The 1,153,433-nt window shown below is 40.6% G+C and overlaps 5 protein-coding genes and 3 pseudogenes across 8 annotated transcripts; 1 reads left to right on the forward strand and 7 right to left on the reverse strand.

Moving 5' to 3' along the window:
* Window positions 1–19,109: 19,109 nt before the first annotated feature.
* On the reverse strand, window positions 19,110–831,272 carry NELL1 (neural EGFL like 1). Of its 2 annotated transcripts, XM_041729680.1 has the most exons (20): window positions 831,156–831,272; window positions 822,717–822,845; window positions 751,048–751,198; window positions 706,729–706,899; window positions 674,099–674,195; window positions 653,002–653,074; window positions 652,313–652,395; window positions 645,051–645,185; window positions 644,008–644,110; window positions 634,439–634,512; window positions 628,204–628,303; window positions 612,451–612,579; window positions 445,617–445,742; window positions 342,987–343,109; window positions 221,897–221,992; window positions 60,593–60,733; window positions 38,069–38,262; window positions 24,006–24,182; window positions 21,333–21,557; window positions 19,110–19,598 (listed from the first exon to the last, which is right to left on the reverse strand). In XM_041729680.1, the coding sequence occupies exons 1-20, from the start codon at window positions 831,208–831,210 to the stop codon at window positions 19,548–19,550; spliced, it is 2,433 nt and encodes an 810-aa protein (XP_041585614.1). In that variant the 5' UTR covers window positions 831,211–831,272; the 3' UTR covers window positions 19,110–19,547. The 2 variants fall into 2 exon arrangements, with proteins under 2 accessions (XP_041585614.1, XP_041585615.1); XM_041729681.1 differs by lacking the exon at window positions 60,593–60,733.
* LOC121476263 (isocitrate dehydrogenase [NAD] subunit gamma, mitochondrial-like) lies at window positions 298,936–300,099 on the reverse strand. Its single transcript, XM_041730022.1, has one exon. The coding sequence runs from the start codon at window positions 300,097–300,099 to the stop codon at window positions 298,936–298,938; it is 1,164 nt and encodes a 387-aa protein (XP_041585956.1).
* Window positions 666,950–667,378, reverse strand: LOC121475982 (annotated as a pseudogene).
* LOC121475981 lies at window positions 776,917–777,803 on the forward strand (annotated as a pseudogene).
* Window positions 831,273–844,559: 13,287 nt separating the features above from the next.
* On the reverse strand, window positions 844,560–899,869 carry SLC6A5 (solute carrier family 6 member 5). The gene is made up of 16 exons (XM_041730322.1): window positions 899,837–899,869; window positions 899,284–899,730; window positions 896,211–896,349; window positions 893,462–893,593; window positions 892,950–893,123; window positions 883,944–884,085; window positions 880,446–880,578; window positions 873,195–873,329; window positions 870,684–870,787; window positions 867,777–867,901; window positions 862,721–862,833; window positions 861,837–861,968; window positions 860,784–860,883; window positions 854,268–854,368; window positions 849,951–850,118; window positions 844,560–847,698 (listed from the first exon to the last, which is right to left on the reverse strand). The coding sequence occupies exons 1-16, from the start codon at window positions 899,846–899,848 to the stop codon at window positions 847,543–847,545; spliced, it is 2,313 nt and encodes a 770-aa protein (XP_041586256.1). The 5' UTR covers window positions 899,849–899,869; the 3' UTR covers window positions 844,560–847,542.
* A 53,744-nt stretch (window positions 899,870–953,613) lies between these two features.
* On the reverse strand, window positions 953,614–1,077,390 carry PRMT3 (protein arginine methyltransferase 3). The gene is made up of 16 exons (XM_041730385.1): window positions 1,077,230–1,077,390; window positions 1,076,899–1,077,064; window positions 1,075,229–1,075,311; window positions 1,073,796–1,073,845; window positions 1,072,899–1,073,001; window positions 1,065,119–1,065,278; window positions 1,063,637–1,063,781; window positions 1,059,405–1,059,470; window positions 1,050,818–1,050,939; window positions 1,035,173–1,035,272; window positions 1,012,129–1,012,207; window positions 999,163–999,350; window positions 997,104–997,190; window positions 970,057–970,107; window positions 969,773–969,860; window positions 953,614–955,881 (listed from the first exon to the last, which is right to left on the reverse strand). The coding sequence occupies exons 1-16, from the start codon at window positions 1,077,255–1,077,257 to the stop codon at window positions 955,772–955,774; spliced, it is 1,626 nt and encodes a 541-aa protein (XP_041586319.1). The 5' UTR covers window positions 1,077,258–1,077,390; the 3' UTR covers window positions 953,614–955,771.
* Window positions 1,077,391–1,080,280: 2,890 nt separating this feature from the next.
* Window positions 1,080,281–1,097,156, reverse strand: HTATIP2 (HIV-1 Tat interactive protein 2). Of its 3 annotated transcripts, none has more exons than XM_041730679.1 (6): window positions 1,097,103–1,097,156; window positions 1,096,436–1,096,631; window positions 1,092,543–1,092,650; window positions 1,083,995–1,084,132; window positions 1,081,730–1,081,791; window positions 1,080,281–1,081,035 (listed from the first exon to the last, which is right to left on the reverse strand). In XM_041730679.1, exons 2-6 carry the CDS (start codon window positions 1,096,628–1,096,630, stop codon window positions 1,080,810–1,080,812), a joined length of 729 nt encoding a protein of 242 aa, XP_041586613.1. In that variant the 5' UTR covers window position 1,096,631; window positions 1,097,103–1,097,156; the 3' UTR covers window positions 1,080,281–1,080,809. The 3 variants fall into 3 exon arrangements, with proteins under 3 accessions (XP_041586613.1, XP_041586610.1, XP_041586612.1); XM_041730676.1 differs by lacking the exon at window positions 1,097,103–1,097,156 and adding an exon at window positions 1,096,876–1,097,096; XM_041730678.1 differs by lacking the exons at window positions 1,092,543–1,092,650; window positions 1,097,103–1,097,156 and adding an exon at window positions 1,096,876–1,097,096.
* Window positions 1,097,157–1,151,810: 54,654 nt separating this feature from the next.
* LOC121476732 lies at window positions 1,151,811–1,151,904 on the reverse strand (annotated as a pseudogene).
* Window positions 1,151,905–1,153,433: the final 1,529 nt, after the last annotated feature.

Below are 1,153,433 nucleotides of genomic sequence, written 5' to 3' on the forward strand. Positions count from 1 at the left end.
CCAAAGGGAGAATTTTTAATATTTCACCATATAATATGATGTTTACAGTATTTCATTTGTAGATGTGCTTTGGCAGATCAATAAAATTTTCCTTTATTCTTAGTTTTGTGCTTTCTTTTAATATGAACGGATCTTGGATATTATCAAGCATTTTTTCTGCCTCTATTGAGATTTTGAGATATGTGTCTTCTCCTTTAATCTGTAAATAAGATGAATTATGCCAATTTATTTGCTATAGTTAAGTCAGTTTTCATTCTTGAGCTATTAATCTTGGTTGAGATATATGGTGTTCACCAGCCTGGAAGCTTCTGAGCCCTGTATTATTGGGATTTTAATAGTCTTCCTTATATAGGCATGATCAATTATTAACTCTATTTCCAGCCCCCTCTGGAGGATGGGGAATGGGGCTGAAAATTGGAGGCTTCTAATCATGGCTTGGTCTTTCTGGGGATCATCCCCCATCCAGGAAACCTTCAGGAGCCCATCCAGAGAGGATTCTCCTAGTGCTCTTATCATTTGGAAATTTACAGGAGTTTTAGGAGTCTTGTGTTATTGTTGGTTTACAACCTTAGGAGTTCCCTGGATAAAATCTGAAACCGGTCCTGTATAAGGAGAGACCAAAGAAAGATACAGACCACTCCAGATTGGTAGGTGGCAGGCTTAATAAGCAAGGAAATATAACATAATATAACATAATATAAATATAATATAGGCAGCTTGTCTTGGGCAGTCCCAAGATGAGTAGATGTCTGCAACTGCCCATAAGAATTTTTAAAGTTTCGGTAGAGGACTTAATGTGGTTCAATCATGTGTACTGTCCAAATGGCCTCAAGAACACCTTAATTTCTCAAGACTATATCCTTGAAACAGCTTTTGGTGTGAGGATGGTGTACGGAGAATACATTTGTAGGGAAGCAGAGGCAATGAAGAGCCTCCCTCCAATTGCCTGGGTCCAGCTCAATTTACTTAGTCAATTGCAAGGATTTCAGGAGGTCTGTGACAGGAACTGGGGGCAGAGACCAATACATATTTTCTATTATCTCACAATGATTTTGTCCTTTTTTTTTTGTAATATCCTTGTTGGGTTTTATTGTTAATATTATGCTAGTCTCACACATTTTCCATTTTTTAATAGTTTACATATAATTAAAATTATTCCTTCCTTGAATGCTTGGGAGGATTTCTTAATGAAACCAAGTAGGTTTAGAATTAATTTTTGAGAAGTATTTGAGCATGAATTTACATTTTTAAAAGGATATAAAGTATGTAGGTTATCTACTTCCTTTGTCAGCTTTCATAAATAATATTTGTTAGTTCCTAAGTGTTGTAACATCCTCTCTCGCTTTTTTGTTTAGACTGCAGCATCTCTTATGATGTCACTTTTTTTTTCTGATGATAATTATATATATGTGCTTTTTTTTTTTTTTTCTTTTCTCCTCTGTTCCACCTTGGTAGATCTCATCAGAGGTTTGGCAGTCTTACCAGCCTTTTAAAGAATTATTGGCTGTGTTGATGCTTTTTATTAAATGTTTTCCTTATTTTTGTTTATTTTCAGTTTTTTAATATTATAATTTCCCTCCTTTTAATTTTCACAATCATACTTTGATATTTTCTTTCTAACATCATGAGATGGGTTCTTAGCTTCCTAAATTTAATTTTCCTTCTTTAGAATGTATATAAATGTAGTTAAAACGTCCCCTGTAGGGGATCCCTGGGTGGCGCAGTGGTTTGGCGCCTGCCTTTGGCCCAGGGCGTGATCCTGGAGACCCGGGATCGAATCCCACATCAGGCTCCTGGTGCATGGAGCCTGCTTCTCCCTCTGCCTGTGTCTCTGCCTCTCTCTCTCTCTCTGTGTGACTACCATAAATAAAAAATAAAAAAAACATCCCCTCTACTTAACTATTTTATGTTATGAATCTTAACATGCAGTATTCTATTAAGTTTAAAATAATTCTAATATGAATTATGATATGAATTCTGATAAATATGATGTTCCTGCTATTAAGAAATAGTTCTTAATTTACAAACACACAGTGATGTTTTTTAAATGGATTTTTAGCCTAATTACATGGTGTTCAGATAATATATCACATGTAAATCCAATCTTTAAAATTTGTTGAGACTTAAATTATGAACCAACAACATAAGGTCAGTTTTTGTAAATATTTTGTATATGCTTGAAAGGAATTGTGTTTTAATGTTTTAGAGTACAATGCTTCTATATAATTCTTTTAGATCAATTTGTTTCTATCCCAAGCCTTTTATATTTGCTGCATCTGCTTTGAAGTCTCTTTCACTGTACATTTGCATGGCTAACTACTTCATTCCACTCAGATCTATGCTTACAGATCATCTCCTTAGAGCGATCTTTCCTCACTATCTTGTGTTTTTTTTTTTTTTAAAGCACTTATATCTACCTGGCATTATATGTTTATTTTCTTATTATCAATCTCCCTAACTGTAATATAAACACCTTGAGGCACGGACTTCTCCCCTCTTATTTACTGTGATGTCTCCAACGCTTGCAAAGTATCACACACCAAATGCTCAGTAAGTATGTTTTGAATGATTAAGCAAATGAATTAAAGATAATGCCCACAAAAGAACTCAGTATGTGTATCTTTCTCTGTGTGTCTCTGTCTACATATCTATATATCTATATATCTATATATGCTTTACCTCACTGTTTTCCTTCAATATATTTGGCAGTTCCCACATCGGCAACAGGTAGGTTTAAAGCACAGGTAAGTATGGGGCAGGAAATAGAGAATAAGATCTCTGTCATAGAACATATCTAAAGCATGTACTCAATAAATATTTGCTGTATGAATGAAATAAAATTTATAATAAAGAAGAATGAAATAAGAGAGGAAAAGAAAGGAAGAGAGAGTAAGTTGTAAATTAAAGGAACACACTGACAGACAATACATTACTCTTGATGTTCTTTTGTTTTGATTTTTGTTTTGGTGGAAGCACCTGGCTTCTTTTGCCCTTTTACCTGCTACCTCTCAAGAGAAAAGGAATTATTAATATGATTAGTCATTTAAGGAAAAAAAACCTGAATGCTGCAAAGCTCAGTCCTTTCCTTCCTTCTTGCATTTTGGCATTGGTGTCCTTGCAGACAGTGTACATCCTACCCTGCTTCTCCATGAATTAAATTTCACAAGGGAAGCTCTACATGTGTAGGAGATTTGCTGTTGTCCAATGCCACATGGGCAAGTCTATTTAATTCTGGGAATTAATTTTATGAAGCCACTACTACTATACACCCAGGTTAGATTCTCCAAACAATTCTATCTGAAATGATCTAACATTTTACAATCTTTTGTCTATTTTCTATTGCTCATTTGCCTCTAAACTCAGGCAGAAAATAGTTTTTTAGTAAGTATTTGGACTGTCTATTGTGTATTTTTGCTGTTATGTATTATCACTAGTAAGGTATAGTTTTCAAGCAAGACTTTCACAATGACTGAAACTATGGATTTCTATAAAAACAAAGCCAGCCAATTTTGGGGACCTAGGTGGCTCAGTAGGTTAAGCATCTGACTCTTGATTTTGGCTCAGGTCATGATCTCAGGGTCCTAAGATCAAACCCCACATTAGGCTCTGATGCTCAGTGTGGAATCTGCTTGAGACTCTCTCCCTCCCCTTCCCTCTTCTCCTTCTGCTTGCTTGCTCTCTCTCTCTCTCTCAAATAAATAAATCTTAAAAAATATGCAGCCAATTTGCTATGTAAGCTTTTCCCCATTCCATTATTCAACTATGTCAAACATCCTCAAGCTGTCTATGCAGGCAAAATGAAATGTAGAGATGTAGCAATTACTCATCTAGCAAGTTTAGACATAAAGGGAAAAAGACAACACACTAAGATTGTAACAGGGATTTATTGGAGCAAATTATTCTTTGAGTTCTAAGTTATCCTTAGAAATAGTCTCTAAGTATTTTATCCTTTTTTTTTTTCTTTCCTACATGATGTATCCTTCATAGAGACTTCTGACCATGGATTGGAAAAGACTCTAGTGAACTCAGAGCCATTCAAGACATGCTCGTCTATGGTAGTTTGGATGAACACAACTAGAAATGAAAGGCCTTGAAGATAAAATGAGGAAGGATAGCATCAAGTGGTGGTCCAGGGCAATGCCACACTAATAAGGAAGTTTGGTAGGAGGGCTATTCAGCTTTGGGCTTTTTTTTTTTTTTTTTTTTTTTTTTTTTTTTAACACACTTCGGGCTTTTTGAATCAGTAATTTTAGCAAGAACACCAGAGACAATCAAAAGTGTAAAGGTAGCTAAATAACAAATTTGGGGGAGAAAGAGAGAGAGAATCTAAGTCGTAGACACCCTGCAGTCTCTTAAGTACTGTAGAGAATGTTCAAGAAGGTAGCTAGCTCCATGCCCAATGTGTCAACATACTGTCAATCCTGCAATAGCAGGTGCCTGCTCTCACTCAGGCACCATATTTTTCTTTTCACATATATGCACATATGAAATGTTGCATGAGTTGCCCTTTTGTGCAATATAGCAAAATATAAATCAGGTCTGGCATGAATAGTGATGCGTTTTGGGATCCTGCTTTGGACATTGTGGGGGAAGAAGTTAATGATACAAGATATCAAACTGTGGCATTGAAAGTAAGACCTAACTTCCTTAGGTCATAAATTGCAATAAACATACCATTTTCTTATCTCTTTCTAACTTAGAGCCAGAGATTACAGGCTGTAGTCCAAGGGAAAGACGACCCTGTTTCTTTCCAGAGCATATGTATCCGTATTGTGTGTCACCAACCCCATCTTTGATGAATAAATGCTAGATTTTTACTATTTGTGGGCAGGCAATATCCATGGTTCCTAGAGAAAATTGATTGGGAAGATAGGCACCTGGAGCAAACTGGCCCATTGGCTCTTTGGGAAACCAAACATTTGCTGATTTGTTCTCACATTCCTCTGCAGTCCTTCCCCTGTTGCATTACACTTCCCAAACCTCCTTCATCGGTAGGCTGGATGAAAGGGAGGCATCGGAAGACTACAAGGTAGGAGGAGGTGAGAAGCCTGATTTCTCTCTTGTCTCCGCCTTGAGCAACGTCCTCTGTAACTCTAACTCTTTGTAGTTCCTGTTCCAACACGGCAGTCCCCATCTGTGCCAGTTGGCTCTGGTTCTGTTTCCTACACTCTACTAACATTACGTCCTCTTGTTATCCTTCCAAAAGCTTCCAGATGCTGCTCATCTCCGACTTGCCTTCCTCTGTTTAGCCTCAGAGCTCTTCCAACACATGTGTAATGAATCCCCTGTATTAAATTCCCTCTGCTTGAGATATCTAAAGTGGTTCCTGTTTTGTTTTGCTTTGTTTTTCTGTCTCTGGACCCTGACTGAAACATTCAGCCATCAGAGAAAGAAAGGACAAAGTGAGGTGGGGTAACATGGTGGAAAAATAGGTGAACAAAAGAAACAAAATTTAAAGTTTACTTTCTAGTGTAGGAGGAGGAAAAGCATGACAAGCCCAGTTGGTCAGTTAAAATTTAACTCCTCTAATGGATTTATCCTAAATCTACCCCTTAGGAACTCTGCAACCTTAAAGGCAAATTATTTAATCCCACTCTGCTTCAGTTTCCTCCTTAGAAAAATGGTGTTAAAGATAGTAGTGCTGCCATAGGTTTATTGTGAAAATTAAGGAAATTACCAGGAATGCAAGTTCATAGCAAGGTATTCATAAATGCTAGTTAGAATAAGCCCTTTTACCTTTTTAGTGTCTTGGTGACACTTAGAAGTTCCTTGGTTATTTTTGGTTTATTTAAACTACAAATATATGTTAAAATTATCTCAAGTAAAAATAGTATCTTCTTAAGTATCTATTAGTATCTTCTTAATACATGAATAGAAAATTAAAGAATAAATAAACAAATGTATGCCTGAAAGTGACACATTAAAGAGAGAATAAGTACAGACATTCCCTGTCTTCAGAGAGAATCTTAGGAGTGCAATTGATTTTTTTTTTTTTTTTTTTTTGGAGTGCAATTGATTCTTGAAGTTCACATTCTTTTCCTCAGAATGAAGACGGGAGAGGAGATGATCTGCACCCTGGTTACTCACACTTTCCTTGATTATTTAACTTTTCACTCCACTTTTCTCTTGCTCTTTCATTTAGTCAAAAACACACTTCTTTTTTTTTTTCTTTTTTCTTTTTTTAAGAGGGACAGTCGGGGAGAGGGGCAGAGGGAGTAAGAGAATCTTAAGCAGGCTCTGTGCTCAGTGCAGAGCCTGACGTGGGGCTCTGTCTCACAACCTTGAGATCGTGACCTGAGCCAAAACTGAGAGTCTGATGCTCAGCCAATTTTGCCCCTGGGGCAGCCCCCCTCCACTTTTTTTTTTTTAATAGGAGGGAAGGGTGAGGTGAAAACACACTTGCTAACCTCACAGACAATACTCCACTAGAGCTTTTACAGCCTCAGAATCTCAAAGTAGCAAGGACATAAGGACAGAAGCCAAGGTAAGAACAATGTGTTGTAGAGGACTATAACCAGAAAGGTTCTCGGTCCGTCTATTTTTCCTGGGATCACCTGTTTTCTGCTTCCATAATGTTGCTTTTTCTCCACGTGTGCTTGACTTATTCTTTATTTTTCTTGGCTCCTTTATTTCAAAAAACCAGAAACAAAATTCTAGAGTACTTAACACTTCCATGCCAGGTGCTAATGGTCCAGGAAGTTGTCAAGGACAACTTAAGACAACACCAGGACCTTACCTGAGAAGTGAACACTGAAGTATTTTCCCCACTTTTAACTTTAAATTGGATTATCAAATCATTTTCCTTGCTCGTTGTCTGTTTCATATGTTCACTTACAAACCCTCCAAAACTTGGCTCCGATACTCTCTTCAAATGTCCTTCTTAGCATTTTCCCCTATATTCCATTTCATGATTATGTCCCAGCAGAATGGAACCACATATGGATGCCACCAAATCACTCTCCCATGTATTGTCTTATGTTTTTCTCATTTTCTGGAACATTTTTGTATTACAGTATTCCTTTGGATATTTTCATCTCAACTCAGTCCTTTTGAAGACTTCTCTGACAATGTTTTACCCCAAAAGGATGAGTCAGGTGTTCCTCCTTTCGACACCCTCAGCATCTTACGGTGACCTCAATCACAGCCCTCAGCACATTGTTTTTAAAGTCATAGTCTGTAACCCCTTACAAATTTTAAGCTTCTTCAGAAATAAGGGCCAGTATTCTTTCATTCTCTTCCTTCTCTGATGGACACACAGTTGGCACATAACAAATACTTTTGGCTAAAAAGTAGGTGAAGATATTCATTAGAAAAAATGTTTGGGGATCCCTGGGTGGCTCAGCAGTTTGGCACCTGTCTTTGGCCCAGGGCATGATCCTGGAGTCCTGGGATCGAGTCCCACGTTGGGCTCCCGGCATGGAGCCTGCTTCTCCCTCTGCCTGTGTCTCTGCCTCTGTGTGTGTGTGTGTGTGTGTGTGTGTGTTTCTTTCATGAATAAACAAATAAAATCTTAAAAAAATGTTAGCTCTAGAGTTTCAATCTATAATTTTTCCCCTGTAATGAAAATAATTTAAGTACTTTTGTTGTCTTTTCCTTAAATTATCTAAATAATTGTATCAGGAGACAACAATTGCAGCATCTCATGCCTGCTTTTTTAATAATACTTGAGTTACTTACTTCCCCTAAAGATAGTATGACACCTACACCTTATCTGATTCTATCCCTGGGAAGGAGTAGTCATTTGCTGACTCTGCCTTATGACAATAAGTTTTAAAATCTGGGAAAGGAAATGACTTGCCTCTTTCAGCAGGTGGGGCTCATTGGCACCTTTTAGCAAGGCTTCATTCAGAACTCCTGGGTTTTTTTTCTTTTGTTTTAGTGAAAGAGTGTACACAAACAAGCAGGGAGAGGGGCAGAGGAATAGAGAAAGAGGAGAAAGAGGAAGAGGAAGAAGAAGAGGAAGAAAGAGAAAGAGAGAGAGAAAGAGAAAGAGAGAAAGAGAAAGAGAGAGAAAGAAAGAAAGAGAAAGAGAAAGAGAAAGAGAAAGAGAGAGAGAGAGAAAGAGAGAGAAAGAGAAAGAGAAAGAGAAAGAGAAAGAGAAAGAGAAAGAGAAAGAGAAAGAGAAAGAGAAAGAGAAGAAAGAGAAAGAGAAAGAGAGAATCTTAAGCATGCTCCAGCTCAGCAGGGCTCAATCTCATGACCCTGAGGTCATGACCTGAGAGGAAATCAAGAGCCAGAGGCTAACCTACTGAGCCACCCAGGCACCCCCTGGGTTTGGTTTTGAACGATCTCCATGGAATATAGTCAAGTCGTGAGCACTCCGTGAACACTGATCCGGCTTGCCTGGACAAATGCTGTAGAGACCACCCGACAGCCCTCATGAACATGAACATATATGTGGCAGAAACCGGGAGATTGGTTGAAGCTACCCAAACAGGGAAAATTTGAATCAACTCCAAGTTTTTGTCCTCTGTTATTTGAAAAGTGCCACCAGGCATGTTATTTCTTCAGAAATTCCTTCCATTGCTTAACCGTGCAGAGGCATAGGGTACTGCGCACGTACTTTTAAAGTAAAATGTTTCTCTCCTTGTGGATTTTCCTGGGGAAACAATGCCCAGCCTTTCCAGCTGCATGTTTATCAGATCAAATGACTTCACATTACCTGAATGCTCTTCACCATTAGCTTTTGGTCCTTCGGCCAGTAGGTAATCATTTCCAATCATTACCTACTTGCTTGTAATCGCCTATCTACAACACACCCCTTTATCATCCTTCCCCTTCTCCATTCAGCCTGACAGCAGACTTCAAGTGCGGAGCAGCTGTAAGATTTACCTCGGCTTGTTAGCAGTTTGTCATCCTTTTAGGATTTTTTTTCTCCCTCAAAGCACCTTCAGATGTTTAAGTTACTCATTCGTATCCATGGAAGGGGAAAAAAAGCAAACTGGATCAGTGGTGTATTTTCTCAATGTCTCATCAATATGGCTAAGATGTTTTCAACTCTCAAGCATCTCAATTACTGGCCAGCAATTTATGCAGTTGCCTAAGACAATGACGTAAGGGAGGGCAGGGCCTCAGAGGGCATCAATAGGAGAAAAAGGATCCAAGGAGAGTCTCCAAATAGTATATATTGTGCACTGAACTACTTGAAAGTTGATGGACTTCATAAAACCCCTCAAGATATGTGGTATTAATCTCCTTTTTTGATAAACAGGGATGCTGTTTTTGAGACCCGTGAGTAACTTGTTCACACTTGACGGGACCAAGGAGTGGAAAAACTGGGATTCAAATCCAGGTCTCTCTGGCTCTAGGACATGTGCTTTCTCACCTTATCTTGTGTCTTCCATGGACAGTTCGTTTTCATTCTTCTGTTTGCCATGTTGTTCCCCACTCTCTGTTGCACAGGTGGCTTCATTCAAATGACTCACTACGGCATCAAAATCATGTGACCTCATCCCCATGCTCCAAACCAGGCAACAACCTGGTCAAGTGTCAGCAAACAGTCAAGGCTCGACTGGTCTTTCTTTCTGCATTTTCTGTTGTTGATTCCCCACCCTCCTGCACACCTACTGACTCCTGCTTCCCTCCCCCCGATTATACCACCAGATCTTCAGGAATGCTGTATTTGTCTAGTTGCAACTGTGCTGTGACACTATCCAGCTTCTTAGAGCTCCTTGAAGAATAACTTGGCTACTCTTCGTGTTAAACATTAGCAAAATGAATTCCCAGCTTTAGGAACTATTTTATCCAGCAATGCTTCTTTCAACAGTGTAATGCTATGTATCATACCCTTTTGTCTGAAAGCGACCTCTTTTTTTCCTCTGAATGCCTGTATGTTGCTGTTTTCATTCCTGTTTTCCCAAATAACACTGTGCAAGATAGGAGTTAAAAAAAATAACATTCGATACCTAGCGTAAGTTTAAGTTCATAAATGATTGAAGGGAAAAGTGAAAAACAGAGGTAGTTGTTTTTTGTTTGTTTTAACAATGAAGAGGGTTCTTTGAATCAAAACATATGCATGTGCTCAGGGGGACATTCTCAAGACACCGGAATTTCCATTGTTTTTAGATTTGGGGCTCTGAAGCTTGGTCCAAATACCCTGATTTATTAGCATTTAAGCCGCTTCATGCTGTTTCCTACTTATGCTATTGTGCATTGCATGGGCAGTTCTTAAAGGCCAGTTGAGCCTTTCTCTTGGTCTGAGTTCCTCAGTTTTACTCTTCAATTTTGAATTTTCACAATATATCATTTTTTTCACACTCCAACAGTGGGCAATTTTACTAGTTTTGCCCGTTGTAGAGTGAGAGTGATTTCTCATCTTTTTTTTCTTAGATTGCTATGTAAAGTGACTAGAAAGATAAATCTCCCCACTGAAAGGCAGTGTGATTGAACCATCTAGATCCAGACTAGAAGGGCAGATGATGAACAGGCGTCTGCCACGGACTGGACAGCTGGATGCATTTCACAGCTCACAATGCAACCCTACTCATGAGAACAAATGAAGAGTCACGGGTCTGCAGGAAAGCAGCAGCAGGATGGTTGCAGACAGCTGAATGTAATTACCCACCTCACTCAGAAAGTGGAAGTGAAAATTAACAGCTGATGAATCATGGAGCTGGGGGGGCTCTTCCAGAATATACTATTTCACTCAATGCAGCATAACAAGGGCCTGCTGAGATTTACAGTCAAACGGCCAATTAGAACCAGAGTGGATCTCAGGTCCTGTGCAACGCAGTCCAGATCACTCGGCCTGACATGAAAGACCCTTCTAATACCCTCAATGCCCACTCTCTTCCAGCCTACTTCATTTTCTTGTCCCTGTTCTGGGAAAAAGCCTTCCTGTTCCTAACCCTTCAAGACAATTTCAAGTCTTCCTCTCTAAGTATTTCCCAGCTACTCCATATAGCGTTAGCTTCAGAAGCCCAGAACCTCCACTCACAGCTGTGTGTTATAAGACATGTTCATGTAAAACGTGGATCACTATCCCCAGCTTTTGGGAGTAGTTTAAGTATGAGATAAGACAACGTTGTTTAACGCTTAGTATCATCCTTGTCAGATTGTAAATTAATCCATTAATTGCACATTAATTCTGTATTACTCTTCTCTCAGCTCCAAAAATAGAGCCTGATAGGTTGTCCATTAAACATTTGATGAGTAATTAAAATGGATTTGTTAGTGTACTTCCTGAGCACAAAATGTCCACATTTTTTTTTTCAAAATGCCCAGACTGGATTCGTTCAAACGACCTCTGAATGAAATGGAGGGAAGAATGTGTGATACACTGTAGTAGGTTAACAAACACCACTGCACAATCAAGAGCTGTTATCTTGCTGGGCAAAGGGAGATATCTGTAACAAATCCTCAGGCTTAAAGACCATTACTCTACAGCTTTATCTGGAACACTGTCAAGTGAGAGAGAGAGACCTGAAATTGACTTTCACAGAATTCATGAAGCTTTTATGGTCTGCTTGAAATTCCAGATAAATATCTGATGGACTATTTTTTGTTGTATGGTTCAAAGACTCTCCACCTCCAACCAAAGTCCTTTTTAAAAAGAGAAATGAGCATGCAGCTGAACTTTGTATTTCTGAATTTTTGCAATGTTGGTTATGGGACTGTGAATGGACACCATATGCTATCCAAGCACTGTTGACCAGAGTCAAGTATCAATGAAGTCATTCCCTTCATTTTTATAATTGTGTCCTTAATTCTATCATTTTTTTTTTGCCCTGAAACCTCAATTTTCTCTAGAAAATAATTTCTGGAATGTGTAAGTTCCAGCCTATTGGTCTTTTGTACACTGTAGATGAAAGGGTATCTTGTGTAAATAGGAGTGAGACTTAGACAGACATGGATTTACTCTATTGCATAAGAAAGGGGAAAACACACTCTTCAATAAATATAAGGGCTAACTCAAGATTTTTTTTTTTTTTGGATTTTTTGAACAAAGTGGAATAACTGAATGGTGGCTCCCAAAAAGTTATGTCTATACCCTAAGCCCCAGAACATGTGAATGTTATCTTCTTTGGGAAAAGGGTTTTGCAAATGCAATTAAGGGTCTTTTAAAAAATTTTCATTTATTTATTTATTCATGACAGACACAGGGAGAGAGGCAGAGACACAGGCAGAGGGAAAAGCAGGCTCCCTGCAGAGAGCCCAATGTGGGACTCGATCCCCGTACCCCAGGATCCCTCCCCTAGCCAAAGGCAGACATGCTTAACCACTGAGCCACCCAGGTGTCTCTAATTAAGGGTCTTGAGCTAAGATCTCCTGTCTTATTGTAAATTGGATCCTAAATCCATTGAAAAAAAAATCTCTATTAGAGATACATGGAATAGAGATAGAGAAGAGGAGGCAGCAATGTGACCATGGTAGCAGAGGATGGAGCATTGCAGCCACTTGTGGTCTTTTCCGAAAGACTAAATGGAAAAGACAGAGAAGGAGTCTCCTCTAGAGTCTCTGCTGCCACTTTCAGACTTTTGGCCTTCAAAACTGTGAGAAAATAAATTCTCATTTCTTTAAGATACTAGGTTTGTGATAATTTGTTACAGCAGCCACAGGAGACTAATACCCAAGGCTAGTTTTAACTCTGATACTCTCGCAATATGCGGTCCCTTTTCACTCACTTCAGTTACAAAGACTTTTAAGTCTGCTTTATTTATATTTACTGTGTGCATATTTCTGATCTGCTGAATATCAGAGAGAAATGACAAACATTTCTTTCTCAGATACACTGTCCAAATGCCCTGCCATTGCTAATGAGAAGGCATTCTGGGTTTCCCTTTATCTCTGCAGATGACACTCCAAGATGCTGCCAGCAGTTCATATGCTCTCTGTTGTCTCTGCCTACCTGGGCTTCTCTGCTCTGCTCTGTTTTGTCTGGTTGTGAATCAGTGAAGTTGGAACAGAAAGAATAGGGTCCAGGTGTCTTGTTCTTCCACCAAGCTTCCACAACACTTAATCATCATCAGTACACTTGTGTGAATGAATCCATATTTGTTGCCTGGGAAATGAACAGTTTTGATAAAAAAAATAATACATTTTTATTTTAAACCTTTCAAATGAGTACTCTATACAAACACATCATTTGTTTCAGAAATGGAAATATTGAAGATTACTGATGATGCCTTCTGAAAGGTAGGATGCTCAAGTTCCACCGATTTAGAAAGTGTTCTAGTTCCGGTAGAATTGAACTAATGAATAGAAATGTCAATACACGTACTTTGCAGAAGCAGCTACAGAACATACTGAGGAATTCCAGGGTTTAGATACCAGTAGATGCCACATGATTTAAGTGAATGATAAATGGGAGGTTGAGGTGAGGGTAAAGAGAAAAGCAACTGTTTCACTGGCCTATAAATTTTCAAGCAGTAGTTAACTCAAGGGTTTCCTGTGGCTCTAAACCAGAGGTCTGTGACAAATTGATTCCATGAGCCACATCAACCCCCTACACGTTTTGCATGGCCTGAATTCATGCTTTTAAACTTGGATTCGGAGTTTAAGATTCAGGGCACCTGGGTGGCTCAGTCGGTTGGGCATCTGCCTTCGGCTCAGGGGCATGATCCCAGGGTCCTGGGATTGAGTCCCGAGTCAGGCTCCCCACTGAGCTCTCCCTCTCCCTCTGCCCTTCCCCTCCTATTTGTGCTTGCTCTCTCTTTTGCATGCTCTCTCAAAAAATAAAATCTTTAAAAAAAGAATTCAAGACTCATAACATCACATATTAAAATCCAAATTTATGGCTTCTCTTGAAAAATTGAAAAGCTTGGAAATACTGAGTCCATATCATCAACTGGCAACAATTGGCTCACAATCTACTGAGACCTATGAGATGCACAATTTATGTTACTGCAGTTTTTGTGACTCCCTCCAACTGACCCTGGGTACTTTACATTGTACCTAGTAATAGTTGGTGTTTAAAAATCTGTTTAAAATCTGTCACTCTAATTTCTAGTTTAGTGATTCATTCCTTTAATGTCATTTTCAAACTTTACATGTGAAATTATCTAAAAAAAAAAAAATTCTTTTCTGGTCTACAATAGAAGTGTGAAAGCTCTGTTCACAAACATGATCGAAGGCAATCCTTCACCATTCATAAACATCCCAGAATGTAGTACCCCAGATTTTTGTTCTATTTTCTTTAAAATGTCACTTCTCAAGTTGTGTAGTGTTTGATGCTTTTGATCAAAAGAATAGATTTTTATTTTGCATTTAAAACACGCATTCCCATTTCCCACCCTTAAATTCATTTGGTTCTTTATTAATTAAAACAGTAGCACTAGAATACTACAGAAGTGTGTAAATCTTATGAGACTGGCATAGCAACACCAATAACCAGATAAATTTGTATTTCTATATGTTTATATCTATTTGGGTTCTCAGTTCCTAAGATATTGATTTGCCTTTTCAATATTTTTAAAAAATTTTAATAACTTAATGTTGAAAAATTGTTGCAAATTACAGACACATTATTTTTCTGGTAACTTAAATCATTTCTTCCCCAAAGCTTGGCATTACATGGTGGAGGCCATCTTGGAGAGTTGACTACTACATTCTAGTGTTGTGGTTATAGTGGTAGTGTTGGTTGTTATGTTCTCAGATTATCAGAGTCTCTTCTTCCTCAGTGTTCCATTACCCCTGTTTGAAGCTACAACACAATGACATTACAGTTCTGAACCACAGAACTGATTTTGATTCCAATATGCAAGAACCAAGAAATCAAGAGAATAGAGCAGAAGCATCAAACTGGCTTAAAGATCTATTTATTTATAAGTGTTCCTTGAATTTATTTCTGAACACGTCATGCATGCCCTTTTTATTGCTTTGTGATAATGCAATCTAGATCGTAAACTTATAAGGGAAAAGATAATGTTGTCATGTCTTTAGGTATAAAACAGGAGTTTCATGTTTCTTGAATGGTAATTAAATATAGGTGGATAGCTGAAAAAAAACTTACTGTATAAATATGTGAGTGGATAAAAAGGTGAATAAACAAATAATTCTTTGATAATTTCCCAAGGATCTCTAAATGAAAATGTGACTCTAGCCTTCCTGTGAATGTGGCCTGTAACATCCGACTACAGCCTTCCTGCCCAACGTCGTATCATTTTCTTCTTCACTTCCTGGCCTCTGGTTCTACTTACAACCTTCAACACACCAAGCCTCTTTCCACCTTGCAGTCCTTTGCATTTATTTCTGGAATTATTCCCCCAACACTTTGCATGTATGGCTCCTTCTTATTCTCCAGATCTCAGCTGGCCTATCACTCCCTTAGAAAGTTCTTCCTAGATCACCTCACTAAAGTGGGCTTCTACAGTTCCTCTCCTTTCTTCTTCCTGGTTCTGATGTAGTCTGTGGTCACGTTGCTCACTTATAGATTTTCTGGTTTACTGTCAGTCTTTTCTACATGAGTCCACAAATACTATGAAGATAGAGACCAATTTTATCTATTAACTTCTGTATTTGCAGACTGCCACAGTCACTGAATTAATGAAAAAATAAATGCGTGAATAATGATATCAGAAACCAGACTACATGCAAGATTGACTTTCAGTGCCAGATTTCATTATATTCTGAGGGGTGCATGTATGTGTTCTTAACCTCAAGAATATGAATCACTGTATTTTTAAATTTTGCTATAGAGCATGAGATTGGGTGATTGGGTATATGGTTTGTTGCTATTGTGGATTTAGATATGCTGAAGCTTTTAATCTGAGTATTTCTCAGTTCCTAGTATCAGAATTTCATAAAGCACTATCATAATCAGGAGGGAAATGGAACACAGAGACAATGACAGATACTGAAGCTCATCCAGGATTGTGTCTCAATGTCATCCATTTAGAAAGAGTAAGAAAAGCTCACTTGAAATTGATGTATGGGAAAACATTTGGAATCATTAGCTGGATGATGGGAAATGTGGGAAAACCAGTCTGTACTGGGTGTTTGTTCTAGGTCTGTGACTAATTATGAACTCTAGGCAAGTCACTGCTTCCTCTCTGAGTGTTGGTTTCATTTGTGGAAGTAAATATGAGGGGTTAGGTCAATGACTTTCAAGCTGTGTTCTGTTGAAGTTGTGAGCTATGGTGTAGCACATGTGAAGGAGTTCTCAATGTCTGCTCCAATCAGAGAAACTGCTTTTACAAAATTGTTATATTGGAGCACTGAATATATTTTGATTTTTCCTAAAAGTCTTACTGCTTAAGAACATTTGGATGCCATTAGGGTGGACTGTTTCCACTATCCAGTGATAACTCTTTGATATCTAAAAGATTATTAATTCAATTTTTAAAATTGAAGACACACTCTAGGCAATACACTCTTTTGTGTGCTAGAAGATGAAGATTGTGCATAGCCTCATCTATAATCTATTGTAACCGCATACAATGTCTACTAAAAGTCCACGACAGTGACATAAGCACAGAACTAAAGAGCTCAGAAGAGGGGAAGTTCTGGGGATATGTATGTATGTATATGTATAGATGTGTATGTATATACAAATATATATATACACATACAACATATGAATATATATTAACATATATGCATTATAGGTTACACATGATAATTATATATTGATCTTCTACTTACACATAAAACATTACATATAATACATATGCACATATATATTTCATATGCAACCTAGAAGGAAAGAATGAGGTAAAGTTTGTGTTTAACAGATGTGTCTAGTTCATACATAGAACTTTCATCTCCACTCATATTCTACTTTTCTGAATCACAATGTTCTTATACTACAGGTAGTTGGAAGGTAACTACATAATTGCTTATGAATTCCTCATTGTTTCCTAGCAGACTGTGTGTTAGCTTCCTTACACCTGTGATGGTACAGGCAATGGTTATGGTCTTTAAGGACTGCTTTGTTTCATTCAATGGACATCCATTTTACACTGCAAATCATGGCATGAGACTTAAGTAAATTCCATCAAAAGATTAGCACATTTAAAAAAAAGTATAACAAGTGTTTCAATTTCTAGATCAGGAAGTTATTTCTGACCGTTATTTCAGTTGAATCTCCTAATGGATTTGAAGATTCTCAACACCTCCTAAAGGCTCACATAATGGTGATCTTTAAAGACAACGTTGTTCATCTTTATTTCCCCAGTAGAGCTTAGCAGAGTATCTTATGTATAAAGCACTCCATTTTTAAATAAGAAAATGTTATCAATTACCATATAAAATAGAAGAAAATGCCTTATCTATCGGAGCTGGCAGTAGTGTAAATAGTGCTGCTAAATATCAATAACATTTTATCGTCAAGTTAGCACAGATTATATTTACCTATCAGATCTAAAATGAAAAGAAGAAGATACTGATTTTTATGATTGTAGTTGTAAAAAACCAGGATTTCAGGATGAGCCATCACTGCTAATGGCCTTGCAATAAAGAATGAACATATACAAATTCAAAGAAAATGATTAAAGTTTGAAAATCCAGTTGGAAAAAATGGAAACATTCTAAAATACACACCAGTGTTCAGTTGTCTTCTATATAAGAAATTGGTGAACTTTTTCTGTAGAGGGCAAGATGGTGATATTTTTGGTTTTGTGAGCCACATGGTTTCTGCTGGAACTATTCAGTTCTACCACTTTGTCTCTTTGGTATTAGAGGACATATTAATGAATGGACACCACTGTGTTCCAGTAAAATAGACAATGGGCCAGATTTGGCCCAGGGATCAGAGTTTGCCAACACTGACCAACATGGCTACGAATGATTCTTGTAAATGTCTCTTTCTTTCCAATGAAAATTTAAAGATATTTTTAATGCTGGGTCATAAAGATTTTTTTTTTCAAAAGAATAATTTTCAAATTCTCCATCCCAAGATCACATTTAAGGAGTTGAATAAAGTAGAGATATATTCTAATTTACCACACTTAGCAGTAGCCATCAAATCTAGTATTTAAACTACTAATGACATAATTCAGCACATGAAGTTAATTTCATGTGGTAAAGTTTGTCTTCACAACAATATCTGATAATATTGAATATAATCTCTGGCAAATACCAATGAGTAACGGCAATCTGAGCTTATAATTTTTAATTAATTTGGGGGATTTAAAATATTATTTTTAGCACAACTGACTTAACATCTTTTTCAGTGCTGGGAAAGTGAACAGAATTTCATGAACCAACTCAATTCAGAATAATAAATTCAAGAGCCTTAGGTAGGGGATCCCTGGGTGGCACAGCGGTTTGGTGCCTGCCTTTGGCCCAGGGCCCGATCCTGAGGGCCTGGGATCGGGTCCTGCATCGGGCTCCCGGTGCATGGAGCCTGCTTCTCCCTCTGCCTGTGTCTCTGCCTCTCTCTCTGTGACTATCATAAATAAATAAAAAAAAAAATTAAAAAAAGAGCCTTAGGTATTACAAACTACTAAGATGTGACTTACCTGAAACTACAACCTAAGTTTGAATTCTCAGCTCAGATAAAATGTCATTTACACATTTTGTTTTGTATCACTCAATAACTGCTAACTTTTGAAAATATGGTAGTGTCTCAAATGAAAACTTTCGCTATTCTAAAGTCATTAATGAGCATAGAAATAACTTTTCCTAGGAGGGCATCCTTTAACCATCTGAGCGGTTGTGTGGTCTAGAGGAAAACGCACTGGGGAGGCATCAGGAGACCTGGTTACCAGTCCCAGCACTCCATAAAATCAACTAGATCTGAACAAATCGGTTGCCTAGAACACATTAATTTACTCTTCTGTGATGTAGGAAGACTACCATTCACCTGTGCTAGGAGGTTAACTTGTGTTAGTCGGTATGCAAGTCCCTTGGAAGTTATCAATTACCATATAAAACAAATGCAAAGATTCTTTCTCTTTCAATGCCTGGAAAGGTGGTAAGCATTGCTGCTTCTAAATTGTGACTTAAGCTTTTGTGTGCAAGAGGGAGGAGAAAGCTATTCTAAAAATAATTATATAGTAATCTTTGTGGTCTTTCCTCTCTTCAATATATCATAATTTCTTTTACCTTAAGCTGAATGAGTGAGGTTCTAAGTGTGCTCAACAGTTTGAAATGCAAGTATGATGCAGCGAGACTCAACATACATATATTCATCAAAACATTTCACAAGGATCTGAATACTAAGTATACAGTGGATGGGACAAAATCACAACAGGCAACTTTATTTGTAGAATTTGATCCAAAACTCAAGAAAAAGAATAAATTAAAAGAGCGGATTCGCTATCATGTTAGTACACAAAATAAAACAAAAAATACATCAACGTTTACCATGAGATCATTTAGATGTATTCGCAAATGATTTGATAAGGGAAACGTGATTTACAACACGGGAAACTTCTTTTAACAACCATAGACTTAAATGCAGTGCACTGTAGGTCACCTAGACTAGGTTAGCAAGAATGAACAAAGTGATAGGTCCAAGAGGTAACCCCCAAACGCCTTCCTCAGACGGGACTTTGGTAATTGTGGTAAAAACAAAAACAAAAGAAACACCAACTCCTGTTCTTCACCATGCTGGATAGTCATTTCGTCCATTTTTCTCCCGCCACGATGAGTCTCTTTCAAGTACTTCAGTTATTATGAAGACACTCCAAATCCACAGAACAGCAGATACTTCCATTCTGTGCATCAAGACAGAAGTGTTAGCCAAATGAGACAGAGGATATAAATCAATCAGCAGTGTGCATCTTCATATTCAATATGACCATACCTATGTTTTGACTCCACGAATGTTACTGAAAAATGAAGAAAAATGCTAGAGGAGGAGTGGAAAGGAAGGGAGGACATATGAAATCCTTTTGAGTCCCTCCTGCTAGCTCCTGCTGGCAGCGCAATTTTATATATCTGAGCTCAAGCCAGGTTTGGGACTCCTCTATAGTTCCAGGTTGTTTATACAACTTATTCACTGGGATTATTCTAAATAAAATTGTTTCCAAAAATAAGTCCCTCAAATATAATTTGCCATTAACAAAGCTAATCAGAAGTACCACAAGGACCTGAAGGCAATTCCGAAATGGGTTTCAGAAAGGTTTGCATATTAGGAATCCAGTCTGTCATGGGAACTATGAAAGGAACAGTGCATATTTAGATATATAAATGGTTGGAAATTCATTAAAAATCAAGGAATGCATTAATGTAAATATACCTTTGTAATCCCCCTAAACGAATCTCAGACCTGACCTCAAAGAAATACTACTAAATAACACAGTCTCCACATCCCCCAGTCATTTAGTTTGCTGGGGCTGAAGGTATGCACAGGACCATGGCTCTTTTGCTATGTAAAGTTTGATATTAGCCTTTTTCTATTGGAGCTGAATCTTAAGATGGTACTTTCCAGAAAACAGAAAAGAATCCACCTTTATAACAGCCATAAAAACAGCCATTGGTAACCTTCCCCTGATGTCTGAAACTGAACCAGGATTTGATAGGACCAAATAGACTAATATTTTAAATGTGCTTAATCATGGGCATCTCGCACAGGTGTTTTGGCAGAGATTGGACACTGCCTACCCCCTGCTTCAAGCCGGCTGCAGTCACAGCTCTTCGCAAGCGTTGCAGGCAGGAAGGGGTCAGTTTTTAATTTCAAAGACATGTGAGGATCCCTCATGGGAACTCCTCCAAAAAGACAGAAAAATAATCACAATTAATTAAATCCTGCAGCAAGAACTTCAGGTTTCCGCATTAGGCACTGTGATAATTAAACAAACCAAACAACGTCATGGAACACTTTTTTTTCTAACACTGACAGTTTCATGAAAGAGCTTATAAAATTTTCCAGGATGAAAAGAGATCCCTTTTCTTTCTTTCTTTCTTTCTTTCTTTCTTTCTTTCTTTCTTTCTTTCTTTCTTTCTTTCTTCTTTCTTTCTTTTTTTCTCTCTCTCTCTTTCCTTCCTTCCTTCCTTCCTTCCTTCCTTCCTTCCTTCCTTCCTTCCTTCCTTCCTTCCTTCCTCCCTCCCTCCCTCCTTCTTTCTTTCTTTCTTTCTTTCTTTCTTTCTTTCTTTCTTTCTTTCTTTCTTTCTTTCTTTTTTTCTTTCCTTCTTTCTTTCTTTCTTTTTACTATGCAGGACAAAATAGCTTAAATTGGCCATAATTGGTCCTGGTGTCAATTGTTAAAATTCTGTAGTTCAAAGGCAAGAGAAGGGACGATTTTGTTCCATGTTCATTTGGAATTTGCCTCTAAACCCGGAGCAGCTATGATCCATTCAGACATATTAACCTCCTGCGAGAAGTAAAAGGCCTGCCTGTGTTTTCACCCTGCCCCTCAGAACCTGTGCATGCGGAAACATCAGGAATGGGCCTCCTGCAGGTACTGACAACTGTTCAAGGCCTGCTTGTTCTCAGGACATCCAATTACCTTGCATTTGCAGGTTGTGCAGGGAGATCCAGCCATTGTCCACACTGAGCCGCTAAGCCTTGAAATGCCATAGCTGTCCAGGCAGGTTTTTCTGATGTCGTAGGCGATGTTATCAGCTAGGCAGGGGTCACTCACGCAGCGGGGACAACACTCCCCTTCCAAGATGGCTGTGTACTCACAGCTCAAATTGGGGCAAGTGAGGGGCCAGCAGTCTACCTCTCCTTCCTGTAGAGAGAAAGCCAAAAATGGCTCATCCTTGTTCTTATGCACAATTTTGTTCCCAAAGTCCCGAGGGGGACACGGTAATTCTCATCACTGTCCTTACTGAACGTTTTTACTTCCACCTTTATGGGGAGAATATGCTTCCTCCTTGGAGAGCTACTGCAGCTATCACCTCCTCCAGGGTGCTTTTGCTGACTGTCTACTGCAGCCCAAAAAAGGGGCAAGTCTTGTCTCTACGTGCCAATGGCAGCCCATAATTATTTTTATCTTCATACTTATGATCCGTATCATCATTATCAGTACAATTCCAGATTAAGTTTTGAGGCTTTAGGCTTTGGGCTTGTTTCTTTATCTCCCTGGTGCTTAGCATGGTTTGGGTCAAAAAATGCTAATAGAATGAGCAAATAAGTGAAGAGGTGATAAGGTGCCGGTTAGTGTTTAAAGAGGGATTAATTTCTCTTAAGACCAAAGGGGAACGTGAGGCACTGTAATATTTCAACCACATCATAAACTGAGCTCCTAGGATCAGACTTAAAATTGAGATTGGGCGATATCAAGAGAACTATTTTAGAATGATTTTGAGTACGACATGTAGCTAGTGACATCACTAACATGTAGCAAGGTGTCACAGTTCAGATGGAGCCTCTGTGGGTTTCAGAATCTGGCAATTGTGGCACCACTGAGCTGCCTATAACTATTTCTCTATGCAGCCTCTTTTGTTATCGTAACAATTCTTTATAATTTATGCAAACTCACGTCTAATTACTTGGTCAGCTTCACAAAACAATGGCCTTTGGTGACAGACTATGTCTGTCATGCTCACTACTTCATCATCCAGAGTCTAGCGCATGCAAACCCTTGATAAATAGTTGCTAAATATGACCCACATTATACTCAAGTAATGATTAAGCTTTGTGTTCACCATCTTCAGTTTCCTCAGGAAATATTAATCTTAGGGGTTGGGGATGGAAGTGGAAACACTTATTCTATGAAAATTTCATGTCTGAAATTAATCCCGATTCTTCTAGGTGCTAATGACTGGCTTCTTGAAAAAGAAATGCAATTTTCCAGACTTATGTGGAAACAAATTTTATAGTTGTATTGGCTTTATTTGCCCTTGGATGGAGCTTGAAATAAAATGGCTTTGATTTGAATATATCTGGGTTATACTCTTAAGTATCAGGAATGATTCAAAAGAATGTATTCTATTAAGATGATCTGCACATTCACCGGGAGACTTTAGAAAATCCGATAGAAATTTACAGTTCAATTTTTCTAAAGGCTTGTCTTCATACAGTATCCATAGACTAAATTAGTAATTTCAGCAAATGTTAAACTATCAAAAGCAGCTAACTGGTTCTATTACAAGTTGACTTGGCTGTGACTTGATTCCAATAGTTACAACTTCCTCACAGATGAACCATCGTATTCACTATGATTATGTTTCCCAACAGTCTTTGCATCCTTTGTTTGTGGTCTAATCTGAAACAAAAAGAACCAGGTCCAGAAATTAAGTTTTTTCCTCTGGACATTCTCAAATCTGATTATACCATTAGATTAGTATTTCTATATTAAGATCCAGAGTTACCTTCCATTTTTTTCAATATGAAGGTTTGGCATTCAAAACAGATTTTTCAATCTCGGAGATGTTACCAATAGTGACTATTGTGCCCTAAGTACCTCCTATGCACTAAATAGTATATTTGTGCTTCATATATATTGTCTCATCTTCACAGCAGAACTACAAAATAGGTATTCCACTGTGTGCAATGAAGGAAAGAATGATCGGTGCAATTTGAGGACCTGCTCAAATGAATAACACGGAGCTAAGACTGAATAACACAGAAGTAAGACTGAGTTCTTGGTGTCTCTCATTCAATCCCTGATATTTCTGTCATGTTCTGTTATTTTTCATATTGAAGCTTTCAATAGGTTCCAAGAGATCAAAGATTTGGCTCTAATAGAACTACAAGTCTCAGTCAAGGCCTTGAAGGCTATCGTGCAGGGATTTTTCTTGATCTGGATTTGCCAACAAGGAGCAGTTGTAAACTAACCTAAGGTGGGCCAGATCTGACCCATAAACATTCTTTTTGTCTTGTAAATTGCTTTTTGCTTCATGTTTAAAAAAATTTTAATTCCAGTAGAGTTAACATACACTACTATATTAGATTCAGGTGTACAATATTCAACTATTCCCTACATCACCTAGAGCTCATCACAAGTGCACTCCTGAATCCCCACTGTCTACATCACCCCTCCCGTCCCCTCTTTGTATACTGTTTAAAATAGTAGAATCTGAAGGTCTTTAAGCAGAGCATTTGCCCCTTAGTAGCCACAGGACTCAAGCTCCCCGAATAGGATTGCAAATAGCAGGAAACTAAACCCCATAGGCAACAGTTTGCAACCCTTCCAGAGAAAAGGGACAACATCCCATCAGGGAAGCTGACATACCAGACACCGGCACTGCTGGCAGCTATGAGTCCAATTGTCTCCGCTTCGATAGAGCTTGTGTCCATTTTGATCTAAACATTGACTTGTGACCCTGGTGTCACACTCTGGGCAACAGAAAAGGTCAACGCTTGGGTTCTGGCAATCACAAGCTGTCCGTCGGCAGAGTATCTTTCCATCCTGTTTGGAAATGAGGTTAAGGAGGTTACATCATTAGGGAAATGAGGCAGCGGCACTACGAAAAGCAAACCTTATAAACACTTTACAGAGCACATAGGAAAGATTTCTTAGGTCAAAGTACTCCCCTGGCCACCTTTCATTTTGTTCAAAACAGATGCACCTGCGTGCACGCACACACACCCCCTGTCTTTCCCTGACCTTGCCTGCAGAGCAGCCCAAGTGAAAATGGAGAAAGAAATATCTCCAAGTTTAAAAATGTCAGCATGTTCTTTGAAATTCTTCCTAAATGTTTCCAAGAAATCACATTTCTAAGCAAAAATGACAATTCAACTAAGCAGTTAAAAATGCATACACACTCAAGAACCTGTTTGAGGGGAAAAACATGCTACTTGTATTTTTATTTTTCCCAGTTCACAATGATATGATGAGATGCATTCAGATGCATTCATTGAATTTTACCTCTGTCTCAACTCTGGGAGAAAGTCTGACTATACCCTTTTTACAGAAGAATGAACTGAGGCCCAGAGATGCTCACTGATTTACCCAGCATGGATCAGCGATCTCTAAGGAGCACGTCGGGACTTCTGGTTTCAAAGCAATTCTTTTTCTGCAAGACAGGCTCTAAGGTGCTTATTACAAGGGGCTCTGATCACGTGCCACTTTCCACCTTGAGGCAGTTGCCCAAATAATAGGCACCGAACAATTTCTGGAGTAATGGCCCTGAACACTCATACTCATAAAGACGTGAACTTCAACAGCTCTCAAACAGTAAGACTGCACATTTGCAGCACGTCCCCATTATACAGCTGTTGCTCACGGTAATTTATCACCTTAGACAATAAAGATGCTGAAAATGTAAGGTAAGACCTGGGGCCACCATCTACGGTAATAACTGCTGTGCTGAATACTTACAAAACCAAAGACTCTCGGAGCCAGTGGTACCTAAAGGGCACATGAGCAAGCCTTCAGGACCTACCCTTGAACCTTCTCTAGAGCGACCATATTCAAGTCTTCAAGCCCATGCTTGAAGCTGTTGAGTCTCAAGGAAACCACCATGATGGAAGGCATTCGAAGTATGTATCTCTGTTCACGTCTGAATGTTAAAAACTGGACTTCTTGTTGCCTCTACCCATTAGTCTTTGTTCACGCTCTTGCTAGTCGCACAACTCCCAATCCCTTGTGTCACAGTTTCAACTCTTCTTGTTCTTGGAAGACAGGATTTATGCCTCCACTGAATCATCTCATCTCTAGATCAAACATCTCTAGTTCTTTTTTTTTTAACCAGTCCCACCAGTTTTGAGTCCTTTCACTGTTATCGTTGCCTTATATTCGACAGTTTTAAGTATTTCCAATAGTACTAATTTAATAATAATAGTAATAATCTACCATCATTTAACACTTATTTGGGGCCATACTTTGTATTAAGCCTTTTATATGAATTAGCACATTTAATCTTGATAATTCTATGGAGTATGATTCATACTCCGTTCCTCAAATGAGGGATCTGAGTAAAAGAACTAAATATAATCCTTTAGTAAAAATCTGACCAACATAGTGAATTAGGACTCATGGTAAAAATCTGACCAACATAGTGAATCAGGACTCACAGTCATCTTGTTTTAAGCACTGTACTTTAATGCAGCCTGATTTCAATATTTACTTCCCCACTTACTATGGTTCTGTCATGGTGTTGATTTATATTGAGCTTAATGAAGACTAAAACCTCATTAAGCCCTAGCCCCATCCTCTGCACTTAGTTATTTGGGGCTGGCAACTGTAAAACCTGATGTTTATCCTTACTGTACTTCACCTTGTTAGATCCATTTCATCTCTCTTGCCTGTCACAATATTTTCTAAATGTTGTTTCTGTCACCCACCACAGTTTGTCCTCCCTCACAGCTTAGCGACATCTGCAAACTTGATGGACATGCCCGCAGGGTCTTCATCTACTTCATTGATTACAATGTTGAATAGGACAGGGCTTGCTGAGACAAGTTTACTGTCAGCTAAAGCGGAAATCTTTAAATGCTTTACATTTTTATAGAGAATGGAAAGGAGACATGCTGGCTACATACATAATAACATAACAGGTTGAAAAATGCTTTTCTCTATTGCTGTAAGAAATGACAATAAATCATAATTTTCCAAATATCAAGGGAGGAAAGACTATAAAACACATACACACTCAAGTTAAGTGAGCTGAGTCAGAGATTAGGCTGGACGAAGAACTCTCCAGATTCTAGGAATCTTCCAACAATAGGCCTTTATTTTAACTCGCTAACATATTTTGCTTGTGTAATCATTGCCCAGAATGACTCCTTAGTGATTTATTTTAGTCAAGAGGTTCAAGAAAGGTAATGGTAGCTATAACATAGAACTATTTGGTCAGCTCAACTACTAAGGTCACAATATCACTCCCCCAAAGTATAGAAGGACTGGGCCTCAGTAACCCACACAGCTATGTCCACAAACCATATCAAACAGAGACAGATTCTTTCAGCAGAGGCTACTGTACTGCAGGCAATGAGGCCCAAACAGAATGTCAGGTTTCTCTCCGCAAGTGGGGATTAAAAGAATGAATAAGAATAAGTGGATAGCCTCCAGGGTTAGTATAAAATAAAGCAATTTCATATCTCATCAATTATGTGAAAATGCCAAATAGGGCCTCTTAGTTTCTAACATATTTTAGAACAATGGCTATATTCATTTTGCCCTTTGAATTACAGAGTAACTGTCAAGAAAATCATTTTTAATAATGAAAATGTCACAGGTGGCTCCATTAATTCAGTGAGAATGCCATTACAAAACCTCAACTCACAGAACACAATCACACTAGAATCCAAACTTGGCAAGAAAATGGAGCTCAAGGATGGTGAGCAATCCTTCTCATGGTCGATCTCTGGGCTCATTCCCAAAGCTTGACCTCTATCCCAGCTGAGGTGGCCAGAACAAGCCCAACTTAAAAGCCAAATATATATTTTCCCACCCTTCCGCCATAGAAGCTAAATGCTTTTATGCAGCTTATTAGTGCAAGTTCAGCTATAAACAATTAATAACCATTATAATATTTAAATTGCTCCTGAATTTTAAGAAGGACATAAACCTTCCCAGCAAATAAAAAATGAATTATTATGCCACGCAAAGTTACAGATTTTATACTATAAATTATACAGTTCATTACTGAATAGTTGACACATTAATTTATTTACTCCAGATTGCATAATATCATTTATTTTTCTGCCACAGTCTTGAAACTTTATTTATTTATTTATTTATTTATTTATTTATTTATTTATTTGTCTTGAAGCTTTTAAATCAAGAAGGTGGACTTAGCTAAGATTATTTTTGTAAATTGCATAATAATATAAGCTGGGGTTTGGCAAACTGATGCCTACAGGCCAAATTCAGCCAGTTGGCGATTTCTGTAAATAAAGTTATATTAGAACACAGCCACCCTCATTGTCTGTGGCTGTTTTCACAGTCTAATGGCAGAGTTCAGTAATGAGACAGAGACCTTACAGTGTGCAAAGCCTGTCTGGCCCTTTACAGAAAATATATTTTGCTCTCTGGTATGAAGGGTAGAGTTAGGAGTGGTACTCTGGACACACCCATCTGTTCTATCTTCTCACATACAAATTTATTGCGGCGTGCTATGCAATCTTCTTTACAAAATATTAACTCTGCCTTCGGGTTACATCCCACAACTAGTCCATTAGCCCTATTAGCACCTCTCTCATAAAAACTTTAAGAGTCATTGAATCCAACTGTCTCATTTTAATGAAGAGGAAATCAGGTCCAAAGAGGGGAAAGGACTTTTCTATACAGCAAATTAATGACAAGATAGGAACCAGACTTTACTCTGGACTTTCTATAAAACACTGAGTCTCCAATACGCTGTCTCCTTGTATCCTGAGGAGGCTGAAGGGTAGGCTAAAAGGACTTCACACAAACTGAAATCGGAATTCAGGGGCAACAGTTCTCTAAGAGTGGTCCTCTGGCCAGCAGCATTATAATCTCCTGGGAAATAGTTAGAAACTCAAATTGCTCTTACCGAACCTATTGAACCAGAAAGTCTAGGGGTAGAGTCGGTGATCCAAGTTTCACAAGCCCTCCAAGAAGATTCTGGTGCAAGGGAAAGTTTGAGAATCTCTGATGGAGAAACAAAGTAACCCAGTCCATCAGGGAATTAGCATGGCATATAACCCTCCAGAGTAAAGTCTGGTTCCTATCTTGTCATTAATTTGTTGTATAGAAAAGTCCTTTCTCCTCTCTGGACCTGATTTCCTCTTCATTAAAATGAGACAGTTTCAACCCAATGAAAGGCAGGGTTTGGAACTGCAAAGTTTGGAAGTATGAAGTCAGGGAATAGAAAAGAAGACCCTATTCCTTGAAAGGACCCCTAGGGTTTTGAGGGCAAACTAAACTTGTCGTTTTGTTCATCTTTTAAAGAGAAGGAAACACAATGTTGTTGGTTAGGTTTAGGGAGCAAAGCATTTTTATGAGTAAATACAGAAATTTCACCTCTACCCTGACCCCAGGCACAAGCTGACATATCCCTGTTCTTTTCACTCTGTGAGTGAGTGCCACATGGAGAACACCAGGGTTATTTTATTGTTAGCTCCAGGCAGATAGAGCTTTCTTCTTGCTTGAAGGAACTACTTAGGCTTCCCTACCAAGGCCAACTTCCTTAGCTTGTGGGCAAAGGCTTATATGAGGCCAGGACAACTGGCCAGCATTTCAGACAATTTCTTTACTTTATCCTCCTTTATCCTCTTCTATGTTGCCAGAGCAATTTTGCTCTGACTTTTTGATGATTCAGGGGAGGGGTGGGGGGGTAGGGGAGAAGGCAATTGGTTATTTACAGTATCCATTTCCCTATCCACCTCTATCATTCCCAGAAAAACTCAAGACCTGGTATTGCTTCAGTCCTCAGTACCGCATTTAGTTTCAGGATGAATGCTATTCACTTTCCGATTAAGAAAATGAACAAACAAAACAAAACAATCCTGCAGGAAGCACAGAAATGAAATCTGGCCTTCATAGTTTGTTCTTTCACTGCCACTGGATTTTCCAGTTACTAATAGTAGTCACCGTAGGTAATGGTGTAGGGGCAAATACCGTGTGCATTTATCCAGTGTGGCTCTTTCTCTTGTCAGTGGCACCTGAAATCTTTAGCCCAAGAAAATGGGGCAGGTAAGTCTTAAACATGCCACTCTGGAGCTTCTTTTCTGCCCATAGAATGAGAGTACACATTGCCTCAGAGGTCGAGCGTCTGACATCATTCATCAGGACGTATCACTTAATTTCTGTGTTATCTTTCATGTGACCTTACCTCTCTATCCCTCTGTCAGATTCTCATCTTTTACTCTTCCAAAACTTTCCTTCACCGTAAGTGGAACCTCTCCATTTAGTTCTGGTCTCCCCAGTCGTTCTATCGTACTGTTGATCATCCCTTGATTGGGCCACACCAATCCTAAACAAAAAGTCATGATACTCTACAGCCCACAAATTAAGTCTAAATTCCACTGTCTGGCTGTGTCCCTAGCCTTTTTTTTTTTCTCCCATAGCCTTTATCTCCAGGCTTATCATCAGCAATCACCTTCACATATTCTTCTTTTTTTTTTTCTGATATTCTAAACCCAACATTTATTTTACATTTTCCTTAACAGAATATATGTAATGTTTCTGTATCTCTGTTCTTGCTCTTCCTTCTGTTTGGGGTTCACTTTCCTCACATCTCCATTTGGCTAAATTTCTCTACCTTGAAGTCCTCATTCAAAGATCACCTCTTTTGTGACATCTTTTCTTAATCCTTTCTGTATCTTCCTAGAATAGGGTATACTTCCCCTATGTTCCTATAACAAATTGTTCATGACTCTACCAGGGCATGACAGGAGATTGTGTATCCATTTGCCTATGCAGCTCCATAACCAACAATCTAAATATGCTCACACTAAAATGCTGCAGTTTCCTAGAAGCTAATAAACCTGAGATCTATTTTCTCATGTTGCACAGCTAGAAAAAAGATATCTTCCTAAAGCCCTTGACAAATTTATGAATGGAAGAGCCACAGATGGGTATCTGTGAAAAGAAACTGGGTTGTAACTAAGATTTAGGAGTTTAGTCCAGAGAGAGAACCATTTTTCACTTTGGGTATCTGTAGTCTGGGTAATGCTAAAAGGACATGGGTTCCAAGCAATTCAGCAATCTTTCTGTGCCTAATCAACTAAGTGGCCTAAAGGTGCATAAAATCACGGTCACTGTCAAGGAAGCATATGGCATCCAAACAAAAGCCCAAATCCATTTTTGCTGGCCTGGTTGTATTGTTGAACTCCATTAAATTGTGGACATGTTTCAAGACCTCTTTTTCAATTGGCACAAAACACTAGCAGCTAACCTGGTGTATTCACTCTCAAGGGGGGTGGGTAGTGGTCTTTAAAATAACTTTGACTCTTTTTTTGGGTCAGTGATAACTCACGGAGCGACAGCTATCCACAAGGTTCTGAACTGAGTACCTTGATATCTTTATCTTAGTTCACTCTCACAGCAAATGTGTCTGTAGGTGTTAACCCAGTTTTACTGATAAAAACATGTTTCAGAAATGTAAAATATCTTGCAGAGTTCACAGAACCACACCCAGCAAAGAAGTAGGGCTGGGAATCCGTTTTCTTAAATGGAGACCTGGACATTTTGTCATGGATAGCTCAGATTCACTTTTACTGCCACCATCTACTTGTGTGAAACTTGAGTTTCTCTTTCTTCTGTAAAGGGATAATTATAATTATTTCATGAAGTTGTTGTCAAAGGATGAGGGGATGCTTATAGTGCCAGACATGTAAGAAATGTTGGCTCATTTCTACCTCCACCCTTATGACTGGAGGAAGATCTTGGGGCAGAGGAAGGCATTGCCCCGAAGTATCTATACAGAATTACCCAATGACATTGTTCCCCCTACCCTCTCTTCCACACCAGAACTGTTCATTTCCATGTGTCCTTTATAAATCAAATTAAGGCTTTTCTAAATCCCATCAGAACTTCAGATAATATGTGGCTAAGTTACAGGAGCAACTATGGTGGGCTATACAATGTACAGCACTCAATAGTACCTATTTAAATGCACTTTTTCATAGACCTCTTAATTATTTATCAGAGGTGTTTGATCTGCTTCTTGTCATGGTAAGGCTGGCCTGAAATTAAAAATAGAACCAAAAACTAGGGAAAGACTTTGACAAGAATTTCACTTTAACTCTATCATTTTTTCCTATTTTTTATCAACCCTTTCTGTCGAATATTTTTTCTATATAAAGTTAAAATTTCCATGCTGTATATCAAAAAGACAACACAATGAGATGATGGGATAAAAAGCAATAAATAATCAGCATAGATGTTTAATATTTTTTCTTTTTAAAAAGATTTTATTTATTTATCCATGAGAGAGACACAGAGAGAGGCAGAGACATAAGCAGAGGGAGACGCAAGCTCCCTGTGGGGAGCCTGATGCAGGACTCAAACCTAGGACTCCAGGATCAAGCCCTGAGCCGAAGGCAGATGCTCAGTCCCTGAGCCACCCAGGTGCCCCAATGTTTAAGTTTTCATGTAAAATTTTTGTTTCAAGAAAACTTTAAGAAAAATTCCTACGGTTAGGTATATAAAATTAACGAACTCAAAAGACTAATGATGGTGTACTCAGCCCTATAGTGATAGACATCTTGAAGCTTACATTTTTAAGTAACTGTTAGAACGGTTGAAAATCTTGTGGAAAAATGAAATTTGGGGCAGCCCCAGTGGCCCAGTGGTTTAGTGCCGCCTTTGGCCCAGGATGTGATCCTGGAGACCCGGGATCGAGTCCCATGTCGGGCTCGTTGCATGGAGCCTGCTTCTCCCTCTGCCTGTGTCTCTGCCTCTCTCTCTCTCTCTCTCTCCCTGTCTGTCTGTCATGAATAAATAAATCTTTAAAAAATAATGAAATTTGTTGTATAATCCAGGTTACTTTTAAATCATTTCAATATTTAGACCTTCAAATATGAAATTGACCCAAATTATCGGTCTTTGCATTCTAGAGAATTTGAAAGAATAATTTTTATATGATGACATACTAATCTTATCTCAGTGTATAATATGCAAAGAAATGTATACATAATACTTACTGCCGAGCAAATGTAGAAATACTAGCTGCTGGCAAGAAAGAAAAGAGAAAATCCTGGAAAGGATTTGAAAGATCTATATGAATAATGATATTAAACGACAAACTAAAACATTTTGGAAAGAGTGAAACAGAAATACTCAGGGCATAAATGTCACTAGCAGGTATTTTCACACTTCTAGAATTTTAGAGCCAGAAAGAACTTCTGAATCATCTAGCCAATCTTCTCATTGTACAGCCGAGGGAAAAGGCTCTGATGCCAAGTCATCTGCTCAAGGTCACATAGCCACTTACTAACAATGCCAGGAATAGAATCCAGGTCTTCTTGTTCTTGGTAGAATGCCTGGAAATTGAAAATTCCAAGGAGTTCAAGAGAAGGGAACAAAAACCCAGGAATAAGAGTTTAAGGTGAGAAAGGTTGATTTCTGGCTTTGTCAACTTTTAAATTCAATTTTCTTCTAAGTCTAAATGAGGGAGATGATACTCCATCTTCCAAGTATAATAGAGGAGTCATATAGAAGAATATTTATTTTGAAACTATTTAAAGAGGCTTACGGTCCTCAGTTAATATAAGCCCTGGGTCAAAATATGAAGATAAAAGGATTTTAATTTAGTGGCATAAAAAAAAAAAAAAACCAACAAAAACACCCTAGGGATAAATGCACCAATTTCACCTTCAGCCTGCCAGTCAGTACACATTTGTAGTCTCCACTGAAGAATAATCGTGAAGTATCACAAAGCAGCTATTAATCTCTTTATGATATGACAACCCTGGCTGTGTATGAGACTGAGTGGTTTCTGACTTCTTGCTGGTATAGATTTTTCTCTTCATAGCCGTAAACTTTTTGATTTTTTTTCTTTTAACAGATATTCCATCAATTAGAGCATACAATGTAAGAAGAATTCGTGAGTTCTTAAGCTCACAGGCTTTCCCACACCATAGTCTGCAAATGATTGTTCCACTGTCTTTTGGCATCTTGAACTTTGAAGGAGAGTTTGAAGCCAACCTGAAATTTCCCATGATACGCTGACCTTCTCGTGCCCTAATCCTGATGGCTTTAAACCTATTGGGTTTGTTATAGTATGTGAATCCTTTTGGTGTACAGATCACAGTCATTCTTCTATCTATAAAATTGTTTTGTTCCGTTTGTTGTGTTCTCTTTAGGAACACCCACTGCGTGTTACATTGCTACTGCCAGATTCCATATCCATCATGTACTTACGTTTCTTCTACACCTTTCCCCATCAAAATTGATGGGTTTTCCCTTCTCCATGGCAGCAGTACAGGTTTGATTCGACGAAGCTTCTGAGGTAGTCTTCATATTGCATAGCTTTTCCCTTCAACTCATTCTCCAAGAGTCACTTTCCTTCTCTTTTCCTTGTTTAATGATCTTGCCTCTTTGCCTATCTTGTTTGAGCTCTTGCTTTACTTTGAAGGGCTAGAAAAGTTTTATCTAAATGTTTCTTCAGTTGTGTGATCTAATTTTGTTCAAGTGCGGATTCTTAACCTTCACTCTCCACCCCCATTTTTTTAGTATCTATGCCTAAATCCCATATTAGTTTTTTTTTCCATCATTGAATGAAAGTGGCTCTATCTGAACCTGCCTGAGAATTTCGTGATGCCTTCACCCTTTTTTCCTGATAACCTAAGCATTGTTTTTTATTTATTTTCTATTGAAGTTCAATTTGCTAACATAGATAGTTGACATACAATGTTATATTGGTTTCACATATACAATATATTGATTTGCATATATTACTCAATATACACAATACCACAATACCACTATCCAATACTACAGTAGTCTAGTCACCATGCAATATTATTGACTGTATTCCCTATGCTGCACTTTTCATCTCCATCTTATTTATTTTATAACTGGAAGTTTACACCTCTGAATCTCCTATATCTATTTCACCCACGTACCCAACTCCCTCTCCTTCAGCAACCATTAGTTTGTTCTTTGTATTTATGAGTATGTTTCTTCTTTTTTTCTTCTTTTTGTTTTTTTAGATTCCACAAGTTAACTCAATGGTGTTTATCTTTCTCTGACTTAGGGTAATACTCTCTAGGAGAATTCATGTTGTTGTAAATGGCAAGATTCCATTACCTTTAATGGCTATATGTCATTATTCCATATGTGCATATGTATATCACATATTCTTCACCCATTCATCTATTGGTGGACACTTGCCTATTGTAAATGATGTGGCAATAAACACAGGAATGTGTGTATCTTTCTGAATTAGTGTTTTTACTTTCTTTGGGTTAATACCCAGTAGTAGAATTATAAGATTATATGGTATTTCTATTTTTTAATTTTTGAAGACCCTCCACACTGTTTTCCATAGTGGTTGTACGAATGTACACTCCCACCAATAGTACATAATGGTTCCCTTTCCTTCACATCCTTGTCAACACTTGTCATTTCTTAGCTTTTTGATACTGCCCATTCTGACTAGCATGAGGTGATATCTCATTGTGGTTTTGATTTGCATTTCCCTAGTGATTAATGACTGAGCATCATTTTATGTGCCTGTTGGCCATTTGTATGTCTTATTTGGAAAAATGTCTTTTCAGGTCTCTGGCCATTTGGAGATATATATATATATATATATATATATATATATATATATATATATATTTGGTGTTTAGTCTCAATTACTTATATATTTTGGATATTAGCCCTTTATCAGATATATTATTTGCAAATATCTTTTCCCATTATGTAGGCTGCCTTTTCATTTTATTACTGGTTTCCTTTGCTGTGCCAAAGCCTGCTATTTTGTTAGAAATAACCATAATCCCAGTGGTTTGTTTTTACTTTTGTTTCCCTTAGCCTGAGGAGACATGTCTGGGAAGATGTTACTAAGGCTGATGGCAAAGAAATTATTACCTATGTTTTCTATTAGGAATTTTATGTCTTCAGGCTTCCTATTTAGTTCTTTAATCCATTTTGAGTTCATTTTTATGTATAAGATAGTTAGATATAAGAAAGTGATCCAATTTTATTCTTTTGCATGTAGCTGCCCAGTGTTTTCAATACCATAAATCAAAGAGACTCTCTTTTCACTATTATATATATTTGCCTCTTTTGTTGTAGATTAATTGAACACTTAAGTATGGATTTATTTCTGGATTCTCTGTTCTATTCCACTGACCTATGTCTATTCTTGTGCCAGTACCATACTGTTTTGATCAATATAACTTTATGGTATATCTGAAATCTGGGATTTTGATTACTCCAGCCTTGTTCTTTCTCAAGATTGCCTTGTGGTTCTGTACATTTTTTTGTGGTTTCATATACATTTTAGGATTATTTATTCTAATTTTATGAAAAATACTATTAGTACTTTGATAGGGATTGTGTTGAATCTGTAGACTGTTTGACTCTCCTTCTTTTAACAGTAAGCTTTTACCCTTTGCTGGCTTGTGTAATTCTGCTATTATATGATTTGGTTTTATTTGAATTTGAAACAAGAGTATGGTTAAAGACCCAGGATTTATGTCCCAACCTTGATTTTACTTCTTAGCCTCTAAGTTGATGTCATTATAGTCCATTTGAATGCTTAAGTGCTGAAGCTGTTTCTTGTGAAATTGGAACAAAACACTTTCAGATGCAAATAATGAAAGAAAGAAGCAGGGTCACATAAAAGTTCATTTTTTGGGAATTGCCTACAGAATTTGATTTAGGGTTTTTAATTTAGATCCTAAATCCAGGCCCTCCTCTCCCTCCACAAGATCTGTAAGCGATGCTATTAATGAGCAATGAATGCAATTAAAAAAGAAACCAACAAAAGATTTATGTACAGAAATCTTCCTGTAGTTTATTCATTAAGGGGTGGGGTAGTAATGGAGGTGAGTTATGTGAACAGTATAGGATTACAAGAATTGTTCATCTTTTGTGGCAATTTCAGTCTAATTCTAATGATTTTGGAGAGATTTTAGGAGTCAAAGCAGAATAAATCAACTTACACCATTTGGACTATTAGCACAATTAATTAAAGAAACTATGGGAAGTTTTAGTGATTGGTAAGTTCCTTCCCATGGGCTTAAATAAAACAAAAACTGAAAAATAAATTTTGGTTTCATACACTAGTGAGGACTCAACTAAAATCTCTTGTTTATTCCAGGGACTGGAGACCTATAAAGCCTAAAAAGGATTTGGGGTCAGGTTGTGATTATCCATCCTCTTAAGTTTGAGAAAAAAATAATATTTTCTGGAAATGAACTAATAAAGGAATTCATTCTTGTTTATCTGGCTGAATGGAGACTTAGTTGTCTCTACAAATCTCTCTCAATTATTTTAAACCAGAATAACCTTTTCCTTCTCTAAAAACTTTGCCCTTTGAGTCAGTGCCCCACATGCTCATTAATACAGTACTAAGTTTAGAGTTTGAGTTCAGTCAAGTTGGATTGACTGTTTAATTAGTTTAAAATATATCAACAGATATCCATCCGTAGAGTGTTACAGGACATGTGGCCAGATAAGAAAACTGGTGATGAAATTTGGGGTAAGCCAGTAGATTTCAAGTTCCAGTTTGGATATTTATATCATGTGATATTTTGGGCACATTACTTGCCCTAAAACTTAAAACTTTATCTTTCGAAGTTGTGTTATAAGCTTTAAGTGTGATGTGCTGTTTTTAAATCAGGATGCTTGGAACATAGGAGGTATTCAGTAAATGGGGTCACTGGACCTATATTTGGATGTGTGGAACTAGATGCACGCATAGGGTAAAAAATGCACTTCATGGGGTAATGATCTCAACACTTGGTTTAGCTTTCCTAAATAGGTGCCCCTGGTCTTTTGGCAGTGTGGCAGACTTGAAGGCAGATGAGCGAATTGAATGACTTTCCAACTCTGTTCCTGAATTTATCAGGATACCAGCTCCTTAAAGAGGCTGCTAAACAAGTCACTTCTCATGGCTCCCATGCCCATAAAGCACAAGATTAAAAAGTCCCATCCCAACAGACATAAAAATACAATGCAAGAGCTACAGTAAAGAAATATCAAAGGAAAATGAATAGGCAAGATCAGCAAAAGAAGAAATAAAGCACAAGGGAATCAAACATTTTAATAGGCCCATTTTGCAAAGCATAAAGCAAAACTGGGTGATGACAAAATTTTATTTTTATAAACATTAAACTCACTTTTCCAAACAACTTGATGTAAGGAATAGCCAGCCTAGCAATGAGAACGAAAATGAAGACATCATTTACCAGAAGGCCTCATACTATCATTACCATTTGTTCAGAATAGAGGTCTCCCTGTCTCTGACTACCGGAAGAAGGAAAGTCTGTGAGCCTTGCTTTTCTGGGTGATGTCACCACAAAAATGAGCGAGTTCATGTAGGTGATCATTTCAGGCAAAGAGTAGTTTTAGTCAGCAAGTTTGTATAAGTGTGGGATGAGGGCTCATTAAAGCTCTCACTCAACCAGCCTGAAAGACACTGCAGGCTCTTGGTGGGAGGACTAACACTGGCTTCTCTGCCCCACTCCCCCCTGTGCTCTGCGGCCTCCTCTCAACTCTACACCTCACTTCTCACTAACAGCATGATCAATTCAAAATAAGTTTGCCTGCCATTCAGCATCATCATTAGCTGTCCCAGGGATTGGAACAGGGGAAGTCTTTACAGAGACTGCAGGAGGCCCAAAAGTCAACACCTGGTAGAAAAAGGAGAAGAGAGTGAAGGAAGGAAAAGAAGAGTCACAATTCCTGCTGCCCTCTACTAGCCTCACCTTGCAGGAGCACACAGAACACCTGTCTTCTTTCAGGGTCCACACCTGTCCATTGCGCTTTAGTCCTCCCTCATGGGGGCAGTCACCAGAGCAGGAGGGCCCCGAGGGACAGAGGCAGTCAAAGCCCCCTGCCAGGTTGATGCAAGCAGAATCATTCCAGCAGGTATGCGTTCTTAAGGCACATTCATCAATGTCTGCAATAAAGAAGGCGCAGAGCTTTAGAATCTAGCCAAGATTGTTAATAGAAAATAGTGATCACTTACAAAAGCATTGATTTACATTGCTGAGCATTTAGCTTGTGCCAGGTACCGTGCCAAGATGTTCACACGCATTACCTCATTTGCTCTGCAAAGCAAAGATGTATAGGAGCATCTTTTCTTATCTCTATTTTGCACATAATGGAGCCGAGGGTTACAGAAGTGAAATACATACTGTCATATAGCTAATTACTATAGGGACTCCAATTACTAAATTATCCAGTAGCAGCTCTAAACTAGTTTTAGGATATTCTCAAGAACTATACCATCCAGAGGCTATAAATAGTGCTAATTCATTAACAGTGTGGATTCCCCCTATGGAGAGCTGGCTCTTTTAGTAAAGGTGTGAACAGATTAGCCACTGAGTAGGAACAAGTGGGCGATTAGGACAACCCTGAACCAATTAGACTGCCTCAAGATCCTTAGGCCAAGGGTGAAAGAAGAGGAAATAATTCTTGGTGGGTGCCTTGCCTAATCAAATCCTCTCCATACTAATGGCCAAAAGCATTTTTGTTCTCACAAAAACAAAACAGAACAAAACAAAACCCATCTTTGGGCTATTGCAGGCATGGCATGCATGCTGATGGAAGACACATATATTTTGCTGGTTTTGAATGATAGCTAAATATGGAAGGAAAGCATAAATCCAGTCAGCCTACCCTGATGTTCAAAGCTAGAGTGACCTTAACAACATCTCAAACTCATAGCTGTCCAGTCCTGGTTGGAGCCTTTTCTAAGCGGGCCATCTATTACCTCAAAAGGCAGTCAATAACTCTTTAAGAAATGTCTTCCTTAAATGGAAATGAAATATTTTTCTGGTAACTTCTACTTATTGGTGCTAGCTCTGAGAGCACTCCAGAAAAGTCTACTTGATTTTTCTTACTTATGACAATCTTTACTCTATTTAAAGATATTGGTCATTTGTGTGAGTCTTGTGCTCCACTGATTAATCTACCACCACGTCCTTCAACTATCCTTCAGATGATAACATGATGCCAGTAAATTTTTACCAAGTCTTCTACACACAAGGTTTTTTTGCACACTAGGTATTACAAATGTTGACGATGACATGTAAGACACTGTCTCCTTCTGAAGGTGAGTAATAAGAAGGAACACAGAAGTATATGTAGATAACTACTCGTAGGCCTCTGATTGGAGGGTTTTTTTAAAAAATAATATTTCTTTATTTGAGCGAGAGAGAAAGAGGGGGAGGGGCAGAGACAAAGAGGGGAGAGAATCCCAAGCAGACTCTATGCGAGCATGGAAGCTGTCACAGGGCTCCATCCCATGACCCCAAGATGATGACCCAACCTGAAACCAAGAGTCAGACACTCAACCAACTGCACCACCCAGGAGCCCCATGATTGGGAGGTTTAACTCCTATAGTAAGTTAGAATAAGAACAGTATAAATTAACTTACTCTACATCTAAATTTCATGTTAAATATGTACAATGTTGTAGGTGTTTGGTTAAGGGTTACAGGCTTATATTAAAGAAAAAAATGTAAGTGGCATTTTCTTTTAAAATACTCAAAGCAATAAAGTGTTTAAAGGCATAATATCAATTTTATTGCTAGTATCTTACATATTGTTTCAAAGTTTTTCAAAGCTTCCCCATGAGTTATGCCATGTAACTGCAAGATGGAAATAGTTATTCTCATTTACAAAAGATGAAAGTGAGGCACAGAGATGAATAAATGGTCATACTTCTACTACCATGTTAGAGCAAGGGATGTACCCTGGGCCTAACACATACACTAGAGTATTTTTTCTGTGCCAACTCAAGGTCTCTAAAATCAGAATACAAGAATGTTGTGTGGTTTTTATCTACTTTCGACTATTTACCCTCTAGATAACGCAATTCATTTTCAAGGATAAGATCTTATATGGATCCTCTTTAGTTGAAATTTTGTGAATGATATAATTACTCAAAATTTGCTAGAATTTTGAAATTATTGTAACTTAAAAATAATGAGAAATAAATGACCTATCTTCCCTTACTAACTGCATGCACTGTTTCTGGATTCACAACAGAGGTACAAAGTAGAAAATGTTCATGCAATATTTCTGGAAGCTAACTTATTCCAAGATTTATTTTTTGTGTTTGTCCCATCAAATGTAGTCTCAGTCAAGATATTTAATGATTTCTCTTTTGAAAACTGTGGAAATGAACCCCAATTATAATACCTAGATTCCAAATTAACTATAATCTGACTTCAGTTATGTCTTCACTGTTCCTCACGGGGCCCCTGCTATTCTCAACACATTTGATCATATGGTGCTCCTACCTAGAAACCTTTCTCATCTCCCCCGTCTTTTTCCTCTAACTCTTCCCAGTTAAAGGTAGCACTGAATGTGGGAATCAGGTGATCCCTGTTTAAAACCATGCTCTTCCAATTAATTGAGTGCTTACTACGTAAAAGGCATTTTACACATCTCTGTACGTCTTTGGTCACATTATTTAGCCTGACACTTATTTATCTCCTTTTTAAAATCATAACCAACTAATTCATTGTTATTTATTTATTTATTTATTTATTTATTTATTTATTTAAGAACATGTGCATGCACATGAAAAGGGGGCAATGAGGGAGGCAGGGGGAATGGCGGAGATGGAGGAGGAGGGGAGACGGAGGTGAAGGGGAGGGGGAGGCAGAGGGGGAGGGAGAGGAAGAATCTTAAGCAGCCTCCACACGCTCAGCATGGAGCCCGGCATGGGGCTCAATCTCATGCCCCTGAAAACATGACCTGAGCCAAAATCAAGAGTCAGGTACTTAACTGACTGAGCCACCCAGGGACTCTAAGAGTGACCTTGGTCTTTTCAAATAAAACTGTACATAAGATTCAAATATTTGTTTCTTGACTTAAAGAATGTTTATAGCAAACATTCATCCCCTTGAACGCCCACTGCAGTGACAATGTTGGTGGTACATCCTATATTGGAAAAATACTGAAATGATATATTTGCATTATTCCTCGGTTTTTGCTTAAAATGACAAAATATTCTCATTCCTTGGTTTTTGCTTAAAATGACAAAATATTTGGTCTTACACTTCTCTCATCATATTTGCAATCTAGTTTGGATATCTAGGAGATACAGATAGAATGTAAATTGATAAACTGATGACTCATCACACATGTAATCATAAGAAATAAAATTCAGATTTCCCTGAACTCTATATTAGGCTAGCTCTTCATACTTGTTCCCAACTATTGCACTAGCCTCCTATTCAGTCTCCCTGACTCCAACCATTTCTCACTCTAATCCTCTGATTTTTGATTGTGGACTCAACAGAAATAATTGAGGAACCTTAAAAATTACTGCCCAGGCTCACCACCACTAAAGACTGATTTAATTAGTGTAAAGTAGGATCCAGACATCTGGGCTCTGTTCAGCCAGATGAGAATTATTGCTCTAAATACCTTTCACAGGGGAGTGGCATTCTAAAAAGCAAATTTGTCCATGTCACTCTTCTGCTTACCACCTGTCAGTGGTTCTATGACATCTATAATAGAAGATCTAAATTCCTAACCTATCATATAAGCCCTGATCTAACATTTCAATTGTTAGCTTTTATCTCCTCCCTTTTTTGTTCAAAAGCAATGGCTTATCCACAAACAGTCCATGTTGTTTCCTCTGTGTGTGCCGTGCATATGCCTTTTCTAGAGTATTCCATACCTACTCTACTTTTTCTTAGCCTGTATGAAAGGGGTTGCATACAAATTAATTAATTGATAAGGTAAGCATTTAACTTCCTCTGTTGTCTTCATTCCTGTGCAGTCTTCAAAATCAAGTATCATCATTTTTCATTCTGCAAAACAGTCACTATCGACTCAGTACTTTATCCACAATGCTACCCAGGCATTTATTTCTTAGGAGTTACATATTTAATATATGCATCTCCATAGATAGATAGCGACCTCATTGAGAGTGAGGACTAAATCTTTTTTTCTTTTTCTCTTCTCAGTGCCAACAGAATGCACTGTGGTTGTAACAATGTGTTGATTTAACTTACTTAAATCCAGGAAGTTTATAAACCATTATTATTATAAAGTCTATTTTACTAAAATTTGGTCTTGTGGGTATTCAGTAAGCATAAGACATAACTGCAACCTTCCCCTTCCGAGAACACATTGTATCATTGAGTTTTCATCTGGAAAAGCCCATAAGACTGGTTCAAAGTACAAGAAATACAGCAAAATAGTAACTACACTAAAATAGGAAGGCGACCTTCCTTCCTCCCTCTCTACTCTAGCTTCCTGTGAAATGCTTGAGAACAAGGACAGAGAAGGCCCATTAACAAAGCACTTCAGAAAGAAGAGTTCTTTCAAGATTCCAACCAGTAGCGACAAAAGAATCTTTAACGTATGGTCTTCTCTAAAATCATCTCTAAATTGGCAGTTTATGGCCAACTATAATCTGCTTTTTTAACGTTTGACTATTTTTTCATTTACAAAGTTGCAAGCATTTTGGCAGTGTTTTCCCCTCATGAATTAAGACACCTGAGCATAAAGATGAACATACCTAGTGTGTGCAATTAAAACAGGGGACTAAACCTGGATTTGCTATTGCTGCTCCCAAATGAAAGGATTTCACAGTTGAACATAGAACCATATTGCCTACAGAGTTCCATGTAATTGCTTTACTTATGACACAGAAATCTAATTCTGCTTCCATGCAATTTAACAGATTTATGGAAAGCCAGATGTTAGCAATTATGGAAACCGACATCATTCATATTCTTGGTAATACAGACCTGTTTGCTCTGCACAAAGCCAACTTAATCTATTATACATAACCCAAGGCATCCAGAGGGAAGAGGCACCCTATTTACATATTGCAACTGTTGTTCTCTGCTGAGCAAACACAAAGACATTCACCCAAGATACTCACCCAAATCATCTGACAGGCCTCCATTGACAAAGAGGCAATGAAACAAAAATCAGGCAAAATATCCCACACTCAAATCTATAATCATTAAAGTGTACTTGCTTTTTCTTATTGTAAGTAATGGCTTTCTGTGATTTCCTTGTGTTTCTCCTTGTGAATTCATTATTTAAATGCTCCATGCTCAGATGAGAATTTCCGCAATAAAATTCTATGGCTAAGCTTACATTACGACTAATTTTCCTGCATTGACATTCTCACAATTTCTGAAAGCTGTTATTATTGTACTCAATTTTGCTTTAAAAAAAAAGTCTGGTTGGGCCTAGTCAATCTGCTTTGTTCTTTAATTTGAGGTTCTTAGGTTATTTGGGCATGTAAGAAAACACAATCCAGAAATGTTTATATCAGCAGCAATCAAACCAATCCCAACCTAGCCTCAAACAATTTTCCTATCCTTCGAGAAAAAATGGCTCTGAGGAAATTTTAATAGCATAACAGCTGTAATGGTGGTACCTGCCTCAGGAGCTAAAAGTTCTGCAGGTTGATTTCAGAGATCAAGGGAAACATTTTTGTCAGGGGTTTGGTAGCAGTTAGGTCAAAGGAGGGAATTTTTTCATTACCCCATATTCCACTTTCTTGAATAACTTTCATAACACATCTAGTCTTACTTCCAAACTCAAAACAGGTGATGTGTCAGAAAACAAAATTTAACCTGGGGTTTGAATATCCAGCTGTGTGTGTTCTGACTTGGAAATCATTACCAGACATTAGTTGTTTGGAAATGAGAACAGAGCTTGGGGGTTTATTAATGATAGACAAGATAGGGTGCAGATGCCTCTCCCACAGCTAAAGCAATATTGCTTTTTACAGTGACACGGAGAAACTTAACAGGGAAAAATAGGCACACTGCACATGAGCAAAATAAGTGAAAGAAATACGAAATCTGAGGTCTGAAGTGGCTGGCAAAATACAAGGCGAATGAAACTGTAACCTGCACAGAAAGTTTCAGGTCCAGAACAAGAGAGGTGATAGCCATGTTCTAGGGCATGCTAGTCATCCTGTACTTGGATACCATGTTCCCTTTAGAACACAGACTATTAGAGTTGGGGTTGACACACACAGGACCCATCAGAAAGAGATCCATCATCCGGGACTTAAACTCATCTCACTTTAATGAAACATGAGGTGTTCAGCCTGAAAAGGTAAAGACTAAAAGAAAAGTGAGTGGTGGCTTAGTCTATTTGAGATGCTATGATGTATCTCTTAGGAAGAAGTTCCAACGTCCTTCCAGGGTCAGCTCTTCTTTATTCCAGCCTCCACTCAGTCTTGAGTCAGAAGAAGCCCTTTCCTATAATGTTTCTCTTACTGCTCAGTGTGTAATTTTTATTACTCTTCAGTGGGTCTTCCCTTTTTCTTTTGATTGCGTAGACTCTCTCTTTAAGCAAAGGAAAGAGAAAAAGAAAACAGCTTGTTGGGGCTCACCCCTTCCTTATCTATTTCCCGGAGCCAGGTCTTATTTCTCCAGTATCTATCACTAACAGACACCTCCATTTACGCTTCTTTCTCCTCTCCTAAATGTTTGCAAACTTCCACAGAACTCTCTCTTCGAAGTCTAAATCCTGAAGTTTCTCATGACCCTTAGTTTATAAAACCATCCTCCTTTAATCAATATTTGTTACAATATTTGTCGTTTCAGTCTAAGCGTTCTCTTCTTGACCCTGGTGGGATATGATACTGCCCTATTCATCCTTTTACCTCTTCATTCACCCAATTGCTAATCACCAATCATCAATTTACTAAGTACACATATGTTTATTGAGCATCTACTCTGTCCTAGACATAGTGCAAGAGACTGGGGATAAAATAGGCAAAGAGTAGAGTCATGGTCCTACAAGTAAGGACTTTGTAGACTTCTTCAATTTTTGAAGTCATTAACATTTTCTAAGGTTCCACCTCTGGTCCTTGGCTCTCTTTCTCCTCAGTGGAAGCAGTAGAACATACCAACTAAAAGCCTAAGCTTTGGAATCCAGCAGCTGTGGGTGTCAGTTAATGTGACCGGTTCTTCCAGTTTCCCTGGGACTGAGGGATTCCCTGAGATAGGGGACTTTCAATACTACCACCAGGAAAGTTCTAGGCAAATGGGGACAAATGAGTCACCTGCGCCCCAGTCCCATCCCTACACCTATTGTTTGTATGACTTCGGCAAATTTACTTCACTTCGTCGAACCTCGGTCTGAAATTGAAAAATGTGGGGAAAAAAAAAATACTTCCTGGGATAACCTGATAATTTCAGTAAGCATGGAATACAATGCTTATCATGGAGTGATTTCTCAAAAATTATTAGCTGTTATTGTTGTTCTTACTGTTTCTATATTTTTTTCTCTCATAGTATTCATGTCATCTCATGGGTTCCCCTGTCCCATTTTTTCAGGATATACTCAAATCCACACCACCAGTGCTGAGCTCTTTTTAAGCTGACATCTTCATCTGTTTACCACAGATTTCCACTTGAAATCTAAATTCTCACACAAATTCTCATGGACTTGAACAGTACATTGGCCAAACAAATCCAGAAATGCTAACACGCTAAGCTCTCTCTCTAAGCCCTAATCAGTAAATCCAGTGTTAAGGCTAAGTGAATAATATTAAAAGAGGGCAGCCCCGGTTGCCCAGTGGTTTAGCACTGCCCTCAGCCCAGGGTGTGATCCTGGAGACCCCGGATCGAGTCCCACATCGGGCTCCCTGCAGGGAGCCTGCTTCTCCCTCTGCCTCTCTCTCTCTCTCTCTCTCTCATGAATAAATAAATAAAATCTTTAAAAAATAATATTAAAAGAATATAGTTTCTTGACACTCTATGGACTTGCCCTGGACACAGATCAACTTGATAGGCTGTACAAATTTAGGTGTTCTGCAGATGGAGAAAACAATTCATCTAAGTAAGAAAATAAGAGGAGAATAAAAGCAGAATGACTTTCTGGTTTACTTTCTGCCATGAATAACTCATGTTTCTTTAACTAGTGTCTAAATATGTTTAAAATCAATATAATTTGGTGTCTCCTGGGTGGCCTAGTAAATTAAGTGTCTGCCCAGGTCCTAGAATCTAGACACAGTAGAGCTTCTCTGCTCAGCAGGAAGTCTGGTTCTCCTTTGGCCTCTGCCTCTCCCTGATTGTGGATGCGCGTGGTGCTCTCTTTCAAATAAATAAATAATAAAAAAAAAAAAATTAAAAAAAAAAATAAATAAGTAAAAATCAATATAATTCTGACCAGTGGAGAAAATAAAAAATCTATATTGAAAAACTTACTATCCAAAGGGAATTTTACTGCACAGAGAAGCTACAGTATTGATGCCAACAACCCTAGATTTATGTTTTTATATATCTGCTTATAGGTGAGATGGTGGGTTATGTTAGAGCTGCATCTGCATCCCTGAGTAGAACTGTTATGTTTTTACAAGTTGCTAAATGTTTAACACTGGGCCACATACCTGCTGTTGTTATATTCATTTTATTGTATAATAAAGCTTCACCCTCAACTGAAAAGAATTACCCTCTTGCACTTTAATTTTTTAATCTCCTTATGTTACCTCACAGGCAGAGCTGCGAACGTACATTTCTATCTTCCTTATTCATTCACTCAGAAGGAATATTCTGGTCTTATTTATCTTTGTGTCTCCCACAGCAACTTTATAGCGTCTTTTTCCTGCTATGAGTTGCATGCACATGTGTTAATTTTGAATCTGGTGGAGTTGGCTCCTTGTCCTTTAGGGACTTCTGCTTTCTCTTTGGTAAAGTATAGGAATTGTATAAGATTTTTTCTAAAGTCTTGTCCATTTCCAGTTGGTATGAATACTTTTTACCTTTGTAGGATGAGTTTGTAATTCCAGTGTTAAAATATAAATGATACTAGATGGAGAACAGGACAGAGGAGAGTGGAAGAACCCAGCTTCAGAATGACAAAGATATTTTTTTGAATTAAACAGTTTTTTTTCCAGACAGCCAATATTTATTGAAACATCTCTTGTCTCTCTCAATGAGTGTTTACAAGCAGGTACCACAGAGAGAAAATAATGAAGAGAGAGATATAGTTTTTCTATCTGCATTGAAGCCTTGGAAAATGAAAATGTAGTCCCTGGTGGCAAATATGCATTGGGGAATCCAGGTGGGATGAAAACCAAAACTAACTATCTTGGCAAATCATTCTTTTAAGCAAGTTGTCAGATGAGAAATAATTTCTTCTCTCTTCTAAGCCAACAGATGGTCTTAGGCACAGAGAGGTTACAAAGTAATTTCATTTACTTCTAGAAATATCCTCCAACTTACATAGAAACCAAAAGTAAAAAAAAAAAATGTCAGTGTACAAATCTAAAACCAGATCTCGATCTAAAAAATGAGAGGGTCAGATTATATATACAGCCCTTAAGAATTCAGAGACCTTCCATGCCTATTATTTATTGTCTCCTTCAACCACTCTGTATTTGGGTCCCTAACTTCAAGAAAGTTGTCAAAGTTCTTCCCCAAACATTTTCCCAGTGGAAAATAGAGTTAGGGCATTGATGAAGGATAATAATTTGGACAATTGTGCCTTATCTATTGAGAGAACTAAACAAGCTATAAATAAATCTTAATGTCATCTTACGGTGTCTTTTCTTAGATGTTCTCTTCTCTTGGATCTTCTTCCTCTCTTCATATTTCTTCTCCTAATCAACTAAATTAGTAAAAATAGATCTGGGGTTGTCTTCTATTTTGAGGGGATATGCTCTGGAAAGATCTAGAAGGTATTTGTGGAGTCAAGGGAAAATGAAGCAAGGAATAGAAGACTTCAGTCCACTGCTCTAGGCTTTTAGGAGACAAGTTCTGTTTATTTTGAATTTTTTTTCTTTCTGTGTCTTTTTACCCCAAGGGAGGTAAAACTATAAAGACTTTAACTAGGTTGGTTTCTAAGGAAAAGCAAAGGAGGCCACTGACAAAGATTCTTTCTTGGAGCAAACTGGTCAGGCTCCTCTGAGCCCTCCGCTTGATGAGTCCTCAACCTTGGCATAAACACTGCAGAGTCTCAGCACAAATGATTTTGTCTACCCTATCCCACCACGTCAAAACATTTGAACAAACACTAGAAGAGCTTCTACATGCAAGACCACATCCCTAAGATCATGGCTCAAGCCCTGCATGGGAAGTTCCTGCATGGGAAGGCTCAAGGCTTCCAAAAAAAACTTACTGTTTCAGCCAATGCCCACATATATAGGGTTGGCTATATGTAGCTAACCCTATATAGCAATTTCCACAAATAAATATTCAACATTGAGACACTAATATTATGAAATAAGATTCACAACTTTTACCTCCTTACCTTAGAACATAAGACCCTTTGTAATCTGGTTTGCACTTCTATTTACAGGGCTCCCTTCTTGTTGCTCCCTACCCATAACACACTCCTACGATATGAAGTACTTTATCTGCCCTGGAAATTTCAGCAACCCTTGGACACATTTAGATCTCTTTCAAGACTGCTCCAATCCAACTGCTGTTCCTGCTTGGAATCCTACCTTAATATCTATTTTTCCTGGAAAAGAATCCCTCCGAATCCTGTAGACCCAATGAAAAAAAAAAATAATTTCTGTGAAAGATTCCTATGTACATTGCCATCCCCACATGCCCTAAGAAGAAGTTAGTAAATTTTTTCCTTAGAGTCTTATTTTTATTTACTGTATATCTAACCACAACTCAATCTCCCCCAATTCTAGCTCCCTCCTCTTTCTCCATTTCAGACTGGAAGGATATTCCTACCAGGAATGTGTGCCTAAGACTTAGTACATGGACCAGCACAGATCAGACCCTCTCAACAAATGCTCACCGAACAAGTGAGTGATGATTTTTATGTTGACGGTGCTTTGTTTGGCTTGAGTACAATCATTTAAAATTCTCTGCTCATAAACCCAGAGGTAAACATTTCACAGCAGCATGAGTAACCTCAAACTAAAACAAACAATTCAAGATTTATTTCAAAGAAGTTGTAGATGCTGATCTCAGAATTGCTTCATAGACATGATCTTTGGCTCTAAGACTTTCAAGACAGAAATATCTATAATGAAACACTTGTTTCCACTGAGTTTTAAGAGGCAGAAAGCTGGGGCACCTGGGTGGCTCAGTGGTTGTGCATCTGCCTTTGACTCTGCAGTTCCGGGATCTAGTCCCACATCGGGCTCCCTGCATGGAGCCTGCTTCTCCCTCTGCCTGTGTCTCTGCCTTTCTCTCTGTGTCTCTCATGAATGAATGACTGAATGAATGAATGAATAAATCTTTTTAAAAAAAGAGGCAGGAAGCTGACACCTGTAAGTAATTCAATAACATAAAGTGCTCAGACACCGAGAAAGGCAGGTGAACATTCCTAGAGATGACACTGCAGATCCTCAGGTGAAAAGCATCAAAAAGCTAAATCAAGCTGGTAATTGGAAACACCAAAGCTGGATCCTGGTATTTCAATGGTGGTTTTTACATTGTTGGGGTCAGATCTGAGACCCCAGTGAAATCTGTGGGTCCACTTCCTCCAAAAGATGCATATAACCACATATACATGAAGCTGTTTTCAGTTTAACGGCATTCCAGAGCCTCTGAAGGCTTCCAGTGAAACCTCCAAGGCAGCAATTCTCAAACATGAGTGGGCATCAGAATCACCTAAATGAGACTCATTAAAACACAGATCACCAGCCCAATCTCCAGATTTGCTGACTCAGTAGGTCTGGGGGGTGGGGAGGGTAGAGTGTTTTCATTTCCAGTGACTTCCCAGGTGATGCTGATGGTGCTGATCAAGCTTCTAGAACCACTGCCCTAAGCTACACAGAATTGAGTTCACAGACAGTAACGTTAGGAAACTCTGTTTTAGGAATACCAGGCTCATTTTGTTGTCACCCAGTTGGTACTGTCAACTGTTCAGGAAGTAAAACAGCAACAATAATGACAACACAACAAACCAAGCCATTTCAAACTTAAGAAAAGATTCTGCATGTTGCAAGCTTCAAGATCCTATGCAGGAGGAAATCAAAGAGCCTCTATTGTTACTTGATCTTTCAAAAAAAAAAAAAAAAAAAAAAGGCCAAGTTCGCAATGACAGAGAGGACTTAAAGGAAACCACAACTGCACTGCAAAGCACAGTTAGGGAGACCCAGCAGCCTTCTTCCTAACGGCGATTCCTCCTCTATCAGCCCAGGTGAGGCTCTACCCCCACCCAGGCTGTCCTCGCAGCTCCCATCCCTGCTTGTTTCTTCTTCCCAGAACTCCCACGGGGCCTACTCATGCACTGCAGAATTGTCCTCCAAGTCCTCTTTACATCCCCACAGTCTAAGGAAGACCTTACTCACGGTAAGCAGTCTACCTACTGCTTTTGAGCTGTTACGGCCCCAGACATCACATTACCAAGTCTTCATTTACCACACTATAAAAGAAAGCAATCTTATCTTCTACGTTATTTTAAAAAAACCTCAAGAAGTTAGGCAAGCAATATGAAAAGCAGACAAAATATCCATTCCAAAGAGAAATACACTTATCAAAAAATATAAAGACTGGACCATTTAGCTTAAGGACAAACCAGCAATACCCCAATAAGCCTGTAGGAGATCACTCAGAGGACAGTAGAGTTGAATGATTTACATGTTTAATGACCACAGCAAAAAAAGAAAGACACAAAGTCACATTCTTTACAAAACTCAGTATCAGTATAAAAATTACAGGTACTTCAAGGCCAAGTAATGTAGTCAATAACCTTTTGTTGTAGAACTTGAAAAAAAAAAAAGCCCTCTTTTGAGCAGTTCATTATTCACTGATCCTGAATAAATGACATTTTCTAGAAATTCCTAGAGTAGGCTATTTTCATCCTTGAGTTTTCAGTTAGTATATTCTACAGAGTGCCAAATCCACAAGATGCCTGGGAGAAAAAAAAAAAGGGTTTATTTATTTATTTATTTTTTTTAAAGGTTTTAAAGTCTAATAAATTCAGGACACTAACAATGTAACACAAAGGCTCTGACAAGTCCTGCAATTAACACACCAGGTTAATTATACATAATTCAGAATTTCCCAATTATATTTGCTAATAAAACACTTCTTTGAAAAATATCCCATCATTAATGTCTAGATCTAGACTTTGCTAAATGTTCTGCTTGAACTCTTGCCCCAGTTGGGTTTTAACCACTGATGCCAACTGTTGGGGGTGCGGGGATGCTTCAATTAGTCAAAAATTCCTTTATTTGTCTCCTTATGCCAGGTAAAATCCAGAGCCCCATAAAAAATATAGGGCCTACTATATTTTCATAGTTCTTAGTTCAATGCAGCACTCAGGCCTCAGCTGCTGAACAGAGTGTGAGCCAGCTTGTTCCTCTGTGCCACTACAGTTCTTCGGGGAGACCTGCCATTTTGACTCACAAGCCTTTGATCCCCCTGACTACAGCTGGACATCACACAGCAAAATTATAAGTGCCCATAGCCTTGGGGCCAGCTCTCAGCAAAGGAGCATGCTGATGCAATCAGGTTACGGTCTCAGATGGCCACCATACTCCCTATCTTTTATTGAGATATATGGTGATCCCTGGAATACACTAACATGGAGTAAAATCTCAGTGCCTTCTGCACACACATATAAAATAGACTAAATTTAAAAATCAGGGACTTGGCATATCTGTGAGCATACAATGAAGTGGAAGATGGTGTGATTATCTGAATAATCATGACTCAATCTAAGCCTTTCATAAGTTATCTTCAATTCACAATTGGCTGAGGCAATCGAGAGAGTAGAAAGAACATGGGCCATTTCTCACGTGTGGCCGTGCTACTTGATGCATTTCCCCTCATCTGCTACCCATGTCACCAAGGGTTTTGAAGGGTCAAATGGCACACAGTTGGCATTTGATAAATAAAAAATGGCTTTTACATTACCATTTGTGGAGCAAGGCTTTTAGTAGGCCATAAGGAATATTTTGTTGCTTGATATTTCAAAAATATTAATACATGGACACAGTTCTTAGAAAAGATGTTAACACTTTCTGGAAAAGGACATCTACCAGTAAATAGCTGTGTGACCTTGAACACCTCTATGTGCCTCAGTTTGTCTATTATGCAGAGATTATAACCATATTTACCTGTTGGAGTTGTTTTGAGGATGAAATGAGTTAGTAAACATAAAGCTCTTAGAAAATTGCCTAGAACATGAAGTAATCAAGTAATCTTAGCTACTAATAATATAATCAACTTCTTCCCGTCCTTCAAGTATAATCATCCCCATGTGGTTGGGATTGAGAAGACTGTTCTCTGATTCCCTCTGATCACTCTCTTCCCTAATTACCTATTTTATAGCATTGAACATATTATTTTGTGGTTAATTATAACCTGTTTCCGAATGCTATTGGTTGTTTTATGTATGTTGATTTTTTAAAAATATTTTATTTATTTATTCATGAGAGAAACACAGAGACAGAAACCCAGGCAGAGGGAGAAGCAGGATCCATGCAGGGAGCCCGATGTGGGACTCGATTTCGGGACTCTGGCATCATGACCTGAACCAAAGGCAGATGCTCAACTGCTGAGCCACCCAGGTGCCCCTTGTATGTTGATTTTTATCTCCAACTTGGTGTTTTAAAGTCCTTATTGGATGCAAGAAAATAGTCCCTAAGACATGGATCCTCTGCATCAACCGCTTTTAGTGCTAAGACCACCACAGGCTAATTTTTATGGATAGAAAACTTATATGCTTATAGAGGGTGTTTTTGTTTGTTTAAGCAGCTAAGTTTCCTCCTTCTTTCCCCTTCTGCCTATATGATCTTCACGTGGACTAGAATTGAGGTCCCTGGATTCCTCATCCACTAATCACTGCTTTAAAGCACAAGGCCATAGTTGTTCTATCTGCTCTATGGCTGATTGCAGCTGCCATTAGGAAGGTATTTGAACATTGTCACTGAAAAGATACTAAACAGGGCCAAGGTGGCTTACAAGATAGACCCTATAGTTAGTTTGAGATCCTCTTAGAGAAATTCCCTGAAGTGACTCGTTTTAGTTTTAAACTAAAGTGGAGCCAGTACCTAGGCCTATTGTGTCAGCCTGGATAGGCTGAGGTGACCAGTGAACCTCGGGTTTATACCTGAGTTTGGGCAATGAACTCTATTCTGACATCATTTGGTAAAGTATTTATCACCAAAACTGAGGAGGTGCTTTTGCCTCCCCTGAGAAGTCCCCAGAATATAGTCAATTTCTTATGTGCTGATCAGCTCCAGTCCTAGGTATGTACGTATGCATGCATGGTTGGTCGGTGGGTTGGACTTGAAAGGTGAGCAGGAAGTTTCCTGAGGGTCTGAAGGGACTCATTTTGCACCTTATTTAACATCTGCAACTGTGTGTTAAAGTCCACTGTAACGCCATTCTCAGAGCCCCGGAATATCACATCTATTAGACGTTGGCAAATGTTCGTAAGCTCTCCCTTCTGGGTCCTGACTGTGCCAGTTCTTTTTCGTGCACACTCCTACCCAGGTGCTAAGACTGGTCTGCCCATCTGAGACATCTTAGTGACATGTGTCAGTTGCATGCCATGCAACTGAGGTCCTCTGAGTCCCCAAACCACACTCCAATATACTTCATACCGTTTCTAGTTAGAAGCATAAAGCAATTTAAAGAGCTCTATGGCCAGGTGGCATCTGCCTTTGGGAAGCCTCTTCAATAATGGAGAATCTATTTCTTGGCTGCAAACCAAAACTGAAGTTTCTGAAGTTCTCCGGCAATAAATACCAGTTTTGAAGTCAGTGAGATCTCACTAAATATTATCAAGAAAGGGTGAGAGCTGTTTAGCTGAAAATACTTTCTGTATGGGGGTGGGGAGCAGGCTCTTTTTTGTTTGCAAAGAGAAAATCCGCCGAGCGTCCCAAGATTGGTGTGTGCCTCTGCCTTACACACCAAGACACAGCCCATGAGTCCACTGGATAGAATAATTCCCCAGGGCTCTCGATGCAGACAGAACATAACAACTGTCCATCTGGATCTCACTCATTCTCACTCTCTTTTTGTCCTGTCTCCTTGACTCCTGCTTAGAACACCTCCTTCAAACACAGGCTCATAGCTGGCTTCTTCCTTTCCAGAAACACTGCAGTGTTCACATACTAAAAGCAGGAGCTTTGGGATCAAACAGACCTGCATCGTGGTCTCTGTGTGTCATTTCTCAGCTGTGGAATTTGGAACACGTTATCTTCATCCTGGGACCTTATTTTCCTCGTCCTTAACATGGGGATAATAAGAGGCCTTCTTCCCTCCCACGGCGGTTGTGAGAAATGAATTAGGGGAAGCCTGAAACTCGCCGGCACAGAGTCTGGCCCACAGTGCGGCCGTTCAGTTCATGATAATGGCCAACAGCCACCGAGCACTTGATACGCAAGTGCTGAAAGCTTTTCTCCCCATGTTAGCTTATTTAATCTTTGCAATTATTCCACAGCAATTTATGAGGATGGCACTTCGGTACATTGCTTAGAGCAGTGTCTGGCACCAAGTAAGCTCTCAATAAATGTTAGCTCTTATTAGTATTACTGTTGCTGTCTTCATTTGACAGGTAAGGGATTTGAGGTGAAATGAGGTTAAACGTTGACTATTATTATCTACTATTTGCCAGGATATTTGCATATTAGAACACTCATATTACAAAAAATCCCACCAGCAGGTATTCCTTGAATCATTGTATGCTTAGGGAACTAAGGCCTAGAGAGATTAAATATCTGGCCAAATGCCACCCATCCAGAAAGGGGCTGAGTGGGGATCCAATTCCAGGCCCATATGCACTTGAAACCTGCCTCCCCCTGTGTCACACTGTCACCCACCAAGCCTTTGTAACTTTTTCCCCTCTGGGAGCATCACCAGGTCCCAGTTCTCTTTATCTCCACTCCTAGGAGAACCAGGCGCTGGGCAGTGACAGCACCATTCTTAAAGCGTTTCAAACAGTCTTGACCTATCAACCAATTAAAAGTGAAATCTTCCTAAAAGACTCCCATAGAACCTTTCCTGGCTGTTGCATGTTGCTTTGCAAGTTGATGACAGTTGCAGCAGCTGTCTGGACAAGTAAATCCTTGTTGGGTTGTTTCCAGGGATCAGAGAGCAGACTCCAGGGCCTGGGGACCTGCCTCCCACAACCAAGTCCTGTGGAGGCAGCAGTAATAGAGGCCGAGGAGCCATGCTCCAGAAGAATAGCCGTGTGTCATCCGTCAGTGTACCTTTGTCAACAAAATGAGTTTTACTGGGATCTGAAAATTCTGTTCAATAAACAACAATGACAAGCATTTGATACGATTTAATTCAGCACAAATCTATAAAGGATATCAAAATACCTCAACTGTATTGTAGGCTCTAAAGGACTGATGAAGAAGACAAGCCTGATTTGGCAAGTTCCACAGGAAAGTGGCAAATAAAAGGCTATGGGGTGCATAAAAAGGAGGTTGTTGTTATTATTATTATTAATTACATTATTATTGTTAGAGAAAAATCTATGACAGTTTTCTTTCTATGTTAATTCAGTATTCTTTCTAATTATTTGGAGACATTAAGAAACAACAACAACAAAAAAAAAAACAAATGACCTCTGGTTAAGTCCCATAAGAGGTCAACTGAGTCAGAATCTCCAGGGGGTGCTGGCCCATCATATATCATAAGTATTTTGAAAAAGCTACTCAGGTAAATCTACTGTGAAACCCATTTGAGATTCACTGGTTTAGGAAGCAGGACTTCATCAAGATGTTGACAACTGGAGTGTGGACAGGGGATGGTCAGGGAAAAAGCATACAAGTAAAGGACTACAGAGAGTCCAGGGTTTGCGAAGAATGGGGGAAGGATCTGAGCAGGCTTGTCGATCCATGTGCAGTAGCAGAAGGAACAGAGTAAAATAAAATTTTCTTTTTTTTCTTTTTACATTTTTAAAATTTAAATTCAATTTTCCAACATACAGTATAATACCCAGTGCTCATCCCATCAAGTGCCCTCCTCATTCCCATCACCCAGTTACCCCATCCCCCTCCTCCCCTTCTGCAACCCTTTGTTTCTCAGAGTTAGGAGTCTCTCATGGTTTGTCTCCCTCTCTCTCGGAGACAGATGGAGATCAAGGGAGTTTGAATTTCCTTTTTCAAAAAATGTAAACTCCTGCTCTTAACATATGCCATTGTTTATTAATTATACATTAATCCTCATTTCTAGGTGACCCAGATACCTATGTCTAGATAAAAAAGTGATTGCTCAAAACTTCTTGTTATAATTGAGAATAACCGACTCAAACTACTGCATCTGAACACATAGTGCCCTGTACCCTATGGTAACAGCTCTAGGTAATCACTGTCATCCCTGTCTGCAAATACCAGTTGGCAAATTTTTGTGTGCACAGCTCTTCTGGAATTATAAAAATACACAAGCATATGAGAAAGAGGCAGACAGACAATCTGTTAAACTTCTCAGTAATGCTGCTTCTGTCTGCCTCTACTGTACCTAATACTAGTCATTTCTTCAGTAATACGATCTTCTTTAGGAGAAAGAGGCAAATTTTAAACATTTTTCTCATGAATTAGTAAATCTTGCACGCGTGCCATTTTTTAGGACATCAGTAACATTCGATGCTTACGGCAATGGATGAAGTCAATAGAGCGGGTGTTATTATCCTCATCTAACAAAAACTGGCATGGAGTGACACGCAACTTCATCAAGATGTTGACAACTGGGATTGTGGACGGAGTTGGTCCTCAACCACCATATTTTGGGGATGCCACTCCCACTATTATTTTGGGGAAAAGCATAGCTGAGTACATTTTTCTAAACCATCTTTTAAATGGTTTTAAAGATTGTTTTAGATGCTATTTCTTTATATGTAAGTGTTAGTAGATGATGTTATTTAGGGATCACTCTGATGTGATAATTTTCAGTACCGTTGAAGGTGCATTTTTATGATTCAGAATACTTCAGGTCACAAATCCTTCAAGAACAGAAATCTCATCTGTTTCATAACCATATTCCCAGAAAACTTACAGTGCTGGTGTGATAGCTGTTCTCAATAATTTTTTTCTGAAATAAAGATGCACATGATTTTGTGATATTTAACATCTTATAATGATCATCCACACAAGTAGTTATGTCAAACCAAACAGAAAATAAACCGGAGCTGATATGGTTTTGATTATCTAGTCCTTCAAACATTTGACATATATGCACTAAATGCCCCACTTGTGCCCATGTTGCTCTAGGGGCTCGAGGTACAGTGGCAAAACATAAACAAGTCTCTGTCCTCAATTTGTATCCTTGTAGGTGGAGACAATTACACACGCAGATACATTTAGTGAAATGAGAATTTAAAAATGCTACAAAAGTCATAAAAGATGGTGGTATAATGAGGTCACCAGACAAGGACTACTTCAGATAAAACGGTCAGAGAGTGACAATTTGAGCTGAGAATTATAAAGAAAGAAGATAGTCACGTAACAAGACAGGCATTGGGTGTTCCGGATGGAATAGCAAAGGCAAAAGCTCTGAAATGGGGTGTGTTCATTATCATGTTCAAGGCATGAAAAGATTAAAAAGGCTAACATTTATAGGCATGAAGTCCCAGAGGTAGGTAGAGGCAATATTACTTAAAGCCTTGAAGGCCACATGAATAAGTTAGAATTTTAATTTACATTCAGTGAGAAGGTATTAGAAGGTTGTAATAAGAAAGTGACACAACTTGACGTATGTATCTGTTACACCATGAAATATTCTGAACTGAGAGTGTTCTCAACTACCAAAGAAAAACTGAATAATGGCCAGATTTCTATCCTTATTAAGACCCACTCACAAATATATTACCAAAAGTGGAAATGGAAGGGTATTCAGATTCATAATTACCCTATTAAAATGCCACTAAAAAAAAAAAACACTGTATTGTCCTGCCAAAGTGTCCAATTTGCTTATAGTTTCCCTGTGCAGACCAGGGATCAGTTCATGAAGAAAGTACTTCCTCAGGAAGGGCAGGAGATTTGATCTCCCCAGGCACACCACTCAGCATGGCAGAGAAAAATCGGCAGGTGAAATGACCATGACGTCTGTCATCTGAATAGGGACATTTATGGGAATGACAGGGTGCTATGGATCATTACATCAGAACAACAGCGTAAACTGGAACTGCACCTGGTACCTAAGATTTAGAGTCACCCTTGATTTAGGCTTTAGTCACCACTTGTATCAACCCAATTATGTGTCTGGGAACAAGGTGTCGCCCTTTCTGACACTAAATTTCCTTATCAAGCATATGAAGTGGTTGCATTTTTCTCAATGACTGAACACGAACTACCAAAGGGTCTTCCTGGAGAGACAGAAGAATAGAGTCCACTGCACACTCACAGTCTAGTTGGAGAGCAAGTACTGTACAGTGGTACAAGCTTCTATGGTATAAACCAGAGAGACACACATCAGGATAAAACTAGAATTAGCAGAGGACAGGGGTGATAGCTCCTATGAAAACATAAAAAAAAAAAAAAAAAAAAAGCGCCTCATGGGGGCCTGGTGGCATAGGAGCTGAAATTAGGAAAAAGAACAGAAACTCCCATGTGAGTCAACATGATCAAGGACAAGAAAGGGTCATCTTCGATTCAGAGTTCTGTGCCACTGCAGCCAGAGGGGACAGCACGGGCAAGGGCATCTAAGTGTGCAAGACCATGGTAGGTCCAGGCAGTTATCAAATTGGTTTAACCAGGTGATCTCTAAGGTCCTTTATGCAATCGATAGGGAGTCCCCCATTTAGTGAGGTCAAATACAGTGTTTAAAAGTGAAAAAAAATTTTAAAAAAAAAAGTGAGATTTTGGGACACCTGGGTGGCTCAGTGGTTGAGCCTCTGCCTTTGACCTAGGGCCTGATCCTGGAGTCCCAGGATCGAGTCCCTCCTTGCATGGAGCCTGCTTCTCCCTCTGCCTGTGTCTCTGCCTGTCTCTCAATTTCTCTCTCTCTCTCTCTCTCTCTCAAATAAATAAACAACAAAACAAAAAGAATAAAAGAAACATAGGTAGAGCCTGGGGCAGAGTGGTGAAATATGCAGGAACACTGAAGATAATGATAACTAACATTTACTGAACATTTAACAAGTGTCAATTCAATTGATTCTCACGAGGCTCAGATGACCTAAATAGTAACATTTCCATTTTACAGATGAGATAACTGAGCTATGGACTGGATAAGATCTCGCCACAGGGAACCTACTTAGAAATGACAGGGCTGGACTTTGCCTGCAGGGAGTTTGGCTCCAGGATCCATGTTTTTAACAACTATACTGCACGCCTCTCAACAGCAGTGTCAGACTGTGGTGGGCGATTCATGCTGTGTGCCCGTTGTTCCCTAATTCATCTTTATTCTAAAACAACCTCAGAGGAGCAGTTGGAAAAACACTAGGTGGATCTCAGTAGCGACCTTCAAAAAAAAAAAAAAAAAAAAAAAAAAAGATGTGCAATGAGCAGAGACAATGAATTTTCAAAATCACATTCTCATTTTCTAATTCAGCAGTGTGAATGCGAGGTCAGAAGGCTTGCCCTCTAAGTCTGTCTGAATCCTCATGAAGAATTTAGTTGAGTTCACAGGACATGATGTGGATGAACTGGCCAAGGTTCTCATGGAAACAGTTACGGGTTTGATCAGTTCTTTGGATTTTATGAAAGTTGTAGGGTCTTGACAATAAAAAATAACTCCATCTGCTAACTTCCTCTGTTTGGCATGAACAGAAGCTCAAGTAGAACAGTGATTAAAGGAGACCTTGGAAGGATGATGGTCGTAATAACAATAAGGTTAATGCAGTTGTATTATGTTTGTGCAACAATGTAAGGCTTGTGGTCTTTAAATGTGGGCATCCCTTTTAATCCTAGCAACACCTATATATTATTATTCCATTTTCACTCTTTTACAGACAAAGACCCCAGAAAGGTGCAGTGCCTTTTTGGGTCCAGGAGCTGGAGCTGGGATGTAGACTAAACATTCTCAGTCCATCAGTATTTCTTCTTCCCCCATTTCCCCCACTTCTGTTTCTTAAACATTTCAACAAGCCACCATGGTTTTACTTTTTAAAAAAAAACAAAAAACAAACAAAAAAAAAACAAAAAACAAAAACAAAAAAAACTAAAAGCCATAGCACACAGACCCAGGCTTTGATACTCTGACTGCTCCAGTTTCTGTCTAAAAATCATAAAACCCCATGCTGCATAATCCCTGGCCTAATCCTCGAATTGTTGAGGGAGGAAATTTGAAAACTGATGAGTTTGAAGAGTGAGGGGTCATATTTTAACATTGGGAGCTGAACAGAGTGCCAAAGCAGGGTGTCCCTCCTGCAAAGGTCCAGAGGGATGGAGGGCATGGCTAAAAGCTGCTTACCAATACAGGACTCCCCGGACAGTGAATAGGTCCCATCGTCATGGAAACCGCTTCTGCACTCACAGTGGTACCACCCTGGCAGGTTAACGCAGCGGGAATGGTTGTGGCACTCAATGATTCCCTCTGTGCATTCATCAATATCTGCCTCAGAGAAAAACACAAGCCCACCAGGACATTAATTTCTTTTGACACTAACCTTTCAGTAAACACCTAAAACATGCTCGTGTCAACATATCGGTCAAAAGTGGTTAGTCACCTGAAATGAAAGTTACAGGAAGAACCAATTCCCATTTTTTTTTCCAGAATCCATACATATTGAAAGCTATAGATGTGTTCTCATCTACTGAATAAAAAATAAAAGATGAAGGCATCCTAACTACAAACGTTGTGTTGGCTTTTCATAACCAAGAAGCAAATTGAGGATGTTTGGCACCCTTTTGGTATTGAGCATATATAGCTTTTCTCAGATTCACTGTTTCCAAAATAGTCATTCCAGATAATATTTGCTGTTCTCTGAAAATATCTATGAATGAACAGGCTCAGGAAATTATGGGTTAAATAGCGTTGAACTGAGTTTTTTTACACTAGATTATTAAAGAGACTCATCAATCATATCCATATACCCTGCAAAGCTTAGAGAGGAGAATAATATGCACCATTTCCCAAATTTATTTGGTTGAGAACTAGATGAGTCTTGTGAGATTGTTTTGGGGAGCATAGTTGGGGAACCACTGTTCTAATTCTTTTAAAGCTTGAGGACTTGATTTATGATAGTCAATCAGAGATCCTCATTCTTCAGTCATTCCTGATGAAAGGACATATTCTGGGCTTGGTTTGCTCTAGCATCTGACTTTTTAACATAAGCAAATGCCTAGATCATGCACAGATTCTCTAGCCCAAAGGCTTGGCCCTGAACTGAGGGAGTTGACACCACTGCAGAAAGACAGGCTGTCAACTGTGATGCCAGAGTCAACTCATTCTTACAGGATCTCTCCATGTAATTATTTCTTGGAATACAGCCATTGTTTGCTAGCAATCTTTTACTAGTTTGCTGGGAAATATCTGAACTATGGCAGTCTTCTATAGATAGAAATCTAATTAAAATTGGGATATAAAACATAATGAATAAAACACATTTTGGAGTCTTTTTCAGCAGTGCCCTGCTGTAGGCACTGGCTCAGGGGCAATCAGCTACCAGTTGTTCTATTACCTTGACATGTCCTAAGGTGTGCACAGGGCTGTGAATGTAGTTTGCAACCTGTCAGTCTCATCTCATGGCATTCGAGCTAAGTAAAGAGAGAAAAGGTATAGTTCTGTATACTGGGCAAATTCAGTTATTTTTTTTTTTGGAGGAGGGAGGGGGCAACTGTCACCTTCTTCCTTTATGAATTATTATCATTCAGTCCATATAATTCTTTGACATATACAGTCTCTTAGGGTTTTTTTAATTTTTAAATTTTAATTCCAGTATACTTAATATACAACATTATATTAGTTTCAGATGCACAACTGATTCAACAACTCTATACGTGACTCAGTGCTCAGCAGGATAAAATTACTATTTAATCCCTATCACCTATTTAACGTATCACCCCCCGCCCCATCCTCTCTAAAAACCATCAGTTTATTCTCTATAGTTAAGAATCTTTTTCTTGGTGTGTCTTATTTTTTTGCTTGCTCATTTGTTATGTTTCTTAAATTCCACATATGAGTGAAATCATATGGTATTTGTCTTTGACTTATTTTGCTTAGCATTATATTCTCTAAGACAATCCACATCACTGCAAATGGCAAGATTTCATTATTTTATGGCTGAGTAATATTCCATTGTGTATGTGATCTATCTATCTATCTATCTATCTATCTATCTATCTATCATCTATCTATCCACATCACATCTTCTTTGTCCACTCGTCCATCAATGTATGCTTGGGCTATTTCCAACATTTGACTACGGTAAATAATGCTGCAATAAACATAGGGGTGTATGTATTCCACCAAATTTGTACTTTTGTGTTTTGGGGGTAAATATCCTGTAGAGTGGTCTTATATGTGATCTATTCTGGAGAATATTCCATGTGTACTTTAAAAGAATGTGCATTCTCTTGTTTCAGGATGGAATGTTCTGAATATATCTGTTAAGCTGCTCTGACCCAGCGTGCCATTCAAAGCTACTGCTTCCTTGTTGGTTTTCTGTTTGGATGATCTGTCCATGAGTGTAGTGGGGTGTTAAAGTCCATTACTATTATTGTGTTCCCGCTGATTACTTCCTTTATGTTTGTTATTAGCTGCTTTATGTATTTGGGTGCCTCCATGTTGGATGTTTAAATATTTACAATTAATTATCTTCTTTTTGGACTGTCCCTTTTATTATTATATAATATTCTTTGTCACTTGTTACAGTCTTTGTTTTAGAGTCTCTTTTGTCAAAGTATTGCTACCCCTGTTTTCTTTTGCCATCCATTTGTATAATAAATGTATCTCCATCCCCTCACTTTCAATCTGCAGGTGTCTTTCTTTAGTTTGTTTGTCTGAGAAACTCTTTATCGTTCTTTCTGATCCAATAGATCGCCTTCCTGGACAGAGTATTTTTGGCTGCAGATTTTTCCCTCTCAGCACTTTGAATATCTCTCTTCTGGCCTACAAAGTTTCTGCCGAAAAATCAGCTGAAAGCCTTATGGGATTTCCCTGATATGTAACTGTTTTCTCTTACTGCTTTTAAATTTTGTTCTTCATCATCACTCTTTGCCATTTTAATTACCATGTGTCTTGCTGGGGCCCTCCTTCAGGCTGATTTGTTTGGGCGGGTATCCCTGTGCATCCTGGATATCTGTTTCCTTCCCCAGATTTGGGAAGTTTTCAGCTATTATTTCTTCAAGTAAATTTTCTGCCCTCTTTCTCTCTCTTCTTCCTCTAGGATCCCTAACATGCAAATGCCATTTCACTTGATGGAGTCACTGAGTTTCCTTAAGGTTGTTCTCAGTTTGCATATTTTTTCCCCTCTCATTTGCTCAGCTTGAATATATTACTGTCTTACAGATCATTAATTCATTCTTTTGATTCCTCTAGCCTGCTATTTATTCCATCAAGTGTACTTTTAAATTTAATTTATTGTGTTCTTCATCTCTGGTTGGTTCTTTTTTTTATCTGTTAAATGTCTCAATGATGTCTTCCACTCTTTTCTCAAGTCCAGTGAGTATCCTTATGCTCATTACTTTAAATTCATTACTAGATATATTACTTATCTGTTTCACTTAGGTCTCTTGCTGTGGTTTGGACTGATTATTTTATTTGGGATATATTCCTCTGTCTTCTCATTTTGTCTAATTCTCTGTATCTGTTTCTATGTTAGGAAAGTCAGCTACATCTCTTTTCTTGAAAGTAATAGACTTATGAAGAAGAGGTCCTATAGTGCCCTGCAGTGCAGTGTACCTTGTTCCTCAGGACCGGGTGTTTCATGGGTGTCTCCTATGTGTATTGTGTATGCCTTGCTGTAGAACTGGTCTCTTTTTCCTTCAGTCATCTGCAGAGGCTCTCTTTTGCTGTTGTGGGCAGTGTTTTGTCCCTGCTGGGTGGGGCACGTTTTAACAAAGTGTGCATTGGTTGGCTTGTGAAATGCAACCTCACATCACTGCCTCCAGAACTGAAGCCCTGCAGAAGATGCTGGTCAGGAGGTGGGATACTGGTGAGGACTGCTGTGGTCTTCTGGGTGCTTCAGTGCTGGGACTTAAAAAAAGCTTTAGTGGAAAGGGTGGATCCACCTAAGTGTGGGGGCAGGTCTTGGTGTAAGCATGTAGGGTAGTCAATGTTGGTGCCATCATGGTTTAGCATTTTATGCTTTTAGCATACGCCCCCCCCCCAAGAGAGGGAAAGAGTATGTACCCTCCTTGGTTCCTGGAGGGGTCTCCCTGTGATCCCTGCCTCCTTGGAACAGGCTCTGAGATGAGTAAATCACTCTTCCTCCAGTTTGCTCCTCTTGCTACTTCTATGCTATAGCTCTGCTGCCTGTTTGTTGTCCTGTCTCTTTAAGTGTGCAGACTCAGTTTCCTAAAGCCCTCTGGGCTATCCCAGAGTGGAGCCTGCTGATTTTTACAATTCCAGGCTTTAAGTCCCACTTGTTATAAGAACTCAGAAAATTCAGCCCCCCTCCCTGCCAAAGCCCAATGTCTTCCCCATATGGGTTCCCTGGTGTGGGTGGTCTGTTTCTTATCCTTCTCAAAGACCCAGGCTTTCTCTGGATCACAGACAGCTAAGGTCCATTTTGCTCTCAAACAGTATCTCCATGCCTTCTACCTTTTTCCATGTGGCCTATTCTCTACCTTTGGTTGTTATGTTTGGTCTGCCAGTCTTCAGGTCATTTTTTTTTTTTATTTTTGCTGATGTGGGTGTTATTTCATTGTATTCACAGAACAAGGTGAGCTTAGAGTCCTCTTACTCAGCTATCTTCCCAGACTCCAGTCCCATTCCTTAGGTTTCTAAATACAGTAAGCCCACAGGACCCAGTGGCACCTTTAGCAATTGCAGTCAGATTGTCTGTGCATGTATTATAAATCCCCAGAAAATGAATTTTAAACAGCTGTATTATAATTTCTGAAATTTTACAGATGTGTGATTTTGTGAGACAGACCTTAGATCACTTAAAATTTCAAAAATTGAAATAGGTGACTTGAGGCTATGTCTCACAGACAGAAGGAGCTAGCCCTAGCTTATGGAGTCAGTTTAGGATTTTTTTTTTTTTTTTTTTGGATTTTTTAAAATACAGGTCAATAGGAGAAACAAGTATAATGAGAAGACTGGTTTTCAAAATAGTTTCTCCATATGAGGCTGAAAGACAACTCTCTGCAATGGAGCAGCAACAAATTCTACCTAAGACATTGATTTCCAAAGGTCTTGGAAAGTGGCCATGACCCCCACACATCTTGCCACATCTGGACTACCAACAGTATTCAGGTAACAAGCATCCAACTGCAGTCAGTATTTTGAGAAATCAGAACTAGACAAGAAAAATCTTCTCAGATAAACCAAAATAATCACATGTCCTGTGTTTACACCTGCTGCCCATTTCCTTCTCAAAACCATACGAGTTTGGAGGATAAATTATCTGAATATCTTTCAAATAATTCCTCCAGCCCTCAATTCAGTGCTTACTTTCTAAGAGGAGTAGGAGTGGTGAATCATGTGCAAATGTTTTTAAAACTCACATATATATTTCTTAAGATTTTATTTATTTATTCACAAGAGATGCAGAGAGAGAGAGAGAGAGAGGCAAAGACACAGGCAGAGGGAGAAGCAGGCTCCATGCAGGGAGCCCAACGTGCAATGGTCCTGGGTCCCCAGGATCACGCCCTGGGCCAAAGGTGGTGCTAAAATGCTGAGCCACCGAGGCTGCCCTCACATATATTTTTATTCCTGAAATGATAGTAAGAGAGACCATTAAAGGCTTCTATGATTCAGCAGGACAGAAGTTATCTTTGTAGCATGGGAAACCGTGAGAGCAAAGACAACCAGAGAGTTACTGGTCTACAACTGCTCTCAGAGACACCAGGGAATCCCTGGCTTGCAACAAAAATGAGAAAAGTCGTGGAGATGTCCCTTGCCTGGGAGATGCACTGCCCATAGCAGATTCGGGCAATTCACTGGTAATAACCATGACTCCTCACATACCAGCACTTGGTAACAAGGCTGCACATTTTGGTTCTGTAAGGTCTACAACTGAAGCCAAAATTTTCATTTTATATGCAACCAGACTACACTTGAGAGGTGCTCATATTTTCATTTTGTTCATAAAACCAGCCATTTCTTCTATATAGTCACAGTAGTATTAAAAGCAACTGCCACAAACCCAAATACAGAAAACACTTAGGCTTTTCAGTGGCACTTTGGGGGAACATTAAAAATTATAAATGGGTCATAGCTGCCTTTGTCCTCAGAGATTTGTCTCTCCCAGACAGCACTTGCCACAGGCAAACAAACATGACAGATGCCTTGGGAACAGGGTCTCTGTGAGTTCACTATGGAATCCAATGCTCCCTCAATGAATTCTGATGAATTACAGTAAGCCTGTGTCGGGGAAGGTCATTGAGAGGACATAACTGCTGGTTGACCAGAGAGCTGGATCCAGGCAATCAGAGGCTCCTCAGTCTCTTCCCTGTCCTTGGAATATCATTCTTCCCACTGTTCCCACAGGGAGAGCTGTTTTCAAGGACGCAGCCTTGAGAAAGCAATGTGCTGTTGAGACCATCTGGATAGTGTATATGATTGAACCCAGTGAAGGTCTCTACGTAAACTTTTAGGATTCTGGCAGATGGGTGTGGAGACCTACTCATCTTGCAGCTGCTCAAGAAAAGGCTTGTTTGTTAAATTCCTTTGTGTATTAAACTTGCCACCTATTAATCTGCACTGGTTTGCCTTCTTCTTCTGCCTCTCCCTGCCCTGCATGTACAGGGGCCACTTTGTAAACCAAAAGCCCGACTGCATCACACAATGTGTTACCCATTCCAAAGGAAACAAACAAAAAACATATATCATTTTTACTTCCTATAACAAGTCCTAGAATTTCTTTAAATCTCAGTTTAACCCAGCACAGATCTGAAAATGTGTCAGAGAAACAACAGATGATGGGGGATTAAGGAGAGGGCAACCTACAGCATTTTTTTTTCCTGTATCAGTGTCAAGTGTCTACTACTAATAGCTCACATTATAGCCTGGGTCACACAGGTAACAAGTGGCAAAAGCAGGTTCAGAACAAGCTAAAACCTGTATCTTTCAGTACTCTATCATATCATCTTGTCGGCAAATGAAGAAAGGAAGATTCACACAAATATATAGCATTTATTCAATTGTCTAATATTTGCTGAGCTGAAAATATGATGTGCTATAAAGACTATTTGTGTTCTGGCAGATGCAGAAGTAAAGATATAATTTCTGAAACCCAAGTACTCATGATCAAGAGGAGGATGTGTACAGAAGCATCCTTTAAATCCCAGCCAGTACCACCTTCTGCAACTCCCCTAGATGCACAGGTCCTTCCCCTCTCCTAGTGGCTCAACATATATGTACACATCTATTTCAGCACATGTCTTGCTCTATCACAGTAATTCCCCTTTTATGTCGTTCGCTCAAATGCAAATTTCCCCAAGAACAGAGACATCTATTCTTAGATTTATATTTCTAGTGATAGTAAGTGAATATGAAGCAATATGAAGGTATCCAGTACAAGTCTGTGAAAATGAAAGAACACAAAAATAAATGACAATGGACTGAATGAAAGGAACAACGAAAAAGTGCTGTAATAGAGATTCAAAATACGAGATATCCTGCTGTTTGCAAATCACAAAGATACAATATCGCTTCACAAAACTAAATAGAACGGGATTAGTTTAATCTTTATATGCTATTTACCTTGAAAAGACAACATGTAGCTTCTATTTAATATTTTGTTTCCATGTCTAATCTTCAGAGATTTTAAAGGAAGAACAGGCAACAAAAAAGACACATAGCTCTCCACCTACCTTCAATGGACAATCTTAACTGTACCTTACGATATTTTTTATCACAATGAAAACCAAAGGGTTTTTCTCAGGTATGTCCTATGGAACACATTAGACCTATTTTGAAAGTGCAATGAATTTACTATCAAAAGGCATTTGCAACAAATCCTTGGATTCTTGCAAAATGCTTGTCTCTTGAGTTAGATGAATCTCTCCCTTCATCTGATCTCTTCTGTCTCAGATACGGTATTTGAAAATTTATAAAATCAACAAAGTTTATCTCAAGGCTCATTTTCAAGGTGATACTATTGTATATCATATTAATGAGTTATAGTTCACGGTGAAGTAGAGACTCCAGATGCAGTTGGATTTTATGTTTTTGTTTAGTTTTGTTTAGAGAGACAGAAGACAGACAGAATACATGAGTGGGAAGGGCCAGGAGTGAGAGAGAGAATCTTAAGTAGGCTCCACACCTAGTGCAGAGCCTGGCATGGGTTTTGAACTCAGGACCCAGAGATCATGACCTAACCTACAATCAAGGGTCAGATGCTTAACTAACTGAGCCACTCAGGTGCCCTAGGTTTTATCTTTTCTAAGGATTTGTAGAGTGAGGAATTTGAGTCTTGAGAAAAACTTTGATACTTTTTCACTGGACAAAAGCTTCTTGAGCATACATATATCAAATGCTGTATCATACTCTGTGATACAGAGATGAAAAGAAAGTGTGAAAAAAAAAAGAAAGAAAAAGAAAAGAAAGTGCCTGTGCTCCAGGTACTTGCAGTCTATCAGGGCAAACTGGAATATAAAAACGTAACCATGATTAACAGAATATGGACTTTGGAGACAAACATAACTTCAAATGCCTGTTTACTAACACACATTGTAGAGATTTTTTCCAAATCTTTGTTTTCTGATCTGTAGATGTTGGGAAAATAAAAATCATACTTTATTATAGGATTAATGAACAAAAGACTCATGAGTAAAATCTGTTATATTTCTCCTGTTGTACAGAATACTAACTTTTAACTCTATATATTTCTAAAAAACAGAAAACAGTGGATGGAATTAAAGTGTATTCTGCTAAGCAAAATCTGTCAGTCAGAGAAAGACAAATACCAAATGACTTCACTCATGTGTGGAATTTAAGAAATAAAACAGATGAACATATGAGAAGATAAAAAATCAAGAGAAAGGGAAGCAAACCATAAGAGACTCCTAATGATAGAGAACAAACAGGGTTGATGGAGGGAGCTGGGTGGGGGACAGCCTAAATGGATAATGGATATTAAGGAGAGCACTTGTTAGGAAGAGCACTGGGTGTTATGTGTAAGTGATGAATCACTAAATTCTATTCCTGAAAACAACATTATACTATATATTACGTAACTAGAATTTAAATAAAAATAGGGGAAAAAAAACAGAAAACAATATTAATCAAGAAACTGGTTAGGACACAGAGGTGATCTTTGAATCTTTAAAATGATTCATGTGGATTTTGAGATAATTGTCACATTGTGAAACACTCAGGAATAGAATCTATGAGTCTATAATATACATCACATAAAAAAATGGGTTCTTTCTCTCTAAAAAGTCACATGAATTTAAGTGCAATCAGTAACATCAAGTACCAAAAACATAATAAACACACACCTGATTATTATTAATTTTTTCCTGAATTCCAAGATTGCATTGAACATAAATAACATAAGGCATGCATCAGAATATTTAAGTGAAAATAAAAAGATAAATTAGTGTAACCAAGAGACTTTGTGATAGAAACAAGCTAGCTCTTTCAAGTCCCCTTCTCCTTGGGCTGCCAAGGGTGTCCTGAGCACACCTTCTTTGCAGATAAGTGAACTCATGTGACCGAGTTCTAGCTTTAGAGCTAGAAATAATGTAATTTCAAATATAGCCTACAAAAATGTCTCATATGAACCTCCATGCCATTTCTATGTGCCCATTAGGAGCTACCATACAGGGAAATCTTAGAAGCCACATGTTTAAAATGGTAGAGCCTGCCTGACTATGTAGAGTGGAGCCCTTTCTGAAACTGAGATGGACTGTTCATATGAGCAAAAATACATTTCTGTTTTATTGAGGAACCACAGTTTGAGGCTACTTTATTGCTACAGACAAAATTTCCTAATTGTTTTTGATAAACCCCTTTCCATACTAAGGTGAAAGACTGCAGAAGTCAGAATCACGAAGACATAATCTCTAAAAATAAAAACCAGCAAACAAAAACACCTCAGCACCAATCACAGATCATAGACAGACAAAGAGAAGTTGGAGTCAGACAAAGTTTTGTAGTCAGATACACTTGAGTTTGAATCTTGGCTCTGTTCATTCCTAGTCATGGGACTCTGAGCAAATTATTTGTCTTTTTTCAACTTTAGTTTCCCTGGTTTTTAAATGAAGATGGTTTTACCTAGTTCATAATGTTGCTTAAAGGACTGGATGATATCAATGTAAAGAGCTAGGCAGCTGTTTATTAGGCCTGCAATAATTAACATTCTCTAATTTCTAATTTCCATGTGGTCATAGAGGGGCTGTATGTCCATGCCAAGACAGTTCAGGCCTCAATTCTTGTAGGTAAAATGAAAGGACTGTGTCCTAGCCTACTTCAGAGCTCTTCCAGGTTTAACACCCCAGAAGACAGGAGACCTGGGCTTTGGATTTAGGCCTTCACCTGCTACTAACCAACTAACTGGTTGCTATAAGTTTTAAGCAACCTCAGTTTCTTCATTAGCCAAATTAAAAACTGCATGTTTTCCGTATGTATAAAGAAAGCTCCAATAAGGTATGAATCAATCCTGTAAGCCAGTTAACTGCTACACAAAATATATGGTGATATCATTCTTCCTGCTGCTTCTTTGTACATGCTGATTGCCATCTAGCTTCAGTCCATTAAACTTAAAGGTATAACTATTAATAATGGTGTCACTGACATTGGTGATATGGCTCTCTGCCCTCTGTAAATCTTCTTTACTGACTCACCACAAGAGAATCAACCTCTTCTGGTTGAATCCTTCAAATTTTATCTGTGAAGTTTTCTTTTCTGGCTAAACAAGTCATTCCCAAATCCCTCCTTAATGAGCCAATCTACTTGCAACTCTTCTCTCTAGTCCAGAGGCTCTCCGGTCCACATCTCTAAAGTGACCTCTAACACAAGTTCGTACACACATTCACTATTGCCAACACATTAGCTAAACTTAGAGGTCTCTCTTCAAACTCACCCTGCCCAGTGTTTCACAACATGTGTCTTTCTATATTGCAAACTCATTTTCCTCCCCCAGCACAATACCATCCTAGCTCTCATTCCTCATAATCAACGAATAAAAGATCAAAGTTCTTACGGCTTATAAAGTGACATGATCTGCCCGCTATTATCTCTTTGAATTTATCAAACACTGTTCCTTTTGCTTACCCAGAACAGCTACATTGACTTCCTAGCAGTTCCTCAGACACATCTGGCCCACTCTTGCCTTTGCACATGTTCATTGACACTGTTCCTTCTGTGCCTACACTGATCTCTCAGATAGCTCCACTACTTAATTTCTCAACCTCCAAGTCTTTGCTCAAATAGCCATCTTCTCAGCAAGCCCCTATCTGCTCCTGTATCTAAAATGACAACCATACTTGCTCTCACCCCAGCTCAAATATTCCTCATTATCTTCCTGTTTTTTTCCTCCTTTGCACTTACTGTCAACTAACTATTTTGTATTTTACATGGATATCTTATTTGTTTTCTGTGTGTAAGTCTCATTGGGTAACATGAAGACAGAACTGGACCTGGAAACTCAGTGGGCACAAGATGAATACCCGCTAGATGTGAGAAAGACAAGAGAAAAGGAAAGAGGATGCACCAGAAATTCTTTCTTTGACCTGTTTTAAAAATCTGTTTTGCACCCACTGTCTACATCTGTTGCCAAATCCATGTACCAATTTCTTACGTTCTTAGACCTGAATGAGTGCAATGTGTCCTGGAGGGTCTTTCAGTCACTGTCCTCTCCAATTCAGAGAAATATTAGGCTAATGCTCCCCAAACTAATGACTCAGCAAAACTTAATTAACATATCACTAGCTATTTTGGCATTTAATAGCTCCTTGAGCTTAGGTAAGTCACATTCCAACTCCATACATTAATTCTTTAATTTTTATGATAAGCAAAGATTAAATAGGTCAGTGTTTTTCAAGCAGAACTGTAGAGAACACAAGTTTTCCATGAAGGTTCTCTTAAGCAGACCAGCTGAATCTCTAGATAGCCCTACCTTGAGTGATCACGGAGGAGCTATACATTTCTGTAGCATACATATATTAAAGTTTCATTACTTGTGAACACTAATGGTTTAAAAGAAAAAAAAAATTGAACAAGATCATATTAACTTCTGGTCTGAAATTTCTATGATTTTGTGATTTTATTATATTCCTTTCCTCTAGTAATTATAAATGATCATTACTGTAAAAGCCTCCCACCAGAAATTCAAAGCATAAATAATCTGACCTCACCTTACCTACCAATTTGCATTTATTTCTCAGAGTTTTTTAGCACTAAACTTTTGCACACTACAGGCTGGTTGCCTCAGAATCAACTTACTCTATACACAATTTCATCTCATGTTTCCCACCCTGCAAGTGATTTTTTAAAAAGTTAAAATCCAAGCACAAACATTAGACAAAGAAGTCCACTTCCTTTTCTCTGAACTCCTAAGTGTTTAAAGATTCTACCTTCCTGTTTAACTCTTATATTTATTCTACTTTAGAATATTCTGTTTCTTGCTATAGTTTCCCTCCCTACCAAATAAAATGGTTAAACTTCTACCTGTTAATACTTTTCAGTCTCAAGCACTCTGACAAATGCTTTATATTCACTACTTTATTTGATCCTCTGAATAGTTCTGACATAATTTGAACCTTAATTTAATAGAAAATGGAGGCTTAGATGTTTAAATAATATTCTCATAGTAAAGTATCTGGCAAGTAGCTGAGTGGGAATTTAAACCAATGACTATTCTACACAAAAATACATACTATTAGCCATTATCCCATATAGCCTCTGCATCATTTAAAGGAAGAAGCAGCTTCTCTCTCTCTCCTCTCTCTCTCTCTCTCTCTTTCTGGCTTCTCAACAACAGAAATTTATCTCTCACAGTTCTGGGCTGGAATTCCTGAGATCAAGGTGCCAGTATGTTTGAGTTCTCATAAGAACCCTCTTCTGGGTTGCAGGCTGTTAGCTTCTCATGGTATCCTCACCAAATGCTTCTCTTTTATCATCACCATGGCTAAGTACCATTAAAGGCCTACAGCTGACTTAACTCATTGTTAACAAAAGATGTGCCAGTGAAAAAATTGAGTGGAGATTTCACCAATGATATTACAGAGGAGGCAATATTTGGATTCTGAATCTAACCAATTGAACTGCCTTCTATAATGAAAGTAAAAACCTTTAGAGGAAAATTATACCTCTCCTAAGAAGGAAAATAATACCCAATAACCAATAAAAATATTATACACTAAAGAAATAAGAAAATGTGATCCATGCCAAGGAGAAAAAGCAGGTAATAGAAACCAACTCCAATATCACCCAGATGTCAGATTTAGTATACAGAACTTTAAAAAAATTATTAGTGTGTCCAAGGACTGAAAAAAAAAAAAAACAGTGTTGAAGACTGAACAGACTTTTATTTTAACAAAGATGGGGTTCTGTAAGGTGTCATATCCAAGTATTCAGCAGAGTATGGATCATAAAATAAGAGTGATAAAATTACCCAAATCTGGGGAAAGACTACCAGAAGGGCAAGAGAAATAGTATCTGGTGCTCACACGAGGAGAGAAGAGTGAATACTTCGATAAGCTAGTCTAGAAATTCTAATTCATTGGAAAATGCTAGATAGAGTACACTAAAGGGTCTCACTTTAGCAGTGCAGAATAATTAGCCCTATATTAAACACTGATCTGGTCCCAACAAAAATCTTTAAAAATCCAAAAGGATCTAATTGTGTATAAATATCTTAACTGTGTCCAAGAAAAAAAAGCATAGGAATATTTATAGGAATACCAAAATATCCATCATTCAACAAAGTCAAATCAACATTGACTAGAATCCAATAAAAAATTACTGGCATGAATGGAAACAAGAAAATCTAACTCAAAATGAAGAAGAAAATACATCATTTGTAACATAAAATTGACCCAGATGTTAGAATCAAAAGACAGCATGTGTATTTATATGTTTAAAAAACCAGAGACCTAAAAAAATAAAATAAAAATAAATAAAAAACCCAGAGGCCTGAAGAATGTGTGTATATGTACACATATGTTCTATAAGTAGGATATTATATAATATATATATGCTATATATATATTACATATTTGCATATATATAATATACACACAGAGAACTTCAAATCAAGCTATTAGAGATACAATGAATGAGATGAGAAAGTTGATGGGGCTTGTGGCACTTGAGATATTATAGAAGAAATGATTAGTGAACTTCAGGACAGAAACAGAAACTATCCAGTATGAATACAAATGAAAAAAAAAAAAGGAAAAGGAAATCAATGAGCTATGGGGGAAAATAAGTGGCTTAATATATGTGTTATTAGAATCCTTGAATAAGGAGCAGGAAGACAGGAAAAAGAGCTGAGGAACTATTTGCCAAAAATACCCTAAATATGTTGAAAACTATAAGCACACAGACTTAAGAAGCTTAATGACCCCAAGTGCAAGAAATATGAAGAAAAAAGCATGAAGGCACATCATAATAAAACTTCCCCTAAACAGTGATAAAGTAAAAAAAATAAAAATAAAAATAAAAATCTTAAAAGCAAGAGAGAAAGAAAGACATGCTAGGAACAAAGATAAGAATGTCAGCAGATTTCTTTGGTAAAATAATGCCAGGGCAAAAAGCTGAACATTAAGGTAATAAAAGAAAACACAGACACACACACACACACACACACACACACACACACACACAAAAAAAAAAAAACCCTGTCAACTGAGGATTCTATACCTGGCAAAAAAAAAAAAAAAAGTTTCAAAAACAAGGTAAAATAAACCTTTCAGATGGATAAAAGCTGAAAGAAATCATCATCTGCCTTTCTGCAGTACATGAAATGTTAAAGGGAATTCTTTAAGCAGAAGAAAAGTGGTAAGAGACAAAAATACAAATGTACATGAAAGAGTGAAAAATACTGGAAGTACTGAAAATTATTTTCTCCTTAATTATTTTTACTTAAAATTTTATTTTTACTTAAGAATTTTAATTTTAAGTTGTTTTCTTATTATTTAAACCTCTTTAAGGGAATTTTGGCTGTTTATGCAAAAACAATATATTCTAGAGTTTAAAACTCAAAATAAAATGTATGACAACAATATCAAGAAGGCCAACTGGGAAAAAATGGAAGTATACTACCATAAGTTTCTTATATTATACATGAGGTAGTATAATATCACTTGGGTAGACATTTATAGTAAGTTAAAGATATATACTATAAACACAAAAGCCACCAGTAAAATAACAAAAGATTTATAAGTAATAAGGAAACAATGGAGACAAAATGGAATCCTAAAAATTACAGCAAAAAAAAAAATTTTAAAAAGTAGAAAGGGAACAAAGAACAGATGGGACAAATAGAGAACAAATAGCAAGATGACAGACTTTAACTGTATTAATAATCACGCTAAGTGTAAATGGCTATACACCCAAAATTCTATATGCAGTAAAATGATTACTTTACAAAATATAAAGATATTTTAAGATAAACTAAAACAGTGAATCACAGAAAGCTGACTGGTACTACAAGAAATACTGAAAGACACCCTTAAGGCTGAAGGAGAAAGAAACTAGGTGGTATCTCAGATCCTGTGGAATAATGAAGCACATTACCAACGATAAATTGATATAAAAGTATAAAAAAAGATATGAATTTTCCTTTTTTTCCTTCTCTAAAAATACAAATGACTTTATTTTATTAAGATTTTATGTATTTATTCATGAGAGACACAGAGAGGAAGGCAGGCTCCCCATGGGGAGCCCAATGCAGAACTCAATCTCAGGACCCCAGGATCACTACCTGAACCAAAGGCAGATGCTCAACCACTGAGCCACCCAGGTGCTCCTACAAATTACTTTATTTTTTTTTAAGATTTTATTTTTTTATTTATTCATGAGAGAGACAGAGACATAGGCAGAGGTAGAAGCAGGCTCCATGCAGGAAGCCTGATGTGGGACTTGATCCTAGGACTCTGGGATACGCCCTGAGCCAAAGGCACATGCTCAACCACTGAGCCACCCAGGCATCCCTACAAATGACTTTAAATAAAGCATTATAACACTATCATAGAATCTATAATGTATATAGATATAACAAATGACAATAGCAAAAGCAACAGGTGAGTGATAAATAAAACTATCCTGAAGTATTACAACATTAAGTATTTTGTGAAAAATGGAACTATATTAATCTACTACATTAGTAACTCAAAGGAGATGAATAATTTAAAGATGCTTACAAGATTCCTAGGACAATCACTAAAAATAATAAAAGAAAAAACCTAATAAAATAAAATCACTTGATTAACCCCCTAAAAATCATAAATAAGAGGAACAGAAAAATAAAAAGGGAATGAGACAAATAGAAAAGAAACTGCAAACTGGTAAACACAAATCCAATCATATCAATATTTGTATTAAATGTATGTAGGCTTCCAGAGAAGATGGCAGAGTAGGAGAATCCCAAACTCACCTCATTCCAAGAACATAAGTAGATAACACTGATATCAGTGTGAATAACCAAGTAAACAACTTGAAGACTGAGAACAGTCTCTCCACAGCTAAAAGTAGAGTAGAAGCCACCTCAAAGAGGGTAGGAAGGATGCAGACACGTTCAGGAGCTAAGCAGAACCACAGAACCATCCATGAAAGGGAGGGACATGGAGAGTATGGAGAGGGGAAAGGAATACACCCTCACACCAGGCACCTCAGGCTTGGGGAAGATGAATCCCTATGACATTTGACTTTGAAAACCAGAGGGGCCAAATTTCACAGGTTCTTACAATCAGCAGGGCTTGACACATGGAACTTGAAAACTTAGCTGTCTTGGCTTTAGACGGCAGGGAGGGTAAGGGAAAAGGAATAGTTGTGCTTAAAGACACAGCCCAACAAAAAGTCCCACTGAGACATGGTATAAAAGCAGAAGTTTGAAAAATGCCTAGATTTATTTACTAATCTCAGACCCTGTATTAGAGGAGCTGGGATCTTTGGGAGACTTCTCCAAAAGAAAAAAAAACAAAAAGTGAAGATAGGTGCCATGACCCTCCTTCACCCCCTAGCCTCGGTATATGGACACTTGTGGGAACCATGGCAGCACCAACACTCTCCACCTAGTTTGTTAATAGTATGCTTTGCCCCCATGCTCTCCTGCAGATCTGCACCATCCAATCAGGCTGGCCTCAGCAGGAATTTTCCAGGACAGCTAAGATCCCCTCCCACACTGGACAAATATGGAACTTGCTGGCACTATGCAGCCCACCTTCACCAGCCCTGGGGTGAAGTTTTCTTTTTTCTCTCTTGGTTTTAAGATTTTATTTATTTGAGAGAAAGAGATAACATGCAAGAGGGAGCATAAGCAGGGAGGGGGGAGCAGAGGGAGAAGCAGACTCTCCACTGAGCAGGGAGCCTGATGCAGGTCTCAATCCTGACCATGGGATCATTACCTGAGCCAAAGGCAGATGCCTAGCCACCTGAGCTACCCAGGTGCCCCAGGAATTTTCTAAAGTGGTTCCAGGTCCCCTCCCACAATAGAACTGTGCAAACCTGGCTAACATCATGTGCCCTGCCCCTACATTCTCCTGGGGACTTGTCCCCTTCTGTACGCCCATGGCTAGAGCACATCTAAAACAGTGCCTCAAGCATGATGGTGTGTGAGCATCCCTGACAGGGTCCAGCACCACTCCCAAGTGCATTCTCCCCAAAGGAGGGGAAAATAAACATATACACTAGTCCAACTGCAGCCCCAGGAAAATGAGGGGCACACCAAAGAAAGCTTTTAAGGGGAAAACACAGAGAATCTGCCCTTGCAGTTCAGTGCAACTGCATCTCTGGTAAATACCTGATCTGAATCAACTCAAGCTCAAGGCAGCCACAGACGGCTCACTAAGAACATTGGGATCAAGCACTACTCACAAAAGGCAAAGAAAGACATTGCAGATGACTGGACTGGAGGCAAAAGTGGCCCAGTCACAGCAGGAACATGCATGCAACACTCCAGGAGATACTCTTGAAGTGCCAGATTCTGTTGAACATGGAAGACTGCATTGTGGGGGACTATAGAACAGCTTCTTCATAAGGCCATTACCTTCAAGACAAGAGGCATAGCTGACTTTTCTAAGGCACAGAAATAGACACAAAGAGATAGAGGAATATGTCCCAAATGAAAGAAGAGTACAAAACCACAGCAAGATACCTAAGTAAAATAGAGATGCGTAATATGCCTGACAGAGAATTTTATGTACTGGTCATAAAGATACTCACTGGACTTGAGAAAAGAGTGGAAGACTTGAGTGAGACCCTCAAAAAAGAGATAGAAAACATAAAAAAGAACCAATCAGAGATGAGGAACGCAAAAACTGAAATTAAAAATAGAGGGATACCTGCATGGCTCAGCAGTTGAGGATCTGCCTTTGGCTCAGGGCGTGATCCCAGAGTCCTGGGATTGAGTCCTGCATCGAGCCTGGTTCTTCTTTAGCCTATGTCTCTGCCTCTCTCCCTGTATCTCTCGTGAATAAATAAATAAAATCTTTAAAAAAAGTAAGATCATTTTCTTACACTATACATAAAAATAAACTCAAAATGGATTAAAGATCTAATTATGGGACCTGAAACCATAAAAACTATAGAGGAGAGCACAGGAGGAATTGCTCTGACACTGCCTGTACCCACATTTTTCTAGATAGGTCTCTTGAAGCAAGGGAAACAAAAGCAAAAATAAACTATTGGAGGGCACCTGGGTGGTGCTGGTAAAAGTTCTGAAACTTTTAGTTTCAGCTCAGGCTATCATCTTAGGGTTTTGAGATCAAGCCCTGTATCAGGCTCTGTACTCAGCATGGAATCTGCTTGAGATTCTTTCCACCTCTCCATTTGCCCCTTCCCCCTACTTGTGTTCTCTCTAAACATAAATAGCTCTTTTTTTAAAAAAAATAAATAACTCTTTTTTAAAACCCCACAAAACTGGGTAGCCCGGGTGGCTCAGTGGTTTAGTGCCACCTTTAGCCCAGGGCCTGATCCTGGAGACTTGGGATTGAGTCCCATGTCAGGCTCCCTGCATGGAGCCTGCTTCTCTTTCTGCCTGTGTCTCTGCCTCTCTCTCTCACTCTCTCTCTCTCTGTGTCTCTTGTGAATAAATAAATAAAATCTTTTTTTAAAAAAGAAAAAAACCCACAGAACAGTGGGACAACATAAAAATAAAAAGTTTCTACATGGTAAAGGAAACAACAAAAATACAACCTACTGAATGTTAGAAGGTATTTGCAAATGACATATCTGATAAAGGGTTATAAATAAAATTTATTTTTGGCATATCCGAAAATAAAAAGAACTGCTGTAATTGAACACTAAAAAACTCAATGATTCTATTATAAAATGGGCAGAAGACGTGAATAGACATTTCTCCAAAGAAGACATCCAGATAGCAAACAGATTTATGAAAAGATGGTCAACATCACTCATAATCAGCAAAATTCAAATCAAAACCACAATGAAATATCACTTTACGCCTGTCAGAATGGCTAAAATCAACAATAAAAGAAATAAGTGGTGAGGATATGGAGAAAAAGGAAGCCTCTTGCACTGTTGGTGGGAAGGCAAACTGGTACAGCCACTGTGAAAAACAGTTTGAAAGTTCCTCAAAAATTAAAAATAGGATTACCATATAATCCAGTAATCACACTACTAGGCATTTACCAAAAGAATATGAAAACACTAATTCAAAGAGATATATGCACTCCTATGTTTATTGTAGCATTATTATTTTTAAGTAGGTTTCCTGATGCGGGGCCTTAACTCATCACCCTGAGATCAAGACCTGAGCTGAGATCAAGAGTTGGATGCTTCACCTGCTGAGCCACCCATGTGCCCCAGAGCATTATTTATAATAGCTGGATTATGCAAACAGCCTAAGTGTCCATTAACGTATGAATGGATAAAGAAGATGTGAAGTGTGTGTGTGTGTGTGTGTGTGTGTGTGTGTGTGTAGTGGAATATTTCTTAGCCATAAAAAAGAATGAAATCTTGCCATTTGCAACATGGATGGAACTATAGAGTTTAATGCTAAGCCAAATAAGTCAGACAAAGACAAACACAATTTCACTCATATATGGAATTTAAGAAACAGCAGAAAATAAAAAAAGACAACCAAGAAATAGACTTTTAACTATAGAGAATAAATTGATGGTTACCAGAGAGAAGCTGGGTGGGTAAGGGGATGGGCAAAACAGGTGAAGGGGATTAAAAGTACACTTATTTTGATGAGCACTGAGTAATATATAGAATGACTGAAACAGTATATCATACACCTAAACCAACATAACACTTAAATACACTGGAATTTTTTTTTAAAGGTATATATAATAAACACTTAGCTAAAGCAAAGTTTATCGAAGTAAGAAAGAAGACCCAATTATATACTTTCTTCAAGAAATACAGTATAAATACAAAAAAACAAACACTTAAAATGCAAGTATAGAAAAAGATATACCATGCAGACATCAATGATGGAAAGTTGGAATAGCTATATATAGTTTTTCAACTTTATTGAGTTATAACTGACAAAATTATAATATATTTGAAGTATGTAACATGATGATCTGAATATATATAAACTGAGTAAAAGAATGGATTAGCTGTATTTACATTACAAAATGTCTTCAAGATAAGGAAAATTAGCAAAGATAACAAAGACATTTCACAAGAGTCAATTCATTAGATAGATATGCCAATATTAAAAGTTCTTAACAGCAAAACTCCAAAATACATAAAACAAGACTAAAAATCTAAAGGGAAAAATACATAAATCCAGAGATTTTAACATCCCTATTTCAGTAATTGATAGAATAACCAAACAGGAAAAAAAAAATCAGTAAGAATATAGATCTACAGAACCCTCACTGATATTCAACATTATACCCAATGACTGCAGCATACATATTTTTTGCAAATACACATGGAATGTTGACCAAGACATAACATAAATGTTGTTTGATAAAACAATCTCAAAAATTTCAAAAGACTGAAATCCTACAGTGTCCTCTGACCACTGACATTACATTAGAAATCAAATAACAATGAAATATCCAGAAAAGGTGAAACTATGTAGAATTTACACCACTTCCAGAAGCCCATAGATTAAAAAAGACATTCCAAGGAAAACACGAAATACTGTGAATTGAATTTTAAAAATACAGCAGGTTAAAATTGGTAGGAATCAGCCAAATAATGTCTAGAAACAAATGTGTGTCTGCAATGATTATATTAGAAAAAAAGAAAAGTTTAAAACCAATGATCTAACTTTCCACTGTAGAAAACAAGCACAAGACAGCAAATCAGTTTTACACGGTATCTGGTTCTGCCCACAGGCCTAGAGTAGGTGGGGAAGGGTAGTGACAACAAGAACATCTTAAAGACTATTAAACTAGGAAGGGTAGTTTTTAACATAACCTCAGGCAGAAAAGCCAAATGCAAATTTTTGATGCTAAGAACTAGAGAAAACACAAAAATATGGTTCTACAGATCCCAACCAAAGGAAGAGTCATGGGCAAGGATTGGAGAGATAATCGTGAAATAGGGACCCAGGAGAATGGAAAGCAGGTCAACATGGGGTGCGAGGCACAGGTACAGGAAAGAGGTGCAGAAATGAGAACTTGAAGAGTCAGTCGTGCTGAAAGGCCTTTGGACTTTGGACCATTAGCCTGCAAGTTATCCTTGAACCCTGCGTAAGACCCCTTCCCCAGAAACAAATACACTGTCTCACAAAATGGACAAGTCCAGCAGCTCTAGGATATATGGAATCTAGATATAACCAAGCAACACAATCAGGACTTAGATCCCCCTTTCCTCTCACAACAAGCACTGTCAAAAATCTAGGATTTGAGCTTCCTTGGTCTCAAGCTGGTCCCTTACTAAGTCTTGAAGTAATTACTGCGCCCATGTCCCCATCACCAGCCCCTTCCTGGAGCAAGATGTATAATCGGCTCCAATTGAGGTATTTTGAACCAAGAACTGAGTTTGATTGAGTATGTTACATTTGCATCACACTGAATGGATATACTGGCTCCCACAATCGTGCTCTTCAGGACGATCTTAAAGCTTCCTTCTGGAATGTTCCTCAGAATAAAAGCACACCTTCAATTCTCTATTCTCCTCTTGGTATCAGGTCAGAGTTCTTGGTATCTGTGCCCATTGTTATTAAGAAGGTAAGTAAAGCCTTCAATGTCATTCTCTGAACTAAGTATAAAAGAAACCTCTTTGAGGACTCTCGGGGGGGCAGATTACATTTCACACCCTTGAGGGTCATATGACGCATTCTGGGAATTCTCTGGTTATCATTTCATTCCATCATTACCACTTATTGAAACTTTGTTGAATAACTAGTATGGTGTTAACTACTCTTAAATGTTTTAAAACTCTTCTATCAACCTTACCTCCAGCAAGCATTTGTGGCTGACTCATGGTCAGCCATCCTCCCAACCCCTGTGCCAATCAGTCATCCATTTCTATCGATTTGGTACCTGTGTTTCCTCTGTAGACTCTTCAGAGTTGTATTTCTCAGATCTTTTGCTGACCTGCTTTTGGCTAGGTGAGGCTGATTAGAGGTACTGGTGACTTGGGCGGGAGGGTTGGAGGGTGGGGAGGAAGGGAAGAAGGAGGTAGGGAGGAAGGGAGGAAGAGAGGAGCAGAACATTTCTCCCTTATATGCTCTACCTTGGTGGCATTTATGACAACACCTATACCACTTCATCCTGAGCAGCACTTCTGGTTCTCTGGGATGCTCATTTCTATGTTACTCCTATTCCCCTCAATTGGTCATTAGGCTCTTCTAAAACTTTTGCAAAAAATTCACTCTATTAAATTATCTCCACAGAACTATCTATATCTAATTGTGACTGATAGACCACCCTCCATTCCTTTTCCATGCTGGAACTTGGACTTGTTAAAAACCAAACCAAACCAAGCCAAACAACAAAAAACCCACAAAATTTTGACTTGTTTAAAGAGTAGCAATTCCTTAACCTCAGAAGAAAGTAGGCCAATATCCCAGTCCTAGGGTTTGAATCACTCTTGATCTAAATAAAGGGTCCCAAGAGTGATCCTTGGACCAGCAGCATGAACATCAGCAGGGAACACAGTGGAAATGAAGACACAATGAGGCTCAACCCAGGATTAATGAACCCAATGTTCTGGCGGTAGAGTCCAGTCATTTCTATTTTAACAAGCTGGCCAGAATCATCCTAAGGTCCATACTTTGAGAATGATAGGTCTACAATAATAATGTTATCCTTCTCCCTTTCCCAGTGACCTAGAGAGATCTGGGCATGTGATCAGATTCTGGCCAGTGAGAAGTCAAGTCAGCTGGGGATGGAAATGAAAATGAGGTTGCCTTTCATGGTAAAATAACAGCATTTCTGATAAACTCATTTTATTTAGCAAGCTGGATGGAAGACTTGAGAAGTGGAGGTATAGCCACCTCTGTACCATGGAGAAAATCCAATAAAATAATGGATATACCAAACTAGCCTTCTGGTAATATCAAACTGCTGAGCCAACCATGGGCCTACATATTGCCAGACTGCTTATCATGAGATGTAAATAACAATTTTCTTATTAAGTCACAATTATCTGAGTTGTCTGTGATTTGCAGTTAAAAACAATTCTAACCAACAGAAAATTCTATTTTGCAGATCAGAAAATCTCCAAATTGGGATCCCTGAGTGGCTCAGCAGTTGAGCGCCTGCCTTTGGCCCAGGGCATGATCCTGGAGACCCGGGATCGAGTCCCATGTCCGGCTCCCTGCGTGGAGCCTGCTTCTCCCTCTGCCTGTGTCTCTGCCTCTCTCTCTCATTCTCCGCCCCCCCACCCCCGTCTATCATGAATAAATGAATAAAATCTTTTTTAAAAAAATCTCCAAGTGGAGAGAATAATTTCCATAAGGCAATACAGATCTAGTACATATTATGGTAAGATTCAAACTTTTTTTTTTTTTCGGATTCCAAAACTCCAATAGGCTACTCTACCTTTTAATAGGCCCCACTGTCATGAAACTTCATGCCTGATGTGATCAAGGAACTAAAATAGCTGTTTTACTTTTTGCTTTCCTGCCATTATATCTAATTTTGAGTATCTTTATGGACTTAAGAATCCTTGGTTAAGACAGAAGTGAAGTCACCTTGAACAATTCTGTTTTCCTGCCTTTAAGCAGGAGGAATACAGGTTGGTTTTTAATTTATTCTTGCAAGATGTTAAACCTATCTCTTTAAGGACAGGTCCATGCTTTTTGAGTATTCCGATAGCCTACACTATTTATAATGGAGGTATTTATGCAGACATGATAAATAAGATAATTTACCTCCAAAATAAACAGAGGTTTCAGCCCTCAATGAAAAGTGAAGAACTTAAATCAGTCCTTTAGAAAGCTTCACTGTCTTTCTCTCACCATCTGATTACAGCCAGAGAAAATTCTTTTAATGTTGTGTAATGGCAGACAAACAACCATCATAAAGAAAAAGTTATTTGGGGGGGGGGGAAGCCTTTGTCAGATCAAATTCAGTTTTATAATTTGTGTTTCTGAAAGGGAGACAAGAAATTCAGAAGAGAACATTCAAACCCACACTTAGACTGAAGGGCCTGGGGCCAAAAGTACTTACGCTGCTTTGGCTGGTCATAGTTCCACAGCATCCTGGATACATTTGGTTTGAAAATATCCTTGCAGGACTGATCCTACTATCAAAGGACCCAGAGCCACTACTAGCCCCCACTGAGTCAACTTGATTGATAATCTATGACTTGGAAGCTCAAAGCCAGAACCAAGTAACTACAAGTGGAATTAAAGAAAATGAATCATTTCTCTTTGAATAAACAATCACTCAATCTGAGAAACTGTTTAGGTATCCAGAGAAGACAGGCTACTGAGAAAGTAGATTACACGGGATGAGGATTACTCAGAAATGAATTAGAGGCCAGTGGAATTGCCTATGCTTGTCATATATCCCTTTCCAGTGCCTACAGAAAAACAACAGTTCTTTTTAATTCTGTGGGTTAGTCGTTGTAATATTGGTGATAATGAAGAATTTCTAAATTCCATGTACTTAGAAATTATTGAGTCAGAGAGGAACTAAGGAATGGGATTTTTATATGCTACCATACATATTCAAGGTCATACACTCCAAAAATCAGAAGATTCAAGCAGACAATCTAAGTAAATGATGTAGCCCAGGCATTGGTAAACTGCTGAGAGCACATGCCTTCCGCCCACCGCGGGGAGTGCTTATTGCTTAACTCTAGGAAATGTCACCATATTATTCCATGTTGGAATCCCAGCAAAAGTGCTCCTTTATCATTCATCCCTGGTTAAGTCTGGATGTAAGGTTGGTTTTCTTGTTTTTTTTTTAAAGCACCAGTTGGACCAACAGTGGACAGAATAAATGAAACATGTTTTCATCAAACATGAGTTTTCAGTTTGCAAACTCTGAATCCAATGACCATCCTTTTACATTTAGGAAAACTGAGTACCGATGAGAGGCAGGTATCTAAGTTCTCTTAGCTGATTAGACAAATCCCTAACAGCATGAATCAGTTCAATGGTTGTTTAAAGAGTAGCAATGCCAAAGTGCTAGACATAATTATGTGTGTGCGTGGACACACACTCACACACACACACACACACACACACACACACTTATCACCTGACACATGTCGAGAGACTTTGCTATATTCTGAATATTAAAAAAAAAAAAAAAAAAAAAGGAGAAGGCAATCCCGGTGGCCCAGTGGTTTGCCTTCAGCCCGGGGTGTGATCCCGGAGACCTGGGATCAAGTCCTGCATTGGGCTCCCTGCATGGGACCTGCTTCTCCCTCTGCCTGTGTCTCTGCCTCTCTCTCTCTCTCTCTCTCTCTCTCTGTGACTATCATGAATAAATAAAAATAAAATCCTTTTTTAAAAAAAAGGGAGAAAATGAACATGTCTTCAATTTCTAGTCAATGCTCAGGCACCATGTTTTAGTCTCCATGGAAACCCTGAGAAGCACAATTTACTCTCCCTTCTCCCCATTTTACAGATAAAAAAACCAGGAATGTAGTCACTTATCCAAGGCCACACAATACTACACGAGAGAGCTAGGGTGCAAGCGCAAGTCTATTTAATGCCAAATACTTTGGGCCTCCTACTAATGCAATGTGGCCTCTTTTCCTACCTTCTTCTATGAATTCATAATAACCACACATGGTCTCTTCTCTTGAGGGCTTCACAGTGTGTTGGCGGAGACATATATAGAAAAAAAAAAACTTCTCTGAGGGAAACTCAGTGTCAACTACATTGAGAAACTATTGCATTTGTGGGGACACATCCAGAGCCAGGTCTTCAGGAAGCTACTTACCCTGCTCAGCAGAGCTTCACTTTCTCACCTTCCCAATCTGCAGTGAACCAAGTAGAGGGGCCAGCCTATGCCCTGCTATCTCTAGAAAATGTCCGGGCTTCAAACTCAGACCATGAAGTATCTAAGAGAGTCTTTTTTGATATGCAATGCTGTACCTTGTAGATTTGGCAATAAAGAGCCCTTAGGGCTCGTGCAGCACAGAACCACATTCAATACACTGTCACATGCAGTATCTTGTTTGATCCACACACTACGACAGCCACAGTGAGGTGGGCACTTTAGAATCCAGACTGTCCCTTCAAACATGAGGAAACAGAGGCTCAGAGAGTGCTCACAGTGGAGAAGCCCTGAATCCTAGCTCTATGTTCTTTGTAGCCTAATAGGCTAACTATACAGACATTTGGGGAGAGAAAGAAAGAAGTTAGTGGCAGGAAACAAGAGGAAGTTTTCCCCAGAAGGAAAAAATTAACAGCTGCGGGGGAACTGGACTCCTACTGGTGATATTTCTATAGGCTCCCTCCTTATCATCTAAGCTTTCACTATTCTTGGATCTTATCTCTTTTAGCAATCTTCACTAAGCTACTTCCACTGGCCCTACCCTTTTCCATGTCCTGTGGCTAAAGACTATTTTAGAAGGAAGTAGAAACATGGCAGGCACAGAAGTCCACAGATTGTTTATATCGAGGTCCATGTGAAGGTCAGTCCTATAAAAATGATGTAAATATCTAAGGTATTATTTAAAAAGAATCTGAAAAGAAAAATTATTAAATGATTTCAATTTCCATTAAGATTGCCCAGGAAGAGTCAAGTCATCCTTCAGAGCATTTTATCATTTTTGTGACTTTACCTTCAATCCTGTCAACCTTCAAGCTACAGGAAACCCTTTTTCTAAGGATTCAATCACCCACTGCAGTCACCACAATCTTTAGTACAACCTTCATCACTTAACTCCTTGTTTCTTAATAATGATATTGACAAAGTAAGATATAAATTGGAAACCAATTCTCAACAAAATGAACACTGTTTTCCAATTCCTAAGGCAGGGCTTTCCTGTCACTAACAAAACTGTACAACTCTCTACACCAGATCTACTCCTATGGCCTTAAACAGACGACTTGAACAGCCAGTCATGGGACAAAAAACAGCCCACACACATTGTATAGTTTTGCCTGGCACACAGAGTTATATTTAACAACTGAACCAGTGCCGATATTAAGAACCTGTGATTTTCACATCAATCCCCATATAAGCATTTTTAAATACCAAACACATACAAACATTAAAATTAAAAATCATAAGGCAAAATATTTTAAATAACGATTTAAATTAGCAATGTTAATTACACTGTTACTAATCAATTTCAAAAAATGTTTGCCCTAATGTATTATTTTTAGTATTTGCAAAATGATGGAAAATATTTAGTTGATTCTGAAAACCTCTGTTTCAATCTTTTTCGTAAAGATTTTACTTACTTATTTTTTAGAGAAAGAAGGAGAAAGAGTTGTGAGTAGGGGGATAGGCAGAGGGAGAAGGAGAGAATCTGAAGCAGACTCTACTGACTGTGAGCTGGACACAGGGCTCAATCTCACAACCCTGAGCCAACACCAAGAGCCACCTCAGGTGCTCCTTTCTTTTAATCTTGTTCTATTTTATATACTAACTTTCTATTTTATATACTATCCTTTACTAAAGGATGTTGCCAGGTCAGTTGCTTGCAATTAAATCACAATTAAAAATTGGTATAGTTTTTATTTTACATAATAAAAAACTAATGTAACTAGAAACTCTAATATTTCAATACCAAGGGGTTCACCAAGGGGTTCATGCCAATCCTTGGGTACAGGCCTGATGCTGCAGGGCAGAGGGGAAATCCCCCATCACACTTCTTTCATACTTACTATAATCAGGGCAACTCAGACACTAAGACACATGTTCTAGAGTCAATTGGAACCAAGCCTGAACTCTGTTTCTGTCTTATTATGGTTGAAAAACCAGGTATTACCTGCTTCAGTCCATGGGTCTGACAGAAGGAAAATGATGACTTTATCACTGGGATATTTCAATAAGATGATATGTGTAGATTCATTGCTGAATTTAGAGCCCGTGTTCAATATCAGCTTTTATTTTTTTAAGTCTTATTATTTCCATTGTATTTTCATTTGTTTAATAACACAATTATCTCTAACAGACTCACTCAGTCTTGGGCATCTCTTTGTAAAAGTTCAACACTTTTTACTTCCTCTTTATCTGTTTACGATATGTATATATTTTTTTTAGAAATTAAAAAAGATGACTTTCTGTCAGTGGAATAATAAGAAATCAAGTGGTCATAATATAGCAAACCTTTTTTTTTTTTCAGCTATCTAGCCAGCACCCCCTCTCCAACACACACACACACACACACACACACTCACCAAGAAATGACTCTGCAAAAGCAAAAGATCACCTTACTACTATTTTGGGGAAAATGATAATGCTCTTACTAGTTAATAAATTTGAATAGTTTGCATAGTAAAGCTTCTCTCCTCCTTACTCAAGCATTACTTCACAGACATTAATTTTTCCTGTGGTGTTGACTACAATTCATTGAGTAAAATGAGAGGAAGGAAAGAGAATTACAAGTCAGAACCTAATTGAACAGCAGGGATTGACTGATTGGCATTGGCAAGTACCTCTGTTGTGGCAGCATCAGCAGGGCTGCCTGGGGTCCCAGACCTCAGCTGCCTATGGCTTAATGCTTGAGAATAAATCTGGTATCCAATCATCTTGAATGCCACTTGTCATTAACCCCACTTTCTTACTCCAAAATGACCAACTACTAGGTGGACTACAAATGGTTTATATCTGTTGCAGGGATTTTTTAAATTTCATGACACATGAGCTTATATTCTCAGGTTGGGTTTGAATACACAGAAATGTTCTTGCTGTATGGTTTGGAGTCATCCTCATCTTCCTCATCTTTAAAACAGACATAATAATTCTTGCCTTATAGACCTTCTGTGACTATTAAGGGAGACCTGTACTACTATCTATAGTCAGTGAATAAAAATGTTTCTTTCACCTCTTTGCTACCAGGGCACAAAGATGAATACAACTTTTTCCTGTCTTGTAGGAGTTCACATTCTCTGAAGGCTACAAGTACATATATAATTAAACTAGTAGACAATATTGTAATATAGTTACAAATCAAATGCAGTAAGTACCAAACCAAAGCTCCAATGTCATCCTACCAGTAAAATACTGGGATAACATACTCCCTGATAACATGATTTCAAATATAATGTTATTTCTGAGTGGCAATTGGTGCTCATTCTCTGACTAGACTTTATTTTTTAAAACATTTTATTAATTTATTTAGATAGAGAGCACGAGCAGGAGGAGAGGCAGAGTGAGAAAGAGCATCTCAACCAGACCCCATGCTAAGCACAGAGCCTGATGCAGGGATCAAACTCATCACTCTGAAACCATGATCTGAGCCAAAATCAGGAGCTGGAGGCTTAACCAACTGAGCCACCCAGGCATCCCTGACTTGTCTTTATTTTCAAAGAAATGTGGAATAAAATACTTATCTTTTTAGGAGGTGGAAAGAGAAGGCAAGGCCAGCAGTACATAAGAATTGGCTCTGCTTTGGGAATGAAAATAGATCCCATGTACCCACTATTGTCTTAGCTCCATCTTCTGGGATCATCAACTATCATCAATGAGCAACAACTCACTAGGACATTACTAGGACTCACTAGGACTAGGAAATGTCACTAGGACATTTCTGACAGCTGCCATGTTCCAGTCAAGACAAGGAACTAGAAGCATTTTCAATGTAACATTGAGTCCTGAGAACAACTGCCACCAGATGGCACCAAATAGCAGCCAGGTTTGAATAAATTTAAATCCTAGAGCTGGCTCACCTGGGCAGGCTAGTATTTTAAGGACACTTTCTCTAATGCATGGGTTTTATTGTATTTGGATCTTAACAGAAGCTTTGAACTGTATTAGAATTCCCTATAAGGCTTGGACCCTCCTTACCCTTCTTTTCAACCCATTCCATTCTCCACTTAGCCCAGTGCACTGTGGATACCCAACTCTCCTCCAGTCCATCATCTGGAGAATGGAGATTTGGCTCTAGTGGTCTCATCTTCCTAGAACACTTTAATAAAACACAACCATTTCCTTCTGTTATTTAGGTCTCCGCTCAAATGCCACCACCTCAAAGAATCCTTCCTTGGCAATCATTTATAAAGTAGCTTTCTCTCTTCAGTCTCTCCTATTCTATGACCATGCTTTCTTTACTTCATAGCATTTGTCAGCATCTTGTGATCTGGTATATACATTTGAGTATTGTCTCTCTTTATGCACTAGAATATAAGCTCACAAAAGCATGGACTCCTCTTCCATGTTCGCCACCATGACCCACAGCCTTCTAGATGGTTGTTGGTAACGATGGCAAGCTCAATGGATGGCTGCTTTGGGTCATTGCCTGGGGCCTGCTGGCTCTTGCTGAGTAAGCCAGGTAGTAACTCCAGAGGGAAAGTACAAATAAGAGATCTATAGGAACTATGGTGGGATGGAGGACTTAAGCAAGAGATTATTCCAGTAAACACATTTGCTTGAGTATACTGGGGATAACATCTTAATAATGATAGTGATAACAGCAGCAAGAGCTAGCACACACGAAGTGCTTACTCTGCCAAACACTTTACAGGTATTAGCTTACTTAATGATCTGATGATATAAATATGATTATTACCCCTATTTTAGAGACGAGGAGTTATGGGACTTGCTCAAGATTATCCAGCTAAGAAATGAAGGACGTGAGATATAAACCATGAGAGTCTGTTTCCATTCTCTTAACTAAAACTACTGTTTCAAATCAAATCATGGAAGTGGCAAACATACATAAAAGTCGCTCTTAAAAAGAATAGCTAAGGAGGTCTTAGCTAGGAAAGATGGGTACAGCCGACGAGACACAGAGATGCAGGGCAGGTCACAAAATAGAGAGGGAGATCACATGCAGGGTGGTTAAAAGAACAATAAGTGATGAAGAAAGAGGGGCTGGAGGGAATAAATAACTCTTGAGAGGGTTCAAAAGCATGGATGGGGAAAAAGTACACACACACCCAGGTAGATCTTTTCGTACCCCAGGAATTCATACCACACTTTAAACCTGTTCTGCCAGCATAGATCATGGCATTTTGGCAGATTTGGGAAAGAACAAATGAACTGCAATTTGTCTCCTGAAATTGTATTAAGGGTTAGCCCCCAACGAGTGTTTATATGTTAGCAGAACCAGAGAACTAGGACAGGGGCAAGATTGACATCAAGAAAAAAGATTACACTGAGCTTTCCTACATGCATCTACATAATTCAAGTAAAGGGCAGAAATGGGAATTTTTTCAGGTGTGCTTAAGAAAATGTTTTACAAATTCCATAGAGAGCATCGAACTTGTATTTGGATTCTGTGCTCCACTGCAGCATGGTTATTTATGGTGTTTATTGAATACAACCATTATTCTCTGCCCCTCTGCACATTTATAAACAGTTCCTAAAAGGCATCCATTATGGCTTATGATCCATAATTGGAAACAGGATGTGACCAGTTGTGCATTCACCGACCTTACAGAATCACGTAAAGTCATCTTGGCCCATTCCTCGAGGGCTGGAGAGGTCTTGTCACTTAACACAAGTGCCTCAGATGTTAATTAGGCCTCAGTCCCTGAACTTTTCAATGACACTTTCAGTTCATGGGTTATCTCTGAGTACATGCATTCACTGCCATTTCTAACAGATCAAACCCAAGTATTAATAATATGCACTGTAGTAGTAATCCACAGAAGTTTTGGAATTAATTTTAATCACCAGGAAGGCAATGAGAAAACTAATACTCTTTTTTTTCTACTCCCTTTTATATCTATATGAATATATAGATATAGATATATAGATATGTAGATGCCTGTCACTTTTATGAAGTGCTAAAGTGATCAAAATTATAAAATACAATAAAAGCACCAATATCCCAGTGCTCAGTTAAAAAACTTACTAATACAGTTGAAGACCCCTCCATAAAGCTACCTGATTACATCTTCTAGAATTAACCAACATTCTGATTGCAGTTTTATCATCCCCGTGTACTTCTTTATGTATGAACCCCTAAACATACAGTGTTCTAAATGAAGCAAATGGTATCAGGTTGACACATATTTTTATAAATTCCCTTTATCACTCAACATTATTTTGACATTTACTGATGTTGAGAGGAACAAGCCTAATTTGTTCACTTTCATGCTTTCTTTGATGGAAATTTAGTCCCCAGATTTTGCAATCATAATCAATGAAGTTATGGAGATTCTTCTTTTGGGTTCTTGTGTACATGTCCCAGAGTTTCTCAAATATATTGCTGTTAGTGGGATTGCTGGGTCGGAAAATATGTGCACAGACACCTTTACCAAACTACTAAACAATTCTCCAGAATACTAAAAAATTATAAATATATGCTCCAGCAAAAGTGTGTACTTTTTCCATTGCTTCTTGCCAACACCTTGGTATTGTCAGAAGTTTTGTTATCACAGTGGGTGTATCACAGTATTTCCCTGTGGTTTTATTTAGATTTCCTTGATTACCAGTGAAACTGAACATCTTTCCATATGTTTATGGATTTTTCTTGTTTCTGTATATTTACAATTTTGTCCATCTTGTTTTCTTTTTATATAGATTTGAAAAAGTTATTTATATATTCTACATATTACCTTTGTTGGTTTATATATTTTGCGAATATCTTGTCTCTAATTATGTAATTTATAGTTTCACATTTCTTTTAAAGATTTATTTATTTGAGAGAGAGAGAGAGACTACATGTACACATGGTGGGGAGTGGCAGAGGGAGAGGGAGGGAGACAATCCAAAGCAGACTCCCCACTGAGCACAGAGCCCAAAGCAGGACTCAACCTAAGGATCATGACCTGAGCTGAAATCAACAGTGAGACCCTTAACCAGCCACCCAGGTGCCCCTATTTTCACTTTTCTGAGAGGATGGTTTCTTTGATGAACAGAAGGTAATTATGTTAAAGTAAAATGACTTTCAATCTCATTTTTTAAAAGATTTTATTTATTTATTCATGAGAGACGCAGAGAGAGGCAGAGACACAAGCAGAGGGAGAGCCAGGCTCCCTGTGGGGACCCGATTTGGGACTTGATCCCAGGACCCCAGGATCACAACCTGAGCCAAAGGCAGACACTCAACCACTGAGCCACCTATGTGCCCCTCAATCTTTTCCTTTGTTGTGATTTTTAAATAGGTTGTTTCTATTGATTCACCATTAAATGTGACACTTGCTATAGGTTTTTAGATTCTGTATCTCATTTGCTAAGATTTTTTTTTCTTTAACAAGTGAATGAATTTTATTGAAAGCTTTTTCTCCTTAGGTGATTCTACATATTTCTTTCCTTGTATCATGTAATATAATTAATTATGTTGATATATTTAAGTACTGTTAAATTATCCTTGAAATTCTAGGATAAAGACAATCTGTTCATGAGATTTGAAAAAATAATTTCAGGTTGTTTTACATACATTTGTTCTGAAGAGAATTTTAAAACATAAGTGATATGAAACTGTGGTTTTCCTTTATTAAATTGGTAAATAGTTTGTAATAACTTTATGCTATCCATAGTAGGTGAAATTGGGAAGTATTTCCCTTTTGTTATTCTCTGGAATATCTTGTAAAGATCAGCATTATATGCTTCCTGGATATTTAACTGGACTTGATGTATCTTATCTATTCTTGGGTTTTGAGTATCTATGCACATGGTTAGGTGAACATACATTGTTAACTAATAGAAAATTTTAGTTGTTATATATTTACTCATTTTTAAAAATGTCCTGAGACGCCTGGGTGGCTCAGCAGTTGAAAGTGCCTGCCTTCAGCTCAGGGCACGATCCTGGAGACTCGGGATCAAGTCCCACGTTGGGCCCCCTGCATGGAGCCTGCTCCTCCCTCTGCTTGTGTCTCTGCCTCTCTCTCTCTGTTCTCTCGTGAATAAATAAATAAAATCTTTAGAAAAAATGTCCTGAGTCATTTGGCAAATTATATTTTTCCATTAATATGTGTATTTCATGAAAGTTTTCAAATTATAAAATTATTATTTTTAAAGAAATATTTATTGTATCTAAATTTAAGTCTCAGTTTTTATTTATAATCATGATTATTTTTTCCCTGCCTCTATTGTCCTTAATTAGTGCCACTAGGATTTGGTTTATAAAATAAATCCTTTAAAAAATAACTTTATATTAGCTTTGATGATGTAGATATTTTCATTTTATTTATTTTTGCTATCATCTTTATTGCTCCCCCCACGCCTTTGATTAACTCTGCTTTGTTTTGTGGTTCTTTTTGTTGACTTCATAAGTTGTATGCCTTTATCATTAATTTTAGCCTTTCTCTCACAAAAGAGTGGAGGTACCTTAAAAAGCCACATCAGCTGTATTCAACGAATTTAATTACCTATTACAATTCCTGAAATATCTTTTGGGATCCAAAACTTTATTATCTGAAGCCCTTGTACATGTGATCTGTTATTGTTTTTCTGACTCCCATTCACATTAGTTAGAGAGTTTTAATGGCAGATTGTGTTCAATGGTGCTATATCTGTGGGGACCTGGTGGGACCAGAGTTGGTGGTGAGTTCCTCCAGAAAGAACGAGCTTCTGTTTCTGCCAGATGTCCCCAGAGGATGTCTTTTTTTTTTTTTTTAAGATTTTATTTATTTATTCATGAGAGAGATATATAGAGAGAAGCAGAGACACAGACAGAGGGAGAAGCAGGCTCCATGCAGGGAGCCCAACATGGGACTTGATCCCGGTTCTCCAGAGGATGTCTTAATAAAACAAAACAAAAAAATACCCCCAAACCCCCAAAACCCTTAGCCTAATCTTTAAAATTTGGTTTCTCCAAGATTACGTGTAACATAAATCCAAACTTGTTTATTTTCTGGAATATGCTTTTTATATGAAGGGAAGATAGTCAATAAAGAAGAAAAAAAATTGGGAAAATGAAGATGCATTTTGTTCAGGATGGCACTTAACTTGATGGAAAGAACTCAACAGCTTTGAGTCAATTCTGACTTTGCTTCTTCCAAAATGTGACCTTGAACAAGTTTCTTACACTAATTAAAATGTGAGTGTCACTGTGTCTAAAAGTATGGGGAACATATTATATTGACAGAGTGAAGATTAAACATATAGCGTATGAACCCACCTAACAAAGTGTCTGGAAAGTAATGTGTTCTCCATATATGATAGCCCTCTCTGTTCTTCCATTTCTTCCTTGGGTAAGACAGAATGATAGTACAGCCACTAAAAGGGCCCCAGGTCTATGGTCTCTCTGGCCATGATTCTAAAAATCGTGGCATTTATTCAACAAATACTTATTAACTATTTCCTACACACTAAGCACTGACAAACAGGGTTACAAAGTAGAAAACATTTGAATGAGTCTAATACCTTTCTCTAGGGTTAGAATTTAATAGACTCAGATCGGTAGATGTTTTGAGATAGTAATGCTTACTATCCTATATGCTTTGAATATATTATCTTCCTTAATTTCTCCATCAATTGCCTTATCTGCCTGATTTTCCATATGATGAAATGAACATCTCAAATCATACAGTGAGAAAACATCAAAGCTGGCTTAAAGCTCAAGACATTTTATTCTAGATCCTACTTCAAAAGTCTTAAAAGGTAGCTTCTACTAAGAGTATAAAGTCATTATATGGTATTATTCTCTTAAGGGCCTTAGAACCTATTAGGCCAGAAAGTCACAAACACATCATCCCAACCATGCTTGAGCACCATGATTGGTGCAGAGGTTGACCTATGAGTTGTGGGTCAGGTAGGGGCGATACCAAGCTGAACATCAGCTGAACTCTGCAGTTCTGGATCACCATTATCAGGCTACTTCAAGTTTTCTGAGAACATCAGAATAAACTCATAAATTAGAAAATGACAGTCAAATTGACAAATATTTATTTCTCAAGTTTTAATTTAAATTCCAGGTAGTTAACACACAGTGTAATATTAGTTTTGGGTGAATTAAATAGCTTATATCATTACTTATATCCAATGTCTTATACTTATATCCAACACACGTCTCAGACCCTCATCTTGTCCTGAGGGGCTTGGTGGTCACGAGCTCATTCTTATGTTTACAGGGGGCTGGGGGGACTGAGTTTAGTCTGTGAGTCTGAGAATCACACTCGGATGGCCACCTGCAGGGAGCCTTCTGCCACCAGCCCCTCCTTAGACTGCTTAGGTAGAGGCAGAGCAGGGCCGCCCACTGCCTTGTCTCTGAGTCCAGCTGTGGCTCTGGTGGTTCCTGGTGCTAACAGAACAAAATCCCACCCCTGTACCTGCCTCGTCCTCTCCCCGGTGCCACAGGGCGTCCTCTTAGCTCCTCCTGAGCCCTGCTTGGGTCTGGCTTCATCTCAGACCCCTGCTTAGAACAGGGGATGTGGCCAGCATGCTCCTTCCCTCTACCTGTTAGTACATTTTCTTGAAAGAATAAAATTCCCTTTTTCCTTAAAAAAAAATTACTTATATCCAACTTATATCCAACACCCAGTGCTCATCAAAAACGAGTGCCCTCCTTCATGCCCATCATCTATTTAACCCATCTCCCTTCCACCTCTCCTCCAGCAACCTCCAGTTTATTCTCTATAGCTAAGAATCTGTTTTCTGGTTTGCCTCTTTTTCCCCCTTATGTTCATCTGTTTCTTATATTCTACATATAAGTGAAATCATATGGTATTTGTCATTCTCTGACTGACTTGATTCACTTAGCATAATACATTCTGGCTCCATCCAAGTCCTTGCAAATGCTAAGATTTCATTCTTTATCATGGGGTAACATTCCTTTGTGTGTGTGTGTGTGTGTGTGTGTGTGTGTGTGTGTGTGTGTACCACATCTTTACCTGTTCATTAGTTGATGGACATTTGGGCCTTTTCCGTAACTAGGCTATTGTTGATAATGCCTGATGTTGGCCTGCTTTTGTTGCTTTTGATGGGAGTTCTCTGTGCCTTCTGGCTTTAGAAGTCTGTTTCCTTCCCCAGACTAGCAAAGTTTTCATCTATAATTTCCTCAAATAAACCTCCTGCACTGCACCCTTCTCTCACTTCTTTTGCTTCTGGGACGCCTATGATGGGATTGTTATTATGTTTCATGGAGTCGTTAGGCTCCCTAAGTCTAGTGTCATGATCCAAGATTTTTCTTGCCTTCTTTTTTTCAGCTTCATTATTTTCCAAAATTCTATCTTCTATATCACATATTCATTCCTCTGCTTCCTTCCTTGTGGTCATTATATCCAGTCGGCTTTGCATCTCATTTATCACTTTTTCAATCACTTTTTCATTTCAGCCTGATTGGTTTTAGTTTTTTTCATCTCTGCAGTAAGAGTATCCCTGATGTCTTCTAGGCTTCTCTCAGGCCCAGTGAGTATCCTTATGATAGTTGCTTTAAGTTCTGGATCAGGCATATTACTTACATCTGTTTCAATTAGATCCCTGGCCATGATCTTTTCTTGTTCTTTCTTTTGAGATGAATCCCTCCATCTGGGCATTTTGTCTAGGTCTCTGCCTTCTTGTGTGTGTTAGGAAAGCCTGTTAGGTTTCCTGCTTCCAAGAGTAATGTCTTTATGAAGAAGAGGTCATATAATGCCCAGGGCCTGGCACTTTAGGAAGTATCTCTGGTGTTTGCTGTATGCCCTCGGCTGTTGTTAGGGCTGTTCTATTCCTCAGGCCAGTACTCTGTAGAGCTTCTCTGTGCCTGCAGTGGGGAGTGTTTGGACGTTGACCAGAGCACATCTAGTGCTTGTTAAAAGAGATGTGATGCTATTTCCCCTAAAGCTTCAGCAGAACTCTACGGTCAGTAGAGTCAGAGCATGCTGGGTCTTGTGCTGGTCTGGGGTAAGGACCCACTGCACTGGTTCTCAGGCACACTTGCCCAAGAAAAGCAGTACCAGCAGAGCGCAGGGTGCTGGGGCTTGGTAGGGCAGTTTAGGCAGCCAGTGTCGGCAGTGTGCTGTTTACTGTAGTTTATGGTGAGGAGCAGAAGAGGGAAATGGCACCAGACAGCAACTTATCCCTGGAGAGGAGAGTTTTTGCTTACTTTTGTCAGGGAAGACTTCCTGGAACAGTAAGTAATTTCCCCTTTGTGTGTCCAGGGTGTTTTTCAGATTACTGTTTTCACACTGTCTGTGTCTGGGTTGCTTGCCAGTCTGTAGCAGCATAGTACATTTTGGGCTCTATCCCAGGCAGGCCAGCTGAGGTTTAAAACTCTAAACTTTAGGGACCTTGTATGAAGGGGACCTGTGCTGATCTTCTGGGGTAGGGTCTTGCAATGCCAGGATTGAGCATTTGACCCAGGAGCACAGTCAAAACCACAGCACAGGAGCACGGGGATTAAAGCAAAGCACACTGAAGAGCCAATATCCAGGTAAGCCACACTCAGCAGGTGTCTCTGCACCTATGCTGAGGGACAGGTGAAGGAAATGTCACCCCCTGGCTCTTTAGTTCCCAGAGAGGCAATGTTCCTCTTTCATATGTGCTCCAAGAAGAGGGAACCCTCTCCCAGTTTGTCTTCAGCTATCCTCAGATTGTGCCACCTGCCCCGGCGGTTACCTGCCTGTCTTCTCTACAGGAGCACTGCAGCACCCTCAGGGCTCCATATAAGCCATGCCATGGACCTCTAAAACTCCAATCTTTGAGCCCTGTTGTTGCAGAAATGCCTGAAAACCAGCCCTTCTCATTTTCCCAGTCAATGGCTTTGGGGAAGTGTTTTCCTTGTGCAATCCCCCATATACTCTTCTCTCTCTCTCTCTCTCTTTCTCTCTCTCTGTCTCACCTTTCTCCACCATCAGGGCTTCTTCCACAGAACCTGTGATCCATTTCTCCCCCAAACCATGTCTCCACACCTCCTACCTTCCATGATGAGGCCTCTTCTCTCCCTCTAATTGTACAGATTGTTGTCACTCCTCAGATTAATTTCCCAGGTTATCAGAATTATTTGATATTTATTTGTCTAGCTATGTTAGAGGGACAAAGTAAGCCTAGGGTCCTCTTACTACTCTGTCATCTTAGCTCCTTGACAATTCTTTAAAGTATAAGAATCCAACCCACATTGAGTGCTTATCTTTCTAAAAAGTCATTAAGATAGTACACCTCATTTGCAAAAATGTATTTTTCACATGTACATCAGCATGAGTTTTTAAACCAGTGTTCAGCCTGTCTTATCATATTAAGATATTTGTATTGTGAGACTGGTGTGCTGGTGGCCCTGCGTTGACCAGGTGGTTTTGGAATTTTGGTGTATGCACCTAAGTGAAAATTTAGGATTCCATCCTCTAGTCAATCATTCATTTACTGAAAGGCTACTAGGACAAAGAACAAGGTACAGAACCCAGAGAGAGAAAAGCCCTGGTCGCCACTCTTATGATTTCATAGTCTGGTGGAGGAGAAATAGACAATTACATCAGTATTCTAGAAATTAAAGTAGAGGGGGCGATTCAAGTTATTTTAAAAGGGCATCTACTGGTGGGTAGGGGTGGAGAATTAGAGAGATTGCACAGGTGAGAAATCTAAGCTGAGCCTTCAAGGCAAATAGAACTTTACCTGATGGAGATAAAAGAGCACGAGAGACCCAGGAAATACCATGTGAAAAAGATTCTGGATGCAGGAAAAAAAAGCAGAGTGTTCAGGAAGCACTGTAGTATGCAGGGCTTAAGGAAGAGGGAGAGAGAGAGAGAGTTGATAAGACAGGATGGGATTCCTCTACAAAAGACCACAATTGAAGTTCCCCTGGAGTTTAGTTACCATTAATCCTACACACAATGGAAAATCATTCAAAGGCTTTGCATCAGGAGCATGACAATCACATTTCTATGGTGAAAAAAATCACTTTGGAGACATGGGTTAGCAAAGATTGGAGGAGGACTGGTTGGAAATGGGAAAATCATTTTGGAGGCCTTACAACAGAGGTAGACCTCATATAAGGTGACATCCCAAGGCCAGTATGACAAGGGAGTTTTAGCTCATTCATCAAGACACTTATTGATAATTTTAGGAAACCATTTAGTATAGAAAATTTTAACTCTGAATATCACCATATTGAAATAATAAAAAAAAAGGAAGAAAGAATCAAAGGAAGAGATACCAAGGGTGGTAGCCAAAGAGACTGCAGAAAGGAGGGATTTAAGAGTGGAATCAATAGGACCTGGTGGCAGGCAGGGGAGAGACAAGAATGAGAAACCGAACGTGACTTTGGAATCTCTGCTTCAAGCTAGAGAGTAGATAAGTTTAAAATAACTAAACATTCATTCAGATTAAAATTACAGTAGTTTATACCCTTTCTGGAAGCCAGAGGAAATGCAGAATAATAATCAAATGCATACGACTAGGATAAAGATAGGATGAGAGAGAATCAGCGATTTTGAAAACCAACTTTCCCATAGCCTAGTATAAGTACATTGTGATAAGCACCAAGTTAATTAAGACGAGCATTACAAAGGCACCCTGCAAGTTTATTCAATTATGCACAAACATTGGAGTCAAATGGTAGAAACTGTGTAAATACAGGAAGGTAAATAGGTCTGTGATCAAAAGATACGAAGTTCCAACTCCTGCCCCACTGTTTACTCACTTACTCACGGAGTTTCTGCCTCTGCGTCCAAGAACCTGAAATAATCCCTATATGGTGCTGAGGTGAAGATCAACTATGATAATGGATGTGAATGCACATATCAACTACAAAGCCCTTGACGAATGTGAGTTATTATTATGATGGTATTATCACAATAAAGTTAAATGCACTTAGGAAAAACCACCCTCACTTCCAATTTCCCAGTCAAAATATCTACTGGACACTTAGGTGTCAGTCAGCTGCGTTAAACCCTGGAGGACAAACAAGGTCCCAGCTGTCACACAGCTCTCATGGAGCCAGCATTCTCACAGTGAGAAAGAAAAAAGCCACAGGTTATTTACTAATTCAGTGTGGCTTTGGCAAGAGAAAAATCTCTGCTGAATATTCAGCTCAGTAGTTCCTGGATCTAGCATTAGGCAAGGGACACAATACAGGTCTCTTGGTAATGTCATAGTGTTCATTAGAATACCAATGCTGGAATTAAGGGAAAATATGGAGGTGAAGTGGGTTCCAGGATTAATTACTCGATGTCAAAAAACAAAACAAAACAAAACCAAAAGACCCAAGAGGCACATCCATGAAAGAGAATCCAAAATTAAGAACTGGATTGGGCAGGTGAAGTACCTGCATACGGAAAGTCTAAAGAATTGAAGCAATCTGAATTAGGTATTATTTGCAGAGTCTGCTTTTTAAATGACTGTATTTACACTCAGTTATTCAAGCTGAAAAGTAATATAAATTAATCTATTACTTGAGACCCCTTCAGAAAGGAACTGGGTGGAAAAAGGGATTGACCCCAGCCTTGTAATAAGCACACTATGGGGACCTTTCTTCTAACTCTCCAGACATATATAGAGTTGTCCTCTGGGCTGCAAATGTCAAACTCATGTCAAGGCATCCTCCTGTGCTATCTAGAGTAGTGCTGTCCAACTAAAATACAATATAAGCTAGACGTGAAATTTCTAATTTCTAGAAATCGCATTTAAAAAGTTAAAAGAAGGAGTTTATTACAATTTAACATGTTTCATCCAATATACCTAAAATACTATTATCTTAACACAAAATCAATATGAAACATTTATTCATGAGTCACTAGAAAGATCATAAGCCAACAGTTACCCATTAACAATGACAATCATCTTAACGTGATGCAATACAGTGAGATGTAGTCGAATAAGCATAATAAAGTAGTGCTAAAGGAAAAATATTTTACACTGCATCAGTTTTAAAACTTTAAACAAATGAATTAAAATTAAAAATCAACTTGCTCAGTTGCACCAGCCATATTTTGAATGGTAGGGTAGTGGCTACCATTTTGGACAGCACAGATCTAGAGTTGAGCAGGAATATTCAAACTTCAAGGAACCTTAAAGATCATCAGATTTGGTCTCTCCATTTTACATATGCTTATGATGAAGGAAGGAGAATGCATCAAATATGTTCTATCACTGTTCCTTAAAATAATCCTAAGGAGGATTCTCACAAATGAGGAAATTGAGGCTCATACAGATATGAGGACTTGCCCAAGACACACAGCGAAAGTATGATAGAACAAGACACACCCAGAATTCCTGATTATTTCTTTTACTGAAAAACACTCCCTTATTTGATTATAACACTGGTCTTAAATCCCACATCCGGACTGATTATGTGGTTGATAGAGGGATTTTAATATATTCTGAGAAGATGGCAGAAATCTGAGCCTCTCTTCATACTCATTCCCCTTTCTTCAGTTTCCAGTTTATCATTCAAGATATGCCATGTGTGTTCTTTCTTTGGGAACAAAGAACAGAAAAGGAAGTACTCTATGAACATAAATAGCAGCCAGATTTCCAACGACCTGCTAGAGGAGGAAAACCAAGCACATTTGCTATCTCAGTTTTGTTACTTCCTTGCATAGTCACACTGTGGGTATGTAGCCAGAAAGGATAACTGTGATGCATCTGCTTGCCAAAAGGATCCTCAACCTTCAGTGTCTGAGAGGCAGGAAGACAGTGAAGAACAAGGTACTAAGAGGCAATAGACACATTCTTGGCAGAACTTCCTTCAAAACAAAATCAAAAAGATTCTGATGAATCAGGCTGCAGAAACACCAAGAGTGCTTACCTTCCCCAGGGCCCTGTGGTAAATGTTGATGATAATAGAATTGCTTGAGCCTGGTGGAGAAAGCCCCAACAATCAGGGTGAGATAAAATGCAGTAATCAGTTTTTAAAGCAAAAACTTCTTGCTTCTTGCAGTATTTTTTTCAAAGATTTATTTATTTATTTGAGAGAGAGAGAGAGTGCTCAGACTTCCCACTGAACATGGAGCCTGATGCAGGGCCCAATCCCAGGACCCCAAGATCATGATGTGAACCAAAATCAGGAGTTGGCTGCTCAAACAAATGAGCCACCCAGACACTCCTCTGCAGTATTTTACAATGAAAATATTATGGGTTTTAAGGACAGAAGATCTTACTAGAATCTTGCCACTTCCTTGTCATGTGGCTGCTCTATTCTTCAGTTTTCTCATCTAATCAAGTGCCAGACAATTCAAAGAAGTCCCTCAATCAAGACTAGTTGCTTATCTACAGTAGCATCCTCCTATAGTATACTGATAATTCTTATTCGCCTCTCCATTCTTTGTGAATTTTTATCGTACCACCTCCTACTTCCATAATTGATAATATTATCAATAATAAATCAATATGGCAGCACCTGTAGGAAATCGGTGAATGTAAATCAGAGGCCACCAGGATCTGCCTTCCATGGATTCAGCGAGTTCTGTTCCTGGGAGAGTGGCAGAGAACACATATAAGAAGAGAGGATTTCAAAGCTATGGTCACTGTTGCCCAAAGACAGAAGGGCAAGAGTGTTAATGAGCTTTGTGCAGGGCTGATGTTTGAAAAGATTAAATTTTTGGGCAACAGTGACCATAGCTTTGAAATCCTCTCTTCTTATTTGTGTAGAAAAGTACAAAATATTATCAAAGGGAGAGGTGCAGTAAGAGGAGCTATAACACATAAATACATTAGTTCCCACACACCATTTGTAAATGTTTTACTCTACTTACTCCATTTACCCCATCACAAACAGATCATTACTCAGGTGAATGCTTAACTAAGGCCATAGAGCAGAGATCCTGACCTACTTCAAAACATCATTGGCTGAAAAGTAATAAGCTGTAACACTTTTTTGTTATTCATGACAGATGTATAGTAATTATAGCAGATGGGATAAATCAATTTAAATCCTAATAATGCACATATTATTGCCCACAGTCGATTACACATTCTTTTGTCCAGTTCACTGTTAACGACTCAAATAACAGGGTTTCCTGCTATTTTGTCTCACAGCATAATCAGATGAGATATGCAGATGAAATTAAATAGCTGTCACAATGTTCTCCATATTAATAAATACAAAGAAAAAGCAATGTAACTTGCTACGGTGTAACTTGTTACTGTGAGGTTCTACAGACAGTATCTAAGGAGTGTGAGCCAACCTTTACCTAATACTTGGTCATACAAGAGACAATCACTGCAGCTGTATGCCTTTACAAAATCACACATCTTCACTGGCTTTCTAGTTGACTAAGAATGACTATGATGGGAAGAGGTGCCTGAGTGGCTCAGTCAGTTAAGCATCCAATTCTTGGGCTCAGCTCAGGCCTTGATCTCAGGGTTGTGAGTTCAAGCCCTGCATCTGACTCCATGCCTGGGTCCACTTAAAAAAAAAAAGAATGAAAATGATAGGGAAATAGAACAAGTATTTATTAAATTGCTAAGCCTATAGAGACAAGAAATTTCTAACCATGGAAAAGTTTTGAGATAATCATCATCAGTAAAACACCCGCCCGCACACACACCACACATACACACATTTGAAGACCTAAACATTATGCATATTTGCAACATCATATTTAGTTTCAGGGACTTTAAAATATTATTCCATGACAATATTCATAGGTGGTAAATAGTATAAAACATATCCTTTACCAAGATCAGGACAATTAGTAACAAAAATTAACCATCTATAATACGTAAAATATTTTAACATTCTGTACAATAGAATTTGACACAGGAGAGATAAACAATACTGAATTAAAAGTCAGAAAATACGAGTTTGAGTCCTGTATTATACTTAAGAATTGTAAATATGGTATTGGATCTCAGTCTCTCTCCTCTAATGGAGAAAATAAATGCTTTCTTTGCAGAGTATGAGATATCTGAAAACATCTTGTAAGCAAACTACAAAAAGTTTATGAACATAATACTGCATCTAAACCTTCCAATAATACTGTATGAAGATTAGTATTTTATCACTGTTAATAAGTATAAATTATAACAGAGGTGACCCAGACAAATCCTATACTAGGACTAGAGCAGTGGTTCTGGGTACTAGAAATAAAAAGAAGGTATAAATAATTGCTACCCAAATATACATACATTTCAATGACAAGGCAAATTGTTGGAAATTGCAGTTCTGATTGATTACAAATATTATAGGGAAATAAAATACTAAAACCATAAAGGGAAAATCATAAAGGAGGTATCCCTAAATACAAGCTATTATCTTGCATGAAGAGCAAACATGTTAGAGGGACATAATAATTAGATACCATACACTGCTTTAGCACTTGGTGAGAAATGAGAAATAATCTAAGGCTATTTATAAAACTTATCATTTCTAGAAGTATTTTTGGATCAGATGGTATACTCTAAAGTAGCATAAGTAGGAATTCTGATGAGAGGTGAAAACCCAAATTCTATACGGTTTTGAAACTACTATGTTTTAACTAAGTAGTCATAGTTTCTCAGGCTAATCATCTGGGAAGTAGATGCCACAAAAAGGATTACTGATTAACTTTTTTCAGATCAAAGTAATATATTATCATTACATAAAATTTGGAATGAAATATTCTAGAAAGATAAAGACCTGAACACATCCTTTTGCCCTCCTCTCTCAACTCCAACCAAACCAACTATGTCTTTTTCTCCTGAAGAATGCAAGGCTGGTTATGGCAACTAGTCAGGTCCTTCTAGATGTTAGCAAGCTATGCTAGGATCTAGAGTCCCAGCTTAAATTGTCGACATATGATTTCCCAACATGGGTTTGAAATGTAATTAGGCTGGTGCTGGATAGCTCTGGGACAATGATGAAAACACAATGATTTCTGTGGTATTCAAAGATCCTTGGACCTATAGGAAGAAGGACTTTATTATACTTATGCCAATAATCTAACCCTGAAGCACCTGCTAACTCCCTGTCCTTGAGAATCATGAGAAGCTAAGTTGGAGGCTTGAATACTCTCATTTCAAGACCAAGAGAAATAGAGTTGACCAACACAAAGAATCTTCTTGTCAGTGCTTCCATAGTTAACTTACAACTTGCCATAACTCACATCTGTGGCAATGGGAGTAGAGCTAGCCAACCCAATAATGGGACTTGGATTCTCTATGAAGAAACTAAGAAGAAACTTTCAAAGTAAAGTAAGTGGGACATGCCTGCTACAGATAACCTATAGTTTTTCAAAATTATAATAAAGAAAACAATGTATTATTGTTATATGAAGAGCAAATGGATCAATGAAGCAAAAAGACCAATGAATATGGAAACTCTGGAAACACATTAATATGTATGAATGTTATTAATAATGAAGCAGCATCAGAGTATAAGTGCACTAGTCAAGTACATGGGACAACTGGCTTTTCTTATAGAGCAACAACAATAAATAGATCTCTACGTCCAGACCAAACATAAACTCTAAATATTAAAGACCTCAATAACAAATGTAAAATTGTTTAATACTCAGGGAAAAAAGCAAGATAATGCCCTCATGAACCATGTATGAAAGGGATTCTGAAATATGATGTCAACACAAATCTTAATTAAAAGAAAATAATAAGGGACGCCTGGGTAGCTCAGTGGTTGAGTGTCTGCTTTGGCTCAGAGCATGATCCTGGAGTCCTGGGATTGAATCCCACATCGGGTCCTTGCATGGAGCCTGCTTCTCCCTCTGCCTGTGTCTCTGCCTCTTTCTCCATGTCTCTCATGAATAAATAAATAAAATCTTAAAAAAATAACAATAAAACAAGATATTTCACAGACTATGAAATTTGCAAGGATAACATAAAACTAATAATTAGTATCTACTGTGCAATTAAAAATCCTATAAACCTACATAAAAATATTAGTGACACAATAGAAATATGGACAGAAAATATGTACTTGAATTAAACAGAATGGCCAATATTAATGAAAAGATATGGATGAACACTAGAAAAATGGAAAATAATATCTACTTAGAATAGAATATTATATATCAATTAAAATATTTCATTAGAAATACATGTATCTATATGTATATATTTTAAGAATAGTGAATGAAAACTGTAGGTAGAAAAAGCCCTAGAAGATAGTAGGGAAGTAGGAGGACCCTACGTTTGTTTTGTATCACAGACACAACTAGGTAACTATCAAATCATCCTAAATATCACAGAAATCAACCTGAAAACTGACAGAATACCCCAATTAAAGGGAGAGAAGAGGACACATCACAAAGGTAGAAAGTCCTGAGACATGTTTTTAAGGAGAAATGGATCATGGGAGCTTTGAAGGGGAGGGAGCTATGGTCATGGAGAAGGGCAAGAGAGAGAGGAGCACACAGGGAAAACATAAGAACAATCCCCAAAGACACTGGGTCAGAAAATGAGAGGGGCTAAACTTCATGAGTTTTGGTGACCAGTGAGGCAAAAAGCCTGGAGTTTTATAGGTCAGAAGGCCTGGATGGGATAAAGCTCAGAGGGCACTGTACTGCTCTGGAGAGAAGGCAAATGAACAACACAGGGGCAGACAGCATGGAAATAGTGATTTGAGGAATGCCTGGTGCACACAAGGACATTATCCGCTCTTCTTGGAGCATGTCCTTGAGAGGCAGCCTTCACAGAAACATTCCTCCTAGAACAAAGGAGATGGTTGGCACTATTTCCCTCCCCTGTCCCTCAACATAAGCACAAGGCTACCTGCTAGAAGCAGTACACCTAACCTGGACGCCTAACTTGCTTATACCAAGATGCACTCCTTGCAGTCAGGCTGGCAAGTCCTTCTCAGTCAAGCTTGTCCTCAGTCCCAGTGAGGCTATCCCCTATCCCAGAAAACCAATACAAACCCATTCCCACATAACACTTCTGAATCAGAGAGTTCTGTAGAGCCTCAGTTCTGATGGAATTGGTATCAGGTCTCATTTCACAGGCAGACCAGAGTACAACTAGTTACAACTGACTACATTCAGGCCAGGGACCAAACAATGCCAAGAGCAGACAAGGAGAGCCTCTATAGACAACTGGGCTAAAGAGCAGAGCAGCCAAACCACAAGAGGAGAGTGTATGCAGCACACACTGGAGATAGTTCCTGAAGCACTAGGCCCTGGACACTACATGACCTCTTTTTCACAAAGCCATTACTCTCAGGATCAGGAGACCTAAGTGGCTTTCCTAACACAGAGAAGAAGGTGGAGACTTAGACAAAATACCAAGACAGAGGAATTTATCCCAAATGAAAGAACAAGTTAAGGCCATGGCCAGAGAGCTAAGTGAAACAGACATAAATAACAGGCCTGATGAAGAATTTAAAACAACAATCATAAGAATACTCATTGGGCTTGAGAAGACATCAGTGAGACCCTGACCACAGAGATAAAAGAGTTAAAAAAGAATCAATCAGAGATGAGGAATATAATACATGAGATTAGAAACAGGCTTGATGCAATGAACAGCAGGCTGGAAGAAGCAGCAGCAGTTTAGTGACCTAGAAAACAAAATAATGGAAAATAATGAAGCAGAGTAAGAGAAAGAAGAATTTTGCAACATGAGAATAAATGTAGGGAAGTCAGTGACTCCATCAAACATAATAACCTTTGTACTATAGGAGTCCCAAAAGAATAGATAAAAAAGGAGCAGAAAATTTATTTCAAGAAATAATAGCAGAAAAGATCCCCAATCTGGGGAAGGAAACAGACATCCAGATCCAAGAGGCACAGAGAATTCCCATCAAAAGCAACAAAAGCAGGCCAACGTCAAGACATATCCCAATGAAATAAGCAAAATATAAAGAAAAAAAAATCCTAAAAGCAGCAAGATAAAAGTTTTTAACTTACAAGGGAAGACAAGTAAAGTTAGCAGCAGATTTATCCACAGAAACTTTGCAGGCCAGAAGACAGTGGCAGGATATATTCAATGTATGAATGGGAAAAATCTGCAGCCAAGAATACTCTATCCAGCAATGCTATCATTCAGAACAGAAGGAGAGATAAAGATTTTCCCAAACAAAAACTATAGGAGTTCTTGACCACTAAACCAGCCCTCCAAAAAATATTAAAGGAGACTCTGAGTGGGGAAGAAGGACCAAAAGTGGCAAAGACAAGAAAGAATCAGAGAAACTCTCCATTAACAACAGTAAAACAATAAAATGGCAGCATATATATATATATATATATATATATATATATATATATATAAATAATTGCATTAAAAATAAATGGATTAAATGCTCCAATCAAAAAACATTGGGTATCATAATGGATAAGAAACAAAACAAAACAAACGCTATAACACAAAAACAAACAAAAACATGATCCATCTATATGCTGCCTACAAGAGACTCATTTGAGACTAAAAGATACCTGCAGATTTAAAGTGAGGGGATGCATAAGCCTTTATCACACATATGAATGTCAATAAAGAGCTGGAATAGCAATACTTAGATAAGCTAGGCTTTAAAACAAAGACTATAACAAGAGACAAAGGTATTATATAATTATAAAAGGGACCATTCAACAAGATGAAAGAACAATTGCAAATATTTATGCACCCAACCTGGGAGGACAGATATATGTAAAACAATTAATAAACACATAAAGGAACTAGTTGATAACAATACAATAATGTAATAAAGGAACTAGCTGATAATGATACAATACTTTAATAACCCACTTACATCAATGGACAGGTAATCTAAGCAGAAAATCAACAAGGAAGCAATGGCTTTGAATGACACACTGGACCACACAGACTTACCAGCCATATTCAGAACACCCCATCCTAAAGCAGAATACACATTCTTTTCAAGTGCACATGGAACATTTTCCAGAATAGACCACACATTAAGTCACAAAATAGGCCTCAACAAATAGAAAAAAGACTGAAATCACACCATGCACCTGTTTTGACCACAAGCTATGAAACTTGAAGACAACCACAAGAATAAAATTGGAAAGACCACAAATGTTCTCAGGAAAATAACAACAACAACAAAAAAACACATGGAGGTTAAACAACATGCTACTAAACGATAAATGGGTCAAGTAGGAAATTAAATAAAAAATACATGGAAACAAATGAAAGTGAAAACACAATAGTCCAAAACCTTTGGAATGCAGCAAAAGTGGTCCTAGGAGGGACTTTTTTAGCAATAGCCTACCTCAAGAAGCAAGAAAAATCTCAAACAACGAATCTTACATCAAAAGACCTAGAAAAACAAAGGAAGCCTAGAGACAGCAGAAGGAAGGAAATAATAAAGATCAGAAAAATATAAATGATATAGAAACTAAAAAACAATAGAGCAGATCAAAGAAACCAGGAACCAGTTCTCTGAAAAAAAAATAACAAAATTGATAAATCTCTAGCCAGACTTATCAAAAAGAAAATAGAAAGGACTGAAATGAATAAAACTACAAATGAGAGGAGAAATAACAACACCACAGAGATGCAAAGAATTCTAAGTTTTTCATATTATGAAAAACTATATGCCAACAAATTGAACAACTTGGAATAAAGAGATAAATTCCTAAAAACATGTAAACTACCAAAACTGGAACAGGAAGAAATAGAAAACTTGAGTCAACTTATAACCAGCAAAGAAACTGAATTTGTAACAAAAATAATGCCAACAAACAGAAGTCCAGGGCCAGATGGCTCACAGGGGACTTTACCAAACGTTTAGAGAAGAGTTAATATCTATTCTTCTCCAATTGTTCCAAAAAATAGAAAAGGAAGAAAAGCTTCCAAATTCATTCCATAAAGCCAGCGTTACTCTAATACCAAAACCAGATAAAGACACCTCTAAAAAAGAGAACCACAGGCCAATATTCTTGATGAACATAGATGCAGAAACTCTCAATAAAATACAAACAAAATGAATCCAACAATATATTAAAAAAAATAATTCACCATCATCAAGTGGGTTTTATTCCTGGGCTGCAAGGGTGGTTCAATACCTGCAAATCAATCAACGTGTTACATCACATTAATAAAAGAAAGAGTAAGAACCATACAATCCTCTCAATAGATTCGGAAAAAGCATTTGACAAAGGATAACTTCCATCTTTGATTAAAAAAAAAAAAAAAAAAAACCTCAAGAAAGTAGAGAAAGAGGGAACTTACCCATCATACTAAAGGCCATATAGAAGAAACCCATAAAGAAATGCATAACTAAGATTCAATGGGAAAAAAAAAAAACTGTGTTAAATAACAGTGATGAGAAATGGAAAGACATTCCATGCCCATGGATTGGAAGAACAAATACTGTTAAAATGTCTATACCATCCAAAGCAATCTACACATTTAATGTAATCCCTATCAAACTACCACCAGCATTTCTTTCAGAGGTAGAACAATCCTAAAATTTGTATGGAACCACAAAAGACTCAAATGGCCAAAGCAACTTGAAAAAGAAGAGTAAAGCTGGAGGTATCACAATTCTGGATTTCAATTTCTATCACAAAGTTGTAGCAATCAAGATGATATGGTATTGGCACAAAAGCAGACACAATGGAGAAGAGAAAACCCAAAAATGGACCCACAACTGTATGGTCAGTTAATCTTTGACAAAGCAGGAAGGAATATCCAATGGAAAAAAAAAAAAAAAAGATGGTCTCTTTCAACAAATGGTGCTGGGATAACCAGGCAACAATGTGTAAAAGCATGAAACTGGACCACTTTTTTTACACAATAAACAAAAATAAATTCAAAATGGATAAAAGAACTAAGCATGTGATCTGAAACTATCAAAATCCTAGAGGAGAACACAGGCAATGATCTGTTTGGCATCAGCTGTTTTCTAGATATGCCTCCTTAGGCAAGGGACACTAAAGCAAAAGTGAACTATTGGGATTTCACCAAGATAAAAAGCTTCTGCACAGCAAAGGGAATAATCAACAAGAATAAAAGGCAACCTCTGGAATGGAAGAAGGTATCTGCAAATGATATATGTGATCAAGGGTCAGCATGCAATATATATAAAGAACTTATCACACTCAATACCCAATATACATATTCAAAAACATACAATCCAATTCAAAACAGGCAGAAGACATGACATGATAGACTTTTTTTCCGAAGAAGGCATCCAGAGAGCCAAGAGACACATGAAAAGATGCTCAATATCACTCATCAGGGAAATACAAATCAAAACTACAATGAGATATCACCTCACACCCACCAGAAAGGCTCAAATAACAACACAACAAACAATAGGCATTGACAAGGATGTAGAGGAAGCAAATTGGTGCAGCCACTCTGGAGAACAGTATGGGGATTCCTCAAGAAGTTAAAAATAGCACTACCCTAAAATTCAGGATACAGTACTAGGTATTTACCCGAAGGATACAAGAGCACTAATTCAAAGGGATACATGCATCCCTATATTTACAGCAGCATTATCTATAATAGCCCCAATAGCCCAAGTGTCCATTGACTGGTGAATGGATACAGAATGGATATATATATATATATACAATGGAATTTTACTCAGCCATAAGAAAAGGATGAAATCTTGTCATTTGCAAAGACTTGGGTGGAGCCAGAAAGTATTATGCTAAGTGAAGTCAGTCAAAGAAAGACAAATACCAGATGATTTCACTCATATGTGGAATTTAAGAAAGAAAACAAATGAGCAAAGAGAGAAAGGGGTGGTGGGCAAACCGAGAAACAGAGAACTGCTGGTTCCTGGAGGGGAGGTGTTGGGGGGATGGATGAAATAGGTGATGGAGAAGTGCACTTATCATGGGGTGCCTGGGTGGCTCAGTCAAGTGAGCATCACACTCTTGATTTTGATTCAGGTCATGGGATCAAGCCCTACATTGGTTTCCATGCTGGGCCTGAAGCCTGCTTGAAATTCTCTCCCTCTCCCTCTGCCTCTGCCCCTCCCCCACTGCTCATGGGTGCTTGCTCTCTCTCTAAAAGATAAAAAGAAAAACAAAAGAAGTGCACTTGTCATGATGAGTGCCAGGTGATATATGGAATCATGGAATTACTATTGTACCTCTGAGACTAATATTATACTGTATGTTAACTAACTGGAATTTAAAGAAAAACTTGAAAAAGGAAAAAAATTGTAGTTAAGTATATTAGACTTCTTGTAGATTAAATACAAAAAAATATATTCTTTTATGATAATATACATACATATGTATATTAAAGTAATAAAAATGTAAGGAAGAAGAATATCACTTTTAGATGGTAAATTATTTCAAGGGAGAAAAGTATAGAGGGAATGAGATTAAGAAGGAATACAGGAATACCTGGGGTGCTCAGTCGGTGTATGTAGATATTTATACATACGTATTTACAAACATAGGTATATAAACAACAAACTTACAGCAATATAATCTTAAAGTGTATATTTATAACCGTGTATATTAGGTGGTTATGTAGGAAGGAGGTCCAGCTACAGGAAGAAGTGAAAAAAAAAGGAGGAAAAAAAAAGAGAGAAATAAGAAAAAAAGTACTCCAAAAAAAGTTGCCCAGCATAAGCCAGCATCATAAATACCTTCTTAAAAAAAGTATATAGCTCATATCTATATGGAAAAAAATGATCATGGTTTTCAGAGTGCGGGGAGCTGAATTTTATTTTTCTCCTTAGGTGCTTATGTTTGAGTTTGTTGTATCAGCAACTGTTTTCTTCATTGTTGCTGTTTTAGGAAAAAAAGGTAGGAGGACCATTCACGTCATGGAAAAAAAAAAAAAAACGTGGAAAGCTTGGACATTTATACAACAAAAAAAGCAGCAGGGGGGAAATCACCCTTAAAATCGACTACTCCAGCCAACTATTAACATTTGCATGCATTCCTTTATAATGAGGGGAGCCACATATACCACTTCATACTTTTGTTTTGTTACATAACATTATATCAAAAGATATGATAATCATACAGGATTTCATTATTTGGGAATCCTAGTTTACATCACTATACCTAATGCTAAAAAAATAAAAACTAAAAACCACCACCACCACCTAGTTACTTTTCTTTATTCTCTTTTGATTAATGACTAGCAGCACAAGGCACATTTTCCATATAAATACTAGATTAGATTTTATCCTGTTTCCCTAGGGAATCATCTTGCAAACAGAATCCTGACTCCAAAGGTGTGAAGATATTTTAAAATCTTGATACTTATTGCAGAACTGCCTTACTAGACATTTTACCTAGTAGCTAAACCAGTTGGTTAATGATTGCCCAAAGCAACACCTCTACTTCTGACAGTACTTAAATCTTTGTACTTGAGAGATTCAGACCTACATTTAAGTGGATGACCACAAATAACCCTGGGTAACCATTCGTTGGGTTAGGTTGTTGAAGGTGCACATGGTAGGGAGCATATATTGGCATGTGTCTCAAACAAGAAATTTTTGCTTTCTGTTTTTGGGAATATGGGGTAATGGCACAGAAAACATTGGCTTGCCCTGGAAGCAGCCCTGCTGACCACACTCTCACTAAAGTGATTTGGCCTCTAACTAATTAAACAAGTGGAGTTCTTTTACACTAACAAAACTTTGATCTTATTTTCAAAGGCACGTGAATCTGGCTGTCACCTGGGCCACCAATACAGAGCAGCTGTCCTACAGGTACTCAGAATTGCTGAACATAGTCCTGGAAAGGCAGTGGCCGGCCTTCTCTTAGTCTCTATACAGACTATAGAAGCCAAATAGGAATCCTAATTAAGCCAACCACCATTCATCAAATGGGATCTAGAAATCCAGGAGTATACTGAGGCAAATTTTCTGATGTTTAAAAGTCATATGACAATTTTGCTTTGTTCTGTTTTCATTGAAACTCTAATCCTTTGAAAATACCATGTTCCTGAGGTTAAAAAGTCAGCACACACTCTTGCAGTGGAAAACTGCAACTTAGCAATATTTTTCACAGAAGGGGTATTAGATTCTTAAGTAACTGTTCTTCTAACTAGTAACTGACCCAATGGACAAGCTGGGCCACATTTTAAGGAAATCATGAGGACAAGGAGGAGTGGAAAGAACACTTTCTCTGCTTCCTCTCACTGCCATAATTTTGATGATTATTTTAGGACAGAATGCTCCAAATCTGTCTTAGCTGCATGCAGACTTCTTTCACCTTTTTTAAATATTGTACTAATTACTTTGAACATTCAATATTCAGATATTTATCTGTTAAATGTTCATTCATCCCTTAAGATTCACCAGATATTAACCATCCATATTATTATGGTCTATAGACTTTTGTGGCCCTAGTAGAAATTCAGATATCTCCCTGGCATGCAAAATTAGATAATGTCATACTTTCAACTTGCTGCTCTTGCCTCCAGAACACGAGAAGTTTACAATTTTTTGTTGGAAATGGCATGAAAGTCAAGAAGTATATAAAACTCCGTAAAAGATGGGTACCCCAAAGCCTTCCTTCCTTGTACAGATTTAAAAGCAGGTTTTTTTGTATCATCTATATGAGAGATGAGTTAAAATGTTAGAGTGTAAAAAACAAAAGTTAAAGAGCACCTTGAACCTTCTGGTGTCCCTTTTCTGTGGAGAGTCTGTGTTAAGAGGCTAAGAAAATATCCCAATGTACTCTAAATATACTACACTTTTGTATTTTCAGGATGGTTCTGGAACTTTTAAGAGTCCCCAGTTGTTGAGATAAGGACTATAACACACACTAGCTATGTGCCCACTAATTTCCTCATTCTGTTTTTGCATTCAGCTAGAATAAGTATGCACAAACCTGATTGCACCTTACAAAAAAAATAGCAGCACCCATGCACCCATACCCAGAGATGTGGATTTCAATAGTCTAGTTTGAGTCTCTGGCTTCAGAGTTTATTTTCAAGCTCCCCCAGGAAATTCTAATGTACAACCATGGTTGAGATGCATTGAGCTCGAACACTGGAAAGTAAGCAACCTGTCCTCACGGAGTTCATAATTTGGTCAAAGCAGAAGTTACCCAGTTGCCATCTGTCCCCCTACTACCATCATCACAATAATCTGTGTAGAGAAAGCTAGCATTTGCCATGTTAGCTTATGTCATGTGCATCAACCCTAAGGGTAGCATAGTATCTGCATTTTTCAAAAGAGATGAGGAAAAGCTCTTTAGCAGACACTTTCCACACATTGACTGTGAGTCAGGCATTGTTTTGGGCATCAAGGGCTTAGCCCGGATTAAGAGGCAAGATCACAGTCTGTGGATAGATGTCATGAGATTATCTAACGTCCATGAAGCGGAACATTCTAAAAAATATCCAGCCACCAGCCATCCAGTTCCTGCCTCTGACAAGTACAAAGAGAAGGGAGTTTTCTCCTTGACTCCAGCCTCAATATCTACTATTGTGAGCAAGAGGAATCTATTTCATCTGCTTGTGCTCTTAGGAGATATCCAGCAGGTCTTGGGAGAATAATAAGGATGTGTTTCCACTTTAATGCAACCCTTCCATTACTCTTTCGGTTACTAACATCAATCATGCTCGGAGACCATTATTAAGTCATGCTGCAATCTTCACCTGCCCAGATTAAAGAACCCATCTCCTCTAACCTTTTCCTCAGAGCAATGACCTTATGGACCTTTCATCATTTTCACTGTTCTTTTCTGAGCACTCTCCCATAGTCATTAAGTCCTGTATGAATAGAAATGATGAATAATGCACATATGCCCTTTATGAAGGGGTCTTTGTAGCTGGCCTTATAGCCTCTTGAATCAAGACAGACTTCACCTGTAAGGCATTCACATTAGAGGAACACGATTTAATATTTTGTACAGTTTGGTTCTGATTTAAACACCATTTATTGAGCACTTACTATGTGCTAGGTAGTAACTTAGGGGTCTTTCACATGTCATCTCACTGAATATTTACAATGGCCTTTAGAGGAAGGCATTGTAAATTCCACTTTTATTGAGGAATAAACTAAGGCTAGAAGAAGTAAAGGGACAGGTAGATATGTCCAAGATCACTGAGCAAGAGCCAGAAAAGCAGCTATGAAGAAGAAGTAAAAGACAGTGAGCCACAACAATAAAAAAAAAAAATCCATTTAAGGGATATTTCCCCTAACTATTTGTACCACTCTACTCATCTTAGGAGAGAAATATTAAGGAAAATACTAAAACAAAACCATCTGAGGGGAACTGAATGCTGTAGTGTTATAATTGGCTGACTGCTTAGTTCCCTCCTCTCCAGTGGTGTCGGTAAGGCACGTGTATAATACTAATGAACAATTTGTGGAGGTGAAGAACAGACCCCTTCCCACTACACACACAGGGGAGCTTTAATCAGCCATCCACTGCAGAGCAGTCCAGTTAAATTCCCAGGAGCCAGAGAGGTTTGAAGGCTACTTTAACTCAGAGAAGGAGTAACCACCCAGGATATTTTGCTGGAGAAGTGTGACAATTTAGCATGTCTGTGGCTGACATCATCAAGCCAAACAGTCAAACAGCTTGACTTACAAACAAGTCCGCCAGGTTGTGTGACAAGTTCTTCCCTGACAGTGAAACTGTCCTACTTCTCTACTCTATTTCACTAGGTCCTGCTGCTACAACCTCCTACTTGTCTGATTCGCCTTTTTTTTTTAATGGGAACAGAAAGGTCATTTGTAGGAACAGCAGCCTTGAGGCCTTCTTGGTAACAGAATGGTTAAAATAAAACTAGCACTGGGCTTAAGGCAGCTTAAAAGTTTGCTGACCTCAAAGCTAATAGTAAAGCCTTCAGGAAAACTTGTATTTCAGAAAGGGAAGGATTTTTGCCATTGCACCAGAATCAACTATTAGTCATTTGTTGTCTTCCAACGTCTCCCATTATGTCCCTAATCAAATTTGGGAGGCAGAAAAAAATGTACTGTATTTTACACAAGAGGTTTCCAGACCAGTTCAATTGTTCAAAAATGAGTTCTGCTCACTTCTGCACCAGGGTGAAGGAAACAACAAGAAGACAGCCAAGAGAGGGAGACTGGCAGAGAGTCATAGAGAACACAGCACACAAGGAAAAGTTGAAGGACCTAGAACCATTTTCCCTGGAGAAAAAAAGACTTAGGAATGCAGGGATAGGTGATAATATTAAAATAGAAGGAGAGTTAGAATTTGATCATCTTTTTATCAGTCAATCCCTATGATATCAATATGTTATCATAAAAGAAGATGTTGAAAAGGCTTCAGTCTGATTAACAATCCTTAGAGAAGTGATACTCCCTTTGTTTTATCCTTCTGCTTTCCGGTGTGTCTTCCTGATGGCCCACAAAAAGGCACAGATTGAACAGCCCCAAATCACACAGTAAGTTACCCTTTATTAATTTCTCTTTTCATCTTTCTGGTAACAAGGAGTAGGGCTCAATTTCTAACACTTCCTAATAATTCTCGTTAACATAGAAAAAGGCTCATAGCCATAGGAATTGATAGAGCATAGCTAGAATAATATTGTTTCACATCTATAGTACGTATGTATTTTTCCCTGATGACCTTCTGTTAAAGGCAAGTGAAAATGGGTTTACATTTCTGGTAGTGATAAAAAAAAAAGTATCCTTGTTATATAAATCAAAGTATAAAATTAATTTGAAAAAATATTAGTAATTAATTGTACAAGAACAACTCACATTCTGTCACAGATGTAGCAACATTATCAAGGTCTTATTTAGATATACTGAGATTCAAAAATGCTTGAGTAGTTGGTAAGACAGCTTCTCTTGGGAGTGACAACCTTTAAGCAGTGAGTGGCTTGGTGGCTGGTAGGATACTCTATGTAGTAATTCCCATATTGGATGGAGGCCAGAACTCACCGACTTCTGATGTATCTTCAACCTTGAGCTGTTATAATTCTTTGCTATACTTTCTTGAACCTCTATGACTCAGATTTTGCCATGCTAGCGAATGAACTCAACATTTCTTAATAGATCACAACAACGACAATAAAACATTTGTTTCTTACACATATTACATGAAAGCTGCAAGTCAGTTCACGCTTTTTCAGGTCTACTGCAAATCTGCTCCACATCTTCCCATTCTAAACATCAGGACAAGAGAGCAGCCCCTTTGTACAACATGCTATGCTTCTTCTAGTAGCTAGGAGCTTCTGCTTGGGTGCAGCCTACACCCTATTCACTCACATACTAATGGCCAAAGCAAGTCACAAGGCCAGTCTTGCCAATGGTGTCTACAGGAGGCACTGAAAGTCATGTGACAAAAGGATGCACATGTATATTCCTCAGAGCGGAAAGGAAACAGATAGCTGTGAACATCAGTATAATTTACCAAAGAACCATTCAGGTTGGGGATATGCAAAAAATAATTAAAGTTTTCCCAGCAGGGAGCAACTTCAGACATCAATATTTCCAATTAAAATGACACTGAGATATGTCTCTGTCATGTCTTCACATAATTAAAAAATATTGATAAAATAAATAGAAGAGCTTCAAAGGAAGTTGGTTATGACAAATGTTAACATGAGGCAAAGGAAAACCTTAGGGCATTGAGATAGATTTTGCTTTTAGCTTTTTTTCCCCTTTTGTTTTTCTCATATGTAGGCTATAAGGCATTTGGTCATATCAGAAAGAACACGGAGACCCACTACAGGGATATACGTGACACTGAAAGAATTCCTTTCCTTTTTTTTTTTTTAAAAGAATTCCTTTCCATTCTGGGTCTCTAAGATGCCTTCCAGCTCAGATATGTATTGAACTGAGATAACAGATGTGAAGAAAAACTGCCAAGTAGCGAATTAATGTTAGCAGCAGCTAAAGTTAATACACTCGGTGTATTAATTAATGGTTACTGTATGTGGTAAAATCTCTGCAATTATTCTACAGAAGATGACAGCCATAGGCTGAGATGACCACTCTTGGCAGAAGATACAGGAAATGCAAAAACCTCAAGGAAGCAACAGAATTACTATAGTCAATGAAGAAAGTTGACGTGATTTAAGCAATTTAAGCCATGGAGATAGTGATAGGAGATGAGAAAGAACCAAGAGGTAAACAGAGGCTAGATTGTGCAGATCTCACAGGCTTAGGTTGAGATTACATTTTAATGTGAGAGGAATGATAAGCCACAAGGCAGTTTTGTAAAGGAGAAATATCCTACAAATAGTACATGGTACATAGTGTTATTTAATACTTACGAATTTAAGAAATATTTGCCTTCCTTATTCCCTCATAGTAAAATAAGACATCCTTTTAGAATACCTGGACACTATGAATCATGAGGTTCTTGGAACAGAGATTTGTGAAGCTTTTAAGGAATATTTTCTTAATATTTAGTAGAAAGAGCAGTTTCTAAACCTAGTTTGACTCAAACTACAGGGTATCCCATGCAAACCTTGTATCTCCCCCCATACACATGCACAAACATCTGTCGGCCAAATAATTAACTCATTACATGCAAATTATCATGCTCACAAAAAACAGATCCTGCTCTGGGTTTACTGTGCCCAATAACATTTGACAAAGGGAATGCCAGGTTAGCTATGAGGCTAGAGCTCTCTCTAATCTGAGGGAATATTCAAAATATTCCTTCCATCCCTAAAACAACAACAGATAGCTGATAATCTAAGACTATATGTGTAAAATTGAGGTCACATCACAGAAATTCCTATTAAAATATGATAAGTAAATGAACAATCTAAAAGACCAGAGATATTTTAGTGTGGACAAATCAATAGATTAGGTAGTTGATCACTTAGAAGGTCCTGAATATTCATCCAAAACAGAACAAATGACTTTGATCTGGGAAAATGAATGGAAAAGAGTCTGAAGAGGTTAGGGTTTAAGAAATGCAGGCCTAGAGGCCCAGAGGCATGGGCCCGGGATGGGGAAACTGATGGAAACATGAGATTTCTCTCATTCCTTCCACCTGGAATGTTGGCCCCATCCAAACACTATCTTTTTTTTTTTTTTTTTTTTTAATGAGTCCTGTTCAAATGCTGCCACAGTCATAAAGATTCCCTGATTCCCAATAGGAAGAATTCTCATCTGAACTTCTATATCCATACATGTACCTCTCTATGGCACTGAGCACTTCCCACTTTGGATTTTAATCACAATCTGCCCTGTATGTTTTGCCTCCCCTAGTATTATAAGAACTATTTGAGGCTAAGACTAAATTTGATTAATGTTTGTGTCTCTATTCTCTGTATCTGGGAGCTTTGCACAGCATTTTGTCCATTGTAGACATCTACTGGCTGGTAATAACATGGATGATTTAAATGGAAGGGAGGGAGGGAGGGTAGAGGGAGGAAGAAGGACGAAATAAGGAATTGTTAGAAACATTTCCTATTTGACTATTTTTTCTTGGATGCTTCTCTCCCCTCAGCAGCTATCAACACCGCAGATTTTTCAGATTGTTCAAAAATATCAAAGCTTTGTCATTTTTTTCCCTAGGAAGTGATCCCTAATTTTTAATAACAACCCACCTGACTTGACTCAAATATCACACTGATCCTTCTCATTCTTTCAGTATTATGTGATAACAAGACAAGTAAACAAGTAGAAGAGGTTTTATTTTCCAAAAAGCATCTCAGAATATGCTCTCAATAGTTAGCTGCAAACTTGGCAGTGAAAAAGGCCAACGCATGATTTATGACCCAATAACAACTGAAAGAGTAATGTGCTTAGTGGCATGAGTTAAAGTAATTTTGTAATGCTCCAAATCTTTAAAGTTCAACAATGTAGGTTAAGGGAAAGCAAGTTGTACCTGATAAGCAGACAGTGTCTCAGGTATCTGGAAATACAATCAAACTAATGGTGAACTGAGCTGGAGGAAGAAGAGGGTTTGCTAATCAGGGAAAGGAGTGAGCTGAATGTTTCAGGAGACTGGAAGTGTTGCTGATCAGTGAGCCATAGCTGGGCAGAGAAGTTTTGGACACAAAACAAAATGAAACAAAACAAACCAGAGAGTGAGCCTTGTGTCTTGCTTCTGGGATCTTAGCTCAAAGGCCATCAGGAAGAAAATATCAGTCTTATTCCCTACTGACTCTAGTGCTGAAGTTACTCCTGAAATTGAACTCAATTGAATGCCATAGTCTCTGGGACCAGGCTAAAATAAGTGATTTAAACCTTGTTTCTTTTCTCTTTGTTGACCAGAGTCAAAATGGACTTTTCATATGAAATAAAAAAAATACATTTTTGATATTTCAATTACAGCTTTAAATACTCAATTAGGAGCCAAAAATCTTGGTTTTTCACATATGCATATGTATCAACATGTCTATAAGTGTGTATTCAGTGAAGTAATGAAGAGCATGAGCCTGGGAATCCAAGAGAATTGGTTTAGTATCTTAGGTTTGCCTCTTAATAGCCATCGACCTGGAACAAAGTCCTAAGCTCTCCAAGCCTCATTTTCTCTCTCTTTTTCTTTATAATGAGAATAATGATGATACCTTCTTCATTGAATTGTTGTGATTATTAAATGTTACAAGAAATGTAAAGTGCTTATCATGGCAAGCAAACAATAAATGGCAGCTATCATATTGACAGATTCACTTAATCTTTGAAATTATTTTCAGCTCTTTAAAGTCTACCATTTAAGGGAAATATCATGTTTCTGCCATTTATTTGCCAACATTTCTAGCTCACCAGCTAGGAAAGCAACGTGGATCTTTGGATCAGAAAGACTTGAGAATAAATCATAAAGAAATACAGACCTAAATAGTTTTATTAAAGTGCATTCTAGAGGTCACAATTGAAAAAGTGGTAAGCCTGATAATTTTATCCTAAGGCTCAATTTTATTCATCTTCCCCAGGCTACCCTTCCTAAAACTTCTGAATTCATTTCCAAACCTGTAATTTTTTTCAAATATAGAGAAAAAGACCATTGAAAAGAGAGAGATACACAATGTGATTGATGTATAGAGCTATTTTTAGGGACCTGCAAAGAATGACAAATGACAGCAAATGCAAAGCAGTAAATCTGGGAAGAATTTCTCTGAAAGCTTTTGTAGTTTTAAACAGATGTACTCTGTTTTAGAAGGTTTGGTTCTAATCTTTTCTAAATATAAAGATGAGGACTACTGACAATATTTAGAAGTGACCATTATGTACATCTGCTTTAGTGTGCCAGGTGCTGACAAAATTAGAATGAGGAAGGCATGAAGAGTTCACAGTCTACAGGGGAGAAACACTTACATGAATGTCAGGGCAGTGTGGTAAGTCCTGGTCATGAAGATGCACAGACTGCCAGGTTAGGACAGGCACTGCCATTGACCTAGAGTTAGCAGGGAAATGTACTAGAAGGGGTGACAGTGGGGCTAAATCTGCAAGGAGCAGGGCAATAAGAAGTACATATCAGGCAATTTAAAATGGTGAAGACAAAAATACGAAACGAGGTATATGGGAGACCCATATGTGTGATTAAAATACATCATTAAAGGCAAGAGAAGACAAAAGAGAACACTGGAGAAGTGGCCAAACCAAAAAACCTAAGATTTCACACTAAGGACGGTGGATTTTACCCTTTTGAGCTTAGGCAAAGGGAACCATTGAGGCTTTAATCTGGAGAGTGATATGATCATATTTGAATTTTAGATGCATTTTTTTTTTAGACACAGTAGGTGAGGTTCCTTTATATAAGCTTTGGTCATGCTGTGCACATTTTTTCACCTCAATTCTCCATCTGTAAAATGGGAGTGAAAAGAGTTCTTATCTAGTAACATAGTGGTGAGAGTTAAATGAGTTCATGTAGAAAACTACACATGCAAGTATCTGGCATAGAGTAATCCCTCAGTAAGTGTTAGTTGTTTGCCTTTTATAGATGAGAGCTGAACACCATTAGTCAAATTCTACTCTTTGTTAAGCTCTTCAGATGAATTTAAAGAAGGGCTGACACATGTCATCAGTGATAATGCTTGCATTCGAAAATACCCATTGCCTGTCCCAATCTTATTTAAAAAGGGGAGAAATCTGGGCATCTTCAAATGTAAAAAACAACTGTCTAATTTCTTTTTAAATGGTGCAGTGGAACTTCTACTTTCACAATGCCTTTGAATTCAAGATGCTGAAACCCAACACCCTCCAGTGCCATAGTGCACCTTATGTATATACCCCATTATCATCAGTGTTCGATTTGTACCAAAAAAAGTCCCAGACCCTGAGCAGCTTGAAATCAGGTTCGATATCTCTGCATCCCTAAGCCTATAAAAATATGTGGCATAGACAGTCCTCAACTCTCGTTAGTTTAATGAGTAAAGATAATTCACATTTTAATTAAAATGCAAGTGAAGGGGAATGGGAAATGAAGCCCATTTTTCTAGGTTCTGCCCCAAACTACAAAGAGCTCTGGCAAAGGTTACAGTGAGCAGAATGGAGTTAGCAGGAATCTCACTAATTCCTTTTGAAATTATAGAATTTTCGAGCTGGATGAAAATGCAAGGGCCATTTTCCAATCGAGGCTGCAAGGCTTTCTGTTTGAGTGAGGGGAGGGTACAAGGCACTTTTGCAAAACCTTTCTGTGCAAGTGGAGTTTATTCAATACATTTTCACAAAATCTACTAAAAAAAACAAAATGTAGGGATCCCTGGGTGGCGCAGCGGTTCGGCGCGTGCCTTTGGCCCAGGGCGCGATCCTGGAGATCGGGATCGAATCCCACGTCGGGCTCCCGGTGCATGGAGCCTGCTTCTCCCTCTGCCTGTGTCTCTGTCTCTCTCTCTCTGTGACTATCATAAATAAATAATAATAATAAAAAAAATTTAAAAAATGTACTGTAATTACACAGAATCTGGTCTTCTGGTTGTAGAGGAGCAAATTTTACCAGTCCAAGATACATCTCTGGCATATTACTAATTCTGAGCTGGTTATTTTTAAGAAACTGCAGAGGCAAGAGGAGCTCAAAAACTGAGAAGTGACCCTTTTGTAAGAGATATTTCTACATATAAGGGAAATCTCCATTTGTGAGGGTGTCTCCCTCAGTGTCAGGAAGAGGGGAATGACTTTTCATCTCTAGAAACTGTTATCAACAGAGAAGACAAGTACTTAAATCTTAAAGTTGTTACTTTATCCTGGTTTAAGGTGCTTTTCATGGTAACCTCCCTTAACTGACTTTCCACCCCTAATGTCTTTAGCTGGAGATGGTATGTAAGGTGATGACTTGGGTCATTTCAGTGAGTCACTCAATTTTCTTGGGTCTCTCCCAAATGTATGCAGAGGTACACAGGTGATTAAATTTTTTTTCTTCTTGTTATTCTATGTCATGTGAATTTGATCCTTAGACCAACTAGGAAAACCCTGAAGGCATTAAAAAGAAAAGGATTGGTCCAAAGTAGAGTTACCTGCCCCCGGGATAGCAAACCAATACTAACTGCAGTTTCCACCTTACCAGGAGTAGAATTTTAAACCAATCAATTGGGAATCTTCTGGGCAGCACCAATGAGGTGATCTGTCAAGGGGCCATCTGCATCCCCACCTCCCCTATGAAGACGATGAGGTAATCTGCATATTAAGACTTCCTGCCTTTCCCTTAAGGGAAGGTAATCTTGTCTAAAACAATCTTTTTTTTTTCTTTTGCTACTAACTCCTGGCCTGCCCTATTTCCCATAAAAATCTTCCATTTTGTAAAACTCCTTGGAGCATCTACTTGCTAGATGGGATGCTTCCCCATTCATTAATCACTTAGTAAATCCACTTAGATCTCAGATTTACTTAGTTTACATTTGTTTTTTAACTAAAGGTGCACAAAAATATTTTCCTCCCCAACATACTTGTTCTATGCTAAGTAGAATAAGCTAGATACAAAATGACAAATACTACATGGTCTCACTTATATGAGGAACCTAAAAATTTCAAACTTGTAGAATTCAGAGAAGTTGGTTGCCAAGAGTCGGGGAGTGAGGGAAATGGAGAAAACATTGGTCAAAGTATACAAACTTTCAGTTTATAAGATAAATAGTTCCAGAGATCTATTAAAAGCAAAAAAAGTTAGTTCTGGATGTGTTTTGATAGGAAGTAAGGAGACCCCTAAAAATTCCACATAGTTTTATCTATAATTTGATTGACCTGTACTCCTATTTCTATTAGGATAGAGATCTTTGACAGTCCTCTTAAGTTCTGAAAATGTCTGTTTTTCTTGCTCATGAATGAATAGAATCTAGCTTAAAAGCCCAGAATTCCCAACAGAAAAATATCTTGCATCTGAAAGCAGAGAAGTGCTATTTCAGATCCAACCTGTCTGTTCACTGTCTTTCCAGGCAGATTCCTCAGGAGAAATTGGGTGGATCTGTAAGTTCAGCATGCCTATTTTGTTCTCCAGACATGCTTTCAGATAAAAATAAAATCACTTCCATTAACAGAACCAGTCTCTGGGTGGGCATCTAATTTTTCTACCTTTCCTGCAGGGCATCATAGTTCCTGGGTCTTCTCTATATTACCCTCACCCCCAGGTATACCTTTCTGGTCTAGAAAGGGGGCTCTTAAATGTTAATCTTGGTCCTTTTACGTAGTGCTATAGAATCTATCCAACCCACTTCACCTTTTTCTCAGGTAGTTTTTTGTTATTGAATTGACAAATATAAACTCACCACTCTTAGAAGCATATCGAGATTGGGTATAGACAATTCATACTTTACCTGAAGTGCAACTACCTAAAAATCTTGTTATTGGCAAATTATTGACCCCGAGGAATACTATGAACAAAGAGCATCACTACATAAGTTTAGGGAAAGAAATCACAAGAAATAAAATGGATATTGATATAACTAATAGTGATTTGTAGTTAAGAATCAAGGATAACAGTAATTGAAAGCCATCACCAACTTAAAAACCCTTGTAATATTCTGTTAAAGCATCATTCTGAAATCAACATGTCAATAGATGCTTGACCATTCTACCCTAAGAGTACTCTGGCTAACCTGACTTACGAGCCAGTTTTGCAGAAGTTGATAGACTGCTGGTAAGACTAGCTAAGACCTGGAAAGAATTCTTGCAGTTGCACTTAAGGAACCAAGAATAAAGGAAAGTGAAAACCTAAGTTGAGACCTTCTCCTATTTGTCATACTGGCACCACCATCTGTTGTACATACAGCTATGTACAAGTATGTTACTGGGGGTGCCTGTGCACAAACAGTGGTATCTTTCCTCTTACCTCAGCTCTCAAAGTCCAATCACCTAAATCCACCCTCAAAACCCCATCTCTTTCTAAAACCCTATAGATAGGAAGCTCCCCTATTCTTGGGGAGACAGATTTGAGAAATTTCCTATCATCTCCTTGTTTGGTGCCATGCAATGAAATCCTTTCTTCTCTGTTGCAAAACCAGTGGCAGTGTCTGGCTTCCTGTTAGCAGTAGGCAATGAACCCTTATCTGGTAATGGTTCCCTCAAATTCTGAGAACTGTGTCTGTGTGACTTGAGAAGTGTTTCAACATGGCCAGGTGGTAGCCAGATATCTCAGCGGAATGATGAACTATCTCTTGAACAAACTTGAGAAATGTCAAGTTTTACCATATAGTAATCATTAGTAATCATTAATAATAATAATAAATCTTTTCACTTGTTAATTGCCATGCCATTGAGAACAATTCCATTGTTGGTTTCTTCTTAGTTTATTAGGGAGCTTCCCAGTAAGACTTAAAAGAGAGAGAGCAAGAAGGAGCAAGAGCAAGTATGCACACATCTCTGTCCTGGAATTATTTTCCAATTGTGTTTACTGGAGGTTTAAAGGTTATATATGAACTTAGGAAAAAATGAAGTGGACGAGAGAAAACTCTTGTTATCAGCTTTACTCAGAACAAATCTGATTTCATTAGATAGAAAATCAAGTTCCAGATTCTTCTCATTCATCAGCTGCAGTGCTTCTCCGTATGATCATATCCAATGTACCCTGTTCCTAAAAAGCATTTTGTAATGCTTTCTTTACTACCCTGAAATGAAATTTCAAAATAATTTAAACGACCAATACATTCTGCAAAAAAGAAGTCAACATAAACACTAGATTTAAGATACAAAAAGAAAGTAATTCATAATACATAATATGCAAAAGGCTGGAAATGGCTACCCTAGAAAATGTAATTAAGCAGTTAGATGCCTACTACTGCCAAGTTCATATTTAAGTGAAACAAGACAACATTCAATTGATTTAGTTTTAACTTTTCTTCCAGTTGATATTTTTTAGAAGATATAAATATGTATATTCATATATGTGTCATAATGACTAGGAATGCTTGGATAGGATTATCGAAGATAGAGGATTTACTTCGTGCCAGGTACTGCTCTAAGCACATTATATTATTGACTCAAATAATTCTCACATCAGAGAGAGAGAGGGAGAGAGAGAGAGAGAGAGAGAGATTTTTACTGTCTCCAAGTTACAGCTAAAGGAGACAAGACTGGTTAAGTACTCAGCCAAAGTCACACATAGCTAGTACGTATAGCACCTGGGATTCAAAGCCAGGCAGGCTGGGTCCAGAAATCTTGATTTTAAGCCTTCTGTTAGTCTTTTGGTAAGGAACTTTTGGTGAAGCTACTAAAAAACAAACAAACAAACAAACAAACAAAACAAAAAAAAAACCCAAAACACTCATCCCTCAATTAGCCCAGGTGTTGCATCTCTGGAAAACGCAGTGTATATTTAAACTGTATAATAAATACTACCTGCCATGTGCAAAATTGGTTTGGATTTTAGGCTCAGATACTTTACAAACTGCTTTTTCATCTACAGGAATGTCTGGGGAAATATTCACACTGTAGGGGATGAGTTTTGGCACCCCAAGATATACCTCTTTGGCGCACTGCTTATTCTAAACTGGCTATTTTTGAGAAACTGCAGATACAAATAAACTCTCAGAATTGAGAAGTTGCCTATTTGAAGAGACATTTACATTACATATAAGGGAAATCACCATTTGTAAGGATGTTTCCCTCACTACCAGAGAGGATGACTATAAATCTCTAGAAACTGTTATCAGTAGAGAAGGCATGGACTTAAATCTGCATAACAACTTTACCCTTGTTTATTGTGCTTTTTCCTGGTAACTAGTCATAAGTGACTCCCCACCCACATCATCTTCTGTCTTTAGCTGGAGATGATATTTAAGGTGATAACTTCAGATGCATTGGTGAGTTACTCAGTTTTCCTGGGTCTCACCTATGTATGAAATAGTTATACATGTTATTAAGTTTTTGTTTGATTTTCTCCTGTTAATCTGTCTCATGTCAATTTGATTCTTAGAGCAGTTAGAAGAACTTTGAAAATTTTTTCCTCCTCATGTAGAATATTGGGATAAGTCTTCAATGTCTAAAGCCATCTTCCACATTGCAGGACATCTGACATCCCTGGATCTTACCGACTAAATAACAATAGTATTTATCCCTATGAAAACCAAAATTATCACCACAGATTTCTAAAACTGCTCCCCACAGCAGGTTCTTCTGTTGATTATTAATATCCACACTCGTTGCCTCCTGGAGCCTCGGAGGACAACTTATTCTCTTCCCCAAATTCAATCAGAGTAGCTCTGTTTTTACCCATTTTATGCACTGGAGTTCTAGGCAAGATTTGGCCTGGATAAATAAAACCTTTTTGCTACTTACAAAAATAAGAGTTTTAAAATACTGCTCCAGACCAGGACTCATTGCTCATGTCTTTTCAGTGGGAATAAAATAAACACTTGTCTTTACCAACTGTTCCAGTCTTCTCCAGATGAACACAATGCTAATGCTTCAGCCAACTGTCACAACAAAGTTGGGGTGACAAGCTGCAGGCACAGCTAGAGAACTCAGCCCCTGAGGCTGCCTGCTGTGTTTCTCTCTTGACTGATATCCGCTGAACCTGTGTGTGGCTCCACACTTGTGAATCCATGAGGACTTCAGCTAGTTGGGTGCCACACCTGGTCCAATGGATCTCAGTAGTCCTATGTGATGATGGGAGTCTGCTATACCACTAGGGTTTCATCTGGAGGGCACAGCATTGGGCTGGAAGCAAAAATAAACTTGTTATTGCTAAGAGTCCTAGACCAGGGATCAAGAGACAGTCCTTGGCCACTAATTAGTTTTGTGGCCTTGAGCAAATTATTCCACCTCTCTGGGTTTTAATCTTTTCATGTGTAAAATAAAACTGGATTTCAAGGTTCCCAGAGCCCTTTTCATCTCTGACCCTCTCCACTTCTCTGATCTTCGTACCCAGCTGTGGGTAGAAAGGTAGTGTGTACAGCTCCAAGGCAAGGTCAGTTGTACAGTTAGCAGAACATGTGCAAGAAATACTTTTCTCGGGCTAAGGGTTGCATTTTATATGTGCAAGTAAACTACTAGGATTACTTTGACCTCTTTAACGCATCAGCAGGAGATGGTAGTTCATGGGAACAGAGAGAATGGTATGAACAATAGCGGTGATAACAATGCTTCAAGGAAGATATGTTTTAGAATGAGCTTTTTCCAGGATTTTATTGCCTACTTGTCCAATGCATCTTCCTTCCTCTTTTCCTTTTAATACCAGAAAATAACTTGTCTTTGAGGCTGTCCAAAGAATTAAAGAAATAAAGTGAATGAATGAGGCTCAAGGAAGAAGAAGAAGAAAAAAAACTGAAGCAGGAGAGAATTTTGTAAGGTGATGATTGAAATGTCAAGTGTTGCTTCTCAGAAAGAAAATTAAAATGCTGTAATAAATTCTGGACAGATGTCAAATGCTATTTTCAGGAGATAGACAGGAGAACTTCATAGCAAATTAGAGGCTGAATTTCAGGGAATCATTAGCATGTTGCATATTAGAAACAGGTCAAGGCTTGGAGTAGGAAGCTTCAAATTGAGTGCCATCTTAATCACTTTGTAATTGGATGACTTTGAGCAAATTACATATATGTTTGGGGGTCTCAGTTTCCTCATCGACAAAGCATTAATATTGGTCATATTTTTATTTAAGTAAAGATTTTATCCATTTACCTGAGAGGGAGAGAGAGAGAAAGCACACAAGCAGGGGGAGGGGTAGAGGGAGAGAGAAGCAGACTCCCCACTGAGCTGAGAGCCCTGACACAGGGCTTGATCCCAGCACCCTAGGATCATGACCTGAGCCAAAGGTAGACACTTAACTAACTGAGCCACCCAGGCACTCTGATCATATTTTCTATTGTTCCGTGCTGATATTTTGTATCAGTAGAACACTTCTCAAAATTTACTTCTTTGTAAAAGTTTGAAATTTTGAAATAAATAGAAGCAGAGCTACTCTAGGGCCCTTGCTACATTCTGCCCACTAACTCCCAAGGTGGCTTCTAGATCATGTCTTCAAGAACCTTAGGAGTGTTTGAAAACCATCAGATTATATCACCCTAAGGTCTCTTCTATTCTAAATCATTATTTTATACATTTAACAAACATTTACTGTGAGCCTCACCCATGCCACACAGTGGTAGGCACTGAGTGTACGACATAATCATGACATCATACCTGTCCTTCCAGAATTTTGCCCAATACTTACCAAATTGGCTTCCAATTATTACTTGCTTTTTCATGCAGGGTGGCTTCAGGGAAAGCCTGAAGCAGTGAATGAAAGTATCCTTAGGTAATTATAGTTCTCCGTATAAATTATTAAATTGGTATATGCAGCTAGCTTCACAGGATCTCATCACTAAGAGCAGGCACTAACAAATACTGAATTTCAGATTCTGCAAGTCTGCGAAGAAGAAAGAGCTCAGACTGGTGAATTCACTAAAGTAAACGCCCCTTTGCAAGGTCCCACCGCAGCTAGAGTCAACATCCAGGTTCAATAATCCTCTATTATAATTGGCTTATTAGTTCCCACATTTTGTAGTGAATATTTTCAGAGACAGCAAAGCCCCTGACTAATTTGCAGACAGCTAAGATGCATCCTGTGAAGTCTAATGATCAAGGTGTACAGCAAAGTTACGGAATGTCTTTTGGTATCGGAAAAGAATGACTACAAGTTCATGAGACTGGTACTCTCCTGAGCCTCCAAAATTGGCTCTGAACTGTTATTCTGAGATTTATGTTTTGAGCCATGGAAATATCCCTAGAATAAACTAGGACCAAAGCAGATTGTGCTAATGGATAATAGTCATCAAATGTGGCAATTTAAGCATATAGCAAAAATTCTTTGATACTTTCTAGCAAGAGGTGGGAGATTTTATCTACTCTTGATACTAGGAAGGCTATGATTAATAGAAGTAGAACAGAAGTGGAGTATGAACAGAAGTGAATTTATATGGTGTCCAAATCTAGGTCGCTAAAGCTACTCAGCTTCTACTCTGTTTACTAAAATCTTGAATTTGGATCCCTGCACACCACAGAAGAAACCCAACTACCTGGAGGCACCATGCTGTGAGGAAGTCCGAGTCACATGAAGATGCCATGTGTAACTGTGCTGCTCAACAGTCTCAGCTGAGCTCAGCTTTTAAATCATCCCAGCCCAGGTTCCAGACATTTGAGAAATGAAACCTTCAAATCGTTCCAAACTCAGCCATTCAAGTCACATCCAGTCTTTAGAGTTTTTCCAGCTGAAGTTCCAGGCATCATGAAATAGGGACAAGGCACTCTTGCTCTCATCTGACTTTTTTAATCAAGGAGTCAGGAGAAGAATTAAAATGTCTCTGTTTTATAGTGCTAAGTGGTGGGGTGACTGTTATGCAGCAATAGGATGATTAAAATAACAGATGAAGCTCTCAGTGACAGGTATAGTTCTTATCCCTTCGCTTAAGAATGCAGAAAAGAAATCATTCTTAAGTAGAGTCTACCAAACTAAAGAGATGGAACACAACTGATGTGGAAATAAGGAACCTTTGCAAAATTCCCCAAGACTCAGATATTCAGACTCTGAGGACCAGAAAGTGTAACTTTAGGTTTAAAAAAGTCCTAAACTATAAAAGGAGAAAGTCCCACATTGGTCCATACTGCTCGTAACCCTCATTAATGAAGTAGGCTGATAGGAATAGGGCTCTAGTTCAATATAGCTGAAAATTAATCTGCCAAAAATCAATTTATTAAAAAATCAAGCTACCAAATGACCAGTTCTCCAAAACCCATAAATACCTTATACTAGGTTTTAGATAGCTCACTGCTCTCATTGTGCTACAAAGAGGAAGTAGAACCAACAATCACCCAAATGACAGAACAGGTTTTCCCCTCCCTTTTGGCACTTTGTTAATCCACTTTCACTTCTGGACAGAGATTCAGTACCATACTTTGGAAGGGCAGGCAGGAAAGAGATTTCTAGAACTGGACCCTATAGTGCAATTAAGGTCATTCTGGACAGGTTCTAGAGAATTTCTAAGCATATTTACTGTTGGTGAATATGTCAAAGAACCCATTTGAATTTATGATGAATTCCAGGCACACTTTTTTTCTGCAGTAGTTCCTTGCCTCATTCAGTCCAGCTTAAATGGTATTCAAATTGCTATTCCATTCAGGGACAGGCACTTTGTCGCAACAAGAGTTTTTACCTTCAGCAATTTCAGAGACTATTTCTATGGGGATAGAAAGGAGAAGCAACACTTAACTCTCAAAACTGTGTCAAGTTTGGGTCTCAAGAATATGCATACTAGCCTATATTAGCAGATACAGACAGCTTCTTGGGGAAAAAAATGAGGTAAGCAAATAAGGCCCCCTTAACTCTGAGAAGTCCCCACTGTTGACTGAGAATCCAGCTTCTGGTAGTATGTACATGATGGACAAGGGATCAAGAAGAAATCTATATATGAAAAAAGGAAAACCAAGCCTGGAGGAAGATGGAGTGACAGATTCCACAGAAGGTCCTCCTCGTGTCCAAATGTCTTGCTCCAAACCATATGACTCTCCCTTGATGGTGAATCAAATCTATTTCTTTGACCATCATATGGTTCTCATATCCCAATAAAGTAACCTTCTCAAGACCAGAGAGAATGCCAGGTGTTAAAGGGGGAAAAAAAAACCCTATTCATTTTAACCATTCTTCCTTAAATTCATAAAACCACTAGCCCAGGTAAAATAGGGCATTGCACTTAATAGCTGGGCTAAGCCAAGGAGCAAGCATTGCTTACTGGAAGCCACCATGATGTAGTAAGCAGATTCTTTTACATAAAATAATTCTAAAAATCCAAATGGAGTCTAGCAATGCTTGCTGCCTTCCTACTCATATTTATTTGACTCAGTATGATTTTCTTTTATTTAATTCTGATTGTATGAACCTATACATTGAAGAGTTCCGTGGCCTTATTTAATAAAATTCTTCCATTTGAACCAAGATGTCCATCCTATTATTGCTCTTTTAAACTCAGCAGGCTAACCCACACACAAGACTGTGAGTGACAGAAAAAAGCAAGCCACCAATAGCATCCAGCAACCTAGAAAAAATATCCCACATTTTTCTCAGTTTATTCCCAGCTCATGCTTTTGCCAGATCTGGCTCTGTTTCTGTGGTTTCCTACCTTTTCCCTAGCTTTCACCTTTGGGAATATCTCACTCTATGGGGCTCCCCCTTTATTTTCTCGGTCTTTCCCTGACCCACACTAGCTGGTTAAATCCCAAATTAGCATTGTGATTACAGAAGCTGTTGGTCTTCAAATCTTCCATTGCTTTGTGGTTTTTAATTTTTTTTTCACCACTTCTAAGTTTTGTTGTTATCTTAGGCAAGATGCTTAAACTCTCCATGCCTCTGCCTTCTCAGTTTCAAAATAATACTGACCTCTGAAGAATGTTGTATGAATTAAGACTTTAGAGTTAAAAGTCCAAAGATGGAACCCAGCTCATAGAGGTCACCTAATAAACTTTAATCTGCTGGGGTGCCTGGATGGCTCAATTGGTTGAGTGTCCTACTCTTGATCTCAGGGTTGTGAGTTCAAGCCAGGCTGGATGTGGAGTCTACTTAAAAAACAAAACATGTCAATCTGCTGCTAATTCCAACGCATCAATGAGAGCGGATTGAAACCTTCTTTCACTGTCCTGAAGCGTTCTAAGAAATTTTGGTTCCTTGAGAGATTAATAGCTTTTATGAAGAGAGAGGTCTAGCATTAAACATGTTGGGAAATACTACATTAAATAGTTAAACTGACTTAAGTTCAGGATTACCTAGACCTTTTATTAAAAAAATAGGTTGTCCTTGATCCTCAATGTAGATATTTAAGAATTTAAAAAAGAAATTGAATTGTCACAAGGGGTTGGAGTGGGGGGCGGGTGACTGTATACTGGATACTGATAACCTCTAGGGCTGTTTCATATTCACATTTCCTATGTTAACTTTAGTTTCTGAGAACTTGCCTGGTGCCAGGAATTGTGCAGTATTTACTCAAATAAATTTTTTCATTTATTTTTCATATCAAAATAAAATGTGAAAATAAGAATTATTCTCACTTTACAGATGAGGAAACTGAGGCTTAAGGAAGACAGATACCATGTGCTAATAAGTGATTAAGGCTGTATTCAAACCCAAGACATCTGCCTCTAACCCCGTCTTCACTCACTGAAACACTTGACTTCCCATGTCCCTGAGTGCTTCTCTTAATAATTTAGAGTGTTTGTTCTCTGAAATAATTAGTGAGCTATGAGTTGTTTCTGTGTTTCAGAAGTGATTGTTATCAATTATGGAATTATTAACAACACTTCCCATCTGCCTCTAGTTTCCAGCTAAGAATGTTAATTAAAACACAAATCCATCCAAGAATTTTGGGAATTTATGACTGAAGATGTTTACCAATGATTCTGGTAAAAATGCCCAGCATGTGTTCACTCAATAATACAGATATTGATTTCACATTTCACTACATGTCAATAATTCTTCCTTCAGAAAATTCTATTACCTCAATGACAATGTGAGGGAGCTGTGGGTGTTTTCCTCTCGGAGTAATTCATCTAGCTCACCTGTATATGCCTCAGGACTAATATATATATTTTCATATTTTTATACGCATCCTACTGACATATAAACCACAGAAGAGAGGTTATACCACCTCAAAGGCTCTCACCAAGTTGTTGGAGCAGAAAAATAGAATCAGCCTCATGATTCAGGCTTTTAGCATCTAGAAGTATGCCTCTACATCAGTGAGGGTTAAGACACTGGAGAAAATATCCAAATTCATGCCCAATCATGTAAAAAAGACTTCTGCTTAAGGGTAGATTCACCCAAGCTGCTCTATCATACCTAATTCCTTCTGGACAAAGCTCTGTAGCTATCTCCAATCAACAATCCTTCTGGAAATTGAGTTTAAAGTCCAGCTAACCATTTTCAAGAACTGAAGCAGAATCTGGCATGCTTACCATCCTTAGTCACTGGACAGTGCCTGAGTCCTTAGAAGGTATGTAATTAGAATTAACAAGCCTCTTGTGATTCACATCCGTCTATCATTCTGTGCATTTTCCCATTATTTTCTTTCACCTGTTTCTGGTCTTTACAAATACGTTACCTTATGCTCCTTGGAAACTCTGTTCCAAGGTCAACAGGTTCCCATCTCACCATATCCTTAGCTTTTCACAACCCCTCTACCTCCTGGTGTGGATCCATTAAATTTTATATTCATTCATCTACAGGGTGAGAATGATCTGGCATTCAGCATTAATTGTGCATCAGGCAATGTTCTAAGCATGGGGCTATAACGTGCTTCTCTAGGAAAATCCCTCTAATCCATGACTCCAATGCTAATAAAGCCCAGAGTCATTCTCCTAGTGTGCTTTGCTGCTCCTAGATCTTTGTTTCATTGGTCCTCATGCAAACCTCCTTCATCCACTGAAGTTCATGTCATTCCACTTGCCTATCTCTGCTCTACCTCACATTTCTATCATCTAGAGATTCTCTGGCGACTCTATTTCATCTACTAAGTACTTCATACATACTTCACAATCTTTTATCTCTGCTCCTGATTTGTACCATCAGAAAACTGGTTTAATTATTTCATTTTTTCCCATAGAATTTTGGATGGCTCACCTAAACATATAAGTTCAAAGTCCTCAACCTTCTTGTTGCCAACAGATCCCGTTTAGCTTCATTTATTGTCAACACCCTCAAAATGTTCAAATCCTACTTTTTCTTTGACTCTCCTTACTGAGTCATAACTTTCAATTAATCTGACCTTCTCTCCTCTCTTACACCAAGTCATGCAACTTCATTTGCAGAAACTAACATAATTCTGTGAACTGGTGGCACTCCAAAGGAGAGATCTTAAAGACCCTTGGTACCATTCAGCCATTTCTTTTTCTTATTGTCTCAGCTCAGCATGCTTCGATTTCCCCAGTGAGTATTATATGTTTTAAGTCTCTCCTTATTAAGGTCGACCACTCTTCTCTGCAGAAGGGTGGGGACTGCGCTGTGATGATGAAAAGAACTGGGAATGAATCCTAGCTCAACCATCTTCTAGTATGTGCTACTTCTTACTTTCTCCATGGCTTGGTTTGCTTATCTTTAGTAGTAGTTCCTACTATGAATATTAAAACATGTAACACATGACATGACATGACACAAAATTAGCCCTCCATATAGGTTATTGATCATGGGAGGTGGTAATGATGATATTGGAAAAGGATTTGCCCTTCATTTAATGAGGGTTAAAAAGGCTTTTCATTCCCTTCCCCACATCCAGAAATATCCTTTTATTTCTTCCATTTAGGTAGAGATACCTCTCTACCTAAATCAATCTTTAAGGTCACTGTTGTAATCTAGTCTTCTTAAGTCTATGCCAAAACACTACTTAACTATCTAGTTTTTCCTACTCATTTCTATATTCTCTCTTTCAAATGTTTTATTTTTATTTTCAACATATGAATTACTCTATATTCAGGGGTTTTTTGTTTCTATTTTTTCATCAACAGTGTATTGTAAGAGCATTTTGCACAATAATTTTAAAGTCACTGAAAATAGGATATTCAATGGTTGTTTAATACTCTACAAAAAACGCTATAATTTATATAACTATGCCTCCTTTGTTGCGCATAAAGATTGTTTCCATGTTTCATTATTATAAATGATGCTATGATTATTATCCTTGTATATAAGTCTTTATCTAAGTCTCTGATTCTACCCACAGCATGGAATTCTATAAGCAGGCTTTCAGGGTCGAAAATTGTATTTTTAAGGCTCTTTACACACATTATCAAATTGCTTTTCAGAAAGATTATACCAATTTATACACCCACCAGCTGTGTATGAAAAAGATGGTCTCAACATACCCACACTGTCATTAAGAATATTTCCTGCTAAATTTTCAACATCTCCCTTTCCACTAGTTCTTACAACAGAGGCTAAAAATATAGTTAAGTGTTTTACTTCCTAAAAATAATAATTTCCTACACAGTATCTCTCATTGGGTACCATCTTCTTCCCTTTGCAGCCAGGTTTCCCAGGGAGTGATTAGTTTTCAGCCTTGGTCTCTCTATTACTTCATCTTCCTACTGTCATCTTAATTGAACCCTCATTTCTCTTTGTCACAAGTGTTACCACTGACCTCTTAACTACCTAGTCCAGCAGAATCTTCTGTCATTTATTACACAATAAATTTAAGCATCTAACACGATTAACTTTTTTTTCACTTTCCTTTGCTTCTGAGACTCAAATTTCTTCTGTTTTTGCTCATTTCTCCCTAACGATTCTTTCCCTCTTGTGGGTAATCTATTCCTCTTGATTATTTAATCAACACTAACAGCTTTGGCAATAACCTGTAGCTCATAAGTCCTTAAACATTACATTTAGTCCAACTTCTCTCACAAACTATACCAAGAACATTATATTCGAATATCTATTGTTTTTCTTTAAGTTGATATCCCTGAGAACTTAAGGTCTGAAACTCTGAAATTAAATTCAGCTTTCCTCTCCAAACTTACTACTTCCATATTGATTGACTGTTTTCATGAAGAGAACTCACGCCCATGCCTATGTTTGGGAAAGTAATCTGGAAGAAATGAATTTACCTCACTATTCTTAACCAATAATCAATAAATGGAATTTTACAGAATAATCTTCAATCCTATCATTCAATCTTGTCTACAACAACATTTATCTCCATTACACTCTGGGCTCTTCATATTTTAATTTTTTTCTTTGTGATGGAGCACAAGCACCTGATTCATGTATCTCTTACTTTTCCATTTTTCCCCCTTGATGTTCTACCCATACAACATACAACACATCAATCTACCTAGCTAAGAACTACTCACTTTTCAGAATCAGGACCACAGAAAATTCCTTAATCAAACTTTCCACATGCTTGACTAGAACTGGCCCATTCTTCCTTTGTTCTTGAAATCCAACACTTACATATCTCTTCTTATTCAGTCTTAGAACACTTCCTTAAATTTATTTATTTACACATTTTTTCCCTTTGCTACACTACCATCCCCTAAGGGAAGCACCATTTGCTTGTCTTTGAAACCTTACTGAGGGGATTTTTCAAACGGTTACAGAATTTACCATGGCCTTATGAAGTCAAATATATTAGGTTAAAAGAAATTGTATTTTAAAAAGAATCATCTTTTCAAAGAAAAACTTTGTCTGGTTTCAGAGTCTTACAGAAAACAGGGGTGTATCTTCCTCTGTAGTGCATACATATTTCTGTTAAAATTGCTACCGTGCTGATTTTGTATCCTTGACTGCAGTCTTTAAACATTTCTTCCACAAACTCTGGCTTATTTTATGCTTTGGTTTACACAGTTCTCTTGCTACTTGAGGACACATCTAGGTTCTTAATTATCTTTTTGTTTCTATAAAGTGTAGTTTAAAAGATTTCCAGTGAATATTTGTCATAAAGATTATTGTCAAAAATGACAACATATTTCTTCAATATGAAGAAAATATTATCAAAATCTACTGAGAGAATAATTTTGCTCTAGTCCAAAAAGAAATGCACTCCTGTTAAACAACAACTAAAAAATTTTTTATACCAAGTAACTCACACTACAGAGAGCAGACAGGGCAGGGATTCCTAAGAGAAAAAAGAGAAAGTCATGTGATTTCCCTTAGCATTCTGCAAGTATTCAGGCCATAGTACAGAGAGAAAGAATATAAACCAAACAGAAGGTTAGGCATTGTAGATGATAAATCAGCAAAACTGAAGACACAGCAATAAAGTCTACCACAATGAAGTAAAGAAAGAGCAAAAAAATTAACAGACTCCAAGTGATCTCTAGGACAATATCAAGCAGTCTAACAGATAAAGGTAAAAAGAGGTGAAAGGAATTCAGAAAATAACTTACTAGAAGAAACAATGGTTTAATTATAGACATATTTTTTTCCAAAGTTGATGAAAACCATAACATTACATATCTAAAAACTCAACAAATCCCAACAGAAGGACATTAAAAACACTTAACAGCAAAACCCACCAAAGCACATGTTAATCAAATGGACAAAAGCAAAGGATTAAAAAAATCTTCAAAAGCAACCAGATTAACATACACACAATTATATGAGAGAGAAAAATGATAAGAATGATCATACATTTTTCTTCAAAAAACATTCAAACCTGAAAGAGAAGATAATTTTTTTAAGTATTGAAAGGAAAAACTGTCAACCTATAATTCTACATTCAGTGAAATGTCTTTCAATAATGAAGATATAAAAAGGCATTTTCAGGTAAACAAAAGCTAGGGGAATTCATCACCAACCAACTTACAGAACAATGAATGTTTAAGGAGATTCTTCACACAGAAGGAATCTGAATCTAAAAGATAAAAGATTAAAAAGCTCTGGTAGTGGTAAACATATGAATCAATATGAAAGAGTTTTTTCTCATTTTTAACTTTGAAAATATAAGTTGCCTTTAAAAACTTAATATTTGTATATTTTGGAGTTTACAACATATGTAGAAATAAAATGTATGATAAAAATAGCACAGAGGAAAGAAAGGAGAAAATAGAGGTTTATTATTATATAAATTGTAAAAGAACCTGTGATAACTTCTTACACTAAATGTGAAGCAAGTTAATACTGTTTGATGGTAGACTGTGATAAGTTAAAGATATGTACTATAAGTCCTGAAGCACCATTTAAAAAATAAGGAGTTACAGCTAACAAAATAATATTGAGGATAACATGGAATCATAAAAAGAAACCTAAAGAAGGTGGGCAAAGTAGGAGGAAGGTTATGAAGAATCAATGCTATAAATAAAATACAGATAGCAGTATGGATTAAATAACAATTATAGATTATACCCAGCCATAAAAATTACTGCATTAAATGCAAGTAGCCTAAGTAGTCCAATTAAAGGCAGAGAATGTGAGACTGGATAAAAAAGCAAGACCTGATTACATGCTCAAAGTCAGCCATTGAAATGTAAAGACACAGATATAGCCAGATCTACCATGCATATAGTAATTAAAAGAAAGCTAGAATAACTATCTATAGTCTCTCCAATAATGATGCAACAAGTAGACAAATTAGTAATGACACAGAAGACTTAACACTATCAACTAACCTGTCCTACTTGACATCTATAAAATCCTCCACCCCAAATTCCTTTGAAGCCCCTATGGAACATTTAGTAAGTTAGACTATATTCTGGACTATTAAATAATTCTCAATAAATTAAAAAATAATTAAGTCACATAATTAATGTTCTAGAACAAAACCAGAATCAAAATGGAAGTAAATAATAGAAATGTATTTGGATTATTCCCAAATATTTGGATATTCAACACCCACACATACCCACAACCACCCATTCATGGATCAAAAAGAAAGTCACTGGTTAAACTACAAGAGTTTGAAATAAATGAAAATTAGGGATGCTTGGGTGGCTCAGTTGGTTGAGCAACTGCCTCTTGATTTTGGCTCAGCTCTTTATCTTAGAGTTTTGAGTTTGAGCCTCATACTGGGCTCTGCACTCAGTGTGGAGTCTGCTTGTCCTTCCCGCTCTGCTCCTCTCCCCACTCATGCTTGCTCACTCTTGCTCTCTCTTAAGTAAATAAATAAAATATTTAAAAAATAAATGAAAATTAAATGATGGAAATGTATGGAATTCCGATAAAGCAATGATTCAAGGTAAATTTAATGCACTGAATAGCCATTTATGAAAAGAAAGATGTCAAATCAATGATTTAAGTTTCCATCCTAAGAAGCTTTAAAAAAGATTATACTCAGATTAACAGAAGGAAGGAAATAATAAAGAGTAGCAACCAGTAATGGAAGAAATTGATAACCAACAGAGAAAAATCAATAATTTCAAAATCTGATTCTTTGAAAAGGTCAATAAAATCAATAAACAGAGGTATCAAGAGATAAGAAAGGACAAATTACAACTACAAAGTTTAGAGAGGTCAAATCAATAATCAGGTGATATTATAAACAGCCACAAATCAAACAACTTGGATAAAATGAAAAGACACCAACTACCAAGGTCATTCAAGAAAAAAAAAATAGATAACTTTCACTTCTGGCCAAAATAGGGTAATAGGGTCTAGGTTTACCCACTTGCTAGAACCAAAATATCCAGGCAAAAATACATGAAATAACTATTTTCTAGACATTAGAGATCATATACTAAGTGACAATAAATGTCTTCTGCATTGAGATTTTTCATCTTTCAAATAAAGGAACTTCTTATTTCAGATATATTGTGAAGAACATATTATGAGGGTTTATATGTGCAAATCTCTAGTGTGACAGAAACATCAATAAATATTTCTTAACTTCCTCACTTCTGTTTTTTCCTGCCTGGCAATAATTAACTTCCACATGCCAAAATAATTTTAAGAATATTATGTGTATTACTATGAAAACTTCCCTCAGAATATTTCATGTACAAAACTAGTTTGTAATGAAATTAAGTACCACATTTAGACAATGTTATCCTTCTCTTACACAAACACACATACATGTATGTGTGTAAGCATGTACACATACACACACAAACTACACAAAACAAATAATTAAGAAACTTCTTAAAAGAATTTATGTCTTAGGGGATAAAAAGCCATCTCCCTAAAGTATTTGTTGGCTCCAAACAATTAGCACCTGTCAGGCTGAGTTAAAATACATGTCATTCTCTTTTAGCCCACCAAATATCACTTAACATGAATTCCTGATCCTATTTTCCCAGAATCATTTACATCTCTTTGTGGGGACTGGACATACATGGAGTTACTAGGTTGATAGTCAGAATGTAGGCTCTGAAGAAGAGCCTCCTTCTAATGTGGCCCACAGTTATTTTATAATAATATATTTCGATAACTGTCTTTAGGAAAAACATAGGCTTTAGAATCAGTATCCTCAAACTAAATCCCACTTCTAACACTTTCTAGTTTTTAATTCCTGAAACAGTCTCAGCCTTAATTTTATAATCAGTAAAATGACATTATCAACCTTGCTAATGTTGTTTAAAGAATTAAAGCAGAAGATACAAATAAAGTGTTTAGTATATGCATGGCAAAAAAATATTCCTTCTTTCATTTCCTACCATTTATTTCTAAAATCATGTATGTAGTTATTTAATAAAATATATGCATTTCAGTAATCAATCTCTTCTAAATAGAGAATAAGGGAAGATCATTGTAACAAGAATGATAGAAAAGGACTGTTCAAAATATTTTATTAGCAAGGGGAAAATCCAACAGGAAGATGTAACAATTATAAATATTCATGCATCCAATATGGAAATACTCAGATAAAAAAACTAATCCATACTAATACAATAACACTAGAGAATTTTAACACCCTACTTGCACGGATGGAAAAATTATCCAAATAAAAAACCAACAAGGAAACAGTGGCTCTGAATGACACACTGCACCAGATGAGTTTATAGAGATATTTAGAACATTCCATTCTAAAAAGCAAAATACACATTCTTTTCAAGTTTACATGGACCATCCTTCAGAATAGATCACTTATTAGGCATCAAGACTAGTCTCAACAAATTAAAAAAGATCAGAGTCATACCATGCATCTTCTTTGACCACAATGCTATGAAACTAGCACTCAAACACAAGAAAAAATCTGAATAAAATATAAATACATTTGAGGTTAAATAATAGGCTACTAAATAATGAATGACTCAACCAAAAAAAAAGAAGTAATCAAAAAGTACATGGAAACAAATGAAGAGGAAAACACAATGATCCAAAGCTTTTGCAATGCAGCAAAAGGAGTTCTAAGAGGAAAGTTTATATCAATACAGGCCTACCTTGAGAAGCAAGAAAAACCTCAGACAAGTTAACCTTGTGCATAAAGGCTAGAAAAAGAACAAAGAAAACACCAAACCAGCAGGAGGAAGGAAATAACAAAGATCACAGCAGAAATAAATGATAGAAAACAAAACAAAACAAAAAGAAATGGATACATTTCTGGAAACATATAACCTACCAAAACTGAAGTCCAGGATCAGATGGCTTCATGGATGAATTCTACCAAATATTTATTTAATATTTTCAAAGATTTTATTTATTTATTTATTTGTTTAGAGATCATGTCAGTGTGGGGAGGGGTGGAGTGACAGGGAGAGAGAATCTCAAGTAGACTGCCAACTGATCATGGAGCCCAATGCAGGGCTCAGTCTCACCACGTGAAGATCATAATCTGATCCAAAATCAAAAGTCAGATGCTTAGCCAAGTGAGCCACTGAGGAGGCCCTCTACCAAATAGTAAAGGAAAAGTTAATACCTATTCTTCCCAAGCTATTCTAAAAAATATAAAGGAAAAACTCCCAAATTCATTCTATGAGGCCAGGATCACCCTGATACCCAAACAAGATAAACACACACACACACACACACACACACACACACACACACATCAAGCCACTATTTCTGATGAAATCCTCAACAAAATACTAGCAAACCAAATCCAACTATATATACATTTAAAAAAAAATCATTCATCACAATCAAGTGGATTCATTTCCAGTAGGCAAAGGTAGTTCAATATTCGTAAATCAATCAACACGATGTGTCTTATAAGAGAAGGGATAAACCCATATAGTCAGTTCAATAGATACAGAAAAAGCAGAAAAAGCATTTGACAAAATACAACATCCATTCATGATAAAAAAAAAAACCTTCAACAAAATAGGTTTAGAGGGAACATACCTCACCACAAACCAAATATGAAAAACCGTTAACATCATACTCAATGGGGAAAAACAGAGAGCTTTTCCTCTAAGGTCAGGAACAAAGCAAGGATGTCCACTCTCACCACTTTTAGTCAAAATAGTACTGGAAGTCCTAGCTGCAGCAATTAGATAACAAAAATAAATGAAATACATCAAGGTTGGTAAGGAGAAATAAAACTTTAACTATTTGCAGATGACATGACACTATATACAAAAAAACCCGTAAGACTCCACCAAAAAACTACTAGAACTGATAAATGAATTCAGGGAAGTCCCAGGATGTAAAAATCAATGTGCAGAAATCTGTTGCATTTCTATACAGCAATAATAAAGCAGTAGAAAGAGAAATTAAGAAAACCATCTCATTTACAATTACATCAAAGCCAGTAAGATACCTATGCATAAACCTAACCAAAGAGGTGAAGGAACTGCACTCTAAAAACTACAAAACACTAATAAAAGAAACTGAAAATGTAAACCACATCTTCTTTATCCATTCATCTTTCGATGGACACCAAGGCTCCTTCCACAGTTTGGCTATTGTGGACATTGAGTGAAGTAAGTCAATTGGAGAAGGACAAACATTATATGTTCTCATTCATCTGGGGAATATAAATAATAGTGAAAGGGAATATAAGGGAAGGGAGAAGAAAATGTGGGAAATATCAGAAAGGGAGACAGAACATAAAGACTCCTAACTCTGGGAAATGAACTAGGGGTGGTGGAAGGGGAGGAGGGCGGGGGGTGGGGGTAAATGGGTGATGGGCACTGAGGGCGGCACTTGACGGGATGAGCACTGGGTGTTATTCTGTATGTTGGCAAAATGAACACCAATAAAAAATAAATTTATTAAAAAAAGAAGCATATGGGCTGTAAATAGTAAATTAAAGGGCCCTTAACACATGAAAAAAAAAAAGAAACTGAAAATGACACAAAGAAATGGAAGGACATTCTGGGCTCATGGATTAGAAAAATCAATATTGTTAAAATGTCTATACTACTGAAAGTAATCTACAGATTTAATGCAATCCCTATCAAAATGCCACCAGCATTTTTTTACAGAACTAGACAAAAAATCTTAAAATTTATATGAAACCACAAAAAAACCAAGATAAAGTAATTTTGAAAAAAAAAAGCATAGCTGGAAGTATCACAATTCTAGACTTCAAGTTATACTACAAAGCTGTAATATGCACACCAGTATGGTATCAGCACAAAAATAGACACTAGAACAAAGCAGTACTGTACTGATACAAAAGTAAAGCAGGTCAATGAAATAGAATAGAAAACCCAGGAGTAAACTTATCAATTAGTCAATTGATTTTCAAATAAAATGATCAATTAGTCTTCAACAAGGCAGGAAATAATATCCAGTGGGAAAAAGAATCTCTTCAAAAAATAGTGTTGGGAAAATTGGTCATCTACATGCAAAAGAACGAAACTGGACCACTCCTTAACACCATAAACAAAAATAATCTCAAAATCAATTAAACACCTAAATATGAGACATAAAACCATAAAAATCCTAGAGAAGAACACAGGCAGTAATTTCTCTGATATTAGCCATACCAACATTTTTCTACATATGCCTCCTTAGGCAAGAGAAACAAAAGTAAAAATAAACTGTTGGGATGATGTCAAAATAAAAAGCTTCTGCACAGTGAAGGAACCAAACAATAAAAGAAAAAGGCAACATATGGGAGAAGGTATTTGCAAATGGTATCTCTTATAAGAGGTTAGTATCCAAAGCATATAAAGAACTCATAAAATTCAACACCCAAAAAACAAAGAATCCAAGGAAAAAATGGGCAGAAGACAGGACCAGACATTTCTCCAAAGACAACATCCAGATGGCCAACAGATATACGAAAAGACACTCACCATCACATCACTCATTAGGAAAATACAAATCAAAACTACAATGAGATGCCACCTCACAACTATCAGAATAGCTAAACTTAACAACACAAGAAACAGCTAGTGTTGGAGAGGATGTGGAGAAAAAGGAACGCTCATTGTTGGTAGGAATGCAAATGGGTGTGTATGCTGTGGAAAACCGCATGGGGTTTCCTCAAAACATTAAAAATAGCACTATTCTATCACCCAGTAATCATACTAATGGGTATATACCTCAAAAAAATCGGGGACACTAATTCAAAGGGATATATGCATCCATATGTTTATTGCAGGATTATTTACAATAGCTAAATTATGGAAGCAGCCTAAGTGTCCATCAATAGATAAATTAATTTAAAAAGTGGTATATACACATATATACATACACACACATATAGATACATACAGATACACACACACACACACACACACAAACACAATGGAATATTATTCAGCCAAAAAAGAACAAAATCTTGCAATTTGTAAGGACATGGGTGGAGCTAGAGAGTATAATGCTTAGTGAAACAAGTGGGTCAGAGAAAGACAAATACCATATGTTTTCAGTCATATGTGGAATTCAAGAAACAGAACAAATAAGCAATGGAAAAAGACAGGGACAAACAAGAAAGACTCTTAAGTATAGAGAAAAGATGGTTACCAGAGGAGATGGGGTGGGGGGAGATGGGTGAAATCAGTGAAGGCGATTAAGGAATGCACTTGTGATGAGCACTGGGTGATGCATGGAATAGCTGAATCACTATACTGTACAACTGAAATTAATGCAGCACTATATGTTAACGATATTGGAATTAAAAATATTTTATTAGCATTAAGAAATGTAAAAGGGACATTGCTGCTATAAACATTGGGGTGCAGGTGTCTCGGCCTTCCACTGCATCTGTGTCCTCAGGGTAAATCCCCAGCAGGGCAATTGCTGGGTCGTAGGGCAGATCTATTTTCAACTCTTTGAGGAACCTCCACACAGTTCTCCAGAGTGGCTGCACCAGTTCACATTCCCACCAACAGTGCAGAGGGTTCCCCTTTCTCCACACCCTCTCCAACATTTGTGGTTTCCTGTATTGTTAATTTTCACCATTCTCACTGGTGTGAGGTGGGATCTCATTGTGGTTTGGATTTGTATTTCCCTGATGGCCAGTGATGCGGAGCATTTTCTCATGTGCTTATTGGCCACGTGTATGTTTTCTTTGGAGAAATTTCTGTTCATGTCATTTGCCCATTTCATGATTGGATTGTTTCTTTGTTGTTGAGGTTTTTTCGTTTTGTTTTGTCTTGTTTTGTTTTTTGCTTGCTGTTGAGTTTAATAAGTTCTTTGTAGATCTTGGATACGGGCACTGGGTGTTATACTATATGTTGACAAATCGAACTCCAATAAAAAATATACAAAAAAAATAAATGTAAAAGGGGCCCACATTGTGTACAGTCACTCTTCCTTTTCTGGGGTCCAAATTTTGCTTTCTTCCAGTGAGTTAATATATAGCCTTTCTTCCAAAATCATCATGTAATCTTAAAATGAATATGATAATGTTTCAGGATAGAATCTATGTCTCCAGTGGCTTGGTGCAGTAATAACTTTTTCAATTTTTCAATTATACTTTCAAAGTTTTTAGGATATCTAAGATATGACTCCACCATTTCTAATTTTCATCCAGATTGTAACTAGTATCATCAGGTGACATATCAATTATACCAGATTATTCCTCAATAGCAAAATGATATTTATAGCTGTAGAAAGAAATATGAATGTTCAAATTGTGATGCATTTTCAAAATACACTCTAGCAGACTAGATCTGGAAGTATTTTTCTTTTAAATTAGCAATGTTTTGTTGTTCTTTGTTTTCTTCTTTAAGGATATGCAAAAAATTCATTGGATGTCCCCCACATTTATCCCTCAGGGTGGTTAGAATGAAATAAATTATAATGAAAAAGGAAGGACACAGATGGCTCACTTCTTTTTGAGCTATGCTATCAGATCAAAAGAGTCTCTATATTTTTGGATGGGTATTCTATTTTTCAAAAATTAAATGAACAATAATAGATTTCTATTTTTTCTGACCTCCCAGTAGCTACAGATGCATCATAACTATCAATTTTCATTAGTGTCAACAGGTCACCAACAAAGCAAATTGGAAATGTGTTTGAAAGCTTTTTTAAAAAATGAAATAATTCTGAAAAAGAAGAAAAAATATGGAGGGTTCACTCTACCTTATCCCAAGGCTTATTATTAAGCTACAGTGATACATTCATGTGGTGCTGGTTTCAAGACAGACAAATAGATCAATGAAAAAGAACAGAGTCAAGAAACAGGCTCACTTAAATGTGGCCAAATCACTTTTGACAAGGGTGCAAAGGCAATTCAATGGAGAAAGTTTAGCATTTTCAACAAATGATGGTGAAAGAATTAATATACACATGCAAAAGAAAAAGTCTGACCCATACCTTTCCTCATTTACCAAAAGTTAACTCAAAATGTATCATATGCTTAGATATAAAACCTGAAAATTAAAATTTCTACAGAAAACATTGAAGAATATCTTTGTGACAATGGGTTAATCAAACATTACTTGGATGAAACACCAAAATCACAATCTATGAAATAATAAATTGGAGTTAACTAAAAATATAAACTTTTAAAAAATATTTTATTTATTTATTCATGAAAGACATAAAAAAGAGAGGGGCAGAGACATAGGCAGAGGGAGAAGTAGGCTCCATGCAAGGAGCTTGATGTGGGACTCGATCCGGGGACTCCAGGATCATACCCTGAGCTGAAGGCAAACATTCAACCATTGAGCCACCCGGGCATCCCATGAACTTAATCTCAAAGAAACTGAGAAGACAATCCATACACCGTAGAAAGTATTTATAAGGTATGTATCAGATAAAGGAATTTATCCACATGTGTAAGGACCTCTCAAAACTCAAATTTTAAAAAAAGCTCTATTTAAAAAAATGAATAGAAGAGTTCGACAGAAACCACAATATAACATATATGAATAACAAAAAAGATACAAAAAAAGTGAAATTCATCAGACAAAAATAGTACATATTGTATGATTGTATTGATAGAAAACTCTAAAATGTAGTAAGGGAAAGAAGATGCATAATTATTGGTTGGAGGAGAGGCAGAGAAAAATGGAATTGAAAGTTACAGACAGATGAGGAAGCTTTAGGGTTGATATACTTTTACCACCCTGATTGTGGTAATGGTTGTACAGGTGCATAAAACTATATAAGAACCCACCCTATAGTACATTTGAAATAGCTGTTTTTTTTTCTATGCCAATTAAATCTCAATAAAGTGTTAAAAAATAATACATACACATGTATGTGTGTATATTTGGTGAACTTTGTAAATATATTTAGTCCATAGTATGCAACACTTAAAGTAGTAATTACAAATAAATTATAATAACATGATTTTAAGAAGGATTAGCATGTTAAAGCAGAAAATAGACACACTGGGTAACATAAAATGTGAATAAAATGCAAAGAAAAGATAAGGAAACATAATGAACCATAGTATGAAAATTTCTAAGATCAATAAAATGGATTTATCATAAATATGTTTTCAATCTAATTTTAATTGTAATATTAGCAAAGACTTGAGTCTTTGGATAATGAGATTATCCAATGTTGGTAGGGTGTTGAAGTAGGCATTCTTTTATCCAACTGGTGGGAGTATTAATAAATATTACTAAGAACAATTTGGCTATGTGTAATAAGATCCTTCAATTTGTGCATACCAGGGAATAATTCCAGAAATTTTATCCAAGAATCAGGTCAAAAAATGTGCAAAGATGAAGAACATAAATGGCAATTCTTCTTAGGATAGTAAGCCATCAAATATTTCTTTGCTGTTCCCTGTAGATCTATTGTCTGAAAATATATTCATTATATTCTGTTAAAGGGGAAAAGTTTAAAATTCTTTATAGCATGATCTCATTTTTAATTTTGAAATGTGCCAAAACAAATGTGCCATCACTTTACATGTGTCAGGAGATTGCTGAGATAAGTGTGTATGTGTACATATGGAGAGAAAATGTAATTGGATGTATGAAATGTTAGGTTATCTCTGGTTAGAAAGACAAAGACTGATTATTATTTTTCCTTTTATGATTTAATATGATCCAGGTGTTTTACAATAAAACTGCAGAACATTTTATAATCAGGAAAAAAAAAACCCTTATTTCCATTTTAAGTGACATAAACAATCCCCCCCTCCATTTCAACTATAAAGAAAAAAAGACAAAAGATCCTTCAATTTCATGCCTATCATGTTTTGCTTCTCACCAGGAGGTCTTTATGTGAACAACTGCACTCATTCAATAGCACAAACACTGAAAATTATTCATAAAGCACTAGCCATCCTAGTAGTTTATAATTAATGCACAAAAAGGAAGGGTAGAACAAAAACAACAAGAAAGCAAAAAGCAAAAGACAACAAATGATTCTTAGAAGGAATAGTAAAGCTAATTGTGGCCAATTTCTACTTCAGGGTCTTAAATTATTTGTGTTTTCATCCATATTCACTGTTTACATGCTGGTACCACCTCTCACGTAAGTAAACTCTCCAGTGCAGTGCTGAGATGTCATTGTCAGGTGGTGCTTCAGCTCCAAAGCTGCTTTAGAGCCTGGCTTCTTTCAATCTTGTGCTAAGCACAGACTTGTACAAAATAACTCTAAGGACAAAAGATGCTTCTGTTGAACCTATCAGAGTTCCATGTACATACTATGTGCTCAATTAATATATGTGAAATAACTCAACATACTTAATATTTGAAAGACTATATCTAAATGCCTCAAGGACTGAGAGTGCTTGATATAGGTGGGCTACCTTGAATAATAGAATTTATTAATTAAAATTCATTTAATCTGGTTTCCTTCCTATGGATTGATCATTACTATCTTCAAGTATTTGCTGAATGCCCCTTCTCTAAGGAGTTTATGGTGCTAAGTGTTAGAGAATAGTGATAAAAATGAACAGGAACAATGCAATTATTAAGCTTATTCTCTATTGTTGGGTACAACAAACCAGGAACTACTTAGGGTTAATAAAGAACTGACTCACAGGATTCCCGAAGTAGGACTGTGAATCATAACCCTAGGCAATTGGAATAGGCTTCTTAAAATAGATTCATCTAAATTGACACCTGAAGAATGAATAGGCATTACCCAAATACAGAGGATGACTGGGTGAATGCTGAAGTCATTAAAAAAATCATTCTATTTTTTATTTTAGAAAATGAAATTAAAGTATTTTTTGATGCCTTAGGATCAGAGCAAAGAAATTCCTGATGAACTTCTATTATAAGGACCTGTAGACAGATATTCCTATTCATATTTTGTTAGTTATTTTAATTAAATCATTTCTCTTCATTTAAAAAAAAATCTATTTAGGGAATGATAAAAGCAACAGAAAAATTTCCATATATAGCATGAATTTAGAATCTTGTTAATCAAGTTTTCACTGTGTATTCGATAAAGAAACAAAGTCAAATTAATTTACTGCAGGACTACTTATTTAGCCAAAGCATTAAAAAACATCTTGTTGAAGATGTACCACATACTGGTGCCAAATTTATTAAATTAAATAAGGAAAGAGAACTGACATTTATAAAGAAACACAAGTGCCAAATAATTAACATACCTAATTTCAATTTTCATAGTTGCTGTGATAAGCAGGTATCCCTATTTCCATTTTATTTATTTTTTATCTTATTTAAATTTAATTAACATATAGTATCTCATTAGTTTCAGATGTAGAGTTCAGTTTTTCATCAATTGCATAAAATACCAGTACTCATCACATCACTCAGTTATCTCATCCCCATTTTAAAGCTGAAAAACCATGGTGTGGGTGTTAGAATTTAAATACAGATCTCTCTCAAGGAGGGGCTTGGGAATTGGTAGAGTAGGAGGGCCCTGAGCTCCCCTTATCTCATATTTTCAACTAGTTACCATCCACATCCAAGTCAACAAACCAGAGAGAGAGTGTGATCAGAACACTGGTAGAACAAAATTCACAACTAAATATTGAGAAGAAATTGCATTTGAAAAGTTGGGAATGTCAGAAAGGCTGAGGGAAGCTGACTGATGGAGGGAGGGAGCTGCATGGGTGGAGAAGACAGAAATGGGCCCTAACACTAGGGAGCAAACATGATGAAGACTAAGCCCCATAGTGTATGGCTTTAAAAACCAGAGGGCTGATTTCTATGAGTTTATAAAACCACTAGGACCTGGAGCCTAGAGCTTTAAAAATCAGCTGACTCAGCCCCAGGCAAGCTGAAAAGGGTGAGTGATAGCTGGGTCTTTGTCCATAAAGAGACAACAGAATAAGAGCAGTTACATAGCACCAGGGCAAAGAAAAGACAGATCTGTTGATACTGATTTTGGAGTGTGTTGGCAGACTTTTCCAAATATGAGGGAGATGGAAGGCACCATTTACCTCTCTCAACCCCTACCCAGCATAAACACAGAGCTACCTGCAGGAGGTGGGGTTGCAAATACACTTGCTATCTAAACCACTAACAGTGCCCCATGCCCACAAGTTCTCCTGAAAACTTGCCCACTCCAAGGCTGTTAGCCTCAGCCTTGGGTTGAGGGAAAATTTTTCTAAACCCATATATGTTCCATAGAAGCTGCTGAGCACACACAGTATACACCTGCCATGCTGTGCCGAGTCATGCATCCCTAGCTACTACTGTGCTCCATGCATAGCTGCCAGATGCATAGCCATTGCTGCATACTGCAGGTAGCTGCCATGCTGGGCTCAGCTGCCACACCAACCCCAGCCACTGTCCTGTAGTGAATCCAGCTGTGCCCAGCCTTGAGTCCCTGGCTGCCTTGGCATGCAGGCCACAACCACTGCAATGTCTTGGGGGGATCTGGCATAGGACAAATGGCATAGGACAAATGTTACTAATACTGTTGCCCTACTCTCACATTCCCCAGAGGGCATGCCCCTTCAGAGGTGGCCTGCCTGGGTCCCACTAATAGCGCAGAGAACAAGCACAACCCACAACAGGCAGAGAGTCGGTGTAAATGCACTGAAAGGAATAGTGACTCAGACACAACAGCAAGGTGTAACCAACACACATACGGTACTCTCCTGAAGTGCCAGTTTCTGGTGAACAAGGGACACTATGCTGCAGGAAACTCCAGGAAATCTTCTTTATAAAGTCACTACTTTTAAGAGCAGAAGACACAGAAGTCTATCTTAACACAGAGAGGCAGACAAAATGAGATAACAGAATTTTATCCTAAATGAAAGAATAGGGCAAGGCCACAGCCAGAGATCTAAGCAAAACAAATATAAGTAACATGCCTTATAAAGAATCTAAAGCAATGATCATGAGGGTACTCACTGCATTTGAGAAAAGAGTGGAACACATGAGCGAGATGCTTAACAGACCTAAGAATAACATAGCAGAGATAAAGGACACAATAAATGAAATGAGAAACATGCTTGATGGCATGAATAGCAGGTTGGAAGAAGCACAGGACTGAACTAGTGACCTAGAAGACAGAGTAATGTAAAGTAAGATATAAATGAAAAAAAAAAAAGATAGAGAAAAGAATAATGCAGAATGAGAATAGACTCAGTAACTCTATCAAATGTATTAACATTTGTATTATAGGAGTCCCAGAAGAAGAGAGAGAAAAGGGGGCAGAGGTTTACTTGAAGAAATAATAGCTGAAAACTTCTCTAACCTGGGGAAACAGACATCCAGATTCAGGAGGCGCAGAGAATGCCCAAACATCATTAAAAGTAGACACACACCAAGACATAGTGTAATTAAAGTGGCAAAATATAATGATTAAGAAAAAAGTTTTAAAGCAGCAAGACAAAAGGAGTTAGTAACATACAAAAGAAAACCCATAAGGTTAGCTGGAGATTTTTCAGCAGAAACTTGGCAAAACAGAAGGGGGTGACATGATGTATTCAAAGGGCTGAATGGGAAAAAATCTGAAGCCAAGAATACTCTACCCAGCAAGGCTGTCATTCAGAATAGAAAGAGAGATACAGAGTTTCCCAGGAAGAAAATAATAAAAATTAGAGCAGAAATAAATGTATAGAAATGTATAGAAACACAAAACGAAACACACACACACACAAACCAGATCAATGAAGTCAGATTCTTTTAAAAAATTGAATTGATAAACCTCTAGCTAGACTTAAGAAAAAAAGAGAAGAGAGAAATAAAATCACAAATGACAGAAGAGAATAAGAACCAACACCTTAGAAAAACAAAAAATCACAAGAGAATTTCATGAAAAACTACATGCCGAGGGTTAGATCAACTAAAGAAATGGATAAATTTCTAGAAACATATGAACTACCTAAACTGAAACAGGAAGAAATAGAAAATTGGGACAGACTGATAACCAAAAAAGAAACTGAATCAGTAATCAAAAAACTCCCAATAAATGAAAGTCCAGGATCATATGGCTTTATAGATAAATTCTAACCAAACATTTAAAGACTGAAATGGAAGGAACATTTCCAAATTCCATGTATAAGGCCAGCAATGCCTTCATACTAAAAACAGATAGAGACACCACTAAAAAAAAGACAACACAGGCCAATATCCCTGATGAATATAGGTGCAAAAATTCTTAACAAACTACTAGCAAACTGAATCCAACAATACATTAAAAAGAATACATTTATTCTTGGGATGAGAGGGTGATTCATATTTGTAAATCAATCAATGTGAAACATCACATTGACAACGAGAAAGGAGTTGACAAAATACATCTACTCATGATAAAAAGAAAGCCTCAACAAAGTAGGTTTAGCGGGAACATATCTCAACATACTAAAGATTTTCTATGAAAATCTCACAGCCAAAATCATACCCAGTGGTGGAAAACAGCTTTTTCCCTAAGGTCAGGAAGAAGACAAGGATATCCACTTGTCTACCCTCACCACATTTATTCAACATAGTACTGGAAGTTCTAGTCACAGCAATTAGACAACAAAAGAAATAAAAGGTATCTGAACTGGTAAGGAAAAAGTAAAAGGTTCACTATTTGCATATGACATGATATTATATATCTAGAAAACTTGGAAGATTCCACCAAAAAAACCCTACTAGAATTGATAAATGAATTAATTCAGGTTGAAGCATATAAAATCAATGTACAGAAATCTGTTGTGTTTCCATACACTAATAATGAAGTAGCAGAAATAGAAATGAAGAAAACGACCCTATTTACAATTGTGTCAAAAATAATAAAATATCTAGGAATAAACTTCATCAAGGGGGTAAAAAGACTGGTCCTCTGAAAATTATAAAACACTGATGAAAGAAATGGAATATGACACCAAAGAAATGGAAAGATATTCCATTCTCAAGGATAGAAGAACAAATATTGTTAAAATGTCCCTATTACTCGGAGCAATCTACGTTAAACGCAATCCCTATCAATATACCACCGGCATTTTTCACAGAACTGGAACAAGCAAGCTTAAAATTTGTATGGAACCACAAAAGATTCCCAATAACCAAAGCAATCTTGAAAAAGAAAAGCTAAGCTGGAGGCATCACAATTCCTGACTTTAATTTATATTACAAACCTGTGGTGATCAAAACAGTATGGTACTGGCACAAAAAGAGACATACATAGCAATGGAACAGAAAAGAAAATCCATAAATTAACCCTCAATTATATTGTCAATCTTAAACAAAGTAGGAAATAATATCAATGGGAAAAAGATAGAACTTTCAATAATGGTGTTAGGAAACCTGGAAAGCTATCTGCAAAGTTTGAAACTGGAGCACTTTCTAACACCAAACACAAAAGTAAACTCAAAATTGATTAAAGACCTAAATGTGTGACCTGAAGCAATAAAAATCCTAACAGAAAGCACAGGAAATAACTTCTTTGACACTGGCTATAAAGACTTCTTTCTTGATATATCTAGAGGCAGGGGAAACAAAAGCAAAAATAACTTACTTGGATTATATCAAAATAAAAATCTGCTGTACAGTGAAGGAATTAATTGACAAAACTAAAAGGCAACCTGCCAAATATGAGAAAATCTTTACAGATGACATATTTGATAAAAGGTTAGTATCCAAAATAGATAAAAAATGTATAAAGGGGTGCCTGAGTGGCTCAGTCATTTAAGTGTTTGACTCTTGGTTTTGACACAGGTCATGGTCTCATGGGTCCTGAGATTAAGCCCCTCATCATGCTTTACACTCAGTGGAGCATCTGCTTGAAGATTCTCTCCCCTAGTCCCTTTCTCCACACATGTGCATGTGCTGCCTCTCTCCCACAAATAAATAAATGTTTTTTTTTAAGAGAACTTATAAAACTCAGTACCAAAACATAAAGAATCTAATTAAAAATAGGCAGAACACACCAACAGACATTTCTCCAAAGACAGCATACAGATGGCCAACAGACACATGAAAAGATGTTCATCATCACTTACCCTCACAGAGATGCAAATCAAAACTGTGAGGAGCTATCACCTCACCTCTCTCAAATGGCTAAAATCAACAACACAAGAAACAGGTGCTAGCAAGGATTTGGAGAAAAAGCAACCCTCAAGCACTGCTGGTAGAAATGCAAACTGGTGAAGCTGCTATGGAAAACGGTATGGTGGCTGCTCAAAAAGTTAAATATAGAACTATCTTATGATCCAGCAGTTGTACTACTGGGTATTTACTAAAAAAAAACATACAAGAATAATAATTCAAAGGGACATATGCACCCCTATGTTTATGGCAGCATTATTTACAACAGCCAAGCTATGGAAGAAGCCCAAGTGTCCAATGATTGATCAATGGATACAAAAGAAGACATGCATGTGTGTACAGACATGTGCGCGCGCACACACACACACACACACATATATATATAATTAAGCCATAAAAGGAATGAAATCTTGGCATTTACAACACGGATGGAGCTAGAGAGTCTAATGCTTAGTGAAATAAGTCAGAAAAACACAAATACTGTATGATCTCACTCATATGTCGAATTGAAGAAATAAAACAAATGAGCAAAGGGAAAAAAAGAGAGAAATAAAAAAAACAGACTATTACAGAGAACAATCTGATGGTTACCAGAAGGGCGAGAGGCATTGGGGGGTGGAATGGGTTAAATAGGTCATGGCAATTTAGGACTGCACCTGTCATAATGAGGGCAGGGTGATTTCTGGAAATGCTGAATCGCTATATTGTACACCCAAAACTAATAAACACTGTAGGTTAACAGGAATTTAAATGTAAAAAGAAAAAATATCAGATCTGTCTCATGCTCAAAGCTACATCATCACACAGCCTTTAATGATTGTGAATATAAGCACAGAATAGTATGAAAATACAGAGAATTATAAAGCATGATTCTAACTCCAGAGGACTGTGTGTTACAGCTGTGAGGATAAAACACACCACAGTTAATCTAGAACATGATAAAGTATGCCGGGGGACAAATGAGTGGTAAATAGACACACGTGGCCCAGAATGAGAGAAGCTATGGTGTTTCACTGTTGTCCTAGAAAACAGCATAAATAGGAATTTCAAACTATGCAATTTTCTGAAAGGCATAACAGGGAGGACATGTGAGACAAAAAAAACAAAGGGAACCAAACTTTTGACTTGGGAAAGCAAAAGTGGTTTAGAAATCATCCTAATAAGCAAGATGTGGGAGGCAAGATGAGGGAGATTTAAGAATTTATCTTAAGAAGGAGTTCCAAACATTTGCAAAGACACAGCAGGCTCTGTAGAACCGGAAGTTTAGATAATACCTATCATTCCTTCTTTTCACAAATTTCACAGATATTTAACAATGCACTCAGGTAACTGGTTACGGGAGGTTAAAATCCTGTAACCTAATTCTGGTTGATAAACAAGAAATGTAAGCTGCAGACTTTTCTGAGGAAGGGAAGCAGTCATGTGACTTCAATGCTCTGTAGAAACTACACTCATTACAATGGGTGTGTTCATGTCTTTGTTTTTCCCAAATTCCAGGGCTTTTTTTTTTTTTTTTTCTCTTTTTTCCCTCCTCACTCTCCCTGACTGTGCAGCGCTGGATGCTGCTTGTCACTGCCTTCTTGACACACAAATTTTCAGCTTCCATGATGCTTTAACAGTGAATTCATATACATTTTCATGTCTACTGTGTTCTAGGCCCTAATAACATTCTTTCCAACCTCTACAGAGAGAAATTTTTCTTTATTCTTATCATGATTCTGCTTAAAAAAAAAAAAAAAGGCTCCTTAAAGGCAAACAATAGGTCTCATTTTTTTTCCTCAAGAAAGCTCAGTTTTGTGCCCTAAATAGTGTATTAGTCACCAAATTGTGAGGCAGCTTAGCAACGTGATTTAACAGATTGACAAAATGAGTAGTGTGTATTGCTAGAAACGGTCGTAAGTGAGCGGTCTTAGGAAATTCCAGGAAGAGGATAAAACACTAGTAAAATCTAGTAAAATGCTTACTTCCTTGAAGTAATGGGTGAAATGGGTGAAATATGAATGGGTGAAATGGAAAACTGAATGGATGAAAACCATAGGGAAGTCATGCCCAACACCTAAAACATTGAAGCCCAAACATGGTTGATGCCAGAAGGTTCTTCTTTCTTGGTTAAATCCAACAAGGTCAAATATTAGCAAGAAATAATCCCTTAAGGTAGGAACCCAGGTTCATCAATTCATTTATGATGCTTTATCTTAGTTAACACTGATCAAGCGACCACAATAACAATTTGGCCCTTATTGCTCCCCCTCTTCATCAGCTCTGCCTGCCTCTCCTGGTGCCACTTGACTCTTACCTGTACACATGGTACCAATCAGTGATCAGAAATAAACCTGCTTCTCCACAATTAGAGGATAGATATTAAATACTTTCATTCAGATCCTCTGTACATTTTTTAATTACAAAATTTTTTTGGTATTGAGTTGTGTAAGGTCTTTAATATATTTTTCATATTAACCACTTCTCAAATACAACAATTGCAAATAAATATATTTTCTATTCAGAGGTTGTCTTTGTTTTATTGATGGTTTTCTTTGCTGTGGAAAATCCTTTTATTTTGATGTAGTCCTAACAGTTTATTTTTTGCTTCTGTTCCTCTCGTCTTACGAGACACAGCTAGAAAAATGTTGCTACAGCCAATGCCAGAGTAATTAAGGTCTGTACTCTCTTCTAGGATATTTAGAGTTTCAATGTCTCACATGTAGGTCTTTAGTAGGTTTTATTTTTGTGTATGGTGTCAGAAAGTGGTCCATCTTCATTTTATGGAGGTCGCTGTCCAGTGTTCCCAGCTCCATTCTTTGAAGAGACTATCTTTTCTCCATTGTATATTCTTGGCTCCTTTGTCATAGATTCGTTGGCTGTATAGTTGTGGGTTTAACTCTGGATTTTATGCACTGTTTCATTAATCTATAGGTCTGTTTTTGTGCCAGTTCCATATTTTTTTGATTATCACAGCTTTGCAGCACATCTTGAAATCTGAGATTGTGATGCCTCCAGCTCTCCTTTGCTCTTTCAAGATTGTTTTGGCTATTTGGGGTCTTCTGTGGTTCCACATAAATTTTAGTACTAACTGTTCTGGTCCTATGAAAATCCCTATTTTGATAGGGATTGCACTGAATCTGTAGATTGCCTTGGGCAATATGGACATTTTAACAATATTAATTCTTCCAATCCATATGCACAGTATCTTTCCATTTGTTTGTGTCCTTTTTAACTTCTTTCATCAGTTTTTATTGTTTTTGGAACATAGGTCTTTTACTTCTTTAAGTTTATTCCTAGGTATCTTATTCTTTTTGTGCAATTGTAAATGGTGTGTGTGGCCTTTTTTTAAAAAAAAAAAAATTCTGCTACTTTTAGTGTGTAGAGATGTTACCAATTTCAGGGTACTAATTTTGTATCCTGCCACTTTACTGAATTTGTTTACTACTTCTAATAGTTGTTCAGTGGAGTCTTTAGGATTTTCTAAGTATAGATTCATGTCTTCTGTGAACACTGATGGTTTAATTTCTTTACCAATATTAATTAATGCCCCTTCTTTATCTTTTCTGATTGTTGTGGCTAGGACTTTCACTAATATGTCGAATAAAAGTGGCAAGAGTAGACATTATTGTTCTTGACCTTAGAGGGAAAGTTGTTTTTCACCATTGATGGTGGTCTTAGCTATGGGTTTTTCACATATGGCCTTTATTTTATGTTGAGGTATGGTTTTTCTAACCCTGCTCTTGGGCCTTGCCTCTTCTTCTATTTACGGCCTGAATTAAAGTATGTCTTATTCTTTTCCCAATATTTTATAATATCCAGAGTTGGACTCTACCTTCAGAAATAACCCAAAGGTTCCTTTAGTGCCCTCCTACCTATATAAATATCCATTGACTTTCTTCCTCCATGACATGGAGGCATCTTAGGTCTAATTGTTTTCCAATAGACATCTCTATAGCTTAGATTCCTGCTTGTGAATTATTCCCATGCCTTCCAACACCCACCTTCATCATTTGAGCCATACTGACACCTCCTTTCATTGCTTCAAGTTTAGTCTGTGTCCCACCTAAACCCAAAACTGGGCCGATACGACTGCCTCTGGATTTCAGTCTCTCCTAGGGTGGCCTCCCATGAACCAACCTCACAAGTGTATGATATGATTAATTGAAAATGCTTATTTGACTTTCTTTGGATCCAGTCATCATCATGGGTGTTACCAACATAAAAATTAGCAGAAAAAGTAAAAAGAATTAATTCATATCCACCTTGTATGTAACCTTATTGAGGCACAGAAAGGGGTTTGTGCTATTTAATTTTAAAGGGATGCATTGATGCATTATAAAAGATATATTCCTCATTATGTTTAATTATGTGGGAGGCAGGTAAAAGAGATAAGAAAAAGAAATTATGTTTTTAACCAAATAATGATTGCATATTGCTGAAATTGTCTCTTATTTTTAATATAAAGCATTTAGTGAATCCAGTGAATTATGAGAAGTTATACATTTTGAGTTCAAATAAAAATCATTTTTTAATTTGCTTCTAATAATGGCAAGATTGTTTTATGCACAAACAATAATAAGGATACAGTCTCTTCTCCTTCCAGAGGCTTTCATTTAATTGTTTTCCTTTCTTTTCTTTGTACATAAATACACATATCAAGGATAGGACAAAATTAGCCAATCACACAGCAAAAGCAATTAAGTACATTTTTAAAGTTGTGACTGTTGGTCACAAGTACAAATTTCTCAAATAAAACAAAACACATATTTTTTTTAGTACTTTTACTTGAATCTCTTAAGAAAGGGAATATTGAAGATTTTTCCTAAGATGTGAAGGAAGAGTGTGATTGGGGAATGCTCAAAGAAGTATTTGAAACAAGCTTTGGGAAAGAGTTTTGGAGCCTAATCCTAAAACAGTGAATGATGTCAGCAATTAGATCCTCTTTAATGAGTTATGACAGACTAATGGGGAATACAGAACCTTACAGAAAATACAGGGCTACAGGACATGGAAAATAAAAAAGGGATTTTATAACAAGAGCTAAGCCTTATCAATTAAAAAAAAAGGTAACAGAACAAAATTAGTTACCTTTTTCTTTCTTCATCTTCTTTTTTTGCCTTCCCATATTTCCACATTTTTACTATGTGGAAAAAGGTATTGTATAGAAGGTGACTTATTCTCATAGTGACAGTGAGTTTTTCTGTTTTCTGGTAATCTTACCAATCATTCTGTAAAATATTTCATTATCCTAGCATGCTCATTACTGTATTACATGTTGTGAAGGATAAAAACATTTCCTGCCTGTGAGAAACACCATCTAGTTTGGCTAATAAAAGATATGTCCAAAATACACAAACATCTAGTTTGGGTGATAAAAGCTATATCCGAGATGACCAAAAAATACACAAACAACACTCATGGGTTGGGCAGGTGCTCCTACAAGATTTACTAAAGTCTTTTCAGCACCATCTGGTGGGAAAATGAGAGAAGCTGATGGGCCTCTAGGTTTCCTCTCAAATCGGGAAGTCACTTATCTGGTCTAGATGGTCAAAGCAATGACACAATGTTCACCTTAATTTGAGGCTAATCTAATACTAGAAGCGAAAGGGCATTTGTGGGGTGAGGCATAGAAAACATGACAAAGTCAAAGGAGCAGATAATCTAAGCAAGGCTACATACCTATGGTAGAATGACTGAAATATCAGAGCAAGACCAAAATTAATTCCTGGCAGTCTGAGGAATGAAGTAGAAAAGTTGGCAAGAGCCACAGAAAGTTGTGGAAGGCTGACAACTTTCACCAGATATCTGCCCTGGCTCTAATATTTAGGGGATGGTGCTTTCCTCCTGAACCTAAACAATTTCACATAAATTCATTCAGTGATCACGATAGAGACCAAACTAATATCCCTACTAAGTCTTATACTGTCATGAATACAGAGCAAATAAACAAAGTAAGTCCCAAATATTCCCCACTCTCAGGTAACAGTGAACTATTGCTTCTTACCAATTATGGCTTATCTCTGCTCAACTTCTTTTTTTAAAAGATTTTATTTATTTATTCATGACACACACACAGAGAGAGAGAGAGAGAGAGAGAGAGAGAGAGGCAGAGACACAGGCAGAGGGAGAAGCAGGCCCCATGCAGGGAGCCTGAGGTGGGACTTGATCCGGGGTCTCCAGAATCACACCCTGGGCTGAAGGTGGCGCTAAACCACTGGGCCACCAGGGCTGCCCTCTGCTCAATTTCTACAAATTTCATGGATAAAAATTATTAAGGTACCCCAATCATGCACTTACCCCTTCCTCATTTAAGTACTCAATCCAGAGTAGACACCTTCTTCCTTGGAACCTTCCCAAATCATCTCACACAAACCCAAATCACATAAAAACCAGACCATGAAAGTTTCTTGAAATAACTACCGTTTCCAGTAATATCCAAGATCTCTTGCTGCAGCAAGTAATAAATCCAACTTTACTTGACTATGGGTGTATCCTGGTGTCCTTTGGGTAGTGGGCAGTGACAACTGTCAGGATTTGAGCTGAGTAATGCAAGGTTTAAAGCTGAGAGTCAGGAAGCTAATGGGTCTAAGAAGCAACAATCATAAGTATTTTCACTCCAGGTTCCTCAAAGAAATGTAACTATTAAGAACTCTTATCATCAGTGTATGAACCTCATCTTGTTTTACATTTTTCTTAGCTATCTTTAGGGACAACATGAAAGAATTTACCTTCACAGTAGTTGAAATCTACCGAAGAGGGCAATGAAAAAATCAAAGAATCATTCAGTAGGCGGGGAAAATGTTTGCTATCATGTTCTATAAGACATACACAAAAAAGTAAGAAGGCTGGATGGTCCTTACACTCAAATTTATAGTACACTTAAGCCAAAACTAAAATAGTTTCCATTTTATTTTTGAGAGTTTACTGTATGCTAGACACCATTCTAAGCACTTTACACAGGATCTTACTGCTCCATAAAATAGCCCTAACAAAGATGATGCAAGAATTTTCCCAATTTCATAGATGAGAACATTGAGGAGCAGAGCAGTACAGAAAAACAGCCCAGAGTCACACATCCAACGAATAAAGGTAAGTTCAAGGCAAAAATCCAAGCAGTTCAGATTCAAGCCCACATTCAAAAATGCTTAGCTTTACTCCTGTTGAAAGGAAACTGACAGTACAGGACATAACACGGTTATGCATGAAAGTCTGTAGAAGTAGATTGAACTGAAAGACAAAGGGAGAAGAAGGGAGAAGAAGGGAGAAGGGGCAGCACAATGATGATGGCCACTCAGAACCCAGGATGCCCCATTGGTGCTAACATAGAAGGAAGTATCTCTCAACTATGGCAACATTTCAGCAGATCACAGCTGGGATAAATGGATAATTTTCTGATAATAGACCCCTTACTACTCCAACCTTACTATGGTAAATCTGTATTAAATCTTTAAATCCTAACTCCTGCCTTGGAGACATAGTACAGGTATAAGAACTGTTTTTAAGAATCTTGTATTCAGGGGATCCCTGGGTGGCTCAGTGGTTTAGTGCCCGCCTTCAGCCCAGGGCGTGATCCTGGAGACCCAGGATGGAGTCCCACGTTGGGCTCCCAGCATGGAGCCTGCTTCTCTCTCTACCTGTGTCTCTGCCCCTCTCTTTCTGTGTGTCTCTCATGAATAAATAAATAAAATCTTTTTTTCTTTTAAAGAATCTTGTATTCAGGGGTGCCTCCATGGCTCAGTTGGTTAAATGTCTGCCTCCAGCTCAGGTCATGATCCAAAAGTTCTGAGATCCAGCCATGCTTTGGGATCTCTGCTCAGTGGGGATCCTGCTTCTCCCTCTCATCCCTGCTTTTTCTATCTTGGTGTCGGTGTCTCTCTCTCTCTCTCTCTCATAAATCAATCAATCAATCAATCAATCAATCAATCAATCTTAAAAAAAGAATCTTGTATTCATATCTTTAACAAAGATTTATTGAATTCCTACTACATACTAGACATCAAGCAAGATACTTGAGACACATCAGTAACAAAACACATCAGATCTGTTGTAGTGGAATGTAGTCTCAGCAGGATCTATCCTGTGAATGATAATTACAATAAATAATTATGCAATAGTTACAGAGTTTGGGAAAGTAAACGGATTTTGGAAAAAGAAAATAGAGAATAGGTCGTGGGCAATGGGAGTGCAAAGAGTGATGCAGGGGATACCCTGCAGTATTAAATAGTCAGGATGGACCTCTCTGAGAATGTAAGACAGAAGCATAAATTTGAAGGAAGTAGAGGAATTCAGCCAAGGAGATATTGGCAGGAAGAAAGCAGGTATATCAAACATCCCCCTGAATCAATAGCACCATTAAATTAATATGTAGTTTGCTCCCTAAGTTGAAAGAATTCGAGTGGATGTGTATTATATTTAGAAGTCACTCAAAGATTTTTAAAATATGCATATAGCTTGTCCCTAATCATTTGCTTCTTGTTTCAAAATTCATGGAAGACCTACTATACTCCGTAGTATAGCATATAGTGTATCTAAAGGATAAAGAAATGAGTAAGACTTGTTGCTCGTTCTGATTGAGGAGGAATAACTCTGAGATCCCTAGTGTGACAACTGAGGAAACAGAAACATCAAAATGCTGCAGGGGCCTGAGAAATGGTGAGACAAGCACACTCCTGAAGTTAGGCAAGATTCCTGTGGGCTTGTGCTGCAGGTTGAGGTGTTTTCTAATATGCCTCTTCTAACTTTCTGAAATTCAGGAAGCCTAAGTGGTGATCCTGTTTCATCCCATGGTTCATGTTCTATGATCTAAAAAAAAAAAAAAAAAAAAAAAAGCACTGCACTCTCTCTCAGAAGACTCTGGTTCTTTTACAGGGGATTGATTGAATGCATATCTGAGTGGTGAGTGGTGACAAAGCATTGCATCAAAAAAGGTTCCCCTAAGGCCAGTTTTAATGTTCAAATAGCCTTAAGAATTAAGTAAAATAACAGATTAAAGATTAGTTGTAGATTTTAGACTAAATGACTAAAAAGTCCTGTCTTCCAATGTGCACAAAGTTAAAAAAAAGAAAAAAAGAAAAGATGCTCACAAGAATTAAAAACGTTCTCATTCAGAAAATATTCCAAAATATATATATGATATATAGATAAATCATGTAGGAAGCATCTTTAGCCAAAATAAGTACAACTTTAAAATGCACCCAAAATGTCAAAATATAGGGGAAAAACCAAAGGGACACAAGAATGATCAAAAAGGTTGGCTTTCAAGTAAACTTTTCACTGGAAAGATAGGTAAAGTATGGCAATAGATTATTTTAGCAGGAAGTGAATCTAGGCAGGAGTTATGTTTAGTTGTGATACTAATAGCTTAATATCTTTTGTTTTCCAAGCACTTGCTTCACGGATTCATGTTCTCTCCCAGTAAGGACTAAGGGAGCCTGATACCTGTGAAAATGGATGAAAGTGAGCACGTCCCAAGCCCTGCACACAGGTTTTGCCTCTTTTATCTCATTTTCACAACTCACTAAGATAGACAGATATTACTCTTATCATTTCACAGATCAACAAATCAAGGGATTAAGGCAGATAAGCACCAGGATCCTCTCTTGCCTCTAAAGAGATGGTGCCCTGAGGTTTTTAGGGTTCTCAGCAAAGATGCTCTCTGAAATCTTGTGAAACCACATCCCAAAACGACCAAGTAGCTCGATTTATCTTGCAGACAGATAAGAGACCATCCTGCTCATTGCCTTTTCTAACCAGTAAACACACAAAGGTTTTGTCATTAATCCAGTCGACAAGGGAAAACGCATCATAATATATTTTCCTCTTCAAAAGTGACTTCCAAATTATGCGGCATTTGAATTTCAAAGCCGATGCAGCTCAGAATGTACAGGTCTGGAATAGCACGCTTTTTTGGAATAGCGAGGCATACTTTTGCTTGTGTTGCATTGAAGTTGTGTTTACAGCCAAGGCAGGATTGAAGCCTCTTTGCCTGACATGGTTTCCATGCTCATAATGGATTAGCTTCCACATTCATATGCTGGTTTTTAAAAAAGTCAAAACTTTCCCCTTTATCAGTTGAAGAGCTAAAAAAGGAAACTTAGATTCAAGCTCTTTTGGAAAATCAGCTTAGACATTTGAATCATCTTACATTCCTCCCAACTTGTCAGTGTTAGGTTAATATTTAAGCCCATGAGCTTTATATAATTGTCTTAAAGATGTTTTAAAACATTTTTGACTTTTCAGTTTAATATTAAGTGTTTTAAAATCACTATTTCAGTGAACAAAGCAATCAAAGTATTAAACCAATTTCTTTCTTCTTGCATGAGCAAATTAAAAATACTTCCTGTGAATGTAAAAGTGGAACTCACGTTAGCTTTAAAATGTCTGTGTCATTAGGAGTTATTGAACCAGAGAATCAAAGGAACTGGTCTGGGATCCGAGGCCTCAAGTGTCGGCTGTGAATCAGACACAGCAATCCGGAGACTTATCATTGGAAGTGACCATGAGGCTATTACTCCCCACACAAATTCTAGCAGCAATGGTAACAGGTCTAAACACCAGATAGGAGTGTTTATAGATCTTTGATAGGTCATCACAGGCAACAAAATTCATTTCATGGTGATGCCTTTTCACAGGTTCTAGAGCTCCTAGATGATGAGGCACCTGCTTTAACTGGTGCTGGGCCACACTTTATCATTTGTGGATTAGATGCATTTTTCTTTTCTTCCTTCCTTCAGCATTTCCCACAGAGGGCACCACATCTCTCCTAAATAGTGATAGGTCAGCTATGAAGGGTGGTCCTTATGATTTCTGTAAGAAAGCACAGGCTTTCTAAGTAAAAATCCTATAAAAAATAGACGTCTTGTTGACGCTTTCAAGTAAAGCAGGATAGTGATTGCTTTCCCATCCGAAACATTCTATCATAGAAAACCCAATGGGAAGGTTGGAGGGAAGTAAAAGAAATAAACAGTCTTGGAATGTTTATCAATCAGTAAGTGAATCCAAATCCTTCACCCAGATTTAAAATAATGAGTTCATCAGGAACTCCTCAAATGAATTCATAACTTCAGAGACTTAAATGGGCTGATAATGACAGAAAAGTATTTATACTAATGATTATTCTTCATAAAAGACCATAACCCAGGCTTTACTGGAGACTCCAGGAAAATGGAGGAGAAAAGACATTAGCTCTGCATGTTCTTCTAACCACAGATTATAATGCTAAGGCCTCTATTAGCTCTCCTTTCCTTTTCCGTCAAGTAAGTTCTTTTCAAGTAAGTCTGTTCACTGAAAATCTACATTATTTTTTTGGAAGGCAACAGTTTCTATCTTTGAATATAAGTACATGTATACCAGGCTTTTTTCTACCTAGCTTTAGCACTAGCTACTTACTTGAGAGCACAAACCAGGTCAGATTCACTAGTGTAACCTCCGCTCACCCATATTTGGCTTCTTCTGATTCTTCTTCACAGCTCTTTACCAGACCTTACTTGAACAGTTCTTCCATTATGGCATAAAATCAATTTACTGTAACAAACCCCCTACTGTCATAATACTTATAATAGTTCATTTTTTCCCTAATGAAACCCTGGGATTAGACATCTGGAATATATCTAAACGTAGCCACTACCTGAAGTTAAGTCCAGACAGTTTTTGCTGAACCCATCAGAGTCCTGGCCAACCTGCAGACCCGGGTGAGTCAGAAAAATAAATGTTTTTATTGTAAGCCCTTAGGTTTTGGAATTGTTTATCACATAGAATTACTGCAACAGTAATTGACAAATATACTCACAGAAGTTAAAGTTTTATGAAGATGGGATTTGCATCTAGGTCTTCAAATCCAAGTCCAGGGCACCATTTACACAATCTTGGCATCCAGGGATATGGGAAGCCTAATCACAAGAGCATGGGAGAACTAAATTTCTTTAGAAGTTATTATCTAGGGATGCCTGGGTGACTCAGCAGTTGAACATCTGCCTTTGGCTCAGGTTGTGATCCTGGGTCCAGGCATCGAGTCCCAAATTGGGCTCCCGGTGAGGAGTCTGCTTCTCTCTCTGCCTATGTTTCAGCCTCTCTCTCTCTATCTCTCTCATGAATAAATAAATAAATCTTTAAAAAAAAAGTTATTATATAATTGCTCTAGTAGACTGAAGTAATTGCAATCAACAAAGTTCATATCACGGTCAACACTTGGCAACTGTTGTGAGAAGTACATCACAGTTGCACCGGGAAGTCTACTCCCAATAGAAGGCAGCAGAGTACTGTGCTTAGTGACAGACACCACCCCAGGGATCCGATTGCTGAATCAGCCTGCGGAAGACAGTACAAACAGACTTTGTTAAAAGTGTGCATAATTGTATAGTGAACATTAAGACTTTGCAGGTGTAAACTATGCATGTGCCTATCCAGAGATACGCAATTTGTGCTAGCACTCTCTCTTCAAGAATATTTCAAACATCTACTTTCCATGAACGGCTCTAAAAGTATCTTCTTTTCTCATATTAATCTGTGATTTATGATGCTCATAAAATTGTAATAATGATTATGCATTCATTCATTTTTTTCAGCCAGAATTTCATTTATTCAACCATTATATATTGTATGCCAGGGATTTTACTAGATTCCGGGATGAATGATGAATGAGATGGAATTGAGCCTACGTAGATCATATGGCAACTGCACACCATTAGAGTGGTTCTGTGAATGCAGAGCTCAGGGAGGAGAGCAGCCAACAGTCCCACAGAGGCATTTAACATTACAATGAAAGAAGTCCCATGGAAAACTTAATTTCAATGAAGAGCAGAATTCTTGACAAAGGAGAAATGGAATTATTGAAAAAAGAAGGAAAAAGGAGAAAGTGACCAAAAGGTTTTCTCCCCTCCAATCTCACTGTATTTCTAGTCCTACATAATACATAGTGTTTAAAAGCATCAACTCTTTCCTGTTTCTGACTCTCAGCCCCCAAAGGCAAGCATATTCTTCTCTTTTAGCTATGTGTTCCAGGGGATCCCTGGGTGGTGCAGCAGTTTGGCGCCTGCCTTTGGCCAAGGGTGCGATCCTGGAGACCCGGGATCGAATCCCACATCGGGCTCCTGGTGCATGGAGCCTGCTTCTCCCTCTGCCTGTGTCTCTGCCTCTCTCTCTCTCTCTCTCTGTGACTATCATAAAAAAAAAAAAAATCTTTAGCTATGTGTTCTGGTGTTCACTTCCACAGTTATGGATAGCTTGTGTCTCATGCTCATTTCTCACTTTTTCTAATTCTTAACATTGTCACTTAATGTCCTATTTAGAAGATGAAGACACCTTTTTGTTTTCTTTGTTTACTTGCATGCCCTCACATAGTTTATCACAAATTTTATCTGCCAAAATTTAGTGCTTATAACTATATACACATTGTTTATGGCTGGCACAAGCTAATTTTATAATTATATATCCCTTCCTATAAAATTTCTCTACTGCGTGGTTACTCACTTTGCCAAATTCCATGGTTTCCATCCCATTTTTTTTTAGATTTATTTATTTATGATAGACATACAGAGAGAGGCAGAGACACAGGAGGAGGGAGAAGCAGGCTCCATGCCAGGAGCCCGACCTGGGACTCGATCCTGGGACTCCGGGATCATGCCCTGGGCCAAAGGCAGGCGCCAAACTGCTGAGCCACCCAGGGATCCCCTCCATCCCATTTTAGAGGAGCACATCTCTAGTAGCTTTGCAAGAAAGAAGGCATGAGCCACTTTTGAGAATTGGCTTTAATATGGAGCCCTGTCTTTTATCTTTACAATTAATATTCTCTCTTGTAAGGACGTCCTGATTACTTAGTTCATCCTGATAATCCAGGATAATCTCCCCATCTCAAAGTCCTTAATTTAGCAACATCTGCAAAATCCCTTGTGCTATAGAAAATAACATTCACAGGTTTGAGGAATTAGGACATGGACATTTGGGGGGGGGAACATTAGTCTACAACACTTCTCATTACTGACTTGATATTTAGCTGGGTATACAGTTGCGGACTCCAACTTCCCTCAAGATTCTGAACACCTTCTTGTATTGTCTTCTACTATCTGATACTAATGGTGGGAAGTCAATGCCATTCTGATTCTATATCCTTCACACATGACCTGCTTTCTCTTCTTTTCTAGAAGCATTTAGAATCTTCTCTTTTTAATTTAAAAATTTTACAATGGTATGATTTTTAAAAATTGTACCTAGATATTTGACGAGTTCTTCGTGTATGGGAATTCATGTCCTTGCTTTGTGGGTAATTTTATTCATTAAATCTTCATTGATGTTCTTCTCTTTTCTGCCTTCTCTTTCTGTAACTTCCATTATCCAGAATTAACCTTCTGAATATGTCCTCTAATTTTCTTATTTTTGCCCCCCTTTTTTCCTTTCCTGTTTTTTTCCTTTTGGCTTTTATTTTCTCTTCTTGAGATATCTTCAAATTGATCTTCCAATTAGTCTAATGAACTTTTGTATTTCTATCATTTTTATAATTTCTAGAACTTCTTTCTTATTCTTTGAATGTTTCATTTTATACCATGGTATTGTTTCACAAGTGCAATTTTTTTCCGTCTTTCTACAAATATCATAGATTTTCCTTGGGCATTTTTTTCTGTTCACACACATTCTCTGTGGATTTATTTTATCCATTTTGATGGTTTTATTTCTGCCTTTCATTTTTTTTAGGCTTTTCTGGCTACTTTGTTATAAGATATTCAAATTCTAGTATACCTCAGGGTCTTTTATTTTGAAGTAGTCATTGTTTTCAGAGAGCAATCATTGTCATTCCCTTGTGAAGTAAATGTCAACACCGCCAAGTAGGGGGAAGGAATTAGGGATGCTGCAGTTTTAGAGATTTCCCTACACTTACTTTCTTTGATTTTCCTTATACATCCTCACCCTGCCTTTTGCTGTACCTTGGGCTTCCATGTCTGTAGGTTTTCTGGTACAATTTCCCACATAAGCAAATCTTTAGGCTTCAAAGATGAAGCCTCTGTTTGCAAAAGGGTAGGAAAGGGACCTGGAAGTCTAATTGCTCCTTAAACAGGTTTTCATCCAATCCTCCTCTGTTTATCCCCACACTTGACCTTCATCTTCAGCATAGCATATGGTGCCAATTCCTAAGTGTTTCCAAATTTCTTTGTAAGTAACTATGCAAATATTTAAGTTTCATTTTTTCTGTGATCTATCAGTTTATTTGTTCATATACTCTATCCTCCATTCTTAGCCACTCCAATCCTCTCTCCTTTTTCTTATCCCTTTACTGTCATTTATATAATTCTGTTTCTTTCCCAGGGGTATGAAAAGATATGCAGATACAAATGCTAATGTTTAATCAACAATGTTTAACTTGAATCCTCTTGCATTGAGTTTAACCTTAAATGAGTAGGTCAATATTGCAGGCATACCTTCGTTTTACAGAAAATAATGAGACTCAAAGAGCTCTGAGATGTGATCTGTATATGATGAAAGCTAAATTTCTCATAGACTGAATGAATTAATCTCTTTATCGACTTCCAAAGCTATACGTTTGCTATCCCCTATGTGCACTCCTACTCACATATTTTCCTTTCCATTCATCAAGTTGACAACCTAGGTATTTTTCCCCAAAGGACTGAATAAGATTATATTCCATAGTAATATTATAAATATGTGTATCAAACCAAAAGCTTTGATGAAAACTTCTCTTCCTTGGGACCGGCAATACAGAATAGTTGGAGAAGAGTGGCAGCTTCCTCAGAGAATTGCAGTGTATACCTTTGATGACAATACTGCAAAAATTTATGAGAAAAGTTGAATTCATGACTTATTGGGACTCTATTTCTATGACCCATCAAAAGCTCTTCGATCTGCAATTTAGCAGTTTCTCTCTACTAATACTCAGGTTAACATTTAATTGTCTCAGTATTATACAAAAAAAGTGATGGTTTCTATGACAACTGATGGAGAAACTTACTGGCAGGATTTTTTTCAGTTTTGTGTGGCAATTTTAGAACTCTTAAAATGGCCTCAACAGTATTATAAAAACTCATTTTGGGCTTTGCTTTCAGAGACCCCTTTCTATGACTACCTCTTACCTTTTTCAAGATATGCTGCCTCTGTTTTATGTGTTAGTACAACCAGCCCTTAAGTACAAGTGGACTTGGGCAAAAGCATTAAGTATAGTGAAGTGTAGCCAACGGAACATTATATTGACCAGTACCCCCAATCTTCTTTTTCCTTTATCCAGACTTCCCAGAACAGGCAAATGTGAGAAGGGATTACTAAGAGAAAAGTGTGGAGGAATACCCCCCTCTCTGCTCTTGGGAAATATATCAGTTATCTCAGGGTAGGCATGCTGTAGTAATAAACAATCCTAGTATCTCTGTTTTTTACAGAGATTAGTTCCCATTCATTTTACACATTTGTGGAGGTTGGCTGCAGCTCTGCTCTAATCCTCTTCACTCTGGAATTCAGACAGAACCAACAACCTATATTTTGGATTATGCCATCCTCATGGCACAGATAGATTAGCCATGCAATGGATTTTAAAGCTTTCTATCAGAGGTGACACAAATGGCTCTCAGTTATATTCCATTGACCAAAACAAGTCATATGGCTAACATGTCATAAGAGTAGGGAGTTTAATTCTCTGATAAGGAGAAATCTAATAAAGAATGGTTTAGAAAAGCCTATAAGGAAAGCTCTCTCCTCACCCCCTCCAAAAAAAGAGAAGGAAGAAATTTTGAACTAAAAAAATAATTTACTACAGAGAATAAGATACCTTTTTTTTTTCTTTGCAGCCCTGGGCCCTCACTGATTTTCTGGCTTAAAAGATCTCTTATTTGATGCAAAGACACTGCCTTTCCTCTAATAAGACAAAGAGACTTGAGTCTCTGATTTCAACTTATAGACCTAAGTAACAAATAGTCTCCAAGCTGCTTAATTATATAATTAGTATCCCTGCCCTCTACTAAATTCCTTGAAAGAAAATGATGGGTTTCTTACTCATCCTTGTATCCATGATCTCAAAATCAGTACTTGCTGTAAATAAGTATTCATTGGACTGAAATGAATGGCATTACCAGAGAAGACATAAGTTATAGCACATCTTTGTTCATCTGTTCATTCACTCACTTACTTATTCATTCATTCTTATAAACCTCATTTATCTAAAAGCCACTGAAAATCTACTATACATAAATAAAACACACAGCATTTGCCTTTATGGAGCAAATAGACTAGGGGAATCAAATTCTTTTATTTTCTTTAAATGTCTCAAAGAGATTTTACAGTTCTTGTGAACAGATGTACTGCTTACATTTATCATTGAAGGATACCCTTAAGTGAGGGATAGCAGGAAATAGAGACTAAAAACCCAACAGAAAAGATAAATGAAACTAAGAACTTGTTCTTTGAAAAAAACAAAATTGAAAAAAAAAAACTTTAGCTAGACTCACCAAGAAAAAGAGGGTTCAAATAAAATCAGACATGAAAGAGAAGTTACAAATGATATCACAGAAATACAAGTGATCATAAGAGAATACTAGGAATAATTAAATGCCAACACGTTGGACCACCTAGAAGAAATGAATACATTTCTGGAAACATACTATCTTCTAAGACTGAATCATGAAAAAATACAAAATTTTGGATCAATTACTAGTTAGGAGATTTAATCAGTAATTAAAAACCTCCCAACAAGCAAAAGACCATGACCAGATGGCCTCAGTGGTGAATACTACTAAACAATCAAAGAATATTTAATACCTTATCCTTCTCAAACTCTTCCAAAAATTGAAAAGGATGAAATACTTCCAAAGTCATCTCATTAAACATTTACTTTATTTCAGAGAGAGAATGGGTGAGCAAGCGGCGGGGGGAGGGGGGGAGAGGGAGAAGAGAGAGAGAATCTCAAGCAAACTCCCCACTGAGCATAGAGCCCAACAGATATGGGGCTGGATCTCACAACCTGGAGGTCATAACCTGAGCAAAAATCAAGAATTGGACACTTAGCTGACTGAGCCACTCAGGAGGCTCCAAATTCATTTTAAAAGGCCAGCATTACCCTGATACCAAGCCAGAAAAGGACAACCCAAAAATAAGAAAATTACAGGTCAACAGCCCTGATGAATACAGATACAAAAATCCTCAACAAAATATTAGCAAACCAAACTCAACAATATGTTAAAAGGATCACACACTATGATCAAGTGGGATTTATTACAGGGATGCAAGAGTGGTTCAACATCTGCAAATGAGTCAGTGTGGCAGACATTTACAAATCAAGAATAAAAGTCACAGGATCATCTAAACAGATCCAGAATAGCATTTGACAAAATTCAACATCCATTTATGATAAAAGCTCTTGGGGCACCTAGATGGCTCAGGGTTTGAGCGTCTGCCTTTGGCTCGGGTCGTGATCCCAGAGTCCTGGGATCAAGTCCCACATCAGGCTCCCTGCTCCTCTCTCTGCCTATGTCTCTGCATCTCTCTGTGTCTCTCATGAATAAATAAAATCTTTTAAAAAATCTCTCAACAAAGTAGGTATAGAGGTAATGTATTTCAGCATGAAAAAGGCCATATGTGACACACCCATAGGTAACATCAAATTCAATGGTAAAATGTTGAAAGCTCTTCATTGAAGATCAGGAACAAGACAAGGATGCCAACCTTTGCCACTTTTATTCAACACATCTATTGGAAGTCCAAGCGAGAGCAATTAGGCAAGGAAAAGAAATAAAAGGCAAATTGGAAAGGAAGAAGCAAAACAGTCACTATTCACAGATGACATGATATAGAAAACCCTAAAGATTCTACCAGCAAACTGTTAGAATTAATAAATGACTTTGATACAATTGCAAGGTATAAAATCAATATATAAAAATCTGTGCATTTCTATTTACTAACAATAAACTGTTAAAAAGAGATATTATCTAGTAATAAATTTAACCAAGGTGGAAGACCTGTACAGTGAAAGTTATAAGATACTGATGACAGAAACTGAAGAAGATAAAATTAAATGGAAATTTATCTCATGCTCATTAACTAGGAGAATACCATTAAAATGTCTATACTACCAAAAGCCACTTACAGATTTGATGTAATCCTTATAAAAATTCCCATGGTATTTTTCACACATATACAACAAACAATCCTAAAGTTGGTAGGGAAACACAAAACACTTAATAATGTAATTCTGAGAAAGAACAATGAAGCTGAAGGCATCATGTCCTTAATTACAAAGTGATCATAACCAAAACTGAATGGTACTGGCATAAAAACAGACACATAAATTAATATAAAAGAATAGGGAGCCCAGAAATAAACCCACATATATATGGTTACTTAAGAATATACAATGGGGAAAGGAAAATCTTTTCAATGAATGCTGTTGGAAAAACTGGACAGCCACATGCAAAAGAGTAAAACTGGACCACTGTCTTACATCACACACAAAAATTAACTCAAAATGAATTAGGGACTCAAATATAAGACTCAAAGACCTATAATTCCTGGAAGAAAACACAGGCAGGAAGCTCGCTGATAATCATTCTTGGTGATGATTTTTTAGATCTGACTCTAATAGCAAAGGCAACAAAAGCAAAAAATAAAAAAGTGGAACTACATCAACCTAAAAAACTTCTGTATAGCAAAGGAAACCATCAACAGAATGAAAAGCAACCTCCCAAATCAGAGAAAGTATTTGCACATTCTATTTTTGAAAAGAAGTTAATATTCCCAATACATAAATCATAAAGCTCAATAGCAAAACAAAAAAGATAATAGAACCCCCAAAAATCAATTAAAAATGAGCAGAGGATATGAATAGACTTTTTAAAAGATGACATAGATGACCAACAGGCACATGAAAAGATGCTCACCATCACTCATCATCAGGGAAATGGAAACCAAAACCACAATGAGATATCATCTCACACCTGTCAGAATGGCTAAAATGAAAAACATAAGAAACAACAAGTATTGGTGAGGATGTGAGAAAAATTGGAGCATTGTTGTTAGGGATGCAAACTGTGTAGCCACTGTGGAAACAGTATGAAGCTTCCTCAAAATAGTTAAATAGAACTTCTCTATGATTCAGTAATCATACACCTGGGTTTTTACTAAAAGCAAACAAACAAACAAAAAACAAAAACACAAATTTAAAGGGATAAATGCAACCCTACATTTATTGCAGCACTATTTGCAATAGCCCAATTATGGAAGCAGCTCAAGTGTCCATTGATAGATGAATGGATAAGATGTGGTATATAACTAAAATGGAATATTACTCAGCCATAAAATGAATGAAACCTTGCCATTTGCAGCAACACAGATAGAGCTAGAAAGTATAATGCTCGCACAATAAGTCAGAGAAAGACAAATACCATGTGATCTCACTCATACGTGGAATTTAAGAAACAAAACAAATGAACAAAGGGAAAAAGAGACAAACCAAGAAACTGTTGGTTACTAGAGGGGAGGTGGGTGGGGAGATGAGTAAAGTAAGTGAAAGGAGGTAAGAGTACATTTACTATGATGAGCAGTAAAAAATGTATAGAATTGTTGAATCACGCTATTATACACCTGGAATTAATATAACACTGTAAATTAACTATACTGGAATTTAAAAAAAAAATTTGGCCTGATGATGGTAAGAAATCAGATATGACAGGTAGCATCAGGTCAGATGATGAGGGTGAGGAGAAGGGAGTTACCCTTCACAACCATCTAATCCTGGAGATAACCAATCACTCTTCCCCAAACTATCAACTCTCTTTTGTTCCTCTTTAAATGCTGAATATATGACCCTCCTGTGACATAGCCACTCACTCATAACTCTAATAGGTACATCACAGGCAATTTGCTAGCAAAAAACCCTGCGGATTCATATTTGGGAGATGAGCAAATTATCATATTTTGGTTTGGGAAGCTCCTTAAACAAGAATTCTGAGTTTTTATTTGCCTTATTGTTTTTTTTTTTAAATTTATTTATTCTTTGAGAGAGAGAGAGAGAGAGAGAGCAAGAGGGAGAGCACCTGTGCAAGCAGAGGGAGGGGCAAAAGTGAGAGGGGTGGATAGGGAGAAAGGGAGACAGCGATAGAGGGAGAAAAGAGAGTATCTCAAGCTGACTCTATGCTCAGGGTGGAGTCCAATACCAGGCTCTCTCTGACAACTCCGAGATCATGACTTAAGCCAAAATCAAGAGTCAGATGCCCAACTGACTGAGCCACTCAGGTCCCTCCAGAATTTTTAAAAATCAAGAAGGTCTCTGATATAAAAATCACCAAATATATGAGATATATACGAAACTTCAAGTCATGAATGGGAACGTCTCGAAGTAATTTGTGAGTAAATGTCACAAAACAGGTTCTAAATGCAGCGACTTATTAATGTGCATCTGGCCTTCCACATTGTTAAAATAAATACTGAAATAATTATTGTAAAGGGAAGGAGCAGGAGGAGGGGGAAAGGAAGAAGGAGAAAAAGGAGGGAAAATGCAGGGAGGGGAGAGGAACAGGAGACAAACAACAGCAACAAGAACAAGCAGCAGCAGAAACAGCAACTACTCCCACTGCTCTGAGTTCTCTACACATATTAACTTATTCCACAGTAAGAGGCAGTGTCAGACCGTTTAGGTGCATGAACTCAGGAGCCATGCTGTCTGGGTTTCTGTCCCCACTCTGTCACTTACCAGCTTGGACAGATTATATAATTTCTTCCTGCATTATTTTCCACATTCATGAAAACAGATAAGCTAATAATTTTTGTGAAGATTATTAGATGGGCTCAGGAAATCACCCTCATGGGGTATGGGGCAGGTTTAAATTACTAAAATGCACTTTAGACAATTTTTGTCCCGATTCAACTAAATATTAAAGGAAAACAAAGCACCTAGCATTTACTCCACATGTGTTCCAGCCAGCGAAGATCAGTGAGGCTGCCCACAAGTGGCCTGCAGTGCCATGCTGGTAGGATCATTTGTCACCAGCCCCCTGGTTTACATGTAGGATTCTGAAGATCCAATTCCCGTTGTATAGTTTTTGCATCTGAGCAGTTGTGGGAGATCTTGTTTCCAAAAATCACCATGCTAACGTCTTCCAGTCTGAGTGAAGGGGGAAGTGAGAGGATAGAAGATCCATTTATCTTTCTGTCACCTGAATTTTCTTCAAAGAATTCTGGGCTTGCTGTATGACATTTGGAAAAGATATCTGTAATCAAAGGTCAATTTTATCATTTTTTCCCCTTCATTTTCCTTTGCAAATTACCAACTAAGGCACAGCGGGAGTATAGGCACAGAGGCTAAATGACTTTTGAAGGGAAAATGAATGTCCACACAGGCCAACATTTATGAAGACAGCCACCTCACTAATTACTAGGGAGGTAGCCCCACTCCAAGGTTAGAAGCACTAAACTGTCTCCATCTAAGGTAATATTCCCTTTTAGCCTATCGCCCTGCTATGAGTAACCAATTTTTTAAGCTTTCTGAACTTCTTCCCAAGCCTGAACAAGGTGGATCAACTACAGTCAAGGAGTGGGCAGAAAAACAAAACAAAACAAACAACAACAACAACAAAAACATACAATAATCTTTGTTCTCAATGGAGAATCAGCATTTGGAAACATCTCACCTAGAATTTTGTTTTCTCTCTGAAGAAAGATATTTGCTTCCTGGAGTGCTGCAGCAGCAGGAGGGCTCCAAGAGACCAAAACATGACATAGCTCAGTCTTTGTAAGAAACATAATTTCTTTGGAGGCACGTGGCATCATTAGATTGTGTACCAAGAAGCTTCCCTACATCCCCTGCCACCTCCTCCGGGGGACTGTGGAAACCCAGGGAATAGAATCTAAATAGTGACAAGTGAAATGCCATTTGGCATGGGTCTCCGAGTCCCAAACATGTGGCTTCTATGTCCGTTTTCAAGTATGTGCCAGGGAATGGAAAAACTCCAACCCTTGCCCTTTTGCTTAACTTTTTTATTAAGACAAATGAAAGGCAAACGTTAGGCAAGAACACTCTTGTGCAAAGTAAGGGATTAAAGACTCCAGCCGGGGTGCTAGGCTCATTTGTTGCTACAAGGAAGGACATCATAGTGATGCAGTTATTACCTGAGACCATTCCTGTAAAAATAAAAGGAGATCAGGAGAAAAGGACAGGAATGAGAAACCAAACACACGCAAGCAACAGAGATCAATAAACCTAGCATTTTTAATCTGCACGCACACAGATTTGATAAGACGAGAAACTTACCAACTTCAAAAAAAAAAAAAAATCACGATGGCCTGGTGTTATCAAACTCATCCTGAGAAATTAAATCCTTTTTAAGTCTGAGAAAGTGCCACTTACTCCACCTTGCTCAAGTCACTGGTTTCTCTCCAGGGCAACTCCCTTCGAGGCAGCCACAGGCGGTGCACCTCTGAGCAAAGCCGGCAGCAAAGGCACATTTAGCCATCTTCTCTGATGGCTCTGCTCTTCCTTTCCATCAAGGTGCAGAGAGCAAGGACGAGGGAAGGTGGAGGCAATGATGCTGCATGTGTGCTTTCAGGGATGAGTTTCTCAGATGAGTTCAGTTTCTTTAGTCAAAGCTCGAACTCACTCTAGTTTCAGATAGTTAGAACAGCCCTAAAGAAGTGAAGGGCATTTACCTGCCATGGTTAACTGGCTAATTCAGGAAGTAAGGAAGTACTTGGGGGATTATCTTGGTCCTCTGGTTTTCTTCATTTTCTGCTGATATCTTTCTTCGGGAGCACTTTAAAAAATATTTTAAAGTCTCACCCTTAGCTTCAAGAAGGGGAAGTGGGAGATGGAAACTGTCCTAGTAAATGTGGTTGTTGGTCAGAAGCTCAGGGTGGAGGAGAGAGTCCTGTATTGAGACAGGTTGAAACTGTCCCAGAATTATCTGTAGAGTCCCTTTAACCAAAGAAACCCATATTAAGAGATTTGATGAAAAGGCCCATTTTATAATAGCCTTATTCTCACTCTGTAAAATGTCCTTTAAAGTGCAAAGAGTGCAGTGAAAGGAAAGCAAAGCAATAAAAAGGAAAGATTAACATATTCATGAAAGATCAGGAGATTTCTTATTAAAACAGAAAGAGCTTAGAAGAAGAGGAGGGTTTATTGGGCATAATAGAAACCAAATTGTACCTGGTTTGTCCTTTGCTATATCAGTGATTCTTAGGCTGTGATCCATGGATGCCTGTGGGATGGACTTCAGCGGCTCACTAAAGTCCTTACTCATTCTCAAACTTGTTCGGGGTACATATAAAAATATTTCTGGGGAGATTATTCACAGGTCCCATCAACTTCCCAAAGAGGGATATGTGTGTGAGAGAAAGAGACAGAGAAAATCAAAAAGGGTAAAAAATCCAAATACCCTGCATACTCTGTTCCCACCAGTTCTTTCTTCCTTGACCCAACCTCTCCCCTACTTCTCTTTCATAAACATATTCAAATTAGCTCGATTTCCAGACACCCCTAGCCAGACCCAGTGGCATAGATCTCTCATGCATCTTTCACCTGCTGCAAGCTCATTAAACATATAATTAGTCTCTGTGGACACTAATCATGGTCGCTCAAGTTCATGAATTTCTTTCCCCCTAATCTCTAATTCCGGGTAGATCTGTGTTGTAAGGCTTCAGAAAGACCAGTCTGTCATTAAATGGAGGGCCGTAAAGATTTTTACTACCGTCGTGTGCAGCAAAAGCCTTGATCATGCTATTATTGCCTCTCTAGCAGGAATATAAAGCAAAATGCTGTTTACATGCCCCCACTGAGGCTCCTTGCTTCCTGACAGATGATGAAGTATGTCCTGCATTTTACGTCTGGAAGGATGGATTCAAATTTTGACAGGTCATAGGAGGAAATAAATGTTGCTATCTTGCCGCAGCCTCAAAAAATATTTTTCCACATCAGAGCTTTGCCATCCCACAAAGATGACACACAACTAATGTTTGAGGACGAAAGGTGACAAGGCCGTTGAGATGCCTGGGAACAGGTATGCACACAAATATAGTCCAAAATATGGAGAGACCCTAAGCCAGATGCTGGAAGACCTGGCTTCCTATTTATTTTAGTTTCCTTATTAATCCAATGGGAGGCTGAGGGGACATAAAGTAAGATGGGGAAATAGAGAAGGGTTAAAGATTTATTCAAGCTCATCTTTCCAAAGTCAAACTTTTGCTTCAAATGTACACTGGGATCAGTGCTGAAAGCTCGTTTACTGTATCTCACTCCCACCCCCACCCTCCCCCAGCAATCCCTGTTATTTATTCATAATATAATTTCAAGACCACTGTAATAGGTGGTTCAGCCAGAGTTGACATCCTGGGTTACAGTTTATCTTACATCACATCTCTGAGAATTCTGGACGACTCAGAAGTCCTCAAGAGCTGTCACGTAGGGATACTGATCCTTACAGCTGTGACAGCAAGCCGCTGCAAGGGACCGAGGTACCCTCTGAATTGGCAATTGGAGTTTTATTAGATTTAATAAAGTTTCTCAGGCATTTTGTTACTATATACTTTTTTTTTTTCTTTTTTAATTAGCCAAAGTATGGGATTACTTAGAATGCTACATTCCTTACACATGGGGAGGTAAGAGAGTGTATCATGATCAGAGACCAGGATCACTGTCTGGGATGTCTGCAGAACTAGAGATTACAGGTTTTTTTGGTGACCTCTTTAATTTTGCACCTCAACTTAGCTTCAGTGCTGCTATGGACCACAAATCATCTTTTTAATTAAGATTTTTATTTACTTATCTGTTCGTTAGAGAGAAAAAGAGAGAGAGAGAGAACATGTGAGTGGGGAGAGGGGCAGAGGGAAGGGGAGAGAAGAGAGTCTCAAGCAGATTCCACTCTGAGTACAGAGCCCAATGTAGGGCTTGATCTCATTACCCTGAGACCATGACCTGAGCCCAAACCAAGAGTCAGATGCTTAACTGGCTGAGTCACTGGCCCATTTGTGTGGCTGGTGCTCCCACAAATCATTTTTTAATGCACGTCTCCACTAAAGCATTTTTATTGTTCCTCCATCCCAACTAGGGTTGATTATTAGTTCTTGTCAGACACATATTGACAAGGAGGACAGCACAGTAAGCAAACACTCCTCAAGATTATGGTTTTGTTCAACAAAGGAATTCCTGAGAACTGTAAAGGAAGCAAAGCCCACAAACAGGTTTAGAAAACCTCCATGAAACCAGTGTCCTCTGCTCGTTCACTTATGGATGATGTCTCCCTCTCTCTCCCTCTATCCATGGCAGGATACTAACACTTTCCTCTTCTCGAAAGCCTACTCTATGGCAGATATTATTCTAGGCACTTTCCCTGAATCGCATTTAATTCTTTCAAGTTGTAAATTAGATATTCTATTCACTTCCAGATGAAGAAAATGAGAAGCAGAAAGTTCTATACCTCCCTTGAGGTTATGATACGAATTCCTGAGGGAATCAACGTTTTACTTTGGGTAATCTGACCCCCAAACTGGTACTGTCTCTATCACATCTGGTATATTAAGAGAAGCAAAATGGCCAGGCTATATTCTTTTCAGAAAATATCACCATATATGCCATCTGCTGGGGAGGTGGGAATGAAATTCTGGGTTTATATTAAGCTAATTCTCTCCACAACTAAATTGCTGTTTATTGGCCACCAGCGCATAGTGTCTCTAATTCCGCCGTCATTCAGCACACACCGTATGCTTCAGTGCAGTGGGGGAGCTTGCCAAGCACGCTATACCACAGGGACTTCATGGTAGACAAACTTGTATCAAATATTCTCTCCACTGAGATAAGGAAGACACAAATCATTTTCGTGATCAAACAGCATGAAGCTTTTAAATAGGTAGAGATTACATATTACATCTTATTGCTGAAAATCTCAATAAAGATACCATAAACAGAAATCTACACATATAACAAATCACACTTAACTGTGACGGGTATCTGATTTATGCTAGGTCATAAATTATTGAATCATGTGAATACAGTGCTGGAATGGAGCCCAGACCAGGAAATGTTAAAAAAGAAAAAATAGAGAAAGAAATCTCCTTTCTTTTCCCTACCCCACTCCATCTCTCAATTTTAAAGTAAAACCTGAAGGAACCTGAAATTTACTCAGGATGTATTCCCTCCGTTGGCAACGTACTTTCCCAAATACCTAAAGACTTCTCCATTTACTGTAGAATGGAAATGAAATGAATTACGCAAGTAGTGAATACTCAATGCACCATAGACATTAATCATCATGTTCTCTCCAACAGGTTTGTTTTCTTGTAACATGATGGAACAATGAAAAGGGGGAGTCAGTTGACATTTCCACTGTATCACAAGGAAAAACAGAGATCCACATAAAAAAGGGGGGAAAACATTGTAATGCATAAAGTAGTTAAGAACAGTGATAAAGCAAGCTCATTTTGTTTTTTTAAACATTCATCTGAAATATGTAACTTATAACAGTTACTTTTAATATAAATGGAATCTTAACAGAACAATCTTATGTCCTAGATTTTTAAATGTAAAACCCATTTGAATGGTGTCTTTTCCTGATGTCATTCATTCTTTCTTGGATTCTTTCTCTAGTTATGTGCTTGTTGTCATGTGTGTGTATGAGGGAGTGACATACATCATATTCTTCCAAATGTCGAGTTATGACCTGTAAGAAGGGGACAGATTATATTTAGGCCAGTGTCTGCTCACTTAAGATAAAAGTCTGACCAGTTGTATTGCAAACGAATGTCATGTCAAAGTAATGACCTTCTAATCTGCAGATTGGAAATCAATTCTCACATTAAAACATGTGGTTAGATTTTTTTTTTTAATTTTTTTTTTAATTTTTATCTATCCATGATAGTCACAGAGAGATAGAGAGAGAGGCAGAGACACAGGCAGAGGGAGAAGCAGGCTCCATGCACCGGCAGCCCGACGTGGGATCCGATCCCGGGTCTCCAGGATCGCGCCCTGGGCCAAAGGCAGGCGCCAAACCGCTGCGCCACCCAGGGATCCCAGATTTTTTTTTTTTAATAGGTTTGCTGCCTTTTTTTAATGATCTAGCATCTGTATCTCTATAAGTAGGACTAGTGGAAAAATTGCAGCAAAAGGAGTCAAAGCCCTGGAATGTTGGTATCCTTCCTTTTTCAGCCTAAAAGAGTGCCCTGACCAAAGAAAATGGAGAATCGAGACATAGGTAGTCCTCAGCAAAGGCTCTGGAATGTTCTCTATAGCTGTGCTGAGTCCAGGGTCAAGTTCCAAGTATGAAGAGAAGCAGGAGGTATGATAATGTGGATACCAGGCCAGTTTCATTTGGCACAATGATTCCAATTGGTTGCTGGTGTCCTCCTTGAGTATTATGTAAGAGGGATTCTAAGGTAGTCCCAGTAAAGAGAACTTCAGTGAACTCATGCTGCCTGTCATGAACACAGTAATCCTACACATGCCAAGTACTTGCCATCCCTATATTTGCAACTAAAAACTCTGTATCACAAGGAAAGGAAGGGGAATTACAGTAAAAGCATAAAGGAGACATTCTAAGGTTTCTAAGGGAAGAATGAGTAGTCACACTCAACTGGAAGAATCAAATACTATGGAGGAGAGGGCATTTCAAATGGATTACAGAAAGTTAAAGAGAAGGAAAAGTCTTTTGGGTAGAGGAACAGAAACAAAACACAGAAGTAACAATGTCCGAGACTATTTGGAGAAATAATGAAAAGTTTTGTTTAGAAGGAAGGCAAGGTAACATAAGAGGGATGAGGGAGGGGGTAGGAGAGTTAATTTGGGGAGATCGTGGATAAGGCACTGACATTGTAAAAAAGTGTTATTATCAGTCTTAACAGGTAGTAGGGATCCACAGAAGAACTCCAAAGGGTAGAATAATATAATTACAGTTGGGCTTCGGAATGATGAATCTGGCAGACAATTCACAGAATAAATTTGATGAAGATCTTTATAGAAAATAGACCGGCCCACTACACCACTGTAAACTATGGGTATTAATATGAATGCTAAACAAAAGATAGAATATTTTAAGACACAATTCAGAGAACTTACTGGATGCTATGATGTAAAATAAGTACTTTTTATAAAGATTTAGCATTTGGGCCTGATAAAAAGCACAAAAATAAGGACATAACTTTAGTGAGATGGCTTATTGTCTAATTCTCGTGTCAGACATAGTTTTTATATGACCTTGAACAAGATGTTTGTTTTCTCTAAACCTCATTCCCTCATCTGTACAAAGAGAATGCTCCTTATCACATAAAGGTGTTTTGATATTGAGAAATTAATTAAGGTAAAGCACTATGTAGTGCCATAACTGGAAGAGTAATCACTAAATAATCTGCTTCTTGTGGTAATAGAAAATTCAGGGAAAGGAATGCCTCCTCGCTTAGGAAGAATTTGGTTGCCAGGGACAAAACTCCACTTAAATAAATTCAAGAGAAAGCACGATTAAATAAAAACATAGAGAACTTTCAGAACCCAATGATATCAAGTATTGCTGACCTTCCTAGGAACTAGGCAATCAATAAATTTACTCTTCCTTTTCTCCGTCTTCTCTTTTCTCCTGCTGCTGATTGCCTGCCACTTACAAAGCTCTTACTTCTGCGTCTCTGAATTTTGTTTTCCTAGCATCCATTCTGTTTCTTTCTTTTTTTTTTAAAGATTTTTATTTATTTATTCATGTGAGACACATAGAACGAGAGGCAGAGACACAGGCAGAGGGAAAAGCAGGCTCCATGCAGGGAGCCCAACGCCGGACTCGATTCCGAGACTCCAGGATCATGCCCTGAGCCGAAGGCAGGTGCTGAACTGTTGAGCCACCCAGGGATCCCCCATCAATTCTGTTTCTATCTGCATATGTGTGACCTTAAAATTCACATGGCCAGTGCACTTACTGACTCATTCTCTACATCCTGTTTTGAAATCCCCAGAAGACAAAATCCAGTTGGTTCAACACGTGTTCAGTGTCCATCTTGGCTTGGTAATCATCTTCCTGGGTCTCAGGATTTAATTTGGTTACGGGTCCACCAATCCTAGTTGTGGCAAGGGGCAGGCTTACTAAAAATGGGAGTGAGTGGAAGAATAAGTGGGAACTTTGAGCAGAAAGAAATAATTCAGGACGAGGAAAGATGGTATGTCCATTTTTGACCAGGTCAAGGGTCTTTCAACACATTAAGAAACCAATTTCAGAGCAGCATGTGGACCTAGAGTCTGGAAAGGATTAGGTCCAGGAATATAGATCGGTGAGTCAGCTGCTTAGGAGGTGATAATTGATGCTGCAGAAGAGCTCATGAAAATCCTAGGCAACGAAATAGTACCTGAAGAGAATAGTTTGTTCCGGCCAACTTTCTTATGGCCCAGAATCTGAGTTCTTACATTATCTTCACTGGAAACATTTCCACTGACCTCGATTACCTCAGGCCACACATCTTTGTGTTTTGTGAGTACAGAACACAATGACAGGTCTGAAATAACAAATATAGCACGTGCACACACACACACACACACACACACACACACACAACACACACACATGAGAATCCTGTTTCTTTTTATAACAGTAAAAACAAAACTACAAAACATACTATCAAAAACCAAGATATTCCTATATTCTTTGCAAAATTAGATGGGGCCATGCATTTTGGTCATTCTTGGGATGCTAAACAAGTCAAGTGATCATAAAAATTCCTGATGGCAATGCCAAAAATAAGCCAAGCAGCAAGGCGGTTTGTCTGACCAAAGAGGAGCTTGGTGGACCCAGAGGGTCTAGGGGTAGAACCACATAGCCATAAGAAGCCATACTAAAAGTACCCTACAGATCATGAGACTCAAGGTCTTCACAGATTTTTTATTGCAAGACCTTTCTTCAAATGCAAGGTCTCTTGCCATGCCCTAACCTAAGAGATGAAAGGTATGACACCTCTGGCTGAACAGGGAATGGAGGGCCTAGAATAAGCTATTTGGCTCCCATCCCACCGCAAGTGCGTAGTAAGGCAAATGTGCTAAAACCCTGAAGTTTCACCAAGAAATGGATTTTAAGGACAATGACAGCGACTGATCCCCTCCAGGCCACTAAGAAAAGTCTTCCAGACTAAAACTCAGGAGATAGAGGTACAGATCCAAGCAGTAGTGCTGAGCTTCAGGAAGTGAACATTGGATTTAAAAAAAAAAAGTTTTAATTCCAGTACTAAGCCTTATCAGCTTCATGATGAATGTCTAATCCTCATCATTATCTATTTTACATGAAATAGAGATTTGTGATGACTCAGTAGTAAGAAGCGTCATTCTACAGTGCCTGGCATCACAGCAGTCTACTTGCTTCTTGAATCGTCATAACACCTTTGGTCTCAAATTTGCCTATAAAATTAGAAATCAGGACTATGTGAACCCCAATCCGAATTTCTAGGGGTTTATAAAGCAGAATTGGACAAGATAAGTCAGAAAATCCTATCTTACTATAATTGTTCCAGTAGGGGCCACATGCTCAAAAATTCTCAATAAAGCCTTTGAACTGAACTATTCTGTCCCCTTACTTCTATATGAAAGCAACTAATCGAAGAACAGCAATGGCTAAGTCAGTCTCATGTCCATTCTGAGCATGTGCCCTACTGTGGCTCAAGTAGAAGAAAATAGGAGTATAAATTAACATACATGGAAGGAAAACGTGTTAAGACGTTGTTTACAATCTCTTCCTTGGATTTCCCCCTTCACTCCTTCTAAGAGAAGCCAGGCTCTTTCTAGAGTCCAGGCCTGAGAAAATAACTTGCAGGTCACCTGCCCTTTGTGAGAATTGAGGTTTAGCAATGAGATTAAACAAATGCACCACAGGGGGAGAAGCCCAGAGCTTTTGATTGCACAGGTGGGAGTAGGAAGGAGAGGCCTTTTCTACAATACTGACACATGGATGGAAGATGATGTGTTCCACAGGTGATGGAAGCCTACGTTCACGCTCACTCTCAGCACCCTACAAAAAGAACCAAGCTAGAATTGATGGAGATAGCCTGAATGATGTGCCTGGGGAGACAGGGTTCTAACCACTGGGCTCCCAGCTTTGAAAAGATTCCTATGTTTTGTGCCCAAATAGACACTGGTTGTTTTGGCATGTCCGATGTCGACTCCCTGTCCTGATAACATTCTTGACTTTCCATTGTGGACTTCTCCCTCCCTCAGTCAATGACTCATGCAGAATGATGGATCTGCAGCACCTTACCTGAACGTCACAATGAAGGCCAATTAAGGACACATTTGTTAGAAGAGCTAAAGAACTCTTTTATATCCGCTAGGATGACCAGAAAGTGAGGATGGGTGCCTGGGGAGCCAGGCAGCATACATTTCACCATGCTGATAGTGACATTGGCCCAGAGGAAAACAGATGCGAGAAAGAAAGACTCTTAACATTGTTTGAGCACCTTTATCTATCAACAGCCCAGCACTGCCCAGTGTAGACAGTATGACATGCTCAAATGCTTTTTGGGGTCTATGAGAACCCAACATCTTCATAGAACTCTGGAAATGAATCTTCTTCAATAAATTCCCACCAGTCTATGAAATGAGGGCTCAGGCTAGGTTATGATATAAGATAATAAAAATAGAGTATGTGGCTTTTCCTATATTCCTATGGAGGACAATCTAACACCCCCTTCAGCAGCAAAGAATGTCCTCCACAGGAGGTCAGCTGCCTCTTACTTGATTCCATCAGTGGCTTCCCTATAGGTGTTGATAACTGAGCCAGTGATCAATTCTTCTGGCATCAGCCAATATCAATAGGGCTAGCTGGTGCTTAGCTGCTCTCACCCCTGCATGATTATCCAATTACAAGACAGTCGCACTGGTCAGCTCTATCTCAGGGTGACTGCAGAGGTGAATGGGGAGGGTTTAGCAACTTCAATAGACTTTACATGCTGCAGATGAAGGACCTTTCTTCAGGTGCCTTCTTAGGTTAAAGAACTGGAGTTCAACTACTCCTCACATCACGGGAGATAAAGCTTATTTATTCTTTAGTAGAGTGGCAGAGACCAAAAAACCAAGGGCATCTTGTAGATTAAAGGTGCATTAATAGTAAAAAAAAAAAAGAATGGATATTTCCATCAAGCATTACAGTACTCTGTAGCTCACCAGTTAACCTTCTTAATTCTGCTTTTCTCCTTAAATGGCCATACTTGGCAACCTGGTAATGAAGTGTGGCCACAGTACAGGAAAATCTAGGTACCCAGGCCGTATCTGACACAGCATAAATTTGTGACACTGTCTCAGATTTCACCATTAGAACACTGGCATTTCATTCCACATCTGTAATCTCTATCAAATGCAAATGTTGCGGGTGGATCTCCAATACTATCCTACGGATGATAGTATAAGGTTCCTTTCTTCCCCAAATAGGAGAAGAATGAGGAAAACAGGGTGCTGAAAATATGGATAGAGATCAAAAAACAAACTCTTCTAAAATGTAGTTGTCCAACTCACCTGCGTCGGATTTTCAGTATGGTTGACATCAAGGGAGAAACCAAACATGACAGTGGCTACTGCTTGACAACTGGAAGGACTAAAAGCCACGGTGAATTACAGAAGCCTACATCTGTATAAATATTTAAAGCTGAGATCAGATTTGCATTTCTTTTCTAACATTTAAGTGGTAAACTCCTTCCCTGTTTAAAAATTAAATCAAAGAGGGATGGAAACTGTATTTAAGAATATGCTATTTGGGGCTGTCTGGGTGGCTCAGTAGGTTGAGCGGCCGACTCTTGATTTCAGCTCGGGTCATGATCTCAGGGTCCTGGGATTGGGAGTCCTCCTCAGGCTCTGCTCAATGCAGATTCTGTTTGTACCTCTCCCTCCCACTCTGTTCCTCCCTCACCTCTCAGGCACATGCTCATACTCGCTAAAATAAATAAAACCTTTTAAAACATGCTATTTTGAAGGCGCATTTCTACAACTACATTGCTATATTTATCCCTTACTACAAAGTCGTGAGGTAGAGGCTGTTATTCTATTTTATACTTTAAATTCAGAGGAATCATATGAGTTTGCAAATATCACAGTTACACCCAGGTGGAGACAGGATGCACGTCCAGGACGCCTGCTGTGAAACTCACTCTCCTTCCCCTTCAGCCTGTGTTAAGGTCAAGGGTGCTCTGTGTCCTATGAATGGGTTAAATCAAATGCTAGGGAGCCTGTCTTGCTTTCTCTGACCAAACAGGCTACACTCCCTTCCCTTAAGTGTAAGTGGCACACATTGCCACCTGCCAGCTCTGGTCTAACAGGTCCTTGTTGGTATAGTTCTGACTTTATGAACTTCACCTGCCTCCAGAAGGAACTCAGAATAATTTCTTAGGTTAATCTTCACTTTCTGGTGAGTGTCCCCACAGGGGAACATTATGTAACTTACCTAAATTGCTGATGTGAGTAAGGATGCAGGACAAATACCTAATGTATAAGTGTGACAGGCTTTCATAGTCCTCACCTGGGCTCTAGCTTGGCAGGTAAGTATTTGCTTAATTTGTCAAGAACTTGGGAAAAAAAAGTATCTGTTTTATATTTTTCAAAGTAATAAAGCTTTCCCAATTGCCCTTTTCAATTATCTGGGTTTTTTTTTTTTTTTTTCCCTAGTGACCCTGGGCAGCTTTATGGTTCGCAAGTGACTTACGCTGGTTAAAACATTTATTTTTCTTCTCAAGGAGCTCTGGCTGAAGATTCTATATCGTTCATCCAATAAAAATCTTTTACGTTTTCACTGGAAAGACACTCTGTATGTTCTATTAAGATTGCTTTATAGCAAGTGGTATTTCAGCTTCAACAGCCAATGTTACAGAAAGGATTGTATAATTTGAAGTAGAAAGAAAGGAACAGAGACTAAATGTGGTGCTTTTCTTTGCCATATTCTTTCTATAGCTCTGTGACATTCAAAGACACACTGTGAAATTTGTCATTGCTGCCATCACCGGTGTCTGAAATGTGTTATTTTCTGTTTGACTGACACAGGCCCTTTCAAAGTCGCTTTCTCCCTCTTCCTCTTCCCCCACCCCCTTCCCTCCCTCTCATCTCTCTTCTTAACATTCTCTGTCTTCCTATGATTTCTACGGCTAGTGCTTTAACCCACAGTGATGTGGACAGGGACCATGAACCACAAAACGGTGGACAGATGGAGAGAGAAGAGCTGAAATCGGCACAATCATTGGGGAAGATAGATGCTAACGGGTGACATATTAATGAAACCAAAAATCTCATGTTTTCCTGTATCCGTGGCCTACATGAGTCCTAAGTACATGCTCGCTGAACTTTCTAGTGGGAGCTGATTTGGGCCAAGCACCAATGAAAGTTGCTCTCAATTCAAGAAATGGAGACACACGCAGAGGGCATCGCCTGTTTATCAACTTTAAGAGATAACAGGAAATTGGCTGCAAACATATCAGTGGCAGACTTAGGAACCCAAATGAACTTGGCAGCCCAGAGTTATGTATCAAGTGCAAAAGGGGAAGTCATATGGGGAAAAAGTTTAAGATTAGTCACTCAGCGGCTGGGAAGCTGTTTGTTACATGGAAGGGACCAACAGCTGAATTATAAGGAGGCAGATTTCACCTGAAAATAGGAATGACCATAAAAATTTGATGAAAGGTGCAGCTTCGGTGGGAGTGAGCTCCTTTCACAGACAACAAACAACGACCACCACCACCACACACTAGAAGGAATTCATAAGGAAACAAGCTCTGGGTGGAGAGTGGGAGATGCGGTAGGTGTCGAAGAAGAGAGGATCTGATGTTAATCTCTCATCTTGATGTTCTAGAAAGGATTCTGTGACCCAAACTAGAGTTTTATTAACGTTGACATTCTTCAAGAAGCGTGAAGATTAGGAGAAAACAGAAACGCAGAACCAGAAACTATTTTAAAGTAGCATCTAATCACGGAGTAGCCACTAGGAATGTGTACAGAAATAATCTTTCATATGTGCACAGATATTCCATCCGTGATTTTTTTTTAAATTCTATTTATTCATGAGACACACAGAGGGAGAGGGAGAGAGAGAGAGAGAGAGAGAGGCAGAGACACAGGCAGAGGGAGAAGCAGGCTCCATGCAGGGAGCCCGACGTGGGACTCTATCCTGGGTCTCCAGGATCACACCCTGGGCCGAAGGCAGGCGCTAAACTGCTGAGCCACCCAGGCTGCCCCCATCTGTGAAATTCTAAACTAGGTGGCAAGGCTCTGTTGAAGCAGCTATGAGAAAGAAACTGACTTGTCCAGGGTAAGGAGACCTGTCATGTTCTTTCTTTACCACCAGCACCTCTATGACCTTCCTTACCAGCATCCTCGCTCTCTTCCCTCAGCAGCATTTCCTCCCATCAGCAGCAGAGCTTTCACACACAACAGACGTTAGCACAGTAACTGGCAGCAAAACGCAGGCCCTGGAGCTCGTTTGCCTCATCTTGAATCCTGGATCTGTCACATTCCACCATCACCTGGGGTTAAATTACTTATTATCTCTCTGCCGCATTCCCTCCTGCCTCATCTATAAAATAGGGAAATCTCTTGTCTGCAGTTTGATGCTCACATTAGCAAATACATGGGAAAACCCTTAAACATGCATCTGGTGGACAGTTAGTGCTCAATAAATGTAATAAATGTTAGCTATGATTTTCACTTATCCTTCAAAAATTCATTTAGCCATTGTTATCCTAACGTCACGGGTGAGGAAACTAAAACACAAAGTAGTTGCAAGACTTGCCCAGTGACATGCAAATGGTAAGGGTTGAAATAAGAATCCAAAGTTGTAAAATAAATAAATAAATAAATAAATAAATAAATAAATAAATAAATAAATAAATAATTTTAAAAAAAATTAAAAAAAAAAAAAAGAATCCAAAGTCGTGTCTAGCCTTTGGATTTGTCTGGTTAAAACATTTAACCAGACAAATGCTCTTCTTACCCGCTTACTTGAGGTTCTACTATAAAGCAGTAACTGAATACCATCAAAATGAGACTGTCAACAACACACCCAGCTTGACAAAATGCCTAGTTACTGATAATGAAACCAAACACACAACTGTTTCTTAGCGACCCTCCAATCATGAAGTATTTGTCCACTTGGAATCATGCAGCTGACCTGAAATGGATACACTTCATATTCCATTGCCATCCCTAATGCTTCACCTTCCTTGGGCCTTTCCTGCTAATTTCAGGAGAAGCCTCTGCAAATATAGCGGGTTACACCTGCCGAGGTCATCCAAGTTTGTTTTTTCTTCAAAAGAGACATGACTGTTATTCCTACTGACATACAAATCATTATTATAATGACCATTCTGAGTAGCATTTTTTTTTTAATTTTTTTTTATTTATTTATGATAGTCACAGAGAGAGAGAGAGGCAGAGACACAGGCAGAGGGAGAAGCAGGCTCCATGCACCGGGAGCCCGACGTGGGATTCGATCCCGGGTCTCCAGGATCGCGCCCTGGGCCAAAGGCAGGCGCCAAACCGCTGCGCCACCCAGGGATCCCCTGAGTAGCATTTCTAACCACTACTGAATATCTGGATTGTTCTGAAAGTTCCAATTAGTGCTATGAAAATCATTGACTGTGTGTTCTCCACTTAAAGTGTAAGGAAGCAGAAGAAAAGAGAAATGGAAAAATGAGCATATAAGCTAAGAATGGATAAGGAATAAACTTTTAATCAAGCAAATATTAATAAGAGTATAATCAAAAGTAGATTTTAAACACCATACGAAGCAACTTAGAATCCAGTTCAGGGGCCATTTCTTGAGCATCTACTCTGTATCAGACACTGTAAGGGTCATTGGTAAAACGAATTTATTCTCTGTTGTAATGAAGCCTTGTGCTCCTTCCACCTGCCTTCCTTACATTGGACCTCTCTGAAGCTATACAATGATCCCTGCCTTTGCCTGAGGCCAGTCTCCTGTGATCCTCCTGCTGATTCTAATTTTCTCCAACATCATTTGGTGGCACCTCTTAGATCTTCTGTTTCACCAAGGTAAGTATGTCTAGTCCCATAGCTCCAGATACTTCCCATAAAGGTGAACTCATGCACATTTATAAGTCATCCAACATGAGAGCAGAGCTAGGGCGTAAATCACCCAAGGCTTTTAAATTGCTAGAAAATATGACAGATGTCATAGTTTTAATGAACATTTAAAGAAACAGAGATGCTCAGGGGACACAGTTTGGAGCCATGTTCAGAGACTGGTGACTGGAACTACAGTATAAAGTTATAAAGCCCACCTATGGGTATTTCAATGGAAGACACAGCGAGTAAGCCAAGTCTATTTTCATTATCATTATTATAAATCACCTCTGTAAAAAAGTAGGTTATGATGTCATTAATATAAAAACAAGATATAGTCTAATATCTACAATACGGGCTAACTTGATAACTACACAAAGATTTTTAAAGTTTTTTAAAAATTTTTTTTTTTTTAATTCATGAGAGACACAGAGAGAGATAGAGGCAGAGACACAGGCAGAGGGAGAAGCAGCCTTCTTGCAAGGAACCCAATGCAGGACTCGATCCCAGGACCCCGGGATTACACCCTGAGCCGAAGGTAGATGCTCAACCACTGAGCCACCCAGGTGCCCCATTTTTAAAGTTTATAAAGAATTTTATAATTCTTATATAAATATAACATTAACACTTAATATTTATAATTTTATTTTTATTTTAAGCTTCTTTATTGGTAACCTCTACATCCAAGATGGGGCTCGAACTTACAAACCCAAGATCAAGAGCTGCATGCTCTTCTGAGTGAGATAGGCAGATGCCCCTAATATGTATGAATTTAGATAATTTAAATTTATAATTTAGAGCACATATGGCTGTAAAAATACTACTTATATAAGATTCAGTGTAAATGGACATTTAATTATATAATTTATATGTTTTACAGGTCTTAACATGATAAAATATGCATATTTTTTAAATTAAATTTTTTTACAGTGCATACAATTATGCAAGGTGAAAGGAAATAGAGTTTCATGAGTATTTCCTCCGTTGGTATAAAGATGATAAATAATTTTAATTTTGTCCTTTTTTATTTTTCCACATTTTCCCATATTTCCAATGAAAATGGATCACTTTTTTAACTCACGAGAATCAGTGGGTTCTTTTAAGATATATGAAAAATGAAGGCATTCATGCCTAATGCTAGGAGCCATCTCTTCATTTGTTTTACACTGATATATTAATGCTTAAAAGAATTATAATTTATGCACTTAACACAAAAATATGAGCCCAATATTTCCTGTGGCCTTTATAACACTCACATATATGTGCATGTATATGTGTATAGACACATATTTCTTACACACATATATTATATAATTATGTGAGGTTCCTGTGCATGTGTGTGTATATATATAAACACATATACATATATAATTATGTGAGGTCATGTGTGTATATACATATATACACACACATGTGCACATGTATTTTTTCATGCCCTATGGCTGTGGAATAGAAAATAATTAGAAGTAATATAACAAAACTCACTTCAAACATTATAATTAACGAAAGAAACTCATGCCACAGTATTGCACGATGAAGAACAAAACAAGCGTGTCCCATTTCTGCCGCTCTTTAACATCATTCTAATCTTAAAATCAACAAGGGAAAGCTAGAAACCACAACAGAAAAGTGGGCAAATTAAATTATTAATTCTATTAAATTAATAGAAAAGTGGGCAAATAGGTAATTTAAAGAAGAGGTAATCTGAAGGCTAAAGAAGCGTAGGAAGAGATACTCAAACTCAGTAGTACTTTGTAAAACAAAAACTAAAAGAAAAAAAAGATCAATCATTTTCATACATCAGATCGGCAAACAGAAACCTGGATGATGCTATGCATACACTGGCAGATTCCTGCACTGCCAAGAGAAGTGTGGTCTGATGCAGCTGTTCTGGAAACAGTACTTCATCATATAAAGTTTACACATGCATTTTAACCCATCAGTCCCTTTTTTGATCTCTTTCCAGGGAGATTTTCACACAGGTCCAAGAGGGGGCAGTTAAGAGGCCACTGATAGTACCAGTGGTTGCAGTGGAGAGGGTATATGGCCATCTGGGTTTTATTTTGGAAGGAAAGATAAGAGAACATGATGGAAACACAAGACAGGGACTATACAAAAGATCATTGCCAGTCAAAGTGACCTTCAAGCAAACAGGGCAATCAATCTAAATTTTTCCATTTAAACGAAAGTGCTGAGTTTTCAAAAAAGGAATCATGGTAAAATATATAACATCATACAACTTCAAGACATCGCAAATGAAAATGCAAAGAACAGAAATGCACATTAAAGGAACACATATGAGTAAAGAGACTGATCTGGTACATTAGATGGTTGTCTGTGTGGTGGAACGAGGAGTGAGAAGAGGGAGCAGTGAGAGAAGAAATTAAATAGATACACAAGAGAGAGAACTTGGAATAATAGCATGATGGTGTGCAGCAGCCGAGACGATGGACTCATCCTCCTGCATCTGGGCTTAACACAAGTATGATCCCACCTACCTTTCACTCTAGATTGCTCAGCTTTCTCCAGATGTTTCTGTAATTTTACATTGCAAAATTTTGTTTGTGCCATCCTGTCCGGCATGCCACTTCTCTACTTTCTTTTTTTTTTAAATTTTTTTTAAAATTTATTTATGATAGTCACAGAGAGAGAGAGAGAGAGAGAGAGGCAGAGACACAGGTGGAGGGAGAAGCAGGCTCCATGCACCGGGAGCCTGATGTGGGATTCGATCCCGGGTCTCCAGGATCGCGCCCTGGGCCAAAGGCAGGCGCCAAACCGCTGCGCCACCCAGGGATCCCCACTTCTCTACTTTCAGTTGCATATGTCCGAATCATTTTTTAGGGTTCTATCAAACACTTGTCATTCATGCCAATTTCCTTGATCTTTTCTCCACTCTGCCTAAACAGAAGGAGTACTCCTAAAGTCCCCCAGAGCTCTTCAAGGCTCTTATACGGAGTTTATCCTTTTAAAATCAGGCATTAATAATTATTTATGTGCTTCTCTTATCTCCCAGGGTAGCTCATGATCTGGATTTATTTTAAGCCATTTTTGTACATAGAAAGTAGTTGGTAACCTTTTATGAACACACGCCTGTTCTGCAATTCACAAGTGGCCCTAATTGTCTGGTTTTTTGTTTGTCTGTAGTCCTTTCTTTAGAAGTCCTTTGGGTTACTGGGATAAAATTAGTTTCTGCTCTTTTATCTAGCATTCTGAAGCCAATTTTTATTTACTAAAGGAATCACAGCTTATTTTTTAATGCTTTATATAAGAATGAGTTAGGTAATTCTATAAAAGTGATTTTTGGTTACTGTATTAAAAGTTGCTTTAGAAAACACTTGCATTACACACTTGATTCCTACAAGTTTAGTTTTTCTCTGTAGGAAAAATGTAACACTTCAGGTGATGAGCAAGGTCATGGGATATGGCTTACTGAGTTACTGATGCTTTGATGACAAGTATCACAACAAAAATTCATTTACACAATGAAGGAGCCTTCATCACCAGGTATGTGCAAGTGAAAACTGCCCCTGCCAAAACATGCAACTACATGTCCCTAGAATTGAAGAAGTTACTGAAAAGACATTTAAAGTCTGTATAAATTGACCTAGTCTCTCTAGATGAGATGTTATCTCAGCTAGTGGGTTTTTTTCCCTCCTAATCAATAAATTCTCATACTTGGTTGATTTTGAGAATTGATGTTTCTTTTTTTACTATTTTTTCAGACTCCTTCATCTTTGAGCCTTCGATTCTGGTGTTATTTTCAGAGAGGCCAATGTAATTTCTACTGGTGTCAAAAAGTAGACTTATGCTCTTATTATTTCATGCTTTTCAAGGTTCTACATTGTAACATGACTTGTGATATTTCCCATAAAGTGTTAAATAATGGAGGAATTACTATTACTAGAACAATAGAAGAGATTCCACTGTATCATGGAAACATGGTTCACAATCTCTGATGCCATTTTAGTGGGGGAAATGAGGTGTAGAAACTAAATGAGTCATTTCAGTCAATGGTAGAAGGATTTCTTTGGTCTCTTTCCCCAGGGACCAAAACAGGGTTTTCTTTGGCAAAATGTAGATTCGAAAGTTAGAAAGGTCTTGTAATCAGCTTGCTAAAGTCTTTCATAATCTGCTTGATCTGTCCCAGAATAGATACTTGACTTTCCTAAATGTGATTAGGTTTCAAGTCAAACTATCTCACTTTTATTACAAACATAGAATTCTTCTCAACTGGAGATATTCTCCAGGATTGACGAATTTTGAGTCATTCAGAAGAGATGGAAGACATGAAGAGGCTAGCGCAGTCATCATAGACCCCTCTTCTCAGTGTTCATCTGGATTTCCCCTCTTACCTTGTTCACTTTCCAGTAGAGCTGCCCACATTTTATCCTCTCACTTCTCTATTGCTTAGTGGTTTGCAGCACACTTTTTATGAGGAGTTCTCCCAGTCTGAGTGCTTCCAAATAAAACTATGAAGCTTATCTTAATTCTCTCCAATCCACTTAATTCCCCTCATATTTAACTCCACTAAGTCTGTTCATCATCAGCTCTACACAAACCCATATAATTTTGTCCTAGTTGGTGGCCTATATGACAGAAACTACTAATTCTTATTCCTTCTAGGTAGAGAAACTTGTAGCTGGAGGATAGAGACTTTCAATGTATTTCTTTAAATTTCTAGAATATCTGAATATTAAATATTGTCTCCTGAAAACAAATATTTAAATTTTAAAACATGGTAATTCTTAGGCATTTACTCTGGGTGACAGTAGTCAGGGATGGCATTATCAAACTATATAATTCCTGCTACATGTTAATGAGTTGATGTGTTTTTCTTCCCAAGACACATAATCACTTAACACAGATACAAAACACTCCTCCCTTATAAAGAAAATTGCAGAGTGAATTCTGCTCACATACTTTATATGCAATAACAGCTCTGTCAATAAGAGCCGCAGAAGAAAACTGTTTCTCTATCCAAGACAAGCACCTAAAACTCTAAAGAATAGACAAATACATATACACGAGTTCTGCATATATTATTTATGCTTATATTCTCTGAGAGATGATGTAGCACAGTTGAAAAAAAAAAGAAAGACCACATACAGATCTTAGAAGCAGGCAGCCCTTGGATTGAATACCAGTTTCCCTGTGCTTATTAGCACTTAGCCTTAGATGATTTTCTTATATTTTCTAGGCTTCAGTTTTCATGATTGTACATTAAGGATGAAAATAATGTCTAATCTTGTAGAGGGAGTGTGAGAATTAAAGGAATTCATTAACTAAGGTACAAAGTCCTCAATCAGTAGTTGACATCTTGCCCACAAATAGAGGACTTCCATTCTAATGGCCCCGGTTGAGTTCTATTCTATTGACTGTACCATTAAAATTCAACAGGCTTTCCCAACATCCAGACCTAGAAGACTCCCTACTGTGGGTGGTACTACTAGGATAGGGCATAAAAGTATCTGTCAGTCTTCCCAAACTTCCACTATATCAGTATAATCTACTGCTACATAGTCCCCTCTCAACAGTGCCTCCTGAATCCCCCCCCCCGTTCTTCCCATCATTTCTCAGTAGTAACCTCATTAATCCACTGCAGTGTATTTCTGAGATTCTAATCCATGTATCTTATGAAAATGTAAGTATATTTGAGGTTAGAGCAACTCTTGTTTTTAACGTCAACCTTCTGGTGCCTAAATGTTTTGTGATTAGATAACAAGTACATCAAAAAGTGTACTTTATTCTTAAAAATCAATTTATTTCTAGAGTCACAAAGCTCTGCTCTTGCCTAAATAATTTTCTCACTAGCCCCACAATTTCTCTTAGCTTTACTATTTTTTACTCAGCATTGTTTGCAATTTAACTCCTATTTTTTCACTGAACAAAGTGTATTCAATTGTAATTATCCTCCCCAAATATAATTCTGCTCTTCTGTGCCCAAAGCTATCAAAGCTTTTGACCCATAGGTCTTTCTGTATTATTTCTCAGTTCTCCCTGGTATTTGGAACTTCCACTAAGGACCATCTGTAGATTTAATTAATTGTTGAATCTTTCTTCTTCCAGATCATTAATGAAGTTGTTAAATAAGTCTGAGCCCAGTGCTCGTCTCTGTGGTATCTTGATGGTCCTTCAACCCCAATTATGTACTACATTTCCCTTTACCATTTCCTCTTATTTACATCCCCTTGGTCATTTCCCAAGCCATTGAAAGGCTCACTTCCAAATCACTTGAAATTGAATTTCAAATGAAATTTCATGTGAAATAGCTCTTGATTTTTTAAAACCTGACTTAACTATCCTTAGAGGAACAGCAATTTATAGTCCCGATTTCCCAAAACATCCTGCCAATTTAAAGGAATAATTCAAACATTTAACATTTAAATAATACCCTATCAGTCTTTGAAATTAAATTTATAGTCTACTTCCAAAGGGAAAATATCTATTCTTTCAGGAAGCCTCTTCTGATTTTTTTTTTTTTTTTTTTTTGGTGTGGGGAGAGCAGCTGTTATGGGATACTTATAAATTGTATTTCTTCTCCCAATCTTGTTTCTTCTAAAAGAGAAATATATTTTATAGCATTTTCTATCACAGTCCCTTATAATACTATTATTGTATATACATTTTCATATTGGCCAGGGGCCCTTATGACTTTTCATCTACAGGTAAGACACAATTTTAGAACTGGGGGGCTACCTTCCAATTAAAGACACTAGATTCAATATTCACATTTACCTCTACTGTCTCCATCAAACACTAATAAAATAATATTAGAGAAATTATGAAGGTCATAAACCCTCAAAGACAAAGCACATTGGAAGAGAGACAAAGGAGACATAATTTTGGAAGCTGGAAAGGGATGAATAAGTGTTAATTCACTCAGAAGACATGGGAAAAATGACTCATAGCTTGCAGTGGCAGAAACAAAGAAGCAACTTGACTTGCATCACCAAACACAGAAATTGGAAGCATCAGCTATCTCTGGAAGTTCTGGCAAACTGTGAGGCAAAGGGGAAAATTAATTGGAAATTACATAGGCAGTTCGATTCCTCAGAGCCACTCCCTAACTCTATCTAGACTGCTGTCCTCCTCCTGCCCCATCAAAAACTAGAGTTTTCTTTCGAGTGGAGGGTACCACAAAAGCTGGAAGACAGCTGAGAGCAACGATAAAATGAGGCCAATGGCAGGCTGCCCCAATATGGGCCACTCTGACATAAAAAGTATATTATGTTAAAAAGCAATCAAAACCCAGAAGATTCAAGAAAAGCTCTTTCTGGGATCCCTGGGTGGCGCAGCGGTTTAGCGCTGCCTTTGGCCTAGGGTGCGATCCTGGAGACCCGGGATCAAGTCCCACGTCAGGCTCCCTGCATGGACCCTGCTTCTCCCTCTGCCTATGTCTCTGCCTCTCTCTCTGTGTCTCTCTCTGTGACTATCATAAATTAATAAAATTTAAAAAAAAAAAAAGAAAAAGAAAAACTCTTTCCCTGCTCCTCCTCAACTGCCTAAAATGAGTTTAGATAGAGGACCAGCTCCTGGAAGAGCACCATCCCCATAGGTAACTGCATTATGATATGAAGTAGGTATGGTAGACAGGCAAGAGCCCAGCAAGGCCTGTTTGATCACAGTTCTCTTTGTTTTTAAGTGGCCCAGCAAACATTTGTTTATCAAACATTTATACTTTTTCATATTCTCATGAATTGGATTCCTTTCCTCTCAAGTCCCAAACTTCTACTCCCTACCTTTCCTTAGTTCAGAATGACCTATATACTTCATGTTGCCTTCCTTGATGCCTTTGGAATCCCATGTCTGTTGGATTGCCTGTTTTTGTGATATTAAATTTGATTTTCTCCTATTAGTCGGTCTCATATTGATCTGACTCTTAGTCCAGCTAAAAGGACCTTGAAGGGTACTCTCTCCTGACACTAAGAAAAAGGGGATTGATTAAGTGAAAATTTACGGAATGATTTTTGAAAACCCTTTGCCTTGCCCTCCCCATCTGGCTCTCAGAATGCTAGCAAGGAAGTACAATTTCTCCAGAAATTTAATTCCTTCCATTATATTGGAGGAAGTTTTTCTAGAAGATTGCAATGGCTAAAAAAGAATGAGTCTAAAATCATTTACATCAATACTCTGCATAGGTAAACTGAGGTTTCCACCAATGTTTTAATGTCTCACTCACAAAAGTGAGCATATAGCTAAGGGTACTGGATGTGTGAAAAAGAACTAGCAGGGAGAAAGGAAATCACCTTAGAGAAAACACAGTATTTTCTTTAAAAACTTTAAAAATTGTTGCTGTCTGCTGAAAAATATCAAAGAAGATTACTATCTACAAGAATTGAAAACAATATAAAAAGATGATTCAGGAAACAGTAATAAAACAGTATAGCAGAAATGAATAATAACTTTGGAAGATAAAGTTGATGAAATGATGCAATCTTTCTGCCTCCCCAACAAAGAAAAGTGAAATAAAAGGAGAAAAAGATGAAAAAGGAAGCAAAAGTAATCAATTAGTCCAATCTAAGGGTCTAAGCCCCAAATAATAGGAGTTCCAGAAATAAAGAACAAAGACAATTCACAGGAGTAAAATATGAAAGATTTTTTTAATCCCAAAAACAAAACCAGAAATTTTCAAATCGAAAGGATCTTCAAAGCCCTCGGTGCACTGGTTTCATAATAGGACCTCACAAAAATTTTTAACACCAAGAATAAAGAGTCCAGAATTTTTCAGAAAAAGAAAAATCAGAAGTCATTTAAATAGTCAATGGCACTGCACTTCTCAAAAGCCTCAATGAAAAAATAAGACAACAGAATTACTCCTATGATGTTCTAAAGAAAACTTTTTAATCTAGAATTCTAAACCCATTCAAACTATCAACTAAGTACAAAGGTAGAGAAGAAACATCTTCTGACATGCGATATTTGAAACATTAGAACAATTTATCTTCCACACACTCTTTCTCAAGAATCCAATGCAATATCTATCCTATATAAATTAGATTGTAATGCAAAAAAGAGAAAGAGACAAGATTCAGGGGAGACTCAACAAGAAAGAGATGATGTTGAAAGTAGATCCAAAGAAAACAGCTCTGATAGAAACCAAGAGTGGGATCCCTGGGTGGCGCAGCGGTTTGGCGCCTGCCTTTGGTCCAGGGCGCGATCCCGGAGACCCGGGATCAAATCTCACGTCAGGCTCCCGATACATGGAGCCTGCTTCTCCCTCTGCCTGTGTCTCTGACTCTCTCTCTCTCTCTCTCTCTCTCTCTCTGTGACTATCATAAAAAAAATAATAAAAATAAGTAAAAAAAAAAAAAAAAAAAAACCAAAAGAGCTAATAGTACAGAACGGAGGAGGTCAGAAGGCTTTGGAAAAACTTCCTCCGACTTAAAGTTATAAAATATAAAATAAATTTAAATGTATTGGGAAGATAATATTATTCAAAGAAAATTTGGGATTGAATCAACGCTGAGTGAATGAAAAAATGGGTGAAAAAACAGTAACAAAATGAGATAATAATTAAATCCAGATAAAGAAAGCATTTGTGTAGTACAAAAGAACTAGTGTTGACTAACTATGAAGCTCCCATATAAATGTCATTTATAGAGACATAATAAGGTAAACACTGAACACTGACCTAATCATAATTGAAGAAGAGGAAAATGGGAAGTGCCTCTGTGTGTCTATCTGTGCATGTACTGCAGGCAGGAAAATGAGAAATAAATGAATCTTTTGTCTTCCATGGTGGTCAACAGGTAATGTCTAAATCTGAGAAATCAAGAAATAGTAACATAAATGTATGATTATTAGAGATATGGGGAAGAAAATGAAGTACTGGAGAGGAGGAATGGAGTAGAAGAACCAGAGCAGAGTTTCTGTTTTTTCATAAGCAGCCATGTAGATACATTCAACTTTTAAAACTATGTGCATCGGAAAATACCAGACAGTGCAATAAAACAGCAAAAGATTTGACTAGGTACTTCATAAATCAGCAAAATCAAATGCACAATAAGCACAAAACACATGTTCAACTCTATTAGTCATCAGAAAAGTGCAAATTAAAACCATAACACAGTCCCACAATAGCGGGATGGCTGAAATAAAAAAGTACATAAGTCCTCATGCAGTTATGGTGGAATTAGAATTCCTACTTATTGCTACTGGTAATATAAATAGTACAACCACCTTGGGAAACAGTTTGGTAGTATCCATTAAAACTGAACCTAAGTATATCCAGCAATTCTGTTCCTAGATATATACATATATGGAAATATTTGGATATGGTCACCAAAAGACATGTGGAAAAATATGTATTGTAGCAAAATAACCAAAATTATAAAGAGCTCAAATATCCAAGAATAGAATGGATGCATACATTTTGGCATATCCATAAAACAGAATACTATTCTGGAAGAATTAAAAAACTATAGCTATGAACAACAGTATGGGTAAATCTTACAAATCAAACATCCAACTAAAGAAGTCAAACAAGAGAGACCATATAGTTTGATTCCCTTCATGTGATATTCAAAAAATAGGCAGAACTAGTCTATGGTATTAGAAGTCAAGACAATGGCTCCTCTTGGTGGGGCCTTGGAAGAGGACAGGAGACAAGGTTTCTGGGATACAAATAATCTTCTAGTTTTTAATCTTGGTTCTAGTTTCAGCTTATTAAAACTGAGTTATATAATTATGTTTTGTGTGTTTTTTATACCTACATAGTATATTTAAACAAAAGCTTATTAACTTTCTGTGTGTTTTCCAGACTTTCTGCCTTTCCCTCTTCCTGAACTTCTAGGATTATTTTAGGGCTTTGAGATAACCCTTAAACAAGAGGGAATAGAATGTGACATTTACCAAAGGTTTTACTAGATGATAATTCTGCTAAATATTACAGAAACCAGGGGCACCTGGGCAGCTCAGTTGTTTGTGTCCAAATCTTGGCTTCAGCTCAGATCATGAGCTTAAAGTCATCAGACTGAGCCATGTATTGGGTCCCACACTCAGTGGAGAGTCTGCTTGAGGTTCCCTCTCTCTCCTTCTCCCTCTGCCCCTCTCCCATGCTCACCCTCCCTCCCTCTCTCTCTCTCTCACATAAATAAAATCTTAAAAAAAAAAAAAAAACAACACTGCAGCAACTGAACAGAGGAAGAGAGGAGAGTGAGTTAAATAACGAAATCATTTTTTTAGAAATTCCTTCAACAATGCAGAGAACTTGGAACTTATTAGAACAACAGAAACTACCTATCGTGCTGTAGAAAGCTAATTCCAATCTCAAACCTAGCAGTTGTGGCTTCCTTTTTTCTTAAATGAGGATAATAGTAGTATCTATCTTATAATCTATTTAAGTAATTATAATAGTGGGTGGCACATAATCATTTCAAGTATATTTAGCCACAGGTATGTTTATAGACTGAGGAATAGGGAGAATGTTTCTCTCAGATGCCCAGTTCTTGTATGTTAATAACTATCAAAACATTAGATAGTTCATGTCATGAAAACCTATTTACTTGACATTAAAATAAGTTTTCTCCTTGGTGAAAAAAATGAGAGTTGTTATAAAAAGATCCACAGGCATAAATGAAACAAGACTTCATATCTCATAGAATCCTTATCTACAAGCATCTGTTCAGAGGTCTTGTTTCCTTCTGATTTTTAAAATTTCACTTCCCTGGGGATGTTATACCAACTTTACCACGTGAAAGGTATTTTATTTTAGAATAATATTTAATTATCAATCTCTGTTGGAGTGGCATTACTGAGAGACTCACATTGCTTTTATTTCACTTCAAGTTTAAAGATTGGAGGGGGGACTGAAAGCCCCCTATTGGAATACCAGCTCAATGTTTATACTCTCTGAACTTGAAAAACTCATTCGAACCTACCTGAACATGTTTCTTTGTAAGAGGGAAATGATGCTTATTTCACAATAGTTTCCTGAGATGCTCTAGAAAGGAAATGGCTTTGACAGATTCAGTGACTATGAAGAGTTGTTAAGTAGTAGCTACAACTGAGGACATTGCTCTCAAATACAGAGGTTCCCAGGAGAGTCTGTACACCACCGATTCTTTACCACCTACTAATTTATTATATCTGCTTTTTAAAAGCAGACTTTCTCTAGTCCCTAGAACGTTGAGACATTCTTGCATCTCAGGAAGTTATAGAACTTGGTCAATGGCATATGAAGAGTGGCTGAGGTTGTCCAGCTTGAAAGGTTACACTGTGCATCATTGTCCTGGTGTAAGAATGCTCTACGGGTGAAGCAGTATTACAGTAACCTCCTTCTGGCACTTTTAAGATTAAACTTCCATGTTAATGAATTGGGACAAGAGAAATGAACACTCCTATGAGGGAGAGACCAAGGGTGGCATGAAAGGATAATGAAGGAAATTTATAAGGCATGGAATTTTAAACCACCAGAGAAGTCAAGTCCCAGATGTCCTCCTCATTACCTTTACAAACTTGAGCAATTTCCTTAATCTCTTAGCTCTGTTCCCTCATCTGTAAAACCAAGATGCAAATACATTCTTTACGCACTTGTTATGAGATGAATATAGAGATGACATAGGTCCTAGAAGCATGCATCAAGGATTGTAAAGACCTGTCCTATGCGAAATAGTTAGAGTATGCCTATCCCATTCTAAAGAACAGAGTATCAACTAAGGTGCTACAGGGAAAGTTAGTCTCTCAAACCATCCACGTGGTACAGATGGTATACACAGGAATCACAGTGGCACACTCAGAATTCAGAGTTCAACTAAGAAAAACAACACACAAGAGATGCACTCTGGCAAACTGTCAAAGCCTTTTTAATCAGCTTTGTCTTTTGAAAGGACTGCAAAGGACAGTGTTTAAAAGCCTGGGCTTTGAGGCAAAAAGAACTGCTCAAATCACAGCTCTGACACTCGTTAGGCCCTATAATCTCGGGCATATTACTCGGCAGTTCTTAGTCTCAATTTACTCAATAAATGAGGATAATCACTCATTTATTCACTAAGTATCTTTTGAGTGCATGCTTAGCATCAGGGTCTCTTCTGAGAGCTGTAGCCACACAGCAAACATTGACAAAAGTCTCTACTATCAGGGTAGGCAGCATTCCAGTGGTGGGGAAGACACAATAAACAAGACAGATAAGTGATATATTCAATGTCTTAAGTGGTGACAAATATTGGGGGGGGGGGAAGAGAATGGAGATATTATCATTTGGGGCAAACTTGGGGCTGCAATGTTAGTTTAAGTTTTTGTTTATTTAAGTGATTTCTACCCCCAAAGTGGGGCTCAAATTCATGACCCCAATATCAAGAGTTGCACACTCTTCTGATTGAGCCAGCCAGGCGGGGCTGCAAGTTTAACAGACTGGTAGGCAAGGCCACATTGACAAATGTTATTTGAGCAGAAACCTGAAGCAGGTAAAGAAATGAGTCGTGTATATAAAGAACATTCCAGAAAGAGAGAACACCCAATGCAAAGGTCCTGAGGTATGCTTATAGGCTTGAAAAATGGCAAGTAGGAACAGTGTAGTTATCTGATGAAATTAGATTAGCAGTATGGGGTAAGAAGATGGTGATAAGCCACTGGCTTCTGGGTTATGAGGTTTAGATAACATAATATATGCCAAACACTTAGCACGAGATCTAGCCTAAGCATTAAATAGTAAGTATGTAGTTTAAACACTCCTACACCATTCTGACTCCAATCTTCCGAGACTGGAGAAATACTACAAGAGACACTGAGAAAAATTACGTAGAGAATAAATGTAAATGCCTTCAAAATGCTAATGCATGGAGTTTACGGGGAATGCACAAGTGACTATGGCATTTCCACATATCTGAAGACCAAGCATCTGGAAAAATGAAAGCTTGCCATTGGTAGCTTGACATCACTTTTACTCAAAGAGAGTGCCATGATAATTTGCTGACAGTAAATCAGAAAGTGCTTAAAAGTGCAGTTTGTGGAATGGGGAAGTGGCAGATAGAGAGAGTCAGTGAGACTACTGAAAGGAAGCTGGGGCTTATGCCAAGGGCACTGAAGAACATTTAAGATTTTTCAGCACAGAATTAACTTCATTGTATTTGTATTTTATAGGGTTGATATTGGCTGCAATGCACAAAGAATATTTTTTTGAAAGGGAGGAACTGGTCTTGGCATCTATAGATTTGCTTCTAGTCATTCCAGGCAAAAATCATTCCAGTAATTTAGATTAGGTGGTAGAATGGAGAAAAAAAAATAGATTGCAGTGATTCAATGGGAAAGTGAGGGTGAGGGAGAAATTAAGGATAACTCTGCTACATACAACCTAAAAATATCAGCGATGAAGGTGTGTGATTGTCAGCAATAATTTTCTCATTCTTCCCAATATACACCATGATGACAGAGTTGTGTCTTTGGAGGTGATCACAAAAACTAAGAGATCTTTATTATCTATTGATACAAAAAATGTTTTGGCCAACTGTGGTGTGCAGGCACTGTTCTGGGTACCAATGGTACAGTTTCAGTAAGAAAAAAGGCTTCTCCCCCTCATGCAGTTTAAATCCTGGGTAAGCAGATCATATTAAAAAAAAAAGACATTATCATGTCAGAGAGTGAAAAAGGCTCTGAAAACAGTCAAACAGTGACCAGGAGGAGGACATGTATTATCTTTTCAAGGTTTTATTTACTTATTTGAGAGAGAGAGAGAAGAGTAAGGAGAAGGGAAGGGGCAGAGGGACAAGTACACTCCCTGCTGAGCCAAGAGACTGATGCAGGGCTGGATCCCAGGACTCTGGGATCATGACCTGAGCCCAAGTCAGATGCTTAACCAACTGAGCCACCCAAGCGTCCTAGAACATGAATTATTTTAGTTAGGGATGAAGGTCTCTCTGAGGAGATAACTCTTGAACAAATACTTACATGACACAAGGGAGCTGAAAATTCTAAGCAAAGAATAAGGGAACATGAATAGTGTGTTCTCAGAAAATCAAGGAGACCATTGTGACTGGAAAAGATGGCATACAGTGAGGGGAGCACACTGAATGAAGGTGGCGGCAGATAGTAACAAGGAGGGGGACTCGAGTTTGCAGTCTCACAGGCTATTGTAATGACTTTGCATGAAAATAGGGAGCCATGGAGGACTTGGGACACAAGATTAACTAGGTCTAAATTATTGAATAATGTTCCCTTGATTACTTTGTTAAGAGGAGACTATCATTGCACCCCAGTGGAAATTAAGTCAGGTTTTTACATTCATCTAGATTAGAAATGATGATGTCATGTCCCAGAGAAATAGTAGTAGAGATGTGTAATTTGGATTCTAGAAAAATTTTGGAGGCCCAGCAAAGATTAAGATATGCAATGAAAAAGAAAAGTCAAGGACAATGTCAAGATCTTGATCCAGGGCACGTGAAAGGATAGATCCTGCCATCAACTGGAAGACCAAGGAGGAAGACCACAGGAGGTGGGCATAATGTGAGAGGAAGAAGGATCAGAGGTATTTTAGGATATTGGAGACTCTCAATAACCACTCTATTATTTTAAATTAATATCCTATATCTGTGATCGACATCTAAGTCTGTGTGTTGCCAGCAGAGCGAACATTCCAAACAAAAGCTCAGGGATTGGTAAAAATGAATGAATGAATGGTGCATTTCAGTGGCCAGAAGTAGTTTAGGGCCGGTAGGAATGTAAGATGTATGGGGAGGAGGAGGAGGAGATAAAGCTAGAGAGGCAGGCAGAGACCAGCCATGGAGGTCTTGATCCGTCATGCCATGGAATTTGCCTTTGTCTCATAAGCCCTGAGAAGGTGCTGAAAGGTTTCCTTAGCAAGGCATTCCTTAACCACATAAAATCACAATAAGAAAACCCTTCAGTACCTCCTCAGTGCTTCTGAGATAAAATGTCCCCCCTCTCACGGACTCAATCTACTTTAGGTAAAAGTGTGGCCACCCACAGATAACTTTAAGGCCTCTGTTAAACTGGAGAATGCTCTAAAATCACATTAGCCCACCAAGCCAGAAACTGCTTATCTCTTCAACCATTACCAGAACGAACGCATACATTTTGATGTTTGATTTATCATATTTTGGACCCGAGTGAACATTTTCAGGCAACTACCTTTTCTAATCAGTGGATTCTATTAGGAGAGAGCGATGCAAATCACAAGAGTTATATTCCCTCTCAGTCAGTCTATTGGCTTCAATTAGTCTTTTTCCACATGATCTATATAGCGCAGTATGTGTTCTGGGATGCAAAGAATTCTTAGATACTGGTTACTAGGCAAAGTTTGTAATTTCTTGGTTCCAGTTGGTCATATTTTCACAGACACTTGGCCTTCCTTTCTGGTTAGCAACGGTGCTTCAAGTTCCAGTGGTGTTTGTATTCCCCAGGGCATAGGATTAAAAATAAGCATGTGAACCAAACTCCTGACTTTTCACAGTTCAACGGGGTGAGCATTCCTGGTGGGGAGCAAGAACTTTTTTTTTCAAGATTTTATTTATTCATTCATGAGAGAGAGAGAGAGAGAGAGAGAGAGAGGCAGAGACACAGGCAGAGGGAGAAGCAGGCTCCCTGCAGGGAGCCCGATGTGGGACTCGATCCTGGGACCCCAGGATCACGCCCTGGGCCAAAGACGGTGCTAAACTGCTGAGCCACCCAGGTGTCCCCAAGAACTTCTTATCATACTTATCAAGTAGTCAGGAATTATTTTCTGCTTTACTAACTAGACAAGGTAGTACCTAATAGGGCTTTCATTTATTTGATGGGAAAGGCCAATTACCAAGATTGGCTCCTTTCACTTTGCTTGCTAGAGAGGCATGCTGACAAAGCTACTGAAAATACACAAAATTTTTGTCCTAATGGTGTTTCTTTCCTCCATCCTCAACATGATATGCTTTGACTTAGGTGTCGTTTAAATGAGACTTCAAATGGAGTTATTACGACTCATGGTTTACGGAATGAAAAGACTGGACCATGTGAAATTTAAGGTCCTTCCCTGTACTCATTTATTCAGTTATCAAGTACTTAATGAACTCCACTGTAGTAAGATATTTAAATTGGACTTTTCCCATGTCAGAGATCTGGCAGGTGATAATGTAGTAAGGATTCCTGCATCCCAAAGCTGAGCACTTGGCTATTTTATGACACTTTCAAAAATCAGTTGCTTAGATTAACTATTAACCACTTTCCAGCTTTGCAATCAGAGGTCTAGAAATTCAGCAAGGCATGGTCACCAGGCCAAAAGTAAGGATTTTGTTAGAGAAAACTGTTTGGTATGTTGACTGTTCTAGGTGACTTTTTTTTTGGGTGGGGGAGATAGAGAGAGAGAAGACTTTCCTCTGAAAACTCATCTAAGGGTGACAGACTTGAAGTACACCCAGAAATGTCCTCCAGATTGTGAAGGACAGAGCAACTGGTATTTGATTGATATCTCAGAAATCTACAGGTTAAGGCCTGGATCTGCAACTGCCTCAGCCACTCGGCAGAGCAAATACAAACAAAAAACCACATTAAGAGAGGGCTGCAGTGGGGCTGATGGAAGGAAAGAGTATCTGCTTTGCAGGGATCCTGCAGAAGAGCACCAGAGCTTCCACCTAACCCCATGTGAATCTTACAGGGCAAAGGAGCCACAAGAGAGGAGGGGCCCTTCACAAGCTTAGAGCTACAGAAGGATGAAAGGATTGTCCACGTCAATGGAACTTCATTTGGAAGTTCCCTAGCGAGTGAGGGCCTTCCCCAAAGTAGCTCATGAAATAAGGACCAGCAACTGCACATCTCCCATCCAGAAGGCCTCGATGCTGAAAGTCCACCGTACTGGTTACATGAGGCCTTATCCTCTTGCCTATAAAAATCTCACCCTGTAAGATTCAGGACACCTATGAATTGTATAATAAGGTATTGAAAGGAAAAAAAAAATACTGTCCACACCTTCTCACTGCAGACTTCTCAGAGGGGCAGGCTGATTGCGGACAGTAAAAAGCTTTTACTTCACATGAATACAATATTGACTTAATTGCTCAGCTGAGACGCTTTTTGGTCCTGAAAGCTCCCAAATAACACAAGGACCTGATAACCCATAGTGAGATCAACATCTTCCTGGCATATTTTTCTGTGTATAGTGTATGTGTGTCTGTGCATAAAAATTGCACTCATATTGAACATGCCATTTTTACTTCGTAATGTCTAGTGCAAAATGAGTGTTTACCAGATATTGGGAAATTTCAATACTATTCTCCAATGGGGCAGTACTCTTCTAATTCCCGTTTTTTTTTTTTTTAATCAAGAAACTGAGGCACAAAAGATTGAGGTAACTTTCCAAGATGATAGAGCAAGAATTTATATTCTTAACTGTACACTCTATCTACCATCTCACTCAATAGTCATCTTCCATAGGTTTTACAGCTTCCATATAATCATTACCTATAATTTATTTCACTAATTCTCTATTGTTATAAATCTAGTTGCTTCCATTGTACTATTATTTAAAATGCCATCCTTTCAACATTTTAAGTGTATCCTTAAGCCCCATTCATGCATCTATCTCTGATTATTCTCTCAGGGAAGTTTGATGAATGAGTTTGGACCACATTAAGGTTTTTCTAAAACGATTACTCCCATGTTATACAGAAAAGTTGATGTTGCCCCCATCATAAAGCTAGTCAAGTGTGGAATTTGGGAAGAGCCTCCTGGTTTCATGGCGCCAAACTTAGAACCAGTATGTTTTTCTATGTGAATTCGGGGAATCAAGAAAGGGGTAAGGAAATATTCGTAGAAAGAATAGTGGGTAGCCCTTTTGGTGAGGTCTCACATCTGTCTACGTACAAAGCAACGTATGCTATCAATCATAGAGTGAGAACTTGGTGTTAAGTCTTCAATTTCAACTCCAACAAATGGGAAGGAAAACATCATTCCCAAGAATCATATCTAGGTTATACATGCCATTATTTCAGGTGAATTAACTCACTCTTTCCCCAGAACAAAAATCTGGTGCATAGATTAATATTAACTTGGTACGAAATTGTATAAAATGTTTACGGGACCAGAGAGAAGATGAATTGGCCAAGGTGATATGAATAGAAATACTACATTTGAATTGTACAGTTCGAGGCCCTAAGAGCCGGCCAAAAGACTAGAGACCTTGATAGTAGCAGATGATCATAAGGCATGGCTCCACCATTTACCTGCTGAGTGCCCTTGGGGAATTAGCCTATGTTTTCTGAGTCTCAATTTTATCACCTGGTAAATTGAGAATAGAATTAATGATAGGTATCATTTCGAGATACCTACTGGATGCCAGGCAGTCTAACAAGTGATTTAATGAGATGATTTTGTTTAATCTCACCATAATATCATGAAATAAATAATACCGACAGCCCATTTTTTAATGGCTATCAAGCTTAGAAACATTATATATATCTGATCCCATAGCATAGGTTCTGAAACCCCACCTTAAAATGAGCTAGTGTGGCTTCAGAGATTGTGCTCTTAACCCCTATTTTGTTTACTCTCTTCCTGCCTTAGGCACAATAAAGATGCTAAAAGGAATGTGTAAAAACAATGCACATGATGAAGTAGGAGATTACAGCTCATTTGTCATAGGAGAACATAATTTATTTGGTCTTCTTGAGAATCTGTTTTGTTTCGCTGCCCCTGGACATAGGTAATGCAATCAAGAGGTAACAGATGATTGGAAGGTGTATGAACTTTGGATTCATCCATACATGGATTAGAATCCCCACGTCACTAGTGACGGGCTGAAGCACATGATACATGTTCTCATAGATGTTCAAAAGGGTGAAGCTAGCTGCCTCACAAGAAGTAAGCAATGTAAACTTCTGGGGAGTTATAACAGATGGATAGTAGGCTAATGAAAGCTTCACAAAAGCTAAATAATTCATGAGGCACACACGGTATCAGAACTCAGGCCTCTGTCCCTCAGTCCAGTCCTCTTCACTACTTCCGGCTGCATCCCTAACTTACTATCCAAGTCCCTGCATGTTGGACCTTTGGCCCAATGTCTCCATCATAGCTGAAAGAAGAAGAAAAGTTGAGTGGGTGGAATTAAAGACAGGAAGGTGGTACCGTGTAAGTACTCCAGATGAATAATCTTAGCGTTGGTGGGTCTGGGCTTGTCTTTTCCTCCACTGCAATCCCTCTCCTCTGCTATTCTCTATTTCTGGAAATATCCAGAGTGGGGAATAGCTCCTCAAACAAATTCACACTTGTCTGACTTTAATGAAATTTTAATAGAGCATCTATATGCATTCTTTTTTGGTCAACATACAGAAACCTCAAATCCTCATATTTCCCTTTTAAATGATGCCACAAAAGCCCTGCCTACTCCAGCACCTATTGGCTGCACAAGGGCAGTCACAGAAGCTTCCATTTACTGAGCCCACACCACGGGCCAGACCACCAGAGAAAGCTCCTGCTGAGAAAAGGTAAAATACATGTCCTAGCTTCCAGGATTTTGAAAAGGCACATTTGCACTCATCCTCTTCCCACATGCCCTCCCCACAGCGCTGTGATAGCTGGAGAGAAAAAAGAAGTATTCTGTTCTCCATTTACAGAATGGAACTAATAGCCACCTTCTTAAAAGCTCTTAAAATTTTTCCCTGAAATAAGGGTGGGCAAAGAAAATGCTTATAGATGAATGCCAGTATAGTGCTCTCAAAGTTAGCGCAATATTTAAAATGTGGAAGATCACAGAAGTCTTTGTTTCTAACCATTCTTTTTACCTGGTGGATGGATAACATACTCAGGCCAAACTTCCCCTGTTTATATATCTGCAAGTCCCTGAAGTACAGGGAAAAGAACAGAATAAATTATCCAGCAAAGTCATTTCCCTTTAAGGAAAAATTAAAAGGTTCCCCTTTAACTGAGAAAAATGAAGTTTTTTGTGATGCTTTATGCTCTCTGTAGTAACGGGTTTCTAAACGTTTAAAATAAACACAAATAATACTGTCTTAGAAAATCCAGATAACCAAAATAAGAAAACAATAGCTACTGGAAATTATTTTGCAAATGGATAACACTGCCAAACTTTTTTGCTTTATTGATTTCCCTGAATATTCTTGATTAGGTTCTTAATATGATTTGTAAACACTTGCAGATTGTATAAGTTCAATGGTTATGTGAGTTAACTGAATATTTACAACAAAAGGAACCCATTTCTGAAGTTATGTGAGAAAAAGTCAAGGTCTGTGATTTTTATAATATCAGTGTATCTTTTCCCACTTTTTTTTTTTTTTACATTAGATTATGGCCCAGCCTATCGTTTGTCAAGTACTGCCCAACCCCGCCTGATTCACAAGACCTTGGTTATGAGTGCCTGCATTTATACAATTCGGAATTCATGGAATATGCAAATAGGGAAATGCAGGAAAATTAGCTGTCTTGTCATGTATCACCACAAAGAACATCTAAATTTATATCCCACCCAAAACTCCTACCCAAAGTGACTGCCTGATAGTGTCAGAGAGAAATCATTTTAGAGAAAATGCCATTTAAAATGTGTATCTAACTTTTATACTATGAGACATCATCTTATTATATATATCGAAAACTTTCTTCTAAAAAAAAAGGAAAGAATAGGGGCACCTGTGTGGCTCAGTGGGTTAAATGTCTGACTTGATTTCAGCTCAGGTCATGATTCTCAGGGTCCTGAGATGAAGCTGCATGCTGCGCTCTGGGCGTGGAGTCTGCTTAAGATTCCCTCCCTCTGCCTTCCCCCTGCTTGTGCTCTCCCCCTCTCAAAATAAATTACATGAAAGAAAGAAAGAATAGAGAGAGAAAGAAAGAATAAAGGGTTTTCTTTTCCTTCAGGAGAACACAATGATTAGGGTCACATGCTCCTTGGTCAGTGTTGAAGCATTCACATGTTCACACTGGCACAGGGAGAAAGTGGACAGAGAACTGGCCCAGCCCCCATAGCAGCCTGGTTCCTAGGTGCCTCACATAGCACATGATGGGTGGGTATCAGCCAGTCTCTGGCTTTTGGATGTCAAGAATGTCCCTAACTTTCAGCAAAAAATGCTTGGAATTTTTATATTATCAACTAACACTGATATATTTACCTAAGATATACGTGTTTCTGTGCATATATACACATGGATACATATATATGTGTATATACACACACACCATTTTTGTAAAATACCTTTTAAAATGCTACATTTAAACTCAGTGCTGTCAATAGGAGTTAATTCTGCCTCCCTGAGAGTATTTGGCAATGTCAAGAGATATTTCTGCTTGTCATGACTGGGGATGGCACAGCTAATGGTATTTAGTGCGTATAGAGTCCAGTGATGTCACTAAACATCCTACAATGGATGAGACAGTCCTCCCAAACAAAGAATTATCTTGGTCCTCAAGGTCAGTACTGTCAAGGTTAAGAAACCATCAACCAGACATAGTTTGACACCTTGTATATAATCTCTACTTGTTCTTGCTTGCAAATTTGCTTAATGCCAAGTAGAAATCTTAATCTTACTCAGTTCTCAAAAGATGGTGTTCTGATTTATGCTGGGTAACCTATTTAGTATATTATATTATATCAATATAGTATATTGATTTCACATTTAAAAAGTCTCTGGGAGGACTTTGTGTTGTGTTCCATTTTGTTTTGTTTGGGCTACATTCTGCTAGTGTGCCATGATGTCCTGTTAGCTTCCATAGGTTAGTAAGAAAGCTTTCTCTCGCAGCCCTTTCTATCCTAAAAGTAGCAAAATTACTCTTCTGATTCTTTACTCATCTCTTTCATCACACACATCACAATGTTTACGGTGAGGCCAAGTCAAAGGTAAGGGCACAGAGAAAGGCCAATATAATGCACTGTCCAGAAGCCAAGAGAGGTTAAATCTTGCTTATTCTGCGTGAGATTATGAAAAGTTTACATTTATTAAAAATCTCCTCAATCTAAAATAAAGGCAGAGTTGTTAATCTTTGTGTTACCCAAAACAGGTGAGTGTTTTTACCTTCATTAAATTCTAGATAGGTATTTGCTTCAGAGTATAAATGTGCTTATACTCCGAAAGGCTGAATATCACAATGGATAAAACCAATAACCGGGGGGTGGGGGGGTGGGTCATGGAAACATTTTAAGATTAAACATAAGCGAATTCTGTATAGCTCAAATGAGAACATCTAATTAGCCCTGAAATCGAAAGAAACCAAATAAAAGATTTAGTCTAATCATCCCGTGAGATATTCATAATGCCTTTACATTTTCCCCTTGTACCAAGTCTAAAGGCATCCAACATCACTATTCAATGGAAAAGAGAATTATTGAATGGTTATTACTAATGATCAACATGACAAAATATTTTTTTTTTATTTATGATAGTCACACACAGAAAGAGAGAGAGAGGGAGAGGCAGAGACATAGGCAGAGGGAGAAGCAGGCTCCATGCACCAGGACCCCGATGTGGGATTTGATCTCGGGTCTCCAGGATCGCGCCCTGGGCCAAAGATAGGCGCTAAACCATTGAGCCACCCAGGGATCCCATGACAAAATAATTTAAATAAGATACGGCATACATAGCTTTTCAGTATTTGCCCTACAATTTAATTCATCTACATCCCTTGCACACAACTGACTGGAAAATGTGTACTTTACTCACAAAAAAAATCTTTCAGAATTTGAATACTGGCCAGTATCAAATAGAACAGCTTTGCTACTGATGGGAGATAGTATCACATGTGGAGAAACCTTGTTTTGTTTTGTTTTTTTAACCTTAAAATAACTGTGCACATATTCAAGAAAATGCATTTCTCAGTCTCAAATTCAACAGTTATATTTATGACATTTACATAGGAACCCATGTCCTATCAATCCTTGTTTTATTTTTCCTTCTGGTCTTGATTTTCTCCTTTATCTCTATTCTTCATGCTCCACATTATGGACCAGAGTGTAAGCACTGATTCAACCAACCACTTATTGAGTAGAGAAAAGGCCAGAGGTCAAACTAAGCCATCAGAAACCACAATTAATTTTTCCTGAGCTGCCAAAGACTCAGACCCTGGTGTAAGATCAATGTTCTCCCCTAATTCTTTAAAAGGTAAAAAGAGTCAGAACTTTACAAATGTTCTGATTAAGCATCTCCATAACAATATACCAACAACTGGTTTATCACAGACAACCTGAGGTGCTTGGTGAAAGTACAGATTTGTGGACCCTCCTCCCCAGACCTCCTGATTCACCAGGAATGGAGCAGAAGCCCAGGAATCTGGGTATTATACAGGAAGGCCGTGTATTATCCTTGAGTAATGTACGCAAGGGTTTACAACGCAGGCTTTGTGTGATGCAACTTATATTTTCAGTTCTGATACTGGCTCTGCAGCATTGCAGAAGTTCCTCAACCTGGCTAAAAGCATTAGTTTGCCATCTATAAAATGGGAGTGATGAGGTCAATCTCTCATTTGTTGTTAATATTAAAGCATTCATGTACAAGGCCTAAGACAGAATTAGTACATGGTCAATCGTATACCATAGTAGTAGCCACCATTTTCAACATCATCATCACCTTTCTGTCCCCATTAATCTTTGTATACTTATTTTTGGGAAACACAGCAGTTCTAGAGGAAATAAGGTGAAACCTTTAGCTATTTTTTTTTTCATTTTAGAAGACCTCATCAAAATCAAATGTACTGCAATAAAGGCATGTGTGTTAAGTTACCATTAAGTTTCTTTGCTTTTGAAAAAAAAAAAGTTTCTTTGCTTTTTGGCAAGAATATTTCAGCTGCATGTGGTAACATTCTCATGCTGCTCTGAAGCAGAACCCGGCTCCTTATCCTAAAGGATAAGCCTTTAATAATTAGATATTATTTAATAGTGTGACGATTTGTTGATAGTATCACAAAATAGGGCAACAAAGGCACACACACTGTTGATTTCCTTTTTGAATAATTTATGTAGATTTTGACAGGTTTCTTAAAGGATCAGGCTGCCTTGTAAATGTACAGGCAGCACAACGTAACATGTTGGACAATTTGGGGTATAACAGGCTCATTAAAACAATGAAACCTTTAAACATGAGAGAACAAGGAGCTTTGCTTAGATCTCTGGCATTACATGAAGACATCTTCCCCCTCATCAAATAATAGGAGTCATGATGACAACATTGCATTTCCATCTTTCTATGCTATTCTGTGATAAGTGTCGAGTGTGACACGCCCTTCTGAGAAAAATACAGTACAATGGTTTTACCCTAATAAAAATTCATGGACAAATGCACTGAAATATTCAAGTTTATATGGCACAGACCTCTTGCTTGCATTGATTACACACACTGGCACACTAACACCAAACGTCAAATTTCACTTAGACAAAGGTGGGAGGACTTCTTCCGTTAATAACAGAGCTGGATTTCACCAAACAGCACCAAGTGTAAACACGACATTTACTGCAAATGGAAAGGGGTCATAATGGAATCTTACCAATGCTAACCGGCTTATATTATCAGGCCCGTGAATGATAATGTTTGTAATAAACCAATATTACAATAAAATTCCAAGCACAGCCATAAACCTGCTGCTGGAGTTATTTAACATGCTTTTACACAAGGAGCATGTGGTCCTAACTTAGATTCCTTTGATGCAGCAGGTTGTTAAGGCTCCAGCGGTTGCATGTGATGTTACCCAATAGGTGATAAGTGGGGCAGGTCAGTTCCTCAGGCTTTGTCTCCAGCAGTGAAAACGCACACTGCATGCTACGGCGGAGAAAAGAGTGGACCTGGCTAAATTAGACACGCTGGAGGGAGGGCAAGTGAAGTCGCATTTTCAAAGGGAAGATGCCTATTATGCAGTAATCAAAAGGTGCCCAGTTTGGGAGAGGGACATCCACCATCAACACATGGCATATCAAGTCAACCCACAGGACTACACCCAGAGAAAGAGACCCATTCTCTCTGAAAGTCGGTCTCCACCCCATACCCCCCCCCAAAAAAAAATAACAAAGCAGGCAAGGTTACCTTTCTCACAGTGGCTTCCTGTGAATCCAGAGGGACAGACGCACTTGTTAGGAGACACACAGCTTCCACCATACCTGCAGCCCTCTTGACAGAATGCTGTCACCAAAAAGAAAAAAAAAAATATTTCTCTCAGATGTCAATAAGGAAACTCGTGAACAGTGTGAACACAACCAATTCTTTCTTTGTTGCACCGGATAATACATACCCGCGGTAAAAGTTTAAAAGTTTCAGCATACCAAAAGAAATAAATGTAGTGACACCTATTTCACTGGTTTACATTTGAATTAACAGATATAAAGTACTGAGCACAGGGCTGGCTAAGTAGTGGTTAGTATGAGCAGCTAGTGCTCTTGCTGATACACTATTGATATATTTTAAGTCAAATAGGATAAATTGAGTAACTAGAAAGGATAAGGTAGGCTGTAAAGGCAAAGGCATTTTAAACACTATTTTGTAACTACTCTTAAAACATCTTTTTTAGGGATCCCTGGGTGGCGCAGCGGTTTGGCGCCTGCCTTTGGCCCAGGGCGCGATCCTGGAGACCCGGGATCGAATCCCACGTCGGGCTCCCAGTGCATGGAGCCTGCTTCTCCCTCTGCCTGTGTCTCTGCCTCTCTCTATCTCTCTGTGACTATCATAAATAAATAAAAAAATTTAAAAAAACATCTTTTTTATAATAAAAACATTTTTAGGGGCACCTGGGTTGCTCAGTGGTTGAGCATCTGCCTTCAGCTCAGGGCATGATCCCGTGGTCCTGGGATCGAGTCTCACATAGGGCTCCCTGCGTGGAGCCTTTTTCTCCCTCTGCCTGTGTCTCTGCCTCTGTCTCTCATGAATAAATAAATAAAATCTTAAAAAAAAAACAAAAACATTTTTACATTACAAGATTTTGGGCAGTCAATATATAATTATTTTATTTATTTATTTATTTATTTATTTATTTAGAAAGCACGAGCAGGAGGAGGGGCACAGGGACTGGCAGAGAGAATCTCAAGCAGACTCTACACTGAGCATGAGCTGGACAAAGGGCTTGATCCCATGATCCTGAGACCATGACCTGGGCCCAAACCAAGAGCTGGACGCTTAACTGACTGAGCGACCCAGGCCTTCCAGGTAGTTGATATAATTTTTGATAAGGCATATTTAACTAAGCACTTACTTCTGAATATTTAAGATGTTTCCAACAATTCTTTAATAAAACAAATCCTTGTCCTTATAAGCTAAAATGCTTAACATACCTCTAACTATTCCTTTAGGGGAAATGCTGCAATGTGAAAATGGAGTCTCAAAGGGTATGGACTTTGATAAGACCTTTGATAAGCTTCAAAAAATTATCCCTACCCCAGCTCAGTGCTATCTTGCTAGCTTCTGAGACAAGGTTAATTTCCCATATTACCTATTAGCACAGTGTAGCTCTGGGAACCTCTCCTTTGCAGTCTTAACTACCATTGTTTATTTATCTATACTTGATTACCATCTTCCATTTTATCCATTGGACTGTAAGACCCAACAGGACAAGTAACTGTGATTGTTCTTGTTCCCCATTGTAGCATAGTTTCAGAATCTAAGCACACAGTAGATGCTTCCAAATAGTTGAACAAATACGCCTGTATTTTGCAGATTATTCTCATTGGAAAACTCTTGTTCTAACAATTCTTCAACATTTCCATGTGGAATAAATTATCAAGCCTTGCAGGATAACCAATAATTTAGTCTACCAAAACTGCAAAATTTCCCATTAATGAAGATGATTGCAACTTGTTACCGTAGAGTGTGTTTTTTTCATGTGAGAGCTAGCTGAGCAAATGTTTGAAATTGCAGGTAGAAAAATGTCACACCGGAAAGATGCCATGGTTCTATCTTGCCATTGTCACATAAGTAATATATGTTTAACTTTAAAAAGCTACGGAACATCTTTGGATAGACGAACACTAGTTCAGGTACACAGAACTTCTCACGATATTTGTCATTTTCCACATCATTTAATATCCCCTGGATAATTAAACATTCTGTAGCTTAGTAATTAATTGTGAGCTCCTTTGCATCTGCCAGAGAACAGGTATTATATACCTTGCTATTCAAATACCATTTCCCGTTTTCCAGCGTCTTACTACCCCGAGACTATGCAAAAAACATTTAGACAACATCTGTCTTGCTATGTTCATCACAAGCCAATATGTATATAAGTACAGGCATACAGATGTATACAAAAGCTTTTGCCCCCAAAATCACACATCTGTGCTCTGATAAGTGCCATTGCCAGTAAGGTATCTAACATATAGCTCTGCATCAAAGCTGGTAACAAAAAAATAATGTTTTGCAAGCTGAAAATGACAGAAGGAATGCTGGTCAGGAAACGTTTCAAGTAACCCCAAAACAAGACAGGGGTTTGGAAGCAAGAAGCTCAGCTTGGGTTTCTTTAGTGAAACAAATAGCACTTGATCCAGAACTGTGTGCACATAAGCACACACACGTATACACACAAAGCAGCAGACTCATAATATGTGTGTTCCTGATTTACTCAACTCTGAAAAAGAAATGATAGAGATTATATGAAGAAAGCATGAGATGTTTGTGATATTCTAAGAATGCAGATGTCATAATAAATATGGTGCTACAAGGATGAGATGAGTTAATATCCAAAAGGGCCTATAAATAGTGTGTGGCACATAGTATTAAAGAAGTATCTTTTTTTAAATTTTTATTTATTTATGATAGTCACAGAGAGAGAAAGAGAGAGAGGCAGAGACATAGGCAGAGGGAGAAGCAGGCTCCATGCACCTGGAGCCCGACGTGGGATTTGATCCCAGGTCTCCAGGATCGCGCCCTGGGCCAAAGGCAGGCACTAAACCACTGTGCCACCCAGGGTTCCTGGTATCTTGTTTTTTTAAACAAGTATCTTATTAAATAAAATTGTTGACAGCAATAATGTTATAGCTGTGAAGCATGGGCCAAGAACAAATTGTCTAAGACCCAAACATTATAAACAAGGTGTTTAGCTTCATCAGGATAGGTGAAAGGCATCCCTTGTTATTTATGCTTTCATTTCTAAAAATAGTAGAAATGGCCCTTATCATATTATTAGGTAGGTGTTACTGTTTCTTTTACCCAAAAGGTGATACTGGGGCTTAAAAATGAAGTACCCCCTCTATGGCCATACAGGTAGCAAAGCAGTAGAGCCAAGATTCAAGCAAAGACTTCTTTGGCTACAAAGTCTTGCCTTTTCTTTTTCTTTTTCTTTTTTCTTTCTTTCTTTCTTTCTTTCTTTCTTTCTTTCTTTCTTTCTTTCTTTCTTTCTTTCTTTCTTTCTTAAGATTTTATTTATTTATTCATGAGAGACACTCAGAGAGAGGCAGAGACACAGACAGAGGGAGATGCAGGGAGCCTGGTGTGGGACTCGATCCTGGATCTCCAGGATCATGCCCTGGACTGAAGGCGGCACTAAACCACTGAGCCACCCAGGCTGCCCTTGCCTTTTCTTTATAGGTTATAGTGCAGGTTAATCTGCAATCTGGTATTCCCATGGGCAGCTTTCTTCTTTTCTTGAGGGTAGCTCCATAAGGGCTATGGAAATATAAGTTGAAAGAAAAAATATATGTCCAAATTGCACATGAGGCATGAAAGGAGGGGGGCAGGGAGCTGCTCAAGTTCATGTACGTCTTATCTAATCTCTATTTTTGACTGAGTCGAGGTACAATTGACCAAATCCAGGCACGTGTGATTTTTAGATGGAATTTATCGGGAAGAAAAAAGAAATTCATTACCTACTTGAACCTCAGACTATGACAGAGTAATTTAAAAAACAAAACACAAAAGCAAATAAAGAAGGAGCATGCCATCCAAAATTGAAACTACGTGAAATCAAGATCAATGAAAGTTTTGTTTGAATACCTTATAAGACACCAAAATCCACTAGTATCCTACATGAAAGGTTGTAAGTAGATTATTTATATCTGGTTCTTCTTGATCAACCATCAACCTAGCAGTTCAAAGAAAACAATTCTGATACTCCAAGGACCTACAGTTTTGTGCAGCATTACTTAGTTGACGGCATAACCGAAACAAGAAGCCAAGTCACCATCGCACTTTTTCCAGTTTATGAGAAGATAGGATGAGAGAACTGCATGGCTCAAATCCTTGTTCTATATTCTTACCTGTGTCATTTAGAGCAAATTAGTTCACTCCTATGATCCTCAGTTTTCTCAAGAACAGAGCAATGATGATGATAACACCCATGCCATGCAGGTTAAATTAGATTACCAAGGTAAACCACCCAGCACAGGGCACTGCAGGTGTAATGTGCTCAAGAACTGGATTTGACTATTATTTATCACCAGGATCCGATTTTACCAAATAAAAGTACTATTATGCACCAGTTTTTGTGCTAGATTCTGGAGATGTGGCAATGAATGAGACAGAAAAGATCCCTATGCAATGGAGCTTATTCTTTAATGAGGGCTCAATGTCACTCCTCCCTTGACTTGATAAGCTTAGTAATATCATGTGGTTTGCAAGGGAACTTGGAATCATAGCTCCTTTGTAGACTCGGAAAAACTCAGGCATCATGGGCATGTTGCTCTTTTGTCAACCACTTTCCTAATTCCTAAGCATGGCTTGAATAGCTTGCAAATATACAATGAAATTATAAACCTGAATCTGTCATCACAGTGTCATTTGTTATTAATGCACCACCCCGGGGGAGATGTTGCACTGGATCAACTCTGAAACGGTATTATTCTGTTTTTGAAAAGACTCTCTGCAACATGCAAGAAAATAAACTCACAAAACTCAAAATTGAAGGAGCATTTATCCACAGAAAGAGTACTTGTTTTGTATTAAAAAATTCTCAGCTTGTGAAACAAAACTTGGGCATTAAGGGTAACAGAATGAGAATGTGGGTTTGCAGATGCCAGTTTGTAGACTCCCAGTATCATCATCATGTGTTCAATGTGACAAACACAGTTTTACACTAATAAAAAAGGGACAACCATTCAAAGTTCTAAACACGTTGCAGGATCCTATTAAAGTTTTATGGGCACATATTTAGTTTCTAGGGATACCCAGTATCCTGCCAAAATATAAGAAAACATACGAGTGTCAGTACCATTTGATAAAAGAAAACCCTTCTCTTCTCTCCTGGTTTCCTTGAGGAAGCATTTTTCTTATGTTTATTTCTTATCTCTCTTTGCTAATTTTGCTCATTCTACCCGTAGAGGTAGAAGCATTAAGTTCTATTGGTAAATTTGGGAAGACCCTGTACCAGGATGATGATTCTCAGGTAGGAGGAGCAGGAGACTAGGCTAGGGAGCACCATATATTTAAAAGTACATAATTGTGGCATTTCTAGCTTTCTTTTGGATAATTACTTACTAGATGTGAATTACATTATTTAAAAACAACCACCAAGATATCTAAATCAATGATAGCTGACCCTCTTGGACTAATGATTACAGGGTGTCATGAATCAGATTATAATTGATTACGTGTACCTAAAATCCAAAAGGGGGAGGAAATATTTAAAACCTATCCATGTTCAGCAAAACTCCATGGCCACCCTGCATCTCTCTTAGAAGTAAGCTGCCTTCAGTTGGAATCAACTGTCCTTACCTCCTGGAGGGCACCTTCCTCCCTGGGATGTGGCTGGTGAGTCGACCTTATTCTGTGTTCATTCATAGCAAACTAGCTTGTCTAGTTTAAGAGTTAAACTCAGTTCTTCATCTTAGTTCTGTCAATAACGAAGAGGATATCACCTCCATGTTTGATTTTCGGCTTTTTCCTCACTTCTTTCAGAACATGGTATGTATCAAAGACCTCCTCAAACATTTTTGGTTGTCATAAGATGGCAGGTGAGGTCAGTTTGTTTAGGGCATTTGGTGGGTAGAAGACAGGGATGTTGCTAAACACCTTATAATGCATAGGTTGACCCTGCATAACAAAGAACTATCTGGCCCCAAATGTCAATAGTGTTGAGACTGAGAAGCTCTGTTCCAACTTTACACAATTTAAGTCTATTAGGTCTCTCCTGGAACAAAATTCTGTTATCTTAACTATTTTTTCCATTATTCCCCTCCCAATCTCTCCTCTCAAAAAACAGTTTAAAAATACAGAGGAAAAGTAAGAGTAAAATCATTCAGGTAGCTAGTCTGATATATAAAACCAAACATCTCAATGTCTCTAACTCTCGATTTTCCTATCATTCTCGTCTCAAGCACACAGTATATTGCATACGTTAATATTTAATCATTGGCCCCAAATCACCTTCACCCCTCTTACCATCTGTGTGGGTATCCACAATCCCAACAGTCTTTCGCACTCCCCTTTTCAACAGTAATAACATTAACAATAGAAATGGTGAATTCCATTGTTGGAAGACCTATTATGTACCTTATAGACAATATTCCATCTCATCTTACCAATAGCAGCACTGTGCATTAGTCATGCTATCCTCATTGTCAGATGAGAAAGCTGGCTTAGAGAAGCTGAGGGTCACAGTGCTATGACGTGGTACCCTGGGTTTTGAGTCCCATGTCAACCACCTCCCTAAGTTATCTCTCTTAGAGCTTGCCCACCTACCATGCACAGATAACATGCTGGGTGCTGAGAAGTCTACAACTAAGTGAGAGACAGTCTCTATCCGCAGGAAGTTCACAACAGGGTGACAGGGAGGGAGTGGCACATATAAATCAAGCATAATGAAACATGATAAATGCTACTATAGCAGTATGAATAAAGTGCTGAGGGAACATGGAAGAGGACATAATAAATTATGCCTGGTGGACTTGGGGCAGAGCTGGCATTTGAGTTGGGTCTGGAAGAATGAATGGGATTTTTGCCAAATACAGAAGCACAGGAAAGAAGACAGTTCAGGTCAAGGTTTGTCCTGTGGAAAATTACTGAACGGAAGATGAAAATGAGCCAGTGTTTATAACTCACGTCAAGGTTAGAGACTGAACGTTAGAAGAGAATGCAGTAAGCCAAGCAGGCAAGCAGGAGCATTTTAGAATCTGCGACTCATCTTCTCCGTCTTCCCATCTCCCATCCGCTTCCGAGATCTGTGAGGGATCTTCAGGCACAGTAATATCTGCATAAAGACTTTTCTTTTGTTCTGTCCAGCATTCTAGTTATTTGCTTTAAGATAACGCTGTGCTAATCATTTTTTACTACACTAAATAGTAAGAAATAAGTTTTATATTGGAAATCTTCACGTACACACAACCACTAATAGATGATTGACTCGGTCTGTATAATGCAATTCTATATTTTCTACTGTATTGCCTTGCATTTCATTGCCGTGTATTGTACTCCATTCTCTATCATTTATAAAATACAACTATGATCCGATGACTTGCTTCCCCAGCCCACGAAGCCTGCAATTTAAACTGTCTGTGCCCTTATTTCACACATCCTCAGTAATCATTGTATTCTTCTAGTCCATAGCATCGCGTGACGGTGTGTGGGGGCACAGTCACTTTTAGATTAGTCTTGAGATTTTAGTCTTAGCTCTAGAAACTCTGGTAGAAGAAAATGTCCATAAATGCCACTACTTTCTGTGAATATAGTCACAACAGAGGCCCTGCAGTCTGGAAAGTCAAAATATTCACTAGATGGACCTTTATAGAAAATCTGTTACAGAGGATAAACTAGATGGGAATGGCACAGGTTGAGTGAAGAGACAGTGCATCCTTTTACATTTTTTTTTTTTTTGCGGGGGGGTGGGGAAGGGCATGCCATAGATATGCATATCTAACTGGACTGTAAGATTAAGGGGCCAGGGTTATATTTTTCACAATTCTGCTTTCCTCTATATCATCTGGAACTCTGGTGATGCTAAACCTCTACTTTTTTGGCAAATTAATCACATAGAGATTTTTGCAAATTAATTATATAAGGAAAATCATGTTTGAACAGACAGTTTTGTATCATGAACTGTATCATGAGATTTGAGATAAAAATTTGACAAAGTCAGATCAATTCAGTTTTAAAAATGTATCAAACATTTACTGTGTATTCAGACACTAGATACTCTTAAGTTATGATCCCTGTTCTCTAGAACCTCAGAGTCTATTACACTGGTTCTCCCTGAGGGCAATCCTCCCCTCCCCAGGGGATATTTGGCAATATCTGGAGACCTTTTCAGTTGTCACAAATGGAGAAGGGTGACTAGGGGGTGTACCAGTGGGCAGAGACCAGAGATGCTGCTGCTGAACATCCTGCATGCACGAGACAGCCTCAGAGAAAGAAATTATCCAGCTCAAAATGTCAACGGTGCCAAAGTCTAGAAAAGGTAGAGAACCCTTTATTTAGTCATTCAACAAATACCTACTGAACATCCTCTCTCTACCAAAGACTATTCTGAGAACCAGTGATTACAAAGGACAGATAACAATATTTCAATTTATGGGTCTATAATCTAGTGGGAGAAGATACAGAACAACGAAATAGATGTGTAAGTGACACAGTAAATTAGATGATAAGCAGTATAGCAAAAAATAGAAGAGAGAAAGGGAGGGCTGTGCCAGTGGGGACGGTTGCAATTAAATGGGATAGCGGAAGCCCTCACCAAGCAGGTGACATACAAGTAAAGACCCAAGTGGAAGAAGAAAGAGTGAGCCATCAGCAGAAAAGTGTTCCAAGCAGAGGTTACAGCAAGTGCAAAAGCCCTAAGGTATAGAGTGTACAGATCGCGTTGTGTTTTGCAGATCCTAGCAATAATGCCTACACGAACTCAAACGAGGCAGAGAGAAGGAAAGGATAGCTTCTTCCTAGAAGGTCAAAAAAGAGGTCCACACAAACAGCTGATGCCTGAGCTGGATCAGAAAAATAGTGAATAACCAGGCAGGTTGGGGCCAAGGACGGTCAAGTCAGGGGTGGGGAGGAACAGCACATGTGAAGGAACAGCACAGCTCCAGAAGCATAGAGCCCTAGTGATGGAGCCAAAGAAGGACTGAGCTTGTTGGAAGACATGCCATGAGGAAGGAGAAGCAGTGACTGGAGCTGGTATTCTACTAACCCAAGCTTTGGGTTGTTTCACTGAAGAACCACTTCTACTCTTCTTTCCTCATCAGGTACCCACACTCTTAGAAAGGATTTAGGACTGCCAATATTGTCTTCTTCTCCTGCAATTCCAATTTCATTTGTAAGAAGACGGGTGGCTTTTCCTGAGGAAGTCACAGTTGAAATGTTGAATATGAACAGGTTTCATGAGTTTAAAGTCTCTGAAATATAGAACTGGAGGAAACATAAAAGGAAGAGCAATTCAACAGAACATCTCTAAAAACCTGGGAATGAAGAATATTTGGTCCTGATTTTGTGCACATCGGGGTCAATCATTGACACATTCCCCGAACAACATGGGTGCCTGGGTAATTCTTCTGCAGAGCCTACAGCTTGGTGAGTGGTTAAGACTCTGGAAATGGATCTAGATTCCAGTCACAGTTCCAGCCCTTACTCGCTGATTGATTCCCACCCCTCAACTTTGGTGAGATGCAACTGACATAAAACATCGTATAAGTTTAAGGTGAAAAATGTGTTGACTTACTACATTTATACATTACAAAAGGATTACCACCATGATCTTATTTTGAAAATTGCTTAATCTCCTTAATTAAGCATCAAATTCCTTATCTGTATAGTTAAGGCAATGAGTGAACCTATGGCATACTGTTACTCCCGGATTCAGGAGTGCATGTAAAGTACTTGTCATGAGGCCCACGAACAGTAAATGCTCTTTAATGGTTAGTTCCTCTCAAAACTGTCAGTCTCTTTCTCTCTAGGTTAATTACCATAGTGAAGCAATTTCTTCCCAAATGTGAAAACTCTTTCTTTTACTGGCATAAAACCTGATGCCAGGGTTTGAGAGTTTGTTGAGGACTAGAATCGACAGCAAGAAAAAATAATGAGGGATTAAGACAAAAACCTAAGAAGAGGATCAGAGTAAGAGTTGGTGTTCGAATTCCAAAAAGCAAAATTCAGGAATTGAGTTAAGGACTCCCTATGATGTAAAGACTAAGGCAACAGTCAAATTACATCTTTGCCACAAAAACTCTTTCAAAGCAATTTGAAATTTGGTGTTCAGCATTTACAGGAGCGCTAAGAAACAGGAGCATGCAAGTGCTATCTGTGAAAAGCAGCTGAGGAGAAAGCCCGGGTGAGGGGGGTCAGAAGGTTTCCCACTGCACTGCCATACTGGAGCTAAGACAGATATTACCCCAGGAGGTCACAGTCTGGAGATTTTTAAGAACTAAATTCCAGCAAGCTCTCCCAGGGAGAAGCATTCTGTGATTTTATATATCCACATGGAATGAGATGTTAAATCTTGAGTGAGATATGAATCCAGGCTGCAGTGACAGTAGCTGGGTCATTTGGGTGGACCAGAGTTCCTGAGAGGGCTTTTCCATTTCCCACCTCCATCTTGAAATTGGAGCAATTTCTCAGATTTGTAAAGCATTTTGTGCTTTTGTTGAAAAAGTGCTCCACAAGAATCCTAAAGGGCAGTTTGTAATGGTAACTTCATTCTGTAATGAATGGGGACAAGGAGAGAAGTTAGATGACTTGCCCAAGAAAAGGCTAATTATGAGGCAGAGACTGGAGAATTCCAGGCTCTGGCATTCTGACACAACATCAGGTGCCTAAGAAATGATGCCAACTTCTCCCAGTGGGAGAAACTTGTTTGGGTTTTTTTAAGGAGCAGTGGGGGGTGGGGTGAGGTGAGGAGAGAGGGTGGAAACAAGGGCGGAGGGAAAGATGAAAGGAGAAAAAGAAGAGAGGAAGAACAACAATTATCTTAGTGATCAAACATTACAGCGAACACTGCTCTTCCCATCTCCATTCTTTCAAATACCAAACACACACACACACACACACACACACACACACACACACACACACCCCTAGACTGTCAGATGACATGCTCTGGGAACATGGGCTGTCTGGGTGCAAATCTTGGGTCTTTTTCTAGCTGGGTAACCTAGAGCTTATCAAAAAAAATCTGTAAACATCATTTTCCTCATGACAAAATGGAAAATTAAAACAGCACCTTCTTCATATGATTGTTGCGAGGCATAAAAGTTATTGTAGGTCCAGCACTTAGAGCCAGCCAGGTGCTCAACGGATATTAATAATTATTGGCGTTATCATCATTGGTTATATACATATATACACAGGTGGGAACCCCATCTAGGGAAAAAGACACTGTCATGGGAAACTAAAGGTAAATGAAACCCTAACCCACAGGGTTATCGGGCTGTGGTTTGTATTTTGTGGAAGGGGTACTATTTTTCAGTTCCACGCTTCCAGGTCCCAAGCAAGAAATTCAAAATTAGAATTATTAATTATCATCTGGGAGAAGGCAAAGCATTCCAAAGAGCTCTACCTACCAGGGGATTCGAAAACATACATTTGACCTTTCTTTGGCTGCCTTCAAAGTCGAAACCCAGGGTCCTCTTAGGTGAGCCTGTCTGATTAATGGCTAGTCTCATGCTGCACATACCCGCCGGGCCTCAGCCTTCGCTAGGGCCCGGTTATCTGTCTTTCTAGATGTTTAGCTATATCTCACCTACAACATGAGCTGCCCTCATTCCTGAGCTAATGTTAGTTTTGAAATATCTAGGCTCAAGTCCTTCAAAATGTCTTTCGAATTTATAGCAGCTCAGTGAAGGTAAAAGAGCACAGGCCGTGGAGTCGGGGAAACCTGGATTCAATCACTAGCTGTGTGACCTTCAGCAACTGACTCACCTTCTCTGAGCCTCCATTTGCCCACCTGTGAGATGAAGACAAGACCACCTCTTCTTCAAGTTGGGGTGAAGGTGACAGGGTAAATACGACAGCAAGTGGCACAGAGCATTGCCTCCTTCTACAGAATGCTCCCTTGCCACTTGTCCCCAGCAGCCTTATCCCCCAAACATACTGGGCTCACTTGTGCATCCATCCGGTGCACCCATGTGATACTGAACATGCAGGGATTAGGCAAGCTGCCACTCCTGTTTCCCCAGGGAGCTATAGAGGAGTTTTCATCATGTCCATCTTGGCCCAGCTCAGACTCTCAACTGGAAGGGAATCCTTTAACGGAGAGAACTTTAAAATCTCTCTCCCCTATCCACAGTGTGCAGGAATGCTGAATCTGCTCAGTTACTACAGTCTCAGCAGATAAACAACAGTTTGAGAGTCCCCAGGTTGGAGTGACGGAACAAGGGCATCTCACAGCCCCTGCCGGTGTGCGTGGCGCAAACTTCACAGGAGAGCAGCAAAGTTTCCCATCGAAATCCGAAATACTGGGACCGTTTCCCAGTCTGTAACATCTGGGCCTCAACTGTTCTTCCTTAAGAATGAGTAAGAAGGAAGAAACTCAAGTAAAAAAAGCCTGTAAGGGACCAGAACACCATTACACAGGTCCCAACATGGATCAAATCTACTATCAAGGCCACAATGATCAGGAATCATGCCTCATTTTTCGTTGGTTTATTTGTTTGTTCGTTTGTTTTGTTTGTTTTGTTGTTGTTGTTTTTTTTTTTTTTTTTTTGGTGGGAAGGATTGTGAGATGATTAATATTAGAACCCACTGCAGGCCTTAGTAATTTCATTTTTATAATGCTACACTTAAAGTTTATTTTAATAGAGCACAGGTTTAGCAGTTCTCAATGTTATCATTTCTTTTATCAAGTTCTCAGTTAAAATTATAAAAAATTATTCATCTGGTCATTCAAAAATGATCAGTTGAGATTCAACAATGCACCAAATACTCTATTAGGCAGTTCACACAGAACAATGGTCAGAGCAGATAATGCTCCTCATCTCAAGAAGCTTATCTTTTAGGGGAGAGAAAGAAAACATTACATGAAAGTACAAAAAGTCAGATGACAGTAAGTGCTATGGTGATAACCAAAGTAAGAAAGATAAGCAGTACTAGGGAAGGGGTTACTATTTACACTTAGGGTAGTCATGAGGCCTAATGAACTGACATTTAGACAGACACATAGAGGGAGAGAGAGAGCACAGGCCAGACAGATATTGGGGATGATCAGTATTTTGGGCAAAGGGAACAGCTTAGTGCTAAGGTCCTGACATAGGATCGTACTTAGCATGTCCAGGAATCGCAAGGAGGCCAAGCGAGTCAGCAGCTGAATCCCAGATCATGACAGAAAGCTCAAGGAACGTCAGATCTAGAGTCGTTAGGATATTTAAGGACTCTTGTTTTTTTTCACTCTGAATGAAATGAAGAGCCACTGGAACATTTTATGCTCAAGAGTGTCGTATGTCATTTAGGCTTTAACCTGATCTAACTGCTGTGTTGAGGAAAACACACCACGGGGTTGGACAAGGGGTGGCAACAGCAGACAGGCTGGTTAGAAAGCTATTACAACCCAGATGTGAAATGGATGGTCCCCTCGACCAGTGTGCGAGAAGTGCAGGTGCCAAGGTGTGAGAGAAGTCAACGACCCCTCCGATAATCTGTGACCCAAGTTGATTCTGCAGAGCAAAGGCAAGATATTTGCCCAGAAGAGACCAAACTGCATGTCTTCACCCCTTCTTAAAGCATGTCTTCACCCCTTCTTAAAGAATTTCACCCAGAATTAGGGAAGGTTTCTCTCTGGCAAGAACATGAACTATATTTATATGTATTTTCTCTGCCTAGAATTCTTTTCCCCATTAATAAATTGTTAACTCCTAGTTGGCCTCCAAATCTCACCCAAAATGTCTCCTGAACCGGGGATCATTTTATAATAGAAGTCTGTCTCCCACCCCATCTAGGCTAGATGCCTGTATTAGTTTCCTAGAGCTGCCATACCAAATTACCACTGACCTGGTGAGTTCCAACAAGCACAAAAAATTATCTTTCCCAGTGTGAAATCAAGATGTTGGCAGGATTAGTTTCTTCTGAAGACTCTGAGGGAGAATATGTTCCATGCACCTCCTGAGCTCCTGTTGGCTGCCAAAAATTCTGGGTGACAGCTTCCTAAGTCCCATATTTTCCTTCATCTTTGTAAGCCTTTCCTCATGGGGAAGGGAATCACATCTCTCTCATATAATGACACCAATCACTGGATTTAGAGCCCATGCTAAATCCAGCATAGTATCACCTCGAGATCCTTCACTAGATCTGCAAAGATCCTATTTCCAAAGTCACACTCACACATACTACAGGTGAGGACTTAGAATATCTTTTGGGCCACTATTATACTCACTGTAGGTCTTCTCCTTGATTCCTCCCGAGGACCGTTGGCACATTTCATCATAGCACTGACCATACTGTCGTCTAACTGCCTTCTTGCTAATCTGTTTGTCCTAATAGATTTGAGTGTCTCAAGCAAATAGACCATGTCTTTCATCTCTTTGTCTCTAGTTCTAAGCGTTATTCCTGGTACATAATACATACTCAATTGCTCCTTCTTGAATAAATTACAAGTCTTAGAGTAGACATCTGAAACCAGCAAAAGATTTAGCTGAGTATCGCCAGGAAATTTAAACTTGCTATTATCACTGAAGACACTCAGGTGTTTGCATCTAATGTTGGGCTTTTATAAATGCTTTGGCTTCTGTTTTCTACTTCAACAGAATGGAATACAGGGAAAATGGGATTATACACCTACACATTGAGCAATGGAGAAAAGAATTCTTTTTTTTTCTTTTTTTACAAAAATGTATTTATTTATCTGAGAGAGAGAGAAAGAGCACATATAAGTCAGGGAGGGGCAAATGGAGAGAGAGAGAGAGTGAGAGAGAGGTAGGCTCGTGCTGAGAGGTCTATGAGGGCTCCATCCCAGGACTCTGGAATCATATCCTGGGCCGAAGGCAGACACCTAACCAACTGAGCCATCCAAGTGCCCTGAGAAGAATTCTTAACCATAAGAATAGAGGCATTTATTTAATATTAGTTGTTTTCAAACTTTTAAATAACATCTACCTCAATTGTTAAATCATTTCCTTCTTTTTTTAAAAAATATTTTATCTATTTATTTGAGAGAAAGAGAGAGAGAAAAATCACAAACAGGGGAGAGGGGAGAGTAGCAGAGGGAAAGGGAGAGCAGATTCCCTGCTGAGCAGGGAGTCCGATATGGGGCTCCATCCCAGGATCCTGAGATCATGACCTGAGCGAAAAACAGAGGCTAAACTGACTGAGCCACCCACGTGCCCCATCCTTCTTCTTTCATTAGCCACTCATCATGCTATCACTTGCCCCTTGCTATTTTCCAAGAGTGGAATCAGGAATGTTCAACATCTAGAATGAAATCTTACCCCAGAGTCATACTCAAGAAATTACTGGAGTGGGAAAATAGTTTCAAAGCAGTAAGCATGAGAGAAAAGGTAGACAGGTGATGTTAATGAGATTATTAACCCAAAGTGTGTTTTGATTATGTCTCAACTTAGGAAAAAGGAATTAATGATCACTAGATAGAAAAGCTGTGAAATTGAGAAGTAGGAGACAGGAAAAAAAAAGGGAAAGAGATAGAAGCAGAGACTGGCTACACAACAGAAGCCATGCCAAAGATGAGAAGCAGAGTGCTGGGGGCTGAAGACATTTCTCAAGATGAAGATGAGAAGAACACACAGAGAGAAGATAGAGAGGATCCAGTCTCAGAATAGGAGTCCCCTAAGCTCATGAGAGCAATGTCTTGAGATATTTGAGATATTTGAGCAATGTCTTGAGAAATAACTGCAGATATGTCTCATTATCCATGAGACTTATGAAATCCTATGGCTACAAAGAGGCAGCAAGTAAAAGGATGGTCTTATTCCAAAGCCACATCAAAAATGTTAATGATTATCTTCTAGCAGATTGTAAAACCTAATGAAAGGTCAAATCAATTCCCACTCACTGTATGGCTTTCATAGAGTATTACTGTGATCAGTAATACCAGATGGAGTGATACTGAGGACACACTGACCATGTAGGGGCTCAGACTGATGCTCACTACGATAGAGCATCAAGCTTAACTGTGATACAATAATTTACTTAGACCTACCCTATAGCATTACAAGCAGGAAACACAAAAAGGTACCTCTGCCAAAGACAATCATCTAACACAAACAATCCCAAACTCAAAGGATCAGAATCAGTCTATAGCTTTAGATCACGGTTAAATGAAAGGGGAAATATTTTCCTAAGTAAATACAATAGATTAAGTTCTGTTTTTCTCCCCCAAAAGAATTTCAGAGTAAGACAAAGCAGTGTAGATAAAAACAACAATAACCAGAACACTATGCAATGTCAAAACCATTTTCTAGGGTCCCCAGCAACCTCTTTTCCTAATGTAGTGCATTCACTGAGCAGTTTTTCATGCTGATAAAACTGAGGTTGATGTTGCTAATACTTGCCAAACAGACTTAGGTAGGTGCTGGTGAGTTACATTTCCCCGCAACTCTACAGACAACAGATAGGTTAACTATTCTCAGATGTGATGATGCTGCCAACTTCCATAAAAAAAAAAACAAAAACAAAAACAAAAACAAACACATTAATGAGGGGTGAATTTCACCAGCTGGAGTCCTCTATGGCATCACACATAGACCTTCTGCTTTCAAAGCAAAAAGAATGTGTTCCTCCTGCTGTGTTCTTTCAACACTCACTAATAAGAGTTGTGGGTCTAAACGAGTGTCACCCTCCATCATTACACACACACACACACACACACACACACACACAAAATCACCATGTCCTTGTGTTCTCTCCTCCCCATTTCATTGCTACTTGTTCAGACACATATCATTTCCAAGTACCTCACTCCTCTCCCTGAGGACTTATGAAGACTCATTATCATCCATAGAAGTCTTCCTTGGAAGACTTATGATGAAGCCATCATAATCTGACTCCATCCTGACTTTCCTCAAGTTTTCTTTCCAGTATTTCTCAATATATTTTACCTAATTCACCATAAACAAAATTCTCCCCTGGAATACTTCAGCATTTCATAATATTTTTTTTCTTTTTTTAATATATTTTTTTAAATTTTTATTTATTTATGATAGTCACACAGAGAGAGAGAGAGGCAGAGACATAGGCAGAGGGAGAAGCAGGCTCCATGCACCAGGAGCCCAACGTAGGATTCGATCCCGGGTCTCCAGGATCGCGCCCTAGGCCAAAGGCAGGCACCAAACCGCTAGCGCCACCCAGGGATCCCCTACTTCAGCATTTCACATGATTCTCCACCCTGCAATGCCCTACCCTCCTCACTTAACAATTCATCCTTCAAGACCCAGTTCAAATGGCATCCTTCATATAGGGACTTTCTCAGCATAGATACTTCTTCTATCTTGCTACCCTGAATCTTTGCTATAATCATAGCTCTTCGTAAAAGTACTGCATATTTACCAAACCAGATGGTGCCTTCATCATTTAACACTATTTATATATTTTAATCCCACCCATAAAGCTCTAAGGTAGGTGTATTATCTTGACTTTATAAATAAGGAAACAGAGGCTTAAAGAGGACAAATACCTTTCAAATTTATGTGGCCCATGAGTGGTGAAGCACTGCTTTGAAATGACTCACATTGTTTTGAAATGACTACTTTACATGTAATTTATTACTACCCATGCTTACAAAGAAACAAGAGCCCTGAAAATCCTCATTTCTGTATTTCTCCCTGTGCCCAGAACAGGGCCTGCTATACAGTTGATAAGTGGACAGCATGTATTTAATGACTGGAAGGATGATAAGTACAAAGAACGTTCTTTAATCTGTATTACCTTGTTTTTGTATTTCCTTTTATGTCCAAAGTCTTTATCATACTGAAGAAACAGAACTTAAGTTTGGGAAATAGCTTGATCATGTTTCTCCCTCCTAAAGTTACCTTAATGATTCCATCCAAGGAAAAGTAACTTATTATAAACAGAAAAGCAACTCCCAAAGATATTTCTATGCAACGTGCACAGCAATACTTCACTCTGCCTCTGAGCTTCCAGCCATTTCTGGTCATTTCCATACTCCATGCTCAGCCACATCCCTGTTGTCTCTACCTGTTTAGGTTATAATCCTTGTCCTCCACTCTCTCACTCTTAAGAGTTTAACCTTTTTTTGAACCAATTATCTCAAGTATAACCTGGATACTCCTGCTAGACACGTCTTATTCCATAGGCTCCAAATACCACCACTGGTAATGTAAAGCACTTGGTAAGAAGGTAATAACTCTGTATATAATAATATGTATATAAGAATAACTCTGGCTCCCAGAACTCTGCCTGGAAAAACCTGTGCTTAGCTCAATCTAGATGTCCTTTTTTAAAAAATTAATTAAAAGATTTATTTATTTATTTATTTATTTATTTATTTATTTATTTGAGAGAGAGAGAGAGCGAGCGCGAGAGCGAGCACATCAAGCAGACTTCTCGCTGAGGGTGGAGGACGACTGGGGACTCAATCTCACAAGCCTGAAATCATGACCTGAGTCAAAATTAAGAGTTAGGTGATTGACTAACTGAGCCACCCAGGCACATCAGGTTTATTTGAGTGAGTGAGAGAGAGAGAGTGAAAGAGAGAGAGAGAGAGTGCATGCACGCATATTCCTGTAGAGAAGGGGCTGAGGGAGAAAGAAAGTCAAGCCAACTTCATGCAGACTCTGTACTAAACCTGACACAGGGCTGGATCTCATCACCTTGAGGTCATGACCTGAGTCAAAAGCAGGAATCAAGCGCTCAACCAAGTGAGCCACGTAGGTGCCCCTCAACTCAAAACTCCTGAGAAGAGAAATTAAATGGATGGAAAAAAAACATGGATGGAAATTTCTTGTTAGCAGTAATGACTCAGTGCTTAAGCATGTCCAGAATTCTGTTAAAAGTTGAAACTGAGTACCTTCAGGGAAATAGCACCTCTGGTGAATATCTTATGATTCTATTCCTTAAACAAGCCAAGTTCTTTCCCCACTTCACAGTCTTTTCATTTGTTGTTCCCTTTGCCCAGAATATTATTCTTCAAGTTGTTCAGGTGGTTTATAGCCTTAATTCATTCTGACCTCAAATCAAATGCCACCTCTTCAGAAATCTCTTCCACAAATGGAATCTATAATGGGACCACTGCCACTCTATGCCTTCACCCTGCTTTATGTTTCTTCGTAGCACTTATCTCCCCAAACCATCATAGTGTCTATGGCAGTAGTGGCAGCAGCACTGGTGCCATTTAAAGACACTTAATCTTGACCAAATCATGTACTAAACCCTTTGCATGAATTGGGTATATAATCTCCACAACTAGCTTAATTTAATGGTTGGTTATTTCTATTACGTACAATGTTGCAGACAAGGAAACAAGAGAGAAGCAATTTACATCCAAATCAGCCAATGAGTAAATGGCTTGTGAGTGAGATATGGAAGGATAAATAGGAGTTTTTAAGGTGAATAAGATGGTGCAAGGCATTTTAATGCATGCAGTGAATTTTTTTAACCTATTCATCATCCATTCTCCATTTAAAGTAGCATCATTTGTTATTTTAATTTCTAAAATCCCTCTTATCCCTGCTTTTAGTTCTTGTGGCTTAGGATGAGTTCACAGCATGTTCTAAGAATGGACAGATATAATTAAGCCAATTCAAAAAGAATATTTTCTTTATGCTACTGTGGGCCTGGGGATGGTAGGAAGTACTCTCATTTCAATGGAATTGCTTAACCAATGTCTAAAATCACCGATGGTCATCTTCCCTTTCACCTGAGAGCTGCCTGAGGGAAAAAAAAATCTAACAGAAAAATTCTGACTGAAGGAATGGGGAGAAAGAGAGTGATTTTCCTCATATTAATTAGGAAACCTTAAGTCCAGCAATGCCTTTTCTATCCCTGCATCGTTAGTTTAATGAGCCAATAAATTCCCTGCATGCTTGAGCCAGTTCGAGTTGGGTTAGTATTACCTCTAATTGATACATTTCTTACAAATACAGCAAAAAACAGGCTTCTATGTACTGGGAACTTCAACTAATTCAGTACTGTTGGAAATTCAAGTCCTAAGAAAAAAGTGACAGGAGATGAGACTGGAGGCCGAAGCCGACCGTGAGCTTAAGTGGATAAAAACTGATGTGATATCAAGGCACCTGTGACTGCTATTGCTGGTTGTTGAGACCTTCCTGATAAGGTTTAAAGTGTCACGAACAGTTCAGAGCACACCCAACAGCCACGCTGAAGAAACTGCTCTGAAACATGAAGAATTCACTGGGAGAAGACATCTTTTTGAGGAAGGTAATTTAGAGCAGTCCCCAAACCCACACTGCCCCAGATGTCACGTAGCATTGCTACTGCACACTACAGTAGACAGGAAATGGTTCAGTCGTGTGAAATATGATGGCTTTGAATAAAACTAGGACCCGTGGCCAGAAGGTATAGGTTAGTGTCCTTGGAATCTCTTCTTGATCATATAACCAACTGTGTGGCCTTAAAAAAGTCACTTAGAACTTTTGAAATGAAGGGAATGACCGCCACCCTACCCCCGCACCTCCCATCAACTTAACAGAGTTTCAGAGAGGTCCAAGTAAAATATGAATGTGCAAAGGCTTTGGAAACTGTAAAGTTCTATGCAAGTCTGTTACTGTTAATGTTGTCAGGAGATCAGGGATTGACATTCATTTTTGACATTCATTTTTCTCTGTGATTCTGATCAAGTCATTGAGCTCTTCGGATCTCATTTTAGTTCTTTTTAAGAAGAATTTGAAACTCAATGGTATTGAGATGTTCCTTCCAACCATGACATAATTTCAGTAATTCTCCAAGTCTGTAGTTCCCCCTTCGTGGAAAGAAGCAAATTGCCCAAATTAACAAAGTGGCAAATTGCGATTTTCCAGAAGGCAAAAAGCCAAGCTACTTCTGAAGTCAGAGCCCAATCTCAGGTAAGTACCACGGCCAGCAGCACCTGTAGCTACAATACTAAGAAGCGAAATTCCCAGTGTTAATTCTGCACAACAGATGAGTTAAATTTGCATCGACTATTTGGTTTAATAAAGCAGTTAGTTCATTGTGCATTATTTGAGAAATACTTCCATAAAAATTGTTAAAATTAAACTTCTGGCACTTAAATTAAATTACAAAGAAAATTCACTTACAGTTGACACATCATTCCCTGGAGAAGCAGAGTAACTGAGGTGTTCATAATACAACAACTATCATTACATAGCATTTTCACAGCCAAAAATTGCTTTGAAATTCACTGAAACACTGTGAGGAGGCAATCAGGCATTACCCCCATTGTAAAGGTAGGAAAACTGATGCTCCTGATACAACCTCACATCAAAACACATAGTAAGTGGACTAGGTGGAAATTTTAATGTTGGATTTTTTGACTTTCAAGTCTCTATTAGGCTATATTCCCTCATGGCAGCCACTGTACCAGGGTTACCATTAGATACCATGGTTTTTCATTTTATGTTATGCATACAGAAGAGACTTTAGTTTTTAAATAGGGGGTAAAAACAAAAACAAAAACAAAAACTGACAAACAAAAAGCTGTTACAACAGGTCTAAATCAGCCAAGTGCCATTCTGCAGAGCTCACATGAGTTTTCTGTCCGGGTTTGTACAACCAAATACACATCATGCAATACTATTGTTTCTACACCAAATTTCAGGCCCAATGCCCACATGTGTGATTGATGGAACTCAATTAATACTGCTCTCTGCTGCCTGATTTCTTAGTGACACCAAGTTATCTCAGCTTGTTACAACTGCCCTGAAATCTCTTCACCAGCTCCTGCTACAATTGGGTATTGATTGAAAAATTCTATTACTGTACTTAGTTACACGGCTTTCAATAAACAGGTCACAGACAGCACTGTGGCTGGTTCAAGGAGAGCTGAAAGACCAGAGGGCAGTGGGATACCTAGAAAATTAGCAAGAAGCTATAGATGCACGGATCTCCTTATTGGCACGTGACCTGGTTATTTAGTAAATACTGACTTGCCTCTAGTCCCCAGATGAGGCACACCTGCTGGCTACAAAATTGAAAATATTTAACAGCAGCTAGATTGTACTTTAAATTAAAATGAGAATAAGGACTTGGCATGGGATGGTTTGGAGGTGCTAACACTCCCAGTTGAATTAACATTGAGCATGCTCTTTAACCTAGGCACTGGGGATGCTGAGCCACATAAGACAGGATTCTCATTATCCAAAGTTGGCAAATTATAACCCACAAGCCAAATCTGGCCTGCTATCTATTTTGGGGAATAACATGTTATGGGAACACAGTCAAGGTCACTTATGTATTGTCTTTAGCTGTTCTGCTGCAACATCAGAGCTGAATTGCTATGGCGGAGACCACATGCCCACAAAGCTAAAGTATTTACGACCTGGCTTTTTACACAGAAACCTTGCTGACCCCTGAGCACTGAAGTCTATCTCAGTGGGAGAAACAGGTACTATTGGATGATTTGAATACAATATCCTAAATTCCTGACAGAGCATAAGATGATAATTAACCCTTAAGGAAGAGCACCTAGGCCCTCCATAGGCTGCCAGGAGGTTCCTAACAGCATGAGCAGTTTCTGAAAGAATGAACAGAGTTCGTTCACTAAGAAAGAGAGAGCCAAGGTACAAGCAGAAGCACCGTGCGATGAAAACTGCAAAACTGTAGAACAAGATCATGCCTATGCGTGGAAATGCAATCTACATAGGAGCCACTGAACTATGAGTCTCAAAAGGAAGGCAGGAACCTGGTCAAAGAGAGTCTTATATGGTATCCTGGGGGTCTGGGATTTATCTATAAGAAATACTAGGCTATGTAAAGGATTATATAAGAGGATAGTCAAATTACTATTTTGGATTGATCTCTTTTGGAGCAAAAAGGCAATAACATGGATGGGTCTAGAGAGTATAATGCTAAGCAAAATAAGTCTGTCAGAGAAGGACAAATACCATAGGATTTCACTCATATGTGGAATTTAAGAAGCAAAACAAATGAACAAAAGGAGAGAAACTAAAATAGATTATCTTTACTATGTAGGACTGGTGGTCACCAGAGGGGATATGGTTGGGGGGAATGGATGAAGCAGGTGATGGGGATTAAAGAGCAAACCTGGGAATCCCTGGGTGGTTCAGCGGTTTAGCGCCCGCCTTTGGCCCAGGGTGTGATCCTAGAGTCCCAGGATTGAATCCCACGTTGGGCTCCCTGCATGGAGCCTGCTTCTCCCTCTGCCTGTGTCTCTGCCTCTCTCTCTCTCTCTCTCTGTGTCTCTCATGAATAGATAAAATCTTAAAAATAAATAAAGAGCACACCTACCATGATGAGCACTGGGTAATGTAGAACATTGTTGAATCTCTATATTGTATACTCAACACTAATACAACACTGTATATTAACTATACTGAAATTAAAAAAAAATAACGAAACAAAAGAGCATGAATTGAAAGAGAAAATTGCAAGCCACTTTGGAGGTAATTTAATGATCCAAATGACAGATATTTGGGGTCTAGGCTCTGCTCTCAGTGAAGTTTCCATTCAATAATATTAAAAGAGAGAGAGACTCGAGAAGAGAAAATGGGTATTTTCCTTAAAAAGGATCCTAACCAAAAACATAGCCAGTGTCTCTGGTGGACTTTAAGCACCGAATCTAAGCCTGAGCACAGAAGATCACTCGGGGGATGCCTAGGTGGCTGAGCAGTTGTACATCTGCCTTTGGCTCAGAGAGTGATCCCCGTCCAGAGATCGAATCCCGCATCAGGCTCCCTGTAAGGAGCCTGCTTCTCCCTCTGCCTGTGTCTCGCCTCTCTCTGTGTGTCTCTCATGAATAAAATATTTTTTAAAAAAAGGAAAAAGAAAATCACTCAGATGTCTGTTTGGTGGATGCTGAATATAATAAAGAGGAGAAAGATAACTAAAAATGTGCTCTGTGCCAGACACTGTGCCATATATACTCTTATTTGACTTCATAGTTGTAAATAAATAAATAACAAATGAAATTATACCCATTTATTTTAATTTTTAAAATTATACCCATTTTAAAATGAAGGAAACAGTCTCCCTTGAGATCATATAAATAAAGTCCCTAGTAGGGACCCTGAGACATGATTAGTGCTCAACAGAATTTTGGTGCCTCCTTTATAAGAACACCTTGAGACATTATCATTACTGAACACAACCAGAAGTGAAGGCTTTCTCATTTCTTAGATGATTTTATATACCTTCTTTCACCTGAGCCTTTTGTAGGTATTCAGGATCCAGTGGAGACAAGTCAGAACAAGCTTTGGCATCACAGTGGGTACGATCCATGATATTGCTGGACATAACACCCTTATTGTAGTGGGAGTATAGTTTGGAAGCAAAAGTCAGAGATTTTGAGTAAATTCCATATTCTGATCATATATACACAAACTCACATGCCCCCCTAACTCTGGAGATATTTGGAAACAATGAACAAAATAAGATCTCAATTGGTTTATTCTTTAAAAAAAAAAAAAAAGATATTCTTAAATATACAAAGTCTTTATTTGAGGTGGTAAACTTGTGAAGTTGGTTGTTCTCTGCTTCAAACCCACATGGATTATTATACTGTCAGGTGTTAATCAAACAAGAAAACCATTAGACTGAGGTGACATCAATCAATGTCCAAGCAGACTATGTAAGCATGTGAAAACCTGAGCCAGAGTCAATTCCTGTAAACATTTTAGGATTAAGAAATTCGAACTTAACCAATCACAAACATCCAAGTAGGCTTTTTCAAATAAGGCAAGCCCTTAAGCTATAGCCAATCTAATAATTTCCTTGTTTTGCTTCCATGTGTGCTCTACCAAAGCCTCCCCGCCTTAGTTCCTGCCAGCAGAGTCTTACTCCGTTCAAACTGATATCTGCTCAAATAAACTCTCATTAATCTTAATGCACCTCAGTTTCTCTCTTAAGACAAGGGAGTAGGTTCCAAGAGCGAGTTGGTTTGGCATTTAGCATAGTGTGATACACAAATAAGCACTTAATAAATGCCTTTTGATGGGGATAACCGCATGGTCTGGGGAATAGTTTCAGCTCCTGGCCATGTGTACTTAGCTAGAGAAATGATCTTTCCTTATCCTCCAGTATCAGTTCTCTCCCAATTAATACCATTCATCACACCTACTCCAGACTCCCACAGTCATAAGCTCTAATTACTTTGTCTGAATTACCGACGTGGGGTCTTGTTTAAAAATGCCTGAGCTTCCCTTTAGGGTAAGATTTCCCTTTGCCTGTCACAAAAACACTTGTGAGAATTCAAAAACAGGTACAGAATACACTAAATACGAATTTGGGCTTTTTTGGTGATGCTAGGAAGCCACACAGATGAACAAGGTTCCCCATAGCCAAGAGTTTATTTTGCAGTTCTAGAAGCTTATGATGTGACTATCCCTTTCCTGATCTCTGTCACAATACAGAGGTGTAATATGCAACATTCTAGCTACTTGATTCCTAGTGTTTTACAAATTGGACTGGTCTTGCTTAAAATCATGAGCTTTTCCAAGAAAAGGACATATCTCTTCTCTATCACTCAGCTCCCAATCCAGGGATAAATACATACATTGTAAAATCAAAATAGGAATCAAAGTTATATTAGCTTAAGTTTATGGAAAAAATAGCATGGGATGATTTGGAATGGTTCTAACAAGGAGTTGGTACAACTGCATGAAAGCAGAAAAAGCACGAGAGTGAGAAATGAGGTAGAGAACTAAGTATGTTGGTTTTCCAGCACTGCAATAAAGAAGTAGGAAAAACTGGGATGGCTTAAACAACAAAATTCTACTGTTTCACAGTTCTGGAGTCTACAAATTCAAGATCAGGGTGTTGGCAGTTCAGGGACCATGAAGAAGAATCTGTTTCATTCCCTTTTTTCCTAGCTTATGATGGTTTCTTGGCACCTTTGGCATTTGTGGGCTTGTAAAAGTGTCAAACTCTGCCTTCATCTTCATATGGTATTTTCTGTGTGTCTATTCAAGCTTCCCATTTTTATAGGGACACAATCATATCAGATAAGGGGGCCCACTCTACTCCTTTATCATTTTATTTTAAATAATTATATCTGCAATGAAATCATGGTCTGAGATACTGGGGTTAGGACTTCATCATGAATTTTGGGGGATGCAATTCAACCCATAGCAATAGTTGTGATATTATGGTATAACAAAACATATATATTTGGCCTTCATCTACAATTCCTGGCACATAATTCCTAACCCTTTGTAATTTCCTATATAGCTATAGGAGCATCTTTTTTTTTTTTTTCTGATTTTTCCCAGCTCCAGAGCATAAACATGAAATTGGTGTCATTTGTTATTCCTAACAAAATTCCCTTCAACCACACCTGAGTTTATGTTAATGAGGTGACTTTAAAAAGCCCGAAGGATGGTAACCTCACGATCAGCTGGATGGAACTTTCAGTCCTGCCCTACTCCACCCCACCCCACGTCTAGGGAGGTGAGAGGAGCTGAAGATTGAATTCAATCACCATTGGCCAATGACTTAATCAACCATGCCTACAAGAAGCCTCCATAAAAGCCCAAAAAGGACAGGGTTTGAAGAGCTTCCAGGTTGGTGAACATGTTAAAGTCCAGGAAGAGTAGAGCTCAGAGAAGGCATGGAAGCTTTTCACCTTTTCCTACATATTTTGCCCTGTCCAGCTCTTCCATCTGACTCTTCTTGAGTTGTACTCTTTTATCATGAACCAATTATCTAGTAAGTAAACCATTTTTTCTGAGTTCTGTGAGTCACTCTAGCAAATTAACCCAACCTGAGGATGGGATCATGGGAACCTCTGATTTAATCACAGGGAACAACCTAGACTTGTAATTGGCTTCTGAATTTGTGGTCAAGAGGGCAGTCTTTTGGGACTGACTGAACCCTTAACCTGGGGAATCTGGCACTATCTGCAGATGGATACTGTCAGACGTCCAGCTGGTGTTGTAGAACTGCTTGGTATGGGGACACCCCACACACATACATTTGGTAACCAGAAATGTCAGGAGTATAGTGAGAGTCATGGAGAAACATGAGAGTCTTCATTTATAGTAGGTAAAGCCAAAGAACATTGTGCACAATAATCTGATCGTATCTTCCCAAGAAAATACCAAAGGTTTCTTGGTGATGTGGGATAGGTCGGAAAAGCCATAAAGAATCTCTGCATCTTAGAATAGTCTATGTGATAGGGAGAAAATAAAACAATTCATGGTTAATCTTATAATTCCTGTCTTCCTTTTAGTCAAAGTTTGCTCTAAGGAACAGTGTTTAGTAATTCTAGTTGATGTTACCCTGTCCCTGTGGAGTTAACGGGGAAGAGCTTCCTTGGGTCTAGGTAGGTTAGACTTGGACATGGGAGCTGCCATAGGTGCTCTCAGAGCCAAAAATAGAGGCGGTCCCAAAGCTGGCACTTGACCCCTGAATAGGTCAGAGAATCACTAAATTATGGCTGGTGTCTGGAATTTAAAGGCTGTGAGAATGATAGGAGTCATTGCCCAGCTATTTAAGCCAGGGGGCATGGCAAGCAAGGCACAGAGAACAGATGGGCCTAGAGTGCCAGGGGAGGAATATAAACCAGGACCGATAAACATGTATTTAAAAACACAGCAAAACATAATTATCAGCACTGGCACCAATATGATGAAAACTAATGTACTGATATGGAGAATTAGAAATGAGTGAGTATATTCATTTCCTAGGGCTGACATAAATTACCACAAACCTGGTGGCTTAAGACAACAGACATATATTCTCTCACAGTCCTGTAGGCCAGAAGTTTGAAATCAGGGTGTTGGCAGGGCCATACTCTCTCCAAAGGCTCTAGGGACAAATTCTTCCTTGCCTGCTCCAGCTTCTGGTGGTGGACAGCAAACCTCAGCATTGTGGGGCTTGTAGATGCGTAACTCAAATCCCTGTCCCTGTCTTCACATTACCAAATTGCTTTGTATCCCTGTCTTTCCAGTTTTCCTCTTCAATTGTATTGGATTTGGGTCACCCTAATAATCTCATCTTACCTGGATTACATCTGCAAAGACTCAATTTCCAAATAAGGTAGCATTCACAGGTACTGGGGGTTCAGAGCTTCAACAATATTTGGGGATGGGGCACAATTCAATCCATAACAAATTTAAATCCATCTAAAAATGGATTTATTCCTGATTACTTGCTCGATCTCAGGAATGTCTTTCAATCTCTTCAGACTGGAAATTCCACCATAAAATGAGGTTAGTAGCTCTTTAATATTTTAGAGCTGGACCTCTTCCCCTTCTCCATAAAATGCATAAAGCTAAATACATATAAAAGTTTTTCAGGGAGTTCAAAGGCCTCCTAAAGCCCATCCCTGGACCCCTGAGACTAACCTCTGTCCCAAATGATCAAGATCTCTTCAAACTTTGCCAGTTTACAGCCTTATTATTTATTTTGATACTTTATTAACATTTCATTCAAGTTTTATGAGCTTTACCAAGTCCTATTGCAGGAATAGCTCTCTTTAGACGTTGAAAAAAGAAAGGAAATGCTTCCTTCCTCCCTGCAAGACTATCAATGCCAGCCATATCAAGGGATAAATGATGCTGTATATTTTCTGAGAAGTTGGAGTATCTTTGTTCCTATAAGCTTGGGGTAAAGTTTCATGAAACAGAAGAGCAGTCAATGTGTCCATACCCTCAGAAGCTGTGAGGCAAATAACCTCAGAAGCTTTGATAGATCTGGACCTTGTACCTACTCCTGGACCACATAATCTCACACATTTTAGGCTTTGCTCACAACCCCTTGTCCAACCAGCAAAGTCTGAAAACCTCTGACACAATGTATGCACCTATTTAAAGTGTGCTTGATGGGGGATGTTTTAGGTTTTTGCCAATGTCCTTCAACTGCAATGGCTATTTCTAAAGCAGGAAGATTACATTTATTTTACTTCCTTCACACGTGATCTAACAAAGTGCTCTATTCAGCATTTAGTAAATGCTACTGGGTATAGAACAATGCCCAAAGCACATTATCTGTTGAAATTGTATGACATGCATTTTTTAAAAATACTGCATTGTCTGCCTATCACATCTCTCTTACAAGACTGTTAACAACTGGAGGTTAGGAGTCATGTTTAGTTTTTGTATATACCTCAATTCAGAAACCACCTGGCACAGAGTAGCTACACCGGGACAAGGGTGAGGCAAGAAAAATATGTGAGGCATAGAACTAAGGAGGCACTCACTCTTAGAATCACGCAAGTGCCCTGCATAATAAATATATAATTTGTTTAATTATGTCTGAAGAGGAAACCAGGAAAGGTAGAGGTATATCAGCATTAGAAAGAAAGCAGGATGAAAAGACTGAAAAATGGGAGGGGAAAAAGTAGGATAGCATAAGGCAGAAAAGGAAGAAACCGTGGTTAAATGTAAGTACTTAAGAAGATCTAGTGATCTTCTACATTTCTCAGTCTCCATTTCAGTTGGCCGGGATCATGCAACTAGTGCTAGCCAATGAGTTGTGAGCAGAAGTGACATGTGTCATAATAGAGTTGGGGTATCTTGTCTACCCCACCTTTCTGCTATCACAATGATCTTGGAAGCCCTGTGGGACATATGACTTAACAATAAGATAGATGAAGGTGACTCAATGCGCATCAGACTTTATGAGAATAAGAAACTTTTGGGTATCCCTGGGTGGCTCAGCGGTTTGGAGCCTGCCTTCGTCCCGGGGCATGATCCCGGAGTCCCAGGATCGAATCCCACATCAGGCTTCCTGCATGGAGCCCACTTCTCCCTCTTCCTGTGCCTCTGCCCCTCTCTGTTTCTCATGAATAAATAAATAAAATCTTAAAAAAATAAACTTTTTTAACGTAAGCTACTGAGATGGTGTGGTTTACTATTGGAATAGAATAGTCTTTCTATCCTGATTAATACAATGACACATCAAATGTAATGAACAGAGTTTATGGATTTTTCACATTATCTTTGATCATAGGAGAAAAAAAGGATCTAGAGAACAAGCTTTACTGTATTATGATATCAATTATATAGATTGACTAGTACTCCCTGGCTCCATCCATTTCAGGTCCTGTTTTAGGAAATATTGTGCTCGATGCCCCCAAGCCAAGTACCCTGAAAGCCGACATTTCATTGAGAAGATCCTAACTACCTGCCTCGTCTCAGCTTGCATGAAGACTTCTCTACTTTCAAACAACTAACAGGAGAGTCCTTTCTCACAATATTGTCTAACAATCACACGTTGTTTAACTGAGAATACTTGCTGAGTTTTCACATACAAAACTGGTCTCGTATTTCGACCTACTTAACTATTTAAGATTCACTCTATCAGAATCTCAATAAGATCTTCAAAAGGAATAACTTTTATTTCCTGTGATTTTTTTTTGTAATTTAACTTGTTCTTGCTATAATCCTAATCCTTGAATATAAATGTAATAACCTCAGTAATTTGAAGTTTTAAAGGACCACTTGAATACAGGAAAGGAAAGCAGGCAATACAATTTTTTAAAAGCTTAAATAGGAAGTATTTTATTTTCATACCTGTTTAATATATGTATCCATCATGTGTACAAGTAAGAGACTCAGTAAGTGTAGTGTGAAAACCAACAGAGTAGAATCTAGTTGACCTAAATTGTAGTGTTATCTCTGCCTGTTATAAATATTGTAATCTTGAACCAATCACTTAAACGTTTGTTTGTTTTTAAAGAATTTTGGAAGAACCAAGCATGACTGAAAAGCAAGGTGGCAAGATCCTAAATTCTGAATTACGTAGTCCTGAGGATGGGACTTTGCTTCCCATTTATGGATTCTCACTTAGACCTAAGTCACTGGCCTCTACAAACTGCAAGTGGCTCAGGTGTACAACGGGGGTAAGTTTACTCCATATAGTAAGATTCAATAAGATAATATATGTAAGAGGGTTTGACACGGAGCCTGGTTGTTGGTTAATACCAAAAAAAAAAAATGTGTTTCTCTAAGTGCTACACAGGTATGGAATGTTACTACTACTCATATATACATACAAAGGTTCTAGTTAATATTCAAGGGCAAGTTTATGCCATATTAGAGGAAGTTTGTAAGAAACCTAGCATCACAATTACAATTTTGATAATAAAGATCATTGCTAGGGCAGCCCAGGTGGCACAGCGGTTTAGCGCTGCTGCAGCCTAGGGCGTGATCCTGGAGACCCAGGATCGAGTCCCATGTTGGGCTCCCTGCATGGAGCCTGCTTCTCCCTCTGCCTGTGTCTCTGCCTCTCTCTCTCTCTCTCACTCTGTATCTTCATGAGTAAATAAAATTAAAAAAAAAAAAAGATCATTGCTAAAGAATGTTGAAATGTTTGTAATATATTAGATAATGTGCATTAGCTACTGTTACAAAAATGGCAGTTGATTTTGCATGGATTTACCGGTAAAGAAGACTTGGGATACACTGTAGTAAGACAGTGAGTCTTACTCACTTGAGAGTGAGTGAGCAAGTATGCACAAGCTGGGGGGAGGGGTAGAGGGAGAAGCAGACTCCTCACCAAGCAGGGAGCCCAATGTAGAATCTTCAAACAGAACTGAAGCAAGCTTTGCTCAAGAGTGGAAGACTTTTGAGTCTACCACTTCTGCCTTTGGACTTAATTAGGATTAGACATAGAAACTGATCTGATTAAAACAATAATATGTCTGAGTTCACATAACTAATACCTATGAATCTTAGTTTTCTCCTATGCAAAATGTGGAAATTAGTAGTATCTAATTTGCTGACATTGGGGACCATCGAAAAGAAAAAAAAGCTAAAGCACTTAGTAGAGGGTGGACTCCACACAATAAACAATGGCCAGGAATCCTAGAAGTTATCACTATAGCAGTGTGCGGGTTAAGACTGTACTCGCTGGAACCAGGCTTAGTGGGTGCTCAATTTTAACATATTGCTTGTCTTTGTATCTGTGTCTTTACCTAAAAATCGGGGATAATAATATGCACTCCATAGTGTTCACATAAGAATTAAATGAACTACCACAAGTAAAATGTTGAGAACAGTATCTGACCTACAGTCAATAAGCAATGTGGGGACTATGATATCATTAGGGCAGGTTAAAATTCACTTCAAAGAAAACAAGGTTATATGCTATTTCTCAAAAGGGAAAAATAAAAGCTTTCACTTCTCCCTCCCATTGGGGAATGAAGAAAAGGTAGATGGAAATAAGGAGGAAATGGAAGGAGGAGGTAAGAGCTCATCTGGAAAACTCCTGTGGATGGCTCCTTCTGCAAGTTGGGCTATAGACGCGGTAAAGCTGGTACTCATGTTGGCAGCTGGAATGACTAGGTCAACAAACTACTCAAAAGCTGCCACCACTGCCCAGCAATTCTTGGTAACTATAAGAAAAATGCTTTGTCATCTACAAAGCAGAATACAAATATTATCTTTGGTATTATTGCCAGCCAACACCGTGCCTGTAGGATATTTTTCATTTGTTTTTCGGACAGATATTTATTTACTGCTTTCCCACTGTGTGCCAGCCACTATCCTAGGGCTTTGAGAATGCAGCAGCGAACAAAATACTACAATCTTGCAGTCATGCAACTTATAGTCTAGGGAGGAGATGGACATGATAAAAAGATACACAAAGAAATACAAAACTGCAAATCCATAAACCTCTATGAAGGAAAGGAGATGGGCTTGTACAGTGTTTAAGAGCATCAGCTGTTGATCCTGGGTTCAAATCTTGCCCCCAACACACACACACTTATAAATGGTATAACTTTGGGTTGATAACCTCTACACTTGAGAAAGTCTTCTATAAGTGGAGATAATGAATTACTTCATAGGGTGGTAATTAGGAAAATCCAATGAAATTACACATGTAAGTAAAGGAATTATTGCCTAGCATACAGCAAGTGCTCAGAATATTAGTTATTATTTCAATTGCAGGAGTTCTATGAAAATGTTTTGTTCACTTTGTTAAACAAATACATCCAGATGGCAGATAATAACACACACACACCACACACAAGACACACACACACACAAAATCTTAAGATCATCAATCAATTGCTCTTCTAATTTGTTAAGTGCATTTGTCATCATATACAAAACATAATGCCTTGACCAAATTTTCACTTTCTAAACTGGATGTTTTGTAGAAATGGATTCAAGTTTTTAGGGAAGAAAAGGAACCAGTATGCCATCAGCTTTATTTGACTGTCTTCAGGCAGGCAGCTTCCCAGCTGTCCTGACAGTGGGGATCTAACCATTTCTGAAAGATCTCCTGGGAAGGGGAAATTTTAATCTCCATTGGCAGATAACAAATAAATGGTATTGAAAATTTCACACCCAGATGAAGGGTGATGCTTAATCCAAAGTGATTTATGGCTTGAGTCACATGGTTATTATCGACAATTCCTTGATTAGATCTTTGGCATTTTCCCCAGTCATAGTTTTTTTTTTTTTTTTTTCTTAGCTTAAGTAAAACACAATCAGAAAAAGTCAGACACTAAGACAGTTAAGGGGAAAGCGAAGGGGGAAAAAAGAGCAGGAAGAAGAGAGAGAGAGAAATGAAGGAAAGATTTGATAACTGAATTCATTTGGATTCTTTTTCTCCTTTTCTAGTTCTTGGTGTAACTATATTTAGACGTATCTATAAAAATGTTTGAATTGAAACCTTAGGATAGGCTTATAGTATAATGAATAAAATTCAGAACATTTTTAAGTGTTTCTGGCATTTTAAGTACCATTAAAAAATTTGCCTTTTGTATTTGGTTATTAATATTATGAGGGTTTTTTTTTTAAAGACTATTCATTTGAGAGTGAGTGAGCAAGTATGCACAAGCTGGGGGGAGGGGTAGAGGGAGAAGCAGACTCCTCACCAAGCAGGGAGCCCAATGTAGAATTTGATCTTAGACTCTAGGATAATGACCTGAGCTGAAGGCAGATGTTTAACCTACTGAGCCACCTAGGTGCCCCAATATTATGAGTTGTAAAACATAATAAATGTTGTCTTGTTTTCTAATGAATTTGATTCCAATTTAGGGTCCTTTCCAAACAGCTTAGTATGTCTACAGAGAATATCATGCCTCTGATTCTATTAAATAAAAACAGATTTTTTCAAACCCATGAAACAGTGGAGAGTCAAAATGAACATGTTTGCTAATTCTTCTGTAGGAGCTAAGTATTTTACTTGTTCTTTTCTCTTCCTCAGTCTGTGCCCTCAGTATCTGCTCTCAGTTTCCTTCTGTCCAGCTACCTCTGCAGATACAGCCCAGCATAATGATGAACAAACCAGCTGCTGTCACAGAATCTACACAATTTACTAACCACTACACTCACCAGAACATCATATGAAAACTAATTAAATGGTTAAATCCTTTCTCAGAGGAGACACATAGATGGCCAAATGAAAACATAAAGTACTGCTAAGCATGACTGCATGTATTCCATTCATGTTTTTGAACTCTACGTGAATACAATGCAAAAGGAGACAAGTGCATTAGAGATAGGTGGAAATGGAGGGTGGGGGAGTCACAAACTCTTTAAGAGAAGAGTGACCATTAATATTCCCTGGGTAGAGATACAACACCCAGCAGACTATATTATGCATTTCATATTTTGCCTAATCAGGGGTCAGCAGACTATAGCCTGCCACCTATTTTTGTAAGACCCATGTGACATAAAGATGGTTTTTCATTTTTATTTTATTTTTTGGATGGTATTTCATTTTAAAATGTAAAATATAAAATGACTTGGCTATTTGGGAAGAACAATTACTAAGTGTATTTATTGGCCTGCAAATCCTGAAATACTTGTTCTCTGTCCCTTTGCAGAAAAAGCTTGCAAACCACTGGCCTGCACTATTTATTACCCATGACACCTTGCATTTCTCCTTTGTAGCATTCACTATACACTCACTTATAAATTGTCTATCTATCCCTCTAGACAACACATTCCCTGAGGGTAGGAACAAGGACAAGTTCTGTGATTTTTACACAGCTCTGTCCCCAGCACCAAACACAGCATCAAACACAAAGAAAACATTCAATAAAAATTTGATTACAAAGTTAATAAAAGCATGAACTCTGATGCACATGTAAGACTTTCCCTGGCTCTACTGATTACATGTCCTAACAGCAAAGCAGAAATCAAAGAGAAGAAGGAACCTGCCTAAAATCATACAGCAAAAGAGTGGGGATAAAGGATTTGCAATTCAGAGATTCATGCCCTTACTGCAGTGCCTTTTCACTGTAAGATTCCTTTGAGCAAAGGAGGAAAGAGCCAATTTTGTCTAATATGGTTTACACATGTATCTATGGAGAACAGACAAAGCAGGTTGAGCACTTACTGAGATAGGCAAACTCATGCAAACACTGCCAGCTATCCTTTTACTTCCCACTCTCCACCTACTTCCTTATCCAATGCCTCCACGCCCAGTGAATCTCTGTCCAAAGGCCAAGAACTGAATTATATGGCAACTCATGGAAACAGGAAGTAGAAAGAGATGGATAAAAGGGAGTCACCTAGTGATGCTGAATGTATGCATATATAACACATGGAAGCAAGCTCAAAAGCACTTAATTCATACTATTCTGTTTATTATAAAGAAAGCAAAGGTCAAACCCACACTCTCTCATCCTTGGCCAATCACATCACTCAAACTGCATCTCTATCTTTTTATAATTCTGAATTTCATTACTTGATCACAACAGTAATAGTGGCCACAGTGGTGATAAGTCAGGAACTGGTTTACCTATATTGTTTGATTTCACCTTAAACATAATCTAGACAGAATGGAATTAAAGTTCACAAAGGTGGTATAAGTGTTAGAGCCAGAATTCAAACATAAGTCTTTTCTGATTGCAAGCCTGGGCATTGTAACCAGGACTTTAAATTAGAGCTATCCACTTTGGCTGCTGCTTTGTTCCATAGTGCTTATCCTAGTCTTCAAGTCCTCATTTCCATTTTTATTGATTTTACGCATTTTATCTTTTAAAAAGAAGCTTACGGGTATGATCTGTCTTAATCTCATATTACCCAAGAATGACCTTAAATCTATGACAGAGGATAAGCATGAACTCTAAAATAATTGATAACATTTAACTACTTTCCAGTGTTATTTAATTTTTATACAACACTTTTCCTACAAATGACATGAATGAAATTGTAATAAAAGACATACAAAACCATCTTATAACAATACCCAAAGTTAGCTCAGTAGAACTAGAATTAAAGTAGAACTAGAATTAAATAGAAATAAAATGAAGCCCCTCAAAAAAAAAAAAAAACACACATGAAAGAAACTCTAGGCAAATGTTTAATCTCTGGTTATAAGAAATTACAAAAAACCCCCAATAGATTCAGTTATGTGAAGATTAAAATATGAAGATCCTAAAACAGCACAAAATAATTTAAAGGTAAATGGCATAAAAGGAAAATGACAGATAATCTCACAAAGGTTAAGTTTTTTGGATTTTTAAAGTGCTTACTTAAATAAATAAGAAAAATACTAAGTTAAACAATAATGGACAGGATGACTTATTGTGATGAAAGTTGAGATGACATCAGGTCATCCCTTCTACCATAAATAATTGCACCTGCATAAAACATACAAAACACCTATTTCCAGATTTCACATAATGAAAAGCATAGGAGATGATGCCTCATAGAAGGAAAACAAATAAGGCAATTCCTAGTATTTTCTCAATTTTCTGCCTAGAGTTACCTTAAAGACAATGGGGTAGGACAAGAAAACTCAAACAGAGCACAGAACCCTTCCTGGGATTATGGGGTAAAGATCAGAGTTTAAGTAGAGGGGACTGGAATTTGAGGGCAGAGTGCCCCAGAGGAAGAAACTGAATAGAGGAAGTTTTGGAAATCTGCACTGGAGACGCTTGAATCCTTTAATACTCCAAGTAGACAGCCAAAGAAGAACTTATTGTAACCTGAAGAATTTATTGCAGTTTAATAGAGTTGTAAGACATTCAATTTCTGACCAGTAAAATTTGAGAGACCTTGTTGAATACTCAGAGTATTAAGTAGAGTCCCCCAAAAGACCAACCTTAGAAATAGGGTTAATTGACTCCTAGGGTAGAGGCCACAAAAAAAGTTTGCTGATCTCTTTATTGCACATAAGGAAGTATCAGCCTCCTTTTTATTGCCTACCATCAAAATTTCCATTTGTCTTGCAAGTACCCTAAAGTTTGAAAATTTCCACAGTTTTTTCTAAATGAAATTGTTCCATTAGGGAGTGCTTTGGTGTTCCTCTTCCTGTGACCTGTTGAGGTGATTTTTAAGATTAGTTTGAGTGAATCTAGTATAGCCTCTACCCTTCAGGGAAAATTGGCTTCACTAAAAGTGCTTAAATACATAAAAAAGCAAACAACAACAAAAACAACAACAAAATAAAAAATAAAAAATAAAAAGCTCAATAGATTCCAAATAGGGACAAAGAAATACGTAGAAAGAAAATACAAAGAAATTCATACCAGTCAGATCACAGAAAAAAGTTTGAAAGAAGACCACAAAGAAAAGATTTGGACAGCAAAGGAAAATGGTTCATCATGTATAAGGGGGAAAAAAAAATCTCTATAAGATTAACAGCTAACATCTCCTCAGAAACAACGGAGATCAGAGGACATTGAAAGGACATACTTAAAGTGCTAAAAGAATAAAACTGTCAAATAATCTTTTATCCAATAAAAATATTTCCTAAATAGACATTTTTCCAAAGAAGATATATAAAAAACCAACAGGTACATTAAAAGGTGATCCACATCACTAGCTATTAGGGAAACGCAAATTAAAATCACAATGAGATATTGTCTCATACCTGTTAGAATGACCATCACCAAAAGAGAGAACAAATGTTGACACAAATGTGAAGAAAAAGGAATCCTCATGAACTCTTGGTGAGGTTGCAAATTGGTACAGCCACTATAGAAAACAGTATGCAGATTCCTCAAAACACTAAAAATAGAACTACTATATGATCCAGGAATTCCACTTCCATTACCATACCCAAAGGAAATAAAAATAGTAATACTAACTTGAAAAGATATCTGCAAACTCATGTTCATAGCAGCACTATTTATAATAACCAAAACATCGAAACAACTTAAGGGTTCATCAACAGATGAGTGGATAAAGTAGTTGTGAGATACACACATATACATATACACAGTGTAATTTTATTGAGCCATAAAAATGAGGAAACCCTAGTATTTGCAACAACATGGATAGATCTTGAAAGCACCGTACCAAGTGAAATACGTTAGAGAAAGACAAATATGATATGGACTCATTTTTATGTGTAATCTAAAGAACTCCACCAAACTCATAGAAAGGGAGATTAGATTTGAGGTTACAAGAGGTAGGGGTTGAGGGAAGGGGGCCATGAGGGCAGGCGATCAAAATGTGCAAAGTTCCAGTTAGAAAATGAGTACTAGGAATGTATGTAATGTATAACATGAACACTGTCATTCACATTGCTGTGTGATATTTAGGAAAGTAAGAAAACATCTTATAGCAATGAAGAAAAATAAATATATTCCCAGATTTAACCAAACAAACAGACTGCATTTGTTGCTAGCCAACTCATTGTCAGGAACTATTAAAGTGGATTCTTCAGTTTAAAAGCAAGTGACCCCAAATGAAATTCTTATCCACATAAAAAAATAACAGTGGAATTCTTATTCACATAAAATATTGTATACTTATGTAATTATAGTATGTATGCATATTCTCTTTTTTTTTTTTCACTTAAGACCCAACCGTATAAAACAGTGTGTATGGAGTTGTATAATCAGGCCTATACAGTATGTAACTATAATGTATTTGACAATAACCACACAAAGTGAGTGGGAGCAAAGTTATATTAGTGAAGAGTAATTACATTTGATGGTAATTCTCTCAGGAATAGAGAGAAAGAAAATATGGCAAATGCTATAGCAAACCTTTATATAATTGCTCCTTCTATATAAAATTGTTTTCTTCTCTCAGTTATTTTAAAAGATAAAAAATTATATAAAGAAATAATTATAACAGTGCTTTGTTGGGTTGACATATATGTAATACGGCACAAAAGGAGGGTTGACATATATGTAATAATGGCACAAAAAGGAGGAAGGAATAGAACTATGTGTAAGTAACATTTCTACATTTCACTGCAATTAAATGTATATGACATAGAATCTCTAAAGATGCATATGTCTTAGATCAACCACTAGAAAGTAACTCAAAACATCTACTAAGTCATTAAAATGCTACACTAGAAATTTTTCACTTAATTCAAAAGAAAGCATTAACATGAAACAGAGTTTTAAAAAAGGACACAGACTTACAGAAAATGAAAAGTAAAATGGCAGACCTGAATCCAACTACAAAAATGTTAAGCATGAGTAGATTCAACTTCCTGTCAAATGACAAAAGTTTTGTTTTGTTTTTTTAAAAAGCACGAAACAAAAAAACAAGCCAGATGACAAAGGAATTGCGTATAATTGTATACCCAGCAAAAAATACCCTTCAAAACAGCTTCACACCAAAAACCAAACAACCCTCCCCAAAACCAAATAACATGATTAAAAAATGGGCAGAATGTCTGAAGATATATTTTTCCACAAAAGACATACAGATAGTCAACAGGTATTTGAAAAGATGCAAATCACAACCATAATGAGATATCACCTCACACCTGTCATAATGACTAGTATCAAAAAGACATGAAACAAGTGCTGGTGAGGATGTGAAGAAAAGGGAATCTTCATGCACTGTTGGGAATGTAAATTGGTGTAGCCACTGTGGAAAATGGTATGGAATTTGCTCAAAAAATTAAACACAGAAATACTACAGTATCCAAGAATTCTACTTCTAGGTATTTACCTAAAGAAAATGAAAACAGTATTTTGAAAAGATATATACACATGCTCTCATGTTTACTACAGCATTATTTACAATAACCTCAATATGGAAGTAATCTGTATCCATCAATAGATAAATGGATAAAGAAAATGTGATATATATATACATACATACATTTGGGACACCATGGATAGACCTGGAGGGTATTATGTTAAGTGAAATAAGTCAAAAAAGACAATACTTTATTATTATTGTCATATAATTTCACTTGTATTTGGAATCTAAAAAACAAAGCAAACCAAAAATAGCAGAAACAGACTCAGAAAAATATTCTTCAAACATGTAAGTAAAATAATGAATTTTTCAGGTTGGCAAAAACTGAGACTTCACCAGCAGAGCTGCACTCTATTAAAAGACATTCTTTGTGAAGAAGAAAAATACAAAATGGAAAATTGATTCTAAAAAAAATAAATAAAAATTTTCAGGGCTGGTAAACGTGGGCGAATATAGAAAATATTTTAATTTTTAGTTTTTCAAGTAAATTGATAATTTAAAACAAATAACAACACTGTATTTCAGAGTTTATAACATGTATAGGTGTAAAATGTTTAATAATATGTTGAGGGGGGAACTGAAGTATATACTCTTTAGAAGATTTTTTAAAAGATTTTATTTATTTATTCATGAGAAACACAGAGAGAGGCAGAGACATAGGCAGAGGGAGAAGCAGGCTGTGGGGAGCCGGATGTGGGACTCCATCCCAGGCTCCAGGATTATGACCTGAGCCAAAGGCAGACGCTCAACCGCTGAGCCACCCAGGCATTCCCATGCTTTAGAAGATATTAAGTATGAACTAGAAGAGTAGTACTGAAGTTTATCTATGGTAAGTTAAAGATGCGCAAGATGCCCACTGCAAATGACAGTGCAACCAATAATATATACAGATATACATATATATATATATATATATATATATATATATATATCTGTATATAAAGCATTATATCCATCTGAAAAGGCAGCAGGAAAGGAGTAGAAGAGTGAACAGAACAAATAGAAAACAAATAGCAAGACTGTAGATTTCAACCTGGAAAGAGACTTAACATGAGTGTTAATTCCAGCTTCACTCCTCATAGCCAAAAAGCCCCCACTGGAAACAGCCCAAATGTCCATCAGTGGAGGACTAGAAAAACAAATTCTGGTATATCCATGGAATAAATACAATTAAATGCTCATGTAATAAAATGGGATAACTATCGATACACGGAACCACATGGATAAACCTCAAAAACATTATTCTGAGCTAATGGGCTTGTTACAGAAGAGTTATATGCTCTATGGGTCCATTTATATAAAGTTCCAGGGCAGAAAAGACTTGTGAAAGCAACCACTGTTGTCCGGGTGCAGTCAGTGACTGAAAAGGGGCACAGGGAAATTTGTGGTAGGTCAGGCACATTTTAGGGCTTGACAGTGATGGGATTAAACAAGTGCTGGCATTTTTCATAGGTTGAAAAATACATTTAGGACCCTTATACTTAACTGTATGCAAATGCTACCTCAACTTAAAAATGTTTTTAAAACACACACAAAAGTTTAACAAAAGAAAACATGCAAAAGATCAATAGATGAATGGGAAAACATATCAATTTCATGAGTCATCAAAAGGATTGCTTTAAATAATGGGCCATTAATTTCTTAATCCTCTAATTGGTGACAAATTCAGGAGAAAATATCCCATGCTGAAAAACGTGGTAATACAGGCATACTCATGCAACACTGGTGAGAAATTAAATTGGTTTAGCTGTTGTGGAAAGCCCTGATCAAATTATTCCACTTCCAAGTATCTATTCAGAGGAAATACATCAGAGATGCAGACAAAGATTAACATAAATAGGTATCGTCAGAAGCATTATTTATAACTGAGTAACACTGGAAACAACCTAAATGCTTAATAAATTCTAAGAGGAAAAAGTCAGAAAACAGAATTATACATTTATTATGACAAAACATGATATACAGAAAGAAACCAGGAGTCAGACTAGAAAAGAAATAACAGTATTATATTCTCTGAATGATAAAATTACAGCTAGATTTGTATTTTTTTGTATTTTTCAAGTTTTCTCAAAGATTTTTATTTCCCTTAGAAGGAAAAGAAACTATTTAAGATGACACTTAGAGAGGCTGATAAAATCAGAGTCAACAAAAAATAGGATCCAAGGATGCTACAAAAAAAGGTAAAGAAGGGAACATGATTTGCAAATTCTGGACAGACAAGGAAAAAAAGGGAAATATGATACATTATTCTCCTTTAACCTAAAGAGAAAGAAAATGCATTTCTCAGTGAAGATTAAGTGTTTCCAAGACCTAGTTCTCTAACATTTGTCTTCTTATTGTAACCTCTGGCTTTCACCCATTTCCCCCCCTCCCACTTGCCTACTGTGTTGTCCCTTTTATTACTTGTGTTGGAACCTCAAGGTACCTACTAAATGTCAATGTTAACTGTTCATCTGTTTTAAGGAAGTTGCCACGCAGGCCTCTCTGGGAAGCAAGTATTTCTATGAGCACCACATGACCTGAAGAACAGGTGGAAAAAATAGAAGTAAATGTAAGATCCCTTGCAGGAAGTCAATAGTATTACTCTTGAAAATGGAGACTGAAGCTTCTTTGACATTTTCATTAATTTTTGAAACACTTAACATGATTCTCCATGCAGGGCCCAAAGAGATATAAGAGAAAATAAAGTAGAATCAAATGCTCTTTTGTCTGAATCCCAACTCTGCCATTGACTGGCTAAGCTAATTGGACATAGCTCTTCAGTTGTGAAGCCTGGGATCCTCACCTATAAAACAGGGGTAATAATGACTATTTCATAGGGTTGTGGTAAAGGTCAAGGAACAAAGTGTTAGCAGTTTCTGGCACCATGACTGGCCACAGAGGCAGGTAATTAATGTTAATTTCCTAAATAAAATTTGAATATTTCCTTTTAGGAACTTACAACCTAGCAGAAGACGTGAATATTGACATAAGAAAAGACCATTCAAGGCAAAAAGTGGTGTAAGAGCAAGTTCTTTCAGAATCGAGGAGAAGAGCGATTATTTTCATTTTGGAGTTAAGGGGTGGACAGTAAACACCTAATAGGATTCCACATATTATTTACTGAGCCCTGACTCTATGAGGCAATATTTTAGTTCTAAGATACAGTGGGGAACCTATAGGTTACTAGACAGTGTCAGATAATAAACATTTATACAAATAAGAAAATTTCAGGTGGTAAAAAAGTGTGTTGTAAAATGAAAGAGTAATATAGCAGAGAGATGGGAAGGCAGCCCAATGAGCTGGTCAGTAAAGGCTACTTAGAGGCGACATTTGAACTGAGATGCAAACAGGAGAGTCTCCATGGAGCCATGCCAGAGGTAAAAGAGGCGCCACCGGAAGTAAAGTACCCTGGCTAGAGTAGAAAACCCACAAAACTAAATGTCTCGGTGTATTTAAAGGTGTTTCCAAGGCCCCTAAGAATGAGAGTGAAAATAAAATGGCATCCATGATGATGAGAAACAGAAGAGACAACCAAAAAAGGAATATTCCACAAGGTTTGGCTAATGGACAACTTCCTTCTCACCTGACCTTGCTCGTTGATTCATAAGGACGTTCTGTGAGAAAACACTTCAGAGAGAGCGAGCGAGCAGCCAGGGAGCTTTGAACACATGGTTCTACTGCATCGGGTCATCTGGGCACTGTGGTTTTCACAGCCCTCAGCCTCGGGTTGCAAATCCATTAAGTTGGCACAATAGTTTCTCTATCAAGCCAAACAACCTGTTAGTAAAAGAGCCATTCGCAAGGTGCCACTGCTTGACTGTGTTGTTATATCCTGTCAAAATATGGGTGATTATTTTTTTCTCTCTCTCCAGTTAAGCTCCGTGCATTAGAGAATTTTAAAGAGCTCCTTGATGACTGAGTGAAGCAGTTTTATTTCAGGTTGAATTGGCCTATCATTTCTTCATGTAACAATGGCTTGTGCTTCTATCCTAAGGGGGCACTTTCGATTCACTTCAAGGACAGCAGAGGGTCTAATGCATCACAGAGGAAGAGCAGGAAATTGGGAAAGATTGCCTGCCTAGCCGAAGAGGGAGGAACAACCATCCCAGAGGCCAATGGGGTATTTGCTCAGCAGTCCAAGGAATAGATATATATGTTTTTTAATCTTCCAAAGCCAGTGGAAGGGAGACATGGCTTGAACTTGAGAAACTCTCCTCAGCAGCCTGGTTTTATGGAACCAGGCACAGCTCGGGGGTAATGAAATCAATTATGAAATGAATTTATTAGATCATGGTCAACATTTCTACAAAAATAAATAGAATAAAATAGAATGGAATAGAATACAATAGATTAAGGGTATATCACATAGGTAATAGCATTTTTATGAAAACTTTTTCTGCTATGTCTTTGTGTGTATGCTTGCATACCGTCACAACGTAAAATGTGTTTCTTATTATTGGTAATAGTAAAAAAAAAATATTCAAAGCCACTGTTGCAGGGGACATCTCATCCTGAAGCAGACCAATGGATATATGGTCTCCAAGCCTAGGACATACACGTACTTCACTCACAAAGTCAGAGCATTTGAGCTAGAAGGTACCAAGGATACCATCTAAACATGGTATTTTACAGATGGGGAAACTGAAGAAATAAAATTATTTTCCAGGATGATAAGTGGTTAAAGACATGAAACAAGTTCTATTTAACTGACAGTCTGGTGATCTTTAAAGTCATAGCTTAATCTTGGAAAGGAATTGTTTGGAATCAGAGATCCATACATTTTCCTCTCACTGCAAAGGACAGGAGTTTTCCTAGACTCTAGGAACACAGAATCCATCATTCCATGGGATTCCCCGTGTCCATACATGCCCCAGAAAGTGACTACAGTCTGACTCATTTGGGATGCATCTGCTCCTTTCAATCTTTCATGTCTTCCACCACAGACTACCTCAAAGATGAGATCTCAGGGTTAGATGTTTAGAAACAATAGGTTTAAGAGTTAAGAGCTCAGGTGTCACTGTCACACAGACCTGGGTTCAAATCCTTCGGGACAATAAGCCCCATGAAGATGGTGTCATATCCTCCCTGAATATGATCTTTGCTGGGTCCTCAGCGCTTTACACCACGTGTGGGACAGTGCAGTGCCTCATGCAGATTTGAGGGAAGAAACAAGGGAAAGGAGCCCGGAGTCTGCCACTTAGTAGCCATGTGACCTGGATAAGCGACTCCACTACACGGACCCTTGTCATTCTCATCTCTAAAATGGAAATCCAGGGTTAGAAAGTCAACGGAGAGAAGAGAGATCCAGAACTGAGCACAGTGCCCAGACTACAGCAAACAGTACTTGGCAGCAGTTATAACTAGCTTTCTTTTATTTCTCCATCAGTGCTTGGTGACTTTTAACTCAGTAGAACCCCACCTCCTTTTCAAGATAACAAATACATAAGAGATTAAAAGCAAAACTCTATCGTGCTGCTAGCTGGCCTCCTTCTTGTACCCAGCAGTGGCCCCTGAATCACCTCTGAGGAATCCCAGGGTTGATCTGAATTCTGCATGAAGATTACTCCCCTGAGCCATGACCTTTCCCTCTTCTGGCAGGATTACTGCTGAGGCTGTTATGGAGAGCTGAGGCCAGGCAGGACACGAAGCCCTGCCCATGAGCACCTGTCAGGGCCACATAATTACACATCTCCCTGGAGACAGCATCCCGTTGCTCACGTACAGCACCGACGATGCATTCTCAGAGCCAGGAAGCTTTGGAGTAAGAAGAGCAAGTCCTGTAAAGGAAGACAACAGTCGAAGGAGGAGCTCCAAAACCAACCCCAGAAACCGCAGGAATTAATGGCAGAGTCATGCACAAGTCTACTAAATTTCTGGAATTTATTGATGGCCCCACATCTAACAGCTTCCTCCAGGCGCACATTTGCATATGGAAATGTGCAATGCTTTTTATCCATTCTCGGTTCTTTCTTAATGTTAAATTAACTGGGCCAATAAACCACAGGAAGTATTACTTGAAATCTGACTTCAATCACTATTAACATAAAATATTTAAGTGTGCATGGAAAGTGTATTTCAGGGGGCTTGCCCTGGAGACTGCAAGTAGCAAGGAAAGTCACAATTTCCTGTCAGGTAAGGGGAGGTGTTTCATGCTGCTCTTCAGCTGCCAATGGGACCAAATGGAAGCGAATATGAGAGCCTTCCACTCTGCTAGGAAGAGTCAGGGACACCAAGGGAGCCATTACGAGTCCTGGCTTTGCTGGGATAAAACCCTGCAGCTTGGGCCACTCTCTTCTGTGCCCCTTTGTCTCTCTGATGGGAACCATACCATCTACTTTCCAGGGACACCGTGAGGACAGGATAAGGTATGAGAAAGTACGCAGGGTTCCTTGCCAGCACAGCATCATATTCACACAAATATTTTCAGTATTTATTCTGTACTTCATCACCATCTCAGGGAAGCTGCTAGTGCCTCTCAGACTATCAGGGTGATGTAGGTGCATAATGCTAGGTTGTAAATGTTTTAGTGAAGGATCAGGGCTTCCGACTCTTGCCACGCTCTCTCGAGCTGTTTGCCGAAGCAGTTCAGCATTAGATTTCCAGAGGGTAAATGAAAATAATTATCATAATTGTTATAAATAATGCCAATGACATCGGCTCATATTCAAGTATATTTACCTTAAACAGGACCTTGAGCCAACGCTGTGAATAAAAACATAACTGCTGTCAGCTGCAGGAGAGGGAAGGGCACGTCATCCTGCCCCAGTTTGGCAATAGGGCTCTGGCAGGAGGAGAGCTATTAGCAGTGAGTTAGGAGACGTGGAGCCAGGGATTTACTAGACAGCATCTTTTCAGGGGCTTTTGAGGTATATCCCAAGCCCCGACAGCCTCTCCCTCCCATTAGAATTCATACTCTAGGGTCCTATTCTCTCTGCTTCCTGGTGAATTTTATCAACCAGCTTAAATAAGAACTATTCTAGGGACATCTGGATGGCTCAGTGGTTGAGCGCCTGCCTTAGGCCCGGGGCATCCCACGACCCCAGGATCGAGTCCCACGTCAGGCTCCCTGCATGGAGCCTGCTTCTCCCTCTGCCTGTGTCTCTGCCTCCCTCTCTCTCTGTCTCTCATGAATAAAGAAATAAAATCTTGGGGAAAATAAAAAAAAGAACTAAAGTGCCATGGAGGCAAGGACTGGGTCTCACACACCTGAAGGTCCTTAGCACAGTGTCTGGCACATGCCAATCAGCCAAGTACTTATTCCATGACCAATATATGCCAACCACATATTAGCCACTGGGTATACTAACTAACTAACTAACTAACTAACTAACTAACTAAATAAATAAATAAATAAATAAATAAATAGACAACCCCAGCTCTCACGAGGTTTGCAATCTACAGCGGTTCATAAAGTTAACAAATTAAAGCTCCTAGTGCTTTCATGAGACAAACCTTCTGAATTATTATGCCAAATATGACTAGTAAATATTTGCTGAAACCTCACTATTCGTAGAGAACCAAAATTCAAAGCTGAATGAGGCTCTGTGTTAAAGAAGCTAATTTCATTAATCATAGTACCACACATTCAAATAATGATGAAAAAAACAACACAATATTCTAAGCTCATTTTAAGTATTCTCCTTTAATCTAAAGAACAGCCTGATAAAGTAATCCCAATTCTACTTGACAGACGAACCAATGGAGGCACAAAGAAGTCAGCCATTTGCCATGGTCTGTTAGGCTGCTCGTAAGAGCTGGAGCCAGGATTCGAAGGCCAGAGCCTAGAGTCTGAATCTATGGCAGGTACGCTTGCCTCTGGTGTTTCCCTTCTAACAGAAACAGAGTACAGTAGGAGCAAAAAGGAAGAACAACTCTTACCGGGAAAATGAATCCATCCATCATGCCTGTGTCCATTTAATGAACCTTTATGGAGTACCTATTATGTGCTGGGTGTTTGGAACGCAAAGATGCATTGGATGCATGCGGCTGTGGAGCTTACACACTGGTGAGGGAGAAGGATACACAAATGAGCTGGTGATATGAAAAGACAACTATCATGGAGATAACTTCCTTCCTGGGAGAGAGATCATGCCAGTCGGGACTTCAAGGATGGATAAGACATTTATGATGTGATAATGGCCTTGTTTCAAATAAATTACAAAGGTAGTTGCTTCAAGAAAGATGGATAGGCCCCTGGAAATTATTTTCTAGGAAGAGAGGAGCTATTCTGTGCCCTTCAAACACATAACTTCTGAGGAGAGCTGACTGTGGTAGTCATCCTAAAGGATTGCCTCCCTGACCCCAATGAGCAGATGGTGCCTACTGGATTTAAGAACATGGATTTCACACTGCCCTATCTCTGTGTGCCAATGTCAGGTTTGACTTGATTTATGTTTCCCCTAATTTTGTAAGGAATTCTCTCTATGGTACAAGAGAAAAAAACACGCTGTGCTATAGAATCCAGTCAAGGTCAGGGAAACAAATGAATATCCTTATAGGCTGTAGAGAGGAACAAGAACTTTCAAGTTTTAAATTGTTCACAATTGACATACACCCCATGAATCCTCCAGGATTATTAGATATCTTCTGGAAATAACAGCTTTGATGTGAAATCATATGGAGCCTCTACCTCCTACCTTATAAGGAATGTATATTTTTAGAATTCAGGCAACATACATGGTTTCTGTTTGGAGATATGAGGGATTTTTACTTTATTTAACTTACACGGTTACAGAATAACTAATATTAGAAGTCTAAGAGGAAGCTTATAATCAAATAATCTAGTCTGTTGGCTTTCTAGCCTATTAAGTGGATGTCCAGAGATCAGATCCTCTTGTTTGAGTCGCTCGATCCAGAAACATGAAGTCAAATTACACTTGCGTTCAGAAAATAAAGGCTTTAACTTTGTGTTTTTGCTCTTATTTCTTCTGCCTGAAATTCATTCCCTCCCCCATTCCCCTCACTTCCCGTGGCCAAACTTACCTATGTTCCAAGTAAATGCCTGATTACCTGAGGGAAATACGAAATACCCTCTGTGACAGCCGGCAGTGTGCCTGCCACCTAACAGGCATAGCCTGGGTGCCACAGAGAGACAAAATAGCTAAAGGGAAATCCCTACAACTCTTTGATGGCAGTGTTAATTAAACCACTCTGACAAGAAGAAGCATTTTGGCATGTATATCAAAGGCCACAGGCTTGTGTCTAAAATTTGAGTCAATAATCCCATCTTGATGAATATATCCTAAGGGAAAAATATCTAAGACAATGAGACGAGGATGAAGCTTTATGTATCAAGATGACCATGACAGCATTATTTATAATTGGAAGAAAGAGTAAACCCTAATAATAGTTCTTCAGTAAAAGAATGGTTAAGTATATTTTAACTCATATAATCAATGGGGTATTACATAGTGATTTATAATTATGCTCTCAAAGAGACCTCGTAGTAGCATTTAGTGGCAAGAACATGAATACTAGTTTCAACCTTAGCTTTACTCCTTGTTAGCTGTGTGGTATCGGGCAAGTTTCCATAAACATTATAGAAGTATAAATATTATGATTGTTATCATCAATGCCATTATTTATGCTAATCTAGGAAAATTAAATGCTTATACTACATGGGCTATATTGACAAGAATAAAGCACTGTATAGCTAAGTAATGATATTGCTATTATGATCATGATCAGAACTAAGAACTAAAGAAACTAAAGAAACCATTCTATCAACATATAATTTATGTGTCCCCACCCTAGTTTTTGTGCTCATGAAATGTTTTCATTACTGCCTGAGGGCCCCTGACTTTCTGGTTCTCCCCCAGTTCTACCTGCAGAAGGAAGCCATATCCATAGCCACAGGCTCTGAGCAGAAGTGGCCACCCGCACATTGATGTCCAGTAAGTGCCAGCTGCCAGTACTTTTCCTGAAAATAATCCAGCAGGAATGCTACTTGCCGGCAGCCTAAGACTTTCTCCCAGTTCACATCTAATCCATCTTTTATGGGATAATACTCCATTTAGTAAATTAGGAGATAATTTAGTCCACAGGATTAAAGAAGGGAGCTCTGGGTACTGTAGAGGTGCAAGAAGAGTGGGGGCACCTGACCATGGTGAGTCTAGATGAAATCAACTTGAGATTTCTCATCAAGACAGAGAAGGAGATCATGTGCTCTCTCCCCCCATGGCTGGATATCCTCAGGTGTGACAGTAAACACAAAATAAAGATTGGAAGGAAATATATCAACACGTAAATAGTGGTCATCTTTAAACATGGCACTATGCTATGAGTGATTTTTTTCTCTTTCCTTTTATTCTTTAGTATTTTCAAAACTTGTGTAACTGGACATACACAAATCTTCATATTAGGGAAAAGTAAACTTTAGGTGTGTAAAAACACAAGTCTCTTTCAAGTGTTTTGAAAATTCAGATGGCATAATGTCAAGTAAAAGCCAAAACCTGACATCTTTTTCACATTAGAAATTTTCCAAAAGAAGTTCCCTATGTATCAGATTTAAAAATTTGAGATTTAGTAGTAGGAACTGAGAGGATTAGGCCTGTGAATGACACAAAGGGAAGAGAAAGCTAGCATATCGGGGATCCTACTAAATGCCAACATATTTTTGATGAACTCAGGTTCAGAAAATGCCCCATATGTGTACTGAGAAACATCAGATCCTTTAGAATGTGAAGCAAACTTAATGCATCTATGTGGTAAGAGGATGATAGTTAAAAAGTCATTGTACTTGTAACTCAATATTGCCTTTTAAGTCTGTCTATAAACGAAAAAAGTTTTTAGAAACTATCTAAAGCAATTCTTTTAAACTGGCTCAAACTTTTGAAACTGGCTCAGAAGTTTGAAAGTGCTACCGTATATTTAGAAGGGAAAAATTATTCCATCATTAAAAACACTGGGGACAAACGTTGTTTATTATATCCCGTTTTGAGAGTGACTTATTCTGTTGGAGAAAAATTAAAAGGTTCTGAAAATTCTCCAAAAATGTACCAACCATTTAGATAGGATGTCCTAAGACCTTTAAAAATCTCCATGATTTATAAATATGTTTTTAACAACATACTTGAGCTCACCTAATGCAGTGACATCTGAATAATTTTAGTGCCCACCATCAGACCTTTAATAAATATAATTCAACATTTAAGTAGAGTCACAAAGAGAGACAGCCTGCCTGGTCTATTATATCCAATCCTTCACCAAGTTCTGTTTGTTCTTGGACCCAAACACTTCTTGAGTTTATGTACTGCTCTCTGTCATCATCACCTCCATAGCAGTCTGAATTCCCATCGCGTCTTGCCTAGATCACTGAGCCAAGCAAGATCATGCAGCAAAGAACATGGACTCTGGTTCCAACCTGGTTCTCTATTGACTAGTTGTGTGACTACTTATTATAATAATATGTTTTAAGTATATTGTATGTTATATAATAATAATTATATAGTCACACAACTAGTATGACAACTCATATTTTTTAAAAAAGTATAAAATGTTTCTCTTATCCATCCCTGGCTGCTATACCTATCCATATTTGCATTGCACACAAGTGTGTATAGTTGAGGCAATTTCAGGTACTAGCTGAGAGCTCTCTGGCTCCATCAACTGCACCCTCCTCCTGAGCCATCCATCCGTCAGCCAGGAATCTTTCCAAACACAAATATAAAATGTCACCTCCCTTTCTTAACCACTTTAAGGATTAAGGCTAAATTTTACATTTATAAGGTTCCTATCCCCTTCCCTATTTTCATCTAACATCATATCCCGTGCTTTCTGTGCTCCAGTCATGCTGCGCCTTCTTTCAGCTCCTCAAACACTAGCTTCCTGAGAGCAGGGACCACATCTCAGTTTGCTCATCATTTTATTCCAACACCCTGTGGAGTACCTAGAAAATGCTCCTATTGATAGTAACAGCTAACATTTATTGAGCCCTTACTGTGCCTCAGATATCAACCTAAAGTGCTTTATTTCTATTATCGCACCCAATGATATGGCATCAATTCTATTGCTATCCACATTTCACAGATGGGAAATGAAGGCTGACAAAGCCAAAAAAAACTTACTCCAGGTTGCAGGGTCAGTAACAGGGCATATCTGAACCTGGGAAAGAGGACTCTGGTGAGTATATGGTCTCAGACACTATGAGAAATGTTTAAAAAAATGTTTATTGAAGGATTCATAATTGTTTCCACAGTGCTGAATGGTTTGATTCTCAAATGCAAAAGATCCAAATTAGTACATTAGCAAAATAAGAATGTTCTCCCATCAGTGGCCTTTGGAAATGCTTGACAATAGCCAAAGTCAAAAAGGTTAAAACAAGACTCTTAATGTAGAAGGTTGAGGTTATCTTCCCGATAGGAGATTCAACTAATCACATATACTCTGGGTTTTCCTATCTCTTTCATTGAATTTGACTGGTTCTTCGAAGAAGGTATCACAACTCATTCACTTCTGTTAATCATGAATGACAGCTGACATCAGGCCTGTTCTATTAGAAGTACTCAGGGACATGTAGTCAGATTGTCAGACTCCATTTCCAGTTGGAGAAGATTTTAAGAATCTGAACATTAAAAAGGAAACGGAATAAACTCGGAAGGTCTTGGGAACTGGCTGACAAATATTCTAACTGGAAAGAAAATCAAATGGATGTAAAAACATGAACGGTTTCTGGTTCATTCACCTTAGAGAAGAGGAGGCTGGGGAGAACTCCTAATATGAGAGGCTGTGTATGAAAAGGAAGGGTATCCTCTGATCTTTGCTTCCCCAGAGAGGTTAGAGGTGAAGCTTACTTCAATGCAATGGTATTTGGGTTTTAAAAAACTGTAGTGCCGGCATTCAAATTGGCAAAGAAGAAGTCAAACTCTCCCTCTTCGCCGATGACATGATACTCTACATAGAAAACCCAAAAGCCTCCACCCCCAGATTGCTAGAACTCATACAGCAATTTGGTAGCGTGGAAGGATACAAAATCAATGCCCAGAAATCAATGGCATTTCTATACACTAACAATGAGACTGAAGAAAGAGAAATTAAGGAGTCAATCCCATTTACAATTGCACCCAAAAGCATAAGATACCTAGGAATAAACCTAACCAAAGAGGTAAAAGATCTATACCCTAAAAACTATAGAACACTTCTGAAAGAAATTGAGGAAGACACAAAGAGATGGAAAAATATTCCATGCTCATGGATTGGCAGAATTAATATTGTAAAAATGTCAATGTTACCCAGGGCAATTTATATGTTTAATGCAATCCCTATCAAAATACCATGGACTTTCTTCAGAGAGTTAGAACAAATTATTTTAAGATTTGTGTGGAATCAGAAAAGACCCCGAATAGCCAGGGGAATTTTAAAAAAGAAAACCTTAGCTGGGGGCATCACAATGCCAGATTTCAGGTTGTATTACAAAGCTGTGGTCATCAAGACAGTGTGGTACTGGCACAAAAACAGACACATAGATCAATGGAACAGAATAGAGAACCCAGAAGTGGACCCTGAAATGTATGGTCATCTAATATTCGATAAAGGAGGAAAGACTATCCATTGGAAGAAAGACAGTCTCTTCAATAAATGGTGCTGGGAAAATTGGACATCCACATGCAGAAGAATGAAACTGGACCACTCTCTTTCACCATACACAAAGATAAACTCAAAATGGATGAGAGATCTAAATGTGAGACAAGATTCCATCAAAATCCTAGAGGAGAACACAGGCAACACCCTTTTTGAACTCGGCCACAGTAACTTCTTGCAAGATACATCCACGAAGGCAAAAGAAACAAAAACAAAAATGAACTATTGGGACTTCATCAAGATAAGAAGCTTTTGCACAGCAAAGGATACAGTCAACAAAACTAAAAGACAACCTACAGAATGGGAGAAGATATTTGCAAATGACATATCAGATAAAGGGCTAGTTTCCAAAATCTATAAAGAACTTATTAAACTCAACACCAAAGAAACAAACAATCCAATCATGAAATGGGCAAAAGACATGAAGAGAAATCTCACAGAGGAAGACATGGACATGGCCAACAAGCACATGAGAAAATGCTCTGCATCACTTGCCATCAGGGAAATACAAATCAAAACCACAATGAGATACCACCTCACACCAGTGAGAATGGGGAAAATTAACAAGGCAGGAAACAACAAATGTTGGAGAGGATGCGGAGAAAAGGGAACCCTCTTACACTGCTGGTGGGAATGTGAACTGGTGCAGCCACTCTGGAAAACTGTGTGGAGGTTCCTCAAAGAGTTAAAAATAGACCTGCCCTACGACCCAGCAATTGCACTGTTGGGGATTTACCCCAAAGATTCAGATGCAATGAAACGTCGGGACACCTGCACCCCGATGTTTCTAGCAGCAATGGCCACAATAGCCAAACTGTGGAAGGAGCCTCGGTGTCCATCGAAAGATGAATGGATAAAGAAGATGTGGTTTATGTATACAATGGAATATTCCTCAGCCATTAGAAACGACAAATACCCATCATTTGCTTCAACGTGGATGGAACTGGAGGGTATTATGCTGAGTGAAATAAGTCAATCGGAGAAGGACAAACAGTGTATGTTCTCATTCATTTGGGGAATATGAATAATAGTGAAAGGGAATATAAAGGAAGGGAAAAGAAATGTTGGGAAATATCAGTAAGGGAGACAGAACATAAAGACTCCTAACTCGGGGAGGCGAACTAGGGGTGGTGGAAGGGGAGGAGGGCGGGTGTTGGAGGGGAATGGGTGACGGGCACTGAGGTGGACACTTGACGGGATGAGCACTGGGTGTTTTTCTGTATGTTGGTAAATTGAACACCAATAAAAGTTAATTAAAAAAAAAAAAACTGTAGTGCCAAGGATGCCTGGGTGGCTCAGTTGGTTAAGCATCCAACTCTTGGTTTCAGCTCAGGTCACGATCTCAGAGTCATGAAATCATGCCCCACATCAGGCTTTCCACTCAGAGTGGAGTCTGCTTGAGATTCTCTCTTTCCTTCTATCCCTCTCCCCACTCACTCTCATGCTCTCTCCAAAATAAAAATAATTTTAAAAAAACTGCAGTGCCTGACCTCGTATTTTGATAAATTATAAAATATTTCTCTTACCCACCCTTGCCTTTCATTGCTATCCATACCTGCACTGCACGCAAACACGCATATAGTTGAGATCATTTTGTGTACGGGGTTAAGAGCATGAACTTGTATGTTGCTCAGACATCACCTACATTCTCACTTTTGCCACTCTGAGGACAGTTTACTTCAATCCTCTGAGCTTCTGAATCCTAATATGTGAAAAGGGAATACTTGTACCTTCTTCCTAGAATTGAGAAGGAAATGGGAAAACGTAAAGTACTGAGCCCACTGTCTGGCCTACAATCAGGGTTTGGGTAATGGTAGCTGCTACTTTATCATCATCTGTGCTATTATTCCATTATGTTTTCTGGGGGAGTTAGTTTTTTTTTTTTTTTTTGAGGGGATAGATATTACCAACAAGCTGTACAAAACAGTCATTCCGAAAACAGAGATAGAAAAAGCTATCATATAAAACATCCTTTCTAAAAGAACTGTCCCACATTGGAATAGTCACTGCCAAATACAAGCTAAGAACATGGACATTCCAGTCAGACTGCCTAGGTTCATGTCCAAGCTCAAACTCTCACGAGCTGTGTGGACAGAACAAGTTATTTGACCTTCCTGTGTCTTGTTCATCTATAAAATAGGGTAGTAATGGTACTTATCCTCTTGGTTTGTGATGATTCAATGAGACAATATGAAAACTGTCTAGTACACAGAAGGTGCTCAGCAAATCCTGTGGCGTATGTGTGTGTGTGTGTTTTGGGGGGAGGGTATCAGAAGAGGTATTCAACCTCTTTTTTACGCAAAATCTTGGGACTATACATCATACAGGATACGTTCAGAATGCTTTGAGGGTAGCTCCAATTTTTGTACTGAAAATTAATCTAGGCATTTATAGTCCTGATCCACTTTAGAGGTTCTTAAAAAAGATCCCAGCTACACAGGGACATGTTAATATTTGTGTAAAAGAAGATTTTTAAAAAGCATTTGATTTCACAGCAATTTTTTTAACCAAAAGAAAGTAATTCCTAAAATGAATTTTCCCTCAAGGCCCCAAATAAACATATGCAAGCCTGAAGGACAGTATGCATAAAAGAATGTACATCTTTTCTCATGCATGGAAAATCCACATTTGTACAAAGGTAATTAAAAACTGCCTATCAATACAGGGCAACTAAATAAACTTCTAAAGAAATATATTCCCCATGGATTTATGTGCCTTTTTGCTCCAATATAATTTTATAACCTTTAGTTTACAAAAATTGACTAAAAAAACATTTAGTACATTGCTTTGCAATGCAACATTTAATTTTATAGCATGGATAATGCATTTCTTTTTACAAATGTATCAGTTCCCTGATAGCATCAATAAGCTGCTTCAGAGTCATTAAACACTATGTGAGAGATGAGTAAAGCTACAGATCTTGTTACTGAAAACACACAGATTGATTTTCAGCTCATAAAGCTACTACATGGGTTACTTGCCCAGTGTCTGAAGCCCATATACTGAAGTTGAAGAGGAAAGCTGAGTCAATTCGAGTGACAGATTGTATACAAATTAAACCTTTCAACGGCTTCTCAGCCCCATTAGATAGAGATGAAACTGCCTAGCATGTGCCCAGTGCTCTGCAGGTTCTAGCCCTGTTACCTCATCAGCTTCTTTCCTCCTCTCTGACATGCAAAGTCCTTCCTGCCTCTGAATCTGCACATAGACTATAACGCCCATTCTCTGCCTGGCCACCACCCTTCCAACCACCATCCTGTTAAATTCCTATAAAATGACATTAATCTATCAGAAGATCAAAAGGGACATCAGCTAATAACCACTCCTAGTTCAACCTATGATTAATTTCCCCATGATAGCCTTTGTTGACCTAAGAACTAGGTCAAATTGACAAGTCACACATTTTCCTGATAACCTTCATTACTTCACAGCAAGTATCACAACTGTCATTAATTATTTGATCTATGTCTTCCCAATAGATTATAAAAACCAGGAGGACAAGAACTAAACTTGTTTTTGTTTTGTTTCAGATCCACTGCCTATGATAATGCCTGACATATAGTAGCCTCTCAAGGAATATTTGCTAAGTTTGTATTATTCCTGACATAACACTAAATGTCAAAGTATTATTATAATTATCAACCCATCTGGACACACTCAGTGAGAGTCAATCCAAATATTAGTTATTATGATGAGTATAAAAGAAAGGGCACACATTTAAGGGCTGGGTAGATCTGGCTTCAAATACCACCCCTCTAACTTGCTTGTTTTATATACCTTAAACAAGTATATTATTCCTCTGAACCTCATTTTCGTCATCTATTTAGATTTTTTTAAGACTTTATTTTTAAGTATTCTTTATATCCCACATGGGGCTTGAACTCATGACCACAAGGACCAAGAGTTGCGTACTCTACTGACTGAGCCAACCCAGTGCCTCTAAATTAGGTTCAATACCAGTTTTTCTCTCATAGTTCTTGTAAACTTTTTTAATGCATATAAGGCACTTATTATAGCCCTTTATATGTTATAAACATTAAGTAGAACTGTCTTTATATTAAGGGTAAGAAATTATGGCTTCTACCTCTAACCTGTCTGAAATAACTATGTCATTAAGATCATAAACAACACGAGAATAATGATTGGAATGAGGAGAAAGTTGGTCTATAAAGACTAAACAATAACATCTTTTTCCTAAAAATTTATCCAACTGGGTAGGTAGGGCTAATGATGAATTCTTCTTGGTGAAATATTTGTTTTCAAATCAGTTCTTCCCACTGAGGTACAACTTAAATAATGAAAAATAGGAAGGTCAGACATTTTAAAAGTCATTGTATAAGGAATGACAGAAAGTGTCAGTCATTTAGAAGTGTTTATATTTAGGGGTGCCTGGGTGGCTCAGTGGTTGAGCATCTGTGTTTGGCTCAGGTCATGATCCTGGGGTCCTGGGATCGAGTCTCGCATCAGGCTCCCCCCAGGCAGCCTGCATCTCCCTCTGCCTGTGTCTCTGCCTCTCTCTGTGTCTCTCATGAATAAATAAAATCTTTTTAAAAATGTTTATGGGATCCCTGGGTGGCACAGTGGTTTGGCGCCTGCCTTTGGCCCAGGGCACGATCCTGCGGACCCGGGATCGAGTCCCACGTAGGGCTCCTGGTGCATGGAGCCTGCTTCTCCCTCTGCCTGTGTCTCTGCCTCTCTCTCTCTCTCTCTCTCTCTCTCTCTCTCTGTGACTATCATAAATTAAAAAATAAAATAAGTGTTTATATTTATATTAAGAGCATTATTTAGGCCTTAAAAGGCAGTACAGGATGATAGAACGCGCTTTGGAGTTTGACCTAGAATCAAAGAGGGCCATACCCTTTGCTTATTGGGTCACCTTGAAAACATGACCCCAAGTCCTGGGTTCAGATGATTCTTCACCAAAATAAGGATAATACACTTAGCTCCACAAAACGGAGGTAAAGTTTAAATAAAAGAGTATGCTAGGTGTCTAACATGGTGTGTGGTCAATGTTCTAGAAAATGGTAGTTACTCAGGCTTACCCAAAAGTAAAACTCTACCTAGAAACTTTTGCTTTCTTCAAGGCATTTTAAAGTCTTCTTGCTCCCAAACTCTCTTCTTTTCAATGAAATTCCTATAATGTGATATCAACCCCATGGGATGATCAAAAGGAACATGTTTGACATACAGTGCATAAGCAGTTCAAGAAGGAAATTAAACCATTTACTGTGTGCATAATTAGAAATAATGTCAGCAGCTTATGATACTATCACAAGATAATGTCATAAGAAAATCATTTCCCACTGCTAAATACACTTCAAAGTAAAGTTGAAGGACTGATAGTGAGGTGGGGCAGAGAGAGAGAAAATGAAAATAGAATTGTAGAGAGATGAAAGAAAAAAGAAGATCTTGACATTTCCTTCAAAAATAACTTTCTTCCAGGGTGCCTAGGTGGCTTAGTCGGTTAAGCATTCAACTCTTAATTTTGCCTCAGGTCATGATCTCAGAGTTGTGAGATGGAGCTCTGAGTGGGGCTTTGTGCTGGGCTCGGAGCATGCTCAAGATTCTCCTTTTCCCTCTCCACCCTTCTTGCTCCCTCTCAAAAAAACAAAACAAAAACAAAAAACCTTTCTTGCTAGAAGACACAGTAATCTTGGAAATGGCTCTATGATAAGAGAATAAAACATTTATTGATTATTCCTTATACTCCATGCTGCTGTCTCCATAGTTCCATACGTATGCACTCTTTAGATATATTTTTCAAAGGCTAACAAGGAAATGCAGTGTTTTACAGGCTACAGTCCTCCTGATGACCTCCTATCAGCCTTCTCCAAGGGAGGATTTAGGGAGGCTTAACTTGCCCTCATTCTCAGGAGTTTGCTTTCTTTGGTGCATTAACTCAGAAAAAATAGATTTTTTTGAATTTGGTTGGTTTCCTTTAATGCAAGTGCTATTCATCAACATTGTTATCTTCAATAACTCCCTACACCATGATACGCTATAGCTTCCTTCACCTGTGCTATCTCCTTAAGCTTTACAACCATTTCATGAGATGTTTACCGGTTTATTCCTTGTTTTTTTTTATGCATGAAGATACTAAGACTTGAGTAGCTGAGTCACTTTCTCAAAGTCTCTCTCAGTGGAAAGTGAAAAAGGCAAGGTTCCAACTTGGATCTGTCAGATTCTGTATGACCCACGCTATTTCGTACATATGCTTGATAGTGCTTTGTGTTTGGTTTCACATAAACTTTTTGTTTAGCTTGCTTCTATCTATGACAAAAAAGCCCTGAATGCTTCTGAGGTAAAATGAACATAGATGACCATACTCACTTACTAATTAAAAAAATAATAATATACACCAAATACAATGTGCCCTTCAGAGCAACTTAATTGTCTGCCTCAGCTAGGCTGTTGAACCATGGTTTAATCTGCTTATTGAAGCAGAGGTTCTGATGGACCTCTGTTCTCAAAGACTATAAAAGGCCTTTGACTTTTCATTTGGAATGAAAGCTAGGGAGATGTGGGGATCCCTGGGTGGCTCAGTGGTTTGGCACCTGCCTTTGGCCCAGGGCGCGATCCTAGAGTCCCGGGATCGAGTCCCATGTCGGGCTCCCAATATGGAGCCTGCTTCTCCATCCTCCTGTGTCTCTGCCTCTCTCTCTCTCTTTCTATGTATATCATAAATAAATAAATAAATAAATAAATAAATCTTAAAAAAAAGAAAAGCTAGGGAGATGTGTCCCTATGCTTTATCATAGCGCAGATGATAGAACCAGTGGCTCTATGCTGGGATGGGTTTTGGGGGATGTGCTTAGATCTGTTATTTTTGCTTTTGGATGTTCAGCATAGACAGACTAAAAAGAAATCAAGCCTGGTTGAGTTCAAACCAATTATACCTTTATTGTGAGTCACTGCTCTTTGGTGAGCTATAATCTGAATTGAGTTTTGTCTTATGAAAACACACATGCATGTGTGCATATATGTATGTATTTAGGGCTAGCTGCACATCCTGGGTTAAATAACTGAAATATTCTCATCCACAGCAGATAGGTATAGTCCTATTAAAGTTACACGGATACTAGCATTTTTTAAATTATAATTACCAGAAGAGCCATCAATGTTGACAGCCATGACACCTGCCAGGAGAGAATAGGATATCTGGATGCAGGGTCTCCAAGCCCTATTCCAGCAGAGCAATAACAGAGTCAGAGTGCCTATTTTTTTAGTGCAAATATTTTTTAAAAAAATATTTAAATAAAAAAATTAAAAAATTAAAAAATATAAATAAATAAAAATATTTAAATAAATTATATAATAGGAAATCATACAAAAAGGTACACTATTAATTCAACACCCTAATTCTTCACAGAACCAATCTGTAGCAAAAGAAACTAATTCCCACTCGTGGCATGGGACAAGATTAAAGAACTCAATCAGCTTTTATGCCTGCTGACCTTGGCTCCTAGTGTCCCTAAATGTTATCAGGTCTCAGGGTCATGGTGCCAAAGTTAGGAGACACCATTGCTAATAAAAAATTTCTACACTCAGGTAGAAATAAAACTATTCCCTTCTTTCATCTCAAGCATAGTCACCTTGCACTCATTATTTCAGATAGTCTCCTATAATCTCCTTATCTCTAGATTTGGCATGAAGCCAATTGCAAAGGACAACCTATGAAAGATGAAGGAACAAATGCCCTCATTTATTAAATTAAGTCTATGATAGTTTTCATGTGGCAAAGGGTCACTGAAAGGAGAGAATCCAGGCTGTTAATTTCAAGGGGAAGATTGCTCTCAGAACATCCCACTAGAAAGAAGATAAAAACACTGACATGCTGCAATTAGTCTATGTGGAGAAACACCATGTTTCCTGAACTTTCCATCATCATAAGAATTTGGAAAGAATCAAAAAGGAGGTGCCTGTGAACTCATTGGCAAGTTATGAACTAGTTTATGCTTTGATTTTCAGCTCTACTTCCTCACATGATTTATTGGGTGCACCTTTATTCCACCAGATGTTTCACTAAATTGATCCACACGTACAGATGAAATGACCCATCGTGTCAGAAGATTGGCCAACTGTTCCAATGAATTGATTAATCGTTCCAGTAGAGTGGCAATTTAGCTTGACTAAAACACTTGGCTTTCGCATATGCAGAATTCTGAGTGTGCTATCCAAATGAAAAACACTAGGCTCCAACAGACAAAAGGTCCAAGGGCATAAGCAGGCATTCCAGAGAAGAGGAAACAATTGGCCGATAAACATAAGCTCAACCTCATCAGCAATGAAAAACAATAAAAAAACTTAATACTAATTTTCACTAGCCACGTTGGCAGACAGACTGATGAAAAAATAATTCATATCCTTTGACTTAGTAATTCCACTGTGAGTATGGTCTCTTCAGGGAACAACCCTGAACATGGAAAACACAATGTGCACTAAGAAGTTTATTGCATTAGTTAGATTATGACAATTTAAAAGCTGAAATGTCCAAAAGTGTGTAAAAGGCTAAGAAGACTATTGTAAATGCTCAAAATAGAATAATATGCAGCTATTTTCTTAAAATGTTTATGAAATATTTATAATAAATGTAATATACACACAAAATCTACATTCTCTACACCAAGCAGTATATATGGTTTGGTAGCTTCTGCTCACCACATGGCTTTGTAACATTCATTGGCCCTGCGATTTATCATGTTTTTTCATATCTTTTGGAAGCGTCCTTTTGATAAACACATTGCTGCATTTTACGTGCTAGAATGGCAATTATGATTAATTTGGATGCATTTATGCTTGTCACCCATCAGGCATGGAATGATTCTCTAAGTACCCCTAGAATCTATGTGCTTCTCAAGTCTTTTACAGTGTAACAATCCTTTAAATAGCAGATTTTTACTGCTAAATTAAATTTAAAATTCAATTACCATAAATAAGGAATAACACATCTGCATCTGCACATTTTTCTCACTGAGCTCAGAGTTTCACAACATGATTTCTTATTTTCTTGATGGCTGTTGTCATTTTCCAGGAAAGACTGACCATACATTTAGGCAGAGAGTAAAATGTTAATTCCAAATACAATTAAGCCTTAAAGGTTATTTCTTAGAACCAACCACCACAGCCCTGGAATTTCAGTGTCCTAACAAGTCTTGGTGGTCAAACTGGCTTTCAGCAAACATATAAAATCTGAACTGTTTTTATGTAACACTGAAGACCCTCTCCATTGTGCAATGCACCCACTGTACGTTCTTCTTCCCCGAGTGCTTCCTCACATAAGTGAAACTGCTTAAAAGACCCAGATACCCAATGTCTTATTGTCCTTTCTTACACCATGTTCTTCACTGTGAAATGCCTCCTCATATCTTACACAACATGCCTTAAGGAAAAAATTACACCATATATTTATTGGGGCTTCCTATCTGTCAGGAAGCTTTTAAGTCACTTGGGATACAACTTTTTTATTTATATGTATATTTTTATTGGAGTTTGATTTGCCAACATATAGTGTAAGACCCAGTGCTCATCCCATTAGGTGTTCCCATCAGTGCCCGTCACCCAGTCACCCCATCCCTCCGCCCACCTCCCCTTCCACTACCCCTTGTTCGTTTCCCAGAGTTAGGAGTCTCTCATGTTTTATGACCCCCTCTGATATTTCCCACTTATTGTCTCTCCTTTCCCTATAATCCCTTTTACATCTTTACACAAACTTAAACAAAGATACCTGCCCTCACTGGCGAATTGCTCCTACAGCAGGGAAGACAGACAATGAAGAATAACTGAGTAGATGATATAGACTATCAGAAGGGGATAAACGCTAATTAAAAAAAAAGAAAGAAAAAGCAGAACAGGGTATAGGAGATCAGGAGTACAAAAGATACAATGTAAGTTGTAAAGAAAATGTAGGTTCTAAATTAGCATAGAAATATGGGCTACAAATGTCTTTTATAGAAAGGAGGTACATTTTTTTCAGGCAAGAGAAGTTAGTTTGTCCACAATCACACAGCTAGTTTGTTCAGTCCTAAGGACTAGATCTCGGCTCTGTTAGAGGCTATTCCAATGCTCTTCCATTCCTATTTCTGTGCTACGTGGAGGTAAAGGGAACGGACTTGAGAATCAAAAGGACAAGGATTCAAGCCCTGGCTCTGTCTCTTGGACAAGTTACTTAAGTCTTTTGCCTAAAACTTTCCTATCTAGAAAATGAAGATAATTATAGTACCTACAATCACAAACATGTACAAAGATTAAAGGAAATGATACACAGAGGCATGTAAAAAAGTGCCTGAAATATTATAAGCACATGTTGAATAGTATTGTAGGTTGTTTTTAAATGTCATTAGAATGCCAAATACCTGTACTGTAAGAATGAACAGTAGGTTCTAGATTCAACATTAACATTAAATAAGCATCTATTAAATGCAAAAGTTTCTGTTGCTTAGACATCTGCCATACACATGATGAGTAGACTGGGACTTTTCATGCCAGTGGCTATGTTATTTTTTTTTATATAGAAAGCTGATACCTAGAAGGTTTTACTGGGAAAAAAAATATCAATACTGTTTAGTGACCTAAACCAGTCAGAGATCAAACAAAGCTGGAGGTCATGGTGGCAGATGAAATTCTCCTTCTTCAAACTCTGAATTGACCTGGACATTAGTTCATCTTTGAGAAAAATTGACTTTTCACAATGCCCTCTAATTTTCTCGAAGAATAAATGCTTCAATTTCCTCCATAATATAGAAAATCATAGCAAGCCAGAGAACAGTATCCATTTTACTGGAAGAACATCTTTCTGAAATTTACCCAGACCTTCAAGAAGAGCAATTTGAAATATATCTTAAAATATATTTTCTACCCACAAATATACACCTGTGTTTTTTCAGCTACTCATCTGGCAGCATAATGGTTTCTTCTAGACCTGAAGCACCTTGAGGGAAGGACCCATGTCTTATCTAGTTCTTCTTTTTCCATAGTTCCCAGCACGGTGTTCCACTCAGCAGGAATGCAACTGATGTCTAGCCAACACATGAATCAATACAGATCTGACGTCCTAGCTTATCCTCAATTGCTGAGAAACGTGTTGATATGCCACAAAACAGGAGATCATCCCAGATCATCCGTACATTTCTGTAAAAAGGCAGAAGCTAGGATAACAACGTCACAGATACTGGCAGATCCTGATGAACCCACCCCCCATGCAGAGTCTTTCCACTACAATTTTGCTCTGAGGTAATGATATCAAATGTAGTATCAAGAGTTTGACAAGTATTTGCATGTTGGGGCTCATCTTCCTGGAATGCTTCCCCTTGGAACCCAACCACCATGTGGTAAGAAAGCCCATCTAGCCTAACGATAGTTGAGATGTCACAACAGGGAGAACAGAGACACTCCAGTCAATTAGCACTGATTGCCAGCCATGGGAATGAGGTTATCTTGGATGTTCCGGACTCTGAGGAGCTCCAAATCTGAACATAGCCTCATGCATGATCCCAGCCAACACCACAGGGAACAGAACCACTCACTGAGCCCAGACGACTCTCAAACTCAGTAACCCATTTGTGGTCTTTCCTGTTTTTAACTTTAATCCAATTAGTCACTGATATAAGTTCAAATTTATAAAATTGGGATTAATAAGATTCCTTTTTTGACTTAACATCATCAGACTCAGCCTTCTGAAGCAATTTGTCTCAAAAGTAGTGTCACCCCGCTACCTAATGCACTGTAATTTGGGACTGCACAAGAGACCAAACAGTATATGAATTCCCATGCTAAGCTCAGTCCTTTGCCTCCTCTCTCCATCCAGACACTCCATTTCCCCAGATTTAGAGGTGGAAATTAGCGACCAGCCTTTTTGCCACTGTGTGAAGAGGCCTTGGTAGTCTGTGGAGGTGGTGCTAGAACCCCAGCTGCCTTTGTCTCTGAGCTCAAAAGATTTGGGGCCATGGCCACTTCCTTTCTACCCTAAGCTGGTGGAGCCCTGGTGAGACAGTATATATTTCCACTGAGAACTGCTTTCTAGTCTATGTGAAGCCAGACCTGCCTTCAACACACACACTTGTCTGGATCCCAAAACACTTTGGAACCAGACTTAGATCTTTCTGCCTAGGAGCCATCACCCATGAGCCAGGAGGAGTCAGTCAGCCTCAGGACAATAGGGCACTACACAACACTAGGACAGCTACTCGCCAGATCCACCCAGCTCTGGGCATACCCCTGAAGTCAGAGACCTATGGTGGTGGGGACTTTCAGAATGATGCTGCCCGCCCTCCCTCTCCTTCCCCACCCAGATACATGCTACTTTTGAACCATGAGCCACGACCATATGGCCTTAGGGAAGCTGAGGGGTCAGCCTGGGATCTTGTCTCTCCATTTAATCCCTAATAAGACAATAATGTTTTTAGAGGCCTTCAAAAAAAACCAAGCAAACAAACAAAAAAACAACAACTGATCATTGTTTAAAAACAGAACACTTCTGGGGATCCCTGGGTGGCGCAGCGGTTTAGACCCCTGCCTTTGGCCCAGGGCGCGATCCTGGAGACCCGGGATCGAATCCCACGTCGGGCTCCCAGTGCATGGAGCCTGCTTCTCCCTCTGCCTGTGTCTCTGCCTCTCTCTCTCTCACTATGTGCCTATCATAAATAAAACAAACAAACAAACAAAACAGAACACTTCTGTTTGGTTCAATGTATAATAAGAGATAGCTGAAACATATAAAAAAGATCACATGCTTAAGATTTGGACAAACATGGGTCTTAGATCCCCTCTGCCACCTTCCAGTTCTGAGATCTTTTAGCCTATTGCAGACTCTATTAGTATTCCAGTTTCTTTGTCTCTGGTGTAGAAAGACACCTTCCTCAGAGAACTGTGAAATTAAATAAAATAACACCATAGCTAGCAAACACCTCCCAAATTTAGCTGCCTTGTAAGCATTACTAAGGTAATATAAATAATATGGGTTTCATTTCTTTGTGGTGCTGATGCAAATCTCATCTGGTAGTCCAGCCCAAGCTGTCTGTTACATCACAACTTCTTACTTTCTCTTTAGTCTCTACCAGATTCACACACCATGTTTTAGAAATGGAAAAGCCTCCGATTGGACCAGCCTCCTGACTGCCCTCCTGGCCTCCATTCTTGTCGCCTCCACCATCGTCCTTCATCCACTCTGCAGTCAAAATGACCTATCCAAAGTCCTAAGCCATTTCCCATCCCTCTCCAGCTTTAAATCTATCTATGGTCTAACACTAAAACCTGAATCAACCCCAAGACCTTCATCTGGCCCAGAGTCCTATATGGATCTGTCACTGTATTACTTTCCCACAGCACGGCCTTCCCGTCCCCTCTGCTATGTCCTCTCCAGCTAGGCCAGCCATCTTCAAACATCCCAAGCTCATCCTGACTCAGGATTCTGCCTTCCTCATTCCTTCTACTTGTACAAGAAGTTTATATGTCTCCCTCGCACTATTCGTAGGCCAACTCAGATGCCAAGTCAGAGGAACTTCTATCAGTTAAAGTAACGCCTACCCGCAGTCTTTCTACCCCTAATTGCTTCTGGTCACAACATCTACATTATATTTTGTTTTCCTTTTCTTCCCACCTCTGAGAACATAATATTCATTGCTTCTGTGTTTGCATGTTCTTGGAAAACAAAAGTCACATGACAGCTAGGCTTCTGTCTTGTTCATTACTTGAGTCCCTTTGCCTACAGCAAAGGTTCACAAATTACAGCCCAGAGGCTTGTTTCTTTATGGCATGTGAGCAAAAAAATGGCTTTAATATTTTTTCATGATTGAAAAAAATCAAAAGAAAAACACGTACTACATGACATGTGAAAATTATGTCAAATTTAAATTACAGTCAGTGTCCATAAATAACATCTTAGAACACAGCCATGTTTATTAGCATCCCACTGCTTTAAAATGGTAGAACTCAAGAGGTGCCACAGAGAGCAGATGGCCCACCAAAGCTGAAAATATTCACTATTTGACCCTATGCACACATGCACACATGCACACATACACACACACACACACACACACACACAGTTGACCATAGTCTAGAGTAGTGTATAACCAATCTATATGGGTCCAAGGAATTTCTTTAACAGGAAAACATATCCAGCAGGGAAATTTCCCAGGACCCAGGCAACATCTGACTGAGAATACCTGTCCCCTTGAAAAGCCAGTTAAAGACAAGTTTCTGACAAGGTCCTTGGAAGTCTTCCAGATTGTTTCCTCTTCTCCAAATGCACTGCATTTCTGTGAGGAGCAGAATGGAATGTCTGCATTCTCATCAAGTGTTCTAATTGATCCACACACAGTGAAAAGCTAAATGAACAGGAATGGAGATGTTTGGAAAAATTAAACACAGATTTCTTAATAAAGCTGAAAATAGCTTAATAAAGCTGAAAATAGGCTCCTGGCATCCCAAGGCGTGTTTATTTCTGTTTAAATAGATGACTTCCCATAGACTGTTATCAGCTCAGTGGGGATCCTAGGAGAGAAGTACTTTCCTCCTCCTGTGCATTTTAAGCTCTTTTCAGATGAAATTCAGCCAGAGACTATAAAAAGCATCTGTCAATCTGGATGAAAACAATAACCATGGTCAAGTAGTGCTAATACTCTGAGCTGCCCATTTCTTGAGTGCTCTAACAGACACCAGATAGGTTCATAGGAGAGGATGGAGTGATTGACAATCCTTTTTGCAGAAAGATGGCTTCTTGGAAGATGAAGATGAAAGTATCAGGTGGATGAGTGACAGGGTCATTCTCATTAGGAAAGCAGCTGTCACTGCAGTATGCTTAGTGACTTGAATCCAGCAGCAGGGTGAATGTTTTGGCCATGGGTAAGTGTGGGTGGCACATGTCTTGCTACCAACACAGATGAGTGGTTCCTAGAACGATGACAGACCCCAGGCAGAGGCTGGGACAACCAGGGGAATAGGGAATGCACTGGCTGAAGGAAGGCTGACAGGGAAGGGTGAACAGGTAAGATTTCAAGTGGATGCCAAGACCCTTTTCAGAGGGAGTAAGAGATCAAGATTGTATCAGAGCAGGGGGTTCACTCTGGACCTCAGCACCACAGAAGGAAAGACGATCTGTCTCTAGAGATCTACTTCACTATCAAGGAGGCATCTGAGGGGGGATGAAACAAGAAATGTGCCAGAAAGAACAAAATGATGAAACATGCTCACAAACACAAACAAGAAGAGAAAGGCTCTCAAGAGGCAGTAACTGGGCTGTGAAGTAGCTTAATAATAAACCTTCCTAGTCACAAGAATTAGAGCCAGCTGCCGTGAGGGGTCTAATCAGGTTAACTAATCGATGTAAAGAGTTGATCCTTCCAGAAAAAAATCACTTCAGAGAAAAATCAGATGTTCACCTAAATGTTGAAAACCCTATCTTATGGGTAATCAGGGCAAGTTTTTGTAGGTAAAATGAATTCAAAAATTATATACAAAATGAGAAATGATGAAGACAAAGTAAAAGCTTTAAATATCAGATAATAGGCAGGTGATGGCTAATGAGGACAGCACTGAAGCTGTCTCTCTGTGCTTACCCTTATGTGTCATTCTCCTCCTTCCTCCTTCCTCCTCCCTTCCCCACACTCCCCTCACCCACACCTGGAGTCACAACTTACTCTGGGGAGCTTTCTGAGGTCTCCTCTTGCGTGTTCTCACAGCATTCTGCCTATGCCACTTTTGCCACACTCAACACACTTCATTATAATCGCCTGATGATTACTGATTTTTCAGCCCTAAAGGAGAGGACACGGATTCTCAAAGCCGCGTCCTTAGAGGCTCGCATAGTGCCCGGCCAAAAGCAAGAACTCCGTGGTGGACAAACAACATTGCGGAACAAGCGAATAAGAGAAAGAACAAATGAATGAAGTCACTAAGTAAACAAGTATCTTGCTGCTGGCGAGAAGAAAATTGGGATCAAAATAACCTAATTCCATCACAGCGTGAATACTTTGAATTGGATTAATCACAGAGACTTTTCTTACCCTGGAGAAAATGAGTTCTTTATAAGTCAGGCTTTCCAAACATCTCTTTCTGATGCTCGGCAGAGAGTTGATTTTTGGCATCATACCTTTTCAAAGAAATCACATCTTTTATCAAGCTGAAAGATCAAAACTATATGAAGTATCTTAGGTGTGATCTAGCCACAGCCTTAAATAGTTAAATATAATTTCATTTGAAATTCCTTTGCATTTCTTTCCAAGTACTACTTGCATACCCAGAAATCTCTACTTCTTCCTTTGCTATTATACATTTCTGTACAATAACTTCAAAATCTTATTTCCCACAGAACATTCCCTTTAAGAGATAGGGTAAATGCCTGAATAGGAAGCAACCCCAAATATAAGGAGAGTGATTCCTTTTTTTATTGATAATAAGATCTAAAAAAGAAAGAAAGAAAAATCTTATAGGCAAAGTTAAACAACTTTGAGGACCATATTGAATAGACACCTATGTATAATGTTTGATTGATGGATTCAGTTATTATGCATAGTTGTGTTAAATACATTACTTAATAGGCTACATTAAATAGAGCAATTCAGAAATATTACCCTTTCTTCTACCATGATATAAAGTAATTTCATTTAACCTCTTCCCATGCATCTTGACTTCAAGGTCTTCCCCAATACAGAGTCATTTTTCAAGTTCTCTAAAAGTTTCCAAACCTATCATCATCCCATCTGTCTAAGTTGTTTGAGATAAAGCACTTTTTTAAATCTATGTTTGATCTTTCTGTGGAAATTTTGAGTGAGGTCACAAGAATCCAATTGTATAATGTTAGGACTACTTGCTTTCCCATTTGTCTAACAGGTAAATGTGATCTCTACATGGTGATCAAAAACTGAACTGTGTTATTAAATGTTTTTTAAAAGGCATATATATAATAACACTCAATACTTGCAATTATGAGAACACACTACCAGGAATACTGACTTTTGTTGAGGGATTTTTTTTTTTTGCCCCTGTTTAAACTTTATTCTCCAGATAAATTTTATAAAAATCTTCCACTGGCATAGCTCACGCCATGTTTTTTTTTTTTTTTTTCCTCCTCTAAATAGCTTATTGTTCAAAACAAAAGAACTGAGAGAGTACCTGGTAATATGATAACATTTATAAGGACTTGAATTTAAGGCAATTCTTTATTCTGAGGTATAGAAAACAGGGAAAATACCTTGTACATGGACCTATAGGATATCCTCTTTTGTCGCAAATTCATTCATTTACATGTATTTTGCAAGAAGTAGATTTGGCACAAAGTGTAGCAAACCAGATGTGTAGGCTGATAAGAGCTCAGTCTAGAGTCTTCCTCTGTAGATATTGCTTTTACGTTCATGTTACATTGGTTTTAAGCATTTGCAACACTGGTAACAAGACATTCGAATTTTATTAATTGCTTTTGTAAAGAGCCATTTTTTCCCATTTTAAATATATCTACTTCCATTTTTGTTTGTTTCTTGGAGCTATCACAAATGCAATATATGTAACTTCCCATCTCAATGTAAGCAAATTCATTTTTTTTAAGATCTTATTTACTTATTCATTAGAGACAGAGAGGCAGAGACAGGCAAAGACAGAAGCAGGCTCCTTCCTCTCAGGAAGCCCAATGCGGGACTCGATCCTGGGACCTCAGGATCATGCCCTGAGCCAAAGGTGGATGCTCAACCTCCTGAGCCACCCAGGTGTCCCGCAAATTAATTTTAATACAAAGAACACTTTAGCACTTGAGTTCCCATGTTGTTCAAATTGTAAGGGAAACTCCAAGGACCAAGTGCCTCCCTCCAAAAAATGTCTAGCTCTATAAATCAGCTTCCCGCAGAAAAATTTTCCATATTCCCAACTGAGCCTATGGTAATACTATTTTTTCCAACCTCTGTAATGATCTGTAACTGGATAAATTTCTTTGAAACTCTCCTATTTGCAAAATATAACATTCTCTTTTTGTTTCCACTTCATATCATTACTTTAGATATTCTCTTGTTTCCACAGCACATCATTTCTCTTCTAAGTTTTTGTCTCTGTCATTACTACAGAGAAGTTGAGTATTTATCAATTTTTGAAAAGCACCTCTCTTCAAAATTTGAGACTTGCTTCAGGCACCAGATAGTTTCATTTACCTGGATGTTCTGTCTTTCTTATCCTGGGCTAATATGCAAAACGAGTGAGCTCTCTAAAAATTTCTTTAAGTCTGTGAATCTATGGGATTAGTTTCACAAGGAAAACATTGATCTATTGCTGAAACCTAATCCACTTCCAGAAAGAGTATGAAAAATTCACACCGTCCACATCCTCATGATGACTTAAACACTTGGCTTCTAGATCCACACCGTTAGGGTTGGAACTGAAGCTTCACCTTCTGTTGGTTTTGTGACCTCAAATTTCTTAACCTCCCTGTACCTCAGTTTTCTCATCTATAAAATGAGGATTACAATAATCATCATCTAACTGGGTTGACATGAAAATTAAACTCAATACAAAGCATGTAGAATAATGCATGGCATTACTACAAAAATTGTAATAGCTATAATCATTACCTTCAATCCAACTTGGTATATGTTTAATTATATGCAAGGCAGTATCCAAGATCCAGAACACTGGCTAAAATATGTTCCCTACCCTCAAGAAGCATACAATTTATTAAGGCCCAAGTCAAATAGATGAACAATTAATTAATACAAGACAAAATGTGAAATGAAAGAGTTCAAAAGTACATTAAAAGGTTTGTGTGAGTTCAGAAAGAATAAAGGGAGTGTAATTGGATGGAGGTAATGAGAAATGTTTCCATAAAAGAGTTACTAATTGAACTTTGCCTTGAATAATAGGTAGACTTGTAATAGGCAGAGACTAAATTGGAAATGTCCTTAGATGAGGGAAATAGCATCACGTGGGAGGAAAAAGGAATATTTAGGTGAGTGAAGAATACACATTGGCTAGAACATATGGACTAATTAGGAAAATCCAGACCCCTAGGAATCAAAAGACAGTATGGGCTAAAATTTCGGAGCGCTTTGAATACATTCCAAATTGAGGGAACACGTGAAGGAGTTTGAACACACTAGAGGCAATCTAAACATTGCATTACGAAGATTTATCTGGGGATGGCTGGGTGGCTCAGCAGTTGGACATCTGCCTTTGGCTCAGGGCATGATCCCCTGGGTCCTGGGATGGAGTCTGCTTCTCCCTCTGCCTATATCTCTGCTTCTCTCTCTGTGTCTCTCATGAATAAATAAAGTCTTAAAAAAAAACAGATTTATCTGATGTCAATGTGGAAATGGAGGAATGAAGGGAAAGAATGTAAAGGTGAAGAATCCAGTTTTTCCTTTTCTGCTTCTTTGTAGTTTGAGCAGCTTATGGTAAAACAAAATACAAAAAAAATTGGAATTAATAAAGCAAAATAATTAAAATCAGTAATGTAGTAGTAGAAGAAGAGAACCTTTCATAGACAAAAAAAAATTCTCATGGCTTTATTTTGGTGCTTCCTAGCAGCCAACATAATGAGGGAATCTCTCATTGGATCATATACCCCATGTTACCTGGTAGAAGGGCACATATTCATGGTAAATTCAGATTTCCTAATCCTTAGTTCTGAGAGCAGTCTTCTCTGTTGACCTTATAAGCAGATTCATTGTTTTCTCCCAAATTCAGAACTGTCCCCTGACAAGATTTTGCATACCAGACCTTGAGGAAAGCTGAAGTAAGAATATTAAAGCATCCGTCTATAAAAGCAAGTCTATGTAGTTGGTGGTGGGGACAGTTAATTATGGAGTGATACAGTCTAGTTGTCCAACTTTATATTGACCTTTATTGATATCAGAATTTGAGATTAGACAACAAATAGTCCTCAACCAAGCATGAGAAGAAGTATCATCTGGTCACTCTACAGACTCATGACAAATAATTACTTGTTTTAAGCCACTAAGTTTTGAAGTGATTTCTTACCCAGCTATAGACAACCAAAGTAACCCCACTGAATTTTTATAACAATCTTATGAAGGTGAGTATTACCCTTATTTGGCAGAGAAGCAAACTGGAGATCACAGAGAATAAGCAACTTGTCCAGCGTCACAGAGCTCCTATGTGGAGGAACAGAAATGACTGTCAGCTATGCACCCCGAACGATCTGTAAGGCCATTAACTAAAATAGAGCCATAATGAGGAGGAGTTAATCTAAAGAAAAATCAGACAATTTATACTATTCTTTATGACATCAGGACTTTAAATGAAGCAGAGAAAAGTGATAAAGACTGAGAAAAAAATTATCCAATAAATGTACAGAAAATCTTCTCCAGAAACAGGCAACCTGCCTACCACCTGTTTTACTGCCTTGAGAGCATTAGTGTTCTTTCGAGGGGAGCAGTCTTGTAAAGAAAGGTTCATGGAATGAAGTCAAACAGGGGTATTTTTGCAATAGAGTAGTTTTTCCAGTTCTCTACTCCTGCCTGCGAATTTAGGCCATTCTATTTTTTTTTTGTTGTTTTTTCATCATCTTTTTACCTTTCTTCCTATCTTTCTTCCATTAATATTGAGAATGAGCATAGTCTTCCTGCCCCAGGTTCTGAGGTTATAGTGATAAACAACTCCATCATTTCTGTAGCCAAGGAACACACTGTATAGTGAGGCTGATGGGAAGGAAAGCACGTGATAATAACCAGGGAGATGCACGCTAGGTAGGAATATACAGGGACCTCTGGGAGAACTGGGAGAGCTATTCCTCATAATCTCAACAGGGAATGGGAAGAGAGTTAGCCAAGGAAGCTTCCCAAACATGAAAATGATTAAGTTTAACATTTTAAGATGAAAAGATCATCTCCTGAAGGGGAGACTAACCAAGACCATACACAAAGACCTGATCTAGAAGGGACATATGGCTCTTTACCAATGAATTGTCTGCACTCTTTGGAGCGCCACATTCTGTTGTTACTAGGGTGAAGAGAAGGGATGGAAATCATAAACCTGGAGAAGAATAGAGATCTCAGAATGTGGGAGGTCTCTCTTGCTATGCTCAGTTGACCTTCTTTCTTTCTTTTTTTTTTAAGATATTATTTATTTATTCATGAGAGACCCAGAGAGAGAGGTAGAGACACAGGCAGAGGGAGGAGACGCAGGCTCCATGCAAGGAGCCCTATGTGGGACTCTGTCCCAGGACCCTAGGGTCACAACCAGAGCTGATGACAGACACTCAGCCACTGAGCCACCTAGGCATCCCGTCAGTTGATCTTCTCTTAAGGCCAAAGGGAAGCTGCTGAATGTGAGATTTTAAGTAGGGAAATGACATGTTCCTATTTCCCTTCAGGACAGATCTTATTGAGGGCATTTCAGAAAATAGATTTAAGGGAGCTAAACTATAGGCAGGACACAAGTTAGAAATAACAGAAATTGGTAAATTACTAATGATGCAAAAGGGTGATGAGAAAGGAGCGGTCAGAGACTAAGAAGATAGGTAACTGGATTCAAGAAATAAAAAAGGAGAGAAACAAGGAGACTTGTTGGATAAGCAGGTGTGATTTGTTCCCCTTGCTGAATGTGAGTTATAAACTCATGACGTTAATTAAGCAACTTATCCAGTAAGTCTATTGACAGTAATTAACTAATATAATTTGCTCGGCTCTCTTCAGAATTCTCTTTTAGAATGGTATATAACGGATAATAATGAGAAATTTCTAAACACAGCAAGCATTTATCATGTGACAGATATAGTACTATCAGTTCTGTGTGTTCTCACAGCCTTCCCAATGACCCTATGAGGTAGGTACAGTGATTATCTCACTTTCTATTTAAGAACTATGAGGCAGTGCTATGCTGGTCATTCATTTTTGGGGTGATTCAGTAACTATATATTGTTTTGTCTGTACCAGGCACTATGTTAGAGGCTACACAGGACAGGGAAGTAGATTCTATGGCATTTGCCCTAGAAAGGCTCATCACTAAGGAGGAAAAATCTAACACTGATAAATGGAATATTCCAGGATAGTGTAATACATGCCATCACAGCAGTCTGGATGAAGAACTATGGGAAGACCACCTTCGACACAGAGGGAAACTGCAACTCAAATGTTCCTATTGGCATAAACTCTCATTGTCAAGAGTTACAGTGTGCATGAATTCAGTTGTGCCATGAACAAATTCCCCTAGTCATGAGAGAAAGAGGTACAGAGTGGGTGATGTGTGTTAAGGTAGTATGGGGTTGTGTGGTGATGGAAGTGGGAGGACTTCAAACCAAAATCCATCCCTTGCTCCACTCGTGAAACCATGTGTGTGGTGCAGGTCTAGATCTGCCCAGAGCAAGGCCCCATGCAAGCCACGGGCAGCCCTGGCCAACGACATGTCTAATGTCCACTACAAGAATACCACAATATTTTATAACTTATCCCTGCTAGTCTTGCTCTTAAAGAAATACTTCTAGATGGGTAGATATAGTCACTTCCTCCTCAAACTAAATCCCCTCAAACTAGCTTTTGGTTTTCCAAATCCTAACCCTGATTTCATACATAATGAGCAAAATACAATAAGGTAGCATGAGAAGGCATCAGCCTTTAGAAACCATGAGGAATTTTTCAAGTCTAAAAGTCCACAGTCTCTGACTTGTGGTTCACAAATCACAACAGGATGCAAAGATTAAAGCTGAGACATAAAAGTTACCCAAATAGTTTTAAGGATTCAGTGTTTCTCCATCTCACTTTTATCTGCAGGCCATTCTTACAAATAAAACCACTGAACGTTTGAACAATCATTGTTTTTATTCTCCACTTGAGTAATGTGTGGGCCCTAATAAAATTATCATTTTTGTTTGTATATTTCCCAACCATGACCTTAAAAATACTGTAAATAAAATATATTGTAATAAAACAACAGTAAACACTTAAATTAGTTCAGTGCTTCTCGTTTTCTTATGCACACCCTTTCCTTAAAAAGGAGATTAAGAGAAAGCAAACCATTACGGACTGTGAAGCAGTCAACATGGAGCTTCCAGACCATGGTTACCTCTGCAGAGTGGAGAACTATGGGCCCTATATCTGTTAACTGGGGATTTGAACTCTGGACTCTTGAGCCCAACTGGAAGGAATTTCAGAATGCCCTTTCCAGGAGAGCTGCGGTGCTCAGGGATGTCCTAGTGTGAAAAATTATACCAGTGAAAATTCTTTCAGAATATACACACAAGCATGGGAAACGATGAGATATGTAGGAGGGAGTAGAAGTATTTGGTACTAGCTCAGCTTTATGGTACCTTATTTATTATTAAGGCAACAATGTATATTTTGTAGGCAAATTTTATTGCACTAATTAACTCATTAACAACCTCTAGAGAGAAGCCAGACTTCTCTGCAGGCTGATTTGCTGAATTTTAATGACCCAGATAAAGAGAAAATCAGCGTTCCAGGTTCTGAGAAAAGCCCCAGGACTCTACAAACAGCTCTGATTTATTCAGTGTATCATATCACAGGGACATGTGAGCTGTGGATTACAATAGAGAATAATTCCTCAGTACACACACAATACAATAGATTTGACTAATTTAAACAAGTGACGCTTATGGCATTTTAGCTTAATAGACATTTTAACTTAATAGAAAAAAATCAGATTTACGTCTCCCGTCTCTTCAGAGTTGGAGCAGAAGATAGTTTATTCCAGAATCCACATTAGCTGAGCTGGCTGGAGTTTCTGAGAAGGGTAAGGTAAAGAGTGGGAGGGACTTGGGGGAATAGCTCAGCCTATTTAATTGACAGTATTGATGTGGTCGATTATATTATGAATGAAGTCCAATGTGGTACTCTGGCCTCCAATGTCTGGAGTATGGACATTTTTGTTCTCCATAGATGCCAAGACTGCAGCGCGAATGGAGGTGGCATAGGAGTGGAGCTGGAGGTAGTCCAGCATAATACAGCTTGCTAGCAGCATGGCCGTAGGGTTGGCTATATTCTTATTGGCTAAATTTCTGGCCGATTGCCTTGAAGCTGTTTCAAACACTGCGTGTGTATGGCCATAGTTCGCACCAGGCACAAGGCCTGCTCCCCCAACCAATCCTGTGCAGATACTGTTGACAACGTTGCCATAAAGATTGGGCATCACCATTACATCAAACTGCTGAGGCCGGGATACCAGCTGCGTGGTGGTGTTATCCACAATCATGCCCTCAAAGGTGAGCTGAGGATAGTGGGAGGCCACTTCCCTGCAACACTGCAGGAAGAGCCCATCTCCCAGTTTCATGATGTTAGCCTTGTGCACAACCGTCACTTTCTTGCGCTCCATCTCCTGGGCCAGCTGGAAGGCATATTGGGCAATGCGGAAAGACTTGGCCTTGGTAATAATCTTTAGGCTCTCAATCACTCCTGTCACACTCTCGTGCTCCAGGTTGCTGTATTCACCCTCTGTGTTTTCCCGAACAACTAAGATGTCTACATCCTTGTGCCGGGTCTCCACGCCTGGCAGACTTTTAAAATGGATGACATTGGCATAGAGATCTAGGGTGGTGCGAAACATGTTGTTGCGGCATTTGTGAGATGGTGGCAGGTTGTGGTTGGTTTCAAGGTTGCCCTTCAAAGCCACACGGTTTCGACGGACTGCCATGATGGCATTGTGAATGTCCTCTTCACAAGAAGTGCAGTTAACGACCACCTCCTCAAAGTCTACAGGCACACACGCATGTCTGAACACAGTCTTGACATGCAGCATGAGTTCAGGCCCAATGCCATCCCCAGGAATCATAGTCACAGTGTGTCGCCCACCATACTTGGCTGATGGAGGAATACTGTACTTAAAAGAGAAGCTCCTTGGGGAGGTCTCATGGCCAAATAAAATCTCCCAAGAATGGCAGAGGTTACAAGGCCGCAACATGGACTTCACGCAGCAACTTGCAGCTGTCAGTATCTTCAACGCCATGATCATTAAGTAGAGAGTAATTTATGGAAAAGTATACATTCTTCCTCTTGTTTTTACCTGGCTTCTTTTGGTAGAATTCTAGATCCATAATCTTGCATAGGTCACAACTGCCTCTCCTTCCTTCTATTCTTTTTTGACATTCTACTGCAGTGAGAGAGACAGTGCTAGCCGAGAAGAGATGTGATGTATCATACTAGAAAATGTATTTATTCAATGTGCGTAAGCTCTGCGTGATATACTTTTCAAAAATTGGCCTTATATCTTTGAGCAGTTTTAGGTTCATGAAAATTGAATGCCTGGTACAGAAATTTCACAGACAGCACCTATATCCCAAAATCCTCCCCAAAATACTGCACCAGAGTGGTATATTTGTTACAACTGATGAACCCCCATTGACACATTTTCACCCAAAGCCCATAGTTTTTTTTTTTTTTTAGGTCTTTATTTATTTATTCATGAGACACACACAGAGAGAGGCAGAGACACAGGCAGAGGGAGAGGCAGGCTCCATGCAGGGAGCCCGGTGTGGGACTCAATCCTGGGACTCCAGGATCACACCCTGGGCTGCAGGCAGGTGCTAAACCACTGAGCCATTCAGGGATCCCCAAAGTCCACAGTTTAAATCAGAGTTCAGTTCTGGTGTAGTACTTTCTGAGTTTGGACAAATATATAATGGGATATACACACCACTAGAGTATCATACAATGTAGTTTCACAGCCCTAAAATCTGCTCTGCTTTGCCTACATATCACTCCCTCTACCCTAGTCCCTGGGAACCACTGACCTTTTCAGTTTTTCCATAGCTCTGCATTTCCCAGGATGTCATAAAATTGAAATCACACTGTAGGTAGTAGCCTCTTCAGATTGGCTTCACTGATTTAGTAACATGCATTTACATGACTTAGTAACATGTCTTTTTCGATATCTCATTTCTTTTTAGCACAGAATAATATTCCATTGTCTGGATGTTCCACGGTTTATATATTCACCTACCGAAGGACATCTTGGTTGTTTCCAGGTTTTGGTAATTATAAATAAAGCTGCTATAAACATACACGTACAGGTTTTGTGTGGATGGAAGTTTGCTTATTCAAGTAAGTAACAAGGAGCGTAACTTCTGCATCCTATGGCAAAAGTATGATTAGTTTTGCCAGAAATTGTTTCACTGCCCTCTAAAGTGATTGTACCATTTTGCATTCCCACCAGCGGTTAATGAAAATTCCCAGGGTTAAAAAAAAAAAAGAAAAGAAAAGAAAAGAAAATTCCCAGGGTTCTACAACCATAGAATCTGTCAGTGTTTCAGATTTGAGTGATACCCATAGGCGTTTATTGGTATCTCTTCTTAATTTGCATTTCCCTGAGGTCATATAATGTTGAGTGTCTTCTCATATGCTTATTTTCCATCTTCTTTGATCTGACAAGTTTTTAGTCCATTTTTAATTGGGTGGTTTGTTTTCCTATTGTTGAGTTTTAATAGTTCTTTCTATATTTTGGATGATAGTCTTTTATCAGATATGCCTTTTGCAAATGATTTCCCCAATCTGTGGTTTGTCTTCTCATTCTCTTGACATCGTATTTTTTTAGAGCAGAAGTCTTCAATGAAGTTTATATCTCATTAATTATTTCTTTCATGGATCCTGCCTTTGGTGTTCTATCTAAAAAGTCATTGCCATACTCAAGGTCATCTAGATTTTCTCCATTATATTCTAGGAGTTTTATAGTTTTGTATATTACCTATAAGGCTATGATCCATTTTGATTTAATTTTAGTGATGGATTTAAAGTCTGTGTCTAGATTAATTTTTTTGCATGTGCATATCCAGTTGTTCCAGCACCCTCTGTTAAAAACTATCTTTGCTCTATTATTTTGCTTTTTGCTCCTTTGCCAAAGTTGACTATTTGTATGGGTCCATTTCTGGGCTCCCTATTTATTCTCTTCCATTGCTTTATTCATCTGTTCTGTCAATAACACCATCTTGATTACTGTAGCTTTTTTAGTAAGTCTTAAAGTTGAAGACTGTCAGTTTTCCAGTTTTTCTCTTCTTAAACACTGTGTTGGCTCTCTGGGTTGCCTCTTCATATACACTTTGGAATCAGTTTGTTGATATCCACAAAATAACTTTGAGATTTTGATTGATTTTGGATTGAATCTATACATCAAGCTAGGAAGACAAGATACCTTGATAACATTAAGCATCCTATGCATGAATAGAAAGCATCTCCATTTATTTAGGTCTTCCTTTGATTTTATTCATCAGAGTTTTATAGTTTTCTTCATATAGATGTTGCACATATTTTTATTTATACCTAAGTATTTCATTTTAGGGAATGCTAGCATAAATGATAGTGAAGTTTTAAATTCCACTTATTCATTACTTGTATATAGGAAAACAGCTGACTCTTCTGTATTAACTTTATATCCTGCAATCTTGTTACAATCACTTATTAGATCCAGTAGTTTCTGCTGATTCTTTTGTATTTTCTACATAGATAATCTTGTTATCTGCAAACAACAGTTTTATTTCTTCTCTTTTAATTTGTAAACCTTTAATTTCCTTTCCTGTTTTACTGTATTGGCTGGGAATTCCAGTATAATATTGAAAAGGAGTGATAAGAAGAGACATCCTTGCCTTGTACTTGATCTTTGTGGAAAAGCTTTGTCTTTATCAAAGTATAATGTTAGCTGTGGGTTGCATATAGATAATCTTAGTCAAGTTAATGAAGTTGTCCTCTATTCCTAGTTTACTTAGAGCTTTTATCATGAAAGTGTGTTGAATTTTTTTCAAATGCTTTCCTGCATCTACTGACATGATCATGTGATATGTGATTTTTCTTTTTTTTAGTCTATTCAAGTGATGGATTATATTAATTGATTTTTGATCATTGAACCAGCACTGCATACCTAGGATAAATCTCAATTATGGTGTATAATTCTTTTATACACTGTTGGAGTCAATTTGCTAATATTTCTGAAGATTTTTGCATATATGTTTATGAGAGATTGGTCTGGCACTTTCTGTTCTTATAAGTTCTTTGTATGATTTTATTAGTAGGATAGTGTTGATCTTCTAGAATAAGTTAGAGGTGTTTTCTCTGCATCCTCTGGAATATACTGTAGAAAATTGGTACTTTATTACTTACTTTATTTCCTAAATTGGTATAATATATTTCAAATGTGAACCCATTTGGGCCTGGAATATACTGTAGAAAATTGGTACTTTATTACTTACTTTATTTCCTAAATTGGTATAATATATTTCAAATGTGAACCCATTTGGGCCTGGTGATTTGTTTTGGAAGATTATTGATTCAATTTTAAAACAGTTGACTTTTAAAAGTCTTTTAAAACCGTCTACCTCAGGAAACTAGAAAGAGATGACCAAGTCTAAAGTAAGCAGAAAAAAATATTAAGATTGGAGTAACAATCTATGAAATTGAAAAATAGAAGAAATCAGTAAAACTCAAAATAGGCTCTTTGCAAAGATCAATAAAATTGATAAGCTTTTAGAGAGGCTAAGAAAAAAGAGAAAGGATACAAATTACTAATATCAGAAATGAAAAAGGGACATTACTACAGATCCTATGGACATTAAAAAGGATAATAAAGGAATTTTATGTTTATGCCCACAAATTTGATAACCTAGATGAAATCAGACAATTCTTTGAAATACATAATTTGTCACAATTCACATAATAACAAGAAGACTATCTGAATAAATTGTTTAAAGGTGTGAATGAAGAAGGAAGCAAGCCCTGAGGATGGGATTATAAAATGGATAGTGGTTGAGATTTTAATAGCCAGGCTGATCCACAAATGTAATGGACAAGTGAAAAAGTTTTTAACCTCAGTGGAATAAAAGATATATGTTGTACAGGTAAAAGAATAATAAGAGTGCCATGGCTTCACATATTCAAGGGGCAAGAGTTCAGTGAAGTCTAAGTGTAATGCTAAGGGAGTATTCAGGTTTAAGTCAGAGAGAGAGATAATATGACTTACATTTAAAAAAAAATCCTTTGGAGGATTAACAGTAAGGTGGCTTGCCTGGTGGCAGGAAAGCCAACTGACAGCCTATCACTGTTGTTGTTCTCAAAAAATGATCTGCATCCCAGCAGCAACAGGTTTATGACAAACTGGTTAGAAATGAAACTTTTTCAGACTATCCTTAGACTTATTAAATCAGGAAGTCTGGAGTTGAAACCCAACAATCTATGTTTTAATGATTCTTACACATACTTAAGTTTGAGAATCACTGGGCTATGAAATGGTCTCAGGAAGAAATGATGACCAGTTAAAGGCAGTGAGCAAGGAGAGAAATACTTTCAGAGATATTGGAGATAAAAACTGGACTAGTGACCTGGGAGACACTGAATATTATCCTTAATGTCTTTAACAGACTGGGTGAATGATATCATTTATAAAAATGTGCAACACTAGAAAAAGAGTAGTTGAGTGAGGGGAATAGGATAGAATGTGACTCAGTTTCAGATATGACATGCTTGGGGAGCCTGTAGCACCATCCACATAAAGATGCCCAGTGAGTGGTTTAATAAAGGAGTCTGCGGCTCCAGAGAAAAGATTTTGGGTGATGACAGAAACTCAGAAGTTAGCAACATATGGGAGAGAGTATATGATATAGCCTTGAACAGAGGTTTTCAATCTTTTTTCTGCTAGGAGAGATGATGAATGGCATTCATTTGAGACACACTCCCAGGAGTATATTCAGATTTTAATAAAAACCAAACACATACACATATGAACAAAAGTAGTTGACCAAATAAAGCAAAGTACTCTCAAGCTATTTTCATAGGTCATATTTTCAAAAGGATTTTAATAGTAAATGATTAGTAAATTATCTATTTGGTAATGTCAAAACGTCATTTTTTGAAAAAAAAATACAACGAATCTAACATAAAAACGATGTAAAACTATATTTTAAAAATCTAATTCAGATCTCTACAAGTAATAAAAGTACATACTAATAAAGGAAAATAACATTTTATAATAAAAAGTAGCACACAATATTTATATTTATTCATGATGTTAATATAAGTGATATTGCACATCATTTAGCTAATCACATTGCCTTTTATTTGGAATTTGTAACTAGAACATATTCTCATTTCTATGCTATGCAGCGAGAGATGCATATGAATGTCTTCTTTAGCTCCCTCCATTATTAAAAATGTATCCACTAGTAAAATCAAGGAAACAAACTGTAAATAACAAACTATAAATCCCCAGTTTACAAATATCCTCTCAAAATTGCTATAACTATCAATGACATATCAGTAACCATAGGTCATATTTTCAGCAAATATAAAATAGGCTATGAATTATAAGCAATTCACTTCCAGCTAATGCAAATTCCACCTTTCCCTACACAAGCAAGTGCACACTATTGAAACGCAAATGAGTTAGTGTGACATCCTTATAATGGTAACTCTGAGGAGAGTCCATTTTAAAAAGTAAATCACTTATATATGCTTGTTACTTAATGCTTTATGAATAAGGGAGTGATTTTGACACATGTCATGATTGATTCTGACACTGTGATGTGTCACACAACTGAGGTCAAGAAGTACTAGGCTAGCAAGATGATTGTAGAGAGAGCACAGAAAAATGATGTGGACAAAATTAGAGACCATTAATATTTAAACTGTTAGAGAGGACGGAGAAGTGATCTGGGATGAAAGAAGAGAATAGTAATAAAAGAATGTCACAGAAGCCAAGGGAAGTGAAATATGCAAGGAATGAGTGATCAACAGTGTCAATATCTTGTTGACAGAGTAAGTAAAACTAGAAGTGGCAATGATGGAGTCATTGACAACCACCATTAGGCTGCACAGATTACTGATTGAGAGCATAAGCTCCAGAGCCAAACTGCCGATCATATAAGACCTTTTAGTTTTTGCAATATTCATGACCCCTTTTGGAACTTATATTCTAGTGAGAGTAGACAACAAAAAATACATGGCAGATAGATAAGCGAGCAACACATAAATGTATCTTTAAATGTCAGAGGAAATGCTATGAAACAAATATAAAACCTGTTGCCTTCAAGGAACTTACATTCTAGGCAGAGTTAAACAAAATATATTGAGTATTGAGATGGGTGTGGGGAGTTCACATTATTCATGAGGTATTTTGGTTTTGTCTGAAACAGTGAAGTTTATAGTCTAGTCATGAAGACAACACCACCCTTTCTTAGAAGATAGGTGAAGACTTGAGATTACAAGTAAATTAGAAACATCTTTTACCTTCCCTTCTAACTAAACTTTACAGCCACATGAACACATCTATTAAATATTTTTCTGTTACCTAGGGCCTTGATTATGCCACTCTATATTCCTTCTCCCTAGATAGGGGGTTTGCAGTCTTCCTAGAACTATTTACAAGTGTCATTACTATGCTTTCCTTCAACTGCTATGCATTTCAGAGGCTATCCTTTTAATCAGGATATGGTAAAAAAATCTCTTTGGGCTAATGCTGATTGGATGCATAAGTCAATGAAGTCCTCTCTGTTACATCTATCTCAATTTTTAGTTCAAACCAGACACAGACCACCTAACTGTTGACACCAGCTCAGGCAACCATACACTATTGGTTTTCTCAAAAAATCCCACTTTCATTTAGCCCTAAATCATAGGTCCTCTAAAGCACATTCTATACTTGTTAAAACCATGTGACCCAATTTTTTTCAATAGGGTTATCATAATAACTACAGAATCTTGGTATTAGAGGAGGCTTTCTGGTGCTGGCTAGATTAGCCAACTGGTTTATCTATGGTCAATATTACAAAGTAGATGTAATTATGCAAATCAAAAATGTTCTCAAATGGATTCCCTCCATTTCCTGCCTGCAAATGCCCTCCCTAAATTCAAGATGGAAAATGGCCTCCACTGGGTACCATATCCAAGACTGTGTCTTAAGTAATACTTCATCTCAATCTGAAAAATGCAATGAGTTAGGGGTTATTCTCATCGTGCTATAAATAAGGAAAGTGATATGCCAGAAGGATTAATAATTCCTGTTAAATCAGAGGGAGATTCAAACTCACCCTTCTTCCACCTAAGCTACTTCATGCTGCTTTTCTCTGTGCTTTTTGTCCCCATGTGTCCCCTTCTCCTTCTGTTGCTCCTTCCCATCCCTGAGAAAGGAAGGAAGAGTCTCATACTAAAAACTCAATCACTGGGGCAGCCCAGGTGGCTCAGTGGTTTAGCACTGCCTTCAGCCAGGGGCCTGATCCTAAAGACCCGGATCGAGTCTCATGTCGGGCTCCCTATGTGGAGCCTGCTTCTCCCTCTGCCTGTGTCTCTGCCTCTCCCTCTGTGTGTCTCTCATGAATAAATAAATAAATGTGGAGCCTGCTTCTCCCTCTGCCTGTATCTCTGCCTCTCCCTCTGTGTGTCTCTCATGAATAAATAAATAAATAAATAAATAAATAAATAAAATCTTTAAAAAAATAAAAATAAAAACTCAATCACCAAGATAGACTTTCAGGTATCTAACAGATAAATTAAAAATTATATAAAATTAAAAATACCCACAAATTTACAAGATTATTGGTTAAATGCACACACATTGGCTCCTTCTTGAAATCCAATGAAGTTGTATTTAAGTTTTTGAGTTTTTAATATTGTATACCTGTAAGAGCAACAAGAATGATAGAGAGAAATTTAGGAAGCTGGAAAGCAAACGCGAAGTGATGATTGACTTTTTAGATTTGAAATAGTTGAATCCCACTCAGTGAGAAAAGCCAAGAAACAATTTATCTTTCATCAGAGAACCCAAAACGCTCAGAAACTGGCAAGAGCAACAGGTCAAGGTGAGTTGAAAGTCTCCTTAAGAAGTAGGTAGATACCCAGATCGTCTTCCCTCTCCTTCTTTACATGACTGCCACTCTACCAATTTAGGGAGAACATAGGACATTTATGCTCTACACTGAGGAACACCATTCACAACCGAGTGCAAGTGCAAGCTCCATAGTGAACTCAGGGGAAAGAAGTTAAAATGTATAGAGTGAACAGAATGTTGAAATCTGTGCTTAGCCTCCCTGGGCAGGAGCTTTGAAGATTATTTTCTAAGAAAACCAACTAAAAATAAAATAAAGATAATGACAATCAAGTGTTTACCAAAAGAACGGCCCAGATCACCTTATATTGAATTCCACTGTCAACCACTACATCCCTACTTGCACAAAACTTTCAATTAGTGTCTTTTTCCCCCACTCATAAGTAGGAGTGAAATGCCAGGCTCAAACCATGTGGGGGAAGCTTCTAGTATAAAAGACAGAAGCCAAAGCAAATCAATAAACAGAAACAATGAGGAAGATACAAGGACTCAATTAAGAGAACACTTCAAATAAACCATCATTAATGTCTTCAGAAAAAGAACAGTACTGCATTCATGAAACAAAAACAATACGCTATGAAAAAAAGCATAGAAAAAGTGGTCTTAAAAAAAAAAAAGAAAAAGGAGTCTTGAAGTACAAAAAAAGACAACAGAAATGAAAAGCTCAGAAAAAGGGTGGAATACAAAGCAGCAGAAATCCTCAGACATCAGATGAAAATGATAAATACATGGAAATCGGAAGGAAAATAAGACAACTGTATACCTAAGGAGTCCAGCAGCAAAACAACAGGTGAGCAAGAAAGAAGAGACCAAAGAAGTAGGGGTGAGAGTATAGACAAGTCAGAAAAGACAACACAAGGAGACTTGAAAGCTTTGAATACCTAGATTGAAAAGGTCCACTGAGTGCCCAGCAGAATGAAGGAAAACTGTACATACCTATCATCAAAAAATTTAAAGCAAGATTTCAAAACAAAGGATAAAAAATAAGAAAGGAATTAGATTTCTCAAATTCCATAATGGAACCTAGAACACAATGGAGAAATTTCCCCAAAATCCTGAGGCCAAAAAAAAAAAAAAATACAACTTAAAATGCAATGCCTTTTCAAAGTATCAGGCAAGGATGGAGGTAAAATTATTTACTAGACATATACCTTTTGCTTATTATATGCCAGGCAGTTTTCCAACCAAATTTTAAAGTATCAACTCATTTAGCAACAGAAAGTTTTCAGAGAAGCAAGGTCTCAAAAGGTTTTCTCCCATGTACCCTTTCTCATGTAATTAATGGAAAATGTGTTCCATCAAATCAGAGCAGTAAACCAAGAAAGAGTGCACATGATTTGGAGGAACAGGGGTTACCACTCCATGGAGATGCAAAGGGGATCTCCAGAATCATGGTGAAGGGAGATTCCCAGGACATGAGCTATGGGGCAAGCCTAGATATCAACCAATCTTTGGGAGAAATTTATCTAAGAACATGAAAGTGTTAATGTCTTTAGGAATATTTATGAAACTGGTCAAGAGTTTGGGGATAAATTATGATAAATCTACAATAAATTAAGCAATAAAAATCTATGACCTCAATGATTGTTAATGACAGGGGAACAAAGATCTGTGCAACAAAGGAAACCAAGTACATTTGTTAATAATTCATCAGTAGCATGCACATACTCATCGTTACACAAACACAGTAATACTAATCTAATGAAAAGATGTGTTATAAGGTATATGAAAGACAGCCAAATCCCCATCCTATATGTGAGAAGTCCATAAAAACTGTCAAAATTCGAATTATGAAGAAGTAGCAAAGAAACATGCTACCTAGAGACGGATGAAAACACCAAAGGAATCTGTTAAAAGCACTGAAAGTGGTTGCCTCTAGGGACAGGAAGTTGGGAAGTCTTTCAAGGGGATTAATCATCTTTGAAAAGCCTTCTAGAACCATTTGGCTCTTTAAACCAAACGTATGTATACATTTCACAGAAATACAAATTGAGTTCTTAATGTCCATTAGATTTTTTTTTTCATTGAGGCAGCGAAGTATGAGGGTTAAAAATTAGCAGACTACTTGGGTTGTAATCATGGCTCTTTGATTTATATCTATTTGACCTTGGGAAAATTGCTTTTCAAAAAATCTCTCTGCCTCAGTTTCCTCTTTCATAAGTAAGGGTCATAATACTTTCTTCAAAGAGTTTTGTGAGGATTAAATACAGGCAATTTGAACAGTGCCTTGCTCAAAGCATGTTTATAATCATTTTTTTATCTGTGCAAATACAGTATTTGAGGGCATTCTATCAGTCTAAATAATAAAAGAAATAAAACCAAAACAGTATATCATTTTGTTCCAACTCCGTATTACACTTATTGGCCCCAAATTATAATTTTAAAAATTCTAAGAACCTGAATTAACATTCTAAATGGCAAGTGATTAGCCATAGTGATTTACTATGGCTCTTGATAACTGCATACAATTGATTATTATGGTCACTTCTTCAATGTCTATTCAATAAGGTATAGAAGGTTATTTAATATGACATCCACTTAAAAGAATATTTACATCCCTTAATATTCAAATCTTCTCTACTTAGCAACTTGAGAAATTGATGGAAAGTATTCATATATCTTCTAGGGGAATATATGAGTTAACTTTCATTTATAATTCTCCATTTACCAAAGAGAAATTATTTTAAAATCTGTCTTAATAGTTTGTGAGCACTGACTAATCTTTTAGTATTTTTAGGGCCAATATAAGTGTGAGTTAAAAGTCATTAATCTAAAGTATGTCGAGAAAAAGGGATGGGATCCTCACAATAGCCCTCAAGACAGAATATCATTTTCCCTAATGTAGATGAGGACTCTATCTGCTGCATATTTATTAATCTGTTGCATTACCAGCTAGAAGACAGACAATGCTCCAGGAACTTAAAATATTTCTTTTCACCAAGCTGCAGTTTGGCATGAGATGTCAAAGATGAGAATGTGCATATGTAAGTGGTCGATGGAAGAAGAATGTTTTATATGGTTTTTGTCCCAAACTGCCAGATACTGTTAAAAATGAAATACATGTATAAAAAACCAAACAATCCAATTTAAAAAATGGGCAGAGATCTGAATAGATATTTTTCCAAAGAAGACATACAGTGGTCTATAGCACAGGAAAAGATGTTCAACATCATTCATCTTCAGAAAAATGCAAATCACACCCAGAATGAGAAATCACCTCACATCTGTTAGAATGCCTAGTATTGAAAAGACAAGAAATAACAAGTGTTAGTGAGGATGTGAAGAAATGAAAACCCTTGCACACTGTTGTGAGGAAGGTAAACTGTGGAAAATAGTATAGAAGTTCCTCAAAAAATTTTTAAAAAAGGACTACCATACAATCCAGCAATTCCACTACTGGGTATTTATCCAAAGAAAACAAAAACACTAACTCAAGATACATGCATCCCTAAATTCACTTAAGTATTATTTACAATAACCAAGACATGGAAGTAACCTAAGTGTCCATCAACAGATGAACGAAGACCACACACATACAGAAACAGTCATTAACACAGAGAAGAGGGGAGAAGTATGGGGGGTATGGGCAAAACAGTTGAAAGACATTAAAATGTGAAGACTTTGAGTTATAAGCCAAAGGGATATAAAGTACAGTGTAAAGAATGCAGCCAATAATATTGTGTTAACTTTCTATGATGCCAGGTGGTAATTAAATGTATTATTTCATAATGTATATAAATGTTAAATAACTACTTATGCATCTGAAATTAATATAATGTTGCATGTCAACTATACTTTGACTTAAAAAAATTGAAATCTTCCAAAACGCTCCACATATTTGAATATCCCTGGTGCCAGCCATATAATCCTGGGTTCCTCCAGCCACATAAAGGGACCCCAGATGAAGACATTCTCATGATACTAGAGCAGCCTCATGGACGGTAATCTGTTTCCTGAGGCAGCCTACGATACTGCTCGTCAAATATAATTACAAGCAAAAGAATAGAAATCTATCACTTGTCTAGTACCTTGTTAACATGCCCCTAGTGAGCCAATGTGAAATGAATGTGGTAGAGCAGTCCACTTGAAAAAAACAAAAAACAAAAAACGAGGAGACATTGAAACTGGTGCTCATCAAGATCTGGGTGTCAGAAAGAATACTGTGATAAAACTAAGCAACTATTTCTACATGAATATATAACATGCCAGGTTTTCTAAAATCAAGTTTGGTCACAGGTGATAGTGTTTTCTAATTACTTGTAGACTACTCGGGTACTGCTTGATAAAAAACATTTTGGGGAGTTGTATGTCAGCTCGTAATCTACATAAAGTTCATGGAGAGAAGAGTCAGATTATGCATTTGAAAATTAAGAAGAGCATTTTAGTTTCATCTCATCTGGAGAATCCCAGTTCCTCATCTCTAGCATTTAACTCAATCATGGCAGTTAGAGAGCGTCGAGAAAAAAAGTTCCACTCACGGGGGAGTAATATTTGTGCATTTACTATCATGAGCATAACAGGGGATACAGAGAATTTGGAGGGAGGGAGGGAGAGAGGGAGGAAGGGAGGAAAAAAGGAAATAAATAATTGGGAGAAATGCTGTAGACTGTAGGTGATTCCTTCTGCCCTTCACTTCAAAGAGTTTTTTGCCATTCAATGAGACTTTGAGGTGGAGGATGGAAACTGGTTATTGCCTAAAGCAGTCTCCATTACTCCTTTATGCTCTAATAGCAGTGGTATTTTACTGAATGCAGTTTTAATGTTGAAAGAAACAATATTTACATCTGGTTGTCTTCATTATGGCTCCAAAACACAGTACTTTCATCTGGTACGTGACTAAAGAAACCTCAGTCTCTTCTAATTCCGCAGGAAGACCTGGCTGTGTTGGATTCACCGAATTTAACAGCTCTTCCTTATGTCCATTTTAATAAATAGTTCTTTCCTTTTGGCTCTTACCAAAAGCCTAGGGAGCATCAATCTTGACACCCCATTATCTCTCAAACAATCTATCAATAAATCCTTTTGGATCTAACTTCAAAATATTGCCCAAGTTAGCTGCTTTCCATACCTCCAATGCTACAGCCACAACCCGCCATCATCTCCCACATGAACTATTGCAATAGTCTCCTATCTGGTCCCCCTGCTTCTACTTTTGCCTCCTGGTGGTCTAAAAAGCTCACCGAATCAGAAGTAATCCTTTTAAAAAGTCAAATCTAATCACTTCACTATCCTTTCTAGAAAAACTCTAATGACCTCTCTTTATAAATAGAGTAAAATCCAAAGCATATAACTTACCAGAACTTGCAAGTAGCTGGTGATCTGGCCCTCTGTGCTCTGAATGTATCTGCTATCATTCTTGATCACTTGCTCCAGCCACCTAGGTTTACTTGCAGTTCCTTCAGCACCTCCGCCCTCTGGGATTTCACACTAGCTGTTCCCTCTGCCTGAAACAGTCTTCTCACAATGTCTATGATCTGCTTTATTTTTTCTTCTTAGTATCCATAGCTAAGTTGCAAACAGACCATATAATTATTTGCTTATTTGTACTGCCTAACTCTCCAGCTTCAAGCAATATGCTTAGTTTCCTGCTATACCCACCCAATTTGAAAACAAATTTCATCACTCAAAAAGGAACTGATGACTGAATGAACTGAAAAACTATGCTGAGCTGTACTTCATAAGAAGCTTAAAGGATTTGATGGTAATTTTGATCATACGTAAATCACATCACAGAATTTACTGCCTCCATATGGCCCCCCATTCTAAAGCATATGATCAGAATAACTCTATTTAATTTAAATGCCAATGTGCCAAGCAGGGAGCATTTCTTTGCGGATATAGGCTGGGTTGCCAAGAACTATGCAAGCTAAATTCTGGAAGATAAATCATTTCTGAGAAAACAAAAAAAATAATGGTCTTTTAACTACAGTACTATAGAGAAACTCCTACCTGGTATTTTGTATCTTTTTTTCTCTGTAAAATACCAGTGTGACCATGTCACTCTTCTGCTCTATAAGGACTGAAGTCCAAACCCCTTAGTAGAGCATTTAAGGCTTCCTGGATACCAGCCCAGCCTATCCACTGGACCCTTCCTGGAATTGTTTCTATTTTCTGTTTTCCACTAACCTTGTGACCCAAGACCATCACATCATACTCCACTCCCCAAAAAGACCATGAACAATTGTACCTCCATGACTTTGCTCATGCTATTCCCCTGCCTAAAATGTCTACCCCTTATGTCCATTGGGCAAACCCCTCTTTGTCCCTTAAAATTCAAATAAAATGCTATCACTCCTATAACACCTTCCTTGACTTCCTATTATATCAAGTACACTTGCTTTGTAAGGATGACTCCTTTAAAACACAATAGAATTGTGCAGTTAACAAAAACTTATCCATCATAGATTATAGCATCCTCAAGCACAGGGATGACACCTTATTCATTTGAACCTCCAAACTGTAGTGCAGTATAAAACATGCTCAATAAATCTGTTAAGGGTGTTTAATCTTTTCACCCCTGCTTCAACAGGCACAGTATGTTCTTTGTTCAAGACCAGATTTAGTTTAGGTTCAAGTTTATCTCATTTCAGGGATATTCTCTTCTTACTCCCCTGACTGTTGGCCTACATTCGATTCTGTGACTCTACTCCTCTGACTTCTCAATTTCCTAAGCTTGGACCAAACTCTGGGTTTTCTGGTTGTTCCCATTAGTAATAATTGTGCGTAACATTTTCTGACCCTCTAACTCTGCCCATGCTTTAGAAGCTTTCGCATTTGATCCCTATGCAACCCAAGAGGTAACAAAATCAATTCACGAAGAGTAATTGTGATGGTTCATTTTATGTGTCAACTTGACTGGACCAGTAGGTGCTCAGATAAATGGTCAAACATTATTCTGGTATTTCTGTAAGGATGTGTCCAATTGATATTAATGTTTAAATTAATATACTGAGTAAAGCAGATTGCAGATGATAATGCTGGTGGGCCTCATTCAACCAGTAAAGACTTGTGTAAAAGAAAAGGCTGACCCTCCCCCTCAAGTAAGAAAGAATTCTCCTGACTCACAACCTTCACGCTGGATCATTGGTTCTTCCTGACGGGTAGCTTTGAAACTAAGACATCATTAGCTCTTCCTGATTCTACAACAGCTTTAAGCCTTTGGGCTTCAACTAGGAGATTGGTTCCATAGATTTTAGACATGGTCAGTCCTCATAATCATGTGAGCCAATTCCTTACAATAAATCTCTTTTTATATGTGTGTGTCCCCTACTGGTTCTCTGGAGAACTCTAATACAGTAAGGAACTTTACCAAGAGCACATTGCCAATATACTACAGAAAAAGAAATTCAACAAAGTTCCGTTTCCAAAGTCTACACTTGAATAAACACCACCCATGGGATATTATTAAGAAACACATTTCATTCTTCCTCCAACTCTAAAGATCCTTCTCTCGCCCCTGGATGAAATCTTTGTCGAGTCCCATAACTTTCTCCCTTAATCCTAGATAAAGGAAAGTTCCGTGAACAACTGTCCAGCACCAGACATTAATGAAGACTCCAAAACTGTTTCAGCATCTAGTCACTGCTGGGATCTGCTGTGGTTGGGCACTTACAGTGGAAGAAAGGAGCATAGTCCCTTCTTTTTCCCCCACCTATGCATCTCCCTTTTCCCCGGTGGCTTTTTTTTGGGGGGGTTCTCTTGCCAGGATCAGATTGACAGAAGATACTAAGAGAAGAAGGCTTGTATTTGGTGACAGGTATAGTTACCATTTAGGGTAGGGGTCTCTAGTTGCCTGCACAGAATTATGGACTATCTCAGGGGTACTCCCCTCCTACCACTGCCATGGATGGGGACTGTCTTTCAGGTGGCCAATATAGCTTCAACTCCTGTCTTTCTTCTAATTCCCTTACACTCTCACTGTTCCATTGCCATTTCCCTGCAACTTTCTTAGCAAAAAAAAAAAAAAAAGAAAGAAAGAAAAAGAAAAGAAAAGAAAAGAAAGAAAGAAAAGAAGAAAGAAAGAAAGAAAGAAAGAAAGAAAGAAAGAAAGAAAGAAAGAAAGAAAGAAAGAAAGAAAAGACTTAAAATGGCTCCAGTCTAGCATATTGGCCATTGGGAGACATCCAATGCCTCTTTCAGCTTATTTTCAAAGAGTGCTGTTATTTTCCATCACATCTGTAAGCTCAGATTTGCTTCGACTCCAAAGTATTTCACCAGCTTGTCTTTTCAGCACTCTAGGTTTTCTTAGGTGGGACTCAGATTCGAATTTATTGTGTAACCAAACTTCAGAACACACATACCAGGCTCTCCAAGTGATCTAGTAACAGGGCTCCCAGGCTTGATAAAAGAGATGGTGCAAGCACACCTGGAAGTAAAGAGGCTCCCAGGACAGACTGCTCCAAAAAAAAATTTCTCCTCAAGAAATCCTATCACTACTCTTTTAAACTTTCCATATCCTTAAAGTGGATGAGGAATTCAAGAATCCTAAACTGGCTCTATAATGTCTACTTAGAAGTATCCACTTAGTGGTCTGGCATCTCACTTTGAAATTGTACACTGTTTATCTTGGGGCCACACTGGAAAATGAAGAGTCTCATTCTAGTATCTTCTTGTAGTAGACACTCTTGGTCCCTTCCTCATGTCTTCTTGGGCCTCACCACTTTGTCACATACCTGTTTTGATTTCCTACATCCAGTATCTACATCTCTGAGCCTGAGAGGAAGCTGGCAGTAAACCAATGCTGGAAATTAATTTTTCCTGGAGCAGTCATCCACTGATGACTCACCCCTGGGTGAGATAAACCTAGAGGACAGTTTCCCACTGGGAATGAGCTCCTGCTACCCACAATTGCAACTCAGGTCTCTTAAATGAAACACCCAACGGTGGCCATCTTCCCTTTTCTGTCTGACTCTCCCAATCCTCTATCAGTGTTTCCTGTGCTTACCTCCTAAATAGAAACCCAAGAACTCAAATATTTTTATCGTGGTCTGCTCTTGGGGTGGCCAAACTCAGAAACTCTTATACTCTTAATCATTCTGCTGTTCCCTCATTATTTTGATACACCAGGTCCCTCCTTCCCACCCACAGCCCAAAGTAAGAGCCTTTAGGAAAAGTAGTCACTGATGAGAGCTGTCAATTACCCACTGCGGTGGCCATGGGTTCCATGGTCTAACAAAGTGAGAGCACTTTCCGGTCACTGACAGTTTGATAGCATGATACACCTGATCCCGGGAAGCCAGGCCGAGACCTGCTCTCTCTTTTGGGCTGATCAAGCAGTCAAAGCTTCATGATGCTTTACACTACTTGTGACCTCTGGAGGCCAAAGTGAAGAGTGATGTTGCCTTTGAAAGAAAAATGCCAACGTTAGTAGATCCAACAGCATATCTGTCTTCCAGATCTTAACTGTCACCACTAAGGGCAACCCAGTGGGATTCATTTCCTACCTAGCTTCAAACTCAGAACAGCAGCTCTTCACTTCTGTTAACTACGGTAAATCCACCCCATGTAGCAGTAATGTGTTCAAGCCACGTCATATCAGTTTGTATCTATCTTTAATTTTCGGCAAAAGCTATGTAATTTCACGGACATTATTCAGTAGAGGTAAAAATAACATGGCATAGGTATGAAGTGAAGAAGCCTTGGAAAATAAATGTAAATGGGTAATACTGAACATTAACTCATTAAGAGCTCTTTATGTACTGAACATGGTGCTAGGCCACAGATATAAGAAAGAAAATAAGCTCTGTCTGCCTTTGAGGGAATCACAGCTTGATATGAAGACAGCTCCATAAAGAGAAGCTATGATGAATGTGCTAGGTGTTGGTACAGACTTAAGAATTTCTTGCAATGGAAGCAGAAATGGAAGGACTATGTTTGAGGGATAGGGGAATTGGAAAAGTCCTTTGTGAAAAAGTAAAACTTGAGTTGATTCTTAAAAGAAGAAGGAAATTTTTTCGAAAATTAAAACCTAGAGAAAATTCCAAGCAGAAATAGCCACCATGCAAAAGCTTAAAATTAAAGAGAGCATGCAGTGATTCTCATTAGAAGTGGAGGTAACAAAGGTCAATAACGAATCTGAACAGGTAGGCACAAGCAAATAAAACCTTTTATTTTTTAAAGATTTTATTTGAGAGAGAGGGAGGGAGTGTAAGCCAGCAACCATAAGCAGGGGGAGGGGGCAGGCAGAGGGAGAGGGAGAAGCAGACTCCCTGCTACACAGGGAGCCCAATAGGGGGATCAATCCCGGGACTCTGGGACCATGACCTGAGCCAAAGGCAGATGCTTAACTAACTGAGCCACCCAGGCGCCCCAGTAAATAAAACCTTTTAAGAAAGAATTGTGTGTGTTTTAGATTTGTGCTGGCATATTTCTGTGAACATATTTAAAAATAGAATAAAATCTGCAATCAGGAAACACAATAATCAGATTGTTTCAGGAAACAAGAGGGGACAGGAGACCCAGATTGATTACTACACAAATGGATGAGAGGCAACTTCTTTAACAAAACATCTTCATTTCCAGTTTCCTACCTACACTGAGCTTGTTTCCTCCCCCCCACCCCAGATGTTTGCCTGGATGTAATCTTGTCAAATTGCAATCCAATTCTCCCTCCAAATCTATTTCGGAAAAGACATTTTACTAAGAAACTCGGAGTTTAGTTGTTAGCTCTGTAGTAGATGATCCAAGCAGAAAAGCCTATTTCCCTTATAACACATCCTGGGGGCTTCCTAAGGAGAGCTGCTCTGTTTTTCAACCACTAAAAAAGCAAGGCAATTACTTTTCCTGGGAAACAAAGTCTGAAAAGCACAGGTTATCAACCAACTTAATAAAGCCAACGTGTCAGATTTAGAAGTTTAGTTTCTGCGAACAGGTAAGATGAACCCCTGCTAACCACAGTGGGGAAAATATTGGCACTCCAAATCACTGTTCCAAGGCCAATCTACCCGCTGCTAAAGATATTCACTAGGCTCTATTAAAAGCCACAAGACCACCCACGGGCCCCTTACTCTCTTTGTTCTTCATTTGCAGATTGCATTCCCCCCCCAAATCAGCTAATCCCCATCCAACACGTCTGTCATTTCAGGCCATGACCATTCTCTTCCACTCTTTCCCATGTCAAAGAAAGGTGAAGGGATATGCTTCTGGAAGGCAAGGCAGTGAGTATCCAAAGGCTGCAAGGGCTGCTCATCAGCTCTCAGACATCACTGAGCTACGTATAATCGCACTGTATCTCCCCACCCCACCCGCGTGCCCCCAGTAGCCATCTCAGCACAGCTGGGCTCTTCCAGAAATGGTTGTGAAATGTACCGTGAAAAGAAGGGAAGGTGAAACTCCACTTAAAGGCAAAGAAGCAGCTTCCTAACCAGAGAGCACAGTTCAGCTTGTTGGTCTTTTCATCAGTGATCATCAGCGTGTCTGTCACCTGTATAGCCAACGAGTTAGCAATAAAGACAAGCTTGTCCAGACACTATTGGAAATGGCTGGGTGGGGGGCAAAGATGAATATCCAGATCTTTTCAAAGATGAAAGTTCAAAAGACTTCAGCTCCCATGGGCATGGGCATGCTCTCTTGCTATCCAAACTCCACGCTCCCTTTTCACTCAGTCCATTCCCTCCACACAAAGTCCTCTTTCTACAAACCAAGCAAGCATTACTTTAACATTCACCTTACTCAAGATGCTTAATGTATGCATTTGTTTGCTAGGCACTACATTTTTTTAAGCCAGCTATTAATTCATTCTGATGGTGCAATTTCCATAATGTAATTCCTCAGGTAGCAAGGAAATGGCTTTTTTTCCATTGTTACTTTTTCTCCAGGTACCATTATGTCACATTTAGTCTTGCAATTAGTCTTATATTTAATATAGGCTGACTTCACAGAGACATGTTTCTCACTTTCACTGCCTAATGCTGTGAAAAGAAATTCTTGGCACAGACCTGTGGCCTACAATTCTCATACAACTTTGGTAGTTGAACGACCAAGATGAAGAGGGAGTGGCTCCATACACATTCTATGCTCTGTCTTGCAACTGGTCCACATTGCTCCACTTCAACAGACCTCTCTCTGCCCCATGTCACCCTCCTCTGCAAACCTCTGACCCGTCTACTCATCCTTATTTGTTAGCTTAAAAATAACTTTTTCAAACCTTCCCAGGCCTCTGATACCCAAGCTCAGATCAAGACTTTGTTTTGACCATTACCATCCCTGATTTTAACCATCTGACGTACTCTTGGATGACCAAGTAGTAGAAGGTGAATAATAAGATGATCATATGTTCTATCACAGTTTGTCTAAAAGGGTACTCTCTTGCCAGTGAAATCATTAAAAAAACTCCCTCTTTCATTCTCAGAAATGTCACAAAGCCAGTGTTACAGTACACACCCGCCTTTATAATCAAATGCTGGAAGAAAAGTATATTCTGTATTTAACGAATCTGCATTGAAGTCTGAGCTCAAGCATGTCTTTGTTGTGTGGCCTTGAGCAAGTTACTTCCCCTGTTTAAACTCAGTTTCATCATCTATAAAGCAGGGTCTAAGACAATATCTCCCTCAAGGATTATCTGAGAAATAACAGAGTGAAAATTACTTTGATAACAGGCAAATCGCTATGCAAATCATGGTTATCACTCCATCACTATTGCTGTATATATGTAGCTGTGTATAGAAATAGTTGAGAAACAAAGTCAAGGAAAATATCACATAATAATGAAAAGATTTCCCAGAATTAGAAACTTGGGTTCTTAGCTTCATTTTATTATTAAGAGATTTTAGGCATGGCCTTTTCCCAGGACATTGTGACCTATAAATAGAAGAAAAGATCCCTAAGCGAGCTTCCAGCTGTAAAATGCCTTGATTATCCATCAGTGAGGTATCTCATACTGTTTCTAGATTAATCTTGGTCCAACGAGATACTTAACTTACTTAAAAGGTGTTCTTTTTTTTTTTTTTTAAAGATTTATTTTAGAAAGAGAGAGCAAGCAAGCGCATACACATAAGCAGGTGGAGGGACAACAGGATAGGGAAGCAGACTCCAAGCTGAACGTGGAGCCCAATGTGGGGCTCAATCTCACTACCCTGATATCATGACCTCAGCTAAAATCAGGAGTTGGAGGTTTAACTCACTGAGCCACCCAGATGTCCTTAAAATGATGTGCTTTTAATAAAATTACTCAGAGATAAATACTTTTAAGTACAGATTAGGATATTCTAACTGTTATCAATTGTACACTCTAAGTTCAGGAACTACTCACTTGGTGATATTACTGATCAAGAAGTAGGTGCTGAGAGGCCGTGGAATACAAAACTACGTGTAAGTGATCACTAGCTACCTTCAGAAAGATTAAAAATCTAAAACTCAAGGCTTTCATATCATTCTTCCTACCTTCCGAATTATTTCAAGTATTTTCCTTCTCTTGCTAACTCTACAAGCAGACTGAACACCTAAGAGCAAACACCTAAGAGCCATACTTATTTTTTCAAGAAATGAGAAGCTTCTATTTAAGCTCCATTTCTGATTAATTCCTAAATTGTCCACTAATTACAGAAGCAGCAGCTGACTAATTTTGCATAAGTTCAATACGGGATAATCAATACATACCTGGGTATACTTTGAGGTTCAGTCTGATGTCCTAAAACATATAACATGCCAGAGTTTTCCCTTAGTTGCATCAGCTTTGAAAACACATTTGTTGCACGGTTACAGGATAAGTGAGGGCTAACTGGGTTACAAACTGACCTCCACTTTACTCCACAGATCAACCCTAAGGCAGAAGGCACACATGTCCTCCGAATGAGTATTAGGGAGGTAAGAGGGACTAGATTCCACAAACCTTATTCAGTGTTCCTCCTTGGTCCATGTTCTGAAGGCTCTCTCACATACCAGAGAAAAGAAAATGGACTTTGAAGTCAGACGAATCTGGGTTCAAATCCTACTTCTGCCATTTGCTAACAGTATGATTAGGTTGGTAACCTAGGCCTCTGCTGCCTTATTTGTAAAAAGGGATAATAGGTGTCTTTTGAGGCTTTGATAAGGATTAAATGCAAGTCTGTAAACATCTGGACAGAGCCTTACACTAAAATACACTATACATACATGTTCATTAATGTTTGTGTGTCCATTTGCATTCAATGCATACAGCCCTGTCCATAAATCCTATTCTTAAAAAAAAAAAAATCCTATTCTTGTCCTTGATCCTCTGATACATGGAAGCCTTATTCTTGAGCTTGTTCCTGAACAACATCCTAGGAGCTAGACATCAAATACTCAAGAGAGGCCATCCTAATGCCAAAATTCGACTTGGGATCCATTCCATTATCTAGAATTTCCCTGTCTTAGTCTATTCAGGTTATCGTGACAAAGTGTCACAGGCTGGCTGATTTAACAACAACAGAAATTTCTTTCTTATGGCTCTGGATGTTTGCAAATACTAGAACAAGTTGCCAGTATGGTCACATCCTTCCTGATTCAGAGCCAGCCTCTCCTCACTGTGTCCTCGAAGTGTGGAAGAGGCTAATGATTTCTCCGGAGCCTCTTGCATAAGACATTAACCCCATCTGTGAGGGTTCCATCCTAATGCCATCATCTCTGGGGTGTATGATTCCAACATACAAATTTGAGGGGGACACAAATATTCAGACCGTCGCACTCCCTCACACCACCGCCAAAAGTTTGCCTAGACTATGATCGCTAACTGTTGACTCTCTACACTCCGTGCCCACCACAACAGACATTCATTAGTGGCACTAGTCTTCTATTTCTCTACTCTCTGATCATCTGTCCCTAAATGTCCCCAGCAGGTGGATTTTGTGCTGTCCTGTCCCATCAGTGTTGTCAGTCTCTGCTCCTGCTGAGTGCCAATGGGTTATTGATTCCAAAATGTCTTTAATTCTATGTGCTAAGGACTTGGCTAAGGAAAAGCAGGTTTGTTAATAATGTACAGATTATAATATTTATATGCTTTTCTTTTCACGCTACCAAAGGACGACTGTATATTTGCATGATGCTCTATGTAAATATATATACTCTGATGATTTTAAGAGAATCTTCTTTTATATGTGGGGAATTACCTCAACTCTTCCTTTTAGTTCAGAAAGTCTATGAATAATCTCTCTGTACATGACCCAGACTGTAACACTCTCCATCATATACTGTATTACAAGTATTTTAAATAATGTAAGTATGCTTTTTTTAAAGAGTGTGCTCAGTGGTAATTAAACAGATCGAAATAATTAGCTTCTTCCTGATGTTTCCATGCGTAATGCTTCAGTGCATCTCATAAGCCTCCATTTATTAGGTTCATTAATGCTCCAGATATGTAGACATTTACACCTGGGACTAGACTTTAAAGTCCTCATTTAGGGATGCAGAACTGAGGACCAAAGAGGAAAGGAGAATGGCCCAAGATTATCGTGTGGGTTGTGGCCAGGCTAGGACCAAAATCCAGCCCATAGAGTTTGCAAATCCAGGAGCTTTCCGATCAGAGTGCCAGGAATAGGAAACGATGTGCTGAGGTATGATCCCCTCAGCCTAGCCAGGTGATCTCTAGCAGTGAGCAGCCTCATCTATTTATACCCATGTGCCTATCAAATATTTTCATTTCTATGCATATGATATAAAAAATAGGGAATTACTGTTTTAACTCCTCTCCCTCCATATTTATAAGCTGCAATGTCAAAAATAGAGTGTTTTGCTCAAGATAATACAACTTATGGAATGATCTGAATTAGACTCATTGGTTTAATCTTACCCAAAGGGCACCTCTTTTGAGTTTATTTGTGTTTTAATTCCCATCAGCCAGAGACAAAATATGACAACTTTCCCCTACCAATCTGGGCAATTAGGCTGTAGGCCTTCAAATCCAGCTGGCAGCTGATAAGGAATCAAAATAGCACTATGCTACAGGAGAGGAAAATTACATATATATATATTGGAAATTTATTTATTTATTTATTATGGAAATGATATTTTTAATTCCAAAAGCCAGGGGCAAGGAAGAACCTGCAGGTTCTGAGGATGGTGTGAATGATGCAAAGTGGTGACTGTTTTATTGACCCAATCCGAAAGGCTTCAGAGCAGAGTGGAGAGGAGGAAGGCATCTATAAAACCTCACGTATGTATTTATATGATAATTAACATTTTTGGTGAATAAGAAAAAAAATTTAAAAAAGCATTTTATTTATTTATTCATGAGAGAGGCAGAGACATAGGCAGAGGGGGAAGCAGGCTCCCTGTGGGGAGCCTGATTTAGGACTTGATCCTAGGACTCCAGGATCACACCCTGAGCCAAAGGCAGATGGCTCAACTACTGAGTCACCCAGTTGTCCCAAGAAAAAACTTATTTTAGAATATGGAGACTAATTCATGCCTGAGAGAAAAAAAAATGTACAAGCTTGTAGTCAAATCTGCTAGTTATTCTTCCATTTAAAATACTGTATTCCCTTTGGCTTAGTAATTAGAACCTCGACCACCCTGATTCATATAATCTTTACTCCACTTCTATCTTATTCTCATAGAAATACAAAGATTTGGGGCACCTGGGCTCAATCAGTTGAACGTCTGACTCTTGATCTCAGCTCAGGTCTTGATCTCAGGGACCTGAGTCCCAGTCTTACATTGGGCTCCGTGCCATGCCGGGTATGGAGCCTACTTTAAAAAGAAATACAAAGATCTTTCCTTTTGGAATATTAATAATTCATACTGCTTTTCTTCACAAAGACAAGCTACCGTGTCAGAAGTTAGCACTTTGTCAGAAAACAACAGAAAAACCAACTAAGCAGAATTAGTCAAAATTAGGGGCAGTCTTACTTCAGTCATGGCTGGGTATTTAGAAGCTCCAATAATATTTTCAGGATCAAGTACAACTTTCTCCCCACACAATTCTCTTTTGGTTTCATTCTAAGACAGCTGCTCCCCTGTGGTCCCCAAATGGCCATATCAGCCCCTGGTCATACCCTTCCAGATTCCTCCCCTGGTAGAGAAGGGTGCCAATGTAAGCAAAGGCACAGGGGGGTGGGGAGTATGTGAATAATTGGTTCTGCTTAAGTAACTTGTCAAACTCTGAACTATCCTGGTGGCCAGGAAAACGTACTGCTCTAAGTATCTCAGAGAAAGGGGATGGGTTCCAATGCTAGGGCCATATGGACTGAAAGAGAGGAGAGGTGGGTTCCAGGAGGAAATTGAGGCCAAGAGGTAAAAGAATGCTGGGTGGCAACAATAGGCATCCAATTCTCTATTCTGGCTGTCCTCGTTTTCTGTCACCTATCTATAAGCTAGTTTCTGCAGCTGTGATGCTCCTGACTCCACCTCGGGTACCACCACTGGGAAAATAAATGAATCTAACGAGACTCCATACTCCTCTGATGCACACTCCAAAAACATCATCTTTCCCTGTATCCATCTCAGCTCAAACTCAATTCTGCTGCTTCCTTTCTCCCACAGATCCTGGCTATGACTTCTAGAGCTTCTACTGATGGGAAACATAGTTCCCTAAATCCTCATCCTCTTCAGAGAATGCCTCCTCCATTATCCAGCAATAATCAGGTCTTTTGTTCATGTCCCAAAGGCCATCTCCCTTACTACTCTTTCAAGAGAAGTGTATTATTCCCACATGACCTATACTCCATGGAAAGTGTTTGCATCCTCCAAGCTTGTACCCACACACATGACAATGCCAGGGTTACAAGAAATGCTTTGTCGCTGTCTAACCTCATTCCCTGTCCCAGACTACACAGCTGATGGCCTCAATCATCCTTTCTAAGCTGCCTCAGGTACATAATGAGGACATAATTCTACTTTCTTTAATGAAAACTGGTATGACTGGAATGAGATAACTTGTCATAAGGTTCTTAGTACAATGCTTGGCTCACAGGTGTCACATCAATACTAGCTGGTACTACTGTCACAGGGGTCGGCTAGAGGGTGGATGGTCATACTTTTTTATAGTATTACATTTCATATTGCTTCAAAATTCTTGAGTAAAAGAAAATACAATTTATATGAAATAGAATTACTTGTAACAAACCATTCACTATTCTGCTGACCAAAGACACAGCCAAACAGAAACCAAACGTAAACTACTAGTTAGTGCTTTGAGCAAAATCCTCATTTACTGACTTTTTTAGTTTTCTCAGAAGAGAGTAACACCCATTTCGCATATGACATAAAGACTTAAAAGTGAATTTTAAAGCAAAAGAAATTAATATTTCGGGAGTTCCTACTATGTATCAAATACTCAATATAAGTTGTTTCACTTAACTCTCACAACTATTATTATTATTGGCCATTTTCCTCAATAAACACTTACTAAATAGTGCCTACATGTTAAGCTTTTAGGACACAAAGATGATAAAACATGCTGCTGTCTGAGGGAAATAGATTAAACAAATTAGCAATTATAGTCAATGTGATAATAGCAGGACAGAGTGCTCGGCAGAGAACACAAAGCAGGGGCAAAGGTAGATTGTTTGAGAGAGCTAAAAACTTAACTGCATTTTGATGGACAAGCAAAAGCCAAGTAAAAATGAAGGGAAAGCTATTTCATTCAAATGAGGACAAAGCAACTAAGAACATACTATGCACAAGATCTTTAACTCTCAAGTCAGAAAAATTTAAGTAACTTCCAAGCTCATGGAACTGCAAAGTACCGAAGACCAGTTCTGAACACAGTTGATTGAATTCAAAAACCCATACACTTAACCATTAAGCTATTTCATAAGCAAGATGACTTGGGGCCCTGTAAGTGGTCTGACTAAAGTACATGTTTTTATTGCAATGGGAGTGGCAGGAAATGAGGCTGGAGGTAGGTGGGAACTAAATCCAGAAAGGCCAATGTACCATGCTAAGAAGTAAAAAATCCCATCCTGAAGGTCAAATAGATACACGGGACAATTTCAACAGAGAGTCACAGGCTAGATAAGTAGATAACTACTCAATAGTATTCACTATTCTGCTCTAAGCACTTTTACCTCATCTAACCACGGAGATAGGCCCTAGAGGTAGATACGATTATCATCTCTACCTGTAAAGTGAGGCATAGATTGGTAAGTAACTACCTCAAGATGGGACAACTAGCTAAGTAGAAGAGCCAGGCTTCCAACCGAGCAGTCCAGCTATAGAGGCTAGGCTCTTCACCATTCTGCCCTCCTGCCTAGGTCAACCACGTAAAATCACTTCGGTCCTGAATGTGTACTGGATGGACTAGAAAGCAACCAGGCAGGAAAAGGCAAGGATGGAAATACCTACTATGAGGTTAGTATCCTATCCTCCACATTCCTTAGGCAAGTCATCAAATTCAGAGAAGAGATGTTTCCCTAGACAATATGGATGTGTCAGTTTTCATTTCGGGTTTTTTTTTAATATTTTATTTATTCATGAGAGACACAGAGAGAGAGAGAGAGAGAGAGAGAGAGGCAGAGACACTGGCAGAGGGAGAAGCAGGCTCCATGCAGGGAGCCCGACGTGGGACTTGATCCTGGGTCTCCAGGATCACGCCCTGGGCTAAAGTTAGTGCTAAACCGCTGAGCCACCCTGGCTGCCCTCAATTTTCATTTCAAATGCCAGATTCTAAAGTCCTTGTGTTTACAGTTTGGAACTTCCTCTTGCTAATTTCAGTAATACTACTGCAAATTATCTGCGTCAAATATAACCAAGTTCTCTTCGCTGTAAATTCAGCATTCATGGGTGATCCCGCTAAGTGACATGGTTACACACATATCAGAAAATTATCCACAAGTTGTTATGCTTCCCAAACTTTGGGACTTGCAGAGCTTTTCTCTGGCTAATGGCTGTAAAAAAGAGACTTCAGAACACGTCACTAGTTAAAGTTGATAACCACCATCATCACAGTACCCAGGGCATTAGGAAATGCATTATGTCTGCACTTTTATGAATTGTTTTTAATATAAAATTGATCATGAAATGCAACAAAGGTAAATGCTGTAGACTTGTTTTCTTTTTCTTCTACTCTCTTATTTTAGTATCTTTTGAGCTTTGATGAATGTTACCCATTTCTATTCAATACATGACTTTATGGTGAAATTCCATCCTGAGACAGGAAATGATATACTGTAGAAGGAATCAGATATCCTCAACCCCTGGTATAAGAATTCCAGCCATCTGTCTGCTTAATAAACAGTTTTACAATCAACTGAAAGTCAAAATTGCCTTTCAATGTAAGAAAATCATGGAAAATGCCATTTCCTACTTTCAGGCTGCCATGTTGTCTCTCCAGAGATTTCCTGTGTGCTTAAGGCTGCAGATTAAAGAGTGGTGCATAGTAATTTCTTATTAATTGAATCCTACCCTGGGGTTTTATAGCTGCTGATGTAGCCCCTAGCCACAGGTGATGGCTGAGCACTTGAAATCTCTGATCTGGGATGTGTCAAACCTATTTTTGTCTTTCCTTTGTTACGGCAGCTTTTAGAAATTTAAAGTAACATACGTGTTTGACGTTGGATTCAACTGGACAATGCTATTCTAGAGCCATAACACCCACTGATTTTAGAAGACATACCTGTGAATATGCAGGTTTTGCTTGGTTTTGTTAAAAAGAAAGCAAAACTTTTTCCAAGACATTAATTACACTTCAGTTTTCTTCTCCTTAATGTAGTCTTCAAAGGAGATACTCTAAGTGAATACACCAACTATCTGTGTAAAACTCCACAAATCAGCTTTCGACAATCCAGGACGGTGAATCCAAACCATTTTCCAATCTCATCTGGACACAGCTCCAGAAACAGGCTATGCTTTAGAGGGCTATTTAGAGTTCCTCTGTCATCTATATAGTCACTTATACAAGTTAAATAAGCATTTTATGAAATTTTAATATTCTACCTATAAGAAACTATCTTTTTCCTAATATAAATTTAAAAGTATGAACCAGATTTGAATAAATCCTTGAGTTTTTGCATTATTCCTGCCCAGTATCTTTCAGGATATACCACATTGAAAAACAGTATTATCCACAAATGAATAAGGTGATACAAGAACACAGTGCAAGAGAACGGACACATGATTTTTCTCTCTTAAGTTTAAAAAACGGAAAACATCCATTTTGGAAGAACTCATCACTGACAACAAAAAGAGAACTGTCCTAGCAACATGTGGGAATCAGTTATTTAAGGAGTAGAATTATGAGAGGTCCAGGATTCAGGTGGAGAGTTACTTTACTGTGTCACTGATGGTTCAACTCAAGAGACACTTAATGATTCTGAATTTTTTGCACTGCTTTCAAGTGACCCATAAAGCAGTTTCCCAATTTTTCTTAAAACTGGTAGGAATTGGAAGCTTAGATAAAAAAAAAAAACTGAACTAATTTGATTGAAGCCAGATAGAAGTGGTGCTGACATGGTTGGAAAGAATGCACTCGCTCAACTGGAAAAAAATTTAAGCCCTGGATACTCTCAGTCTTTCTTACGTGAAGGCCTACAAATGATCTTCCCAGTGCATGAGCCAGAATCCATTTCGGAACTACACAGAAGTTTATTTCCTACAAACAATAATGCAGCCAATTTTATTCACTTAGAATTTTATTTACAACAACACTATAGCAGAGAATACTTGTGCTCACCAACAGCTGTGTCCTCCCCATCTCCTTCCCAGGAACAGAGATATACTGTTCTACTGCGTATGGCCATGGACCAAATTCTGCCCAATGCCATGAAGGCCAAAGTTGTACGCATCACCTTCAAGTCTGGCCCATAAAAAACTCCCATGTATGACATCTTTCTCCCCAACTGCCGATGGTGTGGTGAGGATTCTGACAGCTCGGAAGAGGTTACAACCACAATATAGAAGGTGAGGGGGTTCCTGGCCTACTCTGTAGACCATCTACCTCCCACTCGCCACCCACTCTCTGAGCAATGATGGAAGTAATAAGAATTTATTGTTTTGGACTTGCTTAAATTTGGGGGCTTGTCTATCATAGCAGGTATCACTGCTTCCCTCCTTATATAAGTAATCTCATGTGTTTTGGCCATTTTGCACCACAGTCTTCCCACTTAGGGGCAGAGAGTGAGAAGAAATTTCCAAGTGTAATTCATTATGTCTAACAACAAATAGGTAAATTAGTAGCAAGAGGTCACATGACTGATTCAATATTCACAGGACGCTATATAAACCAGATGCCCTGGCAAATAAACATCTAGTTATAAATGAAAAGATAAAGCAAACGCAATAGTAACAGATACTGAATTCAGTGTGGCTGGGTTGGAAGATACCTGTATTTTAAGGAGTAAGCTGCGAGCAATTATCAACACAGCTAAGGCACCTTGCCACGGGGGTTTTTAACTTTATTCTAGCATGCATGAGGCTGAGACGCAGAAATACATCATTGTGCTGGGATAGAACGAGACATAAACACAAAACCGGTAAGTGTGAACCACAACACACTGTACTGGTCAGTAGTAGTTAAGCATTCCACCAATATCCTGTCATTAGCCTCAAGTCCTGTTGACATTTATGCATTATATGATGTTTTCCCATTTGTCCTTTGTGTCTTTAATAAAAATTTGAGTCAACAGCAGTCTCTAAGGTAATATTAAAGAAGTATCTGTGCCAGGCAGGCCCAGTAGCAGTACTTGGCCTAGGCTCCTGACTATTTAGCTCTCATAGCACAATCATCATTAAAAGACACCAGATCCAGGCAGCCCAGGTGGCTCAGTGGTTTAGTGACACCTTCAGCCCAGGACGTGATCTTGGGGTCCTGGGATCGAGTCCCACGTTAGGCTCCCTGCATGGGGCCTGCTTCTCCCTCTGCCTGGATCTCTGCCTCTCTCTCTCTCTGTCTCTCATGAATAAATAAATAAAATCTTAAAAAAAAAAGAGAGAGAGAGAGAGAGAGACCAGATCCATTTAGGCTAAACTTGCCTTAAAATATAGCACCCAACCAGGTACCATAGGTCTTTTGGTTCCATGCAATAGATATTCTTTGCACATATTCTGAGTTAATATAGGCATGTCAAGTATAGCTGGCATCACTCTCCCATAGAACGAGTTGTTAAATATTATGAATATTTTACATATAATTGCTCTCCCAAACAGATCATAATCCAGAAGATGGCCTAGAGACTGATATGATATCTTCAATAATGGGCCTAAAGAAACATTAGGAAACCTCTCCTGGTCCACGGAGAATTGTTCCTTAGGAAAGAAAGATCGTGTTATCTTGATTTTCTGAACAGAAAGTCAATGTTCAGTAGCCTATTTTCAAATAAGATTTTATATATTTATATGGATTTGCTAATCTCATGAGTCATTACAGATGTGACAATTATGGATAACAAACATCAATGCAACTCACCCAAGTACAGCCTCAAGATGCACTCAAAAGAATCGGCACTTGCCTAAGTGTCAGATTTCCACTTCCTCTGAGATGCAGGTTGGTTTAACATGTTTCCTTTAAGCCCCCAGGGATGTCGTTACTGTCTGCCAACTTCAAACGGAAGCACTGGACTTTGGTAAGTGATAGAAAGTGCCTTAAGTGCATCCAAGAGACTCTTTTGGCCCAGTAGAAATGCATTTGAAACAAAAGAATATTAAATCCCAGGACAAGAATATATCAAGTCTGCCTTGCTAAGCCAAACTGCACAACCAACATATTGTATCCTATGCCAGCCAGGTCCCCTTCCCTGGCCCCAGTCTTGCTAACATGCTGTATTGGTTTTAAGACTGCAATTCAGCTTCTGGTAGGCTTGCAGTTCTTTATCAAAAGCTGATCAACAGGACATCTCTTGATAACTTATGACACAGTTGGTTTCATTTTCCAGTTTCAGTCACATTTTTCAAATGAAATATTATTGAAACTTTAAGCATAATAATCTCCTCTAGGCATATACACATTTTTTTTTCTCTCTCTTAGAATTAAAACAGTGTTAAAAAGTGCACTCCCGGGCAGCCCCGATGGTGCAGCGGTTTAGCACTGCCTGCAGTCCGGGGTGTGATCCTGGAGTCCCGGGATCGAGTCCCACATCGGGCTCCCTGCATGGAGCCTGCTTCTCCCTCTACCTGTGTCTCTGCCACTCTCTCTCTCTCTCTCTCTGAATACAAAATAAATGAAAATCTTAAAAAAAAAAAAGTGCACTCCCCTGCTTTAGGACTATAACAGATACACCCACTTCTAAATTTAGTACAAGTGGTTGTTGGTAAGCATTTTTAGGGCAGTGAGTCTGCCAAAAAGGTTTGAAGTTATTTTAATACTGTTTAACAGGGGCACCTGGTTAAGCATCTGCCTTCAGCTCAGGTCATGATCCCAGGGTCCTGGGATCAAGCCCCGCATCAGCTCCCTGCTCACAGGGGAGTCTGCTTCTCCCTCTCCCTCTGCCCATCCCCCACCACATTGTTCATGCTTGCTGTGTCACTCTCTCAAATAAATAAATAAAATCATTTTAAAAAAAATACTGTTTAACACTGCAGCTGATACTCAAATCCTCTCGTTGACATTACTACCAATCTACTTTTTCTACTAGTAATACCGCATTTAAAATAGGTGAGCCTTTCTGGGGGTGGAGTAGCAGGGATGGAGAGTCTTTAGCATGTTATCTTCTTTAGTCCTCAGGAGGGAATGATAATGGAATGACTGTTTTAAATTTCTTTGTTTCTGTACCCAAGTAATAGCTATTTCCCTTATGAGGAGGGGGGTCTCCTTGGCAAGTGACAAATTGATTCACACGTGCCACAGAGATGATAGCTTCAACAGGATACAAACCATCTCTTCTATCAGACCTTCTGTATCAGGCATAGAGAGACTTCCAGAGCTTTCCATCTCTATGTAATCAGTAAAGCAAAAATCTGACCAGGTATCTGTATTATCTCTTCAGCTTCTGTCCTTACCCAAAACTGCATGAGAGGCAAACCCTGAAGTAGGGCCTATTGCCCCCAGAGAGCCCAAGATAAAGCCAACACTATGATTCCCATATTGTCTTATGACAGTTTTAAATGGATTTGAACCTATAGGAATGGAGAAAAAAAAGATGGTGACACTCCAAATGTCCAATAGGCAGTGGTAGAATAATATTCCATTTTTATGAAACAACACAATCCAAAGTTCGTCAAGGGTTCACAGTTATAGGACCAACAGAATAACTGATCCTATGCTATTTGGGGCCCCATAATGGAATACTGATGAGACTCACTGATGTTTCCCATGGGTCACGGGGGAGCCAATACATAGTATGAAAAGACACTGACCTACTCAACAATGTATGCCAAGATACTATCCAAGTCTCTTGGAACATGAAGGGCACAGTTCTGTGTTTAGTAACTTGTCATGTTCCCCATGTTGCCCTGACTGCTCATCATAAGTGTTTTCTAGGTCTAAACCTTGAGGCAGGTAGGGCTGCTGAGTAAATAAGTGAATGAGTCTAGATAGAAGCCATTTAAGGAAGAGTTTGAAATAGATGCAGGGGGAAAAAAGATGCAAACATGCAAAAAAGATACCACACTTGGGCTGCCTATTGCCTCTTAATTAGGATAAGGGATTTCATCATTTTTGGTATAATTAGGTTAAATATCCATAAGGCATTTGATATTGGTGGAGTGAGTATTCAGTATCAATAGGAATGAAACCTAAAATAGAATAAACGAATTTTCTATATACAGCAGCTAATGTCATAGAACTTAAGTAACAGGCTCATCAATGATTTTCTAAAATATTAATTATATAATAATGTACTTTACAGTCTTAAATTTTCTTTGATCATCTGAATGGTGGTCAAGATTCAGAGTAATTAATACACAAGGCTACAAGAGAAGAGTTGATTTGTGTCAGAAGAATAGACAATTCCCATTTTACATCAATATGTATTTACTGAGCACCCAGGAAGCACAAGGTCTGACACATAAGCAGCTAAATTTAACAAGGCATAACCCATTAAATACAATAAGCAGCAATGAGAGGAGAAACAGTATATTTTGACTGGGAAGATGAAGGAAAAATGGGATTTGAGTGGGAGTAAGAAGGGTAACCAGGATTTCAACTGGAAGAGAAAGAGGATGGAAAAGTCTCTCCAGTACAATAAATGACCCCAGGGAAAGGGAAGGGAGCAGGAGTTCCCTGGCCTGTTAAGAGAATGGTTAGCTAATTCTCAAGTGTGACCGGTCAGGTAATGGGCAGAGCTATGTGAGAGATGAGGCTCAAAATACCCAGATAGGGCCAAGCTGTCACAGAACCTTGAGTGCCTTCAAGAGTGCAGACTTTCTTTATTCAATATGAAATAGTTTCTTTAGTAGAAAATCGTGTCATCACCCTGCAGCTCACTCTTCCAGTCTATGGATATTTAATCATGGTGTTATGGTTCACCATGTTCCTAATAAACTATTTCTTAACCCTGTATATTAAAATTTGTTTCCCTGTGTTACGAACACTTTGTGATAACTGGCTGACCATAACTGAGAGGGATTTTGTTATCTACATCCACACTAGTCTTGTCTTTATGATTTATGGTCAAATCATAAAGTTAGCAAATAGTCCTAAAAAATTTGAAGGTCACATTTCTTACAGTCATCTGACCTAGTCTCATTATTTCAATATGGTTCTTAAAAAAAAAAAAAAATCTTAACCATACCAAAGGGACAGACTCCCTTATCATCTCTTTAGGTGGAAAATTTTAAGTGGCTCTCACCACTACAACAGTCCACATTCATCGCAAAGATTCTTCCTATTTACAGTCTGATCCTGAACTTCTCCAAACCTACCCGCTTCCTGATTTTATAAATGAATCAGGTGCAGGGTCGAATTTCAAATCCCTCCTTGAAATGTTAGCAAATTGTCCTGTAACCAGAAGTACACACTTAGAAATATATTCACAACCGTTATCTATTTATCAATACAAATGTGTTTTTACAAACGGACCTGGCTCTAAGTGGGTCAAACCATGCCATATTGTCAATCTTGCCTCTCGTCATTCTCTCCAACTTTCCTCCTGTACATCTAAAGGCAGAATTTTTGACTGGGGCCTTCCTGCATTCCTTCCTCATTACATTACCCACTTTCAAAACCACATCTGCAGTGCTGTGAGTACTCTTGCCAAAGGCTTTCCTATTCCCCTTGCATTTGCTTCAAAATCCCTAAGCATCTTCTCTGATTCACTGCCCGGCAGTTTATCAACTGTAGTATCACCAGTGGTATTGTAGTAAAAACAGCTTACTTTTCTCTCCTGCCTCTCCCTCTCCTCTCTTCCCATAACACCTCCAAGTCTCCGAAAGCAACTTTGTGCATCTAAGATACCTACATCTCTTATTTTACTCAGAATTTCACTTACATCTTTAACAGGCTGCCATGTTAATGTTTCTGTCTCCATCAAACCCTCTCTGGGCTTCTGTTTTTGACTTTCTGGGGTTTTCTTGTACAATTTATCCAGCCTCCTATGAACAAGAATTTTTGGGAAGCGGTACTTCTGCAAATGCACCTCTATGGAAACACACTCATAATAAATGACTTCAGAGAACTGCAGGATTCTGAGGTGCCTCAGAATAAACATGCAGCTATGTCCCAGGAACTCTGACAGTGAAATGAATTTGATTGTAAGGATTTTCTTGAAAGTCAGTCATTCTATTATTCTATTAGCAAAGCAGACTCCACACTAAAGTCCACTTGCATATCTATCTTTGGGAGCCTCAGCTGGGGACAAGGTATGAGTGGCCTAAGTGCCTCTGTGTCCCATGTAGAGTTGCCTTGTTGCAAAATCTTCTAGGTACACAAGTGTATGCTCTATTAGAAAGAAATCTTAGGGCACCTGGGTGGCTCAGTCAATTAAGCATCTGCCTTTGGCTCAGGTCATGATACAAAGATCCTGGGATCAAGTCCCAAATCAGCCTCTCTGCTTGGCCAGGAGTCTACTCCTCCTTCTCCCTCTACCCCTACCTCCTGCTCATGTGCTAATTAATTAACGTATTAATTAATTCTTTAAAAATTAAAAGGAATATAAATGTACTCATTCATTAGGAAACTTCCAAGCACTATAACATGCTTAGTCAGCTCTGCGCTAAATGTTGGTTAAACCTAGGTAGGCAGCCATAGCCTACAGGAAGCAGGCAAGGAAACTGTCAGCTGTAGCATGGGACGACCGGGACTGGAGCAGTGTTTGGGGAGTGTCTTGGAGCACAGAGGACTGTGCTGTTCACCCAGCCCTCTCTGAGATCAGAGTAGGGCTTCTTGGACTTTAAAGGTAAGAAAGAAAAAAAAAAGGTACATTGTCATAAACTGCAAAGTCATTAAAGAGCCTGCTCATGTGGTTTGAAAATAAACACTGGAAAGATGAGTTAATATATTGCTCTAGACATCAAAAAAAAACACTGAGGAGACGTACAGAGGGTTATATCACCATTTCCTGAAAGGCTGGAGGATTTTGAGCAAGGGCATCATACTAGGTTTGTAACAGATCCTAGATCACAAGACCTACACTGCAGAGAATTGCAAGAATTGCAGCCGGGGAACAGATAGTGAGATGATGAGTCAAGAAAACCCCTGGCTAACTCCTTAACTCTGATTTTTCATTTAAAGAATTCAGAATTTAAAAAATAAATAAAACCCAGCTCCCTGCACATCTTTCATCTAAGAAAGAGGTGAAACTAAAGACACAAACATTTTGCCACTTCTTTTTTTATTTTTTATTTATTTTTTTATTTTTTCATTTTGCCACTTCTTAAGAGAAGTTGTTGGTGGATTTGGGGGGGTGGGATAGTTTCTTTTCTATTTATCTGATTTCCTAAAGAAAGGTTTCCCCTTGGCCCACCTCTCATTCTTTCCTGACTGCTGGTGAGCGAGAGAGAGGATCTGGACATGCAGAGCCCAGCTCTTTCCTCACTTATACACTAGGGATCAGGAGAGATACAGGAAACACCCATTCTGGGCTGTTGCTATTGCCCTCCAGGGGGCAGAGGCAGCCCTATGTGGAGTGCTCCAGGGGTAGCCTTGGTTCACTGTGAATAGGTGTACAAGTCTAATTTGTGGGCTCAATATTATGACCACTATTGTCAGGGATCCCTGGGTGGCTCAGGGGTTGAGCGTCTGCCTTTGGCTCAGGGCGTGATCCCAGGATCCGAAGATTGAGTCCCACATTGGGCTCCCTGCATGGAGCCTGGTTCTCCCTTTGCCTAGGTCTCTGCCTCTCTCTCTGTGTGTCTCTCATGAATAAATAAATAAAATCTTTTTTAAAAAAATGAATACTATTGCCAAATATATAACCCATGTTCTCTAGTACCATTTTTATCAGTCCTCATATCGACATTCTAGTTTCCACTGCTTATTTGTCTCTCAACTGGTTCTGAATGCAGGTGAGGAAAAATGGTATTATTTTTAGGCTCTTCTCAAACTACAACAGTGATAATAAAAAATCAACATATTGGTCCCTAAGAGATTATCTCCGGCAGTCTGATAAGGCCAAGTTTCTGAACCTACAAAACAAGATCTGATCCTCAACCACATGGACAAAACACAAAGCCAGCCCGTAAGGAGACAGAAATAGGGAGTCAATCCACAGAAAAGCAGCAGGGAGACGAGAGAGAGTACTATCAGCATTCCAGCTTCTGGAGAAATGGATTCCTAAATTCCAACCACCTTTTTTAGGTTAGATGACACACATGGAAAGAGAAAGTTAGCAGACATGTCCAACCTCACCAGCGTGTAACCAGCTCAGAAGGACCCTTCATTTGGGGATTAATGCTCTGTGGTCACCAACTGAACATTCTTAATAATTTCATCTTTGAATTTTGTCTTTTAAATGAGGTCTAAATGGGACACCAGAGCATGTACTGGGGCTTTGGAACCTTAGCTAATGTGTGGTCCCACTTCCCATGCACCCCCACCCCACCCTAGGATGAGTTCTCAGTTCTCCATTTTTCTGACCCCTGGGCCCTCACAGCCTCTCTCTTTTCCACTCAGCAACAATTGCCTGTCCCCAGCAGGGTCCTGTGTACAGATATAGGAAGGGCTGGGGTTCAGAATGCATGCTCTGGGTTTTCCTGGTAATGTATCGCTATATCATCCTCACCCCAAGCTGGCAGCTCTTGGGTGGATTCCACAGGCGATCCAGGGAACTGGTAGGGAGACTACAATCCCTTGGTTTTCCTATCTGTTGTGTGTATTGGGGTGCAGGGCTCAAGAGAAGGGGAGATATCTGGCTCAACTTCTCTGCCCCAGTCAGGTCACACTGCACTGGTCTGGGCCCACGGCACTCAGTGGGCCAAGTGCACGTGCCAATTTAGTGCCAATTTAGGACCTGGTTCTTCTGGGTATTTGCACGCACTCTAAGAGTATCCCCATAGCCAAGGGAAAATGACTTTATTTTTTAATTAATTAATTAATTATTTTTTTTTTTTTTGAGAGGAGAGGGAGAGGGAGAGGGAGAGGAGAAGAGGAGAGGGACAAAGATTGAAAAGGAGAGCGAATCCCAAGCAGGCTTCATGCTCAGCGCAAAGCCTGTCATGGGGCTCAATCTCAGGACCCTGAGATCATGACCTGAGCCGAAACCAGTCAAGCACTTAACCTACTGAGCCACCCAGGCACCCTGGGGGTGCATTTAAATAACAAATAAAAAAACACTACAGGGAGGCATGGGTGGCTTAATGGTTAAGCCTCTGCCTTTGGCTCAGGGCATAATCCTGGAGTTCCAGGATTGAGTCCCACATCGGGCTTCCTGTATGGACCCTGTTTCTCCCTCTGCCTATGTCTCTACTTCTGTGTCTCTCATGAGTAAATAAATAAAATCTTAAAAAAAAAAAAAAAAAAAAACACTACAAAAGGTTGAGAGAGAGATCACAAAAGAAAGGCAAAAGCTTTATATTTTATTTTTCTCTGGGCTCTGACAATTACATAGCCAGGTTTGCCAGCAGATTTTTCCTACTTGCAACCAAAGGAGTCCTAATTAAGACACAATAATGCCTTTCGCGTGCTCTGTATTTTGAATAATTCTTTTTAAGCCTTTTTCACATAATATCATTTTATAAATAGCTACACTGGGTGGGAAGCATCTGTTCAAATCTTTTCCCCATACTAAATGGTGAGCCCTCCAGTGACCTTGTCTTATTTGCCTTTTGCTCTTTTGGTGCCCAGAACTATGCTCCAGACACAGAACTCCCCCTTAATGTATGTTTGTAAAAGAATGTCAATATTATTAGTCATTAAGACAAGAAATGTTCTAAAGGATCATCATATCTTATCCAGCCCTAGGAGACAAACAAGAGGGAAGGCCCTGTCAGTCACCTACTACCTGACAGCTGCCCAAAGCCTCAGGTCCAGGTTAATGTGGGAGTAGGAATGCAGATAAACATTCCCATAGACAACCTCGACTTGCATGTCAGATTGTGCAAGTCAGATCTGAAACAGTGTGCTAGTGTGTTGTCCATTTAACCTCAAATTTTTAGCAACATATCTTATATAGTTTCAAAAGTTTTTAGTCTGTTTATCAAAAATATGGGCAAATTAAAAAATTATCGATTGCCATTGTACCATCTCTTCCCTTTTTGATTTCTTTACAATCTCTAGTTAGGAGAAAAACAGACCTTAAAAAAAAAAAAAAAGACAGTTAAATGCTGAATAGCCAGGGAGCAGGGAGGAAAAGGAAGAAGGAGAAAGAGAAGAAAAAATGGAAAAGATAAAGGAAGGGGTCTAAAGACAGTAGCACTAATCAGGTTAAATTAAATTGGATTTAGCTATGTTTTATTCAAGATTTACCTGTGAGCTAGAACAATGCTATCAACCTCCCAGGGATACAGTGGGAACTAATGAAGTAACATATGTGAACATACTCAGCAAGCCATCTTGCACGTATTGTGTGACTGTTGAAGCTGAACAGGTATTTACCATCCACATGAAAAAACAACGACAACAAAACAAACAAACAAAAAAAAAAAAAACAAAACAAATACCCACTTTCCCTGGACATTGGCCACCAGGAGAGCCCATGTGAGAGAACTCACACCAATTAGGATTGTTGGAGAAATTGCTGCCTTGTGTTTTGCCTGTGATTAGTAGTATTAATGGTGTTTATTTCTAAGCAGATGTATTCAATTCTATGAACAATACCATGTCTTAGAAAAGCTTTTATACATTAAAAAAATAGTTCAAGTTGTCTAGTTATCTCTGTCCAACTCCTTCTATAAATGTTTAGTTACAGGTGGAAAAGTCAACTATGAAATATATGCCCTGAAACTGAGACACAAATCTCGGTACTTCAGTCAGAGGCTGAGGTTCAAGCCAGCTCATCAACTGCCTCCTCCTCCTCCCTCATTGTACCACTACTAATACTGTTTTTACATTTTATAGCATTTGATATTTTAAAACACATTGATATGTATATATACACACATATATATGCAAAGAATTGAAATATATATCAATGCAAAGAACTGATGTATACACATACACACAAAAGAATACACACATTCTTTTAAGAATTCTTTGCAATCATACAGTTGGAAAAACGCGGTGCTGATGTTAACCCAATTTACTATATAAAAATACAGAAGTTACAACTCACTAGCAAGGAAATCTTGTCTAACCCCAAACTCTGTAACCTCATGGTCCAGTTCTTCAACTACACTGCACTTCTGCCCAGGTAACATTTATAAAACATGAGGTTCTCCCTATCTTATTGAAGTCTGCCCAAGTGACCATGAAAACCACTTTAAAGAAAATTATTGTCCTTGATTCATAACTTTCAGGGGAAGATGTATTTTCAGAGCCTGTGGACACCAGGAACATTATTTGAACTCATATTTTTTATAATGAGACTTTCAAATTCCACAAAGGTGAGCCACTACTTATCACAATGGCAGGAGAGGGTTTGGCAAACACAAACTCACTGAACTAGTGCAATTAATATTATTTTATGAGGTAACATAATTCTGGAAAAAAAAAGTAGTGAAGTCAAATCCCTATGTGCTCCTCAGACTTACGGCATTAGCATGCAAACATCAGCAGTGGGCCTGATAATCCATGGAATTATATTAATATTTATGTATTTTTGTTTTACTTGGAAGTATCTTAGCCTTCTTTTAAAAGCTGAGCACTAGCTTTTTTATTTGCTTCAAGGAACTTAAACACACACACACAATTACGATATGTGTAAATTCCCATTGTGAAAGATGCAAACATTGAATTCATTGAAGTCCATGTTCTTTGTCACACACAGACGACCTCATAAACAATAAAATGAACAGTTTCCGTGTTTCAAGTCTCCATGCATACAAATATTTATAAATAATAAATAAGATACGTGATGACGAGATAGGTATTGTCCTGTAGGGTTTTCTCAAAAATATGTTTCGGAAATCCTTCAAAGTGTGTGTGTGCACACACATATGTACATACATACACTTAGAGAGTTAAAGCACTGCATTCTATATCACAAAATGATATGTGAAATAAATCTTTCCATTACCAACATATTTTGATTGTTTCTGGCTTTCAGTGAATATGAGCAATGTAGTAAAACACCACTGTAAATGCATATTCCCCCCTCATGAGCATGTGCATTTCCTAGAATACATTTCAAAAGGCAAAATCAATGGCATCAAAAGAATCCCTATATTACTCTTCGGATTTAAATGTTCAAAGATTTTCTCAAATTGTAATTAAAAAGTTTCACCAATTTATACTGTCATGTAAACAATCAACAAATTTGTTTATCCCAACCTCACCAACAGAGAATATGATCAATTTTTTTTTAAAGATTTATTCATTTATTTGAGAGAGAGTGAGAGTGAGCAAGTGCAGTGGGGAGAGGTAGAGGGAGACAGAGAATCTCAAGCAGACTCCATCCTGAACATGAAGCTCAACTTGGGGCTCTATTCCATGACCCCAATGTCATGACCTGAGCCAAAAACCAAGAGCTGGACATTTAACTGACTGAGTCACCCAGGTACATGAAGAAGGAAGTCAATTTTTACAAATTCTCCCCTATCTAATCCAGGAACATGGGTCCTTGGTCATTGCCCATTATTTCTCTCTCTTCATTGGCTTGTCATCTCCGCAGAAGAGTACTGATAACATGCTGGGTGTCCTTGGGCAAGTTACTTAACCCTTCTCGGTCTTAGTTTTGTCACCTCTAAAACAGGGATGATAATTATAATAATACCCACCCTGAAGGACTATTTCCTGTTTTTTCATCCATTTTGCCTCTTTTTCTATGTAATGTCTCTTTCCTTTTGGTTAGTTCAGTAAGTTAATACGTATTTAATGAGCGCCTACAGTGTGCCAAGCATCATTCTAATTGCTGGGGACAGAGCAGGGAGTCAAAACCCAAGTGATCTCTCTCAAAGTGCTGACAGCCCAGAAGCAAACACAGAAACGTACGTGACAACAATCTGTCATGTTGTGTTAGTGAGGAAAAAATAAAGTAGGGTATGAGGCTAAGACCTAACAGAGGTGCTGTGTTAGAGCTGGTCAAAGTTTCTCTGGTGAGGGGACACTTGCGTAGAGGTGTAGAGGAAGTAGGCATCCAGGCTGAGGTGTCAGCAAGCACAAAGCCCTGGGATGGAATGTGGTTGGCGTGTTTGAGAATGTTGGTTGTAGAAGGAACAAGGGGGAGAGAAAGGAGGGCTGCCAGCTGAGAGGAGCCAGACACCAGCTTCTGAATGCTCTCATAAGCCATAAAGGAGCAATTTTGATTTTATGCTAAATGCAGATGGAAGCCAAGGCACTGCCTCTCAATTGCTGACCTGCGCCCCCCACACAGAGAGACTCGAAGCTTCCTACCCACACAGATACCTCAGTATGGCCACGGGCAGGGCCCACTTGCCCTCTGAGCAAATCTCACAGGAAACAAAAACCCACATCAGCAGTCACAGTGTCCCTCACAAACTCAGGCCCAGAGGCAAAGCTCAACAGAGCCATAGAGCTGTGCAGCCACACCCCTGACCCAAATGTGTACCTTCTGCATCCAATCCAAAATGGAAATTTACGGCATTTTTCTTCTCTGATGCACAGCACCCTCAGCAGAGGACAGACCAGGAAAGGAACCCTGGCCATGCTCAGCTACCACAGAGGTGACAAGGGTCTGCAACATGAGTGCCAGGAGCCCAGGCAGGGACAGCAAGCCTACCTCTGCAGATGGTTCCATTCCCCACGTAGCCCGGCTTGCAGGTGCAGCTGTGTCCCCGGACGGTGTTGGTGCAGATGGCATTCTCATCACAATTGTGTTGCCCGCTGCCACACTCATCATGCTCTGTTTGCAGGGGGAGAAAGAGAGAGACATCTTAAGTTGGCATCACAAGTGTTGGGAAAGTAAGTTGGGACTCGCCAAATAAGAACGACAGTGACTACCAGGTACGAGGATCTTACAATGCACCTGGCAGTTTCTGTGCCTGGTATGGTTGAAAATCTCAACAACTCTAAAAGATGGAGGTCATTATCCTCGCTTTGCATGTAAAGAAATTAAAGAAATCATAGAAGTGAGTGTCTCACGCAAGTTACATGACTTTCATGTAAGTCTGCATGTAAGTCTGCACGTAAGCCCTGCTCTAAGGGCACTGCTTTTTCCATGCCTTGCAAATTTCTATAGAGGTTCCAAGGCTCCAAGGCAACATTTCTCACCTGGAGGCAATTTTGTTTCTCCTCCCCACCAGAAATAATTTGATAATGTCTGACAATATCCTTGGTTATCATGGCTTGGGACAGGGGTGCTACTGGAATCTAGTGGATACAGGACAGGGATGCTGCTAAGCATCTTACAGTGTACAGGAAAGCCCTGCACAGGGAAACATTAACAGCATGAAACACCGACAGTGCCTAGGCTGGGAAACCTTCCTCTGACGTTGATGAGGGAAAAAGAAACAATCCTACATGTGAGATTCCAGGGTTTCTCTAAAACTGAAGAGGAAGGCTCAGCTAATATTACCTGGCAAAGAAGCATTTACTAACAAGGAATTTCAAAGGAATTTCATTGGTCACAGGAAATGCTGGCAAGCATGGGGTTGTGCCAAGTCCAAAAGGGAATTACCCTTAGGATCTTTCCTCAAGGGACTTCCGTGGAGCCCTGAACTCTAGTTTTCCACGTAGCCCAAGGCCTAAGTTCACAGGGGGGTCAGCATTCAACCCCTGGGTTGACACCTGCTGGGTAGTTACATGGTTGTATATTTTCAAATAGCTGAGGCTTCCTTAACCCACAAGATTCTGGGGGATGTAGATCCAACACTTTATAAAATGGATGGAGAGATTCCAAGTTAGAAATCAAGATTTCGCAGATAATACTACTTTCCTGTCATAATCAGGAAATTTAAACAGTCCTCTAAATGGCTACTCTGTAAAACAAATATCAGATGTTTAAGTCTTAAATTTTAAAAAGAAAATTCAAATAGGTTTATTCAAGTCACGAAACCTTATAAAACAGGAGTTGAAGTCCCAGCTAGAAACGTCCCCAAAATCACACAAACTGAACACTAAAAATTCAATGTAGTTTCTAAAGTGTACTGTTAGATCAATGTAGCAATCAATTGAAACATTTATCTTCTTTAATTTTTATTATAAATTTTCTAGCAGAGACCCAGTATAAGAAAGGTTAAGTTCTAGAAAGTAGAGCTGTTTTAATCACTCATGTGCAAGCAAAATACAGCAAACACAAGCATATGACTCTTGATTTAACAGTTGAGATTTTTCAAAAATTAAATAAAAATTCATTCGGCCTTAAGACCAAACCACAGTCAATGAGTCATGTGCACAGGTTGGCAAGTAGGGAGAAGAGATTTATAAAGACTCACTTCCAGTCTGTGCTAATGTCATCTCCAGCACACTCCAGAACTAGTATAACCTGTAGATGTCCGATCACTTTTACAGACCCACAAGGCACCTAGTATACACAGGTACCATAGCAGAGGAGGTCGGGCACACAAAAATGTCTGAGTACAGACTTCGACACCCAAGTTTTCAAACCTAAATTCATTTAATAATTATTAGAGTCTGCACTGGGAATACAAAGGTGAGTAGAGAAGGTCTCTGTTCACATGAACATTTTAATAGGGGCCACCAGATGTCAATATGCAACTAAGTGGAACACAAGGGAGAAGTGATAAGAGTTATAAGGAGGTGACCTTATATATTTTATCATACAAACAGAATACATTTTATAGTGAAAGGGGTTCTGCCAAAAATTACACTGGAATAGCAGGCAGGACTCAATACCATATGCAACCTGGCACGTGTGGTCCTCCTAGACTGGAGGAATAAAGATAAAATGAAATAGCAGTCCATTGGAGGAAAGCAATTTCTGCCAAGAGGGAGAAAGGTCTTCTTACAAAAGGTAGTATTTGGACTGGTCTTTAAACAATGGTCATGGTTTTCTCAGTCAGAACTGCCCAGCAAGGGCACTACAGGTAAAAGAAAGGTATGGTTTGATGCAACATTCCAAACATCTGGTCCACCTGCACCTACCTGATAATTCGTTTTTTCTTTGTTTAGGTATAATTGATAAAACTAAGTTATTTAAAGTGTTGATTTCTCATATGTACACATCGTGAAAGGCTTTCCCTCATCAAGTTAATTAACACATCCATCCTACTTGGTCTTATCTGCCAATTATTTTTGAAGAAAACTTCTTCTCTGATGAGGTGGCCTGCAAAGTGGGAGTTCATTTCTACCTCTCTCCGGTTTGTCATTTTGTTTCCATGACTCAATATACCCGTCTCCCAACGTAACTGGAATATCTGTGTCCCTGCCTGGCTTCAGACACCACGTCCTGCCCATATTTTTGCCATGAAAGCCTTGCATATCTGCTCTCCATACCACGTAAATTTCACCATCTTGGAACTTTCACCAAATTTGGCATCTTTACCTCCTCAGAGGCAATCACATTCATGGTGATATTCGCGAGCTTTATTATTAAATCCCCACTGCAGATCTGACCTATGTTGGACAGAAACAACCAAAGAAGAAATGGTCTCCTAAAACCATCAAATTCCCTCCCAGCTGTTGGGGATGCTGCAAAGGGGGCAGGACTAGCACTTGGAGAGGTGGCATGACACAGACTCTACAACGATGCAGCCTGAGTTAGATGACCCTGGGTTTGCCACTTATATCATCTATGTGAACTTGAGTAAGTCATTTGGTCAATCTGCATCTTAGTTTCCTAAGGTGTAAAAGGTGGATAATAATAGAACCTAGCTCCTGAGATTGTCATCAGGACTATATTCGTTACTATAGGTAAAATGCTTATAGCACACTGCAACTAGTACACGTTCTACCGTTGTAAGCTATTATTGTTATTACTATTACCACCACCACTGCAATTATTTGTGAGCAGACCTAATTGTTGGATAGTAGTTAAAATTGGTTAAGAAAACATTCTCTTGCCTTTATAGGCTGGTAGTCCAGGAAGAAAGGCTATGAACAGACAGGCTTTTGAAGACGATTAAATTAGAGTATCTCCTTGAAGCCCCAAACACGTCTTCACCTACATTCAATTATGGTCCCAAGAAACGAGGCTACAGATTGGAAAGGTGAAGGATGTGTGTGCACAATTGTTGATGTATGACCTGAGTTTGATTACAGTATATTTGGAGTATCCAACCCCTCAAGATGGAAAATGATGATTGTGGTGCCATGCTGTTTCTCCACTGATGATAATAATTACTGGTATGCTGGCTAATACTTATTGGGCACTCACGAAGCACTGTCATTATCATATAGGTTCTTTCTCCTCCTGCTTCTCTTCCTTTTCTTTCTACAGAATGGCTCAGAAAGACTCTAACACTGTAATCAAATATAATCAATAGTCATTATCAATTAACACCCTGTTTTCCTTAGTGGACTAATCAGGACCTGAACAAGCTACCTAAACAGTCATTTCAGCTGCAAATGCTCCATGTCTGGGGTCTGGTTGGCTTGTGGCTTTCCTTTGTCCAAAGTAATCTCTTACCTAGTTTATGGAATTGTTACAATGACCTCACTGGGAGATGTCAAGCACCTCTCATCAATCACATGTTATAGATGAAGAAACTGGGGTTTGAAGCTTGTAACAGGTCAAAGTACATAGATAATAAGTTGTATGTCTGGAACTCCACTCCCATGCATCCCATCTCTTTTCCTGCATTCTTTCCACACCTCCATTTTACTGTATGATCCAAAGGAATTTCTAAAGTGTTGGCCACAGTGTAAGTACGTTTTTACTGTTTAGAGGAGAATAATCATAGATTTATAGGAAGTTGTGAAAGTAGTACAGAGTCCCTTATGCTTCACCCAGCTTCCTTCAATAGTCCCATCTTAAATAGCTGTAGTACAACATGAAAGCCATCGGTATATTGTTAACTAGTCTAGAAAGAAACCTTATTCAGTTTATACCATGTTTAAAATCTACATCCATTGTGGTACGGGGCGGGAGTATATGTACCTAAGTGTATAGTTCTAAGCAGTATTATGCTGTGTATAAGTTCAGGTAACCACCACCACATTCATGCTAGGTCTTTTTGTTTATACCTATTCACCACTCCCCCAGACCCACATACCCCCAGTCCCTGTCAGCTACTAACATGTTCTCATCTCCATAGGCTTGTCATTTAGAGAATGCAGTAGAAATAGAATTATACATATGGTAAGTAAACTTTGAGACTGGCTTATTTCACTAGACAAAATGCCCTTGAGTTCCAATCAGGTTGTCGTATGTGTCCCTAGTCCATTGCTTTTTGTTGTTCAGAAGTATTCCCTTGTATAAATGCATCACAGTTTGTTCAACATACACACACTGAAGGACACTTGGATTGTCTCCTATATTTTGCTATTATGAATATTTTGTTCTATGTGCAAGTTTTTATGTGAACATGTTTTTCATTACTCTGGAATAAATATGCAAGAGTATAAGTACAAGGTCATATGATAAATGCATGTTTCATGTTATAAGAAACTACCAAATAGTTTTTCAGAATGGCTGTACCACTTTATATACCAATCAGCAGCGTATAAGTTATCAAGTTTCTCCACATCATGGTCAGCATTTGATATTGCCACTTTCAAAATTTTAGCCATTCCATTGTGTATGTAATTGACACTGCACTGTCTTTTTAATTTGCATTTTGCCAATACTATTGATGTTTAACATCTTTCCAGACACTCATTTTCCATCTTAGGCTTGTCTTTGGTGAAATATCTGTTCATGTCCTTTCCCTGCTTGTAACTAGATTTTTATTTTACTGTTGAGTTTTGAAAAATTTTCATATGTTCTAGATATTAGGCCTTTATTACGTGGTTTATAAATATCTTCTCACAGACTATATTCTTCTCACAGACTATAAATATCTTCTCACAGACAGACTTGTATTTTCATCTTCTTATTGGTCTTTGACATGCAAAATGTTTTATTTTTGATGAAATTCAATTTATTTTTTTTTATTTTATGAATAGTGCTTTTAACATCTGAGAACTCTTTAACCCTAGGGCTTAAAGATTTTCTCTATTTTTTTTTTACAGTTTTACATTTTAAGTCCATAACTCATTTTGAGCTAATTTTTATATATGATGTGAAATTTTGGTTGAGCTCTTTTTCTTAACCTATGCTTAATTGCTACAGTGCCAAATGTTGAAAAGGTTGCTTTTCCTCCATTAATTTGATTTTGTACCTTTGTCGAAAACCAACTGGTTATATATATGTTGATCTATTTCTAGATTCTTTATTCTGTTTCAATGATCTATGAGTCTATTCCTCTGTGAATACCATACTGTATTGATTACTGGAAATATATAGAACGCCTTAGTATCAGATATAGTGATGTCCCCCACTTTATTATTCCTTTGTCAAAACTGGTTTATTCTAGTTTCTCTGTCATTCTACATAAATGTTAAATTATGCTTGTTCATTTCCATAAAGTATTGTTGAGATTTTAAGAGATTGTGTTAAACTTACAGATCAGTTTGTGGAGAATTGACATTTTTATCACACCAAATCTGTCAATCCATGAACATAGTGTATCTACTATTTACTTATTCTTTGATTTCTTTCATTATTGTTTTGTAATTATCAGAATACAGAACCTGCACATTTTGTTAGATTTATAACTAGCATTTCATTTTGCCTTGAAGCAACTGTATATGATACTATTATTTTGGTTTCTACGTGTTGGTTGCAATTATATCGGAATATAATTGATTTGTGTGTGTTGATATCATTGCCTATGATCTTGCAGAACTCATTTGTTTCTTCTATATTTTTTGTAAATTCCTTACAATTTTCTACATAGACAATCATGTTGTCTATAAATAGAAATGGTTTTACTTCTTTCTTTCTAATCTCTACACTTTTTATTTCCTTTTGTTTTCATATTGTGCTAAGACCTCCAGTAGTATGTTGCACAAAAGTGGTGAGAATGAACATCATTGGTTATCAATCTAAGAGAGAAAGCATTCACTCTATTATTAAATATAATGTTAGTTCTATTTCATAATACCTTGTAAATACTGGGTAGAGGTTCAGCTCCCTGGTGAGCTCCACTGACAATGAGTTTGGGAAAGAGTAGAGTGTCTGTTAGTCTTTCCTTGCACTGCCCTGTTCAGTCTCTAAGCTGCTGGGTGGGAGTGGAGGTCCAGGTTCATGCTCAACCCCACTGACATTACTACAGGGAGGGAATCAGCAGGTTCTCTCTACCAAGCAGGTTTCCCATTGCCAGATGGCTATGGTAGAGTAGGTATTTTCAAAAAGGTTTTCCATTTGTTCTATTAATCTTCCTTTTCCCTAGAAGAGATAGAGTTGGTTTTTCTTGAAGTTTTTATGGTATGTGCCTATTGGTGGTTTGGGGTTGCAGGCTTCTTGAACTAGGATGTATGAGATGCAAAAAAATAAAATGGGGAACTCACTCCTTGTGAGCTCCTCAAGTCACAAAGTTCTGGTAGTTTCACTTTCCTTTCCCCTTTCAGTCTTCTTGGATATTTGCTATGTTATGTGTCCAAAGGTTTTCTTTATGTTATAGGAGAAAGGACCTGGGAGAAATGGGCTAGTCCATCTTTGTCAGAATCAAAAGTCTCCCATATATTCAATTTTTAAGAAATCAGTCACTTTCCTCCTCTGCTTCTTCTCTAAATAGCACTAATATTTGGCATTTTTCATGAGTAACATTCATTGAGCATGTAACTATGAGCCAGACTCTGCTCTAATGTGTTACAGCATTCATATGAGCTAAGATTATCATTTTTTTCTATATGAAAAAGTGGGAACAGAGGAGTTGTAGCCCAAGGTTATAAAGTGGTAGATTCAAACCAAGACAGTCACTGTCAAACCATGACAGAAGAATTAGATATGTCATTGTTAGTCTTGAAATTCCTTTCTCCTTTAATCCTTTATAATAAATCCATCACGATGTCTTGATTTTTCTAAGTGTCTCTCAAATTCATTCCTATATCCCAATTTCTGCCACCACCTGCCACCACCCTTATCCAAACCACCATTGTCTCACCCACATCTAAGCTCCTATCGATTAAGTTAGTGCTATAGCTTCTCAATGGATCCGCCCACATTTATATTGCTCACTTTTAATACTTTTAATTTATTATTGATACTATATTTAGAGCAACCTCTTAGGAATTCAAATCTGATCATGTTGCCATCCCTGCTAACATTTTCCAACCTGTTACTTCCCTTTAGTCTCAAAATGCTACTATGTGTAATAACAATGTCCTGGTCCTAGCACGGTTTCACCTCCACCTAACTGCCTCGTACCATTTTTGTCCCATTTTTTCACTCTTGCCCACTCTGCTCAACCACATTGCCTTTATCTCCTTTCCTCAGCTCACAGGCACTTTCACATGCTCTTCCCACTTGGCCCAGTTAACGCTGGCTTATCTTTGTTATCTCAACTCAGTCGTCACCTCAGAAAAAGAACACTTGATTTCCTTGACAGGTAAGGTTCCCTTGTATCCTGCTCATATAACACTCAGCACTTCTCCATTGGGCTAATCACAGTTACAATTTTATGTTTACTAGTGTATTAGCATTTTTACTAATATCTGCCTTTTCTACTATAGCATAAATTGCTTGGGGATGTATCTCAAAGGTATCTTTCTTTACTTTAGATCCAGCCTCTAGTAGAACTTCTGAAACTTAGTATGTGCCTAATACACATATTTATAAAAGGAAAGAAAAGAGAAAAGGAGGGAGAGTGGGTGGGGGAGGGAGGGAAAAAGGACAGAGAGTATGATTGTCTTTGGCACCAAAAGTTGCAGAGAGGTCAAGGAGAAATAAGGTAAGAAAAACGTAATAGAATCAGGCAGTTGAGGGCAACTTAAAAGAGCTCAAAAATGAAATACAACTGGTACTGATGTGTTGATGTATTTATCACACTGACTTTGTGGGAGGAGAAGAAAATGATGTGGCTTCAGGAGCTCTCTTTGAAGCAGGCCATTTCTTCCATCAATAATTGCTAAGGATTGTGAGAAAAACCTAAGCCTTGTAAGAAAATATCTGCAAATAATTTATCTGACAAGTGCCTTGAATCAAGCATATATAAAGAACCTTTACAACTCAATAAAAAGATAACCCAATTAGAAAATGGGGAAAGTATTTAAATAAACATTTCTCCAAAGAAGATATACAAATGGGTAATAAGCACATGAAAAGATGCTCAGCATCATCAGAAATTATGGAAATCCAAAGCAAACAACACAGTAAGATACCACTTCACATACACTAGAATCAAAAAGACGAGTGATGATAAGAACGTAGGGAAATTGGATCCCTTCTACATTGCTGAGAATGTAAAACATTTCAGCCACTTTGGAAATTACTTTGATAGTTCTACAAACTATTAAACATAGAGTTACCAAATGTTCCAGCAATTCTACTCCAAGGTATATATCCAAGAGAAATGAAAACTTATGCCCACACAAATACTTTCATGCAAATGTTCATATAAATATTACTCGTAACAGCCAGATGGTAGAAACAACTCAAACATTGATCAACTGAAGAATCCGTAAAGAAAATGTTGTACATCCATACAATATTATTATTGTATATTATTTTACAGTATTCAGCAATAAAACAGCAGGAAGTACTGCTGTGTACTACAACATGCATCAGGCATGAACCGCAAAAACACTTTGCTAAGAAATTAGTCACAGGAGACCATGTGTTGTAGAATCTCTTTTACATGAAATGTCCACAGTAGGCAAATCTATAGAGACAGAAAACAGATGAGTGTTTACCTAGGACTAAGCTTGAGGAAATGGAGAATGAGGGTGAATGGGCACCAGTTTTCTCCCTGGGATGATAACAATGCTCTAAAATCGGATTATAATAATGGTCACACAACTCTGAAAAGTATACTTCAAACCACGGAACTGTACACTCTAAGGAGGTAAACTTCTTGCTACAGAAAGTGTATCTCAATAAAGTTGTTAAATATTATTTACATTTATCTCTCTAGGCTTTAGGATGAGGATGTAAAGGACTCATCAGAAATCATTCTCAGGTGAAATTTTCTTTTGTGAATGGGTATAAGAAATGTTAACTGTTTAGCTAATACCCTATGAATATGCCATATTACTTTAACTGAAAATACTATTTTATAGTAAAATTTTGTGGAGAATAAAGTACTTATGTATAAAATGTATACATCAATTACAAGATGATCCTTACTTTCCCAAATGTGAAATACGAAAATCTATGCTTTAGGCCCAAGGATACATGCTATTTATAATGTAAAATGGCACTTGAATTCAAGGAACATTTTTCTAACTCAAAATAAATATGATTCCAAGTTTCCCATTTGCCAGAATGGGTAACTAAATCTCATTCATTGGTTACTTTCCACTCCACTTTGTACTCAGCAGGATCACACTATGGTCCTCGGGATTTTAGACAAAAGTTAAGGAGTACACTGAGTTGCACAGTGGTTATTACCATAACCCATAAATAGGCAGCTTGAAGTCCTGCTGATTCCCTGCTAAGCTCAGGTGCTAAGATCTTTGCCAAGAGTGGTACCTGATATCAGGGACCTGAATCTAACCACACCACAAATCCATTCTCCTTGGTGGAACTGACCCCACTCTGAGAGACACCACTTTAAGAACTTACAGGTCTCCATCTTCTCTCTCCTGGGTGTAGCAACTTTAGCATAGACCCCTTCGACTTCCTCACATGCCAAACCCTATAATCCCAGCTCCTTCTGTGTAATTTGTTGTCTTTGAAAGTGTGTATTAACTCTGTCCATCGGCAAAGAGGCATTGGGTCTCCAGAACTAGAAGCAGTCCATCACTCAAAGCCCTGAGTAGGGTTAGAAGCAAAATGGGCAGGAGGATTATAGAGAAAAGGTGGGACTAAGGAGTGAAAGGAAACTAGTTCCCATCCTTTTCAATTCTCCCATAGCAGTAAGAAACAAAACAAAGTAGTAACTCAAGTACTTTTCTACTTGGATGTATAGTATTATATATTAAATATGGCCAAGTTATATATAATGTACGTTAATCATTTCTATGTATTTATACAAACATAGAAAGTCTATAAAATGTATGTTAAACTATTACCAGTAGTTTACACTTGGGAGAGGGTGAATAGAGGAAAATGGGAGGCATTTATACTATTTATATTTTATTCACTTTATACTTCTGAATTTTTCTTTTTACAACAAACACATATTTTTCATTACTAAATAATAGCGGTTTTTTTTTAAATGAATGAATAAAATAGTTTCAGATTCATCCAAGTCTGTACAGAAAAAGCAAAGTTAAAAAAAAAGAAAAAGAAAAGTTTTGGGGGCTGATCAATCCAGAAGCAAACCCTAGAGAGACTGGGCCAACAGTCCATATTCTAGTTTCTGTGTGTACAATATGTGAACATCATGACTAACTTGTAGAAAACTTGGTTTAGTCAGTTTCCTCACATCTGAACAGATTCTCCTACAGAAGAGATGTTCAAGAAATGTTTATATAATGAACGCTCATGAAAATGAACTTTGTAAATTAAACCATCTGCTATCATTTTGGGCACATGGTAGGTACTCCAAAATGGCAGAAGTGATCACCGGCATCATGATCATTATCAACATCATCACAGCGTGACGCTGGCCTACATTTTCCACAAACTCTTCCTCAGTAATTATGGGAAAACTTTACTAGGAGCTTTGTTATTCTCCTCTATGTCCCAGAGGCCCTGAATCCAAGTCCAGCTTTGTCACTTGCCCACTCTGTGATCTCAGCGAGTATACTTAATGTCCATGAACCTCAGTTTCATCACCCAAAAATGGAGACAATAAGACGTGTCACACAACTGTTGGAAAGATTAGCAGAGAAAGCATGGAAAAAAAGTGTCTAGCAGCACATCAACCAACTAATATGGATTCAGTAAATGTTAATTTTTCTCCACAGGGATGATTTAGAAATGGATCATTAAACTACAAAATTAATAAAGAACTGAACTGTGGTCCAACGTCTCTGGGCTTCTTTTAAAATACCTAGTCCAGTAAGAATATCCAACATGAAGATAAAATAAGCAAAACTGTTGTTTGACTTTGGTTTTATGTAATGGTCATGTAAGCATCCCCAAAGCGACCCTTTTTCTGAGGCCCTTTCTCTCTCCACTGTGAAGAAGATGGCTTGTAAATATTTCTGGTTCTATAACTACCCAAAGGAACTCTGAAGAAAACTGTCTAAATGTAAAACACAGGAAGAAGAACAGTGCTGCATTATTGCTTATCTTTATCATAGAAGTTTGCCTGTTCCTTCCAGGAGTCTTGCTTTGAATACGTTATTCTTTCTCTTTCTGAAGCGAGGGGATGGTACAGAAAAACAAAAGAAACTGGAGAGAGAGAAAGGCTGGCAAAAGGGAAAGTCTCTTTTCCTCCCTTTTCATCAGTGATTGTGACTCCTCCTCGTAAAGGGGCTCCACATCTCAATTAAATTACGAGACCCCAAAGAAAAAGAGGGTGGAATTAAAGGAAACGCAAATCCTTGAAAACGTGCTAATCCTACTCCCCTGATTTCCAACATGCTTCTCCAATTCTTATCCTTCATACCCAACTGGAGGGAGTTGAATACTGTCCTCCCTCCACAGAATGTATGTCCGTGGGAATCTCAGAATGTGACCTCATTTAGGAATTTTGCAGATATAATTAGTTAAGGTGAGGCTATACATGGTTAAAGTGAGCCCTAAATTCAATAACTGGTGTCTTGATAAAAAGAGGCGACACATCAAAATACACAAAGAGAAGGTCACATGAAGACAGAGGCAGAGACTGGAATTATGCAACCAAAAGTCAAAGAACACGAGAAATCACCAGAAGGTAGAAGAGGCAAGAAAGGAGAACCTTTCCTTGCTATTGGAGAGAGCATGACCTTACAGACTCCTTGATTTTGGATTCTGATTTCCAAAATCATAAGAAAAAAAATTTCATTGTGTTAAGCCACCCAGTGTGTGGCATTTTCTTATAGCAGTGCTAGAAAACTAATATTCCAACATTACATATAATTTTTCACATCCTAAGTTGCTGAAAGGACACTGAAGGGCCAAGTCCTAATGCCCTTCCCTGTTATCTAGAAAAGAGACACTAGAGTATCGAGGGGAAGGAAACATACAAGTCCATAATGAAGTCATTTGACTGTGCTTATGGGGGGTAAACATAAGAGCAAGGTACATACAGCCCCCACAAGCAGCTGCTCCAAGATACCGGTCATTTTCTTAACCCTTTTGAGACCCAATTTCCCCATCTTTACAACAGACATTATACTACTTGCCTGGCTGTGGATCAGTATTAAAATTATGATTAGAAATGTTGTTCAGGGCCCACTATATAGCAGATACTCAATAGCAGATACTTTTTAAAAAATTAAATAGGCTAAGACCAGGAAAATTATGATACTTAAAAATTTTTGCTAGGCCAACTAGCAAAGGAAATGCCACCTTGGAAATATTAAGTATATATTTATTGAGATTAAAAGGGGCTTATAATAGGTCTCTGCTATCCATCTTTCTGATGAGTATTCCTAGGAAGCTGTATTAACAAGAAAACCCTTGGAGGATAAGGAAACCCTAAGCTTTATCAGCCTCATCACCTGCATTAGGGGTACAATTTCTTGACCATATCATAAGTGGTTGACTTATTCCTTCTTTGTTGCAGGCAGAGTCAACTCTTCATAAAGGATGTAATGCCAGATACTTCCCCTCTGCCCTCTTTACACATAAGAGCATGCAGGTAAGTATGCTGAGAGGTTTTTATGATTTATTTCTCCTCTGAGTAAAGAAGATGACTAAAAAGAGGGAAAAGAAAGGGAATATGGGAAAGAAGAGAAACAGATCATGCAAACTTTGTGGCCCTCTCCCTGCCCTTGGTTGCCTTTTCCCCTCCAGTTCAGATGTTCAAATACAGATTTAAAAAGTAGCTTTAACAGCAGGTAGTTATTTAGGACCTCTTAAGTGGTAGGCACAGGTTACAAAGGCAAAGACACATACTGGTCCTGCTTCCATAAAGTCTAAAATCTAGAAACAAAGCAGGCCCCTCTGATCCCAGATAATATGTGCTAGACATAGAAATACACAACAGTGGAACACAATCCAGGCAAGAGTCAAGGAGGCCTCCCTGGAGGAAGTGACATATATTTAAAAGGCTGAATGGGAACTAGCCAGGCAAATGAGGCTGGGGGTCAACTTTGAAAATAAATACAAACAAACAGTTCAAGCTCCAAAGCAACACCAGAACTCACACAGTGAGTCATCTCAGCAAGGTGATAGGTCTACAAAAATTGCTCCAATTGAACAGTGGGATAGAAACACAAGACAGAGCAAATAACCCTGTTTATACATGTAATGTATATGCTGTAGGACAGTGTTGCTTCCCACAGAATAATGAAGTTGCCTCATAGAAGTCTGATGTGCCTCCCTTACAGTGGTCAACTTCCAGTGTTAACAGGTAGTATGAAATATCATTTTCTTCTTTGTCTATAGAAGAATTTCCAAGAATATCCAAAACATGCTATTTGCAATGTAACCTCACTATTCTGCATCAAGAGGTCCAGTCTAATTACCTTCCTTTTGAATCTGGACTGCCCTTAAAAACATGTCTCTAACCAAGGGCACACAGCATAAACTATGTAACACAACTTCCAAGGCTAAGTCGGAAGTCAGCCTCTGTTATCTGGATGCCCCACCTCAAGACATTATCTCTTAGAACCCAGCTGAAGACACATGGCCAGACATGTGTACATGGTCCAGTTCAATGGGTCCATATGAGCCCAGCTTTCAAAGACTATTGACCTAAACCCTAGACACGTGAGGAAAGAAGCCTTCAGAAGATTCCATTTCTCAGCTATCTGAGTCTCCTCAGCCACTGATGTCTTCCTGGGCAAGGCCCGGGTATCAAGGGAACACAAGCCATCTCTACTGGGTCCTGTTTGGATTACTGACCCACAGAATTTAAGAACAAGGTAAAATGGTGGTTTCACACCAAGTTTGAGTTAATCACTTCTCCAACAATAGGTAACCTAGGACTGTATCCTTGGCTCTGCAACCGAGGCAGGATATGTAACAGAAGCTCAATGACATTTTGTGGAATTGGGCTGAAATGAAAGCAAAGCACATGGAAAGGCTATGTTTGCTCCTCTGCAATAGACTCCATCCTCAAAGACAGCTGTATGAAAGAATGATACCCCCCCCCAACTGTCAGTTGTCGCACAGTCTTTACTCTGCAAAGTCTTCAGTTACCACTTAGCATAGATGGACCCTAAAATGAACCCAAAGATTGCTGCACAGTTCTGCAGCAATCAAAATGTATTTTCATCAACATCAAATAAATAATGGCCCTGGGCTCGTCAATGCGTATGTGGATAGCACTGCCGAAAACTGTCACTATATTCTACATTCAGTTCCTTGGGTTAATGATGTCTAAGAATGTATGAATATACAAGGAGGAAAAAAAATCATGCCAACAGAACCAGAAGGTTTTCCTAGAGAATTTAAAGGAGGACAGAAGCATAGACAAGTTCAGAGATAAGCTTTTATGTTCCCTAGAGGAGGAAAAATACAGTAATTGGAAATCTGAGCTCCGGACACACACAATATTAGGTTCAAGTCTCAGCTTTGCTACTTAATGACTGTGTGATTTCTCACATTCTTTTCCTTTAGTAAAAATGGCTGCATAAAGATTAAATGAGATAAAACGTATGCAATATTATTCAAATATTTATCATGCACCTGCTATGTGTTTGTACTATTCAAAGCCACAGCAAACAAAATGGTGAATATGGAGATCACATTCCAATGGGGGAAGACAACCCACAAATAAATATACAAGAAATATGTATATAATTTGGAGTGGTGATCATTTATCTGAGAAAAAAAAGCAGAGTAAGGGGTGGGGAGTGATAGGGGTGTTAAATCACATAGATTTCTCTAATGACACATAAATTAAGGAGATCTTACAATGATCCTGGGCAACAGCACTCAAGGCAGAGAGGAAACCAATATAAAGAGTTCAGATGGGGGAAGCAAGAGGCAGGAGGATGGGGTGGCAGGAACGAAGTGAGGCAATGGGATGATGGTGGGAAATCAGGTCTTCTGGGGAGCCATGGGTCAAATCATGTAGGTCCTTTTGAGCTATCAGGACTGTATAGTCTAAGTGTGCTAGAAGCCTCTAGTAGGCTCCCCATCACCTTCTACATGAACTGCTTAGCACAGCACCTGGCCTATTGCAGCATAAGCTTGTTAAGTGACTATTTGGTCAAGTTATTCTGGAGTAACGTTAAGGCAGCAGAACAGCAGAAACATCCCTCCGCAGCTGCAGCGAGTCAACCCCTCACTCAAAGCAAATAACGAGGCCAGAGAGCTTAAGATCTGCAGGCTCCAAGTGAAGCCTCCATAGTTCTGTTTAGAAATGCAAGATATAGAAACAAGGAGATGAGACAAAGCCTGAAGGGATGTCGGGCATTCTGCTCTCACACAGACTGTGTTACTCGTTCTTCATGAAAATCCCAAATTGGAAGGCAGCAACACTTTGTGCAGGACAGTATTATTATCTGCTCATGACTGAGTTGCCAAACAGTAGGCTAGTTGAGGCTATGACACACCTTGTTTTCAGCCCTGACATGAGAATCTAGTGCTTCTCCATCCGATATTGGCAACCACTAGCCACAGGGGGCTATCGAGCTCTTCAAATCCAGCTAGTCTGAATTGATCTGTGCTCTGAGTGTAAAACACACACTAGATTTCAAGACTTAGTTCCATAAATAAGAATATAAAGTAGGTCAATAATTGTGTATCAATCACACGTTGAAATAGTGACATTTTGGACATAGTGCATTACATTAAAGATGTTAAATTTAATTCAGTTGTTCCACATTATTTTCTTAATGTGGCTACCAGAACACTTAAACATGTGGCTAGCATTATATGTCAACTGGGTTCCTATGTATCAGGGGCTGCCTAAATGTGGCTAGGAGATAGATAAAGGAACAGGAATAGCTCTAAGAAGATTTCTGCATTCTTCACCAGGGATGACAAACAGGGTTTGTCTTGAAAGCCGGGTCTGATTGTCTGACTGTGGCTGCCTGCCATGCTGCATGAGAGCGCACTCAGGATTCTAGCTAAGAAGATTTCTGGGGTTAATTTATAATATTTGCCACAGGCACGGGAGGAGAATGTGACAGCCCATGTAAAATGTAAAGATTATGTCTTGTATGAGAATAACAATACCAATAATTTGAGAATGCATTTTGCACTGAGCATGCGCTGAACATTTACTCTTGCTGGATATTCTCCACCCATGAGTTTATTCTGTTTTTCATAACAACATCAAAGGATACTAATTACCATCCCTGTCTTACCTATCTGAAAGTGCTATTCAGAGGATTAGTTACCTAGGCTATTAAAAAAAAAAAAGTTGAATATTTGAACCCAGGACAGCCCCCCTCCAAAGCTCCCCTCTCTAAGCACAACTTGCCAGGATTAAGCTCTACCTTCTGAGACCACAGCACCCTAGGATGAGGATGCTGGGCTGCCAGCGTCAATCTCTGAATTCTACTTGCTTCCTAAAGGTTGGTGCCTGACTTACCCCTCGGTGTGCACCTGTGCTGACACACCTTTTGGATATAACAATACGGCAGAGTGTACTCTCAAGCCCTTTCTCTACCTTAGCAGATTGGTCTAGACCAGTCAGCATGCGTCGGAATATGGAGGGCTTATTCAAACACAGATTGCTGAATCCTACCCCTAAAAAATTTCTGATTCGATTGGTTTTGGGTAGGGCCCAAGGATTTGGATTCTCCTGAGTGATGCTGATACCACTGGTCCAGGAATACCACTTAGAGAATTAATATGTCTGATCCAGCTTCCAGATCTTCTTGGTCACATATGACATTACTATCTCTGGGGGCATTCTTAAAATGAACCAATGTCCAGCCCTAGATGAGACCACACTGGATGTGAATCTTTATTGTGGAGTTCAGGCACACTATTTTTAAAATTTCCCCCAGGATAAACATGAGGGTTGAAAACCACTGAGATATCTGGTCATCCTTTTTAATACTCCTTTCTAGTTCTTTCCAGAGGATAAAACTGAGAAAAGATAACCAAGCCCATTCCAGTTAAGGAGCCAAGCCCTATGGATTCACTGCAGACAGGTTCAACATCAGGGCTCAGCTCCAGCCTGGGAGTTAATGATCAGGTGCCAGCAGGTCCAGAGGCCACGAGAAGGTACAGCAGCAGGAGACAGAGCCCCTAGAAATGCCACCCAGTAACTGGCAGTCTGTCCTATAGAGATATTTTAATAGTTATTAAAGGTCACTAGGTATTTAGTCTCTGTCCTTTGCTTCATAGCTGGAGAATCTTCCAATGTGAAGGACACTGACTTTATAACTATCATCTGGCTCAACAGGAATGAAATTAGATGGAATGGAAATGATCCACATCTATGAGGCTCCCCAAAGAGGAAACCTAGTGCAGCAAGCATCTAATCCTTATAAAATCTACAAAGTTAAGAATTTCAAGTATAAACATAATGAGATTTTTTTTCATAAAAGTAGGACAAATCCTAAGAATCTAAAAATCTGATATTGACTTCTCCCTTTGCAGTGCCAAAAGGGAAAGCAGCCAACAGTCTCTAAAACCTTTCCTTTATCCCTGTCACTCAAAAGAAAAAAAAAAATCAGGAACATCAAATGAAATGACTTCTTATCTGTGAACTTTTCTGGTGGTTGGTAACTTTGCAGAAACACAACTCAAAACTACCCATCATTTCTTGGACACAAAGTTCCTACAACACTTCTATTTTAGACTTAGTCACAGGAGGATTCTTCTTCCTCTATAAAGACACTTTCCCCTCTTTTTAAAATGCCCTTTATTTGTATTTCCCTGATGGCAAGTGATGCAGAGCATTTTCTCATGTGCTTGTTGGCCATGTCCATGTCTTCCTCTGTGAGATTTCTCTTCATGTCTTTTGCCCATTTCATGGTTGGATTGTTTGTTTCTTTGGTGTTGAGTTTAATAAGTTCTTTATAGATTTTGCACCAGTGAGAATGGGGAAAATTAACAAGGCAGGAAACAACAAATGTTGGAGAGGATGAGGAGAAAAGGGAACCCTCTTACACTGTTGGTGGGAATGTGTACTGGTGCAGCCACTCTGGAAAACTGTGTGGAGGGTCCTCAAAGAGTTAAAAATAGACCTGCCCTACGACCCAGCAATTGCCCTACTGGGGATTTACCCCAAAGATTCAGATGCAATGAAACGTCGGGACACCTGCACCCCGGTTTCTATCAGCAATGGCCACAATAGCCAAACTGTGGAAGGAGCCTCGGTGTCCATCGAAAGATGAATGGATAAAGAAGATGTGGTTTATGTATACAATGGGATATTACTCAGCCATTAGAAACGACAAATACCCACCATTTGCTTCAAGGTGGATGGAACTGGAGGGTATTATGCTGAGTGAAATAAGTCAATCGGAGAAGGACAAACAGTGTATGTTCTCATTCATTTGGGGAATATGAATAATAGTGAAAGGGAATATAAAGGAAGGAAAAGAAATGTGTGGGAAATATCAGGAAGGGAGACAGAACATAAAGACTCCTAACTCGGGGAAACGAACTAGGGGTGGTGGAAGGGGAGGAGGGCGGGTGTTGGAGGGGAAGGGGTGACGGGCACTGAGGTGGACACTTGATGGGATGAGCACTGGGTGTTTTTCTGTATGTTGGTAAATTGAACACCAATAAAAATTAATTTTAAAAAAATAAAATAAAATAAAATGCCCTTTATTGGCTTGTGGCTGTGCTAAGCATGCTAGTAGCTGTAAAATGCAATATTGTCAAATATTTATTGACTTAATTTTTCAACACTTCTGAAACAAAACGTCTTTATATGCTGCTCCCTCTGCAATGTCTGCATTTGGACCCAATCCTTAAAAAGTTCTTGAAAAATTACCCAATTCCCACCCATTTGCCATATAATATCAAGAGATGCTTTCCTTCTTTATTCATGATTGATGTGTGATTACCAAATTTCAAATTTAAGTTTTTCCCATTTAAGTTCTGAACAGCAGAACACTCAAACATAAGTTTTTCTAACCTCCGACATCTTTGCAAAGGAATTCTATTCTTACGTAAGGTAAATCATCTATTTGACACAGTAAAAAATACTTCATGAACTTATCCAATCTTAACTTCTGGATTTTCACTTATTTGTACTGAAATAACCGGATTTTCCCCGTCTTTCATGTTGAAAGAAGAACTGACAAGAAATAAACTGTCAGGGAAAGCCTTAGAGTCATATTCATTTTAACTGTTTAATATTATAAATGACTACCATTCCCTCAGCAGAGAGTTTAAAAACAATGACTGTCGTTAACACGATTTCCACTTTGTTCTTTCTCTTGGGGCTGAAAAATGGGTAAGCACATTTTGTGTTAAGTTTGCCCTCAGATGGAATTAAAACAGCTCAAATGCTAGTTCTGACATGACCACGGTTGACCATCTAGGAAAGTGTGTCCCCGCCCTCTCTTCTTCAGCATTCTCTTTGTTTCTGATAAGCTTCTGGTGTAGAGTCTAAAAAAACTTCTGCTTCATAAATGCTCCACAGGAAAAATCCATTTTTTGAATTCTCGCACTCCAGAATGTACCCTTTAATGTACCAATGAGTCATCTCCAAAGTATGAAAACAATATACACGTAACAGGACATACTGCTATGTTTTTGAAAGCAGAAATACCAACAACCAATGATAATAGCCTCACATCCACTTTTGATTACACACCCACTGCACACACACACACACTTGATGGAGTCCTGACCTCAATAAAGGAATATTTTAAAAAGCAAACAAGATGAGTAAAGTCATCATTGTATCTGCCCCAATTTACCTTTCAATAGTCAAAATCAAAATTGGCCAAAAATATTTGGGCTACGCTTAATCAGTAGCGAACAGTGCATCAAGAACTTTGCCATCCCACTTACTGAAAATTAACATACCTTTTCAAACACTCAAAATGTTGTTAGGGAGGTATGATAATTATATCCTGGTCAAATACGTGATGCTTCCACTACACCCTCAGTCAAATTAAATAAACACAATTGTGCTTACCCTGAGACATCAGAAGCAGAGGTTGCAATTAAAAGATAACACCCATCTCTGGGATTTAGAGTAAAGAACTATAATTATTACCAAAAAAGTAGGAAATAGGCAATGCTATAAATACAGAACTAAAAGGAAAAACACCTAACTCAGTACCAGTCACTGGAATTAATATCATCTATTACTCTAACACTATCTGCTATAATCGAATGGTCGTTTCATGTGTATTTTTGCCTCTTCTTTATGTATCTTCACATACAATCTAATAAACCCATTTGAAACATGTAAGTTACACTATAACAAAAACTTATGCATGAATAGCACTTTAATTAAAAATAGAAAATAATATTTGATTCTCACACTGATTCTGGAAGAAAGGCAGGCAATTACTATAGTCAGTATTTTGCCTAAGACAGTGGGCAACGTCTCTTGACTTCCAGTCCAGAGAAGGAGTCTTCCCAAGAGTAAGCAGAGTGCCCTGCACAGGCACTTTCATCTTACACCCACCAAAGGAGGAAAGTACTGTCAGAATCATCATCCTACAAGATGAGAAACCGAAGCACAGAGAGGTGAAGGCACTGTTACAGTTTCCTACTCTGGCTGCCACAAATTACCAGAAACTCAGTGGCTTGAAACAATGTCAATTTATGATCTTTCAGTTCTGGAGGCCAAAAATCCAACATGGGTCTCACTGAGCTAAAATGCAGGGTTGCATTCCCCTTGGGGGCAGCGGGGGAAGCTCCAGATGAGGATATTTCCCTGCCTTGTCCAACTTCTAGAGGCTGCCCATATTCCTTGGCTCACAGTCCCATTCATGCATCTTCAGAACCAGCAATGTCCAGCTAATTCCTTCTCACACTACTATCTGTCTCATTTTTGCCTCCCTCTTCCACTCCTCTCTTCTAATCATAAAGACCCTTGTGATTACAACTGGAGCTACCCAGATAATTTAGGATAATGAGGTCATCTCAAAATCATCTGATTAGCAACCTTAATTCCACCAGCAACCTTTATTTTCCTTTGCTTTTTAACCTTCTTTATTCACACGTCCCAGGGATTCGAATGAGGATACCTCACATGGACCACTATTCCGCCTATCTCACTGATACGTACCTAAGAAGTAGTACAGGCATGATTTGAACATAGACATAGCTACCCAGGCTCTCAAACCACTCTATTATATTGCTAACCTTAGAACACGCCCAATGTGATATGCAAAGGTTTCCTTGTCATGCAGTCAGGAAGTGCCATCCCCACTACATTTACTTCCTGAATTGCAGAGGTTTTGTAATCTGAGACAATGCGACAAATAAGAGTTAATGACTGGGCTATATCTCTTCCTCCAGTCTCTGAGAACACCTGAGGAATAGTTGCATTTTTTCCAATGCCAAATGAGGAATATACTCATTAGAGATTAACAAGGGTCTCACCAGGCTTGGCATTTTCTGACTACTGATCCAAAATTGCCCCCCCGCCCCCCCCAACAAGCATGCTGTATTTAGTTGTCAGAATAAGGTATTTATGCCTGCAATTGCACTTCAGAATGGGAACTGGACATAGTCCCCTTCAGACACTAGAGGATTCTCTCAAGGTTTCTAAGCTGAAGGACCATGGACCCTCCATCTTTCTCTGTGCAGATGTGATTCACACTAGGGGGCAGCTTCTGTACCTTGGCAGCACAAAAATCTACCTACTATGATCGCACACCAGTAGCTGTGTCTGGGTGGCTGAGGCCTCTATGATGCTGTTGGCTGTGCATGCTCACTACCCTTTGCTCAATATTTCTTAAAGCAAAGTCAACTTGCTGCTGGGCAAACCAGTCATGCCTTGTGGATTTGATTGACAAAACAAACTGGAAATAAGACCTGTCTTGTTCAACCGATGACTGAGCATATTCCCACAATGCACACAACACAAGAGCCATTCCTGGGACTCTAGTTTCAACACTGCTAAAATTGACAAGCTAACATCTGTATTAAATGCAAATGACAACAGAAAGTCTTCTTTTTCTTATAATAGTTACATTTTGTGCAACTAAGGAATATATAACTAGAAGACTCTATAACCAAGGCAAACTTATTAATAATTAAATATATCTGTATCCCAAGTAATAAGTATTTCTTGTAATGCCAGAAGCATTCCAAATCAAAAACCGAAAATACACGATAGAAGACCAAAGATTTTAAGATAATCTGCTTCCACTGAAATTAAGGTGTCACTAGTAAATTATGATAACCTGATGGACTGAGCAGACATTCTATTATATATGGTGATAATTATATGTGCATATGACACACATACAGGCTAGAATTCATTGCAACCACAGTATCATATCTTTCTTATTTTTATATTTAGTGTAGTACATTGCCAAGGAGAACATTCAATGCCTGTTAAATCAAGATACTATATTTAGGAATCTTAATAGATGCTGCAGCTACCAAGTAAACATAAAATAAGTAAATCTAGGAAGAAGCAACTGGAACAATGGTGTTCTAATCTTTAAAAGCAATTTAACAAAAAAATAAATAAATAAATGCAATTTAACATTATCCAGGCAAATTAAGGATGCACACAGCAAGAGATCTATCCTGGTGTATTAATTCCAGCATTATCTATCATTATCAAAAGCAGTCAACAGGAAAAAGGGAAAGTAAATTGTGGACTATTCATACAGTGGGTTACTATATAGCAATTAAAATGAATTAAACCTACATATGTGAACATGGATCAAAAGACATTACACTGAGTGACAAAAACAAATGGTGATTGTATATATATATGACATAATAACACTCCCATAAAGTTAAAAAACATTCCCAACAATACTACATTTTGTTTATAGATATACAAACAGACAATAATAGTATAATAACAGGGGGGCAGCCCTGGGTGGCTCTGCGGTTTAGCGCCGCCTTCAGCCCAGGGTGTGATCCTGGAGACCCAGGACTGAGTCCCACATCGGGCTCCCTGCATGGGGCCTGCTTCTCCCTCTGCCTGTGTCTCTGCCTCTCTCTCTCTCCCTCTCTCTCTCTGTCTCTCATGAATAAATAAATAAAATCTTTAAAATAATAATAATAGTATAATAACATGCATGGAAATGATAGGTATCAAACTCAAGAGAAGAAAAGACACAGAATGAGATCCAAGGAGGATATACAGGCACTCTAATGCTAGGTATGACTTTTCTTACAGAAGGTACATACGGCATGAGAGCAACTTATTAAGATTTGAAAAGTTAGATGGTTGGTAAAAGATTATTTATTATATCATACTCTAGATTTTTCTCTATGTTTGCAATAGTTTATAGTATCACAAAAAAGATTATGTTGAAATAGACCCTAGAAATATTCAGTATCAAATGGCCAAGATCACACAGTCCGAGGCCACAGACCAAATAAGAGGAGACTCTGAAACTTAAATCTAGTTCAGTTTGCACATGTGTTCTCTAGCCACTGTACCTCACAGTATATTATGCTTTGCTTGTATCTTTGGTTCTTTTTAGTTAAATGAAAAAAAATTTAATTTTTAATTAAAAGGAAAAAAAGTCCTGTTCACTAGTTCCTTCAGTTCTGTGTAACAGTCTCTGTAACCTTCAGGGGTATAAATCTCAAGACGGCAAGAGTAAATAAAGGTGAGGGAAAAAAAAAAAAAGTCACAGGGCCATCTGAAAGTCTTTACATGTCTGGGCTGTAAGGAATCATTTCGCCAAAATTGCCAACACATAAACCTTCTATGGGAGCCAAACACATTTTCAGAGTTGTGGAGAAAGGGCTGGGGTGCAGTTATTCTTAATGGAGATGACAACCATCTGTCTCAGCCCCTAAATGTCAGCCTGAATTTCTACCCGAATCATGAAAAGTGTCCCAGCCCCAGATGTAGCCACGAAGGAGGAAATTCTGTTCACCTCCCTCCCAAAATGATACTTTTTTTTTTTTGCCAAAATGATACTTATTGTGAAAAAGAACAGAAGCAATAAACAGGGTCATATTTACCCTTAGATTCCTTCTGATTTTACTTTTACCTTGGGGCCCCTTCCCTTAGGGGATGGCACAACTCCTTCCTTAATTTCTAGAGCAGGAGTCCATTCTACAAGAAAGGGGGAAAGATCGACATTTATTGAGCCCTTCTGCAAGGTGTTCCCTTATTACTTTAGCCTCATGATCACCTTTTCAGACAGGTATCATTGACCTCATTATATAGGCAGGAAATCGAGGTTCCAAAGGTCAGATAACACATCTAAGTTGAATTTAGTAAGGTACCAGAAATCTACCTACAATCCATGACTTTCCTACTGCACAGGCTTCTAAAAAGCCCATCTTTATGCACTCTCTCAGATCCTCTATTTTTTTCATTTGAAAACTGAGTAGATTAGAGTATCTGAGCTTGAACACTTTTATTTTTAAGAGAGAGAGCAAGTGTGAGCAGGGAAGGGAGCAGGGCAGAGAGAGAGAATCCTAAGCAAGCCCCATGCTGAACGCAGAGCCCGACATAGGACCGGATCTTCAACTCTGAGATCCCAATCCGAGCTGAAATCAAGAGTCAGATGCCTGACTGACTGAGCCATCCAGGCACCCCTAATCTTGAACACTCTATAGGACTCTAATTTTAGTAACCCTGGGGCAGACATAAAGCTACGAATCATGTAGGCAACTCAGAGAGAAGAGGTTAGAATACAGTCTATGACAGGAAGAGAGTCAGCACCCTTATCAGAGGTACCCTGTGAAGTTTAATGAGGGGAAAACATTTAAAATTAAAGCATTCATTGCTTAATAGTCTAGTCAATCTACTTTTTGAAATAGGCCAGTTTCTCACAGCTGAATTTATCATCTTAAGTGTTAGTTTGACTTTAGGCCCCCTGAGCAAAGAAACCTTCCCAATCACACATCATCTCCTTAGTGGGCCTCTCACCACCATCCTGCATCTTTTTCTAACCAGCCACTTCCATGATCACAAGGAAAACTGGTTGATCTTCCTGACTTCCATGTTTCAGACATGTTGACACTTTTCTGCTCACGCTCTCACATTCCTTCGAGAAAGTCATGTCACTTTTTTCCCCTCAAACACCAGTTCTAGGGTTGCCTCTTCTATAAAGTCTCCCTTGACTAACCCCAATACAATCCAAGGATTTCCATGATTTCAGATTTTTCTGGTCTCTCTGATGCAAGATGAAGAAAAAAAATGGGACCTTGAAATTTATCTCTACCATATGGCAGACATGCTGCCAAAGCTTTAATAATCTTGTTAAGCTAGGTATTATTTTTCCAATTTCACTGAAAACCCAACTGAAACTCAGCAACACTAGAGTGACTTGTCTAGGGTCATACATTTGGAAAAGGAGAATTGACAACCAAATAAACATGGGTCTAAACCCCAAACCAAAGGGTTTCTGCCAAGAAACCCACCAAGAACAGATTGGTGGGGGGAAGAGGGAGATATATTGGGAGTGCATAGAAAATGCCAATTTTTAATTTTTTCCCTTCTACCAAGTAGTGTCAAATAACACCATTGTTTATTCGTGCTCCTCTGTTTCTAAAATGCTAGTTCTCCCCAGGGCCGGCAAAGCTTATACTGCTGGATGCCCGAATGATATAAAAATGAAACTTATTATCCTCCAATAAATAACATTAGTGTTGACTAAGGATATTGAACATAAAACCAAACACATTATCCTCTCCTTGAACCAATCATACTACATCAGCACGCAAACACTGTGCAGCTCTGGTTGCTGCAGCTCAATAAAGACTTAACAAGACTTGGAGAAGGTCCAGGGACAAGCAATTAAAACATCACAGGAGATGGGAAAAGGCTGTCTTAGGAGAGCAAACTAAAATCAATCAAGACCCTTAAGTTTACCAAGACAAAATCTGAGAACTGATGGATTCAGAGTCTGTAAAAACATGTCGGGATAGACAGTATGAGCATGCTATATGCTGCCATTGACATTTGGGATTCTTTGACCATCCAGTACGTATTTCCCCTTCCTACTGGTACCTCAGGTTCCTTATGGGGAGCTTCATGACCTTCACCACTACTGTGTATTCTGTGGTAGAAAGGTAATTCCAGGAATTCCCCTCCTACAATAGGCTCTGAAGGAACTGGGCCTTCCTTCAGTATGCTATCTAATGCATGGAAAAGTCAGGTGATCTAACCTCAGGCAAGCTGACTCCTCCTTCCCTTTGTGAATTTTGAGAGAGAGATGAGAGCAGAAAAAGTGGTTGGGTTTTCCCACCTATTCATTCTTACTATGGAACAATTCCTTCCTCCTATACCCTGGCCATTAGGAATCTCCCTGATTCTAATCTTTCTATGTGATTTTCTCCATCCTAATCTAGGAGCTCCTTTTGCTTTGCAATAAGTCTCTTTTGTTTAAGTTAGGGTCAGTTTCAGATACATCTAAAAAACATATTCAACAAAGCCTGGATATGGCACTGTAAAGGCAACCCCTTTTTCATGAACAATAAATAGTAAGTAGGTTAAGTAGGTTAAACACTAGAGGGGAAGGAACCAGTGCATGCAAGATACTGCACTAGGACATTTATACTGACTATCACTCCTTAAATCTCAGGGCAACATTCTGAGGTGGGAAGTAGGGATTCAATTTCACAGACTGAAACCGAAGTTCAGGAAGGTTGAGTAGCTTTGCCCAGGATATGTTAAAAAAAAAAAATAGTGTAAATTGAAACTCCTAAATTTGGACATCAAGAGAGAGAACATTCTTTTATATCACCTCTGGGTATTCCTGTCAGACTTAAGCCCTCAGGAGCGATGGATAGATGATCTATAAGATGATAGACCACCTTCTCAAGAGAAGACAATTCATATCTGATTATCTGTTAAAGCACAAGTAACAACTGGTGCTAATCCTAAAATAGAATAAAATTTGTATCTGAGGTTTCCATTTGAAGATGTGACACATGTTTACTTCATACTGCATATAGCTTTTTTTAATATTATATTTAGAAGAGTGAAAAAATTCACAAGTCACTACATAACTAAATGACTTCGAAATTTCAACAATGAGAACAGAAGGCACAAGTCTACATCATTTAAACATGATTCTGCTTCAGTCAAAACCTACTGAACAGCAGGACTGGCAACCTTCACTTTAGTAAAATATATCAAATCATTTTGTAAAATAAAAGAAAAAGACTAGTACCTTTTTGGGGGATGGTGCATGTTTTTCAGAGACACTGGCATAAATCCTGAAAATGTGAGGTTCTCTTCTCAGCTGACTCATTTGAAATAACACACATTATCACATCAAATAAAACAAGACAAGGGATGAGGCTGAAGAATAAGGGGGGTAGGAGGGAAGTTAGGATGTTGATTACCACCAACAACCTCTTTACTTCACAAAATGAAAACTTAAGACCGATGAAGCCAACTGACCTATCTAAGCTCACAAAGCAGTTCCTGGACAACTTGGGCTCATGCTTAGCTCACACTAGGATGGTGCCTCTATACCACATTGCCCACACTAAATGCAGATACATATTATGGGCCAAAACGTAAAAAACACATAGAACATTAGTCATTCCATCCGTGATTCCTAAAAAAAAAAAAAAAAAAATAGAGATAAAGAATCACAGTAATGGAAATGAAGCTGTTTCTCTTTCAGAATAAAGGAGTTGTTTCTTTTTACCTTCCTCTACACTCATTTGTTGTTATTGTTCAAAGACATAATTGATTTCCTAATCCTATTCAACTTGGCACCACAAACCCGATTCCAAACACATTATTAAAATGAAAGAATACCTATTGGGTCAGTGTTGTTCGCACTACTGGCATCCATTATCCTTTGACAAGTAACAGGGGAGATCAGAATACTACCATCCAACTGGGAAACATCCCAGAAATACAAATGAAAATTTTAACCTGCCTTTTCACAGGCCATGACTCTGCTGATGGAATGCCATCAAGCAGATCGATGCCTCCATTTCCTTAATTAATGATCATCTCACCAGGGGAGAGAGAGAGTGGATATTGTTTAAATCTTTGTAAATTTATCTGCAAACACAGAAGCTCTCTTGAGCATTCATAGGGATATAACACACCCATATCCTGAATAATAGACTCATGCACAAGGTTTATTTATTCAATTGACCTTATGAACAGATGTTCTGAAACCTATAAAAATGATTTTCAGACTTCCAGGGAATATGGAAGAGTAGCAGGATACTAAGCTCACCCCGTACCATGGTTAAACCTAGTTAAAACCGATGTTGATGCAAATAACCCAGAAAATGACCTGAAGACTGACAGAACAGACTTCCCACAGTTCAATGTTGAGAATAAGATAGAACAAAAATGGTAGAAGGGGCAGAGATGTGGTGGGGGAGATAAATCGACCCCCAGGACTTTTTGCTGAAGGGAAGGACTCCACTGCATGGAGAGGAGAGAGAAACAGACCTCCACACCAGGAACCCAGGCATAGGGGACCCACAGAGGTAAGAAGAATCCATGTAACATTTGGCTTTGAAAATCAGAGAGGCCCAGCCTCACTAGTTCTTAGAATCAGTGGGGCTCCACCCTGAGACAGCTGAGAGGCTGAGAGGAAACAGATTCCTTGCCCTTATAGAGAATACAATGAGCAGCCCCACTGAGATACAACATACAAGCAGCAGTTTGAAAACTTATGGGGGTATACAGGAAGGAGATTTATTTACTGACCTCAGAGCTTGTGCTAAAGGGGCAGGGAACTTTGGAAGACTTCTCCAAGAACAAAAGATCTGGCAGGTGTCATTTCCCTCCCCCAGCTCCAGCCTAGATACAAAGACACCTGTGGGAACCAAAATATCATCAATACTCTCCACCTAGCTTTCTAACAGCTCCTCCAACCTGGCAGCCTAGACAGGAGCTTTTTCAGGCAGCAGAAGGAACTCTGTTGCACTGGACCAGGATGGCCCTTGCTGTTACCACACATCCGCCCTTCCCTTGCCCCCACGTTCTCCTACAGATCAGACCCCTCCAATAGGCCCTTGGCCGGAGTCCATCCAAAGTGGTGCCATAAGCCTGACAGTGTACAAGCAGCTCCAAAGGGGGCCAGCACCCTTGCAAACTGACTCCTTGGCAAGAGGGCAAGATTACCATACACACCAGTTCAACTGCAGCCCCAGCAGTGGGCTGGAGACAGACAGTGGGTCTGACTACAGGCCCCAGCCACTAGATAAAGCTTCTCAGGGCAAAAAAAAAAAAAAAAAAAAAAAAAAAAAAAAAAAAAAAAACCCACAAAGAAAGTGCCCTGAAGTTTGGTGCTAATTCATCTCTGGAAAATGTCTGGTCTGACCCAATGTAAGCCCAAAGTGGCCCCAGACTGGCCCATTAACAACACAGGGACCAAATCCTATCCACAGTAGGCAAAGAGAGCCATGGCATATGGTGGGACTAAAGGCAAATGGGGTTCAGCCACAATAGTAGGGATCATGTAACACACATCGAGGACACCCAGAAGCACCAGTTTCTAGTGAACTGTGAACACTGAACTGTAAGGCACTACAGGACCTCTTCCTCATACCTACTTTAAAGAGCAGGAGACACAGCTGACCTTCCTAACACAGAGAAATATACACAGAGAATAGACAAAATGAAGAGATAGAGAAATGCATCCCAAATACAAAAACAGGACAAAATCACAATAAGAGAGCTAAATGACACAAAGATAATAGGTCTGATACAAAATTTGAAATAAACATCATACTCCCTGAACTTGAAAAAAGAATGATCTCAGTAAGACCCTCAACAAAGAGGTAGAAAACAAAAAAGAATCAATCAGAGATGAAGAACTCAATAAATGAAATTTAGTAGAATAAACAGACCGGAGGAAGTATAAGAACAAATAGGCAACAAAGAAGATAGAGTAATGGAAATAAATCAAGTTGAACAGAAAGGAGAAAATATGATAATAAAATGTGAAAATAGATTAAGAGAACTCAATGAAACCCTCAAGTATAATAATATTTGTGTCATAGGGATCCCAGAAGATGAGAGAAAGAAGGGGGCATAAAATTTATTTGAAGAAATAATAGCTGAAAACTTTCTAAATATGGAAAAGGAAACAAATGCAGATGCAAGATGCATAGAGCCCCAACAAAATCAACCCAGGGAGGTCCACACCAGGAGACATAATAATTAAAGTGGCAAAAAGTAGTGATAAAGAGAAAATTTGAAAAGCAATGAAAGAAAACAGATACATACAAGAGAAACCCCATAAGATTATCAGCTAATTTTTCAGGAGAAACTTTGAAGGCCAAAAGAAAGTGGCATCATATATTCACAGTGTTGAAAGGAAAAGATTCACAGCCAAGAATATTCTATCCAGCAAGGCTAACACTGAGAATAAAAGAAAGATAAAGAGTTTCCCAGACAAAAGTTAAAGGAACTCATCACCACTACACCAGCCCTACAAAAATGCTAAAAGGGGATTCTTTGAGTGAAAAGAAAAGACTATGAGCAGGAATAAGAGGAGAAAGCCCAAAGGCAGTAAGGATGAGTTAATCTATAAAAATCAGTCATGGGTTTTACAAAATAAAAGGGTGTAAAGTATGACACCATATACCTAAAATATAGTGAGGAAGACTAAAGAATAAGTTCAAACTTAAGTGACCATAAACTTAATATGACTGTTATATGCATATTATCAAATCTAATGTTATATATAAACCTATAAACAAACATATTAAAAGCCAGTAATATATATGCAAAAAATAAACAGAAAGGAATCCAAATATATTACTAAGGAAAGCCAGCAAAGAGTGAGAGAAGAGACAAAGTGAAGAAAGGAACAGAGATAAACTACAAAAACCACCATAAAACAAGTAACAAAACAGGAAAAAGTACATACCTATCAATAATTACTTTGAATATAAAGGGATTGAGTGTTCCAATCAATAGACACAAGGTGAAGGAATAGATAAACAAGTCAGACCCATCTATATGCTGCCTGCAAGAGACTCATTTCATACCTACCTACAGAAAGCTGTAGGTAGAAGGGATGGGAAAGCATTGATCATGCGAATGGAAGTGAAGAGAAAGCCAGGGTAGCAACATCTATATTGGACAAAATAGATTTTAAAACAAAGACTGTAACAAGAGACAAAAGAGGACACTATATAAAGGGAATAATCCAACTCTAAGATAAAACAACTGTAAATCTTTACACATCCAACATGGGAGCACTCAAATACATAAAGAAGTTAATAACAAACAAAGTAATTGAGAACAATAAAAGTAGGGAGTTAAACACCCCATATCATCCAAACAGAAAATCAAAAAGGAAACAGCAGCTTTGAATAATACATTGAACCAGATGGATTTAACAGATATATTCAAAACACTCCATCCTAAAAGAGGAGAATACACATTCTTTTCAAGTACACATGCAACATTCTCCAGAAAATCATGTATTAGACCACAAAACAAGTCTCAACAAAGTAAAAAAGATTAAAGTCATATGACGCATCTTCCCCAACCACAACAAAAAATCTAAAAAGAATACAAATACATGGAGGATAAAACAACATACTGCTAAACAATGAGTCAGCAAAGAAATCAAAGAAGAAATAAAAAAATAAAGACAAATGACAATGGAAACACAATGGTCCAAAAATCTTTGGGGTCCAGCAAAAGCTGTATATGAGAGAAGTTTTTAGCAATACAAACCAATACCAGGAAGCAAGAAAAATCACAAATCAAGTACCTAACCTTACACCAAAAGTAGCCACCAAAGTGGTTAGGGGAAAAAAAAAAAAAACAATAGATGGAAAACAATAATAAAGATTAGTGTAAAAATAAACAAATAGAAATGTAAAAAGAAAAAGAAAAAGAAAGCAGGAGCTAGTTCTTACAAAAGATCAACAAGATTGATAAACCCTTAGCTGAACACAAATCAGAAATTAAAGAGGACACATAACAATTGAAACCACAGAAATATGATGGGAGGGTATGATGAAAAATTATTCACCAACAAATTGGACAAGCTAGAAGACATGGACACATTCCTGGAAACAAAAACTCCCCAAACTGAGTTAGGATGAAATAGAAATTTGAAAGAGTGATTACCAGCAATCAAATTGATCCAGTAATCAAAAAGCTCCCAACAAAGTGCCTGGGTGGCTCAGTCGGTTAAGTGTCTACCTTCAGCTGGGGTTATGATCTCAGGGTCCTGGGATCAAGACCTATATTGGGCCCCCTGCTCAGCAGTGTGTCTGCTTCTCCCTTTCTTTCTGCCCTTCCCCCCCACTCATGTAGGAGCACTCTCTCAAATAAATAAAATCTTAATAAAAAAACAAAAAAAGAAAAAAAAATCCCCCAACAAACAAAAGTTCAGGACCAGACAGCTTCAGAAGTGAATTCTATCAACCATTTAAAAAAGAGTTAATGCTTGGGGCACCTGGGTGACTCAGTGGTTGAGCATCTGCCTTTGGCTCAGGTTGTGATCCCGGGATCCCAGGAGGGAGCCCCATACCGGGCTCCCCATGGGGAGCCTGCTTTGCCCTCTGCCTGTGTCTCTGCCTCTCTCTATGTTTCATGAATAAATAAACAAAATCTTTAAAATAAAGAGTTAATGCCTATCCTTCTCAAACTATTAAAAATAAAAAGCAAAAAGAAAAGGAAAAAAAAAAAAGGAAAGTTTCCAAATTCATTCTATGAGGCTAGCATTACCCTCATACCAAAACCAGATAAAGACTACAAAAAGAAGAAAAAAATAAAAAAAAAAAAAAAGATGAACTTAGATACAAAAATCTTCAAGAAAATACTAGCAAACCAAATCCAACAATACATTTTAAAAAATAATTCACCATGACCAAATGGGATTTATTCCTAAAATGCAAGGATGATTCAATATTTGCAAGTCAATCATCATGCTCTGTCACAGCAGTAAGAGAAAACATAAAAACCATATGATCATTTCAAGAGATGAAGAAAAAGAATTTGACAAAGTACAACGTTGCTTTATGATAAACCTTCAACAAAGTAGGTTTAGGGAGACACAACTCTCAACATAATAAAGTCCATATATGAAAAACCCACAGTGAGCACCATACTCAATGGTAAAAAACTGAGAGCTTTCCCCCTAAGATTAGGAACAAGAGAGGAATGTCCATCATCTCTACTTTTATTCATCATAGTACTAGAAGTCCTAGCCACAGCAATTGATAAGAAAAAGGAATAAGAGGCATCTAAATTGGTGAGGAAAATTGAAACTTCCACTATTTGCAGATGACATGACACTATATATAGAAAATAGGCTCTACCACATAAACTACTAGCCCTGGTGAATGAGTTCAGTAAAACCACAGGACACAAAATCAATGTAAAGCAATCTGTTGTCTTTCTCTACACTTATAATGATGTATAAATTAAGAAAACACCACCATTTACAATTATACCAAAAATAATATCTAGGAATAAACTTAACCAAGGATGTGAAAGATCTTTCCTCTGAAAACTATAAATCATTGATCAGTGCCTGCCTTTGGCTCAGGTCATGATCCCAGAGTCCTGGGATCAAGCCCCAGGTTGGGCTCCCTGCTTCTCCCTCTCCCTCTGTCACTCCCCTTGCTTGTGCTCTCTCACTCTTTGTCAAATAAATAATTTTTTAAAATTTTTTAAAGATTAATTTATTCATGAGAGACACAGACAGAGAGAGAGAGAGGCAGAGACAGTCAGTGGGAGAAGCAGGCTCCATGCAGGGAGCCTGATGTGGGACTCGATCCTCGGTCTCCAGGATCACACCCCGGGCTGAAGGCAGTGCTAAACCGCTGAGCCACCTGGGCTGCCCAATAAAAATATTTTTAAAGAAACATTGATAAAAGAAATTGAGATGACACAAATGAAAAGATATCCCATGCTCATGGATTAGAAGAATATTGTTAAAATGATGTCCATACTAAAAAAAAAAGAAAAAAGTCTATACTACTACTCAAAGCAATCTACAGATTTAATGCAATTCCTTTCAAAATACAACAGCATTTTCATAGAACTGAAACAATCCCAAAATTTGTAGAACCTCAGAAAACCCTGACTAGCCAAAGCAATTTTGAAAAAGAACAAAACTAGAGGTGTCAAAATCCTAGCGTGTACAACCAGGCTACGGTAATCAAAACAGTACGGTACAGGCAAAAAATAAACATATAGATTGATAGAACAGAATAGAGAGCCCAGAAACTGACAATTATACGGTCAATTAATCTTTGCGAAAGGAGGCAAGAACATGCAATGGGGAAAAACAGCCTCTTTAACAAATGGTGCTGGGAAAACAGCTGCATGAAAAAGAATGAAATTGGAGCACTTTTTCACACCCTAATGCAAAAAAATAAACTCAAAATAAATTAAAACCCTAATGCAAAAAAAATAAACTCAAAATAAATTAACGACCTAAATGTGTGACCTGAAACCATAAAAATCCTAGAAGACAAGACAGGCAGTAATTTCTCTGATATTGGTCACAGTAACATCTTTGTATATCTCCAGGGGCAAGAGAAATAAAAATAAAAATGAAGTATTGGAATTACATCAAAACACAAAGCTTCTGCATGGCAAAATAATCAGCACAATGAAAAGGCAGCCTACTGAATGGAGAGGATATCTACAAACGACCTGATAAATGATTAGTATCCAAAATAGATAAAAATTTATACAACTCAACACACACAAATCCAAATAATTAAAAAATGGGCGGAGGGCACAGACACTTTAGAGACATAGAGATGACCAATGGACACATGAAAAGATGCTAAACATCAATCGTCGTCAGAGAACTACAAATCCAAACCACGATGAGATATCACTTCACACCTGTCAGAAGGGTTAAAATCAAAAACAGAAACAAGTGGTGCAAAGAATGTGGAGGAAAAAGGAAAACCTTGTGCAGTGTTGCTGGGAATGCAAACTGGCGCAGCCATTGTGGGAAACAGTACAGAGGTTCCTCAAACACTAAAAATAGAATTACCCTGGGACACTGGGTACTTACCCAGAGAACACAAAAACACTAATCTGAAAATGCATATGCGCTCCTAGGTTTCTTGCAGCATTATTTAAGATAGCGGATTACGGAAGGAGCCCAAGTGTTCACTGACAGATGAATGGATAAAGAATATGTGTGGTGTGTGTGTTCATGTATAAATGTGTCGTATATATACATGTGTGTACGTGTGTGTGTGTACATACATAAAATAGAATATTACTCAGCCATGAAAAAAATGAAACTTGCCACTTGCAACATGGATATAGACAGTATAATGCTAAGTAAGGCAGTCAGAGAAGGAAATAATATATGACTTCACTGCTATATGAAATTTAAGAAACATTAAGGGAAAACAAAGAGAGACAAACCAAAAAGCAGATGTTTCACTACAGAAAACAAAGTGATGGTTACGAGAGGTGAGGTGGGGGGGGATGGGGGAAGCCACTTCTCATGATGAGCACTGAAGTAATGTACAGAACTACTGAATCACCATGTTGTACACAGGAAATAAACATGATGCTGTATGTTCATGATATTGGAATTAAAATTTTTTTTTTTTTTTGGAATTAAAATTTTTTTAATAAATAAAAATACAAGTGACTTTCATCCACGGAAAGAGTAAAAGGAAAATAAATTATTTTTAAATAGAAAACCTACACAAACCTTTCTGTCGTCACTTCCACAGTAATTTATTATGCACCTACTATGTACATTGTACTCAGCTGGCTCTTAAAAAAAAGGTTAAGTCAGGAAGCTTGAAGAAAATCTGTAATTTAATGGGAGAAGCAGACCATATTCATAAAAAGTGTGTACCATTTCATTGTAGTAGGTAACCAAATAAAATTCTCCAATAATACATTTTTCCTTCTTAATCTTCCACAGATTTCTCTATTTCCAAAATTGTGTTTTGACTTTTGACTTGGACCCAACTCTGCTTTTGTGGTGCTGGGACTGGCACCCTCAGAACCACTTCTCGGCCCTACCAGCTACTCTAGGTCCGGCTCTGCCCCTAGGATGCAGAAGGAGAATCCCAAGGTTTCAGAATGAGGAAGGGACTTCATCATCTCGTGAGGGTCACCCTAGCCGTGATTCTCGCCACCCAACAGCAGCAATCCTCTGCCAGCCACAGCACAGGTTCCAGCTTGCAGTTCCCTCTGCTCCACGTGAAGAACCACTGTCATGGCACCCCCAGGTATCAATGCCAGATGGTCAACACCCCCTCCTTAGACATCCAGGAACCAGTCCTGCGACAACCGTTTTCCACTCTCAAGGATGCTAGCACCAGTTAAGCAAAGCCCCATCTCCCAGCTTCCGAATGGCATCAATTCCAACCTCATCCTTTTGTTCTCCAAGCCCAAAGTGGTAGCTGCTTCCTAAAGAGGTTGCACTGAGGAGACCTTAACGTCCACTTAAAGCACCTTTCTAGGGCTTTAATGTATAGTTACAGTTCATTATATTAAGTATCTCTTTTAAAATAACTGGTATGAAAAAAAAATTTTTTAAAAATAAAATAAATAATAAAATAAATAAAATAAAATAAAATATAAAATAAAATAAAATAAAATATAAAATAAAATAAAATAATAAAATAAATAAAATAAAATAAAATAAAATAAAATAAAATAAAATAAAATAAAATAAAATAAAATAATAAAATAACTGGTATGGGTTCTATCTGCCAGGTGGACCCTCATGGCCAAGTTCAGTGAAGACCATTTCCTTCAGGGCACAGACCCTGGAGTCTGACTGCCAGGATTTGCATCTCAGCTCCTCTATGTAGTGGTTGTATGAAGTTAGCTGGGGAGTTGGTTCACCTCTCTGTATTCTCATCTGTTAGGGGTACATCCTTGAGGTAATGGGTTGGTATGGGAATTAAATGAGTCAACATAAGTATTAGAATACCTGACCCACAGAATGACTATTAAAAATGTAGCTACTAGGGGTGTCTGGGTGGCTCAGTCAATTAAGTGTCCAACTCTCGATCTCAGCTCAGGTCTTGATCTCAAGGACATGAGTTCAAGTTCTGCATGGGGTTCTACACTGGGCATGGGGCCCACTTTAAAATAGGTTGTATTCTTACAAGATGAACCACACACACTCAGAAACCAGCCTCTCCCTACTGGTTCCCTATGACTGGGGAAAAAAAAATAATGAAAATTTAAGGTGTTGCAATTTCTATTATTTAAATGAAGATCTGGGGTTTTTGCAGTATAGCTGTGGTCCAGCCAGGAAAGAGTAAACACACAGCTTGCTACGATGGGAAGGAAACAAAGGAACAAATATCAACAAAATTAAGTGGAGACATTTTCTATATCCAACATTCAAAAAATTCAAACTTCTTACTGAGTATGTAGGTCAGAGACAGAAAAAGAAGTGTAATTCCCAGCTGTTTCCTGACATCGGTATGTACTGCTACTAGGACAGTGAATATAGGGGAAAAGAATGAGCTTTGCAGTCAGAATTGGGCTTCAAATCCAAGTTACTAATGCCTCAGCCTCAGATTTCTCAGGGCCACCAAGCCCTGGCACTTAGCCCACAATTCAATGACTAACAGCTACTTTCCTCCTTTCAAGAAATATTCCCTGAAAAAAAAAAAAAAAAAAACACTTGTCTGATTTCACCTTTGCTATTTGTTCTGCTTCCCCTTCACAAATGCAATGTAATACTATTGCTCATTCTCCCCTATCAGTCAAATGAAAGAGAGTGGAATCTCAGTGATGACTACTAAATTCAGTTTAAAAGGCCTAAAAATGGCCAACCTCCTGTGATGTTGCTCTGGAGTGAGGGTCAGCTCACCCAAGACATGTGGACTTTAATAGGTAAGTATAGGTGCTAGGTGATCCTAACTTCCAAGGAAACTTCTTTGACATGGTGATTACTTTGCCCGACAACATAAATGGGGAGGTAGGAACAGAATTGGGATTCAGGATTCCCCTAGAAAGTGAAGTTTTCTAAGCAGAGAACATTTTTTGAAATAAGGTGTTCAATTATTGGGGGAATCTATAGCAAAGGGATTTTTTTAAAAAAAGAGCTGAAAACCTAGGTGAAGGATTGTGATGGGGCTTCCAGATGATCTGACCAAGACAGATGCCTAAGCGCTGGCCCAGAGAAGAGGTGGGAAATACCCGGAGGTGAATAGAAGGGAAGGCAGAAATCACAGCCAAAGAGCTTCTGAGACAAGATTCAGAGAGAGGACTGGGCTAGTGTGTTTGCCGCTCAACCAGAGGAGGAACAAAAATCCCTCTTCTTAAATTGAAGCCTAAACAGCTCCCAGCTGTAAATAAATAGAAATGGATAATTTATTTCTACATTATTTGCCAACTCATTTCTCTTCCACAGAAAGGAAAATTGGCTGCTCTTGATCTCAAAGTATTTTTGGAGAGGCCAAAAGAGAATCTCTATGTAAATTCTGTGATAAGAATCATGAACAGCAGCACAGCAAACAGAAGCAGGCACAAATTAGTAATTTTGGATTAGAATATATTTCAGCCATCTCAAAATTTGCTTTTCAATTAACATTCTCTAATCTGCATTACAAAAGGAAGCATCTACTATAAACTCAGCTTTGGAAGCAATCACAAATTTGTTTTTCTACCAGATAACAGGATATAAACCAGAGATTATGTAATACAGATTAATTAATGCTATAAAAAAAAAGGAAAATGATGTCCAAAGCCCATGTACACACCATTGTCTCCTAATCATTTGACTGCCTGGGGGCAAAAAATGGCCCTCCGGCTAAATCCAGCTCTCCAATCAGCTACCTCTTTTTGTGAATAAAGTTTTATTGGAACACAACCTCACCCATTTGCTTATATACTGTGTGGTTGCTTTTCTGCAGTTACCATGGCAGACTGGAAGAGTCACTACTCTGACTATATGGCCTAGATTGCCTAAAATATTCGCCATGTGGCTCTTCCCAGAAAACATTTGTTCATTCCTGTCCTAAATTGCTGCATAGATAACTTTCCATATTTCGGTTGTAAAGGGAGAAGGGATAGAACCACTTCTAATTCAAATTACATGCAAAACGTGGCTCAAGGAAGCAAATAAAAGGCCACCCAGTCTCCTCTTTAAGTCAAATTACAGTGTAGTCACACTGTGTCTAGGAATTTAGCAGGTGGTAACTATGGCTACCAGGTAAGTGTACATTACTGAAGCCCGAGAACCAATTTGGTCCTAAAAACAAATAATCATCTTTGTCCAAAACTAGTAATGGAGAAAAAATAAAGCTCTGCGTAACTGTCATCATTCCACATACTACAAACAGATATATTGAGTTAACATACAAAGTGGGTTTTTCTGTGTATCTCACTTCTAAGTACAATCCATAGTATCCTTCATTGAAACTTATGGTTTATTCTAAAGAAAATCCTAGAAAGAATCCTACCTTCATGATATCCAAAACGGGTTCACTAAATAATTTATTTAGTATTTTAAGGTAGGTTGAAAGGAGTCTTTTAAGTATTTTAAGGTATTAAAGTCTTTTAAGTATTTTAAGGTAGGGTGATAAGAGTCTTTCTTTTAATTTTTTTTTTTTTTTATTGCTTACTTTTCAAAACAACTTTTAGAAGAATAGAAAAACTGGAAGATGGTAGGAAACAAGTTCAGTCTTTAAAATTGGGTTCCTGTTTTAGGAAATGTTGGTCAAATTACTTTGTTACTTAAGAGACCCTTAATAGTTCTGTTTATTTTTAACTCTGAGAGACAATTACCCAAACTGTCTTCTTCCATCACTCTGCAAAATACAAAAAAAAAAGCTAGAAAATAATACATTGATCAAACTGAACATCCTTTCAAGATTACATTCTACTCCATGAAATAGAGACAGATAATATTAGAAAGCTAATGCATGAAATATTTACTATATGAGTTTTGTTAGGGAAATATGAACATATATTAAATGTGCCAAATATTAAAGTTTCACCCAAATATATGTGAGACTTTGAAGCTGATGAATATAATCCAAAATTCTCAAAAGTTCGAAAATATAAAGCTGTCAAATTCAAGGAAGTCTTAACATCAGCTAGATTTAGGGCATAAATCCCAAGAGTCCCATTCTGATTCTATCCTCCTAACGTTGATGCAGCAAGAAGGAATGAGCAGCAGGTGCCTGCGTACAGGCAAAGGAGGTAGAGAATTCAGAAAGTTTTCTTAACAACTGAGCTGAAGAAGGAAACAGCCAGGGGGGAAAAAAAGGGCAAAGGGCTACAGTGAATTATAAAAACATTCGCTGATAGAAGATACATTCTGCATCTAGTAACAGCATATTTGCACACATATGAATACAGAAAAATCAAAAACGAATGAATAAGGGTAAGAAGTAGAGGAGGTTGAGGATCAATGGCAGAACAGAATTAGCTGTGTAGGGGCCAGTTCAGAGGAAGTGACAGGTAAGAAACAACAGCTGGGTTACTGCAGTAGAATTGGACAAATCAGGAGATGGATGGGTATCAGATCCACTTTTGAGAAGTGTTCTTCACGCCACTCTTATGCTCAAGTAACTCCATTAGAAATCACTGTTACTCACGTGAAATCTAACATCACGGGCTTCTAGTTCTTTCATCCATACACACTCATGTAACGTTTATTAAACATCTACTATTACTCATAGAGCACTTTTTATCAAATATTAGCCATAATAGATATTCACCATCGTTCCAGTTTTACATCCCATGACTACCACATGTTGAAGTCTATCATACAGATTGCATTATTGGTCTTGATTCTTCATCTCTCTCTGTATCTATATCCTTTGCCAGGTAACTTTTCAGTTCTTCCTGCCAAAGGAAAAGTGCATTGCCCTTTCATTTGGTTCTCTACTCTGTTAATTGCTAAGATGTAAGCAGAGGGTTAAGATGTGTGCGCACATATGTTTGGGTTTGCCTTGCACTTTCCTTTGCCATAATAGTGTACCTCCTCTGCTCAAGGTATGCTACTGCTGCCCCAAGGATGAGACCCCCCATGAAGGAGACACACATCAGCAGACCCACATTATGAAGGAAAGCCACTCCAGCCAACTCATAGGTCTTTGAGAATAAGTGATTTTTTTAAACTCACTGAGTTTTGAGTCATTTTGATATATCAGTATTAGTGCAATAGCTAACTAGAACATAATCCAACCTTCATTCTACTTTAAAACTCTCCAAATACGTTATTTCCTCTATGTCTCTATTTCTGCTAGTCTCCTACCTAATATATCCTTTACTACTTTCATAGTCAACATATTTTATGTTTTCAGGACCCAGCTCTAACAACTTTTCCAGGGTCCTCAGCAATTGAAGTGATAATGCACAAGATCATCACTATCCCTCCTAAACTCCTCAAAGGCTAGAACCCAAACAATAATTAGTTGTTCAATAAATCAGTAGTTCTGGAAGATGGTGGGTATTTTTATTTTTATTTTATTTTTATTTTATTTTTATTTTATTATGATAGTCACACAGAGAGAGAGAGAGAGAGAGAGAGAGGCAGAGACATAGGCAGAGGGAGAAGCAGGCTCCATGCACCGGGAACCCGACGTGGGATTCGATCCCGGGTCTCCAGGATCGCGCCCTGGGCCAAAGGCAGGCGCTAAACTGCTGCGCCACCCAGGGATCCCCCATGCTGGGTATTTTTAAAAGAGTGTTTTTACCTTCGACATTATATCCTTTTCCTACTCTTTGCCCGACTGTATACAACACAACTCCTCAGCATTTCACAAATCATGATCATGTATAACGTAACCTCTGAGACCTACCACAGGCTATCTTCCAATTTTTTCCTTACAAACATAAAAGCCTCTTCTATCATTTACTTAATATTTTGTGCCTCCATTTAAAGAATGGAAGCTTTTGAACTGGAAAAAAGGTCGTTTGTCATAATGTTATCTATGGTAATATTAATTAACTCCCTAGCAAAGTGCCTTGAAAACAATTGGATGTACCACTTACAATCTTCCTCAGAATGGACAGGGGAGGGGGCAGTGCTCTCAGTAATTCCACGGTTAATTTCATATGTTCAACTAGATTGCAAACTCCTTGAGAATGAGGATCCAATCTCCTTAAATGTTTGGTAACTGGTGGCCTAAGACATGGCCAACAAAAGCGCAAAACTGAAATAAAATCCTTACAAGAGAAATAGTAGCACATGATAAAAACAGTAGCACCTCCTATACCAATTCACTAAACATTTTTAGGTAACTCATATTAGTGTCTGAGAACTCAACTTGACTAAATAACATGTTATTACTCCTTTAACCTAGAGCCCATTAACATAGCTTTGGGTGAATAAGGGTTGGGATGGAGGAAGAAGAAGGTAAATATTCTGATGTGTTATACATTCTTTACAATGAAAAGGGCCTGGGCTTTAAAGGAGGGAAGATTTGGAATATGAACCCCAATACTATGATTTATTAAAGTGACCCTGGACAAATCTATGACCTCTACAAAGTTGTTTCTGGGTCCACAAAACAGTGAACAGCAGTACCTGTTTCTTAGTGCTGTGGTGAAATAAACAGAAATAAAATCATAGTCAAGAGTCGGACTCACATTCAGTAAATCTCTATATCGCCTCCATCCCCTTACATTATAAAAAGGCAAAGGATAATGGGATTCTCAGGGCCACATAGAAGCTCTCAGACAGGACTGAGACACCGGATGTTATGCATTTTATGAGTCAATGAGGATTTGATTGGAGGGAATCAAATATGAGAAGCGTATGCCTTTGTGCCTCCCATCCTGCAAGCACCCAAACTGCTGTAAAGTCCTTGGTGTGGTCATTTTCAAAGTGTAAAGAATCTATGTTAGAAACATGGGGGAATCCTTAAAATGTGGATTCCAGGGTCCCATCCGCAGCCTACTAAATCTAAATCTCTGGAGTGGACACTCTTGAATCAGCATTTGCAACAAGTTTTCTGCATACGATTATGAACTTGAAGGGCATGCATCACTGCCCTTGTGACCTTTAATAACACTCTTAAGAAATCTTGTCTTTGCCAAGCATGATGCCCCCTTGGCTTTGGGAAAAAGGCAGTATCAGGCAAGACTCGTCCACAAGGGGTCTCTTACTGCATCTTGTATCAGTGACCCTGCCACTAGGGGAAAAAAAACACATTTAGATAACTAAGGCCAGGGAAATGAAGCCTTGGTAGCTACCGACATTACTAGTTTAGTGCTAAAACCTTAGGTAAATTTAATTTTATTCTCACTTAGGAGCTCATTATGCCTGGACTTACTGTTAAGACTTCTCAATCCTGGGAATTCCTCATTCCTACTGCCACTCCCTCCTTACTGGAGTCTTTAAATACTGACAGAAACACAAAAGTCTAAGAAGGTTTTAATTAAGATCCGCATTATCAGAACATTTGTGTTGCTGACTGAACTTCTGGTTGATTCCATCACAGAGAGGGCCCATGCCTCATCTGCATCTAGTAGATGAGACACAAATATGAGCAAAGTGCAGAAGGATGCCAGGCTCACCTCTCTCTCTTTTGTAAAATCTCCTTCACTGCTCTTTAATTTCATGAGGTAATTTCAGTGGAATCAAATTTAAAAGGCCTCAAAATGCTGTAACGGCCGAGCCAATTCAACAGCAATTACTAATTCAAGCCTCAGTAGGAAGCTGTCACACAGTAATATGGTGTGTTCCAAACCTCAGGTGGGCTCAAAGGTAGATTTTCAGAGTCCCCCTGTGGTTTATAAATATAACTGTTGTCTCATTTCCAGCATCCCACAGGAGGAAAACAAAGAGACTCTTGAGACCAGCATCTCCTGATTCACCACAATCCCACAGTCATGAGAACGATCTTACTTCTTCTCATGGGAGAAACAAATTGGACTTCAATGAAACAACTTAGAATAAAAAGAAAAAAAAAGTGAAGGTATTGGAATTCTGAACTGGATGACAGAAAGTTCCCAGAGACAGCAAAACTTCATGGTATCTCCACTGAAGTAGCACTTACAATGTGCCAGCCACAGTGTACTACTTTGCTTTATGTGAATTAACTTGTTTAATCCTCACAACCACTAAGAAAAAGATGAAGAAACCTTAATCACTACGATCTATTCCCTTTCAATGCAAACATGGAGGCCTGGAATAACTAAGAAGAAAACAGTAGGGTATTCTAATGGGGGATTCTTTAGTAGCAAAGATCTAGATGCTGGAGTAATTTTGGTGGGATAATGGGGTGCCTGGGTAGCTCAGTCAGTTAAACATCTGCCTCTGGCTCAGGTCATGATCCCAGTGTCCTGGGATCAAGCCCCAGGTCTGGCTCTCTCTGCTCAGCAGGGAGTCTGCTTCTTTCTCTCACTTTCCCTCTGTGTACTCTCTCTCTCTCTCTCTCTCTCTCTCTCTCAAATGAATAAATGGAATCTTAAAAAAAATACAGTAGGATAAGGTAAAGACTAAGGAATGGAATGGAAGCTGTGCAAGAAAACATGGGAGCTCAGGTTACATGGACACAAAGGGTCAATTGACTAAAGATCTTGAACGCCAACCTTGTAAGCCATAATTAGACCACACAAAACCTAAGTTTTTCCATCGGCTGTACCAACAGTCATCCCCAGGAGGAGATATGTTCAAACTAGGTTCTAATATTTAAATGTGTCCAAAGACAAAACATCATTGAACAAATACGTGACAATCCCCTTGTCATGATGATCTTCCAAACATAGCTGCAGAGCAGTTATCATGTCATCAGTCCATCTGTGGAGGAGCTAAATGGAGAAAGATTGATTTCTATCTAGCAACCCATTTTTCACCTTAAAGATGAGAAAAAATAACTTTAAAACCAGCACTGTCACATATTATTTCAGTAGATTACTTCTGAATTCTAAATTGGACCAATTAAGAACATTTTCCACCTGATTAAAATTCATCATGAATTTGAACAGGAAATATTTACAGTGATTAAGTATGCTTTGCCAAAAATCCCTTCTCATATCTCTTTGTATCAGGATATAACATATGTGCATTCACAATAAAATTGAGCTCTAACATAGACTTTCGAGTTAGAAAAAAAGGGAGAGAGAGAGAGAGAGAGAGTGCAAACATGAAATTGAAGAATGGTTAGAAATGAAAAATCCAGCCATGCAGAAAGGCCCAGGAACCAAACAAATAACAAGATGTCATCTACGGGTGCTAATGGGGCTACTGGCTCACAAAGCCACCCAGAAAGCAGAATTGATAGGAAAGAGCTAAGGAAATAGGATAAGTTCTTTTAAAAATAAAAGAAAGCCAGGGTAATCCTGCTTCCAATTTTAGACAGCTACTCCATAAACTTACTTGTTGCAAAATATTCTACCTATAGCCTGGAGCAGGGTTTTCAGACATGTTGCCAGGACGTATTTGTCCTGGCAGGGCCCATTTGTATGGGAGGCAAGTAACAAGTGACTTGCAACAACTCATAATTCAGGCACAGAAATTTAGAATGATTTACTTCTTGAATGTCAATAAGAATGGATTCAAGTTGATCCTAATTAAAAGTTCACTTGCCTTTCAGTTCTGGAGACAGAGGGATAGAAGTGATTTTAGATTACACAGATTAATTACACACAACCTGCTGCCTTTCCTATCTGCTCTGAGGCCCATATTGAGAAATCATAAATGATGTGGGGTTAGAGCTAATCTCCACACACCCAGGGAATGTATTCATCATGTGAACTGTAGCACAAAAAAAGACTAGGAAGTCAGTCTCAAGCAGTCTCCCAATTTAAGTGGATAAAATCAATTATCACTTGTCTTTCTCCTTACTCCTCCAAACTCCCCACATCCCCACGTGCTTTGCCACAACTGTAGCAGTTTTTCTCCTTCCTTCTATCCCCATTTTTCTGTCCTTCCCTCCTATTGTTTGAGATAGAGAATGCATTTAACCAAAGAGTTCATAATTTGCAAAGACAAAGAGTGATCCAGATTATCTGATTACTTCAATTCGGCATCAAGGTGTAGCTATTTTTGAGCTATCTACCATGTACTCCACACACCATCCAGAATAGTGCTAGATGCTAGAGGGGATGTGGGAAGAATGACCCTGAATATTGTAAGACACAGTGTTTGCAACCCATCATAAGTATTTTATGGGAAATGTGGAATTTAATAAACAAGGACTCTTAGGTTAGTTAACTATCCATCCTTTAGCTCTCAGATCAAGCTTCCTTAGGGAAACCTTCCCCAGCCTCTTATCCTACACTGTGCGCCACTCAGCTGAGTATAGACTTGGTTAAGCCTACCGATTTTAAAGCTGCTAGAGTTAAGTCCCATTGAATACATATCTTGTGAAAATATAATAAGTCTAGGCAAAATGTTGTAGTTAGGAGTGAAAGGAATTCAGAGGAATGCATCTCAATATCCTTCACCCTTACAATCTATGTTAGCCAGAGTCACTTTTTTTTTTTCCATAGGAAGTGAGAAGTTTGGGGTCATATTCACTAACTGTGCCCTGGAAGTTCTGGCTTGTGGTCTGTATAATGTCTATTGCTACATGGCAGGTACTCTTCCAAATGTTTTATTTACATTCATTTAGTCCTCCATGGTTTCAGTGAAGTACGTACTAATAATGTTCACCCTACTTGACAGACAAGGAAACTGAAGCACTGAATGGAAAACATACTTGTCCAGGGTCATCTGGCCAAAAACTTTTGAAGTCAACATTTGGATCCGACAAACATCAGGTCCAAGCCTCTCCAACCAGAGTCCCTACTTTCTCCCCTACGGTACATCATCCAGAATGAGTAGATCTGCGACATGGGGAGAAATTGCTGAAAAGGGCCATTCTCGGTTTCATAAGGTTTTCAGGCTGGAAAACCTGATGAAGGACATCGCTGCCTTCTCCTGGAGTGATGAGGAAAGACTTCATGAAGAAAACAGAACTCATGTTGGGTATTAAAGTGTGGGAAGGTTTTGATAAGTAGTGAGAGAGAACTGTCAATCTCCACGCAACGAAGTACATAAACGGTTAAACCAAAAAAAAAAAAAAGAATGTTAAAGTGCTTTGTAAATCTGAGAGAACAGTACATATTTAATTTTAAGCAAAACAAAACTGAGAGTTAGATTAATATTTCCAGAAAATCTGCCAAAGTGTCTATAATTTACCTTTTCTCTCACTGGCCGCTACAGTGAAGCTTTAAATTTACCCCATCTGCCTCCACTGTCAAAATAACTCATTTAAACAAGAATGCCGTGAACGCATGTGTCTCCTTCCACAGAGTTGTCCTGCACACATCCTTCTGAGAAGTTGTAGGTAAATCATATTTTTGCAAGTCTAATCAAATTTGAAATGCATGGGGGGAAGCTAGCTACTTAGAGATATCCCATAGTGAGTTCTCTTATAAAAAGAATTAAATACATTAATAGAGAAAATCACACTCTATAATCCCCCTTGTTTCTAAACCTGAACTTGTGTGCAGAGAACATTCTATCAAATCAAGGCAAAGTAGCATGATGCACATATACCTGTCAGTGAGTCAAGTCTTATAAGCCCCCATGAAGTGCCAACATTAAAAAATAGCTAGTTTTCCTCACTCTTGTTACCCAGGAATATCCACATTAAACTACCAACTGTATTTAAAGGGGTTACATTTCTGAAAATGCACAGAAATGGCCTCAGCCTTCATCGTGTACCTAAAGTATCTGGCACAGTGTATGGCACAGGCGAAATATTCTACAAATGGTCTTCTTTATAGTAAGATCATTATTAAATAAAGATAATAGAAAAAAGAGATTAACAAAAAGGCCCTGAAACTAATCTCTCAGGATAGGGGACAGGACACACTCAGGTAAGATACGTAAGAAAAACTATATGGGGGATAATACCCAAAACACTGGTTATTTTCTCAAAGCTAAGAAAGGAGGGGTACCTGGGTGGCTCAGTTAGTTGAGCATCTGCCTTCAAGTTCAGGTCATGATCTTGGGGTCCTGGGACTGAGCCCCACAACAGGGAGCCTGCTTTACCCTCCCCTTCTGCTGCTTCCCCCACTTGTGCTCTCTCTCCCTCTCTAATAAATAAATAAAATCTTAAAAAAGTAAAACTTTTAACAAATAAAAAGCTAAGAAAAGAGAAGAGACATTGGTTTTAGCGCTGGGAGCAACTCTATGTTCCTAGGGAAGGAGCATGTTATTACCTGGCAGGACGTATTACAAATTCAGTCTTCTGTCATTGTACCTGGGGCTTGGCTGGTTCAAGTGCAGCCTTGTGCCCATCAGTCCACCCAGGATATAGAAAACAAAAAGCCATGAAGAAACTACTATGAGCTAACAAGCTTGAGCTGAAACAGCATTCCTTTGGCCCACTGATCTGGTTCGGTCCTGAGAATTGCTACTAGTTAAAATCTAATAATAAAGGAGTCTAGAATTTTAGTTTCAGAAGGAGCCAAAGAGACATCTAGGCTGGATGAGACATTAATGACTCCATGGTGTCCAGTCGGTAGGTGTAAAAAAATAGCCTCTGGAGTGTAATTTTAAAATGCCCTTCTTGGACATTCACAGCAGTGATGGTTGAAAACAAATCTGAAACACGATTATTTGGATCTTTGAAAACCAGATCATAAAGCACATTTCACCAAGTTCAAAGGAAGTTCAGAAACACGCAAATGTAATTTCAATTGCCGGAGTCCTAAGAAAAATTATTTCTTTTCACTGTAATAAAAATATCTGACTAAAAAATGATCAGTGTCAAGGCAATAAACAAGCATTAAGGGGGACTGATCTAATTTAGAGAAAAATTGGGAGAGGAAACGAAGGGAGAAGCATTAGAAATCCAAATTCATGCCCTGCAGCCCCAGAAGAGTACTGTGGTATTGAATTTAATACGGGGAACTTCCACTTTGGACCCTAAGAAATACCTTACAGTAATAAGGTAGGTTTCTCGAGGAAAAAGTTACAGCAGCATATATATCACTGATTCGGAAATACAAAGGAACCCATACCTCAGGGACTTTAGACTATAAGGCAAAAGTTAGACTAAGAAAACTACTTGTCCAAGACTTGTAAGCAGCTTATGTAAACACCTCCAAAATAGAGAAAATCAATATTCCATTAAAGTAAGTGCACCTGGATGGCTCAGTCAGTTAAGTGTCCAACTCGCGATTTCGGCTCAGGTCATGATCTCAGGGTGGTGAGACTGAGCCCCACAACAGGCTCTGTGCTGGGCATGGAGCCCGTTTAGGATTCTGTTTCTCCTTCTCCCTCTATCCCTACTACCCCTGTCCCCTGCCCTCTCAAAAAAAAAAAAAAAAAAGAAAAAGAAAAACAACAGGTAATAATACATAGAAATGCTCACATTTTGAAGTGAAAAAAGCAATTTCTAAAAGGATCTATCATGATTTCATAAAAAATATGCAGTTATGTTTATTTTGTGCATAGAAAGGAATGAAAGTATCACACCAAAAAGTTAATGCTTATCTCTGGCATGAGTTAATAATATCTCTGTATACATACAAGTATAAACACCAAAAACTTACTGTATACCTAAAAATTTATGCACCAAAAAGTTAATGGTTATCTCTGGGCAGGACTATAGATCAATTTTACTTTCTTCTTTATATATACATATGTATTATATACAAGCTCCATAGTAAGCATGTATTTCTTTTATGATCAGAAAAAATCTAAAACAGTAAGGCTGAAAAATGTACCATTTGCTGGGAATTGCACAGGACTGATATCAAAATTTAGTAAGATCATTCTATTAGTACATTGAGGAACCATAGAAAATATGACACTTCAGAATATCAGGAAAACTTTTTGAAGGACAGCCGGAAGGTTAAGGCTGGCTATGTTTGAATTCACCAGTGAAAAACACCCTAACACAAATCCTAATCAATAGGCTGTACCTACCTGTAAAGTGGTTTTTAAAAAGTATACATATGCCCAAATCCCTTGTGTTTATCATTTTGGTTGATTATTTGCATGGAGATCTATGTTGTTATACTGATCAGATATGCACATGACAGATAACATATCAGGAAGGAAAGGAAGTATTACATAATAGGATTTAAATCCAAATCATAGGATCACAGCAGGCCAAGAAGATGATTAGTGCATAAAATGCAGTTATGTATAGGTAAATGTAAGTCTTTAAAAAACAATTACACATATACTATATATATATATATATATATATACACACACACACACGTATATACACACGCTTACACATACTACACATACACTATACACACACACCCCTACATACACATACTGACACCAATTTAACAAAGTATTTAAGCAAGCTTACAAAAATACAGTAAATTTAGAGACAGTATTTTCTATATCAGGCAAGTATGGAAAACAGATCCAATTTGTTTAAAGGAGGAATAGGTGTATACTGCTGCACAGGACTGTGACATAAATGTGGGTCTGCCTTGAGTCCTCATTATATTTCAAATCATATCTTACCTTCAAGATGTTCTCTGGCTTTATTTTTCTCTCTCCCATTTTTGTTTGCCTGTTTCTATTTGCATATTGACCTAATTCTCACATCACACATCATTTTATTTTATTTTTTTAATAATAAATTTATTTTTTATTGGTGTTCAATTTACCAACATACAGAATAACACCCAGTGCTCATCCCGTCAAGTGCCTCGGTGTCCACACATCATTTTAGCCATGACTTAGGAAAGTACCACGTGAAAGGAAATATGGCCACCAGAGGTGCTAAGCCTACACCCTTGCAGTTATGAACCAAAAAGACAAGTTCTTTCACCGCCGTCAAAGTAGATGGTTTGGTCTACATGGTCTAGGCTTGGAGAACATGCCCATCTATGTGGCCAAGGGTTAGACCAGTTACACGATTGCCCCATGCCAAAAAGCAACCAAGAACTTCCAATTGGCCACCCCATTAGGTACAAATGAAGTAAGGGAGGGGTTCTGCAAAAATACTTGGGTAAAGGAGCTAGAAGAGTTCAGTCAGAATAAAACTTAATTAGCATTAACTCATCACACAATAGAAAATCATACCAAATCTTATGCTTAAATGTTAAAATAAATAGGAGTATGAGAACAGTCAAGTCAATAGTAACATCAGCCACAGAAATGCATACCGTAGAGTCCTGCATAGTTACTATGTATGAGCCAAAATGTAGCTGTAAGCTTCTCAACAGCCAAATGAAAGGGAAAAACATATTTACTGGATACGCAACATCACAAAGTAAGAACAAGCAACCCTTTCAAAAGAGCATCCATTTTCTCCATCTTGATACTGAAGCATGAGGAAAAAATCCTCAGATCTTCTTAAGAAAAGTGTGGTGCCTTCAACAACATCCCTAACAGTAGCTCTGCTATAGAAAAAATTTTCACTTTGTTATTCCCTATTGCAACCTTCGGTGTTGGTTGCAACCGAACACCACTTGGCAAAAGCAATTTTATTAGGGGAAAAAATAAGCACCGAGGTCCCGATAGACGTTGCTCCAAATGATCCAGCAAGATTAAAAGGTATAATTTAGAGGATCTGGAATGATGGATGGGCTGAATATCCTTCAGGCAATCCTGAGTTTTTGATAAGAATTATATAATAGTTGTCTCAAGGTTTTATCTCTCATCAGAATTCAGAGGGCGGATGTACTGCATCACCAGTAGAGAACTGAATCATAACCTCTGACAAATATTTGGGAAGAAGGCAGTAATAAAGTTTCCTGGCAAGACTCATGGATTTTAACCAACGCAAATGCCTGAATGGCCAGCTGACCGCCTCACAAAACCTTCCTCAGAAAACAATTCTCTGCCCATTTCAACAACAAAAAAAGATGACTCATTGAAAAATATGCATGATTTTTCAAGTTGATGGCCATAAGTCTTGACAGCAGCACTTGAGAAAAATACTTAGGAGTTTTAACTTACCATAAGTTCAAGTGGAAGCAGGAGGTCACAGATATTAGGAATATTTAAGAGAATTACAGTATCTAAAACAAGGCAGAGAAAGTTCCCTCTCAATGGACAATGAATAATACTGGAGACACCACTGAGCACAGCTGAAAATAAACTAGAACATGTTAACTTATGAATCACACATGCTAAGAATCTACCACAGAATCAGCCTGATATCTTTCCCTGCATCTATTTTAAAAGATAATGAGGAAACAGACCATGAATGTTAAGTAAAAGAACTACAATGTGACAGATTTTGATGAATACGATAAAGGAAATAAGTAAAGGATAATAATGTGGAGTAAATAAGGTGGAGTGGGGGGTATGTAGAATGCATCATTTGGTCCATTCTAGGTAAGTATTTAAAAGAAGGGTATTTTAAGAGGGTGATTTTAAGCGAAAGAATGAGAAGAAACCAGCCATGTGAAGTGCTGGGGAAACAGGCTTCCACACAGAAGGAACAGCTGTGCAAATGTCCCGAAGTGAGAAAGAGCCAAATATGTCCAAGGAATAAGGTGACCAACACAACTGAAAAAATAATGAGCAAGAGAGAAGACTCAGTCAGAAAGGGACATACTATTATCTTTGAGGGCAGATGTAATGAGTATTTGCCAATTGCCCACCCCACAATCAAGCCATCCCCTCCTTTCTAACAACATGTGAAATTGTGTGTTCTTGGTGTGTGGGGAGAATTGATCCAACAGCCACCCTAGGAATGGGCCCTGACTGTCTTAAAGTCAACACAAAGCTCCATCCCATCGTCCACAGTTTTTGTGGAGAAGTATAGGATCCAAGTTAGATAAATTCAGACCACCGTCACCTACTCCTAGAACTTTTGTATGAATTGTTCCAAGAGCAGATTCTCTCCTTCCTCTTAAGATTTAAAAATGAAAGACATGTATCTACTCAGAGACATTTGCAGACCACAAAGAGAGGTTCAGCCTCAGACTGGAGGCAATACTGCATTACTGAAGCCAAGAAATGAAGAAAAAGAAAAGTGCTCATGATAATATCATCAATTCACTGAGTCAACACTGAAAATCAGTACCATGTCTGGACTATCCAGTTGCTTGAGTCAATACACTTCCTTTGTTATTTAAGTCAGGGTGAGTTGTTTCCTACTACTTGATAAAGATCCTTGATTAATATACAATTTAAAGTGTTTCATCCTATAATCCTATAGGATTATCCTATAATAAGGGATGATGACTTTTGAGCTTGGAGAATGATTATATTAACATTTTTATTTTTTAAACTACTCAAAGTCTTTCTCTTTTAATAATATTCCATCTTTTTAATATTGTGTCCACTTGTTATATTTTACTTATTCCATCATCGGTACATTTGTCATGTTTTACATTGCTATATCTTTTTTCTTTCCTTTGAACAAAAGTTTTGGCACAAACTCCTGAATGGATTATGGCACTCTTCATAGAAACAGGAAAGACTGGGGAAACACACACACACACACACACACACACACACACAGAAGTTTGGGAGGAATGCAAAAGTTCACTTATGGATGAGACAAGTCTGAAATCCTCATTAGCTATTCAGTTTGACTCTTCCTTTTAGAAGATTAGATCCTAAGGGAGAGTTCAAAATAGAAGGTATAAATTCTGAAGTCATCAGCACATAAAAAGTCATTAAAGATGAACTACATGAGATCACCAGAGCAAAGAAGTTCCTATTATTACTCCAAGGAATAGACATATTCCAGGCCATAGACCTCAGCAGTTTGGAATGAAGAACAGAAAACCACAGGACACACCAAGGAAGTCAGAGGGAAAATCATTAGAGACCATTAGCTAGGAAATACAATAATATTTTCTGAGGTCAACCTTTGAAAATTAGTAGCAACTTAACACAAATAGTTAGACCTGCTTTATCAATAGGATGCCATAAATCAAATGAACTTGATCAACTATTTGAGATAAACAATCAAGGTCCTATGAGAAGGATATGTCAGTGAGAAAATAATGGAGTTGGATGGGAATAAGAAGAAAATAAAAATTTCCCAGTGAGGAATGTTTGCTAAAACTGGAATCATCTAGAGAAGCACCAAGAGATAAGACATAGGTATGATTCCGCATCGCTGATTCCACTTGCATCCCATGAAGTGGCTTTATGATGGAAACAGTAAAACACTTTAAAATGAGGCACAAACCAGAGGATTTTAGATCTCCTTCCATCCTCTTGACAAGAATCCATCACTGCAGGAGATTCTGAATGCTCTGAAGAAGAATTGTGCATTTTTGACCTTGCTCTATTTTTAAAAGCCAAAATGACTAATGCATTTTTACAGTGTCATGATTTATTTCAGAAGTGGGGTCATAGGGCGATTCTGGAGAAGACATAAAAAGCACAGTACCTAGTCCATGCAGCATAACAGGCACAAACAGCACTTGGCCACTGAAGGTGATTGGCTAATCAGGTTGACGCAACACTCCCCCGGTTATTTAGGTTCCCAAGGTGGGCATTCACAGTCTCAGATTAGATTGATAAGGCTGAGTAGAAATGTGTGTAGAATTCAGGGGCTCACACAGTTGTCCTAATATCCAATTAACTCTACTATAGCAGGTTTATCCTCCTAAACTCCACAAGGTATTTAAGCAACCTTGTTTCTCAGACCTTTTACAAAGTAGAGTGTACAGAGTTTGATGAAAAAGTCCATAAATGAAAGCTATTTCCAATATACATCTAACTGGAGATCAACCCTTCTATCAGTCTGCTGTGGCTGCCATGAGAACAAACCACAATGAAGTATCTTTTTTTTTTTTTTTTTAATTTTTATTTATTTATGATAGTCACAGAGAGAGAGAGAGAGGCAGAGACACAGGCAGAGGGAGAAGCAGGCTCCATGCACCGGGAGCCCGACGTGGGATTCGATCCCGGGTCTCCAGGATCGCGCCCCGGGGCAAAGGCAGGCGCTAAACCGCTGCGCCACCCAGGGATCCCCACAATGAAGTATCTTAGATAACAAATGTGTTTTCTCTGGAGGCTGAAAGTCCAAGAACAAGATCCTTACAAGTGTAGCTTCTCTTGAGGCCCCTGTCTCCTTAACTTGCAGATAGTCACCTGCCCTCTGTATCCTCACATGGCCTCTTCTCCGTGAGCTTGGACTACTTTTCTAATCAAAACACAGTCCTATCAGATAAAGGTTCCACCCTTAGGACTTATTTAACTTCAGTCACCTTCTTAAAGGCTCTCTCTCCAAAAATAGTCACAGTGTGGTTAGGGCTTCAACCTATAGGTTTTGGAGGGATATAATTCAGTCCATAACCATCTCTAAATCCTAAATATCTATATTTTAAGTAGCATTTACTACCACTTATTTACCCCTGGCCATCACTTCCTCCATCTAGACTGTCCCAAAAGTTTGAAAACAATCTGTCTTTGGGAAGCCTTTTCTCTGTGCATCCTCAGCAAAATGGCCAAAGCACTAGGTTTTAAACTATAATACCACATGGAGAGATTTCAGGCTTTAGTCCCTTAGGACCTGCATCCTCCTATCTCCCCATTTCCTTGCCTGCCACTTCCTTTTTGACATTGTATATTCCTGTGATACCAGTTTACTTGAAATTTGCCTAACATCCCCCACCTGCTGTCTCTGCTCAGACTACCTTTCTCCGTTTCTCAAGCACTTGGTCTCTTCTTCCCCAAACGAGGCACCAGAATCATGAACTCAATAGTCTCACTGTCCCTCTAACATATTTGATCCCTCCTTTTTCAGTATAATCTCTTTTTAGATTATGCCAATTTCTATTATTGTACTTTCACAGTGGGACATGTCTCCCTTTCGAGACTATGAACATGTTGAGCATTTAGCAGCTGTGATTTATATCATTCTGCATCATCATGTTTCAATTACATTGTTGAACCCAATTATTTAAAACATACAATTATGCAAAAAGTACATATTTCACAAATTCCTAATATAGTAACTGCTCTTCACAGTACCCAAAAGGTAGCAAATAGATAAACAGATTTGGCTCTCTTCAGTCTCTGCATAAGACCCACCTTGCAGCCCTACCAATGACTTACTAACACCTAATAGGTCCAAGATCTTTATTGGTCAGACTCTACCAATTTCATTTAGAAACTAATCCCAAGCCCAGTGCTTTCTTCGAGCATAACTTCATGCTTTTCATAACTTAAGAACTATCCAGAATGTTAAAACGTGGCTATATCAGGGCACCTGGGTGGCTCAGTGGTTGAGTGTCTGCCTTCGGCTCAGGGTGTGGTCCCAGGATGGAGTCCCACATCGGGCTCCCCTCGAGAAGCCTTGCCTATATCTCTGCCTCTCTCTGTGTTTCTCATGAATAAATAAAATCCTTAAAAAAAAAAAAACAAAAAAAAAACCTTGGCCCTATCTACAAAAAAATAACTGTACAAATGCACTGTACTACTCTAAGACCAACCAGTGAGATCCATCTGGAAGGGTTAGATCTTTAATTCAATTAATCTAGTCATTCCCAGTAGATACCCTGCCCCCTCGTTTCTCTCACTTATGCTGAGACACAGCTCTCTCTCCATCCATGCTCCACCCAGCCCCACCTCCTCTCCATTCAGCTCACACAAACACAGAAAAAAACAAGCCAAAACTCTGATCTAAATGTGAGATAAAGATACTCTTCTCAGAGGCAAGTTTGGAGAAGGAAATTTTATTTCTTGGAGCTGAACTATCCAATATGCAGCCAAATCTAACTATTCCAAATTGAGATGTGCTTTAAGTGTAAAATACACACTGGGTTTCAAAGACTTAGTGCAATAAAAACAAAACAAACCAAAACCAAAATATCTTGTTTATAATTTTATATTACATGAAATTATAATATTTTAAATATAAGAGATTAGGTAAAATGTACCACTAGAACTGATTGCATCTTTTTTAATTTGGCCAGTAAAAATTTAAATACATAAATACACACATATATAAATAAGTATTATGTGTTTAAATACATGTATATAGATAGATGATGACACATTATACTTGAACAGTGCTGTCCTATGGACCTTAAGGGAGAGGAGAGAGAAGATGGTAGCAGCTCTAAAGAAGAGGAGGGTGATCAGAAGAAATAAATAGTAACCCAGATGGAAGGGAAGTGCTCCTTCCATCACAGAGGGTCAGGGAGCAGAGCCGCCAAAGGGTCTCTGAGATAAGCTGTTCATACTATTCCTTACACATTTTAGTCTGTCTTAAATGTTTCTAAATAAATTTGTAAATAAAAAAATGCTACTAATAAATATCAAATGTATGTGTGAAGGGTAGCAACAGGCTAAAATCATAGTTAAAATAGCAAATCCATAAAAACTGCACATGTTTAAATTGAATAAGTTTCTTAAAATCAGTATGTTAGATTAAAAGGACCTGAGGTCCCAAAGAGATTGTGGTAATACCTGAAGATAGAAAAAGATGACCTTTGCATTTGTAGCACAGCTAAAACAGAACGAGTTGGGTAAAAAATACTACAGAAATACTAATGTATAAGTTTCCTTTGTTTCCATGAAAACAGAGTATTAATCTAGTTTCTTTTGCCTTGAAATAAAATATCCACTGCTCAAAACTTGTTAAAATATTCATAAATTACTTTCCCTGAAAGCTCCATTTGTTTCTTGTTTTTTTTTTTTTTCAAACAAAGAACAAGGAGATTTCAAATGTTATGATTATACATGCACAGATATAAGCACTGGTTGTGGAAGATCAGAAAAATACAAATTGCTGATGGATTCTAGCATCCAGTATAGCTGGGGAATACCTGTTCCCTTTTAACTATTATTCGGGAACAAAAGGGCACCCAATAAAATTAAAACACATGACACACTGAAAAATGATTTTAAATAAAACTGCTTTCTGTTCTGAATAATTAACCTAGAGAACACCATGTCAGATGATATTTACAAATAGCACACATTTCAAACAATACCCAGGCATTTGTGACAGGGTCGAAAAAATATTAGTTAAGAAAAATATTCTCAAACCACAAATAGAAAACAGTCCCCAGCTGAGTACACCCAGTGTTTCCCACTCGGTACAACACTGCAGTTGTGGATTCTTTAAATTATCCCCCCTGAGGCTTCCACCTGTCCTCAATTTTAAAAAGGTATATGGTCGAGGGAAGGAGAGGAGGGGAGACAGACTTGCATATACATTCTCTGTATTCTTTAAATAAGACATAGATGTGCTTGTACTTAATATAATCCAAATGTAGTTCTCTTTGGAAAAAAAGGAACGTTGGTGTTCTTTGGGTTACATGCAAATTAGCCATCAGGATTAAGAGGTGCCTGGGAAACTGTTAAAATCCTAAGGAGGGATCCCTGGGTGGTGCAGCGGTTCGGCGCCTGCCTTTGGCCCAGGGCGCAATCCTGGAGACCCGGGATCGAATCCCACATCAGGCTCCCGGTGCATGGAGCCTGCTTCTCCCTCTGCCTATGTCTCTGCCTCTCTCTCTCTCTCTCTGTGACTATCATAAATAAATAATAAAAAATAAAAAAAATATTAAAATAAAATAAAATAAAATCCTAAGGAATAATTGGGTTCTGGTTGTTAGGTCTTGGGACATCATCCAGTCCTCAGAGTTGACCACAGCTGAACAGAGCAGAAGAAAATGGCCTGAGTCCTACAAATGGACTTAGCAGATGACTCAGGTAAGAGGCATATGGGTGCGATCACAAGCAATGAGAGAACAAATAGTTGGCAGTGTGCTTCAATTTTGTGTTTAATTGTACAACTAAGCAATCTTACGTTGTGACAATTATCTCAAGATTGGCTGTAGGCCCAGGCCTAGCTAGCACTATGGATGCTGCAGAGGACAGTATTTTCCCTCCCCATACCTGCACAAGAGCATGGACGAGTGACCCCATGGATGGGTCCTCTTCAGGACCATGGATGACCTCTCTCAGGGCTTTGGACTCTTGGGATACTAAGGCATTGGCCAGTTAAACTTAACCACTACAGAAGAAATTTAGATTTGAGACTTCAAGTCATGATGTTGAATGTCCAAGGCTGACAAAGCTAGATACAACGTCACAAGTATTCGAGCACAATAGTTCTATCCATGGTATCCTAATCCAACCATTCTTAAGGCAGCATCTTCGATGTGCACTTACTCCCTTCGTTCACATCTCCCACCTACCTACTGTCATATCCCTCCAATACATTTCTCTTCTGATCAATCACACTCAGGTCTATTAAGTTAACCCCACTGGAGAACTTAGAAGGATATATAATGAAGAGATCCAAGGAGGCAGGTTCAAGGAAGTTTGCCAACAGGCAAAGGGCTTCAAACCCTACGTTAAAGTCTTATGGCGATTAGTAAGAATAAGGCAGGTATTCAAGTACCAACAGGATATAGAGTAAACCAGAGTAACAGGTTAGTTACCAAGATGGAGATGCTGGCAGAGAAACCAAGACCCAGCTCCAACAGAGCTCTAGGACAGCCACAATCTTGGTCTCAAGAATAAGAAAGGCATTAGAACCAAGGCATGAGTCAAAGCCACCCCAGCAGCATTCTGAATGGTATGCTGAATACAGAAATATGTATACTGATCATTAAAGACCTTGGAGAAGTCTAAAAACCTCTTGATTCCTCCATTTTAGAGTCTGTCAAGAATATTACTATTTGCTCAAATTCCGAAAACAAAGGAGGCCATATACATGCAAACATGAAGCCTTCTGGAGAACAAAAAAGTAAGATTTCGTTACTATTTAATAAATAAATATGAATTTAATAAAAGTACATAAACCAAAAACTGCTTGCCCACCAAGTCCCATCATACTTATAGGAAGTTTGAATGAAAATGTAGATAGGAAATGAAACCTGAAAAAATCTTTTCCAACCACAGACAAAATCCTGCCGTGGTAGCTTGTGTTCACTTCCTACAAAGATGTGCTCGTTTACCATGGAGACCCTAGGACATCCCATGATGAGACTAAGAACCAAGGTAAAAGTGTGGACCATCAAGGTGGAAGAATCACATCTAGCATTCAAATGACTATGCACTTATATAAAGTAAAATTAGAAAATAAGAGGGGATCCCTGGGTGGCTCAGCAGTTTAGCGTCTGCCTCCGGCTCAGCGCGTGATCCTGGAGTCCCAGGATGGAGTCCCACATCGGGCCCCTTCATGGAGCCTGCTTCTCCCTCTGCCTGTGTCTCTGCCTCTCCCTGTGCGTGTGTGTGTGTGCATGTGTGTGTCTCATTAATAAAGAAATAAAATCTTTTAAAAAATAGAAAATATGAATAGCTAACACTCATATAGGATGGCCAAATGCTGTCTTCCATACTCGTTTAATCCTTATGACTCATTATTTAATCCTTGCAACTACATTCACTTAAAGATAGGGAAACCAAGGCACAGAGAGGTGTCTGAGGTCAGGAAGCTAGGGGAGAGGTTGCCCACAGAATTTATACTCAGGCAGCCTGGCTCGAGTTGATGTTCTAAACTACTTAAACCACGATGCTTCTCAAAGAAGAAAATATGTTGTTGAAGAGCAAGGACGTTAGAAACACAAATTCAAAACCGAACAACCAACAAATATAATCAGTTTAAAATTGCAGTTTTCATTTGAGGCAGAGACAATTTGCTTTCTCATGTCTCAGCAAGAACTGTTATACCAAGAAGTATAAAGATAAGTGCATGTACCGTGTCAATCGTCAGCATGTAAGTCTCGTGCACAGAAGTTGATGATAAATATTTTAATTCATCCAACAAACGTCAAATACTTGCTTTCACACACAATGTGTATTCTTATATACCTGCAGAAATTTTCCATTACAAACAAATGTATCTAATACTACGTGTCCTATTTATGTGAAGAGGAAAATTAAATACTGTGGAGATATTTAGATCGAATGAGCCAGCAAAGACAAAGCATAATATTAGTCTAAGTCATAATATTCAAGAGAGGTTGGTATTTTTAATTTAAAAAAAAATTTGGTGTGTATTCATAGCTGCCCTAATGACTTTACCCCAAATTTTGGACTTACCCTAAATGATTTCAATGTCTCTATGCATGACCCAATAACCATTGCATATTTTCAAAGTTTTGGAGCTCTTCCAATCAAATCATCTTTACCTCCTTTCCACCTCAATGTCTTTCTCTCATCATCACCTCTTCAGGACTGCCATGACCATGAAGTGATCCATATCAGGAGCCTTACACCCCACACCCTGGTCCCTGACTACATCTTTCTCTCCTTCCAGCTCTTCTACTTTCCTAACTCCTACCTACACATGCCCTTCAAACTATGGACTCTGGCCCCATCCCCTTTTCTCCTTGCCTTCTGACCACTTAGCCTAGGTAAGCCCATCCCCTTTTCTCCTTGCCTTCTGACCACTTAGCCTAGGTAAGCCCATGGTCCACCACCTAAACTCCTGCCTCCACTGCCACACTCCCCTGTCCCCAAACAGAGCTCCGTCCTACATCAGTCTTCTCTACCTTGGCAAAGGCAACTGAGCACTGCTGGAGAAAGATCCTGTCCCCAGGCAGATTGGCTTTGCTGAAAACTTATTCTGATTCCATCTGGATCTTCAACACTTCAAAATAATGTTCTTACATCCTTCTAGGGAACTCCCTTTCCTTTATTTTCAGTCCCAGTCTCCGTCTTCTCAAATCTTCATCCTAATTAAACTCAGCAGATGCCCTCAGTTCCCACATGCCCCATTAATAAGTAGTCAGTAGCAATAACCTCCCTCGGTCTCCTGCCCTCAATCTCAACTACAAATTTCCATGTTTGGGGGATACCCTTAAAAATTTCTCCTCCTCTAGGGCAGCCTGGGTGGCTCAGCAGTTTGGCACTGCCTTCAGCCCAGGGCCTGGTCCTGGAGACCTGGATCAAGTCCCATGTCAGGCTCCATGCATGGAGCCTGCTTCTCCTTCTGCCTGCGTCTCTGCCTCTCTCTCTCTCTCTCTCTCTCTCTCTCTCTCTCTCTCTCTCTGTGTGTGTGTGTGTGTGTGTGTGTGTGTGTGTGTCCCTCATGAATAAATAAATAAAATCCTTAAAAAAAAAAATTTCTCCTCCCCTACTGACTCCCAGGGCGAATAAGTCCTACTACAGTCAATACTATGTTAGATGGGCTCATTCACCTGGGTGCTGTTCAAGAATGTCCTGTCTTCAGCTTCTGGGTTATTACTGAAACCTAGGCTTCATCTAAAGCTCAATTCCCTCCCTATCTCAACAATTTCAACCCTCCTCCCTATCCCCATATCCCTCTCTTGCTACCCAAGGTCTTTGGAAAAACAATTTGCACTAGCTGTCTTCACTTCTCAATCACCCATCCACCCTATAATACAGCCTTCTGGCTTCTGCTCCTGTCCCAGCACTTCCTTGGCAAGGGTCACAATGCACTCCTAAATACTAACTCAAGGGATGATTTACAGTCATGTTACTTGACCACCCAGTTCCCTGTTCTCTCCTCCTTCAAACTCTAACCTTCGTTTCTAGGAGTTCTCCTACCTCTTAAACTATTCCTCAGTCTTCTTGGCTATATTCTCCTCAAGTACTGATTTTCCTAGAGTTCTGTTCTATCTATTCTCCAAAGGTAAATTAAATATTTCCATTTCAAAATGCCATTTTTGTCTTGACAACATGCCACTCCAAATATTCATACCTAGTGATCTAGAGTTCTGGGTACATTCATTTACCCAACCCTAATCATTCCTGAAGAGCTTCTAAACTTCCCCTCACCCAACTGGTCCAAATCAAAAAAATAACTCCTCCCTTCCAAGCTCTCCTTTTCCTAGATACCTTTCTTGGTTAGTAGCACCACCATCCCCTCAGCCCCATGAGTCAAAACCTAAATATTATTATCAATTGACTTCTCACTCACATACTCCCATTCCATAAAAAATGTCTAGGTTTTGCAACCTTTACCTTGGGCCAAATCTGAACTCTCTTTCCTAATTGCTTTTATTCAGGCTGCTATAGCTTACCTGAAATAATTCAAAAGCTTCTCATTTTAGTTTTTTCTCCGTAAGTTCACCCACAAGACACCCATAGACCAAGGCTATATATAAGTACTACACTATGTAATACAAAGTTCTTCATGACATGGCCTACAGTGAGTTTCATCACCCAACCCTCATCGTTTCCCTGTTTTCATATTTTGTGCTCCAACTTCAAAGAAGTCCACACATCTCCTGAACATCTCTTAAAGTCCTCCATTTCAAACTCTGTCTCCATTACTTAGAATACCTTTTCACCTGTCCTATGACTGCTTGCTTTATTTCTCACCATCCTATAAAACCCCACCTCCAGGAAGTTACGCATTCTTCTCCCACCAGGAAGGTTTTCTTCAGTTCCTTTCTCCCTCTGTTAATCTCTCTTCCTCTTGACTAGCTAAGAAATTTATAATTTTTTAAATATTTTTGCCATTATAACCTGCAAGGAGAACCTATATTTTTACATGTATGCCTCACTAACTGGACATGTACTTAAGGGAAGACACTGTGACTTGTTCATCTCTGTATCCTCAGAACTTAGCATAAAGTCTGGCAGATAATAATCGCTCAAGGTTTGATGGATTGAATTGAGTTGGATTTCACAGTTCAGTTTTGTTTTCCAAAGATGCTGTAGAGATAGATTTCCCTAGCTATGTCAAGTCCTAGACCAATCATCTTTCCACCCAGATTCAATGTCACTATCCCGCAGGGTGAGAAAATATTTTCTGAGATGCATGCATTGTTTTTTTTTATTTTATAATTTTATTCTTTATTGGTGTCCAATTTGCCAACATATAGAATAACACCCAGTGCTCATCCCGTCAAGTGCCCACCTCAGTGCCCGTCACCCAGTCACCCCCCAACCCTGCCCACCTCCCCTTCCACCACCCCTAATTTGTTTCCCAAAGTTAGGAGTCTTTCATGTTCTGTCTCCCTTTCTGATATTTCCCACTCATTTTTTCTCCTTTCCCCTTTATTCCCTTTCACTATGCATGCATTGTTTTTGATCAAAGATGTCAACCAACCTAAAAATAGGATCTTGAAAATTATCCAGCCCCACCCACTCCCAGTCAAGAGAGGTAGCAATTCATTCATTAAATAGTGCTTAAAAAAGGCTACCATTTTACCCACAGGAAGTCTCAGCTCCATAGAAGCTTTCAGCATAAGCCACATGGCTTATTACTTGGGCAATCTAATCTCATTTCCACAGCTCTTTTCAACTTGTCCACTAAGTGGGGAGATAGAGCCATGAGTTTAGTCACACATGAGTTCTTTAATGCTGCCCATAGCAGGATTCTCAATCCTAGTAAGAAGCCTGGATAAATCAATGGCTGCCTCTAGGGGTGAAAAGCAGAATTTCTATGGGGTAAGTACTGTTTCTCGACTCCTTAAGAGAAACAACACAGTTATCTTAGAAAGGGTATAGACCTTGGAGTCAGACAATCCTAGATCCATCTCTTACTAGTGGTATAATGTTGGGCAATTGATATTAATCTCTAATCCTCAATTTGCTTCAGTAGCAAAATGAGGATAACATTTACTTCATTGGCTTATAATATTTATAACTATGATAAACAGGTGATACATTTTAAATTGCACAGCAGAGTAACAGGCAAATTTGAGACACTAAATAAGTGATATATTCTTCTATTACCTTAGTCTTTCTTTTTTAAAAATATTTTATTTATTTATTCATGAGACACACACACAAATAGAGGCAGAGACACAGGTAAAGGGAGAAGCAGGCTCCATGCACGGAGCCTGAAGTGGGACTCGATCCCAGGACTCCAGGGTCACCCCCAGAGCCAAAGGCAGATGCTCAACCACTGAGCCACCCAGGCATCCCTATTGCCTTATTTTCATCTCCCAAAAGCCTGATTGAGGAAGAATTACATGATAGCAGATAGACTGGGTCTTCTTCAGACTGGATACAGTCTGTATCCACATTGCCTAGTAGAGTGTCTGGTATATAGCAAGAGCTCAGGAACTATTTAATGAATTCTCTGGCGATTCTGTTCTATCCACCCCCACCCAGAACAAATCATAGTTATTCCCAGCCACACTGATGTGTCCCCTCTCACACACACATGTACAAACACACACCATTAACTCATACACAAAACCCAAACCAAGCTTTTCATTTTTGAGAACCTGTCTCTCGACCTCAGATAGGCTTAATGAATGATCCATCTGGTCAAATCAAAAATGTCTATTTAACACACTAACAATTTTATGATTTAGAAAATACTTGATAAACTCACAATTGTATTGTAAATGCCTGGACTAAATCCATCTTCTTTCAGAAGGTTAAGGAGAACATAAAAAGTCCCAACTGTCTCTGTACCATCTGCATCAACAGGAAGGAGGCATCTCATGAATTTCAGAAAGATAATTTAGAAAGGTCATTCTAAGGCACAAGGAGGTGACAAATGAAAATTAGAAAAACAAATCTGACCTGAAGTTAGACTTTTCTTTGAGAAAGTCTGTAAATACAGAAAGACAGGGAAGCTGTTGAGACCAAATCACAAAAAACAATCAGGATACAACTAGGTAAAAGCCCGGGGGAACAGACAGCTTTAAAAAAAAGACAAAAATATGAAGTACCCTGTTTCTGAAAGATTTCATTCTCATGCTCATTCTTGGAAGGGAAAAACACTCTTTGAATTTCTTGTTTGCATATATTTGTTTAACCAAAAAAAAAAAAAAAAAACTCATTTAACAGAATTCTAATTCTGCAGTTGTCAATTGCACAGACCAAAGCTGAGCTAGAGAATTCCTAAGATGAAAATGCTAATAACTTCACATCTGAGAGTCCACAGGATTGTCAGGGCTTATATCGAGGTCCATATTGTTTCAAGCCCCGGTTCTGTCCTTTCTTTCCTTCAATGGCCAACATGCCCAGACCCTTTCTGACAAGGAAACAAATGCAGACTGTACTTTTCAAAAATGTATTTGAAATGATGTTTCTCAGCCAAAACAGCAGTCATCTTTGCTGGTCCCACATTTAGGATGCACTACATTTTGGGCAATGGAGTTAGAACTTTAATCAGTGTTGAACAAAAACACACCACCTGTCAAATGGCTGCACTGGGAAAAGTGGGCAGAGATGAGAAGGGGCACGGGGAGAACTAGCATCCAGAAAAAAGATTTAAAGTATAAATTCTCTCAATCACATTGATGCTATGACCATTGCCAGACAACAAATGTTTTGTGCAAACAAAAAGCTATCAACTACCCCACACATGCACCCCAAGCACACACCCTTTGCCTGCCTTTGCTACAAAACATGCATAACCAGGACAAGGCACGGCAAGGCACTGGAAATAGATTTGCCCACGTCCTTCAAAAGGGATCTACACGCTCTGATATTCCAAGCATATTAAGTCAAGCACTATATCTTCAGGGAGCATTCGTGTCCGTATCTGCATCTACATTTTTAGTCAACATTGCAGTCAATAGACCACTATTTATTTGGAACAAAGAAACCAGGCCTAATGGGTGGAAGATTTTTCAATAAAGTGAAATTTACAGACATACCACCTCATGTACCACTTGCACTTGGAATAGATGTTTGAGGATATTAACTTGCTTGATTTTTGTAAAATATTGTCAGTAAGAGTTATCCCCATTTTACTGATACATAAGGACTCAGCTTGATAAAAATACATCAAGATTCCATCCTCATCACGTAACTTTTCTTAGCACGTCTGACTCTGTGCTAGGTACTGTGCTAAGGAATTTTATATGCATTCTTTCATTTAATCCTTTAAGCAAACGTATGAGGCAGAGATATTATTGACATTCCAAATTCCAGATGTAGAAATTGGGGCTGAAGGAAGTAAAGTAATTTAAGCAAGGTCATTACACATGATGAATGGCTGAAATACTCTGCAGATCCACTAGGAATCCATGCATCATGTGCACGATACATAGCATGCACACAGAAATACACACGACTCACTCACACCACACACACGGGAAAGACCCGGGCCACATGCACCCCCCCATACACCACATACACACTCCATCTACACACACATTATCACCTCACCATACACGCCTTGCATACACACCAAATACCCAGCATGCACAAATCTATACACATATCACTCATATCACCAGGCACATCACACACCAGAAACACGCATATGCATCATACATACCATATGCACCATGCACACACTCCATCTACACGTACCACACACACACCCTCCACACAATACACTTCATATATGTACTACATGCATATCCTCATACTATATATAAATACTGCCTACATGTATGTGCATGAACACACCTCACTCATACTCCAACACACAAATGTACCATGCACAGACACAATTATGCCATATACGCTGTTCACATGACATAAACCACATACTATAAACATACCACACACACCTTACACCTGCACGGCATCCATGTCTCACACTATGCACATGCCATATACACACATGTACACACACATCTGTAGGTTGCTATCAGAAGTCCTTGGGATGCCACCTCCACTCTTCTTTCTGAGTATCAGGTCTTTGTAACTTAGGAAAGGACCTTGATTCTCAAGTCAAAGATGTGGAGAAATGTTTTAGGAAAAATACACAATGCAACAAACAACAAGCAGCAATGTACATCCTTCTAGACCATTAGCATAAACCTGGCTGCAGGGCCAGGCCACGTGGCATTCTCCTTGGGTACTTTGGGAAAAATACTCAGTCCAGGTCTCATTCTAGATCAATTAAATTGGAAATCTTTGGGTAGAAGGGTGGGATCCTGAGTCTGAGCATTTCAAAAAGCACCCACTCTAGATAATTCAAATATGCAGCCACAGCTGAGAACCACACCTTCTGTTCTTGCAGGTACACTTGGATCTCGGTGTCGTACTACTCAAGCCATAAGTGAAACCTGTCACCAATCTATGTGGCAAAGGCAACAGCCAGGGCCCCCCCCCCCACCTTTGCTGCATCCATGCCACCAGTCCCTCATACCCCTCTTCTCCTGGCTGCTCAGCAGTTGGGAAAGATTCATAAAAACAAGGCGAAGGGACATTCTGAGTGCCAGCCTTTCAGCCTGCCTAGAGCTATAAAACCAAACCAAACCAACAGGCTACAGCAGTCAACAGGTCAGAGCCTGAGGCTTCTCTGCCCGCTGCCAGCCTGTGAAGCACCCCCTTCTTGTCTGCTTTTTGGTTAAGAGCCACTGGGTGCTTGACACCTGTGCACTCACGGTCAACTGAGATCAAGGCAAGGCCAGCCCCAGACAGCGTGCAGACCCACGCTGGCCCCATATTATCAAAGGGACTCCTACAGCATCTCTCCAACCTGAACACCCACCACTGGACTTCACTATGTTCTAGGAAATTTGTTCCTGCCGCCACAGGACCTTTCCAACTACTCTTCCCTCTACCTAAAATACTGTCCTCCCAGGTATTCGCCGGGCTGGTTTTTGCAATTCTTCAACTCAAAAATCACCTTCTCAGAGAAGTGTTCCCCAATCACCCAATCTAACATGGCTCTCCCCCCAACCTCAGTCACTTGCTAGCTTGACCTGTTTTATTTTCTTCATATCAAATATCACTGAAGCTGGTATTTTTAAACTTAATCATTGTCATTATCCCTGAGACTGTCACGTCCATAGTCAACAAGTAAACCTGTTTACCTGTCTCCTCTCATCGCCTAGAATATAAACTCCACAAGTAGAAAAATTCTGTGCCTCCTGTCCACATCTCTGTCCCGAGTGACAGCACCTGGCGCATAGTAGGTGCTTAATAAATATTTGAAGAAATAAGTAAATGATGGGCAGGACTGTTGCTTTAGGTTTTAGGAAATCCAAGACAGAAAATGTAAATCTACATACGACAGGGGGAAGGGAATGTGTCTAATACTAAGATGCAGACTTGAATTTCCTTAGCAGTCAGGCCACCAAACAAAACAGCCAAACTCAGGTCCACTCAAAGACAAAGCTGGTGTTCCTAACAATCACAGTATATGGTCTTCCTTTCTAAGTAAAGTCACAGGCTAAAACTACCATAAAAAAAAAAAAAAACCTCATAATTTTCTCTGATGCTCTTTTCTATATGCTCCAACTGGTTTAGAAAGCTAGGGAATTGAAAACAACTAGCAAAGCCAAACAAACCACGTATCAGTGAGTCTTCATTTCTCCATACACATGATTTCTGTTCCAGGACCGCAACGTAGTAGCCAAGTAACATAATGAGTTGTGTTTTCATAGAGTCCTATCATACATACACAATTTTGAAAAGGAAGACTTTCTGTTCAAATTCAGAAACTCAGAAGGCTTCTATTTTGGCAATTTTTCTGCAGAAAGAAAATACCTCGAGTGGAAATTCACTCCGGTTCTCAATCCAATTTACTGGCTCCTTACAGATGAATCAGTGTGAAAGGTGCACAGGGGCGTTGTTTCCTCTAATTAAGTTTCAATGGGTGAAAAGTACACTAATAGCCCCCAGGGAGAAGTTGAGCCCACACTGTTCATCAGCAACCCAAGGAACTGATGGCACCAAGGCTCATAAACCCCTCTGAAGCAGAATCCACCAAGAGCAGACGTAGTTTGCTGCAGAAGGAAAACAGCCTGGTCCTCTCCTTCCATGAATCCATCACCTGAAGGAAGAAATGCTTCATCTGCCTCAACCTGTTACTGCCATTTTTACCACTTCTTCTATCTGAAATGTCTGTCTGTCTCTGTGTCTCTTCCTCCCTAGTAAAATCCCATGCCTATGAGGCCCAGGTGAGGCTGTGCAGCCTCTGAACAGCTTTCCTTATTCATATGCACAACCACAACCAATTACTGAATGTCCCCTGGTTCCACAATGGGTTTTGGAATTTGATCAAGGGTGACCTGGCAATCTTTAATGAGTGGCTTATGCATTTATATGCCTTAAGGATAATATTTCCAGTGCCTTGGTGACAGACATGATGTCAAACCCTTTCTGTATCCTTCAGTGTCACACACATTTAAGATACCTGCCAAGGGCTACTGGCAATGTGAACACAGCTGGCTTGCCCTGAGGAGGCCCAGTAGGAATACCATGTGGTCAGGAGAAGCCCTAGCTTGAGGACCACTTCCTGGCACAACTTAACTCTCCATTAGGATACTTCTAAGCTAGTACCAAACGGATCCAAACAACCACCTTCCTCAGGGATCAGTGAAATGAAAAAAAAAAAAAAAAAAAAAAAAAAAAAGACCCCATGCAAAGGCATCTACCACAAAAATCTGATCCACTTAAGGCATGGAGGGTTCTGACACCAGAGTCTAAGTCCCAGCTTGTATTTGAGAAGAAGAGGCAAGATGGTCATAGATTTTCCCTCTGCTTTAAGTTGGAGATCAGAATTTCCTTCAGTGTAGTCCAAAGAGTTTTTATCCATGAAAAGCTCCCAGAAAAAGATTTGGGGGGGGATGCTATACATTACATCTCCCACAGGGACATTCAAAATGCTCCTGAGTTAGCAAAGGCTCTGAGAAACCTTGCTGTCAACAAACCTAATTTTGCTCAACTCAGCATTTTCCACATTCCATTTAGGCATAGAAAACATTTTTATTTCCAAGTATGAGCTATTCAAGTCCTCCAGAACTACTATTGTTCTAACAGAAAGGTATTTTAAGTAAATTCCTTCAGAACTGAATTCAGAAAGCCAATGCATTAGGATCGGTCACTACTGTAAAGCAGGAGAGGATAGTTTCCTAGATGATTACAAGTCTGTTGGGTTTTCTTCCTTATTCGTCTTCTTTACTATTTGGAGTGGGTACTGGTGAGTCCCCATTGTCCATCAGCCACATCTCTCCTCATCCTTCTCTGCACTATGCTGAGTCACCCTGGATGCTCTGTTGGACGGCTTCTAGTTGGAGGTGGAAGAGAGGGACGCAAGGTAATCCTTCTCTGTTCCTTCCCTTATCTGGTGTCATTTTCTGTTAGATCTTCATGCCTCCATAACAACAGCTCCTCCCTGGGCAGTCCCATGATTCTGGTTCTCTCTTGTCCCTGACATGGCCAATCCCTCACGCTTCATCCTTCAGACTTTGATGGCAGAAGCTTGTGCAAAATGTTTCATTTCATCATCTGTGCCCTTCACCCTACCACGTTCTCTATATAAATATACATGTATATACACTCACACACATAATATATTATTCAAGTGCATCCTTATAACCATTATTATTCCCATTCTACAAATAAGCAGAATAAAACAGAAAGGCAATAAGACAGTTTACATTAGCTCTTGTAGCCCAAGAGTAGCAGAAAAAGATTCAGTCTGAGGGCACTCAGTGTATTGATACAGGCTTCCTATGAGTTTACTTTGTTCTAGGCCCTAGGCTAAACCCTGGAGATAAAGTGCAGAAGAGCCAATAAATAAATAAATAGATGATAGATAGATAGATAGATAGATAGATAGATAGATAGATAATAGATAGATAAGGCAAGGGGCAAGCAGGGAGGAGTAAAATAGAAACAGAGACAGATGCCTCATGTTGTAAAAAGAAACTCCTTCACTTTTGAAATTCAGTGTTGGAAAACAAGAATTGACTGATATCTGACTCCTGGTATATCTGGATATCTGGTCTACCACCCGACCATGACATTGTCCCACAGTACACACTGTAGAGGGGCAAGGTCCACCACCAAGGGCCCCCAAAGACATCTTTTTACTGGATCTGTCTTACTCAAAACCTATACCAATACCAAACCAATACCTGGCCAAAACTAAGTTTATTTAGGTCTTGAATTGCATCTCTCTTGTTATTAGATAATTAAGAGTAACAGTGGCACCATCAATCTGTGCCCAAACGTTAATTTTGACTTTTTTTTTTTTTCCTGTATCTGACATCTGATCAGTATTCAGTATTACCAACCCAAACCTTTCTATCTCAATTGCTTGGAGGGACTCTTTCCCTCTACCCCAGACCAACTTTATTTCAAATAATTACAGTAGTATCTATTATTTGTCATGCCATTAGTGTGTGTTAGGCACCTAAGGGATTTACAGAGTTAAGCACCAGGATGCTCCAGAGTTGGCTTGTGTAGGTTTGAAACCCAATTCCACCACTTACTGCTTGAACTAATTATTTGACTTCTCTAAGTCTCATTTTCTTCATGTGTAAAATGGGGTTAATACTAATACCTATTCACAGAATTTTTATGACAATTCAATTAGATACTCCATATTAAGCACTGCCCTCCGTGCCAGGCACCTAAGAAATAATGATCATAATAATAATAAACATAACTACATAGCACTTACTATGTACGTGGCATTTTTCCAAGTGCTTTACATGTACTAACTCATTTAATCATAAAGACCCAATATAGTGGTATTATTGTGACTATTCTTTAAGTTTTGTAACTGAGGAACCAACTGAAATGATTTTCCCCAAGGTACATGCCAATATTTGATGGAACAGGCATTCCTATCCAATCTCTCTGATTCCAGAGCCTGAGACGAAGAGCTACACAACAGCATTTCAGGGACTTCTTGTCAAGGGAAACCCTACCTCATGTCTGGGTTTTAGGGCCTCCTTTCAGTCTTTCCCTTTCTCTCCAATTAGAGCACGTTCTGCTCCTGAAACCATGTTCAAACTTAGGCTTCTACTCAGGCCAAGTCTTCAGTGACTCTCTTTCAGCCTTTGGATAAAGTTTAGTTCTTGAAATGGATATTAGGGCTTTCCACCTGCCGTGACTGCTACCTTCATTTACCTTGCTCCCAAGTCAGCCACACTAGAAGCAGCAGACCCCTGAGGTGCAAATATCCTCTCCTTCTGGTCCCCAGAAGCTGTCCCCTGGGACTAAGGCCCTAGACAGAGCATAAGAGATAGAATGCTCCTGCTCACTAATCAACAAAACCTGTATTCGTTCTCTTTGGCTTGTTTTCGCAAGCTCTCTTTATATTATTGACACATTTGAAAACCCAAAGATTCACATGTGTTGTTTTATAAGAGCTTATTTTCTCACTTGTAGTCTCTAATACAAAAATAGATGCAGGAATGTAAGCATGAATGCATAGTTCACATCTCTCAAATTACTTGACTCAATCATAATGCAACTCTTAGGTTAAATAAGAAAAACAGTGGCTTCCTTCTAGTCTTCATTTCGCAGGAGCTCATCCCAAGGCATTCACTTCATCTTCCACAGCGCCATGCTCTCATGCCATCACAGGACCCACCCGAGGTTTCCTGCCTAACAGTACGTGGCTCGGCAGGTGTCACACTGTTTCCCTTACAGGTGTCTCCATGCCTCACACACACACATTCTCCTCTAAGGCTCCCCGGCCGCCTCCACTGTCCTTCCCTTCCTCACTTGCTCTGAGGCACCATTTTACTTACATTTACTCACCATTTTCCTTTCAACCTGTACTTTTTTACTCACCCTTTCCCACCATCCTGAGTCTATTCCTTATTTATCTCCCCCCCCCCCACTTCCTGTCACTGGTGGCTTCTTGCTTTATGTCCTTTCATTAGTGCTGACACAGACTTCCCCTCACCTGGTCAGAAGGTGAGTACCTTCTGCTCCATGTTGAAACATTAACAGATACCTAGTCTCCTTGAGACTTTATACTGGAGAACCTGTCTATAAACAACTCTTTGGGGAAAAAAATAAAAAATAAAAAACCACCTAATTGCCAGTTTGGGATTCCCTGACCTTTCAGATTGGCTCACCCCACTACTGTACAACTGCACAAGTCCAACCTGATGGGAGATTTAAGCACATTCCAACAGGCTGAGGCCAAGCCATATCGTTTGAATGAATTCATTAAGCCTATGCATAGTTTTACTGTTTGAGGTATGCTATTTTTATTTCCCATAAAAATAAATTTAGATGTAAAACTCAGCCCTTTGCTTAATTTCTGGAAGAATGAAATAAAGCAGAAAAGGAAAGAAGGGAAAAGGGAAAGCACCCTTGTGGTATGCATTTGTATGAACAGATAGATTTCTTTACTTTTTAAAAGGACCTTACACCCCAGCTATGCAAACCTCATGCCTAGAAACAGGAGATATCCTTGTTCCTAACAAGTGGTTGGGTGGCTCCCCCACGGAAGATTTTTTGCTGCCTGTTCCACATCCACACCATGTCCCAGCTTCACGTGTTGCAGGCTCTTCTTCCCTCTTCCCCTCTCCTTTCTCATTCTCCATCAATGTCACATTCCTGTTCCTATCTATGGCAGAGAAATTTCAGCCACTGAGCTTATAAAATTATTTTCCTAAACAAAAATCCCTAAGAGCAATTCTCTTGCAAGCTACGGAGGTGATAAAAATGTTTGCCCCATTACACAAAGTCTACCCATAGCTGCCCTTGAGCTCTAGTGAATTAGGGCAAAGTAACCTTTAACTCTTGTGCTTAATGGCCAAGCAGAGACTCCAGCAGTCAAACAGTAAAGGCATAAGGAGGGGAGTCTGGCCTGGAAACTCATGCACACAGTCATGCCGTAAATCCTTCCTCACATCCTCCTCTTCTCCCTGTAACTTGCTCATGCTGCCCTTTTGAGAATATTTGTTCACTCGTATGTATCTCCACTTCATTTTACTTACATACAACTCAAGACCAGAAGGAGCCACACTCCGCTCCCCCATACCTGGGAACAGATATGTTTGTACCCTACTGCACTCTGTAGGGTGTAACTGCACGAATCTGTTAGGATGAGGCTTGGCCATGAGTGACAGCGACTAGATTACAAAGGCTTAAATATCGAAGTCCCTTTCTCATATAAAGCGTTCAAAGGGATATGCTGGTTCCATGGGCAGCAGGATCCAAGCTCCTTCACTGTGCCCCATTATAGGTGAGAAGCAGGCGGCAAGGAAGAGAGGCTGAGGGAGGGGGTCCCAGGCTGAACTTCCACGAACCATCCCCCCAGCCATATCACAGAACTAAGATTCCAAGGAGATGCTGCTTCTGCCGTAGTCAGGGCTGCAGAAGCAGAAAGCTGCCAACATTCCAGATTCCCCCAAACTCCTCCAGCATCAGGAAGTTGTCAAATCAGAAAGTCTCCAGGAAAGGCAGGAAGCTGACTCCCTGTCTCTGCCATGATTTAAGCCAGCACAATGGAAACTTCTACTTCCTTTCCTCCCACTTTACTCAGTTGTTTAATCAGAGCCTCCAAGAATTCATCGACGTGGCCAACCCTAAGTCACACTTGGTCGTGCTTGGGACCCTCATGGCAAGGGAACTTGGGAAATAATCCCTTTCCCAAGGGAGATAGACTCTAGCATTCCAGCCAATATATAACAGGAAGGCACGCCTGCCAGGGTGGAGTGAAGCATGCCACTGTCTACGAACTATATTCCATTACCATTCGATGCATTTTTATTGAAAGGCTCATCCTAGCAGGAGATCTCCTGCTGACCAGCCGATATCTTCAGCTGGCAGCATTTGATAGGAGTGGCAAAGAGAGTCAGGGCTGGAATCTGATTTCACAGCATTTGACCTCTGAGTCATGGCTCTATTCAAGAGGAATAGGAGAGACAAGAGGAAGGAGAGAGAAGGGGACATGAAATGATGTTCTCACCATTGCTTTTTGCACTGGCAGGTATTTGGAGTTTGCCCTCTGCTGTAAGCCCCTGTTCTATTTCCTCAATGACCTCCCTTATCATTCCTCCTTGGATTTACAAGGTTCAAACACTATCATCCATTTATCTTCACAGATTTCTTATTCAAAATTCACTGAAGCATAATTTATCTTTACCACATATCTGTAGGGTAGGGAGGGACTGGCTTGTATTATCTGAGGCACAGAGAGGTTAACTGGCTCACCCAAGGTCACACAATGAGGCAGGAGGATAAAACACCTCCAGGAGATGCCAACTCAATGGTATGTGCTTCCCAGAGAAACCCTCCAGGCTCTAAATGCTTAACAAAAACCTACAGATCTAGGGGAGGAGGGGAAAGCAGCTAGCTTCAGACTATGTCCTTGAAGGAACAATTAACTGAATATGAAGTTTCTTAGCGCATTTTTTATATTATATTTCTTTTGAGCTTTGAGATCTCAAGTCTGATTTTTAAGATCAGTTAGTTTAATCAAGCAAGATTATTCTCTGCAAGTGCATTACGTGTGTGTTCAATGGAAGTGTGTGTGGGCACAAGATGAAATAAAACGGAGTCTCCAATTTCTCAAAACGATAAAATCGACCATTTTTCATCTGTGAAAACCAAATCTTCCAAAGCATTTAGTTTCTTGCTCTCTTGGGACACAGGAAGACTACTTTGTGGGGTCTTTAAAAATAGTCATTCACCTATTTTCTTCAATGTCAGTAACAGAAAATTCTGATACATAATCTGGGAAAAAAAACGGAGTCTGATGATCCGGGTTCAAATAGCAGTTCCTGTCGCTAACTACCCATGTAACCTTGGAGTAGATTAATTTCTTCAGGCCTCAGTTTTTCATTCATAAAATAAGGATGATAGTTCTATAACTACGATCTCCTTTCTCACTTAAAAATTTCCAATTGGACAGTAAGCTAAATGAGGGGTTTTCACCAAAGAACTGGCAACATATTATAAATCTGAATCCAAAGAATTTGAATTCTCACTTCTTTTTATGATAATGACCTAAACAGGAACTAATTGGATAAATTTTACCCTGTGAGAGCTTTATGAGCTGAAGCGAATGCCTTAGGCTTTATTAACTGCTGACTTTCAGCACTGCGGCTCAAGCCTGGTCTAAAGCTGGTGATGGTAGAGACACGGCCACCAGAATAACCTTCCAAGGCTTCTGTGTATTAAAATAACAACTATACAAGTAATGTCAACAGCAATTATTAATCTCCAATGGGTCTGACAGTTCTAAGTGCTTTATATATGTGATCTCATTAAACCTCACATCCATATTCCCATCACACGGCACATAAGTCTAATTACACATTAATTCCTTCAGTAGACCTTAGATTTTGTGAAACAGGTGATCCTGAATATTTTAGAGGGCTTTGTAGTTCTCTCCTTATTACCTATTTGCTTTTCTTTTTATCTATGCCCTGATATTTCACTAGGGTACCCACATACCCATAATACACACAGAGCCCAGGTGTTCTTGGGAGGCACCAAGTCTAACCCAGGCTTTTGGGATGGAGCATTTGACGAAAGCTAAGCAAATCGCCATAATCACTGGACTCAGTGTTTGGTTTGGGAGTGGACATAAGAGCTGGTGCTTCTGAGAAAGAAGCTTCCTAACACTTCTAATATGGTTTCTCAGAGACCATGCTCTTTTTCCCCAGACATGAAAGACGGTTGCTGTTCACACCCACCTTCGAATCACACAGAGATCCCAGGAGGCTAGCATGAAGTTGAAACCATGCAAGGCAGAGCGGAGAGAGGGAAAGAAAGGAAATGAACCAGGCCCTTGATAACATCCCTTCATTCTTTATCAAGCCAGCTCTCAAAACTGTTCAACCTCTGGACACACGTATACAGGAGCCACTGACTCCCCCTTTATTACTTATTCTACTTTGAGTTGGATTTTCTGTTACTTGCAACTTAGTTTATCTTTAGCGTCTGCCACAGTGCCCAATACTTAGACTATTTAGTGGTCATACTTACTGATCACCCACAATGTGAACAAATACTTATTAAGGATCCACTGTGTACCAGACTCTATTTCTAGGTGCTCGTTTATAGCATTAATGAAAACTGACAAAAGTCCCTGCCCTCATGGAGCTTGTTCTAGTGGGAAAACCACGCAATAAATAGAACAGTGACACATTCCAAGGAGGAAAAAAACGACAAAGAGAGAAAATAAGTATCAGCAGGGATTGAAATTTCAGAGAGATGGCCAGGAAAGCCTCACTGAGCTTGAATACTTCTATTAGAAGCTTGAGGGAAAAGAGAGACCAAGGGGGCAGACATCAGGGGAAGCACACTGCAGGCAAAGAGAGCACTAGTGCAATGGCCCCAAGGCAGGATGAGCACTGAACTGATGGTACCATTTCAGGCCTCGCTGGTCATGACAGCACATTTAGAAAATAGCACTAAGATGACGTACAAAAGAAAGAAAAAAAAAAAAAGACCAAACTGTGACTTTATTAAGCCAGTCCTTTCTCCTACTTTAGGACAGTATTTTAGGGGGTACAGGTAGGATAGACTTGTTCTGTTCTGATTGTATCAAGGTCCTGTCTTCATTACCTAGAGGATCTCAGTCACTAAGTCTTCATTAGAAGCACAAACCCTTGGGACACCTGGGTGGCTCAGCAGTTGAGCATCTGCCTTTGGCTCAGGGCGTGATCCTGGCTTCCCTGCAGGGAGCCTGCTTCTTCTCCCTCTGCCTGGGTCTCTGATTCTCTCTCTGTGTCTCTCATGAATAAATAAATAAAATCTTAAAAAAAAAAAAAAAGCACAAACCCTCAATGTTTCCCATTTCTCTTGTTCTCATAAAAGCACTCCAATGAGGACATTCCATGACAAGCTGCACTGTCATCAGTTTACTTAATTAAAATAGAGTCAAATACTTCCTAGAGTATAAGATGAGCTACCTGCTGGGATCACTAGTCATCCAAGAGCCTTGACATGAGACCACACACAGAGAAGCCCTTGTACCAACCTGTTGCAAAGGAGGAAGGACCCTTCCACTGACGACACTTTCAAACAGAAATAATCACACCTTTCTAATTACAATTCCTAGCGTTCTTGACTTTACTGCTGTTTGAATGTGATTTTAAAAGTTGATAAGCACTCATTCATAAATCATGCCCACTCACAGTTGGATTGCAAATGTCATATGCTGGTGTTTCAAACCCAGCATGTCCCAAGAAGTGTTCACGTCTCATTGTACTTTAAATATTATTCCAGCAAGGTAGGGGGCAGATTTCTGTTTTCAGGAGAAAATTTCACTACAGGCTTTATACCCACAACAACATTTAGGTCAAAACACACCACATATTCACTTTTGGTTTTCTTGCTGATACGTCTCAGGGTGATAGATGGTATGCCTCTGCTTTTGCCCTGGCAGAGAAAGCATAATCTCTTTACAAATGCACAGGCAATTGCCATGGAAATGAACATGAGGTAATAAATATATCATTATGAGTGCCATCATATCTGGTAGGTGGGTAATGACAGCACTTCGCATTTAGAATCTTCTCGGTGATTTATAAAACATTAACTGAGTAATCCCCCTAATGCCCTCAGGAGGAGAAGGGCGGTTTTATACCAGTTCTGCAGATGGGGAGACTGAGAGCAATTATGAGTTTTTCCACCCCAAGAGCACTGAGGGAATAAGAATTAAATGCCAATCATGCAGAGCTTTCAACCCCAGATTTAGTTGCTTAACAATGCCATCAGGTGCTCCCCATCCTCAGATAACAAAATGCCTTCACAAAACGAAGCACAGAGACTATGACAGAGCAATAAAGTGTCTACTATATTTCAAAGGTCCCTCCTGGGGGAAAACCTTATACTTCTATTTACATAAAGTAGAACTGTTTTCCATGGCTTGTGAAAGATTGAGGAAGGAAACGTGTTGCAGAAAAATATACTGAATGAAAAGACGGAGTGTGTGCCCTGCCAGGCAAGGATCTCTACAGGGATGCATCTCTACAGGCTTTCACAAAGGACACCCCCCCCCCACCCGCCTCTATCCTGGAACCCATCTTTCCAGTCTTCACATAAAAGGATCCCAGCCCCTTCCACAAAGCCAGCTCCTCTGGTTGTGCCCCACAACAATCCTTCCTACTAAGTACCTTTAATCTATTCTTCCCATATATAACCTTCCAATAGTGTCTTAAAAGTTGGCTTGAGATGAACAAGCTGGCCTTGCTGAAGTCTTTCAGGCTTCTCTACGATTCTCTCCAACTGCTTGACAGCCAAAATCCTCCAAATCCTAGCCACCATCCAAAATCCTATCAAAATATCTTTTTCTAAAAAATCCTGTTACTGGAGACGGCAAGGACTCTGTCCTTTGGAATATTGCCAACGACTCGCTCCTTGTCAAATATAATGGAATTTTCTGTTTGACCCTCTAGCAACACTGCCAAACAGCAACTCTCTCTTAATTTTATTGCCACTTTCAGTGCTGCTTCTCCCCCGACCCCCTACCCAAGGCCTCCACACAGGGGTCTCCTCCAGAACACTGGCCTTACACACTTTTGTCTATGTGCTTTCTTATCCTTACTCACCTACCTGTATCAGAAGGACTCACATCTCCATCTTCAATATCTCACTTTCACATGCAATCCAGTTCCACCCATTTATGGAACCAATTTCCCTTATTGGGAAGGAGGAGATTCCCACCGCTTTCTTTCCCCCCTTCTCACTCTTCTCTCCTCTCTAGCAATAGGGCATACCAAACAGACAAACTCCTATCCCAAGCAATCAATTGAGCCATGTTAACCGCAGGCATAATTAGCGCATCTAAAGATAGATCCAGCCAACTTGCTATCTCTTGCTTCTTTACTGGTGAGCACGGGCCATTGTGGCCCATAAAGGGGAGCTGGTGATATAATTTGGACCTGATTGATGAAGAAGAGGTCTCCTTTTAAACTTGTGATTCCACTGGCTACCACATACCTCATCACACAATGATCTTTCATTGGAAAAAATAGACACCAACCCAAATGATGGTGATGATGATGGAAAGTAATAGTAGTCATCAAATCCTGAATGTCTGGCTAAATACCATCTGATGCCATTTCACTTTATTAAACCCCCCTGACTAGATACGCCCAAATAAATACCCATTGTCACTACAAACGTGACTCATACTGTTCTACTCCAGAATGACTCCTTTTTTTCTAGTAATTCCATTTCCATTCATTGAAATGCTACCTTTCTAGTCCTACCAAATATATACACTGAAGTTTTTTTTTTTTTAAAGATTTTATTTATTCATGAGAGACACAGAGAAATGGAGAGAAAGAGAGAGAGAGAGAGAGAGAGAGAGAGAGAGAGAGAGGCAGAGACACAGGCAGAGGGAGAAGCAGGCTCCATGAGGGGAGCCCAACATGGGACTCGAGATCCCAGGTCTCCAGGATCACGCCGTGGGCTGAAGGTGGTGCTAAACCACTGAGCCACCCAGGGTGCCCAACAGTGAAGTTTTTAAAAATATATTTCTCTTTCTTTAGTCTCCTCTACCCAACCTGCCACCTTAGCCACCGGCCTTATCCAGGCTTTGGTGAACAAGTTTATTGTGCAATCCAAATTAGTCTCTTAGCATTTAATCCCTCTTCAAAAGCATAGACCTGTCAGATCAATCATCTAAATGCCCAGTTCAGGAGTTTGTAATAGCTCCTGATTACCTATTCATGTCTAATCTACTCAGGGAGCCTTATATGCCCTCCACACCTGGTTCCTCAACACTTCCCAGACATTCTTTGTAAATTGCTCCAAACCACAAGACATCTTCCCTCTTTTATCTTCTTTTGTAGATACTACCATGGTATAGAGCATCACCTGCAAATCATTCCCGGTGTTACAACTGTCCCGCTGTTTCTTTTTTAAGTTCCTTATGGACAGAGGCATTCCCTCTACTACTACTCTGAATTTGACACCATTCCCCAAGTCCTACCCAACTCAACACTGCTGAAAATATAGAAAATGCCACATAAATGCATTTATCAGTCAATAATGACTAGTAGTTACTCTGGTGGGATAAACATTCAACAGTTTCCATATATTTGGAATTAAATCTAAACTTGCCAGGGTCCACATGGCCCTACATGTACCACCTGCTCTCACCTTACTACTTATCTCTCACGCTAGGCAGGACAGCCTTCTCTCTGTTCCTCAAAGGTCAATCCCTCTTTAGAAACTTAGCACCCAGTGTTTCCTCTGACTGCAAGGTTCTCAAAGAACTTTGCATGGCGTATACTGTCCCCTTATTTCAATTTTGGTTCATATAGGCCAGTGCCTCATTAGACCTGTTCATATGGTCCTTTAAATAATAGCCCTCTTGATCACACCAAATAGTTCTTGATCCTTTAACATCCTGTTTTGCTTTTCTTCACAGCACATATATACTGAAAAAGTTTGTTTTTAATCAACAGTTCCCCTGTCTGGAAATATAAGCTCCATGATGGCAGGGGTTGGGTCTATCTTGTACCCTATTACATATCCAATACCTTGAACAAAGTCCTGCACATAGCAGATATTTAAATCATTGAATGGCTAATTGATGTAAACATCATTAAGATCTGTTTTGCAACTCCTTAAATTCACCTGGCAAATAAAGCACTAAACATCTTTAAAGCCATTTGGGCACCAGATACCCTATTTCTAGCTAGCCATGGAAGCGGGGAGAGGCTTAGATGTTAGAATCAGCAAACAGCTTGCAGGGATTCAGGCATGAGAATGAAACACTAAGTTTAGGGACCAAGAACTGAGAAATCTTAAAAGATAACAGCTAGTGTTTTCATGTATCTTACTTCAACTCTCCACAACCAAATTCAAATATATAAAGTAATTGAGGGGAAAGAGGAGCCTAATATTTATTAAGCAACCACGCTGCAGGCATTGTGAGATAGCTGGTCCTGTATTTTAGTTGCCAATTCCACGTACCATACTTCTACTAATGGTTTCACATTTGTTGGCTCACTTAACTCTCACATTACAACACGATAAAAAGCCCTGCTTTGTTATCATCCCATTCTGGAAATGAGGAAACAGGCTCAGACTAGTTAATGTGGCCTGCTGCAGGTCACAGGACTTGGGAAATTAAGATGCAAATTCAAGTCTTTCAGGCTTCAAAGCCTGGGCTCTACTCTGCACCCTGTGTCCCACTCTCCCATCCAGTCAGGAAATTCGGTTGTATCAGCAATGCTTCCTGACCCATCTTCATCTGCTCTTTGAATGTGGGCGACCCCAAACACACTCCCCTGTTTTGGTCCTTCACAAGCTAATAGTCATGGGACCGGTCTATCCATTCTAAGAAATAAAGTCCTCATCATACATAAGAGATAAATCATTTTCTTTCCTTCCTACCACTCAAGGGATCTTTACAAAGAGATGCTTTGTAAAAGAGAGAAATACAAGACTGCTTATCTGAGCTACATGCACCCAATAGCCAAGGAGCTCTCCTGGTTTAAGACAAAGCAATAAAGGTGCTGGTGTGGTTTCCCAGACTCTTTAAGAGGTACTATAGACACATTTTCACATCGGTGAAAAATAAAATAAAAATTAATGATAACAGCAGTAACACCTAACATACTGAGCAGATGTCATATGCTAGCAATAGGTAAAGTGTTTTACATTTACGTTTTATTAAATCCTCAAAACCACCCTGTGATATAAATACTAATACTATGCACATTATATAAATGATAGATCAAACTTTAGGGACGTTAAGAAATTTGCACAAGTTCATTTAGTTAGTAAACCCCGTTCTGCTACCTTCAAGCACTAGGACTGTGTATCACACTTCCCACACTCACGTATTTAAACTCTGCATGATAAAGCATGATTTCTTAAATAGGTTACTGAAGCCTGTAAACGCACAGGTCTCAAATGATATTTCAAACTGTGCCAAAACGCCTCCCATACTCCTGCCAATTCCACAGAGCAGACATCTTAACTAATCACAAAGGTAGCTGAAGTTTCCAGAAAGTTTCTTGTACAAGAGGAGGGACCCTGTCTCCTCCATGCTTTATTCTTAGTGCATAAATGAGCATCTGAGAGACTGCTGATAATCAGCTTGTATTTGTTGTCAAATGAGTGGTTATCAGAACTGCCAAAATTAGGGCTTTGAAAACAAAGAAGCCAAAGCAGCACAGAAGTCTTTGGTTAAGGGTGTCCCACCCTTTTCAGAGAATCAGTGCCTGTAAAGTTAAAACACTCTCCACTGCCTTGGGCCTTTCTCCCTCCATGATCTGACTCCTGCCAGATGGTCTACAACAGTTCCAACTAGCGCCACAAAATTCTCTTTCACAGCTCCAAAGCTACCAACTCAGAGAAGCCTTCTTCGGTCATCCAAGCCTCAAGTACTTCCCCCTCTGCCTTTCTTGACAACTCACAACACTTAGAATCACGGATTTCCAAAGACCTTAAACCAGAGGCCTCCTCCCTCATTTCACCAAGAAGAAAGAAGATAGCTAGATACGGCATTTTGTCCAAAGTCATAAAACTCGTGACAATTATTATTTTTTTTTAATTTTTATTTATTTATTTATGATAGTCACACACACACAGAGAGAGAGAGAGAGAGAGAGAGAGAGAGGCAGAGACACAGGCAGAGGGAGAAGCAGGCTCCATGCACCAGGAGCCCGATGTGGGATTCAATCATCCCTTGTCTCCAGGATCGCGCCCTGGGCCAAAGGCAGGCGCTAAACCGCTGCGCCACCCAGGGATCCCAACTCGTGACAATTAAAGCTGAATGTAGATCTACTTGAATGTAGATCTTCTGATATTTAGTTCCTACTCTTTGTGATCTTCCACCACTTCTCCATACTCTCCCCACCCACTGCAGACCAGTCCTTGAGATAAAGCACAACTGGCACCCATTACAGTTACACTCCATTAAGTGGTGGTATTGCTGCTTTGGCTCTGCGGGCACCAGTTTAAACAAAGCAGGAGGGTAAATGCCAGACGGGTGACATTTGCCAACAAGCATTCAAAAGCAACTACAAACTCGACATGAAGAGGACTTCAAAGGGGAGGCCAGCTGCCCACTGTGAACCCACGTCTATGGTTCTCCTTCACACAAATCTCCTGATGTGCAAAGGAAGGTTCTTTGATCATGTGTGTGATAATTCCAAATCACAAGTCAACAGCAGTTAATAAAACATCATCATGGCCTGAGTCGATATGAAAAAGTTACATAAATATTCATTGAAACAGACACTACCAAAGGAAGAAAATGTCAGGATAGGATACCCACCCATTATCTTAAAAATCTGAAAATCTGTTAAAAAGCTTAAATATGGGCAGCCCCGGTGGCTCAGTGGTTTAGAGCCTGCCTTCAGTCCAGGGTGTGATCCTGGAGACCCAGGATCGAGTCCCACATCAGGCTCCCTGCATGGAGCCTGCTTCTCTCTCTGCCTGTGTCTCTGCCCCCCCCCCCCCTCTCTCTGTGTCTCTCATGAATAAATAAATAAAATCTTTTTAAAAAAGCTTTAAATATGAAACTAAAGGTATCTTTAAAAATAAACTCCTTTGAATCAAACAAAATTGCTATTGCAATGCTCCAAATGATTGAAAATAGGCATTTAGTCGAGACAGAGAGAGACAGAGAGAGAGAGATGGGGGAGGAAGCAAAAAGAATGGGAACAAGTGCCTATCATTATGGCAGGTACTATGGATAAAGAGAGGCAAGGCCATTATTCTTGGCTTCAAAGATGTAAGAATTTAGTGGGACCTCTGAAAGTCGATTTATAATATCCTATTATAAAGATTAAGTTGCGATCCAAAGAGGTAAAATGATCTGCCCAAGGACATGTAGTATATTGGTCTGGATTAAAATAAGTCTCTCTAATGAATCAACACCAACTTTTCCCCCTTTACCCTATCTCCTTTGGCAAACTAATCATCATCATTCATTATGAATGTTGACCCAAAATTTAGTATATGGGTAGAAACTTGGTTTCTAAACATAAGTCAGGGACGCTTAGGTGGCTCAGTGGTTGAATGTCTGCCTTTGGCTCAGGGCATGATCCTGGGGTTCTGGGGATCGAGTCCCACATCAGGCTCCCCTCAAGGAGCCTGCTTCTCCCTCTGCCTGTCTCTCTCTACTCTCTCTGTGTCTCTCATGAATAAATAAATAATCTTTTAAAAATAAATAAATAAATAAATAAATAAATAAATAAATAAATAAATAAAATCTTTAAAAAACAAAAAATAAACAAACGTAAGTTACCCCACCATTTATATCCCCAGAAGTCAGGCTTTTTTTTTTTTTTTTTTTTTTTTTTTGAAGTCAGGCTTTAAAGTCAGCTTCTGACTTTCTATTTTATATACATACATCTACATATATGTCATACATCATTATTCTATCAGCACTGATTTTCAGGAGTAAGCAGATACCATACTTGGGTTAGTATGCACACACACTAGTTACACGAGGAAAATGCTCCAACATGAGACATTGTGATCTCTCTCCCACCCCGCCAGCATGTACTGGTTCCCAGAGGCTCAGTGCGGCCTTGCAGCCCATGCCCACTTTGGCATCAAGACAACTTGCTGATGTCATCAGATGTCCCACCTACTCTTTCCATCTGCGCCACGCTGCACAGCCCACCAGCCTATGACCTGTTGCTGAGCGGCCCACTTAGGGACCATGACAACAGGAACAGCATTCGTTCTGTGCATTTCTTCCACACCTTTTTTCCAGTTACAAGAACAAAGCCAATTGACTGCAAAGCCCCGAAGAACATACTGCCAACCAACAAATACAAACTACTGACCTTCTTGCTTAAAAGCCTGTGGGTGTTCAGGGCCAATCGCATAATTTATCTGTCCCCGGCATTAAAAAGTCAGGGCTGTAAAGTTCTTTTCTTTTCTGAATTATTTATCAACAGCAGGGAAAATGGAAAACCACAGATGTAAGCATAAAGGAAAAGCAAGGCTCTTTCAGCTCCCTGGTTGCTTAGAGATATTTTTTGGACCTGACTCTAGAGTTGCTACATTTACCCTGCAGAATTAAATATGGGGGCGCCTCATCAACAGTAATGGGACATGGGCACTGAATTGCCAACATGCTGTGTTCAAAGTGCCCCTTCCCGAACTCTGTTCTTCAGAAAGGGGTATTGTCCTAGTAATGGCTGGGGCCGTTACATTAAAGCTTTCCTTTCCATTTACAGGAAAAATACAGCAAAGCCTCATTTATCCAATGGCCTGATTTCTATCATCTTAAACTCTTAGGAAGACAGCCAGGACCCAGAGTCTGGGAAAGGAGTCTCTGAGGCAAAGAATGGCCGTGAAACCCAGATACTTTATTCTACCAAAGTACACCAGAGGTGCTTATAGGCTAGAGAAAGGCAGATTAGATTTTACTGATTTAACAAGCCTTCTTATCTAATCCTGAGTCACTGCGCAGATGAATGTCCTACCCATCTGCTCTGCCCAGAGCCTGGAACTGCTATGCCAGGTATCAACGTGGCTTGCACGCTCCCTTCTCTCATGTCTTTGCTTATATGCTCCCACTGCAGTGAGACCTTTCCAGGGCACCACACGTAAAACCACACCGTGGCCTATGCAGCACACCCCTTTCTCTTCCCTCACTTCATTTCTCCCCATAGTGCTTATCACTATCTGGCCTACTCTATATTTACCCCTTTTATCGTTGGACTCCCCCCAACTAGAATGCGTGCTCCACAGATAACAAAGTTCTATTTTATTCACCAATGTTTGTCTGACGTCTAGAACAACACCTGATGCTTAGATTTCCCAAATGATATTTAACGAATGAATAAGCAATGAAACGAGCCACTATATGAACTCAAAAAGATGACTTTTATCATCTATAATTCTATCCTTCTATCAAGGAAAACCATGGTAAATGTTACTTCTAAAGTTGACTTATTTATTTATTTTAAGAGATTTTATTTATTTATTCATGAGAGACACAGAGAGAGAGAAGCAGAGACACAGGCAGAGGGAGAAGCAGGCTCCATGCAGGAAGCCCGACGTGGGACTCGATCCCAGGTCTCCAGGATCACACCCTGAGCTGAAGGCAGCGCTCAACCACTGAGCCACCAGACCTGGCTCTAAAGTTGATTTAGTAACAGGAGGAGGTCTTTCCCCAAAGGCATTTTTCCCCCAATTTCCCCATGTAAAATAAAACTTACCATCTTAACTAGTTTTAAGTGTACGGTTCAGTAGTGAAGACATTCATATTGTTGTGCAATCACCAGCACCATTCATCTCCAGAACTCTTTCTGTTTTGTAAAACTGAAGCAATATACCCATTAACACTAACTCCCCTCCCTGCAGCCCCTGGTCCACCACCAGTCTACTTTGTCTCAATGAATTTGACTGCTCTAGATAACACATATAAGTAAAATCGCACTGTATTTGTCTTTTTTGTCTTATTTCACTTAGCATAATGCTCTCTATGATTTATCCATACTGTAGTGTGCATCAGATTTTCCTTTCTTAATACTGAATAACGTTCCATAACATGTATATGCCACATTTTGCTAATCCAATTATCTGTCCAGGGACACTTAGGTTGCTTCTACATTTTTGTGTTGTGAATAAAGCTGTTATGAACATGGGTGTGCAAATATTTATTTAAGACCCTGCCTTTCAATTATTTGGGGTATATAGCCAGAAGCAGCATTGTTGGATAGGATTTTTTTTAATCTACTTTTTAATTTTTTGTGGAACAGTCAATTTTCCACAGTGGCTGCACCATTGTCATTCCCACCAACGGTGCACAAGGGCTTCACCCTTCTCCACATCCTTGCCAGTGCATGTCTGCTCCTGTTTTACAGTATTTTTTGACCCTCAGTCTTTCATTTAAACCACCATTGGTCAGGTTCACATTAATGAAGCAAACATAAAAAGCAAAGAAATGTTCAAGGATAAAAGCTATAATAATACACCTAAAAGTAGAGAGCCAAGAGGAAGAAAGAGATAAGAGGTGAAATAGAATAAATCATATCCAAATAATAGTAAATTTAAAACTCCAGCAGCCGTGAAAGGTAAACATGATATCATGGTAGTGCAATTTTGTGACTTGCCAATTTTCTAAATCCTAAAAAGGCGACAGAGGGCACAACTCTCTAGCCTTGCTCAGATCTTGGCTCCAAAGCTGTGAGCTGCTGCAACTCATCCTCAAAATAAATAAATGAATGGTTTGCATGAGGCCAGGAAACCATCACAGGGTCTCCCTTCACTTAGTTCCTTCCCCTGAACTGTAAGCTGCTCAGCCTGGCCTACTTCAACATCAATGCCACGGAGGGCCACATACTCTCTGGATGAGACAGTAGTTGTCCCAATACCTTCCCCTGCCTCATTGATGAGGAGGGATCATAGCTGCCTCCTCTGATCAATGCCACAATTTTAATATAACTAAGTCAAATGGCCCACCTGCTTTGGAGGGGGAAAGTAGTTTTTCTTGATGAGAAAATTCCCTGAGGTTTTGGATAATCCATAAGCAAGACCTCTCTGGGCATACTGCTTCAAAAATTCATCAAAATTCAGAATCAAATGACTATAATTTGAAAGCACGTTCTGATGACTTACAAGTCTCTAATGTCCCAGCTATTTGAAACACTCCTGATACTTTAATGCTTTCCCTACATTTAACTTATCAATCAGGATGGGAAAATTAAAGCCATAAGGGGGGGGGGGATAGGTAGCTGATCTAGGAAATGCATCCGCTTTGAATTTTAAAGGACAAAGAATTCAAATGTAAGTTTAGAAAACACACATCATAAAGAAGGCAGGGGTTCACTGGAGCACCTCTGTCTAGTTATAAAGTAATTCTACAAGGTCCTTACACCACCAAGGTGTGTGTTAATATTCCACAGCTCTTTAGGGACCTACTTCTCCCTGAAATGTCCCTTAATGAATAACACCTGAGAAGCTGATGCCTCCCTCTCCTTGAATCCCTAAGCAGAAATCCCTCCTGCTTGGGGCTGCTCTGACTGTCATGCTAAAAATCACACAACTTACCTGAGCAAAACCATGGCCACTATCACAACAGAGGCAGAATAAGCGCAGGTATACGATAAGGCCAGATGAAGACACAGAGGCAACTGGATGTTAATACTTCTTAAGTAGTAAAAGCTATAATAACGCATCTATAGGAGAGCATATTTTGCAGCCACGAACAGTTGTAATTCTAATTTGGGCGATGCTCATGAAATAAGTAGAAAAACTAAAATATTAACTGCTGCCGTGTGAACTGCACAATGTAGAATACAGACAGAGGCACAGAAAACTGTAGGAAGAAATATTCCAAACAGAGCTAAATTATGCATGCTTTATTATTATTATTCTGAATTTTTTATGTCACTACAATATGCATATATTATTTTATCCTTATAGTTGCTTTTATATTTTTACTAAACTTGCTCTTTTCTTTACACATCTCTCTGTGTGCTGCAAATTCCTTGTAAGGACATTTCCCAGCTGCCAAAGACCCCAACCTGGAGCCCAACCTACACTGGGCTTCTGACCTTCCATCCTTTTCCTGGAAGCAATCTGTCCTCTGGCCACCCCGAAGGACTAACTAGATGGCAACCATCAGGGCTAATGAATGGCAATGGTCTTCTATCTTAAGGGGTTTCCCTTCTCAGGAAACAAACTTAAATTTTTAAAGAGAATTTACAAAACATATTCCAAAACTCTGGTCTACGGCAACTTACAAACTAGTAACTCCAGAAGGCAATATTTTCCTTTAAACAAAATAATGTATTCCTTGCTAGTTACCATAAACCACAGTGAAATCCACTTCTCACTGGTCTCCTTAACCCAACAGCATAAAGCACCTGACTGCAAGTCTGTGTTGCCAGAGAATCTGGACACTGTTTACAGAGATTGAGTTTCTCAAGGAAAGCAGATTCCCAAATGTGTTCCAAAATGCCATGGTGTCCTCTGAAATGCTTCAAGAGCCACTTGATGAGAAAAGAGGGTAAGGGGATAAGGAAATTCGGTGAAAAGTTTTAGGGCAGTTTTGAGCACCATCTAAAGTCAGTCATTGGGTTAGGCTCTTCATATGCTGAAACCTTCAAACACAACCCTCTCTCTTGGTGTTATAAACAGACACAGAACACTGAAGGAGTCTCCCCGAGATCCCAAAGCTCGTCAATGGCAGAGTTGTGGATAAAATAGGATTCTCTGGGCCCCAAGTCCCAGGCCCTTTCTTTCTTTCTAATAATGGTAGTTGGTTACTAAGCATCTGCAGATCACACTGCATCAGCGTTTTAAAGGCATCATCAAAAAAGCTCTGATAGAGGTTGCATTTCAGTCTTTGGAGTAGAAGCCCTGCATTCCTCTCTCTGCTCCACTACTTTGTAGCCTGTGGTTATGGCCAACTCCTTAACCTCCCTACATTCATTCTCAAGTCAGATTCCTCACGTGTAAATAGAGCCAGCAATGGCTACCATTTATTGAGCATTTGTGTGGAGCCCTCTGCTAAGCAAGTTATAAGTACCACCACATTTATTCTTTGCAATTCTGGAAGTAAGATGTGCCATTTATCAGAAGTTCATCCAAGATGATACAGATAACAAATGCCTGGAGTTAGGGTAGGAAACCAGGCCCATCTGACTCAGAGCCTTTTACTCTTTCCAATTCTACAATTCTACCGACATAAGTTCTAGATCACATTATAGACTAACAAATACACAGATGGATCTATTTCTAAAGCACCAGATACCCTATTACTTCTCAATTCTTCTTTTGCCATCTCCCAACCAACATCAAAATCAAACTCATTTAGATACCTTTCTGTGGAAAACACATCACTCTATTCTGTAGTAATTAATGCCTTTCTTCCAACATCAAGACTCTTTTCCCACATTCACTGTCCACAACTCACAATTTAACATTCAGTTATACGCCCTATAAAATTATTCTCCTTAAATGTAAATTTTTTATCCCCCAAAGAGACCATAACCTCCTACAGGTCAGGAACCATATCTTACAGAATCATGGAATTAGAATAATAACTTTACAAAGTTATCATTAAAAAAGAAGCTGAACTCTTTTTAAGAGAAAACTTATTTGGAACCCCAGCTCCCCTGACTAAAAGCTATTGAGTTAACCTTGATCTTTCAAGGTCCAAAGAAAAATGATGAGTTGATGATACTCATTCAGGGAACTGGTGACAGGGGCAGGACTAGAACCCATGCTGCCAGTCTCTCATCCAGTGATTGCTTTGCTGTGGAAATTCCAGGCCTGTTCAGTCTCCTTTCAGTATCTCTGTCTTGGTCACAATCCAAAAAAATTAAAAATTAAAAATTAAAAAAACACTGGACCACACCCTGAACCTGGAAGCCCTGCCAGAAAGGCTTACAAAGAATTGGGCGGGTACGACTCATCCATAAGGTCACCTTCCTGGATCCTCAAAGAAGAAGAGAGGATCATAATTTCAAGCGTCCTTCAACTGCCATGTTGGTCAATCAAATTCTCCAGGAACGTAATGAAGCAGAGTCACTGCTTTAAATCTCTTTAGTTTAGATTTATAATCTATGTCACTAAGGATAAAAGGCATTATCACTATCAAGTCAAACATTTTTAAAAATTTATTTTAGTAGGAGAGGGAATTTAGACAAAATAAACTTAATGTCACCTTTGCCTAGCATTTTCTGTTATTTTAATAACATTTTATTCTAATATTAAAACACAATGTAGATTCAGAGCACTGTATTCCATTCCATAGAAAATTTGGAGAATGATCTGTATAAAGATATCACATACAACAGTCCACTCAGGTACTGTTATTTATTTGGGGAGGGGGGAGCTATTCCTTCCCTGTGTTTCTAGGTGTCTGTTTATGCATGTGTGTGATTATGTGTATGTTCATTCATAATTTGTATTTACTATTTTAATTGGAAAACAATATATACATTATTTTATTTATTTAGGGATAAATCTTGATTCAAACTAATTCTTTTTGTCTATTATTTATTTAGGGATAAATCTTGATTCAAACTAATTCTTTTTGTCTAAGATATATTTTATTAATAGATATATTAAACTGTTTTGGCCAATGAGGCATGAAAACAAATCTGCTGGGGAGATAACTTTCTGATAAAGTTATCTTTATCTTAAGAAAAAAAAAAGGACTCTAGAAAGGCTCTTTCCCTTCTGATATTAGGACACAGGTAAGTCAAAATGTGATATCGAAGTTACTTTAGCCAGTTCGAATCTTTGAAGGAAGCTACATCAAGTCTCGAACTATAATGCTGACATTAGAAAAAAAAAAAAATCCTTGTCACTGATGATGCTATGAAGGACCTTAATTAGTTCTGGAAACACTGTCCCTATAAACTTTGTTATAAGAGAATATATCATTTAAGTCAGTGTAGTCAGAGGGGTTTTTTTTAAAGATTTTTTCCATTAACATTAGCTGAACTGATATGCCCATACTGTCCCCTTTACCCTTCACAATTCTTTGAGGCTGTATAGAGGATACTGATGAAGAAGCAGAGAACTCAAATGGTTTTCCAATTCATAAAGCAAATAAGTGGCAAAGCCAAAGCTTTCAACCTGTAAAATTTATACACGAATACATACAATAGATTTGTGACCATGAAAATTTAGAGCTTTCACTCTGGCCCAAGAATAAGTAATATATATTCTCAATTATCTTGAAGAAATTCTAAAATGCTTCACTATACCTTAAAAAAGTATGGAAAATAGCTATGCATATGCACTTACCAAATCTTTGAGATGGAAACAAAGGCTATAAGATAGCTCATTAGGTTATTAAACAGAAATGTTCATGCATTGTGTCCACCCAAATGTGGGCATAGCAGGGCCGCACGTCTAGCCTCAATAATGGTGTAAGTGCTAAGGCCTCCTTAAACTCTTTTATGTGAAAGCTTAATTATAATTCTAAATGCACAATTCCAACAACAGAGTGTACAGAAATATTAAGCCATTTTGCTGAATTTGGGTAAAGGGCAACACAGTACTTAATAGGTTTATACACAAACACCCTGGGGGCAAACTCCATCATTCATCCTAGTTTCTCTGCAGCAGTCAATGGTCCTAGACCCTTCACAATAGTGCTGGTATAAAAAGAACTCTCTCCCACTTAAACCCAACAAAGAAGCCAAAGGCTGTGCAAATCCTTCAGACTTACTCTCATCCTGCAACTTCAAGAGGAATGCCCTTTGGTATCCTAAAACATATTTACTTATTAAAAAAAAAAAAAAAACTTAGCATTATCTTAACACTAACATTGCAAAATGCAACAAATATCTGACATTTGGCTTTTCCAGACTCACATAAGGAAAACTGAAGTTGCCCTAGAACATCAAATGTTCCATGAGTTTTTACCCTACATAATCCCTGTTTAGAGGGATCTCGCCCTAGAACATCAAATGTTCCATGAGTTTTTACCCTACATAATCCCTGTTTAGAGGGATCTCTTAATTTCTTCCTTTTGTCTCTTCGTTAACTTTGTTTCTTTCACCTGTCACGGTATGGAAGTCCAGTCACCAACATGTGTATGCAAGTAACGTAGAGTTCTAGAGTTTCTTCAGGTTAACTTAATGAATGACTCTCCTATTCTTCTGGATAAGTGCAGTAGCGGAAATGTTGTTGCCTTGGTCATTTTGAGAATTCCTTACTTCCATCAGGTTATGTCACAGCTATAGATGATCCCAAATGAGCAAGACACTGGCAGAGAAGGTACAGTCTAGTCCTTGTCCCAGAGAACATAGGTTGCCACAGAAAGGTCGTTTATCTTTAGAGCTCTTTGAGGCATCTCAGCAGTCATATAACAATTAAAGATTCATAGTCTCTCCCATAAGGCCCCAGCTGCAGAGGCATCCCATAGCCTCTCTACAGAATCTTTTTTTTAATTGTAACTCCAGTATAGCTAACAGTGTTATACTAGTTTCAGGTGTACAATACACTGATTAACAATTCCATACGTCAGCCCATGCACACTACAAGAGCTCTCCTTAATCCCCATCACCTAGTTCACTCATTCTCCCATCTACCTTCCTTCCTTCTCTACATAGTTGAGTCTGTTTCTTGGTTTGTCTCTTTGCTGTATTTTGTTTCTTAAATTCCACATGAGGGAAATCATACAGTATTTGTCTTTCTCTGGCTGTCCTATTTCACTTGTTTCATCCATAATGTGCAAATGGCAAGATTTCACTCTTTCTTATGGCTGAATTATGTTCCATCGTATATGTATATATGTACCACCTCTTCTTTATCCATTCATCTATCAATGGACACTTGGGTTTTTTCCATAATTTGGCTATTATAAATAATGCTGCTATAAACATAGGGGTGCATGTATTCCTTCAAATTAGTGTTTTTGTATTTTGGGGGTCAGTACCCAGTAGTGTGATTGCTGGATCATAGGGTAGTTGTATTTTTTAACTGTTTGAGGAACCTCCATACTATTTTCCACAATGGTTGCACCAGTTTGCATTCCCACCAACAGTACAAGAGGGTTCCTGTTTCTCTACATCTTCATCAGCACTTGTGTTGTTAATTTTAGCTATTCTTAGAGGTGTGAGGTGATATCTCACTGTGGTTTTGTTTTGCATTTCTCTGATGATGAGTGGTGTCGAGCATCTTTTCACGTCTCTGTTGGCCATCTGGATGTCTTCTTTGGAGAAATGTCTATTCATGTCTTCTTCCATTTTTACATTGGATTATTTGCTTTTTAGATGTTGAGTTGTATTAGTTTCTTATGCATTTTGTATACTAACCCTTTATCAGATACATCATTGCAAATATCTTCTTCCACTCAATAGGTTGCCTTTCAGTTTTGTTGATTATTCCCTTTGCTGTGCAGAGACTTTTTATTTTGATGTGGTCCTGACAGTTTAATTTTGCTTTTGTTTCCCTTGCCTCAGGAAATATATCTAGAAAAATGTTGCTATGGCCAATGTCAGAGAGATTACTGCCTTTGCTATCTTCAAGGATTTTTATGGTTTGAGGTCTCACATTTTAGATCGTTAATCCAGTTTGATTTTATGTTTGTGTATGGTGTAAGAAAATGGTCCAGATTCATTCTTTTGCTTGTTGCTGTCCAGTTTTCCCAACACCATTTGTTGAAGAGACTGGGATTTTTTTCCCTTTGTATATTCTCTTTTGATTTGTTAAAGATTAATTGACCATACAGTTGTGGGTTTATTTCTGGGTTTTCTATTTTGTTCTATTGAGCTATGTGTATTTTTGTGTCAGTACCATCTGTTTTGATTACCATAGCTTTGCAATATAATTTGAAGTCTGCAGCTCTGATACCCCCAGCTTTCCTTTTCTTTTTCAAAATTGCCTTGGTAACTCAGTCGTTTGTGGTTCCACATAAATTTTAGGATTTTATTTTAGATTTGTGAAGAATGTTGCTGGTATTTTGACATGAATTGTATTAAATGTGTAGATTGCTTTGGGTAGTACGTACATTTTAGCAATATTTGTTCTTATAAACCATGAGCATGGAATGTCTTTCCGTTTACTTGTGTCATCTTCAATTTTTTAATCAGTATTTTACAGTTTTCAGAGTACAGGTGTTTCACCTTGGTTGAAGGTGTTGGTTGGTTTATTGGTTGATTAGGTTTATTTCTATGTATTTTGCTACTTTGGGTACAGATTGTTTTCTTAATTTCTCCTTCTGCTGCTTCATTAATATTGTATAGCAATGCAACAGATTTCTGCATACTGATTTCATACTTTGAGACTTTACTGAATTTATTTATCTATTCTAGCATTTTTCTGATGGAGTCTTTTGGATTTTTCTACATAATACCATGTCATCTGCAAATAATGAAAATTTTACTTCTTACTGATTTGGGTGCCTTTTTATTTCCTTTTGTCATCTGACTGCCGTGGCTCGTACTTCCAGTACTCTGTTGAATAAAGTGCACATCTCTGTCTTGTTCCTCACTTTCAGAGGAAAGCTCTGTCTTCCCCCATTGGGTATGATGTGAGCCCTGGGTATATATGGTCTTTACTACGTTGAGGTATGTTCCCTCTAAACTTACTTTGTTGAAGTTTTGAAGTTTTTTTTATTGTGAATGGATATTGTACTTTGTCAAATGCTTTTTCTGTGTCCACTGAAATGATTATATGGTTTTTAGCCTTTCTCTTATTGATGTGATGTATCACGCTGATTGATTTGTGAATATTGAACTACTCTTACATCCCAGGAATAAATCCCACTTGATTGTGGTGAATGGTTTTAATGTATTGTTGGATTCTGTTTACTAGTATTTTGTTAAGGATTTTTCTCTCTCCAGAGTGTTACATATCTCAGAATGCAGCCTTGGAGGCAGTGCCCTTCCTCCAGACACAGTTCAAGTCTCTGCCTTCATTACTTCCTGACCCTCTGTGACCAATTCTGGTTTTTCTAGTCTATAATATGCAGGGCAATTCTTCTCCCTTCAGATTCATCTCTGCCATCCTGTTTTACAAAAATCAAACTGCACATTAGAATCACCTGGGCCTTTAAACAAACTGAAGCCATGTTTCAGTCCTAGAACCAAATGCAAATCAGTATCTCTAAGAGTACATCCCAACATTGACTTTTTGCCCCCATGTCCCGAGTGACTCTAACCTGAGCTAAGGGTTGAGAAATTTGTACACATGCACATGCGTGTGCACACACACACACACACACACACACATAGCAGGATTTTGGAATCCTGCATTCAGTACTGTCACATCCCTTTTCTGTATGGGGAGGTGAGTAACAGATCTGACTAAAGGAAAGTTGGGGTGGGGGTGGCAGCACGAGGACATATCAGCCAAACAAATCAAAGCAAAGGGTAAATGTCTCCTAGTAATCATCATAGCTTTTTGTTGGGTTTTGGAATATTCAAAAGCATAGGTCTTATTTTGACTTTCCTTATTCAGTATATTGATAAATGTTTTCTCTCATCTTTAACAAAGGTAGTTTTGCATCCTACAGCATTTAATATAGCATTTCTCACTAAAGCAAAATAGTCTAGAGGCCCATGACTGGAATTTCATTCTTCAGGCTGTCTCACCTCTTCTGAGATTGAGAGCCAAGTAATTAGTAGCTTATTCCTTTAATGCTACCAGATAGTCAAAAGTAAGTCAGAACAAGCATGTCCAAAATAAGCACACGCTATGTGCTTTAAAGATAAGGATAATTGGTAGAAAATCTACCACCGTGCTCTGTCAAGTTGCAGAGTGTTCTATTTTGGTTCTATTTCATATGGCTCTGCTCAATAAAAAAACATCAGTTACCTCATATTTCAAAGTGTTCTGTATATCAACCTTAGGAGAAAATAATTTTTCAGAAAAATAGTCTAAAATTTCTAATAGTTACCTTTTGCTCCTAAACCCTTTTTAAAATTGTTACCTTACCTCTTTTCATTATAAGGTACTTAATTTAAACCACTAAATTAACAGACTATTATATCTAACTTTACAAGTTTATTTGAAGTACTTCAAACATATACTTCAAGATTTCTTCCATGCCAATATCAAGAAAATACAAATCTCTTGCGCAAGGTAATTGAAATCACATGAGATAAAGGTTATCTCACTTGTTTCCTTTATTTCTTACCTTCATAGGAAGTTTTTGGCATAAAAATGAATGCTTACCCATTACTGTCAACTACCTGTCTTATTGCTACATGCTATTGTCATAAATCACAGATCCCGCTTTAAAGCTACCTTAGTATCTAATGATAACATCTTATCAAACAACCTAAACATGGGGAATTAAACTGGGGATAAATGAAAGTCAGACATCAGTAAATCAAGGAGGCTGACCACTCCAAAAATCAAAAGATACAGAGAAAAGCATCCCACCAGCTCAATTTCAGGGAATCCTCCAGTTTCGAAATTCATAAAAGAGCAAGGGCAACTCAGGGTTCTCATACAGGAGAGAAAGTGATTCAGACTCATAAATCCTAAGGTCAAAACCTGCCCCAGTGTCAAGAGTCAAATGCTTTCTTTAGATTTCACCCGTTCAGAGGGCAAGGGAAACTTTCCTAGAAGAAAGTACAGAGCTTCATATATAAACACACAGTCATGTCAGGGAATCCCCAGCATCTAGGGGCAAAAATTAAGTTACAGCGCATTTTAAGTTGCAGGTGAGTATTCGCAACGTTAAACCCTAACTTCGTTTTCCCATGAGATACAAATTTTTTCTTCAATTTTTAACAAGATAAAAAAGAGAGCAAGAATTAGAGTTTCTTTTCTGTTTGATACATTGTTTTTCCCCTCCAGCATCAAGTTTGGCATCTGTTATCTCAGGTGCCAACTTTCTAAAAGGACCGTGGTTATCAGCATAAACTTTGGAATAGCTATTTTAAACTTTCTTCTTTGGAACTTAAAAAGGAGTAACGACTAACATGGGATTAAGCACCCAATGCTCATCTAAATTCTACTAAGACTTTCAAGAGGGATTGATTTGGCAAACACTGGAACATTTTTTATAGTGAATATACATTTGAATTTTTTCTTGTGAAGATGCTGCCTCATTAATCATGAACTCTCTGGGCACAGAAGTCATTTATCACTATTCTCAGTGACCATATTTCCTAACACTCATGCCTGACACTAATTATATATTAGATGTATTAATAAATTAATGAAATTATTGAATGACTGATTCATTCACCAATCTAATATCAAAGTTGATAGATCTTCAATTCTCAGCTCACTAATTTTAGGTTGAATATAACTTTTCAGTATTATCAGTGACTTCTAGAAAGTTGGCGTCAGGCCAAATGGCATACTAAAAGAAAGAAAACAGTGACCTTGACATACTTAGAAAACCAACCTAACAGTAGCAGCAGATGCTAATTAATTTGGGATAGAGGGTAGAATGATCTTTGCAAATCAGGAATGCCATTAATGAGAAATGCTGTATTAGGAACTTGGGAGAAACAAAGGATGCCTTTATGCCTGTCGATTTCTACCAGGAAATTGTCTTTGGAAAATGCAACACCTGAAAAGATGCCGTACAGTGGCCAACATCTATTAGACACCTTACTTATTGCCATAGACAAATAGCCACTTAGAGGAAGAAATCTTCTTTGTCAATAAAGAAACAACAGAGACGGTTGGTGAGGACCCGATCTACCTTGAAGAGTAAAGAAAGAGCACCTTCACCCTAACAGGCTTACTTTCAGGACACCAAGGTAAGTATCAGAGCTCCAGCTTACTATGAAACCATCTAATGGAGGCCCTAGAGCCTGGTCTAAAGGAGAAATGGCAGAGAGAATGCTTGTCTCTCAGCTCTCTTCACTCTCATCCATATCCCACAGTGTAAATTCCTACCCTAATCCACGCACAGGCTAACATGCCTCAGGAAGTTCCAGTAGCTCCCCTTGGCTTGCAAAAACATCCCAAACATTCTATTCTGGAAATGAAGCAACTTTTCCTTATTACATTTTGTTTGTCCTTAACACAGATATGCTTAATATCATCATTGTCTTGAGACTACTACTGTCCCCAACACACTGTGAACTGTTGGGGGGAAAAGGGTTATTTTAATGAACAGCTCCTGTCAAAATAAATAAAATTTGTTGAGAGTCTACAAAACATGAAATCACTATGATACTCATTAGCACCATTCACCAAGTATTTCTGGTTTCCTAACCCTTCTAGGCACAAAGTAGAAAATGTCTTTCCTTATCCCTTTGTAGTTGGCTGGGTACTGGTGACCAGTTCTAGTCAATGAGCAGAGTGTGGAAAGCATATATGTAATTCTGTGATAAGAACATTTAATGACTGTTGCAAGACCCTCCAGGCTCTTGTTTTCACATCTTGGTGACTAGCAGCATTCACAATACTGACTATTCCATCTGCTTGCACCCCACAGTAATTATGATGAGCAGAACGCCCTTCCTGTTGACCAGCCAAAGGCAAACAAAAACTTGTTATTTTAAATCAGTCATATTTGAGGTTGTTACTGCAGAACATCCTATCCTGATTGAGGCAAGTGCCATGATAAACGTCTTCACATACACAATCTGATGTTCACAATAACCTAACAGTTACATATAACAGGTATAGCAGATACAAGCTGTATTTTATAAATGAAATCTAGAGAAGTAAATAGCCCAAAGCTAAGTAGCTCTGTTCATTCCTTCATTCAATAATTATTAGTTGAGCACTGCACTCTTCCCGGCTATATTCTCTAGCCCCCTAACCCCTCCCAACTAGGTTGTGTTTTAAAGTAGCCAAGATAGGTAGTGAACAAAAGGGAAAAGGTCACAGCTCTCAGATCTTACACTGTAACAAATTTTTAAAAATCATATATAAAAACTAAAACTCTACAGGTGACATGATATTCGAAAGTCAGAATCAGGTGATAGGATAATGAGTAGCTAATTATATAAATCAGAGTAAGTCTCTCTGAGCCTATCTCTTTTTTTTTTTTTTGAGGGGGATGGTGTGGGAGATGCCTGGGTACCCATTGACACTCACACCCTTGTCTTTTATTCCAAATAACATAGTTTGCTTTCTAAAAGTAATTGCGGAACCAGTTCTATAAATAATACATTTTCCATCTCATTCCATATATAAACCACCAGGCAGGGCACCTATACTAAAAGGCTTTCAACAAGCACCGAGCTCCAGTCTTTCTCCCTCTGTGAAAAAGTAAACCAGAGGTAGTATTCCACTGTGATTTCAACAAGCCCTTTCCACACAGCAGGGCCTTAATCAAGGTTCATGGAGTTGCATGATATGTGCTGCTGTGGTAGGAGGATATTCACTGGTTCCTTCTAATCATAGGGTTAAGGTATCAGGATAACCGAGGTTTATTTACTAAGAACAAACAATCATACAGAACAGCAGATTTTTAGACTGTCTGAAAGACTTTTGCATCCCCTTTAAAATGTTTAGCTCTCACCATGCTGTGTTTACACAATCTCTTTTTGCTCTAGGACTTTTAGCTACACTACATAAAAGATAAATGAGATTGGCCATCTGTGGCCGTCAGAAACCTGTACTAATCTGACATCACCAGCTCCTTAGCCAAAAAATAACAACTTATAAATATACAACAATCAATGGAAAAGGTTATTTGAACACACAAACATGCTTCCCTAACTTCTGCAACTTCTTGCACTTCTGGAAAGGTCATTCGGAATAAAATATACTAAGAGTGGCGGTCTATTCTGAGTGACAAATTCAGTTTCTAGGCCAGTGTTATTAGGACAAAAAAAAAAAAAAGATGCAGGAAAGATATAAAATGACTGAAATATTGTGTTCAAGGGGCACTTTTCTTAAAGGCTACAGAGTGGTCATTTAAGAACTTTTGACCAAAAGAAGAAAGGCACAAAACTTTCTACCATCCTTAGCCAATTTACTGTTCATACCTCCATATACATAATTAGAAGTATATTGGAAGCCCCACTCCAAGTGCCTCACAAAGCCAGCATTCCTCCATGAAGGCACCACCCACATACCTAGACTTCCAGTTTAGTGCTGACAGCCCTGCCATCTAGGGGACCATCAGCACATGTCAATCAAGTCTTGACTGGCTCCCATATATGCCCGATCCCTGCCCACCAGGTACTCCTGCTCCCCCTCTCAATTTCATCCTTATCTTTCCCAATGGGAACAAAGTACATTTTCTTATATACAAAAACATTTCAGCACTATGGAAGGAAAATAGTTTGGCACTTTTCTTAAAACTTCTCTCTTAACTCCTTTGGTATTACTATAGGCAACCAGTGCTTCAAATTCAAATCATAGACCCATGCGTGTATCTACACAGAGAGAAACACTGAGAGTAGAAATAACTTATGCAGATAAAATTTCTTTTATCACTTTCTCTAAAGGTGAGGGTAAAATAAGGCAACAGAAAAGCTAGTTGGGCAACAGTAGTACACAAAGCATGTGGAGCTAAATTTAATAACATGTATATGGTGCAGAGAAGCGTTTAATCAGAAAAATAAAGTTGCTTCTTCGTGCTTACCTGTACAAGAGAAGTCATCCACACGAATGTACCCTGGGACACAGTCACAGCGATATAACCCAGGCAGGTTGACACACACAGTATTGGCATGACAGTAATGCATCTTAGCTGCACATTCATCAATATCTGAGGGAGAACAAAAGAAGCAACATCACAGTTAGGTGAATGATTGAACTATAGTGTGACCGTCTTACAATGAAATTTAAAAAGGCAAGTGCCCATCAGAGCTAAGAGAAAAAGCAAGAGACATTAAACACAGAAACTTAAATGCAAATTCGGGTGCATTCAGGTGCAGCAGATCCCACCTTGAGCTGAAAGTATTTTGAGAGAAAGATGCATGGGCAGCTGTAACAGTTAAGAAACCAAGAAGTATGAAGATTGAATATACTATTATTGATCTCTCACCAAGGAGGATGCTGGATTTAAACATCCAAAATCAAGGAGTTGTGTGTCCAATGAGTTGATACTAATTAATATTTATTAGGTGTCCACTGTACATGGTGTAGCTTTTATCAGTGAGATCAAGGGGATCCAGCCCTCTCTGCTCATGTGTCTTACTAAGACACGCTTTAATCCATCTGTGAACAAATGATGGTGCAGCTAGCTTCTCCGTCTTGTTCTGTGAATACAGACAACGGCTGTTGCCTAATACAAACTGACATCTTTCGTCCCTTGACCTCGAGATCCTTCCCATGTGATGGAACAATGGGCTGATTCAACAAAAAGATCTTTCTTCTCTCTGGAGCGGAGGTCAGAGCATCACCTATTTCCTCATAAGCATTCATGGTAAGAACTGAAATAACCCACAACCTTAAGTATAGCCCTTAGTCTTTTCTGGAAGTTTTTTTTTTTTTTTTTTTTCAGAAATGGTTTTGTGTTCATTGTACTCAGTGCTTATGTGTGACGGAGAGGAAGGGAGTAGCACAGCCTAAGGACCTAACATAGTGAGAATTCTAGTTCTGATTCTTCTGGCTACTAACCTATAACTTGCATTTAACCACACTGAGTCCTAAAATTCTCATGAGTTAGTCATATGTGCCAAGTTCTGAATCTACTGCTTCACATCGTTAAATGCATTATCTAATGTAATCCACATATAATTCCATGATTCAAGAACAGCACTATCCACATTCAGAAGTCTAGAAATTCGAGGCTTAGAGAAGTTAAATATCTGGCATGAGGTCATCCTGTTAGAATCTGCTATACATAGGATTTGAACTCAGAAATCAAACTCTTACTATGATTTACTTCCTGAAAGCACCTTGAAAATGATAGTCAACCATAGTATTACTATTAAGGTAATCACCGAAGTCCTAATACACTTCATGTGTAGAAACAGAGGATTAAACACAGCTACATTTTAAAAGTAAAAGTAGATTGACTTATTTCCTAGTAAAACACACTGAAATAATACCAGAATGTTTTCAGCACTAAAGATCTGTCAGCCCATAAATAAAAGTTATTGTGTAGTAATTGAGATCCCAAAAGGTCACACAGCTAGCAAGATTCCTTAACTACAAGAACAAAACACCAGAAATTAGTGAAATGCTTCAGGCAATAAAGTGTTCTAACGTACACAAGATCACGTGCTTCCAAAAATGATCCAAGACAATGCACAATTAAATAGACAACAGGAATATAAAAACAATATAATAAGATTACATCAAGCTAGGGTCTGAAGGGAACTCTCCTATGAATTTAATACAGAACAGTAACTACACATGAGCGGGAGATGTAGTTCAGATCTTTCGGGCACCCAGGGCCTTAATTTAAAAGTCCATTTCTAGCATCATTTAAGCATTTTGCTTCACAGTACAGTGAATATCACAGAGCCATGAGGAAAAGTGTCTCAGGAAAGGAGTAAAGATCATTTTTGTCACCTGCTAAGAAGCCGAATAAGATAAAGACATCATCACTAACCACTGGATTTGGCATGAGGTAGTTTGCTGCTGACCTTGACCCGAGAGGAGCAGATTTGGGAAGGTGGTGGAGAAACGTCTGACTGGAGTCAATTAAAGACAGGATGGAAGATGAGGGAATAGAGACAGAAAAACAAGGCAAACCTTTTGAGATTTTTTTTTTCCTTATAAAGAAAAATGGGGTAGTAGTTCTGAGGAGACTCAGTGACAAGAGTCTTATTTAAAGATGGAAGAGATCACAGCACGTTTGTACGCTGTTGGGAAGGATTCGACACAAGTGAAGCAAACTGATGATGTAGGAGAGGGAGATCACTGCAGGAGCAAAGTCCTGGGGAAGGCAGAGGGAGTGGGATTACAGTGCATAAATGGAACAAGTCATCCTTACAACAAGAACAAAGCTGAGATAAGGGAAGATGTGGAAACGGTTGGCATATTTGGTGGTGGGAAGATGAAGTAGTTCCTCTTTGCATATTTTTTTAAAGATTTTATTTATTTATTCATGAGACAGACAGACACAGACAGAGGGAGAAGCAGGCTCCATGCAGGGAGCCCAATGTGGGACTTGATCCTGGGACTCCAGGATCACACCCTGAGCCAAAGGCAGATGCTCAACTGCTGAGCCACCCAGGCGTCCCTTCTCTGCGTATTTTTATTTCCTCAGTAAAATGAAAAGAGATGGTAACACCTGAGAATTGAGAAACGGATGAATTATTGGATATTTAAGGAGAGGGGAGAAGGTCCTACATAGTCATTTTGAAAAAAGGGAACAAAAATTTGCTCAAGCATATAGTAGGTGGCTGAGGAGCCACCGTGATTTGTGATCATAAATGAGGGCAGTCAGCATGGCTGTGTATTTTCTCCAATTTCATTCAGATATTTTGGGGAAATAGCAGGGTAACTGGAAAGTTAGCTATAACCAGAGATAAGTTTTTATGCAGATATAATGCGTAAAGAGAGATAGAGGGGAACTGAAGATATAAAGAAAGAAGTGATAATGAGTTGCAAGGAATGTCAACTATTGCGAAAAGATGTGAAAACATACAGATGGAGGCAGCCAGTTGAAATGGATTAGATATTAGGGGTGGGCACTTCTCAGATCTCACTTCAGAAGTAAAAAGCATAATCCCCAGCTAATGGGAGTACTGTCTACTAACAATCTTTAGCTGTTATCTTTTTAGAGAAACGGTCCTTGGCTAATGAGGGATTATACAGTCACGGTCACCCTTGCGTTCTATGAGTGACCCACCACAAAGACTGCTTCTCATTTATCCCAACTCTAGATAATTCTGAAAGACCATCCAGATTTCAGAGCATTCAATGAGACTGGGCTAACTTCTCCCTCTGCCCAATTTTGCATTTTTCCCTTCCCCAGAGGCCTTCATCCCTACAGCACTTCCTAATAAACTTCTTGCATGCTCACCTCCATCCCAGAGTTTGTTTCTTAGGGAGCCCAAACTGCAGCAGGAATCCTAATGGAGGCGAGGTGTGGTTACCATGAGGGTGCTAAAAATGCGAGCTAGAAAGCTAGGGGACAGGGTTATAAAGTGCTATGCTTGACATTAACAGTCTGGATGTGATTCGGTTATTGTTGATTATTGTTGATCTTTCGTGTGACTATGGAGGAGGAGAAGAACAGCTCACTGTACCTGAGAGGTTGGGAATATCAAGAGAAGCCAGGCATTGGAGCGAGTTGGTTGGCTTAGTGTTGTCCATCAAACATCACCAGTTCCACCCCCCTCCAAGGTACATCATGCAAATACACTTCCCCATTCTTTTTTTTTTTTTTGGGGGGGGGAAAGGTTTTATTTATTTAATAAATAATGAGGGATACAGAGAGGCAGAGACACCGGCAGAGGGAGAAGCAGGCTCCTCATAGAGAGCCCCATGCAGGACTCAATCCCAGGACCCTGGGATCACGACTTGAGTCAAAGGCAGATGCTCAACCACTGAGCCACTCAGGCATCCCACCCCCATCCTCTCTGAAGTTAAGCATAGCTATATGGCTGGGCATGATGTCTGAGCAAAGCATATCACTTCTAGGTGAACAGATTAAGAGCCAGCACCTGGCTGACCACATATTCTTATTTCTGCATTAGAAATCATGGAAGCACAGAGATGGAGACTCTTTCAGCCTGGGTACCTGAGTGAGGAGCAGGCAATCAAACAAGCCTGATGACCATGTTGCATGAGCCAGAAATATGCTTCTGTTAACTGAAGCCATCGAGGTCACCCCGACTGGTATAGAGGGTGACTAGGAAAGGCATCTCAAAGAAAGAAATCATTAGAGCATGATCTTAAAAGATGCATAGAAATTCATCAAGTAGAGACTAGAGGTGGAGAAAAAATTTAAAAAAATTTAAAAAAAAATAAGTCTGTTAAACTTTTGTCTCTGCAGAGTTAGGAAGGGAGAGAATCCCAGGGTCATGAACATTAATTGGCCTTCTATGAAGCCCTGAGGTGGAGGATGAACAAAACGCCCCCATGAACCTCACCACCTGGCAAGACATTGAGCAAAACTTGTAAGTTTGTTCTAACAAGAATGGGAGACCTTTTAACGTGGGGATTAGACATGGTCTGAGAAGGCCAGACAAGCAGTCTCTGCAGTGTTTCATCCAAGACCTAAAACAGAAGAGAAACAGGTGAAGGGGAGAGGACTAACATACCGGACAGAGACGAATGAGAAGAATCAGAGGAAGGAGCTTTGTCTGTTGAAACAGAAACCGGCAAGATAAGCTCAGGTCAGATCCTGCTGAGCCTTGTGGGCCATGAGAAGGAGTCTCGCCTTTAATCAAGGTAGTGGCACAACCAATTTCTGTTTTTAAAATATCACTTAGCTGTAGTGAGGAGAATGGATTGGAGCTGGGCAAGCTGAAGGCTAAATCACCTTGGTATTTTACTCTCAGAGAGACAGCCCCGCTGAACTCCATCTCCTCCTGCTGGGATACCCAGACATTCTTTAAGATGAGAAACTAGTCAGGACTTGCCTTACAGCCAATTCAATCTTCGGCCCATGGGCCACAGCTGCCAACCAGGCTACCGACTACAATGAATGTTTCCCTGTCAGGGACCCTTGTCAGCTCCTCCCAGAGAGAAACTCCTGGCTCATTTCCCTTAGGCCACTGGATAACCGATGAGAGGCATCTATCTGCCTTCTCTACATTTAAAGGAGTTCCTTGGCTGTAACAAGCTTCTTTGGACTCAAACAGCCAAACCATCTCTTTGTCTCAGAAGACTCTAAGACCCTGAAAAAAAATATTTTCAACAACAGGACAAAGGGATGGTTGGAAAAATCCCAGTGAGAATTTCTCACATAGATTTACCCAACCTCTGCTCTCTACGGGTTGTGCAGGACCCCATGCCATACATCTCTGCTGCTCCAGTGAGGGGTCTTTGAGCTGGTTTCATTTTCACTTCAGACCCCTGATAATTTCAGCTCTTGCAGATCTCGTGATTTCCTGGCATCAGTCCAGAAAAAGCACCAAAATAAAGCAGAAAAGTTGACAAATGTACCAGAAAATTAAACTGTTACAACCTTATCTTTGTTGCTTATCTCCCATCATGCAAACAACCAGATCTAAAAACTACCTGGTGGTATAACTAATACAGAGGGAAGAAAAAAAAAATTGTAAAGTGTTTAGAGTCATCTAGCTGTGTCCCTTGAGGCAAGACTATAGAAGGAAGGAAAGAACTGAGAATCTCCCTGTTTTTAGGATGAAGCTGGGGATGGACTGGCAGTACATTGTCAAAACAAAGATTGCCTCTCCATCCTCGAGGAAAGGCACAGCCCTGCAGATAGTTTCAACAGGACTCAAGAGTGCTCCAAAAGCAAATCTGATTATAGAAAGAATCAAAACAGAATTAACAAATATCTTCAGAGTTGAGATATCCTCAGAAAACAATCTTGAGAACTAGTGAGCTGAGATTTTTGAAATGAGCCTAAGACACATGCTGCTTATTGTTCACGACGATCCTGAAAGGCAATGAATAATCACAAAGCAAGCAAGTGCAAAGCCCAAACAGAACTCCCTGATGAAAGAAGGAACTGATGCTCACAGAGAGAAACTGCATAGCGCCCAAAGCACCAAAGATTTTAAGCCAAAGGCCATCTGACCTTTGCCCAGGTGGTGCTCATGCTCGGCCTGAAGCAGATTTCTTTCTCAGGTGGTGGTCTCTGCAGGTGTGACATTCACCCAAAATCCAGAAGACAAGAAGAGGCTGAGCCTAAGGTGGAACCGCAATGGGGTGGTGGTGGTTGGATACATTCTAGTCCAGGTTTAAGTTAAAGGTCTCAATAAGTCTATGAAGTTTTTATTAAGAACCATAGTCCAGGGATCCCTGGGTGGCGCAGCGGTTTGGCGCCTGCCTTTGGCCCAGGGCGCGATCCTGGAGACCCGGGATCGAATCCCACATCAGGCTCCCGGTGCATGGAGCCTGCTTCTCCCTCCACCTGTGTCTCTGCCTCTCTCTCTCTCTGTGACTATCATAAATAAATAAAAATTTAAAAAAATTTTTTTTTAAAAATAAAGAAAATAAAATATCATCATTTAAAAAAAAAAAAAAAAGAACCATAGTCCACCTAACTCCTGGAAGAATGACTGAATTAAAAAAAAAAAAAAAACCCACACACACCATTAGGCACAGGAGGATACCAAGAGGACTAAGAGGTTCAATGTGTATAATCTCCTAGGATAAAACCAGGAATAGCCACCTGGTACCTGCTTAATACTCATTTCAGAGTATTCACATTGATGTCATGTTTTTAAAGATTTTTATTTATTTCAGAGAGAGAGAGAGAGAGAGAGAGAGAGCGGGCTAGAGGGAGAAGGAGAGAGAGTCTGAGGCAGACTCCGTGCTGAGCACAGAGCCTGATGCAGGACTTGATTCCACAACTTTGAGATCATGACCTGAGCTGAAACCAAGTCAGCCACTTAACTGATGGAGCAACCCTCATGGATGTCATTTCTATGTACCAGACACCGTGCTAGGTACTCCCCAGGTAGCATCTCATCACTCCATTTATTCCTCTTGAAGGAAGTACCATGTCATGATGAGGGAACGAGGCTCAGAGATTATTAAGTCACTTGCCCAAGACACAAAGTCATAAGCCTAAGAGCCTGGGTTTGAACCCACACAGTCTGACTTCAAAGTTGGCAGTGTTCTCACTGCCAAGCCCTCAATAATGATTCAATCCTATAACTCCTTTACATATGTCTGATGCTGCCAGAAGGCATATGGAAACAAGTAGAACTCCAAATTCTACGCCCATGTGCAAGGCTGTTCGTAACAGCTGTCCTGGTAGTACACTCTATTTGAAGAGCAATGATACCCACACTATGCATCATTGCTTCTTTGGCTCTTTTAAATCAGTCTTAACACTTTCACATTTTAGGCTCCAGGGACCCAGAGCCCCAAAACAGGTAGCAGCATTCTGCTCCCATCTTGAATCAAAGCTTAATACAGTTTCTATGCTGGTTGCTTAAGACTGATTGCTCCTATAGGATTAAAAGTTAGAGACAAAAGGCCTGGTTATTCTTTTATTTTTAATATTTTTCAAGAAACATCTATAAACCCCACTGTAGTATATATCAGCTCAAGTATAATGGGGCTCGAATTACGATTCATTCATATAGATTGCTTGTCACCTCTGAAATATTAGAGCTCATCTTCTGGTGGTCTTTTGAGGTAATAAAAATACATGATTTATGTCCCTCCCCAGGACGGTGAAGTAGTTTGTTTTCATCTTAAAAAGGTATACTTATGGACTTTAAAATGAAACTTGATGTAGCATAATGATTCTTCATATATCACCAGCCTCCATCTGCATAAGAGTTCAGAGCAAACACAGACCTGAATTTGGCATAATCATCATTAGACTGCAGGGTCTGGGTAGCAAAGGTAGAAGCAAATGCAAAGAATTCTCTTGATAAAATGGTGTGATCTACTCAGGCTGTTCCTAAAAATTTCCTAGAAAGGGACGCCTGGGTGGCTCAGTGGTTGAGCAACTGCTTTTGGCTCAGGTCGTGATCCCAGAGTCCTGGGATCAAGTCCTGCATCGGGTTCCCCATGAGGAGCCTGCTTCTCTCTCTGCCTATGTCTCTGCCTCTCTCTATGTGTCTCCCATGAATAAATGAAATCCTTTAAAAAAATTTCCTAGAAAAAGGCAACATGGAGAAGGTTGGAGCTGGGGCAGTTGGTGGGAGGTGGTTATGCCTACTTGCAATCCACATTTAGAAAGTTAACAGAATGAGGAAAGAAAACCAAGATTTACTGAGACCATACTCTGCAGCAAGCACTGTGGACATTGCATCTCATTATTTCCATCCCAGGGACTAGCATCAGAGCCTACATATAAAATAACCTAGAATTTCAACCCAAGTCCCTGTATCTCCAAGACGCATACTTGTTGTACTCTGACTGCTGGACCAAGAGCATTGGTTTAAGATAGTAAAGAGTCAAGTTATATTCTTTTTTTAATAATTTTTTTAAAGATTTATTTATTTATCCAGAGAGAGAGAGAGAGAGAGAGGCAGAGACACAGGCAGAGGGAGAAGCAGGCTCCATGCAGGAAGCCCGATGCGGGACTCAATCTCGGATCCCCAGGATCACACCCCAGGCTGCAGGAGGCACCAAACCACTGCGCCACTGGGGCTGCCCAAGAGTCAAGTTATATTCTTACTTTTTTCTATTTACTAACTATAGCACTGACAAGTCACTTTTTCTTCTCTACACCTCTGTTTTCCCATCTATTCAATCAGGGAGTTGGACCAGAGAGTATCCAAAGGATCACCCGCCCTCCATTCTCAAGTTCTTGACATATTCAAGTTTTTCTGTCTACAAATCATAAAAGCCTGCTAAAGCACTTCCTCTTGAGCTGCCCCGTTGTCCTCCTGCTTTGAGGAACTTGCAGATGCTCCAGATACCTTTCCCAAGATACAAGTCCTACCAAATACTATTCAGATGACCTATGTCTTCTCACTTTCCCTTGATACCTGTTGTCAACTGAATTGGCACCTCCCCTGACAACCAACAGCATCCAGAACTAGCAAAAATGTATTCATACAAAATATGGATCTGAGCAAGTTCTCCAGAGACCTGTAAGGTAACTTGAAGAACAATTCTACCAGATTTTAATCTCAACCCTTTGCAGAAATCATGAGTTTTAAAAACACGGTGGCATTGACCAGTCAGCTGGTAAATCAGAATTGTCAATATTCTCCATTTCTGTCATACTGATATTTTTTAAAGTCAGGGCTATATTATTTTTGATTTACACTTATAAAAATATAGTCTATCAAACAAGATATGGATTATTATGCCCTTTTTAAGAGAACATAAAAGATAGAACAGAGAAGATAGAAACAGAATCCCAAAGGGACACAGATGATCATTGAGCTGATAACAAAATCAAGGTCTTCTAGCTCTGAAACTAGTGCTTTATCCAATGTTCCATGCTCCCCTATAATTATGGTTTTCTTCCCGAAGCAAAGGGAGAAAAATCGAGTGCCTACAGAATCTAGGAATATAAACCCAATGCCTAACAGAAGTCAGGTAGAAGATATATATGCCAAATATGTCCCTTCCACAAAGAAATGTACTGTCTCTTATTTTTCTTAAAACATACATTAATCTTTCATTTTCCTACTTCCAAGAACAAAAAAAAAAAAATGGTTCTCTCTTATAGGGAGAAAGTATAGTGCAAGGCCAGTTAGTCATGGAAATGGACACTGAACCTCAGTAGTGGAAAGATAAAAGCAAGAGTTGGATTGTGAACAACCAGAGCTCCAGTCAGATAATGAATGCCATGATGGAGCAATAAGAGACCTCACTGCGTGGCACTTACTATGTGCTAAGCACAGTTTAGAAAATTGTTCAACAAATTGTCTAAGGTCACATAGCTGGGAGATATACCTGGACTGCCAGGATATGAATTCTGGTAGAATGTCTTCAGACTCTAAACTTTTCACCCTATAGTACTTACTTTCAGAGACTGGGCTAGATCTCTGATCTCTCTAGAGAAGTTGCATATCCAAGTATTAATCTAATTTTTTTAGAATTTTTGCTCCTTTTCCCAAACATTTCAACCCAAGCAAAATACATCAGATTCAACCCATGAATGTTTGGTCCTTAAAACATTTTATCACAAGGAGCTTCAGCGGAGCAAGGAAGAAAGGAGGAAAAGGGGGAAGGAAGACAAGAAGGGAGGAGGAGGACAAGGAGGCATAAAGGAAGGGAAGGAGAGAGAGAAAAGAGAAAAAAATATGACAACCTAAGGAGGTTCCTAGATACCTTCTATGGACTGAATTATGTACCCCCTCCAATATATCTATTGAAGCCCTAACCTCCAATATGATGGTATTTAGAGATGGGGCCTAATGGTTCCTCAAGATGAGACTTATGCCCTTATAAGAGGAGGTTCTAGATGATTTACCCTTGCTCTCCACCATGTGAGGACACAGGGAGAACACAGTAATCTGCGGACCAGGAGAGCCTTCACAGAACCGAACCACGATGGCACCCTGATCTCAGACTTCCAGCCTCCAGTACAGTGAGTCAACTGATTTCTATTGTTGAAGCCATCCAGTCTCTAGTGTTTTGTTAAGCAGCTCCAAAGCTAATAAAATGATTCTTTAAATTTCTGTGTTGCCTGGTGAAATGGATTTTTTACCTCATCTTCTAAGATATGTGTCAAGGGGATCCCTGGGTGGCGCAGCAGTTTGGCACCTGCCTTTGGCCCAGGGCGCGATCCTGGAGACCCGGGATCGAATCCCACGTTGGGCTTCCGGTGCATGGAGCCTGCCTCTCCCTCTGCCTATGTCTCTGCCTCTCTCTCTCTCTCTTTCTCTCTCTATGACTATCATAAATTAAAAAAAAAAATTATAAGATATGTGTCAAACAAATATGTCACCTGCCAAACCAAATATTTGCAGATTAAAATTTTAAATAACCTTTTGGTCATCCCATGCATAGAAAAAAAAGGAAAAAATAAAAGTCTTTCTAGAGTCAAATACACCATAATGTAGAAATTAGGTTGTTGGATTTTTTGACATTTAAATGTATTTTCCAAATATAGCTATGTCAGATATTTGAAAAAATTTCTATGCCAAGATGTTTATTTTCCCTGCTGGGCTCAATTTCAGAATCAAATGCTGTCATAAAATAGCATATCTCTGTGCCATTGGAAATCAAAGCAAACCAATTTCTAGCTGACATTGGAAAAGCATTATAAGACACCACCCTAAGACTTTCTTCCCAGCCTGGCAATCTGACCTTTGAGTGGATGTGGAGCATCTGCAAGGGAAGCAGCACAATGAATGAAAGTATGACCCAGCCCATCCGAATCCATCTGTATCTGAATTCTACTTCAGGCAATGGTACTTAACAAAACCAGTGAGTTCTTCCAAAGCCGTCCAAACTTTACTCATGAGTTGTGAGTCAGCTGGACTAACAAAGAACACACTGGAAATATAGAAGCTACCATGGTCTCTGGTCTTCCCTCCATTTGGGAAAGGAAATTCAAGAGGTATTAAGACAGTGCTTGATTCCATTGGCAGTAAAGATACAAAGGTCAGTGGGATGAGGTCCCTGTCTTTTGGCTTTCACAAGAAGTGGGAAAGAATGCAGCCAATAAAGAACCTAATCGAGTAGAGACACAGTTACATGAACATGAACCTTGTTAGGGCAATCTTTCTTTTTTTTTTTTTTTTTCCTCTATCCTCTGACCCTTGTTTCCTCATTTATAGTACGGATTTTTTTTTAATATTACATATCTTTTATTTTTTTATTATTTTTTTTTATTGGAGTTCAATTTGCCAACATATAGCATAACCAGTGCTCATCCCGTCAAGTGCCGCCCCTCTGTGCCCGTCACCCAATCACCCCAACCCCCTGCCTACCTCCCTTTCCACCACCCCTTGTTTGTTTCCCAGAGTTAGGTGTCTCTCATGTTCTGTCTCCCTCTCTGATATTTCCCATTCATTTTCTCTCCTTTCCCCTTTATTCCCTTTCACTATTTTTTATATTCTTGTTAGGGCAATCTAAGTCCTACTAGAGGAAGAAACGTCTAATTCTAAAAATGGAATCAGGGAAAAATTCACCCACAAAATATCTAAGTCTTGGGAAGGAAGGAATATGCCTTCATAAAATGTTGATGACCTTCCCTTTACACTGAATTGGGCAACAATTCCTATCTCCTCCCTAGTTTTATCGATATAGAATTGGCATATAACATTGTGTAACTTTAAGACATATAACATATAAATCTATTAAAATACTGCAAAATAATTAATACTGCAGCCTTAGCTTATACCTCCATCATCTGATGGAAAATACTTTTTCTTTTTGTGGTGATAAGATTGAAGATCTGTTCTCTTAGCAACTTTTAAATATAAAATCCAACATTATTAACTAGAATCACCATGTTGTAGATTAATACCAGGAAATTATTTATCTTATAACTGGAAGTCTGTACTCTTTGACCATCAAAAGATGAATAAAGATGTTATATGTACATATACACACAAAAGAATATAAATCAGCCATGAGAACAAAAGGAAATCCTATTATTTGAGGCAACATGGATGGACCTTGAAGGTATCATGCTAAGTGAAATAAACCAGAGAAAATCACATACTATCCAATACCACTTATATATAGAATCAAAAAAAAAAAAAAAAAAAGCCACACTGACGGGAATAGAGACTAGAATAGTGTTTCCAGGGGCTGCGGTGTGGGAGAAATGGAGACACGCTGGTCATCTATTCTTTCACTTTAGGAAGATAAAGGAAAGTCAGCTGAGAGTGAATGAGATGGGAGAGAGCAGTATCATCGGCAAAGCCATCTACATCCTCTTTATCTCTGGTTGCAACTACTTTTTATAAGTAGAATTTATTGATCACTACTTTCTGCCAAGCATAGTTTTAAGCACTTTGCATGCATTTATTTCATCTTCACAATTACCATATAGATAGGCACATATTAATATCTTTGTTTTAATGGAGGTACAAAAGGCTAAGCAGCTGGAAAGTGACCTCAAGAAATTTGAACCCTTGGTATCTATTCTTCTTCTCTATAGAGTCCATTCCTTCTCAATAAGAATATCTACCTTCCTTGGTTAATTAAATAGAAACTTACTGTAGTCACAGTTGGCCAAATTATTCACAACTCTTACCATGCAATCAAAATAAAGTGCAAAGGCTTTAGTCTTTTAGAAATAAATTATTTGGTGCCAGAAGTTTACATCTGATTCACTATAACAACAAATTAACCAACCAGTGATTAAATACCAGACTGTGAATTGCACAAATAAAACAAGGTCATGGAGACCAATAAGCAAGTACTTAATGAACACAACGTGACTCAATAAGACCAGTACCTGTGTTCCAGCATCTATCTGTATGATGAATGACTATCAGCTGAATATACTCAGGAAGGCAGGCTACATGTGTGTTTCCCCCATGTGGAGAGATCCCTTAGATGAAATAATCTTCTTGAACAGAAATCAACATTATTCTCAATTTCAAATTCTTACACATTTGACTGAATCCATTTAAAATCAAAACCATAAAGTATTTAAGCTGGTCCTTAAAAATCACCAAGTCCAGACTCCTATACAATGTGATTGTTGGGAAAATACAAAAATGAATAGGAAGAGGGAAAAAAAAAAAAACACAGAATAATGACTCATAACCCATTTTTTTGTCTGAAAACACAATCCTAAAGTAGAATGAAAAACATCACTCAAAAGGCAGGAAATAGAAGACAAGCTGCTTTCCATGTAGTCCACTGCTCTTAAACTATTTTTAAATGGAAGAATTCTTTCAAAAAATACTAGTTGACATATTATAGTTCTTATTAAGCACCACCCTATACATACTAATTCATTTAATGCTCATAATAACCCTTTGAAGTAAGTGGGGTTTGTTTTGTTTTGTTTTGTTTTGTTTAAGCATCCCAAATGTACGGATGAAGAAATTAAGGCATGGAGAGACTAAACAACTTGTCTAAGGTCATAACAAGGAAGGGGCGGAGCTAGAACTCAAGCCCAAGCCGACCTGGCTCCCACAATGGTGCTTTAATCTCTATGCCACCACTCTCAACTAAAGTGAAATCACCTGTAAGGGATGAAAAAAAGCAGCCCTTGGAGCCAAAAAATCTTAGATATTTTAAAAGTTTGTGATTCTCCAAATGATATCTATACATGAATAGATATATGAAATATCTGTGATATTAAAATTTCATAGGAGAGTGATAAGGAAAAATAGTCTCTCAAAGACACCTTAGGGAGCAGATAATGAAAAAAAGTGCAAGAAACACTGCCCTATACTGACCTGCCTCTATTTGAAATAATATCTAACTTGGAAGCCCAATACACAAAATAGAATTAAACGCTACATCAAACTAAAAAGTTTCTGCACAGCAAAGGAAACCATCAACAAAATAAAAAGGCAATCAATGGAATGGGAGAAATTATTTGTAAATCATTTATCTGAGAAGGGGTTAATACCCAAAATATATAAAACCTATGGGGGAAAAAAATCACATTAAAAATTAGCCAGAAGATCTGGATATTTTCCTAAAGACATACAAATGGCCAACAGGTAAATGAAAGGTGCTCAACATCATTAATCATCAAAGAAATGCAAATTGAAGCCACAAGGAGGTATCGCTGCAGGACACATGCACCCAAATATTTATAGCAGCATTATTTACAATAGCCAGATTATGATAATAGCCCAAGTGTCCACCATTTGATGAACGGATAAAGATGTGATGTTGATGTATATAGATATAATGAAATATTACACCCAACCATACACAAGAATGAAATCTTGCCATTTGCAGCAACACGGATAGAGCTAGAGACTATAACACTAAGTGAAATAGCTCAATCAGAGAAAAACAAATACCATATGATCTCACTCATATGTAGAATTTAAGAAGCAGAACAAAGGTAAAAAAGGTAACAAAGGTAAAAAAGGTAAAAATCTCAAACTAAGAAATGACTCTCAATTACAGAAAACAAACTGATGGTTACCAGAGGAGAGGTGGTGAGGAAATGGATGAGTGATGCACTTGTCATGATGAGCAGTGGGTGTTGTGTGGAAGTATTAAATCACTACATTGCACACCTGAAACTAACATTACCCTGTATGCTAACTGGAATTTAAATATAAACTAAAAGAAAGTGTTGGAGAGGATGTGGAGAAACAAGAAACCACTTGTACACTGGTTGGAAAGTAAATGGATATAACCACTATGGAAAACAGCATGAATGTTCCTGAAAAAACTGAAAACAGAACTACCATATGACCTAGCAATTCCACTACTGGGCATCTATCTGAAGAAAACGAAACACTTGTTCTTCAATGCATCTTTATTTATAATAGCCAAGATATGGAAAAAAACCTAAGTGCCCATCAATGGATGAATGAATAAAGAAAATACTGTGCATATGATCACTATTGTTCATCCATAGAAAATTCTTCCCATTTGTGACAACATGGATGGACCTAGAGGGTATTACACTATGTGAAAGAAATCAGCCAGAGACAGACCAACACTGTATGATCTCACTGCTAGTGGAATCTAAAAAAAAAAACAAACAAAAAAACAAACAAAAAAAAACCCAAAATAACAACAACAAAAAAAAAATCACCAAATTCATAGAGAAAACAGATTGGTAGTTGCCAGAGCTGGGGGTGGGTGGGGCACAGTACTGGTTGCAAGTGGTCAGAAAGTACAAACGTTCTGTTATTAGAAAAAATCCATTCTGGAGAGGTAATGCACAGCAGGGTTAGTATATCTGCAAAACACCATTTATTGTTTTAAAAAATTAAGCAGAGCTGATGTGGTAAAAGAGGAGGCTGAGGCATGTGGCTGGGATGAGGGGGAGAAAGCAAATAACCTACCTGTTAGCTTATGTGAAAATGCTGCATTGACGATTGCATGCAAATTTCTGGTCAAGTCCCTATTGTCTATTCCTGTAGGGATATATCTAGGAATTCAATTATGGAGCCAGCTGGTAATTCTATGCTTAGTTTTTTGAGGAACCACCAAGCCGTTCTGGAGAACACTGTGGCTGGACCAGAGATGAGAGGTTTCCAAGGGCTGGGAGGGGGGAGAGAGGAGTCACTATTGCTTAGCAGTCACAGGGATGCTGTGGGGTGATGAGAATGTTTCCAAATCAGATAGTGGTGATGGTGGCACAACATTGTGATTGTAATTAATGCCACTGAATTGTACGCTTAAAAATGGTGACTCTTACCACAATTTGTCAAATAATGCAATGTATCAAAAACCATTGACTTAGACACTTTAAATCAGTGAAACTTCTGGTATGTGGCCTATCTGCTCAAGTTGTTTTTAAAAATGAGAGGTGAGCTGGAGAGGACAATCCCAAGCCTGCAATTCTCCTTTCTCAGGAAAGAAAAAAAAAAAAAAAAACCACTATTTCCCCTTAAGTAGCTGAAAGTCACAGAACCAGAAGGAAAAACAAAAAGTGTGAAATCTTAGTTCAAATCCCAGCTTTGCCACCAATTTGTATTACTCTGGGAAAGTCCCCTCATGTTTCTGGACTTGGGTTTTCCACATCTGAGAAACACAGTCTTTGCGACAATTCAACGGAGATGGTCTCATTACACACATACGTACCTTGCACAGCATCCTAGGCCTCAAGAAATGTCTTTGGCTGCTGCTTCCCACTCTTCGTTACAAGGCAGCCCTTCTTGACAGGTTACCAGGCCTGGCTCTCCTCCCTGGGAACCCAAGCTATAATGAGTAGCTCCCCAAGTTACTATCCTCTGCGTGTCAGTGACTCATCCACGGAACCAACCAAGGTTGGTTGGAACGCCTTGACCATTCCTTCACAAGATAAAAAGAGCAAGTCCTGTTCCTCCTAGCCCTGCAGCTCCCGCTCCCCACTGGCCACAAGACTGCCACCTCCTGCCCGGACGACCTGGCTTTTCCTTTCCCCTGCGTGAGACCAGGTACTGCCCCTCGGACCACAGGATGGTATGCAGGCTCCATTTGGGGGATGTGTGTTCTGTACAGTCGTGATCCATGAAGTTGTGAAAAGTGAAAATGCCTGTGCTTAAATGCTCAAGATATATGCTCTCTGAGTGGCCAGCTCTTCAGCTCTTTCAGAAGTGGCAAAACAAAAGAAGATTCTCAACTACATTCAGGGCTGATAAAGAGGCATTGGTCTTCCTTACTTAGATAAACAATCTTGGAAAAATAAATTTAGATACCCGTGATATAATAATGATAATGATAATAGTAATAGCATTTCCTAGGTTTAAAAAAAATGCTGAGTTCCGTCTTTTTAGATAGATATTGAGATCTAATTTAGAGGCATGCCTGAGAGTTGCAAACACATTTTAGAATTTTAAAACACACTTCTCTCTACAGAACAGAGAGAGAGAGAGACAGAGAAGGGGAGTGGAAATGGAATAGATGAATACAGAATATCTAATGCTTATCTGTAAAAAATACACTGGTTAAAAAAATGTGGAGAAAGAAAACAGGACCAGAGCTTCATCAACGAGAATCTCCTCCTCAGGGTCTTACACACTATGTCCCCAGAACACCTAATTCAAGGTGAATATTCTTTTACCAAATGGTACCATCAGGTCTCTCTAAAAAGTCCCACTAGGGGGATGTGTGGGTGGCTCAGTAGTTGAGTGTCTGCCTTTGGTTCAGGTCATGATCCCGAGGTACCGGGATCAAGTCCCCACATCAGGCTCCCTGCATGGAGCCTGCTTATCCCTCTGCCTGTGTCTCTGCCTCTCTCTGCCTGTCTCTTTAAAATGCCCCAGTAGGAATTGCCCCTTGTCTTCCCAAAGGCCGTGGCACTATCTTGAACAGAGCAGGGCAGGGCAGGCAGGAGTTGTCAGGGAGAGTTCCTGAGGAATGAAGTGCTTACCTGCGTCCAACTCTACGGTGTGGTGTGGTCACAGGTGTAAAGACAGCTTGGCCAAGGCTTCCACGGTTAGTAAGGGAAGACAGAAGCATAAATGAAGCATGCTGCAAGCACTTTAAAGGAAATATTCATGGAACGGTCACATGAAAGTAATGAGCAACTCTATGTGTAGCAAAGGGCATGACACAAGGGAATCATAAAAAAGAAAGAAAAGAAAAGAAATGTTCACAAGATTGTTAAAGGAAAAGGTAAGAAATGGAAAGGAAAGGAATCCCTGGAAGGAGGATTACCAAAGGGAAGACCAAAGGCATGAAGTAGATACATCCATGCATGGGACTTCACAGCCCTGTAGGGTAGTAGGGAAACCATACAGAACTCAGGAAAGCACGAGGAAGGTGAACACAGGTCCGATCCAGGCAGCTCTCGAATGCCATGCCAAGGAGGGTGCACTTCCATCCTGAGGTTAATGGGGATATAAGTGCTACATGAAAATACAAGCTGACGGAAGGGGAGCAATCTTAGGGAAAGGGGAATTTAAAATTATTTTTATTCCATTCTTAAAACAGTAATGAGGTGTGTGCAGGTGTTGAGAGGACCAATTTTCATCAGCTTAGCTCACTGCTCAGATCTGTACATGAATGAATAAATTAACATAGAATTATGAAAGAGTTTTAAACTAGAGAATGACAGGATCACTGGTATGTGTTTAAAAAGCTCCTTCTGGCAATGTGTGGAGTCGGGATCTGCCAGGGGAGAACTGGTGATCACACCAAGAACAGCACCAGTAGAATGGGGGTCAAGTACGGCTGCGGGGGGTCGGTAAGAGGAGAGACAGTATGCACAAGCTTGAGGCTGAAAGATTCCACCCAGGGATGGGAGTTTGTGAATTTAGGGCCAGAGCAGTTGAGTGAAAGCAAGACCAGGAGCATAATGAAGAGGTATGGGAGTGAAGGCGACTGTAGTATCAAAGATAAAAATCTCCGAGCCTGGACTTTTGCCCAGAACGATGGCTTGGCTCCGCATGGAGATGAAGCCCAAGCAGCTAGATACCGAAGACCTCCGTGAGTGAGGAGGAGTGGCCAGGACATTTGTCTCTGACAGCAGCTAGAAGGGATAGCAGGTGTTATGAGCAGATGGCCGGGACTTCAAAAGAAGATTGTGTGTGAGGAAGGAAGACGCTGCTCTCAATGCAACCAAGCTGTCTTTGGAAAAGCCAGAGCCGTATCTGGGCTCCACGGCACATTCACTGAAGAAAATGCAGTCTCCACTCAGAGAGCTGTAGTACAGCTGTGTCCCAGAGGAATTCAAAGGGGCTAAGAGATGGGGGGAGCATTCTGCAAAGAGTCTGAGGGTGTTTGTTGACAAGGCAGTCAAGTTTCCAGAGAACACAGCTCAACTGGAGGAAAAATAAGCAGGGAAAAAAGATCAGGTCAGAGGACACCCTACCTAGGATTGCAAGGAGGCACTTTTAAAAAGCCAGTTGAAATAAATAAATAAATAAATAAATAAATAAATAAATAAATAAATAAATAAATAAATTTATTTATTTATTTTTTAAAAAATAAATAAATAAAAAGCCAGTTGATAAGAAGGCCTGGCACTCTGTGGGTACAGGTGACGGAAATTGAAGGGACTATGTCTCCAGCAGGCTCATCGTCGGCAATGTCAAACGCCTCATGAAGCTGTTCAGGTGACAAGTACAGCCTCTGCTGAGCGACCAAATTGAATGCTTGGGAGTTTTTTGGCCAAGGAAGAGGCAGGCCTAGTGGCAACTTCATCATGAAATTAAACAACCCCCTCCCTCCACCTCCACCCCCCATCCCCAACAAGAAGGCTCTGCTCAGGTATAAAAGATGGAATTTGTGGGTTGCAAGGATAACCGCTCTCATGTGTCATCTGGAGTTTTGATGCCCTACAAATACAACTCTTAAAAAAAAAAAAGAAAAGAAAAAGAAAAAATACCTTAGGCTTAAACAAAAACAAATTCAAATCTCAATACCTTGGAATGCTGGGTGCCACTTCGACCTGGGGTGTTCTACTCACCTGTCCTTTTAGCAAACATAGGCTTACCATTGAGAGCCCATCCTCAATTTCACTCCATAAAAAAAAAAAAATCCCTGCCTTTCCAACCTCTATTTTTCTACAAAGTCCCCTGTGGCATCTTGTACATACTACTCCTGATTTAGGACCTACTCGGATAGAACAGATGTATCTCAACTTCTATAAAGTTAATTTCTGTAAGGTTAAATTATATCATTTGTCCATTTTTTTACTCCTCTGCTGGCCTGATTTTCTCAAAAGCAAAAGCTATCTTATATTTATTTGTGTTTAACAGTGCCTAATATCAAATACGGGCTAAATAAATCTGAAAACATGTCATGGAGGATGAATAATTGGACGTAGAGCTACCTGGATGGATGACAGCAATGGATAAACCCTAAGAAGGATCTTAGGTATTAACATAAAATTCAGAATTAGAAGCATGGCCAGTTAAGAATTGGTCCTATAATGAACACTTTTTCTACTGCCTAGTTCCTTTGTTGGAAGCTCAAATATTTTTTTAAATATTTGCCTCTAAAATTGAAAATGAACCTCCACAGATTATCACCCACTCCTATCTATGCTCCTGTGCATTTGCTATCAACTTTAGAAATAACCTCATTTATTCACTAAGTCCCCTTTCCCACATAACTGGGTTACTTAAACCAAAGTTATATGAAGGTCGGTTTTTAACTTAGCTGGGAATTCCTTAGGTATATTTTTTAACGCTAAGAAAATGTTCTGAGGTCTTTATCTAAGCTTTTTAAATAGCGGGGTAAAATCTATCCAGTAATGTGATATATTTCCCAGGTCCAAAAGAGGTCTTCCTTCAGAGAAGGGAATATTTATTAATAAGAAGACATTTGGTCACAAATGAACTGCCTAATGTTGGCTAAGATAAAATGCATGTCGTATAAAAACAGCTACCATTTACTGAACACCTATTACGTGCCAAGAAATGTGTATTCTTTAGCTATAACCTACACGATTCCAGGTTACAGAAAAAGAAAATCAGGTTTGGAAAAGTTAATTAAATTTCCTAAGACCATATTCGCAAGTGGTTTTATTTTGATGTCGCAGCTCTTGATTCTCCTAAAAGGATTTTACTTAATAATAGAACTGTTTGGAAGGGAACATATTATAACAGCATTCTTCTCACCACAACCAATACATCCTGCATCTGAGTGAAATTCTGTGATCTGTCTCCCAAAGAGCCAGAGGTTTTGCCTCACATCCAAATCCCATCTAACAGAAAAGTCCTCCATCAGACATACCCATAAAGATATTGTCAACTCACCATGTTGTATATCTGAAACAAATGTCGTGTTGCGTGTCAGTTACATTTCAAAAAAGATGTTGTTAAGGTTCATATGAAAATAAATTTATTTCTTTGCCAAGTAAGCAGGCCAAGAGAGCCCACGTGTACGATGACGTTTTCTGCAGTAATGGCACTGATCTCATGTCTAATTACCCTTCTCAAAATTATCAGGCCCTTCCATGAGCTCAAGACCTCACAGCCCAAAAGTGACAGAGCCACGCATGAATCTCAGACACAATGACCTCAAAGTTCACTGCTGTTGGTCAGAAATATGCCACCACACCATCATCCAAAATACCTCAGTTGGTTCTGGAGACAGAAAGCAGATCGGGAGAACCCCAATGCCTTTTTCCATTATCTATGAATCACATCATGGCTATCTTCTGCTCCCCCACCTAGAAAGGGGTGTTAACCATCATTTTATGCTTAACAACCACACCGTCACCCATGACAAACGATGCTGTTCAATACTGCGAAGATGAACTAGCTTTTATAAACCCAGCTGAGACCAAATGTTTCTGGGCCATTTAACACCCATTTCTTAGGCTGTTTCTCTTCTTTGTGGACTCTCTTTATTTTCTCTATCACTGCACATCTCAAACCTCAGGAAGTAGCAGAATGGAAGCCCAACAAACTCACATAGGGGATGAAGGCAGTCAACTCCCAAATACATCATGTTCCATGAGAAGTCCTGCCCTCTCCATCCTCCATCACAGCTGGAGAGAAAGGAACATTGAGAACTTCCTGCCACAGCAGCCCTGTGCCTCAAATAAGAGCCATTATGACAATCTGACTGTAAAAAATGCACTTCTTCGGGTCGTATTTGTTCCAAAAAATATCCGGCCACAGAAAGCCGTCCATCCCTAACACTGAACACTTCTTCCTCATTTGAAATACTCTTAAACTGAGCTCTTGCTGTCAACCAAGGACCGTCAATGCTTCTGAACAATTACAAAGTCTCCCCCACTCCCCAAATTCCTACCTTAATAGAACGCCTGCCCATCAGAGACTATCTCAGCCTTTTCACTTTTTACTCTGTAAAACTGACTCTCCTTTGTAAAACCTTTGAATCCTTTGAGCAGAACTAAAAGTAATGGCAGATGGCTTCCCTCACCACACATTTATGAATAAACAGCTTTGTTTGTTTTGTCTTGGACTTAGTTTTATTTCCTGCAGAATTTATATAGTTGGCAATACCAATTATGCATCATAACTGAGGGGTCTGATACGTGCTTTATAACCCACTCCTGTCCACAAGCAGCAGCTACTAAAAGAGGGGTGACATGGTCCAAAGGTGGGAAGAGATCGATACACTATTATCTTTCATTTTATTTTTTATTTTTTTTTTAAAGATTTTATTTATTTATGATAGTCACACAGAGAGAGAGAGAGAGGCAGAGACACAGGCAGAGGGAGAAGCAGGCTCCATGCACCGGGAGCCCGACGTGGGATTCGATCCCGGGTCTCCAGGATCGCGCCCCGGGCCAAAGGCAGGCGCCAAACCGCTGCGCCACCCAGGGATCCCTTATCTTTCATTTTAATCTAAGTGATAATTTTATTTAATACTGTTGAAAATTTTAGATGAATCTCAAGGAATTGCCACTTCAATTTTTTTATACATGCCCTTTCACCCACCTGAAGACAGAAATGAAAAGTGAGACTTATTAATATAATTAAACCAATTTCCATATGCTCAATACGTATATTTACTTTTGCAATCTGTTAGACAAATTCTGCTATTGGTCCAGGATGAACACGAGGTTATGATACTTGAAAATGAGTAATTCCTGTCTTGGTGTTGCTTTACTCTGAACAATTACATTAAAGAAGCTGTCACTCAGCATTTTGACCTATTTCCCATTCCCCATCCATTTAGGGGCTTCACTTCTCTTTTTATCTCTCAAACTCTTACACCAGCCGTGTCCTATCTCTCTGCTGTGATATTGACTAGCCTCTCTTTAAATTCACATAGATGCTATCTTCAAATGATAAATCGGAGCAGGCTACCCATATAATTGATCTCAAATTCCCCGTGCCCTCAACAACCTTTAGCTGTGGCATTTGGAAGAACTCAACGCCTCTTTGAAAAATTAAACGCTGATGAGAATTCTGATGGGAAGATGTCTCTCTCTACGGAAAAAAAAAATGCTGCAAATCTCCCAAGAAGTGTGAACACTGACCTCTATAACCATTTTGAAGATATATTTTTAAAAAATTAGACGTGAGCTATGTATAGCAGTCTGTGGTAAGAAACTAATACTCTCTCACTTTGCAGCTGGAAAAAAAAAATGTATTTCCTTGACCTGTACATGCAGCCTAAGATAGTGTGAAGCTAAGGAAAAATGACTTGTTGCTATCAGTACAAATCTGTTCAATTTGTCTAGCTTATGGATACAGCTTACCCAAGAAGACGCAATGAGTTGGTAAAAGAACATATATAGGCTTTGCACTCAAATGTAACTTTGAGTCTGGGCTTACTCACAAGATTTGTGGCTTTCAGTAAATAAATTTTTCTGAGCTTCAGTTTCCTTATGTGAAATCCTAACGCTACCTTGTAGACCAACCATGATAATTAATGAGAAAAAATGTACAGCACAGATGCAGATGTACAAAAGCACTCCATTAACATTAGCTTATTTCCAACAAGATTATTATTTTGCCCAGACTGCTATGTGTCTTTTGAAGCTCAAATTCCATCTATTAGCTGCAGTAAAGAGGACTCAAAAAGTCTCTCAAATTCACCTACTCCAAACTTCAAGATATTATGCTGAGTGAAATAAGTCAATCGGAGAAGGACAAACATTATATGGTCTCATTCATTTGGGGAATATAAATAATAGTGAAAGGGAATAAAGGGGAAAGGAGGAAAAATAAGTGGGAAATATCAGAAAGGGAGACAGAACATGGAAGACTCCTAACTCTGGGAAACGAACTAGGGGTGGTGGGAAGGGGAGGTGGGCGGGGGGTGGGGGTGACTGGGTGGCGGGCACTAAGGTGGGCACTTGACGGGGTGAGCACTGGGTGTTATTCTGTATGTTGGCAAATTGAACACCAATAAAAAATAAATTTATAAAAAAAAAACTTCAAGATAACATTTAGCGAAATGAAAACACTATTGCTCTTAGCGGGCTGCAAAATCAAAATCAAAATCATCTTATTCTAAAACAGATCAAATGCCCCCAAAGAAAACAACTGTTTAATATCACAAGATTCATTGCTTAAAACTCTAGAGGGTGGAAAAAAAAGGGGGGGGGGTACTGAGCACTCTTTTTCTTCTTTCTACATCTTTGGCCTTTTTTTTTTTTTTTTTTTTTTAACCTTGGGAATAGTCACTCAACTTACATCACTGAAAACAAATGGGTTTGGCCAGGTGCTAGGGTGTGACACAGCCTTTATCTACAAGCCAACAGGGGATAAGGTGCTTCCCACACACAGAACTTAGGGAGGTTCCTTATCCTTTCCATTTACTCTTTCCAACAAGCATTTGCTAAGCACAAATACTGCATTTCAAACATGGAGGATGGAAAGATGATGCACCCACCCTTCACAGATATAAAAAAGACACTACATCAGCTTCATGGTGTTCCCATTTCAACTTTTGGCCTCTAAAGTCCAATCCACCCCAAGAGGCCTGAGCTTTTTTTTTTTTTTTTTTTTAAACCATGAATTAGATCATACCTCTCTCTTGCTTAAACTTTGCCTTCCTTTTATGTTTATAACAAAACCCACTGGTTTCCTTTGGTCCTTACATAACCTGACTCCCATCTGTCTTTCCTATAATTCTGTCCCAAATTTTACTCTATACCAAATTTCTATCTGCTCTTTGAACATGTCAAGCTCATTCCTGCATTGGGGCATTTCTGGTTCTCTCTGAACAAAATACTTTGTCCAGAATAATCTTTGCCCAAAGCTGGTCCTGTCTCATCCTTCAGATCTTGACTCAAAGTTCAGCTCCTCAGATAGTGTCTCTGAAGACTTGGATAAAGCATAGCCTCCCTCAGTCACTTGCCATCTTCTTTACCACTCTGGAATACAGGGTTCATTGATTTGTCTTATTTGTTAACTCTTACAATAACTGGTAGGTTCAATGAGAGTAGGAATCTTGTCTTTCTAGTTCACCACTTCACTTCCAATTCTTAGACTAAGACATGATAGGAGCTCCATGAATATTTTTAATGAATAAAGGAATGTATATACAGGTGTTTAAGAATAATACCTAACTTGTTTTTAATTGCATGTGCCAGATGTGGTTATAAGCATATTATCTGAATGGCCTCCTTTAATCTTCACACAGGAAGAGATAAGTACTTCTTATATTCATTGTATAGATGAGGAAACTAAAGTACAGCACTTCTAAGTTCTAGTCCAAGGTCACAGCCAATAAAGGGCAAATCTAGGATTTAGTACCAAACAGCCTAACTCTGGAGCATGTGCCCTTAACTGTCACTGGAATAAGGAGAATGTCTCTGATACTGTGTTGCTGATTTTAATTTCTACACATACTGCCATCAAGCCCTTGAGCTACGGTACTGAAAGAAAAAAAAAAAAAGATTAGTCACAAGACGCAAGTGCACTGCCCTTGTGCCATAAGGATATATAAGGGGATCACGTACAGTGAGATAAGTAGACTCTTGCATTCATACACCACTTGGGAACAAATGGCACCCACCTGGAAAGAAGTGGGTGCCTATACCCACTTGATAACCCAGCACAACTGGCCCGGCAAACTACCATTCCACATCGGGCTACAAAAGTCCTTGATCCTAATATGGAAAGCCAGACTCTCATCCTTGAACTATGCAACTTAGAGTCAATCTCATTAGCCAATAAATCACATGCTACTGATGTTATTCTAATCAGTCTATTATTAGATGAAAAACTTGGTCGAATGGTATATTGGTATATTTTATATCAATAAAATAGTCAGGACTAGAAAACTGAGGTGATGGGTAAGTAATTATCCTTGACTCTAATCTTGACTTCATGAACCTAGGATCTCAGAGCTCAAAAGCTGCTCAGAAAACAATTTCATTGATAGGTGCAACCACAACCTTGTACAAAAAAGGGAGACAAAGGCACCCCTTCTCAAGACATTTCAATGCCATCTACCTGGAAATCAAAACAACATAAATCTACAGTAACTACAATGAGAAGAGCAAACCTCCTGAAGTTTTGAGAAGTGCAACCTACACTATCATGAGTAATGTTCCTGCCATATTTCTTTAAGGCTCTTGGTATTTTTTAAAAATGAAATTCCAAAATAGGATCATAAAACCTAATTATGCTTACCTTACACAAAATAACACTTTTAACATTAACAGCACATTTTCATCTAAAAAGCTAATGTATGTTCATTTACAGTGTACTATAGAGCAGTGAGGTCCAGTAGTAAGACCCAAGTTTAAAGTGGTATGATAGAAGCGTACTTCCAAAAACTGCCAAAATATCTCTGTTACTGAAGGTATAATTTTATAGGGAGATGTCTACAGTCAAAAGAAGAGGTCATGTATGACTGGGCCTCCCACTCTGTCCATGATAGGCCCAGAATCTTACCACAATTCATGGTATAAGTGCAAATAAGAGGTGTTCTAAGAAGTAGTGTATACTGTAGCGGCAGTGGAACCATAACAGATACAACTAGCAGTGTGACTTGAAGCAAATTATTTTCTCCAAGCAACTTTTTCTTCCAACAGTGTCTTATAAAGGGAAATTCAGCAGCAAAGTTTTGAAGAGTGATCCTTGTCTTGGGCAAAACCCTTCCTACAGCTCTGACCTCAAGGCGTCTACTGCCTCAAACAATAACACTCTCTAAGCAACCTGGTGTCCCTGACCAGTTGTCCGCCACACGCCTAACCATTTTCTTTTAACATGCCATGGTCCTCACCCCTAATATTTTTTACTTTCCCAATGGCCCCATAAAAAAAATACACTGACTTAATTCTTATCTACAGACTTGCTCCCTTCTTTCTACTTTACCGAGGAGCTGGCCAGATGCCCACTCTTTTGGCCAATCTGGTGATTCAGCGACCTCCATCTGAATGTCCGTTCTCAAAGCCTAAGGCTCTAGCTGTCCAGTACAGCCCAGCCCCTGATCCCTGCATTCCCACTAACCCAACCTATATCAGGGATTCTGAAGCTCTCCACTCCTGCCTTGTTCTTCACTTTTCTGAGCCCCTCTTCTACTAAGTCATGCTACCAGAGATGCAAAGAGTAGCAAATATTAACAATAATCTAATGTCTACCGAACATCAGGCTGTATGCTTTTTGTACCTTGAATAAGGACTTTTACATGTAGACACTGGGGCGTACAAAGCTTTTTAGCCTGAAGAGGCTAAGAAAACAAATGGAATAAGAAAATAGGAGTGTAGGGTAAAGGAATTAGCATAATATATATTAAGGGAATAGGCAGGGGTAAGTTTGGGGAAATACAGGACTAGAACCAGGTCCTAGAGGGAATTAGGCCAAAATAAGAGCATAACCTTTGTTGTGTAGCTGGTAGAGGGAAGCCCACAGAGATCCCCACTTGCTGAAATTGTTACATCTGGGCTGTACTTTAGAAAAATGAATTTGGCAGCACAGAGAGGATGGATGGGAGGAAAATAATTAAAGGTGCTTGTTTTTATACAGACCTTCATGAAGAGATTGTCATACCCCGACAGCAGTCTACACCTATATCTTTGATGACTATAAGAGACCAGTGGTCATTCTGCAGTTGCAGAGAAAGAGCATGTAAATATGTTATTTCTAGAGAAACACCTTGGTGCTTTTCTAAACTAATCTATATTTCAGATATAAGGTTTGTGTTGGTTTTGTTGTTGTTGTCATACTGAGTCCACACCTCTTAAAACTGTTTAAAACCCCATTCACCCAAACGGAGCCCTCTAGTGTTTGATGAAGCCCTAATAAGCCCATCCTGATTGAGTTCCCTAAAATAAGGCTCCCTTTGATGTTGAGTCTCAGAAAAACAATCACCATTGTAAAGAATCTGGCTGTAAATGTCAAGGTCCCCAGAAGAGATGCAGATGAGGTATTAGGCTGTTAGAGCTCAAGTTGCTGTTAGGAAAATGGTCTGTGAAAAAGCACTGGCTGGTGATTCAGACTGGGGGTTCTGGAGTCAAGAAGCCTGAGGTTAAAACCCAGTTCCCTCACCTGCTATCCATTGACCTTCAGTAAATTCCATACCTCCCTAAGGTCAACAGTACTACTGACCTCCTAAGATCATTTGATGAATAAATGAGATAATGTATGTAAACTATTTAACACATAGTTGTGACTCATCTGACTTCATTTCTATTTTTTTACAAAGATCACGGAGTGCCGGGTGCAGACATGATGGGATAAGGACAAAGGAGAAATGTAGAGAGCAAAAAGGAAGCTACTTCAACTAGGACACAAAACAAGTCATGGTAGTTGGAATATGGGGAGAAGCAGATAAATTTGAGATAGATTTTCTAGGTAAACTAGATAGAACCAGTTGATGAGACTTTCTTGATGAGTCAAGAATGACTCTCAGGCTGCTAGCATTCGAACTGGATGGTAATGGTATAACAACATAGTAAGGACTGTTAGGGACACATTTACAGTAAAAAGATAGGAGTTTGGTTCAGAACATATTATGAATTGAAATAGTAACTGCGCAACTGGACACAAACTCAGAATTTAAAAAAGATTTGGGCTGAAGATACTAACATGACCACATCTAATGCGAGCCTATAAGGAATAAAAAAGAAGAAAAAGAGACCAGTCTCTTAGAAAACATCAAAATTTTAAGTCTGGTGAGAAAAGGAGTGACCAGATTGGTGGGGAAAGAATTAGGAGAATGAGTTATCACAGAAGAACAGAAGCAAGTGTCCCAAGAAGAGGAATGGTGATTGATATCAAATAGATGATGACAAGGAGCTGTCTTTGGATCTGGCAACACATTAAGTCAAGGCAGAGTGGTAGGGCTGGAAAGAACTGGAAATAGCCTGTAGAGATAATTTTGAGAAATGGCCTTGAGGGCAGCCCTGGTGGCTCAGCGGTTTAGCACCACCTTCAGCCCAGGGTGTGACCCTGGAGACCTGGCATCCAGTCCCACATCAGGCTCCCTGCATGGAGCCTGCTTCTCCCTCGGCCTGTGTCTCTGCCTCTCTGCCTCCCTCCCTCTCTCGCTCATGAATCAATAAATAAAATATTTTTTAAAAAAGAAAAGAAATGGCCTTGAAAGTACATATAGATACGGGAAAGAGCTCATAGAGGACATGCACAAAGAAGAAACTGTTCTGCAGGGTAGGAAGTAATGATGGGGTGCTGATGGAAATAATTCAGGAGCTAGGGTAAAATTAATGACACAGAAGGAAGAGGGGATAAGCAAAAAAGTGCGGTCCCTTGAAAGCCGAGAGGAACATGAGGTGCAGAGCACAGGCAAGTACTGGCCTTTGAAGTTGAGGGGCACATACTGCAGCCAGAAAGACTACTTGGGTGTTGATACTGGTGGAACTGGAGACTGGACAATAAAATAGCTCTCTTCCAGGGACCTCTCAGTGAAAAGCAAGGTCACAAACTAAGGGTGCAAGCGACAGCATAAGAAGGGCAGGTTGAGGGCAACCCCTGTGGTGCAGCGGTTTAGCGCTGCCTGCAGCCTGGGGTGTGATCCTGGAGACCCGGGATCGAGTCCCACGTCGGGCCCCCTTCATGGAGCCTGCTTCCCCTCTGCCTGTGTCTCTGACTCTCTCTCTGTCTCTCATGAATAAATAAATAAAATCTAAAAAAAAAAAAAAAAAAGAAGGGCAGGTTGAGAGTTTGAGGAGTAAGAGAAACTATTTTACTCAGTAGCAGGTTAGCTGATTATGGAATAATATTGAATTTCTAAGTGAAATGCTGCAACCCCATGTGTAAAATGCAATCCATTCACTTGGTCGCATTGTTTTCTTGGTAATGTTCAGCTACGTGTGAACAAATGTGGAGAAGATGGATAATTGAGTTCATCCAAGGTCAAGGTAAGTACTATATGGAAGAACAAGAACAAGGAGATTGGGAACTATGTTCCAGAAAGTGATTATAATTATGAACCAGATGGAATTTAATCGGCACCAAGATGGTACAGATGGAAGTTAGTCTGTACAAACAAGCAAAGGAAAAACACAAGAAAACCTAAGAATCCGGGAAAAGAGGTGAAAGCAATAGATTAAGCCTTTCAATGAGGTAAACTTATTTTGCTACAGTAGTTCAGCAAGGACAATGGAGGTGTAGAACTTTTTGCCTAAAGAATGAAATGCGGGGATCTCTGGGTGGCGCAGGGGTTTAGCGCCTGCCTTTGGCCCAGGGCATGATCCTGGAGACCAGGATCGAATCCCACATCGGGCTCCCGGTGCATGGAGCCTGCTTCTCCCTCTGCCTGTGTCTCTGTCTCTCTCTCTCTCTGTGCGTGACTATCATAAATAAATAAATAAAATTTTTTAAAAAATTTTTTAATAAAAATAAAAAATAAAATAAGAATGAAATGCTGTAACATTTTAAAACTGTTTCCATTTCTGATGGCAAATCTTGCTGGGCATGACTAGGGAATCATCAGTACATGAATATTGTTTAAACCACGAGGATGATCAAGTGGAAAAAAAGTGGTTCAGGAAACTTATCAACATGGATAGGTTCACCATACAGATGAAGTTATCAAGAGTCATGACAAGAACTGGCGTAAAGAGAAAGACTGTGAACTAGAAGACACGTGGATCAGAAGAAATAATAGCAGATGAAAGCAAGAGCAGGGGAGGTTGGTAGAGTCCGATGGTGTGGATCTCAATGATGAGAGACATTTTTGTTACCAATTCTTGGAAAGGCAAGCTGGCAAGGTCTACCAAAATTTGAAATGCTCATACTTTTGACGTAATCCATTTGTAAGATGTTTTTCTATAGATGAACACAATCACATACCATGTGCACAAGAGGTAAATTCAAGGTTATCCATTGAAACACTTTTGGTCAAAGCAAGCCTGGAAACAACAGAAATAGTCAGCAGTAGTGGTCGGATTAAATAAATTACGCCAGAGCTACACAAAGGAAACAAAATAAGCAGCATTTTTTTTTTTAACTATAGGGATACGATGGGGATTCATTCAGGTAATATTTGTAAATTTTGCACAGTGCCTAGCACATTCCCAGTTTCAAATACAAATATTAACTGCTATTATTGTTGCTACCTTATTACATTATAGTAATGAATTAGAAGCCAACATGTCCAAACCAAGGCCATCACGTTCTCTATCAATCATCTTTTCCTCTCCTCTTACAGAAACTGCTTTCAAAATGTGCCACCCTCCCTGCGAAGACATTTGTAAGAATCTCTAAAATCTTCCCTTCTGTAACCCACATTTATAGCTCTTTAGCAACAACTGTCCCTCGCAGTTTTTGTCATCTTTACTTTTCATAGCTATTTTCTGCTCTAACCAGTCTCATAAGCTAGAATAAGACTGTGCATAAAGTATTAATTTACATCAGAACACAGGTTGGCCAGATAGCATAAATTCGGCATGCAGTGCTGTTTGTTTTAAATATTCCAACAATTCTAAATAATTCTAAATAACATCTTGCTTGTGATTTAATTATTCTTTGAACAATACTTAAGGAGATTGTTTTAATATATATTTCTGAGTAGTGGAGGTTTTTAGATTTTTGAAACAATTTGCCATTCTTTCAGAGTTTTATAGTGCCAAATAGCAACAGTAACGCTACCTAATTTCTGGGTTAGGGACCTTACTGGTAGCTTTCTAGTATCATTGTTGGTAATGCTCTGAGAACACTTGAAAAATAGGTATATTCTAATAGGGCACAATGTTTGATATATATCTATTCACTTTTATTGTTTAATCCTTATGCTTATTTTTGGCTTATTTGTCACAAACAGTAGTACATTAAAATCTGCTACTGTAATTATGTTTGTCAATTTCTCCTGGCTTGTCTAACAGATTTTCCTTTACGTGTTTGGATGTTTTATCAGTAAACGCAGATGCATTTGTGTGATGTCCTTATCATAGGTTTTACCTTTCATCAATATTAAATGACTATTCTCATTTCTCTTAATGTTTTTTGCATTGACTTTTACTTTGATATTAATATTGCCTCCTCTGCATTCTTTCTGTTCCGATTTGTTTGTTAGATCTTGGCCCAATTCCAGAATTTTATTTTTTTATTTATAGCTTTTAAAACCTAACTATAGTTAATTTTCTAATACAAAGATTTTTGCCATAAGCATTTATGTTTAATGGACACTATACGCTTAATCTATTATCTTGTGTTTGACTTTCTGTTTTAGGCTCCCTTGCCATTTGTCTATTTGTTCATTTTATTAAGAGGACTGTGATTAGTTTGCCTACATCTTCTGTGGGGATTCAGTAAGACTGGCCCTCAATCCTTAATTCTACTGGTATTTTTAGATTTTCAAAACAAGGACCATATTCCTCTCTCCATTTCTGGCCATGTTATTATACTGTAGATAGATATTACAACCTAACTCTCCAGGGTCATATGTGAAATACAAAATTTATTACGCTTCCACTTCTGTTTTCTATGGAGCATTTTTCTCTTTAGGCTTACATTTGTTATATATACTTTTTCCCAGCAATTAATTTACATTAAAATGATTTAAGTTTCATTCTTAGGGCAATCAGCTTTGATATTCATGTGTGTTCTTTTCTAAACTGATTACTACACATTCTTGAGCTCTTTATTTTAAATTACTCTGGTTATGTGAAGTGCTTGTTCCAATGAGTGAATTTTGAGCCCTTAGACTTTCCGTTGTCATCATAAAGAACAACTTGGCCAAATAGGTATTTCTTGGATCACATAATTTTTCCATTAAAACATAATTTTCCTTTTATCTTTTGATACCTTCTTTGGTGTAGAAGTATTGGCACCCACCTGATTTTTGTTTCTTTGAAGCTATGCTCTTATTTTCTTTTTTATTTCTTTCTCTATGGGATTTTGTGGAATTTTTAAATTCTTTATTTTTAAAAGAAGTCATCAGAATATATTTACGCATAGGACTTTTTTTGTTATTGTTACCGAGAGTCTTTTCTTCTACAGAGGAATATATATTTTTTTAGTTTTATAAATCTTTATTATATAATTAACTCATGCTACTTTGAGTTTTCCAGTTCAGAAGCACTATTGTGACTGCATTCTATCTTACCCATCTTAATTTTTTTGTTCCCTCTACTAAGACTATTTCAAAGTTTGAAATATCTACCACTGATTCTACTTTCTACTGTGTTATTTATGTTACAGTATAAGAATTTTAATTTTGCTCTTTAATTGTCATCATTCTTGCAGTGTTTTGCTCTCTCAGTAGCTCCATCATCTCAGATTGCACTTCAGCTTATTGGCTTTTTACAGCATTTTGATATCTCCTTGTGATCATTTTTTTTTCCTATCTTAATGAGATACCACGTAAAATTGCCTTTCCTTTCCCATGGAGCATGATTTACAAGAATATGCATTTCCTCTAGTCCTTAGAATAATACAGTGTTATGTTATTCTGATGAATTTTTAAATAAGCTCATTTCCTCTCCTTTTTCATACATCTTTAAGTGAACAGAGAGCAAGTCAGAACTAGAGATTACTGGGTACAAGTGACCCTTTCCATCATTATTCTTATTCCTTTGGGTACTTGTTAACTGTCCTTGCACATTTAAAACTGGAAGCTAGGACGACATGGACAAAACCTAGTCAAGCTTCTGTGAACCCTCACAAATAAAGCTCTACTGGCCTGAAACACGGTCTTTTACCATTCTCTGCCTGGCTCTGTGATTCTGAAAAACATATTTGTCCTAGGAAACTGAGACAGTTTATAGCCTTTAATGTTAATTCAACCTATGAAAAACCATAATTCCTAGCATATGTACTACTCCAGGTCATTTTCTGCATCAGCCCCTGCCTACAGCACTGTATGCAGAAGAACCACAAATGCCAGCAATGTTTCATGCTTTGCTGACACCCATAGTTACAGTCTCTAACAGAGGAAAGAGAGGAGCCGATCAGGGGCAGCTAGGAAAAAACTCAACTCTACCTCAGAACACACTGTACATGTCATATGTGTCAGCCCCATTTCTGGTTGATGCAGACTCTACATCCATGCTAGACACGAGGTAGGAACGAGTTGAGGCTACTTCCACTCTTTTTCCTATTAGCTGTGCTGATCACAACACACAGAATAAAAGATTATCTTTACAACTGTGTTTTGCAATGCAACCCATAAGCATTACAGTGTATACAATTTCTTCCAGATGCTGGAAAACTGTTTAGTCATTTTTAGTTAACAATTTAAGCTGTTGTTTATGTGTTCATAAAAATTGTCCAGAATCGCTAAGAACCCAAGAGAGACAGAATCAAAGAAGCTAACAGATCCCAACTTGTTCTAGGACCAGGCTTCTCTCCTTACCATTCTCAATAACCATGTTTCTTCTGATAGCTGTGCCACATGACCGACCCATTATAGAACAATGGAAAGGTAAGGAGAACACTGCAGGAAATTTACATTCTTATGCATTCCAGAGTGAAATGAGCCAAAAACACTATAGAGCTGAGGTCTTGGCTAAGACTGATCTGATCCTATAGCACTCATGATTATTTCAAGCATAAAGCTCCCATCTCGTTTGGCATTATAACGAAAACAGGCATGTGTAAATGAAGGGTATGCAAGAACCGAACAGTGCATACACTAGTCATCTTAACTCACGTTTTAGGGAAAGTATATTGGAAGGTACTTGGAAGGGTTTGTGCGATAGACAATGGAGGGATCAAGAAGGAGATTATCTTTGAGGAGAGACTTAAAAGGCACTAATGTGTTCAGGGATTATTAGTGAAATAACTTGCTTCTTATGTTGAATTTGGTCATATTGTAGATAATCTAAAGATTTAAGTGTTCATACATCATTCTGTCTCCCAGATTTCTGGATGAAAAGGAACCCTATGTGGGAAAGAGATAGGAAAGTCCATCAAAGGATGCTGACATAATCCTAGACTCCTGAAATACTTCTCTACCCTGTGCAAAATCAATCATTAAATTCTGTTAAAATTCCAGAAAATTCTTTTAATTCCTCCCTCCATTTCTGCCAACAAACTTTTACTCACTGAAATGGTCCAAATTCAAATCTTGCGTCTTTCATCTGGAAAATAAAGTAGCCTCCTACTTGTATTCTTGCAGAGATTTTCAAGTTTGGCTGCACATTAGAATCATCTAGAAATCTTTTTTAAAAAGTAGTTGAATATGAAACTTTGTGGAATATGTTATATCTCAATAGGGCTGTTAGAAAAATACTTGTGTGTAAACTCCACGTAGACCAATTAAAGCAATACTAAATCTCTGGAGGTCTGCCCTTAGCATTGTGGGTTTTGTTTAAAAAAAAAAAAAAAAAAAACAGTACAAGTGACTACTCTAGAGCAGTTAGGGTTTAAGAATCGCTGCTGTAGTCTCATACATCAGTACCTCCCAAACTTGGACTATCAGAATGTCTGGGGAGCTTTCTGAAATGCAGAAAGTTGTACACGATGTCTATACAATCTGCCCCCAATTTCATTAGATGTGAGTTACTGCTAAAAATTAAATAAATAAACAAACAAATAAATAAATAATAACAGCTACTCAGGTGATTCTGATGACTGTCAGCTGGGAGCAGGGTACCTCTACATTACAACCGGCTGCCCTGCTCAGAATGCAGCTGCTTTCTGCTGCAGTGTTTCTCAAAAGTTAAGGTGCCTACAAATGTCCTGGGAATTATGTTAATATGCAGAATGAGATTCAATAGGTCTAGGAGGGTCTTAAGAGTCTGCATTTCTAATAAACTCCCTGATGGTGCTGATTCTACTGGTCCTAGACCACACTTTGAATAGCAGATCCTTGACCTTGCAAAAAATGCCATTTACCACAAAAACTCATCCTCAACTAATAAGGCTTAAAAGACTGGCCTTCCCAGCCTTGCTCTCATTATCTTATCTGTGATTCCAATGGTCTGTTTTCTCCAACCCTGGACAACAGCTTGATAATAGCAACAGCTATTGGAAGAAGGAAGCTTCCCAGTCTCTCCAGGTAAACTTTATTGTGTTTTGCCTAGATGAAGCCTCTTTAAAATTACTTTCACTCTCTTTACATTTCTCAAGAGATAATAGGAAAGAAAGATTTATTTATTATTTATACCACTTGGTTGAACCTAGCTACAGAAAAAGTTTTAGAAATAAATATATTACTAAAATGTGAAGTCATAGAACTGAAGTTTGTTTTCTGTTTTTGTTTTCATTTGTTTACTATTTTCACCTTCTTCCTTTAAATTTCAGGTTAAATATTAGTTCTTCCAGAAAGCCCTCTATGACTGCTTGCCCATAACCACCGACCTTTACTTCTGTGAGTTGGTTTATTACCTTCAGACCCACCAAGTAGCTGTTGATAGCATACAGCTGTGATGCCATGCAGTGGCCTTAGGCATCAAAATCTTCCTCTAGTATGACTTGCAGATTTGAGGGGCTGGTAACTCCTTTGGCTCAACCCTGAACAGTTACACTAGGACTCAACGTGAAAATCATCAACTCATTCACTAGATAAATTGTACTTACTGACATCCATGTATATCCAGTCACAGATTCCCAAAACTGTCAGGCAGCAATAGACCAAAACTTGGTTTGTATCTGTATTTTTCTCTTCTATTCGGGAAACAGACACAAGCCATCCTGGAAATTGCACATCTGGATTCTTTCTTTAAAATCTCTGGGCATGGAGAGCCCACATCAGTCTTAAGTCAATTATTCAAACATGGCCCATGCTGATTACCAGTGATTGTTTGCAAAATACTACAGCTAATTAAGATCTGTTATCTGCTTCAGAGGTGATGAGATCAGACATTCAACAGAACTTCCAGATGTCAAAAGGCTCTGCTCCGAGACATGTTTCAACCCGATTGGCAATGAGCAGCCCACAACGTGAACAGCAGAGAGAAAAAGGGAGCCATGTCACCTAGGAAGGAGAGCGTTTGGGAATCTGTGGTGTCATAAATGAGGAGGAAATGAAGGAAGAAAGAGCAAGTGAGATTAGAAGGTCAAGGACAGGGCAGCCCCGGTGGCTCAGCGGTTTAGGGTCACCTTCGGCCCAGGGCGTGATCCTGAAGACCCAGGATTGAGTCACGTGTTGGGCTCCCTGCAGGGAGCCTGCTTCTCCCTCTCTGTGTGTGTCTCTCATGAATAAATAAATAAATAATCTTTTAAAAAAGAAAGTCGGGGGATCCCTGGGTGGCGCAGCGGTTTGGTGCCTGCCTTTGGCCCAGGGCACGATCCTGGAGACCCGGGATCGAATCCCACGTCGTGCTCCCGGTGCATGGAGCCTGCTTCTCCCTCTGCCTATGTCTCTGCCTCTCTCTCTCTCTCTCTGTAACTATCATAAATAAATAAAAATTAAAAAAAAAAAAAAAAAAAGAAAGTCGGGGACATACCTCCTACATCTTGGGTATTTGAGCAGGAAGTGAAACACATGTTAATGAAATGTGGGCCACAGTCACACTGCTGACTAATGATGTACACATATGGCTAATGGCACATATTCTGAATAATCAACAGAAAAAGAAATGTTTTGCTTCTCAGACAACAAAATTAGGGCCTGTTCTTCCTCACTGACGTTGCCTAAGGCAGCCATGTCTCATTACGGCTTTGAAGCATACGTTCCTCATTTCTTCCTCGGTTCCTCTTTACTGATTTCTCTGGCATGAACGGTAGTTCTGTTTCTCTGCATAAATCTCTGCCAAGCAATCTTTACGTGCTGGGTCTTGTTGTAACTTAACCACCTACCTTTAGTCTGTCATCTTTTATCTCTCCTATCAGTATAAGGCATTGTTACTGTGTCATGTTCCTCCCAGAAAGCACCCTGAATTTTCAGGCCCAAAGATTGCTCTTACACAATGAACTATTGATGTTTAAAATGAAAATAAAATTCAAGTCGGAGTTCTGCAGCTGAGGGGGCGGTGGGCAGCGGTGGGGAAAAACTTAGCTGAGAATTACAAATAAAATCCAGAGATCACCCCGCACAGGATGATGACAGAGGAGAACTGTGATGTATGGAGTTTCAATATCTCAACCTGTATCGTTCTTTCCTTCAAATAACAATGGAGTAATTCACAAGCACTCAGTTTCTATTCCAGGCCATTGCACTTGTGTTTGATAATTCCCATATTTATTGACTTGATTATTGCATGCCATTTGGCTGTTAGCCGCTTCAGCTGCCTAGGAGTTCACCTGCCACACTAGAAACTCTAATGGCTTCTATTACAAAGCTAAGCAAGTTAATAGACCAAACCTTGATAAAGGTACCTTAGTCGCTAGTTTAAATTCATTCTCCTCCGCATTTATTGGTGACAAGGCAAGCCTGTTCCCCTGATAAAGAGAAAGCTGTGGCTTCCAGTTTTTGTTGCTTCTCCCAGGCTTCTACTACCCAGTTGGGGAGCATAAGGAAGACCTGAATCATTATGGTGAAACAAAATGAACCATCAGAGATAAAGGAAGCCCTACACAGACATCAAAGACACTGGTCTGAGAGAGGGCTAGATACTTCCATTCAAAGACACTCCTCCTTTAAGGAAGGAAATGAAAGTGCCTTCCAGAGTGATCATCTCATTAGTTACCTATTCAGCTGAAGGACTCCAAGAGCTTTCCATCTTCTCCTCTAAGAGAGTCAAGCTTTGAGTCCAGATATCTGAGTCTTTGAGCTACCTGCTGTTTCTAAGAGCCACCCTCAATAGCCTAGAAATACAGTGCTATATAAAGAGAGATTAGAGGTCTGGTCATCCTCAGGGTTTGGCCTGATGAAATGAGTCATCCAGAAACCCATCCAAAGCCACACCGATGATATGAAAAGGCTATGGATGATAGGCTGCTTTGACAGTCCCCATTTTAAAGGTACCCAGTCCTCTTTCAGCTATAAAACGTTCTTTGGAGTTTTAGTTCAACAAATGCAATAACTTAACCCGAATACAACACACACATTATTACACTAACATTCTTAGCATTTATTAAGAGATTAATACATGCCAGCTAAATGCTTAACATACATTATCCATTAATTCCCTTAAGGAATATTTATTGAGTATCTATTACAGGCACTAGCATTATAGCGATATTCAAACCAGACTCGATCCATTCCCTGAAGAGAGCATACATTCTGCTTTAATACGTTCAACTTTCACCACTTACTAGGTACTATTATATTTTTGCAAATGATGGAACTCAGAATTTGAGTAAATGTAAAACCAAGTCACCCTGATTCCAAAGCCCTGCCCTTGACCTCTTTGCTATGCTGATGTCCTGAGATTCTGAGTCACAGCTAGACTATATAATATGGGAGGTGAAAAACAAAGTTAGCTAGTAGAGTATGTGATGCCTTTACAATGGGGGGGGGGGGCTGTTTGTCAATTTTTAAGCAAGCAGGATAAGGAGAGATTCCAGCCAACAGAATGAGGGAAGGAAAAAACACTGCCTAATATTTTCCATCTGGCAAGTAGATTAGTTGACTTGGATAAGAATTTCTTCAATTTGGAGATGCTTTTTAAGGCATCTTCAGGCTCAGACTTGACAACAGTTTTCAAGGTTTTTTGCTTATTTATCTTAATGTCATAGGCTCTTTGCAACTGGTTTCTGAAACTACTAAAATACTATCCTCAAATACTACTGTGCTGAACTGTGTAGGTTTAGTATAGACCAAGCTCAATATGAGACAAGAAATAGCAGCTGCCAAAGTATGAAAACACATCTCTCAAATAAATACATTCTGTATCTTAATGCACCTTTATGAAAATTAGAAAAAGATAAATATAGTTAAATTTTAGTAGGAGAAATCACACAAAGCCCCAAGAACAGCAATAGACTCTCAATGCTCTTGAATCAGACCTACTGTCTTTTCATCCTTTTTGTCTCTACCTGCAGCCACTGAGAACATAATCTTACAACATCATTTGGAGGGAATAAAGAATTCTGGTTTAAAGTTCATCCAGGATTCTGGGACGTCTGGGTGGCTCAGCAATTGAGCGTCTGCCTTGGGCTCAGGGCGTGATCCTAGAGTCCAGAGATCAAGTCCCACATCGGGCTCCCTGCAGGGAGCCTGCCTCTCCCTCTGCCTGTGTCTCTACCTCTGTCTGTGCCTTTCATGAATAAATAGATAAAATCTTTAAAAATAAAATAAATTTCATCCAGGATTCTCAAACACTCAGTGTACCAATATCAAACCTTCCCTTGTTTACAAGAACTTCTTAATTTCTAGAATTTCCTACCCCAGAGGAGATATGAGTGTACAGACAGCTTCCTTTGAGTTGTCTTCTCATTTAATCTAGCATAATGTTCCATGTTTGAATCACTTCAATTTACCTACCTTCCACCTCAGCCTTGGAGTAAACTACTTGGGGTGGGAGATGAACAAATGTGCCATGGCATTCAGTAGGAAAACTATTTTGTTCCTTCAATTTAACTGACCATGTAGTTCCTGACAGCACCTTAACTGTCTATGAGTGCCTATAAATCTATGAGAGGAAATGAAGAAAATGAATATTTATAGAGCACCTGTGTGTTAGGCATTGTGTCTATACTTCATACAGGGTCACACAGGTCACACAGTAATTAGTCAAGTTGGGATGAAAGTTTGACTTTCTGCCTCCAAAAGACATATTTTCCCAATATACTCCTCTGGTCTTGAATTCATTATTCCCAGCCTACTGTATCACAGTCATTTCAAGAAGGATTCTAAAATGTTCCGAATACTGGAAACCAAAAATCAATCTAATTTTAAAACACTCTAGGCCACCAAAACCCATTATGTGGAAAAACAGGCCTACCTAAATAACATCAGATTACAACTTCATAAAAGATCGGCACTTACTGAGTTAAATATACAGACTTTACCCTTACATTGATTCCCCTCTTGCCTCCACCCTCTCAGACGAATATCATTAAGCTACATGCCAGCAATAATACTCTGAAGGTTCCACTTATTGAGATTGTTTAGTGTTGACAACTTCTAGAAGCTCTCACCACAAATTGGAAGGTATGGTGTGTAATAATTTTCCATGCAACAAACCATTCAAAAAGCTTAACAAAACAAATCCATCTGTTTCGTCAACTAAGGCCTTCTGTTCTTGCCAAGTGGACATAGATAATCACTGCTTTCAACTCCAGACCATGAGAGCCAAATGAGTGTTACCAGAAGAAAGGCAGTGTCTGGCTCTGTTCTGTAGGATTTGAGTCCCTTAGGATTCCAAGGAAATGCATGCATACCTGTACATACGCATATTTAGCGCTAATCCATTCCCTCTGCCACTGCCTGAATTCAGAGGCTCAGAAGGCCCCAAAAGCCTTATTTAATAAACATTAAGCATTTTATGAGACACTGGGAATGTACCTTCAGGCAAACTTAAGATATTCAGAAGGCACTCCTACACAATCAATATAGTCTCAAGATTGATTTATTCAATTCACCTCCAGCCAAATTGGACAACAATTGCTGGCACTTGCACTCCCGAACCTGTTGGTCAATAGTAGGTAGAGTTTATTACCAGCAGACTGGCCTTATGTTTTCCCCTTCTTCCAACTCTTCAAAGTCAAGATACTGATTGTACTCTTCTCCACATCTCCACCCACTGGCTGCACTCATTTATCTTCATCTGATGAATAATCAAAGCTCTGGAAAACACGTATGTTTGAAAATATGTGTGCTTCTGCATGCATGTGTGTGTTGAAAGGCAAAGAGAAGTGAGGAGAGAAGGAGTCAGCCGCATACAGCAAGTTACTGTCCAATTTCTGTATTTATTCGAGGCTGGCCAGTGGATTAGAATCCTTACAGAATTGTCCATTACTTATCTCGCTAAGTAGAAAAGAGTATATACTCTAGACTCAGATGGCCCTGATTTAAGTTCTGACTTTATTAACTCAATGGCCTTGGGCCAACTGAATTCTCTATTTCTAAAATAGAGAATTTTACTTATCATGAGGATTAAATGCAGTAATACATATAAAATGCATAAAACAGAAGATACCACGTAATAGCCACTTCGGAAATGTCAGCCATTGCTCACATCGCTACTCTATGAGATGATTTGCTTTTGCTGAAGTATGCAGGAAGCATCCAAAGTCCACCAGACACCAGAATGAACACATCACCCTCTATGGGAAGGACTTAACACAAGGAAAGTGACACATTTGGGAGGAAAAGGATATAGATTATATTAGAAATACATCTTATCCATGGTATAGACCATGCTGTTGCTTCTCAAAGAATTTTGCAATAGCTTCTAGGTCATTTCCAGACTCCTTTGTTAATGCATTTTTCCCTCAATGGAAAGAGAACTTCCTCTCTATAAAACTTTGTCACTTTTTCCCTTGGTCAAAGACATTCCTGAAGATGTTTCTCTGAGCACTGTTAAATGTCTTCCTCCCAGTATATGGAAAGTCTCAGAAGAGCAAGCCCTACTCCAATTAGAGACACGGTGTTACATCCCAGGCTGGGCCAGGGAAATCGAACACTACTTTAAAATCAAGACTTTCAGAAAACATCATGTGTGCAAACTTGGAAGGTTTCAACTCTCACAGGCCGCCAGAATCTAGGACAGCTGACTTGACGTGCTGTCCACAAACCTCCCTTGATCATTTGCTTTCCTTTTGTACTCGTTGGTGACTGTCTTGTTTAAAAACTATGACTGCACCAAAATTCCCCTTTCAGATGTGAAAGCAAACCAAGAGAAATGAAACACTAAATAAATAAATAAATAAATAAATAAATAAATAAATAAACAAACAAACAAACAAACAAACAAACCCTCCCTGGAAGTTAATCCCTTCCTGTGGAGAGAAGGTCAAGGAAGTGGCATTGTATTTAGGAACTATTATGTGTCAGCCTCCTGTCCTATCTCATTCAATCCTTGATAAAAGGTCAGCTCCAAGGGGGCCAGAACTTTCTTATTCAGAATTCTACACCCAGTGCCTGGTACACTGCCTGGCATAGGCATTCTCAAGAAATGCACCCTGAACAACTGAATGACAGCAGCTGTCATTTTACAGATCAGTAGGTGAGAAACATGGAGAAGTAAATTGACTTGCCCAAAGTACCAAGAGGAGGGAAAACCTGCTAATGGGAAATTCTAAACCCACAACCTATATTTCTTCCACTATTTCATGTTGTACCATTTCAGGACCTATTAAAAAACAAGAGCAAAAAAAAAAAAAATCACGATAGTGGCTCCACAAATACAGAAGAAAGTAAAATGCTTGTTAGGGAGGACTTCGACGCAAAATGTGGGGAGATCCGATGGTGCCCAGGGAAGGTGATCCCAATGCTGACGGTTAAGGGTTTGTATCACAGGGATGAAAACAGTGTGCTGAGAACTGGGAGAAATAATGTCTTTATAAAGAAATTGGAAGCTCCAAGTAAGGAAAAGGGGGGAAAGGTGTCGTCATTTGTCAGTGAGATATCTAGCCGGAAAAGCTTTTTGTTTCATTACTAGCCAGGGCTCCAGAGCAAATGAGCACAAGAGAACATCAAATTTGATAAACTATATTCATTTAAAAGTAGAACTAGGAATCCCACTCAGGAAAAAGGCTACAAATCAGATAAATTGTTATATTCAAAATTATAAATGAATTAAGGACATCTAGGGCAGACATGAATGAGTTTCCCTACGAAGCGTTTATAAATGGTCCCAGCCAGAGCGTTCTGACAATAAGGGAAAGACACCTGATCTTTAAAGACTGCTAGTTTGATTTTTTTAACTCATAGTTTCTCTTTCTTCTGTAGCACACAGAGTATCAGAACATTTAATCACACAAGCACTTACTCAGTTGAATGGGGAAAAAAACACTTCTTCCAAGATTCACTGCAAAACCTTTTGCCCTGTTTCATAACTTCAGGTGAATTCAGACTTAAAACAGGCAGTGTCCCCCTAGAATTATTTACTCCACAGTTAACATCCAGCCCTATATAATACAGCTAAGACTAGACTTCTCTTTGAATTCAATACAGGCAATCCAATGCCAGCTTACCAGGAAAATGAAAAGGCAATCCATTATCAAGGGTGGTAAAAACAAAAATCAATGTTCTGTATTTTTTTTAAGCCCTTTAATAATTCTCTAGGCATCCTCACTGAATCAGGGTGGAAAATACCTCGACAGTGAAATGAACAGATCATAGCATAACAAAATGAGTCAAGTAGCAAAACCGCCAATTCATTCTAGCAAATCCAAGATCAGTGTGACCAAGGGAGACAAGGTGACTTCTGAAAAATAAATTAAAAAACAAAGGCTAGGACACTGTATACACTTGGACTTCCCTAAAATCCTGCCTTCATCAAGACAGTGGGAACCAGATTCTTTTAAAAGGTTCCTCTCTAATGAAACAGCTTCCTAGTAACTATTCTCCTGGCATCCAGGGTCATCTAATCCATTAGGCTTATGAGCCTATAAGCTTTTTAGGAGCCTATAAGAAATCTCTCAGTCCTGTTTAAGAATTTAAAAAAAAAGCATCTGTAGTTTTTTTTTTTCTTCTTTAAGCATAATCATTAATGATTAACTAATCATTAATGAGTTAATTTGTCTGCAAAACGTACCATTACACCAACTTCACAAATTGTTAAATTCTGCATTTGCAAAGTGTCTTTACATCAAAAAACTATTTGTGGGTTAGATTTTCTTACTTATGAGAATGCATAGGACTGTTGACAAATCATTAGTCACTCGTGAATCAGGTATGACTCAGGCCAAATGATTTCAAAAGCAAAATTAGTAAATTCCTTTAAGTTTTTTTTTTATGGCAAAAATTGGCATTTAATAGAAGATATGGGTGTATTTTAGGATGTTTAATACGAATGGGTTAGGTCCTCTAAGATAGAGGAGTGCTTAATCCCAAAAAGGAGTTTAAATGCCACCCTCTGACCCAGCATCCACCACTTCTTTTGCTTTCCTCCCTTCTTCCTCAGACCCTCAAGAGCAACGCTGGTACAATATTAAGGTAATCCGAGAACTCCTTTGCTTCCACTCTTGACTAGCTTTCCGATGCACTTGGGGTAAAATCTAAATCCCTTACCATGGCACACAAGATATCTAGTTCCCTATCTCATCCTGGACCACTCGATCCATCACCCCCCAGCTTCTGAGGAAATTCCATTAACTCTACCAGAATTTGACTGTTCTCACCACTTCCTCTGCTATCACCTTATTCTGGCCTACCATTATCTCCTGCCTGGAGAATGACAACCGCCTCAAAGTGGGTCTCCCTTCAATTCTTGCTTGCTATATTCCATTTTTAGCACAAAGCCTGAATGAATCTATTTAAAAGTAAGTCAATTTATGTTGTTCCTCTGCTCAAAATTCTCCAATAAGTTCATTCAAAAGAAAATCCAGAGTCTGCACAACAATGCATGAGGCTCTCTGGGATCTGGCCCCTTGCTCTCTCTGCTTTTCTCCTCTTCTATCCTCTCTTGCTCTTGTTGCTCTGTTTACACTGTCCCTCTGGCTATTTCCTGATCGTACCAGGACACTTCTGCATTCAGGCCTTTGAAATATTACCTTGCTCTGGAAGATTCTTCCTTCGAGATTTGTGCAGAGCTAACTGACATCCACCCTCTACCTCCTCCAAATCTTGGCTTTAATATCACTCTTACAAGACCTAATTTGACCACATATTACAAATTACAACCCATCATTGCCTCTCTCACCAAATCAGTCCTAGCAATCCCGACTGTACTCTGCTTTCTCCCATGGCACCACTTGATAATATCCTCTACAGCTAATTTATTTATTAGTTTTAATTTACTGTCTGTATCTCCCTGCTAGAATGTAAGTTCCAAGAAGGCAGGGATGTCCGATATTCATCCTATATTTTAAGCTTCTAAAACAATGCCTGGCAACTCGATATATATTAGCTGAAAGATGAATCCGTATCTTTGCTCTTCTGACACTGGACTTTTCAGTCTGTTATATAATAATTTGTCTGGTCCTTCTTCTAGGTTCCTGGTACAGAGCTTGTAAGACTTTTGGAGTCTCCCAAGGAGAAGTATCTTTGTTATTCATAAGCCTGTATTACACCTGAGTTTATGCTGCTGAAGTGACTCTTGGTGGATCCCTAGGTAATTTCAAAATGTTGGCTGATCACCCAAAAGACCAACTAATGATTGGAGAGTTGGAACCCTGAGCTAGCTTGACCTCCAGGGAGAGAAGGGAGACTGCAGATTGACTTCAATCACATAGTCAATAATGAAATAATAAAATCCCATTAAAAATTCTAGACACCCAAGTTCAGGGGACCTTCCTGGGTGGTGAATATATTGATGTGCTGGAAGGGTCACAAATCCTGACTCCTTGGAAGGTGGCAAGGAAGTGCTGTGTTTGGGACCCTCCGAGACCTCACCCTCTCCACGTCCCTTCATGTGGCTATTACTCATTTGCATCTTTATAATAGAACTGTAGCATAATTACAGACCTTGAGCACTGTGCTTTGGTTTAGTGAATTACAGAACCTGAAAAGGCCAGGAGAACCCCCAGATTTGTAGCCAGTTAGTCTGAAGTGAGGGCTTCTGTTATGCATTGTACCCTTTAACTTATTGAGTCTGCTAACTCCAAGTGGCTAGTGCCAGGAGTGATCCGTAGTACACTTGTTGATGTAGTAATATAGGCCTTCAAACATACTGGAAACAAAGGACCTAAAGTTCACTTTCTCTACCATTTGGTTTTTAACTAGTTTAATAAACAGAGAAGGAGACTTAGCCAAAAGGGATCAAACGTATAGATTAGTAACCAGATTGAAGTTTAGACCTAAGGGTAAAAAGAAGCTCCTAGTCTTCTCCCAATCTAACACCAACATTATCTAATGGAAATATATGTGAACCTCAAATCTGAAACACTTATGTAATTTTAATTTTTTGGCAATCGCTTTGTAAAAAGTAAAAAGGGTAAAGTTAACTTTAATTATATATTTTATTTAATTCATTCTGTCCAAAATGCCATCTCAAAATGTAATCAATATAAAATATTACTAAGATGTTCTACTTTTCCACACTAATTCAAAATCTGCTGTGTATTTTACATGTTAACAATTTCAAAGATCAGAGGTCTGCAAATTGAACCACTTTCAGTAGAGACAATGAAAGTGGTCCTAGACAACTCAAGAATTTTCTTCTTTTGTATTTTATACTTCTCTACATCTGGTCCATTATTTGGTACATAATAGGATTCTGAAATCAATAATTTAATATTTTACCAGATGTGAGCAAGTATAGCAAGAATTAGGTTGAAATACTATATGAAAAAAAAATGCATGCAAAGACCATTCCCCCATAATGACGGTATAACCAAACCACAAATAAGAAACTAAATCTAAGTTATTAGTTAAGAATAACAGCTAATAGGTTTCAGTGCTTATAATTCCTAAGGTTTTAACATTATATAATTTCATTTTCATAAATTTGTATGAAATGATTATTTTTTCCATTATACAAAAGGTATATTAGCCAGGTTTCTCTGAGAAACAGAACCAGTAAGATAAACAGATATAAGCAGAGATTGTAGGAACTGGCTCACACCAATATGAAGATCAAGAAGTGCCACAATCAGCCCAACCGCAGGCTAGAGAGACAGGAAAGCCAGTAGTGTAAGTCAGTCTGAGTCCTGAAAGCCAGAGAACCAGAAGAGTCAACAGTGTAACTCCCAGTCAGAGGCTAAAAGCGGGGGAATTGGGGGGAGGGAATTGGCATATGTCCTAGAGTCCAACAGGCCCAAGAACCTGGAGCTCCAATGCCCAACAGCATAAGATGGACACTCAAGAAAGGACAGAAATCACCTTCCTCTAACCTGTTTGTCTTGTTCTAGCACCCAACAGACTGGATACCCGCACTGGTAGGGGTGGTCTTTGGTACTCAGCCTAATGATTGCAACACCCTCACAGACACATCCAGAAATACTGTTTGACCAACTATATGGACAACCTTAGCCCAGTAAAGTTAAACATAAATTAACTATCACAGAAGGGGCAACTGAGATTCAGAGAGGTTAAGTGATTTGCTAAAAATTCCAACATTATGCAGAAAGAGAATCAAGACTCCAGAGCCACTGCTGCACTAAGTGAGGTACAGAAGTGACTCAAGGAATGAATGGTGAGAACGTGGCCTCCACAGCAGAAGCAGACGCAGAATGACACAAAGGTCTTATTCACCTAGTTAACGTACTCAGCCCTAAGAGGTTTATTCTTTTTTTTTTTTAAAGATTTTATTTATTTATTCATGAGAGACACAGAGAGAGAGAGAGAGAGAGAGGGGCAAAGACACAGGCAGGAGATGCAGGCTCCATGCAGGGAGCCCAACGTGGGACTTGATCCCGGGTCTCCAGGATCACACCCAGGCCCAAGGCAGCGCTAAACTGCTGGGCCACCCGGGCTGCCCGGTTTATTCTTATCAAACACTCTTCAGTATGGCTGGCCTGCTGGGCCCACACAGATAAATTCTTGAAGATGTCAGAAGATGAACCAATTTTTTTCTTTTGATTTAGAAACATAGATCCAACCTCTGACTCAGTAATAGGCCACTCCACTTAATTCCAGTGGCAGCACTGGTCGAAGCACTAGTGGAAAAGAAACCTATTTATTCATCCTCCTACTGCCCTGGGTCTCAGAGGGCAGAGAACAGTAAACAAGTGACCTGGAGAGTATAAAAAGCCATCCATATCGTGTGCATAATCACTTTTAGACCCTGGTGTATATCAGAAAGCAAAAAGCTCTTAATTTCTCTGAGTTAGTAAAATATCCATTTTTCTTTTACGTGGTGAAATAAAATATTACATCAAAATCTTTAAGAATTTCTTGTTGGGATGTCCTTTGGTATCATCAGGACTAAAAACCAAGAGATCAGGCAAGATTCCTCTTGGGAGTGAGTGTGAAGACTTGCATTTGAGAAACTCCCCGAATAGGTTCAGAAGGCAGCACCGAAAGCAGAGGGAGAAATCCCCAAAGTTCCACTCAACAGAAGTAGCAAACATGCATTAAGTACTGTCGAACTACGGGTTAGGCACTGCAGACAAAATTTTGAATAAAATTTGGTCTGTACCCTTAAGCTCAGAAACTTGCAGTACATATGTGGAGATGGAGAGTAAGGAAAAATTAACTGTCATGCAAGGTGAAAAGTGCATAAAAAGAGGTTTATGTAGAATGTTACCAGAACAGAGATAAGGAAAATCTTTGTCCTACCGTGGAGAAGGCTAATATATAGGCTAAGTGTGAAAAATGAGCAGAGTTTCATAGTTCATCATGTGCCTAATAAGGGACGGGGTGCTGGGGATGCAACGGTCAACAGGACTCACACGGAGGAGACCAGATAAAACGGGGACTGTCTATAGCCATCACCCTTCAAAGGTGGCTGTGGGTCCACCTTCAATGAACTTTAATTTTCTCCCTGCAGAGAAATCATTTATCTAATTCTGGAACTCAACACAAAACCAAAGAGATGCCACAACAGTGAAGGGTGGTGGGGTTTGGGGTGGAATTAGGTCCTATCTGTCTGCTTGAAGCCCCATAGCTCAAATCCCTCTGATGTTTGCACACAAGGCCACCCACATTAACACTTGATGTCACATTTCTTTAAGATGTTCTAAAGCTTTAAAGCCCTATGTATTCAAATAACCCACTGCTACATCTGAGTTAATTATATCTCCACCAAAACCAACAGGAAACGCACTTGGCACTGTGGCTAAAGAAAAGGTAAAGCTCATATTACGATCTGGGACATCACCTTGCTTTACTAGTGCAGGATAAACGCAAATATCACTATTACAGTTTCAGCGATTAGTGGCCTAAGTGTCAACATGAAAGCAGGATAAAATGCTGAGACGTCTAGCACCCTGCTCCCAAAACAAATCTCAACACACAGCGCAGTTAAACAAGAAATGACACGGAGTGTGCTTGCTAATAAAAGCAAAAGAAAACAACAATTTAATTTAAACACTCTAAAGCAAACATTTGCTTCACTTAAAGCTTAGAAAATACCATTTCATTAAATCATGTTTTCATTTCAGAAGATACTGTCAGACCCAAACTACTCTATTATAATAGAAGACAGGAACATATAAAGATAATACATTTTTTAGATGTAGTAAATCATATTTATTTTTTAGAAAATTTTTATAATGAACTTATAAATCTCTAAGCCTAAAGTAGAGAGAATCCTCTACAAATTTGCTTCACATGACACCCATAGACCCATCCCCACACAACTGTCCCTCTACCTATGAGTTTATCAGTTATATCTTATGGGAGCTATGTCCACTGGTAAGTGATAAAATCTCAAAGAGAGGACTTAGTCTTGTCTTGATTTTATGGATTGAAAAATGGCATTTAATTGTTTCAATTTTTTTTGTATTTAATTACCAGATAAGATCAACAATTTTTAGTGGGTCATTCATATTGCTTTTATGAAATGTTTTCTTAGGTGTTTTGTCTTGCCAGTTAAAAAATGTTTTTTTAAAAAAAATGATTTTCTTTTTTCTTGATTTGACAAAATTCTTAGTATATTAAGGATATACTCAGTCATATACACTGCAATTTGCTACTTGTCCTTCATTTTTTTTAAGATTTTATTTATTTATTCATGAGAGATAAGCAGAGAGAGAGGCAGAAACACAGGCAGAGGGAGAAGCAAGCTCCTCACAGGGAATCCGATGTGGAACTTGATCCTGGATCCCAGGATCACGCCGTAAGCTGAAGGCAGACGCTCAACCACTGAGCCACCAGGCATCCCTGTCCTTCATTTTTAAAGCCTTCAAACTTTTAAATAAAAACCCACAAATCCCTCTTCTTATCTTTTTTTCCCCAGAAATTTCTTTAGTTTTGCAGGTCTTTGCTACTCAACTATTTTTACCAGAGAAATCATTGATGTAATATAGGCTGCAGCTAGAAGCCAAATATGGTCTTGAATCACACTTCTGCCAACTAGTTACACTATGATTTTTTGATATAATTCAGCATCTCTGAGCTTTAGTTTCCTCATCCCTGCTGGACAATTTCTGATATGCTTTCTTGGCCTAAAATTCAGTGATTCTAGGAACTAGTAAATATTGAACTTTACATTTGGTGTACATTTGTATGTTTTAGAAAAGCATTTACATACATCTTTAAAAGACATGAAATGGAATTTAATGGAAAGAAAAGTTTGCTCAAGGAATTGATTTATTAAAACAATAAATTTCCTGCTCAGCATGAACATACAGCTCGTCTCAAATTAATGAATATCCGTTGGAAAGGTAGGCCTCTCGGAATGTTGTGTCATTATCACAGGTTGTTCAAGTTACCAAAAAGTTCCCTGAAGATTACATAACCCATCCTAACTTTTTAGAGGCTAACATTGAGGCAGAGGGGAAGGTGACTAACAGGTCCCACAGGGAGTCAAATGAAGAATTGAGTGTGGACCTCAACCCTCCTCGCCTCTGAGGAAAAATTCTTCTGCTACACTGCATCTTTGGGAACGGATCCCAACTATAAAAGGTTTGGCTTTTGGAAAGAAGCAAGTAAGGTCATATTATTTGCCAATATCACGTCACATTGCCATAGTTAATATGATGGTCATATAGTTCACTGCAAGGGATTTTCTGGAGAGAATACCCAGCAATCAGTGTAATTCAGCATTCAGGGGCAAGGGCTATGGAACTCTACTGCTGGGCTTCAACATCTGCCTCTACTTGCTATCATAGCTGTAACCTGGGCAAATGACTGCATTTCTCTCACATCAGCATTTCTGTCCTCAAAATGGAGATAAAGAAATATCTACTTCATAGGCCTGCTGTGGAGATTAAATGCATTCGTGCTTGCTTAGTGCTTTGGCCCAGTGTCTAGACAGGTGACAGTATTCAGTAAATATTAGGGGTTAGCGATATATTGACTTAGATAATACAGCACTCCAAAATGTAGAGTTGATGTACAGAGCTGGAATCAACATTTCCCTCGACCCTTCCTTTTCCAATCTCACTATCAGCAGAAGTCAAATGGATTATTTGAATAACCAAGAGGAATGTTTTAAAAATGGTGCTTGCTGAGTTTCTACGGTGTGCTCAGAATGATGCTGCGCTGTATGAGGAATAGAGGATGAAGGATAAATGACATGAATCCAGGTGTTTCCTATGAGAGGCATCCCTAACCCACTGTTCCAAACTGGGCCATGTTTAAACAATCCCTCTCCCTTGGTATTTCCTCCACTCAGAATGAAATCAGTTAAAAACTAAAACTGTAGATCAATATACCCCCTAAATAGGACCAACAATCAATCAGAAAAGACCAGAGAAGTTTCTATTCACAATAATAAACCATATGCTTAAATACAGTGACAAATTTATAACAAGAAAATAAACTTTAAAACTTTTTTAAGACATAAGGAAGTTGGCTTGCAAAAGAAATACTATATTCATATCAAGTCTTCAATGCTCTCAGAAGTGCTTGTAAATGTAATACAATCCCAATGAAATGCATCCTTGAAATTTAATACGATTATTAGCAACATTAGAAACATGTCAGGAAAAATCAATAAGGAAGAAGAGTCAAACATTTCTTTACAATGAAGAAAGAATAAAGATAGAAGAAAAATTTAAGCTAAAAACTTACATAGCCTGATATTAAAAATACAATGTGAAAAAAAGTTAACATAAGTTACTTTTTTCAGATGATAAGAGACATTTTAAATTGGCAAGAAAATTAAGATTATTTGGTAAACAATTCTAGTACATTTGATCAACTATTTATAATGCTAAGCTCCCATCTCACACCACCAGGGAATTGAGCAATTGTTTAAAATTAAACTGTTAAAAGAGAACAGAAATTAAAGATACCTTCATAAAAGCAAAGAAAAAAGCAATGACGATAAAGATTTAAAACACTTGATGTAACTCAAAATAATTCTGTCATTCTGAGAATACCATAAATAACATTTAAAGGCAAACGACACACTTGAAAGATAAATGAACATGTTCTTATGCCATAAAAATAAAAAAAGATAAAGATGAATACACAAAAATGAGCAAAGGACATGATTTGCAATTCACAAAAGAAAAAATGCACATGTTACGATGCGTGCAAAAAATATTTAACACATTTCTGATCAGAATAATGTGAATTAAAACGACAGTAAGCTGTCACTGGTTTAACCTATCAAGTTAGAAAGACTCAAAAAAGTTTAGTATCAGTAAAGATGACCTGACTAGGGTAAAATTACTGTTATCAACTATGAGCAATGAACGAACTGTTTTGAGAACAGTTTAGCAATATTTCACAAAAACCTTAAAACAATGAAATCAACTTTCTTTAGACATTAAGTTCTATGAAAAAATAGAGATACAAAAATACGCAAAGTCATAACAAGAGTTGTTTAAAAATTACTAAACTTTAAAGAATTGTAGACCACAGAAGATAAAACCAAGAAGCCATTTAAAATTATGTTCTTGGGGAGGGCAGGGATTCAACATCGAAGCATAGGAAGACCCTGAACACACCTCTACCAATGGATATAACAAATTCACAGCTACATATGGAAATCATTTTCTTCTGAAAAATACCCGAAAACTGGATGAACATGCCTCCACAACAAAAAATAAAGATGTGAGACAAGTATGAGAAGAAAAGACTCAGTCTTGTCTGGGAACTCAGCCCAAGCACTGACCCACAATTGGGAAGAGATCCCTAAAACATGAAACCTTTCCCTTGAGGAGTAAAGGGACTCTGCTCCATATCAGACAACCCAATATATGGGTCTGGCACCAGAAAGACGAGTCACCGAAATGCCTAGTGTTGATAATCAACAAGATTAAGTCCAGGAGAACCATAAAACTCTAGGGAACAAAGAAGGGGTTCTTAAAGGGTTTGGGAGCAGATTCTCTTGCCTGGAGTTCCAGGGCAAAACCAGTGGTTTGAAAAGGACCTAGACCATAAGTGAGAGGCCTACTTACTAATCATAAAGTTGCTGCAACAGAGGCAAGAATCTGCAGTGACTTTTTCCAAGAAAGAAAGGAGGGGAGCAGCTACCATTTTTGCAACCTCATTCTAACTTACTGGTGAAGAAGCTTTCAGGCACCAAAAATGCCTGCTAACTCCAGTGAGTGTGCTTTGTGCCCTGGCCACAACACATGGATGTGCCACAATCGAGTCCAGTGAGCATCTGGTGCCCTGGGATGCCTACACAGCATCAGTGTCACAGCCAGGTTGGTCAAACACCCCAAGCCCTGCTCACCCCACACAGCAGCCACAACCTGCCCTCACACCGTCAGTGAGCACAGACTATACAAGGTATGCCCCTTGAGCGAGCGCCTGGCTCCAGAGGCTGAGATTCTGGTTCTAGATCCACATATTTATTTTTTCCCCACAAAAGACCATTCCTTCAAGACTGGGAGAGGTAGCTGTTTCACCTAATACATACAGACAAACACAGCCTTAAAATCTTCTGTACAGCAAAGTAAACCATCATCAAAATGGAAAACCAGCATACCAAATGGGAGGAGGTCATTGCAAATCATACATCTGATAAGGAACTAATATCCAAAATACACAAAGAACTCCTACAACTCCAGAACAACAAAACAAACAACGTGATTTAAATATAGGCAGAGGGTCTGCATAGACATTTTTCCAAAGAAAGAACAGATGGGCAACAGGCACATGAGAATATGTTCAGTACCATTAATTATTAGGGAACTACAAATCAAAACCACAATGAGATATTGCCTCAATCTGTTAGAATGACTATTATCAAAAAGGAGAAGAAATAACAAAAGTTCGGGAGAATGTGGACAAAAAGGGAACCTCATACACCGTTGGTGGGTTTGTCAACTGGTGTAACCACTATAGAAAACACTAGGGTGATTCTGAATCACCACATAATCTAATTATTCCACTATTGGGTATTTATCCAAATATGAAGATCCTAACTCAGTAAGATATTTGTACCTCTTTGTTCCTTGCAGCATTGTTTACAACAGCCAAGATACAGAAACAACCTAAACGTCTATTTATGGATGAATGGGTAAAGATGTCTGTATCTCTCTCTCTCTCTCTCTCTCTCTCTCTTTCTCATACACACACACACACACACACACACACACACACACAGAGGAATACTGTTCACTTTAAAAGTATGAGATACTGCCGTTTCTGACAACATGGATGGAACTTGAGGGTGCCATACTAAGTGAAATAAGTCAAAGAGAAATACCATACGATGATTTGACTTACACATGGAATCTAAAAACAAACAAATTAACAAGCAAAACTAAACAAAAAGAATTCATAGATACAGATAACAGATTGGTGGCTTTCAGAGGGGAAGTGGTTGGTGAGCTGAGGGGGTGATGAAAGCAGTCAATTGTAGGGTGTTGCACGGTACCTAGACTTTTGGGAACGATCATTTTGTAGCATACAGAGACATTGAATTGTAATGTTGTACACCTGAATCATAAAATTATGGTCGTAAATATTTAGGGTTTATACTAAATGGAAAAGCATTTGCCCACATAATAAGTAGAATACGGTACACTACCTTTATAAAAGAAGAAAGTATTCACATTAAAAAGAGAGATACAAAAAAGAGACAGAGGCAGAAATTGGAAGAGTCCATATCAAAATGTTAACTGTGGTTTATCTCTAGGTGAAAGGATTACAGATGGTTTTATTTGGTCCTTTGAGATTTTTCTACATTTCAATTTCCCTGCAATAAAAATGTACCACTTCTGAAATCTGGAAAAGCAATCATATTTTGAAAGATACATAGGAAGAACTTACAAAATAGTTAATGGAAAAAAATATCAAGTTTTCTGTTGCTGCTGTTATTCCTATTGTTTAGATTTCATATAAACAGGAATTGATTTTGACTGAGAATCTGGTTTATCAGAGAGACACATTCACACAAGTAAGGCACCCTACAGCCTGAGGGAGACCTATTGTAAACACCGACACATATACAAAGAAAAGCAATTTTGCCAAACAATTATGTTTTAGGTAAAGCTTCCCAGGCCTGACAATTTCTCCAACTGCCTGTGTTTCTGACTGATGCAGACTGAGGCAGGAGGCTCCTGAAAGTGATAGAAACAACGGAGAGCACAGCTGATGGATTCCCTCCCCTAACCGTGCAGGACTCTGGGTAGTTTATTCTGTACCTTCTGCTACTTGTAAGCTAACGTGACAGTATATAGCACTGCCTGTACCCCTCTCAGCTCCCTGGGGAGAGCACCGGCCCTGCGCTCTCAAAGGCTCGAAGCAGTGAGAGTGTACTTCAGGTCAGAACGGGTCCCACGAAACATGCCCCCCCCAGATGGAAGCCATCAGTACTGCCCATTCCTCCCACTGGTCACATGGGATGGGCCTCCCCGAATACGGGCTCAGCTAGCATTCAGCTCCAGCAGCGTGGTTCTAACGTCCACCACGGGACCCCTGTTTTCTCCCTTCAAGCTGTCCAGTGTTTCTGCACCAACAACTCTCAGGTATGCCTCCAACTACCTCCTCGGATCTTCAACCCCCCACTGACTTGGCCCTGCCTACCTTTCCAACTTCATCCCGTAGCTCTGTCTCCCACCCCTTAGACTCACCTACCCCCCATGGACCCCTTACTTCTTCAAACAGGCCAAGCTCGCACCTGCCCTAGGGCCTTCACACCTACTGCCCTGTTGGCAAAGGAATACGCTAACCCCAGACTTTTCCATGGGGGCTCTCCTTGTTCAGATCTCAGCTCCCTCTTCAGTAACCAAACTGAGACCAGCGCTCTCACACACTCATTCTCAAGAGTCCAAAACAGAACCCACTTGCGTTTTCTTCACGGCATGCCTAGCGATGGCTTTGTTTACTGTATTCCCATGCCTGGAGCTGCAGCTGGCATATTGAAGACTTGTCAATAAATATTTGTGGATTGACTCACTAAGTTAGTAAGCTGTTGGCTATATCTCCCAAATATATATATAGCATGTTACCACTCCCAGCATCTCCACTGCGACCTCTGTGGCCCAAGATACCACCATCTCCTCCGGCATTTTTCCTGTAGCCTCCCAAGTAAATCTGCCTGCTTCCACCCTTGTCACCCTTGTGCCACATTCCTGCTCTGAAAAGTCTATTTTCAACAGAGCAGCCACAGGCAACCTGTGTAAATGGATCAGATCATGTGACTCTCTGGCTCAGACTCCACTGTGGTCCCAATTTCACCTGGAGCTAAAGCCAAAGTCCCTATAATGGTGCATAAGGCTTTGGAGATCTCATTCTCCTCACCTACTCCTCCCCCTCTAACCACTCTCCAGCCACACTGGCTTCCTGGTTGCTCCCTGCTCATGCCACGGATATTCCTGCCATGGGGCATTGGCACTGGCCATTTCTGCAGCCTGCAACTCTCCCCCCCTCAGATACCTGAACGGCTCACTCACTCAAGTCTCAACAATTGCTATCTTCTCAGGGAGGACCTCCCTTCCCACAGCCAGAATTGCCCATCTGCCTGACTCTGCTGTATTTTCCTCCCTAATACATAGCATCTTGTAATTTATTATGTTTATCCTCTATTTCCATTGCTGGGATATAGACAGAGGTAAGGAGTTTACTAGTTTTGCTCAACCCCCTCCCCAACACCTTAAAACAATGCCTGATGCACTGCAGGCCATCAATAAATATCTGCTGAACGAAAGAAAAGAACAAACCACAAGGAGGAGGAATAGAATAGGTACTTATTTTGGAATCATTTGTGCCAAATGTGGTGAAGACCACCTTCCTTACCCCCATCACTCCTGCCCTGGAATTTGTAAGTGAGAAGTCACAATCCCTTAGAAGGAAGCCCAAAGTTAAACAGATGCTAAGAAAAAGCAACCACTGGATTTTGTTGGGTACAGAGTCCAGAAAGGTGCTCCGCTCTGAGGCTCCTGTCAGAGATTCTTTTCTATATCAAGGCTTAGATCTTAGGAGCTGTAACCACCTTGGTGAACCAGTAGAGTGGTGAGGAATTATAAGGAGTAACCCCCAAGTCCCCAAATCTAAAGAGGCACAGACGCTTGGCTGTCTGGAACAGATCTGAGAAGCACAGAATGTCAAAAATCAGATGGAATCTCCGTGACTCCAGAGTCCAAACCCCTACTTTACAGAGAAGATAACTAAGTGCCAAAGAGGTTGAGTGACTCTACGGTCACCCTGGTATTTCCTAATCCTAGTTTGAGAAGAGGACAAACATTAAAGCAGAAAACTTTTTAAAAATCATTTATCTCAGAAAGAGTCTCTTCCTGACCCCAACCCAAGCCTTGAAGGCTGATCCAGGATATAGGTCTGCATATTTATGTGTCACAGCAGATTTAGAAATAATTCCTCTTGTCTGAGGCAGATAACACTGCATATTTTAATTCCGCCAGTTGCTTCAGACCCTGTGCTATCTAACACGCACGTGACATCTTATTAAATCAACTATCAGAGAGAAAAAAAAGCCAATTTAAAATAGACTGTCTCAAAAATTGCATTTATATAATTTATGAGTTTTAAGTAATCTCTATTCAGATTGTCACTTCCAAGAATCTGATTAAAATTATTAGTTTACAGAAAAAAGATTGAAGCAAGCTTTAAAAGAAAAAGAAAACCTTGCAGGTTTTTCTTTTGATTTCTCCACCTACCCTTGATATTGCGGTGCTAAATAAAACCACACATATCATCTCATGTGATGGGAGGAGGTGGGGCAAGCCAAGTTAATAATACTGCCGACAAAGGCAGACAACTATATCTTTATTCATAGGCTCTGAAAGCATTTAAAATGCAGCATGGCCATTACCAATGACTGACACCTACATCTGTGTTTACTTGTGGCATCAGTTGTCAAACCAGTATTTCATTAATACGTGTATTTTTTTCATTGTAACTTTTAAAGCATTGGATTCTAGCACACAATGGGGAGCGGCCATGAATTACTGAGCTAGATCAGTCTTCCAAAGATTTAGCTTGTACGTAGCAACAAAAAGTTGAGATCTCTGTTGGCTGATGATAACTCTGTATGTTCTGAGCTCTGGGAGCTTATAGCCACATCTGTGACTAGATATAAAACCTTAAATAGTTTTCTCTCTCTCCTCTGTGGCATAGCAGAAAACTACCTAGGAAGTATTGTATGTGTAAATATGGCCTCAAAATGCAGCTCAGAAAGCTTAAACACAGGTGGCTTTAGTGTGAAAGGAAGACATGTGAAGGAACTAGGGGACAAGAAGAGGATCTGGGAAGTGGGTCTGTAATGTGGTCCTGGACAACTCATAGTACACAACTTCAGAGGGTACCACTGACACTACACTCTAGGTGAACAATGTTCCCTGATCCTCCCCTACTTAATCTCCCTTCCTCCTTCCCTTTCTATCTCTTCTCATTATCAAGATACTGGCATTTTTAAACCTAAGGGACAAGACCAAAAGCTTGATTCTTTACTAAAAAACAAGAGCTGCCACTTATCAGTAATTCCTTTCACTCACGTCCTTCATCACTCCTCCATTCCATTCACTGAGGGCTTATGTTTTGTTAGGTGGAATATCAGAAACCAAGCTGAGTCAGCATTCCACATAAGAACAAAGAAACCACATCTAATGTGCTGAACCACCTCAGACACCAAAGAATAGGAGGATGGACCACCATGTTTCCTGTTCATATAAGGAGAAAAAAAATAATGAAGGGGATGAAAGGTCATATGGGTTGACTCTAAGACATGGCAATTTCAAATTCTTGAACAAAGGTGGAAGAAATCTGTCCCATCCTCTTAAAATGGAACCCACGGCCATTGGCAAAAATGCTGTTAATGATGTTGCTCCTTATAGACATAACTCTGGGTAGCCCCTACCACCCTAACTCTGGTCTTGGCCGTGTGACTTTTTTCAGCAACTATGACCAAAACAGAGACATACATTCTCACATATCAGGGCTTGCCCTCTCTTGCTGCTCTTGGGAACTCTGAAAACACTACCATGCGACCAAGCACAAGCTAGCATATGGCAAGATGGCAAATATGCAACTAATTTACCCTACTGCCCTAATCTGGCATTAAGCCAATTTTTCATCATATAAATGGGGCCTTCCTAAACCATCCAGCTCTGGCTGACCTAAAGAAATAAGAAATTGTACATGTTTTTCTTCTATGGAAGTAGACTTTGGGGTGACTTGTTATTCAGCAAAAGTTATTGAGTTAGTACTTCGCTCTAAGACAGTAGACACTCAAAAGATGCATCCTATTACAGAAGCCCTGTTTAGCAAATAAAGGGTTTATGTGCAAACCTAGACTTTTTAATCAAATGCTATCAGATCTTGAGAGCAATTTGATTTATGTTTCTTGATTCATGAACATTTGAAGTAGTTACGAGTTTCCGGCATCATCTCAAAGCCAAATCAACTAAAGTTTGTTGGGGCAGCCCAGGTGGCTCAGTGGTTTAGCGCCACCTTCAGTCCAAGGCATGATCCTGGAGACCCAGGATCAAGTCCCACATCGGGCTCCCTGCATGGAACCTGCTTCCCTTCTGCCTGTGTCTCTGCCTCTCTGGCTCTCTCTGTGTCTCTCATGAATAAATAAATAAAATATTAAAAAGAAAACCCTAAAGTTTGTTGTAAGTGATGTAATTCTGGGGAAAGATAAATGTGAAAACAATGTATGGCAGAAATGGCTGGTCAGGAAAAGTTTTAGCAAAAAAAAAAAAAAAAAAAGAAAAGCAGATACTAAGAAGGTCAACAGTGAGACTTCTGGTAATGCTGTAGGGACTATACTACCCAGCTCTCTTCTCAAGACTAAGGCTCTAAGTCCCTCAGAGTCTCCGGGTGTTGGCAGCTGATAGCTCTTAGCTGATTCTCTCTTTAGACATTTCCCTCAGCTGAGTAGAGCCGCCTTGACCAAAATCATAACCCCTTCCTTGACTTGCCCAAGGTCACATCCAATGACATCTCTGCTGGATTGATGCAATCATTTCACTGTAGGACAACCGCCAAGCCTCCACGGCTCCAGAACTTCCCCTATTATTGGCTGTGGCATTTATTGTGACGACACTGCATTTTGACTTCTTCCTTTTTCCAGTCCTGCTTCCTTTGTTTCTTCACACATATGTATCCTGAGACACTGCCCAATAAAATCCCTGCATATCAGACTCCAAGTCAGAGTGTGCTTTCTGGAAAACTATATCCAAGGCACTTTTGAATCATGGCCTTGCCAAATGGGAAAAGGAGTAACAACTACAGAAGGAATTCATCACATAATGGGCTAATGCCAACAAAGGAAGATGACAAGAAGCTATCAGATGCATGAGCATTGCATATGCATGAAAAGGAAGAGAAGGAAATATCCCAAGAGGAAAAAAACTAGTTGGTAAATACTGTTAAACATCCTTGTAACTGTCTCCCGTGTTTTTTACAGCCCTGAGAATGCAAGAATCATGTTTGTTCACAACATCAAAAAGGCCAATGCTAAGTCACAGGAGCCAGAAAATCAGAAGGAACCAAGTAGATGAAATACTTCTCTGCTAGAAGAGAGAACAAGGAGAACATAGTCAAAGTATCTTCGAGAGAAATGTAAGAGGTTGGAAGACGTCAAAGGATAGAAAGACTAAAAACACATCTTCAGAGTTAGGAATACAAATCAGAATCTAATAAAAAATACTTGAAGGCATGAAAATTATATGGAATACTTTTTTAGTTAATATGAAAATTTTGAAGGAAGATTTTTCTAGGCAACATGGGATGACATATTAATTGAGAAGTATAACACTCGACTTAAGTCAAAAAAGCATATAAGAAAAGACATCCAACAATTATTTTCAAAAAAGCTTTAGCCCTACTTTCACCAGAAAGTTGTTTAAAACCTTAAAGCTGCCAATAACCCCATGACTACATGGTGTCCCAAGTTAAAGAAAAAAATTGATGTTCCTTTATGAGCCATAGGCAGGCCTTCTCTAGAGCTGCTGAAGCACAGTACAACATAAAAGTACCCGAGTGTGGTGGAGCAAGCCCTGGAGGGGAGAGACCAACACTTGAATGCGGATGTGAGCTCTCCTTTATCCTAAGAATGTAAAGTCATTCCTCAGCATTGAGCTTCTTTGACTTGGAAAATTCAACTTCTACATGGGTTGTGTTGCTCACCCCAATTTTGGCGTGCTTCCCTGGCAAACTAGGGAGGTACTAGGGAGTTTATCTTTTCATCTGCATCCTCAGCTGCTGAATAATCTTTAGACTAGATGTTAGCCAGCTCATTAGACAAACCAAATGCAGCAACTTTGAACTGAGTGTTGGTTATCCTTCTTGAACATAAACCAGCCCTCAACCACTTGGCTAAACTCTCTTCCTAATCCTTTTCTTTTCTTTTCTTTCTTTCTTTCTTTCTTTCTTTTTTTTTCTTTTTTTTTTTTTTGCCATCAAATCTTGATACCAAAACCTAAAACACCACCAGAAATCCAGTAAAACAGTTCCAAAATAAAATCCAATTTTATTAAAGTATACAGTTGTGAAATACTAAGGAAAGGTATTTCAGAAATTTAGGAATTTTAGGAACTTAAACCTGACAAATTAAACACCACTATTAAAAAGGTGCCCATTCAGTATTGCAAGAATGACATATTAGAAAATCTACTAACCTACTATAGGACGTCATGAGTTCACCTATTAATAACCAATAGAATGAACTAGTAAATACCTAAAATGAATGTGATAAAATTTGGCAAAGATTATAGGAAAACACGAGGGGGAGTTGCCATTAAAATCACAAACACGGGAACAAAAACAGGATACATAATATCACTTTTTTAAACATTAGATACCACAGAAAGTTCTGATAGTAAGCTATCAAAGAGAGCAACTGAAACTGAAAAGATGCGTAAAACGTATGGGTTGTTTTATTTTTGTTTTACTTACATTCCCCGAAAGCAACATTTCTCATACTTGATTGTGTTAGAATCCTCAAAGTTAATTGGTACACTCACAGGGGTCCTTGAGTAGTCAATGGGGATTTTCTATTTTTATTTCTCCAATCGTTTCAAAGATAATTTTTTTTTTAAATCTAGAGTAAATGAACAGGCAAAACTGGCTTTGCACTGCAGGTCATAGATGATAGTTGTGAACGGCCTCATGATTTGGTCATAATTGTTCCCAAGTATGACTGTTTAAACTATTGAGTTCGAATAAGAAAGTGGAGCCTAAGTTTTGTATTTTCATCAAATGATGCCATGAATGAATGTTTTGCAGTGATGGGGAAAACAAGAATGAGGGACAGAACCGGGCCTCCCCAAAGGGCATGATATTTGATGCTGAACCCAATGACCCCAGGCTGAAGCACTCAGTACACAGTCACGACACAAGCAATAGTTTAAATTCAACAAAATGTTAGGAACTACATAGGAGTGCTGTTAATTTGATGTTTATGATTTCATGGTGTATGATTACAAGCTACCACCATAAGCATATTCTTAGTTTTCACATTTTACGAATGTTATCCTAATTATCGTTAAAAATCACTTAAGTCATCACAAGTTGTTCAAAGCGTTCTTTCCTTTAAAAATTGGTCTCCACTTTTCTGAGATTTAGAAACACTGCCTTGGAGAATCAATTAAAATGCCATTAACACTAATAAAAGAGTTCAGTAATAAAGAGATACAAAGTAAATACACAAAAATCAATAGCATCCTTAAACACCAGCAATAAAAAGGTACGACACATAATGAAAAAAGATAATCACCATATTAGCACAACATATGATAACCAGGAATAATATTAACAAGAAGTATTCAGGAAGGACATATGATAGAGGAAAAAAAAAACCCATAAAACTTTACCTAGAGACTCAAAAGTACTTGAATAAATGGAAAGGCACTTGTGATAAAACTAAGTAATACTTAAAAGGCAATCATTCTGAAATTTAATTATACATTTAATTCAATTTCAATGAAAGTCCACCACGCAAGATTATTACCGAAATGGGACCGTGTTGGTCTAGAAGAATAAAATGGTAAGAATAGCCAAGAAAGTATAGCAAAAGATAAGAAATAAGAATGTGATCTGAAAAAAAATTACGAAATGAAGTTAAATTAACCAGAATCTTTCTGGTAAAACTTCTTGGAGCTTCTATACAAATATAAACTATTCCTGGGGATGAACAGGAAAGGATGTGACACTCACCAAGTATCTTTTAAACAGGAAACCCCTCCTTATAAAATAGCTCTTCTGTGGATCCCCTGTCCACCAAGGAACATAGGTTGAGAAAAGCTGAAAATATTACAAATTAATGTTTCCTGGACTCTCAGTTTCTTGGCCTCCAAACTCTTTTCCCTCAATCTGCTTTGGCCCTCTCACGCGGGTACCCCTACCCATGCCCCACAGCAATCATACAACCTCCAACCATCGCATGTCACACCTCAACCTGCAAACCATCATCTTCCACCCTTTGGGCTCCCTGGCACTGCTCCACCTCTGCCATATTGTTTCCGCCTCCTGGAGGCTGTCCGTCCACTGATCTACTCTTCACGTTCTCACCGTTCGCCACTTTCCCCGCCTTTGCTCGCCCTGCACAGCTTAGAGTCCACATCTTGCTTTGCAATCATTCCCTTGACCTCAACTCCCTTGTCCCTCTGTTCCTCTCCACACTTGTCAGGACAAAACCCTAAACTTTGCTGAATACGACTCTCCACCCTTCTGCCTTCAAACCATTTAAAGTTTCAGAAAAACAAGTTTACGTAACCTGTTTTACGGACCGTCAAGGTGACAATCCTACACGTTCCTTTCAACCTCTCTTCCCCATCTCTGAGATTAGTCAGACCTTCTCCCCTTATCTCCGGATTCCAAGCATGTATGTGCTCCAGCTCCCATCTCACGTCCCCACAGCACACACCACACAGAATACAAACTACCTAATCCAGAAACACATCTTTCAACCACCAAATCTACACTCCTGCCCACACCCATCTTTTACTTCTTATTAAAAGAAATGTCCATCCCCTTGTCCATGGGCATTTTATCTACTTCTCCTCTAGATGGCATATCACTTGTCCCCTGAAGGACACTCTGACATGAATTTCTCCCCTGTTGGATCTTTTCTATACGTACTTATAACATGTTGTAATGCCTCTTCTCTTAAAAAATAAACATATATGCACACAACAACGACCAAACCATAACAAAAACAAACGTCAACTTGTTCCTCAATTTGTCCTCTACTACCAGCATATTTTTAGGTCACCCTTTGCCATTTTTCAGAAGAGTTGTCTACATGTGTTTTCCACATGTTTACCTTTCATTCACCTACTCCTGACTGGCAGCTTTCTGCCTCCACTATTCCCAGGGACACTGCTCTTGGGTCATAACCACCAACAACTGACCACCTGCCCAGTCCAATAACTATCTTTCTGATCTCCCAGTGTTTCTCAGCAACATTGGACAGAATCATCTCCAGCTCTTTAAAACTCTGTCCTAGACTCCCGCCTTCCCCCTGAAGGCACCTTCTAGCTCACTGGGCACAATGCGTCAGTCCTCATTGCTGGCCCCTCCATCTCCACCCCAACTCTAAACTTTAAGAGTCCTCAGGAGTCCTGAGCTCGTATTCACCTTTCTGGATGAACTCAACCGTTTTTATGGTTTCAAGTATCACTTATATCCTGATAACTCATCAAATTTATGTCTCCAGTACAGACTTCTTTGAACTTGAAATCCACATATCCAACCTCTTACTATTCATCTCCACTTGACCATTACACAGATATTGCAACAAGAACATGTCCCAAATAAATTTAATTTTCCCCAAAGTGATATCATCCACACAATTACTAATCCTCAAACACCGTGGTCATCCTTGATTCCTCTTTTTCTTTTACTCTATTTAATTCACCTGTAAAAACCATCTATTTAAATATATCTCAAATCCAACCACCACCTTTCTCCATCTTCATTGCTACTTTCCAGCCAGTCACCCCCTCTCCTCCTAGAGAAGCCTCTCTGGAGTCCTTGCTTCCATGGTGACCTCCCATTCATTTTTCATAAAGCAGTCATCAATCTATAAAAATCTAAATCTCTTGTTCTGCGTCCACTTAGAATATTTTAGTAGTGAATCTGTACACTTAGAAAAAAAAATTTAAATCCATTAAAATAGACCCTTTAAAAAAACTCTGTGAGCCTCCTGAATTTAATAATGTTCCTCTTTCCCCTTATGTCTTTAAGCAAAAACCACAATCCCTGGGACACAAACAAAAGCCTTTGACTTCTAGAACTTCTATAGCCATTTTCTCATTTAATATCCATCCTACACAACAGAACATAACTTTCACAAGTTCAGAGCCAGACTATGTAATTCACTTTACTATTGTATCTACTGTAAATAAACACGGGTGCTCTGCTATCATCAAATCACAGTATTTTTTTAAGTTAGTGAACAAAAACAAGTACTCTCCTTGCCCACTCACTCTTTTCACCCCAATACAACTATCATCCATCTTCACTTGTTTTGTAAAGATTATTTTTCATGGCCATGCCCCCTTTCCACCACAGTAAGTTATTACTGGTACTATAAGCTACTCTCAGTGTGCTTATGACAATTTCAAAGGCTACTTTGAAGCAGTGCTCTGCAATCACTTTTCATTCTAGATCTTCCGTTTACCCAACGACATGTGAATCCACTAAAAATGACAAAAAGACATTTCAATGACATGAAATCTCACAAACTATGTTCTGTATCACGTAGCTACTGCCAAAATGGTGCATAAAATATTATAATATTCAGTCTCTAGTGGTGGTGGAACACATGAATTCCCTCATCTCCCATTCAACTTTCATCAGAGGTTTTCAAACATCATCACCTACAAGTCACCAGAACATGGCAAAGGACTGGCTCTCACCAACAAGAAATGAGACGAAAAGCAGGTGCAACAAGGAAGCTGCTTCTTGCAGAGCAGGTTTCCATTTCAAACACCTGGTGCCCAGACTTCTGACATGCACATGTCTGGGCTAAGCTTTTGGCAGAGATTATAGACTGTTTGGAGAGTAGGACCACTGTTGACTATCTCAATGGATATTGATCCATGGCGTTTCTAAGCTCCATAATATCTGTGAATTTTTATTTTTCTAGCTCCTGGTCAATTGCCTTCAAGACCCTGTCTTTCCTGTGGGCTCACAAGCGGAGAAGTATGGTCCGGTGTCCTGAAAAGGGTCCATGGAACATTAGGCATATATACATGTTTCAGGGGGCTCTGGGTCCCATACAATATATTTCAACAATAATACAAACATTTTCATGCCATTAGATTTGGGATTACCTGGATGTGCTCTTCATAACCAAGTGCTGCCATGCAAGTTTGTGCCCATTTTTGTTTTTTATTTATAATTCACCGTGCTAAGAGGTTATATTTTAAGTACTGTTAACAAATGACAAAGAAGTGAACTTGACTGATAAAGGATGTGTTCAGACCAAATGATATGCATTACAGAATGCTCTTCAAAAGAAGACTTGACAGGAGTTCAAATATAGAAAGTGGAGACAAATAAGTCATCATGCCACAGCTGATGGTGAACACATGCCAGATCTGAAGAACCTGAACCTCAGAATCCATGACACACAGATATTGCCCATGTTTATTTAATTTCAGCAAAATACGATCCCTCTTCATGTTGAATCAATGTAATTTTGTTTTTCTTGACTTTGGTTTTATATTTAACCAATTAAACTGATTTGCCTTTGTAGTTGTATAAGAGCTATAATTATTAGGAATACATACCTAATTTATGTTTATACATATTTAAGAGCTATTAGAATAAACCTATAAATCAAGGCCTGTTATTTTGGCTGTGTTTCTCCTTTTAAAAGTTTGTAAATACTTATCTATTATAAAAAGCATGTTCAGAATCAGACTGATATGAGCTCAAACCCCAGATCTGCCAGCAAATTGCTCTTTCGAGCAATTTATACTTTCTCTTTGAACTGCAGCTTCTCCAGGTTGTAAAGCCTATGAAACGTGTTATGTGCTAACCCCCCAACCTACAGCCAGTGAGAAATAAAATCTGGTTTCCCTTTAATTGACTCCCTGACTTGCTGCTATGTAAGATCGGTTTAAAAACTAAACTCCATATATTCATTGAGTGGTCACCCATTAATGTCACGGTATTATATTACTAGTAATCCTTTATATTTTTATAACACTTAGCTATGTTAACTCATAACAACTATGCAAAGTAATTAAGACATTATATGAGCCCAACCTTACTGATGTGGAAAGTAAATTTTAAAGTAATTAAAAGACGTACTAGAGGCATCCACTGATAACATGATCAGTGGTATAGTTTGGACTCGGCTCCTTTAAGTCTTTTGTCTTCAATACTATATCCAAGTTACAATCAAGTAAGTCCTTGAAATGTTTTCAATGCGATATTACATTGGTTTGCTGATTGGTACAAGGAAAGGTGTGGCTATTTGACAAATAACATACACCCTTTTAAAACAACAAAGTTGAAAAAGAAAAGCTGGCAGCCATAACAGAGAACACTAGCTTTAAAGCAAGGACATGGATTACTGACCTTGACAATTTCATTTTTTCCCTCTCTCCTTTAATCATTCCACTGGCAATTGCATCCTTTTAGATTTTAAAGTCTATTATCAATTCACACTGCACAGAGATTGTATAATAGTTTTAGAAATTATATTAGGTCAGAGAACAAGTTATTTTTTTTCTAATGACCCAAGATAATATGAATGATAAGTGGTTTAAGCTTTTGCCATGAAAATACAGATACACTTGAATTTCCACTGAAATTAGGGAACTTCTCATGCTCATCTTTTTATCCAATATTGGCTATGAGAGCCAAAGAATAGACACAATAGACAAACCCCAGTGTCCAGGCAGACATAAAAATTCCCTATTAAGACTACACCAGATCCTTCTTTGTGCTCAGGTCATCAAGGGTCTAACCCTATACTACCAACAAATCCATAGCTTCCAGGGAATGAGGATGAATCATGCAGGAGCACAGGAAGAGTATAAAGATTAGAGTTCTATAAGGCTGTGATACATGATGCCGTATTTTTGTACACCTGCTTAATTCCTTTTAAATGCAAACAAAAATGAGTCAAAAGATGTTGCTCAATTCATATAGATAATGGGAAAATTTAAGCTATTTGAATGTTCAAAAATATTGAAACTATTATATAATTTACTCAATATTTGTAACAGGATATTGTTCAGCCATTAAATTGACATTTACAAAGAATTCTAAGGACATAGGGAAGTTCTTTTGACATGATGCCTACTATTTCTTTTTTTGATGCCTTGCATTTCTTAAAAGGTGTAAATATTCAGTGCAATTCCAATTGTGTAAAAAGAAAGTATATGGGGGCACCTGGGTGGCTTAGTGGTTGAGCATCTGTCTTTAGCTCAGGTCGTGATCCTGGGGTGCTGGGATCAAGTCCCACCATCAGGGTCCTCGCCAAGAGCCTGCTTCTCCCTCTACCTGTGTCTCTGCCTCTGTGTGTCTCAAGAATAAATAAATAAACTCTTTACAAAAAGAAAGCATATGGGTGTACAGAAAAAAGCTGGAGGAAAGTGCATGAAAATACTTGTGATAATTCTAGGTTGCTGAGATTAGATTTTTATTCATATTTTACCTGCATTTCCCATTATGTTTCAAGTTGTTTTTTATCAGTAAAAATATTAAATTACACACTCTCTACAAAACTATTAACATTTATCTATTGCAGAAGACACTGTAGCATGTCAATGTAATAAAAGCATTGGGGATCAGTTACCTTAGAAAGGACTCCAGATTACCTTTGGGAATTCCCACATTCAAATTTTATGCATTTTAGAGACGGGTTTTCCTGTTTTCCCCTGCATGAGGACTCAATAAAGCCAAACCTGCCATATTATTGCCCCTTTTTGTTTTGCACAATGAAAATCGAACCAGTTAGCAGTCACAGCTTTGGAGATTTTTAACAGGGATTGTGTGTGGTACAGATCTTCACCAGAATACTGAATTTTTCCCCATAGAAAAAAATCATCCAGCAGTGGTAATTTTTTTCGTTCTTTAGTGGTCTTATATAAAATCTAAAGACAGAGCAAATATGAGGTTTAAAAAGCCCGGAGGCTTCTCTCACTTAGAACTATATTCCGCCATAAACAAAGCACTTTCATTGACCAATGACCTGCTTTCTATCTTCCATTTAATCTTACTCCAAATCCTTTTTTATCTCTTTGATCCATCAACCCTCCTTCTAACCCAGAGTTAACTCAAAATGGTTATTCTGAGTATATATTATAGTCCACTTGTTAAGGAATTCATATGGAAAAGTAAATCAGCACACTACTTCCTTTACAGACAAAATCTTGTTACAAAAAAAAATAAAACAGAAAAAGTAAAAGTCTTCTGAAATAAGTGTCATGCTTAGTGATTTTGCTGATTTACATTCTAGAGGAAGCTACTTTTCCTTGCCATAGACTAGTAACAAACATTTACACTTCAGCACTAATCCACTTACCAGAGTTACACTGCTCTACCCTTTCCACTTTCTCAAAAATTTTAGTTCAATGTGTTCAGTGATAAATGCACTGGATAAAATAACACAGGGCAACAGACCAAAGAGAGTAGTGAGAGACTAGGATGCTCAGGAAAGAATTCCATTAAAAAGGGACAGATGAGTTGGTAAGAAAAAGGTAGCCAAGCAAAGATATGGAGAAAGAATTTCCAGGTAGAGGACACAGGGGGTGCAAAAATCCTTAATTGCAATACAAAAGTTAAGTAAAAATATGATAGAGTTATTAAGTTGTAAATGAATTTTGGAAATTGCCTAGGCTAGAGCACCCAAAAAGGGGACTACAGAACACACACTCCTCAAGTGATTAAGTGGTATTTCATTTGCAAAACATTCCCTGGTCAAGCAAGTTTGGGAAAAGTGGAATTAAGTTTAAACCACAAAACAAAACAAAAAATAACTACAACCACTCAGCCAGGGTGCCCTCTGTGCAGAGCCTTGAGACACCCTGGCATGCATGTACTTCAGCTTCACACATCCTGCCAAACACTGTGTGTGGCAGCTATCCCACTGGGGCAGCCCCAGCACATGCTGACTAAAGTGACAAGGCACACACAGTCTGCACAAAACAAACATCCATACTACCATTACTTCAAGTTTAGTACAAGAAGCTATTCCATTTAATTCATGAAAACGCAGAAAAGTCATGCAAAATGGGGAGACAGTGGAATATGCTCCAAATGAATCATACATGACCAAATCGCAGAAAATGAGCTAAATGAAACAGAGATAAGTAATATGCTTGATAAAGAATGTAATGATCATAAAGGTACTCACTGGACTGAAGAGTGAAAAAACTCAAAAAGAACTTGAAGAGGCAGAAAATTTTTAAAAAGCAGCAATCAGAGCTGAAGAATACAAAAACTAAAATGAAAAAGATCTATAAAGAATTTCTTAAACTCAACAGCAAAGAAACGAACAATCCAATCATGAAATGGGCAAAAGACATGAAGAGAAATCTCACAGAGGAAGACATAGACATGGCCAACACACACATGAGAAAATGCTCTGCATCACTTGCCATCAGGGAAATACAAATCAAAACCACAATGAGATCCCACCTCACACCAGTGAGAATGGGGAAAATTAACAAGACAGGAAACCACAAATGTTGGAGAGGATGCGGAGAAAAGGGAACCCTCTTACACTGTTGGTGGGAATGTGAACTGGTGCAGCCACTCTGGAAAACTGTGTGGAGGTTCCTCAAAGAGTTAAAAATAGACCTGCTCTACGACCCAGCAATTGCACTGTTGGGGATTTACCCCAAAGATACAGATGCAATGAAACGCCGGGACACCTGCACCCCAATGTTTCTAGCAGCAATGTCCACAATAGCCAAACTGTGGAAGGAGCCTTGGTGTCCATCGAAAGATGAATGGATAAAGAAGATGTGGTTTATGTATACAGTGGAATATTACTCAGCCATTAGAAACGACAAATACCCACCATTTGCTTCCACATGGATGGAACTGGAGGGTATTATGCTGAGTGAAATGAGTCAATCGGAGAAGGACAAACATTATATGTTCTCATTCATTTGGGGAATATAAATAATAGTGAAAGGGAATAGAAGGGAAGGGAGAAGAAGTGTATGGGAAATATCAGAAAGGGAGACAGAACATAAAGACTCCTAACTCTGGGAAACAAACTAGGGGTGGTGGAAGGGGAGGAGGGTGGGGGTTGGGGGGTGGGGAGGTGGGGATGACTGGGTGACGGGCACTGAGGGGGGCACTTGACAGGATGAGCACTGGGTGTTATTCTGTATATTGGCAAATTGAACACCAATAAAAAATAAATTTATTATTAAAAAAAAGAAAGAAAAATATACTAGAGGGAATCAACAGATTAGCAATACAGAAAAATGAATCAGGAATCCAGAAGACAGGGTAAAGGAAAGCACCGAAGCTGAACAGAAAAAAGAAAAAAGAATATTAGAAAATGAGACTAGGTTAAGGGGTCTCTTGCACAAGATCAAGTGAACATTTACATTAGAGAGGTCCAAGAAAAGAAAGAGAGAAAGAAATAAAAAATATTTGAAAGAATAATAGTTGAAAACTTCCTTAACACAGGGAAGGAAACAGATTTCCAGATTCAGGAAGGGCAGAGAATTCCCAACAAAATTAAAACCAAGGATGTCCACATCACAACACATAATTAAAAATTTTAAGGTTAAAGACAGAGAACTTTAAAAGCAACAAGAGAAAATCAAAAAGTTATGAACATGGGAAACCACATGAGGGTAGCAACTGATTCAAAGTGCTGAAAGGAAAAAAATCAACAATCAAAGTTACCAAGCATAACCATGATTCAGAATGGAAAGAGAGTTTCCCAAAAATAAAGACGTTCATCACCAAAAAAGCAGCCTTACGAGAGTGTTAAAAAGACTCCTTTAAGTTGAAAAGAAAAAAACATATTAGAAGAAAATTACTAATGAAATTATGTAAAATATGATTATATATATAATATGCAGAGGAGGAGTTAAAAGGAATTTTTTTAGTATGTTTTACAATGTAAGTGAAAACAGACTGCTACATACTTAGGATGTTATATATAACATTCATGGTAACCACAACCCAATACCTATAATAGATACACAAAAAATAAAGAGAAAGCAAGCCAACCATAGCTCTATGTAAAGTTATCATAAGAGAAAAAAAGAAAAAGAATAGAGAAGAACTATTAAAAATTACAACAAAACACAACACCAATGAACAAAATGAAAAGAAGTACATACTTATTACTTTAAAAGTAAATGGTTTATATACTCCGATTAAAAAAATAAAGGGTAGTAAAATGCATTAAGAAAAAAAAAAAAGAACAAGACTCATCTATATGCTCCCTACAAGATACTCACTTTAGACATAAAAACACAGACTGAAATGGAACAGTTAAAAAAAAAAAAGATATTTCAAGGCACTTGATGGGATGAGCACCAAGTGTTATAGTTGGCAAATTGAATTTAAATTTTTTTAATTAAGATATTTAATTCAAATGGCAGCATAAAAAAAAAAAAATGCTGGAGTAGCTAGAAGGGCATTCCAAATAATGAAGTGGTCACTCCATCAAGAGACTATAACAATATTGTACATATCTATACACCCAACATTAAAGAATCTAAATACAGCAAATATTGACATAAAAAATTAATTCAATATTAGTAGAGGATTTAAATATACTACTTATACCATTGGATAGATCGTGCAGGCAAAAAATTAGCAAGGACATAGTATCTTTAAATGACACATTAGACCAGATGGACTTACCAGATATATAAAGAGCATTCTTTTTTTTTTATATATATTATTTATTTATGATAGTCATACAGAGAGAGAGAGAGAGAGGCAGACACAAGGCAGAGACATAGGCAGAGGGAGAAGCAGGCTCCATGCACCGCGAGCCCGATGTGGGATTCGATCCCGGGTCTCCAGGATTGCGCCCTGGGCCAAAGGCAGGCGCCAAACCGCTGTGCCACCCAGGGATCCCTATAAAGAGCATTCTATCCAAAGGCAGCACAATACACATTCAAGTGCACATGCAACATTCTCCAGAATAGATGACATGTAACACTACGAAACAAGTCTCAATAGATTTAAGATTGAAATATTTTTCATCTAAAACAGTATGACTTAAAATCAATCACAAGAAATAAAATGGGAAAAAAAACGCAAATATGTGAACTAGACCCAATTTGCCAATGGGTCCAAAAAAATCCAAGACGACAGGGAAGTAGCCCCACCAATCACATAGAAAACAGTTTGGGGACTTCCAAGGGAGATGGCAGATAGGAGGATCCTAAGCTCAATTCCTCCCATGAATACAACTAGATAACACTCATATTAGCATAAATAACACAGCATCAAATCTGCCCACTAAGAAAACAGAGACCAAAGCCTGTCCACAACAGGCAAGAGGAATCACTGTAGATGACTAGACTAAAGGCAAAAATGACTCAGCAACAACTAACGACACACACAGTACACACAGGAGACATCCCTGAAGTGCCAGTTTCTGGTGAACAAGTGATAAATCACTACAGGGCACTTCTTCATGAAGCCACTACTTTCAGGAGTAGAAGACGTAGCTGACTATCCTAACATGAAAAAAAGGAGACTTAGACAAAATGAGGAGACAAAGGAATATGTGCCAAATGAAAAATTAAAAAAAAAAAAAAAACAGGACAAAATCAGCAAGACAGCCCAACAAGATGGAGATAATATAGATAATAGAGAATTTAAAGGAATAGTCAAAGATACTCACTGGACTTGAGAAAAGAATGGAGGACTTCAATGAGACCCTCAACAAAGAGAAAGCAAACATAAAAAAATTAATCACAGATAAAGGACTCAATAACTGAAATTAAAAATACACTAGATGGACTAAATAGCATAGCAGATAAGGAAGCAAAAGAATGAATCTGACCTGGAATGGAAAGGAATCAAACAGAAGAGGAGAGAGAAAAAGTAACAATTAAAAAAAAAGAAAATAGACTAAGGGAACACAAAGACACCATCAAGAATAATACCATTCAGCTTAGAGGGATCCCAGAAGGCAAAGAGGGAGAAAAGGGAGCACAAAAATTATTTGAAGAAACAGTAAATGAAAACTTCCAAAATCTGGGGAAGAAAACAGAAATTTAGATCTAGGAGACACAGAGAACCCCCAACAAAATCAACTCAAGGAGGTTCACACTAAGACATATAATGAAAATGGTAGAAAACAGTCATAGAGAATTTTAAAAGTGTTAATAGAAAACAGTTACATACAAGGGAAATTCCTTATGGCTCCTAGCTGATTATTCAGCAGAAATTTTTCAAGACAGAAGAAAGTGGCATGATATATTCAAAATGTTGAAAGGAAAAAAAACAAAAACTACTACCAAAAATACTCTATACCACAAAGCTATCATTCTGAATAAAAGGATACACAGAGTTTGCCAGATAAAAAGTCAAAAGCATCCATCACCACTAAACCATACCTACAAGAAATGTTAAAGAGAACTCTATGAATGGAAAGGAAAGACCATAAGTAGGAGTAAGAAAAATAGAAAGAAAGCATAAAATTAGGTATATCTCTAAAAATTAGTCAAGAGATGCACAAAATAAAAGGATATGAAGTATGACACCACATACCTTAAACATGGAGGGAGAAGAATGAAGAGTGGGTTCAATTTAAGCAACCACCAACTTAACACAGACTGCTAATATGCATAAGATGTTATATGTACCCACCTAATGGTAACCACAAATCAAAAACCAGTAATAGATATGCAAAAATAAATAAAGAGAAAGGAACCCAACTGTGTCTCTAAAGAAAGGAAACAAACAGAAGAGAGCAAGAGAAGAAAGCAACAGAGAAAAACTATAAAAACCATAAATCAAGTAACAAAATGAAAATAAGTATGTATCAATAATTACTTTGAAAGTATATGTACTTACATCATAGTCAGAAGACACAGGGTGATAGAACACTTTTTAAAAAGCAAAATCTATATGCTTCCCATAAGAGACTCATTTCAGACCTAAAGACACATACAGATTGAAAGTGAACTGGACCATTTTCTCATGTGAGACAGGAAACCATCAAAATCCTAAAGAAGAACACAGGCAAAAACCTCCTTGACCTCAGCTGTAGCAACTTCTTACTAGACATGTCACCATAGGCAAGGGAACAAAAGCAAAAATGAACTAGTGGAACTTAAACAAGATAAAAAGCTTCTGCATAGTAAAGAAACAATCAAGAAAACTAAATGACAGCCTACAGAATGGGAGAAGATATTTGCAAAGAACATATCTAATAAAGGCTTAATATTCAAAATCTACAAAGAGTAGATCAAATTCAACGCTAAAAATACAAATAACCCAGCTAAGAAATGGGCAGAAGATGTGAAGAGACGCTTCTCCAATGAAGACATCCGGATGGCTAACAACATGTGAGAAGATGATCAACATCACTCATTCTCAGGAAAATACAAATCAAAACCACAGTGTGATACCATCTAACACCTGTCACAATGGCCAAAATTAACAACACAAGAAATAACAGGCGTTGGTGAGGATGTAGAGAAAGGGGAACCTTCCAGCACTGCTGGTGGGAATGCAAACTGGTGCAGCCCTTCTGGAAAACAGTATAGAAGTTCCTCAAAATGTTAAAAATAGAACTACTCTATGACCCAGAAATTGCACTATTGGTACTTACTCAAAGAATACAGAAATGCAGATTAAAAGAGATATATGTACCCCAATGATATATGTATCATTATCAATGATACCTGAACTATGGAAAGAGCCCAAATGTCCATCAATTGATGAAAGGATAAAGACATGGTATATATGTATGTAATGGAATATTACTCAACCATCAAACATAATTAAATTTTGCCTTTTTGCAACAAAGTGGATGGAGCTAGAGTGTATTCTGCTAAGTGAAATAGGTAAGTCAGAGAAAGATCAATACCATATGATCTCAATCATACATGGAATTTAAGAAAGAAAATATATGAATATATAGGAAGGGGGGAAAGAAATAAAGAGAGAAACAAGCCATAGGAGACTCTTAATGATAGAGAAGAAACTGAGGGTTGATGGAGGGAGGCGGTGAGGCATGAGTGATGGGTATTAAGGAAGGCACTTGTTATGATGAGCACTAGGTATTGTATGTAAGTAAGGAATCACTGATTCTTCTCCAGAAACTAATATTGCACTGTATGTTCACTACCTAAAATTTAAATATTTTTTTGAAAAAAAAATTTTAATCACCTTAAAAAAAGAAAAGAAAATGAAGAGATGTGAAAGCATTTATCATACAAAATGGAAGTGAAAAGGCAGCTGGGGTAACAGCACTTACATCAGACGAACCAGACTTTAAAACAAAGAAGAACACTATAGGGGCACATAGGTGGCTCAGTCGGTTAAGCATCTGACTTTTGATCTCACCTAAGGTCTTGATCTCAGGGTCATGGGTTTCAGAGTCATGAGTTCAAGCCCCACTTTGGGCTACACAGGAGACATGGAGTATACTTTAAAAAGAAGAAAAAGGACACTATATACTCATAAAAGAAACCCAAAAATTATAATTGTAAATATTTATACACCCAATATGGGAGCATACAAATCCATAAGCAGCTAAAAACAAAAGAAATAATTCAGAGTAACACAGTAATAGTGGAGAACTTTAATACCCCACTTATATCAATCAATAGATCATTCAAGTAGAAACCAACAAGAAAACAGTGGCTTTAAATAACCAGATGGATTTAACAAATATAATCAGAATAATCCATCCTTAAAAAGCAGAATACACATATTTTAAGTACAAATGCTACATTCTCCAGAACAGATCACATATTGGGCCACAAAACCAGTCCCAACAAACTGAAAGAGACGGGAGTCATACCATGCATCTTTTCTAATCATAACTCTGTGAAACTAGAAATCAACCATAAGAAAAAATCTGGAAAGAACACAAACACGTGGAGGTTAAATAACATGTTACTCGATAAATGAGTCAATCAAGAAATCCAATAGGAAATTTAAAAAATACTTGGGGACAAATAAAAATAAAAACACAATGGTCCAAAATGTCTGGGATACAGCAATAGCTGTTCTAGGAGGCGAGTTTATAGCAATACGTGCCTACCTCAAGAAGAAAAATCTCAAACAATGTAAACTTGCATCTAAAGGAGCTAGAAAAAGAAGAACCAAAGAACAAGAAAGCTATAGAAGGAAAGATAATAAAAATTTGAAAAGAAATAAATGAAATAGAAAGAAAAGATAATGGGGCAGCCCAGGTGGCTCAGCGGTTTAGCACTGCCTTTGGCTCAGGGTGTGATCTTGGAGACCCGGGATCGAGTCCCAAGTCGGGCTCCCTGCATGGAGACTGCTTCTCCCTCTGCCTGTGTCTCTGCCTCTCTCTGTGTGTCTTTCATGAATAAATAAATAAATAATCTTTTTTAAAAAAGATAGTGAAACAAGGAGCTGGTTCCTTGAGATCACCATCATCAAAATTGGTAGACCTTTAGCCAGACTCATCAAGAAAAATAGAGAGGGGATTCAAAGTCAAAATGAAAGAGAAGTAACAAGCAACAACACAGAAATACAAAGGATTTTAAGAGAATATTAGGAAAAATCATATGCCAACAAATTGGACAAACTGGAAGAAATGGATGAATTCCTATAGACATACAATCTTCCATATTTAATCAGGAAGAAGTAGAAAATTTGAAAGACCGTTACAAGCAAGGAAATTGAACCAGTAATAAAAAAAAAAAAAGGGATCCCTGGGTGGCGCAGTGGTTTGGCGCCTGCCTTTGGCCCAGGGCGCGATCCTGGAGACCCGGGATCGAATCCCACGTCAGGCTCCCGGTGCATGGAGCCTGCTTCTCCCTCTGCCTGTGTCTCTGCCTCTCTCTCTCTCTCTCTGTGTGTGACTATCATAAATAAATAAAAATTAAAAAAAAAAAAAAAAAAACTCAAGTCCACTGCCAGAAGGCTTCACAGGTAAATAGTACCAAATACTGAAAGAAGAGTTAATACAATTCTTCTCAAGCTAGTATTTAAGAAGAAAAAGAGAGCTTACAAATTCAGTCTATAAGACCGGCATTACCCTTATACCAAAACCAGATAAAGACACTACCAAAAAAAAAAAAAAAAAATGGAACTACAAGCCAAAATCTCTGATGAACATAGATGTAAAAACCCTTAACAAAATAAAAACCTGAATCCAACAATACATTACAAAAATCATTCACCACTCTTAAGTGGGGTTTATGCCTAGGATGCAAGGGTGGTTCAACATTTGCAAATCAATCAGTGTGATATATCACATCAATATGAGAAACAATAAAAAACATATGATCATTTCAATAGAGGTAGAAAAAGCATGTGACAAAGCACAATGTCCATCCATGATAAAAACCCTCAACAAGGTAGGTTTATTGGGAACATACCACAACATAATAAAGGCGGTGTATAAAAAACCCAAAGAGAATATCATATTCAATGGTTAAAACTGAGAGCTCTTCCTCTAAGATAAGGAACATGATAAAGACATCTATTCTCACCACTTTTATTCATCATAGTACTGGAAGTCCTAGCCACAAGAATCAGACAAGAAAATCATTTAAATATATAAGGAAGAAGTAAAACTTTCACTATTTTCAGATAATGTGATACTACATAGAGAAAACCCTAAAGATTCCACCAAAAAAAAAAAAAAAAACAATTAATAAATTCAGCAACTTCGCAGGATAAAAAAAAAAAATCAATACACAAAATCTATTGCATTTCTATAAACTAAAAATAACTAAGAGTAAATTTATCCAAGCAGGTCAAAGATCTGTACTCTGAAAACTTTAGAACTCTGATGAAGGAAATTGAAGATGACACAAATGGAAAGATATTCCATGGTCATAGAAAAGAATATTGTTTAAATGTCCATACCACCCAAAACAATCTACAGATTTAATGCCACCCCAATCAAAATACAAACTGTTTTTCAGAGAACTAAAACAAATAATCTTGGGCATCCCTGGGTGGCTCAGCAGTTTGGTGCCTGCCTTTGGCCAAGGGCATGATCCTGGAGCCCCGGGATCAAGTTCCGTGTCTGGCTCCCAGCATGGAGCCTGCTTCTCCCTCCGTCTGTGTCTCTGCCTCTCTCTCTCTCTCTATGTCTATCATAATTAAATAAATAAATAAATAAATAAATAAATAAATAAATAAATAAATAATCAATCTTTAAAAAATAAATAAATAAAAATAAAGCAAATAATCTTGAAATCTGTATGGAACCACAAAAGACCCCAAATACCCAAAGCAATCTTGAAAAAGAATGAAACTCCAAATATCACAATCCCAGATACCAAAACATACTACAAAGATGCAATAATCAAAACAGTATGGTACTGGCACAGAAACAGACACTAAGACACAATGGAACAGAATAGAGGACCCAGAAATCCAATGGTTAATTATGATCAATTATAATTACATGGTCAACTAATCTTTGAGAAAGGAGAAAAGAATATGCAATGGGGAAAATCCTTTTCAACAAATGGTGTTGGGAAAACTAGACAACTACGTGCAAAAGAATGAACCTGGACCACTTCCTTACTTCTAACACACCACCAAAAAACACTCAAAATGGATCAAGGGTCTAATGTGAGACCTGAAACTATAAAAATCCTTGAAGAGATCACAGGCAGTAATTTCTCCTACATCAGCCATGGCAACATTTTTCTAGATAGGTTTCCTGAGACAAGGAAAACAAAAATAAAAATAGACTATTGAGACTACATTAAAATAAAAGGTTTCTGTACAGCAAAGGGAACAATCAACAAAACAAAAAGGCAACCTCCTGAATGGGAGAAAATATTTACAAATGACATATCCAATAAAGGGCTAGTATCCAAAAGTTATGAAAAACGGATACAACTCAACACCCAAAAACCAAATAATCCAATTAAAAAATAGGCAGAAGACATGGACATCTCTCCAAAAGAGATGCACAGATGGCCAATAGACACATGAAAAGATACTCAACATCACTCGTCATTAGGGAAATGCAAATTAAAACCACTATGAGAGGGACACCTGGGTGGCTCAGTGGTTGAGCCATCTGCCTTCAGCTTAGGGCATAATCTTGGAGACCCAGGATCGGGTCCCACATCGGGCTCCCTGTATGGAGCTTGCTTCTCCCTCTGCCTGTGTCTCTGCCTCTGTGTGTGTCTCTGATGAATAAATAAATAAATCTTAAAAAAAAAAAAAAAGAAAAACATTGAGATAGTATCTTACTCCTGTTAGAATGGCTAAAATTAGAAACACTGCAAACAAGTGCTAGTGAGGCTGTGGAGAAAAAGGACCACTCATGCACTGTTGGTGGGAATACAAACTGGTGCAGCCACTGGGGAAAACAGTATGAAGGTTCCTTAAAAAGTTAAAAATAGAATTATCATAAGATCCATTAACTCCACTACTGGGTATTTACCCAAAGAAAATAAAAACTCTAATCCAAAATGACGTATTTATTGTTTTTATTGCAGTATTATTTAGAATCCTAAGATATGGAAGCAACAAAGTGTCCAATGATAGATAAATGGATAAACAAGATGCAGCATGTGTGTGTATAATAAGGGAATGTTACCCAACCATAAAATAGGATGGGATCTTGCCATTTGTGACAACATGAATAGACCTCAAGGGTATTAGGCTCAGTGAAATAAGTCAGAGATAGAAATATCATATGATTTCACTTACGCACGGACTCTAAAAAACAGAAAACACAAACCAAGCCTAGATACATCCATAAATATAGAGAACAAACTGATGGTTGCCATTGGGAAAAACACTGAGGGGAACTTGGTGAAGGGGAGTGGGAGACACAAGCTCACAGTCCTGGAATAAGTCACAGGAATGAAAGGGATGTTACAGGGAATTCAGTCAATTTACTGTAATGAGTGGCCCAGTGACAGATGTTAGCTGCACTTGTGCTGCAGCTAGAATTGGGATGTTGGACAACTGAAACTAATTTATCACAGTGTATTGATTATAGCTTAATCCAAAAATACAAGTGGCCGTGTGGTAACTGACATGTCAAGGATCTGAGAGTGGCCTTTAGGAACTGTGCGCAGCTTTTAGCTGACATCCAGAAAGCAGCCACGTCCTTCAGCCTTCCAGCTGCAAGGAAATCAATTCTGTCAACAACCACAGTATATTCTTTCCCACTTGAGCCTTCAGATAAGAACACAACATAGCCACCACCTTTACTGCCACCTTGGGAGACCCTACGCAGAAATTCCAGCTAACCTGTGCAGGACTCCAGACCCAGAGAAAATGTGACATAACAAAACATATGCTGTTTTAAGACAACAGCGTTAGGGTGATTAGATTCTGTAGAAATCCATATCTAATAAGCACACACATTGGGGGTTATTTCATAGTTGTACTGCTATAAATATGTAGTACGAGAAATAGTAAATACAGTAGTCTTCACTTAAAGACTTCACTTAAATTCTACGTAACCAGTGGGTTCTCACAAAATACTTTTTTGGGGTTTTGCTGAATTTTTTTATTCCTAACCGACCTATGGTTTCAACTGATGAATACATAAAGTTCCAACAAGAATGTTGGAACAACAAGAATGTTGACTGAGTTTTTATTTACACTAGTCGGTAAGATAATTAAAATGAAACAGCAAAGACATGTTTCAAGACCTCACTCATTTGCCGGTGCTGAGAGACTTCTCTGTGGACTTGGAAAATCAATTTTGAATGCCAGAAGACTATTTCCTCAAAATTTTTTTTTGTACTGCTCACAAAATAACTACTACAGACACACAAAAAACAGAGTAAACTTAACACTCTGTCACTCGGTTTAGTCTAAGCTAGAAGCCAATCAACTTTTTTTGTAAAGAGCAAGACAGGACATATCTTAGGCTGTGCGGGCCACAGTCTGTATCATATATTCTTCATTGTGTATGTGGGGTTTTTTTTATTCATTTGTTTGTTGTTATAACCTTTTATAAATGTTTTTTTTAAAAATGCATGCTTAGCTCTCTGTACAAAAACAGTCCTGCGCTGGATTTGTCCTGCCAAGCATCATTCGTCAACCCTAGCCTAGACAGTCAACAAAACAATAAATCATATAAGCTCTGATTTGTAACATTTGCCAACTTCTGTGATGTAAATACTTCCACCCCAGCCAATTTCAAGCTACTGACATGATGTCACTATACGTGGAGCTAGGAAGAAATTCACAGTAACACACCATTTGTCTTAGTCTGCTCTAAACTGCCATAACAAAGTACCACAGATTAGATGGCTTAAACAACAGAAATTTATTTTCTCACAGTACTGGAAGCTGGAAAGTCTACGATCAAGGTGTTGGCTGCTTTGCTTTCTTGGGAGAGCAATCTTCCTGGCTTGCTGACAGCCTCCTGCTCTCTGTGACCTCACAGGCAGAGAAAGAGAAAGCCCGCTCTTCGGTGTCTCATCTTATAATAACAGCACTAATCTTATTACACCAGGATCCCACCTGATTACGTCATTTAACCCGGACTATCCATAAACACATTCATGTTGGAGGTGAAGGCTTCAATATATGGAGAACACAATATACAGCATTTCCACAATATGACTACAAGATCATAGATAATGATGGTAAAATGTTTTTAAAAAAAGGGGGGGGTGAGGAGTTTTTCAGTACTTATATAATTTGATTTTTAATATGGGCTGTGTTAACAAATGGCTCTCAAGACTCTTAAAAATATCATAATTGGTTCTCAGTTCTCCAATGACTCAGTTCTAGCACACCACTACCAAAGCAAGTTAGTACCAGAGCTGGTTCTAGAAACCATGTTTGTTTGTTTGTTTTAATTTAGTGTTCTTTCTTTTTCCTTCAGCAAATCATCAAAAAAATTATTAGTACATTTATTGTCTAAAATAAAAAGATAATGCGACTAAACTCTTAGTGTTTTGGGCAACTAATTTCTTTTACTCCCCAGGTATTAAAGGTATGAGAACAAATAGATTTTTATCCCACAGCTTTTAAGTTATTGGCTTACTCATTATATACATGATTCCCCTACTAGTTTACTATTTGCTTTCCTGCCAGCCCCAAATTTTCCTTTATCTTTAATGATAAAGTATCATTAAAGAACTATTATAGTTTCCCAAACCAATATGCATAGGAATCAAATAGGAAGTTTTATAAAAACTAAACTACACACATTTAGTAATATATCAGAATTTCAAAGGCAAAAGCCCCAGGGATCTGTTTTTAACACATGCCAATCGTGGTTCCAGTGTAACCAGGATGCATCTGTCGTCAAACTTTTGAAAACTATTAGCATAAATGATAAAATTACTCTAAAAAACAAGGCATTGCATGAGCCCACTATTTCTTACTGCTTCATAGACTTTTCTGGTGGTCCTTTTCAATCTTATCTGTTTCAATCTGTAAAGAAAGGCTTTGCTTCAGTCCTGTGGATAATATAAACAAAGTATAATTTCACTACTTTTCTCTTGAAAAGTAGTTCTTATCTGAAGGTTCACATTTAACAAGGCAAAATAATAAGCACATGATATTTCTCTAAAATATTTCCAATTCTTTGTTTCCTTTTCATCTCCCTGGATTCTTTATCCTGCTTTATCAAATTTGCCCTCAGAGAGGAATTACACGTGCTTATGCACACTAACATGTAAATGACCAATATGGGATCAACCTAAATCTTACCCTTTCTCACACACTATATCCCACATTATCTACAAATTCAACTAGCTCATGGTTTATCCAGCCAGAAGCCAACCACTTGTCGCACCATGTTCCCACTGAAACTCAATAATAGGCTACTTACCCTCTTGTGCTACATTATTACAATAGCATCATAATGGATTTTCCCAATTCTCCCTTTGCTTCCCAGCAGTCTATTCTCAACAGAGTACTTTCAAGATATAAATAAGGTATGCCGTTTTTCTGCTGGATACTCTCCAATGGTGGCTTATCTTAGAGTCAAATCCAAAGGCCTTACTTAACATGGCCTACAAAGACCCACATGATCATATCTCTGTGCTCCCCTCTTACCTTTACCCCCTCCACCATGCTCCATGTACATGGCCACACCTTGCCTGACAAATCTATATGAAACAGCACACACACTCAACACTCTCTCATCATCATTTCTTCCTACCCTATTGCATCTCCTTTACAGAGCACTTGACATTGTTATTTGTTACTATCTGTCCCCATCCCCCCCACCCCACTACTAGGGGGTAGGGTACAGTAGGGTCCCTGAGAGCAGGAATTTGTGTTTGTTGGTTTTACTCATGTAGTTTACAGGACTAGGCACACTGTATGGCATGTGTAGTCATTATTTAATATTTGTTGCACATAAGTGAGTGGATAAAAGATAATTTTTGTCACCTTCCCTCAAGTACTTCTCTTTTCAAAAACTACCTACTTCTCCATCTATCCTGATAGCCACCCTTTAGCATACTGGATTCCTCTCCACCAAGACTGGCCTGATGGAACCCAGTACAAAAGAAAAATATGGGGCCCCGTTACTGAAAAATTAAGAATTTCAAGATGGCAACAACAGAGTATTAAACGAAGAGTAAGGGCAGCCTGGGTAGCTCAGCAGTTTAGCACCATCTTCGGCCCAGGGCGTGATCCTGGAGTTCTAGGATTGAATCCCATGTCAGGCTCCCTGCATGGAGCCTGCTTCTCCTTCTGCCTGTGTCTCTGCCTCTCTCTCTTTGTGGGTCTCTCATGAATAAATAAAATCTTTTTTAAAATAAATAAACAAACAAACAAACAAACCAAGGGTGAGGCTGTTCTCCATGTAGTGTCCTGATTAAGTGTATAGGTCACTCACCCTTGAAGCTGGCCCTGCCCTCTGTTCCCTGGCCCTACCACTACTCTTGCCCATGTTCTGGCCTGTATGGTACCTGACTCAACTCCCCCACCTCCCCAACTCTGCCCATTTCACCTATTAGCTCAAACCTGTCCCTCCGGGAGGCATTCCCGAGTTTCATGGGTTGGCTCAGAACCCCTGCATTGCCACTGTTTATTACTCCTTTCATAGAACCTTTACCCCTTGTGGTAATTATGTTGATTTTGCTCTTATCTTCCAGGCTATAATGCAGACAATAATGTGTAATGTAACTGTATTCCTACCACAGAGCCTGGAATCTAAGAGATGCTGATAGCTAAACTGGCTAAAATGAGGAACTTGCTAGTTATGGAATTTTAGAGATTAGCAAACTGAATGGAAGGTATCTAAATAATCTAAGAATTCTTGGGCTGTGTGAAAGTTAGTTACAGTTGGCAGATTAGGACCTACATAGTTTATTGGCCACTTCTGTGTCAGGCCCAGGAAGGTGTAGGGACTTAAGACAGCTTTAGTTCTAAAAATTGACACAGCTTGGGCAGCCTTAACAATGAAGCAGGTAACAAGAAAAAGGGTAAGATGTGAACAACAGGGAAGGTTAAGCCTGAGAAGAGGGCCAATAAAATAGGCCCATATTCCCAAGTCATGTTGAGCCTCAGAGAGCCCTGTTGGCATCTTGATTTAATACCTAGTTGGGAATCATGACAGCCAGCTCAGCAGCAGGAGCTTCTTGGCACTGAAGGTGCCATAATTCAGTCAAGAGTATCAAGAGGAGAAGCCTGCATAAAAGTAATGCAGGTATCTGAACCTCAGCCCAGCATACTGGGTGACAACCAGAGTCCTAAGTACAGTGGAAAAGTCAAGGTTGCAAATCTGCCATTGAGGGACGCTTGGGTGGCTCAGCGGTTGAGCGTCTGCCTTTGGCTCTGGGAGTGATCCTGGAGTTCGGGGATTGAGTCCTGCATGGGCTCCCTGCAGGGACCCTGCTTCTCCCTCTACCTATGTCTCTGCATCTCTCATGAATAAATGGGTAAAATCTTAAAAAAAAAAAAAAAAAGAAAGAAAGAAAGAAAGAAAAAAGGAAAAAAGAAAAAGAAAAAGAAAAAAAAAGAAAAAGAAAAAGTAAACCTCCCATTGAGATTGGAGTTACTCCTTGGCACCTGGAGAGAACATGAACACTCAGTGAACAAGTGGGAGCTAAGATCTCAGCCATGCATTCCAGAAGTCTGATGTTAGGACAGTAAGATTAATTCCAGATCCAAGCCGTCTGCTGCTGCATAGAGACTTGACTCTGGCATTGAATGGGGCTGGGTCTGCAGATAAAAGCCCTCAAGGTCTAGACCAATATATGCATGCAGAAGGCCGAGCTGATCCACGTGGGCCTTCCTGGCTCCCACTATGCGACTTTCTCATCCAAGTGAGTCATAGATTCCACCCAATCTAAATTTCTAGCAGCCCACTACAGCACTGTTAATTTAACTGTTTCAGTAACTATTCCCAACTCCTTTCTTGCCTACCTTCTACTAGTCTGAAAAAGAGTGAGGCATCCAATTTCCCAACATCCTTTCAGCCAGAGGTGGCCATGTGACATAACACCATCTAATGAGACAAAGGAGTGTTGCTGTGGGAGCTTGGGGAGTCTTTTCTCTCCTGATTAAAGGAACAGACAGAGATGTCATTTATTTTCCTTTCTTCCTACGTTGGACAAGAACGTTTTATCTAGAGTAGAGAAGCCATCCTGCAATCATATGGCAACCTAAAGATAAAAACAAACATGCTAAGGATGGGAGGAAGAAAAAAAATAAGAGCCTGGATCCTTGATGGCACCACTGAATCAGCATCTAGACATCTTGCTGTGGAGTGGGGCCGGGGGTGGGGGGACCCTTGTAGCAGAAAGCACACCTAAAACATTCGCTTACACCATCGATTCTAAAATTATAGCAATCAGTATGCGCAACACTACAGAGTATTTATAAAATGCTGCCTAGTGGTTAAGACTCACACTCAAAAAAAAAAAAGACTCACACTCATGTGTAGGTTCAAATCCCAGCCTTATTGCTTATCAGTTATATGAATCTGAGCAAGTTTCTCAAACTCTGTGCTTGTTTCCGCAAACACAAGTAAGAATTTTAACAGATCCTACACTATGTAGTCATTAAAGAGTTTCAGGAAAAAAAGAAAGCTAATAAACTTTTAGAAATAGTACCTAGAATATGGTAAGTGTTCAGTGAATACTGGCAATTACAGTGATGGTATCGATACAATAAAATTAAAAGATTCAGAAAATGAGCCATCGCTGCTAGCCCTTCTTGGTTTTTATTAACTCAACTGTAGTCCTACATTTCTCTTTCTAGAACAGATTGCCCTTGTCCTTCTCTTACATTATGTAGTTGCTTCTCTTAGCAACTAACTTGCATCTAATTCATACATGCATTTTAAAATAGAGAGGGATAGAAATAATGGACTTATCACCAATAGACTCATCAAACCAAGATCCTTTTTCCAAACACAAATAAAACCACAAAAGCATTTACAACCTATTGCCTAGCTAATTGAATCTCACTATTAGCTTCCAGGTTTCCTATACAGTTGAAATAAAGTAATTTGACCTTCACAACATGAACTCAGGGCTCACAAATCAATAATCCCATGTGCCCTGATGCAGCTGGAAGAAGATACTTGCAGCTTACTCATAAACTAGGTATGCTAAACTCTGACTATAACCAGACGGTATTTAGCTGCCAATACAAAGTATTATGTTTCATATATTGCATTCACGAACTTAATGGCTGTGAAAAGGCCTCTTTACATTTCTGCTCTGTTACTTTACCAACAAATATCTCTCCATTGCAAGCAAGAAAGGCTTCCAGGATCTGTCCAGGGCAAATAAATGACTAAGATAAAAAGAATTGGTAACATATTCATTTCCAACAGTAAGGCAGAGTAAATGTCCGGATAACTGCCTATTTCATAACAGTTGATAATGCTGAATAAAATACAACAAATCCCCTTCCAAATGACTATATGAGCTTGTAGGAGTGTGGGAGAAGTTTCCAGGGGCCAAAAGAAGACAGGAGAGGTAAAAACCACACATGTAAGGGATGTATGACCAAATGATTGTCAGAATTCAATGTTTAGGGAAGTAGAGGAGGATTTGGATTTTCCCAAGATTAGAAATGAAATCCTAGGGGCACCTGGGTGGCTTAGTGGTTGAGACTCTGCCTTTGGCTCAGGCCATGATCCCAGGGTCCTAGGATCAAGTCCCGTATCAGGCTCCCCATGGGGAGCCTGCTTCTCCCACTGTCTATATCTCTGCCTCTGTTTCTCATGAATAAATAAATAAAATCTTAAAAAAAGAAAAAAAGAAATGAAAAGAAATGGAATCCTTGAACAAAGCTGGAACTTCTAAAGAGCTATGTTGACTAAAACTTTGTCCATCAGAAAAGAGAGATGAATAAGAAATGTACTTTTATTGTATGTATAAAAATATTTCCCTGCATTTGCATGACCATAGGCATTACTGACCATTTCAGGACAACCCTACTCAGGTGTAGTATGGAACACCTCAGGTCACAAAGTTGATATAAAGTTGCCCAAAATGAGTAGCTCCCAAGTGCACCCGGAAGAAGCAAAAAGAAACACCCTCTAGCCCTGTGCTGCCCAATAAATTGGCCAATAGCCATATGTGACTAAATGGAAACTTTAAAATCAGCATTAAACTGAAAATTCAGTTGCCCACATTAACCATATTTCAAGTGTTCAATAGTCACATGTGATTAGTAACTACAATAGTGGCTACCACGCTAGAAATAAAACATTTTCATCATTGCAGACACTTCTATTAAATAGTACTAGTCTGTACAGATCTACTCTTAATCCAGGTTTCATGGGATTCCCACTGCTAATTACTGTTGAAAGTGACTTCACAATTCACAATTACTAAACAAACAAGGAAAGAAGGCACCATGAAAGTAAGAGAAAGAAAGAAAGAAAGAAAGAAAGAAAAAAAGAAAGAAAGAAAGAAAGAAAGAAAGAAAGAAAGAAAGAAAGAAGAAAAGAGTTAAATGGGACTAATATTAACTCTAGATAACAGACCTTTCCAATATAAACATGTATGTTTTAAGCAGTTTTCAAAATTGAAGACAGAATTTAAAAATGTAGCAAATGAAAAAGATACTATCAAAAGTTATCAGGTATATTTGAAAAAGCACAGAACTTCTAGAAATATATACATATATACAATGATATACATATATATATTCACACACACATAGTGATATATATATATATGTAGGATGTGTATGCATGTGGTTATGGGTATAATCATTTAAATCACAAATTCTGCAACTAAGGAAAGAATTCATTAACTGGCAAGTATATTCTAATAAATTACCAAAAAACACAGCACAGCATTTTCCATGTCAAGTATATAAGTGTGAATAAAAAATATATGGAGGGCAGAGTAAGAAAACCTAATTGGAGTTCTAAGGGAAGAGACAATACTTGAAGAAAATAGCTAAAAATATGTCAGATCTTTATGATCGTCACCAATCCTCAAATCCAGAAAATTAATACTGAACATGTTAAGTATGAAGAAATTCACACATGGGGACGGGGAGGCTCAGTGGTTGAGCACCTGTCTTCCTCCCACGGCATGATCCTGGGGTCCTGGGATCGAGTCCTGCATCAGGTTCCCTGCATGGAGCCTGCTTCTCCCTCTGCCTGTGTCTCTACCTCCCTCTCTGTGTGTCTCATGAATAAATACAATCCAAAAAAAAAAAAAATGAAAGAAAGAAAGAAAGAAAAAGAAATCCACACATGGATGAATCCTACCAAAACTGCATATGGCAAGAAAAAGTACAGATTATACATGTAGAGTAAAGGGCTCACCTACAAAAGGGTATTTTGTAGGAGATGATAACCATAGCAGCATACTTCTCCACACCAACAAAGGGAAACCAGAAGACCTGAGATAAAGCCTCTAAAACATTTGCAGGAAAAAAAAAAAATAAAACACTGACAGAAAATAACACAAAACCTAGAATTAAATATTGAGATACTTAAGAATAAGTAAAATCATCATTTTCAAACAAACAAAAGCAAAGGTGTTTACCACTAATAGTTTTCTGTAAAGAAACTTCTCACAGATACACTTTAAGAAAAGCCTGAACAAAAGAATAGTAAGTAAATAAGTAAAGACCATGAGGGTAAGTCACACCAACAATGACTATACACTCTAATAGTATAAATAAATTAATATATAGCATTAATACTAGAGTGTAGCAACAAAACAAAATGGGCCGAAAATTCTGAGAAAAAGTAACACAAAAGAATTAGGTGTTTGGACTTACAGTATTCTAAGTCAGTCTGTTCAGAAGGATGAAAATATTCACTTTACATGTTGCTAAGCTAAGTCTAGGTGTTACGAGTTTAAGGGTAACGACCTGAAACACAGAAATAAAATGTCTGACTTCAAAGCCAGTGAAGTTACAAAGACATCCTGAGGATAAGGACTTAATACTATAAAGAGAAATTTCTTTGGGGGAGGGAGAAGCAGTGCAACTAGAGCAAGGTCATGATGCCTCAATTAGATTATTAATTAGTGCATCAAGAAATGTCTATTGCAACAGACAACAGGCACATGAATTTTTTTTCAAGGAGAGAAGGGGCAGAGAGAAAGGGAAATAGAGGCTCTTAAGCAGGCTCCACGTCCAGCACAGAGCCCGATGCAGGGCTCTATCTCACAACCCTGAGATCGTGAGCTGAGCTGAAATCAAGAGCTGGATGTTTAACCAACTGAGCCACCCAGGAGTCCCCACGTCAGTTTTATTCTATCTTTCCATTTGTCTAAAATACTTAATAAATTAAAACAAAAAAATGCCCCACCTGTAAAATACCTGCTATACAAAGCAATATATTAACCAAACCCTCACAGAATAAAGTGCTTGGAAGTGCTATGTTCACTACGTCATTTGAGCCTCACAAGAGGGAAAGACAAGTTTCCTCTCCCGCATTGTGCAAATAAGGGGAAAAATAAACAGAGCAGTGAACCCCCTTCCTGAAGTCACTCAACTAAGAAGGAGAATTTGTTTTCCATCCACATCTTCTCAACTTGAACCCCGTTTCTTCCCAGAACACAATGCTACCTTGCATTTATCAATAAATTTTACAATTTACACAGGTATCCGGCCCCAAAGAAATGGTACTTCGCATGAGAAAAATTCTGATTATTAACAAGAGAATATATTTAAAGGGAATAGTCAGGGATTTAAACTAAAGATTTATATACAAGGATGTTCACTGAGGCATCATTTATAAAAGTGGAAACTAAAAAATGACCTCAACATCTAACAACGGGTAAATACAGAGAATGATATATCTGAACGATGCATTGTTACAGTTATTATAAATCCATTCCAAAAAAAAATTATGGCTTAGAGAAATGCTAGTAATATTGAAGAGAAATATGGTATTAAAAGTATGATAGCTATTTTGTTCAACTATAGATGTTGATGTAAAAACAGATGATATTGATACACACATGCACGTGCACGCGCACTAAACACCTGGAGGTAAATGCACCAACACCTGGATGATAATTCTTTCTGGGGTAGAGGGGTCAAAATCATTGGTGTTTTTTATCTTGATTCCCTAAAATGAACACACACTACTGCTTTAATCTGAACAAAATAAAATCAGCAAGTATGTTTCCGAACCTTTTTATGAAAGCATGAGAAGCTTTAAATATCACATCCCCCAGTGAGATAGAGGGCTAAAAAGCTAACATGCTAGAAGAAAATAAAAAGAAAATAAAGGAAACAAATCAGAAATGAAGACAAAACATGTCTGAAGTGGAGTTGTAGGGGTTCATACACTGCTTCTCATTATCACTGGGTCTTAATCAAATAAGTTAATTGGCCTCAGACATAGAACTAAAAAGCCGAACGCAGACGGACCCTCGCCCCCAACTTGCTGGTTTAACAGTAGCATTAGTGGAATATCAGAAGGCGGCCCCAAAACAAAGGCACTGCAGCCAAAGACACTTTATCTATAATAGTGTCTGTGTGATTAAAAGGTCATATGGTGTCTCCAGAAGTGCAAACCATCCAACCAGAGGGCATGCATCGTATCTCCCAATCATGAGAAGGCTTTAACCTGAACCAGGACAAATTAGGGACACTTCCTAACCAACCACAGTCCTTACACCAGACACGTAAGGGCGGTAACATTTTTCTTATAAAACATACCAATTCCACCAACTCTCTTCTGCTGACTCTGCGAGAAATAGCGAATGTAATTGGAAAGTTCCATTAACAAGCCAACATCCAGTACTGCAGGCCGCTCCCTTCCCCCCCTTGCAGTATCTATCATCTACTACATCATGGGGAGCTTCTGATCACGTCCTTCAGTCCTGTGCTGGCGAGCCCGAGCAGCTAGTCAGCAGGTCGGTCACCAGCGGTCTTGCTGGGGATGGGGAAATTTTAAGATCTTGAATCTTCTTTGCAGGGAGGATATACTCTCCATCAAAAGAAAAGCAGCAAATGGCTTTTCCATTTCTTTTCTGCTAGAGAAATGGATGGAGACGGGACTGAAAGCTGGACGCGCGTTAACACATTTGATGATTCTTCCCTTTGTTTAAATCAAATGTGCCTTTATTGAGCCCCTCCCGGCAGCCCCTCTTCTTCCTCGCCTGCTTCCCCTTCGGACTGTGAGTCTAAAACCAAGACTCATGCAGCAATTGGCCCAGGCCAGTTTAAGTTTGGAACTCAGAAAATCGGAGGAATCTAGTTGAAGTCATTCAAGTGGAGTTTTCAGACACGAGCCTGATAGGTCAGGCTCTCCTTGCACAGGGACGCAGAGCCCTTCCTTTCTTTCTCATTCTCTCTCTCTCTTTTAATGGATCAGTTGCTTAATTAGGTTCTTTGTAAGAAATTTAGAGCACCAGTTTGAGAAGATGAATTCCATCTGTGAGAGAAAACACAGAGCGGAGGTAGCTCTGAAGCTGAGGAAGAGCTTTGGTTTTTGGCAGAATTTGTGAGTCCACAGCTTTCTGATCAACCTCGCTCTGTGATCCCAGATCTCTCTTTCTCTGTGTCGAAGATCTCCCCCCTTCCTGGTGTCTGGGTTTATTTATGCAGCTACTGCTTCTTGAAATAAGTGTCAGTGAGATGTCTGGGGATTTTCATGATGCTGATATCAATTTTGGTGGAAGAGGCAATGGCAAATTTCTGGTGTGTTCTAGGCAGAGGAACTGGGGTGAGGGACAGAGGTCCGGTCACAAGAAGCAAGCCACCGCTCAGTCGCTTCAGGAGACTTATCCTCTTGCCTCTGTGGCATCGCAGCGGTGGCGGAGGTGGTAATGAGGGTGACAGTGGACACGGTGAGGAGAGGGAGAAAGATGTCAAGGAAGAGGTGGTGTAAGCTGGGAAGGTTTGCAAATTTAAACCTATGAAACAAAACAACTTACACAAATACCAAATTAATTTGAAAAGAGTTTAAGGCAGGCAATCTAGACCTCATTATGAAATGAAGACTAAATAAGCGGGACTTTTCTAGTCCCTGAAGACAGAATCCAAGCTCTTCCACTTTCAACGAACGTCAGGAAGGGGAGCAGAGCACACACCTCCCCGACACCCAAACACGATGATGCTCACAGGGAAGCCAACAATGGTTTTGTGATTCACTCAATCCCTTTATTTCCAAAGACAGGTGGAAAATCTGGGCACCTCTGCTTGTTGTTGACACCTCAATGCTAACACAGAAGTGCCCACACGTAATACGGAAGGTGAGGAAGGGGCGTTTGCCAGCTGAGGTAACTACCGTGACTTGCATTGGGCTGAGCAGGATCATCAAGCTCTTTCAGGTGCTAACCACTCACAGGAGGGAAGGGCAGTCTGGGGATGCTAACTACCCAGGAGGACGTGTAAATTTAAAATATATATTTATTTATTTATTTATATATGTTATATATATTATATATTTTTATATATATATATATATATACACATATATACATACACTAACCTCAAGACTTTTTAAGTTAAGAGAGATCTAAAATGCCCAACTAATCTGCTTTTGAAATAAGTCACTGAGGACATAAATTCCTTAATAAATATCATGGGCAACACAGTATACACCACATCCCAAGCTCTGGCCAAAGAGAGGAATAAATAGAGGGAACGTAGAGAAATATAAATCAAAGAAGAAAGGTAAAGGAAGAGAGAAAGAAGGAAAGTATGGATACAAACGAGAGAGAAGAAAGTCCAGTATGCGGGGGGCGGAGGGGAGAACTAGGATAAAATCAGGCTGGGAGGCTACTCAGTAGATGCCCCTAACAAGGAAACCTTGGGTTCTGGGTGAAAGACATTCTTATAATGTCAAATGGTCTCTGGAGCAGAGGTGCATAAAATTTTTATGTAATTATATTTTGCTTTGTCTCTATTTTGAACTGGGTTCAACTGGGAATGAATCAGTTTCTAAGAACCAAGTGTAGAGACATGCTCTCTCTGCAGACCTGAGTCCAATGCTGATAGATATAGATAGATAGATAGATAGATAGATAGATAGATAGATAGATAGATAGATAAAGGTTATATATAGATATATATAAATATATATTTCATAGATATAGATATATAGATATAGATGATATATAGATATATCTCAGCATAAGAGGAGCTAGGCTGCTGAGAAAGGTCAGCCCCAGCAAATACTCTGCATGAAGTTAATACCTGGAGCACAGCTTAGCTTCGCCCTCTGCATGGCCAGGCCCACACCCGCATTACAAATTCTCATAATGCCCTTTATTTTTTTTTTTTTTTATATATATATATTTTTTTTATTGGTGTTTAATTTACCAACATACAGAAAAACACCCAGTGCTCATCCCGTCAAGTGTCCACCTCAGTGCCCGTCACCCATTCCCCTCCAACACCCGCCCTCCTCCCCTTCCACCACCCCTAGTTCGTTTCCCCGAGTTAGGAGTCTTTATGTTCTGTCTCCCTTCCTGATATTTCCCAACATTTCTTTTCCCTTCCTTTATATTCCCCTTTAAATGCTCATTCTTGTCCAACAGATGAGCTTTTCAGAGAAGATGCGAAGGTTTCAGGGAAACTGCATCTTGCTAAAAATCAAACAGAAGAAAAACAGGTCTTTCGGGGAACTGTAAGCAGTCAGGGAATGCTCTTTCAAACTGACCCTCTGTCCTCTGATCCCATTTGAAGAATCCCAGAAGCTGAGAGGTAGTTATTGCTGACGTGACCCAGCGCTGAGCGAACCGTGACACCTTTGAGAGTCAAGTGTACGATGGTGGAATAAACAGGCATCAAGTTCAGTTATCAGCTCTAGGCCTGGTGTGAAAAGTCTCAAACAGAAGAAGTCCAGGAGTGGACCTCATGCAGTCGTGCACTCCTTCAGCTTGCCAGTCTGGAATTTAGTTCTGTTTGCTTTTTGTGAACAGTCACCGGCACTGCACTCACTAATGGAAGACACGGTCCCTACCCTGGAAGAGCTTGAAAAGTAGGTAGAAAAACCAGAAATAGAGATGAAAGAGCTAAGTCAGGTTGTCCCCAAAGTAAACATTAAAGAGCTGCCTTTTGAGCTCCAGTCGGAGGTGTCCGGTGAGACTGGCTGGCACTCACAGACACGGCGGATTATTATTGCCTTGTGAGAGCTGAAACAAGTGTTTAACAATTTTCCTGCAAATGTCATCTAAAATAAATTTTGATCCCAAACCTGCCCTCAACCCACTCCCTTATCAAGCTCAGTGAAAGGAAAACAATCCCGAGCACTGGTTCTCCCTCCCTTCCCCTAAAGAATGCCTATAATCCCCTGCAGGAAGCTGAGAAATGCCATATTACAGCCCACCAGAAGGAAATGTCTCAAGATGACTAAAACTGCATGTATTTCTAGAACCGGGGGCAGGGCCAGGGATCTGGGCCGGCATACTAAAAACAGCAGAATGTAATTGTTTGGAGCAGGGGGTTTCAGGTGAAGCAGACCCATGTCTACAGCCGAGCAAAATATCTCATCTCTCCAAGCTCAGGTGTCTCATCTGTAAAGTATATACAAGATTATTTAATTTTAAAAGGATCACAGCAAATACTTCACAATTTAATCACCAATCCAAAATGCTCAGCACAGTGACTGGCACAAAGTAAACGTGCAAATTATTCATTTACTGAGTATATAAAACGTACCAGGCGATGTCCTGGGGGCTGGGATACTAAACACAACAGAAAACATCCCTGCCTCCCTATTGCTTACGACGTACGGGTAAGTAAATTGTTTGAGATGGTGATGTTGCTACAGAGAACATAAAAGGAGAGTAAGAATGACATGCAATTTCAATACGTTTCTGATTTGGTGACCTGTGAGTAAAAAACTAGAGAAGTGAGGAAATGAGACAAGCCGAGGAAGAAGTCATGGCAAAGTCCCAGAGAAAGAACCTTGTCTGGTGTGTTTGCAGATCAGTGAGGTCATCAGTGTGGCAGGAAGAGGTTAAATACAGGGAAAATTAGGAGGAGAGGAGCTCTGGGAGATGAGGGCCTAGCAGCCTAGATAGGGCTCCAAAGCCCAGCATTTATAGAGTGAAATAGGAAGCTGCTGAAGAGCTCTGGGAAGACAAGTGACATGATCTGATTTACACTCTAAAAGGATCACATTATCAGCTGTGTGAAGAAGAGATGGGGCAGGGGGAGGTGTGTGCAAGACCAGAAATAGAGGATTTTAAGACACTATCACAGTAACAGAGGTGAGAGCTGATGGCAGCTTAAACCAGATAATGGCAATAAAGATGGTGAGATGTTGTTAGATAGAGCCTAGATATTTTGAATGGTGAGTTCATAGGATTTGCTGATGAATTAGATGGGTGATGTGAGAAACGGAAACCAAGGACGACACTTGACAATTTAGTCTGAGCAACTCGAATGATGGCCTTTAACTGATGGGAAAGACTAAAGGGTCGACCAGAAGGTTTGGGGAAGACAGGAACATAAGGTGCTCAGTTTGGGGATATATTAACTTCTATGTGCTTCTAACACATCAAGTGGAGATATAAAGTGAACAGTAAAATATTTGAATCTAGGATGGAGGGACCAGGAAGGGACTCAGACGCAAACATAGGCATCACTAGTACACAGATGCTCTTTCAAATTAGAAGACTGGATGAAGTCATCCAGAAAGTAAAAAGAAAGAAATCCATGAGAAAAGCCTCAGGGCACCTCAATGTTTAGAACTCAGGAAGCGGAGGAGGAACCACCGGGGTGAATGAAAAGTAGTGGCCAATGAGGAAAACCAGGGAGGGAATATAAACAAATTTCCTTTAGAGCAAATTCATTCACCTAATTATGCATGGACCCATGCATCTATCCATCTAGTATAGCAAAACATTTTGGGATATGGACGTTGGAATGAAATATACCTGGATTCAAACTCAGTCTTCCACTAACCAGGTCTCTGACACTGGGAGGTTATTTAAACTTGCTGAGTCTCTACTTTCTTGACTCTAAAATGAAGACAGGAATACCAACTTCATTGGACTGTAAGGAATCAATCATGTATATGAAGCACAGAGCTCGGTACTCCAAAAACTCAAAACACAATGGCTACAGTTTCTATAATTATTACTCCTTGAGTACTTTTTGAGCACCTACAGTGGATGCAAAAAGCACCATGCCAGGCACTATAAAGAGAATAAAATCTAGCAAAGAGTAAAAGATGCTACATGGAAATTCCAAAAATATTATATAGACCATGGTCCCAAAGACAAGCTCTTTGGGCGCAATGACCTTTCCTGCCTGATTTACACAGTACTAGTACTGTTAACAAGACGGACAAGCATAGCCTCACGAGTTCATGGATGGATGAGAGACTGACATGAATAGACACCGCAAGTTTGTGGCAGAGAAATCACTGCAAGTTGAGGTGGACAGAGAACACCATTCATGACACAGGATGAGAAGTTTTTGGTGAATTTTTCCCACTGAATTGAACCACAATTTATATAAACAGGCAAGATGAACAGGGAAGGGGTCTGGATTACTAAAAGCAATGGCATTTGAGACTACTGAGCAAGCCTTTCAAGGTAAAGAGAGAGTATCCTGTAGCCTTACTAAGTCTTGTTTAGGGAAGTTTGTTTTCTTTTGTGTTTGTCACCCAAAAAATGCAACTTCCTTCAGTAATAAGAATAAAACAAGCAGTCATTGAGATCTAACATGTACCAGGCACTCTTCTAAGCAATTTACATGCTGTTACTGATCAAACCATCTTACAAGATAGAAACTATTATTATTTCCACTTGATCAATGAAGAAGCTAGTAAAGTACAACTTTAAGTGGCAGAGCTAGGACTAGCACCTCTACCCCACAACCAAAGTCCTAACTATTGCAAAGCCTCCTATAAAGACCATGCGAGTCCACAGGCCAAATACAGACAATTTCCCAAGAACCAGTTAGGTAAAGCAAGCCATAAAACAGACCATTTAGTCAAATTAATAATAAATATGATAAATCATTTTTCTGACTTACTTCATTTTAAGGTAAATCCATTTTTCTTTTTTTTTTAAATCCATTTTTCTAAGTTGGTTTCACGGTTTAGAAATTTGTGAATAAATGAATGCATGAAGTATACCGACACACTCCTAAAGTTTCAGAATCCTGAGTGAAGCTGAGCTAATCTGTTTCCACACTGTGGAACATCAAAACAGCTCTAAGTCTTTTTTTCTTTTCTATAAAGAATAAGAATCGTAACTACTTTTGATGACTAAATGGACATTATTTGTGATAAGGACTTTGCAATACTGCATCACCTTAGAGCAACACTTAGCAATTATTAACATATGTACAAAAGGAAAAAAAATAAGATAAAACCCATCAAGGCAACTGAGCAAAGAACCATACACCTCTGTTTTCCCCAGACTAATGGACCAGAATAGAGATGCTACACCAGCTACCTCTGCACGTGCAGAGAGTTGGGGTTCCGAGTTAGAGAGGGGTTTAGCATGGGCACAGGTATGCACTGTCTCCACTAGCATGTTCCATGGCACATTGTCTTTCAGGTAACAGAAGCCCAGCAAGGTTAAACACTGCCTCTATTCTAAAATCTTAAGACTTCGACGTTTTCTTCTAGACAGGGAGTACTTTTTCCCTCTTGGCCTATTAAATTTGAAGTTCAAATACATTCTACAGTGCCAGCATTACCCTGATTCCAAAACCAAAGATACCACACACATACATGCAACATATCAATGCGTCAATGTCCCTGACAAAAATAGATGCAAAAATCCTCAACAAAATTTCAGCAAATCCCATCCAAAAATAAAATAAAAGGATCATTCACCACAATCAAGTGGGATTTAGTCCAGAAATGGCAGGATGGTTCAATATTTGCAAATCAATCCACAGGATACACCATATCAACAAAATGAAGGACAGAATTTCTGTCATCCCCTAATTAATAGAGAAAAATCATTTGACAAAATTCAACATCTGTTCATGATAAAAACTCTTAACATGGTGGATTTAGAGGGAACGTACTTCAACATAATAAAGTCTATACATGAAAACCCACTGCTAACATCATACTCAATAGTGAAAAACAGAGCTTTTCCTCTAAGATCAGGAACAAGATAAGGATGTCCACTCTTGCCCCTTTTATTCAATATATTTACTAGAAATCCTAGCCATAGCAATCTAACACAAATAAAAAGGATAGAAGGCAACCAAATTGATGAAGTTAAACTGTCACAATTTACAGATGGCATAATACATACCTAGGAAGTCCTGAAGACTTCACCAAAAAAACCATTAGAATAAACGAATTCTGTAAAGTTGTAGGATATAAAATTCATACCCAGAAATTGGTCACACTTCTATTTTTTAAGATTTATTTAAGAGAGACAAAGAGAGAGAGAGAGAGAACACATGTGCATAGTGTGCACACACACACACACACACACACACGCATGGGACAGAAGGTCAAAGAGGGAGGGAGAGGCGGAGAATCTCACGTAGACTTCATGCCAAGTATAGAGCCAACACAGGGCTCTATCCCATAACCCTGAGATCATGATGTAAGCCAAAACCAAGAGTTGACAGCTTAAACAACTGAGCCACCCAGGTGCCCTGAACCAACTGCACTTCTATACATTAATAACAAAATAGCAGGAAATTTATAGAATAGTTCCATTTAAAATTGCACCAAAAACAATACCTAGGAAGAAACTTAACCAAGGAGATAAAATACCTATACTCTGAAAACTATAAAATATTAATGAAAATAATCAAACGGAAAAGACATTCCAGGCTCATGCATGCGAAGATTTAATATTATCAAAATGTCCATACGGCACAAAGCAATCTATAGATTCAATGCAATCCCTATCAAAATACCAACAGCATTTTTCACAGAACCAGAAGGTATAATCCCAAAATTTGTGTGGAACCACATAAGACCCCTAATACCCGAAGCAATCTTGAGAAAGAAGGACAAAGCTGAAGGGATCACAATCCCAGATTTCAAGATACACTACAAAGCTGTGGTAAACAGAGCAGCCTGGTGCTGGCACAAACATAGACACATAGATCAATGGAACAGGAGAGCAAGCCCAGAAATAAATTGACACTTAAATGGTCAATCTATGGCAAAGGAGACAAGAATATACCATGAGGAAAAAAAGTTTCTTCAATAAATGCTGCTGGGAAAGCTGACAGCTACATGCAGAACAAATGAATCTGGACCACTTTCTTGTACCATATACAAAAATTAACTCAGAATGGATTAAAGACCTATAAATGTAAAACCTGAAACCAAAAACTCCTAGGAAAAAAAAGAAACATAGGCAATAATTTCTTTGATGTTAGCCTTAACAACAGCTTTCTACGTATGTCTCCTAAGACAAAGAAAACAAAAGCAAAAAAAAAAAAAAAAAACTATCCAGACTACATAAAAAAAAAAAAAAGGCCTTTGCACAACAAAGAAAATTATCAACAAAACAAAAAGGCAACTTACTGGATGGGAGAAAATATCTGCAAATGGTATATCCATTAACTAGTATCCAGAATATATAAAGAATATATAAAGAAATATATAAAGCACCAAAAAAACCCCAAAAAATCCACTAAAAATGGGCACAGAATTTGAATAGACATTTTTCCAAAGACATACAGATGGCCAGCAGATAGATGAAATGAGGCTCAATGTCACTAATCATAAGAAAATGCAAATCAAAACCACAGTGAGATATCACCCTACACCTGTCAGAACATTTGGAATTATAAAGACAAGAAATAACAAGGGTTGGCAAGGATGTGAAGAAAAAGAAACCCCTGTGCACTATCAGCAGGAATGTAAATTGGTGCAGCTACTGTGGAAAATAGTTTAATTAAAAATACAATTACCATATGATTCCATAATTCCACTGCTGGCTATTTACCCAAAAAGACTAGTGCAGAAAGTTGTATGCACCCCTGTATTTACTGCAGCAGTATTTACAATAGCCAAGATATGGAAGCAACCCAAGGGTCCATCAAGAGATGAGTGGATAAAGGGGTGTGATGTACACACACACACACACACACACACACACACACAAATATTATCTCGCCATTAAAAAGGATGAAATCTTGCCATTTGTGACACATGGATGATATAGAAGGTATTAGGAGTGAAATAAGTCAGAGAAAGACAAAGAACATATGATTTCACTTCCATATGGACGTTAAAACATGCAACAAATGAGAAGACAAAATGCAGAAACAGACCCATAAATACAGACAACTGATGGTTCCCAGGGAGGAGTGGTGTGGCAGGATGGGCAAAGCGGATGAAGGGCAGTGGGTGAAACAGGCTTCCAGTTATAAAATGACTAAGTCATGGGGTTAAAGGCACAGCACAGGGAATAGAGTTAGTGGTATTATAACAGTGTCAGGCGGTGACAGATGGTGGCTACACCATGGTGAGCAGAGCGTACTATGCAGACTTGTCCAATCCCTAGGTCACACACCAGAAACTATTTTAAAATTTTTTTTTAATTTTTTATTTATTTATGATAGTCACACAGAGAGAGAGAGAGGCAGAGACACAGGCGGAGGGAGAAGCAGGCTCCATGCACCGGGAGCCTGATGTGGGATTCGATCCCGGGTCTCCAGGATCGCGCCCTGGGCCAAAGGCAGGCGCCAAACCACTGCACCACCCAGGGATCCCCAGAAACTATTTTAACGTTGTGTGTTAACTATACTTGACAAAAATTTGCGGGTTCATAGACTTTAAAAAAAAAAGGAATCAGCAACATTAAATGTTTTCTGATTTGAGAAATGATTACATGTGCAAAATGGAACATTTGGAAAACACAAACACAAAAAAAAATAAAAAGTCACCCATATTGCCACTAGCCAGGAGTAGCCCCTTAGATCCACAGAACTTTAAAATCCAAGTAACAGCGCCAGTGACTTGGAGAGACGCCAGTGGCGGCTAAATGCAGCTTCTTTTTAGTGTTCTTTTAACACTGCTATAAAGTTGTTTTGTGAGTCTCCTTTTTAATGGGTAGGAAGATATCAAGGCTTAGTCTCCATTCTTCTTACAGTGAGAAAATTATGGCTCAAAGGAGGGGCAGAGCTTGCTCAAGATCAAACAGCTGCTTGTCTCTGAACGGAACCAGCACTGGGCTCCCCAGGCCAGATTTAGCACCCCCTCTACCAAACTGCGCAGAGCAAAATCCCACCTTTACAGACCCATGCCTTTGGTTCTTTATGTTTTGTGTGGGGTTTTTGTTGTTGTTGTTGTTGTTTGTTTGTTTGTTTGTTTGTTTTTTAGGGGGGAAGTTAGGGATGTTTTTTAGGAGGGAGGTTATTTTTGTTGTTGTTGTTTTTATTTTGCTTCTCAACAACTTCCTACAAATTGGAACTATCCTAGGAAGGAAGAGTTTAAGCTTCAGGTTTACAAGATTTCACTGAATTTTCTTTCCAGATGCAGGCCCCCCACTGGAGCCAGAGGTCACTGACAAGTAACCCCTGCTCAGGACCCTTTCTTGCCTATCACAGCCCTAGGATCCCTTGTATCTTGATATCTAACTTTCAACAATTCATCAAGTGCTGAATATATGTCAGGCACCATACTATACACACATTATCTAATTTAATCCTTATGATAGCCTTGTGTTCAATTATCTTCTGTTTTATAGAGGCACAAATAGAGGCAGTATATTCCCAAGGCCACAGAAGAGGAAATGCTGAAATTCAGACTTGAATCTAGGAGGGTCCAACTCTAAACTCTCTTTTCTCCCTTCTGGATGCTGAGAAGGATGACCTCTCCCAGCATCCGCTACTATGGGTGTTCTTAAAACCCTTCTAAGATTAAGAGTTACTATAGATAACCTTGGGGAAATCAGAAAAGAAATCAAAGCCACAATAGGGCTTTGGACTTACACAGTCCTGATTTCAAGGTTTAGCAGCCCAACTTAGTAGCTGTATGTCCTGACCTTTGGTAAAAGTTGCTTAATTTCTGAGCCTACTGTCCTTTTCTACAATTATATCTTCCTCAAAATTAAGATGCCTAGATAATTTTTCATTTAAACCTGCATTACTTCCAAAAGTGAACAGAGGTACTATTAATTACTTTGGTGGGACAACAGGTATAAAATAGGACCTGCATGGCCCAGTCAGTTCATATGGTTCACTGTAGGTAACTGTGTTGAAGAAGTTGGTGCACTAGTGGCCTGGCATAAACCAAGAGTCATGGCATAACAGATTCCTTTCTTTTCTGTATAAATGAAGCATCAGATAGCATAGAGGTTTCCAACCACAGGCAATTTTGCCTTTTAGAGGAACTTAAGCAATGTCTGGAGACATTTTTAGTTGTCCAAATGGTGGGGGAGGAGGATGGATGCTACTAGGTAGAGGTCAGATATGCTACCCAACACCCCACGATGCACAAGACGGCCCTCCTGAAAAAAAGCACAGCTGTCACGCCAGGGTTAAGGAAACTGCACTTCTCATTAAGGCAGAAAAGGGAATGGAGAAGGTCTGACCTCAAGGACAGAAGCTTACTTTGCTTCTCACGTTTTTATCTTGGATCAACCCAAACATGGTGCTAACGAAATCAGTCCCCTCAGATCTCAAGCGAAATGGTACATTCTTCCGATAGTTTAGCTACTACAAACAAACTTGCAAACAGGCCTGTCACCACTCAGAAAGTACCATCTCACATCTCAGAGATAACTTGCTATGCAAGAAAACAAGAGGCCAAGTACCATGTACATAATGCAATCTGCACGCATTCAAGCGAGAACAGTAGTTTGCACGCAATCAACACAGGTGCTTCTCTAAAGGTACAGAATCATCATTAGCAATAATAAAGCCTTCATCTGACTTGCCTTCCCTGAGCCTTGCTCTCGTGATAAAAATAAGCTGAATTTTTAAACCCCCGTGCCTAAAAACCAAGCAACTACTCAGGGAACCATACTTTTTTGAAACAGAATGAGCAATTATCCACAACTGTGTGGGCTATAATTAATTGATCATTCACTCACATTTTCATACTCTCAGATAAGCATGAAAGAGGTATTAAAGTTTTAAAAGCTCTCTTCAGATTCATGCCCCTCCCCCTATCCCAACCCCTTTAAGCCAAACTTCAATAGTGAACATTCCATTCAGGGTGTGCGGGGTTGGCTCAAGAGACTGGTTATAAGACTGGATATATAAACACCATTTATCTCAACTCTTAAGGCAAATGTAGCTCATTAAAATGGAGTTGCAAGCAAAATGTAATCCCTGTTTCTCTGTAATAAGGGCACTTGACAGCTTGGGTATCTTTCTGAAGACCTAAAAACTCCAGCAAAGAAATTGTAACTTTTTTTTTTTTTTTGAAGTCCTAAGTTTCCCCTCCATACTATCAGCTAGTGGACCCCTACCAGGAAGGGTTGCTTTTTTTTTTTCCCTGATCACCATGAGGGTGAACCAGATCAAGCAGCTGCACAGACCACTGCTGTTTGATACAGCGTCCAGCTGGTCTACTGCATAGGATCCCAAAATTAGTGGTTGTTGTGGGGCTTTCTACAGTGGTATCTCTTTCCAAGCAGGAGATGAAAGGAGCATGTTCAGAAGCCTTCCTCCACAAAGATGTCTTTTTCTGACATAAGGCTACTCATTAAGGCATAAAAAGAGAAAAGAGACAATAAGGAGCGATGTCTTCCTACTATTGAAGATCAAGGGAGATAGATTCAGTGATACCAGTCAGGGAGACTAAGCCTGGATGTAGACAAGGTTCAAGAGATACACCATCTTGTGTTTAGACAATAAGGTTCTGCTTTCTATGCAGAAAGCCCTTCTCCCCATCTGCTTTGTCATCTTCTGAAAACCAACCTCTAAAGCAAGGGAGGGGGGGGGGCTTTCTTCCCAGATGGCTGTGGACAGAATTAGCCACTCCCAACTTGGAGCTAACACAGTAGAGCACATGGACTTCTATCACACTCACTGGACTACCCAGTAACATATTTACTTGCGTGCCTACGGATTCCTTAAGGAAATCTTTTATTTCCCACTGCTCGAGCACTGTCAAGCACAAAGGAAGGCATGAAATAAACTTTTGACCAACTGAATTAAAATGATATGGGGACCACATAGCGAGGCTATATTGGTGTATACTGGCTCTGGAGGATAGACAGGTACATAATGATCAACATCTGTTAACACTAAGTGCCAAGTACCATCCTAGGTATTGATTAATTGGCCTATATTATTTCCACATATTGATTGCACTAGAACTATCTGAGATGGATACTAGCATCTCCATTTTACAGTCAAATAAGTAAAGCCACAAAGAGTTGTCTATGGTCATATGGTTAGTGAATGACAGGGCATTCTATCTACAAAGTCTATATTCTTCATCATTAGATTATACAGACACAAGAAACTATCCCACAGTGAACGATGGGCAGAGAAGAGTCTAACGCAAGGTCATGTCATAAGCAAGTACTGTGCTCTTTATAGGCTGAAAATTTGGAGAATTCAGTCCTGGAGTTGGGTCCAGGACTAAACCAAGAAATGACCTTTAGGCATGCCATTCCAAGTGTTCATGAACTCCTCTGAGTTCTCTCCACCCTGACAGGACTCATCAGGATTAGTCCTAGAACTCTGGGACAGAACTAAATAGGATAACACCAGTGTTTCCCAACCACAGCACTTTTGGCATTTAGGACCGGATAATTCTTTGTTGTGGGGACTTCCTCTGCACATTTCAGGATGTTTAGCTGCATCACTGGCCACCACCCAACTAGACGCCAGATGCATTGCCCTCCCCCATGCACACACCTTCTCCGGTGGTTCTAACCACCAAAAATCTCTTCAGACATTGCCAAATTTCCTCTGGGAAGCAAAGTCTCCCCATTTGAGAACCACTAAGTTACCTGTCATCTTTACCCAAGCAACAAGGCCTTCCAGCATACAATGAGTCTACTTTCCCCTTTCTTCTATCAGAGGAATTCATGCTCTTCTTGGAATGTTGGGAATCCTTAGCCCCCACACCTCATCTTGTCCCACATATACTCAACTTTTTTTCCACCACTGGATATTGGCAGGAGATGACATAGTGTCAAAGTTCAGCAGTGTCTTTCTCGCTGCTTGGGAGTCTATGTTCCCTGTAGTAACAGTTCACTCATTTAGAGGAAAACAAGTAGAGATTCTAGTTTTGCCCTAGAATTGCAAACCCTTTAATCATATCGACATACCCTTTTTGCCTAGGAGGTAAGAAGACCAATTATAATCATTCCCATTTAAGAGAGCATGAACCTGAGACTCAGGAAAGTTAAGTGATTTGTCCAAAGTCACAAAACCAGTTTGTGGTAGATCTAGGACTCAAGCCCAGAGCTTTCCCATCAAGCTTTAACTAGCTCCCCCGCTATGCCCTCAGGGGAGTAAAGCTTTCAAAAGACCCATTAAGGAAGAAAGAAAAGTGAAAACATCTCGACTGCTTTCTGATGACATCTTCAGTAGAGAGCGGGAGATGCCCAAACATCAGGGATACTTGAAATGAAGTGGAAGACGAGAGCTGAACTGGAAGCAGCATGTGCAAATGAAACATGAATGAATAAGGATTTTATCACAGTGCATCCATCTCTAACTTGTACCATTTGTAAATAATAGATCTAAGCACTCCTGCAGTAACCCACTCACTGAAAATTTCCAAAAAGACCTGAAGAATCAGTAAAATATACATACATCTTCCCTCGCACCAGCATGTGGTGGTGGTGGGGTGGGGAATCAGCAGTATGTGGGGAAGCCACACATTGGCTTCACCTCTACATCAGCAGCCAAGGATCTCTCTTGCTACTAGGCAGGCATGATCTCATGTGCCTGCCACACTGAAACAGCCGGGGACAATAGCCAGACTGACAGAGAAGAAAACAGCATCCCCTGAAGAATCAGACAGTCTCCTAATCAGGAAGATCAAACCCAAACATCTGACACTACAAGAGCCATGACAGCATTAACAGCGTGTTCCCAATCATTATCAGTTTAACAGATCAGTCTTTGTGCCCTATGGCCAGCACATTTCCTGTTATTTCATGTCCTGGGACATAGGCTTTGCAGGACAACAGAAACTGTAACACCATGGCCTCTAACCCCCATGGCCAAGAGTACTTCTTTGGAAGCTGTAGGATCTATTGATCAGATGAAAGTGTTTGATCATTCATTCATTGAATGTATAATAATGAAACCTATTCTATCCTAGGCCCTGGGCTAGAGGTACCAAGAAAAATTAGAAAAGGCTTTTGACCCTAATATGTTACATAATTAAGGCAAAGACAAACATGCAAATATTTAATTTGAATTCTCTGAGTCAAGTATGGTAAGTAAGTTCAAATCAGAACAGAGTTTAGGAGAAATAAATGAACAGTTGTTCATAGGATCTCAGAAGGAATGAGGTTTAAGCAAAATACTAAAGATGGAGAAGTTAAGCAGGCACACAAAAGGTGGAAGGATCTCCCTAGCAGGTGGAAGAACATGGGCAAAGGCACAGATGTAGGAAATACCTGAGGAAGTTCTGGGACCACCAAGAAGCTCAGCAGCACTACAACAAGGCTACAAGTGGACAAGTGGCCATCTATCAAGGCCGACTTGATCTTCCACTCCATGGAACCAGTTTCCATACTTCACCTAACAGATGATGGGAGCTTGCAATAGCAAGGAGAAGAGAGACTTGATGCAATTTGCATTCAAAAGTATCAACCTGCTGGGAATAGAAGGAACAGATACATCATGCAAACAAGACAGAAAGCAGAGGAGGTACCCAAGAAGGGGACCTAGAATGGACTGGAAGTCAAAGCCTAAAAAGGAATGGGGCAGACACACACAAAAATTAATAAACCAATGGAATTTGTTCAAAGAGCCCAGGTATAAATATTTTTCATTTAACACTCTAAGGCAGGCACTATTATCATTTGCATTTAACTAATGAGATTACTGTGTCAGGGTTTGATTAGGAAATCAGAAGCCACTCTATGGATGCCAGGTACAAAAAAGAATTAGAGGGGTTGATCCAATTTGGAAGGACTCAGGGAGTCAAATCTGGGAAGCAACCATCAATGATCTCAGACTGCTGCAGGAGAGTCAGTAACTTCAGAAGCTCACCAGGAAGTCACTAAAAATCTAAAGAATCTCTGGGCAGTTCCCACCATTGCCTGGAGCTGCAACAGCCAACAGGTCACTCTCGAGAACTTACTGGAAAACTGTTTGGCTTTCACATCCACCCAAGTGACAAGCTGCAAATGCTTCTGGAGATCAACACCTCTTCTCTATAGCTTCCCAACACTTACACAAGAGTCCGTAATTGGCTGCATTGAACCTAAAATCATACAGGCAAGGGAAACATGGGGAAAATGTTCTTTCTTCTCCGTAACATGATGAAGACAGGGCCACAAGGAGGGGATGGTGGTGCTGGTCCAGATATACTACAGAGAATCCAGTGGAAAAACTGAGGCCCAGAAAATTTAGGTGACTTTACCAAGAATTAAATAATTTTCCCAGGGTGACACAGCTCACAGTGAGTAGAGCCAGAATTTTGGAGCTAGGCAGTCTGATTACAAGGTTTCCCTATTTAACCACTATGATGGTTTAAGAAATTCAGGAAGAGATCAAGGATAACTTGCAGGTTTCAGATTGGATAATCGCTTTAGATGCTGGAAATGATTCTAACCTATTCTTTGGCTCAAATAAGGCATGCAAAACAGGAAAGAAAAAAACAATGCTTATGGCTTTATACACACTCTTCACTTTAAGGCAGCTCCAAATACCTCTTAGTTAATGGTCTCTGGACCTTGAAATTGTTCAGCACACCTGTGACTCAGTGGCCTGAAGGAGTGCTCAGACAAACCAATCCGAAAGCTCCCCTAATTTTTGCCCTAGAAGGGCACAACAGAAGCATTAGGATCAGGTCCCCAAAGCTATTCTTTCCAATCTCAAAAAGAGGTCACCCTACTAGTTCCAGGATAAAATGGTTTTCCAATCAGATTACTGTAAAATATTACTACTAATAATAACAATAAATTGAACAGGCAATATTCCTATCTTTCAGAATAATGTGGCTTTTCTATTTCATAGTCCTTTACTCAAAGCTTTCACCTTGATCAAATTGCTAAGGGACATGAATTTTAAATGCCTCAAGGCTCAAGTAAAAACAACGGAAATAGATTGTTGTAGGTTTTTTATAAGTTTTGAAACAATCTATCATAAATAAATCCAGTATTTAGACTCAACTGGGATCCTATATAGTGCTCCATTCATTCATTCATGCCATGACTGCTCTGCACCAGACATTGCTGCCAGGGCCAAAGCTACAAAGATGACAAAGGCACATGCACAGAGACCAAGGTGAGACAAACACTTCCTATAAAGTGTCAGATAGCAAGTTATTTTTGGCTGCACAAGTCATGATCTCTGTCGCAACCACTCAACCCTGTCATTGTGGTATGAAAGCAGCCATAGACAATGTAAATGATTTTTTAATAACAACATATTCAAAGTCAGGCATCTGGTTAAATTTGGCCTGGAGGCTGTCACTTACCAACAATGGTCTAGACCACCAGTTTTCCAATATAAAACCCTCAATCAGAAAGAATCAGTATCACCTAGGAATTTGTCAGAAATACAAATTATCAGGCCCTTCCCGAGATCACCTGAATCACTAACTGGGTTGAACCCTAGAAATAAGTGACTGTGATACATGCTGAAGTTCAAGAGCTACCAGTCTAGACCTGCACTATCCAATATGGTAGCAGCAGACAACTATATGAAGTTTCAGTTCCTCACTTTGCACAAGCAACATTTTAATAACCACATGTAGCTGCTGGCTACCATAATGGACATACCCCCCCCCCCCCCCGCTGCAGAAAGTTCTAATGGACACACAGATCAAAAAATTTGCCAGGTGTGGTGTTAACTACAACAATGTACCAAGCTGAAGTATGGCATGAAGTTAGGAATGGTTGATTCTACAGATGGGGAAGGAGAGGGTCACTGAACATTTAATAAGGATGGGCCCTGATTGCCACCTTGGGGTTTACCTCCTGGTAATGCAGAGGGGTACCCTACAGTGGGGTAAAGTAACAAGGTAGGACCATGGCATGTGCAAAAAAAGCTTCAAGAGGTGAAGGGCATGGTTTGCTCTAGGAATCTCGATGTTTTCACCTGGCTAGAACAAGGAGTGTGTGCGTGTGTATGTGTGTGTGAGAATGAAGAAAGGAAACTAGAACGATAGTATAACTAAATCATGGCACATGATTTGGGATTTGGGAATCTACTGGCTTTTCAAAGTAAGATTGGTTGGTGTTTACAAAGTGCTTCCAACCAAATGCTCCCAAGTCCTAAGACAGAATAGGCAATATGTTTGCTTATCTGATTTATCCCAGAGCTTCTCTAGGTAATTTGTTTATCCTTAACTATTGAAAGAGAGAAAGTGGGTGAATTAAGCCAAAACTCATTTGTCATTAAAAAGAATGTAATTACACTCACCTTGCCCTGAATGGCCATGTCTGTCCATTGGAACACAATGGAACTAGCAAGGTTAGCTTCTGATATATTATCTGGTATCCATCCATTAGTGTCCAGTAATGCCAATAAGCACCACAATAGAAGAACCTCTTTCCAATGCAGTATCTGTGGGGCACAGTTACTTTCTGCCAATACTGGAAGCACAGAGGCGGATGCTTATAGGATCCTGCAGCTCAGTGTTCAGACACAAAAGCTCCATACATTCTTTCCACAAATATCAGGCCTAAATGGCCATTTATGCAGCCAAGCAGTCACCTGGAAATGGTGACAATGCAAGGGTAATTACCAGGAGGCTTGTGGGAACGGAGAACACACTGTGTTTCCAACAGGATGTGCCTGCTTTAAAAGAGGGCAATGTCACATTTTACTTAGATGCAATGTTAACACCTGTAAGGAAGAACCATTTAGAGGAAGAGCACAGATGGGGCTCTGGAATCAATTCTCAGTGGGAGGGGAAGGAAAAAAGGGGGGTATCGAGGAGAATCTTGAAAATGGGCCTTACATTCCATTACACAGCCAAACCCTCTCAGAGCTGCTGACCTTTTCACAACCACATCGATTCAGCCACAGGACAAAACAAAGCTGGGAAGAAAATAAAGTTACCTCAGAGTAACATGTTAAAGCATATGGTGAAAGGAAGAAAGAAGCATGAACTTCAAAGGCTAAATATATTGTCAGGACAACACAATCAGGACAGGCATTTATCACCAAGGTCACCCCCTAAGTACGAACTGCTATTGCCACAGGAAAGCAAGGACTGATTCGCAGAGCAAGTCCTGAGCCTACGATTTGCTCATGCCAAGTGACTACAGCAGTAATTTCAATAGCAGGAACGAAACTATTCTCTCTCCCCTCTTCTGGGCCCCTCACCTTCATTGGCAACCCTTCTTCATTCACACCTGGGTCTCAGAGGCTGGTGCATTCTTCATATAGACATCCAGCAAGAAATAGAGCTAACATCTTCATCCAATGCCTTGATGTTAAAGCTTGAAGGACACGGGGGCAACACTCTCCCAGAACAAGAAAAGGAGGGTGGGGAGGAAATGAAAATGCTAAATAGCGATGTTCAAAAGATGGTTACCTTAAGAAAAATAGCACAGACATAACAAGAAAATGTACAGAGTTCTGAAGAAACAAAAGTCCGAGTCAGTGAACAAATATGTTCAGTGATAAGTGAAAGCCAAGTGGAAACTATCTGACAAATGCAATGGGAAAGAAAATTCAGCTACAGAAAACGAGAACGAAAATCAGTGCTCTCTTTTCAAAAGTACTTTGCAAAGTTGATAATAAAAATAACTACAACATAGAGAGGAAAGGAGCCAATCCAGGACTTTCCTTAACTATAAGTTTTATTATATAAATTGATTGTACGATTTTAAAGTTCACCAATTTAGGTAAGCTAATTACTTTTCCAATCCTGAGTTCTTCATTTAATCAACATTGTAAAGCCTGTAATACAGCACTGTGCCAGACAATGGATTCACAAACGTGTATAAAGTACAGTCTCTGCCTTCCAGGAGCTCACACTCTCCCGAGATTAGAGCAATCTGCAAGCAAATAATTACAGAAATATAAGTGCTCAAACCAGGAGTTATGCATACACTGAATTATGGGCTCATCAGCCTCATGAATGTAAAACTTACCTGGGAAATAAGCCTGTCTAGGGTTTGGTTAGAAAAATCTCAAACTATAAGAAATGCTGGCATTGTGGGGCTAAAGAAATGGTACATTAAAGTACATTTCTTCATTAATCTTTCTCCTAGGGAGGCTCTTTCCCGATTGTTCAAACAGAATTTACAGTGTGAGCAGGGAGAGGAGATAAGGCAACAAACTCAACAAGCTTGACTCTACTCCAAGAATTTCCATTTTAGGAGCTAGAAAGCCCTGCAGGGGACCTGGCTTGACACATTCTGGCAAAGTGGAAGAATCAAATCACAGTCAAAGGCACTGAGAGCACAGGCGACCCCTGCTCAGAACCCCAGCTGCCTATTTTTATCAAATCCAAACAAGTCACTGACTTGATGAAACTGAATCAAACTTGAAATCTCTGTCACTGTGGCCAACTGGAAGGGCTCCCATTTGACAGAGTTGGAACAATTAGAGCAACCAAAAAAACTGGATTGTAAAACCAAAGCATAAAATAAATATCCATGAGTCCCACATCGCCAACATATAACCCTACTCTAAAAATGAGAAAAATGTCAGACAAATCCCAACTGAGGGACAGTCTATGAACTACTTGATCAGAGCTCCTCAAAAAACGGTTAAGGTCATTAAAATCAAAGAAACTACCAACTACTGGGTCTTCCAGCCCAAGATGGCAACCTAAGACAACTCTGAAGTCACCTTATCCACAGAACACAGCAAATTACATCTATTTATAAGGCAATTCCTTCTGAAGAACCAAGGGATGACTGAACAGCTTCTGCATGATAAAAGAGAGACTGGGACCTGGTAATGAAGAGGCCCCCCCACCCCTGATGCTCAGAACTGCAGTGGGGAGGGGTAGCAGCAGGGAACAGCTTTGTCTGTCCTTGGCCAGTCCTGTGGCTCTTTTAAAGCCACAATTTAAAAGACCAACTAGTTTATAAAATCAGCCCTCAAACTCTGCTAAACTGTGGAAAAGCTGCTGGAACTCTCTCTGGGTCAGAGGGCCTGGTGAGCATTTAAGCTCCCCTCCCCACTGAAAGCACACACCAGAGCAGGGCCTGGCCCACCACTTCAGAATGCCCTGGGTCTCTGAGGCCACACCCACCCTGAACACCCCACAACACAGGTAAAAAGCTGAGGTATAAAGCAACAACTAGTATACCAAAAAGCCAACCCTAGCACTCCCGCCAGATGGCTAGGGAGCTGCTAGAGCTTCCTCTGGATACTAGGGCACAATTTACGTGCCCCATCTACCCGGAAAGCACAGACCAGTGCAGGATCTAGGCAGCCTAACCTGCTGCCGAAAAGTCCAGGGTACCAAGTCCATACGTGTCACAGACTTCCCTACAAAGCCAGGACACCCCCGTCAGCACACCCCTGGTGAACTTGTACTAGAGATCCAGCCCTCGGTGCCAAGGTGACCAGGTGCAAAGCACCCTGGAACACCTCAGGCCCACACCATTTTGGCTTCAGATACCTTCTAGGGCACCCACGGAACAAAGCACTCCCAGAACTCCCAGCTGACACCTGATTTGGATCCAGGGGTCCTTTCAGAGCACTACCTGCATGGAGCACACCAAGAACCTCCCGCCAACCCACCAGGGAACCCTCAGGACAGAGCACCCTAGAACACCACTGCCTGCATCAGCCTCCATTCCAGTTCCCTGGCCAAGGAACCCCATGTGCTCAGTACTCTGAGACACCTCAGCTTATGCACCCACTTCAGCTTCAGCTATCCATCAGGGCACCGTGAATGTACAGAGCCCCAAAATACCTGTCTCACAATTCCTTCATCTTCAGCCGTCCTGCCAGGACATACTTTGTATGGAGACCCCATGAACCATACCAACCCGCACCCACTTCAGCTTTAGCTGTCCTGGTAGGGCATCCTTAGTGTGGAGAGCCCTGGGACCTCCTCAGCTTGTACCCACATCAGGTACACCTGCCCTGCCAGGGAACCCCCTATACACAGAGCCTCGAAACTGCCCCAGCCTACACACACCCCAACAGCAGCCATCTTACCAGAGCAGACCCAGCATGGAGTGCCCAAGGAGTCCCCCAAATGGGACCCATAGTCCCACCAGCCAGAGCTCCCACCAGCCACCAAAAGTCACCAAGCATGCTTTGTCTACAGAAAGAACAACTATACACAAGACCATTCCTTCAAGTTTAGAAGAGGTGTTCCACCTAATTCACAGACACACAGAAAGTCAAGCAAATGAGGAGCTAGAGGAATATGCTCCACAAGAAGAATATAAAACCTCAGAAAAATAAATAAATGAAATAGAGATAAGCAAATGCCTGATAAAGAATTTGAAGCAATGATTATCAAGATGCTCACCAGACTGGAGAGAGGAATAGAAGAATTCAGCCAGATCTCCAATAAAGAGGAAATATTTAAGAACCAATCAGAGTCGAAGAATACAACAACTGAAATGGAAAATACACTACAGGGAATCAAAAGTAGATGTAAAAGATGTAGAAGATGTAGATGTAGCAGATCTAGCAGATGTAGAAGAATGGATCAGTGATCTGGAAGACAGGGTGATGGAAAGCACCCATGCTGAACAAAAAGAAAAAAGAATTTTAAAAATGGAGATAGGTTAATGGATCTTTTGGACAATGTCAAGTGCACAAACATTTCCAGAAGGAAAAGAGAACGAGAAAGGAAACTTATTTGAAGAAATAGTAGCTGAAAACTTCCCTAATCAAGGGAAGAAAATAGACATCTCGGTTCTAGAAGAGTTCCAAACTAGATGAACCCAAGCAACACATAATACCACAACCCATAATAATTAAATATCAAAGTTAAACAGGGAATTTTAAAAGAACAAGAGAGAAGCAAAAAGTTATATACAAGGAAACTCCATAAAGCTATCAGCTTATCTTTCAGCAGAACCTTTGCTGAATGAAAAAAAAAAAAAAAAAAAAAAAAAAAAAAAAAAAAAAAAAACTACAACCGGTAAGATCATCATTCAGATTTGAAGGAGATATAAAGAGTTTCTCAGACAAACAAAAGTTAAAGGAGTTAATCACACTAAACCAGCATTTTAAAAAATATTAAGGGACTTCCTTAAGTGTAATAGATAAGGCCATAATTAGAAGAAAATTATGAATAAAAAGATGTAAAATATGACAGCATATACATAAAATGTAGAAGAGGGTATAAATAAAAAGACTAAGGTTGTGTTTGAACTTCAGTGACCATCAACTTAATATACAACACTATTTAGGATGTTATGTATGAACCTCATGTTAACAATAAACTCAAAACCTGTAACAGATACACACAACAAAAAGTCACACATAACACTATAGAAACTCAGCAATCACAAAGAGAATGAGAAGAGCTACAGAAAACAATGAACAAAATAGCAATAGTACATATTAACCAATAATAACTTAAATATAAATGACCTGAATGTATTAATCAAAAGATATATAAATAAAAGACCTATATATATATATATGCTGCCTACAAGAGACGCACTCCAGACCTAAAGAGATACACCAACTGAAAGTGAAGGGATGAAAAAACATTTATCAGGCAAATGGAAGCAAAAATAAAGCCAGAATAGTAAAACTTACATCAAACGAAACAGACTTTAAAACAAAGACTATAACAAATGACAACGACATCACATAATAATAAAAAGATCAAACAAGAGGAAAAAACAACTGCAAATACCTATGCACCCCTAAACTGAAAAACCTAAATACATAAATCAAGTATTAATGGACACGAGCAGAGAAATTGGCAATAATACAGTAATAATAGGAGACTTTAATAATTCACTTGCACCAATGGAATAGATCTAGGCAGAAAATCAATAAGGAAATGGTGTCTTTGAATGACACAGTAGCCTAGACAGACATAACAAATATATGTGGAACATTCCATTCAAAAACAAAATACACATTTTTTCAAGTGTATATAGAACATTCTCTAGGATAGATCACATGGGAGACCACAAAGTCTCAATACATTTAATATTGAAATCATGCCGTGCATCTATTCAGAAAACAAGTGTATGAGACTAGAAATCACAAGGAAAAAAAGAAACTAGAGAAAGACAAACCTGTGGAAGCTAATTAATATGCTGGTGAACCACCAATAGATCAATGAAGAAAACAAGGCATCAGCAAATAAATGGAGACAAATGAAAATGAAAACACAATGGTCCAAAATATTTGGGACAGAGCAAATACAGATCTAGAGGACAAGAAAAGCAGTAATTTCTGACATCAACCTTAACGTTTTTCTACATAAGTATGCCAAGGCAAGGGAAACAAAAACAAAAAGAAACTATTGGGACTACATCAAAATAAAAAGCTTCTACAAAACAAAGGCAATAATCAACCAAAAAGGCAATCTACTGAACAGGAGAAAGTATTTGGAAATAATACATCCAATAAGGGGTTAACATATAAAATATATAAACTTACACAACTCAACACCAAAAAAAAAGTCTAAAAACTGGGCAGAGAACCTAAATAGACATTTTTCAAAGGCCTACAGATGGCCAACAGACGCGTGAAAAGATGCTCAGCATTATTATCAGGGAAATGCATATCAGAGCCACAATGCAAGATCACCTTATATTTCTCAGAGTAGCTAGTCAAAAAGACAAGAAATAACCAGTATGTAAAGAAAAAGGAAGTCTCATGACCCACTGGTAGAAATATAAATTGGTACAGCCACTGTGGAAAACACTATGGAGGTTCCTCAAAAAACAAACAGAAATTAAAATACTATCGGATCCAGCTATTCCACTATTAAGTATTTACCCCAAAAAAAGAAAAACAGTAATTTGAAAAGTTCTATGTACCCACCCCTATGTTTACTGCAGCATTATTTACAACAACCTAGATATGGAAAAAACTTAAGTGTCCATCAATAGACGAATGGATAAAGGAAATGCCACATATATGGATATGGGTACGTGTAAGGAATATTGCCCAGCCGTGTAAGAAAGAGTAGATCTCTCCATTTGCCTTGGATGGATCCAGATTGTATTATGCTAAGCGAAATAAGTCAGACTGAGAAAGACAAATGCCATCTGATTTCACTCGTATGTTGAATTTAAAAAACAAATGAACAAACAGAATCAGACTTAAAAATACAACAAACTGAAGTGTCCCCAGAGGGGAGCAGTTGCAGGGATGGGGAAATGGGTAACAAGTAATGGGAGACACACGCTTCAAGGTGTGAAATCAGTAAGTCATGGGAATAAAAGGTACAGCACGGGGAACGTAGTCAACGACGCTGTAATAGTGTTGCACAGGGACAGATGGAAGCTACACTTGCAGTGAGCACAGCATAACGTACAGACTTGTCGAACCACTACGTTGTACACCAGAAACTAACATACCATTGCGTGTTAACTATACCCCCCCCCAAAAAAAAATGATTTTATTGTTAAAAAAAACATCACATCAAGGGAAGCCTAAGGAGAGATGGTGATTTACTGTAAGTGGTACCCTGGATGGGATGGGGGGCTCTAACAGATAAAGGACAGGAGGTAAAAACTAAGGGACTCTGAATAAAGGTACAGACCTTAATTAATCAAAATGTATCGATATTGTTTAATTATAAACAAATGCACTCTGAAACTGAGGACGCCATGCGTTATCTTCACATTTCTATAAACCTAGAACTGCTCTAGAATAGAAAGTTCGCTTAACCAAAGAAAGGAGAAAGATCCTTGTGTGATCACGTAGAACCCATTTAATCCTCACAGCATCCCAACGAGACAGCTACCATCACTTTCCCGATCTTATAAAGGAGAAACTAAAACAGGGTCAAGTAACCTGCTTGAGGCCACACGGCGGTGGGGTGTGGATGCACACCCAGCCTGACCGCAGGCCATGCTGCCCGTTACCACACCACACCGATCCCACGTACTACACTCAAAGTGCTTCCCTTCCACACACACTGTTCACGCTCATCACTTCCAGGGACAGGGCTTGCTCGGCCCAGACTCCTGCTGCCGAGCTCGCCTGGCACAGGCTGAGATTTTCCCCTGCCCCAGCCTGTCCTCCAGCCACCCATTCCCATCACTTGCCCCACCACGAGGAGCCCAACCGACCCCTCTCTGTGCCCTCCCTATCACCGGATTTCCTTGTCTTCTCGCACTAATATCCTCAGCACTGTTTTCTAGACCGTGGGGGCAAAGGGAGAGGCTAAGACAAGTGCGGGACGACTTTGACTTGGGGCAGCAGGTTCAGGGCACGGCCTGGGCACAATGAGGGCACAAACAGGCTCAAGGGAGAGACCAAGAATGATATATTGGTCCTGACAGTTGCCAGCCAACATTTCCATGCAGAACAAAGGAGCAAGGGAGCTTCTGATGCCCCTAATTCCAAGACTGTGTGCCTACTGGGGAGAAAGAAAGGGGGAAATTTGTGGTTTTGAAGGCACGGCTGGCAAAGAGAACAGCTCTGAACATAGTGCACGGGCAACAGCTGGAATATGCTCTCGGGGTTGGCACAGACAGGAAGGGCAAAGCGGTGAAGATCCACATCCCCGGGCTGCTCGCTGCAAGAAACTACATTCTGGCTGAGAGTTCTTACTTTTAGTGGCAGCAACGGAAAAGCAGAGTGGCTACAGGGGCACTCACCTTAGGGGTAGCCTGTGTGCTCTGGGTTCGAGTCTCCATATGGGAGCCAGAGACACACAGGGCCTAACCCCGCCTTCTCTCATGTTGGGGCCGGGGAGCCCAGCCTCACGGGTAGAGGGGGTGTATGCAGTGTGCTTGAAAACTCTAAGGTCCCAGAGTCGGAGTTGCTCAAATTCTCGGAACTACACCTCTTCAGCTGTAAACTGGGAGCTAGTGGGAGCTGGCCCCTTCTGTGCTAGATGCTGGAGATGAGCAAAAACACACACAGCTCCTGAGCTTAGGGAGCTCTCGAGTCCTGTGGAGAAGGCAGGCAATAATCAAGGAACCGCACATGAGGGTGTTGGCTAAGAAAGGGACATAAAGCCCGTGCATATGTGATAGATGGAAACCAAAGATGCCCCTGAAGGAAGGACGTGCTGCCCAGATGCAGAGAATGTGGCCGGGAGACAGTCCCAGCTGTCCGCTCTTTCGAGGTCCAGCTGGCTGCAGAGAGGCGGCTGCTCTGAGGACATGCCCTTCCCAGGGCAGCCTGTATTCGAGACAGAACCAAGCGAGAATATAAATGCCCAGTCCCTCTGTGCCATATTAATGGCACAACTCTGACATGTATATGTGCCCCAGATCTTTGCCGTGTTGGCATTGTAACTCTCTCTGCCCAATCCTGCTTCTGTCCCTTTGCTTTCATAGGTGTTGATCCCCAATAAACATTTTGCACCCCAAGCTCCATCTCAGTGGTGTCTGCTTTGGGAGAGCCAAGCCCATTATAGGAAGAAAGGGGACTGGTCTACACAATGGATAACCAACAAATCTTGACCTGACTGGGAGCTGCGGAAAGGCTTCACTAACTGTCCTAACGTCTGTACCTAAAATGACTTCAGCAGCATAGTTAAATCCTAAGAAAGCAAACAGAAGGGAAATGAGGTTGACGCTGGAGAAACCTAGAAAATCCACATTGAATGGGTAAGACGAGCAGTCTGGAGGAAGAGACATGGAGAACTCCGTACATGAGCGAGTGAGGAATTCAAGAGCACCGAAAACTCCAATCAAGGTGATTCGGAAGTAATTTCAAGGAATGAGAACGACAGTGTAATCGTAACTGATGAAGCAGAAGGAAGCCTCATCAATGGCTTGTTTCCTTGTTTAGAGAAAGACCTTGAACAGAAAGGGGACGAGGAAAAAAAAAAAAAGGAAGAAAGAAAGAAAGGGGACTAGGCAGCCAAAGCAGGAAAAGTACTCCAGAGAGGACATGATTCAAGCTGGACAGTTTGGATCTTAAGGAGACTCCTTAAAAAATGATCTGGGTCAGGAAGGGCAGGGGGCTGGCAGGGGGAGGTGTATTTTTACCCGCTTTAAATTCTCCATTAAAAGATGCTCTCATCAAGCTTTGTGATGCCTCACTGTTCAAAAGAGCACCTCAGGTCTACCCTCAGTTTATCCTAATTTTAAAACTAAAAATACTTTATGGTACTTTATGTACATTATAGCATATGGTTTACCCTTGATTTCTAGAGGGCAAGTATTATTACCACTTGTATTTTGAGGAGGATGAAACTCAGGGGTCTTAAGTTTTAAATGACTTGTCTGTAGTCGTAGCTGTTAGGTCAGGGCATAGTGATTTGCACCAGGTCTGCTGGGCACCAGGCTTTGGGGATTAGAACTGCACAACACTTGGCACAGTCCAGACCTTTCACACCTCACCTGAGGTCCCTTGTTAATCCTCGGCCTCTGGGAAGGGAGGGAAGAGAAGGGGCTGACACGGTGGGAGATGGGGAGCCGTTAGCAAGCTGAATCCTCACTTATCCCAAGAGAAAGGCAATAGATAATGAATGAAGTTGTATAGAGGAGAGCAATACAAACACATCATTAAGAGAAAATAGCTTATGATCAAGAACTGGGAACTCATTATGATTTCTTAAATCTTCGGAGTCAAACTCAGCATCCTCATATACTCATTCTTCACCAAACTCCGCCAAGAAGGGGATCTTCGAGATCAAGTTTTTCTCCCAATGTAAAACAACAGTAAAACAGACCTAATTTCTCATTTCTACAAAATCCTGGAGAAAATGAAGTAATGCGTTTAAAATTTAGAATTACTATCCAACTCAGAAAGGCGATTTTGACCTCCTTTTGTTTTCTCAAAATTTTGTAAATACATACCCTTATTTAATTCACAACGAATTAGGGCAGCAGTGGGCAGGGGTGAGCAATGGACTGTTTAACATCATAAGCCACGTGATACTACATTACTTTAAAATAAATGCTTTGATGGAAAATTAATATGCCTCTGTTTAAATTTCTAATTTGATAACTGCTGATGGATATAGCCTACATGGACCAAAGTTCTTTGAGATCTCCAATTATTTTCAGAATATTAAGGAAACCTAAGATCAGAAAGCTTGAGAACCACTAACCTAGGAAAATACCCATATTAGTGTCATTGGACAAACATGTTCAACACAACCCTGTTGGTAAAAGTTAAAAACCTGTTAACAAACCAAATGTCCACCAACAAGATCTTAGATAAATAAATTGATAGGCATGTTCATGCCAAATGTTAATTTTGTTATACGGCGGTGAAAATGAATGAATGATAGCAACATTACTGAATCTCAGCAATAAAACTTTGAATAGAAAAAAAGAAAGAAAATTAATAGGCAATACGCTGCTTTAAGAGAAAAACTATTGATATAGCACAGTCTCCAAGGCAGGCCAGTTAATCCGTTCCTCTAAATGTTTCACACCTCCATTCCTCGATTAAGCCAGAACTGCAAACAGCCACATCCACAGAACACAAGGAAAGGACGGGGAGGTGGGCAAGGTGCATCCTGGGGAGAGGGGACTCTCGTGGCCTCTCCAGAACAGCCACCTCCTGATAGGGTACGTGCACTGTCCAGATAGACTCACCAGCCTCCTCGAGCCTGCTGTTAATAAGATCTTCCTCTGAGCACACACTTGTTAAAAAGCCCCTCTGATCATTTTTCCTTCCCTTCAAGGTGAGAATATCCTGGTCTGTCTGAGATAAATGTCTGAATTGCCTGACAGTTACTATAAATTATTGAATTGACATTCTGGGATATCTTATATAATCAAGTTCTATGAACATGTCACATAGAAGTCTGTCCGTAAGAGATGGAACTCTTCTCCACAAACTGGCAAAATCAGGTTTCTGAGGCAACCAGAAGCAGACCCTGGGCAGGAGTGAGTTGCATCAGAAGAAATGTCACTCTGCACGGGATTTCTGGGTAACCGATCATGCATCTTTCCTCTTGTGATACCCTGTAAGCCACAGGTTTGCCATACGAGACATTATAAAGTCTAAGCAAGGCTTGGAGTCTTATTCTTCTCACCAGTGTGCACCACGGACACAGGCAATGTGTTTCCACCTTCATATCCTCCATGAAGATGGAGCTTTTTGCACTCCATCTAAGAAATAGAAGACCATCAACAATTGTCAATGAACAGAAGTGCCTGGGTGGCTCAGTTGGTTGAGTATCCACCTTTGGCTCAAGTTGTGAGTCCTAAGGTCCTGGGATCAAGCCCCACCTGGGGCTCCCTGCTCGGTGGGGAGCCTGCTTCTCCCTCTCTGCCTCTCCACCTTGCTCATGTTCTCCCTCCCTCACTCTCAAGTAAATAAATTACTTAGTTCATTAAATAAATAAAACCTCTAAAAAGTTATTAGTGAATGAATGAGTGATAGTAAATGCCAGGAGGCTACTTAGAAGATGATGTGAGACAACTGTGGGGATCAATGCCAAGGAGTATGCTGAATCAGAAGAACTCGTGTTCCAGGTATTTCGCTGGTGGCAGCTCTGAGTCAGAGATGATTATCATCGGGACCCGTCATTAAGTCAATAGTAAACTGAAGTACAATGGTTTGGGAACATACCAAATACAGGCCCAAGGATATCAAAGGGTCATTAACATTCATCCCCCACCAAACCAATTCTCACATTTGCACCCAATCCTAGGACCCTGCTTGGAGCCCTGGCATTCTGAACTGTTCCAGTTGATGAGACAATGAGATTTAGGAACTTCACCTTCCCCTGTATGTTAAATTCTATTTTTCCTCTCAAATGAGCAAGGCTAGTTACAACAGAAAGATATCACAGACTCAGGCTCCCTAAAAGGAGACCTCTTGAGTCTGCCCGTCTCGCACTCCAGCATAGGATACACGTGAGGATGAGCATGGGTATCCTGACAAGTTAGCCTTTCCTTATAAACTTGCTCCTCTCCCCACACTTCTTCCATAGCTTTTCTCCCCCTATTAGTTCATTACCACATTCTTCTTGCATTTACTCATTCCTTCATTTATTCAACTTTTTAGCACCTACTACTGAATTTAAAAATTACTATATGCAGCCTTTGCACCAAGACCCTCACAGTCTTGACCCCATATATAAGAACCTCAAACATTCCAATAAAGTTTAAAAATTATCCCCATATCCTTTTATTGATAATCATGTAGACAAAATATCTGGATAGTTCAATCAAAAAATACTTACTGAATCTTTCCATGAAATAATTAATAGCAATCAATCTTCACAAGTTAAAAGCTTTAGGATACAGCTCTTCCCTCTCAACATACTCTCAGGGAAGTGGGTTAGACAAGTCTGCACATATGAAACAATAAGCAATGGAAGAAGTTCCAGAATGTGTGATCCAATCTCTAATAATTTGGGGATGCGGAGCTATAATTACCATAGGAGTTGAAAGAAGGCAAATGGGAGCTGTTTAGAGAGAGCTGATAAGTTCGACCTCTTCCACTAAGGAGCTTACAACAGTTACTTCACTTCCCTGGGCACCGATTTCCCCCACCATAAAATGAGAAAGTTAGCTCAAGTCACTGATAAAGTCACTTCCAGCCCTGAATTCCTTGGTATGTCTCTAGTACAAGTCATAGAAGGCCTTCACGTTGGGCATGAACCTCATATGCACCATTCCAAATAAACAAGAGTGGGTATTCCTATCATATTTACATTTTTATTATATATCCAAAGGGCTACAGAAATCACTTTCCATTATAGACCACATCTTTAATTTTTAAAATTGCTTGTATTTAAGCGGGCATCGTGGTCCTATTATCATTCTTTAATTTGAGAATTGGAGGATGTGATGAAATTACTGTTTAATCATAGCTGCATAGCACCTAAATTGCAAATGAACGCACACATCCCTCCCACACATATCCAGCACTGAGACACCAAGAGGAGGGAATCTGGCTGCCTCGTCGCTAACAAAACAGAGAAATATCCAAGAGAAGAAAGAGAATGCCAGTGAGAAAGGCTGGCATGAGTTTAAAATATGCATGCAAAAAGCTCCAAACAAGACTTGCAGCAGTTAAAGCAGGGAGCAGCCCCAGGCTAGCAATAACTTTCACCTCAGTCATTTCTGCAGTTTCTCACCCCATGCCCGATGCATGCACACAGGTGTGAATGCCCACTTCTATCAATATGTCACACGTTACTATGTCTTCTGGGGAGAATATGTCACAAAGAACTGACATTCGTAACAAGTTTAAAGGTTCCAGTAATTTCAAAAATGTCTGCCTCCACCCCAGCTTGGGAAAACAAAAATGTAACCAGACAACAAGAGGATAAGGGAGAGACGCGGAGTTGATGGCTTTCTCTGGTTTCCCAAGTTAAGGGACAAGATGAGGGCCTACGTCTGGAACACAATGCTGCTTCAATCAAGAGAAGAAGTACATGAACTTCTGTTCTAGTCCTCAGAACAAAGCAGGATCGGCCCATCTTTGCCAAGCATTGCCACATGTCAATATATCACCTGCTACCCCACCAATAGGTTGACATCCATTAAAGTTAACTCTGACCTTAATTTTGTATTTTGCTTCCCTAGTGACTCATTGTGTTAGAAGCTGCTAGAGATGGTGCTTATTTCACTCAAAGACCAAGGGAATTCACTTTGGCTCAGCCCATTCACCTCCCCCATGAAGTTGTCAGAGGAAAAGAGTCGCATAAGGGGCAATGACTAGTAGGAAGTGATTCCCACAGTGGACACAACTCCACTGCAAGGCTTTTAGATGGATGCCATGTAATTAATGGCTTCAATCCCGGGAAAAATCTTGGGATCTTAACCTGCTGCAGCTGGCTGCATCAGAGACTGGCTCTTGAGAAACTGAAAGCACTGAAAAGAAGAAAGAGCAGCCTGAGGAAGGAACAGGCTAGATTTGTTCAGAGAGCAAGTCCAGACTAAGTCACCACATGGAGGGAAGATAAGGCCCCATTACTGAAGTACAAGAGGACCCAGTTGTATTAACAACCTCGCTTCTTGAGAAGGATCAAAAAGGATTTGGATCAAGAAGGTCAAGACCTCCAAAATCTTCATCCCCCATAAAGAGTAGAGCGTCTGCCTTTGGAGACCACACTGAGAGTGCAGTATGGTCATTGCTGCCACTGAGTCTTAGCCATTCCAAGCAAAGCACTCAATTAAAATGAGTTCTTTGTCACCAGGAAGACAACACACAGGACACACTTCCTTTCCTAGTACTTTGCCAGATACTAGGTGTGTTTTTTTAATCTTACCCTAAAATCCATGAAGTTAGTACAATTACATTTTTTTATAAAGAAATCATGACTCAAGGTTAAGTGAGCTGCCAAAGTCCACTGCCAACTGACACCGGTAGGACTCAAACCCAGGTTGGTCTAAGTTCAAAATCTGCTCTATTGTCACTTTGTTGTATTACCATCACAGGACAGGGTCCTAACATCATGCAAAATTGTTAGCCAAGAATAAGCCCACCAAGGTGGCACCTGCTACTTTGGGTTTTATCTCTAGAGCATCCATCATTGTTGAGTTTGCCTCTGCAAATTAAAGTCATTTGAACTGTGATGAGCCAAGCAAGGGTGCATAGACAATATTAAAAATGAAATGCCATTGTGAGTTAATGAGACATCGGAAAGCTTTTAACCTCAGGGCTGCAAAACTGCCGTTAATGCCGACGCTCATAAACACCGTCTTTATGGAGAAGAGAAGAGATTGGAAAGACATGCTACTCATTCATAAAGACAAGGGCCAAGAGGCAGCAAAATATCAGTGATCGGGGAGCAGCATCCCTGCGCTGGGAAGTGGGCTCCAAATGCCACCAGCCGTCCACGGTGGATGAGCCGTCCACGTTCCTTTCCCCATCAGAACTCAGCCAGAGTCCAGCTCAATAGCCACACCGTGGGAACGCAGAATGAGAGGACCACACTCACCTTGTGCTCCTGTTCAACCTCTAGGGCCAAAGGGGAAAAACTGTGCTGTTATCTATGATGTAAACACAGAGAAGGAGGTAATTGTCCAGAATGTTTTGAAATACAATTATTTTCAGAGGAGGCTTAAATGAGAAGTAGCAATAAACCTCATTTTAAATCTTATTGTAGAAAATCATCATATCAATGTTTTTAACCACCCCTAAGCACCAGCAAATACCATAATAATAATAAAATACAAGCTCACAAGAATAACATGACTCAACTTATTCTGAATATGAGCCCTTGCTTTCCAGGGCTGCAGCTAAAGCAAATCGGAGAAAATAGAGTTGGTGTATTCTGATTGCAGAACCCGTGCTAGATGGTCTTTAGATGGATGTTGTCTTAATTAAATTTTTAACACGACCTTGTTTACTCATCATTTGCTTCCAGAACAGAGGTATGGAAAAAATGAAGTGGTTGAGGTATTATACCAGGGTAGCTGTGGTTCCTCAGCTTTGGAGTTTAGCAGATAGGTAACACACACTTCAAAAAAATAATTTTTAAATAATGAATCTCTTATAAATTGTAACCAATATTCTTTTCAGACAGTAAAGATTTAATATACCATATGCTACCATTGTCATTTTATTTCAGAAAGGATATTTTAAGACAAAAATAAAGGACGATCCTTTAAGTCCAGCATTCTAGAAAACTCGCTTCTCTCATTTTTTCCCACTTAACCATGCACAGGTGAAAATAATCAATCTGGCACCGGTCCATGCCTGGTATCTGAAAATTTCTCTTGGCAGTTTGGAGCCCGGATTCCTGGGCTGGAGTCTCAATCTTCCTATTAAATACTACTACCTAACATTGGCTTGTCTGATGCTCTGCCTTCCTATAACAACAGGGAGGTATTATCTCTTTTGTTGGCGGGGGGCATATATTAGAATAAAGTTAGGCCATAAAAATACTTTGTAATAAAAAAAGGTCTGCATTAATGTCTATTGCTATTATTATGTTATTATGTAAACTTAGCATGCCGTTCTAATTAGATTTTATTTTATTATAGCATTTCAATTAGGATATGCTGAATACCTATTATGTACCAGAAAGATACAGAAATGGGAAATGAAATGCCAGTGTCTCAAGTTCTGAAACAGGCACCATGAGGTACAGTGGAAACACAGAGGGGAAAACCATCAGTTCTCCAGGTGGCATCACAGGGAACTAGAACACAGGACCTGGATACTCCTGGGTCCGGTCCTTCCTGTTTTCTCCCATCCCTCACTCCGCAAATATCCAGGAGAAATACTCATCCAGATCCTGTATTGAAACACCTGCCTACTTTAATATGTGAGCCTACAAAGTTTACAGGCAACTAAATTTATATAAAATGAAAAAGCTAATTCGACATCAGTTCTTGCAGTTCATTTCTTAGAGGTAAATATCCTCAGGTCTGGGGATCCTGGACCCACCTCCCCCTGCTGCTCATACGATGGCAAACAAACTCTCTTCCAGCTTCCCCAGCAAAAGGTCCATCATCTTTGCACTAACACAAGTTGAGACATCGGAAAGTATGTCCTCCCCCTTCCAAACTTTGGTCTCCGAAGCTTAAAATGAATATTCTGAGGCTGGATGACCTCTAGTGCACCCTCCTCCAGCCTGAACATTCTGGGCTATCCATGCACAAGGTGACTGTGACTTAGAAAAACAGCATTTTAGGAGCCTCCAAATTGCTGATGAACTTTGAACCTCTTCTTTCCATAGCCCATCTTGGTGCAGGTGTAGCCAACTACGTCCCCGCTCTGTCAAAGAAGCAGGAATCCATAAAGCTAAATGAAAAAAACATAGTTACATGTTTATAGGTATATGATTTATAGAAAAACGTAAAGACTATGGGCCTCCTAAAGTCCAGGACAAAGTCTAAACCACTTTATTACCCAAAGTTTTCCAGCACAAAGCCTGGACATAGGAGATGCTCTACACATGATTGTTCGATTAGTTATTAATTAATGAGAATGGATAACACATTTTAAAACACAGAAATTACCAATTCCATGAGTGGGTAAAATATTAATTTAATACTCATTATATTTGTGGTTAAAATTATAATCATGCTTTAAGGAGTCAGTGCAACACCCTAGGGACAGAGGAGTTTGGGGGCATTAGGGGAAATTCTTGAAATTCGAGATGACTCCTCATGTAGCACCAAAGGTTGCAAAAGGGAAGCCACTGCAAGTGCAAGCGGCAGGAGACAGCATGGGACAGCTGCAGGGGGCATCAAGGTTGGCAGGAGTGCAAGTTTGCCTTACCAAAGTGGCTTAGCAGAGAAGGAAAGTTCCCCAGTCCCTGAGCAGTACCACCTTCTGCCATACTGAACGCGACACTTTTTGGATGGAGCCGGAGGACAGGGGTGCTGGGGGGAATATGGGAGGGAGGTGTGGTGTAAGCCTACAGGACTTTCCCGGCTGATCAAGCTCCAAAGTATAGTTTCCCCCCTGCTCTGTGTACTCTTTACTTACTGAGATTATTCCATTTTATTGAACTAGAAAGCTTTAAACTTCCCAGATAAGCAAAACGACGTCCCAGTCCCCCTACCCACCCCACTCCCCCCAGTCATCAGTATTTCCCACTCACTGCTATGGAGACAACATTTATCAAAGACGGAAGTCAGGATGCCCAAATATCTGCCAAGCCTTTCCTTTTGTCAATTACTGTAGATAATTGTTATAGACCACTTTTGCGTAGCCTCCATATTGTCTTGATCTAAAGACTTTTAAGCCTCATGGCCTCAAATCCTCCTCAGAAATTGTATCTGTGGAGATGCTGGAATGGTTGGGAAATGTATGGAGAAGCAGTTTGTCATTCCTGATAGCCATGGAGATGTGCTGCTCAGCTCTCTTCAGGAAAGATCTTGCTGTTGAGTTGTGAAGAGCACAGTTAGCGGAGAGCCCCCATCTACATCATCCCACTGCAGCACCATCAAAGTTGAAGCCACATTCTTCCTGGGATGTCTCCAGCCAGGGTCTGAGTACTACAGAAGACGAAGGCCATTTATGACCAACATGGGACCCCTCTAATGGACACTATTTGGGTGTTCCCCACTGACCGGCCCTTTACCTGCTGCTCAAGGCACTATTTTAACCAGCTCTCATTCCTCAGATTTTGCCAGGTAGGAATCCAATACCAATCCACTGTCTTCCCCAACACCTAGAAACACAAATTCCCCAAGGATACCTTGAAGCTCTTCCCACCAGGCTCAAGAGGAGGAGGAAATTCTCCTCTCTCCTTCCCAAAGATAGAATATAACAAATGCTGTCCCCCGCACCAAAAACAAAGCTGCCTCCAAACTTCAGTTTCCATCTTCTGTCTCTAACGTTTCTAATGAGATGAAGTAGGGGGATCAAGATAACTTTCCAGACACCTATTCGTAAGCGCTACTTAACTGGTCCCACATCTCATCCTAGAAGTAGGGAGTTATCACCTCTTATTCTGTTCTATGCCTGTGAGATTCTCTCCACGAGACAGAAGAGTTGTATTTTATCCTGCTACATAAAGAACATTTATGTCCAGAAATAATGGCCATCAAAAGCTTTACCTTCTGCTGTAGCTTGTAAAAAAAGCAATTTATCTGATCTATATAAACCCAGTCAAATGTACTAGGTTAGGATGAATTGAAGATATAATCATCTTTGCTCCTATGGAATGTCTTGATTTCAAAAAGATGAGAATTTAAAAGTTACTAAGAGCTATTTTTGTCTTTCCCAGGTTTTCTTCTGCATTTTTTTAAGTATGCATGCCCATAATTGCTAGGACAAAGAATATTAAGAATCCAAAGCCTACGGGGAAAAAGAACTCCAACACCTTCAGAGGATTCTGGCCAAAGATCAAAAGAGGTTCGAACTCAGAGCCCCAAAAGGCAGGATTTGGATGATTGGACAATTCAGAAAGGTGCTCTTAAGTAGGTTACACACAAACATTTTACAAGGATCTTGAATCTCGCCACCCCACAGCAACATAGGAAACTGGATTAAGGTTTTTATTCAAGCTCAAGCAGTAACTATGAATTCTGCTTATTAGTAAAGAAAAGTTTCTTAAAGCCAGATCCGCAGCTTTCACTGTGATTTAGTCAATCACTGCCAACACCTTTTGTCCAACCCCATTTATTTGCCCTTTGGAGACCTGAGGGACATCATCTATCAACACTTTAAACATCACCACCCAAACACACACACACTCAAAGCCTTCATATGACCTTTCAAGTAATCAAATATAATTAGCCAACACACCCTGGAGTATCGATGTCCTTTACAGAGCAAGTCACAGATCAGAAGCTAAAACTGTGATACCATAATGAGCAAAAGAACAGAACCCACCTTATTTAAAGCTGAGACATTTCCAGTTAAAACAGCTTAAAACTCAAATCAGCATAAAAAACCCATGTCCTTTAAAATTGAGAGCTAATAAAAAAATAAAAAATAAATAAAATTGAGAGCTAAGGGAAACTCAAGGGAAGTTGGGGCTTTTTGCAGAAGTTTCAAAGTTTTATTGATGATTTTTTTCCTTTTAATTTATTCATTTTTTATTTTTTATTTAAATTCAATTTGCCAACATATCGATGAATTTTTTAAAGCAAAATGCAACAAGTTCCAAAGGAAGAGTTTAGTAAGCATGCGATGCTTTAAACAGTCACCTGTTTTCATGCCACTATTAAGTTTGTTAGACTTGTAGAACCACTTCAGCCATGAGAGGAGAGGGGGCTAATTTTGGAGGGCAGATTCAATGGATGTTCCTTAGCTCCCTTGAAAAGGGTCACCACTATGGCCTTGGAAATGAAACAATAAAAGAAAAACTCAATGAATTTTTAAGGATTGGTTCTAAGGAATCAATTGAGTGTTTCTGGTTATATGTGCTGTCTCCACTAAAAATGTCATACAACAGATAGAGTGTGGCCAAGATCCCAAGAACTAGAATGTAGACCAAAGAAAAGCTATAGAGTAAGGTCAGAATGAAATGAGGTCATCACATTCAAGCATAATGGAGCCTTAATTCTAGAAAACAAAAGTGATGGGTAAGGAGACCATGATGGGCAAGGAGACAAAGCATAAAAACAGAACTATGCAGCAGGTTGCAGGACATATTTTGTGTACAATATTCCTCCATAATAGAGCTTCCGACAGTCTTGCAGGTTTGGCACCCTAATGCTGGCATTTGACACCCATCACTGAGTTAAGGTAGGGACACAGAAGATACCAAAAACCACCACATATTCCAAACCTGGACACCAAGAGTCTTCCTGCAAACCCGAGTCTAGCATAATAAATAGTAGGAATCTCATTCATTTAAAGTGTCGATTTAAATTTGTCAAGTGATGGTATCATCCTCAAATTCCTACTGAAAATATGTATTTCATTTTAAGAAAAAGCGAGGTTACAGAAAGAAAAGTTCCACAAAAGCAGTCTTTAACAAGAAGGTAAGACATGCAATTTTCATCATCCTTGGCATTATATAAATTGAATTTAATCCAATCCCCTCTCATACAGAGGCAAACACCGATGGCAATTTTCACATGCATTCATTAGACTGCCAAGTTAATAATGTTGACCAGCAGGAGAATGGACGACAGCGGAAGTTTTCCTACTGGTCAACGTTATTGACCAAGCCAAAGGTGTTAAATTAGCCACTGCTTTGGCTCAATAGTTCACAAGATGTATTGGTGTGTCACAGTGCTTACACATCTAGAAAAGAAGATTAATTTGGGGTAATAACAAGACTAGAGGTACATAAAGATGGTGGATGGCAGTGTGTATGGTGCTTAATGAAAATTGTCACCATCATCACTGTGGAAAAAAGACTGTAGACCCAGCGCAAAAATGCATCCTCAGAAGAAACCTTCAGAAACAGCAACAACAACAAAAATCAGCTGTGGCAAAACAAAACAAAACAAAAAAAACCCACAACCTATGTTATCGATACTAAATCACTTAAATACAGGATGGCTTACATTCATTCTCATGGAGGATGAGACTATAAAATATTGGAAGAGAGGGGGTTTTTTTGTTGTTGTATTTTGGGTTGTTTTTTTTTTTTTTTTTTTTTTTACGTATCTAAATGACTGTTCATTGAAAACAGTGCCCATAAATAAAACAAAGACTATATAAACACATATGTATATACAAAGAAAGAAATAGAAGGGCTTTTAATTGCTTAGCATTCTTAAAATTTTTTAAATATTCTGAAAATATCGATATGAGGTATGAAATAAGATAGTAGTAATCAACGTAACAGTTTGGATTTTGTCTCTTGCTTTCTGGCTTTATCCATAGGTACAAGTAACATATCTAAAAAAAACAACTTTCTATAATTTTAAACTCCTATAAAAGTTGCAGAGATAATGCACAGAGTTCCTGAGAACCCCAAATGGTAACATCTTATATTACCATGGTGCTTTCGTCAAAACTAAGAAACCACCAGTGGTACAATACTATTAACTCCGAACTTCACATATCCCTGGTTGTTTTTTTTTCTATTGATGCCTTTTTTCCACTCCATGAAGGTAACACACTGTATTCAGCATTTGTCTCTTTCTGTGGCTGGTCTGGGAAGATGGACTTCTAATCTGACTCCAGTTCTCTGGGTTATGAAGTGCAAAGGAACCGCTGAGCCCTCTGTGTCATCTTTTAGCTTTTGGCTAATGCCCCACATCTAGTCTTGTTATATCCCATATATGAGTGACTTGGTGTCCGGAGACTTGACATCTTAAATCTAGAGCAGCTGCCATCTTTCACTATTTTACGGAACTGTAAATCAGAAAAATATTGTTGGGCCCATTTGGTCATACACTGTATATTTTTTTGTAGATAAATTTTTGAAGTATTTCTTGATGTATTTTTCCTCTTGACAATCTAGTTTTGTGGTGGTAGTTTTTCTTCTCCTATAGCTTTTCTCATCATTAAGGATAGGGGTGTTTGGCAAAGCAAAATGCAAGGCATGCCCATAATGTAAAGGGTCACCTTGAGAAGATAAAGGGGAAGTATCCAAAAGCTGAGAGAGCACTTTAAACTTTGAACAGAGACTCAAGAATTGGCGCTTCCTCTTATCAAGATCAAGTCATGGGAATTAGCTCAGACTAAAGAAAGTGAATTCTAATACGGTAGTCCTCACTTGTCTGCAGGCCATCCATTCCAAGACTACTCCCTGGATGCCTGAAACTGCACACAGTATTGGTATCCACACATACTAAAGTTTTTTCCCATACAGACACGCCTATGATAATGTTCAATTTAGAAAGTACACACAGTAGGAGATGAACAATCACTATCAATAAAACAATTATATATATTGTCATGTAAGTTATGTGAATGTGGTCCATGCTCACACTTCCCATGGCACCAGATGATAAAATGCCCATGAGATGTGATGACGTGAGGTGAAGGACTTCGGCGTGGTGACAAGGCATTAGGTACTACTGGCCTTCTCACAATACACCAGGAGGAGGATCATCTCCTTCCAGACTCTGGGTGACCTTCGGTAAATGAAACCATGGATAGGGAAGGGTGGGGCTACTGTACACTGAAGTGCAGGGCATTAATCTCAGCCCTAATGCCTGAAGATGACCATATTAAGATAAACCCTTGAAGGAAGAGCATAAAACCTCTGCTTTCATCCTTCCATCCAATTCTCATTCATTCTTCAATTCATCTTCATGAAACCCACCTATTTCAGCCTCCAATGACTTAACATTTGTCTGAATTTTCTCCTCCACTTAAACTCTGTAGCATTCTAGTGAGCCTGATTAGCTCTAAGGAGTTGATTGATGGAAGATAGAGACCATGTCTTACTCTTAAGGTCCCAACACTGGCCAGCATGAAACAGGGCAGCACATAAATATGTGCTAATTGACTTATTGAGTGACACTCAGTAAGGCCAAGAAAGATGGGTGAAGAAAGGAGAACAAAAGGAAGAACTGAGATAAGGAGTTAATGTTGCTCTTCCAGGATGTACAAGTGAAACTATTTATGGAAGGTGATTTTTTTTTTGCTCCAACTCTTATTAATTTCAGTAACTGTGAATGACTATTAATCACAGGAAAAGGATGAACCAAGTTATTTTCTCTGGACAATTCATACACACTGTACCTAGCATGATCAATTTTCTCTGCAGCAATTAGGAGTGAAAAAAGTAACACTAAGTCTGTGGTATGCCTTCCTTCCCAGTGGAATGCCTGGTTCAAAAATAAAACATGCAAGCAAGAAGAAAAAAGGTTTGGGGGGGGGGGAATACAGAACCCCAAAATATTCCACTTCAGAATGGGAATTATTTTGAGCAGACGCATAAGAAACTTTTCCCTCTCCCTTAACCACCTAAAAGAATTGAGATAGGGCCGAGACCAGAAAAAAAGCTATTACAAGAGTTGACTTTTACCCGAAAGACCTATCTGCACGGCAGGGCAAACTTCCAAATACTGAAAATCTACTCTTCTTATGGTCCTATGACCTTGGCTTCTCCCCTTTGAAGCCCCAGGGCCCTATCACATCTAGGGATAGCATACAACCCCCTTCTGCCTAACCCGCCCTTAAGTCTCTTATCTCTGGGGCACATGTATATACAAAATTAAATTCGATTTTCTCCTGTTAATCTGTTTTGTACCAATTTAACTATTTGACCAAAGAACCTAGAAGGGAAGAAAGTAACAGGTTTCCATCCTACAGTTTCCACCAGGGTAGCTCTCCTGTTATGATTTCAAGATCCGAAGAAAGCATGATGGAATATGGCAGCAGCTAAAATCCAGGTCTAATGTGAGTGGTGAAAATAAGGTCTGATAGCTGCATGGTTGAATTTGTTAGAAACAATAATTATTTATGACACTTTATGCAACACCCTCCAGAGCATATTAGAAATTAAAATTCATTTTCATATAAATCTCAGCAGGATATTACACTGAAATCACTAAAGTAACTCCAGGGGACAACAAAAAAATTCTAGTTTAGTTCTTCTAAGGCCTGGCACTTGTAATATAAAACTTGAACTAATTCACTTGTAAGTACAATGGCATATTTGGAAAACGTGGACAATCTACTACAAGCATAGGCGTAAATATTCTTTCTGTACCACTCTCTGGAAACATGTAGAGTTTTAACATTTTCCCCACAAATTTCCAAGGCTTGGTTTTACATTTTTTTTTCAACAGGAGAAGCTCGCTGATCATTAGCAATGCGTTCGCTGTCCTTTCTTACTTTTAATTGTGGATATTTAGAAAGCATCGCTTTTAGGGGACTTGCTTCCTGCTCTTTCAACCAGAGTGAACAATAAGTCAGATCATAAAAATAAGGCATGCCACTGTGAGCCCGCACAGGCACGGTGCACCAGGATAGTCCTGTTCGATCTCACAAAGGTTTCGTCACATGTCTTTTATTGCAGCATTTGGCTGTTCAGGGAAGCTGCATGTTTTTTCATGACAATACTCACTGCTTATTTTCAGAACTGGCCTGCTGCGTCTGTCCCATGGTTGTTTTTGATAGTGCGCGGTATGCAGGGGAAATGGGTGTATGTGTCTCTAAGCCCAGCATCCAAACACCCAGCAGCAGTGACAAGTAAATTGGACGCCTCACAAGTTGTTTTCATCAGCCAAGGCACGATTTCTAAGCTAGACAGAGATTACATGATTACCAGAGTGTATTTATCTTTACCTTATTGTCTTTGATGGTTTATGAATCACATTTTATAAAACTTTATTGGGGATGTAGAAAATCGTGGTGCCTAGAAGAAAGAAAATGTAACTAAAGGAAAAATCCCTCTTATTTCCTGTACACTCAAAATACTTCTGACACCCAAATGTGTGGATTTTTTTTTTCCCCTACACTGATCAACTCCCCAGATGCCGGCTGCGTATACTACAATTCAATTCTGACACTATCTACCCTGGAGGTAGTGTCACATCCCACAGGTTAAGTCCTCAGTCATACAAAAGACTGCCCCTACCTCAGACACCAATAGGAAGTCCAAGGAGACAGATGAGCTGTTACAAGTAAGGGAGATTCCCACAACTCATACCCTTGAGTTTGATAATTTGTTAGAATGGCTCCCAAAAGTCAGAAAAGTTCTTTACTATCACTAATTTATTACAAAAGATATTTTAAAGGATAGAAATGAACATCCAGATGGAAAAGATGCATAGAGTGAGTTCTGGAAGGGTCCTTAGCCCAAGAGCTTGGGTCTCCATCCAGTTTGGAGTGTGCCGCCTTCCTGGTTCTTAAGATGTGGTTCTTTTTCACCAACCCAGAAACTCTCCAAATCCGTTCAGTTTCTTATGGAAGCTTTAACTTCCAATCCCTCTTCCAGCAAAAGGGCATATAGGACTGAAAATTCCAACTCTCTAATCATACGGTTGATTTCCCTGGCAGCCAGCCCCCATTCCGAAGCTATCCTGGAGCCCCTAGCCACCAGTCACTCATTAGCATACAAAAGGACATTTATCACATTAGAAGATCCCAAGGGTTTTGGAAGCCCTGTGCCAAGCGTCAGGAAAGGTGAGAGGCAGTGAATACATTATTTCTTATTCAGTCACACTGGCTCATACTGCCTTTTTTTTTTTTTTAACAACAAAATACATTGAAGAATAGGCATGAAGACTCTCTTTGGTGGCCAATCTAATAGATACTAGCAAATGGCAGTCCGTAGCACCATGTCTAAGAAGTGATGGCAAGTTCCCTCACGTGCTGCAGCAAAAGTTTGGCCAACATCCTGGCCACAGCCCAGCATGGCTATATACTAGTTTAGCCATCGAACAGGTAAAGGCACCAACCCTAGGCTCGCAAGTGCCCTCAGGAACCTGATAGTTCACTGCAAGGAATAACAGGTCCCTCATCAGTCACAACATCACGATTACAGTAAATGGAAATGTAATGAGTAGAACATACAAAATGGAAACTCAGGAGCACCTGGGTGGCTCAGTTGGTTAAGCATCTGCCTTAGGCTCAGGCCATGATCCCTAGGTCCTGGGATCTAGCCCAGTATCAGGCTCCCTACTCAGCAGGGAGTCCACTGCCCCCTCTCCGCCTCAGCCCCTGCTCATGCTCACTCATGCTCTGTTTGAAATAAATAAAATCCTTTAAAAAATTATTTAAAATAAAATGGAAACTCAGTTGAGAGAATATTGAAGTCTGCCTGGAGGGTCAAGGAAGACATCATGAAAGTAGCATCTAAATGCAGCCCAAAATATCAGGTAAGAGTTTTCCAAGAGGAAGGCATTCTAGACAGACAGAAGTCCCTTCTCTAAAAGCTAAAAGCACAGCAAGGTGATGATGTGCACCTTGCCTTGAACTCAGTTTCTAAGAATTGTGAAAAAAAAGACAAGGCTGCTGTCCCAGTGTCATTCTGGTCCTGTGGCAAGAGCCCCAGCTGATGAGATAACAGACCTTGTGCTCCAGGCTGTACCTGTTACTCAACACCCTAACCCACTTCAGGCCAGAGAGGCTGCCACCTTGTAGGTGACAGACACTACAACTAGCACCCAGCTTCTGGACTTCCTTGGATCTCCTTTTCTAATCTAAATCTCCAGAAAGCGTTCAACCCTCTGGCAGACTGCAAAGCCCAGGCTCCAGCAAACAGGATAGCGATGAAACATGTCAAGAATTCAATTTAAAGGAAAGGCCAGGAATTAAAATCCCAGACTTAGCAAGAAATCCTGAAACCCAGTCTTATTTGTTAGGCAGGAGTGCAGTAATTGAGCTCACATTCAAAAGAAAATAGTCTCCTGCCCGGCCTCCTCATCAGCAAAGCCCTGTTTACAGAGCTGCCCCAGGAACTGTTTTTACTTACATATTCAGCAGCCGGGTAACTCGGAATTAATAACCTTGCCTGTAAATATCTTTGTCTTCATAAAAATGTTATTGGGTTAAATAAAAATATTTTCAGCATTTTTTTTTCCAGCACCCTACACAGGCTTTGAAGGAACAAAGGAAGGAAAGAGGTTGCTGTGCCCTTTCTGCACAATACCTGTCACCTTGGGAATGTGATTCTCCTCAAGTACAACACTTCTGGGGGGAATGAAGAATAAGAGATGAGTTTAATTTCCTTCTGCCAAATTAACTTCCTCTGCTGCTGCGAGGAATGTGCATAATGAGAAGCTTGGAGATTGGAAGCCAGTGTGGAGGAGCAAGCATCTCTCCCAGAACAGGTTCAAGTTCAAGAGCAGCCACTCCTCAGGTCAGGAACTAGCCATTCATGTCCTCCCAGGCAGACAATGCCAGCGCCAAAAGCTGTTTCCTGCAACCCATGCCAGTTTATACAAACCACCACCCCAAGGCAGATGCTAATGTGCTGGCCTGACCCAGGATGCCTCCTCTGTTGTCTTTTCATTGTTATGTAGGGCAAAGAGCTAAGGATTTTGGAATCAGACCAATCTAAATTTTTATTCTAGCCCTGACTCTAGCCAGATTGGGCCCGTGACCTAGATTTCTCAGGGTCTCAATTTACATTTCCGTAAAAGGGGAGTAAGAGACCACCTACACACACAGTCATTGGGAAATTTAAACGAGAACATCTGTACAAAGATTAAGACACACAATGAAGGTTAATGTACTTTGCCTCTCTTTTCTTGAAAATACACCTCAGAAATCCTAGTAACAATTCAACAGTGGATTTATATAGTCAGTCCAGCCCATTGATCTATCAGAATGAAGACAGTGTGTTACAACAAAACCATCAGTTGCCAGAAATGTTGGTATCAGACAGAAATAAATAGTGGAAAACAGTCCAGGGCATGTACCGCCACAGTAGGCAAGACTCCCCCACTTTGGGGTGTCATATGTTTCCAGGCTTTCTCAGTAGACCAGTGGTCACTCAGAGAACTTAAGATAATCCTCTCTAAAAAGTTGGAGCATATCTGGAAAAAGCAAGACCTGCTTGGCAATCATTGAAGTTGTCTTTCAGAAACAGGGGCTTGCTCAAAAGAACAGTGAACTGAGAAATCCAGAAGTAGAAGGCACCAGAAAATGAGCATGGTTGAGGAAGCAGCTGGGGACATGAAGCAGCAAGTGCCATGGGATGTTGACCGGAACTTCCCCTCTTAACCAGAATCGGTGTGAAAGCAGAGGACAGAAAGAAATCAGGCACCAAACTGTTTAAAAAGTTGAAAACAACTGGGTGGCAGACACCCCTCCTCCAGGTTCTTCTACCCAAATCACTGCAACTCCATTCACTTCTGCCATCTGTGGAAGCAGAGGATTACAAAGCAAAGAGACAGGATTAGGTGTTGTGACTCATCAGCCTGGAAGAAATGCTTTGTCAACGTTGGCTTTCAAGAGCTTGAGGTTCTACCGAGGAGGAGAGAGTGGGACGCTATTACTCAGCTGGATCTACTTATGCGTTGAACTTACTAATCTCTGTGTCTAAACAGAGAACAGCATCGGAGAGAAATGGGAGGGGAGAAAGAGTAGAGAAGCAGCCCACACCCCTCATGTTAGCATGACAAGAATGCACGCTTCCTAGGTGTCCAGTGAACCTGTGAAAGGTAGCCAGACTTGGGCCATTTGGGTTGTGCCACACCCAAGAGTTGCCAGTTGAGTAGACAGCCTGGTAGCAAGAGACCACTGGAGTGTACAGCTCAAGGAAGAAGAAGAAAGGGAGTGGCACTTAGCTAGGAGAGGCAAGGCAAGAGGGAATCTCCATACTAGGGACTCAAGCAACGGGAGGGAGGCCTCCGGGGACCTGCCCTAGACCTTACAGAGCCTCATGAAAGGACTTACATTTGGATGCCCAAGGGGAGGCAGAACTGAAAAGCCAGGCTATACTCCCTCAGGGCAAAGCTTGGGCAGTGCGAACAAGGAAAGGAAAAGTTGGCTAGGAGATACCAGTCCCAAACTAAACTGGGCTTTTTATACACAGAAGTCTCTAGAAAGCCATGAAATCTGCCCAGGAAGTTGTTGAGAAAACAACCGAGCACAATGCCTAGAGCTGCTTTACACCCCAACTGATTTCATACTGTCCAGCTGACCAGTTACATCCAATTCTAATACTGGATGAGTTCAAGGCCTAGAAAGAAGGTCAAAGTCAAGGTGGCAGTGGAACAGAAAACAGCAGAGCAAAGTGGGAGAACCAAGATAATTAACAACAGTTTCGATGTCCAGGCCTTTTTATATCAGTCACCCTTTTTGAGTCAATCTACAAAAAAGGCTTCTTTCTCCAACACAGAGTTGGAAGCCATCCCTGCCCAAGGACCAAGCCGCTGGAATGACACCGACTCCCCCAGAGAGCCCCAGGTTTCATTCACCTCACAGACATTTGGGATTAGGGACCACGAGCCATCTTCCCTACCTTCCTCTTCAGAAACTGAAAAACATAATCAATGTCACACACGCACCTGGACTTCTACCACTTGTTGGCTGAATGAGTGTAAGCAAGCAACTCAACCAACATGTACCGCGACACCATGAAGGGGCACTACTGTTGCAAGATGGAGAAACCAAGGCTCGGAGAGCTTAAGCACTTTGCCTGAGGCTACACAGTTAGCTAGTGGAGGAGTCAAATGGAGAACGCATGTCTGTTCAACTCCAAGCTTTGTGTGGTAGAAAGTCAAGAAAATTACAATCCTGAGGTGTTCTGACAACCCAATCAGCAAAAGCTCTGGCTAAAAATATGTAAGCATTATGAGCATAAGATGTTGCCATTATTATCCACAAACAGATGATAATAGGGCTTGTGGGATTAAATTCACAGCTATTATTTACCATGATAGGCTGTTCAATTCTGACTCGAATGACTAACGTTTGCTAAGAAGATGTTAAGTCTGAAATGCAGTCCGTCCCTATGCACTGAAATAGCAGGCAAGGAAAGCAAGGAAAAAATAGCAAGGGGGAATTTATCAAATTAAGGCAACATTTCTTCGAACAACAAGGGATTCCAAATACCAAAGAGCAGAGTGAAGATGCCACATCACATTTATAGTCGCTCACGGAAGATGCAAGCGTACAAGCGCAGTTCAAGCCAGAAGGTTAAGCTGGGGATGGCTACAAGTCTTCGTAAGTGCAGACAAATCCCAATCTTTCTTATACCTTCGTCTTCCTTTAAGTGGTTTTCAGAACCAAGAAGTCACTTCCTTAAAAGACTCTACGCCCTGGAGAAGGCAAGAATTCCATTATTTTAAAATGTCTTAAGAACTGTTCAAACCCTTTGCATATGTTATTTCATCCTTAGAGCCATGGTGTCAGTACTATCATTATCCCCATTATTCAGATGAGGAAAATTGAAGCACAAAAAAGTAAAATAACTTGTCCAACATTCACAGCTAGCAACTGGTAAAGGAGACTCAGATCCGCACACACTGCCTCCAGAGCCCATGTTGCATGGGTTTTTTATCAGATAAGAATATGTGTAAAAGAAGATAAACCCGTTGAGGAGGCTTACAAAGGGAGAATAATTAGAATGTGTCTAAAGCAAAAATCTACCCTCATTAAAATGGCTTTGGCTTTTTTCATTAGAATTAGGCAATGCTTCACCCCTATGGGGTTTCTTTCTTATCTGTTAAAGTCATTTTGATTACTGCCTACCATATGCCAGAGATCGAGGCAAATATTGCATTACACATTCTGCAGTTTTCTTCTGGATTAATTCTTTAGAATACAAACCTCTTCAATACAGTTAAATACTTTGAAAATTTTTTTGAACTTTACATAGGAAAATGCTTTTATATGTAATGCTATGGAAGGGAAGGATAGCATTAGAAGGATAAAAAGAAGAGCCATGTGACCATCCCTGCATTTTCTGATTCCCTTGGAGGGTGCTATACTTCCCCATCATTGTGGTGCAAGGCCTGTATGATGTCTCCAGTCATTAGTTCTATTGATGTGGAAGCCAACCATCGGGCTACAGATGACCCTGATGAAGGTTCAAGTCCGTGAGCCGCTGGCATCCGGGAAAATCAGAGACCTATCAGTCCCTTGAGCAGGTCCTGAAGATTACAGTTGCCAAAGGCTCACAGGGAGAAGACAGAAGATGACAAACAAGCTAAGCATCTCCCAATTAGAGGAAAAGGAGACGGCAGCCAGTTGACAAATGCCCTATTTCTGGATAATCTCACCCTTCATCTCCATCTGGAATGTGAACAGTCAACCCCCCAGGAGAGAACCAGACATGGGGAGAACTGTAAAGTGCCAGCACATTAAAGGTGGGTCCTAAAACCCTGAAAAGTCCTGAACAAACCTCTGCTCCTTTGAAACTTGCTTGAAGCACTGCATGGCCTGCTTTCCTGGGGCTCCTTGGCTTCCAGAGGAGAGAGCCAGGTGTATTACAAGATAGAGCCGAAGGCAAACTGAAAGCCTCCAAGCTGTGCTACAAGAGGCATCAAATGAAAGTCTCTCCAAAGTGCCCTGTAAGACAAAAAAGTCTGCAGGCCCAGTATGTCCCACAGAATGCCAACTTGTAACTCCCGACTCTGATTCCAGCTTCCTCATGACAAGGAAGGAAACAGAGGTCAAAGAGGTGAAGTCCCTCAGTAAAGCCTAATAAGACAGTGGCAGCAACGCCATGGCTCTGAATCTAAAAAGCTCCTTCTTCCCAGGAAATGGCATGATTTTGAACATGGGCAGTATGAATTCTGCAACTAATCATGGCTCCTCCTTTGCTCAATAAATATGTGCAGCCCAATTTTACTAATTATATGAAGCGTAAAATTTCCTATCTTTCTAGTCAAACTATGATTTCACTGCCTAGTGGGATATTAGTTTAAAATTTCTAGTATTTTACCATACTTTTATCTCCTTCTATGTCATCTTATATTCTTGGAATAAAGCAGGATATATGCAGTGAAAAACAACTATCTGATCTCCTCCTCCTCCTAAGGGCACATCCATTCTTCTCATTCATAGGTACTCAAGGCCACTAGTTTAATCATTCTGCTAAGTTGACCAGGCAAATCAGATTTTCAAAAATATGTTACTAATATTTCTCCAGCAAATGGACCTGACCAAAATCAACACAGAACCTTAAAGAAACCAGCATACCTGGAAGAAAACCACTAACTTGGTTAGTCCAGTACAACATGGGCTTTAATTCATTCAGACTGGGTCTGAAATCAAAGAGAGTTCAAGTATTGATGCTATTCGGGGACTTCAGAAAGAAATTTAATCATTGAATCTTAGTGGCCAAAGCAAGTTAATGTACCTTCAAAACTAAGCAAATTACTCCCATCTCCCTGCAAATGGCCCATCATCATAAATGCTGGTCATTAAGGTGCCACGTGATTCTGCACGGACCACCAAGAGGACACAGGATGGTGATGACTCATCACTAATGAACTGAACAGCATCCAGTAAAAGTCATGCAGATGCCCAGCGCAGGCTAAACAAGAAGATGGCTATGAAGATCAGAAAAATGCAAAGAGAAGAACTTCCCAACATTTGTGAAACGTAACGGGTCATATTCAAGAATAGGTCTGAGGGAGAAGGAAGACAATGAATTTTTTTTAAATATCTACCAGACATCAGTAGTACTAGTACCCTACTGCATTATCGCATTTGATTCCAACCTATGCAGAATTGCTAGAGCATTTTGCAGATGAGGGAATCAAAAAGCTGGAGAAATAATTCACCCAAATCAAGTAACTAAGCAGCAAAGCCAGGCAGGCTATAAATCCAAGTCCACCTGGTTTCAGAAATCATGCTTTGTCACTAAAATAAAAGATTCAAATATTTATTTCCCAATATGACACTTTATTAGGTGCTAGGGATCAATATCAGGTGGGGGGAAGGGGAGATGAAAGAAATAATCAAAAAATTATGCAAAGGAATGTACAATTAGCACTGTAAGAATACGACAAAGCAAAGAAATAAGGCCCTAGGAGACTATATGTTGGCAATGCGATCTGGGTGGGAGTTCAATGGAGAAGGTGGTAACTGTCCTGAGATCTGAAGAAAAGGCAGCAGGTAACAACATCTATGTTATAAGGAACTGGGAAGTTATGCCACAGGCAGAAGGACTAGCACATTGTTAGAGGGAAACAGCTAGGGTGGGTGGAGAGAAATAGGGAGCACAGCGCAAAGTGAGATGAAGAGAGAGATCCTGGAGGTCCTTGAGGCCTATGAGAAGAACATATCCTTCTTGTTTGAGCAATGGGGATCCTATGTCAATGGGGATCCTATGTCAATGGGGATCCACACCCTATGACAAGGAGTGGGGGGCACCATCAGTTTTGCATTTTGAAAAGACTACTGTGTGCAGTGCGCAATATTACAGCCAGAGTGAAAGAAAGAAGCTACTGCCACAAGTTGGGATCACACACACACACACACACACACACACACACACACACCAAAAAACGAACTGGGTCTAGTGGGAGAGTCAGAGAATGTGAACAAAAGTGGATGGATTGAAAAGACACTCAGTAGATAAAATCAAGTGAACAGGGTGATGGATTTGGACACTGGCATAAAGAAGAGGAAAGCATTAAGGATGTCCCATAAATCTGTGGCTTGTGTAACAGGATGGTTGGTGCTATCACTCACAGAGGAAATACAGGGAGAAGAGCAGGTGTTCCAGAGCAAGAAAATACCCCTGGTTCCAGCCACACTGCATTTAAGGTGCCTTTGAGACGTCCAAGGATAGCACTCAAGAATGGATTTAGACATGCAGTCATCAAGTTTAGACAGAGATCTCGGCTGGGGGCGGGGTGTCCAATGTAAAGGTGTTAGCCTTTAATCTATCAGAGCTAAACAAACAAGCAATGACACAGATGAGGTGAAGGGAAAGGAAGTAGGGAATGAACATACACAACATCTAGGATCAAGTCTTAGGTAGCTGCATCACTGAATGGCAGGGCAAAGAAACGTGGGCCAAGAGGGAGCAAGAATTATAGGTGTCAGGGCACAGCAGCATGTATCTTCCGAAGGTGCAGATGGGGTGAGAATTGCAAAGGGCAGAATGCTACTAAGGGCAGTAATTTTCAAAACCATCGGCTCACAGAGGCTCAACAACTTGCCCACAGTCACAAGACTTAATAGCAGCCAAACCAGAAAGCGGAGCCCTCGTCTCTCTGATCCCCGACTTTGTGCTCTTCCCAATATATTATGCTAAAAACAATAAAAATCTAGACCATGCCTTAAAGTAACACAATTAGACTTGACCTTCTCTGAGGTTGTATCTGAAAAATATTTACCCAAAGAAAGTAAATTGCTTTTTTTCATCTAAGAGATTCTAAATGATTCATCATAGAAATCCTGTAAGTGGTAAGCTCTGCCCTTTAAAATAATTTGACTAATCAAAATTCCACATACAAACAACTCCTTAGAAAATCACATTGGCATAATTCTTAAAATCTTCCAAAGCACTTTCATGACTGTTAGTACAATTCTGGCTTTAAGACTTTATTTTTTTTAAGTAATCTCTACACCCAACATAGAACTCAAATCCCCAGCCCCGAGATCAAGAGTCGCACACTCTACGGACTGAGCAAGCGAGGCACCCCAAAATTCTGGTTTTAAAAGCTGGGAGACAGAGACTCTAGTTCCAATTCTGCCCTGAGTGGCCTTAGGACTTTGGTCAAGTCAGTGGTAATATCTAGTTATCTCAGTTATCTCACAGCAGCATGTCACTCAGAGTATCATTCCACCCAGTCCACTAAGGCACCTGGGTATTGGGTCACAGGGCCAGATAGTAGTAAAAGGAAAGGTAAATCTAGTTCTCCTGAGTCTTAATTTAGTGCTTTCCCCACATAATCATTATCAACCAAAACATTTTTAGTTTTCTCATCTGTAAAATTGAAAGACATCACAGTGGGCAAACAGGTATTATCTTTTCCTGCCCAGAATCTATCCTTGCGCTTCTTCTGATAAAACACCCTGAGCTTCCTTTGAACAACCATCATTGCATTCAGCCCATGTGATGGAGTGGAGGTGACCCCTTCTGTTCTGGGCATGGCACTGTGCCCCAGGACTGGTTAGTCAGGATGTTATAGCTTCCTGGACACCATGAGTAGTTCAAGGCCAAACGCAGTGAGACTACTGAGACTCAATTCCATGTTGCTAAAATGAGTGGGACCACTTGGAAAGACACCTTGAAGCTAGTGGTAGCAGTGGAGTAGGTCTGCCTGTGGATAACAACAACGTAATCCAGAGATATATAGGTTGAGTCCTGGTGACATTGTTGGAGCCCTGGATCCAGCCTCACCTGAAGGCTATTTTGAATTTTCAGTTATTTTAGTTCATCAATTTTCTCTATTTACGCCATTTTGAGTTTGGAATTCTCATCAATATAGTCAGCACACTTCTACATCACCACTGGTTCCTTATTTCATGATTTTCTTAGAGGCAAATTTTCTGGCTGGCAACTCTGAATCTATTGCACATGTACATTCTCTTGGTTTATTGACACAAGGAAAACCAGAAGTGAAAAATAAGGATGGGGGAGAAAAAAAAGAAAGAAAGAAAAATAAGGACAGGGCCAAGGTAAGTGTTGTAGGCTTAACTAAGTCTGTCAAAGGTCTAATGACTCTTACAAACTCTTCATAAAATTAAGACAGCAGGGCTACTGTGGCACTGTGCCTCTCCAAAGATAAGAGCACCCACTAGGTGCTATCAATAACCACAGTTAAGGGCAGCCCGGGTGGCTCAGCGATTTAGGGACACCTTCAGCCCGGGGTGTGATCCTGGAGACCCGGGATTGAGTCCCACACCAGGCTCCCTGCGTGGAGCCTGCTTCTCCCTCTGCCTGTGTCTCTGCCTCTCTCTCTCTCTGGTCTCTCATGAATAAATAAATAAAATCTTTATAAATAATAATAATAACCACAGTTAAGAACTTAAATTGCTTATCTTCTACCACTGGCCCACATGTAATTTACGTTCTACTAGTAATAAACCCAACAGTATTTTAACATCACATCATGCCCTGCTCACCAGCCCATTTTCTGTCATGCCCACTTGCCTTGGCAATAACAGAGATACCCGCATGAACAATTCATAACACCTATCGAAATTCTCTACTCAACTTCTAAACGCTCCTTTAAAATCACTTCCGAAATGAAAAAAAAAAAAGAGTTTGATATATAAGTTTCAAAATATTGACCCCTTTCCTTATGTCTTGCATCCATTTTCCTCCCTACATGCTCTGCAAGATCCTACTCAACCATTAAAACTCAGTTTTAAGTGTCTCATATAACAGAATGGTGGTTTCCACATATAGCTAGCCCAGGTTTTGCTCAAACAACAAACAACCCCATTACCTCAATCATTTAAACAACTAAATTAATTCCTGTCACATGTCCACTGCAAGTCAGCAGAGGTCCCAGATCACTGTGATCCTCAGGAGTCTACGCTGGCAAAACAGCCCTTATCCGGGATTGCTGGTTGCTACTGCTAAAAGGGAAAAATCATAAAGGTTCTCACTCAACAATTATATATTGTGACTTGGAAGCAAGACACATCACTTCTGCTTCTAACTCCTTGGCTAGAACTACCCATCCCCTGGCAAACCCACTTAGTACCTAAGAAGGGGGTAGAACCAGACATATCTGACGAACTACTCTATGGCGGCTCTTCAGAATCCCAACGTCTGAGAATTACTGAGTTATCCAATCATCAGACTATCATGTAGGGCATCAAAACTGCAAAAGGGGGGATCCCTGGGTGGCGCAGCAGTTTGGCGCCTGCCTTTGGCCCAGGGCACGATCCTGGAGACCCGGGATCGAATCCCACATCCGGCTCCCAGTGCATGGAGCCTGCTTCTCCCTCTGCCTGTGTCTCAGCCTCTCTCTCTCTCTCTCTGTGTGACTCTCATAAAATAAAAATAAAAAACAAATTTAAAAAAAAAAACTGCAAAAGGGGAGGGAGAGAGAAACAAATTTGAAGATAAACTGATCTACAATGTTCTCAAGGTTCTTAAATTATTATCCTGAGAAAAGTTCAGCATTTCACAGGGCCTTTTTATGCTTATTCTAGAATTTTATTTTCAAAAATACTATCTATGGGAAGCATATATCACAAACTTCTCAGGGGCTAGGATCTCTCAAGATTTCACTCTGACTCTGGTCAGGGAAGGGTCCTGGGAAACAAAATCTTTGCAGAACTTCCCAGGAGATTCTCCTGCTTGGCCAATTCAAGAAACACAACACTAGGGGCACCTGGGTGGCTCAGGCAGTTAAGCCTCTGACTCTTGATTTTGGCTCAGGTCATGATCTCCAGGTTTTGGGATTTAGACCCATACTGGGGCTCACTTGCTGGACATGGAGCGTGCTTAAGATTCTCTACCTCTCCCTCTCTTAAAAAACAAAAACAAAAACAAAAACAAACAAAAACCAAACGACCCCCACCCCCTGAAAAACCCAAATGATAAATAGGGCAAATAACCTCCAAATCAGTGTCCTCAAGTATACACACCTACCATTATGAATAAGAGACTGAGAATCAATGCCCGCATTAGCCTGATGGCCTTGTGAGTATTCTCAAATATCCTCAATAAGCAGAAATTCAACAATGAACATGCCCATAAAATGGATTCAGGAACTCAAACTAAATTCTTCAACAATAAAGGAGCACCCAGGAGTTCCAAGACACTCCCCCTGACCAAAAAGCCCAATTAACCAGAATAAGTCATTCTCTAAGCACATTATTAATCAGATTCACTGTGTTTTCATTATTTACAACTCTAAGGTGCCTGGTTTAAAGCAGATATAATTTCAAAGCTACAATTATTCCATTCCTTTGGGAAACATTATAAACTATGCTATTTACATAGAAAATAACACAAACGGGCCCAGTGGTAGGATTTTTTTCCAACACAACACACAACACACACACTAACACACACGTCTTCCAATCAGGAATACTGGTACTTATATAGTTTCTTATAGTTTTAGTAACCACATTTCCTTTTACGGTAACATGATTTGTTTTTCTAAAAGAAAGCCACAGATTTATTATGTTCGGCCTCGTACTAAATGAGCTGAAGGGAGATTTATAAAGCAAATAAACAAAGATTTACAGTTCCTTTCACAGAGCAGCTGAAAATTATGGAAGAACTCATTGACCTTTCAAGAGAACTTGGTTGCGTCAACCAGAAATGAAGTGCACCTAAGAGGTTTCCAATTAAGCCTTTAATTTAAATCCGTTGTCTTTCCCCAGTAAGTATGTTGGTGGGGGAAGGGGGTGCACTAAATCCCACTCATTTTTTTTGAACTATCTGTGGCTATTATAAACAATGTGTCCTATCACACACTAAGCATCAATCATGATGATAATAATTAGAAAATGAGGGAATTGGCAGGATTAAAAAGTGATAGGAAATGGAGCAGACAGCAAAGTGGGAATAGCTGCTTTTTCAGAGTGATCTAAGGAGGAAGAGAGAGGCAAGAGGACTCCTGGGTCTCGGGGGAGGAGGAGGGGGATGATAGTGTGAAGGCAGACAGATCTAGGTGGAATATTCATCCAGGTTCTTCCAGGAAGTTCTCTACAAGGAGGAACTGGGAAAGGGATCTAGGAAACAGGCCTGAATCTACGGGGACTTATTCCTTAGCTGTGTAGTCCAGGATCATGAGACAAGTGTTCCCCAACTCTTCCCTATCTAAGATGTGCAGATTACACTCCCAGGACCCACTACAAGGAAAGAAAGGAAAAGCAGACAACATGAAGACAAAGCTCATTACATTTATTAAATCTCTTTGAAACCTCCTCTCCATTTTTCTTTTTGTCTTTAATTAATACATCTGAAATTATGGGCGTACCCATACGGTTGGTACCATACGGGTTGTGGGCATACCATTTGTTAACAGTAGCTTGGGCAGGTCAATTACCTTCTTTACGGGGATATGGGAGTAATAGTATTTGGCTTGTACAGTTGGGAGAATGAAAGGAAACACGCCCTATTAAATGCTGAGCACACTGTCAGTGAAGAAGGAACTCTTGTCACCACCTGTCCACCGTAAGGCTGAATTATATCTAGAGAAATGATGCAGTTTGGTACACAAATAACCAGACGAGGCATAAGAAGATACAGGTGTAGGTACGACATCTGAGCCTCAATTCCCTCCTGGAGAGCAGAGAACTAGGATTATGGAATCACAGAGAGCTCACTGCAATACTTAACTAGCCAGGTAACCTCGGGCAAGCCCCTTGCATTTTCCTTGCCTCAATTCCTTATCTGTAAAATGAAAATATTAGTATTTTTATTAGGGCATAATATGAAAAAGATGAAACAGCATGTAACATATTTAGCATAGAAATATATAAAACATATTAAATAGCAGCAGCAATAATTCCTCTGGTTAATTCACCCTTCTATACACTCGACAATTATATATCCAGCAGCTGCAACGGGCCAGGTGAGGCTCACTGTTAGTCCACAATGAAGGAATCCAACAGAAATGCTTGACCTGTTGAAGCCTGCACTCCATGCTAATAGAAGCATCTGGTATACTTCAAGTGTTCAATAAATAATGGGAGTATGTTTTAAGAGAGGACAACATGAAAAGAGCCATAAACTCGGATTAAAATTTAATTTAACTGGATTCATTACCTGGCTGTGGATCCTGGGGGTGCCACTTCACCTCTCTGGAGGTTTGTCTCCTGATCTATAAAATATTCTAAGAATGAGAATCCCTATCTTACAGGAGTTCACAGGAGATTTAAAAAAAATAATGTATTTTAAATCACTTTATAAACTACAATGCAGCCATAAGCTTAATGGTCACATTCAGCATCGTCACACCCAAACGTTAACAGAGGAGGACAAACATGATACAATATTCTCTTAATATTCACAAAAAATTAAATTTATAATGCATAGGTCAGGCAAATTATGAAAGAGAAGCAGATTTTGTAGAGTTTGCATTAAACTAAGTTCCTTAAACTTTTACAAGTCATTATAGTCATGTTAGAAAATCCTTACAATTGTAAGATAACTACCCAGAGATCTCTAGGAATCCTATCTATAAATATTACTAGAGCCAGTAATAATGTAGTGAACACATTAAGGACCATTTTCCACCAGATGTTAGGTTTGTGGCATAGGTTTCACACGTTATTTGTACGTGGAATCATCTTAAATTGACAGATGCTTAAACATTGCTACCTAAGAGCTTTTCAAAACCATTACAGGCAGGTTTGATCATCTGGTGTACAATGTGTTCTTAACATATATTTGAATAAGAAATCATTTTTCTATCCCCACATAGGACAGGTGTAATGAACTTAAGAACTCTACATTAAATACAACTGAAGCATTTAAGTTATCCCTCTGGATTTTCATCAAGAGGGATTCAATACTCAATCACGAGTGATTAACTACACTGGGTGAGGATGTAGATACCAAATAGCCTGCTTTTGACTCAGCAGATCATTTGGTCAGGCTACTATGTTTTGTGGATATTGTGGCTATCTGTACTAAAATGTATTACAAATTATGTTTGCAAATGAAAAACCCAACCTGAACACTACATATATCTAGATATGTAGATAACGAGGATACACACACCGCACACACTAAGGAAAATCTTCTTTTGCATCTGTACCAGAACTAATCATACGCTGACAGATTTCAGTGGTGTCTTCACGAGAGGCCAAACTACTAGTAATGGGCAAGAAGGATAGTGATGCACTTAGGTGTATCCAAGAACACTAAAAGGAAAGCCCCCCCCTTTTTTTTAATCACCCATGGGAATAGCATTAGTGAATAACAGTAATTATTCACTACAAATGAATTGCAATTCATCAAAGTGGATTTGGGAGAAAATCCACTTTTTGGAAATAAATTCAGATACCAAGTACATAGAAAGTCCTAAAATCACTTACCTTTTTTTTTTAATTTAAGAATTTCAAACTTCACATTGAGAAGATTCCCTTTGACCACCTATACTCCAGAGTAATGAGACATGAAAGCCTCAACATGAGAGAAAATGCCCAATCCCCTTTGGAGTCCCAGAGAAGTAGCCCTGGGAGAGTCAACTAAAGACTCCCAGAGATCCCGAGAATTACTATTTATCACAGCCTTCTGAGATTTAGAAAGGATGCTCTGTTTACCCTGCCCACTGTCAAACACTGACCTGGTGTGTCAGACAAATAAACATTCAGAGAAAATATGATTTGTAAGAAATTTACCACAGACTAGCACCGGAGGAAATGGACACCGAGTCAGATGCAACCTGGCAAATGAAAATGTTGGAATCAGGAATCAACTATAGTTATTTTTCTCTGCATTACTGAATAGGATTTTAAATTACTTTTTTTTTTTTTGGTCAGAGAGACTTGAGATTAAACCCAGGCTCTGTCATTTACCAGCTGTGTCAACGTTAGATTTCTTTATTGACCAAGCAGAGAAGTATAAAGTCCTGCTCAGCACACTGCCTGGCCCTCTACAAGGTGCTAAAGACAGAACAGTGAACAAAACGAAGCAACAATCCCAGCCCTCTTAAGTGTAGTCTGCTGCTTGTAAAGAGAATGCTCATTTCCATTCTTTCCTCCCAACCTTAAACAAATACGCTTATTACTTTGTCAAACAAAGAAACCTAAGTTTGCACAGCGCTACAAGCATTGACAGATAAACTATAATCGGATACATCTAATTTCTTTAACTAGGCTCAGAAAAGTTCCCATTAGAGTTTTGAGGAGCCAGGCATCAGGAACAAAAGACAAAATTCAACCGCAAGAAAATAAATATCCAGAAATGAATGGGAAGAAGTCCATAAATCTCTACAGCAGCTCCTTAGAAGCTATTAGCTAACACCAGGCTTTCTGCAAATCCTTTTGATACTAAAAGGAGAAGGGGAATGCTCTTCTAAAGATGTGCAAGCCACAACTGGAAGAAGATATTTCAAGGTAGCTTTCTCTACTTGCAAAAACTGGAAAAGAAACAAGAACTCTCTCTAAGCAATGCTAACTGTCTTGGTGGAAAGAAGCTGTAGAGCCTTGAAGCTTATTCATGGAATCATGTGTTGGTTTATTCACTGGTTGATTCAGACAGTATTCTCTATACATCTACTTCCTATATTCCATCCAAGCCCTAGGCGGCATCTTAAGCATACAGAGATGAATCAGACGCAGCCCTGACCTTTAAGTAGCTCTTAACCTAGAAAATACGTTTAAGTAGTAAAATTCTGTGTGATGAGTACTTTAATAAGGTTTGAACAAAGTGGCATCAGAGCCCGGAGGAGGAAGCCACAAACCCAGCCAATAGAGTTTGATGTGGCATAAATACAACAGCCAGAGAATGGATTCTAAATTCATTCATGTAACACCCAATCTGCCCCCCACATCCAATCAACCAACAGACCCTTCCTGATTTTACACCACCTGCTTCCCTCGCACCTCTGCTTCCACCACATGCCTAAATTACTGCAACAGACTGACAACTGGAATTCCTGCTTTGCAGTCTGGCCTCCACTGCAGACAGAACGATTTTCCAGAGATACCTATAAGATCGTACCAAGTCTTTTTTAAACCCTTCATCAACCTCCCATTGCTGCTAGTGTAGAACCCAGACTTTGTCCTGTGTATAAGGCCTCCCAACTCTGCACTCCCCACTCTCCATCTCCAACCTTTGATTCCAGACAAACTCAATGTTCCATTAGTCTCTGGTACCTCCTGGTGTTGAGAGAGATTATTCTCAACTATAGCAATGATCTCCTGCTCATTCCTCGCAGAATTCTGCAAACTCCAGCACACCCCCATGGTCTTCTGCTCAAGTCTCCATAGCACCCCATACTTCCCCATCAATGATTCATCATCCTTCATGGACCTTGTTGTCCCAATCTTTCAACATCCTTCTGATGGCATCTTTCACCTTAATTCTAGGAATTAGTCCTCTCCTTCCTCCCTACTCAATGACACACATCCTGAACCATATATCATAACATTATATTTATCAAGATCCTATTTTGTACTAGATTCTGTTTTAGACTTTTTACTCTTGAGTTCTTCTATCAATTCCTAAAAGACACTATTAAGTATAAGACACTGATTTTACAAAGGGGAAAAGCAGAGTGATCAATGCTCACAAAATGGTAGAGCCAGATTTTCTAACCTAGGTATGCCAAACCTAAGCCAAATCTTTCCACTATATCTCTGCTATTTTTTCCCTAATTATTTGGAGTGTACAATTCTTGTTTGCTCAGACAAGCATCATCAAGCAGCAGAAGCCACAAGGCCAGTCACAAGAGCAAGGATACAATAAAAGCTTCCTGAATTTTTCTTAATCCTGCCTAGATATTAAGTATCTTGGAGACAACTCAAAGGATATCATTTCTAAATAACCAAAAAAGATTAAATCTACTCCATTTCTATTTTCATTTAAAACTCTAACTTGGACTTTCCCTGAAAAATAAGCAGGGACCTTTTGCTCTTTTTTGCTCTTCTTTTTGCTACATAAAAGTGCTAAGTATGGTGCATAAAATATATGCATAATGTCTTTCAAGTAGACACTTAAAATCCTAAAATATTGTACAGTGAGCCAAAAGATGTCTGGATGATTTCTTAAAGTGGACGCACATCTTTGGAAAATAACATAAGGCCATCCTCTCAGGCTTGGCCCCTGGGTATCACCCAGCCCCTCTGATCAAGTCTCCAAAGATCAGAATAAGAAAGATTCATCCAGGGAAATGCCAGGCATCAGAGCTCTAAGAGGGAAGTCATGGTCAAGAATCAAATACAACATGTCCGCAAAGATTTGGGGAAAGGCACCGAGCACCGAACGAGCATATCTTATTATTTCAGTGATGATTTATCTCCTCAGTACCCACTGCCACCAAGCCTGAGAACTTGTAAAGATAACCAATTATTTAAGTGGTGTTGCCTAATCTGGCTCCCTGACTCCAGGATCTCCACAACGTTGCCTCTCTATGTGGCTACAAGCATGACTTTCCTAACATACCAATCCAGTAATGTCATCCAACCTGAGACTCTCCACTGGATATTCTATAGCCTATACTAGTGAATTCTACTTTTGGTCATGCATCTACATAGGTAACAATTTGAAAGCATATACCTTCTATATGAAAATATCTATTTAATATATACATAACCTATACTAATATGCCATATACATAATAAAACTCACACCAGAAGGAAAATCGAAAGGATAAGATGAAAGATGAAAGTAAAGTTCCGATGTTTTTTCCATATCCCAGTGGATCCAATTTTCCACCTGTTGTGATGCCTGCATCTTGTACGGATGTACACCAGCCTACAGGATAAATTGAAACCTGGCCTTAGCATGCCTATACAATGCTCTTTACCATCTGACCATCAGCCAAATCTCTGTTCTCATCTCCTACCAAAGTCCTCATGCTCCAGACATGCTCAACTTTTCACTTTGTACCTTTATATATGCTAATGCCCCTGCTGGGTATGGCTTTCCTCATGCTTCCTCCTGAAAACTGAAAACTGAACTCAGCTTAAATGCCCCCTCCTCCAGGCAGCCTGTAAAGATTCCCATTGGCAGGATGCACTGCTCTCAGGGTTTGGTATACTCCTAAAATACAGTTCAAATCCTAGAATGGAACAAATCCTATTGTATCTTCATTATCTGATTATAAGGCTCTCTTTCCCTTTAAACTTTGAGCTCCTTGAGGAAAGGAACTCTGCTTTAATCATCTTTGAATTCGCAGAATCCAACACAGGACCCAGCCACAGTAGCTGCTAATGTTTGCTGAAAGAATGAGATAACACTCTAGGTCTGACTCTTCTCTATGCCCTGGGTAGGGACACTCTCTACAACGTTGAAGACTTCATACTGCAGAATTTTAGCAGGTGCCATTCATTTCACTTTTTCTGCAATGTCCCAATGTAGAAAAAGATGGATATCCTACTGCAAGAAGACCAAGAAGGAATTTAGCCTTCCTTTGCTTTTTTGTTCCATTCCGACCCTCAATGGATTGTATGATTCCTGCCCACACGGTGAGGGCAGATCATTTTTCTTTTACTGAATCAAATGTTCATCTCTTCCAGAAACACTCTCCTCAACACATGCAATAATAATGTCTTACCAGCAATCTGGGTATCCCCTAGCCTAGTCAAGAGAACACATAAAATTAACCATCACACTTTGATACATATCCAGAGTGCATGTGTATGTATCTTAAGCCTGAACAAGTGAATACCAAGTTCTAGTCCAATTAGGGCCAATGATGAAAATATTTATTGTTACTGTGACAATTAAATAATGTGTAATTATATAATTGCAATTACCATAAATAAGGTTACAGTACAGAATTCTACTGCTTTAGCCTTGATAAAATGCTTTTACATTCAATATCTTATTTAACCTTCACAACCAAACCGTACAATATAAGTCCTGTATAAAGTCCTATTTGGACCATGAGAAAATCAGACATAAAAGAAAAGGGTGACTTTCCAAGGTCACCCAATTGGTAAGTGGTAGAGCCAGGATCGATCAAGATCTCCTTATCCTTAGTTCAATACTCTTTCATTACATCACTGCCCTGAGAGTTGTCAAGATTTAAAAAAAAAAAAAAGAAAAAATAGGAGGCAAGGAAAATGCTAGAAAAGAGGAATATTTAAGGATAGCTCACTACCAAGGCAAACTCCCAAGCAGGAACAATCTGTTCAGTCCTCTGCCTAAGTGCACGCTCTTCCACATTTACATTACTTAAATTTTTCACTTTCTTTTGCTTTGCTACTTGAAATTCAACAGTTTGGGGGTTTTCCTAATTAACAAACATCCTCTTTAAAGAACATACTTACCTCTGGGAACATTATGTGGATAACAGTCTTTCACAAATGTGTGTAAGCTTGTTCCATGAACTGTTTTCTTTCTAGCATAAAAATAAAAATTCTAGCACATGAATGTGAATTTCCTATGGAAGGAAGAGATGCGTCACTTTGGCATGTAGGGTATGTTGGGGACAGAACAAATTCAGATGAGGCAATACAATGGAAGCCACAGAGAAGTGCCTGGAGATAATGCCAACAGGAATGTACAAGAGACAGTGTACTTAAATCCAACCAAGTTTTCAAGTGAGCAAATTTTAATACAATCAACTGAAGCCAGAAGTCCATTTGGGCAGGACATAGGCAATAAACAGAAAGTAAAAAAGTATAACATTAATGGGGGAGATTTTTTTCATTTAGTTACTGTGATAAGCCTAGTAAGCCAATCACCAAAACAGATTCTTTATCCTCCTGGGCACAGGGCTAGACAACATTTACAAGCCTCCCTTGCAGTTAGATACAGTTAGTGGCTGAGTGCTGGCCATTGGAATGTGACCAGCTAGCCCTATAAAAAACCTCCCATGATGATTAGCAATGTTAAACATCCCTTCAAGTACCTGTTGGCACATGTATGTCCCTGTAAAAACATCTATTTAGATCCTCTGCCCATTTCTTAATTGGATTGTTTGGGTTTTTTTTTTCCTATCAAATAACCAAAATTATCTTAAAAACTGATTCTCTCTCTTGTTATGGAGACTTCTTTACATGGACTCAAGCAGGCAGCATTTCAAGATTACATAAACCGGGTGTTAGCAAAATGAGCAGACTCAGCACTTTAAAAAGCATCCCTTAAGCAACACTAAGACAAATCTGATTCAAGAAAGAAAGCAGTGTCAGACATGGAAAAGCAACAATCTGCTTGAGATTTCCATTCATTCAGAAATTTCAAAAATATTTTCTGTGTCTTCAGCAGACTATGCACTTTTCCAGGTGCTACAGATAGGAGTAAGATAAAATTGCTGCCATGACACAGCTTATATTCTAAGGAGGAACGATCACCAACCTTTAAGGTGGAAAAATATCACAATTCTAGAGAATAAGCACTACAAAGAAAATAAAATGTTAGAGAGAGTAGCTAAGGATACCAGCAGAGCTAATTTAGTGAGAGTGGTTAGGAAAGACTTTTCGAAAGTGGGGACATTTGAGCTACAACTTGAATGACAACTAGAAAGCAGATTTGCAAAGATGTGGGTGAAGGGCATCCCCGGCTAAGAACTATTTTATTGCACAAGCCTACTTGAGGAGCACGAAGAACCATGGTGTGATTGGGGGGCGGGGATTAGGAAAGAGTGGTAGGAGTTGAAGACAGAGAAGTAGGCAGGTTCCCATTCATACAGAACCTTACACAGGACCTAACTGGGATATTATTCTTAGAGGAGTGGGAGCCATTAGACCATTTTTAAACAAAAGAGTGGCATAACAGGACTTCCATTTTTAAAAGCACAAACTGATCAATGTTTGGCAAATGGATTCCAGCAGGCAAGACACCATTGCAATCACTAGCCAAGAGATCAAGGAGGCTTGGACTAGCATCCTAGCAAGACACGGGTGAACCCGGAATTTGTTTTGAAGGGGACACCAACAAGACTTCCTAATGCAGCAGGCCTATTGGGATGAGGGGAAGTGTGGGATCGAGGACTTCTACAATTTGTGAATGAAGTGGTTGGAAGTGTCATTCACGGGAACTGGGAGACAAGTGCATAGTCCTCTGTTCTCAGGACCACAAACTCAGGAGAGCTTTGAGGTACAATAGTTCAGCTACTAGTTATAATAGTCCAGTTAACTAGGCTACTATGTGCTAGCCTGGACACCTAATCAATACTTGTAACACTTATCACAAAACAGTAACTAAAAATCCCTCATGGTATCTTACAAATGATCTTTTGAAAGAAACACGGTTTAAAAACACAAAACAGTGCTACTGTGACCTTTAGTCCTGACCGTTGCCCCATCTGGTTCATCTGGGACTCCTTCCTGAGCGCACAGCTTAAATAATCAACCCAGTGATAACCAAGATTGGGATTGGGGCTTTTTCTTTCCTTCCTTTTCTTTTTAATGATTCCAAGAAGATAGTTAAGGGGAAAGGGAGTGTTGTTTAGAAGAGGCAAGAATTCAAGTAGGTGGGAGGACAGGGGCAGATGCTGTTGCAACATAGCCTTGGGACTAAAGCAGCAGAGGTAGAGAGCAACGTCAGGACCAGGGACAGGGTTCGTCTATATCTGCTGCTGGGAAGGAGGTGACAAGTGGGTTATTATGAGCAAAGCAAAGGCTAGAGATCACATTCTTGGAAAGATGAGACATGGAGCATGAGGTTGACAGACACCTGGGTACCAGAAGAGCTCCCCATTAGTCATGCAGACAACATGAGAGGGGGGAAAAAGGATACCCCAGGGTATTCTTACTTCATGCATTCTGAGTCCCTGAAAATAAATGGCAGCTGGAGCTCAGAATTAAGATTCTTCTAGCATGAATAATCAAGAGAGGCTTTTGATCCCTGTGCTGTCCAAAAGCAGGACTTCAGAAGACTGAAGCACAGATTTAAGCATAAACCGGGCTGCATGTACCAGGAGGTTCACTCATTTTATACAAATCAAAACACCAAGAGTTACCTGATTAATCCTTGGATAATTAGAACTATAATTAAGCAACCAGCTATTTTCCCATTCATTCTCTCAATCAGGAGTTTACACGGCCTTGTTTCTACGGAATTACATACATACTAGCCTCTGCATCCAATAAATAGCTACCCCCTTAGCTATTCTAAAAACGGTTTCTGCTTCAATTTTGACTTTGCTGCTACTTTCCCAGCCCCTTAACACTCATAAGGGTCGGGCCCTTTATCATCCCTGGTTATTCAAAAGAAGTTATCCATCACACTCTGCTAAGAGTTGCTGTGTTTCAGACATTTCGGCATTTTTGTTACATGAAATTAGTCAGTGCATACCAACACAGGTTATTTTGTTCCACAATATTTCCTTGAATACAGCTACACTCATGTTTTAACAGATGAAGAATAATTTTGTCATTATAAATTACGCTTGGGAGGCACCTGGATTCTCAGTGGCTGAGCATCTGTCTTTAGCTCAGGTCATGATCCTGGGGTCCTAGGATCGAGTCCCACATCAGGCTCCCTCTGGGGAGCCTACTTCTCCCTCTGCCTATGTCTCTATCTGTCTCTCATTAATAGATTTTTTAATCTTTTTTTTAAAAAAAGATAAATTACACTTGGTAGCCTACTGCCAACAATACGCTCTTGGCAGAATGGGTAAAACCAGATCCTTCCATCTAAGAACTCTCTCACACAAGATGTAATAATGAAAGCCCGCTTTGGTAGCATATTGGCCTCAATGAGTATACATTCTTCAACTTCATCATAAGCGTTAGTAGTAACATCAGAAAGGATGAATACCTACCATTTACATTGGTGTGGATGCAACTGGAGAGTATGAGCAAAATAATTGGAGAAAAACAATTATATAGTTTCACTCATATGTGGAATATAAGAAACAGCACAGAGGTTCATAGTGGAAGGGAGGGAAAATTGAATGGGAAGTCACCAGAGAGGGAGAAAAACCATAAGACTCTTAATAATAGGAAACAAACTGAGGGTTGCTGGTAGCGAGGTAAGTGAGGGGATGGGGTAATTGGGTGATGGGCATTAAGGCGGGCACGTGATGTAATGAGCACCAGGTGCTATATGCAACTGATGAATTACGGAACTCTCAAACTAAGGATGTACTCTATGTTGGCTAATTGAATTTAAATAAAAAAAATAAGTTAATGAGGACAATAATGGTAACTACTGTGATCCATTAAATGTTCAGTGAATACCAGACAATTTCCTAAGTCTTTGACATGCATTGTTTCATTATCATCGTAATTGGGAAACCCAATTTCCCATATTGGAATTGGCCATACCAAAGCATTAATTTACAACTTGCAATCTGCAAAAAGTCTATTGCATGGCAGCAGGACCAGAGCAGACAATTAATGATCTGCTCAACTGGCAGTTTTTCTAATAATCTTCAATGCTTGTTCTATTTTTTTTTTTAAATGCTTTCAGTCCTGAGCTAGAGGTATCTTCCTGAAACCACAAAATTCGGACCAACTAATTCAGGAAAGTATGTAGTAGGCTTTGGCTAAGTTATGCAAAGGTAATTGCACCCTCAAATAATTGCAACCTCCAAGGTTTCTGTGATTTACACGATTCTTTCTCATTCATGCCACATGTCCATCACCTTGTTGTCTCACTGCTCTATGCCCTCTTCATTCTGGAACCCTAGCTAAAGCAGCACTGCTGTGGAATATCGCCAATTTTGTGTTACAGAGGAAAGAGAATGGGGTGCAACCTTAGAAGTTCGTAGAGCTTCTACCCTTCTATCCGTGTCACATCCACTCATATTTCATTGGATCGAGGAGGCAGCAAGTATTCTGAACAAAAATACAACCTTGCAAAAGGATGGGGGATGGAGAGGGTAGGGAGTAAAAAGGAGTTGACTACTATCTTTACTTCTCTGAGTATTAGTATCTGGCACCTGTAAGATGAAGTTAATGTGGTCAATGCTGCCACTTTCCTTACAAATTTACTGTAAGTCTCAAAGAGTAGAATATATATAAAAGGAGTTTGAAAAAAATCCAGAACAGTCTGTAAGTAGAAATTATTATGACTTAATGCTAATTGTGGTACTTCCCAGGCTTGGCAGATTGCATGATGTATATGACATCACACTGTTCTTTTCTTCTTCTAAGTAACTTTTTATTATGGCAAGAAAAAGTTTATGAGACTATTTATGCAGACTCCAATTTCAAGATCATGAAGTAGACCCCCAATTCCTATGCTTTCCTGAGACACTGCCTCTAATTTAAGCCAACGTATCAGAAACTATTTAAGACCAACTCATTGAAAATGTCATCGCAGAGATAAAAAGCCTCAGCAGACCATTTTCATAAAACACCAAAACCCAACTAAAACTGTTTTTCAAAATGGGGAATGTTGGTGCTGAGTTGGATGAGGCAAAATGAAATGATCTCCCGTGAATTGTCTCAAAGCTGACAAAAGGTCTTATTATCTTCTATTGATTGACTAAGAGTTCCGGTAGCTTCTCTATGGCGGTTTCTCCAGCAATCTCTGCAGAGCAGGAGTCTTTAATATGCCATATCTCTGCTACTACCCTAGGAAGTTAAGAAAATTGAAAGCCTTTTGTGCCTCCTTTTCCACTGAGAGCCTGAATAGGCTTTTCAAGATAGCCTGGACAATGTGTGTAATATTTTGTTTTAATTTGCAAGGCAGTCTTGTTCATTGTGGTTTGTACAATATGGGTCATTTTCACTCCATTTACTCAGAGTAAAAAATAACTAGCCTGAAGCAGTTCATAAGTATACTTCTCTATATACTATGGTAAGACAGTGAACTCAGCCTCAGAGTCCCTGGTACTCAGGGGGCACTTGGTGACTTTTCATCCTGTCTATCAGATCCATCACATAGCATAATTCTGATGACAGGGCTGGAGAAATGACCACAAACTTCATTTAATCATAAAAGAATGAGATAGACATAGCCTTTTGCCCACCTAAAACCACTCCCCCTTTCCCACTGCCACAATCCTAAGTGGTTTAGGTAAAGGACAAGGATCCTTTGGTCTCAGGGAAGGCAAACACCTTCTCCAGCTCCAAGAACTGAACACAACCCAAACCAGTAATAGTCATCTCATTCCCCTTTGACAAAAATTGGTCTAGAGGTAAAGAGGATGTCAACCTGGTCTGAAAAATATGAGAGCAAAAACCTCCTCCTGCATGGGGGCAGGGACAGGGGAGTTACAAGGAACCTTCCAGGAAGAGCTTTCTTTAAGTACAAAAAGAAAGAATCTCCCATAGAGAAGGTTTTTAACTCCTTCCCCTTCCTTCCTTGCTTTGCCTATGACACTGGTGTTCGGACACCATGCCCAGGGCTACGGCAGTCATCAGCCACCATAGAAAAATAAGCCCGAAGACCAAGGTGCTGAAGATGGCAGAATGAGAGGAGAGATGGGCACTTGCTCTAAACACAGATATCACTCTAGTTTGTTCTCCATGCGCCCCACGCAGATGCCCAGTATTTGATTCCTGCTTTACTCCTCAGTTCTATTTTTATGCCATACATGGGCTCTAACATTTGGTGATTTCTTCCTGGTGTTCTCCTTCTCTCCATGCACAAGCCTGCTGGAACTTGCGGAAAGTCTCCACGGTAAGAGAAAAGCCTGAACCTTGAGCATGTCACCATCACCCAAGATGGCAGTGCAGTACATGCTGGTCTGAGGCCAGGCACACACACTAGACTAAGTATGTCCAAGAAAACAGTCATTCAGACCTAAAATCACTCAATGTTATCTATAAGTAAGGCCTCACATGCAGAGGACATACGGTCACAAGTGGCTTTCCATGGAGGTGATTCTATGTTTAAAAAAAAAAAAATGGAATGCATCAGTGAGGAATGAATCAGAGTCCCAAACAGCCTTTCACACCAGCCATTTATTTTCTCCCAGATTCTGCTAGGTGTCAACAGCTAAAGGGAGCCAAGAATGGTAGGTGTACTGGTTCTGCCAGGAGGCAAGTCAGGATTCAAATTATTTTGAGATGGTTTCTGTCATTTTTCTAAGTGTTCCAAGTCTATCCCCACAGATAATAGTGAGTAAACTTTTTAGACCATTACCTGGCTTATAGGATTTTTCCATGGTAAATGAGGAGGATGTTCATATTTTAAAGTTTTGAAACTCTATTTTATGACAAAAAATAAAAAGCAGCCTAAGATACAAAAAACAGTTACTAATGTGAGATACTGACATTAATAGTGTTCTGGGGCGCCTGGGTGGCTCAGTCGGTTGAGCATCCAACTCTTGATTTCGGCCATAATCTCCAGGTCGTGGGATCTAGCTCCAGCAACATGGAGCTCTATACTCAGCAAGGGGTCCGCTTGAGATAGCCTCTCTCCCTCTGCTCCTTCCCCCACTCATACACATACTCTCTCTAAAAATAAATAAATTCTAAAGAAATTAATAGTGTTCTTCCTCAAAATTGCTAAATGAGTAACAGATTATTGAAGGATAGATGAAAAAAGGTTAACGAGCAAAGGGACAACTTCATCCTCCCCAACAGCAAGTTCAAATCTACAAAAGCAAGCAAAAAGGGGGAAAAGGCTGTAAAGGAGAAAAGGTAAAACCTATTAGTTATATACTTCATTGTTAGTAAGAAACAAACCAGTAGCAAACCAAGTCTTTTGGGAGAAATCAAAACCACAGTCCACCCACCAGGTACTGAGCACTAGTGAGGATTACACACATTTTCTTAACAATTCAAGAGATCTTGGGTAGCCCGGGTAGCTCAGCAGTTTAGCGCCGCCTTCAGCTTGGGTTGTGATCCTGGAGACCCAGGATCGAATCCCACCATCAGGCTCCCTGCATGGAGCCTGCTTCTCCCTCTGCCTCTCTCTCCTGCTCTGTGTCTCTCATGAATAAATAAATAAATAATCTTAAAAAAAAATTCAAGAGATCTTTAGTCAAAGCCAAAAAATTAAGCAGGGATCAATGATACAAAACAGAATGGGGAAAAATTTACCATCACCATCATGAATTGTCTTTACTATGAGACTACCTGAGCCCCTGGAAAAACAAACCAATCAAGGAGTGTGATCAAGGTTTTGCAACATTCTTTCTGTTCTAGACATCTACCCTCCAGAGTAACAGAGCTCTGAGGTTCAACATGTTGTTTCTGAAGAAGACAGGAATGAGTACATCCACCCTGGACACACAAACAGCTCACCGTCACTCCTTTGGAACTTTTCTAAGCTGACCAAAGCAAGCCAGGATGCACCTGAGAATGGATGGGCTCAGATCCGAGGGCACTCCACAGGAGCAGAGGTGTGCAAGGCTTGCCACTAGCAAGGTGGAGTGCTGAGCTCAGAAAGACATGTTCACATAAGACACAGGAACTGTTCTGCTCTCTCAAGTGGAAATGGGATCACTGATGCTTGAAGCCATTAACCCCTATAAATGGCATCCGTCCAAGGGCCGAAGTTATGAGTCCATCTGTCACTGTGACTTTTGGTACAGTTTGTGAATTAGCAACTCATGAATCAGTCATTAAGAAAGCCAGTTGAAAAAAATATTCTGACCTTGGCAGGTAAAGAAAAAGGCAGCGATTTATAAGCTAGCCTCAAAGCAGCATTCAAAAAGCAGATCGACGATGTCACATTTAGTTGAATTTAGAATAATCTACTCAATAGAAAATCACGTGCTTATGATTTTGCTGGTGATTGTTAAATACAGTGACAGCAAAATGTGGGACCTGATATGGCCCTTTGATTGCTTTGCTGTGTTTCAGAACTCCAGAGGTCTTGTTTTCACATGCTACTGAGAAGCCTACATACACCAGGAGAACAGCAGACCTGAGACAGCTGATGTAATTTCTTGTAGGATCCCGGAAGACCAGACCAAAGTGATGGCTTTCAACCTTCAACTAGATCTACCAGGAATACATTCCTCACAAATGACTTTATTAAACAGCTCCCTTACCTTCACAGTAGGCAGAGTCTCCCTGGACAGATATGTAACCATTCTTGCACTCACAAGTAGCTTTTGTGTTCCAGCTTTTACACTCCGAGTTTTCACCACATTTAGGTCCTTCTGCACAAAAGTTGTGACCTAAAAGAAGTGAATAAAATTTTGTACATCAGAAGGGAACAAAAGACTTGCAAATAACGAAGCGTGAATTATCTTTAGTGTATCGGCACCACGCATGAAAACATACCTTGGCAGTACGCAAGGGTGGGTAAGAAGGGGGTGGGAGAGGAGAAATAGGAAACTCTGGACCGTCCCGTGCTTGAGAGGTCTCTCCTTAATGCCCCAAGTAGGTTTCTTCCTGAAGACTTTTATCCCCTTCCCACCATTTTCTTATATAACCAGTCTTTTTAGATGTGTTTCCCCACAAAATTTAGGATTCATAGAAAGTAAATAAAATGAATCTATGTGAGTATATAAATGAATCTATGTGAGTATAATTAGGGGTACCAGAATCTTATCGGTACCCCTAATTACCCTCCAGAGTCCCCCTCCCAGCCATTAAAGAGAACTATCCTGAATTTCATGTTAATCACTACTTTGCATGTTTTTACAGTTTTGCCAGATATAGGTACTTATTTTTCTGAGTAGATCATTCAGGTTTTGCCCATTTTTAACTACACATGAAAGAAATCCTGTGTTAGATATTCTGGGTTTTTTTTTTTTTTCTATTCATCCCTGGTAATACCCATAGCTATAGTTCATTTGTCAAGGCTGTATAATATTCTGAAGCGTTAATATTCTACCATCTGTCCATGATGCTACAGACAGGCACTGGGGTGACTTGCAGGTTTGGAATCACAAGCAGTGCTGCAAGAAACATGCTGAATAGGTTTCCTGGGGGAATCCTTCTAAACCACACGTTTAACATTTATGTTTTCAACATTCCTTCTTGAATCCCAGACATTCCTTCCAGGATAATTACTTTTCTCCCTAAAATGTCCTATAGACACTCTTCAGCAAAGGTATTTTGAGAGCGACCGAGCTCCATCTTAACTTGCCTAAATGTCCCTTCTGTATTCTTTAATTTTACTCTACATGTGAATTCATTTTTATTTATTCTTCCTAGGATTTCTTGGGATTCTTGAATCTAAAGATTAAATCTTTCATCAATTTGGAAAATTCTCAGAGAACATCGCTTCAGACATTCTCTTCACCATTTTCCCTATTCTCTCATACCGAAATCCCAATGAGATCATTGTTCCTTCTCAAACTCTCTTCCATGCTACTGAGCCCACCTTTAGTATTTCTTCCCCTTTTTCTTTGCTGAATTCTATGTAACTTCCAGATGTATCTCTGTTTATTCTTTCACAAACTTTGTCATATTCACTTTTAGTCAAAATCATTTGTATTTCACTGATAGATTTTTTTAGAATTCTGATTTTTGTCTCCCAGGTCAAATTTCATAGTCTCATTTTTACCTTTTAATTTCCTTTATCAAAAAAAAGCACATGAGACATGTGTATCTTATGGGGATGATTCCAAGATTTTCAGTCTCTGTACCTTTGATTTTGTGGTTTGTGGTTTCTGTTAAGTATTGTGAAAGGCCTATTTTCTGGTATGTTCAGTGATTCTTCTGTTTGTAAACTCATTTTTTATCATTTAATCTGTAGGAACTGAGATTTGGGTTATAAAACTGCATTTCTTCAGAGAGGATTTGTGTTTGATTCTGTCAAATGTCTGAGGGAACCTTCAACCCCAGATCACTTTACATTTTCTCCCCAGTACCCTTAATGTAGACTCAAGACAAAGATAAGTCCTCCATTTGCGAGAGGACTTTTCCTCATCACCAACTAAGGATTCTCCCCTCAGGGTTCTTGATTTAAGCATCTCACGAAGCCCCTGGGTCTGGTTTCCTGTCTATTTATAGTGTTTCTTAGAAGGCAGTTTCTCCCACCAGGGATTAGAAATTGCCCTCAGGGCAAGTCCTAACTCCAGTGTGCTTGCTTATAGCTCAATGGAATCACCCTTTTTTCAGTATTTCTGGTCTGATTTTTTTTTTCCTTCCATTACTAGGTTCCATCAAATTTGGCGGATGTATTTTATACATTATGTATCATTTCCCACTTGAACTAGGAGCAATAGATTATACCTACCCCTTAAATTCAAATATAATAAGGTATATGAAAGGTGCTTTATCGTCTTTAAATCCATACATTTTCATGAACTATATTGCTAGGTTACATATTTTGGTCTAATAGAAAACAATGGTCTTGAAGTCAGGAGATTTAATTTCTAATCCAGCCTCTGCAGCCAGAAAGACAATAAATCACTTCACCTACCTAGGCACATATACTGGAAATGGACACCAATGATTTTGAAACTATTGCTCGAGTCTGGGGCACAGATGAATCATCAGATAGGGCTCCAGTGCCCCACACCAGATTCAAACAGAATAGCTCTGCTATTTTATTTTGACATACTGACTGTGTGAATAACAGTGTTGGGCTTTAAAAAATATAAAAATCCTTGAATTATATAAACTCCAAGCTTAAATCCTTTTATTGACAACATTCTAAGACTTTTTTCCTTTGAAACAGAACTGTAAACCGAAAGGTAGTAATTATTATTAAATAATAAAATTCACGATAAAGGAGGAAAGACTATCCATTGGAAGAAAGACAGTCTCTTCAATAAATGGTGCTGGGAAAATTGGACATCCACATGCAGAAGAATGAAACTGGACCACTCTCTTTCACCATACACAAAGATAAACTCAAAATGGATGAGAGATCTAAATGTGAGACAAGATTCCATCAAAATCATAGAAGAGAACACAGGCAACACCCTCTTTGAACTCGGCCACAGTAACTTCTTGCAAGATACATCCACAAAGGCAAAAGAAACAAAAGCAAAAATGAACTATTGGGACTTCATCAAGATAAGAAGCTTTTGCACAGCAAAAGATACAGTCAACAAAACTAAAAGACAACCTACAGAATGGGAGAAGATATTTGCAAATGACATATCAGATAAAGGGCTAGTTTCCAAAATCTATAAAGAACTTATTAAACTCAACACCAAAGAAACAAACAATCCAATCATGAAATGGGCAAAAGACATGAAGAGAAATCTCACAGAGGAAGACATGGACATGGCCAACATGCACATGAGAAAATGCTCTGCATCACTTGCCATCAGGGAAATACAAATCAAAACCACAATGAGATACCACCTCACACCAGTGAGAATGGGGAAAATTAACAAGGCAGGAAACAACAAATGTTGGAGAGGATGCGGAGAAAAGGGAACCCTCTTACACTGTTGGTGGGAATGTGAACTGGTGCAGCCACTCTGGAAAACTGTGTGGAGGTTCCTCAAAGAGTTAAAAATAGACCTGCCCTACGACCCAGCAATTGCACTGTTGGGGATTTACCCCAAAGATTCAGATGCAATGAAACGTCAGGACACCTGCACCCCGATGTTTCTATCAGCAATGGCCACAATAGCCAAACTGTGGAAGGAGCCTCGGTGTCCATCGAAAGATGAATGGATAAAGAAGATGTGATTTATGTATACAATGGAATATTACTCAGCAATTAGAAACGACAAATACCCACCATTTGCTTCAACGTGGATGGAACTGGAGGGTATTATGCTGAGTGAAGTAAGTCAATCGGAGAAGGACAAACAGTGTATGTTCTCATTCATTTGGGGAATATGAATAATAGTGAAAGGGAATATAAAGGAAGGGAAAAGAAATGTTGGGAAATATCAGGAAGGGAGACAGAACATAAAGACTCCTAACTCGGGGAAATGAACTAGGGGTGGTGGAAGGGGAGGAGGGCGGGTGTTGGAGGGGAATGGGTGATGGGCACTGAGGTGGACACTTGACGGGATGAGCACTGGGCGTTTTTCTGTATGTTGGTAAATTGAACACCAATAAAAATTAATTAAAAAAATAATAATAATAATAAAATTCACACACCTACAACATGCCCACTGGCATCATAGTTCCTAATGTATGTGGAATAAGTCAAATGGGCTATGCCATGTAAAACATGTAGAACCACGCTTGGTATATACTAGGAGGTCAACAAATGTTAGCCTCAAAGAGGGGAAGGATTTTGATAACGTTAACAACAATGACTGAAGTTCAAAGTAACCTAACAACACTGTTCTCCTCCACTTCTAGATAAGGAAGGAGAAGCTCCAACTCAGATATCTAGCTAGTAAGTGGAGACGCTAGGGTTCTCAGTTAGGTCTGGTGAACTCCAAGGCCCGCATACTTTTCACCATATCATACACCCTCTCAGAGAGCAAAACTTAGGTATAAAAAGTGAAGGATGCAGCTATTCCTCAGGACATCAGAAAGCGAACCCATAGCCACAGGTGAGCATAGTATCAGAATCAGCCTTACTACCTGTGATCAAAATCCGAGTGAAAACTTAACTTGTTGAAATCTGCAAACGCTGTCATCCAAAAACACTTCTATGAGGGCTTTGCAGGCTTATAATAACCATTACAAATAAAAAGACTTGATTTTGCTACCAAAGACAAAATTTTTAGACATCAGAGCTCTCATTGCCAGAGAAAGTGCCTGGACTCCCCCCCCCACCACCACCACCACCACCACCCATGTCAGAATTGATCAATAATTAACTTGTCACATTTTCTTTCATTGTGAGGCTTGACTCAAGGTCATAGTGCATCCATTATGATATGTGTTCTTTGTTTCTTCTTTCTCTTTCCAGGAGACTGCAACTGTCCTTTTCCTTCTGCATGCACTTGATAGGCAGGAATAAAGCCACTCAAACAAAGTTGATGTCCCGATGCATCTCTATCAAGCATGCGCCATGTCAATTCACAATGCAAGGAGTTGGGTAAATTATGTTTTAAGGACAGTGAAGGACATCATGCGACAAACCAACCTTAAAGTCAAATCTACTCTGGTAGGGCCTGACCACTGTGCCAAAAGCATGTGTTTAATTAATCCAGGCCTTCTTTCTTTCAACCAGTATTTATTCACTGCCCGCTTGCCTTTCTGCAGGAGTAAATAATCAGTATTTGTGGAGCATCTACTTCTGTGGACTGACACCATGCAAGCTTCTGGGAGCAAAATAGAGATGTTTGAGATGTATGCTCTTCCCACAAGGAAAATTACAAACTAAGGGGAGACAAGCAAAATACAGGGGTAGTGTAAAATACAAGGCAATCTATGTTAAGTGAGATGTGAACAGTATAAATAATCAGTGTTTCAGGAAAGGAGAAAGCACTTCTAGATGATGTACAACTTGACCTTGGGTTCATCACAGGTAGAAACATGGGAAGGGGTGAGGCATAAATTCTACCGGAAGGAATGGGACTCTGATCCATGAAGAAGAGGGTGCATCTCAAGAACATCAAATAATCTGGCACGGGTGTAATAATAATAATTAACAATTATTGAGCACATACTCTATGCTAGGCACTCAGCCAAGCGTTTTATAGGAATTATCTCATTATTCATTAGCAATCCTATAAAACTGAAATTACAATCTGTATTTGAAAGATGCGGGAGCTGGAATTTGGGGAAGCGAGTTGTGGTAGGTACGAGAGCAAGAACCCAGGTCTGAGGCCAAGATTATTCTTCCCTATTTTTTGACCACCCCTCCCCAAAGCAACAAATTCCTGAGCATTCTACATCCAAAAGATAAAGAAAATATCCTTTTTGTATGTGTAGATTCAAACAGACTACAATTTAGATTTTTTCCTCATTCTCGGTATATCTGTATCTACTTTCCATGAGGTAATTCCAAATATTTTTAACAAAAAAAAAATCCTAACTTCAATCACTCCAAATTCTTTAAGTCAGGGTCTATGTCTGATTTGTGTCTCTCAACCAAAGCTTCCAACACAAAGGTAACTGGATGGATGGCTTATAGATGGATGCACACATGGCCAGCCAGAAATGTGGAAGGGTAAATTAATGACTGAATGAACAGATAAATGAATCTACAGTGGCATTTAATGCCTCTACCCTCTTAACCAACTGGAAGGCAAATGTGACTGGTTTGCTAGTCACCATTTTTCTTTCTTCAAACATTTTTATTAATGTATACCATACATATTAATTACATACCATAAAATTCACCTCTTATAAAGGTACACTTGGGTGATTTTTAATAAATTTACACAGTTGTGCAGCCATGACCACAATCACAGTTTAGGATATTTTCACCACCCCAACTGGACACCCTCATTTCTTAAGGCCCACCCCAGCATCAGAGTTGACTACGAAGGCATAAATCCTCGATTCTCCACATTTCAGAATCCTTCTAAAGGCTCTCTTCCTTATCTGATGTGTCTCAATAGCATGACATTTAGGATACAAATCCTTCTCTTCCTGGATATTTGTCTTCAGCTGCTACCACAATCTCTTTAACACGTCCTCTAGCTAGCCCTTAGTGTAATTTTTTTTCTTCAAGCTGGTTATCAACATGGTCTGATGCATGAGACTGCTCAAAGTCACCCTCTTTCCTAGATTATTTTTTTAAAATTAGAAGCTGTGACCAGATTGTAGAACACACACAGCCCAATATTCAAGTTCTCTTACTTGACTGGTTTTTTTTTTTTTTCTTTCTAGACTATTTTTAAGAAGTGACTTGAGCCTCCAGAATTATTCTCCTATAATAGAGGAACATAGTACTGGCCCAAATACAGAAAACACCTTAATTATGAAAACTATTTATTGACTACTTCCAAACATGCCAGGCACAGTGCTAAGCCTATTAAACACCTTACCTCACAAAACCTTTAACACTCCGAAAAATTACTATTATCCTCACTTTAGTAAAATGTGGTTGAGACTAACTTTTTTTTTATCCAAGTTAACAGAGTCAGGAAGTACAGAATCAGGACCTGACTCTGAAGGTCTTACAAAGAATGCTAAGAAAGTAATTCTTCTGTAATTCAAATACTCGGAAGCTTAGACAACAATTACCCTCAGTGGATTGTAACCCATCCACGTCCTATAAAATGTTTCTAAATAGGTCCACTTAGGACCCAACCACAGGTTCTGCTGATCTGTTCTTTGCAGAAACTGAGCCTAAGGCAATGCTCACACCCCATCATTTCTGGCCCCTGGTTGAAAACAACTACCTTTCCCTAGAAACAATAATAAAGGCTCAGAGTCCCCTCTAAGGGGGGGGGGGGGGTATAGGAAACACCACTGACTACCCAGCAAATCTCCCTTTATAGGTTATGTCATTATAGCTAACAGGCACTTGACAATCGATTTGGATGTCCTGGCAAGCACTCACAGTTCACCTAGCCAGAACTCACCTCTTGATCTTACTTCCCAAATCCATGCTCTCTGGGCTCTTCACATTCATCTGTAGCACCTGTACTCACCTAAACCAGAAAACTAGGAGTCATCATTGTCCTGACCCCTCACCTATACCGGCCCTCCCCAAGTACCTGATACGGCAAGAGTCTAAGTCACTTCAATCACTTAAATCCCTATCAGACCAAACTAAATGTGATATGGAACAAAAGAATCTATAAATATGCAGAGAACTACACCATGTTTCTCCAGAGGCAAATATATAGCCAATTTCTTTAACACAATTTAAATATGTTGGCTAATTGAATTTAAATAAATATATACATATATATATTTATTAGGCAAGAAGGAAAATATAGTAAAAAATGGAAGGTCTTAAGGTTAGAAATTATCAAAGCATAAAAAATATCTGGTACTATTACATGTCATTCTTCACATGCTTCATTATTATGAAATAATTGAAAATACTGTCAATTTTTACAGAAATCTTTTAAATACATCCACCCTCACAAACTGAAAAATATTTTCCTTTGTAAGTTTTATACTTTGAGAATTCTTTTTATTTTTAAACCACAAACCCACCAGCCCAAGCTTAAGTTGCTAATAAATCACCCCAATTTCCTCACTTTAATCAACAAAAACATCCTGGAAATGGAATTTCTGAAAAGCTTTCCAATGAGTCCATGTTTAGTGCACATAAAAACTTGGGGAAAATTTTTGAAACACCATGAAATGAGACCCTGACACTTCTCAGCAATGGTGGGGGTGAGGGTGGGGAATAGAGAGAAGAAATAGAAGTTACCTGCTCAAGTCAAGCTACAATTTACTGTAACTGTTCCTAACTGGCAGAGACTCAGTGTTCTCAAATTGGATTGTGTATATTAATTTCATGTGGTAAGTATCCCCTGAACATATCATTTCCTCCTCCACTTCATGGTAATAAGAAAAACCCATCTGGGGCAGCCCTGGTGGCTCAGCGGTTTAGCGCCTGCCTTCAGCCCAGGGCGTGATCCTGGAGACCCAGCCTGCTTCTCCCTCTGCCTGTGTCTCTGCCTCTTTCTGTGTATCTCTCATGAATAAATAAATAAAATCGAAAGAAAGTAAAAGAAAGAAAGAAAGAAAGAAAGAAAGAAAGAAAGAAAGAAAGAAAGAAAGAAAGAAAGAGAAAAGGAGAAAAACCCATCTGACTCCAAACTAGCATCACCTCTCAAAGGGACATGGCCTCATTTGCCTTTCTGTTCCCCTCTTGTCCAGTCTCTAACCCATTTTGCACAGAAAGAAATCCTTTTAAAACAGTTTGGATCACATCACTCTGCCCCTTCAAAATCTACCAAGGGCTTCCATTATATGTAAGAAAGATACAAAGTCTTTAACTAGGACTTGAGTTAACAAGACTCTCTCTCCTCCATCACTTCTCTCCAACTGCTATCAGCCTTTTAGTTCTTCCAGTATTCCAACCTCTTTCCTGATGCAGAGTCTTTACGAACTTGTCCCATCAACTCACAACATCATTACACAACCCTGACAGAGTAATTTCTACTCAGTCTTCAAGTCTCAGCTTAAACTCTTGAGAGAAGGCTTCCTTATCATCTCTCAAGCCTAAAGAAAGCCCCATTATTATATTCTTCCATACCACTCTATTAGTCTCATTCACAGCAGTGATCACAATTACCATGTATTTATTTCTGTGTTTATTGAATATTATCTCCTCATTAGAAGCTCACTTCTTCAAGGGAAAGGACTGTAAAAGTTTGGTCACCTTGTGCCTAAGGCAATATCCAACACAATATAGGCAGTCAATAAATATTTGCTTAGGTAAATGACTAAATCTTCTCAGTCCTCCAAAGTAAGAATTAAGAGGATTTTAAAGATTAACACATGAAGGCTCAAGGATGTTAACTACCTCCTCTAGTTACACAGTCGGTGATGGGTGAAGACTAAAAATCCAGATTATGATTCTAATACCCCATCTCTTCACCCCACCCCTACCCCACATGACTGTCCAGCCATGATTTGAAACATCAAGGGACATTTCAGGAATGCTAACCCTGGCCTAAAGAGATCAGGACTCCACCAGACATTAGCATTCTCTAGTCCATGACAGGCCTTCATCTTTTCAAAAGAGCAAACCTTGTTTCTTTCTCCAGAACACATTCCAAGGTAGACTGCTGCCTGGACACTCCTAGTCAGAAGAAAAATTACTTCATCACATGAAAGAACATCATCCCTGAGTAAGATACTAAGGTCAGTGAGACCCTCTTGGAGCTCACATTCAAAAGGTGAACATGAACAGATCCTCAGAGAAAGACACATCTGCAGAAATGAGATTCCAGGTTGTATTTGAGTACATCCTTAATTTTAGCTCCTAGCATGGGTATCATTCATTCATTTGAAAAATATTTATTATCTATCTACCTGGGGCCCAGACTATTCAAGGCAATAGGCACAGAACAAAAAAACAAAAAAACAACAACAACAACAAAAAAAACACCAACAAAAAGCCATCTCATACTTGAACAGAAATGACTGATATGCAGTATTGGGTTATAAGGAAATATATATTGTGATGGAGGGGAACAAGGTGCTTCAAGAATGTCTCATAGAGAAGGGTCCTAATCCAAGACCGGAAGTGATGTGAAGCCTGAATGAGGCTGACTGGACCAAGGGAAGGAGTTCCAAACGCATGAAGCAGCATGTGTCCATATTATGTTCAAGGGAATTAATGAAGCAACAGAAATGCTGAGATCACTTTTTTAGTTGCAACCAGTCTAAAATTTGGACTCCCCGGTATCTAAAGTTCTGTTGTTAGTGAAAGACCTTAACACTAACAACTTGCTGTCCTTAAAGCCATTGGCCTCATCTGCATGTAATAACCCTACATATGATAATGAGGCCCCCCTACACTGCACCCTTTCTAATAGCAAAACCGTCCATCCACTCTGCTTTATCTCTGGCTTCAACAGCCAATAATGGACAGGCATCTTTATGGTTCACTGCTGTGACCTCCATAATAAGGAGTAGGCCACTACCCTTGGTCAAGATTTTCTCTAAGCAGTTCAAGTTTGATTCCACAGAGATTCCTCCAAATTTCTCATCCTCAATCTCCTACCCCTAATGTGTTGTCCTGCGGGTCAGAAAGTTGCTTCTGAAATGATATGCCTGGACAATCAAAAAATGCACTCCTAGCTCAAATCCTAGAAAGCCAATACCTTTCATATCACTTCTGCTTGCCTAACCTTAGAAGTTATACAGGAACTACAGTATACTAAGTATAGTATATTCCATGTGCCTCATTGGTATGAAGATAACTCCACCCACGGACTGCCTGGGAGGGAGATAGCCCAAAGATCCTTTACGAAAACAGAAAACCCAATGTACTCCACAACCAACACACAGGGAATAGAAGTCTGGGCCCTTGGGGGTGAGGACAATCCTTTCCCTCCTTGTCAAGGAGAGTTAGGCAAATAAGATGAACCTGGTAGAGACTGAGCTCTGGACTCTTTCAGATTCTATCCTAGAAAGCAATCCAGTTCTTCCACAACAGTCAGCAGTTAAGGGTCTCCCTGTCCAAGGCCATCTGACCTGTTTCCGACCTTCTCTCTGGGACCATGCGCCTCCTTCCAGAGGTTCCATAGGCCCTAATATACTACAGCACTTGCAAAGCCACCAACATCATGAACCCCCAGAGACTACTCATCTTCAAATGCCCTTCTCTGCTCCCAGCTTCGACAGTTGAGCACAGAGCCCTGTCTTTCCAGTCCACTTCAGCCCATGGCTGCAGGGATGTTGATCGGACTCCATCCGATGCACAGGACCTGCCCCAGCTGCTAATTGCCAGTTCCTCTACTTAGGCACTAGATAATATACTCATTAAGTGCCACTTTCCTGGGCCTCTTTTAATCTCAAAAACCCTGAAAATACTCTAAAACCATTTCAATTACGAATTCTGGTGGAGACTAGCATGATGAAGATCGACTAGGGGAAAAGAAATCATAGGATGCCAAGAGCCTTGGGAGGATTTAATTGAAGGGCATAAAATCTTAAATAGTACAAATAATCTCAACTCATTTCAGTCTGGACCAGATGACAAGGGAAGTGAGCATGAATTAAAATTACAGATAAACACACTGGGAACAGATGTTGGCAAGAACTTTTTTCCCAACACCAAAAGTCTTAAACATGCAGTGAAAACCCTCCAAAGTCATTGGTGACATTGAAGGTACAATTAGAGTCAATTATGAGGAGACTAAAACGCTGAGGAGTGTGTTAAGAATTCTAGAATGGGCCAAATGATTGGTGTGTTTTCCTGGAGCAATTTGGAGGATGCACGGACAAGACTGTTGGCTTTTTGCCTCCCTTTAACAGAGACCACTAATAATTCATGAGCAATCTTTTTCTTCTGGGGCTACGTTCACACTTATATTACTTCTTCCCAAGCAGGAGCATAGTTGTCACTCCGGTGCCCACTCCCCCTCTTCCACCTCATGGCCTCACACTTTAAGTGGTCGGGTTTCTGCTACAGCCATTGCCTTAAATGATGATGAAGGTAAAGGAATTTCATGCTGTTCACACAAACTGTCCTAAAATAGGAGAGAAAACCTGTGGTGGTGATTAGGACTGTTCTGGGTGTTACTGGTAGTGATAGATACCTTGGGCCCCAGCAATTGCAGGATGGCCTCCTCCTGCCAATGTCCATCACCGGTTCTTTTGGCATGTGTCTTCCCTAAGTCCTGTACTCCCTTCTTTAGGGACATCTAGGCTGCTCCAATTGCCCTGTGGATTTAACCACCATTTCAGCTGATTACCTTCATTTTTCTTTAAAGGGCAGAGGAATTAGTTATGCATTTGGCATAACCTGAGATTTAAAGAGGCAAGGTACCCAAGCCTCTAGTCTGGGTATCAGTTGTCTTGATACAGTGAACACCAGAAGTCTGTCAGAGTCTTATTCTTAACTCTATGGTCTTACATTAATTCTCAGGAAGTGGAAAAAGTCCGTGAAAACCTTAATCTCTCTCCTTGATTAGTCGGGGGCAGGGTGGGGAGTGCCCGATGGCAAACTGTATAGCCATATAAGAAAATGGGCATCACTCAATAAAAATTAGTTTCAGAATCAAGTCAATGGGTTCAACATTATTTCGTATATGAAATATGGAGATCCAACAAAATAGTTGGTACTAAAAATCACTTCCTTCAAAGTCACAGACATGACAGTGACAGAATTATTCCACGTGGTCAAAACATATCTTCATCTATCTTATCTCCTACATTTAAAGGATCCATAAAATGTAATCATTAAAACAAATGTTTTTTGTTTTTTGTTTTTTTTTAAGTTAGAGCATTTTATGTATATCATATAACCAGCCAATCAAGGCAGAAAACGAAAAGCACTAGGGATTTTCTCAAATCCCCAGTCTAAACCTCCTCCGGTAGGGCGGCTCATCAGATCCTGATGGAAAACAAGCCCCAGAAAACTTGCATTTCCTAGGCAGGCCTGAGGAAGGCTGTGATTCAGACTCCTAAGGAAGGATATGCTCTCATGGGGTGACTACCCTCAGGCTAATGACCTGACATTTACAGTAAGATAGAGAAAGATGATAAATATGCTAATTGAGAAGACCCTTCACCCAGGTATTGAGAAAGGCTATGGCCACTTCAGTTTCTGTAATCAGTAACAGCAGGGTGGCAGGAGCCACACAACTGAAATCACACCACTGTGCTCATCCCAGAAACGCACATCTCAGGTGAGCAGAGGCTGGTCTCTCTGCTCACTTACTGCCTGCCAGTCGGTACACAATCTCAATCCACAAAGCAAGTGGTACAGCCTCTCCATATGCAGGGTAAAAATTATTTTACATAGAAATTGAGTGTATGTCACCCTTTCATTACTTTCTGTTTTAGAGAGGTGAAAGGGGGGTGCGGTGGAGAGCTGAACAATACGCCTTCAAACAGGCCTACTGGGCTTTCCAAGTTTTATCAGAACAGAAATTAACCAGTTCCTCCTCTTCTTGCACAAAACATAAACACGGAGGAAAAGGTAAAAGACAACTAGAGGTCCAAGGGGAAAAATACTTCCCACAATATGATGAAGGACTATTATGTTTCTTCTAAAGATGCTCTTGGGAAATAGCTGGAATTGAGAGATCTGGAATAAAATTCATGGAGAGCATAGTTTGAGACAATGCACCTTGGCAGTTCACCTGAGTCGCCTTTTTGTCAATTGTCATATAAATTTTGCGTTTTCAGAATAAAGAAACTAAACCCACTGCACAGAGAAACAGTGTGTCTTTCCGTTTCTGATTGCTGTGCAGAGCAAGCTCCAGCATGTGGACAAGGGGGCCGGATGTTCTGGGCTCTGCTCTACTTTGGGTCAACAGAAGGGATGGTAACAACAGTAAATGTTGCTGAAAAGGGCCTGTGTCTAAAATAATGCTTTCTCCATTCCAGTGTCTGAACTCTGAGTTGGGAGTAAATTTGAGAACCCTAAAAGAATCCACATATCCAAATGGTTTAATTCAACCCATTCCCCAGGATAAGGCCCTCCTTCCTCATCGTATCTTTTCTGAAGACATTCTCTTGTTCCTGTCCAAATCTAGAGTTGTCAAAGAGAACAAATAACCCTCTCTGATACAGACACCTCCAGAAGAACTACCAGCAGCCCCTCCCAACAGCTGGTCATTTCCTACCTAAGTAGGAAGCAGGAGAAAGAAGAAAATCATCAATGATCTATACCCTAATCTAGGAAGTCTACTCCTGCCTCCCATTCTTCCCTCAAAGGCCGGTCAGGTTTGCTAAAAGCTAAGTTGCAGCAGTGGGTCCCTGAATGAATCTAATTTTTCACTGAAAGGTCCCATCTCTCAGTGTCTTCACTGGTCAAGAAGTGCAAGCATTCATTCTGGAGAAGGATTAGCAGAAGTAGTGGCACCAGGTCTATTGTCAGTTGGGTCACAGCAATGAAATTCCTCTGGAGTTTCTGTGGGATAATCAATGATTTTGCTCTAATGAAACCATAAATCAGGAAGGATTTACATAAACTGAGTCTCACTTGGCACCTCAACAAATAGCAAGTGATGGATTTTGCATTAAATTATAAGAACTACGTTACAACCTCATCAGTTACTAATAAATGAATCCCTCTGAAAATTCCAGTCAACCTTTAGGTGCTTGTATAGTATCTCAGCTGCAGATATGCTTATAGCCAACAGGCAGATGAATCAGGGAAGATATTCTGATGGCACGGTTAGCCATTCTTGGCTATCCGCATACTAAATTTTCCTAGGAATGTCGCCAAAATGTAGCTTCCTCATGACCAAGCACAGAAACTTCCACATAAGATGAATATTCCATGAGAAAACATGTAACATTTCTATATATCAGAAGATGCTAGAGGAAGGAGTCCACAAATTATGGGCTGCAACCTGTTCTTGTAAATAAGATTGTATTCTAACAACCACAGCCATTGATCTACCTATAGTCTCAGTTACTTTTGCAAAACAGCTGAATTGAGTCATTGCAACAGAAACCTGGTGGCCCACAAGGCCAAAAATATTGTGCGGCCCTGTATTTGCCAACCCTTGGGCTAGGGAAACGACTGAGTAAAAGTGAAATATGGAGTAACCTGAGCTAAACCCCTATGTTCTAGAAGCTTTAGGGGGGAGTCAGAAAGGATTCAACTCTGTAAGTATTTGAGAAAGTAGAGAAAGATGCGTTGTGGGTATAGCTTCCATTTAAAAGAGCTGAGTTTTAAAAAAATTAATAAAAAAAATAAAAGAGCTGAGTTTAACTGGATTTGTTCTCTAAGATTTTTGAATCAGTTTTAGGTTCTCCTAATCCACATAATTCTCCCAGACTGAGCCCTTTCCGAGAGGAAAGGTTATCTAATCCAGGATTTGAAGACAATAAAATTTGGGCAAGAAGCAAAGTCCAAAAGGGCAGCAAAACAATTTTTGCCGGAGAATGAATTAGCAGGTAGGTGTTACTTAGCAGAACGGTTTTTCCCTTGCATGAAGTGAAAAAGTTGCATATAATTTTCTGAATAAAGACTCACTGTCTCTGTCAGATACAGGAATTGGCCCCCGCAAAGGACCACACAGTACACTTAGCAATGCCACTCCTGAGAAAAACCTAATCACGATGTTGGTTTTAATAACCATTATTACAAGAACTATCATTCTTCTTATAGGAACTGCCACCTCATTTATCACACACTAGGCAGGACACTAGATACGCATCATCCCATCTAACCCTCCCGCCAGGCCTGTAAAGTTGACTATCACTCCCCTCAGTTTACACCTGACACGACTGTGGTTGAGAAAGGTAACTAGGATATGATGTTTTGACGTAGCAGAGCAGAGTTGGAACCCAGGTTCCCACCTTCACACCACTCATGAAATCCTCCTGCATCCCACCCTCATCCCACGCACAGCCCCACCACCAAGCGCCCTTACCTCTACAGACACTGCAGCACTGATTCTCCGGGAGAATGTGATCCTTTTCCGAGCAGTTCAAAGGAGGGCAAGCATCTGTAATTTTTACTAAAACTCCACCCTGGAAGCCAAATCATCGGGAAACAAACAAACAAAAAAAGTTCATATTTTTTAGTTGAGGATCCAAACATAGAATGCTCACTGTTAACAGCCTGCAGTGATAACAAGCTTCAATAATTAACTGTACTCGCAGGAATTCCACAATAATGACAAAGTTGCAAATGAAACCGATGCGACTCCTGGCAGAGAAAGCGTCCCCTTCTAGGTCTCGACAGCCTTAACTTCAACCATTTTTGTGTAGCTTCAATGTAAAATAAGGTCACTAACAGTGGTGTGCTGTTAAGGTTAACAGGTGGCTGTTGGACGGGGAGCCCTAATTTGTAGGGTTTGCTGATTTCTGTGGTATGAATACTCCAAGGATGACCGATTTTGAATTATCAACATGGTATTACTGGCCCAAGAGTGGGGAAGTTATGTGCAATGAGGGCTCATGAGCTTTCATGAGCCAGCTTTAGCCTTTCTGGATCACTGTGTGCACCACGAACCCAAAGATAAGTAAGACCTCTTCCTTGCCCTTGCTGAGTTCCTAGGTGGAGTGCAGGAAGACAAAAAAAAAAAAAAATCTCTTAACTAAGAAGCATAATATGGTATGCCAAGTCCTAAAAAATGTTCTATAATTAAGGTATAATAATGTGTCACAGGAGAATAGTGCTGCCCAGGTAAGGAGAAATTACAAAGATGATGCCACATTTGAATAATGGAGTAAGGAAGGAGAGACTTTCCTGGCAGACAAAACAGGTAAAAGTCAAGGTATCCAGGTACAAATGAACTGAACGAGGGTTAGAGGAGCACCACATTTTCCCTTAGATGTAAATAAAATCACTTACAATAGAATTTTAAACATTCAACAGGTGAATCTTTAGGGCCTCACTCACCAAAGGTCTTCTTTGGTGATATCACTAGCCTCTGTATTTAGTTTTACTCTGATTTCTAAAAATTAGTCCATTAATTACTATGAAAAGGGGTTTGAGAGTATTTTATCTAAAATACTAAGTTTTTCTCTCCTATTCCTAAGCAGCTGTTTAAAGTCAACTAAGAATCAAGCTTGAGAAAAGGAGTCTCCTTTAAGGTGCAAAGGTACTTCTCAACACAGATGGGGGAATAGGATGGAGCTGGACAGCCAGGGGGATGGGGGGAGATAGAGAGTTTTCCATCTCTGAGACACTATCATTCCCATGGACCATGGGGCAGGAACTCCCACTTCATCAGGCACATCCATTCCAAATTATGAACATAAACGATTATGAACATACCAATTTAATTTCTAACTACTCATCATTTGGATAATTCACACCATAGCTTCCTTTCCTTTCTTATTATCTTCAGCCCGACAGTCCTGCCTCTAATGTTCCTTGTAACATCTTCTTTTCCTCCGCCTTGCTCTTGGTTTCTTGATCTCACCCACGTTATCCAGACCTCTTGCTTTTCTCTCATCTTAACACTGGCCCTACCATGTGAGAATGCAGCCTGCTCTGCATGCTCAGTCTCCCTCACAGCTATGTCCATTCTCATCCCTCAATCCAGGCCCTGTGGTGGGGCACCCAGCCTCAAGACATGGCACTGGTCCTGAGCCAGTGTGCGTCCCAGTTATACCTTAGTTTCTGCAACAGAAGTCATTACAAACCAATAGACATTTACAACTGGACCATCTGCAGCATAAGCCTTAATACACAGGAAAACAAAATGCTTACTCGTCATTAAAGCCTCTACTTAATTTATCTGTCAACAATCAATGTATTTATTACCTACTGCCTCCTTGAATAGATAAGAGTGACAGACACTGTTGGGTCCCTTTTAGGAGCTCTAGTTCAAACTAGGCTACTTAGAACTAGGCAAACTAGTTAGTTAGTTCTAACTAGGCATACTGGTTAGTGTGCCCATCTCCTAGCTTCTGAACACTTTGCTGCTAATGGCTCATCTTCACCATCCTCAGAGGGTACTCCTGGGGCACTGGAGCCACTCTGCCATACAGAGAGCCACCCACAAGTACTACATCCCCACCGTCATAGCCCAAAGCCAGGTACTGACAGCCTGGGAGGCTCTTCATCTCAAGGGGACCCAGTCGCTGGGGGTGTGATTTATACTCCAACACCCCTCCTAAAACCAGAGTACTTGAGGCCTTTCAGCCAAAAATCCCACCCTTGCCCGGTTCCTTGCCTTTCCCCATCCTGCATTCTCCATACCCTTACTGGTTGCTCCGTAGAACACTATTTTAATTGATCACTTATATTGAAAATCTTAGTTCAGGGTCTGCTTTTAGGAGGATCCAAACTAAGACAGATCAATTTCATTCTTGCTGTCAAAAATAAAATTGTTAAATATTATCTCTGGATGGTGAGATTCTGGAGTGCTTTCTTTTTTCTTCCTTGTAGTTTCTCCTCTCTATTCAAATGTTTTTTTCATCTGGAGTATGTATTTGCTTTTGTTAAAAAGAATATTTAAAATGCTATGAAGGGGATCCCTGGATGGCTCAGTGGTTTAACGCCTGCCTTCAACCCAGGGCATGATCCTGGAGTCCCGGGATCGAGCCCCACATCAGGCTCCCTCTATGGAGCCTGCTTCTCCCTCTGCCTGTGTCTCTGCCCCTCTCTCTCAATCTCATGATTAAATAAATAAAATCTTTTAAAAAATAACATAAAATGCTATGAAGAATTTTTTAAAATAATCACTCACAAAAGTTTTTTTTTTTTTTTTATGAAAAGGGCTTGCCTTGACTGATTAAATCAGACAATCCTAATCAACCTTTAACATATTTAATGAGCAAGATCATAATTCCAAATGTTTCAATAGAGACAAACCCCTTTGCATGATTTTGAAAATAATATGAACTGTGATTATAGTAGCATAAGTGCCACTACTTCCACTTAGTCCAGCCACATAATTAAGCACAAAACCTTTTTTAACTTTATTTTCAAAACTATTTCTGGTAAGAAGTATCTGATAATTAACATTTTTAAATCCTCCTGATTACAGTATGTTATTTTATGACCCCTAAAACTCTGTGTTGGTGGAAAAATACAATTCTCCCATTCTTTCTCATTTAGAGTGACAACCTCTGGGTCATTGGTCAAATATATACACTTTCAAGTTCTTTACTAATCACCGTGCTTCAACCTGAATTTCTAAAGACATAAAAGCTCACATCATTAAGTCAAAAAATTGTTGTTAAAGAAACATTACAGGATAGCAGTAATTGAACAAAATTGAGCAGGACTCCTACAAGAGTTTATTTCATCTTTGTTTAAAATAATAATATGTTAACTTCTGAAAACACTGGGTGAAAATATTTGAAACAGGAGTTTGTTCCTGTCTAATTGGTGTTGCTGAAGCTTTAAAATGATCCTAGGAAAATGGAAATGAAAGCATCTGTAGGCAGTGTCTTGTCAACTGGGGAATCTGCATTTGAATCATAGAAGACCAAGAATTATTTCATTATTTGACCAGTTCTCTCAAATATGGTACGTGGATAGTACCAGTGTAGATGCCTAGGAGAGAACTTGACTCCTTACATACAATAGGTGCCACTGGGCATTAGGGCTTAAATCTTGAGAAAGGTGGCCCAGAGACTCAAGGTCCTGGCATCTTATGCCCATCACCTCCTGTCCCCTGCAGACAGCATCCATTAGACGTATCCCAAGGCTCTTCCATGGCCTGTTATAAATACTACCCCTTTATCAAAAGACTCAATGAGCCGTAGCCTGACCAACCTGGTTGGTCAAATGATCGAACTGAAAATGATCGTTCAATGCTTCGGAGTCTCCCCTTCTAAAATTTTGAAATGAGAATTATTTCCAAATAAGTCTGACACCATCAGGAGTGGCAGGACAGAGGCTAAGAGATGAGCCTGTCAAGCCAGACCACACAGGTTCAGATCCCAGCTAGCTCACTTACTATGTACCTGGATCTTCTATGCCTCGATTTTCTCATCTGCAAAATGGGAATGATCATAGCACCCACCTGATAGGGTAATTATGAGTTTTACAGGAAATAATAAGTCTGAAACGTTTCAAATAATATCTAGAAAATACTAAATGCTCAAGAATTGGTAACTACTGTCAAGGACCCTGCTCCATATACAAAGTAAATAACTGTAGAAATTAATGACTTTTTAAAAGATGCAATTATTCACTTGCACACACATACATGCATACACATACCACGTGTGCTAGGAGAATGTCTGCCCCAACTTTTCTAACCTTTTGTAAAAATACAACCAAACAAAAGCAGTAAAGGATGAACCACAGCATGCAGAAGAGTGTCTACAATGTGCCATTAACAGTGTGGTAAGGACTATTCCTATAAGCTGGCACCTCAATCCATGCCCGTATCTCCCAGAGGACTCCAGTATTCTCTGCCTTGACCGTTTGACAACAGATGGAGTCATAACTGGGACCCTTGTTAAAACCACCCACTGCTTCTACTGAAAACAAAGGGCATTGCTACTTGTAAGTGGCAACATGCAAGACTAGGATCCACTAGGATCATCAGCACAGTGGGCAAGAGTGCCTTTAAGCATCCCAGCTGCCCCTGAGGTGGAAGAAGAAAGGTCTTAGAATCCAAATCATTTCCCCTCCCCTAGAAGTGAAACAACTTACAGAGAAAAGGACATCTAATCATATTTTCAGAGAGGACATGCATGGTCATGTAGAATTAGAAGAGCTCATGTTACTGAGAACTTACTTTGTGCCAAGCACACTACTAGGTCCTTCACATGCTTTTTCCCATTTAATCTACCCAACGTCCAATGTGGTAATGTGCTGCTCCCAGGTTGGAGACTACCCCGCCAGCTCTCCCATGCCCAGGTCTGGTAGCCTGCCTTGCTGACTGAGAGATCACAGAGCTCCTCCTGCTACACCAGCCCGGCCCCTGCCATAGACTAAGGAGATCCTCCCACAGCATCCAGTCATGCACAAAGACCACCATACCTCCATACCCACCATACCCATCCAGACTGTCTACAGCAATAGAATCTCTGGCATTCCCAGGGTCATCCAAGAATGGGGGCGGGGAGGGAAATACAATAGGAAAGTTCAGAGGAGTTAACCCCTAGGGGTAAACTCCAGCCACTGAGAAGTAGAAAACAGGTGAGAGCCTTTCCTCCACCCACCACCGCCCCAATAAAGAACTGGATTCAAGCCTCTCCAGGTCTCTAAAAGCTTCATTTTTCCCAACCTCTAAAATAGATTCCTTTCTTTTCCTCAGGGATATGATGAAAAGCAAAAGCAATCATTTGGTTACAACCACTTACAAAAGGGGCTATTCTGAGGCAGAGGGTCCTGTCAGCTCTCTGAGAATACCCCATAAAACCAGCTGGACTTCCTTGTAGGACTGGGGCTGCCCTGTAATAGGCCACCTTGTATGGGTGCTCCCTCCTTCCCCGTCTCCCAGTCTTCCATTCCCAGGACAGCACCTCCCCCAAGTAACATGTGCATGGCTAGCTCCCACGCTTCGTTGGAATATTACCTCTTCCCAGACCACCCATAACTCCCCAAAACTTCTGTATCTCTTCAGCCTGCTTTGTATTTTTCATAGGATTTAGCATTATATTGTATATGCATTTATTTTATTATCTGTCTCCCCCACTAGATCACCAGTTCTATAAAAGCAGGGACTCTGTTGTGTTCACTGCTACATATCCAAAATCTAGTACATGCGAGCATATAGCAGTTGATCAAGGTATGTTGGCTGAATGACTACTGAAGATCTATGCTTCTACATATCTTATTCCAAGAAAAAGATGGGTGGGGACAGGTAGGAAATAGGCATTTTCTCACAATATTAGACACTTGGGACTAGAGATGGCACCATCCAGAGCCGGCATCACAAACTGATTTCCCCAAAATCAAGTCAAAATCCTTTCCTGGGCCACCTGCCAACCTCCCTGGCTCCTAGTAACTGCTGGCTCCCTTCACCTTCTCACATCCTTTCGTGGCTTTCCCCTAGGCTACTTGATCTACAAGCTGGCAGCACAATGGCAATGGGTGGGCCCTTCCAGTCCTGGACAGCAGCCCATCACAGAGAGTCCGTCCCCCCAGGGACCCACTCAGGCCAACACACTCCACTCGAGATCCTTATCAGAGCCCATCAATCTATCTGTTAATTCCCAAGGGTTGGGGATCATAAGATTGAAACTTACTCTGCATTCCCGGCAGCTCTTAGTTAAAATCCTCTGGCCTTCTGCAAGGACTCTGCCTCCATAGATACATTTTGCTGTAACAAAAACAGAAAAATAGGTCAGTCATGCTCTGCAACTAACTGGCCTCAGAGGGCCACCCACTGAAGTGAATCCCACAGAATACAGATTCTCCTTGTGGGGCACCTGGCTGGATCAGTTGGTAGAGTTTGTAACTCTTCTCTGGGTCATCAGTTCAAGCCCCACATTGGGTGTGGAGCCTACTTTAAAAAAAAATAGAAATATTTAAGACATGGGAATATCTAAGACAATTGTAAGGACAATTGTTGGGTCCCCATCAAATGGTCATCTTCCATTATGTTCGCCATGAGTCCCTCACACTAAGGATATACAGCTATTTCAACGTCACAGCTGCTAAAGGAACTAGAAAGTGAATTGATGTGGTCAGAAGTTAAAATGAGGAAGCAGCAGTGGTCATCTCCATGGAGTATAATAGCAGAACCTTTGATTCTTACACTCCAGCCATAAAATGAACGAGTTGGTAAAAAGGGACTTATATATTCCATTCATCAGAACCTCACAATGCAAAAGGACACCTTTATTTTTCTGTGTTCGTGGGAGATGCATGCCCATACACTCGATGTTCCTAGTAAGTTCAAAAACCTTTGAGAAATACAAGCCAAAACAGTAAGACATTTATCAATGCACTGGAGAGACGCTTTTGAAAAGTGAGCTTCATAGGCTAATAGAGAGGCACAAAGTAGATAGGCCTTGTAGGAAAGGTAAAAGGATAAATGGAGCTCCCACAATTCAATTTAGGTTCCACTGAGACTCAGTCCTCAACTCAACTTGCTGACCCACTTTTGAACAAGTGCAGGATATATGTTAGTGTGATCTAATCCTAATGTGCCTCCACTCAGTTCTCCAGCCACATCAACAGGGAGACAAAGGCCTGCTCACTCCCTCTCCTGCACAGATGAGGATCCTTCTTCCATAGCATTTAGGAAGCCCTCAATTGAAGACACGCACTCTAAGGCATCTCTATCACCCACTATGTGTCTTACAAAAACCACCTCAGCCCTCAGAGTCTCCATTTCCATATTGGTTAAAAACAGGTTAATTTGGTAGTCTCCTAGTCCTACAATCTTCCAACTCTCATGGAACGTTCAAGTATATATAGACCTTAGCAATCAACTTGTCCAACACCCTCTTGTTAGCCACAGGAAGAGGAAAGCCCAGAGATCTGGTACACTTATCATGATCCCATAGTGGCTGCTGTGGTGTGCTACTCAGGTCACCCTCGACAGCTTAAGGACTCATTCCTGCAGCTGCTGGGGCAACTGATGATCAATAGCTGAGCTGAACAGTGGTCTAGGACTTCTCCTTGGTTGAAAAGAACCACCTCATCCAAAGTCAAATGTTCTTTCTAGGGTAGCCCACACACAATGAGTGGTTGGTAAAGGTAGGACAAAGTCCTGGGCCCTGGCCTCAAGTAGGAATCACTGTGAAAGGTCATTCCAGCTCCAGAACTCGAGGGATGACTGAAGGTTTTATAGTAACTGTATTACAGTTCAACTCTTCATCTGCCCAATTCTGCTTCCTTCAGGATCTCACTCTACCCCAGAACTGATCCTGATAGATCCCTCCTCATAAAGGACAAAGCACATCTCCATTTCAGAGTCTGTTTCCTATTGGAACCTGACCTGCAACAACCCACACCTAACTGGAATCTGTTCCATTCTAGTACCTCCTTCCATGTTCCATTCTAGCACCACTATACACCTAGCACCCATACTCTACCAACTGGGGTCCTTTTAACCTGTCCCTCTTACTCAATCCAACATCCAATCATGATCCAAATCCCAACAATGCTTCCTCCTTAAGTTTCTCAAGTCAACCTATTTTTGTCTAGTCCCTACACCTGCAACTATCTTCATTCCCAGCCCCATCTTTAGTACCCCAGAACCATCTCCTATGTCTCCCATGTTCTGGTCTTAATCTTACTGAGTTCTTCCCCATACAATGGTCAGACATATTTTGTTATAATATGAGGCCATGCTTTAAAATCATCATGGGTCACTAATGCCCTCAGAACATAGTCCAAATTCCTGAATTCAACAAAGCCATTCAGGTAGCTCTTCCTTCTCTTTCATGTTTCACAGCTTATCAGTTCCTCTGCATTTATTCCCCCACCACCACCCCAAACATTCAACCTCCACATATACCCTGGCCACACTTTCTCCTTTACATTTGGGATTTGCACACATTATCATCTTCTCCAGAAATAGGCTGCCTCATCCCTCCCTTCCCCTGGTAACCCCCCATTCTCTATACCCATCAATTTCAATGTAAGCCTGACTTCCAGCAAGAAGCTATTCTTGACTTCCAAACTGGTGAACTGCCCTCATTTTGTGCTTCTGTGGTACTCTGGATCTAGCTCTAACACCTCACATTTTCTCTCAGTTGCCTAATTCACTATACATCTCTGCTGCTAACTATAATCTCCATGAGGGCAGAAAACAGGTATATTTCATCATTTCATCTCCAGTCCCAAGCTCAGTGCCTCTCTGGACTTTTTGTTAATAACAATTAGTAATTTTAGAATTAGTGTGCCTATAGTTGGTAGTGAAAACCAGTCAAAAGTTCTGATTCTCAAATAAGAGTTCTTTCTGCTATTTAATATGATTTAAAACATTAAAAGCACATATCAAGAGTTTCAGAACAACAGAAAAAAGAAATTTTTCTAGATCAAACATTCTTCCCTTCCTTTAAAAAGTTATCCATGACCATTGTGTATGCCTCAATTTTCATGATCAATCAGTGGACCATGACTCATTGGTCCTAATGATGATGTAGATTCTCCTATATACGCACATGGTGAGACCACACATCCTCCAAGGGCCTGGAATTCCTGTCCAATAAACTCCCACACTCCCAAACACAGCTGCCAACTTGGCAAGATGGCTTGTTCCAGAGTGACAGTTCTGCTAAATGCGCTGGTGTCAAATCTGCCATCTGCTTCTTGGCCCAAGCTGGGAAGCAAAGAAATAGACTTTCTTCCTCATTTTGTCCCTTGCCCCCCACAAAATGCTAGGAGCACACTTGCTACCCTGTTTTAAGACATTTGCCTGATTCCTCTCCTCTAGTAGGAGTTTTAGGATGAGCCTGTCTGGAGAGAGTGAGGTCTTACTGTTTACATTCATGCCACACACAGAGTAACATCCCTCAAAATTACCAGCCCTGTATTAAAATGAAATGTCCACTGAACTTTATGTCCTCACATAGCAGGGTGCTTTGGGGACTATGAATGATATCAACGTCATGCTGCATGCCTCAGCCATTTACACTGGTGCAGGATGTGTAGGTGATTACAATATCAACTATCAATGAAATTCTCTGAGGACAGCTTTCAGGATCACCACTGGAAGTCACCCAAACACCCCCTGCTTTCTCATGTTCACCCCCATTTCTCTGACAGTACCCCTCCTATTCCGACACTGCCCTCCATATGCCTAACATCAATCCTCATTATCCCACCTCTTGATCTACAGCCAAAAGGCTTATTTTTGATGTCGGAGGAAATTCAAGCATAAGGGGAGTCAGGCTCCAGTGCCTTTGGCTGGGGCATTTGGGACTCCATTCCAACAGCTTTCAGTATGAGTAGAAATGTAAATGGATACCTGAAGCCCTTCATATCACACCGGGGACATGCAAACTAGAGTATTTCACAGTGTACGACCATGAAATTGAAACCTGGCACCAATGCAGACTTCTCTGTGATGTCAGAAACAAATGTACTGAGGATGTAGAGAAATAGTTATTCAACTACATCTTCTTGCACCCACAGACCCAGGCCCTTCAAATTTGGATCTGATTTCTCCAGGGCAATGAATGGACACTTTTGCCGTCTGGGTGCACACTATATAGACAACTGACAGGTAGGAGCTGGCACCCCTGTCAGATATGGACACTAGGTTGCTCTGTCTATATTTAGGTATTTGTACCTTACACACACTCCAGCCATCCCTTGGCAATCAGTGGGTCAGGATATCAAAACCAGCACTCTGTACTACACTCTGAAGGAGACAGGCAGCTCGGTTAAACACCCAGGAGTCCTCCCTGCCTCAATGAGTTCATTCATAGATCTGGCTCCAGATACCACCTCTCTGAGCAAGATGCCCGCATCACGCTGGTTGTCCCTGCAGTATCTCCAACTCACACATGCCCAACAGAATGTATTGCTCCCTGCACTATTTCTTCCACCTGTCTTAGTTCTGTTCATCACACTAGGAGTCCCCTACAGGCTCCTGTTCAAAACCTGGCAACTTCTCCCTTACAGATGCTCTGCCCCTCATTCATCTGTCTCACCCAAAAAAAAAAAAAAGTTAAGGAGTACCTACTGTGCGCCAGGCCTTTTGGTCATCACTCACATCCATCCCTTCCTTTTCCTCTCCCCAGGCAGTGGTGGTCTGTCGGCTTTATTACTTCTACATGGAATATCCCTGAATCCCATACCCACCCACCCTACCTCTGGCTTTCCCAATGCACCAGACACTGTGAAACACTTTGATTATGCCCCAGCCCTCCCTTCAAAACTTGCTTTTGACTACCAAAATCAATGCAATGTCTGCTTCCTTGATTTTTGCACATATTATTGTGTCAGATGTGTTCTCACCTACCTTGTCAACATGGCAAACTCCTGTTTATTTGATAACACCCTACTCAGCTGTTATTTACCCTGTGAAGTATTCCCAACACACACACACACACACACACACACACACACACACACACACACACAGTTCTGATGGAGTTCATTGCTCCCTTCTCTCTGCTACCTCTGCTTCTTACACAGTGTGCCTGTTACACAATACTCTGTTGTAATGAGGTGGTGCCTACATCTCTCTGGACAGCAGTGGGAAGAGGACATGGGTTAGGAGCATCAGCTCTGGAGCCAGAGACCACCTGGGTTTTATTTTGGCTCTACCAAGGCTGGAGACCTTGGATAAGTTACTCCTCTGTGCTTCAATTCCTCACCTGTAAAATGAGGATACTAGTGGGGACTGACTTTGGGCCACTGGAAGGGCTCAACGCACTGTCTGCCATAGAACAAACGAACCACACATGCACATTGTTGTACCCAGAGGGAAGGACAATGTTGGGAGAGTAAGAATGACTGCATGAGCTCAAAGGAAGACCATTGTCCTCACTCATCCGCAACCCACCTTTGCAGATTTCTACTTCTCGCCTACTGAAACCCTGTTACCAAAAAGACTTTTCTTTTTACCAGCTCTTTTCCTTTGCAATTGTTATTTTGCATAACTGCAGATTCCCTCTCCATCATCCTCTCCCTCCCCCCACCACCCCCATGATAGTTCTCAAGTCTGTCTACTGAAATACTAGTCTACGGGGTGCCGCTGTTCAGAGATTCTGATTTAGTAGGTCAGGGTGGGGCCTTTAGGAGTAAACTCCTACACCACTTCCTGGACCATCACGTCCACAACTGATGAATCTATAGAATGTTCTCTTGAGTTATTCCTGATGCTTCGGAAGAAGAGAGAAGAACATCATAGTACCAAGGTATGAAACCTGCCTTCTGAAAGCTACCTTGCTCTTGGAGACAGCATCAATGTCTGAGCCTTTTGATCAGAACAGAAGGACAAAGCACTTTTTCCAATCAATGGACTAAGACATGAACATTTAAACCAAATTCTTTCCTATTTCCAAACAGACACCCCCATCTGTAAATGCTGCAGCTCCTGAGGCCATGACAAGTGCATGAAAACATGATAAGTCAGCCAACAAAACCTTTTGCTCCTATGTATCAGATCCTTTGGCCTGAGCCAGATCAATACCTTTTCTCGGAGTTTCCAGAAACTGCTCCACCCAAACAGTAGCTTAGGAAACTATCTGGAAGGGGCGACCAAAGTAAATCTCCCTTTTTCTGATACGAAGGTACTTGGGACTTCTAGAAATTCTATCTATTAGTGTTGGAATTATGCTTTATTAATCGTCCTTCTCCTCTGCTCCAACTCTACTGTTTGACTCACCACAGTCATCTTCCAGAAGCCTAGAAATGTTTAGCTTGGCTCCACTTCTTCAGGGAGCACCCCAGGCCTACTGCCGATATCCTGCCAAACGCCCCAACACTGTCCCACAAGCCATCCTCTGTGTCCTGATAAAGTGCCTTCTCCACATGCCTAATGTGACTGCATGGAGAATTCTAGACACTGTAAATCACCTCTTTGCTTCAGAGGGCTCATTTATCACGACTCCAGGCACCAGCATTCAGTAACTGCCTAATGCATATTTCTGTTAAAAACTATGAAGAAACGAAAACCCTCTAAGCTAGAGGGTTCTTAACCTTTATAATTTCCAGACTTGCTTTATTATCATTTGTTTTTGGTTCCTTTTTTTAAACTAGTGTTCATTCACTTATTTTTATTACCATTTTGTTAAACTACAAATATACCAAACCACCAATCGGAGCTGAGAAAATTAGTTCTGTCTAGCTAAATTGCTATGAATTCCAAACAAAAGCAAAAACAGGGCAGCCCGGGTGGCTCAGCGGTTTAGCGCCTGCCTTCCGCCCAAGGTGTGATCCTGGAGACCCGGGATTGAGTCCCACGTCGGGCTCCCTGCAGGGAGCCTGCTTCTCCCTCTGCCTGTGTCTCTGCCTCTCTCTCTCTCTCTCTCTTTCTGTCTCTCATGAATAAATAAATAAAATCTTAAAAAATAAAAAAGCAAAAACAAAACAAAGAAAAACAAAAAAAGAAAAGAAAAAGAAAAACACACACACTGATGTCTTTGTGAGCTGTATATGAGCATGCTGGTAAAATCGAGTAACTTGCTAAAATATTTTTCAAAACAAAACTCTCAAATGAGTTGGAATAAAGAAAAGTGACTACCCCCGACACTTTTCAGAGGGGACAATGTGACATATATCAAGGGCCTTGAAAATGGCAGTGTTTGGCCCACTGGCCCTACTCTGGAGAACTGTATTTTAAGAAAATATAAAATACAAAATGTGTTTTCTATAAATATACATTACTGAGTAATTTGTAAGTGAAAAGTGGGAGAGCTAGATATCTAACAATTGGGGAATGGTTAAATAAGTAATGCAGGCAAGAGCCGAAAATTTTAACACCCTGAAGCTCATCAAAATGAAGTTAATACAGCTGGGCGGTAGACATTAAGGAGGGGACGTGATGCAATGAGCACTGGTGTTACCAAGGACTGATGAATCACTAAACTCTACCTCTGAAACTAATAATATATTATGTGTTAATAATTTAAATAAGTTTTTTTAAGAAGTTTATACAGTGTTCTTTAAAGCACAGGAATACACAAGTGATAACAGTAAGTCAACAAGGGTCCCTGCCTGGCTGGCTCAGTTGGTAGAGCCTACCACTCAACCTCAGGGTCGTGAGTTCAAGCCCTTACATATACAGATGTCAATAAAGTAGGATAGAAATTACCTGCACAATAAGATCACAACTTCACATGAAATAGAATTTTAAGGACAAACAGTGTATGTTCTCATTCATTTGGGGAATATGAATAATAGTGAAAGGGAATATAAAGGAAGGGAAAAGAAATGTTGGGAAATATCAGGAAGGGAGACAGAACATAAAGACTCCTAACTCGGGGAAACGAACTAGGGGTGGTGGAAGGGGAGGAGGGCGGGTGTTGGAGGGGAATGGGTGACGGGCACTGAGGTGGACACTTGACGGGATGAGCACTGGGTGTTTTTCTGTATGTTGGTAAATTAAACACCAATAAAAGTTAATTAAAAAAAATAAATAAATAAAAAATAAAAAATAAAAATGAAATCCACTGAAATTTCAAGTGTGATGGTTTCCAAGTAATAGTATAAGAGATTTTTCTGTCATCTTTACTCCTCTTTGAGTTCAAATGTTACACAGTAGACACACTGCTTTTATAATTAGAAAATTAAAAGATTAAAACACAAAACAGTTGAAGGACTCATCTATTCCAATGTCCAAACAACTTCTGAGAGACAGTATTCAGGCTTGTCCAGAAAACTCAAGATAATGGACTAAAAATAACTCACTTTTTAAACAAATTCCCAGGAGTTTTCCTCCCCTTCCTCTGTTCACAGTTATATAGAATATCAAGATTGGGGGGAAAAATGTTCTATATCTACCAATCTCTCCATCATGGGATCAAAGTATCACGTCAACATCTTGGCACCTGAGCTACCTGTATTGCCAGAAAGGACTTTTAAAAGTGCTTAAAACAAAGTTTCACTTTTTAGATCCATTCAAAGTACCACCCTCCAGGGTAATAGGTGTAATGTGCCAACCCTAAGGAGGAAGAATATTCAAAAGTCCCTTTTGAAAAAGTCCACAAAAGGTCTGGGCTGGTGTGACCAGACCAGCTATCCCCACTTCCACTGTCCTATTAGGAGACGGGGTGTTCTTGACCAAAAGCTAGACCATTGTGTTTTGAAGACCCAGTGATGTTATATTTTGGGTAGGACCTTGAGAATGATGCCAGGTTTCTAACCTAGCCTCTTGTTACAGAAGACCCTATAGTTTGTTGAGAGGATGATGGGCTTTGTAGTCAGGCACCAACTAGTTTCCTATCTCACCTCGGTCACTTACCAGGGTTGCGACTTTGGTAAGTTCACTTCCCTCCACTTCCTACAGAACAGGGATAATAATCCCCACCCAAAGGACTCAGTGAGCAGGAAGGAAGCCAATAGAAGGGAGGCACCTACATAGTAACTGGCACGCACCAAGCACTCTAAATGCCAGCTTTGACTCTTACGGCTGGCCTCCAGGCTCATTTCACTGTTTCATCTGAAATAGTGCCCTTGCAAAACAAAGAAAGAATATTTAAATCCTGTAACCTGGACAAGCCAACTTGGAAGGAAGTTGTTTCAGTATCTTAACTGAAGTTCATCTCGTAATTCCTAACAAAGGTCTTTTAGTAACTAGAAATCTGGCCAAGACCTCAAAAAGCCTAAACATAGGATCTGGCCCTTAACTTCATCATTCAGAATGAGCAGGACCAAAGCACATGGAGCTTTGGAGCTGTGATCAATACAACCCATTACACCAGGTGTCTGAGCCTCAACAGCTCTTAATCCCTGTGAACACCAGTTCCTGCTACCGAGAATGGAAAGAATAGTCATTAGAGTTGATATGAGATTTTTTTTAAAGAGCCTATGTAAAATATCTGTACATCTTTAGCGATTAAAACATTTAAGTTGGGGATCCCTGGGTGGCTCAGCGGTTTGGCGCCTGCCTTTGGCCCAGGGCGCGATCCTGGAGTCCCGGGATCGAGTCCTGTGTCGGGATTCCTATATGGAGCCTGCTTCTCCCTCCTCCTGTGTCTCTGCCTCTCTCTCTCTCTATGTCTATCATAAGTAAATAAATCTTTTTTAAAAATAAATAAATAAAACATTTAAGTTCTTCTTGTCATATATTTAATATCCACTTTCGGTACTTCACGTCCTCAAAGCTCATCAGTTGGGGCCTGAACATTAGGAGGGGAAAAAAATCTCAAAGCACAGAGGACCACTCTGACCCTCAGTCAGTACTTACGTCGGCAGACCTTACAGCACTGGCCAGCAATGTGCACGGGGAGGGAGTCCGGGGAGCAATTGAGAGGGGGACAGGACATCCTCCGACATTCGACAGCACCACCCTGAAGAAGGAAGGACAGGGAAAGCAATCTCAGAAGTGCCCTTTGAAATTTCCCTTTGTGGCAAAAGCTCACATCTCATCTCAGAAACTTCATCAGGGAGAGAGAGAAGCAGCATGAGGAATTCCCACTCTACTCCAGGACCACAAATGAAGCATTTTCTCCAGCCCAAACGAACCTGGGCCACCTCCATTACTTTTCTGATAGACATCACTGGCTTCATTCCACCTGCCCGTGGGGGCTAACGAGATTAGGAAGAAAACAGAAGCCTGGTTTTACAAGAACAGAAATAACATCTTTTGCAGATGCTGTCAATCAGTATCGAGGCTCTAACAATCCATTTTTTATTTTCCCAAAGACAGTCACCAGATATTTATCAAGTAATTTCAATTGCAGAGTTCACATACTAATTTTGGGGGTGCTCTTGAATTCTCTGAAACAGAGGGACTAGACAAATGATGGATATCCTGAAAGTCGGCGGGGGGGAGGTATGTCTTGCAAGTGTCTCAAACAGGAAATGGATACCTCCTAAATTGTAATAAAAACATCTAGAAACTAATTATACACCCTTTTAAGATTTATCCTAAGAGTGAAAAGTTGTGAACGAAGCTAACCGTTAGGTGGCTTGAAAAATCACAGGAGTCCCTTCCTCCCCCTTCGATATTCTCAATCCTCGAATCCCAAACAGTAAGTTGGTTAGCAACAGTGTCAGGTCATCTTGGAGCGTGTTGTCACATGGAAGCGGATTTTAATTTCCAAGTGTTTAGAGATGAAATGGCACTCTTCCAGGTTCCCTTCACAATTGCCCTGGTTGCTAGGCAGGAGCTTAGTAGAAAGATCATACCGGCTTTTTAGAGCCAGCATTGTTTATTACAAGACCAGATTATACAGCAACTAGTGAAAATGCCCCCTTACAACTATGTTTATTAACAAAGAAGCTTACTTTGCAAGTGCAGTTCCGGCAGTGATCCCCATCAACCCAGGAGTCTTGATCTCTATAGAGAAGTCCACTCACTTGACAGGTCTTCTCGCAATGACAGTTTTCCAACTGACTAAGTCTCGTCTCTGCATAATTTAACTGCAAATAAGAGTTACTAGGTGTAATTTCTTTCATTCAGTTGCATTATCCTAACAAAGCTAATAGCCACAAGAAAAAACAACAACAATAATCCAAGTAGGAGGAGAAAAAAAAAATGCTCAGAGCAAGTTGCTCATCTCAGCCCGCTTATTAAAAAAAACAAAACAAAACAAAACAAAAAAACACACAACCTGAGGTGGAATCCTTCTAAATTGAAGACATATTGGCTCCTATGGTCTAATGAGCACCAAATGGGACATTAAACTGTATCTTGGGACCTCATGGGTGTACATAAACATGTGTGCTTCAGCTCAAGCCCCACAGAAGCACTCATAATGAATGCATTCTCCAGGACTCATTACAGTGTTTACAGGAGATCTAATCAACAACTCCAATGCACTTATATTTATCTCCCACATTCGCTCTGTGTTCACACACTAACCAGTGTGTCACAGTTTTCAGGCTGGAAGTCACTGCTTCCTCTATTATGAAAAATTCCTGGGAGCTGAGGCCAGGAAAATGGAAATGCATACAAGGATCTAGTTTCGGCCCAGCTCAGAACCCATCCCCACCCCCCGTCCACCCCGGAATCAATGCCCCAGAAATCCGCTTTGATGTTCAAAAATGAGGAGAGGCAACCAAACCCCTAGGCGAAATCAGGATTTTATAGAGAAACTTCTCATTTTCCTAGGTCAACCAACTATTATCCAGTAATCACAGAACCTTAGAAGCTCTGATTTGAAAAGGGTTATAAAGCTTGAATGTCACGACAAGTAACCCTTTCCAGTAACTCATCAGCCTCTCTTTGCACATTCACGGGGACAGGGCATCATCTTTAAAAACTTTTTTTGGTGAGCTCTGGATATTTGAAACCTTTTCCTCAGTGTGAGCTATGAAATCTCTCCCTGCTTTTCCTATCTGACCTAGTTTTGCCTCATAACCCATCCTAAGCCATCTACTCCCTTCAAACATTTGAGGTTAGTTTGTCTTCACACCTGCTCTTGATCACATGCAACACCATGAATTGCTCATCATGATAGGAATCCAATCCTCTCTCCAGGTCATTTCCCATGCAGCCTACTGCAGTTGTCTTCAAACATAAAGTGCAAAAAATTCAACTCTGACATAATCTCACACATACTCAAGTGTAACTCAATCCGTTAGCAGCATTACCATTTTTCCCTTTCCTTTAGAGACTGCCTTGATTGAAAAACATACTACTGCCTAAAAATTCCACTAGTTCCTCTTTTCTTTCTCGGCCATACTTAAACCTCCTTGTCTTCTGTATTTTCCCCACAAAGGAGATCAAGACAGTCTCTGATCTAAATAAGACTATTTCAAGCCAACATTTTAGATATAACAGTTGAATACGAGCTGAGGACTCTCAGCATCTTTCTATGCTAACTATGGTTCCATTCCATACATGCTCCTCTCCATTACTCCTACCAGCACTGCTGAGCACTACTGTCTAAAGATGGAATCCCCATGCAATTCCAGACTTGGCTTTTGACATTTATTTCATTCTCTTCCTCCAAATTTTTAGAATCTCGGGCAGCCCGGGTAGCTCAGGGGTTTAGCGCCGCCTTCAGCCCAAGGTGTGATCCTGGAGACCCAGAATCAAGTCCCATGTTGGGCTCCCTGCATGGAGCCTGCTTCCCTCTGCCTCTGTCTCTGCTCTCTCTCTCTCTCTCTCTCTCTCTCATGAATAAATAAATAAAATCTTTTAAAAACACACACACACACACAAAATTTTAGAATCCCCCCAGAAAATTAGTTCCTCATCTGTGTCTTGTGGGAAGTAGCAACAGGCAGGGAAAAAAGCAAATAGGATGCTAGACAAATCGCACACACCATCGTCAGCCCCAAAGAAATGGAGAGTTAACTATGCCTAAAATGTAGCTTACTAGGACCCCCTCCCATATGCACAATCTTCCAAAAATTCAGATTACCTATGAATCTAGCTTAATTACAATTCCTAGAATCTATGATAATTAAGTTCTTGGGAATTCTCTAGGGAGCACAGTAAATACACTCCTTAGAGTTTGGTGAGGCCAGGTCAGTAAAACCACATAGTGGTAAGACTACGTAGTAAGTGGTAACTTATTGCATATTACCTTTACTTCATTTCTATAGTGCCTATACTTCCCGCAAAAGGTAGTGACTGATGGATGATGACCTTGGGTTGAAAAACTTGAACTAGACCTGCATCCCTCCTAAGAGCAGCTGAGAACAGGGTATTTGTGAGAAGAAATGAGCCTCACTCTGAAAATCCGGAACAATCTAGCGCCTGTAGCCCTCTGAGAAAGTTCTTAACGACTAAATGACCCAAAAGGTAATTCTGTGACTGCCCAAATTTCCTGAAAACCCAGGAATTTGCCTAAAGGCAGTATTGTCAATTTCCCATACTGTCCAATGAAACTGAGCTATGCTCACCTATAAAACTCAATACCAAGAAAACTCAGTTTTAGTGGAAGCTATTCTCAGGGCAGATGTTTCCCTTCCCAACTCTGATTTATTTTTTAATATATTTAGTCTTTTCTGGCAACGATGAAAAAGCCCTAATCTCTGTAATAAGAAGAGTCCATGAGACAAACACAAAAGCAAAGACATATTAAGGCAAAAAAAGCTAATTTTTCAAAAACACTTAATATGTAACTTTATCTTCCTTTATCCCCCCCTGCTTGATACTAGAACACTAAAAGGAGAAAAACAACTCTGACCTGAAAAATGAATTACAATTTGTCATTGGTATCAGTATGCTGAATTTACCCAAATTCATTTTCAAAAGCTATTTCTACACTACCTGCCATTTTCTACAAGGATGCCTACAGATACAAAATAGATCTAGGAGCAAATCTACATCTCTATTCATTCTTACCTTTGTTCATGCATTTATCTAAGCAACCACAGACAGAATCATTTATTCTTAACTCTATACATTCAAAGACAGACATCAGAGGCCTTTTTCACAGTAAGAGGTCAACAAATGGATGAGTACATTAGTCATGCAGTGGGTTGCGCTTTTTCTTTGAAATACCTTTACTTGGCATTTGCTACATTGAGGAGAAAAAAATCTTTTATTATGTTAAAACTTGAAGCTTAACTAAAAAAAAAATCGCTATTGAGCTCCTCAAAACGATGAAAGTCTTAAAATTAAGTATGTTACAAGCTGAACTGCCACTCCAAGTGCTGCTTGATCTGCATAAATAGGGTTGTCAGAGATTAGAACAGAAGTAATCAAGAAATTTCCAGCCTCCAGCATCTCTCCTTCCCCAGCTTGAGGGCAGAAGGTCATTGTAGCACAGGTGGATGGCAAGAGCAAGACAGGTGTGGACCCCATCGCAACGCACCTGCCCCAGCAATGGGGTAGTTACCACAATGTCAAGACTACCTGAGAGAACTTTCAGAGTAAGCCAGAGACTGGTGGGCTCTTGTATGCAGCTTAGAGAAGGTGACAGAAGACAGTTTTCCTGCACCTTCTCTACCTTGAAAAAGGTTAATTTTGCCAGAATGCCAGGACTCTTCAAAGAGGGCTCCTATGTACCCTGACCTGCCACCTGGAGGTACATGCAAGCTGCTCCCATGATATGTCCCATATTCAGCAAGGGTCATTCTCAAGCACCCCCTGTCCTGAAAAGAGTCAAGAAACAACAAGCCCTCCTGGGCAGACCCGTGGGCTGATGGGGTGTCTGCACAGGTCTGATGTGATGATGGCTACCAACTCCTGTCCAGCTTGTGCACTGGGCTGGCTCTCTGGTAGGATTCCGTGGCTTCCACCAGGACACAGTGTAAGGGCTTTCTGCTGCTTTCCAAGACCTGTTGCCACCTAACTCTGGACCAGGAACCTGACGGCACCTCACAGCTTTTGCCAGGCTCTGGGATGCCAACCCACTAGGCAAGGTGTACGCTTTCTTAGTGACCATCTTCCCCGCATGGCTGCCTATTTTTTTTTCTAGGTTTAACAATATAAAATGAACAACTACAGCTTATTGAAAGCCTATTGTGTGTCATACACCAAACAAGACCTTTAAATCTCAGTTGCCTCATCTCATGGGATCTTTATAAAATCAAAATTAATTGTGCCCTTTTACATATGGGGAAACAGCAACTGGAAAAAGGTTAATGAGCCTCCAAGCTCCCACCCTGATGGCTGCGCAGGGAGCGGGGAGAGGAGTTGGGAAAAGAGTCTGCCCATCTTGGGATGTCTTAAACTCCTACATGAAGATGTGGCCCCAAAAGCCTATAGCCTCAGTTTAAGAGTTAACATAAAGGAAGTGAGGTTTGCACAAAGCACAGAAAGAAGACTTTCCTGTTCACCTTGGCATGGGCAAGAGGGAAATATCTTCCTTAAGAATTCTTTTTTTTTTTTTTTTTAAATTTTTATTTATTTATGATAGGCACACAGTGAGAGAGAGAGAAGCAGAGACATAGGCAGAGGGAGAAGCAGGCTCCATGCACCGGGAGCCCGACGTGGGATTCGATCCCGGGTCTCCAGGATCGCGCCCCGGGCCAAAGGCAGGCGCCAAACCGCTGCGCCACCCAGGGATCCCTTCCTTAAGAATTCTTAAAGAATTCTTTGCTGAGAATTCACCTGGCCTATCCTCTGTTTGCAGTGTGATTCTGAGCAGCCTCTACAATCTGAAAACCTTTAAGGAGATCATGTAATAGAAGGTGGCCCTGCGTGGTCCTCCCAGAAACACACACGATCAGAACCCAGGACTCAAAACCTCAACAGCTTTCCAAGGACAACAATCAACTACAATCCAAAGGATGAGTTTAGGAGCTTTGTTCTTGCTTTGACTTTCCCTTCCAAAAGCTACTAGAAGCTCTGTGCTCATGTTTCACTCCCAACAGGTACCATCTGAATATGCATGCCTCTCTACCATTTGCACACTGTTCTCACCCATCTTTCCATCCTCACACTGGTAGCGGCCAACTTCCCTTTCTCCATCAATCATTCCTTCTTTATGTCTTTTGTTTCTCTTTCCAATCTTCCCTTCTCCAACTACAGACTTTCTTAGTCATGACACAGCTTTCAGAACCTGAGCCTGAGCCCCAGCTCTGCCATCCATCGTCTTGGGAAAAGTTACATAACATGCCTGGAACTGAGTCTTCTCATTTGGGAAACGGGCTAATAAATCAATCCCAACTCACAGGACTGCTGTGAGCATTAAAGTGACAGGGAATATAAAAATTTAAGCACTGTAACACATAGCAAATATTAACTCGTATGACTGACCTCCAAGCTTTTGCTAAATTGGGGGTTGACAACTTTGGGCCCATGGACCAAATCTGGCCTGCCACTCATTTTCCTATGGCCTGTGAGCTAAGAACGATTTTTACACTTTTTAATGGTTATGTTTTAAGTGATTATTATTTAAATATACACAATATTTTCTATTTTGCCTCTTGGCCTGCAAAGTCTAAAATTAACTAGCTGATCCTTTCTAGGAGAACTTTACCAACTCTCCTCTTCTAGATTGTAGATTCCAAAATTTTGCAGTGAAATGGAAGTTCTTGGTTTTCTAATTATAATTCTATTCACAGTTTGGAAGAAACAGACTTAATAAATCTTCCAAAGTGCCAGAGGCGGAGTTTAGAAAGTGGATGAAATTGCCCACAATTAAATTTCTTCTGCCTCACAAATGCCCATTTTACATAATAATATTTGGAGGACAGAGCTCAATGTGGTTCCCAGATCATATATGGCTAAAAAGAGGGGGGAAAAAATGACATTCTCTGCAGAAGGAGAGAATGAGAAAGGGTTATCCTTAAAGCCAGGAAACCACAATCATCGGAGACTGAGTGGCAGGTTTCTTGTTCCAAAAACTTGGTAGCAAGTTAAAATATAATTAACTCTATTGAGATCAAGCTGCTCCAGACGATATAAAATACAAGTGTCTCTATGTCACAAGCTGGGAAGCCAAATAATTGGCTGCATTTCACGTTACTGCCGCACTCGGAAGTGAGAAGCTAATGCTTCAGCTCTCAGTCTCAGGGTCTGTAACAAAAGTGTTCCCTCTCTCCTTTCCACACAAAAGATGACTTGGCCAAAAACCCAGTTTGAAAGAGAAACCTTATCTTCGGCAGCACTACCGATGGGTTCAAAGCACAGCCCTGCATCCTAAACACTTACCTAACCCACCGATTTTTTTTTTTCCACGTGCCATGGCTGATGGCTGGGAGCAGTCATAGCCGCGGGTGGAACAGGATGCATGTACATTTTCACTGTTATTAAAATTCTTCCTTTCACAGAATATAATGTCTCTGAGGCCCAACCTAATTCCGTCTTCGCCCTAGGCTGGGACTCACGTCCACGACTGATTGGTATCATAACAACAGCATTACACACATTTTCTATTTATTCAGTGCCTTTCAACACAGTGCTCAGGACTTTCCATTATGAATCTAAATTTCAGATATTAAAGCCCCTAATTGTTTACATTTTTGGCTCCACCCTCAATATCTTCCAGGGGTAGAAATCAAGTCTCGTTCATTATGGCCTCCTTTGTGTCCAACACAGTGCCTGGCAAACAGCAAACCTTTTAAAGATGCTTGTTAAGTAGATGATGGAGAGGAGGAAAAGATGCGCAGTTATAAAACTGAATGTGTTAAGAGGCAAACTTTGCCTTCTTCACTATTTAACTCAAGACCAGTCTTGAAACAAATCACATCTTAGACATGTGATATAACGCCTTCTCGTGACAGTAATCTGTTCCTAACCTGGCTATTTTTGCCCCTCTGATTCTTGGCAATTATTCTTACATTCAAAACGCATTAGCTTATAAGCAGCAGTGTCTCTGATCATATATCATCTCACAGTGTTACTAGTTGAATGGCCAGTGGGCAAATCCCTTTTCCTCTCCCAAGGAACCTACAGTGATACATATGGCCCCTTTCTTCCAAACATTTTTCAAATAAACATTTTGATATAGCCTAATAGTATCAAAGAGGTAAATGGTTACGTTTACCATAGGTAGTCCTATTTCAAGGAAGAATAAACCATTTTTATTGTAACACACTGCAGATGCCAAGGCTAAAAATGTTTCCATTATAGCATATCGCTTGAAATTCTAGATAGGATGGAGAAAGAAATGAAACATCATAAGTGAAATTTAGATACCTACTTTTGCAGTCATCTTGGCCAAAAGCTCTTGCAAATCCATTATTCCTTGCACCAGGCTTAAGAAATCACTGCAAGTTGGACAAGCTCAATAGAGAAAATATAAGAAATGTTGATACAGTGCTAATACAATAAAGAGATTTTTATAACAGTAGTTGCTTGGCTATGTCAAAGGGTTTTTGCTTTTCTGGTTAAGTATTACTTTGCAGTTGGAGTGAAATCACCCAGGATTTCAGGTCTTGGTCTTTTCCTTTTATTAACAGAAAAAGGAAAAAGGACTATTAACTGAAAAGCCAATATGACATTTTTAAATTAAAATTAAGCCCTCATTTTTATTGAGAGGTGACTGGAAAAATGAATCGTATAGAAGAGGAGAAAGCAAGCTCACATCTAAGCCAAGGAATTTAAATAAATGTTTACTATTGATACTATCTTATTAAACCTATCTTCCTGTATTAATCTACAGGACCCAAACTGCTCACGTAGTCTTTTTCTCACCTTCAAATGGTAATTCTATAAGCACATGAGCTTTTTAAAGCTTCAAAGACACAGAAGTATATAGTATAGACAATAAATTATCTCCCTATCCCCACTACCTCAGAAGCCAACATTTTTTATGCTTTGTGTGACATGTTTATTATCACTAAATTATATAATATTAGAAATTTATAAATGCTTCAAGTTGTTACTTACTGCGATTCAGGTTTGGACATTGAGTTATGTATCCATTTGGCATAAAGATGATTTTCCCATCTTGGATGATTCCCTTTATAAGAGAAGAGAGAGGTGGTGATCAAGATTATAGTCATCAGTTCCAAATGCCCCTGTGCAGTCACACACTCTCCGCAGGGCACATTATTTTTTACAACACTGGTATCCTCATTCAGAAGGTAAGTTTGCCTTAGTCCCCAATGAACTACTCTAAACCATCGTCTTTCGGAAATCTCGGAAAGGACGTTTGCCTTGAGAAAGCTATCATTAGTCACCACTGGTGGATGCTAATGACATTATAACACGAATGATCTACCAGTAAATGTTCTTCAACTATTGGACCAAAAAGGCACTGATGAAATAATTTCCTCAATGCCTTAGTCATCCTGGAACATTAAATTTTGCTGACCTGGGTGATTTTCTTTTAAGCGAGGGAGAAGAGACAATACAAAGAGACTAAAATTTTTTGATTCATTTAGTCAAGGAAATAGAGGAAGACATGGAGAGAATTGCATAACAATCTTCACTCTCTGCTAATCGAGTAGCAAGAGTGTCCGTTGTTGAGTCTTAAAACTTGCTCAACATCTCACTGTGAGTAGAAAGGGAGGCTTTTAATTCTGTAACTTAGCTTGGAAGAACAGCCCTGATTTAAGAAAGTCATTGAAGCTGCCATCTTGCAATGAAAATATTGACTTGGCTTTTGGATTTTTCAAGTTGACTGTCAAGATTTTGGTTTTAGGGGTTGTTTTTTCTTCCTGATTTGATGGAAGAGATATTACAGAACAGATGGAAGATACAGAAGCCGTTCAGAATACTGAGCTTAATCTGTAAATAAAATATAGGCTTAAGACGGTGTTGAAAGTCTTCCAGAAGGGGTAACATTTATGTGCTCATCTTCTATATAGAAAGTAGTCAACAAAGGCTGTTTTCTGCTTATTATTGCAAAATAAAATATGAATTGGAAACAGTAGTGGAAATAACAAGATCATAGAACCTCTTTCTTAGAGTTGGATATATTTATTAACCTCTTCCTCTTTGAGGATGATGCAGCATTTGTGATTATAGGAGGAGACAGCCTCTCCATGGGAGGAACTCCCTGCCACTGCTCCTCAGTATGAGTTCATAGTCTTTTGGAGGGGAGTTCCAGAGAGCAATTCAAGGAGCACCATCTAAGTCAATCAGCTTCTTCCTGGCACGAGGCTGCTCAGTTTCTCACAGCAAGTTAATGCCTTTAGGTGTCCAAGGTACCTTTCAAGCACTTTTGAGCAATATGAGAAAAGCATGGGATTGGAAGTCAGGAGACCTGGGCTCAAGTTCTGGATCCATCTCAAGTTAACTGAGTGAACTTGAAGCAGTAAGTCAACCATCTGCTCTGAGCTTCAGTTGCTTCCTCTGGAAAAAAAGACTGGACACAAAAGCTAAGGATCCTTCCAGGACTCGAGTCCTGGGTCAGTGAAACCAAGGCTTTCAAACCAAGATTGTCACACTTTACATTTCTATGCTCTCACTTCCTTTCAAGTTAAACAAAAAAATAGACAAAGCTGTAGATTTCCATCAAAGATTATAGAAAATGGAGTGACACATCTAAAAACATCGGTCTGATTTGAAGAGGATAAATATGGTGAATTCATAGTGACCAACTATCCCAAGTCTGCTCAGGGTTTAGGGTTTCCCGGGACATAGGACCTCCCGCACTGAAACAGATTCACAGGCCCCCGGGGACAGTGGATTCCCCTGGGAGATGTGGAAGTGGAGAAAGCATAAGTCTCAGGTAGGATCAGGTCCATCTATTACGTATTCATCAGAAAAGCCTAAATCATTCCTATTTTTAATCAGCCATAGAAATGGCACTCAGAAACCCAGACACAGTATTAATTACCTTTCTAAAAATGAATGGAAAACACATGCGAAAAGGATATCCCCCCTTTATTCACTTAGTAGCAACAGAATTTAGTACATACCGGATTTCCTTTTCCTACTTTAAAGGTGACTACTGATTTTAGTTACACTGTAAATTACAATATAATTGCCTCTCCCGCACCTTCCTTCTACCTGCCTCCATCATCACCTGCCTTTCCACTTTTCATCTGATCCACATGAGGGTGTTACACAGATCATTAGGTGAAGGTCAATGATGCTGACTTGAACACTAACAGAAATCAAGGCTGACAGCTCCTCACTGCCCTTTAACACCAACACTCAAAGCACTGGGGTATTTGTTTTTGAGGAAAGGTCATGAGGGCAGCCCACATGCTGGCATGAATACTTGTTCTTGCCAAATAAGTCAAGATGGAAATGTAATTTATTTGAATGGATGTAATTCCATGCTCGACTAAATGGAGGATGGTCATACACTATACAAATGCCAGATGTGACCCAAAGCAGTCTGAGCATGTATACACACACACACACACACACACACACACACACACACCCTAACACCTTTTCCCAAAACAAAACCCAGAAGGTTTGCATTGAGTTGCCATATGAACTCTTCTGTACCTGGACCTTTGTCAATAAAAGTAGCATTTGCTAATCATGTAGTTTTCCTTAGAAAATGAAAAGAGTTTATATAAAGTATAAACCCACATAGGAGTGAACTCATTTCTCACAGGAAAGTTATCTATATAAAGGATTTCTATTGATAATAATGTTCCTTCAAGTACTGCAACTTCTCCCAAAGATGAAATTAGAATTAGAGAAGAATGAATAAAAATTCTTCTAACATTAAATATATCTACTGGAAAATGTAACTCTAGCAGTGCATATATTAGCTGGCCCCACCTGGTCTCATTTTTCCAGATTCATGCGTATTTCATATCATTAATCATGGCAGTGCTTCCCAAACTGAGTTTCTTAAGAATCACCTTGTATAAACACGAATTTGAGTAAATATCTCAAGTTCAACATTCAGATTCCTAGGTCACCCCTCAAATTCTTTTTTAGTGGGGTTGGGTGAGCCCAGGAAACTTCAATGTTAAAGAGCTCCACAAAAAAAAAAAAAAAAAAAAAAAAATCCCTGCTCCACTGTCCATCATTTGTGGGTTGTTTTTCTTTTGGAGGACGGGGAGAAGCAGAAAGCTTTACTCATTAAAAGTTCACAGTGGTAAAAATAGCAGCATCCAAATCCTAACATATGAATAAAATCTCAGCGTTTTGGAACTGAACTACAACCAACAGAATTACTAGATTATAGACACCATGAAGGCAAAGTCGTATTTTCATCTCAGGGTCCCCTGCAGTTCCTACTGTATTATATTTCACATAGCAGGCACTTTGCATCCTTGAAAAGCATCAAATTCCTAAAAACTATGAATTGTAGTATATTGAGCAATATCATTTTCATAGATGGCAGAGTCTTTAAAGCTCTTGTAGGATATCAGTTTCTAAACTGGGAGTACATGTTAGAATTTTAGAGAAGGTTGAGGAGAACATCATATATATATATTGAAGAAGCTGGCATGGTGATTTTGACATGCCCAATGTATCAAATTATTATTATTATTATTGATGCCGGGCCAGATTACCTGGCCAGCTGACCTACAAAAAACCTAAGGCTTTGCTACTTTAAGTAGCTTTTTTCCTAAAGGACTCCTTCATCTTAGTCTACTAATTCCAAGACCAGTGCTAACCCACTCCAACATGGCTTAAGGAGAAAACAGATCATAAGACAAAATCTCATCATTACATGACCTAAAACGATGTTGCTAGAACAAGGTCCTGTTATCAAAATGAGGTTTTATCTTAGTTGCTTTAATGGGTAAATACTTAATCAACTGAACATAAGTTACTTGCATTAAAGGGTAACAGTTTGCTGAAATAGTTGTTTTAAGGCTGGCAAACAAAGATGCTTTCAGGTAGCTTAATATTCCCCCCCTGCAATCTTATTTACACTATTAATTTGCTAAACGATCCGTTTCCACATCGTTCCTGCAACGCTAAACCTCAGCCAAGCTGAGAATCTAAATAAATCCCTAAAGTTCAAAGCCCAAATTAATAAAGTTTTACTATTAGTACAGATGGAAGGGGAGGAAACCGGACAGGCTTTTTCCACTGTTGAATTCACCTGTTGCCAGCCTCTACCTCCTGCGCTCAGCTCACCAGGCACCGCAAGGTACATCTGCACCAGGTAGGTTGTACATTAGGAGTTTTTATTTGGGGAACTAGTGCCCATTATTTCCATTGTTCCAAGAACATTTCTCATTCCACAGTAAGAAATCTACAAAGATGTGATAAAGATTAGGAAAATTATACCATTAGGACCCTCTTATGTGTGGAATAACTAAGATTAGGCAAGGCCTTCTAACATTCAGAGCTTTCTGGTCCAAATAAAAGCAGCTTTGCAACCAAACAAATGCTAATTCTTTTTTAAAGCTCTTATTTCCCTGCAGATCTCTGTTTACATTAAAGAAAATGGCTCTCTTTTTGTATGCTAAAACACTGAAACAAATTGCTTTGAAAGGGAAAGGGGGTGGGGAGAGTTCCTGCTGGGCATGTAAATATATGGATGAAGATGTGTCCTGCTTATAAACTGGCAAGGACCCAAGCTTTGGCAACAGGCTAACGAAAAAGTAAGACTTGAGAACTCACAAGGAGGATTTTCAAAATGCGACCAATTATGTATTTCTGCCCTGAAGACAGTTAATAAAATATTCCAGCTTGCATAAAAGCCAAGAAAGACACTTGTCGACTTTCATTACGATCAATAAAAACTGTCAGCTCATTAGCATATCATTAGCTGTCCTGCTGTTTCCAAAGTCTTAACGCCCAGAAATATTAATCTGCAAATGTATAAGATTTCCCAGCTCTGTGACTCTGACTTTCTGCACGAAAAGAAAAATAAGAATTTGAGATGGGAGGAATCCAATATAGCTTCTTTTTCTGTGGGCCTATAAACATATGTTTACCATCTGTGGAATTATGGGAACCAGCTGAGGTAAAAAACGACAGCTGTGGCATAAAAAAAAAATTGTAATCAATTTCACTTCCCAGTGACAGCTCAGCTGTTAAGGAGACAGTGATGTCCAGGTAAGGGAAAGGTTCCAGACCCCAATTGTCACTAGACAGACAGACAGAGATCCTATCCTGCCTTGGCCTCAGTGAACGGTTTTGGAATGAAGTCATCTAAGAACACCCCAAACCACTCAAGCATCCTGTAACCCACTCGGACTCACCTAAACTTGTTCTTTCCTTACCCTCTGAAAAATCACAGCATACTCAGCTTGGAATTTATCAAAGAGAAATTGAGCAATAGTCAACCATTTCAATAATGAAAATCTTTGACAATCATAAGATTCAGATAAACCTGCCGCTACCCAGCTCTTCTCCCTGATGGATGCAATTTTGAAGTGAAGAAATCCCCACCTTGTGTTCTGAGCCTGATAGAAATCACCTAATGCTAAAGGCTCAGGTGCCAGGCATCAAGTTTAATGCCCCCCGCCCCTTCAACCAGGAGCACTTTTATTGTGCTATCCATAAGGATCCATCGGGGCCCAGAAATTAGGTTTGACAAGTGAGGAGAAGGCTTTTGCCTTTACTTTGCTTATATAGTAACATATTAATATCTAAAATAGAGGATGATGCTATTTTAACCTAAAACACATCATAAGGGTATTTAGTTCCAGGACGATAAAGCAGGCACGGTTCTTGTGCCCAAGGGGCAGCTTCTAGGAGATAAATAGGAAGAGCCTGAGGATATGCCCAGTCTCACATAAGAGGTGCCTGCCTCTCTCACAGGGAGTTTTCCTGCACTGGATCAACTGAAATAATTTCCATAGAGACACTGTCATATTTACCCTACCTGTGGCATCTCACCAAAGGACGGCCAGAAGTGTGCTGGCTGACATACAGAATTCTAAGGGGGAGAGAGGAGTTTTCAAAGATTCCTTCAAAAGAGTCATTTCTTGAGGCTCCTCTTACTGGGGAACAAGGAGAATCACATTGTTCCCCAGAGGAGCTGAGCAGTGTGGAACTGGAACCCCCACCTGGTGCTCCTCACTGGCACCACCTGTTCCTTTGGGCTGGAGCTCCAGAAAAAGGCGCTGTGAAGTGAAAGGTGTCCACCACCCAATACAGTGAGTGATTAGCACATGGTAACCGAGCCCCTAAAAAAAAAAATAAAGTATGTTTGAATTGAATGAGCACAGGCTGTGAAATAAAAGTGGGGCTTAACTCCCACTTACAAAGTCTGTGGGACTGACACCTGCTCAACCCCCAAGTCCCAGGGCCTCGTCTCTACAACAGGGATAACAGCTACAGAGCTATGCTCTGCAGGTGAACCGATTAACTGACATGGTATAGGTAGGGCCACCAAAGATCTAGAACACAGAAAGCAATCGTCAGCACTCTACCGTCTACAGCCCACCTCTGCAGCAAAATGTCCAAGTCCACGAACATTCTTGGGGTTTTCTGCCTAAATCAGGTCTCTGGGCTCTTAAGGGCAAGCGTCCTGACACGTACAAGGCATCACACACTCAGGACGCTGGATTGAACAACAGGACTAACTGCTCTCCCTCTTTTCATCACAAACCCCCAACTGAAACGGGAGTCCCTCAAAGGCAGGAAAAGTGCCAATCACTTCCACAGTGTGGCTAAGCCACCGGGAGCATTAAATACGTTACATAACCAAGAAAGGGACAGGATGCATGTTGCAAACCACTGGGTGTCAGGTGCTCTTAATGTAGGTGTTTATACAATCTGCATTCTTCATGGAGAAAAACTTTGCCACTCTGCCAATAAACAGACTTGTCGCTAGTACATTCCACTGAAGAGTCTATGGTGTGCCAATCACATATCTGGTTTTTTTTAAGATTTTGTTTACTCATGAGAGACGGGGGTTGGGGGGCAGGCAGAGAGGCAGAGGGAGAAGCAGGCTCCCTGCAGGGAGCCTGACGTGGGACTCGATCCCAGGACCATGGGATCACACCCTGAGCGGAAGGCAGGTGCTCATCCCCAGCCACCCAGGCGTCCCCGTGCCTGATACTATCCTAAGCACTTGAACAACATAGACCTACTTCCAACTCTGGTAAAGCTTACAATCTAGAGAGTGTCACCAATAATAAACACTCGTATAAAAGTAATATTCAGAACTAGCTATGTAATTGCAGAGTCCCTTGTTCAAAAATTATTAAAAAGTTGAATATAGCAACAGCAGAGAAAGCTGATCACGGAGCCCTCTGAGGTCAGCGCTCTGTGGCTCTGCACAAGTCAACTGCCCAAAAGCCAGCCCTGCCCATACCGGACACGACACAATCAAGGAAACCGAGGCATCACGGTGGGAACGTGCATGGTAGAATGATTTCAAACCGATCTCCCCTCCCTGTATCCGTATTTTTCTTTCTGCAGCTCAGACTGGTCAGTTTCAAAGGTCTTATCTTCAAGTCCAAGGATTCTTTCCTCAGTCTGTTGGAATCTGCTTTCTCCTAGTGAATTTTTCATTTCGGTTGTACTTCTCAGCTGCAGACTGTCTGGTTCCCTTTTATCATTCCTGCTCCTTCATGGATATTCTCATTTATTCATCCCTAATTTTCCTAACTTCTTAGGTCTTCTTCTAGGTTCTCCTTTAGCTCTTTGAGCACGTTTAGTACACTTGTTTCAAAATCTTACCTACTGCATCCAATGTCTGGGCTTCCATGGGGATGTTTTTGTCCATTGATTTTATTCCTGTGACTAGCAATATCTTGCTGTTTGTCTTGTGATTTTATTTGAACACTGGCCATTTGAGTCTTGTAGTGACTTGACATCTAGAGATGGGGTTCTCTCTCCCTCCCCAAGGTTTCCTGAGTTTTTTTTTTATTTTTTTAAGATTTTCTTTATTTATTCATGGGAGACAGGGAGAGAGAGAGGTAGAGACACAGGCAGAGGGAGAAGCAGACTCCATGCTGGAGCCTGATGTGGGACTCGATCCCAGGACTCCAGGATCAGGCCCTGGGTGGAAGTTGGCGCTAAACTGCTGAGCCACCCGGGCTGTCCATTTTTGTTTAGTTTTTATTGTTGAATGCGGTCATAGTGCATTTGCTTAATAACTTTCCTGATTATTTATATAGAGACTATATTCCTTGTCATGTCTGGTCACTAAAATCTGTCCCTGAGGGCAGCCCCGGTGGTGCAGCGGTTTAGCGCTGCCTGCAGCTCAGGGTGTGATCCCAGAGACCCAGGATTGAGTCCTACATCAGGCTCCCTGCATGGAGCCTGCTTCTCCCTCTGCCTGTGTCTCTGCCTCTCTCTGTCTCTCACGAATAAATAAATTAAATCTTTAAAAATAAAAATAAAAATAAAATCTGTCCCTGAGGTTTTGTTCATAGAGTTTTTAGATGGATTTCCTTGAATTCCAGTGGGGGCTGCGGGGGGGGGGGGGGGGTTCCTGGTTTGCAGGAAGTGAAGAGAGGGAGAGGGCAGGGGGAGGGAAAAATGGATAGGGGAAGGGAACTAGGAGGAAGCAAGAAACAGGAGGGGGAAGGACAGAGGGAGAGGTATACTGGAAGCCTCCTCCTTCAGTACATAGCCATGCTTCCACTGATCCTTTGGGGGATCAGTCCAAAGACAAAGCTTAAAGTGGTTTTTTTTTTTTTTTTCCTCAACATTGATCCTGCTTTGTGCATGCATGTGTGCTTTCTAAGCACAGGTGCCATTAAATGCCCAAAGAATCTCTCCTGTCAGCATTTCATCCTTGACACATCTATTATGTGTCAACTGTACTCTTTTACCCCAGGTCATGCAAATTATTTGTTCTGTTTGTGGTATTTTCAGGTAACACCTGCCACTTTCCTGACCTAGGAGAGTTCTGAGTTAGACAAGGGTCTTCGGGCAGTCCCACACAGAAAAGACCTATCAAATAATTTGACCATCAGGTTTGCTCTGCTGTTCCCTCCAGAACCAGGACCACTGCCCCACACTGAGAACATGGACGGACATCACTGAGATGCCAGTGAGCTAAGACCAGTATGAGGCAAGGGTAAGCAGAAATGCCACAGAGCTTTCCTACTACTTTAATGTTGCCTTTTTCTTGATTGAGAATTCACTTAGTTGCTAATAAACCTTTGACTATTTTCCTAAATTTTGATAAAAGTTGGTCCTGACAGTTCTTGCTTGTTTTTGATGTTTCTGTGGAGAGACAGAAAGTTTGGAGCTAGCTGCCTACTGTGCCTTTTTTGCCAACATTCACCTATCTTTTAACAAGCCCTTCAGGAGACTCAAATGCACTACAAAGTTGGAGAACCACTAATCTAAGAGGTCACTAAAACAAAAGCTAATTTTTGACCATATATTACATTTCATGGGATCTTCCTAGAGACCAAAGTCAAACTCTAATCTAGACCATCAATACGTGTCACTAGGTCAGTGCACTCATACTTGAGCCTTCAAACTAAATCAAAATCAGTAGGAGTCCTTTAACAATATATTAATTATTGAACTCTACAGTTCAGACTCAAGTAGTCAAGGTAAGCACAGGAATTTGAAATTTAAAGTCTTCCAATGTGATTCTGAGGTCTTTTTAGAGTTGGGAATGACCTAAGGCACCCAAGAAAAGCGGCTTCACTAAGAAGTAACTAGCTACAACCCAAGAAAGAGCATCAAATGTGAGTAATTTTAGAATTAAGACATCTGAGCAAATTTTTTTGATTCTTAGAAACATGGAAAACAAGGAAACATGGAAAAACCACATGTTTATATACGGGTATATATGCATATATAAACATACATCATAAATACATATATATATGAATTATCACCCTGAAAATGATGTTGAGTCTTTATCACAAAAGGATTGAAAGCAAAATAAAGCAAACGCCTATAAATACACCACCCAGCTTAAAACTAAAATATCACTATAGTTGAAAACCCTTCTAAGTGCCATCCCTAATTCACATTCCTTCCTCTCAGAAGTAAATTCTTGTGAATTTAGTGCTTATTCCCAAGCATTTATCTTTTTACCTATGTGGATGTATAAATAAGCAATATATTGAAATGTTTAAGATTTCTTTTAGAAAGGGAGCAGGAATGGGGGGGCGGGAGCAGAGGGAGAGAGAGGAAGGGAAGCAGACTCCCAGCTGAGCAGAGCACCTGACCCCCTGGGCTTCATCTCAGGACCCCAAGATCATCATGAGCCAAAACCAAGAGTCAGACACTTAACTGAGCCACCCAGGTGCCCCTGAAATATTCTGCAGTTTTCAATTATTTCATAGCATAATTTTCTCCTGCAACTTTATTTATGATCCTACAATTTATTTAAACATTATCCTATTGATAGATGTTTTTCCCTCAAGTTTTTGAAATTAATTTTCTGTGATGATGATTGTACATCATATCTTCTTGTGTACATGACTAAGTTCCTTCAGTGTGTACAGAGGTTGCAGTGCGGAGATACACGCACCTTAAATTTTATACAAAACTCCCAATTTCCCCTCTTAGTGGCTCTACCAATTCAAGTTTCCATCACAGTGGATTAACCTCCCCCACACTTAGCATCATCAGATTTTTACTTTTGCCAGGCTAATGGGTAAGAAATGGTATTGCATAATGGTTTCCATTTGCATTTACAAGATAACAATTGAAATTTAATTCCTTTTAATAAATCCATTGGCTATTCACATGTTTCCACTTTGGAAAACTGCCTTTTTATATCTTTCGCCTGATTTCTTAGTTATGAGCTTACTGGTTTCAGCATTTCTTTAATGGTTATTCTTCTTTGCTAATTGATCTGGTTGCCACGATCAATGTTAAACATATTGAACTTGTTTTGTATGTTAAATTAGTATTATTTTAACAGCTTTATAGTTTTTGCTTAAATTCTTTCCTACCTTGAGATCATAAACGTATGGTTCCCATGTTGTCTTCTGAAACTTGCAAAGTTCACATTTAGGAACTTAATTCAATTGTAATTGTAATTGATTTGTGTGTAAGGTTTCCAAACATATTAAAGCTTTTCCTGACCCTATACACAAAAATCAACTACATCAATCAGTATATACGTGAAATATTTAAATCAATGATTTTTCTAACCATTTATTGACAAATACATCTTTTCCTCATAAATCAGGAATGCCACTTCAGTCATGTATCAAGTTTCCAAGTTTTTACATATAAAGACTTTTTCTGGCCTCTGCATGCTATTCTCTTGGTTTATTGGCCAAACCTTCCATAGATAACAAACTCTGCTGATCGTTAAAACCGTATGTAATAAGCCTTCATATCTGAAAGAAAAAGTCATTCCTTTTACATCTTCAAAAATATTATTCTTGGTCTTTACTCTTCCAAATCAGCTTGCATATTTTGTCAGAAAATAAAATCCTGTTGGAATTTATTACAAGTTCATTCAATCGAGAAATCAATTTGGGAAGAAGTGACCTTATTAAGCCGTCTTCTCCAAAAACATAGTATACATGTCCTCATTTAGGTCTTCTCGAATGATTTTTAATAAAGGTTTTAATTTGTTCCGTAATTGTTGAGTCTATTTTGATTTGTTCCTAATCACTAAACTTTATTTTATAAAGGAAATATTCTATTTTACTGCACTTTTGTTGCTCCTATAGTTTTCAGCCATCCAACTGGTTTTGTCTTTGATTTTTATATCCAGCGCTCTTTCTGAACAATCTTAGTAATTCTAATAACTTGGGAATCCTATTTTCTATGTAGACAATTATATAATTTGTGAATAACTTTTTAATACTCCTTAAGGGTTGGGTTTTGTTTTTTTGGTGTTTTTTTTTTTTTTTTTTTTTGCCAAAAAGACCTATAGTATCATGTTGAAAATAAATTACGGTAATACAGATTCTTGTAGGATTCCAGATTTTAACAGGAATTCTCTTAATATTTAAACCATAAATATGATTTTTTGTTTATGCACACTTTCAATTTAATCAAATTTCCCTCTATTCTTATTTTGCTAAGAATTTATCTAGTACTTTCTGTGCCTCTTGATTTAACCATAGATTTTTCTGTTTAATGTGTATTTATTAATTTACTGATAAAAATAGACTTGTATTGTTGAAATAACCAACTTGGTCTCATATGTCCAGATAGACACAGTTATATTTGACTTGCCCGCCTCTTTACAATTTTTAATCTGTGTTCAAAAATATACTGGCTTAAAACAATTCTCTTCTTACAAAACCCGTGTCCAGCTGGGAAATCAAGGTATTGGATGGTGTTCTCATTTATTCTCTTCTCCATAAGAATTTATAGAAGATTGGAGTCACTTCCTTAGAGAAGTCTGAACAGTCTATAAAACAGTCTGAACCCAGCGGTTATTCGGTGGAGAGGCATGGTAAATTGTGAAAATTGGTCACAATCCTTTGCTCTTTACTAGACTGCTTCCCTGAGCAATAGGAATTTGTAGTATTTCCCATAAAAAAGATGGGAAATATTTCTCATACCCTTGAATCTGGCCTACAACTTGCTTTGGTCAATACAATGCAGCAAAATAATGTGCAAATTGCAAGCCTATGCTTCAAAAGACTGTGCACATTTCTGCTCCAGCTCCGGAAACCCTGACAGCCACCATGTCAACAAGCTTGGGCTAGACTGCTAGAAAAATAAGAGATCACAGGAAACAGAGATGGGCCGTCCCAGCTACGTCGATTCCAGGACAGCTCGCCCCCAGAAACCAGCAGCTGACCAAAAACACATAAATGAACCCTCTCAGAATAGAAGAACCCTTCAGCTCCACCCAGCCCAAAGTGCCAAAGCTCAAAATTGAAAGCTAAATACTTTGGCTTTCAAACCATTAAGCCTCGAGTCCATTTGCTGAGTACTGAAAGCTGACTGACGGAGATTTGGAGTCATGAATCCTTTAGGATATGTTATTGATTCTAAGACAGTTTTTCATTTTTAAAGTCCATTTTAATAATTCATGTTTTTTGGAAATTGTCCAGTTTTCCCTAATTTTTCCATTACAAAAATTAGTGATTGCTGTTTTAATGTCCACAGTATTTTTATTTTTGTAATTTTTTCTTTCATTTTTCTTGCTCAAACTTCAATTTGTCTTTTCAAATGACCAAATTATGCTTTCTTGATTTTGTCTATTGTACCCTACTCATTATTCTCATTTCTGTTCTTATACGCTCATTTTCTCATGCCTTTTACTTTCTTATAATTATTCTGGTTTCCATTTGCTGGCATCTTAAGTTGGATATTTTACTCATTTCATTTCTGCCTTTTTTGCCTTTATAGTATTTAACTACTTTGAATAGCTTCTATTCAAGGGCATGCCCTTTTAACTCTCATGTATTTTGAAAAAAGAAAAAAGTTGTGAATTTTAACATATTCTAATATATCAATCTTTTTCTTTGTAGTTATTACTTTACGTCTCAGTTAAGAAATATTTTTCCTACCAAGGTCACATAAAGATATTTTCCTATCCTATCTTTTTAAGTTTTACTAGTTTACCTTTCAGATTCAGATATATAATCTCCTGGAATTGATTCTGCATGTAGTGTGAAAGAGAGGTCAAGATTAGCTATTTCCCCATAGGGATATTCAGCTGACCTAATACCCCATAGTGAAAAGACCCTCCTTCCAGAATATTCTGTAATGCTGCAATGTATATTTTTAGGTTTTATATATCAGGTGTATGCATCTTTAAAATGGTATATTATGTGGTAAATTTGGGGGCCTTGAAGTGTGAATGCCAGAGCATTCTATAGCTTCCTTTTTAGTCTAGCCTGTTTCTTTAGCCACCACATTATCAACACTTAGGAATCCTTTTTTTCCCCATTTTTTAAAATTTTATTTATTTATTCATGAGAGACAGAGGCACAGACACAGGCAGAGGGAGAAGCAGGCTCCATGCAGGGAGCCCAATGTGGGACTTGATCCCGGGACTCCAGGATCACGCCCTGGGCTGAAGGCAGGCGCTCAACCACTGAGCTACCCGGGCTGCCCTAGGAATCCTTCTTCATTTTCACAAATTAAAGGCCTATGTAGGATTACTTTATTCATGCACCTTCTCAATTCTTTCTACCTTATATTTGCTCTTTTCCTTCCTACTTAACAAGATTTGTCTTTACACTCAAGGACCTTCTGATGGTCTTTGTCCGGTTTTAGTCTAGTGATAACCACCTTGCTAGGGGGAATGCCCACCACGTGGCAGTTGTGTCGTCAGCCTTCTCTTGCTCTACTCATTCAGTGTAGAGGACAGATTTCTTCCTATATACCTGGACCGCTTTGCCAGTTTGCTGACCTTTGCACTGTCCTCACACAACCTGTATTTCATCCTCTCATCAGATCACACGGTGTACTTCTGTCTCAGCCCTTCAGGAAGGAAGGAAGACAGAACCTGCCTGGGAATGCGGGAAGGGGCACTGAAATGCCTTTTATAGTTCTCGTTTCAGTCAGAAGTCACTAAGGGACCGCACTTCATTTTGGCCACTGGAGCCTCAGCAATGGCCACAAAAGAATGCATATTTATTTTTAATTGTCTCAATATAAACAATATACATCAGGATTTGAGTTTTATCAATCCAATATAGTACTCCTACTTTTAACCATTAAGTGTAAATCACTCAATTTGATAGTAAATATTACAAACTGGAATTTTACCTAACTTTTTTTCTCTTCTGGCCTTATTTTGAGTTGATAGAACTTTAAAAAAAAAAATCTCAAACACTTAATCTGAAAGTCGTATTTCTATTTTGATGTTAAATTTTTAACATGCAAACTTAGTCTAAAGTTAGCCAATTTCTCTATTCATTTTCAGAATACAAGTCCTTATGGTACTTTAAATCAGATAATCCCATCACCATTTTGTCTATTATTTTTCCCCCAAAATTATTGGGCATTATTTAATCAAGCTATGATTAAGGTTCATTTATACTCTCCAGTTGTTCATCAAGTCCCCTTGTACTTTATATGTCTGTCTTCTGCAAAGTTTCTTTAATGAGGATCTATTGGTCATAAAATTGAAAGCTTTGTCTATAAATTCTTACTTCATGCTCTTTTTCAAATGATAATTAAGCTGGGTACATACTACTACATTTGGGAGTTATTTTTCTCTGAAATAGTTATTTGCTCTGAAAACTTTGGGAACATTTTTTATCATCATCTAACTTCTGCTTTTACTGATTAAAATCCAACTGTTCAATCTATATTATTGTGTAGAAAATTTACCTTTTAAGGGTTACTGTCAGTATCTTCTTCATGTCTTTAGGGTTCTGCTATTCCAGTAATATATCTAAGTGTGGCCATTTATCTTACTTGGTAATAAAGTGTTCCAAAATTCTTCCCCTTTTTCCATCTATATCCTTGCAATGTGACACAGCAGAATAGTCCTTTAAAGGTGGAATTTTTTTCTTTACCCCTTGACTATGAGTTTGGCTCTTGATTATGACTTGCTTTGGACCATAAAATATTAGCAAAAAAGATAAGGGAAGCTGAACCTTGAAAAGCACTAATATTCTAGGGCTTGCTCTCTTCTTACACTTGGAATCTTAGGACTGCCATGTGGAGAAGCCTCTAGGCCACTAGAGAATGAGAAACCATACGAAGGAGAACTGAGGTACACTAGTCAACAGCCAACGTACTACTGGAGATGTGACAAGGCCATCTTAAACCATCCTGGCCCCTGCTCACCTGCCAAATGACCATCATACCTGAGGGCCCAGTAGATATCAGCAGAGCCAGGCCAGACCAGAAAACTCAACCAATCAACATGAAGAATTGTGACCTAAATAAAAATCTCAGAAGCTTACAAAATAATTAAGTTTCTTGAGAGACAGCAATAGCTAATATATACTTTGACTACATTATACTTGCTATAGTGAGAATTGATATTCTTTTATTAGTTTTAGAAAATTCTTAGCCATCATACTTCTAATAGTACCCAAAATATCTCCTACTACCTTCAGGAGTTTTCAAAGATATATATGAATACACACACACTAAAAACATCTATAGAATCTTTTCCTCTATTTGTGTTTCTTCTCTACAACTTAATCTCTTTCCTATCTTCCTCGATCTTCACACTATAATTAGAATAATTACTTTGACAATATTTTCTATTCTACAAATGTTCTCCTACCTGTGTCTAATCTACTGTTTAGCGGGTTCACTGAGGGTTTTTTCTCACTTCAATGACTATATTTATTTCTGGAAGTTCTCTTTGGTCTTCCCTCATATTTATATTCTCCAGTCCTCACAGATGTGTTCCTTTGTTTCTTTAAACATTTTAAAACATAGGGATTTTCAAAACTCTATACTATAATTCCTATTTCTGCAGCCCTTTGAGGGCTAATTCAATTGTTGCTTCTTCCAACTTTCACTCATACGACGTAAAATCCTATTTGCATGAAACTGTAGGAATCTGTGAAGTCTGCACAGAATGAGACTTTTGCCCAAAGATAATTTTATTTTCTTCATCCAGAATCCCATGGTTCCCAACCAAGGACCACTTTAAGATAGTTTCTTTAAGCTTCATTGGCAAAATAAACCCAAATTTCAAGGCTGCATGATGTCAGGACTATGATTTCAAATTCTTTCCAGGGAACAACTTTTTCCTATGAGAAACTGAGGTGGAGAAAGACCAGCTATTGGACTGCTTTCCCATGGCTAAGTAGTAGACTCTTCTTTCTAAACTTTCTCTTGAGTTGGTAGTCTTCTAGGTTGTGGTTTTGTTTTAGAATTTTCTGCCCCATCTTCCAATGTTTCATGATATCTAAGACATTCCTCCCATTCCACTACAGACTGCTGAAATTTAAGGCTCTAACTGGGACTTCATATATTGCTGTGCAGTTGCAAACTAGGACAGCCACTTTGGAAAATACACCAGCATTTTCTTATACACTTCATATACAGTCCAGCAATCCCACTTCTACATACCTGAAAGAAAATTTGTGTTCATACAAAAACCTGTAAGCAAGCATTTTAAGTGGCTTTATTCATAAATGCCCAAATCTCAAAACAACCTAAATGTCCATGAATTGAGGGATGAATAAAAAACTTTAGTACATCCTTGGAAAGAATTAGAGTACCATAAGAAAAATGAATCACCAAAGGTTGCATCTCAACATACATGCATGATTTCATTTATAGAACATTCTGGGAAAGGTAAAACGATAGGGCCAGACAACAGATCAATAGTTGCTGGACATGGAAGATGAGATCAATCAGAAGCATTACAGGGGAATTTATGAAATTTATGGAATGGTCCTTTTATCTTTACTATGATGTGTTTACATAACTATATCAATTTTCCGAAACTCAAAACCGTAAGTAAAAGAGTGAATTTTGTTCTATGTTAAGTTATGCTTTGATTTTTTTTTAAAGGAAAAGAAAAGCCCAGGACCAAATGGCTTCACTGGTGAATTCTACCAAACATTTAACACCAATCTTTCTCAAACTTTTCAAAAAAAAAAAAAAAGAGGAAATCTTCCCCAAATCCCCAACTAATTTAAGGAGACCAGCATTATCCTGATATCAAAATCAGATAAGAATACTACAAGAAAACTACAGGCCGATAACCCTGATGAATGTAGATGTAAGATTTAAAATATTAGCAAGCTCAATTCAAGGGCACATTAAAGAATCATACATCATGATCAAGTAAGATTTATCCCTGGAATGCTAAAATGGTTCAACATATGCAAATTGATAAATGAGACACATCCCAACAGAATGAAAGATAAATCCATAGGATCATCTCATAAACAGAAGAAGCATTTGACAAAATACAACTTCCTTTCACAATAAGAAGACTCAAAAAATTGGGCAAAGGAACATAAGCTCAACATGATAAAAGCCATGTATGACAAGCCTGCAGCTAACATCATACTCAGGAGTGAAAAGTTAAAAGTTTTACACCTCTAAGCTGAAAAACAAAGCAAAGGCACCCCACTCTCATCACTCTTATTCAACACAATAAGAGACCTCATCAGAGCAATAAGAAATAAAAGGCAAGCAAATCAGAAAGAACTAAGTAAAACTCTTTTTGCAGGTGATACAACTTTACCTATAGAAAACCCCAACTATTCCACCAAAAAACTTAGAAAACTAATAGTAAAGCTGCAGGATACAAAAATCAACATACAAATGTCAGTTTCATTTCTTTTTTTTCTTTTAAAGATTTTATTTATTTATTTATTCATAAATAAATGTCTCTGAGAGACAGAGAGAGAGAGAGAGAGAGAGAGAGAGAGAGAGGCAGAGACACAGGCAGAGGGAAAAGCAGGCTCCATGCAGGGAGCCCAACATGGGACTCAATCCTGGATCTCCAGGATCACATCCTGGGCTGAAGGTGGCACTAAACCACTGAGCCACCCGGGCTGCCCTCAGTTGCATTTCTATATGCTAACAATGAAATATCTGACAAAGAAATAAAAGAATTCCATTCACAATAGCATCAAAAACCATAAAATACTTAAGGATTTAACCAAGGAGGAGAAAAATCTGTACAATGAAAATTACAAAACTTTGATTAAAAAAATTGAAGTAGACACAAACAAATGTAAACCTAGCCCATATTCATGGATTGGAGGGATACTATTAAAATGTTCAACTACCCAAACCCATTTATAGATTCAGTGCAATCCCTATCAAAACCTAAATGGCATTTTTCAAACAAGAAAAGAACACACACACTAAAGTTTATATAGGAACCACAAAAGACTCCTAAATAGTCAAAGTAATGCTAAGAGAAGAACAAACCTGAAGGCATCACACTTTCAGATTTCAAAGTATATTAGACCTTTTAACGATGTAGGAGTTAGAAGCACCAACCTCCATGCAGTCAAAAGTGCACACCTAACTTCAGACTCCCCCAAAACTTAACTACTAATAACCTGTTGATGTAATCCTAACCATTAACATACACAGTCAAATGATACATATTTTATAAAATAAGTATTATGTACTCTAGTCTTACACTAAAGCTAGGAAGAAAATGTTAAGAAAATCCAAAGAGAAAATACATTTATAGTACTGTATCGGAAAAAAATGCATGTGTAAATAGACCCATGCAGTTCAAATCCCTTTTGTTCAGGGGCCAACAGCATACTACAAAGCTACAATAATCAAAGCAGTCTGGCAAAACACAGATCTATAAGACCAAGAGAACAGGATCGAGCCCCAAAATAAACCACTGCACATACATGTACTATTTGACAAAGGAGTCAAGACTATTCAACAAGGATAGTCTCTTCAATAAATGGTGTTGGGAAAACTGGATAACCACACCAAGAAGAAATTGGATTCCTACATCACCACTCACAAAAATTTGAAGTAGGTTAAAGAATTAAACAAGAGACTGAAACCATAAAACTCCCAGAAGAAAACGGAGAAAGCACCTTGGCATTGGTCTTGGCAATCATTTTTTGGATTGGACACCAAACACACAGGCGGTAAAATCTAAAATTAGTAAGTAGATCTACAAACTAAAAAGCTTCTCCACGGCAAAAGAAACAATGAACAAAATGAAAGGGCACCCTATGGAATGGAAGAAAATATTTGCAAATCAGTAATCTGGTAAGAGGTCAATATCCAAAAATGTATTTTAAAATTCCTACAACACAATAGCAAAACAGCTTATTAAAAAAATGGGTAGAAGAACCCAATAGTTTTTTTCCACAGACGTACCAATGGTCAATAAGTACATGAAAAGTTGCTCAACATCACTAGTCATCAGGGAAATGCAGATCAAAACCAATGAAATATCACCTCATCTCTCTTAAAATGGTTGTCATCGGAAAGAAAAAAATAGCAAGTGAGGAGAACAAGGAACCCTTGTACACTGGGAAAATGTAAATCGGTACAACCACTGTGAAAGTTCCGCAAAAAATTTAAAATAGAACTACCATACAATCCAGCAATCCCACATGTGAGTGGATTAAGCTGAGTATATATGCAAAGAAAACTGAATCACTATCTCCAACAGATATCTTCATCCCCATACTTATTGCCACACTATTCTCAGCAGACAAGACATAAAAAAATAAGTATATGTCAATAGATGAAAGGCTAAAAAAAAGTGGTGACATATATACAATAGAATAATATTCAGCCACAAGGAAAAAGAAATCCTGCCATTTCCAACATGAATAGACTCTGAGGGCGTTGTGCAAAGGGAACTAAGAGACAAATACTGCACAATATCACATATACGTAGAATCTAGAAAACCTCAACTCAGAGGCAGTGCAATGCTGACTGCAAGAGGTTAGGGGACCTGGGGAGATGCTAGTCAAAATATATCAACTTTCAGTTATATTACAAGTAAATTCTGGAAATCTAATGTACACTGTGGTGATTACAGTGAATAATATTGTATCATGTATCTGAAAGAGAGTAGATCTTAAATAGTCTCAGGACAAAAAAAAAAGCCAATGGTAATTATGTGAGGCAAAGGAGGTGTTACTGAACACTGCTGATAATCATTTTGCAAAATACAAGTATATCAAATCCAACAGCACACATCTTAAAGTTACATAATTATGGGTCAATTACATCTGAATCAAATTGTAGTAACAGAAAAGAAACTGAAGTTTCTAATTTGTTGGTATTGGGAAACATCCCTCTGGTTTTTACTTTTTTCCACGTATTTCGTCTCCAATAATTTTCTTTAAGTGCAATGATGGGTCTTAAAAGATTTTTTTTGTTCCGTTTAATCCAGTATTTCAAGGCATTTCAAAGCAGGAGAACTTTTTTGAAATATCTCCTCTACCATACTGCCAGAAGCAAAAGTCTGCCAATCTGCTGAAGAACAAGAGTTTTTAAAGTTTCATGAGGTTTTTTCCTTCATTTTACCACTGTTGTCCTGTTTCTATCAAGTACAACAATGCAGTTATTGTATTATCTTCTTTATAGATAAGAAAACCAAAGCTCACAGAAGTTGAGACCTGTTGACTACCCACCCCAAGATTCTGAGAATGGAAACCAATTACCCTACATCTCTCAGAAATAGGTCAGTAAGAAACATTAGAAGGATCATTTACATTACGCATCATCCAACTTGGCAGGAGAGTGAACTGTGTGACCTTGAACAAGTCACTTGACTTCTGTCGAGTTTCAAAGCACCTACTTCATAGAATCGCCGTGACACTTATTTATGTCAAGCACATAGAAAAGCACCTGGCAAAAATAGAAGGAAATGCTTACTTTGAAAAAGCCATGCTTTTGGTTGCGTTGACCAAGCCATAAGTTGCTTCCTGGGGGAAGGTTGGTTTCAGGAGGGTCTATTACGCGTTCGTAAATTCTGTAGGGACAAAGATCAATAAAGTGATTAATAAAGAGGCTCAAAGCATAACAAAAGGGTATGCATGTTGTTTGAAGTACTCATGGCATTAGCTGCTGGTATAGACAGATGGAGGCAGTAAATGGCATGTTTTAGATTTCAGGTAATATGCACGTAGAGATCTACTTCTTGACAACATGTGGACACAGTAACTGGGCCTCTGTTGGCTTTCTGTTTTCACCCATTTGGCAGCAAAAGGAGGAGGAAGATAATAGTCTTAGGTATCTTCTCTGAGCAATGACCCTCACAACATACTACGTGAGTAAAGTGGATTGACCCACATTACAGGTAAGAAAGCTGAGGTTCCGAGAACATAAGCTGGTCAACCGAGTTAAGACAAGGAGCAGTGAAGTTGGGATGAGAATCCCCATCCGTCTGGCTGCAAAGTCCGTGCACTCCCCTTTGCACTCTACTTCTCCCTGGCTTTATCACGCTGCTACTCATTTCTACAGTCACCTGCTATACTCCTCTCAACCAGTGAGTGGTTGCCCACATGATATGCTTAGTCCACAAAATCAGATAACTGAAATCATCCAATCAACAAATGTTTATTGAGCACTTTTTATGCTCCAAGCTCCACATGAGGCAACAAGAGATAGAGCAATCAACCAGACATCCAAAATCCTGCCCTCATGCAGCAAAATGCAAGTTCTATATATGAAAAAAATCTTCACAAAATAGGTGGAGACATAACTAATTCAAAGGAGGCAACAGCCCTAGAATCTTTGAAGGTACCTACAGAAACTGCTGAACAATGGAACGGTCTCAATTGCTCTGCCCTACCAAGCCCTGGTCACAAATCCTGAGATTTATGCTCCGTTTAGAAATAGTCCCTGCAATGACCAGCTACCAGTTCATCATAGGCCTTCACCTCACCCCTAGGCAAGGGCCTCTCAGCACCTTCTAAGCTGGGAAGGGGAAGAAGGAGCTTGCCTGAGAATTGAACCTGACCTTAGATGCTCAGAAGATTCTGGGTGGGGTGCCATACAGACCATCAGGGAACTTCCATTACTCCTGATGGCCTGTCCAGTCCTTGCACTCTTCAGCCCTTGCTCAGAACAGCTATGGGAGGAGTTAGCTCCAGGTACTTCCGAAAGCCTGACAAATCATCAGGCCTCCACGCACGATGGGAGCTGACTGCCGCCTGCCAGAGAGGGACCTGTTCCTCCAGTGGCTCTCAAAAGGCAGAAAGTGAGAAACCATTCAGTCATGTCACAGCCAGTGAATCAGTAGATGTTGCCACTGGGAGCAGTCACGCTGCAGCCTTGTATCTTAACCACACTGCCCATCGACTCTTCTCCCCCACTGGAAAAGTGGTGTTTCCTACCAATATATGCAAGGTACTCAACGGAGAAAGCTCTAAATATATTTGGTCTGTCTGTATTAATTATCTTTCCATTATAAATGGATGCTCAAAACATAACCAAGAGAATTTAAGTCTCCCTTAAGAGGACAGGCTATGTTTTCTCCACACGTTAGAATCTTTCACACGTTAGAATCAACAATTTTAGATGAAGCAATCTGTCAAAACTGCTTTAACCCACGAAGCTGCGATATATTTCAAGATGAGCTTTTTCTAATATTCACAAAAAAACTAAAACAAGCCAAATTTACGACAAATGTGAAATGTCTAAATTGTGGTAGATCAGCTTGCTGTAATTTACTACAATCCTTAAGAGTGACAAATATTCCAGGTTATGAAATATGGGAAAGTATAGACAAAATAATTTTCACTGGAGGAAAGCAGAATGCAAAGTTATTTATGAACTATGGAGACAACGATCCAAAAATTATGTTCCCTGTTGGTAAATTTCAGAGGGGGCCCGAAACAGAAATCGCTGTATTTAGGTAAAAGAAGCAGAAGCATAATTTTCTGTGAGGTTGTTTTACTAATGCATTGAAAACACTGTCAAACTATTTATCTGAACCTTTCATTTTAAAACATTTGCATCTGAGAAAAGTTTTCCATTTCAAGGCTTTCTTTCGGTTTTCAACATGCCAGAAGGTTGTTAATCAATGTTTATTAAGTACATGAAGGATCCAGAAGAAAAAAAAAGGTCAACTTTCTATCATGTCTTACCTCACCACGCATAAATGTTCTTTCTGCCTTAAAATAGTGGGCCCTCGGGTGTCTGCTTTCTCAACCATCAGCCCAAAGCAGGGCAGTGACCGTGTGTCTGTGTCAGAGGAGTGTGCTGATTTCTGGGGTCATGCGGCCCCCATCAGGAGGACCCCCTCCTGATGCCAGGGGAGGTCTGCTGGCTGCTGCCTTCCCCTCCAGCCCTGCCCATTTACTTCAAGTGGCAGACTTCACTGGAGAATTCCATGCAGCAGACAGAACCAACAAACTGGATTCAGACATAGCAAGATGAAGAGAACTTAAAAACAGTGTTAAAGGGACGCCTGTGTGGCTCAGCTCATGATCCCGGGGTCCCGTATCGGGCTCCTCACAGGGTTCTGAGATGTCTCAGATTCAAACTAGCTAAAAGCAAAGCCAGGCAGAAAAACAAGTGAAACAGTAACTTGAAAATTAATTAGATCAAGCACAGTCTTTTTGATAAGCACACTATTTAGGGCTTAAGTTGATTGCATTATAATCAGTCCAAATTTATGACATTCCCATAAGCTATCTGATACCAATAATGTATTTATTCTACAACCATCTAAAATCTACCCTTCTTTATGGCCAACGAAAACCCAATTCCCACTTAGTCACGTTTCTAGGCCTTGCACTCAAACGAAGCACTACCTATCAAGCTATATTGGGAGAATTTTTGGGAATTTTGCACACCACTAGTATGCATTGGTATTTTAACATGTATCTCATTTATAATACAACACCATGCAAAATTAAACATCCAGTCAAACATAAAAACTGCTTGAGAGGAATGAACAATGCAAAGAGTAACTGACACTTCTTGTGAAAGTCACTCACTGAATCAAGGGCTCACATCAGTAATTTTCTTCACAAGGTACCAACCCCTCTTTATTCATGACTTTGGTTAAGAATGCCTTCCATAGCAAGTGTCTCATCTGCTTAAAAGACCAGTCAATATTCTATGAAGAACTCGATTTCCTGTTAGCAGATAAAGTCCTCAGAGCTCAACACAAAGCAATGCAGTGGTTCAACAACACTACTTATGAAAGAATATTGGATTTCTATTTACCTGGATGAGGAAAGACCTCTGAAGGGACTCCACAGTACCTTTCCCGATTATATAGAAGAATGAATTTCCAATGCAAACCATATGGATCAACATGTATTATGCTGCTGTTCAATAAGACAATATAAAGCCCAAATGACATGCTAAATGAAGAGGTTTATCCTGGGCGCTGCCTAGAATTGAAGAAAAATGTTCACATTCTCCCTCAAGAGGAAAGTTGCAATGACCTTCACTTGCTAGACAAAGTCTCATCCTCCACTGCCTGTTAGCTGGCATTAGTGAGTACCACGGTGTTCCTCGGAGAAAGTTCCCTATACAGAACACAAGGTAATTCTCATGCTGTACTCCCCCCCCCACACACACACACACTGAATGGTAATGATGGCCTTTCCCAGGAGGCTAAGTCCCTCTTTGGTCTTATGTTAAGGAGATCATAACACAATCTTCCCAGTCTTGGCATCTTAGGACAAATATGAGGACAAAGTTCTTGATCTCCACTAAAATAAATAAGTAAATAAATAAGTAAATAAATAAATAAGAATAAAATAAGCCACCAAGGCATCTATGGTATCATTAGCAGTATTCTTGGTCCTGACAACTGCTGAGCATTCATGGCAATCTACAAAATACGACCTCCAAACTTACCATGACAGGAGGGTTTGCCAACAGTGTACAATGATGAGCTACTTGTTGAATTTGTAGTGTGAGGTTGCCTGGCTATTAATTATTTGCTAATGTGGAATACGCATCACATAGTACCAGGAAAACAGGAAAGGAATGCCCAAAGAGGAGCTCTACAGTCTCCTCCTAGCCATCTGTTTAACAAAACCAGCTGACGGCAAATGTCTAAATTAAAAAAATGCACCTCCGGCATTTAAGCAGGAGAAAACAGACTAGTCAGGGAGATGGATTATAGGAATGAATAGAGCATGCCCCCAACATGTACGAATTGAATTCCAAGCTAAATCCATACAGAGCTCGGGAGGGAGGACAGTAGCATGGCTCAGCAGGTTTCCAAACTGTTCCTTGCCAGCTGGCTGCAAAGTAAGTACAAATGCCAACAAAGAAGAGGCAGCGAAGTTGAAATCTGGAAGGAGATACCTTTGTCACAGTAAATGCAAGAGCAGCAGTGTTCAAATGAGATTAGCACATACTTCTGGAGAGACTTTGCCAGAGAAGAGGTTCTCTCGAGAGAGAGGAGGTCTTCCTAGAGACCATCAAGTCCTCAGGTGACCAGCTTCATCTGCTTAAAAAATACTCATCAAAATCAAATCTTAATATCTAAAATACATGAAGAACTTTGACAGCCCAAAACCCAAACAATAATGCAATTAAAAATGGGCAGCAGGGATCCCTGGGTGGCGCAGCGGTTTGGTGCCTGTCTTTGGCCCAGGGCGCGATCCTGGAGACCCGGGATCGAATCCCACATCGGGCTCCCGGTGCATGGAGCCTGCTTCTCCCTCTGCCTGTGTCTCTGCCTCTCTCTCTCTGCCTCTCTCTCTCTCTCTCTCTCTCTCTCTCTGTGACTATCATAAATAAAATAAAAAAATTAAAAAAAAAATGGGCAGCAGATATGGATAGACATTTTTTCAAAACAGATGGCCAACAGACACATGAAAAGATGCTCAACGTCACTCGTGATCAGGGAAATGTGAATCAAAACCACAATGAGATCACCTCACACCTGTCAGAATGGCTAATGTCAAAAAGAAATAGTAAGTGTTGCCAAGGATGTGGGGAAAAAGGAACCCTCATGCACTGTTGCTGGGACTGCAAGATAGCGTTAGCATTGTGGGAAACAGAAACCACATGATCTAGTAATTTAGCCCCCAAATTTGAAAACAATTAAAAAAGACACACACCCCTGTGTTTAGTGTACCTTTATTAACAGTAGCCAAAGTATAGATGCAACCCAAGTGTTTATCCATGGACACACACACACACACACACATACACGACATAGCCAGCAACATGGATGAATCTAAATACAACATTAAGCAAAGGAAGTCAGAGGCAGACATACCATATGATTTCACTCATGTATAGAAGAAACAAATGAACAACAACAACAAAAAAAACCTCCTAAATACAGAGATGTGGTGGTTGCCCAAGAGGAGATGGGTGAGGAGATGGGTGGGGGGATGAGTGAAATAGGTGAAGAGAATTAAGAACACTTATGATGAGCACTAGGTAATGTACATAATTAATTATATTATACACCCAAAACCAATATTGTATGTTAATTATACTTGAATTTTTTTAAAAAAAGTCATACCTTTGTTACCTACTAACTAAATTTTACTATCTCTTTTATATTTCCTCATCTAGATTTCTATACCAAGGTATGTTCCTTTTTTAACCATATTTTATCCCCCTAATCTCTCTCTCCATTTCTTACCAACTCTTACTCGCTGCCAAAAAGTTCATGATTCAGATGTCATCCCAAGATGATGCCGACTATGGATCAGGGTCAGACAACTGGCTCTGTTGGGCAGTGTAATACCAGATGTGCTTGAGTTTTTGGGAAAATGTGAAGTTGGTGTGATTGTTTCAGTCACAGCAGACTTAGGATAATACCATCAGGGTTAAATTATTAATAGGAAGGAATCAGGACCAAACAGGATAAAATTTAACATGGAAAAACGAAAGATTCTGTGCTTAGGAGACTGCTTCTTAGAATCTGAGATCTAATACTTAACAGGAATACATACTGAAAAATATTTAGCCATTTTGGTCAACAGTGAGCTAACATAAGGCTGTCAAAAATGATGTTGTGTTCTTAAACTGTACCATATGATAATTATTCTAATCTGAGGCCATCTGTCCGGAGATAATCACATTTACTTGTAGAAACTTCTCAGATGCTGAACAGACACACTTTAGAAAGAAAACCTAGGAAGATTGTGAATGCCTTGTGAACCAAATCAAATGATGAATGGCTGAAGGAACAAAGCATATTGAATCTAAAGAAGTAAAGATTAAGAGCATGATAAAGTCTTCAAATATTTGGAGAACTGTCATGTAGAAAAGGGATTAGACTCACCCTATGTAGCTAAAAGAAGTAAAATACATACCAACAAGTATAAGCTACAAGGAGGCACTTTTGGTTCAAGATAGGAAAAACTTTCTAACAATCAGAAAACACAGAGGGAAGTAACAGCCTTGGGAGGCAATGAACTTCCAGTCTCTGAAGGGCGTCCCAGCAGTGCTGGAGGATGCTTAGTTGGCAAGGACAGTAAACGCAAATTCAGACACTGCCTCAAAAGTCAGAAGAGCTGCCTTAAGTACCTACTAAATGCCAGAACTTTACATACTTTATAATCCTTGAAATAACCCTAAAAGTCAGGCACTGCTATACTCAATTGACAGATGTTCAGAGGTTAAATGACCTGTCTAATATCATTCAATAAATAACGAAGCCTAAATTCAAAACCAGGTATGAGTTTCTACCGAATAATCATCTACTGATTCTGCTCTTACAAAGTCAAATATTCAACGACAGGTCAAATAAAATAAAATACAGAAAGATCATTGGACTAGAGTCAGTAAACCTCTATTGGTGTCTTACCTCAGCTATTTATGCTTTTGTGACCTGGGCCAAGTTACTAAACCCTATGCCCTCTGTTTCTTCAAACTTTTAATAAATAGTACCTATTGCACAGGTTTTCAATGACCATAAACAAATAATCTAAATAAAACGATGCTGTATAATATAAATACTTTTAAAAGTTAGTGTTATTAGGGAAGATCAATGCTCTTATCTTCACAGAATCTAAAAGACACTTTAAAACATTTTCAGAAAAAAATAAAAATAAAAAACCTCATCTAAGCCACTTGTCTCAACTGCTTAGAGAACAGTACCCAATGTCAGCTTTCCAATTTCATTAAGAGCACAGGGGCAGCAACTTGAAAGGAAAGGGGAGTAAGAGCCTCCTAAATCACTCCCTATGTGTTGCCACTGATGGCACACTGAAGCCATAGTCATTGGTCTCAGGTTTCCCAGGAGTTAAGACAAAACACACTGCTTATAGCATTCAATTATACCCTAAGCTAGCTGCCTCCAAAATATTTGCTGATACTATAGAGTGGGTGATAATTTAGTCTAACTTCATCTTATTATTCAGCTAGATGGAAATTTAAATGTTATGTTAAATCAAAAGCCTGCTGTTCATATAAAGCACACAATGGTAACCAGGACTCTCAGGGTCAAAAAGGACATTGAAGGTGTTCTGATCCAACGTCCATCTGCTACTTGTTATATTAATATCTAAACACCCAAAAGCCATCTGTCTTGCATACAGTGTGTGTGACATCCTCGTGTAACATTTTAAAGCTTCACAGAGCAAATAGAGGTCTCCCCAAAGGCTTCGTGATTGACCGTTTCCAAACAATCCATGTGAAATATATCAGGGTCTAGCAGCTACGTTAAGGGACAAGGGTATTATTTTTCTACCTCCATGAAGTCTTGATACAATCACAGACCAACCCCAACCCGTAACATTAGCATTCCCAGGATTCAGGCAGACAGGGATCTGTATTCTTTGATCTTTTAACTTTTTCAGAACCTTGGAAAGCACCAATAAGGTCCTTAGGCCCCTCCCAAACTGGGGTAGACATTTATAGGCTCGTAAGCTTTTCAAAGACACAGATTCCTAGGCTCCTAATAAAATCAGACTTCTAGGTACTGGCCTGGCCTCACCATAGAAAATAATCTCTGATGGAGGCCTTATTTGATACTGTGTTCCCTCAAGCAGTAAAGTCAAGGAGCTCCTCCATGGGTCTGTTTCTAGAGGTTTTTCAAGATAATTAAAAACACAAACAAGTATGCAGTACAAACTCCTTCAGCATCCCATCTTTTGGGGGCACCTATAAATAAAGTTCTCCTGATCATGCCCCATTAATAATTGCATAGATGATGGATGGATAGAGAATATACAGACAGGCACTCAAATTTTGACAAGATTATATCCCTGATCTCCTGAAGCCCACATTATAGTGTAGGTGAACAACAAATAACATTATAACTTCAAATAGTGGCAAATGTTATGAATATAAATTAAGGTGAGCCGGATAGCTCCATTTACCCCCTCCAGATACACTCTTTGCCTCATTTTGTGCCAAAACACACTGATAGGTTCTCTCCCTTCTCCTTGTTGATTTCAGTTGCCAGCAGGAGGGCAAGGAGGATGGATGTTGGGGTACTTATAGAGCATTTAGCACCCTGCTTGGCACAGAGCACTGAATAACTGAATAATGATAGCTGCTCCTCTTCAGAACAAAACTAATGAAGATCCTTGCCTAAGTGGTACTTTCATATATTTCTCCTCTCAGCAGCTGTCTATAGTCTTCCCAATATAAATGTGTCAATACAAACTTGATTGTTTTTTTAATAATGTTTACAGAGGGGACAACTTATGTGCCTTCTGCTTTGCAGCAAACACACTGAATTATTCGTTTAGTTTGGGGCTCTTTTAAAAAGTAATCATCACCGTCTTGAGAAAAATTTTTATTTTTTTCATGCTATCAGTCCTCTCAGACTCCAGAAGTTCACAATCACCAAAGAAGAGCAAAGCAATTTAGATAAAATTTCCTGTTCTGAAGGAAGACTTTTGTTATTAAATGTGAGCCATTCAATAGTAACTTCCAGCTGTTTAATCAAAAAGTTATTGTTCATTGTGGAGGAAAAATTGGAGTTTGGAAAACAATGAGGCTACAACCCCAAGCTCAGAAAGTATGTGATGGAGTTTCAAATCCCTTTCAAACTGTGTCTCATCATTTCAACTATTAATGGCCTATTTCTGAGAAGGCATTTCATGGAAGATAATAAGAAAATCACTGAAACAACAGAGATCTCCCACTCATCCCTTTAATTATCCCCTTTCCTAGAGGCCCCTTCATGTTCAGGTCATACAGTGTAAATTCAAGCCAGTTTTCAGAGAGGTCTCAAAGAAGCCTATCAACAAGGACATGCAGGTGAGTCTAATTCCAAAGTCAAAATGAATGACAAAAAATTTTAAAAGGTGAGGGAATCCCTAAGGGGAAATTTTGGCATACTAGTAAAAAAAAAAAAAAAGTATGTTTTAAAGATGACAAATGGGAAAAGAAAATGTCCAAGAATCAGAGGGCTTCTACTCTAAATTCTAGGTTTAACCACTACAGGTGGGATGTGGCCTTAGGGCAAAAAGGACTTCATCTGCCTGAGATTATTTCCTCACATTTTACATTAAGAGAATGACACCTGCTCGATTTTTTTTTTTTTTTTTTTTGGCTCAACAAGATACTGTGAAGTACTTGCTTTGAATATTGTTGCCCAATACTGATGTGAAATGGTTCAGTAAAAAGGTGTTAAACCACCCGAATTTGGTTTTCCAGCTCCTCCCAGTAATCCAGCTACATCCCCTTCCTTACATTCAGTCCATGAGAGAATCTGGTCATCTTTTTATAACCCTGCCTATAATTATTCAAGTTGATTTCTGTTACTTACAACTTAAATGTTTTAGCTAGCATGAAAACCTATAGGAAGATACACTGAAAATCAAAATCCTACATTCAAATGAAGAACAGAAGTCTTTGGATGCCTGCTTACCAGGACATATGATAATAAAACTTGTGAGCATCTCACCCCATCATGGTGCCTACCCTTGCTTACACCCTATAATGTCATCAAATTTATGGATGTGTGGGCAACTTGAAAGCCAAAACCAGCTCTTGCTTGCTGTGGTATTTCCCCAGTACCCAGACCAGTGCCAGACACAGAATACACACTTAAGTGGTTTTCATTTATTTTTGCACTTGTGTCAGTCTCATCAGATGCTGGACACAGTCATCTCTCCACTGTTATGTGATTACCCAATGGATATATTGGCTTGGCTCCCTCTGCCTTTTAAGTGGAAGAACTGTCCACCTGCACTTCTAATGGAATGGAAAAGTCGAAATGCAAATTTTGAATTGAAAGGGGATGTTTAGAATTACATTATTCAAGTAAATGCCATGCTACATTTCCATGCATAAATGGGAATTTGTATGTGCATTCCCTAGTCTCCCTAATCTCCCCCTCACCTTTTCATATAGATCTGACTCACAACTCTCAGTAACACATCACTGAGCATTGCTAATACTCAAGAAATATCAATTAAGTGAATAAATAAATGAATTACTTGATTAAATCTAAGGCTTTAAGAGTCTCCACTTGACTTTACAAAGACTACAGCACTACTGACCTATTCACAGGTCCTGGAAGTTTCTTGCACTCTTTCTGGTCCCTTGGTCTGAGACACCTTCCTAGCACTTACATGACCACATAAAACACCAACACTGAATTCAGCTGTCAAAGTGAGAAGACTTTCTCGTACTATCTTTCCTCGAGTTTTATTGAAAATGTATCTTTTTGTCTTGCCTTCTGTGTTGCTGTCAAAACGTCTGATGCCAATCTGAATTTCTTCTTTGTAAGTGATAAGGTCTTTTTGTCTTGAAGTCATGACAGTAGTTTTATTTAAAATTTAATAATTTTACCAGGATCTACCACAGCACTGACTTTACTGGTCAATTTTCCCAGATTTAGGATAAGCCCACTCAGTATGCAGATTTGGATTTTGATATTTTGCATTTCCTTTTTAAGTTCTGAAATAGAATTCACGTACAATTTATCTGTTTAAAAGACCTCCTTCAATGGTTTGGGTGGGTATATTACTAAGTTTTGGTAAAGTCGTTAACATAAAATTTGCCACTTAAACCATTTAAATGTGTGTAATTCAGCGGCATTAATTACATTCGCGATGTTGTACCTCCACCACCATTTTCAAAACTTTCTCATCACACCAGAAACCCTGCAAACATTAAACAATGACTCCATATTCTTTTAGCCCTTAGTCCATTAACCTCTAATCAATTTGTCTTTATGAATTTGATTACTATACATATTTCATACAAGTAGAATCACAGAATATTTGTTCATTTGTGTCTATTTTACTAAGTAAAACATTTTCAAGCTCATCCATGTTGTGGCATGCACCAGGACCACATTCCTTTCCACAGCTAATAACATTCCACTGCATTTATGTGCTAAATTTTGTTTATCCATTCATATGTTAATAGGCATTAGTTGCTTCTGCCTTTTGACTGTTGTGAAAATTGCCACAATGAACACTGGTAGGCAACAATCTGTCCAAGACTCTGTCTTTTATTCCTCTGAGTATATACCTGTGAGTAGAATTGCTGGGTCATTTGTTTTTTGACAAATGACTAAACCTCTCCATAGCAGCTATGTCATTTAAATTCCCACCAGCAATGTACAAGGGTACATTAACTTCTCCACATTCTCACCAACAGTTATTTTCCTTTTTAAATCATAGTCACCCTGATGGAATGAAGTGGTATTTGTAATTCAGATTTGCATTTCCTTAAAGAATGTTGAGGATCTTCACACATTCTATTTAGACATTTCTCAGAAGATGAATGTCCAAACAATTTGCCCATTTTTGAACAGAGTTTGTTATACAGTTGTAGAAGTTCTTTATTCTGGACATTTAACTCATACTAGATATGGGACTTACAAATGTTTACACTTAAGACACCCTGAGCAACACCAGAAGACTTAGGCGGCAACATGGGAAGAAATAGTGCCATTTGGAAGAGCAACAAAGAATCTGAGCTCAAGAAATCTGAGGGGCCACCTAAGCCAAATCCCACATTCAGGGGCCCCATGAATACCAACCGTGAACCTGAACCTCTCACCCTAATCCACACCCTAAACTCAGTCCTTGGGGCAGGTCTCCACACTGCCAGCACATAAGATGCTGCAAACTCCCTAACCTAAGATCAGATTGTGACCTGACCCAGCCCTAAAGCCTGGCTTTAAACCCAGAGAGATTTGGGACACACGAGGGACACCAGAAGATTCGGCCAGCAATATAGGAGGAAATTGTGCAAAAGCAGCAAAGAACCTGATCTACAGAAATTAGAGGGCCCACTTCAGCCAGGCCTCAAGTTTAGCGACCCCTGAACACTAACCTTCAGCCTGAGCCTCACCTTAACTCTCACCCTCAACCCAATACTCTGGCCAGGTCTCCACACTCCTGGGACCTAACCCTAGTTTAGGTTCTAGCCCAACCCTGCTCCAAAGCCTAGCTTCAAACAACGGGGGATTTAGGGCACATAAGGGATACCAGAATCCTAGGCAAGCAACACAGGAGTAAATCATGCCATTTGGAGGAGGAGAAAGAGCCTGAGCTGGAGGCTCAGGGACCAAATCCAAGGGACACCTGAACCAAACCACAACCTCAGAGCTCCCCTGAACAACAATCCAGAGATTGAGACTCACCCTAACCCTTATCCTCAACTCAGCCCTCCGGGGATGTCTCCACACTGCAAGCCTTTAAGACCCTCCAAGCTCCTGGGCCCTAACCCTAACCTTAGATTCAGCCACAAAGCCTAGGTCTGAACCTGAAGGAACCTGGGACACCTGAAGGACACCAAAAGACTTGGCAAGCAAGAAAGGTGGAAATCTTGCCATTTGGAAGAGCCACAAAGAGCCTGAGCTGGAGAAATTTGAACCAAGCCCCAAGTTCAGAGGCCCCATGAACACTAACCATGACTTTGAGCCTCACCCTAACCCTTGCCTTTAACTCAGCCCTCCAAACTGTCTCCACACGGCCAGCAGATAGGACCCTGCATGCTCCTTGACCCTGACCCTAATGCTAGATTGGGTTCTACCCAACCATTCCACAAAGCCTGGCTCCAAACCCCAAGGGTATTGGGACACCTGGAGGATACCAGAAGACTCCACAAGCAACACAGCTGTAATGATACCATTCAGAAGAGTGGCAAAGAGCCAGAGCTGGAGAAATCTGAGGGACTACTTGAGCCAAGCCCCAAGTTCAGGGGACCCCAGAACACCAACCAAGAACTGAGCCTCACCCTGACCTTCACCCTCAACTCAATTATTGGCCCAGGTCACCACACTGCAGACGAACAGTACCCTCCACACTCCTGGGCCCTAACCCTACCTCTATATTGGGTTCTGACCCCATGCAGACCCAAAGCCTGCCTCTGAACCAGAGGGATTTGGGGCACCTAAGCAAAAGAGGAGGAAATCGTGCCATTTGGAAGAGCCAAAAAGAGCCTCAGCTGTAGAAATCTGGTCATACTGGTTCAAGGTGGGGTCAGGCTTGACGAATACTTTCTAAAAAACTTACTATTTGAGTATAAATATTCCAGATGTATAGCTGTTTATTAAACCAGAGATCTGAAGAGAACCCTAAGCTACTTACTTCCTTAAGCCCCACCTTTCCCTCCCCACCAATGAGACTGCAGGGCCACAATGTCCTGTTCTAATCCTTCTGACCAAGTCGAGTTTGGCACAATCATTTAACCTCTGGTCAAATAAAGAGGTGATAGAGGTCTCCTAGGTGATATTGAAACAAAATATTTACAACATCACAGGGCCTGGCTGCAGTATCTGTTCAAAAGATGGCAATTCTTGGTCCTTTTTCTCAACTATGCCCTCTACTCCACTTCTGCTGTTTCACCTGACTCCACATCACTGTCAGTTCCCAAATAAGAAAGAGACCCAGCAGCACTTCCAACCAGGCTAGCAGTCCTCTGCTATTGCAAAACATCCTCACACCTGTCCTTTAGGCCCTTCAGGCCTTCTCGGACCAGGTAACTCAACTTCTCAGCCATTTGGTGGCTCTGAAAAATCCAACATCTGCTTTAATATTTTTTTAACGAAATGCACATTTAATTCAAAGAGCTTAAGAGTAATATTAAATATGAAAGCACTAATATATTGTGGTCATTTATTGTTTCCTTCAACAGATAGTTACTAATATGGGTGAGGTGCTGTGCTAAGTCCTAAAGATACTGCTATAGGGAATATCCCTGTCATCTTGGGAGAAAGGTACGAACATTTAACCAAATAAAGTGATAAATGTGAAGAAAATAGAAGAGTAAAGGGAATAGTGTACAATGTAGTGGGAGGGTTCCTACTTTATGTAGTTTCATTGACGAGACAGCATTTGAATAAGGAAAGTGAGGAAGCAAGTCAAGAGAATATACAAGAGAAAGTATACTGGGCAGGACTAATGCAAAGGCCCTAGGGCAGGAGGAGCATGTGTGATGTGTCCAACCAGTATCAAGGACTCAGATGTGACTAGGTCACAAGAGGCAGGGAAGTCTACAATGGAGGAGAATGGAAAAGCCATCAAGGAGCTAGAGTACCATGGATTTTCAAGCATGCTATGGACTCAATCTTTCACTCTAAGTGAGATGGGAAGTTTTGAGTCAAGGATTGTAAGGCCCTCATTTAAGTGATTTCTCTGGTTCAGGAGGTGAGAAAGGACTAGGAACAGGGATGAAGCAACACTGGAATCAGAGAAGCCTGTTGCAGACTGTTTTAACAATACATAGGAGAGATGTTAGTGGTTTGGAGCAGGCTGGTGGTTGTTTAAGTGGTGAAAAGTGGTCAGATTCTAGATATATTATGAAGATTAACAGAATTTGCTCATGGCATTATAGTTCGAGTATGGCACAAAGTAAGGAGAGGTTACTCCAGCTGATGGTCCAATTGATTACTGATGGCCTAATAATCTAGTGAAGAATAATTTTCAAGGAGAGAATAACAAATTATGTCAAATGCAGCTGACAGGCCAAGTAGGATGAAGACAAAGAATCAACCCTTGGAATTGGCAACATGCAGGTTTTGGGAGACTTTAATGTTTCTTTGGTACCATGACGGGATGAAACCTGACTAGGATGGATTCAGAAGAAAATGCGAGGTAGGAAATGAAGATGAGCATTTACAAGCTTTCCTGGAAATTTTCTTATAATTAGAGAAATAGGGGAATCAGCTGGAAATGGGTTTGGGATTAAACAAAGGTTTTTATTTATGTATGATGGATTTATTCAAAGTATTTATGCTGCTTGAGAGTCCTGTTGAGGGGAAAAACTGATGCTATTGGAGGTGTTTCAACTGACATCCTGAACAAGGGATTCTCTGCAAAGGAAGGGGAATGGCCCTAGACATGAACATGGTGAGGATGCACAGAAATAGAGAATGCAGAGTCCACGGTACAGAAGCAGATAGGCTAGTAGAGGTGGTGAGGAAGAGCCAGTAAGGTTCTCTTTTGATTATTTTCTGGGTCAGACAAGGAGGTAAGCTCATCAGCAATATGTGAGAGAGAGGACTAGGTGTCAAGGATATGAGGAGGAGATGTGGAGTTATCACCTCACTGAAGAGGAGCCTATGATGGATTTGGAGCCGTACAGGCCTGAGTTTCAATGTCACCTCAAACCTGCCTCCCTCCCTTATCAGATCTAGAAATTAGCCCTCCCTGTGCCTACCTCTTTGTGGTCAAAATGGAAATTAAGAGGCCTTAAAAACATCTGTTCCCGCATCTCACAGGCTTGTTCTGAACATTCAGTGAGACACCATATGTAAGCTCCCAATACATGGACATCTGATCAATAGGTGTTCCTTCTCTACTTTGTCCCTTCTTACTTTCTGCCCTCCATTTCCCTCTTAACTAAAGTATATTTGGGTGAAGATGATCTAAATGTGTATTGATAATCCAAAAAGTAAGGAATGAAATGATCCTTCACCTTTTCCTGGCTCTTCTGGATCCCCTTGGACTCTAACACCCCTAACACCCAACCTAACTTGTCAGCCAAGCAACCAATGGGTATTTGAGAACCTACTAGGTACCAAAAGCTGTGTGTGCTGGGGTACAAGTGGGCACAAAAAAAACATAAGTGTTTTTTTCCTATTAAATAACCTTACAGTATTGGAAAAATGAAAATCACAAGATTATTCCCCCTCCCCACACACATACATGCAACTGTGCTAATACACAAATATTGTCTATCCTTGAGACCTAGCTTCTAAGCAAATAATCACAGCCTGAGGCCACCCAGGCACCAAATTCAAAGTCCTCATTTTGCATGATGCCAAAAGAGAAGGGAAGTACTTGAAGGTTACAAAGTTGAGTAGAGCAAGAGCTAGGAACCAAGCCTTCTCCCCTACTCGCTAGGAGTCAGTGAATTTTATTTCATAACATTTTCCATCTTTTCCTTTTACTATTGCTACTATTACTACTGGTAATAAAAACCATGACTAAGTGCTATGTGTCAAACATGGATCTATATATTTTCTATGTATTCAAATAAAAAAAAAATCCTAGATGGTGGGTTTAACAAATGATGAAACTGTGGCCCAATTAAAGTAGGGAAAGGGAAACCAGTGGAAGTGGATCTGGATATGAACACAGCAATCAGGCTCTCATCTAAAGCCTCACTCAAACCACTCTTTATTCTTCCCACTTCCCCAGAAGTCAATTGTCCCATATTCAAATCCTCTAACAGCTGACCTGTGTCTTTGCTTCTGTTAGGGCCCTGAGCATTTCATGTCTTGGAGTTATGGGTTCATCCAATCTCTTCAGTGCTGTGGAAAGAATACTAGACATGAGCTCTTCAAAAGGCCTAGAATTCTCTCTGTTGTCCAACATGGCCACTTACATAAAGGATTCCTTCCCTTATTTGTTAATCTACTTAATTCAACAAATGCTCAAGCAAGCATCCAGCTACATGCTGGGGACACAGTATTAAAATGAGACAAGTTGCTAATACTCTTCACTGGAGATGAGGGGTATTGGTCGGGAAAACACAACCCCATAAAATTTTCAGCGGTAGACAATCAAGATGATTTCACATGGTGGAAGTCCTTCAGAGACAATAAAAGAGGAGATGATTGACCTGATGAAGACTCATCAGCAACAGTCAGCCCACCTCTCTCTCAAACCTCAGGCACAAGACCTTCCAAAGAAATTTCCGATATAAATGCCACTACCATTCTCTTTTTTCTTAACAACCAGTGTCAGATTATCTTGGACACAAATAACAGAATTTACTCTTACCAATATTGTGCTCTGAGTAGCAAAACACAAAAGCCAAATGATCGGCCTTTTCATCTAATGGTCCCTTAGCACCATTTTGACAGTTTCTTCTTTTGTGACCACATAGTTAGGTTTTGCAAGGGACTTATCCTAGAGCCCACCTTACAGAGCCTAAGTAATTTGTAATTAGAGGGGATCTCATCTGTATTCCATAAGATTCTAGGTGGAGATAAATGGAAGAGGAGGTCCTACAGGATCAACTTTGAATGATCATTGTTGGATCTGGTCCTCCTATCAGATATGCCTCTCACTAACTGTGCTGGAGAACTGGGTGAGGATGCAGAGTCCTCTCTGGAGACCTACAAGCTCTATCCTCAAAACTTTCTGCTTTCCCCAAGCTCCTGGCTCACTGTGCCCAATTTACGCTGTTTCTTTTGGCTGAGTTAGGAGGACAATTGCCACCTCACTTTTACTGATGAGCAACCCAGCACTCAGAGATTAAGAAACTTGCCCAAGGATGCAAGCTACGAGGTGGTAAAGCCAGACAGTGATCCGAGGTCTCTGATATTGAACCCGTAACAATCAGGATCTCGGTTGGAAATATAGAGGTTTGGCAATTTGAAGCGAATAAGTTATTTATCAAAGTATGAACAGAGAGTAGATAAACCACAAGGGATGGTGTACCAACACAGAGTTTATAAAGGGGAGCTAGGGAATCTCTTTTCTGGGCATGAAAAGGCAGGGAACCCATACAGGGCCATCGGATAGGGCCTGTGGCTTTCAGTCAAGAAGCTCCATCAGCCCAAGGTGACCCCATTGAGAAAGAGCTCAGGAAACAGACATCCTGTCCTCTCTTGCCTCTCCTTCACCTCAGGTCTGTTCTTCCTGCTGAAGAAACTCAAAGAATCTGGATGATGTAGAAACCTGCTGATGCAACCCGTGGTCAGCCTGCCAGGACACAGTGGAGTGGAAAAGGGAGGGGAGAGAAGGGTTTTGAAGAAGCACATGGAAGATACTCAGCCCAGACTTCAACAAGCCTTTTCCCACCATCCCACTGCCTCTCCCCCTTAAGCGAAGACTGGAGCCAATACCTAAGCACACTCCCTTCTGAAGGTGACAATATAGTTGATCCTCATGATTGCTCATCTTGCAAGGTTCAGATCACCTTTTTCACACAGCACTTAGCAAGGATGAACTTTAGGGCAAAGCTCAGTCACATAATTTGTATGTTGAACAGTTTCACAGATTCTATCAATGTTGTTTCTATTCTTCACTGAAATCCAGAATCCAGATGTCAGAGTTACTCCAAGTGAAGCACTAGACCCATCCACAAATGTCGATTCCATTGTTGCCTGGCTTGAACTCTAGTGAGTTAAGCAGCATCCCACCAAGCTGGGGATGCCATCTGCAGCTTAAGCATAGCAAGAAAACAAGATCCAAGTACAGGAAGGAATCACCATCAGGCAATCAGTGAAAACCAAGGTTTGGATCTTCCCTAAGGGCAGGAAAGGGCTATCCTGCCAGGGGGTATGCCATGGGCTAGTGCTGGCAGGGGTGCCCTGAAGCTCTGAGGTCAGTAAACAGAAGGAAACCAAATGAGTTGCCAAACTGATTATGTAAAGCAGCAGGCATCAAAAGCCAGGAATCAGTGAGCCAAGAACCCAAGAGCTGGGAGCATATGAAGTGAGAAGGGGAAGGCAGGCCCTGGGAGAAGCTACAATCAGGCACTGGCTTCAATGGGACTGCCATGGCACTGCATGTGGGACGGGCAGCAGCAACAGGTCCTGTTTCCCAACAGGTCCTGGTTTCCCAGGCAAAGCCTTAACAGGAGCTGCCCTGCCCACCAGGGTTGATGGACTCAAGGTAGGAACCACACTGGCAACTTTCCATCCACTCATATTCTTTCCTTTGTTTGATCACAGCCTTAAAGACACCCTGATGGCAGGAATAGAGGAGTACATAGATAACTCCCAATTCACCAGATACTGATATCACCTCCTTGGATTTGTCCTATTCGCTTCTGCTCTGCTCAGACACAGAAGAACCATCACTACCAAATTCATCAGCAGCAAGCACCATGGAGGTATGTATTGAACTCTTTCTGGGCACAGCTCTAAACTGTTGATAAACTGGGGCCACTGTTGACAGCCTATCCAAGAACCCAAGAACAATTTCCACCTCTTTGCTCAAAGTACCTCAGAGTTTTGTTGGAGCAACGTGCCCACACCATGGAAAGAATGGTTAGTCTGTGACAATCACAGCAATGCTCTTCCCCTTTTCCAGTGGAAAGCACCTAGAGACAATGCTGAGGAGAACAGAGGAGGATATAAAGGATACATTGGTCCCCCCAAGATGACCAGAGCACAAACTCCTCTCAGGCATGGCCTCATCCCAACTTCTTCAAGTGACCATTATATATCTATACAACTAAAGCCACTATTCTTGCAGCCAGTAGTGTCCTAAAACATGTGCATGGTTCTATTTAATTCTGGTTAACTAGTGAGGAAGGCATTATCTTTATCTTGGGATTAAGGCATAGGGAAGCTAAGTAAGTTTGCCAAGAATCCTATAACTCGAGTCAGAGGTGAAGTTGAAATCCAAGGTTGTCCAACTCCAAAACCTTGTGCTCTTAACCACTAAACTATACCTTCTCTCATTGCCTTTACCTAATGCCTGACCCAGGACAGCACCAGCTCCACTGTAGTCACCCAAAAGAACAGCATTATCCCCATGCTCGGATGCTCTGATCCTCATCACATACCCACTTCAATCTTGCAACCCCCATATCTCAGCAGAGGCTAATTGCCATGATCTCCCCCAGCTACACAGCTGACACAGGACATGCTGATCAAAGGCAATGGCTCTTGGCTCCCTGCCATGTTTCTATGGTCACTGTTGTGTAGAGCCCAAAGCAGGAGGCTACAGGCCTGCAGGCGAATATTGCTACATACACTGCCTGAACACAGAACCGTCCAGACTATCCTACAAAAAACAAAAGCCCTCCTCCCTCCCTATTATGTTCCTTCTCCACACCAATAATGCGGCAAGGCTTTATCCTGTTAAATGATAAAGCAACTGAAGAATAATACATATAGTGCCACCTCATCTTTCAGAGAAAAAAAAATGTGTGTATATGCAAAGAGAAAAACCTAGAAAACAGAAATACAACTGCTAACGATCACCTCGTGCAATGGAATTAAGAGTAGGGTGGTAAGTATTGTATGGTTTTAGATAGCTTTCACCTTTCTGTTTTTATGTTACTCTAGTACTGTAACAATATTATGTAATTTACATAGGAAGTACATTGATAAATCAGATTATTCTATCGTAGAAGCTAAAAAAAAATCTATACTATAAATTTTTATCCCAATCTTCACATACTTCACCAGAATTTCTGTCCTCCTTGTACACATTTTGTGAATCTGGCAAGCACCTTTTAGGATTTGAAAATATTAAAGGAAAGAAAAAAATCCATTAGGCTTCACAATAAGGCTATACCAATATGGCATCAAATTCGTTTTTAAAAAATACAAAACCCTGCCCACAGGGCTTAATTTAATGTGCTTGATAGGAGGCCCTTATTCTGAGCCTCTAATACAGTTTCAAGAGGCAGAGCAACAGAATTTTATAATGGTGATATAGCCACCTTACAGGACCAACACATGTACCACCCAATTATGTCTGCTTCCCAGCAGAGGGGGCACATTGGCCCTTAATCCTACCCGTGATGGGTTTATGTTCATATCCTATGTGTAAATCACCTACACTCATTCATGCCTGCCAGAGCTCCTGCGGACACAGGACACATGTAAATTCAACTTGAGAATGAGGCATGGTTCACCTTGTGCTGTGAATCAGACCAGGAAATCACCAAAAGCCTTTTAGAGATTAACTGCCTTCCTCAAGGAAATAATCCTCAGAAGTTCAAAGCAGAAATACTAGGATTATTTCAACTTCACCATTCCTTGTGCCTGATATTTACAGAGTGTGTGGAAATTTGCAACACAGTCTATGCAAGTTCCCACTGGATCCTCTCTTCAATCCTGTAAAGTAGAACGGGAAGAAATGATGCCCATTCAGTCCAGAGAGGTGACTAAGGCGAAGAACAAGGGGACTTAACAAACGGAACCATCTAGAATGCTAAGATCACAGATCAGAAGCCACAAATATAGACTCCCCCCCCCTCAAAAAAAAAAAAACCATAACTCTTCATTTGTTCATGTGTTCAGGTATTCACAAGTATTTGTTGACTATGTATTATGACAGCTTTATAACGTGCATTGGGGATACAGCAGTGAGTTCTCAAGGTGCTTACAGCCTGTAGGGAAAGCAGACATCAAGGAAATGATCAAAAACTCCTCTGCAGGAAAATGAGTACTATTTTACAGTCAAAGTATCAGACACAAGAAACGTCCTTTGTCCTGAAGATTAAGGGTAAGGAAGATTGAGCTTGATATTCCAGAAATGGCACGTACAGGGGTCCTGTGGCATATATGAAGATAGTCTCCCTTAAGGAACTGAAAGAACTTGAGGTCAGAGAAGGAGGAAAAGCAGTGCAAGAGGAAACTGAAGAAGGAAACTTGGACCAAAGTATGCAAAAATTTTTAAAAGCTATATTAAGTATTGTGACCTTAATCCTAAAACTTACAGGAGGCCATTAAATGCACTTACCTACATGTTTGGGTGGGAAGGGAGGATGGTAATCAGGTTTTCAAAGTCAAGTCCTTATATGTCACCCCAATGTCTATGAAAAATTGCTACCAGTGGAAATTACTCTGAATCCAAGGTGCTCACCTACTTCCTGTGCCTCGCTCTTATTAGCTCCTGCAAGCTCTAGTATGTATCTAATTAGCTACTAATACAAGTAGCAATAATGACAGATGTCCTCCTAAATGGGGTTTCCCCAGCCCCAACTCTATTTCACTGCCAGTAGTTTTTAATGAGACCTTGTGACTGCAAAGTCACCTAAAAGAACGCAGAGTTTATCGCCTTGAATTCATGAATATCAGAATTTATCTTTAAACAGTATAAAACCACCCATGTAATGCTGGAGACTACTGTAATTCATCTCTCGCACATTTGAAGAAATGGCCAAATGGCTCATTTGCGGTCAGTCATGATTTAAGATTAGGTCCTTGGCCGTTACCCATCAGCACAGAGGTACATGCAAGCCATACAAATCACATGAGGATGATGGGCCATTCAAAGACCTGACTGGATATTCTCTCTGTGGTACTGAGACCATTAACCCATCTAACATTCAGATTCCAGGAAGGAAGGAGAGTCTAAAAATACCACTCTTGGAGAGTCTGAAGGCCAACAGTGGTTGGCACCACAATAAGGGCGGTTTTGGCTGACCAGGGAAGTGGCCCCATGAGCCAATTAGCATCCCGAATCTTAGAAAGTAGCTCAGTAGCACATATAACTTGGCCTTTGTTTTTTTTTCAGTTTATAGATGGCACATATTGTACTTTTTCTGTGAGAAGATACAAGTGTTCTCTTGTCACGTGAGGGTGTTTTAAAAATAAAAAGGAGGAGAAAAAAAAACAAAACAGATGATTGGTGGAGAAGACAAACCTCCGCAGGCTGGTTCCAGCCTGTGTAGACTTACTACATACTCCTGGTTCAGGCCCTTTTCTTCTCAGCACCTCACAAGTCCCCACCTAGAAGATGCGAGCCTCTCTACTTCAGAGGATTACAGTGAAGATCAAGTGATTGGAGGAATCCTCTCTACAGGAACGCCAAGCACTAATCTCAACTCGCTCATGACCAAGCAAGATAGTCTGAGCTTCACCCAGCGTGGTGCTGGACCTCTGAGGCTTAATTGTCAAAGAACTCAAGACAAGGGAATCCTACATTCCCCAGCTCCTTCCTTGCCTGTGCTTTACAGACATCATCAGACCTGGAGAACAAGTATTAGCAAAAGTGCACAGAGTGAGTGAGTGAGTCAACTGCTTTGCTACCAGGAGGTCACAGCCTGGAGCGGTTTTCCTCCAGTGGAGATAAAATTCCATTCTAGTTAATGCAGGCATTCTGAGCGTCCCAAAGCAGGCAGCTGATGGCCCCAATTCCAAGCCTGTATGCTCCTGTGTGTGACACTGGCTGTCAGGAAAGTGATACCCTCCGACTAATAGACTCTAATGAGTAGAGATGCAGCCTGACATTCCTGAGGAAGAGTTACAGACAACCACATCACACAGGTCTTTTAGAGAAAAGGGGATTTTCACTCTAATTGCCCAGGAAAACCCTCAAGTGAGGGCCAAGGCACATCAACCAACCAGCTGGCTTAGTGGCTCTGGAACTCCTGATGGGAGAAACACAAGAAATTAGGAGGACAAGCTGAGGAACCAAAAAAAAAAAAAAAAAAATTAGGTTAGAGCAGGGAAAACAATACGCAGAAACCTTTTCCTGGGGATGGGGGAAAAAAAAAAGAAAGAAACCTTTTCCTTCCAAGCCTCCTCATCCTTACACCATACTGCCATCAGACCCCCTACAAAAATTAAAATAAATAAATAAAGCAAACCAAACAGGTACAACTATACATCTGTTTTTTTGTATCCAACCACTCTAGCTGCTTTTTGAGTTTCCAGAAAGAGGATTTACAATGGTGTAGAAAATCCATTCAATGACCACATTAGTACCGCTGGTCTAACTAAAAAACTAATGCAGCATTTGGGTTGTTTTTTTTTTTTCTAATTAAAAAGTCCTCATGGTTCATGCATTTTTTATTCCCCAAGGCTCTAAACCAATGAGTGAATCATAAGAGGAACAGAGACAATATATTCCTTAGAAAGGCAAGACTCCATCACCTGTATCATACTGGTTTGACTTTTCTCTCCTTGCTTTCCTTTTTTAAAAAATAACTGTGCATATCCATCAAGAAGACAATAAAATTGTAACAATAAAAGATGCAAGCATCGATATTTTTCCTACAAGAACATATTTATTTCTCTTGCAGCCCATTTCTCCTTCCATTTACCCGGTATAGACCCCTGTGCGTGCAATACAGTGACAACTCAGGATGTGTCTGAAGGCATGTACATGTAATCACTGGCGTTGGAACTGCGGTCCTGTTTTCCTTTCTATTCTAATACATCTTGGGTCCCATCTTTGCAATAAAGTGCCTTCTTGTCAATCTACTCGGGTAGCCAACAAACCAGCAAATAAATAAAGGATAGATTCTAGTATATTTCTTTGTCTTCTCCATTTGCAGATCTAAAAGCACCAGAGTGCAACTCATTAAGCCCACTAGGGAACAGGAGGAAAAGATGAAGGTTCCTGAAAAGACAAAATTAGAAATAGGTCTGCTATGGATGTCATTAGAAGACATGGCAAAGTTAAACTGGGAACCTACCTAATGAGGTTGGAATGAGTAAGCCACAGGGCACATAACATGGGTAGAACTGAGAGGGGCTCAGTCAGAAGGAGATATTCAATACTCTAATGTCCCAGGGGCCCAACAGTTAAGCAGCCACTCTCCACTTTGCCCAGATTTCTACGACATTGGCCACCTGGGTCTTTTGATCCAATCTCCCTCATTATTTCTCTAGAGCTTGGCAGCAAAGGATTTTTCTTCCTTCAATGTTCAGAAGAAATGTTTTTCAACAGCACAACTATCCATCATCTGCTAGCTACAGTGCACTGCTCCATCTTGTATTAGATCTACCAAGGCGGGGATCCCTGGGTGGCGCAGCGGTTTGGCGCCTGCCCTTGGCCCAGGGCACGATCCTGGAGACCCAGGATCGAATCCCATATCAGGCTCCCAGTGCATGGAGCCTGCTTCTCCCTCCGCCTGTGTCTCTGCCTCTCTCTCTCTCTGTGACTATCATAAATAAATAAAAATTAATTAAAAAAAAAAAAGATCTACCAAGGCGTTCGTTGCCAGGTCAGCCAGCATCCCGCAAAGGCTCTTTACTGCCACGTGTCTGGAGCAGAACACTCAAAGACACCAAGAGCACAAGATGGAGAAAACGAGAAGCCAACATCCCTTAGCATCAAATAATGCATGTGCAGCATCTACTCCAGCAAGAGGAGAGACAAATGAGGGGGAAAAAAAAGATTGGGCATTTAGGGTAATTAGACTTTGCCTACCAACAGCTGTACTATCAACCCACCTATCAATTCAGATCATTGCAGGGACGCCTGGGTGGCTCAGTGGTTGAGCATCTGCCTTCAGCTCAGGTCGTAATCCTGGGGTCCAGGGATCAATTCCCACATCGGGCTCCCTGCAGGGAGCCTGCTTCTCCCTCTGCCTATGTCTCTGCCTCTGTCTCTCATGAGTAAATAAAATCTTTTTTAAAAAAAATTCAGATCATTGCAAACCCAAGGTGAAGACAGCAAACTGGGTTGCTCTCCAGGGTCCTGAAGATGGGGGGGGGCACGCCCTAAGTAAATCAGGCACATGACCAGAAGATCAGAGTTAGAAGGAAACCTAAAGATCACCTGGTCCTATACTCCCTCACTGTATACCTAGAGAGCTAAAGCCTAGAGACAGTATGTTATTTCCCCAATATTATATGAATTTATTAATCTCTTTCAGCTCTAGTGTGTAGTCCAGAATATCTTTGTGCTTAAAAGCCAGATTTTCCAAGCAGAAAAGCAAAAACTATTTTGTTTAGGAATTTATAACAAGTGAGTTTCCTCACTCAGTAAAACTTTACCTTGCTTTCCATAGCCTCATAAAAGCTGTAATAATTTTGGCTTTTGAGATTGCGAGGGGGAGGCAAATTTCTGCACCTCTTCTCTCACACAAATAAAAAAAGGAAAGACACCAAGCTGCATTCTCAAGGCCCTGCCAGGATCAACAAAAGACCTTATCACAATGGAGAGGTTGTTTTCTTCCTTCTTCACCATAGTTACCTGTTTTTAAAGAGATTCTGCAATTACATATTTTTAAAGGGGCTCCACTGGTATAAAAACCATGCATTTTTGTGCTATACTACCAACCATGAGGCCAAAATTATTGGAGAGCATTGCTCAAGATTTGGCCATCAGAATAACTTCAAGGACAGGACTGTCCTCAAACCCTACATTGCACCATAGATCCGCAGACACTAGGTCCTGATCCATGGGACATGAGCTGTTTGTATACATGTGAAAATGTGACTATACTGAACTCATTTCCAATATTCTGTAACACCTCTCCTATATGATGGTATATAGGTCTGTATAGGTCTATAGTCCTTCATGATGCCATATAAAGCAGCTTGAAATTATCAAGCTTTTGTGCATCCTCCCTTGCTACATTCCTACAATGACCCTATGTTTGAAGAGTTGCTATGATTCCATTTTACAGATGCAAGCATGGTTCCTGTCAAACGAGTTAATGAACAAACTAAGACTCTTCAAGGAAAGTAAGACACAAATGGCCTGATTTCACACTCCTACATAATGTATGTAAATTACGTTTTATAAATGGAAAAACCAACACAAAGATTCAGCACTCTAGATTAAGCCACAGAGAAGAGCTCTTCCTTCCCTTTCCTTCCCTCCCCTCTCTCCTACCTCCCTCTCTGGCCCTCCCTGCAAGCTTTCCCTCAACTCAGATACCACTCATGCATATACCCTCCTCTCTCACCGGACTGTGACTGGCTTTGTAATGCTTACAAGATGAACCTCATTCTCCACTGAGTTCTCTCTCATGTGACTGGTACAGAATCAAATCACACAGTGACAAAACTGTAAAGCTGCAGAAATTGTAATGCATTTTCACCTGGGATGGTAAGACACTGAGAGGCTATTCCACATCTCCAGCTCTGCCTCCTGTGATCTACCAAACCTGAGCACCTCCACCAGGAATCCAGCAATCCGTCACATACAGCCTTACGACATCTCTCGCATCGGTGCCTTATACTGTTACTTATATTTACCCACAGGTATATCCTCTCAAGTTCATTTATCTCTTCTTCTGGACAGAAGATCTGGAGCTGCTGGTTATTTGGAGATGAGGCATATGCTGCTTTGTCAATTTTATCTCCATTTCAGTAAATTGTGCGCATGTGTTCCTGTTTGTGAAGTGAAAAATCAGTCGAAAAACCAGGATGATTGAGTGTTGGCCAGGGTCTCTTGGAAGCTGTGGCGTTTCAGAGCCCTCTCTTAATTCTCCCCTCCTTACTAAAGCAAAAACTTTATAAAAATCAACATAGAATGGTATACACGTGCCTGAACTACCATAAGGAATTTAGGTTTAATAAGATGTTTGTAAATACTCTAGGAGCTCCCTGGGAAGTAAATGCCATATCAACATATTTCATTATGAAAAAAACTAGAGAAACAGATGCTCATATCCTGAAGTTACTCTGAAATATTAGACAAAAATGTTGAATTACTGACTTGTTCAGTGATTTATAGTAAGTTTTCTCTAATTCTGTATGCTCAAGATCAGTTGTATGCAAAAATTCAATATGCTCTGCAGTAAACAGCATGTATTAAAAGGAAAATGTGTTTCTGATCTAGACTGTAACCATTAACTTCCTGTCAGTGTACAATCAAGCTGCACATGTGTACACACTTGTACAAGTCTGAACAAATGAGGGTTCAGAGCTTTGTTGCAATAGGACTGTGTGAGAGACTTTTTCCAGCAGTGAGGCAATAAGAGGTTGGCTTAAAGTAGGGACACCTGCATATTGCACAAGGCGCTGGCCTAGGGCTGGATGAATGTGCCATTTGAATGATAAACATTCTGAGTCTGTCCCTTAACTACTGAGAAGCTCAGTTCCAGTTACTTCAAGATCAAGATGCTGGGAGTAACCATTTTCAGTTCTCTCCACTGCTCTGAGGCTGTCACAAACTGTCAAATCAGCCTACTAACAGGGCTTCAGCCCAACTCCATGCTTTCTCTATATCTGGGGACCAGAACCAATCACTATGGGGGGGCCCTGGTTGTTTCAGAATTAAAAGTGACTGAACAAGCCATGAGCTTTCTGATGGCCAAGGACTCACTTCTTTGCATCCTCCACAGCCTGGCAGAGAGCACGCCCAATACATTAATTTGATAAATTGATTTAAAGTTACCAAAGAGGAGGAAAGGAAATCTTTTGTGATAAATAGAACACTTATGGGGCAGCCTGGGTGGCTCAGTGGTTTAGCGCTGCCTTCAGCCTGGGGCTTGATCCTGGAGACCTGGGATCGAGTCCCACATCGGGGTCCCTGCATGGAGCCTGCTTCTCCCTCTGCCTGTGTCTCTGCCTCTCTCTCTCTTTCTCTGTCTCATGAATAAATAAATAAAATCTTTAAAAAAAATAGAACACTTATGCACTGAATCCCAGATGTCAGTGGATTCTGGGCTCTGAGTAATGGGAACAGGCCACAGGGTGAGTGGAAAATGGACTGAGGGAACCTGAGGAAGGTTAGTGCAGACCTCATTCTTGTCTTTGTTGGCAATTATTAGTATAAAGGCAGCTGGAGAAAAACCCAAAGCAATGGAGATAATCAGGCTGATCACCCAACTGAATGGTCCCTTTTCTGTTTCCAGCTTGAGGTAATCTGCTACCCAGACTTTGAGAGCTTCTAAAACTAGGCCCAGCTAAACAGCTGAAGCAGGAAGAGAAGTGTTAGTCTCCATAGCAAGCAGAAAGTGTAAAACGACCAACTAAAATAGCAGTCACTTTTCTTGTGACAATTAGTGTAATTAGGTCTGAAAAGACTGTTTCTCAATTCTAATCTTAAAAAGGTGGAAATCTCACCTATCTCACCACATATCAGTTCCTCAGAACAATGGAATTGCCCAGGAAATCTTCCTATTTTAAATGTTTTTATGGTTCTGGAAACTTCTATAGCATTTCTCTCCTGGGAATAATCCCTTGTGTGCTTGTGGCTATGTTCTGGAAAGTATAGGTCATTAACACTTTACAGAAGTGGTGTGCAGGGATAGAAAGATGAAAGCTTGGGAGTCAGATCTCGGTTCAAAATTTTGGCACGTATTTTACACAGGATTGAGACCAGTTATTTATCTGAGCCTTTCTAATTCCAAGTCTGTAAAACAGGACTAATAAAATTGTCCCCACAGGACTATCCTAAGGAATATTATGGCCAGAAGGGTCCTGGCCTGTAGTAGATGCTCAATAATTAAAGGTCCCTTCCCCAGGCTAATGCAATGAGCTCCAATAGTAAGACTGCATATCTTACCAAACCACTCCAATGATCAGGAATCTAAGACATGTGTGGGAGGAAAATACTAGAAAGAAGCAAACTGCTCACACTGAATCAGACTCTGGCCTTCCCTAGCTTCCAACTCCAGTGCAATGGTCCCCACTGCTGTGCTGAACAGCCTAACAGAATGTTCATGAAGCAGATTTGGGTCCAAATCCTAGTACAGCCACTTACTAGAAGCAGGACTGCAGGCATATAATGTCAGCTCCATTCCATCATTTTAAAACAAGAAACAGGGCAGCCCGGGTGGCTCAGCCCAGGGCCTGATCCTGGAGACCCAGGATCGAGTCCCACATCAGGTTCCCTGCATGGAGCCTGCTTCTCCCTCTTCCTGTGTCTCTCTTTCTGTGTCTCTCATGAATAAATAAATAAAATCTTTCAAAAAAATAAAATAAAACAAGTAACAACAGGAGTATGGGATGAATTCACCTATATAAAATGCTTAGCGCTATGCCAAGCACAAGTCAATACCCAATAAATATTATCACATCCCCGTTTATCACCTAGCCAGCAGAACTCCAGCGGGTGACAGGTTGAGGAAAAAATATACCTCTAAGGGGCAAAGCCATCAAGAAGAATCTCGGTAGTGTGAAATGCATAGCTTAAAGAGTAAAAATCAGCCTTTGTGACATTCACTCTTCGGGAGAGTGGCCTATACTAGTAGACCAGCAACTTGATACATGGACCAGAGCTTGCACCACTCTAGAATCAGCTAGTGCTGGCTAGGAAGAAACATGTAAAGAAGGTAACCCTGTGTTATAGGCTAGACACTACCCACTTTTTCCTTAATCTTTTCTTCTTCCTTCCCAGGGTCGGGGGTTGGGCTGGGGGGGGGGTGGTTCTCCTGCAGGTACTTGATTTTCCAAGGCCCCTCACTTATTCGTTGCAGCCTAGCCTCTTCTCCAGCTTCCTCCCCCTTCCACCTAAACCAATGGTCTTCAAATACCATTCCAGGTACCAAGGCTAGATCACCTGCATAAGGACCACATGAAGAGTTGTTAAAAATACAGCTTCTCAGAAGTTTCCACTCTCAAGGAATCTGATCCAGCAAAACAGAGATGGGGCCTGGTGACCCAATTTTTTTTATAAGTTCCCCAGTAATTCTTAGGTATCATCAGATTTGGGGATTACAGCAAAAATCAATTTTACCCCTCCTGCGGCCCAGTTGTTCCAGGCCTTTCTTTCCCCTGACTTATCTAAAAACCTCATTTGTATTTGGGCCCATGAATCATTAACCGGTGCCAACTTTACGTTCTCCTTCCAAGATCTTATATAAAGGACATGTTAGATCATGAACTAAAATAAAAAATTTCCAGAGAAATGAAGGGATATTCAGAATCCCCCTCAGTCTGTTCTTTATAAATGGAGCTAACCCTATAAAACACTGTGGGCTCCAGCTCTCCTATCCTCTACCCACTTTCCTGGTAGAAAGGCCAATGTAGCCAAGAAGGACATTCAGCATTTGAAAGTTGGGAGACAAAGAGGTACCATCAATGTGCAGAGTCAACAGTGAACACTGGACTGCGCACCAAAGGCCAGGCGCCACCCAGGGCACCTTAGCTTATCTCATTCAGCATTCCCATCTATGAGTAAGTATTATCCCAGTTTACAAATTGAAAAATGGAGATGCAAAGAAATTTACTTGCCCAAATTCAGAGCGGACAAGTGGCTGAGCAGGACAGAAAAGAATGTTTCATAGGAACCAGAGCATCTGTGAGAGTGTGAAACATTAGATTCCCCAGAGAGAATATTCGGAAAAAAAGAAGACAAAACTTGCAAAAGGAGGAAGAAAGAAATTGCATAGCAAGAAACCAGCAGTGCCCTCCAGACTTTTCAGGTGGGAATTACTAAAACTAGAGCTTTGAGGCGTCTTTCTGACCTGTGGCATAGGACGTGCGGGGCCTTTCTGCTCTCCCATTTGGGCTGATACAGATGGGAGCAGGGCAACAAGAAGACTGCTCCCTGGACTGGAGTTCTAAAAAACTGAAAGAACCAATGAGCTCTTGAAGATGGCAAAGTGGCTGAGGCGGGCTTTATCCAGGCTGCCCAAGTTAGGACAATAGGGTCAAAGAAGCCAGTGGTCCTACGGAAACTTTGTCCAGGCACACTTATAATCTGAAACCACAATTCTTCCCCAAGTCCAGAAAGCATCTTAAGTAAATCAAAATGCACCAAGACCCATTTCAAGGTGTCAGAACTTCCCTTAAGCCTGAGACTCATTTCTGTTCTCTGCCCTTCTAGTCCTTTTCCAAAACACTCTGCAGAGCTAGAATTGCAATTGAATACCTCCTCCTCAGAAACGTAGTCTGGAGCTGACTGACCTTGGATTGTTTTTCCTCCTGTTCAGTTTCGGAAAGGAGGTTGTCCCCAGCACACCTGTTCTTTATCCTGGGCCTAATGGAACAAGTCCTATGGCTGAACAGTCATTTTTAATTTCGACACTATCGTTAAGAACCAACACTTAATTCATGGGCGCTGCTAGCAATGCAAGAACTTCCTCTGTAAGATGACTTTCCATTAGGATTTTCATCAGATTTTTAAAGAGATCAAAACATTCTCCTCAACCACCATTAGCCAGTTGTCCAGCCAGAAATGATCCAATGGAGACCGACAGTCTGTTTTCAGCTTGAAATAAACCTGATTCCAGTGACACACATGGGGGATGAGGTCTCCCTCCCACCCCAATTCACAATGCCTGATGAAATCCCCCAGGTCTCACAAATACACTTGCCATCCACTGGCAAGCCGAAAGGCTCATTCCTCTGCAGAGAATGGATGCCATTAATTCCCAAAGACTCAAAGCACAGCCTCTTTAAGAAGCCTCCATTTGGAAAAGATATTTAAGCAAAGCTGTGCTTGATGAAGTGAAATAGAATTAGCTGCTTCAGTGGCACAGGCTTCTCAGCTTCATTCTAAGGTAGGCTGGCTTGTTCGCTTCCAAGTGGAAAGAACTCAACAACAATAGATCACAGTTAACTGTGATCACGGCTCCGTGGAATTTCAGCTGGTGCCTGGGGTACACAGAGGTGCACTTACCATTCCCCAATCGGTCATCAACCTTTTGTACATTTGTTCCTAATCACAGGATACTGTTTCATCTTAATGAACTGTTTTCTTAGCATATTACGGTTGGTCATTTCAGCACATCTAATGGCCCATTTGGTAGGTTAAATTATAATTAGGGTCCCTTGGTTTTTATTTCCCAGCAAGGCCTGGAGGGGTTTGATAGCTTTCCCCTTCCCACTACTCATTTTCAAGGACAGAATCACTAAAAAAACAGAAGCACAGACATACCTGTTGCAGTCGATGTGGAGCAGGAGATGAGAGGCACTGATAGACAGCGCGACCTTATGCCACTGTCCATCTGCCAGACGGTACGGAAGGGCCTCGGTCCTAGGCTTCCCATTATGCATATAGTGGTATCGGATCTCATCCCTCAGACCACTGCTCTCCAGTTCAAAATAGCTACATGTAAAAGAAACAGGAATTTGATTTTAGTTCTGGAACTCACAGTCATCAATCGTAGCTTCTTCACTACCACCTTTCTCAGCATCTGTAAGTAGCTACACATGGACACAAAGATTTGCCAACCAAAAATCAATTGTACTGCATGGAATCCAATTCACCTACTGTTGGAGAACCTCACCATGACACATTGAGCCTCCTAAATGGAGAATGACTGATCCACTGTGAAGTGATCTCCACAAACTAATTACCTAAGCTTGGCACAGAGTCTCTTCCAATACTTAGAAGTATAGTTCAGAACACTCTATTGTCTAAAAAAAGGCTATTCGTGTGGAATGGACTTAAGGATGCTTATTTTTATTACTGCCATATTTACATTTTCAAGAATTAAAGGACAGCAAATCACATTGGGTATCAGGAACTGAAATAAATTGAGATAACTTTACTAAACACATTCCCCCCAAACAGCTTTAAGTGGACAATTCCTAGACAATGAGTAGGGAAGGGATGACTGAAGCTATTCACATGTGGGCCAGTATTCTAAATCATTGTGTCATGAAACATATAATTGAGTCTTTTCTTTCCCCAGATTGTGGTCACGTTTTCCAGATCCGTGAAAAACAGTACCACCGCCGCAGTCTGGACTTTTGTCATAAAATGCAGAAGTTTGGGACATTCCTCAGGCAGGCTTCAGGGCTGATACTTTGAGTGGCAGACCATTTAGTCTAAGCCTCTTCTGAAACGCGTCATCATTGTCATTACATCAGGCCTAATCTCACTGCCAGGCATGACACTACGCATTTAACATACTATCTAACTCATCACCCTACACACCTAGAAGGCTGATACTATCCCTTTTTAAATATTAAAAAACTGAGGTTCTGGAATTCATCTATCCAAACCACAATTTAAACGCAGATCTAAATTTGACAGCCCCCTTGCTTTCTACCAGCTTGCTGTCCATCTCAGAGGCACAATGACCAACTAGTAAAGGTAGCCTCAACTGGCATCCTCTCCCAGCAATTCATTTGTACAAATGACTCAAGAATGACCTGCCTATGTAGGGAGGAGCTAGGTTCTATCCCTAGATTTGAAAGGATCAGTTTCTCTTCTAATCAGCTGAGTTGGCCTAACCCCATTAGCCAGACCTTAATTTCACCTAAAACACAAAAAGCATTTCTATGAGCCCTGGTAGGAATAGATCATGAAACTCAGCCTCTATTATGCAGGACTTCCAAGTCACGTGACAAAGAACAAATGCGTATTTCCTGCTTATCTTTCACAGGGATCCTCCCAAGAGAGCACTGCTGAGAAAGACCACTCTGACCTACCTCACGCTAGACAAAGAATCAGGCCCAAGGTCATAAACCGAGGTGGTTTCTTATACTACTGCAGCCAGCTCCTGGACTCAGGTACACACTTATTAGTAATATAATACATATTTTATAAGATTGCAAAATAGAAAATCCCTTAACACGGCAGATACTCATTTTAAGGGAATTCTCTAAATTGCTTCTAAGCAGCTAGAACATTGAAAGAATCAAAATCAGAGAATTTAAAAGGTCAGGAAGACCTTAGAGATTATCTGGTCATTCACTAATTTATTCAACATTTTGTTACTGAACACATGGTAAAGGGCTAAAAAAGGATTTAAAACATAGATCCTGTTCTCAAGATGCTTTGAGACTAGCAGAAAAGGACATAAAATGTGGCCCTAGTACAAAAAAGTCAGAAACAAATCGAAGACAAAGGAAGCTGTCATTTCATGTGCTAGGAATGGACCAGCTGCTTACGTAAATGTCATCTCATTTAATTTCTTCAAGGTAGATATTTTTTAATCCCTGTTTTACTGAGGAGTTCACTTGTGATTAGGGAAAGTACCTAATAGAAAAGGAAAGTTTCGGAATAGAAAGGCACCATGATTTTGTGTAAGAGACCTCACCAAGATCATCATAAGAAATCTCTGAATTATTTCATTTAGACCAATAAGCTACTGCTCCAGGAAGGGATAGGATCCTAAAAAGGATGTCAAAGACAATTAAAAATGCTCTTATAGATCACCTGATAGAATAAAAAAAAAAAAAAAGACAAAGGGAAGCAAATATGTTTAACCAGATTCAATCACTATTCCTGGGGTTATGACTTCATAAGCATACCTTTTTTTTAAAAAAATAATAATAAAATTATTTTTTATTGGTGTTCAATTTGCCAACACACAGAATAACACCCAGTGCTCATCCCGTCAAGTGCCCCCCTCAGTGCCCGTCACCCATTCACCTCCCCCCCTCCCCTTCCACCACCCCTAGTTCGTTTCCCAGAGTTAGGAGTCTTCATGTTCTGTTTCCCTTTCTGATATTTCCTGCTGAGTGAAATAAGTCAATCGGAGAAGGACAAACATTATATGGTCTCATTCATTTGGGGAATATAAATAATAGTGAAAGGGAATAGAAGGGAAGGGAGAAAAAATGGGTAGGAAAGATAAGCATACCTTTTACTCTACCAAGCACTGGATCCAGTGGTTACCTGGGGTAGTCTCAAACATACAGCTCAAAGAGAAGCAATCTGCCCTATTGTTAGGCAAAACGGATACCTAGGTCTTAGGGGAAAGTTTCCGACAGCATCATGCACGCATTCAAGAAGTGCTGTATTTCAAACTTAGATCAGGTCAAGATGAGGTTTTTGGGTTTTTTTTAAATACATCAGATAACTGCTGAAGTGGTCCTCGACATGGCAAGGACACTGCATGGCTAACTCTATCTGGGTGAGATGGTTTCATGCATGCTGGGAGGGGCATAAGGTAATATTTCCAGATCTTCAAAGCAACTTGGAGGCCTGATGACCCTTGGCTATCACCTGGAGGGAAGACTCATGATTTGCAGTGGAGCCTTGATATTCAAAGTATGATCCTTGTTATCCACAGTGTGGTCCACACACCAGCATCACCACCACCTGAGGAAATTCAGACTGTGCGGCTTCAACCAAGATTACATGAGTCAGAATCTCCATTTTAGTAAGACCCCCCGGATGATTCATGTGCACATTAAAGTTTAAGCAGCACTATAGCTGAGTATAGCAGGTGTCGCTTTACTTCCTGGCCAGCTGGTTACGGTAAGGGAGGCAGCAGTTTGGATGCTATGAGCAAGCAAGAGCCCTGCCGTGCTGGCAGGGAGAAGGAGGGGACTGGAGGTGATCATATGAAGGAGAATCTAGTAAGCTCTCTGCCCCTGACCAGTCCTCCTCCTTTAGCCTCAAGTGCTTAGAGTTCGACTGTGGATTTGGGGAAGTGGTCAACTGTATGAGTGATAAAAATCACCAGCCAGACTTGTAAGCAGCACTTCTCCTTTAGCTTTGGGCTTCAGCCAAGTACTCAGCCAAGGAACTACCGTGGCTCCCAGAAAAGTCATCCTGTGAATATTTGAAAACAGCAATGACATTCACAACCGAGTGCCTTTTTCAGACCAAACAACCCTAGCATCTTCCTTATAACCCTGTACACCACCTAGTCAACAAAGGCCCTCCTGGACATTGATTCTCTGCCTTACTCCTCTTTCCACACCCTCCCCCATGTTGCTCACCATGCTCCAGCTATAGCAAAATAAATTGGTTTTCCCCTTCAACATAGCCTCTAGCAATACGGACCATCGGGGCTGTGCACCACCACGAGTATATCCTAATGCTCGCAAGGACCTTCCCATCATGTAACACTGCAAACCATTTCGCACAAAATGTCATGAAGGTGAGCTTTCCCGCCCTGTATTTATACAGCTAGATTTTTATTTTTAACTCACACCCTTGCTTGGAGACCCTATCCCACCATCAGCGTTCGTAAAGCCCATCACTGAGCATTATGAACAGAGTCACTATGAAGTTTTACAATACGACCTGAATTTCATGCTATGTTGAAGAAAAAATTTAGGAAAAAACACAATTACTTAGATCTAGATCAGCCAAGTTATTTTTTTTTTCAACTTTTTGTCCTTTTCCCCAAAACTTATTTTAAGGGATCCATTTTTTAGTTTATTAGACAAAAGGAATTAAGGATTTGAACTTCATACAGCTGTAAGTGGCAGGACTCGAACCCCAGTCTGGTAGATGCTCTCAATAGCAACACTTCATTACTTTCTACTATGTAAGAGTCTTTAAATATATTACCACCTCTTGTTTTGCCAACAATCTTAAGTGGTAGATATTAAATTCACGTTTTAAGGTAAAAAACCGGGTTCAAATTGATCCAGTGCCTTGCCCAAAGTCATGTAACTCCTAAGACTTAAACTCACGTTTTCTGAGTTCCGGGATTCACATTCTTCTCACTACATTGTATTCTTCTCCAGGTACAAGGATATGATCTCAAAGTCAGAGGGCAAGAGAATTCAGACTCCACCCCCAGCCTTGGTCCCCAAGATGCTCCCATCCTGGCAAAGAATGCTCCAGCAGACTCAAGTGCCAGCCCTCATTCCTCATGCCATGATAAAGTTCTCAGCATTTTTTTTTAAATGCTGTGGGTTTCACACAGAATCTCATTTCCCCTCTTCTGGTTCTTTGCCTACTGCTGGTTAAGGAAGAGAAGCTGCCAAACATGCTAGGAAGCTATATGGTGTCCCACCTCCAGCCAGGAGTCTGAAGAACTGTGTGTACTTTTTTGGGGGGAAAAAAGGCAATAGCATAATTTGGAGTAATATCGCAAAGAACACTGGCCCAAGGTTACCATGACTTGATGTCAACCTTACAACCTACTTCAAACCATGAGGTCTTTGGCAAACATATCCCTGCCCCTCTGTACTTCGGTTTCTCCTATCCATTAAATGATCAGATCTGAGCCTCAACACCCCAGCATTCCTTGGAGAAGCTTTAGGTTCTAACGCACAGGAAACAGACTAAGCACCAGAAAAGCTTCACTCTGTTGTATAATTTAGAGTTTCCCATAAGATTTCATTTAGATAAAAGAGATGCACTTCCAAAGATAGTCTAAAACCAGTTAACTAAGTAATCTTTAGTGTCCAGCTTATGTCTAGATTTTTGTAATTCATTTAATACTCTGAGAAGTATCCATGGTGATGAAGCTATTGCTAAGCTAAAAATAGAAGCGGCAGGAGACAGGAATACAGTCCTCTCCCATATCGTGTAGGGCACACAACCCACATTACACGGTCCGGTTGTTTTGCCAAAGGTATTTTCCCAAAAACTCTAATATTGTCTCCCACCTCACATGTTCCATAATGTAATCCTGATACTCTTCCAATTGAAAGGTTTGGATATGTTCCCTCCCCTGGATCTGGGAGGGCTTGTAAGTGCCTTAAGGGCAGAAGTAATGCTTGGTCACTTTCAAAGCTGAGCCTTCAAACCTCATGCAGTTTCCATCTTGTTTTCCAGAACACTTGAGCCTGAAGTCCTGACCCACTGTGGAAGAGGTCTAACCACCTGAGGCTGCCATGCTATGAGGAAGCCCAGACCACACTAGAAAGCTTCATGGAAGTGCTCTGGTTCAAAGCCCCAAACGGGATCCTACCCAACACCAGTATAAACACCAGATGCATAAACGGAAACACCTCCAGATGGTTTCCCCGGCTGTCCACTCTTCCCAGCTGAAGCCACGAACATTGTAGAATAGAGACAAGCTATCCCTCTGGACTCTGTCAAATTCCCGACCCACAGATTCTGCAAGCATATTAAGTTGGGGACAGTTTGTTACACATCAGTAGACTTTGGGACACTAACTTCTGCGTGCTGCTTTAGATCTTTCAGAACAAACTATAATTTAGGTATGCACCTATTAAGTGCCCAGGGTCGTTGGCCAGATGATCAAATCTCATTGTGCCAATTTTCTGCTTATAGTCCCCCAGATGATGCACTATCTTCTATCAAATATGGAATTCTGCTTGCCAAAAGCAGCATAGTATCAACAGATCACCATCTCTTAAAATGCCTATTTTTTTTTAAATCTTTATTTATTTATGATAGTCACAGAGAGAGAGAAAGAGGCAGAGACATAGGCAGAGGGAGAAGCAGGCTCCATGCACCGGGAGCCCGATGTGGGATTCGATCCCGGGTCTCCAGGATCGCGCCCTGGGCCAAAGGCAGGCGCCAAACCGCTGCGCCACCCAGGAATCCCTTAAAATGCCTATTTCTTAGAAGCTATTTAAAGGATTGAATACCAAAGAAATACGCTACTCTCTTTCTCAGTAATCCATTATATCTCTTGTATCAGGTCCCAGTAGGTTGGCCTCAAAATCCATGCTTACTGAACTGGAAGTGGTCACCTCAGTGGTCCCTTTATAAATCCGCGATCCTCTATAGGCCGAAGTCTCCCACCCAGCCCGCAGAGCTCTCTGACCAAGTTAAGAAAAAACCTGATTTGCCTGAACAAACATCCATCGCTCCCAAATTCTACTTCCTCTACTCAGAGCAACACGAAGTAGTAGAAACAGTGGAAAATATGCGCCTAATATACAAGGGGCTTGGGAGTGTTCAATCTTTCCTTGCCAGGCATGGAACCCCTGCATAAATACCGACAAGGTGCACCATCTTCCTAAACCCCACTTTCATCTACTAGGAAAGAACATCTACTTCAAGGGTTTCTTCTCAGAAAAAAAAAAAAAAAAACATGATAGCATGTTTGCAAGTTTCCTACAAAGTGCCTAGTGTCCACCAGGGATCAGGATTGCCCTTCTTCCTGCCTCCAAGGTATGAAGCTGCTGAAAGGGTACACACATCCCGCCTTCCTCTCTTGTTTAGACTTGACCTGGGGATCTTATTTGCAATTGTAAACTTACCTATTAGTTCTGTACTCAACCCTCTCGGCAAACATCCAGCAAGATATTAACAGTGACAGTAATTACAAATTGCCTGCTATTGAAAATAAAACCTTCACTGTTAAATGTAAAAACAAGCTTCTTTATTCCTACTCAGAACAGTTCCACTGCAGTCTTTAAAAGCATGGGAGGAGCTGCGCTGTTCTTACTGAATTAAGGGCTGGCTCCTACCTTTCTCACATACTAAGTGGCAGGAGAAAAGACACACAATCTTGCAAAGTTGGGAAATTTCTTTTCCCAATTAAAAAAAATTTAAGATGAAAGAAAACAATGAGCTAGTTGATGTAAAGAAGAATGCAATGTTATTTTTTTTTTTTTACTACAGAGGACTTTAAAATACAGTCGAAGTATTAAATAAAGAAGCCCAAGGCAAGGAGCTAGAAACACACAACTACATCTTATCTGAAGCCTACAGTATAGCTCCTTGTCTCCAGGAACTCAAGAGATGTCGGACTATCAAGAACTAGGAAAAAGGATCCAAAGTAGTTGTAGTTCTGGCAAACATATATATAACACTTTCTAAACTTTTAAGTTTTCTTAAAGGAATATTATTCCCAAACAAAAAATATAAAGAGTCTTCACTTTTCTTAACTACTGAAGTTTTAAGTTTTTAATTTAAATTTTTTATTTCCACAGTTCAAAAAAATTTCTCTTTATTAAACAGTACCCAATGTATCTCATAGGAAACTACTGTTATCCCTGTCATGTATATCCTTCAAAGTTTTGGTGTTTGGGGTTTTAATTTTTAGAGGATAGTTTCAAATTGCAAAAAAAATAAAAATAAAAAAATAGAGTTCTCATATATGTCTTATCTGATTTCTTCCTACTAACATCTCACATCTATATGGTACATTTCTCACAGTAAATGAACCAATATGAATACACTATTATCCAAAATCAACACTTCAGTTAGATTGCTTTAGTTTTCACCTAATATCCTTTTGTATTCTGCAATCTTATCCAGAAGAGGACATCAGATTCAATCGACAGGTCTCGTTAAATACCTTTTAGTGGTGACGGTTTGGACTTTGTTTTTCAGAACCTTGAAAATTGAAGATTACTAATGAGGAATTTTATAGAATTTCCCCCAAATGTGATTTGTCTGGTGTCGTCTCATGTTTAGATTTGGGTTGCAGGAGGGCGCCTGGGTGGCTCAGCAGTTGAGTGTCTGCCTTTGGCTCAGGGCATGATCCTGGAGTCCCGGGATCGAGTCCCACATCAGGCTCCCTGCATGGAGCCTGCTTCTCGCTTTGCCTAGGTCTCTACCTCTCTCATGAATAAGTAAAATCTTTAAAAAATAGATTTGGGTTGTAGATTTGGGGAATGAAGTATAATTCTCATGACATATCAAAAAAGAAATTATCAGCATGGCTTACTTTTTTTATACACAGAACTTCCTCCTTATCCTGCTGCTTCATTAAAAGTATATAAATGTGCAACATATTTTTGTGCATGGATTTTGTATCCTGTAACCTTACTGAATTCAATGATCAGTTCTAGTAGTTTTTAGTCAAGTCTTCACAATTTTCTATAGATAGTATATGATGTGCAAATAGCAAAAGTTTTACCTTCTTTATCAATTTAGATGCCTTTTTATTTTTCCTTATGTGATTATTCCTCAAAAAAATTAAAGTTACCATATGATCCAGTAATTCCAGTACTGAGTACTTACCCAAAGGGGAAAAAACACTTATTTGAAAAGATATATGCATCTCTATATTTATTACAGTACTTACTATAGCCAAGATATGGACACTTGAGTTGCCTCCACATATTAATGGAGAAAGACCTAGTGTATATGTACGCAGTAGAATATGACTCAGCCACAGAAGAGTGAAATCTTGCCATTTGCAACAACATGGATGGACCTAGACGGTATTATGCTACCTGAAGTTAGAAAAACAAATACCATATTATTGCCCTCATGTGGAATTTAAGAAAATGAAGACAGATCAAAAAAAGTAGACTTTTTTTTTATTAGAGTTCAGTTTGCCAACATATAGCATAACACCCAGTGCTCATCCCATCAAGTGCCCCCCTCAGTGCCCATCACCCAGTCACCCCCACCCCCCACCCACCTCCCTTTCTATCACCCCTTGTTCGTTTCCCAGAGTTAGGAGTAAAAAAAAAAAAAAAAAAAAAAGTAGACTTTTAATTATAGAGAACTGATGGTTACCAAAGGGACAGTGGGTAGGAAATGGGTGAAATAGAGGATTAAGAGTACATTACCTTGATCAACACTGAGAAACGTACAGAATTGTTGAATCTTTATACTATACACCTGAAACTAATAACAATTATACTTGATTTTAAAAATTGGAGAAGGTGAGAAAGGTGCTTCAGGAAGGGGATATACAAAGAAGAGGAAAAGGAAGTGCATTTAGCACTTAGGTAACCGAAAAGAACAGGAATGGATAGCACTGAGGAGGTGTGTAAGCAGAGCGCAGAGGAGTTGGGAAACAACCAAAAGTTCAAATGGTGCTGGATTCCAAGAACCCATCTCTGACATTTGGCCTTCACCTTGCACCCTAGCTGTTCTCAAACCATTTTCTGTTGGGACAAATAGGTGATTTCACAGGCATGGAAGACTCCAACAGGTGTCCATTTCTGATACATTACCCCTAATCCCAGTCCTTTCTCCCTCCTGTCAAAGCACTTCAGATCAGTGGCTCTAGCGTACCCTGAATCCACTCCAATGCATTAGTGTACTTTTTAACATAAATGAATCACAAATTTTTATCTCCAGTGTAGGCCTGTCTACTGAGCTTTATACTTGAATAGCTAACTGTCCATTCAACTCCACTTTGATCTTTCAAATTTAGTGAACTCAAGATATAACTTTCCTCCCAAACATGGTCCTCAGCTACTATAACCTACATCAAAATGAAAGCATGATAGGTGAGCACAGTCTTCAATACTCCTCTCTCCTGTGCCTGATGTACAACCCACGGTCAAGTCATATGGCTTCCACTCCTGGGTACTCTATTTCTCACCTCCTCCACTGCTACCCTCCTTATCTAAGCCACCATCACCTCTTACTAGCAACTGTATAGCCTTACAACTAGTCTACTTAAATCCACTCTGTTACCTTCCAATCCATTCTACCGCCAAAGTCATTTTTTAAAAAACAAAAATCCAACCCCTTCTAATCACCCCCCCAACACCCTAAAGTTACAAAAATCAGTAATTTCATGGCTATGGAGCTTAGGACTAGAATTCTTCAACAATGCTCTGGCCCCTGCCCACCTGTGTCCAGTTTCCACTTGTGCACTCTCCATACCACCTTCTTTCATGTCTTTGAACATACCCTCTTCCCTCCCAACCAAGACACAGCACTTATACATTCTACCTTGTATCCAGAAGCCTTATTTTCTTCACCTAGTTAACTTCTACTCATCCTTCTCTTATCACCTTGTAGGCCACCTAACCAAGAGGACTTCACTGATATTCACATTTCCCACCATTCCCCAGGATTTTTCATGGGACTATATTCTATCACAGTACTTGTTTCTAAATAAGCATTTTGTAATATTAGTCTTCTCCACTGAATTAAAAGTCTTATGAACATACTGACCATGTCTGGTTTTGCTCATCACTGTATCTTCAGAGTCTACCATAGATCCTAGCATATAAGACTTAATATTTTTAGAATACATTAATAACTGGTTTTTATTAACAGTAATAAATCATGTACGGGACATCTCACGGCTGATTGTGATAGATCAAACAGCTTTAACACTGAAGTAGAGAATCACTGTTGTAGAAAACAAGTCTCCCAAAGTAATTCAATAAAAGCACCGTTTAATTAATGATTTTATAATAGCTAGTATTTATCAAGTTCTTACCACATACCAGCTTCACACTTTATTTACAATATTTCAGTGAATTTTTTCTAACAATCTAACGAATGGGGAACTATTATCTTCATTTAACAAGAAATAAACTCACATCGAAGTAACACGATCAAAGACAAAGCTAGAACCATGATGTCTGAGCCGGATTCCAATAACAAAACAATGAGAATCAAAAGAGATTCATCTGATCTGTCTTATAACTGAAACAATCACAGGAGTCACTGGGAAGGCTGATGTCATGGGCAAAGAATTGCACTGCACAAGGCCAGCTAGCCCTCTGGGTTAGAAACAGATACTTGAACAGGCCCAGGTAAGAACCTTCCTTTGTCTCAGGTGTTGGTGGCTTTAAATACTGAAGGCTGAGAGTGACTTTCACAGGAAACATAGTCTAGTGATCTAACTGCTTCTGTTATCAAGAATTGAGCTTTCAATATAGTGAGGTATGTTGCACGTAACATGCTCACAATGGGATTTTTAAGAACTCAGTAGAATCACCAATGGATCAATGAAGCAATCAAAGATCAAAAAAATATATTAAGATAAATGAAAACACAATGGTCCTAAATCTTTGGGAAACAGTGAAAGTAGTTCTAAAGAGGGAAATATACAGTAATATTGGCCTACCTTAAGAAATAAGGACAAGATCCAATAATCTAAACTTAGACCTAAAGAACTAGAAAAAGCCCCCCAAAGTTAGAAAAAGGTCAGAGCAGAAATAAATGACAGAGATTTAATAGAAAAAAAATAAAACCAAGAGCTGCATCTTTGAAAAGATAAAATTGATAAACCCTTAGCCAGGCTCAAAAAGAGGAAGGACCCCCCAAAAAAAAAAATCAGAAACAAGAGAAAACAGACAACATAGAAATATAAAGCATTATAAGAGACCACTACAAAAAATACACCAATGAATAAGACAACCTAAAAGAAATGGACAAATTCCTAGAAATATATAACCTTCCAAAACCAAACCAGGAGAAACAGAAAATCTGATCAATTGCAAGTAACAAAATTAAACAGTATTCAAAAAACTTCTGAAAAACTAAAAGTCCAGAACCAGATGGATGTACTGGTGAATTCTACAAAACCTTCAAAGAGTTAACACTTACTCGGACAGCCTGGTTGGCTCAGCGGTTTAGCGCAGCCATCAGCCCAGGGCGTGATCCTGGGGTCCTGGGATGGAGTCCTGTGTTGGGCTCCCTGCATGGAGCCTGCTTCTCCCTCTGCCTGTGTCTCTGCTGCGCCCCGCCCCCCTGCCATTTCTCATTAATAAATAAATAACATCTTTTAAAAAAAAAGTTAACACTTATTCTTCTCAAACTATTCTGAAAAATAAAAGAGGAAGAAAAGATTCTAAACACATTCTACAAGGCCAGGATTACCCCAATCCTAAAACCAGAAACATCACCAAGAAGAACTACAGGCCAATATCCCTAATAAACATGAGACATAAAAATCCTCAAAAAATATTAGCAAACTACATACAGCAATATACTAAAAAGATCAAGTGGAGATGTGTTTGGGGGACACAAAGACAGTTCAGTATTTTCAGAAGGAGTGTGACATACCACATCGATAAAACAAAGGATAATCACAATCATCTTAATAGATGCAGAATATACACCAGAGAAAATTAAACATTCATTCATGATTAAAAACTCAACAAGGTTGGGTTAGAGGAAATACACCTCAACATAATAGAAGCCATTTATGAAAAACCCATAGCTAACATCATACTCAGTGAAAAACAGAGCTTTTCCTCTAAGATCAGGAACAAGAATATAAGAATGTCTACTCTTGCCACTTTTGTTCAGTGTAGTACTGAAAAATCTCAGCCACAACAATCGAACAAGAAACACGAGGCGCCCTTATTGGTAAAGCAGTTAAACTGTCACTATCTGCAGATGACATGACGCTATGCTAGAAAATCCTAAAGACTCCACCAAAAAGTAACTAGAATAAATGAATTCAGTAAAGTTTCAGGATACAAAACTACCCAGATACCAGTAGTGCTTCTATACACCAATAACCAAGTAAAGGACAAAACAATTCCATTTAAAATTGCACCCAAAGATACCTAGAAACAGAACTAACCAAGGAAATAAGAGACCTGTGCTAAAAAGACCTGAAAATTAGCAAAAGAAACTAAAAATGATGGGAAGAAATGGAAAGATATTCCATGCTCATGGAAGAATTGGTATCATTAAGATGTCCAGACAACCCAAAGCAATCTACAGCTTTAAGACAAGCCCTATCAAAACCCCAACAGCATTTTTTACAGAGTTGAAACAAGTAATCCTAAAATTTGCATGGAACCACGAAAGACCATTTGTAACATCATGCACAAAAATAGTGGATTAAAGACCTAAAGGCCTGAAGCCATGAAACTCGTAAAAGAAAACACAGGCAGCAATCTCTTGGCCCTTGGCCTTAGAAACATATTTATGGATAGAGCTTTTCAGACAAGAAAAACAAAAGCAAAATAAACTACTGGAACTGCATAAAAATAAAGAGCTTTTGCAGAGCAAAGGAAACCAAGAAAACAAAAAGGCAACATAGTGAATGGTAGTGTGTTTTGTTAATCCTGGTCTCCCCACTAGACTGTAAACTCCATGAACACACGGACCATGTCTTTGTAATTTCAGAGCTAACCATAGAAGCTGGCATATGGCAGAAACTTAAGCAAGGACACTCACAAACCTCTGGTTCTTGCTAATAATAATGTGCTGCGTGTGGCACACCTCACAGATAATGATGTATCAAACTGCTTTGACACTGTAGTTGAGAATCACTAATGTAGAAGAAAAAAGTTTCTTAGGAAAGGGATTCTGGCAATACTGAAATGGTTGACATTTGAGGTTTTTTTTAATATAAAATAAGTAAGTTTATTAACTTAGAGGATGGAAAATACAGAGGTAGTCACAGTTTTGGGTTATCAAGTATCTACTGCTTTTGGTCTGCCTCTCTGTTTTGCCATCCAATGTGTTGTGTTCAACCCAAAGCTGGCTTTCTTCGAAGTCCTAAAGAGGCTTCCAAAAGTAGCTGAGCTATTTGCTTTCTTGAAAATGCCCAAGGAGAATGAATGCTTTCTTCATCCATTAAGTGATCTCAGCTAAGTGTCAATCTTCTTGGCCATGTGCTGGTAGTCTGTATGTCAACTATCCTCAAATGTTACATTAGTGTCCGGGTGCACCACTTAATGATTCAACAAGTTTATACAACGAGCTATGTTTACAAGAGTAGCTACCGTCTATCCCCAATAATTGCTATCATATCTGTTACTTAAGCTGTGTGCTTTGCTCCCATAACTTACTCATCCCATAACTGGAAGCCTGTATCTCCCACTCTCCTTTACCCATTTTGCCCAACTCCCCATCCTCCCTCCCCCTCCCTCTGGCAACCACCACTTTGTTCCATCTTTAAGAAGGATTCTTTTGCTTGTTCATTTTTAAAATCCCACTTAGGAGTAAAAGAGGGTATTTTTCTCAGACTTCTGTCATTTAGCCTAATACTCTCTAGGTCCATCCATTTTGTCTCAAACAGCATAATCTCCTTTATGGCTGCATAATTCCACTGTACATATATACACACTACACCTTATCTATTCATCTATTGATGGACACACAGGTTGCTTCCAGATCTTGGCTACTGTAAATAATGTTGCAATAAACACAGGGGTGCCCATCTCTTTTTGGATTAGTGGTTTTGTTTTCTTTGGGTAAATATTCAGTGGTGGAATTACTGGATCATGCAGAGTTTTAGTTTTTTTGAGGAATCTCCATACAGTTTTCCATAGTGGCTGTACCAATTTACATCTCCACCAACAGTTCAGGAGGGTTTCTTTTTCTTCATATCTTTGTCAACACATTTCTTGTCTTTATTTTAGTCACTGACAGGTGTGAAATAATAATTCTGTGGTTCTGATTTCTATTTCCCTGATAATTAGGGACAGTGGGCATCTTTTCATCCCTCTGTTGGCCATCTGTAGGTCTTTGGACAAGTGTTTTTACATATCCTCTGCCCATGTTTTATTTTATTTTTTATTAAGATTGCTTTTTTTTTTGTTATAGAAGCTCTTCATGTATTTTAGATATTAGGCCCTTATCAGATCATTTGCAAGTGTCTTCTCTCATTCAGTAGGTCATCTTTAATTTTGTTGATGGGTTTCCTCTGCTGTGCAGCTTTTTTTACTTTGATGTAGTCCTATTGTTTTGGTTTCCCTTGTCTTAGGAGACTTTTCTAGGAAAATGTTAAGGCCCATGTCAGAAAAGACTGTCTTTTCCCTATTGTGTATTCCTACTCTGCCACAGATTAACTGGCCATATAACCACGGGTTTATTTATGGGCTCTCTACCCTGTTTTATTGATCTATGCTTCTATGTGTGTGCCAGTACTGTTTTGATTACTACAGCTTTGTAGCGTACCTTGAAATCTGAATTAGGATACCTCCAGCTTTGTTCTTCTGTCTCAAGATTGCTTCAGCTATGCAAGGTCTTATGCAGTTCTATACCCATTTTAGGGTATCTTCTAGTCTTGTGGAAAATGCTGTTGGTATTTTGTTAGGGGTTGAATTGAATCGGTAAACTGCATTGGGAAGTATGGACATATTTCTAGAGGGGTCAGAGGCAGAGGGAAAGGTAGACAATCTTCAGCAGGCTCCACACCCTGCATGGACGCAGGGCTCAATCTTACAACCCTGGAATCATGATCTGAGCTGAAATCAAGAGTCAGATACTTAACCCACTGAGCCTCCAAGGCACCCAGTAGTATGGACATGTTAACAATATTAATTCTTCCAACCCAGGAGAGCAAGGCATATCTTTCCAGTTGTTGCAAATGATACATCCAGTAGGAAATTAATATCCAAAATATATAAAGAACTTATACAATTCAACACCCAAAATAGTCCAGTTAAAAAAAAAAAATGGGCAGAGAACTTGAATAGAGATTTAAAAAAAAAAAAAAAAAGAAAGAAAACCTACAGATGACCAACACATGAAGAGATGCTCTTCACCACTAATCAGGGAAATGCAAACCAAAACCACAGTGAGGTATCACTTCACCCTAGTCAGAATCAGTATCAAAAATAGAAATAACAAGTATTGATGAAGATGAAAAAAAAACCAGGGAAACTTTGTGCGCTTTTGGTAGGAATGTAAATTGATACAACCACTGTGGAAGACAGTATGGAGGTTTCTCAAAAAATTAAAAATAGAAATACCATATGATCCAGCAATTCTACTACCAGACATTTACCCAAAGAAAACAAAAGCACTAATTTGAAAAGATACACACACACCCCAGAGTCTCTTACAGCAGGATTTATAATAAGATATGGAAGCAACCCAAGTGTCCATCAATAGGTGAATGAAGAAGTAGTATATTTACACTATGGAATACAAGTCAGACATAAAAAATGAGACCATGCCATTTGCAACAACATGGATGGGCCTAGAGTATTATGCTAAGAAATAACTTGAAGACAAATACCTTATTTTTTACTTACACATGGTATCTAACCAGACTCAAACACAGAACAAACTGATAGTTGTCAGAGGGGAGGTGGGTGGGAGATGGGCCAAATAAAGAATACACAAGTACAAATTTCATATTATAAAGTAAGTCCTGGAGATGCACAGTACAGCATAGGGAATATCGTCGATGATACTGTAACAACAATATATAGTGACAGATGGCAACTACCCACTTCTGGTGAGCATTGAATAATGTATAGAATTGCCAAATCGTCCTTGTACACCTGAAACTAGTAACACTGCCATTTATAGCCCAATAAAAAATTATAATAAATGTTAAATTGAAGATAGCTATGTACTATGAAGGAAAGGAACACGCTTCTATGAATAAGCCAAATCAGTGTAAGTCACCCTGAGATAAGGCCATCCAGGCTGAGGGTAAATCCGCATTTTGTAATCTCATGAACTTGAGGGTAACTGAGAAGAATTGTGTTTAGGGATGAGGCTAGAAGATGGGGATCAGCTGGGCTTTTCTGTTTTCCCGTGATAGGGCACCCAACACAGGGTGGGCTACATGGTATATTCCTCAGGGGGCCAAGAAGAGGCATGTGGAAGATTCCCAGCTGGCCCACTGGCCGTTACAAAGCCTCCCTTATAGCCAGTATCTCTGCTAAGGAACTCAACATTTCCATGGATGAGGTTATTAACACCACCTGTCCTAAATTCTGGCCTCTCAAAGGAACACGCCTCAAACCAGGTGATCTAAAAATTAATTTACCTATGGTTAATACATCTAAGTGAAAATTCACCTAAAACAGCTTTACCTAAAACCAAGTTTGTTTAAAACCAATTTACCTTCCTGTCCCATGTGAACACTTAGGAATTTCACAAACATGAATTTTATATCAGCAGTACCATTAGGAAAAATCAACATTAAACTGGCTATTAGGTAAACTGATTTTAGAATAATTCATTTTGAGCCAACTGAGTGCCCAAGCTTCATCTCTGAGGGTTCAGGAGGTAGAGGAGCGACTACCAGCAGCTGAGCGGTCTCTCCCACAGAAGCCAGTATTCACAAGAGTCCCTTCTACCTTCCAAAAGAACGAACGGGCTTTAAAACTCATCAATTTTTACTATAATGCCAGAATTCCTGGCCTGCTGAGGGCAGGAGCAGCTTCCCGCCCATCATCCTGAAGCTGCCTCTGTCTTAATCCCCGATCATCTCACACCACCCAGGCAACAGGGGAGGGAGGGCCACACTGTGAAAGTTTCTTTTGGTTGGTTTCTTTTTCCAAAGGCTCCAGACTTTGCAATGCCCATGAAAGCTCCTGTTAAAAGGCAGCTTCTGATTCAACAGGACTGGGCTGGGGCCTAAGATACTGCATTTTTTAAATTAACTTACATTTAATTTAGTTAACATATACTGTATTAGTTTTAGGGGTAGGATTTAGTGATTGATCAGTTGCCTAGAACACCCAGTGCCTACTACATTGAACGCCCTCCATTTTTGGTATTTAAAGATTTTTGAGAGAGAGAGAAAGAGAGAAAGAGAGAAAGAGAGAGAAAGAGAGAAAGAGAGAGAAAGAGAAAGAGAGAAAGAGAGAGAGAGAGAGAAAGAGAGAGAAAGAGAGAGAGCGCACACACATGCAGCACACACCAGTGGGTGGAGGGTCAGAGGAAGACAATGAAGCCGACTCCCTGAGCAGGGGGCCTAACGTGAAGCTCAATTCCAGGACTCTGGAGTCATGACCTGAGGCCAGAACCAAGGGTTGGAAGCTTAACCGCCTGAGCCACCCAGGCACCCTTCAAGTGCCCTCAATGTCCATCACCCAATTTACCCCATTCCCCTTGCCACTTCCCTCCAGTAACCCTCCATTTGTTTCCTAGAGTTAAATATCTACTAGGGTTTTTGCCTCCCTCTTTATTTTCATCTTATTTTTCCTTCCATTCCCCTAGGTTTCACCTGCTTTGTTTCTTAAATTCCACATATGAGCAAAGTCATTTGGAGAAAGACACAGCATAGGATTTCACTCGCGTGTAAAGTAAGACACTGCATTTCTAATGAGCTCCACGTGAGGCTGTTGCTGCTGGCCTGCAAGCCTGCTGCTGGCCTGTCACCTATAGCAAGGTCCTAGGAGAGGAATATGGCCATTAATTGGGACTTTGAATCTGTACATCATATTAGGAAGTATCTAGGAGGTACATACTTCTCTGGTCTTGGACAGGAGGATACAACAGAAGGCAGACATTCATTCTTGCAGTTAGAACAACTTTCTCTACAATTGAAGAGTTTGCTGGGCTGCAGTTTAACTGCTAATAAGGTCAAAAGTCAAGTCTCCCTAAAAGATGGAGTAATTGCTTTCCACACCAGAAATTTCAGTCACATGAAATATCTGTTTTGGAAATGCTTTCTTAGGGGGTAAAAAAAGTGCCTCCTTTCCATGACATTAAGAGGCCTAAAAAACTACTTTTTCATGCTAGGAATCTCCTTTAACAGAAGACCTTACCCATGAAATAGAGAAAGAAATCTTGCCTGCCGACTTAAACCACAAAGTTAGATGAGTGAAGATAAAGTTTCAAAGAGCCAATGGGCCGAGAGAAGAGCAGGTATTACTGAGGCAGGGCTCCAATCCCATTCTTCCACAAACTGATGCTCAACTTACCTCATTCATTCTACGGACTCAAAAAGCAGTTTCCCATTTGAGGTACGGAAAACACCATCAATTACTGCTTCTAAAGGAACGAATCGGCTTCAAAAGGAAAAATGTTATGGAGAAAAACTATCAGGCTCCACTTTAAGCAAGTGATCAAGGTTAACATGACCAGTAATAAGATCTACAGATAAATTGGACACCTGGATGGCTCAGTGGTTGAGTGTCTGCCTTCAGCTCAGGGAGTGGTCCTGGGATCAAGTCCCACATCAGGCTCCCCACAGAGAGCCTGCTTCTCCCTCTGCCTGTGTTTCTGCCTCTCTCTTATGAATAAAATCTTAAAAGGAACCCCTTAATATGACACATGGAGAGAACCTACCAGTCCTCTAGTATTCTTGCCCCCCAAAAACACCTAATTACAACAAAATGTCACAAACAACTTGAGAGATGTTCTACAAGATGACCACTATTCTTCAAAAGTGTCAAAGTCATGAAACACAAGGCAAATACAAAGAAGTGTCACATTTTGGAACGAGGAATAGCTCAATGTAATGCAGAGTCCTAGACAAGATCCTAGAACAGGCTTAAAAAAAAAAAAGATTTGTGAAAGAAAACTGGTAAAATTCAAATAAGATGTACATTTTGGTTAATAGTACTGGAGCAATGTCAAGACTCCCTGGTTTTGCTAAGTTTTCCACGGTTACATAAGAGGTTAACATTAGAGGGAGCCAGGTGAGAGATATAAGAACTTTTTGTAACTTCCACCTAAGTCTAAAATTAGTTCAAAAGGAAAAGTGAATAAAGTACTGTTTGCTCCCCCAAGAGGCAGAGCCAAGAAGGCCACACCACTGGCTGACACATCAATGGAAAAGTTTGACATTTTCTCTTACTATTGGAAAAAAGACTGGATCCTCTAGACAGTCTCTCTTCAGTCTGCTTTTTCTCAACACCTTGACTCTGGGCTTCCCCTCATCTCCCCCAAGCACTGGGTCATTCTTATAATAAATTAAGGAAAGCCACCAATTCACCCTGGCTCCGATTGTGAAAGCCACCTTCCACTTGTCACATAAATGCAGAAACGTGAAACTTTATGAAGAACAGCTAAAATGGCACACAAACTGATGGGAGACCTCTGGGGGAAACAATGAGGAAGGGGTATAGACTACAAGAGAAAGAAATTAAGGGTTCTCCAGTCCTGCAGGAGATTGGGTGGCCAGCTGAGAGCAAGAGAGGCCGAGGTCATGCAATGGGCAGAAGTCAGGAGATCAAAAATTATTGGGCAAGAGGAATCCCAAAGGAGTTCCATAAAACCCTCCTCATCTCCTGTGGAAGAGTGAAGTGGGCACAAGACCACAAGACCTCTACTGTAAACCTTGAGCGCTAGGCCAATGGCTCCTCAGTCACTAAGATAATAGCAAACTTTGTTTCACTATCACTAGGTTTTATCATGAGCCACTAGTGTTTACAAGTTCAACGTAGAGACCACATTTCAAACCTGACTGGTTTCAGCAGGTACGCTGTGAGTAGAACAAGGAAGATAAAGCAAGACATCAGGAAAAATTTTAACCCATGCCCTTCAGTCTGAGAACAGAAAGTCCAGTACCTGCATATAATCATCACCACCACTACTACCACTACTGAGTAGTGCCTACTGTGTGGCAGACATGGACTCAAATCCTCACAACAAGCCCATAAGGAAAGCACCACCAGCCTCAGTTGACAGATGAAGCTGAAGTTTAAAGATATAAACCAGGTAATCTGACCATGACCACACAGACAGTAAGTGGTAGATCTAAGATGTAAACGTAGATTCATGTAACAATAACGATGCTCTTTCTACTCTGCTTCTACCTAGGATATTGTAGAGTATATGAAGTTGCTGGAACCAGCAGGCAGAGAGACTCATCGGCACTGTGTGCCACGAAGGCAAAAGCTATTAGCAAAACCTCCTTGGAGGCTTATGCCTCCTTAATTAACGTACCGTGCCCATCACAACGGATGGAAGTCAAATAAGCCAAGCTTCTCTTTTCACCACCCTCCCTATTCTCCCCGCAGAGAGGATGGTTTTCAAAAGCAAGAAAGATGCTACAAATCAACTCGGCACGTGAGAGACTACTCACTTATCACCAAACCCATGTTCTTCCTTCTTGGCACAGTTAGACTCCTCCTCTATCCTCTCTGGTTACTGAGTATGGCCATGTACTTGATACCAGCCAATGGAATACCAATAGAAGTAACTGGCATGCTGTTACCAGGATTGGTCCTGAACCTCCCACATGCAGTCCTCTTCTTTCTGGTGGCTGGAATGAAGATAACCCTCAGAGCACATGTTGAAGACGACAGCATGACAAAGAGGATAGAGCTTAGGTCTTGGAATCTCCACCAAATGGGCTGACTCACCAGAAATACCTACTTGGTTTATTACATGAACAGACATAGTGCCACCCTTAGCTAAAACTTTCAATGAGAAAAGAGCCCCCTAAAGTAAGCCCCAAGAACCCTTCTAAACCACAGAGAAAGCTTCCTGCCACTCCATTTAGTATAATGAGTACTGACAGTATCTCAAGAGTTTTATAGTCGTCTCATTTGAATTTAAATCCTAAGAATGAAAACAATTTTGACATTGGGGACATAGGCTCTTCAGATCACAGAATTTAAGAGTACCCATGGAATTAGTAACTACACATTAATGTTCACATCTACATTAATGTGGAGGACCCAGATTCAGATAACGCAAGCCATGGTTTCTTCCTCTGGGCTCCAGCCCCAAGATCAAGGCGGTTACTTGGCATGGTAGCTTACACCTCCGTGTTAACAGTTAAACCAACTACCAGCAAGCAATAGAGCCACATCGGAAATTCTGATCTTCTAGATAGATGTAATATTACCCCATATGGAAAATATTTAACACATAAAAGCATTCAGTTAGCAAATGCGAGTTTCTTCTACCTCCACTCAGCCATAGACTCTCCGGAGACCCCCTCCGCACTCTGTCCCTCTCTTCTACTCAAAGGTCATGGTCACAAAGCATATGCAGATTTAAACTCTATTAGTCCAATATCTAGGTGAGCTCTGGCCAAAGCTCTTTCTTGTTTGGGAGGGTTTTATGGTGAGAACTTCCAGGAAAGCCAGCTTCCTTCCACAGCCAGTCTCTGGATGGTTCTCCTAGAGGGGTACCAATCCCCTGACCAGCTCCTTGCCCAGAGTCATGCAATAAAAATTGCAGGAATGTCCAGGAATTCACACTTACCCGTCCAGTGTACCTTCTGTTCTCTTTCCTTTCGTAATAGCATCCAAGTGGAGCTTAAGGCTGCCCAGAATTAAGGCTCTATGCTCCACCTTCCTTGTAGGAGGTGTAGCTGTATGATCAAGTTCTGGCCATTAGGATGTGAGGGAACACACTCTCCAGTTCCGTGCTCCATCATGCTGGCTTAGCACAGGTGGGAGAGTAGGCCACCATGAACCATGGGGCAGAAGGCAGCAGCCTGGAGATTGCAGGGCCACAATACAGAGGAGCCAAGTTCTCCAACCCTGTGACATGATCACATTTAACTCTGGACTGGCTGCATTCTAACAGCTGCCCGAGAGTGCATTAAACTTTCATCTTATTTAAACACTGTCATTTTGATCTTTGTTTCAGCCAAACCTGTTCCTCCAAATAGTACAGATTCCCCAGGGCAGGTACAGGGAGTTTCCTGGCACATTTCCAAGAGCCTTTGGCTTGCCTTCCAGCCCTGACTAAATGGTTATTTCTTCTCTCTCGCCTTTTCAAGACAATACAAGGCATGAGTTAGAAATCCTTACACAAACACTTGTCCACAGAATGCGGGCATCACGGTCACCTAGAAACTTAAGACCAAGATTTCGGTACTAACTTCCCAGGGATTCAGATTCAGGTGATACAGAACAATTCTTAAAATCTATTTACAGAAGCTCTCCATGAAATCAAAACATTCGACCATGTCTTCTGTGTTGTAAAGTCCATGGGGATGTAGAGATGCGTGTACAGACGAGGCTTCCTTAGGAGCTCTCCCCCCATTCCCTGCCACTGCTTCCCCCATAGGACCTTGGTGTGTTTCTCCTTCCATGCAGGAGTTCCTTTGCACGTCTATGGCTCACACCCCTGGGGCAAAGCTGCTCTTTTCAGGTCAAGCACCTCCAGGGATCATCTTCCACCTTCCAAACTGGACCCACTTTAAACTTCTTGACTCCACATGGCCTACACAAAGGTCGTTTATTCAGCATGTATTATTACAAGTCAAAGTTATTTAAGCAAAGTCAAGAACAGAAGACTCCTAATGATGGGACCAACGACAATCTTCCAGCTTTATCTCCAACCTCTACCTTCCTCCCCTGCATTTGTCAACACTATTTCCCCTTGCCTGGAATGCTCTTCCAATCCTGGATATCTAGCAACTCAAACTCAGTCTTAAAGTCTCAGCCCCAGCATACAGTGAAGAACTCTAAGTATGGTTACTACTCCTGACACTGGTGAACTGTCAAAATCTGGCAGGAAATCAAGCTTCATAATTGTAAACAAATAAATCTTTTAACACCTGAGGTGTTTCATGGTCTACATCTGCAGGCCTTGGGGCAGACCTGCCTAAGGTGACACTTGACCGAGCAAAAAGTCCCTCTATCTCAGTAATTTAGTCAACATATTAGGCATTCACGCAAGGGCCAGAGGACAGAAGATGAAATTACCCTGTGGCAATTGGCTTACATCTACTATGCGATCTGATTTCTTGTACAGTTTGGTACCTGGTGCCCAAGTGTTCAGGGAGTCCTGGCTACACCACTGTATGGAGCCATACTCCTGCTGACCTTGACCTTTTTGATTTATGCATGCCCCTGGGGTCTTCCTGTTTGGCTTCCAACCCACTATTTGCCTAAAAATCCAACTTGTACATGTGCCCTGACCCTGACCCCCCAAAGCTAGCCTCAAATGCCAACTCATCTTCCATTCCCATCCATTCCTGGCTTGACTTGGCTCTCGGTTTGGACTTGAGACCACTTAAATCTGAGGAAACAGTGGCCTGATGAAGCACTTTGATGCCCACAAGAGCTGTACAGCAGTGCCTATGGTTCACAACACCAAACCATGTATGTAAAATTTTGGTAAATTCTTCTCACAAATATAAACTAGCAGCAATAATAAAGAAAGCAGGAGGAAACTTTAGGTGGGGATGGATAAATTCATGGCCTAGGTTGTGATGGTTTTACAGGTGCCTACTTGCCTCCAAATTCACAAAGCTGTGTTAAGTATGTACAGATTTTTGTTTGGCAATCATACCTTGATAAAGTACTTTAAAAAGTGGGGGGGCGGGGATAAAGAATTGGAACTATTATTACTGCCTGCCCAGGGGAATCTAGAAAGAGGCCCTCAGTTCATTGCTCTGAGTACATTTAAGAGTTTTCTGGTGGCTCATTTTCATTTGCTAAGCAAGTGCTCCCCAGTAACATGCAAATGAATAACAGAGCTGCCCTGATATTCAGATTAAGCAGCACGTGAATCACTACAGAATACAGGCTGTGCCTACTGGTATGTAGATTATTGCTGCCCTTTTTAAAAATTTAATTAAAGTGTTTGAACATTATCTCATTTTAAAGATCTAGCTACCAAGGCTCAATTAAAATTCCAAGTGTCAAAGTGAGAAAAGCCCCAAGTGGAGATCTAACTTCATCCTGAGTTTTAAATGTATGAAAACAGTTGGACATTTTACAATCATAACAAGTCCTCTTGGAGATGGACATTATTACCCTACAATCAATTCAAGATGTTTTACAGTCCCACTGCCAGCATGTGAAACCCCTGTGTACCTCTCATAAGGAGCTGGTTATAAGCTGATAACACTCACAGCAAAAGAATGAATACATCCACCTCTTCCCCAACCTCATCACTATCACATTAAAGTTCAATCAGGCACTTGACACATCTTACTGTAGTAAGGGAGCCTGAGGACAAGACGCTCAGGGGTAAACCCTAAGCAATGACACTAGTCATTTATACGCTACAAGCAGCCGGGGGTGGGGTGGAGAGCAGAGTGGAAGGAAGGAATAGAATGCCATACCTTTTCCATCATGACTAGAGCTGCCGTTTATCCCTCTGCCTCCTCCCCTTCCCTCCTCAACCCACACATCCTCAGCCCAGCAAACTCCTTCCAGTCCCAAGTCAAATGCCTCCTCCTCTATAAAGCCGCCCTTGACTTCTCCCTAGAAGAGTCATTGGCTTCCTATCAGGGCTTCCACAGACCTCCCCCCCACCCCCATTCATTCAATACACTGGTTGGGCACCTAGGAGGTGCCACACATTGTTCAAGGTGCTTGGATGTAGCAGCAAACACCACAACTGAAGTTTCTGCACCTGAGTTGCTCATCTCACAGTTGGGGATTGGGGAGTAAACGCTGCCTAAGATGGTGCTAAAGTTTATAAATACATACAGCAAGGTGGTGAGGATAGAACGGGGTGGGGGGGCAGTTTTACAGCTGTCAGGGTAGGCTTCTGTGACAAGATGTCAACACAGGAAAGGACAGGTGAAGGAGGTGGGGAGTGTAGCCTGCAGAAGGGCATTCTTGGACAAGGGAATTACACGCAAAAGCCTTGGAAGAAAGGCAAGAGGGAGCTGGATAGGTTTGTGAAACATCAAGGAAATGACTGTGGCTGAGTGACAATGTAGGAAGGGGGACAGGAGATCAGAGGGGCAGGCAGGGGACAGAGCATTTAGACTTGTAGCCATGCAACTCTTTGGATCTTTTCCTGAAGCCATCAAAGGGTACAGAGGAAAGAAGCAACATGGTTGCTGTCCTTGTTTTGTTTGGTTTTTTTTAAAGATTTTATTTATTCATGAGAGACACAGGCAGAGGGAGAAGCAGGCTCCATGCAGGGAGCCTGATGTGGGACTTGATCCCAGGACCCTGGGATCACACCCTGAGCCAAAGGCAGATGCCCAACCGCTGAGCCACCCAGGCAACCTGGGTGCTGTCCTTGTTGATGGGTCCATCCCCCCAAAGGCAGATCTCAATCTCCCCAGCAACGACACAGCACCAGGTTTTATAAAAGCCCTTTCATAACTCTTCAGAGGAAGAGTACAGAACAAACAGACCCTGAACTGGCCACGGGCATCCTTGGGCACATAGGACCGGCTTTCATCCATCCATCCTTGGGAAAGGATCAGCCTCCTAAGTTCTGCATGTACCCATGGTTACCACACATCAAGTTGTATTCAGAAACGTCACCATTCTCCAGGCTCAGAAATAAGCATTCGTTCTCTTCCAAAAACAGAACAGCAAGAGTCACTACCAAAAACACCGGCTCAAAATTCTTGGCCCATCCAAACAGCATTCAGTACTGTTGTGGGGTTCGAGTTCCATTGCTACTAAAGCTGGATTGAGGAGCTCACCTCACCCTCAGTAATCCCCACTCGAGAGCTTCCTGAATAGTCTTTCTGGAATAAGCTCAAGGGATCACACAGATTATTTCTTCTTCCCTGAGGTACCATTTAGCCATCATAAGCAACTCTTAGAATCCCCCAGGGTACTTTGCAAAATGAGATGTTATGTTGAACCCCTGGAGTTACCACATTTTAGAGCCTTTGCTAAAGGAAGTGGGAAAAGATTCCCACAAATTCCCATGGCTTTTCTCAAGTTTAAAGTGTCTGATTTTTTTCCAAACAATCCATTCACTTTTCTGATTTCTGGGAACCACGCTGGCTTAAAGGAAGATTATTTGGTATCAATAAAGCCTGTGTATGGTGTTTCTCATGGCCTAGGCAGCTCAGGAGGGATTTTGCTTACCCTTATTTGAAACTTATCAAGTCTCATCTGACAGTTTATAAGCAGACAGTGCCCTTCTTCCTGCCTCTTGAACTTGGCAGGTGGAGCACACCCCAGGCACCACCCTCGGGATGCCAGCAAACACGGGCTGGGCGCTGGGTACCTTTGGAGCCTTTGAGGAGCAGCCTTCTTCAGCAGGCATCTCACTGCCAGCCACAGGGAGGCAGAGGGCAAGCATCAATGACTAATGAGACATTTCATCTGGTTCAACTGCATCAGGCCTCTCTTGGGCTCTACCTGCCAGTTCTTGACTCCCCCGATCTATTCTACGTTCAGGGTCTTAAGACCCTGAAGACCTTAAGACTCTCCAAGGCTGTTAAACTGCTTCATTCCATAGACAGCCCACGGTGGCCTTGAATCTATGCTGTACACACATTATTTCCTAGTGTTAGTTAGAATGCTAGTTCAACCAAATGATATTGAATATTCCCCAGGGTGTTCCAGGTTAAAATTCAGGAAAAGCCATGGTAACCAAGCTTAAGGAAGCAATACAATACACGGGTTAATGTGTTGAGGAACCAGACACCTGGGTGTGACTCCCATTTCCATCATCTTACCACCTGGAATGACCTTTGACAAAGTACCCAACAATCTCATCCATGAAGAGATAACAGAACCGATTTTATCATTCTGTGAGGATTCAAGGATATACTTGAAGTGCTTAATATAGAGCCTAGTACCTTAGGATTTTAAAGAGCCTTTAATATGCTATTATTATGATTCTCCAAGCAAGAAAGGGAGTTTCCTCTATCCCAAGTTTATGTAATCTCATACCTTTGGTTTTACAAGGCTACCTTACAGGCCATTGGTCCCTGGAATGTATTTGGGATAAGTCCCACACTAGTCAGTGATGTGTGCCTTGAGTCAGGCTGGAATCACAAGCTCAACACGGCCAACTCCATAAAACTAATTACTCCCATGAAGCAACCCTAGAGGTAAGAGATGAAGAATTACATTTAAAGAAAACAGTGGGTCAAAATCCTTAAGAACCTGTTCGGGCTCTACTTCAAATTCTCAGGCTTGGCCTTTTATTCTGGCTCTACTACTTTCCATCTGCAAAACCCTGGACAAATTTCTCAACCTCTCTGAACGGCAGTTTTCTGATCTCAAAGATGAAAAAAATACATTATCTAGGGGGTGACAGGGACAAAAGGAGATACTGAAGGTCAAACAATGGCACGTTCTAGATATCCATTTCTCTCCTTTCACTAGGGTCTCAAGAGGAGTGGAAACGGAGTCTGAGAGCAGTCACCAGGAACGGTAGTCAGACCAGTTTCTAGCCAAGATTCTCTAAAACAAAAGCCAAAGAGCACCAAAGGAATTCATGGGCAATTTTACAAGCAGAAATGTCAGAAACTGCTACAGAGCATGCCTTCCTCTGGTTAGTTTGAATCAAAGTAACTCAAGGCCCTGAATATACAGTAACCAGAGAGAAACTACTGCCTGTTCCCAAAGAGGAGAGCCAAGCACCCAGAGTCCAATTAGGGCAGAATGAAAGGAAACAAATGGCCCAGCAGTGGGGATTTTCACTGTTCCATTCAATCTCATGGGGATCCGTTCTTACAAAGTCAGTTTTACTGGACCAACAAGAACTATGCAGCCCAGGTCTTCAAGGCCAGTTGTCACAGAAGAATGTGTTGTCCCCTTCCCCATTGGTCATGAATACTTTCTCAAGATTCCACAATTTCAGGAACTCAATCTTATCTTCCAGACTAAAGGTTACCCCTAAAGTCAGCCAGCAACGCCTTCTCAGGCTGGGATTTTAGAAAAGGTGGTGACCACGGCCCCAGGAAAATGCAAGGTCTTTGAGGTAACTCATGGAAAACAACCCAAGGCAGGTTCAGAAATAAATCCTGCTTGGAAGGTGTAGTATGTGGAACCCACGGAGCCCTCAGCTAGTTCCAGCTCTGTTGCTCTCCTACTTCTTTTCTTCCCTCCTCCCTCCCTCAATTTGAGGAGCACCAATTGCAAACCATGAGTCCTGATCTGGCTGCCTCTGCTAGCAACAAAGATGCCAGCAGGGTATAGGAATCCTCTGCACAGCCACTTACGACCTCTAGCTCTGAAGCCACCATCTCAGCAGATCCCTCAACCACATTTGTAACACCTCACAGGTACCCCAATCCCTACAGAGGGGAGCTGCCTCTCCAGGGGCTACAGGAGCCAGGTGGGCATCACACAAGGCTGAAGTGGGCTGAGAGTCAAGTCATTCCCTTGAAATCAGCAAGTCTTCACTTTTAATTAAAACCCAAGTACAAGAACTTTTTCTCTGAAGTCTACATTAAAACACAACATCAACCAGCACATGGCCTCACAGTCATGCCAAAGCCATCAGGACAGGTCAGGACTGACAATCTAAGGAACGCCTATGCTATTTTTCCATGAGAAGCTAGAAAGCTGAATTTTCTAGGCCAAATGATCCGATTTATAAGTGTCAGCAACTAAGTCAGGATTTTTTTTTTTTTTAATTTTCAGCCGATGAATACCATACGGGTCATCGTAACATGAGGCAAATGAAGCACTTGGGCAAGCCAACTAAGGCCTGCCGTTTGAGGTTTATCATAGAAGGTAAAGTCCACGCTCCCCAAATCCTGGAAGGCTACCGTTCATCAGGAGTTTGCCACTGTTGCTCCTTGCAGTTTCTGCCCTGTGGGCTGCACACCCACCCACCAAGAACCTCCTCCTCCCACATACCGCATACTCTCCCATCTCTGTGTCAACATGGTCTTCCTGGGATGAGACCCTGTACCTCTCAGGAAAGACCATTATTAGCTGGAATAACTTTGTTCGGGTGGTCTCCAGATGACTAGATAACGTTTCAGGGAGTAAACTGCCAATTCTATCCTACAAGGCCATGATCATTGGCAACCAATTCAATGAAGGGGGTGGGTCTAAACAAACTGCACTAGTTGAATTCATTTGTTACACAAAATTATCTAATTGTAGTTTCAAATTATGAAGTTATTTTGATTTCCAAGGAGCAGTTCTCACGAATGGGCAAATTTTCTTGGCATATGGCTGGTGCTCAATAAGGGATTTGGGACCTAAAATTATATGGCCTGTATAAATATCACACCTGGCCATTTAGGAAGCACTCTTCTATGCAAATTGTCAAGATAGCTATTACAGTTGGCATCTCATCTAGCATCTAGAGCTGCTTTCCTCACCCTCAGTTTACAAAGCTTCATACACACCAGCCCTCAGTCTAGCCTTTGAGCACAGCCGGCTGGAACCTGCTGCAGGACCACCATCCTTCCAAGTCTCCACTCCCTGGGACACTCCTCTTACTGATTTCCTCATAGGCAGCTCTTTCCTAGGTTCAGTTTTAAGTGTTCCATCCTCATAGAGCCTTCTTTGGTAGCCTCTCTTCTCCACTGACCTATCACTCATCCCTCCTCTGTTCTATTTTCCTCCTTGACATTTGTCATTAGGTTTAATTTTTGTCCACGTTTATCTGACTTGCCCCACTAGAATGTAAGCTCACTGAAGACAAGTCACTTGCACGTTCTCTTCACCACTGCAGAATCCAGTGCTCCCAACCCACAGATTACTCATCAGTTACTGATCTGTGTCACACATTAATGAATTCCAACCTGACAGGTAAGGAAGAGGAGGTACAGGGAGGGGCCTGACCAAGGGCTCTTGGGTTTTCATGGACGGAGACCTGAGCCATGTCTTCTGACTGGGGACCCAGCAATCCTGCCACTCCACCACCCTCCTCAATGGACTAAGAGTCTGGAAGTTCCACGCAGAACTCAAGCCAGAGGGTTAAATCTTCCCTCCGTGACAAGGCTTAGCCATCCACATTTCCCTCCACAGAGCCAAATGAATGAATACCTATTACCCAGACGTTCAAGTGTTTCACAACTACCAATTCCAAAGAAAGTCAAAGACGACACTTTCAATTCTCTAGAATTCCACTGAACTCAAGTGATTTTATGCATAAGTATTAATGAAACTGTGACTTCTTACTAAAAAAAAATAAAGGTTAATGGCTACATTTGCTGTTTTTCCATTTCTCAGATACCAGGCAATCTAAAATCTAATATGCATATATACAAGCATGAGCAATTTGCCCAAAACATTATACTCTATTGCTATGATACTTCTGGTCTTCAATTAAGGTCAAAAGTCATCGGAACAGCTTCATTTCTTCCGACAGAGATTTAAATTTTACTTAATTAGTGTATTCCTGAAAAGCCTTATTTCCTTGACAGGAGATCCTTCCACTCATTTTCATTTTTGTCTGAAAATTACTACTTGCTAATGCATGCACACTATAGCCTTGAAACTTTTCCCTCGAAGCTGCGTCTATAGTCTGCTAGGTGTAAAAGTACAAAGGATAAAAACCCAGATTTCAGGTTTCTTATCTACTGGAATTGAGAGGAATCTCTAGATTGACCTTTTCAGCTTTTAGCTGTTTCCTCCAAGAAGCTGCCTCCCGTTCAGAAGCAAATGATCTCATTTATCAGAGACCATTTCCTATTCTTTATTACCCTCTAGCTTTTCTAGATTTTTATTCAACTAAAAACTAGAACAAAATAAAAATCAAGAAGCTATGAAACAGTAGCATAGGGATAAAAATAGATATGCACCCCCTACCCCTCCTGCTTAGGACAAAGTACTCCCAGTAGGCTGAGCTAGAACCTTTGGCATCACCCTTGACTCCTCTGTCTGTTCCTCAACATCCCACATTGAACTATGCCCAGCTCACCCTACTTCTTAGTTATCTCCTCATCAACTTCCCTCCATCTGCAACACCATTACCTGACCTAGTCTAGGGACCTATCCTCTTGGCTACAACCTAGGCTCTTCACAGCTGCAGCAATGTCCCACTGGCCACCTTTGGTCTCCAATTTTGCCCCCTCCATACTATTCTCCACTAAAAGCCAGTATGATCCTCCAAAAAGCAATCATGCCACTGCCACACTTCAATCACTTCCATGGATCCCAGTTGCTCTAGGAAAGGCCAAATCCTTTTAACTGCCTATAAAGCCATTCACCATCATGCCTCTTACCTGACTCTCCAGGTTCCCTTCTTTCCACACCTTGCTCCTTCTGCCCTACCTATGCTCCCCCCACCCTCCATTAACAACGTGTTTTCCTTCAGTTCTTTCGAGACATCACTCATCTCTTGCCTCTTCATTCATGCCACATCCAGAGCCCTCTGACTCCTCTTCTGACTGCTTTCTAGCTTTATTTTTCCCCATGAAGTATAACTCTTAAGGGGCAGACTTCCCAACCCCTTTGGGCAAAGCAAAGTACCCTGCACAGTGTTGAATGATCTTCATCACTGTGTGCCTCACAAATATAGTCCAGCATGTAGCACCATGCAACATTTATTGTTTTTTAATAATAAATTTATTTTTTATTGGTGTTCAATCTGCCAACATACAGAATAACACCCAAGGCTCATCCCATCAAGTGCCCCCCTCAGTGCCCACCACCCAGTCACCCCCACCCCCCGCCCTCCTCCCCTTCCACCACCCCTAGTTCATTTCCCAGAGTTAGGAATCTCTCATGTTCTATCTCCCTTTCTGATATTTCCTACCCATTTCTTGTGTTTTCATTAATACTTCCTAAATGTTGAAAAGGCTAGTCTAACCTGAATATGGGGTTAAATCCAAAGCCTCTAATATTATTTGGAGTATTAAGACTCATCTGCACTACTTCAAAAAGCAGCATGGCTAAAGCTGCAGGAGGGTGGGATTCCAACATCAATTTTATTCCCTTCCTTCTCAAATGGAAGCCGTGTATTAATAGAAAACATCTACTTTTTTTTTTTAATTTTTTTTTTATTATTTATTTATGTAGTCATACAGAGAGAGAGAGAGAGAGAGAGAGAGAGAGAGGCAGAGACATAGGCAGAGGGAGAAGCAAGCTCCATGCACCGGGAGCCTGATGTGGGATTCGATCCCGGGTCTCCAGGATCGCGCCCTGGGCCAAAGGCAGGCGCCAAACCGCTGCGCCACCCAGGGATCCCGAAAACATCTACTTTTTACATACTTCTTATACTATTTCTTCTTGGAGAAAAGGATTAAACATTCAAGTTTATGTAAAAATTTCAATTACTGGAAAGGTGCTTTTTAAGGTTTATTTTAGAAGGGGAGAGGGAGCAAATGAAGGAGCAAAGCCAGGGGAGGGCAAAGTCAGAGGGTGAGAATCTTAAGCAGACTCCATGCTGAGCAGAACCTGACACAGGGCTCAATCTCGTGACCCTGAAGTCACGACCTGAGCTGAAACCAAGAGTCGGACACTTAACTGACTGAGCCACCCAGGTTCCCGGGAAAATGTCCTTTTAATTGCCCCAGGAGCAGATTCTCTTGGGCTGGCTTCACCAAACCATGTAATACATGTTTAGAATTTCCTCCCCACACCTCCTACCTTCCATTCTGCTACTCAATTACCTGAAAGCATAAAATACTGGTAAAATAAGTCCTTCATAAGAAGGTAAACCCACTTAGAAATTACAGAATGCATTCTGCTAGGACAACCCATTATTTTAGATTATAACAATCTCTTGATGTGAAAACCTAATCACTATCTCAAACAGCGAGAAGGTCTCCCAGTACCTACACCCTTTCCACTCCTGAAGTATCTGAGGAAAAACTAGTAAATAGGAAAAGTAGCCATGAAGAGAGAGGAAAGGAAATGACATTTGTTGAGGGCCCTGATAGGAGATGTAGGAGGATTCATTCACCCAAGTGTTCCTTGGAATCAAGGATTCCAGGACACGGTAACACATACCTTCACTTTACATGAAAGGACACGGAGGCAAATTAAATTCAAAGCTCACACATCTGGTAATTAATAGTCCTGCGTTGACTTCCTGGCTGTATCTGGCACTGAAGTGGAAAGTTGTTTCTACCACAAGAACTCTGGAAATTAAAGAAACTTTGTATTTCCAAAGATACCATTTTATAAGGAGGAAAAAACCAGAAGTGTCCCCTTAAATCTCCTGTAACTGTTCCACAAGAAGTTTTCTCAGATTCCTTGCTTTCAGCTTCCTAATTATGTTTAGATTTAATTTCATCTGTAATTTAGGGATAAAATTGAAAAACAGAAGACTTACCACTATATCTTAAAGATTTGCATACACTGGCAGGACGGACGTTCAATTAGATTTCATCTATGTTAATTAGGCTTTCCATTTAGCAAAGCTCTGTATTAACACACATGAATCAGGAAAAATAAACACTAAATCTGCAATGATAAAAATCTATATCTGCAACGATACTAAGAGTTCAGTAATACAGATTCTTCTTTGTTGCCCTTCCAAAGTGCTCTATTGGTACCACCCACAAAACAACCCCCAAATTACAAACCTAGAACAACAGAGTGCCCATTACATAAGAGTATACACTTCAATTGCTACCTGCAGGTACACTTTTCAATCGCCCTTAAGTTTTCCATTTTCTTTCATCTACTCACTCAAGATCTTCATGGGAACTCAACTGACTCCATTACCTAGAAAGTTTCCACATATTGCTGGGCCAAGAAGTTCACTCCTGGTTTAAGGCATCACAACCTCCCAAAATGATCCACTTCTGGCTGCTGGATTCCCACTAAGTAAGAGGGATGCCTGCCTTTGGCTAGAAAAGAATTCAGCTACTGTAAGAATGCTCTTTTGCCATTAATTCAATAACGGCCTTGCCTTAAAGTAGCCAGAAGCCTAGTAGAAATTGGATCATCATTCCCAGAACAGTAAAGGCAGTTTTCCGGCCCACAGCTTCAGAAAAGGCAGTTAGAGGCTTCCTTCCCATGGAGCACCTGACGGCTGGGGAGTGTGTTCAGATTTCATCTACTGCTCCCCCATTATGCTTCAGCAGCAAAGGGGGCTTTTGACTAGAAACTGAACTCTACCAGAAGGCTTGCATGATAGACATACGTTTTCCTTTAACCACTGAAAAGTAACTTTATTGCTTATCTGTCCTCTCCTCAGCATCCTGTTTTCCCCTTAGGATCAAAATTCCACTTGAACACCACAATCATCATGGGTTGGTTTTTTTTTGGGGGGGGGGGGGGTGGGCGGAGGGAAGATATTCTATTAGGTATAAGAACTAGGCTAGATGTCTTACAAACACCACTAATCCTCACAGAAATCCCAAGGTATTATTCATTTCAGTCTCCAGATACCAACACCTTCACCTTTTTTCATGTTCTTGTACGATAAGTAGTACATCTGAGGCAGTATCTGTGCCTGGGACAATATGTTTCATGTGAACCTTTGAAACTGGTCATGAAATTTCTGACTACCCTGAACCAGGGATGGAGAAAATGAATCTTTGATACACTCCATTTTTTTTAAGTGCATACTATGTACCATAAGTGTACTACACGTTAAAGAAAAAATATATATCCCTGTGACACAGTCTCTCACCTAGGCTACTTTCCTAATTTGGGCACAGACTACACTGGAAACATCCCAAAGAGCCAAAACCAAGGCTGCCTAGTGATTCCAATGCCCGTGTTCTCTCATCTTGGCACAGTGCTAGGCCAAATTCCCTCGTACTGGCCAATGAAATGTGGTATGGATCACGCAGGACTTTTCCAGACCTGATCCTTCGATCTACCCTAGGAGAATAGGACAAGATTCTAATCATAGAAACTGAGTCTATCTCCCAGGTCATAGTTCAAGTAGAAAATGAGTACACATAGGAATTGAGTAACATGCCTGGAAAGTGTTACGTATGAAGCTGTATCTGTATGTATCTACATACACACCCGAGCTACCCATCCATTTATATGTGCCTCCACTATTTAACATGTACAAGGTCACCAGAAAAAAATTCAGCCATCTCAAATCTATAAGCCTCACAACACATTTTTTTTCTTCAATAAAAGCAGAAGTCACATATTATAAAATTCTCAGTGACTATACACTTGAATATTCCAACTTGGATCGAAGAGGAAGTCAAACTAAATTAAGAACTGCAGAAAAGTACAGAAGGATAGCAGTGGCAGTGGGCTGCATTTGAAACAATACTCAAGAAAACATGAAGTCTTCAGTGATTCTACTATACAAAATACTGAAAATATCCAAGAAGCTACTAAAAATACACAGAGTGATCAAAAAGGAGGGGAAAAGCAGAAATCAATGAATTTAAAATGAAAAACAGACTTGACCAATAAAACTAAGAACAGTTTCATTTAAGAGGCCAATAAATTACACAATCCCATGATAAGCCTGGCCTAGAAGGAAATACATGTATTTCCCATTACAAATTAAAGCTATAACAAAATATAAAAACAAAGAGAATGTGAGTCCAATTATCTGCCCCCAAAAAACAGGGCTCAATGAAAGGATTTTAACGTAAATTTGTAAAAGAGCTTAAAATTACCTAGAATACCCTAAGAGATGGAAAACGAACATTTTAATGGTGAAAGATTTCTCAGCCTCCCCTAAAACAAGTATTAGCACATACTGTTTTCAGGCAGATTCTTCTAGAAACATTTATGAGAGAGGTATTACCTCTCTATATTTAAAGCCCAGAGTAACTCGAAAAGCCTTGAATTAGCTCACACAGAAAAACTTCCTCTCTCGCTTGTTAATGAGTTGATGTGTAAGGAGTTTAGTGTCAAGCATTTAGGACAATGCTTTTTATAACTACTTAAAGTAATACTAGTTACTACTATTTTAATATTGTTGAAAAAATCCTAAAAAACACCATCAGTAGAAGTATTGAAGGATTTTTCCCAGGAAGAGTTCAACATTACGGACTCCGATGTGATTATGTTCGTTGCATGTTGTCCCCCCTTTCATCATATTATCTCAAAAGGTACCCAAGAAGAGGAATAAAATGTAACCACCATTTTTTTTTTGTTTTTCAGTGTATCAGAAGTAAAGCTAAACCTCTTCACATGAGGACAATATATATATTTATAAGATGTCTGGTAGTTTTTGATCAACCTATCAAACAGATTTGGGAATACATTAAAGACCAGATTGTCTGCAGTCTTCCTGTCTTTTGTTTTCTTTGTTGTTGTTGTCTTTTTAAAGATTTTTATTTATTTATTCATGAGAGACACAGAGATAGAGAGACAGAGACACAGGCAGAGGGAGAAGCAGGCTCCATGCAGGGAGCCCCATGTGGGACTCGATTCCGGGTCTCCAGGATCACACCCCGGACTGCAGGAGACACTAAACTGCTGCGCCACCTGGGCTGCCCATCTTCCTGTCTTTTTAAAGGACCTTTCAAAAGGTTTATTATTCTTCACTATTACAGAGATTCTAGGCAATGGAAGACAAAAACGGAATAGCTGATAAAAATAGGAGAAACATTTTCAAAAATACAAAATTGTATCCTTCAATCAAGGAAGATCACCCAAAAAAAAAAAAAAAAAAAAAACCAGAACATAAAGCTCAAAGGCCTGGCACATAGTATACAATCAATAAATGTTGCCTTACAAAGTGGGGGGTGGGAGGAAGGCTACTCCACATAGCTTAAAAGGTAGGCGGACATCGGATACCAAAACCAGAAAAAAGCCATCAACAGACCAGTAGTTTTTTTTTTGAATATGCTGTAGGAGTTCTCAATAAATATAGTATCAAGTCCAGGAAGATATAAAAAGGATTATCTAACATGACTAAGTGGGATTTATCCCAGAAATGCAAGCTTGGTAGAAATTCCAAAATTCAATTAGTATAATACACATCAATAATAGAATAAGAACATGATCCTCTCCACAGATGCAGAAATAGCACTTGAGGAGAAAAAAATACCATTTCATGAATAAAAATAATAATACACCACACCCCACCAACTAGGAATGGAAAAGAACTTCAACCCAGTTAAGAGCATCTAATACACAGCTAACAGGATACTCCATGGTGCAAAATGGAGAGTTTTCCTTCTTCAGGTCAGGAACAAGACTAACCCGTTAGTACCACGTTTATTCAACACTGTACTCCACGTTCTAGTCAAGCCAGTTAGATAAGAAAAAGAGACAACCAGGTAGAGAGTTTTATTTCTTTCTGTCCCATTTGCAAATGACAAGATCTTAGATATGTTAAGAGAAATCCACTAAAACAACGAATCAAACTAATGAAGTCCTCAAGTCTGCAGGAGAGGAGGTTCAACATAGAAACATCAAGTGAATTTCTATAAAGTAGCAATGAGCGAACACAGTGAGATTATAAAGATTCCCTTTATCATTTTTGATGCCATTATAATAAAATTAACAGATACCATGCAAAACCTATACTCAAACTAACACTTTAAACTTAAACATGACTTAAAATGGAAAGAAATTCCATGTTGGCATGGAATTTCCAGGATGGCAATAATCCCTAAATAAACCTACAGATTCCACATAATCCCTTTGAAAACCCAGCTGATACCTTGGTAGATATTAAAAAGCTGGTCCTAAAATTCATGTAGAAATTCAAGAGGACTGGAATATCCAAAACACTCTTGGGGGGGTGGGGCTAGAATGCTCTCACTTCGATTTCCAAACTACAAAGCTACAATCATCAAAACAGCACTAGCATAAGGACATAGATCAACAGCATAGAATTCTTCCCATTATAGTCAGTTGATCTTTGACAAGGGAGCCAAGATAATTCACAAGGGGTAGGGGTGGGTCCTCCGTACATGGTGCTGGGCCAACTGGTTCTCCACAAGCAAAAAGATGGATTTGGACCTCTCTACTTCACATCATATAGAAAACATTAAGATCAGAGATTTAAAGAGCTAAACCTATAAAACTTTTTAAGTCAGTCACAGAAGTCTTAGTAGCTTCAGAGTAAACAATTTCTTAGAACAAAAGTACAAGCAAGGAAAAAAAATAGGTGTACCACACATTTAATTTAAAAACTTTGGGCTTTACGTGACGACAAAGTTTGAAAAAATATAAACCCTACCCAATATGGGGCGTGCATATATAAAGAACTATTACAAAATCCTAAAAACCCAATTAAGAGATGAACCAATAATCTGAACAGATATTTCTCCAAAGATGATGTTAAGCAGGCCACAAAACATGAAGATACTCAGCATCATTCACCATCGGGAAATGCAACTCAAAACCATAATGAGGCGTCACTTCACATCTATCAGAATGGCTGTATCAAAGAGACAGACAGGAACTACTAACAAAGATGCAAAAAACCTGGACCTGTCACACACTGCTGGTGGAAATGTAAAATGGTCTGGAAAATAGTCTGGCAACTCAACAGTTAAACACAGAGCTCCCATTTGATCTAGCCATCCTACCCGCTCGTTACATACCCAAGGGAAGACAAATACACGTCCACACAAAAACTTCCACGTGGAATTTCATAGTTGCATTTGTAAAATTCAGAACTGGAAAAAATTCAATGTCCAACTGATTAGGTATATCCAAACAATGCAATATTGTGCAATTCAAAAAAAAAAAAAAAAAGAACTACTGACACACTATCAAAATCAAAGAACCCTGGAAACATTCTAAATGAAAGCTAGTCACAAACACCACATATTGTAGGATTCCATTTATATGGAATGTCTGAAATAGGCAAATCTACAGAGCCAGAAAATACACAAGTGGTTGCCTAAGGCTAGAGTGCTATGGGGAGATGGTTGAGGGACACCCTAAGGGTATGGGATTTCTCTTGGAGGTAACGGAAATTTGTGAAGGGTGGTGTTGCATACACAATCTGAATATACTAACAAACAGTGAAATGCAAAAGTTTTTTTTAAATTATCTAGAAACCAGAGAGCCCATCATACCTCAATTGTGGCAAATACATATTTAATTCATCTGGATCTGAATCCTACAAGGAGGGAGGATCACATAAGAAAGAACCATGAAGCGAACCAAGGAGTCTTACCACCCCCCAAGTCAGATTGTCAGATCCCAGACAGATTCCAATTTCTCTATCTAACCTATAAGGCCCCTCCAAACCTTGGCTACTGAATCAAGAGCCTCAAATTCTTGACCATCTTCTACACCTGCTCAGATTTCCGTGACCAAAGTCTCTAAGACTACTTGCTCCTCTAGGTACTATTGCTCTGTTAATTAAGAAATCTGAAAAGTGATTGAGGATTCTCTCCTATTACAGATGGGAACACTGCCAGCTTACAGTAGCCAAATTCTATATATATATGATCACATATTCCTTTTACATTCCAGGCCTCCATTACTAGGTAAACATCTGCCTAAGTGTGTTTCTTTATTACCCATAGCCAATGCATTACCGATTCAGCCAATTTTTTAACTCTAGCCTTGATTAGACCAGAGAAAGCTACCACAGAACTTCAAGGGGGAGGGGAATTTTCCATTTCCTTATGTTTATTATTGAATCAAGACCTGAGGTTTTGGGGATCCCTGGGTAGCTCAGCGGTTTAGTGCCTGCCTTTGGCCCAGGGCGCGATCCTGGAGTCCCGGGATCAGGTCCCACGTCAGGCTCCCGGGATGGAGCCTACTTCTCCCTCTGCCTGTGTCTCTGCCTCTCTCTATGTCTATCATGAATAAATAAATAAATCTTTAAAAAAAAAAAAGACCTGAGGTTTTGTATTACAATGAAAAATGATCAGATAATTCACTATCCAATGATCCTCCGGTTCTATTAGAAACCTGTGAGGGAAAAGAAGGTGGCATCAGATGACCATGTGGCAACACAACTTTTATTCTTAAATTTTAAAAAAATGTATTTATGTATTCATGAGAAACACAGAGAGAGAGGCAGAGACACAGGCAGAGGGAGAAGCAGGCTCCATGCAGGGAGCCTGATGAGGACTTGATCCCAGGACCCCAGGGTCACAACCCGAGCCAAAGGCAGACACTGAACCAGGTGCCCCTATTTTTAAACAGAGTTAAAAAAAAAATCCAGAAGAGATACCCAGAAGGAGCTTTAAGATTTATGCTTAGTCGAAAAGAAATAATGTGTACTTAGGGGCTGTCCACTTCCCAAGCCCCATCCTCCTGCACCCCCAAAACAACCCTGCAGGGTAGACCACCTCCCTTAGTTCAGGGACATTAACCAGTGTTTCAGAGCTAGAACTAGACCTCCAGCCTCCATCAGGCCAACTCCGCAGTCTGCACTCTTTCTACTACTACAACCGTTGCCATTCCACTTGCTTCTCACTCGCCTTGGGAAGTTCCCCCTCTGCTTTAATGGAGATTAAAGATCTTCTATGTTCTATTCTGGGACACTTGTATGGCCCTCAGACTGAGGCGGCCCTCACACCCAAGCCCACCGTGTTGCCCCAGTGGGGCAAGCACACGACCCTTCCCTGTCTGTGAAGCCGAGACCAGCCTGACCCTCCCCCTTTGAGTAACAGTAACTTCGACACCTTCTCCCAGTGTACAGAACACTGGGCCTCTAACCCGCACCTGCTCACCAACACAGCCACCTCGCTCTCTCTGGGCTGACCCAGAAACAGTCAAGTTATTATGTTGAAAACATCCTCCAGAAGGATCAGAGTCCATCACATCCTTTCAAGGTGGAGATCAAACTTAACCATTGAAAAAAAAGAACAGTTGATCCTCACCTCTGCTGAAAAGGTACAGGGAGATCCTCTGCCCCACTCCAGACAAGTTGGTCTCTTCTCTGCACCTCTCCACCCCACCCCCTCAAAGTTGTATTTTCCTGCATGGCTCCGACTGCCCACCCTCTTCTTGGTAAGTCCTTCTGCCTCCCTGACCTTCCAGAGCTGCCACTCTATATGATCCTCCTTAACCACTGACCCCATATACCGAGTTGCCTTCATGCAGTTCTGCTCTTAGATAGGTCAACCTAAATAGGTAAAGGAGGGTTTAGCTGAATTCAGGTTCCCCCACAGCAGACTCTAACACATGAACCTGAGTGCAATGATTTAAGGAAGTGCTCCCAGGAGAGGAGGGGAAGACGGGAGCAGGACACAGAAGCCTCAGCCTAATCCCAGGGAGCACTGGAGAGTTAATCAAGCCACAGAGCTGCTCTGGCCTTAAAGCCTCCAAGGCAAAGGGAACTAGGTTTCCATACTTCCACAGTCTGTCAATCACTGGCTACAGGCTGCCTGGGGATAAGTGACCCCTCGGACACTTCTGTTTTCTGTACAGTGGCTAGAGGCCAACAGGCAGTGCTCTGAGGAAGGATCAGGGTCAGCCTTCAGAAGTACAGCTCACAGAAGCCAGGCAAAAGGCACACAAAACCTACCAGAGATCAGAGAAAAGGGACCCAGCAGGTCTGCTGCAAGGTCATGGTAGGGCCAGCTTCACAGGGACACAACCAGTGTAGCTGTACAGGGTCCTGTACTCTGAAGGGGCCCACTCTGCTGTCACCATCTTGAAATTCCTGATGATCTTGCCTTTGACTTGGTTTTCTAACTCAAGTCCCATGGGAGAATGGAGCACACACCCTGGGAGCTTCTGTTTCTGGGCAGCCCTGCCTTCCTCCTCCCCAGATAGATTCTCCATCACAGACTTGGCTGCTCCCTGGTGTCCAGGCTCACCTGCGTGCATGAGCTGGAATGTATTGTCGATGGACTAATACACTTAGTATTAAAAATTAAGATCAGGGCACCTGGGTGCCTCAGTGGTTGAGCATATGCCTTTGACTCAGGATGTGACCCCAGGGTCCTGGGATCAAGGCCCACATCAGGCTCCCTACAGGGAGCCTCCTCCTCCCTCTGCCTATGTCTCCACCTCTGTGTCTCTCATGAATAAATAAAATCTTAAAAAATAAAATAAAATCAGCCAAGAGGTTCTGATTCAAGATGGCACTGTTGGAAGATCCTGAATTCAACTCTTCCCACAGACATGCCGAGTCTACATCTACATATGGAACAATTTCCTCTGGAAAGAAACTAGAGTCCAGCTGACCACAGTAAGCAAACAAGGGAAGCAGCATCCACATGGAATCAGGTAAGAGGCTGGGACAGAGCCTCACTATAAAGCCTACCCCCGGCATGGAGACCCACAATCATGGGGGACCTTCTGGGAGAACCCAGAGCTTCCCCCAAAGGGCTAAGGGTTTGAACTCCACATTGGCCAGCTCAACTTTTAAGACCTGTTCCCATGAAACAAGCACCCAAAACATCCAGGAGCTCCCATGAGCCCCCTAAGGTTGTTATGATCGGAGAAACTGCTCTTGAAGGGCCCCTGCACTCCAACTCCCTGGGTCAGGGCCCAGCTCAGTGGCAGCCCACGTGCCGACGTGCGGACATTGAGTGAAAACAGCTAATTTGCTAATGCTAAGCACCGCCCTGAGCAGTAGGCATCTAATTTAACACATGCAGGAGCCTGCAGGAACACCCTCCAGGACAAAGAACGGGGCGGGGGGGAGGGGGGTGTAGACATCTTCATGCTCCCCCCTCTGCTGTGTTCCAGCCAGCAGCTCACACCTCCCCCTGCCACACTCCTGAGCACCCCCTCGTCCCAGAAGGGAGCTCTGACACTCACCTGGCACCCCAGTTCTTATAGCTGCTGCTCTAGAGACCGGGGAGGGGGCAGTTGTTGCATTCTAGGGGTCCCATGGGACTGTAACAATGGGAGTAGGGTCTCAGCAGACAACCCCCCCATCCCAGGGCACTGCCCAGACAGCAGACTGAAATATACTGCCAAGTGTTTTAGTAAAATAGGCCTATTTGTTGGTCCAGGTGCTTTGGCCTGGGGGGCAGGCTTCTGGACTGGCCCACTTTAGAGATCTACAGACGACGCTCTCAGAGCGGAGGCTGGTGGACAGTCTTAGCCTCTCCCTGGCTGCAACTCCCCGTTCTCTTTGAGGAAGCCTTAGATGATTATTCTATTTGGGAGTTTAAGGTAATGCTCTTTCCTCAGACTTAAAATCTTTATATGGCTCCCCATTAGATCAAGCTTCAACATGATCTAGCTTCTACCCACCTCTACAGCACCACTCCTCCCTGCCCACCCTGAACTCCTCGGCTCCCTCTCCCGACACAATGTGCCAACCACTGACCCCACATTTTCCTTCCCAAAATCATATTCCAATTTCTAGAATGCCATTCTTCCCACCCCTTACTCTTCTCTCAGTCCATCCAACTTCTTTCAGTGGTTCCCTTTATAGAACCACAATCCTTTCTGAAGCCTGCCTTAGCTTACCACAACCCTTCAGAACGGACCATTCCCTTTATTCCTTAAACACACATTTCTACCATTCCATCTAGAATACTTCATGAAATGTGTCCATCTTCCCCACCAGTTTAGGAGCTCCTTAGACCAGAAATTTTGTATTCCTCACCTTAGTATTCCCAGTATCCAGCACTGTCCCTGCATAGAACACACACATAGTAAATGTTTCCTGAAGAGTGTTCAGTGTAACTTGCTTGATAACCTCAAGACAGTAGGACAGAGGATATGGGTTCACAGGAACCAAGTCGACCAGAAGCACAAGATAGGCAAGACAGACTCAGGAGTGGTCCCTGGAGAGTCAACAAGGAAGCCACTTTGCCCAAAGTAAGTTCTTAATGCAAAGAAAATTCATCCACGTGTTCCAACAGCAACAAGGCCTCCGCTAGCTGCACGCGCTCTTGGAGATACAACCTCTCAATTCCAAGCCATTGTGGAGCCCATTGATTCTAAGCACACGTTCAAAAGTACAACTTACCTGCGCTCCAGCTCTCGAATGGAGAGTATCACTCCTGAAGTCGATGGCTTTTGCTGTACAGTGGCCAAAAAGGTGAAGTCACTCTTATTCCGGAACAGCTGGATTAATTTCTCACTCACATGAGGGGCTGCATGGATCTCTCTTGCTGTATCTGGGAATCAAGAAGGAAACAGAAGAGGATAAAGAACAAGGAGGAGGAGGAAGAAGAGGAGAAACAGATACAGAAGGAGAAAAGGAGAAAAAAATGTCCAGAGGAACAAGGTTGCATTTTTCATCACCACCACCCCCCCATCGCAACTTGCCAATATATTTTGTTTTCAGGCATCGCCCACCACTGCATACAGCAGCATTTATTCGATGCAAAACTCAGGAATGCCGCCTGTCACTGTACCCACTTGTCACTTTGACAAGTTCACAAACGGCCAGCCAGTGATTTTCTGACAAATTTTGATGGGACACTGAGCAATGTGGCCTGCTACGAACAGATTAAGTTGCTGTAAAAAAAGGTGAGAGACAATCAGATGAATGGATCCTGAATTCAAAGAATCGTATGTTTAGCAGGACCCAATGCCACTCAGCAGGCTTCTGTTTCACTTTCCCCGCACGGACTCTGTTTCTTCTCTCCACAATGCCTGGAGGGGAAGCCTGTCCTGGCTTGGTACCCAGCAGAGATTTACCCATGTTCGTAACACCAGACAACTCCACTTCTACTTAAATACAAGGCAGGTGCATGAGCCATAAGGGTGCCTGGAATTTCTCTATCAACATGGAGTGGGTCACTCTGCTCGTGTAATATTAAAGTGAAGGCCAATTCAGCAGGCCTATGAGGCCCACGAGTCCAGCTAATCCTGCTCCTTGTTCTCCAAATTCCACATAATGAGACGTTCATCATTTCATACTCAGACCCTCCCCCCTGACCCCCCAATTGTGATATACTAAGGGTTCTCATTATTTTACACCTTCCTTCCTCAAATCAGAAACTGGCCACCACCAGAGCAGAATTAAAGAAAATTATTCAGAGGATGACTAACGAACTCCAAAGGTGTGTTTGGCTCCTCCACTCATGCCCCGACCTTACTGTCTATAGAACTACTTGGTTATTTCTCCAGGAGTCTGAAAAACAAAGATGTTCAAAAGCTGTGTGACTCGAGGGACATCGCAGACTACATGGATCTTGAAGACCCACATCCTAAAGACTGGCTTCTAATGGGGGCATGGAGGGAATCCAATTCCTGACCTTGGGCCTCAGTCTTCTCATCTACAAAATGGTGTGGGGGGGGGGCAGGTAAACTAGGTGACTTCTAAGGGCCTCTCCATCTTTGTATAATTCTAGGAGTTGTTGTTTGAAGTTTGCAGCACAGAAAAGAACACCACAATCTTCCAGCTGTAGAGGTCTAGGCTGTGGAAGGCAGGCAGCAAGGCTGCTCCTCTATCTCGGAGGCACCTGACCCATCAGAACATCCTACCAACATAAGACCTACCTAGGACATTTGCCCTTCTACCCAAAGACCTTCGCTACTCTGTTATGTGGCAGGCTTTTAGCTTTTGTCAAGGGTCAAGAGAAAAGAGCCACTTAGGGAATGCTCCTACACCTTCTACCAAATCTCAGCCAAAGACATTCTAGAAGAGTCAAGATCTATTAGATGTATGAAGTAATCGCTCTGTACACTAGAGATCGACAAGTGTTTGTTAACATTTTTATTACTACTGGGTACAAATCCTAATAAATTCCACCTAGAATCTGGTGCCAGAAAAAAAAAAAAGCAAGCACCCACATTTGGTTCTTGAGATTAACTTTCATGTTTATTTTTTCCCCTTTCTGTTGTTTCCTCCTTTGTCCATCTACTAGGAACTGATTGGCAGCGGTGACCCAGAAAGCTCACCAGAGGACTCTGAAGCTTGAGCCCAACCCAAAGGGGGCAATGATCAGTCAACCACGATATCCATAGCTCTTTCCCGCAGCAGGCATATAAATGAGGAGTGTCCTCACCTCTCGCTCCAGTTCTCTAGGACATCGACCCAGTTCCATGGCCGAGGACACTCAAGTGCGTATCTACCACACCAATGTCTCCCTTAAGCAACAGACACATTCAATATCCCCAGTATCTCCACGTGAAGGTCTAATAAGTGCTTCAGATCGTACAGGCCCAGGACAGAGCCCTTGGTATCCTGCCCCATACAACCCTTGATTTTCTTCAGGAGTTTTCAGGCTTAGTAACCGGAACCACCCAGTTCAAGCCAAAAAGACCAGAACTTGTCCTGGAGGCTTATCTTCTACCCTCCAGATCCAATCTAAGAGCGAATCACGAGGACTCCCACATCTAGAGTCTGTCCACTTCCTGCCAACACCACTCAACCTCCTGTCCAAGCTGCCATCACTGCTCCCCGGGGCACCTCCAACAGCCTCCTGACTGGTCTCCCTGCTTCCATATCGTCTTGCCTTTCTCCCTTCTTCAGAGCAGCCCAAGAGCTCATTTTAACACCTAAAATCAGCATCCTTCCAGTCTCTTGCTAAAAACCCCTCTGTCGCTTCCCAGCCCTCCCAGGATTAAAAAAAAAGAAAAGAAAAGAAAAATCCAGGCTTTTTGGCATGGCCTGCAGGGTCACACACCAACTGACTTGCTGACATCTCCCATCCAATGTCACCCCCAAGCCCACTCCTGCCTCAGGGTCATTGTACTACTCTTTGCCCACAGAGCTCTTCCCTGCTCTCCCACTCCTGGCTCCTCCAGCTCTTACTGCAAATGCAGCCTCCTGGTCACTCCCTCCATTAATGCCCATACACCACTCTGGTTATTTTCGCCTACCACTTAATTATTCTAATTGGTTTTTTCCTCACATCACTCATGATCTTGTTTCATGTTTGTTTTTACTAGATTTCCTTTCTTTCCCCTCTAGAGGCTTCCGAAGACAGGGACCTACCTCTTCATTGCTGTCTCCACACAGTTCTCAGTGCCTGGCATAAAACAGGTACCCAATAAAGACTCACTAAATTTATTTCCCTTTTCTTTTTATCATGTATATTGTTATTTCAAGGAACCACAAGTATTTAGTCAGAAAACAATAGGATAGCTTTCAGAAAAGACATGGATACGTGTCAAGTGTCAGTGGTTATAAAACAAAAGAAAAGCACGTTCAGAGCCAATTGGGTCCCTCCGATTTACAGGACATTGCACAGTCTAATCCAATACAACCCCAAAGCTACTCACCCAACCCCCCTACAAGACAGATCATTTCCTCTGCCAGCTTCTCATTTCTCTTCATAAATGATTGGCACGTTGAAATAAAGAGACCCCATTAGCACTCACCAGAGTGAAATGTAAAAAACATCTATTTTCATACATGGAGACTTTATGTGCATTCGCATTTTCAGAAAAGCTCTTTCAAGTAAATGCTGACCATAATTCAGCTGCCAAAAGAAAACCAGAAAGTAATTTCACTTCTTACAACAAAGAGGCAGGGATTTTCAAGAGATTGAAGACTACCAAGTTTTACAGGTAACTCGCTGTGTGACCTTGGTAAGATGCTTTACCTCTGAGCCACACACCCCGTATCTGAAGATGGAGAAGACTGGAGGAGATCAGAGGGTTCGAGTTCTTTCCAGGCCTCAACATTTTGTTTCTGTTCATCACCTTACCCTGCCCTATCCCATGGCCACCCAGCCAAGGATGGGACTGAATGTGTTTTCTACATATGAAACACCTTGACTCTACAGTTTTTCTCTTCTGATTTTCCAAATCAACGTAAAAGTAAAGTTGTTCAATTACTGGAACCAGTGATAATAGGTCACCTACTTTGCAGTCACCTGTTTTTTCTGGAGTTAAATGAGCAACTACTAAAAGCAAATTAATGAGAATCTGTAGTGACCATCCTCCTGCCACATGCAACCATTGTGATGTGCTTGCTGGATTGTTAGAAGATGTTCAATTCTTCCAGGGAGAGCAAGAAAAACCTGTGGGACGAATAAAGCTCATAGGAAGTGTTAAATCTAGACATCAAGTTAGAAACCTGTGAAACGTGCTCAATGTAGATCAAATACATGAAACACGAAACCTAAGTGTGTTGAACACAGAAAGGACTGAATAAGTATGTGACCTAGAGACAGACTGGGGTAGGAGAATCAAGTCCTAACATACAAATCATACCACCTTCAAAATGACACCTGGGCCATCCCTAAATCAGATACCTAGCTTTGACACTCACTCCATTCCCATTGCGGCCCCACGTGTACTCTGCTGGAGAAATGCTAATCAAACTCATCACTCACCAGGCTGATTGGTACCTGCAGCTGGGGCCAGGAGTACTTGCCCCTCCAAGAGTGGGAACACCTTGGCGTTAAGCACCTCCCACCTGCTGAACCCCACCTCAGTCCACTTAACCACTGCATCAGCAAAGAAACTGATGGAGCAAAGACTGAACACATGAACAAGGCAAGACCCAGGAATCCAGGAGGGTGGCCCGTCCTTCCCCCAGCCCAGACCCTATCCCACTCCATTTCTTTCCCCTCCTTCCTCCTGGACGGTTTGGATTTTTTTTTTTAACAAGCTGCATGATTCAAGCATCTGAATTTGGTCGGTGAAGCTGTTGTGTGACCTCCGGGAGCATTACTTGGAGGCTACCATTGCATGAAGGTAACTGCCCACATAACCACCACTGACAGTGAACATTTTACATGAAAAAAAAAAAAAAAAAGTCACTCCAAACATCCAGAAGTTTTAGGTCATGTAGTTAGGAAGTGCTAAATCAGCAGCAAGAGTTAAGTGCTTTTTCTTTCCTAGGATGAAACTGTTCTAGTCATTTTTTTTAAAGACCAGAAATGCTAATGTGATGATTAAGCATCAGTTAAAAAAAAAGTCTTGGGTGAAAGGAGGAGACTGAAGGAATTAAATGATGATATTCACACACTCTTCCCTGCCGGACACAGGAGCAGCTTCACTTCCCCTTGGCCTGATGACAGGGTGAGGATCAGTAAGGATTTTCATCGTCCGATGTACCCGTGTGTCCTCTGTGCCAGGCAGTGTGCTTGCTGGGCGCCAGGGAAGCCGGGCTGAATACAGTTCCTGCCCTTGAGAACTGTAGCTGCAGAAGCGAGGCTGTTACCTAGGAGGGCAGGTAGAGACGGGCAATGCACGAAGGAAGGAGCGGCCAGGGGAGACTGCGAAGGATGCTGAAGCATGCAGTGCAAGACGGAGCTTTGAGCCAGAGTCAAAAAAAGAAGACTAAGCATTTATGGGGAGGGAGGGAAGATGGGGGGGGCATTCATTGCAAGATTGCAATTGCTGTGCGGATGTGAACACCCAAGTGTTTTCCATGATCTTGGCATTTTCCTTTCTGTGCAGGCATCGCTCTCCCACCAAGTCCAGCAGGATGGCAGCCACTCAGCCCACTATCAGAGGAAACCCTCCACTGGGCGGGAGGGGGTGCAAGAGCAGCAGCCAGAAACACGGCAACACACACACCCAGGGCAGCCCACCCCAGCCCTTGACTGATGGCAAGCGGACGGGACAGCTTAGTTGTTCCCACGCGTTCCCCAGAGGGCCTCACAGAGCCCACATGGAGACGTGGCCCACCCTGGTAGCCCGAGTCCCGTGTAGCTCAAGGTTAAACTTGGCCCCAAAGGCAAAGCAACACTTGTCAACTTGAGATGGCAGGTGGCTTTTCATTTCCGAGCACAGAGGCAGGTGGCCAATTCAGAACTGGTGACTGTCCACAGGGCAGTTCCTGCTTGGGGGGTGGGAGGGTGCACACGTTCCACCGTTAGGTCCTGAGCCCTTCCTTCAGAAGGCCTGACCTTACTGACCCAAGCAGCTTTCGAAGAAGTAGAAACCACGCGCAGAAAGTAGTGAGGATGCTAGAAGACTCCTCCTAGTGTACAGGATTTCTACCTCCGCTAGCAAATTCACAACGACATCCCATTAAACCTCCATTAGCTCCAGAAGCCAGGACCCTAAGTAAACATGTGTGCAGTTTATGGGGACGCCGAGTCAAGGGCTAACTGCTCTGCACACGCCACTTACAGGAACCTCGGCAGTAGCCACTGCTAGTTTTCCTCCTTTAGAAGTGAGGAAACTCAAGCTTACAGAATTTACTTTCTAAAGAGCCACTGGGCTGGGAAGCCATGGGGGAGACTCCAACCTGGCAGGCCGGTTTCTCAAACTACACTCCCTCCTCACTCTAGGACCTGCTTCTATTCGCCAAAGAGGGGCAGCTCCACGCTTGGTTCACGAGCAAAAGGCACAAAGCATCATCATCTACTCAGTGCCTGACACTCTGTGCAGTCCCTCGAGCCAGACTTAGGAGCAATCTAGTACAATCCCTGAGCTAAATATCAATACCCTCCCCCATTTTGCAAGTGAAGAAACAGAGGCACAGGAGTTTTACAGCTTTACACAGCAAGTGAATGGAGGGGGCCGGGGAACAGAGTCTTGCCCCAGCAGAGTCCACCATGATGCTCCATGGATGGCATCTGCCTGGCACCCTTGCCTACTTTGTCACCCTCCGCTCTTTCCCTGCTCCCACCCCTCCTCACTCCTGCATTCTAGCCACGCAGGCCTCCTTTTTCTTCCCAGGGCTGTATTCCTCCACACTTAGCACATCCTCAGGTGTCTTTCTCCTCTCCCCCTCTCTCCAATCATTCTTCTTTGGGTACCAGCTTAATGTTTCTTCAGGCTAGCTTGCTCTGACCACCCCAAGTCAGCTCAGAGTCCGTAGACTACATGTTCTTTGTTCTTTGCATCTATCATGATCAAGGCTTTATTTTTTTTTTAAAGATTTATTATTTATTTATTTATTTATGATAGACATAGAGAGAGAGAAAGGCAGAGACACAGGAGGAGGGAGAAGCAGGCTCCATGCCGGGAGCCGGACGTGGGACTCGATCCCGGGACCCCAGGATCGCGCCCTGGGCCAAAGGCAGGCAGGTGCCAAACCGCTGAGCCACCCAGGGATCCCAATCATCAAGGCTTTATGTGTGTAATCATGTTATTGTGCATAATCATTCCATTTCATTAACAGCCATCGTGCCCACCAGGCTGTAAATCCCACGAGGAGTGGTTTACCTGTAGACACCCCATACTCTGCAGTGCCCGGCTCATGGTAGATCATTAATGCAACAAACATTTGAGGCTCTAAAATGTGGAACACAGTGTAATAAAGGTTTCCCAAATACACTCAACTATAACCCCAACCTTTGGGGGAAGAGTCCATTAAAATAACAAGCAGCCTAAAGAATAAAGCTAGCTGAGCATCTCTAACTCCTCCATTGGGGGACCCAGCATAAGGAATCCTGTGACACATTTTTCATAATTATGGAATTATGGAATGTGACACATTTTTCATAATTACTTCATACATGGCTCCATTAAAAGGTTCTGGTGCCTTCATAATTTTACTTATTGGATAGGCATGGGAGGTAAAGTTCTTCTTATAAATGTTTAAAAACACCACTAAGGACAATCAAGGCATCCATTTGTCACTAAGAAATGAGCATACCAAGATCACTCCTCCTCCGGCAATGCAACCTACCAATAATCAAATCTCCTCCCGGGTCCACATCACTCCACCCCCATTTCAGTTGGGCACCTCAGATTAAAGAAATGTAAAGCATGAATGCCAGCTTAATCTGGATCATAGGGCAGGAAAACAAAAGACTGATGAAAAGATGTTAATGTGATTAAGACTACGTTGTGTAAAGTTCAAACTTGCATTTATCAGATACGGAAGTTGTAGGGATACAGCATGGTAGCGATGCTGTGTTATACATTTGAAAGTGGCTGAGGATACATCTTAAAAGTTGTCATCACAAGAAAAAAAACTATGGTAATGATTGTTAATTTATTGTCTAATCGTTTTGTTATACGTACATCAAATCATTAGGTTGTACACCTGAAACCAGGAGGTTATCAATTATATCACAAACCTAGATGAGAAAGACTGCACTGTATATCAGAAGGTAACAGTAGGGGGGATCCCTGGGGGGCTCAGCAGTTTAGCGCCTGCCTTTGGCCCAGGGCATGATCCTGGGGTCCCGGGATCGAGTCCCACGTCCGGCTCCCGGCATGGAGCCTGCTTCTCCCTCCTCCTGTGTCTCTGCCTCTCTCTCTCTCTCTCTCTCTCTCTAGGTCTATCATAAATAAGTAAATAAATAAATATTTTTTTAAAAAGAAGGTAACAATAGTTAAATCAGACTATATGTATACTCAATGTAAATTGTGGCAAATAAGAGGATCAAAAGTATTAGGACACAGGAAATATCTGGGCAATGATGTCATAAATGTTCACAGCCTACCAAGTATGCCTTAAGATTTAGTTTTAGTAACACATGGCAGAGAGGACTGGCCAGTAAGAGGTCGGTAATTGGGAACTAATGTGAAATTTCTTCTTTCCACGTATCTTGACTTTCCAAATTGGAGAATTATTAAAAAAAAATGTTAAATGTTAGAACTTATTATAGAAACAGAGGAGAAACAGTAAGGGCATGCTAAAGAAAATAAGCACCAATCACCTTGCTTTTAATCGCATAGTTGGGTTTCTTCAATCAGTGAAGACCTCAGACTCTCCCTCCAGCTAACCTTAACCAGGTCGGGCTTCCTATGGAATACACCACCAGTCATCAGTAGAGGAGACCTGTCAGCTCCCTGGATAGCCAGCTGGGGCATTGCGGGAGGACCCCTTGCCCACAACAGCTCAAGAAGAGGTACGTTTTGGCAGGAATTAAGAGCACAACTTCATTTTAGCCCACACTATCAAGACTCTGATAAACCCAAAGGTATGCCCACCATACTGTAGGTAGCTGCACGCACAAAAGCGCATCAAATATAAGCAAAAACACCGTTCCCAGGATGGGACGCCCTCCAGAGTCTTGTAAAAGACACGAGGGCAGTCCTTGCCCCTTCTCTCTATGGTCTATCCATTCATTCACTCATTCATTTACTCATCCACTACCTTTAAAACTTTGAGCACTCCTCTGAACACAAAACTGAGACCTCTTCTGGTCACAAGGGGCTAAGAAAGGGTCCAGGACTAAAGACGCAAACATAAATGGAGAATTAGGTTTCGTTCAGAGCCATAAGTGAGCATGCTCAGGAGGCATCATAGGGTTGAGAAGACCTGGAACAGGACCAAAGCTCCTCCTCAGAGACTTGATCTTCCCATCAAGGGGCAGTGTAGAAAACTAAGCACTCAGGCTCTGGAGCCCAACTGTTTGGTTCAGATTCCAGCTTCACCACGTATCAGGACCATGGACAAGTTAACCTCTCTGTGCCTCAGATTCTTCATCTGTAAAATGGGAATAAAACTGTATCTACCCCGTAGGGTTAGTATGAAGATTCAAGTAATACATATTAAGCTTTTCAAACAGTAGATGCCATATAGGACACACATGACAACTTTTAGTCTATGTGGAACACAGCCGAGACAGGCCTTAGGTCCTGGAGGGTTGGAAGACGAAGCTATCCCAATAACCACACCATGAGAGACTTCCTGTTGCAGTCGGTCATGGCTGTGGCCCAGCAGGAAGGCAAAAGGCAGGTGAGCAGGTGTTGCCAGCCATGGTTGGAGGCAGTTAAGAGGAAGTGCTCTCTTAGATTAAAAACTGGTCATCACCTATGGGGTTCCCAGCTACTCCCATCTAGGTCCAGCCAGCCAACACCCAGAACACCGGGGTTTTTGCTACATGCTAGTTGTCAAGCTGAATACTTTACCTAACTGCGGCCTCACAGAAGCCTGGTGAGGTCAGTAGTCATGATGCTACCTCCAAATATGAGGTGCAAACAGTTAAGAAGCTTCCTACTAAGTAGCATAGCTACAATTCAAACTCTGGTCTTGGGCCACAACCAGTGTACCCCTGTCTCGCCATGCCATCTTCCAGTCTCAGCCCTGCTGGTGTTTCAATGCCAGCTCGACCACATAGCTTCTGGAAGAGCTTGGTTAGCTCCACTTCCTCCTTCATCCTGGAGTTGCCTCGCCTAGGACGACACGCTGAAGTCAGAGCTTTAACATGTGCCAATGTGTTCACACACATGACCACAGCCCACAGTCCTAATAACCCACTGAGCGGGCTCAGCCTCATTTTGAAGAGGTAGCCGTGGACTCCTAGGAAAGGGACCTTTCCAAGACCTCATCTTCAGCAAGAGGCAGAGATGTGCTGTCTGAGTCCATTTGTGCAGCTAGTTTTTTTGCACAGCTTCCCTAATCCCAACAGAGAATCAAGACAAGAGAATTTTTCCTCTAAGACCCTAAGCCCCCATGGAGTGCCATCCCTCCAAGACCCTAAACCCCCATGGAGTGCCATCCCTAGCCTGCTTACAAAGTTTGGAACAGTAAGCTGACCCAGTTAGAGTTCGTCCCCTTTTGTGCAGCGTCTTAATTCTCGGGCATAAAAGACTTTTTAAATGCTACACTGGCCTTGACCTTTCCGTATCTTCTCACATTCAACAGTAAACAGTAGGGCATCATGTTTAACCGCCAAGCTCTAATTTATGATTATTCATTATAAATCATTTCTACGTGTTGCCTCAAATGCGGTTTTTTCCGAGAATAAAAATCTGCCTGCACTGAAATGCACAGTGATTTTAATATGCAAACCTCCTACAGAGATGATGTCTCATTTTAATTATTGTTTCGGTTTAATGGGTTTTCATTAAATTAGAAGATGGAGCAATTACTAGGGTGAACAGCTAATGTTTGAAAGGTAAGCTCCCGGGGCTCTGGGGGCAAAAAAGACAGTTGTGGCACAGAGGAGCAGAAAGCAACACGCCTCTGGAGGAGCTTGTGTGCAGCCTGAGAGAAAGCGGCCCTGGCTACCTCTTTGCCCAGCCGCAAAATAGAGTTGGCTTCCCCTCGTGGGGATCCGCAAACGCTAAGTGTGTATCCACCTCGGGGGAACTTCATGCAACTTTCATATCAGGAATCTGGGCTCCCCGTCATCAGACTAGAAAGAGCTCCAGAAGTACACGGCCTGCAAAGCTAGAGGCAAACCACAGGAAAACACTCCTGATGAAATGTTCCCCTCACGCACGTAACGTCGGTTTAGTGGATTAATGTCCAACTTCCCATCCCCCAGGAAGCTGGTCCAGCTTCACCACAGGCTGTAAGGACTAAACCTGTTCACTAGCAAATGCTCAGAGGCCCAAAGGGACAGGACTTTGTTGACCTGGGCACTGGCTCATTCCAGAAACTGCACAGATTTGGCACTTGAGGACCAACAGGGTAGCATTACTCCCGACAGAGGGAGGGAAAGAACGAGGAGGAGAGCATGAGGGCAGGCAAAGGGGTAACAATCTCCTTTATTGGGGTCCCAGTGGTCGGAGGCGAGGGGTGTGACTTCACACTAGAGAAGGACCAGGGCTCGGCCTTGCACAAGTCGGCACCGGAGAGGGCGAGGGCTCTTGGCAAGCTCCAAACACGCAGGTGGGTGTTCTCCAAGTGAGCTGAAGGAGAAAGAGGGCAGCTACAGGGGGTCCTTCTAGAAATAATGGGCCTGTTAGGTTAGGGCAGGCCTGGTCACCACGGATGCCAACAAAGTAACATGGGAGCATCTCAATAGACTCTTCCACAACACTCTCAAACAGGGAGAAATCATAAAGTAGCTCTAGTCCAGGTAAATCCACAGGAACTAAGTGACGAAGGAGGGACCCCCACCTGCTCAGCAACACCCCCCACAGCTTGAAACAGGCCACCTGTCAGGGCCCGTTTGGGCTAGCCAGGGCTGCTGGAAGAGGGATTTTGCTCCATTACTGCAAGTGCCCTGAAGACTTCTGCCAGGGGTAAGAATTTGGGACTCAATATAATGCTTCCTCCCCTCCTCAGCTCCTTTATTTCCACCATCCTAAAAAGCACACCATCAGCTCCCGGATCACGTGCATTAATCTAATTACATGCCTAGTTAACTAATTAGTTCCAGAGTCACTGCTGAGGAGGCCTCCCTTGGTATTATTTTTCTATCCACATTGGCCACAGGGTGCCTGTCTGTGCTTTTGGGTTCCTGGGGGAAAACCAAGGAATTATTGGCCTTTCAACCCTGTGCTGAGCAGGGACAGGAAAGCGTCACAGACACCTCGAACAGCAGGCTTTGCATAGAAGCTCCAAGAAATAGGTACCTCTGTCCACAAAGGGGGCTCTGGGTGCAGGGTCTTGGTGGGCTTCTTTGAAAACGGACCCCCTCTTTAGAGACGTTATTCCAATCATATTAGATGTTAATATTTGAAGCGAATCCCTGGAAACCCTGCTTTTCCAGAACTGAAATTACTCTCTGTCCCACAGATGCTTCTCCACTAACTTGCCACTACCACCTTCCCAAACAAGATCTACAACCAACTAGGGGCTAAAATTACAATCTTCACTTACTAAAGCTTTTCTGAAGAAATATAAAGGTCAATTTGGGGAGGGCGGGGATCGGTCTTTTATCATTGCTGCAAATAATTTGGCTCCAGCATGTCCTAGGGTAACAAACCCAAGCAGCCAGCTTTCAGTAACTGGCTCCTTCACGGTCCTAAGTGGGGTCTTCGTGATAATTTGAATTATCATCTCAAAGCGGACCTCAGCAGGTCCCGAGGAGACTTCTATCCATGGTCTGACTTGCCCAGCAAATATTCCTTTTGGCTCCCTGGACATCTACCCCTGCCCAGAACAGTGGTGAGCTCCTCTCCGTGCAAGCCCTTGTGGGCCACAGGTGAGCCCTGGGAGTGCAGGACACAGGAGGGGCTCTTCACCCCAACTTCTCCAGCCTGGAGCTCCAGCGCCGCCCCCCCATGCCCACCCAAGCCCTGCTCCCCACTCTGGGCCCAACCCTAATTCCTGCAGCACCTGAGGCTCTGGAGCCCCAGCTGAGGGGGATCTTCCCTTTCCAGTCCAAGATTCAAACACATGCTGCGGAGCGTGTGCCCTGTGCCTGCAGCAGGCTCTGCACCGGGGGAATAGGACACACACGGTTTGCAGGGAGACGTCCAGTCAGGCTTGTTAGCTGTATGAACGAGAACCATTCATTCAGTCACATCTTACCAAATCCAACAGCCAGTTCTCAACCCTCAGCCCAACTGACCTCTCCGCAACCTAAAGGTTGTCCCCTCCCTCCTTTGAGGCATTCTGGGTTTCCTACAATGGCTGGGGCCACCTTGAGGCTTCTTCATGCCCTCTGCTGCTTCCTCTCTGGTTAGTTGTCAGGGTGTCCCCCCAGAGCCCCCTTCCACTCCTCTTCCTCTGCGGGAAGACCCTCCTGACCCCTATTCTCCTCCTAAATCTCTCCTGTATCTGAGAATCAAACTTAAATCACCATCAGTCACCTCAACCCTCAAATAGCTGGTCACACTAGTCTCCTATCACCACGAAAGCAAGTTACCACAATCTCAGTAGCATAAACCAACACAAGTTTACCATCTTACAGTTGTGGAAACCAGAAGCCTGAAATGGGTTTCACTGAACCAAAATCAAGGTGTGGACAGGGCCAAGCTCCCTCCAGAAGCTCTAGGGGGTGTGAGCCCATCTCCCTTGACTTTTCCAGGCTTCCTGGGTTCATGTGCCCTTACCTACATCTACCCAGGCCAGCAGCACAGCACCTGCCTGCTGCCATGTTCACCTGCGTGTGCGTCCCTCTCTGGCTTTCCTCCTTCATCTTATAAGGACGCCTGTGATGATATCGGGCCCACCTGGGGAATCGAGTCCCAACATAAAGATCCTTAACTTGGGGGATCCCTGGGTGGCGCAGAGGTTTGGCGCCTGCCTTTGGCCCGGGGCGCAATCCTGGAGACCCGGGATCGAATCCCACGTCGGGCTCCCGGTGCATGGAGCCTGCTTCTCCCTCTGCCTATGTCTCTGCTTCTCTCTCTCTCACTGTGTGCCTATCATAAATAAATAAAATTAAAAAAAAAAAATTTAAAAAAAAAAAAAAAAAAGATCCTTAACTTGGGGACACCTGGGTGGCTTGAAGTTGAGTGTCTGCCTTTGGCTCAGGTCGTCATCCCAGGATCCTAGGATTGAGTCCCACATCAGGCTCCCTGCTTGGAGCCTGCTTCTCCCTCTGCCTATGTCTTTGCCTCTCTGTGTGTCTCTCATGAATGAATAAATAAATAAATAAGACCTTTTAAAAAAAATCCTTAACTTAGTTGTTTTTATGATATAAAGCAACCTATTCACAGGTTCAGGGGATTAGGACAGAGATCTCATTGGGTGGGCCGTTATTCAAACCACCACTCTGCACAACACACTGTAATCAAGACCCTAAGGCGTCACCACTGGCCTGCAAGAACCCATGTGACTTGGTGTTACAACTGAAGCTGAAATGAAGATGCAGTTTTTGCAAAAAAAAAAAAAAAAAAAAAAAAAGCAGTTTTTGCTTTGGCTCTCGATGTGCTCCCTGGCCTCCTCTGATACCTCCACCAACACTGGCCATCCTTGAGCCCCTTAAACTTGTTCAAACCCTTTGTAACCCTTGTTCTAAGAATGTGGGCCCTGGAGCAGAACAGCTTGGATTCAACTCTCAGCTTTGCCACTTGCTGGACCTATGATCTAGGCCAAGTGGTTTCACCTCCCTGTGCCTCTGTTTTCCTTTCTATAAAATGGGACGCATAACATCCACCTTCCATGTAGGAGTATTATAAGGATTAAAGGAGATCATGAATATAAAGAATTTAGAGGAGTGTCTAGCACATGAAGAGCCTTCATCATTAATAGTGCAAGTGATCATTAGTGATATTATCTCTGCATGGGTAACTCATTTTTCATTCAGGCATCAGCACAAATACCACCTCCGCAGAAAAGCCTTCCCCAATCCATCCTAAAGTCAGCCTTCTCCTGCTCTTTCTACAAGACTGCTATTTTATTTCCTTCATGGTATATATTACTGTCTAAAGTTGCTAATTTACACTGTGATCACCTTTACTGACCACACGCTTCAGGAAGTCAGAGACTTTGCCTTTTCTCTGCTACATCTCTGACACCCAGAACAGTGCTTGTCACGCGGAGGCACAATAAATATTTGTTGAATGAATGGATGAATATGATATTCTGCGGGCTGTCTCCTCCCTGCACCTAGACCAAGAGCCCACAAGGGCAAGCGTCTGCCAAAGTCCTTTTGTGCAAGGGACCCAGCACAGCGACTGGCACACAGCAGCACAGCCAACTCTCAGTTAACATTCGCCCGCTGACCGATATGTAAATAAGCTCTAGAGGCACCTTCAAAGCTACAAGTCTCAAAAAAAAGAAATGATTTTTCTCCGGCAGGCTACTCAAAGATTGAGAGGGAAAGGATTCTGAAGTCCCATGCCGAAAACAAAGCAATTCAAAGCAGGAGTCCGGGACCTTGCTCTTCAAGCCTTGCCCTGTCCTCAACACGCATGCTGCACGAAGCACACGCCAGTGGACTGGACAGGTTCCTGATTATGGGGGATCTGCTGTTCCAATCTTTTAAGATTGTATTTATTTATTTGACAGAGGGGGAAAGAGAAAGAGAGAGAGAGAGAACCCACACAGGTGGGGTGGGGGTGTGTAGAGGGAGAATCTGAAGCAAATCCTGTGTGGAGCCCAGAGCCCGACATGGGGCTCGAACCCACAAACCTCCAGATCATGACCTGAGCCCACATCAAGAGTCAGATACTTAACGGACTGAGCCACACCGGTACCCTGGTGAGATCTGCTGTTTAAATGAAATATCAGAAAGGATGTCGTGGCTAACTTATACACAAATCACACACAATAAAAGTGAATTGCGGGCAGCCCGGTGGCTCAGCAGTTTAGCGCCGCCTTCAGCTCAGGGCGTGATCCTGGAGACCCGGGATCGAGTCCCCCATTGGGCCCCCCGCATGGAGCCTGCTTCTCCCTCTGCCTGTGTCTCTGCCTCTCTCTGTGTGTCTCTCATGAATAAATAAATAAAATCTTTAAATAAATAAATAAATAAAAGTGAATTGCTGGAGAAAGCCCTGCCAAGCCTTGAATACCAACGCTGCTGTGTCTCTTTCCCAACGATGCCTGCAGCTCCCAATGCTTGGTAGCTGGCACCTTCTCCTGTAAGGTGTCCCACTCCCCTCCCCAGAAAGTCTGGAAAAATAGTCTGAGGTGGACCCAGCGTCAGGATTTATTTATTTAAGTCTTGCAACTGATTGCAACAAGTAGCCGTGGCTGAGAACTGGGTCCTGCTTGATATCCTGGCTCCAGGTCAAAAGTGGCAAAGTGACCAGCCTCAGGCCAGATGGAGCGTGGTCACCGTGTTGGTTTAGCCCCCGCACTACGCATCACTCTCCCAACCAGCATGGCATATTTCACCAAGTCCAAGGTGCCACAGTTTAGAAGGTTCGCCACTGTCTTACACCCCCTAGAAAGAAAAACAGAAAGCTATCAGTTGTAACTCTAAGGCACTATTGATTTAGGACCACTTATGACATAATTATGAGATTTCAGTGTGTGTTAAGAAAACAGTATAAAAGTTGGGAGAGTTCACATATAAAAATCCAGATCTCCAGTAAAAATTTAGATGACCTGGCAGCATAGGGCTCCCATCCCCACAGGCAACAATGCAGTGAATGCTGACGCTGAGGATCAATGCACAGCCGCGCACCAAGTCACCAGGTGGCTGCATTCCCCCACTCAGCGGTTAGCTGGCTGACCCTCCAAGCTTATGGGATTGGGGCCCCTCCCCAGCACGTCTCCAGCTTGGGCTAATTCCCCAAGCTCTACATATACCCAGCCCCCACACGAAGGCCCTCCATCCCCAGCCCTCCCAGGCCCTTCCTGGCTCCCTCAGGTGCTTCTCAGCTGATGCTGGGGCCCTGATGACAAGAATCACCTAGCCCTGGATCCTCTCAGCCCTCGGCGTGGCCAGATTTTGGCAAAACAGAACAAGACAGCCCCTCTCTTTTTCTCCACTGCAATGTACAAATACAGCCATTGTCCTTGTGCGCCAGGATATGGAAAAGATTGGAAAACACTGCCCTGTGTCGTAGAAGAATTTGAGATCAAAAGGCTCGGAATGAGCCATCAGTCCTGTCAATGAGATACTAAGTCATTTTAACCCCTCTGAAATTCTTTTTCTCTCCTATTAAATGGTGACCTAGTCCTACTTCTATCACAGAAGCTACATGACAAATACATGCAATCATCTACGTGATGTTTGTCGCTGTCACTTTCTTCCCTGAGTGCCAGGGGGTCAGTCACCACCAGGTGAGCAGCACACTGGGGTGGCTTCCTCTCACCAGCTTTCTCAAGCAGCTGACAGTCTAGCAGTGTGAACAGGTGGACAGAACGCAGTGTGATGAAAATAAATCCCGAGTGAATAAATTTCTTGCACTGAATCCATAAATAATTCGGACTAGGAATGGGAGGCCACGAACATAAGGATGGTGTGGGTTCATAGGTGTCTCTGGATAAATCAGGGAGCGAGTGAGTGAGGAGCAACTAAGCCCTGTGTCAGCAGAGGAAGCCTCAGGAACAACAGTTGGCCTTTTTTTTTTTTTTTTTTTTTTTTTTTTTTGAGAGAGAGGTTGAAACATCTTCCTTAAAAAGTGTTTCATCTCACTTTTTCAAATTCACGACGTAAACCAGCAACTTCTTAAACTCTTTGTTGCTGTCCCACAACATCGACAGGGTATAGGTATACTCGTAAATGGGCGTTTCTGGCTTCTGTTACCCCCAAATCTCCTCCTTTCAGGGGTACCAAACAATCCAGACCCCATATTCTATTTTTTTAAGAAATGATAAAAATGAAAGAAGCAACTGTACAATATTTTGATCAACCACAGAGTAATAATATGAGCATGATCCATGCAAAGATGCCTGTCAGCGTTTCTCTTTATGTGTAACTACTGACGTAGCCCCCTTTCCTCGATTATGCTCTTGTTCACTCTATGCATAGAGTCTGTCAAGGGGGGGTGGGGGGGTGTCATTGAGCCCGGGAGCCCCAACCTGCATAAATACGTGCCACACACCCAGTCGTTCTGTGCAACTTTTCCAAGTGAATTGTTGGAGAGATTTAAGAATTCTTCAAAAGTGTCACAATAATAACTATTTTATCTTTTTTTATGCCATAATTATGATTTGGAGCTTTGCTTTTCTTATTTCATCCAGGCACACCACAACTCATGAATAAAATATGACAAGTGTGATAGCAGCCATTGGAGAGGGTTCATCCGTAACAGCAGACGTGCTCAGGGTACAAAGAGCTTGTGTCTTTCCGACAGCCTTTGTTTCTGGGACGGGCTTTCATCTCCAAGAAGGACCACATGCGTCCTCCCCAACACCCCCCTCCAGTCCCCCTCCCGCCACCTCCCAGTTCCTGCCTTCAGCACACCTGAAACCGTGTTTACTTTGTCTTTTAATGAGGACATTTCCAAACAATTAGGGAACAAATCAAAAAACCAAAGGGCGCTCTGCTCCCCAGGAAACTGGCTTGAAACAACCCATCAAACAACTGACTCAAAGAGACACAATCAGAACCACAAGCCAGCGCCCCGAGTGTGTGACTTGACGTCTTGAAAATCACTCACGTCACTGCACCCACCTGGCAAGACATTTAAAGCACCCACAAAGTTCTCCTCTGAGAACTTTCCTCTCCCCAGCAGAGACTGCCAGGTCCCTCCCAAGTTCAGGCTCCGGCATGACTTTCAAAGAAATAAATGTGAAAAGGGAAGGAAAGGAACGCGTGGCTCTGCAAAACCATCAGCATTTATCATGTGGCCCCAGGGATGTCAGACTTCAAGTTTCAAGGTTTCATTTTTGAAAGCAAATCTCTGAGCATCTTGTTCTATCACACATAGAAAACCAGCCGGCTTCCACGTTCCCTTCCAAACACAATTTTTTTTTTGTTTCCCAGAGTTTATTTCAAAATATGCAAGTGCCAAAAGACATTTTAAAGTCGCTGCTCGCCTAGAACCGGAGGGATGGAGATTGAGACCTCCACGGAGGGGCAATTTGCCAAACTTCCAAAGTTGTGGGTTTGTCTGTGGAGCTTGACCACAAAAACAAAAACAAAAATTTAAAAAAAAAAAAAAAAGCCAAGATTAAGCTAAGGCTGCAAAATGTTTCTAACACTCCTCCAGAAGATGAACCCGGGTACCATCAGGCAAACCAGAATGCAAAAGCTTCAGCATATGTTGTTTTCTTGTGTGTACTGGGCAAAATGCATAGTGAGAACTAATTTGGGGGAATTATGGGTCTACATTGTCTTTTAACTGCACCCAGGTGCTCCAGACACCAGGCAACCTTGAATGGTGCCCCCTTGTACCCACGAGAACCAGCCGAAGCCTGGGTGACCGGCTCCTCGGGGGAGACCAGGATCTCTGAGGGGGGGTGACTGTCATCACACCGTCTTATCTGCAGGGACCTGCACCTCGCCACCTACTGACACTTCGTGACCTTGGGCAACCCAAAGGTGGGGAAGTGAGGATGAAAACTAAAATTCGTCTTCCACCACCCACTCCACGCCCTACGCCTCCACTGATATGCCAGACATGCTTGCAGTCTGTACAGCAAGACAAGTCTGAATATTTGGCAGATAAACACGGTGGCAGCTTGAACACTCATGAAAAAGCGAATTTTTTATTTTCACAAGATAATGCACAATCACAGTGTTTGGAGCTCTGAGAAGCGGACCACTTGGAGAGGCTGGGCCGAGCCTCCCTTCCTTCAGACTTGGTATCTGAAAGAGGCCAAATGGCAGCAGCATTTAAATCTTTAACAGACACTGTCAAATGGGATTAGACCTCAAACTTTAGGTTTAGTGGTAAAAGGGAAGAAAAATAAAGAGATTCCCAAACAAGCTGCGTACATAGCAGTATTAATGACAAATCTTGACTTGTAACTCAAAAGATCTCAAAGGGCAAGTCCCAAGGCCTTGAGTGATAGAGCCAGCAGACAATTTCTAATGTGTCTCCTCCACAGGCTGGACACTACCTTCCACCCTCCACTCACCTTCTTCTCCCACCCAGGCCTACAGGGCAAAGTACAACATTCTTCAGATTGACTTTTCCAGATAAAGCTTAGAGACTCATGGTGTGGGACATGAGACTGATCTGCATTTGAGCCCACTCCAGTGTGCACCCAAATGTTTCTGGGGCTCCCCATTCACAACGTTAGCAGTAGCTCACCCGCAGCATTGTAGACCCAGCCTGAGCAGCACAGAACTGGCCACACGCATCAATTCAACCAAAAGGATGAGTCAAACACACTTGAGACTACAACTACGTGCACTCCACCCAAAACCTTCCACTGATGGCTGGCATTTCTCAATTTGAGTGTTAAGCCTCCGTTTTCATTTGTGTAGAGGGCATGGTGGTTGCTGAGAAGAGACCCAGATGCCTTGAGCACGCTGTCTCCTCACCCCACACCATACAGCCATGCTATGTTCTGAGACTTCTGCTTGGCCACTGAGGAAGAAAAGAAAGAAGAGATTCTTTTTTCTGTAATGGCAGCCTGAAGGTAGAGAATGAGGGCTGCTCCCTCCTCGCCAGGCCTTTGGGAAGGGTTTGAGCTTCTAGGTCTAGAGGGTTAAGCTCTCACAGGAGATAGGGTATTTTCTTGCGAGATTTTGTGGATTCTGGGCAAAGCAAGGATAACTGGGACCCCTGAAACAAAGTGTGGAGTAGGTGGGACTCTTTAGTCCTTCTCCTACTTCCAATGCGGACTTCTTCCATGAGGACCGTGGATGCTCTGAATACCTGAGACTCTGGGTCAGCCTAAGGGGAAGAAGCACTGAGCCAAAGTGCCAAACTTCAAGGAAGCAATTAATGAAAACGCCCTCAAATTTTGAATGTGGGGCGTATAAAGGGAGGCAGATTAATATGAGAGCTGAGTTTAAAAGCAATGAGAGATACACTGAGGTAAGAGCAAGGGGAGAAAGGGGGAAGAAGAGAGAGTTTTTCAAGCAGGTCCACATTTGATACCCAGCTGTGCTACTTACCAGCTGCATGACTGTTCTGAGCCTCAAGTTCCTCATCTATAAAATAGGATAAAACTCCCAAGCTCACAGATTGGTATGACATATGGAAGGTTCCACAAAGATCAGTTCCTTCTCTTATCTCCCTTTCGTGACTTCCCTTTCATTGTCCCAACCTACAGAATTCCCACTGATTTTAAGATATTTGTTATCTAGACAATAAAAGAACAAAATGTTACATTCGTAGATTCTCACCAGGAGGAGGGACCCTAAAACAGTGGTCCTCAACTGGGATGATTTTGCCCCCAGGGGACATATAATAATGTTTGGAGATATTCTTAATTGTTACAACTGGGAGGTGCTACTGACATCTACTCAGCAGAGGCCAAGGATGCTGCTAGACATCCTAGAGTGTCTAGGGACAGGACAGTCCCTCACAACACAGAATTATCCAGTCCCAAATACCAGCAGTGCCTAAATGAAGAAACACTGCCCAAGAGGACCTTGGGCCCAACCTCCCACTAATCCAGAAATGTTCTCTAAGAGAGATTATAGAGCCAGCTTCTGTTTGAACACCCTCAGGGATAACCCACCCATTACTGGTGAGCCCTAACTCAAAATGTCCTTTATTTTAAATCAAAATAAAGAACTTTCAGCTAGTTGGTCCTATGTTGATCTCTTCTTCTCAACAGGATAAATCTAAAACCTCCTGCATTCCTCAAGTAATTTGTGTGCTTTAGGTTCTGAAGCGTGCAAAGCCCTGAAGGAGAACCAAACGTGAACAGAGCCCCCATGCTCAGGAAGCCTGTACACCCTCACCCAGAAGACAGAGGAACAAAGTACAAAAGAAGCCACAATAAAATGTGGATTAAGTAAAGTAAAAAGGAATATGCTGAATCTCCCAGGAGAAAGAACCCATTGAATTGAAGCTGAGGTCATCCACGATTGGTCAAGAAAAGATGTGGTACATACGGAAGAAGATAAAGAGGATGAAATGGAGATGGGGCATTTCTAGCTGACAAAACACCAAGAGCAAAGACTTGAAATATGAGAAAGTGCACACACACACAAAGGTCAGTAGTAGGATGGACAACGCTTAGAATCAGGAAAGTAAGGATGTAAGAGATGAGAACAGAAAATGGGTAGGAACCAGATCCATGGGAGATCTCAAATGTCATGCTAAGAAGTTGATTCTCCAAGCCACACTCTGCATAGGGCAGTGCCATAATGGGTCCTAGAGAGACTATGTTGGCCACACTTTGGCATATGGACCCAAAAAGAGGGAGATGGGCAATGATATGAGGTAAATCAGGATAGGGGATTGTTCAGGGTTTTAGGAAAGAAAGATATAGGCATATGTCATAGGCTGAATTGTGTCCCTCCAAAATTCAGATGTTGAAGCTCTAACCCCCAACATGATGGTAACTGGAGATGGAACCATTGGGAGATCATTAGGCTTAGAAAAGGTCACAAAGGTGAGACTGGTCATGATGGGATTAGTGACCTTATAGAAGAGACTAGAGAGGTTGTGCTCTTGCAGTTTCAATCTCAATCTCAACCTCCCCCAACATCACCCCCCCCCCATATGAGAATATAGCAAGACACTAGCCATCTGCAAGCCAAGAAGAGGATCCTCACCAGAACATAACCCTGTTGTCACCTTGAACTTGGGACTTCCCAGCATCCAAAACTATGGGAAATAAAGTTCTATTGTTTAACACTCCCAGTTTATGGTATTTTGTTACAGTAGCCCAAACTAATATACCATGTTAAGAAGAAGCAGGAGGAGCATACCAAAATTTCAAGAAAGGGAAGACATGGCTCTCACACCAGGTTCTGGAGGCAAGACACATGACCACATGTTCAGGGGGGATAGTTAGCTTGAGAAAGAAACAGGATCACATGGCCTGGAGGACCAAGCCTAAAGGAAGAGAAGACAGGTGATCGTAGGGTAAAATTCTTCAGGAGAAAGAGCTTAAGAAATTCATTTTAGATAAACGCAAATAGTGAGGTATAGGTGGTATGAAAGGAGGATGGGGGTAGGCCAAGGGGAAAATAGGGAATGGTTTGGAGCAGCTGCTGGGGAGTGTAGGGGCAGAAACCAAGTGGGATATACAAGCCCTGAGGGTAAATCGAGCCCAGCTGAGACTAGACTGAAACCCTGTATAAGCAGCTGAGTCTCACCATCCCTGCTGAGAATGGATGGTGGGATTTATCCAAGGCTGGATCACAGCAAGGCAGCTAGAAGAGGCCCCTCTGTGCCCGGCGATGGGGCTAGGAGATAAAACTGGGTGGATTCCGTGTGGGGTGATGAAAAATTTTGGAAACAGTGGTGATGACTGCACAACATTGTAAATGTAATTTAATGCCACTGGACTGTATACTTAAAAAAGGGCTAAAATGACAAAACTCATGTTATATATATTTTATCGCTACAAAAAAATAGCAGGTAAAAAAAGTGGATGGAAAGGAAAAATGGAGCGTCCTTTGAGTCCTTTGTCATCCAGTCTAAAGAAATATCCTCCAAAATTCTAATGGCCTGGCTTTTACACACCTCACCCTGGCACGTCCCACTGCTCTGGAATTAATCCAGTTTGTGAATTTTCCCCATATAGTGGAGAGCCCAGAACTGAACACAGTTCGACGTGTGGTCCGGGCAGACTAGAGTCCAGAGCAATGGTTTCTCACCGGAGGTATTTCTGGCCTGTCTGGAAGGGTACTGGGCAACATCTGAAGATATTTTTGGTTGTCACACTCAGAGGGAGGTGCTACTGGCATCAAGCGGGTGCAGGCCAGGGATGCTGCTAATGACAAAACACAAGGAGCAACCCCCACCGGAAAGAGTAATTTCTGGTTCAAAATAATCTTGCACACATAAAAAATAATAAAAATAATGATAATAATAATAATCATCATCATCATCATCTTGCACAACCGTTATCTCCCACGATCTGGACATCATGTTCCACTGAGGTAGCCTAAGACTGATGGCATAGATTCTTCTGGCTCATACTGAACTCAAGACGGTGGGAAAACCCCAGGCCTTTCTCACATGACCTGCTCTCAAGAAAGGCTTGTTCTGTGGCTGAGGCTCTGCACCACTGGGAAGCACTTTATATTAATCCCTATGAAATCCCATCCTGTCCGATCGCTCCTGGCTCCAGCCTGTGGAGTTACTGAGAGCCCCATTTCTGACATCCAGTGAAGTAGTGATTTCTCCCAGCACCTCATCACCTCCAGCAGCAGCTCCTCGCGAGGGGTCTTCAAGTGGGTTCTGAGCTGTTTGGGGTCAGGGGAAAAGTGGGTTCCCTTTTTGTTGGTGTGCAGCATCCTGAACATTCAGCTGCGTTCCTGCCTGCTTTGCTCAAAATGATCAGGGCCTTCTCGTGCGCACCTCAGGTAGGGGCTGACCCCATCCTCTTTCCTTCCTCCTCCACCACTGCCAGACCCGCAGCTTCTTCCCTGGCCTGTGGGGAAAAGAAGGCAGCAGAAATGGCTGAGGCATGTCAGGCCAGAGAGATGCATGTACACAGCTTAGGAGTGGGGCCGAGGGCTGTTTCCCAATCTCCCTTGGTGCAACACAAAATATCTGAATTGGGTGAGACAGCAAAAGGGGGTGGTTCTTCTATTTTTGTCAGTAGAGCTATGATTCTGAACTTCCCACAAAAACAGTGAAGTCCACATTAAAGCTCCATGTATGATGCACTGTCGAATGTAACTCTCCTAAATGACAAATCTATAGAGAAAATTACAGAAATTAGGTCCATTGTAATTTTGAAAACTGAATTTTTGTGTTGCAATTGTTTGTGCAGTGCACGTATACACCATTTTCCTTTAAGATCAGTATAAAGCACTTGATCGTCCTTTCTTGAGAAGGGCTGTTTCTTGGAGTCTCTTTATTGAGATCATGGGATCATGGCCTTTCTTTTTTGATGGAATCAATGTCTCTTCTTAGTAAAATAGTGACAAAATGAAGATCTGAAAGTTAATATTATTCACATCCCTACATGGCAAAAATAAAAAGTTGAAGACCCTGCATCACTTTTTTTTTAAAGGTTTATTTATTTATTTAATGATAGAGAAAGAGAGAGAGGCAGAGACACAGGAGGAGGGAGAAGCAGGCTTCATGCCGGAAGCCCAACGTGGGACTCCATCCCGGGACTCCAGGATCGCGCCCTGGGCCAAAGGCAGGCGCTAAACTGCTGAGCCACCCAGGGATCCCCACTGCATCACTTCCTAAATTGTTTCTGCAACTTTACCAAATTGTGAAACCCAAAATTCCAGGAGCCATTAGCCTAAAGGTTTGATAAGTAATCCATGATGCCTTCGTCGAAGTCACTGATGAAAAATACCAGTGGCTGAGCGGTGAGCGTCTGCCTTCAGCTCAGGGCGTGATCCTGGGTCCCTCTGCCTGGGTGTGTGTGTGTGTGCGTGTGTGTGTGTGTCTCTCTCTGTGTCTCTCATGGATAAATAAATAAAATCTTTAAAAAATAATAAAAATTTTAAAAAAGAAAAATGCCAGCCCAGAAAGAATTACATACAAAATCAGACAGCATGGCCCTGGGGACCACCCTTTAGGTCAACATTGATTCATGAATCAACATTTTTAGGGCATGTTTGTTCAAGCAACTATCCACCAGAGATAGAGATAATCCACCAAACTCCAGTCACCGTGGTGCACAGGCACGGGGGTTTCTCCTTGTCAGTTGGTGCTGCATGCAAGCTAGTGGCTCTGTGGCTAGTGGCTCTGTGGCTAGTGGCTCTGTGGCTCTGTGGCTCTGTGGCTCTATGGCTGTGGCTAGTGGCTCTGTGGCTCTGTGGCTCTGTGGCTCTGTGGCTCTATGGATAGTGGCTCTGTGGCTAGTGGCTCTGTGGCTCTATGGCTCTGTGGTTAGTGGCTCTGTGGGTAGTGGCTCTGCGGCTCTGTGGCTCTGTGGCTAGTGGCTCTGCGGCTCTGTGGCTCTGTGGCTAGTGGCTCTGCGGCTCTGTGGCGGCGGCCAGGCATCGGCACCATGAGCAGCTTCAGCAGCAAGGAGCACGCTGCACCCTTCACACTCGAGTACCGAGACCTCCTCAAAAATGAAAAAGAACAATATATATCTCCATTTCATGTTGTTCTGATTTATGCAGATAAGCACATTTTCCACATGGTAGTTGAAGCATCACACTGGTCTAATGCAAAAATGGAAATTAGCTACAAAGGACCCTCTAAACCCAATTACAAGATGTGAAAAAGGAAAACTCCATTATGTTGCAAATTTGTTCCCAAATTTGTTCCCAATATGTCCCAAATTTGATATATCTGGATCTATGGTGCCATCCCCCAGACTTGGGAAGACCCAGGACACAATGACAAACGTACTGGTTGTTGCGGTGACAATGACCCCATTGATGTGTGTGAAATTGGAAGTAAGGCATGTGCAAGAGGTGAAATACTTAGGGTGAAAGTTCTGGGCATACTGGCTATGACTGATGAAGGGGAAACCGGCTGGAAAGCCATTGCCATTAACGTGGATGATCCTGATGCAGCCAATTACAATGAAATTAATGATGTCAAGTGGCTGAAACCTGGCTACCTGGAAGCTACTGTGGACTGGTTTAGAAGGTACAAGGTTCCTGGTGGAAAACCAGAGAGTCAGATTGCTCTCAATGCAGAATTTAAAGATAAGGATTTTGCAACTGATATTATTAAAAGCACTCATAACCGTTGGAGAGCATCAGTGACGAAGAAAATCGTGGAAAGGGAATCAGTTGCATGAATACTATGGTGTCGGAGAGGCCCTTCAAGTGTGATCCTGATGCTGCCGAAGCCGTTGTGGATGCTTCACCACCACCGTGCCAATCTGCCTGCACGGTACCAACAGATGTGGATAAGTAGTTCCATCACCAGAAAAACTAAGGAATATTCTGTGGAATACAAGCTGATATTGCTGCAGTATTAGATGCAAAAGTAGTAGCTTTTCAAACCTTTAAATTCATAGAACTAATCTAACAAAATTCTGCTGTGGCCAATATATTCAGAATGGTGCATATCTAAAAGCATTCTTCATATCTCAACTAAGATAACTGTTCGTACATTCTTCAATATCAAAGCAGGTGTAATTTGGAAGTCATTTGTGAATAAATGTGCAAGATGAGTGAATATTGGATGTATATGTTTACCATGTGTTAAAAAATAAAATTATTCTGTGGAAACTTCAAAAAAATCCACCTATTTTATCCACAAGCTCACATTTAATGATCTTGCCCAAAGACTATCTAGAGAGACTATGCTAAAGGCCCCACCAAAATCAAAGTATACTTGTCTGCAATATAACAATGAATAAAACTGGTCAAGAAGCCAGAGGTAACTGGATTTTTTTTTTCTGCTCATCATGCACTTCCTTTTTTAGTAACTACACCATGGTTTTCCTTTGGAGAAGCCCCACTCACCAACCCTCTATCTATATGGTTCAGGTGTTGACTATACTCACAATGGCATGAGTAGATGTGTGACCTAGGCCTGCGCAATCAGCATCATGCATCCTCCTGAACACACCATTTGGCTCAGGGGTGGGTATATAACCCATGACAGTCCAATGAGACATAGTTCCAAAATTTTTGTTTTACTTATTGAAAAAAAAAAAAAAAGAGGCACCTTTCCACTGAAGCTCTGAGAAGACTATGATATAAGCCCAGGGTCTTAGGGACCACCCTACCCAGAGGAGCAGCCTACTTAAATACACCGAGCCCAAAACAGAGCAAAGCTAAGAGATGGGGAGAAAGTGAGATGAAGTCATTATGACATCAATAGAGCTCTTTAATCCAGGAAAACACAAGCCACCTCTATCCCTAACTTTGGTTACATAAGCCAATTAAATTTCTCCTTTTTACTAAAGGAGAGTTGGCTATTGATCTATTGATCTATTACAAGTACAAAAGTTTGGCTGGTACATAAGATTCTTTTAAAAATGTGATTTTGGCAGGTTCTATTATTTCATTTATCACACAGACATTTATGTGCACCCTCAGAGTTCCAGGCACTGTGCTAAACTCAGAGATAACACAGAGAATAAACTTGGCTTTGGCCTCTAAAGAGGTAGTCTAGTAAAGGAGACCAACAGCCAAGGACACAAATTACAAAAAAATATGTGGCCAGGGCTAGAGTTAAAGTATAATTAATAGGGGAGCACAGAGACCAAACTGAACTGATTTCTGCCTTTCAGGGTCCAAGAAGCCATCAGAGGAAGGTGACATTTGAATGGATTTTTGAATCAGCTCCAGGGAGTCAACGATTTTTCTTCTTATGCTCCCATCTATTTAATTAAAAAAGAAACCTAGAATTTTGCCAAGAAGAGATATTAAGTTCACTAAACTATGCTCTCTAGAATCCACAACTTCTCCATTAAAATAATAATAATAATAATAATAGATATTTATCCAGCCCTTCAGCACCTCCTTCATTCTCCGTGGGTTCCCTACCATCACAAGAGAGAGGCTGGGTGATCAAAACTAAATCCGTCATACTTCTCTGACTGAGACGCATCTGAGCCTCAGGGCTAGAACCTGTTTAAAGCACTTTGAGGCTCTCTTTCCATTTCATAACTAAACTGGAAAATAATTTTCCCTTATTCCTGTTTGCTCCACACTGTCCTATATGAAGATCACTGACTGAAATGGGAGAAAGGGTCTCTGTGTCCCCTGTTCATTTTACACTTTCCATTCCAAGCATCGTGCCATGCCCACCTTCTCCTGTCACTTCTCCCAGACACGGTTAACAGTAAGATCTTAAAGCCATGGTAATTTCTGGGGAATGGGACATAACTCCGAAATCTTCTGTTTAAAGGGCAATAACTTAGGTAAAGAATAATACTGTGCTCTTGCCAGTTATACCTTTATTTCATAGGGAAAACTCTCAAAGAAGCATCAGTTTCTCTTTACTGTTTGTATAAGACATGTTTATAAATTTTTGACTTCCCACAGTCCTGCTGCTGAAATAGCTGCTCCCAAAGCTGACGACAGTGGAGCTGGCACCCAATCATCCCAATAAATACAGAAAAAGCACTTGGCAAAAATGCAACAACCATTCGTGATGATAGGGAGGAAAAAGCTCTTAGCAAGTAGATCTTAAAAGTTCTCATCACCAGAAAAGAAAAATTTTTTGTAACTATCTATGGTGACAGTTGTTAACTGGACTTGAGGTGATCATATATACAAATATTGAATCAGGTGCATCTGAAACTAATATATTACATATCATTATACTTCAATTAAAAAAAAAAAAAAACTCCTAGAGGGCAGCCCTGGTGGCTCAGCGGTTTAGCGCCACCTTCAGCCAGGGGTGTGATCCCGGGGTCCTGGGATCAAGTCCCACGTCGGGCTCCCTGCATGGAGCATGCTTCTCTCTCTGCCTGTGTCTCTGCCTCTCTCTCTCTCTCTCTCTCTCTCTCTGTGCCTCTAATGAATGAATAAAATAAGTAACAAAAAAAAAACTCCTAGTGAATGAGGATAGATGACAACCTCCTCATTCTAATACAGGGCATCTACAAAATAAATAAGTATATAAAAAACCTCCAGGTAACATCATATTTAATGGTAAAATGTTGCTTTCCTTCTAAGATTGAGCCAAAAATGTTCAGCATCCCTTCTTTTCAGCATTGTATTAGAACTTTTAATTGGTGCAATAAAACAGGAAAGGAAACCAAAGACAAAACACTGAAAACATGGGTGGCTCAGCAATTGAGCACCTGCCTTTGGCCCAGGGTGTGATCCTAGGGTCTTGGGATCAAGTTCCATGTCGGGCTCCCCATGGGAAGCCTGCTTTTCCCTCTGCCTATCTCTCTGCCTGTCTCTCATGAATAAATTTAAAAAATATTTTTTTAAAAACTGAAAAGAAAGAAGTTGAATTGACCTTAAAAATGATGACATCATTGTAAACAAAAACAAAACCTAATAGAATATGTGAAAGAAAATAACAGAGTAAGTAGATTTACCAAGGTCTCCTGATACACAATCAATATGTAAAAGTTAATTGCAACTCTACAAAACAGCAACAAATAAACATAAAAGCTATACAATGTTACATTTAAGGTAGAAAAAAATTCTAACATCAAAGAATAAATCCAATGAAAGATGTGTAACACCCTTACACCAAAAACTATAAAATAATGATGAAAGAGATTTTAAAAACCTAAACTGATACAGAGATATATAATGTTCATTGATTGATTCATGGAAAACTCAGTATTTTTAAGATATGCATTATCCCAAATTGATACACAGATTTAATACAATCCACATCAAAACCCCAGTAGACTTTTTTGAAGAAATTAAAAAGCTGATGCTGAAATGTAAATTAAAATGAAAACGTTTGTAACACAGCTTGAAATCCGGCATTGTAATGCCCCCGGCACTGTTTTTCTTTTTCAACATTCCTCTGGCTATTCAGGGTCTTTTCTGATTCTGTAGAAATCTTAAGATTTGTTCCAACTCTGTGAAGAAAGTCCATGGTATTTTGATAGGGACTGCACTGAATGTGTAACTTGCCCTGGGTAGCACAGACATTTTCACAATATTTATTCTTCCAATCCATGAGCATGGAATGTTTTTCCATGTCTTTGTGTCTTCCTCACTTTCTTTCAGAAGTGTTCTGTAGTTTTTAGGGTTCCTTTACCTCTTTGGTTAGGTTTATTCCTAGGTATCTTATGCTTTTGGGTGCAATCGTCAATGGAATTGACTCCTTAATTTCTCTTTCTTCAGTCTTGTTGTTAGTGTATAGAAATGCCACTGACTTCTGGGCATTGATTTTGTCTCCTGCCACATTGCTGAATTGCTCTATGAGTGGTCATCAAGACAGTGTGGTACTGGCACAAAAACAGACACATAGATCAATAGAACGAATAGAGAATGCAAAAATGGGCCCTCAACTCTATGGTCAACTAATATTCGACAAAGCAGAAAGAATATCCACTGAAAAAAGGACAGTCTCTTCAATAAATGGTGCTGGGAAAATTGGACAGCCACAAGCAGAAGAATGAAACTAGATCATTCTCTTACACCATATGCAAAGATAAACTCAAAATGGATGAGAGATATAAGCGTGAGACAATAATCCATCAAAATCCTAGAGGAGAACACGGGCAACACCCTTTTTGAACTTGGCCAAAGCAACTCCTTGCAAGATACATCCATGAAGGCAAGAGAAACAAAAGCAAAAATGAACTACTGGGACTTCATCAAGATAAAAAGCTTCTGCACAGCAAAAGACAACCTACAGAATGGGAGAAGATATTTGCAAATGACGTATCAGATAAAGGGCTAGTTTCCAGGATCTATAAAGAACTTATTAAACTCAACAGCAAAGAAACAAACAATCCAATCGTGAAATGAGCAAAAGACACGAACAGAAATCTCACAGAGGAAGACATAGACATGGTCAACAAGCACATGTGAAAATGCTCCGCATCACTGGCCATCAGGGAAATACAGATCAAAACCACAATGAGATCCCACCTCACACCAGTGAGAATGGGGAAAATTAACAAGACAGGAAACCACAAATGTTGGAGAGGATGTGGAGGAAGGGGAACCCTCCTGCACTGTTGGCAGGAAAGCAACTGTGCAGCCACTCCTGAAAACTGTGTGGAGGCTCCTCAAGAAGTTAAAAATAGACCTGCCCTACAACCCAGCAATTGCACTGCTGGGGATTTACCCCAAAGATACAGATACAGTGAAAAACGTAGACACCTGCACCCCAATGTTCACAGCAGCAATGTCCACAATAGCCAAACTGTGGAGGGAGCCACGATGTCCTTTGACAGATGAATGGGTAAAGAAGATGTGGTCTATGTATACATGGAATATTCCTCAGCCATTAGAAACCATGAATACCCACCATTTGCTTCAACATGGATGGAACTGGAGGGTCTTATGCTGAGTGAAGTAAGTCAACTGGAGAAGGACAATCATCATATGGTTTCACTCATACGTGGAATATAAGAAATAATGAAAGAGATTATAGGGGAAAGGAGGGGAACTGAGTGGGGAAAATTAGAGAGGGAAACAAACTATGAGAGACTTAACTCTGGGAAACAAACAAAGGGGAGGTGGGTGGGGGGATGGGGTGACTGGGTGATGGGCACGGAGGAGGACATGTGATGAGATAAGCACTGGGTGTTATACTGTATGTTGGCAAATTGAATTTAAATTTAAAAATGTAGGGTCACCCAGGTGGCTTAGTGGTTTAGCGCCTCCTGCAGCCCAGGGCGTGATCCTGGAGACCCAGGATCCAGTCCCACATCAGGCTCCCTGCATGGAGCCTGCTTCTCCCTCTGCCTGTCTCTCTCTCTCTCTCTCTCTCTCTCTCTCTCTCTCTAATAAATCAGTAAAATCTTTAAAAAAAATAAAAAATAAATTTTAAAAATGTAAAAAACATAAAATAATAACATGAAATGAAATGAAATGAAATGAAATGAAATGAAATGAAATGAAAAGGAACTAGAATCACCAAGCAATAATGAAGAAAAGAACAAAGCTGGAATTACTAAACTATCTGATTTCAAGACTTAACAATGAAAAAAAGATGTACAATAAAGCTGCAGTGATCAAAAAAGTATATGGCCTCATCCTAAGAATAAAACTATAGATGAGTAGAGCAGAATGGAGAATATAGAAATAGACCCAGACATACGTAGTCAAATGACCGTTGATGAAGTCACTAAGTCAATGTAGGAGGAAAAGAAAAGTGTTTTTAACAAATGATAACAGAATATGTAGATATCTGTTTTTTTTAAATGAACCTCAACTTTTATCTCACACCACACACAAAAATTAATTCAAGATGCATCACAGACCTACACATAAAAGCTGGAACCATAAAGTTCCTAGAAGATAAAATTTCCTCATAACTTGAGAGTAAGCAAGGATTTCTTAGATAAGACACAAAAAACAAAACGGAAGAAAAAATAATATCTTGGGCTTCATCAAAATTTAAAATTTCTGCGCATGAAAACACCCACAAGAACATGAACAGATAAGCCAGAGACTGGCAGAAAAATATCTGCAGTGCGTGTATCTGACAAAGAGCTTATAACCAAAATATATAAAGGACTCCAATAAGTCAATAATTTTTTTTAAATGTGATGGCTAAAAGACCTTAATAGTTCACAAAGGTATAAGAAACACACACTCACACACACACACACACACACACACACGTACTCAGCATCATTAGTCATCAAGGAAATGCAAATTTAAACCACAGTAAGACAGTAAGACACAACTAAATACACATTAGAATAGCTAAAAGCAAAAAGACTAATAATACTAAATATTGGCGAGGGTGCAGAGCCACCAGACCTTTCATACTTTGTTGATGGGATAGTAAAATGAACAATCACCTCAGAGAATTCCTTGGTGGTTTCTTTAAACTTTACACTTACCCTCTGACCCAGAAATTCCACTCCTAGATATTTACCCAAAAGAAAGGAAAACATGTTCATACAAAAGAAGACTAATTGGCAATAAAAATGTACCACTCGTACATGCAACACATGGCTGAGTCTCAAAAATATTATGTTGAGCAAATGAAACCACATACAAAAAATACACACAGTATGATTCTATTTGTCTCAAGTCCAAAGACAGGCAAAGCTAAGCAGTGGACGGGATGGGGAGTGTGAGGGTGTTAATGAAAATTTCTGTATCTTGTTTGTAGGTGATGGTTTTGAGTGAATACAATTGTAAAAAGCCACCAAACTAAACTAAGATCTGTTCATTTTATTGGATGTTGATTATATCTCAATTTACAAAAGAGAAAAATTAACCTAGGAAAATTAGATTTTCCTTTGCTGTTTTCTGAAAGATGTTAATAATCTCTTGCCCACCACAGTCCCTGATGCTAACTATGGCCTGAGACATCCACCTTGTCCCATGTCTGCTCTCAAAGCTAAGTAAGTCTGCACTGTTGGGGATTTACCCCAAAGATTCAGATGCAATGAAACGCCGGGACACCTGCACCCCGATGTTTCTAGCAGCAATGTCCACAATAGCCAAACTGTGGAAGGAGCCTCGGTGTCCATCGAAAGATGAATGGATAAAGAAGATGTGGTTTATGTATACAATGGAATATTACTCAGCCATTAGAAACGACAAATACCCACCATTTGCTTCAACATGGATGGAACTGGAGCGTATTATGCTGAGTGAAGTAAGTCAATCGGAGAAGGACAAACAGTGTATGTTCTCATTCATTTGGGGAATATGAATAATAGTGAAAGGGAATATAAGGGAAGGGAGAAGAAATGTGTGGGAGATATCAGAGAGGGAGACAGACATGAGAGACTCCTAACTCTGGGAAATGAACTAGGGGTGGTGGAAGGGGAGGAGGGCGGGGGGTGGGGGTGAGTGGGTGACAGGCACTGGGGGAGGGGGCACTTGACGGGATAAGCACTGGGTGTTATTCTGTATGTTGGTAAATTGAACACCAATAAAAAATTAATTTATTAAAAAAAAAAGCTAAGTAAGTCAGGAATTGTCACCTACCAAGGCCAGACATCCCCAGAATAGCCAAATCACATAGCAATCTTAGATTATTTCTAATTATTTAATATCTGTCTTTCCCATGATATTATACATTCCATGAGAATAGGGACTTTGTTTGGTTCCCTATTCTGGCTGTATTGCTTATAAAAATTCCTATAAAAATAAGAGGGCTTCTGTAAATATATGTTAAATAAAAGATGAATGGATGGATAAATGGATGGATGTATAGATGGGGAAAGGAAAGAAGGAAGGAAGGTAGGAAGGTAGGAAGGTAGGAAGGAAGGAAGGAAGGAAGGAAGGGAGGGAGGAAGGGAGGGAGGGAGGGAGGAAGGAAGGAATTAAAATACATTTGAAGATTATCTGGTCCAGTTCTTTCCATGAGTATAATACAGGAGAGAGTCTCAGGGAAATTTAGTAATCTGAGATCAAGGTCACACAGCCAATGGCACAATTCATAACAGATCTCTGCTTGTAACAAGAGACACACCAGACGAGATATGTTCTCTTCTGCTGTTGTATATTGTACTGTTTACATGTGATGCTTGGAACTGTGGCAACCATCCCGCATGCACGAGGAAAGCAAAACCAACATGCTAAGAATTGTAAAACAAAAAGATGGCAGGGGGAGGGGAGACGAAGGGAAGAAACCTTGACTTTGCTTGATGTCATTGAGCTACTGAATTAACCAACCTGGAGATTCCCTTCTTTGGGATTTCTTGTTATATGAGATAATAAGTACATCTTCCTTACTATTTAAGCTGGTTTAGTGTTGGCTATAAGATACTTGCCGGCAAAATACACAAAACTCACACAAGAGGCATGAGAAAAGATGAGGCATTCAAGGAACTAAAGCAGCAGTGTGGCTGGAGTGAAGAGAGCAAAGAGGGAGAGGGTTAAGACATTACTGGGCAAGCAGGCAGGGCCATACCAAGAACTTATGGTTTTATCCCAAGGACAATGGGAAGTCATTGAAAGGAATACTAGCTTTTCTAAAACCACCATGGATAAGCAGGACAAAGAAATCTTTAGCCATGGAATAAGGGTTTTACATCCGGGCTGACATGTTGCAGTCTTGGCTCTTGGTACAAGCTCAACTCATTTCAGGAATGGCGAGGACAAGGAGAACAATTGGTGCTGAGCAATCTAACCAATCAAGATAGTCACTAAGAGTATAAACCCCATCACGTCCCAGGCCAGCCTTTCCTTCATGCACTGTTGCCAACAGATGGGACAGATAAGGGCATATGGCTACTGACTCCCAAACACACAAGCGAAGGAAATCACAAGGGTCAAGAAGGCTGGATGCTCGCAGACTGCAGTTTTCCTCTAATATCCAGACCACTTTTAACTCCAGATGATCATAAGATCTCAGGCACTGTCCTCTGCAGAGATGCAGCCCAGAATGCTAGGACTATGGCGTTGACTTCAGTCATAGGGACGCACCAAAGTCCTTTCAAAGGTTCTTTCCAGCCTTCTGGAGTAATTGGTGTAAAGCAGAAACAAACCATGCTGGAAGCTATATGTCGTAGATATCCAGGATTTCCACTAACCAAAACCACCACAGACAAATCAGTAATATAAAAATTGGTGAGTGGATCAAGAAAACATCTAAAGATCACCCACATCATATAAAATTTCACTCTTAATATCTTTACCTGGAAGTCCCACTTGGCATACATCATAGAATCAGACAAGGGTACTGCTTAATAGTACTTGAAATAATAATAACCACTATTTACTGAGGAGTGCCTGCTAGATGTCACACACTGCCATTCCTTACTACATACCCAAAGGGGCAAGGATATAATAGTCCTATTTTGCAGATGAAGAATTTGCGGTCAGAGTGGTTAAGTTACTTGCCCAAGACCACTGACCTAATAAGTGAAGAGTTGAATTTGAACCTAGATCTGTTTGACTCCAAATCACATCTTTCCACCAGTCCATACCACCTAGAGTTCCTGAAAAGCTCAGAAAACTTGGTCTAATGATTCCCAAAGAACTTCAATCCATGGATCATTGTAAGGAGTAAGGTCAAAGGTCCCACAGATCCTGTGCTTGATCCCCTGTCAACCGACACTATTGAAAAATAACCTCTTCTTCCTCTGGCCACAGGCTACCTCACCAGAGAAGTCATCCCCAACTCAGGAGACACAGATTCTAGTGGAATCTAGTGGAACTCCACCAGTGACAGGCCGCTCGGGTCTCAGTTTCTTCACCTATTAAAGAGGATAACGTCTGCCCTTGCCAGCCTCACTGGCTCATTGTGAGCTAAATCACTAGACTGAACGGTCTTTAGACAGGTAAGAAATTCTTAACTGCTCTTATGACTGCTTATAAATTTATATTAATGAAGCCCCATAATTATCAATTTAGATTGTCTTGCATCATTGGATTAACCCTACCGCACGTGGTAGTACATGTTTGTATCCACAGTGCTTGAGGCCTATAATTTTCTATAGTTAGGCTTCGAGGCATATAAGAATTAGAGATCTGGCCAAATGACCAAAATTTATTGAGCACTTATGATGTGACATGTTCTGTTCCAGGCACTGAATACTTCTATGAACTGAGCAGGGTCCTAGCTCCCCAAACCTTGCATTTTACCAGACAATAAACACACGAACGAAACAAGTAAGTGAGGTAGCAATAAAGTGAGATGAAAAGATAAAACAAGGTAATGTAGGAAAGTGAACGACCAGGTTACCTTAGCCAAGACCAAGGGCCTTCGAGGGCCTCTATGAGGAGGAAACACGTGGCTGAGAAGTGAATAATGAGAGGCAGGTGAGGGTGAAGATCCCAGACAGAGGGGACAGCAAATTAAAAGGTCCTGAGGCAGAACAAGCTTGGAGTGTAGCCCAATGTGCACGGTCACGCAGCAGATGCATTCCTGCCCTCCCTCCCACTACAAGAATATACTCACTGCCCTCGGATGTTGAGGTTGGCCAAATGATTTTGCTTTGGCCAAAGGAGTCTGAGCAGATGTGATAGGAGCAAAGGCTTAAAATGTGCCTGTGCAGTAGGCTTGCCCCCTTGGGTTTGTGTCTTTGCCAGGAGAAAAGCATGCCCTCCTGAGTTCTCAAAAAATCACACACGGAACAGACTTGAGCTCAAACTGCTGAGAAGAGCCAAGTCCAGCTATATTTTCAGCCTAAAGCAGAACCTCCCAGCCGAGCTCAGACTAGATCAGCTGATTCAGTCAACTTGCAGTTCTATAAAAGTGAGAATAAATGTTTATCATTTTAGACCTCTGAGTTTTGAGGTAGTTTATTGTGCAGCACAAGCTGACGGATACAGCATGTTCAAACAGAGAGAAGACTGCTCTGATCATAGTGAGTACTGACATGGATGAGCCAGGATGGAACCAAATAAAGGTAGAGCTTTATAAGGAAGGTTTTTAGTGTGAGATTTAAGCGTATCAGTAAGTCACTGGGAAAGTTTTAAGCATGAGTAACACTATCTGGCTTCTGTTGGTAAGGTGAGCTACAAAGGTACAAAAGTGGAGACCAAGATACCAGTAGGAAGGCTAATGTGAGGTCCTAAGGAACACATGACAGTAGCTCACAGTAGGGTTGTGGCTACGGAAATGAGAAGTGATCCCATCCAAAATGTATTCTGAACGTAGAGGAGATACCAATTGGATTCGGGATATAAAGATAAGAGCGTTCAAGGATGATCCCTACATTTTGGGCCTCAGCAACTGAGTAGACGATGGAGCTATTTTTGAGATGAAGAAGTCTTGTAAGATGTCCAGAGCTGAGGGTGAGGTGAGTGGGTGGTTGTGATATCTCGTGTTTGAGATGCTAACTAGGCAGTTAGGTGTTCAACTCTGCCTTTCAGGGAAAGTGGTGCAAGCTGGAAATATAAATTTCATGTCATCAGGGTAGAAGTGGTATCTGAGGGCATGAGATCAGAGGAGATCACCCTAAAGAGGTAAAAAATAGAAGGTACTTAGAGTTTAGTCCAACATTTGGAGGTGTAGGGGCTAAGGACACATCCACGAAGGACAAAGGAAAATAAGGGCCTATGCAAAAGGGAAATGAGGCAGGGACAGTAACAGGAAACCTAGAGAAGAATCACTGTTCGAATTCGATTCATACATAGCTCTGAGTTGTTGCTAAAGAAGATATCCATCTAATTACAAAAGAAAATAAAGAAAGGCCAAGAAAAATTTGAACAGGAATATCTCTTTGTTATGACACCGCACGTCTAGAAATTCTGGATCAGTCTGGCAGGGGATCTGTGGGTCTTGCGTCCTGTGGAAGTGGATTTAACGACTTCTACAAGCCCTCGGATCTCTGCGGAGTCTTCATCGACTGTTAGGGGACTACACAGCGCAGTCACCCGATTCGTACAGCATTGGGAGAAGTGTACACAGAGCCATTCTAGGCAGAAAAGAACAGAATACAAAGTAAGAGTGCTTTTCCTCCCACACCTCCTCCCTCTCCGAAAGAACACTGCTATTTATTGGTGCTACCACAGGGTGGAGAGTAGTTTTCAATGTGCCAGGAGAAGTAAAGACTAGGCCAGAGAGGCCAGGAGCCTTGAGTCTAGAGGAAAGGCATTGTGTTTCCTCCTGCTTGGAAGGATTTCCAGCATTTCACCCCCACGGAAGCCAAGTAAGGCTTTCCTCTTGGAAAAAAAAAGAAGTTCTTTTCCTGCAAACTCCACCTCAATAGAGCAGTGCGTCAGAATTGGGGCCAAACTTCATATTCATAAAATATTCATAAAAATACTCCTTTGCTGGCTCTTTGCTGTTCTGCTCCTCAAACTGTGGTCCACGGACCTGCAGCAAAAGCACCTCCTGGGAACTTGTGAGAAATGCGGAGTTCCAAGCCCCACCCCTGATCTACTGAACTAGAATCCACATGTTAGCAAGATCTCCAGAAGTTTCCTACACACATTAAACTTTGAAAAGCATGATTCCAGCATGTATATCCCCTTGGGGGCCGTGCAGGAAGGGGTGATTGGCGATTGGTGATTGGTGATTTTTTTTTTTTTTTTTTACTTTAGAAAAATCTTTAATGTGTTGTTTTGAACAATTCCATGAAACTTAGATATGTACTGTAAGTATACTTTCTATTTACCTATTTCATTGTTAAATTCTTCATTCAGAGCTCAAAGGTCCTAGGATTTATGAGTGATGCCAAAAAATTCTAAGAAAATCTTACCAAGTCATAGCCGGTTATAAAATTTCTTTAGTTTCTATTAAAAAAAAAAAATCTCTTCAGCACTTGGACAAGGGAAGGAATGCTACATAGTGATGGCCTTTTTATTTTTATTTGTATTTTGTTGGCAGTTCCGTTCAGTTGGTTTCAACATTTATTGAGCACCTACTATGTACCAGGCACTGTACTAGATGCTGGAGACACAAAGATGAGTAAGACATGGTCCCTGTCTCCTAGAAGCTTACAGTCTCTTGGAGGCAAACAGGTAAGTAGAAAGACATAGAGTTTATTCTAAAGTGGACAAAAATGTCAGTAATGTAATAGTACTGGGCCTTTAAATACATTGGCATGTCATTGTTTATAATGTCAAGGCAGACAATTAAAATGAAGACAATTTTCATGTGATAAAACAGTAAAATCATTAAGACCTAAGTTTTAAAGATTCACATGATAAAGGTAGTTGATACTAAAAATTTACACCATTTCAAGTATTTTGAGCAGAGAATTATATATTCTTCATCTTCCTGCCCAGATATGCCAACCAATCTCCATGGGCACCGGGTACCAGAATTCCAGGAGGTTAGAAAGGTTTATACACTACTTGGAATGTTCTCTGGCAGAGCTAACCTTGGTGGGTTTGGGTGGCTCCTTTGCCTGAAGTACCCACCACCTCAGGAAATCACTCTCTGAGAAAGTTCCAATCTCTGGAAAGTTCTTAGGGATATCAACAGAGATGAAAAGAAAGAAAGACCCTGATTATCTTGGTGTTTTGACAGGAAGGATTCCAAGATGCCTCTGCCCTGATTTTCCTAATCAGGGATATTAAATTAAATAAGTTCTGATGACGTTCGTGGACTTCAGAGACTGGGGTGAGGGGGTGGGCATCAGTTCCTCCACCACAATGTGAAGGCGACATCATCTATGAATGGTTAGAGGAATGGAATCCATCTGCCAGGTGACATCTTTAACACATTCTTGAGTTGAGAGAGGGGGAAAAAAAAAAAAACCCTAGTGGTGGCAGCACAAAGCCAAGTTCCAGGAGGCAAAGATAAAAAGTCTGTACACTGGAATGCTGACTCTGTGAATAAGACCAGCACCTAGGCACGTGCAAGAGCACCCTCGGGGCATAAAGGCTTCAGGGATCAAGGTGTGCATGGAGGGGATCCCTGGGTGGCTCAGCAGTTTAGCGCCTGCCTTTGGCCCGGGGCGTGATCCTGGGGTCCCAGGATCGAGTCCCGTGTCGGGCTCCCAGCGTGAGCCTGCTTCTCCCTCCTCCTGTGTCTCTGCCTCTCTTTCTCTGTGTCTATCATGAATAAATAAATAAATCTTAAAAAAAAAAAAAAAGGTGTGCATGGAAAGAGCTACTCTTTGGACTTTGGAATGAGAACATCAGAAACCCAGAAAGGACTGGAACAGCTAAAAAGTTGGTTTTGGTAGTGAAGTCAAAACAGGAAGGGTGGGAAAGAAAGGGAAGAAAACAAGAGGGAAGAAGTGAGAACCTATAAACCTGCAGAAAATGGGGAGGAAACACCCAGAGGGAATCGAAAAGGAAGTATTAGGAAAAGTAGGTTCAGCTTCCCTTTCTGCAGTCCAAGGGGTGCTCGGAAAAGAATACTCCTGACACCACTGCACAGAAAAGTGGCTTGAGTCTGCAGAAATCAAATGCCAAGGAAAGGCAAGGTGGGTTCGTGCCGCAACCTGGAGCCCCAGCCCCAGCCCCAGCACAGGGTGTGAAGGAGCAGTGGGAAGGAAGGACAGGGGAAGGACGAGAAGGAGCCTGCCAGGCACATGGGGCTCCTGCTCTGGGCGACGGCAGGGCTGCTCAGGCCTTCTGCAGCCACACACACCACTGCCCGACCCGGTTCGCAGAGCGGCAGGAAAGCTCAGGGTGGGATGGAGAGTGTGGACCGGGACACCAGCCTGCCAGGGACCAGCCCTGCCACTCCCCAGCTGAGTGACCCTGGACAGGCTACATAGCTTGTGAACAACAGCGGTAGTGAGAGTGGGCCTCTGGGAGGGCTGTTTGTGGGGGCACCGGGTGGGCCAGACGAGGTCAGGCACGGAGTTAGCATTTGGCACATGCTGGTTCTTCTGGCCTCACCACGACATAAATTCCACAGGGACAGGGGTTGGCATCCTGATTGCTGGAAGCCGAGGCACCTGGAACAGTACGTGGCAAGTGGCAGTGGCTCAATAAGTATCTGTTGGGTGAATGAATAGTTTGCTCTCCGAATCGTGCTCGTAGTGTAAAGGTGGCGCTTGAGGGTGAAGCGTATCAGGGTCACCATACGTCTCATCGTCCATCTCAAGTGAGTCTTTCAAAAACGCCCCCTCCAGACCACCTAAGTCTTCTGGACCATTTCACAACTTCCTTTCTCCTTCCATCCCCCACTGTACATGAAGCACCACCACCGGGGGCCCTGCAGACAGAGAGGAGAGGTCCCTTCCTCACTCCGCATCCAGGGAATGGGTGGGAAGGACGCCCATCACCATGACTGGCAATCAGCTGAAGCCCACCCAAAGCCCACTGCAGCTCCTGGAGCAAAAGGCCCCCTGCCATTTCCCCTTCTGAGGTTTCTGGAAAGGCACTGCCAAGAGAATGACAGAAATGGGAAAGTGTTCTTACCACGCTGCGGCTCCTGCTCCTTCTGCCTCTCAACAGAAAATGTAAATACGGCCCCACAGGCAGGCAAGCGGCTGGGTTATCCTCTGCTGGGATCATGTAAAGAGCTACAAAGCACAGAACAGCAGGAAGCCCAGAGACAGCATCCGTTTATGGTGAGCATTTGGCTCCCAAGAAGCAACCTGACGACGCGGTATGTGTCCTGCCCATCCCTGAATAGAGCTTGGGGACGGAGTGACACCGATGCCACAGGAGCTCACTCCTCACCCAAGGGCTCTCTCCTCCACAGGCCCCACCAGGCCATGTCAGAGGGCCCTAGGAGGTGCTCTCTGCAGATCCAGTCCACAGGGAGCACATCCCACGGAGCCTTCCATAAGTAAGCCAATAAGTAGCCAATACAGTGTGACTATTGAGCTCTTGCAAGGTGGCTAGTGCATCGGAGAAGCTGCGTCTTTTATTTAATTTGCATTCATTTAAATTTCAATAGGCACCCCCGACAGGTGGCTACTGTACTGGACAGCACAGCTCTAAGTGATTAAAGAGCCCTCATACCTCTGTCCCCAGATCTGACACCTCAGCAAGTTCCTACCCCAATGGAAACCACTCTTTCAAGGGAAACGCTAAAGTCTGGCTACATTTCCTGGGGTTAAGGGCCAAGTGGGCTGCCACCCCGGAATAAGTAAATAAGTCCCACCCCTCGCATCTGCACAGCTCCTAACTAGTTTGCAAAGTGCTCCTCCAGATATTACGTCCGTGGCAATGCATAATACCCTAAGAAACAGGTCTTCCTTCCCCCACTTGTAGAGTGGGAAATGACGTCCAAGGTCAAGAACTTAGCTCTGGCCAAGCTGGGACTGGAATCCAGATCCCAGACCGGAGCCCAGGCCATTATTCAACTTTCCCAGAGAAGGACAAAGAAAACCAGAAACAGCCTCTTTGAAAACATGAAATTTTCTGAGAAGAATACGAACGGGGAAGTGCCCCAGACCCGGATTCCACAGCAGCTCAGACCACCCTCCCCCAGGGCCCTGTGTCTGCGCTGAGGCCTCCAAACCACTGGGGCCCCATCACCTGCACTCCCCAGCACCCTCGCTGGCCAGTGACCCAGGGGCACCTTCGGGCTGGCAGTGCTGAGCACGCCCGTGTGTCAGCTGCCAGGCACCAGCACCTCTGCCCAGAAGGTCTCCTGCCTGCTTTCAACCTGATGAAACGTCTCCCACCTGCCAAGGTTCAGAGCATCCTCCTCTGGGACGCTTTCCTGGAAAACATTCAGTAGTCACCCCCCCTTCTGCTCAGCGTGGCCTTCCTCGGGTCAGCTACGTGTGATCCGCTCAGTACTGGAAGCACAGGACGGTCCTGACCTAGCGCCAGGCGGTCGCCAGGACCCCAACGCTGGCCACGTGCCTAGATCATTCATCTCACGTCATCCCATCACGTGGGCATTTTATCATCCCACATCATCACTACAAGAAGGGTGAGCACAGGACAACAGGGATACCTTGAGAGAGGAAGGGACCACACTGGCGGAACTTTTCTTACAGCACAGTGTCATACCTGTTCTATTCTATTATTAGGTCTCGTTGTTAGTCTCTTAGTTGGCCTGATTGATAAATTAAGCTTTATCACTGGTACATGCATATAGGAAGGAACAGTATGAATAGGTTTCGGTCCTACCCGTGGTGTTTCAAGCATCCACTGGGGGTCTTGAAACATGTCTCCCCCCAAATAAGGGGGCACACATGTGCGTGCTCTCTCTCTCTCTCTCTCTCTCTCTCACACACACACACACACACACACACACACACACCTCCAACCAGCAGTAGAAATACCTGCTACGGTCTTACAATCCTCCCTATTACATTTTCTCACACTGCTCACAGTTTGTATAAATACCTCTGTCTGCTATTCAACGGAGTGCTTTTCACCACTTCATTTATTTAACAAATAGTATCCCAATTACTAGGATAGGGCAGTTGGAGTACCACAAAGAACCTAAACTCATGGGGCTTATGTCTAGTGTGGAAGAACAACATCAAATAAATGCACATATAAATATAAATTGTAATTCCTGATGGTTCCAAATTGGAGCACTGCACAGTGCCCAGAAAAAAAAAAAAGCAGCTCTTACTAAATATTTAATTTTTTTTCCCACTCTGGATTTTTGCACTTGGAATATTTATCATAGGACCTTGTAGAGTGTTCCAGGGAAATAGTAAGATGAATAATAATGTGAATCATCACTGACACTTAACAAGATGTGCCAACTGCTTGCTAATGCCTCTGCGGGAATGATCGTCCTTAATCTCTCCAACAGTCCTAAGAGGTGAACACACCATCATCACCTCCCCATCTTACAGATGGAAACATCGAGCCATGAAGAAATTAAAGAACTTGCTCAGGGGCATACTCCTTTTGCGCATTATCATGCATCCTTGGCTTTCTTAGAACAACTTTCATCAATTGATGGCCATGACTGTTGCTTTTAAGTAAATTGCCTCACCTTGGCCATTTTGGGGAATAACCCAAGTATGTCTGAAAGCAGCTACCCCAGGGCCGTTTTGAAGTTCCCCTACCCCAAATTTTGTAATTAGCTACACCCAGGCAGCTCTGGTTCCCTTCAATGGAGAGCAATGTTAGAGTCAAAGTGGAAAGCTAGAGGGCCAGGACTGAAACCAGGCTCAGACTCAAGAGTGCGCATGAGCTCTGGAAGCAGGGGGAAGGCACATAATAAAAGAGTAAGAAAATAAAAAACAGTAGAGGAGAAGACCATGCATGACTGGGGATGGAGGTGGGGTAGAGGGAAAAAAGGTCTACAAACTATTAACTTTTGCTTTACACACCCACGATTATTTCCTTTGTTACTTCACAATTTTAAAAATAAATACAGACCATTCTACAAATAAACTAGTGCCATAGCTTGAACAATGGCCAATGGAGTGCAGGCCTGAGAACCCCCATGGACCGTCTAGATCACTGTCTTCTCTGCAAGAAGGAGAAAAGCCAAGAAGATTCTAGAACTTTTTTTAAAAAGATTTTATTTATTTATTTATTTGAGAGAGATTAAGCATGAGTGGGGGAGGGGCAGAGAGAGAGATTGAGAGAGAGAGAGAGAGAGAGAGAGGGTTCTCTGCTGAGCAAGGAGCCCCAGGGGCAGGGAGACTGTGCGGCTTGAGCCCAGAACCCCAGGATCATGACCTGAGCCTAAGGCAGGTGCTTAACTGCCTGGACCACCCGGGCGTCCCAAAGGTTCTAGAACTTAAAGACCATCCCAAACCACAGTGAGGGAGCTCAGCTTCAACCCTAGACTGGGTGCCCAACTTTTTTCCTGACTGGGGGCCACTTGAAATCTACCATTTGTGCCCCCCCACCCCGTGTATTAACAGGTGCCCCTCCTCAGCCAGGGAGTTCCTGGGGCTCCTGTGGCAAAGACGGCCCCATGGAAGGAGCTCGAACCCCGCCCTGTCCTCTCATGTGCCCACCAGGATAGCACGTGAGGAGGCACGCTCTAGCACCTCATATCACCCCATTTTATTTTCTTCTATTTCACACCTTTTTCTCCTGCCTCTATCACCTCCCCCTGCCCCTCCAGTGGATGATCTCACTTCCTACCTCACTGAGAAAAATTTAAAAATGACTTCATCTTTGCACCTGCGAGTCTTCCAGCCTCAAGGCCCTGTGTGTGTCATCCTCCAAACGCATCATCCTCCGCCTTGTCTCCCGCTGCCAAGGACACGCTGGCCTGCGCCCGGCAGGCCCTCCACTCACCTGTGCGATGCCAGCCCCTGTCACCTGCTCAAGGACCTCGCTCCCGCTCTCCTCTCCTGCCCTGTGTCCTTCTAGACTGCCTCCATGACCGGCTTCCTCCCCGTTGTCAAGGATGTTATAACCAAAACAAAACGAAACCTCCCTAGACCCCCCATCACCTTCCAGCTGCTGCCCTTTACAGTGAAACCCGGGAAAACACTTGCCTGTACCTGCAGCCGCTGCTTCCGCACTTCCCCTCCTCTCTTCCACTTAACCCCAAACAAGCTTTCCTTCCAGCCACCCCACTGAAACTGCTCCAGTCAAGGCTAAGATATTTATGTTGCCAGATTCACTGGAAAGATGTGGGTCCTCATGCCCATCAATCCTCAGCAGCACGTGACCTCACTACCTACCACCTTCTTCGGAAACATTCGGCGTCCCCTGCAAAGAGTTTTCCTCCTAAATTGCGGGTTGGTTCTTCCCAGTCCCCGTGGCTGGCTCCTTGGCTCCTTCTTCTCCTCCTGATTTTTTTTTTAATTTTTTTTTTTATTTATTTATGATAGTCACAGAGAGAGAGAGAGAGAGGCAGAGACACAGGCAGAGGGAGAAGCAGGCTCCATGCACCGGGAGCCCGACGTGGGATTCGATCCCGGGTCTCCAGGATCGCGACCTGGGCCAAAGGCAGGCGCCAAACCGCTGCACCACCCAGGGATCCCTCCTCCTGATTTTAATTGTTGGAGGCCTCCATCTTTGGACCCTGCTCTGTCCACGCTCACTCCCCAATGCTCAATTTGAGCTTGCGCCAGAATCATCTGGAGGGCTTGTTAAAATACCCATCGCCGGACCCACACGCAGAGTTTATGATCCAGTCTAGGGAGGAGCTTGAAAAGTTGGATTTTTAACAAGACCCCAGGCACTGCTGCTGCTGCTGCTGCTGGTCCAGGTCCACAGCTTTGAGACACTGCTCTGAATGATCTTATCATACTCCCTTCACCCCATCCCGCAGTCATGCTGATGACACCCAGAAACATGCCTCCACCCCCATCTCTGCCCTTAATTCTGGACTTCTAGAACCAATGCCTCAACATCTCCTTGTGCACAACAAAGAAGCTCCTCAAACACAACATACCCTAATATGACCAAATGAAGCAGGACCCCACTGGTCTTCCCAAAAGCAATACTGAGGAGGCACACTTGATCCCAGCAGGTCCCTCATACCCATACTCAATCCTTTGCAAATTCATAAATCCTATTTTCTCTACCTGCAAAGTATCTCCCAAATCTGGATGACGTTCCTCCTCTATGACATCCTGGTCAAAGCCATCATCTCCCCTGGACTCCTGCCGACAGCCTCCTAGCTGATCTCTAGTACACTCCTGGCCCCCTGCATTCTATCCTCCATGGAGCAGCGGGTCGTATTTCAAAAGTGCAAATCCTCTATCTATCACTGCCCTGTTCAAGATCCTCCAAATGCCTCTCACCCATGGAAAATAAAACCCAAACACCTTTCCATATCCTCCAAGGCCAATTATGATCTGTCTCTTGCTTCCCTCTTTGACCTTAATTCCTGCTGCTCTCATTCTCACCCTTCCCACCTCAGCCGCCCAGACCTTCTAGACTTTGTTCAACTCACCAAGCTTGAAGTCTCTGCACCTGCAGTTCCATCTACCCAGAATGCCCTTCCCTGGTTGTCACAGGGCTTCTTCCCTCACTTCAGACAGGTCTCTGCTCTATTATCATCTTTGAAAGGTCTTTTCTAAGCACTTGATCTAAAAAGCACCCTCTTATCATCTGTCCTCTGTTATCCTCCTTCTTTGTTTAAATAGCACCTATCAATGGCTGAGCCTCATTATAGATTTATGAATCTACTGCTTAATTGACTGTGTCTCCACCAGAACGCAAAGTCCATGAGGGTAAAGGCTGTCTCCTTCCTTGTTGTGTTTCCCAGCACCCAGTATAATAACTAGCAAATAGTAGACAACCAAAATTGTGTTGAAAAAATAAATGAATGAATGTATGGTCCTCATCTCTAGTCAACATTTCCTTGTTACGTCTTCATCCGTGTGCTCTCTGCTGATTCTATACAAGCTCCGTGAGGGCAGCGATTTGTCCTCTTGCTGCTATAGCTTCAGCAGCAGAACAGCGTCAGGCATGTGATGGGCAATCAACCAATATTCACAAGAATTAAAAGCAAACTTCCGCGTGAGATCCACCTACACCCATCAGAGTCTCCCTCCTAGACCTGGGGCCATTTAACTCCTCTCATTTCCCATTCTCTCCTCTTTGGCCTCGACTTCCTATCTCCATCTGTCCCTGCCCCTCCTGGCCTCCAGACTCCTAATCTGGGTCTCTCTAGGCATGGTCTCACTTAAGCTCAGCCCACACTCTGACCTTGCAGTCATCCTGGAGAAACTTCAAAGGTGTTAATAGGTTAATTTCTACTGCTGGTGAACTCTCTTGATCTAGGCCAGTTTACAGCCCCATCCAGGAGGCAAACGCATGACGCCAAGTACCTATGGACATCACTAAATTGTAACTGGCAGTCCCAGGAGCAGCTGAGAAGGTGAGGCACCCTTCTCTGAGGGCGGCCGGTCCAGAGCAGAGCCATTGCCTCTCCACCACCTATGGAAAGGAGGGGAGGAAACGAAAATAGCAGGGAGGAAGAGAGAGTTAAGATTATTGCGATACCAACTGTGTATGAGGCAATTTGATTTCCATTATTTCATTCAGTCATGGCTATCCCTGCTGTACAGATGACGAACTGAAAGAAGTTTAAGTAACTTGTTTGCATTTACCCAGGTAGTAAAGAACAAAGCTAGGACTTGACTCCACTGGAGTGGAAGTCCTGCAAGGATAGGGGGCTGGTCTTTACTCCCCTACTGTCTGCTCAGCAGTGGGCAACAGCTCCTGGTATTTCAATAAATGTCTTATTGAAAGAATGAATGAATGAATGAAATCAGGTCTCAACAATACCAAAGCCCATGCTTTCCCCACAATAAGCTCCTAAGCCTGATATTCAAAGCTTTTCATAGACAAGCCCCCAACCTGGCTTTCCAGACTTCTCTCCCACACACTTTCACTTGAACCCTTTATGTAAGCCAAGCTGTCCTGTGCAATATCCTCGACCATGCCCCCTCGGCACCTTTGCTCAGGCCATCCACGCTGTATCATCTTCCTCCTCCACCTCTCAGCCTAACCCAACCCTGCTCCTTCTGCTCCTCCTTCCACAAGTCCTCCCAGCTTCAGTTAGCCCCAAATCAGTTCTGAATCCTCAGACCTCCAACAGCACTCACCACCTGGCAGTGCTTCGGGAACACCAGGAACACCCCGTGCGGTGCACAGTCCTCACACATACCTGCACTGCCTCCCCAGCTGCATTCTTCTTATAGTGACCTTAGCAGCAAAACTATAGTAAGACCCCAAACTATTAATGCAGGATAAGGACAAACCATAGTCAAGAAGGCAACTGAGGCTCACCAGCTTTGTGGGCTCCTCCATGGAGGAGTCATGCCTTATCAGTACAGCCATTCAAACCAGCCTGAGCACCCACGATGTCTGCTCTGGACCCACGACCAATCTCTTCTGCCCCACAGTTGCCCCCAATTTAGTTGAGAAAACAGCTCTCAGAATAGATCACTGAAATATAAGGTTATAATTACGGAGATGGAGGTCTAAGAAGCCATCCACTCCGAGATGCACAGTTATTTTAACAAAAGCTTTAGGGATAAGAAATATTACCTTCAGTGATTACATGATACAATAAGATAGATCATGTTAAAAGGTAAATATTAGTCTCAGAATAGAGAAAATGTGTTTATATCTACCATGAAAAGCTGTGTGAGGTTTCAAGGCAGAACTTAGCTCACAGGTCCTCTTCTACTTGTTCAGATCCACAAAGTACAAGAACAATGAGGGCCCGGGCAGGAGGAAAGGGCAAATCTGTCTAGATCGCAGATGGAAGCAGGTGAGCCTCATCTAAATCAGATCACTCACCCCTCTGGGTCACCTCCTCCCTCCACCAATGACCCTGGGAAAGACCTCAGGAAATGACAGCGGGTGGGGAAAAGACAAAAAGTGCAAAAACCATGAACAATCCCAAAGAAAATCAGGGCAAACCCTAGAAAGGATAGGTCCCAGCGGGGACTCACTGTGCAATACTTCTCTGGAACAGGAGGTCTGCAGAGCACACCAGTGATTCTGCAGGAGGGAAAGCCCCAGAGACACAGAGAGTCCACTGAGACAGCGGCGGAGGGAACAACTAATTTGAGTGAGCACACCTGTGCACCCTCTTACCGTGTATGTTTGCATGTGCCTGCTTCCATCACCAACCACACTAACAGCTGCCGATGTTGACAACACTTAGCAATGTCAGGCATGTATCATCTATCTAGCACTTTCGACCCTGACGGTCACTCTGTGAGTTGAGAAAACGGACGTGCCCAGAGGCAACTTAACTAACCCACCTAGCTTATAAGTGGTGGGTCTGGGATTCAAACCCAAGTCTTAATTATTACACATTCACACCCTATTCCTCGTCACATGGACACGCTCAGCCCCACGTCCACACTCGCACTCACGGAGCCACAGATGTGCACTTGCACACGTGCTTCACGTGTCCAACTGAGCGGCTCTATGCACCGACAGCAGGCTCCCTTCCACCCAACCAAACCGCAGCTGTCTCCTGCTGGACGCATATTTCGGCCTCGAGTTCCAAAGGCTCCAGCTCCCTCCTCCTCTTCCATTCAAGCAGGACCATCAGCCTAGTAGACCCAACAGAATGATTTCCCCCGTGTAATCTCAATTCACACAACACAACCTCAACAGGCCATTTCCCAAGTGCATTAAGCCCATTAAAGTCTTGCAGCTTGTCAAGGTGTGAAGGAAGTCACAAAGCAGCTGGAGCCCCAGAGGCCTCACGGAAGCACAGACCTCCTCAGGCAAGTGCAGAAGCGCATTTCTCAAGGTGAATGGCAAAGTTAAGTGTCGTGGGCGTCAAATGCCCCTGCTGGGGCCGCAGCTTGAGGAAAGCAGAGAACGCAGGCCTGGACACACCAATTCACTCACCACTGACCTTTGGACATCAGGAGAATAAAATGCACTTTTTTTTTAAGATTTTACTTATTTATGAGAAACAGAGTTGGGGGTGGGGGTGGGAGGCAGAGACACAGGCAGAGGGAGAAACAGGCTCCATGCAGGGAGCCCAACGTGGGACTCGATCCTGGATCCCCAGGATCACGTCCTGGGCTGAAGGCAGCGCTAAACCGCTGAGCCACCCAGGCTGCCCCTAAAATGCACTTTGAACCACAGAGAAAAACGGACCAAAAGAAGTGTTCTGGGACTTACGTGCCCTTCCCCTGATTTTAGGACAGAACTATCCCAGATGGATCCAACTGGGAGGGACATAACCCCTCCTACAGTAATCCACTTCGAAAGCAGGGACTTCCTCCTTAACGAACTACATTCCCTGTGCAGCCACGCCCTGGCCCTACCTGTGGAGACAAGGACAGCTGTTCACCACCCCTTCTTGTGGTACCCAACAGGAGGCGCGACACCGCCAGTCGGCTACTTTCCAAGCTGCGTGATTGATCCAAGTCTCTCGTTTGCCCCTGAAGCACTGACTTTCTGCACAAACCAGCACTCACACACCATTTCTGGGCACAGATCAGAGCTGGGGGTATGGACCGACCACTGCATGCCTCAGTTTCCCCTTACTAATGCTGTGGGAGTACACCATGGCAGAGTGGGTAAAGGACAGGGTTCGAGATTGAAGAGGCCTGGGTTCAAGTACTGAATCTGCCACTTAAGCTCTCCAGGTGTTGGTTTTCCCATCTGAAAACTGGGGCTGCTATAATGATGAAATGTCGTATATCGCTTACGTTTGTGAGAGACTGCACACATCCCTGGGAATATGATGCAAGTGATAGGCCCTTTCCCAAGAAAAAGATGTGCATGCAGTTTAGGAGGTCCACAGGCTCACTAAGCCTATCCCTGGAGTCTAAGTCAAGGTCACTAAGATACAACAGGACCCTCCCAGCCAAGCACAGTAACCATTAGCTATTAATATCAATGGTGCAGTATTAATAATCCTTTCAGATTTGCTTATCTTCCAACTACACTTTCATTTCTTCCAGCATATGATTTCACTTACATGTGGAACCTAAAAAAACAAAACAGACAAAAAGCAGTATCATACCTATAAAATTCAGAGAACAAAGAAATGGTTGCCAGAGGGGAGAAGGGGGAGATGGGCAAAACAGGTGAAGGGGAGTGGGAGATACAGGCTTTTGGTATAGCAGGAAAAAGTCATGGGAATCAAGGGTACAGCACAGGGAACATAGTCAATGTGATACTCTTGCTTGGTGACAGATGGTCGCTAAACTTGCGGTGAGCACAGCATAAGGTATAGATTTGTTGAATCACTATGTTGTACACTTGACACTAATGTAACGCTGTGTGTCAACTATATTTCAATTTTAAAAAGAAAAAGAAAAAGGACAGGAAACATAATGTGGACCTGCCTGTAATGCACAGCCCCTACAGTGTCTGGAAGCTAGTGAGCCCCCAGCCTCCTTGATGGTTTGGCTCCACAGGGACGCTCTGTCTAAGGCCCTAGGGGATTCAAAGAAGCCAGAGGTCCTCCCTGGAAATCCAACTTCTCTCTACATTTCAGAGCCACTGCCGATACACTGGAACTGAAGTCAGAGAGGAACCACTCTTTTCCCTTCCCACAGGCCCAGACAACCTCGGTTATTCCATCGATCAAGCATCTAAGTGCATCCAATTTCCTCCCTGCTGGCTCAACTCCACAGACAGCTTGCCTCCCCAACCACCACAGCAGAAGAGGCCAGAAAGGGAGGAGAAAGAGGCGACCCACAGTTCTCTCCTAGGGCCCTGTTCTTTTGTGAGACATGCCCAGCCCAGCCCAGCACGAGATACAAGGGAGGCCTTCAGTAAATGCCAAGCACAGAGATGACGGATGGACAGATAGGTGGGTGGATGAAGATGAGCTAGAACTGAATCAGAAGTTTGGAGATCAGGAAACCTTCAGGACTAACTCTTCGTAAAACCTGAACTCTATTTTTTATTCTGTAACTAACAAGCTGTATCACCCTAAATAAATCCTTCCCCACTCTGGGCATCAATTTCCTCACCTGTAAAGTGAGAATATGGGGCTAAAATACTGACTGTATTTATAGGACACCCCAGATTCACACATTTGCTCTGCTTTCAGGCCAGACTGTCCTAGCAACTGTTTACACTATTCCCATGGTGACGCGGCCAGATTGCTGCCGCTGCCTCCCACCACTACAGACTCCAGCCTGCCCTACAGACTGCTCCTGGTTATTTTCATGGCTCATATCTATGCTCCAACTGTTCCAAACCCATGCCACTTCCCATCATCTCAGGCTCTAAGGGCCTCCCTGAGGCCACTGAGGCAGAAATCTCTCAATAATCACATAGCATCCGTGCATAGGCAGCCCAAAAGTCAAAGGACATAGATGCTTCATGGATGGAACTTGGATCCAAGGGAGTTGGAAGTCAACAGATAAATTCTTCTATTTCCCCCCTTATTTCATTGACCACTGGGAGATATGGTGACTATATGGCCTCTCTGAGTAATCAGTTTTCCCAGGAACCTGTGGCCTCCTTGGTAATTAGCTCTTGTATTTGTTCTCTCTCCTTCTCTGATCCTGTCCCCATTTCCCTGGCTCTTGCACTCCTCAATAAATGGTTAGTTAACAGAAAGTGATTACCTGGTATTTGTCATGTGTTCACTGTGTGTCTGACATTGTGTGTCACTTCAGTCAATACAACTACAAGAACAATGAGCATTTATTGAGCATTTTCTGCAAGCCAGGCATTGGCTTAACGTTTTAGATAATTAAATTCTCTTAATGACTCTATGAATACATATTACTACTATCTTTATTTTACAAATAAGGAAACTGAAGTATGTAGAAGTACATACTTCCAAGGTTACACAGTGATACTGCTATTCCCTTTGACAGATGAGACACAGAGACTCAGAGAAATCAAGTTACTTGACAAAAGTCACAAAGCTCCTAAGTGACAGAGTTGCAACTTGATGGTCTGGGATACAAATCCAATGATGCCCCTTGCAAAGATTCTTTCAACCCTGACGTGCTAATCTGCTAGGTCTCTGATAAAAGATTCCACTGGTGCTAACTCCAGTTAGATCTCAGTGCCAAACCCAAAATCCTTCTCTTCACCTGTGGCTCTAGTCTTCCCACCTACATAATCCCAAGGTGTCAACGCTGTCTACTATCTCTCTCAGCTTCTCTGAAAAAAACAAAATAGCCTATTATGCTAGACTGTAACCACGCTCAGAAATTTCTACTGCCCCCACCTGAAACAGAACAGTACTCTCCATCTCCTTGACTTAAAGCTTGACTATATGAGTTGCTTTGGCCAAGGAAAGTGGAACAGAAGCATCACTTCCAAACTTTAGCTTTAAGGGCCAGTGAATGTTTTCCCTTTGCCACAGCAATAGCCAGACTACTGGTAGACACTGCACCCAGTTTCAGGGAGAGGAAAATCTGAAGGAGAGAGGTGGCCAATTCATGACAGACCTGTGGCACGATCAAGAAAGAAATTCTTGATATTATATATCATTAAGAATTGAAGGTTGTCTATGGCCATACCACCCTGGTCTATGGCCATACCACCCTGGTCTACGGCCATACCAGCCTGAACGCGCCCAATTTCCTCTGATCTTGGAAGAGTTGAAGGTTGTTTACTATAACATCTAGCTTTCCTATCAATACATACAAGTGGCTAAAGAATTGGGGTGCTACCTCAATATAACAACAACAAACTAAGATCATGTGGCATTGGCTTCTCATGGTGGGCAGAAAGTATTAATAGAGGCTAGAAAGATGTTTATTCATATTATACAGTGACAAAACATTTGATAAAACTGTCACCAGAAATAAACTAGAAGAGAAATGTATCTGATGAGCTTGAAAAGACAGAAAGGTTAGTTAGTATGTGTCTTGATTACTATTGGCTGCATTTGACAAGGACCAGAGGAAAGAGATGTGCTATATGCATTGAATTATATCCCCCTAAGTCCAATTTCAAATGTTGAGGCCCTAACTCCCAGTAACTCAAAAACATGACCATATTTGGAAAGAGGGGCTTTACAAAGGTAACAAACTAATACGATGTCTGAGGATGGGCCTTAATCCAATATGACTGGTATCCTTGTAGAAAGGGGAAATAAGGACACAGAGATGCACTTAGAGGAAAAATGAAGAGACACAGAGAGGAAACAACCATCTACAAGTCAAGAAAGGGGGCTTGGAACAGATCCCCCTCTCGGAGCCCTCAGAAGGAACTAACCCTGTCATCACCTTGATTTTGGACTTCTGGCTCCAAAACTGAGAGACAATACATTCCTCTTGTTTAAGCCACCCAATCTGTGGTACTTTGTTGTGATGGCCCTAGCAAACTAATACAAGGTCAAAGAGAAAAGAATTGGCCGCCTTGTGGATGGAAATGAAAGGGAACAGAGTTAGAAATTCCAGGGCTTATAGGACTGAAGGAGACAACTTTTTCTCATCTCCTTACAATGACAGATGAAACTGAGAAATCCTTTGAGCAGATCAATCAAAAATCAGCCTTGAGACGAGGGTCAAATGAAGGGTTGGTTACCCCACCCATTGTTAAAACATCTGAATAAATTAAGATAGTGCCAGTGAATCCTTTCAGTTGGACAAAATGGTAAAAACAGTCTTGCTCTTTCATGAAAACCTGATAGGCTTAATGTAATCAGAATTCACTGTGAATGTGGCCCTTGGTACACAGCGCTGACTGGAATTAAATCAATGACAAATATGACTAAGTTTTATTCTAGTTTTACAGCCAATGAACCACACTACCTTCAACTAAGAAACAATGACTATTTAAGAACAAAACAACATTTGGTCCCCAACCTTCTATGGGGAAGAAGTGGGCCGACCGTTTTTCAGCCACCAAGGAGAGATCCCAACAAAGTGAAACCAAGAGCCATGGAAGACATTGGACCAGAGATCAACTTCCAGAGAACAAAAGAGATGCCCAATTCCTAAGATAAAAGACCTTTATAACATCTCCCCCATTAAATCCCCAAATTGTTATAATTATATATCTCCCATTCTTCCCCTTCCCAAAAAAAAGTATTTATGTAAGTTATTCTAGCCCTGATCTAACATTATATACTGGGTATATGGGAAGCAAATAATTTGCCTTTTTTGTTCATGCATATCTGAAGCAAGAGGAGCCAAATGAATATCTGATATAAAGACCATCACAGGATCCTAGACTTTGACTCTGGTGCCATGACTGGACAGGACTTCTATGTGGTCTCCCTAGGACAGGCAGCGGGGATAAGTGCGTTTGGGAGCCAAAAGGATTCTGAACCAAATATCTGGGGTGAGAAGGGAAGACTGTAATAAACTGTAGCATTGTTCACAAATATTTACTGCTGTTCCCAGGGGAAGGTCACTTCCCTACTTGGTCATGGAACTTGCTTTGAGCAACAGTAATATGCTCCCAGGCAGAAGTTTTAAAAGTCAGCTCATGCTTTGTCATGCTCTCTTTTCCCTCCAAGCAGCAGTGCTCTACATAAAGGATGCTGTGTCAGCCTCTTCCAGAAGCCCCATGAGTTCCATGAAGAACATGGAGAGGGAAACCAGTTCTAGCTGTTATTAGCCACAGCAAACCCCTGATTATACCATAAATTTCCTCCTCCTTAAAGGTTCCAGGCCAACATTCTTTCTACCCTGTCAACATGTGGCTCCTCACTCTTCTCAGCCCATGCGGGCTGAGTTCAGCTCAAGTTCTAGAATCTGAACAACTGACCAGAACTATAGATTTAAAAAAAAAAAAAAAAGGCACCAGGCAAAGAAACCCAGTTTGAAGACTAATAATAACATTTTGCAAGAAGACAGAGTTCACAGCTTGAGGATATATTTGCAAGTTTGACACTATTATCCAACAAATAAGACCATGTAATTCATTTCATGGACCACCACGTTTCAGGTAGCTAATGGCTTTCTTTTTGGGGGAGGGGAGATTGGGTCATGTCAAGTGGGTATCAAGTGGGAGACTTTGAAATACACAGGAAACCTCCCCATCAAAGTGGAACTTTAAATAGGATTCTCTCTTCTGTTATTTCTCAAGAAAGGTACTGACTTTAACCCTAGACCAGAGATTCTGAGCCCCTGACTACCAATTAGGTTCCCCAGTGGATTTTTTTTATAAGTCTATCAAAGTCTAATGTGGGTCCCCTATTAGATCAAATAAATCATAGTCTCTATTTTTTAAGTATAGTTGACATACAATGTTATATTAGTTTCGAATGTACAACTTAGTGATTCGACAGTTCTCTATGTTATGCCATGTTCACCGGAAGTGGAGTTACCATTTGTCACCATACAAAGTTATCACATATTATTGACTATATTCCCGATGCTGTACTTTTCATCCCATGACTTACTTATTTTGTAAGTGGATCGTAATCTCTTAAAGGTTGATCCTCAGCATCACAATTTCTTAAAGTTTCCCAAGTGGTTCTAATATGAAACCAGGGCTGAGGACCACACTGCACCATATAGAAAGTCCTTTGAGAGCAGGAGCTAAGACTGTCTTCTTCACAGCTGAATCTCTAGCACCTAGTCTTGTGCCTAGCACACTGCTGATGCTCAGTGAAAAAATTAAAAAAGAAAAAATCTATTAAATAAAGACCAATGACTGAGTAAATGAATCCTGACCCTTCTCAGGCCATTCCATCCCCACGTTGATTTTTCCATATATGCTATACATACCATCTCATCTTTTAAAATTCTGAAAGTTTTTCTCCAGAACTATGCTGTCCAATATAGTCACTACTAACCATATATGGTACTTAACTTGAAAATGCTCAAAATTAAATAAAATTTAAAATTCAGTTTCTCACTTACAGTAGCCATAATTTGGGTGCTCAATAGCCACATATGGCTTGTGGCTATGGCACTGGGCAGTGCAGATACAGAAGATTTCCATCATCGCATAAAGTTCTACTGGACAATGCTATTCTGAAAGAACCAATTCCATTTTTTAAAGATTTTATTTATTTATTCATGAGAGATACAGAGAGGCAGAGACACAGGCAGAGGGAGAGGCAGGCTCCACGCAGGGAGCCCGAATCAGGACTCGATCCCAGGACTCTGGCATCACCATCTGAGCCAAAAACAGACATTCAATCACTGAGCCACCCAGGTGCCCCTCCCAATTCCATTTTGAAGAGCTGCAAGTGACCTTGGTGATTTAATCCAGCCCTCTCCCTTGATAGAGAGTAATAAAATCTAATGGCAATGAACATAAGGACATAAACATGAATCCAAAAAACCAACCGCAAAGATCAAGAAGGGGAAACTGAGAGGTCAGCAGTTGTAAGTGAAAATAACAAACAAACAAACGCCTTGAGGTCTTGGCCGACAATAAGTTACAGTGGATGCACCGTGTTCAGCTCAAGACATCAAGCATCATTAGGAACACAGACAAACAGCCAGGTATTCAAATGAGAAAAAAAAAAAAAAACAATGCGGGAATTCAAAATGTTGTCCCACTGCTCAAGTAATCAAGCAAAAATGTTTAGCCTGAGGAAAGTAAGGATGGAAGAGAAGACCTTAGCTGCCTGCAAATCTCGGAGAAGCTCTCTCATGGGAAGGGAGTATAGACTTACTTAGTGGTGGCAGGTGCCTCAACCTGAGCAAATCTTTCTTGAGTGCCAGCTCTAAGTGCCAGGCATTGGCACTGTGCCGGGTACTGATTTAGAACAGAAAACAAGTAGAGACACAGAGTGACCTGACAAAGAGACAAAGTTAAAGGAAAGAAAAAGAACTGCATCATTTCAATTTACTGTGAGAACTCTGAAGGACCAAACACCAGGAAGTGGTGACTGATGACAAAACAGGGGACCCTCACAGGTAAGGAGGTAGGAGAAGGTCTCATTAAGAAAGTGACATTTAAGAGTAAGAGCCAGGTATAGAAAGTACAGGAACAAGGCCTTCCAGGCCTTTTGCAAGGAGAAATGATGGCAAGGGTCAGGGAAACCCTTAGTGCGCTCATGGAACCAAAAGGTGGCCAATGTGACTAGAGTGATTCAGGTGGGAGCAACAGAAGGGCATTGCATGAAGCCAAAATCTGTCTTCCTTTAAATTATTTCTGACAGAGTAGCCCAAAAATAATGTGAGCTGCCTCATGATATAGTGTTATCTCCATCACTGGAGGTAACCAACCACAGGACTGGACTAATGGTTTGTTGGACAATTAAGGATTCCCTTAAAGAATCCTCTCTATGGAAAGGTACATATATTAAGAATTTAAGACCATGGGCAAGGAGGCATGCACAAAAATGCACATGAAATACTGTTTGTCAGAAATCGGAACCAAGCCACGGTTCCATCAATAGGCAAAGGGATGAATGCACTGAGGTGTTCTGCAGCAGTTCAAACTGATGAACTAGATCTTTATGTCCTCAAAAGGATAATGGTGAGTGACATAAGTTTCAAAAAGAAACATACTGTGTGATGCCAATTATATAATTTTTAACCACACAAAGTAGTAGTTACCATTCACTGAATGTTTACTAAGAGCCCAATAAATTCTAACACATTATATGAATCAACTCAATCGAGAGAACAATCCTGTGAGATAGATGTTTTATTATCCCTGAATCACACATGGGGAAAAAAATAAGCTAAAGAGAAGTGAAAGAACTTGCCCAAAATTACGCAGCTAGAAAGAGTCAGAGCTGGGATTTCAATCTAAGCAGTCTGGTCCCAAGGCTCTACATTGGGCCACTGTACATGCCCTCCCTATTATATTCTTGTATATGGACACATATAAATGTGGTTATACACACACAGGTGCACACACATCCACACATCTGCGTATTCAGCAACTCTGTTAGCGACGGCCTTCAGGGAGGCTGAGAGAAGAAAGGAACTGCAAGGAGAACATAGAGACTTGAACTTATTCTGTAATTGTTTATAAGACTGTAAGCAAATATGACAAGATGTTAGCATTTGCTGATTCTGGGGGACAGTGACAGCATTGCTGCTTATGTTATCCTTTGGGCTTATACGTATTTTTCTTTTGTTTTGTGGAATAACTCCTTGTCAAATTTTAAAAATTGTATGACTTTAAAGACCGAAGGCTCAGAGAAGTGAATACACCCAGCAGTCAAGTGAAAGAGCCATCCTAGAACCTGTTTCCCCAAGCACATGGTCCTATTTCTACTCTGCAACGCCGTCCTGCCAGGCATTATGTCCGCCTTATTTTTTAACACGATGTAAAAGCAGGAGGACTGAGCCAGCCTAGCGCATCAGTACATCTTGGCTCCACTTCATGCACTGGCTGCATCCATGAAAAGTTGTATTTAAATAAAATATTTGCATATCAAATCTTGTTTTTCCACTGATTTACATTCTAATTTTGGAGTTGTGTTCCCACACTAAAAGAATTTAGTCCCAATATGTTAAAATAAATTCCAATTAGGAATCACAGCATTCATCAAAGAGCACTGCAATCAATGCTCATCTAATTCTCCCACAATGCTCTCTCAAGAAAACCCTGGTCAAGAGGCCACAGAGACTACATTTTAAACAGACACATATTAAAGTACAGCCCCATGGTTAATTCTGATTTTCGTGCATGTTTTCTATGGGCTTCCAAACAGATTACCAGGTATTCATCTGCAGGTATTCAGCAGGCCCCTCCAAATGAAAGAATCATAACATTCTATTAATGGAATTCACCAACTGATAACACAACCATCTGCCCCAGTTGATTTACAATACCTGCCAAGAGATATTTTGGCAGATGTCCTTTGGTTTCTCTTAAGAGAAGCTGTATCTTTATCACATTGCACTTATTTATTCATTCCTGCTCTCATGCATTAGGGGGAAAAAAGCAGAAGGTGGAGTGGGGCTGAGACACAGATACTGCAGGTGTAGACTCCCGAGTTCAAATCCTATGTCTGTCACTATTGATGAGTTCCTAGAACTTTCTAGATCTTGTTTCTTTATCTGTATGATAGATAAGAAAAATAGTACAACAGTAAGAGTGCTGGAAGAAGGATTAAAAACAAACTTTAGGAGTTGATGGGCAGCCCGGGGGGCTCAGCGGTTTAGTGCCGCCTTCAGCCCAGGGCGTGATCCGTGATCCTGGAGACCCGGGATCGAGTTCCCTGTCAGGCTCCCTGCAAGGAGCCTGCTTCTCCCTCTGCCTGTGTCTCTGCCTCTCTCTCTCTCTCTGTCTCTCCGTCTCTCATGAATAAATAAATAAAATCTTGAAAAAAAAAAAAAAACTTTAGGAGTAGAGATAATCCTCCTTTAAAAAAAATCCAGTTCAGATAACAGTTATCCATCCTCATTAGGAATTAAGTACAGTAGGTAATTGCAAATACTCTTTGGACGAAAGCAAAACAGAAATAGTTTCCTGAATTTAAATGCATAAATTGAGGGCACCTGGGTGGCTCAGTCAGTTAAGCATCTGCCTTCAGCTCACATCAGCTCACATCATGATCCCAAAGTCCTAGGATCAAGTCCCACAGCCGCTGGCTTCCTGCTCAGAAGAAAGGCTAGTTGTCCCTCTCCCTCGTCCTCTACTCCTCCCCCCGGCTTCATGCTCTCAGTCTCTCTCAAATAAATAAATAAAATCTTTTTAAAAATGCATAAATTGTTTAAAGTTATCTGAACTTAAAAAAATAAAGATATCTGAACTTACTTTATACTTATTTGCTTATTGTCTGTTTCCCCGTAAGAGCCAGACTTTGATTGGCTTACTGCTATATTCCTTATACTTGAAAGTGCCTAGCACATAGTTGTAGGGACCTGCTAAATATTTAACGAAAAAATGTATACTTGCTGAACTCTTACTAATAATAATAGTAAGTGATGTTTAATTTTCTATTGCTTACAATGAATTTATATTATTTAAATTAACCCTTAAAAATACCTTCTATTGTAGACATTCCCACTATTACCCGATGTCCTGAGAGGAAAAACATTCCAAGAGGTAAAGTAATTTACCCAAGGTCAGTACGTTAGTATGGAATTGGTACATATACATAGTAGTTTCTAAAAGAATTATTCTCTTTTTACATTCTCTGCTGTTTCTCTCCATCTCTGCTCTCCTCAATGTATTATTTGATGGGAAAGGGGGCATGACTGAGAAAATAGGTTTTAGCGCAGATGTTAGAAATGTGCATACTTGGGAAATTATTTTCTCTACAATATACATTTAGTCACACAGCCAGTGAATGATTTTCCAGAATATGCAGTGCAGGTGTTAATTTTCCCAGAGAGGAACTTCAAAACTCGCCCCACTCCCACAGCTTGCTTGAGTTTTATTTTGGCAAGAGCAAAAAAAATACCTATATTTGGGAGATGCTGGTATGTGAATTGACTCACTCCACTAACTGATTAAATGCAAAGTTCTACTAAATCACTCCACTCAAAGTGAGGTTGACTTGTAAATGCTCCCAGAGGTAATTAGTGACTAGGCGCATCCAATCAACAGAAAAAACAATTCAGACTTGGGCAATAGTGGGTGGCAGAAAATGTGGAAGATCAACATTAAACAGACCCTTTGGGCAACTCCATCTTGCTCAGATTTTCTAAGCATTCAGAGCTATAACTCAAGCTTCAAGTACTGTTTCGTGAAAATGATTACACAAGAGCGGTGCTCCTATGACCTAGAAACTATATATTTAATTCTTGTCCATTTCTCAGGGGCTGCTTCAGGTGCCACCTCCTCTAAGAAGCCTTCCCTGAGTCATCCAGTGAGAACTTTTCCTTCAACATACTCGGGACTTTATAATACACGACAAAGCCAGTTCTCTTCCCCTCTACATCAGAGTGTCTAAGGGCATTCTGTGTTTACCCTTCTAGGCTATAACCTCACTGGGGTCAAGATCTTTGCCTTATTCATCTGTGTCTCCCACAACTTTTAGCATAAATCCTAGAATGCCATAGGTACCAGAAGCCTCAATCTTCCTGAAGTATCCCACATTAGCCTTTGTTCTATTTTGTCACGTAAAACATGCTACTTGAAAGATACTATTTTTTTTTCCTTTAGAAACTTCTAAAATAGAACTCCTGAAAGGTAGCATTTTACTGGCATAAGGGGAAAAAAAAGCAACACATTAAAGAATCTGTGCTCATGCATATTCTAATTCACTTTTATAAATGAGACACCAATGGACAGATACATCCTCCCAACTACTTAACACCAAGACACTGTCAGTCAGGGAGAAGTACAGTTCCAAACCCTCAGATCTTCCCTGAGTCCCTTTCAAGGCAATGCAGAGATTTTCCAAAATGATTTTTGAAAATCTAAAGCTGGTATTTAGGATGCTTTTCAGCTTAGACAATATCTATGCCAGTCTCACATGGCCATTCATTCTCTCTGCCCCAGCCCCAGCTCCTAATAAAATATAATTTGTTTCAAGTAAGAAGTGAATAAAAATCTTACTTGTTCAATTCTCTGTACTATACAAGGAGAGCAGTGACAAAGACAACCTTAAAAGGCTGGCTAGCTCCAAAATAAAACCTATCAGGCTTTGGAGTTGGTAGTCCAGGAGTGTTTCCACTTAAGTAAGCTTTCTACTTAAATTCATCGATATTATTAATAGGCTAACATTGAAATGAAGGTCTTCACTCCTTTAACATACATCGACTCAGAACTGGACTTAGGATAGTAAAATATGAGAAGGAATAAAAACAAATGAAGGAAAGAATAATGAATTTTTTTTACCCTTTACGCTTTTTAGAGTACCTTTTCATGCACTGTCATTTAATTCTTATGCCCAGTCTGTGCATTCTTCCCATTTCCAGATGAGGAATCTGACACTTGAGAACATTAAGTGGCATATCCACTGGCACCCCTAAGTGCTCCCTCAAGGTAATTTCATTTACTTATTGATAAAATGGGGCAATCAAAGTACTTACCTTAGGTGGTTGTAGGGAAGATGATACAACTATATTACATTTAAAGTCTTGAACCCTAATTTTCACCCCCATCCCCAATCCTCTGCTTTTCCCACCATCCCATCTACCTCTACAGGTTAAAATATGACACTAATAACACACAAGACAGATCATACACATAGGGGAAGAAGGCCAAAGTTATACCCTATTATTTAAAAATGTGTGAACTCACATCTAATGCAAGTTCACCATGTACTGAGTACAGGTATGGCACTTTATATATAATTTACTTCATCCTCACTACAACCAAATACAGCAGATACTACTGTTGTATCAATGAGTAAATGGAAGTACCCTGAGACAGTGAGCTTAAGTACCTTGCTAGTTGCTACCATGTATTAATACTGAAAGATAGGCTTTTGTAGCTTGCCCATATTAAATGTAGTATGGTAAAACAGGAAAATCTCAGAGCCTCCCTAGACCTGCACAGTTCAATAGAGGAACCCCTAGCCACATACAGTAATTGAGCACTTGAAATATGGCTAGTGTGGGTGAGGAAATAAATTTTTAATTTTGAATTCTAATTAATCTGAATTTAAATTTAAAATGAATATTCAATGAAACAGCAGTTTTTAAGACACTGGATATCAGTCACTGAAGGGCAGCAATCCTTGAGAAACGGAAAACAGGGGCAGCCTGGGTGGCTCAGTGGTTTAGTGCCACCTTTGGTCCAGGGCCTGATCCTGGAGACCCGGGATCGAGTCCCATGTCAGGCTTCCTGCATGAAGCCTGCTTCTCCCTCTGCCTGTGTCTCTGCCTCTCTCTCTCTCTGTGTCTCTCGTGAATGAATAAATAAAATCTTTAAAAAAGAGAGAGAAATGGAAAAGAATAGAAAGGAGCCCTACAATTACCCAAGCTACTGCTCTAAAAGAGAGGTCCCAAGCTATGTCAGAGGAAGAACTCAGGCAGAGCCCAACAACCTCCCTGGGCTAGATGAGGAAGCAGAGAGTGAGGGGGAGACCAAGGCACTTAGATTTCACAGGTCAGTATACATGAGAGGAGACAACAGCAGAAAGAAAAACATACAGATCTCTCTCAAGATCAGCACCCAGTGAATTACAGGCATATGAGAAAACTACCCAAAATCAAAGAACCACCACCCAAAAGGTAACAGTGCTCAACATACATACAGTTCTGAGAATACTACCTATTCCCCACTTAAGCTGAAATCTCTCACTTCATAGGGAATTGGGTAGAGCACACCAAAGGTCTTGCCTCAGTGATGGGAAATAATTAGCTTTACTCTAGCTATTATCACTAGCACTGCTTTGGGCTAAGAAACCTTAAATGTAAGATCCAAAGAAATCAAATGGTTTCCCAGTAACTTAACTGTGTCCTAGAAAAATACCATGAATATTTATAAGAATACAAAAATAGCCAGCACTAAACAAGGTAAAATGACAATGTCTGGCATTCAATCAAAAATTACCAGGTATACAACAAAGTAGTGAGGAGGAGAAAAATTAATCAATCAAAATTAACCCAGCACTGATACAAATGCTAGAATTAGTGGTCAAGGACATTAAAACAATTATTGTGGGACATCTGGGTGGCTCAGCAGTTGGGTGGTTGCCATTGGCTCGGGTCATGATCCTGGGATCTGGGATCGAGTACTGCATTGGGCTCCTGTGGGGAGCCTGCTTCTCCCTCTGCCTGTGGTGCGCTCTCTCTCTCTCTCTCCATCTCTCATGATGAATGAATAAATCTTTAAAAAAATAGAAAATAAATAAAACAAGTACTCTAAGTTCCATCTATTCAAAGAGTTAAATGGAGACGTGGAATATTTTTTAAAGAGTCAAAACTAAATTTACAGAGATAAAACTATAATAAGTGACATTTAAAAAAAAACACTAAATGATGCTAATAGCAGACATTACAGAAGAAAAGTTCAGTGAACTTGAAAGTATGGCAATAGACACTATCAAAAATAATACAGAGAGAAAAGTGAACTATAATTTTTGAAATGAACAGAGTATCAGTAAACTGTGGAACAACATTAAGCTGCCTAACATACACGTAATTGGAATCCCTAAAGAAGAGAGATGGGGACAGGAAAAATATTTAAAGATATAATGGCCAAATTTTTTTCAAATTTGATGAAGTGCAAGAGAGCTCACACAGGAAAAAAAAAAAAAACATAAAGAGGACCACACTGAAGTACATCATAATCAAATTGCTCAAAATCAATGACAAAGTGAGTTTTAAAATCAGAAGACAGAAAATTACCTACAAAGGAACAAAGACAGAGTGACATAGATTCCTGTTGGAAACAATGTAAGTGAGAAGACAGTGAATCAAGATCTTTAAAGTACTGAAGGAAAAAGAATGGTCAACCCAGTATTCTACACCCAGCAAAAAATATCCTTCAAAGATGAAAACAAAATACTTTTTCAGACATACAAAATCCAAAAGAATTCATCACTTGCTTTATAAGAAATGTTAAAGGAGGGGACGCCTGAGTGGCTCAGTGGTTGAGCGTCTGTCTTTGGCTCAGGTCGTGATCTTGGGGTCCCAGGATCAAGTCCTGCATAGGGCTTCCTGCATGGAGCCTCTCTCTCTCTCTCTCTCTCTCTCTCTCTCTCTCTCTCTCATAAACAAACTCTTAAAAAAAAAGAAATATTAAAGGAAGTCCCTCAGACAGGATGAAAACAATACCAGATGGAAATAAGAATCCACACAACGGACTAAAAAACATAGAAAATAGTAATTACATGGTTAAATATGTGATTGAGTTTCTGGTTATCTAAATCTATTCAAAAGATAACTAATTAAATTTAAAACACAATGCCATATGGGAAGTAAAGTGTGTGATGACAGATCAATGACCAGGAGAAAAGTAAACTATGGAAATGTTCTTATAATATACATGACACTGTATATCTCACTGAAAGGTAGATTGTAATAATTTAATCATGTATACCAGAAAGCCTAAAGCAACCACTAAAACAATGAAACAGAGTTATAGCTAATAAGCCAGCAAAGGAAATTAAATGGAATAATCTTTAAAACTTCAATTAATCTGAAAGAAGCCAAAAAGTGGGAAAATGGAAGAAAGAATACATGGGAAAGTAGAAAACAAATAGAATATGGATATATTTAAATATAAACATATCAATAATGACATTAAATATAAATGGTCTAAATACCTGTAAAGACTCGAGAAGGAACACAGCTCTGCTGACACCTTGATTTTAGCCCCCTAAAATTCATTTTTGACTTCTTATCTCCAGAACTATAAGCTAATAAATTTGTCTTGTTTCAAGCTACTAAATTTATGGCAATCTGTTACAGCAACAACTGTGGCAGTGATGGCACCGGGAAGTGGGATGCTACTGTAACAAATAACTAAAAATGCAGAAGTGGTTCTGGCACTGAATAATGAGCAGAGGCTAAAAAAATTGAGGGGAGCACAGAGAAACCCTAGATTGCCATGAACAGACCAGGATGGAAATATGAATGTTAAAGACTCTGCAGAGAAAAATCTATATTATCGTAGGGAGTACTTAAATCACCATGAACAGACCATTAGTAGAAACATGAACATTAAAAATGCTGCTGATGGGCAGCCCCAGGGGCTTAGCGGGTTAGCGCCGCCTTCAGCCCAGAGTGTGATCCTAGAGACACGGGATCGAGTCCCACATTGGGCTCCCCACAGGGAGCCTGCTTCTCCCTCTACCTGTGTCTCTGCCTCTCTCTCTGTGTCTCTCCCTCTCTCTGTGTGTCTCTTATAAATAAATAAATAAAATTTCTTTTAAGAAAAATGCTTCTGGTAAGGGCTAAAAAGGAAATGGAAACCGGAAGACGCAGGGTCCTTGTTACATGGAAGCAGAAAGCTTAGCTGACTTGTGTCCTAGAGTAATACGGAAAGCAAAAGTTGTAAGAGATGAACTTGGACATTTAGGAGATTTCCAAGCCCAACTGTTGAAGGCACAGTCGGTTTCTCCTTGATGCTTAGAGCAAAAGATGAGAGGAAAGAGAGAGATGGTTGGGAAGAGGAGCTGACAAGCAAAGAAACGAGGCCCTGAGGAATGGAAGAAGTCTCAGCCTACTGGGACCGCAAAAGACAAAAAACATTAGGAGACTCTCTGTCAGGAAATTCTGCTCTGGGGTGAACACCACAGGTGTAGCTGAACGACTTTTTGCTAGTAGCTCTGAAGGGTCAAAAGTTCAATAGATTCAATCACACCGAGGGATCTTTGAGGAGATCAGGTATGTGACTCACGGATGCCACCAGCCATGTCCGCGAGGTGAGGCACCGAGACAGGGCTATCTCAGGAAGATCGGTGGTGGAGCCTCTTGTCCAATGGACAGGAGACCCTAAAGGTTCCTGAAAATGTTATACGAGCAGAAACACTGCCAACTTGGACTGAAAGAGGATGAAATGAGGAAAAGTGACAGACTTTCAAAACTCTACAGGCGGCAACAGGCTGGTAAAACTACTTGACTGCAAACACATACTACTCTGCCAGAAAAAGGAAGAATTACTCAAAGGTATGGGTCGTGGGCCCAGAAGGCAGAGCCAAGGACCACAGGACACTTTTCCCAGACCCTGAAACTCAGTGAGTTTGCCCTGCTGGATTTCAAAATTTCCTGGGATTGGCAGCCCCTTTCTTCTTCCTATTTCCTTTCCATTAACAGGACTGTCGATCACAGGCATCCTACACCTGCCTCTCCATTGTATTTGGGAAGCAGATGACCTGTTTCCTACTTGCCACAGATCCACAGATGGAGAGTTTTGCCCCAAATGTATGATACTCAAGAGTCACAGTCATACCTGATTTAGATTATTTAGATAATCAAATTTGGAATTTTTCAGATGATGAGACTGGATAAGATTTTGGCCTTTGAGCTGATGCCGTAATGGGTTGAGACTTTGGGAGAATATTGAGACAACGTAAATGTATCTTGCGTGTGGGACAGACATGAATCTTGGGGGGGGGGGTTGTTTTGTTTTTAAAGATTTATTTATTTATTTATTTATTTATTCTGCCCAAGGCAGACACCCAACCACTGAGCCACCCAGGCATCCCTAGACATGAATCTTTGGCAACTAAAAGGTGTGCGGTGTGGTAAGCAAAGTAAAGTAAAGGCTCCCCAAAGATGTCCATGTCCTAATTGCCAGAACTTGTAAATATGTTACCTTACATGGCAAAAGGGATTTTAGCATGTGATTAAATTACAGATCTTGAGGTGGAAGGATTATGCTGGATTACCTGGGTAGGCCCAATGTAATCACAAGGGTTCTTAAGGGAAAGTCCTCCTCGGTCAACCTCCCATAATGAAGTTACTCTTACCATTAAAGAAGCTGAAAATCACTCCCCATGGCTGGAGCCTGCTAGACAGCCCAGAGGTAGTTGCCAAAGCAAAGAACACACAAACTAACAGAGTTCTTGCCAAAGGGACACCTGGGTGGCTCAGCAGTGGAGGGTCTCCCTTCAGCTCGGGCATGATATGTGTCCAGGGATCAAGTACCACATCGGGCTCCCCACAGGGAGCCTGCTTCTCCCTCTGCCTGTGTCTCTGCCTCTCTCTCTGTGTCTCTCATGATAAATAAACAAAATCTTAAAAAAAAAAAAAAAAAGAAGTCTTACCAAAGAAGCTCACGCTCATGGATTAATAAGTGACTGAATAGTGAGTAAAGCAGGCAACAAGCCTTTCATGGAGCACATCAGACAGAGGAGATTTTAATTCAATTCAACATGTGTGTTTGTCACCTACTACATGCCATGCATGGTACCTGGTTCTAGGGATGTAGGGATGTATCTAAACAGAGATGACTTCCGCCCTCATGAAGCATGACCTCTCAACAGGAACTGAGCAGACCTCGTACGAGGCAAAAAAGTATGGCAATTCCATCTGAATTCTCTTAACCCTGCCCAGCGCTTAGGAACCTCACCAATGCCTTAGTAAGAGTAAATGGAAATTAACACATCCATGCTGTGGGTAGATATCATCATATAATACCTGTAGATTCATTCTATACCATTAACAAGGCCTAAGTTCTATCTCTAGTAAATATGTGAATCTCATCTCGTAATATTGGTCCAGCCATTCTAAAATAATCCTTTTGCTGTCTTCACAAAAGGCTGAGTTAAAAGAACGCTGCCAGAAGTTTCCACAGAAGAGTACCCAAACTGCCCGGTGGTCATACCTCATCAGGACACTCCCCTGCAGCAACCTCTGCCAAGGCCCCTGCTGCACTGAGAATGAAGTACGAGACCACTAACCCGGGGCCACAAATGGGGATAAGAGTTAAATTCGTTAACTAGCATACATGGCCTCCCACCTATGGGAATGGAGACTGGCCATACATCATCAGTGACTCTAAACCCCTGATATCAGCTAGGTATCAGCTCCGCCTACGGGGCCCAATGCAACCCAGCCCCTGCCTGCCTCTCCAGCCCCTCACCACCCTTTCACTGCACCAGACACCTTTCTATTGGCTTCTGCCTTAAGACCTTCATTCATAGTCTCTTCCTTGCCCAGAGTGTTCAGAACTCCCACCCTCCCCTACACCAGGCTTTCTATTCATTTTTCAAGTCTCGGCTGACACATCAATTTTCAGGGTAACCTTTACCTGACGCTCCACCCCGGTGAAATCAGATCGCCCTCTACTACTCTTTATGGCAGCCCACACATCCCCTTCATAGTAAGGACAGCAATCGTGACCCAATCATTCCTTGTGTAATGACTTTCTCTCATCATAGTTTAGAATAGGCTGCACCTATCTTGTTTACTGTTACAGGGAATCCTACTGTGAGCATGTTGCGTGGTACACAGCACAAGTCCCATATTCACAGCTAGTACTTACTGAGGATCTACTTCATGTATCAGACACGGTTTTAACCACTTCATTGGATTAACTCCTCTAATCCCTATAACGGCCCCATGAAGCAGGTACTAGTATTCTAGAGGAGGACACAGGCACATTTAGGCTAAGGGACTGCCCAAAGTCTCAAAGCCAGTAAGTGGTAGTGTTGGAATTTGACCTCAGGCAGCTGAGCTTTTAAGAAGCACACTACAGGGGATCCCTGAGTGGCTCAGCGGCTTAGCACCTGCCTTCAGCCCAAGGTATGATCCCAGAGGCCCGGGATCAAGCCCCACATCGGGCTCTGCATGGAGCCTGCTTCTCCCTCTGCCTGTGTCTCTGCCTCTCTCTCTGTGTGTCGCTCATGAATAAATAAATAAAATCTTAAAAAAAAAAAAAAAGCACACTACACTCCTTTGATTATTTGAGAACCAAGTAAGCTACACCCCTAGGAGAAGGCAGCCACAAAACACCCTCTGTGCTCATGTTAAATAGGAGAGATAAATATGTGAAAAAGAATAGGTGTAAAAAAAAAAAAAGAATAGGTGTAGCTATAGTGCAGGTAAAGATATAGATAATAGTTGAAGACATGTCCTATAAAAATAACATGGCTGGCCAATAGCTTCCAAGAGCTTTGCAACTTCACTGAACTTTAGATCCCCACCAAAACACCCAAGGAAATATTTCATCGCCAAACCAAATATTTCACAACCATGCCTCTGGTGCCCCCCTCCCACCCTCAGAACACCCCTCGATTATCTGAACACTCTTGATATTTCTGAACATACCTTATGACAGTGACACGAGAGAAATAATGGAGACGATCCTCTGACAAACACACACCACATGAGCACTCCCCAGACAGATCCTCCTCCCCAAGTTCCACCTCCATGCAAAGGAGGAAGTGCCTTACCTTGAAACACGTATGCTTTGCTGGCATTGTGCAGTCCAGACACTTGAGTGACTCCAAGGGAGATGTTCACGAGGTCGAGCTCAGTGATAATATCCATCTGCAGGTCAGGGTCCGTCCCAAAGCCCACCACTGGAAAGAAACAAACAGCTGTCTTGGCTTCAAACACAGACTGCAAGCAGCAATACCGAACAGAAATTATTAAGGCCAGGAGTAGCAGGGAATGCAAGGAAGCCAGTAATGAGTCCGTGGAGATGCTACCGTCTGCAGTGGAAACGGAGAACAACTCTTTGCTGCATGGCCCCAGTGATGTTGTAGGTTCTCTGTCCCCTCCCTCACCCTCACTCCCCACTCATTATGGATTGATGATCCCTTATCCAAAACCCTCAAGGCCAAATGTGTTGCAGATTCAGAACGTATCACATGTTGGAGAGGTAATATGCCCTCTACATTACATTTTAGGTAACACCCTAAACAAAGTCTGAATCAGTACTCCACAATCAAATACAGTATTTCTGATGCAGGAAGGGTGATGCTGTCCTCTAGCTGGCTAAACAAAGACTACACACAGCCTCAGGTCACTTGAGGTTAAGTTTCACCAGGAAATGAGTCCAACTCAGGGTAGCTTTTGCCATCACTGTGAGTTATGAAGAAACTTTGGGCTTCTGAACTTTTTCAGATCTGGGGACTGTGGATCAGGACAGTGGCCCGGATCCCACCTCTTCCACCTGACACAGTCGCAAAACCTGACACCACCATCACCAGTAAGCACCTCTTCATCAGAATCAACCACTGTGATACAGGGGAGGGCAACCCAGAGGGCTCCTGTCCCTGCTGGAGAAGGGTGGCGGAGGGCTAGCCAAGTAAAGGGAAACGACAGATGTATATTCCATCCAAGGGGATTCCTGAACAGAAAGTTAAATTCCCTGACATCTCGGCTGGAGAGCCTGGGCTTAGATGGCCCTATGTAAGAAAAGCAAATGCCTAAGGCTGTCTGTCCCCCAGGGGACAATCTGTGCAGTGACACACTCGTGATTGCAAAGGGACTCCCACCGATATGTACTAATAAGGCTAGAGATCACCGTGAGGGACAGTGGGTAAGCCATTCATAAAGGCAGCTGCCATCCACACCGAACATCTCAGTAGCACGATTCTGATTGCACAGTCAGAAATGTTTTAATCAGCAACAGCTGTCAACCTCTGGCGGATGGTAAAGCAGTCGCCGAGGCACGATCTGGAAACCCAACTTGTCCCAGAGACACTGAGTGAACGTTCATCAGGGCATCGTGAGCCATTACAACCTCACCTGTCCCCCACCTTCCCCCGTTACCCCACAGGTGTGGGTAATCTCCCCTCTCCCTACTCTTTTGCTGTGAGGAAAACGGGAGCTGCTATAGCAACAGAAGTTGGGGCCAGGACGGCTCCTTGGAGCTGTCACCTGTCATCACCAAGGCAAAGGGTTAAGCTGAAGGCGCAGTGCAAGAGTTGCATTCTTGGTTTCTGTCCGGGTTTCTCCTTGTCTTCTGACCTAAAGGCTCCGTTCCCCCCTTCCCAATGCAGCCAGCTATGATACCAGTTTACTCAAGGACAAGTCTTCCTTCCATCCGTTCTGCATTCATTCATTCTCGCGGTACCTTTTCAACAGGTATTACTGAGTGCTTACAGTGTAACACACTTTGCTGGCCCTGGAGATGTCCTCGTAGAGCATGCATCATGCCTGGGGTACAGTGAAGAGGAGGTAAAAAAATAAATAAGCAGATAAGAGAATTTGAGATGGCAATAAATGCTGTGCAGAAAATAAAACAGAGTAATGGAATACAGAGCAACGTGGGTGGGGCTTTAGAAAGGACAGTCCGGAAAGGTCCCTTTGAGCTGAAAGCTGAATGCCTGCAGGGGCTGGCAGTGGCAAGATGGGGGGGGGGGGGACAGCTTTCCCAGGATAGAGAATAGCACACTGTAAGCCAGGGACAGACTCGGCATGTTCAGCATGTCCGGGGAACAGAGAAAAGGCTAGTGTGGCTGGCGCAGCATGGGCCGGAGCGAGGGCTAGAAAAGGAGGCCGTAGAGGAGACCCCGCCTTTTGAACCACAGCAAGGAGATGGGTATTATAATAATTGCAATAGGAAATCGCTGGAGGGCTTCAGGTGTGTGCTGAAGAGGAAGGGGAGGAGGCCATGCCCCTATGTTACGTGGTGATCTCACTGCTCATCCCTCACACACTCCGTTCACAAAGGCCTGATCGAACACCTACTCTGTGCAAGGAAGGACTGAGCCAATGGCTGTTTATGAGCCCGAGGCAGGGCACCAGGAGCCTCTGGCTGAGACTGGTGATGTTTTTCTCCGAGTGAGCTCAGATATCAGCAGTTCTGTGATCACCTTGAAAAGGCAGGAAAAGAACTAATATTTCAGTTTGATCTACAGTGTTGTACACCTATATGGCAGAAATTAAATCATGAGTGATCTCAGAGGACCTCCGGGCTGGTCTTTCTCTGGCTAGGAATTTGGAAAGTGACCTGGGGAACGTGCCCTTAGCTGGACACAAGAAGAGAGTGTGCCTGTAGCCCCAGTGCCTCGCCCAGGGGCTGACATCCCGCACGCCCTGAATTTAGGACCTAAGTTAATTCACTGCTGAGTGAGTGCACAATGGCACAATGACCTCCAAGCGACACGCACATCTAGGGATACCGCAAGATGACAGGATGGCATTCGGGCCAAGGAAACGTTCTTTAAAAACTGTGGTTGACTGAATTATTGGATTCAAATCTTTACCCCTCCCAGATCCATACCCTTTGCCGCATGGCTTTGCAGTTCCTTTCACTAGAGTGAAAGCAAACCTCTGAATCCTTTGACTTTGAGCCTCACCCTGTAACTTCTTTGGGTCACTGGGATGCTTCGGATGTTAGCAATGATACACAAGCCGAGGCCTGAACATGCTCGTGAGGTAGGGCTTGTTCTCTTGTACCTCTGCATCACGATGAAAAGAACATGGCCCTACTGGTCCACTGGGTCCAAGGAGACTCAGACACATGGAGCAGACACCCAGCTTGAGTTAGGCACCATGCCCAGCCAAACCTGACCTAGATGAGCCGAGAACAGGACAACCTATAGACACGTGAACCAAACTTAACGTGTTAAGCTACTGAGTTCTGGATGGTTTATTATGCAACATTATCGTGGCAGTGGTTGACCGGAGGGGGGGACTCGAGACCCACTATAATGGCCATCCTTAAAACGCTCCCAGACTAGGAGCCCCTCCACTAGACAAGCCTAAAAGGCACCCAGGCAGATTCTGTAGAACTAGCAGGACACCCCACTGGTGCACTTGGATCCCCGTCCCCAAATGAGAACACAGCACACTCAATCCACCAAGGGTTGTGGAAACGACACTAAACCAAGAGGCAGTTTCAGTCCTGTCTCTTCCCCTACTAACTCTTGGAAAAATAACCCCACTTCTCTGAGCTTCAGCTCCCTCATCTGTAAAATGACGATGATCATGCCCACCTCCCAGCCTCATAAGGTGTTGGTGATAACTGTGTGAACACTCCCAGCACACATGTGGTGCCCAGCTGGGCTCTGCAGCATCTGTCTTTCATAAGACGGCTCCCGGGTCCTCAACTCCACTGGAACTGTACAAATGTTCGGATGTCCCCCTTCCTCCCAAACCCTCCACATGCCCCAATGACCTAGAAGGGCTTCTCACTCTGGCCGTGCTTTGGGAAATCTAAATATTAAGTCTACGCTCCTTCCTCCTCCTAACAGCCCACAAGTGAAGGGATTCCCTGGTTTTAAGGTCACTGTATTGCTCTTGTCATGAAAACATCTCATAAAAACAGAACAAGAGAAATCAATTAGGCTTCCAGATATGCTTTTCCTCTCTCCCTTTAATTGGTCTCCTTTCAGGATGGAAATGCCGAGCGCCAGTTGCAGGATGTGTAAAAGATAGCACTTTACACACCACCTAGGGAATCAGAAAATCTATTAATAAGGTAGCATTTCACGGCCTCTCCTGAACCTCATGTACTATGAGAGCATTGGTTCCATAAAAATAATTTTTTAATGCTTCTGCTTCTTTCCAAGCATGGAGCTCCTGCCCTTTTCAAGGAAAGTTCTCTACTTTGGCCACAACTGCCCTACAAAGGGCTGAAGCTGGGAATTGGAATTAAGCAGGATAAAAAGCTTCTGGGGAAGAAACATCCTTTCAAAACCTGGAAGGCAGCGTGTCACCACCATGAGAGAGGCACTTGAGGCCTGGTTCTGGGATTCCAAACCTCCATCCTAATCTCCCAGGACACCTGCTCCTGCCAGCCACCCCCACAGTCCTGCCTGGGAAGTGCTCAGGCCCAAAGACCATTCAGTCCACCTTCAGGGTCCTGAGCGTAAGCTCCCGAGCAAATCCTCCTGGGCCTGGCTCACTTCAAAAATCTAATCCAGGGATCCCTGGGTGGCGCAGCGGTTTGGCGCCTGCCTTTGGCCCAGGGCGCGATCCTGGAGACCCGGGATCGAATCCCACATCAGGCTCCCAGTGCATGGAGCCTGCTTCTCCCTCCGCCTGTGTCTCTGCCTCTCTCTCTCTCTCTGTGACTATCATAAATAAATAAAAAAAAATTTTAAAAAAATCTAATCCAGCTCACTGTCCGTGATGGCACCTGTTTTCCCCTGGTCAACACAGAGGAATCGGACGCCGAGGAGATGCTCCAAGACCTCATATAACAGCAGGATGTCACAACCAGTTGATCAGATTCGGACCCCTAGACTCCTGCAAAGATCCCCCAAAACAATACCCTTGAAGACTATGTTCCATGCCTGTTTAAGTTAGCCACACGTTGCATATAATCACTGCAGGCTGGGGGCTCCGTTCACAGCTCTATGATGTCAGAGTTCATGAATAGCCTAGAAGTGCTTCGAGAAGAAAAGCTCTCCTTTCCAGCAGGTGGCAGCAAAAGGCAGCAAAAGGGACCCCAGGGGCTCCCCACACCCCAAACCCGACCCCAATCACCTCCACCACCACCTCCACCACCACCACCGCGCTGGCCCTGGTGACCAAAACCAACGGGAAAGGGAATTTTGTGTTATGCACACAGCCAAGCCATCGGAGAAAACTCGTGGACGTAATACCCTATCCCCGCTAATACTGAAGCTTTCTACATTTTCCTCGGTAGGGATGCACCTGAAAATCCCAGAAATCATTTTTCACCCAGAAATAACAAGCGCTAGAGAACAGCACCTCCTATCTTGATTCCATTTTACCCTCTAAAACAAGTTCCCCGAACAATGAGCAATTTAAGCAGCTTCCTGTGACACCTATCATTAGATCTTTTCATATGTAACTGCTACTGCACTGCAGCGCTGCTTTAATTAAACTGGGCCTGATATCATCTATTCATTTCCATTAAAAGGCGGCGATATCTGAGCAGCTCGCTAAGTGAACCACATGTTTACTTCATTTTGGACTGTTAACAGCCCAGACAACAACTGTCCCACTTGACAAATAAACTTTCCAAGCGGCTGTTTGGATCCTGATAAACTAATCAGGAGCCAGCCTCTGCCACCAAAGAGGATGGATGTTTGATTCAGGGATGATGACGCTTCCTGGGCCCATCAAAGCGGCTGCCCCCAGAAAACTGCTGATCACACCCCTTCAAGAGACAAGAAATTTTAAGTGAAGGACTGGAGATACAATTCCAACCCCCCTCCCGTCATCCTGGTTCTTCTGAGAATTTCTGTAGAAGAAATGTGTGTGGCCTCTGGTGTGCAAGAAGTGCCAAGTGGCACGGAAAACCCAAGCTTCCTCACAACTGCCACAACCAATAGGACAGACTTGACAATGCCCCCCCCCCCAGCCTGTGCACAGGCTGTGCCCTCCCCCTGGAATGCTCCCCTGGAATGCTTTCCCCACTTTGCCCACCTGGAAAACTCCCTGTAAAGCCTTCGAAACACCACTCTCAAACGTCACCTCCCAATTCAAAAGCCCTCCCTGACCACCAACCTCCCCTCCCTCAAATTCCTTCCTACCATTTCTCCTCTGTATGGCTTTCATTGAAACTTCTTATACTCCCTCCTCCCCTACACCATACCCCCTCCCCCCCCCCCCAGGCTGTAAGGAGACAAAACGTTTTCCAGTTTCTACCTAGATTCTCAGCTAAGCTTTAAGTTCCTGGAAGTCGAGGACCAAGTCCTTTCCTCAGGGCCTAAGCAATCCCAGCACCCAGCAAGGCGGTCAGTGGGCTGTTTGTTGAATGAGTGAAGAAATGCATGAATAAATCTTCCCCATAACAGAATTTTCACAATGGTTAAAGGGGGTTGTCGTGGGGAAGCGGAAAGGATTGTGTCCAAGAGCAATGCACCCTGGAGACCCGGTCCATTCCGGATGGGGGCACTTTGCGCCCACTTTGCAAAGAACTAATGAGCACAGAGGATCAGGGCACTCCGGTGGGAAGGATGTGCACCTGAGGATGTGCAATGACCAATAAGCTGCCCCCTCCCCGGTCCAGTTTCTCTCTCTCCCGTTCCTCCGTTGAGATGCCCACCAGCACCTGCTCGTCGCGCACGGGACTGGCCCCCCGCTTCTGCACCAGCCTCGCCCGACCTGATCCTCTGGGGGCGCATTTCTTCCCCTGCGCTCCTGGTTTCCAAAGCCCAGGACCCAAGGAGCAGGTGTCCTAGCCTGGACGGAGCGTCTCCGCAGCCTTGGGAAGCCCGGGGGGGCGGGGGGGTCCTTTTGTCCCTGGAGAAGCCCACACCCGTCCCTCTTCCATTAAGCAAAGGGACAGCCGCCACCCTCTCAGAGCCGGGTAAATGGAAAAGACCAGCAGGAACCTCGGAGACACCCAACTTCGGGTCCTCGGGCGGCCGCCGGCCTAAGAGGGGCCCCTGGGGCGCAGGCGGAGGGAACTTTCGGTAATCCAGGCGCGGCACCTCCCCAGCCCTCTCCCGAGCTCGCCGCCGGGCCTGGGAAGGAGCCTCTGCCTCCTGAGAGGGGAAATGCGGGGGCAAAAGAGGGAAAGAGAGAGGGAGGGGTGAGCCCCCGCCGGTCCCGGGGTGCAAAGTCGGCAGCGCGTCCTAGGGCGGGCTGGCCCGGGAACCAGGGTCCGGGGGCTGCACCTTCGCCCTGCCGTGCCCCCTCCCCACCTCTACTGCTGGACCGCGGAGGAGACGGCGGGGACTGGTCTCCGAACCCCAAGACATGTGGGGTCTGCGGGCGGGCGCGGGGAGCGGAGGGCAGGGCGTGCTCCGCGGCCTCACTACTGCGCCTCCCGAGGCGGGACCCAGCCGGGACTTCGCGAATTACCAGTTACCCGAGTCCCCGCGCCACGACCGCCGCCCGCGGTTACAGCGGGAGACACCGGGCTGCGAGCTTCCGCAGACGCCCCGGATCCGCTCCGCGCCGACTCCCCGACTGTTGTTCCCTCGGCCCTCGCGGACGCGGTGCAGGGGAGAGGACGCGCGGGAGTTCCCCCGGGAAGGGCGGCGAGGGGACCGGGACACCACGGATCCCGCGGGGACCCGCAGCCCTGCCCCGCACCCTGCGCCCTCACCCTGCGCCCTGCCCCGCAGCCCTGCCCGCGCCCCGCAGCCCTGCCCCGCACCCTGCGCCCTCACCCTGCGCCCTGCCCCGCAGCCCTGCCCGCGCCCCGCAGCCCTGCCCCGCACCCTGCGCCCTCACCCTGCGCCCTGCCCCGCAGCCCTGCCCGCGCCCCGCAGCCCTGCCCCGCACCCGGCGCCCTCACCCGCAGCCCTGCCCCGCAGCCCTGCCCGCACCGCGCGCCCTGCCCCATAGCCCTGCCCGCACCCCGCGCCCCGCAGCCCTGCCCCGCACCCTGCGCCCTGCCCGCACCCCGCACCCCGCGCCCTGCCTCGCAGCCCTGCCCGCACCGCGCGCCCTGCAGCCCTGCTCCGCATCCTGCGCCCTCACCCGCAGCCCTGCCCCGCAGCCCTGCCCCGCAGCCCGCGCCCCTCGCCCCGCAGCCCTGCCTGCACCGCGCGCCCTGCCCCATAGCCCTGCTCCGCACCCTGCGCCCTCACCCTGCACCCTGCCCGCACCCCGCGCCCCGCGCCCCGCACCCCTCGCTCCACCGCCCTCCCCGCACCCCGCGCCCTCGCCCCGCGCTGCCCCGCGCCCTGCCCTCCGGCCGCAAGCGCTCGGTCTCCCCGCCCCGCCCCGCGCCCGCACCGCGGCTGCAGCTCATCCCGCAAGTTGCGGGGTGCGGGGCTCGCGCGCCCGGGCCGCCGCGGCTTCCCCCCGGAGCTGGTGCCCGGCAGCGGCAGGGAGGGAGACCGGCTCGGCCGCGCCCCTCACTCCCGCGTCGGCGGGGCCGCGTCTGCGAGGGGGGGCTCCCCGGGCACCCGCAGCCCGGACCCCCGCCCCCGCCCCCGGGGCCCGCCGCCCTGCGCCGCCCTCGCCCGCCCCGCGCGGAGCTGGAGCCCCGGGCCGGCCGCGCTCACCTGTCCGGGCGGCGCACACGCAGAACCACACGGCGAGGAGCACGGCCCCCGGCATCGCTCCGCGGGTCCGCGCCAACCGGGGCGCGCGGGCCGGGAGACTGGAGCCGCCAAACTTGCCGGCGGGCGGCGGGGGAGGCGCGAGGCGGGAGGCGGGAGGCGGGAGGCGGCGCGGGCGCTGCGCTCGGGGATCGCGCCCCGCTCGGAGGCCCGGCCGCCCCGCCCCCAGCCCCGCCCGCCCCGCCCCGCCCCGCCCCGCCCCCCGGCCCGGCCCCCCTGCGGCTGCGGCTGCGCCCGCCTCGGAGCGGGGGGCGGGGGGGGGCCCGGCAGGTGCGCGCCGCGGGGGGGGAAGGCAGGTGCGCGCCGCGGGGGGGTGGGAAGGCAGGTGCACGCCGCGCGGGGGGGGGGGGCCGGGCAGGTGCGCGCCGCGCGGGAGGGGGGGCCGGGCAGGTGCGCGCCGCGCGGGGGTCGCGCCCTCCGGCTGGGGCCGCGGGAGCAGGAGCCCCCCCACCCCCCGGAGCCCGAGTCCCGGGACGCGCGGCCCCGAGGCCGACCCCGGCGACGCCCCCACCTGCGCCCCGTGCCCCCGCCTCGGGCGGCCCCTCCCCGGGTACCCGCGGGGAGTCTGCGGACCTTCCGGTTCTGCAGGGCAAATGCTGCCACATAGGGGAAGTTCCTGACCATTTTCTCAGTGACTTGATGGTGCTGCCGAAAGCCCTACTCGCCCCCCCCCCCCGTAGTTCCTCTGGGACCCTCGTGCCCCCACCCCCACCCCAACACTGTTCCCCGGGGAGAAAAGTTAGACTTTGTTGTGGGCAAGAGGAGAGAAGTCCTCTCCCTGCTCTGAGACCCTCCTCCGGACCCCCCCCCCCTCCCCGGACTTCCCTATGAAGATGTCCCTGTTCTGTCGCACTCCCATCCAGGACTGCTGTTTGTAACCGGGATGCAGAGTCGGGAAATCAGAGATGCTAGAACCTCTGATTTATGGCAAGTGAGCCCCACGGGGATTTAAAGCTCCTGCACTTGCTCGCACTGGGCTCCCCTCCCTAAGCCCCCCCCCCCTTTAATGTTTGCAATCCCAGGGGAGGAAAGGGAAACGTCTCTACAGCCCTCCCTCATCTCCTGGAAACCAGTTCCAACGTCTCAGAATCCTCCTCACTGATAAGGACCTGCCCTTCTCACTTCTGGCACCTTCCCTCACTTCCCATGTTTCTAACCCCTACATAACTGGGTCCCCAGGAGACCCCACTGAAGGTCACCAAATTAGCAGCACTGCTTATTAAGACAGAAGCTTCTATCTCCATGCGCTTCTGATCTCTGCCCTATTTTTCTGGATATTTCTGTATGCAAGGCACTGTCCCAGTTGGCCCTTTACGTTGTGGTCCCTTGGCAGATGAAAAAACAAGTGAACAAGAGGTAAATTCAAGCTCTTGATGGCTGAGGAAGCGAGCAAAGGGAAGCGAACAAAGAAGTGTATTGGGCCCTCTAGAAGTTGAGGTGAAAGATGAAGAGGTAAACTGAGGTCAAGGCTAAACTGATTCCCCCACTCTTCTGGGATTCAACTCAAGCCCAGTGGGGATCGGTCTGCCTTGACTCCGTGTTTTCATTACAGAGCCGGGACTCTTTCCCTTCCACCTGGAGCATGTTACACTTAAAGCCACCACCGAAATCACACATCTTGCAGAAAATAGGATTCCTCGAGTTTTGTTGGGCTTTGCCAATGAGAATACTCACAAAGCGTGTTGTGTTGTGAGAGCTACGGCCCCTCCCTCCCCGGCAGCTCTTAAATACACCTCAACAGGAGCAGCCTGTACTGGTCTTGAACTTTGGTGTTTCAAAAGCCCTTTTCTTGATCTCAGAAATCCTGGAATCCCTAGAAGTCACAGTGACCCCAGAAGGGAAAAGGTGGCCTGGGGAAGACCTCTAGCGCTCTCTATCTTGAAGTCTCTGTAATTGGTTGGTCCTGTGGGACGGGGCTGATAGCGTGTCCCATTAAAAAAATAAAGCAAGACATATGTTCCGTCAAAGCTTTGCAGCATCACATCCATTAACAGTAACAGGAGTTAATATCAACAAGGTCATAAATCTTCCCAGATAACTAAGTACTTCAATCTCCTCCTGTAAGTGCATTTCTTGAGTGGAGAGTCTGAGTGTGGAGACCCCTTTGGCTAAGGTGACTTCCACAGAATAGGCCCCGCAAATTTCTGTCGTGGCAAGGATGGGACCACACGGCCCTGTAGGTGCTTGATGTTGGGATATTGCAATGGGACCTGTGCTCAGTGGAGGAAGCAATGAGACTGGGTTTACCCGATGCCATATCCCAAGTCCACACTGCCCTTCTGAAGAGCTTCCTTCTCAGTTAGGAGCCAGGAGCTTCCTTTGATCATCCCTCTGCCTCTCCTTCCTGACCCATATAAGTGTCAGCCCCCTTCTCTTCCAGCCACACTCACCCTTCGGTGTTCTCATCGAGCCCCATGGCTCTTAATACCGTCTATACATGGATGACTCTCAAATGTGTATCCCCAGCCCCAGTCTCTCCTTTGAACCCCAGGCTCATACCCCCGACTGCCCATAAGGTGTCTTAAATATAATATGACCACATCATCAAAATTGGAAACATTTGTGCTTCAGAGGACACCAGAGGAAGTGAAAAGACAACCCATAGAACAGGAGGGCAAATTGCAAGTTATATACCTGATGGAGACTTGTATCTATTAAGAAACGATTACAAATAGACAACCCAATTTGAAATCGGGCAAAGGATCTGAATAGACATTCCTCCAAAGAAGATACACAAAAAGCCAATAAACACATGAAAAGATGCTCAACACCATCAGCCATCTGGGAAATGCAGATCAAAACTACAGTGAGCTATCACTTCACAGCCACTAGGATAGCTAAAAATCAAAGAGACAGATAATAAATGTTGACAAGGAAGTGGAGAAATTAGAACTCTCCTATAACTGCTGGTGGGAATGTAAAATGGTTCTTCAAACAGTTGAACATAAAGTTACCATATGATCCAGCAATTGTACTCCTAGGTACACACACACGAGAAATGAAAACATATGTCCACACGCTAAGTGATACACAAACGTTCCTAGCAGCGTTATTCATAATAGGCCGAAGGTGGAGACAGCCCAATGTCCATCAACTGATGAATGGATAAATAAAATGTGATATATTTATATTATGGAATATTACTCAACAGTAAAGAGAAATGGAGGGAGTACCCATGCACACCACAACACAGATGAATCTGGAAAACAAAAACATTAAACTAAGTGGAAGAAGCCAGTCACAGAGATCCACATATCTTATTCCTTATATAGGAAATATTCCTTCTCTAGGAAATGTCCAGAATCAGCACCCAGAACCTATAGGGGAAGAAAGTAGCGTAGTGGTTGTCTAGGGCTGAGGGGAAGGGGAAGGGAGGATGAGCTGGTGACAGCTAAAGAGCACAGGGTTTATTTCGGGGGTAATGAAAATGTTCTAAAGCTGGTTGCGGTGGTGGATGAAGAACTCACGGATTAATATACTAAAAGCCATTGAATTGTACACTTTAAATAGGTTCACTGTATGATGTGTACATTGTATCTCAATAAAGCTGTTTAAAAAAAAAAAACAAAAAGCTTCTTTAAGGTCATGAGAAAAAAATTATAATATGGCCAAATGAGGACTTGTGACTTTTCCCTCCTCCCAAACTCGCTTCCTGCTGCCTTCTAAGGAGACAGAAACCAGCCTTCACCAGGTGCTGCAACCAGATAACCTGGGGTCATCCTTGACTTGATTTCCCTATACCCCCACATTCACACCATTAAGCCCTGTCAGTCTACCTTAAAGAAAAATCCCAAATCAACCACCTCCCACCACCCTCTCACCAGTCCCACTTTGCTCTAGTCCACCACATTTCCTGGTCTTCCCACCAATTCCCCATTATTCCCTCTGCCTCCTCTCTTGCTGCTTATAATTCACTCACCGCCCTCCCCCCAGCAGTCATAATCTGCTTTTTAAATCATGTGTCAAATCCCATTCCCTTGTGGGGTGGGGGGATACCCCCTGCACTTTCCCACCATGTTTTGAAAACATCCACACATCTTAGGAGGCCCCTGCCAACCCTCCCGGCTGTCTCTGTGCCCACTCCCCCCCTAGCTCCATCCAGATCCACTTTCTTGCCATTCCTCAAACTTCCTAAGTTCATACCCTCCTCATGGCCTGCTCCCACTCCCTGGAACCATACATCTTTGTGTGGTTCTCTTTTGACATCACTCACATCTCCAAACGATTGTCAACTTCCTGGGAGCCCCTGCATCAGGAAGGGGGGTTCTCCTCACTTCACTGGGGTCTCTCTCTCTCTCTCTCTCTCTCTCTGTCTCTGTCTCTCCCCCCTCTGCCTCCTTCCCTGGCTTTATTCTTTAGAGTGCTTCTTATTATCTGAAAAAACGATTTAGTCATTGACTTATTTATACTGTCTCCCCAGTATAATGCGAGCTCCACAGGAGTAGGATGTTTGCCTTTCTTGTTCACCAACATATCTCTCCACCTAGAACAGTCCCTAGCACATTTTCAGAGCTCTATAAATGTTCATTGAATGACTCAGTGGAGAGCCTCCAGGAAGCAGCGTGGAGACCGGATCATTTCTCATTGGCCATCACCAAGGCAACAGACTGCCTTCCCGCATGGGGGGCCCCCAGAGCTGCTCCATTGCTGACTCTTTCTGGGACAGCAGAGTCTACAGAGGGCAAGCAAGAAGGACTCCTCGTAGTATCCAAACTAAATCCATAAACTAGAGGCAGATCCAAGGCAGACAAACTTTGCATCTTGTTCACTGCCCTTCTGTCCCCCTCATCAAACTGCTCTCCTTTGTCCAAATGGCCTTTCAACTACCTTCACATTTATGGACACATAACAAGCTTCCTTGTAAAACTGGAGAAAATCAGATGATAATGCTATTACAGATTGGACTGTGTCCCCCAAAATGGTAGCTGAAATCCTAATCCCCAGTACCTGTGCATTGTGACCTTCTCCAGAAATTGTGTTTATGCAGATGTAATGGAGTTAAGATGAGGTCGTCGTCGGTGTGGGCCTTAATTCGAAATGGCCTTCTAAGAAGAGGAAAATGCCATGGGAAGACAGAGCCAGGCAGGGAGAACACCATGGGACAAAGGAGGCAAATAAGGAGGTGCTGCAGCCACCAGAGCTGGAGGACATAAGGGAGGACCCTCCCTCAGGGGGCTTTGGAGGGAGGATGGCCCTGCCGATGCCTTGATTTCAGATTTCTAACCTCCAGAGCTATGAGAATCTAAGTGTCCGTTGTGTTAAGCCCTCCAGTTTGCATTGCTGTGATACGGCTGCCCTAGGAACTAATACCAGGGCCAATTTGGAGGCAGAGCCTAGGAAAACACAAAAACCCCGGGTCTCCTTCACAAACCTGGAGGCCCCAGCACTCTCTGAAACCATGCACCCCTAGCCTTGGGGGGTGTTCTCATTTCCTGAAGCATGCATCCAATCATAAAGAGGGGTCGAATGAGTATATTCGTGCACACACTTCTGTCTCGATACGAATATATAAATTCTACATGAAAAATGTCTACTTCCAATTACAACATTCAAACTTAAATGATATCCAAATTACAAGGACTTATATTTTGCTAGGCTAACTACTGTCCTTCTGTTTTGCAGCTTCAAATACTTTTTGGACCAAAGCTAGGTATCAAACCTGCAGGAAGATAGATAGAAAAATCTTTAGAGAGACATATAGATAAAGGCATCTCATAATTCACTAGCTGAAACCCTCCTAGTCTCCAATATCAATAATCTTGGATGAGTTTCAAGTTTCTGATGGCAAGAACCAAGGTGTGCACATACCCACATTTTGTTAACTGTTGTGCAAGCACGTGTTGTCCATTCCTGTAGACCAGGGAAAAGCAGACGTGCTACCCTCAAACAGGATAGTTTCCCCCTACAAGCAGGACTTGCCCCAACCCCGCCAGAATAATGATGGCTCCATTTTTTACATGTAACTCTGGGTGGGCTACTGCTCTAAGATAAGTGCTTTCCATGGATTTAGGCCTCAAAACAACCCAACAAGGTTAAGTGGGATTAATATACCTACTTTAGAGATGTGGAAACTGAGCCATTTGCCAAAGAAGTGACTGAGCCAAGCTTCAAGCCCAAGCAGTATGACTACAGAATCTGTGCACTGAACTGCTAAGCTACCCTGCTTCTCCTGGGAGGAAGCCCATGGATTCAGTCTCCTTGTTGAACTCTTGTGGGAGATGAGTAAATAGCAGCTCTGTTCCCCAAGCAAGTTTTAACCAACTGATAAGTAAAAGGGTTAGCAGGAGGCCAAACATGACTTTTATGAAGATAGACACAATACTGAAAGACACTATCCCAATGTGGAAGCCCAAATGGACTGGCCACCCACCCTCCCTCTAAGCTGGACCTCGGCACAGCCCTCAGCTCCCACTGGTGCAAATGAAGTAAGAAAGTGAAAAAGAACTCATTGTGAAATGAGGCCCAATAGCTCTCCCCACGCCTCTGTAAGGAGTAGGAAGGGAGTGGAATAAAAAGCCACAAGAGCTTAAGGAAAATCTCTCACCATGGAAAGCAAAAGCATGGGGAAGAGTTGACTGACTCCCCTTCATCAACTCTCAAACTTCCCTCCGTAAAGTCTCCTTCTACCATCCAGTGTCACCGGGCTCCCAACAAAAGCATCTCCCTGGTCTTCTTCTCTCCGGGCCTTAAACCAATACTTCATTCCTAGGACAAGTCCCCCATACGCAACAGCGCTACCATCACTCTGCAGGAAAGTTGGGAGCAAGGCACCTTTCCATACCTGCTCACGTGGAGTGAGGAGAGAGGGAGAAGTCCTCACTGAATTACAGCTTTCATGAGCAGACCTATTGACCCAAGGCCATGAATAGCCACTGAAGGAATTTCAGGCCACGGGATGGCCTAGCGAGCGATTTGAGAACTAGGAGAGCCTGCTCTAGTTACTTTAGGCAATGCCTTATCACATCAATTCAGAAGACTGGCTCTGCTAGCCACATAAAATGGAAATTGTCCTTTCTGATGCTTTTTTGACCACTTTCCAGAGTCACAGGCCACAAAAATTCCCCTTGCCAACCAAGTAACACTAAACTTTCTTACATTTCCCAGTGGCTCCCTGGGTTTCCTTCCAGTCATTCTCGTTTGTTTTATGACCTGTATCAGCAAGGATTCCATCTGGCTTCATATAACAGAAAAACTCCAAAACAATAATAACTTCAATAAGAGATGTTTAATTCTCTCTCTCTCTCTCTCTCTCTCTCTCTCTCTCGGATAAAGAATTCTAGAGCTAGGCCGTCCACGTTTCATCTGGTGGTTCTGTGAATCCTCAGGGAGCCAGGCTCCTTCTAGATCTCTGCTCCACCATCCCTATGACTCAATACGGGTGCTGCTACTCCAGCCATTATCTGTATCTATCATCTATCTCTCCATCCCAGATAGCAAACATGGAATAAAGAGAAGGAGAAGAACATATTTCAGGGTCCCATGTGTCACTTCTACTTACGTTCGGGCAGCACTTGGTCATGCGGCCATCCATGCCCTATGTATCTGTTACCTATTGCTGCATAACGACTGACCACAAACTTTCAGTGGCAAACACTACTCTCAGTGGCATACAACACATAGCTGCGGGCTGGCTGGGATTCAGCTCGTCTGGGCCGGTCTCAGCCGGGCACTTCTGCCTCGGGCCACAGTGGCTGAGCTGATTGATTTCTCACAGCAGGACTGTCAGTTGAGTGGTTCTCTCCCACAAGCCTTTCATCTGCCTTGGACCAGTGGTTAGCCAGGACATGTTTTTCTCGTGGCACCGGGGGTCACAAATGAGCAAGCGGCAATAAGCCAGGTCTCTTAAGGTCCAGACTCAAAATAGCCCCCCGCCCCGTCGCTTCCGCTCGCATGCTGTTAAAGTCAAAAATTAATCTGCTCATGATGCAAACATAGCCCAGATGTGATTCAGGGTTGGGGAAAGAAGTAGAGCCAGTAGCCAGTCTACCATACCTGGCTGCAGGGGGACTGGGAAATGTCACATCTGGCTGAGTGACAACAAGCCTAGTTAAAGTCGAAGATGTCACTAAAGAATAGAAGAACAGAAATCCAGAGGAATTCAGTCTCGACCCCTCTCTCTCACATTGTATCAACTTTGCAAAATACCAATACTGGCTTGGTGCCAGTTCACCTTGGCCCTACGTCTAGACACAGTATGTGTAGGGTTGTGAGGCACTCCCAAGAAGGCAAGAACAGGGAGGGAGGATGCCACAGTACTACCATGGGCTTGGGCTTGGCAGTACTCCCCACTCTGGAACAGGTGAGGCAGAGTGGTTTTTTTAAATTATCATGGTCTGTGCCAAAGCTCCCAGGAAGAAAGCTCAAATTCATACTACCTCAGAAGGCAGGGCCTAAAGCTCTCTCTGCCATCTGTCCCCAATACCCGCATGGGATGAACATGGTGGGGAAATTGTGCAAATGAGCATCCCTCATAAATCACCACGGAATCCCTCTGCCTCCCCTGAGTGAGAGGAGAAGGCATGAGAACAGTAGTGGGATAAAACTATCCAGTCTGTCCTGAGACCCCCTGAGCCACACCTGCCCCGGCACCTGCCCTGCACTCTGAGACTGTGCCAAGATCCGGAAACTTAGCACACAGAACTCAGCAGGGCAAGTCTCCAAGACCTTTCTCCAGCCCCACTGCCATGTCTGTTCCTATTGGCTCATGCCATCTCTGTGCTGATTGCTCTAACTTCTAAATGTAACCCCAGGTGGCCCTAGTCACACGGGTCAGGAAGGAGATACCTGTGTAGACACTCTATATTTCTAGATGTATGACATGGTTTGGTGTCTTGGAGTTCACTTCTGACATTTAGAAAGGGCTGGTTTCTTGCATAAACAAACCAGTGTTCTTGTCTCAAGTTCCTCCCCGGTCTCATCCGTCCTCGACACAAAGACCAAGTCAATATTCCAAATGCACAAATCTGACTCTCATAGTAAATACCCAACCTTTATGCAGTCTTACATTTTCACATACAAACTTCAGTTGAATCCTCGCAGCAGCTATGGAAGGTGGGTATAAATGTCCCTGTTTCACAAGTGATAAACGGAGACTGTAAGCAAGGAGCTGGCACTCAACCCCAGGACGATGCTTTGTCTCCAGCATCATAGCTGCCTCGGCCAGGAATGCCTCTCCGCCATTCAAGAACCTTCCATGGCTCCCAGTGGCCTGTCAGGCAGCATCTGGACTCTTCACATTGGCATTGAAGGACTTTGTCAAGTCCTAAACTACATTTTCAGCCTCAGTTCTCATTTCCCACAAGAATATGCTATACCTTCCAACTCCATCCATCACTCTTTCTTGAAATGGCCTGTCGCACGTCCATGCCATCACTTACTTGCCTCCATCTGCCTGGAAACCTCATCTTAAAACCCTCCTCATGGTCAAAATCCTTTTCCGATCCCTGTCTCATGAAATCCTCTCAGCCAGAAGAAATCTCTTCCTCTGTACCCCCTTAATATATTCCTACCCTAAATCCTTTTGTGGCACGTGGTACTTTCCACTGTGTATGTTGGCAATGTACATACCCATCTTAAAGCCCCACTCACTCTGAGTAACCTGGACGGAAGGATCTAATTCACATTTTTCTTGCTCATTGTTACACCGAGCTCTGTTCCTTGTACAGAGCCAATACTCAATATTTGCTCGTTCAGTTAAAAACATGTTTATTGAGGGGACGCCTCGGTGGCTCAGTGGTTGAGCATCTGCCCTTGGCTCAGGACATGATCCTGGAATCCCAGGATTGAGTCCTGCATCAGGCTCCCTGCATGAAGCCTGCTTCTCCTCCCTCTGCCTATGTCTCTGCCTCTCTCTGTGTCTCTTGTGAATAAATAAATAAAATCTTTTTAAACAATGCATTTATTGAGTATCTACTGTGTGTCACAAACTCTTAGGTACTGGAAACATAAATAAGACCTGAATAGAGTGTAAAAGTAAATAAATGAGTGACAGGATCAGTGAATGGTGAAAATATGAGTCTGTTTCGATGTGGATCCACACTATATTCTAATCATTGTTTTCTCCTAATCCTGCAAGTGTCTGGAGAAGTTTGCTGGAAAAAGAAAGGGGGCTAAGTTAAATGACTCGCAATATCACAATTCTCATAAAATTACAGATTACACTAAGATGCAAGAAAGGGGTGTCTCAAACCACACAGAGTCTGTTTTACACAGTAGACTGTGTAAATCAGAGAAGTAAATCCAATCTTTGCAAAACTGAGGTATCTCAGAAGTCACTGGAGGAGCTTCCTGTTGTTAAGAGTCCCCATGGTGAATTTTCTAGATAGTGACTACTCCTCCCACATTGACTGATCTCTTTGTAAATCCAGTTCCCGCAAAACAGACGGTTGTTCAAGAATTTGTGTATCAGAGATACTACAGTGAATGGTCTTGGACTTCCAAACAACTGTGAAATTCTGAATCTCTACTTGCAGGAGAGACATCTAGAGAGGAGGAGGAAGGAAGCAGGAGCAAAAGCAGAGGACCGTCCAAGCAATAAGCTCAGTAGGAAAATAGCTGCATAGTACAGGGGACAAACAGCTGCCAAACAAATAAACAAGAGGACAGATTGGATGGAAGGAGATGGGAGAGTTGTAAGAGCAAACACCAACACCAGCTCCTCCCAGACAGAGCCTGCACCCATCTTCAACAGCCCAGAGTAGACTGGTCCTGCCATGGATGCATGAGCTCTGTGCTTCCCACATTTTGTCATTGTTGCCATTTAGAGAAAGCCTATTTTTTTTTAGGATTTACTTGTTATTTTAGAGATAGAGCATGCCAGTGTGCATGGGGTGGGGGTGGAGGGAAGAGAGAGGGGTCAAGGGAGAGAGAGACGCTCAAGCAGACTCCCTGCTGAGCACACTGCTCAACACAGGCTCCATCTCATGAAAGACATGGAGTTTGGTCTCCCCGCTCAAGTGTACTTATGGACAAGCCTGAGTGTGTGGGTGGATCTCATTGCACAAGATGGACATGTATGCTTTTGGCAGGTTTTCAGATTCAGCTTGTGAGGGCATTTGATTTCCCCCTAAAGGAGGCCCAGCTCATCCCCTCATCTGCCAACCCAGAAGCTGAAGATGGAGAAAGAGCACGATTGTTATACTCGGTCGAGGACAAGGGGGAGCTTCCAGGCTGGCAGGATCAGACAGGAATACCCAGCCACGGTGTCCACATGTAACACAGGAACTCAGGGCCCGTGTCTCAGCAGGCAATGGGGGGCCACCTACTCAAAAAGGGGGCATGGCATTTATTAACTTGTTTAATGGAAGTAGTCTTTCTACTAGGCCCTGAGTTTCTTGAGATCTTGGACTGTCCTATTTTTTATTCTGTTTTTCCTGGGGTCTAACTCAATGAAGAAGCTACTTAAATGTGTGCTGAATTGAAATAGAGTTGACTTGAAGCCTGACAAAATGGTCACTCAGACACACCCAAGGATTTAACTCACCCCTCCCCTCTGTTCAGATTCATTCACATCTCCCTCTCCCTCCCTCCCTCTCCTTCCCTATGAGAGGTAATTAATAATTCAGCCAACAATAGTGCATTCTGATGGTTAAGAGTATAACCATTTAATTGGTATTTGTTTCTGCAGCAGCGCAATATCTCATTTTCCCAGGAGGGCAGTTTTCCATTTTTGTTCTGGGTTCCTCCCAATAAAAGAGATCAATCCTGGGGATACCTGAAGGCCATTTGTTAGGAGAGAACGTGGGGAATGGGTTCATAATGGACACAATACTATAATCATCATGTTTTAAACACTGACATTTATTTAGGGTTTCGTGAACTCATACATTATTAAGATAAATTCTAATTTATATCAGTATATAATAGGCAAATATATAATACAATAAATTGCATTTGTAGACATAAATACAAAATTTGAGGTAGGGCCTCAAGAATAATGACTTTTTAAATGAATAATGCACAGTATATAATACATACTCTGTAAGATATATATATATATGATGCATCATTTGTAACATAATATATTTTCCTCATGTACAGTTAATGAAAAAATATAAGGACCTGATTAGGGAACATATCTTTATTCATAGGCAACAGTATCACATAAGACGCCTGCACTTAGGACATTAGCCAAGTACACAATTTCAGTATAAACCTACCCCACGATAGGTCCATAATAAAGTGCAAAAGAAAGGCCAAAAAAAAAAAAAAAAAAGACAGACAGACAAAACAGGTCCTAGTCAATTGCTAAGTATCACCCTAACAATAAAATACACCTATAAGGCAAATGGTTACCTGAAGATGTATTTAATCCACAGCAGGCAAATCAAACCACCGCTTTCAGAGGCGATGCATGCCCAATCTGAAAATACTTCCTCTTTGGCTGCAGGAGGCTCAGAGGTGACCCCAGCCGAGACCGCAACTCAAAACTATTTGGCCTTCCCATACAGTGGAAGCAAAGTCTGGGAAAGACACAGAGCTTCGCTCTACAAATCCTTGGGACACTGGGGAGGGAGGACTATCAAGATGAAACTCACCCACCCAGCGCGAAACAGAGGAAATGCTCGTTTGCTGGCCTTGGCCTTTGGTGCCTGCAAGCCAACCTGCCATACAACATGCTCTCACGTGGGTCATCTGCCTCACAGAAGAGTGTCACGAAACCAAATCCGGGGACAGCAGGCAGCAGCAGTGGGACCCTGCCGTCGCACGTACATTAGTTAAGCAATAGCTATTGTGCAAGCCTCTGGGATGAGGACGATGACTGATGGCCAAGGGAACAAAGAGGGAAGAAAAGTTTTCATTTCAGGCCCTGGGCAAACCACGCTGACAGGTGAAGGCTGTCAGGGAGCACTGAGGCACGTGGCGATAACAGAGGAAGAACTTCATCGAGGGAAACTCTACTCTGATGCGATGTTCGCAGAAAGACGACCCCAGTCTTACCCACTTCAAGATCATTGTGTTAAAGTCTTTTTAAAGTGCCGCTCGCTGAAATACCAGTTGATTACATTTCTTACACATTCAAAACACATTGGAAATCTCGAAGCCGTTGAGGTCATTGAGATTTTGCGTTGACCACAGCTTCCATGCAACGGATACACACAAAGGAAAAAGAAACAGGCAAAAGAAGACCACACCGGACACACCTGTATGACAAACGTGACACAGCCCGAAGGAGAGTAAAAGTCACTAATATGCAAGACAAATATTTGCATAAGAAGCCACAACACCAAGAGTTAAGAAATATCCTTTTTTTTTTTTTTTTTTTTTTTGTCCTTTAAGGATAGTACAGGGTTACTGCTTTTAACATATGGCTTTTTCTCTCTCTCTCTCTCTCTCTCTCTCTTGGAATGGGTTTCTGGCATTTGTTGGTGTCGGGAAATAACCTCCCAAGTGGCACACACCCCACCACTCTGCACAGTGAACCAACGAAAAGGTTTTCCGACTTGGTGTTTAACTCAGTTTGAAGGAGAGCGCTCAGGTAGCAGTCTGTGAACAGGCTGTCCGTTTTCATTTCATTCGTTCAATTTTTTTTTTCTTCCAATTGACGGCGGGAGAAAGCACAGAGCAGGAGCCGCCGTGGGGTCAGCACCCCAGCCAGGTCCGGGGGAGCGGCTGCAAGGTGGGGATGCTCCGGTGCCGAACCCCTCTGCCAGGGAAAGCCTCGGGGCCGCAGTGGCTACACGAGTGGGGACAACCGGCTTTACAAAGTCACCGTTTCCAGGGGAGTTCAGGACCTTTCATCTTGAGGCAAACTTTACATGAGACTTGGAAATCATAGGGAAGAGGAAAAACACTGCTCAGGGCACAGCTCCTGGGGCTTATCCCGGACAGACCCCAAAGGACGGAACTGTAGGCGCACCCCCCCCCACGACACACAGGAGGAGGGCCCTGCCCTCACAAGTCAACTTGCAGCTCATTCCCCCTTCTTTTAATCACTACAGCACTATTTAGCAGAAATCGCCTTGGCATCCAGCATCAGACTCCAGTTTTCGCCAAGAGGCGCAAGAGAGAAGCCAAAAGAAATCATCATCATCATCATCATCATCATCCGTCCTGACACACGGGTACCAGTCCCGTGAGAAGAGGATGCTAACTGATTTCCAGCTCTGCGCCCCAGCCTTCCAACTGGAAAGGCTGCAGATCCTTTCCAAACCTAAGTCAGTCCGCCCTGCCTCCCCCTCCAGCGGTCACCCATTGGAGACGCTAGTTTTGGGCACCACTCCGTGGAACCTGCTACAGGAACGGGGCCCCCCATCCATATGGCTTTCTCGGGGAAAAGAGGGTTCCCGGCAAATGGTCACTAGGGGAGCCACTGGGACACGTGAGGCCACCACTCAGCTCCCTAACGCCATGGGTGGGGAGGCTCCACTTAGTTTCTGGGATAGAGCCCTGCAGGCTCTAGCTGTGGGAGAAAGGCAGGAAAGGAGGGCAGGGAGGGGGGAAGAACACACGTGCACTGCAGACGAGAGGGATGAGAACCCACAGTTCAAAACCCAGCTCTGTTTCCTTTCTCTCAAGTTTCCACGGGCAGTTCTTGAGACCTGGAAATTCACGGCATTGTCGGCAAGTGGCAATGACACCTGCCCCAGGAAGAGGAGCTCAGTAGAATGAGTTAAGACCTCTTTTTCAATAAACGAAGTCATTTAGACAAAAAGCAAAGGAAAACATGTCACACGAAGGTCTTCTGTTAGGTTTCACTGCGGTTGAACAGGATGAAAATGTCACATCAAAAATACAAGATTGAAACGGAAAACTTTGGCCTGAGACCCTGTAATACGAAGACAAACAAACAAAGTGATGGAGATGGTCTCCCCTAAAGGAAACGATTTTAGGTTTGGATATTATTACAGTAAGGAAAAAAAAATCCAGACTACACTACTCTAAACTCACCATCTCTACAGGGATTCATAAGATATTTATAAGGATAGAAAACACCACTACGCGTACACACTACAGGAACACATACCACATTTTAAAAATTTCATATATGCGTGTTCAGGATACAAGAAGGTAATAAAGGTCACGGCTTCGCCAGTCTCTGCAGACATATGATTCGCTCTCATTAGAGCCCAGTGATGAGTACTGTGAATTGGGAACTCTTAAAATTGAATCGGCTAAATGTAGTCTTAAAAGCTATAGTCTTAATTGGCTCACTTGCTACTTACCTAAGCTGTATTTATCAGAAATTCCTGTAAATACAGTGACCTAAAATGTCCTACCAGCACAGTGAGTATCATGGTTGCTTTCTATTAAACTCTGCGCTTCTTCGGTTTCTCTATGACCACAGTTGGCATTTACTGTGAATGAAAAGGAGTAAAAACTGAGAAAGTGTCTGTCTTGTACGAGGTTGTGTCTTCTATATGTAAAATATATAGACAGAACCAGGGTAAGTCTTGTTCTCCCAGAGGCTGAGACACAAGGAATCCACAGCTCATAGAAAGACATTTTTGAAGAGAAGAAACATGGGATCATGACACTGAACCACAAGCACTAAATGTCATGTGCAGACTAGAATGGAGCTGTACCGTGACCGCGTAGAGGCACGAATTCGTGATGGCTTCTTCTGCACAGGTGGAGAAAATGACCAAGAGAATTCACAAATACGGTTACTTAAAACAAAAATAAATAAATAAAAATACATTTCAAAAAGACAAGCGAAGGACGAGAGTTCTTCACCGAGATTCGCAGCTTGCAGAGACGGGATATCTGAGTTCTCGGCACACTTGAAACAGTCGGTCTAAATGAAGGAAAACAGATCCCCAGTTGTAAATGCAAATGCGAACTTAGCCACTTCAGCGGTGTCCAAATCCACTGGCTTGTCTTGCTCTAAAACATTTTGCAGCCACGGCTGACGCTCCAAATATACCCTCCTCAACTTTCTGTATCTGCAAGAAATTACTACATTGCTCAGCAACACTTCTGAGTCCAAACACCAGACTTGTGAGTCCGCCATCCTATATACGTCTGGATGGCACCACCACCACCAACACGCAGTGGATCGCTGACCAAGTCATGCATACCTACTTATGGCTTCACTGGAAAGGGCTCACGTAGTTGACCCACCCCTGCCAAGTACAGCATGTGCTCAGAAGACCAGCCCTCCTGGAAACTGACACCATGGACACAGGCAAAGAGCGCCTCGAGTGGGCTGTCTAGCTCTTGACTACAGCATGCGACACCCTATCTTACTTTTCTACATAACCACTCTCATGCATGGACATGAACCAAGATGTGGGGAGAGAGAAGAAAATGGGAAGAAAGTTGGGGAAAACAGGAGGGGAGGCAGAGAGGAAAAAACAGGATCAAGCCTGGGCCATCCCATGCCGTTGGACTAGCACTGGGTGCCCAGTTCCAAATCCTTCACTGGCAGTTTGAGTCCCAGGGAAGAGGTTCCCAAGGGGTCGATCATGTTCTTGTAACGCTCTCCACGGTGCTGAGCTAAGAATGGGCCCCAGTCCGGCTGCGGCGAGCACACCAACTTGAGCCTCTGCAAAGAAGCCAAAGGTACACAGGGTCACAGAAGCAATGCACCTTCCTCCCCTAGCACCGCCCATCGATCCCCAAACTGCTGGCCACTACTTTCGCCAGGACCCTTCCTCAAGCCGAGAGGTCCCCCGCCAGGAGATGCAGTTGAAAACCTCAGCCCTAACAATTAACTAGGCTGGGGAACCGTTAAAGGCGAAACTTAGTTGGTTCACTTGAAAGTATTTACATCACCCTGCAAGCAATATTACAATTGCTCAGGGTCTGCCTTGCACAAAATTAATAGAGGATAAAGGGCCCAGATTTTAATTACACATTTTTTCCCCTCCAAATGAGGAGAATTTGCAAGCTTCTCTCTCCACTGCCAAACGCAGTCTTGCAAAGGACATGCGCTCAATTACTTTTGTTCTGTGGTCTCAACAGTGGGTTGTTACATCAACATAATTGGATTTTATTTAGCATATTTCTCCAAAGTATATAAATGGCTGGGGGAGGGGGGGACCCGCAACCCCAAAGACGCATTGCCAAGAGTAAGCAAAGATTTTAATTATCTGTTGACAAAAATCTATGCTTCTGACTTGGTTCAGCAGTGTGGGTTCTTGCAGGCAAGCTAGAAATAATAGGAACTATTATTCTAACATGGAACTTTTTACAGGAAACATAATTTGATGGGAATATTTTTCTAGAAAAAAGAAAGAAAACATATTTCTGAGTATATAATGGGGAACAATTACATGTTTATTATCTATTAACGTGAAGCTGCTTCTTAGAGCTGTTAGTTTAATTTCCCCTTAAGCATCGGTTTGCAACCTTTGTGTCCCAAATCAACCATAATAAATTTATGTAGCCAACTCATCAGTTTTGGGAATTTCCACCTAAGACAAAAGTAGCAGAGGCTACACCAGCTTCTGTTCAGAGGGAATGAGATTCCTGGGTCAGTTGGCAGGAGGTTCATCTGGGGCAAGAGGAAGACCTTTCTGAGGGTAAAGAGGCCCCCAGGAATTTACCTACAGGGGAGAGCAGACAATTTCCTGAGGATGGAAACTGGAATCCCGCTTCAGTAAGGAGACTCCTACATTCCCTTTGTTAACTCTATCTCCATCTGTAGTCCGTTGAAAATAAAAGCCACCTCCCCATCACGTAGACATCTGTGTTGTGCATTTACTCACACACTTTATTCTCATTTTGCTTCTCCCTCCAGAGTCTCTGTGGGATGCTCTCTTCCTTCTCTTGGCTGATGGACCAAGAACAAAGCCTTACAGCTGTTCTTTATTACCCTGTATTGGCAGGTGTTCCTTAGCCTTGGTCTGTCCCAACACCTCTGAGGCTTCAGTGTGCATCAGCATCGCCTGGAGGGCTGGCTAAACTATAGACACCAGGCTCCCATGTCCCCAACTCTGGTTCAGTGGAGCCGAGCTGGAGTCCGATCATTTGCATTCCCAACAAGATCCCAGGTGGTGCTGATGCTGCTGGCCCCTGGGCCCACCTCTGATCCAAAAGGCCCAACCTCTGGATTTTCAAGACAGACACAGTGCTAATCTATTCCTAGCACATCCGAGCAGGTGACTTCTCATAAACAACAAAAGCCTGACCACACTTCCCTGGTGGCTCAACAAGTGGCAGTCCCCTCCCATCAACCCTGGAGACAGGGTAGGGATCTTTTTTTTTTTTTTTTTCCTTTAGAAATGAGGAGAGGGTCCAGCAAGGGATTAACAAAGACAAGTCTCACCTCGCACCAGCCATGCCCCTGACCTTTCACTACACTGTGTGGGGATGGCGACATGTTCATCAGCTTGGACCCCCTCAGCCCTCCCTGATACCAGTACAGCAGGAAGGAGTAGTGATTTAAAACTTAACGGTAATAGATGTTTGGAGGAAGACTTGGACAGAGAAGAAGATCGGGAAAGGGGGAATCTGACATGTAGTTAAAAAGCAAGCACGGGATTTAAAGTGTGGGTGAGGAGGAGAGGGGGAGCTCCAGGAAGGAGGAGACACTGATTGCTTATTCCCCAGAGCTGTCGCCGCACTGAGGAATAGCATAATAACAGCCTGGCCTGTGGATTGGCTGAGCCTCTCCATTAGAGGAATAATATATAATAAAAATGGGTTTAATAGAAACGGTGGCAACTGTGATCACTTAATCACCACGTCTCCCTTGAGAAGAAGTTTACCGAATCTATTGTTTTTTCATGCACAGAGCTCTCAGAGCTTCTCCCTTGGGAGGGGATGGCAGGCGAAAGATGCTGATGGAATTACCTCAATAAATCTGCCAGGGGCCAGATGCATTTTTATCACAAACATAATTGGGATCCAGATAACTGAACAGGCGAGCATTAGCCATCCAAGCACCATGGACCAGTTAGGGTAGCGGTAAGAGCCATAGGTCATGGGTTCCCACTGGTAAAAGCTGAAGCAAAGGATAAACTAGGGAGAAAAGAGAAACACACGTGTTAGCCTGGTGATGAGAAGTAGTCATTCCTAACAGTGACGTATGGAGCCCCCGCCACGACTTGGATGCTTTCTTATCTATGATCTCATATGACACCTGTACCAACCCCAAAACAGAGGTGTTATGAACGATCCATTTTCCAGATGAAGGAATGGAATTTCAGAGAGATGAAGATGACACACAGCTGACCCTGCGTTTGTCATCCCCTAGAACTGAACAATGCGTATGGTGTGTACACACACACACACACACACACATACACACACAGGCTAAGAAGACAATATAAAGGATACACATCAAGGTGATGGATGGGTACCGCTGGGTGTATTTAAGTGGTTGTCTGTACTCTCTATAGGGGATAATCAAACTTTTGTTACAAGAAAGAAATCCTTTATGTTTGTATATTTTAATTTTTTTAATTTTTTTAATTTTTATTTATTTATGATAGTCACACACAGAGAGAGAGAGAGGCAGAGACATAGGAAGAGGGAGAAGCAGGCTCCATGCACCAGGAGCCCGACGTGGGATTCGATCCCGGGTCTCCAGGATCACGCCCTGGGCCAAAGGCAGGCGCCAAACCGCTGCGCCACCCAGGGATCCCATTTTAATTTTTTTAATGAGTTGAATCTACTTTGCCTCCTCCCTGAATGGGGAACGGCCCGTATCCAGGTACTGCCTCTAATGAGTTGAATCTACTTTGCCTCCTCCCTGAATGGGGAATGGCCTGTATCCAGGTACTGCCTCTAAAGCTGGCAGAGGGAGATGGGAGAGGTCTGCAAGGCAGTGACTAAGCTAGAGGCTGAGTCCTACAATAAATCAAGAGACACAGAATGGGTGCACAGCCCGCTCTCAACCAACTCAAGGCAGATGCTCCTTGTCACCAAACGGTGGGCCAGGAGTCCGGGGACCAGCAGGCCCATCTCGGCTCTGCCGCCAACTAGCTGAGAGGCCTTTATGTCTCAGACTTCTCTGCTTTAAACGTATGTGTTTCACCTTGTGCACACAACACAGGGGTTTGCTGGGAACAATCGTCTGGTATTTACTCAAAAGCCCCCCCCTCAATTTTAAGAGAGGCCCTGATTTATTTGTGGTCCTATCGCCCCACACTTTTACTGGCAAGAGCTATAAGACCCTTCTGAGGACACGGTGAGTATAGCTGGAAAAGGAACAAGGCCACACGTGTACCAAAGAGAGGCAGTGGAAAAGACAGAACAGGGGTTCTCATTGTTCTTGCCAAACCTTTGGGGAGCATCGCCCCGAGGAGACTGTGTTCTTGCCTGTGTTCGCCCTGCCTATGGCAGCATCAGCCCAGAATAACGTACCTAATGATGATGACATATGTCTCGTGTTTCCCCCCACACCTCTTGTTCCATCTCAAGCAGTACAATAACTGCCCAAAAATGATTGGAGGGAATTATATCAGGAAAGATGACATATGGGAGTGTTTGAGAAAAGCACAGAGCCCTATACAAATGCGAGGCATAGCTACATTATCGCTGCAAAGCCCAGGCCGCGGGGGCAAGTGATTATCTCAATGCAACAATAATTCAATGCATTGATCCGAAGCAACGTGTGCTTGAAGACAATGGCTGAAAACACGGCTCCTATGGAAAGAGATGCCTTACTCTCTAGGCCGCTTTTTAAACATTTGCCCCTAGAGTTATAAGCTTTAGTAACCAGTCTATTGGAAGTATGGCCTAATGTAATTATGGTAAGTTGCTCCATTTCATTTACTATATAAATAGCAATACATCTGCTTATGTGTGCACATAATTCAGTGACGTGATCTGACTGTGTATATAATAATTGCACGGAGAATATTTATAGCTCTATAAATCCAAGGAGGCACATATAAAAATGATCAATTTCATTTCAGAGGGTTTGAAGAAATTTAAACCCATAATCTTAGCTCATTCCAGCATAGTACAAATATCCATTTTACAGAAGGGCAAATGGCAAAAAACAAGTATTAGAGTTGGTCCTTTGGTACCCATTTCCAGTTGCCCGAATATCACATCAAACTGATCCGAGCAAATTCGTTCTTGCCGTAAATTTCCCTCTGCCAAGCCAGCTTTGATACAACGGACATGTGGAAACAGTTTTCTTCTTCTGATGAACACGCCCGTTGTTTATCTCCTCCGATGGGCCTGGCCGTGAGTGATGCTAATTGACCCACCGAGTCAGGCCCACCCTGACTTTCTGCTCACGGCAGCCAAGGAAAGCCCTGGAGAGAAGCATATCAGCTGACAATGACAGGGATGTGCTATTGACCACTTCTACTTATCCCCAGCTCCCAGACACAGAAGGGGAATCTGGTTCAGGATACTTTCTGGGATCTCCATAGGTTTCCCATATGAGCCTCATAATGGATATCAAGTAAAGCACAGCAGAGCTGAGAAACTTTCTCAAAACACACAGCAGGTCCCGAGAATTTCTTTTCCCTGACCTTCTGCTCACAGGGCTTAGAATTATTTTAATCCAAAAAACTGGCCAAACTCCACTTGGAGAGGAAAGTACTGAGTTTTGAGAAATATACTGGGGCCTAGACAGCTCAAGATTCAAGCCTTAGCCCTGCCTCCTGCAAGCTCCGCAGCCTTGGTCAAGCTCCTTAGCCTCTCGAGGCCTCAGTACACACACCTGTAAAATGGGGGGAAGCACCACCCACCAGCCAGTGTGGCCAGAAGCTTTAGTGATGATGCTCATAAAGTGTCTGTCTCTCAATAGACCTGCCTCTAAATCGTACTGCTGGTTGTTCTAATTACGTGATATGTTTCTGCAAAATATAATAAAATTCTCTGAAGCTTAATCTCTTCTGAGACAGGAAGGCGAGGCAGGTCTTGACCTCACCCAAGAATAAATCAGATGTAGTAACAACTGGGGGAGATGGTAAAGCTCAGGGGAGACAGAGAATGCCGCAGGCAGGAGAGTCTCACATTTTTCCCCCCACCAATTAGGTAAATCCGAGCTCTTCTTATACATTTCAGTCCTTAATTCAAGAAACTTAAAAAGGCTATTTTAATTATTTTCATCCCTCATGCCCCAAATCTAGCGGGACTTTTCAGACAGATTATAGCCTCTAAAATGTGAGCACTGATAGGGGCCTCAGAGTGATGTCCGTGTCAGCGCAGAGGCGAGGTAAATGCTGAATGCTCTTTCTGTCTAAACGTGTATCTTTTCAGAAAGCAGTTGAGGTGTTTTGATTAAAACCCACTCTGTGACAGTTTTAAAAAAAAGGAAATATATATTTTCTTTACAATTTTACTTCCATCCTGTCTTGTTTTCCTTTAGAGAACCTGGCGCTGTGTAGGCAAACCATGGTCTTAATCTGGTTTCTAGTGTCACCTGCTGGCCCCAAGGAGAACTACAGCCAGCTTCCTGCAGCCTTGCCCAGATGACCCCCAGCACAGGCCAGGGGGGAGGAAAGGCAAGGTCTCCATCAATCATGTGCTTGGAGGGTGGACGGAGGCAGAGCCTGCAGCCCGCAGCACAAGAAAGGAGGCGATAGGATGCGCATTTAAGTCGCCCTGCAGATTTACTGGCACACGAAGGGCTTTGATCTTTAAGAAGATGAATGTCAGATGATCCCAAAATGTCAGCATCACACTTGAGGATGATAAGATAGTTCTCAAAAACAATAAAAGTGAACAGCAGAAGTCTAATTGGTGCTATATTAGTTGTAGAGCCGCTGTATTGAGTAGTGGCTAAGAGCAAAGAGTGCGGGAGCCAGCTCCCTGGGTTCGATCTCGGGCTGTGACTAGCTGATGCAACGCTAGGCAGGTCACATGACCCCTGGGTGTCAGTTTCCTCATGTGCGGAATGGAGATGATCATAGCGCCAACCGCGCAGGCTGCTGTGAGGGAGAGATGAGGGGATACCCCTGAAGCTCTTGAACAGAGCCAGGACCATGGCTAGCACGTGGGAAATGTGATTATCTGCTCTCAGCCCACGAGGCAGACGGATATCGTGGGAAATGTCCCATAAGGGTGAGTCACAGCTAAGCACCTTCGGTGAGGCACTATACCGCTCTGAACCTCAGTCTCCTCTTCTGAAATACAAGAATAATATGCCTTGTTCAAACACAAAACACCACGTCCACATGCAGGGACAAAGCATGCAATCCTTACGGTTAAAATGGTTGGGGTGACAAATGCCCAGCAGACTTTCCAGAAGATGTTTGGCTGGAATCCAATCATCATCTCTATATCTTCGCAGAATCTCTGCAAGCCTGCAAATAGACAAGGGGAGACGGAGCATGAGGCGCAGAGGCAGGGCGGCGGGTGGAGGGCAGGCCCTAGGGCCCCTCACTCAGGCGCCACTGGCTGGAGATGGCCCCAGCCTGGTGTCAACATGACCCCTGTAATGCAAGAAGCCATCAGACAAACGACCCACTGCCGGGAAGATTAGGGCAAACGGAACGTTTAAGTAGATATTAGATACTCTCTGCAGTGAGGTTCAAAAATGTCATCCCTGACGACACCTCAGAAGCTCGGCTGTCCCCTGGCCCGGGCATCTCAGCGCCGTCACGGCCTGGCACATTCATCCGTGTGGCTGTTTTCGGAGATGACCCTACGTGCTTAGCAACAACTCTGGCAAAAGCCAGTTACGTCTGTGGCCAGGGAGCACAGCGCGTCTGAAAGTCTGCGGATTTAGAGTGAGCGTCCCCACACATCGGTTTTGTCCCCACCCTCCCAAGGATACTCTTCTCGGAGCCAATCTTTCTTCACTCCGGATAAGATGGTGACGACAGGCCAAAAACCAGCGTAAACTCCAAGTGGCCAGTGCCCACTTTGTTGGAACTCAAGCATCACTGTCGTGGCCCCTGATGAGCTTAAGTAAATTATCAGGGAGAGGACAGAGTGACTCTCATGACCACACAGAGCCACCAACCCCACGCACTCTTGGGGTACCCAGATTTTTAAGCCACTCCTTGGAAGGAGGAGCCACTGCGCGAGGTTTGGGAACGGGACAGCTTCTCATGTGGTTCCCTGAGCTCACGGGGGCTCGGCTTCCTCCCAGCTGTGGGGTTACCACGCTGACGGGACAGGGAAGGTCCTGAGCTCAGCTCCATCACAGCCAGCAGCTCGGAGCAGGGACCCAGGAGCCCTGGCTTAAACCTCCCTGTTCCCTCGTCCTCAAGGTCATCCGTTGAAAAGCGGGTACACCTCAGGTCAAGAGGGACACGGACACTCCTCGAGGAGAGCACTCACCCCGCTACACCTCTTCCTATCAGGAGTAATCCCCGGCACATCCCAAGACCTTCTTGCCTGAGACGTAGGCCCCTTTGCTTCTCCCAGCCCCCTTGGGTTCCTCTGCCCTCGGCCCCGTGAGGACGACTCCGGGGGCTCCCCTCCCAGCCCTTACTTGCCATCTCCTACCGTTGCCCTCCCCTCCCTGTCACCACCCGTGCTGGCTGCCTTCACCTGCCCAGTGTCCCTGCCCCTGCCGCAGCCCAGGTTCCCCCTCCAGCCTTGCTCCCTCAGGGCCAGCTCTCTGCAGCGTGGCAGTAGGGAAGAACAATGTGACATGAAAAAGCAGTCTCTTGCTGGGGGAGAAAGCAGAGACTGGCATCCCTCCAGGGAACAAAATAGTTCATCTCAGCCCCTTAAAAAAACAATGGCCCTGATAATATTCTGTATCTTGATCTGGATGCTGGTTACCTGGAGGTAAAAATTCATTAAACTGTATCCTCGGTTCTGCGTTCCTTCCTGTGCACACGATGTTGTACTTCAATATTAAAGTGTACCGTCAAAAGTCCATTCTAGCCACCATCACCAGGACAGTGGACCCTGAGACCTCCTGTGGCCTTAGCTCCTCTCTGCTCGACCCCAGGCCCAGATCCAGCACGTCAGCTGAATCTCGTGACCCGGAATCACCAGGCCTGCTGACAACAGCTGTGATGGAGGCCAGCCAAGCCCGAGGTTAGCCACTGGGAACAGCGTGGGGCGTTCCCCAAAGGCCGCTGCTCTGAAATCCACTCTAGAACTGCTGCACCCTAACATTTCTCAGGTGGCAGCTCGGCTTCCTGGTCTACCTTAAAGAAACCCTTGGAATCAGGGTTGACCCCAAATGTGGTACAGTGGAAAGAGCAACGGATGGGGAGCTAGGATCCAAGAGCTGAACCCCTGCCCTGCCTCCAAGTCCCTCGTGACCTTATCCTCTTTCTAGCTTTTGCTGCCTTACTGGGGGAGCTGGAGAGATGGGTCCATGATTGACGCCAACAGGGTCCAGGTTGCTTCCTTGTCTTCGCAGGCAAGAACTGCAGGCCTTGAGCGGTTGACCTGACCACCCTGGGATTTGTATTTGTGCATGTTCTTGAGTGTTATCAAACACCTTCATAGAGGAGGTCTCTGGACTGTATTCTCTGAGCAAAAGTGAGGGGAGAGACTCAAACAGAAGGCAAAGCTGAGGGCTTGGAAAACGCACTGAAGGCAGGCCTCAGTTGTTGAAGATAAAAGAAAGACCCTCGAAGTTTCTGTGATCGTTTTTAACCCTGTTTTGTTCCTCTCCAGGAGACCATTCATTCCCAAGAGATGACAGTGTACAACTTGACTGAGAAACTGATTTGATGGGGCTCCGGGTTAGACCCGAGGAAGACGCAGAGAGGCCTCCTGGAGGAGGAGGGGAATGGCAGTAACGGCGCTCAGGCTTCCCCACAGGGGCCAAGGAGCCCTCCGAGAGCTGTAGGAAGGGGCAACGGTGGGCACTCAGCTCTAGCAAGAGGCAGAGTTTGCTGCAGGGGCTGGTGCTGGGACCGAGAGGAAGGCCCGGGGCCCCGGGCCAGCTCGGTGTCAGGAAAGACCTCTCCCTCTCTGGGCGTCACAGGAGGGCTTGGGGCCCTGGCCCCTGATACCTCTCCAGGGCCCGGGATGCCTTGGCCCCTTCTGCCAGCCTGTGGGCTAGCCCCGCGGGGACAGCCCAGGGGTGCCAGGGCCTCCAGCCCTCCATCCTCTTGGGGCTCCATGCCCCGTCCTGCCACAGCCCCCCATGGCCTGCCTCACCCGAGTGCCCGGCTGAGTCCCTTACTGAGTCAATGGCTACCTTCCTCCCGGGTCTTCATCTATGTGGCTCCCCTGCCTGCTCTGTCCTTTCCACTGACCCAGGTCCCTCTTACCTTCAAGGCCTAACTCTTAATAAAAGAATTGTTCGTGGAGCCTGGGACACGTGCCTGAGGACTCGCCTGCTGCATGGTCTTGAACCTGATAGGGTAGGACAGGCTCCGAAAGGCATCTGAGCCAGCGCTCATCACCGAATCCACAGAAAAACAGCAGGGAGAGAAATGGCAAACTCATGGCTATTACTCTCGACTCAACACACAGATCTGGGGCTCAGAAGTTGGCCCACGGCAAGCTCCTGACAGCCAACCAACCCTGAACTGAGAAATCAAAAACTTGCTTCAAACAACCAATCCCTTTCACCCGTGCAGCCCTGCGCTCCATAAACCACATCCCTGCCCTTGGTCTGAACACGGTCTTCAGGGGGCTGCTCTCCCCGCCGTGTGGCCACAGCGTTCTCCTGGCTCGTGAGCTGTGCACCTGTACCCAGCCCTGGGCTCAGAAGGCTGCTGCCCCTGGATTAATGGTCTTTTGTTGCTGTCTTGAAATTCTTAGTACATTTTCACTTTGCACCAGGTCCCACCAATGAGGGCTCTGGCCTCAAATAATTCATTTATAGTGAACATGAAGGCCCCATCCCTCAGGGCCCAAACCCTACATGTTGGCTCAGGTTTTCTTCACCTTGGTTAGTACTAAATTCAACATTGACTAAGTCTCATTGACTTTTCTATCCTTCTATCTCTGAGATGCTACCTTCTTGAGGTTCTCCTGGCTACTTCTTTATCTCTGGGCAGCACACACGCTCCTAACCAGGGGTGCACGGCATAGTCCTCGATGTTAAGCATGAAGTGGCTTTGGTAGGTAGCTGGCGAGGTGCCTGAATGTACCTCTCAGCTTCCTAGGAGCACCCGGGGCATACAGTAAGCACCGGATAAATACTTGTTCATTTACTCACACACATTTACCTGTGTGTGTTATTAACGGACTGAAGCCTGGCATTCGCAATGCTTGCTGAGGCCCCGCAAAAGCTGCTGGGGGACTTTGCGCCCTGGGTGAGGGGTAGACAGTACAATTTCAGTTAAGGGCGTACGTGAAGATGGAGTACAAGGAGGAAGTTCATGAGCAACAAAATTTAGTGTGTGTAGAGTTCTGGAGAGACTTATTTGTTTTGTTTTTCACTACAAAAGCCTGGATGAGTTCGGCCTGCAGGATGGGCAACAAACATTGAAAAATGACCTATTCCATCGCATAAAAGCCACTGCCTGGTGTGAATCTAACATCCTTCGTGGGAATGTGGAGAAAGATGGTCTGGGGGGTGGGATGCGAAACGAGTCACTGAAAACAGGGCAAGACAATTTAACAACATCCCAACTTGGGGGAAATGCACCACCTAGAGCCGAGCAGATGGCAGGCAAGAGGTCTCTGTGGTGGCGCAGCACGGGGTCCCTCCCACCAGAAGGTGATGGGCTCCAGGAAAATGCAAATCATTTTCTCCAAGTGACTCTACTTTAGGTAAAAGTCTCTTAAACGGATCGTGCCTACATCAGACACTTTTTCAAGCCAGATCCCTCAAACCCAGATATGACGCATGCGGACCGGAGAACCCAAATCAGCTATTTCAATCCATAGATAAAACCTGCAAACTGTACCCCCTCTATTTTAAATGTTTGAATGGCGTCCTCTGGAATCTAGAGTCTAGAGATTACTAGAACCGAGAAGAAAACACAAATCTCTGCCATTCCCTTGCTTATTTTATAAGCCAGCCCGGAAAGGAGAGCATCGAATCAGTCAGGTTCATTTTCATCCCTCACAAGCCAATGTTCAATGGTCCAACACTGACCTGGCACTAGTTTGGGCCTCATCCTCTCAGGAAAGAATGCATCACCCTCTGGAGTATAAATTAAATGCATGTTCAGGCTTTTCCTTTCCTCTCTAGCAACTGTGTTAGTCTATTTCAAATATTTCTTCTAAGATTCACTTCTGAAAATTCAATCCAGGTCCCAATCAGAGGTTCGCACCCACTTTCTGCGCTCACCCTGAGCTCAGCACAGAGTCGGCCTGGTTCTGGAGGTTGCCCAGCACCTGCTCTCCTGGGAGTCCAGGCAATTTCCTGGACGGTCCCCGGAAAAACAGCACAGCTCAACGACTAGAGCACTCAGGATTTATTATTTTTTTTTCTTCAGAACCGAGAAATCTACTACCAGACTTAAAAGCAGGGGATGTGTGCAAATTCACTTCTAAAAACAGAAAATTTTAAAGGCTTCTATTTTTAATGATGCTTGCAATCCACACCGGGGCAGCCCTGTTTTTAGAACAGGATTGTACAAGTGTGCCTTTTGTGGCAATTAGCAGCGAGGACACGGAGAGCAAGCAGAGGAGGCCACGACAGCTAGCTGCACTTGGCCAGGACTGTAAATGAAATGCTGTCCTGACTTTGCCAGCAGACCACCTGGTGACCCCATGAGGGGCTAAGTTTCCAAAAGAAACTTTACATTAAAAAGCAAGATGTTAAAAAATAATAATAATAAAAAAATAAAAAATAAATAAAAATAAAAAAATAAAAATAAAAAGCAAGATGTTCCCACCAAGGATGCCAGCTTCAAAGGAGGAGCTCGATAGAGCCCTCTGGCCCGACCCCTCTTCCTCTGGGCGTTTGTCCTATATTCCAAGCGATATCCTGCATTTCTTCTTAGCTTAGAACATGCTGCTATCTTTTTTTGGTGCTGCCATACAAATAGATAGTCTAAACTGGCATTTTTCACCTTCCTGGGGTTTGCTATGGAGACCTTAACTATCTTGGGGAGGCCTTAGTCTGGGGATGGTCCTGGCACTTCCAGGCACAGAGGAGTCATTAGCATCTTGAACTCAGAAGGGTGAGCTTGTGTGACCGGCAGGGCGCACACATGGGCTTCGCGAGATCACCCAGTGAGACCCCACCAAGCACAAGCACCTCCACATAAGGGGCAAAATGGCACCGGCTGTCTCACCTTCCTATTGTTCTTGATAACAGCCCCACAAATTGTGGGATGCAGGTGTCTATGGTGATGAGAGGACCGACTAAACTGTAAGGAAACTAGAAGTTTATTCCCGGGAGAAGCTGGGACAGCACTCTCGCCTCAGACTTCTACCATGTTAATAAGGTGTCCTAAGGATCTTATGAGCCTGGCGATCTCGTTTCTCATTACAATATCTGGGGACCACTCCTCACTCAAGCTACACAGGGACTGCCACCAGCAAGACCAGGAGATAATTTCACACCTGCAAAGCAGCCTTCCTCCTCCCTGATCTGGCCCTGCCCCCAGATCTTAACTGTACACAAGCCAGACCATACCCAAGGCCCCGTCCTAGGAGTTTCTGAAACAAAAAGAGGTTTCTGGGTTTCACCATCAGCCACCTTTTGCTTCTCAAATAAATTCAGTTCACAGTGGTCCAGAGGCAAGTTTGGAAATAAAGGTACAGCTCTCTTATGGCTCCTAAATCACTGCAATTAAATCCTTTTGTTATCTTGGTAAATATGGAAAACCTACTCGCCACGGATGCCTTATGCCACTCAGCTCTCCTTGGCAGCCCGTGTGGCGCTCCCCTTACCGTACACGTAGGAGATCCCCACAAGCTCAAAAATGGCAATGATGACGAGGGCGTAGGATGCGGCGTACGTGTCCACAAGCTGAAACATGTAAATTCCGCCCTGGTAGGAGAGAGAAACAACACCAGTGGGCATGGGTCCAGGCTCTTCCCGCTGTGAACCGCCAATCCTTCCATGCTGGGGAAAGTCAGGTGCAAGCAAAGAGTCAAAGGATCTCCCCTCCTCTTCACAGTAGTAACCTACACCTGGTCCAGTACGCAGGCTGGAGGCCTGGCCATGTTAGCAAATCAGGCCCTCAAGAGACTCTGAGTTGATCAATAGAACAAGCACAGAAAAGTGATCTAACATCTCACCCTTAAAAGGCAAAGGTCAACATCTGAGGATGTGTAGGTAAAAGGCAGAGGGCTTCATTTCTGCCTTAAGCAATAGACCATCATTTCTACCCATAAGTCTGCATTGACTCACCTTCACATGACCTTTAGGTGTCGCTGAGCATTCCTCACACATCCCCCTGCATCTTTACTTCGCTATTTATGTCTCTCTACAACAGATGAGGCTTAGAGACCCTCTTATTCCACTTCATCATTTCACGGATGGAGAAACTAAGGTCCGCAGTGGTGCCTTACTCAAGGTCACAGAGAGAGCAAAAGCAATATAGATGCTGAGGGAGCTAACACTCAATTTACCAAGACACTCAGGACTTAGAAGGAAACCCATAGCTGTTAGACTCCCATGTCGAACGAGTAATCAACTGGGAATTTCTCTGGCCAGTAAATTTGGATCGTCGTGTCATATTTTCCTAAAGGAGGACACACCTGCCTTGTTGGCTCAAGAAAGCTACATCTCAATTATGAAGATGCTACAAGTAACACCAGCAGCCAAGGCGACATGTTTCCATCTGTGCACAGAATCCCTAATGGCCTGGTGCGGGCTACACAGAAATGGCAGAGGACTGGCTACCGTTATGAGTCTGAGAGCAGAGGGTGAAAGGACAGATGAGCCTTCGGGCCTCCGCAGGACCCGTCCCCAAGCCTGTGGCCAGTCGGGCTGCTCACCTGAGTGATCATTGGGAAGCCCATGATGAAGAAACAAATACAGCAGCCCAGAGTGAAGACCGGCTTGTGTGTGCGCAGGTACTTGGGGAACTCGTCCGAGATGGAGGTCACGATGGTCTCGATGGTGGCAAACTGGAACAGGGCCAGGAAAGGAGCCGCTGAGACAAGCCACCCAACCCCAAAGCTTCCCCAAGCCCTTTGTGTTTCCCACAAGGGAAAGCTGTAAGTGTATTAGATTTGGTTCTTAGGCCCACATTCCCCTGATGGCTCTAAAGGGCTTTGTTGGGGTCCAACCCACAAGGCCAGCAATGGGGATCCAAGAGGACGGACGTGAGCTTGAGAAGCTGCCCCTCCAGCCCCCAGAGCCTGCACTCACACTCATCCATCAGGACATTCCAAGCTTCACTTTGTATTCATGAGATGTAAATTCCTTTCCTCCCGTTTACCTCGAATTTGATCTTCTGCTTGAGGAAAAACCCTGTCTGCACCCGACCACTAAACTCCGAGTGCCTGTCAGCAGGATTTGTGGCAGTCTCGGTCCCCCGGGCAATCTTCCTAAAATCGACCTCATATTTTTGTCCCTGATCCAGCCCCACAGAATCTGCATCGGCAAAACGACACCAAAGCAGGAAGTACATACACGGACACCTGCACGGGGGTGGAGGGAGGGAGACAGGACGGCTTCTTTGCACCATCCCATGGATCACCCACAAATACAAAGCTATCCTGAGCCCTGGGCAGGCACCTCAGCATCCTATATCCCTCTGGAAGCATTCGGGGACCCCCGAGCCCACCCCTGCCACAGGCTGGAGGCAGGGCCCAGGAGAGAGGGTCTTCAGGAGGAGCCGCAGGCAGGCATCGTCAGAAGAAGGGAAGGGGCTCACCATGGTGTCAAGTCCAAGAGTGAGGAGCATCAGGAAAAAGATGATGGCCCAGAATGGAGAGAGGGGCAGCCTGGTTAGGGCTTCTGGGTAAACCACAAATGCAATGCCTGGTCCTGAAAGGAACAAGACAGATGATTGCAGCCGGGCCCAGCTCCAGGCCCCCTCTTCCTGGAAGCCCACAGGGGCCTCTCCACAGACATATTATGTGCTGCTTCCACCGGTGGTTATTTTCCCTCATCTCCTTCCATTCCCCAGGTAGACCCCAAGTTCCTTGGAGGGAAGGATCAGGGGAATCAGGTCCACACCTCAGGGACCTCAGAGGGGAGACAAAACTAGTGCCAAAGCAGAGATTCAGTCCAAGGCCAGGCTGTGTCCCATGCATATACCACAAAACCCCTCACCTTTGTGTTGATGAGTTGGGGGCGCATATAATCATTACCCTGTAGAATGGTGATTCTCATCCAAGGGTGAGTTTAGGCCTCCACCCCTACCCAGGGGACAGTGGGCAATATCCAGAGATATTTTTGACTCTCATTACTGGGGTTGGAGGTGGGGAGGCAAGTGATGACTGACACCTAGTGGGCAGAGGCCAGGGGTGCAATGCCCAGGACTGTCCCCATGAAAAAGAATTATCCAGCCCAAAGGTCAAGAGTGCCGAGAACTCCAGCTCCACAGGTTAGACCACACCCAGATTGACATCATTTCCTCCCTATTCAGCCCTCCAGGAAAAGCCTTTTGCAAAAATCATGAATCCATCTACCGCCTTAATTATCTTGCCCTACAAAGGCTTGTTAAAGATGGGGCTAAGGATCGGTGGGTAATCAGTTGGGGAGAGGGGGCTGCGAGGCCCGTGGAAAGATTGAGAGAGCCCGACGCTAAGGGGCAGACAGATCCAGGTCCAAATGCAGACTCCATGACCAACGGCTATGCAACCCTAGACAAGTTATCTATAGGCCTTAATTTTGCCCATCTGTAAAATGGGACTAGCAATAGTGCCTCACGGGGGGTTACGAGGAACAAACAAGAGACCACGGGCAGAGCGATGAGACCAACGTCTCACACGTCACCAGCCCTCACGGAATATTCACTGTTACTACGAGTGGACAACGAACTTGGAAATCAGCAGCTCTGAGTCAGACGTGTCCGCAAGGACGGCAAGTGGTCTTGGCAGAGGGTGTGTGAGCGGCTGTTCCTCTGCCCTCATAAAGCCTGCCCGCCGCTCCCCTCTGCCTCACAGCCTCACCGGGAAGACTACTGTGACCCACGGTGGCTAAAGACCCAGCAGTCCCACATTTCCTCGTAAACAGAAAAGGAAAGGACAATGGGCAGAGACAGGCCAAAGCCGGGCTCATCCGCAGACAGCGCACGTCTGGAAACCAGCTCCTGCAGCACCTGGAGCTTTTATGACTCAAGCATAACAGCACTTTTTTAAACTGGAATTTATCAGGTTGTTAGTTCTGAAGGCTGCCGAGGGCCTTGGGGTATTTAAAATATAAAGCCTTGAACGCCTGAGATGGCCCCGCTTTATGCGCGGATTGAACAGACGGTACCGCCGGCCTCTGAAGGCTCCCCACGTGAACCCGGAAAGTCTGCATTAAACTACGGTTCAAAACAGGTCTCCAGTGCAGAACACCGAGGAATCCAGTTCGGGGCTCGGGCGACAGCTGGGCCCATAAAGCGGACAGGAGGGTCTTGAAACGGCCACTACCTGCGGACCCCATTGATTGCTTTACCAGGATCGGGCCCTGCGGGCTTCACTGCCTTTGCAGGGCGCAGGGAATGATTTCAGAATATTCAGTCTGCTTCCGTTCCATCTGCCTCCCTGAAGTACGGGGGTGAAGGCATCGTTTCCAGCAAACTCAGTCCATCTAAGACGGCTGGGCAGTGGACTTTTAAAATTTTTATATTTTTATTTGACTTTGTACAGTTCAGTTTCATTCCTTAACTGGAAAAGTGGATTGAGTAGGTGCCCGCAGAGCTTTCCCCAGAGGAGGCCCATATGTCCCATAGAGGCCCAGTCCCGTTGGCCTCCTCTCCCCCCGGGAGGCAGCGTGAGGATCGCCCGGGGGCTGGAGGGCAGGCTCCAAGCCTCTGCAGTGGGGACAGTGGGACCTACCCTCATGGTGCTTCTGGGAGAACAGAACGTATCGATGCAAATAAAGGGCTCAGAACAAAAGTGAGAACTCAGGGATCAGAGACTAACACGCTTCCCACGAGAGGTTCGGCTACACCAGCAATCTGGACAGAGGTCTCTGCGGTCCTTGACCCCTGGTCACACCCGGGGCTCTGGCCAACGCAGGCCGTCACGGTCCCCACACAGTGCGCCAGGTCACTCTGCCGTGAAGCCTCTCACAAATGGGAAAGCTCTCAGAGGATACGCTGCCTGGACCCCTGCGCTTTGGGGAGGAAGGCCTGGCATCCAGGTGACAGACAGACGGCGGACAGACGGTCGACCCCTGTCGAGAGTGCTCGTGTTCACCAGCAGCGGCTCTGAACCACTGGGGACCTGGGCCTGGCCTGGGAACTCCCAAGCCAACACGCACATCTGTGTGCACCTACTGTGGTCTAACCCAGGCTTCCTGACGGTCGATGAGCATTTCTGCTGCCCGCAGAGCTTCCCATTGGATTCAGATTCGGACCATGAGTCTCGGCTGCACAGGCAGCAAGGCAGGCGGTCGGAAGGGGACCCTGAGGGCTGACTTCCCCGAAAGGTGCTTCTCTGGGGCAGATGACTGAGCAGAGTGTGCCCCCTTCCCCACGCTCATGGCAAAAGCAGAGGGCAGCCTGGCGTCCCCACCAATCCCATCCTCACCCCCCCTAAAACTGCCCGAGAGCTGGAGTAATGACTGACAAGAATGCCTCGGCAGGGAGGAGGCTGGTAAATTAAATAGAACAGCGCTGGGTCCTTCCAGAGACCCTGTCTTGGACTAAAGACCGAAACACAGTCACTAATGCTGGATCAGCAAACACCGTACAGAATGTCTGCGAGCCAGCGCTGCCCAGCTAGGAGGAGGGGGTGCTGACCGCAGGCCCCCCCAAATCTCCATCCCGAGAAAATCAGGCGTCCTGCAAATAGCATTGTAGAATGCAGGGCAACTCAGAGGAATGGGGATAGCTGCCCCCACGGGGAATGAGGCCCCCCGTCCCCGTGCCGGTGACCCCCACATCGCCAGACACTAACACAACGTTAGTACCTGTAAGCAGCCGTCTTCTCGCTGTTTAAATCAGAGGAAGTGAAAAGAATCTGGAAAGGGGACGTTGCAGAAAGAAACACAGGCGAGTCTTTGTCTTGCTTTGTAAACAAAAAACAAAATTCTGTCTGGGTTTTAGCAAAGTGTGACACCCCCCCGCCCAAGCCCCTTTCCCGGGGCAGGGAGGGGGAGCTCAGAAGACTTAATTCCACGCAAGCCCGCAGCACAGCCACTACTAGCGCACCCTGAGCTCGGGAAGGTCACCGACATCGCAAGCACATCAGATCTGCTGGGAAGGACCTCCCTGCTGTAGCTGTGCAGCCTGCCCGGGGGAGGCGAGGGCAGCTGGGGTGGCCGAGGCACCCCTGAAGAGGAGGCCTTTTCTCCCTGCCCCGGCCCCCCTTGCTCCCCAGGGAGCTGAGCATTCACAGCCAGGCAGGGGCGTCCACTCAGCAGCTCCAATTTAATGCCCTGCTGCAGAAGCAAACCTCCCTGGGGGTTTAACACTCTTTCCAGGGAGAGGTAATTACCCCCCTGGAACACGCCAGCTCTTAACTCTTTGAGGCCCGCTGTGCACCAGCAGCACCCCTGAAGCCATAATTAATTATCCCTGGGGAGCCAGCAGAGAGCCAGCAGCCCACCAAGAAGGTGACATTTCTAGGACTTCCTTCCCTCGGGTGCTGGCATCCGAGCCACGATCTGAGCATTGCAGTGAGCTCCATAAGTGAAGGTAACGGCACAGAGAAGCTGCTCACAGGGACACACCGTGGACTGTCAGGTGCCCACAGTCCCTGGCACGGTCCCGACCCTGAGGCATCCCACAAACCCCTCATTAGAGAAGGATCATAATAACAGGCAAGAGCCACAATGAAATCCGTCAACCATGGAAACCTTGCAGACGCCCAAATCCTTCTGGAGTCAGGCTGGGTGGAAGTAAAACAAGACATAAGAATATTAAACCCGACCTACAAAATGCTGTGCTAGAAATGCAGACTGAGATAAAAACGAAAGCTCTCTGTAAACTCGGAAGCACCACACAAATGTTAGCCGTTAATATCGGGAACCCTCGGGGACGTCTGGTGGCTCAGTGGCTGAGCGTCTGCCTTCGGCTCGGGGTGTGATCCTGGGGTTCCCTGGGGGGTGTGCCCCCATCGGGTTCCCCACAGGGACCCTGCTTCTCCCTCTGCCTGTGTCTCTGCCTCTCTCTGTGTGTGTCTCTCATGAATAAATAAATAAAATCCTAAATATACATATATATATACTCAACACACGAGTGTTCCATATAGAAGTATATGGAAGCCTTGGATAGGAAGTGAACATTTATTCTACTTCCTTCCCACCACCACCAGCCAACCTTTCCACCCACTGGGGGAAAAAAAGATGCAGGTCTGCACTGCTACCTAAGCAGGAGGCCCGGAGAGCACGCAGAAAAAGCCTTGTCAGGAAAAGGCTGCTCTGAAGTCAGTGCTCCTGTTGAGCGTGAGCTCTGGGTTTGTCCTGAGCTCTGTGCAAGGAAGGCCACCCTGCAGCAGGCTGTGCCCACACCAGCTCCAGGGGCACCAGGCTGCCTGAAGACCACTCTATCTGTCCCCAACAGGCGGAACAGGTGTAGATCTGACTTATTCGGGCTGGAGCTGAAGTAAGAGAGGAAAGAGAAGACAAGGCAGGGGAGAGGGCCGCAGGACTGGGCTCTTATGGCCTCCCTCCTGGTGAGGACCCGGCGGCTCTAGCCCTGCCTGAGCTTCCAGCTCAAGCTCGTCTGAGCGTCCCCACACAGGGGGCCTGGGCTGTCCCACCACCCCTCCGATTCCGGAAGGCCAGCTTCCCAAGATGGCATAGGTCAGGAGCCCATGAGGTGACCGTACCTTGGTCTGCCACGTTCTCAATGTTGACTTTGCGTTCGTTGGCCATGAAGCCAATCACCGAGAAGATGACAAAACCGGCAAAGATGCTCGTGGCACTGTTGGTGCAGGTTACAATTAGGGTGTCCCTGGGGAGGAAGAGACAAGAGTAAGCCATTAGGTGTGCTCTGTGAGCAGGAAGGGACAGGGGGTAGGACGCATAAACGTGGCCCGTGTGTGGTTTGCACATGTGTATGTGCGTACGCGTCCATTTCTAAGCATGTTTTCACGATAGGCTGGAGAGTCCTGACCAAAAGGCTCCAAAACATTTCTCCTGACCGCCCTGTTCCAGGCCCCTGGGTCAGAGCTCTAGCTCCACGAGCTCTCCAGCCAGGGCTCCGCTCTCCCAAGTGGCAGAGGCAAGACTGTCCAGCAGAGCAGGAAGGGATGGGATGGGGCCTTTCAAGGACTCCAGCCCGAACCATGTATCAGAGAAGAGAAGGCAGTAGGACCGTGAAATGCCACCCAGGCTTGAGGACAGGAGCACACGAAGCGCAGGGGGGTGAGGCAGGTGAGACGGGCCCTCTACTGGTAATACGGTCCCCAGGCTGCGCCCAGCCAGCCTAGACTCAGGAGACAGGTCAAGCCACGTGGAGCCTCCGAGACAATTCAAATCCTGACCCTCCTACCGGATGGCGGTAAGACCTTCTCTCCACTGCCATTTTAAGTGGTGGCAATGGCCCCACCTTCCTCACAGGTTGTCAGAATAGGACCAGACGATGCCCGCCCAGTGCAGTGCTCAGCAAACAGCCCACCTTGTCTGGGCCTTGAGTTTACTGATGAGGCACTGAGTTACACTGAGGCACCGGGAGGAAGAAATGGGTTCACTAATGGGTCAGGATTTGAATCCAGACTCCCTGCCTCAGCCCCGTGCTCCTTCTGCCAAACCGCAGAGGCTGCACCCCTTCTACCAAAGTGCAGAGCCCTAAGCGCACTGCCCTCGGACAGTGTTCGGGCCGGTTCCCGGGTCATAAATTAATAAGCAGCTGTGACCAAAGAAGTTCACACGCCCTAGCTGGCACTCCAGCTGCTACGGGCTCCACCGTGTGCTCCCGGACTCTATCCGTGTTGAACTCTAACCCCCAGTTCTTCAGAATACGACTGTATTAGGAAACAGGGTCTCTCTATAGGGAATTCAGTTAAAAGGAAGTTGTCGGGACCTGATCCAACATGAGTGGTGCTCTCACAAGAAGAGGAGATTAGGACGTAGATACACACACAGAGGGAGGACCACGTGGAGACGTGGGGAGGTGACGGCCATAAATATCAAAGAGGGAAGCCTCAGAAGAAATCAACCCTGCCAGCACCCCGATCTTGGCCTTCCAGCCTCCAGGACCGTGAGAAAGTTAATTCCCGTTGTGCAGGCCCCACGCTCTGCGGTCTTTGTTACAGCAGCGCTCGCAAGCTAATACGCGGGCTCCTTCCAACCTGACCCCAGCTGCGCCCAGGCCGCTTGCCTTCCAGCCTCCTGCGCACACACAGCTTCCGCTCCGGTCCCCGGACCTGCTCCCACCCCACATCCCCATCACTTTCCCACTCGGGCCCACCTCTCACCGTTCCTGCCCCCTGGAGTACACTCCCACCTGCCCTGCACCTGCTGGAATCTGGCCCCGTAGACATCTCACCCTTATGGAGCCACCCCAGCCACTCAGGTCACAGCTTAACTATAATCTAGTCCTCTTGGCTCACAAAATAGCTCATGCATTGTGAGAAAATAATAATAATAATAATAATAATAATAATAATGGCAGCTGCCGTTTATTGAGTACCTATTATGTGTGAAACGCTGCTGTGTGATCTGCGCGTACATCAGCTTTTGTCTCTCTAGAAAACATTATTATAGGCATTTTATAGATGAGAGGAAAGAGGCTCAGAGAAGTATCATGCCCACGTCTTGAGTTCTAGTAAATGGTGAAGCCATAATTCAATTCCGAGTCCATCTGGCCCTGGGCATGCTTCCTTCCTTCCTTCCCTTGTCTCTTTCTCTCTCTTCCTTCTTCCTTCCTACCTTCTCTCCCTCCCTCCCTTCCTTCTTCCCTCCTTCCTTCCCTTTCTATTTTAAATCAGCTCACCAGGAGAATGGACCTTATTTTCTCATTGTTCACCATACATGTGCTCAACTTTCAGGTGTCCCCTCCTCCGGGAGCTGTCCAGGCCCTCCCTAGTGGCGCTTGTTGGGGCTCTAGAGCCCCTGGTCTACTATCACGCCACCCAAATGTACCAGAATTTCCTGAGGATCCCACCGGGACGTGTTGATTCCTGGGCCCGCCCCATCTCCAGACACTCGGATTAACAGATCCGGAAGGGAACTCAAATTTTGCATCGCTTGTTCAGCTTTGCTGAGGTGCACCAACAAATACAAATACAATTTGTCTTTAATATACTCAAGGCGCACAAGCCGATGATGCGACGCACACAGGCACCGTGCAAGGCCCCCACATCACCTACTGACCCTCCCGTTAGTTAACACATCCATCAGCGGAGTCCCCTTCCCACTGCACCTTGCCGCCTTTCCTGCAGGGGTCTGTGGGAACATATCCGTCAAGGGACAGTGACCGTACTTGAGGGGCGACCCTCAGGCTGCGTCCACGGCTCCCAAATCCCAGGATGCAGCCAGCGCCTCAGCAACCCCTGCAGGGCTCAGGTGCACCCCGTGAAGAGCCCCGCAGCCCACGGGTCCCAGAGAGCAGCACAGGCGGGATCCAGGCTGCCAGGAGCCAGCGGCTCGGCCTTAGCAGGTGGCAACCTCCCGGCTGCACCCCAGGGCCAGGTGCCGGCGTGGCCATGGGTGTCTGATGACTCAGCCCATTGCCCTGTCCCCAGATCCCCACCCCGCTCCCGAGCCCTGGGGTACCAAGCACCTCCGCATACCTGTAGCAGTTGTTGTGGAATTTGTTGTAGGAAGAGAGAGTGATCAGGCCTCCCCATGCGGCGGACAGCGAGAAGAAAATCTGGGTGGCCGCATCCTTCCACACCTGGGAGGCCAAAGGGGAGAAGACCCGGGGTCACTGGAGGGGGCCGGCCCGGGCAGGGGAGGTCCCCTGCCCAGCGCCATATCACGTCCCCGGGAAAGGCCGTCAGGGGGCAGATGGCTTCAGCACCAACTTACTGGCTTGTGCTGGGAGCCCGGAAGGCAGGACATCACCCAGGAGATGGCAACTGCCTTCCAGCCAGGGGACAGGGGCTCCAACTCCCCGCTCCAGGCCTCTACGCCCTGCACGGGGAACCGGGCGCCCGGGGGGAGCCCTGCCTCCACTGCCCACGCCCCCAGAACCACCGCCACGGCCCAGCACACTCACGGACACGAGACAAGTATCTGCTCAACCTGACATCCCCGCAGACGTCAGCTGCTATGAAAGATCGGAAGTTCTACTGCCCCTCCCCTTCGCCGTCCGCGTGTGCCACGCGCCGTGGATGTCACAGGGCACGGCCTTCTTGAACGTGGCTGACACGTCCCTTGCTTCCTGCATGGTTTCCCTTACTTGTCCTAAGGGGTTAGAGCTAGAGGCCGCTCAGGGGTTAGGCTAGAGATCTGTGTGATCCGTAGAGTAGATCCCCCCATCAATGGGACGCCCCGGGGGTCTCAGCAGTTGGGCGTCTGCCTTCGGCTCAGGGATCCCGGGGTCCCCGGATCGAGTCCCACATCGGGCTCCCTGCATGGAGCCTGCTTCTCCCTCTGCCTGTGTCTCTGCCTCTCTCTCTCTTTCTCTGTGTCTCCAAAATAAATAAATAAAATCTTTAAAAAAAATTTTTTTTTAAGTGACTGCTTTAAAAAAAAAAAAAAGAACTTCCATCACTTTTATAGATTGAATCCAGATTTAAAATTGTGCTTATACAAATGATATCCCACGTTAGAAGGAAGAACTCATTCATCCCATTTAATACTTAGAATTTCTGATGCTGGCTACAGAGTTTCCAAAGCTACTGATTTTTCTGAATCACTATTAGATACTTCCACTACAGAAAGTTGAGAAGCATGGACATTTCCGGCTGTCTGCACAATTCAAAATGACAGATACCTTGCTATTATAAGTAAGAATCTATTTAGGACATGATTATTTTAATCCATATAATGTCAGCAAGTTTATCCATTCTTGATGGCCTTGCTTAAAAGCCACTTCCTCCAAAAACTCCCTAATACCTTCAGTCAAAATTATACTTCTCAATCTCAATTCTCATAGCGTTTTATGCCAATTTGTGATATAGTTCTATTTTGTGAAAATGTTTGCACTGTTTTCGTGTATGTGTTTTCTATATCTATTCAATAAATTCTTGAGAGGAAAAAATAAAATAAAATTAAATTAAATTAAATTAAAATAAAATAAAATAAAATAAAATAAAATAAAATAATAAAATTGTGCTTATAATATGCACAGAGAAAGTTACAGTGTGCGCTGGCCAGTCCCATTGTCCCACGCTCCTTAGTAACACAGCTGTGGATCTACGTAAAGGCACCCGTTCGGCCCACGAAAGGACCATCTCCCAGCACCCAGCGGAGGTGCAGCGAGGACAGGATAACCAGAGGATTTAGTTTCTGATCAATGATGTGAAAATCAAGTGTCATGTGCGACTTCCGGGGTTTCTCCTTTCTCAAAGGGGGGGGGGGGACCTGTTTCCACCTCTTTCCCCATCCCCCTGTGCCACCTGGAATGCTGATATGATGGCAGGAGTTCTGGCAACTGCGTGGAAGTGAGTCACTGAGGATGGAAAGACGGAAGCCTGGGACGCCGTGGACCACCCGGCCAGCACTGCACTCTGTGCCACGCGGCCGCTTCTGTGCACACGAGGGGAATAAACTGTCCTGTCCACATTGTCATCATCTGGGGGCTTTCTGTTACATGCAGTTCAAGCCCAATCCAAGCTACATATTCCTCACGTGCTCTGGAAAAGCAAGTTTTTCTTTACGGTGAGGAAATTCACTTATTAAATAATCCCCTCCTTTGGAGGTTTGGGGACTGGGGACTTTCAAGGAAGGCAAGCCTGAGCAGAATATGCAAAGCGCAAGTACAAGCATGTGCTGGCCCGTGTTGGGGGGACCGGGGGGCTGCAAACGTGTCTCAGCCCTTTACGTGATCACTGCTGTGGTTTGCCTGAGTGCTGCTACCGTCCACCCGGCAAAACTCAGATGAGTGGCGCGAAGGCGAGTGGCCCGGGGCTGTTAAGGGGACTGTGTCCTTCATCTCAGCCTGCACTGTGGGCCCGCATATAGGACAACCACGTGGGGCAAGCACCCCGGGGATCAGAGGACCCCCCAGCTGCCCAGGTCTCATTAAAGACTCCCTGAGCACAGAATGGTCCGAGGTTATCGGGCCTTGCAAGGGGGCAGGGAACCTGACCCAGGGCGGGGCTCCTCCCCGCTTGCAAATGGAAGCATAAGCCCACCGTGGCATCCGTGAGCTTCTCCCACTTGGGTGTGATGAAGTACCAGATCCCAGCGCCGGCTCCGGGCAGGGTAACGCCGCGGATGAGGAGGATCACGAGCACGACGTACGGGAACGTGGCCGTGAAGTACACCACCTGGAAGCAGCATCGGGCAGAGTGAGTGCAACGAAGGCCTGCAGGCCCAAGGGGCATCCACGGAGGTGGAGGGTCGCCTGCCCACCCCCTCCCGGCCCCCCCGACACAAGCGCCTCATAGGGAGGGCATCAAGGCAGTTTCCCCCAATTCTTCCAGGGCTGGGGACACAGGGAAGGCACTGGGACCCAAGATCAGAGAGAGCCAGGAATAGAGTCTGGGGTGGGTGCTCCGCTGCCAAGGTGCTGACTGCCCAGGGAAGGAAGCTGCGTGCCTCCCTCCGCCCTAACTCTGATCCCAGCCTCCGCTGGGGCTTTTGAGGACCCCAAATCCAGTAGAGACAAATCTGTTGGCTTAAGCTTTCCATCCTTGTTTATGCAGACACCCTAAGGGAGGCGGCCTGGCGAGGTGAGAAGAGCACAATCTTAGAAACACCTAAGTTCAAATGAAATCACACGTCCAGCAAGGGGTCGCTCTGAGACCGTGGACAAGCTACTAAGCGCTCTGATCTGCTTCTGCCTCTGCAAACTGGACACAATGACACCTTAAAAAAAAAAAAAAGGCTGTGTGGATTAATGAGCCACCAGTGTAGCCTGGTTTATGTAATAGGTGGTCACTGATACGCAAAGATGAAGGGACTCGGGACCTAGAGACATTGTCTGCATAATGGGCCACGCCACTGCACCCAGGACACTCTGAAGTCCAGGGGGGCTGCTGTACTACTCAACTGGGAGTTTCCTAAAAGATTCATGGAGATGACATGTGAGCCGGATCTAGAGGCCAAGGACAGCTTGAGGGAGGTGGGGGGAGGTGGAAGGTGGAGGAGGAAAGCGGGTGAGGCAGGGGTGTGAGAGCAAAAGTCTGACGACCCACTATTACGATGGCATAGAGTGGAGGCTAAGAGTGATGGGGGGCCCTGGGAGCATGGGGGGGAGACCACACCGTGGGAGGCCTTGAATGCTGGTCAAAGGATGCTCCTGGATTCTGGATGCTGGATGCTCCTGGATTCCCTCCTGGAAGGGACCAGAGTCAAAAAAACATTTGGGAAGTAACATCAGCAGAACTTGGGGACTGTGGCTGGATGGGACTTATCTGTCAATCAAATGTCTGGGTAAAGGAAGAGCTAGGGATCAGGACCCCATTCTACGAGCCTGAGCTCAAATCCCAGCCCCCTCACTTATGAGCTGGGCCACTTGGGAAATGACTTAACTTCTCTGAGTCTCAGGGTCCACATCTGCAAACAGGCGACAACGACAGCATAGTCCTCACAGGGCTCTGGGAGAAGCACACTGGGACGATTCACACGAAATTCTACAGGCCTGGGGCACTGGCAACAGAAGCACCGCTCTAGTCTTGCCCGGGATTGGCCAGTTCTAAACGTAACAACACTGACAACCCTCTGCTCACAAGCCAGATGAATCCCACAAAGTGCATCAAAAGACCCTGCAAGGGGCAGCCCAGGTGGCTCAGAGGTTTAGCACCACCTTCAGCCCAGGGCTCGATCCTGGAGACCCGGGATCGAGTCCCACGCCGGGCTCCCTGCATGGAGCCTGCTTCTCCCTCTGCCTGTGTCTCTGCCTCTGCCTGTGTCTCTCACCAATAAATAAATAAAATTAAAAAGAAAAAAAAGACCCTGCAAGGATGAGGCTAGGCACTCGCCAAGCCCTCTCTGATCCTCGAGGTGGCCATATACAGCCACCTGGGCAAGCACATTTGGTTCTGAGCCGCCCATTCCCACATTCCCACCTGCAGTCTTCCCTCCTGGCCCACCTGGAACACCTGTCTGTACAGACTCCGGGGCCTTGCAGGGGGCTCCAGAACAGCAGTGAGTGGCAGGCCCTGGGTTTTCAGGACACAAGGACCGATTCGGGGACTTGCAGAGGGGGGTGGAAGGAAGGCTAGGATTGACTCTATGATGTAACTGTTAGGGTCACTTCATTAAACATTTGGGTTTATCAGTAAACACAACGCAGGCCCTCTGCAGCCCCCTACCCACCTGCCTCGCCCTTGAAGTGAAACCCAAAGGCATCTGACATCTCAGGAGAAAACCATCACCCTAGGACCCCCCGGGCTGTCTTCTGGGCTATGGGATAGGGCTGGGGGGAGGAGGTGACCCTGACCAGTCTGACCTCCCCACCCCACCAAGACAGTAGGGCAGGTGACAACAGAGGAATATCCTGTTCAGTTCACCTCCTGGCCGTGGGGGCTGGTGGGAAGTGAGGACGGAAGGACGCAAGGGAGAAGGGGTGACCTGGGCAGCAGGGGCCGGCAGGAGAAAGCCACCGGAATGGCACCGGCCTACCCGGCTGAGACACCTGTTCTCATCTGCCTACTGGAGACTCGGTTTGCCCACCACCATTTCTGGAGCTTCCTCTACGGATGAGCTGTGAGGAGCCCCATTTTGCAGAAGAAGAAACTGAGGCTCCAATTAAGCATTTCACAAGGGGTTAAACATCTCACTCGAGGCCTCCCAGCTGGAGCCAAGACCCAAACCTAAAGCTCCCTAATTCCAAACCCTCTGTTCTGTCCCTGGAGGCCACTCTATGGGCCACGTGATCAGAAATGGGTGGGGGCAGAGCTGGGACAAGGGTGGAGCAAGTGAAGCACCTAGGGGGCGATTTTAGGGAGGCACTGACCGCACACTTGCAGGGGCCCCGACAGTGAGTGTCACCTTAAATTTCGCCACCCTAGGCACTCGCCTGCCGCACCCAGGTCCAGGCCCTGGCGTGGGGGATCATGCGCTCGCTTTGTAGATGGTGATCGTGATGAACTAAAAGGACCCACGGTCTGGCTCCTAAATCCTGGGGATTTGGGACTCAAATGCGAGTCAGGTGTGCACGGAGGCTTCACGCACAGCTTGTGCTGGGGACCGGATGGGGGGGTTCAGAACGCGCTTGTTCCAGGATGTACTGTCAGAGGAACTGAACTCCAAGGTAAGGAGATCTGTTGGCAGGAGTGACAGCGCCCAGTTGATCTGAGCCCGCGGCCCGACACCTGGCTGCATCCCGCTCTCGGGGAGCTCTGAGCAGGCGGTGAGGCAAGGCCCCCGCAGCCGGTGCTAGCTAATGAGGTCGGCCTCGTGTTGTTGCCGGCGGAGCAGGCCCTGAGCTCACACAGGCCGCATTTAACCTTCAGGCAGCCCCCTGCCCCCCCCCCCCGGGGGCCCGGGATTTCTAGCTGCTCAGAGGGAGACCAAGTCTCTTAGGAAGCAACAGGCCATTCCTGTCTCCTAGGGCCCCGCACAAGAGGAACTGAGCTCATCTTGCTGCAGGAGAGGGGGGGATCTCTGTCGCTCAGAAACGGCAGGCTGACAGGCTTCAGTCATGAGGAGGAGGTCAGCCGTGCATTCACCTGGGCTTCCCAGCAGTGCTCCGTGACCAATGCCCGCACACCCCAGGGCAAGACAATGAATTGGGACTATTTCTGGTGGCATCCCTCATTAAAAGAAAAAAAAATTGATCATTGATCCTTAATTGGCAGCCATTCTCAATGAAGCAGAATGGTAAGTTAGCAGATCTAGAGGAAAAGCTTACCTGCTCAGGGCTCCTCAAGAGGTCCCATACTAGAAAGCCCGAGCACCAAGATTAAACCCTAAATCGATAGAAAGAACTAGGTGTAACACTGTCCTGAAAAATCCTGGACTGGGAGGCCTGGGTGGCTCCGTGGTTTAGCACCTGCCTTCAGCCCAGGGTGTAATCCTGGAGCCCCGGGATCGAGTCTCACGTCGGGCTCCCTGCATGGAGCCTGCTTCTCCCCCTGCCTGTGTCTCTGCCTCTCTCTCTGTGTCTCTCATGAATAAATAAATAAAATCTTTTAAAAAAGAATCAAAAAATCCTGAACTAATGGGGGATCGCCGGGAGGCTCAGCGGTTTAGCCCCTGCTTTTAGCCCAGGGCGTGATCCTGGAGTCCCGGGATTGAGTCCCGCGTCGGGCTCCCTGCAGGGACCCTGCTTCTCCCTCTGCCTGTGTCTCTGCCTCTCTCACTCTGTGTGTCTTTCATTAATAAATAAATAAATAAAGCTAAGAGGGTCTTAGAGAACATTCACACTAACCCTTGAGTTTGTAGATGTGGGAAATGAGGCCCCAGTGCCCCCTGTGACTTGCCCACCTGGCAATGACAGCTGATGGTGGCAGAGATGGGGCAGGAATGCAAGGTGCTGGCTCCCAGTGGGGGGGGACTATTATCCCCCCCCCCCCGTATAAATGAGGACTCCACAATTCTGTATTCCTATTTCCCCCTCCCCTCCCGGGGGAAAGGACATAAAGGCTGTCATAGGGGAAGGACTTGAGGCTTTAAAAGGAAACAGATGGGGATCCCTGGGTGGGTCAGCGGTTTAGCGCCTGCCTTTGGCCCAGGGCGTGATCCTGGAGACCCTGGATCGAGTCCCATGTTGGGCTCCCTGCATGGAGCCTGCTTCTCCCTCTGCTTGTGTTTCTTCCTCTCTCTCTCTGTGTCTCTCATGAATGAATAAATAAAATCTTTTTTAAATAAATAAAGGGAAACAGACCTAGGTTCAAATGCCACCACTGCCATTGTAAAAGCCATGTGACCTCAGGCAGTTTACTCCACCTTGAGGAGTCTCACCTTCTCCGTCTCTAGAATGGGAATAAATATCCTTACCCCGCAGGCTGCCGTGCAGACTGAATGAACCAATGCCTGAGCAGCAGTTAGCCCGGTGCCTGGCACACAGCGCTCAGCAGAGCCCACTTTCTCCCCATTTCCCCTCCAGAGCCACCGCTTCCAAGATGTCACAGTGGCGCAGTGCCCACTCAACACGCCCGTCATTCATAATCAGAAAAATGGGAAAAGCTAAGGCTAGCGCGGAGCTGACCACGTGGCCGTACTGTATGTGCCTGCATGACCTCAGGGAATCCTTAGAACAATCCTACGTGGTGCGTACCGATATCCCCAACTGACAGATGCAAACACTGAGGTCTGTGGGTGGAGTAGTTTGTGTCGTTTCACAATGAGAAAGTGGTAAAGGCAGGAGTGGAACTCACGTAGACTAACTCCAGAGCCAGCAGGCCATCCCTCCCCAGGTCACCGACAGGGCTGCTGTTCTCTGTCCTTACCTGCCGCCTCCTCTCCTGCAGTCACCCCTCTAGCCTATCCTGCTAGAGACCTGCCTGGCTACTTCAACCACAGTTGAGGTTGCCCTGTCTCCATCTCGAGTTGTCAGCGACAGTCCTGCCAGGGGGATTTGTTTGAGCAAATATTTGGCCACTTGTGCTAAGCAAGCACGTGGCTGGCTTCCAAGCCACAGATGGCGAGGACCTCAGGCAGCGCAGGGCACGCGGGCCGTTGTTGCAAGGGTCATGTCAGCTTTTCCCCCATCGTCCTGCTGCCTTAGAAACACGGTCTGGTCTTAACCACTCATTCAGAGCCAATAGGCTCCTCAGGGGCCATCTGAGCCCAGCTCTCATTTTACAGAAGGGGAAACTGAGGTCAGAGAGAAAAACCGAGGGCAGCTCCCCCAGCAGGTGTTCAAACAGAGTAACGTCGGAGCTACAGGGCATTTTAGACATCACCCAGCCGAATTGCCTTTGCTTCAGAAATGGGGGGAGAGAGAGTTTCTGCAATAGTGAGGCTAAGGAAAATTCGCTTTTCATTTTAGCAGAAAAACAAATAAAAGCTAAGAGCAGATCAGAGGCTCAGCCGGGTTTCATGGCCCAGGTGGAGAGGTCCCTACACAGCAAATGCCAGGGGAGGCCCCGGAGGACCAGAACCCAGCTCCTCACCCCCAGTCTGCTTCTCCCCCGACCGTCCGTGGTTAGAGGTGTACCACCCGCCTCCTGCAATCCTGACAAAGCTGCTGGAGCCACAGCTCAAGTCCCTGTGGTTCCAGACTACAGAGAGCACAGCAGAAAGACGTGATCAGAAGGCACCCGGGAGCATGTCCACGTCCTCAGGGACGAGAGCCAGGTGTGGGCGCCCAGGGAGGGGGAGTGAAGCCTGCCTGGGAGGTGGGAGGTGGGAGGTGGGAGGTGGGAGGGACCCGTGTGCCCTGGAGGCCCGATCCATCCAAAGTGAGTTGTTTGAGTGTGACCACAGCGAGCCCCGGCTGGGCCGCCCAGACCAAATCACCCACGGCAGGTCGGCAGGTCGGAGGCCCCCACCGTCAACTTGCACTCCTTGGGCCTGAAAGACATCTGGGGTCTCATCCTGGGCCATGCAAATGACCCTAGGGATGACTAAGTATTACCGCTGTCACCAAGCAACTGGTCAACTGTTGAACGGGGTGTCTCTAAAGCAGCAGGAAGCTGAGGGAAAACCGAGTGACCGTCGCAAGAACGAGCAGCACGTCGGGTGGTCCCCGGGCTCCTTCCTTCTGCACCGGGCACTGGGCCGGGGGCGGCACTGCCACCGTCCACACGGCCAGCCGAGCGGCCGCTCAGCAACCGCAGCCAGGATTTGCTCGACGGCAGGACTGTCGGGTGGGGGCTGCAAAAATGGTGTGAAAAGCCCAGAGCACGGGGGCAGGAGCGAGAGGAATCCACCTCATCATGCTGCTCTTTCTCCAGCTTCTCGGCAGAAGCACTAACTGACTGGGCAGCCAGACCAGGGGGCAAAAAGCCCCGGAGTTCTGGAGTCCGGGGAGGGACCGAGCCGTCAGAGGGGCCCCATCTGCTGAAGGAAGCCAGCCCCCGACGGGAGGGGAAGGAAACCCCCCGGGACCCACACCATGCCCCGGGGCTCGGGGTGCCTCTGTCTCCTTGGGGCCCTCAAACGGCCCTGAAAGAAAGGTGTCATCATCCCATTCTACAGATGGCAGTGAAGTCACTCGTCAGGGACAGAACTGCCCGACTGCATCCTGACTCTCTTCCCAGGGCTCTGCAGTGGCCCCAGGACACAACCACCCCGGGGCGGGGGGGGGGGGGCGCTAGAGATTTGTTTTAGATAAATGCAAGTGATGGGACCCCTGGGTGGCTCAGTGGCTGAGCATCTGCCTTCGGCTCAGGGCATGATCCCAGGGTCCCAGGTTCGAGTCCTGCCTCAGGGTCCCCCCGGGGTGCCTGCGTCTCCCTCTGCCTGTGTCTCTGCCTCTTTCTCTCTGTGTCTCTCATGAATAAATAAATAATAAAACCTTTAAAAACAAAAACAAAACCACAAGTGCTTACTTTCCCTGAAGTCTTGATTCCTTTCGCCAGGGACGCGTACACAATCACCCAAGCCAGGAAGAGGCAGAAGGCCAGTGGCCACCTGATTTCCCCGGGATACTCAATTCCAGCAGAGATCTTCAGCACAAAGTACCTGAGAATTGGAAAGAGAGAGCAGGGAGGGGGAAGAGGAGGCAGGGAGGTGACAGTCTGCAGGCTGTGAGCTCCCTGCAGAGCCAGGAGCCCAGAATAAACCCCAGCTCTCCCCGCCCTCCCGGTTAGGGACCCTCTGAGGTCAGGGTGAGGGATGCTCTGGTCCAGGTGCCAGCGCACTGCTGTCTGCAAAAAGGCCAGCTGGGTTCACCTGGTTCCTCATTACACACTGGGCAGCCCCCGTGGCCCTGGGCAGCCTGTGAACAAGGCTAAGGCAGCTCCGCTGGCACCCCGAGCTGCCCCGGGCCGAGTGGAACCTGCCCCACAGCATTGGGGTCCTGACCCAGCCTGGCCAGCAGGCCCTGCCCAGGCTGACATCTTAACATAAGGAACTCCGACCTGTCAAGGACGATTTTTATGTATTTTCTGTAGTGTTCTACTCCTCTAGAGGACGCATTACAATTATGTTTGTATAATTTTAAATTTAAGAAACAGGGACGCCTGGGTGGCTCAGCGGCTGAGCGGCTGCCTCCAGCTCAGGGCATGATCCCGGGGTCCTGGGATCGAGTCCTGCATCGGGCTCCCTGCATGGAGCCTGCTTCTCCCCCTGCCTGTGTCTCTGCCTCTCTCGGTGTCTCTCATAAATAAATAAATAAAATATATTTTTTTTAATGTTAAAAACAGAGTCACAGGGCACCTGGGTGGCTCCGAGTCTGCTCTGCTTCTCCCTCTCCCTCTGCCCCCCACCCTGCTTGTGCTCCATCCCACTCTCTCCAAATAAATAAATAAAATCTTTTTAAAAAAAATAATTTAAAAAATAAAATAAAATAAAAAACAGAGTCCCTACGCTAGATGACTAAAACTGCTGCTTGGTGCGTTAAGTCCAGGTCCCCAGGCCCACGCTGGCTGAGACGGAAACGCAGAGCTGGCTGGCCCTTGTTCAAGGAACGTGTTCAAAGACGAGGACCAGGAGACGGAGGGGGCTGCGGGTCCCCCGTGGAGGCTGCGGCAGTGGTGTGTCTGCTGAAGACGCCGCGGCCTGCCTGGCAGTAGCGGGGAGCCTGGCCAACGGCAGGCAGGCAGCCTCACTCCTGGGGACAGGAGGTCGCCGGAGGGACACTGAGTCGTGACTCAGACAATCCCTTCAGCTCTGCAACCATCAAGTCCCGCACCCCGGATGCAAGGGCCACGCTTAGAGCTCGGTGTCTTTCCGTGACCTGAACAAAGGGCCAGCCAGAATCCAGACTCTACGCGACTGCAGAAAGGTCAGCCTAGAACGTTCTGACCTGCAGGGGGACGTGAAGGTGGCACCCACCCTGGCCTAGCTGGCAACAGCGCACGCCAGCCCGCCAGTGCGTGTGTCCTTGGGAGGCTGGCTGGCCGTGCGCAGCCGCGCTTTCTGGGACAGGGTGGCCACGCTCCACGGCCACGCTCCTTCCTGTCTCAACCCCTGGGGCAACCTGGACTCAAGAGCTGAGGAAGAGTGACCAAGGGTGGAATCGACCTGGGCTCCCAAACCTTGGGGACCAACGGAAAGGCCCTCCCCCGAGTCCACACTCCCTATGTCGGCAAATCACTGAGGCAACAGTCCCACGGCGCCTTGGCACGTCAAGTAGGCCGTGCGGCAACAACAGGCCTCTCCAAAGGCTCCTTCCTGCAGATGACGACTGGTCCCAGAGGATTAGTAAAGACCACCAAAAGCAGATCTACAAATCACTCAAACCGCATGAATTAGGTGACCAGATTTCCTGTAACCACCAGGTGCAGCTCAGCCTCCCAGTCCTCAGGGTGAATCAAGACCCACTCTCACTGCTCCTACGTTATCTTCAAAAAAGAATTACGTCACCACTGAGCCTAACTCCCCCTTTGGTTCTGTTGCATGTACCCTCTGAGTACATACGGGGGAGAAAACCTGGAATTGGAATTAATGGCAATTGGGAGAACTAGTGAGGATGTTAATGACCACTTCTTACCATCTAAGTAGAGGCCACAAACCAGGGCCCCACTGACATGCGGATTTTATTTGGCCCCAGCATTTTATTTGAATAGAGCTTGGGAGACAGAACATGAGAGACTCCTAACTCTGGGAAATGAACTAGGGGTGGTGGAAGGGGAGGAGGGCGGGGGGTGGGGGTGACTGGGTGATGGTCACTGAGGGGGGCACTTGACAGGATGAGCACTGGGTGTTATTTTGTAAGTTGGCAAACTGAATACCAATAAAAAACAAATTTATTATAAAAAAATGAATAGAGCTTGCTAACATGTAAAATAGGAGGGACACATAAAGATTTGGATTTTATTTCCAACTTCTCTTTTAAAACAGAAGCTCCAGGAATCCCTGGATGGCTCAGTGGTTTGGTGCCTGCCTTTGGTCCAGGGCGTGGTCCTGGACTCCCAGGATCGAGTCCCACATCAGGCTCCCTGCATGGAGCCTGCTTCTCTCTGCCTATGTCTCTGCCTCTGTCTCTTTTTCTGTGTCTCTCATGAATAAATAAATAAAATTTTTAAAAAATAAAATAAAATAAAACAGAAGCTCCAGCAGCACTGGCTCACCGTCCTGCAAGACAGTGACCATTTAGAGGTGAGCATCCGCAGCCTCCCTCCCACATGGCAGACAGGCTCTGCAGCACGCCACAGTCCCCACCATTCCCAATCGTCTTGCTGATACTTCAACACCTCCCTGCCAAGCCCCTGATCACACCTGAGTTTATAACCCCGACATAAAGCTTAACTGGAGAACATTCCTTATTTACCCTTCCTTGAACTCCATCCACATTCAGCGACCTTAAGAAATCATTCCATAAACGTTATTAAATCTTCCTATGGTGGCTGAGGATTTCCAAGCATTCCTGAACCTCAGTCCTCAAAGACTGGAGAAAATGGATGTGGAAAGTAAAAAAGTAAGGCAAAACTATTTATTTTTTAAATTAGTTCTTCTTTAAAGTAAATCATTGACCGTGACTTGTTTTCTTACTTTTTGCCTCACTTCCCTTCTCAAGCTCAGAGGGAAGAAAACAGGAACAAAGACATCTGGTTTACTGAAGGTCTGCTTCGACCACATTGGCCGAAGGCTCTGCACTGTTCTGTCCCCAACATCAGGGGGGACGGCCGCACCAGTTCTATTCCCAAGAGCGTGCAGTCACCTCCGCTCTCCAGAACCATGAGGAACAACGACCTGCTCTCAGAAGCCCCATCAGGGAAGAAACCTTCCTTCCCAATCACTCAAGTCGGTAGGGAAGGTGCAGAGGGATGCAACCCATCCCGTGGGCCACCCACACGTCCAGACTACAGCTTGAAAATTCATTCATTCATTCACTGGGTTTCCCTTAGAAAGTCAAAAAAAAAAAAAATAAGATAAAATCTTACTTGAAATACTCTTCACTCCCGCTGACAAATGTCTTATTGGCCTGGCTGGTGAAGTTAACCATTGTCAAGTTGGGATAGGCTGTCATGCAGAAAGTTGAGTTCTTGATCTGTATTTTGGGATGGTCGCTGATGACACAGGAATCTGTTTGAGAGAGGACGGAACAGAAGCCTGGAGAAATCTGTACACATCTGAAAAGGTGTCCGGAAAACATACACCCGCCCCTCCCCAGCTACTGAAAAACAGGAGCTGAAAATACTTGCCGGATATTGGAGAGTAACTTTGGGAAAGTGTCAACTGAGCAAAGCCAGGATTATGCTTTATCTACGCCGGAGCCCCGGTACCCGGAGCAGTGCCGGTGCTGCTACCAGAGGCTCTGGTCTTTGGAGCGCTCCCTACGCGGCCGGAGCCGTGCCGCCCATTTTCATGCGTTATCCCGTGTTCACAACAGCCCGGCATAGGGGCTATTCCATTTATTATTTATTTATTTATTTATTTATTTATTTATTTATTTATTTATGATAGTCACACAGAGAGAGAGAGAGAGGCAGAGACACAGGCAGAGGGAGAAGCAGGCTCCATGCACCAGGAGCCTGACGTGGGACTCGATCCCAGGTCCCCAGGACCGCGCCCCGGGCCGAAGGCAGGCGCCAAACCGCTGCACCACCCAGGGATCCCCCCCTTCTTTTCTAAAATGAGGGAAAAGGCTCGAAGAGGTCAAGTAACTCGACTCAAATCACGTAGCCAATAAGGAAGAGAAGCAGGATTCAAACCCAGATCCTCATGACTCCACAGAAAACAAATGGCTTGCAGGAATGAATCTGCAACTGAAAGGTGAAAACTGGGGGCGCCAGGGTGGCTCAGGGGTTGAGCGGCTGCCTTTGGCCCAGAGTGCGACCCCGGGGTCCCGGGATCGAGTCCCGCATCGGGCTCCCCGCATGGAGCCTGCTTCTCCCTCTGCCTGGGTCTCTGCCTCTCTCTGTGTGTGTCTCTCGTGAATAAGTAAATAAAATCTTAAAAAAAAAAAAAAAAGAAAGAAATGTCAAAACTGAAATCTGTGATCTGAAATTCAATCGGACGTAAGCAAACCTGCCGAAGGACTACCGCCACAGAAAGCTTTCGGAGTTCACCTTGAAGCCACACACACCCAGGGCTTTAAGGTACGTTCTGCACCTGCTTTCCACACACTCACATGGCAGCGGGGGCAGCGACCGTGCCACGTGCTTGCGAGCCTCCAACAACCTAGCACGGTGCGTCTCAGCTGGGGACGAATTTGTCCCCCAGAGGACCCTTGGCAATGTCTGGAGGCATTTTTAGCCATCGCATCTGGGGAACAGGGTACTACTGGCATCTAGTGGGTAGAGGCCACTGAAGCTGCTAAATATCTTCCAATACACACAGGACAGCCCCCCACCCCAGAGAAGTATCCGGTCAAAATATTCACAGCGTCAAGGCTGAGAAGGCCTGACCTAGGCTGGGATGGGGGACAGGGGACTAACCACGTGGCTCTTAGTACGTCAGGCACGGTGCTGGACACTTTAACAAGGCTTATCTGCTGAAATCCTCATCAAATTATATTATTTGATGCGTATATTATTATACTCTTTATTTTATTTTTTTTTCACTTGACCTCACAAACCTGAGATCCTGACCTGAGCTGAAATCGAGAGTCAGACGCTCAACCGACTGAGCCACCCCGGGGCCCCTGCTGGGCTCATTTTAAATAGGAAGAAGCCAAAGTCTTTCTGACACTATTATGATGCTTTTCTGACAGCTTTATAAATACTGATCCCTTGAGGATAGTGTAAGTAGAGTCCTCCAAGATACTATTTTACCCCCCAAAGATACTATTTTAGAGTGAAAAGTAACAGTAACGATGGCTGACACTTATATGACACACAGCAGCTACTGTCTAAGTGCTTTATAGGCACCAACTAATTAAGCCTGGCATCACGTCTATGGGGTCGGTATTGCCACTGTCTAGGCCCAGATAAAGAAACTGAGGCACAGAGAAGAGCAGATGCTTGTCAAGCTCATGCAGCGAAACCAGGAGGCAAGCCAGCATTCTCTCTCTGGGAGCCACGCTCTTAGCCCTCTGCTGTGAAGCAGAGAGCAGGGACCATAGACTCAAAACACCTTCAGAAGCCAGGCGGAGAAACAGAGGGTAATCAGGGGACGTGGGGACCCCGGCAAACCAGAAAATGGTCCAGCCACCCAATGCCATGCCTTTCCAGGTGTCCTGGCAAAAGACACAGAAAATGTGCATATTTACATATAACCTCTCCATTTGAAAATGTTGGAAATAAGGCCAAATTATTGTTAAATGTCGTGGACCGAACCAAACAACAGCTACAAGAGAGCACACGGCCACGGGGATCTGTGCATGGACCCCCGAGGCTCCCCGTCTGTGGAACAGCAACGTGGGTGAGACTATGGGTTCGGAGGCGCCTCGGCCCTGAGAGTTTAAGGGAGTTCCTTTACCTGTGCAAGCCTCCGAGGTCTGATAGTAGGTGTATCTAGCTCGCAAGACGGCTGCAAAAGTCAAAGTAAGGGACATCTCCTGGATGAAAAAAAATTCTCACAACACCTAGAGCGCTGCTGGACTCATCCATTTTAGGCATAACTCAGCCACCACTGTTAGACGTTTTTGTGGGGTGGGCATCTCTAGGCCGCAGTGCCCTCTCCTCTCGCCCTCGGCCTCCCACCCATTCCCCCCAAATATCCCATTACATGGATAAAATCTTAAAAACAACAATTCTAAGAATCTCTCCCCTCTGATCAGCTCTTTAGGGTTTTCCACTGTGTTACTACTGACTTTCGGGGCCAGCTAACTGTTGCGGGAGCCGGCCCGGGCATTGCAGAAGGCTGGCAGCCCTGACCTCTGCCCAGCGGCAGGAGCACACGCCCACCAGCTCCCCCATCCCCCCCATCCCGCTGGACGACCTAGAGCACTTCCAAAGGTCATCCGGGGTCCCCGGAACTCCCCCAGGGCCGGGCACCCCTGCTCTTAGCGTCCTCCCCATGGTACCCTCTCATTCAGTATCCTCTTAGGCAGTCTAAGTACCTGAGCTCCAGGGGTCCCCCTCATAGCTGTCAAACCCCAACGGAGGGAAGGCGCCCCCAGCCACCCAAGGAAGCCAACAAGGGACGGGCGGCTCTGGTCCCTGTACCTGAGCCTTGGTTACTTCCTGTCCTCCCGTCCCCTCGGCCCCGAAATTGCCGCTGCCCCCCCCTCCCCCCAAGGCCACATGGCTTCTTCCAGAGTTGCCGCCTTGTCATGCAGGGCCGCCTCCCGTGGGAGCTCCGGGAGCACCTAGAACCCCCAGGGAGCAGCTTGGGGTGCATCTAGACCCCCCAACCCGGGAGCAGCTCTGGGTGCACCTAGACCCCCACCCCGGGAGCGGCTTGGGGTGCACCTAGACCCCCCAACCCGGGAGCAGCTCTGGGCGCACCTAGACCCCCACCCCGGGAGCGGCTTGGGGAGCACGTAGACCCCCACCCCGGGAGCGGCTCGGGGAGCACCTAGACCCCCACCCCGGGAGCAGCTCAGGGCGCACCTGGACCCCACCCCGGGAGCGGCTCCAGGTGCATGTGGCCCCCTGGGAGCGGCTCGGGGCGCACCTAGACCTCCCTCTCCCAGAGAGAGGCTCCAGGTGCATCTAGACCCCCGGGAGCGGCTCCACGTGCATCTGGCCCCGGGACCTTCCGGGCGCCCCTAGGTCCCCGCTGGCCTCTGCGGCGCTGGTCGCACCTTTCCCGCGGCTCGGCCGGGGCGCCCTGCAGTTCCCCTTCCCACCGCTGGGCGGCAGGCGCGTCCTTCCCCGCGGCCCCGCGACCGCGAACAAAGACCAGCGCCGGGCTCGGGGCTCGGGGCTCGGGGCTCGGGGCTCGGGGCTCGGGGCTCGGGGCTCGGGGCTCGGGGCTCGCGCCCTCCGGGGGACGGTGGGGGGAGGGTCTGTCCTCGGGCAGTTCCCAACGAATGAAGGCAACGGAGACTGGGGACAAAAGGGACCATTTGGTTCAAGTTCTCGTGACAGTCAAAGCCGTCCCCGAAACGCTATTTAGGTGACGCCTGTGCGGGTGACCCAGGCCGCCCTCGGGCTCGCTGCGGGGCGAGGCCGCTGTCCGCAGAGGCGCAGGCTGAGGCCCCTGGAGCGCGGGCCCGGGGCAGCCCAGCCTCTCCCCGGACCTGAGCCCGCATCTGTCTCCCCGGGACCCGCCAGCCCAGAGTCTCCCCAGGGACCTGCGAGCCCAGCGTCTCCCCTGGGACCTGAGAGCCCAGCATCTGTATCCCTGGGGACCTGCAAGACCAGCATCTCCCCCAGGGACCCGCAAGCCCAGCATCTGTCTCCCCGGGGACCCGCAAGACCAGCATCTTCCCCAGGGACCTGCGAGCCCAGCATCTCCCCCGGGGACCTGCAAGCCCAGCATCTGTCTCCCCGGGGACCTGCAAGCCCAGCGTCTCCCCGGGGACCTGCGAGCCCACTGTCTCCCCAGGAACCTGTGAGCAAGTGCTGGGCAGCTTACAGGGCCCGGGCTCCCGAGAGGGAGTTGGCCTCCAGAGCAGTAGGACCCCCGCAATGCTGAGCCCGCCATGGGACAGCCCCCTCCCTGCTATGACCCACGGTCACTACTCTGCACCGTGCAATGCCTCCCGTGGAGACCAGGGGCCTGCCATCACAGGTAGGGACAGTACTGGGGAGAGACCAAGCCCAGACATTATTGGGGGGACACTGCACTAGGGAAAGGGAGGATTTTTTTCTCCATTTCCCAAACAAGCCTCTCTCAGAATGACCATTTGGGAAAGAGGCTGTAGTACCCACTATCTGAACTCCTGACTTGTCGGCCAGAGCAGTGGGGCCTAAAGCTGTCTGTGCTCTGCGAGTCAGACCGTCATCACCGTCCTAGGTCACCCCAGGGCCCCGGAGGACCAGTACTTCCACAAGGGATAGCCTGGCCCCCCGGACGGAGCAGTGCTGGGCAGACAGCACAGCGAAGAAAAGGCAGAGGGGCTTGCAAAGGAGCCACAGCCTGACGCTTGCTTGACAATCGACACCTTGCTTAAAAAAAAAAATAAAAACCTTAAAGCACTTGCTTAAAATGAGATAAAAATCTATCCAGCCTGTCCATAGGCTCCCAAGGAATAACCAGGGTGAAAAATGTCCACTCTTTCTCTCTGCTCAGAGCTTGCATAGTTTTATGGTCTGCACCAGTCGACGAGGAGCTGAGCTGTGAAACGCTGAGTGTAAAGGCTGCTCTGCCTTTAGTGCTTCCCGGGTTATTGTGAGCCAGACTGGAAACTTCACAAAACCAGGAGCACCCCCCGCCACGTACCTGGCCCAGTCAACATGCCCAGCTTGCTTCAAAAAGAATACACACACACACACACACACACACACACACACACCTGTGTGTGCCTACATACGCCTATACGTATACACACCCTGACTATAAAATAGGCATCTATTCATAGAAAACGTAGAAGAGAAAACATGGTCCCAAATCTGTGTATTCGGGTGTATATGGTCCCAAAACCTTTTGGGTATTTGGGTGAGGATTTCCTCATGTTTGACAAAATAGTCACACTTAATGACTACAGAATAGTCACCCTATGGATGCACTATGAACTGTTAGAACCATGGGATTCTTCAATAATTATTTGATTTTTGGTTAAGTGTTTCTAGTGTTTTCCAAGAGACTGTAGATGTGGCTGTAATGAACAATCATGTATAATCCTTGTCTGTCTCTGATTTTCTCCCCCATAAAATCTCAGCTACAAATGGGGAATATATGGACCCATGGGTCCCTCTGCAGGGTGATGGAGCAGAGTCTGCTGGACCATGGACTCTTCAGAAACCTTTGAGAAGCAGAGAATCGGGTCATGATGCCTAAATCTCAGTGCTGGTTCTATCTTTCGATTTACAGCCTGACACTTCCACTCTCAGGGCCTTCAAGTTCACTTTCTCACCTGCAAAGTAGTAAGTAATCAGGACCCGGCCCCTTGGGACTCAGAGGGCTCTTATTAGGAATAGCAGAGACATCATTCAGGAAGCTGCTTTGTAGGCTGGGGAGTGTTTAGCATGGTGCTTTAGGTCCGCGGGAGGCAGGCAACTTGGGTTCAAATCCCCAGTTTAGGGGCACCTGGGTGACTCAGTGATTGAGCATCTACCTTGGGCTCAGGTCCTGATCCTGGGGTCCTAGGATCAAGTCCCACATCAGGCTCCCTGCAGGGAGTCTGCTTCTCCCTCTGCCTGTGTCTCTGCCTCTCTGTGTGTCTCTCATGAATAAATAAATAAAATTTAAAAAAAAAAGAACCCTAGCTTTTAAAAAAAAAATCCCCAATCTAGGGGCAGCTGGGTGGCTAAGTGGTTGAGTGTCTGCCTTGGGCTCAGGTCATGATCCTGGGGCCCAGAGATCAAGTCCCACATCAGGCTCCCTGCTTGGAGCCTGCTTCTCTCTCTGCCTGTATCTCTGCCTCTCTGTGTGTCTTTCACGATTACATAAATAAAATCATTTTTTAAAAAATCCCAGGTCTATCATAGAGCTAGCTCTATGACCTTGAACTCCAGTTTTTTCACCTATAAAATGAAGTAATAGCAGCCATGTGTTGGTTTGTTGTACGTTGGTAATATGAGTAAAAGGGTTACTTACTATGGTGCTTGGTGTGTAGAAAGGGTTGTTAGCTATTACCATTAAGTGGGAAGGTGCTACAGAAATATTAGTGGATATTGTTGGCTGAAGAGGATGTTGTTTCTGCACTACCGCACCCCTGGAGGACAGCTGCAGGACACCCATCACCGCCGCTCACGTGGTTCCTGATGTAGGTCCCCAGGGACACTCCCCGCGGAGCCTAACCCAGCCAGCAGCCCTCCTCCAGGAGGTAGTCCTTTGAAAAGTGACTTTCCTCCCGGGCACAATCTGGGAAGGACAAGCAAGGCTCTAGGATGACCTTGAGGTTACCGCTGCATTCGAGATCCTACATTCCGGAAAATGTTCTAGGAAACCATTCCAGCAGCTAATTGTTGGTGGTGAATCTGTGAACAGCCACGGTGGCGACGGTGCAGAGGTGACCACGGGGCCGGCAGGGCCACCAGGTGGGCACCCCATTCCAAAAATGGTTGAGGGCCTCCTCATGAAGGCGTGTGGGCCGACTCCAGCCTAGTAGTTCTTTGGCTCCTGGGGGACAGGAAAACTACAGATCCCTAGACTGCGTCCCCAGATCGTCTGATTTAATTGGTTTGACGTGGCCCCTAAGGGATGTTTTGATCTGTCGGTGCCCCCAGATGCTCCTGGTGTGTGGCAGCTTGGCTGAGAACCGCTGCCCTAACCCACGAACCCATCCACATGGAGACCGTACAGATGAGAACACTGAGGCCCAGAGAGTCGAAGCGACACTCACGCTGGGTCACACCGTCAGTGAGCCACACACCTGGGAACCTCCACAAATCCCCACCCCCTGCTCCCGAGCACCTCCAGGTACACAGGGTTGGAACTTACTGGGCACATGTCTTTAGTTTTAGCTCTTCTTCAGTCTAATTCAAAACCTCTCAGCGGTTGAGCGGCTGCCCTCGGCCCAGGGCATGATCCTGGGGTCCCGGGATCGAGTCCCGCATCGGGCTCCCTGCGTGGAGCCTGCTTCACCCTCTGCCTGTGTCTCTTCCTCTCTCTGTGTGTCTCTCATAAATAAATAAATGTCTTTAAAACAAAACGAAACAAAAAACCCTCTCTCAGGTGGAGGTTGGTCATAACCAACTGTGGATGTCATAAACGTGTGTAAAAATACTCCAGGGAACATTACTGCTTTAGGGACGTGCATGTCCCTGGGGCTGTGGGAGGGAAGAATTAATCTTTCTCTCTTAATACACTCAAAGGGTTAAATAACACCCTCGTTCTGCAATGTGCTGGCGAGGAGGGCAAAGGAGCTGGTTCGGAGGCCAACACAAGAGCCAACCACGTGGAGATCGCAGCATTCTGACCTCAGCACAGACTGAGCTTAAGGGGAAGAACAGATCCACTGGGAAAACACCAACCACTTGCTTACTGGTGCCCAGTGAAACGACCAGACACCACAGGTGACGGAGGCACCTCAATTTAGAGACGGATCCCTGGGTGGCTCAGCAGTTTAGTGCCTGCCTTCGGCTCAGGTCATGACCCTGGAGACCCAGGATTGAGTCCCCCATCGGATCGGGCTCCCTCCACGGAGTCTGCTTCTCCCTCTGCCTGTGTCTCTGCCTCTCTCTCTCTCTCATGAATAAATAAAATCTTAAAAAAAAAAATAGGGCGCCCATGTGCTTTGTTTCTTGTTTTATGGCAATCCCGCAAAGTAGGTAAGATAACGAATATTGTCACATCTACTTTACATGCTGACCCAGAGAGAGAAGTGACCCGACCCAGACCCATGGACTGTCAGGGGCCGGGTGTCATTTAGACCAGAAGGCCTTGCCCACAAGTCTGCCCTGCTCCTCCTCGCTCTCGCCTGCTTGCCTTCCATCCAGCAAGCTGACAGCTCCCCGCAAGCCCTCAAAGTCCCGACGGGGACTTCAGGTCTGAACAACCCTCCGTGACCACCCGCGAAGACGTCCCCATTTCTAGGTACCACATTGCGCACATTTCGATCAGAGATTGTCCCGTCCAGTATCTGTCCTCAGACACACCTCATTGCACTGAGCAGTGTGCAGGGAAGTGTGGACCGAGGATCACAAGCATCACCTCTCCTAGGCTCTAGGACCCCACTGCTTTCAACCCATACCCTGCGTATGAACCACACTGCCCACAGACCTTGCTAAAAGGCGGATTTCCCAACCCCACCCAAATCTAATGTATCACACTATCGGGTGGGCCCGTAAATCTGCCTTTTTCAACACACCCCCTGTTAGTCATGAGCAAACAAAATTTTGATTACTCCTCCTCTGAGCCATGAGCTCTCGAAATGTTAGAACTAAGTACATGTGGTTTCAATCGTTTCGATCTCTATGCCCGGCACTTAACGCAGGTATATCCGGACTTACCTAACAAAAGTTTGGTTTTATCTTTGCATTCTGGTGTGTTCCAAGGGTTGTTGCAGGAGCCCCAGGGCAGCACAGACACAAAGGAGGCAAACAGGTAGAAAAGTGTGTAGCAGATAATCACATTGTAGTATATGGCTATCAGGACCGAGATGATCAGCATTGCGATGCCACAGCCTGCGGAAGCAAAATTGCCAGGGATTGAGTCCTCCCACCCCAAATCCTAGGGAATTCTTACAGCCGGGCAACAGGTGGGCAGCTAGGTGCTGGCTCTCTTTTACAGATGGATATGCCAACAGTGGAGCGGACTGTCTCTCAAGGACCCTTGAGGCATTCTGCTAGCAACAGAGCAATGCCAGGGGCAATCAGAGGGATCCCAGAGGTGGAACTGATCAGATAAAGGAAACCCTGAATTCTGCAGTTCACAAAAGCAGCCCCCCCCCCACTTCTGGAGGATGCCAGGTGCCAGAGAGAGCAGGATAGGGTTGAGAAGGCTGAAGGCAGGGTGGACTCACCTTGTAGGGCCGGGATGGCCTTCCACACAGACACTGGCCCCTGGCTGGCAAACTGGCCCAGTGACACTTCGAGGAAGAAGATGGGTAACCCAGCCAGAGCCAGCATCATCAGGTAGGGGATGAGGAAAGCACCTTGGGAAGAGAGAATGGGAAGTGGGAGCCCTGGGAGACCAAGGCTGGCCTGGCCCACACTCGCCCTCTAGGGTGCGAGCTGCCCCCCTCCCTTGTTTTCCAGGAAACCTTTGTATTTCGGCTCAGCCACGGGTACCCCCTCCTCTCCCAAGTGTGAGCACCCTGCAAACACATTTTTGCAATTCCCCACTGGATGCATCACTAGGGGTTGTGTGCTGCCTGAGTTTTATCCTTTGCTCTTCTTATTATAGCATTTCAATGCCCCCAGATTAAAGTCTTAGGCATTCAACAAATCCACACCTTTGATTCACTGCCAGAGCCAGATCTGGTGTCCTCTCCTCGACATCTCTACCCTCCAAGGACCTAACATCTGCTGCGGTAGATTCTAGGAGCCCTTCTGTGCAATGACCCCAGTTACCTGCACACCTCCTGCCAACCGGTGCTGGGTCCCCTGTGCCAGACAAGTGGTCAGAATCTCTCCCCACCACCGCAGCAGCTTCCACGCACTTCTCAACTTCCTTCTCCACATAAAAGTCCCTTCCGTCCTTCAAGGTCAACTCAATGCTTCCTCCTCCAAGAAGCTCCCCATCTCTCTTGTTGGTCCTCCCACAATACCTTCCCCAGGCACTGAGCACTTGGCAATATTTACTGGGTGTCTCATCTAGGCTGGGAGCCCCCTGAGGTCGTCAACCCTTCATCTCTTTATTCCCTGTCCCCCAACCAGGACGGTAGCAGTCGGGAGGCCTCCACACACTGCTGGAGGTCCTCTGGGGTTCTTTCCCTTCAATGATTCTTTCAGGTGGTTTGGGAGGGCTTTGGGGGAACAGCCATCATCTCTGAAAGGACTTGGACCAGGAAGACAGTTGGTCAGAGCCAAGTGAGGCACTAGGGAGGCCAGAGCCCAGAACACTGTGTTCCACGGAAGGAAAAGCTGGTTTTTCTCTGGTCCCCTCTTTCTGCTCACCCTTCTTCCAGCTTCCTGTCCGGCAGAAGAACCTTTCCCATCTGGGCCTCTCCAGGCAAGGAAGGCCCAGCAGCAGCCTCCAGCTGATGGAGAGTAAAACCAGGGGTCCTGCTCTAGCCTCTCCAGAGGGGATTTTTGAGAAAGACGTGCATCATGCCATCCTTCTCTTGTGCTCCTGAGGGCTGCTGCGCCTGGGAGCCGCAGTGCGGAAAAGCCCGCCTCCTCCTCCCTCCCGGTGGCTCCTCCAGGAGCTCCTGGAACCGCTGGGCCAGGGCCAGGCGCAGACCCACACTTTGCAGATCCCTGCGGGGGGGGGGGGGGGGGGGGGGGACCTCTGGCAGTTTCAGGGGCCGAACTCCCCTCGCTGAAGCTCCCTCCCTAGCCCCATCTTGTGTCCCGGGGGCTCCCTGTCACTGGATGCCTTATTATAGCATCTCCGGCCCACTTCCTGCACCCTGGACTCTTGCAGAAAACCAAGTGGAAACCCAGCTGGGGAGCCTATAGTTGTGTGGCCAGTGCACACGTTCTTCCATTTCCAGGGCATCTCTGATTGCAAATAAGCTTCAGTCCTCATAAGTACTTGTCAACGTGTCCTAATTTGGAATTGTAGAGGAGAAGGCTTATTTTTCTGTTTCAATCATCCCATGGTGCAGCACCTGTCTACCGTCTGGAGCCCACCCAAGGAAAAACAAAAAATAAACACTCTAACCTGATGGGGTGAGGGTCTCTTTGGCCCTGGGAGGGAGTCCCCTAGTTGTAACTTCCTACTCCTACAGGGGAACTTGTCAGTTTGGGCAGTGCAGGGGAGGGCAGGCCACTGGCCAAGAAGCCTCAAGGTGGAGAGGGCAGGCAAGGCGGACCCTGAATGTGCTAGGCCCCTCCTCCTTGGCCCCTCTTCCTTGTACATAAGGGGTACAGCGGATTCTAGAGGCCTGGCAGCTAGTGCGTGCCCACCTGGCATCTTCACCATCTCAGAAATGGTTTTCCTTCAAAAGCAGCTTCTTCCACCCAGCTGAGACAAATGAAACGAAAACTTTTTTTTTTTGGTCAAATGATTTTGCTAAAGTCAAAAGATGTCCTGCTTGTGCCCAAGAGGATGTATGTGCATGGGCACCTCTGAGAGGTTGTTGAAAGTACAACCCCCAGCTCCTCTCCACTCACCCCTGTGTTCGCCTGCAGCCTTCATCCTGCATGATTCGAATACCCGTTCCCAAAGTCTCCTCTGTAGGCTCAGATTTCCAGGTTATAACCTTAACCCATCCTTAATTCGGTGTCCAGGACCCCACAGATGCTGCGGCTAAGGTGCACAGAGCATGCTGCTACCAGAACACCGTCAGTTTGAACTCCCCTGTGTCAATGCCCACTTGGCTCAGGACCCAGCAGTCCCCCAAGCCAGATGGAGGGCTGGGATCACGGAGTCGAGCCTCTCCCCTGAGCTCCATCTCCTGATAAACCCCCCTGGATCTAGTGCCAACCGATCCAGTGGCTCCTGCCCTCTGGCTTCGCACTGATGCCTCCCGGGGATGGGGCTGGAGCGCAAGGAGGCTGCTCTGCGCCTCCCCTCCCAGCCCATTCCCGGGGCTCTGGGCGCCTCCCCAACCCACAGGTGCCCACCCCGACGCGCCGCAGGCGGAAAGACCGGAAAAGCCATACCTCCCCCGTTCTGGAAGGCCAGGTAGGGAAACCTCCAGACATTGCCCAGCCCCACTGCGTACCCCACCATGGACAGGATGAAGTCCAGTTTGCTGGACCAGTTCCCTCGGGCCTTATTCTCATCCCCTTGCTCGTCCTCCTGGGGGCGGAAAAGCACATTGTCGGATAACAGCCCCGGGTCGGCAAGCAGGCCCCATTCCACCCCTCCCCCCTGCTGAGGGTCTTTCCGAGCAAGCAGGCCCCCATTATCCAACCGAGGATGCATTGGCAAGCAGGACCCCAACTCTGAAGAGACGATGCATCTACAAGCAGGGCCCTCACCCCTCAACCCTGCACCAGAGAGTGTTTCAGCAAGCAGGCTCCCAATGGTGATCTGAAGATTCCTCTTCAACAGACCCCTCAAGCCCTCCTTCCCGAACCCTGCAGTCAGGGCACACCCGCAAGCAGCCCCCAAACCTCGAACCTCCTGGTTGATTGCAAGCAGGTCCCTCCAACCCCAACCCCTGACCACGACTTCAGTTGGCAAGCAGCCCCCCAATATCATGCCTAGAACCCCCAGCAAGCAGATCCCTAACCAACCCCTCCCTCCCCCAAAACCCTCAACACACCCCTTCCTCTGCCCTTTCTCCCTCTGGAGCCTGCTAGGCCAGAGATAGAGCTGCAACGCCTGAAGCCAGCCAGAGCCCCTGCCTCACGTTCTCTGCCAAAGCCTGCAGGCGGAAACTGCCTGGTGGGCTAATTTAAGGGGGGCACCTCCCAACGCCGGGGAAAGGGAAATGGGCAGGAGGGAGAGGTGGGTGCGGGTCTGAACTCCAGCACCGGCTAATCCCAGGCAGGCCACTTGCTCTCTCTGAGGCTCTGTGCTCCTCCGTAAAACAAGGGGCTTAGAATAACTATCCCCCAAGGCACCTTCCAGCTCCAGCAGTCCGTGGACACTGGAGGCCCAGCTCTCCACGTTCACCCTCGGGCGCTCTCCTAGGGGCAGGCCCTGCTTCTGGAATGCCTCACTACTAAGCAGAGACGGATGGGGGCGAAGCCACTTGAAATAAATTCAGAACGTTCAGGACACCCGGACACCACATAAAGGTTCCAGGGACCCAAGTCACTGCTGGGCTTCCACCTGCCTCTGTCGTACTTCATTTCCTATTATAGCAACTTGCTAGCCTCACACTGTTCCCCAGGCTGTGCACGGGGTGAAGGCGCTGTCAGGAGAGGAGGAAGTCTCTGGAAGAGAGGAGGGCCGAGGTAGGTGTCAGAAAGGCAAGAACCGAAAAAAAAAAAAAACGGGCAGAGCTGAAAATAGGCAAATGCAGGGCTTCATGGGCTCTGAGCGTCTTCAACACCGCCCTGCGCTCCTCTGCAGGCCCGGCCCCTCCGGCCCCACCCACCCAGACGCCTCCCGGCCGAAAGGGTGGGAGTTCCAGCTGCTTTTGCCGCAGTGCGGAGGGTAAGCAGGCGTTTGAAATCATTTTCTGCCTCCACCTGGGGTCACGCTGTGGGGCACATGCTGTCAGGGGCAGCTCCAGCCTGCAGACAAATGCACCAGAAGGGGACTCCAGAACCAGGGGCAAGTGGGAAAGCCTAAGTGTACGTTCATTTCCAGTTATTATTCTATCGGCTGGGCTCTTGCTTTGTGGGCCCGTGGAGGTGTGTGTGTGTGTGTGTGTGTGTGTGTGTGTGTGCAAACACTGACTATGAACAGAAGGGCCGTATCCACCTGAAATCTCCTGCAGGCAGGTGTTTTGTTTCAGCCCCTCACCCCCGGATTACTGGATACCTGCCTAGCCCCCAAGCCCAGGGAAGGGACGGAGACTGCAAAAAGACCGGGATTGGGAAGGGAAGAGCTAAAGCAGCGGAGGCAGGTGGAGAGAGGAAGAGATGACCGGCAGGAGCATTGGAGGGAGATGGAAACAGGCAAGAGGACACGTGGGAGAGGGTAACGGTAACCGGTAATGGTTGCCTTATTCCTAACCCAGGATTGGGGTTTGCTCTGTGGGTTTTTCATGCCTCTGGTTGAGTGTAAAGGATCAACCCCAGAGGTAGGTGCAGGTTTGTGGGGGCATGGAACTTATTCAGTTGAGATAGGTGCCCTTAAACACACACACACACAAACACACACACACACACACCAAAATATGCAAAGTTATGATGACAGTATTAGGGGCTGACTGGGTTTGAGAAGAGTCCTGAGGCTCCAGAAGTAGCTTCGTGAGAACCCACTTCTCATCCAGAGTTCTCATGTGACGACTGGTAACTCTAAGTGAAAAGGCTGCAGTCCTTAAACTGTTATTGCCTTCTGTGGAGTGTTCCTGGTATCTATTGTTTTTTTTTAAAAAAAAAAACATTATTTTTTTTAAGTAGGCTCGGCCAAGCACGGAGCCCAACCCCAACCTGGGGCTTGAACTTAGGACCCCGAGATCAGGATCTGAGCTGAGATCAAGAGTCGGAGGCTCAACTGACAGAGCCTTTTTAGTTTTTTGTGTTTTTTTAATTTAACTAAGGGAGGGGCAGCCTGGGCGGCTCAGCGGTTTAAGCACCTGCTTTTGGCCCAGGGCGTGATCCTGGGGTCCCGGGATGGAGTCCCACGTCCGGCTCCCTGCGTGGAGCCTGCTTCTCCCTCTGCCTGTGTCTCTGCCTGTCTCTCTCTCTCTCTCTCTCTCTCTGTGTCTCTCATGAATAAATAAATAAAATCTTTTAAAAAAATAATTAAGGGAAAACACCTTAAAGGAAAGGCTCATAGATGAAAGGGGGGGGTCCTGTTTTCATACACCTATGGGTCTCCACTGCTCACGGAGGCTGCACCCCATCTCCGGGGCCACCGAGGCTGGGAGGCGCAGCAGGCAGGGCAGCTCCCCGAGTTCTCCGCCTCCCTGGCAGGGTCGCTGCAGCCCTCGCGCCCGCACCGGGGACCCCAGCGCAGAGCGAGCTTCCGAAGCCCCGCAGCTGCCTCCCGCATCCATTACCTGGCACTGCCAACCGGTCTCCCCATCAGCACACGTGCACCCGCCGCGGCCCGGCTGCCTCGAGCCCCCGGGGAGCCGGAGGCGGCGCGGCCTGAGCGCACCCCGCTTACCTGGGCGGCCGCGGTGGCCACGCTGCCCGGGAGCACGGAGGTGATCCCATCCGTGCCCAGCACCACGGCGCTCTGGCTCATATTCACCCAGCCCCGGGCCGGGGTGCTGTTGCGCTCCAGGGTGCCCTTGCCCACGCTCGCGGCGGCATCCCCCTCGGGGCCGCGCAGGGCCGGGATCCTACACTGCAGGGCGTCGCCGGGCCCCGCGCCCCCGGCCGCGCAGGCCCCCGCTCCCGGCCTCTCGGCCTCACGGGCTCGCGCGTCAGGGGACTGGGAAGTTGGGGCGCCGGTGGAGGCCGACCTGGGCACACGCGGCGGCGGCGCGGCGGGCAGCTCCTGCTCCGGGCTGGTCCGGGGCGCGCGCGGGCTCTCCAGGGGCCCCTGCGCCGCCCCCAGGCTGCTGGCGGGTCGTTTACTCATTTCCTCGGGGGCACCGCAGTCCTGGTCCTGCAAACACAAGGGGAAGTTCGTGCACACACACACACACACACACACACACACGCGTGCACGCACACAAGTAAAACATAACGAAGTCAGGCTGCTGCAAAAATACCTGTGCCTGCATATACCGACGTTCACCACTCAGGTCCAGACACAGGATCTAGGGAATAACCTGGAAGGTGGGTTTTTTTTTCTTCTCCAAGAGCTATTTCTCAATTGCCCATCTTGCCAATAACCAGATGGCATAAAGCGGTTAATATTCTCCCCTGATGGTGGGGAAACTAAGAAAAGAGACGAAAATGTGCATTTTTTGTTTTTGTTTTTTGTTTTTTTGTTTTTGGAGGGGTGGGGAGAAGAAAGAGGGTGGGAATAGCCCTACAGCTGCCCTGCTCCTGGCCCTCTTTGGATTTCACATCACGGCTGTAGGGTGCCCACTTCCCCATCACCACTGTAGAAAGATTCTTTAATTTTCCGCCCCATTTCCTTTGTCATTCAATAATGCACATTGCTGCTTTTTTTTTTTTCTTTTATAAGCTATAGGCAAGCTGTGGCCGCAAAGCTGATGCCCTGGCACCTGCGAGTGTTTCGGGCCAAAACGGTTGTGCGAATCCCCGCTCGCTGGAAACCCATCCCCACCCTCCAGGTAGCAAAGGCAGGGGTAAGGATCGCGATCAAAACAAGAAGAACCCCACAACCACTGTAATAAACCGGACGCACAGCACAAGATAGTAACCAGGTTCGCTCTCCTACGCGACCTATGTTCGCCTCCGGATTCTCGGGTTTGTCAGAGAACACGCAAAGTTTTAAAATTCTCCTCCTCCCTCCGGTAACTAATCACAGGAGTCTAATGTCCTTCATGCCCCTCCACCTGCTTGGGGGCCAAGACTCAGGGCTCCTTTTCCCTCGCTTTTTCTCAATTGGGTTTCAGATGAAGAGAAATGCCGGCAGTGGGTTTTCTGTCTGCTTTCTCTCCTTGTGTCATTTTTCAGGGCTTCCTGAATATCACCACCACCGTTCACGATTACACCGCAAGAATAATCCTATCACCTTCACCTCAACCGCGCGCCTCTAACCGGTCTTTCCTAAATGCACAGATCAGGACAATTGGTTTGCACCGAGTCTAAGTCCCTTGGCTCCAGCAAGCGTGCTGATCTCGTAGCCCTGGGCCTCGGGGCGGCTGGCCTCAGCAGGGCACCTGGCTGTCGCCGGAGGACGGTGCCCAGGATCGCTGTCAGGACAGCCCTCGGGTGGCCACAGCCTCAGAAACCTCCTGCCCACCTCGGGTGATGCACAGAGAGCCAACACCCAGGGCTCCGACCTTCCTCCAAAACGCACAGCCCGCTTCCGAAAGGAGCACCCTAAAGGACCCTGCCCTCCCTCCACCCGCAGCTCCCTCTCCTTTTAAAAGAACAAAAGCCACCACTCACCATGTCTGTCTGGCGCGGGCGACGGAGGGAGCGGGCCGCGAGTGAGCCCAGCCTTGGTGACACCGGGCTTGGCTCCGGCAGGCGCGTTCTATATCTCCTTGGGAGAGGCCAGGTTTGCGTCAGTGCAAAGCAAGGTGCCCTTCGGTTGACATTTTCTTGATAATACAAGTTTGATAAATCATTACCCCCCCCCCACCTTGGATTCCAGTTTTAAAGGGACAACGGCCGAGAGGCGGCCAGCCTGTCGTCCCTGCGGCGGGAGGGGGCTGCGTGTTCGTGGTGACTCATGTGGGTCTGATTACTAAACCGGAGCCGGCGGGAGGGGACGACAGAAGTTTGCCTCCTCCTAATTAAGGCAAACATGGGAGGGACACGTCCCACTGCACCCAAGGCGAGGCGCCACCGCCAACAGAGCGGATTGGGCTGCGCGCTGGGAGAGGGGAAGGAATTAAATCACTGTCAAGCTTCCAGCCTTCCTCTCCTCTAGATCCCGCAGCTGCCTCTGCGACCTGCAGGCAGCGGGTTCCACAATATCACCCCGAGACCCAGGCCCTGCGATGGCCCGGGCTGCGGGGCCTTCATCCCGAAGGGTGTCCCCTGCCCCTGCACCTGCAGACTTCAGGTCCTCACAGCCCTACCGTGCACACGACCAGTGTCAGCCCTCCCAGAAAACTGGGGGTTTTGCTTAGGAATCGAGGAATCGAGGTCTAATCTCTGGCTTCCTGGTTCATCTCTGTTCACACACACACATTCTGAGCGCACTTACAACTGTGCTCGTATTTTTATGTTTAGGCTCCTCTGAAAACCCTTTCAAGAAATAAGAAATGATTTGCAGCGGTGCCCTCGTTGTTGGGTCACTTTCAAAGTCACGGGGCAGCCGTTCTGTCGTCGCGGGCCTCCCGGTGGGGCCCGGCACAGCCAGCAGGACGCGGAGCGCAAGGCCCGAGGCCCGCGGGTGGCGGCCCCAAGCACCCCAAGCAGGGCTGGCCTGGCGGGAAGGCCTGGGAGGACGCAGGAGCTGGGGCGCTGCGGCGGAGGGGGCGGCCCGAGATTCACCATTCACGGGGCTTTCCGCGAGCACAGAGCGCTGATGCCCTCCGCGGACAGGGACGCACCGGCACCGTGGAGGTGCGGTTTGGGGACCAAACGGGGATTCGTGATGAAGCGCGTGCGCCCGCGCCTTTCGGGCTGGCCTCGGTCGGGGGGTCCCCTGGCGGCCGCCCGCAGTCCGGCCACCGCCCCGGGGGGCTCCGAGGCGCAGGGCCGGGGGCGGGAGGGGGGGTCCCCGCGCGGCAGGAGGTCGCGGCCGCAGGTTGCTCGGGGGCCTCGGCTCCCTCCGCCGCTCCCCGACCCCGCCAGCTGGGACCCGGTGCGCTCGGGCGGGGCGGCTCGAGGAGGCCCCCGACGCCGCGGGGTTCGGCAGCTTGGGTGGAGGTCGGGGCTCGCGTTCACGGAGCGCTCAGCACCGCCCCCCGTGCAGCGGCTGCCCGCGGGCTCCGGGCTGGCTCGGAGAGCTCTGGGGACCTCCCAGGTCTCTGCGCCAGAAGCTCCCGGACCCGAGGTGCAGACGTGCTTTGGAGCCCCGGAAAGGCCCGCAGCCCCCCAAGGACCCGCGGGGGCGTCGCGGGGTCCCCGAGGCCGGCTCCGCGGGAAGCAGGACACGGAGGGCGCGGGAGGGCCCACGAGGCGGCGGGGCCCCAAGCCCGGGGAGGGGGAGGGAGCCCCGCGCGCTTCTTCCGAGACGCGCCCCAGCTTCCGAGAGGCCGCAGCGGGCGCGGGAGGGCAAGGCCGGGCTGACGGCGCCCGCCTCGGCCCCCCCCCGCCCCCGCGGCCCCGGACACGCGCGCACCAAGGCCCGTCACGACTCGGAAAGGCGCCGGCCTCTCGCGGCGCGCGGGAGCCCGGGGAGCGCCCACGGACACCCCGACGTTCCGGGGCGCGCTGACGTGGCGGGACTGGGGGGGCCCGAGGGCGCGCTGGGGTCCCCGCGGGGCGCGGCTGCCGCGTCAGGCCCTGGGGAGGGCGGGGGGCGCGCAGGGAGGGCTGCGGGGCGGGGGCGCGCGGTGGAGGCGCTGCAGGGGCTCCCCCCGGCCTGCAGCCCCGAGGGTCTAGAGGGAAGGGGCTGCGCTGCGAGGGAGGGGGAGCCCTGGGGGTGGAGACCCTGGGGGCGGGGGCGCGGTGGAGGCGCTGCAGGGGCTCCCCCCCCAGGCCGCTGGCCCCCACCCCGCCTGCAGCCCCGAGGGTCTAGAGGGAAGGGGCTGCGCTGCGAGGGGAGGAGGCCCTGGGGGTGGAGACCCTGGGGGCGGGGGCGCGCGGTGGAGGCGCTGCAGGGGCTCCCCCCACCCCCACGCCCCACGGTCTCGAGGTTCTAGAGGGAAGGGGCTGCGCTGCGAGGGGAGGGGTGGGGGGAGACCCTGGGGGCGGGGGCGCGCGGTGGAGGCGCTGCAGGGGCCCCCCACCCCCAGGCCTGCAGCCCCGAGGGTCTAGAAGGAAGGGGCTGCGCTGCGAGGGAGGGGGCCCTGGGGGTGGAGACCCCGGGGGCGGGGGCCGAGGACGCGGAGCAGACCGGCCTCGCCCCCGCAGCCGCGCCGGCTCCGAGTGATAATCCCGCCCGCGCGGCGGCCGAGAGGGGCCGACGTCCGCATCCATCACCGCGCGGCCCCTCGGTCGGAGGGAGCCGGTCACTGTGGCCTTAATTACTTTGTCAGAGATGAAAAATAGTAATTGATTTCGCCCTCGATCACGTTGCCCCCGCTCCTTGCAGATAAGCAAATAAATAGCTTTAAAAAAAGAAGAAGAGAGCCCCGTCTATCTGGCATTTGCGGGGCGCGGGGGGGGGGTCCGCGCCACGACGCGGGGGCCACCCTGAACCTCGTAGAGGCCGCGCGGGGCGGGGGTGCGGGGGCGAGGCCGCGAGCACAGGCGCCTGCTCCTCCGAGGCAGCGGCCCCCCCCCTCCCCCGACCGCGGGCGAGGAAGCCCGAGAAGCGTGTTCACGAGGTCTCCAGCCCCGAACGCCCGCGCCCCTGCGCCCCTGCGCCCCTGCGCCCCTGAGCCCCTGGGTCCCTGCGCCCCTGCGCCCCTGCGCCCCTGCTCCCCTGCGCCCCTGGGCCCCTGCGCCCCTGCGCCCCTGGGCCCCTGCGCCCCTGCGCCCCTGCGCCCCTGGGCCCCTGCGCCCCTGCGCCCCTGCGCCCCTGCGCCCCTGCGCCCCTGGGTCCCTGCGCCCCTGCGCCCCTGCGCCCCTGGGTCCCTGCGCCCCTGCGCCCCTGCGCCCCTGCTCCCCTGCGCCCCTGGGCCCCTGCGCCCCTGCGCCCCTGCGCCCCTGGGCCCCTGCGCCCCTGCGCCCCTGCGCCCCTGCGCCCCTGAGCCCCTGGGTCCCTGCGCCCCTGCGCCCCTGCGCCCCTGGGTCCCTGCGCCCCTGCGCCCCTGCGCCCCCGCGCCCCCGGGCGCACTCGCAAGCCAGGTGAGAGCCCGGGTCGGTGCCACCTGCCCGCGGCGGCCCAGTGTGGCTGCGGTGCGGCCCTGCGCTAGGACTGCGGCCCCTGCGGCCTGGGTGCAGGCCCCACCTGCGAGCAGAGGAGGAGGAGGCTGCACCCCACCTCGGGGGTGTGGGGGGCACGACCGCGGGCCCGGGAACTGCGGAGACGGCTCAGCGGCCTGCTTTGCTGTCCATAAGCAACTGTTCTTCATTCTTGGGAAGATCATGGTTGAAGGCCCCCCCCAACCCCCCGCTTTAGCAGATAGAACCGTTGCTTCTCCCGGGTTCCAAACGGGAAGGTGCGCACAGGGGAAAGCCCACTTATGTTGCAACAGCTTCCCTCCTCATTGGGGGGCTGGTCGCGCAGTAATCAAGTGTTTATCTTCATTAACAGAAAAGTGGGAGCATCCTGTAAAATGGAGCACCCAGACACAGAGGCTGCTCGGTGTCCTGAGACCCCTTTTGTTTAGGCACAGGGAAGTCTCGTGCAAAATGACAGGAGGTAAGGGCTGTGTGCTGTGCGGTTTCCCCCTGGACCTCAGGTGTCAGGGAGAACGGACTAATCACGGACAGCTTCCCCCACCAAGGAATTTCAGTAGAGACGGAAGCTGGGAATCGGTGGCTCAGCTAAGGGACTCGTCGGTGCGCAAAACGTAGGTCCCAAATCCTGAGACTCAGACAGGCAGGACGCTCGGTCCTGAGTCAGCAGGAGTGAGGATTCTCACTTCACTGCAGCAAAACCCAGGGCAGTGGGCGCAGGCGCGCAGGGGGTGCAGGCGCAGACGCAGACAAGTTTAGAACAAGCTGCAGAGGACATTCAAGGTCATCCATAGTCATCCGTAGTCCCGCACGGCTCCGGTGGGAAAGCAGAGGTCGAGGGAGGAAAAGTCACTGCTCAAGGTCACTTGCAAATCAGAAACAAAGTCTAGTAGCATCTATTCTTTTAAAGGGAGAGACAAAGAAAAGGGTCGTGCTGCCCTTTGATCCAGCAATCTCACTCTGAGGAACCTACCCCCAGGAACAAGGGCTCAGGGCAAGGATGTTTATCATAGCCTGGTTGATAAGTGAAAGTGATAAGGGAAAAAATATCCACGTTAGATCACTGGTATAGCTAAAATATGGAAGGAGTTCGACTGTTAGAAAGCATGATTTAGAGTGACACAGTTAGCCCAGACAGATTTTCCTGAAGTATTGTGGGAGAAAAGCAAGATGCATTGAAAGGTGAATGATATGACCCCATTGTGTGTGTGTGTGTGTGTGTGTGTGTGAGAGAGAGAGAGAGAGAGAGAGAGAGAGAGAGAGAGAGATCCAGTACGACGTGGAAGCACACACACTGGCGGACAATGTGCTTTAGGGTGGTGGAGTGGGGAAGAGAGAGAGGGGAAGAGGAAAAAAAAAAAAAAACAGGAAAAAGAGGGGAAAGACCACACTTAAAAAATGGTTGTAATTGTCATATTTATCAATTTATGTAAGAAAATGTATAAGCATTTTTTAAAAAATTCAGCCCTAGACCCTACTACTTTAATTAATGAGGATATTCACCAAACAGTCTATTTCTATTAGAAAGTGTTCAGCCTCCATCTATTTTATTGTCTTCCTCTGAGGAGCAGAGCTCAGAAAAATGAGTTCAGTTAATTAAGGACCCCGAGCCACTAATATTTGGCTAGTCTTCCTTTTAAAGTCCTGGCATTTCTATCTCCCAGCTCTGCTGGGCTGGAACTGTTACAGGACATGGTTTTGGAAAACATGATGATGATCTGAGCCTCCAGCCCCCATCCTTGTATACATTAAACTATAAAAGGCACTAAAATGACACTAAACTAAAATTTTCCAATTTCTAATTCTTCCATAATAACAATATTGGTGCCTTCTGGTAAACAGCACATTCACTTCCTTCCTCTGCTCCTTTTCCTCATCATTCTTCGGGTCGTCCTGCTTTACTAGTTGCGTATGTTTGGTTCACTAATTAATATTCTTCCAAGTTCAAGTCTTCTCTGTTTTATCCATCTGCTCAAATTTCCCACACCCTAAAATGGGAGATACCGGCCTTGTAACACAAGTCACGTCTCAAATACATTCATTATTGGAAATAAGAAATTTCTAATATGTGAAGTACAAGAAAAATCACTGTTTTATGTCTACAGTGTTAGCAAAGAAGAGTCTCTTTTTTCTCTGGAATGTTCCTTTTTCCCCTGGTTTTCTGTTGCTGTCCTAGTTAGTGAGATTAAAAAAAAAAAAAATTGAGTTCAAAGTCATGCAAACCTAGCAGGAATTCCTACAAGTAGAGCGGAACAGCTGTTGGGAAGAATCACTATAAAAGCAGTTGGTGGAGTTAACCAAGGCTATTGAGTCGATTCTGAACAAGGGTCAGAAAGGCACAGTGGTGAAGACAATGGTCCAGGATGTGGGACTTGGAAAATTCAAGCCTCTTTATACCAGTAGGCAACACAGATGAGTTTCAGGACCTTACGATTTTGTCACTTTGGCGTCACCCTTGTAAATTGGGCCTAAGGGGCCATGGGCATTGGCACCAAATTTGGGACCGTTGGTTCTAGTAATCTGCAGCGCTCAATGCAGGACAACACGTATCAGACAATGGCCACCTCCGTCTACGGTCTTTGAAAGGCAGCTCAGAGTTCATTTATCATGATGGTAACTGTCTCCTGGGATACCACCATTAGAGCTTGGAAATGATCCATGAAATCTCCGAACATAGTCTCTTAGGGTCTGCGTTCTAGTCCAGAGTGTTTCTATTTCCAGTCTCAAGGTTTCCCAGGTGGAGGTAACCTGATATATTTGCATAAGTTGATCTCTTTATGGTAATTTAAAATTAGAAGTCAAGAGTTTGAGTCCAAGTTCAGCCACTTAACTAGCTGTGTGTTCTTCGGTGGTTACTTACCCTGTGAGCCTTGCTTTCCTTCCCAGTAAAATGGTGATTAAATGAGATAAAGTGTATGAAAGCTTCTAGAATAGTGGTCAGCTTAGACGAAGAGCTCCTTCCTCCTTGAGACACCAGGTTTTCGTGGGCTTGAAAGTGATGCTGTTCCCCTAGACAAGTAACAAAATGACTCCTTTCTGTGGATCTAATATTACTGGATTATTATCTAGGTTTTATTCTCCTTATTTTCTTGATGGGACATGATCTTTGCCTGGTGCCACTTTGTTTTCTGTTCTCTTTCTTTCTTAAAAGTTCCGGACCCAGTCATGTCTATGCCTCTGCATCTGCAGCATCCTTTGCCCAAAATGCTTTTCTCTGCAGGGTGAATTCCTGCCTATACCTGTAGACCCATTGCCCAAAATGTATCTCCTCTCAAGAGGCTTTTAATGAACAGAGTTAGTATCTCCATCCTGTGTGCTTCTCTAGCATTAGTGCATTCTAATTATTTCCACGTGTGCCTTTGGTTCTACAGGACCACTAGTCACCTGTGGCTACTTATGTTTAAATTAAAATTAAGTGTAAATTAAATTAAATTAAGTGTAAAATTCCATTCTTCAGTCACACTAACTACATTCTTAGTACCCCGTAGCTACTTGCACTGGACAGTGCAGGGAACATTTCCGCCATTGCAGAAAATTCTATTAGTGTTATTCTAAATTGTGAGCACATCAAAGGCAGAAGAGCTTAGTTTTTTTAAAAGCCTCTGTATTTCTACTTGTACTGACGACACACAGTAGGCACTTAGTATTTTTGAATAAGTGTATTAAAAATCATAGAACGGCCTCCTGATTTCTTATTTGTCCCTTTACTGCCTTCTCTAAAACATACTGTTTTGTATTTTTATTAGTTGTAATTTTTGTTTTTCTCATACAGTTAATACATGTCCATTACAGAAAATTCGGAAAAGCTCTAAGAACATAAAAATATACATTCCCATAGCCCCAAAATATATCCTATTAACATTTTGCTGGAAGACTTTCTGGACTTTCGTGTGTAGGAAGATGGTTTTTGTTTTTATAAAATTGAGATAATGCTGTTTATAGTCTTTGTGATCTGCTTTTTTTTTAAGCTCATAATATAGCTGATATTAGTTCTGCTGCTATTGCCATAAAAATCTACGTTGTCATTTTTAATTATTTTTAATTGCTACACAGATTTCATAGTATACCACAATTTAACTAATAAACAATTATTTCACATTTGGAATGGATAATATAGATAGATGCTAGAGAGAGAGAGAGAGAGAGAGAATATATATCCAATATATATATTATCCTATCTATATCTATATCTATGTATAGAGAGAGGGGAGAAAGGTGAGGGGTGGAGGGAGAGGGGGTGAGAGAGAATATCTTAAGCAAACTCCATGCCCAGCTCAGGGACTGATTCAATCCCAAAACCCTGAGATCATGAGCCACTCAGGTGTCCCTCTAATATTTATTATAAATTATATATAAATTGCCATTTAAAGGAATTGCATATTTTTGAAAATTGGATCCATCTTATCCGGACCGGTTTTTTTGAGGTCTGCTTCAAGACATGGACATTAAGCTGTATATGAAGGTGTACGCAAGGGGAGGTGGGCAGGGGAATGGGGTGACTGGGTGATGGGCACTGAGGGGGGCACTTGACGGGATGAGCACTGGGCATTATACTATATGTTGGCAAATCAAACTCCAATAAAAAAATATAGAAAAAAATAAGATTAAATATCACAACATGGGGAAAAAAGAAAAAAGAAGATGTACCTAAGCTCTGAGCAGTGGGTGACTGGGCTCTGTGTTTTGTTTCCATTAGTCTTCCCAGTGAGGCCCAGCAGTCTGTGTATACCTCTGGCTATAAGAAAGCCATGGAAATAAAAAGCCATAGTATGTTTCCATAAAGATTAAATCAGCTTTCTCTGTAGCATATTTTTTAAGTGGAAAGAATATTACTCGGTAACTACAAATATTTGTAATTGTCAGCATGCACAATATCCAAATTTTACAACTATTAGGACCGAAGACGTAAGCCCATCTGTTTATACAGGATTTAATTAAACAGTTGTGAGAAATAATGCAAACATTATTAAAATGTGCAGGATTTGTGAACGCTTCCTCTGCAGTGGAAATGCCTGATTCAGGGCTCTCTCTGGTTTTTACAGATTATATGGATGATGGCATGTTTTTCCAAGTCATTAACTTGGGCTCAGCTTTGGGGCCAAATGAGAAGCTACATCCAAACCATTCTAAGAGTCCGGGTGATTGGTGGAGCTGACAAAGGAAAGACCCTCTGTCATTCACCACTGTGGGAGCATTTGGGGAGTGTGATTGCCTACGACAACTCATGGTTCAGTGATTCCATTGTTTCATGAAGGCCTGGTTTCACTGATACTAAGAGAAAAAGGTGGCTTATGCCCTCACATGGGTTATTCAAGGTGACACTCTCAAATACATTTCCAATAGTTTTTTTTTTTCCTTTAGAAATTTATTCTGTCATTTGGGGCATTAAGATGTTTTTGTATTGCATTATAGAAAAATATAAGCAGAAAGAAGAAAATAAACATTATCCCACCATGACTCTTTTGTTTGCAAGGGACAAAAACCAACTCAAAACTATCTGAAGCTCAAGGTACCAAGTCATGGTTATGTGAAGGTCAAAATGGAGCTGACTTCAAGGTGGGCTGGATCCCAGACTGCCTATAGCATCAGAGTCCCCTCTCTGAGTTTTGGACCCTATTAGTTCATCTGTCACATGTTTTCAGCCTCACCCAGAGTTCTATGTACCCATGTTCATAGACTATCATCCAAGAGGAAAGAGATAGCTACATCTCTACCTTAGTTTGGGAAGGACTATAAAAGGCCAAGCCCTGAGACAAGGCCTTTGATGTAGGCAGATTATGTGGGAGGGGGTCCCAGCTGAGGGAGCAAGGAAAGTGAGACAGGGATGGGACATGAGTCAGTAAAGAGAGTGCTAATGAGTGAGTTACCACTATGGGCGACTGTAGTTTAGGCCCACTGGAGTCCCTCTGAGGCACCGTGTGGAACACATGTCAGATTCCTCCCCCAGGAGACAAGGAAGGTATGAGGTGATTTGTCACAGACTCTCATCCTTTCCTGGCTGAGGATTGTTCCCGAGGGTGTTAATCCCCAGACCTTGTGGGCATTCTGCACTTGAGCTGGGCAAGTTTCCATAGCACTTGGAAAACCTTTCACATTTGTCAAGTGGAGATGAATGTAAATGAATCTTGCCCAACTCTCAAAGCTGAGGTGAAGATCAAATAGAACGGTGAGAGCTAAGTAAACTGCAAAATACCATGCAGATCTTGAATCTCTATTATTTCACGCTCATGGGCCTGAGGCCCATAGATCTGTTCTGAATCACACAGGTGTCCATGCATTTGTGCATGTTGCAGGACAACAGTGTTTCTTGAAGAGGAACTATGATCGAGAAGCTCACTTACCAAAGACAGGACCACTGACAGACCTAGAATGAGAAAAGGATCCCATGAGCCAGACGTGGCAATCTGCTGGCTATATCCCCCACTATTTTACAATTATTCATAGTAATTGAGTTTAGCTGGGCACACAGCAGTCCAGGTGAAGATGACGTATCTATATCTTCCTTACAGCTCAGTGAGCCCTTGTCACTAAGTTCTGGCCAATGGGGTATGAGCAAACCCCAGGGTTGCCCTCAGGATTTTGCCTTAAAAATCTTAAGTATATACTCCCCCTTCCTGTTGGCTGAGAGATGACGAGAGCTGCAATCACTACCTTGGACCTACAAGTAAGAGCCACATGTTAAGAGTGGCTGGGCTGCCTACCATGTCTTGGTTCTGCCATAAAACACAAATAAATTTATCTAGTTTAAGCTGCTGTCCTTTCGGATTTCTTTGTTATGGAAACAATACTTTTACCCTAACTAACACAGTGCACATTCCATATGTGAAACCAGGTCTGCCCCAGGTGGGCACAAGAGTCTTCTGTCAAATTGAGGCCGTGTCCGTGCGCCAGACTATGGGATGACCTGCCACTCTGGTTGATTGGGAGACCCATGGGCCATTTTTCTTAAAAGCCATTTTCTGTCAGGCTGGCCTGCCAAGGTCACTTGTAAGAGGCAAGCAGCATGGGTATCAGATTGAGGGTAGAGCGTGAGTCACCAGCCCTACACTAGTATCCTGTACTGCTGGTAAGCTGGCTCCCCCTCATTAGCTGGACCCCACTCATGATGAGGCCTTTACACGCCTGCTAGGATCTGGACACTGAGTGTGGTACTTCACATCCCTAGCCTTAAGGTAGGTGGTATTTTCGGTGGTATTACCGAAACTACCGAAATTACTAAGGTGGTATTACCTTAGGTGGCACCTAAGGTAGGTGCCAAGAACAGTCTCGGAGGTTGAGTGTGTTCCATGAGGTAACACAGAGCCCAGGTGTCAAGGCAGATTGGTATCAATCTACAGCCTGTGCTTCTTCTACTACATGCACTGCCTTCAAATAAACTGCCTACTTCCAAGTATGGTTTTGGTTGCTTGTAAAAAGCTGGCATCTGCCTACTGAGAGAACAATCTTAGGATAACCCAGGATAATCTCACCATCTCAAAATTCTAACCTCATCACATCCGCAAAGACATTTTTCCTCCATATAAGATAACATTCATAGGTTCCAGGAATTATGACATGGCTATCTTGTTTGGGGGGGAGCATTTTTCAGCCTGCTGTTATCTGCCCTCTGGCCCCCAAAGACTCATGTCTGTCTCACATGCATCATAAAGTCAACCCACCACAACATTTCCCCAAATTTCAACCCATTAAATCATCCACTCAAATCCAAAATCTCATCTAAATATCATCTGGTCAGAAGTCCCCAATCTCATCATTTAAATTGTCTACTACACCAAGTATGGGTGAGACTCTGTATGATCCATTATCCGAAAGCAAAATTTTTCTCCATCTGTGAACTTGGAAAATCGAAAGCAAGTTATTTATTTCCCAAATACGATGGTGGGGCAGGCAGTTACAGACATTCCCATTCCTAAAGGGAGAAGATGGAAGGAAGACAGAAGCCAACCTTGCCAAATTTCAAAACTCATCAGTGAAAATTCCAATAGGTTTCAAGGGCTGGGAACAATCCTCTGTGGCTGGAGGCCCTGCCCTGCGGGCCCATGAGTTGAGGCACGTGCTATTATTATGTTCACTTTCCAGATGAGCACACTGAGGTGAAGCACCTGCACAAGATCATAGAGCTGGTGAGAGGCTGAGCAGGGTGATGTTCTCTCAGGCTGACTGCGGGGACTCCCTCTGCAGAGGTTCTCTGGGTTTATGAAGGGTCCTAGAAAGCTATGGGGACTTTTGCTGTTGCAAATTAAAAGTCCTTAAAAGTACTTCTCTTTTTGGCATGCCTGGGTAGCTCAGTGGTGGAGCGCCTGCCTTCAGCCCGGGGCATGATCCCAGGGTCCCGGGATGGAGTCCCACGTCGGGCTCCCTGTGTGGAGCCTGCTTCTCCCTCTGCCTGTGTCTCTGCCTCTCTCTGTGTGTCTCTCATGAATAAATTAATAAAATCTTTTTTAAAAAACTTCTCTTTTTAAAATATTTATTTATTCATTTATTTGAGAGACAGCATGCATGCGCATGGGGGAGGGGTTAGAGAGAGAGGGAGAATCTTTATTTTCTTTTTTTTTTATTTTTATTTTTATTTACTCATTCATGAGAGACACACACACAGAGAGAGGCAAAGTCACAGGCAGAGGGAGAAGCAGGCTCCACGCAGGGAGCCAGGCGTGGGACTCGATCCCTGGACCCCGGGATCACACCTTGGGCTGAAGCCGTCGCTAAACTGCTGAGCCACCCAGGGTGCCTGGAGAGAGAGAATCTTAAGCAGACTCCCCACAGAGTGGGGAGCCTGACATGAGGCTGGAACCCATGGACCCTGAGATCATGACCTGAGCTGAAATCAGGAGTTGGACTCAACCAACTGGGCCAACCAGGTTCCCCTAAAAATACTTCTGGAGCAAGCAAAGTACATGGGCCAGCTGTACCTTGCACCTCCTGCCTCCACTCTTTGTTTGTAGTTATCTTTTTGATTAAAAAAAAAAAAAAAACGCTTCTCAAATCTTGAGCACTTGGAGGGGAGAAGCTCTGAGAGAACTGGAGGCAGTTTTACAAAGGGTCTAGATAACTGTCCCATACTGGTAACACATATTATATAAGTTCCCACGTTGGTTGAGAGTGTGGGCTTTCAAGTCAGATCTAGTTTGGGGGTCTTAGCTCCTCTACTACTAGCTCCATGACCCCAGGCAAGTGATTTTTAACCTCTCTATGCTCTAGTTTCCTTTTTAGGAAATGAGATAATAATAGAACCTGTCTCATGGATTTTTGGGGAGTGAATGAAGCAACATATATAAAGTGCTTAGTACAGTCCTTGATGCATGTGAGCTGTTGCTAATATTATTTTTGTTGTTATTTCTCTTTGTTATGGCGTGGTCTCTGGAGCTAATCCCATCTGGTGAAGGTGGTTTAAAGACTGATCAATGCAGAGGCTACAAATCTTTTTAAAATGTATTTTTAAAAGGGGGCGCTTGGCTGGCTCAGTTGGTAGAGCATGCAACTCTTGATCTTGGGGTCATAAGTTCAAGCCCCACTTTGGACCTAGAGCTTACTCAAATAACAATTAAAAATTTTATTTTATTTTATTTTTTTAAAAATTTTATTTATTTATTCATAGAGATGCAGAGAGAGAGGGAGAGAGAGAGAGGCAGAAACACAGGCAGAGGGAGAAGCAGGCTCCATGCAGGGAGCCTGACGTGGGACTCGATCCCGGGTCTCCAGGATCATGCCCTGGGCTGCAGGCACCGCTAAACCGCTGCGCCACCGGGGTTGCCCCCAAAAATATATTTTTTTTTTAAAAAAAGTGCCTCATGTAGCTTCAGCCTTGTTGTTATCCAAAGGATCTTGTGCCCCTTTTCAAGTAGTTCCTGAAAAGTAACAAGGGGAATATTAAATAAATTTAATTTTCATCCTTCTACAGCTCACAAAATACATACATTTTTTCCTTTCTCTTCTCTTTCCCTTAGCTTTCTATGTGCTGTGGAGAAAAACCTTTAGGGAGGAAAAGGTTACCAGATTCATAAACCAGTTTTCCAATTACTGAGCTTTTGCAAAGAAAGATGCCATAATTGCTCAAAGTGAAAGGAAAAGAAAGAGATAAGAAAGTCAATTATCACGAGGATCGATGGTGAAAGCTTTCTGAAGGCCCAGGGAGTATTTTCCCCTGTCTTACCTGTCAGCAGACATGAGGGGAAAAAACTCCATACTAACCAGAAAACAGTGAATACTTGTATTGCAACGATGCTCATGCTAGACTTTTCTTCCCTATTTTCACACACACACACACACACACACACACACACACAGTAAAGGACAATTGTGTCATGACATTCCAGCTCAAGTGAGGGGTAAGGATGAGTCGAAAGCCCAGACAGTGGGAGTTCCTCTGCTACTGGTATGAATGGCAAGGAAAAGGCTGATAAATCAAAACAAACCAAGAAAGATACTGGAGGAACAGTTATCTGGAATTGTTGTGCCTTGATTTATTGTTATTTCCCACAGCCTGTCTTTGGTACAGTCTCCGTCTTCAGAAGGCCAAATGTGGACAAGGACAAGGCAATTGCTTACAGGCAACTGGCTCAACACTGGCTGTTGAGCTGACCTTTTGGCTGATCTAGTGTTTTTTTTCTTGATGGAATGAAGCTTGCTCACTGGAGGTCTGATGAGCACATGGGTGTTTTGTCTTTTGAAGCAACGATGGGAATTTTTCCTGCAGTGGCCTTCTAGAACTCACAAAGCTGTGAATTTATAACTCCTTTCACTGACTTCAGGTGAACAAAGCCTTTCCGTTTGGGTTGATGACTGGCTTGGTTTACCTTCTGTATACTGTTTACATGGTCTATGTTTATTTATTCAGTAAATATTTATTGGGCAGTAAAGTAACCCTGAGAATATAATAAACAAGACAGATGCACCCCCTGCCTTCATTAACTTTACAACCTATCAGGGAAGAGGATTATTAGGCTATTGTGATTGAGTATGATGAAGCTTGTGTTAATAACAGCGAATATTAATTAAATGATTATGAGGAGCCAGGTACAAAATACATATATTAACTCATTTACTGCCTGTGATAATTAGATAAAGTTAATAATTCCTTATCCCCATTTATTAGATGAGGAAACTGAGGCACAGAGAGGATAAATAACTTGTCCAAGGCTACCAACTAGTAGGCAGTAGAGCTGGGTGATGGACCTGGGCAGTCCGGCTTCAGAGCCGGTGCTTTCAGCCATTATGCTCTAATTCAAGAAGCTGGGGATCCCTGGGTGGCTCAGCGGTTTAGCGCCTGCCTTTGGCCCAGGGCGTGATCCTGGAGTCCAGGGATCGAGTCCCATGTCGGGCTCCCGGCATGGAGCTTGCTTCTCCCTCCTCCTGTGTCTCTGCCTCTCTCTCTATCATAAATAAATAAATAAATCTTTAAAAAAATAATAATAATTCAAGAAGCTCCAGGTGCACAGGGTCAGGGACAGAGCTCTTTAATGAGCAGGATTGAGGCTGGGAAGTGTAGGTATATCTAATAAAAATACTTTCAGCTTCAAGTGACGGCCAGTCAACAGTGGCATTAAGAAGAAAGGAGTTCTTTTTCTACAGTAAAACGTCTGGTAGGTGTTTCTAGCATTGGTGCCGAGGCTATAGGAAGTCTGGGTTCCAGGAGGCACCCCTTTTCTTCCTCCCATTGCTCTACAGCAGATCCAGGTCACTAGCCCATCTCCAGGGAAGGAAGAGAGGGGAGCATGGGGTTGAGAGCTTTCTGCTTGCATACCTTCCTCTTATCAGGAAGTAAACCTTTCCCGATGTTCCGTAGCCAGAACTGGCTTATATGCCCACCTCCGGAATAAGACTCGGGCCTGCCTCCCCTGAGACCAAGGGAATTTCTGGGAATCTGCAGATAAAAAGAAAAGAAGAGTGAATTTTGAGTTGGTAACCCACAGGGCCTGCCAGAGGGAATCCCGTGTGCAAAAACTAAGCAGAAAACCAGAACATGACAATAACAATAACAATAACAATAACAATAACAAGGGGTGAGAAGAGGCTCAGTGGGGCTGGAGACAAGCTTAACAGATGGCAAGAGGTGAGGCTGCAAAGGTGAGAGCCCAGACCATGAAGGCCCATGCATGCCATTTTGGTGATTATATACTTTGTCCCGTAGATGAAGGAGAATCAATAAAGAATTTTAGACAGGGCCATGACCTGAGATGACTTGTTTAGAAAGATCATTTCTAAAAAAAAAAAAAGATCATTTCTGGCAGCTGAGCGAAGAATATTTGAAGGAAACAAGAAAGATAAGAGTCAGGGAAACCGGTTGGGAAGATGTCCTGAGCACCTGGCACGCACACGGTGGTGGAGAGAGGTGGGCCGCCACAACTGGGAGGGAGAACCAAAGACAGTGGTTGGATTTCGGAGCAAGGGCCTGAGGACACACGAGCACTTTGAGGAATATTATCTGCATTTCAGCTAGTAAGAACACTGCGACGAAAAGACAACTGCTGAAACCAAGCCTTGGGAATCAAGTTCACAATAGTGAGTTGGCAATTGCTACAGAAGGAAATCCACAAGGGCCGTTCGTTTAAGTAAATTTGAATTTTATTACACACACACACACACACACACACACACACACACGCTCATACCAAATTACTCCACAAGACTTACAATAAGAGTCCCAACTTCTCCCACTAATACTGCTACTCCTCAGAGATATCTACTTAATTTAGTTGTTTCTTCTGAAATCTATCTCTATGCTTCCAACACGGTCATTCTGCTCTTTGTTTTTTTGAAATAATTTTTTAAAACGATTTTATTTATTCATGAGACACAGGCAGAGGGAGAAGCAGGCTCCACGCAGGGAGCCCGACATGGGACTCGATCCCAGGACTCTGGGATCAGGCCCTGAGTCGAAGGCAGATGCTCAACCACTGAGCCACCCAGGCGTCCCCATTCTGCTATTTCTTGGCTTCGAATTATGGAATATAGGATTTAGATTTCTCCCTGATTCTCCTCTTCACCTTCCATCACACGTGTGCCCATGAGTCACACACACACACACACACACACACACACCTCTCAATATCATTATATTATAATTTAAGGTTAAAACAATATTCAGTGTTTGCTTTATTATGGTTATATGAATAGTCACAGAGGAGGCCTGTCAAATATTATGATGCATTGTCATTCTTGTACAATTTTTTTATTATAAATTGCCTAGCTTTCTATGAATCTACAAGTAAATCATTATTTAACTCTTCTCCAGAAATGTAAATATTCTTTCGACATATTCAAGCACATTAGCTTATCTAATGATATCATTTTGTTTCTTGAATATCTATCTGTTGGTGAGCCTTCAGTCCTCTTGCTCCAAATGCGGACTGGTTGCTCTCTAAGCCTGTGCATCAGTTAGCTATTTCTGCACAATGGATCGCTCTAAAATGTAGTGTTTGGAAACAACAATCTCTTAATTCAGCTCACAATCCTGCCGGTTGGTAGTTGGAACTGGTTCCTCCGTGACTTCCATCACATTTTGCCAGCCAAGCAAGTCACAATGGCAGTCCAGAATCAAGGTGTAGAGTAGATTCTGTGTTTCAGTGAAAGGTTTTAGAAGTCAGTCTGCAAAGAGTATAGATATAGGAAGGTGACCAATTGGTCTGTCCATTCAAGCAGCCCGCCAGTCTGATGCATAGCCATTGTGCTGGGGTCTCCTCCCACTGCCACTGGGTTTCAGAAACCATGGCAGTGACTTTAACTGCATGTGCAGGAAGGCGTGAAGGCAGTCGCTCGGCAGGTGCTGGTACTTCTAGAACAACAGTAGATCCTGCAAGTGTTGAGAAAACTGCAAACCGGCTTCACCTGTTGCTTCAAGAAAATGATGTTTGTACCAGGGTGAAGAAGTGGTCAGTGTGATCCAGGAACTGCAGACAGGAAGCCAACAAGAAGGAGCTAGTCCCTTCCTCCTTCTCCAGCCCTCCCATCCCCCTCTGGCCAACCCCTTCCCCATCAGCACAAAGTAACAGGGAGCCAGTTGGCTGAGGTGGAAGGGATTTTCAGAGTCTCAGTCCAGCACCACGAAATGGAATATTTACTACAAGTGTGGGTTTATAGTTCTGAGACAAGAGACAACAGGCTAATAATGGGCAGGTCCTGTTTTCTGATTTCTAGGTCTTCCTTATTTATTGTAACCTCCTAAGAAAGGATGCATGTAAAGGCAAATTTCTTTAGGTCTCGAATGTCTAAAATATCATTAGCTTATCACTAAAATTACACTTTGGCTGGGTATGGCATTCTAGTATGAAAATCATTTCCCCTCAGGATTTTGAAAGCACTTCTCCATTATCTTCTAGCACCTACGGTGGCCACTAAGTCTGATGCCATGTGGGTTTCTGAACCTTTGTGTGTCCTGTTTTCGTTGTTGATTGATTGATGTTTTCTCTGTGGAAGCCGTTGGGATTTTTCTCTTTTTTTAAGGATTTTATTTATTTATTCATGAGAGACACAGAGACAGAGGCTGAGACACAGGCAGAGGGAGAAGCAGGCTCCATGCGGGGAGCCCGATGTGGGGCTCGATCCTAGTACCCGGGATCACACCCTGAGCTGAAGGCAGATGCTCAACCACTGAGCAATTCACAGTGAATTCCCTTAGTTCTGTTTTTTTCTTTTTCCTCTTTAAATTAATTCTGCAAAGTGCTCAGTGGGCTTTTTCAATTTCAGAACTCATTTCCTTAAACTGTGAAATTTTATTGATATGTATTGAAGTCTTTGAGAATTCCTGCACTCATTTTTGTTCTCTCTCCGGAGTTTCTGTTAATCACTGTGGCACCATCTAATGTTCTTATTATTGTTATTTTACTGTTAACTGAGTAACCCCCCTGTTTTTAGTATGGTGCCCCCACCCTCAGCAGTGCTTGGTATCCCAAGATAGGAATCCCCCTGGTTCCACCTTGCCCCGGGTACATCTGAACTCTGGGCTATGGACAGGTACTCACTGGATTGTGCGGGCAGGGCCAAAGATGCAGGGGAGCAGGACAGCGCCTCTTACACCGGCTTCCAGCTCATTCTTCTACAGCCCCGCCTGTGCTCTGGATTTCAGATGTACGTGGTGCCTTCAATTTCTGACTCTCTGGGGATCCGCAGCATGAACCAGTTTCCTTCTTGGTGTCCCCGACGTGAGCCTTTGGTTCCCATTGCATCTGGTCTGCTAAGCTGACCTCACTTGCCCACCCGCTTTTATCTCTTTCGATCTACCTCTGACTCTGTCAGGACCACTGGAGAGCATCTCCATCGAGAGCGACCTGGGTCTGTCCCACAGATCGTCTTAACTGAGGAAGATGCTGCATGTGCTTCAAAAGCTGTGCAATAAGGGTGCACGAAGGTCCCCCATGACTCAAGGTGCCCTGACTCTCCAGTCCCCTCCCACACTGAATCTGTGACTGGCCAGTGGGATGCTAGCAAGTGCAGGTCAAAGCAGAAACGTGTTATATCCTATGGCTGCTAGGAACTCGGAGACCCCCGGGTGAAGACGCAAAAGCCAGCCTCCTGCAGAGAGAAAGACCACGGGGAGGGAGAAGCCAGACCAGCCAGCGGGGCCCAGCTGCAGCCACAGCCAACCCGACTGCACAGGAGCGAACCCAGTTATCACCTGCAGGAGTGCGTTCTCAGCCCAGCCCAAACCACCGGCTCCACACAACTGTGAACAAATAAAATGATTTTGGTTCTGAGCCATCATTTTTGGAGTGGTTCGTTTTGCAAGTACTAACTGGTAGCGAAGGGGTTACATACACTGAAGGCTTCTTTTTGGTTTCCTGTGCATTTAGGGATCACAGATCAAGGTTATGCTGCCTTTGCTCTGCGTGTCCCTGTAAGTTTACACTTATACTTACCCTGTTATCTCCATTTTAATATGGTTTGGGAAAGAAGAAAAAGTAAACATACACATCAATTCCATCCCTTTTAACCGCAAGTGTCCTTTCACTTCTCCTTCATCCTCCACCGGTTATTTCCTGAGCACCTAGTAGATGCCAGCCTCATTCAATCTGTACAATAACACCCTGCATTAGGCACTGTTTCCCCCTTTAACAGATGAGACAACCAAGACTCAGTGAGGTCAAGGGACTTGCTGGAGGTCACATAATTAAAAAGGAAGATTGGGGTATCCCTGGGTGGTTGAGCATCTGCCTTTGGCCCAGGGCGTGATCCTGGAGACCCAGGATCGAGTCCTGCATCAGGCTCCCCACATGGAGCCTGCTTCTCCCTCTGCCTGTGTCTCTGCCTCTCTATCTCTCATGAATAAATAAATAAAATCTTTAAAAATAAATAAATAAATAAATAAATAAATAAATAAATAAATAAATAAATAAAATTGTTAGGATCTGTTCTTTCATCTGAGTGTGGACAAAGAATTCCCATACATTTGTTGAACTAGAAAGTAGACAGTAGAGATGCGAAGGTTGGGATGGATATGAGACCCGCCATTGGGTAGACTTGGCCAGCTAGCTGAGTGGGTACGGGCAGTGAGGAAGAAAGAGCGACTATGAATCCTACCTCCTGCTCCTCTGCCTTTGCCCTGGAGACGGCCAGGTGGCACCGCGAACGAGCGACAGCAGAGGGGGGACATCCCAACTGGGGACGGTGGGGCACTGGCTTCTGAGGGGCTGCCTTGGGTCGGCCTGCGTCTCCCCTGATCTTCTGCTGAGCTTGGCCATCAGCGCAGCTTGGGCCTGGTCGTACTGGGGAAGACTGGTTGGTGCCGCTTACGGGACTCTTTCCCAGGGTAAATGGTACTTTCTGATCGTGCTCCTTGGTGCTGCGTGGGGAGCTGAGCCCCGTGAGGCTCAACACGGTTTACGGCGGTCAAATGGTTACAACTCCAGGCGTTGCTGGGGAAGTATTCCCAGAGGGCCGCCAAACGACTTTGGTGCTCGGTGTGAGGGAAATTAAGTGCCCAGAAAAGGGTGTTCAATTTAGATCCATCTGGTCTGTTGCTTCATTCCTTTCTTTTTCTCCGGAAAAGAGAACGATGCAAAGATACTTTGTGATTGCTCTAACCTGCTAGGGAGCAAGGGCGCTGCGAGCCTCGCATGCTAAAGAGCAGGGCTACGGCTAGTAAGCGCAGCTCAGGGCAGAGGTAGCCACCAGGGTGCTGGCTGCCCAGGTCACGGCACGTGGGGGGAAGGAAAGGGTGCGTGGTTTGAGAACACGGCTAGAAGAATGCAGAAGTGACCTTTGCTAGACAACGGTCTCTTAGAGTATCTTCTAGCCAGCATGTGGACCCCTGGAAGCTGGGATGAACAATGTCACTGGATTGCAAACAGGAAAACCAAAGCCAGAGGTCCTGAGTTTTCTAAGTGGCCCCAACTTCAAACACCCATTTTCAGTATTGGATCACGAGTCCGGAGTAACTGGTCAGTGCATCTCTAAAGCACATGAGCTTGTCACAGAAGACATCCCTACATGGCTGTTACTAAAAATGAGGTAAATAATAATTTACATTTATTAAGCATTTAACCATATGCCGATCACTCTTCTACGTGCTGTACGGTCTTTTTTTATATTTAGTCCCTCCACCCTCACCTCAGGCAACTTTAAGAGTAGGACCTGTCATTACCCCAATTTTGCATACACGTATACCAGGGCTCAGGCAGGTTAGCTAGATTGTGCACCACCTACAGCCACTGGGACCTGAATGCCTCTAGAACCCACGACTTCCTCGGGTCAGAGCTACAAAGCCAACTGGCAGCACGGCTGCCTCTGGGGAGAGGGCCTGAGGGAGGACGGCTGGGAGGCTTTCACTTTCCACTTTATCAAATGCTATAATGTGAATTTTCCTCCTGAAACATGTGTTACTTGTTTGCTTTCAGCACATATAACAAAAGGAAAAGCAAAGCTGGGGGAAATGGGATGGCAATGCAGCGTGTTTTTTTTTCCCCTCTCATTTGCAATGTGGTTTTGGAGTCAGGACAAGTCACTGTCCCCATTATGTTAAAGGTAGGAATTTATGTAGGCACGAGGCAAGTCTAGGCCGGGGGCCAGGAGCTACACAGAAGTCAGGAATGTAGGCATACTGGAATTATCTTCAGAACCCCTATAAGCCACCGGTGGGCACGTGGAGATATGAGCAGGTTTAAAGAGAGCCCTTGAGACAGAGCAGTGGGCTGGACATTGCAGGTGCGTGTAAACTAAAAGCGGGCAGAGCCTGGAAGGCAGGGCAAGGTGACGGCCGGGAGCCAGAAGACCCAGAGGGGCAAAGGGTCAGGGAATGGAGGTGAGGTCCCACGAGGAGGACGGTGAGCCTCTGCCTCAGCCAGGAAGCATCACAGAGAGCTGCCGGTGAAGTCCTGAAAGCAGATGAAGGCGAAGGGGGAGAGGAAGGCGAGGAAGGTACACCCGGCCACGGTGGAGTGTGTGTGGAGGCGGGAAGAAGAGTGAATCCTGCCAGCTTCACACTGAAAGCCACGTGCCTTTCATGCAGAGCGTCTACGTGTGTGCAAGGTTTTCCTTTCAGGGATGCACAGACGTGGGGGCATGCAGGTCACCCCTTGAGCTCAGCAAGAAGGAGACTTCTCAGAGGGGTGGCGATGGGGCGAGGCTTTCCAGGCCGGTGCGTCTGTGCCTCTGGCAGGACCTACCCCGTCTGGCCCACCACTGTAACTGCGCACCTAGCATCAGGCTGCTCACATAGTAGGAACTCCATCGTTATTTGTTGAATTAATTTGTTCGATAGATCTGTGAAATAGCTAAATGCCATTGGGAAAATCGTGCGGTACCTTGGGATGAAAATGTCAAACCCTCTTTTGGCTTTTAGTTAGTGATCCTCTTGATCAAAATACTAATAGTTCTGATTGCTGGCATTTATTGAGCACTTAAAAGTGCTAACCCTTTATGGTTTAAGTAACAATCCAGATTTCACAGTAAAAATCCAGGGACACTGTGTGGAGGTTCCTCAAAGAGTTAAAAATAGACCTGCCCTACGACCCAGCAATTGCACTGCTAAGATACAGATGCAATGAAACGCCGGGACACCTGCACCCCAATGTTTATAGCAGCAATGTCCACAATAGCCAAACTGTGGACGGAGCCTCGGTGTCCATCGAAAGATGATGGATAAAGAAGATGTGGTCTATGTATACAATGGGATATTCCTCAGTCATTAGAAATGACAAATACCCACCATTTGCTTCGATGTGGATGGAACTGGAAGGTATTATGCTGAGTGAAGTAAGTCAATCGGAGAAGGACAAACTTATATGGTCTCATTCATTTGGGGAATATAAATAATAGTGAAAGGGAATATAAGGGAAGGGAGAAGAAATGTGTGGGGAATATCAGAAAGGGAGACAGAACATAAAGACCCCTAACTCTGGGAAACGAACTAGGGGTGGTGGAAGGGGAGGAGGGTGGGGGGTGGGGGTGAATGGGTGATGGGCACTGAGGGAGGCACTTGACGGGATGAGCACTGGGTGTTATTCTGTATGTTGGTAAATTGAACACCAATAAAAAATAAATTTATTATTAAAAAAATAAAAATAAAATGACAAATCATCAAAAAAAAATACCAATCATAAAAAAAAAAAATCCAGGGACAGATGAAACTGGGTCAGGTAGGGTTTGATCAGGGGCCTGGCTTGCTTTCTCCGTGACTAAGCTCTACCGCTTAGTAGCTGTAGCTGTTGAACAATCTAGCTAACCTGCCTGAGCCTTGGCGTACTTGTATGTAAAACCCGGGTAATGACAGGCCCTACTCCATGTGTTGCCTTTCTGCAGGTGACATTTTATCCATGGATGCAAAATAGCTTCTGGCAGCAACTGGGACCATATAACGCCTCATTCATATGTAGGAGGAGAAACAGAGAGAAACAGAGTCAGTCCTCCTCCTACCCAACTTTTCTAAACGTTACTAACGGAACCCACCTGAACCAACCAGGAGAAAACCACATGTTGACTGGCACAGCCTAGGTAACCCATCCCTGAGCCGGTCAGTGTAGCAACAGGTCTGGGGTTATCCCGAGTGATGAGATCAGTTGTGACCCACCCCTGCGGCTTGGGATCCCGGCCGTCCCAGCTACATTCCATGGCTACTTTCAAAGGGGCAGAGAGATAAATGGATATTTACAAGCGGATGAATGTCCGTTCGTTTAATCCTCACAACACGCTGAGTTAGATCCCGTGCAGAGATGAGAAAAATGACTTCTGAGAAGCTAAGCAGCCTGCTCAAGATCACAAAGCTAATAAGGCAACACTGGGATCTAAACCCATGTCTGACTCCAAGGCGCTCATCACTCAGCCACTAGACGCCTTTCCCCAAATCTCAGGCATTGCATGGGCCTCTCGGAAGCCTCTTCTTGTGATCACATCCGTCTGCGCTGGAGAACTCCTGGGGTCCAGCTTGAATCTCCTCTGGTATAAAACAAGGACCCTCCAGAGAGCCTAGGCTATGAGATCAGCTTCCGAGACCTCTGGATTTGAGCCTCACTCTGGGGAGCAGCACACGCCTACCTACTTGGGCTCTGACCAAGAGGTTGCTATAAAACCGGGACAGACAGTCCCTGTTCTTCTCTCAGTGGTCATTCATCAAGCAGTTGCTGAGCATCTGCTCTCCGAGAACCCATCTGTCTGAAACCAAAGCCTAAAATGTTGTTTTCGGTGTCCTGGCCTGGTCTTTTATTTTGGTCTGCTCCTTTGTTCATGCCCAGAAGCCTTCTCCTCCTCCTGGACTAGTGGTGGCTCTTTGTCTCATGCCCGCACCCGGCCCACTTCCTTTCTCTGGACCCGGCATCTCTAGGACAGTAACTATTTGTCTCTTCTGAAAATTGCAGCTAACGATGACAGTGTTGAGAAAGAGGCGGGCCCGGCATCCAGTCTCCGAAGGCAGGCAAGCCACAGTCCATTCGTGATGCTTGCCAAGGGGGGGAGGTTGGAGCCGCGGCCTGCGTGGAGGGTGTCCAACATTCCCGGGCCCATGCACTCCCTGGAGCTTCATGTTTGATATTCATAGAACCAGCGGCCCCTGTTGCTTGAGCTCCCTGAGGATGAATTTCCTGTGCTCCCATAATACTGACCATCTCTAGGTCCCTGCCTGCCTCTTCTGTTCTATAACGCTGCATGAGCCTGAGCTGTTTACGTGGTAGGTACCAGGAGGACGGAGCAGCCCGGAGAGAAAGAAGACCAAGAGTGATGAGGTCTGATATAGGCCAGAGAACTCTGAAGCGTGGTTCAGAACGTCTGGGTCAAGTGCAGCTAAGCGCTAGCTCTGTCTGGGGCCCTGTCTGGGCCCCTGGGGCAAGTCTTTGCCCCTCACCTGGCCTCAGTTTCCCCATGTGACGTTGGGCTACATCAGGAATTATCAGTGGGGATGAAACCACTTACTAAGGGGTGATTTGGACTTCTACAGGACATTTTCAGTGTCACAATGATTAGAGGCTGCTTCTGGAATTTAGTGGGCAGAGGACAGGAATGACAGATGACCTAAAATATACCAGACAGCCCCTCACAGTGAACTGTCCCTCACAACTGTTCCATGTCCTACTGGACACTCACAGACAGGAAATACTTGTCCATGATTAGCTGATGCTAGAACCTGGCTCTGTTTTAAATATGAATATAATTCATTTTTGGCATAACCGGTAGACATCGAGTTTTTGAAAACTGGAATTACTATATAAATCAAGGGCAGGGTACATCCTAAAAATAGTCGTATTGAGCTGTGGTTTACATGCTATATCAAATTCACTCATTTTTAAAGCATTATCTATTCAGTTAAGTATTTAATCAATTCAGTGATGTTGGTAAACTGGGTAAGTCGGGCAACCATCACTACGATGCAGATTCAGAACATTTCTATCTCTTGTATCTGTTTGTGGTCAGTTCCTGCTCCACCTCCGGGCAACTATTGATCTGCTTTCTGTTTCAATAGATTTGTTTTTTTTTTTTAGAAATTTCACATAAATAGGGGATCCCTGGGTGGCTCAGCGGTTTAGCGCCAGCCTTTGGCCCAGGGTGTGATTCTAAAGTCCTGGGATCCAGTCCCACGTCGGGCTCCCTGCATGGAGCCTGCTTCTCCCTCTGCCTGTGTCTTTGCCTCTCTCTCCCTCTCCGTCTCTCATGAATAAATAAATAGAATCTTAAAAAAAAAAGAGAGAGAGAGAGAGAGAAATTTCACATAAATAGAATCATACAACATGTAGCCTTTTGTGTTTCCCTTTTTTAACTTAGCATAACTTTTTTTTTTTTTGAGGTTCAGGTGCACTGTGCAATGGGTCAGTAGTTTGCTTGCTTCTTACCGTGCCGAGTGGTATTCCACCAAAGTGTACCACGTCTTTCTTTTCAGCCCATCACCAGTTGATAGACATTTGGAATGGCTCCCTGTTCTGGCTGTTACGAATAATGCTGCTGTCAACATTCCTGAAGTCTTTGCATGGACATGTGTTTCCGTTTCTCTTGAACAGATACTTAGGAAGGAGAATTTGTGGGGTTACATTATTATTATTATTATTATTATTATTATTATTACTTTGATCAAGAGTTGTTTAAATTCCTTTGGAACTCATTTTGGCAGGTGCAAAATGAACCTCTGAAGCATGAATGCTGGAATTCATTTTGGAAAACTGACACTACTCGTGGTGTCTGAGTCACCAATTCAACACTCCTGGATCCATGTACGTTTGGAGCTTATTGCAGGCATATCCCTTGAATTGTCTACATCATTTTGTGCATAGGTACAGGCTCTGACTTCTTCCTTATGTCCCTAGTTGGGTTGTACCCAAACATGTCCATAGTAAAGTATATGTTATTCCTAATACGTTACTCTCTTTCAGCTTCTCCTATGTAATATAAGGGTATTAGGGTGATTTTTAAAAATCATGTATACAGGTTGCTTATATTACTTCTGCTTCATTTCAGGATAGTAAAGAAGGTATACAAAATATTTTTTTCGAGAAACAGGGTCAAGGGACAAATTGGGAAGAACAGATGACTTTAAGGGCCCTGGTACCTGTGAGTTTTTAAATCCCATGCTCAGAGAGGCTTAATTAGAAAGGCTACAGCTGGTAATCCAGATCTGAAGCAAACAGCAAATCAAAGCAATTGTCTTGCACCAGTTGCTTTGATCATCTGACTGTGGCCTAGCTCTTTCAGGCCAGAATCAGGGGAGACCGAGGAATAAACAAACCCAAGAGAACCATCCTGAAAATGAACAAGAGAGCTTCAGGTTCTATTACTCAGCCTGGGTTTCACAGTGAGTCACTAAATCACAGGCTGACCCAGCAGGTCCTGGCCCACATTCTACAGATGCAGAAAGGTAGCCTGAATAAGGTGGGGGTGGGAGGGAGGGACGGACAGGCTGCACCAGCCAACCAGGTCGGGGGACTTCGGAAGCCTCCTAACTAGATGTCTCCTCAATCAGACATTCTTTAGGCCTTTAGACACCGAGCCTGGGCAGGGAAAGCCTGGGATGAACCCAGAGAGCAGGCCTCAGGCTCCTTGCTCCTTGCCTAAGCAGCTCTGGCCCTCGCTTGCCTCCTCTTCAATTAACCTGTGGACTATCCCAGGTAAGAAGGAGGCACTAACCTGTTGTGACTCAGGCTAGGGAGTTTGGAAGGTCCCAGCACCCCACCCACTTCAAGTGCTCTATCAAAGTCCATGCCTGTGTTACTTTACCTCCCTGGAGTCCCAGAAAGTAAAATTATCTCCACTACCTTAGGTTCCTCGGTGCTTCCTTGCCCCTTGGTGCTGGGACTGGAGGCAGTTGATTTGCTCCTTGACCTGGCTCCACACGGTCGTGTTCTTCATGGCTGCTCAGCGCTGCCTCGCCAGTTAAAGACACATTCATTAGAGAAGTGAATATGACTCTGGGAGATCAGGCCATGCAGGACGGGGGCACAAACGTGGCCCTGGGGCCCTCTCTGGACCCACCTGGAAATGGGTTGTAGACAGGGAATCTCAAGGTTGGGCTCACACCCTGCCCCCACCCAGATCCCTCTAGGAAGTCGGGATATAGAGGAGGAGGACCCAGTGTTCAGGGCTGGTTGGTCACCCCGGGTGAGGTCATCATACAACTCTGGATTTTTAGGGTTTGTGGGTGCTGGTTGGTTTGTTTTGTTCTTTGTTTTTAAAACACAGACCTTGACAACTGGTTGGCAAAAGCGCTAGTTACCTGCAAAGGAAGAGTCGTCCCAAAGGAGCCTCTGGTGCCCACAGCGGTCCCCTGGGCGTTGGAGACTGGGTCACACACCTAAGACACGGCTGAGTGGCCTTCCTGGGCTGCTCACACGGCAGAGGCCCAGCTGTCCACGTGGGGCCTGGCCACTCATGCCAGGGTGGGCACCAACCCTGCTTTTACCTACAGCAAGGTCCAGAGCTGCACCCGGCTTTCTCGGGTGTAAGCACGCAGTAAGCGGATGTTCTAGGCTGCGGCGGGTGGAGGCGGCCTCCAGCCCAGAAGGGAGAGGAGGCCCAGGAGGGGCTGCGGCAGGTGGAGGCAGGTGGAAGCAGGTGGAGGGGCCTCAAGGCCAGAAGGGAGAGGAGGCCCAGGAGGGGCTGCGGCAGGTGGAGGCAGGTGGAGGCAGGTGGAGGGGCCTCAAGGCCAGAAGGGAGAGGAGGCCCAGGAGGGGCTGCGGCAGGTGGAGGCAGGAGAGGAGGCCCCGGAGGGGCTGCGGCAGGTGGGGGGGGGGGGCTCCCGCCACAGGACCCTAGTTCCCAGGCATCCTCTGGCATTGACGCTGGTGTGGGCCGGGCCCTGTGCCGCCTGGCTCCTTCGGGGCTTCTGTAGCCCACCTCCCACCTCCCACCTCCCAGCGCCCAGCGCCCAGTGTCCGGGGCCCCAGCCGCCCTCTGGGCAGCTGCTCCGCTGCAGGCGGTCAGCAAGGGAGCCTGAAGGAGCACGTCAGCCCGGTTTGCACAAGAGGTGCGGGTGCAGCCCTGGGAGGGAGGCCAGAGCCTGTGCCTTGCAAGCAGATCGCAGGGGGCCTGCGAAGGCAGGAAAGCGGATTCATGGCTTGAAAAGCGAGAAACGATACGGTTATTTTAAGCTCGGTTGTGCACTGGTTGCTGATGGAGCGTACACGTTGCCTGCACCCAGGTAGATGCACAGAAGAAGCTGGGCAGGATGGAAAGAAGTGTGGCCACTGGCCTTGGAATCAGGCCGTTTGCATTTGCTTCTAACCCCTCAACTTCCTGTCTTTGCAACCCTCCGGTCCTCAGTTTCTCATCTGAACCCTCCTAGGGCTGCTGTGAGGATTAAGTGAGACTCCAGGAAAGTCTTACAAGAGCACCAGGCATACATGATGAGCTCCCATCAAACGTCAGTGGTTATTAGGTGCCTATGCGGCAGCTAACCTGTGAATTGGCTGATTTTTATAGTGGGGTGCTGGGTTTGTCGCCGTCCACAGGGTGATTCTTTTCCTTGCAGGGCCCAGCTCATTCCAAGATCTGCCTCTATTCTATAAAATGTTAAATTGGGCAAGGTCGTGTCCAGACTATTTAATTTTTAAAATGTAAATTCAGTGGTTTTTAGTATACTTGCAGAGTTGACCAACTGTCACCGTAATCGGACTTTAAATCATTTTTATCACCGGTGCTCCTGGGTGCTGTAGTGGGTTAGGGTCCAATTCTTGGCTTAGGCTCAGGTCCTGATCTCAGGGTAGTGAGTGGGATTGAGCCCCTTGTTGGGCTCCTTGCTCAGCCGGGAGTTTGCTCGGGTTTGTCTCTCCCTCCCCTCTGCCCTCACTAAAAATCATTTTCATCACCCTTCCCCCAAAGAAACTGTACTTACCATCAGTTATTTCCTACTTTCCCCCAAACCTTCCCACCCCCAGCCTAATGGTCTATCTCTACAGATTGGCCTATGCTGAACATTTTATAAAAATGGAATTAATAGTATGTAGTCTTTTGTGACTGGCTTCTTCCACTTAGCCTAATGATTTCAAGGTTCATCATCAGTTAGTAGACCTTTGGGTTGTTTCCACTGCGGTGCTATTATGAATAATGCTGCTGTGAATATTTTGTACAAGTTTTCGTGTGGACATCTGTTTTCATTTCTCTTGGCTACCAGGAGTGGAGCTCCTGGATCATTAAGTAACTCTATGTTTATCCTTCCAGGAATCGTCAGATTGTTTTCCCAAAGTGGCTGCACCTTTCCACATTTTTATGCTGGCAACGTGTGGGTTCCAACTTTTCCACCTCTTCACTAACACGTGTGACTGTCTGTCCTTTTCACGGTCATCCTGGTAGGTGTGAAGTACTATCTCATGTGGTTTTCATTTGTATTTCCCTGCTGGCCAGTGATGTTGGGTGTTTTCTCATACGCTTATTGGCCATTTGCATGTCTTCTTTGGAGTAATGTGTATTCAAATTTTTTGCCTATTCTAAAATTGTTTTGTCTTCTTGGTTGAGTTGTATTTTTTTATATGTTCTGGATTCAAGTCTTATCCAATATATGTGATTTGCAAATATTTTCTACCGTTCTGTGGGTTGTCTTTGCACTTTCTTGATGGTATCCTTTGAAGCACAAAAGTTTTCAGTTCTGATATACTCCAACTTGTGAATCTTCTCTTTTATCACTTGTACATTTTTTTTGTCATATGAAAGAGATAATTGCCTCATCCAAGGTCATGAAAGTTTACTCTTATGTTTTTTTCTAAGTCTTATAATTTCACATCTCTCTTTAATTTTATCTTCTATGACTCATAATTTTGTCTGTCTTTGTCCAATTTCAGTTGAAAAAAAAGGAAGCTAAGACCCCATGAAGGTAGGATTTCCTCCAAATTACATTAATTACTTTAGGTAAGTAATTCCTAAAAGAACAACTTAATTTTATATAGCCTGATGTCTGTATAACTGTAAGACCTAAGACAGTCTCCAGTCATGTTAAAAATCAAAGTCTAAAACAAAATTTACACTAATCCTGAAATGGAATCAACCTTTAATTGGAATCTAATAGCAGTAAGAACAGACTTCATTTCTTGAGCAATTAGTCTGGGTCAGGCACTGCAACGTGTATTCATTCCCTTTCTACTTCTCAAAGCCACATCGTCAAATAGGTACTATTATTATCCTTATTTTAAAGATGATGAAATGGTTCCCAGAAAGCTTTTGAAGTAATATGTCTGAAATCACATGGTTAATAAGAGGCAGAGCTGGATTTTAAATCGAGAGTTCTCATTCTTCATGTAGGATGAACTATTAAAAAACCCAATGACTATGGCTGAGACCCTAATAAAAGGGCCTCTGACAAGACAGGTATCTGCTGATGACATGAAGTGGACCCCGACTGCCATGCCCATTCCTTGTCACATCTGCTGGTAATTTCTCTTGGTGGGGTTGTGTTGATTTGTGGTGATGAGAACCCGGATACCACAAAGCATCTGGGTTGCAATGGAAGTCCTGATTCGTTTTCTTTAAATCCAATTTTCCACTTGGTTTGGTAGGGCAGGAGGTTGTCAAATTCTGTGACAGAGGTCAGTCCTATAAGGTGTTTGTCTCTATTTACATAATTCACTGGAACATTTTGGGGGGAGGGGGAAATCCATCTTCACTGACATTAGCCTCGGGAACTCTCCCTGGCAGGAGGGAGAAGCAATCCCAGGGTTAGGACTCAGTGTTAGCCCCGTACAGAGGTCTAAGTTTGCAGTTTCAACCAGGCATATTTATTTACATGTGGAAATTCCCAGCGGGAAGCTGAAGTACACAACTTAGGAGTGGTCCCCAAGTGGGAAATTGAATAGTACACTGAGCTCCTTTTATTTCCATTTAATTTACCGTTGGTATCATTACCATTATTTTGTTAATCATTTCACTAGCAGTGATGTAACTTGGGACCAGCCGAGGTAATTGCAGCCAAATGGGGGAGATGCTCATCTGCAGTATTTAGATAGCAAAGGCTTTCATTCACCTTTTTAGGGATGGGTATTAGTTCCTTCCTTTATTCACGGAGCATAGGGCTGCTGAGAAATGCTGAAGATATTAAGAGCTCCCTGCAGCTTAATGAACTCTACACTTGGTTGAAAAGAGGTTTCTGTAATTTTCGGCCTGCTGCTGCCTGAAACTGCACAGCGAAGTGGTTCCTGAGATCTAACGAGCCCACGCCTGCCCGATGGTCTGGGTGATAGGGGGTGATTGTTCACACCTTGCCCTCCGACACCTGACCACTGCCTGACAGGCTGTGTGACTTTGGGCAAGTTACTTCTGCTGTCTGAGTCTCTATTTTCTTATTTATCAAAAGAAGGCAATACTTCTTGCATACTGTCAGGCAGTGAATGAGGTAAGATGGCTAAAGGGCTCAGAGCAGTCCTTGGTCCATAATAGGTGTTCAGTAAACGTTGTTTCTTTCCTTCAAACGTGCTGGTCTGCAGGACTTCCCAGCTGAGCTTCAGGATTTTGGGGGAGCAAGTGCAAGGAAAGTTTTGAGAACCTAGTGGCTGGAGGGAAGGTAGCTTTTGTTGGCAAAAATGACAACCCTGGAGAGGCTACACAGGTGTTCAGGATGGGACTCAGACTGCACGCTCCCCCTGAGAGTCCAAGGGCAGGCCTTGTTTGGGGGCTGCGGAGCTCCTGTGGCCCAGCAGCTGCCTCCCACTGCGCCTCTCTGCACCTCTGCCCTGGCTCACTTCGCCCTTTAGCTCACTGCTTCGGGTCCCTCTAATGTGCTAGACAGGCCCTCCGGGGTCCTTCCGTAGGCTGCTCCCTCGGCCGGTCTCCTCTCTCCCTGGACCACCCCCCCTGCCCCCCTAGGTCTTGGCTTCTTCACCGTGTCCTCGTTGGACGGCCCCGATCAGCCCTCACAGAGCACCCTGTGCTTCTCTGCACAACACAGACTGCTTCGTAGCTACATGAGCTTCTGTTTGTGGGAGATTTTTAATTTTTTTTAAAGATTTTATTTATTTATGAGAGACACAGAGAGAGGGGAGAGAGAGAGAGAGAGAGAGAGAGGCAGAGACACAGGCAGAGGGAGAAGCAGGCTCCATGCAGGAAACCCGACGTGGGACTCGATCCCGGGACCCCAGGATCATGCCCTGGGCCGAAGGCAGGTGCTTAAACCTGCTGAGCCACCCGGGCTGCCCAGATTTTTAATTTCAAATACCTCTTACCACCAGCCACTTGTTTCTAGAAGCCTAGGCAAACTCCACTCTAGGAGGGGTTCAGTAATACGTGTTGGAAGAGTGAAAGAGGAAACCCTTGGGAGAAAACAAATGGGTGGCCTTGACGCTGACTGTTGAACTCTCTGTCTTGGGCTGACTTCTAAGCACGGGCAGGGAGATGAAAGCACTAATACTAGCTGACACGGTGTGCTTTCTAGCTGCCAGGAGCTCTTCTAAATACTTCTGTGCACTAACTTATTCAGTCTCGAGTAGAACCCTATAATTACTATCATGCCCATTGTAAAGATGAGACAACTGAGGCATGAAGAAGTCATTCGCAGGTAATAAGTAGGCAGAGCCATGACTTGGACTCAGACACTCTGGCTCCAGGGTGTATGTTCTTAGCCATTAGCTTATCAGTTCAACACCCATTTTCCTTCCCCCTCCCCACCCCGGAATATGCTTTCCTGCTCCAATCCTCCCCTTCCCCACACCCACACATGATTTGGGCCTCAGGTCCCATGTGACATAGCACGTCCTCAGGGAGACCTTCCCAGACTCCCACAATGGCTTGAGCCCCAGGTCACCAATACTCACAGCATCCAAATTTTGTATTTCCTCCCCGATTGCAGGGCATGGCTTATTTATTTCTGGACCCTCTGTAGCAACTAGCACAAGGTTCAGCACTTAGTAGGTACTCAAAACTTGTAGCTCCCATGTCCTCAGGAGCTAGCTGTTAATAATATATCATTTCTTATTAAAAAAATTACATTAACTTGACCCAGCTATCCCACACCTAGAAATTTACCCTAAGGAGATAATTATGCAAGGACAAAATAAACTCAATATGACATGTTTCATTGGTAATGGTAAAAATTAGAAACAACCTAAAATGCTGATGAAGAGGGGACTAGTTAAATAGATCATTTCCCCTCAGGACCCCTGGATGGCTCAGCAGTTGGGCATCTGTCTTTGACTCAGGGTGTGATCCCGGGGTGCCGGGATCAGTCCCACATCGGGCTCCCTGCATGGAGCCTGCTTCTCCCTTTCCCTGTGTCCCTGCCTCTCTCTCTCTGTGTCTCTCATGAATAAATAAATAAAATGTTTTTTTTTTTAAAAGATTATTTCCTCTCCATATAATGGAATCCTATGGTGTCATTCAAAGGATAAGGTAAGCAAGTTTATAGATGCTGATTTAGAACCTTATTCATGCTGTTTTGGTGAGTGTTAAAGAAGAAAAGCAGAAGATTAACAGGCCACTTGACTGAGAGCTAGTTGTCAGGTGCCGTGCTGCCCTTTTACGTACATTAGCTCATCAGTCACCACAACAGTCCTATGGAATAGGTTTGTTCTAATCCCCAAGTTTACAGACAAGTAAACTGAAGAGTAAGTGGCTAAGCCAGATTTCCACCCACGGCTCTCTCCAGAGCCTGTAATCTATATTGTGCTGTCTCTGTGATCCTGTTGTGTAATATTACCCAGACCCTGTGACAGAGACTGTCAGATACCCTTGGGTACCCGTTTCCCCCTTTGTTCATGGTAATAGGATCTGTAGCTGGGCACAGGGCTGCCAGAACAAGGACTACATTTCCCAATGTCCCTTGCAGCTACGTAACTTAGTTCAGGCCAATGGGATATAAGCAGAAATATATGTATTCCTTTGGCCTCTCTCTTGGAATCTATTTTTTTTTCCTTCCTCTGGTTTTTTTTTTTTTTTTTTAGATTGCAAATGCAGTCCTTGGGAACCTGAGCTGGAGGCCACATACAATAGAGTGACAAGACAACGAGCCGGGGTGACTGGCACCGTGGAGATCCTTGCCGATCCGAACCACCTATGCAGACTTCCACGTGGGAGAGAAATGAGCTGTGATCATGCTTACATCATCGTTCTGGTTGTCTGTCGTTTGCAGGTGAACGTAACCTGACACATGCATACAGAAATGCTTGCAGGATGCTCATAATGTCACAGTGGTTCCCCCAGGATTGCAGGATTCAGAGGGATTTTTAGGTTGCCTTCGTAATTCTCTGGCTACACGAGCCACTTCTCACAAAAGCAATAAATCAAAAGAAAAATCTACCACAGTAGCCTCTACCTTCTGCCCTACAGTTTCAGTTCAGCGGCCAAGTTCTCACCTGCTCTCAGCCCCTCTGCACACTGTGTTTCTGGCCGACTGCTCGCCCTGGCTCTCTGGAGTGCACTTCTGGCTTGCCTGACATTGAGGTTCAGGCTTACATCTGCAAAATGCATCTGCAGTACACCATAGTGTTGGGAGGGGGCGGAGGAAGATGAGCTCCGAGGCCTCCTCCTCCCTGGGAGGGGAAGAAAACCAGAAAATCAAGCCAGTTAGTGTCTTCAGAGAGAAGACAGATGGAAATATATCTGTAGTTCATTCATTTATTCCATAATTATGCCCGGGGGAGGGGGCATATATGGTTCTAAGCCCTCTTCTAGGTATGAGGGTAACAGCAGTAAACGTGGACTCTTTGTTGTCATGACGCATACAGCCTAGAGGGAGGGACAAGCAAGCATCTAGATGCTTCTGTGCCAGCCTGTCTTGTTGAGCTGGCCTGTGTCTGCATCCATGTTATTGAGAGTTCCACTTCCCAGAAGATCTCAGGGCCTTAGTGCCTTATTCATTCACTTGAGAAAACATTTTCCGAGCGCCTCGAAGGGCCAGGCTGTACACCAGGAATTTAGAGGCCAGCAAGACTGCCTGTTTTTGAGATTTGGCCAGTCTGATGGGAGTGTCAGCACCATAAACGATTGCAACACAGTCAGAAGGGAGTCAGGTCCCACACAGGCCTCTGGTGGCAAAAGGGACTCCCGGCCTTGCCTGGAGGAGGGGTACAAGGAAGCCTTTGGAGTCGTCCCAGCTCCCCAGGAATGAAAATTACCAGGTATGTCCCAGGCCCAGTGGACACAATCCTCTCCGAGATGCAGACATCAGCACCAGTAAAGTGCACCCTTTATCTTTCAAGTACACAGAGGCCTTGGCTATAGTCTAAAATGGGGTTCAGACACCTGTGAGATAAAACAGAAGGGCTGGGCTTTCTCATCCTGAGAATAAAGACCCCCCCCCCTTAAACAAGATACAGAAAGCAAAGTCCTTAAAAGGAAAAGGATGTGGGTGGGAGGTGGGGGTGACTGGGTGATGGGCACTGAGGGGGGCACTTGATGGGATGAGCACTGGCTGTTATTCTATATGTTGGCAAATTGAACACCAATAAAAAATAAATTTATAAAAAAATAAAAGGAAAAGGATGGTGAATCTATTTCTAAAGGAAACTTCTCCACCCTAGAAGAGACATCCATAAACAAAGCTAAAATGAAAGCGCAAGGGGGAAAGTGTTCGAGAAACACAGAGACAAAAGATTCCCATTTAGATTACATAAGGAACGCCTGAAATCAATAAGAAAAAGTTAACCCAAAAGGACGATGGGTAGATCATAACTAGGTGATCTGTCAGCTAAGAAAATTGAATGGACAGTGGAAATATGAAAATATGCTCAAATTTACTAGTAATGAAGGAAATGAAGGTGCAAACATGAATGAAATACTATTTTTTTCACCCACCAGAATGGTAGCATGGAAATGTTTGGTATTACTAAGTATTGGCACATGTATGAGGAAGCAGCACTTGCTCCTCCGCCCCCTGTGGGTGGGGTTCGGGGGCCAATCTGGCAATATCTATTAAAATGTAAAACACTCAAATACTGGGCCTCTGCGGTTCTCTTTCTCCATACCCGCCTTCAAGAGGTGCCCCCCCTGCCCATGGGAAGGCACAGACAAGAATGTTCACTCCAGCTTTGCCTATAGGCACTGAAAAAACAGAACAAAATAGCAAAACTGGAGGAGAGGAAGCTGCTTAAATGCCTGTTTATAAAGGAACTTTGTTCTTCTGTATTATGCAGTAATATGCAGAAAACAAGAGCACGGTTGGAGCTTTGCGCTGACATGGAAAAATCCATAGGACATACCCATGAGTGGAAAGAAAGAGTAAGTTGTGGAACAACACAGAGCGTGATACCTTCACAGGAAACCAGAATCAATTGTTCCCATAGAAACTGTATAGAAGAGGGTCTGGAAACATAAATGCCAAACTGACAACAAAAATTAGTTCTGGGGAAAGGAAGAGAAGAATGAGCGCTGGGACGGCCTCATCGGCCTTATCTCTACTGCTTCGGCTCGCTTAGAAGGGGATGTACTCAGGCATTTCTTGTGTGGTGTTGTTGCGAAGTAATAGAATAGACCAGGGGTCCATGGTTGACAGCTTTCCCTTTTCCCAGCCTCCGGGGAACAGAATTCTCACACTGTAAATTATAGGATCATCCCGAACCAAGCCGCTCCCCAGCCCGCATGCCCCTCATCTGCTCTGCACCCACAGTGGCCTCGGGGGCCAGGCACTCCTCTTCCCCTTCAAAGATCCCATTAGAGTTGCTTGCAGTGCTTTGACATTTGCTCACCCAGAGCTAACTGCAGGGCGAGGCTGCGATTACGGTGTTGTTGGTTTTTTTTTTTTTTTTTCATTTTTCAATAAAGAGAAAGGTTGAACATGTAATGTTAACATTCAACCTGGTGTAAAAACATTTCAACCAAAAGACTTTGGAAATTGATTTTTGTGGTGAGCACCCTGGAAAGCGTTTGTTACAAGTGGCTCACGTTAGTTGTGCTAGTTGGCAGGAGGCAGTGTCGGGCGTTAATCTGCAGCAGGGTGCTCAAAGCGTGGCCCCAGCTCAGCTGCACCCACATCACCCCGCGGGCCCCACCCCAGACTCACCGAATCCGACTCTGTGGGCAAGGCCCAGCGCGGGTGTATGAGCAAGCCCCCCATGTGATTCAGCACACACTCAAGTTTGAGAGCCTCTGATTTACGTGGCCAAATAGGAAGCTGATCGCACATCTGCAAAGTAACAACCTGAACTAAGTCATTTAGGTTTCTATTCACCCCTCAGATCTCAGCCGAATCATCATCATCTCATCATCACGTTCTCAGGAAATGTTTTCCGGTTCTTTGTTTTCATAATCCCATGTACCTATTCTCTGCATTTATCACTGATGCATTTTACACTTATTTGTGTGACCATTTGATTACATTTTGTCCCCCCTCACTTCCCACCATAATGTGCTTGAGTATAGTATACCACAGTGCCAGGCACATGGTAGGTGTTTGTGAATGAATGAATGAATGAATGAATGAACATATCCTTTACAGACAGGCTTCATTGCCACAAACAGGCTTTCAACACATTTTCCACAATTTAGTAATGAAGCTTTCTTCATCAAGATCATCGCTATTTTTCCAGATTTTATATCTTGGTGACCTTTAAAAAAAATCTTTTTTAAGCCTTTATTTATGATAGTCACACAGAGAGAGAGAGAGAGACAGAGGGAGAAGCAGGCTCCATGCACCGGGAGCCCGACGTGGGATTCGATCCCGGGTCTCCAGGATCGTGCCCTGGGCCAAAGGCAGGCGCCAAACCGCTGCGCCACCCAGGGATCCCTTGGAGACCTTTTAAACTTGTCACATCCATTCATCTGCAGGTGCTAGCCTGTTGCCAAGTCCCAAGGGTTTCTCCACTGGAATGTCTCCCTGCCTTAAACACTGTGTTCATTAAAATTGTAAATTGCAACTATTAGCATGTGTTTAGCATTTTATGTTTTCCAAAGTGCTTTTATTTATATTAAAATATTAGCGGGATCCCTGGGTGGTGCAGCGGTTTGGCGCCTGCCTTTGGCCCAGGGCGTGATCCTGGAGACCCGAGATCGAATCCCACGTCGGGCTCCCTGCATGGAGCCTGCTTCTCCCTCTGCCTGTGTCTCTGCCTCTTTCTCTCTCTCTCTGTGACTATCATAAATAAATAAAAAATTTTAAAAATATATTAGCAACCATTTATTGGTGGCTCATGTGCCAGGCACTGAAGTGACACCCATTACTATGAAGGAGGTATTTATTATTTATCCTACATTTTCATGGAAGGATAAAGCCAGAGTTAGAGGGGCCTCGGTGCACAATCACTCCGTGCTGAGATAGGACTGGACCCCTGATTCTGACTGATTCTCTGACCTCTCCTCTGAGCTATAGTGCCCTCCACCTAGCCTTCATCCACAGCCTCTTTAGCTATAAGAGCTTGGGTGTTCGGATTCCATCCCTAGCACCTCCTGTCACTCTTCCCTGCCATTCCTTCACTCGAAGCCCACAGTGAGAATAAGCGTGCATGCTGGAAGGAAGATGGGCTCTGGAGACAGATCTGTGTTCAAATCCACTGTGTGATCCAGAACAAGTTATTTATCCTCCTCAAACTTGTTTCTTTTTCTATAATATGAGGAAAGGTAAAATCATGACCTTAAAGGGTTGCTATGTAGACTACACGAGATCATTCACTTATCAGGATAAGCTGATAAGAATGATTGGAGTGAGCATGAACCAGTGCTAACTACTATTACGTCTATTTCTAGTTCTCAGTACATCACACCTGAACTCTGTCCACCTTTCAAGGAGGTGTGTAACCTGGGCTCCTCTTTTCCTAACTGCATTTCTCTTTATTCTAAACAGACTCCCCCTTTTTTGTTCTCTAAATATACGTTACAATCATTGCCATTGCCATGTTTCCAATTCTAAAAAATATGAGGGCTCTTTGAAGAATAAAAGCAATAGACAAAACTACAGAAAAAAGAAAAAAATTCTGATTCCCACCCTCCAGAAATAACCAAAACATCTGTTCTTATATCTGTGTATGTGTGTGTAATTATACCTAGATAGGTTGTGTTCTGAAATCTGGTTTCCTTCACTTTACAATATTGAGTAGACACCTTTCCATGCCAGTAAGTATAGATCATATCATCACCGGTAACAGCTGCATAGTGTGGTATCACATACATGTGCTATTGATGGACTGTATGGGTGAACTGTTTAATAAATTACCCTTCAATTGCAGTGACTTAAAACAATGACTTACATATAATGCATAATTTATATAATTATACCATATTCTATATAAATTCTACACATAGATACAGATGGATAAATTAAAAAAAAATATATATATATCACATGTCTGGAGGTTGGCTGGACTTTGGTGGACTTAGGATGGCCTCAATTTATGGCTGCTCTGTCTATAGGGGCAAGGGTAGCTCTCCTCCACGTGTCTCTCATCCTCCTTCTGCCCAGGTACCACTCAAAGCATATCACATAGCCAAGGCCAAAGTCAAGGAATGGGAAATAGACTTTGCTTATGATGAAGACATGTGAGTGCAGATTGGGGTAAAAAATTGAGACCCACAATTTAATCTACCACATATATAATTAGTTTTGTTTCCATTTTATAAATAATTAAGAGCCATTTTGAGTCTCTCTGAACATACACCTCTGTTTCCTGGTCCAATTTTACCTTCTTGTGATGTTTCTAAAGTCAAATTGCTGTGTCAAATGACATACGCATTTCAAATATTGATTTATATTGTTTAATGGTATTCCAAAAATATTCTATACTCCCTAATAATGGTGTAAGAGAATGCTGGTTTCCTCCCATGTTTGCCACTATTAGATTTTATCAATTGGAAAAAAAGTTTTTTTGCCCTAACATAAGAAATATGTTGTCTTAAGACATTTCTTTGATTATTATTAGTGAGGTTAGACATATTTTTATGTCTGTTGGTCTTATATGTGTTGTTTTGAGTGACCTCTTCATGCCCTTTGCCCATACTCCTTTTCAAATAAAATCAGATTTCTGCAAAACTAAGGTGAAGTCACAGCTAGCTTCCCTTAACCCAGCTCTTGTGGGATTCTGTGTGCAGTCACCTCTCCACGATGCTCTTAGGCAGAATGCAGCTTGCTAAGTTGGCAAGGAGGCAAAGCATTGGAGGGGTTCATGCCCTTCAGGTGCCCGGGGAGAAGTCATGGATGCAAGAGAGCTAGGAGGACTTGGAGCCAGTCTTCTGTGAAAGGTGACAATTCCTGCTCCTGATGATGCTGACTCAGAAGGAAGAGGCCTGCTGTTAAGTCACCATTATCTTCTTGATGGCAAAAGAAAATTCCTCTCTAATCAATGTCATGGGTTGTCTAAGTGGTTTCTAGTTAAGGGCATTTTTATTTAAATGTAAAATCTAAAATCACAGTCCAAGTTGGCAGGTTCAAGAAAAATGGCAAATCCTAAATCTTTCTAGTATGGCTAGAAATGCTTTGAACTTAGGAAAGAATGTCAGGAGACCCTTGCCTTCTTCCATGCTGCTAATTGGGAAGCCTGAGATCAGGAGATGGAAGACTGGGCTAGAGGCAGAGTGGCATGAGAACAAGGGTAATCCTGGTGTAAACTCAGGTAGCACTTCTCAGGTGCTTGGCGCTGCTCTACGCGCTTCATGTATATGCTAACTCATTTAATCCTCGCCATGACCATACGAAATAGGAATTACTATTATTCCTCTGTTGTAGTGTAGGAAACAAAGACAGGAAGTTTTTATTTGCCCAAAGACCCTCAACTTTTGCCCAAAGACCCTCAACCTCAAATGGTGGAGCCAGGATTCAAACTCAGGTGGCCTGGCTCCACAGCCAGTACTCTCTAAGCACTTTGCTAGGATTTCCCCAGATGCACAGCATGTCCCAGAGTGGAAGGAGCACCCATGCTGCAGGATGCTGAGGGCTAATACATGCAAAGGGGAACCTGGGGGTTGACGTTAACAGGTCTCTTTACCCCAACACTTCTTAGGGACTACAATACACCAATCTAAATGGTAGATTTTTAAAGAGGCAATCAATCATGCAGCACTTCCCAAATATATTTGACCTTTAAAATCTTGTTTCAGAAAAGACTGAAGAATTTGTATTCCACAGACCACGTGTTGTTAAACACTAGTATAGAGGGCTTTGGAGTCAGGCACACTGGCTTGTGACAGCTTGCGAGAGCCAGGTGTTCAATTTTCAGGTGACTGTGAAAGCCAGTGGAAGTCAGTGGCTCAACTCGGTCATTATTAAAAATTAAACCTACAATTAAATACATTATATTACAAAGGGAATGGATACTCAAGACTTACCAGTTCCTAATTACTTTACTGCACTTTACTAGGCTCTTAAGGCTATACCTCTACTCAGGTCATTGTGTCTATATCATAGAAATATTCGTGTGGTTTGGAGCATCTTTTTCCAGCTCCACGTTCGTGATGGCCTGTTGGTAACTTGAAATCAGCCATGATAAGGGTACTGACACCACCAAAACTGGCAAAGCCTCCACATCAGGGCTCTTTTTAGGAGAGAAGGTCAGTTTCAGGAGGAGTGTAGACATGTTATGCTTAAAATACTGACTTCACTGTTAGGTACGATTTTGGGAAAATGACTTTTTGAGCTTTGGTCTTCTATTTCTTAAGATTGTCGTGAGGGTTACATAAACCAGACTGGATTAAAGCAGTGTTCTCACACCTGGTCAGAATCACCACAGGTTCCTGATGCGATTCAAGACCTATAGCATGGGGCAGCCTGGGTGGCTCAGAGGTTTAGTGCCGCCTTCAGCCCAGGGTGTGATCCTGGAGACCCAGGATTGAGTCCCACATCAGGCTCCCTGCATGGAGCTTGCTTCTCCCTCTGCCTGTGTCTCTGCTTCTCTCTTTCTCTGTGTCTCTCATGAATAAATAAAATCTTTTTTTTTTTTTTAAAGACCTACAGCATGAGGATCTCCTTGGATGGTACCGAGGGATCTGCATTTTCAATAAAGCTCCCCAGAACATGCACATACATTTGGGAACAAGCAGTAAAAGCTACCAATAGAGATTTCTGAACCAAGAAGCTATGAGGAATCATAGATCTCTTCTAACTTCAGCATAAACAGTAAGCACAAAATCAAGATTTCTAGCGTATGACTTGTTATAGGGCTGAGGCAGAGAAAGGGGCCCACTCTCCCCAGAGCTATTTCATGTCTATAATCCTCTCTAGGCTTGACCAGGACAGGACCACTTCTCTAGGCTATCCAAAGGATGTGGAAATAACTGTTTTGAAATTGTACTTTGTAAAGCTCTTTACTATCACGAGCCTTTACCTGTCTTGCATCCAAATCTGGACAGGAAGGCCAAGACGCCAGGACTACTGCAGGCCATGCAAATCCTCTTGCTCATCATTGACACCTGAACAAGGCCAACAGCAAAAGCAGATTTACCATATTAGCCCCATGGCCAGACATCCCAGACCCTGTTCCTTCTCTCTCTCCAGCCCCAACCTGACTATCAGGGGGGATCAGAATTACTCCCTATTTTATTTTTACTATATAAAAAATGTTTATATATATATATATATATACATATATATATATATATATATAGTTATAAAATCTAAGAGTACAAGAGATCATCATCATAATAAAACAAGTTTCCCGTGCCCCAGTCCTCTTCAACCCAGCTCCTCCCTAAAACCAACCTCTTAAAATTTATTAAATAATTTAAAATTTTTCTTGTGGTCACTTTTACATTTCTAAGTAATAGATCTCTATTTTTTGATGCATCTATTTTAGACATTATCTGTTCCTTTTCTCTATGATAGAGGATTTTGCTTACTTCTATTTTCATAACCTTCCCAGTGTCTATTACTCTCATTTCCATCATTAAACATTTTACACATACATTTTTATTGCTTATTCCATCAACCCTAGATTGTTTCGAGTTTTCACTGTACCCCCCCTTCCCAGCCCCTCCCAGTCAGCTACTATCTTCCCACATTATCAAGGCTAAATAGACTTGTGTGAGATGCAGTCTGCCCAGCCACGACTGAGATTTTGAGATTGGCTACTGTCATCTTCCTGGCTCAGCATATTCAGGATTGTTGTCAAATATTGGCCACATAAAATGACAGCAGAGAACCTAACTCCACATTCCTTCAGCTATCCTTTTTGTCTAAGGAAAAGGTAGGTTTTTGTTGTTGTTGTTTGTCTTTTGCCCTGGATCACAGGAATTATCTCATTAAACCAAGAACATAGAACAGCATGAGGAGCCAGGGAAGATCAAGGTGTAAGGGGAATAAATCCTATTAGGGTCCCAGCAGGAGAGTCATTGGAGACACACAGACTCACGAAAGAAAGACCTGGGGCTCTACTCATGTTCCTGTGGTCTCAGCTCCGGTTCCAAAGAGGGAAAAACATATGCTGCTCACTTTCCAAAAAACATTTCAAAGCCATTTCTTAAACCACGCAAAAGGTTTAGTTCTTCCAAAAATCTTTAGGGAGAGATGGGAATAAAAACACCACTTTGAAAGAAATCCTTGCTGTCACTATTGCTATAAAACTATAAGGTTTAAAAAAGCTTTCTGATCAAGATCTCTCATTAGCTAAACTATTCCTAATTATCGGTATTATTAGTTTATGTAGCTGCGTGTGGAAGAGATTTTTGGTTACTCATAATTTTTCCTTTTTTCCCTATTAATAAATGAAACAGTATTAAAATGTTTTAGAAATAATATATTTGCGGGGCAGCTGCGTGGCTCCATCAGTTAAGCATTTGACTCTTGATTTTGGCTCAGGTTGTGATCTCAGGGTCATGAGATCCAGTCTGTCCGTCTGCCCGTTGGCTCTGCCCTCAGCAGGAAGTCTGGTTATTCTCTCTCCCACTCCTCCTCTGCCCCCGCACTAAGATAATAAATAAACAAGTCTGTAAAAAAGGAAATAATATATTTGATCTTTTTAAGGAAGTTTAAACTATATCCATACAGCTTTCACACACTTACCAATATAGCAGAATTAGCCTTTGCCAATTTTAAAATACACCAAATTATTTTTTTGAAGAGGATCAACACGCAAGTAAATTAAAGACCATTTAAATGTGGGTACGTGGGAGATACAGGCTTCCAGTTAGGGAATGAATAAATCACAGGAATAAAAGACACAGCATAAGAAATAGTTATGTTGTAACAGTGATGTAATAGGACAGGTGGCAGCTATACTTGTGGTGAGCACAGCATAACCTGTAAACTTGTGGAATCGCTATGTTGTACACCTGAGACTAGTGTAACATTGGGTGTCAACTACACTAAGAAAACAGAAACCATTTGTAGCTTGTTGGTCCAGGAATCTCCCCTGGTAGATTTACCACTTGTCCTCAAATGCAGGTTTGCAGGTTCTGAAGAGCTTTATTGAAAAATGCAGATTTGGGGTTTCTCTGTGGGCTCAGAACCATTTGATGTTCTTAATACTCTGAAGTTTTGTTTGCTTTTTGAGAGAAAGAGAGAGAAAAAGGGGGAGCAAGCGAGCATGAGTGGGGGGGTGGGACAGGGAAAGGGAGAGAGGGAATCTTATGCAGGCTCCATGCCCAGCGTGGACCCTGATATGGGGCTCGATCTCAGGACCCTGAGATCATGACCTGAGCCGAAATCAAGAGTCAGATGCTCAACCGACTGAGCCACCCAGGTGCCCCAGGCTCTGAAGGTTTAAGACATCACTGTGGTTGAGAAAAAAGAAACATTTAAAATGTGCACTGATGATATGTAAAAGGTCTAATTCAGAGAGGCTAAATGAAGTAATCATAATAAATACAGGATTAAAGAGGAGAAACTGCCATAGTATCACTGGTTACTCAGAGCAAACTGCCAGTCTACATCATTGGCCATAGAGATGTTCATTCCTTCATTGAACAGATATTCCCTGAGCTCCTCCCATGCGTCAGAGCACAATACGCAGTTGATGAAGTGGACAAAGCCTCTGTCCTCCTGAAGCTTCCATTTTAGAGGAAGGAGAAAGAAAATAAAAAAGATAAATTGATAAAGCATTATGTGTATTAAGTGGTAGTACGTGCTATGAGAAAAATAAAGGAGGGAAGGCAACTGGGAGTGTGAGCATGGGTTTTGCAACTTGACACTGGCCAGTCAGACAAATCTTGAGAAAGTGACTCTTGAGCGCAGACCTGAAGGAGATGAGGGAGTGGGTTCCATGACCATCCGTGGGAAGAGCTCTCTAGGCAGAAGGGACAGCCTCAGACAGAAGTGTGCCCATCAAGCGTGAGGACGGAGAGAAGTGTGAGCACGGCTGGAGAGGACTTAGCTTTTCCTCTGAGTGAGCTGAGGAGCTTCTGGGAGTGGTTGAGTGAATGAGTAACAGTCTGACTTACATCTTAAGGGGATCGCCTCAGCTGATGTACTGAGGATAGAAGGAGGAACCGTGGAATGGGCCAGAAGCAGAAAGACCAGGTAGGAGGGTCTTAATCTTTTAATCTAAGTCAATGGTTCTCAAGCTTCCTTGGTTTTAGGACCCCTTCTTCAAAATTAAGAACCCCAAGGAGCTTTTGTTCATGTGGGTTACCTCTATTGATATTTTACCGTATTAGAAATTAAAACTGAGAAACATTTATATTTACTTGTTAATTCATTGAATAAATAAACCCACATGTTAACAAAATTAACATATTTTTATGGAAATAACTATATTTGCAAAACAAAAGAAACAGGAAAGTGAAGTTGTTTAGTATTTTTAGAAATCATTTTATTTTATTTTTTTAAAAAGATTTTATTTATTTATTCACGAGAGACACAGGGAGAGAGAGAAGCAGGCTCCATGCAAGGAGCCCAATGTGGACTCTATCCCGGGTCTCCAGGATCATGCCCTGGGCCAAAAGCAGGCACTCAACCACAGGGACCCAGGGGGATCCCTACAAATCATTTTATTCTCTAGTTTAGTAGAAAACAGCTGGATTCTCATAGCTGCTTCTGCATTTAGTCTATTATGCTGTTTTGGTTGAGATATATGACAAAAATATGGAATAACAGAGATAATGTTCTGCAGCACCCAACCCAAACTAGACAGGCAGTAGTTTCGTAAAGGTTAGTTGCAATGTGGAACCTAAAACATTATCAGTAAACTTATATCTTGTTTCATTAAAATCCAGGGTTTATCTTGCCCTTGGAATAAATATTTGTAACATTATGCATTCTGGGTGGGAGAGAGTTAGTTCACTGATGATGCAGATCTTTCACACGTTGACACGTTGCACTGTATAGTATCCCAAATCGAGGATGTTATTACTTCTGATCACGTTCAGGACGTGCTACCCCCAAGTAGGGCATCTTGGCCTAGCGAGTATTTCAAGCTGAAGGAATCTGAGAATTGGAATGTGCGGGAAGGATTCTTCCTCCCTCCCTTCTATTTTGTTAGCTCTGCTTGTGATTTGTTGCTTCTCAGTAAACACGTGACCCCACGGTGTTCAACAGTGGCCAGTAGAACAAACATGTATTTGATCTGTTCTCATGATTTCTTCCACCCTCAGCAAAGACTTTCTGACCTTCCCCTGAAGCAGGTCATAAAGCCCTCATGTGAGAGGGGCTCTCCTGTCCTGGGAGAAAAGGATTACCTCCAAAAATGAAGGAACACGGACAGGACAGGCCTCCAACAAGCCTCGTTGTTTCCCCCAGTTGACTACATTTATCTTACCTTTGTCCCATCACACCTTACAACTTTCCACTCGTCATCAAACCTAAGCATAAAAACCTCAGGCTTATTTGTTTCTTTGGGCCTTCATTCACTTCTTTAGGGGGGCTCCTGTGTTATGTAAGACTTAGAGGCATACCTCAGAGATATTGGGATTTAGTTCCAGACCACTGCAATAGAGCAAATGCCGTAATCAAGGGAGTCCAATGGATTTCTTGTTTCTTGGTGCCTATAAAAGTCGTGTTTACACTCTACTGTAGTCTATTGTGTAATAGCTTTATGTCTAAAAACAATGTACATACTTTAAAGATATTTTATTGCTAAAAAATGCTAACCCTCATCCGAGCTTTTTTTTTTTTTAATAAAGATTTTATTTATTCATGAGACACACACAGAAAGAGAAGCAGAGACACAGGCAAGGGGAGAGGCAGGCTCCATGCAGGGAGCCCGATGTGGGATTCGATTGCCAGGCCCCGAGGATCACGACCTGAGCCAAAGGCAGATGCTCAACTGCTGAGCCACCCAGGTGTCCCTCATCTGAGCTTTCAGTGAGTCCTGGTCTTTTTTGCTGGAAGGTCCTGCGAGGAGGTTAAGGGCTGCTGACTGGTCAGGATGGTGGCTGAAGGTTGGGGTGGCTGTGGCGATTTCTTTAATAAGACAACAATGAAGTTTGCCAAACTGATGGACTCTTTCACTTACTGATTCTCTGTAGCATGCGATGCTATGTGATAGCATTTTACCTACAGTAGAACTTCCAATATTGAAGTCGATCCTCTCAAACTGCCACTGCTTTACCAGTTTATGTAATATTCTAAATCCTGTCGTCATTTCAACAATCTCGACCAGGACATTCTGTCTCAAGAAACCACTTTCCGTCCTCAGCCATAAGGAGGAGGTCCCCAGCCCTTAGTTTTATACTGAGATTTCAGCAAGTCACATCTTCAGGCTCCACTTCCAATTTTGTTCTCTTGCTATGTCTCCAGTGTGTGCATTTACTTCCTCCGCTGAAGTCCCGACCCCTCCAAATCATCCAGGAGGGTTGGAATCAACTTCTTCCAAACTCCTGTTCATGCTGATATTTTGACCTCTTCCCATGAATCACAAATGCTCTTAATGGCATCTAGAATGGTGAATCTTTTCCAGAAGGTTTTCAGTTTACTTTGCCCGGACTTATCAGAGGAATCACTACCTGTGGCAGCTCCAAATGTAGTTAGTTCTTAAATAAACCATGAAAGCTGGTATTCCTCCTTGACCTACAGGCTGCAGGACGGATGTTGGGTTAGCAGGCATGAAAACATCATCAACCTCGCTATACATCTCCATCAGAGCCCTTGGGTGACTAGGTGCACAGTCAATGAGCAGTAATATTTTGAAAGGAAGCTTTTTATTTTTATTTTTCCTGAGCATCACATTTCAACGGTGGGCTTAAAATACACAGTGAGCCGTGCTGTAAACACATGTGCTGTCATCTAGGCTTTGTCGTTCCATTTATAGAGCAACAGCCGGGGGAGATTCAGCATAATTCTTCAGCCCCTCAGATTTTCAGAATAGTAGAAGAACCCCAGCCTTAACTGAGTCACTGGCTGCGTTAGCTCCTAATAAGAGTCAGCCTATCCTCTGAAACTGAAGGCCTGGCATTGCCTTCTCTCTAGCTAAGTCCCAGATGACACCTTCCAACAGACGCCTGTTTTACCTGCACTGAAAATTTGTTGCTGAGTGCAGCCACCTGCATTATGGTCTTAGCTAGATGTCCTGGTAACTTGCTGCAGCTTCAGCATCACCACTTGCTGCTTCACCTTGCACTGTTGTGTTACAGAGACAGCTTCTTTCCTTAAAGCTCATGAACCAACCTCTGCTGGCTTCAGGCTTTTCTTCTGCAGCTTCCTCACCTCCCTCAGCCTTCATAGAATTGGAGAGTTAAGGCCTTCCTCTACATCAGGCCTTCGCTAAGGGAAATGTGGTGGCTGGTTTGAGCTTCTATCCAGACCACTAAAACTTTCTCCCTATCAGCAATAAGGCTGTTTCATTTTCTTACAATTTGTGTGTACACGGGAGTGGAACTTTTAATTTCCTTCAGGAACTTTTCCTTTGCATTCACAACTTGGCTAACTGGCACAAGAGGCTTAGTTTTTCGTTTATCTGTGCCTTCAACACATCTTCCTCACTAAGCTTTACCATTTCTACTTTTGATTTAAAGTGAGATATGTGTAACTTTTCCTTTCACTTCAACACTCAGAGGCTACGGTACAGTTCTTAATTTGCCTCATTTTAATATTGTTGTTAACGGGGAATAGGGGAGACCCCATGAGAGGGAGAGAGACAGGGGAATGGCTAGTCCATGGAGCAGTCAAAACAACCACTTATTAAGCTGTCTCATATGGGTGCAGTTTGTGGTGCCCCAAAACAATTACAACAATAACATCAAACAGCACTGATCGCAGATCATTATAACAAATACAGTAACAAAGAAAAAGTTTGAAATATTGTGAGAATTACCCAAATTACAGGGACATGAAGTGAGCAAATGCTATTAGAAAAAATGGTTGTGGTTGCCACAAACCTTCAATCTGCAAAAAATCTGCAAAGCACAATCAAGTGAAGTGCAATAAAACAACATTATCTGTGTTAAATAAATGTGTATGCTTTTCTCTTGTTAATCTTGTCTTTTGTTACAGGGGTCATAGCTGAGAACTTAAGAGTAGAGTGAAAAGTTAATTTTTCTTCCCCTATACCACTAATCTTTAAGTACTGGGAAGCTCTGAGCTCACAGTCATGGATACAAGTTTTCAAAAATTCTAATTTTAGCTTGAAAACTAGTATTTTATCATTAGCAACAAATTCTACCAGTTGTTTTATTTGAAGTGATAAGCTCAGGTTTTTTTTTTTTTTTTTTTTGTCACTACTTCAAGTAAAAATATTTCATGAAAAAAGTGGCTGTTTAGATCACAAATCAATTGTACAAGTGCTTTCCCTGGAGACAAATACTGTATTTCAGCATGCAGCAAAAGTGTTTTATTAGTATCATACGGAATATTAAAAAGACATGTACTCAAGGGTCAAGATATAATTGAGTTCTGGGTATGGCCAGTCCTAGAGGATGACCATAGGAGTGAGTGGCTGAGTTAAGGTAAAGGGCAAGATCCCTGGATGAGTCAAAAGGTCGGGGTATAAAAGGATCATTCACAGGAGATCTTAAACTCATTGAGCAGGAGCAGTATTGGCAGTTAGAAGTTTCAAGGGATGGAGATTAATATGGAGGCAGGGAGTTGAGAGCAACAAGGTTAAGATGGTTTGTGTTACAGTCTTGATGACAAAAGCTAAAGATAGGAGGGGGTAGGAAGGTTTTGGAGAGAACGGTCTATAACTGGCAACCAAAAGCAAGGAAGTCACCTATCGCATATCCAAGTGGTGGTTTGGGAGAGGACAGTCATTTAAGAGGTCTGTGGGGAAGCAATGTCCTCAGGAAGGACAAGGGATTTCAGAGAGAAAGGAGACATACAGACCTGCACAGGGATATGAGACTGGGATGCAGAGCGAGCTGGGAGGCCTGGGCTTCGCCTTCCTTTACTATGTATTAAGCTATTGTCTTCATTTTAAACAATTACAGTGAACACCAGGATAGACTACTTTTGTATTATTTTGCTATAATCTAGAGCTAAATGAATGCTAACTGTCCCACATTGCCCAAGATGTTGAGGCAATATATGAAAACTGGTTTTTTTGGTAGACTTTTGGCACCCAAACCTTTATTGGAAAGGACAAGTGAATTGCTAAGGCACTTTAAAGGTACTTCACTTATTCATCATTCTGCTTGGAAAAGTTCATCCTAACTTTATAGTAAGGAAACAAACACAAAATCATTAAACATACACGAGCCTCCAAGGCAACATGGCCTCATTTGATAGCTGGGCAGGGACTTTATTATGTCTTCCCACGAGGCCTAGTGCATTAGTATAATAGGGACACCCCATTCTAGGGTGAGGACCAAGCAAGGCGGGCATGGTGGAGCCTCAAAGCATGTGGAAAAAGTGCTGACATAAAGCAATTTCCCCAACTGTCTCTCCTAATGTTGGCAGTTACTTTGGGTCTAGAGCCCTCTCAAACACCCAGAGGTTAGTGAGATACATAGAAGTCCTTCATTATTAGTTTAGTTTGTAGCTCGTGAGTGGGGTTCAATCATCTCTAGCTTTGAAAGTTCTGTTTGCACCTTTCTCTGGTCTTACTAAAACTTCCTTTTTTTTTTTTTTAATATTCTAAATGAAGTTCATAATCAGCTACAAAGTTTTAGTATAATTTCCTTTGCACAGGCACGGTTGCAAATTCAGATAGCAGTCTCAAGTATGTAAATGCTATATACTTATATTTATATCTATACATTTAAGATTTACTCATGAGAGACAGAGAGAGGCAGAGACACAGGCCAAGGGAGAAGCAGGCTCCCCCGCAGGGAGCCCGATGCTAGACTCGCATGGACCCCGGATCATGCTGTGAGCCAGAGGCAGACGCTCAACCACTGAGCCACCCAGGTGTCTATATATATATATATATATATGCATTTATATATGTCTATATATGTATTTTAAATTAAGTCTTGGTTAATCCTCTAAGTCTCATAAATGAAGTGCATCCAGTTACTTAGCTCCATATTTGTAAGAACTATAGTCTTTGTAATGTGTTCCCTTGTGTATATATTTTCTGCCAAGGTCATTAAGGAATCTTGTGAAGAAATATTCTACCTACACTATTGGCGATCTCTACGTCCAATAAAACTTTATCAAAATGGGCAATTGGGTGGATTTGGCCCCAGGCTAAAGTTTGCCAACCCACAGCAGGCAATGCTTGACCTCAGCTATCTCACTGAACTTGCCTTTCATCACAGATTCAAATTCTTGGCAGTACTGTCTATTTAATATGTCTTTGAGATACTCTTCACAGAAAAATCTGAAATCCTAGATGTTTTGGATCTATGCTATAACCAAGCAGCTTAAATGACCATTTCTGGCATGACTGGCAGTAGCTTAAGTGATGTATCATCTTGTTTTAATCTTTCCTACTCAAAGTTCTTAGCAGTACTATAAGCACACTTGCTCCACTGGAGAGCTGACTGATGATATTACTATGAGCTGATTTCTAGTCGGTAACTTCACAGAATACAGTTTAGATATTCCACTTTAAAAAGAGAGAAGGGTAGAATAATGAAAAACACAGGTGGACCACATTGGTTAGTCTAGATTAAGTGGTAAGAAAGCAAATAACTCTGTAGGACCAGAATTACTTGCCCTCCCTCTCAAACCGGGATTATTTCAAAGTGAAATGACAGCTCCCTCATTTATTTCACAATGTGTTCCTAGCAGCTGAGGTTCCTTGTTGGACCACTTTGTCCCACGTGGTATCCCCTCAAGAGTTGTTGAAACACTCCTTCAAAAATGTTCTGTTTGGAAAATACTGTTCTAGTGAATAGAGAGGACTGTTTGGATAAATCCCACACATTACAAAAGAACAATTATCACAAAGAAAAATAGGAGGAAAAATGTATTCTTTTAATGGAAATGAAATAAAATCCTTGGAACAGAGTAGTTTGCTCTCCATATATGTGCATATGCCACAGCATGAAAGGATAGTGTATTTATCATTGTCAAGGGCTAAGAAGTTTTTAATTATTTGTAGCAGTTTAACGGCTGAAATTCTAATTGAAGAGCTAACATTTGGACTCTCCTATTCTCATAAAATGTTTAGGCACACACATTAGAATGTTTTAGCCTAGGAAGGCAAATGGAAAAGAACAGAGATCTACCAACTATAGTTGGTTTATTTATAACCAGGAAATCAGAGGAGCCACTGGGTAAAAATCCTATATAAATCAAACAAGAGTTTTCAAAAATATCAGTTTGGGAAACACCTTTTTAAATAGTAAAAAATATTTGGTATGCACTTACATGAAATAAAAACAAAACAAAAACAAAATAGATGGTTTTTGGTTAAATATTCATGAAATCTTTTTATGGGGCTTCCTTATTCTTATCACCTTACCATACTTGAATTTGTACATGAAGTCATTCCAGACAAAATTTAAAGTACTTTGAGGTATATTATCAGCACCACACATTTCTAGTAATATTCTAAATTCAAATAAAAGCTGGTTGGTTTAACTCCGTGAAAACAGAAATCATGCTTATAGAAGAAGCAAGACTTAAGAGACTATGGTCTAAAACACATCATTTGAAGGAGTTAATTTTCCCATTGCTGCAAGTCCAGTTCTCTAAGACCAAAAGACAATTTTTGAATAGTTTCTGCTATATTAAATATTAATTTCCTTGAAATCTCCCTACACATTCATGTGCTTAAGGGTAGTATTTGATGAGGGAACAATTCCCAAAAATCTAATGTAGATACCACATATTCCATGAAAGGGATCCTTGACTGCATGATGATGATACCATCACCTTACTAAGTGTCTTCTAGTGTCTGGCACCGGTTGAAGTAGTTGAAATGTATTAACTCATAAACTGGCACATTCATAGAGGGAGAGAGGTTAAGGAACATGACTAAGGCCAGACAGCAAGTATGAGCTGTCACCAGAGCCTGCACCTAGAAACGGACTCCAGAGCTCGTACTGCTCAACACTATGCTATGTATGTCTTGTGTATGTCTTATTTTGAAAAAGAACTAGCTGTTGAACTGAAAACTATATGACCCAGCTGTCCTTAAATCTGTATTTTCTTAAAGATGATTCCTTTAAGACTTGTTTTAAATGCTTCTGATTTTATAAAAGACTTTATATGTTAAAAATAAACCATTTTATAATGCTAATGGTTGCTGTACACATTTTATTGAATATTTTCTATTCTGCATTTCAAATTGAATCAATAACTATAAATAACACAACTGTTAAGTATATTGTCAGTTACATGTTTAACTCTGCACATAAATTTGGTGTGAAAAAGATGTCATATTAGTAAATAAGTACTTATTTTTCCCTTTAAAAACTTGTATGAAACCTAGGATAAATGTATTGAAGTTAGATTTCCTGGACAGTACTAGAAAACTATATAGCAAAAGAATATTCGCAAAGAGGAAAGAAGCTACAAAATGAGACATTCAGAACTAGAGCATGATCAACTAAGCCGTCTTTCAAATATTATTTGTGTGATGCTCTTTTCCATATTTTGGTCTCTCCCACTTGCTCTTTAATTATATTGATATTCTAGCAAATAATACAATGAAAAACTACTCTTCAGGGTAGAAATCTGCAATAAAATGTATAATAGCTTGTGTACAGTTACTAATTGAATAAAACATTATCCAAGTAACTGATCAGTTACTGGTGTTTAAAATTTATAGTAAGAAACATTAAAAATAACAGAAGACTATCTCTGTTTCATATTTAGGTCTATTTAAATGATTTCCAATATAGCTAACCTCAATGTAGTGGTTACATTTAGTAAAATCTTGCTGACTAGACTTCGAAGACTGATTATGTAGGTGGTCCACTAGGATCAGTTGGTTCCCTTTCTAAGCTGGATTTTATCAGATTCCTACCATGTGTCTCTCGTATTGAGGAGGCTCATTAGAAGGATCCAGCATCCATATGTTCACAAAAAAACCCTCTTTCCATCCCCTATCCATATCCCACCCTCACAGTAAGAACCGAAAGTTAGTTGTGCTTTTGTAGCTTTTTCACTGGAGACCGTAAGTTTGAGTTGAATTATTCAATGTGAGGGTCACAATGAGAGAACGTGGATCTTTCTTATTCTTGTGGACTGTGATCTTTCCTTTCAAGGCTTCACCTATAGAAGAAAGGCAAAAGATGTGTTTAAAAACTCAAGGAATATAGTCTAGCAGAAAAGTAATAATGTACCCTTAATATTTTTCTTTTTTTGATGTGAAATGTTTCACTCACAGAGACAGAGGGAGAAGCAGGCTCCATGCACCGGGAGCCCGATGTGGGATTCGATCCCGGGTCTCCAGGATCGTGCCCTGGGCCAAAGGCAGGCGCTAAACCGCTGCGCCACCCAGGGATCCCTTATAATTGAATATTTAAAGCAAAAATAACAATGTATTGGAGAACAATACATGTATAATACCATTTGGGGAAGTGAAATTTTTTATTATAACAATAGCTCAAAGAAACAGAGGGGGTAAATGGAAGTAAATTACTGAAAGTCTTAAAAGCTATAAATGAAATGGTATACTATTGTTTAATGGTAATCTGTAGTAAAGCTAAAGATACATGCTGGAACTCTAGAGCAACAGTTATAAAAACAAATCCAGCACATGTAGTTAATTAGCCAAGGGTGGAGATGTATCAATCCAAAAAAAAAAAAGGTAAGAGGGAAAGAGGAATAAATGATAGACGGGATACAGAAAAAACAAAACAGCAAATGACAGAATTAAATTTAGCATCATGATAATAACATTAACTGTAATATGTTTAATATTATTTGAATATAAAGACAGGGTCAAAGTAAAAGGAAGAAGAAATATTCTATATAATGTAATTTTGTACTAATAATAGAGAGTCTGAAATGGTAGTATTAATTTCAGGCAAAGGTCAGTTCAGGAAAAAAATATATAATCAGAGGTAAAGAGACACATTCCAAAATGATCATTCAATTAGTAAAGAGACATAATGACTTTTATGTATGTATGACTGTGTGATTACAGAGTTTCAAAATGCATGATGCAAATCTGAGAGAACCATGGGAAGTCATAGACAATCTGCAATTACCACTGGAAATTTCACCTCTCCTCTGTCAATAATTGCAGTAACAACTACATACAAAACCAGAAAGAATATGGAAGACTTAACACACTATTAACCAACTGGACCTGGTTGACATCTACAGAACCAAGACAGATTACATCTACATATGCTGGGTCACAAAACAAATTTTAATATATTTAAATATTAAGAAATCATATAGATTATGTTCTCTGACCAAAACTGAATAAAATTAAAAGTTATAGATACCCGAATAATCCCCAAACATTTAGGAATTTTTTTTTTTAAATTTTATTTATTTATGATAGTCATACAGAGAGAAAGAGAGAGAGGCAGAGACACAGGCAGAGGGAGAAGCAGGCTCCATGCACCGGGAGCCTGATGTGGGATTCGATCCCGGGTCTCCAGGATTGCGCCCTGGGCCAAAGGCAGGCGCCAAACCTCTGCGCCACCCAGGGATCCCCAAACATTTAGGAATTAAACAAAGACTTCTAAATTATTCCATATATCAAAATAAAAATCACAAAGTTAGGGAGCATTTTGATCTGAATGATAATGAATCATGACATAAAAATATGTGGCCTATAGTTCAAATAGTGCTCAGAGGAAAAGTTTATAACTTTAAATGCTTACATTAGAAAACAAAGAAAACAGGCACAGAGGTCTTTACTGGTGAAGTCTATCAAATGTTTAAGGAAAAATAATATTAAATATAAATTCTTACAAAAAATAAAGGAAGGAATACTCCCCAACACATCTTTTCTGGCAGCACTATACCAAAACAAGATAATACCAAAACAAGATAAATTCATTAAAAGAAAACTGCAGATGAATATCCCTCAAAAACAAAGATTCAAAAATCCTTTGACTAAAGGGAAAAAAATATTACCGTCTCATAAAATACAGAAAAAGCATCTGACAAAATTAATTTATAACAACTTTCAGCAAGCTAGCAATAGAAGGAACCTTCTTCAAGCTGATAAAGGGAATCTATGAGAAACTCTAGATTACAGTCTTTAAAAAGAAAAAAAAAAAACGATTTATTTATTTATTTTAGAGAGAAAGAGAGCGAGCGAGCATGTGGGAGGAAGGGCAAAGGGAGGGGGAGAAAGAGAATCTCCAGCAGACTCCCCACCGGGCTTGATTCCAGGACCCTGAGATCATAAACTGAGCCAAAACCAAGAGACTGCTGCTTAAACGACTGAGCCACCCAGCACCCCACAGATAACATTCTTGTTACAAGACTGAATGTGTTCTTCCTAAGATTGGGACTGAGGGAAGGATGATCATTCTGACCAACTCTAATTCATATTCCACTGGATGTACTAGTCAGGCATGAATGTGTGGGGAAGGAAGAAAAAAGGATATAGCTTGGGGGGGTGGGTAAAAAGAGGCAAAACAGTCTTTATTTGCAGACCACATGGTCTTACACACAGAAAATTCTAATACGCAAAAAAAGCAACCAGAACTGTAGGATGGTTTGCAATCTTAGGATATAAGGTTAATATAAAAATTTCATTTTTATATACTAGCAATATGGAATTAGAAATTGAAATAAAAGCCCACGAGCATTTACAACAGCTACAAAAAAAGCATATAACATTTGAGATACATGTAACAACATATGTATAATATTTAGTCACATAAAACTACAAAACAGTGCTAAAGATAATCAAAGTGCAGTTGACCCCTGAATGACACAGACTTGAACTGCATGGGTCCACTTACACGTGGATTTTTTACATGTACTACTGTAAATGCATTTTCTCTTCCTTATGATTTTAACATTTTTTTCTAGCTTGCTTTATTGTAAGAATACACTATATAATATATATATACAAAATAAGTATTAACCAACTGCTTGTGGGAGGTTTTGGTCAACAGGAGGCTATCAGTAGTTCAGACTTTGGGGAGTCCGAAATTACACGTAGATTTTTGACTGTGTGGGAGGTTGGCCATGTTGTTCAATGGTCAACTGTAAATGGGGAGATACATTCTGCTTGTGGATGAAAGGCACAAACAATACTGTTAAGATGAAAATTCTCCCCAAGGTAATCTACAGATTCAAAACAGTTCCAATCAAAATCTTAGCAAGCTTTTTTTTGGTAGAAATTAACAATTTGATTTTAAAATTTATATGGAAATTTAATTCATCTAGAATAATGAAAACAATTTTGAAAAAGAACAAAGTCTGAGGACTTATATCATCTTATAAAGACAGTGTCTAACTGGCATAAGGACAGATACACGGATCAACGGAACAAACAGGTCAGAAATAGACCTATACATATATGGTCAATTAGTTTTTGACTAAGGAGCCAAATAATTAAATTGGAAAAGGATAGACTTTTCAAGAAATGATGAAGAAACAGACTAATGTACATTTGGGGACAAATGAACTGTTACTCTTAAAATTAACAGGAAACACATTATTGACCTATATGTACAAGGCAAAACTATAACATTTTCAGAAAAAACATATATGAAAAATTTCAAGATATTAGGGTAGCGAAGATTTACTTTTTTTATAAGTGCTGACAAGGATGTGGAGCAGCTGAACTCACCATGGTGGTAGGAACATTGAATAATGCAGTAATTTTGAAAAAATTTGCTCGTTTCTTAAAAGTTAAATATATATTTACCATAAGACCTAATAATTTTACTCCTAAGTATCTAGGAGAGATGAAAATGTATGTCCAAACAGAGACATGTTTTTATATGAATGTTTGTAGCAACTTCATTCATAATGGCCCCTAACTGGAAACAACCCAAAGTCTAGCAGCAAGTGAATGCTTTAAGTAAACTGTGGTATGCTCATATAAATATTATTTAAGAATAAAAAGAACTACTGATACACAGATGAACCTCAAAAATATGTTAAGCAAAGAAGCCAGAGTACAATTCTATATGATAACTTTGATATAAAATTTTAAAAGAATACTAATACCTTAGTATTAGTAATATGAATATACTGATAGAAAGCAGATCAATGGTTGTCTTGGTCTGGGGACTGGAGCTGGAAATGACTAACCACTTAGGGGATCAAGGAGGAAACTTTTTACAATGATGTAAATATTCTTTATCTTGATTAGGATCGTGCATACATTTGTCAAAACTCATCAAAGTATACAATGAAGATATGTGAATTTTTATTGTATGTATATTACAGAAGAAAACTGTTTAATAAATGTGGTAGCTTAGGAATAAACTAACTCATAAATAAATGAAATATAGTAGAGAAACCGGAAGATCTATTATGGTGATTTAATACACGGTAAGGGGGGCATTTTAAGTCATTAAGGAAAGAATGCAATAGAAATATGTAAATACAGTAATACAATTTTTTTTTTCAGTATGAAACTAAAGTCAGAAACCAAAAGGTAAGGTTTTAAGGCTTGACTGTACAAAAATGAAAGCAAAATTCTACAAAGCAAGATAATCTAAAGAAAGAAAAGTAACTTGGGGCGCCTTTTTGTTATTTATTTAAATATCAGTGGTAATGAGTATTACTTCCAAAGTTTAACCATCTTAAAAAAAAATCCTTTGTGCGTATATGTTAGTGATTTTGTTGATGTATATGAGGTATTGTTGCAAATGTTTCTTTTTAGTGCACGTCCTCTAATAGTTGCTGCTGTTTGATTTAGGTGCCTTGGAGTCATTAAAAATGTAAATTGGCTTGTTTGTAAATGTTCTATTCAATCCTTGGTATAAGGATCAAAATGGAAATGTTCTATGTAGCTTATGAGGCAGGTCATCAAATTCTTCAAGTTTAAAGGATACCAAAAAAAAAAAAAAAAAAAAAAAAAAGAGTTTAAAGGATACAATTTAAGACTTTTTTTTTTTTTTTCAATTTAAGACTTCTCTGTAGACATCAACTTAGAAATATGGCACAAGTCAAGATGAACTAGTAATGGATACTTTTGTTAAATTTCATTGAAGAAAAAAATTTAAGCATCAATATTAAATAAAACATCTGAATAATTCAAGTCATAATAGTAATTCCCTTATAAGCTAATATGGTAATTTTCATTTAAAAAAAGAAATATAAGCAAAGTAATTAGTTCTATAAAAATCTTAATTTCAAAATGAGGGTGCAAACAACACTTATTTAAGTTAAATTAAATAGCAGAAAGGGTCACAGTAATAAATACATAATTCACACTGCTGAACTCTTGTCAATTGTTTAGGCCTGACAAAAGTGCCAAGGCAGTGGCGGTAATACCAGAATGGATCGCAGTAATTAATCAGTGTCAAATAGATATAAAATGACTGATGCCGTTAAGCATGTATACTGTGGTGAGAGCTGCAAAGGACACTCTCTGTGGAGCTGAGCTGTATCACCTTGTTTTTATCGTCAGCAGACGGCCATTAGTACCACAAAGCAGTACTGCAGTTCAATCAAGAACAAAATTGATTTCATTTCAATTCTGTTCTAGTGGCTTTTTAAAATTAATTTCTTCCAGAGCAATGAAATTTCATTTTCCCAGAAGGGGGAAAAATTTAAAAATCATTATCACTATTACAGCTTAAAGAATGAAAGAGAAAAGAGAAATGGATTTCCCATCATATAGAAGCTTACTAGATACATATAGAGAAAGAGAAATAAATAGCCTGATTTTAGTCACATTTTTAAAGCCAAATTACATGAAAAAGATCTGGATTTTTAAAGTAAACACGGCCATCCACGTAAGTTTGTACAATAAAATTGTACATTAAAAGAAGGGGGAAAAACACACTGAATTTAAAATTTAAAGGAGGTGTTAACTACTTTAAAAATATTCACTTTGGAAGGGTGGTTTGTTACTCCCAGAATGCTGGAAGTGCTCAAATGTTGACAGCATTTCTTCTGAAATATTTTTTGATCTAGGTTGTGAATAAAATAAAATAAAAAAACCAAACACCAAAACAAAACAAACTTAGGCTCATTATTTTATAGTTCCTTTTTGCTTTTGGCCAAATGTACAATTCTTAGACTGAGAAATTCCCTATTCACAATGTCTTTCTTACTTTCTAAATATCAAGTCTACCCAGAAGTGCAGAAAAAGAGATTTACCGTTATTGAAGATATTCACATGCATGCCCCTATGTCGCACACTCTAGGCAGCATAATGAAAGGCATATTTATAATACCTTATTTAAAAAATCTTATCAGATTACTTTCTGGATACCAAGATGTGTTTATATACATAGTAAATTATTCTGATTAGACACTCTTGGCTTTAATTTTATCTAATAATTTTAGATTCTGATAAGTCAAAAACTACTTTTAGTTTTAATTAAACCCAACTGCAGAGAACTCTTCAACCATGCCAAGATAAATTTGAATGCCAATCTATTCAAGTTCAATAGTATGATAAAATTCTTGAAAACATCAGAGTTGACAAAACGGGACAACCACATAAAACAGCTAGTAAATGCCTATGGCATGATGTCACCCAAGGTGGTAAGAGGAAATTAGATTTCAATGACAATGCATATTACTATACTTATTTGTATATTCAACAAAATATTTACAATATGGCAAATATTATATCAAAAAGGAGTGAGAAAGACAAGTCATCATTTCTTAGAAGCCTTTATCACAGTATACTGAGATGTGATAACAGATGAATGCATGAACTGATTGAGGAGAACAAAGATGACAGCAATTAATTTTCCAAGGTGAGGAAAGATTACAAAAATCAGCTGGACAATAAAGAGAAAATTGAAATTTATCAAGTGAAAGAGGTCAAAAAAATTTTCTAAGTAGACTATCTTAGACAAACCAAGGAATAAGAAAAGATAGGAGAGTTAGCTAAAAAATGAGTAGTCTGTATAAGTCCATATGAACTGGAGCGTATGATGGGGTTATTATATGTGGGGTATAACAGAGTGGGAATGGAAATGATGAAAAGTGGTCACATTGTAAAGGGCCATCGTAAGGAATTTGGATTTTATCCTGGAAATATGGACAGTCCCATGAGGGTTTTTTGTTTTTTTAATTAACTTTAGTAAGGCATAATTTACATAGAGTAAAATGTGCACACTTTTATGTGCAGTTCCAGTGAGTTTTACCATTATCTTACCTTTGTAAATTTCTGCCTACCATAAGTCTCAAAGATTATCTCTTATGTTACCTTTTTCTAGAAGTTTTGCAGTTTTACACTTTTATATTTAGGTTTATGACCCATTTAGAGTGGTTTTTGTATAGCGTTTAAGGTAAGCATTGAGATTATTTTCCTGTACAAAATTTAGATGTTCTAAGCACCATTTCTTGAAAAGATTATCATTTTCCCACTGAATTACACTGCCCCTTTGAAAAATATAACTATACAAAAGTAGGTCTATTTTTGGATTCTCTATTTGTTATATTAATCTCTATGTCTATCTATGGCATAATATTTTACTATCTAAAGTTTAGAAACCACCTAGTGTAAGGTCCAAAATGACTCTGGAAAATTCTAGGTCTTTCTCATTGGCATACAAATTTTTGAATCAGCTTGTCAATTTCTATCTTGCTAAATACTCATTGGTTCTGTAGTTTTTGTGTAGATTCCTTAGAATTTTCTCTGTACACAATCATGTTATCTGTAAATAATGACAGTTTTATTTCTTCCTTTACAATGACTTTTACTTTTTCCATTCCTTATCACACTGGCTAACACTTCCAATATACGAGAATAGGAGTGGTGAACGCAAACATTCTTGCCTTGTGCCAAACAGAAGGAAAGTATTATTTTGCTCCATTCAGTATGATGCTAGCTGTGGACTTTGTGTGGATGTTTTTGTTTTTTTTTTTTTTAAAGATTTTATTTATTTATTCATGAGAGACACAGGCAGAGTTCTCAGAAGCAGGCTCCCTGTGGGGAGCCCAATGCAGGACTTGAACCCAGGACCCTGGGATCATGCCCTGAGAAAAAGGCAGAGCTTAATCATTGAGCCATCCAGGCATCCCTATGTGATGCCTTCTATCAGGTTCAAGAAGTTATCTTTTATTTCTAGTATGCTATCAGTATTTATCGTGATTAGATATTGAATTTTGTTCAATGCTTTTTTTTCTTTGCATCCATTGATGTGACCACGTGGTTTTTCTTCTTTAGATTGTTAACATGGTTGATTGCATTAAATGATTCTAAAATATTTTAAAATTTTAAACTACTGAATCAGTCTTGGATTCCTGAACTAAACCCTACTTGGTCATAGTATGTTGTTCTTTTTTTTAAATATTGCTAGATTCAATTTGCTAGTCCTTTGTTGAGAATTTGTGCATCTATATTCATGAGAGACATTGTTCTGTAGGTTAATTTTCTGGTACAATTTTTGTCTGTTTTTGATATCAAGGCCCTTATGAAATCAGCTCTATTTTCTGGACGAGACTACATAAAATTGATATTATTTCTTTTTTAAGTGGTTGGAAGAATTTGCAAAGAAGCAATCTGTGCCTGGAGATTTGTTTTATGGAAGGCATTGAGGCTGGTTGTCTGTTTTTGTGAACAAAATCTAACTGGAACACAGCCACACCCACTCCTTTACCTACCATCCCTCAGAGTTTAAGGGGTCTGTGGGTCCCCACTGCTGCCACTGTGGGGTTATGTGGGGGTAAGGAGTCTAAGACAACAAAGAGAAAAACAAAAGAATGAAGATTTCCCCTACCCTCTCTAAGCATTAGGAGACCCTTTCCCCATTCCTCAAGCTAGAATTAGAGGAGCTAGTCTGGGCTGATGCCTTCCTTCTGGGTTTCAGGCTGTCTGCGGAGTCCAGACTGGGGGATAATGCAGGTAAACAAATCATAAATTTACCACTGGTTCAGGGTATTCTCATTCTGGGTCTTCGCTATTATTTACTTTTCAGAGATCTCGAATAACTATTTCATACATTCTGGCTTATTCAAGCTGCATTCAATGCGAGAGCTTATTTTCACTGCCCTAAAAATCCTCTGTGCTCTGCTTATTTGTATTCCCTGCCCTCAGCAATCACTGCTTTTTTCACTCTCTCTATAGTTTTGCTTTTTCCAGAATGTCATATTGTTGGAATCATACAGTATGTAGTCTTTTCAGATTAGTTCCTTTCACTTTGTAATATCCATTTAAGATTGTTCCATGTCATTTCAGAGCAGGATAGTTGATTTCTTTTTAGTACTAAATAATATTCCATTTTGTGGATGTACAGACCATTTTTAATATAATTATCAATTTTTAAAATTTGAATCTACCATCGTACCATTTGTCTCCTATTTGCTTATGTTTGTAATCTTTTGAACTAAATCTTTTTCTCAAGATTCCATTTTATCTTCAATACTAGCTTATTGGCCATTTTTAAAAAAATTTATTTATTCATGAGACACACACAGAGAGAGAGAGAGAGAGAGAGAGAGAGAGAGAGAGAGGCGGAGACACAGGCAGAGGGAGAAGCAGGCTCCATGCAGGGAGCCCGATGTGGGACTCGATCCCGGGTCTCCAGGATCATGCCCAGGGCTGAAGGAAGCTAAACCGCTGAGCCACCAGGGCTGCCCTTATTGGCCATTTTTTGTGGCTTAATTTAAACTTTTAAAAATCTGTTCCTCTGGTGTTTACAATGTATATATTTAATTTATCATAAGTTACCATTAAAAATTGCTTCATGTACAGTGTAGGAACTTAATGTATTTCCATCTTCTCATTAATTTTGATCACTGCCATACATTTTATGTTTCCATATGTTTTGAGATACCAAAAAAGCATTATTTTTTGCTTTAAATAGTCGATTATCTTTTACAAAATAAAAAAAAATGGGAAAACGTCTTTTTCATGAACTCATTTACTATTTCTTTTTAAAAAATCATTTATTTATTTTTATTTATTTATTCATTTATGATAGAGAGAGAGAGAGAGAGAGAGAGAGAGGCAGAGACACAGGAGGGAGAAGCAGGCTCCATGCCGGGAGCCTGACGTGGGACTCGATCCTGGGGCTCCAGGATCGCGCCCTGGGCCAAAGGCAGGCGCTAAACCGCTGAGCCACCCGGGGATTCCCTCATTTACTATCTCTGACATTTCCCATTCCTTTGTTTAGATTCAAGTTTCCACTTGGTGGTATTTTCCTTTCACTCAAGGAACTTACCTTACTATATCTTATATTGATGGTCTGCTGGAGATAAATTCTTTGTTTTTCTTCTGGCTGTTTTATTTAGCCTTGATTTTTGAAATATATTTATTCTAAATATAGAATCTGGGTTGATGGTTTCTTTTAGTGCTTTGAAAATGTCATTTGATTATCATCTGTTTTACACAGTTTCTGAAGAATATTCTGAAGTTATTCTTTCTTTGTTCCTCAGTTTCATTTTTCTCTGGTTAAGACTTTTTTTTAATTATTATCACTATTTATTGGCAATTTGTTTGCAATATGTCATGGTGTTATGTTCTTTGTATTGATCTTACCTGGGGTTCACTGAGTTTCTTCAATCTATGGGTTATAGTTTTTATCAAATATAAGAAAAATTTGGCCGTTATTGTATCTTCACATGTAAGTTTTTCTGCCTCTGCCTTTTTTTTTTTTTTTTCCTGCCCCTGCTTCTTTCAGGGACTTCTTTTATCACATTTAGAGTGCTTCATATTTTCCCTCAGGTTACTGAGAACATGTTCATTTCTTTAAAACATCTTTTTTCTTTCTCTGTTTCATTTTGGAAACATTTTATGCTGCATCTTCAAGAACACTGATCTTTTCTTCTGCTAATTACACTGAACAATATTTTCACTTCATATATTATAAATTTCCATCTCTAGAAGTTATATTTGGATTTTAAATATCTTCTTGTATTCTCATTATGTTCATATAAAAGCAGTTATAGTACGTTTTAGCATGCTTGTGTGCTAATTAATCTCATTTCTGGGTCTGTTTCTATCAACTGACATTTTCCTACATTCAGTGTTTGAATGCTTTGGCCATGATGAATTTTATGTTGTTCAATGTCTTTTGTTCTCCTTTGTTGTCATTAAAGTTACTTGGGTATGGTTTTGTTTTGTTTTCTTTTAAGGCTTGTTTTTAAGCTTTGTTAAGGAGCATGCAGGTTAGCCTTTACTCTTGGGATAGTTTATTCCCACTATGAAGCTAAGGTCCTTTTGGATTCTCTTCAGTCCCCTACTCTAGCAGGCTGAAACTCAAAACATCCCACAGCCCCAGGTAAACTCTGAGAACTATTTGTTCACAGCAGCCCAAAATGCTTTGCCTGACCTCAGGCATTTCATCCCACAACACCTATATATCTTAGTACTCATCTAAAACTCAAAGGGACATTGTGTATAGATTTCTGGAGCGCTTTTTCTGATTAGCATGTCTTTAGTTACTCTGCCCCCCAACTTCTGGCTTCTATTCATTAGTACTACTATCAGAAGCTTTTTAGCAGGGTTTAAAAAAAGTGTTATATTTCCTTATGTAATCTCTTTCTAGAGTATCATAGCTGAGAATGACCACATACATTTTTCTTACTTTGAAATTTTCCTTTCAGGTCTTTCCTGGTTATATTTTAGGGGATTCCAAATTTTGTGATGTACTTGTCTTACTATTAAAATACAAGTACATATACAATAGCAGGGAAAGAAATATAGAATGTAGATGGTATAGGAAAGCAATGTTAAAAATCACACACCTCCTTCATAGTATTCTAAAAAAGCTGAATCAGTTACTCTAAGGATTGCTAGGTAACAAACAGGATTTCAAAATTTCACTATATATAGAATAATATTTTGTTGTAATTAGGCAGTATAAAATTCAAATGCTACCTTAAATCTCCCTCAAGATTAAAACATGAATGAACGAGCACTACCTTTACAATACTTCCATTGGGACGCCAGGGTGGCTCAGTGGTTGAGCGTCTACCTTTGGCTCAGGACGTCATCCCGGAGTCCTGGGATCCCATATAGGGTTCCTTGCACGGAGCCTGCTTCTCCTCCCTCTGCCTATGTCTTTGCCTCTCCCTGTGTCTCTCATGAGGATATAAATAAAATCTTAATAAATAAATAAAATTCTACCATTAAGACTGTTAAATGATTATAGTAAGAAGAAAGCAACATTTCAAGTTTCTAAATATCAATCCAAATACCAAAGCTATACAGAAACCAACTAAACAAACAAAAATGAAAATGTAGTAAAATTTCATTTGTGCTTGTTCCACTTCAGTTTTGCTATGCTCAAGCTTTTTGGAGAAAGAGAAAATGCACCATCAAGGTTTTATTTCCAAAGCACTGCAATCTTAAAGTGAAAATGTGACAAGGTGCGGCTTTACTCTAGCATCTACTAAATTCCATTTATGCATCAACAGTGAAATCAAACTATAACTGAATTTTATGAAATATTTTAAACATATAGAGAATATAATAACCCCCTGGACCCACCACTCAGTTTTGTCAAATCTTAACATTTTCCCACAGTTCCTTCAATTTCTAAAAGGAATAATTCAGATATATAGCACCAAATCCCCTTGAAAGCCTTTCCTGCTACTAGTTCTATCCTTTCGCAAGGGTAGCCACTATACTAAATTCTGTAATTATAACTTTTAAGTATTGCTTCTTACTTTTACTACATGTGGGTGTATATGTAATTGTTTCATGTCTTTAAACTCCATATAAACAGTGTACTGTAGGAATCATTCTGCCATTTTTTTTTTTGCGTAATGCTTCTGATATTCACAAATATATGATTTATCTGTTACAGAGATTTTACTGTATTCAACTACCATATTCATCTGTCTTCTGTTCATGGACATTCAGGTTGCCTCCAACTTTTCACTTCTACAAACCATACTGTTGTTAAGATTGTTGTACACAGGCTGCAGGGGAGATTGTCCAGAATATATGTCCAGGAAAATAACTGTGTGGTTTTAGTGATGGATATATATATATATATATATATATCCCCCATATATATATGGATATATATATCCATAAATATATATATACATATTTCATAGTAGCAAACTGTTCCCTAAAGTTGTACCAATAATGACTATCAGGAGAAGAGTATGAAAGTTCCATGTGGCTACATGATTACAGGCATAAGTGCCTTGATAAATTTTATGTTTTTTCTTGTACTGATGGCTAAGAAACAGTCTCTTACAGAGTTTTAATTGGTCTCTCTCCCTGAGTTACTTTTGATGTTGAGAATCTTTTTATTGAAGTTTGTGTATATTCAGGTTTCATACAATCAGAAAGGTTTCAGTGAAGGTGAAGCAAGACAACTTCTACATAATAAGTTATCTAAATAAAAAGATTTCATAATCAAATTCTAACTTCTGGAGCTAACTGTGTGTGTACATAAGAACTGTAGGTGCTCATCAGAGTGAGCAATCACAGAGGAATGCAGAGTTGGGCCAGTCCTTGAGCACCATGTAGGATGTTTGCAGTGGAGACAGTGCAGAGTACTCTAGACACATACACTGAGCACCAGAATTACTTAATTTACTCTTCACCTCTATGAGTGATATTTCTCCTCAGTTATGTTTGCAACTTAGTATATACTAGTTACTGTTTAAAGTAAAGTTTTTAGGATTATTTTGTGTTACTCAAAATAAAAGCTATATACTATGGCACATTTTAGCGGGCAGGAATTCTTTTTTTCTTTTTAAGATTTTATTTATTTATTTATGAGAGACAGAGAGAGAGAGGCAGAGGGAGACGCAGGCTCCCTACAAGGAGCCTGATGCAGTACTCAATCACGGACCCTGGGATCACATCCTGAGCTGAAGGCAGAAGCAAACCACTGAGCCACCCAGGGGTCCCAACAGGCAGGAATTCTAAATCTAATCTAAATAAGAGTTTTCTTTAAATCACTACTTTAATGAAATGATATTCCATCTAAAATTTATGTAGCTCTAAGAACATCTTATCTTAGCTCCTGTTATACTGCTTCAAATACACTGGGCACACAAAAAGTCACTGTAGAATGAAGGAATATTGTTTACTTCAAAATGAGTAAGACATTTCTCCCCCTTTACTTTTCTTTCTCACCTGCTTTAACCGAAAATGGCTTTTCCAATAGAAATATTGTTTGTTTCCAGTGTGTTCTGGCACTCTGGGGGCCCGTGGAGAACACGACCTGCATCGGTAGAGTTCAAAAGTATCTGATGAAGTACAAGATTTTTAATATCATGCTACATTAATCTACTACATCAAATACAAGCTCCAATTGCTTACAACAGCAAAATGCTTATGATTAAACACCTTGGGGCACAAAAATAAAATACAATGTATTTCACATAATTAATTCTTATGAGAAAACTCATGATACTTACCCTGCTGTGACAATTCTTCTCAAAATATATATCGAAGTAGCCAGCAATTGCCTAAGAAAAAAAAAGGAATATAATTATTAAACTAATTCTATGATATAACAATAAATTATTCAGTTTTTCAAGACATGGCAAAGTACTATGAATATTTTTGTGATTAGATCAATGGAATTTTTAAATGCCATATATTTTTTTCCTGAAGAAAAAATAAAAATATTTAATAGTACTTAAATAAAACTTATGTTTAAACATATAACCAAAGGAAAACCTCTGAAGTAACACAGATTACTGTGATAATACAAAAAGGTCTCTAAAATATGAATATTCACATGAATATAATTTTCATTTCTTTTTAAGATTTAAATTATACCATTCTTTTTTCTTTTACTAATTGAAACAACTTAATCTATTTTTAAAACTGGCATTAAAGGATCCCTGGGTGGCTCAGCGGTTTAGTGCCCGCCTTCAGCCCAGGGCATGATCCTGGGGTCCCAGGATCGGGTCCCATATCAGGCTCTCTGCATGGAGCCAGCTCCTCCCTCTGTCTCTGTCTCTGTCTCTGCCTTTCTCTCTCTCTGTGTCTCTCATGAATAAATAAATAAAATCTTTGAAAAAAATAAAACTGGCATTAAAAAAAGCTTATCAAGTGTTAAAAACAGGACACCGATTATTGAAAAATCACTATAAAGCTAATTTGTGTACTCTGCTGCTTTTGTTGAGAATATGAAGTTTTATTGATCTGTAAGGTTAATATGGATTAGGCCCAAAACAAGTTCAATACTGAACACCGAGGTTCATTATATTTTAGGTACCAAGAGAGAATCGAAATACTGTGTATAATTCTGTCAAATAGACAAATATAAAGCAACACAGTACTCAGATACAGATTATTATAGGAAACCATATAGTTAATCAGAACATTTCTAAAATATGACTTTTTCCAGTTGATTTCCTGGTATTCCTCTGCAGACTAATTCAACTGTTTTCTTAGAGTTATCCCTGAGTGCCAGTCTTCTTCACCCCTGTAACCTTAGTGTTCTAAGCAGTACCTGGCCCACAGTACGTAAGTATTTGCTGAGAAAATGTGCTTATTATATACAATTCTATCACAGTATCCACCATACTATCTTATAGTTAGTTGCCCTACCAGATTGGAAGGTTTTTTAAGAGCAGGTTCTCAATAAATGTTAGTTAAAATTTTCAGTCTTCAGATTCCTAAATTCAGCTAGTCTTATTATGTGGTCAGGATACTTTATGAAATCAGTGAATAATTAACTTAGAGGAGAAGAACCCTAACTCTTTGTATGAATCCGCAGAGTCTCAGCCTGACCCCTGAACTACAGGTTAGATCCAAATCAATGTAACAAAGGCTGAGAGAATGAAACTAAAATCTGAATTACTGGCACAGCTCTCAAAAACCTAAACCAACAAGTATAGATCTCAAGAACGAAACAGAGATTTGAAAAACCTGTACAAGTCAGACTAATCATTAAACAGCATATGTGCATGAGAGACCCAAAACACTATAGCAAATATCAGAGAATGAAACTGAGATGTGAACCATGTCTGCCCAGACACTCTTGACAGAACTTTATGTTTTGGCTTTAACCGCCCACACCAAACATCAACAACATTCTCCAGATGATAATAATACAACTGAGAGTACATACAAAATAACATGTACAACACCCGGAACACAGTCCAAAATTATTCAACATACAAAGAACCAGGAAAATGTTGCTAGCTTTCAAGAGAATAATCCACACATGCCAACTCTAAGATAACCTGGAAGCTGGTACTATGAGACAAAGACTTTAAAACAGGAATTATAACTACGCTGTTATGAAGTTATAGAAAATACACTGAAATTAAGTGAAAGATAGGAATTCTTGTAGAGAAATAGAAACCACAACAAAAAAACTAATGGAAATTTTAGATAAAAAAATACAACAACTGAAACAAAAAACTGCGGGCTGAAGTGCAGAATGATATGACAGAGAGAAAAAAAATCAGTGAATGTGAAAATAGAACAATAGAAAGTGTCTAATTTGAAAAACCAGGGGGAAAACACAAGTAAAATGCAAAAGCCTCAAGGACCTGTGCATCTAACATATATGTAACTGGAGGTCCAGATAGAAAAGGAAAAAATACTGAAGCACGAAAAACTTTTCAAAATTCTATATCCAGCAAAAATACCCTTCAGAAATGATGGCAAAATAAAGACATTTTCAAATAAAGGAAAACTAAAAGAATTCATTGCCAAAAGACTATTTAGAAGAAATGTTAAGGGCAGTTCTTCAGGCTGATGAGCAATAATACTAAGAGGAAACCTGAAATATCAAAATATTAAAACAACAGAAATGATTAATAGTTTGGTAAACACGAAGGATCATCTTTTCCCTTTGAATTCCTTTAAAATACTTATGATTAAGGCAAAAATTATAACATCATTTGGTCGGGTTTTCCATGTATGCACATGTAATCACAAAGATCAGTGCAGGAGGTTGGAGAGTGGTTAAGAGGAGGAAGAGTAAAATCCCACCAACATATACAAGTGTTTATAAAGTTGGGAAGTGGAGAAGACTTTCTAAGCATCACACACAAAGAAAGTTAATATTAGAGAAGTTAAAAATTTTAGTATCAAAACCACAATGAGATAATTGTTAGACTCAAAGACGCAAGAAATAAGTGTTGATGAGGATGTGAAGAAAAAGGAACATTTGGGCTCTATTGATGGGAATGTCAATTGGTGCAGCCACTGTGGAAAAGGAAACCAGTATGGAAGTTCCTCAAAAAGTTAAAAATAGAAATACTATATGATCCAGTAATTCCATTACTGGGTATTTACCCAAGAAAACAAAACCACTAATTTGAAAAGATATTTGCACCTGTGTTTATTGTAGCATTATTTACAATAGCCAAGATATGGAAGAAACCTAAGTACCCATCGATAGATGAATGGATAAAGAAGATGTGGTTACACACACACACAATAAATATTAGTCATAATAAAGAATGAAATCTTGCCATTCACAACAACATGGATGGATCTAGAGGGTATTATGCTAAGTGAAATAAGTTAGAGAAACACAAATACCACATGACTTCAATTATATGTGGAGTCTAAAAAACAAAGAAACGGAGACAAACAAGAAACCCAAGACTCTTAAATAGAGAATAAACTGGCAGTTGTCTCAAGGGAGGTGGGAAGGTACGGATAAAACAGATAATGGGATTAAATGGCACAAACTTCCAGTCATAAAATAAGTCACAGAGATGAAAAGTATGACATAGAGAATATAGTCAATAATATTGTAATAATGCTGTATGCTGACAGATGGTAACTACATTTATCATAGTAAGCACTGAGTGATGTATAGAATCATTGAATCATTATGTTGTACATCCAAAACTAATATGATGTTGTATATTAATTATACTTCAATAAAAAATAATATAATTCTAGTGTCAAAAGATGAAGAAATCTGAGGGCATTTGATATATATATATATATATATATATATATATATATATATATATATATATATATATATATAGACAAAACATTTGTATTTTTAAAAAGACACACAGAAAATAGTACACAGGCTATGATTCTATCCACATACAGAAAATTCAGGGGTGCCTCGGTGGCTCAGTTGGTTAAGCATCTGCCTTTGGCTTAGGTCATGATCCTAGGGTTCTGTGGCTGAGCCCCACATTGGGCTCCCTGCTCAGTGAGGAGCCTGCTTCTCCCTCTCCTCCCTGTTCCTGCTCTGTGTCACTATCTCAATCTCTGTCTCTGAAATAAATAAATAAAATCTTAAAAAAAAAAAAAGAAAATTCAAAAACAGCACAACTAACTTACAGTGTTATAGTCACCCTTCAATAGTGGCAGAAACTGGAAAGGGTTACATGGAGGCCTACTGGACTCCTAGTAATATTCTCTTTCTTCAGCTGAGTGATATATACATGGTAGGTATTCGCTTTGTACAATTTTATAAAATTACACTTAAGATCTGTGCAATTTTCTGTTGTATATGTTTATTGACTCAATCAAAATGTTTATATAATGCATATACTCATTGACCCAGTAATTCTAAACTTTCAAAAAAATATTCCATGAAAATTTATCAAGTATATTTGTAAAAATTAGCCATATATATAAATATAAAATGGGCACTTACTTATATGTTATGCAAATATGAATATATATGTACATATCTGAAAAGATATTCACCGAGCTATTGAAAGTGGATGATAGATCTAGAATGTTCATATTCTTTACCCTTAGTTATAATTTATATTTTCCATAAATATGAACAGCTTCTGTGATGATAAATTATTTTTAATACTTGAACTAAATGAGCTATAGTATTACATGGAGAGGCATTCAATTCAACTATTATCTTTGTATCAGTTCCCTTAGCAACACCCAAAAATCACTTATCTCTGTACCCCCAAGGGCAAGGGTGGTATCTAATACGTAATAGGAACTAAATGAATTTGAAAAAAAAAAATGACAAGTTTTCCCAATTATAATACAATAATATTACTATAATAACAATTGACATTATCAGAAAATATGACCTAAGTCTGAAGCGTATAAACTACACAAAGTAAAACATCATATATTTAACTCTAGTAAAAGAGACTAGCAATGTTATTAGGTAGTATAGGTGTAATTATAATAGAGTACATGTCTTAATGAAGAGGGGAGGCTGATGCATGAGTTTACAACAAAATTAAAAAATAAAAATATTTGAGAATACAAAGGTATTTTGGAATTGTCTTCCAATCCCCAAATTGAACTATTTATGATATTTAGTTAAAAATCAACGAAGAAACTCATCTTCTCCCAAGCCCCAAAAAATACAGTGAAAAAAAGTACTGTTTAGTTTGGGTCAATAAGAAAACAGTTTGTAAGCCTCAAGATGAATAAACAAAAATGAAAGATATAATTCACTTTGGTTTTAAGAATTTGGCAGGGACATATGACAAAGATAAATCTGAAGACACATCTACTTTATAGTTCGCTCTGAAATGCATCATAGTTTCTTCAACTCAAAGAGATTTACCTCCCTAATTAGGTCTGGTGGAGGGTAATATCAAAATCAGTTCTATAGCACACATGAAGCAGAAGCATGAGACATTAAGAAGAAATTCACCTGCAGTAAAAAATTATGTGCAGATAATCTATTCATCAGACAGTTAGAATTCATATAACTGGGGCGCCTGGGTGGTGCAGTAGGTTAAGTGACCAACTCTTGGTTCTGGCGGGGGGGTTGTGAACTCAGGGTTGTGAGATCAAGCCCCACATGGGGCTCCGTGCTCAGTTTGGAGTCTGCCTGAGATTCTCTCTCCCTTTCCCTCTGCCCCTCCTGCTCATGTTCTCTCTCTAAAATAAATAAATAAATCTTTAAAAAAAAAACCAACTTGCCTACTCCTAAACCCGAAAAGAATCACGTAACTGAGCAAGTAGAAATTCTTGCTCCGAAAAAAACCCAAGGGAATTTCTAGTTTTTAAATGGGTATTAATCCTCAAACAGAATGCTACTGAAAGGGAAAGGGATAGGGTTCCACCCACCCCTCCCTGCCCCGTGTATATAAGTGGTCCTTAATAATTAAAATAAGATACTAGGAAAAAAGAGGAAAAAACTTTAAACTTGAAACATAGTCTATAAAACCCAACTGAACTACAGTTAGGTTTTTATTTCTGCAAAGCCATTATAACCAATCATATGTCAGCTGATTTGGGGACAAAGCTATTTATTCTGAACATAAACATGCCACTATTTTTTCAATTAGTTTCACCATCTTGTTACCAGCACTTTGACAGCCTATCTCTAGGTCTTTCAAATGTTAATTTCAATGAACTTACACACTCTGAGAAGTCATTCAAATGTAAGAATAAATAACAATCACAGGAAATTGAAAATAATGACTAATAGGCAATGGTAATAAATAATTGGAGCACAGCTTGACGTGTGCTTGAAAAAGATCAGATAGGTTAGAAGGCTGGAGCACAGAATAAATTTCTCTTTTGTTCCATATGTGTATCTTGTCGGGGCAAAGGGAACTGCTGAGGGGAAAATAAGCATTAAAATAAAATATCTGTAGGAGCTGGGTTAATATGCAAAGGCAAGGGCACAGTTAAAAAAATAAAATTTCACTGACTTACACCACTGTCAGAAAAATTTTAGTTAAAAAGTCCTTAGACTGAGAGAAGAGAGAATCTGTGGTGATTAAGAACACTTATAATAGAAGAAAAGAGAATAAAAGGAAAATACACGCACATTTAGCAAACTTCTGGGACAGTTTGGTCACATTTGTAATTTGGTAGGAATCCTCCACAATTACTTTAAAGTATATATACGAAAATAATTCAGGCATGTAGCTTTGTTGTGCATCTTAAATATTCCTAAACATCAGAATACAGTCTTTCAAAATGAGCTGTTTCTTCTTTGTGGATTGCACAAAAAGGAAGAAAAGACCTCACAGTATGTGAAAACTGAATATTTAAAAATCTGTTTTAAGCCACATTTTGCTTGTTTATCCCAGACACACAAAGGTAGATGCAGTTCATTACACGCTTATTTGAAGAACAATGACTTGGAATAAAAATAAATTATTTTCTCATGTATTTTGGAGTGATGAGTATTTCTTTAAAGAAAATGCATCATGTGTGTATGTAACAGGATGGCAGCCAATGAAATAAGATCAGACTAGACCTTATGAGAAAGAAGGAAATTAAAAATTATCATTATCACTATCACCTGCAGGGAGTAATTTATCATTTCTGTTCTTCATTGGTATCATGTTCCAACAGCGTGTGGTTACAGCAGATACAATTAGGCAGCTGGCCACAGAAGTAGGAGGATAATGTGCTTTTGATGGAGTTTACCCAAGCATGGAGATAGAGTGTTTGTAATCCATGCAGCAGAATCACTATGACAAAAATACAATTCATTTTTTTGTTGGGAGTATTTCTTTCAAAATCTATTTTTTCTCTTTCAAAATCTTAATACAGAATTCAAAAGCCAACTGATGATGAGTCTGAAGCAAGTAAAGAAAGCATAAGAAGAAAATGCATAAAAACGATTACTATAGCTTAATTCATTGTGTATAAACAAGATGATAAGACAAACATAAGCCATGCAAGCTGCTGCATAGACTATGAACTTTGCTAGTAATAACTGGTATTTAAACTAAGAAGATATAATCAATAAATATGAAAATTATATAAGATTTTCTCCCAATAATTAACTATACCTTAAATTATAGACTCTTTTTTCTTCAATTAATTTTCTTTTATCCCAAGAGAAAATTTGCATCTTTCCTTTCTTTTATGATTCCTCTAGGGAACAATACACATTAAGTGCCATATACTCCTCGAGGGATATTGTCAAATTGGGTAGTGTTCAGAAATAGACCAAGCAATATGGGAAGTAGCAAAACAGACAACAGATCTAAAAATATTTTTTTAAAGGTTCTTGTACTGAAAAACTCAATATAATTAATTTTTGACCTATTTAAAATATTCCCAGATTATAACTAACATTTCTTGAAATTTACTTAGTCTGGGTGCCTTATAATTTCAAAATTGCTTATTAAAGTGATTTTAGGGGGGAGAAGGGGCCATGTCTTCAGAGCTTACAACAGAAGTACTTTAATTCTGACATTTCATAAAATGATAGCTTATATGCCCTAACTGCTCCACATTTCTTAACTATGAACACGAGATACTGTCTTACACACTCAATATTCATTGATATTTACTAATAGCGTCACTTCTAAAAATCTTTTAAAGTATAATGTATATGCAGAAAAGTGTGCTTAAGTGTACACGATAAATACTGAATCAGAATATAGCTATGAAAAAAAAAGAAAAAAAGAAAAAAAAAACAAAAAAAGAAAAAAAAAAGAATATCTTTTTTGTAAGCCACACTCAGATCAAGAAATAGAACATTCCAGCACCTTAGTAATCTGCTCTGTGCACCTAGCCAATCCTAGGCACCTCCACCCCTGCAGGGTAACTACTATTCTGATTCCCCCCCCCAACTTTATTGAGATATAATTGACATATAACAATTATAAATTTAAGATATGCAATGTGTTCATTTGATCAACTTATTTATTGCAAACTGATTACCACCACAGCATTAGTGAATAGCTTCATCATGTCCAATACTCACCATTTCTTTTTTGTGGTGAGAATACTTAAGATCTATACTCTTAACAACGCAGTATTATTAACCATAAGCATCATGAGGTACACTGGATCCCCAGAACTTACTCAGTTTGTATCCTCTGATCGACATCTCCCCATTTCTCCCACCCTCTGTCACGCAGTAATAACCATTTTATGCTGTTCTGGGAGTTTGGCTTTTTTAGATTGCACATGTAAGGGACAGTATGCAGTATTTATCTTTGACTTATTTTACTTAGCATACTCCCCTTGAGGTCTATCCATGTTGTTGAAAATGTCAAGATTTCCTTCTTTTAAAGGCTGAATAATCCACTGGGTATGTATCTTCTTTATCTACTCATTACTGATAGATAGCCACTTATGTCGCTCCCATATTTTGGCTGCTATGAATAACGCTGCAAAGAATATAGCAGGGCAGTTGTCTCCTTGAGATCCTGTTTTCCTTTCCTTTACATATACTCAGAAGTGGGATTGTTGGATATGTTAGTTCTATTTTTAGTTTTTTGAGGAACCTCCACACTGTTTTTCACAGTGGCTGCACCAATTTACATTCCGACCAACAGTGCACAGGGCCCCTTTTCTCCACATCCTCACCAGAGCTTATCTCACTACTATCCTGATTTCTAAGATCAGAGATTCATTTTCCCTATCATATACTTCAACATAAATGGAATCATGTAATACTTTGTGGACCGGCTACTTTCCTCGTTATTGTTTTTTAGATTCAGGTATACTGTAGTGCTTAAACTGTTATATGGCTGTAAGGTATATTTGACCAAAGAGTTTATTTATTCAGTCTATGACTGATAGGACACTAGTAGTTTTAAGTCGAGGCTTATATGACTAGTGCTATGAACATTTTTTTTTTTATATTTATTTATTTTAGAGAGAGGGAGACTGAGCATGAGTGGGGGGAGGGGCAGAGGGAGAAAAGCATACTGCCCACTGAGTGGATCCTGACCAGGGGATCAATCCCAGGACCCTGAGGTCATAACCTGAGCCAAAATCAGGAGTCAGACAGACATTCAACTGACTGAGCCACACAGGCACCCCTCAACATTCTTTTATGACAGGCACCCCTCAACATGTCTTTTGGTGAACAATATGTATTAACTGTTGCTGGGTATATGCCCAGCAGTGAGAACTACTGGTATGTGCATGTTTACCACTTCTGTTAATCTTTACTTTTTCCTGTATTCTGGCCTTCCATAGGGGTCATTTTCTGTTTGCCTGAATATCTGTTAGTAGCTCTTTCAGTATAGGTTTTCTGGAACAAACTGTCTTCTTCTGTTTTTATTTGTTCATCTGAAATATTTTTATTTCAGCTTCCTTCTTAAAAGATATTTCAGTTGGGTAAAATTCAGCGTTGGCAGTTATTTTTAGTACACTGAGAATGTCATCATTGTATTATCTTTTCAATTCTACTGTCTCTGTTGAGAAATAATTTACCAGTCTATTTATACCTCCTTACAGGTAATTCCAGTGCTCCAGTCATAGCCACCCCCTGACTGCTCTTAAGATTTTCTTCTTGATTTCTGTAGTTTTAATAGATGTTCTAGGTGATTTCGTCTCCCTCTTTTTGAGATAAAATTCACATACCATTTTCCTATTTAAATAGACTGCATAATTTTTTTTAAAGATTTTATTTATTTATTCACGAGAGACAGAGAGAGAGAGAGAGAGAGAGAGAGAGGCAGAGACACAGACAGAGGGGAGAAGTCGGCTCTCTGCAGGAGTCCAATGTGGGACTCGATCCCAGACCCCGGGATCAGGCCCTGAGTCAAAGGCTGAGCCACCAGGTGTCCCCGTGTAATTTAATTTTTAAAAGAATATTCAGAGTTACACAACCATTACCACAATCTAATTTTAGAACATTTTTGTTACCCCAAAAAGAAATTTTGTATCCATTCCCCCTTTAATCCCAGACCTGTCTAGAGATTTGCCTAGTTTGAACATTTCATATAAATGGAGTCATATAAATGCAACTCTTTTGTGATTAGCTACTTGTACTTAGCATAACCTTTTCAAGGTTCTTCCATGTTATAGCACATACCAGTATGTATTTTGTTTTATGGCCAGATATTGCTTCACTGTATGGATCTACGTTTTGCTTATTCATTCACCAGGTGATGGACATCTGGTTTGTTTCCACTTCTTAGCTATTATGAGTAATGCTGGTATGAGCATTCATGTATGGACATATGTTTTGGTTTCTCTTGGGTATATACCTAGAAGTGGGTATTTAAAATTAATCTTATTAACTCAAAATGGATTGAAGACCCACACGTGAGACCTGAAACCATAAAATTCTTACAAGAAAACATAGTCAGCAATTTCTTTGATTCAGCCATAGAAACATTTTTTTGTTGAGATGTCTCCTCTGGCGAGGAAAACAAAAGCAAAATTAAACTACAAAATAAAAAGCTTTGCACAGTGAAGGAAACCATCAGCAAAACAAAAAGACAACCTGCTTAATGGGAGAAGATATTCACAAATGATATATCTGACAAGGGCTTAATATCCAAAATATATAAAGAACTTACGCGACTCCAAAAAACCCACAAATAATCTGATTAAAAATGTGCAGAAGACCTGAATACACATTTTTCCAAAGATGACATACAGATGGCCAACTAAAGGTATGCATCACTAATCATCAGGATCACTAATCCATAACCAGATATCACTTTACACCTATCAGAATGGCTACAATAAAAACCACAAGGAACAACAAGTGTTGGTGAGGATGTGCAGAAAAAGGAATCCCCACGCACTGTTGGTGAGAATGTAACTGGTGCGGCCACTGTGGAAAACAGTATGGATGTTAAAATTAAGAAAAGAATTACCATATTATCCAGTAATTCCACTACTGGGTATTCACCCAAGAGTATGAAAACACCAATTTGAAAACATGCACCCCTATGTTCACTGTAGCATTATCTACAACAGCCAAGATAAGGGAGCAACCAAGGTGTCCATCCACAGATGAATGAATAAAAAAGATATAGGTACATATATACATATGTATATATAAAAATATACAATGGAATACTGCTCAGCCATAAAAAAGAATGAAATATTGTCATTTGCAACAATATGGATGGACATAGAGGGGACAATATTAAGTAAAACAGAGAAAGACAAATAACATATGACTTCACTGACATGTGGAATTTAAGAAACAAAACAAAGAAAAAAAGAGACTAACAAAGCCAGACTCCTAAATCCAGAGAATAAACTGGTGGTTGTCAGAGGGGAGGTGAATGGGTGGATGGGAAATAAAAGGGATTAAGAGCACACTTATCTTGATGATCATTGAGTAATGTATAGAATTCCTGAATCATTATACTGTACACCTGAAATTAATGTAACACTATGTTAATTATATTTGAATAAAAACAAAATTGGAGAAAAAAGAATCTTATTCAGGTATGTTGTGCTTCTGGAATTGTAGCTCATTGTCTTTCGTCTATTGTGGAAAATCCTTAGCTGTTATCTCTTCAAATACTGTTTGAAATATTCTCACCTCCTTTCCTTTGGTACTCTATTTCTTGTATCCTCTGTATCTCTTGCCCTTCCCCAACCTTCATCCTTGTATCTCTCAGTGCTTCCTTTTGGATATTTCCTCCTGAGCGAAAATCTAGTTCAATAAACCTCTCTATACCACTGTGCTAAGATCTGCTGCTAAACTCAATTTTAGTTTCAGAAGATGTTTAACTCTTTTTTAAATCTGCTAGAATTTTTTAAAAATGCTTTCAAATGCTTGAAATTTACAATTTCTTTTGTCCTTCAACTTAGTATGCATAGTTACTTTATTTTTTAATTTTTTGCTCAACATGGAGCTTGACATCACAACCCTGAGATCATCAAGGGTTGAATGCTCTAAAGACTGAGCCAGCCAGGTGCCCTGCAATAGTTATTTTTAGAGTCCATATCTGACATATCAAATACCTGAAGCACCTGAAGCTCTGTTTTTATTGCTTACTATTTCAGCTGGTTACTGATTTATGTTGTCTTGTGTCCTTGTGTGACTGATTACCTTTGATTATGCTCTGAACATTGTATTTGAAAAACTATAAAAATTATTTAAGACCGATGATGATAATTTCCTAGAAAGAATCTTTGTGCAAGGAATCTGGGGATGCTAGCAAACACTAAGATCATCTTACTCTAATAATGAGGTCTGAGAATGTCCTGAGCTACCCAGATAAGTTGAAGCTAGCCTGCAGTCCATGCAAAGGTTAATTTATCTTTAGTTTTACCCTATTCTTGGATTTAGTCTTTCATGGTCGCAATGCAAAGCACTGGGGAATCATAAAGGCCCTATTTTTGTATTCCTATCCGTGTGAGGCTATCAAAGGGCTACACAAGTCTTTTAGCTGCTACTTCTGAATTGGTAAATGCCTTTTGGGCAAAAGCAGTCTCAAATGTCAAGTCTCCTTTCCTTGGATTTTCTTCTTTTCTGAGTTTTGCTTGGTAATGCTTTACTAACTTATCTGATACTTCAAACAGGCGGTATTTTATATTTTCTTTAGCTTTTGTAGCTGTTCTCAGCAAAAGGATCACTCCATTGTATGTAATCCACCATTACAGAAGGCAGGTTCATTACTGCATTTTTTCTTCCTACTTAAGGCTCCCTGCCTGTAAAACCCCCATTCCCTAAACTAGCTTCTCACTTACTAAGTGTCCGTTTAAATGTTACTTCCTCTGTGCAGTCTTCCCTAATCCACAGAGTAGATGCTTCCACACTCTCCCACTAATAACACTTTCCATGCCCATAGTGTTTTTTGTTTAATTACAGACCCCCAACAGGCCCTTAAGGGCAGTCTCACTACGTCTGTGCTCTCCTCCGTATCCTCACTGCCCAGGAACAACACCTGGACGGTCCACCTCAACAGTGAAGACCACTGTGCAGTTACAAAGGCATGAAAGAGCCTGGAAAGTGCAGGGACCAGAGGAAATTAATAAAGCTTCATTAATTGAGAGAACCAATAAACAAACAATGAAGTGACAAAATATGCTCAACTCCTTTCAGGCGTTGAGAAAAGAAAATTATGCTTTATTTCTAACTTCCTATATTTTTAATTCAAAATTGGTATCAAATGTGGATTACTTTAGAAAAACATTCCCTTAAGTCTATACCAACAATAATTACTTGCTCTCCATTAATCTAATGCATACAGACAGTATTAGCAAGGCTTTCTGGAAGAATCCATGCCTAAGGTAAAAATTTAAATATATGTAGGATTATTGAGTAAAAGTAGGTAAGAGCGTGCCAGGCCAAAGGTATCTTTTATATGCCTCTATTATTAGATTCTCTTGTAGAATACCATATTACAATGGCCTATGTATATGCTGGCCTCTCTTACTAACCTAAGATCTTGGGGGTCAGAGATTATATTGTGTTGTACTCACAGGGCCTAATGCAGAAGCCAGAACCAGCATCCTAGTATCAGTACTAATACACATAGTACTAGTATTTAATACATGTTGCCTAAATGAAAAGCTATCTTGAAAAGTATTTGTGTGTGTGCTTGCCACAAAAAATTCGCAGCCCACTGCTTCTCTAGATTTCTATCTTCTACCTGCTTCCTCACATATCATCAGTTTCTCACTATTTTATATTAATGCTTATTGTATCATTATATTCCATTTTTCATGCTGCTTTTCAATGTTCCCTAAAAACTATCCACCTAAATGTTCCATGGCCCATTCCTAGTTCCTGAAATGGCAGAAAATATTATCAATAGTAAGTAAACATTATAAATTTTAAGAACAAAATAGCAGATACACTGAATTTAAAAATCAATGCAGAACAAAAAAGATCCTAGTTTTGTGTTGGCTGAAGAGGTTTAAAACCGAAAACTATTAAATTCCATTTTTGTGACTTAGGTGATCAAGGTCTACCAAATGCTACTTGTCTTTATGAGCCTTTGGGAGTATAGATTAAGTGAAGGAATGCTGAAAGAAACTGGCAGACGGGAAAAAGACGGCAGGTACAAGATGCCGTGCACTTTACTTTCCAGAAATGAACAGGATATTTTCTCTCTTGAAAAGTGAGGTAGGGGTGCCTGGGTAGCTCAGTCAGTTGAGCATCTGACTTGTTTTTAGCGCAGGGCAGGACCTCTGGGTCCTGGCATCCAGCCACGATTTGGGCTCTGCAGTGGGTGGGGAGTCTGCTTGAGGATTCTCTCCCTCTCCCTCCCTGCTCAAATCAATCAATCAATCGATCTGAAAACAAAAGTGAGGTAAAAACATGGTTTCTATCTCATCTGAGTTCTACTAAAAAAGTACCTGACATTTAAAGAACTAAAAGCCTGGTAGCATTCATTTACATTTGTCCTTTAAAGGCTGTAATTTTTCAAAGAAGGTTATTACACCAGTTGTCAAAAGTTCTGGCTTTGTAGTTGCAATTTAAGTGTTTTTTTGACTGCTATCTCCGCACACTGGGGGGTGAGATACATGACTGACATTTCTGGGGTGGAGCCCAATGCAAGGCCTGATATCAAGACCTGAGCTGATATCAAGAGTCAGATGCTCAGCCACCCAGGCATCCCCAAAGCTGAAGCTATTAACCACAGTGTTATATTAACACTATTTAAACTTTTCACTTTGGGGGGGTCCCTGGGTGGCGCAGTGGTTTGGCGCCTGCCTTTGGCCCAGGGCGCGATCCTGGAGACCCCGGATCGAATCCCACATCAGGCTCCCGGTGCATGGAGCCTGCTTCTTCCTCCGCCTGTGTCTCTGCCTCTCTCTCTCTCTCTCTCTGTGACTATCATAAAAAAAAAAAAAAAAAAAAAAAAAAAAAAGAATTAAAAAAAATAAACTTTTCACTTTGATTTTAATCATTTTTAGAAAACTGCCTACTATTTCTGGATTGGCCCTTTTATCATTTAGTCTCCTAGAAAAAAGAAAGATGGACTGATTTTGGTAACTAATAAGTTTTGAGCCATCTGATTGATATATGTAACAAAAATTTATTTTTCCAGTTATTGACTCATCTTCCAATATAGACTGACCCTTCCTGTGAATACATACACATACATCACATGGCTGGAAACATTAGGTACTTTAGGATGTTTAGAATTTCTGAATGCCAATACTCACGATGCTTCTGCCAGAGTGTAAGTCAAAGGAGATCTGAACTGAGAAGATTACTTTCTTATAGGTCATTACTCTGGGGATAACTGCCTGACTCAGAGAGGAAAATTCCTGGTCAAACTCATTTATTATCACAACCTAATAATGTTAATTGGCAGCCTCTGAGAGAAGTCTAGAGAGAACTCCCCTGACATGTCTAATCAAGAGTTCACTATTATTGATTATTTGATAAATAAACCATTTTTAAGCTTATTGCTGTGCCTGAGATAAGTATTTCAGTCCTGCTTGAGTGTGATTATTTTTCTCAAATTTATTCTGACCTTTGGGCACTGATGATTTCAAGCATGACTCTATTCCTATCTATAATTATGAATATAATATAGCATAAGAACCTCAACAATTCACTCAAATTGTATTTTAGAACAATATGATTTCAAATCCTTTTATAACTCAATAGGAGGCTTTAAAATCACTCTTAATGAACTTTTAAAAATGCAGATTCTGAGGCATTATTTACAGCATGGCTTTCTTTCTTTTTTAAAAGGATTTTATTTATTTATTCATGAGAGACACAGAGAGGCAGAGACATAGGCAGAGGGAGAAGCAGGCTCCATGCAAGAAGCCTGATGTAGGACTCGATCCCGGGACTCTGGGACCATGCCCTGGGCCAAAGGCAGACACTCAACCACTGAGCCACTCAGGTGCCCCTACAACATGGTTTTCAAAGAAGGATTAAGGAATCTTTATTCATTCTGAGGACAAATTATTTTAATCAACTTCAGAGTTTCTCATTTTGTGGACTTCTCCATTCTCTCTGAGCAGGTTTAAAATTGCAGGTGATTGCTTCTATTACCATACTCAATGAATATATACTTCAAAGTTAATAGGAAGTGGGAAACATGTCTTTTTAAAAATTAAATTATTTTTTAAAGCTTTTATTTATTCATGAGACACACACACACACACACACACACACACACAGGCAGAGACACAGGCAGAGGGAGAAGCAGGCTCCATGCAGGGAGCCTGAAGTGGGACTCGATCCCAGGACCCCAGGATCACGCCCTGAGCTGAAGTCAGGTGCTAAACCACTGAGCCATCCAGGTATCCCCTAAAAATTAAATTTTTAATGGTATGTTTCCAAGGAGAGAGTACAAAAAGTAGATAGGAAGGGGGTGACTGAGTGGTTCAGTCAGTTAAGCATCTGCCTTCAGCTCAGGTCGTGATCTCCAAGTCTTGGGATCCAGCCCTGCATCAAGCTCCCTGCTCAGCAGGAAGTCTGCCTCTTTCTCTCCTCTTTGCCCCTGCCCACTGTTTGTTCTCTCTCTCTCAAATAAATAAATAAAATCTTAAAAAAAAAAAAAAAAAAAGATAGGAAGGCAACTAAGCACAGAAAAGGAGTTGAAAAAAATCCCGATTTTAAAAAGGCTAAAATCTTCTGGGGTTTAGCTCAGAAGGCTAGATTCTGTGGTTGAGAAAAATGAAAGATTTGGGGAGGGTCAAGTGAAAGTATCCAAGATTTTATAGGGAATGCATAGGGTATACCTGGACTTTAATCAAATCTAAACAATATCAGAATTAGACAGGATCCCTCTGAATATGAGACAAAAAGCTTCCTTTCACAGCAGTCACATGTTACATAAAGAATTAGTCACATAATGGGAACATCAGGTAATCAAAATTACTCCGGGAAAATCCCTTAATAAGGTTTTACATTAGAGACTAACATATAAACCATCCCTCAATAAGTTCAATGCAACCAGTTCTGGCAATGGCACAAATCATTTTTGTGGCCCGGCTCCAGATGAAGTAGATGGCTTGTAGCAAAGAGCCACGTTGTACTAAAAATATATACTTTTATTTATTTTTTAAAAAGATCCATTTATTTACTTATTTGAGTGAGAGTGAGCAAGCATGCATGCGTGATGGGGGGAGGGAGAGAACTAGTGTGTGTGTGGGAAATCCTCAAGCAGACTCCCCGCTGAGCGCGGAGCCCAACTTGGGGCTAGATCTCAGGACCCTGAGATCATGATCAGAGCCAAAACCAAGAACTGGCTGCTCACCAAGTGAGCCACCCAGGTGCCTCATGGTATGTTTTTAAACTTTCTAGATTTTTTTTTCTGTTCATGAAGAATTCATCCATGTTGTAGTATACAGTGAAGATCATCTTTTTTCATTGATGTATACTCCAAAATATGCCATATTTATCCATCTACTGCTGATAAATGTTCAGCTTGTTTCTAGTTTGAGATTATAATGAAGTATGCTGCAGTGGACACTTGTGTGCATGTCTTTTGGCAAACATGAACACACTTCTGTTGTGTAAAGGCCTAAAGGTGAAATGGTTAAGCCACAGAATAAGCATATGTTCAGCTCTGGTAGCTATAGCAGGTAGTTGAGTTGTATGGAAAAAACTTAGCACAATACATTTGCCTCATCACTCTTACACATTTCTTAAAATGTTGTCATTAGCATTATTGTTTAAAAAAAATCCATGTACGAAAAATTTCAAGCATATACACAATTACAAGACCTCTGAGTACCTATCACCTGTATTCAACAGTTAACCAGTATTTGGCACTTTTATTTCATCTATTCATCCTCTACTCCCTTTTTTGCTGAACTGTTTGGTAGCAAATACCTGGTATGTCATTTCTCCCCTATGTACTTTAGTTTACATCTCTTAAAAAAAAAAAAAAGACATTTTCTTATATAACTAGAATGCCTTTATCACTTGTAACCATCAAGTGAATTTAAATATTTGTCTCCCTCATTTATGCTTTGTGAACAGAAGTACCGTTCTGGCTTGTTATTATATTCCCAATGCCTTGCAGCTCTTAGCACATACTACTACTCAAAAACAGTTTCTGGAGATAATTGAAGAGATTTAAGTATTCTCACTACCCTCTAAGCCTAACTACAAAGGTTCAGGTTTCAGAGAAGAGTACAGAGTTATGGACTGTACTCTAGATCACATGGTCATTTTATAGATAAGGAGAAACCTAAAACTGTAGAGGTGGAATCACATAATTAGAAATGTCCTCCCTCAACACATAAAATTTACTTAATGAAGCCTATTAAAATATATACCAGATGTACCACTAAAATCTATGGTGCAAGTTCAAAACAAATCTTACGATTTCTAAGCAGCACAGATGTGTTTTAATAATTAGTTTCTTTAGCCGATTAGCTTTGCAAGGTCAAAATTAGGTCAATTTACACCTAAAAGTACTAAGAACTGATTTAGTACTCAAGAAATGAGTTTGGAATTATCAGGTTTCTATTGTCAGAGATTTTTCAAAAGCCTTGAAAGAAGATTTAAGTACACAATTACAAAGAAATAGGCTCATTTGAAGTTTTTTTGTAAGCCATTAGAAAAATTTAAAGCTTAATTAAAAAGTAAAATAACAACAAAGAATACTATGAATAAGGAATCATTAAAGTTTGAATTTTAAACATTTTAAAGTTTCATTTAATAACACTTCCATTACCCTTAAAAATGTAAATCAAAGACTTGCTTTTACTCCATCAAAAAGCTAAACATCAGCACCTCTTAAATATATCTTTCTATAATTTATCAAGTATGTCATTAAAATGAGAAAAAAATGAGAATTGGGAGGTAACATACAATTTATTTTTAGTTCATGGACTAAATTTGTTTTCCTAACTTTAAAAAATCCTCAATATGTAAGCCCAGACTTTCCAGATTGTCTTTTTAAAAACAACGTATGCAGGGACTTCTGTTTCTAGTTAGGATCTAGAGGTTTGCAAAAGATACTATGGTACAACAAGAAAAACAACAACAAAAAAATCCCTAAACAATCATATTTTTCATTAAAACCATCGAACAACCTTGGAGGCAAAGAAGTCTAGATGAACTATTTCCAGCCAGCCCTCCCCACTTGAGCAGAGAGAAACAGTGGCTTTCATACATGAGGCCATTTACCCAATGCTGAGGCCCGGGGTGGGAAAAGGAGCAAAAATGCCATAGGCACAGAAACCTAGTTGGAACTAGGAGAACTTGGCCAATTTTTATGCACAGGTCTGAGCCAGTATGATGTACCAGAATCTGGAGAAACCTGACAGGCAGAGATAGCAAACCTAAAAGGTGGATGAAGCTGGCGGTTGTGCAGCAAAGCAGGCAGAGGTTTTCTTGCAATGCTTAGGTCCCAAAGCCAAAATCTTCTACGACTACACTGTTCACGGTCACCATTAACATGACATTTCTATTCAACTCTCTCTGCTATTCCAGAAACTTGCCCAGGAAGATGAAGTTATTTGTTTTAGGCACCTAAGAAATCTATTTATAAAACAGACCTTTCAACTAATCCTGAGAATAAATACCCTCTTATTAAGAAGAGATGACTCACTCAACTAGACTGTTTACTCTTCTAGATTCACTTTGAAACTCACACTCTCACTGTATCTACCAATTCTCAACTAGATCATGAGCCATGCCAAATCTGCATCATAACCCTTCCTTCCCCTGCAAACCTCCTGCTCTGCACTGAAAGATCCACGAAGATCAGATTTCCCAACCTCAAAATATCCTGACTTTTTCCTTCTCCCTAAACTTAGCTACATTTTGATGTCTTCTCAGGAAACTAGCGAGAGGGAGGGGCCTGGTCCGTGTCAAAGACACTGGAAATTAACTGCAGAGGTACCCATCCCTGACCAAGCTCAATTCCAGATTAAATAAAAGGGATCAGCCCTTCAATCCTAGTTGTCAGACAGAGGTAAGTGGAAGCCCTTCTAGGGGAAAATATTACTTATTGTAGTTTGTATTAGCTTTTCATATAATGGCTAGCACAAAATATAAAATTATGAAATATGAGAAGAGGAAAATGTGACCCAAAATCAAAAGAAAAAAAGCAACAGGGACGCCTGGATGGCTCAGTCAGGGAAGTGCACAACTCTTGGTTGGGTCTTGGAGTTGTGATTTGAACCCCACACTGGGTATAGAGATTATTTAAATAAATAAAACTTAAAAAAAAAAAGGTAACAGAAGTAGAATTACAGTTGGCTTAGGGAAGTAGCAACAGACCTTAAAAGAACAATTAAAAACATGTTAAGAAATTTAAATAAAAATATTGACCAATTTGGTTAAAATAAAAAAGAATGATAGCTCAAAAAATGAAAATAGAAATTCTGTAACTGAAAAACATGTTATTTAACATGAAAGTACTAAGGGGCTATCTTAACAGTAAAAGGAAGACAGATGAAGAAAAGACCAGTGAATTAAAAAATAGGTAAATAGAAATTATCCCAAAGTGAACTTTTTAAATGGCTACTATACTTCAGTCTTTTCCTTCAACTTTTTCATCCTTGGAAACAGGTTTCCTTATTTGTTTTCTTTTTAAAACAATTTTTAAAGATATTATTTATTTATTCATGAGAGACACAGAGAAAGAGAGAGAGAGAGGGAGAGAGAGAGAGAGAGGGGCAGAGACACAGGCAGAGGGAGAAGCAGGCTCCATGCAGGGAGCCCGATGTGGGACTTGATCCCAGGACTCTAGGATCATGCCCTGGGCCGAAGGCAGGTGCTAAACTGCTAAGCCACCCAGGGATCCCAGGTTTCCCCATTTAAAATAAAATCTTTCTGAGGGGCAAACTGTTTTTTTCTTCCTCAGAGGATCTTGGCTATAAAATTTATTTTATTTTATTTTTTTTTAAATTTTTATTTATTTATGATAGTCATACAGAGAGAGAGAGAGAGAGAGGCAGAGACACAGGCAGAGGGAGAAGCAGGCTCCATGCACCGGGAGCCCGACGTGGGATTCGATCCCGGGTCTCCAGGATCGCGCCCTGGGCCAAAGGCAGGCGCCAAACTGCTGCGCCACCCAGGGATCCCTTGGCTATAAAATTTAATTACCAACTACAATTTTCCTCCAGAAAATACCTCTTTTGTGCTCCTGTTCCCACACCTTTGTATGTGTACCTATAGTCATAATTTTATATTCATACTGAAATTTTTTTAGCACCTGTCTCCTCTCACTTGAGTGCCTTTTCAGGACAGAGAATGGGATTTTTGTGTCGTGTGTGCACATTTGTGCACAGATTTCAGACAAGTGCCTGGGACACAGTCAGTATTTAATATTTGTTTAACAAACTGAAGTTATCTATTGATACAAATTCTTATATTAATGATTTTAAAAGTTATGAGGAAAAATTAAATACCTCTCAATGCCACTGTACTCATATTAATGTATTTTGATAAAATCCAACAGATTTTATTGTAAAAAGTTTTTAAATACAAATATAAAGAAAAAAATCTGGGGATCCCTGGGTGGTGCAGCGGTTTGGCGCCTGCCTTTGGCCCAGGGCGTGATCCTGGAGACCCGGGATCGAATCCCACATCGGGCTCCCGGTGCATGGAGCCTGCTTCTCCCTCTGCCTGCCTCTCTCTCTCTCTCTCTCTCTCTCTGTGACTATCATAAATAAATAAAAATTAAAAAAATTTTTTTTTTTAAATCTGTTTTTTATTTACTCCATTGGCTCATATTTAATTTAGCAACTGTAATAAAATGAAAATCCCTGGGAAAAATAACACTATTAAATGAGGTTTAAAAATATATTAAGGAAAGTTTATACAAACTGAACACTGTTGTACCAGTCATTGTTTCAGCACATGCTAACAGAGATGTAGAATAAAAGAAAAAATAATGCTGAAATTAATATATAAAAATGATTGCTCTAAGAGTTAATGTATCAAAATTCTTTACCTGTCACAGACTTTTTTGAGTATATAATCTGATAAAATCATCTTAAATATTTTCACAGTAAACAACTCATTTCTTATACAAAAGGAAGTATGAAAAGTCATTTAAAGTATACGTAGGGTTATGAAAAAGGATGCCTGACTGTATCTTTAAGCATGACAGATGACAATATAAATGCTGCTGGAACATGGAGGGGGAATATTACACAATTTCATAAATAACATTAAAAATAAACTAAAACTCACAAAATAAAATGTATTAGTTCTAAATTATATGGCTTTAAACCACCCGCTTTTGAACTCTTACCAACTCTCCATATAATAATAGACTGTATTGCTCATTTACTGCAAGGTTAGGCAGGCTGTTATGATAGTTAGGTGCCAACTAAACTTCATATCCCATCATAAAAACAAAGGCAATTTGACCTAAACTGTCAATATATCATGACACATAAAAAATGCTCAGAAAATAACTATGTATGTGCTACTAGTATTCACTGGAAAATAATCCTTTAACCAAGATCTAACACACTTATGTATGATTATCATATCATGCTTAACATAAAAAAGTTTGTTAATGCAAAACACTACGTTAAAAATTCTATCAAATTTCTTCTGTGGTGTGTGTATGTGCCGTGTTGGTAGTGAAGATTGCAAAGAAAAGATGTTTTCTTTTTTTTTTTTTGAAAAGATGTTTTCTAATAACGGTTCTAAGAAACTTGAGAAAGCCATCTAAAAACACTATCAGTCTACAGCACACATGCTTTTGAAATTAAATGCAAAGGGGGTGTCCTTAGCATCTTGTTACTTTGAAAAATCCAATTTCCTCTAATATTTTAATTAGGATACAAATTAGGCTAGAATCTCATTAGAAATAAATTGTTATGCATATATTTAAAATGGGCTTAACTACTCAGAGAAATCATCCATCTTACTTTTTGGCTGTGTATTCAAGTTTTAAGCACAAGGAAAAAAGTATTTAATATATTTGAAGGTCTGCACTCAGCAGGACAAAAGTAGGTATTTTTCTTTATCTAAAAAAGCCGTACCTCTTCCTCCCCAAAGTAACTTTTCCATCTCTTTGGCAGGCATTGTATTTTTTTCTTTTTTCTTTTTTTTAGTATTTTCACTAATTCTTCTTACAATATAAAGGAGAAACAAAGTTCCAATTAGGCACTCATCCTTTTTAATACCTTTGTTGTGGATTATTCCCAAGTAACCAGGCGAATAATCTATCTATTCAAAAGTAGCCTTAGAGACTAGGCTTGCATAATAGCTCCAGATGGTTGGTAGGAAAATAGTTTAAGAAGTTGGCACCATCTCAAAGAGCAAAAGATAGTTGGAGTAGATACGGATGGGTAGTTGGGACTCACAGATAATGAAAATGTAATAAAGGCATTATAGACCACAGAACCTTATGTCAGTCTCCTGTTAGGTAAGCATGCCGGGAAAGTTCCTAAGACATGTAGGTGCTTGACCAAATAATAAATTTGCTCTGAACATGTGAAGAAAAAAAAAATTGAAGATCTTCTTCTCTGCAGCAAAGAGGATGGGATATGTGACATGTTATCACATAAATCTGTCAGCCCTATCTCGGAGGAAGAGTGCATTTTGATTAACTCTCTTTCTCTCTCCCTACCAACAACTGCTACACTATGGGCCAAGAATCCCATTTTTTAGATCTATTTCAAATGCAACATGCTACCTCCTTTCTTCCACACCTGGAATATCTCATTTGTAAGCTTCTTTTATTTTCCTTTAATAGTGTGTACAATCCCACTAAAGGGATTTTTAGGGGGTCAGGATATTTCACAAGTAAGACATAGTATTTTATTTTTCTTTACCCCTAAAATGGGAAGATTAGCACTTTCTTCAAATAGTTAAGAAGACTAAATGAAATGACTTTAAAGTGATTAGTACATTATGTGACTTGCAGTGTTCAATGACTGAGACATTATCGCCAAGACAATTTATATTGGCAAATTATTTTACAGAATAATCTCAGAAGGGTTAACATTGAATAAGTACTAAAATCTGTATGTTTGGTACCAGGCACACATTCAATAAATATGGTCTGAGACTATATATTCCTCTCAAAGGTAAGTTACAGAAGTATGTTTATCAGTAGTGATCAGACACTGCAAGTTCACTTCAACCTTCTGTCACTTTCTTCCTAAACCCCGGAACTATTTCATTTTCAGACTTTTATAATTAAAATCATTCAGGCAAGTTGGGAATAAAAATACAAACTTAAAAGGCTCTTTACAGATATCAAGTAATATAACAGTTTCTTTTTGATTCATTTTTATTATGGAACTCTGACTATACAGGAACAAATGAAGCAAGTACCTATTTGATACGTTCTTTAATACAAAAATCCTGATTACATTCTTTGTGTTAAACAGACTTTACCACTTTTTTTGGTGTTTTCTTTCTTTTTTTTTTTTTAAGATTTTTATTTATTTTTTCATGATAGAGAGAGGCAGAGACATAGGCAGAGGGAGAAGCAGGCTCCATGCACGGAGCCCGATGTGGGACTCGATCCCAGGACTCCAGGATCACACTCTAGCAGACACCCAACCGCTGAGCCAACCAGGCGTCCCTATTTTATTTTTTTAAATATACAGAATAAAACCAAGATCATTAAAGGATAAGTATAATGTCTTTCAACATAAAGCTTCTTATACTCTACGGCAAATAACAGGAATAGAAAATAATTCTATATATGCATTATGAAACTCTTTCTGTGGCCTAACACAATAGCTGAAATTACTTCCTAAGACTTTTTTTTTTTTTTAAGATTTTATTTATTTACTCATGAGAGACACAGAGAGAAAGAGAGGCAGAGACACAGGCAGAGGGAGAAGCAGGCTCCATGCAAGGAGCCGGATGTGGGACTCATTCCCAGGACTCCAGGATCACACCCTGGGCCAAAGGCAAGCTCTAAACTGCTAAGCCAACCAGGGATCCCCTTCCTAAGACTTTTTAATTGCTAGGGCCAACATGATCTATGTGCAGCCAAATAGAAGTGATGAACGAAGATCTATAAGGAAGAACTGAACAGCATGACCTGGGAAGGGAGGATAGGAATAGGATGGTAGTCAAGAGTTCTCTTCATCTGGGGTTGTCAGTGGTGCCTACCACTTACCTAAGAGGACCAAGGGCATTAGGATTTCCAGGGCCTGCAGTGGTACAGGCAGCTTTGTAGGAGGCTAGTTCTAGGATGTGGTTTAAGAATGTTTTGTAGAAGTTCAAAATATAGTCTATTCCTTTAGCTCTCCCAATGTGTCTGGAATTATGTTATTTAATTCTTTAGTAAATCACCTTTTGCTTTTAACAAGCTGATTTGGGCTTTGCTGTCTGAAACTAAGAACCCTGACCAATAACCCAAAAAATAAAGAACATTTCAAAAAAACTCAGTAAATCCATTTGTCGACCTAAAATTAAAAAAAATGCATAATTAAAAACAAAGAGCTTTTGAGGTCTTCACTACAGTTTTATATTGGCTTTACTCTGATTCATGTGAAAGACAATGAACGAAGATTTGAAATAATATTTAATAATACTGGTAATATGGTAATTTCTGTCTAAGAATTAATTCCCTTATAGATCGATCAACTGTCATTAATCAAGAGGTCTTTTTTTTTTTTTTTTTTAACTCTCAAGGATTACTAACATCAAACACAGAGTAAATCTAAGAGTTAAAGTCTTTAGCCTGTAATTTCAATTGACCAAATCATTTCAATTACTAAAAAGTACAACTCGAAAATCTGGGAGAAATGAATGGGAAGAATGAAATTTTGTTTTTCAAGGGAGCCTGGTTCTCCCTCTGCCTCTCTTTCTCTCGCTCTCTGTGTCTCTTATGAATAAATGAATAAAATCTTTTAAAAAAATTAACATGACTATAATCTGTTTCACAGAGTTGTTGACTATATAGTTTTCAGTAAAATTTTAGTATTTTAAGGTATAATTAATATTTCAAAAACCAAATAGTTAATTTTTAAAATATATCAGTACCACCTATGTAACTTCATACTTTCTTAAGGTCCACATTTTATTAACATTCTGAGTCTTCTATGTTAGTACTAACATACATTTAGAAATTATTTAAGAAAAAATTTAAAAACATTTTATTTTTTATTTTTTTAAAGATTCGATTTACTTATTCATGAGAGACAGAGAAAGAGAGAGAGAGAGGCAGAGACACAGGCAGAGGGAGAAGCAGGCTCCATGCAGGGAGCCTGATGTGGGACTTGATCCCGGGACCCCCAGGATCACACCCTGGGCGGAAGGCAGGCGCTAAACCGCTGAGCCACCCGGAGATCCCCAAATACATTTTAATAACCTAACATTTCTGGCTACTTTGTAGGTGCATCCACATATTTTAACTAATTAATGTGTGTAAATAGTCTACAAGACAGAAATTATTACCATTTTTCTTAAAGAGCTGATTAGCCTGAAGTACAGATTACCTAGGCAACTTGAGCAAATAATTTTAGACTGGAGAGTGGCAGAACCAAATGTGAATCCAGATTTGTTGAACTTTCCTAACACCCATACTTTTCCTATTACATCGGGATGCTTCTTTAAAGAAAGGTAAATGATCAGTTTCTTTACTATGTTTTACACAGGAATATAAAATATTATACCAAGTAGACATATTTTACTTACACCTACACTGAGTGAGTGTTAAGAGTTATTAGGAGGGGCAGGACATGAACTTCTCTGTGAAGATAAAGATGAGTGCTCTCAACTGGTTACATGAGAGGCAATAAGGAAGACTCTATAAAGAAAAATCATTTTGCAAACATGGTATCTTAATACTTTCTCCTCCGAACTAAACTAACTTTTTTGAAGTCTACTGACCTGTCAAAACTGATCTGTTCAATAGTCTAACAAAGGCAAAGACAGACTGTCACAGGCAATCGTCTTTTTCATTTATCACAAGTCTGGTAATTAATTCATTAGCCTGCCAATCAACTGCACTGCTAGTGAGATTTGTGAAAGGTGAATGAAACAGCTTACCGTGCACATGGATGTCTTTGTAATTTGCAGGGTAAAATCTGAAGAAAACTCCAAAGCTGAGACAGATGTTGTATGGCAATCTATTTGCTATCCATTAAAAAAGAGTGAAAGAAGAATTTAGTAAAAATAGCAAAAACAGAACCCAAAGCAAACAGATAAATATTACTCCTTTTTTATGCAAAAAGAATTACTGTTTAATCATTCAAACCCCACTTCTGGGGTTGTTTCCAAATTTAAAGGCTACTAATATTATCATTTAGTTGATTTCTGTTTAAACCAAATTAGTATTTTTTTACTTAGGCTTCTTGTAAGAATATTATATATCAAATCATGGCTCTGATGTGCTGAAGTTCTAAGATACATTAAGATACTTTCAAATAAAATTCTTGTTTTCTAACTAAAATTATATTGTATACCACTGGTGGTACATATTTGTTATAAATTATGCAAGGATAATAGTCAACATTTTTATAGGAAATTCCAACTTGAAAACATAAGCTAATGAAAAGGGTAAGGTATTTTAGAATTCCTTTCTGTAATTGCATTCAAAGATAAGTTAGTTAGATATTAGGAAAAATCCTAACAGTTAAAACCAAAGAGTCAAACCAATGAAAAAGATTCAACTCAGGAAGACAATGGCCAAAGAGCTTTATTTTCCTGTTTTATCCTGGTTCACATCCTCCTTAACTTCACTATGGAGAGCAGATGGATACCAACCATGGCAGTTGGATCAGGACCAGAAAGAAGGCCATGAAGGCCGGACTTGCCATGAGTAGATTATGATACAGCATACACAATCCATAGGACTATATACCAGGGGCATTATCCTCTTTTAAATAGCTTGAAAAAAATTTAAAGAAGTTACAATGTGGTTGCCTTTTATTTGTAGAGGATTGTGGAACATGGAACAAAATATATTTACCTAAACAAACAAATAAATAATTGATTAATGTTTAAAAAAACCAGAAGGTTATGTGTGCTTTTTAAACACCTTTGTTTTCAGTCTAAAATTTTCTATTTCAACTATTTATTCATAGCAGTTTTTAACATTACACGAAGAGAGCACTAGAGAGAAAAATTAGCCCCTCCCTCCCTCTCTTTTTTGTACAGCCTTGAAGCTGAGGTTTTAACTGTACACTCCTACCCAGAATCAAAAGAATACAAATAAATCTCTTACTATCAGTGTACCAGAGCACTCTATACAGTACTATAATCATTAACCAGGCTATAGTTTTTTTCTTAAAGGCTGAATGCAATTTTAACCAGTTTGTTCTTGTTGAGAAACATTTATGTTTATTATTCTATGCCAACTTTAAATATTTTATCTTTTAAGAACATTAACAAATACTTTATTGAATATTTTATGTAGAGAATAATTATTGATGCTATAAAAGTAACAGTGTGACTACAAAAATGAGACAATGTTCTGAACCTAAAACTGAACAAACTAAATTTATCTAATTGAAACAAATTAAGATATTTTTAAGAAAGGCAGTGACTTTTCACTACAAAGTTATTTAACCTATCCCATGTAAATCTGACACAGCAAAATTCACAATAAAACTAGACTGACATGGTGAACAGTAAGATTTTAAAATATAAAAGGAATTAAATTTAGAAATCTGAAAAGAGTAGGGCTTTAGTTGCATAGGCAAATTCACTGTAATTACTTAATCTAAAAAGGTAGAAGAAACTTGAATGTGAGACTTTAAACTGTGCAGAATATATGATATGACTGAATATTCTGGCTATAAATGGCTATAAATGAGAAACTAGAATAAGGCCAGGTAAGTGGTGGATGAAGCAGGATTTTTTGCCTTCAAACCTCTCAGTATAAGGAACTTTGATATACAAAGAGAAGTGATTCCAAAGGATGATATAGTCAACTGGTAAATATTGTAACCTTAAGGTACATTAGAGTGGTTAATATAGGAAGACTAATCACTGTTTTGAAGGCAATATATAATATCAATATATTAATTTCAAATACTGAATTCATACATGAAAACTAACAAAAAAAAATTGGCAATTCTGTGAAAATAAAAGTAAAAACCCCTACCTTAATACTACAAGCATCTGAAATCACAGTCTGCGGATCTAAAACTTCCACAACAGCTTCTGGAATAACTGCTTTCTTCATACAAGACATGTTGAAGCCATAGACATTATCCCAAAATGCAATTCGATCAGCATGTTTATTCATATCACTTACTGCTACAAGGCTGATAGTGCAAATATCAGGGTAGACTGTAACAGATAAAATACCCAACAATTTACCATTATCTCCCTTTGTGGCAAAATATATTTCTTTAAAGGCTAAATATAAATACCAGAGTCATCAGTATGAATTACTAGCTAAAAATAAGTACCAATATCATTGGTATGAATTACTAGCAGTGAAAGATTAAAAGAGGTGTAGATGAGGGAAAATAACCTAGCTCCTATCTTTTAAATAGCCTCTTAAAAAAAAATTTCTGTTACAGTAATGGCAAGATTCAAATAAGGATTTCAATGATTGTTTCCAATTACAATAATTAAAACAAGATGGCACAATTAAATAAACCTGAAATGAACATATTTATTCGTATTAAGCTTACAAAATGTTGACTTTAAAAAGATAGATAAATCTTTGTACATTATTCTGTAACATGTAGAAAGAGACAAATCACTTAAAAAGGTATGTGACATGTAAAAACATCATGATGGAATTTTATGGTTCCTTATTTATTAAAAAGGAAATGCTTATCATAGCATCAAGTATGTACTAGGTAAGTTCTTCTGATGTATAGACTGTGGATCCATGTCCATGTCCCTATTCTCAGGAAACTTATATTTAGACAATTTTGACAAATAAATGGGCAATTATTTGTGATACAATATATACTAAGAAAAGGGGAGGTAAAAGGTACTGAGGGAGCTCACAGCAAAAATAGCTAATTCATATTTGGCTATAGCAGGGGTGTCGGGGTATTTTATAAGAACTGAAGACGACATAAATTAGGAGAGGGGAGGGAGTGTTCTAGGCAGAGCGAGCAGTGTGCATATAGGGTCACAGTTATATACACTTTAATTTGAGAGAAAGAGATATAAGGCTAGAAAGGTAAGAAGGGAGCAGAGAAACCTTGGCTGGGTAAATCATGTTAGTAAACTGGATTTTATTCTAATAATGACAAGGCTGTGAACAATTTCACATAGGGTTACAACTCAATCAGATTTTGGTTTGGAAAAGCCAGATGGAGTAAAAGTGAAGAATGAATGGGAAGATGCAAGATTAAGACAAAGACAAAATAAGAGATAGTTGTAATAACCTAGGCGACCTGAAGTAGAACAACGGCTGTGGGAATGGAAAGGGGGAGATATATATACAGCTGACCCTTGAGCAACACAGGTTTGAACTGCGCGGGTTCACTTATACGTGGAATTTTTTTGGATAAATACAGTACTGTAAATGTATTTTCTCTTTCTTATGATTTTATTAATAACATTTTCTTTTCTCTAGCTTACTTTATTGTAAGACTACAGTATATAATACATACAACATACAAAACGTGTTAATCGATTGTTGAAGTTACTGGTAAGGCTTCCAGTCAACAGTAGGCTATTAGTAGTTAAGTTTTTGGGGAGTCAAAAGTTATAGACTTTTGACCACACAGGAGGTGGGGCAGTTGATGTCCTTAACTCCCACATTGTTCAAGGGACATTTAAGGAGGAAAAACTCACAGGACTGGTTGGCTGTGGAGGTGATGAAGAGGAAAGAGTCAAGGACAACAGTTTTAGCAGCTGAAAAGGCTGTGGTATTAACCATTACATTAGGGAATAAATACGGGCAGATTCAAGAGGAACGTAAGAATTCAGTGCTTATAGGACAAATGGGTAAAAATATCCAATAAGCTGCTGAATAGATGGGACTGAAATTTAAGATATGATCTGGGTTCAAGATATAAACTTGGGACCATGATCATATGAATGGAAATGTAAGTTATTGGAGCTCATCAAGTCATCTAGGGAGAGTACATGATGAGTACCAGGATTTAAGGGATGTATAGAAGAAAAGAAGGCTGATAATAAATGGCTGAGAAGCTGGGGCCACCAAAGCAAGAATACCAGCAGAGTAAGTGTTAAGAGAAGCGAGGGGAAAAGAGCGATTCAGGAAGAAACAACTCTAATAATAAGGGTACAAAGTCTGTATAGCACCAAATTAAAAAAATATTGATTTTTTTCTCTGACAAATAACAAAATTAACTTTGTCCTTCAAATAAGATTCAGGGGATTCATGAATTAAAATATAAATCACATTTTCTTATATCACTAAACTAAAAGTAAATATATATGTACCAAAGAAATGCACAAAAGATTAACTAGCCTTCAGACTTAAATTGCAGAAAATAAGCCTCCCTTTCCCCCAAACTTTATTTCTATCCACAGCCTTAGGAATTTATTATTCAATGACAGCAAGACTAAATGATCTTCCAAATAAAGCCCATGATAAAATCTATTGCTCCTTTCAAGCCTGACATGTGAGATACCCAGAAAAAATACTTGGTGCTATGTCACTGATAAGAAGTTTCTCAAGTCCTCCCAAAGGGGGCACGTGAGGCAGATGTGATAGCTGCACCATGCTAGAGTTGGCTGCCGTGTACCATGAGTCACTTCTGCTCTCCTCCTCTTCCTCAGCCATGGTTAGCCTCTTGACTGTATTTTAACTCCTATTATCAATTCTTCAAAGCATTTAGTTTGTTGACTATGCTGATCCAGCAAGAGTATCAGCTATAGGAAAGCATGTTTAGTTTCTTGAACCAAATCCTTAGATGAGAAACACTGAAGAAGAAACAGAATTCTAAAACAACTTTAGATATCTGGCAACTTCTTTAGATATCCTTTGTTGGACTTAATATGACAATCATACAAGTTTCCCACATTTTCCCCTGGAACTTCATCCTTAAAAAGGAATATAGTAAGGGTATAGATCAGGGATCAGCACACCTTTTCTATAAAGTAACTATTTCAGGTTTTGTGGGCCATATGGTCTTTATTGAAACTATTTATCTTTGCCCCTATAACTGTGAAAGCAGCTACAGACAATAAGTAAATAAATGAGCTTGGCTATGTTCCAATAAAACTTTATCTACAAAAACAGGCAGCAGGCCAGATATGGATACCCTTGATAGAGATGTGGGAGAAACGGATGAGGGAGGTCATTATCAGAGCCACCATATTGTACTACTTCGACACTATAGTCTATGGGAAACTGAATATCCTTCAAAGTTACAATGTGCACAGACATACAAATCACTTAACATAGCTCAGAGTTCTTCCATTTCAATCATGAAAAATCTTAGTGAAAATTTTTAAAAAATCATTATTCTCTATATCAGGGGCTGGCAAACAAGGCCCATGGGTCAAATTCAGTCCCCTGCCTGTTTCTGTAAACAGTTTAACTGGAACACTGCCACCCTCACTTACTTACCTATGGTCTAGCGCTGCACTGTGTTCCAGTGGCAAAGTTGAGTAGTTGGGACAGAGACCAGATGGCTTACAAAACTGAAAATACTATTGTCCGGCATTTTGTAGAAAAAGTTTTCTGACCTCTGGCTCTGTATTCAAGCACTATGATATACTAGGACTACTACTAAGAAATAAGGATGATTTTTCTTTTTTTTTTTTTTTTTTACTTTTTAAAGATTTTATTTATTCATAATAGAGAGAGAGAGAGAGAAAGAGAGGCAGAGACACAGGCAGAGGGAGAAGCAGGCTCCATGCAGGGGGCCCGACGTGGGACTCGATCCCGGGACTCCAGGATCACACCCTGGGCCAAAGGCAGGCGCCAAACCGCTGAGCCACCCAGGGATCCCCTGGGATCCCCTGGGATAATTTTTCATAACGAAAAGCTACTACTAAAATAAATTTTAAAAAGTTTAAAAATATTTTTGTAATAAGCAACTGGAAGAGGTATGATTTTACTTTTTCTAGCGTTGAGGTGTATTTTTCAAGGTAATTATATTTCACAAAGATACAGAAAATGTTTTTTGTTAACATTTAAAAATGAAATTAATTTTATCTTTGTTAGAGCTATGAATATTCATAAAGGACCTGTAATCAGTGTTATAGGTCAGTTTAGTTCCATATCCACCTCCTCACAGCTGGCTAAAATTTTGGGCCACCTGCCAGAATCTTGACTAACCCTTTACCTTCACATTGTGACACATTTGTCATTTGTTTTTTGCCAGATAGAAGCAAAACTGAGTAATTATTCCTTCTTGTAGGTGAAATTAACAAAGCGCTGATTGGACAAAGCACCCTCTTAACAGACCATTTATAAATTCATGGCTTTGACATCTGTGTCCTTCTCGATTCACTGCCCAGAATTCATTTGTCACTAGAACAGCTCACATGGTGAATAGATAAAGATGGGAAATCCTTTATCCCTTAGAAATGCCTCGCAAACTTTTGGACACTAAAGGGTAAGACTGAGATGCATAAAGAAACAATTCCTTGTAAGCAATGGCATCACTGCATGTATATAAATAACCAGAGAATAAAAAGGTTTTAGAACAAAAGGAGATGATAAGTCAAAATAAACTATTCTACTCATAATATATATCAATGATATGGAGAAAGATTTTAGTAAACTAACAGTCAATGACAAAATGATTGATATATATATAAAGGGAAGTATACTATCAAGTTACAAAGTCAGTAAATATCTAAAGTTGGATAAGCTTAAAAATCAATTTCCAACTTATATAATAAGAATATCTTAAAAAAATTAATTCTGATTTGGAAATTGGAAACACTGTCCTATCATTAACTTATAAATAAATAGTGACTAGACCCAGCTTAGCTAGGCTAAAATATAGCTACAATTTTTACTGAGAAATTATGTAATGAAAAAAAGTAGAAAATGATACTACTGCAAGATCACTGAACCAAACAAAAATAACAAATGTGAAAAATGCAGATTTGAAAATGAGGAAGTAGACAGTGAATTATAGAAATACTAAAGGAAACCTCCAAGCACTTGAACCATGATCAGTGGCTGATTATACGAAGATAAATTATGTGAAAGTCAAGTCTTCATAGCACAATGTTTAAATTCATTTCAAAATTTTTATACGGTATAAACCTAACACTAATCTCATTTGACTAGCTATAGCTCATTATACTGTAAATCTACAGTTTATCAGATGTAACTCAGAAGGGGGATTAACCTTTATTGAGCAACTACTTCATTTCGAGCATCTCATTTAGATTTTTGTTTGATTCTATTAAGCTAGATTATAATCCTCATTTTACAGATAAGAAAACTGACATTAGTAGCGGTAAAGTAACTTGCTTACGTTACCAGTCTTAATCAGCTAAGTGGGTAACTATTACTGTATCTGACAAAGGGATTCAACATTAAGGTCTAATTGCAAAATCTATATGCTTTCCATTATGCATGAAGCTACATTTTATGATTTTCAAATGGAAGAAAGGGAAAGAGGAACTCCATTTTCCTAAGGTAAATGAGCACTTGTTCAAAGAGAAAGAGGAAGGAGAAAAGGGTTGAGAAAGATTGGAGATTAATAACATTTCAGGGCAAAGCGAGGAAAATGGAAACATTCAGCTTTACTTATTCCAGCTGAGTTACGGAAGTACATGGTGCGAAAAGAAACACTAAAAAGGAAAGCAACCAAGTAGAAATGAAGGAGCAGTGAGTAAGCTGTACAATTCAGCTTTCCACAGAGAAGGAAATAGCTAGGAAGGTACAGAAGCAAATAGGGACGTTACAACAGAGGCAATTTCTTAGTAGCAGAGATCAGGTTTCCAATGCAAAACTGTGGAGAGACAGATCTATTGGTGAAGAATGCATCCTATATATCGCCCTCTCTATTTTGCTGCCCCCTCTGAACTACTTGTAGAAATTCTCTGTTACAAGGCAGGGCCTGCTTCCCTCTACAGAAGCTGAAAATGACAGAAGCTTGCTTCCCCTCTCTCGCTTGTAGGTTAGGCATGCACACCTGACCTAGGTTCACCAATGATAAGCACCTAAAAGTCTGGCTACTTCTCAGAGGCAGCAAGGTCTACTGTTTGTTAAGATCAGCAATGTGACATGTCAGACAGTGCCCTGTATTAGCGTAGTGGTATTACGTCTAAACCAGTCCTGTAAAAAACAAAACAAAACAAAACAAAACAAAACAAAACAAAACAAAACAAAACAACAGTCCTGTAACATAATTCTGAACGTTATTCCTGGCTGTATACCTTCCAGCCTGGTTTTCTAGCTCTCACAAGAACTTAATAATCTATCCTATCTATCCTTTTAATAATCTAATCTATCCTTTTAATAAAGTTCTACTCTGTTAAATACCCAAGATAGATTTCTATTTTTTTTCCAACAATAACTTTGAGTGATACAAAGGAAAATGTATATTTTAAATAAATTCTTTAAAAAACCCAACCCAAACAAATGAATAAATAAATAAATTCTTAAAATAAGGCTTTCCCCCTACATTTTGGTTCAAAAGGATCTGATGTGGGGCCTGAACATCCATATTTTTAACAAAAGGCCCTGTTGAGATCAGAAAACAATGAGTTAGGAACTGTCTTTGTAACTATGCGTTGTATGGATGTAGTCTCCAGAATCACTCCTCCCCAGGCTGAAGGCAGCACTAAACCGCTGAGCCACCCGGGCTGCCCGGCAGTATGGTATCGGTGAAGAGAGACTTACAGATCAAATGAACAGAATACAAAAACATATCCACACATACATGGCCAATTAATTTTCAACAATGAGGCCATGCAATTTATGGGAAAGGAAATCATTTCAACAAAGAGAGCTAGAAAACAGTAGTATCGGGATCCCTGGGTGGCTCAGTGGTTTAGCGCCTGCCTTCAGCCCGGGGCGTGATCCTGGAGACCCGGGATCGAGTCCCACATCGGGCTCCCTGCATGGAGCCTGCTTCTCCCTCTGCCTGTCTCTGACTCTCTCTCTGTCTCTCATGAATGAATAAATAAAATCTTAAAAAAGAAAAGAAAAGAAAATAATAGTATCTATGTTTACCTCACGCTATACACAAAAATTTGAAATGAACCACAGATCTAAATGTCAAAGCTATGACTTCAAGAAAAACACAGGAGCATTCTGTGCAACCTTGAGTAGGACAAAGAGTCCTCAAATTGGACATTTTTCTTAATAGAACAGAGACTGAGCACATTTTTATGAGTCACTGGTATTCCTTTTCTGTGAGATTCCGTTCAATTCCTTGCCCAATTTTCTACTGGGTTTGTGGTCTTTTTACTTGTAGGATCCATTTATGTGTTAAGGAGATTAGATTTATGTCAGTGACAGAAACTAAATTTTTTCAGTCAGTGCTTCTTATATGACTTTGCATATGGCATATACTGCCATTTAAAAATTTATTTAAATGTAGTAAAATTTATCAATCTTTCAATTCAATTGTATCAAACAATAAAGGCATCTGAATCCAAGTTCTTATTTAGACAGCCCCACTCCTCAAGTTTATAAGGAAATACACCTATGTCTCCTTCCAGTTTTTTTATCCTTTTTGTTGTTGTTGTTGCATTTAACCTTGACTCATTTAATATTTACAGTGTGTGGATTTTTTACCTTATAGTTTATTGTGTTTTTTTTTTTTAACACAGAGGGCTATATACCATACACATAATTTACTGTCTCAACATAATTTACTACAATAAATTATTTCCTTAATTATATTAGATGCCATGTATTATTTGGCTTGTAACAGGATTCTCAATTCTGTTCAATTTATCTGTCCATTCAAGAACACCATTTTAATTATTGAGGCTCTATATGTGTTTTAATATTTGGTAGCACTAGTCTTCCTGTCCCTGGCTCTCTCACCCTAGTACCCTTCTATCTCAATTTTCCTTGCCATTACAACTAAAATTTTAAAATTCTAATTAAAAAAAAACAAACAAAAACCAACCAAACTGTTAGAATTATACAATTTTGTAAAATTTATCCCATAAAAATATCAAATACACACACAAAAAAACAAAAGAATATAATTAACTCTCATGTACTTGTCATCTAATGTCAACAAATGTCAATGTTTTTGGATTACACTAAATTTTAAATTAATTTTGGGAAAACTGATTTCCTTATCGCACTGATTCTTTTTATAAGAACATGGTCTATCTTTCCATTTATTTCATCTTCCTTCTGTCTTTTAGCAGCAAAGCTGTTTGCATATAAGTTTTGCTTATTTCTAATTGTTATTTTGTAGCTCAATAATGTACTGAATTCTTTTATTATTTATCACTTTTCAGTTGATTCACTTGAGGTGCCTAGATTTGAAACATAGAATCTACCAATAGAATTCGTTTTATCTCCTTTTTAATTTATCTTCTATGTTCTTTCTCTTTTCTAATAGCACTGACTAGTACCTCTGGTAAAATATTAAATAATGGTATAATAGTGGTCATCCAAATCTTGTTTTGCCTGCAGAGGAAATGTTTTTAGTATTTCCCCATTAAACGTGATACAAACTTTCAGTTGAGATAAATATACTTTATTATATAAGTTAGTGTCTATTTGTATCTTCTCATTGAAAAAAATCAAGAATGTAAACTGTATTTTGTCAAAAACTTTTGAGCATCCATATGAATATGAGCATGATTTTATGCCTTAGCTCTAAGCCCTACTCATATGATTGATTATATAACATTTTGCTCCAATTCCCTCTTGTCTGGTGTCAATACTATGACTGCTACTTTCATTTTGGGGGATGTACTTAACTATCTTTTTTTATCCTTTTAATATTTCCAAATAATTTTGTTTTAGATGTGCCTCTATAGAGTATACAGAATTAGGGGTTTTTTTGGTGATCCAAACTCAAATTCTTTTTTCTCTGAGTAGGTGAGTTTAACCTATTCACATTTGTGGATATGACAAACTTTTTGGTCATACTCTACCATTTTATGTTATCTTTTCTGTATCTGTAGTTTTTGTTTTCTTTTGTGTTTAAGTATTTCCACTACATGGTCATTTTGACTTTTTCGTAAGTATTAGTTCTTATATTTAGGAAGTTTTGTGTTTTTGTTTTAGTAGCTAACTTTGTAATTACATTATAGAATACCTTTAGTTCTCTATTTTAAACACTATTTATTAATCTCCTATCATGTCTAATGATAAAATTAGTATATTTATTTATTCCTCCCCTTCCCTTTTCTCGTATTCTTTTAAATTCAAATATGTATTGATAATATGTGCAGCAAACATTGAGGTGGTCACAGAGTTAGTACACAGCTTTTTTTTTTAAAATTTTTATTTATTTATGATAGTCACACAGAGAGAGAGAGAGAGGCAGAGACATAAGCAGGCTCCATGCACCAGGAGCCCGATGTGGGATTTGATCCTGGGTCTCCAGGATCGCACCCTGGGCCAAAGGCAGGCGCCAAACCACTGCACCACCCAGGGATCCCCAGTACACAGCTTTAATATGTTTTTTGGAAAAGTTAGAAATCAAACCCTGTCATAGTTCAATGGCCTTGAAGGTAGGAAATGGCACTTCACTTTTTTAAAATGTCACTGTTATTAAGGTTTAATTTATATGCAATAATAAAATTCACCCTTTTTGGCCTTTTCATTGTATAATTCTATGTGATTTGACAAACACATATGCCATGTAATCACCACCAAAATCAAGATATAGACAGAATTTATCATCACAAGCCTCACCACTAAATTTTAGTCAAAAATATTATTTTAATATTAACTTTGTAGTGCTAAATGTGCTTATAATTCTTTTACTTGACTTGTCAGCTTTAAATGAGATTCCATGTATTCCTGCTATTAAAGATAATGCAACTCAAGTATATACACTTTTTCCCATCTGCCTTCTGCATTCTCTTTCCAAGTTTTGTAAGATGTATTATTTGACATTGTTAGGGTGTAAAGTATTTACATTCTATGTAGTCATCCTAAAACATAATTTGTTTTTGTCTTAATTTTAGTTATAAAAATATGTATAGGTCACAGAACATCATTCTTTTACGATGTTCTATTCCCTCCAATTTTTAACTTAAATTCCAGCTAGTTAACATACAATGCAATATTAGTTTTAGGTATAGAAATTTGTGATTATCACTTACTTATAACACCCCAGTGGTCATCACAAGTGCCCCTCCTTATACCCAGTACTTATTTAACCCATTTGCCCACCCACAGCAAATCCTTTTCTTAGTTTTCCTCTTCATCTATAGGCTAGCTGAATGTAAAACACTATAATTACTGAACACAACTAGTGCTTAGAAAATCTAAGCTAAACATAGTAGAAGCAATCTTTAGTATATACATTTTCAGTAACTTTATAAAACTATTTTTATTAGTAGTAATAGGAGTAAATGAATACCTCCAAAATACTGCAAATATGCTTGGTGAAAACAGGGAGAACAAATATTTTGGCTATGTTTTATGAAGGACTTCCTCCATACCATTGTATATATAGTGAGACATAAATTGAACCTAAATTCATGTAAAAATATCAATTGTGGTTCTTTCATGCTTCTATATGAATCTTCAATATTTCCCTCTCTCATATTTCAGTCATTCTTTCTAAAATCTTTGCACTAACTACTTAAATCTTTGTTTCAGAAAAACAAAGAAAACTTTGCAACAGAAAAACGAGCCCCTAGATGACTGATTAATATTCAATGGATACTCAAACACAAAATAAGCTAACTAGGATACTTCACATTACTCATTTCTGCCTTTTCCTTCTTTTCTCTTAATTTTGTTAACAATCAACATTCAATAGCACTGCTTAGGCAGTTAAATGCTGACCTCTCTTCAATACACCTCCAGATTACCTCAGTGCTAGTACTAGCTATGTAAAAATATGAAAAGAACTAGACTTAAGAGTCTCCACTTCATCCCTGGTGAGGCGAAATACTCTGCTACTCTTCCACCAACGATAACCTCATTATTTTCATGCTGTAAGTTCTTTTTTTTTAAAAAGATTTTATTTATTTATTCATGAGAAACACAGAGATGTGTGAGAGAGAGGCAGAGACACAGGCAGAGGGAGAAGCAGGCTCCATGCAGGGAGCCCGATGTGGGACTTGATCCCGGGACTCCAGGATCACACCTTGGGCCGAAGGCAGGGGCTAAACCGCTGAGCCACCCAGGGATCCCCCATGCTGTAAATTCTTGATGAATTTCATCGAGAATTCAATTTAAATGTATTAAGTTGCTGTCAGTCCTTCAGTAAGATCAACGAATAGCATTCAGGGAGGTATGGAAACAGTTTCCTGAATCTTCCCTAGAACTTCAAGGCAAGAATCAGACTCAATAAAGTGCTTTAGTAGGGAAACAAAAAAAAGGAATACAGAAAAGAAAACAAATATTGGAATTGGCAGATCTCAGTTAAAAAAAAAAAAAACATTCAAGGCTTGATCATTAATATGTGTCCTCTAGGACGCCTTTGTTTCTCAAATTTAAAGGGCTGTTGTGAGGATTACACACGTAATAATGTAAATAAAAGCATAGTATTTGGCAGCTAGTAGACAATCAACAAATGGTAGATAATATTAGTTTCAGTCATTAAGTAGAACAGTCATTTAAAAAAAAAACCACTGCAATTATAGAAAAATATAGCCAACTTCTACAGAGTAAAGTATATTTATCTAAAAATTCTAGCCAGGTTCATGTCAGAGATCAGGAACACATCGTGAAATGCTTGCAGAAAATGTAGTGATAAAACAAATGAGTTATTTTGCAAAAGAAAGGCAAACCATTTAAAAGCTATTACAAAGGAATTCTATTATACTGGAGAATTTTCTGTGCTTTATGTTTTGGCCTCACTGATTTTTACTGTACCATAATTGCCAAAGTGATTTCACAGAATATGGATGGGCAGGAGGCACAACCGTGATCAAGTGCTTTATATCAGTAGTTCAAAATGTCTCATTTTCACCTACTTTTTTTACATAACAATTTTATTTTAAAGATTTTATTTATCTGTTTGAGACAGGGAGAGAGAGAACATGAGCGGAGGGGAGGGGCAGAGAGGGAGAAGCCAACTCCCCACTGAGCAGGGAGCCCACTGTGGGCTGGATCCCAGGACCTGAGCTGAAGGCACTCAACTGCTCAACCGACTGAGCCACCCAGGCCCCCCCTTTACATAACAATTTTATCAACTCTACTCTGACTACAGAAACTATTTATTGATCTTGAAGCTTTGAGAAAGTGAAGGTGCAGGGAGAGGTGAATGAAGGGAGACAGATGCTATTCAATTCAGTTTTAATGATTTGATTCAATAATCTTACATGATGCTCTGTGTTCCAGGAGCAGTAGAGCTTGTTGAAGAGTCAAAGATGGACAAAACATAATCCCTGCCCTGAAACTGTTTGTAGCAGATGGGTTATAAAAACACCATCTTACTCCGATATACAGAATTAACATGAAAAAGCTTTTATATTTTTGGTGCATTTCATTTTATTGGTATCCAATAAAAATACTGATAATCCAGTATAAAAATACTGATTGGGTATGCTGCACTTTATAAACTTAGTAGAAATCAGTCCCTTTTTAAAGGTTCTTATTAAATCATAGAGATGATAGTTTTATGTATGTAGTGAAGTCATGGAAAATTTTCCAGTGAAGTAGGTCATTTCCAACCTAGTATGAGATACTCTACTGAACAATAAAAAAAAAAGAAAAGAAAAAACAGAGAACTAAATGTCATAAGGATTAAAAATCAAAAGGAGTTTGTTAGATTTTGATTTCAACATCAAATAGCTTCCAAAGCTAGTACTACCATTAGTATTTTTATACAAAGCATTCTTGAAAATACCATTAACTTGGGAGTCCGGCATATCTTCTATAATGTTCTACTATCAACAATATAGTAAACGACTGTCTTCAAGCTTCATCTAATGCAAACATCTTTCATTTCTATTGGGAACTTTCTCAGTCATGCATAGTTTATTTGAAATCCAAAGGTTCACTTGGTTCTGCCAGACTAAAATTACATTATTAAAACTAGAATTTTATACTCACCCGATCCTCCTTTTGCCAAGTACTTGTTCTTTGCATAAAGGACAGAATCTAACATAGATTCAAAAAGAAGAAAATAGCCCTGCATAAAAAACATAAAAAAGTATTTTAGAAATATAGAATCAATATCCTCATAAGTACATCAATGTAAATATCTGGGCTACTCTTTTTATAAAAGGTGTGTTTTTTTTTGTCTCTGCCATATAATTTTCTGCAAAGTCTGAAATTACTTTTTGCATTAAATTTTCCAAGTACCCTTAAAAAATCAGGCCTGGGTATAAAATGGACCCAGAAAGTTTATTACAGTCAAATGTACTAAACCTTCTTAATCTGTACTTCCACTTTCTAGACAATTGTTTCTTCCTTATTAAAAGGAAAACCGGAGACAGAAATTGCTAATGTATCCTATAACTCCCTGGAATATTGCAATATTAATCTAAACATTGGTTCTCAACCAGATTTTGCCCCCTGGAGGACATCTGGCTATATCTAATGTCATTTTTGACTGTCACAACTCGGGGGGGGGGGGGGAGAGGAGGGTGCTATCGGCATCTAGTAAGGTAAAGCCAAGAGATGCTGATAAACATCCTACAAATGCACAGAAAGCTCCAAAAAAGAACTGTCCAGCCCCCAATGTTGATAGGGCTAAGGTTAAGAAACCTTAGACTAGAACAACATTTCTCAAAGAGCTTCCTGCCCAATGACTTTCTTTTTTGTTAAAACAAACAAAACTAAACAAAACAAGGAAAGGAGGGAATCTTTAAGAAACACGGGATGCTTTACCCTCGTCTTGAGATTCATAACGCACATTATTAGCACATTAATAGTTCTGGCAAGTGTCATGGTAGAGAGGACTATGGTAAAGAGGACTAATGAATAAATCTTAACTATATGCCACCCACTTTTTGACTATAAACCTCCTTTCCCCCCTATTTTATACCTATCAATGTCTTGCACAACTAGTGTTCTATGTTCATGAAATAAACCCCTGGAGTACTCCAGATTTTAGAGACCAGTAATGAATCCTCTACCAAGAAAGATAATCATAGCACAGGTGAAAAGAAAATTTACCACTACCGCTATCGTGAGTGAGAGCTCAATGACCGCTTGAGTCAATCTTTCTCCTTCTAGAGCCTACCCCTCAACTACCCAGAGCAGCAGGAAAAGTCAAGTACTCAGCACAGTGCTTAGCACATAAAACACTTTCTTAAAGCTTAGAATGAACCAACACGAATTCTGCCCTAATGACTGCATTCTAAATAAAAACTGTTCTCATTTACTCATTTGTTCTGTGTACAATAAACTGTTTTTACAGGATAAATGGAATACTCTATAACCACATGAACAAAGACTTTTTAAAGGGGTCTCTAGGAGAAGAAAAGCCTACAAACCTGGGATGGATAATTTTCAAGAGAGATTAACAGCAGATTTAAATTTATAGACAATTACAGCTCACAAGCTTCAATCACTTTAAAAAACCTAATTAAACTACCACTAGCAAGTCTACACTGAGGTTTACCCATTCCCAGCAACACAGCAATTCAGTGAGAAGAAAATACTTGCCTACAAAAGAAAGATTTAGCAACAAAGCCCTTTTATTAATTTGTTTATAGTAGGAAAATTAAGGATTTGGTGGAAGCTATTCTTCTGGTTAGAGTATCTTAGCAGTATGTCTACTCTTACAAGTTTGTTCACTATTAATATCATCTGTATACTGAAACAACAAGGAACTTCTGGAAGTCAGTAAGAAATCTTTAGCAATCTGACCTAATTCATTTAGATCTCTGCACACTACTACTTATAAATAAGCATTCATCTGTTGATTAAAGTGTATTTTAATTGATCCCAAGCAATTATTAAAAGAGAAGTTTTTTTTTTAAGATTTTTATTTATTTATTCATGAGAGACAGAGAGAGGCAGAGACATAGACAGAGGGAGAAGCAGGCTCCTCACAAGGAGCCTGATGTGGGACTCGATCCCTGGACCTGGGATCATGCCCTGAGTGGAAGGCAGATGCTCACTCGCTGAGCTACCCAGGCGCCCCAAAAGAGAAGTCTTCTATCTTTTCTCAGACTAGCCAAAACTATGTATATGTGTGCACACACAAAGAAAAAAAGATCAGCTGGTAAAACATGTTAATAGATTGGGGAAAAAACAGTCCCTATTTGCAAGATTACCGCATGTTAAAACATTAAAATAAAGTTAAATTAATTCATATTTTGATACAAACTAAGAATTCATTATAGTCCAGTCTTCTTTGGAAGGAGGCAAAAAAAAAAAAAATTAGTTTGTCACTGACTTGGCACTGTGTCAACAGTTTCTAATATTAACTTTCACAGCAGTTGGCAAAAAATCTAAGTGTTTTGCTTCCTATGTCTAAACTCTGTCTTACTTCCATGTACTACAAATAAACTAAAAGCCTTTCCATCAGTAATTAAAAGTAGCTCCTTCTTGGGCGGGCCGGGTGGCTCAGCAGTTTGGTGTCGCTTTTGGTCTGGGGCATGATCCTGGAGACCTGGGATGGAGTCCCACCCATGTCAGGGTTCCCTGCATGGAGCCTGCTTCTTCCTCTACCTGTGTCTCTGCCTCTGTCTCTCATGAATAAATAAAATCTTTAAAAAAAATTTTTTTAAAGTAGCTCCTTCTAACAACATGCTTATTTACTGTATTTATGATAAAGTTATTATTAACCACCCAGAGATTAAATTGCAACATATTTTAAACTGGTGCTATGGTCAGTACTAATAGTATAGTGATGAAAAAGGTGCACTCCTGTATTTAAGTCTCAGAGGAGTGCCTTTCTCTTTCTTTTTAGAGATTTTATTTATTTGAGAGAAAGCATGAACATGGGGGTGGGGGGAGTGGAGAGTGGGGAGGAGAGTATGAGGAAGAAGCAGGAACTTATTAAGAAATTTCTGAATGAATACAAGAATAAGAATTACTAATATCACACATCATCATATTTGTTAAAATCAAACAGCACCTGCCTTTTGTTATTTTTCTGGGACAAAATAAAGCTGGTTATTTTAAGAACCTCTCCCCCTCTTATTTAAAATAGGCTCCATGGAGCCCAATGTGGGTCCTGAACTCAAAACCACGAGAAGAAGATCTGCCTGAGCTGAGATCTAGAGTTGGATGCTTACCCTACTGAACCACCCAGATGCCCCTAAAACTTATTTTTAAATGCTGTTTTGTTTTTTAAAATTAAAATTCTCATATAGTAGTGATAACTGTTGAGTTTTATTGTATTAAGTATCTTTACAAGGATTAACTTTTATTTCTTCTCTAAAGCACTTTGTTATTTCCACTTAACTGATAAGGAAATTAAGGTTTACAAACGTTAATTTATTATTATTATTATTATTATTATTTTAAATTTATTTATTACAGACACACACACACACACACACACACACACAGACAGAGAGAGAGAGAGAGGCAGAGACACAGGCAGAGGGAGAAGCAGGCTCCATGCACCGGGAGCCCGACGTGGGATTCGATCCCGGGTCTCCAGGATCGCGCCCTGGGCTAAAGGCAGGTGCCAAACCGCTGTGCCACCCAGGGATCCCTACAAACGTTCAATAGCTTAAAACCACAGTATTTTAAAAAAACAGCTCATAATCACAAAAATAGTTGAATGACTTAGAATCTGAACCTTGGTCTTATGTATAACTACAGTCATGTTCTGAATAACTATACTATGTTGCTTCTTAAATTGATTTACCTAATTGAAAATAAGATTTAGTATTTGTATTATACCACCTTTGGAATTAAGGACTCAAATGTTCTGAAATGAAAAATTTCTCATAAAGCATATTAAACAAGATTAGAATTTATAATAGGTATATGATTCATAATATTTCAGAGTGATAGCTTAGTTTCCAACCGGCTCTTAGCCACCATCCATTATGAAAATTATCAGTTTAGAAAAACAATGCAAATATTAGAATATATGTAGAATCAATATATGACATCTGTGAGATAAATTAATACATCTAGCTTAAAATATGAGCAGATGAAGAGATTCATATATGTACTGCTGTTGTCCTTTCTCTCAACTTTCCACTTTGCTAAACTTCATTTTACTATAGGCTCCCTAAGAGATAGAATAGCCTTTCATTTCCTGGGAACTGTCCTTGGTTCTGAACCAAGTCATTTATTACTGATATCAGAAGGCGATGCTCCAAATGCCCAGCTCATCTGCAGTGTAATTCAGACTGTAATTTCACAGGCTGCTGCCTCACCTGTAGGGGTGCCATCTGGAAGAGAATTATACCCAATATTTTCTCCCATGATGCTCATGGGGCACTCTTCTTTCCAAAGTGACATTTACTTTTTAAAATTAAAATTTTCATTTATACTTCAAAAATTAATTACTACAAAAGGAACACATTGGATCAAATCAGGGACAGAGACATTAACATTACTCACTGAAATGGGAACCTTATTTTTAAAATGTCTTCTCATATCTTCTTGGAATAAATTAATGATAAAAGACTAATGATAAATGATACCTTCAGTATAAGGTTTTCCCTACTTTTTATTTTTTTTTAGTATGAATAAGTGAGTTACTGATATACTCTCAGGCAGAATTAATGAGACAAAAAAGAGGCAGAAGAAAGTTACAAATAAAAAGAGTGACAAATACTCGATTACTGAATTTATATAAAGATAAAAATAAAAGATTACTTCTAACAAATAAGCAAGGCTACAAAATCTAAAACCAATTTTTAGTATATTTCTGAAGCATAAGTATTTCATGATAGTTTTTTCCAATACTACTCTCAATTCTGTAAAATTTACTGTAGATATAACTGATCAGGACTACTAGTTAGTAGTTAGTTGTTAGTTGAAAACAATACGTTTTAAGAAAAAAATACAAATAAATGTAGATTTGTTTACTAATACCCTTTAAGACTGAATGTATGAATTAAGATCTTCACAATCTTCCTTGTAGAAATCATACTCAACGGATTCCATGTAATTTCCAGTTTTGGTTATTTTAAAAAAGAATCTAAAGGTATCTTGCCAAGTGGAGAATCTCTGAATTCTTTAATCCTCTGCTTCCCACTTCTAGTCTGTCACGAATATTTTACTCACTTCTTTATTCAACAAGTATCTTTTTTATGATCTTGTTCAACAGTCTATGTTAATATTAACTGATAATATATAAAGAAGCAGGGAAACAAACACAATAAGCTCTTGGTAAACATGTAACTATTAGGAGCAAAAGAGGAGCAGCACACCAAAGGTAATTTATCAGCTTTAAGTGTTTAGTCATTGAATCCTGCACATTATAAAGAATGCAGAACATCATTAATTCGATGAATTAAATGCAGACTGGTTAAGGAAGTATCTATTGTATATATCTATTGTATATCTGTGTGACAAAACATATTTTTAATGATGACATCTTTTAAGGAAAATCTTCCTTGATGTCTCATAGTAGGTCAGGGGTCCTTTATAATATGACCTTATTTAGAAGTTATTATCAATGCATATAAATAAGAACTTTAGAGCAGGGTTTCTCAACCATGGCACTACTGATATTTGGGCCAGATAGTATTTTATCATAGAGGCAATCCTGTTCATTGTACGATGTTCAGCAGTACCCCTGGCTTCTACCTACCAAAGGCCACCAGCACTCTTTCTCATCCCTAATTCATCCCTAACTGCCTGCTGTAGAAACCTAAGATGTTTCCAGACATTTCCCAATGCCCAAATATCCCTAGGTGGGTGAAACTGGATGCCCTTCGCCACTGAAAACCACTGCTCTAGAGATATCAAAAAAGTACTTAGATAAGCATTTTCTCCTAATCTACAGTGCTCTTCGCTAAAAATGTACAAAACTTTAGTTTTTACAGGATATCATGTAACCTCTATTTCACCATTATATTTATTATAGCCGTATACGCTGAAAACCTGAACTGTATAGTTTTTTCAATGATTCCCCAGTCTATCCCTTGACTCTTTCAACTTAAAATGTGCCAGTACTAATGAATGTGATAATGAAGTTACTGAGATTTTAAAAACTGTAAAATCCTTTTGGGTAACATACTTTCTTACTGACAGTTCTACAATGACTGAGACATATTACAATTACACACTTGGTAAGGTGCTTGAGATATCAAGCAACAAGAATACCTGTATACTTTGCATTTATTTACTATAGAATGGGTAAGAAAAAAATACATGTAAATGTACACACACAAAGACATCTTTTCAATGTTTCACATCTTTGGCTAAGATAAATTTCTTTAAAGCAGGATTTCTGGATTAAAGGACATGCACATATAAGATTTTGATCCGTTATCATTAAACTGCCTTAGAACGACTGACAATTTTTATTCCCACAACTGTCTAAGGAAATTAAAATTCAGAACCTCTGCTCATCTAAAAACATAAAAAGAATTAAAAAGTCAGAGTCTGAAAAGATATCAAACACACACCTATCTTTACCTCCCACAAAGAATAATCATTAAGAAAACACAGGCAATCCAAAGGAAAATGGACAAAGAATTATACAGAATTACTCCACAAAACAGGAAATCCAAAGAGCCAATAATCACATATAGAGATGGTGAACTTCACTAGTAATTCAAACACAAATAGAAAGTACTACTGACTAGTGGAGTGGCTAGTCATACAATGTCCAGCGTTGACAAGTCTATGGAACAATAAAGAAAAATTTTACTACTTTGGAGAAGTTTGGCATTATCTAGTAAAGCACAAGAGCAGCACACCTTGTTATCTGGCAATTCTAATTCTAAATATAGATGTAGAAAAGCATGCTTAAGTGTAACAGTATACATGTACCTGTATATGACAGCACTATTATTTGTCATGGTAAAAGAACTAGAAATGATCCAGTGTCCATCAAGTACAGAATAATCAACACAACAGAATATACAGAAATGAACAGAATCTATACAATAGAATATACAGAAACGAAGATGAACAAATTATCCACACTGGCAATATTGATGAATGTTATAAACATGACTTAGTGAAGTATGCAAAAAGCTATTTCTTTACACAAAAAGATACTCAGGTTTTGATTACATTTATATAAATCTCAAAAACTGGAAAATATACAAACTATACTGGTTTGGAATGTAAATATAAGTGGCAAAAACATACAGAAAGTATGTGAATGATTACCACAGAGGTCAGAAGAGTGGTAACCTCTCTGTGGTCAGAAAGAAGTTCTAATAGATAGAATAAAAAGATGTTAAGAGATACTTGAAAAGATATATAAGAAAGACATTTGAAGGCGAAGGTAGTATATACAGATATCTGAGAAAGTTGAAAAGATACTTGACAGCTGCTTTCTATATTTTGATACAGGTGTTCATTATATAACTATTTCTTACACTGTGTCTATAAGTTTATGCAATCTTCTGTGCATGTTATATTTCATAACTTATTAAAGGGAAGATTTATATTAATTATTATCTAACATGCAATAGTCTAGGAGAAGGCAAAAGGAACACACACTCCAATCTGTTTATAAATGTTTAGAACACATCTGGAATAGTACAGAATTAATTAGAAAAATGGTAGAGTAAAGAACCAAAAATAATATCAGGGACAAAGAACAATAATGATAAAGAAGCCAAACTATCAGTAACATGTAACAATTCTAATGTGCATGCACCTAACAACCACATAAAACTATCTGAAGCAAAAACTGACAGAATGAAATGAGAAACAACTCCCGAACTATAGGTAGAAACTGCATTATTCTTCTTTAAATAGTTAATAGAACAGGTAAACTTAAAATAATAAACACTTAAAAGATCTGAGTCATATTATCAACCAATTTGACTCAATTGACAATTATGTGACAGCAATTCAACAATAGCAGAATACACATTCATTTATATGATGAATGTGGAACATTTCAACAAAAAAGAACCATATTCTGGACCATGAAACAAGTGTGAACAAATTTAATGTAGTGACAACATATACAGTATGTCCTATGAAATCGATCAAATTAAACCATAAATCAGTAACAGAAAGATACCAAAAAAATTTCCAAATGCTTAGAAATTAAACACACTTCTAAATAATTCACTCATCAAAGCAGAGATTACAGAGTAATATTTGGAGCTGAACAAAAAATTTGTGGGATGCACCTACAGTAGTCCTAACAGGAAATTCATAGATTTAAAAGAGATGAAAAAAGCAAGATGTAGAATACACAAAATATGCGCTTACCCTACATTAAATACAAGGGAGGGGCTTGTCATCTACGTTGTTCACTGCTTATCCTGCCTAGAATAGCATCAGGAACACAGCAGCCACACTATATTTGTTAAATAAATGAATGTTGTAAGGGTTAGAGATATATGTTATAACTTATAATGTTTCAGAGGAAGGATACACTAGAAATGGGTAACAGATTTTGTTGGAAATTCAGTGTAGGTCCTGAGTGGTAGGGTAAAGACAAGATGAAATTTGCAATCCTGTGTATTATTATATAGTCAAAAAGCAATTAATAAAACTTTACGTGTATATAACAAATATTTGTTAGAGCAGCTCCTATTTCATTATTTCACTTGATCATTACCTTCCATGTAAGAAGAATGAAAATAATAGTAGTAGCTACCATATATTAAGCAACTATTATGTGCTTGCTACTCTCCTGCAAAACTATGTCCTCTTCTTTTCTTTTAAGATTTTATTTATTTCTTCATGAAAGACACAGATAGAGAGAGAGGCAGAGACATAGGCAGAGGAGAAGCAGGCTCCATGAAGGAAGCCTGATGATCCCGGGGCCCCAGGATCACACGCCCTGAGCCAAAGGCAGACGTTCAACCACTGAGCCACTCAGGTGTCCCCTTCCTTCTTCTTATATCTTACAACAAGTTCTCACTTTTTTTAGAAATTTATTTTTTTAAGATATATTTATTTATTCATGAGAGACAGAGAGAGACAGAGAGAGAGAGAGAGAGAGAGAGAGAGAGAGAGAGAGGCAGAGACATAGGCAGAGGAGAAGCAGGCTCCATGAAGGAAGCCTGATGATCCCGGGGCCCCAGGATCACACGCCCTGAGCCAAAGGCAGACGTTCAACCACTGAGCCACTCAGGTGTCCCCTTCCTTCTTCTTATATCTTACAACAAGTTCTCACTTTTTTTAGAAATTTATTTTTTTAAGATATATTTATTTATTCATGAGAGACAGAGAGAGACAGAGAGAGAGAGAGAGAGAGAGAGAGAGAGAGAGAGAGAGGGGCAGAGACACAGGCAGAAGGAGAAGCAGGCTCCATGCCGGGAGCCCAATGCAGGACTGGATCCTGGGACTCCAGGATCGCGCCCTGGGCCAAAGGCAGGTGCTAAACCACTGAGCCACCCAGGGATCCCCAAGTTCTCACTTTTTAATGCCATCAACTTTTGGAGAACTTAAAAGCACAGGAGATAATTCCTTCTGCAAATTCTTCTAAAGTCTGAAAAACTTCTATCAGTTTAAAAGTCTATCCTCCACTAGATGGCACTCTCACTTAATGAACAGAAGACTGACAGTCAAATTGGTTCTTTTCTTCAAACTGCAACAAATGGTCCAATAAGGAAGCCTATCAAAGGCAAATCTGTAGATATGCAGGTAGCTCAGTTGACTGTCTCATTCTTGGTTTCATCTCAGGTCAAGATCTCAGGGCTGTGAGATGGAGCCCAACAGCAGGCTTCAGACTCACTGGGGAGTCTGTTTGAGATTCCTTCCCTCTCCCTCTTCCTTTGCTCCTCCCTCTGCTTATGTACCCCCGCCTCTCAATAAATACATAAATCTTAAAAAAAAAAAAAAAAAAAAGGCAACTGAATCATCTCAAGATCTTTCCAAATGTATATACAGGTCTTACTCCAGAGTTACAGAACAGGTTCCAAGGATAAGGGCATGAAATGCAATATTAATTTTTTACTTTTTTTTTTTTTTTTTTTTTTTTTTTAATTTTTTTTTTTTAATTTTTTACTTTTTAAAAAACACTTTATCCAACATGTGGCTCAAACTCACAACCCTGAGATTGAGTTGCATGCTCTACAAGCTAAGCCAGCCAAGTTCTCAATGAATATTAATTTTTAAAACCGTGTTCCCAATCTCCAGTTGAAAAAAATCATTAATTGTAATTAGTCTACTTTAAAAATTACAACTAAAGCATTAGCTAGCACTTTTGTTTAAGAGAATTATATTAGAGTACATACACACACACATATATCAATGTATAAAGTATGCTAACCATTGTATAACATAAGAGTGAAAATATAAATACATATATATCTAATATTTCAAATAAAAGCTTAAAAAAAGGTGATCTATTCAACTAAGGAACAAAAGAAATGGAATCACATCATTTCTTCAAAATTATAACACAAAATTAAACTAAACAAATAGAAAAGCAATATCCCTTTAAGAACAAGGAAATAAATCTGATTGAATGTCAAATTGGTTACCTAACCAGTGAAAAGAATTACTCCAAAAATGAATTTCAAACACAGTATTTAGACTGTGCATTTCCCATAAGATATATTCTAGAACAATAGAAACTACAAAGAAATCTTCAACTGCATTTAGAAGCCTTATTGTTAGTAGTAAAGGTGGTATAAAATTTGTGAAACTACCTTAAGTACATGATAAAGCAAATAAGTAATTAGCATTTTCTTAAGATAATGCTATACAGAAGAAATACAAATATAAAATTAAAAACTTTAAGTAAAAATTCCATAATCTTAATTTGGAAAAATCAGTATAAGCTCATAATTTTTCATATTAAAAAATAGCTACATTTGTCCACTAAAAAAAAAAAAATACATACAAGCAATGACATTCCAGTGACAATTCATTACTCTGAAAATGGCAAATAAATAGAAAATATTGAGATTTCATTCTATTTTTCCTATTCAAACTATAGTTCATAACCAAATATTTGATGAGAGAAAGTATTTCTGGAATAATTTCAGCTAATGAATAGAGAATAAATGGTACATGTAGAATATCACAATTTTGCAACTTTTAATGAAATAATGAATCCAAGATATTATTTTCAATGGCTTCTAAAACCTTCAGGTAGGTTGTTTTTGTTTTTGTTTTAAGATTTTATTTATTTGAGAGACAGCAAGATCAGGAGGGAGTTGGGGGAGGGAGAGGGAGAAGCAGATTCCCCACTGACCAGGGAACCCAACGTGGGCCTCGATCCCAGGACCCTGGGATCATGACCTGAGCCAAAAGCAGATGCTTAACCAAACTGAGCCACTCAGGGGCCCCTAAAACCACTGAGTAGGTTTACAATAAATAGATTAGGCTGACAACTCCAGGAGCCACTGATCAACCTTAACATAAAAAAAAGAGACAACCAGACACCCGAGTCCGTTGATTCAATGCAACAGAAAATAACCACCACTGCCCCCCATGAAATATTCTGGGGGGAAAAACAACTTTAATTTGTTGAACCTCTATTTGTGGACCCTAGACTTCTGGTTTACAAAAAGTACAGGGGATAGAAAAACAGGTTAAATGACACCATGAGAATGCCATCATTAAAATCTAGAATGTAGAAAATTCTACAGGACAACTGACCCAGTTCCTTCAAAGAATGGTACAAAGAAAAAAAAAAAGGAGGAGGTGAACCTATAGACGATAGATTTTAGACTAGATAGCAAAGCATGATCCATAACAACAAAAATTGATAAATTGGACTTGATTAAAACTAAAAACTTTCACCTTGTGAAAGGCCTTGTTAAGGGGACTGGCTATAGCTTGAAAAAAGTATTTGCAAACCACATATCCAATACAGAACTAGTAAAAAAGAACTATCAAACTCAGCAGTAAATAAACAATCCAATTAGAAACTGAGCAAAGAACACAGACATTTTACCGAAGATACAGAAGGAAAATATATATATGAAAAGATATTTAACATAATTATCCATTAGGAAAATGCAAATTAAAATCACAATGAGATATCACTGCACATTTATCAGTAAAAAATAGTGACAATATACAATGGTGGCAAGAATGTAGACGCATGTTGCCAGTGTAACAGTTACACACGGCTGTAAGAATATAAAATACTACAGCCCCTCTGGAAAGAGTATGCCAGTACCTTATGGAACTAAACATGCAATTACCATATGACTAGCTACGGGGCTATATATATCTGAGAGAAATGAAAACTGATGTTTACACAGAATTATACACACAAATGTTCATATAGCGTTATTTGTAATAGCTCCAAACTGGATATTCTTCAAAAGTGAAATGGTTAAAACAACTTTGGTATATCCATCCCATGGAATACTACTCAGAAATAAGGGAGAGACTATTAATATGTACAATAATTTGGATGAATCTCCAGGGAAAGTGAAAAAAGTCAATCCAAAAAGGTCACACACTGTACAATTCCATCTCATTCTTGAAATGACAAAATTATACAAATTGAAAAAAGATTAGCGGTTGCCAGAAATCAAGGCTGGGGACTAAAAGAGAGAGTGTGTGGCCATAGAAGGATAAAAGGAGGGCTCCTTGTAGTGATGAAACTGTTCTATATCCCATGGTATCAGTATCAACATCCTGGTTGCACTTTTTTGCACCATAGTTTTTCAAGATATTATCATTGAGAGAAACTGTTAAGAGTACAAGGCATCTCTGTATTATTTCTTACCACTGCACGTGATATAATCTAAAATTATCTCAAAATAAAAAGCTTAAAAAATTTTATGAAACAAATTAATCAAATGCAACATGCAGACATAACTCAGATCCTGATTCAAAGAAATCAAATGTAAAATATATATATATAAAATTCACGAAGCAATCAGGGTAGTGTGAATAGACTGATTATTAGGATTTTTTTTTTTTATAACATGGAATTGCAGCTGTATCAGTAATTCTGTTAGTCTCAATGACACAACGAATAAAGGTATAATAAATATACAAACATTTTTAAAAGTTCTTATCAGTTAAATATAGCAAAAAAAATACAATAGTGCAAAGATAAACAAAAATGGTAAAATATTGATAATTGTTGAAGCTAGGTGATAGGTGCAAAAAGTTCACTGAAACATTCATTCTAAATTTTTTACATTAGAAATTTTCCCTAATAAAATGTTTTTAAAAATTAAGAACAATAAATAATAGTGGTCTGCATCTATAAATGTCCCAGCTACACAGCAAAATCAAATGCCAAATTGTTTGGGGGTAAAACCCAAGCACCAAAGAATTTTCCACAGATAAAGTTCCTTAGAAAATATACAGTGGAATATCAAATATCAAATAGCACTCAAATAAACAAGCACCAAGCACTAGGAATGAAGGCCAGTAGGAACAACAGTCAGCAAAAGCAGACCTGCAAAATTGTTTATGATTCAGGAGATTAAAAGAAGCTTGAAGATAATAGTAGCAAGCAAGCAAGATTTTGAAAGAACAAAAGGAATTCCTAGAAGTAGGAAAAAAAAAAAACATTTGAAATAAAACTCAGATGAGTTAGTTTAACAGATAATTCAAAAAAGCTTCAGAAAAAATTAGTGAATTGGTAAACTGAACTGAAGAAATTACCCAGAATACAGCCCCAAAAGTGAAAACAATAGAAAATATGAAGGAATGTAAGAGGCATAGAAAATAGGGAAGCCTAATAAATATGTAATGGCAATTCTACATTTATTAAACAAGATACAAACTCAAACAAAAGAATTCTGATAAACTTAATACATTAAATATTAAGAATGTCAATTCATCAAATCACACCAAAAAATAATGCAATGACAAGCCATGTACTGCTAACAACATAACTGATAGATTATGTATTCACCAGGACAAGCTACATTATTCTACATTAACAAACAGTATCCAAATCATGACTGAAGACAAAAAAGATTTATTTCGCACGTTATCAGCTGACAAGAATCATTGCTTATTATTATTACTCTGGAGTCAGTCTGACAGAGGGTTCATATTAATACAAGCTTCCACAGTAACTGATGCAAAGAAAGGAGTATGGCAGGCGTGGAATGGACGTTCAACATTCTGTCTGGATGTGACTTTCACCAGCCAAAGTCACAGGGCCATATCTGACTTCAAGGGGGACAGAGTTAAATTCTAATATGTGCCCAGAAACCAGGAGATGTAGAAAATATGAGAAGAGCCCTAACAAGGCTGGCAAACAAATAAATAAGGAAGAATAAATAAGGAAGTCTCTCAGAAAAATAAAAAGATAAAAATCCCCAACAGGAAGATAACCAAAAGAAATTAACTGAAATTTCACAGAATGCCAAAATGAGCCATAAGCACAGTGAATGTCAGAACTGTTAGTTCTTAAACACTGTTAAGTATTTGAATTATGTACTGCCTCTCAAACTGTTAGACAACTGCACTCTAGAATTTCCTTCTCTGGTTATGTAGCAATATGGAAACAAACTAGCAATTAAAAAGTCACAATATTTATTATTTTTTATCTTGGCAACATGCTTGTTATGGGTTGTAACTGTTGTCTATATAAAAGAATGTGATTTCTTTCTGTCTTTGGAATCTCTTAATGATTGCCTATGCACACATCATATTCTGGCTTACTGCTTATCTAATAATAAAACCGTGTTCTTTCTCTTCTAAAAAACAGTAGTCACAATAGAACTGAACAAGGAAAGAGAAAATAACGCCAAAACTGGTATCCATAAGAAAAAAAATACAAAACGTAGTCTCTTCAAAGTTTACTGTTCTGCAATGAGGGTTCCTTAGAAGACCTCATCAGCTCATGTGGAGAGCCAGAACCCAGTGCCTTTGTTTTATTAATGGTAGATTCTCTCTCAAATACTTGGGTGTTTTTTCTTTTAATAACAGCATGAAGGATAATAATTCAGGAAAAAATAATACTCAGGACAATTTTCAAAAACCACTTGAATGTGGGTTTCAGCTAAATCAGTACTTAGAAATACTAGTCTCAAATGCCAAATACGAGGGGAAAAAAAAGCTGGACAATGATCTAAGCTTCAATTTCAAGAAGCTAGAAAAAGAGCAGCAAATCAAACTGAAATAATAGAGATTGAAATGGAAATCAATACAATAAAAACACAGAAAAATCAGACAAAGGCATAATTTGGGTTCTTTGAAAAGAGCATAAGTGACAAACCTTTAGCAAAACTGATCAAGACAAATTACATGTCATTTCCTAATGATAGGGACTAGATTAAGCCCTGGGTTTGTTTCTGGTCACTTACTTTTATTGGATAGAAACACAAATTAATAGAAGTAAGGGTGAAGACTGAATTCCTGAGAAGGTCAGCTAGCCTCACATTCATTCAACTGCAAGTTACTTTAAATTGGGTATTCCCAAACAAATATTCTAGTATTTAAAACTGGATAAATGAGAAGGAACAGAAAATGGAACAGACCAAACTGATATATCACTACTACTAAATTTACTCAAATTACAAAATCTAATAAAAACAGGTCAAAAAAATTCTTTCATAAGAACCAACCAACATTTACTCTAACTCCTGCCCCAAAATCTTTGCTTCACCTAACTAAACAATGACTTCATAGTTCTGCCATCTAAATTCTGCCAATTTGGAGACTCTATTAAAGAAAATACAACATGTGAAAGATCTGTACCCCAAGAGAAGAAACCCTCAGAGGACAATTATCTTCATCAAGTCCATTTAAATCAGTTTTTTTTTTAATTTTTAAAATTTATTTATGATAGTCAGAGAAAGAGAGAGAGAGAGGCAGAGACACAGGCAGAGGGAGAAGCAGGCTCCATGCACCGGGAGCCTGACGCGGGACTCGATCCCAGGTCTCCAGGATCGCGCCCTGGGACAAAGGCAGGTGCTAAACCGCTGCGCCACCCAGGGATCCCTTAAATCAGTTTCAAAAAGCAGTAAAAGTAATGGCTTCTTAAACCTGTCCCTTAAAGAATCTCTGAAAGCAAGAGAATGAATTGTAACTCCCAAGGGAATAGGAAGGATTTACTAAAATTAGCCCTGTGAGGGCTCAAAAGCTATGAAGGCTAATGTTTTATCTTCAAAATTTGTGAGAATTTTGCATTCCACTTAAAAAAAAAAAACCACACAAATAATGCCTTTTCCCTCCCAAATCTTCACACCATATCTAATCTGTTATTTCTTAAACATATGATTGGCAGGTTCTCAAATCCAGGTTGAGGTGTATAGATTAAGTTTTCTTTATTACAAATTGGTGGCATATATCTACTAAATTTTTGTGAATCAAATATCTGTTCATGAACAATTTTTAACAGAATCACTTCACATTAATTATTCTAATAATTATAATTGTGTCAACTCAGTTACATAGGATAATCTAATGGTATTTATATTAAATGCCCAACGTCTGAAAATGCAAACTATAAATTTTAGGAGATTTCACTTTTAGGTAGAAGTAAACAGCATTACCGAAAAATTTAAAAATTGCTACAGAATTTTATTTTCTTTTAAAGATTTTCTTTTATTATTTATTTGAGAGAGAGAGAGAGAGCGCACGCACGTGCGTGCACAAGAAGGCAGAGCGGCAGGCAGAGGGAGAGCTGATGTGGGGATCAATCCTAGCACTCAGGGATTATGACCCTAGCTGAAGGCAGCCACTTAACCGACTGAGCCACCCAGGTGCCCCTAAATTGCTACAAAATTTTAGAGTTTGAAATTAAAATTAAGTATTTCATGTTCTCTGACTAGCTTAAGTGAAAAAAATTTTAATGGCAATTGATTTATATTCCGGAATAACTTATCTTCAGAATAATGTACTTACTGAAAAAAAGATTTATTAAAAAAGCAATTCATATAGGACATAATAGAAGCACATTAAAACGGAATATGGCAAAGGGCCAAGAAGCAAATAATATATCAAATCAATCATACATGATGCACTGAATCTCCTGGCAAAGGTGATCTCCAGAAATTTAATGAAAAAGATATTAAACACCTAAAATATTAGATTTTAAAAGTAAAAGTTTACCCATAATACATAATTGTTTTAATATAAACAACTTTGCTTAAAGCACTAAATATTTTCACTCAGATTTGGTTTCAAGCATAGAAAATAGAGTATAATTTGAATAATGTATATTACTAAATTTTTAAATATATCTACCACTATAAAATAGCCTGAGACCCACTTTAAGGATTTCTCAAAGGGTTACATATTCCTTATTGATACCATGATCCTACTATTACAAAATATTCTCTTTGTGAGTGTATGAAATAAAATGGCCTCAGAGTGTGATCTGAATTCCAATTTAAAAAAATATTATTATTAAATAAAGGAGAAGTTGGAGAGCTCAGGTAATTAAAATGTAAATACTAAATATTATAAAACTGAAATAATTATACATATAAAACTGAAATATTAGAAAATAATTATACAAATAATTATATATTATTCCTAATTTTTATTCTCTTACTTTTCATTTTCTTCTTAAATCAGATGTCAGCATATCTGTGAAAAAAATACTTATAAACCACAATGTTCATTTCATTGTTCAAGTACTTTATCTGTTAATATTTATAGCACTCAAAAATATTATTGTAAAATGTGTATTTTATACTTTTCCTAAAAATATTACGTTATCAGTATTGCCTAAAAATTGTATACAAGGCAGCAAACAGAATTTTGCTTGAAACATATTTTAATTCACTTAACATTAAGAAAATACTAAAAATATCCCCAACCCTAATAACCCACATCTATCAGCTGATTTTTTTTTAAAGATTTATTTATTTATTCATGAGAGACACAGAGAGAGGCAGAAACACAGGCAGAGGGAGAAGCAGGCTCCCTACAGGAAGCCTGATGCGGGACCCAATTCCAGACTCTAGATCACGCCCTGCCTGAGCCAAAGTCAGACACTCAACCACTGAGCCACCCAGGCGTCTGTCCCTCAACTGATTTTCAAACTTCTTTGTGCTTATTATAGTAGGGTCAATAAGTAAATGCTAGCCATGGAAACAAAAGATCTTGTGCTTTAACAAAGGGCTCATAAACAAAGGAGGAAGTACTAAGAATGCTCTTCACCCAATGTTAATAGTCTTCACTTCACATATATTATCATTTTCAAGTTTTACTTATTGAATAACCTAGTCAGGCAGCTCATTCATTAGTTATAAAGTACTTAAAATATCATACAACTTTCAAAACTTACTGCTAACTATTGAGATTTTATTATGTGCAGAAACTGCTTCAAGAAATTTATATTTATTGAATACTCACAAAACCCCTATGAAGTAGGTATTACTATTATCTCCACTTTATAAAGGAAAATTGAAGCACAGATAAGTTCAGTAACATGTCCAAGGGAACAAACCTAAGCAGCAAAACAGGGACAGATAAAGCAGTCTGACTCCAGAGCAGTAGTACACTTAGCCCTATCTTATGCTACCTCCCGGCCTTCGTGTGCTCTGCAGAAAATTATAAATCAGATCACATTTGTGGCCAGTGAATTTCTACGTGGGAAAGTTCTCTTATGGCGAATATTTGTTCATCACTTATTAATAATAAGCATTAGTAACAAACAGGAAAGCCTCATGGGGGTGGTGTCTGAGAGGAGTCTTAAAGAAAACTACTAGAGTATGCCAGATTCGGAAGATAAAACACATTAAGAGAAATAAGACAATTTGCTAACACATATTTTGCTCTTGCTAATCATGAGTATCTTCTATTAAGGGGCTGTTTCTGCCAGAAATACACTAACAAAAACATGATTATAGAAATAGAAATAAAAAGACATTAAAGCCATAATCTTTGTCATTTACAGAACATTTTTAACAGTTTTTTTTTTTTTTTAAGGATCTTATTTATTTATTTGAGAGAGCGAAAGAGCACAAGGGAGAGAACCTGAAGCCGACTTCACAGTGAGCAGCACAGAGCCCAATTTGGGCTCAATTCCATGCCCATGAGATCATGACCTGAGTAGAAACTAAAAGTTGGATGCTCAACTGACTGAGCCACCTAGGTGCCCCTTAACAGCTCATTTTATGTAGCTCTGTCACATATTTTTGTTTTTTTTAAAATTTATATTGATTTTTTTATTACTGATTTTTAATTTTCATTAATTTTTTTTAAATACAAGAAATCCTGCAGTGAAAAGACATCTTTTTCTCTAATGGAACAATGAAAGAATAAAAAATGCAAGAAAAAAATGTCAAGAGGCATAGAGTTAGGGAGGAAGTAGGTCTTATGTTTTCGTATCTTGAACCACTGAACATTTGAGATTATTTAGGAAATATTTTTAAATAAACTATACATACTAAATTTGTAAAATTTATTTTGCTTAAAAATTTCAGAGTAATAAATTTAAAAAAATATGAGTTTTTAAAAAACTCTTACATTTGGGTATTAGCATATTTCTTGTCCAAGAGGAAAAGCAAAAACACACCTGTACAACTGAAAATTTGTGTTGTTAAAAACAGATCAGTAAAGGTCACCTATCCTTCTGGCAGTTGGCTGAAATGCCATGGCTCCACTGTCAGACCAAACGAAAGGCGACAAAAACATTTCTATATCCACCAGTTTATTTATTTTTTTAATATCCACCAGTTTAAAATGTGACCTATGACAGGCTTTGTGGTCAGTTTATGAATTGTCAATAAGCCAAATCACAAGCCATATTTTTTAAATGATATCTTGAAGTGCTATTTATCAACAATAAAGAGTATTAAATATGAACAAAAGATATCCCATCATTGTAGGTGTGGGTAAAATATTATTTATTTAATATTGGCTAATTTAATCACTTGTTTAATACCAGTTATTTATTTAACTGACAACAATTTTATCAAATAGAAATTCCATTCAATAAAAATGAAAATGTAAAATTAAAGTGAAGCCTAAATCTGAAAACTCTTAACTCTTAAGAGGCAAGTGATGGCTTATTAAATAATATGCTAACAGCAATGATTTGGCTTCTTTTATTTTTAAAGATTTTATTTATTTATTCATCAGAGACACACACACATACACAGAGAGAAGGAGGGAGGGAGGGAGAGAGAGAGGCAGAGACACAGGCAGAGAGAGAAGCAGGCTCCATGCAGGGAGCCCAACACGGGACTCGATCCTGGAACTCCAGGATCACGTCCTGGGCCGAAGGCAGTCGCTAAACCCTAAACCGCTGAACCACCCAGGGATCCCCTGATTTGGTTTTTAAAATAACATTCTTAATTAAGAATATCCTCCAAGATAAAGGCAAAGTTCATGAATAGCTGTAGACAAAAAAATATATCTAGATTAACATGGAATACTTAGTGGACTACAGGAGAAGAAAACACATGTACATCTCTGCAACATTTACCAAGTGGTAAATGACTGAATATTTGAAATCCATTTTAAGCCCACATTTCTATGAACCAGCATTTTTTAAAACTAAAATATATTTTAGTTTGACATCTCCCATCATTTTTAAAACTAAAATATATATTTAGTTTGATGTTTCCCATCATTTCAGCCAAAGCAGGAATATCTGAAAAATGTTGGATATATTTTAGAAAGCATACCTGCTCCTGTTTAATGAGGTTTTTGGAATCTTCCAGCTACTCAGCTCAGAAATCCTAGAAGTACCCAATTTAGGAGAAGACTTATAGGATATAGAAGGTACTATAATTGATATTGCCAATTTCCAAAGTTGACTCAAAACATTCCAGCACAAGCTTACTTAAAAAGCTTAATGCAAATTTCATTAGAGAAATAAAGCTATCCAAAGTTGACTGCCTAAGAGTAACTGCCATAAATTACAGTGTCTTACAATGTCTCCATCTAATGCATTTAACACAATCTGCTAGACTTCAATTCCAAGGATGCCTATAAGGAAAGGGAGACAGTAAGATAATGCAAGATCTTAAGTTATACCTTTCTGAAGAGGAGTAAGGAAAATTCTTAGTTAACACTTCCTGAATATACTGATTTATTCTCCCTAGTGGAGGGCTTCTGAAAGCACCTTGGTTCCAAACCACTGGCTTTCATTCCAGGTTCTAGTGACTCAGGATTGTTTGTGTTACAATGCCTTCCTAATAAAGGCAGAGATCACATCTGACCAATGTGATCCAAAATGAAAGGCATCCTTTACATCAATTGCATCTAGAAGAACAGAAACCATAGGTCATGAAAACAGAGAAAAATTAAGCAGGAAGTTGGTTACAGAAAGGGTAAAAGATATGGTAAGTGATCAAGAAGGGACTGAGACAACTGGACATTAGCAGATGCCAGGAAGGAGCTACCACTCTTAGCTAGAGAGACAAAATGAAGAAGCACTGCTACAAGAGTCCAGGGCCAGAGTCACACAGTGGACACTGGAATCATGACATACTTGTCCAGTGCGAATTGGAGTCACACAAAAAAATAGCCTCTGCCAGCAATACAACTAGAGGCAAACAGAAACAAAGAAATGCCTGGCTTCTCCCTTTCTTAAATCTCCCATTAGTGTTCCCCATTGGGTTTCCCAAACCCCATGGAAGACAGCTATCCCTGGAGCATAGAAAAAGCAGCCTGCAGACTTAGCCCTCCTTCTGTACAGAAGCAAGCAGGAGAAGAGTATAATATGCACCCGAGGGCAAGTAAGCCCAAGACCAGCACAGCTTTTCATAATGCTCATACTGTAAATGTGACGATCTCATAAATTCACTCATCCAGCTAATTTTTTGTTATATCAACTGGCTCTAAGATTTCAATTGAATATTAGTACTTCTGGATCATTTTTCAGATTTTAAAATGAATATTCTAGAGTATCAGTATCTAGAAGTATAATTCTGCTAGGCACGGCAAGAACTACCCAACTAATTATAACCAGATATGCAAAAACATTCAACTGAGGTGACAGAAAGTTTAGTAAAGTCTGTCTTAGTTTGCTTATATCTTGATTTGGAGTAATTTAAGAGATGCATTTTTCCAAAAAAGTAAAATGGTCCTTGGAGAAATAAGGATGTCAACCAACATTAGGTGACACTATTTTAAATTATTGTTGAGTAAAAGTCTCAAATGTGCTTTCTCCAAAGCACCGTTTGTAGTCTCTAAAAAGATGCTGGATTTTTAATTATATATAACTAAATCTACACCTTTTCACCCAATTCATAAAAGAAATCAGAGTACTGACACAAATTCTTTGGTAGAAAAAAAATATGACATTGTGATTAAAAATTATTAAAAGCCAATCCTACCATAAAAATATCAATATACTCTTTGATGTACAAGAGAGTAACTGCTAAACAGTGACCATCACCAACTCTAGATTGAAACCTACTAATGTATTAAATCTGAACATTTCAAAAGCTCCTTAAAATCCCTGCTATTTTGCTAGAATTACTGCTATTGTTTATTCAAAATTTATAGATAATTATAAAGCAAATACATTTTTTCCTAAAAATTTTTGATAAATTCATTTAGTGAAAACATGTATATCAAATACAGGTTTTTTTTTTTTTTAAAGGCTTAAAACTCTCCAAATAGTTAAGAAATCTTTATCTAGAAATACTAACTTGTCTTCATCAAATTGGCATATCAACAAGTCAAATCAGTTGTCAAATATCATTAGTTTTACTTTGTATACATTTAAAAATAAATATCCTGTACCCTGCCTTAGGATTTCAAAAGCAAATTCTAAAGTTATATAACATATCTCAATTTTATTATTCTAACCATGCTAATAAGTTCTATTTTATGTGACAAAGGACACTGACTACATGGCTTAACATAAGAAAGATAGGACAGTCAATATGATAGCAATAGTGGCAACATTGTGTTAATTTTGACAAAACAGTCCTAGTAAGTAAGTTCTTAGTAGTCCTCAGAGGCTTTTCAGCAAACACATTTAGGTCTCTACAAATTTAGAAAGTAGAAACCTAAACCATAATTCTTTATTATGATTTTAAAAGTAAAAAACAGCTAATCAGCCAGAAAATAAATGCCATATCAGAATAAACTACCATGAAAAGATTGTAGCTGTTTTTAATACAATGCTGTCACTCTGCCTTTTTTCAAACATAATTAAAATGCAGAAAAGTATTACTTTATTCATTGCTTTCCTTTTTTAAAACCAAAACAAATATTTTTTTCTGCAAATACTTACCATCCACTCAGATATAATAACATCCACTTTTTCTACAGGAAGGCAAACTTCTTCAATCTTTCCTTTAATTAGTATAACAGTATCTTCAAGTTTATTTAGTCTGAAAATTACCATAAGGAATCAAATTAGTATGTTAAGTAGACTCAGAAAACCAGTCAAATGACATATTCTTGGTAACCATTACTATTTTGTACGTTCGAAGTTTGATTATTCCCTGAGCACAAGAATTACTTTTTGATCACTGCATGAATGTCCAAGAATGTTTCTGATCAATATGGCAATACCCTGAACAAATATGGAAAACTTCAACCTGAAATGAAATCTGAATTTTATCAGGAATACATGTCAATAAAGTTACTTTTTGTTTTTCTTTAAGGGAGCGGTGGAGAGAGACATAGAGACAACAGGAGTACATTTTAAAGCCAAGTAGTATGTCACAGTGGAGAGAGAACTAGAAGCCAGAAGCTCTTCATTTGAACTCGAGATCCTCTTATAATTGTCAGCTAACTGATCTTCATCAAATTATATCATAATCTTCTGTGTGCTCATGTGTAGAAGAGAATAATACCTGCCCTATCTACTTCACAGTCTATTATGAGAATCAAGTATTTGTGAAAGAAGTACATACATCCTCAGGATATATTTCCTCAAAATATATGCTGCATGCATGAAACCTATTACAATCTTAAATTATTTAAACTTATCCACTAACACTCATTAGGTGTTTTTATGTGCTTGACCTAAGACCAGCATATATTTTTCACCCTTCGTTTGCAATTTGAAATAAACAACGGAGTTAAGGAGATGATTTTAAAAAGCTAAAAGCAACCTGCTAAGTTTATACCTAGTTAAATAAATATATTCTCAATCCTCAGAGGATGTATGTTTGAATAGGATTTTTTTCTGCTAACAAAGGAGGATGCCTTTCCCCAACTTCACTGAAGTCTTATTTACGTAAAATTAAATGCATTCATTTAAAGGTAAATTTTTTCGATTTTTACAAAATAGAGATATTTGAGCAATCGCTATCATCTTCAATATTCATAATATTTCTATTCCCTTGAAAATATTCGTTAGAACTCCTTCCCAGAAAATGCTCCTGTTCACAGGCAAATACTGATTTTCTTTCTTTCACTACATATTAGATTTATATTTTGTAGAGTTTCATATAAATGGAATCACAGCAAATGTGTTTTTTGTGTGCGGTTTCTTTCAATAAGCATACTTTTTATAGATTCATACATACTTTTGTATCACTAATGCATTCCTTATTCCACTGTGTGAATAAAATAACTTTGTTTATCCACAAACCTGTGGATGGAATTCTAGATTATTTCCAGCTTTGAGTTATAATGAAAAACGCTCCCATAAACATTTATGTACAAGTAAAACTGCTCTGTCAAATGAAAGCATCTAACTTTTAAAGAAACTATCAATCTGTTCTACAAAGTACATATACAATTTTACATTGTACCAGCAATGTATATGTACATTTTTGTTGCTTCACATCCTTGTCAATACTTAGTATTGTTAAGTTTTTAGATTTTAACTGTGTGACATCTCATCACTGTGATAAACTGCATTTTCTAATGATCATTTTCCCTACATGCTTATCAGCTATATCCCTACACTGTTTAAATTTTTTGCCCATTTAAAAAATCAATTCAGTTGTATTCTTATTATTGAATTTTAAGAGTTCTTCACATATCCTGATGAAAATCTTCCAAGATTTACGTGTAGTAAATGATTTTTACCATACAGTGGCTTTTTAATTTTTTACTGGTGTATTCGGAAGAGCTAGTTTTCAATTTTGATAATGACCAATTAATCATTTTTTCTTTTGTGGTTCATTTTTGGCTTACACCAAATCTTTTCATCACCTGTATTCTCTTTTAAAATTTGTTTCCATTTGAGTTAATTTTTCCATATAGTATCATACTCATTTTTCCATAACAATATCTATTGATATTATGGAAAAACTCTTACACTCTTTAACTTTCTTGAAGAAAAAGAATCACTAACCCACAGGGTTACTTTGGTATCTTTGTCAAAAATCAGTTAACCATATATATGTGTTAAGTTTATTTCTGGACCTTCAATTCTGCCCCAACGTTTAAATATGCATCCTTATGCTAATACAACATTTTCTTGATTACTATAGCTTTAAATTAAGTAATAAAACCTGACAGTGGGTGATCCCTGGGTGGCGCAGCAGTTTGGCGCCTGCCTTTGGCCCAGGGCGCAATCCTGGAGACCCGGGACCCTGGAGACCCGGGACCGAATCCCACGTCGGGCTCCTGGTGCATGGAGCCTGCTTCTCCCTCTGCCTATGTCTCTGCCTCTCTCTGTGTGTGACTATCATAAATAAATAAAAATTAAAAAACAACAATAACAAAAAAAACCTGACAGTGTAAATCCTTCAACTTTATTCTTCTTTAAAAAAATTATTTTGGCTATTCTAGGTCATTTTTGTTTCCATATGAATTGTAGCATTAGCTCTTGGTAATGTACCACACTTTTCAGTGTTGCTATCTTAGACATATTTTATTAAATTTACCCCTAAATGTTTGATGATTTGGATTATACTGTATTAAATCCCTTTAACACCATGAAATATCCTTCTTTATTCCTGATAAAGTTTTATGTTTCCTTTGTATGATATTTACAATTCACTTCAACTTTTTAAATGATTTATGTTTTTATAACATATCTTCCTCCATTCTTTTACTTCTAACCTATGGTATTTTTTATATTTACACTAGATTTTTTGAAGATATAGATGAGTCTTACTTTTTATCTAGCCTGATAACCTCTTTTAATTGAATCTTTAGAACAAGGACTAGACACTCATAACCCTCTAGCCCATGCCCATTTTTGTACAGTTCACAGGCTTAGGCATTGTTAAGAAGGAAGAAGTATGAGTAGCACAAGTGACAGAGACCACAGGTGTCACACAAAGCTTAAAATATTTATCATCTGGCCATTTAGCACTACATAAACATAGCTAAGACAAGGAATATAGTGAGAAGACCTAGAACAAATAAATGAGGTCACAAAAAGAGAAGAAATAAAAATACAGAACAGAAAAAATACTTCAATAATGGATGAGAATTTTCTAGAACTGATAAGAAGCATTAAGCCACAGATGAATCTAAAGAATCTAATTTCTTTTAAATCCATACATTACAGTACAACTTCAATAAATCAAAAACAAAGACAAAATATTCAAGAAAGACAGGTTACCTCCAATAAAAATAACAATTACTCTGACAGGTAACTTCTTAATAGCAACAACAGAAGCCAGAAGGCAATGAAATGATAATACCAAAGAACTAGAGCAGAAGTGAGCAAATTTTTTATTAAATTGCCAAACATGTATTTTAGACTCCAGGCCATAAGGTTTTTCTTTTCTTTTTTTATTTTATTTTATTTTAGTTTTTCTTTTTTTAAAGATTTTATTTTTTTATTCATGAGAAAAGCAGAGAGAGACAGAGACGTAGGCAGAGGGAGAAGCAGACTCCATGCAGGGAGCCCGATGTGGTTGGTACTAGATCCCAGGACCCTAGGATCATGCCCTGAGCCAAAGGCAGATGCTCAAACACTGAGAGCTACCTATGTGTCCTGCCATATGGTTTCTGCTGCAACTATCCAAGCATTATTGTTGGATAAAAGCAGCAATAGACAATACGTAAACAAAAGGGCATGGCTGTGTCCTAACTTTATTTATAAAACAGGTGGTTAATCCATGGCTGAGGTTTATGGACTTCCACAATGGAGCATTATCATACCAACCTACAATGGCCATGCAGAGAAAAATGCTACAAAGTACATTTTTGAACAAACCAACACCATTTTGTTTGACTATAGCCATAAACGCACAATGAATAAAATGTTAAAAGAATTAGTTCAGGAAGAAGGAAAATGATCTGAGATAGTGAACTATGAAAGAATAAGAAAAGAGGATGGACATATGGATTACTTAATACAAAGGATCATGAACCACAGATTTCACCCAGGGTCAAGCTTTACAAACAATTTCAAAAATACAGGCAATTAAGTGGTCCTAATTAGAGGGAGGTCTGGGACATTAAAGGAGATTCTTTGGTCTTTCTTCCTTTATGTTAGGCGTATATTCTTTTCACCCACAGTAGGTATCATCTCTAAGTAAGGAGCCCCTCTCCACATACTAGATTATTCTCTACTTATGAGTCTCTTGATTGCCAATGTCTTTGAAATTATTTTTTAAAAGATTTTATTTACTTATTAACAGAGAGAGAGAGCCAGAGAGCATAAGCAGGGGGAATGGCAGAGGGAGGGAGAAGCAGGCTCTCTAAGGCGCTTGATCCCAGGCCCCTGTGATCATAACCCAATCCAAAGGCAGCCACTTAACTGACTGAGCCACCCAGGCGCCCCTATCTTTGAAATTATTAATGAAGCTTAATATTGGGTAACACCTGTGTGCAATCAGGTTTCTGTGAGTCTGACTGGAAAATGTTAGCTCGCGATGGTGCTGTTAAGAGAACTCTCATACAGATCCATGAATCACAAAAGCTTAGGGCACTTTTTAAACCAGACGAAAAAAAGGAGTTTCTAATCCTCAGATGGTTACCTAGGTATATATGGAATGAAATGGGAAAACTTAAGAGAAACTGGCCACTAGCTTGACAGAGATAGGTAGGCAGAGGGGAAGAGAGTGAAAAATTCTATTCTCTGGCTGTTATTAGTATGTCTGATAAATGCCAGTCCTTTCAGAGAGGGGATAATGGCAAGAGAAAAAAACTAAGAATAGTTTTTTCATCTTACTCGAAAGCCCCCTTGTGCTTATATGACTACTTGGGGAAATGAAGTATCCATTAAGAAAGTAATAAACTTTGACTATGTATTATCCTTAAGATGATGCAGGTAGGAGGACAAGGTCCAGAGGCCTCCTGAGTGCTGAGAGTATTTTGTGAAAGAAATAGAGCATTTCACAAGACATACTAGAAAACCCTAGTGAATCATAAATGGCATGAACAATCCGGAGGATGCATCACTTATTTTACATACAACAGAGTAGAAAGGATGACTTGGGTTGAAGATAGAGTCCTACGTGGTGGTGAACAGATGCTTCTAGGTGGTACAACTAAACTGCTTAGTAAGTAAAAGCTGGGCTACAGTATACCCATGAGGGTAACTGCTCTGCCCTCTTCCCAATGCACAGATGGTCCTCTGAAGCAGAAGGAATGCTGTGAGTGCAAGTAAATTTAGACTGGCTTTGTAATAATTATATAATTGAATGTTAATGACAGAGATGATGAAATAGATGAACTCAAGGACTCCTCATTCTTGAGCGTTTTCTGCAACCTTGTAATATGTCATCAAGAGACAATATCTGATTAATTACTAAGAATGGGACTGTACGATATCCTTGATATACAAAACATAGGAGGGGTCAACAAAAGTAGGAGTAAACAAAAACCAGCTCATTGAGGAGGACAGTTTAGATAGCTTTGGATAAACAGTGTGAAAAAGAGGAATTAGATGAGTTGTCTACTAAGGGGTTAGTAACAAGCTTTGTAGAGGATGGTTCATATCCTAATAGGGTCATTAAGGTCTTTACAGGCTTATTCTTAGCAGAAATTATTGCAGAAAATGGTATAAGAAAGATACCTGAGAAGTGTAAGGCAATGAGATACTGACCAAGGTCAGAAGGTAGACCAAGGAAGAAGTTAAAACGGCTGACTTATGATTCATGCACAATCTTTACTGAAGGATATTCAACCCCTGGGTGAATTTTCCATTAAAATGCATTATCTGGAATGTTAGAAATATTAACAATACATTGTGATATAATTTTCAGCGTCCAAGTGTTCCATGTTCCTTATAGAAATATTTTATATTTTATTTGCATATTAATTTGTTTCAGCACCTTGATAATTTTACTATTATAGGACTTATAGTTTATTTCCAAAGTCCATATTTATAAACAGATTTTAGTGAATAAGAACAGTTTTCTTTCTTTCTTTATGATTCTTATAGCTTTCTTTTTATTGCCTTGCAGTGCTGAGATCTCCTTTACAGTGTTAAACAGAAATGGTGACAGCAGGTATCTCTGTCCTGTTCCTGAACTTAAAGCAAATCCTTTCAATGCTTCATCAAAGTATGAGCTATAGGGCTTGTGGTTTTTTTTGTAGAAAATATATAACACGTTTGGACATTTCTTTTTAGCTCTGGTTTGCTAAAAATTTTAATACATTGATATATTGAATGAATATGGAATTTTATCAAACCATTTTTTCTGCATCTATTGAGATGATCTCAAAAGACTGTTCTGGTTGATGTTCTCATACTTAACCAACCTTGTATTCTTGGGATAAACTTTACTTTCCAATATATTGCTCAATTAGTTTTCTAATATTTTGATTAAGATTTTTGCATATATGTTCATGAATGACTAACCTGTAATTTTCTGTTCTACTGCTTTAGTAGAATTTTGGTATAAAGGTTATACTGCCCTCATATATGGGTGTTTGATTCTTGACAAAGATAAATAACACTGCAAAGCAGAGAGGAAAGAATGGCCTCTGTAATGAACAGGACTGGGACAAATAGGTCATTTAAACATATTACAAAAAAGCCTTAAACAAGAATGTTGCTACATGAAAATTGAGAATTTCAGTACATCAAAAGACACTACAAAGGAAAAGGCATGTAAGAGTGAGAAGACATTTGCATTACATAAAACCTATAAAAATATAAAGATAGCCTACAAATAAGTAAGAAGATCCAACTCAACAAAAATCTGAGGAAAGATATAAACAGATATTTCACAGAAAAGGAAACTAAAATGTCCAACAGTCACCCAAAACGGTATTTAGTGTCATTAACAATCATAGAAATGCAAATTTAAATTACAATGAGATGCTATAAGACCAACTGGAAAAAATAAACACCAAAAAACTCCAGTTATACATACCATGAATGAACACTAAAAACGTCAAGCAAAACAAGCTAGACAAAAGAATGTATATCGTTTCATTTATTTAAAAATCAAAGTTGAGTAAACTAAACTATCTTAAATGGATGGTGATGTAAGTCGTTAAAGTATTAAGCAAACAAAGTCGTTAAAGTATTAAGCAAACAAAAGAAGTGGTTACCATCAAAATAAGGATGGTAGCTCCTCAATCAGGCAGAGGCAGCATCCTACTGTGAGAGGATAAATGGAGGTGGGTGGGATTCTAAAGCGTGCTAATGTTCTCCTTCTTGTTATTTATGCACATACGCATTTAAAACATTATTTACGTTTATGTACTTTTAATAAGTATGTTATATTTCACACACAAGTTAAAAAAAAGGATGCTTAGATTATACTTGGGTTTTTTCAAAGAAGTACTTAATAAAATTCTGATGAAACTGCTACAGTTGCTTACTATTTACTGAAATAGTTAAGGTTCTAACAGTTACAAACACTTCAGAGGCAAAAAGTGAGCTTCGTAAAAGAGCAAAATGTTCCCATTGCCTAGAAATATCTTCAGAATGCTAATGCTGAAACAAGATGTGTTCTGTAAAAAGGCCATCTGCTCAGGCTGTTTATTGTCTGCTACAAGTCATAATCCTACTTGCATCAGTAATTACTTGTTCAAATATAAACATAACAGGAAAGATTAAGATTTCAGGCAATACACAAAAAAAAGACAAAGGCCATAATTCCTAGTAATTCTGTATTAAACAGCTCAACACAGATATCATTCACATAGATAACCTCTTTCTTGAGACTGCTCATCTTAATCACCATCTGATTTCCCATTCATGAAAAAAACCTACATATTTTACTTACTTTTCTCAAGTGGCTACTCACTAAACCTTTTTTTAGCATAAAAGCATGCCAAATAAATTCTATCTCTAGAATCACCTGCTCAAAAACAAGCATAGCTTTAATCTATAGAAATATGACACTGTAATAAAAAGGGTATTTTAAGTGAGTCTCTTTATAAATCCAATAAGCACCGAAATCATCTATTTTTCTGAGTAAAAATTTTGCTAGAAATAAGATGAGAAAGTACTGGTTGTTTTATCCTAAAAATAGCAATTTAACTTTTATTTCATGATACAGGAACATCAGCATGATTAATTATCTTGTACTGGGCATACAGAGATGAAAGACACAGTCCATACACTTAAGAACATGGTCTAAGGGAGGCAGAACAGTAAACAGCATAGGGCATCACAGGAGCTTATATAAAAAGCCTTTAAGTAAGTGAGGGACATTTGAGTTTACTCAGGGAAAGACGGAGAGCACTCACTATACATACATATATACACACACACACACAAACATACATATACACATATATATACACACACACAAATATATGAATAAGGAAGGGTCACCTCTGTGGGCACAAACTGCCTCTCTATGTATGTATGGAGGAAAATGGTAAATCTGAAGGACTATAAATGGTTCACTATGATTAGAGCAACAAGAAGCATATAGTGACAAAACTGAGAGGTAGGGTGATACTAAAGAGTCTAGATTTTACTTAAAGGCATTAAAGAGTCATTTCAGGACTTTTAGAATGGGAAACAAAGGATCAAATGTGTAAATATACTTCTGCCCAATGTGACTTAAAGACCTGGTCTAGGTCCAATAAGAATATGGTCTAGTAGGGAGATAGACATGCAAGCAGCATCATGGAAGTACCTATAATCAAGTAAGTGACATCTTAAAGTTTGTGACAAAAATATAAAGTTCATCTAGAAGAATTCATGAGTGCTAGGAAAGGGCAGGGAGGGAATATAAATATGTATAAGGTGTAATATTACTTTGCTTTCATTTCACTGTGGCATCCAAGCACAAATACTTCTCTTGTTCCCAAAGCACACTGAAAAGACAATAAAGCAATGCAAAATATAATAATAAATTGATAAGTGGATCAAGATTTTAGAAGCAAAGACTCTGATATCTTAGTGGGAGAAAAAGGAGGATTAAATTATTTTGGTAAACCATCTTTGGTAAAAGAAGGATCCAGTGCTTGGTGCACATGAGAGAAGATTAGAGTGGAGGTAGAAGCCATTCTTCACAATACAGACCCTTGGAGTTAAGAGGTATACAAGGTGGAAGCGACAGACACTGAAAAATCAATGGAAGAAAGGGAGGTCTCCCTCCACTCCCTTCACAGACAAAACACATACCAGTTACCTTTATTAAAAAATCCAGTCCTCCATTCATGAATGCAAACAAAAAAACAAAGACAAGGACTCTTAACAATTTGAGACAAAGGGTAGATGTAAGTACACCCCATGAAAAATAACTATTGCCAGGCAGATCATTTCAAATGCAGGCCCCAGACATGGAGCCAAAATAAGGCTTGTATTCCTTGAATACAATCAACTGCCTCCCTCCCAAATGTATCATTTGTGTTTACAAGTGTGTAGCTGTGGAATTACTAACATTAAGAACATTTACTGTTTAAAATTAGCAATAACTCAGCTTCTAATACAATGAAAAGAATTGTCTGGATTCAAGCAGAGAAAATAGGCTTTCAAGTTTGATGTTGATTTACCTTTGACTGTTTAATGTCCTGAGTCTTGAAAAGTCACTAATTTATATATTCATTCATTAAATAAGTTTTAAATTGAATACCTACTATGTGCCGTGTTACCTTCCCAGGTGGTTGGGACACATCAATGAACAAAAAAGAGAAAAATCCCTGCCTAACCTTGAGGAGCTGAAATTCTGGAAAATTTACTTTTCTATGTATTACATCTCCTGACCCAAGTTTTAAAAGCCTTAGGCAAAATGCTGACAGTGATCTCTCACACTAGGATCACAGGAACTCTTTAGTTTCTTCTTTATCCTCGGTTGGAAACACAAAACACATCCTTTTCCCCTTTCTTTTTTAAAGGGGAGGAGAACTGAGTAGGGAAATCAGTCTGACTGCCCTGGGGACGCAAAGGGAGGCAGCTGCTGGGAGGCAAAGGCAAAGTTCATATAACCAAGCCAGTTACATGCAGCTATATGAATTCAGATGAGAAATGTAAGAATGTGAATTAAGACAGGTCAATGACAGATGAGGGATGGATTTGAGAAACATTAAGGATTCTCCATTAACAGGATTCTAAGAGGAATGTTGGTAAAAAAGAAGTAAAGGTCAAGTATGAATCCCAGGTTTCCTATTTTTACCTGTGAGAAAAGTGTCAACGTAGGTCTGTTCTCTCAGGTTTTACTTATCTCGGTAACCATGGCAATAATTCTTGACCAAACTAACAAAATTCCTGAACATTCAGTTAGTTAAAGGGTAATGATGCTACTCTATGTGCCCCAAGCCATGGACCAAGCTAAACCAGGATGACAGCATGTTTAAAGTAAACATGAATATTCCTGATGTGCACCTGGTGTCTGACATGCATTTATACCAGGAGAGTCACAGAGCAGGTGCCTATGCAACCAGCTCTCTTTGAGAACTCTAAAACTCAAGCAAACTTCCTTGGGTAGAGATATCAAACATATGTCTTTGAGGTTTGCAGCTAGAGAGAAAAGTACATCCTGTGTGACTCTTTCAAAGAAAGGATTACTTGGGAGCCTCTACATGACGTCTTCACTAATGAATATCTTTTTTTTGCTGTCCCTGAACTGCCTTTTGCTGTAGTAAATCTTAGCTGTGAATACAACTTTATATTGAGTTACAGTTTTCCCAGTGAAACACAGGACTAATGGGTAATCCTGAGACCCTCAAAACAGGATCTCTGAGTGGACAGGAAATTAGGGGTTTGGTGGGGTGGGAGAAGAAATGAATTTAATTTCCTTGTATAGTGCCTTGATCATCTTCATTACCTTCTTTAGAATTCTATGGTTTTTGTGCAGGAAGTATGCTTTGTTGTTGTTGCTATTGTTTTTTTACCATTTTAGCCTCATTGCCAGTTCAAAGTTCTCTTCAGCTTTAACTCACTCCTCTATGTTCTTTCTATTAAATTTACAAACAAAATATGAAGGAACATCCTTACTTCAAGAATTTATCCTGGTATATTTTGTGATCTTGTTCCAAATCTGATAGAGGGGTTACCACTATCTTTGAAATCATTATGTTAAGTTCATTCTTCTTCAAAGACCCTTACTAAGCACTGCCATGAAATCAGACATTTTGCTAGGCATTCTGAATAAAAAGATTAAGATATAGCTCCTGTCCTAGAATCGAGAGGACACTTAAATAAACATGACAACAGACCAAATATTCTCTAGGCTTTTCTTAATGTTTCATTTCTAACAGTATTCTAGATACAGGCAATATAAAAGATTCCATCTTTAATGTCATAGGGAGACTGCAAGTATTACATTATAGCTGTATGATGGATCAATCTTCTCAGAAAGCTCCTCTGCAATAACATGCAGAAGTCTGAATAATGAACTACTCCATGGCTGAGTCAATGAGAAGCCAAAGGCAACCAGAGCAACGATAAAAATATTACCAGAAGCTATCCCTGCTTCCTGAGGATGAACACAGTATACAATTGTCTGGCAATTCAATAGCTTTGCTATCCTTAGGTAAGTTTATGTTTCTAAAACAATCATTCTCTGCAGAGTTTGAAGTACAAAGTACGACAGCATGAATAAGAAACAATTTCTTATTCCTTCCATATTTCACTTTGAGTTCTATTTGCCCCTGCTAATATAACATCTTTGAAAAACCTATATTCTACGTTATTCATGTCTGCAACCTCAAAACTACAAGCCTGACCTTCTTAAGCTCAAATATATATATATATTTATATGATATATATTACATATATAAGCCCTAATATATGTCAGTTTACATTAAAACAATATTTACGCCATTCTAAGCTCATTTCTTTAGAAATATCAGATTGCTTTTTTAAATAAAGAAGTACTAATTATTTTATAATATTTTGAACATAATTCAAGGACTGTCAACTAAACATACTTAAAAGTAATGAAAAAATGCATTTAAAAAGTATCCCTCTTTTTGAATTTAAACTACTTTTTTTATAGATGTAAACTTAAGAGTTTTATTTTATTTTTTTAAAATTTATTTATGATAGTCACAGAGAGAGAGAGAGAGAGAGAGAGGCAGAGACACAGGCAGAGGGAGAAGCAGGCTCCATGCACCGGGAGCCTGACGTGGGATTCGATCCCGGGTCTCCAGGATCGCGCCCTGGGCCAAAGGCAGGCGCCAAACCGCTGCGCCACCCAGGGATCCCAACTTAAGAGTTTTATAGAAATTCTACTGTGTACAGATTTCTGACAAAACAGCCTCAGAAGAGCTAAAGACAACTCACAGTCTGCTAAGTGGAAGAGCTGTTTTCATTGACTGATGATAATTCTAGAAAGCTCCAATATACAATAATAGACAAGTATAAGAGAAGTTGAGAGAGGGAGTCAGAGTGGCTCAGTCAGTTGAGCATCTGACTCTTGGTTTCAGCTCAGGTCATGATCTCGGGGTCATGGGATTGAGGTCAGGCTCTATGCTCATCCTGCAGTCTGTCTGCGATTCTCTTGCCCTCTCCCGCTGCCCCTCACCCCCGTTGAATGTATGAGCTCTCTAAAAAAAAACAAGAAAGAATAAAATCTTAAGAAAAAAAAGAAGTTGGGAGGAGATTTCAAAGGAAGAGAGCAAGCACAGAATAAGAGAGTATAGAGTATATATGGTATAAGAATATAGAATCTGAATTGAAAAAAATGCAGAAAAGAGAGTCGTCATATTTGGGGGGGATTGCTACAATAAATGATTTTAGAAACATAACCAACAACAACAAAAATATTACCTGAGGCACTGGTGCCAAGCTAAACATACCACTAACTAATAATATTCCAATTACTGCTAAAATTTAGTAAGCAGTTACAGATCAGCTACTTTGCAAAGCACCATAAATGGATTCAATCCTTATAACAATCTTATGAGATAGATATCACCATCAACCTCATTTTATAAAGGAAGAAATCAGAGATTAAAGAAGTAATTTGCCCATTATTAAATGGCTAACTAATCAAAAAGCCAAAACCAGAAATCAAGTCATATGATTCCAGATGCTGAGAGAAATATGCTATCCTGCCTCCTCAACTGGTAGAATGAGCCAGTAAATTGTGGGAATATTAACAGTAAACTGTTTTTCCTGCATATCCTTTTAGAGAGACATTCACAAATAGGAGAATAGAAGTTCTTTTACCCAGAAGTATAAATTTCAAATTTTCAAATGAAGACAAGGGAAAGATGCTTATAGACACTATGGAAACAACTATCTTTTTCACAACTATCTTTCACAACAAAGCTAAAAGGTTTGATTTTCAAACTCTATAGATTCTAAGTAAAGCAAACTACTGCATACAACTAACACATAACCTGTAGTAGTTAAATGGAGATACAGCATAGTAAATTAGCTGTGAGGATGAACTATGGAGTCAGATTGCCTAGGATCTAATCCTGGCTCCACTATAAGTAAGGAGACTCACTTTTTAATCTCCGTGCCATAATTTCTTAATCTCTAGAAGAGTATTCATATACTGTAATTATATGAACCTCAAAGGAAATTCAGTAGAGTATTAAATTAACGTTAGCAGTTTGTATTATTAAAATGAAGTACCTAAAACTAAGTGCTAAGTCATTTTCAATAAATGCCCTTATGCAAAAGTTCCATATACTGCAACACTAAATTTTATATACAATGAATGTGAATATAATCATTGTATTAAGATATTTCTAAAAAGTCACTAGGAATTCTATGTGAAATAAAATGAAACAAAACAATACAAAATGAAATGTGTATTATCACTATCCTTTTCCTTTTCTTCCATAAAGGAAATAAAATGAGAGTACATCTAGTCTCATTTTGTAGAAACTAAAAATTAAAATTAATATGTAAATGTAGGGCAGCCCCAGTGGCACAGCGGTTTAGCGCTGCCTGCAGCCTGGGGTTTGATCCTGGGGACCCTGGAGCTGCCTGCAGCCTGGGGTTTGATCCTGGGCTCCCTGCATGGAGCCTGCTTCTCCTCCCTCTTGCCTGTGTCTCTGCCTCTCTCTCTCTCTCTCTCTGTGTCTCTCATGAGTAAATCAAATCTTTAAAAACAACAAAAAAAGAACACTGGTCCTCATATTTGTTTGGATGGCAATGCACAAGCAAGTGAGGGTGACTTTATGGACCCCCCAAAATGATGATGATGTCCTTAATGGTATAAGAACTAGGAAAAATTTTACTAGATTACAGAGTTGTCCATATATATGCAACACATATGCATTTTTCTCCACTATGAAAAAAATTAACAACAAAGCCAGATCTATGAAAAATCTAAGCAAGACCAATATAATTTCTTCATTAATATTAATTTGGTACTTGTTAATAATAGTAGCTAACTTTTGAATACTTGTTATGTGCCAAGCAATATGCCAAAGAGATTTACATGTGTTATCTTTCTTACAATTTATATTGCTCATAGTCATATGAGGTATTCATTATTATTTTATTTTGACAGTGAAACAACAGGTTTCAAATAGGTTAGATATAATTTAATTGAAGTTCAAATAACTGGTAAATGGGAGTAAGGATTCAAACTAATCCTGACTCAAACCTTGTATTCTGAACCACAATACTACATTTCTACATTATGCAGTAATATCTAAAAATTTAAACATCTTACATAATTGTATTTAAATTTTATACTAATAAGAAAGAATTAATTTTAAGTAGCAATGGGAGGATTATTTAAGAACTGTTATTGGGGATTTAAGGTATGTATCGTGATTATAGTTTATAATATTGTATTTACATACTTGAAAGTTGTTGAGAGAGTAAGTTTTAAATATTTTCAAAACAAAAAGAAATGGTAATTACGTGATGCAATGGAGGTGCAAAGGAGACTACCTTCTCAATACATCTGTTTTTTTATCACACCAGGTAGTGATAAAAAAAAAAAAACATTCTCTCTTGGGGAGAGAATGGCTGAGAAGCTCCTATTATTTACTCTGGAAATTACTTCTAAGTGTAAGGTGCTTTGTTCAGTACACAGTTAAAGAAATCTAGTTCTGTACACTATAGTTCAAATAAAGGCCTTCTTACTGTGACATAAGCCAAATGTAAAGTCAATCATTGATCGATTAACCTAACTTAACTCCTGAAAGAGAGGAGATATTTTTAGATACTAAAATTAAGTTTTAGGGGATAAACTAAATCTAGTCTGTTTTGTTTTTAGTCATTCTGGAATTTACTTATTTTATTTTGAAGGAGGCACAAAGGTTAGTGCCGTAAAAAAGAAAAAAATATAACCCCTAGTCTTTGGTCTGATTGCTATTTGCTAAAGGAAACATTACTGAAATAAATATTCAGTTTTGCTGAGTCCTCTAACAATATTACCTTATATGTCAATGGTTTCTAGTTTTGTATTATTATAATTAGCATTGGATAGGAAATCATATAAAAATAATTTTCATCATGACAATTGTGAAAAGACTGTTCATAGCTCAAACATGTCTAGCTCAATCTAACCTAAAATCTTATTATTCTGGAATGAATTTTTTAAAAGACAAATGTCTTGAGTCTGTGTTAGAGAGCTATTAAAGTTAAGAAGGAAAAAAAAGTTAAGAAAAAAAAAGTTAAGAAATAGAATGTTGACCATTCTATTTAAAAATAACCTTAAATCAAGCCTTAAAATACATTTACCTTATGATATCCATTGCCTGGTAAAGTATTTCAGACTGATCAACTCCAAGAACCTTCTTTGCCCCAGCTTTAGCTGCAAACATAGAGAGAATTCCAGTTCCACAACCAACATCCAAAACTACCTGTTGTGATTAAAAAAAAAACAAAAAAACAAAAAACAAAAAAAAAAACACAGATGTTATTGAGAAGGTCTAGTATTTTAAGTCCTATTCATATATTATGAAACTACTGACGAGGAATAGACTACAAAATTTTAATATTTTATGGATCAACTTTGGTAGTAATTTCTATTCAAAGAAACAAACTGAAGATATCATTACAATGAGTTGTTTGAAATTCTATTTTTTTTTTTTTTTGGACATATGCTCTATCTATACCCAACATGGGCTTGTTGAACTCATGATCCCCAAGATCAAGAGTCTCCTGCTCGACTGTTCTTCTCTACAGCCAGGCACCAAGTTGTTTTACATTCTTAATAGTATATTTGACCATATTCTACTACAATCAGATGCAACAATGTAAATGAAGATATGTTTTACATGAAATAAGCAATTTCTATGGACTTAATAGGGAAATATTGTTTTTAATTTTCCTATTGTATGTATGCTCTAGTTTAGGCTTAGTAATTCTAAATTTTGGCAGAAATAAACTTTCTGAAGTTTGAAAGGCAGGAATTTTGAAAGGCAGGAATTAACTTAAGCAGTATAACCTGATCCAATACAACTAAAAAATGCTTATAAAGGAGTTCTAGAGGTAGGATATTACCAAATTCCCTCCATTTCCAAAATAAAATATTCAACTCATTTAAACCATACCGGCATAAAAACAACAAATTGGCTTCTAGAATTTAGGAACTTCAAAATATAAGTTTAAAAAATCATACTCAAAAAAAAAAATCATACTCATTACCATTGGTGAAGTAACAAGAATCAAAGTTTAACATGATACTGGGGACAGGTAAAAAGCAATTATTTCTAAATCGAGAACTGCATGCTACCTCTAGGATTCAGTATAGTGAAACCTGCTCTATTCACAGTGAAAAACAAAAACAAATTGCTCAGGACACACATTAAGCCAATAAATACTCAGAGGTACACTATTCTGTGAAATTACTGAAAACTGTAGTGCCTTAAGTATTTCATTATTGATGGTCTAAAATCCTATGTACTTATTCCAAAATATGAAATGATTTTATTATTCTCCTGTAAATAGTCACAGAGTTAAGTGCAGGCATTGATCACAGTGATGGGAGATGGCAACAACAAGGCCAAGTCTCTGGCTTAACGAAGCTTACCATCTTGTGGAGAAGATAGCCAGTGAATAAAACAAGTATAAAATAATGTCAGGCAGTTGTGCTTTAAGGAAAAATCAAGCACCAGAGTAGAGGTTAGAGCAGGGAAGAGGGGATACAGCTTTTTAGAATTTTAAAGTAGGTCTGTGAATATATGTTTCTGACAATGTGAGCACATAACTGCAGGAAGTAAAGGAGCATGCTATACAGAGATCTGGACAAGTGTCTTCTGGCCACAGAGAATATTAAAGGAAAGGCACAAAATTCCAGGCAAAGCAAGACCAATGTGGCTAAGCTGGGTGAGAAAAAGTTGCTTGGATGGGAGGTCAGGGGTTAAGCAGGGGCCATATCACACAGAACTTTTGGATTTTATTCTGAGTAATCGGAAGTTACCATAAGAAAAACAGAACTAAAATTAAGAATTTATTAAACTGTCCAAGAATTATTTTATTCTTCAATTAGGTAATATAGTCACATAGTTTAAACAGCAAGAACTGCATTTCTTATTTCTCCTTCATGAGACTTTTGAAATATAATGCAATACATTTTTTTCCTTGCCCTGTTTACACAAATGGAAGCATACCCACTGTACTCCCTACACATTGCTTTTTGTACTTAATAATGTAATGCAGAGCTCTTTCCATCAGTTTACAGAACTTCTTTCTCTCATATAGTTGGTCAAGGATTCCACATAATGGCTATACCAACATGTATGGATCCAGTTCTCTATTGATAGACATTTAGATAGTTTCTGAAATTTTACCGTGATAATCAAAGCTATAAATAACCTTATACCCAACCCCATTCACACATGAATAAATCTAGAGAATATATCCCTAAAAGTGAAAACACCGTGTCAGAGAGAATATACATATTTGTAATCATGCTGGCTTTAACAAAATAAATTATCTTCCGTAGTACAATCCAACCAGCAATATTTAAGTGCTGATGTCCTTACAGGTGAGACTAGCGTGTGGAACATACAGTCACACTTTTGGCTTTTTGCCAATCTTGCAAGTACAAAATAATGATTATTGTTTTTTTTTTTTTTTAAGATTTATTTATTTATTCATGATAGACATAGAGAGAGAGAAAGAGAGAAGCAGAGACACAGGCAGAGGGAGAAGCAGGCTCCATGCCGGGAGCCCAACGTGGGACTTGATCCTGGGACCCAGGATGGAGCCCTGGGCCAAAGGCAGGCGCCAAACCACTGAGCCACCGAGGGATCCCCAATATATTGGTTTAATTAATGCATGCATTTCCATTATCATGAGGTTTCGTATCATTCCTTATGCTGTAGAGCCACCTGTAGTTCTTTTATCAATTGTCTACTTAGACTCTAATTTTCCAGTTGTTAGTCTTTTTCTTATCAAATTTCTAATCAAAATTCTCTTATCAAACAACAGTTCTTCATAAGTTAAGGAGATTAGACCTCTATAACTTGGAATGTTTCATCACAGTTTTGTCTTGATTCTGCTTACAGTTATTTTTGTTATGCAGAAATTCTTTACTTCAGTAAAACTCATCAATCATGTCTTCTATGGTTTCCTTCTTGGTTCTGACCATAATCCTCTCCCCATCTTCTTCCCTCTTTCATCCTTATACAATTCCTCTCAGTATATTTGTGGTTTCATTTATATATATATATATATACATATATATATATTTTATCTTAGTATACACTAAGAGGTATGCTTTTAACTTTACTTCTGTTCAGATAGCCAACCAATTATTCCAACACACTATTAAATAGTCTGTATTTCTCCTGCTAATTTGATATGTGATTGTTATGATCTGAATATTTGTGTTCCTCCAAAACTAATATGTTGAAATCCTAACCAAAGGTGATGGTATTAGAAATTAGGGTCTTTGGGAGGTAACTGGTCCATAAGGGCAAAGCCTTCATGAATGAAATTAGGACGCTTATAAAAGAGGCCCCAGACAGATCCCTCTCTGGAGGAAGAAGGGATGTCCATGAACCACAAAGCAGGCCTTCACTAGAACTAGCCACTGCCATGATCTTGGACTCCCCAGACTCTATATAACCGTGAGAAATAGATTTCTGTTGTTTCATGGTATTTTTGTTATAGCAACCCAAATAGACTAAGACAGGGACCTTGAGCATTAAGTAAAATGTCTGTGTATATTCTGGTCTATTTTGGATTTTTATTTTGCTTTGTTGATTTATATAATCATGTGTCAGTAACTATTCTAATTACAGAAGCCTTATAAAACATTTTAGTATCTAAAAAGGTGGTCCACCCTCACTGTAAAGTTTCTTTTCACAATGTTTCTGGAAAATTTTGTATATTTGTTTTTTTTATTAGAACAAGAGAATAAACGTGTCTAGGTTTTTTTAAAAAAAAAAGTCTGAGTAGCTTTATGGGGATTGAGCTAAAATTATAAGTTAATTTAGGGAAAATGGACAATTTTGACTTTTCCTATTCAAAAAAACAGTCTTTCCATTCATTTAAATTATCTATCATGTTCGTCAGATTTAAAAAGAATTTTTCACATTAGTCCTGCACCTTATTTAAGTTTGTTCATATATGTTTTATCTTGTTTTGTTTACTACTGTAAGTACAGTCCTTCATTCCATTATATCTTGAAAATACAATTTACAGGAACTACTACAGAAGAGAGAAAATCTAAACAGCCAATTTAACAAAACTGAAACTTTTTTAAGTTACAAACAAATGTACAGTGAACAAAACTGAAACTTTTTTAAGTTACAAACAAATGTATTAACCGTAACAGCAAGAAAATACTATAATAGTATATATGCTTAGAGTACATTAGTTTGAAATGTTATGTGGCATCAAAGAAAAATGGAAAAATATATAACACAATTCTAAGTAAGTTCCAAGAAAACTTTCACTGAAATAACTGCAGAATTTAAAAATAAAAGGTCAGTGTGGAATTTAGAAGTTTAGTATTTACTATCATATCATAGTATTTGGCAATGGTGACTGGTTAAATCAACAAGCACACACTGTTTATGTAAAGACAGACTGGTGGTACTAACACCATCCATGGTAAATAACCCTTTTTGACCCAGGAAGTCCACTGTTAGGAATTTATCTTATCATTGTACTCCCACATGTATTTTTTTTAAATTTAAATATTTTAAATTTTTATATGCAGTTTCTAGTATTAAAAGTTAAAGCTTATGGACATTCTTACATTGGGACATATGAGCCATTGAAAGAATGGTAATAAGGAATCATCTCTAAGAAAGGTTGCTGAGTGGGGATGCCTGGGTGGCTCAAGGGTTTAGCATCTGCCTCCAGCTCAGGGCATGATCCCACAGTCTGGGGATCGAGTCCCACATCAGATTCCCTGAGAGGAGCCTGCTTCTCCCTCGGCCTGTGTCTCTGCCTCTGTCTCTCTATGTCTCTCATGAATAAATAAATGAAATCTTAAAAAAAAAGCAAAAGAAGGTTGCTGAGTGAAGAAAGCTAAAGTACAGAAGGATATATGTCATAGATTCCAATTCACCATCTAATTAGTGTTCTTTTATAACACTACATATACATACACATATAAACATAATTTATATATATGCATATATAATAGTATATATATATGCATATATATATATAAATCTTAATCCTGCAAATGAGGAAAGTGAGAGAATTTAAGAGAGGGAAGGTTAACAGGTCTAGGATCATACAGCTGGTAATCTGTAAAGCTAGCATGCAAATGTAAGTCAATCTGCTTCTAAAGCATATATTAAAAAATATTTTAAATCACACATTATTTATTCTACCTAGCTCAAAATTAGGTAATAAACTAAAACTTGATAGAATCAAAGGAAGGTAAAAATGATGATAAAAAAACATTATTTTATAAAATGGTGAAGGAATTTGATACCTTTTTCTAAAAAAAAAAAGGAAAAGAAAAAAAAGAGGAAACATGAATCAATTTAATTTTAGATAATAATCAAAAGCATAGTGAAGGCACCTAACTGTGAATTTCTTCAATGGACTACAAACAGAAATTAATTATGAGGAGTGATAATACGATTAAATGCCACCCAAAGTTAAATTAAATCTGAGAAACCATATGGCCTCCACAGGAGGTTTGTGAATTCACACAATATTAAGATAAGAATAAAGGAAAAGAAGGCAAGAAGGCAAGAATGGAGGGAGAAGAGATGGAAGAAAGAAACACATTTTTAATAATTAGCATCTTTCTGAAAAAGAAATCTCTACTATGAGCTACATAGCATGATATAGAAGCTAGTGTTATATGAAGTTTGTCTACCTAATGGAGATAAAAGCAAAAAAGAACAATGGTAATAAGACTTAGGAAAACAAGTTATTTCATACACTTTTAAAAATAATTAGATTTAAATAATTTTATGAACATATTCTATCACAGCACACAAAAAGCATATGGCTCACATTTGAAAAATAATGTGAATTAAAATATAACTAATGGATCTCACTCTAATTATTCATTCTATTTTAAAATAATGGTGTTTCAAAAAATAAATAAATAAAAAAATAAATAAAATAATGGTGTTTCAAGTGCAGTGGCACAGGGTTAAGAACAGTAACCTAGGAGTATAAACCCTCAGGTTTGGTTTTGTTTTAGTTGCCTGTTTTAGGGCAAGTCAATTAATCTACTGGTCTCAAATATCTACATGTGCAAAAGTAAATAAATACTTGCGCTGCCTTGTTACAGGTATATTATATACAGTGACAACGACACATGTTTGAAAGCAATTTGACATAAATTATCAAATGCTATTTAAATATATGGTAGTGGGCAGCCCTGGTGGCTCAGCGGTTTAGTGCCACCTGCAGCCCAGGGCGTGATCCTGGAGACTCTGGATCGAGTCCCACATCAGGCTCTCTGTATGATGCCTGCTTCTCCCTCTACCTGTATCTCTGCCTCTCTCTTTCTCTCTCTCTGTCTCTATGAATAAATAAATAAAATCTTAAAAAAAAAAAAGATATATATATATATATATATATATATATATATATATATATAGGGTAGTATATTTTCTAAATCTGTACCCATAGTATATAAAGTATTCCAAATCATTTAAAAATATGAAAGCTCTAAATTATTTAATATTGTTAATTACAGAAATTAAACCCAGAAAGTGTTTTAAGGAATTAAAAAGATAGGTATAATATTGTACATTGCAGTATATTTTTGAGAAGCCATAAATGCCAAGCAAAACTAATTACGTACTGATTAATGAAAGCATTTTAGAGAAAGTGCTAAGGAAAAATACTCCCAAATTATTAATAAGCTGTTTTCTGAGTTTGGCATATTTAATATCTTCAGTAAGTGCAGTAAGTAAAACACAACTAACTGAAATTTTATATATTTCCCATGGGCATGTATTTTGTCTGAAAATGTACATTATATATATACATATATATATAATATTTCTATAACACTGTTACAAATAAAAACCTTAAAACAGAAAGTAACTGTGTATGTCTAGGAATCCACTAAGATGCATTCCATATACATAAAAATATTTAGAATTACTTAATTCCTCAATAATTAATCTTCTAATGACAAATACTTGTGCCGTTTCAGTGTATTTTTACATAAGACAAATCTATTCAATAGCATACTGAAAAGAACTTTTAACTTACTTTCACTTAATGAATCCTTATGGCAGTCATATCAAAAAGTATTAAGAAAAGATGGCTCAAAGAGAGGCTTTGCAATTTTATTTTATTTTTTTTTTATTTTTTTTTTTAGGCTTTGCAATTTTAAAAAGCTCGTAAAATTTTCAAAACAGAAGGGGTTGAAATAATTTCATATTACAGATGAGGCCCAAAGAGATCCATCCACTTGCCTAAAATTATATATCTGGTTCCTGAGAAGCCAGGCAGGACTAATGATGCCCAGACCAGTACATGCTTAATTTCTCCACAACATATTACTGAGAAAATCAAATAAAAATCTGAGCACAGTCTAACTAGAAGTATAAAGCAAAATTTTTAATAGTAACATATTTGCTTCACTGGGAACAAAGCAGTTTTTTAGACTTTAATAAATTGTTCCAGCACTTGGTAAATCTAAAAACCAACTATAAAAAAATTCTTAGTCTCTGCTGTAAATATAAAAAGCATACAAAAAACCTAAGTACAAAGAACTGATAAAAACTAAGATTTTTAAAAATAAAATCACCTATTTGTCTATAGGGGGATCAGTAAATACAAAAAAACACATACCATCATAAACCTTTCATGTTAGGTAATGCTCTAGCCAAGATATCAGAGTACCATATAAATCTCAACTGTCTAACTCAGCTAAGTCACATTTTAGTGAAACACAGCTCTTGGGAAACAGATATGGAAAATGAAAAACCAATCTATATTATATTCCAAATAATACACAAATCAGGAAAAGAAATTTTTTTAAATATAAAGGTTGTTATTCATTGCTACAATACCATGTAAAGCTTATGAAATAACCTCAGAGAATAAAATGAAGGTGAAAGGGGAATTTTAAAAACCTGGTATGTTGTCAACATATATGTTCTTGAAGTGGAAAGGGTGAGGAAAAATTCCCAAACAAAGGTACGTGGCAGAGGTGATAATATTTTTGACTAAATTAGTGGACTAATTTCCAATAAGAAAGGAAAAACAGAAAATCTGAATTTCTAAGTAAACATGCCAATGTAGAAAGGAAAGGAAGAAGTGAAGAAGGAAAAATGAAAACAATTCACAAGGGAGGAAAGACAAATGACACATATTACGAACACACACACATACACAGTATGAAATTTCACATTTGAAATAACCTGAAACGGTACTAACTATAAAATATAAAGTGTCTCAAAATAGGTAAATGAGATCTTAAAAGGAAGCATATAAAATAAGTTCTACCTTACAATATTTGACCCTACTTATTAATAATAACTTCTTAAAATTATTTATTTTTAGCTCATTAATACAAACTAGAGTAATCATTGAAACTATGCCTTGGTATGGGGCTTATCTGATACATCTGAAATTCATAGGAATCACAGTAAACAAAATATATGGTTTAAGCAAATAATCTGAATAAGCAAAGTTTAACTAAACCATGTCACTGTAATTTATGAATTTCAATTTAAAAAATCTGTACACCGAGTGACAGCACCAATCAGCATTTCTGTTATCAGGATTCTGCACTACAGAGAAGCATCATAAAAGTCTTCCATGAAATAAAGCCAGAGTAAACTAAATCAACTGCTATCACAATGATACCCAAGAGAGGACTTCTACTGTCCAAGATCCATATGAAATGAACAATTCTGTAGCCTATGCTACTCACCTTGTCTTTGAAGATATGTGGATTTTGGTATATAAAATCTCGGTAACTTTCTGTTCGCACTTTGTCCTAGAGTAGAGAAAGAAAAACACTGTTTACATGGTAGACTGAAAATATAAAAATTTCTAGGAAGATATTTGTTATTTTATCGCATATTTCTAGTTTCCATTGCTACTGTTTTCATGAAAAGCCAAGCTTAATTTTTTTTTCCTAAAAGAAAACAATAAAAAATGGAAATGCCACAAACACACAAAGATAATCACTGAAAGTCAGATAAGGTATAAGTTCTTAAAGATGTACATATTTTTGTCTTGATGTTTTTGTCTTGACGTGTTATCACTTTAAGACTTCAACTGGTAATTAAAGCTAACAGAAGCTGAACATGATGTTTTGTTCTTTCAAATAGGGCCTGGGATCAGGAGCCTGACTCCCTGTAGTGGAGGGAATCTATGTTAAATGTTAAAATATTATATTAAAATATGGGAGAAAAATAACCAAAACAGATGTTTACAATTGCATATAAAAAAATGAAACCAAAGAGAATATGGCTTTTCTAAGAATGACACTTATCAGCGCCCATTTGATTTATAATCCTGTTTCGTTTCTAGAAATGTCTGCAGTAGGAAATGATGCTTAAAACCCTGTAACCCAAAGGTAAATCATTTGAGCCATGCAGCTCACATTGATGAGACTTCTACACTCTGGAGTCTCACACGACCTGTGACTAAGATAGGCACCGAATGAGAACATTTATTTTATTTCATGAATAGGGCCGATTCCCTTTTAAATTATTTCAGTTGAGATAGACAGCAAATTAAGCAGTAAGGGTCTCTGCTGCCAAGTAAATAAAATGAGCACAATAAAAATAGATTAGGAATTCCAGTTTTGGGTTTCACACTAGGTAAAAAGAAATGTTACAGCAAATGCTACAACATAAAAATTTATGGAATCCATACCCTTCAAAAAAAATTTTTAGGCCAGTACTGGGATTTCGAAAAAAAAAAATATAAAGGTCTTAAATTAAAAGCCAAGTTGTCTGACTTAGTTACAGGATATAAGAATGGAGAATTACCGAATTCCATGTTTTTTGATGGAATTATTTTAAACTGGTTTACAAAAAACTTTTTAAATATTTTATTTATTTATGAGAGACACAGAGAGAAAGGCAGAGACATAGGCAGAGGAAGTAGCAGGCTTCCTGCAGGCGAGCCTGATGTGGGACTTGATCCCAGTTCCCCAGGATCATGACCTGAGCCAAAGGCAGACACTCGACCACTGAGCCACCCAGGTGCCCCTAAAAACAGTATTTTAAATCAGGTTTATTAAACCTTTCCCTGCAATTACTTTAAGAATTACTGGAAGAATCTAATGTTTAAATAGATTTACTAATATTAACTTACCAATCTTAAAAGTCTTTTAAAAAATACCATTCCATACATTTGTCATTTTTACACTCTTCTTATACTACAACCAGTGATTTTTGCTGGCTGAACATCAGTCTAGGAGGCAGGCGCTCAGAAAGCTCTCGCCAATCACACTGCCTCACCACTGCTCCAACTTGATCACGAGCACCCAACTCCAGTCCTAACTAAATTCATGCACCACTGCTCCTCCCTTAACTACAGTCCTTCATCCAAGCTCTTTCTACAGATCCATCTGCTTTCATTCACACGCTCACTCTGATGCAATAAAATCCAAAGTGTACCAGAGTGCCTTGGACACAGCAAAGGTTCAATTTAATAACTGAAATTTTGAAAAACCACTAAATGTGAAAATGCAAGCAAATGAAAGACTAGCACTTATAACTACTTCTAAAAATGTATTCTAAAACTCTAATGCTTCAATACAAATTAAAATAAACAAAAATTTTAAAAATTATTTTTTTTCATCACCCTATTTAAGAAACACAAAAGAGGAATAAAATTAAAGCTCCAATACTAAGAAGCAAAATAATTGTTTAAGACTAGTAAAGTGTCATGGAATTATTCCTACAAATATAAAAAAATTAAGAATGAAACTATAGAAAAGTATATACCATAAATTTTACATATATAAATAATAGTATGTTCTAAATGTGTAGGCTTATGTAGGTGGAAGGAATGTAGGCGTCAGCTGGAGATACAATGAGAAGAATGCAGTAAAGAAAAATTATCTAATAGTACCATGATCTGTGATAAATGTTCACCAGGATGAACAATATTTTTCTTGGAAAAAAAAAAGAGAATGATGCGTCTCAGATTTACAACATTAGTCAACAATGACTGTTCCTCAGAAAGATAAGGTGGGCAAAGGATTTTGAAAGTTCATGTAATCCATCCTTCCATCAACTGTATCGCTGAAATTCAAAACTGAGATCTTCATCTAAACTCTAGAACGTGAGATCACAAAATACTTTTATTTATAATTATGATCACAACATATGCCACAATAGTGTCATTGAAATATGAGACTAAGCAACCAAAATTCCAAATAACTCTTCCTATAAAAGCAAGGCCATCCTAAGCGTTAAAGTAAATCCTATACACAGTTTCTCAATTTTAAATTATTTATAAAGATCAAGTGAGATTCTAGTGGTAGCACAACCTTAAACAGATTATGTGAGCTAAGAACTGTTTTGATAAGAAACAAAACAAATTACTGCTTGATATACAGAACATTTTCTACTCATCCACATTTTATAATTTAGCAAAACATAAAATTGATAAATAGTTCTTTTTGCATGGAATAGGTCCTTATTTCCTCTAAAAGCTTAATCAAGTCATCCCCAATGAGAGGTAATTACATTGTGCAACAGCTAATGGGAAGTGAGGCATGGAAAATTATACTAATAGGGATTCTTAAATGATTCTATAAAAGGGAAAAGGTAGCACTGGAAACTTCAAGTTGGAACTTCTTAAATCCGTATGTACGTCAAAAGGACTTAAAGATATAAGATCAGGTGTGAAGATCTTCTAGTAATGGATATACAGCTACAAATTTCCAAGACAGAATTTGAAACAAGTAGTCAAACCGGGTTTCCTTGATGATTGTACCTAGGACACTTTTATGTGCTACCTATTTGGAGTCTCAATAAACTTATCTGTCTGAAAACCCACACAATTTCCACACCAAAGGCATTAAAGGTTGGTGGCATTTAGATTAATGAGGTGATTTAAAATAACAAACATGGGCTTAACTTAATTCCTTAAAAAAAAATTCTAGACACAATAAAATTAATTTTAACAAAGAAAAGAGAGTAAGTCAATTTCTTTTAAACAAACTCCCTCTGGACTTAATTTATCACTTATAAGAGAACTGTTATTTATAATGCTATACCATTCCCAAGTGACAACAAAAAGCACAACCGTGACATGTCATTAGTAGAGAAATGACATGACATTGATGCATTTGTGTCAGGGGAACGTGGTCTTAGGGCTTTCCAAAATAAAACAATCTGGTGAGGAAGAATTTAGGAATGAATTTTTTGTTGGCTAATTTTAAGAAAAGGCTGTAGCATTGAAAATTCACAGAGATGAACGTCTAACATTTTCAATAAATTTTTTACATTCCACCACTTGTTTTACTATAGATATTTTTAGTTTTACCAAATTAAAAAATTACATCTTACTATTTTACAATCTGTAATACATAATCAAATGTATAATTACCAGGCAAAGCTAGAAATCTAGTTCTATTTTATATGGACATTATAAAAATTAAAACAATCAAATTTAAAAACCTTATTTGACCAATTTAGGAAATTCTTCTACATATTAATGATTTCAGGTGTAAAAAAAGTTATGCCATGACAACTGTGAGATTTATAATTAAACTTTGTACCAAAGAATTATTTGCCCAAATTGAAGTCAATATTGCTATTTAAAACACTAAAATTAATCATCCCCTTTGTACATTAAAAGGCAAACGTATAATTTGTTCCTTTTTAATAGTTGCTCTTGAGAAGACCTAAACCAGCAGCAGTTTTTTCCAATGTTCTATTTCAAGTAAAAGTAAAGACTGTATAATAAAGATTAATAATGATCTTAAACAGAATTTACAGTTGACTGTGATGCTCCTGTAGTCTTTTCCACCCAAGATGTGCTATTAAGTACCAAAGATTTAAAAAGCAATTCTAAAAAAACAAAAACAACAAAAAAAACAAAACCCCCAGTTTTCCTACAGCATATATATTAAAAACTTGTTTTATTCTATTTTTCCTTTAGTATGGATTTGGTGGGTTTGTGCTCTTTTCTAACCTTTAGCATTTCTTCATGTATCCCATAATGCCCGTATGAGCTGAAATAAACACCATCCTCATCTTCCTGGAGGTCTGCAATGGCAGTAGTAGATGACGAGCAGGTTCTGACATCTGCGTTCATCACAAAATCCTGAGCAAATTGTCTGTAATCAATTTGAAATACACCCTTGAGACAGGTTTATTGGACCATGAAAAAAGGAAAGGCTAGAGGTTGAGGGAGAGGAAAGTGGAGGGAGTGGAGAATGCAGTGTGATGAGCCTTCTAACTCACATTCTATCTTAAGCAACTGAAAGCTCCCCCTGCTGGATCTTAAGCAAAAGCATATTCAAACCGAGATGTAAACATTTCTTCTGCAAATCACAAAAACACTGCCAGCTGAAGATTATAGCCATTTGTATCTTTCAACTGAACAAAAGCACATTCTCTTTATTCAATATCTCTACTGTTCTAAAACCTTATTTTAGCAACTGAATCAATGTGGTATATTTCAACACTGTTAATATTCTTTCAAACCATATCATCTCAGGGGAAGTGTTCTATGGGCAGAAAGGTGACTCAAATTGAGAATTACTAGGTATGCCACCACCACCCACTGCAGCTCTAAAACTCAATTTCCTCTCTGATCACAACGTATTAAGAATCTATAACGTATATATGGGGGAGAAACACAAAGAGGTAGATAGTAGAGTTGTTGTTGGTTAATAAATTAACCAGAAAAAAATTTCAAAAATGGGGAGAGGGAACCACAATCAAGCTATCCAAAGTTCCCTGCTGGACATCCCGGCAAAGCATCAAGAGGGTACTAGGGAAATGGCAATTGACTTACAAATCCAACAGCTAAAGCTATACTTGGTAAAAACGCAGAATCTCAGGCCCTATGTCAGACCTCTGAATCAGAACGTACAGTTTAACAAATTCCCAGGTGGTTCATATGCACATTAAATTCTGTGAAGTACTAAGCCAGTAGAAGGCTAATTTACTCACTGGAGAAAACCATCCTATGTATCTGGTTTTCTAACTGAATACTACATAATTATACTTTGATTCTTTAAAAACAAAAATTTCAACACTGTATTGTCCTCCAACCTAAAAAATATTAATTACTCTCCTTTAAAAGCCTAGGAGAAAAAAGTAAATGGAGAAATTTATTAGATACAAAGCATTTCAAAGGAAAGCAATATCAAAGAACAAAAGCACTCAAGAGGCCAACACTCCCAGAATAATAACCATTAGTACAAAAGTAATTATAAAGAAGTACGTGAGAAGAGGTAAAACCACAAAATTTTATGTTAATCAACTATATCTATAACATATAAAAACACTAATATTAATTAATATCATTAATTTAAAATAAATTTAAAATTAAATACCTACATTGTGCTTTCCAGTATATGAAATGTTTTACCATATTCCACCTTATTCTTAGTGGTATTACTTTTAGTATCTAAATAAATAATTTTCTGTAAGATTGATAAATTACTTCATTCTTTGCAGATCCTCACGTGCTCTAGCTAATGCAGCTTCAGCAGACAGTGCCCTGGCTTCCATATGTTTCAATTTTTCAACAACGGATGTGTTTTCATTGAGGCCATTGGGATATGAGAATGGGACTGACACTGGTTCATAAAGATCTTCTACATCTAAAGAAATAAATGGACATTATTATCAGGACATCTTCTGACAATGAAGCAAATATAAACATGTTATCAATAAATACATATAAAGTGCCTATTATGCAGCCAACTGAGAAATATTTGTAAAAGTATTTCTAATTACATAAATATTTAATATTCAAACTGTTTCCATTTAAATTTAAAAAGCATGTTGTTACTCTAAGTTTTTCATTAGGGGGTTAAATTAGCCATATATAAATGCATTAATTATACTGAACTAAAACTAGGAAGGAACAAAAAAAATGGAAGGAAAAAATCCTTGTATGTATTGACTACCAGGTTTCTTTTACACACATTACATCTCATTTCACCCTCAAACCTAACATGTAATATTTATTCCTATTTTAAGGCATGGGAAATATAAATTTCAGAGGAATTAAGTGACTACAGCCCAAAGTCATTTGGCTGTTTAATGAAAAAACTACGATTCAAACCCATGCCTGCCCTCCTAGCTCATATTATTGCCAGTTCACCAGGTCCCTTCTCAGACTTTGGGTCTTTATCTATAGAATAATAGGTATGACATTTAGATTTTCATTAAGGACAGTGTCTGCATAAGGAATTCTACACATTCAGTAACTTTTTCATCCTAAGTAAGGGATACTGCAATCTATACATCAATGTCTATTGCTGATATTACTGACATCCTAATTCCTAGTATTAAAAATTCTTGATTTGACTTTAATTTCACTATGTATGAACTCATTAACTTCCACTGTAAAACTAATACTTCTGCTAACAGAAATTAATATATGGAGTTAGTGAGGTCAAAATCCCAGTGTCTATCAATCAGTCCAATTAACTCTCTGATCAACTTAAAGCAATAAAAACAATGCAGTTATATTTTCTCTTCAGTACAGCACTCGGAGAAATATGGCTTTTTTTCTTATTCAGTTTTTAGTTGTGATACTTCTAGAGTTGGGACAAAATAACTAAGCTTAACAAATGAATGGGAATATTGTAACTTGGAGACTATAGCCTAAATCGAACTTATAAAAGCAGTAGTACAATATGCCACTAATCTCTAATCAGTCTGACAGAAGACTGAGTCACTGTTTTTTTTTTTTTTTTTTAAATTAACTGTGTGAATCTACTCTTTGTGAGATGAGTTGAATTAGTTCTTAACTTGGGTTTCACATTTGAAATAGATTTTTTTTTAAAGATGTATTTATTTCTTTTCCTTTAATTTTTCATTTATTCATGATAGTCACAGAGAGAAAGAGAGGCAGAGACACAGGCAGAGGGAGAAGCAGGCTCCATGCACCGGGAGCCCGACGTGGGACTCGATCCCGGGTCTCCAGGATCGCGCCCTGGGCCAAAGGCAGGCGCCAAACCGCTGCGCCACCCAGGGATCCCCTGAGTCACTGTTTTAAAAAACTATACATTCATTTATTATTTAATTCACCAATAATTAATGAGAGCAACAAAATATGTTAAGGATGGTACACCAGGGATCCCTGGGTGGCGCAGCGGTTTGGCGCCTGCCTTTGGCCCAGGGCGCGATCCTGGAGACCCGGGATCGAGTCCCACGTCAGGCTCCCGGTGCACAGAGCCTGCTTCTCCCTCTGCCTGTGTCTCTGCCTCTCTCTCTCTCTCTATCATAAATAAATAAAAATTAAAAAAAAAAAAAAAAGGATGGTACACCATATTTTCTACTCCTTACTATAATTCTGTGTATCTTGTTTTCAAACTTCTTCAAACTGTAAGCCAACTTGTTAAGTTACAGATTAGAAATGAACAAAGGAATTGATTTCTTTGCTTTAAAAGGTTTGTTTTGCTCTTTGCTGCAATAAAAGAACAGAAACTTTCAGCACTAATAATATGTAGACAATCAGATATATTGAATGTTGAAAAGGAGAAAGGATTCAGTCAACATTAAGACCCATAACTATAATTTATTAAAGTCTAATTCATAGTTCTAAGCCACATTCAGAAAGATGAATCTCCACATCTACATTCTGTCTCAGGAGGTTCGAATCTCCTAGATACTTCATTTCAGCAGCTAAGAACTACCACAAAGGATGGTCAATTTATCTAGAAGACCTAACGATTATAAATGACTATAAACCTCACAAAAGCAAAAACTGATAGAATTAAAAGGCAAAAATAGACAAATCTTCAGTCACAGAAATGTAAATACATCGCTATCAATGACTGATGAATTAGAAAAGTTAAAAAACATGTAAAACATCAGAACTAAAATACTCAGCACCCTGAACTCTATCTAGAATACTGCACCCAAGAACTGTATCTTGACACTTCTCTAACAGTGATTTTGTAGTCTGTTCATCAACGTTGGTTTTTCAGATGTTTTTTTCATTACCAGAATACAGTTTTACATTTTTGACAAGAGCAGCAGAAAAATGATGTTGTATCCTGAGTGCATTTTACTAAGGTGTCAATAGGATTTATTATTGGTGATGTTAACCTTGATCAGTTGGCTGTGGTAGTGTCTACTGGAAAAGTTAACATCTCCTCTGTATTTAAATTCCTTGGGCAGATACTCTGAACTATGCAAGTCCTATTCCACCTTAAATTTTGCCCACTAATCTTAGCATCCATTGGTGGGTCTTTTCTGCAAGTTATTACTGTGTTGTTCACCTAATGGTGATTTTCTATTTTTCTCTTCCCTTCTACATTTACTAGTGAAAATCTTATTCTAAGTTTAAGTTGCTCCTTCTTCCTGTATTTCTCTGGTTGATTAGGTCAGTTCGGATCCAAGCTATTTATTCCGTCCTATGGGTTAAAACCCAACACTGCCACTTTCTGTATTGATCAAATTAGCCCAGCTTCGGCCATTAGCAGTCCTTCAGGTTGGCTCCTGAATTCTTGTGTAAGTCCCCACCTCCCCCCATCTTTTAAGTACTTCCCTGCTTTGGGGCACAAGCTGTTCCAAACTCATGTTGTTTCATCCTGCCCAATCCATGGAATCAATCACTTCTCTAAAGAGCCTTGGTTCCTTTTATTGGATAATGGTGTTAAAATCTGGGCAGTAGGCATGCTCATTGCTACTGGAGTTCTTCTAGGCTGTCTCAACAGAGCTAGGAAATACATGTGTATATACCAACCCAAATAGACACACACGCCTCTATTTCTGTATCTATCTCTATGTATATTAAAAACTGGGAATTCATGCTGGTACCTCTGATACCAATCTATCACCATAGGACTCATTTCATCCTACCCTTTTTCCTTATCTGAAACCTCCTTCTCCAACAGTGAGAAACACAGCTCTTATTATTCATAATATATTTACTTGTCCATGCTATTACAAAAAAAGAAGTCCCAGGATTGCTAACCCATACCCTGCAAATAACAACTTTACTGACTACATCACAGCATTTATGTAGTCTTTCTACTTGGGAGCCTCAGCACAATATCCAGTCAAGACTTTCAGTTACTTCCACAGCTCTTTCCTTCCCCATCCCCTTTGGCAGTTACATTATTCCTTTGTAATATGGTTAGGTTCATTTGTTAGTATTTGGATCCCATTTTGGACCATCACTACCCTCATACATCCTGGTTGCTTTGCTGGTTTCTTCGTTACATGAAGGCTATGAGAAATACTACTACAGTCCTAAAAGCTGGGGCTATACAAAAGGTACTCTCAGAGAAATGTCGTTCCCTTGTTATCCCTGTTACCTCAACCCTATTGTGCCCTTCTCTCCCTCCCTGTCCCACTAAACCCCATACTTAACTACTCTCTTTAAGTTTCCAGTTTATCCTACCTGTATTTCTTTTGTACAAATGAGCACACATGCATTTTCTCAAATCCCTTTTTTTCTTACATGGACAGAATATCTTACTGTAGATACTCGTTTGAGTTTTGCCTTCTCCTATTTAACAATATGTCTTGGACACCACTCTATCGGTTCAGAGATCTTTGGGTCTTTTTTTAGTAGATGGTGTGGATATATAATAGTTTATTCAACTACTCTCCTAAATGTATGAGCCCTTAAGTTGTTGTCAATATTTAAAAATCACAATACTATACTTAATAATTTTGTATATATGTATTTTCAGAATATTGGAAGTGTACCTAAAGACAGATTCTTATCAGTGAAACCACTGTTAAAAAGTAAATGTGTGTACAATTTGGTTAGGTGTTGCAAAATTGCATACTACCAGCAATGTAAGACAGTGCCTACCTCCTCAGCTTTATCAACAAAACATGTCATATTTTAAAAGTATTTACCAATCTGATAGCTAAGAAATGGCATCTCACTGTTGGGCTACTTATGAACCTTTGGTGAACTGTCTAATCATGTATTTTTCCCCCTACTGTTCTATCAAGTGTTTGATCCTTTGTCCCTTAATGTAGAAGAGTTTGTGACGGAGACAGACCACACAAGCGGGGGCGGCGGGGAGAGCAGCAGGCAGAAGAGGAAGAAGCAGGCTCCCCAATGGGCAGAGTCCAACACAGGGCTCAATCCCAGGACCTTGGGATCATGACCTGAGACAAACGCAGATGCTTAACAACTGAGCCACCCAGGTGCCCCTACATTGTACTTAAAAAGAAAAAAACAAAAAACAAAACAAAACATTTTATTTACTTCGATTTCATTTGTTTTTCCCTAACATCCCCTTTCTGATCCAAGATCTTATCCAGGATACTATAATTCATTCAGTTGTCATGTCTCCTTAAGCCTCTCTTAGCCATGACAGTTTCTTACATGTTCCTTGTTTTTGATGACCTTGGCAGTTTTGAAGAGTATTGGTCAGGTAGTTTATAGAATGACCTTTACTTTGTGTGTCTCATGGTTTTTCACAGTTCAACTGAGGTTATCAGTTTTGGGGAAGAAGACTAGAGTTTTCTCTAGTGCCATTCACATATTATATAAAGAGTTCATAGCATCAACATGATTTATCACTGATGTGATATCTAGCTACAGTAGTGTATGCCAGGTTTCTCCCTTGTAAAGTTACTCATCCCCCCCTTATACTGTACTTTAATTGCCTATTTTCTTAGTCATCGCCTTTATTATTCAATCATCTTTAAATGCTCAGAGCCTCATACTTAGAAGATGCTCAATAAATATTTACTGAAAGGCAGTGGAGATGCAATGGTCAGTAATCAAGCTTAGAGCTGGGAGACCGACAAACTTCTCTTCCACCTCTCTCCACCAATGGCTAGGAGCACAGGCTATTTGAGAGAAGCAGGCAGTGTTTGCAAGGGCATGCCCAGTTCAAGTTCTCCTTCTTTTACTAAGCTGCTTTAAGTGGTCCAGATCAAAGTCATGGCTTCTTCATCCAAACTCGTAGGCCTTATTTATTTACTAATAACAATAAATTCTCCTTTATTAAGCACTTACTCTGACAGGTACTGTGCTAATATGCATTACCTTTGTGACAACTTTCTAAGGTAATGTCATTATCACCTTTTCACAAATTAAGGCTAAAAGAAATTAACTTTATATACCACTGGATAGTTAGTCAATGCAGATCTGTAACCACCGTGACCAGCACACAACACTCAGTATATGTTGATCTGAATAATCTGTTCCTCTTCTGAACTGTACTACCTTTTCTACTTCTCATGAAATTTACAACACGACCTTATAATACAAGACAGATATTTAAAAACAAAACACTTACTATTAAGACTGTGGGCTTCCTATGAGAAAGATTCATTCTTCATGTTCAGAAACATTTAACATTACTATGTTCATGTGAGTATTCGATAAATGATTTTGAATGTAGGAAGTCATAAAGAGCACTTAGTAGGCACTTTGTCATTTATCAAAGAGATCACTGTGGTCACTCCGGGGAGAAATGAGATTAGAGAGTATTTGTAAAAATAGGAAAGGATCAACCTGGGACTCACCAAATTTGGGAACTAGAAAGAATCATAGAAATCTGGCCCAGGTTCTTCATTTTATAGATGAAAACTTAACAGAAAGCTCTGTCCAGGGTCACATAGTTCCTAAATCCTACATTGAGGAGCTTACTACTCCAGCACACCGCCACATAACTTAATGATGGTCCTTCTCATGGAAATGAATAGTCTTCCACAGTTCTCATACTCATCAGAGAACGGTTCAACTCCACACGGTCAAACTTCTGTATGTGAAGGTACATACCTGTTTAGAATGGTCCTATTAATCTGAACAAACCCTCTACCTCACCTGACACAAGAAACATGGAAGAAAATATAAGGGGGAAAAAGCCAAAAACACTAACCCTGGTAAGTTAGAACAATAAAGTATCTATAAGAAGCCAAAAGAATTTTCACAAGTTCCCTGTACAATAAGGAATGAGCCAGGGTGCCCAGGTGGCTCAGTCAGTTAAGTGCTCGACTTGACTCCTGATTTTGGTTCAGGTCATGATCTCGTGGGTCCTGCGACTGAGCCCCCACCACATCCTGGGACTGAGCCCCCCACCACAAGCTTCACACTCAGGGGCAAGTTCGCTTGTGATTCTCTTCCTCTACTCCACTCACATGTGCACACAACTCTCTCTCCCTCAATAAATAAATAAATCTTAAAGAGTCAACTAGAGAATGAGCAAATGCACACAGCAAATAACCAAATAAGAAAGCTATAATCAAAAAAGGAAAAATGAATGAATGAATGAATGAATGAATGAATAAATAAATAAATAAGGAAAGTGGCCCTGCCACATGGAAGGCTATAGAGTTAGTGTGAACACATGGAAATTTATTTTTTTATGTTTTTTTATTTTTTTAAATTTTTATTTATTTATGATAGTCACACACACACACACACACACAGAGAGAGAGAGAGAGAGGCAGAGACACAGGCGGAGGGAGAAGCAGGCTCCATGCACCGGGAGCCTGATGTGGGACTCGATCCCGGGTCTCCAGGATCACGCCCTGGGCCAAAGGCAGGCGCCAAACCGCTGCGCCACCCAGGGGTCCCAACACATGGAAATTTAAGTGGAATCCGTTCTGCATCAAAACAAAATCTCAGGGATGCTGGGTAGGTCAGCAGTTGCGTGGCTGCCTTCAGCTCAGGGCATGATCCTGGGTCCTGGGAACGAGTCCCATGTTGGACTCCCAGCAAGGAGCCTGCTTCTCCCTCTGCCTATGTCTCTGCCTTTATCTCTGTGTCTCTCATGAATAAGCAAATAATATCTTTAAAAAAAAAAAATCTCAGTAAATTTGATGCCTTAAGAAAAATCAATTATCTGATCTAAATATATCAAACAAAAGCAGCAAGTATTATTAAATCTACTTTAAATTTATTTTGAAGCAGAAAAAATAAAGAATCAGATTTCAAAATTTTGGTTAATTTAAATTTAAAATTTAGCTAATTTTAGCTAAATTAACTAAATTAAAATTTTAGTCAATTTTAGTAGACTAAAATTTAGTCCACAAGTAAAAATTATTTTCTCAAGTGTCCCTATGTTTCAGAACATCTTGTATACAATATTTAAACAAACTCCTATTTCTAAATTTCTCTCTCAGATGGTCAGTGTGACTACGAGCTCTTAACTTCCCTATTGAAACCAGCTACCTGGTGAGGTCTTTAGAGAATTAAGGAGATGATATATTTGCTTAGAACATTTAACTACCATTTGCCATTACAAATGATCCTAAGTAAAAGCAGACTCAGTATTTCATCTTACCAAATTGAAGTAATAAGTCATCTTCTAATACTGGCTTCAAATACTCTTCTTTCTCCCAAGGCACTGGGTTGTAGATGGAATTCATATACTCAACTGTAGGATTCTGGATGTAAAATTAATTGCATTTTTTTATTGTATATAATCACAACGTGTCCCCCCCGCCCCCAACAAGATAGGAAAGTTGAGGAATCATGTCTACCTTACATAAAATCTCTATTTAAGGAGTCTGTGTTCACTTGTCACTTCGTTAACCTATTGTATGATTGTTTAGATTAAGCAATATGGTTTCAATGCACTTTTTTATTGCTTGGATTTGGGGGACATGGCAACATAAACAATCATTTGAATAGAAGAGAGAAAAGAATTAAGTATTTGAAAAATAGAACAAAGACAACCACAGTACTTGAAATCACACTAGAAATTACTTCTGATGTAGGGCAATACTGTGTATCAGTATTATCAGGCCCTGAATTACTTTTTCACATAAATCAATTCACCTCTTGGACAAAGTTAAAAATAATACCTTAATAAGCATGAAGTGTATTCACTTCCTTGGTGCTCTATGTTGTACTAGTGTCTAATGTTTATGATTCCCTCAACATGATGATTATATACTTCTCTGTATTCTTCTAAAGTCAATTCATCAATAGTCACAGTTATTTCTTTAGTTTCCAAACAAAATTATGATTTTTTAAAAAGATTTTATTTATTCATGAGAGACACAGAGAGAGAGGCAGAGACACAGGCAGAGAGAGAAGCAGGCTCCATGCAGGGAGCCTGATGTGGGACTCCAGCCCAGGACTCCAGGATCACACCCTGGGTCAAAGGCAGACGCTCAACCGCTGAGCCACCCAAGGATCCCACCAAACAAAATTATAAAATAAGCTACCAACTTACCTTAAGTCTAATAAAATTTATTAGTTTAATGTATCCATAAAATTCAAGTCCTAAAGAGAAAAAAAAAAAAAAAGATATTCACCTGTTTTAATATGAGTTTTGTTTCACTGACCTATTATTCTATGGAGGTTTCTCTGGTTAGATAATTAAATATTCCTATCCTCTAAATTACAACTTATAATATTTTGAATTTCTTATTAAGAGCTAGAAATAGTAACTTTAATACTTCCAAATACTTTGAGAAAAGCACATGGACGACAATTTTTACTGTCTGTCTTGCATTTCTAAAAAGTAGGAAATTAATTTTTACAATTCAAATCCTCATTTGTAAGAAAAATACAAGTCAGGAAAATTCAGTTGTAGATTTTACCAAGTATTTGGCAGGTGATATTAGAGCCCAAAGTCTCTATTTTTTAGGGTGCCTATTTTTAGGCACCTATTTTTTAGGGTGCCTATCAAATTACAGTTTTGGCTAGACACGGAGTATACAAAGTATTTATATTAAGCTAAATGATGTAAATCAAAAAACAATGAGGCTTGCTTTCTTTCCATAGGTGAAGCAGCATATAAAACGTGGAAAAGCAACAGAATATCCAACCAACTGGGTATTATTTGTCATAACAAATGTTATGAGAAACGTAACAGCATTTAAAATGTTTTATATGCATAAGAGCATACAAAAACCTCTATTTGTTAAATGAAAAAAAATTTTAAATTACATTTAAAGTGTGATTTCAATTCAGTTTAAGAATATATATTTAAAAAAAAACCCAAAAGTCATTCATGTCTTACAAAAGCAGCTGCAGTTAAACTTATGGATTATAAACATATTTTATCACATAATGTCTTTTCTAATTGATAGCAAATAGGACTGAAAAAGCGAATTCTGTATTACGTTAGTTTCAGTGGAATAGTGTAGCTCTTCTGCATCCATTTAAGGAAGCAAACTTGAATTATAAGGGAAGTATGCTCAAATGCAAGTTTCAAAAGAATCATCTAGATATTTTGTTCACCACCTTAACTTCAGCACTCCTTTTTCTAGACTCTAACCAAACTCAACCTTGTATGCCCTGAAGTTCATGTTATGCTTTGACCTAGTAAGTTGTCTCTTTTCCACAACGATCCCACCTTCTTTCCCAGACTCCGACTCTATCCTTGCTCTCCTTAATTCTAATATGATAAAAATGCAATCGCGTGCCAAAGTTGTTTTTCCTTTTTAGTTGTGAAGTCAATATAAGCTTAAGTACAGCAAATCTCATCTAGAAGAGTGACTTAAAATTAGTTCTCCTCCAATGGCCACTTGTCAAAAAAAAATTCCTAAGATAGGTTGGTACATTTTTCACTCTATTGAACTTGTGTAGGAAAGGTCTGGAAGAATGCAAAGCGTGAACTTAAATCTTGCAACTAAAATCTTTATTCCAAACAATACTCACCATGTTTATGGACCATGTTATCAATATGAAATTGATGCTCAGACTTACAGTGTGAAAATGTTTCTTCAGCAGATATAAATAACCTGAAAAAAACAAACAACAGCTTCATGAATTAGTCCCCTCCAAAGTCTAAATATTGATTTCATGTTTAATATACCCTTCTTCCCCCATTCTGCTGATTTCTAGTTTTATATCCAATTAAGAAAAAAAAAACACACACACACATACTTGTAAATGAGAGGGATCAGGCATTTCTAAAGGGACTTAGTACCTGGATCCCATTTTCAGACCCTGAACAAACTACATTGTAAGTGTCACACAGTTCATTTATGTGTGAAATCACAGCACCGAGTTTATCAAAAGGCTTCTAAGGAAGAGAACTCCCTTTGATAGACTGTTTCTCTCAAGATACTAAAATTCCCTACAGAAGGCTCTTTTCTCTGTGTCAGCGCTGCTTCCAGAGGCTTTGAACTGAGACAGCTCGCGCTGCTTTTAGAAATAAAGCATGGGGATCCCTGGGTGGTGCAGCGGTTTGGTGCCCGCCTTTGGCCCAGGGCGATCCTGGGGACCCGGGGTCGAGTCCCACATGGGGCCCCCTGCAGGGAGCCTGCTTCTCCCTCTGCCTGTGTCTCTTCCTCTCTCTCTAACATGAATAAGTAAATCTTAAAAAAAATAAAGCTTGGGGGGGATCCCTGGATGGCGCAGCGGTTTAGCATCTGCCTTCAGCCTAAGGCGTGATCCTGGAGACCCGGGATGGAGTCCCACGTCGGGCTCCCTGCATGGTGCCTGCCTCTCTCTGTCTCTTGTGAATTAATAAATAAAATCTTTAAAAAAAAAAAAAGTGTATTTTTCACAGCTGGCATATTCCCAAAGTGCCGTACTTCAGAAGTGATCTAGTGGTGCTGGTTAAGTCCGTGCGCCGCGGGCACTGTGAGGACCGAGCCTCTGATCCGAGGCCTGCAAACCCAAGGGCACTTGGGAGACGGGGGAGCCGCACACGCACCAGTTAGGGGGCGACCGAGGGCTGACCTAGTGACTCGGGTCACGACCTCAGCCGATCGCAAAGCAGCACGTCTCTGATGCTCCGTAAATACGGTTTTATGACAAGCCGAGGGTCCTGGGCGTTCCGGAGCCAGGCCCGCGGCGCCCCCGCGCTCCCACCTGGGAGTACACCAGCACCAGGCACCACGCACCGTGCCGGGTTACGGGACGCTGCAGGCCTCGTTCCTGCCCACCTGTCCGGGGCCGGAGGTAGAGCTAACGAGGACGACGACGCCGCAGGACTTCACGGGGAGAGAGCGAGTGTGTGGACGGGGGCGAACCCCAGCTCCGTGACCTCGTAGAGGGGGCGCGCGCTCCGCTGCCTGCGCCGGGAAGAGCATCCTTGCCGGGAAGAGCATCCTTGCCGGGAAGAGCCTTTCCCTTCGGCGCGGCTGCAGGCGGCCCGGGGCCGCGTCCCGCCGGGGAAGCCCCGCCCTCCCTCCGGGGGTGTGGATCCACGAAGCCGGGAGCGCCCTGGGGGTCCCCAGGGCCGCCCCTCGCAAGCCTTGCTAGACCCGACTCCCGGCGCCCTGCGGCGGCCCCGCGGGACCGGGAGCACAGCCGCCGGGGGCTGTCCAAGGGCCTCGCTTCAGAGGGGACACCCCGGGGCGGCGCCGAGGCGGACGCACCTGTGGCAGAACAGGCAGGGCGTCTGCTGCTGGTCCTGCGGGAGCGCGGCCTCCGCCCCGGCCCCGTCCTCGGCCTCGTCCTCGGCCTCGTCCTCCCAGGCGGCCTCGTCCCCGCTGTCCGACAGCTCCGGCAGCTCGTCCTCCGCCGCCGCGGCGCCCCGGCCGCCTAGCACACGCGCACCGTCAGCCCTGCCCGGGCCGCGCCGCCCCGCCCTCCCGCCCTCCCGCCGCCCGGGCCCGCCGCCCCCCTCCCCCCTCCCGGGACGCTCCCCGTGCGGCGCCGCGGCCTCCGCGCTGGGCGGCCGGGGGGCCGAGGGCCCGGGATACCCACCCGCGGCGCCCGACGCTAACGAGCACATGGCGGCGGGGAAGCCCGCGTCCGGGACCGGGGGCGGGGCCGGGGGCGGGGACGAGCGCGAGCGCGAGCGCGCGGCGGGCACGGAACGCGGCCGGACTCCCCGGCGCCCGGAGACGCGAGGGCGCGCGCGCGGGCAGGGGGCCGCTTCCGGCCTCGGGGCCGCGGCTGTCGGTCACGTGAGGTGGTGGGCGGGGCGAGAGCGAGTGGGCGGGGCGGGTGGGCGGGCAGGGGGCCGCTTCCGGCTTCGGGGCCGCGGCTGTCGGTCACGTGCGGCGGGTGGGCGGGGCGAGGGCGAGTGGGCGGGGCGGGTGGGCGGGCAGGGGGCCGCTTCCGGCCTCGGGCCGCGGCTGTCGGTCACGTGCGGTGGGTGGGCGGGGTGATGGCCGCTTCCGGTCTCGGGCCGCGGCTGTCGGTCACGTGCGGCGGGTGGGCGGGGCGAAGGAGGGTGGGGGCGGGGCGAGGACGCGAGCCCCGCCCCTCGCCCCGCCCCCGCCCGCTGGGTTGCTGGAGCGCGCGCCGTTGCCCGCCGATACGCGGCGGCGGCGTCTCTGCGCCTCCGGGCTCCGGGCCGCAGGCGGGGACCTCCCACTAACACCTGCCGCCGCGCGGGGAGGGCACGAGGCACCGCAAGGCCCGCGACGCCGCCGCCGCGGTTCTTCCACGGGCGCCGCGCCCTTTGTGTCCGTCGCTCGAGGACCGGGCGGCGCCCTCTGGCGGCGGAGGCGGCGCGGCGCGGGCCGGGGCTCGGGTTCTTGGGCTCCCTGCCCCCGGGGGCGGAGGGGCCTGCAGGAGCCGGTGGGGGCGCCCCCGAGCGCACGGAGGTCGAGGCCTGGAGGACGGAGGACGCTCGGGTCCAGGTGCTGCCTCCGGGCCCCGCCCCCGCCGCTCGGTCGCTGACCCTGGAGCAGCGCCGCCCGCCGCCTCGGCGCGGACCCTGCAGGATGCGGACGGGGACGGAGTAGCCCCGAGCCGGGAGGAGGAAGGGACGGGGGCGTGACTCCCGCCTGAACGGCGCTGCCGGCTGGGCAGGCCCCCGCCCCCGCCCCCGCCCCCCCCGCGGCCCTGCAGGCTCCACGTGACCCGACCCGGCGCCCCAGCCCTTCCCCCCGGTCACCCTCCTGCCGCTGACCTAGAGCTCACCCTTTTCACAGCTCAGCGCTTCTGCTAAGTGTAATCTGCAAAAACCACCATTTCTCAAGTTTCTGGTCATTCTAGCAGCCTTTAGTTTTTTGTGAGCGTGCACCATTTGCTTTTATTTAATTTTATCTTGCTGGTTTTGCTTGACCCCCAGCGCTGTGCCTCTCATTGCTCTGGCACAGGGCAGAGGCCCAACTCGTAGTAGGTGCTAGTAGGTGCTCTGTGACCAGCAGCCCAGCGGAAGTGCTGCCTCGTACTGCTGACCCCCCCCCCCCCCCATATACCCTTACCTGTAAGCTCCCAGAGGACAGAATCTACCAAGTACTAGTTTTGAGGTTTATCCTCAGATTGTCAGGACAGCCGCTGGCTGTCAGGCTGGACGTCTGCACCGCTGTACCCCCGGCCGCGCCCGGAGCACACAGGGAGCGCGCAGTGCGCTGCATTAACTAGCTCAAGGCCTCGGGTTACCTGGGCCCGTTCACCTGTTTGCTTTGTCCTTCCAACATCACCTCCCTCTCCAGCATGGGCCACCTTCTCTGTGTGTATAACACCTGGAGGGAAATCTGCAAAGTGCCTTGGTAACCCCCAGTGTTAACAGGAAAAGAAATAACACACAGTCTAGACGGGTGATTGAGCCGGAATCTTGTCCCTTGAAGTTTGTGACTCCCCCACGATGATGCTGGGCTTGGGAGGGAGCAGCTTTGCTCTCTACTCCAAAGACGAACACACACCGATCCTCCCCCCTAACGTCCCGTGTTGTTCACTACTGAACGGGACCTGACAGAAGGTTTTGTGGGTAAGGAAGTAACAGAGAGAGGACGACTTAAAACTGGCCACTGAGGGCAGCTGCTTTTAGAGCCACAGGCCTCAGGATGTCCTCAGGGGTCCGCTGACTTCATGCCTCACTCCTTGGAATCCGTGCTTGTTATCACCCAAACATGCAGGCTCTTTAGAGTCCAGACCCAAAGGAACTCTGCCTGGCAGGAGGAAGATGTTCCTTTCCCACCCCTTCCTAAAATAGGTCTCTTTCCTGGGTGACTGACAATGGGAACGTTCAATCCCTTTTACAGATACACACCCTCAATTAAAGGGGATGGCCTTTATCCTCTAGGTGTCCACTGAAGCCTGAAATGTACCTGGCGTACTGTAGACCCTGTAAAAACCACCTGAATCATTCAAATCTGTTTCCCTCAGCACAGAAGTTAAGACACGTTTCATCACTATCCTTTGTTCCTGGATGGAAGGTTAACACCGTGTACTCCTCTGGACTTTGACCCTTCCTTCTGCATCTTTCTTTCCTCTTCCATAGTTTTTAAAGTGTGGCACCTTGACATACGCTTCTACTGGCTATGTGAACATTTTGTGGTTAATCACTTCTGGGATACTAGACCCTATAAAAGAAAACAAGTATTTGGATTTTATTCATCCGTAGCATGTACTAATCTAGTCACTGTTAACTAGAACTTCCTGGAAATACAGATAACCAGAGGCTTTTGCAGAATGGTTAAAAACAATATAAGCTATGGGTCAGGTTGACTTGGGTTAGAATCCTGGTTGTGCCATTTCCTAGCTTCAGGTCTTTAGCGTTGGGCTCTTGGGCAAGGCATTTAACCACAGTGAGCCTCAGTTTCCCCATCTAAGATACAGGGATGATAATAGCACCTATAAGGATTATAAGGATTGTTGAGGGTTACAAGACAGCATGGTAAAGGCTGGCACTTAGCAAGCACCTGATAAATGCTAGCCACCATTATAGCATCCCACTGGCCAAGACGCAGCATATTACCACTGATACTCAGACATTTTCTACCAATTTTCTAATGATCATCCAGGACTTGTCCATTTATCTTTCTTCCTATATTCAATTCTCCCATGAATTATACAAGCTCAGTAATATGACTTTTATTATATATTTTGAACAAGTAGTAAGGCACAATGTTAAACTTACACAAATACAGCAGTCAGCACCAGGTAACGCAAAGACACGAAGGACAGTTTTATAACAGACCTCATCTGCAGAATATAGAAGGTTTGTGCTGCTGCTCTGACTGCAGACAAGCCTTTCAAAGCAGGCCTCCCCACCAGTGGTACCAGAACCACTAGAACCACTAGAGGAAGCTTTAAAAAAAAAAAAAAAAGCCAACAGATTCCTGTACTCATACCTTGAAGATTCTGCTCCAGAGGTTTGAGGGAGAGCCTACAAATCTCTACTTTGGAAAACTCCCTGGGTGACGTACATAGATGTAAGACCAGGCTCTGAACTGCTGATGCAGTTCACAATAGTTTTTGATTGGATCTGGGCAGCTGAGACTAGTGAAACCACAGTTAAAAAACACAATAACTTTTTTTAGACCCTGAAAGTACCAATTAGGCAGTGGGTGTTGCGTTTTACACAGGAAGCATTTCTCCGGCATGGTCATGGTTTGAGACAGCTGTCGGCTTTCCCCAGGTCATGGATGGCCTTATTATCCAGCAGTTCTTTCTTCTTGCAGCTTGGGCTCACTGCGTTGTTCAGCATTGCCCTAACCACAGTCACCACTGGCACAGAGTGCCCACTGGCCCAAGATTCTGGTAGGGAGCCAAAGAATTTCCTAACCAACCATTCACTTGGGCGTGATTCTTGCCTATCACACAGTAGAACTCTAAAGAGAGAAAGAAAAGCAGAGCAAGAGATGGTTTATTGTCTTCAGACCATAGACAGTGTTTTGAACTGTTAAGTACTCACCCGGCCAAATTCATGGTAAAGCCCTAATCCCCAGTGTGGGTGTATTTGAACACAGTGCATTTACAGGGATCATTAACATTAAATTAGGTCCTAAGGGTGGGACCTTGATCTGATAGGACTGGTATCCTTACAGAAGAGGGAGAGATATCAGATACCTCTCCACATGCACACAGAGGAAAGACCATGTCAGGACACAGAAGGCCATCTACAAACCAGGAAGAGGGGCCTCAGCAGACACTAACTCTGATGGCACTTCTAGCCTCCAGAATTGTGAGAAAGTAAATTTCTGTTGCTGACACCTCTCAGTCTGTTATGGCAGCCTGAACAGATTCATACAATGGGTGAATGGTTTTATTTGGTGAATGAAGAGGATTTTTTTTTTCAAGGCAGCAAACGCCACCCAGAAAATTCCAGATTACCCTGAACCTGGCACCAACAAACTGTCTACTCTTTCCTCCAAAGCCAGAAAATATGTTCTTCAGAGAAGCAATCCACCTCCAGCCAACTTCTTTCATATCTTAGATATCTTAATTGTCAGCCTCTTCAAATAGAAAACTAACTTCTAGGGAACAACGAACAGTGGTGTGCTGTTAGGCAGTATGAAGACTTACCCAGGCCTGAACACAGAGTAACGATCAAATTGTAACTCTTCAACCCTAGCTTCCACTTCTCCCTAGTAATAAAAACCACATTTTAGTATTTAATCAAGAAGACCAATTTACTGTAATGCTTAAGAGGGAATAACTTGGGGTTTTGAAGATAATCTGCTTCTGTGGGTGTCAATAATTTTAAGTATCCTTATCTAGAATTTGAGATTCTGGGAAGTTAAGGAAGAGATCGTTTATCCTGATAGGCAGTAGAGAGTTAAAAATGATGTCCTGAATGAGAGGATGGCTACATAGTCCAGCCTCTCATGTAACTGATTTTAAAACAGATCTAGGGATCCCTGGGTGGCGCAGCGGTTTAGCGCCTGCCTTTGGCCCAGGGCGTGATCCTGGAGACCTGGAATCGAATCCCACGTTGGGCTCCCGGTGCATGGAGCCTGCTTCTCCCTCTGCCTGTGTCTCTGCCTCTCTCTCTCTCTCTGTGTGACTATCATAAATAAATAAAAATTAAAAAAAATAAATAAAACAGATCTAGTGAGTAAGTAACATGTTAGGAGTGCAACCATAAATGAATAACCTCCCCTTAGTCTAGAATTAGTGTTGCAAGTTGATGGACACCAACTTTTTGTTGGTAGTTCCAAGGGGTCAGAAGACCCACAGATGTCTTCCTAACAAATTCCCATCAAATTTCAAGAAACAGTGAGATTACATCCATATGATGGTTTTAAAGTAAATTTGTTAAACCATGAATCTTCATCCAGGCATCTCTAAGAACAGAAATGCCCGAGGAGCTCAGGCCATAGGGGCCTTGTGAATTCAGTGGCATGCTCTCCTCTTTCTTGGCCTGTTCATATTATTCATTTGGCATTTCACCCGATGTATCACATAATCTTGGGTAGAATTTTAAAAAACCTTCTAAAAATTAATTATTTTCTAGATTGTTGTGCCATCTTCACCACAATCTAAGTTTAGAATTTTCTTTACCCCCCTCCCCCCCGCCCAAAAACCAATTAGCACTCACTCCGGTTCCCCTCCCCCAAGCCCTAGCCAACCATTAATCTTTATGTCTCTATAGATTTGCCTATCCTGGGTATTTCATATAAATGGAATCATACAAGTTGTGGCCTTTTGTGACCGGCCTCTCTCTCTTAAAAGAGCATGTTTTCAAGGTTCACCCACGTTATAGCATGTATCATGCCTTTATACAGTTGAATAATATGCTTTTCTACGCATATACCAGATTTTATTCATCTATTCATCAGCTGATGGGTATTTGGGTTGTTTCCACTCTGGCAATTATGGATAATGCTGCTATGAATATTTCATATACAAGTGTTTATTTGGACAAATCTCTTAGCTTTTACAAAGATATGTTTTGTCTCTATTAGCGGGTTCATAGAAGAGTTAACATAGCAGGCTAGACTGTGCCTGCTTGCAAAGCTGACCTCTGGCTTGTGTCTGGGAACTTGGATTTCAGGACCATCCCCATCATTACCTAACAGATAGGGTAGCTTACAGTGCCTAAACTACCTGTACAATGGGCTTATGCTGAACACCTGCTTTCCTTTTGGAAGTTTGTAATTTTTCCAGGCTCAGGGTGACAATGTGATTGACCCCATCAAAACTCTGAACTCCAGGGCTCAGGGGAATTTCTCTCATTTTCTCAACACTCATTGCTGAAGAAATTAAGCATGTGTGACTCTACTGAGAGAAGACTCTGGGAAGCTCTTATCTATTTCTTCTGGACTTCATTCCATGCACCCCTTCCCTTTACTGACTTTGCTTTATAGCCTTTCGTTGTAATAAATCATTGCTGTTAATATAACTATGTGCTGAGTATTGTGAAACCTATCAAATTACCACACTTGGGGCTAGGCTTGGGGAATCCCCAAACAAGCAGCTTAGAGATACCTTGAGGGCAAGAGCCATACCCAATAATAAACAATCATCTACTCTGGAAAAGTTTAAGAATCATTGCCTCAAAGTCTCTTCTAATACTGATTCCATGCTGCTATTCAAGATCAGAGCTGTCACAACACATTTCATGATTATTAGATAAAGAACAGGGGGAAAGAAGTTGGAAATTATCTTTCAAATCACTCCTGTTTACTAAATATATCCCTGCAAAAATCAGTCCCTGCCCTATAAAAAATGCATAATATAATGCACTTAATGCATTTATTTCTGTATTATTTAGCATTTTACATTATTTAGTATTGCCAATTAGCCAGGGTGCTCTAAAGTATTTGAAAGATAGAAATGTGCACCAACCTTAACTTGCAGATATAAAAAATTGCTTGACTTATCAGCTCCTTTAGAGGACAGCAAGTTAAAATGTTTGCACCCTCCAGCTTTTGCCAGCTCCGCAGACTTGAAGACATAATCTCGATCGACACGAACAAATCCTTCCTGAAGGGGAGAAGGATGTGAGTTATTTCCAGAAAGCTGTGAGTTCATCTTAAAGATTACTACTCAGGTTGGGTGGCAGGCTAGGAAGCCTGAGGGGGAATGGAGATCTAAATAAAACGCATCCAAGCATAGACCCTGGGAAAGGTTCCAAGTGTAATCCTCAGGATAGACAGACCAGCTTTGGCAGCAAAGCCAGTAAAAAAACAAGGACGGGGGAAAAATAAAACAAAAAAACAAGGACAGTGACATTGAGATATAGACACCAAACAAATCTGCAAGGAGAGAAAGGAACAAGAAGATCAGGCTGAGAAATGGCCTTAAATTACACATTTCTATGTCTTTTCATAACTTGTCAATTCTTGACTTTTTCTGCGTCAGCTCTAATGGGCAGGGGTCTCAGGGTATAGCCAAGAACTCTATCCCAGCACTATCAGAACAAAGTCTATTTAATTTCTAATTTTTGTGTATATTTTACAACATACCTCACATATCAGTAAAGAGTGTATCCTCGCTTTTTTTTTAAATGGCAGATATATAATCAAGAATGTGTGGGGACCCCTGGTCTAGACTCAGTCCAGTGAGGGTAATTAGTAGTAGGGTCTTTCTTCTTAATTCATATCTCAGCATCAATGTATGCCCAGGACATGATAAGTACTCTAAAAATATTTAGATGAATGAATTAAAAGTCCAATGAAAGCAGAAAAAAGGCAAATCCAATTAGAGAGGGGGGGAAACAAAGAGCCAAATGGCAATAAATAGGAGGAATGGGGAGGATGGTACAAACAACAGAACGTAAACTCATCTCCAGGACCTAATATGGGGGACACGTGTGTACCGGGACAAGAGAATGCTACTAAGCAACAGCGTCTCAGGACCACCACAAATGCTGGCATCCTCCAATTCCAGAGTGCTGGGACGAGTCTTAAAGCCTAGTGAAGCTGAGCTTCATAAATACCCACAACTAACTATGTAATGAGGTTTTCTATGACGGTTCCAAATCTGAAGACTTTACCACCCTAATGATTTTTAAAAGTTTGTAAAAAGATTTTATTTATTTATTCATGAGAGAGGCAGAGACACAGGCAGAGGGAGAAGCAGGTTCCCTGCGGGGGGCGGAGCCTGATGCTGAACTTGATCCCAGGACTCTGGGATCACAACTTGAGCCAAAGGTAAGATATTCAACCACTAAGCCACCCAGGCGTCCCAATGATTTGTCCTAGGGTACTTATTGATCCTAAATGTTTTATTTCATAAGAAGATGTGTGTCTTGTACCTCAGGAATCATCACATCCAACTCCTTCATTAGGGAGATGTGAAAACAAGGACCAGTGGTCTGGTGACCTTCCGGCTAAGAAGAGAAAGCTGAGAGCAGAATGCATATTCTTGACTCTGAGCAGTGCTCTCTACTGGACCCCTCTTCCTTCTTATCTCACAATGCCTCTAGCTAACGAGAAGGACTCATTCATAACTGGGGTGGCCCCACAAAGATGTCCACGTGCTGATCCCCATACCTGTGAATATGTCAGGTTACACAGCACAGGGGAATTTAGGCTGCAGGTGGAATTAAGGTTGCTAATCAAAGGACTTTAAAATACGATTATTCTGTATTATCCAACTAGGCCCAACGTAATCACAAGAGTCCTTAAAGGTGGAAAAGGGAAGGAGAAAGGGGAAGAGCTATGTACAGAGTGACAGCACTCAGTCCCTTGTTGCTGGCCCTGAAATGAAGAAGAGGAGCATGAACCAAGGAATGCAGGCGGCCTCTGGATTCCCCCCAGAGCCTCCAGAAGGAAAGAGAGCCCTGCCAATACCTTGATTTTACCTCAGCGAAATCCATTTCCAATGTCTCACTTAGAGAACTGTAAGATGATACATTCATGCTGTTTTTAGCCACTAAATTTGGGACCATTTGTTACAAAGGCAAGATGAAACTAAGAGTTTTCAGTTTTAAAACAATGGGCCCGAGCAACCTTTTTCAAACCTGCATGGAAGATCATAAAAGAAAACATATTCTAAATACAGAGCTTGATGAATTTTCATCAACTGAACAGCCTCTGCAAACAACTCCCAGATCAAGAACTAGAATGTCACCCTTACCCCAAAAGCCTCTCCTGTCCTCCTCTGTCATCAGTGCAATTTTTTAACCACACCTACTACCTGCAGGGCAGGGTTAGTTTCACGCAAACTTCACGCTTTACCCACACATCACCACCATCTCCTTCCCTGTTGTACACCTGCACGTTGGATCCTCACAGCAGACCCGCCTACACCGTGATTCAGCTCACGATGCTGCTTTTACGCCAGTGTGAGGCAACCCACGTTTACTACTCAGCTCATCCTGAGAGAGGGATGGGATTCTCCTTAGAGCCATCTTCCGAATTGAGATTTTACATGTGCTGAAAGTGTGCCAAGAAAAACAGTCCAAAGGGACACAGAAAAATCCTAAAGCCCTCGGCTTCTCTTCCCCATCTATCTCTTCCCCTTGCTCCAACTCCCCAAACTCTGATTTCAAGAACAGGTTCATTATTCACAATGAAGTCACAGAGCTGACTAGTGAAATAAATTCCTTTTCGTCTTTGCTGCTGTTGAAGCACTACTTCTTAGAAGCGGTATCATAGTTGTCTCTGTTAAAATGCGTATTCTTTCATCAGCTTCTTTAAAAATAAAGGAAAGATTCAGCCAATCACAAGTCCCTGGACCGACGCTGTCTCTCTCGCTTAATCCAGGGCCAGTAAAGGGATAATTTGATTAAACGGAGACCCTAATTTATTTGGCTTTAGTTCTGGATCAATCTCTCCTTAATAGAGTCCTGCCATCTCCAATTGTTTGATGAAAATTAAAGTGACATAAATGCCATGGGACTTTTTCAATCTGATTAGTCAGCTAAAGCACATCAATACCACCCTAGCCATCAGCCTCTGGCGTCCTTCCTTTCACCGGCCTGGCTAACAACTGACAGCCACTCGGTGAAGGACGAGCACCCACGCTGCTGCGGAGACCCCCACACTTAGCCCGTCATCCCTGCTCAATGGGTTCCGTTGACAAGGTGCCCATACCTTTCTCCACCGCTGTTCTCTGGACAAAGCTAAATATTGTTTTATTAGCAATCAATGGCTGTTAATCCAAAATGATTTCACAAATCCTCTGAGCCCCCAAGCTGATTATAAATACGCGTTTTTTCCAAGCCCATAAATTTTGAATTTCACTTCCCCCACCCGAGGCATGGCCTTTTGGCTGGTGAATGAAACTCAAAAGCAAAGGGGTCAACGGCTTTCAGGGACTTAGAAACCAAACTTAAACATGGACCCCGGTGACAGACTTGGACATACCAGCACACACGAATTTTCTCTGCTGCGAGGAAGATGCCATTTAGAGATGGAAGGAAGCTATCTTTAAAATCTTAACATCCTTTCTTGTTCTCTAACGGCGCAAATAAAAAAACAATAGAAGAAACAAGCAAAAACAAGCTACTTCATACAACACAATTTTTCAGAAAAACCATATTTAGTTTCCCTAACCATATGGCGAGGGAAAAGACATCTCTTCTGAGAGCATTATGTTCATTCTGTTGCAGGGTCTTTATGATTCTATAGTCAGTGTGTCTTACTTTAAGCTAGGAATCAGAATTCCTTCTAGAAAAAGGAATTGATTAAATAAGTTCCCCCTATGAATTTCCTTTGCCAGCACCCGCTCAAAAGATTAAGCACAATATAATGCGACTCAGCAGAGAGATCTTCACAGGCTCCATAAATATCAAGGAAATAAATTCTCTAAGTACTCTTTAAATCTTATTAAAATCCAAAGCTACTAAGTATTTCTTCTAATCTTCTTTACACATGCCTGAAAACTAGGGACATGCTGGCTTAAGAACCTCTCCTAATGAGGTATTTAAGCCCTGATGGGCATGACCAGAGAGCACGTCACGATGACTCAACATCCGAGGGATCTTTCTCCAAGGAGGGGCGATCTGTCACCCTGTAAAGAGGCCCACTTAGCCATATTTCTGCTTCAGCTTCTGTCTCCTTTATTCCTGTTTCAATCCAGCCCTGTAAGTTAGACTAGAAGACAGATGCAGACAAACAACAAATGGTACGTGAGATCCCGCTTGCTTGTGTTTCTGGAGAGCATCTCTATATGTTTGACATACAGCAGTGGAACCCAGATCTTGGTTAGAGAAAAATCCGGATAGAAAAATAAAACAGATAACTGAGATTCCCTAGTCCATCTCTACATTCTTACAAAATGTTTCCATTTGGGGCATTCTTTTCTCTGTGTGATGGAAGTCAAAGAATTCTACAGGCCAAAGGGGATGCAGTGGTCACTTGTTTCTCAGTAGCGAGAAGAAGGCAGCACCGGCCCATGGGAGCTACCTAGCACCTCCAAAGTCCCTGGATGCAGCTATTTGGTATCCAAACAGAGCCTCAAACCATTCAGGGCCCTATGACTTCACAAGCCCCATCCAAGACATCGAATCAAACAGTACAGATTACAACAGGAGACATCAAGCTTTCCCTGTAAAGGATGAGAGAGCAGATACTTTCAGGTTTGCAGGCTTCTTGTACAGTTACACAGCTCTGCCATCATGGGACAACAGCAGCCACAGGCAACACAAAGTAGTGAGAACAGCTGTGGTTCCTTACTTTATTTATGGATACTGAAACCTGAATTTCTTATATTTTCACATGTTGCGACATATTATTCTCCTTTTGACATTTTCTAGCCATTCAAAAATATAAAAACATTCTCAGCTCAATGGGCTACCCCAAAATAGGTGGGCTGTATGTGGCCCACGGCCTATGGTCTGCAAGCCCCTGGATTAGAAGAATGTTTCATTAGAATCAGAAGCCAGGAGATCCTAACAATGCCCAATGGCTGCTTTGAGCACATGAACAACATTGTCCATTCAACAGAATCCAAGAAGCTGGACTGTGAGGAAGCTCATGGAGAGATGAAATTGTATTGCACCGCCTCAAACTCACTAACCACGTCTGTCTCTGAACACAAATAAGGGGGAAGCACTAGAGTCTCAGTGACATCAGTGAGTTTCTGCTCCACACCCCAGGCCAATGTAGATCTGGTTTTCAAAGGGCACTTCACCCTTCACTAGCACACAGGTTACTTACCCATACAAGTGAAGGCCGTCTAGGACTCCGGTACCTAGCAGAGCAGCTGGAGAGGAAGACTAACACATCCTAATGCCTCCTGAAAAGCAGGTCCAACAAGAGGAGGGTTGGCTGCACCTGAATCTCCCAAGGAGCTTGCTAAAAATACTTGCCAAGCTTCAGCCCTAGAGATTCTGACCCAGTAGATCTGGACTAGGGCCAAGTGAGGAAGCTACTGCACTGATTGGCCAACTGGGGCCTGTAAGCGTGAAAAAGGAGATCAGCATCTAACAGGGCTAAATGGAATGGTTTTCCAAACAGCTGGAAAAGCTAACAGGCCTATCCCTAGCACCAAGTTTCAAGGATAATGCGAGTAGACTGAATTTTACGCGTTGTAATGTTTTCTCCAGAACTCATATAAAGTCGTGACCTCATATAAAGTAGTACCTCATAATGTAACCTTATTTGGAAATGGGGTCACTGCTGATCTTATTAGTTAAGGTGAGGTCATACTGAGTAGGGCGGTTCTGCACCTACTTGGACTAGTGTCGTTATAAAAAGGAGACATTTGGACGTAACCACATGCACACAGGAAAAATGCTAACTGAAGAGACACGGAGAGAAGGTGGTTATCTATGAGTCAAGGAGAAAAGCCTGGAACAGTTCTTTCCCTCACAGCCCTCACGGGGAACAAGACCTGCCAACACCTTATCTCAAACTTCTAGCTCCTAGAGCTGTGAGACACTCAACTTCCGTTGTTTAAGCCAAATTCACACACTGAAGATCAAAGGGAAATAAGATGGCTACCCAGAGGGTGTGGATAATGAGACAGAAACCCTGAATTTCTTGAAGTTTTTCTCTACTGAAAAATCATGTTGCTGAGGAAAAACATGGGACGTTCCAGTTATGAAACAGCTACAGAATGACACCAGGCTTGCACAACCTTGCGGTATCCATCAGATGAGGTCTTTTTTCTAGAGAGGGCTGCCAACCAGAATACCAGGTAGGGTGAGCTTGGAAATTCACAATACCCCATCGAACAACTATCAGTACCTTAGTACCCAGCCACTTGTGAACTGTCATCTCTTTTAAATTGCCTAAAGTTATCACAACCTCCAAACTTTACACTGCATCCAATTTAAATTAGTATCAACTTATTAGTTGGCTTTGGCTCCTTAGTTTTTTTCTCTTATTTGCCCATAAATTCTTTTGTCTTTTCAGACTGATTTTGGAGAACAAAAGGTATTGAATAGCCTGAAGGGTGGGGAACCAGCTCCATTAAAAAAAAATATTCTGGATAGGGAAGACACCCGATTCCTCTGATTAAAATTCTGTGCATTGGAATACTACTCAGCAATCCAAAAAAATGAAATCTTGCCATTTGCAATGACACGGATGGAACTAGAGGATATTATGCTAAGCCAAATAAGACAATCAGAGACAGACAATTATCATATGATCTCACTCATATGTGGAATTTAAGAAACAAAACAGGATCATAGGAAAAGGAAGGGAAAAATAAAACAAGACAAAATCAGTGAGGGAGACAAACCATAAGAGACTCTTAATCATAAGAAACTGAGGGTTGCTGGAGGGGAGGGGATTGGGGTGGGTGGGGTAACTGGTGATGGGCATTAAGAAGGGCATGTGATGTAATGAGCACTGGGTGTTTTATGCAACTGATGAATCCCTGAACTCTATCTCTGAAACTAATAATATACTCTATGTTAATTAATTGAATTTAAATTTTTTAAAAATTGCTTTACACAATTTGAATGCAACAAAGCAATTTAGACTTTTTCTTGGAGTGCCCCATAATGAGATTTGCCTTATTGCACAAAAAGGAACTGCTCGAGGCCTAATGCAGTGGTTTTTATTTTGCTGAGTCACTGCCAGAATCAGGCTGGCACTTGAGACAGTTCAACCTGCAGTGTACTAAACAATAGTTTTGCAATGTTTTTTAGAGGGCACACTGCTTGTGACTGTCCCTGGGACAGAAATGACTGTACTAGTTGCTGAGCAGGAAAATGACCCTTTCTAGGAGATACAATATGCCAATTCCTGGGAGAGTCAGACTTCTCTATAATCCATGCTTCCCAGCACAGAGCTCAAAACCCAGCTGGGTTCCAAAGTGGACATAACAGAACTGCAGAACTCTGGTAAGGAAATACATCCCTACCAAAAGCATAAATAGAATTATTCTTTGGATCACCAGCAAGGCCAGAGAAATACATCTGAGCTATACTCCTTAGTTGGTATAAACCAGCAGTTCTTAACCATGTGCCCTCCTAATGATTCTGATGCATGGGCCTGTTTATAAATCTATGATAAGGTTCCATGGCAGCATCATAGACCTGCATATTTAACAGACACATTGAGGGGCTTCTGGGTGGCATCTGACTCTTGATTTCAGCTCAGGTCATGATCTCAGGAATGTGAGATCAAGCCCCACCTTGGGCTCCTCACTGGGCATGAAGCCTGCTTGGGATTCTCTCCCTCTATCCCTTCCATCTCCCCTCACCCCCAACTTTGTCTCTTGTACCTTCTTTTAAAAAAAGGTATTTTTAGCTCCAACAATCCTGTACCAGAGAAATAAACTACAGTCAAGATGTAAATTAAGATGTATTAACACTTGCTGAGGATCTATGTAGTAAGCGATGACTTTTACCCAGATAGTAAACTATGACTTCTGGACAGAGGCCAATGCAATTTAGAATACCATTAAAAAGCAAATAAAAATGTGGATTAGAACAGTTGTGCGTCAGTCAAAGCTGAATCACCCCTGGGGTTGAATCATCACTGAAGGCTGACTCATCACTAAAGGCTAGCTAAATCGTGCTCTTCTGACGTTCTATATCGTAAGTTTAAAACTTGGCATGAAAATAGGTTGAAGCAAATCACTTATGTGAGAGAGAACGCTTTAAGTTTAAAACATTTATTAAAAAAAAAAAAAAGCGTATTGCTAACAGCATGAGCCAGTTCCTTTTACTCAGACATCGTGGTTTGCCTTAGTCAGGGGATGTGGTGACAGCAATATTTGCAAAAGGCAAGACCTTGAAAATATTTCTGATGTCTCCAGGACGAAGGCCTGAACTCACGGACTAGTTTGAGGGAAAGAAGAATTTATCAGTACCATTCAAAGTATAGCAAAGGCTAGGGAGGCATATGAAATCTGAAGTGATCAGAACTTATTTACATTTAAGAACTACAAATGTAAAGAAAAAGAAAGGTAAGCAAGAAAGCAAGCAAGAAAGGAATCTTTGACACGACCAGTCAGTGAAAGGCTAAGGAGTTGATTTCTTCCTTACCGCCCCAGCTTTTTTTCTGGTGGTACCCAGGCAACAAAATCCAACATCATGACCTTGAAAGGCAGAAGCGTAGTCATCCAACTTTTCAAAGTCCACCACTTCTTGATTCTAGACAACAAGAATACAGCTGTATATAACTTGATGTTATTAGAAAAAAGAGGGAAAAAAACCCTCTAAATGTAAAGAATAAATTAGAGAACATTACTGAAGAGGCTGCCCCACTTACCATCAAATTTTGCAAGCTCTTTGCTCTGGCATCTCTTTCTCCTGCCAGTCTCCTATCTTTTCCATGTTAGTCTATTTAGTGGGGCAGATTCCTAGGGCATGGGAATTGCGATTCCACATTGTGCTTCTTCTACTTAGTAAGAAACCTCTGAGAGAGTTAGAGCCGCACTGGTGCAGAGTGGCAGAAAGTTGGGGCATTAGATATTAAGCATGGAAATGCTTAATAATTTACTCAATTTAATAAGGCACTGAATGGTTTTTAAAACCCACGATCAAGTGACTGTTACAGATACTGTTTACCAAACGGATACTTTGCTGGGAGACAAATCAAGTTTAGCAATATAATTAAACAGAAATTAAATTAAGGAAAACGCATCATCATAAAAAATTTCTGCAAGCTCATTTTTTCCCACTAAAATGCAAATAATCTGAATTCAAAATCAACAATGCACTTAGAGGTCCACGGTACACATGCTTGAATTATAAGTGATTCAGATCTTTAAGGTCAGGTTCAATTATAATTTTCTCTCTGGAAAAATAAAAGACCGATCTATACTATCATGAGGGATACCAATCAAGTTTAATATTGGGGCAAGGAATGGTGTTTGGAATCTCAGACCTAGGTTCAACTCCTGAGCCTTCTACTTACTAAATAAGCATGTAATTCTGGTCAAGTTATTGGCCAAGTCATGTCTCAGTTTTTTTAGCCATAAAATGTGAATGATAATCTTTCCTTCAGTTCAATTCATGAACCACCTGTGTTAGAATCAGCCAGTGATCTTTGATGAAAAGGCATATTCCTAGGTGTCGCACCAATACTTCTGAAGCAGAAAATGCATTTTTAATAAGCGTCTTCTGTAAGTCTCATGCTGACCCCACTTTAAGAACCTCCACGGAGGGGTGCCTTCCTGGGTGGCTCAGTCGGTTAAGTGTCCTCATCTCTTGGTTTTGGCTGAGGTCATGTTCTCAGGATTGTGAGATCGAGCCCAGTTCAGCGGGGAGTCTACTTCTCCCTTTCCTTCTGTCCCTCCCCACCCCCCTCTTGTTCTCTCTCTCTCTCTCTCTCAAATAAGTAAATAGATCTTAAAACAAAACAAACAAAAAAACCCTCTATGTAACCTCATAAGTTTACTGTGGAACTCTAAGATAGATTGAGAAGTTCCCATCATCCAGCAGTTCAAATAAAATGTAGTTTTCCTTCCCGATCACCAGTTCTTTGAAAAGGATTTCCCTGGCACTGTGAGGAAACAGCACTTTCAAACAGCATTTTCTTCATGCTGAAGAAAAAATATGTTCCCATTAAGTGCATAACCAAAAGACATGCCACCGAAACTGGATTATCAAGCACAACAATTCAATTTCAGTTTCTAATTACCAAAGGTATTTGACACACTCCATGAAGCCAGACGATAAACACCACGTATTAACTAAGCCTGAGCAAAGAGGGCCATTTTAAAACGGGAAAGTCCTGATGGACATAAGGTAAATGCAAAAATCACCTGACCATGGACCTATAGACGTGAAGAACATTTATTTGTGAGACCACTTGTTTCTAGGAATATTCCACCTGTGAAGCCTATGGGACCGGCTTCTATAGTTGTGGGGTCTCAGGATTACATTATAGTTCCGTTTACTATAGTTCACAACACCCTTTCAATGGGTAAAGGGGGAAGCCCGGGGAGCTCAGCGGTTTAGTGCCCACCTTCAGCCCAGGGTGTGACCATGGAGACCCAGGATTGAGTCCCATGTCAGGCTCCCTGCATGGGGCCTGCTTCTCCCTCTGCCTGTGTCTCTCTGCCTGTCTCTGTGTGTCTCTCATTAATAAATAAATAAAATATTTTTTAAAAAAATGGGGAAAGGAATCTTGACAAAGTGCAGATTTCAAATATTTAGGGGAGATCTAGTATATCACTTGGTTAACCATGGAAGTGTAAGTGACAGTGAAGACAATGTTCCGCTTACATCCACTAAGGCTGCAGCCCTGGGAAGTTAGGCCGGGCAATTCTTGCAACAGAATAACCTCACCTGTATTGCCATAGACCTTGCCTGGTCAAGAAAACAATCAAAGTGGTTGAGAAAATGACCCACGGTTACAGGACTGTCCCTAGAACCCAGCTTGAACGGCCCCAAAGCTTGCTTTTTACCGTCTTCCTAGGCCCCATCACCAGACCGGCCTTCTAGGGGTCTAGATTGGGAGAAAGGTGTGCCAGTGGTCACACCGTGAGGGCAGAGGCCAACCTGCCCAGCCCAGGCTGCAGCTCCCAAGTCTGGTGGAGGCCAACCTGCCCAGCCCGGGCTGCAGCTCCCAGGTCTGGTAGAGGCCAACCTGCCCAGCCCGGGCTGCAGCTCCCAGGTCTGGTGGAGGCCAACCTGCCCAGCCCGGGCTGCAGTTCCCAGGTCCGGCAGAGGCCAACCTGCCTAACCCGGGCTGCAGCTTCCAGGTCGGGGCGAAGGCCAACCTGCCTAACCTGGGCTGCAGCTTCCAGGTTGGGGTGGAGACCAACCTGCCCTAACCCGGGCTGCAGCTTCCAGGTTGGGGTGGAGGCCAACCTGCCTAACCTGGGCTGCAGCTTCCAGGTCGGGGCGAAGGCCAACCTGCCTAACCCAGGCTGCAGCTTCCAGGTCCGGTGGAGACCAACCTGCCCTAACCCGGGCTGCAGCTTCCAGGTTGGGGTGGAGGCCAACCTGACTAACCCGGGCTGCAGCTTCCAGATCAGGGCGGAGGCCAACCTGCCCAGCCCGGGCTGCAGCTTCCAGGTCGGGGTGGAGGCCAACAACCTGCCCAGCCCCGGCTGCAGCTTCGAGGTCTGCGGAGGCCAACCTGCCTAACCTGGGCTGCAGTTTCCAGGTCGGGGCAAAGGCCAACCTGCCTAACCCGGGCTTGCAGCTTCCAGGTTGGGGCAAAGGCCAACAACCTGCCCAGCCCGGGCTGCAGCTTCCAGGTGGGGGCGAAGGCCAACCTGCCCAGCCCAGACTGCAGCTTCCAGGTCGGGTGGAGGCCAACCTGCCCGGAGCTTCCAGGTCCGGGTGGAGGCCAACAACCTGCCCAGCCCAGACTGCAGCTTCCAGGTTGGGGTGGAGGCCAACCTGCCTAACCCGGGCTGCAGCATCCAGGTCGGGGCAAAGGCCAACCTGCCTAACCGGGGCTGCAGCTTCCAGGTCGGGGCAAAGGCCAACCTGCCCAGCCAGGGCTGCAGCTTCCAGGTCGGGGGGAGGCCAACCTGCCTAACCTGGGCTGCAGCTTCCAGGTCAGGGTGGAGGCCAACAACCTGCCCAGCCCGGGCTGCAGCTTCCAGGTGGGGGCAAAGGCCAACCTGCCTAACCCGGGCTGCAGCTTCCAGGTCGGGGCAAAGGCCAACCTGCCCTGCCCGGGCTGCAGATTCCAGGTTGGGGCGAAGGCCAACCTGACTAACCCGGGCTGCAGCTTCCAGGTCTGGCGGAGACCAACCTGCCCTATCCCGGGCTGCAGCTTCCAGGTGGGGGCAGAGGCCAACAACCTGCCCAGCCCGGGCTGCAGCTTCCAGGCCGGGTTCTCACACCCCCCTCCCGGCCAGGCTGCGATCACGTCTCCTCCGCCACCGGCCAGGCACCGTCAGCTGTAAGGCCTGAACATACATTCACCCAGAATCATCGCCAAGTGTATTTTTGAGTCCAGCTCAAGTACCCACCACATTTTTATAAGCTTCGTCATCGAAGGCGAGCCTTCTCCGGCCAATGAGCGTGACTTTGGAAAACAGGTTCTGCTCCAAGATTTCTCTTAAGAGCACTCTGCCGGTTTCCCCGCTGGCGCCCAGGATGAAGACGGATTTATTCTGCATCCTGAAGTCTTCTCGAAGCTTCGGCAGCGCCGGGGTCCCGGCCATGCTACGGAAATGACATGAGGGGGGTTGGCGTGGGGGTGCGGAAGGGGTGGCCGCGGCGTGCCCTGGGGGACCCGAATGTTCTCGGCAGGGAACCTGCTTCCCCGGGGAAGGTGCAGAAGCACCTGCAGGGCGGGGCGCCGAGCCGCCCGCCACCTCCCGGCCGCCCCAGCGGGAGCTGCGCCCAGGTGCACGGCACCCACAGCCTCGCCCCCGACCGCACGCCGGGGCCTGCGCGGAGGGGCTACCTGCAGCCGGTCCCCGGGCCCGCGTCCTCACGCCGCAGCAGGAGCAGGGCGGCCACCAGGGCCAACGCCGCCGCCGCCGCCGCCGCCGCCGCCGCGCTCAGCGCCGCGGGCCCGGACCTCAGGGCCTCGCCCCTCCCCCGCGGCTCCTGGCCCCCGGGCCCCATCGGCCGCGCCCCTCCCGGAGCGACCCGGGGCTGGGGGGTTCGGGCGGCTGAGCCTGCGCGTACCCGCTTACGGCTTCCGGGGACTTCGCGGAGGGAGCGGGGCCGGGAGCGCGGGGGAGGGGCCTGGAGCATGATGGGCGGGGCCTGGAGCCTGGGGCCGAGACCTGAAGCCTGGGGGCGGGGCCGGGGCGGGGCCTGGAGCATGATGGGCGGGGCCGGGGGCATGGGGGCGGGGCCGGGGGCGGGGCCTGGAGCGCGGGGGAGGGGCCTGGAGCATGATGGGCGGGGCCTGGAGCCTGGGGCCGGAACCTGAAGCCGGGGCGGGGCCGGGGTCTGGGGCGGAGCCTGGAGCATGAGGGGCGGAGCCTGGAGCCTGGGGGCGGGGCCGGGAGCCTGGGGCCAGGACCTAAAGCCTGGGGGCGGGACCGGAAGCCTGGGGTGGGGCCTGGAGAGGGGCGGGGCCAGGCAGTGCTGGGAGACTGGGGGCGGGGCCGAGAGTCCGAGGGCGGGCCCTGGAGTATGGGGCGGAGCCTGGAGCGTGGGGGCGGGGCCGGGAGCGTGGGGCGGGGCCTTGAGCATGAGAGGCGGGGCCTGGGGAGGGGCGGGGCCTGGCAGTGGGGCTGGGAGCCTGGGGGCGGGGCCGAGAGTCTGAGGGGCGGGCCTGGAGTATGGGGCGGGGCCTGGAGCCTGGGGGCGGGGCCAGGAGCGTGGGGCGGGGCCTTGAGCATGAGAGGCGGGGCCTGACAGTGGGGCTGGGAGCCTGGGGGCGGGGCCGAGTCTGAGGGGCGGGCCCTGGAGTATGGGGCGGGGCCTGGAGCCTGGGGGCGGGGCCGCCAGCACGTGCGCAGCGCGGGCCAGGGTGGGTCGCTAGGAGAGCGCTCCCTAAAGGTCATTGCTCCCCGCCAGCCTCTGCCTGCCCCTTCGTGTCCCCGCCAAGGCTAAGCTCGCCCTTACCCATGGCCTCAGCCAATAGGCTTGACCTCCGCTGGTCTCTCTAAAACGTGTCCTTTCAGTTGCATGTACTGGACATCTCTGTCTCAAGTTCACCACGTTCAAAACCTTAACCTTTCCCATCCAAGCACCCCCAACAGAAATGAAACAAACCTACTCCTTGCCTCTCTTGAGTGGTCTCGCTGTGCCCATGGGTTGTCACACTCCTCACCCCACTCCCTCCTCTCTCAAGTCAGAAGTTTGGGCTGTGCCCTTTGACTCCTTTTTCCTGGCTTTTCCGCAGCCCGGTTCATCACCAAGTCCTGTCATCCTATCTGCCTTTCAGATTTCTCTTGAATGATTCTTGCACTCACTACTGCTCACCAGTATAACTGGTTTCCCTGCCCAGGTCCCAGAGGGTGAGCCAGGCTGATCTTCCACACCTGATCCTGTGGGTCACTCTCCCAAGCCCAGATCAATGGTGTTTAGAAGGTAACAATGCATACTGGGCTTGCCCCTGATCTTGGAAGTTCTGAACAGGAGTCAGAATCACAATAGAAATCTGAACAGAGATAGATTGTGCTGAAAACATTGGTTATTTGGAGCTGTCCTGCATTCAAACTCTATCCCTAATTTGGGGAATTCCAAGATAAGTGAGAGACTGGACCCCACCTCCTACTCTAGAAGCCAAGTGAAATGTTTGTTCCTTCATCCAACTTCTTGGGAATTGTTATATGCAGGTGAGACCTGGGCTCAGCTCATCAGACACTGCCATCCAGGTTTTTTACTTTTGGAGGAGAAATAGGGTGGAAGCCTGAGGGTGGGCTGGGTGGGGCAAAGGCATATGACAAGGGCATCCCCGATCTGTCAGCCAACTGATGGTGTGATCATTTCTTTATGGCCTCCTTAATTCCTGCCTGTTTTCAGAACCTATTATTTCTAGTTTCTGTTCCAAAAATTTCATTTTCTGTCTAAACTAACCAGAGCTACTTTCTCTTGCTTGCAATAAAAGCCTTGAATGATACAGGGTGATTCATTCCCTGAAGTGGGGAATGAATGCTTAGACCCTTCCCTTTGAGTCCCTAAATCTCTTCTACTAAAATGCAACTTAATATCTTGCCAGCTTAATATCTTGCCAGCTGTCTCAAGAATTCATTCATCAAATCTCTTGCAGAGATTAACTTTCCTGTAGTGCCCCTTCTTCCCTTCTTCCTTTTTTCTTAGTTATAATTGCTACACAATTTAGTTATAATTGCAACACAATAAAACACACAGGTCCTAACATTTCAGTTCCATGATTTTAGACAATTGTGTATACACATAGGTCACTTACCTAAAACAAGATACAGAACATTTCTGTCATCCTGCAATCATACCTTCATTCCTCATTCTAGGCAATCCCTCTCCCTCCCAGAAGCAACCATTTCTGATCCCTATTAATACAGATTAGGTTTGTCTGTGACAGAACTTCATTAAATAAAATCATACAGCACATACTCTTTCATGCCTCAAGTTTTTCTGCTCAACACAATGCTTTAAAGACTCATCAGTATTGTTTGTAGGGCTACATTATGACCTTCATGAACCCTAGTGACTTCATGGACCCCCTCCTTTTTTTTTTTTTTTTGAAAGATTTTATTTATTTATTCATGACACAGAGAGAGAGGCAGAGACATAGGCAGAGGGAGGAGAAATAGACTCCCTCCAGGGAGCCCGATGCAGGACTCGATCCCCAGACTCAGGATCATGCCCTGAGCTGAAGGCAGATGCTCAACTGCTGAGCCACCCAAGCATCCCATGGGCCCCTTTATTAATAAAAAAAAAGAAAGAAAGAAAGAATTTATATCATATAACCATGTTACTATAACAGCAAATATATTTGTAATATATATTAGTAAAATGTTTTTTTCTTCAGCCTAAAAGTTCTTTTTTGTTTTCCTCTTGGTTTTAAAGAAATTAGAGTATTGTCATGGGCCTGGGCACTATGCCTGCTGTGCCCAATGGGTAAGCCAGCCCTGGTTGTTTCAGGTATCAGTACTTTGTTCCTCTGTATTGCTGAGGGCATTCCATTGTATGAGTATCCTACAACATGTTTCATCATTCTCCTGTTGATGGACACTTGGTTTGTTTCTTGGTTTTGGCTATTATGAATAAGGCTCCTGTGAAAATTTCTGTACAGTCTTTCTGTGGATACATGTTTTCATTACTCTTAGGTAAATACCTAGGAGAGGAATGACCAAAAAGCTCACTTGGGTGAACGTACCATTTTATTTTCCTGCGTAGTCATTTGGCGAACATTTAGTGATCAAATGGCTCCTCGTCTTTCTTTTAGCAATAGAATCCTAAGTTATATCTGACCACATAGCTGTCCATTTAGATTCTATATTTCCCTGTATCACTTGCAAGTCAGTGTGACCGTGTGACGTTTTAGTCAATGAGCTACAAGCAGAAATATGTGCTCATTTGAATCATGTTTTATCTTATTTATTTTTGCTTTTATTTTTTAAAGATTTATTTATTAATTTGAGAGAAAAAGAGCATAAGTAGGCAAAAGGAAAGAGAGAGAAAGAAGCCTCAAGCAGACTCCCGGCCGAATGCCAAGCCAATCACAAGTCTCGATCCCATGACTCTGAGATCATGACCTAAGCTGAAATTAAAAGTTGGAGGCCTGGGGTGCCTGGGTGGCTCAGCCAGGTAAGTGTCTGCCTTTGGCTCAGGTCATGATCTCAGGGCCCTGGGATTGAGGCCCACATCAGGCTCCCTGCTCAGCAGGGAGTCTACTTCTTCCTCTCTGTCTGCCCCTGCTTGTGTTTTCTCTCTCTCTCTCTCTCTCTCAAATAAATAAAATCTTAAAAAAAAAAAAAAAAAAAAAAAAAACGTTGGAGGCCTAACCGCCTGAGCAACCCAGGTACCCCTTGAATCATATTTTAATAAGGGAAGTTACCTGCTTTCCCTTCACTTTCCCTTTCCTCCTATCATTAGGGCAGAATGTGATTGTGATACACTCTAAGCCAGTGAGCCAGCTAGTGAGCCAGTTCTGATTATGGGAACAAAAATACCCTAGAAGATAGCAGAGCAAGAAGTTAGAACCTGAGTCCCTGGATAACTCCCTAGAACAGATACTTACTCTGAACTGCCTGCAATCCTGTGGGCAGTGGGAGAGAAATAAACTTCAATCATGTTGGAGCCGCCTTAATTTTGTTCCAGCAGCTTAGCCAGCATTTGCCTAATATAAAACCTTTTAGTCAATCTTATCAGTGGATACTTACTGATTTTTTAATATGAGCTAAATACTCTGCTAGGCACTATAGATTTTTCAAAGATGAATCAGATGCCAGATAAATTTACTCTCGTCTGAAAAGGCAAGTTATGAATACTTGAGGAGCTCAATAAAAGTACATGTTAATATTATTAAGCATCCTCAGGACCTTCATAGAGTTTTGCACATGCTAAACGCCAAGTGAGTATACAGGCAAGAGATGGAAACTCAGAGAAAGACAAGCCCATGACTTTCCTTCTCTGACAGTTGGCAAGCATCAAGGCCTTGATATAATGTGACATGTTCTAGGCTACCAGGGCAACAGGGCCACAGGAGTCCATGGCAGATGGGAAGAGAAAAGCATAAGGGAGGGGGGTAAAGGGAACATAGAAAGGTCCTGGGCCAGAAGACCTAACTGCCAAGTCCAGGTTTACTTAAACAAAGTTTGTTCATTTATCTTGGCATCCATTTTGTTATCTGTAAAATGGGAACTGTTTTATTATGTTCATTTTGCTCCAAGGAGCAGAGACTCACCCATGCTAACTTGAATAAAGATGGTGAATATGGGGACGTCTGGGTGGCTCACAGGTTGAGCGTCTGCCTTGGGCTCACAGCATGATCCCCGAGTTCCGGGATCGAGTCCCACATCAGGCTCCCTGAGGGGGGCCTGGTTTTCCCTCTGCCTGTGTCTCTTCCCCATTCTCTGTGTCGCTCGTGAATAAATAAATAAAATCTTTTTTAAAATGCTGAATATTATAAGTATACACATATTGTGTAAGGGAGATAGAATCTTATAAAAACATGAAAATACCATCTACTGTAGGGTCAGGCCTCAGGGAGACAGAACTGGAAGGTATTTCTGTGTTTAGGTCAAATGGAGATTCTTTAGGATGGGGGACCCGTGCATCTTCACTTTACAGCTGTATTTTTAGTTATACCTTAATTAAGAGTCATTCTGTTTGATGCAACTGAAACACCAACTTAAAATGTTTGGAGCGAAAAAGAAAATAAAGTGGCTTACACAACTGAAAAACTAGTGTATGTGACAGTCTCAGCCATAACCTAAAGTCAGGTCTCAGCCAAAAAGGGCAAGACTCAGTCCCTTTGGCTCCCTTGACTCTGGTCCCCTTCACGTTGATCTTCTCTCAGACTCCACAAGATAACCTGAAGGCTGTGAGCAGCTCCAGCCCTTCACCCTCTTTTAGCCAGGGTCAAAGATAGGAAAGATAATGGCACTCCAAGTAGCCAGTCTAGGGTAAGTGTACTAAATGGACGGTGTTAAAAAGATCAAAGGTGGGAGAAGGGATAAGTCGCCAAAACTTAGAGAGGACTATCTCACAGGAGCTGTGATCTTCAGTGGAGGAGACCCTGACTGAGAAGTCAGGGGAATAATACCCCAACCTTCCTCTTCTCCCTCCCTGTGGTCTCCTGTTGGTACTCGTAACTGAATGGATTCAACTAGAAGTCAGGGGGAACTTACTGTGCAGACCAGGTTTCTTCAGGGCATAGAGCAGGGGGCAGAAATGAGGAGCGTGGATCATTCAAGATATCAAGTTCATCCTCCCAGATTCAAGTCTAGCAGAAAAGGGCACAATTGGAAGCAAATGTCCCCAGCTCTGTCTCCTGATTCTGATTACTTCGTGACATCACTGGCCAACGGAATGAAGCCTGGATGGGGCCAACTCATCCCACACATCTGAGAGGAGGTGAAGAGGTAAAGCCCCCAAGGAAAGTAGACATCATCCGAAGTGCCATACCTCTCTATGTGTTATCCCATTTGTCCATAAATATCTATACTGGATCTTTCTTCTTTCTTTCTTTCTTTCTTTCTTTCTTTCTTTCTTTCTTTCTTTCTTTCTTTCTTTCTTCTTTCTTTCTTTCCTTCTTTCTTTCTTTCTGCTAAGGAGAGCTATAAATAAATGTAGCATGACTGAGACATCCAGTTGGTCATAGAGAGTTTGGATTTGGTGGAGGTATGTTTTTGGAAGAAATTTTGCAATATTCCCATCACAGAACAAATGCAACCATGAATTGCATTCAACGATCTAGGCAGCTGATTTAGTACATCTATTATGTTCTTGGCAGTAATTATTTTCCCTTTTGAAAGTTGTGGGGGTGGAGAGCTGCTGGCATATGTGCCCACATTTCCTTCCCTGCCTCCATGAGAAACTGAGTCACATATCTGCTAAATATTTGATCTAAGACCATAGACTTAATTAAACTTTGGTGTCAGGACAAGAACCTAGTTATCCAGATCAATGACAAAACCTTTAGTGATACTACTGCAATTCTAGGATCTTTCTCATGAAAGCATAGTTCTTGTTTTTAACTGATTATCCTATATTTGTTGTGTTACTCAGGTTCCCTGGCATTTTGGATTGTAGTCTGTCAGTGATCTATGTTGAGGGAATGTGGTAGGTGGGAGTGTGGCTGAAATGGAGGGATGAAAGCATGCAGCAGGGGTGGGGCAGAGGACACTGGAGAGGCAGGTGGGGTCTAGACTATACAGGACCTCATAAGATAAATTAGTATTTATTTTTAAAAGCTTACTGAACTTAAGAACAAAAATTAAAAAATTTTTAAAAAGCTTACTAAACTTGATTTCTTTCCAGTGAGTTTTCAATAGTTTTCTTCAATTTAAGGTAGTGGCATTTACTTTAATTACTATTAGTACATTTATTAATACTCATTACTATCAATACGTTTAATACAGTAAGAATGGGAAAATTTTAAAAATTTATTAAATATCTTTAAAATATTAAGAACAAGTGAGTGTGTAGTACATGTGGCATATGATGAATTCACGAAGATAGTATTTAAATGAGTAATATTTGAAAAGCACTGGTGTGCTGGGCATTTTTCATTTGTCCCCTCAGATCTACTTTTCACCGCTGCATCCTTTTCTGTGACACCAGACCTACCTCTAAGGCATGTACCATCTGACCTCCCTTATCCTCTGGCTTCTGGTGGAATTTGGCCAGTGGGAAGCATGGGCAGGAGATGGAAAGGGGAGAAGTGTGAAATTAGGGTCTTTATCCTCCCAAATCTCTTCTTAAGGGTTGCTGTGGGTTGGCCCTCTACCAGAGGGCATGACTCCTGCCTGCCCACCCTCCTTGCAGGCACAGGTACTCTCCCAGGTTTTGCTAACCACTTCCTGATGTCACCTATTCAGACCCAGGCAACCTCCCTGTTGGTGCAAGCACTGGGACACAGCGCCAACCCTTGTTTGGTTTTTCTTAACCTTGTCTACACCCTTGTAAACTTTCTCTTATTAAACTCTCCTCAGTTATACCATTTGAGTACACTATCATCTACTGCCAAAACTATGACTAAGGCACCAGTTACAGTGGAAATCCTGAACTTTGAAGTCAGACAGAAGTAAATCCTAATCCTGGACAGCCTGTCAATAACTATGTGGCCTTACTCAAGTCCAAGTGGGCAAGCACAGTATCTACCAACCCAAGAAGAGTCTACCCTATGAGGTAAGGCACCACATCTATCTTACCACTATGGCCCCAGCTCTTGGGGCAATGTTTAGCACTTAGTAGGTGCTCGAGAAAATTTCTGGCGTACATAGATTTTTCTATACCTTATATAGGAGACTTAGGAGAGAAAGAGGTCAACTTGTCTAATACTCTTCTATTATAGGTGATGCCCAAGGACCAGGCATGACTTATGTAAGCAGTAAGCTTCAGGTGTGCTCTTTAATAGTGACAACACAGGGAAGGGTAAAAAGAGGAGAAAATATGACAAGGAACAAAAATATGGACAAAGGGGCCCTGCCCACACCACCCCATGTCCTTGTAGAGCTTGTCTCCTTCCCTGCATTACACCACCTCAAAAGACGATTCCCCTCTGAGGGGGAATTCAGTTGGGATAGCATATCTGCTTACCAGTAAATAGGAAGCAACATGGAAGCCTTAAGGATCTGAGGGTCCCATACAGAAGGCCATGAAGGGGCATCAGCCTGGAGCAGAGGATTTATTTGAGACATAGGGTTGGATGAGTGAGAAGCCACAGATGTCTCAAGATCTAAAAGTCAAGGGATCCTTGGGTGGCGCAGCGGTTTGGCGCCTGCCTTTGGCCCAGGGCGTGATCCTGGAGACCCGGGATCGAATCCCACGTCGGGCTTCCGGTGCATGGAGCCTGCTTCTCCCTCTGCCTGTGTCTCTGCCTCTCTCTCTCTCTCTGTGTGACTATAATAAATAAATAAATAAGAAAATTAAAAAAAAATTAAAAAAAAAAGATCTAAAAGTCAAGAAGCGAAGAGATGGCGCACTAGGGTTCTAAGGCTGCCATAACAAATTACCACAAACCGGGTGGCTTGCGACAACAGAAATTTACTCTCTCCCAAATCTGGAGGCCAGAAGTCATTCAAGGTATTAGTAGGGCCATGTTCAGGCTGGAGGATCTAGGGGACAATTGTTCCTTGCTTTCTCCAGCCTCTGGTGGCTCCAGGCATTCTGTGGCTGTGGCTCCAGTATTCTCACTCTGTACATGGCTTTCTCCTGTGTCTGTGTATTTTCTGTCTTACAAGAATACTTGTTACTGGAATTATGATTATGGCTTGCCCAGATAATCCAAGATCTCATCTGGAGATCTTTAACTTAATTATATCTGTAAAGGTCCTTTTTCCAAACAAGGTGACATTCACAGGGGTTAGGATGTGGACATATCTTTTTGGGGGGCCACCATTCAACCCACTACAGATGTAAACAGAAAAATGTTAGTCAAATTTAAGCAAGAGTTGCTCAATGAGCTCTACATTTAGTGGTTGAAGATGAAGATGGGTATGTAGACAAGGGATAAAGACAGAAGAGGGCTTGTGGTTGAAGTCCTCCCCGAGTAACTCATGGGATGAAGGTGTGGACCAGAGAATCACTGCAGGAAAGAGGAAGAAATAATGCATATGCGAGGCTTTCTAAAATAACTAATCCTTGGTTATTTAAAGTTCTGTGCAACATAGAAAGAGCATAGGATTTTAAGTTATAAGCCCCTGCTTATACACTGACTAGCTGTACATTTGGTCAAATCTTTACTTATAGTCTCCTCATCTATTAATGAGGGCGGGGTATGGCAAAACCAGCTTACTTCACAGATTTAGGGCAAAGTTCCAGTTAGGTGGAACATGGGAAGGCAATATAGGCTAGTAGTTAAGTGTACATGCCATGGCATCAGCGTACCTGGTTTAAAGTCCCGGCTCTGTCACCAGTTAGCTAAGTGACTTTCAGCAAGTTCCTTAGACTTTATATTCTTTGGTTTTTCCATCTGCAAAGTGCGAATGAGAATATTATCTAACTCATGGAGGTTTTAAATGAGATGATCCAAATAAAGCACTTAGTAAATAGCATACAGCAGGCACTGAATAAATGTCTTATTACAAGGAAGAACTTTGTAAACCTAGTTAAAAAAAAAAACAAAAAAACCTAAGTGCTATGACAGTGACTTACCATTCTGACTACACTGAAGCATCTCTTAAAGCTTCAGAAAAATGAAGATGAAGATGACTGGGCCTTGCCCTAGACCTACTGAATCAAGAGCCATGGTTTTTAAAGCTTCTCAGATCACTCTCCTACACAGAGAAATACACCACAGCAGAAAATGTTATTAGGATCCACTTCGTAATATCCACAAGGAGAAAAAACGCAGTCTTTACTTTAAGAAGACCACATAAGTGACCTGAAGCATCCTGAGCTTAACTCCTTCTATTAAAAAAGTGTAGTACTTATTATATGTTAAGTACCTTTACTCACTTTATATGTATTGGCTCATTTAATACCCACAAGATCCTTATGGAGCAGGAATTTTTGGTATTATGGATAAGGAAACTGAGGCACGGAAATGTTAAGCAGCAAACCAGAAGTCACAGTTAGAAAGTGGTAGATAGCACCAGCACTGGAACAACAGTCTTCTGGCTCAAAATGAGAATTATAACATGACTTACTTCACAGGGGACTTGTGAAAATTAAGTGAGATGCTGTTTGCAGGTTACTCAGCAATGTATTTAGAACCTACTGGCACCAAATGAAAGTCAGCCATTCTTATTCCTAATTTTAATATATTTTCACTAATTATGTGGTTACGTGGAACTATGATGCAGGTTCCGGCTCAAGTCTAAGAATCCTGTATCTTCCAGCTGTCGGGGCAGGATATCTGATTCAAGGCAGTGTGGGATCTGTCACTTGCATTTACCTCCTGAGCCTGTTTGTTCCCAGCACTCACGTGGGAGGGGCCTATGCTGCTCCTTGACCTGAAGAGCTAAAGGTTCTTTCATTAGCAAAGAAACACAAACCATGCAAGACGCTGAAGGACAAGCTCCTTTAAGTAGAAAGAAAGAAAGAAAGAAAGAAAGAAAGAGGAAAAGGAAAAGGAAAAGAAAAAAAAGAAAAAGAAAAAGAAAAAGAAAAAGAAGAAGAAAGGAGGACAGGTGTCTGTCCAAAGAGAAATTCCTGCAGCTTCAACTTCTCAGGGAATCCAGAGCCTCGGCCTGAGGAAGAGGGAGTGACAGAGAGGCCAGTGGGTGCAATCTTGCCAGATAACACCCATGACACACATTTCCCATAAATGCCTTTTACTGGCCTCGTGAATCTCTAGGAAGAGGAGCCGAAGGAAAGTCAAAGTGATGGAGTAGGTCACAGCTTAGGGGGACTAGGGAAGCCCAGGTCACATAGTATTTTACACTTCCTGACACAGGGACTGGTTAGGGCAGCGTGCAGAGAGAGAAAACAAAAGTGTGACCTGTAAGGGAGTGTGCACACTGTGTAGGAATCAAATGCAGATGCACTTTCGGGCCTCTCAGCTCCCACCAGCATCAGCACCCTTGATTAGTTTCCGTCACGAAGCACCAGGGGGCACCAGAGAAGGTGGAACCTTGTTTCCCCGGGACCATCCCCCGCCCCCCCCCCCCTCCGCAGTGTTGGAAAATCCTCTCTGATCTTTATGTAGTATGAGGCTTACTATTAGCTATTTTATTTTATTTTATTTTATTTTATTTTATTTTATTTTATTTTATTTATTTTATTTTATTTTCAATGAAATGACCATGTGCATGAATTTATGGACTCATACTTTTGGGGGTGAGGCGGGTAGTTCACAAATGAGAAAACTAAGGTAATTAAGCAATGTTGGAGAATGCAGAAGTAAAGGAGATTGTTAGCGATGAGTTAATTCATTTGTCAAACACCCATCAGCCGCTGTGTGCCTGCTGGCTACATGCTGTCGGTGCCACGATCAGTGAAAACACGATTTTCCACTGAACTCATTAGTAAGTCACAAGTCAAAATTTTTGTAATGCTATTTGGAAGTCTCCTTATCCTCTTCCTCTATTCCCCATGAACGTCTTCTGAGGAAGTCTGTGGAAGGGATAAGCACAAGCACAAGGCCTTGGAGTAAGACAGCTGGGGTCGATTCCTGGTTCTGCCACTTTCTGGCAATTAACCTCCCTGTGCCCCACTTTCCTCCTTTGTAAACCAGGGTGGCTACAGTACCTACCTCGTTGTGTGTTGTGAAGATTCACTGAGATCATTCACACAAAGTGCTTGGAACTGTGCCATGTTTAAGAGCTCAGTGTCTATTCATTCTTGTTCAGATGCTACCCATCCTTGGGAGTCCAGCTGAAATCATAGACAGAGAGACTGGGTCCTACGGCATTGTTTCATATAATCATGCAGGCCAATCAATAACTTCTCTTTTGGTTCAATCACTTGCAACTGAAAGAATCCTGACTGATACGGCAGCTATGTTTATTAATTTTTAAGTTTGTGTCAGTTACTGTGCAAAGGACCTTCCGTATCTTTTCTGTTTTATCTTTTAATCCTCATAATAGCTCAATGAGGTAGAGATGAGATAGGTACTGATATGATTCTCCTTGTATAGATGAGGAAACCAGAGTAAAAATCATCAAGCAGCCCATCTAAGGTCATACAACTTATAAATGGAAGAATCAAGATCTGAAACCATTTCTGGTTCTACTTATACTAAAAAACAGATATTCCCAGAAATGACAAAAATATGCACTGGTGTAACATGTTAAGGAAGTATGACCTCACTCATTTGAAGCTCCATGTAACAGACACACTTGGACATCACTAGAACCTTCACTGACTTTTCCTTTCCTTGAGTATTGGTCAAGGTCACTATCAGAGCCCCCAACTTTAGCCCTCGATTATCTACTATGCTCTCCTATTTACTGTCTTACTAGAATGAACTGTCCATTACGGAAGGACGTTATGTTGTTCACTGTTACATCCCCAACACCTAGGATGATGCCTGACACAACATAGGCACCAAAGAAACATTTTTTTTTGGGGGTGAATGAATGAACAAATGTGGATTAGCTTCCCATGACCACAATGGAAAACTCTGGAGACCAGATTACTTGAGAACATTATGCATTTGACAACATTGGCCAGAAATCCCTTTTTGTTTCTTTCTCCCATATCATCACATCGTAGGAGCTAAATGCACACATACACACACACACACACACACACACACACACACACATTTCCTGATAGATATTTCAACTCTATCTTTAAAAGGAGCTCCTCTAAAATGGAATATTCCTCAGCCATTAGAAAGGATGAATACGGGGATCCCTGGGTGGCTCAGTGGTTTCGCGCCTGCCTTTGGCCCAGGGTGCGATCCTGGAGTCCTGGGATTGGGTCCTGCATCAGGCTCCGGGCATGGAGCCTGCTTCTCTCTCTGCCTGTGTCTCTGCCTCTCTCTCTGTGTGTCTATCATAAATAAATAAAAATAAATCTTTTAAAAAAAAAGAATGAATGAATACCTACCATTTGCTTTGATGGAACTGGAGGGTCTTATGCTGAGTGAAGTTAAGTCAATTGGAGAAGGACAATCATCATATGGTTGCACTCATATGGGGAATATAAGAAATAGTGAAAGGGATTTTAAGGGAAAGGAGGGAAAATGAGTGGGAAAAATTAGAGAGGGTAACAAAACATGAGAGACTCCTAACTCTGGGAAATGAACAAGGGGTAATGGAAGGGGAGGTGGGTGGAGGGATGGGGTGACTGGGTGACAGGCACTGATGAGATGAGCACTGGGTGTTATACTAGATGTTGGCAAATCGAACTTCGATTAAAATAAATAAATAAATAAAAATAGTCCAAAAAAAAAAAAAAAAAAAGGAGCTCCTCTCCTTCAGATTCCACAGCAGAATGCAGAGTGCTTGATTAGTACACTGCTGCTGAATGTGAATGGTCCCAACTCTGTTCTAGGCTCCATCCCAAAGAATGAAGCATTTACATTCTTGTCACTGTTGTGATGGAACTGGCCACAGCATAGAGCCTAAAAGATCTGGGGTCTCATCCAAGCCTTGCCACTAATCCTTTAGCCTCACTGAACCTCCATTTGTGAGTTTAAGATAGGAATGAACTCTCGGCTTTTTGTGGGGATCAAATTTACATGCTTATGAAAAGGCTAAAAAACCAAGAAAGATATACAAAGGAAGACATAAATGTAATACATACATACCATTTCTAGGTAAAAGAGGCTTGAAAAAATCTCATTTTGATGACTGAATTTCTTTCTTTCTTTTTTAAGATTTATTTATTTATTTATTTATTCATGAGAGACAGAGAGAGAAAGGCAAAGACACAGGCAGAGGGAGAAGCAGGCTCCATGCAGGGAGCCCACCCGATGTGGGACTCAATCCTGGGACTTCAGGATCACATCCTGGGCCAAAGGCAGGCGCTAAACTGCTGAGCCACCCAGGGATCCCCGATGACTGAATTTCTTGATTGGCTTGTGAGGGTAACATAGGATTTGGCCAAATGAAAATTGGAAATAATTTAGCCACATATGATTTGGAAGAAAACAATTTGGTTGAAATTAAGTTGGTTCCTAGGACAATTTAGTCAAAACAATGGTTCGGTGAGCAAATTAATTTTTCTCACTTATTAGTTTTACAAAAATTAGGGGTTTTTTTGGTTTACTTTGGGGAGAGAGGGCTTTGTGTTTTGTTTTGTTTTTAACATCTTTTTTTGTCATTTTTGTCATTTTGAAGACTTTCTATTTCTTTTCCCATTAAGTCATTTTAAGTATGCTTTTGAGTTGGGGTTTTCATCAGTTTGGCCCTTTGTCAAATGTGTTTCCTCTCAGGAGATCCATTTAACATCGATTAGTTATTTATAATGGGAATTCATAATAGAGTAATTATAAAAATGAATTGTCAGAACACAGTCGACTTAGCTTGATAACTATTGCAGTTTCTGTGTCAAACATCTGAGCTCTTATAAACTGGCTGGTTTGGGCTATTTTTTACCACTTTTCTGCAATTTACTGTTAAGAGAGCAACGAAGGGGAGAAAATCTTGAGTGCAAGGGAAGAAGCATTCAGGATTCCAGTGTGGACAAAGACACCATTATTTGCGAAGAGCCTTCGAAAACCTCAATTTGAATGTAAAACTAGCAGGCAACCTCAACTGTTGAAGTGGCAAAGGAAAGACTGGGTGGGAGAAAGGCAGTGAGGGGATTTTACTTATCTAGATGTTGTAAACTCAGAGGAAAGCACAAGAGGGCAGTGCAGTGCTAAGTATCTCCACGCTGACTGTTTGCAATGACTTGCAGACAAACACCCCATCAGGGAGGGAAAAAAAGTCAAACTCCTAAAAACAGAGAGTGGGATGGCATTTGTCAGGGGCTGGGAGGTAGGGGAAGTGGGGGGAAGTTGGTAAAAGGGTACAAACTTTCTGTAGAATGGATGCCTTGAGACACCGGATTCTTGAGAGGATTAAAGGACAATGCACGGGAAGCGCTGGGGACAAAATAGCTGCGGCATAATGGATTACTCTTATTGCCAAATTCTATTTTCACAACGCTTCCCATTTCTGAACAAGACAAGTGATACACAATCTGATTACAACAGCAGACAGTTCATTTTCCTCCTCATCCTGAGTGAAAAGTGTAATTAGTTTAGGCCTGCCACATTCATTCTCATGTGGCAAAACCATTTAATGACTATGGAGATCAGTATAATATAACTCATTTGAATATAGAAATTAGAGTTCTTGCAGAGACACAGCAGATTAAAGTATCCTATTATAGGTTAAAATGTTAAAGTTTACGAGGGGCGCCTGGCTGGCTCAGTCGGTGGAGTGTGTGGGGTTGTGAGTTTGAGCCCCACCTTGGGTGTAGATATTACTTAAAGATGAAATCTTGACAACAACAACAACAAAGAAAAATTTATGAGTGCAGCTCGGCAAGCCAAGACTTCATAATCCTATTTTTCTCGTCAAATCCCAATATCTGATCTAGTAACAGTAGTAATGATAATAATGTAGTCCTTATTTTTCCAACATAAAAGCTTTAATTGGTGAACAGAATTCACCTGGGCATACAACAGCCACCCTGCCATAATGTCAAGCACAGTAAATCACTGTGCTATGGATAAATCAGTCAGCAAATAAATGTTGGCTGGTGAGAGCTTAAAGAAAGGGGTACCAAGGACCAGAAGGGGTCACTGAAGCTCCCAGTCCCTACAGATTGTTGCATGGGAGTCTGACATTTAATAGCAGTAACTATTCTGCAGGTTCAGAAAGATTCCTACCATCACTACTGGCCTGGACACATTCGGGTTGAATTAAAGAATTCATTTGGGAATGGAAAAGTAGAAAGATTTGAGTTAATTTCAAATTGTCCAAAAACAAAAAGATGAGTGTAAAGTCAGCTGCTAGTATTTTGGGTTTTTGTTCATTTGAAACAGTCTCTATATACATATTTTTAAAATCTTACTTTTTAACTAAAATGTAGCATCCTGTCTTATATCCTTTTGGTACAAATCTGGCTCCAAGTAAATGACTGGAATAAATGCAAACATAGTAATTCAATTTTAAGATAAACATGTGCTTGTTATGTTAAAATAATTTTACATGCCTATTAAGATAAAACATCCAAAAAATAAGCATTTATTTGAAGATAGTTTTGGCAATAGTCTGGTTGTGTTAATCCAACAAAAAATAACCCCCACACATTCATGTTATACTGGAGATGATTCACCACCCTCCTCTGTAACTTCAAAAGCATCTGCTTTAATTTGCTCTGCTTATTACAAAATCATCATTCAGGGTTCTAATATTCTACAAAATGGCTATGAAAATTACAATTTTAAATGTATTGTGCTTGTATAATGAAATGTGCACTAAAACTATCTGAGTTGCAAGGACTAGATGTATACAGGAGTATTTGATGAAAACCAAAAAATATGTTCTTTGTAGGAAAACCAGCGATTTAAATCAAGAGAGTAATAGTCAGCAACTTGGATAACTCTGGTTAGTGGCCACATGAATGACTTCATCTGCCCTTGCATGGCCCTTTCCCTTGGAATTGCGTGGAGGAGATCACACACTTCCGACAGGGCCAACATGAATTCATGTGGTTGGCATTACTCTTGCCCTGGGATAAGAGGGACTGCCAGAGAACATTAGCTCATTCTGCGGTCATGGTTCAAAAGTGAACCTAATTGTTAGTCAAACATGCTAATTGTCAGAAACAGATGCTTTAATACGGGTAGGTCATTCTTGACAATGTAATCAAAGCTCTTGGAATGATGATCTGCCCTTGAAATATGGATCCCAGAATTTCAGGATTTAAGAGTTGGAGGAGTTAGGAGGAGTAAGTCAGTTAGCTCTTCCTGCAGCCTCTGTTGGGATTAAGGTTGGAGACTCTTCTGACCTTGTAAAACTCCCCAAGATCCTATTCCTATCTTACTAATTGATTCTATGCGCTTACTAACACAAATGTTTAAGTCCTTTCCTGGAGTCCAGAGTGAATCTGATATGCTTTGAGAATGAATATTGAATTCGGAATCAAAAGATCTGAACTTGACACTTTCTATTTGACCTTCGGCAAGTCCTTTATCTTTTCTGGGGTTCAGTTTCCTCATCTGTAAAATAAAACTAATAATCCTTGCCTACCTCAAAAGAGATTGTGGGAATCAAATGAGCCAAGGGGTGTGAAAACATGCAATAATTATAAAGCTGCAGACATTTAGGAAGTTTATAAAGAAATAAAAATTTAGAGTTTGGATCTTAAATAATTATGCTACTAGGAATTTTGGTTATGATTGTTCTCAGTCTACACTAGACATACCACTCACTAGGGATATGGCACCTTGGACTAAATTCTACAGAATTTCCACATCCATCCTTTGCTCTTAGGCTTTTTAAGCAGTTTGTGAACTGCCAGTCATTACACAAATTAAGCTGTTACCAAAATGACTAGTACTATTATTCTAAGAGCCACTGAGCCACCTGTTTCAGAAAAGCCTGAGGCTAAGTTGTCTAATAAGGCTTGGGCAGAGGAATTTCATCTTGGAACCTATAAAGCATATCCTTTATGAATAAATCTAGCTTCCAATGAATGTGACCATCCAGAGAATCACACAATCCTACCATGCTACTAAGCATCCCCAAAGTCAAAGGCCTATAGTAACAAGCAAAGTAGCAGGGCAAGTACCTGCTATTTGCATAGGGCTTTCCAGTTTTCTATGCATTTCCATATGCTACAAATCAAATGTGTATATGACTCTCATTATGGGAGCTCTGTCAGTAATTTGAGAAGTGGCAACAAAAAGGAAGGAGGGAAATAGCATGATTTAAACCACTTAAATATCTTAAAGCAAAACTGTAAGATAGATTAAATACACAGATGTATACCAAATTGAGCTATGATACTAATATCAGTCAAAATAAAAAGCTGCTTGTATACAAGGGAGTGAAGATTTGTGTCCACTCAGAATTTATCCCCCCTTCCCAGCCCCCAATTTCCTAACTTTCCCTTAGGGAAATGTTACTCATTTTCTAGGATCTATGTACTTTTGGTAGTATTGACCTCATCCTTTGGTCTTGGGGTTGGCCCTGATTGCTCTTTGCCAATCTTCATAATCCTGACCTCTGTCATTACTCAGGAGTACTCCAATCACAAGAAAACTTAGAACTTTTGCTTGATGGCTATACGAAGCATTTTTTATTCCATAAAAATAAAGAAAGTCCAGAAAGTCCATAGCCCAGCCTACTGCTGGCAGCCATTGTAAAACTAAGAATGAAACCAACCTAATAATAAATACACCTACACAGAAGAGGAGAGGTGTATACAGAAAAGAGATGGAGCCTTAACCATCTCAGGGCTAAATATTCAGTTATGAAAGCCAATACCTTCTCTCTGTATTTAAGCTACTTTGAAATTTCTGTTGCTGCTGCACAAATCATCTGAAATGTTATATTTAATAAAGTACTTTTGCATCATATATTGCATAATTGCACCTTCACAATGACTCAGTAGAGTGGGTTTTAGCATCATCTCCATTTTACAGAAGAGGGAAGAAGTGTCAGGTTTGTGACCTGCCTCTGGTCCATCCACACCATGTAGGTGTTAGAGCTGGAAACGGAACCAGGTGTGCTAGTCTAAAACAATTGCTTTCTAGTCTACCAGGCCACGTTGAAACGCCAAGTTAAGGGCAGATTTTTGAACTTTTATGACTTAGGCAACATATAAGATTTTGTAATTATAATATTACTAACACACAGTAGGCACATATAAAACCTAGAATCTCAGTCTTTGATTCTCAGCAGTGGTTGGATTCCTTAAGTTTCTAATCTTTTTGCCATATGGGCCTACCCTGTGGTCTGAGTAAGCTGTAATTTTTATTGAGTGTAATGCAGCACTTGCTGTGTACTGTACAACAAAGCAGAAATACTGATCTTAAATTATGTGAAAGTTGAATTATAAACATCTCATGATTAGTGTTCCTGGCGCTGATGCTAAGAGCATCCCATAGAATCTTCAGATTGCTCAAACTCAAAGCATTTGTCAAAGTCAAAGCATTATTCTTTGAAGACAAGATAAGACCCTCTATTAACCTACTGTTTGTTTTTCAGTGTTTGGCTAAAAAGCCCATTCTCCAATGTCATGGACATGGAGTATCATTATAACAGAAAGGCTCAATTGATATTCATTCCTTCATTCAGCAAAAATTTATTAAGGACAAACTATGTGTCAGAAACTACTGGAACTCAGTTACACATTTGAATAAACCAGTTTGTTTTACCCTGTGGGTTTACCTGTCCTTTTGTTATAATTCAGTCAGCCAATAATTAGCAATCTTCTAGGTCGGGCATCTTCTAGGGAATGTGAAAGATTCAAGATGTGGTCTTTGTCTTTGAGAAACTTACAATAGAGTTGGAGAAAAAAAGGGAAATACTGAAACATAAAACTATGGAAGAAAAACTAAATTATATGTCTGCAGCAATGAATCTGTTCCAACTGGTAGCCACATAATTAATATCAGAACGGGCCCAATTTTCAGAAAAGACTGCAGGAAGGTAGTAGTATAAAAAATCAGTATCAATACGGGCAAAAGTTCTATTTTCCTTAGTAGAGGGTCACTATGCCTCAAGAAGACCTAACTTCATGCATTTGGCTCTAAATTATGCTCAATCTAAGCAAAGATTCCAGCTTTTTAAACTGCTTTCATCATCTGATAATAGCAATAAAACTAAAACCTTCTTCATGGGTGGTTGTGATTATCCAATCATATGTATGAGATAAAAATATTTCCATACTAGTTAAGATGCTTTCAGCTGTAAGTAACAGAAAACCATTTTAATTTTGGCTTAAATAATACAAGCAAAGTAGGGGGTGCCTGGGTGGCTCCGTCTGCTAAGCTTCCGACTCTTGATTTCAGCTCAGGTCATATCACAGGGTTGTGAGATCAAGCCCCATGGCAGGCTCTGTGCTCAGCTCCCCACCCTTCTGCTCCTCCCCCTACTTGTGCTCCCTTTCTCTAAAATAAATAAATAAAATCTTAAAAATAATACAAGGAATGTATTCTTTCTTAACTCTATATATAGGTGGATTGAGCTTTAGGCACAGCTTGAATAGGGCTCTACCACTGTTTCTGAGTTTCTCTAATTTTTCCTTCTTTGTGTAATGGCTTCATCTTTAGGCTGGCTTCCTGTGTTTTTCAGAGTATAATCCTGAGAGCACCCTTATCGGGATCTCCTATTGTAGTAGAATCTTGGGATGTAGGGTAGGGAGAGGATGTCCAGGATGTTTATATTTGAACAATATTTCAAGTAACTCTTAGGCACACAGAAGATTGGGAACCTTTGGATAGCCCTGAAGGAGGAAGGTTAAAAAGACATAGTCTATTCCAGATTTTATTCCAGATTTTCCTATCACAGTTTACAAGGACCATAGGGCTTTAGCTAACTACTTGATAAAGCACAAGTCCATTTATTCTTATTCTAAAGGTACTCAGAGAGAAACCAAGGTCTGAGACTCTGTAAACATGATATTTAGCTCAGGTTGCTTGCCTGTATCCTTCCCTTTGGACATTTAACGCATATATCATTTACTTCACGTGGGAATCTATAGAGAGAGAGGCAGATGGAAAGTGAACTTACAGACAGTGTCACTGGCATTTTTTATTGCAGCAATGAAAACAGACTCTGGCTATATTAGGGGAAAAAAGAAAGAAGTCCATTAGGTAAACACTAGGTGCTCACAGAACTGACCTTCATCGTGGTGATGGTACCATGGGTATATGCATACATCTAAACTCATCAAATTATATATATTAAATACGTGCAGTTTTTTTGTGTATGAATTATATCTCAATAAAGGCATTCTTAAAAGGTAGTGGGACTAATTGCTGGGCAGCCAAATAATGGCAATTGTTCACTACAGGGGTTTCTGCACTAAAGCATTTACAAAGAAAACTGAGCCTGCTATCTGGAAAAGACTCCCCTGGGTTTGAAAGGCAGCATGATTTGGGCAGCCAGACAACATCACTAATGAGCACCAGGAAGGGACCAAATGAAGTTCCAAATTCTCCTTCATCCCATTTATGTGAGATGCAGGGCACCTCTGCAGTTCAGGAAAGGTCCAGTGGGGAGGGCTGTTTCTCCTTCCCTATAGTATTTATTTCTGGGATTCACATTTCTTTCCAGTGACACTTAAATTCAGAACTTGGGAGTTTTCATAGGATCCTAGAAACTCCAACCTGTAAAAACCATTAGATTATCAAATAGCACATTGATTTGAAAATAGTTTTGCTTCAGACGCCCTTCTTCAAAGCCTGGTATGTAAAGTAGATAAAAGTATGGCTGCTGTGGTTGGAGTGGGGTGCAGTCCTGAGCCACCTAGGTAGCTTCCCCCACTTCAGCCACACACTCCCTACCCACCTCCCCACCCCACCCCCGCCAGACCAGCCCCTCGAGGCACCTGTGCCACACTATGTTGATCATCTCTCGCTGTGATAAAACTGCATAAAACTGCATAATAAACCACTCCCTAAACTCCAGGGTTTGTAACAAAGGGCATTTATTTTATCTTATACTTCTGCAGAATGCATGGGTTCTTGCATGGATTGAGTGAAGAAAGGGTAAGTAATTGTTTAAGAGTTTAAGGGAAGTTTAAGCTGCCTTAGGATATGTTGCAAATCCTTCCATTGATGATACCTTCCTTTGGATCCCCTTCCTCTGCTCCTATTTCAGTCAAATTCTACAAATTTATGGGCTGTCTACTCAGTGCTCAGTCCTACACTGGGCACTTGAGAAACAGAATTCAACATATGGTATGAGCTCTTGCCACTAATTTACACTAAAGTATGAATGACTTTTGGTCTGTTCTCCTTATAACTAGTAGGACTTCTAAGCACAGAGAGCACAGATGTCCAGGTGAGTGAAGGCAGTAGGGCCCTTTTGGGCAGAAGGGCAGGACACAGAGTTGCTGAGGGCCCCCTCAGCCGACTTTGCAAAGATCTATATCGAATACTTTTTTAAGAAACACATTTCCCTAACACAGAGCTGTATATTCAATTCAGTACATGATCAGTAAATACTTCATTAATTTGTTCGTTTGATGAATATTCGTGCACCTTCTGTGTCCACTAGTTTTAAAAAGAAACAGCATGGCCCGGCCCCTAATGAGATGTGAGACAAGCAGGTTAAAAGAGTCAAGAGAATAACGACCAAAATAAGCTGCTGAAAACAACCGACAGAGGCAAGTCAGAAGACAGGTGATGGAGAGCAGCACCCAGAGGAGGTGACCTAATTCCAAAAACAGGCAGAGACTAGGCTGTTGCTCTACTTACTGAGAAAAGGGGTAAAAAGTATGTAAAATTTTACCCCTGTGCACACAATCACCTAAAAATAAAAACCGCTTCAGCAGAGGGAAAGTAGTTAAAAACTGGCTGTTTGCAGAAAAAGAAAATGACCATATCCTATCCTGTGTGAAGTGGGCAGCCTGAAAACAGTCTCCCCAAAGCCAGCTGAGCGTGTGCGTGGAGGGCTGGACTGGCCGGCAGTGGCGGGTAGGTTCCTGTCCCTCTACAGAGCCTTTGGCCCAGAGCAATTTTCCAGTGGGAAATTGCCTTTGGTGGGTGATTCCTATTTGTCACTAGCATGGGCTCCCCCAAGAAGTCTTTTTCAGCTGTTTTGCAAGAGATCAGTTGGAACAGATTCCCAGAGAAGGTGACAAGGCCGTCCTATTTCTGCTTGCTAGGGCAGACTCCCCGAAAGTTCCATCCCTTGAAATGTTCGCATCCCAGGCAGCTGCACAGGACCTGCTTTTCAGATAGAGTCCTGGGACCGTCACTTCTCCCCGGGGGATTTGCCCTTTAAGCTGCAGAGCGACAGGCATCAAATGATACCCATCCTGACGCGGGGAGCCGGGGGAGAATTTTTGCGTTTCACAGCTGAACCAAACTTCACAATGCGCAGGGGGGAAGGATTGGTAAAAGGTTGAGCTAGAGCGACGGTCTTCAAATTGGAATACTAATGATGACCTTTAATGAAGCCTGACAGTACAATCTGTTTCTCATTGTTGCTTAAGTGCCAGCTCCCGAGCACACCCTGGGTTTCAAGGAAGGGACAGACTGGGATAAATGGAGCCTGCTGGTGAGCAGGCCTGAGCACAGCTGATCTTTCAGCCGGGATTAAATTAATTAAAGTGATTCTCTCAGCCAAAGAATTAGTCTTTTTATCTGTCATTATTGTATTGTTTATTAATCTCCAATGGGGGCTAATTGGTATCTGAGCTTTTGGAGACAAGGGATCTTGGAGTGATAGGGATGAAATTGTTCTCGTTTGGAATGGGGAGAACAGGAAGGGTTGTCTTAGTTCTAGATGTGAAATGAGCTTGTTAATTTAAGACCTTCATCAAAAGACTACAACAGCCCAAGGCAAGAACAGTAAGGCAAAATGAACCTATATGGAGAAAGGTTTAGCTGTGTTGGCTTTGCCCCAGATTAGTAATCAATGGAATAGTCACTAAGAAACCTACTGCAACCGTGGCACTGTGCCAGGGAATTAGAGGGACCCATTCATATGCCATGGCTCCTTAAATAGGGTGCACTTTAGTTAATGAGATGCCTGAGTCTCATGCCCCAGAAGAATCTGGGAAAAAAGAAAAAACTTTAATACTCATCTAGTTCAAACTCCCAATTTGACAGATAGCAAGGAAATTGCAATCAGTAGTGACGAAGTTCCTCAAAGCTGGGGTATTTCTTAAAGTGGGGAAAAATGTATCAGGCCAGGTTTGAACATTCAGATGTCAGCTGGGTCCAAAGAGAATATGGTTCGTCCTTCTCTGCTTTCTGTTCTAATCTCAGGGCTGGGACGAACTTGGAGGGACGACCCCAGAGGATATCTTGGGCCCGGGAAGATACGGGAGGAGTATATGCATCTTGAGACATCCTAGCCAGGAAAAGAGAGAAACAAACGTCTGTTTGTATTAGTAAATGTTAAGTTTGCAAGTGATAGAAGCTCTATTGTCCTTTGCCTCGTGGCTGCTGCAGGGAGGTATATTCTGGGGGAATTGCTGTTCTGCAGGCTGCACGGCTTCAGCAGTTCTCTCCTAGTATTTTGAGCTCTGGCATCTAGGGATCCCAAAGAAGCCAATCCATTTCACGACATTTTTTTGCCAGCTTGCAATCTCTCTCTGGCAATGACAACGCTTAAAACCATGGTAAGCTGCTAGACTGTTAGTATTCTGTTAGGGACAGCGGTTGAAGGCCCAAAGCCAAAAATCCTGTTCATGATCCCTGAAGTAGACACTGCCCTTGTGGTTTGTGTCTTTTAGCTACAATATTGCTACTCTATTCCCACTCTGATCACTAGGTGCCGCCTTGGCCTCTGCAAGCAAAATAATAATATTATTTTCTATTCGGTATTCTCCTTCCTTTCTTTGGACTAACCAGAGCGTTGGTAAAGGGTTCAGCTTTTTCAACCCAAGCAGACACAACCATCTTAAATTACTGGCCACAGCAGAGTATCTCAGTAATGACCCTGGTGCTCACTGGTATATGTTGGAAACTCACAAGGGCTCAGCTCTGTGGTGGGCACCTCTAACCACGCCAGTGGAGCTCACCTGGTAAAGGAGAGGATATTTCAGAAGCTTAACACTCTAAGGGGCACTTCCACTGCTGCTGCTGTCACTGAAGAGGAGGGGGGACCTGCTGCTTCCTTGCCAGCTCTCATTCAGAGGAGAAAAGTTAAAAGACTTGTATCCCACTGGACCCCTCCTTCTAGGTCCTCTGGTGACAAAGCATGGGCTTTTCTTAAAGCCTTTCCTCTCTGCCCCTATTTGTAGTTCTAGGTTTTAAGTTGCCCTAGAGCTGTGTGCAGTGGCAGTATCGTAGCCTATGAGGTCTATCCGAGGCATGATTATTCTTAATCAAGGCTGCCCTAGAGCCCAAGACAGGATATCTAGGAGGGGAAAGAGAAACAATCTAGGAGGTTCACTGTGGGTTGTCCCTCAAACACTAGGTTCCCTGCACAGTCCCCTGCTCCACCTCCCTCCCAGAATCCTCTGATAGTTGCTTTATGCATTCTGTCCAGGGTCTTAGCTGTAGTCAGTGGGAGCAGTGGAGTGAAGTATGGTTGTTCCATATTGATCAAAACCAGAACTCTTCTGTGTCTTTTCAACATGTCTCCCTTATTCTTTGAACACACTCTTGCTTTCTGATTCAACAAGATACTCTGGGCTCATCTTATATCTTCCTTGCACCAGCCCTTGAATTAGTCATTTCTTAAAAGGAACTCTGGTTCCTCTTAGTAGAGAACAGTATGGAGAAGCCAAGACCTGGGCACTAGATTGTTACTGCTTTTGGGTTTTGATTCTTCCAGGCATTTTCCTGCTCCCAGGTTCTCTCAGTGGTCAGACCTTAAAAGAAGCAGCCATGGAACCACAGATAATAGTGCTACCTGGCTATTTAAATGTAACGTCAAAATAAGTAAAATTAGAAATTCAATACTCTAGTTGCACTAAACACATTTTAAGTGCTCAGGAGCTACATGTGGACAGTGACAACCAGATAGAATATTGCTGATAAGGAACATTTCTGTCATTGTAATGCTGATCTAGGTAATTTCAGCAAAAACCGTCTGCCTTACCTATACTGATTGTGAAAATAAAGCATAATGTCTATGTCAATGTTTTCATAATATTTAATTATTAGATTAAATACACAACATCACCAAGGGCTGCCTGAGTGGCTCAGTGGTTGAGCATCTGCCTTTGGCTCAGGTCATGATCCCGGGGTCCTGGGATCGAGTCCCACATCAGGTTCCTCACAGGGAGCCTGCTTCTCTCTCTGCCTATGTCTCTGTCTCTCTCTCTGTGACTCTCATGAATAAATAAATAGAATCTTAAAAAAACTCACCTAGGGCAGCCCCGGTGGCGCAGCGGTTTAGTGCCACCCGCAGCCCAGGGCATGATCCTGGAGACCCTGGATCGCGTCCCACGTCGGGCTCTCTGTATGATGCCTGCTTCTCCCTCTGCCTGTGTCTCTGCCTCTCTCTCTCTGTCTCTGTGAATAAGTAAATAAATAAATCTTTAAAAAAAAACAAAACTCACCTATAACAGGCATACATACAACCCACGATTTGCTTCAGAGCAAAAGGATGATCAATACCGTCAAACAACGAAGTTGCTTTTGAGGCTAGCAGTTTATCCATTTAAGTCTTGTTTAGCACTCCTTGTTTAGGGATTATAACTGAGCATCTTCTTGAGAATTCAGTCCAACCACTTTCTTACACCAGACACAAAAATAAACTCGAAATGGATTAAAGACCTAAACGTGAGACATGAAACCATGAAGCTCCTAGCAGAAAACACAGTAATTTCTTTGACATTAGCAACATTCTTCCAGATATGTCTCCTCAGGCAAGGGAAATAAATGCAAAAATAAACTATTGGGACTATGTCAAATTAAAGGTTTTGCACAACAAAGCAAACCACCAGCAATACAGAAAGGCAATGTACTGAAGAGGAGAAAATATTCACAAATGATACATCTGATAATGGGTTAGTATCCAAAATATATAATGAACCTGTACAACTCATCACCAAAAAGACCCAAATAATCTGATTAAAAATGGGTGGAGGACCTGAATAGATATTTGTCAAAATAAGACATACAAATGGCAAAGAGACACATGAAAAGATGGTCAACATCACTAGCCATCAAGGAAATGCAAATCAAAACCACAATAAACTATCACCTTACACATGTCAGAATGGCTAAAATAAAAAAGACAAGATATAACGTGTTGGTGAGGATGTGGAGAAAAAGGAGCCCTCATGACTGTTAGTGGGAATGTAAATTGGTACAGTCACTGTGGAAAATAATATATAGGTTCTTCAAAAAACTAAAATGTAAATATGACACGATCCAGTAATTTCATTACTGGGTGTTCACTCAAAGAAAATGAAAACACTAATTTGAACACCTATATGTATCCCTATGTTTATTGCAGCATTATTTATAACAGCCAAGATACGGAAGCAGCCCAAGTGTCCAACGATGGGTGGATGGATAAATAAGATGTGATGTATAGATACATGTATTGGAATATTACTCAGCCATAAAAGGAGGAGACCTTGTCACTGGTGACTATATGGACCTAGAGGGCATTATACTAGATGAAATAAGTCAGACAAAGACAAATACCATATAATTTCATTTTTATGCAGAATTTAAAAAACAAAACAAATAAACAAACAAGCAAACAAGCAGAAACAGACCCATAAATACAGAGAACAACCTGGTGGTTGCCGGAGGGAACAGGGATGAGAGGATGGACCAAATGGGTGAAAGGGAGTGGGAGGTACAGGCTTCTAGTTATGGAATGAATAAATCACAGGGATAAAATGTACAGCATAGAAAATATAGCTAATGATGTTGTAACGGAGTTGTCTGGTGACAGATGGTAGCTACGCTTGTGAGCAGAGCATAAGGTATGGACTTGTTGAATCACTATGTTGTACACTGGAAACTAATGTAACATTGTGTGTCAACTATGCATTAATAACAAATAATAAAAAAAGAGATCAGTCCAAGATGTATTAGCACTTAAAATGAGACTTTCTTTATTTTCATTCCCCTTGTGCGTATTTTTTTCTACCGTGCCAGTAACTGAGCACATTGCTGACTATGGAAAGCAAGACTTAGCAGTACAGAGTATGATGTTCCTCCTTTCTGAGCACCTTAGGATGGGGACTTTGATGTCTTGATGAAAACTGTTGAAGAAACGGACACAGGTCTCACTTTTTCAGCATTCTTACTAAAGTGTTGTAAGTCCAGGCCAGCTGACAGTGATTGGAGAAAAAGAGAAGAAAAAATAATCTCAAAACTGTGTCATAGAATAAAATATGAGATAAATATACCAGAAATATATATATATATAAATATATATATTTATATATATATAAAATCATTATTAAATGAGATAATGCACATACAGAGCTTAGTATAAGACTTGGCACAAATAGCAAGTTCTCATTACATTTTAGCTGTTCTTTTAATTCATTTTTTTTTTAAATAGATGTTTAGTTTCTTTTTTAAGATTTATTTATTTGTTTTAGAGAGAGAGAGCATGAGCAGGGGGAGGGGCAAAGGAAGAGGGTAAGAATCTCAAGCAGACTCCATGTGGGGCGTGGAGCCCCACGCAGGACTCAATCCCAGGACCCTGAGATTATGACCTGAGCCCAAATCAAGAGCTGGGCACTCAACCAACCTAGCCACCCATGCATTCCTGGAAGTTTAGCTTCTGAGTGCAAGTATATTTCTGTTCTTTCTCTCATGCTGATGGATAATAATTCCACAATTATATGGAGCTCTTTCAGTAAGCTTTCTGCATATATTATCTCATTTCAGCCTCAAACAACTCAGTGAGGTAGGTACCATTATTATACCAAGCTCCAGTTATATTAAATAACTTGCCCAGGATAACATAGCTTGCAAGTGGTAGAGGAGAGATTTTGTGCATGTAGTCTGGCCAAGAGCCAGGACTCCTAATCTCTGTGTATGAAATTCAAAATGAGTTGCAAAATCCTTTCACATCAATTTATTTTGTGAAAAGGTTCAGAAAATATCGATCCCAAACTATAAAGCCTTGCACGTCATAAGACACACTTTGCACTCTAGTACCTAGTGAAAAGAGAGGTTGAGGACATAGATTCAGAAACAATATTGTTGGTCAATGATGATGATGATGATAACAAACTCATATAGTACTTATTTTGTATCAGACACTGTTCCAAGCACTTTGTATATACTAACTCATTCAATTTTCACAATAACACTATAAGTACTATTATTATAAATATTTTTTCAGAAGAGGAAATGAAGCAAGGAGGTTTAGTGACTTACCCAAAGCTCCACATAACCAGTAAGTTTTGAATCTAAGATTTGAAATCAGGTTGTCTCCAGACACCACACTCCTGCCCATCATATTATATTGTCCCAAACGTTGCTGTCACATAGCTGGTGATGTCTGTTACTGAAGAAATCATCCAACCACAGCTACCACTGCCATGACAAACTTAAAAGTTCCTCAAAATTGAGACAACAAAGTCTGTGGCCTTGTCTGAAGAAAAGCATATAAACAGAAAATTTAAAAGAGCAAATCCAGTTGCTGTGGGTATTCTGTTCCCATAGGCTACTGGAATTCTTATTCTCTACCACTCCCTCCCACATTTGCTTATTATTTCTTTATCATTCACATAAACACACATACACAACTCCTTTAGAAAAACTCAACTATTATGTTTGTCTTTCTGAATTATTCTGACTCTTCGCACTTGAGACCTGTAGCTCCTTGAGTTGCAATATGCCTGAAACAAAAGAGGAGATCAGTTGAAAAACATGAGTGGATTTTCTTAGAAAATTGCATGCTTCCATCACAGGGCTGTTGTGAGGATCAAAGTGGGAATGTGCGTGATCTCGCTTTGAAAATTCTGAAGGCCTTCAGAAATGTAAGGGATCGTTATTGTCACCATACTAAAAACAAAACCGCAAGCTCTCGTCCCAAAACAATTCCCCAAACACAGCATCAATGGGAAGGCAGAGTTGTGGTTCACAGTCTTTCTTTTTATTGTGTTGGACTTTAGAGTTTTTGTGGTTTTTTTTTCATAGCCATTAATATTTGTTTCCCTGGAGTTGCACAAGGCTTGCACAAGCTCATGGAGACTGTGCAGTAAGACTCGTTTATGAATTGGCCAACAGATGACACATCTTTTTTCAAGGAAATTTGCATTTGTCATTGCAATAATTGAATTCACTGCTCAACACATGAATAAATTCCTCAAAGAAGTCTTTGTGTTGTGCTTGGGATTAAGAGTACTTCTTTCTGTCAAAGCAAGGCAAATTCTGCCTGAAATGAGTTTCTTTTTGCAGCACAAAAAAAGTAAGTTGGTGAAAAGATGTTAAGACGATCCTTTGCATATGATGACCTCAGTTGAACCAACTTGCCCTATGACCCGAGTAAAGTCAGAACATTTTTCTGGACCTTAATTTTCCTAGCTACAGAATGGGGAGGGTGGCCTAGGATTTTGTGATCCCTTCAGACTCTAATATTTTATGATCCTGTGAGTCTGAGGTGCCCAAAAGAGTCAATGTGGTGCACCTAGCTCTAACAATGGAAAAACCTTAATGCTCCAGAAGGAAATGTGAGACTTCGTCCTACCTTCATTACAATCAAAAATATGTACCTCTAACTTTATAGTTCACGGAGTGTTTTCACATATATTATTTCATTTGATCCCTACCATAAATCTTTGAAGCAGCGATTTTTATTCCATTTTACAGATGACGAAATTGAAACTCAGACTGAGCTGTTAAAAGTCTCTTCCAAAATTCCACACTTAATAAATGGTGAGTCCAGGACTCAAAATGTAGGTCTGGAGTAGTATAATTTCACCTCCATGATGCCTGACAACTTATTATAGGAGGAGATTTTTATTCCTTCCTTATGGATTGCAGATGTTAGTATTGAAAATTATGCCAGTGACGCATATATTCTTGCATGAAATGATGATAAGAAACTGGCTGAGCAAGAAAGTTGAAATCTTATTGAACCTATTTCATAAGCATCGTAAAGGCAAAAGTCCCACAAGCAAACTAAATGCTGGATATCAAGGTTCACTCACTCCTTCATTCATTCATGAATTCAGCACAGATTTTGCAAGCACTTCCTATTGCAAGGCATGGTGCTAGGAGACATAGTACTGAATGAGGCAATGTATAAAATGTATAACATAACAGGAAAAACAAATAGGAATTATTATGAATCTTATGCTAGGAAATATTTAGGGTGCTTTAGGAGCATCGAGAGCAAGCATGTGACTATCTGCAGCCTTCCCAAAGGACATGGTGTTCAAAATGAGAACTGAAGGAAAAGCAGACCACGGCTAACATAAAACAAGAGGGAGATGTTCTATGTAGAAATAAGAGCATGTGCAAAGGCGATCCTTGCTTTTACTTTTAAAAAGTTACTGCCTCTCTTAAAAATATGTTTCTACTAAGAGTTTTAAAGTACAAAAATGAGTGTGTTGTGTCAAAGGAAATGATATAAAGGTCTATAAAGAATAAGTTAATATTCTAGCTCCATCCTCATCCCATTTCTACTCAACCAGTGGGAATTGTTCTTGTGTGAACACTCCACCTCCTGCCCATAATGCTGTTAGGATGTAGCTAATTTGTTTCAAAACGCTTGAACCCAGAAAATGGGATATTAGTGTGTGTTAGTCGGTTTAAATCACAAGCCAAGAAAAGTCAGTTGCCCTAATTCAGATGTGGCTACTATAACTGCATCAGTAATCTTCATCTCTGATCAACACAAAGACGTTTTGTTGATTAGTAGAGTCAATGTCAGAAGTGGGTTTTTCAGAGGTGAAATTAGAAGCTTGTTAGCATGACAGACGTTTAAGACGGGTTCATACTGGTGAAATTGGTGATATTCGATTATATAGGACTTATCTAAACTCTTTAAGAGACACTCCACTTTTTTCATGGATAGGGTTTAAAAGTCAAGCAAAGTCTGTAGGCTGCTCCCTTAGGGATGGTGTCTAAGACTTAATCCTAAAGAGTACTGGTTCAGTTTGCTTGGGAGGATTTCTGATGGCCTGATATAGACCATAAGGAGAATAGAATGCTGCCCCTGCCAAATTGTCACATCTGGTTCTGGGAACCTGTCATGCAAGACAGTGAGTAAAACAACTAAAGGATGAGCTGGATTGAGCTTCCAGAACTAGCGATGTGACCTGTGTGTGCTTGGTTGTTATAAATGTTCATATATGTGGTGGGATTGAGTCTCAGACTTGCTAACTAAACCTGCCTAAAACTTTCTTTATTAAAAAAGATATTTTATTTATTTATTTGAAAGAGGACATGCTTGCTTGAGTGGGGAGGGACTAAGGGGGAGGAACAGGGGGAGGAGCAAGAATCTGAAGCAGATTCTGCACTGAGTACAGAGCCCAGCTGTGGGGCTTCATCCCACAACCAGGAGATCTCGACCTGAGCCAAAACCCAGAGTTGGATTCTTAACCAAGTGAGACACCAGGTGCCCCAAACCTACCTAACATTTTTAAGAGGTTAATATTTACTACTGTGACGCTAGTCATATTTAGTGCATGACTAAATTGGCTTATCTAAGTTCATAATACACACAAATAGATTCACATGCGTGCATGCACACGCACACACACTTGTAAAATTTTGTAAAGTAAAAATGTATCATACCGGATTCATTTCTCTCTCTTTTTTTTTTTCATTTAATAAATACACGAGATCCATCTAGGTTAAGAGATAAAGATATAATGTAATTTAAGGACTAAAAAATATTCTATAGAGCAGATATACTCATTTATTTTTTCAATTATCAGATACCACTATTAATGAATAGTTTGTTTTATTTTTGTTTCTATGATCATAAAAATTGCTAAAATAAGCACCTGTGAACTTAGAAACTTATTTTAATGTTTTTATTTCTATGGAATATATTTTTTTAAGCAGGATTGCTACAGCTAGTGAAAGTTTAATACATTAAAATGAAATACATTTTAATATATATTGCCAGATTACTTTCCAAATAGCTTGTAGGAATAGATAAATTCCCACATTCCATTGATTTATGGGAATAGCAGTTTTCTAGCATCCTCTCCAATTCACAATGGTATTGCTCTTTCTATGTTTTGCCAATTTGATGAGTCAAAATGTTACCATATTTGCCACCTCCCTGATTGCTGAGATTAAGTCTTTCATGTTTCAGAATTTTTGGATTTCCTCTTATGAGAATTTTCTGTTTATATTATTCACCCAATTCTAATGTTTGCCTTTTAAGATTTATGGGAGCATAAAGTATAGTAAAAATATTGTTTGGTTTGCCTTGCATTTCATATATTTTTCTAGGCTACCACTGCTTTTTAATTTTGTCATGGTATAATTGTCACATTAAAAAACATCTCGCTACCATCATGGCTTCAGGGTTTCCTGTGAACAGGAAGGTTTCCTTCATAATAGGTTTCTACATATATTTTTCCAAGTTTTCTAAAATGTTAATTTTATTTTAAAACATTGAAATATTTAATCCATCTGTAATTTTGCAATAAGGTATGAGTTAAGGGGTCTTTCTCTTCCAGGAAGGTAGACAATACCATTTATAAGATGAAACATCTATTCTTCCTGAAATAGAATGCCACATCTCAAATCTTTTTCTTTTTTAAGTAAGCAACATACCCAGCATGTGTTGGAGCCCAACACGGGGCTTGAACTCACAACCCTGAGCTCAAGACTTGAGCAGAGATCAAGAGTCAGATGCTCAACTGACTGAGCCACCCAGGTGCACCACCCATCTCATATCTTAGGTTCTTAAATGTACTAGATCTTTTTTAAAAATATATTTTCCATTTGGCTCTGATGCTTTTTTTTTTCCTTTCATTTTTCTACGCTCTTGCCAATCTTACACTGTGAGAACAGTAGACTTAGGGTAAGTCCTACTTTCCTTGGCTGGTTGTTATTTATTAAGAAAAATGAGTGAGTCATGTGAAACAGCAAGTTATTTAAATTTTAAAAGTTTATTATTCAAATGAGAAAGGAAATGGAAAACAGTCAGGTATACCTAACTAAGTGACTTTGGAAATATCCTTTATTTCCCTCACCATTAGTTTGCTCGTCTGTAAACTTGGCATTTATAACTGCCACTTACTCCACAGGTTTATTGTGAGTAGGTAAGGAAGTTAGACATCAAAAATAATTTGTAAATTCTAAATGGTGTTACAAGTGTCAGTTATTGTCCACATATGCTGCAGTATGTGGGATAATTTCTTCATGGACTATGTTTGGATCTGTAAGCATGACAACATCTTATAAAGTGTCATGAGCCTGCTCTCATTTCCCCCGGTCAGAACAGAGGCATGATCTACAAGGCATTAAAATCACATGCGTTTTCAAAGCCCTGGCCAACTAATTGGGAGGAACTATAGAAAACAAATGGCAATGATGAACAATGCAGGGTGGAAAAGCTGCCTCCCCAAATCCCCAGGTTAAATAGACTTAAGAATACCATGTTGTGGCCTTGCCTGGGGAGGATTCTAAGAGGATCATTCCCTCATGGCAGCCCGGGTAAAGGGTGAAAGGTTAACAGGCCAATCCCAGGACAAGGTGTTGGCCCAAATTAGGTGTTTAGAACATTTGCTGAAGGACTTAAGTCTGCAGAGTTCTTTATTTCCAACAGCAAAAGTATTTAGAGAACAAAAAAAGACTTTTGTAAGGAAGAATTCAAGAAATCTAGTTGGGTCCTCCCTTCTCCAGGGGAACCGAAAATGTTAAAAACCACCCCCCTATTTCAAGGAGATGATTACAAATTAAAAAAAAAAACAAAAACAATAAAGCTTGGTTTGTGTTCTGAGAATGAACATCAGTTGGTATGGCTCCCTGTTCAACAACTTTCATTTGGAATTACTCTTCCACCAAGACCAAGTAGAACCACCAAGAAGTACCCACAATCGCCTGATACTCTGGCCTCTAAATACTTCCAATATGCTTCCTGTATTTTAGGACAACGAATTCTCAACCAGTGAAATCCAGGTTGGGAGCAAGGGCAGGAAGAAAGAGACAATTTAAGAGCTGGAGGAAAGGAGTGTAATTGGACACTTGCCCCCATCCCAAAACCCCACACACTCCAAAGGCCGGAAAAATTTTCTACAGTCATCCTGCAAAGTATTCAAGCACTGGCTTTGGCTATGTTGTTATTCAAAGATGGAATTCTATAGCAATGAGATCATGTGCCTGCAAAATGACATTTTTGAAGGGAGAGAAAAGTATTTCTTCAGGCATTTGTACCACATACTCTGAAAAGGCACCTGGCCAATTTCATCTAGCACCGGAACTCTCATATCACCTCTCTGAACTCTGAAGATGTTGGCACAGATAAAACACAAAGAATCACATTAGCAAATTCACGAAACTGCCACCAATCGAATAAGAGTTTACCTCGATTTTGCAACGACAGGCCAGAAAAATGTAAAAAACAAAGTTTTTGTACATGACACTCGCTCCAAACTATATAAACTACAAAATTTAGAAAATTCAGTGCAAAGTGACGCCTGGGTGGCTCAGCAGTTGAGCATCTGGCTTTGGCTCAGGGTGTGATCCCAGAGTCCTGGGATTGAGTCCTGCATCAGGCTCCCTGCATGGAGCCTGCTTCTCCATCTGCCTATGACTCTGCCTCTCTCTCTGTGTCTCTCATGAATAAGAAAATAAAATCTTAAAATAAAAAGAAAATTTAGTGTATAGATCCAAATAAAAGGTAAATGGCAGAGGGGTGGTGGTGGTAGCGATTATTTAGTTTACAGAAGGAACGGTGAATAGAATTCTTTCAGACTGCAAGATGCCTTATTGGATTTAAATATGGTATATAGGGAACAAAAATGTGAATTATGCCCTTCTGTGTAAGATAAAATAAAATGCCTCAAAGGCAAACGACAAGCCTGAAACCCAACCCTTAGCAACACGAAATCCTTCTCATCTCTGGCCTCTTGTAACCAAGTACACATTTTCAAAAGATGGCTGGTGGAGGTAGAAGATGGAACAAAGCCACCTTTCCTGGAGAGCCGTCCCAGATGCTTTCTCCCTTTGTTGCTGCCTACAGAGACCTGCACAGAACACTTCCCTCCCAGGATCCTGCCTTCCTACTCCCAGCGGGGGTTTTGGTCTTTGTTTCCCGAAACCTATGGTCAAGGGCCCAGTACATACTAGTTTTGAAGTACAGAGCTGAAGGGACTCCCCTTTTAGGAAAGGAAAGTTCCATCTCTGCTGTTTTTCTGCTAGGCCCCATTTACTCATGTTCCATATTTTGCCTCTGAATAAGCCACAGAAGATGTTCCCACATCAAGCAGGAAGCGAGAAAGTTAATCATTCTCTGAGTTTTGTCCTAAACCCCAAACACCTGGTAACACCTAAGAAGAGTCAGATCCCAAACATGTACCAAGACTTTAGCTTCAAACAAACCTTAGCTGACACTGACACCAACACCCCTACCTTCAGCAATTTATGAAATAACACCTCACCTTTGATGGGACGCTACCCTAAATCCCCAAAAGGACACATTTCCAATATAAATCCCTAACCCCAAACAATAATGAGACTCATTCTTCTCTCCTTTCCCAGTCTCCCACACACCTCGTGCTATTCCCTATCACTCATGCTATTCAATACACTGCTTCCACTTTCTCTGGCTTGCATTTGATTTCTATCCCTGTTGGCTGGTTCTGGGAGACCCTCCCCTGGGTCCTCGGACTGCCCTGCCTGCATCAGTTTGATTAAATTTTGTTAAACAAAGTAAACAAGGAGGAGAAGGCCCTCATTAGCCCTAAAATCTTCAGGAGGCCTGGGAAAGTGTGGGTGCAGGGGCTGCACTTATTCAACAAATATTGGTTAAAGACCTAAGACCTGCCAGACACCGCGCTAGGTTCCGGGAATAAGGACGAGTAAAGCACGGTTTCTGCCTTCAGGCAGTTTATAATCCACTAGATTACAGTGAAGCCAACACCAGTTACAGTGGAGATGATGGAGCAATGCAAAGAAGGGGAAGTGCAGACAGAGAAAGGAGGTTCGAATCCTTCCTCTGTCATTCACAAGCTGGTTAATTTGATAACCAATTAGTATTAGCGTAGCCTCTACTTATGTCAGGTAATCTCCGTGTCAAAGTCTGACTAATACCCACTTTAACAAGTACCTGTAAGCACCCCTAAGAGAAAGGATGCTACAACCTCTAGCAATCTCTGGCGCCCCGCAGGCACTTCGCTAGGTTCATTTTTCTCTTTGCCTTCAAGAAAAGTAAGGATAGAATATAAAATTATCTCCATGCTGTGATGACAGCTATGTAATGATCATGCATGCTTTTGGGCCAACATTGAGAGAGACCATTAAAAAATAATAAGAACTGTGCATAGGGGGATTAGAGGTGATTTTTCTTCCTTTTCTTCTCTCCCCCCCCCCCCCCGCCCCCGTTAGGGTTTTTATTAAGTCCCACTGAACCCTGGAAAGTAAAAAGGAGTTACAATTTTTAAAAGTATAACTTAATGTAGGATGATGAGAATAAGAGATATCCCTTATGATAACAGGCATGTAAATTTACTATTTTCCCAGAAGAGTTTGGAGAAAATCAAATCATAACAGGTAAAGGTCTTTCTTCACTAAGAGAAAATGAGAGAAATCTTAAAGACATCTAAAAATCTCCCAGCCTGATTTTTCTCTTTACACAAACCCTCCTTTTCTTTTGCTGGCAATTCAAAAGCCCTCAGGCCAAAGAGAACCCTTGCAAAGAACGGAGAGGTTCCCAGTTTTGCCCAGTCAAGAGCGTACCTGTGGTTAAGGACCTCACCATCTGCCCTTTGGGGGTGTTCTCAGGTTTACCCCATCCTCAGGACTAGATAGATCACAAACATGGGAGTGGGGCAGGGGAGTGTGAGACCACAGGGAAGTGGGGGGAACACTCCAGTTGCCAAATCCTAAACTTTCAAAACGCAGTGCCAGCTAAAGAAAATTTCTGAGGTTGGGCTCTCACTCATTAGCCTTTGGCCCCTGGATAAAATGCCTGGAGCCAGAGTGATCTTTTTAAGTTGTAGATCAGGTCATGGCCCTGCTTAAAGGCTTCCTGTGGTTCCTGGAGGCCACAAAATATGGAGGTTGGGGACAAGGCTCCCACATACTCCTGCAGCTGTGCTTGCCCCATATCTCAAGTCCAGCCATGCTGACTCTTCTATGGAAGCCCAAGTACATTTCCTCTTGGCCTTACACTACACATCTTGTCGACCTCCCCCTCCTATCATCTCCATCAAGCAAACTCTGACTCATTCTTCAAGACAAAAAGTAATGGTGCACTAGACCATTGGTTTTTTTTTTTTTTTAAGATTTTATTTATTTATTTGAGAGAGAGAGAGAGAGAGAGAGGGCAAGCTGGGGGAGTGGCAGAGGGAGAGGGAGAAGCAGACTCCCCGCTGAGCAAGGAGTCCAACATGGGGCTCCATCCCAGGACCCCGGAATCCCGACCTGAACTGAAGGCAGACACTTAAGCAACTGAGCCACTCAGGCACCCCAGACCATTGGTTCTTAAACTTTTGGTCTCGGGATCCCTGTATACTCTTAAAAATTATTGAGACTCCCAAAGGTTCTTGTTTGTAAGGGTTATATCTCTTGATAGGTGCAGCATTAAAAGTTAAAACTGAAAAGTTTTAAAATGTTTATTCATTAAAAAAATATAACACATCCACGGCAAATCATCTTCAATCTCCTATATAATAAAGGCTATAAAGAAGTTCATGAAGACGAAGATGCTAAAGAAAATGAGGGTACCCTAAACATATCTTGTTTCTGCACTGACCTCAGCTGACAGTGAGCATCTATGTGGTTTCATAAACGTGTAGTTCAGTGTCCACAGGCAGAAACTGGCAGTTGGTAGTGTTTTATCCATATTAAAAAAATCATTTTCCTCTTCTGAATGTAAAACTAACCAAATTTGAATACTAAACGTTTACAAAAAATAAAAAATAAAAAAATTAAAACGCTTACAAATGGAAATGTGGCAATAAATAATTTTAAAACTGAAGTTTCGGGTTTATTTTTGTATCTCACAAGGTTGTTCCATGATGGTGATATTTGGCTTGAGCCAAATATTGATGTTACACTAGACCTTTTAGTATTTTATATTTGGTTTACCCCATATATTGCTCATCTTTGCTCATAACTGAACTTTCTATAAACATGTATGTTCTTCTGGGCCTGCTTTATTCACTCAACATTATATCTGAGAGTTGTTTGCTTTGCTGTATCGTATTTTATGTATATGCTTCAATTTATCCATTCTGTCAGTAGACATTGGAGTTGTTTATTTTTTACTATTGTCAATAAAGCTTTTCTGAATATTAAAAATGTAAATAAGAACAACATAAATAGCAAGTTTTTATGAAAAGCAACTCTTTTTCAAAACAAAGCATATTTGGTAAAGAGAGTGACTGAGTTTCACATTTTTGCAAATCCCAATAGTGCCTGGGTTTAGTAGGAGACAGCTGAATTCTTCTATCTACCTCTACACTCAATCTGTTGGGACATGTTATTTTGGTTGAAGTATATGAAGCATATCTGGCCTCACAGATATTAAAATGAGATTTTAATAACCATTTCTGGACAACGGAACTTTATTCTTTAACATTATATTTAAACTAAACAACTAGTAATTTCTTTTTATTTATTTATTTACTTATTTATTTTATTCCTGAGAGACACAGAGAGAGAGACAGAGACATAGGCAGAGGGAGAAAGAAGCAGGGTCCCTGAGGGGAGCCCGATGTGGGACTCAATTCCAGGACCCTGGGATCATGACCTGAGCCAAAGGCAGACCTCAACTGCTGAGCCACCCAGGCATCCCAACAACTAGCGATTTCTTAAAAGTTAGTTGCAACATGGAATTCAAAACTATTTTAATGGATTTTCATACTCTGCTACGGTAAAACTCATTGGTCTATCTGGCACTCTGTTTGGATTTTTTTTTTTTTTTTATCACTGCCTGATTTTGTAACATCATGCACTGGTCGTGTGGAAAATATTGGTTCATACTAGTTATGCAAATCTTCCAAATGTTCACACATTTCATTATACGACATTAAAATACCACTTGCATTAATATCACCACTATTCTCACTGAAAAAGTCTTTATATTGGGATGTGTCAAATTCACAATGTGGGGATACAGCTTTCTAAAGGTCTAATTTTGGCTTAAAATCTCAAATTTTACCATTAGCAACAGATACTGTGAGTTGTTTTTCTTGAAATTACAGGCCCATCTCATTCCTTTGCAAGAAACCGTCTGTCAAATACCCAAGTCTGAATAAACATAGTTTGTTGCTCTTTCAAGTGAAAATGACATTTCATGCAAAAGTTGCTAGTTCAGCTCAGAACTTGAGCAACAACCACACAGTGCTTGTAACCATTATGTTTTTGGTATGAAAATGTGCTCCATGTACACTTCCCAGGCCATCGCACAGAATATTAAAAGGACATGTATTCAAGGGTCAGGATTCGATAGAATTAATGATTTTTACTCTTCATTCTTAAGAGAGGCTGGAATTTTTTGGTTTTCCTGTGAGTGGTGGTGAAGAACACACAGATTGTTCTAGCCATGCTGTGTGTTGCTTTGTGCTAAGCCTCCAGTTTTACCACCATTGTTTTTGCACCATCGGGGCAAATGTCAACCTGGGAAGAAAGCTGAACAGCATCTTAGCATAAAGTAAAAATAGTTTTGACCTCACAGACTCACTTCGAATGACTGTGCTAGACTGTGGGTAACATGAGGGCAACACCTGTGTCTGGTGGTTCACCGGAGCCAGCTCATACTGGCTTGCAAGAGCTGATGGTCAATTTTTTGGAGAATTTTTGCATGAGGCTTGATGTCACATAAGCTATCTGCCGTGATCCATGGTACACGCGTTTACCCCACGGAAATCAGTGGACTTACATATCAGGGTCTTTTTTGTCTTCCAGAGAGCTGATTGTCAAAGGTCTATCAGGGCACCACTGTCTAGGTTCCTATTTCTTTGTGAATCAGGGTAAGCGGTGAAGGATGTTGAGCAAAACTCCCTCTCACTGCTCCCAGGCAGTTTCTCAGGCCCTTCCTCCTGTGGGGAAAGAAGAAAGCCCCTACCGGAGGCCGCTCTCATGTCACTGTGTATGCCTAAACACCCAATGGCCGGATTTATTAACTTCATATCTTTAGCGACGAGTTCATGTCAGACCTACCACAGGCCTAAAGATGGCTCCTGCTGGGCCCCCAGGACGAGGACAAATGTTGGGGCTAAGAGTGCCAGCGCAGCATGAATGGGTCTAAATTAGGCCGGGCCTAATAACCCGTTTACTAACACCTGTATTAGTCCTCTATCACTGGGGGTGAACTGCTGTCGGACAAGCCATAATCCCATAAGCTTTTCATTTGCATATCCCTCATTAGCTGATTAAAACCTGAAGAAGGCAGGTTTCTGCAGCTGGTGGGCCCATTCCTTCACACTGGCTGCCTGGGTGGTTTGGGTAATGAAGTCATGTGGGTGGATGTGAGGTTTATATGTATGGAAGGGATTAAGAGCATTAGGATTTGTGTGAGCTGATGTTGCCATATTCTCTCTACTGGAACCCAGTAATTGGATGGGAGGAGAAATGGCAGACCCATTAGTTTTGTCTGTTTACTCAGGAGCAGGGTGCTAGAGATTCAATTTTGCTTTCTTTGGCTCCCTCGCCTTTGTGCTGCGGGCCTGCTTTGTCTCCTCCGGCCCTGAGCACCTCCCAACCCAGCCTGGCTAAGGCGATTCAGCCACAAAGGACAGACGTGGTGGTGCCCAGGGGCCCGAGGAGGAGAAAATGCAGCCCCGACTCAAGTACTACTTGAAGGCAGTCCCATCCTGCTAGTCCAATCCTGGGATACAGAGCAAGAGATAATTGAAATTTATCAACACTTCTAGGGCCCTTTTTTGATTATTTTATTAGTTCTCCTCGTTTGGGATTAACAATCCTCAGCATCAAACGCACCGCAGGCTCTTACTTGGGAAATGAATGGTTAGACATTTCGGGAGTCTTAACAAAGCAATTGTTGTATTTGCCGGGTTTGCATAATTTTAATAGACGAAAAATAACACCAAGAAAAAATCCATTTCCTGTGCTGTTTGTACAGCTGGAGACAGAGCTCCTTGTACTTGATGATGTAAGAGATGCGCCATTGTGTCGCCCCTAACCCCAACAATGCGGTCCCACTAATGTCGTTAACAAAACCGGACCGGGCAATTCTGAAAACTTTGAAGCTCAACATTGTCTCCAAAGTGTATGGGGCGCCACAGACAGAACCATGTTTATTCATCAGCAGTGCCGGGGTTTGCAAAGCCAGGAGATGACTTGCACCAGCAAAGAGTGAAGAAGGGAAATGTGGGCGGATCACAAGGCCAGAGTTTGAAGCCAGGGAATCTAGGAGGGAAATGTGGATGAGGCATTTCATTTGTCTTCCGCAGAAATTTTGGAGAATATAAGAGAATATTTCAACTTACTTAGATTCTATGAAGGGTTATTTTATATTTTTAGTTTTCTTCATTAAAAGCTACAGCCCCTACACAGAGCCCCCCACCCCACTCCACCCCCAAATCCTGATGTGAAACTTGCAGTGCAAATACTTTTATCAATTGCTGAAATACCCCATTTCAATTGGGTTTATGCTATTATATGCCTTTACTGAAGGGACACATTAAAATATCCACCAAATGCAAGTCTGAGTGTCTGAGGTGGGTCCCTAACAGGGTTTTTAGTGATAAACTGTTTAGCAAGAGTAAGGGATTCAAATGAGACCCCCATAAGCAACAGAGAATCAGCAATACCAGTCATTATAAAAAGTTTCCCATAGTAAAATCAAACCTTTAAAAACAAGACAGACAGAAAAACAAATAGGTGACTAAAAACACGTAATCATCTTATGGACACGTTTTTTTGTGTGTTTTACCAATCTGCAAAACAAGACTCTACACTTCTATCTCCCTCTGTCTTTATTATTTTAATTATTCTGTCCATTCCTGGTAACATTGTTAGTAAAAGCATGGATGTTCTGGGCTACACGCTCAATTCGAGTTTAAGTTATAGTTAGCAACACACTCACTCTGGGGCGTCTGGGTGACTCAGTCGGTTAAGCATCTTCCTTTGGCTCAGGTCATGATCTCAGGGTCCTGGGACTGAGCCTTGAGCCCTGTGTCAGCTCTCCGCTCAGCCAGGACTCTGTTTCTCCCTCTGTCCCTACCCCCAACTCATGTTCTCTATTTTTCTTGTTTGCTCTATGTCAAATAAATAAATGAAATCTCCAAAAAAGAAGAAGGAGGAGGAGAAGGAAGAGGAGGAGGAGGAAAAGGAGGAAGAAAGAAGGAGGAAGGAAGGAGGAAGGGGAGGAGTAGGAGAAGGAGGAGAAGCGCACTCACTCAACAAAGCATGCTACAATCGGGATTACCAGTGTGTCTTCAAGGAAATGTAGCTAGAAAGAGAGTTAAAGAGAAGAGGAAAAAGTTTTAACCTGGCTCAGATGATCCTTGATGCCAGAGATTCATCGAATGTCAAGGAAAAATGAATTTTAAAGGTCCTCAAATCCAACCATGCAACCAACACTAAATCCCCTCTTAGCAAAAATTCAATATACCCCCTTACTTGTTCCAAGCACTTGTGTCCTATTATGTCCTTGCATTTTTGTAATTTTGTAATCCTGACCTACAAATTAATCTTCAAGCCACTTTGCGTCCCACTAAAGCTTATCTTTGCATAATATATTTTTCACGGGGAAAATTTTAACATTTTTTGAGCATCTATTTACCATACAGCATGCCAACATGTACTATCCTGTGAAGTGGGAACAATCATCTCACTTGTAAATAGTGAAACTGAGGTCAGCGAGGCTAAGCAGCCTACCCAAGGACACACAACCCTCTAAGCAGATCGACTTGCTGTTACGTAACGAACCACTTCAAACTTCATGTTTTAAAACAACAGCCATTTTATTATTTCTCATGATTCTGTGGTTTGGCTGGGAGGTTATGCTGCTCTGGGCCGGGGTGGCTGGGGCTAGATGGTCTAGGATGGCCTCACTTACAGGTCTGGGCCTCAACTGGGATGACGAGGATATCTGGTCCTCTCTCCACATCACCCTTAAGGAGGCTAATGCTAATTTGTTCAGATGGTGTCAGCCTCTCAAGACAGTGAGAACAGAAGCTCCAAGTTCCTAGACCTCCTGAGGTCTAGACCCAGAACTCATAGTTACCTCCCTGTATTCTGTTGATCAAAGCAAGTCACAAAGCCAGTCCAGGCTCAGTGGGGGGTGGGGTGGGGAATAGATTCTACCTCTTGAGGGGAAGAGCTGTAAGGAATTGTTGGCCATTTGCAATCAAACACAGGGTCTGCGATCTGTGCTCTTAACTCTAGAGCCAGAGAGTCTATGTCTACGTCTTGGCTTTGCTAGGTGTTAGCCTGATGCCTTGGGAAACGTAACTGATCTCTTCCTGTCTGTTTCCTCATCTGTAAAATGAGGATAATAATAATAGGACTCTCCTAGAAGGGTAGTTACGAGCACTACATGAGTGGATGTGTATATATATATATATATATATATATATATATATATATATATATGCTTAGAATACTGCCTAATACAGAGTCTGTACAAATATTGTTGATGATAATTGTTGTTGTTAATAATCCGCATGTTGTACAGCCTATCTCAATATTTGCTAATGTTCAGTATGTGCTAAGAGCTGGGGACACAAAACAAAGGAGTGAGTGGGAGAGATTTACTATTTATTTCCCATTTAATATTCATTTCCCACATTGGGTGCTTTACAGAAAGTTTTTCATTTAATCCTGGTAAGAATCTGGTCATTTAAGTGTCACTCTCTCTGGTGTGATGGGTAAACTAAGGTGAATAAGACATGATCTCTTTTCTTAAAAAGCTGAGATTCTAGAGTGAAAATCACTATCAAAAAATGACATTTGCTCGGTTATTTCACAAGACACTGCTGTGCATTACTAACTCCCTGGGGCTCAACAGCATTTTGTCACCCCCAGTAAGTAGCTGAAGACACTGGTGTACAGAGAAGTTAAGCCTCAGAGAGGTCCACAGCTAGCACAGAGAAGAGCCTGCACGAGGACTGGTGTTTCCGGCACTCCATTATAAGCTCTTCCACGACATCCCAAAGTCTCACTTACTTAGACAAGTAATTGTCGTGTGGGGGAAGAAAAAGATGCCCAGAAATTGCTAAGAAAAATTTGGCTAGTTGAAGGGAGAACAACCAAATGAAGCATAGGATGGCTGCCTCTGGTGCCTTCCACTCCTTGGCATAACACGTGCAGTTGTTTGCTGAGATCCTGTTTGGAGATGGCACACCTACTGAGCAGATATGACAACATTCATGTGTGCACAAAAGGTGGAAAAAGTTGAGTGCACTCACCACGCGTGAAACCCTCCGGATGGGGTCCTGGGGGTTTCTCGGATCCCAGACGAGCCCCCAGATGTTGTGCCCAAGATCGTGAATCCGAGAAACCACCGAGGAGCCGACACCGATGCAAACACACGAGGGTTTATTTACAAGCTTGAGCTTGGGTCCAAGTATACCTGACACAGCAGAGCAGGGACTTGGACCATGACAACATTAATGGATCATAGCCTTTTCAGGACTAGTCATGGAGCCCAGTTCATAAAGGGAAACAGTTCCATGGCCAGCTTGGTCTGTAATCAGCTCGCAAATGCAAAGCAAATCAAAGACTAGGTTAGTCATAACTAGAACAGCTTTAGAAAAACTGGGGATCTTCCATTTAATTGAGGGTTGCCATAGCTTCTAGTCCAGGGCTGGCTGGCACATGTGGGCTCCTCTGCACATTGGAGGGGGCCAATACATGCCATCAGAAAGAGCAGGGTTGGAGTCAGACAGACCTGGATTTTGATCTTGGTGGCGTGGCCATGCATCAGGCAAGTCCTTCACTCTGTGAATCTTGATTTCCTCATCAGCAGTAAGAGCACCTTTAGATGGCTGATGTGTGGAGTGTGCAAAGTCCTGCACATAAAGTGCTGAGCATGGTGCCTGGCACATGGTAAACTCTTCTTATTGGTGAAGGAAGAATTGATAATATCAGAATGAGGGACCTAGGCATCACCAATCCTGCCCTGCAATCTCCTTTCCTTCCGAGGTAGCTAACCACATAAGGAACAAAAGCAGATGGAAATCAAAGTGCCCGTTTGGCCTTACCGGCTGGCACACCCTTGTTCTGAGTTCCAGAAAAGCTCTGGTGGAGCACATAGTTTCAGAGGGTGAGAATGAGAGACTTTGTACTCTCCTCTCCTCCCAATCTCAGACTCATCTACCTTCTGGGGGGGTTAAAAGAAAAGGAAGTCAAAAAAAGAGAAAGAAAAAGTTGCCCAGATTTGGAAAGAAGAGAGGGGGAAACAAGGAAGAGAGAAAGAAAGAGAAAGAAGCAGCAGAGGGAGGAGGAGGGGGCAGGGAGAAGAAGAAAAAGAGGAAAACAGAGATGACTGAGCCCATGCTGATGTGCCGGGCCCTGTCTGGGTCTGCTCACCACTTGTCAGAGGAAATGGAAGACTGTGAGTGGAGGTAGGCATTGAGGACAAGGTTTGAGACTCACCTACCCTATGGCACCCAGCACACTATAACTATAATCAGCGGTTGCCATTGTTGCATTCCTGTGCTCTAGTGTCCCCACTACCAGTGGAAAAGAAATTAAATTGTAAGGACTAAGGTTCCTTTCAGCTCTGAATTAATTATAGCAATATTTCAGAAAAACTGTAGATAAATAAAAACCTATATAAATCAAAATTCATTTTCTAGGGATACACTGAGAGCTATCATGACAAAAATATCCTACATGGGCATATAATTTAGCCTCTCTGAATCTTAGTCTCCCCATCTTTAAATAAGAACTAATGTTAACTGTCTCTCAAATTTGGGAGAATTAATGAGCTAATGCAGAATAAAGTTTTATAGGTGACCAAGATTCAGACATGGCACTTCATTGTTATTATCAAGTATATGGTATAAGAATTTATCATCAATTCATACCTTCATTATGCTATTCAATGTACTCCTATTTTTCATCTTTAGGTTTATCATTCTTTACCCACCACCACCCCATGTCCAAGTGGAGCACTACAGTAGAAGTAGCAATTGACTTAGATTCAGTAAGAACTAGAATTGGACCTGGGCTCTGCAGTTTTAAGGCTTTGTGCTTTGGAACAAATCATCTACCTTCTCTGAATTGCTTTCTCACCTAGATGATAATTGTGTGGCAAAACTTCTAGTTGTCAACCCCAGGATCCATACTCTTCCTTTTTATCTGAGCGTATTGCTGCCTGATTAGAAGACTACATTTCCCAGCTTCCTCTGCAGCTATCTGTGTTCACATGACTGAATTTGGGCCATTGATATCTAATTAGGAGTGTTCCAGGCCCTTTAATTTTTCCTATTTCTTAGAACAAAGGCGTGATGGCTGGAACTCAACAACTTCTTGGCCCCTGAGGATGATTGAACAGAGCTAGAAGAGCCTAAATCCTGAGACAGTGTGGCACCCATGACTACCTCTAAATAAAAATAATGACTAATTAAAAATGACTAATTAAAAATAATCTACCTGTTTAAGCTAATTTTATTTTGAGTTTTCTGTCAACTGTGGCCAAACATACATAAGATAATGAATATTAAAGTGCTTGGCACGTTGTAGGCCCTTGATAATTTTAATTTCCTTCTCTTATCTTTCCATCAAGTTCATTCCTCTTACAAAAGCTAGAAAGCCTTTCTTAAATTCAAATATTAAACAACAAATTCCACAGATATGCTCATTTCAAAGTCTTTGATGGGGTCATGATGAAGGTCAGATGAAATACTTTTGTAAAAGTACTTTGTACATTGTAAAACTTCATCTAAACAGGAGGCATGGAGACCCTTCTCACTATGGCAGCCCCCCCTCCCACCAGCCTTGTTCCTGCTCTCTTCTCCTGTCCATCCTAACCTCTCATTTCAGACATCTCATATTCTAGTTATACCAAACTGAACATCTCGTGCATTAGTCTCAACTTTTTCTACTTATGGCAGAGAAGAATAAGCACAAACCCCAGGAATATCTGAGGACAAATCCTGAAGACACCTTATAGAAAAGCCCAGAATTTCTTGGAAGCATTAGATATTATCTCAAAAAATTAGTTTGAATTTTTGTTCTCCTTTACTATATACTCATGTTTATGTTAATAAAACTATACAATTTAAATCACTTACCCTTGAGTAACCTGTGGTTTTGAGAACTCATATCCAGATCTGGGAAGGAAGGCCACATTTGTCATATCTCTGTGTTTTCTGTGCTATTTCTTCTGCCAGAAATGTTTTTCCTTGAAATTTCTCTTTCATAACCTCCTCTGTAAACATGTTCTTGATTCCTTCAAGCAGACTGAGTCACTCTCTGGCATGCTGTACATCCCTCCAGTATAATACTTTAAAGATTATGTCTAAACTGGTTTGGGGGTGGGGTGTTGGGAGTGGGACAGCTGTATCTCTCATTAGTTTATAACATTCTCCAGGGAAATGACTGCAATTTGGCACCATCATCATCATTACAACCATCATACACCCATACCCAATGTGGCCTAGCACTATGCCTAGCATCCGTAATAGATGCTTGTTCAAGAGTAGATGCAATGAAGAAATTGGTGAATGTTCAACAAATAAGTCCAAAGAAGAGTCATCTTTGTGGACGTTTGACTTCAAATTTCAACCCCATGCACTATCTAGTTTGGCTTAGATCAAAGCCAGCTGTGACCTCCTCCATGTATATGGCTTAGTACACTTCTAAAACGGACCCTGAACCCTTCCACATGTACAATGGAAAGATAAAGGCAACCATCTCCAACTCAAGTCAGCCCAGTCAGGAAAATCCACTGCCAATGTCCCAGTGGTCTCCGAAATGTCAATACTATGAAGGTTGACGCTAAGCTCCACACACCCCCACATTATCAAATGCCCGTTTGCTTCATGTTTTGTCTGGTCTGTCAGCACCATTTACTGCTGAGCAGGTCCCTTATCTTTATTGATCACTTAATTTATCTTTTCTTAACTTCCCTTGCACCGTCTGGTGCCGTGTGTCCGTCTGTTGAGGCTGTCATGACTGGTTTGCTCTTGAAATAATAGGGGCAGCAGGTGGTGTGACTAAGTCGACCCTTCGCAGAATGGGGGACCATTCCCAGTCCCTGTCTCAACCTGCCAGTGCGTCTACACCCTCCCAGCTGTTCCACATTAAAGCAGTCAACTGTGACTTTACAGTCCGAGTTTTACACAACTGTTTTACAAACCGGGAAGAAGGTCTTTTGTCACAAATCCTTTGTCAGGCAGTAGAATGGGGGGAGAGAAAGCCAGTTCTGAGACTTGGTGCATTTTAATGACTATGCAGATAGATGCATACTCCTTTGCTTTGGTTAAAGGGGTGTGGGTTGGGGGTGGGAGGCTGGCCGGGAGGAGAGAGCAAACTGACTCCTTGCTCTTGGGACAATTTAGTAAGAGGAGCAACTGCTCTTTCAACACGAGTTTCAACTTCAAACACTACTCCATGAAAACCTTCGTTCCTCTTGTAAAGTGAAAATAAGGGCAATTAGAGCCCTATGTCCCAGGGTCAGTACTCTGGGGGCAAGTGTTTGCAATTGAGAAAACAGCAAGAAAATTATGCCTTTGGGACATGAAAGCCAAGTGCCTTTATGACTTGGGCTTGTAATCACATGTGAGAAGCAATGAGACAAACTGAAAAGAGCACAGAATTTTGAGTCAGACAGATCCCAGCTCCAAAATTCAGTGACTTTAACATATATCACTGTTGACAATATGTCATATTCAAATTCCTACTTCTTAATACAGAAATCTTTGATATGACATTTATCTCTATTAACCAGACTTTGATTAATCTTAACCTTTAAATAATGAAAATCCACGTCTCACTCTTTCTCTCTCTTTTCACACAAGTGCACGTGTACACACACACACTCTCACACACACACACACACACACACACACACATACACACACACCTTCACTTTGATTATAAACTAAAAGGCAAGGGAAAGATAATCTAAACTTACCACTGCAGGAAGAATATATTAGATTAAGAGTCAGGAAATCTTTCATTCTCTGTCGTTAACACTGACAAGCTGGTTGAGTTTATGCATGGATAGCACTTAAGCTCTGTGAGTTTAGTTAGGAAACTAACAAATGTAGTTTATGTCTAAGATGAGTGAATCAAGAAAATGGATGGTAATGGGAAAGTGATAAAGAGAGTAGAAACATTGTCTTTCTTTCTCTTTATTTATCTAGGTTTGTAGAACCAGAATTTCTATTTTCTTCTGGATGTTAGAACAACAGTTAGCCCTTCATTCTAATGACTGCTCCCTAAGGTGGAAGAGGGCTTGAGTATGATTCCTTGCAGCCACTTCTCTCTGTTGGGTGGTATCCAGCATTAAAGGTTGCTGTTTTCACAAGGCCTGTCCTTTTCTCTTTTTGATTGACTGGCCCACAGGTCACAGGTACTATACTCTTCTTCCAGCCCTCATCTCTGAATCCTTGTGGTGAGCAAACCTGGGTTAGAACCCAGGTCCCATCATCTAAAGCAGAGATATGCAAATGTGACCTGCTGACCAAAATGTTTATGACCAATCCATGATAAGAAATGCAGACACTGTCTAAGCATTTAGAAATCTATAAATTTAGCCTAAGCATGAAGCAAGTCCATTTTTTCACATTAAAAACTAAATATTGATGTTGCCAAGAGGAAAATCTACAGCATTAAATGTTTATACTGGAAACCAAGTAAATTCTTTAATCAATAATCTAAGATTCCATTTATGTAATTTAAAAGAAGAGATCAAATTTAAACCAAAGCCAGCAAAGGGAAGGACATAGTAAAGGGCAGGAATCAATAAAATTTAAAAAATAGAGACAAATCAATAAAGTTAAAAGTTATCCTTTGAAAAGATCAATAAGATTGATAAACTTTCTAGCCATGCTAATCAAGAAAAAAGAAAAGAAGGAAGACATTAATTACCAATATTAACAATGTAAAAGAGGACATCAAAATAGACCCTACAGAAACTAAGAGGATAATAAGATAATATTATAAACATTTTTATGCCAATGAATTGATAGCTTAGAAGGAGAAATAAACAAAAATCCTTGAAAGATATAAACTACTCAAGAAGAAATAGTCTTAATTGTCCTTTATTACTTTCTGAAAATTCAGGCACAAAACTATCCAGCTTATTGCAGACCCTACATTATATTCTTGGTGTCTCCCACAGCTCTACAATGTCTTAATTATGGCAGGCCCTTAGTTATCTATTTAGTCAGTGCCATTTAAAAATTTTTAATTAATTATTTATCTATTTCTCTTAAGTAGACATCATGACTAACATGGGGCTTGAACTCACAACCTTGAGACCAAGAGTCACATGCTCTACTGACTGAGCCAGCCAGGCACCCATCTTTTACTGATTAAAGCTACTGAATTTGTTATCCAAACTTTGCCATAAACAAGACTTCAGGCCTACATGGGTTCACTGGCAAATTCTACCAAATATTTAAGGAAGAAGTATACCAATTTCATGCAAACACTTACATAAAACAGAAGAGGAGAAAACATTTCCTGAGTCATGTTATGAGGCCAGCATTATCCTGAAAGCAAACCCAGAAAAAGACATTATAGGAAAAGAATCTCATACTAATACAGAAATCCTTAACAAAATTTTGTCAAATTGAATCCATCAATATATAAAAGATTATACATCATGATCAAATAGAGTTTATCCCCAAATGCAAAGTGACTCAATATTTGAAAGTTAACCAATCATGTCAGCGAATTAAAAACAAAATGCTCTGTACTCATATCAATAGATGCAAAAAAAAAAAAGTATTTGACAAAATCCAACAACCGTTAATGATATGATAACATTTTCAGCAAACTAGGAATAGAAAAGCACTTCCTTAATCTTATAAAAGTTATCCATGAAAACCTATAGCTAACATATTTTGTGGTAAGAAATGGAATGTTCTTCTCACTAAAATCAAGGAAGCAAGGATATTTGTTCTTACTACTCTTATTTGACATTATACTGGAGATTGTAATCAGTGCAAAGATGCAAAAAAAAAAATAAAAGAAATAAAACAGTGGAAAGGAAGAAATACAACTCTTTATTTGCAGACAACATGATCATCTAAGTAGAAAATCCACATAATCTATTTTTAATGGTATTAGAAGTAATGCGAGTTTAGCAATATTGCAATATGCAAGTCAATATACAAAAATCAATATATAAAATGCAGGGAACAATCAGAAATTAGATTTTTTAATGCTATTTGTAATAGCATCAAAAAACATGAAAAAAATAAATCTAACCAAATATGTACAAGATTTATGTGCTGAAAACTATAAAACACTGTTGAGAGAAATTAAGTACCTACATAAGTACATATACCATATTCATGAATTATAAGACTCAATATTGGGAAGATGTTAACTCTCCTCAAATTGATCTATATATTTAATTCAATCTCAATAAAAATCACAGTAGGATACTTTTATCCTTTTTATTTTAGGATACTAAATTATAAATTAAAAGCTTATTCTAGAATTAATATAGAAAACCTTATAACTAAAGTAGCCAAAATAACTTTGAAAAAGTAGAATATCAACTGATTTCAAGGAACCCTCATACACTGTTTGTAGGAATGTAAATTGGTATAGCCACTGTAAAAAAGAGTATTTTTTAAAATATTAAGAATAGAAATATCATATGACCATAGATATAATAGACCATAGACCATAATTCCACTATTGGATATTTACCCAAAGAAAAAGAAAACACTAATTTGAAAAGATAAATGCGCCTATTTATTTATTTACTTATTTATTTATTTAAAAAGATTTTATTTATTTATTCATGAGAGACACAGAGATAGAGAGAGAGAGAGGCAGAGACACAGGGAGAGGGAGAAGCAGGCTCCCTGCAGGGAGCCTGACGTGGGACTCGATCCCAGGTCTCTAGGATTAGGCCCTGGGCTGAAGGTGGGGCTAAACTGCTAAGCCACCCAGGCTGCCCCACTCCTATATTTATTGAAGCATTATTTACAATAGCCAAGATATGGAAGCAACCTAAGTGTCCATCAACAGACAAATGGAAAAGAAAAGCATGGTATATGTAAACAATGGCAATGGAATATTATGCAACCATAAAGAGGATGAGACCGAGCCATTTGAAACACCATGGATGGACCTAAAGAGTATTATGCTAAGTGAAATAAGACTGAGAAAGACAAAAACCAAATGATTCCATTCATAAGTGGGATCTAAAAACAATTAAACAAACAAATAAACAAACAAAAAAAGGCAGAATCAGACCTATAAATACAGATAACAATCTGATGGTCACCAGAGGTAAAGAGAAGTGGGAGAGTGGGTAAATAGGGGAAGGATGAGGGAGATATAGCCTTCGTGTAAGGGAATAAATAAGTCACAGGAATACAAGGCACAGTAGAAGGAATACAGTCAATGATATTCTAATAGGGTGTGATGGGACAGATGGTAGCTACATTTAAGATGAATATAACATATGAACTTCTTAAATCTGAAAACTAATGTAACACTGTATGTCAATTATACTTTAAAAAACTTACTATAATGCTACAGTAATAAAGACAGTGAGTTAGCCAAGCAAATATAGACATACAGATCAATAAAACAGAATAGAGGGGATGCCTGGGTGGCTCAGTGGTTGAGCGTCTGCCTTTGGCTCAGGGTGTGGTCCCAGGTCTGAGGATCGAGTCCCACATCAGACTTCCTGCATGGAGGCTCCTTCTCCCTCTGCCTATGTCTCTGCCTCTCTCTCTCTCTCTCTCACATTGTCTCTCATGAATAAATAAATTAAATCTTTAGAAAACAAAACAACAACAACAAAACAGAATAGAGGATCTAAATATTTGCCACAGATATAGTCAACTGATTTTTGATAAACCTATCCAGGTAATTCAGCGGAGAAAGTGCAGTACTTTAAGTAAATGGTGCTGGAAAAATGGAACATTTATATGCCAATAAAATTAAAATTAAATAAAATCTCAATTTTTATTCACCATATAAACAAAATTTAACCCAAAATGGTCATAGACCCAAATGTAAAGCCTAAGACTACAGAATTCCTAGAATAAACATGGGACAATATCTTTATGATTCTGTATTAAGCAAATATTTCTTAAATTTAAGACGCAAAAACCATGAATCACAACAGAAGAAATTGGTTGAATGGGCTTAAAAAAAATTTAAGGTTCTATTCTCTAAAAGACATTACTAAGAAAAATTTTAAAAATCAAGGCACAGAGAGAAAATATTTGCAAAAAATTTGATAAAGGACTTCCATTCAGAATGTCTAAAGAACTCTTTAAAACTCAATAATAAGAAAAAACAATAATTAGCAAAAAATTTGAACATTCACACCGCCAAAGAAGAGATTTGGATGACTAATAAGCACATGTAAACAAATTAACATCATCAGTTACTAAGGAAATGCAAATTAAAACAACAAAGAGATGCTACTTATTGGAATGGCTAAAAGAAAACAATGCTGACAATAGGAAGTGCAAGTGGGGATATGGAGCAAATGGAACTCTCATACATTGCTGGTGAATACATGCAACAGTGCAGTCACTTTGGAAAGCAACTGGACAGCTCATATACAGTTAAAAATGTGCGTATCACATGACCCAGCAATTCCATTCCTAGCTATTACCCAAACGGAAGGAAACCATTCATTCATATAAAACCTATAGGTGACTGTTGCTGCCAACTTCATTCATAGTCACTAAAAGTCAGAAATAACCCATATGTTTATCAACTGGTGAATACATAACAAAGTTTGTTAAATCCAACCACTCAACAATGAAAAATACTACTCAGCAATGAGAATAAATGGATTACTGGTACATGTAACAACATGATGAATCTCAAAAGCAACATGCTGAGTCAAAGAAATCAGACACAAAGGGCTACATGCTGTATAGGTCCATGTATATGACATTCTATTACTTGTTTCATCATTGTTTCTGTAGATTTTCTCTATCTCTTTCCTGTCTCTGTCACTTTTGGTCTTTCCTTTCCACTCAGAGAGTCCCGTTTAATATTTACATAACTTTAAAAAAAATAGGAAATGCTTTGCAAATTTGTGTGTCATCCAAGCTAATCTTTCCTGTATCATTCCAATTTTAATATATGTGCTACCAAAACAAGCATTATATGGTATTTTTTAAAAGGTAAAACTATAAGCAACAGGGTCAGAGTTGCCAGGGCCTAGCAGAAGGTAACACTTTGGGAATAATTGGACTATTTTATATCTTGAGTGGTTGGTGGTTATGTGATTGCACATATCACACAATTCATCTAAAAAGGGTGAATTTAAAAAAAAGGGTGAATTTTAAAAATGTTTGAATATGGGATGCCTGGGTAGCTGAGTGGTTGAGCATCTGCCTCCGGCTCAGGGTGTGATCCCGGGATCCTGGGATCAAGTCCCGCATCAGGCTCCCTATAGGGGGCCTGCTTCTCCCTCTGTCCATGTCTCTGCCTCTCTCTGTGTGTCTCTCATAAATAAATAAATAAAATCTTTTAAAAATTAAAATTAAAATTAAAATGTTTGAATGTACACACAATTGTATGATTGCATCCTTTGTAACTGTTAAAATGACATTGTAGAAAAATGTATTTTTTTTTTTTTTTTTTAGAGAGGGAATGGTAGAGGACAGAGGAAGAGGGAGAGAGAGAATCTTAAGCAGCCTCCATGCCCAGTATGGAGCCTGACACCAGGCTTGATATCACAACCCTGAGATCACAACCTGAGCTGAAATCAAGCTGGATGCTTAACTGACTGAGACACCCAGGTGCCCTTATTTGAGAATATTTTCAAAAAAATGATGTAACATACCCAAATAGGGTTTATTTTTAAATTTCAGAAGTGCTTCAACATAATCTGTTAACATACATTCCTGATTTTTAAAAATCTCAATAACAAAAAAAAAGCAATAATGTAACTTACTATGCTAATAAAACATAACATTATGAGGAATTATCTGAAATGCTCAGCCAAGAGTCTTCTAAATAATAAAATACCAGAAGAAGAAATAAAATAAAAAATCAGAAGAGAAAGTTATAATTATTTATAGATTATATAATTAGCCATATGGAAAACTCAAGAAAATAAAGTTGAGAAAATCCTGTTACATGTGACAGCACAGATGAACGTTGAGAACATTATGCTAAGTGAAATAAGCTGGTTATGAAAAGATAAAAACTGTGTTCTCCCATTTAACGAAGCATCTAAAGTAGTCAAACCAATAAAAAGAGAAATTACTGGGATGCCTGGGTGGCTCAGCGGTTGAGTATCTGCCTTCAGCTCAGGGCATGATCCTGGGGTCCCAGAATCGAGTCCCACATTGAGCTCCCTGCAGGGAGGCTGCTTCTCCCTCTGCCTGTGTGTCTGCCTTTCTCTCTGTGTCTCTCATGAATAAATAAAAAAAAAAAAACTTAAAAAAAAGAGAAATTACAAGCAAGTAGCTGGGAAGGGGGAAAGGGAATTGTTACTCAATGGATATAGAGTTTTAGCTTTGCAAAGTGAGAAAATACTATAGATCTTCTTGCACAACAATATGCATATATTGTTATGAAACAAGCATAAATATACTGCTGTACTATACATTTTAAATGGTTAAAATTGTACATTTTATCTTATGTGTTTTTTTAAAAAAGATTTTAGTTTTATTTTATTTTAT

The sequence above is a fragment of the Vulpes lagopus genome, chromosome 15 (assembly GCF_018345385.1).
Source record: "Vulpes lagopus strain Blue_001 chromosome 15, ASM1834538v1, whole genome shotgun sequence".
Classification (NCBI taxonomy): Eukaryota; Metazoa; Chordata; class Mammalia; order Carnivora; family Canidae; genus Vulpes; species Vulpes lagopus.

Excerpts from the sequence above, each read along its gene's own strand:
- LOC121476263 (XM_041730022.1), bottom strand. The coding sequence starts at position 300,099 with ATGGCGTTGAAGATACTGACAGCTGCAAGTTGCTGCGTGAAGTCCATG.
- NELL1 (XM_041729680.1), bottom strand. The coding sequence starts at position 831,210 with ATGCCGGGGGCCGTGCTCCTCGCCGTGTGGTTCTGCGTGTGCGCCGCC. Across the intron at positions 751,199-822,716 it reads CAAAGCATACGTGTTTCAAG|ATACAGCAAGAGAGATCCAT; the intron begins GTAAGGCACTTC and ends CTTGATTCCCAG. Across the intron at positions 221,993-342,986 it reads GAATGGAACCATCTGCAGAG|CATTCTGTCAAGAGGGCTGC; the intron begins GTAGGCTTGCTG and ends TTTTGGTGACAG.
- SLC6A5 (XM_041730322.1), bottom strand. Across the intron at positions 884,086-892,949 it reads TAAAACCAAACTTTTGTTAG|ATTCCTGTGTCATCAGCGAC; the intron begins GTAAGTCCGGAT and ends TCTCTCAAACAG. Across the intron at positions 860,884-861,836 it reads GCTTCCCAATGATCACTCAG|GGCGGAATTTACATGTTTCA; the intron begins GTGAGCAGCCCG and ends CTCTCCTACCAG.
- PRMT3 (XM_041730385.1), bottom strand. The coding sequence starts at position 1,077,257 with ATGTGCTCGTTAGCGTCGGGCGCCGCGG. Across the intron at positions 1,059,471-1,063,636 it reads TACATGAAGAAATGCTAAAG|GACAAAGTGCGAACAGAAAG; the intron begins GTTAGAAAAGAG and ends TCTCTACTCTAG. Across the intron at positions 997,191-999,162 it reads CAGATGCTTGTAGTATTAAG|CAAATAGATTGCCATACAAC; the intron begins GTAGGGGTTTTT and ends TTTAATGGATAG.
- HTATIP2 (XM_041730676.1), bottom strand. The coding sequence starts at position 1,097,039 with ATGGGGCCCGGGGGCCAGGAGCCGCGGGGGAGGGGCGAGGCCCTGAGG. Across the intron at positions 1,084,133-1,092,542 it reads CCAGAAAAAAAGCTGGGGCG|GAAGGATTTGTTCGTGTCGA; the intron begins GTAAGGAAGAAA and ends TCTCCCCTTCAG. Across the intron at positions 1,081,036-1,081,729 it reads TACTCTGTGTTCAGGCCTGG|AGTTCTACTGTGTGATAGGC; the intron begins GTAAGTCTTCAT and ends TTCTCTCTTTAG.